The sequence below is a fragment of the Apteryx mantelli genome, chromosome 26, assembly GCF_036417845.1.
Source record: "Apteryx mantelli isolate bAptMan1 chromosome 26, bAptMan1.hap1, whole genome shotgun sequence".
In the NCBI taxonomy this organism is placed as follows: Eukaryota; Metazoa; Chordata; class Aves; order Apterygiformes; family Apterygidae; genus Apteryx; species Apteryx mantelli.
In genome coordinates, this window is record NC_090003.1 from 177,483 (window position 1) to 1,283,797 (window position 1,106,315).

At 50.0% G+C, this 1,106,315-nt stretch overlaps 23 protein-coding genes and 2 long non-coding RNA genes across 52 annotated transcripts; 14 read left to right on the forward strand and 11 right to left on the reverse strand.

Annotated features, from left to right (window-relative positions):
• Positions 1-659: 659 nt before the first annotated feature.
• Positions 660-4,902, forward strand: UTS2 (urotensin 2). The gene is made up of 4 exons (XM_013957447.2): positions 660-762; positions 3,061-3,171; positions 4,107-4,150; positions 4,786-4,902. The coding sequence occupies exons 1-4, from the start codon at positions 660-662 to the stop codon at positions 4,900-4,902; spliced, it is 375 nt and encodes a 124-aa protein (XP_013812901.2).
• Positions 4,903-10,407: 5,505 nt separating this feature from the next.
• PER3 (period circadian regulator 3) lies at positions 10,408-36,423 on the reverse strand. 9 transcript variants are annotated; one of them, XM_067311197.1, is made up of 22 exons: positions 36,380-36,423; positions 35,604-36,006; positions 34,190-34,344; positions 33,505-33,620; positions 32,440-32,641; positions 31,116-31,164; positions 29,194-29,336; positions 28,691-28,769; positions 27,843-27,949; positions 27,424-27,580; positions 25,741-25,846; positions 25,156-25,281; positions 24,268-24,394; positions 23,037-23,181; positions 21,650-21,774; positions 20,977-21,159; positions 20,132-20,383; positions 18,887-19,623; positions 17,584-17,761; positions 16,821-17,001; positions 15,636-15,786; positions 10,408-13,905 (listed from the first exon to the last, which is right to left on the reverse strand). In XM_067311197.1, the coding sequence occupies exons 2-22, from the start codon at positions 35,891-35,893 to the stop codon at positions 13,804-13,806; spliced, it is 3,711 nt and encodes a 1,236-aa protein (XP_067167298.1). In that variant the 5' UTR covers positions 35,894-36,006; positions 36,380-36,423; the 3' UTR covers positions 10,408-13,803. The 9 variants fall into 9 exon arrangements, 7 of the variants coding, with proteins under 7 accessions (XP_067167298.1, XP_067167300.1, XP_067167299.1 ...); XM_067311199.1 differs by lacking the exon at positions 36,380-36,423 and having other exon boundaries at positions 20,132-20,380; positions 35,604-36,291; XM_067311198.1 differs by lacking the exon at positions 36,380-36,423 and having other exon boundaries at positions 16,821-16,998; positions 35,604-36,291.
• Positions 36,424-37,046: 623 nt separating this feature from the next.
• On the reverse strand, positions 37,047-41,663 carry VAMP3 (vesicle associated membrane protein 3). The gene is made up of 5 exons (XM_067311132.1): positions 41,568-41,663; positions 40,065-40,146; positions 39,099-39,257; positions 38,333-38,384; positions 37,047-37,538 (listed from the first exon to the last, which is right to left on the reverse strand). Coding segments are annotated over exons 1-5 (315 nt in total). The 5' UTR covers positions 41,570-41,663; the 3' UTR covers positions 37,047-37,518.
• Positions 41,664-45,856: 4,193 nt separating this feature from the next.
• Positions 45,857-513,460, reverse strand: CAMTA1 (calmodulin binding transcription activator 1). The gene is made up of 24 exons (XM_067311008.1): positions 513,284-513,460; positions 497,888-498,006; positions 399,569-399,636; positions 346,541-346,676; positions 252,483-252,554; positions 127,891-128,044; positions 113,681-113,821; positions 109,484-111,339; positions 102,697-102,823; positions 101,570-101,704; positions 78,115-78,254; positions 77,672-77,868; positions 77,246-77,324; positions 76,083-76,398; positions 75,161-75,684; positions 72,994-73,181; positions 71,701-71,947; positions 71,136-71,207; positions 69,793-69,813; positions 66,705-66,898; positions 66,445-66,519; positions 61,374-61,404; positions 54,902-55,083; positions 45,857-49,327 (listed from the first exon to the last, which is right to left on the reverse strand). Exons 1-24 carry the CDS (start codon positions 513,306-513,308, stop codon positions 49,264-49,266), a joined length of 5,163 nt encoding a protein of 1,720 aa, XP_067167109.1. The 5' UTR covers positions 513,309-513,460; the 3' UTR covers positions 45,857-49,263.
• On the reverse strand, positions 482,140-486,731 carry LOC106496714 (uncharacterized). Of its 2 annotated transcripts, XR_001294669.2 has the most exons (4): positions 486,646-486,725; positions 485,217-485,287; positions 482,653-482,897; positions 482,140-482,293 (listed from the first exon to the last, which is right to left on the reverse strand). It is a non-coding gene; the product is annotated as an uncharacterized lncRNA (long non-coding RNA). The 2 variants fall into 2 exon arrangements; XR_010886384.1 differs by lacking the exon at positions 485,217-485,287 and having other exon boundaries at positions 486,646-486,731.
• A 21,751-nt stretch (positions 513,461-535,211) lies between the features above and the next one.
• On the forward strand, positions 535,212-563,069 carry DNAJC11 (DnaJ heat shock protein family (Hsp40) member C11). Of its 3 annotated transcripts, none has more exons than XM_067311237.1 (16): positions 535,212-535,299; positions 539,420-539,549; positions 540,219-540,292; positions 541,506-541,607; positions 551,805-551,933; positions 552,585-552,707; positions 553,504-553,577; positions 555,397-555,586; positions 555,978-556,063; positions 556,565-556,681; positions 557,667-557,822; positions 558,128-558,197; positions 559,257-559,314; positions 560,100-560,242; positions 560,674-560,803; positions 561,628-563,069. In XM_067311237.1, the coding sequence occupies exons 1-16, from the start codon at positions 535,228-535,230 to the stop codon at positions 561,651-561,653; spliced, it is 1,680 nt and encodes a 559-aa protein (XP_067167338.1). In that variant the 5' UTR covers positions 535,212-535,227; the 3' UTR covers positions 561,654-563,069. The 3 variants fall into 3 exon arrangements, with proteins under 3 accessions (XP_067167338.1, XP_067167340.1, XP_067167339.1); XM_067311238.1 differs by lacking the exon at positions 535,212-535,299 and adding an exon at positions 535,553-535,694; XM_067311239.1 differs by lacking the exons at positions 560,100-560,242; positions 561,628-563,069 and having other exon boundaries at positions 560,674-560,782.
• A 2,950-nt stretch (positions 563,070-566,019) lies between these two features.
• PHF13 (PHD finger protein 13) lies at positions 566,020-571,556 on the reverse strand. The gene is made up of 4 exons (XM_067311240.1): positions 571,465-571,556; positions 570,334-570,435; positions 569,084-569,636; positions 566,020-568,641 (listed from the first exon to the last, which is right to left on the reverse strand). Exons 1-4 carry the CDS (start codon positions 571,501-571,503, stop codon positions 568,415-568,417), a joined length of 921 nt encoding a protein of 306 aa, XP_067167341.1. The 5' UTR covers positions 571,504-571,556; the 3' UTR covers positions 566,020-568,414.
• Positions 571,557-573,360: 1,804 nt separating this feature from the next.
• On the forward strand, positions 573,361-583,757 carry KLHL21 (kelch like family member 21). The gene is made up of 5 exons (XM_013957443.2): positions 573,361-573,373; positions 573,546-574,576; positions 576,495-576,900; positions 580,064-580,136; positions 580,325-583,757. Exons 2-5 carry the CDS (start codon positions 573,553-573,555, stop codon positions 580,616-580,618), a joined length of 1,797 nt encoding a protein of 598 aa, XP_013812897.2. The 5' UTR covers positions 573,361-573,373; positions 573,546-573,552; the 3' UTR covers positions 580,619-583,757.
• A 516-nt stretch (positions 583,758-584,273) lies between these two features.
• Positions 584,274-592,281, reverse strand: ZBTB48 (zinc finger and BTB domain containing 48). The gene is made up of 10 exons (XM_067311269.1): positions 591,797-592,281; positions 591,384-591,658; positions 589,837-589,948; positions 588,925-589,017; positions 588,270-588,356; positions 587,630-587,784; positions 586,854-586,990; positions 586,210-586,374; positions 585,602-585,690; positions 584,274-585,007 (listed from the first exon to the last, which is right to left on the reverse strand). The coding sequence occupies exons 1-10, from the start codon at positions 592,274-592,276 to the stop codon at positions 584,711-584,713; spliced, it is 1,890 nt and encodes a 629-aa protein (XP_067167370.1). The 5' UTR covers positions 592,277-592,281; the 3' UTR covers positions 584,274-584,710.
• Positions 592,282-592,433: 152 nt separating this feature from the next.
• TAS1R1 (taste 1 receptor member 1) lies at positions 592,434-598,465 on the reverse strand. The gene is made up of 6 exons (XM_067311027.1): positions 598,247-598,465; positions 597,198-597,504; positions 595,959-596,732; positions 595,185-595,397; positions 594,614-594,734; positions 592,434-593,411 (listed from the first exon to the last, which is right to left on the reverse strand). Exons 1-6 carry the CDS (start codon positions 598,399-598,401, stop codon positions 592,480-592,482), a joined length of 2,502 nt encoding a protein of 833 aa, XP_067167128.1. The 5' UTR covers positions 598,402-598,465; the 3' UTR covers positions 592,434-592,479.
• Positions 593,384-595,178, forward strand: LOC136994239 (uncharacterized). Its single transcript, XR_010886399.1, has 2 exons — positions 593,384-593,468; positions 594,627-595,178. It is a non-coding gene; the product is annotated as an uncharacterized lncRNA (long non-coding RNA).
• A 78-nt stretch (positions 598,466-598,543) lies between the features above and the next one.
• NOL9 (nucleolar protein 9) lies at positions 598,544-605,766 on the forward strand. Of its 2 annotated transcripts, XM_067310998.1 has the most exons (12): positions 598,544-598,750; positions 598,836-599,061; positions 599,250-599,377; positions 599,556-599,694; positions 600,285-600,381; positions 601,123-601,220; positions 602,159-602,320; positions 602,505-602,793; positions 603,580-603,691; positions 604,005-604,182; positions 604,974-605,107; positions 605,431-605,766. In XM_067310998.1, the coding sequence occupies exons 1-12, from the start codon at positions 598,544-598,546 to the stop codon at positions 605,557-605,559; spliced, it is 1,899 nt and encodes a 632-aa protein (XP_067167099.1). In that variant the 3' UTR covers positions 605,560-605,766. The 2 variants fall into 2 exon arrangements, with proteins under 2 accessions (XP_067167099.1, XP_067167100.1); XM_067310999.1 differs by lacking the exon at positions 604,974-605,107 and having other exon boundaries at positions 605,431-605,519.
• A 2,165-nt stretch (positions 605,767-607,931) lies between these two features.
• PLEKHG5 (pleckstrin homology and RhoGEF domain containing G5) lies at positions 607,932-629,410 on the forward strand. 4 transcript variants are annotated; one of them, XM_067311047.1, is made up of 23 exons: positions 607,932-607,959; positions 608,612-608,705; positions 618,133-618,209; positions 622,500-622,632; positions 622,713-622,815; positions 622,928-622,988; positions 623,123-623,214; positions 623,327-623,463; positions 623,548-623,672; positions 624,862-625,050; positions 625,348-625,518; positions 625,608-625,703; positions 625,820-625,870; positions 625,989-626,138; positions 626,224-626,334; positions 626,410-626,559; positions 626,665-626,802; positions 626,882-627,001; positions 627,086-627,218; positions 627,317-627,432; positions 627,510-627,679; positions 627,767-628,576; positions 628,665-629,410. In XM_067311047.1, exons 2-23 carry the CDS (start codon positions 608,639-608,641, stop codon positions 628,672-628,674), a joined length of 3,210 nt encoding a protein of 1,069 aa, XP_067167148.1. In that variant the 5' UTR covers positions 607,932-607,959; positions 608,612-608,638; the 3' UTR covers positions 628,675-629,410. The 4 variants fall into 4 exon arrangements, with proteins under 4 accessions (XP_067167148.1, XP_067167147.1, XP_067167146.1 ...); XM_067311046.1 differs by lacking the exon at positions 607,932-607,959 and having other exon boundaries at positions 608,425-608,705; XM_067311045.1 differs by lacking the exons at positions 607,932-607,959; positions 608,612-608,705 and adding an exon at positions 615,754-615,886.
• A 1,623-nt stretch (positions 629,411-631,033) lies between these two features.
• On the forward strand, positions 631,034-633,374 carry TNFRSF25 (TNF receptor superfamily member 25; the record flags this gene model as incomplete). Its single annotated transcript, XM_067311271.1, has 7 exons — positions 631,034-631,562; positions 631,709-631,840; positions 631,919-632,071; positions 632,170-632,251; positions 632,352-632,407; positions 632,493-632,731; positions 632,819-633,374. Coding segments are annotated over 7 exons (1,629 nt in total), but the record flags the coding sequence as incomplete, so codon positions are not given.
• A 2,317-nt stretch (positions 633,375-635,691) lies between these two features.
• ESPN (espin) lies at positions 635,692-648,767 on the reverse strand. Its single transcript, XM_067311272.1, has 13 exons — positions 648,474-648,767; positions 645,169-645,362; positions 642,385-642,571; positions 642,115-642,297; positions 641,897-642,028; positions 641,589-641,808; positions 641,251-641,516; positions 639,757-639,918; positions 639,421-639,604; positions 638,961-638,987; positions 638,258-638,403; positions 637,650-637,925; positions 635,692-637,149 (listed from the first exon to the last, which is right to left on the reverse strand). Exons 1-13 carry the CDS (start codon positions 648,765-648,767, stop codon positions 635,692-635,694), a joined length of 3,729 nt encoding a protein of 1,242 aa, XP_067167373.1.
• Positions 648,768-651,073: 2,306 nt separating this feature from the next.
• On the forward strand, positions 651,074-652,028 carry LOC136994266 (transcription factor HES-2-like). The gene is made up of 4 exons (XM_067311273.1): positions 651,074-651,172; positions 651,264-651,359; positions 651,655-651,745; positions 651,823-652,028. Exons 1-4 carry the CDS (start codon positions 651,074-651,076, stop codon positions 652,026-652,028), a joined length of 492 nt encoding a protein of 163 aa, XP_067167374.1.
• A 4,260-nt stretch (positions 652,029-656,288) lies between these two features.
• Positions 656,289-687,217, forward strand: ACOT7 (acyl-CoA thioesterase 7). Of its 2 annotated transcripts, XM_067310832.1 has the most exons (10): positions 656,289-656,409; positions 658,340-658,457; positions 659,872-660,028; positions 666,852-666,943; positions 671,153-671,267; positions 672,675-672,689; positions 673,578-673,664; positions 681,026-681,142; positions 682,766-682,950; positions 687,097-687,217. In XM_067310832.1, the coding sequence occupies exons 1-10, from the start codon at positions 656,357-656,359 to the stop codon at positions 687,199-687,201; spliced, it is 1,044 nt and encodes a 347-aa protein (XP_067166933.1). In that variant the 5' UTR covers positions 656,289-656,356; the 3' UTR covers positions 687,202-687,217. The 2 variants fall into 2 exon arrangements, with proteins under 2 accessions (XP_067166933.1, XP_067166934.1); XM_067310833.1 differs by lacking the exon at positions 672,675-672,689.
• A 5,221-nt stretch (positions 687,218-692,438) lies between these two features.
• GPR153 (G protein-coupled receptor 153) lies at positions 692,439-695,415 on the forward strand. Its single transcript, XM_067310973.1, has 5 exons — positions 692,439-692,794; positions 692,871-693,300; positions 693,383-693,572; positions 693,674-693,858; positions 693,945-695,415. Exons 1-5 carry the CDS (start codon positions 692,439-692,441, stop codon positions 694,602-694,604), a joined length of 1,821 nt encoding a protein of 606 aa, XP_067167074.1. The 3' UTR covers positions 694,605-695,415.
• A 762-nt stretch (positions 695,416-696,177) lies between these two features.
• ICMT (isoprenylcysteine carboxyl methyltransferase) lies at positions 696,178-701,254 on the forward strand. Its single transcript, XM_067310873.1, has 5 exons — positions 696,178-696,399; positions 696,492-696,580; positions 697,073-697,242; positions 698,176-698,393; positions 699,357-701,254. The coding sequence occupies exons 1-5, from the start codon at positions 696,178-696,180 to the stop codon at positions 699,537-699,539; spliced, it is 882 nt and encodes a 293-aa protein (XP_067166974.1). The 3' UTR covers positions 699,540-701,254.
• Positions 701,255-702,832: 1,578 nt separating this feature from the next.
• Positions 702,833-710,527, reverse strand: RNF207 (ring finger protein 207). Of its 4 annotated transcripts, XM_067310869.1 has the most exons (18): positions 710,458-710,527; positions 709,930-710,120; positions 709,191-709,323; positions 708,972-709,081; positions 708,820-708,901; positions 708,665-708,740; positions 708,443-708,568; positions 708,001-708,047; positions 707,847-707,919; positions 707,700-707,768; positions 707,532-707,600; positions 707,160-707,281; positions 705,383-705,572; positions 705,080-705,265; positions 704,939-704,990; positions 704,700-704,817; positions 704,520-704,612; positions 702,833-704,432 (listed from the first exon to the last, which is right to left on the reverse strand). In XM_067310869.1, exons 2-18 carry the CDS (start codon positions 710,118-710,120, stop codon positions 704,205-704,207), a joined length of 1,965 nt encoding a protein of 654 aa, XP_067166970.1. In that variant the 5' UTR covers positions 710,458-710,527; the 3' UTR covers positions 702,833-704,204. The 4 variants fall into 4 exon arrangements, with proteins under 4 accessions (XP_067166970.1, XP_067166971.1, XP_067166973.1 ...); XM_067310870.1 differs by lacking the exon at positions 710,458-710,527 and having other exon boundaries at positions 708,001-708,041; positions 709,930-710,151; XM_067310872.1 differs by lacking the exon at positions 710,458-710,527 and having other exon boundaries at positions 708,001-708,041; positions 708,972-709,116; positions 709,930-710,151.
• Positions 710,528-711,507: 980 nt separating this feature from the next.
• Positions 711,508-716,883, forward strand: RPL22 (ribosomal protein L22). The gene is made up of 4 exons (XM_067311057.1): positions 711,508-711,598; positions 712,254-712,358; positions 713,850-713,974; positions 716,671-716,883. The coding sequence occupies exons 1-4, from the start codon at positions 711,539-711,541 to the stop codon at positions 716,813-716,815; spliced, it is 435 nt and encodes a 144-aa protein (XP_067167158.1). The 5' UTR covers positions 711,508-711,538; the 3' UTR covers positions 716,816-716,883.
• Positions 716,884-717,053: 170 nt separating this feature from the next.
• CHD5 (chromodomain helicase DNA binding protein 5) lies at positions 717,054-765,874 on the forward strand. 6 transcript variants are annotated; one of them, XM_067311154.1, is made up of 42 exons: positions 717,054-717,169; positions 720,300-720,430; positions 728,423-728,602; positions 730,101-730,219; positions 731,078-731,316; positions 732,417-732,541; positions 734,855-734,978; positions 737,158-737,324; positions 738,039-738,257; positions 739,139-739,345; positions 739,435-739,646; positions 741,987-742,118; positions 742,715-742,823; positions 743,428-743,619; positions 743,715-743,915; positions 744,503-744,640; positions 745,584-745,705; positions 746,314-746,487; positions 747,476-747,617; positions 748,069-748,200; positions 748,871-748,988; positions 749,979-750,103; positions 751,160-751,391; positions 751,482-751,607; positions 751,758-751,930; positions 753,139-753,313; positions 753,856-753,948; positions 754,577-754,665; positions 754,889-755,022; positions 755,656-755,800; positions 757,525-757,684; positions 757,847-757,926; positions 758,414-758,543; positions 759,235-759,324; positions 759,742-759,879; positions 760,245-760,353; positions 760,601-760,733; positions 761,309-761,504; positions 762,371-762,534; positions 762,946-763,060; positions 763,181-763,231; positions 765,557-765,640. In XM_067311154.1, the coding sequence occupies exons 1-41, from the start codon at positions 717,106-717,108 to the stop codon at positions 763,186-763,188; spliced, it is 5,862 nt and encodes a 1,953-aa protein (XP_067167255.1). In that variant the 5' UTR covers positions 717,054-717,105; the 3' UTR covers positions 763,189-763,231; positions 765,557-765,640. The 6 variants fall into 6 exon arrangements, with proteins under 6 accessions (XP_067167255.1, XP_067167251.1, XP_067167254.1 ...); XM_067311150.1 differs by lacking the exon at positions 763,181-763,231 and having other exon boundaries at positions 765,557-765,874; XM_067311153.1 differs by lacking the exon at positions 763,181-763,231 and having other exon boundaries at positions 753,856-753,942; positions 765,557-765,874.
• A 3,524-nt stretch (positions 765,875-769,398) lies between these two features.
• On the reverse strand, positions 769,399-807,897 carry KCNAB2 (potassium voltage-gated channel subfamily A regulatory beta subunit 2). The gene is made up of 16 exons (XM_067310974.1): positions 807,801-807,897; positions 807,253-807,486; positions 793,061-793,180; positions 780,293-780,336; positions 779,434-779,471; positions 778,572-778,651; positions 776,749-776,793; positions 776,407-776,451; positions 776,283-776,326; positions 776,034-776,120; positions 772,628-772,713; positions 772,395-772,515; positions 772,071-772,165; positions 771,862-771,982; positions 771,672-771,760; positions 769,399-771,513 (listed from the first exon to the last, which is right to left on the reverse strand). Exons 3-16 carry the CDS (start codon positions 793,135-793,137, stop codon positions 771,424-771,426), a joined length of 1,062 nt encoding a protein of 353 aa, XP_067167075.1. The 5' UTR covers positions 793,138-793,180; positions 807,253-807,486; positions 807,801-807,897; the 3' UTR covers positions 769,399-771,423.
• A 1,719-nt stretch (positions 807,898-809,616) lies between these two features.
• On the forward strand, positions 809,617-863,313 carry NPHP4 (nephrocystin 4). 4 transcript variants are annotated; one of them, XM_067310967.1, is made up of 30 exons: positions 809,617-809,678; positions 810,360-810,550; positions 811,243-811,395; positions 814,739-814,911; positions 815,229-815,293; positions 817,546-817,701; positions 823,542-823,678; positions 824,716-824,897; positions 825,201-825,327; positions 831,549-831,731; positions 832,665-832,794; positions 840,997-841,043; positions 842,447-842,560; positions 842,655-842,809; positions 842,993-843,184; positions 843,833-844,020; positions 845,602-845,762; positions 846,403-846,583; positions 851,050-851,178; positions 851,761-851,972; positions 852,076-852,302; positions 852,788-852,974; positions 854,422-854,511; positions 855,298-855,454; positions 855,895-855,980; positions 857,132-857,217; positions 857,788-857,959; positions 860,194-860,373; positions 861,983-862,126; positions 862,579-863,313. In XM_067310967.1, the coding sequence occupies exons 2-30, from the start codon at positions 810,380-810,382 to the stop codon at positions 862,717-862,719; spliced, it is 4,326 nt and encodes a 1,441-aa protein (XP_067167068.1). In that variant the 5' UTR covers positions 809,617-809,678; positions 810,360-810,379; the 3' UTR covers positions 862,720-863,313. The 4 variants fall into 4 exon arrangements, 3 of the variants coding, with proteins under 3 accessions (XP_067167068.1, XP_067167069.1, XP_067167070.1); XM_067310968.1 differs by having other exon boundaries at positions 854,425-854,511; XM_067310969.1 differs by lacking the exons at positions 861,983-862,126; positions 862,579-863,313 and adding an exon at positions 858,017-858,069 and having other exon boundaries at positions 857,788-857,923; positions 860,194-860,277.
• Positions 863,314-965,201: 101,888 nt separating this feature from the next.
• On the reverse strand, positions 965,202-1,009,237 carry AJAP1 (adherens junctions associated protein 1). Its single transcript, XM_067311116.1, has 6 exons — positions 1,008,914-1,009,237; positions 1,008,463-1,008,835; positions 980,189-980,276; positions 974,974-975,216; positions 972,855-972,986; positions 965,202-965,214 (listed from the first exon to the last, which is right to left on the reverse strand). The coding sequence occupies exons 1-5, from the start codon at positions 1,009,235-1,009,237 to the stop codon at positions 972,914-972,916; spliced, it is 1,101 nt and encodes a 366-aa protein (XP_067167217.1). The 3' UTR covers positions 965,202-965,214; positions 972,855-972,913.
• Between the last annotated feature and the right edge of the window lie 97,078 nt (positions 1,009,238-1,106,315).

Here is a 1,106,315-nt window from a genome sequence, read left to right on the forward strand (position 1 = left end):
AATTCTCTAGGGCAACATCGGAAGAGGCCTTCTCAAATAAATAGATGTAAAATGCTACAAGAAAAAACTACAAGAGCAAGGAGAAAAAAAAAAAAAAAAGTCCACTAACTTTTTCTTTGTTAATTAACTAGATGTTTTTAACTCCCCCCTCCTTTACTTCTTCTGGCACAAGTCAATAACACATCCATCCATCTCACAAAAGGAAAAAAAAAAAGTGCATTTCATATCAGATGCTTTGCGTCAAGCCTGCTAAGGCTCATAAATCAGCTGTCTTAGTGCCCTGGTCATTTCAACCAATGTCTGACCCTTTCATTAACTCATGATTTATAACTGAAAGTTACTTTTTTTATGCCAGATTTATAAACTTTACTGTGCTTGGTTTGATATAATATCCATTTTGTACACCAAGCAATAAGACAGTAAATTTATTGTCTATGAACTGTTACCTTGAAAAATTACATCAATGCAAAGTGGTTTCCATTTAGAATCAATGGGCAATAAATTCATTGCATTTTTTTTGAAAGGGGGGGAGAACATGATGATATTTATGAGGTCATGAGCGGCTATATAATGGGTGAAACTGGGAGCAGAGGCACCAGTCAGACAGGAGTTCCGAGTTACAGGGTTGACAAAGACGAAATACGTTCAACACAGCAAAGATGCATAAGCTGGTATTCTGCTGTCTCATTATCATCAGCTTCTCCTGTCCTCTCTTGTCTGTCCCCATCATCAATGCCAGTGAGATGTCTTATCAGCTCTCAGGTAAGTCTTTTCCTTTTAGTGGTCATAAAGCTTAGCAGGGAAAGGGGCAAGAAAGCCAGAGGAAAAGCAGATATTCTTTCAGAAGGCACTTCTATCTGTGTTGATCAGCTGTAGGAAAAGCATAATCTGTATGTCTTCAGAACATTGGCAGCACAAGTGATATTATTGGTGTGTGCTAGCATTATAAAACAGGGAGGTTGGGCACCCTAAATATTTCTTGCTGCTGCTTTCAGACCCAGGATACAAGGTATCTGAGCTTTCTAGCACTGAATGTGAGCTGGTATATGCAGCATCTGTCTTTTAGGCAGCATTAGAAGACACTAGGTAATTTAAAGAAAACTTGGCTGTATAGTCTTACCTCTTGCTAAACTTTAAAATGACCTATGTTTTGCTTAAGTTATCATTAAAAAGGGAGAAACCTACTACAAAGATTAATGCAGTCCTACTTGGAGAGATCAAGAACAGGCCAGTCTGCCTTATGCTGTAAAAATAGCTACGTATATAGAATGTTATTTGCTTGCACTAATGTAGATTCCATTCAGTTCAGCGAAAGAATAAATCTCTGCTTGAAAAAGCTGTCCTCAATGTTTGAAATCATACTGTAAGTCAAGACTGAAATGTCTCCATAAAAATGCACAGGAATCCAGAGGGCTGCTATCATCAGAACTGACATGAGATGGAATAGTTTTGTGAAGTGAGTTCTGAAAGAACAGGTGAATCAAAAACTAAGTTCTTTCACAAAGCTGAGGAAGAAAAAGGGGGTCAGATTACTTGCTTTGCTGGTGAAACAGCTGTTGCACAGGTTTACAGGTATCAGCAGTCCCTAGTTTGCTTCCCAAATCTTGGACTCACTAAGCCAGCATCTTCTCAAGCCTTCCATTGAGTAACATTTACTGGCAGCCATGACTCGGTATGGGTAACATCTATCACATATAGGGTGAACAAGCTGGCTCTAACCATTTATATATAGTGCATTTGTTTGAAGGCATCCATTAGAGTTATTAAATCTTCCTTGCTAATAAAAAGAGTCTCTAGGCTGAATAAAACAGAAGTAGGGCTCTTTAATACAGAGTTTTTTTTTTTTTTTTTTAATTTCAAAGCAAAGCTGCCTAATAACACTGCTCCATGTTAAAAAGAACATGAGGATAAAGATGTGAATTGTCTTTACATAGCACAGAAAAGTTACAATATTTCTTACCCAGAGACTTACACTGAGATTCCCATTATCATCTTCAACAGTCCTTTTGTACAGCTGACAAACTAACAACATTAACTGATGTCCAAGGTTTACAAATGTATTCATAGGAAGTTTCTGAAATGCTGTAGGATTATTTTTTAAGCAGTTTATTTTCTTGTGTAATTCCTATTGTGGAACTATACAGTCTAATCCACCTTCACAGGTAAGGGTGGCTAAAACTCTGTAGTATTATCTGAAAATGTAACCACAAATTATCTTCATCTACACAATCAGAGTTTGTTAATAGCTCCCTCTCACTGTCCGTTATTTTGAAAGTCTGCTATTTATTAGCAAAGATGTAATTTACTGCTCAGATTATAAAGACTTTAGTTAGCTCAAGTAGAACACCACTAAGGGCTCCTGTTGGCAACATGCCTTGAGAATATGGGCTGGTCACAGAATGATAGATTAAATTCTCTGCGCATATACAAATTAATTCCATCAGGTGACAGTAATCTGTTGTTTCAGAAAGAGTAATATTAACTGTACTGGTATATCGTTTGAATGAGAGAGATAATAAAGATGCACTGGGAAGCATAGCTGCCAAAAAATTATTTTAAGATTTCCTGCATTTATTTTTCCCCTCGTTTTATTGCATACTTGGAAAATAGAGCAGATTAATAAGCCTTGAACATGAAGCTTTGTCTTTATCCATAGAAAAGGTCCAGCATAGGAAGTACTTGATAAAGAAATGGGTTAAAAAAATAAAATAAAAAATCTAGGGTGCCTAGACCTGGTACCAAAAGCATTGTCTTGTGAGTTCCCCAAGCAATGAGAGGAGCTGCTCTTAGTCTAACAGATCTCTTAACAGAAAGATCTACCAGAGAAACAAGAATCTGGACAGACTAACATCAGGAAGGTATCTTTACTCAAAGCTTTGGAAGGAAAAAGTATCCCCCTTTACATTCATTAAGTAACGATGGGTGACTGGTGATTTCATGACAGTCTTCAGCATATGGGGCCAATGGGCCTGATCAGAAACCATTTGACACAGAACAAAACAGGGATCTAAAGCAAAAGGCTCTTACCATGCGCCTGTTTATATTGTCTTCCACTTGCAGCTGATGAAGATTCCAGACTGAATCTGGAGCGGTCGGGCAGCCTGGGAAGCACTTCCCTGCTTCAGTTCCTGCCAGGGCTCCTGGGCACACCAACTGGAGACAACAAAGCAGGTGAGGCTTTACCATAGCAACTTATGCAATGCATGCCCAGTATCCACAGCTGTTCTGCCCCAACTCCAGGATATTTACCAAAATACAGTATGTGCAGGAAACACACAGCTGTCATTTAGTTAACTAGAACCTTGGGGAAACCTGCTGAGCAGCCGTGTTCGCAGCTCCGTACCAGCTAGAAAAGTTTCCATATTAGTTTAGTAGAACCTCCACACTTGACAGTCAGATGTATTCAGCTTGGAGAGGTTTCATATCCCTGCACAAAAGCTCTTCAGCTTCAAATAGTACATCCTCCCTCTTGAAATATGAAGCACCTTGGAACAAAATCAAATGGTGCAACCAAAGTTGTCTACAACGGAACCTGTCTAAACAGTGATGCCTCAGGTTATGAAGGGGAGACAGACAAATCCTTAGAAACTCAACAGTAATGAAAGGGAAGCCGCAAGTCCTCATAGTGGGTGAGAGTCTGAATTGGCAGATCTTGTGAAGGAGTTTTACTGAACAAAGTATTGCTGTCAGGATGACTGTTCCTGCCTCTCCTTTAGACATGGAGGCCATCTGAGCGGGGCAAAGATTGACCTAGAAAGAGGTAGTAGGCAATACAAATATTGCATAACCTCTTAAAAAGCCACATTTCCACAGTAGTGGAAAGTGCAAAATCAACAGTCGTAAATGATTTTTGGGGTCACAGATGTAACAAAGGCCTGTTGAAGAAGACTCAGTACAGCTTGCATCCCCAGAGTCCCAGACCCAGCAGGAACAACGTGCCACAGCATGGACTGGCCACGTTGCAGCAAAAACACTTCATAGCTGGTCCTCTCAACATTCAAGGTCAAGCCTTCTACTGGGTTACAGTATTATAGCATGCATGAATGACTTGTGTAGGTTCACTATTTCTAAATGACAAAACCTTTCGTTATGTCTCCCTCTATCAGGTCTTAGCCCCAGCAGCTACAACCCAAGGGAAAATATCAAAGAGGTAAGTAAAAGACCAGCCATTGCTTAAATAAAAAATTAAGACCCAATATTTTAAAATACACGGAAGTGTTACCAAGACATCCTTTAAGATCCACAGACATCATAAACAGTGTAGATTAAAGTGTGCCACAGTGTTCTTGAAGTTAGAATCACTTAACAGTAAGGTAAGCAGGAAACCAGATCTAGAAAATTAGTAAGAACTATAAATTATATAATAAAAAACAAACAAACAAAAAAAACCTCCAGAGTATTTCATTCTAAAATCCCAAGGTTTTTTTTCCAGAAAACCTGCCTTCTAGATAAAGGTCAATTTCCAGCTTCAGCAGGCCAGGCCAGAACATCAAGAGCATCTGCTGCTCATCATTTTTCCCCACTACAACATGGGCTACACAGTATTATCAGATTTGTTATAAACCATTAGGTAAATGCAGACGCATCATTCATGTTTGCTTGTCTGCTAAATCAAATACAAAGGCAGAAGAGCTGGATTAGCTTTAGTGCATCATCTAGTCAGAGGCGTGCAATGGGCAGCCTCTCCTTCCCCAGTCAGCATATGGGCCCATGTGACCAGTCAGGGGCACTGAAGAGCATACATTCACCACCAACAATAACCTGTCTAATGTTGTTTGACTTCAGATTTTCTATGGAAGTCATCCTCGATTTGCTTTGCTGGGCCGCTTGTTGACCAAGGACAGGAAACAATATAAGAAACGTGGGAATCTTTCCGAGTGCTTCTGGAAATATTGCGTGTAACCAGAACAAACTCTTCCAGACTTTGGTTGCTTAATTTATACAGATGCCTGAAAACATGTATATAGATTTGCTTGATTTAAAATGAGAATGAAGGAACATGATGACAACTAACTTTACACTCCCTGCTATTTGGAAATTAATAAATTCTTGATGTTTTGCAAATATTCTGTGAGCAACGTGGTCTTTTCTTTGAGTTCAGCAGAATAGAAATAAAGTAATTGGACATAAAGATAAATACACGAATGGAGAGGACTCAGGCATGTGATGCCTCAACAAGCAGCCTCAGCTGCACCCAAGTCCAGAGGCAAGAGGACTTTCTTCTTTGCCTCCTGGTCATTTGATGTAAGTTGAGGTGCCAGGAAGGAAGGGCACTATCACACTCTCCGATGATGCTGAGCCAGTAAGAATGGCAGTTTAACAGTGCCTAGTCTCCTCTCCCATCCCCAAGGCACCATGAAAACAATAAGCGCGTCAGGATCAAGCATCTGCTCACACCACCCCTGGAGAGAGATAACTGTTTCTCTTGGTTTGCGTCATTCATAACGGAAGATTAACCAAGCATATTTCTTTGGGGCACTTTGATTAGACCCTGGCTGCCTAAAACAGCAGGATTACCTGTGCACAGCACAAGCTTTATGCATTGTATCTGATTATCATCAAGCAGAACATGGAAAGTACACATTATGGTTTCCAGTATCAGAGTTTTCAGTCCAGATTGTGGAGAGCCAACAGAGGCTTACCCAAATAAATAACTTACCCTCCCAAAAGCTTCACCTTCTTTAGCCTCACACTACAGCCATGTTCAAACATGCTGGGGAAGATCATAGACCATGCTACTATAGGAGGGACAGTGACACTAGTTCCTGCACCAGGGAAAATGAGTCTGCTCATTTTGCCAGGTGACACCTCTTCCTCTCAGATTACTCCTGTGTCTTCTCAACACAATGTACAATGAAAAAAGCAATTGCTTTCACTTCTGTTTGGTTTGTTTTGTGCCCTGTCCCAAACTATAATCATGGGCATTTGTATGCCCCTCCACCTTTTACAGTCCTTGTCTATTGGTTGCAGTGGTTCCACCTGTTCAAAGATTTTATTAAAATAAGCAAGATTTTTTCAGACCTGTAGACAATATCTTACTTAGGAGTCAGACAGCAAAGCTGGTTCTCCTGATGCTTTTTTCCTCCTCTTTGCTTCATACAACTAGAGTGGAGCTGATATGTTTCAATGGCAGTCTCTGAAGAGCTTCACATACAACTACAGAGGGATTGGGGAGCCTTGGGATTTGCTACACAGCATCAAGAAGAGGTATCTCATGGCTAATGATTTGGAGAAAGAGCTGTCTGTCTGATGACAATATATTTGAGCTTTAACTCTGAGAAACAAAGACACTTGGATGATGAGGGGGGGAGAATCAACGGGCCCATGCAGAGCTCTCTAAAACTTCCAGGAGTAGAGCTAAGAATTCCCAGCCACAGATATTTCTGAAAGTGCAACTCCTAGCATTTATTTTATTAGGGTGCAAACAACTGGAAATGTGAAACTTGACTGGCATGTGATCTTCTCTCAGGTAGTATAGAAGATGGTCTCTTACTGTGAGAGAGCTTAAAAGCTTTGGAGAGATTAGACAATCACAAATATAAAGAACCAAGAAAAATATCTGAGAGCAAAATGACAAGGCAGAGACAGAAACAGAAAATAGAGAGTGAAGAAACACTATGTAGCCTGAGTAAGCACAAATGCAAATAAAGTAAAGCTTAGACCAATAATAAAATTGAGTAAAAAAAAAAAAAATACAGCAAAAATTACTAAAGGAGATAAATGCATAAAAGCCGAGGACACAGGAAACAACCCAGAAAGACAGTAAATTGCTCCAATTTATCCATGGCGTTAAGAGAAAGCAATGTTTACAAGATGAGGGAATCAGGCTTATTTAAATTTGAAGAGGTGACAGGGTTGGGGGGCGGAGAGACATGGACACGTGACTTAACAGCAGCCTTCCAAAAACCAAGAGGAAGTTATCAAGAAAAGAGAGACAAGGCCCTTTACACAAGAGCACAGCAAAGAGGATAAGAAACATTGGTCATAAATTAAACACAGAAAGTTCCAACTTCATATAAAAGTTTTCCCTGCAAGGACACAAAGCATCAGAACAGGTTTCCCAGAGAGGCTGGGGAATCTCAGCTCTTGGAAGTTCTCAAGGCACAGCTGGATAAAGCCCTGTGCAATCTGATCTGAGGCCAGTGTTGACCACACTTTGAGTAAGGGCTGGACTAGAGACTTCCTGGGGTCTCTTCTGACCTGAATGATCCTAGGACTGTGTGACCAGCACTTGTGTAGCTGCACATACAGACATATGAAGGTGATACTTGGATGCAGATCACTGGTACTATTATGGCAAGCCAGTCCCTGCTTGAGCACTCAAGGGTGGTGAGATTTGACCTTCAACTCTGTACCTGAGCCACCACACAGCTTTTGCAATGTTAATGTATCTTAGTGTAAATGAGGAAGAAGAAAGAATCGCTCTTCAGAGCACTTGGGCCCAAGGAATTTCAAGGGCACCTGCAAAAGGGTTCTAGTCCAACTCCTTTGTATTCTTAAGTACTAGCACGCTTCACTCAAACCCAGCTATTTCCTGACAGTATCTGCAATGAATACAGTTAAAGATTCAGAAACTGTCTTTTGGGAATAGGAATCTGGATGACATGAACAAATAGTTTGAGCTGTAGAGCCCTTCCTTGTTCAATACATGCTTTGTGTAAGCCTCACACTACTCAAGGCTCACAGAAAGCTTGAATTAAAACTATATCTAACAGTGATACATATGCTACATTGATCTCAATAACATACATCATAAATCTTGACTGTGCTTCTTGAACAAAACCTACAGGCTCGATACAGCTTGTTTATTTCACATAGATTTGTAAGACAGATGAAACCAGCTGTAACAAAGAAAAATGTCCTTAAAAATGTGGAGCGGATGGATGCTCTGTGCAGTCATTTGAAACCTTCTGAACATTCATCCTCTACTTAAACAGTGCAGCAAGTCAGTGCCTGTCTAGAAATCATTCCTTTCCTGCCACCTTATCAGTCAAAAAAAAAAACACTGTGAAAAAAGACTCCAAACCTATCTAAATTAATAGCCATCTAAGAGTCATTCCATAATCAGGAAAGTGCAGAACTTATGAAGACTGGACAAATTGTTTTGACCCCACTTGGAAATCAGAGTGAGCAAGAATAAAGCAAAATAAATAAAACTGCAATGAATAATAATTGAAAACATTAGAAATAGTCAAAGATTCTTTATCTAAACAAGAGAATAAAGGAATGAAGAGAGATGTCAAGCGATGAGGATGCAGTCAAGAAAAGGTAATCGAGATATAAACCCACAAATTAAAGTTTCAGCTTTTAATACCTCAGAATACTTGCTAAGAGTTATTGCATCTCAAGACGTAAAACCTCAGACAACTTACTGTGTATGAGTTAGGCTACAGCACTGCAGGCAGGGGGGGAATGCAGGTAATTTTCATCTAGCAGAATTTATGTAGAGCCTGACACTTGCAGTCAGTCATTCACAGTCCTTGCCTCTGGTAGGAAAGAGTTCAGACTGGATCTTTGGACATGATAGGCAGTTCTCAAAGTGAAGACTGTGCTCACGACACTCTTGCACCCACAATTGCTTCCTTCCTGAAGGAAACACTCATGGCAGATGCCAGACAAAACTACCCCCAGGGCCCAAGAGTTGGGAGCCTGACCAGCCCTCCACAGAGAAGGGCAAACTCTGCTTTTCCCATCCTGCTATAACAGCTCATGCCAATTTTCACCTTTGAGGTATTTTCTCTCCTCCACAGGACAGAGATTAGAAGGCTGGAGCTGTCACAGAAGGGCAAAGAAAGATTCTAGCAAGAGGCCTGGAGGCCAGGCTGACCATCTTGCCAATGGGCAGGGCAGAGCTCTCAGGGCAGGCAGAAAGGTGGAACTACAGCAAGAGTCTTGTGTGTGCTGAGTCCGGCCTGTCTATACGGCTTGTGGCAGGAAGCTGGAGTTTCAAATGGGAGCCAGATACCTATTTGAGCTGCACTGGAATGACAATATATCCTCAGAGTTGATGCGTCTGTGCAGCAAAACTACTATAAAAAAGATGATGTGGTGCAATTCAAAATTTTGGGGAATTATTGTTTTTCAGACTGAGATAAGTTACAGGCCTAATGCTTACCTCTTGCCATCTGCCAAAGTGTTGAAGCATATCATTCAGCTCAGCTTTGACAGTTGCACAAAGGTGAAAGCTGCATGTTTTTAGCTGCAAGCAAGAACTTGGACGGACAGGAGAAAGGCTGTTATTGGCAAACAAGTAACATAGTTGGACTGACACTGTCCAGACCTTAGAGTAAAAAATGTAGTACCACCTTAACCTTTTCAATTTCACAGTCTATTCACTCCTCCTCAGAATTTTTGGACCAAAAATACCTAGTAAATTCGGCTTACATTTTTTAATATGTTTAGGGTGACCAAATGACCCTTTAAAAAAGGAATAAACCAGCAGCAAAAACATATTCAGCACTAACTTGATGTCTATTTTTCAAAGAACTGCATCAGTTACGTTGCCAGAAGCAGCTTCAGTTACATATTTAACTAAGATTGTTTCTTCCTCTTCTAGTTTTAATGAGATGCTACTTCTTTTGTCTTGTATCGTCTAGTCCTTACAGTGAATTCATCCTTCTCCTGCAGGCTTATTTGAGCACTGTGGACCACGCTTCTCTCTAAAGACCCTTAAAGTAAGAAAAGAACAGTAAATTGTTTCACTGCAATTAACTAAGAATACTGCTCTATGAGATATGCCTGTGAATTAAACCTGTGAATTGTTTCTCTGTACTTTCTCCAGGAACACAAACTTTAGCAGGGTAGAGCCAAGGCGCTCTCAGAGTGTTTAACTCTTTTCTAATACAATTAACAGATTGAAATTTTAAATTCTACATGCCAAATCCCAACAGTTTATGCATCCAATAATAACCCTTCATGTTCAACAAGTATATGCCCTTCTCTCCAGCATGCAATTAAAGGAAGGGAAATAGTATGTCCTGAAGTGAGTAAGGTACAGCCAGACAAACAACAGTATGAATGGCAACTATGTGACCATTTTCACTGCAGCCACTACCTCAACACCTGTGTACAACCAGAAGTTATAAGAGTATTTTGTTAAAAGTCTGTTTTCTAGAAATCACCAAATAACAAAAGTAAACACACGCTTCAAACAGTTCTTCACATAGTATTTTCTGGTTTTATTTATAAAAAAAACAGAGCCTCCTTTAAATTATACAGTTTTAAAACTGTAAATTCAACCACAGATGAACATTATTTCAACAAAATAGTTCTATCAACTGATGTAAGAAAAAAATCATTCAAATTGCAATTTAAAACTTAATTCAGCTGAGGAATAAGCTTAGCAACACATTTCTTATTCAGTGAATTTTTAAACCACATGCTGCATATATAAACTGGGGTCCCTCCTGTTCATAGCAATGCCATGAAAACACCCGCAAATCAACTCATTCTTTCTTAAACATAAACATACATTTATGAATACAACAAAAAAAAATTTGCCAGCCAAATCCACCAAGAATTTCCAAACTGCTGATACCCCCACAGGGGGTAGTAACTGCACCATTACAGTCCTTGTGTGTTTTCCCTTTGATCACTAGCAACATCACTAGTTTTAGAACATTAAAAAAGTGACTACTTAAGAAACTCTAAACCATTTACAACATTTTTATTATGGCAGGCAAAACAAAGCCCTATAAACTAAACCGAAGTGTGCAAACATGGCTGCAACATTTACTCTGTGTGTCCTTCAGATCAGAACCGGAACTCACATAAGACTACTCTGGCAAACTACGAAAACTAGAAAATTAATACAAGCTCAAGTAAAAATGATCAATTCCTGAAAACTATGGAAACAAAGTTTTTAACAAGTCCTTCCCAGAAGGCTTGATAAGGCATTTGATTGCAAGATAGCGCGGTTCCAGCAGGATAAGGAGTAGCTTGGGAAGCAGGTTTTTGTCCTAAATCTGGTTTTGCATTCAAGACTGTGTGCATTCTTGGGCATATATTTCAGTTTCATATTCACAGAGGGCATTGTTTCACCTCTTCATTCCTCTCATATTCCTCTCCAATACCATTTATTCTGTAACCTGCAGCTAGTGTAGCCCCAGGCAAGGAATCTTGCACCTAAGATTTAGCCAGGATCTTTGATTAAACTCCTAGAAGCATGAGTCTACATTATATGTAGTCACAGGGTATAATGCTCACAGCACTATAAACACTGTCTAGGCTTTCAGTTGCTGTATGATTATACTGAGCACAGATTCAGAGTAGTACATAGTACAGGAAGGGTTAGCATCCTCAAACAACTTATTAAATATGATTAAGTTTCTAGGTACATGTCAGAATCTTGAACATCTGTAGCAAAGACAGAACAGGTTACAGTGACTGAAGATCCCTGACTTCTACTCCTCATTTTGGTATGAATTGGGGGTATGCATCTGTGCAAGTCCATTGTGCATCTGTGTCTTTGTATACAACAGGGATAACAATTCTTACTCATCTTTCTGACATGTTTACAGGTCTATGAATGAAAAGTACTATTCGAGCATTAGGTATGTATCATTTCATACTAAGTCCTATTCTTCTATAAAATGGGTGACATGCATGCCTGCTAATCATAAGCCATCTCATTTTCTCCACCCTCAACAAACATACATTGGAAACAGCATACAGCAAGAGAGTTGATTATTTAAACCTTCCTTCTAGCTTATACTTCTAAACTATTTTGAGGAAGACAGCTATCCTTACTTGGAACATCCAAATTATTCTGTTTCACCAAGTCTCAAGATGCACTAAAGTCAGTCAGTCAGCACAGTCACTTTAATTTAAGTACAACTAATTACAATGGATTCAACTGCATCAGTTTGAGTTGGCAGGAAAGTTGATTAAGAAGTTTCTCAGTTAAGAAAAGAACATACAAATAAAGCATCTTATTAAATGTTTCAGAGCAAATCTTTTAAGTAGTGGGGTTATAAAGCAGCATTCCACATTTGGAAAGTGTTGAAAAATAACAGGAAAGGGAGTAAGATATTGACCAGATTTTCCTACTGGGGTAAATACACTGCTATATTTAACCACCTATCAAAGTCTTATTTTTAAAAAGTGTTTAAAATTCAAACACACAAATGTACTGAGAATATGTGGATCTCTGCTGATTTGCAACACTTCAGAAAAAAACAGGTTCAAGCTGAAGTAACTGAAAGCAAAATAAAGAAACGGAGCTTAAAGGCTCAAAGGAAGCAACCATACTGTAGAAATCAGAAGAACACTGCCTGAGTTTAGTCAGTCTTGGACACTTAAGTTCTGTAAAAATAACTTCCCTTGAAATCAAATTTAATATGAAGGGTTTTCACTGAATTGATTAAAAAAAGTAACAAAACCATTTTCCTTCAAGCATCTGCAGATCAACCACTATTCTTAACTTACTGCTCAGCTACTTGAAGCTTACTACTAAATGAAAGTGAAATAAACTTAAATATTAAGGAACACCTTCACATAGCAGAAAAAGAAGGGTTAAACAGAATAAAAAGGTGGATAATGCGTTACATTCTAAAACTGTTTGTTTGGAAGGCTAAGGTGATTAATACTACCAACAGGAAAATCTGCATTACTACATCCAGCTTTTGAAAAACAAAGTGGAGGCCAGACAAGATTTACCAGGTCTTAGTGAAGAGTGTCTTTTTTGAAGGGCACTTTGAAACATCAAGCAATAAGCTAGAAACCTTAACATGACATATTGAAAGAGAAAGTGACTACTGCTTTCTGAAGGAAAACAAAAAAACAAAAAAAAAAACATTTAATGCATAAACCTAGTTTTTCTCCATGGATTCAAACTGCTGGAGACTCCAGTATCGAGAAGAAAGAGGTTAAAACTTGTACAGGAAGCCAACAGTGGTAAGACACAGTAAATATGCAGTCTGATGTCAAAGTTTGTCTCCATTACACGTGACTTCTCAAGAAAGCAAAAGAAATCAAGTTCAATCTTTTTTTTGGCATCAATACAATGGAAACAAAATGGAGAAATTAAAATTTAAGCTCAAATGAATTTGCAAACCAGTTACCTCAATTTTTAAAACCTATCCTGAGAGGCTTAGCTTTAAAGGCAAAAGCTATGAAACAATTTGGTACTAATATACTTAACATGAAAACACAGGGAATACCTTTGCTTCTTCTAACTTCAGTGTTTTGTTTTGTTTTTTTTTGATGGACACAAGTTGAAAAAAGGCATTTTGATGCAGAATAACTTGGTCAATTTTCAGTTGCTCATAAACAAGCCTCCTGGATTTTAGAAGCAGCTACAAAGATTTTAGAGCCTCAGAGCATTTGGATCTTCAGCTTAGACCTTTGAATGTTGAAGAAATAAAGAGTATTATGTGGTATATGGATTCAATGCTACTAACACATCTACCTTACTGGAGCATAAACGTGCTCTGATCTGTTAGGGCTACATCAATGTAGGTTCTTAACAAGTGCATCTTCTCATACTCTTACCTGCCAAGTTAAAAAAAACAAAACCAAAACCCCACACCTTTGTATTTTTCTCATTACTGAGTGATCAAAAGTTACAAACACACCCCATTCTGTGTCAAGTTTGTGAGGTCAGGAAGGGAAACAGCCTCCCAGTCAGTGTCTCCAAAATCATGCTGAGGGTGGGGTGTAATGAAGAAAGACAGTTTCACACATGTGACTGCTCATGTTGGGAAAAGACATCTGGATAGATCCACTGCTTGTATGTAGCGAAGCCAGAGGAAAAGAGAGTGGAAATTATACCAAGCAGTTTTACTGACACAGGTGCTGATGTCTTCAACTTTGTAAGAGTGGAGGTGATTTTCCCTTGTCTTCCATATGGTCATCAGCCATTGCAGCTTCATGACTCACTTCCCTGATGTCACATGTAATACAGCCCTTTAAAAAGGAACAAGAACACAACCATTTAAATTCTCCTTTTATGAGTGTATTTCAGAGAGTCAAATCCTGGTAGTGTAATACATTCAGTCTCTTTAAATCTGTTACCAGTCGGCTGAAATCTCTTTAAGAGTAGAGATTCTGCAGACATCTTATTTTCAGAGGCAGGTACTTGCACCTCCAACTCAGCTTATCCCAGAAATGAATTCTTTGGTTAGTGGAACATGCTTAGCTTTGAGATGAAAAGGTACATGACTTTCTTTAACATGAAAGACTTATTTTTCAGCTTTACAAGCAAGCTGCTCTTTAAGTAATTTGTATTGCAATCTGAACAGCAACAATGCTGAACAACAAAACAACACTAAACACCTGAGTGTATTGACCGACTAGATTTTTCTTGTTCTTGGGCAATGGCATGATACAGAAAAATAGTTATTAAAACAAAAGTCCTGAATTTCTTTCTGCTGTCAGAAGCCTGGTTGTATTGCACATGACACATTAATGATTTCTAATTCTAAACAGCAGTCACCAAATGACAACCTATAATGGAAACATGGCCTAGTGTATTTATTATTATTCTGCAGAACATTACTTATGGGTCAAAAACAGTCTCTAGGCCCTTAGATGTCAAATATTTATATCTGTATACTCATTTTCATCTATCTTATGCAACACCTGCGATGCAAATATTACAACTCTTCTGAAAGACCAAGGGACACGATTTTTCTGAGTCAAACATGTGGCCCTAAGTACACTAGGACATGTAAGACTTTTAATCAACAAGATATTAGAAAAGCAAAAACTAGTTTTCTGGTCTTGTCGCAGTGCCAAGGACATAGATCTCTAACATCTTTCTACTGTAAGAATAAATATCACAGCTCAGAATGTCACATTTCAAAAATTTAACATGCAGAGCATGTCATGCTATAATAAACATTAGATTTTTCTGCTACATGACTAGATGAAAGCAGCCTACTCCTTTGTCTTGAAGTTTTCTGTACAATTCATCACTGGAGCACTAAGCCTTTGTGGGGCCAGTTCTACCTTACTCCTTTCTTCTCCATAGCACCTGGGATTATATGCGCTTTAAATTGATTAGGATGCTCAAAACATGAGATAAGCATCCTAAGTGTTTGTGAGACCAACACATACTAATATAAATCAGAAATATTTTAGCTGATTGCCCAAGAGTTACGCCTGATAAAACCAAAGATAATAATCAGGCATAAGACACCAAAATTGTTAAAGAAAGTATCCACCTAGTAAAAGTCAGCTATGTGTTTCTTAATTTGTGCCTGAACCTCCTCTGTGATTATGAGTATCTTTCAATGTACTGAACACACATGCTCTAATCTTCACTAACTTCCCACACTGTTGCCTGCTATTCAATCATCTCAGAAGTCACCTTTACAAAAAAAGAGCAAAAGACCTAACACCAACAGATAAAACACTGCTGTATATAGACTGTTAGGTGAGAGCTTGAAACTTTCCATTCATCCAACAGTGTGACTGAAGGAACTTTGCTGCAGGTGACTCCTTACAAATACAGTACAAATAGCTGTATTTTAGCATTCCTCATCTGGCCAGTATCCCCAAGCTCATTTCATTCTTACATTCACTTAAAAATAATCATCAGTGACCCCAGCACTGTAAAACTGCATTGGTTAGAAACAACACTGCCTCTAGCTAGCCAAGGCGTGAATAAGCTGATTCCTTTCATAACTCCTTACTTGGGTGTTGATTTGTTGTGGGACAGTCTGGGTCCGTATCCACGAGTGCACCTCTGCCAGCTCCTTCTTTTGCCCCTCAGTAAACCAAGGCTGCTGCTTTTGCATGACTATCAACTTCTCCAGGTCTTCCTTTAAAACTTCCTCTTTAATTCTGTAAGTAACAGACACCTGTGAATGCAGCTGTACTAAATGAAGCAAGGCATCAATGTAATCACATCAATGTAATCACATCAAGAGAGTCCCTTCACCTGTCTCTAAGGTTGGAGTCCAGACAGCATCAGCCATTAAAAAGCAGCTATGGTTTGTCATATCTTATTTACTTTGTAAGGCTTCTTTCAACACTGGTCTGACAACTGTAAATTAGAAACCGACCCTTATTTTTTCATGAATCTCATTAAAAAATCCTGTAGACAAGTGATGATCTTTGCAGCTGACTGAAATATTTATATATGACACTCCACTTTTTCCATCTTACCTGACATAAGCTATTGTATTTTATTCATGGGGGACTCAGGAAAAATTGATATTACTAAAAAAAATATATATATATAAAATTTTTCATATTGCACAAGATTGGGAGGGTTACTTTTCTGCCTTTTATTGTCTAGAATTTCTTGAGAGCTCCTTCTCTAAAAAAAAATAAAGGAGGACAGACAAAAGTGATTTTGCCATTACACAAACATCCTCCAATTAGTGTGACAGAAAAAATATAGCATTTATTATTTACTGCCAGAAAGCAACTTTACAACAGTTGCTACAGAATTCTTAATCCCAGTCATAAATTATGAACAGGCATCCTATTTCAAATCAAAAGGAAGTAGTAAGAAGTCTCGACAGTTTCTTTGCCTATGCTTAGGAATTTCAAATTAAATTATATATAAACTAATTGTACACATACTGCAAATAACATTAATTACCCTTTTATGCATTCAAAGTATAGGACAATAATCAATCCCCTTAACACTTCAGCAACAAGTTACATGTTAGCTTATTTTAACTGATGGGAAAAATGGGAAAAAACAGACAAAAGGAAATACCCAGAACTTAAAAATGCAGGAACAGTAGTTCAATACATCTGCTTACAGTTTTAATGGTATTTGCATTGTTTCCATGGTCTCATTTTTAATTCTACAATTCTGTGCACAACTCCAAGTTCCATGTTAGAAACTATTGATGTTTTCTAACCTGTTAGGCATTTGATATGTCATCAGAACCTGCTCAGGTGTGTGATCCATCATCACCCAGGCTGATTCATGTTTGGATTTATGAGATCTCCCTTTTTCTTCCGCTTCCTGATTTTTCTCCTCTTTGGAAGCTTCGGAAGAATCACTACTTGCAAAGTACTTGCTGCTTTTCCTGCTACCTGCTGGGAGTTACCATGAAAAATGAACTCAGATGCCTGAAAAATCCTAAAAGTCCAGCACAACTAGTAAATTCACCAATGTGTTCTTGTCAGCTAGTTCTATAATATGAACACAGGTAACTCAGAAATGATTGCTCTGGCAAGCAATTACAACTTACTGAAAATTCAAAGATTAAGTGCAACCTATGAAGTAACTCAAGATCTCCCAAGCCCTGTTTGCTCTTCTCCAAATTAATTGGTTCAACTTCTCTACTTCTGTTCCTGAAGGCCCTGCTCTAGGCAGATTTAACTTTACTCAAATAAGATGCAAGCCAGTATCTAATACAGATAAAGAAGTGTTAATGAGCAAAATGAAAAAGTGTGACTTACAGGTTAAAGGAATGGCTTCTTAAATACCTGTTTCTGAGTACAAGTCACTGAAGCATACTTGGCTTCAAACACTGAAAGTTCATGAAAAACAAAAGACTACAGATCCCTTTACTGGGATTTCCCATTCCTATCACAGTATCTCATTATTAATTACCAACAGGCTAACAAGCCAGCTAGCACCTAAGCAGCAAACATCCAAATCTCAAACTTCCCTACCTGTGCCACAATCAGAAGTCTCATTGGAACCAGAGCCTAAAGAACTAGATACAGCTGATCCACTGCCTGATGCTGCTGAACCAGTACCCGACTGGGAGTCTTCATGCAGTAAGAGGTCAGTGAATTCACTAGAAGGACAGAGGCTACCACTGTTACCACTAGCTTCTGGATCATTGTCCTGGAAACAGAATCAAAACAAAGACATCCACGGAAGTTACTCTTATGTTGAAAAAGGAAGTTAATGTGTTCAGTGGATTTGTCATATGGCAACTAAGTTTTCATATCAGTTCAACAGGTTTGGAATTTATAGCTCTGAAAACGAATGGCCATCTAGAACTCAGGATAACACTCTTCATTGGCGAAACCAACAAGCCTCTGGACTCTCTTTTACTGGTTTCTGCTGCAGATCTTCCCCATTGGTTTTCTTTCAAAATATTGGACTTTTGCATTAAGTCAAGATTTTCTGCTGACAAGAGAGCAAGAGTCAGTTCCCTTCATATTCTGTTAGATGGCATGAAGCAGCCACACACATCAAGCAATGGTGCACTACAGGGAAAATGAAATAATCTTCCCCTGATTCACCAGGTGAAGCCCACAGCTTCAGCAGCTATAGGTATACCACTCCCCCTCAGGACCCTACCCTGCAGTTTCAGCTGATCCAGCCTTTCCAGCCCAATCTGGGTTCAGGAGCCAACATTTTTTCCTTGCCTGCAGAGCTCAGATTCCTGCCTCTGAGTTTACCGCGGAAGTTGGAGAGGCCTTTTCTATGCCCATGTATGGAAACCGACCCACATGGATCCCTGTTCTTCGTTCATTAGCTGCATCCCTGGGAGACAGAGGGAGTAATTAGAAAAAAAAATCTTCCCTTTGTTTTGGTTCTCCACAGAGACTGTGGGACTGGGTGAAAAAGGACACGAATTGTGCAGCCCTAACCAAGTTCCACATGCAGAAAAGCCCACCCAAAATTCTTGCTGACAATTGAGAAAACTACTACCAAAATGCTGAGTGAAGGCAGCTCACAGCAGCCTAGACCAAAAGATCTCACATTTGTGGCATTATACTAGGTACCAACACTGTATTGTCACAAGTTCCCATGGGCTCAAATATAAACAGCTTTATCTCCTGTGCTATTTGTGCCCTGCAGTTTACAGAGCACAGCCACTGGTAAAAGAAGCTAGCAAACAAATAAAAAACTACAAAACCCTCTGGTGACCCTGAAACATAGATCATAGCACTGCTTTTGGCAACCAAACAGCATGGAAATCGGGGTTTCTTTTCTACGCTAAAAACCTATGTTACTTACACATTTTGCCTCCACATGTGCTTTAGCATCGGTTCTAATGGGAAGCTCCGTAGGTTTTGGCAGCTCTTCTTGAAGCAAATTCAGCTGAAGTGGGGAGCTGCTCTGTGAGCTACTAAGCAGTGGGGCCTGGTCACAGTGGCCCTCTTGCTGTTTTTCAGTGGACATGGCAGGAGAGGCTAGAAAGGGCTGATGCACAGAGTTCAGTGCTACTGGTGATGGAACAGAGGGAGGTGGAGCAGGAGGTAGTGTAGTGCATGGATATAAAGAGGAGGGATAAGCATATTGAGGGATAGGAAGAAAGCCAGACTGAGGCATCTGAGTATACATGGGGAAACTATGAAAAAATACAGCCATAAATGCACCTATGTTTGGGGCAGAAAATGCTGGGAATGACTGTGCTTCACAGCATAGTTGTGATGATGACATGGGCTCAGGTTTTAGTGAGTGAAGGGAAAGCTCCTCTCCTACAGAAAAGGCTGGAAAACTCGCTAGTGGATCAGAATAGACAGGAAATCCCATAGGAGGAAATGCATTTGTACTGGAGAGGCTCAGACAGGACACTTCTGAGGGAGAGAATGACTGTTTCTGAATTGTTCTCTTCTCACATGGAAGACTATTTCTATTTTGACTAGAAGAATGGCTATCTGAGGACTGTCTCTGAGGTTTCTGGCGCTTGAATTTTCCGTGTTTGCCTTTTTTACAGCTAGCTGGGCTCATCTGCTTTGGAGGGGACTCTCCTAAGGAGGAAGAAAAATTAGACACATTCACTGACATGACAGACCTGGGAAAAAAAAGAAAAAAAAAGAAAAAAAAAAGAGAGAAAAACATCCAGATAATTGAGAGAGTGTAGCTTATTCAGAGAGCTGACTTTCCTCTGGATAATTCTTTCATTCACCACAGTGATGTCTTTGCTGACATATCCACATTATTTTCCTTCATATAATCAATTTTCTTATTGATCATTTTAGCTTATCCTGATCAGATCTTTTACATTCCTTCAACCGGAGGCATTAAAACTACTTGGGACTTGCAGGATTTATTGCAATAATTAGGTGCTTTGTGACGAGTCTAGGATACCAACATCCAAGACGGAGCAGACCTTTCTGTGTGGGCAACACTGTTGTCAAGTCTTGGCAGTTCTAAGGAAGTATTCAGTCGGCAGCCATTGTAAGATACTCACTAAATCACACAAAGGAGAACTAGACTCCCGTGCTCAGCAATTTATTTCACAAAGCTGCTGCCTACCTTGACCACAGGAACGTCCATTGTTACTTCTGCTCCCCTGTTGGAGATAAGCCCTAAATGGAGAGAGCAAGATCTTCTGGCGGAACTTGTCAACGTAGTTCTGCTCCTCCTTCTGAGTGTGGGCTGACAATGTCTCTTTTGTTAGCCCAACTGGCTTTAATTCCTCGGGAACCGTAATGAGACTCTGAGCATTCACAGGAGGCAGCTCAATGTGTTCACTTCCAACAGTGGCATCCTCCATTGTAGTCACTTCTTTGAACAGGGAAAAAAAGAAATCATTCATGCTTTGCTCTGGCATTCTGGTGTCAGATGCCCCAACACAGAGGGTCACACAGAAAACAATCATATCTGAGCTATTGAGCAGAGAAGGCAACACCCTCTACACTCAAACATAGCTGTATTATCATCAACTGAGCAAATTACTTTGCATGGTCAGGGAAAATTCAAACGTAATTTAAAGTTATGGAAGCACTTCTTTCTTCACGCTTTCTTAGTCCAACAGCAGTTAGATAATCATGGTTTTATTCTTCTTTCTACATTAAAATGAAGTAACACTGGCCCATTAGGCATTTTTATTTTCCTCCTCAAGTGCCAAAAGCATAGTGTGTGTGGGGGGGGGAAATAGTGACCTCTGTTAAAATTAGGTTTTATAAAAACACTGTAAAAGTTTTCATCCCCAAGTTTTCTTCACAGTGCCCCTAGAAACAGTTTATACTTCAGAGTTTATATTCATGACAACATATCTGAAGCAGAGAAAGCCTTCACACTGCGTATTTCAGTCAGGAAACATCTTTAAATTTAAACATCAATGAGTCCAGTTAATGTTTCGCAAGTGTGAACAGTACCTGATTCAGGATGTGGAACATGCACTATAGTGCTGCTGTAACTGCACTGGCTGGTGATAGACACCACACTTGGAGCCTTGTTGGTCAGAGTCAGGTCCACCAGAGGAGCTCCCACCATGCCTGTGGCCGCCTGCTCTTTCAGAGTCTCTTCCAGGTCAGCAGATACTGGAGTCTGGGAACTAACTGATGAAATAACAGCAGTATCCACTGGTAAGTGGCAAAATTTCTACAAAAGCTTTCATTCAAAGCACTACAACTGCTTCTAATTCATCAAGTCTGACTGGTTCAGAAACAACCACTCCTATGCAGACTATTAAATATGAAAGTTTTGTATACAAATGAATAAAACTTCCATATGATGGTAATGTTAGCACACACTAAACATGGCACAAAACAAGTGAGCAACAGAAAGTACATTTAGCAACAACAAACAATAGTTCTTTTGATGCAAACCAAGTTCAAAGACTTGATTAATACTGGAGCTTATGTTTAATCATAAGACCTGGACAAGGGAAGTAGATAGCTCTTGTAATCAAAATGTTTGTGCTGCTAGTGTGACTCAGAGATTAAAAAACAGACAGAAAGCTTGGAACATATGACAGTGGCATATCAAAAAATAAATGTTGGGCTAACAAAATGTTTCCATTATGATTGTCAATATACTTCATCTTACCTTCCAGTGCCTTGACTTCATTCTGGCTTTGCTGGGCTTGCTTGTCATCCTCTGAAGATGACGATGATGTATTTGTAGATTTACATTTCCTTTTCAAGGCTGGAATACTGCAGCTCTCTAGATATCTGAAATATGAGCATACCACAAGAAGCTCTCCCTGCTGTGTGTTTTTTCAGTTTGGAGAGAAAAACATTAAAAAAAATCCAAAATGAAGATCCCGATGCTGTTAACTAGCATTTTAAATTCACTATAGAAGGTCTGGACACACAGTTGTCTTCCAAAGAGTATTTCAAATAAAACCCATCAATTACATTTTGAAAAAAGAGGCATGTATACAAGGTTAAAATATCAACATTTTATAAATTGTATCAACTTTCTGTCTTGTTCAGATGTTCTCAAAGCACATGTCAAGGAGACAAAGTATTATGCCCCTCATAATTCTCTTAAACTGCTAGTGTGTCAATGGTGAAGCTACCAGTAGACAAAAGTCAATAGTTACAAACAGCATCTTAGGCCCTAAATACTTCATTGCCACATAATTCAAGTTGATTCTGATTAAGTAACCAAGCTGGCGTGTAAAATATGGCTACTTACTGGACTTACCTTCAATGTTAAATAGTTTAAAATATTTTAAACCTTATTCCCTCAAACATACGATTGTTTGGAATAACCCCCTTCTTTGTACAGTTATTGATATAATTACATTTTCTGTTCAAAGGGTATACATACCTTAAACTCTACAGGAGAAATTTAACAGTAAAAATACTCTTTAGTTCTTCCAAAATATTAGGGCCACTGAAATGATGCTTGCCCAAGACCAAAATTAGAGCTTAGCTGTAGTCCCTTCCCACAAAAGGGAAGCACAAAATTTGGGAACCACATAACTTTATATGCTTCACTGCAGTGACCAAAAGCTTCTGTGCACCTAATAAGGCAAATGAAATTTCTGAATTTGGATTCTGCCTTCATTTTTTGACAATGATTTTTTCCTTTATACTTCTGAATATCCAATAATATGATGCATTTTATCTGAATGCAATAAATAAATAATTTCAGTCAAGCATTGTATCATCAAGGATGTTTCAATCAGTTAATACCTCAGTAGGTGGTAATTAAGTTTGCATATAGCCATATATAACACTTGATTGAAAAAATACAAAGCTAAAATTTTCATTACTGTAATAGTTTTTTTGGTCATATTCAGTTTTTTTGAGAAATGGTATAAGGATCCTATTAATATATTTTACAAAGGAAACATTCCAAACAAGCCCAAATTTACCTCACAGCTCAAAACCCAGCCAGTTTAGATGGATGCAAATTGCTTAGATAGCTACCTTCCCCTAATTAGTCTTAAATTTATCACTAAAATCACTTCATAGTTTACTACCTGATGATACTATCAACACAATTGATCTGCTGATACGATGGAACATGTGGAGTCTTCTTTGAGTCATCGTAAAATGCATTGCCTGGTTCTTCAGTGCTATCACTTCTCAATGCCTGGAGAAAACAGGAAGCAGTGTGCCTTTTCCCTAGAAAAGAGGAAAACCTCAAAGGTACCTCTCAAAGGTATCTAAGCACTACCTGGTGATACTTATACAGGGATATATGGCCTTTGACAACACAGCTCTCACTAGTAAGTTATTCTGCATTTTCATCCCAATTCATGCATTTGGGTGAAAAAAAAAAAAAAGTTAATTCTGAGTGGATGTTTAAGGTTATCTAGTGAACACAAAGAAAACATCATAGAAAAAAAATTGCACTTAAGACATTGACTGGAGCTGAATAAAACTAACAAGTAAAAAAGAGCTGGGAGACTGAGGCATCAAATCTTTCCTAATTAGATTTATAAATCAGTATTTCAAAGGCTGCCAATTTTAAACATAACTACAATTACTATTACTCTTATCTTGACTTACAAATTGCAGAATCCGACCTGTTATTTAACAGAAATTCACAGCTTCTTATAGCATAGATATTCCGGTCACAGTAGATTCAACCTTAGGCCTCAACATTCACAGCGCAGTCCTGTTATCACCAAAACCTGGAGTAAAGTCTAACTTTGGTAGAGAATATCAGAGTCCAAAATGTTTTAGTATAGATTCCTCTGATCTTTGGGGAAGCGTCCATTTTTCTCTGTATGTTTGTGATAGGCACTAACCGGAAATAATCTGCACTAGTGCAATATTAAGTGCACAATAACTAAATCACTACTTCAGTGGTAAGTGGAGCAGTGTTTTTCAACCTATGGGCCATGGGCTATTTCCAAGACCAATGTCCACAAAAGCAACTAAAGGAAGCTTCCACAGTAGACTTATATTCGCTACAGGTAGGTCTGCAATTTCGCTAGAAAATGTTAAAAAAAAAAAAAAAAAAAGGTTTATTGACTTAGAAAAAGGGACAGAATATGTTTCTCCATACCTAAGTGAACAGTTAAAAGTTATTGCATCTGCTGTATTCATTTGTCTTATTTATTATTTTTTAAATCTCTTCCCAGTTCTGAGCCATGGCTAAGAAATTGTCTGAAGCGCTTCAGTATAACAGCAGCTGGCTAAAGTCATGACTACAGATCTAGGGGAGTTCACGTTAACTTAAGGATCATCATTACGTTAACTTACCTCCTAGCATTTCTGAACTTGTAGCTTGTTCATTTCCATTCTGCAGCTTGCTCCTTGATGCAATATACAGCTGTTGTCCCAGACTCTTTATTCGGTTGACATCTGCACATACTTGTTGCAATGTCATCTTGAGATACATGAAAATGTGAAGTCAGAATAAAATGAATGAAAGGAGGCCCTAAGAGACCACTAAGGCTTGAGTTCGTGTATTCTCCAAATTGAAAGGGAGTAGTAGATTGGTAGCCTAAGCCTGGTATCTACTGGCATCTGTAACTTTAATGAATGCAATTATCATGATCAATTTAACTAAATTAACTACGCTAAAGCTCAAACAGCCTTAGCATTTGAATGTTTTTATACCAGTGCAAGCCTTGAGAGATGAAATAAGCTGATGACTTACCCAAGAGCCTCACAAGGAAATTGGGTAACTGCAATGCTTGCTTTAAGACAGGATTGTTTCCACTGTCTTCTATAGGATGCTACAATGCATCTCTAGTCTCCTTTTTAAACCAATAGGAAAAATCCCTATCAAACAGATACCTCAACCCCCCAAAATGCATCAAATGCTCTTTTTAGTTGCATGGTTCTTCCACTTTTTTCTCCAAGTCCAGTCACTCTTTGAGAAGGTTAATATTTGAGCAATTCTTCAATTTATTTTAGTGTACCACTGTAATAATTACTTCCTCATTTTAGTCAGGAAAATTACAAACACACACAGAAAAAAAAAACATAACTGCCCATTTTAAGCACATTTAGCTTGAAAACATAAGCTTATCTTCCTACTCAATAAAATTCATGATGAGTAATGTGTATGTACACGGTAAGAATTTTCATTTTTTAAACTGCATTTTTGCTACTATGCAGGCAATGCCACATTTATAGACTTACCGGTTCTTGTATCTCCTCTGCACAATTTCCATTGGAGTCACTTGAAGATGCTATGCTGATATAGTGTTCATAAGAGCCATTGCTACCAAGGCTTCCATAACCACTTGAAACATTGCTATGAACTGGCTGTAAGAGGGGGAAAAAAATAAAAATTCATCCTCTTAGAGACTACAAAGAAGGGAAACATGGTGACATATTTTGCAACACAGAGAACTTCAAGTAAATGAAGAAAATTTAGTGAGAAGTTGGTATTATTTTGGGCTCCACCACTTGCTTGGGAAGAGTTCTCTGCCACACTGAAAGCTGCTTTGGGATGCAGATTTATCTTTCAACATAAAGACTTGGAAAATATGTCAAAGTCATTCTTCTAATCAGGTGGGCTACCCAGATTCTTACTTTTAATCCTGGCACACAAGCCCATCTCCAATTCTAACTGAAGATAATTATCCTTCAATTCTCCAATATTTTTCCTTCAGACCTTTTACAAGAGATTTGCTAGCTAGTAGTTTGCTAACAAGCCTCAGTTTCCTTAGCGTCTCACTCAAAAGGCCAACCAGTGTTTGGAAATTCCTTCATCTTCTTTACCTGCAGGAGAAGCTTGTAAATTTGTCCTTGCAATTCTCTTATCTCTTTCTCAACACTGCTCATTTCTTTACTTCTTGCAGCAAAAACATCTTCGTTCAAAGGGCTTCTACAGAAAGTCAACAAGATTTCAGTACTAATTGTAATTTAATGAAGAAAAAGTAACTATAAACAGAGTTAGAACAGGTTTACAAAATAAGATCAGCTCTTCTGCTTTAACAAAATATCAACGTGTCTTAAAACAAAATGAATAAATTAGGAGGGCTATTAGCAAAAGTGATCCAGGCAGGGGAATACCACTAACTAGAAACAGAGTGACAATTGTAATCTTCAATATTTTTTTATTTTACAATCCCATTATACGTTTTCAAAGGTTTCCACCACCTCCAAAGCAATACGCAAAGGACTAGACAGGATGCACCATTTAGCATCCCTAATACAACAGTTTTGCATGTTGTCTTAGAGGAACAGACTGCAAACTGCGTACTCTCCCTAAACAGCGTCTTCTTTTGCCACTGTTGGAGACTAAATGACATGGATCATTTGCCTAACCTACTCAGACATTTCTTATGTCCCTAAGTTCACATCTAAGATCTGAGAAAATGTCATACGAAAGCGCATATATTTTTCTTCCTCTCTCTCTTCCCTTGTATTTATTGGACTTATGTTCCATTTATATTTTAAATATAAATACTTGAGTTCCCATTTCTTAATAATATAATGCTCTTTTGAAGACAAGGTCTTAAAAAAACAGCTACTGTACCTTCCTCTAAAGTAATCGGAATCAAGCTACAGCAAAGCAAATCATTTGCTCCGCAATTGTGTTCTCCACTGGGATTTGGTTCCCTGAATCAACACAGAGGGATGACATCCGTTCCACAAACAGCACTGTTAGGGTAGTGGGACTGTGATACAAGAGCAGTGCTTCATGTGAAGCCCCAGGATTCAGGGAAGCCAGTATACCAGCACAGTGGCATCAGTAAAGGTTGACAAGCATCTACCCCTCTGTCTCCTTCACTAGTAAGGCAAATTTACACCCCAGAAAATCTCGAATGAAAGATCATTTTGCCAAATTAAAATACATCCCAGAGGACATTTTCTGTAAGAGAAACCAGATAAGAGGGAGGTAGCAGGCAGCCATATTTCCAAATCTCTTGGGAACTGAAGGGAAACACCTGAAAAATGAAGACTAACTTGCACATCCAATACTAATTCCATTTTTTAAGAAGAGACTATACAGAATCTAAGTAGTTTCCAACTTAAAATGAATGTCCCAAAAGAAGACAAGCCAGAAGGCAACTTTGGCTGTGTGTCTGTAATGATTCTTTAATTCTACTTTTTGCATTCCTTTTCAGCTTTTACTTAGCTGGTCTAAGACCGATATTTTGGTTTAGACATGTCCATTGGCACAGTATTTGAACATTAACCATGTGTACAAACATATGCTTAAAGTAAAGGAAAAGAAAGTTGATTTTGACTTTTACTTGGGAGCGATTTAATCATTTTCATACTGAGTAAACCAAACTAGTGTTTTTCTGAAGGAATTGGCTGCAAGACAGATGCCAGACTGTTGTCCCAGACTGCACTAGCAAAATAATGGCTCTAGTTCAGTACTGAGACTATGTTTTGTTCTATAGAATATTCAGTGAAGAGCACCTAAACAGTTCAATTCTTCAACTGACTTACGTTCGGACTTTGTGTCGGCCAATGATGAACACTACTTTCCTGCTCCACGGATTCACAAAACTGGACCAGCTGGTATCCAGTATGACATAATCTCCATTTTGAGTACAAAATCTAATAGGTGAATGTTCAAAAGGGGGCTGGCCAGCAAACTTCAGGACTGAACAAAAAAACAAAAACAACAACAACAAAAAAACCCACAGAGACAAGGTTTAGTTTACATTATGACACAGCAGTGGAAGCACAAACACTAACGACTGGGGTTCTTTAAAACTCTGATTTAGAATTTGCTTTGATCTCAAACTCGTTGCTTTAGTTCATTTATTTTTGTCTAGGTGGCAGATCAGTCACATGGCAAGCAATATGATAATGGAAAAATGTTAAAAAACAGTAGAAGTTTGTGGTAAGTCATCTGTACTTACTTTTCTGATGAATAGCAATCATCAAAGGACGATCTTCTGGGTGCAGATACATCAGTATGGATGTTCCAATTAAATCTTGAGGTAAGTAACCCAACAGAGGCACTGCTCTGAAAACCAAATACATTATCGTTGATTACAATATAGTCTTGAATATCCTTAACCCTTTGCTTGGCAGTGAAGTCCACAGATATGATCTATGATGGCATAATCTAAGGCTACAGAACATTTTCTAACCCATTCGTCAGTGCAGTGTAAACATACAAATACCAATGATAACAAACACTTCTGAGCCTGGAGATAAAACAGATTTTTCATAGTCACAAGCAGTTTTGTGCTTACTGTGTATGAAAAAGAAGAACCAGGATCATGAAGAAAGAGGTCACAAGCAAAATGTCAGTAAGAAACCTGATGTGGTTGCTGCCAAGCGTGTTGAAAAAACACTACTGTGTTTTTTCAGGAGACAGCTTTAGTCTGGCCAAATTCATTTGATGTGGCTCAGTACTGCTCTATCTCTGCACTGTGATCCCCAGAGCTTTGTATGATGTTTCTTTCCACTATCCTGATTATCACAGGTCCCCATCACCTTGTATAATGGAAGCTGACTGTAGTTCAATTTAGTTTCACATTTTTTGCTAGCAAAGGAGATTATCTCCTTGGAACTCTAGATGTTTTTCAATGAGCAGACTAACACAAAGAATTACTGAAAATTAGTAACAAACAACTTTATTAAAGTAACTATTGCAAATTGCATAGTTCATCTGCTTTACTTGTGTCTCCAGCTGCATGACCAAAGAACTTTTTACTACCTCTCCACACATAGCTCACAGTACTTAAGACCCAAATCTCACCTGTCATCTATCTCAAGAAAAACACATCCTGGGGTGTGAGTGGTGGTGAAGATTCTTTTTTCCATAGGAATTCGAGGAGCTAGTCAAAAAAGATATAATTACTGAAACACAAAATATGCATTATTAAGACAAAAAAAAAAATCCAACTGTTACTTTTGCTCACGATACTCTATTATGGGCTCCTGAACTTTTGAATTATTCACTGCTTTCTGACTAGTAACACAAAGAAACATTACAAACTATTAGGCAATACAGATTTCTCCCACTTACCGCCCCCACCGCCTCCCCCAAAAAAACAAATTGTGGGAAGGGGTCAAATGTTTTGGGACCCAGGGAAGAAGGCACATATATACTATATATGCGTGTGTGCGCGCACACACACACACAAACTAGAACTTACATGCGTGAGACTACCCAAGCACAAATTCTCATCAGAGCAGCTAACTTTCATATACTGTGCATTTTCCTATTGGCTTGTTTATTATTGGACATTTCTGACTTGCCTTCATATCCAGAGTGAATTTTCTCAGCCAAAGCTAAACAGCAGGATTCTGCATCCATGTGGGCAGAAGTGCACACATGGACCAAGTACGGGGTGATTCGAAAGGGGTAACAACGCATTTCTTGCTCTTGATCTTTACCAGACCTGAGGAAAAGTAAAAAGGATTAATGCACCAGTGCCAAGACTCTGATGCTTTACACCAATGCTGAAAGCCCAGTGCAGAGAAGATATGCAAATTATGCAGAATGCACAGACCCAGATGATCAGAAAGAACCTCCTGAGGCCTTAAGTACAATCCCTTGCAATCGCAGGTCAACACACCACAATAGCCTGATCTCATCCCCCTTAAAACCAAGAAGGTGTTTTGCCTCCAATATTCCTATTGAAAGGCTGTTCTAGAGTGCCATTACTCCAGCAGTTAAAAAAACCTTCTAGTTCTCAGACCAAAGGTATTCATGAGAACAACTCATTTGATCTTGTGCTGTTCTTCAAGTTAAATAATTCTTTTTCTGTCTGCTGTTTACTCTGTACCATGTCTAGGCAAGAACTCTACGCCTCTCAGGTTTTGTTTCACTGACCTAAATAAGCACGACTTTTCTACCCTCAGTTCACAAATAATTGTCATTCTTTGATTGTCCAGTTCCCGTATGGGTTTGTCTTCCTAGAACATGGGTGAGCAGTAATGGCACACAGCATTCTAGATGAGATCTTAACCAGGGCTTTGTAATCACTGCATCAACGTTTCCCTGTTTCTACTACAAGTGCTTCTTCAGCTGGTATAGCTTAGGACTGCAGTATCTTAGTCAAATCTGACAAAGATTTGAGATAACTTTTCAGACATTATCACACTCAAGTTATTTTCCTATTCCACACTTAGTTTAGTAAAATGTTTCTAGAGAGAGGTTAGAGTCGTAACAACTACTTTTGACAGCTCCTCTCTTTGGGGAAAAATAAAACAAATGGAATTTTGACATACCAGAAAGAGGGTAAACCACACACACACACAAAAAAGTCTTAGGTATGTCCAGTGTGTGCTTGTGAAAAAATATTTTTATTCATGAAGCCCACATAATCAAAAGAATCTGTCAGATAAAGGAAGGAGAGATGTTGTATGAAAATCTGAAGAAATGGAAACTATTGCAGAATGTATATGTATCCTACAAACACAGCCCTCCCAGCTTAAAACACATAAATTTGTCCTGCTATATATTTATTCCAAATGCCTTCACACAATTCAAGAGACTGAAAGGTGATTTTAGAGCTCGGGTTTTTGAAACAAATGAATGCATCAATGATCTATTATAGATGGAGTATGTATTATATCTGCTCAGAAGCAAATAGTTCTTACTGGAATCAAGAGACCATCTCAATCTGGACCAGAAGTGCACTGGAGATTACAAGCCTATCTATTTATCTTTTCTTCTTTTAGCATTAAGATTAGCTAAGCACAAAGCAATACATGGCATCCATCTCATCATTAAGGTCTTGTATTGGGACTTAGGTGATTGAGTTTCTCTTACTACCTCTGTCACAAACTCCCGAGCAGGTTTAAGCAAAACACTCTTTGCCTCCATTCTCAAATTTTAAAAAGAGGCACAGTACTTTCTCACAAGATCATTCCTCTCCTGCTCAGTGGTACTGAAGGAAGCTGAGAGGTCCAAAAGAAACATGTATGAACAGTTTTCCTTCTGTTCCCAGGCAAGTTTAACCACCACCACTGGAAAGATGTGTGAACTGAATGCCCACTGTGAAAGGATAGGTTGTATGTTTTACTGGATGCCTATATTAAACACAGTAAGCCAATTTTGTAATGGAGTTTCACGAGCTCATATTGGTCAGTCATAACAATGCAACACTGTTTCTGCCCAATACCATTCCCTGTGCCCAGCCCTCAGGAACATAAGACTATAATAGTGTACTTGCCTGATCCTGCAGAAAAAGGATTTCACCTGGGCATATTCATACAGAGAAGCTAATAAGAAGAATATACATTGAAATTATCAGTTAATATCCTAAAAAAAAAAGGTCACACCTATCAGAAGTATTTTAAAAAGAAGAATTTTAAACTCGGCATTCTCCAGGCTTTCTGAGCAAGGCTGAAGTCTCACCACCTGGTCAATATTAGCTGTTGAACTAGCTGTTCAACAGTCTGCTCCCACTTCAAATATTTCTCTCTCTTCCCCAGCCCACTCGCTCTTGAAGAAATGGCTGACCTGGAACTAAATTCAGAGGAGACATATGATACTGAAAATGTCCAGTGCATCACCAGAGAACAGGAAAGGCTAAAATTCCTGGCTTTATGAGCCATGTACCAAAAACTATATACAGTCAAGAGTTGAGGGGAGAGAAAGTTCAGTAACAGTCCACAGCAAGAAGATAACAACAGCTCCACAGGGGTGTCACTGCTGTGCTGGGAAGGCATAGGACTGGCTTTCAAAGTTCTGGAACGCCCAGCACATTAGCGCCAGCAGCCCCTCATGTCCCGCATCATTCTGTAGCAACAAATTTTGACTTCCTAGCCCTGATGCTGTAACAGCACCACTGCTAGGTGGACAAAGGACATAGCTTTGGCGTGGCAGCTACACTTGGATTGCTCACAAGTAATATACGGCTCAAAAGCCACCATTTAGTCACATTCAACACAGTGACAGAATGGAATGATTTTTTTTTTTTTTTTTTTTACAGCTAGACATGAGAAGTCAATATCATTTCAATATTTTTACTGAAGGCTCATCTTTATATAGGCTAGCCTTTAAGCTCAATTTTCTGCTTCCTACTTGCTGCCTTCTGGCTCCTTGCTAAGTAAATAGCTGATGAGCTTAAAACTCATGTTCAATGAGCTATGTTCACAGAAAGCTGCAAATGGACCACAAATTATACAGTGCACCTAAGCAACTGTAAGAGCTAGATTAAACCATTTTAACCTGACAATTAGCTCCTTTGTTTCTTTACAAAAAAAAAACAAAAAAAAACAAAAAAAAAAAACTTACCCCCTAAGCAGCAGTATTTGGAAAGAGTAAGGTGAATTGTATAAAAATGAAGGATCTGTCTTTTTTTTTTTACCCCCAGTAACAGTTAAGCTGCTAGGGGACCCCAGACATAGCTACTCAAGTTTTCAACTAGAAAGGAACAAGTATGGCCTATGTACATTGCTAGCATAAGCATTTCAAACGAATGACCATTCTATCCTCATTCTGCAAAGACAGAAAGACACATAAAAGCAATTAAGATCATTGCCAAGTCCCACCTGTTTGACTTTCTATGTTCCAAAGCGGCAAGTGGGACTGATCAGTGTGTGTGTAGAACACACTAACATCCTGAGGGACAAGCAGCTCTACAAATCGGGAAGAAGCCAACAATTTTTTCTTACAGTTTAGAATGGATGCTGCCTGATCAGAAATATGCACTATTCGCCCAGAAAGCAAGGAAAACACAGCCACAAAGGTGTCCTGGAAAAAAGACATTGTTAAAGGCAATTCTCTCCCAAAACATAGTAGCAATATTGAAAAGATTAAAAAGAAAAAAGAAAAAAAGAAAAAAAGAAAAACACCCCCAAACAACAACAGAGGTTCAGAAATGTTCTTAAGTTAGTGTCCCATTAAAATTGTGTGAGAGCTATTACAATCTCCAGTGCCGCAGCATGGAGACTCATGACCTACAAATGCTACTAAGACCACGACATCAAAACTGAAGCAGATGCCAAAGATGCATGCCTTTTTTCAGAATGACTGGTTATAATTCCACAAGGATTTCTCCCCAATTTTCAGAAGGATTCACCAGTATTCACACACAAAAACATTCCAAGAACTTCTCAAATAGAAGCATTTGCAGTATTTCTGATTTGGTGTCTGACACTACTTAATCTCAGGAAACGCTCCTTCTTTCAAACAGAGCCAGAGAGCACGATACATACTGCAAATCAAGAAAAAAAAAATTAAAAAATCCAGGAGTGCAAATAGAAACTAAAGACAAGTCCCTCACATCTATGGATTTGAGCAGCTTTGAAAACACATTGCTAAGCCTGTCTCAGGAGATTACTATGCTGCAGAAGAACTCTAAGATTCTCAGAGAGCTAACTGTTGCTTCTGAGAAAAAAAGAAATATACTCATTCCTTCACTTACTCCTGTTGAGTATCCTGATCCAGCATGCATAAGCTATGGCATTGATCTACCTTTACTAATAGAAAGACCTGTTTGTCTAAAACTTAAAGGTTTTTTAAATTTTACAACACTCTATTTCCACAAAGAGATGTAAGGCGATTAAATACAGAGTGAAACAACAAGTAGTGAACTACTTGAGTGAATTTCTTACAGTGTTTTTTGGAGTGTGTTCAGATGCAACTGCCACCAGCTCATCTATGCTGTATGTGATCACATCCGTCTGAAACACTCTTCGGTCATTCGCAGCTTGGAAAAATTCACTGTTTGCTAATTGAAAAACAGAGAAAAGCAAAACAAACACAATAAAGTCAGTACAGAGACAATTTTGAAAGTAGTCCTTGCAGGTCTCATACTTTTGTCATCCTTTTGGTGAGGTCCAAGGTGAGATGGGGAAGGTCTGTGTAGTGAGAAAGAAAAAACAAATACTGATTATACCACTGGAGTGATCTACTTATGTTACAGGAAATGAGTAGTAGGAAGTGGAAAGGACAGAGTGTGATGACAAAAGAACAATTAAGCTACTTAGTTATCTGTATGGAAAACAGCAGCATAAGATACAGACTATCCAACAAGTTTTGAATCTGGGACAGGGAAGCATTTTTTTCAACATATACAGAAAGTTACTAGTAAGCACCTATTAGGAATTGGACTCTGAGGAAAAAAAAGAAAAAAAAAAAGGAAGCAGTAGCTAGGCATTTGAATAGAAAAGATAATGTGATGTTAAAAAACCCCACAATTTCAAAAAGTTTGTTTTAATGCTATTTGCTGCCAGACATGTCTATTCAAACCAAGCTGCTGTATAGTTTCTATACCTCCGGATTTTTTCCCTCACATACCTTGGACCTGTTGGACACACTGCAAGGCATAGTTGAGAGCACTGATAGTACTGGGCTTGCTGGAACTCCTTTTTTCTTCAGGCAAACACCTTTTCATTTCTTGGATCATCATCATCATCATATCTCTGTGTGACTGGCTCCAATTCAGCTGTCCTCTGGACAAAAACAAAGAGGTTAAACTTTATTGGGGACTCTTGGTATAGGAATTATTTTTCTGATGACTTATTAAAATTACTCACTAAACTACCACTTTATGGGCTTGGCCTCACAAAATCTCTGGAAGAGTCCTAATGCTTGCTCACTATATTTTGCTCACTATATTTTTTTCTTGTACCTTTCTCACTTCTCTTCTGTTTAATCTCTTTTCCTCTACCTTCTTCCTTTCCAACTCCAACAAGATATGAATGGCAAAGGCACATGATAACCAGTCTGCTTGCTAAGATGCCTTGAAATTTAAATCTAATAACATTGAACCTCTTGATCCCAGCTAATGAATGAATAGTGACTAAGATTCCAAGGTTCACTTCAGCAATACTAGCAACTAAAAATAAGCCACTACTTAATCCAGACCTTCTAAATCTCACTGGTATTAAAACCATGCACAGGTTCTGATTCTTTATGCATGTAAGTCTTTCTAGCCTTGAAGTCAGCATCTGATGATAAGCATTTCAAGGAAATGTGAAGTTCTCAAAATACACCTGATGCATAGATTTCATCCCTCCTGTGATTTAGGAGTCTTCATTATATTTGTAAGAGAGCCCTTTACCAACAGCTGCAATGCTATTAACAAGCAAAATTTCCCTCTCTTTATTTTTGCTTATCTCATTGGCTAAAACATAAGCAGTAAATATTCTCAAAATGCTGATCAATTCTAATCCTATAGAGTTATAGAATGAGATATGAACACAGTTACTTTAGCTTTTGTCCATTCGCCATTCTTTATTTAATATTATAATGTTATCATACAAGTCACTAAATAGGTTGAAGTACAATGTGCAAATTTTACATGTCAGTTCAACATCACACAAATGATTGCTTTTGAACTGCTTTATTTATTTATTTTAGAAGTGCTGCATGGAATTTTTGAACATTCTGGAAAAGTATTATTAAAGTTATTTCTGCTGTAATACTGTTAAATACAGTCTTTAGATTAAGTATATTTAGAAGCCACAAAAGGGTTGATGACGCATCTGGATCAGCCAATCTAAGAATTAGACAAACAGCTTATGAGGAATCCTGTAGCAGCAATCTAATCTACATCTGAGACCACTACAAATATTAGTTTGGGATTCAGGTAAGCTTCCTTGGTCTACTGAAAGAAGTGAGCCCTATGAAGAACTCTTTGGATGACAAGTACAGCAGGTCCCTGTGAAGCAACAGAGGACAGTCAGCTCTATATGCTGTTGAGAGTTACCTGTTAACTTTGCTTTGCCTCCTGAAACTTCCAGCTGAGCTGCCATTTGGCTCATGACTGCAGAGATCAGTTCCACTGGATTTTGGTCCGTTAAACTGTTTCCTACTGGAGTTTGTTCCCATACATGTATTGCAATACATCTTTGCATCTTCCTGATGTCCATCTTCCTGCTTCCCTAAATTAGCAGGGTTAAAGGCCTCCTTTTGATCATTTCCAGTGCCAGCAGTAGCAGTTGCTGACCAATTCACACTGTGTTCTGAGCTGCTGCCTTGAAGTTTGTTCAGGTTCATCTCTGGTCAGTAAAATTTGGCAATACAGAGACATTGAACACCACAGCCTGGCTCAGCAACAAGTTCAGACCCTTTTATTTTCCACACAGGAGGAGGAGGATCTTGTGAGTCTTCTACAGGAAAAACAAATACTCACCACTTCAAGAAAATACAGGTACATAACTGACAAGCAAACTCATCCTTCCCTGTTGAAAAGACCTTTTATTTCAGATTCTTCTAGATTTCTAGTTTTGCTTGCTTACTCTCTAATAACCTTTCCCCATCAATTTGCGGTAAGTCAACCCCTTTAACCCACTAAGAGCGTGCAGGAACAGACCTTCGTGAGAATTCAGCCAGGAGAAGCCCACGGGGACAGTCTGGGCAGCTCCCGTGGGGAAGGAAGGCCCACGCCCGGCGGACCGCGGCGGACCGCACCGGACGCCCCCCCACGCCGCCCTCCGGAGCCCGCGCCTCCCCCGCCGCGGCGGCCCCCGCCCCGGGCCCTACCTGCTCCGGCCGAGGCGGGTCGGGACGGGCAGCGGGCCCGCCGGACAGCGCCGGCGCCGGTCTCCGAGCGGACCGCCCGCAAGCCCCGCCGCTCCCCGGCCGCGACGAGGCGGAGCGCGGCCCCCGCCCCTCGCGCGCGGCCGCCCCGCGCCGCCGGTTACGTAAGGGCCGCCGCACGCGGCCGCCCCGCTCCCACACGCCGCGGCCGCGTGAGGCGCCCGCCCCGCCCAGAGACGAGGGAGGCGCACAGAGGGTCAGAGCCGCTTTATTGGAGGCGGCGGCGGCGCCGCCCCGCCCGTCACGCGCCGCCGCACGCGGCGCCCGCGCGCGCCCGGATCGCCGCCACGTGCGGGCGCGGCCACCTCCCCGCCCGCCACACCTGCAGCCACGGGGCCTCGCCCGGCCGAAAATAGGGACCCCGGCAAGTAGGAAAAAACAAGGGCTTTAAGCTGCCTTTTTCTCCGGTTAGATGAAAGGCACGGAGCAGCCCGACCCCGTGGAGAATGAAACCCTGTGCGGAGAGAACCTGGAGCTGTGACTGAGTCACCCTGGAGCCAGCTACGTGCCCCCCCCTCCCAGAGCATGCACACCAATAAGGTGTCTGTGCACATTCAGAAAGTAAGTGACAGGCATGAGTGCTTAGTTGGCCAACAGGTTCTTCCACAGCTAGAAATCACCACATTTAATTGAGGCAAGGCAGGGGGGAAGAGGCAGGCAAGCCAAAGGCACCCCCAGCAAGGCACAGATTTGATTCCTGCTCCCTCACAGTGTAGATGGAACAACCCCCCTCTCCGTCAAAATGGGACTGAGGGAGGGCAGATAGGTGAAGAAGATCAAGTATAAATCTGATACCACTCTAGGAAGTCTATAACTGATTATAGTGTTAAGTCTGGAAACTCTGGAACCAAATCCTCTTCATCAGCTCCATGCTCCAGTTTATCAAGGCACTGTGCAAGTTGTGGGCTGTGCTTGTTAGTATTTATATTAGGAGTGTCTTAAGGCAACCAGGTAAAGTTAACATTTCACTAATCAAAATAATTTTGCTTTAAACAGCAGTAGATGGGCTGAAAATACAGCAGGTTTGAAGTGGAGAGGCTGAAGACAGACATCTTCAGTTGATTTGAGTTTCTTCCTGTAACTCATGAAGATACATTCCAGACTACAAAAAAGAAAAAAGTTGGAAGAGGGACATGTCTCCTTCAGCCCTCCACCATAACAATCCTGTATTTTAAGAACTTAAGATACTAGAGACAGGTAGAGAGGGACTGAAGAGTTTCCCATGTTGTTTTTCCTACCTTTAGTTTTCTTTTGTTTGCATCAGTATTTCTCACCTAAGTTCACAACTGTTGCTAATTACTAGTGTTTGTTACTGTATTACAGCACCAACTTAAACTTCATTCTCCCAAGAAATATTTAAGGGCTACATTAGAAATCAAAACGAAGAGGGCAAGTTGTATGCTCCCTGGCTTGCTATTCCAACTCAACTTCCATACCATTTCACCCAACAGCAGTGCAGTCTCTACTTTTTGAAAAAAGCCTAGATACAGCAGTGCACTTGGACCTACCATGTTGAAGACTGATCTAAGCAAGATTAAGAAACTGAGACAATTGGAAATATAGTTCTCAGACACAGGAGGCATACGGTATTTATACTTCTGCAATATGCAGCTATAAGAAGTTGTTCATGGTTGGTAAGTCCTTGGGAATCTCAGTTTCACCTCTTTTCCAATCTATATTGCACAGGTGTTCAAGATTCAGCTATTAGAGCTCCCTCAGCAGTTTACCACTCACTGCAGTAAACTAAACAATAGTTTAAGCAGTCACTGCTATTTCAAGTTAATGTTATATGTACCTTCCATCTGAGTACCCTGGCTTTACTAAACTCTAACAGTCAGTTTATTAATCCCATCCACTGCAACTCTTACAAGAAATCCCCATTTCGGTGAAACTTACCAATTATGATGATGATGATAATGAGAACAACAGCTATCAATATTGCCCACATCTGTGAAAAAAGCCACAACACACTTACTACAAGACTATACAGCAGCATTAACAGACTTTTAGGTACTGAGGGAAGGGGGAGAAGCAGCCATTGCTAGGTACTCTTGCACTGTGTGCTAGAATAACATGGTAAGTACAACTTTTGCAGCAAACAATCTTGATTGAGCATTGCCACTCAGAAATGGTAGGCTGTGCACACTGGCAACCGAAGCAGACCAACAAGCTCTCTTCCATGATGCCTCTGTGCAGAGCCTGTCTAAGGTGACTATCGAACAGGAGTAAAAAGAAACCTATTAAACACCTTTTTTTACTCCTATCCTACCTCACATTTTCTACTTTGTGGCTCACCAAAGAAGGTTCCAACATTTGCCAGAAGCTGTAGAAGACCGAGTGAGCTCCTTCTGCTTTGTAATACTTCCATGCAGGTTAGCTCAACCTACATATTTCTGGTCTTTTCTCACCTGTTGCCCACTGCTTCAGATTACTGTAATGGTTCCCTTTGGCCATTTCTATCTTAGACAAGGTCTTGTGTTAAGCAGCAGAGCTGGTAATTCAGATTTTAGTCACTTCACATAAGCACTATAGTATATGTTGTAAAACTAAATGCTATAACTTAACATTGGCTGGAGTCACTTTTACTTCTGCCTTTTGAGATACTGCCTATAATACTGTTAATTGTGATACTGAATATTGTAAGTATTCAAGCCACGGTTACCTTACAGTTCTTCCACCAATACTTTCTTTTCAGCTTGGCTGCACTGGTCTCAAACTGGGAAGCTCCTGCTTGCAGTGCATCAGCACGGTCATCCAACTCTGACAGCTTCTGATCTCGTTCCAATACCTTGTCCACATTCACTCTCATGATGTCAACCACCTACATCAATTTAACACTTACAGTAAGTATATAAACTGTATCACTATTGGAGAGATTCCTTGCAGGTAACAGATCCTAATACATAATATTTTTAATGGTCTTCTCTAAGGAGTAGGAGCAATTGCCTTTTAGAAGATCCAATAATGAGCTTAAGTGAAAATGTGAAATTCACATACCACTGGAAGTTCCTAATACCTACTTTCAAGTGTCAGTATTGCAGACAAGTTCTCTAAGTTGTGCTGGTATTCCCTGAAACCTGGGAAATAATTTATGACCTACTTCAGAAGGAGTTGAGGCATTTTAACATGACTGACAAAATATTTTTGACATTCAACTCATTTTAAGTGCTATCATGTTCAAGCAGATAAAGCTGCTCTTAACCAGCAATGGCTTTTGGATTCCCCAGAAATTTGGGCATGTCTTATTTGGAGAAGATCAGCCTTTTTTGCCACTGAGGAGAAGAAAGTTTTTTTTCCTCTGTAAGAACCAAGAGTACTATTTTTAACTCGCACCCAATCCTCAAACACCGAGTTTGCAGCTAACCTTTGGACACTGGTAACTTCTTCCCACTCCAGCAGAACAGCAGAATGAAGTTTTTGCTCCCTGCCTCCCCCCCCCCATTTTTTTTTTTTTTAAAACCTTTCCAAGACTCAAAATGACACAAGTATAATAAAGAAAGCTGAATGATACTAGGCTTCCTTTTCATGTAACAGAACAATAACTGCTTGGCCAAAGCTTATCTATTTTGCTTGTCAGGTTTTCTGAAAGAGATGGAATTATTACACTGCTATCAGACTAGACCTTTACCTCATCTACTTGGTGTTGTGTTTGCTGAAGACGACGATTACTGCCAGCAGCAACATTTGAGCTTCCAGGGCCACTTGCTGACCTGCAGTAAGGAAACTTATCATTATTCTATATTATTTTATATACATATAAAGTTGATAAGCTTAAGCTTAGAAATTATCTGCCATTCCTGAAAACAGGGAGCTTGAATCCTTGGAAGAAGTATTGGGCAGTTTCTTTTCCCATGGGAGAAATGAGGTTTTAACAGCTGACCTTAGGTGTAAATCAAGCCATGCCCCAAACCTCTTGCCAATGAATTAATTGCTTGAAGTGCTAAAAGATAGCAGTAGCTGGCTAATAATGCAACTTGTAATAAGGCATATACCAGCTCCTAAAATGGCTCATAGAGCTCAAACATTGAAGAGCTTGGGTTCAGGGGTGTTTTTTCTTCAGCAAGAATGCAAATACTAAGCTTCAAGACTCACTAGCTTTCAAAAAAATTAGTTAGAATAACCATTAAGTTTCTGTATTTATGTGCTCTTTCATTAGTTATCTGTTTCTTTTGAAACAGTTGGCATGGAGCCAGAGAAAACACAATGAGAAAAAGCATTCAGTAATTTACTTCTGGTCAGCTTTTAATTCCTAAAGTCAGGCAGCTTAGTTCCTTTTACCAGCTGCAACATTTTGCATCTTTGTAACTGAACCAAGAGCCTCTCTATGCATTTCTCATGCCCTCTTCATTGCTTTAATGACTTTTTGTTGCCTTTCTCTAGGATTATCTGTACTCAATTTGCTCTTCTATATTTTCATCCATTCTGCCTCAGACACAGTGTACCCTGATATACAAAGAGATGAAGTTGAATTATTGGCTGTGTTTATACATTTAACTTAAATTTGCATTTAAAGGGAACAAATGTACACATGCACAAAGAGCAAACCAGGAAGTCCACAGTGACTGATATGAGCAGCACACACACATGACAATGTAACTGCTCCTGCATCTTGACATTTAGGTTGCCCATTTATACTCTTTCATTGCTAATCCGAGACTAGACAGTCTTGGAAATACACCTCTATCCTGAGAGCAGAGGCTTCAAACATAACAACAAAACGGGATTCAGCAAGAAGCTTTCTCTCAATTCGTTAGCTACCAGGGTAGTGCTTTAAAACAGACGCGCAGAATTGAGAGAAGCCCGTTTAGACTACCCCAAAGACACCAGGACGGGACAGCCCACCCCAAGCAGAAGCCGAACGCCCTAGCACCCGGGCAGGTGACGGCTCAGCCCGCTGCTCCCGGCCGCCGCGGCACCTCTCGCGGCTCGAAGCACAGCCGCCCCCACGAGCCCCCGGGGCTGCCCGCACCGCCCCCAGCCGCCGCGCCGCGCATCGGGCCCGCTCCGGCCGCCGCCCGCCTGGGCGCGGCCCTCCCAGCGCCGCTCCCCGCCCGCCCGCCCGCCGCGCCGGCTCTCCCGGCCCCGGGGCGCGGCGCGGCCCGCCCCGCCGCCCACCCCAGCCCGCACTCACATGCTGCCGTCGGGGTCGAGCTACTGCCCACCGAAAACGTCCGACCGAGCCCGGCAGGAAGTGCGCACAGTCTCGGCGGCGCTCGGGATGTGACGGGGCGGGGCGGGGCCGGGGCGGGCCTTGGACAGGCCACGCCCCCGACCAGGACGCGGGCGGCGAGCGGCGCCGCGGCCGTTGGGGATTTCGCGCCGCGGCCGTTGGGGGGCGCGCGCCGCGGCCGTTGGGGATTTCGCGCCGCGGCCGTTGGGGGGCGCGCGCCGCGGCCGTTGGGGATTTCGCGCCGCGGCCGTTGGGGGGAGCGCGCCGCGGCCGTTGGGGAGGTGGCCAGGGCGGAGCGGGAGCTCGGGAGCGGTCGTGGCGGCGCTCGCTGTTTTGTCAGCCGCCGCAGGGGTGTTCCCTCCCTCCCCCCCCCCCCCCAGCTGGTTCAGCCCTGCAGTGCCCGGGGGTGCCCGGGTCCAGTTGCATGATTGCAACGCCTGGCGGGATCGGCGATCTGTGGGGTGTGCTGGTGCCAGGCTGCGTGGCGCGCGGGCTTGGAGCAGGCGTTGACAGGGGCCTCAGCGTGGGCTGTGCCTGTGAAGTGGGTATGCCCGCCATACAGAGACCACAAGGACTTGTGCATGGGGGGGGGGGCGCTTGTGCAAAGCCCTCTGAACTGTTTAGCTGTGCTACCAGGGAGACCCAAATATGAGTGTCCCGTGTGTCCCCCCCCCTCCCCCCTCGTGGAGAACAGGCTGCAGTAATTGATAGGCTGCCCTCAGCAGGCATACCTAGCTTGCTGAGCAGTCTGCACATTGTCCCTTATACCAGCCTGTGTGTGACAGACAAATGCCTGTTGCAGGGAAAACCTGCACCCATTCTGTGGCAGGTGGGAACTGCCTAGCATTATAAGCACTGTGATGTTTGCTTCAGTGCGGTGCAAAAAAGGAAGAGGGAAAATAAGTGTGTGGGAGCCACCTTTGACAATAAAAGCTGCCTGGAAATGGCTGGACTCACAGTTCCTGGCTAGAGCTGGGATGTTTATCTTTTGCAGACAGTCCGCCACACTGTGATCATCAGTGCATCAGTGAAAGAGAGTGAGGTAATGAAGAGGACAGGCAGCAACTAGGTTAGGAACTGTGTGTGTGTGTGTGTGTGTGTGTGAGAGAGAGAGAGAGAGAGAGAGAGAGAGACTGCCTTTATATTTGATAGGGGAGAATATGCATGCATGTGTGCCTGCACATATATATATATATATATATATTTTTAAATACATTTATATATATATATATATCTGTGTGTGTGTATACACACACACAGAGGGCTTGGGCACTAATGCTTTATGTATCAGGCCGGATGTACATATGCTTTTGTCCAGGCTATACAACCTGTACTCAGCCAGCATCAGTGAACTGTGCTAGGTCCTTAGTTTTCCAGGTAGACGTTGTGTAATGCTTACTGCTACCGTGTAATAGACAAGGAGGCTCCAGAGAGGCTGTAATCCACAGCTGTTGCAGGGCCATGCTTGGTAGCGAGGTTTTTCCTGACTATTGGGGAGGGGCAAGGCACGTGCGGAAGTCCAGCTTGTCCAGGTACCAGGGTGTACTGAGGCAGGCAGTTTCTGGGCAGTTTTGCCTGGCATACGAGGGACACAGCCCTTTCCTCTGCACAGCTTCTATGCTTGTGTAATAGCAGGGACACACCTACACTGTTTGGTATATATTAAAGGGACATGTTACTGCTGTCATTATGGTATGCCTCCTCAAGTCTGTGTGAGCTTTTCTACAGCTGAAGTTACTTTGTTATCTGGATTTCAGCATACTGAAAGAAAAAAAGAGAAAAGTGTCTACTTTTTTTTTTTTTTTTTAAGGAGTCTCAGTTCCTTTGAGTGGTAAGTCTTCTCCATGTGCTTTCTGAAAATAGAGTAAACATTTCCCTGGTTTAATGGCAAGCTGGCTGTCAGCTGTATGCCTCTGCATGGTGATGCTTAAGCTACATCTACCATGCTAAATGTATCCATGACTTTAAGAGTGAATCACACTCCCAGGCAAGTAGTGCAGTGCGTATCCCTAGTTCTCAGGGGCAGGACCCTCTGAAGTGAATTGGTGCAATTATATCAGTTGCCTAACAAACACTTGGCCTGATTCTGCTGGGTCCCTGTGGTGATTTTAAGATATCCTTGTTCTTATATAGTGTGTGTATGGTGTAGCCTGCCAGTTATGATTTTTAATCATACCAAACTGAGTGCATGCCTTGCATGACCTAAGGGTAAGCAGAGGGTGCTCAAGAGCACAAGGCCTCCCAGTATAGTTTGCATGCTTGCACAGGGTACCAAGTCCAGGCTGGTCTTACCCTGTTGTCTACTGTGAATGGGTCCTGGAGTGAACTATGTCCAGAAGTACACCTGGGTTTATCTCTCAGAGAATTAGCTGGCTTATGGCGAAGGAGAACCCATGAATTAACAGGCATGCAAAATGGACACTCGGAACTCGAGAACAATTTGGGGAGTTAAATAACAATGTAGACTTATGCTTAAAGAGCAACATATTTAAGCTTGTTTCACTGTAAGCCAGAAAAAACTCTCTTAATTAAACCTAGTCTTCTGTTGCAGTCATGGGTATTGGAAGAACTTATGATAGTACTGACATAGTCTTTCACAAAAGAGATGATCAATTTATTAAAAGTATTTTTCCCTGGTAGGCTAACTTCATAGTCAGATACAATTACTTGCATTACTGAGGGTTGGTTCATGTAACTTATGTATCTGTTATTAATATTTCTGTTATTAAATGTGACCCTCTTAGGTCTGGACATCCGAAGGCCTCATGAATTTTAGTATGATTAGTCTCTATTCTGTGTGCAGCATAGGATTTTGGATTCTACCACCAGGCGTGCATGATTTCTCATGGAAAGCCCAGACATGAGCCCTGTTCTAGAGTGATTTTTTTTTTTTTTTAACTGAAGAGGTACTGAAAATAATTTGACCTCAGACAAGCTAGCAGTTTGTAGACGATTCCATATCTGCCAGATATGCACTATGAGCTATAGCTGCTTTGAGTTAGAAAACTTAGAATTGGGGCCGATTAAGAGTTGGTCAAATGTTTCTCAATACTTTCCTGTTCCTGCTACTACTTTTTTTTTTTCTTCATTTTTATTTCATTAAAAGATAACAAGCATGCAAAAAATTTTCTGGGTGTTGTAGAAAACTTGTTATACTACAAAAAGGTAAAATGACTGTTTTGCTCTCATCAGCATTTTGAGAGTATATACAGCAAATGGTGCTGCCCATACTGCAGATACAGGGATTAGCAAAGATGGAAATAAAATCATGCCTGTGTGCATAATCAAAACAATAATTCAACCAATTTGAGTTACTTTGCCAGTAATTATTGTTTTCTTTTTAAGCTAGTATTCTGTCACATGATTTCACAGAACATTTCAAGTATTAGAACTATTACAGTGTGTTATACTGCCTTGAAAATTAATTTCTGCCAAACAAGCCTGCTTCCAGTGAGCCGCAGCTAGGCAGAACTTGTCCTTGTATTTTTTTTTAAACACAATTGGCTTTTTAGTGTTTTTGTGTAGTTGTAGTCATCTTGGCAAAACTTGTAATCTGAAGCTTAGAGAGAATGGGTGCCCAATGTTTGGGATGTTGTCAGTTTTCCTTTCTGCTGTAAAAGTGAAGACAACACTCAAAAAGAAAAGTTTCTTCAAGGGGTGAGGACTGCAGGGGAAGAAACAGAAAACATGGCTGGTGTCTTCAATGTTTTGTCTGGCTGCTGCCAGCTTGGGCGGTGAGTCATGGGAGCCGCCTGCAGTGCCTGTGGCCCGAGCTGGCAGCGCAGAATGGTGTTATGGGGCTCCACGGCTGTGTCCTAACCTGGAAAAGGCCTGAGGAGGCAGTGCCACACAGGGGAGTTACTGAGCACCTTTGGGCAGCAGTGCCTTGAAGCAAAGACCTAGAAGAGTTCACTGCGTGAAAAATAGGAGAGTTCCTCCGCAATGTGCTGCTTTACACACCTGATGAAGGTTACATACGGGAATATAAGAAGCAAAAAAGGCTGCAGATTTGGGGACTGTGCTGTTCTGTGTAGCGAATCCCATTGCACTCTGGATGCTGCACACCCGGTAGAGGGTAGAGTTTGGACCATTCTGATTACAGCCAGCAAGACACTAGGTATTATTTACAAGCAGGTTGTGTAGTAAAAGAAACACTTTTTTCCTAAGGTTATTAATAGTGACTAAAGGAATATGTTGCTCTATTTAACTAGAATGGAAGAGAGAGTGTTTAAAAAAAGGCCCACACTTCGTATGGGGAAATTTTCTTTGTTTTTAATTTACAGCAGAAAGAATATAAAGCATTCAGAAAACATTTTCCATATTTTAAGGGCAATTCAAAACATTTGCATGGTTCCAGCAGCTGATTTCTTCAACAGATCCATTGATTCAGTGATGCTTTACATGCACGGTTACAAAAATAAAACTTACAAAAGAGAAGACATCTATACTAGTTTTACATGCAAGTCTTGGGGACCCCCCATTGGGCACCAACTACTGTGTGGAACTGCCATAAGCGTGCAACCAGAGAGGGGGTTCATGTTATATTCTGTATTTCTGTCACACAGTATTACTGCTGTTGAATGTGTTTCACAAAGGAGCAATTCCATTACCAGAAGACAGATCTGGCTCCTGGCACTCGGGAATGTGGATTTTCCCAGAAAGCTGCACTTACATATCTTCTGTGAAAATGAAAGTTCCACAATCAAGAAAAGGGTGAGCAGAATCACTTCACTTCAGTGGGAGTCTTTTTAACTCACCAGTGATGCACTGAAGGGTAATGACCCGACACAACAAAGCACTTAGAAGCTATACTTAACTTCAAGCATGCAAGTAGTTCTGTTGATCTTATGGAACTGCTTGCATGTTTAACAGTAAGTACATGCTTAAAATGTTTGGCTGAAGCAGGATCTAGATTAGTAGATACACCACCAGGCCCATGGATCTGGAAGAGTAATTGGAAATAGCTCTGTATATTACTGAATCATTTTGTATAAATATAGGGGGTTAAAATACTTCCACTGAGGTCATTACTCTTGCTAGGAAAAGATCAATTCTATATTGTCACATACTGGTTAATGGGAGCAACATTTCGATTTCAAAATGTCAAAGTTCTTCCAGTAGTAATACAGAGCATTCCAGTTCATTCCAAAGGAGATTCTTCTGCGGTTCCTGTTCCATTTTTGTGTGTGTGGAATATTTTATGTTTTAAGTCCCAATTCAATACAATAAATTGAGGCTATGAGGCTGCCCACAGCCACAATGTGAGAGCCAGGCCATTCTTTCTTCATTTTTCCTTTTTTTTTTTTTCCAATTTAGAATCAGATCATAAAGCAGCAGTTCACAAATGTACAAGAGAATTCTGATAATGAGCTATAGCACATCTACTGTAATTCAATGCTGGCAGTGAAAAGAAGTAATTAAAAACAGGTACAATTATAGAAAAGGCACCAAGAGCACTGACCCCAGTTTTTTTGCCACAATCTTTGTTTTTACTCCTCTTTTAAAGACACCAGTTTAAAAGCTTCTCACATGTGAATATTTTTAGGCTTCACAACAAGCCTTGCGTTTAAACATTGCAGTTGGTGGCCGGGATCAAGTAAGAACAACTATTCCAAAACTAACAATCTCAAATTTACACCAGTCCATTCAGAAATTTTAAACTGCCACTAGCAGCACAAACACACAGGAGCAGTTTCTGATCTCAGACACATATATGTAATCCACAGTAACAACATGGACTTCAGGAGTTACTTCCTTTACATTCCTGCATAATTAAGATCAGACCCTGGCTCCTATTGTCAACACTTCATGACAGTTTTAAATTATTATTTCAATTTTAAAAAATCTAATTTCTTTGGCTCCTCACTATGTGGAAATAGCAATATACCATGACACCCCTACAAGATCAGTTTGCATCTTTTTTAAGTTTTCCCTTTTTTTGTGCAATTTTTATTACATTTTCTGACTTCCAGCAGGAGATATGAAAATGTGAAACATATTTTCTACTTTCATACTATTTTTTTTAATTTTATATTCATTCTAAGTGTTCTTTATTGGAGTGAGTGTATGGTGTTAAGCTAGATACGGTTTTTGTACTCTTATGATTATCTGCTCTGCAAAAGTAACTTAATTTTCTTAAGCAATATTAGCATTCGCATTACTTGGCACCATTGGCAAAAAAAAAAAAAAGAAAAAAAAAAGAAAGGGGGGGGGGAGAAGGAAGGAATAAATAAAGGAAATTCAACCAAACCAAACTCCTGGTAGCCAAAATCAAATGTAAACATATCCTTTTTTTTTTTTTTTTTTTAAGTAATGTTGCTCTGCCTTTTTTTTTCCTAAGTCTAAATACAGTAGCTCTTTTTTTTGCCATTTAGTCATGCTTTAGCAAAAATGTTCTTCTAAAGAACATTTAAAATAAAGTTTCTTATAGTGAAATAAAGTTTTTGTTTCATTTTACAGACCATAGCCACTAATGCTTTGCTTTTTTTCATTTCTTTTTCTTGAGTTCATGCACATATCTCTTTGTTTTAATATATACAGTATGTACAAACAATACATCCACACTCTTCTCGTTCATTCAGACAAAACTATACAAATAATAATTTTATCTTGCCAAGTTATTGACCCTTTGTGAATAAAATATTTAGTAATTAATCAATATATTCCCTTTCAAATATTTTTTCTCATTTTCCATTTCTACCTTCTATATATACAGAAACTGCCCAGATTTTGATGAAATAGCCAAAATAAGAAATTTACTGGCCAGAATGCAGCACCACTCTGATCTTTAGGTGGTATAAAATGTCCAGGCAACATATGTATGCGACTCTACAAAAGGACAAGAGGTTTGACAGTCACTTAACATAAAAAGCTACATGTCTTACAAATTAAGAACTTAATTAAAATAATAGTACATGAAAGTAAGGCTAGAAAATAAAGTGCTGAGTATGAGAAAAAAAGTACATGACAATTGATTTGCAGGTTCTAGTAAAAATATCAAAAAGAAACTTTTTAAAACTTGCTTAAGCTGCTCTCTCCATTTCTCATGCATTACCCGTTTATCTCATACACCAACCCCTTCTGTAAATTCCCACGGGATGTATTAAAAACCTGCAGATTTAAAAAGTTGCATTAAGTGTGCTGTAGAGATTTAAATAAAACACGAAGGACAGAAGTGCGAAGGAAATGAGGATGCATGGACCCAATAAAGATGTACTGATCTAAGCCCCTCCACTGAGACTCCCAAAAGCTTCAGTTTCTTGGAGATGACTGACAGGTGCAGGAACAGCATTCTTGTGTTGCTTGTGCATTCCCACCTTCCCTTAACAATATTTTTGGTATAGTATTTGTACAGTTCCACATGTTGTTTAATACAGCCCTATATGAAAAGGATAATTAATCGCTTCTTCCTTCTTGGAGAATGAAGCAACTCACAATTTCTTCCTGGTGTCTTTTTTCCCCATGATCCAACAGAAGATTGAGTTCCAAGATGTCTTGCTGAACAAATTAAAAGTTGTCCATGAAAGTGCAAATGCAATGACCAAAACATTACTGTTAAAATCCTGCAGCTGATATTTCCAGAACTGCAGTGGGTATTTCTGTTGTTGTTGCATGTCTCTGCTAAAAACAGAAAATGAAAACAGTCTGAAAAGCAATGTCACATTGCTACGGGATGCTGCTGCGTATCTTCAAGTTCCTTGGCCTTTTTCAATTCTTTCACTCTGAAAAAACAAAGAGGAGCTATATAACACTTCTATTCCAAAAAGCTTTAAAGGGAGCAAAAATCAAAATGATTTCTCACTATAACCTCCAATGCAAAAGAAGCCAACTCCCAGAGAAATGACGAGAGGGCAATGTGTTCCTGACACCATAAACAGTTGGAAGCGCAAGGAGGGGACAGTAGAAATCTGAGACAGAACACAATTGGAAGGATACACTAATTTCCAGGCACTATTTTTTTCTGATTTTATTAATTTTTTATATATATAGAAAAAAAAATATATATGTATGCAAGTGTGTGTGTCGGTGTGTATATTTAACTACAGTTTGACTTCATTCTGGTATTAAATTGTCCTATTTAATCGCTTGGGATTTTTTGGATTGCTTTGCATTAACTGATTTTGCTGTTGCCTCCTACTCCAGCTGTTACGGCTAAGTGGCTTTTCAGTGTTAACCTATTTTCTCCACAGATCACTGAAACATGGAGAATTTTCTGTTGTGCCAAGCACTGTGGGGAAAATCAGTCATTCAAACTTGCAGGGAAAGCTTGATGTTTGTTGGTTGATACAGTATCTCATGTTAAGAGAGTGTTTACATGAAAGTAAAAGGTACTGGTATCAGTGTGAACAAGGAAGATAATTTACATCTTCATACTTGTTCCAGCTGTTAGCAGCTGTATTTTCTGGTATGTTGCTGGTAGTAGATATTTATTTTTTCATAGCCAGTGGTGGACACTGCTTGCCAAGTGAGATGGAGCTTCTATGTGGAAGAGTTATTCTCCCTAAATGTGGCATGATGCAAGACTAAAATGTGCATGATACACTACCTCCTCTAACACTTGTTAGCATAAGAAGTAAATCATCATTGAAAGGTGAAATACACTAATAAATAAAAAAAAAGAGAAGGAAATTATTTCAAATCCATCAAATAAAGTAGAATTTTCCATCAGTGCTGGAGCAGCAGCAATCCCCAGCTCCGGCTGACAAACTGGCTGCACATCTGTGAAGGCTCCCTACAAAGGAGCCAAAACAAATCTGTGGAGATTTCCCACACTGCCCCTAACCCCAAAGGTGGGTACCAAGCTGGAGGCTGGGCTTGGGCCACCTGGACTTTGCCTCCCCTTGCAGGGAGCTTTCTGTGGCACAATCCCTTCGCCTTTGCTGTGTCCTTCCTTGCAATTCCTGTTCGCCAAACAAAGCCCTAATGTCACAGGAGGGCACGACAGGGTTGTCTTAATGCTGAAATAGAGGTGCACTTGCTTGCTACTAAATGGGACTCCACAGAAAGTAAAATTTTGATTTTTTTTTTAATTATGATGCATGTAACTTATTTTTACCCTTTCACATATTTGTAGATACACTTCCATGCTGCTGAGAGCAAACAGCAAGTTAAACAGAGAAGGTAGGCATATTCCATAGGAATAAGCGTCAGGCTCACTTGTGTGAAAAAGCCACCTGCCTCCACATCTTTCCTCCATTATTGCGAGGGAAGGCCCACCCCAAAAGGAGTAAGATATGGCCTAAGTTAAGGTGATTTAGCAGAGCATGTACATGCCCAGCTGATCTAGCTGCAACTTGAAAGGACAAATGACAGAGGTACAGTACAAAGAATCGTGTCACAGCTGCAAATCTGTGTAACAGAATCCAACTAAAAAGGGAGTGAATGTAACGAAGCTAAAGTAAATATAATTTAGATACTAAAAGGTGCCAGGAGAGGTAAGCATCAGCAATACTATTTTGTAGCTTCTGTAAGTAGGCTTCCACTCATACATCATCTTTTGGCCCTTGCACTAAGTTGCCAACATACGGGTACGATGAAGGCTGTATAACTGACCTCTGCATGGGGCCCTATAAATACATTTCACTGGCTCACTTACTTTTTTCTGCATATAGTACTACACAGAATCACAGTCAAAAAAGGAGCTGGCTGCTTTAAACTCTTGTTTTAGCCTACTCAAAGGTAGCACTCGGGGCATGCTCTTAACTTATGAATCTGGGGGGGAACAGAAGTCAGTGAATGAATCACACTAACCAGTAAATGTAATGTCAGACCTTTGCTAATTATCTTGATTCTACTGAACTATTTGATAATAACATGTTTGGAAAGACAGAGGGCTTTGCTAGTCCAAATGCACGTCGTTTTTCAGCGCTTGAAGCCTTACATCCAAGGGGCTACGACACTCCTCTGAAATCCCAGAGTCGGTAGTGTCACTCTTTGCTCTGAGTCAGGCAGAGGGGGTGTCTCAACAAAGGTCCCCCAGACTCCAGGAACTGCTCTGATCCCCAGGCTGATGAGGGGGCAAGAAAGCACCACCATTTCTGAATTCCTACTTGGGTCGTGCTGTACAGAGCCTAAATTTCCTGTTACAGCTTTAGCTTCTGTGGTGAAATGCTAGCTCTACCCAAGTCAGTGCCTAGAAGAACCCTGCTGAAGTCGGGGGAGCCAGGGCTTCACCACCACACAGAAAGCAGCAACACTCTCTCACCCCCATCTGGTTATGACGTATTATTATGTTAACTGCTTGGTAAGTCTGCATCATCCTTTCGTTACAGAAAACAGATGAGGACTGGTACAGTGAACAGAAGATGCTTGCAAATGACAGACAAATTGACCTTCTAAATTATATTTAGTTTTCTTTCTTTTCTTGCAGCAGAAAAGCAGCCTCTCTCCTGAAGTTGTTACTAATATTTCTATTACAGCAGCACACAGGATCAGAAGTTGAGCCAAGATCATTGCTATGCCAGAAAAATGTGTGCTGGAAAAATGTCGAGACTAACTATACATATGTTAAAGATACCATCTTCTAATGTATGATTTCCAGTGCAACTTCCAAGTGTCTCCTGTTGCACTTCAATACTATAATGTAAAATTAACCTGGTGTTACAGATCTCTTACTGTGAACATGCACATTAGATAAGCTGGTGGCTCTTTCACTGAGACATGCTATGTCTTTGTTTAGCACTTCAACATGCAAAGTCTATACTAACAAAGCACTTTTGCTGGGAGAATGCAAGACATGCTTTGCTGCAAACTTCAATCTACAGCATGCAGTATCTGTACTGGTGCAGACCTAGTGAAACTGTTTAATTGGAACATACATGCCACTGGAAATTAATTCTACAGCACTCAACAGTTGCACTAGTACAGATCCTATTCACAAATATGCGATGCCTTCCTTGGTCAAATGTACTTTACATTGGTTTACAGATTTTCAGGTTTATAAAAAATTTGCGAGGGCAATGATGGCTATCACTTAAAAACATAAAGACATACCAGGACTGGACTGAATTTACCTAACATTAACGTTACAGGCTTTGAAATTTGTCATGGGTACATTAACGGAAGACACTGCTTAGTCTGTAACTGCTTGAAACAAACCATATATTCCACAGCATTTGTAACCAGCTTCAAGATGATGACCATCCAAAGTTATTGAGCTACCATATTTTTATTAGACTAACCTCTCTATTTAGTATACATAATCATGCATGTGACATTTCAAGTGGGAGTGCAGGTAGGTACTAGGAGTCATTTTCTTGTGCAATACACTGCAAAGCGGGTATGAAGACCTGCAGTCTGCTGCTTACAGCCCCTAATGCTCGCCCAGAAGAGTGAGGTCGGGGAAGGCCTGGCTGGCACCAAGAGGCTGGAAAAGGTCTGCCCCTCTCCTACCAGCAGGCCCAAGGCAGCTCTGCTTAATTGCGGGATCTGCAGCACAGCATAGCGAGAGCAGAATTGAAGTACCTCCAATACCAATAACTTAGCAAATTCATGGCCAGACTGACATTTGGGAAGCACTGAAGTATTTTAAAGGCCCTGCTTCTTCCCCAAAGCAGTGCTAAACATGAAGTGCCAGAACCAGTGTATTCATTAAGCTATACGCAAGACGAAGGCTATCCACTTAATTTTTCATTTAAAGTAACTGTGTTTTTAAACAACCCACTGAATTGCTTTACCAAGATAACCTAGCACTAATTGTTTTCAACTAATTAAATACTCATTGGATAGTCTGTGCTGTAGCCTTTCCTGTGTCTTAAAGAACACACAAGCTTTTAGTTCTCATTTAACACTTTTTTCTTTTTGAGGAAGTTTCTTACTCAGTGGCACTTTGATTTGATTTTGTAACAGCAATAGAAAGTGTCAGTATGAGTGTGGGGTAGGTTATCGCCTCTTTAGTAATGCTCAGTGTAATAACAAACCCCAAAACAAAACCAACTTTTCAAATGTAGTTAAACATGATTTGACCAGGGAAATTTTTTCACAAATTATGACCCTTGAAAATAGAAATTCACTGAGTAAGTGCTGCTAGCACAGCTTTGAAGTGAATAATATCACATTGCCTTCATGCTAGAAGACAATCTATTTGTTTCATATTTTTCCACTCTTAAATTCAGGCGAGAAAGAGGGCCGAAGTGTAGTGTTTGCAGTTACAAGCATTAATAATAACCTGCTCTAAGGAAAAGAACATGACTAAATTTTACAGAATTGTTCAGACTCTTGCACCAGAGAAGGATATTCTTAGTGACAATGTTTCAACTCCAGTTTGGCAGACTTACAGTAAGACTTTTTAAAAACAAAACAAACAAACAAACAACCTCCCCCCCCCCAACCCCAACAGAAAACAAGACGGCTGAGAGCATGTAATATCAGCAGGCCACATGCTGATGGATGGCAAGCAAACCTCCCCAGAGGTCTACAGGCATGGGTTTGGATCACTTCTGAAAGTGCCTCCCAGTTGCATAGGGGCTGGAGGCGATGACTGTTCAGGACAGGCACAGCTGTAAACTGGAGCACACCAGAATGGGTACTAGGCTCTGGCTGTTGCGAGACTGCAAACAAGGAGAAGTACCATCCTACTTCAGCAGCTACTGAAAACTTGCACAGAACTGGAAGGACAGTAAATTTCTTTCTGCAGCGATAAAGCCTCCAGCAAAACCCTCCACAAATATCGTTTCCTCTAGATGGTAAGCATCTCTAAGGTACAAGGTCATTTCCTCAGCAATGGCTGAAGAGCAGATGGACAGAATAAATATGTGTGACAGAGATGACCACTGCTAAGCTGTCCTACTCACTGCCGTGGTGCTGACTTACTAAAAGGGAGGAGATGATTATTTGGACCATGAGCTTCAAACCCTGACACTCAGGGTTTGTCCCTGGCTACGTCCCAGTTCCCAGACTGCCACAGCCAGACCAAGCTTCTGCCCTTTGAACTGTGTTACTTACTTGGACACCATTCAGGAAGTTGTATCATTGCGTGCTGAAGCAATGTAGAAAGCAGCAGCCCCAGAAGCGAGCAGCAGCTTCGTGGATTTTTTTGGTTTTTTTTTTCCTTCCTGAGTCCCATATGGGAGTGTATGAGCAAATGAATTAGGCCTACTTAGAAAAAGTTACAGCAAACAATGGCTTCATGGATAAAGCATAACACAAAGCTGCTTCAGAAAATTTACTACATAATGCCCAGCCAGGGAAACGTTTAATGAATCTGAGTGTTGTAGCAAATAAGTTCTGGCAATGCTGAAGATCAATATAAAGGACAGGGTGCACTGGGAGCCAGAGAAGGCTTTCTGGTGAGTTACCTGTTGCTCTGAGAGCTGAAATGGCTTGTGGGACATTTAAGAAAAGGGAGCTCTTGCCTTTTTCCAGATATCTCATTTGGGTTGCGAAACAAAAAAGACAGAAAGGCCCAATAAGAGTGACACCCCAGAGCATGCGGTCTGCAATTTAACACACACATTTGTGCTCCAAAAACATTCAGCCCCTGCAAGAGGTAAATGAAAAAAAGAAATTACTTAGAAACCTTTCGCTGCAGGCACAGTGATGCATATCCCAATATGACATTTTCTCACATTGTCCTGAACTTGAACAAACAGAGGACTTTTCAATCCCTTATAATTTTCCCCTTTTCTCAATCTTATTAAGAGGCATAAGAAACTGAGTGCTTAAAACGCAATGGCTGCTGCATAGCATATATTAAAAACAAACCAAGAACAGATGTCCTAGGTACATGGGGGCAGGAAATGGTTTATCGTTGAAATGCCAAGAGAGGGAAGGGTCCGCAGGGAGCAATAAAACATACCAAATGTTTTTTATTCAGGTATGAAATAAAGTTGTACTTACCAGAGGAACTGACTTCGGATGTTACATGCACACTCCCCAAACTGGAGAGCAGCATTTAATCAAACCATAAGAAATTGGGTAGGGGAAAGGGGGATCTATCTTTAAAAGAAAGCTGCCATAAATTATTATATTCTTTATTATTCATGATCACAGATAATTACAACTCCACCCATTCTGCTCCACAGAGGACAGAAGTTTCACTGTGGGCAGAAAGCGACTGGCTAATCTAATAGTTTGAAAAGACTTGCTCCTTGTGATTTGCCCCAGATCACCTGTCTGCCAAGAATACGGCAGAAAGGCTCACAGTTCAGGAAGCCATGTATTTCTGTTCATGTCCTACATTCAGACTCTGAACAAAGCTCTCCTCTGCGGGAGGTTATAGCAGATAGTTTAACCAATGAACAGGGAAACATTTCCACAGTAGGCACTGTGGTCAGCTGAAATACATCCACTGGAGCAGGTTTCCCTGAGATAAAAGTTATTACTTAAAGGCAATAACTTGATTTGTTTTTCCTAGAAAGTCTTCTAATTTCTGCTGCTGGAGGATGGGAAGTTTGGTCTCACTTAAGTCAGCCAATAACCCCCTCCTCCCCCCCTGCCCTTTTCTGATCCTGGTATAACATAACCCAAATAAATCCATAAAAAGTCATGAAATCTAATTTGAAAAGAGGTTTTAAACCTGAAACCTGGAAGCGAATACTCTAACCATTCATCCGCGGAGGCAGACTAAATAAGCGCAGTGTCAGTGTACAGAACACATGAATTTAGTATATATATGTTTGCATGCATTCTTTCAGCGTATATGGACATGTCAGCTTGTGCAGGTCAGAGGGCCCAGAAATATTTTTTTATATGTGCATGCACACAAACAGCGTATGCATACATGTTGCTGTAAGAACTCAAAGCAGCAAAGAATCATCTGCCATAATAGACAACTTTTGGCAAAACAGCAGCTGATACACTTCATGAGATTTCATTGCTTACTTTTTCCAGATGATCAGAGAAAGTACATTTAAGCCTAATAGAAAGATCATCTGAAAGTAAAGCCAAATGCTCTTTAGTATGGAAAACAGCACCTGTGCACCTAGGACAGTTTGTGACGATCAGTGCTAAGGTATCATAGCCCCCCTCCCATGCATATAACCTATTCCTCACTGTGGAACGGGGTTAATCTAGCATGATTGATACTGCTTTCCTGATTCATGCTTCTTCAGCTATCTGTATTAGAGACGAGTCCAAAAGCCTGTATCGCTGACCTGGTCCCACTGTAAGAACACACAGAATAACAAATCACTGCCTCAAAAATAAAATGGTGATGTACTGGAAAAGGGAGAACATTAGCAAGTATATCCTATTTGTACATATGCATACATGTCTGTAAATATATTCATCTGCAATGTATTCTTCTGGTGTTATTAAAGACCAGCTAAGTGCTCTTCCCATAAGCTCCTCACCTTGCCATTAGACATTGCAGTGAAGCCCACCAGATAGATCATGAGAAAATCGGAGACACTAGCACAGGAGATCATGGATTGCTCTGCACAGCATTTTAACTATAAAACAGAACTAGATTCCTGTATTTTCTTTGGAAAAGCTCTCAAAGCCAGGAACCATCACTGTACACAGTGGTAGTATAGCTAAAGACGGACCACTAAATTGTATACAGGTGGAGATTTTTGCTTATCTGCTATGTGCTATACGCACATTTTCACAGAATCTCAGAATGGCTGAGGTTGGAAGGGATCTGGAGATCGTCTCGTCCAACCCCCCTGCTCAAGCAGGGTCACCTAGAGCACATTGCCCAGGATTGTGTCCAGATGGCTTCTGAATATTTCCAAGGAAGGAGGCTCCACAGCCTCCCTGGGCAACCTGTTCCAGTGCTCAGTCACACTCTTGTTATTGACTAGAGGAAATTTCAATGCAGTCCATTTTTCTCAATATTTTCAGCTACTTTTACGGAAACTTCCAAGACCAGCTTTAACAGTTGCTCTGTTACTGTTTATGAAACTTGGGATAGCAGTGCAAACCTGCATTCAATTCAAATAATACACCACTGAAGTTCCTGGCTTCTTTTGGTTCATATCTGTCTCCTAGGAGCAGTAACTGACCAATTTCTCTACCCATGCCACACTACGTGCCATTCAAGGCAAAACCTGCAAATGCTACTAAACTTTCAGAATCTGTGACTCTGCTTTCAGGTAAGTTCTGGTATATTTCTACGTATACACAATCTTAAAACGCAACAATTGATTGTTCTCCAATACTGGTGACTGACCTCTCAGCTGCACCTAGAGCAGCATCGCCATGCAGTATCTACCGTGTGCGCCCTCGGGGGTGGCTTCACTCAAGTCCAGGGAGCTGTGGACTAGCTGTGGGCCTGGACTTTGCACTTGCTCCTTCAACACTGTCTGGGTGTTCAGTCTCCCTGCCAAACACTGGACGCAATACTGCAGCTGCACCTTAGTTTTTGTTCCTGTACGTGCGTACTAGTAAAGGAATGAAACTCATTGAGTGGTGCTGATGTGCAACTGCAGAATATTCATTACTGTGCAACAAACATTCATGGAACTAGCAAGCTTTCCAAACGCATGAGCTGAGGTTTCACATGTAGATTCCCCTTTACAGTCTCTTCTACTAGTGCACTGACCATGCAAGCCAGATCGGTTTTAGCATATCTTGAGACTCAGCATGAATCTATTCTCTTAGTAGGAATCCTAGTCTTGAATGGAAAGGCACTATAGCACAATTACTTTTCTCCTCTACGTCTGAGTCGTACATTCTACTTTCTTTTCAGTTTAGAATCCAACTAGCCCATTTTGGTATGCACATTTTAAGTTTAAATCTTCTTCCTATTTGCAGAACAAAAAAGTCTTAAAACATATTCCCTTCTGTCTGACAGTGAAAGGTTACACACAGCGCTGCTACTGGAGAGCACAGCACAGCTTTCAGCCTGTGCTATAGTTGGGACCTCTGAACGGACCTCAGCCACCGAGCAGGGGCATTTTGCCAGCAGCCTGGGCCTGCCCGTGTGGACGCCAGGGCAGAGATGCCCAAGTACTGGGTGCAGCATGCTAGGGAGCAGCAGGCAGCTGTGCAGGCATGTCTGCACACAGCAAGTCAGTCAGTTAAGCAGAAAATCTCTGGAGAGGAGGAAGACTGAGAAGAGCAGCACCAAAATGGCAAAAATAGAAGTAGTTGGAGGAGGGGATGTATTGTTAAGCGCACCAATGTCTAGCTGCAGACATGCACACCAGTTCCTCTCTTACAAAGTCTGGGGCTAGCTCCACAGCTAGCCACACAAAACCAGAAAGGATGGGGGAGAGCCCCACTTAGCTCCAGGTAGTGCTAGAAAACAGGTCCTGCCAGGAAGCTCCCTGCTGTAGAAACAGTCTCAGGCGGTGGAAGGAGAAAAAGATCCACTGTGTGTCTCCTCTTCTTCCCCAACTCCTATCTTGCATCAGTCTCTCCTAGTTAGTTCTGCTGCTTTTGAAAGGGATTCTCACCTTGACAGGGTTGCGGCATTTGGCTTCTGCTCAGGGAAGAGACAGAGTGGGGTGCATCCGCTGTTCTGGTTGGGATGGGCCCCATAGCTCAGCTTTCTCTATCCCCTGACCCAAAGTGCATGAGGTGATTGGAAGGCAGGCCCTTCGCTGTGCCTAGGGGCAAGGCCATTTGCACACCGCAGCATTCAAGGATCCCTGCCACAACAGGCATGTGTTGCATCATGGGGGGGGGGCTGAGGAGTTGCAGGCTCCAAGGAAAGGGGCAGCAGAAACCCAGCAGCTAGAAGGCTTACCTGGCACTCGCCTTACTCTGGCCCACCTCAGGGCAGGAGCCTCAGGGAAGGAGGGCAGGAGCCTCAGGGAAGGAGGGCAGGAGCCTCAGGGAAGGAGGGCAGGAGCCTCAGGGAAGGAGGGCAAGGAGCCTCAGGGAAGGAGGGCAGGACACTGCCTGCAAACTGGGAAAGGTGTTCTGCTGGGAATCCAGCAGATCCAGCCCCTGGGCATCTCTGCCCTGCAGCGTACTGCTTGACTGGCAGCAGTATAAAATGTCATCATTCATCTGTAGCATTCATTACTGCCCCACTGCACACGGTAACTGATCCTGAGATTAAAGATGGTTAACTTGTCTACTTTTGCAAGAAAAAAAATTAACATTTATGTCTTTACAATGGAGAAAGGTTGATTCATCTAATTAAAATGACATCTGTTTCTTTCCTTTAAGTTACTTATAGTGATTTGTATTTTTCAAAACCAAATTACAGTTTCCTCAAGAGGCTTTACAAACCAGACACCCAAGGGTAGACCAAAAATTACCAGCGCTAATTATATACAAAGCATCAGTAAATACAAATGACCTGGTCAGTCCAGTACTAAGAGAACACAGTTCTTGAATTAACCTGCATTAGTTGTAAAGCACATTATCATAAGTGCTATGAACTGGAGCTACGGATTTCCAGCTAGCAACTTCACCATGCTGGTGCCCCTGCAATTGAGAGGAATGTTTCTCTTCCCCTGTCTGGGCAAGATCCAAGAAAGTGAAGCACTGAAACAGTTAAGGCACATCTGGGCCTTTGTCCTCATTTAATCAAAATCTTATTTCAGTTGTCAAGAGTAAAGAACACAAATTGCTACTTGTACAAAAGTGAAGATATGCAACAAAAATGACACCACAAAAGTCACACTCTTGAAAGAAATGTTATTAGCTATTGCTTCATTAAGCTAAATAGTTAATCCAGTAATAAGGCCTCCAGGAGACTGAAGCCCAATTTATATTCTCACTCTCAAGTCAAAAATCAGATCTGCAATTGAAAGTTGGTAAAATTCCATGATCATCAATTCAGTTTTCCATTCTGAATGTTACATGGAAGCAGGAGTCCAAGTAATCCCTCCCTCTGCCTCCTGTTTCTCTTTGAAATAGTAGTAAAAAACAAACAAGTGATGTTTCTCCAACTTCAGCTTTTGCCAGAGAAAAACACCCTGTTGCCCTACAGCCTCCTAAAGACCAGGTGGTACTGAGCAGTCCCTGCTGACAGCTCTGGCACACGTGTCTGGAAAGCAAAAGCATTCCCTTCTCTTACAGGGACTGGGATCTGCCATGGGAACACTGTGATCTATTCTCACCCTTCTGTCAGGTAGCAAAACAGCGCACTAATGTGACATATCATGGAGCTGAGTGGACTTTTTTTAATCTGAGGAGACTCCCAACAGAAGCTCACTTAGCAGTTCTAGTAACTGCCAATTTACTGTACTGCAATTATAGTATCCTCACCTTCATTTCAGCATTTTTTCCCCTATCTTTCTGCTCTGTAGATCAAGATTAACAGCTGAGAGAAGGAGCTGGCAAAGAGCTAACCCTTGTAAGGTAACCAGACATGTAACTTACCAAAGACCAACTTCTAGGAGGTAAGAATTGGAGCTTAACCATCTCAGAGAGTAAAATGCAGTGGGAAAAGCTCTTCCGCGTCACTCTGGCTCAGGCAGAAACAAATACCCATCTAGTGCAAGCTGCATCTGTACAGTAGCTTCCTAAGATCTAACATGAATGCTGTCACATTCTTATTATAAAGGACATAATTACTCATTGAGCATGTGTCATTGCAGACCCATTCAAGTTCTGAAATCTACTAATAGCCATTTTGGATACTGTAGAACTGCCCATCGACACCACCTTCTAAGCATGCCCATGATGAATAAACAGGTCCTTTTTACATATTCATGCATTGGTAACATCTACTGTGGAGCTCTCTCCTGTTATAAAAGCAGCAGTGTTAGTCATTGCAGTAGGGTTAGTTTATACAAGATTCTGTTTCATATAATTAATGGAGGTGAAACTTACTGGCATATCTGGCTGCAGCCCCATGCAAGCAAGCAGAAAGCAAAAATATTTAAAATGGAAGAGAGAAACTGGCTAGCAGGCAGCTACACTCACCCTTTTGTACAGCCTATGGTCCACCAGAGGGCTTCAGACAGCAAAACAATACCAAAGAGCTATTAGCACACACATGGCAATAACGGTACCTTACCAATAGCTTCACTTCAGTGAGGAGGAGATAAATACTTGTGCTTGCCTGGAGAGAAAGACCCCTTCCCACCTCCTGCCTTTTGCACTCCTCTTTACCAGGAAAGCAGAGTCTTGTGTTTAGATATTTTAGGGCAGGAAATAAATAAGTAAAATAAACCCAATCCTGTCATCTCGGTGGTATTTCCAGCTGCATCCTGCCTTCCCTTGCAGTGACTGTTTTCTATCTCAGTCCAAACACTCCTCCATAAAAAAAAACCACTACAGATCATAATCACAGCCTAGCAATGGAGTAGATATCTCTCAGAACAGTAAAATTTTCATACGAATCAGAGAAAGAAGAGAAAACAGAACATTATCAGTGAAAGCTGACTGTATGGACCAGGTATGGATTCAGTTCAGCTAACCCGAACCCACTTCAGAGCTCTCATTTTTCCTTACAGCTCTAAATGAGTCCTATTTGGGAACCCCCAAGTAGGTGGAGTATTTTCAAAACCATTAAATATACAAACCCTTAATGCTGCCTCACACAGGAGAGTGTGCCAGAAGACAGGTCAACTCACAGCAGGTGTAATGGCAAGTATCAGGTTGGAAGTTAGTCAGTGCCAGCAGACAGGTCCAGGCAACAAACAGCTACTCAGGCACCGGTCTCCTGGGAGGCCAGGAATGCTGTTTCTCATTTTTTACAAACAATACTTTGTGATAAGTCATGTTGACACCATGTTATGGCTGATGCATGTTTTTCACCAGATTTTTGAGAATATGACAACAGATGGATAAATATATACTTTTTCAAGACCAAACGAAAACCATACATCTCTGACTGTAAGAATGACTGCTGCTGATGAATGACTACGCTTGTTGCCACGATGCCTGCTAACATTCAGCTATTAGAACTCCAGTACTTTTTCTTTCTCTAACTACGCTCAACCAAAACTTACATTCCTTTTCTGATTTTCAGCAATTTCTACACATCCATTACTAAGAGAACCTCAGCCTTGGAGCATTAACTGTTCCAAAGCATCTGAAATACTGTCTGATCAGGCAACAAAAGTAGGTTGATGAGATCAGAAAACTCAGACCAACAAGCCTAGGAACCCTGCCATGGAACCTCAAGCTGATACAAATCATGTTTGCTCTACTGAATATTTGTGCCAATAAACTAATGAACAAAATAGGACAAGAAAACCATTTAAGCTGTTCTGAATACTAACAGAAAGGGACTTTTCATAATTTGCTTACAACAGTCTTTGATTGACTTAAAATAGAAAAAAAGCAACCACCTGGTTGCCAGGAGAAAGCCTGAGTAATTCTTGATAAAGGCAACAGAGTAAGATCTTAGTAAGAATCATTTACTGGCCCAGCAACAACCTGGTTGTGGACAAAAACCAAGGTTAAACAGTTTCTTTTTCTTTTTCCTTTTTTTTTTTAAGGTTGAATTTCTGAAGTTTAAGAATTCACTGCCTTTCTGCTTAGCTCAACAGCCTTATGACAGAGCCTAACTGGCTTTTCCACCCCACTTTCCTATCAGCTTTCTGGTGTCTTCTGCAAGATCCTGTTTGTTTGATGTTCCTGCAGGTGCTCTCTTCTCTGTCATTCCTTCAGATTTTCCAAGAATATCAGTCATCTCTATCCCTTGTACTGACAACACACTGTGGTTTAACAAGTAGCTCCATAATGCCATTTTTATGCTATGGAACAATAAATAACATTAGTTATTAGTTGTTATGGTTTGTTCCTGGCTGCCAGGAGCCTGGATGACTGAAGTATTTCTTTATGGAGCCTGAGGCTTTAATTTCTTGTTTACAGCAGCAATGTGCTCACTTCAAGCATTTCACAGGGAGTCTCCGATGGGATTCCCACAAGCACTACCTCAGAAACAATGTATGTGGGGTGTTAGTCTAAGCACCCAGCCACTTCACCCTAAGTTGTACCCTGTGCAAGCATTACACAGGAGGCACAGTAGACTGAAGGTTTATAAAATAAGTGTTTAACTTATTTAACACAGTAAGTTATATTACTTCATCTCTAGAAATGTGTAAGCAAGAGATAACTGCAAGTATTAAGAAACAGAACAGACACGTTAATTAAGAAAGCGTGGAGAAGAGGGGGAAGGGAAGGAAGCAACTCCCACATCTTACCACATGGTACCTCAGTGTACACACACCATGAACAGGGCAGCTCAAAAAGGAGGTGTTCAGCAGGAGGTTTCAGAGTCTAGCTTGTGATGGAAAGAACGAGAATGCTCTGAGGCCAGGACATGACAGTCCTGGGGAAAGCGTGTGGCTCTCCCCCCTCAGCTCCCTCCAGCAGGGAGAGGAAGCAAATGGGTCAGCCTCAGAGTCAGCTGAGACACTGAAGCAGGTGAAGATCTGTTTCGGTAAGTAAATCTGTATCATTATTTCCAGTATTATGCTTTTCCTTTGCAGTTGTTTCCACAAGCAAAACATTTTAATCTATTTACTTTTAACATCCTGTGTAGTAATAAAGCTCTAGGAACCTGATAAGCATTCTTTGTGTATCATTCTTCAGCAAACACAAACAAGCATAGGGACCAGATTACGCTGTAGGGTACCTGAAGTTTGGAGCATCCACAGGTCAATGGGATACTCCTGTTGCATGATCCCAAGATCACTGACGCAGCCTAAAAGCAGAGGGTGTCCAGTGTTTTGGAAGCAGTCTTTCCTGACAAGTATTTGCTGAGCTTTTTTGACAAGGAGTATAGGGAAAGAGGCCTAAACTCGTCACTAATTTCTAAACGGTTCTGTAAATCTAGTAGGCTGGTAAATTTATGTCCTTTTCACACAGATTCTAAATGCTGTCTGTCATTTCTGGAAAGTTTTGCTTTTATTTTTAGCATTTGCCAATGCCAGAATGCTCCCAAGATAAAATTTGTCTCAATTATTAATATCAGTAATGTTAACACTGTACTAAACCTTTATAACTGCTTGGAGAAAGTACAGGAACATAAGCATGCGATCATTTTCTGTTCAGAAGGAAAAGCAGGGCGGTTCTGAAACACAGTCACATCTTCAGTGGAAACAGATTACTTCTTCCTTTGTCGCATCCCAACCAAGAACCATGGGCTAATTTCAAAATAACCATGATCTCTACCAAAGTGCCTATGGACACAGTCAGGACTGTTCTGTTGCAGAAACTCAAACAGTCTGCAGTTCAATGTAAAGCCAGGGAGAACCTACTCACAATAAATTCTACCTCCTTCTTGGATATTATTAGATAAGAAATCAAAACAAGACCTGCATCTTTCTCCCAGAGATGCATAGCAGCAGCGACCACTCTGCTGGAGAGAGTGTGGATCTAGATACAGGCAAAGGGAAGTGACTCTCTCGCAAACTTGACTGATGCGAATGAGTGGGTCTCACTCTAGAAAGGAAACGGGAGACGCTGAGAAAGAGGAAGCCAATGAGTGGAAGGCAAGAAAAACTGCTGGAATCATAGGCAATTTAGGCCCTGGAGAATCTAGGTTACTAGACAGGTGGAGACTTAACTGAGAGCGGTTTAAAGGTATGGTACATCCTGTACATTGTTGTAAAATCCAGTGATACAGCTAGTTATGGGAGACTCTCTGGGTGCACGTGTTTAAGTCAGCTGTAGGAGTCTCTGGCAGTTCAACTCCAGAACTCCCACAGATGGGAACAGGCATATGGCTTCACAAGGGACTGCCTGGACATCAAGCAGATCTCAGAGGACACAAAAGGCTGGAGTCTCCGCCTACTTCAAAGGGCAACCTGCCTTATGAACTATAACATGAACCTTTCAGGCCCTCCACCTGCCTTGCTGAGAGCAAGCCACCTGTGCTTCTTCATGAAATACTGTGGCTGTTTCAGGTGCATTTGGAATTGGTCTGGAAACCACAAAGCCCTCTTTTTTGTCCACATGTGCTACTTCCCACTCAACCTGCAGGTAAGAATTCCTTCCACAACCCGAGCTACACTAACTTCCTGCAAACTGCAGCTCTGAACTTCCACAAAAAGGACCGAGTCTATTTCTAAAACCAAGCTTATCACATGCCCCTCTGAGCTCAGTTTGTTCAAACATCGCTGGGATGTACTAGACATGCTTCAAAATGCATCAGGTCTGACCAGCTCCTGAGTGCTGTTGGTGAATGAAATGAATGTGTGGTGAGAATGGAGGGAGTGGAGTCAAAAACATCTGAACTAATTTTTGTCTATGAAACGTTTCAGTGTCTATGCAATGTTCCAGACTCTTTCATTAAAAAATCAAAAGAAATGACCTGCATATAGAAGAGTATTGATAGGGGAGTGCTAGCTGCCACACGTTGCCAGTGAGCACTTTAGCTAACACGCTCAACTTCCCACACTAGCAGGAGATGATTCATGTTCACGTCTGTGTCTGTATTCCCAGTTTACTGAGTTAAGTGTGGGGTAACTGACATTTGAGCTAACATATCTGCTGTTCTGCTGGCACATTCCACCCATCCAAATTAAAAAGAACCCATCTTTGATGAGACTCTACCAAATGATCCTGGTGACCAAAATAAAGCCATTTCCAGTGTACATCAGATGTTGTCATGTTTTGTGCTTTTACCATGTACCATGAATGCTCTGTGCAGTGTGCAGGTCTGTTCAGCAATTATGAACCGCAGCTATCATTCAGTGAGTTTTTTTTTCAGACTTCCTAAAACCCAACCTTAGAAGTCACATGTCTTGCTTTGCTCAAATTTGCTCAAAGTTTCCTTATTCTGTCTTTGCCTAGCACAACCCGGGCTGCTTTACTGTACCAGCAATGGAGCTGAACATCATAATTCTCTTTTAGCAACAGTCTTAAGAGATTTCCTTTTTGCCAGTGTCTCTTGGAAGCAGCTGAGCTTTGTTATTTGATTAAAAGATCTGTAGCAAGCTGATTTTATTGTCCTTTACATTGCACTTATTGCTAGGGCATTTGAATATCACTACACATGCTCTAAGGAAGGGCAGGTATCAAAAAAATGATGTAATACCTGTGGCGGCAGCGTCGTAAAAAACGCATAATCTTGCGAGCAGCTTGATCCTGCTTCTTGGTGAGCAGACTGCTTCTAAACACAAAGAAGGAAACATCAAGGCATAGGCAAGACTGGGTAGCAGAGTACTTAATGTCAGAATAAATACCTTATAAATTACTGTCCTTTTCTCACTGGCCTCATCTGTAAATTACAGCACAACCTTGACTAAACAACACTATATAAAGATCCCAGTAGGGTCTAACAACCCAACAGCTCACCTGAGTTTCTGTTGTACAATGGCGGCTGCTCGACGGTTTTGCCTCCTTTTCCCACATTCTTTGTAGCTGCGATAGTACTGCTGGATCAGCATTGCGGCTCGTCGGCTCTGCTGGAATTTTTTCTGCTCATAATAGCTTCGGAATTTGCTCTGGATAAGAATGGCAGCTTGTGTCATCTTTTTATAAAGTGCATACTACAAGAGAAACAAAGAAAAGCTAAGACATTCCAATAAAACAAACAAGAAGAAAGTTCCTGTGGTGAAAGACTCTAAAGCCACTAAGACATGATGAGAAGCCAATAAGCATCTACTCGCTGATTGGGAATTGACTGAGAAATGGGCTACAACAAACTGAAACAACTGTGAAATTAGGTGCAGAACCTAGTCTGCATCAGAAAAGCAAGTACTTGTCTTGCTGGCAATAGAATAGCTTGATGGGATTGGGTTTAATACCAAGCTGGCAGAGGCTGTGCAAGTACATGTTAATGCTGAACAGATCCAGCTGTACTATACTTATGGACAACCTTGGAATGACTGGAGTTGATCCTGAGTCATGGTTACATTGCTTCGTATTTGTGCTGAAGTGGGTCTGCATTAGACATAAACCAATTAACTCAGAGGAACTGTTTTTTCCCTTTGCATACAACAAAACTCATTAGAAGGTACAGAATACCATAAGATAAGATTCAACTCTACACAGCCATTGTTTGTCAAGAATCGTACCAACAAGAGCAAAATACGCCCAACTAAGTAACTATAAGAGGAAAGCAGCATGAATGACTATTCCAAAATACGAACAAATTAAATAAAAAATAAAGGAAAATACACCTTCTTATAATGTTTTCTTTAAAAAATAAAAAACTTTAGAAGATATTTTTAAAGAATCTGATTTGCTGTTCACATGTGTATTTCACTTTCCTATGGCAATTAACTGTGAACAGCCAGTTTAAACAGTTTCAGTCTCTTGTTTCTATGCCATAGCACAATGCTGCAACTTTTGATTGCTCATATACCCATTTAAATCCAAGCATTTCAAATGGAATGACATATTACTCCAACTTAAAGAAAATCAGTTAATTAAGCAAGTCTAATATTGAGCCTAAGTACGTGAAAGTGTGTTTTTAATGATTATCATAGACAAAACTAATCCTCACTAAAGTTCTGTAATAAGCATGTGTTGACTTGCAGATTTGTGTGAGCAGTTGCACACATCCAAAATCTTCTCCACCACTGGATTATTTCTAGCCCCATCACGCTGAAGAACAGGCACAAACTCTTTAGAAGAAAACCTTCTTTATTCTATGTCCTTTTCCTTTTAAAATACGCAAGTAGATGACTGTTTAACAGAAACCATATGCATTCATGCATATTTTTAAAAGTCATCTTTATTAAGACAAACAGAGATCTAGAATAATTTATGTAAGTTGCATTTGCACCTCTGAACTAACACTATGACAGAGGTTTTCAGTGTTTGCTGATCTTATTTTGGGAATTATAACACTTTAAAAACTTCAGTGTCTGTTGTTCCTGGACGTTTTACCAGCTATGACTTCCTGCTCATTTTATCAGAGGAGAGCTGAGACACAGAAATAGCAGCCACTGCCCTGTACAGGGCGCTGTCCTAAAATATCTTAATGGAGTGCTCCTGTCTATTGGAAAAAAAAACACCCAAAAACCCAGCACCCCAAACCAAGCAAAACCCCCTCCAATATCATCACAGACCACCATTTACCAAATTTCACTTTTTGGAATTGAAGCAGTCATTAGGTACAGTTGCATTTTGTCATTATTCATTTGCATTGGTTTTGTTTTGCTTCTTGCTTTTAAACATTTTTAAATAAATGGACCAGATTGTGATTGTAAATTAGCTTTTTAAATAAGCCCACTCGTAGGCTGGTCATGGTCTTCCTTCCAATTTTTAGCCCAGAGGGGACTTCTGTGGCTGAGTTACAAACCCCTGAACAGAAGGGTTTAAAGATGAAATAGTGATGTGAGCCATGGCTGTTCAAATCTACAGTCGTAAGCCTGTGCTGACCTCAGTAATACAGTAATATAATAGAGAAGTAAGGCATGTGAAAGAGAAAATTACAGTCTCTGCATACACTAGACCCCAGTATGTTTGCATTCAACTGTAAGATCCACTAGCTGATTAGCTATTCAGGTACTGAGTCCCTGGGCCATCCATAACTCCCCAAATTCCCTCTCCTCCTCTTCTTCCCTCCAGCTGGGAAGAGGATAAAGGGAAATATCACCTAACCTCCATGAAGAGGCGAGTCCCAGTTAGTATAGGGGCCCCAGGAAAGCTCAGTTCAGTTGCCCTGACAGAATAGTACTTTGACTGATACAAAACCACTGTGCATGAGGAAGCTATGGATGAAAAAATACCCCTGAGGACACGTTCTCTCCATAAGAGCATGCCTTGTGTCCTGGGTAGCTCTGAGAAAAGCTGAGCTGGTTCCAGGATCTGGTTAGAGCAAGACATTGCACAGCTAGTAAATCCATCTGTACAGGAGAAAGTTATTCATCATGGACCATTTAAGACTGGCATTAACTCCTGTGTCTCCAGTATGAGCAGCAACATACATGAGAGTGATCTTAGGAATTCTGAGCACAGATATTTTAAAGATGGACTTTCAAAATACTTTCACAGGCAGGCAGAATGGTAACAACAATGTTGTATGGGTGGGATAAGTGTTCCCTTATGCTCCCCAAATACTGAGGAAAAGGTCTTGCTGATTACAGAGGAAAGGCTAATAAGCAGCAACAAAGGAAAGTCCGTCCTCTGGAAACTGACTTCAGAACATTCCCCTCGCCTCAGCCCATCGCTGCTTAGGGGAGCATCTGTAGAAGCAGGAGTCTTTTTTTTCCTTTATTTTTTTTTTTAATGTTGATATGCTGTGGCACAACAGCCTCTGCCTATCTCCCAAAAGAGGTTTGGTTTGTCACAGTGCTTTAGCCACCACAGGCATTTACCAGTGGATACTATTAAAGCATTTCACTAAATGCCAGCTTCTCCTGGTTTATACTGAACGTGAAAGCTTGTGACCCAAGGGGAATGGTTTCCAAAACAGTGTTTGTATTTGTATTACCTTCAAGGCTATCCAAGTAAGCTTAGGGAGAAACAGAAAATACAAGGTTAATGTTAGTTCTGCAAATAAAGAATTGAAAAAAAAAATAAAAACCAAACCATCTTCTTTCAAAAAGAAGTGATTCCAGGATCCAAGACAGACTCTGTCAAGCAGTTTTTGAAAGGTATTAAGCTTCGCTATTACAGGAAGCATCACTTCAGAATGACAGCCATATGACAGTTTGAGGGTCAACTGCGATGCACTCAACTAACACTAGAAAGGCTTCCCAAACAAATGATTTTGAAAGTTTCAAAAGAGCACAAGAATCTTGTCTTTCATTTCAAGTACCATGCTTTGAGGCATCAGACAGCCTAAGTCTGACGGGGGACAGTGAAGAGAAGAAGGTGGGCTCTAGCCACCAAAAAAAAAGAAAAAAAGAAAAAAGAAAAAAGAAGAAAGAAGAAAAAAGAAGAAAGAAGAAAAAAGAAGAAAGAAGAAAAAAGAAGAAAGAAGAAAAAAGAAGAAAGAAGAAAAAAGAAGAAAGAAGAAAAAGAAAGAAGAAAGAAGAAAAAAGAAAGAAAAAAGAAAAAAAGAAAGAAAAAAGAAAAAAAGAAAGAAAAAAGAAAAAAAGAAAAAAAGAAAAAAGAAAGAAAAAAGAAAAAAAAGAAAAAAAAGAAAAAAGAAAAAAGAAAAAAGAAAAAAGAAAAAAGAAAAAAGAAAAAAGAAAAAAGAAAAAAGAAAAAAGAAAAAAGAAAAAAGAAAAAAGAAAGAAAAAAGAAGAAAAAATGAAAAAAGAAGAAAAAAGAAGAAAAAAGAAAAAAAAGAAAAAAAAAGAAAAAGTATCTTCTTTTTCTGGGGTTGAGAACTCAGCCTAAAATCACCTCTCCAAAATAGAGTTTGGAGAACAGTCTCAGTCCTGGAACAACTTGCATCAAGCTAAAACATTGGATTTTCTGTAGTTTAAAAGTTTGGTACGTGCAAAATAAAACAACCTATTTTTCATCTTCGCCCTTATCAAAGGCAAAACCAACTTCAATTTCACAATGAAATTTGGCAAGCAACTAGTCAGAAAACAGTCTCACTGGATTACAGCATGCGTATAGGCCAATATGAAACACAACAATTCCCTCTATCTCACAGTAAAAATGCAGGTATCATCACAAACAAAATCCTTTCAAGGAAGCACCCTCTGAAATTAGATTCAGGATACAAATTTTCTTCCCCTTTTATCTTTGTCTGAGGAGGGTATCTTACTGCTGCACGTTGAAAGGCACACAGAAACACAGTGGATAACTCCCATTACAGAGGGCTGTGTTCATGGCACTACTGCGTGTGTTTCCACAAAAGATTATTTCCTTATTTACCTGTTTGTATTTTCGGTAGCAACGCTGAATGACAGCAGCAGCCACCTCTTGCTGTTCCCGAAGAGGACGGCCCTGCGCAGAGAAGCAAGAAGCAGTAAATACTTAGACTACACCATCAAGACAGGAGAGATGATGAGAAGCCCCTCACAGCCACTTCGAGGGCTCCTACTTCTAAATCTCACCTACCAGGGTTCAGTGGCCCAATTCCGTTCTAGGCATTTACTAGAGAAGCCTCTACAGTCAATTCATGTAAGAGACAAACCCTCAAAATCGATCTTTACCAAGCAGGTGATCAACTAGAACCTCTGGAGTATACTTTTAGGATACACTTTGTGACTGTTGTGCTCTAGCACAGAAAGAATGCTATGGTATGGCTTGCTCTTTCTGGCATGGTGGTTGCTGAGTAAACATCAACAAGTTAATGCTAGAAGCATTGCAAAGGTTACGATAGAAACATATTTTTTGTCTTAGGGGTGGATATTACCTCTTACTTGCATTTTATTTCTTAACAAATTGTACTCTCTCCCACCGAAGGAGGAAGACGTAGGATGTTTCAGCCACTTACCTTGTATTTCCTGAACACTGTCTGGACGAGTTTGGCAGCTTCATAGAGTTCTCTCTGCTCGTGATCAGACAGAGTTAACTGTGCAAACTCATTCTCTACCTTCTCGCTGGTGGATGCACTCAGAAATTCAGACCAGTCTGCTGCCGAGGGAAGGCTGGGTTTCTCAAAAGCTATTTCACTGATTGGTGAGCCTGCAGGGCTCAAGCTGGTGTTTGAAGAAGGGGTCAGGGGTTCACTATACAGATTTCTGAAATACCAATCACAATAGGAATTACTGGGACACAAACCAGCAGGACTGGCATCACAAATAAGAACTACAACATTTCTGAGTTCAAGGGAGAGACTCATGCTCCCCCACACCTCTCCAACCAACATCCCTCATTGCCGAGCCCATTTGCACCACACTGCATACACTTGGCATTGGAAGAGAACTCAAACTCTGTGGCCTTAGGATTCTGTTTCACTTTCTGAGAAATGTTTCCTCTCTTATCCTCTGTAGCATTTGTGAAAAGGTTTTGGTGGGGAGATGATTGATAGCTGGAAATTCAGTGACAAGTTTAGACTGAATGCTGCACGTACACCTCAAGCTTATTTTCTTCTAACAACTATTCTGTCACTACAGAAGTTTGTCTGCTGTTCAGCATTCACATACAATGTGTGTTTATATCTCTTTCTACGAAAGAGATGGTTGTCCTTTTCTTCTGTGAAAACAACAAACATTTCTCCCAAGTTCAGATTTAGTGGGTCAGGAAAGTCAGCATTAATCTTTCAGTATTTTTCTAAATTTTCGACTGTGGTGCTACAGAATGGGTTTCCTCTATTTTTTACTTGATGAAAGAGAGACCTCTCAATTAAAATTCTCTCAACTTTTTTGCTTCTGTCAGTCACATTTTCACATCTTTCTCAACATGAAAACGTGGATGAAAATCACTGGGCAAGCTACATACTTTCAATTCCTTGCTTCAGACCTGTGGCCATTAACTAAATCAAGAGGTCTGTGAATTACACCTGCTGACTAGCCTGGGACTTCAGACACTCACAGAAACTGAAGGTTTAAGTAGCAGTGTTTAAACCTGCTCTCAGAGTGAAACTTTGTGTCCCTGCCTGCTTGTTCTCCCATAAACTTGCAGTTGTACTGGCAACTTTATGTTTGAGTGTGAGAGACTGGCTGTGTCTGGAGCAGCAGCACTGAGACCCACTGAGAAGTAGTATGTGCGGGCTAAAGAAGCAGCACATGCCGCCCAGCATTCACACCACCTGAAAACCCAGAGCCATTCCACAGCTCTTACTAACCTTATCTGTGCAGCACTTGGCAGATGATCGACATCAGCAAGGTAACTGGCCAGCCAGCTCATTGTGGTGCTCATGGCAGCACTGTCCGTTCTCTCCACCAGCAGTGACTCCATTGGCACAAAATTCTCCCGCTTGATCCTGTCAGGCGTAGCTTCAATAATGTGCTCTGCAAGTGTCATCATGTTGACCTGGAACAGAGAGCAAACGTTCACTGCCTGGTAACAGGAGCCTTATGCTGGCATGCTACAACCCATCTTTGCATCTCAGGAAGAGAAGAGAGCCTGCCCCTGTGTCCCCAAAACTTGCAGTAGCTGGAGTCTAGTCTTTCTCAGCGTTAGAGAAAAAATCATTAACCAAAGCTCATTTGCTTTTCTGTCTCTTCTGAAAAAGCACTGCAGGGTTTTGCATTTCCCAGACCTCTTTTTCATCACACGTATGAGGAGCCTAAAAGATCCAGTGGAGGGTATATGTCATGAACCTTTGCTGTATGCTGTTGACAACTGTCAATAGCTTGTTTCCAAATGAAAAGTGAATTTGCAGCTCTCTCCCAGGGGGAAGGACAGGAAACGTATCAGTGTCCAAGCTGAGTGACAGCTACAGGAATCTGACACAACACCTATAGACACTGGCAGGAGAAGACACCAAAGGCCACTTGCATTGTCAGGTAGTCAGTGTCCAGGGACAGACACACTGAAATCTTGGAGCCGTACTATATTTACTTTACTGTAGTGAACACGCTTTTATGACATGACTTTCAGATCTGAGTCACACACGTGGAACACAACAGGACAACAAATGCACATTAATGAGAATTTAAACCCTTGGGATCACAGCTTTATTAGGAATCCTTCTGAACCTTTCCCCCTGCCAAAGGATGCATAAGAGTTTGGAACACAGACAACAAAAAACAGTTCTTGTTTTGCAGAGATCTACTTCACCTATCACTATGCTAGAAATGCTACTATTCAGAAATGCCAAGGTAGGGCATGAGTTAGGATTTATTGTAGGCTGTGCTCCTGTTACTGTTTTTGCTCAGATGATCAAACACAATATCCTTCCCCCAGAGATTAGTTCTCACCTGTCTGCCCTGCTTCAGCTGTGTTTTTATTCCCTCTAGCCCATATCTGGTGGGATTTTTCCTTCTCAAAACCCACTGCCTCATTTCTCCCCTTTCTCCTCCACTCTTATCTCCTTGCCCTTTGAAGTTTCACAGTGCAGCAACTTCCCCAGCTGAGAAGAGTTACTTGCTATGAGAGCTGCTCACCAGCACCATGCTTCCTCCATGCCAGCTCTGTGCACAGGTGAAGCCTTTGACACTAATCTGCAGGTGAAACCAAACTGCAGCTCTTGGAGCCACAGTCAGATGCCTGAGCACACTCATTGCTCAGCTGGCATGATTCAGAGCAGCCATTTAGCCTGCAGATACAGCACTGCCTCCCTTGGTATCACCTCATCTTAGTACGGACTGCTCCCCTGTTCCCAAAGGACTACAGTGCCACCTCAGCCTCCTTTACTGATGTGGCCGGGGGGCCTACCTTCTTCTCCCTTGACCACATGCCACTTGCCCCCAACTGACATAGCACTCAGAACAGCAAGTGACAGAAAAGCATTCTGCTGAGAGCATGAGGCTGGCTTCACAGGCTGCACACAGTCTACATGTCTCCTGCTTGCTCAATGTGTGTGTTTTTTTTTTTTAATATAATCCATGCAGATGAACAAAACCCCATCAACGAAGCAAGAGGCAGGATCTTTTGAACTATCCACAGCGAGAGACCTGGAAACTCTGTTCTGAAACAGTCTACCAGCTCCTCTCATCTGCGAGATGTGGTATCTTATCACAGTTAACAGAACTCTTAGAGTCTGCAAAGTATTTTGTGCATTCTGTACACTGTCCAGATGTATGCTAGTGCATGACCCTAAATGCTGTTAGCCTTGCAGCTGGGTTGAAATGACACCCTTTGATAACGGGAGAAAGTATAAACCAACTGCAGTTACTGCCTCCTTTTGCAAAGCACTACTCAGTGGCCCTGTTGTGCCTTCACAGAGCTAAAAGACCTTCACAGAAGTTTCTCACAGTGGTGTTCCTTAGTGCAGCTACCACGTTCTCTGCGGTTAACAGGGAGAGATGTCTCAGGCCAGATGATCTTGCTGCTATGGTTATGTTTACCTGCAAGTCATCCATGTGGTGTAAGCAGTCCTCATCCCCTACATTGTCCCTATAGGACAATAGTTCTGCATCCACCATCTCCCTGTCAGTCATCATCAGCACATTCATCTGCTCTCGCTGGCATAGCCGATGAGCTACAGTGTCCTTCCCCAGTGCAGCCCCCTTCTGGGTCCCTGCCACCTGCACTGCAGACACACCAATATAAATGTCTTTTGGGTTCCATTTGATTCCTTCTTGGCTGCCAGCGCCCCGGTACCCAGTGACTTCTGGGATGTGCTGGGAGAGCTCCCGGCCATAGTCCCTTATCCCTTCGCTGGGGCTGATTGTCTCAGCGGTGGATTGCTTGGAGCTGGAGTTTTGCTTCCTGACACTTGGCTGTTCCAGGCTCAGGGCTGTGGAAAGCAGCTTCTCTTGCCGGGCTTGAAAATATTCAGGGCTCAGTTTATGCTTTTTGGGTGCTGGGTAATCTTTCTGAGTCTCGCTACTGTAGTAACTGGAAGGTTCAGATCTTGGTCGTCTCAGCTCTGGAAACAAACAGATCAATGGTCAAAATGAAACAGGTGACACATGATCACAATAGGAAGTACAATAGCTCCTGCTGCAGAGCTGCAGGTGGAAGTTCATGCCATGTTCTAAGGCATACAATGGTATGTGCAGAGGGAGTAACTGTCATCCAGGGAGGATACTACCCCAACCATTCTTAAGACACGTCTTTCTAAAAAGACATTCTCTCCTCTTCCCAATACTCATGCAAGTGCATGGAGCACATGACAGGGAGCCACAAAAAAAAAAAAAAAAAAAAAAAAAAAAAGCATGGACAGCTGGGTTACAGGGGGCATCTGCCACTCAGGTGAGCTCCTTGCTCCAGGTTTTTACACATCATGCATCAGCAAAGCAGCACTTACCCTCAGGATTGTTTTACCTGTGTTTGTACTGGAAATCACAGTGACTCCCTTCTGAGGCTCTTGGGAGACAATAAGCTCACTGTGCCACTGGGACACCCAGTTCTCTGTGTTGGAATCTGTGCTCGATGGGCACTGGATTCTGGGATTTTGCCCAAGCTGGGCTTGTTCATCTCGCTGTAGCTGCTCTAGGCACTCTGCCAACTTTACGTGGCCCCGAGACCGGGCAATAGCCAATGGCAGTCTCCCAAGGGAGTCAGGAATAGAGATGGCTCGGCGGTCCCACTTATACAGCACAATGGCTGCATCCATGTGGCCCAGGGCACATGCCCACATCTAAAAAAGACAGAGAAATGACCCATTGGAAGACCAGCCTTCTCATTCCTTTCTTGCTAATGCAGTGGAGTCTTGTCTTCAACTCACAGAAAAACTACTTTTCTAAGCAAAACAGGGAAAACCACAATGTGCTTGAACACCAGCAACCAGCTTTTAAAAGTGTCCCATCTATACACAGGGCCATAAGAGAGGATTAGAAGATGCTATTCTCTCCTTTGAGAGATGCCATCTGCCAAATGAAGACAATAATTTCTTATTTAGTAATAAATGGATGATTTTTCTAACTGTAGCATACACACTGGCATCACTGCAGAGACAAACAGCTTTATACACATGGGAATCCTGGAGATCAGAAATATGCAGACAGGACTAAAGGTAAGGAACAGTAAGCTCAAGATTCTGCTGTTGTAAATTGGGATTTACTCTGGTTCTGCCTACTTTGGCTTTTTGTTTAAATTCTCAGTGAATATGATTTCATGATTCTAATGATCAAGATACTGTGATGATTTTTTTTATAATCTCTACAGTCTATCAGTCAAGCAGGGCAACTTGAAAGAAAGCATGTAAGGACCTCTCCCCATCATGATAGTGGAGACTAGCGGATAAAACAAATCAAAATGCCCTGTCTGCTCCCTTTCCTCCAGTTACTCCACAACTAGGATTTTTGCATGGCCTCTCTCAGCAAAATGCTAGGAAGCAGATAGTGCCATGTCTGACCATTTACACAATAAGGAGACACAAGGAACATCTACTCTTTAGAGTAGAAAACACATCAGGGAAATAAAACACCATACCCCCAAGGAGGATCCTTCAGACTCTCTCAGAGGTTTCAGCCTCTGCTGCTTACCAGAGGAGTGCAGGAGAAATGATCCACATTCAAAGGGTCAACTTCCAGCTCCAGATCGATGCTGTCTGCATGTTTGGTGCTGCAGAGAGAAAAAACGATGCTCTGTAGACATGTTAGGAACTTTTCTTAGAGCTACTGCTTTAGTCCGTGCACACCACAAAGATGTTGCCACATATATGCCCATGACATATATTTACTGCAGCTGGTGCCTCCACCAGGGGCTTTAAAAGCATGAGAGATCCAGCAATTGGACTCTCTCTCTCTCAAGAGACAGGTCCTGCCAGAAAAGGGGACAGGAACAAGTTCTCGCACTGGGCACAAGATGCTGTTTGGAAGGGACAACCATAAGTCTGGAGCAAGCAGAGCTTATACATGCTTCTGCGATGTCTGTATCAAAACCCAAGAGTCCAAAGGGTTAGGTCTTACCGCCATTTGATGAGGGTCTGGATCAGTGTAGCATAGCCCTGTGCAGCAGCTAGGTGAAGCAGTGTCATTCCTCGGAAAGTCTTTGAATGGATCAAGTGTTTGGACTTTGCCCAGCAAGCACGACTCATCATCTTCTCGCAAACCACCACCACACGGCTCTCAAAGCAGCTGCCCAGTGTCCCAGTCCCAGAAACGCACTGCAACACCACACACATCAAAGTTCAACCACTGAGGGCAGCTGCAACCTGCCCTAAGCAGGTAACCATTCACTTTTACAAATACTGAGACAGCGGCAAATTGGAATGAAAGTGAATTGTTGTTAAAGACACCCACAAACTAGATGTGTTGTTTAAGAAAAACTATAAACCTTTCCAACCCCCCCAAACCCAAATTCTGGTAAGAAAGCATAATGCTGCTGTGACTGGACACAGCACGGTTCATACCTGCACCTGAGTTCCTCCGCTCCCGCTCCCATTGCCCCCGCCTCCTACTCCTTGTTTGTGCTGCTGGGATCCCGTCATTTCGGCCATTCTCCTCTCCATCTGCTCAAGTCGCTCCAATATTGACATCCTGAATTGGTTATCTGGGTTGAAGAAAGGCAGAATCAGGATATTTCCATGGAAAGCAAGCTCTGTTTTTGGCAGCCTACTGCAGGAAGCCACAAATGACAGTCCTGGAAATCATGCAAAAGATTTGCTCTACTTGGTAATGCATTGGAACAGACTTGCCCTGCAGCATCCTGACACTTTCAAAGTGCTGCTGCAGGAATTTGAAATCCTAGAAAATTTCTGTAAAGGAAAGAGAAGGAAAAATCAAAACCACAATCCCCCATGACAAATTCGACGAAGCTGGAGAGTTCTGAAAAACACAAATGAATTCTGGACATCCATCTCGGTGTCTGCAACCTACAGCAGCACACCCCCATTCACCAGGCAGAAGATGGATCCCTTCCACACCACTAAAGTGAAGGCTATCCTACTGCCTCTTCGCACTTCTTGCAAGTCAACTGCTCCTTTCAGACAGCTGGTGATCCAGCTACTACAACAGAACCATTGCGAGTGACAGATACAGAGGAGAGATTCCAATATGCTTCCTCCCCACCATTTTTTCCCTCCCCAATTCCTGTATTTCCCTGTCAGAAGACCCTTCTCCCCAGGTGACTGCCTTCTAGTGGTACTGCCCTCTCAAATCTAAGCTGTTAAAAGTCACAATTTCCTTTACATCTTCCTTTGTGATTCTAGCTGTATCTGCACAATAACAGATCGGGATAATGCAACTTCCTTGAAAATACAAGTGAAAGTAGGCCCTAAGCAAACATAACCATTCAGAAAGGGTTTCAGTAGGATCATATCTGTCAAAATACTCTAGATTTTAGAGTCAAGTATTACACAATTCCCCTACTTTTATAGAAGCCCTGAATTCAGCTTGTCTTGTCTCCTGAAACTGTGCAACAAAAGTACCTGGAGGAAAAAGACTGCTTTGCTTCCTTCTATGCTTGGAACAAGGAGCCTTTAAAGAGGTACTTGCTCCTTCCCAGACCTGACAGACTCTGTTTCTTGGAAAACAATTTCAGCCAAGTGCCTGAAACAGGACTGCCTGAAATCACAGAGTATGGGTACTGATAATTCAGTAACACCCCTCTGAAAAGTAGTACTATCAGTAAGCCCTCTAGTCTTTGCAAAAGTCAGAAGGCAACATTAGTTGTTTTCTTCTCCTTGCTCTGTAGCCTAGTGTTAAGAGCCTGAATTGTGGAGCAGAGATATTTAGACAGGCTAATAATAGGACACTGCTAAACCTGAGACTGTAGAGATAAACTTGGACAATCCTTTTGTTTGTAGGCCGAGACAATGCAGTTTGAGTGGCAGCAAACACAGAGGGCTCTTTTTGTCTTGTGACCCCCAAGGAGAAACTTCAGGTGGTTGATGTGAGGGCACCTGTGGGGTGGGAGGCCAGATGTCTGGAAGATCTTCCTGCATTAGCTACAGAGCCTAGGCCACACTCCACAGACATTACATAGCTCCATTACAACTGCAGGGATTAGAGATCATTTCTTCCTAACCCACAATAAATCATGCTACAGGATAATTTTTTGGATAGGGAGGATTCCATGAATCTTGCTATCATGCTAACAGTGAATACAATAAACTGCTGTGAAAAGACAACCCGCATCCTGGTTGGTTTCTTGTACCCATGGACATGATGTGACAGTGCAGAGCACCAGTTAACTCCAAAAACAAAGCCCACTGGCAGTAATAGGAATCTGTGCATGAAACTGAACTGATCAGGTTTTAAAAGAGAAAGTCTTCTCTGAGTAACCTGGTTCCATGTACAGTCCTTCCTGGGATGTTGCAGGAGTACTTGCTCCTCAACAAGTTTGTTGATTGCTTCCCGTAGTGCCATGGTGCAACTGCATAAAGCTGGAGTAAAACTAAACAAAGTCAACATTGAAGAACAGCTCTCACATGCTAGACCCACTGTGTTAGGTTCTCCTTGGACCAAACATCAGGCATCAACTATCTCACACTCACTCCACTGTTTCTGCAATGTACAATCACAGGAAGAATCATTTAAACATCATTTAAAATGCAGCAAAGCCTTTTTTTTACCTAGCCATTTGTCAGTGAGATGGCGGCTGTTTCACTTGCTGACCTTCCACTTGATAGACAAAGCATCCAACATACTACACCCAGGAAGTCACAACTTGCATTAGAGAATATTAGAGAGACAATCTCTTTGCATACGCAACCATATGCAGAGCATTGACAAGAGACAGCCCAGCTCCACTGGCTACACACATTCCCTGTCCCTCAAAAGCTGCCATGGTTTGACAGCGGGTACAGAGCTCAGACAGCTCCTTCCTGGCCAGCACAAGGGGGCTGCAATTCAATATCCCACCCCAGTTGCTCAGGACCTACGGGCTAAGGAGTGTGGCCGGCTACCCACCTCTAGCCTCATTTCAGAGATGAACTCACTACCGTCTTCTCTTGCCTAGTCCAAAACACTAATATTTATTACCAGTTCTTTATTAATAGTTCAGCTGTTCTGTTAATTGCAGAGCCTCTGGGAAAGCAACTGACAGTTACATGAGGAAATAGTCTGTCATAAAGCAGATGCAGTCTCAACGCCCTGTCTCTGAACTGTGGTCAGCACATAGCACCAAAAGAAGTTGCGTTTTCCCAGCCAGTCTTTGTTCTGGCAGTGCTGCAATGTGCTGCAGTGCAGTCCATGTCATTGCCTCCTCCTTCCCCATTACCATGCAGAGCACGTATGCTGCAGAGACTGACAGCGACCTGGCACCACTACGCCAACCCCTCTCACCACAAGCCTGTGTCAAACAGCCGCTACAACTCACCCATGGGGAGAAGCAGCCACGTTTGCTACAGAGGCTAATGGCATATCATTTTGCACATTTAATGCCACTCTGTCTAGCTGGATCGCCAGCACTTCATTTTGTTAGCAGCTAAGAGAAGGAACACACACCAGGTATCATATCTGAGTTTCCAGTCGCAACTTGAGGAAAGCAGCATCTTTTTAAAAATAAGAAATTTATGTCGAACTGTTACTACAGGGTAATAAGCCCCAGGCTTTTATAATGCTTCCTTACTGCAGGGACTTGTTCCACTTAGTTGTCCAAAGAGAATAATTATTCTGTACAGTCAGAAGCAGCAGGAGAAAATGATTCCAGTTAGGTACAGAACTACACTGTGAAGATTACTATTTTTTTTTCTTTTTTCTAACTGAAAGTGTTGTAGAACAGAAATGGAGGACCTCACGCTTGTGTCAGTTTTCCAGACTCTTCTTTAAGGATATAGCCTCTGTTGTCTTTAATGAGTGAAGTCCCCATCTTTCCTGAGGGAGCAGCTAAGAACACTGAGCACTTCCTGGATACTTTTCATCAGAGGATCAAAGGTGCTAAAGGGGAGGTCTGTCAGCATCACTATCCCCACGTGAGAACATGGAAACAAAGAAAGAGAAGATGGGAACTTTTCTTAGGAAACAGAAAACAACTTGAAACAGCATCCAGTCCTCCCAAGTATTCCTTTTCAGACACTTGGACAGTGCTCCTGAGAAGTATTTAGGACAGGACTACCAGCTTTCAGGCAATAGAAGGTATCTGTTTGATTTAACAGGTGTCTGAAGGACAGACACTAGAAATTCATTGCAGTCTTAAACCTGTACCCTTCAGCATCTCACAAAAACATTGGTGTTTTTTACAGGTGGTTGTAAACTGCTGCTCAGTCTACAGGCAGGTCAGAAATATGCTGGTAAAAAGGGAAGTGGAATTAAACATTCTGGAGCTCTAAATCTCCAGCATACAGTGAATAGAGCAAGGGAGCCTTTTCAGTGTCTAGTAGATATTAGAAAGCTCCAAGCAGCAAACACATTAAGTGGTGCAGTAACAGAGAAAGTATCTCTATGCTGCCATTTTTCCATGTGATTAAACTCACTATCTGAGCAGCTAGAACAAAGCCGCAACTGACAGAAATGGCAAAATTCTTCACATATAGTGTTTCTGTAATGAATTCCTTTGGCATCAAGTACACCAAAGTGTTTTCCTATGAAAACCCTAATTGCCAAAAAAGCATTGCCAGCAAAGCCCAAACGACAAAACAAGATGAAAATGAAGCGCAGTTTTTTTTTAAAAAAGTTTGAAGTTATACAATTTTCCTTGCAATAATGAAGGTATGTGCTATCAGGGTCATAGGGTTGAACATTGCAGGTATCACCCTGAGAAGTCCAAAACCACGTATCCCTTATTATCTTATATTTTGCTAGTCAAAGTCTTTCCTGTCTTGATCGCTTCAGGAGCTTGTGTAGAACCACCTACTTAGCAGGCAATGAAGTTACATGAACACAGTTTCCACATTCTTATCTTCTATAGTCAACAAAGGATCACATGACAAATATCTCACAGGGCACTGTAGACAGAGACTCAATAGCATACAAATCAAGTTGTCAAAAATCAGCTTTTCTTATGCCACATTATACAGGTAATCTAAACTGCTCATGCTTAGCACAAGGAGATTTCTTGCACTGGAAGCACCCTAACTCCTGAATGCAGCAAAGATGCATGTGGGTACAAGCGTATTCACATGTTTAGGGGTTTCCGTAAGGACTTTGCTTTTGCTAATCAAATTTCAGAATCTTTTGCAAGTCAAACCTGAGTTTTTCCGTTACCTATACATTTGAAGAGACGTTATAATACTCTTTAAGAAACAACAGTTGACACATTCTTTAAAGATGCTCTCTTACTATTGTTGACACTCCTCAAAAAAACCCCAATAAAACAATAAAAACAAGCAAACAAAATCCCAGGGTTCTCTCCATACCTTCTGTCAGTGACATCTGTGCCTTAACCAAGTTCTCTTTTGTCATGTACTCTCATCTGCTTCAACACTGTTCTTTAAAACCTAGGGCAGGACACAAAGTCCTGAAAATGTTTTGTCAATGTGGAATAATTTGGAATCTAAACTTCATAGGCTTTGTGGGCTTCCAAAACCATTCTTAAAGGCTGCCTCCACCAAAGACGGTGAGAACAATTACATTTCTGTATCTCTGAGATACCTCATAACTAACAGAAAACATTCTGGACCCTGTACCTTTTCTGGATACTATTATTTTTCAAATTTAACATAAAAATCATTCAAAATTATCTCTCAACGTTATTCCTTAACATTACAGAAAGAGGTGGTGGCTCTAGCCAGCAAGGGCCTATTCCACGGAGAAACTGAACTAAAGCAAACTAAGAGAAAGTCCGGTCTTAAAGTAGTTTTCCACAAGCAACTGCCTTGATCTGATGGAAACTTTGAAGCTTTTGAGATCAGGAGGAGCTACCCGAAGGAGCTCAACACATGCATCAACTCATGCATTTCACTCCTTTCCCCCGTGCATTCTGTGAAACTCTCTATAGCCCCAAAATGCAACTCTTGTATCATGTATTAACTTAGGGGATCTATTCCACCACCCGCAAAGCCATTTTTACTTCTGCTGTCTTTAGTGGGAATTCTAAGGCATTCAGCCATCACAAGGCTGAGCTTTTCATAGGGGAGTGACAAGCTAGTCCATGGATTCAAAAGCAAACTTAGGAAATGCAGAAAAACTCTTTGTGGTGATACTTCTTGGCAGGGTCCAGTTGTCCTAAGAAAAGGTTTTTTTCCAGGGCTGTGTCAGGGCTGGGCCATTCCACAGGGCAAAAAGCCAGAAGGGAACTTAACACTTTGAGCAGGGAGAGAATGGGAAGAGCTGCTTGACCAGATTTTGACCCGTACTAAGAAACTGATCTGAATCTAGAGAAATCAAATCTCTTTTTCATTTCCCTAAAATCTGAACCATCCTCTGAATCTAGAATGAGCTGCTTTGTAAGGTGTGTTAACAGGAAGCTTACTACCAATTACAGTTAGCACTGCAAGTTATGAATAAAATACTTCTGGAGATGCAAAACTACTCTGGTAGAAGTCTTTTAAGGATGAACGATTATTTACATCAGTTAGCATTTTACAAAGCTACGGAGTGTATACGTGCAACACTAACACCTAGTGAACCACGATAGAGATCTCTGTTAGTTTCTTTTGGCAGGACTGGTTTAAACTGTTTGACGGTGGCTTTTTAAGCCCAGATCACTTTACAGATTACTTTAAAGCAGACCTGTACAAACAACTCTACTAGCCAGCACAGGAGATATAGGGAATGGAAAATGGAATGAACAGAGGAATCAGAGGAGTGCTTCTTTTAAATTCAGTTTTACCCCCAGAGAAAGGTGTCATGGAATCACACCTCCACTTTTTCCTTTAGTGTCCTTCAATGATGCAAATCAAAAATTCCCCAGTAAAAACCTAAACAGATTTAATCTAAACTACATTTAATTTTGCTTGTGACTGTAAAAGCACTTTTACTGGGAAACTTACAGTGCCTGCTAAGAGCTTGTGACAACTCCTTGCTACAGTACGCAGCACTTCAAGACACTTCCTAATATTTTTTTCCCCCATGCACGTAGGTAACAGAGTTACTACAGGAAACATGCATGATTACATACTGGATGGGACTGCTGACAGACACACAAGTTCAGTTAAAACTGGATTTACAGAGAAGTACGTGAATGCGTCTTGTTTGCTTTTGTTACAAGAGGAGCTACTAGAACGAATAACGTCATGTTCTCCATTTATTGTCTCTGCCATTGAAGAAAGCCCCAATTTCAGAAAACGGTAAGAAAACCGATCACAGCTTCTGTTTATACAATAACAACTACACAACACTTTGCACAACTTAAGATGCAGGTAAAACTCTCCCTGAAGGGAACCTGGAAAACAAGAAACAATGGAAGATCTTAAGGGAATGAAATAATTTAACACCCAGAAAATATATGGGAAACTTTATGGCTCACTATCTGTTCCACAGCTCTCCTGAGAGCACACACAACCTGAAGATCACTGGTTACTGGTAACGAGGAATAGGTCACAGCAGCTTTCTTCAGGGACTTACAAATGCATGAACATGCCCCATTCACACTAAGATGTATTCCCCTCTCTTGAGGCGCACAGAGATCGCAGGCATGTTATCTCAAACTTCCTCTGCTTCCCAAAGACAAGAAGTGTTTTAAGGCACATTTGGGTTCCTGTCAGGCCAGGCTGTTTTCCCCCATCACAGTGATATTTTGGAGGCCACTGGGTCAGGTGGGCACATCTCGTTCAAAGCAAAGCTCTAAGACATATAGTGCACTGAGACCACACACACACGCGTGTGCACACACACGTGCACACACGCAAAATCAGTTCCCTACCACAGCATCTAATTCTAAAGGTCTGAGAATAGTTCCTGAAAAACAGACCCGGTGGTAGTTATCCACAGTGAGAAACATCACGTGAATGACCAATTCGGCATATGTCACACGTTACCTTCTGCAAACTCCGGCTGCCCCTGGGACCAGAGCCCTTACAAATGAGGACAGGGATTCTTGCAGGAGACAAACCAGAGCCTACATGCTCAGACAAGGAACTTTCAGAGCTTTAACGGTGTGTCTTCTAACAGTTCTTCACTGCACGAAAACTGGCTGAAAGGTACATGAGGATCCCACTGCTCTTCTGATCAGAGCCCATCTAGAAAGACCTACTCTGCAATGTAATCCTGGAGTACTTCAGAGCAATTTACAGGTTCCTAACACTATTAACTTATTTGCCTTCCTCAAGCAGAAAGTAATTACACAGGTACAAGGTGAAGTCTGAAGAATCAATTGAAAAACAGTAGCTTTCAATCTTTTTCTCACAGCACCCAAACAGCCATATAAGTAAGTTGTCTGCCCTAACTTTCCTGCAAAACTACCAAATGACACTCTACATTCAATGAGCATGTCTGGCTCAGTAATTTTTGGGAAATCTGGCAAAAGAAATGCATTTCATAATCAGAATTTCATCAGAAACATCTTGTCCAGCAGAATCCAGAACAGTCACATCAGCTCCGCTCAGCGGACTGGCAGAGACTGTGGCAGCAGCAGCTGCTGGCTGACCCTAGAACTCAAGTAATCTCAGCTTCCCCTTTCACTCTGCCATTCAGTCGCATGATGTTACCTGCAGGACACAAGACACTCAGATTTCAATTAGAATAAGGATAGAGTCACCACTCTAAATGGTATGGGGAAAACAAGCACCAAGTTTGGGGGAAATGCTCATGCTGCAGAACTCATTTACACCTAAAACATTTCACATACCACTTTTGATAGCTCACTTCTACACAGCCCTCCCTATCTTCTAAACACATGTTCCAAAGACACTGCATTATTTCACACATGGTGCTCTCTTTTCTGAGCTACAAGAGGTGGCAACAGCATTGTTCCTGTTCTGTGGGCACGAGCTCAAATCATCACCCTTCACTCACACACAGTGGTGCTCACTCTTGAGCAGTCCTATGTTCTGATGAAATGCAATAAAGTGACATGTTAGCAGAGACTGAGTAATGCAGCACGCTCAGCTCCTGTGCTTAAGTCTGCATGGCCCTGCGACCAGCAGTAACTCCAGTACTGGTGCTGTCATGTAAAACTTTTCTAGGATATACAGTTACCCCAGTCCTTAACAAAAGACAAAATCATCATCTAAGCCAGTACCACCTACTGCTCTTCAGAAGTCTGCACTTCAGTAACGGGCATCTAATATCTTCTACTTAAATCTTTCACATCGTCCAGGTGGGGTTGAGACAGTTCTACTGCTGCCAAAAGAACCAGGTACATTCAGGTAAGGCAATTTCACTTCCCAGTATTCTGGCCATTGCAGTGATACTTAATAGAAAGGCAGAAAAAGCAGTACTTCCGGGGGAGAAAAATACTACAAAATTTGAACCATGAGTTCTAGCGTGCAATTCTGACAGGTAAGCCTATAGCATTTGGACACGATAAACCAGGCACCAGGGCCAACTATCTCTAGCTACAGTTACTTCTAAACTTCCCAAGCTTCACTCTTGGAAAAAACAGTCCAGGAGGTGATCAAGGGAAATTCCTCAATAAGACTAACTAGGGAAAATATTGTCAACTGATCAAGAAGAAACTTTGTGATGGACAGGACTTCACAAGAATACATTTTTCTCTAAAACATTTCCACTGAGGTAGGCTTTTAAAACAAACAAAGAAACAAACAAACAAAACAAGAAGCCAGAATTACTAGCCAGATACACAACTGGTTGGAACCCAGAGGATCACTGAGTGGACACATGGGCCTTCCTGGTTTTTATTCATTGATACTTGTAAGCAAGTATGACATTAATAAATAGTGAAAATTTTCATCTTTTCCATCTCTTTCCTGCTCCTCCCTCCTCCTGCAATCTAACCCTCAAGAACCTTGTTGCCACTTTGCTGCAAGGTCCATCAATAACAAATGCTCTTCACTTTACCTCTTGGTTGCCGTTGAACAGCTTGCTTGGGAAAGTGTCAGCCCAACTTGCGAAGGAGGCCCACCACCTGCACAGCTACATCACCGAAATTAATGCTGACTGGTGGCTGAGCATTCACTGCTTGCTGTAAAAGACACAGGCTGCAGCAAACCCTGCTATTACCAGGTGACCTTGCCAGTGCTAGAGCACACTTGTCACAGAGCTACCAGGCTACCTGCAGGATGCACAATGTGGTACCTAAAACATCTATGATGGTGCAGATTTTGAGGTAAGAGAAATATCAACATAAAGTAGCAAGTAACAAGACCTCCTTTGCCTGACAGGAAAAGTTAAAGAAATTGTCATAAAGAGTTGCTTTTCTAATCAGTGTACACTGCTTTATTAGACACTTCTGTTCTCCTCTGAAATCTCTGTATTACATTTCCAGAAGAATCTCTGCTTTCTTTCTTTCTTTCTTCTGCCAAGATAGTTTCAACCAGTAAGAAACTTTGGCTGTACCACCCCTGACATGGCAGCACAGTCAGAACTATTACAGAGGAGATATTGCTTCACTGGGAGGAAAAATATTTAAAGCAATTCTTAGCAGTCAGTAGCGTCTATACCACTTGCATTCTCTTACACTCTAATCTGCAAGGCTGTTTTTCCACCACACTGTGCAAGCTAAACAACAGACAATATTTGAGCAGAAGGACTACCAACGAAGGTGGGTGATCTCTCCTGCATATTCCATTGGGGCAGTATCTGCCCAGGCTAGAATTATTTCTCCACAGTTGTCTACCACTCAATTGACAGTGTTTGGTTCTGTGACATCTGTATTTGCATATGTCCCCAAGTACCAAGTTTAAGTACTAAGGAGCTAAGAATCCACTCTGAGAGCAATCGCTGCCCCCCCAGCACGTGCAGTTTCTTTAATGGCAGTTTCTATATTACAACATTAATTGTATGAACATACACAGACCGAATCTAACAAGTGCAATAGCTGAGCGTGTCTAATATCATTCCACAGTGCAACTGCACTGTAAAAAAAATGCAGTGCAAAGACATTTTTCTGTTTTCCAGAGCACGTCAGACATACCATATTCTCTCATCCAATACAAGGTGTAAGTGAGGATGGAAGCAGTCTAGGACACTTCATGACTGTGAGTGCCAGTGCTCTGTTTCTATTTGACAAATAATCTGTCACTTGCTTATAAAGTCCTGCTCAGTCCTTCTATACAGTAAAAACCCTGAACACCTTCCATAACACAGTATCAATTTGATGTAGTTTAGTACTCATTTCTTAAGAGTTGTCATTGCAGAAACAAACATTTCTGAAAATAAACTTCTGTAGCAGTCTTGTCACATCTTACAAAAAGGTCTGTTAAACAGTAAGAGATTACAGACTATGGTCTCTAGCAGCAAATTAAAACACTTAAAATTTCTACTTAATATTTTAAGACATATGCACATCTCTGCTAGTGAGGTAGAACAGTTTCCAAGCATCTTGATTAGTGAGAAATGCCACAACTGCTGAGGCACAAAATGAGGAAAACACTGCATTTATACTCTGAGCCTAAGAGACAGCCGAAAAAGGCCTATGCTTTAACAGAAGAAATAAATACTACCAGGTATTGGCATGAATGATGAAATAATCAAGACTTGCATATATAAGCTTTATCATTCTTTTTAAGCAATATACAACCATTGCCACTGTTTGCACCTACCAGTGTAAGACTTCTTACCGGTAACATTTTTTCCTTACTTTTCCCAATGCTGTAGGACTTCACCTATTGATCCCATGTCACCTGGGGATTACCCTGTTCCACTCTCCCATTCTCCGCAGCCAATACTCTCCCTAAAGATGGTATTTTTCTCTCTCTCTCTTTTTTTTTTTTTTTTAGCTAGAGAAAGGGAGAAGGGGGTAAGATAGGATGAGTTTTTCCCCAAGTGGTAGTCTTTATACCAACAGTGATAATGCTCTGCTTTTTCTTCAGACTTCTCTTCCCTTGAGCTCAGGGACAGTGAGATTTTCACAGTGTCCAGGAACAGCTACTTCAGCAAACTGCAGAAGATTTTAGAGATGCCAGGTGAACCTGGGGTTTTAAAAGAAGGTCACAGTGCTAAAGATGTTACTGCCTGGGCTATTCAGTATTTTGTATAAAAATAGCTGGTTGTCTGGAGTCACCCTGCGCATCTCAGGTCAGAAATTTGCTGTGCTTTCCCATAAGTGCCCACACTACGAAAGATGTGGTTTTAGATACATGCAAAAAGCAAGTCTAGGGGGGCATGCTGCACTACTGCTCACCTGCACTGTGCTACCCACTGCTCATGGAGACTCCTCCAAGAGGAACACCCTAAAGGAGCTATAAGCAGCAAAAACACCTCATGAGACTCTATGCAGTATCTGTGCTATGGTACTGTAAATCCAGTAGAAGTTTTGACCTGAGTTTTCACTCACAAAAATTGCAAACTCAAGAAAAAATTTTCACCCATAAATCACCAGATTGAGGGACAAAATAATATAAAATGACATTCATTTGCTGTAAAATTAGATATATTGCAAGGTACAAAAAATATGAAATACTAGATTAGTCAGCAAAGGAGATTGAGCTCTCCTTCACCGGAAGTTGTCAAAAAGTCAGACACCAGTCAGGCATGGTCCATGTATATTTATACCATCTCTAGACTGGGAGTGGCCTACATGATCTCCTGAAGTCCCCTTTCTAGTCCTCCTCTTTTTGATGAAGTGCCCTGCAAAGGAAGTTTTGCAATAAACTAGCACAGAACTGGCATGTGTGCTTAAAGTATTCCTAAATTCCTCAGGAAAGGCTCAGGCTACTTACCTCATCATACACTGTACCAACTAAATTATGAACTAGAGGCATTGTTACAATACCGCCTTTTCTTCTGTGTGCATGCTGCTACAATAAAAGTGCCTTCAAAACACTCAGTCTGTATAATATCATCACTTTGGAAGGTTTGGGGACCAACAGGGGAGGGTAAGTAGATGGAAACATGACCAAGTCCCACAGCTGGGGGCACGGGGAAAGGAAGGGGGAGGAACAGCAGTCTTAGAAAGGTGCACATTCACATCCTAAGTACAGCAGAGTGAGGGACAACACAGAAGCAACTCAAGGATATACAGACTTAAACCCAAACAAGCATTGTATTATATATCATCCTACAGCACTTACTGGAAGGAGTACTTCATCATGTCTGCATATCTGCCTGCAAAGGGTGGAGGACCTGGACCCCTTTGTACCTCTGCTTGCCTCAAGGTAAATAAGCTGACAACATCCAGGATTAGAAGACTGACCCGAGAGCTTACAAAGGCATCAGTGGAGCTCCAGCCGGCATCCCGTACAGCTCCCTGCAGCATGGGCAGATACAGCAGGCTCGCCCAGAGATCTGGTTGTTGTCTTTTGCATTCTCATAGCCAGCTGGAGTTCCTCTGTCTTACTGCAGCACTGGCTGGAGTCTCAGCTGTGCCTTCTCCTGTATTTCTGTGATGGTACTATATAGACTAGTACTCAGTAGCATATTTCAAAAAAAACAAACCAAACCAACCAACCAACCAAACCAAACCAGTCCCGAAACCTAACAGAAGACGATGCTGAGACACGAAGCATGCCTGTTCAGCAGCCAGGAGCCAGGCGCTATACATAAACTGCCCACAAGCTGGAGTCAAAGGACAACATGCAGATGCATAGCAGCATTTACCTGGCCAGAATAATACCAGGGCACCAGCAAGAACAGACCAGCAGCTGACTCAGAGACAGCCAGGGAGCATGGTCCAGCACTTAGATGACTTTGAAGACGCTTAAATCGTTCTGTACAGATATAGGCCACACCTCTTCTGCCAAGGGTAAGTAGCTTCCACACCTCATCAAAACCAGGCTGAATACTGTCTCAGAGCTTCAGATGACTCATAACAACAGAACTGTGACTGTTTTTTGCCTTAACAGTAAATAATTTATTTGAAGTTGTAGGTGAGTCCACAAAATAAAACAAAATATATAATCAAAAAAAGAGCAGCGATAAAAAAAATTTGTTACAGAGCAGCCTTCTGGGGAAGGTGACCATATGAAGTGCTTAAAATCAGCAAAGTCAGAAGCAGGTTATTGGTCTGTTATGTATTAGCAGCATTCTCCATACTCTGTTCACAGTTTTTGGTAAATGTTCATAATTTCATACTGAAGCGTGTGAAGATGATTACTCTGGTACGTACTCTGAGTAGATCCCAAATGTCCACCACTATATCCAAATGCCCTCTCTCATAGTCCTGAAACGTCTTAGCAGAGAGCAAATAACCAAATGCTGGGACCACCATCCAAAGCTGACATTGCGCTGAGGTAACCAAGCGGTGTCACTTCGTCAGGCAGAAAGCGTCCGCAGCTCTGACGGTAAGTCCCAGATTTCAGCTCTCAGGAGCTTCGGTTCGAGCCGTCCAGAGTTACTTGAAGAGCAAGGCGGCTCCCTTCCCCGCGCAACTGCCACGGCGTTCAAGAGGGAAGGGGACGCGCTCAGCACTGGGCGCTACCAGGCTGTGACAGCGAACCCACAGGAGCCCCGCGCACGCCCCGCCGCTCAGCGCGCGGCTCCCGCGTCCCCGCGGGCGGCCCCCCGCGACGGCGGGGCTGGCGAGGGCGCGCCCAGCCGCCCGCCCTGCGCGGGCACAGCGGAGCCGGGAATACTTGCCCCATCCAACAGTCGCCGCTCCTCCGGCAGCGGCCGGCCGGCCCCGGCGCAGCACCGAGCCGCCGAGGAGGGGCCCGCGCCGCGGCTCCCGCACGGCGCTCGTACCGTCCCCTCAGCGCGCCGCTACGGCGCGGCGGCCCGCGGTCCCGGGCGGCCCGGTGCGGTCCCGGGCGCCCTCGCGGCCGGCTGCGGGTGGCGGCTGCGGCCGACGCCTTCCATTGTCCGGTGGGCGCGGCGCGGCCGACCGGGCCCTGCCCCCGCCCCGCTCCGCTCCGCTCCCCGGCGGCAGCCCGGGCCGCCCGCCTGCCGGGCCGCCCCCCCCGCCCGCGGCGCCACGTGAGCAGCGCGACCAGCCGCGAGCCCGGGCGGTGACATCACCGGCCCCCATTGGCGGCTGCCGCGGTGTTTACAGCCGGCGCGAGCCAATAGGCGGCACCGCCCTGCCTGCGGTGCGGGCCGCGCTCCCCATGGCAACGGCGCGCGCCCGCAGTGCAGCGCCGCAGCACCGCCCGGCGCGGCGGGAGCCGCGGGGCCCCGGGGGCGGGGCGGGGCCCCCCCCGGGCTGCCCCCTCCCCCCCCGGCGGGGCGGTGAGCAGCACAGCGCAGGGCGCGCAGCGGAACACGCAATTTCTCGCTTTGCAGCGCAGGGCTCCCGCGTTGCGCTGCCCCCCGCGGGGTCGCTCACGCATTTTAACAAGAGAGGCAGGCTTTCACGTGAACCTGGAGGAACCCTAATGAATACAAAGGCCCGAAGAGTGGGAAGCCCAGCTCCCCAGATAAAAGGCTCCAAAGCCTGTGTACACATGATCTGGCAAAATCTCACGTGCAGTAGAAAGAGTAATTGTGATTTTTAGGCTTTGTTGTGTTATGTTCTCCCTACAGCACAAGAAAGAACACCTGGAGAACAACAAGCCTCCTTGGAGCCCACACAAATGCATCTCTTTGGCCTCACTCTTGCCCCTTGCTCTTCCTTAGGTTTCAGGAGACCTCCTGCAGGGCATGTTATAGGATGTCAGCATCCTCAGATGTGCCATTTTCTGAACCGTAAAGCACTGTGAACAGATTGGGTGGTGCATAAATAAAAACACATCTTTTATCACAACCTAGAAAACTGGCCATCATTGCTCCTCTTTCTAGAGAAAAATGAGAGCCACCGTAGAAAGACTAGGCTGCTTTGCAAGATGGGCATTGTAGGAATGTAGCTGTACTGCTGTGCAGTGTGAAGGAACAAATCTCTTTTGTTCTCTCCACGGCTGTGTCATCCAGTCCCTCGGATGCTGCTTATGAAAAGGATGATTCATTGTGTGTCTGCAGGTCCCCCCAGAGCTCTAGTAGCAGAGAGATTTTTGTGCTTACGGAATTGTTACTACAATGCACCAAAGCAAGCAGAGGAGATCATTCAACTGAACCAAGCCTGTGACTAAAAAGGAGGTTGTTTCAGTCTCACAAGAAGCAGCAAGTTGTTTTGTCTTCAAATATGTAATAGGAATAGTTTTTTTGTTTTTTTTAAACTTAGAAACTTAGAACATTCCCTCCTGCTCCAAAGATCATACTGCAACTTTCCTGCAATTAAGTGGCCTTTGGCTTTTCCAAATTCATGGGCTTCCCACGCAAAAGGGATCCAGCCAGGATTTGAACTCTCATATCATCGAGACGAGACCTGTGCTACCCATTTTGCTGAGATCCCTGTGCACCCTCTATCTAGATCCAGTGTGGTACCCAGACTTTCAGTATGTCAGAACTTGCAGAATGGCTTTATTCCTAAATCTGCACTCTGGAATATGGCATTAAAATTAGAGGAGGTGATGAAGAAATGCTTCTCTTACCGCAACCTTAATGTTGCAGTCATGGGCCAAGATCCCGCTGCATTTGAGACTGAAAAAACAATCCAAAGGGTGTTAAGCCAGCTTCTGGAGTACAAAGGATGTAATATCCTTTGCTTCAGAGAAAGGTAACAAAATCTTGATAGAAATAGACAATTCTGAACTCTTCTTCATTCAGTTCCACATCCAATACCACTAACTGCCTATACTTCTATGCTAGGTGGTGATCTAAGATGCGGCTTATTAGCTTCTCTAGTGTTGTGACTTCTCCACGTCTTCTCCTCCGTCTGAAAAATACCAGTTTGTAAAAAAGTTTTTTCTAGAAAGCCTGTATTTGTTAGCACCAGCAGAGAATTTTCAGAATCCTTAGTATACACAGGGCCTCTGAACAAATTTGCAAGAGAAAATACCCGAACCACAAACTATTAAGCCCTCTGAAAAAAATCCTTCAGTGTCATGTTGTCTACATAAATCCTAGGATTTGCAACCTCTTCTCTAAATCCTAAAAGCAGAGATGATAGTAAGCATCTTTGCTTCTGAAGCTCACACCATGCTCAACTTCTTATCCTGCTTTTCTAGCCCTCTTTCCCTCTAGCACAGACTGTTTCCAATAGTTTTTTGAAGTAAGAATGAATTTACAGGTATTTATGAAAACACTTCTATAAATCTGTATTACAGAACATGCTGAAGTAAATGAGAATGATTCAGAAACAGGACATGAAAATACTTGTGTCACTTTCAAACAACCAAGTTCTAATATGCAATCCTGTTCATCTCTGTACACACACCTTAAACATAATTTTAATAATAGCTCTAATAAGGCAAATTTGCAGAGCTAGTAAAAGTTAGTATCTCCTCTACATAATTAAATTCCCACAAAAAATTCCAGAGAATGTCACATGCAGTATGTTACTTAATCCAAAAAAGAAACTGCAGACTCCTGCAAAGATTCATCTAAGCACTGAAGCATGTTTTAGTCATCAGTCTGAGACTAAACAGAGACTTTCCAGAGGAAATCTAATGTCTGACCATGAAGTCAGACTAGCTGAAAAGACAACATCCAGGTCACAAAATTAAATACTCCTTGCCTCAACTCAATCATAACATAGCCAAAATAGAAAAAAAAGATAGTTTGGAAAATGCAATCAAAGCAATAAAAGACAGGTTTCCTAAAATAACTGTAGTAGAACATTCCGTCCTTAATGATCATGCATAAAATGAGAAAACACAGATCTCAGCAGGAATATAAACAAAACAAAGCATCCATACTGACTATTGCATCTTCAGAGTAAAAGTAAAGAAAAGAGAAGAACAAATAGAAACATTTACAGTTTGCAGTGCACTTTCTGGTAAGGAACAAGATACTGATGCACTGTACCAACAACCCGCATACATCCCAGTGTGATGCACCACAGCTCCATAAGACAATAAAAAGTTCAGTCCTTTTCCTGAAGACGACCCAAGTACCTAATCTTTTATGGTAAAATCCAAAATGTTAAGTCAGATTTGCATCTACCCAGGTGAGGCGAGGAGGAACTGTTCCAGTCAGAAAGCAACTGCTCATTTCAGTGCTGGTTAGAGAGGCTGCAAGAGGTTTGTGTCATAAACCCAAAGCCTGCTGAGCAACAGATATCCAGAATCTGACTGGAGCATAAATGCAATTGTTTCAGAGCATGAACAATAAGCTGAGAAGACATGAATGTAATCCCAGGATTCTGAAACCAGATGCCTGAAGGAAGAGTAACTGTCACCAGCTGTGTAGAGCAGACTCCAGAGACACGTTTTTTTCCTCAGCACTTCATTTCATCTTGCTACTCTTTATGGACACTGGCTTTTTTCCACTGATGGTCTTTTATAGCTGTGAAACTAAATTACAATTGATGTAACTAAATAATAACTAATTGATGTAACTAAATACAATTGATGTATCCTAACTTGATCTCCCCTTGCCTAACCATTAAAAAAATACAAGATTCTTAAAAAAAACAACCAACCAACCAACACAGTGCCATGGCAACCTATGGCAGCATTTTAGAGCAATACTACAATGGAAAAGAAGAGCAATTCCTGCTCACAGTGCAGGACCACTGTGTCAGTACCCTTTAGCTTCAATACCAGTCTCACCCTTGTCCATCCTATTGACACCTAACACATCAGGCACATGATGCCTACCCATTATTTTAAAATCTTGTTTGGCCTCCCAGTGACAGCACTTACTCGTCTCCTGGCTTCTTGTCTGCAGATGTGTAAGTGTAAGGCAAAGGAGTACTCAAAAGGAGTACTCATACCGTTCTCTTTGGAATTTTTGATAATGCCCCAAAGCCAAGGAAACGTCATGTCCACATACACTGTTTGAAAGCAGCAAAGGCTTCAGTAGCAGGTAAACGCACATGCTTTCCCTTAGAAATCTGTATTAAAAAAGCCTTTCTAATTTGCTATTTATCTGTCACTAGAAGATCTGTCTTTCAGTTCAGAAGGGTTTTTGTTTTCTTTTTGTTGTTTTTCTTACTTAAGAGAACTTCTCTACAGACAATGAATGAATAGTGATGTCGAATGGCTACAGAATTAAGAGCTGACAGAGGCATTTGATAACTGTCAGTTTATCAGAGGAAAGGGAAGAGGCTGCCAAGTTATCAGAGGAAATCAGGATCACATGAAACTGCTTCATTTGTGAGAAGAAGAAAGGCTTCCTTTAAAAAGAAAGAGCACCAATATTCTAATCAACTGGAAAAGTAATAAAAGAACATCAGCAGCTGGTGCCCCCTGTCCCTTTATAAAAGCTAGAACTTATCTGTGGAGTAAAATAAGGAAAATTCAGAATTAAACAAGGGTGAATGTTTGGGAAAGGGTACACTGTCCTTTGTAGTGCAATATACACATCAAAAGAGGAAGAAGTCCTCTAGAGGACTGCCACCCAGCATACTGCCCCTTAAAACTCCTTCTCCGCACCTCCCTTCACTCAACTTGCTCAAGTCCTAGAAACAGGGGACAGGAAGGGATATGGTCACACAATACTTCCCTTTTAGACTCAGTCACTTGCAGTACAACTCCCTGATCCCCATGGACAATGCACTTGCTCTTTGTTGGAAAAGGTGGAATTTCATCCTCACGCCAAGCTTGCTAGTGATTGGAGCACCGATTACTCTAAAATGGGAAATTATTTGATGACATGTTTTTTTCTGGGAAAGACAATTCCCCTTTTTTCATTCAAAATGGCCTCCTATTCATGGTATCTTTCCCAGACTCCAAGCCCTACAATCACTGGTTAAGTACTCCCTGAATAGTCATAAGAATTACCCATAAGAATTTAAAAAAAACCCTTAACCCAAAAGTTGCTGTAAGTGTTTCTAAGAAACTTCATATTACTGCTGCTCTCTGCTAGTGCAGTAACCAGGAGGAAGTAGATCCCACTGAGATGCTGCACAGGCATGCGGAGGAATTTCAGGACATGGCTCTATGGCAGGAGGTGCAGCAATGTCCCTCAGTGAGCAGCATCTCTGCTCTGTGCCTGCACTAAGGCTGTTTGGCTTGCAAAATGTATGTGCTCAATTTTGCCTGCTGGTCGCTGTGGAACTCTGTTTTTGCCTGCTCAGTTTCAGATGCTTCTCTGCTAACCCCTCTTTGTTGAGCCTGGAAAATTCTACAAAGGCAGCGTTCCCACGTGTGTCTACCATCTTAGTGTGAACTGGGAGCAATCCATACCTGAAGGCAGCAATTTTCTGTACATTTATTAGCTTAATTTTCACCATATCCTTTCATGATCAAACTGCTACTGTCTGCCCTTTTACATCTGGAGCTGTGCTACAACCTGCATAACACGGATTAGTACTGCAAAGGCATATGATAACGACACAACTTATCACTGGACAGTGAATTCTCAAGAAGAGCTTGCAGAGGTTTACAGCCACTTTGCTCTGAGATAGGCATGGTCAGGCAGCTAAAGAATTGCCTCCTTAAGAAAAGCAACTGAGGCTAAAGGTTTTCAGACAACTGCAGAACTGAACAGAGAGGTAGATTTATTTTTGTCCTAAAGTAATTGAATATATACAGATCATATATCAAATGTCTTTGTCCTTATTTTAAAGAGTTTTGTTAAAGACAACCGCTCATGTAAACTTATGAAGGATGGAAATTTTTTATCCCTTTACTAAACCATCCTTGGGGTATTGTGGACTTCATTAACCCTGCCTCTCCCCCAGTGGTCATACTAGCTGGAATCATTAAATGTGTTTAACAGTGTAGTGCAAAGGAATTCAAAATGTTCATTTGAGTTAATTAAAAAGAACTTTAAAATTCTAGTCAATATTTTGGGACTATAAATTTTCCTTGCAATCTTTCCCTCAAGATTATGTAGCTGACAGTAGGGTAAGGATTTAATGCAGTGCAATTAAAGCAAGCAGAGAAGACCAAGGAATTTGTGTAGTTATCCTATTGATAAAATCAATTCACATTAGCTTATACCTTAGCTAACTAAGCTAATATTTGTTCTCTAAGAATGCACAGGGAGATGTTGCTGGTCCTTTAAATAAGAGGGTAATTTGCTGCCTTTGTAGCACTGTGCATCAAGGCAGAGGCCTATGGTTTGTATAATTATTCAGTCTTTTTCCCCTGAAGGGCTTCTGCATTGCAGCGGTCCTTTTACGTTTTTTTTTTTTCCCCTCCCTTCTCCTTCCTGTTAGCAATGTCCTAGTTTATTCGCTGCTGCAGTCCCCCTCCCTTCCACCATCACTACATCATAACAAGCTCTAATTGAGAGTTTGCCTCATAACCAGCAGCTTCCAGGCAAGCTACAGGACCACCAGAGACAGAAATTACAGCCCCCATGGCCACCTTCTGCAGTTCCTCCAAATTCACCAGCACTGAGAGAAGCGGCTAGCAAGGGTTTTAAACTGTGTCCTCTTTGCATGCCACAATGGAGAGATTGCTAACACCTGAATCTCCAACATATCAGTATCTGTTGCACTTCACGTGCAACATGCACTTTCAGGAGCAGGTGAAAAACAAATACAGCCTCTTCCAATACTCAGAAGTCAAGCAAACTCTAATTTTATGTTGAACATAAGATTTTGTGTAGTTCCTCTTTAAGAGTTCTTTCTAGGCCAAAATTCTATTTGTAAGTATATCTCTACAACCAAGTCATAAATTTCTTTTTACTCTTACAATAGCCATCCTGACTTCATTGAAATGTTCCTCTTGTATGTGGCATGGAAATCACAGCACCCTAAGGTTAGAAAGCAGAGAAACTGAAAGCACGTGCATTCTATGATACTACAGTGATAAGGGAGAGCCACGACAAGGATGCGTCAGGCTGCTGCTAATACTAATGGATATACTTCAACCGCTGAAGAGACAGGCACTGTGCCACTGAAATCATGTCTGGTGCTACTTTGAAGGAAATTTTATTTTCTGATTTTTCCCCCCAGTCATCTCCAACAATGTCAGCTCAAATTCTGCACCCATTCACACACTTCTCTCTCAGAATCCGGTTAGAAATGGCGCCTCCTGACCCAATCTTGGCATTCACATTTTCAGAAATGAACTATGTATGCTTTAATCACCAGTGTCAGGGTGCTCAGAGATTTGACCCATGTGACTAGTACCTAGGCTCACAGTTGCTAATGGTATGGAGAAAGCATCTGTGAATATTTTAGTGAAGAAAGCTTTTTCTGTCAGGGCTTCCCAGATAGAACAAGCGAGCCCACCAAAAACCTTGCAAACACTGCCTACACGGATTTTTAACTGGTCTGAATTAAGCTCAAAACTGTTCAATATTTCTCCAGTTAAAGTGAAACAGTTCTACGTATTTGTCATGTCCATCAAAGTACGTATTATAATAACACAGTAACATATGCTACTTCAAATCTTTGTAATGATAGCAATATTTTAAAGTTATTAGACTGATATCAAAAGTAATATCCATGGTAGACTTTCCAAAGCACGTGCTGTATAACCGTTACCACGTTTGCAAATGACAGACAAAATAGGCTGAGGTTAATTGACTGAAGAACGAAGTGAATCAGTATATTAGCTATTTCCCTCATCTTCAGTGTGGCCCTTTACAAACTACTACTGCCGTGATTTCTTTCATGCAATGCTGTGTAATGCTAATATCAGTCTCTTAGCTATGAGATCTCCGAAGACTAGGGATCTGACCTTACCATATCTGTTTCTTATATTTAGCAGAGAAAACAGACACTTAACAAATGGGTCATGAAGCAGGAGTGGTAGGACTTTGCTAAGACTGCACAAAACGCAGTGCCCCAGCAGTTGTCTCTCTAGTAAAGAAGGATGAACGTAATATCACTGGTCTTTTTCCAGCCTGTCATGGCTGTTAATACAAACCAGCTCTTTCCCAAGATCTCCTGGTTCTGAGCTGGAAGCTGCATCTCTCCAGCAATCACATTCAGGAAGAGAAATGAAATTGCTGACCAGTTTGTTAACACTGGCACCTTATCCAATCCTTACCCAGAGAGAAAACCAACAAAATTAATGCAGTCAGTGTACTACAGAAGTAACTGAGATCAGCCAGTGGATCTGTTGCTTCCTAGAGGCACTTACTGGCTTTTTGTTTCCTCCAAAAGCTTTTCTAAGCAGCCCTGGCAGTCATAGGTAATTCAAGTGGGGCAATTCAATTCCTATAGCCTGATGCTTCAGGCTCCTAAGTTCCCCCATTACCCTCTTCCCATTTTTCTCCTTTGTAAAATAAATTTGGGGGGCACAGGGTTACCAGATAAACCTGAACATAAGATTTGCATGCACAGAATTACTATATAAATCCAGACAAAGCCTGTGTTCCCATCTCTCAGTGCTGACAGATAACAGCAGTTCTGTTCTGATCAATCATGGATTCTTCTGCCAAATGCTAGGCTAAGAGCTAATATTTGAGTGTCCAGCTGATCCCTACAAGGCATGAGGGATACTGTCACAAGTCTTATGAGTCTAAAAAGGCAGACTGCAGCCGGTACGTGCCAGAGAATGCCTAGCTTGCCATAAGCACAGATTGCTCTGGCACTGAGATTCTCAGGTGCTTGAGAGAAGCTGTATCTACCCCTTTTGATAACTCCTACGTATTGAAGCAGAATGTAGACACCACAGCAGTGGCTGCCTGTAACGTCCCCTCCTTATTCTGTACACTGCCTTGCCATCTTCCCACTTTCTGCTTATTCAAATACACATTTTTCTAGATAAGCTCAAGGTCAGAGTTCTCAGGGAACACCACTGCAGGGCAGAAGCTCCTCTCCTGCTAGGGACTGGGTTGTCCCCATTTTGGGGAGACAGCAGCTTTCTATTCACATGAAGCAAACACCCCTGTGTCCCTCTGCCACGTTTTGTTCACACTAGGAAACTAATAAAACATTTCAGCAAGAGGCCTGATTAATGGAGCAATGAGCAACAGACCTTCCCCACAGCACAGACTCACCCCCTGCACACTTCCACCCATCCTGCACTCCCCAGGAGCAGTTTCATTCATTCACAGTCCCCCCCATTTGTTGAGCTTTATTAAAGAATACTGGGTGCTTCTTACCATCCAAGGACAGCCAGTCATGCTGGGAGGAAGGCAGGGTTGGCAGAGCTCTGGCTTTGTATTCAAACACCACAGAATTGGAGATGATCTGATTGTTGAAGGCAACTTGCAAAGTCACGAGCCCAGTGTCATGAGCTACAAGGAAAGAATACGCAGTGAGACAGAGACTTCCTTGCAGAAACGCAGTTAGGTATTATTCTACTGATCCCCCCAGGTGCAAAGAGGCAAGGCAAGAGCAGATGCAGTGAGAGTAGGTGATTGTCTAGTCACGATATTTTTGTGATTAGACAAACTGAAAATGCCAATCTGTATTTTAACATGATGGTTGTAAGTTTCTGAGTCAAGCCAACAGACTGTTTTGGCAGAATGCAGAATCACACGTGTTCTTAAAGATTAACCATCTTCACTGTGTTTTCAGCAGGAAGCTGGGGCCTAATGATAAAGTTAAGTTATTTTGCATAAACTTAAAGTCATATACTGGGTGCCAGTGCTACTGAAAACCTTGGCAGGGATCCTGGAGGCATTCTCATTGCGTGAGTGCCAAAGAGAAAGTGCAGAATATAGGCAAATTAAGAGGCAGCAAGGCAGTGAATGCATGTCTGAATATCAGTTAATATTTAATCTATTTCAAAATGAAAGCAATGCTAAGAGCTTCTAAATGATACTTGTGTGATCTGTTTTTATGTATCAAAAAGACTAAATTGCTGTTCACACATTACAGGGGTCAAAGAAAAGGGAAAAGTTCCTCAACGTTTGTACGCTACCTTGTACAATGGGCCCATGAGCTCAGTCAAGACATTTAGTGCTTTGATAAAAGACATTTAGCACTTTGATCTTCATATATGGTCTAGCTTCTCCTACCAGCTCTCGCTCAGCATCCTTTGGAAGTGAATGTGGGTCAACTAAATCCATTCGAACTAAAAGAGGTCTGCTTCCACAGCAGCAATGTAACTTAATTGAAAATGCAGCCAGAGGTGCATGGGTAGATTTCAGGTGAGACAAAGCAAGTGAAAGAAATGGCAACAATTCACCGCATGTTCCCCCACAAAAGACAGCTATATATGTGACACTATTAAGCTAAGGACTTGCTCTGATACCACCAGCTCTAGGAGAGAGGCATTCCTTACCTGGGCAGTAGCAGCGCAGCACCCCTGGCTGAATTAAAGATGCAGGCACTGAGATCTGATCAAACAGACAGCTGTAATTATTGCTGGCTTCCTGCCACGGACCTGTGATTAGGACTTTTACTCCTCCCTACAAGGAAAAGAGCAAAAAAACAGTGTTACAAAAGAAGCTATCCTCAGAGAGGACCATGCACTGAAATGGCATGAGTAGCAAACAGCATTATGAAGGTTAACAGAACTGCCATGCTAACACAGATCCCTGGCACCAGCCAACACTGATATCCCAGTTGTTGCAAAATTACAGTCCGAGTGTCTTGCCTAAACTGCTCTCTGTCCATATCACTCCATGCCACAGCCTGGCTTTCACAGGGAAGTGATTATATTGTCTGGGGTGCCTTTGGCCACCAAGTCTCACATTGTGTGAGAAAAAACACAGATAGTATTCCATACTTGAGCACCTTTATTTCTCTTGTCTCCTTCTACTCCCCACCTCCTGCCCATACATTCAAGTCCCACACTTTGCCAGCTCCTAGATCAGTGATGGAAATCTTTTCCATGTTGCATGCCAAACAGTCCTCGCACCTGGCAGCTCCTTTTAACTGCTGAATACTTATCCCCATCTCCTGCCCACACTCTCCTCAGTTTCCTCCAGCTCTTGTTGCCACCTGGGCAGTCTTCAGGCCTTGTCTGCTTGCCGCTGAAAAGTGCCACAGGTCAATCATGGCAAGAATTTTGCAAGTTTGCCGTCACTGCCCTGACTCTTATGATGTGGATGGAAGACTGTGTACAGGACATAAAAGGTGACATATCACCTCCAGAGGCACAATTCAAAGCAGAACAGGAGCTGGACTGTGAATCTGACAGAACATGACCAGGGAACATCTAAACTAGAAACAGCAATCGCGCACCTTCCACTTGACTGGGAACTGGGAACTTGTTTAAATACGGAGGCATGAAGACACAGGGGTGACCCAGGACAGGGCTATGCAAGAGCAGGGCAGCACTTGCAGAGTCCTTCAGCCATGACTTTAGCAACCTGGGCCTAGCCTGGCCCAGACCTTTCTCCTTCCTCTGCCAAGGATCTCAGCAGTGCTCTATCAGCCAACTGTGCTGCAAGAAGAGAAAAATCCAAGTGGAAGTCTTTACCATGTGCCTCTTCTGCCTCTCCTGCTGGTGCAAAAATGCACCAGCCCACATCCAGCACTTAGACCTGTAGAAGTAAGGCTGAGTTCATCCAGCTGGCTGGGAGCAGTGGCACCCTGTGGCCATCCAATGCACCACACAGGCGCTTACTGTAGCCAGCACTTGGGATGAGAGCAATCCTTCAGGGAGTTTCAGTGGAAGCCCTTCTCAAGTATCTGGGAGCAGGATGAGATTGTAAAGCTGTGACAGACAGAGATATGCCTGACTTTGGATAAATACCATTTTGCATCACTGGTAATATCATTGGCTATGATGTGCAAGGGTTAGTATCCAGCACAATCCAGTTCTCATCTGTAATGGTCACCTTTGCTACTGCTGCTAATGTATCACGTGTAATTCAGTGTAGAAAACCCAGTAAGGCACTCATTTAACAGTAATTCAAACAGTTAGAGTGGCGCTGTGTAGCTATGCTTGACAGCATGGTTCAGCATGAGTTTTACCCTTTGAATTTCCCAATTCAGAGGCCTAACCCAATACTAAAACTCTTTACAAGTAACCTTTGCTTTCTAAAAGAATCTGGTGTTTCAGCAAAAGCATCAACACTGCAATTCAAATAGCCTTCCCAGTCATAAAAGGCACATTAGAAAGAAAGCAACACAGGATTTCTGTAACTGAAAGCAGCTGAGCTTTCTATGAAGCCAGGAGAGGGGTGTTTTCCCTGCTGCACATCCAAGCTCCCAGGCTATCCTTTGCTGCCCAACACATGCAACCGCAATAGAGACCAGAACAGTATCTCCCTGTGGTGCCACGAGCAGGCCCAGCATTGCACTGCGCCTCAGGTGGGGTGTGGGACACTCCAGCCCCTTTAGCCCCATCAGTAAATCCATTACTGCAGAATAGATGCGAGATCTGTAAGCTCTCTCCCCTTTTGACATCTGGCCCCTGAGCAACAGCCCGTCCCAGCGCTACGCATTTTGACACAGATGGCAAATGTGAATCAATGCAGCTCCATCCTTCCCAGCCCCGGGGTCGAGTGAGCGGCGCGGCTAGTAGCAAGATCTGTCTCACACCACAGCAGCACCCAGAGGCTCCTTACGCCGGGGGGAGGAGACGGTGCCCTCCGCGAGCTCCCTCCGGCAGGCTGCCGAAGCGCAGGCGCCCTGCCCCGGCAGCGGGAACGGCTCCTTGCCGCTGCTGTGCTGCCCTCGGGCGGCGGCCGGCGGAAGAGCGCGGGCGGCAGCGCCCGCCCCGCTCCGGGGCCTCCGCTCCCGGGAAGCGCCGCCGGTGCGTTCCCGGAGCTGGGCGGCAGGCCCCGGCCATCGAGGGGAGAACGGGGCGATCTGGGGCAAGCCGGTGCACATGGGGGCAGCCTGGCCTTCTCCCGGCCTGCACCCAGCCAGCAGCACGCTCGGGAAGGCTTCTCGAGCAGCCAGAAGCGCCTGAGCGGAAGCTACCGACACCTGGGAGTTTGCTTAGTTACGACAGCCTGGTTTTATTCCAGTCATTATGGCTGACGAGCCTTCTCACAGCTGCGTGGTGATGGGCCCAGAAGGGACTACAAGTATCTGGTATTCCCCTGAGCTGCAGTATGTCACCTTGACGTAGCCAGGGCTCCGCTATGCGTGTCCCCCGAGGCCTTCCCTGTCCACACGTGCAGAGGAACGGGCCCTCTCAGTCTGCCTGAGGGAAGGGCTCTTTTAGCCAGGCTCTTCTCCCCACTCCTGTGAGCACCCAAGGTCACTCTGCCCTTGCTGACACTGTCACCTCATCTGTAACTGAGCTCACAAACACACTGTTTGAAGAAAACCAATGAGAAGACACTTTCACTTCAGGGCCTGAGCAAGAACCTGCCCTGATTCAGGGCCTTTCTTCTGGCTTGGGCGAGTTTAGCCCTTTCTGAAGCCCTTGGCCTTCGCTGACTGCGGAGCTCGGCAGTTCATCTGCCAGGCCCTGTAGCAGACCAGCTGCAAAGTCTGCACGTAGCTCTGTGGCTTTCCTGGGTCCCTGAGTGTTTGCTGGACATCAGGCCAAGCAAAGTGTAACCACACTGATTCCACCAAAGCCTTTGACAGAAATGCCAGCGAGGCACATAGGCATGGCTGGATGAACAGAATCTTTAACTCAGCCACACAGCTTAACTGACCTACTTACCTAACATGCATCTACTGTAGCTTATTCCCTTCTACTTAGAATCTCCGTTTTATCTGCCCTAGGCTAGCAAAATCTACAGAAAAATCTGGAAGTAAATTATGACAACAGAAAAAAAGCAAAGGAGAACGACAGCTTTTCTACATAAGCCTGTAGTAGTACTACTGATAAAAGTATTTGAGACCGACTTCTACAACATAATGACTCTCTTCCAGAGACATCAGTGGTTTTGGCTCAGGCCCTCAAGAAAAGGTGCTGATGAAAAAAGGGAACTTGCAAATAAAGTGGAAAAACAAGAGGGTCCCTCAAATCCCCAAGAATGACTTAGAAGCTCTGCCAGAACAAGAGAAGAGCTTTTGTTTGCACATACTTCTTCAGCATTAAGGCAAGAGTTATCAGAGGCTTACAGGATTCGTTTCACAGTGACTAATCTCACAGATGCTATTGAACAAGGACCCTGACAGCACAGCATTTTTTTTTCTGTTAAGTGTTTGGCTACTAGGAAATATAAAACCAATTCCTGTGGAAACTCAGTAGAGGTAACACGTGTTTGGAAAAATTTACTACCACCTTGTCAGATGCTTTGCTTGACAAGTCTTCCAGTTCCAGTCTACTTTTAAACAAGGCAAACACACCATGTACCAGAGATACACCTACCACTATGGGAGAACATTTACAAGCATATATTAAGTGAAAACTGTAACACAGAAGGAAGCAAAATTATCACAGTGACAAACCAAGCAGTGCTGGATTCCAAGAATCCTGTAGAGCTAAGGTAGAATTTGTTTTGGAGATGACAGTTCCTTTTTACGGCTTTTTCTGACCCTTTTATGAGTTCACAATATAAATTTGTCCATGGGTTGCTTATAGATAAAAAAAAGTGCAGGCTATGCAATATTTTTTTGATGTAACTGCAGCAATCAGGCAATTGTAATACTAGAAGGCAAAAATGTAAATAGTGCCAGACATGACAATATCAGAGTGCAATTTTGAGCAGTTCTCTACTAAAAAGACCAGTGCTCTGGGCTTACTGCAAGATGAGATACCTATGGCCCTGCTGAGAAATCCGTATAAATTATAAAACTCTGTCATTGCCAAGTAAACTTCCTGAAACCTCATGGCCCTTTCTGAGTGCCTTTCAAAACAGCAGCATCTGATACTTAACCCTGTGCTGGAGCTACTGTGCCAGAGAAACTGCACTGAGCAGTCTCAATTTTCAGTGAGTCTAGGACACAGAAATGCTGCACAAATGCAACACTGCAGCATTCAGGATTCTTTTCCAGTAGTTGCAAATGCAGGAAAAGAAGTATCATCATATCTCACTACTTCTATGTGGCAAATACTGTCTATCAATAAAGAAAATTAATAGTTGGGGTATTACTCTGAGGTGCTTGCAAATAAAAACCTGAAATTCCAGATATGAATCCATGCAAAGAGAAAGAAATCCTGGACCCATGCTGGTTTTGAAAGATGTCCTGGTGAGTCTATAGCCCTCATGGTCATATAAAACAGAAATAACCCAAGCTCTGCTAGCAGGAATTCAGCAATTCACTAGTGTGGTAATGGGATAATAAAAAAGGTTTCCATGGTAGCACAATAAAAGGAAAAAAAGTGCAACAGGAAGACTGCAGGGTTGCTGTGCGTTTTTCTTTGAGTTTTGGGGCCTTCTACATAAATAAAGAGAGTGTAACTGCCCAGAGAACAGCTCCCAGCAGAAGCACTGTCTGTAATCCAACATAGCCCCCCCCCCCCCAATATTGTGCTTCTTGCAAATGAAACCTAATTGGAAAAATAAAATAAAAATAAAAGACCAGTGACGACCTGTAGACTCGGAAGGCTACAGCATGAAGTACTGTGAGAAATATGCAGACAACTGCCACTTTAAGATGACATTCGTATTCTTTGTAGGCCTTTGTCTTTGGTAACATGCACTGACCCAGAAGACTACATATACCGGTAGTTGCCATACTATTCCAGATCAGGTCCTTTGTGGACAGATGAGTTTGAGCCACTATTATTTGTTGGCGATGACTTTCAGAAGGATTCACTTGCCAGCAGACCATTATTGTACTATTGTTCTGTATTAAATGGTCGATTAGAAAATACTGGTAGTGACCACCATCATTTTGACACTTCATTTCAGTTTTTAACATTATGCTCGAGAGAAGCAAAAGAATGGCATTCAGACATTTTCCACCAAAATCAAGAGAGAGTAAATTCCAGTAGGTGGTGAGTGGTAGGTGATCAGTGACCAACTAGTCTCTTAAACAGGGCTATGGATTTGGCAGCTGGCAGACTGAGGTGACGCCCCTGGGCATCTCCCATCCTAGAAAGTCCCAGATTGTCCTGCCAGCTGCTGACTGCACAAACTCTGGGTTATGCTGTAACAAGTGGCTGTATGTCCTCGGCTGCTCACTAAACCTGAGCCTGTACCAGTATCTTGCTAGCCAAGATGGATTGTCTGGAGGGAGAGCAACTAAATGGAGGGTGGGAACTCTTGGATGAGGCTTTTCATCAGTGTCTGCCAGTCATTCATGCAGGCTGGCAACCTCAGTTTCTTTCCATCTGCAGAGTGAACACCCATGTTTTCATACCAAGTCCCCTATTACAGAGCAGGTCAACTTTTAGAGCCACTGAAGGCTGAATACCAGCTCATCACCTGTTCCTGCAACATCATGGTCCTGGAGTTATCACAGGATCATTCAGCTGAAGGTTAAATAAACTAATCTCATCATTGCAGATTTCTGGTGTCTCACCTACTAACAAGTCCACATCCAGTGGTCTCAGACATATGCTTACAGGGTGCAGCACCGCAGGACTAGTGATCAGATAGCGCTAGCCAACTGGAACAGAGAGATCTGCTCCAGAGCAGTTATTATATACACCTTCATAAGGCAACGCATACAGCAATGCTCCAAGGCTGGACTTGGAAAATACAAAGGGCAATTTTGCTTGTCCAGAACAACCTGCCTGTTTATTACTGGTCCATTTCTAAACTGAAAATCTTTGATCTAGCATTCCTTGACATCAGAAAAGTCTGGGCTGCCAACATTTTTAATTCGTGGTGCATGCAACTGATTTTCAATAATCTATCGGAAAGAGGTAAATGCTGAGTTCATTAGGGCAATGCAGGTCAGGAATTCCTCTACTAAGAACATTAAAGCCAGATTTAAGGGTCATTTCCAGTTTACAAGCTCTATTGCTCTAAAGTGGTTGGGTAGCACCATGAAGCCATCACATGAGAAATGCTTTGCTTTTCAATGAAACAAAACATTTCCGTTCAGATGCTTCGTAAGTGAAGGAAGGGGTCCTGTCAGGGTAAGGAAGTGCTTAATAAAAAGTATACTCAGACATGCAAATGGCCTTCGATGCTCTTAGTTCTAAGAAAAATATTTAAAAGCCTTGTCAGAGCTGTAACAAAACAGTTCCTGGAACCCTTAATAACAAAGCAATGAAAGATAAAGTAGTAATTGTTAATGAGTAAAAGCCCTAAACTTACCTCAGGGTAAGACCACTCTGGTGAATAATCTGTCACCATGAATAAGCGCCCACTCTGCTGTAGCAACCCCAAGGTGCCTTGTGCTGCAGCTGCCGAGACTACCTCAGCCACATGCATGTATGCCATCGTGCTGGCTCCATTCTCTGTGCTGCTGAGTTGCATGTTGGCTTGCTGAGGACTGCAGCAAGGAATGCACATTTCAGCCTGGTTGTAGGTTGCTCTGTTACTGTCTTCAGGCTGAGATAGTCCGGCACTGTCACCTGACACCAGCTGGTGTCCATAGAGAGCATTACTCCCACCTTCTACAGATATGAAATCATTAATTAGATCAGAAAACTGGTTGCTGAAGGAGATATCAAAGTGGTCCAAGTTAAGCTCCATGTTGGAGGAGTTATTTAAGCTGGGATGGGCCACAGGATAGAGTCCTTGTACCATGTTTCCTTGAAGAATAGGGAGATTGTTCCCGTTCCTGATACCCCCATTTGCCTCAGGCTGCAAGTAGTGTTCTGTGCTGCAGGCTTGAAGATCCCCTGATTTAAGTAGATTTTCACTCCCTTCTGCCTGCTGGGAGGTCTCCATGGGAACTTCAGCTTCTGCAGTCATAGCCTGGAAGTTTGTTTGGAACTGCATGAGCTGGAGAGAAGAGGTGGACTCTATTCTGGTTTCCACTGTGCCATTGCAGTTGGAAGTGGTTTGGGACGAGGATTCTGTTTTGACACTGGGGATTCCTAATGTGTTCACAAATGAGCCATTTGTGTCATTCAAATTGTTGTGGGTGTTTTGCTCAAGGGGAAGAGGTTTGCTGGCATCCTGCAGAAAGAAGCTGGGGGAAGGGGTCTGATGAACATGAGGGCTCTGGACGGTCTGATTGAAACTGGAAGAATAGTCCTTGTTGGAGTCAATGGCACTGAAGTCCATCTGCTCCAAGGTGGTACTTGGGCTCAGACCTCCTCCAGATGGAAGCAAGCCTGAACCTGTAGTGAGGGTGAGAGAGTTAGACGCAGAAGTGGAGGAAAATGCTTCTTTGGACATCTGTTGTTCAAAAGATGTGTCCTCAGTTTTGATTTCTTTTGTGAGAGCTGTACTGAAATTGAAGCCACGTTCTGTTGTGGGTGACTGCCTTATATTGGTACTGATGCTGTCACCTTTCAGACCTCCTCCACCATAAGTCTGCCCTTGTTTGGGATTGTTAAGAAAACAGTCTGGGTCAAAATTCATGGTGGTTTCTGGAATTTTTCTATTTCCATCTAAAGTTGTGGAGAGCACAAGTTCCTCAGAGACAGTGCTAGGTAACATGGACAAGCTCTCTGAACTGCCTGTTGTTGGAAAAGCAAATTTGTGTCCGTCTGAACTCACAGCAAGTACCAGTCCTTGTGCAGCTGCATCGGAGGACAGAAGGTGTTGATTTGGGCCAGAGGTGGGTGACATGGTATACACAGCTTCACTGCTGACTTCTGACATAAATACCGTGGCACTTTGTGACAAGCTTCCCATAACTGAGGCTACAGCCATACTGGACACACCAGTGACTGCTGGGCTATCAGCCATATCCGGGTCACTATTTAATCCACTGCTGATGGACACAGGAGAATTCTGGGTTGTGTCAGGAACTTCCACCTGGTTGGTAGAAGAAACCTCAGTACTATTTTGATGGAGCAACACCGGTTTTGCCACTTTGCCATTCCTCTTCTCTCGGCTGGAGGCCTTGCCGTGACTGTGCTCATTCTTGCCTTCAGAGACATCGTTATTTTGTACCTCTGAATGAGCGCTGTACCCACCTGTCCTTGGTTCGACCTTTGGTGATATGATGCGATGTTTGGCACTGTTACACTTGTGATGCACGCTGCTTCCTGCCCCTGTTCCAGAAAACAAACAACATTTGTTATTCAGTAAATACAAAATTAAAACAATATTAGTTGTGAATCTTACGGCCATAGCAAAGGACAGCCATACTTATGTATGTGTGTGTGAGAGTGTGAGTGCATATATGAGAGAGCAAAAGAGCTTAAAAATAAGATTAATTTCTTGCCAGTGCCAGGTTTGCAACTCCCTTTCCATCTAATGCATAGATCCATTGTGTGCAGTGACAGTAACCTACAAATACTCCTGTGTACATGCACTCCTCTCACCTCACATAGCACCCACTTCCTCTTTCCTCCCTGCCCTGATCAAAGAAGGTGTAAGCAGAAGGAGGGGAGTCAGCATCTGTGTCCAGTTTCAGTCTTATTTAAATATGTGCTTGATCTCAGACAATGTCTGTAAAGCAAGGACTATTTCTGTCAGATGTGGCAGAGGATTTCTGCCTTGTAGGCCCTATTTCATTTGCATCACAGACAAGACCTCAACCTCCTGCAACACAGATACTGAATACTTCACATTGGCTGATGCCAGATGGCTTGGCAACTACTCATGTGGGTGGGATTCTGACTGGTAATCTAGAGGTGACAGATGTTGTATTGTGCTCCTGTCCCTGGCATCATCCTGTTCCTAGATTATTTCCCTTATTCTCTTGTCCTCATCATATCTCTTACAGCTGTCAATCAAATTATTAGATAAAAAGTACATTAGCCAGAATAAAGAACATTTTTCCTCCCATAAGGATGGGAACATGTTTCTCTTGTTCTAAGTTGTTCATATGTTGACAGATAAACATTTTATACTTTGAGAGGCTGCATGCAGAGAGAGCAAATGGTATCAGAGAGGCTGAAGAATCCTCAAGCAAAGGTCACCAGAAGGCAACTCTCCATAGAAGTTCAGCCAACTGGTGCCTTTACTTGCCTGACAGAAGATGAACATCACTAGAATTTCTGGGAGCTGGGAAATTAGGCAGGCTAAAGTAAATGATTCTGTCTGTGAAGGCATCTTAACCACCAATTCTGGTGCAGCAACTGCCTTTTTTAAAAGAACAGCCCATGAATTTTTGATGTTTCTTTCTCTAATTGATTCATTTTCCCCAGAATGAGGTAAGAACATTAGTTAGTGTCCTGTATAATGACTAATGGGGGAAAGAAACCTCCTCCTTATAGCTAATGGCTGTAATTATAAATGCCATCTTCTGGGTAACATAAAGTGTCTGTGTAGACACTGTAATTTGCTAAATCTTTTGTTCCTTGCCCTTGAAGGGAAGCTTCTCTATTATGTGCTGAAGATCTGAATCAGGTCACTTAAAGTAGTTTAGGACAGAGCTTTTGAGACTAAATGTGATATTAAATCTCTCTGTTCTCCTAGGCATGGAGTGAACAAGAGAGAGGCTTTCACACCGCAGTTTTTGTGTATAACTAAGAAATTGGGAATGTACGGGTCAATGTGCAAGCTGCTATAAAGCAAAGTGACACTGTTACTTTAAAAAGCGTGCAGTGGACTTAGCACAAGACAAAACATCAAAGGGAAGAATAAAAAAATTCATGTTCAGATCTGCAAGCCTGGATAAAGCGCTGACCCTTAAGGGTTGAATTTTAATCCAAACCCAGGTATTTCCAAGGTCATCATTCTTACTTAAATCTCAATTGTATAAGGCATCTGCCCAAAAAAGAAGGAAAAATAAACCCTGTGAAACACAGACAGCTTTTCTTTACAGATTTCTCTAAAATCTAATTAATGTACCATTTTACCTGACCAAAGTACCAGGAAGGGCTGGCTGTAATGCAGGTGAGTTGGAAGAGTGAGTCACTCATCTTACCGCTTATTTTAAAGTTCAGATAGGAAGGATGCTGATTTTTGCTGTTTCAGTCTCACTCAAAAAAACCCCATCTTCTTTAACAGGAAGAAAATTTCCTTCTGTATTTTTCTGATATCTAAACAAAACCTGTGATTGTCTTATCCCAGTGATACCTTGTAATTAACCACCTGAGCCTGTTTTCTCCAGTGGAAGTGGGCTGCAGGGCAAGGAGTTCAGAGGGTAAAGTTGGAAGAACTTTGAGCATGTAGAAGAGAACATGCGTTTCTGAGCAGGTGATGTAGAGAGGGCATGTATTAGAATTTGCAGGTTACAAAGTGTTTGCATTTTTTCCAGAAATTCCAGTTACATCTTTGTACATTTGAGACTTCTGTCTCCTCACCTGAATTCTGATACACAATTCATTGTGTCTCAACATTTCATGGTACAACACTTTTAGCACTTTAGTACTACAAACCCTACTCCAAGTCTGGATTAAGCTACAATCATTGTGTGCTCTCAGCCCAACTCCTACTACTCACCCAAGGTACCAGTGCAGAGACAGTTGTGTGTCCGAGGCTGTGGCTTGGTCTGGTGACTATCAAGGATCTGCTGCACGAGTTGTTCCACTGAGAACCCTGAACTGCTGTTTCCATTGCTGCATGTCCACTTAATGCCATGAACTGTGAAGAGAACAGTAAAAACTTCCCATTGGAAACTTCAAACACACTCCAGAAGCCATCCCAAAAGAACAGCAGAAACCCTCTGCTGCGTTTTCTCAGAACTGAAGGACAGCTATAAATAACAATGATTATTATTTTACTGTTCTCTACTTGCTGCTGTCCAAAAGGCAATGGGCCTCAAAATGCAATTCCTAGATTAGGTCTCCCAAGCAATCGGTGAGTTGCTGTTCCTGCCTTTCTGTAAACTGCCCAAGGCCATCTAGGAAACAAGTGGTTAAGTCAGAATAAAGCAATTATTTTTAATACTTTGCTATGTTTTATTACTATTCAATTTTCTAGTACCCCACAGTTGCTGGCCCAAGAGGAACCCCTCCTTCAATTTAATTAGCAATATGGAATGAAACGCCATGTGACTGTGAAGAGGGACTGACAACTACAAAAGATTTGGAGGAGATAGGTGTCTAATAAGGTCACTGAGACACAAATAATTCTCAATATCAACAATTATCAAGTGACATTGGCAGGTCTGAGGAGCTAAGGTTCATATTTCATCTAGCTGATTTGTTTATATTTACCTGTGAACCTTTTGTATTTGTAAATGGACACCCTTTCAGTAGAAATCAGTGAATGCATATAGAGAAAAAGATTTTAGTAGGGAATCTGTTGCTATTTCAGTTGCCTGTTAATGTTAGCCTGTGGCTCTCTAACTAAACTGTAAAATTTTAAGAACTGTCTGAATAGTACATGTGACTTTTATTAAAAACTAGAATGTAACAAAGCACTTGTGTTTCATTAAGTAACACAGCATATCCCAAGGAGCATTTTGGTATCTTTTTCTAACATGAAAACAGAATTAGTTGTATAATAAAATCAGAAGCCAAAAATATGCCAATATAATAGCAAGCATAAACCTTTTGCCAGGTCTTCCTTGTCAGATCCTGACTGGCAGCAGTGAAGACTGACTCAAATTTTAAGAGTCACTAACAAATACTGGGTTGAGCCCCCACCTACCGCCCAGGCTTAGGCAAGTTTTTAGTAATCTGGAAAAAAGGGCAGACGGGTGACATTAGAGAATGCATTGCAGACTGCAGGTCTCTTTTACTGGGGACTCCCTTGGCTTGCGAGATGTTTATTTAAATGTGAGTGGTACACTACACGCACATAAACTGGTTATTTGAATAAAGGCTCCATCTCAGAATTTTTTAGATGAAGAATTTCCCATAACAGTGATCTTCTCAACCTGACTCACAATGGAAATAACATTTATAAAATATTTTCTCCAGGATAACTGACTCAAAGCATCTTCTATCTCCTTTAGTTTCTCTCTAAGCAATTTATTTCTGTGTATTGTTTATCTATCCCTTGTGTGCACTAAAGCACACTTGCAGATTTTGGGAAGCGCTGGCTGCTGGCGATATCATTTCCAGGGTGTTCTCTTGGCTGGTGGTTCAGGCCTGAAGAGCTTGTTCTTTTCAATGTTTGTGACACTCTAGCAAAGCACACTCCTTGCACATTGTACTCTAAAATCCTTAACCCGGTATTACTGAGTTAAGGTTAAAAGTCCCCCCGACTTCAACTGTGTTGGATTAAGCCCTAAATATACAGATCCCCACATGCTGGATGTGAGGTCATGAAAGTGGCAGCAGCACACTGGGCTGATAATCACTGTATATTCAGAAGCATCTGCAAACTCTCAACGAACAAGCTGCAAACTGCTTCACGTAAGAATATTAGAAGAAAATGAGGGCATATTCATGATAGCTGTTGGCCATTGTCAAAGAGGCAAGTATCATAACAAGGTGTCACGAGCAGCTATTGTATGAAAGCCCTATTCTGGTCTTTGACACTTATTTAATACATCATAACCAGGCAGTGGAGGAGGTTTCCTGGTTCTAGTCTGCTAAGCAGTTTTCTCGCATGCCTCCCTTCACCCGTTGCTCCATTTCCTCATTACCCACTGATGTTACTTTGCTTGGGAGGGCAGCACCCTTGTCTAGTTTTATGCTCCAGAATTTTTTATTTCTATTTGCTGGGCTGAACAAGTCACAGAAATATTGTAAATAAGATTTGTAAGCATTTTCCCTCATACCACTATTTAATGTTTTGCATTTGGTTTAGTAATGAGTCCCTCTATGCTTATTTGACAACCACATTTATTGGTAATGTACCCCACAGATTTTGCTTTGTAGTATGTTCACAATTTTGAATTCCTTTTTAACACTCAATATCTATTATTAGGTATAAGTTTAAGTTTATACATGCTTCCTGCTTCAGTAACTCTACTCACATTCATAGTATTATTCTATGACATAATCCTGTCACATTTGATGTTATGCTCTAAAAGTAATGTTCAAATAACAGTCTTGCAAAAAGCAAAATGGAAATGAAATAAAATGCAGCAAAATGTTTGGAACTTTTCTGCTATGCTATAAAAAGTTACTGAGCTATAATTATTACTATGAAACTTTCCATTAAGTTATTTTTGGTAACTTCAGAAATGCTTTGCTGTAGAAGTGAGCTCTGAATTACTACTATGTATAGAAAGATTATTTTAGAGCAGTATGTCATAGTTTGTTCCCTACTGCTGCTAAATCCAGTGATGAGCAGAGTATTATAGGGGGCAAGTCTGATAGGTGAATCATGTCTCATGGTTTATGCATACATGTTGATTCTTCTTAAGCCTGAATCAAGCTGTGAGCTGGAAGGTAAGAAAGAACAGACAGCTTTATAGCTGGATACACACAGTACTCTCTGTATTATTTTCAGGTCCTTCCATTATAATGAACTCCCATCTTGGACCTATTGCAAGAAGTAGGTGGAAGCCAAAACTTTTGATTTTCCTGAACATATCTGTAGCATTCACAAATCAGGTCTCCAAACACTTGAGTTTTCTTGGGAACACCCTATCCTCTACTTCGGCTTTTTCATGGTCTTTATACTGTCACAGCCAGAAGCAACACCTGTCTTGGGAACACATTTCTTACTGATCTTGCTGACTGTATGTTCTAATCTTTGGCATTTCAAGGCATCAATGGAGTTTCAAGTCCACGAAGTCCATGAACAGGTGGCTCTGCTCAGGAAAGTTCCTCCTCTAACCTTGCTCTGGCTGATCAAAAAAGGTTCCAACTCCAGCTTCTGCCCATGTGGTGTGAGCTTTTTTTTAGAGCTTATGGTCCCTGTATATTGTGAAGGTTATAAAATAAAAAGTCAGTGAAGGGTGACAGATTGCAAAAAAAAAAAAAAAGAAAAAAAAAAAGAAAGAAGTCTGGATGCTTAATGCAAATTATCCACTCCAATGTGCAGATTTTCTCCCTCCCCCTTTTAAAGAAAAACTCCTGTGAGTTGGTGAGTTGTTAGTACTGAATACCAAATACTATCAAGATGGCTTTTAACATGTCACACATAGCTTCTTGACACATAATGAATCAGCAGGAAAGCAGATTTCTATCGGGTTATTTCATTATGAAAGGAAGGTTGATAAAAAGCACGTGCACACACACACACACTCCTCCCCTTTCTTAAAGGTTTGAAAGGTGAAACCACTGTAGAAGTGCATTTGATTAAACATAAAGTCATAAAGTAGAAACACAAAAGAAGGAAAAAAAGGTTGAAGGTTAGCAGACATTCTGGGAAGTATTTTTAGTTGCTGTTCAAATTCCTTGTATATTTCCTTATAATTTAAGTGAAAGTTGAGAACTGCTCCAACACTTCCCTTTCCAAGCAGTGCTACCACGAACAGGTCTAAAAGCTGCTGCCTTTCATTGGTGACATATCCCTTGCCACACAACCTCTGCACAGTGCAGGAAGAGCCTGCGGAAGTGATGCAGCTGAGCCGGGGAAAGTTACTGTCATTTTCCTGGGCATTTAAGGAAAAGAACTGAGGCTGAAAGAAGGTCTGTAACTCAGATTGCAAATGCTACTCCTAGCAGATATGCCTCCAACCCTTTTTTGTCAGAAAGGGGGCTCGCTCCTTTCTTCTCTTATGAAGAAAAGAGAATCAAAATGACCTTCCCGTATTGATCCATTGGCTCCCCATTCATTAGTACTGCCCGGACTTTCTTTGACCATCTTTAGCAAAGGAAGGAAAAATCATCTAGATTACTGGCAGGACGGAAACTTAGAAGCCAAAAGAAACTTAAGCACAGAAAAATGTGATTGTCTAGATTTATTCTAATACTCTGGCTATTTCTGCCTTCTTCTAAGGCTGGTGGAAGTGCCACCAATTACAATACTCAGTCCTCTAAAATTACCAGATCTACAACCCTTCAGTCTTCCAGATATCCTCCTCCTCCCCATCATCTCTAACCTACCTTACTGTCTCATCTTCACACTAGATGGAAAACCCACATATTTCTTCTCTTTGTCTCAATGGTTAAAAGCCTGACCATTTCCCTCTCTGCTGTTTCCTCCACCCTGAGCAACACGTGTCCCTAAAATACCTTCTCACATCTTAATCTGATCACTTCACCCTTTCTGAATGCTGTAGCGGTTCCTCTTTGCCACTTCATCAATTTCATACTTCCTGTTTCCACTCAAAAGCTCTTGCTCGTCTGTATCCCTTATACACCCATACAGGATACAGATATAATGAAGACATTCCTTGAACCAGTTTTCCCTCTACCTTACCTGCTGCTCCTTTGCCCCTTTTTGACAGGTATGGGCCTGCCTTCGATTTTGAACATCAGTGATGACATTTCCGGCATGAAACAGATAACCAAACACTGACAAAGGTGGAATATTTGGAATAATTGAGGTCAGATTTCTGTTTGCTTCTCCCTCATGACACATCTGGAATGGTCCACCCATTCCATGGGTCCACCCATGGTTAACCACCCATGTAAGGGTGGTGAACCCTTACCTAAGAGTCCTACCTGCAGCCACTCTTATCTGATATAGAATGTTTAAAAAAATCCTTCAACTGCTGATCTTAGGGTAAGTAGGAAAACTTTTTCCTGCCTCCCTGCTAATGAGAATGAAAGTCCATTTTGCTTCCAAGATCCCACTCCACAAATTGTTGACACTAGAAGGTTGTTTCCATGGAGACTGTCAATTGGAAATGGCAGCCTTGTCCTTTGAATTTTCACTGTGTTCTTGTTGACAGAAATAAAGGCCTTGCTCTGATTTCTCAGTTCAATGAGGAAATTTTCATTAGATTTATCCTTTCATATCCAGACACCACATACAATTCAATTTTCATTTTCCAACCTCCACTTTCATTATTTATTGATTATGAAGACTGAATTCTGATTCTGATTCCTGAATCTCATTGCTGGTAATACAGGCAAGGAAGACTCACCTTGCAAATTTGCCGTTTCTTAACGTTACTTATGGAATTTTAATGTCTTTGAAAGGACTTGTACAGTAGCTTCACTCTTAGTCAATCTTTAAAGAGAAGTCTTTCTTTCAAAATGAAACCCTTCCTTGAAAAATTGCTCAGATGTAATTGCAACTGGATACTTAACAGCAAGTAGGAACTAAATATAGTTAGATTATATTTAGAAAGGACCAGCAGAATGTTGCTTATATTCATGGAATATGAAACTCAAAGTGAGACTTTTGCAACTTTTATTTACAGCTAAAGCAATTTTTACGTATAACCACCTGAAGTTCAAGGCTGCTCACACATGAAAGAATAGTGCTGAAACTAACTCCCTTAGATTATTCTCATAGCAATCTACAAGTTACTCGTTTATAATAAAAAGCAGATCTCACTAAGAATTCTTGCCTCTGACAATGTTAATCAGGACAAAGTTGTTATCACTGGGCCATTCCCTTCTGTGATACTCAGAATTTCTTATCTGATTTGCTAAATGGCCCCGTTATTGAGTTCTGGAATTGTATGCAGCGTAATAAAAGTGTAAAGGTGCTTGGCTCTCATTGTATTTCAATTTAGCTAGTATCTAAAGCTCAATTGGCAGGGACAGAATGAATGCTCCTACACTTGTCACAGCTCACAAGAAATGAATACAGCTTTAACTACGCACACAGTATTTCACTGCCAGCCAAACTGTGTTTCTACTAACAGTGAGTTAACTTTTCTATCTGCTTCTCAGACATACAGTTCAAGGACATCTTTCAGAGAATGGCAGACTAGCATTTGGAAGGGTGATAAATGTGGTATTATAGTTCATTGGGGACCCAGATGAAAATGATTTGCTGTGGGGAAATTGAGTCAAGAGGATTTAGATACTTTGGCTTCTCATGAATTGTACCAGATGTTTTACTATGCACTTCTAAGAGATACAACAGGCTATAGAGCATCTGTATTTCAGACAGTTGTATGTCTCCCCATCTCTTTTCTAGGCTTCTGTTTAAAATACATTTTTCATGAAACTCTGTTCCCTACAGCAAAGCCCACTGCTCTGGGAAGTGCATGACCTGTCAGAAGCCCCAAGCTCCCACTGATATAATCCAACACAAAGCTGACTTGTTTCACTTCATGCCATTAGACTCACTGGAGCTAATGATGAATGCTACAGAAATACCAATGGCTTGCGCTGACAGCCCAGCTGCCTGCCACTGTTTCTGTGCAATCACTTCTTATAGTCACTGGATACTTACTATCCGTTCTCACTATCCTCTGCCCTAACTTCTGTCCAGCAGTCTCAAACAGCTCATCAAGCTACATTTTATGGTGTTTTCTATACTCATGGGCGCCATCATGCCCCAGTATTCACAGGTCATATTATGCATGATGGATCAGATCCGGCACTCTTAGTCCTGGAGAGAGCAAGGACTGCATCTCCCAGCCTTAGACCGAGACTGACAGCATCTGAGCTGACTGTGTAAGAAGCAAGAGAGCTGTTCCCAAGGCTGCAATAGCATGCATGGACTGTGACAGGTGCCACAACAGCAGAAAAAATGCTTAAATATTTTAAAAGTCTCCTTCTATGATAAAAAACAGTATCACAACATACCAGTGGAACCATTCAAGATCTGACCTCCATGGTTAATGCTCATTGTAGACAAGATTATGGTCTTACTCTCACTGGAGATGAAAGAGAAAACTTTGAAGGATGGCCCATCTTTCCACCTTACGAAGTGATCTCATCTTAGCTTCTGGATCATTTAGTTCTCATCCTTTCTGTTATTTTGCATCTACTCCAATCAGTTGGGAATAGGACCATGTTTCCCTCACCAGCATGAAGTCTCAGGGAAGTGACCCTGGTGGGCTGGCCACAAGAGCGTGGATGAGGACCATCCTTGCCTCCAGGCAAGACACAGCTGGCTAATACCCATTTCTAGCACCAGAAAAGTCATGTCAGCGGCAGAAAACTTTGTCACTGACCACCAGGTGGCACTAACTGATAAGAAAATGAAAATCTAACTTTGATGTGAAATGAGAGTCTTTGTTGGTTTTATTTCTTGATATTCTATAATCACCAAGATTATAGTCCAGATATAAAACCTCCAAACCCCTAATACTCTAATATTAGATATTTTGGTCTTTGTCCTGAATAATTAAGAGAGAAGAAGAAGAATACTTCTACCATGATTATATGCTGCTTATGGGCTGCAGTTTCTAGGAAGTCCCAGGGAGGAGGAGGGAACTACCTGAATTGCCAAATGAGATACATACGATAATGCTTTAATGAATTTTAATTTTGACACTTCTTTTAGCATAATTTTTAGTGGTTAATGCATATCTTTCTTAAAAGTTTTTTTAGCAAAATCTTGCTGGAGAATATTTGGGGGAAAAAATTTTTCATAAATATGGTGCACAGGAAAGTGCTGAGCTTCTAGATCTTCCACTGAGGATAGACAAGAGTGATACATTCATCAGGCCTGTCTGTATCTTGACACTACTCTCGATATATCTCCACAAATTTGTCATATGTATTGATGGGTGGTCAGAGCACAGCCATCATAATCAAGTGCACAATTTTTTTTAACATCTTGGGTGGAACTGCTGGGAAAAGAAAAGAATCACCTTAGTATATGCTTTAGTATTGAATCTGATAGGTATTTCAGCCAAATGTTAAGAAGAGAGACAAATACTGCAGAAGAACTGGAAATAAATGCTAGCATGCCTATGAATCCTCAGAAAGGCTCTATAATTACTGTATTTGGTTTAACATGCAACTTTGGTGGGGGGAACAGGAAATAATTTGATTTAGTTTTCCTTAAGGTAATATTTCATTACTGTACAAACTCAAGTTCGTACATCAGGATTATTTCACTGCAGTATCTCCAAATGGTTGTTGAAAGACTGCCCAAAGCGCCAGGTGAAAAGTCGCTGCTAATTTTCTTCTTTTGGCAGAGTGGAACTTTCTACAGTATGTAAAACTCATCTTTGATGGAAAGCACATTTCCCTAAGGAGCAGCCCATGTAGACATGGGAATAAGTTCCTCTGGGGAAATAAAGAACACCACAGATTTAATCAATTTTCACTCTCTATACAAGTTTCTTTTGTCTTGGCTTCAACAAACATGGAACTCAGCTTCAATAGACATGGCACTCACGTATCTGTACACAGCTCTTTTAATGTTTGTGTTTCCAAGGTAAAACACTCCAGTGCACACGTTTGCCCTGGCAAACCTGCAAAGACTATTTTTTTTGCAAAAGACTTGCTTACTGGCCCATTTCTTAGTCTCCTGATGCGGTACTGGCAACTCACTTGCTCCCAGTGCAGCAACACAGTTTTTTGCCAGCTCTTGGACCCCTGGTGACAATAGCAGCTATCAGCCTGCTGCCCAGCTGCATTTGGCTTTTGAGGCGGAGGAACAAAAAGGAAATCACAGGGCTGCTTAGAGACTGGGGTGTATTTGCCTCTCCCTGGCTGCAACCCTGTGCTATGGCCTCTACTCCCCCAAGGACATGAGTAAGAGGGAAAGGAATGGTGCACTTCTCTCATGTGACTGATGTTTAGAGCCATGTACTTGGAGCAATGAAAAGGCTGAGGTATGTCTTGGTGAGAAAATGAGAAATCAAGCAGGTGGCAGATATTGGCTATTAAGCTTACGTGAATGGAAGTTATTCAAAGGTAAGAGTAGTGGATATAAGAATCCATCTAGTATCTAGTATTGTATTCTGCTTTTTATTAAAATAGAGTCAATTATATTAACAAGTAAATATTATTCCAACAAAACTGGACATCTGCATTACTAAAACCCAAACTCTTTGAAAGAACCTAAGTTAATTCTTACGTTGAAGTCAGTTGAAACTATGCTGGCAACCTTCAGTTTGCATTGGGAGTCACTTCCTACCTCTGAGTTAGAGAATGTTAAAAATCATTCCATATAGCATTTTTGTAGAGTTATTCTTTTACGATTCAATACAAAAGCCTTAAAAACAATTACTAAAATTTAATATAAATTTAAGTCAAGATTTTAAAAAAAGAGTCAAGTCTTCAGACCATATTCATGCTGCCTACTGCTATTTAAAAATCATACTGGGCTACTAGTGTTTAATTCCCTCTCCAGTTGTGAGAACACAGTGATGCAGTTTCAGGTCACCTCCAAAAGCCTCAGATTGTTTCATTTACACATGTGGAACAGGGAGAATTGGTGCCTTCAGGGACAGGCAATTCAGGTGAAACAAGAATTTCTGATGCTCAACGGTCTTAAGTTTGACTGGTGCCATATGAAACCTTCAGATTCCCTAGCTGTGGCTGGGTGCAGGCAGCATGAGCAGGACCATTAAGTTTCCAGGCAGTAAAGGAATGAAAAAAAGCTTTCTTTCAGAAAGAAAGATAGTTCTAAATTATAGTGGACCTGAAACAAGTATTGCAACGTAACACCAGCTGTGAACTTGCAACTCACACTTGACCAGCTGAGAGATGAGAAAGCCAAAAGGGGATGATTTGGAGAAACCCTCAACATGAGCTGGCCCACACTTTGTGGATCACACCGAGTGTATATACAGAATTCTGCTGTGTTGGATTCTGCCACTGCATTTTGCTTTCACCACCAAATGCCTCTAAGGACATCAGTTCAGAGAAACCTCAAAGCAAGAATATAATGGCGCACGAGAGGGAAAAAAATTGAAGGCAATGTCAGGCTAGGGCCCATTCTCCATATCCAGCTTACTGAATAACTTACAGGTGTCTCTAACAAAGTTCTCCCAGGATTTTCATAAATTATCACTTTTGGTTTTGCACAAATGTCCTGAAAGGTTCCATTCATAAACACATAATGATTCAGATAACCGGTTAGGACACTGCTGTCAGTAAGATTATCACAGGTCTGTCATCAGCAACAGAATGCTTTTAGTGATGCTTTATAGCATGTTCCAGTCCTACCTGATGCATGGTTATAATTTTAAGACAAGGAACACCTGTCTCCTAATTCTGAAGGAGGGAGGAATCATCCTGCTGGAGGTGCCAAACAGCATATCCAGCCCTTCCAAACTTGTTTGCTTCAGTTTGCTTGCTAAGCAAGAAAATGAAAGAAACAACAAAAACCTTACACAGCTTCAAAGTTTAGAGGAATAAAACTAGATGAATCAAGATACGGAACAGGTAAAAAGGTGACTGTCTACAGATTATTCTCTCACTTCACCAATGACACTATGCACAACGTTTTGATTGTTATTGACAAATCTGCTTTAGGGTGGAGAAATTTGGAAACATCAGGAAATTGAACTATGAAGTCTTTGAAAGAATGTGATTAATGTGAAAATGTGATGAAACTAATGTGTTTGGCTCCAGAATTTCATGGCACACCCCATTTTGGAATCAAATCTGATGTCTTCTTGGCGAGCAGCGCTCCTCTGTGTTCCTTGAACATGGTTAGTTACGTCCTCTTTGTTTTCTAAGTCTGATCAGAATCTAAAGCTTTTATTTTAGCTACATTTCTAAGTATGTGTTTTCCACGATATGTATCCATAAACAGAGATGTGCACATGCATATATAGTCTGAATAATTGTGCAGAATTTCACTCTTCCCTCCTGAGATATAAAAGAGCCAAGTGTTATTAAATTTATGGGTAGTTTATTGTAGTTTTCACATAATTTTCTTGATGCACTGCAGATTTTTTAACAGGCTGCCACTTTCTCTCCTGTTTAATATTAAGGAACTTGTACAGTCTCAGCCATACCTTGAACATCTTAGATTTCTGTCTAATATAATTAGTCCCAGGATAATATGGTTCTTTTTTCTAGCAAACATGTCATTTTCTCCCTCTCCTCTACTTGGGGATCTCTCCTCCAACTTTGTTTGGAAAAGGAATACACGGGGGAGCAAAAAAAAAAGGGGGGGGGATGTTTTCTTAAATGATCATTGTGAATTAATACATAAAAATGGTATCAATCACCATGTTTCTGTCTCTTGGACAATTAAAGGGAAAGTAGAAACTGTACATTAGATGACTGACACAGCAGGGCTACTGACTTGGGAGAGTATCACTGGCTGTTGACTTCCCATGAGTCCTTTCCTTGCTACCTCTTCTTGTAGACAGTGCAGAGGTGCTGCAAAGCTCTGGCACAGATGTCCAGAGTCTGGCTGCTTCCCTCCCTGCAACAAGTAACAGCATGACCTGCAGAGTTCAGGATGCAACAAAGAAGTGGAGTACACTTAGAATTAATAATATTACAGTCACTGTGGGACTGATCATTCACTGACAGCTGAGATGCATCAGTGCAATGTGCTTCATGTTTATCATGCTTGTGACCCTCTAATTACTGAAAGCCTGGCATGATACCAGCATCCATCTGGGGGTTGGGGTGAGAGAGAAAGGCAGGCCTGGTATTTTTTGACTCAGATATTAGCACCTAGATTCAGTATTATGGCTGCTGAATTCATTTTCTCCTGCTTACAGATCTACATTATGCCTAATTTCTATCTTTGATTGCAAAAAGACGTTAATGTACATATTCGGACACATTCTTCTGGGGAGGATGTACAATTTAATCTTCTCAAGTGACAGCTGCTTAACACTGTGAGGAACCGGCTGGCATTTTGGGCAGTATCCCCACGTAGTCTAACAGAAAGTACTGGAGGACAAACATTTTGCCCTGAGACTCCTGCTGATCTCATCTCTTCATATCTGGCAATTTGTGGAATACCCATAATCGCAAAACCACATTAAATATCGTGATCTATGTTAGCATGGCAAGGTTAAGTTATTTATACAGGTGCGGAGTACTGCTGTTCTAACTGTATCTGTATCATATTCTTTTCCTTAGATCTCTGCAATGAAGAGGAAAGTCAGAGCTGGATGGATACTAAAACAGAACAACCAGAACTGATCCCTTCTATGCGAGCTGCTTGCGCAGAGTTCTGTGCTGACTTATAAGGGTTATCAGTGATGCAGAACAAGAGCGTAGGCTCCCTTGTTGGAATGGGACCTTTGTTGTTCTAAATCTGTGTAAGGAGCAGTGTAAGATCTTGGTGGGATAAGTAACTTCTAGGTGATGGGGATTGGCTCCAACAGATGTGAGGTAATGTTTGAGACAAGCTAAGTGTAGGAAAAAAACTGGTGTTTACAGTGGCAAGAATGTGTTGGCTGCCTGAAGCTACTTAAGATACTCCTGATTCATGTATTAAATGTCACTGCTGTACTAATAATATCTTTGCAAATTAAATGTTTTTATAACAGTATTAGAAAGGTTCTGAAGCCAAGGGGGAAAAAACCCTTCCTTTTTAAAAAAGTGTTGTTATTCAAAGGGCATCCTTCTTCATGCAGTACAGCAACCTTGCCAAACACAACAGTTTTAACTGTGACATTCGGCTGCAAATTTTTGCCATGTTCTATTTCAGAGAAAAGTAAACTTCTTTCCATAAATTCATCAAGATGAGCTTCCTGTAGGTACAGCAAGTCGTTCTCCACTCAGTTTTGCAGAATATAGCCCATCTAGTGCTAACTCCACTGTCCCATCATTAGATTCATCCAGTGAACCTACTAGTACACATAGAGAATAATATACTGACCAGTAGGCTTGCCTTCAAGGGCCTAGAGACTACGGTTCAACCTCAAACTTAATTGTTAGAGTTACAGTTTAGAAAAAAACCTCACTCTGAATCTACATTAAAAAGGCTAAAGCTCTCAACTTCAGGGAGTACTGGTTCTCAAAAAATTGTAAATTGTAAGATATGTTAAAAGCACATCAGGCTCTCCTTGATGGCTAGTACCTTTTAACTACTAATTTTACTACTACTAATTTTAGTAGAAAATATTCTACTTCAAAGTAGATGCAAAGAGGTCCACAGAGCTGCCTGTCTGCAGAGCGAACTTCCTAATGATTCTGCACACCTAAGCAGCCTTCTCTTTAGGCTGAAAAGTTGAGAACTTAAAAATGGGTAAATTGGTAAATGATACTCATCTGAAAACACATCATATCCATTGCTTTTTCAGCTAGGATGAGGAGATATACCTGAGTTCTAGAATTGGTTTTCAAGAACAAACTGGAATTTTAAACTAAACTGAACTGACCAATGGTGCTGGGCAACTGATTAAGAGATGAGCTTGTCACTTGAGTGACTGCACTAAAGTTGACAGAACTGCATCACCAAGGAATCTGACTCCACTATTTTGCTGTGCAGACAATGGACAGGACATAGATTTCTCTTACTTTCATAGAAATTTTGCCTAGACAGTTTGCACTTGAAAGAAGCTTCTCAGCATGGGCACCTTGCTGATTAAAAAAGATACTCAGTTCTACAGAGTCCTTCGGTAAACAGCAGCAATGCATTCTGATCTGACAATATTATAACATGAACATGGAGTAGCCTTTGGGGAAACCTACCTGCTAGCACTGTAAATGTTCTTAGTAAGTGAGTAGGTGCCTACAAACAGGGCTTGAAAATACAAGACAACAGGTACATTCCTAGCAGAAAGTGTGTAAAGGGTAACTTAACATGATCTTTTCTGGGACTGTCTGGGTAGTTCTCACACACTACATAAATGGGTTTTCAGTAAAAACCTGTAAGTGGAAAGAGCTGATGACTGATACACAGAAAGGACGTCTCCTAGATGTGTTGAGTATTGAGAAGAAAGAAAATGCATGCAGATGCAAATTGAGATTGAAGGTGACCAATGACTCATTTGGAGGGAAGGTCAGTGGCAGGGAGAGACACTGCACTCTAACTCCACAGAGAGCAAAAGAGCAAAAAAGCCTTCAGATACTCACACATCGGTTTGAGCTGTCCAATGAGTTCCTCTTTTGTCCATTTTGCCCATTCTTTCTTGTCAGTGTTTATTGAGCACAAGATAGGGCCGCATGGTTTTCCACAGTCCTCGATGGCAGGTACATTCAGGTAATGCACCAACACGATGTCTGGGTTCTACAAGAAGAACGGAGGACAAAAGTTAGGTAGTTGGACCTCTCCCCTGCCCAGTGCTGCCTGGATTTATCTTCCTTCTGTTGTTTTATAATTATTAAAATTATTAAAATTATGACAGGAAGAGTGATAATTAGATCCCATTACATTCCAGATTTCTCTGAGATCAGAGCTATTCTTTAAAAAAGGTGGAAAAGACAAGACAGGACAGAGTTTGAAAATAGCTTCCTCCTCCTTGAGTGCCTGTTGCTTGCAGTCTCACTGTTCTCTTTGCTTGCTCAGTGTGAATCATTTTCAACCCATACGACATCAATGTTTGCAAGACTCCTGAAACGCCAGTCACAACAAACACCAGATAATTTGCTCTGGCTTAAGGGATACGTGATCTGCTTGATCAAATGCTTTTATCAGTTCTGGTCCACATAAGACTATCTTGAACATACGGAAATGACTGAGAACATCAATAATAGTCACACACTCAGTACATTTGCAGAAAGAGAGAGGGAGGAGCCAAAGAAGCTAACAGTACTACAGGGTACACCCAAGCACAGGTTCTTTCCAGACAACCCTACAATTTCTTGTCTTTTGAAGATTTTGCCACTTTATGACAAAAACAGCAAGCTGCAGAAGCTTGGGATTGGAACAGTGTTGTTTGCAGAACCCGTGCAAAAAAATTTTGGAACAACTGCAAGGCACTTACTCCTGCAGGTTTGTTTAATGCTCCACTCTCTTTCCCAATGCACCTTCTTCTGAAGGGAGTTGAGAAAAATAAAAGAAATGCAAGTTTGCTTTGACGCACTGCAGTGCTGTCCCCCTGACACAGATGTTTCAAGTAGGAAGCTTAGTAGTATGTTACCACTGTGCAAGTAAATGAATCATCTTAACAACAGCAACAGAAAAAACTCAGCTAGTTTCCCAATAGCATGCCAGGGAGACTGTACAATAGATAATAACAAGATTGAGAACTTGATTTCTTTCCCTTAAGTCATTTACTCCTAAGTTCACAAACTGTAATGACTGCTTTGGAATTATTTATAAAAAATAAATAGGATAATGGTGTAATTAAAACTCTAATGTTTCATTAATGCTGTTAGAGCCCAGTTCTGAGTGGGAGATGGAACACAAGCCATCATTTGTTTGCAAAGTTGTGCTAATGGAAGTACTCTTACGAAGGCCACAGAGAACTAGAGCTACATATAGACACCTGTGCCAAGGAGATACTTGTCTAATGAAACCGCCTTGAAAACACCCTTAGCAGAAGGTAACTTCTGATGGGCAAGGCACAAAATTAAGGCCAGTTAAGCTGCCCTTTGCAGCTGCACCCAAAACTAGCCTGCAATAGGAGCCCACAGCATTCCTTCCCATGCCCACACAGGAGCAGGACAGTGCTCACCTTTGCTGACTGCAGGGGCGACAGCACAAGAGCTTGTGTGCGCAGCTGAACATTGGGGAGCATCCTGCACATCCCAGAGATGAGAAGGCAAATAGTCATGTCTCCTAGTTCCTTGAGAGCACCTTGGCCAGATGGTGCTGGCAGCTGAAAACCATCCCTTCATACGGTGCCAATGTAAAACCAGCATTAATAATAGAGCAACCCTACAAAGTATGCTCCCCCTCCATCTGTACGCTGGAACTCAGCAGCTTCAGGGATCAGAGGTTTCCCTCACTGTTTGGAGGAGAAGCTCTCATTAAAGTCAGGAAGAAATGGAGGCCAAGCAGAAACTTGCATTTTTTCCTCTATTAATGGAGATTTTAAGTGGCAGATTTTCAGTGAGGACTTTTTTGGATTACGGTATCAGATTTTTGAAGCCTATGCTACAGAAGAGTTGTATTGCTTAGGAAAGAGGCAAGGAAACCTAAGAGGGAATTGTTAACATTTTTTTTTCAGAGTAGTTTTGGAAGGTGCTAAAGCAAAGAAAATTCTAAGCTCTTTGTTACTCTACATCAATGCTGTTATGATGTATGCTTTTAATCATTGTGAATTAATATACAAAAATGATATCAAATGCCTCACCAATTGTAAGGTCTTGGTAGCATCTCTCGTTACATTTTACTTTCAGTCTTCCAGTTTCCAAGGAACCTGGGCCTATTTTACTCATTAAAGATAATGGAGGTTACAGCCAGGCAGGTGTGAATGTTGGGGTGTGTGTGCGTTGGTTTGTTTTGGCCTGATAGGGGTGGGAGGTCCAGCAGCACCTCTCTCTCTGGGTGTCTGGGGAATTAACCAGCCACCTGAGCCAGTTCCAAAATGAGCAGATGGAGCTGCTCAGAAATAGGCAAGTGATGAAGGGTAGTTTTAAAACATTACTCTCCTCATGTATAATTCAGAAAAGATTCTGATGATAAAAATGATTACCTATACATCCAAATAGTCCCCATCAGCTAATTTAACTTAATTAATGATTTAGATGATGAAGTAATAAAAACTAATATGCTTTGTGAGATTTCATGGAAAGGCACCTCTTACTCTCAACATAAGCTTTAAAGAAGAGAGCAAGGACATGGTACCACTGTCACTGGCAGGCACCATGGCAGTTGTTCTGCATGCGTCTTGCTTTATTTCAGATACTTGTGTCTGAATGTTTCACAGCCTGATAGTTCCTTCCTGACTGTCACCAGGCAAGTCCAGATGATTGGGTTTTCTGACTTCATTGCAGCTTAAGTAAGCAGACCTCAGGAGTGGGTTGGCACTGGAGTTTATATAGGTCATGTTAAAAGTACATAAATTAAATACAAAACCAATAGGTTTGTTCTGCAAGTCTGTATCTAAAAGTTGACCTCAGACTGGCAAGTCTTGGGAATGCCACTCTACCTAGTAAACTGTGTTTCATACAAATTAAGAACATGTATGTTTTGGAAAACTGAGACATAATTCAGCACAGAATCACTATTTCTTTATAGAGACCTATAGAACAAGACAGATGTGAAAGACTAAAAAATTTAAAATGTAAGAAATAATAACACATCAATATTATTTGATGCTATTTAAAACATTGTTTTGCCAGGAAAGAAAGTTATTTTATTCCTGCTTTTATCTGTGAAGTGCCCTAGACAGAAAACCTTGCATTCAGAGATTAGGTATGAAATGCATCCAGCACAACTACAGCCTCAGTAGTCTGTTTGGAACACTCAGTGCATTCTTGGATTATTGTTTTTTGCTTAACACGTTGCATGATATCTTATCTCCAACTCCATGTTTGTCTATGTACACAGAGAAACTGTAAATCAGAAACAGGAAATGCATCTTTTTATTACTCACAGTTTCATTTTGAATCAAGCTTCCCATTTGTCCCTATGCAACTGGCCCATGCTAGGTACACGTTATTATCCCAAATCTGCTGTAACATGAAATGATCATTCAAAAACCCTCAGGTATAATTAAATTATTTTCACACAACTTGAATTTCCTAGCAAAGGCAATTTGATTTTGACAGCAGTAAGAAATAACAGCTATGAATAGTTCAGATCATTTCTTCAAGGTCCCTTTAATCTTGTTCCTACCTGCACTGAATTTCACCTGGGTGACGCTGTCCATTTCCCTCTTGATCATTCTCTGCAGATGTTTCACTCTGTGCTTTTGTCTTTCTGTTACCTTCAAGTCTTCTACTCAAATACATTCCAAACAACCTTACAGGACAGATGGACAAGACGTTTCAAGATTCCTGAACTGCCTCACTGCAGAGAGAGCCTCTCTTCAATATTCTTAGAACTCAGACCACCAGTGCAATTCATAAAGCAAAAATGACTTCAAGACATGAAAGATCTGTACTAAATGTGAACCAGTGACAACCTCTGTAGCTGACTCCCTTGTGCTATGTTGTCTCAGATCAAGTTCAAGAACTGGCATGGGCATACACAGGTCTTTCAGAAGTGACGTACTTCATGTAATTGTTTTGATTTAGCTGGAATTTCATTCTGGATGAAAAACAGGCTCATTTGTTCTTGTTTCAACATTTCCTGAGTAGAAAATTTTAAATCCTGAAAATCTTTACAAAAACCCTCCTCTGTAGAGCTCTGCTCAAAAAGAACTTTGTAGCATTTATCATAGCTGTCCCTATTTTCTATACCTCTTTCTGTAAAGGGGTTTTAGTATGCAGTCAATCACAGCCTAACTCTGGCTCCACTGAGTCCAATGGCAAAACTCCCATTGATTTCAAAGGGAGCTGACTCAAGCAGTTGAGATGTTCCAACACCCATCACTCTCAGACACCAGCTGTATACTGACAGCGTATTTCCTGCCAGCTTATCAGCTGGTATATGATAGATCATGTTTGTAAGCAAATATATATATATATTTTTATGTATCTATTAGCACATCCGTTAATTCAAGAATCAGACACAAGTCATGCTGTTGGGAGAGGGTCATGTGTGATAAGGTTTTGCACAGCTTGCCAATGCTGCTTCTCTATAATGCTCACCTTCATTAAAGCAGCAAGTACCAGCAAAATCAGAAAGATCAAAAGATGAGAGGGGTCCAGCAGAGTGTACTGAAGCCCTGGGAGGGAGCCACATGAGCTACTGCCACAGCTATCAGAATTGCAGATTCACAGTTTATTGGAAAGCATGTGAAAGGCAAGCGTTCTCAGGGAACCTACAACAGTAGCTCCGGCAAGGCTGTCCTCAGAAAAATGGCACTCGTTTTTAGGCAGAAGGGCTTCTGAGGGAGCTCAGGAAATGCTATGATGATAAGACACATTCACCAGTATTTTGGGGATCTTTTCTAAATCTAGTAAGACAGTGTACATTCTGTTCTCTAGCCTCTGCCCCACTGAATGACAGCAGAGGAGGTTTATTTAGATGGGCACTAGTAACTGTTCCCTATAACCACTAAGTTCAAGCATATCAGACTATGAAGCTGTGCATAGCATTTTAATGAACTGCTGCACAATTGCCTGCTGATTTCAGGATTTACAGTTATTTTGAACACTTCAGAACTTCTGTCACAAATCACTAGATGGCAAGTTTACGCACTTTTCAGGGAAGTTTTATGAGTTTTCCTAGGCATTTGCTAGTTATTGAGATTTGTTCTGTCTGCTAAACATGAAGGTTACATCTGTGTCACTGATTCTCAGATGTATTGCTGTGGTGGTCATGTAACTAACCACACCAGCTAAGTGACAAATGACCTGAAATGTCTCTCTGGCTGGAGTATAAATGCAATAGATGGACATACATCCTATTGGGGGATCTTTTTTGGCTATGACACTAACTAAAAATGAATCATCATCTTGTACCTATGGACTTGGTTCTAGTCTTACTGGGTCTGGTTTTGCACAAATGTAATTCTGCTGTCTTCCCTGGTCAGCGTGAGATTAGATTATTCTCAGGGACTGCCCCACTCTGCTGTCATTCATATATCAAAAATCAAACTACAGCCTAGAAGCTCTCAATAGGCTACAGTGTAAAGAAGGGATGAGGCACTAGGGTGCTTGCCTAAGCATGGGTTTCCAAAAGTGTTGGTTGGGAAAGGCCTCTGCAGGTCTCCATTACAACCTCCCACTCAAAGCAGGACAATCACCAACACCAGATCTTGTCTCTCAGCTTTGCAAACAAGAGGTGCCACTCAGCCTCATGGTAAGTCACTGTGGAGCAACATCTTCCTAGAGCATCATTGCTTGCAGTCATTGTCCCACCAGGGTACAGTCATGGACCCTTCACTAAATACCGCTTCAGGGTGCTGGGAGCCACCCTCCTGAGCATGCCACTCCCCTGCAGCTCTGCCAGCAGCCCAGAGCCTTCTAACAACCCAAAACACTTCACAGGAACTGTTAGGTGGGGGCTTGAGAGCAGCCCATGGGTACGGAGCTAATGATGACTGTCACTAACTTACAGAGATTAAAAAACAAACCAAGCCAAACAAATAAGCTTACTGTCAACAAATTCACTCTTCAGAACTTCCTATAAACAGGATCATAAACAACCATCTCACCTTAACCATGCTACTCTTCTCAAATGTCTCCAAGAAGCAAGGACTCTATTGCAAACCTGGTAGCCGGAAGGGGGACTGAGAATGTATCTTCTGGAAAGAAATAGATAATGCCACTTTTTCCCTTCTGTTAAGTTTAGATTCTTGTCTCTTTTGAATCATTTGACTATCTCTAAGAAGTGAGAGGAAGACAGAAGCACCTAACTTCCAACACAGACCTCGCACCTCTTGTTTAAATGGCTTATTAAATTTTTATAGCCTGGAATACGGAAAACAATTTGTTCAAATTCTTCCTTGCCTAGGAGTATTTTCCAATGGAAAACACAGATGAGATCCTAGCAGAGCCATGGGACAACACCTCTGGGATAACTTGAACCAGCTTCACTGCGAACCTGTTTGTGAATGAAGACTGACTTGCCAGGGAAATGGCACACATCTGATGCTAGCAGAAAATGTTGGAGAATGTAATGGTCTTAGCACAATTTAATTCTTATAATTACAACAGATTTGGAATTTGAGAAAATAAAATTGCTGTGAACAAAAAGCATCAGAATCTGAGTGTTTCTACACGTTCAGATCTTAGTGGGGAGGGAAAAAGAGTCATGGGCCAAGACAGGTAACATGAGGCACCTCTGATCTACTTAACATTGAGAAACTTTGGCTGGAAAGAGAAGGCCTATATTTATTTTATGCCTAAGGCTAATTTACTCCCCTTCTAAAATGAACTCTGTTATGATTCTGGGGACAGTTCTTCCAATAAGTGCAGAGTTCTGCTTACATTCGAGCTGTCATATCCAACCAGAGATGTCACTGCAACTTGATTTCAAGAGTATCTTTGTGGCAGCCAGTCACAAATAGGAAACCCTTAGTGTGAGAGTGAAAAGGGACTAGAAGACCCATGCCTGCTTGGAATGACAAATGCACATGCAACATTGCCTCTTTCCATAATAACAGAATTTCTCTTGTGCCTGGGAGCTGGGACTACTTCACGCTATCATCAAACACTAAATGTCTAGTTTCAATCCTTTGCAGAGGTGAGTCTGTGAGATGGTTTTTCTTCAAGCCATCTCCCAGTGGAGTTCAGAATATTTAGCTAAGTAATAAGGGCTGTGAGGCCTGAGTCAGCCCCAAGCACATATGGCTTCCTGGAGGATGACTGACTTAAACAGGAGACTCCCTTGTCATGAATCTTCTACTTAATTGCAAGTTCAAATCCATCAGTTCTCAAACTTTCAGTGTCCAGCAACTATCTGTCAGAGGGGTATTTTGTGCTTAGTCATAGTTCCAAACCCCTTACTTCATCTCCATCAAGCCAGGCTTTATCTGCCCTGAGCATTACATTTTAACACGCTTAATAGCACAACCACATCTCCTTCAGCACTAAGGAATGGATCAAAAATCCAAATCATTACCAATATCAGTAGGTCAGTGGCAGAGCAACTAGGAGGCTGCTCAGCTGGTTTGCTTTAACTGAGTAATATGTGGGCCGTTCTTTGAAGACAAGAGAATCCAAGCCTCCTGCTCCTCCCAGATGGAAGAGCTGTTCCCTGATGGATTCACTAATTGCAAAGATTCACATAAACTGTTCTCTTTGCACAGCGATAATAACTCATAAGCGGGAAACATGCCAGGACAGACATTGGATATGCCATCTCAGAAATCCTTCCTCTAGGTTACAGGGAAATCCTATGCCATCAGCATTAATGCAGAAGGCTCTGGAAACATGCCCATTTCAGAGCAGTCAATAATTTCAATGCACAGAACCTCAGCAAAGCCAATTTGATTTCCAAATATTGGAGCCAAAGTTGCTGCCACCTGTCCCTGAATTGGGTAAGTCTGCTTGGCATGTTGAAACCTTAGGCACCCAGTCCCCCTTAGCAGATTCTCCTTAAGGTCTTGGAGGAATTCGTTCCAGTATTTCTGGTGTTGTAGGGTAAACAGAAGACAGCACAAGAAGTGGTTAAAAACATAAAAAACTGTTAGCTTTGATAAAGAAAAATGCAGCTGCAACATCTGCTTGACTCTTGTTTGCAGCTTCATCAGCACTAAGTGGTCAATAAATCAGACTGGCATGGCGTTACGCTTCTTCTATAGTTTAAGCATTAATCTAATTCCAGTTCTCATGAAAAATGAAGGAGAAAAACTATGTGATAGCAAGAATGTATACACTATCCAGAAAGTAATAATAGCATGTAATGGTGCTGCAGACCTCCCAGCATGATTGCTGGAGGAGAGATGCAGCCTCCCTTGCTACCCACTATGTGCTATTTAGGTTAACCAAGTAAACCAGCTGTTGTTTGTCCCACTAGCCCATCTCATGATTATATTTTTCCTTTTAGCACAAATGCAAAGCTGAAACAAACCAAGTTTCTCTAGCTCCCAAGTTCTCACAGATCAGGGTGGGCAGAAATGTAAAGAAAAGCATGTCCAGTCTGTAAAGGGCTGACTAATGCTAGGATGAAGAAATGACAGGTACCAACAGCACATCAGCCAGGCAGGGCCATGAAAGAAATCCTCCTCTCATTTCAACAACTGCCCTCTGCCTGCTTCTTACTATAAAAAGTCAGTCTGGAAGCCCCGGGCAAGGGGAAATCTCCCTTGTCAAGCAGAGAGGAATAACCACAAAAAACCTCTCCATTCCCTTTCCTTCCTACCCCCTCCCACCAGTCAAGCATGTTTTTGTTCTTTGTTTTTTTGTATGCTTTTTTTTAAAAGGGAAAATCAGAAGCAGTTTCTGGCCAGCCTTGGTGTGGCACTAGCTAGAATTTCATGCACTGCAAAGCTGCTCTTCAGTTCTCAGCAATGACAGTGAGCTCAAGGCTAAATCTCAACAGCAGCAGCTTCCAAATCACAGATGACCACAGCTGAAGATATTTTATTTGGAAAAATACCTCTGAGCTGGGGGAAAGTTTTGCATTTGTACTCCCTGCTAGAACAATGAGGGGAAATAAATCATCCTCAGGGACGATGAGCACCAGTGATTTTCATCCCAGCCACCCTGCAAAGAAATAACCCCCCAAATATAACCCTGGGCTCCAGAAGCAATAGCCATTAGCTCTGCTCCACTGTGCATCCAGTCATTCCAGCCTTTGCTAGATACTATTATTACTTCTTTTATGTCAAACTTGCAAAGTACTACACATTATTAAAAACATAGAAGGGGAAACCTGCCTGTTCCGGCCCTAATGGTCTATCTGCAAAGCAAAAGAAAAGGCAGGAAGAAGGAGCAGAAGAGCTTAGCTCTGTGCTGTGCAGACACAGAGGCTTCTGTCATCTTCCCCACCTGTCACTGCTTTGGCTTCGTTGCAGGATGGGGCAAGACGGGCTCACTTAGGAACACAAAGATTATAAATGAACTTGATTTGACCCAGGTTAAGGGAGATACTGAAGTCTGCTTTGCTGTCCAGGTTCAGCTATTAGCTTTGTTAATCACCAACAAAAACAGATTTATTAATGTCCTGGATATAGGAAATAGAGCACAACACAGCTGCTCTGTATGGAATAACACTAATAATCATCTTTCACTAAGGATCACTCAGACATCAAGGCTCCCAGACTGAACAACAAATACAAATAAAAAATATGGCAATATGTCCCATTTGTTCCAAGGTAAATGAAACGCTGAACCCTCCTCCACCCACCCACCACAACCCTCAAATCCCCAGCCTATACATCAGGGGAAGCTACTTCACACTGCACAATCTTTAGCTGATTGCTTTTCTCACGACATGCTTGTATTAATGAAATGCTGGTGTTCCCTTTTAGGCTAATGGTTTATTAGATAATAAAATAATCATTTAAAATAGAAATAAAACGAGGACAAACAACTCATGGCAGAAATTGTTACGTAATTGCCTGTGTTAAATGAATTCAAGAGTTTAAGTAGCATAACTTTCCATTCCTTTCACACCTGCTGAAATTATAAAAGGGGCTTTTCTGATGGCAATTCAGTCATGAGATTTAGTCTGTATTCCTCAAGCCATTCAAAATGGTGAAAACGCACCTCAATTTTCTGGCAACATAATTCACATTTATCACTGTGGGGGCTGGTTGGATTAATATCTTCTAGCTTTTGACCCAGAACAGCATAGTGCGAAAAGTTTCCACAGTTTTGAGAGACTGTTGTTACATGATGCTGAGCTGTTTGGAATGACTTTGCTTAGAAACCAAATGCTGTACCCATCTTCAAGTTTCAAATGGTTACATTAATCCCAGGGGCTTTCCTAAGCAATAAATGCTTTAAATTCTATCTGCCAATTTGAGGAGATTTCTCATGAGAAATCAGGCTGAGAGTTTAAATTTTAGCCTGTAAAGCTCTTTGAATTAACCTTACACCCTGTGCCTCCAGCTGCATTAAAGAGGTGGTGGAATTTATTTCCCTTCAAAAGCTTTTTCAGAAACACAGGCCATCTGGGGGTCAACCAGGGCACAAAGAGATATCAGAACATATACGATTTTAAACCTAGTTAAATCAGCAACCAGATAGTCACTGGTGTGTTTACTTTTCAGTAGTGATTTTAATGTTCACAACACAATTATTCCAAGAGACCTTTCGAATGCTAAGGGAAATGGTGGGAATGAAGAAACCTGAATGGCAGTAGGCCTAGGGGAAGCCAGACACCCTGCTAAAAGCCTTCTTTTTCTACGCATAGAAGCTACAGGTTCTCTTTGAGGAGGCAGTTATCCTATCGATTTCTAACATCACATTCTGGCTACACTGCAGTCACAGGATTCACACTATATAGGTAGCACAGCACCTCAGATCTTCAAAGGTCAGCTGGCCAAGAATTCCAAAACAGATATTTTTCTTCAGCCCCAGACCTTCTGAGGGTGTCTGTGTGTGTGTTAAAATCAACTAACTTTTGAGACAAGAAATTGGCACCAGGCTGATACAGCTCCACATACTGCAAACCAAGAAAATGATGAATTGCGAAGGCCTCAGAAAGCTTAAAACTGATTTTTACACTCATGTAATTATAAGAGTGAGATTTCCTGCAATTGTTTTAAAGGGAATCATGATTAAATAGGGCTGTATGTTTCATAATGTGCTCCCCAGTTCCTCTTTAATACCTTGGTATGGGAAGATAAAGTGTAATCACTAAAGTAATTGTACTAGTCTACATTTCATGTCTGGAAAGAATGACTAGGAGGTATAGAGCCATTGCAGGCTGAGGTCTGGATTAGACAATTCTGGTTTTTCCTTTTGCTAATGCCTTTTTTAACCCCTCTTTATCTTTCTTCTTCCTCTGGTTGCTCCTGGTGGTCCTTGAAACCTGTATGTTTCTTCCACTGACTAACTGTGCCTCTCCTATACCTGTTACACCAATGACACAGGCAAATTCCCATTGCTCTTAGGGAGCATTGCTCTCGACTCTCTAAACAGCAAGCCTGCAAAGAGCATCCTTGATTGAAATGCTGATTTGTCTTCAATGCATGGGCAGTGACATCCTGAACACAAACATCAGTCGAACCCTAGTCTCTAACACCTTGTCCTTGACAGCTGCAGAAGCACCTCCTGTGGTTAGAACTCCAGCAGTGCCTAATGGCAGAGGATCAGTTATGATAAGCTTAGGAGAAGGCAGTAAGGCAGAGGATAAAATCTTCTCATCTCCCTTAAAACTTTTGTATTTCTGGCCAGATACAAGAGACATTTATATGAGAAGAGCTTGCTCAGCCCAGCTCTACAGCAAGAAGCTGACCCAGGGCAATCACACTATGGAGAGACCTCTGCCAGTCACAGGCTGCAGGAGCTTTACGCTGACAGTGTCATTAGAAGACAGCATTTAAATAGTGTAAGCAGCAAAGTAGGAGAGTTGTAATATGGAACAAATACCAAATACTTACTAATACATCATCAGATGTGATACATTTGAAGGTATTGTATATACAAAAAGCTGCCTCTGAACACTCCTGGGGATCACATTTCTTTACTTAATATACACTTTGAAAAACAGAAAAAAGCAGCGCTGTAATTCCTGGCCTCCAAAGTTCCAAGAGGAAATTGATTTCTGAGTTGTTTATTATCTTTCACGGGAATGTCTCTTATGCTAGTAAAAAGTACAACAGAAGATGTTACCGCACAACTAAAGTCCAAAACAAAACAAAAAAAAAGCATTTCTGTTTCTCACACAGACGTTAGTTTGGAGAATGGAAATTTCTTATCATCTGTGTCACTGCTCCCAGTTGGAAGCTCTAACTTACACAGGCTGCTGACAGGGACAAGATAATTCTGCCATGAGCTGGGATTGCTTTTGTTCATCCAGCTGAGCTGGGCTGCTGACACAGAAGTCCTGTGTCTTGGCACCCGGGCAGAAGAGTAGCAGGGAACTCCTGAGTCCTGTTTATTGCTCTAACTTCCTACACAAAACAGTAAGAAAATTTCCTGTGAATCTGCACAAGGAACACAGTCTTTCAAGCATGACTGGAGTCTGCAAGAGAACTTTTCTGCTACATATCTCTCCAGGTTTGCTGCATCTCCATTATACTTCATCAGATAAGTAGGGAGAATGAGACTGAATCTACAAGTAGACATACAGATATAGGTGAAAAAAGAATGGTTTTGGGTTTAGCTTTCTAAAAGTAAGTTATGTAAATTCTGTAGGAATTCCTTACCAAAAATTCATACAGATATATGTTTTCAGCATAGACAGTATGGACTTTTGAAAGGAGGACAGAGAATGGCTGAGCATTTCAAGATTTGGCTGTTTAAGAACAAGGACACAAACATTTCTGCTTTTGGTATTCAAAAACCTTCTTGTAATTAATGGAATAAATCAGTATCAGTTTAAAATGCAAATCTTAACAAAATCTAAACCAACCAAAGGAGAATGGAGGAGATAACATAAATGTCCTTCAAAGAAAAATGGCTGCTCTTAAACTGATGTCCTGAGAATGGGTCTGATTTCACACTGGCATTTAGGAAAGGATTCTGTCTAACCTAATTTAATATCTTAAGAAACAGGGAAGTATGTTAATTATCTCATTTGCATAATAGGAAAAGAATCTGGTTCCATAGGAGGTAAACATAGAAAGCTACAAGTTCTCATGTAAATTACAATGCTCAACTTGAGCTGACAAGGAGGGAGGAAGTTTCCTTCCTCTTTGATGGCATTCCCTGATGTGCGGTCTTTTACTACAGTAATAAAAAGGCAGTAAATTAGGAAAGTGCTATAAAATACCAAAGAAACTGCTGGAATCAGTTATAAGGAACCCAACTTCCAGCAGAAGCATTTAAAGAGAGGGAGACCTAATCATTGTAATGCCACAGATGATCACAGGTGCCAAGACTGAGAGAAAGGCAAGGAAGCCGCACTGACACAAGGAGTAAAGACTGCTTCATACCAGTACACCCAGTAGAGAACACAAGAGCATTCATCTAGGAAGGGCCAGAGGAGACATGAGTCTTCTGCTTCTAAGGATTCAAGAAGTTCACAATACATGTTCAGCATGTTGAGTGCTGAACAACACACGCCTCTCTCTGCCATATCACGTACCACAACACCACTATTTGGCTCTAATACACCAAGGAGTTTGCAGAATGGGTTTTCCCGGAGAACAGGTCCGTATGGTGGCATATTTTCAATTTCAAAACAGAGAACAAGGCAGAGAAGCTGAAGTAGCGAAAGCTACTTACTCCTCTGACTCTTTCAAAGCCATCATTTTTACTACGTTTTCCACTCAAACCTTTCATCACAGTACCTCTGGACTTTTGAAAGACCATCTCCAGACTTCAATAGCCACTGAACAGTCAGTCTCATGAGGTGCCTGGGCAGGTGTTTTTTTTTTTTAATAACTTTTGGAAGAGTTAGTGTAACTATGCCATTCCTCATCTATAAAAATGTCACTACGATAAAAGCATGTAGAAAAAACTTACAGATAGCAGCTTGCCCTATTTCTGCTCACTTAGAGAAATTCTTTCCGACTACACAGCAGCTCATGAAAATCGCATAACAACTGCAATGGATCCATTTAACCCAGCTACCCTATCTGGTATTGATTACCTTTTAAAGCAGACAGATTTGCTATGGAAATCACTGAAGCATCTCTTCCTTCTTTCTGTGACTTGATCTCTCCAGTTGCCCAATGCTTAAATCCAGGTTTTACAGCTCACTCTGCACCAGCCTAGAGGTTCTTTAAACAATAATTCTGAGGGCATAGCAAAGGGTTACTTTGGATTTGAATTGCTATGAGGTACTCTTCCTGACAAATGAGGCTTATTATGGACATACAAATTTCTTGCTATACTGTAGATGAACTACTTCAACCCTCCACCTTTGAAGGCTGATACTTAAACAATGACTCTATATTTTCTTATATTAAACCGGCATATGGCAACCATTTTCAGAATAGTCTAATTTCTTCTGCATGTAAAATAGTGCAAAGGAGTGAGAGAAGTGGACATAATTATCTTATATTTTAAAATGTCCTACACTTGGATTGTGCTTTTTCTTTTCAGAAGGTCTCAAAAAAACTTGCTAACTGATAAACTGATAAATCGATTGCTTCACTTACTAGTAAAACACAGCTCCTTCTAGGATAAAACTAAGCAAATATTTAATAGCACACAAAGTATCAAGTGAGGAAACCCATGTCCACTAAAACTGCAAGAGAAATCAGAAAAGAAGAATGCACTAGGCTGACTAAACACTGACTTTAATGTCCTAACTATTTAAAAAAACTATGCAAAACTCTTAAAGACAGTAGTTCACATATTATACAAAAAGACCCCAAGCCCAAACCCAGGTACAGACTGTAGCCTGGGTTACTCCACCACAAATTGTCAGAAAGAAATGCAACTTCCAGCGAATCTCCAGTATCTCTTCCTCTAGTACTATTGCAATTCCTATGTCAAGATTTCCTAGCCAAATACTCAGTCAACTTGATCCTGCTTAGCTTTTGAGAACTAACAGAGATACAAGAACAGAGTCTGCTCCACATTTGCATAAATCATTTCAAAATGTGTTGTACTATCCATACAAATATTAACTCAGTCTTATCAAATTAGCATATACAAATGTAAATATCTAGGTATTGAATATGATGCAACAGTGCCAACTTTTTTTTAGGCTGTTATTCCGCAAAAGATTTACTACTGCATTCAGAATATTTTTTTCCGAATTACATGAAGAACAGGTAGGAGCCAGAGTTCCCTTAGCTGACATTTGTCAGGACTTTGTGTTATTTCCATCATTCGGAAGTACAGAATCTCCTCTCCCTCTTTTTTTTAATCGTGTTCTTTATACAGGAATTCTGTTTTTGCATTTCAAACAGGCTCAGACAGACAGAGCTAAACTCAAAACACTTCTATTGTCATCATCTTTTAGAAATGCCAGCATTATAAAGCATCTCCCAAGTGGCTTCTATCCTTTCCCAACTAACCCAAGACAGAGATGCAACAATAGCTGGACTGAAATAAGAAAAGCTTTTAATTTCAAAGCTCTGCTGACATTCACCAAGTGCTTTCAAAGTTTATATCAACAAAATATGCTGCTTCACATTGTTTTGAATGAAGATAGTGCAATTTTTTCTTCTCTCATATATTGGTGACTTAGTTTGTCTCAATACCCATGTTAACTTGTAAATATTAATATATTTCTATAAAATAAGAACAGTTCAATGTGTACCTGAAGATACTTTACCTTTTGTTTTTTTTAATTGGTATTGTTGTAGACAGACCAAGAAATAGGAAATGGACTCTTCCAAACACCAAAAGAGAAAACCTCAGGAGAATATACCTAGAGCTCACGATAAACTTTTCCTCCAGAGGCATACTGTTGCTCAGCCCTGTTCCTAAAGCCCTATCAAGCTCTAAGTTGTTTTTGTATGATCGCCCCTCAAAAACCATGTACAGTCCCAGCAGCAGGAGCATAAGAGAGTATAGGAGTGGAGGCAGGACTAAGGATTTGTTTAGGGGTGCGTATGCGTATGGGATTGAAGATAAGCAGCTCTCAGCACTTCACAGGGTGTCATGGATTCCCAGCCCCACACAATGTATAGTAACATCTTCAATCATACCTACCAGAAAAGGAGCCTTGTGCAACACCAGAAGTACCACAGCAGCTTCTGCAGTGTCTCTCAAGTGACTAAGCTTCACAGAGTAGCTTGCTCTTACAAGGTTCTGCAATTCCTTTCCACAGGTAACAGGCACTTGCACCAGGGAAGATATAACACTCTCTCTCTCTGTTCTGTTAGGTATGCCAAACACCTGATATAGCTATCTTGGGGCATGCTCCTCTGTCCAAATGGACTGAACACTTGCCTCCCAGCTTGGCATATGTGGTAGCTATTGGAATAACCTGTACTTCAGCCTTAGTAGCCCTGCCTGATGGGCTAGGAAGTTCTAGCTTGATCATCATGTTGAGCCTACCACCATGGAATATGAACAGTGGGCCAAAAGCTGGGAAACAAAATAGGGTCACTTAAAAATTTTCTGGTATTATATTACTATCTGCTACTTGTCTCTTGTTATTTCTGGCTGATGTCTGGATCAGATTAAAGACTTTTACGAGTCTTACCAGTATGTTCTCCCCCTCATAGTATGAGTCATTGCCCCTCCCTATATCAGGGTACAGTGCAAACCAGCTCTCATTGCTTCCCTTATTTCTCCCACAGGTACAGCATAGCAAGTGCAGAAACATGGGGTTCCAGGTGACTGAGGAGGATGCAAGTGTCACCTTGATGCCTGCCTGGAAGTACAGCAGATAAACGCTATTTAATGTTCCATGTACATTGCATGGTACATGGTAAACCAATGAGTCCTTTTTATTTTTATTCTTTGCTCTTGCTCTGAGGGCTTTGTCATTTATAGCTTCTTTAAATTTGTTACTCTTGATATCAGCGACTGGTAATACAATTTCCAGAGGAAAAACATCAGTAATGTTCCAAATGCTCTCATAATGTTGGCTTTGATAGTCTTGCAACATTTTTGTTCCTGTGGTATAACCCTTTTGACACTGCTATATAACATATAGGCTATTTATTGAAGGTTTTGCTGTGATAATATTTCTGGCCAAGAGTAACCCCCAGTGTCAGGGAAGCCAAAGTTCTCTTTCTGTGATACACTTTTTCCATTTTAGAGTCCAACTTTGACTTGGCACTGAAAGTTAGGGTTCATAAAGATGTGAGATTCCAAATTAAAGATGCATAGGAAGACAAGCAACATTTTTTCCAGATTAAGGCCATCACCAGAGGTTGATAAGGACAGGTATCCAGCGACATGCCAGACTGGAATGTGAAACACACAAGCTCTCTCTTTTCTGAGAGAGTAGGACTCCTAGATTCTTACTACAATTGATGGCTTAAACTTGTTAGGCACAATGCCCTAAAACTGGGAAACCGATACAGCACTTTAGACTGGTAAGATTGAATCCAAGACCAAAAAGTATCAGATTTGAATTTCTTTTGAATTGCAAGACAAAAATTATTAGACACTCTTCTTTCTTTCTTCTTTACAATCACTCTGAAGTCTTGAATTTGCCCAGACAGAGCAGATTAACAAACACAGATTAGCATCTAAGAACTCCTGCTGTAGGCTGTGTTAGACTGAATCTATCTCACAGGGCTTCCTGCATATATTTCTAGACTCCCAAGTGATTGCCTTGAAATCTTAAAAGGAAACGTGAACCCATCAATGCTTTCTGATGCTGCTCAGAGGGGTTTATCTGACCTGTTGTTGACAGCAGATTTAGCTCCTTATTAGACCTTTTCAAGGACTTTCTGAATTTTTTTTTAACAGTGTAGCTATTCAGTCTTTGGGGGCAGGTTTCTTTTAGGAAGATCTTCTGGTATCTTCTGACATTTAAATTTTGTTTCTCTGTTTCATGTAAGAGAGCAAACACAGAGAATGACACAAATGTAGCATCCTAGTCTATATGAATATATTGTAGAGCTCCCAACACAGACTTTCAGTTCCTCATCCCCAGAGAAAATGGTTCACTGAGAACCAGCCTTGCTGAGATAGAGAACCTTTCTCATCCTTACTGAAATACCCATGTTTTTTGCAATAGTCTCATTCTGATAACCACATTTTCTTACAAATGCCCTTAAACAAACCAACATCCTCTCTCTAACTGCATCATTCGCAAGGTTATTTGTTCAAGGAGTCATTTGTCAGTGCTTTTTGGTGGTGAACCAACCACTGAGAGGAGTCATTCCTCGGTGCCCAGGGAACATTTCAAGGACCTTCACACACAAATGCAGGTCTCTTTTTTCACTTTATATTTGCTATTATGCTTGTGTTCAGTAGTTTGTGACTGGCAGTGGAACTCCCTAAATTGCTATCTGTCAGAGAAGAGAGAACCTTTTGTATATCTATTACCCTCAGGTTTATTTTATTTATTTAACTTAACCCTTTCACATACTCAGTTATTTTTTAATAATGACCAATAGTTGTGATATCAGTGTCTCAGCAGTAGTCCCTCGGTATTATTAATGACAGGTTAAATTTGAGATATGAATGGTGAAAATAGTTGACAAATTTTACTTAAGTGATTTCAGCCAAATGGAGCCTTGTCTTGAAGGGTGAAGAATGAAATTAACATCCCCTGATTTGTATCCATTAATTAGCCATATAGAGAAGACAACTGAGGCTTTGGATGTTGTGCTCTTGCCAGGCAAAACTGCTATTTCAATTAGCTAAAAGCAAGGTGCCCTGACTCCAAAATCATCAAGAGAGCAACAGGGTTCCTGACTTTCTGCCAGCACTGGAAGCAACTGACCTTCTCTCCTTAGCAACACAGCAACAAAAAGGCCACAGCTGCTGGCAAATGGCAGTGAGAGTATTTGCATGTGTGTGACAGTCACCCTTATACCTTATCTCAGTCCCCCCCACTTCCTAGTCCTCTGCAATTCTTTCCTTGGGGAGAAATTTGTGTGCTCTGTAGGTTCTCCACCAGTTTATAGATTCAGCTATGTGCTACTGTGATTCATTTAAATAAATCTGATTCCCACATTTCCCTCGGAGTCTCTCTGCACAAACACGCATCCCTTTTACTTATCCCATGCTCACTAATACTGGATGACAGCTGTCCTTATGGGTGACCTACATTACGTCCAGACTGAGGAACACACACCAGCAGCAGTGAGCCCCAGCTCTGGTCCCCAAATTATTTTAAAGCACAGCAAAATCTGCTTTAGGCTTGTGTCCCCACATTCGCCCCAACATGAAATTGGGCCTAGCTAAGGTCATGTACCATGCCAAGAAGGCGAGAGAAGGGTGAAGTATTCCTTGTCCCACAGTTCAGAGAGACCTGTAATGATCATGTAATACTACAACTCTCAGCAGAAAGATTTGCAATAGGATTGACTGTGGGCCTGATCCATTTGCCAAGTCCATCAAAGGTGTGGAATAAGCCTTGCTGCCTGGAAGGGAGCACCAGGAAGCATATCCTACTGTGATTAAGAAGTTAGATTCAGGCTCCAAATGACACTAAATATAACTAAAGTTACTCTAAAAAGAAGGAAGATAATGAAATCAATCCCTTACACAATTTGTTCTAGATTCTCCTGTTCTGTTTCTGGGACACAAACATTACTCAAAATCAAGTTTATACATTACTAAGCTGTACCCTGCTGTTTGAACTGTACACTGGGGCTTCTCAATCTGAGGAGTCCCCTGATGTCCAGGGGAAACCTATGTGCAAAGCAGCTGAAGAAGTCACCAAAAAAATGGATACATTTAGCAATGGTTTGGGCTCTTTATTTTTCACAATGCAGGTGTTTGACTCCCACCGGTATCAGCAGGATGTTAGTATTCTGTGTGCACGCCCTGGCAGGAATGCTGCTATCAGTGAACAGCATCAGCAGTCAAATGCTCAACTCCTCAGGGACCTGTATGACTTGGGTCACAAGGAGGTTTTAAGAGATAAAAGAGGATAATGAAATCTGTCCCAACTGCATTCTCTTTCACTGGAAGAGCTAGAACTCTCCTGTAACACTAAGAACTGAGATGGTATGGCTTGAGGAGGGTTATCATTTTGGTGCTGTGTGGCAAAATAAAAGCATGTTCACAATACTGTTGACAGGACACCAGACTGACTGAGACAGCAGAATCCTCAGCACAGAATACAACTGGTACAGAAAATATAAATGGATAAATGTACCCTGAGGAATATTAACAAAGCTTTTCATAAAACTACAGTACCAGTATGCTTCTTTCAAGAAATGCCAAGACCTAAGGGCATCAGTTTATCACTTCTGGGGTGGACAAACAGCTCTAGTTAATGCCTACACAACTGTCGGAATCCAAAGGAGCAAGACACATTCCTTCCTGAGACCTTTTTGCCCACAGTCAGGCCTCTCTTTCCCAGGTGTACTGAGTAAAAGGGCTTTCATACACTGAGGGAGCAGAATGGTAAACTGGATAATGAGCCCTGTCCTGCCTCAAACTCCCAAGGTAGAACAAGCAACTCAGCTGCTATCTAGAGATATTATTATTATTATTTGCAATGAGCAGACAGAGCTTTATCACCTGGCTACGGCAAAATAAATTGCCCTTCAGCATAATATATCAGTCTCAAATCCACTGCATGTGAGCAGCCTGGTAATTTTCTAGCAGATGACAGAACACTGATAACCTCAAAAGCTGTGTTATTTAAACAGAACAAGGTGAGCTCTGTTTATCCCTTGGGCTCAGGTTGAACGGATGACAGATGTAGAAGCTACAACCAATTAGATTTTTAAGTAGTGAGAACAAATCTATCAGGTGAGAGTTTGGAGATGCAGCATGTCAGTGTTACCAACTTCCTTCCTGGCAAAGCCTGAGGATGTGAAGTGCCTCTGACTGTCTCAGAGAGTGGTGGGCAAGATGAGAATGTTAGAGTGTACTTGCCACATGAAAGCTGCTTTCTCTATTTTCTGTACTTGCACCTCTTTACTTCTGTGCATTTCTATAGCCATGTCTCACCTTGTCTCTTTAGAGATTTTCCTCTGGTCTTTTTATTTCACAGTATGCTCTACTAACAATAGTAAAGATTTGGCAGTGCCTTGTGGAGAATATCAGATTTAGATATAAATCTGTATGCGAGACTGTATTTTCTCTCCTTAGCAATGGGAACGTGTAGGTTTTAGTCAGAGCTCTCCATGACCTCATCGACCTACTTTTCAGCTTTCCCATGAAGATACACTGAGGTTCTGTGTTAGACACTGGCAGTCTTTAGTGTCTTAGCAGCCTTTATGAGCTCCCCAGCATTCAGGGTGCTTCCAGTACCATCCTTTAACAACTACGTTCTGCAAGTAGGGCTGACTTATTTTACACAGTGTTTCCCTTCCCAGGCACAGTCACTAAGAACAATATTCCTACATGGCAGACTATTTCTGCTCTTATAATCACCTCACCTGGGTCTGCTAGTGAATCCTTGTGATTCTAGCTCTGCTCTGTCCACTAGTGAGGAGCTGATGAGGACTGCAAGGCTGCAGTGCATCTCTGAAGGCTCTTCTTACAGAAGAACTGTACTATGGCTGAGCTTATAAACATGTTGGCATAAGACGCAGCAACCATGCCTGAAGCAATCAGGATCCTGTATGTAAGGGAAGGCAATGTCTGCCTTCATGTATTTTGGAACAACTTCTGTGGGTCTTTAGTGACTCTCTGCTCTAATGCCAGCTGTATGTTTTTTACACACTTAAGGAGGAACTTTTGCTATTCTGCCTTTTTGTATGGTTCCAGGTATCTCTCTGTGTGCATGCAGAATTAACACAATCTATTTGCTGTTAGATGCAAAAATTCTTTTTTTTGGGGGGGAAGTGTATTTATCAAAAGTGTCCAGCTGGAAGTATTTTATAAGTTCAGGGCTGCTGCCTATAGTATACACTCACACTAGAGTAAAGAAAAGAACACACAGTGCCAAAACCTTGTACACTTTACAAATATGAAGATGCAGAGAAACAGAACTTGCTAAACTTTAGTAGCAGATCAAGACTATTAAACGCTGCAAGTCATTTCATTTGACCCATCAGCAGCTGACCCAGCTACATACACTGGTATATTCTGAGACATCCCAAAAAAGAAACAGTAGTCAGAACGTCCAGTGCCAGACATAGGAACGATTAAAGTTTAACAAGAACACTTTTTAAGTTTGTGAACACTAGGGAAAGAGAGTACAGATCAAAGGGTTTTTTTCAGCTGAGGCATTGATGCATCTACAGTAGCATCTAAGAAATAGGTAACTCCAAGGAATAAACAGTTTTCGAGAGGACTCCTTGAAATCTCAGAAACATCAACACCCTTCAGTATCCTGTACCCTTCAGTAAGGAAAAAAAAAAAAAAGAAAAAAGAGGCCTTTCCTGTATAAAGATAGTATGCAAATTACTATTGACTTTAAATCACAGAATCACAGAATCGCTGAGGTTGGAAGGGACCTCTGGAGATCATCTAGTCCAACCCCCCTGCTCAAGCAGGGTCACCTAGAGCACATTGCACAGAATTGCATCCAGGCGCGTTTTGAATATCTCCAGAGAAGGAGACTCCACCACCTATCGGGGCAACCTGTTCCAGTGCTCTGTCACCCTCACAGTGAAAAAGTTTTTCCTCATGTTAAGATGGAAGTGTCTGTGTTTCAGTTTGTGCCCGTTGCCTCGCGTCCTGTCACTGGGCACCACTGAAAAGAGTCCGGTCCCATCCTCTCGACACCCTCCCTTCAGATACTTGTACATGTTGATAAGATCTCCTCTCAGCCTTCTCCAAGCTAAACAGGCCCAGCTCTCTCAGCCTTTCCTCATAAGAGAGATGCTCCAGTCCCCTAATCATCTTTGTGGCCCTTCGCTGGACTTGCTCCAGTAGTGCCACATCCCTCTTGTACTGGGGAGCCCAGAACTGGACGCAGTACTCCAGATGTGGCCTCACCAGGGATGAGTAGAGGGGGAGAATCACCTCCCTCGACCTGCTGGCAACACTCTTCCTGATACACCCCAGCATACCATTGGCCTTCTTGGCCACAAGGGCACATTGCTGCCTCATGCTTAACTTGGTGTCCACCAGCACTCCCAGGTCCTTCTCGGCAGAGCAGCTTTCCAGCAGGTCAACCCCCAACCTGTACTGGTGCATGGCGTTGTTCCTCCCCAGGTGCAGGACCCTGCACTTGCCTTTGTTGAACTTCATGAGGTTCCTCTCTGCCCACCTCTCCAGCCTGTCCAAGTCTCTTTGAATGGCAGCACAGCCCTCTGGCGTATCAGCCACTCCTCCCAGTTTTGTATCGTCAGCAAACTTGCTGAGGGTGCACTCTGTCCCTTCATCCAGGTCATTGATGAAGAAGTTGAACAAGACTGGACCCAGTACTGACCCCTGGGGGACACCGCTAGCTACAGGCCTCCAACTAGACTCTGTGCCACTGATCACAACTCTCTGAGCTCTGCCATTCAGCCAGTTCTCAGTCCACCTCACTGTCCACTCATCTAACCCACACTTCCTGAGCTTGTCTATGAGGATGCTATGGGAGACAGCGTCAAAAGCCTTGCTGAAGTCTAGGTAGACAACATCCACTGCTCTCCCCTCATCTACCCAGCCAGTCATTCCATCAGAGAAGGCTATCAGATTGGTTAGGCATGATTTCCCCTTGGTGAAGCCATGCTGACTACTCCTGATCACCTTCTTTTCCTCCACATGCGTGGAGATGGCTTCCAGGATGAGCTGCTCCATCACCTTTCCAGGGATGGAGGTGAGGCTGACTGGCCTGTAGTTCCCTGGGTCCTCCTTCTTGCCCTTTTTGAAGACTGGGGTGATATTGGCTTTCTTCCAGTCCTTGGGCACCTCTCCTGTTCTCCATGACCTTTCAAAGATGATGGAGAGTGGCTTAGCAATAATGTCCGCCAGCTCCCTCAGCACTCGTGGGTGCATCCCATCAGGGCCCATGGATTTGTGGGTGTCAAGTTTGCTTAAATGATCTCTAACCCACTCCTCCTCCACCAAGGGAAAGTCTTCCTTTCTCCAGACTTTCTCTCTTGCCTCCAGGATCTGGGGTTCCTGAGGGCTGGCCTGAGCAGTAAAGACTGAAGCAAAGAAGGCATTCAGTAACTCTGCCTTCTCTGTATCCTTCGTCACCAGGGCACCCACCCCATTCAGCAAAGGGCCCACATTTTCCCTAGTCTTCCTCTTGCTGCTGATGTATTTGAAGAAGCCCTTCTTGCTGTCCTTGACATCTCTAGCCAGATTTAATTCCAAACGGGCCTTAGCCTTCCTCGTCGCATCCCTGCATACTCTGACAACGTTCCTATACTCCTCCCAAGTGGCCTGTCCCCCTTTCCACTTTCTGTATACTTCCTTCTTCTGGTTGAGTTTTGCCAGGAGCTCCTTGCTCATCCATGCAGGTCTCCTGCCTCCTTTGCTTGACTTCCTACTCATAGGGGCAGGTCAATGAAGTCCCCTCAGTGCTTGTCTGCTAAGTTCCACCAACCACTTAAGCTCTCTGACCACAAATGGGCAACATGCCAGCAGCAACTGTTCAAGATAATCAAATGAAAGTGGATACAGCACGTTTCTGGCTATTTATCAACTATGTATATAGGTCACTTTTCATCATGCAATGCCTCAAGAAAAGATAAAAGTGAGAGAATTGATCTGAGCATCCACTGTTAAATGTGCCATACATTGCTACAGATAAGATTACTTTTGAGACAAATATTGATGATCTTACGCATCTACTCTCCTGGCTGTTACTGGACACTCATGGTAGAGGTATCTTTGTTTTTCTGTCTCCTGCTCCATTTCCCATTCTCTTTCACTGGGAAAAACTGTATTCTTGTTATGCCAGTGAAGCCCCATTGAACTCCAGTTTAAAGGTAAAAATATATCCCTATTGAAGTTGCATCAAAGGACAGAATACAGTATAAGGCTTTTAGCAAAGTTAGCTGCATAACATGATCTACCTTGAGCAAACACACAGTGCTATGCTTTACCGGAAAATGCTAATACATATGTTTAGCATTTGTACATATTCCACATAGGTTTTTGGCTGGATAACACTTTTGTCTCACCAGCAAAGATTGTCTCTTTGAGTCAGAGTTAAGCATCCTACCCAGATGTTTCCTATGTGTCACTAGATGCAAGTGTCTTTATGCACCCAGCCATGAATCATTACTTTCTAATACTGCCAGAATGGACAGTTAGTAATGACTCAGCATCAGTGTGAGTTGGGGTGACTATAATTGTGCCTCTTTACAAGCAACTCAAGATTTTCATCCTACAGTTGGAAGGGACACACAAGAGCTGTGGCTGGTTTGTTTAGCTCATCAGGAATAGAAATATCCTGCTATGGATACAAAGCACAAGAAACTGCAGAAACATCATCTAAAGCAGAAATTTTCAGGTCACTGATATTCCATGAATTATTGACTAGTGGTTCTTGGAAAAACACACATTTTAAATGGCAAATGCTCTGTGCAGAAGCAGCTACTTTCACCTCTACCCACTAGGATCATAACGCCAGCATAGTTAGCACTCATCATCCATTTGAAATAGTTGTAAATACTGGTAAAATAGTTGCAAATATGGGTAAAAACCCAGTATTGTCATTTTTCTGTCTCCACCATTCTTTCAAAGTGGTAAATGCAAAACAGAAGTAAAAGCAAAGGAGATTCTGTTGTTACATATGCAAAAGCAAACTATACTCCAACGTTATTCCTAAACTCTGGGACTGGGGAATAAACACTGCCCATCCCAGGGTTCCGGAATATGCTGTCATACAAAACAAGATGGAGGCTATGTCATCCTATTCCTTCTCCTGCTCTGCCAACTTAAAGGGCAAATATGTCACATGATACGTGCTCTCTTTCTGCCACATCAGGGAATATTAGAGAAGCCTGTAAAAGAATAGCTGACACAATGACACCACAAGCAGCAAAAACAACTTGGGTCTTTTGCTTTTGAATGTAGAGGTTCCCTGCAGAGTTTGTTTTTTCATCTCCGAATTAGGAAAACACTCTCTGAAGAACACTGTATCATACTGTTTAGGTACAGAATATTTGCTGATGAAAACCTATGCGCATCCAGAAGATATCTCCTATTATAAGTAGTTTGCATTTTGTTGTCTCCATATTTCATGATGTTCAAAATGACTTTTGACATTATGTGAGTAGCACTCCTAATTCATGAAGCATTTAAACTAGTTCAATATTATAAATCTGGAAAGCTTCAGTTCATATAAATCGTCACTCCTGAGTTACACAAACAACTTGGAAATGATCAGAACAGCTAAGCCTAAGAAAATTAAAGCGAGATTTCTCCAATTTCTGCCCTAAGCCAGTCTGCTCATGAGTAGGAAAATAAATGCAGGCTAAAGTCACTGTGTGCAATACCTGTGGAAATACATGGATGTGTGACTGTGGTGGATTTATACTGTAGTACATCCATTTGTTCGGCTCAAGGGGCTTCTGTCTAAAAAGTAGAGTCTTCAGGACATTCTTCTTCCTTACCATTCCATTTCAACATTTCCAGTCTTTTCTACTTTGGCCTAGTGCTAGACACAGGGGATACACTGAATGCTTGGGCCTTGACCTGCATCACTAGAAAAGTCCAAACTTTGGTAGACTTCAGACATGTAACCCCTCTCAGGACTGACAGTCCCTACATTCATACTAACAGCCCTATGGGCAAAACAAGTGTTAGAGGTCTCAGTTTATCTCTGAGTCAGATATTATCACAGTTCACACAAAAAGAACCAAAGTATATCCCTGTCATACAAAAAGCAGTAAGGTACCAACCACCAACCAGGGCTACAGGTTACAGGTAAAAAGTAAGTATATCAGTATTGTTTAGTGATATTTGGATGGCAGCAAAAGCAGACACTGGAATTTAAAGAAAGGTCTCAATAATATCACGAACTCCCCACTGACTTCATTGTGTCATCAAGTCATTCTTTTTTATACATATAGACACATGGAAAAAAAAAGAAATCTAAAAAACATTGTCGACTTGAATGATTTTCCAGGTTCTTGTCACTAAACAACCATCATCCTTCAGAGCATAAGAAAGGCAATAAAACCAATAGAACTAATAAAGGAAAACTGTGTGGAGCTTGACAGATCTGGCTGTCCCCGGCATGTGACAGCCTATTTTAGCAAGCAGGCAAATTGAAGCTGCAACAGACTTGTCCACAGGATAAGTGACCCTGACAAAACCAGCACCGACTCTTAATTTTTAACTCTGTTAAATTCTACTAACAAAAGGTCCATTTCAAAAGACCATTCAAAAGATTTCTCAGAATACATTTGCATCCAATATAACAACTGTTCAATAATTGCTGTTTAATTTTCCATCTCTGCTGAACATTAAAACATGGACCTGGTCTGTTTTTTAATAATGTTAGTTTTACACTGCTGCTAAAAGGGCACAGCAGCATAAATCCAGGTCATAGTGTTTTTAATGAGGAGTCGTGGGGACCTATTCACCTGGTCAGTCTCAACCCAGTAAGTTCCTAGATGATGCTATGTGGGGAGTTGCAGATACCTGGTTGATCACATGGGGTTGGGTCACATTTTTGCTACAGATGAAAAATCTGTCACCTTCCTAATATCATTTTGTCCATGTATGCAATTGCTATAGATATCCAAAAGAGTTTTATGTGTGCATAAATGAAAAATAAATCATTTCCATGATTGGATATGGGACCACTATGTAAGGCTGAAGATGATCCTTTCTTAAGATGTAGTTTACGCTATGAAACTGCCTGGAAACCTTTGCCTTATCACTAATACCATAATGGGGCCTCCATCCAGCCTTCAATAATGCCCAGGTAATTGTCAATGCTTTGCTGTACTGGATCACTCTCTGATGCCTCAATCTTCACATAGGTACTAGTGTCAACAAGCTTGATTTTGAAATTGCTGCCAAACAGAAAAGACTCTGCATTGAAGTCTGATCTTAATTTGTTGCTTCAGATAAATTTGATTCAATTTCATTATGAAAAGTGGAACTTTATTTTATTCCAAGCTAACAGTTCTCTTTTTAATAAATGGAAGGTGTAATTTTGCCTATTTGTGTTTGTTTCAGGATCTGCAGCAGTCTGACACATGCAGCCAGGAGATTCAGGAATACCAAAACTCTGCAGTCCGGTACTGATTAGAACCACCCTACATGGCTTTGTGATTTCCCAGACAATAGCATGCAAGTCACAAGATAATAATGGGCAGAAAACAAGCCCCAACCATACTACCAGGAGAGGTAAGTGCCAGCTAGATCAGCCAATTTTATAGAGCAAGGCTATCCATAGTATGGCACAGAGAATTGTTAGCTACAGGGGAAAACCTGAATTTTTATTTATAACTGAAATATTCAGGGAAAGACAAACCAAATGGCTTTTCAAAATAAATACAGTGTGGAAGGTATATGCTTTGAAGTTGCAGACATTGATTGGAAATGAAGCACTGTAATATTTCTAACGTGGAAGATCAGGCTCTCATATATCCTTTGCTGCTATTGGTAAGATTGCAAGTCTTCACAGCACAGTACGAGAAGGCTCTTCCCTGGCCCCCTTTTGCGTCACAAGTGCCTGCAAGAGGAAGCACGGAGTCCTGAGTCTATGCCTCAACCAGCAAAGGAAGGTCAAAAGAATTCTCCAAGATTTGCTTTTGAAACGGGAGCTGTTTGCCGATTCTGTGGTGTGGCAAGAGCTCTGTGTGGATACCTACAATGCAGTGAATTTCACTTTTTCTTATTTGTGCCATCTTACATAGTAGCAGTTTTATGTTTTGAACTTCCTGACTCAGGAACATACTTCCCCCCCTTTTATATTAACTTATCTTAACTTTTTTTTTCCCTCAGGAGTGTGAAGTAATAAAATTACTTAAGCTTTCATCTGAGAATCTGAGGGCATGCTATAGAGGTAGGTATTGTACATATTGGAAAAAAAAACAGCCTTATTGTACAGCTTGGAAAAAAACAGAAGAGGCATTACATTGGTGCAAGAACATGTTGGGAGTCAAGGGCAGTGAAAGTCAAAGTTTCAGTGAAACTGCTCTTATGTTTTCAGTGGCGGTGCTTGGCAAAGCAAATTAATCTGAGCCAAGATCTGTAATGACAAAGTTAGCCTGCTCCTAGCACCAAAGCTGGCTAATTTTCATGTAGCTTATATAATTCTATTCTGAAATCTGTGCAGTGTGGAAATCTTGATAGTATGTACAAATCACATACTATTTAAAATGGGGTTCAAGGGCCTGTCAGGCCCATTCACCCATCCCCATAGAAGGTGACAAACTGGGAAGAAAAAGGCCAAAAGAGCAAGACAGTACTTGACAGAGAACTACCTAATATTACCTGTCTGTGAGTCTGACTATGGCTCAGGCCAATCTGAGATTCTGAAGGAAAAAAAATCACTAAGATTTCTGTTAGTGTATTTCCATTTTGTTTCCTTCTGCTGGTTGATTATACTATAAGGGGTTGGGGTGAATTTTCATAAGTGTGCCTGTGAAGCTGAGGCTCATATGACCCTCACCTACCTGAGGGACCACCTGAATGTTGAAGATGAGCATGGTGATGAGTTCAAGGCTCTGGTAAGTCTGGAGGGTGCCTTGAGTGAGAGAACTGGTGTCCATCTCTCTCAACACGTTTCATTTACTTAGGTTCTCAAAAGCAGAGCGTTCATCTTGCGCAAAGTGCTAGCCCTATTGTAAACTAGTTGGCTGTTTATGAGTCCAACCTGATGACTACTCTCTTGTTATTTGCATTTCTTTAAACATTGAAAAACTGATTAGAAGTTTTAATTGTTTTCTGAAAGTTTGAATCCTTAAAGCTATGTGGCAATCCTACTCTAAAAGTTTCTCAATAAAAGCCTGTTACCAAATTCTAGACTTAATTTATCCAAGAACTTGTTAAAATTTCCTCTGTGCACTCACTGAATGAATGCGCTTTTGAAGTCATTTATTTACCAATAAATTACAATGTTCTGAAATCATTACCAACAAAGTAAATTGTTTTAATAGCTCTGAACTTTTTTATGACCCAGGAACTTTGTTTCTGTATAACTGCACTTCTAAAGCATTCATAAGGACAAATTAATTACCTCTAGAACTTGTCATCTTTAAAATGGTCCTTATTCTAAAAAGCTGCACAGTTGAAATGACTTGCCAAAGTAAAGGGCTACATAGCTCTCCAGGAGCTCAAGTTCCCTTTACTTAAATCTGGATACATGGATTCAAAAAGAACACAGACAAGTCCAAGTTGTTGAGGCCACAAGAAGTTCTACAAAGCCCCCCTGTTAGTCAGGCAGTGCTTGAACTCTCTTTCAGGATACAGTAGTTAATGCACATGCAGTCCTCTACACCTATCATTTTATTCCCTGAGCTACCAGTCAGGAGTGCTAAATAAGGTCCATCTAGGTAGACAGAAGGGTGAAACCCCAAATAGTCTCTATAAAATCCCACAGTTACAGCTGTGACAAAGACTGGAAGAACAAAGACTGGAAGAGCATTCAATCCAGTACTCCACAGCTGAGCACGTATGCAGGATAACTTGTGGCCTCAGTATGCACATTTGGAGATGAGAAATAGATCTTTGTTTGGTGATAAATACAGAAGAAGTGAGAGAAGATGATTCTAGGGAAGGATTTTTTGAGCGAATAACTATGATCAGTAAAAACAGAATAACTAGTTTTGGGGACATGGTGAAATTTCTGTGCCTGGTCTGCTTGGAAACCTGATGGCTGAAAGAAGAACTGGTGAACTGCAGCACGGAATAGGTTAAGTTTGAGAGGGCCCCCTCAAAAGAAAGTTCTATAGTGCTGTATCACTGCTGAAAATCAGTTGTGTCAGAAATGTCTTAACAAGAACACAAACTTCATCGTTTCCTTCCTTTATAAAGCATATCCTGTATCACTAGCAAACAGTGTTTAACCCTAGAAGAATGCTCATGATGTGAGAAAGCTTTTTTAACACTTCCCATTTTTAAACAGGACACTGTTTCACACACCGCAAATTTGTATTGAACATCATTTTCTCAAGGGGCCGCTTTTGTCCTAAACTGACAAGGTGTTTCAAGGACTAGCTGCTTGGTCACACGTTCCCCAAGTGCTGCGGAGCACACTAATTTATCAGACATAAGCTACAAAGCAGTGCTTTCTTGGACCTCTGCTTTTGAATCCTACTTCCTCTTCTTCACTTGGACAAAACCTGCTGTATTCTATCTCGGAGTTTCAAACTGAACTACCTGGAACTTTTGTATTCCACTTCAAGAGACAGAGATCTAAAATTTAAGTGCCTCTTGGCTAGGCACTCCATTGCTCTCTGTATTCTTTGGAGGTGTCTTTTAGAGGAAGAGCAATCCAAAGAGAATGGCTACTGATCCCCAATGAATAAATTACACTTCTGTGACTGTTCCACAATGCAGCCTTCTAAAGGTACACAGACTTCATGGCAAGGGATGCACCAAGACAGCAAGCAATAGACAAGTATTTTATATAAGATGAACAGCATTTCAGGACATGCCTATTCTTACTGTACCTATACATAAACAATATCCACAGGATTCTTATTTACTGTTGTTACGGGACCTCGGAAGATGAAGACTAGACAGATTTAAATAATTTCAAGATTTCATTTGATATAACCTCAGCCAAATATAAAGGTGCAGGGATCCCATCAGTAACATCTATACCTAGCTCAACTTTTTTTCTCTGAATAATGACAGCCTCTGCAAACAAGAGCAAAGAAACAATCTAAAACAAACACACTGCACTGCCATTTAGTTTAAACAGACTTTCTATTCAAATTGATGGGGGGGGATGTCAGAGGAAATACTCAGTTTATGAATACAGCATAAATGGCGTCTTTCAAAATAACAATTTTAGGCACAGATTAGTTCTCCATCCTCTTTGCTTCTTATAGGGCTAATCACCATCCTAAATCAGTGTTTCAGCTGAACTTGACATTGGAAATCACACATAATTATACTGATTAATTTTGCTGAAAACATACAGTGTTTTGCTATAGAAATGTAAACATAATAAGGTGAAAGGGTGATACAAATAGTAAAAACTGAATGCTGTTCAGAAGAAAACACTCAGGTGCTAAAGACATTTGAGTGACTGCATTTATTAAAAGGGCAATGATGATTCCCACATCTGCCTACTGATTTCTACTCCCCCCCCCCAAAAAAAAAAAAAAAAAAAAAGCAGAGGAAAAATGGTGGAAGTACGATTCAGGAGTACAGTTGCAACCTACTAAATGCATCAAATTATTTTATATACATATCAGAAGAAAATAAAGTGGGACATCACAAAAAGACTGCTTCAAACAGCAATACTGCAAACCATCTGCATATTGAAGTGTCTGATGTGGCCAGAGAAACAGGTAGATCAAATAAGGGAGTCTTGGCAGATGAAACTAAAGTTAGAGGCAATATTAAAAGAGAGGAAACTCCAGCAGGTTTCTTGGGAGTGAATTATTTAAAAGCTAGTAGAAGAAATGTAAAGGACAACAAAACACAAGGAGATTGCAAGAGAAAAAGCTAAAATTAGGAATTCCTCCCTTGTCATCCCTGTGTAACATCAACATTTCAGAACAAATTGCTGCAGCTCTAGAAACATGCTTGTCATCAGCACCTAGAGACATGATACTATTTCTGTGAGGGGAGAATGGTACCAGAATTTCAACAGCAAAGCCCTCTAATCTCACAAAAGAAACCAATATTAATACATAGCACTTAAAATAGAAAGAGATGTATTTCTTCTTTACTATCTCTTGCTGCACAACATTCTGAAAAGTCACTGAAAGAAAATTGCTTGGTTTTCAATTTCAAAGCTGCACTTAACCAAATACAACCAGATTTCAGATAAATGGGTAAGGGAAAGTATCAAATGATTTCTTTTTCCTGTAGCACCTAAAATTATAACAGTTATCCTTCTGGTCTCATGTTACCTAAAATCAACACTTATGGGGCTGACAAATTGCCATGAACATTTTTCCTGTATGTTGCCTTTTGGGGAGGTTTCTCAAATTCTTTGGATGGTTTTGCTTATCTACTAACAAGCACCAAAATAATCTACTGCAGAGTATCTGAATCCCACCAAGAAGTAACATGGATTTAACTGAATATAGCATTTTCCAGGGATGTTTCATTCTGGAAAACTCCTTCAGAAATTGGAACGTGATATGTCTTGCTCTCATGAAACAGTATTGCCTTTGTACAAAATAGCATTCAACTCTCAAAAGACCACACCAAGTTTCCCGTATACCAACTTTCTTTGGCTTACAAGCTTTTGGTAAAGAGGCGGCAGAGCAGAGGCTCCTGAGATAACTAGATTTCATGAAATTGGGCCTGCCCTGAGAAGCTTAGTGAATTGTCTATATACGGGGACACATTTCCAGAGTAACATTTGTGCAATACCTTACTTGAATAATTTTTATTTTAGTCTGGCCCACCCTACTGTCCTGAACACTGTCCCCATGGGCTGGTCTGAGTAAATCTTTTGAAAAATAATTTGCTTGTATTTTTTAAAATGTTATATGTGAATAATAAAATAACAACAAAAAGTGCCATGCATTTCTTTTTGCTGCCGAGTATTATGAATATTATAATTTGTTACATCAGTCTATCATTACATTTTTTAGAAATGAATTTTTTGATTCTTAACTGAGGGATTATGTGATGGGAGACAATTCTTTCATGTTGTCCACAATTTTGTATACATGTTTGAGATTCCCAGATACAAAGAAAGAATAGGAGAGGAGGAAAAGGGGAGAACCAAACATCATAACCAAATGATGATGGTTTACTGGAGTTTAAAATATTTTTCACTCTAGCAGCTGGATACAAAGCTAGAATCTGTCTGAATTTGTTCCCACCCTATCTGATGAACTCTTTTTAGGGAACGTACCTATTCTTCTTAGAGCTTCATGAAGTGGCACAAGGTGTAATCTATACAGCTAAGAGTTGTAATGCTGGAAATGCCCTTTACATTGACCCTTTCCTGGCCTGAGTGACTATAAGAAATGAAACAACCACAACCAGTGACTAGTGCAGCTACATGAGACGTTACCAGCTGCATGAAGAACAAAATATCTCATATTATTCCACTCCAAACAAGCATGTCTAGTAAGAGAGCCACAGAGAAGCCTACTCAAAGCACAAATTCCTAGAGCATTCTATGGTCATTAATCTCTGTAAAAACTCATTCACACACACAAGGCTGCATTGCATAAACCTGACCAGGAATCCCACTCCCTTCTTGCTCACAGGAGTCACTTGTACCCTGCAGTTTGACACAGCTTCCACAGTTTCCCCGCATCCACTTAGGTATCCTGCTTTGACTCATCCACTGCTCCCTCCTGCTCCAGTGTGTGGGCACAGCTGCCAGCTCCAGAGAAAGGCTGGGAGCTAACCAAAGTGCCTCAGAAAGTTTTTCAGTGCAACTCTGACTTAGCACATCAACACTATGCAGAAAACAGTTGCCATGAGAGTTGCCTCCACTGCTTGTTTGCAAGCAGACAAGAATTTAAAACGAGCCAAACTTCAGAGTTCAGAGTAACAGGTGCGTGTGTGTGTGTGTGTATGAGGGGACAGAGATCCCCAAAACCTCCTGTTGTCTGGCACCATTTCCATGCATTGTTGGACTAGCCCCCATCTGCACAGTGGCCAAAGCAGGCCAAAATCTGCCTCTGTCATTGACAACAGGAGAACTAGCACTAGAAGAACAGAAAAGGCCCCTGAAATTCAGGTGGAAGTACTGCTGTTAAAGAGTGGAGAAGACTGTCTGAGAGGCAAGCAGCTGAGCTCTCTATCTTCTTATTTTTAATTCTAATGAGAATACTTCTATTCTGCCACACACAAAAGGCATCCATCTCCACTGACTTCATACCTGTGTGACTGTTCTAACTTAGCCCAGGTTCGCTCTGGCTCACGTGAGAGAAGGATCAGGTCCCTCAGTCTTAGAATCCAAAGACAGTTTAACCAAATAGTTCCCACAGTTTACAAACAAATTCCATTTCCCACGGGCAGACACAGCATACGCCAGAGCAGGAAAGCAGAGTGAAAAGGAAGAGCCCACTGGCCAGAGTGCACTGAACTTCAGAAACATCAGAGAACACAAATATCAGCCACATGCAGTATGTAGGGTTTTGTTGTGTCCTAGCACAGTGTGTGAAGATAAATGGAAGAGAAAGGAGTGTGTTCACCTCCTCCATGTAAACATGTAACTACAGTTGAGTAAGTAACATTAAGTCTGACATGGAAAAGCTGGGAGGCATTACTCACCCTGATAAGTTTAATGTATAATTCAGAAACATATCATCAAAATGGAAAAAAGAACCTCTTAAATAACTCTGAAGGGTATTCAGCTCAGAAATCACACACAGTTAATGTTAAAGAAAAGCTGCTAGTCCAATAGCAGAAATTCACCCCACACTGAATAATTCGATTCAGATGCAACTCAGCACTGAAGCACTTTAGAAAGAACTCACTCATTTTCATAGGCCAGATTTAGGCCTTCCAGTGAGTATCATATTAAGTATTAGGTATTATCTTTCTGTGTGACAATCAAAAGGCCATCAGATATGAAAAGCCTTTATCCTCCCACTGCTAATTATATTAGGCAGCCTAAACCAGACAGTTTGAACCTGCACTCTGCACCCAAGAAATTGCAAATAATCCCAAATTATATTAAAAAACCCCTTGGTGGATGTGTCACCACCAAAAATTCCATGGAGTAAAACATCTCAGATGCTCACATAATTCAAAACATATGGTGCTACTATTTTGGATTAAAAGGAAAGGATATAAATTGCAGCTATCTTGCCATATTATTTTGAAAAAATTATTTTATTTATCTCAAGGGTAAATGTCAGCTCTGCCAAGACTTAGAGGATGTGCTGCCCTTTCTGGTTTGGAAGGAAGGTGCAGGACAGGAACACTCCATCTGCCTTTTTGCTTCTGTTTTGGAAGGATTGTATTTGGATGACTGTCAATCCAGCACCTGTTTAGGAGGAGAAGCATTAAAAAGGACATTTTTTTTGTTTACTGAACTTGCTGCAAGTGTCACCTACTGTCTACGTTTCAGAATTAACGACTTCTGATATTCCTCATGAAATCACCAGAGCTCCTATGAAAAACAGTTTGATGGTTACAGATGCTATGTTAACCTGATAAATTTGGAGAGAGTCTGGCTGAGAGAGGCCACCTCCAACCTACTATCTCCTAGCAGCAGAGCAAGCCAACACCACACAGAGATCAAGGAAGAAAAGGTACAGGGGAGACGTCAGTGTGGTTTGACCCTGTATAAGCTTGTAATGGTGCTTGTTCAAGCCTGTCACTGGTGTCAGTTCAGGATTAGTTAAGCATTTTATCGGAAGATTTCCAAACTAGCTGCTGAATCCTTAAAGCTGCCTTCTTGAATTAGATGTGCGTAGTTCACTGCAGCTCTAAGTTAGTGAACTCAGGTCTCCAGTAGACACCACGTCTGCTTAGAAAACATTACACCTAATTGGGTAGGACTGGTGGATGGCTGTGCTTCGGGAGTGCAGCATGGAGCCAGTATTTCAATGCAATCTACTTCTATCCCGTCAGGGCTGCTCCTCTGGACATGCACATTCAAGTCACGGCTGCAATAGGCATGTGAATCTTAAACTGCCCTGGGGATGACAGCAAACTAGAACCTGAGATGGAAAAGAAATTCATTCATGGAGCTGAAAAAGTACTGTGATATGGGAGGGAGGGAAGTCAAATAGGGAGACACTGACAAAACCCCCTGAGCAGACCTGAAGGTATGGCAAGTCTCTTATCACACCCTGAGGGGACAGTTTATACAGTTCACAGCAGAACTGTGGTGCTAACAGTTCTGGGCTACGCTGCTTGGATCTTTACCTCATTGACAGGGGTTTCCGTGTGACCTCAGGCAAGTCACTGTCTCTCTCTCTGCACCTCATTATCACTATTCAATACATGGAGGTAACAACTTCCCCCCATTTTCTCCCATATGGACTTTGTGAACTACATTGTCTATTAATCTCCAAGATTCCCACAAGGAAAAATGCAGAAAGGCCCTTCTAAGACTATTAAATCCATGCAACATTGTCAGCTTCTCTTTACACCTTTAACATATTTCTCCTGTTATATATTTGTTTGCTAATCTGCTTCATGAACTAACAGGCCATGAATGTACTCTGAATTTCATGTGAGAACCAGCTGGCTACACCCTTTCACTACTACAGAGCAAACAAAATCTGTCACTAGTTGAGACTTTGCACGACAATGCCATGAAGTCTGTGTTTTGTCAGAGTTAAATCACCAACACAGAGATCCACTGGAACTGTCAGACCTGACTTCATTTATCTCAGACTACTGCCCTTTCTCCAGCAGCAGCAAGTATCCTGGAGAAAGGGGCTATAAGTCCCCTAGCAGGCAAATGTGGATATTCTGCCTTCTCTGAAATCTCACCATAAACCCCATTAGTTATAGATTAATTTACAAATAGTAAAGTCCAAAGTTTTATATTTCTAGTAGTCTTCCTATCAAGATTACTTGATACTTCTCTGGCTACTCTCATCATCCATGGATATTTTCATTTCATTTTTAAATTTTCCACATTTAAGAATTCAATGACATCTCACAGCAGTCAGTTCTGCAGCACAGCATTTTCTTTTTTTTTTTTTTTAATCAGATTTGACTTTTGTTGTGATTTAATATAATTCATTGTCTCCCTATTTAGTATTGTTAGATAAAAAGGACAGCAGGGTCTTCTCTCAAATTTATGTACAATTCATTATCTTCTACAGTATTTGTATCACATCTTCTTTTCTCTTTTCTTAGCCAATTAACATTAATCTTTTCAATCTCTCTTTTTATAAGATCTTTCTAGGGCATGATCTCTGCTGCCATTCCTCAAATCCCCGTGCAATCCTTTTCGGAATGGGACTGTCCAGTATTACCCAGTATTTCAGACAAGGCTGCACCACTGATTTATGTAACAGTATTAGGATAGCTTTTGTTATATTCCTCTTTGCATTTTTTGCATTTTTGAAACTTTTTTTGCTTCTTGATCTCAATTGCGTATTAACAGAAACACTGACAAACCACAGTTGTTTAAAAGAAACAAGTACCTACAGTACTGAGGAACAGCTACTAATTTTCTCCACCTTTCACAGCTCACCTTTAAAAGTATACATTATAAAAGGTCTTGGTTCTCTCTCAACGCAACTCTAATCCATCCTTTTAGCACTGGGATTTGATTGGAGCCAGCACCTGAGAACTATATGCTTCAAGTGTACCCCTTGAAAGAGAAATTGCAGGTAGTGACATTTCCAGAAATAGTGTGAGAATTTGATTTGAATACTCTGAAATTTACTTAAGAGGGGGATCAGGACTTATATCATCTTTGGCACAATAAACGTCTTGAGAATGCTGAGAGGATATCCAGTATCCAAAACAGCCGCATGTTTCAACACTGATCTGATCAAAATAAACTGTTTCCTGTTCCAGTGATGTGACTCTCCTCATCTCAACAGAACTGAAAGTTCACCTGTTATTTAAGAAGGTGGAGATGCTTTTCAGTGCACATATACAGAGAATACATTATTACTGTAACCTCTCCATGAAGTGCTTTATCACACACACATTTTAAAGTTCTGATAACACTCAGACACAGATAAGGAACAGGAACTTGAGCCATAGTTTTATAACATTTTCTCAAATTCTAGCAGTTTATCTCCAGAAAATATCAATATGTCTTGCAAATCCCTAAACATTAGTAAAGCTGGTGAGATCAGCCTCCCTGACTTCAAACAGTACTGCAATAATTTACTCAGAATCATCAGCTCAAAAAGGGAACCCTTGTACCAAAACCAGTCTGCCTCTAACATTCCAAATATTAGGTACCTATATCTACAGTGAAAAACAGAATTTGTAGGGCTGATGTGTTAATTTTTACCTAAAACAATGACTGTCCATGTACCTTTCACACAACAACTTTCTACATGTGTGAGAATAGCAGATAATGCCCCCAGAGTTTCTATCCTTTCAGAGGTTACAGCACAAGAGAGAATGAAGGTGTGATGAGTGTTTTAAGCTGTTTTACAGGCAAGCTCCATGAAATGCCTAGTACAAAGATCTCAGCTGCTCCTTTAGGTAGTTTTTACAGTTCAGTTCTCATATATGTTGCAGGAACAAAAGTCCAGACAGATCATGCAATACATAAATGCAGGGCCTGGAACACAGAGAGATACTGAACACGGATAATTCTAAGTCCATTCATGTAAAGGATGCAGGACTGCCAGGAGGGTGAGACAGAGAGTAAGGAATGGACAGCAAATGACAGACAGAGATAACTGCACCGTACTGCCTTGTAATTCTTTATACTGCAGAGAGTGCTTGGGAACAAAACGGCCTGCAGCCACCCAACTACCCTGTGACTGAGCAGAACCGGAACATGATTGCTGAGGATGTGCATATAATCCCTAGCATATTACTAAAATCCATACTGCCTCTGAATATTGAATAACTAATCCTTGGGAGCTCTTAGTAGAGATTTAAAAGGAGCTATTTTACTTTGCATTGAGCTGGACCAGCAGTGCACATGCAGCCAGAGTGACCTGTGGCAGTATTTTTTTTCAACTTGCTGTACTACTATATATATATATTTTTTTTTTAAACAAGCCCAGACTGTGCCCATAGAATCCGACATAATCTGAGTTCGGAGATGCAATAAAAAACAGCACACCCTTTTCAGAGCTTGTAGACTAAAAATTTCATTAGAAAGAAATGCAGATTCCTAAATTATCAGCCCTACCGTGCCTATCACATTTGTCTACTGCGTAGATTCTCTTCGCCTGAAGGTGGTTTTAAAGTACGAGGACTCCTAGACTCCTTGAAAATTATAAGGACTTCTGCTTTGCACTGCTGAGAGGACAGCCTTATGTCTGGTCCTTAGAGCATGCTGAATTCAAACTTCTTCACAGCTAAAGTAGTCCACTGCCTTTGCTGTAAATGTTTCTGGTTATCTGGCTCAAAGGGGGAACAGAGCTTTTGTAGCAATGTCCAAGCAAAAGAATTTTTTTGGTACAGAAAACAACCTTCACTGAAGAATGTCCTCTGAAACATGTTGGCTCTGGCAAAAGAATAGGAGAATATCAATGCTAGTGCTACGTTTCTGCCCATTCTGACAATTGATAGTGAAGCTGGGGCCATAATGCTACATATGCTCACATGTTAATGAAGCAGCTTAGCATTTTTTGTCATAGTCAGATCTTGGCACGGCACACTATAAAAGAATTTCAGTATTACCACTGTGCTGATTTTAGCAGAGAAGGGAACTGGGGAGATGGGATTCCTGCAGATAAAAATAGAAAATTTAAAAGTGACAGCAAAGAGAAGGCTGCAGGAACATGGAGTCCTGTTTAGCAGCAACCAGTCAAGCAGCAAGAACCAGAAGAAAACAATCCATAAATAATATAGAGCAAATCTGCTCTGATCCACTAACCTATTTTAGGATAGGTTTACAGTGAAGAACAAAAAGAATTTAAGCTTCATTGTGGCGATTTAGAATGTGTCTATACAGTGTTAATGTATATGCTTTGCCCTAGCTTCTCAGTTGGAATTGAAACATAGATAACTGACTCCATGTTAAGGAAAAACAGCCTGTCTTTCTTTTCTTTCTGTTTTGGAGAAGGGAGTGAGTGCACTGCAACTTCCAGCTGTATATGTTGTATAGGGAGGCATGTGCTTCACTGCATGGCTCAGAGAAGTACCTCTTGGGCAGATGAGATCCTTGAAGCTGTGACTGAAGCACAGTGGGATTAGAGCATCTCCACCAGCGCTGAAACATCCTCATGGGAGAGGGAAGCAAACAGAAATATGTCACCATTTATCAGCTCATGAGAGCTGCCCTGGGATATGCAGCTCATGTAATACTCATGTACTAACAGGACATAACATCAAGCAGAATATGGGTTTCTAATCTCCATTATGGAATAACTGATGTTTCTTTATAGCTATCTGACAAGTAGAGAAAAAAGCACAAGCTCACATTTCCTGCAGGGTACAAGGCCATACTCGGGCATTGCTAAAGCCTTGTTTTCACTATTCAGAAACACCTTGGGATTGCCAGTTGAATGTGGGTGGGTACTCCTAAGACTGCAATATTTTTGGCAAAACATCATCTCATGACGACATGACTCTGTCAGCAAACAAAACAGCAAACAATAGCAGCCCTAATTTTACTTAAATAAGTTAGAGTAATAATCTCTTGTATGCTCAGACTGAACACCATGTAATGGTGTCCTATAACTCTTTGCAGGTGTTACTGGATGCTGCAGTCAAGGGATTTATGTTATGGGATCCCTTGGTCTCTCATACTACAATCTTCTGACCTCCCCCACCCTGAAACTTCCAAATGAAGTGCCAGACTGCATCTTGTCACTAGACAAAAAGTTCTTCAAAGAATACCAAACCTACTTTGCAGGAGATATATGCACTAGTCTCTCTCTAAATTTTCTGATGAACCAGAATAAAGGGGTGACTTAGCTCTTCTAGATTGTTATTATGTTCAAATACAGTTTTGACATTAACAGGGCAAGATACACAACCCTTCTCTGCCAGAGAAAATGCTGTCTTCCCTTGGCACGACACGGGAACCGAGGCAGACATTCATCTTCCTTACGGTCAGGGAGGCAGCCAGGATGACAGGAAAGAACAAGTCTTATTCCAGCATTTGAGTGTTGAACCATGTAGCCTCTCTAAAAGTCTCTGTTTACTCAGAGTTTTCCCTGTTACAAGAAATGCCAGCAGGTACCCCTAGTTCATCCATACTGCCAAGTACTATTGGCCCAGGGCCTTCTACTCTCTTTTCTTTCTCTCTTCTCCATCTTTTTTCTGTTCATCAGCAACATCTTCATTTTAAGCACATTCTGCATAGCCAGACTGAGCCTTAAATAACCTCACACTTCATAATTTCTTTTCTTTCAGTGGTTAACTGTCTTTGATATAAGCGGGCAGCCAGCTCTGCTCCATTTGAGGAGGGAAGCCATTTGCTGCTGTTTGCTAAAGTGCATTTTAATAATGCATCTTCTGTGAGGAATGGTCATTTGAAGTACAGCCTGTGAGCTGGAATGCACAGGTAGTCCAAAAGGAAATTTCAGAATGTGCAGCACTTACATGGATTTTAAAGACCACTAATATCTGTTAGTTTCCAGAAAATGCTTTGAAAATAATCAAAAACATGGTTTGGGTTTAATGAGCAAACATGCTTTCTGTTTGTTGACATGATGCAACTTTCAGACAACCAAATCAAGAGCCTCTTTTTCTGCTAATTTATTATGCCAAATTCCCCCAAGTTGATGTCCTTTCATAGCTTAATCCTCTTCATACTTCCTGGATATTTCCATTTCCTTTCGAATTGAAGGAGAGGTAACTTTCCAAGAGCAGAGCTACCTGAAAGGCATGGAAGAGCCTAACTTAGGCCTTGCTAACTGTAGGACTGCAGCTTGTGCAAGGAACCTTGCTCTCAGGAATGCAAAACAGGTTCCTTTTGCACCATCAGCTTGGGGAGTTACAAACAAATTCCTCCCCCCCAGCCTCACAGCACGGTCTCCAGGAGATTCAGGATCTATCTAGTGGCAATAAAATTGGCAATTTTAGATGCAGACTTAATCCCCAACCTCATGTACAAAGAACACAAATGCCCTGCATCCCTCCTTATACAGAACTTTTCTTCATTTTTCTCCCTCAATTCTTTCTCAAGGTCTCCTAGAGTGGTCTCTGGACCATAGTGTCTCACTATGAGAGGTGGGTGCAATATCACAGATGCAGAAAGATCAGAGTTTAACTATTAAGTTTCCAGAAACAAAAAAAGGTCTTTAAATTAGTTTGCCACAAATATTTTGGGAGCCAACATCTCTGAGTCCAGATACCAATTAAAAATACCTTTGTGCAATGAGATGACATTTGGAGCAGCCAAGAAGGAGCCTCCTTTTCCATTTCTATGAGAAGAGGATACTGCAGCTACCACTCACTGTGTGGTTTGCTTCAGTCCATCAAGCCAAATCTGCTTGTTCATAGATTTGCTGTTAACCTGTTTTCTGTTTGCTTACCGAAAACATCAACCAACAATAAAGGAAGTGGCCAGATTCTGAGGCAAAGAGATTATACCACAGGAAATAGCCAAGAGCATCGCCACAGGCTAACATATCACTGGGCTTAGACCATTTGGATGAGTAAAGGATGGCAGAGCGCAAAGCGAGGTTTACACAGAAGATGATGAAAGCTGGCCAAAAGTGCCATACCTGCCAGTCCTAGCAATAAAGTCAGTGAGTGGGCACATGGGCAGATGTGTGTGAGGGGAGGAGGTTTGTGGCTGCACAAACTCTACACAGGAAAGAAAAGAAACAGGTCCACTATGTGCTATGCATCTCATGTGAAACTATATGCTTTGGCAGCCCTCCCATGCCTGCCTACTTAGGGAAAGCTTTGACTAAAAATACTTGTTCTCCTGCCTTGGTCTGAAGAAGCAGAAGACCACTCTCATTTTCCTCTCTCAGAAAGTTGAAAGCTTATGTAAAGAAAAGTCTGTAAGATGCAGATCTCACAATGTGACAGGTCTCTTCAATGAGAGACCATTCTCCGTACTGGACTACATCAGTTTCAACCACAGCTACCACAGCTTGTTCTTGGAACAAGAATCTATTTCAAGATCCCTGAAACTCAGTATTGCTGACTTACAAATAATGCACTGCACTGCACATAAAAATTATGTACCACATCTCCCCAAAGGCACTAGTTCACATTGAAAACAATTTTGCTCTTAGGTATTTCTTTAGCTCAAGAGAATCTGAAAGTCTCATGCTGAAACCTTACTTATGTTCCATGTGGGAACATATCCAACCACGTAACAAAATATTCACTCATGTAACTAAGCATTATATTGTATTATTACATAATATATTTTAATGCTCAACACGAGGGAACAGATGATCTAATTTGTATGCATATGTTTCCATTTTCACATTCTTTTAACAAAGTTTAAATGGGCAATGCTGTCTGGATTAGAGCCTGCCTATGAGTGCTACTAAAGAGTTATTCTTGCAGTGGTACTGCATCTCAGCTCACCAGGGTTTAAACATTGATCCCCCACCTAGGGATGTTTGGTGGCTCCCATGCACAGTTCCAACTCTCAGATTGTAGCTCCTCCAACAAGCTGTGAGGTAACTGGGAGACTTAGCAAAAGCATTAAATAGTTCTTATGCAATGGACCATGCTTGCTGTCCCTGAAATCAATTCTTCTTCACAAGTCTAGGCTTAAGGGTGTCTGACAAGCACAGCGTTGGGAAGCAGTATCTTCCATCACCAAGGCTGTTGCTACCAACCTCTTATACAGTTTTGTAAAACTAAGACTTCTATGTTTTGCCTGCACGATTTGCAAATTTGTAAATTCATGTGGTTAGACAACTTGTGTAAAACATCACCAGAAAGCCTGCACAAAGTCTGGCACCTCTTGAACAGATTTCTGCCCTGCTTTAACACCCCTCTTCCTCTTCTCACCTGCTGTGTGCCAGTTCGGGATATGTCACTTCACTTTCTCACTTGTATTCGATATGCATTTTAAATTTCTGTTTATATTGCTGCTGAATTTGGCTTTGTGCTTGCAACTGTCTATGTGTCTCTAAATAACTAGTTGAAGTACAGTTATGAGTGGCATAAGTCACACACCTATAGATGGCATATAAAGTTCAAATGACATATTGGATCAGACCTATGAAACCAACAGCTAATAGCCCATCGAAGGGAGACTCCATGTTTTCTGCCTGAAACAGCCCATGGCTACACACAGCTAGCAAAGCATTACACTTCTGGATTTTTCTTCAAATTAAAAACAAAGCCATGTATGTTTCTTGGTAAGAAGTGTTAATTTCCAATCTGAGCATGTGGGAGTGTGTCCCTAGGGAATGGAGTAATGAAGCCTTGGTGCTAGTTGCAAAACAAATAGATAAATCAATGTTTCAATTTGCTCCCTGTGAGAGAATGGGCCACAGTTGCTTAGCAATTCAAAGAACAAAGAACAGGCTCCTTACAGCTAGAAATGCTACAAAAGTTGCTGGTGTTTTTCCCATTTTACAAAGAAAAAAAAAAACCCTTACCTTCTGGTGACAGCAACAACTCAAGGGTCAAAGGAAGATGTTATTTCCATGCTAAATCCCCTGAAATCCTTGAGTCGCATCATCAATTCACAGCTGAGCAAAGTGGCAAATACTGTCTGACAGCATTTTCAAAGACAATTTGCACAAGAACTAGATGTTGCAATTAAAGAAATGCCAAATTTCTGTGGCTTATAGAAAAAGTCTCTCATCTCAACTTCAGTATGGAGACTCTAATACCACACATGTCTAGAAGAAAGAGGATGTACTAGACAAGGGCAGGGCTCATAAAGGACTCACACAGCAGTCCTCTAAAATAGACAAATTCCAGCTCTTGGATGCTCTAAGTCCATTCAGGTGCAGAGCTGCCTGTAAAAGTGGGGGGCTGAAACTAGCTCTGTGACTCACTCTCAGACAAGAAGCTCTGCTGAAAGTGAGAAGCTGGTCTGGTGTTTTTGGCTTGGGAAGTGGTCAGTTCGGACAAGCTGAGGATGTCTGTATACTGAAGTCAGAAAAAAAGAGATCCTGGCCTGAGGTAATGACGTACTTCCCTGACTAACATAATATATTACATGTAATCCTTATGGTCCTTACTGCAGTGTCCTTTGCATGTGTTGCTACCTGCACCACACTAGGAAATGGAGCTTGCCTGCAACATACGGACTGAGCAAACCCCAAAATATACATGTAACCCAGGAAGAGGTCAGCTACATTGCAGTCAGGGCTAGCTATTCTTTGCCATCAAAAGCTGTATCTTTCCTTCCTTCTTGGGCTTGTTCTCTTTTTTTAGCTAACAGAAATGCAGTCTTGCTCTTATACCAGTCTTGTATTGAATTATTCCTCAGCCTGCACTTCAGGTTATTTACTGTGTTGTCTTTTATTGCCTGCAACACATAAAGCTTTGCTGGCGTACATAAGCCACAAGCCCCGTCTGATCTTGGTCCTGCCTGCTCAAGGGTCATATTATCCATGTCTACCACTAGCATGCAAGAAGCAGTTGGACTGCTACAGTATTATTTAAAGGCAGCTGTATCCTTTTCCCATCTGCCCTCTCCAAGCAGAAAACATCACAATGTTTCAACTTTTCTGGCTTAAGAGACTCTGTGGCAACTCCCAGAATTGGCTTGGTGGGCATGGACCAGCAGGAGTGAGCAACTACCTCTCCCAGAATAGCTCTGTTTGTTGGGAAATTGGTTGGGTACCTCCAATTCCATCTGCTCTAACCTGGCAGGTAGCAGCATGTGGCATTGCTAAGCCCACAGAGACCAGGCAGAACAGAGTAACTGGCAGGCTCCAGCCCAGCAATGTGGGAAGATCATGAGGAAAACCCAAATTTATACCATCAAAGCAGCCTGGAAGGTGGAAAAGACAGGCTTCTTCATTAGAGCATCTGCAAAACTTACTGCATAAATTCCCTCATTTTTGTCAGCTGGCACATTGTCAGGGTGGTCTGTGTGCAAAAGGCTATTCTCATCTTACCTGTAGGAGGCAACTATTATCATCAGCGCATTCCAGCAGCAGTAATTCTAGCCAGTGTTCTACTTAACTGTTTAGAGACTCAAATGGAAAGACTGTGTTAACTTCTTGAAAGTAAAGAGAAAAGAGAGACTGACATCCTTGTCTAGACATGCCCCAAGAGCTCCAGCAGGACAGAGAGAGTAGCTTGGCAGGAAGGTCTGGGGCCCAGAGCTTCCCTCCAGTCTCTGAGAGTCAGAAGCAACTTCAAGGAGCTCAGGGTCTGAAAGGAAAGTAAACAGCACTGCTGAATGGAGTGATTTTAATGTCTCTTGGTTTCTAAACTGTGTTCTCAAAGTTTCAACTTCTGGAGGTCTGGGATTACATGAAAACCTCAGTTCTCATTAATAACTAAACAAAATAAATACACATCCCTTCAGGTTGTAGAAGGCAAATAACAGGAGGATGCAAAAGTTTAAATTAAAAAAAAAAAAAGAACAAAAGCAAAGACTTAAAAACATATTTCAAAAAATAACAAATTTAGGTCATGCCTGAGTTGACCCCATTGCTATTGAGCACAGGGGATCATCAAGAGTATATGAGTGAGGTAACTTTTTGGGTCCAACAGCCTACATACAGTGAAGAGAGAGAAAGACCCTTTGGATACCATCCAAAGTACCTTTTAGCTTTGGATTTGCAAGCCCAAGATGTGTTTTCCCTCCAGGGAACAGTTCTGTTGGGCTGCCCCAGGAAAACACCACCACTTCATATCACTAACGGCGTGGCTCACAAACCTGAGGCACCTGTGTCGGTTCTCCAGTCACCCTGTTCCACCAGGCAAGATGAGGCCATCGCGTTGGGGAATGGTGAAAAGGTTCAGGTAGTGCAAACAGCAGTGCAAATCAAGAGCCCAGAAACACCGTACCTTCCGCAGGCATGCTGTCACCCAGTGGCCCCCTGAGCCTCTAAGGATCCCTGGCAAGATGTCAATCATCCGACTATTAGAGTGAGTACCCTTTACCCCACTGCTCCCCGTCCCAGTGCTATCCTCCTGCCCCATCCTCCTGCCCCCCCGCCACTGCCCAGCCCAAACTGCCCCAACTGCCCCTGTCCTCCTGCCTACCCTGCCACTGCCCCGCCACTGCCTCAACTGCCCTGTCCTCCTGCCTCTCCTGACACTACTCCAACTGACACTGCCCCGCCCCAGATGCCCCTGCTCCAACTGCCCCTGCCCCAGATGCCGCTGCTGCACCCCAGCTGCCACTGCCCTGCCCCAGATGCCCCTGCTCCAACTGCCCCTGCCCCAGATGCCGCTGCTGCACCCCAGCTGCCACTGCCCTGACTGACCCTGCCCTGCCCCAACTGCCACTGCCCTGACTGACCCTGCCCCGACTGACCCTGCCCCACCCCAACTGACCCTGCCCCGCCCCAACTGCCACTGCCCCAACCGACCCTGCCCCACCCCAACTGCCACTGCCCTGACTGACCCCGCCCCGCCCCAACTGCCACTGCCCCGACTGACCCCGCCCCAACCCAACTGCCACTGCCCCGACTGACCCTGCCCTGCCCCAACTGCCACTGCCCTGACTGACCCTGCCCTGCCCCAACTGCCCCTGCCCCGCCCCAACTGCCACTGCCCCGACTGACCCTGCCCTGCCCCAACTGCCACTGCCCCGCCCCAACTGCCACTGCCCCAACTGCCACTGCCCCGACTGACCCTGCCCCGCCCCAACTGCCACTGCCCCACCCCAACTGCCACTGCCCTGACTGACCCTGCCCCGCCCCAACTGCCACTGCCCCGCCCCAACTGCCACTGCCCTGACTGACCCTGCCCCGCCCCAACTGCCACTGCCCTGACTGACCCTGCCCCGCCTCAACTGCCACTGCCCTGACTGACCCTGCCCCGCCCCAACTGCCACTGCTCTGACTGACCTTGCCCCGCCCCAACTGCCACTGCCCCGACTGACCCTGCCCCGCCCCAACTGCCACTGCTCTGACTGACCCTGCCCTGCCCCAACTGCCACTGCCCCAACTGCCCCCACCCCAGTGGCTGCTGCCCTCCTGCCTCCAGTGCCCCTACCGCCGCCGGCCTGTGGCTGAGAGGGGCCTTGGTGTTGCTGGAGCGAAGACGGCGCCCGCTCAGCAGGCCTGCCTCGGCCTTCCCCGCTCGGTGCAGCTGGCGGGGCGCTTACGTAGCCAGAAACCAGAGCGCTCCAGCAACAAGGCCACTGTCCTTACGCAGACCTCCCAGAGGACGCTTCAAACAAAGGCCTCTAACTAGTGCCGTGTCGACAATAACCCAGAGCAGATGAATGAAAAGTCAAATAGATCATTTAAGTGCACAGTAAAGATAGCAAAGCTGCATGGGCCACCCCTGAGAAATCTTCTCCACATCAGACTGAGTTATGAGCACGGGAAAGACTTATGGGAAGCCTGTGTCTCCACGGTGGTACCTACACCTGCGGATACAGAGCTGCATTTGTTTGGAGCTCACCAGGCGCTGTTTGCAGGCACCAGTCACGTCTGCCAGAGCTAAGCTTTCAAACATACGTTTCTCCTGGTTCTCAAAGTTCGGCTAAGTTAAAGAAGGGTTTTTCCCTTCTTGCAGGGGCCCTCAGAACCACTGCAAGGGTATCCACAGCTCATCCTGAGAACTATCAAAACCAAAAGAGCTCAGTTTCATCCTAAAGCTGAATGTCCCTTCATTCAAAACAAAAAAGCTGAATTTTAGCTACACACTCCAGGGTGTTTCTGATTAGAGAAGCCTATGCTAAACACTTCTAAAAGCCCTTTAGCCCACAGGTAATTCCTTGCATAATATCCTTCTTGGTAAATTGGTTTTGGCGTGGTGAGGGGCTCAGTGCAGACTGACTCCACATATTTCGCTGCTAGGCCTACAACAAAGAAACGTTCCATTGTTTGAGAATACTGTAATCTCTCTCTCAATCAAACCTGAAATCACAAAACCCCATTCCCCCTTAATTCAGTTTAAACACTGAATGGTTCCCCAGGTAATTAATAATGTTTGCAAATGTGCCTCCTTTGAAGGAATATTATCATAGTTTAGGTGACAAGCTCAGAATCGTATTCCTCTTTATAATTCCTAACATCTACTCAGGCAGCATTAATTGGATTCAAAGCAATTGCACAGGAGTCATATTGGCCACTTTATATCAAATTTTAAAGAATTTTGTTTTCCATTGCTCTGAGTCACAGTCCTGTTGCCCAGCCTTTCTCTTCTCAGCTGCTCCGTGGAAACCTGAGTCCGCAGAAACACGAGTCCTGCTATTAAAGGCACCAGGGCAGTGCTTGCCACATCCAAGGGAAATCCTACGGACTTGGCTGCTGAAGAGAGTTTTGATTAATTTCCTGGGCCTTCCATCAGATCTATGTGCCAAATCCGGCACCAGATCTCTTCCTCTTTCCACTCATTGCCTGCCCATCAGGGCTGAAGTACTGAGGTTTAACTTGTGCCAGTTCTATGTTGAAAAACAAAATCAAAATCATCATTTTTTTCCTCTTTGAAATGGGTTCACATTTGCCAGCCTGAAAGGAACTGCGTTACTGAAATGCACAGAGCACAGCAATTTGCTAGGTCTTCGATTATCTGGACACCCCCCGCGCCCCCCCCCCCCCCCCACATACACATAAAGGAACAACTCTGCAGTCTTTAGGTAACATTTCCTTCTGCACAGGGGTAGGAGGGGGGAAGGAGCCCTGTATTATTCATTCCAACCTGGGAGGGAAAGGGTGCATAAGTGCTGGTTTTGTAGAAGTGAAGGAGTTAAATTTATCCTGACTGTAGATTGATACCTATAGTCTATTACATGAGGAAAAACTGCAGGACAGAGCCTTGCAATTTACAGAGATAAACAGGCAGCCTCTGTCCCTGTGCTGCACGCCTTGCGCCTGTCCTCGGAGTGCTACTACGATTTACGAGGTGCAGCACGGAAGAAAAGGATGTGTATCACTTCATGCTTGGGGACAAAGTGACCCACATTTGCGTGACCTCCCTCAGCCTGCAAAGCCACAAAGCATTTTTGGACATTCCAGGAACAGAGAAGAACAGACTTGGCACAGGAGGAAAACAATGTATGTCTGTTTCTATGTACTGCTGACCCATTTCTCAGTGCTCAGATGAGAAAGTTTCTCAGTTATCTTACCATTATACAGACATATGCATATAGCCAAGTGAACAAAAGGGCCTGATGGAAGCATGCCTGAGCAATGTCTGGAGCAGGGACTGCTCAGAAGTACGTAATGTTGGAAGAACACCAGTGTGATGTTCCATTCACTTATTTCAAAATCATGGAAAAAAATCAAATATACGATCCAATAACATTTGAGAATCCTGGCTTGTACCACGAACAGACAGCCAAGCCTTGTTTCATAAACTGTGTGACAGTATCTTTGGCTGATTGAACATGGTTTTCTCTGCAAAGAATAAGCTTTAACTTAAATTCCACTCTTTGTAAACAAAATGCACTCTTTTGTCCAGGTATATTTGCTCTTTTCTCATTAAAGACTATCAAACAAAAGATATTATTTTAACAGTAAATCTATCATGCAAGTGTCCATTTATTCACAGAGCTGTTAAGCAAGTAGTGTTGCCAGACCTGACAGAGCTACTTGAATCCTGTTTGCATTCCCGGAAAGGGCCACAAAAAGGCCCACCTAACATGGGACTTTCATATCTGGGATGGGGGTGAGAGGTGGAGAGGAAAGCGTGTGTTCCTTCAGACACCAAATAGCCAGGGCCACTCCCTGGGTCTTAGCCAGCAGGACTCCAGACTTAAGGTCAAGGAGTCAACATCCAGTTTGTGGTTTAAAGCGGGGCATGTCATCAAGAAGGGGTCTCTAAAGAGCAGAAAAATTGTTGAGGGGAAGACTGGTATTTGGGGGTGCCAGACTGCCACATATGCCACAGACTGACTGACTGGAGCAAAGCAGAGTAACTGCATGGGAGCCGGAAGGAGAGGGAGATGGTGTGCTTGCCAGGGAAAAGCCATGGACCTGTGCAAACTGACTGGGGACACAGAGTCTTGGAGGCTGTGGCAAATCCATTTGGTGCACTTCAAATTTAAGGGTTCCAAAATATTTGCAACTTTCAATATTTTTATGGGAACAGTTAACACTGACACTGTACATAAAATGCAGCAGGAGGAAAGAATCCTAACAAATTGGGAATCTTAATTCGAATGCATTGGTAAAAATGGAGAGGATGAAGGGAGAACATATTGAAATATCAGGAACTTTCCTTAAGATTATGCAACTACTTTTGCATGCCAACATAGTGAATGGATGCAGACTTTTTTGCCTCAGAGTCGCATTGTACAAACTAGTTATGTATTAGATTAAAATTTTTGCGCAGAAAGTTGGTGTTAAAGTTTAGAGATGGAAACGAATCCTTTCATACTGCTTTTTATTTTTGGGAAAATAGTGCATGTGTGTTTGTATGTAAAATGGGCAGAAAGGTAGGTACTTCTGGCATTACGTGTATCATGCTGCAAACTGCCCTTCGCCTCCCAGAGAGAGCCCTTCCTTTGCACGGAGCCAGGACGCGGACGCAGCTATTGCCACAGCAGCTGTCTGCATTGTCACAGCACAGGAGGATTTTTCACTGTCAGCTAGCAGACGATCTGATTCCTATGGATAAAACCCTCCCCTTTCTGCTCACGTCTCCTGCCATTAGCTAACAATGAAAGGGAACATGGCAGCAGCCAGAGTCTCTGAAATGTGACAGAAACCCAAGACCTCCCCAAGCAGAGCTGTGTCACCTCTGCAAGAGAAATCGGAGCATCCTGAGCCAAGAGCCAGGGAGGCGCGGAGCCATTTCGGGCTGCTCACTCGCGGGTGGGATGTCCCTCTCCGCTGCGCTGGGCTGCCCAGGGCGAACCACCACCTGCCTCAGTGTGCAGAACGTCCATTCCTGGCACCAGAGGGAGCTGTGCCCCCTGCTACAACGCTGGGAAGGTTACAACGCTGCCTTTTCATGGCAGGTTTTTCTTTCTAAAAACAAGGAAACCCTGGAAGAGTCTCTCTATTAAGAGAAAAAGAGCTAGAAAACTGCTAGCTCTCTGCTTCACAACTGCTGCAGAGATCACCTTGAATACAGAGTAGTTCTGCTCCCTCCTCCAAAGCGGTCTTTCCCCAGAACAGAAAAGTTTCTGCTTTGAAAAATCCAAAACAAACGAATGCCCTCCAACACACGTAGATAGAAAGCTTACTTTAAGTTGAGCTCATCCTTATGAAAAAAATGTGGGCATACTTAACAGTTTATGAGAATCTTCTACAGTTAACCCCTCCCCTTACACACACAAAATAAATTGTTAGATTATTATGTTGTAGGAAATCCTAAATGAGAACAACAGAGAACATAATATTTTCTAAATTTTTAGAGAAATTTTTACAAAACCCTGTTTAGGCACCATCATGTTATATTTGGTAGACTTAACATAGGTCATGACTGCTTGTATTTTTCTCTTTAGCTCTGCAGAAATGAAAGAGCTAAGGCCAGAAACAAAGATATAAGAAGGAGAAAACTTGAAAAATAATATGGTATTAAAACCAAGGAACTGTAAACCAATTTGCTTAGATTTTTACACCATACCTTTTATGAAGTACAAAAAGTTAAACCTAGCTCTGAGCCACACTGATGGCTTTCAAAACTGTAATACATTATCACTAATATCAGCACTCTGATTATCCTCAAGAATGTATAAATAATCCACATTTTTGCAGTGGTTTCCAGTGCAAATTGTGTGTCTGTTTCAGAGACGAGGGAACTGCAGAAGCTGCTCTGATAGAGTTAATGGGCTGCTCTGCCAGAGCCTATTTAAAATTCCAGGCAGTGCTAATTTAGTTTTAATGGGCACAAATTCAATTCCAATGGCTAAAGTATGCAAATAACAAATAAAAGGAAACCCCTGCTCCAGCAGCTGCTGGAGAGAAAATTAACGGCCCCCCGGCTCCCCACCTTGGCCTGAGTCACACACTCCCCACGTATAAGCTCCAGCAGAAGTTGACCTCGTGTCAGTCCAGACTGCTGGGAGAGATGGGACTCACCCACACATCACCAGCTGATATATTTATTTGCTGATGAATGCAGAAATGACACTAAAGGGCCCTCAATAATACCAAGCCTCATTAAATTTTAATCAGGGCAGTCTCACACTCACTCTTCAAATATCAAGTCTTTGTAAGTAAGAAGATCCTGCGGCAGATGGGTTTGAGAGTTTTTGGCAGGGTAGGGCAGGGCAAATGCGTTGGAAAGAACATCCCAAAAGCATGTTTTGTCTTCCTGACCAGTGGACTCAGAGGAGACTGGTTGTTACTGTGAGTTATGGGATTCATGTCACTCCAGTGCAGAGCACGGCTAGAAAACCAAGTGACACTTTCTTTCCCAGATTATTATAGGAAGAGCCAGGAAGAGCCATGGTCCGCAAAAACAAACTTATGAAGCCAACGGTATCAGGACAAGGAATGAAATCTGGCCTCCCATCCAGCAAAGGCAGAACTTGTCCCCAGTATCCACAGCATTTGAACATAGTGTGCAATTTCCCCCAGCACATCCAGCAGTTGAACCACTGACTTCTTTCGGGCAGGAGGCTGGTGTGTCCCAGGTCTGGCCTATCACCAGGGTAATTGGGATACTTCCTCCCCACTTGCAGCTTTGTTTGTTTTTCAGTCCTGTTGCTTATATGTGAAATCCATTACACTCCTCTTTCACCAAACCATTGCCTACTCTTCACTGTGAATCTTATGCAGGAGGCAAGTTTTCCCATGATGTCTTAGAGAAATATACTCAGAGCGGTTATGTGGAGTCATTAAAAACAAAAGCCTGTCTCTCTCTTTCCTGAATCTTTGGCTAAGGGTCTGTCTCTACACTGCAACTTTCTGAGGAGATAAGCCCCTCATCTTTGGGCTATTTGAGCATTGTGCATGTTTTCAGTGCTGAACTCGCAAAGCAGTAAGTCACAGTGCTATCATGGCTGGTACGGCTCCCACAGCTATGGCTAACATCTGTTGCTTTAGTGAGGAATCTACAGAAATGATTTTCTGTCTTGAGCAATACAATAACAGGCTTTTGTTGTAAGCTTGAATTCTGAACTACAAATATGACTGATGTTATTGATTCTCAAGAGCAGGTCACTTCCCTGCAGCCCAGGAAACAAAACTATTGGAAACACATTCCCAAGTGGAGGCATCGGCTTGGAAAGCTGCTCACAGATAAGTTGTAGCAGCATGCATACATTTGTGTGACCTTATCCTGAGGGTTGGAAACACAGGTGAGAGTACAGAGGCGGGCACAGTAGAAATCCCTTGCTTCTTGCTAAATATCTCATATTGGCACAATGAGGCAGATTCACCATTGCCAGGTCCATTCACAGACAATTTTCACAAGTTTCAAGCAAACCAGGAGGCGACATCAATAGCCAGCAGTTCGACTCATTTGCTGTGAGAATTTAAGAAAATAAATAAATAAGTAAGAGCTAGTGAACTAGCAGGGGAATAAACCAGAAAGATAAAAAAAAGAGGGGAATTGGGGAATAAACCAGAATGATAAAGAAACAACCACCAAACCCCAAGTCATTCTTCACCTGCAGAGTCTATATGCCAAAGCAAGTTACATAAGATGTCCAAGTAACATACTAGAGCAACCTGGGTATCTTCTTAGATGACAGCAGCTGACACACTGGAAGGAAGGCAACAGCATTTCTGGGAAGTGTAAGAAATGTAACAGAGGAATTACAGAGACTTGTCAGATGAGGAGAGGTAACATATCAGGGAAGACCTGGAAAAATGCCACATCACAGATACTCCACAACACAACACAGCAAAGCAATCTAGCTAACCTCTTAGAGGAACACTGACAATATGGCAGAAGTTCTGTCTGTAGCAAACAAAGGTTAAATTTCCCAAACTGAGATAGCTTTTCCACCCTGCTGCTACAGAAGCTGAAATCAAATTGAGTTATGCCTTCAAACTACACAGAAAAAGCGCTGAATTAAATAGCTTAGTAACTTATGTATTCAAACCAGGGCATAATACCATAAAATACGCTGAATAATAGTTGTCTAAAGTATATTTCTTTTAAAAAAAATGGCTAAAGCAGCAGAACCTAAGAATGCGAACACTGAGAAGTTACTTTCTTTGCAACTACGTGGAAGTTTGTAATGAAGACAAGAATGCAGGAATAAACAGGAGAGGAAGTAGATTGTAGGGGAAGCTTGTTATTATGTTTGCAATTGCACTGTTTGCTGAGTGCTCTTCAGTGCAACATGAATGCTAGAGTTTACCTGCCGCTTCACTGACTCACCACCACAAGACATTGTGTATTTATCATTTGCCCCTGCCGGTTGAACCCACAAGTGGAAAATACGCAGCTTTCAGAGTAGATGCAAAGTCAGGTACTGAGGCACTATGGGGTAGGGCTGGAGTGATGTACTCGCACCCTGAGTGCAGGCATGCAAAAACAGCGAATCCCTCTAAATTTGACTGAACTGCAGGAGATGTTTCCAGTCTTTCTCCTAAACATGTTATCTCTGCAGTCTGTTTCCTGATATCACAGTAGCTACAGGGTCACCAAAAGGAGAGCAGACATCAGTGTCTGGAATATAACTTAACTTTTATCCAGATAAACTGAGATTAATGATTTCAACCTTTATTTAGTAAGGACAGAACTGTAGTAATTTCCAGCTTCCCATCCTCTGCCTACAACTGACTGCTTAGTTCGCAGCCATTGCAGAAAATGGCTTTATGATTCTGCTGAGAGAGGAGAGACCATATCAGGAAAAGTCAGCTTTGTTGAGCGTCTGTGGACTCGTTCTGCTCCTTACCAGGCAGCATCACTCGCTACTAATCACTTGTAAAGTGTTGGGTCAGGTCGTTCCTTCTCTGAACTCATTTACTCCTTGACAAAGGCTCATTATGTCACCAAGCAGCTCCAGACAAACAGTGAGGGATGAAGGACTCCACAAGGACACTTTTGAGCGTGTTTATACCATGCTGCTGGGCTTGGGAAGGAGACTGCAGGATAAAGTGCCACAAAGAGGGAGGAATGCAAGGACCAGCGTACCATGACAAGAAGGGTGCCCTATAACTATAAAGGATGCATCCTTTACTCTTTTGTGTGGCACTGCAGTGAGAGCGGGATGCAAGGCCAAGAAGAAGGGTTAGGGCTGGTGATAGCAAAGCCCAGCTTCATCAGTACCAAAGGTCAGGAGAGGAGGCTGTTCAAAGTTTTCAGAATCTTTTTCAAAAGATTCTCTCTCTTCTTCCTCTACTTGGCAGGCACGTGTGCTCAACAATGAATGGTGGAAAGGCCAGCCCTACGCACTGGCAGTTATCTAAAGCTGAAAAGCTGCTAGGTTGTCAAAGCGGCTTCAGAAAGGGGTGGCCATAGAGTCTATCTACTTTGGCCAGAAGAAATGGGACAAGCATTCAAGAAAAGCACATTTCCCCAACAGCTGAACTCGTTTCCTCCCTGCACAACTGGAGGCAGGTAGCCAGGCAGGCTGTGCAGATGTGGCCACCAAGGTGTGGGGAGCAGTGAGGATCTCGGTAGGGGTGTCCCTCTCTTGCAGCAGTCACCCCATGGCTTTCATCATGGCCCTTCATCTTGTGGGGTTATATTGCCCTCATCTTTGTCCTCAGTTCCAGAAAGCCTTGCAGCAGCTCTGACAGTAAAGCACAGACAAGAGACAGTATTTCTGACCAGCGACAGCAGCACCTGCAGACATGCAGGGAGGGCAAACTGCCAAGCACAGCAGCTCCTCACACACCCTCTCACTCTGAAAATCTTTCTCACCTTGCCAACAAGCAAGGACTCATGGAAAGGTTTTTCCAGCAATTGCCTCATCAGACGTAAAAGGCATTAATATTGTTGTCTGCTCCCTGCAGGTGCCATGAGCCTTACACTGTCCGTATGCTGCATTACTCCCATCAGGGAAGCATTAGCATTCTTCCGCTGTTGCTTGCAGCCATTGTTACTTGTTTCAAAGGTTTTTTTTTTCCTTTCTTCTCTTCTTCTTCTATTTTTTTTTTTTAATCAAACTGACATGTGGTTTCTAGGAATCACTCAGATTTAGGATTGGAAGATGTATGCTTCCTGAAGGGCTGAAGCCAAAGGCCCACAGCCTGAGCAAACACCAGCATGTGTCACACGCCACATTCCTCGTGTTACAGAAATGTGCTTCCAGTCAACAGCACACGGCTCCTGTGGAACACAGCTTCAGTATCTCTGGGGAAAGCTGATCAAGCCAAGCTGTCAGCTGGGCACATACTTAACAGTCTTGTTCTTGGCAGTCCCAGGGGGTGACAAGGAGGGGGTTGGAAGAGAAATGACCCTGTTTAGCAAATCCCAATAACAATCCCTACATCAAACAACTCCATTCCTGTTAGGAACACTTGACCTCTACTTCTCCTATCTTATTCCCATATGCTGGATTTCATAATAGAGAGGGATCCTAATGGGGAGTCCTGGGGCTCAGGTTCCAGCACTGACCCAGTATCTGCACTTGAGCAGTCATCCAAGAGCTGGCTTCCTTCATCTCCATTTTATCCTTGGTCTCCATGTAGCCGACTCTATTGTCTGTTAGGACAAGTCTGCTTGGTAAAAAGTACATGCAGTAAACATCCTAGTTTTCTACCAATACCTGGGAAGCAAGGATGGTTTCAATCATACATATTCAGCTGAATATATGAGCATGGAGGCAGTGCTATGGAAAGCAACCCACTGTATTTGCATAAATACCTGGAAAAGGTCTGTTGTCAACACATAATTCTTTCTGTCCAATATTTCATTTCTTGTGGAGTGTGCAGACAGCTGCAGAGTGATTGATCCCCATATGGCTGGAAATGGGATTTGTTTGTTCTGGCAGCAGCAGCACGGCTGTGAGAACTGCCCCGCTGGCAGAGAAGCAGGAGTTTCTCCCATTCACTCCAGGCATGGCTTTGAGTACTTCCTTAACCTCTGCTACCATAGATATGACAGAGACACTCTTAGCACAGGATTCACGTACATTTACAATATCATGATGGAAAAGAAAATTTCAGTGAAATCTCTTAGGTGAAGTACAGGTAGCCTGAGACCACTTACTCAGGACCCAAGAATGGTTTGTGCCATTCTCCTTGACACTGATGGATTTCCCAGTGCAGGTGTTTCTCACACCTTAAAAAGTTAAATCTCAGCAATGCTAGGCATTACGCTCAGGTCTCCCCTCTGCCTTCTACAATCTCAGCAAAGTCCTCTAAGCACAGTCCAAATTTAAATTCTGAGACATTCTCTTTGCTGCTCCCCTTTAAGTAAATTCACGTTATAGACACTAAGTTTAAATTGTCCAAGAAGCAGTTACAACTGACCATGTTTAAATTACTTGAAAAGCATACAATGTACCACACCATCTCCAACCTTTCTTATCTTGCCAATGGAAAAAACAAAACCCAAACTGCTCTTGAAATATCTGTAAACACTATGTCCACAAACTAACTCTTCAGACTATGCAAACCATCACATAACCTTCCCCTTTATACTTCTGGTAAACTATGTAACTTGCATATAAGTCAACAGTCTGATCTCTAGTCCACAAGATAATTATGAGATGAATGCTGGAACTTTTAGTTCTTAGAAATTCATACGTGAACCTTACACACACTACGATGTATCATTTACCAAATCTTGGAAGGAATATGTTTTCTTTTATAACCAAAAATAACAATTGTAAGGTACAAAGAGCCTTAGATGTCAGGAAATTGAATCTTATTCAAATCCAACAAAGCTAATACAAACAGAAGAGGTGCACATTATCAGTGCAAAGCTGGGATGGAGAATGGACCAGATGATCCTGATCAATGGCCACACTTACTGTATTTGAAAAAAAGAGACTAGGTCTTCTCATACTTTTGGCTGTACGATATACTCCTAAGAGTTATGAAATTATCATAATCAGACTTTTCCAAAGACTGTAGCTTGAATGCTTTATATCAGTGATTTCAGTTTCAATCTGAATTCACAATATGATTTCTATTTATAGGCTCACATTCTATTTTTGAGAAAAAAGGGCATTTATTTCAAAAGTAGTATCTAGAGTGATGGAAGATCAAATTTCCAGAGGAATTAATCTCTAAAATACTGTATGCTGTTCATCTGAAATGTAATTTGACAATTAATTGCCTTCCAATGGTTGGTGGGAGATCTCTTCAAAAAGTCTTTTCAGATCAGGAGACAGCTATGGACTTTTTATTCCAGTACATCAAATTTCTAAAAGAATCAACTGCATTTGCAGATACAAATGGCAAGAAACGATACCTTGTGCACTCTCCCCTCAGTACCATGTGCTGAACCCAGCTCTGATTCCGCTGATAGACAGACTGTTCAGCTTTAGCAAGCACCTGCAGAGCTGTGCATGGCTGAGTGAAAGATACTGAAAGAGAGCATGAAGAAGACAGGAAGGCTAATGCTCAAAGCAAAGCCTGAGAAAGCAAAACCCAGGGAGAAAATAAAGGTCACAGATAACATATGAAGACAGAGCTGCGTGGCACACTATGGTTCTTCCTTGCCTCTGTGTGGAAGAAAGAGTATGTGTGTTTGGGAAAGATCCTGGGTCAAATGTGCAGCAGTCCACAAATAAGCACTTACACCAGCAAAATTCCAAGCTGCCTGTTAAAATGAGTCAGCTTAGCAACTGGAACATCTCCTGTTCTATTGGTCAAACATTTAGTCATCTCTATCAAATAAGGGAACATAATATAGCATTTCTCTCCTCCCTAAATCTTCTGAGCGAAGATACTTCTTCCTTCTTTGAAAATGCTGTTCTCTGGGTTTCAGGGTAGACATGACAAAGGTATTTCATACTAACTCCTCTAAGGTTAGTATTGGAAATTAAAACAGTATTGCAGGGCTCTGACTCTTTTCTGAAATAAAAAAAATTCCAACTAAATTAGGAATTGAGGACCCCAAAAGATTCTGCTCATTAGTGGGCCTTTTATCTTACAGGCTTTGGCTGCTAAAATTACTCTTTAAATATGACTCCTCTTTTTGTTGCCTTTCTTTGTGCAAGAGAACACTAATTTCATCATATGACAGTAAGTGGTCGATGCTGAATTGAACAGTCTGCATTAAAAGAGAAAAGAAAATATGTAGCTTTCTCAACAGGTATTTCATCTCCCAGGGAGATAGCTATTGAACTAGGTTAGATGTAAGCCTCAGAAGCTGCCAGTGTAAATAACAGCACAATCCCTTTTGCCTAGTGTAACTTATGCAGCTTCTCAGCAAGGATAGAGTTAACGCTGCATGTGCAAGTTTGTGAGAAACAAGTGTCCCTAAATGCATTTTAATGAGTTTCCTTAGAGGAAGGGAACAGCAGTCTAACATCAAGATGCAGTGAGGGCTGAACTCATCTTTGTGACTCAGTAGGGAGTTACTGCAATTCATTATTGCTCTTTGTCTTATGTCTCTTCTGAAGGAAAAACAAAACAAAACCCAGAACTCGAGAATGGAGGTGGGAATCCCGTAAAGACACACAAGTCTCCTTCTCCCACTTCTTTAAATTCCAGAACCAGCCTCTAGGCTGGCCTCCCTTGCCAGTTTACCTGCTTACCCCACTCCAAAGCAGTTAGGAAGAGAAAAAGAATCTAGAGATGTGGAAGTAACTGTTGCACTGGGACCTTCATTCATAACAGCGCCACACGAGCTGCAAAGCAATACATTTCTGATCAAAGGGAGAAGAGATTTTGAAAGTACCAGATAAGGAGCTGCTCATAAGCGGAAGGATGAGTGGCTGTTTCAAAATGAGAAGGGGATGGATCAGGCTAGAAATATATGTAGCAACTCAGGAAAACAGATGACAAATATGATTGCCATGATCTTTTTCTCTCATTTCACGTACTTCGTTGATTTAAAGGATTACATGCATGGGGACACAGGAAAATTAACCAAAAGTAAATCGAGGTGTAAATTCAAAGTAGATTAGACAAACCAGATTAAGCTTCTAGGTGGATCTTCTTGTTCAGGATAACGACTCTCCTCTTAATTTTGAAGTTACTTTAAGTAACACCTAATCAAACTCTGCTTACACCTTTCCATGTGGTGCAGCACTCTCCTGCTGACGCCCCACTTGGTGTGCCATACACCATGCAACAAAACAAGGTAGCTGCAGAGCAAGGCTCCAGCATTCTCTGAGATGATGCTGTCAGGAACAGCAGCCTGCATCTTTTGTGGTTAGAGACGTGAGTCTCTCAGTCTGTTAAGGATTTCTGCTGAAAGAGCAAAGAGGACAGAGGCCTGTGTCACCAGAATATTTTTTCTGGATGGACCAAGAATTTCAAGCATCAAGTTGATCCAGAATTTCCTTTATTCCTTGGAGTGTCAGACAGGAGTATCCACATGGCTGGAACTGACCTGTATGGAACAGTCAACTACCTTGAAAAGGCTGCAACAACGGATAGGAAAAGAAAAAAAAAAAAAAGACACAAAAAAAATGACACTGTACTTTCTCTGATGTATGGGAGGCAACCAAGACTGCAGACCCCACCTGCAGTTCAGGCAACACCTTTGTTAGCAAGTAACCAGGTTGAACTGGCTGAGAAAGTCAGTTAGTGAGGTAGTGCAACATCACTCAGACAACAAGGAATAAATAATAGAAAAACGATCTGTTACTAATTATATCCTGGTGTTCTCACCTTTTAAGTTTTTAAATCACAAGTGACATTTCCTAATCAATCCTATTCTTTTTTGGAGGGCTTAACATGAAATATTCAGTCTCCAAGACACCTGCATTTATTCTGATCAGTAATTTGATGAGAATCCATTAAAATATACTGGGGATTGCTTTAACCCCCTAAGGAGATAGTTCAGACCAAGGGCTTTTTCACAGTAGCGTTTCGGTGAAAATGTAAGTGGAAACTCATTTTAGAAGCATAGCTACTTGTAATTAGCAGGCCCCAAAATGCTAATACAGACAGTCCTTGTTTATTCAACACCTTATTATAAACTCTATATGGAGGTCCCAAAGGGAACAGGAAGCTTTTGCTTGCAGTCAGGCATACCGAAGACTTGTGGAGACCTTGACAGCTATGCGAGGGGTTCTTACACGTTCCAGAAACGGTCTGAAATCAATCAAAAAGCAGCGGGACCAACCAAAGCAAGCAACTCAGATCACGTGCCTAAGAAAAGGCTGCTAAGGAGCATACAGTGCAGCAGTATCATCTACAGCTCTCCAAAGGAACAGAATAGGTTAAGAAAAAACCCTCGCAAATCAGTTACAGAGCCGGCAAGCCAAAACATGCACATTCTTCAGCAATTTTCTTTTCCAGGGAGAGCCCCTGAAATTCTTCCTTTTGAGTAACACATAAAGTCTCAACCCCTGATAGTCAGTGTGCTTTGGAAAAAATCCTTTGTACACCTTTATTCTGTCACAGCTGGGATACAAACTGGCATCATGACTGCCCCTCATTACCGCCAGCAGTTCTGTTCAGCGGGCTGAACGTCTTTCTAACCAACGAATCCGGTCTCCAAGGTAAAAAATACAAAAGTTAGAACAACTTCTACTTCCAGGTTTCCTAAAGATTTCCTTAGTTCCTCCTGCAACTCTGACTTTCCCAGCTACATTCACCCAGTCAAAATGCTCCAAACCTTACACAGAAAGGCACTTAGCTCTGTATGTGGATGGAGGTTCCCATTATGGTTCTCCTGCTGCATTTCCATCACTTATCTTTTACCCTCAAATCACATGCCAGTAACCCACCTTGAATTTGCAGCAGACATTCTGTACTCAATTTTATCTGTGTTTTGCCCCTGAAATGTGAACAGAGGCAGAAGCCCAAACTCAGACTATTCCACTTTAGCATCTCCACATAAAACTGTTAGATCATAAGCATGATTAATCTCAAACTGTTACCACTACACTTCAGTTAAGCCAAACTAAAAGCAGATTTTCAGCATTGTTCTAGGGTGCATATTGGTACCAAGCTTTTAAGCCTACACTGAAATAGTGTTATAGGATATTTTTGAATGAAAACAGCAATTGCATCATCGAGGCATACTTATCAAATCTGTACCTACTTTTTTATTTTCACTATACACAATAGAGAAGGTGTTAAATGTATCGAAAAAATTCTAAAGTAAAGGGAATAATATTTGTGCTTTAGTGTAATCAATAATGTATTCTAATAACTCATAGTAAACTGGAAAATTTCTAAAAATTTCTATAAATTTCTATTTCATCAACAATCGATTGCAATTACTTTATTCTTCTAACATGTTTACAATTGCTGTCCTATTTTCACTTAAACCAATTTGCTTTATTGACCAAATCAGGTTTGGGGGCCATTATACCAATCCTTTTATAAATCCCAACTCAGAAAATTCCTGCCAAACATCAATAATTATGAAAAAGATGGCATTTTTCTTTTAAGGGGAACAGGCAGCTATTGCTAAAGGTCTTTTCAGGGAGATATAATCACATTTTAATCCCATGGTCAAAAATTATTTTTTTTAGGTCATTCTCAAGTAGCGTTCGGAGAATGAGCTTTCATAATGAATACAACAGAGAGCTTGTGCAAAGCAGTAGGCAGAGCAGCAAGTTCTTCCAACACATCAACAAGGCAAATGAAGAGATATAGAGAAAGGAAGAAGCATGGAAAATAGGAATATACAAGTTATGAATAAGTAAGCTAGGCTGACCAGTGTTGAGATGCTGAAAAATAATGGAAGGTCACATGCATTGCAGAATTTGCAGAATTTTAATATGCTTCTCTCTCACGTGCTTTGCACAGGGTCTGGAAATCTCATTCGCTCCATCAGGAATGAGAAAAACAGTCCATGCAAAAGCATCATCTGGCAGTTTCCAGTGTAAGTCATTTTCTGGAGACCGATGACCTTCTCTGCTTTTCTGTGGTGAAACAACTTTCTGTAACTAATCAACTAATTCATTAAACTTCTGAGAGGTAGGTCAAAGCCTCCCTAATTTAGTCAATTAATCAAGTTGCTATAGCTCCATTTGGTGTTTAGGCCTTGACAATAGTTTTTGTGACCTCTTTGACCACATAACTATCCCTCAGAAGCCTTTAACCCAATGCATTATTCATCAACAACTGGCCAGTTGGTTGCCACCTGCACAGAAGTAAGAACCAGCAATTAGATCTATGAATTCAAGTTGCTGCCAGTGAGAATTAAAACCAAGAAGCAGGAAAACTCCAGCTGCCACTTCTAGATTAAGGTGTTCAAAGTAATCTCAGAATCTCTTTTTCACTCATCCCCATGAAACAAAAGTCTAGCTCAGCACCACTTAACTTGTCTCCCCAGGTGACATTTCTATAGGTCATTCTGATAGCTCACTGGACTCTTATCTTCCATTTATATCTGTTGAGAGACCTTTCCGACTGTGCTGCAGAGTACTGGGAGAAGAGGAATTTTCCTATTAGAATAATGTAACTTGTGACTTTCAGTGAAGTTTGCGACTTCTTGTCAGATTACTTGGCTGATGAAAACGGAGAAGAATGAACCTGGCACTAGAGTTTCCCCACGCGGCCCCTAAGCCTGACATAAGGACTATTTTGATAGACTGTGCAGAGTAACAGGAAGAAAATCTGCACTGATGTAAAGTAAGATCAGCGAATAGCCAATCTAAAGGGAAGTACAGAAAAAAATTCCCTTCATGTGGAGATGCACACAAAGCCTCTCCCAGCTCACATGGAACTTGGCTGCTATATAGCCCTTGTGCTGGCCTTTCAGATGAAGAACGCCACCCTCCATGCACTAGACATGGTGGTGTAGAAAGATCCTGTTCAACTTGAGTAAAGTCAAAGCACAGGAAGCAACCTGGGAAGATAAGAAGGGACAGAGAGACATGAGCTATAACTCATTAAGCAAGGTCAGCTAGTTGAAGAGAACTGGGTAATCTCCCCCCGCTTCTAACTTTGGATGAAAAAGGAAAAAACAAAACAAAACAAAACCCTTCCTCTCTCTGTCACTAGTAGATGTTTTTGTCAACCATTTGAAATGGAAATTCTGACTCTTTATGATAGGCCTGAGAATGAGGCAGTTACGAGCAACTGGCAGCAATGCTCCTGAGGCTGCCAACAGGCCCTCAGAGATACAACTCCCTCAGGTTACCCAGAAAATTCCTGTTTTTCCAAAATGCACTGCTTCTAGCAGTGTAATTCCAGTGTAACTCAAGAACAATCAAAATGATCTGCAATACTGTGCAAGAAAAGAGTCAGTGAAAGGTGCTGCATTTGGGAACTCATTAATCCAACACCTTCCCTCCTCATCCTGTAACACTGCTGTCTTTCTGCAGTTAATGCACTTTCATGCAGCACATCCTGTAATTAGAAAGAGCACCATTGTGGCCCATCAAGGGATAGTATCTGGGATGTCATCTCTTCATTATACATGAATTCTGGTGCTGAAAGAAGATAGTTAAAAAGTCAAAGAATCAAAAAGTACATGTACAATTTTTTCCCTGACATTTTTAAGAGGGTGCCAATCTGCTTTAACAGGCATGGAGGTTGTTTCACCACACCAAGGTGAGGAATTCCTCTCCTTATTACTGGGCACTCAGGGACCCTGTCACTTTTAGCTGTAGGGCTCTTAAATAAAACGCTACCACCTCATCCTCATAAATTTATTAGACAGGACTCCACTGCAGGGCAGAGGGGAAACCTCCCCCCCCCCCCCCCCCCAAAATAGAGCAGTTCTGTCAAAGAGCAGTGGGAAAAAAAGCCTCCACCTCTACTCAAGATTTTTGGCAGGGGTAGGCAATGCCTTTGGAAAACGGAAAAATGATTCTACAGAGATGAATGTATTTTCTTTCTGTGTTTAAACCATGAAAAATTCTTTCTGCTGCTTCCTATGGTTAGAGTAAAACTGCTGTTTCCTTTCAAAAAGTGCACGGTTTGGGGGCATTTACTGAATAAAACCATCCAAATTAAAATCCCATTTCTTTACTGGGTTGGAGAATTTATCTATGCCTGGGACTAAAGTGTTTAAATTCATTTTAAGTGATAAGATTCATCAATGAAGTTAAGTTAAAAAAGACAAAAAGTGTTATCCACTATGCCTTGCCTTACTTCAACCCCTGGGAGGCTATTCCTACTTCTGGTGGAGCTAGTGACTCTAAAACCACCCAAGGGAATCAAGCATCATAAAGACAAACCTATGTTCAAAACATTAATAGTGTTTCATACAGATCAAGGTAGGTAATTTCTCTTGTCTGTCATCCTACTGCAGCTTCACTAAACAGTTGCATCCATCCAAGGGCTACTCCTCTCATAAAAAGATGCCTCGCTTTTCTCACTGCTCCCAAGGTGAATCTGGTCCTTAGACCTCTTCCTCTGTGACCAAGTCATTTAAGCTCAGCTCACGAGACTCTTCACATTTTCAGCAGCAGGTTAGGAAAATATTATCCAGTCCTTCATATAAAACAGAATTTTCCAGGACCCCCTGGTGTAACCACATGGGAGTGGAGCGTGAACTCCTGGAGGAGCCAGCCTCAGGGCCTGATTTTTGTATTAAAGTAGTGTAACAGCGTAACAATCCAGCAAAAGCCACATTCAAGAAAAGGTCTGAAACTAGACCTCCCTGCCACTTGTGTTTTGAATCTTGAATGTGTTCTGTGCCTTCTGTTACCATGAGCTTACGGAGACTAACAGACACCATGATCAGCTGAAGAGTGCAGAAACCAGGGAACTTGCTCTCCCTGCCAAGAGTCTTATACTGTCGTTTACTGTCCTGCGAAGCAAGTGCTATACAGCCCCAAATCAAACATTGTTTATGCTGAGGGATCATTTCTGATGCTCATGTACAGAGACAAATGACACCTTAAGGCACACAGAAGAAAAGAATCAAGCCACGGGATCCCTAACTCTCCTTGGTGCTCACCAAAAGCAAGTGGTGCAGCGTGAGTCAGCATCAACTCCAAAGTCAGCACCCTGAAGGTGCAGCACCTTCAGTAACCATTCCCGTATGATGCCCTGTGTGATGAGAAATGTGTCCTGAAAGCAAAGTAATGGGTTCACTGACCCTGACGCACTGTCCCTTTAATCCTATTTCACTGTACGAACCTTGGTGATGAATTGTCTGTAAGTTGCTTCTCATGTGTTATCATAACACCAGTAGTTGCTAAACAGTAGTGAAAGGTTATTTCAGAAGCAAGCAAAGATAATCATGGATTCATACCATTCTCATGATTCTTCCATCTTTTGAAAAATCAGCTGAGTTGCTGAAATGGTAATGCAGCACAAAGGGTCCAGTCCATACATCAAGTGGCCATGTAATATGCTTTCCTAGTGACATCTAATTCTTTCCTAGGTGCATAAAAAGAAACTGAATTCACAGCTCAATAAAGTTTAGAAAATAAATTAAAGAAATGAGTGAAGTACAGAAAAAAGAAAGAGGACACTGCAAGTGAAATGCCTCTGGCAGTTCTCTTGACACTAGAATTCCTTGCAGGGAACCGTAAGGCAGCTGCAAAACAAGCGTTCCTGATTCCAGGCCAGTATCAGCATCTCTCAGCAGTGCTGTGCAGGTCTGCTCCATTTGTACCTACTACAAGCCCTTGGTGCTGCAGTCAGCCTGCAAGAGTTGATGACATCTCAGACGTCAGGAAAGGATTGTTTCCCTGCTCTGCCCACTTATTTGCGAGCTGTGTCAGGGCCGTGTGCTTGCTTCTTTGCTGCTTTCTCTAGGCAGCTGTTTCACCTTTGCGCTAGGTAGAAAGGGAATAGGCTCAGGACAGAAAGGATAAACTTCTCTGCTACTCTGAGAAAAAGGAATATACTTTAGCAGAGTTTATCGATGCAAATAATGGCAACATCATCTGTACAAAATACAATCTATTTTTACTGGACTGTATCATCACAGAACTTTAGTTTTAGTCAGCACAGCCAAAAAGTTCATAGAGGGCAGAATGATTTTTCACCCTGGGATCTACCTTTTCCTTAGCCAGCTAGAATAAGATGTGATCGCTTACCCTGGAATCTTGCTTGTACTCTCAAGGAGAACAAACAAACTTATTCTGAAAGATGTTCAGGATAGTTTTATGGCCACTTGTTTTAGAAGATCTGCATAGTGCTGCAGTTGTCTCCAACCAGCGGTAATAAAATTTTATAGTACCCACCAGGCGCTCTCAGGCTCTCTACACTCTCCACGTATACACATCTATCAAATATGGTGCTGCTGTGCCTATGCCACCACAGAATCTAAGCCCCTAACTAGGTCTGGCTAATTTAGGGAAAGACCCTGTTCTTTTGCAGCTGGAGATCTGAGAGACTGGCAGATTAAGTAACTTGTTCAAAGTAGCATTACAAATCCATGCTAGGCTGAGAACTGTGACCTTATGCTGGAGCCCCTGCCCACACCGTTGATGTGTCAGTGCTTATGAATGAGTGCTGTGCTCTGCGTTGTGCAGTATGCTTGCAGATATAGCACGCATAAATATGCAGTCCTGAGAACCGAGCCAAGATCAGAAATGCCTGGAGAGAAAACAGGATCCTATTAGCTTGGGCTGAATACATTCTGCAATATCACAAACGCTCATTTTCAACGTGCAAATTGTTGTCTCTTACATCTAGCAGATGCAGTTTTGAAGCATATATAGCAGATTTGTCCTACCCTATAGCATGAAGCATTTGGTTTCTTTTCTGGATGAAACCCTGAGACTGGAAATGCCTTCCTTCAAGGTATAACAGGAGAGTAACCTTTTGCCTGCAGGTGATTATCCTGTCAGGAAAAGGAAAAGTTCAGTTCTTTGACAGGCTAAAGGTGCTTTTCACCAGATATTGCTGAAACCTTTCACTTGGCTTTTATTTTAATGCTGCATACTTTATCTATAATTCAGATATATAACTAAAGGCTTTTTAATTAAGTTTAATAGCACCAGTTGGAATCCACAGCCGAAAAAAGCAATCATATTCAGAAAAGACAGTATACAGTACAGCCCTATTCTTAAAGGTTTTCTGATTACCAATATTTACTAGAAAAAATAATTGAGGGAGTTGACGCATGGAGATGGAAGTGCAGATACAACCACATACTATCAATTGAGCATGATCTTTTTTTAATAGCTGCCAGTGAATCCCCAGCAATTAATTACTTATTGTGGTGCCCTAAGTTTTGTGCCTAGGCAAGTAATCTATAAACAGAGTATAAGCCACAGGATAATTAAGGGATGAAACAAGCATCAATCTTTTTGCACTGAAACCTGGCACCCTTCAGCGGGAACAGCCTGTGTCGAGTCAGCTTCATTAGGTATTGTCTAGAGCCTGGATCCTCATTTGTTTGCATCAATAATACATTCAAAGGATTTATCTAACTTGCAAATGTGAATTCATTTATTGGTCCCATAAGCAAGAAAGAACTGTGACCAGAGAAGTGTTTCATGTTACAGGTTGGATACTAAACTGGGACTACTTGCTGAAATTTGAACAATTACACTCCATCATAAATGTTTATATTAGTATAATTTTCTTGCACATGTTATAATAATGAATTTTAACAGAAGGTTCATCTGCTATTTTAAAGATACATATTCTGTATAGGAATAGAGCAAACACTCGTGTTAACAGATTTATTTCAACAGATAAGCCTAGGAACTAAAGAAGAATAAAGTTAAGTAAGAGAGCAAAATTTCCAGGGCTAGCAAACTGCCTGTATTGACCCTAGATTCCTGCTTATAGCACTGATTCTTTTCTCCAGGGCAAAGTTCAATTACAGTCACCTTCTTTTGCCTCTCCTTTTACACTGAAATATTCACCAGGAATATTTCTTGCCCCCCAAAATGATCCTCTCTGGGCAGAAGGAAACCATGTGGCACCCCAATCCGAGCAGCTGGGTGAAAAGCTACCATCCCAGCATTTAACCAGTCTCACTCAAGGATAAAACTGAGATAATTTGGTAATTTGCCTCTAAAACATTGTGTTAGAGGCAAAGAAGGCAACCAAATGTAAGATCTTGAAATTAATATTTCAAAGATAATGATACTTCTATTTATATAACAAAAGCTTATGATGCAACTAAAAAGTTGTGCATTTTGTGCGCTGGTTGTATGGTATGAGGTGATCTCCATTTTCACTGTTCTACCTGAAATTAGGCAACTATTAGAATACAGTAAAATTTAGACACACTGTGACTGAGATTTCAGTTCAGCTCTTGCCACCTTATTATATTTATTCCATCTAGATTTTTAAGTCTTTATGCAGCTTCTAATTTGCACTGCAGGGATCTCTCGAGGTAGCCAACAGCATGTTATGTGCTCTCTTCCAAACCAGGCCAGTTTCAACGCAAGTGCCATCCTGGAGCAACCCTAGTGAAGCGAGCTATCCGGCAGCTCACGAGCAGGGATAGTGGGTTGGGCAGAACCGGTAGAGCAGGGGAGCAACACACTCTTGTTTCTCCAGATTCTGAATTAAGGCTCATCCAAAAGTAGAGACAAGAATCACTTCAGGGCTAACAAGGAATCCTGCTGTCCTGAACTCCCCCTACCTAGAAGGAAAACCATAAAGGGGCCCAAATCATGCTAGAAGGTGAAGAAGAAGCAGCAATGAACTGTCATATCCAAAAAACATTTTTCCTTGTGTTTCTGATTGGTCAGGAATGTCCGAGTGCAATCATTTTAGGTAATTGTCTAAAAAAAATCCTTTGTTCTATATTTTAAAACATAATAAGCTTCTAGCGTCCTCCAGAATATTAAGGCAGCGAAAACTATAGATGCTTGCTAAAAACAAAGTTTCTATACTTCAGGGATGAATGTCCCATAGGCAAAAAATATATATTTTCTTTTTTAAATATTATAATGCTTATTACGGAACTTTATATTTTAAACTATTTTTAAAAATCTTACTGTCCCTGTCTCCTTGTTTTTTTTTAACTGAGGGATATTTTGCAAATGTTTCAACATAGCTTGTAGCACAGAAATAAGATCAGTATCTGAATGACAGATCTACTTGAAAAAAGGCCTGTTTTACTGTACTTTAGTTATACATAGTACTGAGGTCCAGCTTAATAACTGAAAGGTACGTGGAGATTCAGATTCTGCCATTAACTGGGCTTCTTCTAATAAAAGTTACCTAAAAAGAACCACAAACCTGTCTGAAATGGCCATCAGTTAAAGCAAAGGCAGTCAGTGATTGCCACAGCTGTCAGCAGCTCAGAGACCTTTGGAACCTTTTTTTATAGCAACGAGGCCTAAATTAAGATGGAGAGACAATAACTTGCCATAAAAACATGCTCCGAGGTCTCTGCCTGGGCAATCATGATATGCAGGAAAACTGAGGGACATTGTTCCCAGAAGGGTCAAAACCTTCTTGCTCCTAAAGGAAAAAAAAATAAAAGGAACTGGGGTGAGAATAAAATGGGATAAATCTGATAATTAATGCCTCATAGTCATGCTGTTCCCGGTGCCAGCAGAGCTTTCTTCAGTATCCTGCACGCAGTCTGCTTGGGGCGGGGGGGAATGTTCAGACAGTTCAGTTTTGTTGGATTGAAAATTAATGCTGCAAACTGGACAGTGCTCCAAACTGAAAACAGCAGCAGAGCCTACATTATTTGGATTTCATTCTGCTCATGTTTAGCAGAATTTTACTAGTATTCTCACGTAAAGGGAAGACTAATGGATTTATTCCTTGAGGCAATTAAAAAGTGATTTGTCACACGCCAAGATGTATGGCTTTGTATAGGCAGATATTACTCTGCTGTACCACTGACTGCGAGACAGAGAGGGAGAGAAGAGCCATCAAGAACCGACAGCAGGGTTCAGCCTGTTCTAAAACACCGGGAGTGGGTGCAGATTATAGCACTTGGCATCTCTACATCAACATCGCAAAGTTGCGATAGCAAGCTTTTCTGCTTCTAAACAGCAGTAAAGTTCCAAGCCTTTGAAAGCTGCCAACTTATATTCATACTAACGGCTTACTTTTCCAGGCAGCCATGCATTTCATAACTTTGAAACTAATTCTGAAATATTCAGAGCGCTCATGACCTGCTAATCTCCTAGGCTATGCTGACATAATGGCAAAGAGATGGGGTGCAAGTGTAAGAGAGGTACCAAGTATAAAAACGAAGTAATACAAACACATTGATAATGATCAGTGGGACCATACAGAACCAAGAGCACATGAAATATGCTATGAGCCAGGGTGATTAGGGAATAAAAAAAAAGAAAGAAAATACAATGTTCTAAAATTTTGAATCCTGATCATTTCTAAAGTTTAACTGTGGAACGGCAGGGCTCTCCAGCCTTGTCAAAAAGGAAGAAGTAGCGAAGGATGCCCTGCCTTTGCTTTCCGTATTCACAGCCAGGTCTAACATGAGCAGGCCTGGCACAGATAGAGTGAGACTGTATACTTCATCTCTTCAATGCCGCTAGTCTACTCAGCCATATCCTTGTCCGCACTACAATCATACCATTCCATAGTTCCTCTTTATATATGTTTCTAAGTCCTTCATTACCAAAAGCAGTAAAGGATGCCTTCTGCAACAAGGACAACAAAACTAAAGCAAGCCATCACTTAAATTCAAAGCTGCTTTGGACACAAGACAATCACAGAATTAAAAACCAAGCAGTGGCAGGAGCACTTCTTAACATCAAGCATTCTTAATTCATTGCTGATTCTTTCTAAAAAATTTTCAGCAAATATCTTCCTGGATAAAGCAGCATCTCATGACAAAGTGAAACTGGTAAGAGTAATAGCTGAAGCAGAAACAAAGCTGGCAGCAGCTGCGGGAAGGAACGGGGGTTTGCAGTGAAGAAGGCCCTGACTCTGCAGCCCCAAACCCAGCCCATATACAGCAGGTTGCATTACACAGGCTGAGTAACAACTCAGATGTCTGAGCTGAGCATAACAGCTCTCACATCTCCATGCTTTCACTCTGCCCCAATGCTTTTTGAGCTTGCACTGGTACTTCTGCCTGGTAGTGAGCAGGTGTTCCCATTGCACGGATTAAAAAAGGACCCTGGTTAATGCCAAGAGTAGCTCTCCCCTTCTCCCATTTCCAAATCCTTTGATTCCCCTCAAGGCTCCCAGTGCATCAAACGTTAAAAGACTAACGTTATTTTGAGCACACAACAACACTAAAGTTCAAGATATTTTGCAGATGGATTTTAAAATCTTTTAATCCATTGTGAAGCCAAAATCCTGCTGTAAACATTCTGCAGCATGCTCCAGTTAACTGCTCATGCAGATATTAAAAAAAAAAAAAAAAAAAAGCCTTTTCAGCTCACTCTTTTCAGGTGACCTTGCAGTCCCCCTACCTCATGTCTCAGGAACCTCAGGGGGACTGGCTAGGAATCAGATAAAAGGATTTCATTTATTTTCTTTGTCATTGTTTTATGAAGCTTTATTTTATTGACATCTCAACTTCAAAAGATTTTCAAATACAAAGGGAAGCAAGAGAGATCACTAGATATTCATAAGGACTTGCTGAAGGTGTCTTCTTTATTTCAATCAACTATTCCCATGAAGGAAATTCCTTCATATTGTGCGTATGCTAAGCTTTAACCTAAATACTCTACTGATGTCACCCATGGAAGTGCAGGCCACAGGTCTCTGTTCTTTAACTGAACTTCTTTGAATAAGGCCGTTTGCTATAAACACAGCTGATCCTGGAAAAGGGGTAGGAGGCAGCAGGGCGAGGGGCTCCCGACCCCCACGCTGAACGTTTCCAGCGGAAGCACAGGCTGCCGCAGGCCCAGCGGACACCTCTGGGCTCCGGGGCAGGTTCGGTGGACAAGGGCCCTGCGAGTGCTGCCAGCGGTGGCTTGCTGCAGCCTACCTGAGAGCGGCAGCCTACCACGGTGATGAGCGCTGGTGACACCCTTCCAGCTTGTCCGGATGGGAAGCAAGAAGCCGCGCCAGGCCTGTGGGTTTCCCTCCGTAGAGGGCACCAGGCTTCACTGCAGCCGATGGGAACTGAGGGGAGCACGGGAGCACCGCGAGGTCTCTCGGATCTGTACCTGCTGCAATGGACATCCAGTGCCAGGCTCCAGCAGTGGGGTGCGGCACTTAACAGGGTTTGCTGTTTGTTCTCATAGTTTTTCCGTGTCTAATTAATACTGCTTCTGAGTAGAATTGCAAACAAAGGAGCAGACGGGAGCCCCAGGACAGAAGATCTGGGGGAAAATACACATTTTAGAAAGCTCTGCTTAGAGCAATCCACTGTGCTTCCAGGGGCACCAGTTCCGACCAGAAAGAAGCAGAAACCACATATTATATTAATTTAAGATAAACACACATATTAATTACAAAACTCAAACCCACAACTTCTCTTTCAGCAGCAGTGGCTGTTCCCTATATTTCTTTAAACCCAACTGAAGAGCTCCAATCGAACCTTACGCTATCAGGAAAGCTATTTTGGCACAGAGCTAAACCCTTAACCTCATTTTCCTAACAGAATTCACAGCAAAATTTAATCAGATGACTTTGCAAGGCTGTATAGACAAGTAGGTGGGATATTATGGCCCCTTCTGTTGTACAGGATGTTCATGTGTCATACTTTCCTAAACAGATGTTTAATAACCTTTGTGCCATCATTATTTTGCTCTCCTAGTATGGATTTTGTCCCTTTGTATTAGTATTAGTTGAATGGCATTCCCTTAATATGTGTAAATATAGCAGTGCATCTAAATACTGTACTTCAGAAGAGAAAATGCCCCTTTTTAAAAGGGCATTAATGTGCAGAAAACACTAACCAAAACTGATACACAGTTAAATGCATTGGTTTGGTACTTGTTCATACCTAATTGGTATTTCCTCACTTATTAACTACTGTTAGAACATAATACAAATGATTGAAGCCTGAGGCATGAGAGAGCCCTTTCTGCAGCTCTCAGGCTATGGGAAGGGGATGCTTCACAAGGGACGATTCCCAGTAGGTCAGGTATGTTGTAAAATGGCCAGCCAGGTACCAGCGAAGGACTCTCCTTACGTTGCACTTGACCCTCAAGAGCTCGCTGTCACCAAGTGTCACACGTCACTGCCAAAATAGCATCAGGAGAGTGCTCAGATAATAGTTCATTTACAATTATAATTGTTCATGTCCGGGAGTAATCCAGCTTGAGCCCTTTACCATCTCAAATATTTAGTGAAATCCTGCCAGCTGCCTGCAGGGTAAAAAGTTAGGAGCCCTGGGAGAGCACAACAGATTTTCATTTCCTTCTAGTCCTGACAGCCTTTCATTTATAAACATTCTCCCAGTCCCACTTTTTCCCCTTTCTCCTGTCCTCCTCCTTGATGCACAAACAAAGTGCAGCCTGTGTTAGCACCTTGCTTCTCGCAAGGGCACAGCTGCCAGGCGGCACCGCGCACGCGGACAGGCTGGTGCCTGTGCGCCAGCCGGTGATGATCCCGTCTCTGGTGCCTGCGCTCCACACCTGGCACGTGACACCCAGAGCCTAAAACCATCAACAGAAGCTTCTGCTCTGGCAGCGTCATGCTGAAGAGTGGCTTCGTTTTGGCTGGGCTAGGGTTTTTGCTTTTGTTTTTTTGCTTTTTGAAGCGGCAGAGTGTCAGTATGTCCTGGCCTCTCTGCTTCCTCCAAGGTGAAACGCGAGGATTTCCAGCGCTGGCAGGCTCACCAGTATCTCTGGCTCAAAAACCCCAAGACGAGCACCCTTTATGTGCAATCCAAATAGTGTAGAAATGCAGACCTTTTCATCCAACGCAGTTTCCCTTCTTTCGCATAAGCCCTTCCTATCGATTAAGGCAGAAGCCTAAGGACCTTCAGATTCTAATGTCTAAAAACCCTGCAATTTTCAACCTTTAAAAAGTGAAAGGACTATGGCTGTATAAGTGCTAGCACTATTCCTCACAGAACCATACAAAATCTCAGCTTTCACAGGTTTGGACTACTATGGACTGTAAGTCATTTTCAGAGACACTGCTAGTTGCTGCTATCTTGCAAGCCTGTTCTGACCATTCTTTTTGATGTAAAAGCTTGCTTTTCACTTCAAACACATGTTGATAACTGTGCCCATCTTTAATAACCATGTTCAGATTAATTTCTGTGACCAATCTTCATCAATATTTATTACCCTGCAAAACTTCACAAATGGAATTGGTGATAAAACTTGCAGGTAATGATTTTATAATTTCTTTCAGATGGTTGATAAAATATTGAATACTGCTGGGCTCAGAACCAGTCTCGATGGGATGCTACTAGAAACACCATGACAAACTGATATATTTTCCATTAACAAGTAAGCGGTGAGATCCATCAGCTAGCCTGTTTTAATCTGCAGGGCACGCGCCAGTTTGATAATTCTTGTATGTGGTGTTAATATTTATGCCAGAGTGTGGTTAAAAGTCAAACGCCTATCCTTTCTCCCAAGTTAAAGCCAACAATAAGCACTACTCCATAAGCACAGTAGGAACGGCTGTCTCCATACTGTTATACGAACAAGGAATAAGGAGAGGATTCCTCATGAATGATCGAGCAGGACTTGCTACTCCACTGTAGAACAGACTATTCCTTTCCTCCTTGCAATAGCCTTTGATCTAGTTCAAGAGTTATCTTTTCCATCACCTACTCCCTCCCCTCTCATGTTCTCCTAGGCTAAAAAGCCCCAATATTCTCTCTCCCAGGCTCCACTTTTCTAGACCCTCATTGTTCCTGTTACTCTCCTCTGGCCTACTTCTGGTTATTCATATCTTTTTTGAGGTACAGCATGCAGCTCCAGGCATTTTTGTTCCAGAATACAATGGTGAGGAGAGCAGAGAGACTGTTTCTTCTGTAATCCAGATAACAGGCTACACAGTCTCATTCTTTCTTCCCTTACACAACCTTAAATATCAGCACAGAGAGGAGACTTTTAGAAGGGCACCCAAGGGAGCATATCTAATGCTGAATGAGCTTCTTCAGGGTGAGCGTGCCTGGCATTTCCAATCTTAGCCTTGCAGAAAGGATATCTGACACCTCTCTGCTCTTTAGAACCAATTAATGCTCTCATTTATACAAGATCTCTGGGTACATTACAGGAAATTATCAAGTTTGAACTTGTATGAAATTACACGATATTTTCTTGATAAATGATAGGACAGTCTATGAAAGCAGCAAAAGTTGTCCTTGAAGATAGTAACTCTTAAGAGATGCCATAGCAGGACATGGATATTCCTTGCCTTTGAATGCTAGCAATGATCACCAAGCCACAAGGGCCACTGAACGGGACTTGCAGCTCCTTCCGAATATCACTGTGCTCCTTAAAGCATGCTCTATACAGTACATGTATCGGAGTGGTGTGTAGGCTGTGAACATGCTTTTTTTTCTTCCTCTTCCTCTTCTAAGTACTGCAGCTGGACACAAGTAGAATACTGAAAAACGTATTTCCTCATGCCTCACTAAAATGACGTCTAGTATTTCTCCATTCTGCATCACAACTTGCAGTCCTCACAACACAACCAACTCTCTAGTATATAGGGGTGAAATTAAAAAATGATCATATTGGCTGCCTACACTTTCTCCATTTTCTATCTAATGCTACTCTAGTAGCCAACAGGAGGAAAAAGCTCTGCAGCTGATGAATGCAGACAGGCTGATATTAAGAACTGTAGAAGTTTTGTCAGCAAGAAACCATCAGGCTATCAATGCAATATTAAACAGAGAACACCTGGTGCTCTCAAGGGTTTTTATGAGAACACAGCCACGGCGAGGTAAATCCCCCCATCAATATCACACTGCCAAAGAGAAATATTCATCATTACTACTTCAAGACAGTAAGAGCAGGTACTGTTGAGAATACAGATCTTGTCAATCTTGTAAATTTGATATTAGTGCTAGACAGGCTGCTTGCCTCTTTTCTCATTTTCTCTGCTTATATAAGTTGCTTGCTTTACAATGGAATTATACATATTTTGTTTAAACATAATGCTAAGCTCTAAATTTTATGAGGCATCCTGAACTAAGGACAAATTGCTTGGGGAAAAGATGTGCAGGCTGGTAGTATCACTAGGAGGGGAACAGAGGCGTGCAAATGCAACTGTGATGCTCCCAGACCTGCTGCCTCCTCATCTGCTCATGCACAGAGTGAAGTCCTCCAGGAACGGAAATGCATCGCATGAGCCAGCTCAGGGGTGAAGGCAGGTTTGAAAGTCTGCACTGGGTATTCCCTGGGGGCTCTTCCTGGGGTCCAGAGAGAGCAGTTCCCAGCTCCAAGGCTTGAACCCTGACTAAGCCTCAGGCCCCGCTCACTACTGGGTGCAGGATCTGCAGGAGCACAGGGGGACACGCTCCCAGCCGGCTGGCCGGAGCAGGCAGCTCTGGCTAGCAAGGCAGAAATCCTCGTCTTTCTGGTTCTCCTCCCTGCACTTCCTTCCCCAGCTGAAACAGCTGTTCAGTTTGGCTGGTGGTGCAGAGCAAAATAAGCAGGTGCCAAACCCCGTACAAATCCAGAGGTTTTTGTATTCCCAGGCTACCTTGGAGCGAGCCCTCCACAGCCGGCACAGGCCGTGTCACGCAGCGCTGGGTTCAGGTTGGCAGCCGGCGCACATGAAGTAGTGCTGGCTTCTGTCACGCTCTGCAGCTGATAGACGCTGATCTTCCTTGAAGGCAGTGCTGATACAGAGGCCTGCTATGTTTTGCCCTTTGCTGTTACCTACACTTGATCAGGCCCCTCGCCTGCTCCCTGCACTCTGCTCACTTGCTGTAGTGTGTCCAACCTGAGCCAAAGCTCTTCTTGGCTTTTGCAACTGCCATTTCTCCTAGCTTTGCCCCTTCTCTTTGCCCTTCTTGCACAAAAATAAGTCTGGGAAGAAGTTTTTGGGGGCAACCCTTTCTCAACCATATACAAATGGCCTGTGGTGAGGTGACCTGTGTTTATGCTTTTCCATTATCAGGGAACAGACCAGGTAGCAGATTTGCTTTTTATGCAAAATAGCCTGCAGCTGCTAGTAGCAAGAAAAGTGGCAGAGCTCTGTGGACTGAAATCACTCATTTTTTACTTATGACCCACATGTTAGGTTCCTATAGACCTAAGATTCTGTTGTTTTTTCCACATAAATTTATATGCTAAAAGTATGAAATACGACAAATAAAACACCCTTCATTTACAGAATATTATAAGGTGAAAGCTCGAACGTAAACCAGCCTTAAAGTTTCCCACATGACTTTAGTTCCACCCTTTTGTACGCCTCTGCATTATTCGATCACATGCTTCTTTTCCTTTAGGATGCTTGCCCAACTCAGTTACCGGCATGAATGAAAAAGGATCATGAATCAAGACTGAGCAATTCATGAGAGAGCATCATTTCTCTTCTCTCCAGCGTCAGTTGCTGCAAAACTTGGAAGGTGTGAAGTGGGAGAAGGCAGGCAAATAAAATGAGAGAGAAGATGTTCTCACGTGTAAGGCAGCTGAATGATGTGGAGCTAGAGGACTGCTTTGTCTTTTTGCCTCTGTTTCTGTACATTTCTGGACAAATATATGAAACAAAAATTGCTGTAAGTAGTCCTGAAGTATGCTCTTATTGTCCATAATTTTCTGTGACCAGATCTGTGTAAATATAGAGCATTCACAAATGCAACAATACCTAACTGGACTTACACATCACTCATACTAAAAACATACTAAGTATTCCAAGAAATCAGATTATAGGTGTCTCTAAATAGAGATGCATAAAATGAATTTACTACATCTGACAATTACTACCTCATTTTCTGCTCTTCAGTGTCTGCCTTGCAAAACGGTAATATCTGTTATCTCAGACTGAAGACAGACAGGATATGTTAAGTATAACCTTGGGCCACATACTCAGTGATGAAAATGCATAATTACTTGATTAGGGCAATATCCTGTATATCAAACATAAGGTAGAAGTCCTTGGAAATACAATATGCAATTTTCTATTTAAAGCCTGTGTCATAATGTACCCAGGGAAAAATTATGTCTGCACAGGATCAAGATCACATTTTGCTAAGCACTTCACTGGCAGGTACATACTGTGTTTGTTTATAGGGGTACACTGCCCATCTTAACATTGTCTGCATACGAGTTGTATGCTCCTTGAAAGGAAAAAGGGGAAAAGCCTTTTCTAAAAGTAGGAGCCTCATCATGCAGAGTTCATAGGCAGAAAGTGGTCTGAACCCTCTGGTGGGCTTTTCAAGCAAGGGTCTTAGGGAAGCAGTTGTTGTTATTAATGATTAAAGCCAGAGGACTAAGAAACACTGAGCTTTGCTTGAGCACAGGTGGTGCCTTAGAAAGAAAAAATGCGTTTCTACTTTTTCTTTCTCACATATACTGATTCCTCTGAAAAGTCTTGTCTTCCTTACAAACAATTAGCATCAAAAGACTTCATTGACCATTGAGAAAATTCACAATATTTGCACACTCTCCTGCCTCTTCAGTCTGCTTCTAAACAGCTGGAACCTTGGCCCACACTGATGTTCAACTAACATCCCACTGACACCATCTCTAATTTCCCTATTTTTGTTCCCTTGTCTTCATTAATAGAGAGCCATTTGCAACCTGTCTGTTTTGTTTTGGGTTTTGGCTAGCAGTGCACAGACGTTGGCTTTTGCACCAGCCAAAATGCATTAGTTGCATTATGAAAGAGCTGGGACTATTTCCCTTCTCCATGATCTCTGTAAGAGGCACTAGGATATGCCCCAGGCTTTAGTCTTTTCTGGAAGATGCTGGGAAGCCCAGAATTGGACACAGTACACCAGATGTTGTCTCACCAGTCCTGAATAGAGGGGAGTAATCACCTCCCTCAAGCAAGGGAGAGAGGCAAGAGGCGTTTGTTTTCACCAGAAGCTATGTAGGCACTTGCTTTGAGTGTGATCTAAAGAAAGAGAGAAGTGTTCATCAGCAGAACTGAAAATAGCAATAGCCAGAAAAAGAGACTGTTCGTCAGATGGATCTGGTAAACCAGAATTACATTTCTCTGTAAGAAGACATTAATCCAAGTCAGAGAGATAACAGATTGCTATGTAATTGGGAAACAGGAGTGGGTCTATCTTTTACTCATTTCCACTTTACAGTCACATGCACTCTGCCACCAGTACCACTCAGTAAACACATGGAGCGCAGGAATGGTATGCACATGGCAATAGATGCCAAAGGGACTGGAAAGGGTGAAGATAGAGAAAGAACTACTTTTTATACTGCTCTGCCTTCTGCTTTCCAGTGAGATGATAAAGTGCTTATCCATCAAGGGACAGCTCAAGATGCTGTTGCAATAAAAAGATCATATGACTTTTCTTTTATTCTTGTTTACAGGAAATATGCCCCATGTAAAAGTGGAAAAAAATTGCCCCTAGCAGACCCCTCTTTGGACTCCCAGTCTGAGAGCCTCCACTGCACTGTCTTCTGCCTCATTTACAAACCTCCTTACAAACTTCTCAAGGCCTGCCACTGTTATTCCACACTTTTTACTTTTCTCTTCTGTAGCACAAGTTTAATTAGCATGTGACTTCAACCAATGGATTCCCCAGAGGGAAGGAGTCAATGCATGCACTCAGGGAATTTCTGATCTGGTTATCCAGGAAGGGAAGCAGCTGCTTAGATAATTTCTGACTACAGAAAAATTATTTCTCCTCTTCCACACAAGTTTATAATGAGAAAGCTACAATATCAAATTGTTAATGATTTCATAGGTACTAAATCAGTGCCACTAACTGAAATCTCATTCACATAATTTCTCTTTTAATAAAAGATCAGAGATGTTGCATGACATTCATATTACAACTTAAGAAATGTTTCGTAGTTTAGAATTCATGAATTTGGTTCATTTTTGTTGACACAAAGGTTTGAACTAATCTGCACAAATTTTCAATTGAACTTACTCACGGCAGCCAAAAACACTCACTGGATCAAAAATAGAATATGATCTGTTAACCTCTGCTGGGAAAGTCCAAAACAGTGTTACTGTTTAAAACAGGTGAAGCAAAAGCATTTTTCATGACTTCTTTAATCAACACCATTGGAAACAAAGTACCAGTATAGTTCAGAAAGCCTCAGGTTTGCATACAGTTTCTGTGAAGAACTATTCTGTTCCGTTCCTGTAAAGGCTGTTACTTAACAACGGCCCTGAATTAAGAGAGTCCGAGGCGCAGAGAGCTGTACTGCGCTCACACATACACAAATGGGGTACCTCTTGCAAAACCACAAACTGAACAACAAAAACACCACTAAAAGTTTGCATTAGGAGAACTTTTAGACTTCGGAAAAAGCCTCAGCATCCTTGACTTTGTTACCTCTTGCATACATTAGTGTGTATTACAGCGCTCAATCAGAAAGCAGGGTATCACATAATACATAACTGCGCAACACGCTCACGCGCAGCAGAGCTTGGGATTTGCTGAGCACTGATGGAGAAAAGTCCTGCTCTTATGTTTTGGTAGTCCAGTAGTTGCAAAGCTGGGATTTAGGGGATCTAGTATGTTCTTGGGCAAGCCTTTTGCTTCCTGCTGCTGTTTTAGGCTGATGAGAGCAGAGCACTTTTCCCACAGATCCACTAAGATGCCAGTGGTTCAAAAGGACGCAGCAAACCAGCCTTTCACTGCAGACAAGTTTCATGACTTCTGCACTGCAAGCCAAAGCCTGACACTGCTGCAGCCAGTAATGAAACTGCATTAACATCAAAGTGAGTAGGTTTTGGCACTGAGTGCAGGTCATGGCAAACAGTGTGTGCGGGGGGGATCAGCGCTCAGCAGTGCACTCCAGATTAGGGTACAAACTGTGCTAACAGCTATAGCTAACCAAGTTCTCAGTGCCCTGTGAATAACAGCACAGAGATGATCCACTAGGCTTTCAGCCACTGACATATGAACTTTCTAGTTAAATAATTTGTTTGGCTTGCCCTTAAATGCAACCGGAGAATCCCATTATTCCAGGTAAAATGAGTCTCCCTTTCCTACTTATATACTGAACTGATAAAGCTTAAAACCGTTTTGCTGAAAACCATAAACTCAGCTTCTCTTCCATTCAGCTTGTGCAAGCCTGAGGCAACACTGATAATATTATTAGTGAGGCCATTTGCATAGCAAGAACTTTTTCTTTTGATAAAAAGAAGCCTTTCTTGGTCTGCTTGTGGTGGAGAGAACTACAGCAGTTTCATCGCTATGCAAATTATCCAAACATCTGAAACACTGCACCATGGGAGTCTGCAAGATGTCTAGTGAATATATTAGCGAACCACCTACTCTGCACCACTGTTCTGTGCTCGCACAAAAAGCACTGAAAGACACCAAAGCTGTCTGCTCATAGTAAACTCCTTCAGGAAGGAAACACAGCATTTCAAGGATAAAAAGAACTTCTAATTTAGCATGTGAATGACAGGAGAGGTTTAGTCTCTGCGCCCCAAGCATAGCAGAAGTAGCAGGACACAGACTTCTGCAATCAGGTTTCATAGGCTAAAAGGACAGGTTCAAATAGTCTAAAAAACCCCCAAGAACTCTACATAATCTAAATTGTCGTCGGGCACACCATTTTTGAGTGAAGGAGGTGGTAACACTGAACAGCTCTCCTGCTCCTCGCTCCATCACCTTGAACGCCCTTTGCTGGAAGCGTGTTCCTGTGTGCACACGACCTGCTCCCTCTGCAGCGTGGGGCCTCCTGCACACCTCCTTTAATCTCATGCTGCCCCGTGATGCACAGCCCCTTACTTACAGAGGCATTTCCACTCTTCTTTGGCAGCAAGCAGGAGAATACATAGACCCTTAAAAAACTGTAAGCTCTTGGTGATCACAGGAAGGCCCCTTTACCAACAGGAAGGGAGAGGATTATTTTTAATGCTGTAAGGTTATCCAGAGAGGAGAGTCAAGCCTGGCTACATGGCATTCTCGATCACCTGCTGTGTAGTTTGCCAGATTTTCCAAAATCCATCATTTTGCTAATAAAATACAGAAAAATATCATTTTTTAGGTCAAGAACCCCATACTGCTGCTGGTATAAGGACATGGCTCAAGCCAAGTTGGCCCACTGGGGTCCCAAGGGGTCCCAATAGGTCAGTCTGACCCATTACCATTGCTTCTTATATGGGAGGTGAAAGATGAATCAGTGACAACCACCTCACAAGTCCATCCTTTAAGATCTGAGAGAACATTCAGAGAAACCTAAGACAAAAGGCTGTCGAAGGTATCTATCACTATGTCCTTCAGCAGCAACAGATTTAATATTCCAGAGATAACTACAGAGCTCAGCAGGATTGAACTGGGCAGAAATATCCCCATTTAAATCACGAGAAAAAACTTCAAGTCTGGGCCAGGAAACTGCATCTGTGCCATTCAGAAACATCAGCCATCAGTGCTGACGAAGTAACTCCAGGAGAAGAGGACGACGCATGTTTTGGCCCTGACTGCTATTTCTTGCAGGACAGATGTTATCAGTTTATGCAGCCCTATCTAGGAAATATTCTATTCTAGGTAGAATCAAAGGCATATCCACTAATTTGGTTTTAGATTCTATCACACTTCAAACTTTTCAGAAGCGTTCACTTGACTCATTTTGCTGAGCCTCTCTATAATAATCACATTTCCCTCCTGCTACTTTGATGATTAATGGCTGAATTTGATTGAAAACTTGGTGTTGTGCCCTGTTTCCCCCAACTTCCCTGTCAAGAAACCTTATTCTGCTATTTTGAGAGGAGACCTCACCTTGCTGCCCATGCCATTAATTGAATAACTATCAGTTCCAATTTATTCTACTTGGCTACAAATTAGATTTCAGCTGGCTATTATAAGGTACTGTTGAAACAGGGCCTGGAAAAGCTGTGTCCCTTGGCTGGTGCCGCTTGTCAACCTGCATCTGTTCTTGGTGTATTAAAAGACAACAAAGCCAGAAACCCGCCAGTCTCTTAATGAACAGAACCCGATACATTTGGCTTTGCTCTTTTCAAGTTTATTGTTGCTTTAATGAAGACAACTAGGCTTGGTATTTAGGAGGTTCAGCCTGTCTACTTGCATCCCACAACTCTCTAGTTAGAGCAGAGGTATAATAGGAAGTTAAAACCTGATCTCAGGAAATTGAGCAGTGTCAACACTCTCTTATAACAAAATGCCTTAAAAATCAACATTTGCAGAAATAGTTACTTGTTTGTAGTTATACAAAGTTTTTTTTTAATTCATTGAACTAAGTTTGTAAAGTCACTTTACTAACTTGTCCGGGTCAATTCCCACATGCCACACAGCTGGAAAACTGAGAACTTTTCATTATGTATTGGCAATTTCATAAACATAATACGTGGCACACATTTTACATCAACAGAAACATCCATGTAAGGAAATTCTTGTTGCCTGAGGAACTCTCATGTGAAGAGTTGGGTCCTTTAAGGTGCTCCCCAGAACCACCAGCCTTTAGCAGCAGAACTTGCCATGCTTGTGAAGAAAGCCACATGCTTAGAAAATCCTATATTTTATTTTTAGAGAGTTTATATTCTTAAATAGAAGCCTTCACCTATTTCTGCAGCAATTATTTGTCTGCTAAGGACATCTTCAAGAATGTTTCTTTGTCTAGCACCTATCCCTTCATCACTATATTTTTATTATAACAGTCACATGTAACTAGTTTATTGCCTCATTTTAAGATGCTTGGTGGAATGATTTGTCTGATAAGGTTTCCATGAGAGACAGTAAAGAAGATGCTTTGCAGAGTAAGAAGTGGAAATCATGTATGGGAGATGGAAGATTTCCTTGCCAGCAGTCCTTATTAATAGCAGCTCTTGGGGTCTAAACATTGTTCCAGACTCTGCACTGCTGCTAGGTTTGTAGTGATAGGAATACTTTCAACAATTCCTTTAAAAAAAAAATCACGCTGTACTTGGATATTATAATATAGCACTGTTCTGTATCAGAAGGTGGAACATTAAAAAAAATACATTTTTAACACTATGAGAGAGACAAAAAGCTTTCTGGCTTTTTAAGCCTAACAATACCCTTAGACATTTTTCATTCAGATTGTTGCTTTCCAACAACAGACATCTGTTCCTCTGGAGAGGAGAGGGAGACTCCGCTCAACAACATAGCAAGTAACTGGCGATCATTCATGGCAAAGAAACATAGATAGATGGCTACCTACTACTTATGGATGTACGTTACATAAGACTATGAAATAGTCCAAGTTTTGTCTGGGATATTTGGGCGATTCATTAACTCGCAAAAGCACTGGGAATTTGTATTAACAGTGGGAAATGCACATTGTTCTACACTTATCCAGAGCACAAAAGCAGTATTGTTACACAAAATGTGTTGCAAGCCAGGCACAGAGGGAGGAACAAGAAGAAAATACTCCTGCAGTAGGAAGACCTGGACTAATTATCTATTACAGGCCCTCTTGCACTGTCTTCTGAGATTGCTGGATGGACCAAAATCAGAAACGTGCCCTGGTTCCTGAGTTGGTATCTCCTATGTTTTTTCTGATGGGAAAAGGCAGAGGAAGAGAGAAAAAAATTGTAGAACCATCAGGATGTTGGCTTAAAAATGCCTCAGCACTGATCAGTGGCACCGTATAACATGGACAAATAAATTTAACAGAAATGCAGCATCTCAGGCTTATTTGTTTCTATGTTAGAGAATCCCAAATTCTTATTGATGTAAAAGCTGTAAATGCAAGGCCAAAGTATGTCCTTTGAGGAATGGATAAATTTACAAGGGAAAAGAAGCTGTGATACTCAGCACTGCATCCTTCATATAAATTAATCACAATACAGAATGTACAAGGCATGTTTCCCATCAAGGATTGAAAGAAGATGCAATTAGGGAAACCACTCTCAAGTGAAAGTCTCATCTCATCACAAGAGGCAGAATGTGTTTGTTTTAGAATACAGCATCTAGGGATAAGGTGCGTTGTAATAAAAAATATTTTTGCTTACTGTTTCCAGTAAACTTAATATACAATCCTCCCTTAAATGACCTAAAAAGTGATGATTGCTTGGATCACTCAAGGATATCACCAAAACCATTTCTATTCACTCCTTTCAAAATGAACCCAAATGAAATCCCAGCTCTTTCACTGTAAATTTTTTTCTTTGACAGTTTTCCATAGATCTATAACAAGGAGACAACTTTTCAGCTCAGTATCTGGCATGAGACCTAAGGTAGAGGGGTCTTTGAATCTCATCTGTAAGTATAGGTGGCAAGTCCAGGAAGCTGCCTAAGCTCCCCTACAAGTGAATTAAGGAATTGGTATTCATAGCAGCTTTGGAAAATGGTGGACATTTGCTGAAGGCTAAAGGATGCTGAGGGAGAGAAGGGGATGAAGAGAGTAATAGTGTTGCTTCCCTACATCATGAGATGGCTTCTGTCCATTGTCAAATACCTTGGTCCAAAGAGGAAAGGGTGATTAGTAAGCTTCAACTTTAAAACACTGAACTTCAACTAATAAAAGATTATTAGCTCAATGAGTCTAATTATCAGCTGCCACAATAAACATCTGCCTGTTCTTACAATCCTGAAAAACAGATCTGTATTCTCTTTGGTCCCTGAAGCCAACAGCAGGTCATGTTTGGTATGAATTTTTGTGGCAGCATTTAGCTTCCAAAAAGAGAAAGAGTAATGGATGCGGTATCATTCTACTTAAGAGCGAACGAACTCTGGCTGAGGTGACTGCAGGGTAAAGGTTTTCACCAAGCTGCAGCACTTCTCCTTTCTCCAGTGTTAAAAGACCCTGTTATCATAGGGGGAAGGTTAATTTGCTGTGTGTGCGTCTGAAGTCCAGCGGCACCTCTGTGCGCCGTCACTGTGAATTTGGCCTCCTGGCAATGCAGAGGCACAACCAGACAACTCTGTCTCCTCCTTGCTGTTTTGAATCCATGAGGTAGTGCAGTCTGGCTCACGTCCTCTCCCCAAACCCGCTGCAGGGTGACACTCTCCATTGATGTCCATGCTATCGAGCAGGGCAGAGTAACTCCATTCAGTGCTTTAACTCAAAACCTTCGGCTGGCAAGGACTCCTAAGAGCAGCCTTCCCAACCCAATAACAGGCATCTCCAGTGCAGAGTTCAAACTGGTGTTCTGTGATCATAGACTAATTTAATTCCTATTAGAGTATAAAAATTAATAACATTAAAATGTCATGATCATCCAACACTAATTATGCATCTAATGAATAATTAGCTGTGGACACATTTGACATTTTTGGTCATTAATTTGAGCAAGTGTTTTAAGCCTTGAACAAAACTCCTCTGTGACTGTGACTACGACCGCAATTTGGTGTTAAACAGCACAGACGTGCAAAATCAACACTCTCCGTAACGCCTGTCAGGAGAGCTGAACACATCAGATGGGGAGCACTGTCAGGTGGAAAACAACCAACTCGAGCTCATCTTCCTTGCAGACGCAGGGAGCCTTTTCCTGACTGCGAGGAGAAAAGCCTGGCAGCAGCAGTATGTTCCGCTGAATTCATTAGAGCGGCAGAAGTCCCGGAAACACGGTGACATGGCAGAAGCGACAGATAGCTTCCTCCTAAACTGCTCTGCTCATCCCCGTGCTGACTGTTTAACTTCAGCTGCTATAACAACATGAAACATCTCTGTATTACCTTCACAACTTGCTACGAATTTTGCTCTGCTCTCTTTCTGTCTTGGGCTATTATTTGAGGTGATCTGGAAACAATAAGCTTGTTTCCGGAGGCAGGTTATTCTCCATAGACAGAGCAAAATAAATCCTTTATTTTATTTCATTTCAGGAGGGTGAACTACTGCCATGCCTGTCTAAAGGCGCTCCTAAGCACGTGGCTGGGATGGCAAGGGGCAGGAAAGGCATGAAGACCCAGAAGAGGGCACACCTGTCTATATACGTATATATATAGCTGCTTTGCTCAGGGTTTTATTGCCCCTTGGCTCCTTCCCCTCCAACTCCAGCTCTAAGATTTTGTCTGTAAGATCTTTGGAATGAAGGAGAATAAGAAAGTAACAACCCTCTCCTAAATGATAGGGATGAACTCTGAAGCAATTCAATCCAAATGTTGCAACACACATCCAAAGTTAACGAACAAAAAATGTCTAATATTTATGATGAAGGGATATACAAAAAGGTCACAAAAGGCCAGAATTAGCACCAGATTGAGCACTAAAAGAAATAAGGACAGAAAGCAACAGATGTTTTTCTCCTAATTTACTCCATTAGGATCTTCTCCAGATAACATACAATGTTGCTTGCTAATGAAGCATTTCAATCTTCTTGCTGTATCGCTAGTAACTAAGCATCCCTAAGGTCAGAGATGCACGAGAATGCAGGAACAGAACAGCTCCTCCTGGGCAGACTTTGTCTAATTTTACAAGCTTTACTTTTTGTCAAAGAGAAAATAAAATCTGCTTCCAAATTTACAAACTATTCTGACAAAATTCAATTAACTCCTCTTGCTGAGTTGCCTTTCTTTAATAGCGATACTTTAAAGTCATTGTGAACTCCAGCTTTTGTAAACTTACCAAAAGCCAATCTTGATGTTATGAATCGCTACAAAGATGCTAGGTATATTTATTTTAGACTAGAGGAACAAGGCACAATACATACCTAAAATACTAAAATATTTTACCTCATTTATTGCCAGTCTTGGTATTTTATACTAAATTGAAAAGAGAGAGAAAAAAAAAAAAAGAAACTGCAAAGCTTATTTAAGAGTTGTGATCCAAATAACAAATCCCTAAATGCAGTCCAGAGTAGGTAATGGTATAGGAGCTTTTTGAAGACTTGTGCTATACAAAATGGGACATAGTTAATGTTTTACAAGCAAACGATATATTTTTGTCTTTTTTATATTCTAAAGGAAATCCCACTTTTGCAGCAATAACCTTCAAATATCTTCCCTGATTATTACCTCCTCTTTCTCCCAAATCTTTATATGGAACCTGCATAGGGGACAGTAGGTAGGTGAGAGGAAAGAAGAGTGTAACAGGTCACATCTCCTTGGAGTCAAAGTACAGCACTGGTATTTGTTTGGCTTGCACTGAAACTGAAGAAACCACATAGATTCAAGCTGCAAATAATTTCTTCTGTCTCATTACTATCTTTCCAGAAGCAAGTCAGCCTCTGTGTAAGTAACTTTCATAGCATAAATATCAGGTCTACAATCAGTCAAGTTACACAGCAGCCAACTTTTTTTTTTTTTTAATCAAGTCCCCAGAGCTCTGAGGCTTATGTCAAAAATAAAGGTCTGCAGGAGCTCGATGTGTACAAATATCAGATATTACAAATAAACTCTACTAGGGGCTTGGATTGTGTTATTTGTTGGAAAGTGTAACTCTTTTCAATGCAACCATCAGTGCCCATGCCAGTCTTGAGGCAAAAGAAATTGAATAATTTACATTTATACTATTATATGCACATACAGTATGTATCGGTATGAACATACTATAGACTTCCAAAAATCTAGCCCCCTTCCCAGTACAGTGATTAGCTCCGATAACGAGAGGTAGAGAAGGCATCATGTGCCAGCGCTGCGCAGCAGGACCAGCAGCGCTCGGCCTGCACCTCAGACATAAGGCTGCATCGCTGTTTTGGTTGTGTTGCATTGAAAGTGAAGGGATCCCTCTTGAACCACTACTAACGCCTTGGTCTTCTACCCTGCTCTTGCTTCCCAGATTTCTTCCTTCTACTGTGTATATGCATGACCAAATTTAAATTCCACCAAAAGACTCAAAAGGAGAGAGATCTAGGAAAAACGCGTCACAGCATAGTCAGCTGCAGCCTATGCTTCCATCCATCCGCAGAGAGTTCGTCGCACCGTTAGCTTTCACACTTGAGCTCCATCTGCCAGACCTCTCACACCTTCCACACTGCCTCTGTATCAGCTAGGGCAGCGGTTCCCAAACTAGGGCCTATACACAACTGGTTGCTCACAAGACGTAAATAATCTGTAGAACCAAATTAAGCAGTATAAACTACAAGTTTTTTGGTTCTCTGCAGCTACACTGGTCAGCCATGGGAATGCTTGAGATCTGCTAATGATCCATTGAGACAAAAATTTGGGAACCGCTGTTTTAGAGAGATTGTTTTCCAGCTGCTCTAGCCTGTGAAAAATGATCTGAGACCGAAATCTATGACAAGCAAAGGTGAAATGCTCCAGAGAGATGGTATCTCTTCAGACAGAAATCTTTCAAAAGTACAAGCCAAATAAGCACTATTAGAATCTGTTTACCCATGCAGACCTTCTCTTATAACGGCACAGTTTAAATAGATATACTTTCAAAGTAAAATATGTTCTTTCTTATTGCACTACCTCTATTATAATATTCTTGCAAAGAATTTCAAATTTCCCCATCATGGGAACAAGATCTATAACAGAAAGTCTTTATTAAAAAGAAATGTAAGACATGGCATTAATTAACGAGGCTGCACAGGTGTGTTCATGAAAGAATTCTGGCTCTGTTCATATTTATGCGAGTTAGATTAAGGGTTAGATTTAGTATAACAGTCCTATCACTATACAATAAGAAATTTACTGTCATTATGTATTATGCATGTAACAATGTTGTTACTTAGATTTGGATTCAGACTAGAAATACTGAGGAGCACCTGGGAAGAGAAGGTAGAAATTTTCTCCCTGCAGTAAGTCAGTATGAGTTTTAAAACGAAACCAATTTTTAATGTATTCCTGCCACTACAGCACCTAAAAAGAAATTTTAAAGAGTGCCTCTTACAAGACAGAATTCAGAGTGAAAATCAACGCAATCCAAAGTGCTAACGTTAGAACGCTTTAACATACAGAAACACACAAGTTTAAAGACAGACATATTTGACACTGAAAAAAGTTAAAACCCATATGAAAGGAAAGCTAATGAGAAGAACCAGCCCTTCTGCGGAGAGCTGTGCATTGCTGGGTTGCTTGGCTCTCCCTGGAAGGAGCCATCCTGCAAAGCAAACACCCTGAGCCTCCTGAAATCTCATGAAAGATGCATTTAGCTGGAGTCAGCCTAATGCCAGCCTGCAGATTGGATGTTTTTTCTTTTTTCACATTCAGATTGAATCCGCGTCCTTCATAATTTGACTGTGTGGCTATATGAAACTATTTCTGTGTCAATGAGAGTGTTTGAAGTATGTGTATAAAGTCATATTCACACTCTTGTGATGGTTGTACATAGCACTGGGACACAATTAGCCCCTTTTTGTTTACTTTTCACACAAATGCTTGCAGCACTGGGAAGATACTCTTAATTCATTTGAGCTAGCTCATTTGTTCAAATGCAGCAAATTATACTAGAGCAGGTGTGAGCATTATGCAAAGCTATTAAAAAGAGACTTGCTTCTATCTTAGACACACTTATAAACCTCAGAAAACCTACAGATTATATATATTCAAAGGTGCTTAAGCATGTAGCTTATATTGGGGGAATAACCTGTGTTTTGAAAATGTTTCTTTTGTTCTTTGTTTTTTGTTTTGTAGAGTGGAATATGTATGCACAATTGTTATCGCCTAAGTTAGCACTCTACAATAAGAAAGGCTCTTATGGTTAATACTACTACCAATGAACTATTTATTCTAAATTAACAAAAGCTATTAGCAGATCTGTCAGATTCTGCCCTTTAAAATGCTGTATCCTTTTCTTGTTACTCTAGTGCAAGAAAAACCTACTCTGATCCGATAAATTACAGCATGATAGGGTATTTGGAAGAGGTCCCTGTCTTCAGGTCATGAAAGCAGCCTTTTCTTAGGAGGAGTTCTTGTACGTCCAGGCACTTGGTTTTCAGGAGGGGAGCTGAAGGCCCTCTCTTCCCTTTTACGTGAGGGGGCATCCCTCGCTGGAGCACCTCCTCTTTCCCTGCCTGCAGTCAGAGGACCTCAGGCACCTTCCCACATCCACCACATGTAAATGTAAAATGTAAATTTATATCACATTTAATGCAATTATACAAACCTATACAAATAAATGCACGAACAAAGCATGCTTTGCTTTGTTTTCAGAAATTACATGCAAACGAATCCTCTACCTAGCTGAGATGCAGTTGTTACATTCTGATTTCCAGCATACAGTGAATTTTTATGGCTGAGCTATAAACCTGTGAAAAATGAGGTTTATAATAGAAACTCTGACACCATCTAAAATATAGCAGCAGTATTGGGTGCTGCTGTAATGTGTCCCTAATTTATAAACCGCTCAGGAATCCTGTTCCATTTTGAAACTTATGGACAGTAATCTAGAAAAAGGGTAAACCACAGGGAAAAATGGCCATGGTGTCCATGAGCTATAGTGTCTAGTCCATCTAACAATTCAAAAATCAAACAGGATGCCACAATATTTAGGCCATACGCTGAATCCTGGACTGTCACAAAATAAAAACATGGCATTTCATAATATGTGGGTATATTTCATAAAGCCATGTGCCATTTCCTGTACCTCTGGGCAGTATTTTTTGAGTGAAAATTTGATAGAAGTAAAGAAAAAAAGAATAGAGAAACGCAATCCAAAACCTCCAGTTTTGCTTGACATAATAAATGTTTTTGCAAGAGGGCTTCAATGTACTCCTGTTTAAATTGAAAAAAGTGGCTAAGAAAGCAGATTGTTTACTCACAGGAGACAAAAGTTTATCACTAAACATTAGGAAAAGGCTCTCAGTATTTTGAGCCTCCAGCTCTGTGTTAAAATGTATTGGAAAGACAATAATTCACAGAGGCAGTACTCTTGCTTCATTGCTCCGAATCTGTTTTTCTGCAGTATGCTAGACCAGAAGCTTGTTAGAAATCTTTATAGTGACCCTGAAATGCTAAACATAGATTTCAACCTCGGGATTTATGTTTAGCGAATCTTTTTACGCCTCTTTGGTCATTACTTCCCTGTGATGCCTTTCACTGTATTTTGTAAACACGTGCCCTTGCTCTCTGCTCTGCAGAACAGAAGAACAGCAAACAGGACATGAAAGTAGGCTTCCTCGCACCTCCATGTGAGTTGTTACTTTGCTGACTTTCACATCATGAACTCCCTTTGCTGAAAAGATGGTTCTAAACAAATGCTTCCACCTTTCCAAGATGCCCTCCTAGCACTGGGGAGAGGTTACCTAGTTATCTTAGAGCTGATGCTTTTGCTCAAAATTTAATTCCCAAGGGACTTGCATCCTGCCCCTTCCTTTCCTGCTTGAAGATGGGATTCTTGCTCTAAATGCAACAGTCACAATTTAATGAAGTGATGCTTGCTTACCGTTTCAGAAACAAAGGGAGCTTTTGGCACAGTGGTTAGAAATCAAGAACACGAGCAAGGATTTCAGTCATAGCTCTGTTTCTTGCTTCAAAGGCTGAAGAACATCCCTTCTCCCCTACACATCAGGGTTAACTCATTCCGAATATTGGGATTACATCACTTATTTGCACCGAACGTACGTTTCCAAAGAGCCTTGAGACCCTCAGCTAGAAAGGGCTATACCAGTTATCTTCAACAATACATAAAAGATATTTAAATAAGAACTATACATGCACAGACCCCCATGCATACAGACACATATCCCTTCTGCAAGCTACAGGGGCTTGAAAACTTCAGGTGTACCTGTCTGAACCTTTAATGGGAAGCTCTGTAGCCAGTAAAGAGAAGAACGAATGATGAATTAGATGTCTGTGCATCTGGTATGCCTCTATGCAAAGCAAAATTTTTGTGCTGGGGCCCAGAAGCCATTTTAGATGTGTTTTCAGTTAATAGCGTGCTTAAAAAAACTACGTATCGAGAAGCAGCTGCTTGTGCTGACCAGCTGCACATTGTCACCGCGCCTGCAGACAGGAGACCGTGGAGATGCCTCACCAGACAAGTCCCATTTGACTACGACCGGCAAAGAAGCGGCCGTGCAGTCCCCGGGCAGGACGCAGGGGCTGCGAGGTGCCTCTGGTGGGAACCAAACGAACAAGCAGGAGTTCGACTGAAGCCTGCCCACCTTACAGTAAGGCTTGGGAAGGAAGAACAGTGTCTACGGCTTTCGGCGGGGATCGCGTGGTGACAGGCTCCACCTTTGTATCAGCGGCCGGGTTATGAATCTTTGAACTCAGAGTTGCAACCTTTCCTCTGCTGGCAGCTGGAAAACTCATCTAGGTGACTGCTCAAAAGTAAACAGGTAGCTGGGGCAGACCAAAATAATAAATTTCACATAATTAAAAGGACTGTTTTAATCCTACTTTGATAAACTTTGGTGGTGACTTCTGCCAGCCTCTGTTCTATGCGTGGGACACCAGATGCTATGGTTGGCAAAACCCTGATTTTATCCACAGCAAGAAACAACATTTTAGGGGCTCACGGCTGTCAGCTTTAGACTGAAATTTTCATTGTGGCCTTCCCAGATCTCTATTCTATGTCCCCTACATGGTTTCCTTTGGCATGCTAGACATCAAAGGATAATAAATGAAAATTTATGATGCTTTCCTTTCTAAAGCTATTTCCCAAAAGACTTGATATAAATCTCATGCACCATATTCCTGTCAGCCACATCACTGCCCACCATCTCGGTAACATTTTACATACTACAGGCATAATCTGCCCTACTTAAGTGAGCCATAAGACCTTTAGTCTCTTTGTTAACAAAAAGCATTGATCTGCCTGGTGAAAAAACCAACAACAAAAGCCTTAAACATCACTCAATGCAGCTGCGCTTTCCCCTGAAAACTTCACAGACTGGCTGCACGTCGTGGCAGCTTTGTGACGCAGGGATCCAAGCAGAGAGAGGCTGATGGCTTAGCTCTTCATAAACTGTTAACAGGCTAACGAGGGCATCTGCAGAAGGAATAGGCACTAAAACTGAAGCTAGATACAAAATAAATATTCCAGAGTTGGATTTCTTAAAAAAGATTCTGCTGAGCTATAGTTCCACATCAAATTTTTATTGAATACATTTTCTACTGAGAATTTGTGCACTAAAACCAGTCAACATCAGATGAGAGGAGTATAAATTTCATGTACAGTTTTCACTGCAAATATCCTTCAAGAAAAAAAAGCAAAAGCACTTTTTAATCAAGCCCATTCCATACCTTCTCCTTCCTTTCTCCCACAACAGGCGTTGCAGACTGGAAATCTGAGCCTACGCAGCCCTGGTCCTGCACTACCACCAGCAGCACAAAGCCACCGAGAGACACCAAACGCAGTATGCAAAGGTCACAGCAAGGGGGGCACCTGCAAGTGATGCGAGATGCCAGCACTGTCTCAGTTAAATATTCGCTGTGGCTGGAGGTCTTTACCTGCCTTTAATTGTGAGAGAAGCTCAAATAATAAAGCTGGACTAAGTTTAGCCATGGCGCAATTATATCTTTGGAAATGGAATTAGGAGGCATCACCACCATTGCTGTATCTAAGCTCTTTCTCTATACAGCTCTTGCCCCATGGAGAAGAAAAAGAACCACAACGTCTGCAGGACGGAAGGCACCTTTCCTGTTTTAGCTTCTCTGCCTCTCCTAATCTGCCTTTTGACAAGCTGGTAATGTTTTTGCTGATGACTACATGCCTGCAGAAGCCATGACATTAATAACACACAGAGCTCTGGCACAGCCTCAGAATGCACCACAAGGCAACCCTGGCTTTTCAACAACCCACCTAGAACAACGGCAATTTTTACCTCAACTTAAAAAGAAAAAAAGGAGAAAGATTATTCTTTGCCATGCCTAAACATGGTGCTTAGGCCTACTTCATGCATAGCAAAGCTATGAAGAAGCCAACATTTTAAAGTAACTTTGATGGCTTCACTTGTTCTCAACTCATGAATATTAATTCATGTGATTTAAGCAAACCACTGTTAAAACCCAAACTTTATACTATTTGTCTCCCCAAAGTCAGAGCTGCCCCTCCAATTATTATGCAGGTAATATTAATTCCTGCTTTTGCAACGGGTTTCAGATTTGATTTCCTTTGACTCTACACAGCCAGAAAACAGGTTTCGTTCCCTGGAAGGATGATGTTTCACACTGTACAAACAGAAATACGTGGGTCACTTGAAGCTTGGAAAGACCCTGTGACCTTAAGTGATATTACATACAGAAAAGTGATTTTAGATATCTTCTCTTAGCGGCTTCCTAGTATCTAACAGTTGTAGCATTTTTCTTTCCACTTAAGACTACAAGGTGAACTCAAAAAACTTTCTCCTTTTCTCAAAGGTACCCAGATTTATCAGCATAACGTAAATATTGATTGGTTTTAAAATCGAGTATGTTTCAGAACTCAAATGGGTCTCAGCTGCAGTGCTGTCTTAAATGCTTATATGGCTACTCTTTCACAGGATATTTAGTTACCTGGGCTCCTGAGAAGAAAATTACACTGAAAAACAGGTCAATAAATGGCAGATAAGAGATGACATCCCATAATAGTTATAATTACCATTAATCAGAGTGCCTCACTGTACAGGAAGTAGGTTACAGTACACATTTACCATACTTTTCCATGAAAAGAGGGGCATTGCCCTATGATTTGTAGTTCATACTATGAAATGTATGGTTTCCTGAACTTGCACTGCTTTATTACAGCAAAGCCCAGTGCTGCTACATTACCTCCACAGAAACAATCCACATAAGTGACCTTGAGAGATGTTGCATTCATTTTTCTTCCTGCATATTTTTGTGATGGATTTAATGTTCAATAAAACTGAAAGAATAACAGCGTTTGAGACCCAAGCTATTTGTACAAGTGCCAAGTACAGCAGAAAGAGTTCAGGGCTGATTTCTGTACCTCGTTCAACCCATTCACATCAAAACTGATGTGGTGGCTCCATTCTCTTTCCTGTAAGCTGAGGAGGGGATTTATCTCCCACATGAATTCCTTTTCCTACAAGGGTTCATGTTATACACATAAGGCAAATTCCCAGCAGAACAGATACAGCTTTTTAGTTCGTCATTCTCAAGTTGTGGGCTTTATTTATTTATTTTTGAACACAAGCATGAGATGAGCAAAATTTGACTGATGTGTGTCAGAAAGGCAACAGTTCTCTAAAGTATTAAACGTCTGATGCAGATGCTATAAAGAGCCACACGGCAGCAAAGACCTCCCTACAGGAACATACAGGTTTAAGAACATGTTGACACATGACGGAGCTGCGCCTGATGAAGGTCCTTCTTGCAGTCTGAAAGCACTACAGACACTAATGTCATATCTTAAAAAGAGCACAGTCCCTCAGGAAGCCACAAATGTATGTGATAAAGACAGAAATAAACACATATGTCCTGTGTTCATAAATAACAACTGCAATGACTGAGCATACGATGTGGGGATGAGGGGCTGAGCACACGGCAGACCCCCACAGCAATTTGGGAAGGAGACTCCCACTGCCTCTTTGCTCTGTCCCAGCTCCATACGTGGACAAATAAAGCCACACAAGGACGGTAAGCCAGAGTGACAAGTGAGAAATAATCGCAAATATAAGGATGAGCTGAACAGCTCTGCTGCTACGTTAGGAACGTCGCTGCAAGATGGAAAGGTTCGCACTGGAAAGACGCTAGCACTTTGGGACTGCTGCTGTCCCGCGGAGGCTAGCAAGAGCGAAGGGGAAATGTCTCGAGAGTTACATTAGAGTTCCCTTTCTCCCTGTGAGGAGGCAGCCTCATTTACTCTGGGGTCTGGGGCATTTATGACAAGTGGCTTTTAAAGAGTTCCAGGAGCAAATACGAATTAGGAAGGCTGAAAACCCCAGCAGCCTGCCCTGTCCCTCATACAGCAGAACGCGACTGCAACGCTCTGCTGAGCTGTAAATGACAATTATCACAAATGACAAACAAAATGGCAGCAGAGAGAAGTGATGCCTTTGCCATCTTCCTAGCTGGGACAGTAACAGGAGCCTCTGCCGTTCACAGGGAAGAAGTTTGTCGGGTGGGAGAAACAATGATTTGATTTTTCACTTATCTACAGGCCTGTATCTCTCATGCCTCTGTAGCAGCCCAACAAATCTGCTGCTTTGAATCCAGTCTTTCGCCATATAATCTGACATGAGACGAGGTGCCTCAGAGCTTACTTTGCAGATAGCAGCAAATAATGCAATATTTTTTCATACGTCTTTTTTTCTTCACAGCTTTCATGTTTTCCTAGATGAGGCTTCAGCATTTACAAGCACGTCTCTGCTGTCTGACCTTTGTTGTAACGAAGGTTTTGATTAACCCTTTTGATCCCATACTGTTAAAATAAAGCTCTAGAATGTCCTTCTCCTGTCAAAGCAAGTGTTTCTGACCTATGAAAAATACAATCTCTTTAACCATAGGTAAATCAGGCAAAATGTAAAAGCCAGTGACTGAAATAATACACTTTTTTCCCCGAAGGGTCCCTGGTTTCTACAGTCTGCTGTTCCATGGCAAATACTGGCGGATCCTGAATTCTGCAACCCAAGAAATCTGATAGAGAAATCCGATGCAGTAAACAAGTCTCCTAAGGAGAAAAACCCAATTCATCTCCCATCTCCCATTATCACACTGATAAAACACAGTAGGTTAATTCTCGGGAAACTTCCTCCTACTATTACACACATGTATCCCTAACCACAAAAAGACAGCAAGACATTAAAGGAGTTACAAAGTCACTTTAAATCCTAGTCTCTCTTGCCAGGGAACAGCCTTAAGTATACCTAAATAACACCATCATATACTAATATTACTTCCTCATCAGCATGTGGCAGGAGGGGGATCCCTATTATCATAACAAGGGTCAATTTGCACCAAGAGAAGAACAAAACCAAAGTTTTGTGATACTTGCAGGTAAATACATAAAAGCAAAGCCTTCTTCCTGAGAACCTTCTGATATTTGAAGGCACAGCAGGATTCTGCCAGAATACTTAGTTTTGTCTTAATACAAAAAGCTCTGCTGAGGTGATCCCATTAAGTTTGCTACACTATTTCATACCAGAGCAAATAAACTAACCTAGAGGAAAATTTGCCTATCCAGTTGCTGGATTTCATATAGGAAATCAAGCGAGTAATCTTTTAAAATTATTGCTAGCCTCCTTGAAAGCTAAACGGATGAGTATCTCCATTATATTTGCTTAATAATTTTAAATACACATCCCCTTAACTAGCGTCTTGCCTTGGAGTGGTCTCATGCTATACATATAGCCAGTTTTAAAACCTCTGGCTTTTGAAGTACCTCTAGTTGATTACTTAGTCTTCCCACAGGATATTTTTAACTAATGAACAAAAAGAATGAGACATCCGAGGAATATCTTCAATAGTTGAAAATCAAACACACTACTGAAAATAATGAACAATTTTCTATGTCTAGTATGAACTGAAAGAGCATTATCTGAATTTTTAAGAAATACCCAAGCTGCACCAGAAAAACCTTTGGTTTTTATCTTGTATTCGGTACTCCTGACAACTGCTTATTAATAGCTGCCTACTGCATACACATTGCATTTGCACATATTCTGTAAGTAATCGTAAGTGCATGAGTACTATTTTTCCACAGAATATCACAATATCACAGAAAAAAAGCTTTTAAGTTAGCAACACAGGCATGTTTTGCATGGGCCATATTCTAGTCTTGGACAATTGTCCAATATTATTCAAATATCCCAAGTAATATGGATTTCATCATTCTCATATGACTACCCCAGACCTTGCATTATTTCACCGTCTATTCTAATTGAAATGTGTTTCATTGACTTTCACCCATTTTAGCCATACGCCACCCAACAGCATACGCCATCTTTAAATAATTCCTCCTCTGCCAAATATCTACAACTGATTGCCATATTCCTCTTAGCCACCATTTTTCTATATTAGATATTTTAGCTCTTTAAAATTGTCCTCTGAAATCAGTTGTTCACATCTGTCAAATGTGTTGCTGTTCTCTGAACAATCTCCTTAGCTTTTTGGTAATGGCCTCCCAGCGGGACAATAAAATAGTGCAAGTAGTGTTTTGCTATTACAAAGTCCAGGCTTATGCCAGTTCTCTGTGACATAATCCCTCTGACTGAAGTGGGCTAAATCGCATTTTGCTGCAACGTTCAGTGCACATACGTTTAACTTGTTTCTACCATCACTCCTAAGTCTTTTTACCGTTGCTTATTCTGAAAGTATTTCTATTCGTGAAGTATCTTCCTTAAAGTTACTTTTTCAGAGCTCTTTTCCAAATTTAATTTTCTGTGAATCAGTTTGGATTATTCCTCTTTACTTAGAAAGACTTTCAGAGCCTCACAAAGCAAGCATTCTCGGCCACTATTTGCATAGCACTTAGCACACTTGGTCCTGGTTCATGATTAGGGCTCTTAGGACTACAGAAAGCAAATAAATTCTGATAATAAAATGCTACTAACGTTTTAATTCTTCCCTATTTTAGTTCAATGTAGAAAATAAAATTTGGCCCGGCATATTTCCAAAATACTCTTTAAATTCACACCTTATCCCCCACTATTTCCTTTCCGCATATCACGACTTGGGCTGGATTCAGTTGCAACTGTTGGGTAACCACCAAAACCTGCAAGAGTCTCCTAAAGTTGATATGGGTTGTCTTCATGACAATCCATATCAAACAATTTACTAAAAACTGTAGTAGTTAGTACATGTGCACACGCGCACACACACACGGACTACCAGATCCTGAAATACCTTTCTGCCTAATTCTTGTTGATAAGCAATAGACAGACATTTCTAAAAGGTTTCCTTTGGGTCAGAGCTCTGTCTGGCAAAAACAAGCTCCTCTGAACAGCAGATCTCTTAAATTTAAAGACAGTTTCAGGTCATGCACATTGATTTTTTTTTTCTGAATTTCTTTCCCATTGACAATGCAATAACTATTATGTATTTACTTAGAAAACTACCCTGCTATAGGCTGAGCACAGTGTTTATTAACAGTCATCATTACAAATTAACTCGGTGCTGGTGATGCCAGTCCAATGATGGCAGCTAAGCATGTTTTTCCATTGCTCAAACAGTGCAGATTCTCCTGCACATCCTTAAGGATTGCAGAGAGACAATTCTTAAAAGCATATGTTATGCAGCTGTTAAGATGCTGAAGAGCTTAATGTTCTTTATAACATTTCTCTGAGAATGCCTGCTATTTTTCCAATGATGAGAAATAAGTTACTCTCCAGTTCACAGAGATAGGTCCTGAGGGTGAAAATTCCCGGGCTTTTTTCCAGGGTATGCTGTTTAGCCAGTTCTTGGCCTTGGGTATCATTTGACCTTCCTGCACCAAGTATTATGCAACTATAAGATAACCTCTGTAAAGGGAGAGGCACGCATGTTTGCAAAGCACTTTGCTCTTTCTTGATTGGAGAGTACAAGAGAAGGTCGAATGATTAACTATTATCAATGACAGTATCAGGAGTATTTGTCATTATAACCTCTTGTAAACCAAGCTCTAATTCTGGGTTAGAAGGAAATTTCCCAGGAAAACATCAGCTCAGAAGTGATGTTGTGGCAGGACTTCCTGCCTCTCTTCTGGAATTCGGTACACTTTACTACGGTCAGCCCTTCATAAGCTCCTGGATTTATCCAGCCTGGTATCTCCCAAGTGCCTTTTTTTTAGAGGAAAGCAGGTAAGTGTCTTCAGTCTCATTCGGAGTCCCATGGTTTGTTATTCACCAGTATTGCTATTCAGCCAGTACCACTATTCACCCAGGTGGGGACTCTAAAGCCCAGATGTATGGCTATCTAGCGAAATCTGAAATTTATTTTCAGCTGCCCTGTGACTGACGAGCTCTTAAGAGTTGTACATTTGCAGCTTCCCATTGAGGATGATGCTATCCTTTTTAATATTTAAAATTTATTTACCTAAAGACATGCACAAGAAGTTCAGAAATTAACATGTTTCGTGAGGCTACCTCAAGACAGCATGAGAAGAGCCTCAGCTCTTAAAATGATCACTGGCATCAGGAAGAAATTGCCCTGTTATATAGCATAGTTCAATGAAATAAATTATAGGGAGGACATACTGCAGTCTAAAGAATCCTATTCTAGATCACAGGCAGACGCAACATCACCTCGGATGTCCCTTCACCAGCTTTCTGTTAAATGCATTATTTTCCACTCACTTCAAGTTCAGAAATACCTTCAATCTTTCTCACAAATCTTTGCAGTATTTGGCAATAAAAGGAGGACAAAATGAAGACGCATTCAATCCAACAGACTTGTTTCGTGCTCACTGCATTATTGGAAAATCTAATTCCATGGGAGGAGGCTGTCCCATTTTACAGAGACTAAACTGATAAAAACCTCAACTTCCATTTTACTCTATCTGAATTGTGGTTTCTTTAGTGCTGATGTTTAATGACGCCAGCGTGAGCCAACAGACTATTATATGACATGCTTTTTGAAGCTGCATGAGGAGCAGATGCAGACTGGTTGATCTTTAACCAAAAAAAATACATGATAAGAAAAGTCTCACACTTTTTTCTTGACACAGAAAATTATGCCCTCAGGTCCCACGCCTGTTCAGGAGAGAAAGTCATTTAGGTCACTCTGTTCAGGCTTTTGCCCTTTCACTGTGACATTAGAGAAAACCATCAAATAACCTTACAGAGGACTAAACTGTAGTTTAGCACACAACAGCACTGGCATGAAGGTGATTGGAGTTTGATCTCTGCCTCAATTTGGTAGGTGTTATATTTAGACGCAAAGCAACACAGTGTCTGTTGTCTGAGATCAAATATCCAAATGATGCACATTCCCACTGGGATTTTTATATCATCCTGTAACTGTTGAAAGTCATATCATCAGAACTGCAGAGCGACGAAGCCAATAGATGATGATGTACTGCATACGCCACTCCCATGACTTCAGAGGTAGGCACATAATTTTATAGGATAGAATGTGACTACTGGGGCATTTTTAATAACCTTTACCAATTTTCACCAAGAGTAATGTAGCACATACGTTCATGCACATAAAGGCCACTTCCCATTCATTAGGCTGACATTAGAAATAAACAGGTACGAGTTCCTGTGATAACAAGGAAAGCAGTTCCTCCCCATTCAGTAAAAGCCCCTTTTTTATGCTTACATGGTGTACAGTATTTCAGTGCAAAAATACTGCCTGAGGAGTTCTAAATTATGGCTCTCATATTTGGCAAACGACTCTCAGGGCTTCTTGTGTGACTTTCATCCTCATGTCATCTTGTGTGACTATATATTTCAAGAAAAAAATATACTGTGTTAGAATGAGAGACTCAGCAACATCTGTTAGAAGTCATCTGCTACCCATACCAAAATATACTCCAGATTTCTAAACTGAAATTATAATTTCTTATAAAAACATCTTGCATCTAGTAAAGGAAAAAAATCTGTATTAGACCTTCTGCTTACCAATAAAGATGAACTAATCTCAGGAAAACAAACAAAAAGCAAGCTGGGATTGCACAGGCATATGATCATGATGGGGGAACAGAAATTTGGCAACAAATGTCTTTCAGTCCAAAGAAAAAAATATATATTACGACCTAATGGTTAGAAGCTGAAGTCGGGTTTTCACTAAAAATAAGTGCATTGTTCTGATACTGAGGCTAATTAGCCAGTGGAACAACTTTTCTAGGACAGTGATGTAGTCTTAATCACCAGCAATTAAATCAGCATATTTTTGAATTTGTCCTGAAAGGTAGACCCCCTGGGTTGGAATGAAGCGTTCCAGAGGAGAAAGGATTTCAATGCTCTCCGACACATACTCGAACCTCCATACAGCTCTGGATTCTTATTTGCACTGAAGGCAACTTATCACAGTTCTGCATGGGCAGAAGGCCTAACGGCAGACATACATTTGATGTAAGCTTAAATAAGAACTCGGCCCCAACACCAAAATCCCCTCTAGATCTCTGTGATTCAGGAAAATACTGGATTTACTCAATTACCTTTGTTCTTCTCACTCCCCATTTATCTGGAGCAAGACAAAGCACCTCCCCAAATGGAGGAAGGTTTAAAAGGAGAACAAAATGGGGCAAATGGGAAAAAATGCTTTGGCAAAGCAAAGTAATGAGGAATGAATATGACAGTCCAGAACCAAGATAAGGTCAAGAAAACAAAGAAGAGAAGCTTGAATCTGAGAAAACAGTAGCGTGGTAAAAATAAGTGATGGAATAACTTATCTGCTGTGATGCTAGTAAAAACTTCTCAGTGTAATCCCTTGAGAACAGGCAAAGAAAATTCTTCTTCCTACTATAAATAGCTCCTTGGCGAAGTGCTTCTGACAGCCCACTCATTTTTCCATTAATAATTACAAGATTTTCCCCCTTAATTTGGCAATGGTATGGCCTACTAACTTGGTTACTGTTTGCCACAATTTTAGTAGTAAATAGCCCAACGTCCTCATAACTCCACTGTTCTTTGAGGGGCAGATATGGGTATTTGCAACAGTTCTCAGCTCTCCTAGCATAAAATATTTTATGAGTTCGCAGGTATATAGGATTTGTGCTTGTACAGCGTCACCACTTGGCGCAACAAGAATAACAATGAGCAAACGGCACTAGAAACATATAAGTTTGAAGTCCCTGTACTGAATCACTACAGAATTTCCAACCTAATCCCAGATTATTTCTTTCCAGCAAGGGTGAAACTTATATTGACAGTCTAATACATTCATGGACACCTGCAGACCTAATAATTGACCAGGGAGTATGTGGATGAGATCAGCAAAATTGCTGTGTTCATACTCTAAGTCTAAATGTCCTCCACCAGCAAACAGCTTTGCTACTGCGAGGTGCATAATTTAATAAACCATTAACTCAAACCTGAGGTGAAGTAAATTCAGCTTATTATAAATTTCAAAATAGCATTAGAATTCAATTTAAGTGTCACCAAAAGCCTAATCCTCAGTATACAGAGAATAGTAATAAGTGTCTTGGAGTCTGTGGTTTGATTTAATTTCCAGCTGAGTTGTGCCATTATATGACTGTGATTCCTGCAGTGAGGATAACTCAGTGATAACATCACAGGTCCAAAAGCCAGAGCAGAATGTGAAAACATATATGGGCCCACTCTGTGAGATCCTACCTGGCAAACAGGTGGGCAGTACACTCATGCAAAAGCAACCTGGTTCCAACCTGCAGCATTTCTGGGCTTCTGGGTTCTGTGCTGTGGCATCACTAGGATATTAATATTCCCCAGCAACACCGCACCTCAGCAGAGTCCTCAGACACCTTTGAGCTAATCCTGCTTTCTGTTCTTTTCGTAGCCATTAGGGCAAAACACATTTTTGATAGTGCAGGTGCTCCTGGTAAAAGTTACCGGGAATAGATAGAGAAAAGCCTATTTGCATAGGACCAGGGTCACATCAGTGCTGTGCTGCCAGAATTATAAACAAAACGCTGCCTGGGAACACTGTAGGTTCAGGCATGTGCTGCTCTCCCTTGTTACATTAGCTGAGCCAATAGCACATGGCGGTATTACAGCAACTATAAAGTGACAGATATGCTGCTTTCAATCCCCCAAATCAGATGTAAAGTGCAAATGGTGCATCATTTCCACAAAGAGCCAAAAGCATAAAATCTGCTTTCCATTTTTGTAGGAGTCGGCCATGTTTTGGACTTTTTTATGTTGCCCCTATAATAACTCCTCTCAATTAGCAACCAATGCATGTCCCAAAGCAGTTTGGGAAATGCATCTCTTCTATAAATGACAACAGATTATTTAAGCAACAACTAAAGCTCTTTGACTGCTTTTTAGTTTGCTTGCATTAATGTCAGTCTTCTCATATATCTAGGGAATGAATCCTGGATTTTCTTTAAAATGGTGGAGAGTGATACAAAAATAGCAGACTACTCATCTAAAATAAAGTTATATGTTTGAAACAGTTGAAAATTGTTTTTTAATCACTGGTGTCTTTCTTCGAGAATATAATCTGCCTGCTATACATTTTGCTTTCCTATCCAATTTCTAAGAAAAATGCAGCAAAGGTATTAATAAATAATTTATAAAAACTTTACAAAAGATAAAGCACTCCTGCTAAAATGTTTCTAGCCTTCTAGAAACTGTTTCATTTGTAATCCTCTCTGTTTCCTCTTTGCTGGAACATCAGAAGAGGGTTATTGCTGCATTTCACTGCAGTCCCATTTTATTCATCTTGCGGGTGTCAAAATGCATCTTTGTTTTGAAGGTATCCAGACTTATAAAAGTGTATGGCCCAGTCTGAGTTGCAAGTTCAATTTTATCTACTACAGATTTTTGTCAGAAAAAACATTTCTCATGAAAGCAACATCCTGATTTCTTTTCATGGGCTGGAATGCTAAAATGGATGTAAAACAGACACACTGCTGGTGCTCCCAAAAAAGGGGACTCATAGATGCTGTTCCCTTAGCACTTTAAGGTTTTATCCTTCCTCTTATAACAAATGGGATGTGCTTTGAGTGAAGAAGACAGGATGATTTTGGAGCATGGTACACAGGACAGCATTGTTCTTATAAAGAGGAAGGAGATCGCCGGCAGGAACACAGCTTGTGACGAGCTTTGCCAGATGGAATTTAATTTTAGTGAAGGTGAAGACTCTATGAGAAGCTAACACTAGCAAACGAGCAAATCTTGAAAGAGGAAAGATAAAACAAAAATAGCCTTCGACTTGAACAGATAATATATACGCATTTATCTGTTCATACGTATAAAACAGAAGGTGATTTGAAAGGATGCAGCTACCCCGAGAGCAACCCTACACATTCATTAAAAAGTGCATCATTGTGTCAGAAGGGAGTTAAAGGGCTCTGGCTCTCTATCATTTCTGTACCATCCTTCATTGCTCACTTTTGTCCTGCTTATCCTGCGTGTGCGAAAAGGATAAAATGAGGAATGAGAAGACGAGAGGCAGACAGCCCACAGAGAATTGTTCGGGTGAGTCATCCCCAGGCGAGGCACCGTGGGCACTGACTGCAGCGTCGCGCCTCGGGCTGCAGGTCTGCCGCCCCGCGCAGCCGTCTCGGGAACGCCGGCAGGGCCCCTCGCCCTTCCCCGGTCCTTGCCCTGGGCTGCCCAGGCCAGCCATGCGCCCTCCTGAGCAGGTGCTCTGCCTCCCAGAAATGCAGGAAGACTGAATTTAGGCAAACCTGTTGGCCAGGATGGGCAGGCAGTACATCAGCTAGCTGTGAGACAGAAATAGCAATCACATTGCACAAATCACTAATATGAAATGTGAACTGCAAACATTTCCATCTTCAGTGAAAGCTGGTGAGATCCAGAACCAAAAAAGTCCAATAACACCTGTCAAGGTTAGTGCACTTCACAAAGACAGAAGAGCTGTCTCTCCACTCAGCTGCAAAATAAAGGAGACTGTTTCAAAGGCTGCGAGCAGGAGTGAGTGTCAGCGAGAACAAGAGCAGCTGTCGCAGCAAGTGACTTTCAATGCCCATCATGAGCGCTGGCAGCGACAGTGGGCCTCCTTCCCCCTTTCTTTCATGGCACAGACACGCCTCAGGGAGATGCAGAAGTGATCAGAAGGGAGGATGACAAATAGCAGACCTGCAGCAGCTGAATCCTCTCAAAGAGAAATGGGTTCCTTTTCATTTTTTGATGTTAATGACAACAGGAAAGAGGTGTTCCAGCCAGCGTATTGTGCAGGAGTCACGGCTTTCATTACCAGGGCTTTACAATCTAGGTTGCTCAATAAAAAGCAGCACCTTTGCGCTGCTCTGCGAGGAGTGAAAGATACGGCACCTCACTTAGGTTAGCTAGGCTAGGGCAACCAGCAACAACCGTTTACAGCCCCGAGAGCTAATAACTTGAGGCCAACGCTGGCGTCAATAACACAGAGGTGGGGAAAGAGAAACAGCTCTCCACTTGGGAAACAGGAGCTGGACTGTGGTTAACGATCCGGCACCTGAGAGGGGTCTGCAGGAAACCCTGCAGAAAAACCGAGTGCTGAGGAATGTTACACTACCATATCATTCACTATTCGCTGTTTAGCTTCTCTTATTTATTCCCTTATTATTATGTCCTTTCTTCCTCCAAGTTTGTTTGTTTAATTTCTTAGTCTTGGCATCATTTTTATTTTAGCAAAATGGAAGCATTTTAGCTTTCCTTCTCAACGTCCGTGATCCTGGAGCCCTCAGGTCCAGCCTTGGATTTTCATTCTTGGCAACCTCAGGACCAGAGCTCAGCACTCCAGTGCCTAAGGCATAGAAGCTGCAGCTGTACCAGCTCAGGGGACCTTCTGAACCGTCCGCAAGATCCGGGAGACTGAACACTGCAACAGATCCCCGTCAGGAACTTTCAAACCCCTCGACTTCATGCAAGAGCTCAGGTTGCAGATCTTTTCTGAGCTCTGTGTCACAGCAAAACTGAGAGGATAGCACTGATTGGAAGATAATGAGAAAGAAATGAACCATCTAACCCCATATACCCGTTTATAAAAGCTAATGTTTGCAAAATATCTGTGATAAAACCTCAAAGCAAGGAGCCATACCCATGCACCGATAAGGATGAAATAGAAAAATGATACAGATTGGGAAAATATCTCAATTTCTGATTTTCACTTCCTCTGTCCTGTAGTGCCTTATACTTGGGCTAATTTCACAGAGATGGTACACAGCAAAGTTGTTTTTTAAAGGCACCACAAAGCTGGTGCACAAAATGATTATCTTTGTTTTAACTACAGCGCAGGTATATTTGTTTTGATCAAAAAAAAAAAAAAGCTTCCTGGGGTAAACTTTTGTTTTGTTTAAAAAAAAAAAATCACTTCCTCCTCTGCTTTACAGATGATTACATTAAGAGCACAATGTCAAAAGAAGATTACACAAAGTGGAAAACTGCATAAAAGCCCTCAATCTAGAATGAAAATTACAGGGCTTTTAGTTTCTTTCTGCCTTTTCAAAGGTGTCAAATACAGGAGGAGAACAGCATTTGTTTGGTTTGACAAATTAAGATGGCAACCAAAGTGTCTTGTGTAGTCCCTTATACTCGAAGCAACTGTTTCGCAGAGCTGACAAAACACAGCATTGGAAGCATAAAGCAGTTTGCCTCGCAAAGGATTAACAGAATGACAAGTTCTGCATAGTAAAACTAATTAATAATTTTAATCTCTAAGGAACTACATCTCCTCTCCATTTCTCTTTTCCCTTTACTGTTGGGTTTAACGGCTGGGTTCTGTATATTACACTGGACATCTACAGATTTCAAGGAGTGGTCGGGGGGGGGAGGCTAATTTCACAGCTGGTCAAGAAAAAAAAAAAAAAGGAGAGAAGAAAACCCACAATGGTAGTTTTCTAATTCAGAACAATGAGATATGTAAAAAACAAAGGCAGTATTTCCTAAGCAAAAACATGAAAGCAAGGAAAGCACTATTGCATTGTAACAATTTACATTACAAACATAACAAAACATTTTGGCCTACTGACCAAAAGGATCTGTCCAAAACGTGAAAGCACAGCAGAGCACAACATGAACTGTTAGCAAGAAAGCTATATCTAATGCTATTTAAAATTAAATTTTTGGGCATTCATGCTGAATGGAACACTAGTTTCACGCAATTTACAGAATCCACAAAAAGGCTCCATCAAACATATTTAACTATTCATCCGACTCTGAAAGAGAGCTTCGTCCAGTATGATCCCGGCTGAGACTATGTCTTGTTGAGTTTGGCAAGTGGATACCAGGTTAACTTAACTAACAGTTTCTGTGTTCTAACCAAAATGAATAAAAAGGGTAAAAGTGTTTGGAGAGAGGCTCAGATGAAACCTCTCTTGAATGGCTTCTTTAAAATTTATTTTCAGGAGTGAGTATTTGTTAGAAACACATCAGAATAATTGCAAATAATGAAAACAAAGGAGGAAATATCTGTTAAAAAAAAGAGTTAGCAAAACCCTTGAAATTTTAATTGGGCTGAGCAATACTTTTTGCACAGCTCCACAGATTTCAGGAATCTTTCATATCTTTAATGATCCTTGAATAACACGATAGAAAGTCTGGAGGCATAGCTGTTACTGTGCTAGCAAGGAAACAGGAACATGGCAAGGAGTATTATATCTGTCAAAAACAGTGCATGAGAAGATGAAAGGAGCGTATGGTCTTTCAAAGAGATAATGTAAAAGGAATATTAAGGAATCTTGACAAAGGTGTCTATAACTTTTCCATTCACAGGATAATGCTTTTGTACATTGAAGTACCTTGAAGCACTGTGAAGCATAGCAAAGATGCAAGGGGACTGGGGACAGCTACTAGTGTTTCCTATTGACTTCTGGCCAAAGCGAATATTGACAGCACTTCTCCTGCTGTAGCTCAGAGTAACTCAATGCAACAGACAGTTCTGCCAGCCCAGCAGGACTGCACGCTCCTGACATACTTAGAACGTCTTCTCTAAAAGCATAGTTCCATGATCACGCCACTTGTACACTTTACACTAAAGATAGGAATTTAAGGTTATCAAAGCATGCCTACTTAAAAAGCCTGTTCTGTAAATATCCATCTGTCAGTGTGTAGATCATTATCTGGTCCTGCAGAATTAATTCTTTCCAAAGAGACTCTTATGCTAAAGAGGCAAGGATGGCGTGCTTGCCCCGGCAGGAAGAAAAGTCCTTTGGGGTAAATGAAGACCAAAGGGACAGCTGACACCTTGGTAGAACTGTGACTATTTGCAGAAAAGGCAGTAGAAAATTAGAGGAAGAACAAAGAGAAACAGGGTTTTAGAGAGGTCTTAAAATTTGGAGCCTGAAAGTACAAGAGAAGAACAAAGGTCGGGGCTTTAGGGAGAGTGGGGATCCTGAATGCTAGGGTCAGGTCAAGGCTAGTAGCACAGCTTATACGTCTTTGGAGACGTGAGCAGAAAAAAGACAGTCAGGAAGAGACTTGGAAGACTGGGGAGGAAAGTGAAGGAAGAGACTGTGCATGTGTCTTCCCAAGAGCGCCCAGATCTGTGTCTGAGAAAAATCATCAGGAATTCACCGGAGCTTTTTTACAACACAGCCATCACAAAAGCAGCAGCCAAAGCAGTCAGAAGTAGGCACTCTACGGAATATTCCACCAATCAGGAAACACATGAGCCTTTAGAAATTATAACAAACATTTTAAACATGAGCAAGGCAGGACTTTTTCCTCCTCCTTTCAGCGTTGCTTGTGACAGCATTTTAGGAAGCCAGGAATTTCTCTCATGGTCCGTCTAGCTGGGGTTCTGTCTGCAACTGGCTCTGGATTTTTCAGGGGAATGGACAGGAACCTGTCATGTGCAGTCATGTCATAACCTCCCTGTGAAGAACCCAGGGACACCTCATCTCCCAGACACAGCTGGGAGTCTCCAGACCAAAACTAGAGCTGTTAATCCTTTGATACCCACAAGCTCTGATTAGGCACTGGAATAAGTAACAGTTCACACTACCTCACATTTATATTTTCTTCTAGATTGTCTTAACGTTATGACAAGCACTGTATAACGGCAACTACAATGAGGCAAAGACAGTGCAAAAGTAAATGGCAATAAGGGCAATAGGTCTCAAAGTGCCTCAGGCAAAGGCAGTGAACTCCATCACTATCATCACTTCACTGATAGGGATCCTGAACCTCAGATTGTTCGGATAATTTGCCCAAGGTCACGCATGGTGCTACAAGAGCCAGACCTCCCCAGCCTCCGCTGTGTGCTCAGAATGCCAGACCACATTAACTCTGGTTAGATACTCGATGTCATCCTTTGTGATAATTCAATAAACACTTAATTTGATCATATAGGTTAAAACTCACACTTTGGGAAAATGTGCTAGCATAACGGCAACAGTTTATATCGCTACTAGAAAAAATGCAAAGGCTCATTATGCTGAGTTCCTAACTTATACCTCACTCCCCCAACAATACAGGACCTATCTAAAGTGCGCCCATACAGCGCACAATCTTTAATGCTTGATTGCCCAGTCACTTCTGTTTTACCCAAATGAAAAATAAAAACTAATATTGAGCAAAAGTCTCAGGAATTTTTATGAGATTGTAATACTTCCAATTTACGTTAAAAAACAAAAAACCCACCTTCAAGCTGCCTTTTGTTACTCAAGCCAGGAAAGTGGAAGCTGCTGCTTGTGCAGCATAGCAGAAGCTATGGGAAATTCTGGTCTGTCAGGACTCTATCACAAAGAAAAGGGAAGGTTTTCCTCTCGCTCAGGACATAATGGAAAATTTGAGGCAAGGATGATGGAAGGACCACCAAATTTCTGTGGGACAGCTGTGGACTTTACGTAAAAACATTTTAACTAATTTCAGGCCCTGATACTTTCTGCCCACAGCTTTCAGATGTGCAGCATTTTAGGAAAGGAGCACTCAACATCAAGCATCAATATAGGCATTAATAGTCATAAACAGCTGAATATTCAAGTGTATCGGAAGAAATAATCCAGCGAAAAATAGTTGAAAGAGAAAATATTGCAGTTGCTAAAATTTAGGTCTCTGACATTGAATCACTGCTTACAGATATTCTGCAAGGTACAGCTGGTGCATGCAGAACTGAACGAAGGACAATTAAATACCGCTAACAGATTATTACACAACTGCAGTCTCCCCTTCAGCGTCTCTCACTGGCTTCTGAGAGGACAGACTTCTTGCCGAGAACATCGCCACCAGCCTGACTGTCCACGTGCCCTGACATTTTCCTTCCATTTTCTACGCCACAGTAAAGCATCGGGGTGACTCTCTTGGCTGCTGCGAACACATTGCGAGTATGCAAGGAATAAAGGTGCAACACGGATTTTTTAGCTAGCACAGGACAGGATATCACATTTCAGCAGTTACCATGAAACTTATCTACAAGAGGACTCTCTCTGAGGGGCACTGGCCTCTCCTATTTCTCTCCGCCATCACAGAATTATCCTCTTCCAGTACTGGTACGTCTGACCCACCACAGTTGGGGCCAAATAGCAGTATACGAACTGCTGATATTTTCTAAGAGATGATGTGCCAGCCTGCGGGAGAAAGGGGAACCCCCTCTTGATTTCCTCCAGGCAGAGGCGCGGGGCTGCCTGGGGCCACGCAGCCCCTCTGCAGGGACGCAGGCCCCGTGCCCTGCCTGAGCTCCTGCCCGCTGCATGTCCGCCTGCCGCGAGCCACCGTGTCTGAGCCGCCTCGTCCCGACCCCAGCGGGGCTCCTCCTGCCGCCGGGCAGAACGGGGCAACTGCACCGGTGCAGCTCAAACTATTAGCACGCTCTTTTCTCTGACTTAGCTATGAAGACGTTTATATTTACAGATTTTTTTCATCACTTTAACTTATTCAGTGAGCAGTTAATGTGAACAGGTATCTGCCTTCATATTGCTTTCAGATGCTTGTTAATTTGTTTGATTGGCTGAGATGAATAAACACTAACAGAATGAATATCCCTTCATGTAAGTAATCCTGACACTTCCTATTTCTACAAGCATGCTTATCAAGAAAAGCTCACTGGTGAAAACCATATTGGCAAATGAGTAAGATAATAAATATTCTTTGGGCAAATGCAATGGCTTTATTTGAATATATGTTCATAATTCATTTTATTTTATTCCAATACTTTTTTTTTTTTTTTTTAAAGGCTGAACTGGAGGATTTCCTCTCATGTCAGCAGCACTTTAGTCTGTCAAGGACTCCTGACCTCTATTTGCTGTGACCATTGTCCTTATTAAGTTATTCCAGCAAGTGGAAAGGCATTTGGAAAAACAAACAAATAATAAAAGTCATGAAACCTGAGGTGTCTAAAATACACATTTTCTCTAGATTTAAGCAAGCAGTTACAGAAAAGATGGCAGTATGAAAAGTTCTTCCCCATGCTATAAAGAACAAATTTTAGTCACTCCCTGAATTCACTAAAAGTTTTTAGCCTGATCCTACAGCACAGTCTGCATGTGACTTAGGTATCTCTTAATTAAGAAAAAGGGAGACCGTTTTTAATATATTCCTTCCCACTTTTGCAGCATTTTAACACCATCACTGAAAAAGCTATCAGAATCTGCTAGAGACAGGATGGAAAATGATAACTCTCAGCCCTGCTCCTCGTCAAGACTGTCCAACAAATCCAGCCTCTTGCCTACATCCACAGGAGTGGAAAAGAGCAAAAGATGCATCAGTAGTAATGGATAAAGATGAAGGCTGCTTCCAATAACCTTTGCAAACAGCAGACAGCCCTAGGAGCCTGGCAGCTAGATTAATTTTGAATTCCTGGGGTGCCAGTTATCAATACACAGAAGGGAACTCTATATTTTGTTATTCAGCTGTGCCAATGTTTAAAAATTGACTATATCCGAGAAGCCACATTTTTGCTGCGTTAGTCATTACAAGTACAAACATTTTTTTTCCCCCGTTGACAGAAAATCTGGTGCCATTTTGGAAGTCTAAACACACACAGCAGTTGTCTTCTTACACAAACGTCCTACTGGCAAACAAGCCAACAAATTCAGTGATAGTGTCTAAGAGTTGAAGTCTTTCCAGCAGTCTGAGGACCTGCCATCATTCACACCTAAAAAGAAGATTTCAGCAGCGCTGTTTGTCATTTGACTAACTGCAAACAGCTAAGATACTGTTTCTTTTAGAATACTAACAGGTAATGCCAAAAAAATGATTCATTCTACTGTGATACTCGGCTTGGCACTACAGAGCATGCAAAACCACGAGGAGTCCTTCAAAAAAGGGAGCTGTGTCACACAGCATCAGCTCTGTCAGCCTCCTCAGCTAGGTTTCCTCTCGAAGGCTAAACTGGGGACAGGGTCCCCCTCTCAGTGGGACATGACAAACATCCCTAAAGCAATCTAGGCCGAAGTTGCATTTGTTTACGGTTCCTGAGGAATCTCAGCAAAGTACCAGCCTTTTCCAGAGTGCTGCTCTGCATCAGGAGCCGCGAAAAGAGCTGGACTCTAGGAATTGCAGGTTGCTAATGATAAAAGCGGGTTGCTCGTGGAGTTGTGCCTGGATCATGAGGCTACTAAGCCTCATGTACACAATACACAACTTTGGCAAAGTGCTTTTAGGCACTGCCTCACACAGAGTCAAAATAAGATTAAAAGGACAAGGTAATGCATGACTTCAGACTTCAAAGACAAAAGCTATTTCTTTTTAACACTCTGATTAATTTTCTTGGGAATGGAAATATGGAGGGCCAAATTAAATATTTGGAAACCAGAAGGCATTCCAAAGATGTGTATAGCTAATTAAAGATAGAGCAAATTACAGGTCCAGGAGGCTTTCCAGTAGTATCCTTTCAAGGTGCTACTGAAGATTCATCCATGGCAAATACTCCTTGAAGAGAGAATTAATGTAATCAGCCCTATCTTTTCATCTCTCTGTCGCTCAGACCATGGCTTTATTTTTCTACAAATCAGCAAACTGAAATAAAAGTATGAGAACACAATATGGAAAAGCACCACCACCACCTTTGTTGTTATTCATTCACTCAGCTCCAAGAAGTCAATGTGAGAGACCGTCAGTGCCCAGAGTGCGAAAGTCTCCTGCAGGGACACTACAATGCTTGTTCTACAATTACAAAAATCTTTTTTTTTTTTTTTTTTTTTTTTTAATATTAAAGGTGTTTTCTGTAAAGGCAGCATTTTAAAATCCATTATCAAGAAAGCTTAAAATGTCTGAAAAAAACATAAACCCTTCGGAATACAAAGGAGGAAACTTCAGCTGCTGTATCTTGTGCAGTCAACTTGCTATCGCAACCACACAGTGCCATTTTATAATCACAATGAATTTTTTCTTTTTTTTCCTGAAAACAAGGCTGGGGTAATATCTCTTTGGCAACAGCAAGCACTAAAAACATTTATTACCATGAATCTGCTGGCCAGAACCTTGAAGAAAATGCTTGGAAAGATGAAAGGATCTGGTCTGCTGTGAATGTTACTCAGCTGAACACCATTCATCTTTCAGTCAAGAGCAGGCTGTCACGCTGCCTTGCGAGCGCACACAAAAGCTGTTTCTCTAAATTAACATCCACTGCTAACTTCTGAAAGACCCAGCAGCATCAGCCTCACTCTGCTGCAGGCTAACGTCAGATTCCCTGCGAAAACCCAGGCAGAAGAGAGCTCAACCCTTCACTGAGGCGTTACTGCAATGAGAATGCTGTTCTCTAGTGAAAAAAAGTATTTGCTTAAAGTTCAAATTCATTAAAAATACATTTCAATAAGTTGGCAGGTCTAATAGGAGAGGAGGGCGTTCCAGGATTGTGTCCCGCAGGAGCACATATTGATGGATTAGGCTTATAGCATTGTTCACATGAATCTTTTATTATTATCTTTAATAATAAAGATACTTCATTATTTTTATTGTGCTCTGTTCTTTGAGCTTTCTACTGTACAATTAAGAAAGAAAGACACAGTGGCAAGTGGAAAAAGAAAGGAAAAATGTCTGCCTAAATAAGATAGGAAGTAAAAAGCATAAACATTGTTCCACATCCACACTTGGGCAGATTCACAAATACACCAGAAGCGCAGCAAATCCGTCCTCTTGGGCAGGACTGTCCCCTTGTGGGCTTTGGGTACTAATTCAGCATAAATGCCAACCACTGCTGCTGTCTCTAGTGAGAACGAAGCTCTTCGCAAGATCTACACCATTCTAGGCCTTGGGCACTTACCACCACAACTGAGGTGAGGCAAGTGCCTTCCAATCTATATTTAGTTATTTTTATTAATTATACATCTCAACAATTTACATTTTTCACAATGAAAATTTCTAGTCTTAGTTTTTGCCCAAGGGAGGAAAACTTCTTGCAGCAGAGTCTTAGAAAACCACACTTTGTCTCCTGATGGTCCAGTTAACTGTTTTTCATTTCTTATCTCTTTGACCAGCCTCTCAGGAGAAAGTACCTTGTGCCAAACAAACAACAATGTAAAGTTGCTTAAGTAAGAAATAGGATACTGCCATATAAATAACGACTATAGCATAATATAAACACACAAGATGATAAAGACTGATATTTCTGTGGCTTGTTTGATTCTTGTCCTTTATGCTGAAAATGCCAGTAAGAAAGGATTAAAAACAATCGCATGGGGATTTTTCATCAATATCTACCCTGACAATAGGATCTGGAGGAAGATCATCCAATAAAACATAGGCCACATCAAGGAATAATTAATTATATTTACTTCCTAGTGACCAGAGACTAACAGGCAATTAAGTTCCGTACTTCAGGAAAATACTATATGGCTAAAAAAGTGTGAAAATCAACATTTAAACTGTGTGAACTACAGATCCAAACATTTTGCTAGAGATTAATGTTAAACATTTCCCTGTCTATACCTATTTGGAAATGTGAGAGTCATTTATCAGGTGGTACTGAAATGGAAGACAGAGGGAAAGTAAGAAAAAAAGTCAAAACTTGGGGGCCTATGCAGTATTTTGGAGCCAGATGTGTAGTATGTGAAATGAATATGGAAGAAGAAAGGGTGGGAGACCTACGCATGTGTATCTTATAAGAGACAACGTTTCTCTGACCATGCACAATTCTTTTCAAGTACCTAGGTCCTTTGCAACAAAAAGGGAGATGAAAATGCTTTTTTATTGTACTGTATCAACAAGATTTTTGGTATACAAGTAGCTATGGCACTTGGGCTGCAGAGACTCCAGAAATCTCTTTGGCAAAAAAGCAAGGTTTTCCTTTTCTTTTTTTTTTTTTTTTTAATCTGTGGTGTTCCCACGTATTTATCACTCAGATTGAACGCAGCAGTGCCCTCCGCTGACAGCCAGAAATCCAGGCCAATAAATCATACTTCTTCCTCCCTCCTAGATTTACCAAATCCGTAGTACAAAAAACTACTTGGTCGTGCCAACCTCCTGAGCAGTAAGATGTAAATGTCAAAGGATAACTGGTCCAAAAACGTTTTCCTGGTAGCATTCGTTGCCACATGTGTGTGCCACCTAGCCACGCAGCTCCAGCAGAATTTACCCGCCTTTACCTGAATGGTTCCCAGTTTCCCTTGTCCCCAGTATAGTGAAAGAGGCTTTGGGAATCGAGTACTAGCCTCATAATGAGAGAATATTGTTTCTATTACAAGTTTTTCTCCACAAGACTGGCAAACAGATTGCTCCTGATGTCCTGTGCTGCTCTGCAACACAAACGCCTCTTTCAGCCAGTTCTGCCCTGGGGGCAGGAGGAGGAAGAGGCCTCAGTTTGCCAACGAGCAGACAGAAGTCATTTACAACGTGTAATATGAACACAGGTTATGTACCTGCAAAGAGCTTTTCATTCCTTTTTCTCCTGAGCAGGGACAGGAGAGGGTTCACTGGAGCCTGGGCTGCTTGCCGAGGGGAATTACGAACGACAGCAGCGCTCAGCCATGTGCAGCTCAAACTATCCAGACTCTGCCACAGGACCAAAAGGCTCCATAGCTGCACAAGCCCTTGCAAACGACGGCTTCTCAGGATGGGAACAAGGTCTGCACTCCTCCAGTGCTGACTAACAGCAGTACAAATTGATGGAAACATGACAGCTGTAGCAAACCTGGCACAAAATAGAGTCGTGACAGTTTCACAAAGCCCTGAGAGTGTGCGCCTGCATTTTTACTATTGAACTGAGGAATGCAGACTGCATATGCTGCCTGCTTTCTCGGCTTCTGACCCCTCGAGGAAATGAGGGCAACCTTAATGAACCTTATCAAGCCACAGCCTTTAGAGGACCTGTCTTCTGAGCACTGGGAGCCTGTAACACTTTGCACTGTTCAGCAGGAACAGAGGGCAGGCCTCTGTTTCAAATTGGTGTATTTTGTGCCATCCCAAAATATCAAAGAATTTGGGCTTCATTCTCCACAGGTAAAACTACCTCCAGGGAACTCAGCTTAGCTCTTTCTGCAAAATAGGTCGTAAGAAAAATCATAAAACACAAGCATTTCTAACCACCCATTCGGCAAGCACGCCGTTCTCATAAAGATGAGACCAACATCTCGCCTAACAACAGTCCAGAGCTAGAGCAAAACTTCACCTACCACTTCACCAACACTCTCTCTGGGAACCAAGGAAATGACATTTCATCCCAACATCACAGAGATTTACTGGGAGCACAAGAGCCCAGGCAGGGAGCAACGGTCACCGGTATGACTGACAGAACATAACAGCAAACCAACTCACATATCTGTTCCCTTTAGAAACCTAATTAGCATTGCAGTGGTTCACGAGGAGCTGACAAATAACATCATAAGCATATCCGCACAGCAGAGGAAACACAAGCGTAAACTTCACTACGTACCTACTGAGCACCTATCCTGACACCCCCAGGCATCGGAGGAGCCAAGACTGCTGCCACCTGGAACTGCCCTTTTCCCCACGGAGCTGGGAAATCCCTCTCAGGGTGTTTATCGCTTTGGATCTGCCTCTTCCCCTGCCACATTTAAACCTACACACGCACCTATCAGCCACCAACTCCTTACCCATGGTGCCAGTTTATTTCAAATATGAAGTTGACAAGATGCTAGTGAACCTTGTAATAAAATAAAGCATACTGAAATGGTCCCACTATCACCACCCAGCTTTACTCAAAACAGGTCCAAGCGCTTTTAAAGAGTAGGTGAAAAGAGACAGGAAGATATTGTTCTTTATTTTGAAAGGCAGTAATACTTATATTTATTCTCCATTTTCAACTGTGGAAGGAAGAATGTATTCTGTGAAAAACAATTTAATTCCTTGACTGAGAACAGCCTGCCAGTTATGTGAAGAGAAAAACTGCATGTTTATATGAACCATCATTTTTCCTTCCACTTGGAAAGGTGCTAATTGTCATTAGAAAAGGATGCCAGCATTTCTAATGCAGAAATCTAAAGTTAGCCAGCTAAAACAATTAAGTGCTTAACTGGCAGCCTGGATTTCAGAGGTGACAAGTGTCTGCCTTTCCCTTGATGCCAGGATAGAGCTTACTGGCACTTATTAGCTCTGCAAAACAGTCCCATTCACATTCTTATGTACATATTTAAACTCTTAACCCTTGAGCTTCAAATCTGAAAAAAATACACTTTATTTGTTAAAAATTTAAAAGAAGAATCAGGAATGCCACAGTCACATAAACTCCAAATGCACAAACTACCTCCCTGCCATTACTGTGAAACAGGTACACAAAGAGCCCAACTTATCAGAGTTTCTCGCGTGTCATACCAGCTCTATCTTCTAGTCTTATTTGCCCTAAATTCATCTTGGAGTTGAATAGAAATATTGTGTAGGCATTAGAAAAAGAGTCATTTGTTCTTGACTAACTTTTTTTTCCTCAGTTGCATAACCTTGAGCACATGATTGAAGGATGTCCATTTACGTCTGGAAGATGCTTTCATGAATCAGACTCATATTCCTCACACAGCAAAGGCACAATGTGTCCTTGTTTCTGAATAAAATTATGGTACACTCACCACAAGATGTCCTGCATCACATTTTATAAATAGGCTTATAAGAAATGTACTTTCAAGTTACTCCTCTCAATCCTAATCAATTATCAGAGAGAAGAAGATGGTCTAAAAGTCAACGCGCGAGCACGCGCACACACACACACACACACAGCATGAAAGAGCCAGAGCTCAGGTTGTTGTTAAGAAGTTCCTATGGTTCTGAAGCACAACTAACGGGATATAAGGTTGCCAGTGGTCACAACAGCAAAATCCAGCAATATTTCTAGACAGCACACACACGAAAAGAAGAAAAAAAAGAGAAATTTAAATTCTGTGATTAAGGAGGGCTGACCTATGCGAGAAGGACCTTCGGGGGGACCGCTACAGTCTGGCCAGCCAGCAACGGAGGAGGATCTCATGACTGCCTCTGGTAGGGGAGTACTCAGGCTATGTGGGCATCCCTCAGGACGGTGCATAAGTGGTCAGTATCTTGGGAAATTTCCTCACAGCAAGGTGTGCAAGGCTAGAAAATAGTCTCTCAAAGGAAAAGAAAGCTTTGCGGTTTGAAGGATTATAACCATCACAAGACAAACCTCTGAGGGGTAGCACGTTTGACAGGGACACTGCTGCAAGTGAGAGGGCTAACAGCGGTGAGTTGGTACATGCTACCACCTTCGAACACTAACCTTGATGCTGGGGTTACCTTACTTGTCTCCTGACCACCAGATGTGGTCCTCCACATTTTTCACTGGCTAGCAGTTCTCATACTCCCCATGTCACCCTTCTCCCCTAAATATCACAGACTAATTTTAGATTGGAGTTTTGCACTTTGATTTTGAGTCATCTCTTCTGCTTGGAATATAGGAGAGACTCAGCTATCTAGCCTGTGAATTGCTCAAAAACAAAGGTCTTTCTCAAGCTTTTCAGTTTATGTGAAACACTTAATGAGCAGGGCTACCCTTTAGCGACGCTGGAAAACTGCAGACACCTGAAATGACTGAAGCCTGGGTTCAGGGACTGCTGCAGAGCAGCAGCCGTTGCTTTTGGGAAGGACGTACAGCACCGCTGATGAGGCTGCACACTCCAGGAACTGGATGTATTGGAATATGTGCTGAGGAAAGCTAAAAACCTCTCAACCCACAAAATTATCTTTGCAATATTTGTACTTCCCAGAGCTCTGAGGGACTTTGGAGAGAGAATCTTTTCACCATCCCCCAGCCCAAAATCCTGTTCCTAAGTAGGAACTGCAAGACCAGAGAGGAACCAGTCGATCTGCTGTTCTACCCACCATCATCCTCTATGCCTTCACAGAGGACACCAGAGAAACGCTACCTAGGGAAGTGCACGGAGTGCTAGTTGTGCAGTGCTTGGAGATCAGAATGAATTTGGAGTTTCATTTGAATTCTCATGTCACATCATCCATCACAGGCACCAGCAGAGACAGCAGCTAAAAAATAAAACAAACAGCTGCCTGCTGCCCAAGCCAAACTGGACTCTAAGTTTAGAGATTTTTTCAGTTCAGTGCACTGAACTGTGAACTTTTAATGGCTTCTTTAGCTATACCTATAAGCAGCTCCTCACTCTTCTTAGTACCTGCAATATCTAGCCACATGTAGCCGCATGCACAGGTCAAGTACATCAGAGGGCTGTGTAGAAAATCTGCTGCTATTAGGAAAGGAGTTGAAGGCATGCAGATCTCAGCATAGCTGCACTGTCTTTTCAGTGACGCCACAATCCCGCAGGTCTCCTCTGTGGAGGCCCCCACACCACTACAGAGCAGGAGCCCGCGCACCTTGCCATCACCGAGTGAACCCTGTGTTCAGCAGCAGGGATAGAGTAGAAACTACCAGCTCCTAGTCTGAAATGGATGAAATACCACTCTGTCTGCAACTACAGAAAGTCTTCTTCCCTTTATTACCATGACATTCATATTTAAAGGATGCAAATAGAGCTCAGAGAGCTCATGTAAAAGTAGCAGAAGAAAATGATATTCTGCATACATTCCCTTTGCTTATGTCCACTGAGTGGACGCCATTCTCAATTATTTGTGGGGTATCCTTTTAAGCAGCACTAAGAGGAACAGCTTTTTTTTTTTCTTTTAATATGAAAGTGTGATTGTTAAACCAGGAGAAGAAATTTTCCATTTACTACTTGAAACAGAACCCATTTGTTTTCAGGACTGTGGGGCTTTAATTTTTAAAACAGTAATATTATTACAGTATTTGTCAAATACTTCTTCCTAACAAAAGAAAACAAAATGCTTGCATGTGCTTAGCATTTGTAAGTAACAATAACTTATCAATATAAATAGCTCAGCAAACCTATGTTTAGCATTCTTGGTTCAGCAAATATCCACCCCAGGCAAAATTCAGAAAATGGACCTGAGAACCTACCACCTACCACAGCCTATGGCCTAATATCAGGCCATAACCTAAACACTGCAGAACAAAGATGAAAATTCTGCCTGAAATTTCCAAGGGCTTTATTGTGCTCAAACTAGGAGAAGAAAAATCATTTAATAATTCAACAAAACTCCCTACCTAAACTCCTTACTGAAGGAAGGTAGTTCTGTTCTCCTTCTAGTGCAGTTTGCCACATATTTTGCATTAGAAAAATTTCAAACAGAAACATAGGCCTTCTTTCTCTCCCATGGCATCCAAGCTTATGTAGCAGCTGGCTTCCTAAGCTCCTTACTGTCTGTGAGTCCTTTCAAAATGGAAACAAACAAACTACAAACCTAAAAAACCTATCTCATTTAGCTATCTCTCTGTTTAGGGAACATTTAAGCTGGCATCCGCTTTATATTTGCTGGAAATTTACATAGAGAAAAACCAAACGTCTTTAAACAGAGACACATTATTTTAAGAAAATCCACGTCAGCCTCAGACAAAAAAGTCCCCCAAAACATCAAAAAAATGCCCACAGAATGGGGTAGCTGAACCACAGCTTCTACAATACCATTAAAATCTGCAGCCATACAAGTTCAATTAGAGTCATACCATGAGAAAGGAATTTAACATCACCTTACCTGAAGAAGCCAGTAGCACCTTCTGTGAAATGTGGGGATGATGGAGGAATGGACATAACAGCCATACAAACACTAAGGACAAAAAAAGAGAAAACAGATACAGAGTCAGTGAAGAAAAATGTTATCCAGATGATAATCAAGTTTAAGAGATGGCACTCATACTATGTCATATTTTAGGAGAATACTACTTAAACATCATTACGTGTTAAAGAATCAATAGACAGACTTTAAGCTCTGTTTTATATGACAAATATTTCTGCTGCAGAAGTCTAAGAGTATCCGAAGAGGAACATCCCTAACTCGGAAGGCCAGTTGTCCATAGCAGGCATTGTCTGCTGATTTTAAGAGATTTGACTCTCCTAGCTCAGGTCACTGCGCAAAACAAGACACCTTCAAAGGCCACTTTGATCTGCCAGTGTGTAACCCAGAGAAGTGGGTTACAGACCATTAGTGATCCACATACCACAGTTCAAAAGCCTCTGGGCAAAACTTGAAGGAACAAAAATTAAGACAATGCATAAAGTTTAGAACTCTTTGCAGTGAATCATGAAATTCACTTGCAGGGAACGAGGATTTCAGCAGTCCCAGACTGCTTACCACCAGTTACTTATACAGCCTTTTTGCCAGCTGGCAGGTTTGTCCTGCTTGCAGTTGGACAGCCCAGAGATGGCTGACAGAGGCTTCCTCGCGTGACCAAAGGTCCACAGTGCCATCACTGCACCCGACGTTCCTGTACGCACACTGCAGCAGGACGGTTGTGGAGCAATAAACAAAGCCCTCCATTACACAGTTTCCTTGCCTTCCCCTCCAGAGAAACCCCTCAGAGATGCACTTGCATTCCCAGGGGCATAATGGGAATCAAATTACTCGACTCCCTAAATCAGCATTGCAAACTGCAGCAACTGCCGTCAGAAACACTTAGTAGGCTACCTAGATCCTCTTAATAGCCACTTCTGTGATAAGGTACAGCACTTACCCAAAGCTGAGACTCACCTAGATAAGAACAGAACAAATAATGTCTCCCTGCATCGCTCTGAATCCAGATACAATAAAGAGGTGGGTTTGGTATGTGCGTTTCGATCTTTGTTCTAAGATTATTTCTTAAAAAACAACAAAAAAACCCCCAAACCCAAAACTCTTTTCCATGGTTCATCATCTGGTTATATAAATTGAAAAAATGCTGCCAGATATTATTTTATACAACAAAATGCCAAAACACCACTTTCTTTTTGATGAACTCTGATTAACTGAAATGAAAGGGAATCACCAAGGCTAAGGGATTCTTTCTGCAGGAAAATCAGATTTCCAGTAAGTTGAAACTTTTAAACATCGTTGTCAATTGGGAGCTAAGCCCAGCAGAAACCAAACAAACAAAACTGAAATTAATTTAAAAGATTGTGGTACAACCCCTGTCCACAAAACATATTTATTATTAAGAAAGCAATATTCTTTTCTGACTTCGTTGGCTTTTAATATAGCGCATCTGGGGGATGGGGACAGGTGTGCGTGTAATGATATATTCCCCTCTACTGAAAGCGATTAGTTTTCCTTAAATGTGAGACTGCAAAAACTGAGCAATCTGCTTGTAGCTTTCCTCAGATATTTCCCTTGAAAGATCATGGATCATACGTATTTTAGGCATACCAGTATTCCGCAATTACAGAAGGAAGAAACAAATAAATCCAACTACAGAGGATTTTTAAAGAGAATTTCCTTTCTGGCACATTTTACTCCAGCAAATGCATTGATTATAACATCTCTTAGCGTTAACACACTATTTGCTTGCTCAAAGCTCAACATGAATGCTTACTACGCAGTCCTCAGCTTCTTGGAAAAGCAAGTCGGTTTAACAGCGCGAAGGGGGAGGTGGCCGAGGCATGGTGGGCGCTGAGGCGTCACAGGTCCGGGATCCACCACAGCACCAGGGACGTGAGCGTGAACCGTCCCGCCAGCAGAGAGAGCAGCCGGGACCGGACGGCAGCCCGGCGCCGGGGCTGCAGCACCGATGCACAGGCCCAGGCGGAGCAGGGGCTGGGGCAGCTCCTGCCAGAGCCGCCAGCCGGCGATCACCAGCCTGGTGTGGGGCTCGAGGGCTGCCCCACGGCCTGGCGCGGGGGGGCTCGGGGGCTGCCCTGCAGCCTGGTGTGGGACCTGGCGCCGGGGGGCTCGGGGGCTGCCCCATGGCCTGGCACTAGGGGACTCGGGGGCTGCCCCACAGCCTGGCACGGGGCCTGGCGCTGGGGGGTTCGGGGGCTGCCCCATGGCCTGGTGTGGGGCCTGGTGCTGGGGGGCTCGGGGGCTGCCCCATGGCCTGGTGTGGGGCCTGGTGCTGGGGGGCTCGGGGGCTGCCCCATGGCCTGGTGCTGGGGGGGGGTTAGGGGATGCCCCGTGGCCTGGCGCAGGGCCTGGCGCCGGGGGGCTCGGGGGCTGCCCCACAGCCTGGCGCGGGGCTGGGCCCCACAGCGCGGTGGGGCTCAGGGTGCCTTGTACCTGTGTGCGGGCTCCGTGCTGGGCTGCAGGTGGCGCAGGCCATGCAGTGTGGCATGGTGCGGCGCGATGCGACGTGGCGCAGCGCCGCGTGGTGCAGTGCGGTGCCGTGTGGCCTGCCACAGGCGTGCGCTGCCGCCTCGCGGGTTCAGCCGAGGGCGGGCAAAGGCCATCGGTAGAGCCCGGCGCGTGCTTGCACACTGGAAAGCGGTGCCAAGGCCTCGCGGCCCGCGCGGGAGGCAAGTGCGGCAGCGCCCGCGCAGCGCAGAGGCAAAGCGCTTGCTGGCGACACGCACGGGGCCCCCGGCTCTCCACGACGCTGCCTTTACACGAGCCCACAGACGGTTTGGGGATTTTCCTCTGGCTTTTCGCCTAAAAAGCTCCATGCCGGTTTCACCCGTCTGCCCTAGGGCAGAGAGTGGGGGCCGCATCACCCCCCGAAGCACCGCGTCGCCTGTCCGGGCAGGCACAACAGCGCGTTCGGATGCGCAGAGACGCACGGAAGCGAGGAAATCTTACCTAGGATCCCTAAGGAAGGAGTGGGAAAAGTGCAGAACGGTTACATCATTAAAGAACTGATCTGGCAAACAATCCCAGTATTTGTTAGTTCCAAAACATTTTAAATAGCAAAACTATTAAAAACTGTTTGCGGTAAATATTTTAAACGTTCATTCTGTGTAAATATTAGCAGCCTGAATGCCATCAGCTGAAAGGCTCTGATAAAACAAATCTACCGGCTGAATGTGTGCCTTATGTCTGAAGTACTGAAATAAATATCAAAACTGAATAAATTATGAGTTTCTTCACAAGGTCCGTGTTTAATTCCTCTCTTTGTGGCCGTTCTAGCTACCTCTGCTGTAGACAGGAGATCTGGAAATAGCAGAAAATTTCACTGAGGGACCTCCATGCAGCAGAAAACGTCTCACCAGCTGCCTGAGGAGCTTCCGGGAACGAGACTTCCCTCCAACCCTCGCTTCAAGGTTTTCCATTCCGGAAAGCAGGACAACAGCACGGGGGCGAACGGGAACCCTGCTCAGAGAGGGCGCCGGGACAAAACCAGCCCCGCTCCGTTCGTCAAGGAGGGGCGGTTAAGGGGTATCCAGAGGGCTGCATGGTGACATTGGGTTAGCACGCTAGGGAGAAGAAGGAGGAAGAGCGAAGGATGATCGGTTGTTTGCTATTAAGAAAAAACACTCGTGGTTTATGTCCTTTCTCTTAATTTTTAAGCTTTGCTGCAGCTGCAAGACATGATGGCCCTAGTTCTGGTAAAATTTCAGCAAGACTTTAAATCATGTTAACTGGAACATAAGCAGATGGGATCATTGCTCAAATTGTCCTGAATACCTGTTTTTCCAGATATGGATGGCATGTCATAAATACTAATGTTAAGGTTAACGTGTGGAATCAAGGCTTTATTGGCACTTGTTTGGATGACCTGCATATTTTACTCAGTGCTCTGTCATGCCTGAGTAATGCCGGTTATCTTAGCCATATAGCAGCCAGCACCGCGACACAGGCTCTCTCTGTGCAATCTCTCCAACGCAGGAATTCTGGCCGTTTTATACAAATACAAATGGGTTAGTAAATCTTGATTTATAAACCTTCCGTCCTTTAAGGTGCTTTCACAAACTACAAAAATACTCTGCAAACAATAAGCTTGCCAGCCTCGTCATCATTAGCATGCCTCGTAACAGGATTAGTGTGCAGGGAAAGCCATCATTTCAGGTGTGTCATTAAAAACGCACGCTTATCAGTGAATACACTGAGAGGCTGGCTGCAGTGTCTCCTCTGCAAGATAATCACTCAAGGTCAGCTTGAATTAAAAAGGATTTAAGGACTTCTGGCTTCCATCACAGAGTTATTTTTAAAATACAAATGACAAAGATTAATAATGTTTTTAAATATGTCAAGGGTAAATTTCACACAAAAGGTGGGGGGGGAATAAAAAAACTGAAGAAAATACTCCTAAGAAAAGCTTAACATTTTAATCCCACCATTCAGCCTGAGAAAAAAGCAGACACTGTTTGTTCAGGATAATCTCTGACAGAGATTCTTGGCTGCACCGCAGCCTCGTGGTTTATTAAAAGGTCTTTAATGTACAGTTCTGCTGACTCAGAGCTGCTCTTCCCGTTTTGGAAAACAGCTTTTTAGGAGCAGCATCACCGAGTGCTGAAAGTTTCTCCGCAATGACTTGGAAAGCTTGTCTGCAACGATCCTCTAGAGAAGCCTTTGCTACGCCTAAGAACATATATAGCACCTTGTTCGATAGAAATCGATAGACCTCCATTTGCTTCACAACACTGATTGCTATGAGGTTGATCAAAACTTTGCTGTGATTAAAATAAAAAATATTTACACAACACTCTAATGCTGACATCCTCACAGCGTGTGCTGCATTTAGTAGATATGAAAACTGCTCTACATCTCCAAATCTGTCTGGTATATAACTCTAGATGCGTCAATAATGAATTGCATAAAGGCACCCCACCTCCATGATTTTTTCCAGCATTTCAGGAAAGCATTAAGAAAATCCTAATAGTTCATAGAATTTATAAAGCATCCAGAACACAAAAGTGATTTTTTTTTTTTTTTTAAACACACGTGGCATGACACATGGCATGGGATCTAATCTTGGATTATTGTTTTGGGTCTACATGTTCTAATTTAAGTAGGTAGAATGAAGCAGATCCATGTCAAACAACAGGGAACTCTTCTTCACTGACATTACATTTTAGTATTTGAGAATTAACAGAGCTGCAGAAAAAAATGCAGTGCAGCAGAAGAAAGATCTTGGTAAATACAGCTTCTGGAATAAAGACAACATGAGTGACAATGGCAATAACAACTAAAAGAATTTTTGGATAAAAAGGCATAAAAATTATGTTTAAGATATAAACAAAAAAATCTCAGAACTGTTAGATTCATTGTTTTGCAGGATTTCCAACATTAATAAATTAAGCACTACAGGATGAACTACAATTTGATAACACAGTACATTTGGATTTACAGAGTCAGCCATGCCATGAATTCAGTCCAGTGCAAGCTTGGAAAATAAACAGCAAAAGCTTTTTTACCTGGCCAGGCCTCTGTATGATCTATGGGTGCTTCGTGTGGGAATTTGCACCATTTCCCCAGAACTCTCCTGGCAGTGCTCCAGCTCTGCTGCTAAAATGGATCATTTTAAATACAGCACCTTGAGTCAGTGCTACCACACGACCTGCAAGGCTCAGGACAGCACACCTGGAGCTGCTCGCCTGCTTATCCTGTTAATTGTTAAAGGGGAGGCACAACTTGGAGAGAAAAACTCCCAGGCAGCTGCCAGGGCAAAGCCCTCCTCTCTCTTTACGGGATTTCCACGCATCCCTCTTACGATTTTTTACTGAGGAAAGCTGAAGGGACGAACAAACCACAAATCTCCAATATATATAGGGGCATGAATGTGTTATGTGGCATGAAAGGGCAAATAAAGTAACTAATTTATCTCCCTTTTGTAACATAAAGAATATATAGCGCCCATGGTATTTCTGAGCTACAACTGAGAAAAGCAAAATTATCAGGCTGTAAAATTTTAAAAGCTAGATTTTTGGATGTTTAGCACTCACGACTGAACCAGGTTTTAAAGAGAGTCAGGCCTGTCAGGTTCTGACTCCAAATGCCTGAGAAAACACGGCCAACGGCAGCTACAGCTGGCACAGGCTTGATGAAACGCTTGGCAAAGCTGGGCATGCACCCATCTCCCCTGGAGAGCTAAGCACACAGACCATGTGAAAACGCCAGTTTCACAGCTGACGAGGCTTAAACCCAACTCCTCCCTGCCCCCTCCCAAAACATCCTGCAGGTCACCGATGACATGACCCTGCCAAGGGCCACCTCAGGGGCTGCGATGGGCCCCGGAGAGGTTGGGAAAGAGGCGCTCCAAGGAGCAGCATCCAGCAAGTGCAGCGCAAGTAGTTACGTCAGATAACTGTCAATAAGCGTAGGAATACTTCCCTCTTCCTGCTCACATTTCTGATTTTGTGGCCTGCTAATGCTGTGCAATGGATTGTGGTGTGCACACAAAAACTAGAGATGCAGTCAAAGAACAACCAACAGGGCAGGAACAACCCATGTCTCAGGAAAAATCCAGCAAGTAGGGTAAGTTTTGCTGTTACAAATGAGATCCATCCCGGGCCAGGAGCAAAGGAGATGCGCATCCAGCACTCCTGTGCCCAAAAGAGAGGCTGATGCAGAAGTCAAAGGACCCCAAACTCAGAAAACACTAAAGCCAAAAATATCCCACTGATCTCAAGAGGGAAAAGCTCGTGTAGCACTCAGTGGGAGAGGTGGTCTTTTTTCCTTGCAAATGCAATGATCCATACGATGAGTGGAGGATGTACTTGCATCCCTCAGCTGCGACGGACACTACAGCCGCCCTGTGCATTTTCTGGATTCCTGGTGTGACTGATGGCTTCTGTGACTTCTGCATTTTTAACGGGGTTACGTAACTCTGGCACCACCGAGGTTCTCCGCGTTCACCGTGCAGCTCGTGCTTCTGGGCACGCTGCCGTGCAGGGAGGCCGCAGCGACTGCTGCAACGCTGCGGAGGTCGGCGGCGCCCCAGGAGCACGGGACCACTCCTCAGCGGCTCGCTAGCACTGCGCTTTGCGAGGAGGTAAATGATATTTGCAAAGCACGAGGCAATCCCTTCTTGGAGCCCGCTCTGGACGTGCTACCGACCGCAGCAAAAAACTGTGGGCAGTAAACATCATGATGCCATTGGTGAGTCTTACCTTACTCCCCTCATTTTCAAACCTGAGATTCACAGTTTCCCTGTTAACTTTTCAGAACGCAACTGCGATTTCTTGAGAGACTTGGCCTTTTATCTCCAGGTCTCTTATTTAAATCTAGCAGAGGACACACCACCTCAAAGCTATACTTATCTGAAGGGTGCTTTAGTGGCCTGCACCCACCAAACACAGACAGCAAACCTACATGGCAGGTTTGGCCCCTTTTCCTACATCTGAAAAACTGGCAGAGACTGACCCCCCTTCTGCCTCACACCAGGTCAAGGCCATTTGGTGGAGCTGCAAAACACCTGGTCGACGGAGAGCAAATCAGGCATACGAATGGCAGAGTCTTTTCCTCAGCCCTACAGTCTCCCTCCCTAAGTCATTCCAGCTCTTATCCATAAAACAACCCGTCTCTCCGGGAGAGGCGCGGGCTACCGGCCCGGTGCAGCCACACCTGGGCAAACGCAACCCTTCGGCCCCTCGCTAGCTGCTCTCAGGGATTTGACGCTTTTCCTCGCCAAACTCCTCGAATCTTCTCTTCCGAAAACCTGCCACTGTGCTTCTGACCGGAATGAGATCAGCTGTCTACACTTACCACCAACACTGTAATTAATTAATGCTGTGGCCTCCTGAGTTGCATCCCTTGCATCTCCTTAGGAGACAGGTAACCACGACGTACTCAACGCATTTAGTTAAAGAAGTCTTTAAAATGAATTCTTGCTTAAAACTGGCAAAAGGGGTTTCAGTAGCTGGATGCTTTATTTATTTATTTACTGGGGAGGTAAGAGATGCCGAAGCATGTGTCTGTGGCTACGTTAATGCTGGGCTGGGCTCCCAGCCAACGCATTAAGTGAAATCGAATTCCTGAAACCAGCTTTAATCAGCACATTTTTAAGGTTAGAATTACTCTCTCCTCTAGAAGGCTTGCCAAGGTTAATTCTGTCCTGAGCATGCAGAATTAATGGGCTGGACAGAGAGGTACATTTTTTTTTTCATGATATTCTTTCAAGTTTACAAAAATTTCTAGGAGAAAAGAAATAGCATTTCTGAACCATCTGAAGAGAAAAGCCACTTCAGCAGCTTATTGATTTCTGTTTTGAAAGCAGATACAGATATGAAAACGCAAGCTTTGTCACCGCCGGGACAAGGCTCCAGCGTGGGAGCAGGAATGATTTGCCTCCAAAGGGAAGTGCGGAGCGGCCCTGGTCTTTCCCATGGCGGGATTGCTCCGGTGCCGCGGGAAGGGGGAATGACGCCTACGGCGGCGGCAGCAGCACTGCGGCCACGGCTCCTGCCCGAGCACGCTGCCATCACCTTCCAGGCGGGAACGGGCTTTCCATCTTTGCGAGTTACATGAGCTTCAGAGGTTTAAATATCAACAATTTCATACACAGACAAATCATCCCCCCCTCCCCACGCCTCCAGCTGGCGAAAAAGCGAGTAAGAAGAAGGTCTCTGTCAAAGAGTACCATAAAGACGTTTCCCAAGAGGCAGCAGTCAGGTCAGAAGCCTACAGAGCAGGAAAGAAATGCAAAAGATGCAATTGGAATAAGCCACCGGATGTCTGCAAAGGTGAGCAGAGCGGCCTGCCTTTTTGGCCATTAGTTTAAGCACCTCAGGAAGACACCGGTGGTAACTTTTTTCCCCACAGAGAGATGCAAATGTCAGCACAAAGCGATCTTAGTAATCTTGCCCAGTTTGTATGAACCTAAAGAGGAAGCTTGAGCGTGCACAGGGTATAGACTTTGTCCTGAAATATCCCTTCAAGGATCCCTTCTTCCTCTCCTAAAGTAATCTGAAGAAGTGTCCGAGGGTTGTCTGGGGCCAGTGCCCACTGCCCAGGCGACCGCAGCCACGTCAAAACGCACTGAGCTGGCCAGCGCCTGCAGAGCAAAGCCACCGTCTCCACTGCGGCGCCCTGTGCACAACGAGGGGCAATTCCCACGGAATACGAAATCCACAAGTGCCTCTGGAAGCGCTCAGTTATAAGTGTCTTTTTTGCAGTCCCTGTGCTGCTCCCAAAGCCGGGCCCTGCCAGCTCCACTTCACCTCGTACCTTTTCAAAATCGACTGGTAATTAAAGAAAAGGGGGCCTTCTGCGGACAGGCAGAGACAGTCCTGCAATTGGAATTGCCCATCCTTCCATTTACATGCAGTTCACACCTCACATTATCAAACTGTTGAAAACGAGAGGAAAAAAAATCAAAGTATTAGCAGATTTTTTATCCTGAGCTCCTTAAAGCGATTGTGGCTTATTTAAAAATAATGCAATAATGCTGAGGTGTTCTTCCTTAACAAGAACACCTTGGGAATGAAAATGGAAAAGCAGGAGAATCAAAAATTCAAGCTAGGGTCAGAGAGGCTTTGAAATTCTTCTCCCCACTGAGATATGCTGGTGGATATTTAAAAAAATAAAAACCATCTAGATTTTGTTCAGATTTTCACACTGAATTCCCAATTCCCTTAATAAGAAGTTAAATCAATCTTTAGAGAACAAACCACGTAACACCTGTGGCTCTAAAATATTAAAATACACTTGAGTCATTTTTATGTTATAAGGCTCCAACTTCCAAATATCCCAGCGGCTTAAGTCATACAAACAACACGTCAAACATGTTCGGTACAGGTTTCCGGGGAAAAAAGTGGGTCCTCTGCCTCCTCGTTACGGCGCTGGGCACCGGAGATCTCCCCTGGCTCCCAACGCCTCTCTCTCCCTATGCTCAGCAGCCCGTTTCTCAGGTCCTCCCGGTTTCTTTCAGATAGGGGTGAAGAGACAGAGGAATTAACCCAACAGGGAAGGGGCACGCCTTCCCTACACCAGCACCCCAACAGTGCGGGATTTGCAATGACATCCCTAAGCAAATAGTCTTTTCAGATAAACACACTCACGGCAACAAAAAACACTCCAAATAACAGAAACTGACTACCAGATGAGTAAAAGCCACAGAAAAAGGTTAGAACAAAAAATCTACTTTGTGTGAAACCATCAAAATAGCAGACATGAAATTCCTTCGAAAGAGGCTCCTGAACCAAGCAAAGTAAAAGCTTGTAAACTCAAAGGCTGCCGTCCGCAGCCACCGTGAGCATGGTAGGAACTAGAAGTCCACATGAAAGCAGCCACCCTGGAGGAGACCCTCAATGCCACCAAGTGCTCCATCCCCTGACTGCGGCCAGCAGCTGGTGCTCAGGACGGAGGAGTCCCAGCGGGTCACTTTCCTTGGCCCACGGCAGAAAGTTAAAACTGCTGATAAGACTATAATGCAAATGGTTAACAAAGTAGGGACAGGGAGAGAGCAGGATAACAACTGTGTTAACGGCTTACGACACTGACAGCCTTGCTGGATAAAAAGCCACCGTGGCTGTTCTTAGGTCTTGTATTGTTAAGCAACATGTACTTAAGTCTAGCAATTAATCATACCTCCATTAAACCACTGAACTGCACTGCATCCTGTTCTGTAATTACACCTACATTTTCAGAGCTTCTCCACCTATTTTCGTCACGGTAGCAGTTGCTGCTGCTGGAAGCAATGTTATTCCATGGATCAAACCTTCCAGGAAAGCCAACTGGGGCTTTAACTTCATTCTTAATGATAAGATACAGGCCTCTTAAATTAACAACTGTATCTGCGCCCAATCAAGTTGTGCTCTTAACCTTGGCCTGCATGTTATCTGCTTGGCTACATTACGTGCCACCCCAGTAAAAGACAGAATGCAGTAATTTAAGCCCCATAATAACACGCAGGCTGCATATGGTACAAGTTTCTTAGATGTATAAAATGGGTAATAAATAGATTTTCTGTTGCCTGGGACTATTCTACTACTTTAAAATATGAGTGGTCAGACTTCGATATAGCACTAACCAGCACAACCGTAATACTGAACCTTACAGGCGTAATGTAAAGGTTGCATGGCTTGGAGCATTTGAGGATAACGCAATCCGCCCTGATTTTGTGAGGTGTGAAAGGACACCCCCAGTACTTTTTCTTTAGATGGGAACATGGAAAAGAAGCATGTAAGTTTTGATATTGGTATTTTCCTTTCAGTGCAATAACCTGTGCTTCAGAGACAGTAGTCAAAATGCAACAACAAAAGCAATTCTCCCATCTCTATCATAGATATTCCCATTATCTATTCATACAGATGCCACGTTTATTCTTTTCACTGACTTTTTCATATTTTACTATTTTAAAAAATAGTGTAATATGCTCTTATCTCAGCAGATGTACTATACAGTTTGCCTGAAAATGATTTATCTGGATTTCATATAAATCAGTATCAATATTCACAGAAGTTTGTTAGCTGTTTGTAGTAACCTATTTATTTTGTATGTAGGCGCAGCTTTCCATCTGCACCTGTAAATAGTACCCACAAAATGCTTTGCTACTTCTCTCTGAAAGGGCAGAGCATGGTTAGAAAAGCAGGGCAACTTAAAACCTTGAGTCTCTAGCATGAGCTGCCCATTTGCCACCAAATTAGTAAGCATCAGGGAAAACCCTCAAACTTTATATATGTCATCTCTCTTTCAAACAGATCTGAAATAAGTGCCCTCCGAGATCAGGTTATCTTGCAGCAGATGGTCTTTCCTTCAGGACACGGATGCTAAAACCACAGACACGTTCCAAATCCATTTAAACATCAGATTACGCTCGTTCCTGTCAGCCGAAGGAGCTGGGAGACAGCGGCAGTTCCAGCCTGCTCCATTAATCAAAATTCAGTGAGAAAAGCCAACGTGCTGCTATAAAATCCCCTGACTCGATGCCAACACCGTGCACAGGGAACCTAATGCCATCAATCTTACTTTTGCTCCCCCAACGCTAAGATGCAGCTGTGGAGGGGGCGAGCAGTGACGGGGGCTTGGCCAAACAAGCAAAGCTAGGAGAAGCGTTTTTTTTTTTTTTTTTTTTTTTTTTTGGACACCTCTCATAGGGCAAAAGGACACAACGTTGATGGGGAGACCACAGGAAACCAACCTAAACAGTCCTTTATACAGATCAGTCCCGGTTTAGCTTTTTTAAATACTGAGGTGTAACAGTGGCTGAACCTTACAGCACTGAGAAAGCATGCAGGAGGGAAGACAGACTACACTTGAAAGTTTTATTTTGATCTATAAAGGGAAAAAATGTCATAACATAGGGAAGCATCCAAAATTTCCTGCTATAATAGCTCCGCTACAGCAAATCTTCAACAAAAACACTGCTAAACATGTTTTCTCACTACGGATCTTAGTAAAACACAGACATTAGACAGGTTTAGATTTTTCCTTCATCATTTATACATAGGAGCTTTGATTCAGCAAAGCACAAGTGATGCGCTCAGGTCTCAGCACAGGAGTAACCTCCTACTCTGTCGGCAAGGTTCGTATTTTACTGATGTCAACAGAACTTAAGCAACAGCTGATAGTTTGCTGATTTGGACGGCCAGTCCTCATGTACTGAAAGCAGATCCCAGAAAGGACGTTAAAATTTCTACACACACAGCTGCAAGATCCGGGAGAACCTGGCCTTTAATTTTTAGGCTACAAATTGGCATGTAAAAACATAAAGCAATTTCTCTCTGAAAAACACAAAAGGCCTCAGAAGTAAAGTTAAAGGGGACAGTCTGAGAGAAGTATAACATTAGTCCAGTTCTGTGCTAGCTGCTTTGGGTTTATTGTTGAATCATTAGTTTATTGTGATTTTTACTTTTTCTCTTAATTCACCAAGGAAATACTCCCGTGCAGGATATTCCTCTCGTGGGAAACCCACAAAATTTACAGTGGCTTCTATGCAGAAGCCATTGCATTTATTGCAAATGGAAATAAAGGCAGAGACAGTGCAGGCATGCCGATATTTTGGGGTCCCAGCCTGCTGTGCCCAGTTTCGCAGGCAGCTCACAGAGCAGCTCTGCCTAGCATCAGGGCACAGGCCGGTGTTCAGGCACTCAGCCTGGTTCAAGGGTTGATAACATTTGCTTCATCTATCCTTCTGGTTCTTTTGCTGGCACAGTTCAAGCCCTCCAGATACCCTTGATGTCACCAGCAGTTTTACCCAGGTAATGATTTCTGGATTGAACCCATAGATCTTGTTTTATGGCTCATCAAAGGAGAGGTTACTGTATCCTCAAAATCTAGAGCTAAGCTTTGCCCGTTGCAAGACCTTGTCAGTACCGGTAGCTTTTGTTATCAAATATTTTTCTATTTACCTCAGGACTTGTTAGAAAGCAATTTTTGAAATGTTTAATATTTAATGAAATATTTAAATGTTTAATAGGTTGTTTTTCAAGCCTGTTTTCCCTCTGTAGAATTCTGAAATCAGTGCTGTTCACAGACTGCAGGTCTTAACTTTATTATTATAAATTATTGTTCTGATGACATTAGCTAATTGCAAATACGGGTACTGATTTTTGGTGCCTGAAATTCTAAAATTTAGCAAAAGTGTTCATTTTGAGACTGAAACAAGAAAGACTCAGCCATTCAAATGAGGCTGGTCCTGTGTTCTGCATCTCTCTGAATCATATAGTCTTTTCTGAATCCTACTTCAAAACCTCAAAATCCCGTTTTACTGTGCCTGCAATCCTGTGCCATATGGGTGATGCAAGTCCCTCTGTGGTCCCAATCTGATCTTCAGACCTCGCTTCACAACAGTCCCCGTGCACAGACTGCAGCTCTTCATCTTTGGGTCTCTCTTCCAGATCTCTGCAAACAGCTCCTTCCTTCAGCAAACTTTGCTTCATCTTCCTCACATGCAGAAAGGAGAGCAATCTCTAAAAGTGACATATGTTAGCATCTTCTCTTGATTTTTGCCTTTAGGTCTAGTCTTTAGACAGAGACTCTCTCTTTATGTATCACGTTGACACATGAAAAGAACGAGATACACTAAACGGCGTTACCTGTTTAAGACTTATCAGAAGGATAATGACACTTCCTCTTCTCACATGCATGTGGTTTTTTTCTTAGTCTGGGGAAAAAACTAGCTGTATCTATTTCTTGTTCCCAGCTTCTGCAATGTTCAAAGCACACGGCTCAGTTCCAGAAGCCTTCCCAGAGCGAGCATCAGGGGTACAATGTGCCGCACTCGTGCTCTTCTCTGTAAGCAAAGAGCACTTGGAGGAGAGTCTCTGAGATCCTCCATCCACTGAGACACACGAGACACAAGGAAAAGGAGCCTGAACTCCTGCCATTGCTGGCAACAGTCTCTGCGACCAGACTTTACACTTTTTAAATGCCTGTCTTACTGGAAAATGATTGTGCTTCCTGAAAGATAATTTCGCTCTTGCTGGGGCAATACGCCTACCAAACAGCCTCAAGAGCTTTTCCAGCTGCCAGATGAAGCCAATGTCCTCGCACAAGATGGATATTGCTAGTTTACTGTGTGAGCAAACCCAGTGGCTGCCTTGCAGTGGGTTACCATTTCCACATCTTACCCTTTGCGTGGTTCATCACATTAAATAATGGTTCCAGTATTTGTGAGGGTTGCCACATTGCAAGCTGTAAAATCACATCCAGATGTGCACATGAAATCTCCCTCTGCATCCTGTGCTTTGGGTGGAGGAAAAAAAAAGACAGTAACGAGTCTTCCAGTATGCCCCAGCCTCTCTTTTCTGTAGCTTTTCCTTATGCTGGCAGTGCCTGCATGATTTTAGTAAGAGCATTTACTGGTACTGTCCACTCCCGGCTGAATCCTCCTGCACTCACCCATTGATCTCTTACCTGCAGCTCAATAACAAAGTCCAAGGTCAAGCCTTTTGGAGCAGGTTGTTTACATTCAGTATAAGCTCCTGCCTTTCTCCCCCTGAGGCGGCCTCGATGTGGACCTTAGCTGCTGATCCATTCGCCATCACTGGCTCTCATTATATCAGCCAGAGAAAGGTTTTGATCCACAGAAGCAGAAAGCCCAACAAATACGTTTCTTCTTGTGCCGCCAGCAGAATGACAAGCAGCGAGGGGGCTCCTGACTTCTGCGCCGAAAGGCAGAAGTTGCTGCCTGCCAGGCAAAGGCGAGGACGAGCAACTAGCGTGGCAGTGGGACAGCACCGCGATGCCACGTCGGACCCAGTGGAGACGCTGGATCTGAAAGTGCAGCTCAAGGAAGGCTGCGGAGCTCCTCTAGGTATTTATCAGAGGAGGAGAGGTAACTCAAGGGCCAGCACAAAAGTGGATGAAGGCGAAGTACTGAAATGTGCATGGGCGAATACCAGCCCTGCCCGCAGGCAACGGCCCCTTCTGCCCTGTGCCACGCTGGCCAAGAGCTGGCCGGGTGAATGTAGAAGAGCGTGAACATGGCTATATATCACTAACACCTTTCCGTGACCGCCGGAAGCGTGTCAGCTCCCAACATTCAACCACAAACCCAAATGACGTGGTAGCATTCTAGACGTCAGCTACTGAACTCTTAATTTTTTTTATACTGGCATTTTGTTTAATAAGAGTGCTTTAAATATTTATGAACAAAAACGTAGGAGGCCAGTTCAACAAGAAACGATAGCTTTAATCTCAGCATGCTCCGCAGCATCCTGACTGCTTGCTCTGCACTCACTCTAGAAACAGCAGAAATGACTTGCAGAGTCACCTAATCCCCTAAAGATGAAACTCCAGCCCTGCAGCAGCTGATGGGAATTTTGCCATTCACTGCAACGTGGTCAGGGTTTCAGCATCATTCTTTACAAATTGCTTAAATGGCATCCTGGAGTAAGTCACAATATTAAAAGCACAAGGCTTTTTCCAGAAAGTGAATGTTCAACTTAACATTTCTACAAGTGCTTTTGAATTCAATAAAAATTTTCTTCTATTTGCAATGCTGTCAATTCCAAGATAATTCCATAGGAACTATCCATGTCAGCCTGCTACTTAATTGCTCAAATTCATATTAACTACACATTTGCAACGAGGTTATCCTCAAATTTTGAGTTAAACTAGCCCCCAAAAAATCTTTCATGAATTATATAGGAAACAAACTCCATAGCCTCGCCCTGCTGCAGAACCAGCACGGAACAGGAAGAATAGGTACGCAACCCTGCATACTCACGCACAGGAGCTGGCTCTTCATAAATGCGTATTTCTTTGTTAATATGGGGATACTTCAGTATCAGTCTAATTCTATCTTTAGGGAAGCTCTAACCCGAGGCTGCCTAGAGCTAAAGCCTTCCAGATGCAATAGTGCAATTTGCATTCAAACCAGCAGGTCTATCTGTCAAAATGTTTGCCTCCCCTATCTGCCAACTCATATTTATAATCCCGTTCAGATTAATGAATGACAGTAGTTCTCATCACAGGAAATTTGATTAATCAATTTAAGTACTTAATCGCCATGGCCTTGGTGAGAACCCTACAGAAGGGATCTTGCCTTGATGTGGACAAAGTTGAAGGAAGTAAAAGGAAAACGTTGCCACTTTCCCTCAGAAAGGATCCAGATGGAGAACATGCATGGGATTCTTGACAGGATTACAAGGTTTCCAGGAGATTAAAGTTTCCTTAGGGCTAATGGTCATGCTCAATTAGTCACAAAATGTCCTTTTCAAGCCACGTCATAATCTGACACAAAAGGCTGTACCATGGCCTGATTTCCCACTGCCCTCGTCGTTTGCAGAAGCAACGGGAAAAAGAGCCGACGTCCCAGCAATAAAACAGAGCTGCGCTTCAGAGCAACCCCCATCCCCGACCACAACCGACCCCGCACTCTGTCCAAGGCTTCTGCTTAAAAAATTAAGGAGAGATAAAAGACTTATAATCTTGAGGGGTCTGTTGCTGGTGCACAGATAAATAATTAAAAAAGAATAATCATTAAAAGATGCATCCACTCTGAACAGTGTAATTGAGTACTTTATACCTTGCATTCCTACACTGTTTTCCAACGCAAAACTGAACACAGGGGAAGTAGCCTGGAAACTGAGCATGCTTCTTGTCCAGGCCACGCTGTTATGACACTACGCACACGGGAGATGACACTTTGGCCCTGAGAACTCGCAGAGCGTTCCCTAGCACAAAATAGGAAACACATTTTTAAAAAGATGTTAAATATCAGAATACTGAAATACATACTCCATTATACAAGTAGCAAAACAAGTGGCAGACAAATGCAGCAGTAAAGGTGCACTGGGTACCTGCAGCCAGGTCCAAATTCCATCGGATTCGGTCCCGAACATACGAACTGTTATGCAATGAAGGTGCTTGAAAACCTGGTGTCTCCAGTTGGGCGCACAGTTATTTTTGGGCTGCCATTTATAAGAAGAAGAAAACACTCCATTTTGCTGTGTGTATGGGGGTGGGGAGCAGAGAGGTTCAAAAAGTATTTGAAAACTGTGTTTATAAAAACCTCAGATATAACAGCAGTGAGAATTAAAAATAAACTACTTGGAAAGTAACAATTCCATCTTCAGACCAAGGAGTGAATAACACACAGGAAAGAAATTACATCATCACAGCTAAATACCAGATTTCTGCCTTCCCCTCCCAAACAGAGCCTCACTGAAACACCCAACAGCAGAAATTCTGACTCGCCAAAGTGCGACAAAGCTGGAAACGACTGCAAGAGACGTTATATTGCAGTACAGGGCTTGGCAAGTGCCTTGAACAAGTACCACTTCTCCTACCCCGTGTCATGCAGAAGCCTACACAATCACACATGACGTTGCAACCAGTTACGTTCCCATGCTTTAGGCAGGTTCACATAAATTAAGAATAGAGTTGCACGTTCAAAGCATGTTCCTCTGTGGACCGAGTATCTTGATCTATATGTGCACAGAAAGGCTTTGCAGTCCGTAGGGAATAAGATAAATGGACCGAAAAAAACCCCTAGAAATGCTGTTCTGAATAAGGAGAAAAGCAAGGAGTGATCTTAAGACTGAAGGAAGCACAATATGGGTCCTCTTTGCAGTTTTGCCCATTTGTGACTTTGAATAATGAGGATGGGGCACAGCTTGCTGCTGTTTTCCTGTTTGTCACAAGGACTTAAAACTGACCAAATATTAATAAAACATCTACTGGTAAAGTCAGAAATAGCTTTAACCTTGTACCATTACAGGGAGATCATTAAATAACTAAGACGCATAAGCATATGTGTTGGCCTTGTGTTCCAGCAATTAGGAGTGCTAAACTTAGAAAGCAAGTCGTAACGAAATTAGTGAAGAGACTTCTAATAGGCAGCTTCCCCGGGCAGCTAGATACCAGCTCACTCCAGAGAGATTGCTGATAACCCACCACGCGTGGGTGATGTGAGTGGAAGCCCAAGACCCGCCTGCACAATGCCGGATGGTCTCAAAGGTAAAAAATTGGCTGCGCTCGCTTTCTGAAGTATCAGGCCCCTGTCTTCTGTATGCAGAGTATGGGCGTCCGTGCCTGTACATTTCCAGGAAAAACAGACAGTGAGGTGTATGACTTAGCCCTCCTGCTGAAGAGAATATTCGCCCCCCAAAAAATCAGTCTTGGTGGGGAGGTGGAGAGGTTGACATCCTGCAGCCTCCTGCAGAGGCTGCGTTTGCGCCTTTGCAGCATGGAGGAAATGGAAGGAGGCTCAGGCAGGACATAACCTCCGGGCAACTCCAAGACATATTCCCTGGGAAATCCTGGTAAAGACAGCAGTGCTCGGCAAGCTTGAGGTCTGTCACTTGTGAAAGTGGCAGCTAGGACTGTTTATGTTCTGCATGATGGTATAGATTACATTAGCAAGCAAGAAAAAGGATTTAATTTTGCATTTTTCTCCCCTAGGACACACTTGAGAAAAAGGCTATCATAATCTCCAGGGTTTATTTGGTGCACAAAAATTGTATAACAAAGGAAGTACCACAAGGTCTTCTCTTAACCTGCCTGCCGGCGTCTCTAGTGTATTTGCTCAGGCATTTTCTGCTGCAAAGATAATAAACAACACAATAAACAATTCTCCTCTGGCATGCTGGAAAGCTGAAGGGCCCTGGATAGAGATAACAAGGGATGCAGAGCTGTGCAGAAGACAGTGTATTTCAGTTACACTGACTGGATGTGGGAAATGAAGTCTCTGCTTTACAGCATCTCTGCAGGTAGTTGAAATCTGGGATGCAAGTCTGAACATTTCTTTATATTGTGTGTTAGTGTGCATTTCTGCTAAAAGAAAAAGCCAAAGGAAATAAACCTAAAAGCACTGTGCAATTTATGCGTGTGCACTGCCATGTGGAAATAGAGACAACATCTGGAAACCTATGCATCTCCTGGATGCACATCATGGATACTTTGAAAACTTAATTTCAATGGAATATCTATTAATTCAACTGACCTTGGTTATACAAACACAAAACTGCCCAAATGGCACAAGGATCTTCTACAGACTGAGCAGGACAAAGAGCTCCAAAACCTGCTCTGTGAGTGGGAGCACATGGCACATGACCAAGGTGTCTAGGGAGGAAAGGTGAGATATGCGGTGGCCACCTGGACACCACCTGCCACATCGCAAAGTCCTGGTGCTCATTTGTGATGCACACAGCAGAAGCAGCACCTACGAGCAGACGGGGAACCACAGTCAGCTGAAAAAGCAGACCTGGGAGATGCTTCAGACGATGGAGAAGAGCTAGGATGAATACAAATCGTTAATTTCCAAGTGGAGGATCTAGGAGAATGCACCCAAGGGAGAGAGGCCGTGCAGTGTAAACATAGCTTTGAAGCTATTCTTTTGCTTGTGAATGACATAACAAACCCAGGAAAGTCTATATAACATCAGAATGCCAATAATAATGTTATCATCTCTTGCATGACAGCTAAGGTTTACAGGGAAGAACCACTCTCAGCTGGCAGAGAAGATGTACCCGAGCTTTATGACAAAGAAGCAAGTGTTCTTCACAAACTGGCACTGGATATTAAGATAATAGGTGTCTTGCAAAAACATCAGCTTGTATTGCTTCCAAATGAGCAACAGCTGTCCCGCTGCCAAGTCTCATCATGTGGCCACTCACTGGAAATTAACATCAGACTTCTTCTAATCATGTTCTTCGGGAATCGAAGCCCAGCACTATTAAATCTTTGCATCAATGATCCGACGACAAATGGGGAATTGCTGCAAATAAAACTAACGAATGACAGAAAGAACGTGGAAGACCAGGCAGGGTGGTTATGTAGAGTTACTTGGATACTTCCGTAAGACGAACTCCCTTCAAACAAGATGTGCTTCTCTATAGCCAAATGCAAAGTACCATATCTACAAAATGGGGGAACATTTCTTGGAAAGTAATGAAGATTCTGAAAAGGATTACACAGTCACAGCTGGCAAACAGCTTCATGACCATGCAACACCAGGGTGAAGAGGGTCAATGTGGTTCTTGGATGTATACTCAAGGAGATGCTGAATGGATGAAGGAAATTGGAAACAAACAGATTTGGTGTCCGCAGTTTGAAAACAATGCTGAAAAGATGGAGATGGCATAAAGAACAAACTGGAAAAAAGGTATTGCAGTGTGAGAGTTGGAGCACAAGCTGTTTTGCTTATTAAAAAAGTAAGGCAAAATGTACGTGTTAACCAAATACCCCTACCAAACGTATTCATAGAGAGAAAAGCATTGGCTGTTCAGTGACTCTAGTCTAGTAGAGAAAGACAAATAAATGAATGTATAGAAAGCAACGTCAAACGAATAACTGAGACTAAATGCCAACTTGAAATGGTGAGGATTCCTTGCCAGTGGAACAAGTTCTCAGAGAAATGGTAGATCTTCATCTCCTGTTGTCTTCTGTTCCCACCTAGCTGCCTTTCTTGGAAGTGCATTAGACACAAGCTCACTGAGGTTTGGACACAGGTACCAAGTTAAGCTTGTATCCGTCCTTCAAAGGTTATTATAGGCTAAGGGAATATTCAAGACTGAGGAAGCCGGTAATTAGAGGGCGGTAAGAAAATTCACTGATGGCTCCAACTACACATGCAGCATGCTCCAAGTAATCTCTACACATCCAAGGACACAAGGTATTTGGATTCTTAGTTGGCAAGATTTTCAACATTTACCTTTACCATCTACCTAAGAAAAAGTGATTAGGAGACAGATGTCCCATTTGGACTTGTGCACTAACAGGGTGGCATAAGCTTTACAGATGGATGGCCTAACGATACCCTGTTAAATATGAAACAATTCGTGTTTGCAAGCCATCAGTAAGAACAGATCCTAAACTTAATCTGAAACTGAGATTCATATATTCTCAGGTAAGAGAAAAGCAGCCCAATGGTCCTGACATCAGTAAGGGGTTCATAAAAGGAAAAGTGACATGAAAGGCTTGTCTCCATGAGATAGTTTTTGAACTAAACACCCTCTTGGCAGTTATTCAAGAAGGATACATAAAACCTACAAGTTAGAGCTTTGCATCATAGACAAATTATCTGGCTCCCCACACATCGTATAGACTCCAATAGCTTGTGTAACTGCATGTTTTTTCAGGTATGAGGATTTCTTGACTGTCACCACAAGGTTAGAAGAATTGTGAGCTGGAAAATCACAGAGCATATTAAAGTCAGACTGAAATATGACCACAATACACAGAAATATTTTATATTTATTCTCTTTTAGAAACGTTATAAAGAGAATATAATGAGAATGTTGCAAACAAGTCAAGTGTTTTTTTCCTAATCTGGCAATAAAAATATGTCAAAGAAATGCCTAAAATCCTAATAGGAGAAAAAATAATGGGCTAGGCTGCAACAGGATTTAACTTGATTTTACTTGAAGGTTTTAATCATGTCTACTACAGCATAAATGGGAAATCAGATACAGACCTGTACTAACTATTAATGTCTATGTTGGTTGCCTCAGCTGTTAGAGAGGGCTGAGACTGAACAGATTTAGTGGAGGTTAATGAAGATAGGTAGAGGTCTAAATACATTTATATCTGAGGAAACAATGTACAAAAAAAAAGGATTATTTAGCTGAGCTTAGTGGAGACTTGACTGAGGTAGAGTATACACAATTATAACGAGTATTTAGAGAGCGATTAGTCATTCCATTTTAACATCTGCTGTAATAAAAGAACAAAGGATTTCTTGATTAAATTAATGACTGATAAATTTAGAATGAATAAAAAGGAAATACTCTTTCAGTGGGCAGTCAGGCTTTGGAAGTCAGTGCCATGGAAAACGGGGGAGTTGGATATTAGAGACAGATTTTAAAGGGCTGAATAATTTAATGACCCAGAGCATAGTAGAGTTATGATGAAAGCCTGGATAAGAATAGTCGACAGGGATGGAATCAATACTTTTGTCTGAGTTCAAACCCTTTCAAAACACATGGATTTTTATCCTGCCCTCCCATTCGGCTTCTCTCACGTGTCCTGCTCAACAGGAATGGTGAAAGAGAGCAATGGGGAGGCAAACCCAATGGGACAGAGTTGGGGAAGGTGAAAAACTAGCACCAGGTCTGTGGGAAAGAGCAAATAAACACACCTTATTTTACCATATAGCTTTCTTTTTAATGACACCCATTTTTCTATTGCTATCTTGTCCCATATTTTTTGCATACACACAACAGAAAAAAGCAGCACCTGCTAATGACCCTGGTGCAGGGCAGAGGGCACGGGATGTGACTGCATGAAGGACACAGGACCTCAGCTTGCAGGACTGAGTGCACCCACTGCCTTCAGATTCTGGTAAATAAAGGCAGATTTAACAAATGCAACTCATAATAAGTACATAAAACTCTAAAAGAACTTTTGGGAGATGTTAATTACACACACAGCTTTATCTTGGATTAATTTTGTGCTGGAATGGGCCAGAAGTCTTAGATGAAATCTTTTTTTGGCAGCATCTCCTGTGCAAAATTAGCCTTAGAGTTATCTGTAGACATACTGTATACTGTGCCTACAAATGACCAATTTAACTGAATTATAAGACACTTAATTTGTTGGTGCAGTTTTCTTCATACTTCTTCTTTACCTTTCAGATAAGCAGCCACTGAAGTCCAGGATTCAATAATCAATATGCAAAGTCTTCCCTGTGTGACCAGTTTCAGTTCTGTGCGAAGGTGGCAACATTCCCATCATAACATCAAAAGTATTTAGTGGAAAAACATGATACAGTTGTGGAAAGGCTATCTTTATTCCATCAAGGGAGTTTCAAAACTTCATATTTGCTTCCCCATCGCTGAAAATATTATTTATGCCAAGTCACCGAGGGTATTCAGCAGCTCTTGAATTCTGAAAATCGTTTCTAAGTGCACTCGCAACTTGGAAGGATCTGACCTTCAAACCTCCTTCCAATGAATCCCTTAATTAAAAAGCATTTATACAGCCTAAAACAAATTATTGTGTATGCCAATACTAAATCTTCCCATTGCAATTTAAAATCCTTAGACCTTCACTATCGCTCACAAGCAATGGCAGGAACTACAGTAACTAAGCATTTAAGAATGTCTTTCTGGACAAGCTGCTGTAGAAATACCAAGTTTATAGTGCTCGCAGTCAACTTATAAATATTTCATTCCTGTCTGAAAAATCCAAACAGCAAAGTATTAATTTCTTAAGATTAGTGTGCCTAAATTTACTAAAGTTCACAATGAGCAAACAGAGCTGAGTGTTTTTGACATTCAATAAGCAGCAAAAAGGTTGATGTTTTACTTATATTAATTTTTTATCAAAGACCAAAAAGCTCATTTTCATGACAGATAATAAATGTTAGAAGAGATCTGCTATTGCAAGACATACAGGACTGGTCTGTCCTGCTGTATGAGTACCAGCAGGATTTCAGGCCTTTCTCTTGTCTTCCTGAGATGACGTTATTGCTAAGGTTCTCTGTGTTATTGCTCCGGCTTTTGAAGAGTTGTTCAGGACAAATTAATACTTATAATGCTTAGACTGTTGAGTAAGGAAAATACAATTCTAAATACAACTCTAAACACAAAAGCAAGTATCTTACATATATCTCGAGACGGTATGAAAAATAACAGCAAAAATTGCAAGCTAAGAGCAAATTTTCTTCTCATTTGTAAAATAGGTTTGTTGGTTTTTTAATCACTAGCATTCAACGTGTAGATGTCTAGAAAGCATTTATCTGTATGTTGCCAACTAGATTTTTTTTTAAATTCTTTCAGGTGGACTCGGACTTCAACATATGGGATCTTGGACCTTAGACCTAGACGGTTCCTTTTCACCTGCCCTTTGGTGCAAGCTGGTGAAGCAACGGGCTGTTCAGCAGGAGGCAGAGAAGGAACGGCGCCTCAGAGCTGGGAACTGTGCCCGTTTTCCTCTGCACAGATGGTCCCTCTCCAGGGGCAGATTCCCGCCCCACGCTCCCCCACGGCACCTCGACGATACCCCCATGCGGGAATCCCCATCTTCCATTCTCACAGCTCTTGGTACGAAGCGACCCACCCTCGCAATGACAAGATACCCAATGTGCAAAAGCACATCGATTAAGCACATAATCTGAAACGTCCCCCATATACAAATGTGTGACATGAAGGGATTTAATTTTGCTTTAAATAACTTGTCACTAACATCCAATTATAGAACCTGTGGGCTCTGCTGATTAATTACGGATTAACTAAATGCAAGCCTTCACACAAATTAATTTTATAAACGCTCCTCATGCAGATACGATCTTATACATCCCTCTTCAACTGTTCATACTTTTTAACTACGAAGCAGAAAATGCTAACAAATAGCGAGCATCAATTGAATCAATAGGGTTATTTGGCAGATAATAGCATTGCAGTCAAAATGCCTCATACCTGCACTTTCCACATAAAACTGCAGGTAACGCAGACCTCCCTGTCTAGAGGGTCGTTGGTACAGCAAAGACCTGCCCCACGTGAGATGAAATGCCCCTGCCCAGTTCCCTGGGCCCCAAGCGCCTTCCGTGGATACACATCCGTTATTATACATGTGATTCAGGCGATCACAGAGGACTTGTGACTAATGAAAGTCAAGTAATGATTAGCTGGCAGTTTAAACAGTTTTGCTTCTAGAGCGTTTTCTGCATATTTTCTTAAGAAAAGCAAGACTGCTTGGCTGAGATATTTGATAAAACAGAATGCTGAATCATTTTTAGTAAACCGCCTCTCCTCACACAGGAGGAATCTTCTGCAGAATTTCCCCCATCAGATCCAATTAAAGCATTCAAGACATTACTTTTTAAGGTGACAGCAATTGGAAAAGCCTGTACAAATTTATAAAATAAATTCTGAAGCTTGTGCCATTAGGTCTGTTCTTTTCATTCCCCTGGGTTTCAGCGTTTTGCCCTGGCCATGTCAGATCACTATTTTCCTGAACCCTGCAGCCCAAACAAATTATTTTTTTTCAAAGCTCTCGAACGTGAGTACAAAGCATGGCTTCACTAACGTAAACAGAAAAGACAATTTTCATTCTAACTAGCAGCAAGACAGCTGTGCCAAACTGCTTCTCTGAGTCTCTCTCTCTTGCCTCTGGAGCTGGTGAGAAACAAAACTGTCTGGAGAACTGGGTTTCGCATTATTCCTGTTGTTTCCAGTTCCAACAGGACACGCGGTTCAGTTGCTGTAGGAGTTCCTGGAAGGTCCTCGCTTCCCCTCTGCTGTAAACGCTGCCTGTCCTGTACCAGGAGGCTCTCAGTGCCCAGCTCCACGGAGGTGAGGTGCACCACCTGCACGTGTGACCTGAGCGAGCCTGACACGTCACTTAAACACGGAATTATTTATCACTTCAGCACTTTTCTCAGGACTGAAATGCTCATGTCCCTTGAGAGCAGTCCTCTTACAAAACCACTGTCTGTGCAGAAAAACTTCAAGCTCTTCCTAGAATTTTCAGTAGCTAAATATAGCTTTAAAAACTCACCAATACTTCTACACGTAATTCGTATCATCCAGACTCCTAACAACGACCAACACATCAGAGAAAGATTCAGGATGGTATTTGCAAATTTAAGTATTGTTTCATTTCCATAAGGAAAAGCTTATCAGCATCCAGGACATAAGGCAAGAATATACATTCAAATACTTATTTACTGTCAAGACAAAATACTTCATTGAGACTGACCGTGTACCGAGTCTTAGTTAAGTTACAGTCCAAAATTGAAACACAGTATTTTCTCAGTCACTGAAACCAACTCACATTTGTTTAAGATTCAGGAAAAGGCAGAATAAGAAAATAAAGAAAATTCTGTGTTGCTAGCTTCCCCACACTGTATGTTAACACCACAAAAAGTGTCATTAAAAAATTAGTCTCATGAGTAGGCAGAAACCTGTTCCCTCAGCCTTCCAATTCATCATTTTTATCCAATATGTTGCCTGCAGGTTTACAAATCACAAGGAATTTACCAAGTGTGCTTTCATAAGTAAAAGTGGACAATAAATCATCATCATCCCAAAGCCACTCACGTAACACACAGTTCCACTTTCACGCCAAATTTCATTGTTGGTAATAAAAAAAAAAAAAAGAAAAGAAAAAAAGAATGAAAGAAATGAAACCTCAGAGGATTACCCAGAACTGCAGAAATGTTCCATGGGATATGCAGACTTCAGGCGCCCACGAAGGAACTCTGTGTCCGGCTCCCATGCGGGAGGAGAAGATGAAGCAGAGCAAAAAGAAATTTCCTCTTCCGCAATCACTCCCCGCCGACAAGTAAGGGATACCAAAAGCTTTTAAGTAACATCTGAATGGATAGAAATTGTCACTGTTTTTCCACTTCCACTCATGTGTTTTTATCACAATAACTTAGCTTAATGACCTCTTTACCAAGCAAAATAAAGCACAATTCTCACAGATTAGCTATTACAAGAAATAAGAGTTTGTTTTTCACTGCACCAGCACAGAGAGTGGCACGGCAAGGTGATGCTGGCCCCGTTCTCTACGTCTTTCAATATCACCTTGCCTTACTGCCTCTAAGCACTGAAACAGATGAAACAACGGTCCTCTTCACTAATGAGTATCGGTCTGCTCGGGGCAAAACGGCAAAGTCCCTGCAGACAGCTCGGCTTCTGGAGAACAGTCTCCCTGGGGAGAGGCACCAGCCATCGCGCCCGAAGGCCCCGCGTCGCTGTCCCTCCCGAACGCTCGCACCCCGACAGAAGGACCTAACGCTTCACAGGCAACCACCGACCTCCGCGTCGCACCTGCGAGTCCCGCCTGGGGCGACCCACGTCACCGTCTTCCCTGCAAGCAACGGACGGCTCCTTTTCCCGCGTCACGCCAGCCGACGTGCCGCACACCTGCGAACTCTGCCGTAAAGCACAGGAAGGATTTTCCCAAAGCACAGGGCGTGGAACGCGTGACCGGAGAGCCGTGTGGGACCAGAGCGTGGAACAACCTCCTTCGCCCCAGCTGAACCGGAGGCCGCGACACCTTCGGTGCTGTGGGCCCAGCAATACTCCATGCAGAGTCTATTTCAGAACATGCAAACAGCTCCTTAGTCCAAATATTGACACTTCCTTGTGCCTATATCTAGTGAACATGAATCCAAGCAGGACTCGAGGCTGCCAGAATCATAAAACACGAATCAATTCTATGACGAATTCTCTGAGGGCCAGAAGAAGTGCAGACAGCTTGTGGCATTAGCCATCTACTCCAGCCACGCACAAAGCAAACACGGCTATAATTTGATAGAGAACCATAGTGTTCTTTAAATCTTGAGTATAAGGATTTACCATGAACGTAAGCGTGCACAAAAAGGAGCTCTGAGCTGCAGAAGTAGTGGCTCTTTCTTAAATTTGGCCCAACTTTATGGCTCTTTCTTTATTCCATGCCAGAGGCATCCAGCTTTATTAGGCACTGACCATCTCAGTAGTCTTCAGAAACAACAACGCAACACTGAAGATGGATATAAACAGGCTTCATTTACTATTTCTTCTCTAATCCCACATTGAACCTGAGGGGGAAGAACATGACCCATACAGAGCCAAGACTGCATTTTGCTTCAAAGAGTTTTTGAAAAGAAACGTTTTTATTTCCATTAAGCGCAAAGGTCTGGAAGATACGGACATTCCCTTTGAAACCCCTGCCACTGCTGTGCAGTTGTTAGTGCACCTCTTCAAACTTTTGATAAATTCTCGTCTGAAACTGCAATTAGCACCTTTTGCAGGTCGCCCCACAAGATTAATTTTCTGAACATAGATTAATGAAAATGCATACTGAGTGTTTAGAAAATGTTTTCTCTATTAATCTCAATCAGGAGCAGATTACTGGTAGGGCGGCTAATGAAGACGTCGTATTACTAAGGTGAAAGCAGACTCAGAACCACACCGATGCTTTCCTAGGCTCCTTGAGAGGGCGGCTCTGATGGGGAAACTTTGGTCATGTCATTTATAAGGAAACATGAAACAATAGAGACAGAATCGATCCTTATGTAGTTGGAGGGCGACTCACAAATCTCTCATACTGCCTTTTCTCTGTATTGAGGAAAATGATTTAATATAGAACAAATCAGTAGCAAAACTCAATTTCCTTTTTATTTACACTGCACTCCTGGATCCATCTTTACCCAGCGTTAGTCTGTTTTAGGGCCTCTAAAATACAGCAACACTGGTTTTGAGCCCCTGGCTCATAACGGCATGCTCCACACCACGAAGGCTTGCAGACCTGCCCGAATTTCCTGCTCCATGAGTTACGCCACTCGGGGCTGGTACTAACGAACCAGCTGATGAATAAGAACGTCGCTGTTGTGTAAAGGCTGCTCTGCCCGACCGCCACCACCCGCTGGGCGCCCACTTCCAGGAGGAGAAGGCTCCATCCAGGAGGCACTTGGGGCTCTGTGGAGGAGCCGCAGCAGGACCTGAGCCAAGGGTGCAGCAGAGCGACCCGGCACTGCAAGGCTCCCTCCTGAGCGAGCACTGTACGGTGAGAAGCACGACTGCCCGTGAGACAGCTACGCTGCGTCTGAAGTTCACGCTGATATCCACGGATACGGTCGTTCCCGTGTCTCGAGTTCTGCGTCTGGGATCTCTTTTGGCCACGCTGCGTATTTAATGTTAATATAGAAGACATAATTCTCTAAAACATTCCTTTATTTGAAAGCAATCATTCCTTGAAAGCTCACCTCTTTGCTTCTTTAGGGTGGTGGGGTTTTTTTAATTGATTGTTTTTTGTTTGTTTTGAGAGCAAATCCCAAAGGCAAACTGATCAGGTCCTCAGTGGTTGCCTCAAAAGACCAAATGGGCCTTTTCTGGGCACTGATTCATATCTCCAGCGAGAGTGCCCACCCTTCAGGGCCCCCGGCGAAGAGAAGAGCTAAAAAACATGGCATACACAGCGCTTCTCAAAAAATGACTGATTTAGGGCTATCAGGTCAGATCTCCACCCCCGCAAGCGTGCTCATTGGCTCCTTAGAAGCAAAGGATGTGAAAGATCTGTTTTAACGAGGGATGCTCCCTTATTTTAGCGAACACAGCAAGACAGACTTCTTGGAAAATTCACTTTACAACCTGAATATATATGTGTGCATGCGCGTGCAAAAATCATTGTTCTCAATAAGCCAACCAACCAAATTTACTGAATTAAATATCGAAGTATTCCAGGCCACAGACTAAACTCCCTTCTGCACACAGAATATGGCAAACTAAGAAACGTCTCTTCATGGAACGTTTTGTTGCATTTCCAACGTTTTCGCACACTTTACGCAGAATCTGTGGTTCAGTGGCACTAAGGAGTGTGAAACCTTTGGGGCAGCCCTGTTTACGGCACCACGGTTCTGCCCATGGACGCAGCAGCACAGCACAAATCCAACACCTAACAGGGCATAAGCTCTCCAACAGCCTCAAACTAAAACATTTCCAAATTGTCAGTTCCCAAACAAATATCAACAGCAGACTTTATTTTACTTTTGTTTTAAAGATCACTCTTAGAAAGGATTCAGAGCTCCTTTTCTTGAAAACATTTTTTTGCAATGCTTCAAATTGCAGAGAGATGTTTAACAGCACTATATATTCTCTAACAACAGTGTCTTCTGGAGTTCAAGCAAATAACACGTTTTGTTTCCTCATTAGCTTTTTCTTCACAGTATTAAACTCTCTTCTAAATTAAAGCTTGTTTTGATATTTTGCCCTCATTTTTCCAGGCTCGCTGGTTGTAATGTTGCATTTTGGAACAGTCTAACTTAAATTCCAGTTTGGCTTTGTTTAAAAATAGCTAATATGTGTCCATTTACCTGTTCTGCCTAAAGGAAGGAAGTTCGCTCTTACCTGGCTCACTGCAAAATCAATCACAACGTGTACTTAATACTCTCCTCGAGGAAAGGAAAGGAAAGGATAGAAGTAGGATAAAAAGCTAAAACCACATCCTCCGTCTTTTGCGAGAAGCACAGCGCTGCGGAGCTGCTGCATCCTTCAAAGCTCCTTGTTCCTTCAGGCCCACGGGAAGCAGTTACGGAGAGACCGTGCTCGCTTCTCCCTCGTAACGGGCCCGTCCCTGCTCAGCCCCCCGGCACCCCGGCGGCCTCAGGCGACGCCAGCAGCTCGCCGTGGGTCACTGCGGCTCGTGCTGCTGCGACGTGACCGATGCGGGAGTGCGCCTGGCTGACCCGGCCGGGCAACCTGTCCACAGCCCTTTTCAAAGTACTCTACCCATACAAAGTTTCCAGTATTTCCAAATTCCCTTAAAATTATAATGAGGACCTATCCCATAGGAACAAGCCAATGATCGAGGCAGGCTAGTACTCCGTCACTAAGAGCAACCAAAATCACCGGTTCTGCAGGCAATGAGAGATGACCCTGACAGCGTACAAAGACAAGGACTGCACTGCTCACGCACCAGGACAACAGCTAGGGAAACATCAGTAAGGTTTGTCTTCAAACCTTCATTTAGTATATCCTCTCAGTAAAGTAGGCATTACCTTTTGTACCTTGTAATTAAGGATGCCACCTAATTATGACAGTATTTGTTTTCCAAAGTGCGAGCATCGTTGCTTTATCTCAAGGTTCACTTGCAAGCTCAAGTCTGGAATAAAGAGGTGTTGCTTTAAGGGCACCAAGGAGAAGGGAGGGTCTGACTTGTGCTGAGGCCGAGTCCGACTGCGATCGAATATCCCTGGGCATCCCCGCCGAGCACAGGGAGGCTGTTCCGAACCGCACCAGTCCCCGGCGCTCCTTCGGGCTTCATTTTCGGAAGTCTGCCAAAACACGAGCTGGAAGCGCAGTCACAGCGACAGCCCCTCCGCACACAGAACCTGCCGTCTGGGCCAAGGTCTCCCCCTCTTCTTGCTGGTGGAGATTATGTATTCTCTGGTCCTCGGGCGGGTAGGGAAGGTTAATTCAGGAACCTCGACAAAGTTTGTATTAAATAGATGTGCCGTGTTTTATTACTGTTACTGCTCACTTTTAGGCATTTTCAGCTATTTGACAAAATCATTAAAAGATAACAGAAGTGAGCAGACTACTAAGTCGGAGGAAGGGAGCCTTCTTGTCTAGCCACGTTGCAGCAGCGCAGGGGTTTTTTTTTGTTTTTTTTTGTTTTTTTTTGTTTTTTACAAACTCCAGATGCAATTTAAGTGCTGCTTTCCCCTGGCAGGATGCACGGCGTTGTCGGAGGGGCGATGGGGAGAAGCTAAAGAGGAGCCAGCGAAGCTGCAGCACGGGGAAAAGGCTGGCCCTCCAAGGGCACTTCCAGGCACGTCCGACTGCACATCGAGTGTGCAAGCGCTCGTGTTTGCGACCTCCGCTGTGCTGCGCTGCAGCTGTCGTGTTCAGCTTTGCCACTACGGACTACTTGTGCATTCCTGCTCCGGAGCTGCTGCTGAAAATCCAGACGCAGCCTGCTTTAGCGCCACTTGCAGAGCCCACGCAGCCCGCGCACTCCTCAGCATCTCGACGGACACTTCGCCCGGCCCCGTCTCCCTCGGCACTTGCAGCCTCAGACCAGCGCACTGAAACCAGAACTGCTAACTGGGCAGGAAGCCAGTAAGAACCACCTCGAGGCTGAAAAATGCGTCATACGCTGCTCACATTCGCATCTGCTAGCAAAAACAATCAGAAACTGCACTTTGAAAATTGCGTGCTTTTTATGATGCGATGCCTTTTCTGGAAAAAGATGTGCATTTTTAAGAGACAGTGTGAAGTCTGTCCTGTTTGTCCCTTCTCGTGCTGGCAAACACGACGCAGTTTAGAATCCCCAATATTTCCCGCAGGATGCACTTATGTCCTCAATGTGCTCTGCAGTCCAAGGCGACTATTACACCTGAGCCTTGCCCTGCACGGTGCCCGCAGCAGGTGACACCCTGTGATTCACACAGGGAAATAGCTGTTGTATTAAGGCGTTTCTCCCTGCACCTCCACAGCTGGCCGTCCCTCCTGGTTTATGCGACGCCTGCCCCACCAGGGCTGATGCACCTTTTGGAGCCCGGACCACCCCCCAGCGTTCACCCACTCCTCTCTGTTTTGCCTTTACAAACTCGCGATGATGACTGAGTCAGATATGCACAAAAAACAGGGATCACAAGATGATTAATTCACGATGGCAACTGCTAAGAAACCAAGTTATCTCGCTCACAGAAAGTAGGGAAGGTACAGTAAGTATAAAGTTTAATGCTACCCCATTTAATGATATTTTCACTTCAACTGAACTGTAAAATTAACTGAGAACTTATACTAAAAAAAGACTTTTATTTTATGCTGATCATTAACTAAGGAGGTTTCACACTTGAGATTTGTTATATTAAAGGGAACTGAAATTGCTTATATCAATTACCTTACTCTATGAGAACAGACTTCTCATAAAATATTGAAACTGTTTTGCAATTATGGAAAACCGGAGAATCACAGAGCCATTTGTGGGAAGGGATCTCCGGCCCGTGGCCGCTGCCCCTGCTATACTGCTTGCCAGCACCGAGAAGACCAACAGCAGAGGCGAGTAGACAAGGTTTGCTTGCTGCCTGCATGAATTAGCTTATACAAGACCACGACCAAATAGTGCTGCTTGATAACCAGGCCTAGGAGTTATAAAGAACCTAGTTTGCAGAATTAAGAATTGTAAGTAGCGTTTTAATGAGCCAAAGTGTTTTGAAAAGCTGCCGGCAGAAGCCCCGAGGCTGGGCAGGAGCAGTATTCCACCCGGTGATCCACAGCCTCCATCGTGCCCTGGCTACCGGACGCGCCAGCGCTGCAGGGAAAACGACCCCTGAGCCGGGCTGTCAGGACGACGGCTCGCGAAGCGCGAGCCGCATTTACAGCATGTGCTGATGTTAAAAAAAATCCACATCTGTATCTCATGCAGAACATGTTTGGCAAATAAACGCAGCTCTTCAAGTCAGCAGTTCCTCAAGACGTTGAGGCTCAGCCCTGCCTGTGCCTGGGATGCTGCAGATTTCAGGAACGAGCCTGGACCCGCTCTGACCCGTGCGGCAGGCACAGCCCGTGCTGGGACCAAGCCTAAATGCCTTCGCGTGGCACCAGTCTCAAAGTTGTGGCGCTAAGGAAAGAGAGCTAGACAAGAGCCCCATTAACAGTTATTAAATCAGTGCCGGGAACAATACAACGGATATGTCTATAAAAGTTATTATGTACATAATAAAACAGTAGATACTAATATATATCACATAAAACATTAAATTAATTCACACTACTTTAAAAAGAAATCTTGCAAGTGTTCCTTTAAATCTCCCCTGTCATTTTAATTGTTTCCCCCAAGGCCGGTCCTGCTCCGGCCGCTCCGTGCAGCCGCCCGACCACGAGGGCCTGGGGCCACGGAGAGGCTTCGCAGCCTCGTCCTCCAGCTCCGAGACCCCGGGTTTCTCCTCCCTGCGGTTATGGGACTGAGCGGACATCAACGACGTCCTGCAATTGGTAACATCAAGGAAATTTTTATTTATTTATTTTTTTAACCCACAAAACCCCTCCCGCCTTCCCCAAATGGCAGGCGAGCGGCAGGGCAGCCGCTGCGAGGGGCCGGCGGGACCGCGGGAGCCAGCCGGAGGACGAGGGTGGCAGCTGCTCGTGCTGCCAGCCGTCCTCCCCCCTGCGCAGCGCTCGCAAGGCGAAGACAAATCGCCCCGCGCAGCTCTGCCCTTAAGGTCAGCTGGTTTTGTAGCTGCAGGCACCTATTTCTGAGGCACCAGTCAAGGGTAAATCAGTGAAGCGAGCTACACCGATTCTTCATTAATTACGCTATTTGTTTAATGACAATAGCGGCTCCGAGGCAGCGGCGCGTCAGGCAGAGGTGGGGAAGCGTGTCTGCTCAATCCCTGGCTTAACCTTTCCTTGCTCTCGGCGACGGGTCCACACCGACCTTGCCTGCTGGCAGGCTGCGGGCAACGTTTTCCGCATGCCGGCTCCCAGGAAGCCCCGGGCGCTGGCAGGGACCTCGCGCGGCCCTGTCCTCGGCTGCGAGCACAGACTGCCCGCGGGACTCGCGCACACACTCACCAAAGCAGCTACGCTTTAGGAAGTCCCTTGCTTCTATTATTAAAATACGAAACTGAAAAGCAATGAGAACAGTCTTAATCCCACATTCCCACTTACATCGAGGGAAGGTTTCCACAGTGGAGTTCCTAAGGGAAGGGAGGACGGGCGCGTGCACGCACGGCAGACCTGCCTGTCTTGCACAAATCTGCATCCCCCAGAAGGGTTTACAAAACCAAAGGCTTCATTTAGAAAGAGAACTAATAAAAGGAGAAAGAAATTAAAGATCAATTACTATTTATTAAAGGATAGCGTACGTGCAGCAGGAGAGGGAGAAAGGCTTTCACCCGAGACCTGAGCAGCCAAAGAGCTGCCGATATTTCATCACGCCAAGGGAGCTGGGGATGTCAGCCACGCCGAGGGTCGGGAAATGCGGGGCGGCACCGGCGCAGGTAGCACTGCTGCTGGGAAGAACCTCCCGGCGTCCCAGCACGAGGCACCCCAAGAAGGGGCTGCAGCCAGCTGTTCTCCTCGAGACGGGCCAGGCGCGCGCCGTGCCGGGTCTGCGCCGGGGCGACGTCCCACCTCGGGGCCACCCGGTCACTCGCGCCCTCTGCACAGCCTTCTCCGTTAGCTCAATACCACAAGCATTAGAAATCTGTTTCCTGTGTTAATTCACATATTTCCACCGGTCAGATGACCCGGATGACCCTGTTTCTGGCTTGGTGCTTCTATGCATAAATCAGCATTCCTTAATGAGTCCTCGGGAACTCCATTAGACAGGCTCTGCTCCAAACCGCTCATGAATTAAAAGCGGAGATCGCTAGATGCAATAGGAACGTGCTATCTGCAGGTGACGGAGGAGGAGGAGGCCTCAGCCTCCGCTGAGATCTTCTCCAGGCTGTAGACACCCGCCAGCAGCTTCAGAACGGGGATCTCCGCGGATTCGGACCGAGCTCGGTTGGGGACCTTTGGCTGAAAGCAGCTCCCAGGAAAGCGTTCATCCACACATGGGTTGGTCTTAAGCAAAGAGGCTCGGCCTTGGACTGCGTGCTGCAGCGAGTAGCTGTTGCGAGCGCAGCCTCGGTCACTCCGTCGCATTTACACGTCACTGTCATTTGAAAATATTCCCTTTTTGCTCTCGTTCCCAGGGGGCTGAGTTAAAGCTGAAAAACATCTCCTTGCACTTTGCCCCTCTCCTCCATCACTGCGTGCAGGGCGGGAACGCTTTAATTAAATGATGCCTTTAAGCTTTGAACAATACTTGGGTCTTTTATGGTGCCCTGGCCTCAGGGTTAGTTTTATACGAACTTCCCTTCGCTGCCAGACCAGGCAGCCGCCTGCACTCTGCACATCATGTGCTCTGAAACTACTTTCTCTGGACCAAAGGCTTTATTTCTGCCATTTAAATCGGGTTCTAATGCTTAATGCAGACCAAGATGTGCTCAGCTACAGCCTGACAAAGTAAATATATCCACAAGGAAAGTCAGTCTGTGATGCCTTAATAACTTATAAACTACCAAGCTCACTAGAACCATCTTTAGAGTAATAAACATACTTGGTTAGTTGACAAAAAAGCAAAACTTTATGATTATTTCTGCTGAGCGCCCAACTTTTCCTTACAGTTTAGCTGTTTTTCTTAGCCTCTTGCATGCAAAGGGGGTTGATTTCACGAATTGTCCCCCAAGACGTCTGTCCCGCCTCACTTAACAGTCTTTGCTCGTGACAAAGAAACTCAAACACTCAAACTATCCCTGCAGAGGGGATACTCCAACAAGACAGTCGGAATAAATATCTTCAGACTGAAAGGTAAAAGCCTAGAGCAAAGAGCTGTGCAGAGTTATTTATTCAAAACATAGTGGCTGCTGTTGCCCAACTAAGATTAAAGACTCTATTAACAGCAATCAAACAAAAGGCAGGAGCCGCGGCACCAAGACACGGCGACGTGGCAGCAGGGGCCGTGGGACCCTGGTCCCAGCTCCAGCAGCGCACGCGCGCGCGCCCTGGCAGCCGCAGGCAGCCGACCCACCTGCGCAGCCAGCACTCGGGCCGGCAGCTAACGAAGAACAAAAAGCAGCCCCGTAGAAATCAAAGTGCTTCTGTAACTCTCTCGCGGTAGAGTCACTTGCACAGTTCTCTGTCTTCACACGTGCTCAATTAATTAGGGACCAGTCGTAATGCACTTTGCAAATGAAAATTCCATAAAAGCGTAATTATTAATTTTATTACTGCTCCTGGTAAGTGCATAAATCCAGTCTGGAATGTAAAGCTCTTGTCCTCAGGTAACTTAAAGACATGCAATAAATGGGGCAAGGACACACAGCATTTTTGAGGTATCCTGAGACTACCAGCACTTCCATATGCACGGGGGGGGTGCACGAACGGAGGCCTCATCGCCTGGCAGGTGAGAGGCCCCCACCAGTCTCTGAAACGTGCTCTAGCAATACCTTTCACCTACACGTTCCTCCAGGAGAAAGCTGCCAAATTTTGCACGTTCCTGTGGAGTCAGACAGTGCTGAACTTGTGCTGTTCAGCAACGCTTGGAGCCATGGTTTGGTTTTACCAGTGACCATGCTTAGTAACCTGCTCACAACTGCACAGGTATCTTCACAAAAATATGTTTTTTGTAGGCAGTATGTACATCTGTTCTGCTGCAATCACCCTCTTCACGTTATTTCTTCTCTTTTCCTATAGTTCTAGTATAAAAAGAGCCTGGTTTAGTTGCAGCAGAAGGTGCTGACTCTGCAAGATTGTTTTTGCTAGCTATGCAGCTATTATTCACCAGTTTATACAACTAAATACAATATTTATTTAAACAAAACCCCAAACCCAACTATTTGTATGGGATGAGCAAATAAAAGCACCCAGCCACACAGCCTCACAGTTCGTTCCTGCAAGCAGAATTGTTCCCCAAAATACATAGCTTCATAAAACTTCCCTGAAACGTAAGTCCTAAATTCAGAAGTCACCATCTCAAAGGTGTAAATGAAATGATTCATCAGGAAGATAACAGCCGTATGTGAAATGGAGTCACTGAGAGAAGAATAATGTAGACAAGTATTTATAAAGTACAGGACTAGCTGAATTTTTGGAGTCTTTCAAAAATTGATCATTCCATCCCATAAAGGTGTGGCTAACTCTTTCATCACTCTCATGATGAATCTGTCACTAAGCATAATTAACCAGCAAATAACATTTCAGCATGTCCTCAGACACCACAAAATCTAAATGTATTTTGGGAAAAAACCACCACCAACAACAAAGCCCCTTCCTGTCCAGAGCAGTCAATTTTGTAGCTTTTGCCAGCGTTACAAATTTCTTGACACGAACACCAAGTTTTACTTAAATCTGCCTAGTTCACCAAAAAGTATGCTTCCTCGGTTCCACCTTGACTTGCAGATAGTAACATGGGACATAAAAGCAAAAGGGTCTTCTGGGGCCATCCAGTCCACCCCTGCCGCGTGCAAGCACCTTGTGCCGCCTCATTATTTTATACAGCTCCACCCTAAAACCCCGTGTCGTTCGCACCTCTGCTTCCACCAGAAGGCTTGCACAAAGCCTCAGGGCTCCGATAAATAAAAGTTGTCCTCTCTCCTTCTATTCGCGCTGACTCGCTCCTGCACCAGCGCCGTCCTTCAGCTTGCACAGCCACGGTTTACGCCTTTGACATTTTTAGATGGAGCAACCATCTCACCTCTCACTCAGCCTTTGTTTTGCCAGATGAAACAAGCCAAACAAGCTTTTTATTTCCTCTTGTAAAACAACCCTCTGCCCTGCTCGGTCTGAGTAGCCCTTTCCTGGTTTGCTTTCTACTGATGTTTCCTGAACACTGCTGTCCTCAGTTGTATATAATATTGTAAATAACATAATATTACCTGTTCAGCAGCCCGCATAGCATCCTGTGGCTATTGATTATTCCTGCTTCGAAACACCCTAGGATTGCACGTGCCTTTTTCATACCAACAAATAATATTTACTTTTAAATCATTAAAAAGTCATTTTGTGTTAGAACTCTTGGAAAGGAGCCCTTTTTCTTGCTTGGTTAATAAAAAATGCCCTTTACTCTTTCCATTACCACAGTGCATTTAAGTTGTGAAATAAAACCAAGGACAGCTACTTACAAACCAGGATTGCACTGTTGCTATCAGAAAGTCAGTATACTAACAGCGCACGCGGTCCGAGGCCAGCCCCTTCCACACTCAGAAAAGCAGAGACCGGCGTAGGAAAGCTGTCCTACCGCTGTATGCTGCGCGTATGCTGCAAAACAGCGGTGCAAGTGCCCGTGAAAAGAAGGGGCAGAGTGGAAGGTTGTTTGTGTCCACCAAATAAAAACATTAGTTTTGAACTGCAAAGATATTCCAACGTATGAAGCATTGCTAGATACGTGTAATTTAATGGTATGGTTTTACGCAGCACGCAAGCAGAACATACATGGGGCAGAGGGAAATGAGAATCCATCTCAAAGAATAAAAATTATATAAAAGCTAATCTCGCCCTTTCTTATCATTATATCCCCAAACTCGCAAGCTATTTGTTGATTATCTTCCATTCACATACTGTGTCTTCTGCCTTAACTTTCTAATGAAATGTTTATCTCCAAGGAAATTCTGTAGAAAAGACTGAATTTGCATATAAATAATAGACATGTCAAAACATAAGATGCTAGGATTTGATATTCTTAGTAAGAGTGTTAGACATAATTTGTATTAATTTCCTTAAATTCCAGGGTAACTCCACAGAATTCAATCACTACCAGTGGCATTGTACAATTAATTACATTACCGTTATATTTACCGAAGTTATGACTGCTGATTAGGAATTGCCCTTTTCAGCTATGCATATTTTTGTGCAATCCATTTCATAATCTAAACACGGCTTCTTAATTCGGCACTTCACAGAGGGAAACAGGACCGCAGCAAGGCTTTTAGACAGGACAGAAGTCGAAAAATTAATAAAAGGGGAAATAGCATTTCCAGACGGTGAAGAGGGAAGCTTTCAAGGCAGGACCAGCAAACTCCCTGCGCTGCAGGTACACGGGAACAGGCAGCAGCGGGTGCCCAAGGTCCTGCCTCCGTCTCCCGGACGCGAGCACAAGGCACCGCACCTGCAGCCGGTGCCGCGCTCTACACGAAACAGCGTTAAACACTCGTACCAAAAAACCAAGAGCGCGCGCACGGTTATTTGCAGGTGACCAGAAATACCGCTCCCAGACACAGCGCTGCCAGAGCGGATACGCGCTACGGGGGTGTTTTTCCTGGCTCTGTGCGTTTAAGTGGCATCGGAGGAGAGCAGTCCCAGAGGAAAGCTCGTCTCTGCAGATAATGATCCACCACAAAGGATTTCAAATTGCAGTGGAAAGAATCCTGAATGTTAAAGGTGAACTCCAATTAAAGATCCATTGCACATTTTGCTCTAGACCATGATAAAGACTGATTTCCCTGCCAACAGCAGAGTCTCCTGTGAATTCCTTTTTGAAAACTGGCTATTTTTGAAAGCCAGCTTAGAAAACACATGTGCTCTAGGGCATAAAAAAGGCAACACTGTGTATAAAATGTAATACTGAAAGGCAGAGCTTAGTATATTGACATTATAAAAACTGGGTAGCAATGGGAAATAGTATTTTTACAAAGGTTGCAAACATGAATGCAAGACCTAAGGGCGCTTGTACAGGTGCTGCTAAATAACCCGGCGTCGTGTGTTGCCTCTTTTGCCGGTGAGCAGGGACAGGAGCGTCGGACGGGACGCTCTCCGGACCAGCCGGCCACGTCGCGGCGTTCAGCGGAGGAGAAACCCTCCCACCGTGCGAGGAGGCCTCCTCCGATACCCTCACGCAGCAAAGCCTCCCAAGACCCGGCTGCTGCACACCAGTGACAAGCGCCTAGACGCCGAGGAAGGTAAGACACGCACCATCCACGTTAAAACGTGGGATAACAGAAACTCATGTCCATATTTTAGAAATTATTTCAAGTAGTTGGGCAAACATCACCCAGATGGCAAGTTTGCTGCATCCTTGCTGGAAAACACCATGCAGCCAACAAACCCATATGGCCAGAGAAGGCATATAAAGATAACGATATGCCTGCACAGGCAAAATGGTAACGAATTAGGACCCAAGAAGATAATAATCTGCTACCTGCTACATTAAACCTGTTTACATAGTCAATGCTTATATTTATTTTAATATGTAATAATTCATAAATAAGGCGTAGGCAGAAAGAAATTGTAAATGAGAAGATGTTGGCAACAGGCCACCTGCGTAGGCTATTCTGCTCTCCCTACCCCAATATAGGCCACTTTTTCCTCTGGAAATGGTGTCTAACAGCTTTTAAATGTCCCTGAATGGGAAAGGGATGAGAAATGTAAGCAGACAGCTGATAAAGAAGATTCTGGAAAACCTCTCACTGCCTGTGAATTTATCTTCTTCAAGAAAGTCTACACAACTTCCTAGAAGATAATTACGCTCGCTTCCATGTACCTGGAGGCAGTAAAATAAATGTGAGAAAGGGTTATATCATTTGAGCCACCGACTACAATGAATCCCAAACACTGACGCGTTCAAAGCTATACATAACATGAACAAAGTAGTCAGCATCAGACAACATGGAGAAAAAAAAAAAGAGTAGTTAAAAATACCGAGAGTTAAAACACAGCGGGAGAGAGAAACTCCTTGTTCTCACCCCCCCTGCTCAAGCTGTGCAGCAAAGCAGGCGGCGCAGGTCTCTGCTGGGATGACAAACAGCAGAGCTGGTGTCGCAGGCGCGAGATACGGGGACACGGACCGGCCTCCATCGCGGTGCGCGGGAGGCGCGCGAGACGGACCCAGCGGAGGACGGCCGTCAGAGGGAGCGACGCGCGCCTGGGCACACGTGCAGGGCAGGCGTCTCCAGCACGAGGGAAAGAAACCCGCCAGCGGCTGACGGAGGCTGGCACCAGGGACCAGCGCGAAGCAGAAGCGAACTACTTAACGAGAACGAGATAGGCACCGTGCGTCAGACAAGCCACCAAAGAGCTGCCCGCAGAAGGTGCGCAGAGGCGAGAGCGAAGCACTTATAGGAGCAGAAAGGTGACTCTGCTGTGCAAGGTCAGGGGACGGGGCGCCACGGGCCGGAGAGCAACGGACCTTCCCTCTGCGAGCAGAGAAGGAAGGCGACGGCTCACGCAAGCGGCGCTGAAAAAATCTGCAAGAGGTAGATGTGGCCCGGGCACAAGGACACAGAGGCAAGCCCGAGTCACAACGGTATCACAGCACGGACCACAAGGGCAGGTGGGGTGAGCGCGGCGCCCGCCGCGTGCTGGGCAGGCGATGGAGAGGGGGAAGAGGGAGCCCTGTCTATCCAGGGCAGCTCGAGAGGAAAGCTTCTTAGCCTCGGGGAGGCGTCACAGGCACAGACCTCGGTTCAGCCAGGAGCAGACAGGGAGAAGAGGCAGGTAGGGGTGCAGCTGCTTTGTTCTGCAGAGGGAATGGCAAATTTTTATGTTAATATTTAAAAAGATGGAAGGGCTCTGCAGAAAAAGTCATCTTAGGAGCATTTACGTAACCCCCAAATTTTTAGAAGTTCTTTATCTGCTTTTAAAAGGTTGAGAAAACATAATTGCAACTGAGAAACACAGAGAATAAGAAAAAGCCAAGAAACCACGCATGTCCGGTAGAGGACGCTTTATGCAGCTGGGTTTTGCCACAGCAGCTCCTTGGATGGTCCGGCAAACTCTGGAGAAGCTCGGGAGCATGGCTCCTGAACTGAAGCTATCCCTAACCAAAACATACCTGTCCCCACTTCCAGGGGAAGCAGCAATGTGATCCGGACTGGCAGAGTGGCAAACAGCACGGTGTTTGTACCAGACCGTCACAGCACCGCCTACGTTGGCACCCGGGGTGGGAAGTCCCGCTGAAGGAGGATACCCAGCTTCCCTTCGTGATGGGGATGAGAAAAGCCCTGAGCTTTCAGGGCTGGAAAGCTATGTCAAAGAACGAGAGGCCCATTGCAGTGATGTCTGTAAATTGAATGAAAGCGGCATAAATAGATGCGCTATAGAAACGATAAATGCAAAAGCGTCAAGCAAAGGAATCCATCCTCTCCCACGACAGACTGTTTACAAAGAAACCCCAGTTGCAGCCTCCCATGTGATGAACTTTCCTCTCCAGCAAGGGGCTTGGATCAGTATCCGTAAAGAAAAAAATCTCTCTCTTCTTGTTTCTGCTTCCACCAGACAAATCCTGGCAGAAGCTGCACTATGCATCTAGGTGCAGGGAAAGAGTCCTGCAAGGCTTTTGGGTATCCTCTGCCAGCAATATCATTACTTCCAACATGTTTATAGCCTTTGCAGATGCAGAAAACCAGCTGACTACCTGCTGGGACATCCCGAGAGAAAACCAGTCAAGGAGGTCAGCAGGTACCACAGGATTTACGGGGACGGGCTCACGATCAGAGTGCCCAGATAGGAGCAACAGCCATGAAAACGCCTATGAACAATTTCAGACAAAGAGGAGAACCTATAATGAAGAGACAGAGGGTGGAAAATGCTGTTTAGCAGTTGGAAGTTGGTGTCTTTGATCATACAATGCCTCTCCTGGGCAGCCGACTAGCAGATAACCCGAGCGGCGAGCAGGGACCGCTGGCTCTTACCAACAAATAAAAACCGCTTCACGCTCAGGTGAGAGGACTCGCACCGAGCTGCTGCAGAAGCACCAGGGCTGCGTCGGCCACGCATGGCACTGAACGTCGGGCTCATCCGAACCGAGTCCGGACTGCGGGCCAAAGGAAGAGGGTCTTCCCCGTGGCCGTGACACTCCAGAGAAAACCCTCCCTGTCCGAAGTCACTGCAGCCTACCGCTAAGGTCATTCGCCACGTGAAGGCGGCAGCCAAAAGGAGTTTTGCGAGTCCCGCCTGCTGACTGCGCTCCGTATTTGGCACAACGCACCTTCGGTTCACCGCTTTGTGAACCTGAGGCTTTCAATCGTTTTGTGCTTATTCTGCATTTCACACCAATCGTTCTGAACTTTCGCACTGCCGTCAAACCCGTCTGTGCCCCGTTCTGCCATCCGCCACCGTCTTCTCCGCGGCCGCGTGCGAGCTCATTAATTTGAAAGCCGTTTCTGTTCGCCTCCAAGATGACACTGAACCGAAAAAGCTTTGGAGGGAGCTGACAACATGAATCTTTTATATTTGGATTAATCAATTAAAAGGCCATTACAACAGGAAATGTCAGGATGTTAGATGGCCAAACAAATCTGTATTTATGCCCTTCTGCCTGGAATTTCCCACTTCCTATTTACCATCACACTGAGTCATCCTTCATTTAATCTGCTCTCGAAAGCAAGGTGGAGCGCTTTGCAAAACACGCGGCGTTTTGGGAGAAGGGTACTTCTGCTGCCTCCCAGTCGTTCAGCGGACGTCGGGGGTCCTGGCCAGACGCGCAGTCACATCAAAAGCTACAATAACAGGCACAAGTTTTTAACCTACTTCACGCGGGCTTTTGAAGGTTGCACGTGTTGTTACCTCCTCTGTATATTGAATTATTGCAAAATCCCCCCTCTCCAGCTCAGAGAGCGCCTCAGCGCGAGGGTATAACAGCAGCAGTTTCCATAGCAACCGTGGCTATCTGAAGCAGGATTTCTTTTTCATCAGTTGAGATGGCTCAAGTATCCATTACACATTACTGTGCTGTATTGAATAACAAATACAAATGCTAACAAATCAATGAGATGCACAGAATTTTAAACCCTGCAAAAATGTTTTATTTCTCATGTATTCCCATGAGCCTGAGGCTCCCCGGCCAAGTTACAGCAAAGGGATTTACAAATTTGGCAAGAATCTAGGTGACAGATCCTCACGAAGTGCAAATTGCCACAGTTCCACCAAAGTCAGCAGAGATATGACAATTTACACCCACTTAGGTTCTGCCACTGGGTAATTAGTACATTGCAAATAACTAGAAACATATTCCCAAATAAGAACGCTCTTAAGCGAGCTTAAAGCAAGAATGTTTAAAGACTAAATTACATATTTTTCTAGGATTAAGCAATCTTGCAGGCTTCTCTCCTGGCTTTTTCTAAGATATAACTGGATGAAGCCAAAAATTTAATCTAGTTACTGGTCTTTTTCTTTTCCTAATGAAACCAGGACGAAACCATAATAGTGTTATCTTCCTTGGTGTACCTGATGTACCTCATTTGACTCATCTCCCACTATGTACAACCCAAATGCTCATTCACTGCTAATCTGTTTAACTCCCCCTGTGTCATCCAAGGCTCTAGCACTTCTGAACGCTGGCTCTAGCCATGCGGTCAGTCATGCCCTGTTTTCACCGCCTACTCAATTTTCCAGTCTTTTATCTCAGACATGCAGAGTTACCAATGCACCTCATTTTCATGTTGCATATTTGCAGGAATGTTAAGAGATTCTGCTATTTATAACATGATGGCTGTTTGCTTTTTATTAAATAACCAGAAACCCTAATTTTTGGCTGACATTAATTACTAACTACATTGAGTAACTATATTTAATATATAGTGTTATTTAATTAAAAATGAAATAAATACAGGGTTACATTTGCCCCTTATAACACGGGAAAGGTTACCAACTTTTAATTACATGTAATGTCTACATTCCGTATAGTTTCTGTTAATGAATATCCAAAAAGGTCAAGCAGAATGATCTTGTTGTTATAGCCTGGCTGGTCTGACAACAGTCCCAGACAAAGCAGTGGAAAAACTGATACAAGATTCAATTAATAAGGAATTAAAGGATGCAGACATAACTAATGCCTGCCCACCTGGTTTTGTGGGAAATGGGTCTTGTCAAGCAAACCTGATTTTATTCTTTGAGGAGATTCAAAGTCTGGTTGACAGAAGTAACTGATATTCGTAAAGCACTTAAATTTTTGTAAGGCATTTGACTCGGGTCCAAACAGCATTCCAACATTAAAAAATAGTGCTATACACTATCTGTAACACACACATTGAATGTATTAAAAGCTGGCTGACGGATCTCGGAAGTAGTGGTCACTAGGGAATAGCAGTTGCATAGTGAGTTTTAGAAAGGGGGCTGTACACGAAGGCTTCTGCGCGACCACTGGGCAGAGATGCCAGCAAATCTCCTCCTCTGCCCAAGTGGTACTGGCACACGCCTCCGTCGCAGTTTACCCTACCGCACTGTGGTTTGGAAGAGTTACAGGCTCATCCTCCTGTTCTCGGTCATGCAATACTGCGTTACGCGCACACTCGCACCTGCAAATACACAAGGGCACATACACGAGCCGTCTTTTCCGCGTGCACACTGCCGAACTACCCAGAATTAAAGCCTACGCTTTCTTTTAGGGCACGCACAGTGTCTGGTGTCTGGTTGTGCTCCTTCCCTGCCTCTGACGAACGGAGCCGTTCCTTCCCATTCACACCGTCAGAGGGAGAGTTCTTTATTAGCTAAGGAAACAGAGGGTGTCCAACAGCGAGGGGGGGAATAAATCATTGTTCTCAGCTAAATGGAGTAGTGCGGATCTGCTAAAAACGCTGCCTTTTATCAACAGTGCAAATAATGAAGATTCCATGCACTGAGGACAATCCAATGAGCCGCTGCACTATTGATGGGGTATTTGTACAACTCTGTGAGTTATGTTTTAAAAGCGAGCTCTATTAAAGACACAGCATCTTTGTTCAGAAGCTACGGATTAATACTGCTCCTCAGATAATTTATAAGTTTCCCCAGCAAGGCCTAAAAGGAAGCCAAGAAAAGAAGTTCTTCCTTGCATGCCCCTTTTCAGTCATCGCCGTATTTTTGCAGCGCAACGGTATCTCCTACTGCGCAAAGGCATTTAAACATTGCCGTGTGTGTGCATGTGTGTAAGGAGGATTATTACAGCATGCATGTAAATGAATCTCCACGGGAACATCTTTCTAATTTCATGTGTGGGCGACTATATGTCAGCATACACAGGACAGAGAAATTATCACACTAGATCCATCCCGTTCAGTCCAATCTCCTACTTCCAACAGTTGCCAGCACGAGGTGCACTGGAGAAAGGTGGAAGAAAGCAGGAGGTATCAAGAACCTCATGAAAGTCCTACCCCAAATCCTACACATCTACCCTATATTTACTCCACTAGCAGACAGAATGAGATCTACATGTACATGGTACACATGATTTATCTATACAATTATTACTTACATTTTAATAAATAATGTTGCAACTAATACGTCAAAGCATCTTCTCTCTAACATTGAGCTTTGCTGATGCCATTCATACTTCACTATTTACCATTTTCAGTTTGAAAGTCCTGGGACCACTGACTTTGCAACTTTGCTTATCCTTTCTCCAGGCAGGTCATCTGCATTTATTTCTGAGGAAAAAAAGCACCAAAGTGGCTGACAGCGACCGGACTTTGGGAATCAAGACATCATCCTGCTCCTGCCAGATGGACGGCTGCTTCCACCTGCAAGTGCCACCACTGCACCGGCCGACAGATCGGGCCTTCCCCGACACGAAGCACGAGTTGCTCCCTCCCATATTTCTCCTCCTCTCCTCTCTTGTCATCCATCCACCCATTACGATGATTTACACAGCAACAGACCCTCTTTGTGGTGATACGCAGATTCCATTAAAACCAGCGTGTGATTAGCTTCACAAATACGTTTGATCTGTTAAAACTCTCGCTTGAAAGGCAAGCCATTTTCAGATTTATATAGAAGAAAAAGGTTTTAATGCACTTAGCTCTTCTCTCCATCAAAATGTTACCACAGTTAAGGAAAAGCTTTTTAAAAAAATTTACTAGTCTGCATATATATGCAGTAAGTTTATTACAAAGAAGTGGTAGGAGCTTTAGTGCAGCCAAACAGAGAAATCCAGGTCATGCCACCTTCTCAGCGTGACAGTGACCGTAATCTGCAAAACCAGACAAGAAATTCCTCGCTGGTGCTACAAGGCCTGGTCAATCTCTCTTCCTACGGAACGCAGGATGGCTAGTCTAGCGGTCATTTCTCACCGCCACAACCACCCCGGAGCGGCGTCCCTGGGACACGAAGGGCGCATGCACGCACGTTTCGTCTTGCATCAGCGGCGTGCGTTGAATTTTTAACTTATTCAGACACTGGTACAGAAGCAGCAGACGCAGCAGAAGCTTTTCTGCCAAAGCGCATCCACTCACAGCTACGCAAACCACCTCCGAGGACGCAGAGGCCACAGGCTCGCGGGACGTCTGGGATCGCCAAATCCACTCTTTCCGTCCCCAATCACTACCATCGTCTGACGCCATTCAGGCACATTTGATTCCCATCGTCCCTTCAGTACCAGCTGCTCCACCTCTGACGTGGGGTTTGCAATATGGACAACATCGAGGATGCCCCGAACCCAACAGCAGCACCTGAACTGCTCAGCAGACTGACTTTGGCATACTTATGAATTAATTTTTTTTAATACCAAGTAACTGGGCAAATTCTTGACTCCCATGTTGCAAATAAAACTGCTGGATATCTCACCTGAGAACTGTGGGAAATCCATTCAAGCTGTTAGTTACATCACTACAAGGGAGACCAAAATCCATTTAAGCTTTTTTTGATGCGACATTACTAAAAAGCAACGCATTCAGTAACATCAGTAATAGGAAAGAACACCCGAACTGGTATCAGAGAAAGACTTACTGGCTTAGCCTCTGCAGTAGCTTGCAAAAAGCACATGAGAACATGTTTATTAAGGTATAAAGATGAAAGGACTATAAATCCATGCAAAAAAAGGCACAGTATCTTTCAAAAAGAAATATAATGAAAGATAAAATTACAAATGAAAACTAGATATCAACAGTGACAGTGCTTGCTTAGGCCAGAAGCAATAACCAGTGCTTCAAACTGTTGAAATATTTTGCTTTTCAGGTTTACATTTTTAACCAATGAAGAACAGAAGCTTCTCCTATTGAAGTTTGCAATATATATAAAAATATAGATTAGTAGACATTATTCCAATTATTATTATTTTTTAAATAAAAGAACAGGAATAATTTATATAACAAAAACTAAAGCAGCTCTAAGCCTTCACAACTTGGCAAAATGTTATTCTTTAATCCATGTTGGTCAATAATTATCTACAAAATAGAAGTTAAAAAGGCTTTTCCACTAAAGCATCTCTGCTAAAATCCTACCAGTTCTGTAATGGAGTCCTTTATATGCATGCTTTTTACATATATTTTAAAACCCTTAGGTTCAACTGTGCCTTATTACATTTTAAAGCCTCTGTATTGTAGCAGAAAAATGTTCTGCACTATAAAACAGAGCACAGTTGAGGTTTGATAGGTTTGCTTCTCTTTTCTACCCCACAAAACACTTTCTAAATGCTATTAAAATTTAGCATACACCATAATAACCAAGCTGCATTTTTTCCCACGTTTGAGTCAATTGACTTTCAAGTTTTATCTTGCCATATACTTTGAATCAAATAAAGTAGTTTCCAGAGTTTAAGAAAAGGACTGTAGAATATCTTGTTCTTAAGAGAAACGGTCCCATGAGCAAAAGCCTATTTATTCAATTAAAAGTGCCAGTGTCAACCAGGGACAAAGGGGGAAAGTCCTAAAATTTCCTGTCTACAGCTGTTTCCGTTTCCAGCTACAATTAGCTTAGAAAAACCCAGGAAAAAAACCCTAGACTTCTCCACTTTTCCCTAGCCTCAACTCAGGATTTCGGGCTACGGCGCTTCCCCGCTGCTCCCTGCCCGCTCCCACGGCGAGCGCCGGCTGGACAGCCGAGGGACGCTCCCTGCCCCGGCTCAGCCGGGGTCCACGCCATAAGCCCGGATCGGCGCCGGCAGGAGGAGAGCGGAGAATAAACACAACAAATCGAATCCAGTGGCGCTACAGTGTTGAGTTGGGTTTTGAACCTGTCTCACGCCAAGGGAGCTCACAGCCCGGCTCTTTCCCTTTTTACCTGGGGCTCTGCTCTTTACAGCAAATTGGACCTTTCGCTCCGAAAGAAGTAATTGCTCTCGGAGGAGAGGGGAGCCGGCCCTGCATGCTGATGCGGCGGCAATGTCACCTTGCGGGCAGGGAGGGCTCCGCGCCGGGCTTGGGCGCCGTCCAAGCGCCGGCTCCTCTCTCCTAATGGAGGTCACCTCTCCATAGGATTTGTTGACGATCTCCAAAATGACAAGGAAGAAAGCTCCTGTCAGCACTCCTTAAAGCAGAAAAAGACTGTGAAGGGAGGACAGAAATAGGGAAAAATGCAGACAAAGGTCACTTTTTACATAAATTGGAGGACTACTGATGTATAGCTGGGGCCAAAATTAACTTCTGGAAATACTGATCCTGACACGGATCAGTTTGCACAAAAACGTGGGACTCGCTTCCCCTGTGAGGGAAGGCAACTTGCCGACTAGGCTCAGAGATCCCCCCGGCTAACCTGGCTGGATATCACAGGCTAATTTCATCATTAAAAGTTGCATTTTGTGTACTGTCTCCAGTCAGCTTCAAGTACCTTTATTTTTAAATTAGTAAATGCCCCTGCTGCATTGCCTGAAGGGGAAATAATATTGCAATTATACTGTAGTTATGCAATATAAGGAGGATTCTTGAGAGAGTTTTTCTTTCCCACCGAACACTGCAAATGGCATTTCCATCAGATATGCCGGATCTGAATTTTTTGCTAGACTGCTTTTGTCACCACGGGGCCCAATCCTATGTGCAGTGCATCAGTGGCAGGTCTCCTTGCCGCCAGCACATCGAGTCATACCTGGGGGATCTGTGCACGATTAGAGCCATCTCTGCAGTGTCTCTAATGCTACAGATATAATTACGACAATCAGATTGTGCTAATGTGGAGGAAGGGGAACAATTTACAACTGAACTGTGGCCAAATCAAAATCAGCGACAAAGTTTTGAAATAGGACCCAGCAACCTGCTTAAGCAGAAAATTGTTTCATTTAAAGTTTAAGGTAAAACATAGAGAGTCATAATAATAAACCCGTTGCCTTCGAACTGAATCGGGATGCAGAGATTAAAATCAGAGAAATTTAAATTACTTCCAAGAGAGCACTGAGGAAGAAAAGGAAGACGAGAAAGACACCAACAGCATACAGCAAGCTTCGCTCCAGCCGGCCACTTGGGCGCCCAGCAAAGAGCGCGTCACGCAACATCCGGCTTTCCCTGGTGGGTCCCCTAAAAATAAAGAAACCCCTCATGATGAGAGATCCTGTAGGATCGTGTCTCAAAACGGCAGAGCTGCAAGACAACAGCAGTGGGAAAGACATTAGCTGGAAAAGCTAAGTACTGCCTTCGAGCAGCTTTCGAGAAAGCCTTATAATAATTAATTTTTCTTGATGAATTAGTTCTCTGAAGATCTTTCGTTACAAGCCAAGACCAAATACCTGGACAGAGCATTGTGCTTTCTAGACATGCAGAAGCTTCAAACCCTGAAGTTAGGAAGCTTCTTGAAAGGGTATTTTCCATCTCTCATCTTCCTTCCTCCGTCAGCAGTGAAATACACTGATAATGAACTAAATTTAGTGTGATTCAAACTCTCTAAACCTTTCAGTTAACACCTTAAAACACAATTTCTTCTCAGCTGGAAGATGGCAGTCACCACAGAGGTTTCCGGTGGGGTAATTTTAGCTTGAGAAAGACAATGCAAATGTAATAGCTTACTGCCCCTTTTGTCTAAAAAAAAGGGGTTCTGGACTCAATATGCTCCTGTGCTATAAATGCTATATTTTAGTGAAGAAAAAAAGATGTAGCTGGAATAGTCCACACAAATGAAAGCATCAAACATCAAGACAGACAACAAAATATTTTTGGAGATGGTAGAAAATTTACTGCAAGTAGAAACACAAAAAATTCTACCTCAACTGTGGAAGAATATCAAGGAAATCTTTATGGCAGTGCAATATATTAGATTTTTAAATCGCCCCCTGGCCAAGCGATGGAAGTCTCATCATTTGGAATGTTTTAGGTTGTGCACAACATCAGAAAATATACTGCAGGGCGTAATCCAACTCTGGCCCAAGAGACAGAATAAATCACTTAATAGATTTTTTCCCTGCATCTAGTTTCTATGATTCAAGATGCATGCAGATTCCAAAGAATTCAGAAAGGGAATTTTGTATACATCATATTTGACTATGATTTTCTTCAACTGATGGTACTACTGCTAAAGAAAAGAAAAAAAGAAAACAAACTTGAACCATATTGCCAAATGGGCCATTAAAAACCAAAAACCTGAGGGAATAAACTCGCGAGCTTTCAACAAGCACTTAGTTTGAACAGTTTGAAGAACTGGGGCATTTATCCTTCAATATATAATTTCCTCTCAAATTACGTGATGAGAGGTACATGGTGTTCACCCTGCAGTGCACCGGGGGTAGCCACACTCATCGCCTCTCATTTGCCTGTCAGTAGGTGACCTCTTAACACATCCTAAATCCATTTCTTGAGATGATATGAGCATGCCCTAACCTACAAAGCAAAGCCCTTCCCTGTGTTTTGCCTCCTTTCCTACTCTACCACTACCCAAAACATAGAGAAGGTGGAAAACACTGTAGCAGCGAGTTCACATCAGCTACAGGTTATAATCTCCTGTCGCAAGAAGGCTCTTAGACCTTCTCCCAACTCACAGGATCCATGGACCTTTTAAAGCAACTTTCCTCTGCTACACATATTTGGTCTGAGGAGCGTCATTTAAAGTCACTGAAAGTTCCAAAAACATCAATGATTTGGTTTCCCAAATATTTGTCTCCCATGAAAGGTGGGAACCTCTCAATTTTACAGGAGTGTTGATAAGTCAGACGAAGGCTATTAATAAGACTGAAAACTACAATATCCCCAAAGAGGGGGAAAGAAATCAACACTAGAAGTAAAGATCAAGTGAGGCTCCTGTGACAGATGGTGTTCTACAAAAGGTCAACCCACGGCTCATTCTGCTGTTCATTATTTATTAACCATCTTTCTGACATCGGCATTGCAGCCAGAGTCCAGCATTATGCAGATAATAAAATGCTATTTTATAGTTCAAGGTCTCCAGCAGGTGTAACCAAAAGTTTACCAATTAATTCCAACATGTTGCACAACACTGAGAATACACAAAAATAGCAAATGCATGGAAAAATTGCAAAATAAGCACAAAATAGAAGGGGGAAGTTCATAGCGCTCCCAGACCGAAAAGGCTCTCCCCAGCAACTCCGACACATGCTGACTTTCAAGGGTGCTTCTCCCTTGCCAAGCAGCTCCAGCTCGAGACCAGATAAGCTGCACATAGCAGATCTCAACTCATCTGTCTGTCCTCCAGCTTAGCAGTACTTTTTCACCACAATTTCCCATTTCACAGCCCAAACAAGGCAGCCAAAGTCATATCCGTTACAGTCTACTACTAGTTATAACAATTCATTGGTTATATCTGTCAAAGTCTAACAGGAATTTTTCTTTATTTAGCTTCATTATACTGAGGACATTTTCATAACAGAGACTGTATGGTTGTTTCCAAAGCACCAACGAGAAAAGCAGGGAGAGGGAGTCAGCAGACAGGAGCGTGACAAAGGAGGACAAGAAATTTTTCCTATTCGGTAATTGTCAAGGAGAGGTGTGGAATTGTTCTTGTAATGAAATAAATACACCAAAAGAGAATTTCATACTTGCCAGTGATAGTCCCATTAACAATAGCCTTGCTGCTCCCTGTCTAGGAACGTGGATTTATGCGGCACAGAAAATGACCCCATTACCCTCTGCAGTAAACTCACTTCCACAAAAATTCTCATGTCCCTGGCTCGCAATATGAAGATAAAACTGTATAAAGATGACAAGTGCCTGCCTCAAGTTTGATTAAACTGTCATTTGTCAACATATTTGCATCCCATACACCTATTCGCAGTCCTCTTCTACAGCCGCCCTGCCGGCTCCTTTATCGGGGAGATGAGTGGCCAAGGGGCATCCGTGACAGGTCAGGTTCAGCAATGTCTGCCGGACCAGCACGATGTGCTCAGCTCATGTCGCCCCAGCCCGCCGGGCTGGAACGGGTCCGGGAACCTTGCCTGGCTCCGAGGAGCTGCTGGCTCCAGGACAGCACCTGGAGGAGAGGACATCAACCTTGGGTGCCCTCACATCTGTGCCACCAAGAGGAAGAATACATCTTCAAACCTCAGGAGAAGATTTCTATGCCTTTTTTTTTTTTTTTTTTTTTTTTTTTTTTTTTAAAGCTAGCATGAAATAAAAGCAATGGGCTTATCTCCAAATGTTGAATTCAAATGTGGAAAGAGCGAACGAGAGACTCTTGGCACGTACCGGCAGTCCCAGACATTGCAGTGCAATGCACCGAACACCTCCCCGCTGAGCGAGGAGTGTTATGGGAGAGATTTTCACAGGCCCAGATGAGATGTAGGAAGCTAACAAGAAGCTGAAAAGCAGCTGGGAATCCAAATACCTGGAATGTCTCAAGATCTTACCAAGAATAAGAGTCAAACATATTCAGCATCTTTGCAAGGCATTAGGTACAAGTGTGCAACGCAGAAGTAGTACATTTTATTTTAGGTTTTGCCACTGTGCTAAGATTTGTTAGATCACCATAACGGTGCACAGCATTGTGACGCAAGCCCACGGAGTAAAATCTGCATCTGTTTGTTCATGTTCACATTTTCATTTTGTTTTGGGGTATTTCTTTGCATCCTTGTTTTACAAGAAATATGGGCACAGCAGATGTCAGTTTGTTACAGGTTAAAAACTGACAACACAGATGTGCTTTGCCTGTTTATACAAGGAACTCCACAAAGATCTTTTACTGGAGGAAACAAAGTTGGGTCTATTTTCCTAGCTTCAGGCGTGACTAGTCAGAAAGATGAGCTTAGACAGTATAAATGTTACCATTAAAGACTGTCAAACCAAAATAAAACTGTGAAGATACCTTCAACCAAATAAGAGACACTTCTGTTGCAGTTTGGAAGAATACATAATGCTTCATAAGTAACCCCACTATTACCTCTAAAGAATGACAGGCGTAAGCGTAATTATATAGAAAAAAAAAAAAGGCATAAAAGGTAGTCAGGCAGAGATAAGTTTATTACTAATTATGAGCAGCTTGACATGCCCCGACTCCTTGTAAAATAAACTAAGTCCATTTTTAATATCTGCTTGCATGCCTTCCAGATAACGGACAGCTTTACTTCAAGGTCGCATCCCATTCGCCAAGTCAAGAGTTTTAACTGCATGCAGGGAAACCAGCAAAGAGCTCCTGCTTGCTACAGAACCGAAAGGACCACGGAGAGTGTGATTACGTTCTCTTTTACATTTCTCACTTTAAAAAAAGATTAGCAGAAAGTAAAAATTAAAGTTCATTTTAGAGACAATCTACTGAATCTATATAGTCTCAAAAAGTTTAGGATGCCCCAAGTTCTTATTCGAGAACAATTACTTACACATGGAAATCAGTTAATCAATTATTATTCTTCATGCCACAAAGCAAAAAAATGCCATCCAGGTCAACCGGACCCCATAAAGAAGGAAGAAACGTTCATATGTAAATAATAAAACACACAGAGTAGCTCCCATTATCAAGTAAGCCAAAAAAAAAAAAAAAAAAAAAATCAGGTTTCCCCCTAAATAGTTACAGGGTAGGTGAAAACCTTCTGGAAGTGAAAGCTCTGAGCTGAAGAACAGCGCCTCTTCGGAGCAGGGCGCCGCTTGCCGATCCCGAAGACGGCGGCTCGGCTGAGCTCGCGGGCGCCGGCGCTGCCGGCCCGCTCCCTCGCCGTGCCCAGCTTCGGGGCCGCCCCGCGGAGGCTGCGCGGCCGCTTCCGCACCCGAGCGGTGGGAGAACGGCAACTCCTCCGTATTACGGGTATTGCCGAAGCTTTCCAAGTTCTCCTCAGCCTTCCTACGCGTGGGACAAGTCAGAGGATAACCGGAACCGCTTCCTCACCCGGCATTTCCAGAAGCGGCTCCATCGCCTGCGATTCGGCAGCTCGCAAAACCCATCGCTGATGAACGAGCGCGTTCAACGCACTAACCGCCCCCCGTCCCGTGCTGGTCCACGGCGCCCTGCGACAGGGCCGCTCGCTTCAGCGCAGACTTTTGTCTCAGATGCCCCGTCCTGACGCTTCCATGACGGTTTCAATTTTCTTCTCTTCGCTTTCCCGTTTCATAGCCAGGCCTATTCCCAGCCAGAGCGAATCGCTCCGTCCCTTGTGCAAAGCCTCCTTTCTCCCACGCGCTCCCGGCTTGCTTTGTCCCTTCGCCCAAGCCTTATGATTTGGCAGTAACAACACTGTGTTTACACTTGCCATAAAGGTCAAGCCAAAGTAATGCACGACTGTCGTATTTTAGCCCACAACGCTGGGGTTTATTCATGGCTCTACATGTGGAGGAAAAAAGCTCCAAAAAGCACTATGTCCTTTCTCTGCTTTCTTCTGAAGGTGCAGTGCTGAGCACAGACTATAGGACACACGGAGTCAAGATTCTACTGCCAGGACCTAGAACACTTCACAAATAAAAAACTTTACTTGCAAATTTAATCTGGAACTAAGTGGTTGCAAGATTAAGGGAAAAAAACATCATAATCTGTGAACACTTTACTCAGCTTCCAACAGCAACTTTAAAATGTTGTTTTAGCTTTTGTACTCTATGAGCTTTACAACCAAATAAAATACTGATGGTGCATCTCCACTAAAAACATGCTGTTAGTTTCTAGCACTGCCACCATGATACAAAACACACCTATAATAATTGTATTTGAAAACAATGATATTGAGGTAGAAGCAATGTATGTTTTCTAATCCAAGTATCGCCACAGAGTGGGATCCCTGTTTGGCCACCCAAGTTGGTGAATAGCAATGAAGAAAGACCACTAGACAAGAGACACAAAAACCTTTCGCATTCTCCACATATTTTCTAAACTACAGCAATTTTCAGCACTCTGAATTTATGTCTATAACAAGTTTAATCAACTTTAACGGATTCCTGAGAAAAAGCAAACAGTGGCAGGGGTTATTTTCTGGAATTTGTGTTCTCCCCTCACGAGTCGATTCGACAAGGGCGCGTGTTAGTCACAAGGCAGCTACGAGACACGAACACCACAGCGTTCGAGCACAGCAAAAGCCACCAGAAGACACCGTAAGAGGAGCAGAGAGCACGATGCCTTTGCACGTAAGGACGGTGGGAAAGCAAACACGCTCTTTCCAAAGCAACGGCAAAGGCCGGGTGCAACAGCAATTAGCAGCACAACAGCTCTGAAGCCAGTCAGCCAGACTGACGTCAAAGGCAAAGCTGCCGCGCCATCGCAGCGGCTACAACACAGGTTTTTTCAGGCTATTCTCCATCAGCCTCATTATCTGAAACAGAGCAAACAACTCGGATCCCACGTGGGAAGGGAACAACCCGCTGCGACGCCAGCTCCTGCCTGTGCTTCTCAGCAATCCCAGTCCCTCAGTTCTTCTGCAAACACCGTCACCGCCTTTCATATGCCCCTTGCAGGAATCTCTTGCCTCCCATCGTAATCCACAGCCGCTGCCAGAGCATCTCTAAACCCTTCCTTTAAGCCCATTTACAAGCGAAGCTCGAGCGTGGTAGCGGCTACGCAGGCAGCAGGTCCTGCCACCACTCCCGGCTGAGCGTGTCCAACCGCACAATCCCCGTTACAAACACGTGTCGTTCTTAGTGACGCCTGACCCCGTTTCCCCTCTGTTCAGCTGTCCGCTTCACCTACCTGCCTGGGAAGGTTTGTCTTTGAGTCCACACCCGCGTGTGAAGGCCTCCAGGGTAACTGAAGCCCCCTTAGATAGCTCAGAAGACAGCCCATGGCACCGTAACTACAATTATAATTCTCACAACCTATTGCCCGAGTAACAGCTATAGGTCATTCTACGTACTGGATGGCTTTGGAGTTTCGGTTTTGCTGACTATGAATGGAAATGGGTATAAACGAATGCAGAGCACCCCGGCGATGATGCTAAATGACGCTTCAGCTAATTATCACTATTCTGCGGTGCTATTAACATGCAAAGGCACAGAATTCTAATGACAAAGCCCAAACCAAAGCTAGGACTTGTTGTCTAAAACCACACGGTTATAAAACATCCCAACTAACACAGATCTACAGACAGACAACACGGTTCTGTTCTGGCAACATACAGTCCATTTCGCATGTGAACAACAATGCCGCTCTTACTGCTGCAGACTGAAATAACACTTTCTCCATTTAGCAAGGAATGGTCCGAGCCCAGGTTATATTTACAAAACGCCATCCACGGGAAAAGGAACCATCTTTACGGCACGTAATTCTCCTAATGAAACCGAGCCTTCGCCACAACATAAAACCCTGCGCAGCTTCAAGGCACCGAGCCTTGATATTTTATTTCACAACTGTGTACCCTCCACTTAACTCTGAAAAATATTACTTATAAAAGATGATTCCTAAAAGCAAAGTTTGGAATTTTATTATACCTTCGGGCTAGATTGGCCAATCTTTGAAGAAATAAGGTTGTACCCTTTTCACTTGATATCCACAGGACAATATTTTAGTGGCGAGCAAGGTCAGAAGGAAAAGATCCACAGGGCTTTGTCACATGCTTCATGCCTTAAGCAGCAAGGCCAATATCACCAGGCTCAACGGGCTGCCAGGATAAGCCTTAATAATGCAGTATGTTGGGATCTGACTGATTATCCCTCCTACGCTGGCAAAATCCCATTCAAAAGGCTGAGATGCACCTGGAGCACATGAAAAGCAGAGAGAAGTGCAGACAATAACACGTAACTCGTTTTCCACGGAAAAAAAGAAATCACAGACATTTTGGCCCACTTGGTTAGAAAAATCTGTTACTGTGCCAGTCCCCTGAGTGGAAAGACTAAGGCGGTCTCATCAAAATCAAATTTGCAAAACGATTTCAAAGGAATTCTCTTTACTCATCCAAACTGCAGACTGCAAGAGGGCTGCTGGGAAGAAGCACTGTAATAAACTCCATCCCCACCCGGGAATTATCCCAGCTGCAGCCGCTGCTGAGCTGTAACAGGACAGGGCGTCAAGGCTTGTTAGCGTCAGAACAGAGGCTTGCGATTTCTAACGATGCTCCGGCTTTCTTAAGGCAATGCAACCTCAGGTGAGCTCATGAGAATCTAGCAGGGCAAATCCTATTAACATTGATGCAAGTCTTAGACTAACCTCTTGCATCGGATACGTATCCTCGTTTTTTCATATCTACGTGCCCCGGAGAAAACACAGAATCCTCAATATATTTTTCAAGAGTCCAGTGCAGAAGAAGTTTGAATAGAAAACAGAAGTCCTAATGGTACACTAAGAAAACAACAATATGATAGAACTGCACATTATTTTTTTTACAGTTATTCTTAAAACAAAAAACAAAACAACCAACCTTGAACGAGCATTTTCAAACCACTTAACCTGTTTAGTCGGTACCACTGGCACAGCTTACAACATATGAGACAGCAGATTTTAGGGACAAAGCCAGGCTGATGAAAAGGGCGCAGCCTCGGAGCCGCACTGGGAAACCCCCTCATTCCAAAGGGCTGAACAGCAGAGACCTGTGTCCGGGACAGCAGCAGGATGCCCGAGACAACACGGGTTGAAAGACAAGCGCATCGTCAGAGCCCGCTTCTGAACTCAGCTGCAACAGGGCAAATTAGGGAGAGCTCTACCAAAATTTAAAGATTTAAAGCAGTGTAAGAAATGAGAATGGATCCCTGTGATGTCACGTTTGTTAGCAGTTGACATAAAAAGAGATTTCTAAACCTCAAAAATCAGACACCCTTTCCCATTTTATAGAGCTCTCAGTTTATAACAAGCATTTATATTATTATTACCGCATTTTAACTTCATTTTGCTGTATGAGCCACAACATTTGTCCCTTCCAGAGTCTTATTTACTCCACAGAGAGGGCAAAAAGCCCAGGCTGAGGCAGACGTGATTTAGCCTTCTGCAGATGAGGACTGGCCTGGACTCTGACCAAATGACTGCACGGCGGCTGTCTGAGCACCGCGCGCGCAGATGACGGTTACGAGGAGGAGAGCGATCGCACAGCCGTTTCGAGCACGTCCCTCGCTGTGCTGCTGCTGGCAAATGAGACTCGATGGGAACTCCTCGTCTGTGCTGGACCAGCTGGGCTTCCTCAGGCTCTGCTAGAGCATCTCCAAACTGGTGACCAACCCCTCAGCTCAAATCCAAATGCCTCCCCCCCCAGTGTACTAGCGTGAGCTGCCCTTCAATATTAATTGCCACTCTCCAGCTCCTTAGTGTCAGGCATTTCTGAATTTTGAAGGATCTGCAATGTTTTGGGTTCACTGTTTCTCTTTTTCTAGAGCACAAAGTGTTTTCCACATGCTTTTCATAGTTTTGGCCCTATGGGGGAGCATACCACATACTGCCCTATTCAAGGACCCTTCCATTTACTTCTGCTTGTTGGTAGACACACTTAAGGATTCCTCTGCAAAGGAACATACACCCGGATACATAGATTTTCTGATTATTTTGGGTCAGCTGTCAGCTTTACCTTTTAACTTTGATGCAGCTAACATCCGTCCTTGTGAACCTGGGAAGTAAAAGCGTGCTGTGAAAGGAGAACCTGACAGTATGGTGCATCTCCTCTTTCACACGAGGAAGACTGGAATAACTGCAATCCCAGAGCCGCATTAAGATTTTGTTGCTGTTATACATAGTCCCACGTTTTCCATGAAAGAAGCTACAAAAAATTTCAGAGATAGTAAGATGAGAGTGTCACACAGGCAAGGAAACAGTGCTGCCCTGCCAATCGTCTGTTCAGCCACCTGGGATCCAATTTATTCTTCGATATATTGAATACGTATTTGTATAATTTTCATTAAAATGGTTTACTGCGAATTTTGTTGCTTTCTCCTATCAAGGGCAACTCGGACGTAGCAGCCGCCAGCACGCTGCTCCGCAACCTCCGCCAATGCAGGTGATGCCGGACCGGCAGCATCCGCCACGTGGAAACCGGAATCACGTTGTTCCCTTTTTCTCCTGTACGGGGACCAGCTAGTCCCAGAGGGAAGAGTCTCTTCCGTGCTGGTTGCTGCCGGGTGTCCCATAAATGACTAGTGGAAAGAGCAAGAGAAAGGCAGCGCAGCGTGTGCCTTTCCTGGTGAATGCACACAGCTCCCCGCATCCCGCATGACCGCAGAAGCAGCGTACGACGGAGGTGTGTGGACACAGCAGGGTCCGTAGGTGATGATAAGCACTTAATTCTTCCAGCTGCTTCTCTGACACCAGTTTACTGCTTTGCATGTGGAACGTTTCCCTAAACCAACGAGCTACCGTTACTCGCGCTTTGCACATTTGGAGGCACCCGGGGAAAGATGCAGAAACATAAATTACTTTCATTCTGTCCCCCACCAGCTTAAAAGGAGATATAAATGCTCAGATGTATTAAGTAGGAGGCACAGGTAAACCCACTGGATTACTTTTGTTTTGGTCAACTAGTCATCTCAGATATAACAGGAAAACAAAACACTACCAAAATCATATGTAGTCAAAGCGTGGCTGCCTACAGCACTTTGGTTTTTGTTTTCTCTTGGAACAAGACAGGAAAGGAAATGTTGAATAAAGTCTTACATACTGCAAACAACAACTTGGGGGAACCACTTGCAACTCTTTCTAAAAGTGGTAAAATGACAAGTTTGACTAAACAAACTATGAGAAAGAACAGGGAGATTCCAGCAACAAAATTCGACACCATCTCTCACAATATTATTTACAAATATGGCATTTCCTCCTAATTGGAGGAATTTAAAAAAAAAAAAAAAAGGATATCACTTTCTAATACTTGCCTGTTTTTTTTTTTTTAATACTTGCCTGAAGGAATCTACATTCTTTTTTTCTGAGGGAAAAAAAAGGCAAAAATTTGTTCCTGGTGCCCTAATTTATGTTTCGTAGGTGTGAAGACCATAACTTGAGACACAGCGCATCAATACATATCAAAGACTGGCTTAAAAAAGGCACAATGTAATAAGCTGATATTTCACAGGATTGTAAGCTAAAAGCTGCCCTGACATTAGCTAGAAAAATAGCTGGAAAGCGCTGTATATTGAAAACTAACTTCTATTTTAACTATAATTTGACCCATCCTTTCTCTTTGTGCCGACAGGTGTCTGTTGCTTATAAATTATAGTCAGCAACAGACAACACCGATTCGCTCTCACAGAAACGGATGAGGGAACTTTGTTTACCAACGCTCACTTTCTCAAAGGAAAACAAGAACAGCAATTCAACATTCAACCCCAAAACTTCAGTTTCAGTGTTTTCAGCGCCTGATTAAGTAACACACGGCCCTGACTGGATGCTCCGTAGCCATCAACATTGCGCTTAGACCTCATCTACGGTCCTGCCAAATCAATGCCAAACTGTTTCAAGAGGGGGTTTTGCAGACCAAACTGTTTGTCCTGAGCGGACCTGCGCTAGCGTCAGCGAGCAGATCCATCAGCCTAAATTGCCTGCAGATTGCAAAACCAGAGCGTCCTCCTAAATCACGGCGTGCCACGTTCTCGTTAGAGAGGCGGCTTTCGCGGGCGCTCCAGATGCCAGGTGATAAGAGTTACCGATGCGTCGCTCTCGGAGCCGTTTGTTTTACGGCTTGGCAGGTCTGGCGTCGAGATTCAGCTGCGCTCCATTAGCATGGAGAATGACAGCCAGCAAAAAGGGTGCGTTACGGCACCAAACAGGCTCGGCCTTCTCTCCTCCTGCTGCCAGTTATAGGTCATTTTAAACAAACATCTGGCAAGTGTATTTTTAAATTGCCTCTGTAGCTTTAATTAGCTCTCCTCTGGGAATGCTGGGAGAGGGAAGAGAGACCTCCCTGGAGGGAAATCTGGTGGTTCGGTCTGCGCAACGCTGCCATAGCTGACTCGGCTGATATTATATTGCGCTCAACAGCGACACGCAGGATCTTCTGCGCACGGGAAAGTCAACATTAAGCCCAGGCAAGAACGAGCAGGTTCTTCCCGTTTATACCAGCAATATGGGAACATCGTACAGGCACTAACTACACAACTGGAACTGCTCCTTCTGCACATATCGGGCAGGACTGTCCCGCGGAAAGAGAAGAGTGACGCCAAACATCGCTCAGCCGGGACGCGCTTGCCTTCCCTGCCGGATTCTTTCACTCACGAACTGCATCACCCGCTATTATGAAGGCAAGCTGTTCTTCAGTCGAAACCCATCTTGAATAAGCAGTTTCAAAAGCTTACACGCTTTGATAAATTAGGCTTTTTTTTTTTTAAATGAACAAAGCTCAGGTTTCCCTTTCAGCATGTTTCAGGTATAGCTTTACTCTTCCTGCTCATTTTATTCCACACTGACTTTGCTGCAAATCTAATTTTACATAAAATTTCTTTCTGATAATGCATATCAGCAATCAAACGCAGAGAAGCCTTGGCTATTTCACAAGTTAAAAATTCTAAGGAATTTTCCCCTAAATACTTCTGTGCACCAATTACTTAGGAGAGAGAGTATTCTCTGCAAAGCTGCAGCCGGGCACTTGGCTTTTTCTCTTGCTAATAAATGTGAGCAGTAAAAACATGTTCTATTCTACAGCAGTGCGTATTAAAATGTAAACACGGCCAGGAGATTTTGAGTAGGCTACAAAAATGCTTTATTCAGTAGTCAGGGAGCAAAGCTGTCCGAGGCTCCCCACACCTCGCGCTGCGGGTAAATACGTCAGATCGCACGTTCCACCGGAGGTCAATACTGTAGTTATGCATTTATTAAAGTCACAGCTATGCGGAAGAGATCTGCCGGCGAGTGCTGTTCCCAGGACCCTGCACGTTCAGGTTCCCGAAGTGAGCAGTCCTCCCAAGTGCCGTAAGGATTTCAGAATACATACGTACGTACGTAAATTAATACATTAAAGGCTCGTGCTATCTGCAAGGGAAAAGACCAGCAAGGTGGGAGCGTTTGCTTAATACCCAATCAAACATATCAAACTAACTTGCGCTTCCAGTCCATTCAGAGGTTACAACCCTTGTGATTTTGTTTTAGTTTATTTTTTACTTCACGTTTTACTCCCACTGAATCAATACAATGCACATTGGCCTGATCTTAAGTTATGGATCTCCCCCGAAAGCGCAGATAGCCGCCGTGCGAAGTCACCAACAGTGCGCCGCTGTGCAGCCCTACTTAGCAATCGGCGAGATAATATCGTGGTATCAATCTGCAGCTAAATTACATGAAGAACAGTTACGGTGTTAAGCTCATAAATGTATCAAAAATCCCTGAATTTTTAAACGACAAAGCAATACAAGTGATAGATATAGGGGTAAACTCCATCGATCATCCATTTCTCCCTCATAGCGAGACGGGTGGGGTTACATTAAAAATAGACACTGCAAATAGACTGGTATTTATATGGAATATTCTGACAAATGCCATTTTCCATTAGTCAGAGAAACCCCACAGGACTTGTGCAAGTATTGTTTGCACCAATTTTTGTTTACTGACAAAATATAATGAAATCCATCCTCCTTGATGGTTTCCTGGTGGGAATTGCTCCTCTCCCTAAAGCCATCTGTAAAATATGTCGCCCCCCTCCCCGCCAGCTCCTGGGCAGAAAGCTCTTTTTCAGGCACCAGAACACGGACGGTGGAACATGCGATTTTTAAGATTTTTCTCTCTCATCAATTCTTCCGTATTATTCAAGATGATTTGATTACACTGGGCTTGATTCTCAACTAAACTAGTGGCAAAAAATGACAATAAACCCCCCGAAGGCAGCGCAGACCCGGCACGCAATAGGGCGCGTTACACGGAGCACATCCCAAGCCACCCGCACGGCCTCCCTCCCTCCTCTGCGCTCCGGCCGCGGCACGCCGAACCCCACGGATACGCGCGTCCAGCGGAACCCACCTCTCCAAAAGCGGAATGACAAAGCTTCGCCACCTACAGACCACCACGAACCCGGATCCAATAACCTGTTCTAAGGTTAATTATTGATGTTTCTGTTGTATCATTGTTTCTCCGGTCCAAAAGGTAGAATGGCTAAATGTTGGGTTGATTTTTGGTAGGAACAATGCCCATCCAGTGAGAAATTAATAAAATTGTATGTGCCACCATGAACAGGGTCTACGTCTAATGCAGCACAAACTACGAAGCAGCATCAGCGCTGCCGCAGAACTGCAAATCAGTAAATGTTCCTGAGTACCCAAAGAGCTTAAGGTTGTCACAAGTGCCACTCTTCACCTTTAAATAAAGGTTAAAACATTTTAGGAATCGCGCTTAAAAAATTTCAGCAGCAGGGGCTGAAGACAAGAGAAATTACTGATAGTTTGAAGAGTCTGATATTGAAAAAAAATACAAATATGTCTCATTCTTTCCCCTAACCGTACATGTCTTGGTCTTCATTAAAGAGCACAGCTAACTTGCATAACGAACGGGAAAACACGTTCACTTGCAAGTTTTTAACACCGGCCCCCAGAAGCGGGCTGGGGATCAAGGCCGTAGGTGAGGGCCGTCTCGGTGCTCGCGGCACTGGTCGCGTCCCAGCCGCGCGGCCGAGGCCTCTCCGGCTCTAGCAGACACCGTTTTAAGTGGACAAAAGAAAACGAGATGACATAAAAGACTGCTGCAACTTAATATTTTTCCTGTGGCCTTAGTAGCCTAACAACCAATTATCACAAATCAACATGATTAAATAATTGCTTTATATTTTTCTGCAGCTACCCACTTACCGAAGGTGCTATTAAGTACATCTTCATTCAGAATTCAAATCTGCAGTGCGAAAATGAGGCTGAAATCATCTGGAAAGCCAAGAACGAAATTCCAGAGCAAAAGACTGACCAAATCAAAGCGCTGACACCCCGCCAATGGTGCACACACAACATGCCCGCTCACATGCAGTATTTATAGGCCAAGCAAATCATTTCACCTGTTTACTAATCATTTGAACTGATACGTATCAGCAAGACAGCATAATTCACAGGCAAAGTCTGGATTCTACCAAAAAAGTAATAGGAATTCTGTTCTAAAGTTACAACAAAAATTAATTTCATATGCTCTGCAATGAACCTATCTGAAACACCAATACATTTCTGTGATTGAACAATTTATTATACATTTTTCAAACAAAAACAAAAATGTAAAAAAAAAGGAATTTGCTCAGGGTCACATTAAATACTTCACTGAGCACAACTTGAAGCACATTTGGCTATTGCAAGGGTCATTTGAAAACATTCTCACTTGCTTAAAGGGGAAATGAAAGAGTGTTTCTGTCCCCTCATACCATTAAAAAAAGAGTCCTGCATTGTACAGGGTTGGGACATGGAGGTATTCTCTTCCGAGTCTTCTATTCATTTACACTGTAGTTAGTAATACGAAATACTTAATATTCCTATTTATAAATTAAAGTTTGAGCCCTTTTCTACAAAGATAGAACATTGCTTCAAGTTCCTCTCATTTACTTGTACACAAATAAATTTAAAGGCAAAAAAAGTCAATGAAATTAGAGCTTAACGCAGTCTAAACATGATTGTCTCATGTGCTGGGATTTTACTGTCTGCAACTCCCCTCCTCACCAACATATTTCTGTAGGAAAGAAGAGAGTTTTTTCCCTTTTCCTTGATTCATTGCAGGGTCACTTGCAAAATCAGACGTACATCAACAAAGAAGCAATCCCACCCCAACACCACAATCTGGGATAAACACCGGTAAGTAGAAGAGGAAGTGAAGAGAGACATCAAAAAGCTCAACATCCTGTTATATCTGAATGCCTAATTTAAAATAAAACTCCCCTAACACAAACCTTTTACGTTCATCTCTCTTTCACCTCCCTTCTGCCTGGAATTCCTGTAATCTAAACACCTTATTCCTCAGATTCCACTAATTTTTGTTCTTCATCTTCACTGAAACCAGAACATGAAAAATAAAGAGTACGGAAATAACTCAAATATGAATTTAGAAATGGCTCCCTCTGAGACTGGTGAAGAGCAGGGATGCCTTAGTTCATTGCTCCTGCTCCAAGGAAACAATTCAAGAATAATTCAAGAAAAGGATATTAAAGGAGGAACGCGACCGAGCTGCAGCCCCACGTGGTTCCCGGGCAAGCTGTGTCCATCCCTCTCCTAAACCTTTCCACAAATTCAGACACCTGTAACTTCAAGACGTTTCCCAGAGTTTCCTGAGGAGAGCTTCACTCAGCTTTAAAAGCCGAGCTTCACCCTTTTCTGCCCATAGCATCCACTCTTTCTGTCATTTAACCAGATTCCCCAATTTGCTAACCTGCGAAGGGAAGCCGTAGAAAGGAAGCAAAGCCTGGTTACACTTGCCAGCTTGACCTGCGGGAAAACGTCTCAACTAAAGTTGCTGAAGTGACAGAAACACGTTGTTCCCCACTTAGCCTAATTGACAGACTGTAACTGTTGATTAATTGCGTAAGGAAGGAATAGGAAATCTACTCTGCAGTTTACTTTTATTTCCAAAATCCTTCAGCTCTGACCTTCAGACCCGTTCTGTGCTCTGCGATGCTGAAGGACTACGGTGGCTGCTGACACTTGGTTGGACTCACCATGATCACAGGAAAAGCAGAGGTGATCCTGAGGTAGAGCTAGGAGTTTATCTAAATACCTCCAAAATCAAGTGCTGAAATCCAGAGTTTCCAGAGCAGTCTATCACATCAAGACACCTCCAGTTCTGGTCCCTTCCAGACTCTTTGACTAGGAATTTGGGTACGTTTCTATGCATCCGAAGAAGTACCAGCTCACAGTGCTGGTTAACAAATCAGTGCTCTCCCCTGCAGAAAGTGGGGGAAAAGTGCTCCCTCCTCACTCGGCAGATTCTCAGGGAGGAAAAAACTCAAATCCAGAGCTGGAGCCAGTGCTGTTTACACATAATAAAAAATAAATTAAAAAAATAAAAAGAAGTCTGAAAGGATGAAGCACTTCAAGCCCTTGCTTGTTATTGTGAGCCTCTTGCTATAAAAGTAGGACTTTCATGAAGGTCTTAAATACTCCTTTTATGTGGTGAAGGACATTTATATCACTGGAAGCAAAATGTATTCTCAATGGCAGTGTAGTCCCTATCCAAAAACACACCATGCCCTACTTTTCATCAGCAGCATGGTTAATCATTTATACAGCCCTGCAAATGCACACAACGCTCTCTGAAGACAACGAAGGCACATGATGAAGGCCCAAAGATTGCGTGGTGCAGCACAGAGAAGGCAAACAAGGACAGAGGAGAAAAAGATACTGGATAAAATCTCGGAGAGATGGAGCTGGAAAGATTAAGGGGACAAACCTGTGTGGAGCGAAGGGAGCGACAGTACTAAGCAGGACAAAAATATAAGTGGGGCAAAACTCTATGGAACATTAAAGGTGAAGAAGGTGGTCTTGAAATAGATACAGAACAAAACAAGATGCCACTAATGGGATTCAAAAAATGTGATGGGATTGGCGTGGCGAGCAAGGACAGTTTTGAGCAGGCTTCAGTCAGCAGAGGGAAGCAGTTGAAAGGACAAGAAGGTTATCAGAGTGTATGAAAGCCTTTTAGCAATAATCATTGTAAGGAACAGGAAAATGTGAGTATTTTTCTAGAAAAGGTGATAAAAATGTTTTAAAACAATAAAAATGCTTTAAAACGAGTTGTGCAAGAGAGAAGTAAAGACTGGTGAGAATGTACTTTATGCCTCCTGCTTCTAGCACCAGTGAACGCTACACGACCAAACGCATTTGTCCTTAGAGCAGGGGCAGGTTGAGGGGTAACAGCTGCGGCAGTTGTTTTGCAAATCAACATTCAAAATAAACAATTCCTAACACTGAAAGAGAGCAGTCCCGGCATTTTGCATGCTGTTAGACTACCCCCTCTGCTCTAACGCCTACAAGAAATCTGCTAACAAATAGTGGCTCAGGGCTTGTGCTTTGCAGCTTTGCACATATCTGGAGCTTGCACTTCCCAACCCTTTGTATGGCCCTTGTCTTATATTACAATCTCCATAGGGAAGAGACAACATCCATGCAAGCATCTGTGCAGGGCCCGATGCTTATGTTCTACTAGATCATAAGCACTGAATAAAAGAAATAACGTGGTACAACAGAAACTATGAGAAATGATCCACCTGTTGTGGACTACTAGCAGAAACAGTTTGTAAACATGCATTAAAATGGAGGTTCTTGTTGCGCTTGACTCACTTGATTGGGTTTCGCGTTTCTTACCAAAGGGACTGAATAGGGCATGGCCTTGGCTCGTGCTCCTGACCAGTGCCGAAGTCCCAGACCTTCCAGCCTCAAATATCTGCTCCTGACAAAGACAATCTGTCAGCAGCCTTTTGACATTCAAATTTTCCCTCTTGCATTGTTCCAATTTCCAAGGCATCTGGGCATATTTGTACTGAACGAAAATTGCATCAAAGTACAGCATGTCAAGCGACTTCGGTCATGTGGGTTGGGGATTTACTCATCAGCGTGTCCGTTTTCCCTCCCGCCCGTCAGCGCTCCGAGATGAAGTGCCCCCTGCTCGAGCTTTCTCCAGCTCCCTCTTCTCCCCACGCAGAAAGAAGGAGCAGGTCACCTATCGCAAATGCCACTGTAGCACTGCCAGCACTGCAACCTAGTCATATATATTGACTTCCTGACCTTTTTGCCTCTTTTTATGCCCACTCGTTAGCTTGACTTTTAGTGGGCAGTTTCTTCAGCTCTGCTGATTTTGCTGAAATTGCATTCTACCCCACCTGGCCAATTTTCTATCATGATATTTTTTGAAGCCTGCTGTAATTAAGCTTTATCTGCTTGCTCTATAGCTCTGTATTCTTGCCAGCAGTTGTGCTACTTCTTCACACAGTTTAGACCGAGTTTAGCAAATCTTTCCCTGTTGGCATCTCTGCGCATCACGAATGGTTCTGTCTGCACAGCAATAGCAGCTAAGCAGCGCAGGATTCACCTTAGCTTTCAGTAGATAAAAGTTCTGAATCTAAAATAAAACCATTTCTGTTAACCTAAAATCAAACTTAAAAATAAGGACATAAGAAAGGAAACTGGCATTCTAAACAAGAACGCAACTTCTTACAAAACATTTTTCCATATATTTTAGGAGAGTCTACTTCATCAGTATTTAGCCCTTCACTGTCAAGCTGCAGTTGGGGTTTGGCACCTTTGTTAGCTTTCTGAAACAAACTTCAGAATGTAGAAATCTAAAAATAATATATTGCCATGTGAAAAAGCACATGACATTGTCTCCACAAGAAAAAGCGTTTTATTCCTAAAATTAATTTGTTTGAATTTCTAATAGTCATGCCTTCGCATACACACCTACACAGATACAACAGTCTGGTAAAACTAATAGATAAAAAGGAGCTATTTTGAAGCCAACAGGAGTTGACCTGTACCAGAAATATATAAGAGCACAACAGTCTTTCAAATCACATTTTTAAATTTCTCAAAAATGCGGAGAATGATAAATTAAGGATACGACTGATCTCCAGAACAACAGTGCCAGCAATGGTAGATAGGTAGCAGGACTCGAGCAACACGTGCAGAGGGCAGGGTAAAAAGCTCTAATAAAATCCTAGGATGCGTAAACTCAGAAACATCAAGTAGACGGAACTGGAAACGCTGGAGAGGGATTGCACAGGATTCACGAAAGTAAACGCAGTCTGTCAAACCTGCCGGGCGTTAGGAATTCAAGTTCAGTAAACCTACCTATCCAAGCGAAGAGCAAGAGAGGATAGGAAAGATGCAGCTATTTTGAAGAGTTAACTTCAGTCTCATTCGGTTTAGGCTCCAGCTACAACCAAAGCAGAAGCGCTCTTCCGTATACGATTCAGAGCACCTATAGCTGATGTCCTTCTCCATACTGCCCTGCAGAGCAGCCTGCTCCTTGCTCCTCTCTCCAAGAGGAGCTCAGGGGTATTAGGCTGCCTCAAGTACAGTGGGCCTCTGCGAGCAGCGTTTTGCTTCCCACGCGTATTCCCCTCATCTGGGAACGTAAGCACTTCCATATGGAAGAGATCCAGTGCAGAAGGCTCTTTAAACTACTGGAAAATAGATGACAAAATCCAGTGGCTGGAAGCCGTGCTTCCACGGATTCAGAGCAGCAATAAATTGAAGCATTTGAACAGTACAAGCAATTAACCACTTGAAACATCATTCCCAAGTACACGGCAGATTCTCTGTCATTTCCTAACTTCAAATCACGACCAACATCTTTTAAAAAGATAAAGGCTAGCTCAACAAGAAGCTACGGCCTTAATTCAGAAATCAGTAGGTGGAATTCTCTCATTCGTGTTACGCAAAAAAACAGTGCAGATGATCACAGCGGTTCTTCCTGCCCTTATAATCTATTTTTAATTAACGTACCCTTCTGGTTATAAGATATCAAGAAATATTACAGCTAACCATCTTTTCTTTGGGTTCTTCCTCTTGCTAAAATGGACTTTCAACAATCATTACACATTCTTCTTTGATTTGGATAATCTAACATGAGAATTATGAACTATCCCCAAACCACTTCAGATTTTGTTTGTTTAATGAAGAGTTAAGGAATTTCAAAGGTGTTTTTACAAGTCAAATATCAGTTGGTTGCATGCTGACAAGATTCTTTGATCTCTGAACAGTCCTCCAATGATAATCTCTAAGTTTTAATCCTTCTGGTATGGAAGGCAATCTACTTGATCTTATAGACATTTCTAAGCCTTCCCTCCTCCCCCAGTTTTCACACTAATACTTAAAATATTTACAAATATGACTGCTGTTGCCTTCAGCTTTCTATGTTAATTTCCATAGCAAAATAAAAGCTGCAATCACACCTTTGAAGCTATATCTAGCTGTGCCCACGGCACTAATCAATAGGTTGTCCAAAAAGACACGGTTTTCCTACGTTCTGACCCGACACGCACCTCCTCCTTTTCCCATCCCTGAGCTTCCACGTTTTTGCGGCATTCCTCCCCTAGGGCAGCTCCTCTCACACCAAACCAAAGTGAAAATATCTGTTATTAGTCCCAGCGTTTGCCTCCTGCCTGCTCTACCCTCACAGCGGGCTGGGCAGAGGAACAAACTTTGAGCCGGACCGAATGCATTTGCCCCATCAGCGCTAGAGTTTGCTTGTCAGGAGAAGGAAATCACCCTGTCTAGCTAAAAGCAAGCAGGATGATCAGATGAGCTCGATGCCTCTCTTCTGCTTAGGGCAACAGATTTAAAAACAAAAAAACAAAAAAACCAAGTCTACAGGGATCTGACATGATTTTCTTTTCAGCCTCTGGCCTCACTACAAGTATACAAGCTTCAGAGAACAGCTTCCTGGGAGGCAGACCCAGCTCCAGGTCTGCAGACACGACAGGACACGCCGAGGAGCCACCAGCCGACCTGAGCAGCCAGCACTAGGCTTTCTGCAGTCTCAGTTGTATAACCGGTTCCTTCAATACTCTATTGGTTTTTTCCCATAACACCGGTCACCATGCAGCTCTCACAGGTTGTACACAAGAAGAGATATTTTCATGGATAAAAGTCAACGAGTCAATCACATTTGGCAGGTAGCCTCCACTGTTCTGCTAGCGTAAGCGTATTCTACTCCCGATGAACCTTAATGTTTCCCCAGGATTGTTTTCTATCATAAAATGGAAGATTTAATCCACTTTGAAGGTCAATTCACACCAAAGGCTGTAATCAAAAACAGCATTCATAAAACTGACTGGAATTCATAATATTATATAACGGTTTCTCAGGACAATCACAGTAGTGACTATTGATAGCAGTTGTGAGAAGAAAGGAAAAATACTTAATATTAGTATAAAATGTTAGGCTACAATGTAGAGTTTCGGTTTGTTTTTATTAAAAGCCACAAACAATCCAGGAGGAGGAAGAAAGGATGCCAGGAAAACAAAAAGTATGTATACAGAATGATAAATCTGATCATATTTCATCTGATGAAAAGCTTAACACACAAACAGGCTACTACCAAAACCAAACAACTCCATTAGCAGTACATGATGAAGCATCTTCCAGGCCTCGGACACCTCCATACATCGCAAGAGTTTGTCAAAAGCATGGTTGCACAGAAGTTAGAGTGATATTTCCACTGCTCGTAGCATTGCAGAGCTAAAAGTACAAATGCTTCTACATCACTGTTTACACCTGAAAAATATTGCCACAAAGCAAACTGGCATACTTTGGAAGTTGCCAGTGCAGCCAGTTCACTTCAATGCACAGTTTATGGAAAAGTATAAAGTTCTAATCGCTTTCACCAACAGTCCACACTTCTAATAGAGGCATCTATTTTCATTTAGAACAACAATTAGTGAAAATCTATCTTTTTAAATAATCGCCCAGTACAAGTCTAAATGCACTATGTCTTAAAAAGAAAAAAAAAAAGACTAATTAAAACCTAGACTTCTCGCAATACCTCAGAGTCAGGCAATTATAAGGCACTTTTAATGAGTGATTTAGGTAATTAAAGAAGTCAAACACATAATATGCAAGGAGCACTATCAGTGAGTTACTGCTTTGTGGCTCCGTGCACTTTGGACTCCGATTCTGGCCCGTGCTCACCGTTATGCGAGCGCAACCTTCTGCTGGTATTTCTGTTTGGCTGGATAATGGCTAAAGAGGATTTTCTGCATAATCTTAGGCTGCGATTCACATTTAAGTGTGTTTAATACTGACTTATATAAAGCACATTGGGTAATTGCTGCTGGAATTCAGTGTGTGCTGTATCTCATCTAGGATATGCAATTTACTGGCTATATTCTAGTAAAAAACTTTATGGCTTTCTGTCATGATAAATAACAGTTTATAGCATAATGGAATTAATATTTACTTTGAGAGCTATGTAGACTATTCAAATAAAGTTGCTATATATAGAACCATTTCAACCACTGGTGGTTTTTTAAATGTTGTAAATTGACAAGAGGACTCGCATAAGTATTAAATTCCAATGCCCTCCAGTCAGTAATAAACTGTCAGATCTTGCGTTTGTAATCAAAACCTTTCCATATATTTTATGCAATTACTGTAGTTCAAAAAGCGTTAATTCAAAAGTGTGACAAATTAGATATTGAAAGGCCTCTGAATTTGGGAACTTCCCCACTGTGTGCACCCTATGGATGGGGACAGGGGAAGGATCGCGGCCTGGTGCGGCAATGCTTGGAGCAGGAACAGAAAGCTCAGCAGGCATTCTCAAGAGAGCATATTTAACACTCAAAAATGGACCATGTTTTTGTAATTGTAAATATAATTTTGATCACAGCTACAAGGAGAGATTAGAAAGGCTCTAAAGCCTAAACATACTGCGTAATTTGAAAATTTGGGGGATAAGAAACTGAATTTTTCTTAGCGGGATGTTTCTCGGAATTTTCAATATGCCACTGTCAATGCTCAAAACCTGCTTTTAGCCACCATGCATCTCATCACCAAACTTTTTCCTGAAAGCACTGTTTAACATGATTTTGCAGGCTTCTTACCAATGCTTACGAGCCACCACTAGGTCTGTGAGTGCCAATGTAGAAAACACTTTTATAGAACATATGACAACTGCTTTTCACAGATTAAGCTGCACAAAATTCTCTGTTATGATAGAAAGATAATGAAGCAATGAACCAAAAAACCATCATGACTAGTGCCCAAAATCTAAGTCATTTTCTGGGCTCCAGATGCATGTCCCCAAGGTCGCAGCATGCTGAGCTTGTCCGTCAGCGTCTCTGATTCACAAGAGTCAATGTACAAGCTGACCCGAATGCCCAAAGGAACAGGCTGGGTGTCAACAGCTAGATGTCAAAATCTTTGGCAGCATATTATAAAAGGATATTTGAATAAATAGTTAAAAGATGCATTGTTTTCCTAATCCACTTGCATTGTGCACTACACAGAAACTGCCTAACAGCAGCAAAGTGTTGCTCGGTATAGAGGGGAAGACAGTCAAAACTAATGGTCCTATTTCTTATCTCGAGCTGGGGGCAATACAGTCTTCCTAGGCCACAATCAATTTGGAGAAAGTTTTGTTGTTTGATATCACTCATTTGTTTTCTGAAGAAGTCTGCAACTGTTTGCCTTCAGAAAGCTATGTATAGCCTACCAAAAGCTGAACCAAGGGGAAGTGTTTTGGTTAAAAATCAAGTCAAATAAAGTGTTTGATAGTCTATCTAACAGGATGGGTATGAAAAACAGAGAGATGGTACAGGGGAGGCAGGAAAGGGGAGCATATTTTACCTTCCCAAGCCCAAAAGCACACTTCTGTTTGGCTGAAAGGGCCTTAAAATAAACTCTTCTGGTCACGAAGGGCAACTTATTACATATTGAATGGAAACCTGTCCACTACGATGGCAGTGAGCCTGACTGACAATAGGACAAGAAAGGGGCAAAGCTACTGCTTAGGTCATGCACATTAAAAAGTAAAGGCAGTAGGAATACTAGCTAGCACAGCAAAATTGCACGTTTGCATAAATAACTTTCAGTATTAAGCATAAAAAAAATCTTGGTTTTATTTTATTCAAAATTTGTTTATTGCAACAGGCATAAAACTGCAGTCAAAGTACAAACACACACCCACGCAGCATTACAGAATCTACTTTGGTCAGGCAGAAGACAATCCTCAAAGAGATATTTATCGTGCTCTAAAATATTGCGGTCCTTAGCAGCATGGGGCCTTTTCATGGAAAAATACAACCTGTTTGCTGCAATGAAGTGGCAAGAACAAGCTATAAGCCGACACGGGAAAGCTGTTCGGGAAGCACGGCCTCCGGGAGCAGAGCCCTCGGAGGCTGCAGCAGCCGCTGGCGAACGCCGGGGCAGCGGAGCCCAGGGCTCGTGGCACGGCCCTGCCAGCACCGACCGCCGGCTCCGGGGAGGCCCCATTTCCAGAGCTTCCTAAGGCACGTCGAGCCTATAAAAGCTCAGGGTTATTTTACCTTATTAGTACAGAACTCAAAGTATTAAGCAAGTCTACTTTTAAACTGCAGATCAACTTTTCTCCTGTTCTATTTTGTAAGATTTTTATGTTAGTAGCAGGTTTTCGGTATTTATTCTTGAAAAAGAATAATTTTAAATGCAGGATTCCAAGTTCAGGGTGCAAGCTAAGAGTGAAACACATGCCTTTTTCTTCTATATCAGGAAGGTGCCTGAGCGAGGAGAGTAAATCAGAGCAATTCAGCCGCTACGTAACGGTCCCGCGATCTCAAAGCATTCGCGGAGGAGATTGCAGACGCAGCCGGAGAAACGCCGGCACCCTGGCAAGCAGGCGGCAGACCGGGAACGTCCCGGCTCTGCTCGTCTCGGAGGGGTCTCGGCCTTCAGCGACGCCTCCACATTTGCTGTACCCTACTACGTCATCACACAAAACATACGCCTCTAAAACCGCAAATATAAAATAGCCACGATGAGAAGGGAAGGGAGAACGAAGCTGCACGGTGCTAAGGGGAAAGAGGGCACCGAGGAGAGATCCAGCCGCTGTGTCAGAGACACAGGACAGCTCCTGCAGATGGTCGGTCGAGGAAAGCAACGGCTCTTGCCAGAGGAACAGTTACGTGAACAGACAGATGGAGACTAGTGGCACAAGATCTGAAAGCAGTAGCATAGAATATACACACACACATATATATATAAATATAAAGAACCCAGGCTACCATTTGGAGACAGAATCCACCTCATCTTGTCCATTAGCAAGGTACAAGAATTGACTATACTTAATAAAAGGCCTTAATATACTTAATAAAAAATGGTGTGACCTTGGAATGGTCACACCGTTGCTGCCCAAGCCCACGGCACCAAGGACACGCTCCGTATTTCCCCTGTAACAGGGATATTACCCACAGAACAGTGCTGCTGGTCCTGAGCAACCACACGATGGCAGTAGAAATATGAAAACACCAAAATGAATGAATTACCATACAATTATAATGAAAAGATATTTTGCAAAGATGTGGCAATTGCTAAACGTAACCTAATGTCCATGACATTTTTAAGACAAGCAGGGAGTAAAAAAATAGCTTTTCCCGTTCAAATGCAATAGTTTAAACTTGCTATATTACCTTAATTGCTGATAGGGTCACTTGTATTTTCTTGTTGTAGGATTGATACAAATACAGTCCTCTTCCCCTACTTTATTTTTTAATTTGACTCTGCCCAGCACAGCACGATTCAAAGAGCAGCTTCGGTTTCAAACGGATCCCCTAACGTCTGGGGAAGTAACCTTTTCTCTGAGCTTTGGCCGAGAGCGCATCCTGCGAGGTGCCAAGTGTCTCCAGGCGAGTGCTGAACGCCTCGATTCGCACAGTTAATTTATTCCAAGAGTAGACTATTCAGTTTGTTAAATGGCTGTCTGTAGCACGTTTTCAAATTCAGCATATTCAGTGAATGTAAAACACCAGCGATCTTAGCCCTGTCGACTCCATCACATCACCAGCCATTATGTCGACTCTGTTAACATGGGCTAACATCTCATTAGTGCCTTTTTGTTTAAGCTGTCTTTTTTTTTTTTCCTCTTCTTTTTTAAACACTTTCACAACAAGGTTATTTTCCAAGAGCCTGTTGAAGCACTTTTTATTTTGCAAACAGTTGGCAACCAAAGTGAGACTATATATAAGAATCTGACAGAGCATCAAGCTGAATTGATAAGTATAACTCTTACCGTCTGCTCCTCTGACACAGCCTCGGAGAGCGATTAAAACATCCCTCCGAGTTCATGGAGCATTTCAATTTTCCAGACTTCATTCATGCAGCTTTGCTGTTACAAATAGGCATAATACGTGTTTCCCAAACGTGATGGGTACAATCCGGAACATAGGAAAAAGGTACCAGCATACACAAACAGCCAGAATTATAACTGTCAGCCTGCTCCCATTGTGCCCGATTTTAAAAACAGAAACAGCTTCATGCACAGCATCGAACGCAGCTGAGCAGATATCTTCCTTTGAAAGCACATGCTACAAAGTTTGCACAAAATCCTCACTCCAGGAAGTCGCAAGCGCGCGAGGTTTCCGGCAGGATGCCTCCAGTAGCTCTGCGCAGGCACTCTGAACGGAAGCGGGTTCAGGCTTTCTGGGAACAAGGCGCATCAGCAGATCCATCCGTTCAGGATACTATCTGTCCCTAGTGATGGCATTCCCATGCCACTAAAGCCTCATTCCTCTCTCTTATTTCCATTTCATTTTTGACAATATGGTACTAGTATGCATTTAACGCTTTATATTTCAAGAGAGTCGTACAAACACTGCCTAACTAATTCTTACCTCTTGCCTACAGAAAAGATCCATAAAGAATATCCTATGAAACAGTGGCCATTAAGAAGCATACATGCATGGATCAATCCCACACTGAAATCTTATTTTGAGGGCTTTTCTCCTTGCTTAAAAATTGGTTCAATAACTGACTGCATGAAGAAAGCTGTCTTTTGGCTAAGCCTAACTTTGCCCTTGCACTGTCAATAACTCAGCCAGATCCTGCGGAGACACAGAACCGGCTGTAGGCACTGGTGGTCAGGGGCTACACCCTTTAGCCTAGCTTTTTTCCTTTTTCCAGTGCCTACCTCTGGAATTCCGCACCAAAATACTGTAATTGTAGCCAATAAAAAGTAATTGCTACAAAAGACTCAAAAGATGGTGGTACTTTGGTCTCATTGCATGTAACAACAAGGTTGGTACAGCATGGGAACTTGATCTGTCACAAACAGTATCAAAAATCACACTAAACCATGTTCATAACTTCCCTTGTGCGGTAGACAACATTTAATTGCGTTGAACTACCTGGTTGTAATGAATCACAACTGTTACATCTGATAATATATTACTGGTTTAGTTGCTTTGGATCTTCATATATTATGCATTTTATATAAAAATATATTTTATATAGCATGCTATAGTTAAGTTACACATATTTTTGTTCTTCATATATTTCTCAAATTTGCAGTAACGTTAAATTTTTATACGTTTTATGTCCTTAGATCATTTTCTCAGGTATGGGGACAACAACAGAATTATTTAGGAAGTCCAGAGGCTTTAAGACTCATAACTCGGGTCTCAGTGCCTCTCCTCCCTGCGCACACTTGTGTCAATATCTGTCTTCCAAACAGGAACTCTAGAAACAAGGATGTTTAATGCATCTTTGAGGCATACAAAATTAGCAGCAATATAGCCAACAAGATTTGATTTACTTTCTAACACAACCCAAATAAACAAACATGCACATTAAAAACCAGAAGTGCAATAACAATGCCTAGAACCTCTTCATTTCCAAAGCAAGTTCTTATCTCAGTCGCAGCCAATAAAGCAATTACAAGACACACACCGCTTCATCACCCGGATCCTCTGTGCCATCGTATGGATTCCCACAGAAGAAAGTAAACCTCTTAATCTGGCAAAAGCTGCAACGATTTTATTTCAAAGCCAAAACAATCTGCTACGATTTTCTTAAGAGCTGAGAAGACCCTTTGGTCTTGGCAAGCACTGAAGGGAGCCCTCATTAAAGGAGCTTTTTGGGAGCTACTAGCAAAGAGCCCATAAATGGCATCGCATTTAAGGCACCCCGGATGCTGCGGGAACTAACCCCTTCCGACTCAGAATGAAAGTCGCCGCGTTTAACCAACATGATTCGATTGCAAAAGGACGAAGAAAGGATGACTCGGAAGGCTGGAGAAATGGACTGACAGAAATCTGAGCTCGACAGGGGAAAACGCCCAGTCCCGCGCCCGGGGAGGAACAGCCCCATGGAGCAGGACACGTGGGGGCCGACCAGCTGGAGAGACCCTGGGGGTCCCGATGGACAAGGTGACCACGAGCCGCGGCAAAGGAGGAGGACAGCCCCCGCGCTGCGCTCGGGGAGCGGTGCCAGCCGGTCGAGGGGCGATCCCGACCCTCTTCTCCGTGCCAGCGAGACACGGCTGGACTCCTCCTTACCCACGTGCGTGGATACCGCGTGGGACGGAGCGAGGCTTCAGTGGCTCCCAGTGAAAGCACAAGAGGCAATGGACACAAACTGAAAAATGGGAAGTTCCATTTAAACAAACAAAAAACCCCTCATGTTTGTTTTTAAAACAAACCAGAGGCCATGGGAACACTGGAACAGACTAACATGACTGGACACGGCCCTGAGCAGCCTGGTCTATCTGCCCCCGCTTGGAGAGGGGGCGGCTGGGCAAGATGATCTCCAGAGGTCCTTCCAAACTCAACCTCTCTGCACTTCTGTAATTCACATTACTGAAAGCAAAATGACAGAGAGAACAAGTTTTTCATAGCAAAAATCTGTCTCCTGCTGGTACCAGTAAGAAAAAAGTCTACCTGAAGAATCAAATCCATATTTATTCACACCTGTTAAAATTGAATGGAATAATAGATTTAGTCAATCAATTTAAATTGCTTGGTTTGGTACTAAAGGAATCCAGTTTCTATTGGAAACCAATCTGTAGATGCAAAAAAAGAAACAATTCTAAAAATACACAACTCCTCAAAGTTTAGACATATTTGAGATTGGTCTTTCTGTATGTGTGCATATAAAGATGTGTGTACATTAAAGATGGTCAAAAAGGTATCCAAAGTAATGCAGAATATTCTCTGACCCGCATAGTGTTTTTGTTTCATGTTTATTTTCTTTTGCTTTAAACTTTTCTCTTCTAAATTGCAAACCATCAGGATAAAGTTCAGACCAATAAACCTCTACCTTCATCTCAAGTCCTTGGCACATTTAACTGAGACCATGGATCCAGCAATCCAATCTCCATATATTTTATTCTCAAAATATTTCATTTCTGGCCACCAATCTTTAGATCTCCTATTGGATTTGGTTTTCATAAATGGATTTTTCACAGAGCAGGCAGAAAATATATTTAATTTTAAATTTCTTTAAACTGAAATAGTCAATATAAATGTCAATGTGTATTTGTGCTGTACATTCTTCCCAGGGACACAAACCTTGTGTTTCAGAAGGGCATGTGATGGCGCCTTTTAGCTCTTGTCTCATATTGGCATGCTTGTTCCCATATTTTATTTAATAAGATCACTAAATAGCAAGGAAAATTCTTTCATTTCCCAACTTGCTTATAATTTATAGCACTGATAATTAATGAATGCACTAAAAATTATTTCTTCCTCAAAAAGGATACATGGAAGAGTATTTCCATTACTTTAAAAGGGGGGGGGGCGAGAACAATGTTCTCCGTGCCAGGAAAGCCACCGCATCCCCACTAAAAGCGCTGATTCGTTGATTATGTGTTACTGCCCGTCATGGAGCGACCGCTGCCGGGGAAGCGGCGCTCCTGGATGCCTCCGCAGATGGGGCGTGCTGCATTAGTAAATGCGACTGGAATACGAGCAGCAGGTCAGCTTCACACACTCCTGCCGTCCCTTTCTCCCAAAGGGAATCCCATCAGAAATGGCCCTCAAGGCCTCCCCAGGACTTTTCACCTTCCAAAACACCAGTTTTCTTTTATAGTAAGAGGCAGAAGATGACTAAAGCTCTGGGAGATTCTCAGGCGCTCTGCAGGTGTGAAGTATTATTTCATAACATCAGAACAGGTACATACCAGTCGCCATCCAGAGGCTTGATCCAACAGCAAATGCATTACACATTTAAGGGAAGTGCGCAGGAGCCATTTCGGGTTGTTCAATTCTTTTGCTTTTTGTACCTACCGTGAATTTGAGTCAAAACTGCTTTCCCTACAACATACCAGTTAGCTTGTTCCTGTGAACAGCTCTGCATGGAGCAATTGTGTGTCCGCTACCTTAAATTGCAAGCTACTTAACTTAAATTTTCTGTTCTGTGGGTAACTTTGTTGACATGCACAGCTAGGAATTTCACAACATGAACATGCCAATTCACCAGAATCTGTCTGGGGCCACACACGCACCTACGCTTCATTTATTTTCTTTGTCCAGAAAAGTATGAGGGCTACCGCCGATTTGGAGTCAAACCAAGAGGAGGATGGAGAAAGTACAGCCGTGGGGTTGATGCCTGCATGGGACAGCCTGGTGGGACTCCCGTCTCTGACCAGGGCAGGATTTCAGCACTGCAACCACAGGGGACCTCCCCCCCCCCCAAAGAAGGACACTATTCCGACTTTAAGCAGCTCAGACCTCCCCATGTTCAGGATCTAAAAGCTGCAGGCGGCGATGCAGCGTGGCAAGTGGCTTTGGAGAAGGGCTTGGTCAGAGAAGCCATGCTAGATGCCTTCAACACCTCCCCCAGTGACGTGCAGCATCTACAGCAGCTGACACTGGTGTAAGCTCACTTTGACCTTCGCAAAGCAAGGAAAAAACAGCGCTGCATCGAAACACTGATAGGTCTGCTTGGTTTGGAAGTAATGATATCTCGCTCAACCGTTAGCATTTCAACTCAGGATACAGGAAAGCAGAGCTAAGGAAGGTCTCCGTAGCAGGAGGCTGAGATGCCTGCAATAGAAAAGTGTCACCATTCTAGCTATTTGTAGAATCACTTTTGCTATTTAAATCATCTGTGGCATAATAAATTCTCAAGTGTGGAGAAGCATAAAGGCTTAAAAACAGAAACAAACAATCCCTGATGTTTGTAGCCTCTGACAATATAATATACATATTTCTTCAGACTGAATCCAATGTATTCAGCAATCAGATTCCCAGTTCCTTCTCAACAGAGAAGCATGAAAACTCACATCACCAGTTTCTTCCTTTTTTCCCCACAGTATGTGGTGTAGTTGTAGTATCAATTACTCAAACAATTTCAATCTATCTAGACACTAATGTCATTAGTCCACAGAGATCCTTTTGGAATAATTTACATAGAAACTGCTTTTACATGCTAAATGAAAAATGTTCAGACTTTAGTGAATGGAATTTGAATTACAGTCCTACCACATGTGGCTCAGCTTTATTTGTGCTATTTATTAAACGGGAAAAAAAAGGTGATGCAGTCAATTACAAAGCAATTACCTGAGCAGTTATTGCAAACCTGTGCCATGCAACAGTTATCATGCCTTGCACTAAGGGGACAGTTGCCCTTGACTTATACAGGGCTTGCTTACGTGCCACCTGCCTGTCACCTAGGAAGGGGTCCCGACCCCACGCTACCCTCCGTCCAGGCCCTCAGTCTTTTCTTCCTTTCCACAAAACCGCTGCTGACGGGGACGAACATTGCCTGGGGACAAACCGACTCCTCTGGCTAAGTCACTCCCAGAAGCTGAGCAAAGTGAAAAGCTTCAGCAGGAGGAAAACCTCTAGATGCTTGATGACCATGATATTTTTTCCTACCATGATGCTTCATAGAGAAAATAAGACATTTAATAGACGAGAAAACAAGCTCAAACAGGAAATAGCTTACCAAGTTGCATTAAAACATAACACTTACAACCCCAAATTTAATACATGGTGGGATTTAAGCCCTTTCAGGACACCAATTGATTGTACTGTAGGTAGCGTGAAGCTAATCTCTGCATTCCCAAAATCGGTACACAACTCGAGAACCCTTCCCAGACATGCTTACACAGGCGCGTGGCAGAAGATGACACGTATAACTGGAGAAAGCAAGAAAGTGCCCCAGATAAACCAACTGCACTTCCTTGCCACTCCAAATTTGTTGTGGTTTTTGCAATCATTGGTCACAGAGTTGAAACATCCTGAAGACAAACAACTAACACCAAGTCCATGCACAACAGATCACTCTGATCTGGCCATGGCAAGGACATCACGTTTTTCCAGAAAAGGAAACATTACCCAATACTTCCTCACAGGTATTAGACCTTACAGGGCTTTTGCTCCACATCAAGCATATTTTTCTTGGAATTTTGCCTTCAAACAATTATTGGGAGGATGTCAAGTAACAGGATGAAATTAAGCAACAAATCAGGCTGAATAGCAGACAGGGCTTCCTGACAAAGAGATCTAGCAGACGGTGGAATTACTTCCTCAGAAGTGTGATAAGAATCCAGTCATTTAGGACAAACTAAACAAAGTATTAGCAGCATATCTTAGGGAATAATTATGTTAAATTAGTTCTGCAAGATGAAATAATCCGCGGGGTTTTTTTTCCATTTATCTCTTCTTCCACAATGCTCTGTAAAGTCCCCCTCTTCAAACCTCCTCCTGTCTAAAAATTGTTGAAGACCACCAAATTATATAACACTTAACCATTATTTCTAAGTCCTTCTGCTATTTTCACCAACCTTCAGTTACTCAACAAAATGATACATGAATTATAATTGGATGCAGCTGTTTGGCCACTTATTTCAGAAACTTTGCAAGTCATATAGTTGTTCTAAGAGCTTTTGCTATGCTTCTCTGAAGGATTTTGAGACGCCGTCTTCATTAATTTCCCACCCAGGGCAACATGGACTTGAACAGCAGTACCAAAACCAGGCTGACAAGGAGGAAACACGGCCTGCAGCACTCTTCAACTGGGGTAAAGGATCTTTGCTGAAACCTGAACGTTTCATTTATGTTGTTTTGCAAACGCGCACCAGCACTCCAGCAGCAGCTCCATGCATTTCCCAGCGCAGAGCTGTTTCGTACTCTGCCCGGAGCCGCCAGCGCTGGGACGGTGACTTGCAACAGCTTGAGGAGCTGCAAGAAGCCTCTGGCCTTGTGGACCTCAAGAACACGAGGCCGCAGCCATCTGGACGCGGTCGCTTCACTAGCCCCAACGCCTAATTAAAGCGAAGACAGATGAAATTGCCTCTGCTGTCTCAGGAACGTTTTCTCTACTTCTCTAACAAGAACAACTTTAGCCTCAAAGATATATCATAATATACTTTCTTTACCATTATAATTCATAATTAATCTCCTTAATCTACCACAAATAACACAAAATGTGTTTTTCTGGTAGCACTAACATGGTGACTTGAGTGGTTTAACCCCAGTGCAGAGACATTCAGTGATAAGTAAGAAAATAAACAGCTAGAGAAGACCTTTATCCCTTTGGGACATCTTAAAATCTACGTCAGAAGCCTATGTACTCAAAAGCATTTGTTAAATCACCGTAAGCTACAGAAAATATTTATGTCCATCAGCTAATATCCGACAGCTGATGTATCCTAAAGTGGTCTGAATCGCACGTGACAACACGAACCGTCTTAGCCTGCACACCTCAACCTCAGCCCCTGCTCAGCGGCAGCACGCCACGTTCGCACGCACGGAAAGGTTTAAACTTTCCTAACTCAGAGATACAAAAGCGCAGGTGGACTTGCATCAGACTTCACAGAGCCTGAAAAACCCCCAAACACCCGTGTTGTAGTAATGGAACAAATAAAGCGCACAAGGAAGATCTGCAGTGTTTTTCAGCACCAAGAAAATATGCCACGTGATTTTTCTGTGTTCAATAAAAAGATGAATAGGTAGTAAAATAAAACGTACCAAACATATTTATTAGCATCCATGAGCCAAATTTTGCTAAAGCCTTACAAACCAAGATAAATTGTATCATTTATGCAAATTAACTAAATCTGCTCCCCCCCCCCTTTAGAAATAACATTAAAGTACACTATTTATTTGGTGTGGTTTTGTCATTATACAAGTTTAAATTATTTTCCCAAACAGGTTCCAACTATCTTTTTAATCAATAGTCTAACTAAAAAACACCGAACACATGAGAAAAACGTTATTTTACTGGTTGCTGTTTCTGGAGGAAATTATTCCTTATTAACTTATATTCCTTTATAAATTAAAGGAATTAAGTCATTTAAGTTACCCCATAAATAGGAAATGTTTAAAAATCTTTAGTCTCCAAGATTTTTAGCATTTTGATGCTAATACATTTAAAATTTTTATGATAAAATCCTGAATGGAAGGGTTTTTTCATAGTCCTTTCCACACAGGCAACCAGCCTATGACTTGAAGTCAAAAGATGACTTGCTTTTTAATTCACTGCAATGAAAATTCTCATTTGCTAAGATATATGAAAAAGCCCACAAATTATTTTGTCACTGTATTCAAAATATACTAGGTGGTGACACCAGCAGTAATACGGCACAAGGTTTAATGTTACTGTAATGGCATTCAGAATGAAAGGATAGACAATTAAGCCAAATAAGCTAAATAAGTTTCTTGAAACAATCTGCCTTACAGGCACCCTTTAGTGCTTCAGCATTTGCAAACAGCAGTGAACCTACCACGTGATTTGTCTTTCACCGAAATTCAGCATATTCTTAAGCTAACCTCGCAGTTACAGAAGCTCTTGCTCCTAACTTTGCTTCGTAACATTTGCACGAAAAACTCAGTTGTTGCCCCAAAGCAAATTAAAAAAAAAAAGTTCAATCCATTTATTTAAAGAAGTTGTCTGATGGTAAAAAACAGACTAGCAAGGGCAAAGATTCCTCAGGCTGCTAAAGTCATACAAAACATCAACAGGTGGAAGGAATCAAACACAAGGGAAAATCCCCAGAATGCAGTTTACTCCATTTATTTCACCCTTTCTCCCCTAATCATATAAAAACAAAACAAAAAACGTTTTACATTCTGGTTTGTCCCCAACACAATGTGTGAACTAACTGAGTGTAAAAACTGTTGCTTTGCATTATATCAGTTAAAGTAAATTTAACAGTTGTTCTTCTACCCTGCAGCTTTCACTTCTCTTTTTGTTATAATTCAGTCCATTCACAATATGTCATTGAAAAGGCTATTTGCAAAAGGAAGTATAAAAAACAGATTCTTTATTTCTTTGTAAATTTATTTCCATTTCCTTCATTTCAAGGCTCCTTACATTTTCCAAGTGATTCCATCTGGAAACCTCCAAGTAACCTAATTTTATAGACTAAGTGACTATCCATAAATGAAGCAAACTTTAATCTGGTAGTCAATATTTAGTTATTCTAAACTGATATTGCCCGTTTGAGAGAGTAAAAAAATGCAGTGTAAAAGCTGTACTATATTGTCTAAAGGTTTAATAATTTTTCCATAAATATTAATGTTATAGCCTTGTCTATGGAGTTTATTCCATGACTTCCATTAAGAAATGGGATATGAATTCCCCAACAGCAGAGGATCCAACTCAAAGCCCTTACGCATATACTTCATTTAAGTGTGTGTAAAGACGTTTAAGAACGTAGTTACAGTCAGACTTGCAGCCAATTCCTATCAAATCAGCTGCACTCAAAGCACTTCAGCGTTTTAACGCAGCTGACTGCCTGTATGAGCAGCAAGTTTGGAGCATTTAAATTCAAGTGTTCCCCCAAATTCTCTACCAAACGTGCTTTTTCCTCTTCGGGGCTCTCCCCAGAGGCGCTTTACAAGGCTTAGGAACCACGACCGGTTCTACCCAAGACGGCAGCAATAAATCCTTTCAAGAGTCCCACTCAAAACCACAGATATATACAAGCAAATCGCCCGATCTCAGCGGAATCTGCAGCTCTGAAACACCCAGATATTACGGAAGTTTTCCTTGCTGAAAGTTATAAACTGTAAAGTAAGCTACAGCAATTAAGGGATTAGGCATGTTACGGGTTTGTTGAAGAATAAAAGCTCTTGCACACGTACGAGGAGTTGGGAAATTATGCCAAAACCCACCGCCATTTGCTGTGAATTTATGTTACTGCCCATGAACACATTGGGATCCCAACACAGACGAGGAATTATTGACAGGTATATTCTCTCCAGAGGGGATTCTCAGGAGACTCACTTCAGATTTAATGATAATCCATATTCTTCTTTAGAAACCAACGCCTTGATTTCCCCAGCCCTGCCACAGACACGGGGATCATTAAGATGCCGTAACAACCATGGGTTCTGCACGCCACGCACCGCCTAGACCATTCGGTGAAATGAATTCCAAATCGGTTCACGAGAAGTCAACATCTTCCACATTTCTGGAATAAATATTTGCCCCTTGCTTTCATTGTCAAGGTGGGTGTAAATTACAACAGCAGAGATGAAAGCACCAGAAACGCTAGTTTGTGGTGGGGGGTCCGAGAGGTGCCAGGGCCCTGCCTCGAGGGGGGCAGCTATTATCCATTAAACGGGCCAGGAGGGTGCACAGGGCAGCTCCCGACCCGCGGCTCCGCACGGAGGAGGGCTCGGTGCTCGGACTGCGCCGTCCCTCGTCCCTCCCGAGGGGAGGAGGTGTCGTCTTTGAGCTGGAGCCCTGGGGACCCCTTTGAGCCATGAACCACGACGCCAAGTTGGGAACTAGAAACACAGGACCCCAACCATAGCCGGTGCCTTCTGAAGCGTTACGTGGCCTGCCAGAGCCCCAAACTGCAGGTTCAAAAATGCACGAGGGAGACTCCATTTAAAATTCGTATGGTGGAAGATAAATAGTGAAAGGCATTTGAAAGAAAAAAACTTAACAGCAATAACAAAGAATAGATTTGTACAAAACCTGTCACTACTCCTAAGCAATTTTCCTCTTTTGATCTCAGGACTACGCTTGTTTGTGTTAATGTATGCACACGTGTAATTTTTTCAGAAAGTTTTTCACATTAAACTCTAATTTCTTCTCCAAAGCCATTCTGCAGCATTTTTCTGGAATGCATTAAGCAGCCTGATTGAACAACGTGAACCTAATTAGTTTGCAAACTACGCGGCTCACCTCTGAGGGTGAGCAAAGCCCATGTAAATTAAAGTGAATTGAATCAGACTGTCCTAGGAATAGTTTCCAAGATTAGGGCTGCTTGAGCGTGTGATCTCAGAAGTTGCTTTCACCCTCCAGTAATAACTTGCAAGTAAATTTCACTGACAATAGCAGGGAATCAGAAGATGTAAAAACATTTTGTAGTTTAATATTCCATGATGGGTTATTTTACATAATACAGAGAAGCCCATTTGGTCATTTACTAAAAGAAAAAGTCGTCTTGTTCTTAACATGTATTCCCAGCTCACAAACTGTAACAGTAAATTATGCCATTATCACCAAGGTTATGCAGCCTGGGTAATGTCTAGTGTAGGTACACTGCATATCGAGATCCAAATGCTAAAGAAGCCTTTTGTAAAGTTTTGACAGTGATGTTCCCAGGTTTATGTAGTAATTGAATAATCTAAAATTTCCATTCATGTCCTTGTGGACTAATCTGTAATAATGTTAAGGGACTGTTATGATAATAATTAAATACAAGTCCTGCATACAAAATTGATATTCTGCATTTCCCTTTCCACAAGGGAGTTTCTCTCTTAAGACTTAAATCAAGTTTTACTCTTTTTTTTTTTTTTAAAGGAATTCATAAAAATTACCATATTGTAATGCGGTAACATACATCTATATATGAGAGAAAAATGTGTCGAACACACGAGCTCTGATTTATTCAGCTTGTTCTCTGATTCACAGTGTCAGGCTGAACCACCACTGATGAGAAACCCTTGGTGACAAGTTGGGACCGCTGAAGGTGGTCCTCACTGCTCAGCTGACAGCGCTGCTCCCCCTTCCTATGCAAGCACAGAAACAAGCGGATTCACATTTACGAATGCTGTCACTAAAAACGTGGAATTTTTGTAGAGTTTCAGGTTCATACTAATAATTTGGTCAAATTACATCGACAGCAACTCTGCAGGCCACTGGCTTGCCTGAAATTCCAGCGAACCATTTCCTCTAGCTTCTGGGCAGGGATGGGGTTTGGGAAGAGCAGAGCATCTCCAAAGCAGGACGAAGAGCCACAGAGTCAGTGCCAGCCTTCCAAAAAACAAAGGTTCACTCAGTCAGAGGACAAGAGGAAAATTAAGGCCACAGTTATGACATAAAAGGGACGTTTTTGACTGCAGCGTGACTAAAGCTTACAGGAGAACATCTTCATGGGTCTCCGAGATTCTTCGCGATAAAGCATCTGCGGCAGGAAGTGGACTAACATAAATGGTTTTCTCTGAACAGAAACACATATTTGGTGCTGACAAACAGAACAGATGTTTTCAGAGACACTTGCACACGGGTCTTTGAAGGCGGGAAGCGGAGTAAATTGCACAGCAAGCTGAACCCCGGGAAACCTACTGGCACATCTGAGGGAGCCACTGCGAGTTTTAGGGCCGAAACAGTCGGACAGGAGGTCTCAGATACCAGGAGAGGATACTAGACCGAGCACATCCACTGAAGAATGAGCTCTAAATCCAGGCTCTGTGCAATACCTCATTCTGTCTTGATGCTGAACACAGCTGGGCCGGGGGGCTGGACTGAAACACAAACTCAGGTTGCATCCAGCAGAGGAAGCTTCACGAGGACGGAGGCACTAATATAATCTCTGTTCAGAGGACGATGAAGCATGAACCCATCTCCCACTAAGTCACAAGTGTCCGTGGGGCCAAAACCCACGTTCAGATGTTTCCACCCTTAACAGGATGGGCGCACCCTTGGAGAGCAGTATTGCACAGGGACAAAGTTACTCATTCCTTAAATGCTTTACTAAATTTCTGTTCCCTTATTCCTAAATCTTTTCATAACCATTAAGAGGCACTCTTCTCCCCTTCAAATATTTGGGCTTTAAGGACAAATATTTGTACTGCACATTTCAAGAACTTGTTGGGTTTGACAGAAAAGGTCATACTAGAGAGAGATTTCCAAGAGAAAGAAGTTTCCTAGTTGCTGAGAGGTCCCCTTCTGAAGTACTATAATAATATGACGTCGTTTTCATTTTAGCAGCAGTTTACTATGCATTCAGGTGTACGTGCCATTTATAGGCAACTGAAAAGATTCATGCACGAGGAAAGGCAAATACATTAAGTGAGCCAACCATCTGTAAATTCAGAGCAATGTCAGTCCTGAATTATGTTATAGCTATTTCCACACTCCTTACTATTATTCATTAGTTAAAAATTTTTAATTATGTGAATTGACTAGGAACATATCACCAGGGATTCCAACTAATGAGAATTTAAAGAAGGATCATGGACTTGAGATTTTGAACAGATCCCGTGAAGAATTTCACAAAGAGGAATATTAAGGGAAAGGCCAAATTAACTTCCTTCTTGTTTATCCAGTGTTTTCTAACAGGATTGTGCATCAGATAATCAAGAAAGTAATATCCAAAACTCTCATGAGCAGTGATGTTAACCAAGGCAATACTTTAAGGATTTCAGGCAGTTATCCTTTAACATCCACCTGCTTAATTAGTTTATCCCTTTTTCTAGATTTCCTAAATTTGCCATACCTGTATCGTCCATGCTCATCAAATCCTTCTGTGTTACTCAAACACCTAAAACCCTCAAATATCTGGTGTAAATTTGTTTCAAATTATATATATTTTTCCTACCCAAAACGTGGAAACATGCAGCAGCCATTAGGTTGATGATACTCAGGAAGTAATTAACTATAAAATATACTAATACAAATCCCTGTTCAGAATTGGTTGGTCAGTAGTTTCACTGGCCAACTTGTTTCTCCCTCTTGCCTTTTTATCGCCATTTTCAAAACTTCATTTGGATACTGTAAACGTTCTCGGCTGTTGTCTTTGTAAGTATTTTTCCATCGCTAGGACTATGATACCTACTTATCTTCTGGCTGCAAAAATAGCTGAAATGATCTGGCAGTGCCACAAGGCAGACAGTTATTTCATGCCCTGTTAAACCCTAATGTAGTTAACTACAGTATCATCCCAACTTTAAAAAGAGCTTTTTATTATTTTAAATCTGTTGCCTATGTGTCCAAGCAAAGAACATCACTTCCAGTGAGGACGGTATCGCAAACAAACTGAAACTCCCTCCTTGAAGTAACAGGGTGTGGGACGTACCAAACTAGTAATTAAGAAGGTGAAAAGTATTTAATTCTTCCCAGAGGTCAAGAAAACGAAGATGACCTTTTCCTGCACGGTTCAGGACTCAGGCTGGCAGTAGCTGTTCAGCGGCACGACTGCAGCCGAGCGCGGGAGGGGACGGCGGCAAGCGGCTGCAGGGCAGGTTAGCGCCGCTCCGAGAGCGGCACCAGATTCAGACCGGCACCAGCCGTCCTCACCTCCGTCCCACGAGCCGAGTACAAGCAAGCGACTAACACGACGACAGCAAATGGTGCCGTAGATCCCGACTTTAACGTGCTCAGTTTTCTCTGCCTGTAGAGAGCGGTAGATCAACCAAACCAGAAGAGAAGCAAAGAGAGGTCGAAATGCTCCAAGTACAAGAGAGATTTCTATGATAGATCCAACCTTTCCAGCCCCAAATCTATGCTGGAATTAAATTTCAAATCTTGACCTCAATCTCCTTTAGCTTTTTCCTGTCAGTGTCTTTTCTTCAGTCTTTCCATACATAAATCACTACTACTTGAAATGTCAGTTCCTTTGTATGCTGATACACTGAAGAATTAAATATTAGTTTCTTTTCAATACTTACACAGACTATCCTGATTGTGATACTCTCCCTAAAGCTACTTAATACCTGGATTTATGTAGAAATTGTTCAATATTTGTTACTTTCTAGAACATACACTTCAATAAAATAGAAATTATTTGGTTCAGTACAAGGCTACTTCAGTGAAAGGTGATAGACGGGGATATTTAAGAGGTCGAGCAGCCTAACAGCGCAGCACTCTGCCTCTGAGGAGTTCAGCAGAAAACATTTGCCTAACAATATGCACCTGCCATGTAGGCAATGGCCAGTCTTATAGATAAGTTTTGCGGCAGAGGTTTTGGTATTCTGCATTGTTAAAGTGCACAGCAGTTAATTAAATCACGCTGTGCAAACCCTAAACAAAAACAATACACAATTTCTATTATACTGACTTTTTTTTTGGCTTGTCATAATAAAACATTGTTATTGGATCTAAAAATTATAGAACAAAGTTATATCTCTCTGGTGTAATATAATGCAATCCATTTAATACTATTTTAAAACCAAAAACCTCATTAAAACAGACAGAATGTAAGAATGACAAATTACCTAAAAGAAAGCTTGAATATGAAATGTATTCCACAAACTCAAGTTGTTTTTACCTCCCCATTTGTTAACAGAGCAGCAGACGTCAAAAAAATAGTGCAAATCCTAAAGCCACTTTTGGGAGTGTACACTGCTAATCATCGAGACTCACGAAAGATTAATTCAGTGCGAAACAGCTGCAACGATGGGCCTACGGGGGTGACGTGGGAAAGCTGAGCTTAGCCCAAAGTTCAAAAAAAAAAGCGAATAAAACTTTCAGAGTGACATAAGTAGATGTGTGGGATAAACACAGAAGGCGAGGAGAGCTGTAAGATGATGTTTGCAGCAGAATAAATGGATATGAAATAGCTGTGCATAAACTCAGGCTGGAAATCAGAAAAAAACATTCAGAGTGAAAAGTTCTTCCTTATGAGACTACTGAGTATGAGATACTAGGCTGTTTTTAACCTGGAGACTAATAAACTGGTGAAAGGGTTGCATGTCCTAATGGCTGGCAATAGCAAGAGCCTAGACCTGATAATCCACAAGATCCCTTCTAATTCCACATTTTTCCATGACTTCTAGCATAATACAAAATAAGTGAAAGTGAAATAAGTGGAAGTAATTGCTCTAACAGGCCATATAGCTACACATTTGGAAGAAGCACATCATCTTGGGAAGGTGTTTGACTTTTCCAGGTGATTCTAGACTTCAGTGTGATTAAGGTCAATATTTGCGTATCCATCTGGAATTTAATGCAGGTACGGCTGAGCAATACAAGCAACACTTCTGTTGTCACGGTTGGTAGCAATGCAGGCAGAGCATTATCAGATATACCCAGAGATTAATGGGTTAAATTTTGCGTGGAATTAAACACTACCAATTATTCTGTGCTGTGCCTGCGTAACTGGGCACAGCTTCAGATCCCCAGTGATGCACACATTCTATTAACTGCAGAAATCAATAGCTTACACCAATATATACCCTTATGACTTCACTGTTCATTTGCTGAAATTAGAGTCTTTCTTGATGACATAGCTAAATGCTACAACTACACACTAACGCCCTTTTAGGATTTTTGGCCCAAAGTTGGGAATGAAATGCAAGAAATACAGTTCTTAAGAACTAAGCTAGGTAAAGCCTTTGTAGTTGAACTGCTGTTACCAGAAAATGTAATTCCCACTTAACAAAGTGAAAAGAAAAATTTTAATAAATGTACTTTCTACCCACACCTGTGCAGACCTTACAAGCATCAGTAATGGTCAGTGCGATCGAAGAGATTTTTTTCCTCACACAAAGTTTAACAAGGAGAAGTTGTGCCAAACAACCACATATTTTTGAACAGTCTTATTCTGAAAATAGTGTCAGGTGAAGTCAATCTCTGAATTTCTCCAAACTGCCAAGTAACATCAGTAGAGCAAGGGTCTGTATCAAAACACACTTTGAAATAGGGCCTAATCCTCGTCCAAATTCAACAGAAACTTTACTTCTGCATACTGTAAGACCAATACTTAACAAACATACATAAAATTATGGCAATTACTACCAGTAACTACCCAGCATTTTGTTAGGCTAAGTCATATACATACGACGCATTCTTGCTTACACATAAAAAAAAAGACAGAGGATACTTGCAAATGCCTAGCAACCCACCCTTGAGATGTTCGGTCGTCTTTGGGAAATACCTGTTGTAAAAAAACATGTATTCTACCAAAAGATACTTTTCAACACTTCAGTGTCTTCAACAATATAGTTGTGCAACTTCATGACAAGCAAAGAGCAGGAACACAATGAGAAGGTAAAGCTATATTCAAGTTTTGCCCAGATCTGTAATAAAGAACATGTGTATGCTTTTTTTTCTCTCTCTCTCGGAGGAAAAAAAAGCAGGAATTCAGCAAATAAGGATTATTCTGAAAGTACTGACAATTCCACAATCGGAGTGATTTGGGGGAGACATTGCCTTTCAGCCCACCCAGCATTCAGAAGTGGCCCCTTCGCTCTCCTACCTCCACTCCTTGGACTTTCAGTTTCATGTGATCCTCTCTGGTGGTTTTCCCATCTTTCCTTTTTTTCCAGCAATATCCATCTTTCCTGTATTTCACCTTCTTCCTATTGTACAGTATCATAGAACCATTCTGCGGTCTGAAAACAAGAAACAGTTTTGAATTACATAAAGAAAAAAAGCACTCTACAAGAATTACTGAAGCAAGGCACTGAAGACCAGTAAAAGTTTCTACAGAAAAGCAATACAACATATTTGGCATACTTTTTTTTTTTTTTTTTAAATCTTTCATTGCTGCTCACTGGATAAACTATATTTTACAGTCTACAAAAATTTACTTGTGAATTTTGTACCTAATGAATTAAATGTGTCAATGATAAGAAGGGGAAAGAAAAGGTCTTTATAGTAAAATAGCCAGTGTCTGAACATGATGTATTATGCTTGGACTGAGCTACACATGGAAGATCAGAAAGAAAGAAAGGCTTGGGAAAAACAAATGCTTATTATTGTATTAGAGACCATCTCTTCCTCTTTTTAACACATCAGTCAGGATTAGATAGCAACTATGTTTATTGCAGCACCAGAACAAGTAAGTTGGCTTAAAAGCACAATAAACAAAAACCAGAGAAAAAAAGCATTAGTTTGTACATTGGTTTCACTACTCAGATGAATGGTACAACACGGGATAACTTTCTCTTTTTTGATTATCACCTTGACTTCAAGACACTTGAAAACATTTTCCACTTAGGAACCACACTGGTGCTTTACAATATCAACGGAGAAGCACTGACATTTGTCCAAGGTAAAGACAGGAGTTAACATCTTTTTGGTGTACTAAGATATTTCACAGAAATGTTTTGCCATATGCTAAGCCAATACACAAAAGGGGCATTTCTGCTGTAATATTAAAAAAATATCACTAAAAAGACACCATGCATCACATGTAGACAGCAGTACTGTAGATGCTGCAGAAATTCAGTGGTACATTAGTCACAGCAATTTGGCTTTAGAGCACCAAGAACAAAGAAAAACAACAACATTAACAGTGGCAGCAATAAACAACTTTCACAGGAAAGCTTTGGCTGGAGACATTTGATAAAGTAAAACTCCTGAACTTGGATAAACAAATTAGCAGAAAGAAGCCTCTAAAAAGAGAGAGAGAGAGAGGAAAATCCCACAAACCACACACTTCACATCACTTTGTGAGCCTCAACTTTTTACACTTTATCAGCTGGTACCTGGATTTTCAGATGGAGCAAAGAGTCCTTCTGAATCGCCAAGCCCTGCTGCCGCTTTCGCTGCCAGCCGAGAGGTCCAGCCTAGCTCCCAGCCAAGACAAGTAAGCTCTTTAAATAAATAAGCCAAATTAAGTGGTTTGTGTTCATACAACATTAGTTTGTGGTTTCAATGCCACGCCAAAAGGTGTAAAAAAACAGTGCGTGGACCAGCTAGAAAAGCATCCTTTTCCCCCCCTCCCACATCAGCATTTGAAACGCTGCCCGTGCTGAAATGCCCAAGGGCAATCCCGCTGGAAGTGAGGGGTCTCCACTTCATTCTTCTCTCAACAAACTACCAACAAAATACTCCATTTTGAGACAGATGACTTCACCCAATGTTTATTACATACTAATGAGGCAGTAATACTGGAAATGCTGTTAATTATAGAGTAACTAACCCCAATGCTCTATTACGGGCATAAAGTTGCCCTTTTACTGAGGAAAATAGGCTACTGAGAGCTGTCTACCACTGTAGGCAGTGGAAATTACCTAGATCAACCAATATAATCACCCTTCTCTATCAAAACAAATACCATCAGCAATCTAGAAGCTGACACAAAACAATATACCTGTCCCTTTGTTTCTGTATTTAAGTATGCATTTTCACATGCATGTAAAAATGATGTCCTGTCTAGTTTACATGCAATGTTTTCCCCCAAGAATGCACTTGCGTATTACACTAAAGCATATCCACACCATAAATTTGATGAACATGAGCAGGAAACTGCACAAAATCTCTTTCAGTATGAAAACAAACTTTCTACTCCCAAATACTGGACAGAGTCATACAGTACTGAACACAGGGCTTCAGTAACACAAGAAATGTGACACAGCCTACATCCGTATTTCTTCAAGGCCCATCTGTTAGAAACAGATTTAGGTTATGTTTCAAACACGTGCTATGGCAATTATAACACCTAGACCAACACCTGCCTCGACTCTTACAGGAATCTTGCGAAAAATAGATAAAATACATAGAATGTGCTTATTTGTTTCTTTAGAATTGGGAGGAGAGAGAAGACATTTTTATTGAATATTTGCATTGTGAATACTGCCAAAAGGCTTCGCTGAAGGATGGCAAACCGCCTTCCCCAAAGCACGCTGCGTCTTACCAGCGCAACGAAATTGCAGCAAGTTTATAACGCGGTAGCGACGGGTGCTTCGTTTTCCCGCATCGTTAGCGGGGCGCCAGGGAACCATCCCGGAAGGTGCCTGGTCTCTCACTTGCATTATTGCCTCATGCTCTTAGCGAGGGCCCTTGGGCTCCAGGCAGTTGGGATCATCTTCCCAAACTGCAGGAAAGGCACAAAGGTAGGATGGGCTGCGACTAGAAATGGGATAATCGGGGGAAAACGGAAGTTTTTGTATCCAGACAGTTCTCACAATACAAGAACATATGAAGCAGTAAAAATCACCCCCAAACATCCAGTTCAATGAATAACCTCAGGGAAAAGTCCAGGAAACAGGAAAAACTTGCTCAAAAAAATGGAAAATGACTCGAGAGTCCAGACCTCCTGACTTTGGTGTATTTATAAGACTGAAGTGATCTTTGATCTTTGTGATTATTAGTGCATTTTTACCAAAATAGAAAAATTCAGCTTTTAACTGAATGAATGAAAATCGGCACTGTTCCCACAAGACACTCTCTCTTCCTCCTCCCACCAACTTCTGAGGAGACCAGAACCAAGGACCCGAGGTTGCTACTATTCTCTATTCCTATGCATCACACTGAAAATAAATATTTCGGTGTCAATGAAACCACAGCATTTAACAACATTGAGAATTAATTCCGTAAAAATCTTGTTTCGGTGTTTATTCTATGAAATTCTAGTCATTTCACGTGTCAGCTCAAACTCTCCTCAAAACAAAGATACCTGTTTATCATGGTCTCAAAAACATGCCCCGCGGCTTACAAGATACCTGCACTTTTAGGGTGAGTAATGAAAAAGGTGGTGGCGAGGCAGGACCTGGTTGTACAACCCCATTTGCTGTTTTGTTTCAGCACTCGTAGCCCAGGTATTTTCAGAAAACGTATGCTAGAATTACGAAGAGCCATGGGCTGGTCGTGGGGAAAACGCACATTCCCCCCGGGCTTTGCAGTTACCACGTTTCTTGGCTTACACCCGCCGCTATCGCCCTCAGCGCTCCGATTTCTCTTCCGAGGGGGTCGCTTGGACATGCTGGACTCACGACACGGCAAGTCGTTATTCTGTTAGTTTCATTCTAGCTGCCTCAGGAGGTGGCAAAGAAAACATGGATATCTGCGAACGCCGGGAAGCAAGCCCATGGGATGACCCGAGTACGCGTGGGAACAAGGCTCCTTTCCTGCCGCTCCGGGCCCAGCGGAGCGCGGGATCGTGCAGACCCAGCAGCTGGGCGACACGGACGCACCGCGATTTCGCAAAGCCAAAACGCACACGCTTCCTGCTGCCTTATTTCTAGGATAAAAAAGAACCCGGTAAGAGGTCACTGGAAAATACAGTCACGATTTGTACGAAATAAAACAAAATCTCCATCTCTGAAGCAGTTGCCGGTTTTGACAGCAGTATATCAAGTTAGTTTATAGTTTAGTGTTTGCAGAAAGCACCTGCTTTTTAGATATCTCCATAAAATGAGAAGCAGTTTCAGCCTGATGCACTTTCCCACTGTATTTCTCCGGCTGCAAGGAGAGGCTAGAGAGCGTGGATCTCCCACACTTCTCCAGCACCCAGACGCGGCAGATCGCGACCCGACAGAAGTCCTCAGACTGCGCAGCTGGCACCACCAAAATCCAGATCCCGCCCAGAGCTTCTGCGGCTGAACTCGCACCCAGACCTTACAGGAGGAGGGAAGAAGCTCTTGCACACCCGAGCACGAGTTATCCCGGGACCGTGGTTGCACCGACTGCTCGGCCATGCTCTAAGCAGCCTGCAGCTAACGCGGGCTCGTCCGCACGCTGGCAGTCCGAAAAGCGCTCGTTTCTCCTAGTATTAAATTCCACCTGGAACCGTAGCAATAATAAGTACTAGAACATTAACAGCAATTTGGTTTATTTGATTAGCTACTAGATTGAGCTACATAGCCCTCTTTTCATTAATGTAAGACTAAACTGAAAAATAATAAAATAGTATTTTAATATTATTGTACAACTGAAAGAAAACAAACCAGAATAACCTAAAACAACTGAGAAGTCTATTTCCACCTGGACATGCATTATCCTTCCAAAGACACCCAAAGAACTAAATGGAATAGAGTCTTATTAAATAAAAGAAATACACCTTCAGGTTACACAGTATTAAACAGAATTCATGATTATTCTGATAATTCTTCAATTTCTATATGTACAGGGAGACAGTTACAGTGCTATTTCTCTGCTGGCTACATGGATACTATATGCGACCTTCCCACTACCCAAAATCCACAGTGGTTGAAATGACTTATTAACAACCTATTGTTGTAATTTAATAGACAGTGATACAATTTAACTACTGAAGTCCTATAAAACGTAAGTATTTGTGTCATCTGATTACTCTGACACAGATTAAAGTACATTCTAAAAAACGGAAAACCACTTGTTCTAGCTATATAAAATACAAAATGTTTCTCAACATCCTCTCCAACACTTTTATATTATTTTCACTGCTGTCAAATATATCAATTAACAACTGACTTTCAGTGATTATTAAATACTATCTTTATTATGTTAGTGTATATTATTATCATTGCCTCATGCAACTCATGAAAAGAAAAGGCTGGAAAAGATTCCCACTGTGAGGAAAATATTAATGAGTCTACAAGACACAACAACTTACTTTCTCCATACTAGCGTTAAATACATTTGCCAGAAGCTAAGAGGATGAGCCTGGACAAAGCGGTTGCATCCCTCCAGGCAGGGAGGCGCAGGGAACAGAACGTGACATTACGCAAAGCTAAAAGCACGAGTTGCACAGACCGTCCCGGCAAATACCATAGCAGTTTTCAGGAGGAATTTGCTGGGAGGCAACTCAAGCTTTTCATCACATATATCAGAAACCCTGTGCCTGTGAAATGACAGTATACAGCAGCTCCTCACCTGTATGCCAATGGCAAGATTTTCTTAATAGTCTAATACAAGATAAAATAATTTGTCATTTTGCCACAAAGAGGCCTAAATATCCCAAAATAACAGCCCCATTGCTATTTAGCGGAGGCATGCAGGGTGCACCGGAGGGTCAGGTGGATGGTTTTGAAAGTTTTAATTACATACCGAACGCCGCGTTACCCTAAACACGGCTCGCACGCAGAGGATGAAGAACCAAGACGGGCGTCCTGCGGCCGAGCTGGGGAGCGCAGCGCAGCGGGCGCCGCTCTCGCGACTCGGCAGGCAGAGACACGCGCGTGGTCCTGCACTTCCCAAACCGCCCCGAGACCGCGGGGACCCCGGTCCCACCGCGTGGAGCTGGCGGGACGCCCTGCTCGCCTGGAGACCCAACAGAGCAGAGCTAGGAACGAAGCTGGAGCTGCAACTTTGAATTTCCTTCCTTTTATGAGTCTGTGGCATTTAAAAGCTGCCTGGTATCTATTTCGGTTTCTTGTCTGTGGCCTGGGGGAAGGAGGGAAAAGGACAGGAAGAATAATTACAGCGCAGGAGCCTTTTGTCTTCCGTCCTGACGACATGCGAGATGCCTCCCTCCTTCCTTCAGTTATTTACCATCACGGCTCTCAAATAAATTTACAATGCAGCAGAAGAGCTGGTTTTACCCAAATTCTGTTTCTGCTACAGCTCCGGGAAAGACGAGATTCCATTTTCAGATTTATTTTCAGAAAGAGCAGTCACCTAACGCCGTTGCTGGGTGTCGGGACCCGAGGGGGCTGACCGGGGCTCCTTGGGTCCCAGAACAACGCTGGGACCCCCGCGAAAGCTCCTCGCGAGGGGGGACCGGCCGGGGCACCTGGTGCCCCGGAGCTCATCCGAGCGGCCGCCGGGCGAGGCGGTAACGGGACACGTGTGACACGGAGCGGCGGCAGCCAGGGCACGATGCGCAGAAAGGCGATTGCTGTTTTGGCACAGGCAGGCCACGCGCCCAGCCCTCCCGCGCCCCACTTTGTACTGTAATGGCCATACTCCATGTGCACTTAGTGTAAACATCCTTCCTGTCTTCTCCCTAGGAAGGCAGCACTGACAATACTCTGCAATTTCATAACTCCCTCAATCCAAGAATCGCAGCTTCGCAAGCATTAATTGAGCGGCACAACACCACACCCAACTCTACCAATGGCGCCAACGAGCTGCGAGTTAGCCGTTCACGTTTACTTCTAGCTCCAAGACACAAAAAAAAGGGGGGGGGGAGGGGTTAAAAAAAAAAAAAACCTGCCTCTCCACTGGGCTCATAAATAAAAGTCCCTTTGGCCTAAATGACCAAGATGTTCCCCTAATCACATTACTGCAATATTAATGAGGCTGTTTAATGCAACTAGTTCCCTCTAAATTGTCACATTAAGATTTGGTAAATGTCAGACACATCATTTAATGGAAAACTATGTTTTACTGCCTGGGGAGCGCAGGTTGCGGGAAGAGTTGTAAATAGTGCAAAGCCACCACAACTTCTTCTGGGACAACAGAGCAAGAACAGCCAGAACTCTTCCTCTACATCTGTGCCTCCAAAATTCATTTTTTACTATTCCATCCTATAATTATTTAAATATCCTGCAAGACAGACATTTAAAACAGCTAACTTCTTTACAATAAAAATATAAAGTTAGGTTCGAAGCTTTTCACAGGGCACTGCCAAAGCCAACAGGCCTCAGAACCCCAGAGCTTTCCACCAACCCAGAAAACGCTTCTGAACAGCATCACACAGCGAGATGAACACTGTTCCAGTCAGCTTCGGGTCCCCAAAAGCGGGGTGAAAGCTAGTGAAATACTCTACAGGGTGATCTTTTCTGGCTTTGCCAGAAGACTTACTTCAATATTGTTGTAAACATGAGCAGTGGAGTTTGTTGGGTTTTTTATTCCTTCCTTTAGAAGGGTATCGCAGGTAGTAGAAAGAGTAAATCAGATACTTTAATACCATATGCATGTCTAAGCAGCGGCTGCCCCCACCACATATAGTACCAAGAAACAGCTCCTCCTACATCATGAGGATGCTTTTTCCTACAAAACTGTTTGCTTGAATTCCTCTAGATTTAAGTTGTCATGCAGTCAAGAGATAGCAAGAAAAGACTGTCCTCTGTTCTGAATCTATGTATGATAATAATGAGAAATTAACTTCCATTCTCCCAAAGGAAAAAACTACTGATGCACAAACCAACTGAAAACTGAAGCTAGAGTCTTTGAGGAAAGTCCTAAAAAAGAGAGATAGAGGTTTATAACAGAATCATCGTACCGAATCATTACCCTCATGGCCAAACGAACAAGGACAAACAGCAAAGAGGATGAACTCCTTGAACGTGCCTTCAGCCTGAGAAATGCAATTCCTCCTGCAGGCGTAAAACAAACTAGCAATAAGCACAAGCGAACTCTCGTCTGCGGAGATGTCCTGTTGGCCACCAAGGTCACACAAGAACATGCAGACTGCACCGTGTTTAGGTCTCATGGAGCGCAGCAGGAACAACCGATGACATCACGATCCACCACACTGACATCACTCACGCCTATACCCCATTTGATCCATGGGAGTGTCAGAACACAAGTCATTCATCCCACTTGTTTCTTCAATGTTTTTGTGTCAGTTCCCAAAACACACCCAAAGGCAGGAGTGCGGTCATTCTCAGTGTGGCACATGTCTGGAGATGTTCCCCAGATTTGTTGTGTGCTGGCCCTGTTTGGTCACCACGCACCTCGTGGTATGTCGTGCCATGGAATGACATTAATGTGTCAGGAGCCAGCACTATTATAACGCATCAAAATATATTTTGCTTTTTTACGTCCAAACTGTTGCAAAACATGCAAGTTTCCTTCTTTTGTTGTGAGTAGTTTCATATTGGTAGCAAGAAAATGAAATGCCGTCAGGATGATTATAATGAAGAAATCTATTTTAAAAAAATCCATAAAGCCCTTCCTTATCATAATCTACATCTTCATCGAGAAGTAGGAAAGCTTACAAAAAAAGGAAGCAGGTCTAAGTCCACGCATGCTTAGCGGGAGTGTCTCTGCTGACCACAACCTGCAACTCCACCATCAATTTACCTACTCGCATCCCCAAAAGGACACGGGCTTCCATGGCCCATATCCAGACGGTCACTCCCACATCTAGGAACTGAAGGCACAGGTGGTACTTAGAGTTGCACCTTCTTTTGCCTGTTATGCTTACATCTCGTTCAAACCTCTTGCTAAAACAGTTCAAATATGTTATCCTACTATTCACTTTCTACATCAGTGCAAACAAGCGTGTCAGTCTTGAAATTAATGATGCAAGCAGAAAAATAAATCAGCAAGAAACACAATTACATCCCAGCTCAACCACACCGGGTATATGCATTACTTCTCTTCATTTCCGAGTTTAAAACGTATTCGGCTGCTAAGGTAGCCTGTCCCTCCCCCAGACCCCAGTGGGAGCTCGCCATCAACACCAGCCGATGCCTTTGCAAACCCTTCCTCGCTCTCGGTGGAGAAAACTGCTGCAATTCAAGGTGGAAGGGGATGGCGGTTCAAGAAAGGATTAGTGTTGTAAGAAGTATCCTGTCAGACTGAAAGAAAATTAATGCCACAAAATATTCTCCTGAAGTTAATTAAACTAAAAAGAGAAGACTAAGAATAGTCCCAGGAAAATCAGGTACCTCTTCGAATGCACTGAGAAAAATAGTGTTCAACACAGCATGTTTTAAAATAACACAGGGATCTACGTAATAACACCCGAACACAGTGATGCAGTCCTATAATTCCCTCATCTGATACTCGGATAATGCTTTTAAGCAAATCGACTATTTAGTTTGTGTCACTGAACTGCTTCATTTAGCTGGAAATCACGTTTGGTCCGTTCCCAGCCATATCTGACAACACTGGAGTCTTCTGAAGCTCGTCTTGCAGCAAAGACCCATCACCCACGACACCCACTTCTGCTTCCCATTTCCTCAGCTAGAGGAGGAACAGTGTCAATCATTCATATAAGCCAGCCGCTCAACAGAAAACCAGCTACCTTCTGCACGGACACGAGACTCTGCTGTATTTGAAGCCAAACTCTTCCTTCTTCCCATCTCCCAGAAGAGATGCAAGAGCTACAAAGGCAGGGAAGGAAACCTGCACCAAAAGATGGCTGAATCTGTGAATGGAGAGAAGCGCCAGGAGCAAGTGCTCTCAGATGCCCTCCGTTCAAACGAAAGCCTTGTCATGTAGCGGTCCAGGGAAGACGCATTTTTATCTTTTAGAGCTCTGCTCCACCTGGGTGCTATCAAACGCTCCAGATGATGGATTTCCAGTAAACCGTCCATTAATTTCTTTTTCTGTACTGCGTGCGGCTTTTAAAGCCCTGGCATTGCAGCTCTTATTCGCAGGGCAAGGAGAGATGCACAGTGACTGTCGATTGTGATTGCTTCTGACTGACATCAAGATTTTAGAAATACTGCGTTTCTTGTTTCTAGGGGAAAAAAATTTGATGACAGAAGTTATTTCTCCCCTGAGAAATGCAGTTCTCTAAGTCTTCATTTACCTTGGTATTTTCCCCTCACTGTACAACGGCTTGTCAGAAGATTAAAGTCCAAATCAAAAACTGAAAGAGAAACCTCTAGCAGCAACAGATAAAGGTTTCTCAAAAGAGCATTTTAGAGCAAACCTTTAGTTGGCCAAGCTGATATCCAGCAACTCTGTCGTTTTAGGAGGCTGCAGAGATTAACTGGTCTACATTAAGTAAGAGGTCACCCAAAAGGGGATGCACAACCACAGTGCCTCTGTCAGAGGGCAACGCACCACTTCAGCGGTGGATCTGAAGGACATGGGTTTGGACCTTCCCCTGCCCCTCTAGTAGGGTTGCATCTGCCCCAAACACACCAGCTGCAGTGGGACACGTGCACGGCGCTGCACGCTCCTTCCCTGCTTTCCTCCTGCTGCGGAGGAAAGGTGCCGGCAGCTCCACGGTGGGGACGGCCACCGCGCTCGGCTCTCCCCTCCGAAGGGCACCACGACACCGGGCAGAGAGGAAGATCTCGCGCCTCCTCCCTCTCCTCTTGCGTTCCCTCCTCCTTGCTGGGCGATACGCTGACAAAGCACGTTTGTTAATTTTAACCCCCACAACAGGAGATGGGACTAACTGAAAAGAATCCCTTACTTCGATATGAACTATTCCTCCTTTTTCCTCTTGTAATTTTTTTAATGTTTAAAAAAGTCCAAGTATTTCTATAAAAGTTTTTTTTTTTTTAAGCTCCAAAAAATACAATAGATTCTGCTCGTTCAATTGTTTTACCTGAAATAAGCAAAAGCATCATGTGGTGACTCTTTTGGAACCTCAAAGAGACGTTCAAGCAATTCGACTGGCTTTGTATTCACTCATTGCCCTGGAAGCCACCGCTTCCAGTCGCAGCACAGCAAATCCGGGTGCCCCCAGATCCACCTCTCGGCATGGCGCCACCGGCGAGCCCACCCTGCCCACCGCTATCCACGCTACTCCCCTGCCGAGGGCTAATCTTCCTTGTCACGTCAAGGAACCTTGCACTCAACCAGCTCTGCGGAAGACAGCTTTTTAAAGGCATAGCTCTTTCATACGGACAAAAAATTTTAAAGTTATGTTTCCACAGACTAATGTTTTTAGGCTTCAGGGAACTTACCTATCAGTTGCATCACTGACAGATTACAGAAAGACATGATTTTTTTAATAAAACTTTTTCCTCCCAAAGAAGAGCTTGTCTTTTACCCTAAGGCAGCAACTCCTATTCACCTTGGAAGAAAAGCAATCCTAGTTTATGTTCAGCCTTTATCTGCACGACCACAAACAGAAGAAAAGCCTGTTACAGTAACTTCACACAGATGTTCAAATTTCACAGTTTCTCCTGAGGACCCAGTAATGTGTCATCCTGCACGGAAAGTCTGCTACACCAACCCCTGAAGACACTGCTGCCTGCACCTAAAGTTGAGGTTATTAGTGTGTCAACTGAAGGAAACCTAAATTACATCTGTTTGAACTTTACCTGATCCATTCAACTCTACATATATAAAATTAAAACTTTAGAAGATAGTCTTCTAATCCATATGGGAAGTGATAGAAATCACCCAAAAATGTAAATACACTTTTTTTTTTTTTAAGTGTTCAGCTTTAAATATAATTTGTATTTAAGATGAAAGTGAATTTATTTCATATCTGTAAAATTTAAGAAGTTAAAGTCTAAAATAACAGACTTAGCAATTTTATCCAGAGTTGCAGCTAATGCAGTGAATAATCCCATCAAGGGGACATTAATTGGAATCTAGATGCTCCTTTTCATAGCAGCAGTAGGCCATAACACTTAATCCTTACCTCCTCTTTCCAGCATGTAGCCTCACTGTTAATGAATAGCATTAGTTTTATTGATGAAGTATGAGAGTAATTACCTACTGCTCCAACAAAACATGACCGAACAAGCGCGTATCAGTACGAGGTTAGCTTTCGTACCATATCGCAGGACTGTGTGTGTGCTACCATATACAGCATTTTTTTCCAAGATTAGAATAAATTTTGAAAACTGAAATACAAGGTACAAAGCACTATAAAAGCGTTGGGCAGTTTGTGTGTGCTGGGACACCTATTAACAAACCACGCTCAGGGGTGCCAGGGCTATACATTGCTGAAACCTCAGCCTTCAGATACTTCTGTTTTTGCAGTACATCATTACAAGGATTAAATGCAAGTAACATCTTCTGCTTTACTGACTTATAAAGGAATAAAGTATGTCCTAACCAGTTGAACAGTTATGTCTCTGTGGCAGGCGTTTCCACCTGGGAACAACACTGATGGATCCTGCTTCTTTATGAAGGCCTGTTTCCATGAATGCTCTGGAAATGCCTCCACATCTTTGCTCTCTGTACTTGTTCTTGACATAACTAGTAGGAAAATAGGGAACGATAATAATAATAGGACTAATAACAGTAATAGAGCTAATGATAGGATTTGACTTTTCAAGTAAACATCTACTCTGTCGCTTATGCTTGACGGTGTCCTGTTTTGCTGCCAAGGACTGAATTCCACAAAAGATTCATACAGCATCTTTGTACATCATCATTATTCAGTCTGATTAATTCCACCCCTAGCAATTCTCTTATTATTAAAGCTGAAAAAAAAGAAAAGAGGCTAAACAGAGTTTTCCAATACTGACACTTCTCACGAGGATGCGTTACTTGTGACACAAGCGATGAGCATCTTCCTCTGCTCTCCCTACCGTAGATTCTGGAGGTCTCATCATTGCGCTCTCTCCATAGCGCCATCGGATGTCACCCTTATCTAACGTGACTTGTGCCTTAAGGCCCCGTACAAGGGGAACCAGCAGTCTTATGAAAGCATCCACAGCCAAATGCCAAATCACAGTACTTCCCCCCCCCGCCCCACATCTCCCCAGGAACTATTTCTATGTACCATTATGATTTTGAATGGCCCCAAATATTGGATAGTAAAAATTTACCAGAGGTTAGAAATAGAAAAGTCAGGCAGTTCCGCTGCAAAAACTTGTATTAGGAAAACCGCAAAATATTCTAGACCACTTTGTGACTTGTTCTTATGTCTCCATTTATCCAATACGCTTCTCAACCCAAATATCTGCATCTCAAGACCATAAATATATCTACAAAAAGAAAATAAACATCTACTGAAGAAGTGTTACATTACAGCAGTTGCAAGAATTTCTAGGGAGTCCGTAGGTTAAGTGTTATTTTAAATCATTTTGGTACACGAAGTAGTTTTACTTGTATAAATACATGCTATATTGATTTGGGAACACTGGTCTACGCTTTCCAAATTAGCTCTTCAGTAAGCAACCCCCTACAAAGCCCTTTATGTTGGTGAAGGACTTCCATTAGGTTCAAGCAGATTTTGGATCAGAGTCCAAACCATTGTTGGCTCCCAGTACAGACGTTGACTTCCCAGGTACATACGAACCCTATCGGACATCGCCTCGGGTGCAGTTCTAGAACATGTAAGTGATACAGTTGCATCAGTCCCCCCATGATTCTGTGATTTACCTCGAATATGATTCTCTAAACTTTTATTGTTGGGACAACGTAACAAGAAAGTTATTTGACAACAAACAAACAAAACCATCCACAGGCTAGAACTAAACTATCTTTACCTTTTTTTCTTACTCTCATCTAGCCCAAAAATAAAAAGACAAAGCCCCACTGAGATTCTAAAGCTGGAAATACACTTTCCAAGATCTGCTTATCGTAAAGCAGAGTTTTGAAACAAATTCAGTCAGCGGATGGCTTTTTATGATCTCTGACGTTCAAGAGACTTTAAACTTTTCTGAAATGTCACTTAAATATTTAAATGTCACTTGAAAATTTACCAATTAAATCACACCAGGTATTTTTCTGTCGAGAATGGAAAGGCAGTTATAACTATATACACTGTTTTTCTAATACAACAAAGATGACAAGCTCCTTTCCTTCTAGCAAAGTGATAGATCAGAACTTGGTTTTAGTACCTTGTCATTAGGCTCACTAAAGCCAGAACATACTTCTGGAAACTGCATTGTCCCAAAGCCACATATTTAGCTCAACCAACAGGCTAACAATAGTATTCTGAACATTTTCTTGTACTTAACATGATAACTGATATGCTGATAATTCTAAACTCTAGCAGATTTGGAAAAGAAATCAGAAATAATTTTTATGGACTTCTAAATATACCAAGCAACTGAAAGCTCTTCACAACAATTTAGGACCAAAGCTAGAATACTAAGATTGTCATCAAGTGGAATGCAAAGGAAATACTAAAAAGTCTTCCAGCAAATAATTTCTTGTTATAATGACATGCTATAGATCTAAATCACAGTACAAGGCATGAAAAAAAAAAGAATTATATCAACTCTGTTTATCTAAATATAGTTTTAAGAGAACTGGAACCTATCTCTATTGCTCAAGAACCTTCAGCGATTTCTTTTGCCTTCATTTCTTCCTATAGCACTGCTGTCGGATTTATTGAAAATTAGTTCTTACAACTCGTGAATGCTTTAAACTGTTTTCATATAAATCATCCTGGTATCTGTTAGTGTACTGAGGAGAGCCTTTGCCTGATCTGTATTTTCCAATATACCTACAGGGTTTCCAGAACTGCTTTGTGTTAACATCCGTTCTGAGTTATCGATTGCTCTCTCCATGGAGAGAAGTCATTACCCCAAGGACCTAGGGCTTCAATTAACTTTTAGAAACTTATTTTAAGACAACTTAGTTCTGTATACCTTATTTTCATTTCCTGAATCCAAAAAAACAAAAACAAAAAACCCCAAACCACCAATGCAACATCCACATCTACAAAACGGGTATCACAGCAGATATTTTTAAGTGCAAGGAGAATCTACTAACATCCCATACCACACGAAACAAAAGCATTTCTGTCCTTTGGGGAAAGATTTAAGATGGAATTTTTCTGACAGTTTGTACAACTCTTAGAGACAATATCTCAAGTTTCCCTTTCTCCAACATATCCTGGTAGTGAGGTATGTTAATTAAAAAGAAAATCCGGTACAAACTACGCTCTGCAACATAAATGCTCCCAGTACGGTTACCTTCATCTAGGGTTAGTCTTCGAGAGTAGACCAGGTAATAGTTACAAGAGTTTCTAAGACTGCTTAGAGAAAAATAAACAGGAAAAATGTCTCTTCAGAGATGAATTTGGTCCACAGTGCTCCAAAAATCTTCCTAGAAGGGGGGCCTCTGATCCAGGCCAATTCACTAGTCGGAGCGGAGCGTGGACGTCTTCCACGCAACGCCTTGCTGGCCTGAAGAGCCCGATTTCAACGAGAGCACCAGCAAAGCGCTCTGCATCTTTCACGGCTTTTAACCTACGAGAGGTAAATGAAATGCTGCAGGTGTCCTTCCCTGCTGGTTTCCCTTTCGGATTTCTTCTTGGTACAGAAAATCTTGGTGTTCTTTTAGAGAGAAATCCTCAAGTCATCACTATAAAACAGCAGGAAATAATACCGAGGACTCTAATAAACTAGTGTAGGAGTCAAAACCTAGGTGAAGCGAGGTAGCTTTCCAACACAGAATTGATATACGCATTGGGAAAGGTTGCTGTGTATTTATGGGGGTGGGAGGGGGACATAGTCTGGGGGAGAAAATGGAAGAAAAATCCTATTTAGTTAATTAACTTCCAGTTAAACTTCCCTACTCATTAAAACCATCAGCTCAAGGCTACCAAAATTTTCCATAGCTATGTCGAAGGGGGATCTCATTTTCTCAGAAATATTGTATTCCAGGTGGAGTTGCAAGGATGCTGTCAGTAGCTATTTCCTTAAATTCTACAATACATTCTTTTCTCTGCACAGAGGTTAGCAAAGCAAATCCACAGAAAAATTTCCATAGAAGTTAGGCTGTGGTTTTGGCCCAGAATACAGACTCTTCTCAAGGAAATATCGTGCTTAAAGGGCACCGGACACAAACATTGAAAATAGGGATAATTATTCAGCATGGAGCCTGGAACAGAATCAAGACTGTGTCTCATTGCAATGTCATACTCGGGGCTTGGTGGGTCCAGCTGCAGATTAGGAAAAGCTCTGAAGGGAGTGGGGAGAGAAGAGCTTTTTGTCACACTGAGAAAATGCCAAGAGAAAAGAAAAAGGCATCTAGTTTTCCCTTAGCTACTGGAGTGGAGCTTGGCTCATGACTTGAGACATTATAAAATCAGTAAATATTTGAAAATTGAAGAACAACTTGTTAATTATAAATTTTGAGAACCACTCCAAAATGAAATTACAGTTTGACAGTCAATGAACTTCCAACACTGCAGCCAACAAAACGGCTGGCAGGAAGGTGATTATAGACCTCAATTTCCTCCACGTATCTGGAGGACCTCAGATGTTCGGCTGCAACGAGATCGAACAGTGAAACACACGGGCTGGAGCACTGGACTCGCCATCGTCTGAAAGACAGGCGATGCTGCGGTGGCTTCCTAACCGCGCAGTCCCCAGAAGGAGGCTTCAGAAACGGGCATACGCCTGCAACCTGTTTTTAAATAGCTTGCACTATAATCTGCACACAGGAATCCAGTTGTTGCACCAGCTGCTCACTGGTAGCACACCAGAGTCTATCTGGTCTCCAAGACAGAAAGCAAGTGTGTCGTGGTCACCTCAGTTCTCATCTGGAGAACAGGCTACGAGGTCCAGAGGCCCCACGAGCTGCTCGATGACCCCGGAGTCACGAGCGAGCAGCGGTGCGGAGGCACCAAAGCAGCGAGAGCCCCAATCCCTCCTTCTGCGCCCTGCCGTAAAGCGGTTTCACTGCCTACAGCCACCTGCTTTACTGAAACTCTGCGCTTCATCTCAGTAAGCCGCGAGTCCGGTGAGGCCCCGTGACCGGCTCTGCAGCGCAGGAGGGTGCCTGAGGATTAATTCACACGGCAGATCTGCTCTGCCGTCTTGCACGTAACGATGCTACGCAGGATTATAGCGTGTCACACGAGAAACATCCTTCTCCCGCAGCCGCCCTTGTAACGCAAACCCTGCACACAGCCAGTCCCTGCGGGCGCTGCCGCCACGCTTGTTTAACAGACTCCCTCCGGTTCATCAGTGCCGATCCCACTGGGATATGAGTGGGCAACGGATCCTGCCAGTTCCCACGTCTGAGTCCTCGATACTTCAACTTGCGTTAGAAGAGAAAGGAGTGCAGCTCAGGGAGACGGGATCGAGCAGTCTGGACCGCGAGCAGCCGCCAGCCTGGAGGGCAGGACACCACCCGAGCATCGGATCGCTGCTGTCCATCCATCCATCCATCGCCTGGGGAGCAGGAACCCCATGGAGCCGCGCACGCCAGGGCCGACCAGCTGGAGGGATCCTGGGGGGCTTGCTGGCCAAGCTGACCAGGAGCCAGCAGTGTGCCCTCATGGCAAAGGAGGACAACTGAGTTCTCCACGATGCAGAGGTCGTCCTTGAAGAGCGGGACCGCGGCACGTGTGGCCTATCACTCCACATACAAACCTGCATACTGCAGACCTTCAGATACCCGCGTATTCAAAACACTTGCATTTTTCCCAGAGCCACCGCCATAAGTGCACATGCAAGTGTTACCACGGGCCAGGCCGTGCTCATCCCCTTTTCTGCCTGCCTCCAAAGTTCAACCACAGCTGGCGTCTCCCTCCCCCCACCAGCGCCTGCTTCCCCATGCAATGCTTGGAAAGCTGCAAGGAAGCAACGAGCTGAAGGAGGATGGAAGTGTTCATTCCAGTGAGCATTTCCCACTGAATTATTTCCACGCAGGGTGAGGACTAGCTACTACAGACGGGATGTGGATTTCAGGAAAACACATTTTAAGCATAGCCAAAGGATCCATTTGTTCTCTGTGTTTTTAAAGCCTTACAAACAGGCATATTCTCTACCAATTTCAGAGAAAATGCCAATCCCCCAGAATAAATCCAAAAAAGCAGTATGAACCCAGGGCACCAGAACGCTTAGTAATGAGCACTGAGCGACTGCACAAAGCCCAGGGACAAGCACCGCGCTCTGCATGCCAGGCACAAAGCAGCACGGCACAAGCAGCTGTCACAAAAGCAACCAACACGTTTGACCCGACTCTGTCTGGAAGAGGAGGAAATCGCCACTGAGGTGACATCTCCTCGGCTGGTGACAACGCGGCTCCTCTATCGCCAGGCTAGAAGCGTGGCGTGCACTTTCTGCACTACGGCTCAGTGTCTTAGACTCTTCCAGCCTGGTTCGACCGCGATCCCGTGAAATGACCTCTGGCTCTCTGCCTGTCCTGGAACCGAGTTTCTTTCCTGGTTTTGGGGGCACTGGGTTTTTTCCCCCCCTCTTTTGGCATGCTTGCAAGCGGCATGGAGGGAAGGAGAGGAGAAGGAAGCATCCCAGAGCCCTGGGGAATGCTCTTGCAGAGCAGGTTTACGTAGCAGCTAAGCTCCAGTCTGGGAGTGGTGTCAAAATGTAAATGCAGAAAGCCAAAAGACACAGTCCCCTGATTAGCAAAGCAAAACACTGCGGAAAATGTGCACAGCACCGAGGGAAGGGCTGTTGGAGACAATATGCTGCTCATCGACCACCACAGGCTCTTCTTCCACGCAGCCAAAAATATTTTATACAATACAGCAATGTAAAATAATGTTGATTTACTCATGAACTCATTTGATTGCTGATTAAAAGTAATTACATACACAAATCTGGATTAACCTGCAAACTGGAGGTGCCCAAATTGTCACACAGGTCAGGCTGAAGGGGTCAGCCGTTTTTAGTCCTTGGCCATGACCATCGGCTGTTGGCAGGGCCGAAGCTTGGGATCAAGTCCCTTGACCTTTATATGCAGTTGCGACTGGTTGCAGAAAGGTACGACAAGGCCAACCACCGCAGCGCAGTCACCCAGGAAGCCACCGGCCCTCCTGGACCACCAGGAGCTGTCACGGTCAAGTCTCTGCATGCGTTTGGGCCATAAGAAGCGAGAAGAGGGAGCTCGGTGGGAGCTCAGCTCTTCTCCTCTCCCCAGGGGCACAGGCCACAGCTGCATTTCCCGAGCAGTGCCGGAAACCTGCTTTAGGATCGGCGACGTCGATGGAGCACGAACGCAACCTTCAGCCCACGAGCAGCCCCGTTCAGCGGTCGCTTTGCGTGGGCTGCTGATCGCGTGCGTTATTGGAGGCACACGCTTAAACACCCTGCCCGATAGAGGAGCTCCTCACCACACCAGGTTTGAAGCCCCTCCTATCCTTCAGATTAACCTCAAGAAGATAATCTATTTATTTATATCAATTTAGTTCCATCAATTAATGATGACAAGGCAATTAACTAGAATGCCAGACAGTAAAAAAATAACCGCATAATGCCTTCTTTAGAGGAAATCTATTATGCAATCCCAATCGGTCCTCATTAACACAAAGTATTCCGGGAAAAGGTAGTAATCTAGTTATGGTCTGCAAAATATGCAGACCCATAAAGTAATTTTTCAGAATTAAGAGTAAAGTATTTTTAGTAAATAGAAGGGAAACATTTTTGTGTTTTTCTTCCAAACCTTTGCAGAATTAAAGAGCTACATAACATAACACACAGGTACCAAACTTAATGCAACCTTTGTAACATATGCAAGTTAGTCATTATAACTAAAACTAAGCACCAGTCAACTTCCAAAAAGGAAAACAAACAAACAAACAACCCCCCCCCACACACACACACACAAACACCCCCAAACTTACTCCCCCACTCTATTTGATTTCTGGATCAAGCAACGAGGAAGACAGTATCTATTCTCTCCACCCATCGCCCGAGTTTCGATTTTGGAGTCTAACACATGCACCAGACACGGGATCAGCACCTAAAACCATCCGGATATGTGCAGTGTGCACAGCATCTCTGACTTGTCCTCACGTATTTTAAATCTAAAATAGCCTTTTTTTCCTCCCTGTTCTCACACCAAGGAGTCACAGGGTAAAGCATCTGCTACCAACTGTACATCGCAACGTGACGTAAAGGTAAGCTCACAGTCAGGGTATTTATGTGCATTTGGTGTTATCCCAACATCGAGACATTCAGAACATCCACGGCACGAAGATACAGACACAAACACCAAGAAAAATGGATCTCAAATGTCTAAGTGCAGTGGTCAAAAACACCCTGAATAATTTTTGTGCTAGAATCTAGACAAACGTTTTCAAATATTCTGTTCCAGAATCACATTCCAATAATGGTTTAATATAAAACTTATTCTCTTCAACAGGTTTCCATTACATAGAAAATCTGAACACCACGATGACATTAGGTTGTTATGGGGGGGACCTGACCAACAGTCCAGACAAGATGCTCCTTTCCCTGGCTGCCTACTTGAAGAATTAAGCGCATGACTCCTCCACAGAAAAATTAGGATTACTTATTTGTTCCAACATTTAATTTCACGCACTCCAGAATTAATATATTAAGCATTCTAACGATACTAGTCTAGTTTTTAGATTTTATATATTAAAAATCTAATTACTACTACAGTTATGAAAAATGAGACAAGTTCACATGAATCCACAAAACCAGTTTCACATGGAAACACATGTTTTCAATTAAGTCCTTTACTCTTTCAAACTTACTAAAAACTAGGATGCCATAAAAAAAAAATCTGCATATATACAAAATAAACAGCCAAATACAAATGCAGTCAACCACTTATCCAAAATATGCCAAGCTATTAAGAATTCTTGACTTAAAATTCATAATAAAGCAGTTTAACCACTGTGTACGTGCCTCCCCCCACCCACCCTCCCAAATCCTACAGGTCTTTCCAGGAGGACCTTGTTTACAGTACAAAACCAATTCTTATTTTATTCAAATGCTCATCTTTTCCCAAACCTTCTCAGCTCATCCTATTTCTGAAATTAATTACATTATGGTATTTTTAGGTCAGATGAAGTTACACATTCTCAGATTAATTTAGTTTGAACTAACTCTTAATAATAGCAAATCCTTTTTCCATCATGTCCTAATTTGAGACTGTGTAAATTAGCATGAATCATTTTTAAACTTTGTGTCCCACCCACATAGTAAGCTGCACTAGCAATTTCAAAGCCTAGTACAATGCGTCAGACATCTAAGGGTAAATGTTTGCTGATTTTCCTTTAGTTAAACACCTACTGTTTTGCTTTTTCCTCTGTTATTTCCTCAGCTCATGGTGACACAACAGTCAGGTGATTACTGTTCTCTACACACCGGCACCAGAAATATTGCTATAAAAGATAAGGCAGGCTTTTTTTAAAAAAAAAAAAAAAAAAAAAAAAAAAAGGAACCAGATCAGTTTCTGCTCCCTTGCCAAAAGCAAAGATTCCCAAGTTTTGCCATTATTAGCCCTGCAGGCCCATGCACAGCGTGTCCCTGTCAAGCCTCCTTTTGTGTAACATGCCTTGGAGCCAGCATTACTGTTTGAGACCCCCCCAGTAACAACCATTTCTCTTTTTTTTTTTTGGGGGGGGGGGCATATGCCACTTTTAAAGAAGAGTCTTGTGTATGTTTATGTATGCGAGATTTATGGAAATAATTACCAAACTTAATTACAATTTAATTGTGGGTATTTACTTGGAGGAAAAACCTCTCATGAATTCCTCCTTACACTAAACTGATGCATTCCAGATTATTTCCATTTGAAAAAAAAACAACCTTGTTTGATGAGGGCTATTTGTCGCATTTGCAGCCGTGGCATTTTACTATTTTTCTAGCTTAATAACCAAGTCTACCAGTTACTTCCATAATTCTGCATAACCGTTCACCAGAAGAGAGATGCCCAAGGCTTTGCCGAAGCGCGCAGGAAGACACGGCACCAAGAGACGTTCAGAAGCGCCCTCGTGGTCGGCTACCTATCCGCCATGGTCTACGGGAAAGGAGGGCAAACTGCACTTAAGACACCAGGATGAAAGCGGATTACGTAAGGTTTTGCTAGAGGTTGACTCCTGCCAGCTGCAGGGAAGCAGCCAAAGCCGCGCTGGCTGCTGCGGGGAGCTTTTTTTTTTTTTTTTTTTGGCAATGCTGGCAATGAGTCTTGGGTCATCTGTCCAGCGCCTGCTCTTTGCCCCCGCGTGAAAGCTACTCTCAAGGAGTCTCCTTTCCTCCCCAGCCCAGACTCGAGGGCTGCAGCCTCCAAACCAACAGGCGGCTGGAGAAACGCACCAGCTCCTGTTATTCCCCTAAATGCTCTTGGCTTGCAGCGCTCAGAGGGGAATATGGGTTTACATGGATTTGTCATTTTTACAGAATTAAAAGGCAATCCAGATGTTTCAAGTTAGAAGAACCTCCATTTACAGCTTTTAATCAGCATTTGCTAAAACGCGAGCGTGGCAACGCTCCTCGACCCTGTTTCAATGGGTGCTTTGACAAGCTGAACGCTGGGTCAGGGCGCAGCCTCCAGCCGGGAAGCCGACCCGAGCGCCACCACGGCTCGCTCTACGAGCCTGCTCGGTTTCGTACCCGTAAACGGGCTGTAAAGGGCAGACGCACATTTTCTAACCTCGCAGCGAGCTGGGTCCGGCACAGCACAGCACAGCTCTGCGCGTGCCCCGGGCAGGGAATGCAACGCGACAAGCCTGCGCGGAAAGGGGCCACGTTTCCCTCCCTCCCGCCTCCCACCAGGGCTCTGTTATCTAACACTATCATTAAAACCTAACTGTATTTAAAATCTGATTTCTAATTTGTCATGCTGAGATAATAATTCTATTAATTATTTTAAATGAGTTAAGATGTATTTTTGCTAGTACTACAAAAGATTTTCACTTTCCTAAGCCATGGCCAAACACAATCAGTAGCAAGCAACTAAGATTAAATGTTAGCTTTCATATGAGCTATATAACCTGAAGAAAAAACACACTATTTTCTTGTTTCATCTTTGATATATGTTCACCTAAGTGATGTAAGAAATAAGAAATCTGAAATCATCCTCACTGAAAGTTGACATGCAGGGTGCAACTTGAGCAAAAAGCTGCTCAGGTTTTCCGTGGTCTGCTGGAGGAGAACAGCGCATGGGTGTTTTAGCGTACGCACACTGCGCCTTCACCAAGCGATACGATCCCTTTCTCGAGGGCATCCTCCAGCTCTGCGTAGGATGTACGCGCTCACATCAGACAGGATTTTGCAGAACAAGCTTTTCACCCCCTTAAAGATGCAAGCTGCTTCACATGTCTGAGTGCACCAAGTTCACCCAAGTCCTGTAAATGGGCAGAATACCAGCTAAAATAGGACGCTGAAAAAGCTCTTGACTGTGTGGATGGGACTATTAGCTCCGACGCTTTAGAGCAGTTTAGTTACAAACTACTCTTTAAGTAGTTTTGTTTTATGTAGATATTCGTTAGCCTTGACCTCATTTAATACCACCACCTACAAGTTCCTTTAAAAAGAGGTCTAAGATACATATGCTTAGCGTCCCCTTTTCTGCAGTCTTCCTTACATTTTCACTTACATTCTCAGTGTAGCCTTTTATAGCAAAAGGACTTGAGAACAGCCTTCACCTGGGAGCTCAGAGCCGGATTTCGGGATGCCTGCTGCAGCAGCGCCTTTTCCGCCCCTCGCTCGCCGGCAGCGAGGCGTCCGGGACTGGAGCCGCCTCCGTGCTTTTGCCATCGATTTCACACCGAGGTCCCAGAGGCTTTCCGCCTTCCTCCCCAAGTCAGAGCCCGACGACTGCGACCACGCGACCGAGGGCCGCTTTCTCATCCAGAACAGCTCTCCTGAGGCAGCACAAATGCTTTTTTGTGGAACAAATTCAATCACTGCCACTTGCCTACCGCCCAGTATGGAAAGCGCAACTCCGCTGCCCGACTGCAACAGTGACTGACGGGAGCAGGACAGTCAGACCCCAGAGCACGTTTGCGGGATTTTCCGGCGAACTCACCAGTCTGGTTTTTGACAGCGGAATACGAATGAGCCAAGTCAGCATCAGAAATGACAAAATGATCCATGGCGCTCTGCGGGCGGATAACCCTCCCGAGCCAAGACCTAACCGACGGCGCGGCACTCGGTCCTGCAGCACAGCCGACGCTGCTCCCGGCAGCGTGCCGGGAACATCCGACGCTCCCGCCGGCTCCGCGGGGAGGAACCCTGCCACGGCACGAGGTTAAGCCGCCGACTCCCCCAGACTCGCTCTTGTTCGTTTGGGGGTTTCCCCCCCATTAGTACTACACACAACTTTCAAATCAGCAATTTCCTTGAAATATAGCAGTTAAAAGTATATACATAACAGGGCTACTTTTGCCCCATAATTTTCTTCATAAATACCTTGGTTACCATGATGACTGATGCGTTAAGAAGTCACTGACAGGTAACTTTCCTTAGTTTGTATTTTTCCACTTTCCATACACCAAAGCTAAGAACGCACAGCTGCCGCCCCTTTCCTATCCAAGAGGACGCACAGACGGCTAAATTTAGCTACACATTTGCATGGAACGCAACAAGGGGACATAATTTATATTCTTAATTAAAAAAAGCCATCGTCATCACTTGGAGGGCCTAACCTATTTCTATGAAGTGCTGAAATTCTAAGCATTTTCAACCCCCATGAAATAACGGAATTTCTCCAGTAGTTTAGCTTCCCAGGGCTACAGCCGCGCTGGATACACAACCTGCGCAACTGGTAATTTGAGACCAACATGTCACAACGCCCATATACTGCAAATCACAAAATACACAATTATTTCAGATAAAAGCTTTCATTGATCTTTATCTTTTTCCTGCTTTTTTAAAACTTCAGTTTTAACAGGAGATTTTAATTCTAGCAGAACAACATTCACTGATCTAGTGAGTTTTGTTTGGTTTTTTTTTTTAAACAAATACTTCAGTATATTATAACTGCTTTTTAAAAAGTACTTTCACCCTCTAGTCCTTTTCCCACACTCAGCTGTTTCAGCTTCTGTATGAACATTAGTGTCGTTAACCGGTGCCACATCCCGTACACCTCCTTGCTGCTGCTCCTGACCTCTTGCTTCCAGGTGGTCCTCCCGCCTCTCCAGGATCTCCTGCCTTGTTATTTCCAGGCATTAAGATTCTGCTTTGCACATTTCATGTTGTAGCTCCGAAAAAAATAAATTAAAACAACCCAGCAGCATGGACTGCTAAAGTTAATTAGCCAGAACTTCTAATGAATTCAGACTACACAGCAGAGGTTTTTAGTGCCTTTATGTAAGCAGGGTAGCCTGCTCAGTTTCCAGAAGGGCAATTTCTACCTTAGAAAAGATGCAACTCTTCCAATTTTACCTTGCATTTCATGCCTGCACACAGGAACACAAACCATTTATTAAAGAGTTGACGATTGCTCCACAGGTCACACACACCGGCAAACGCTCCCAGCACTTTCTTGGAACAGCACACGAGCAGGATTCCCGACCAGCACTTGGGAAAAGGCAATTCTGCTGCGCGAACCTGCTTCGAGACCGCTACCGAGGGTGAAGGGGCCGCCGCGCCGGGGCTGCTTCCTGCGCCGGGGCTGCTTCCCGCGCCAGCCGACCTCCGCGCCGCCACGCAGCTATCCCGCGCTCCGCAGGCGAAACGCACCGCACAGACTCCCCTGCACACGCTCATGGATGGTCACTTCCTCAACCGGATATAAAAATACACACTCTTCCTGATCATACATTTTTTTCAGTCGTTTCTCCCCAAAAGATTTCCTTTCGTTTCTTCCTAATGCATTTTCTAAACGTTACCCACAATGGTGCCCGTGCACGGGTTAGTCTCACCAGCACTGGAGCAGGCAACAAGTGAAGCGGGAGGCTCCTTCACAAGAGTAAACCTCACGGGAGGGGAAAAAAGGGAAATTCAGAGTTCGTGAGTTATTGTCCACTATCCAGATAGCAAAAAGTATGCTGAAATATTTGTAATTTTTAATTGCACTTTGGGTTTTTTGGGGTGGTGGTTGTGGGTTACAACAGCTGACGGAAGGTCACGCTATTTAGAGTGTTTTTACTCACTTACATCGCAACTGAGCTTTCTAAATAGCAGGAAGTTTGCCTTTTGCATGAATATAAAACATTTCCATTAAGAGGTAAAATGTTTTTACATTCCAAATATAGAAGAGACTGAAAAGTTCAAGATATTCATTATGCATCTACAACAACAACCACAAATGGCAGTAGTCTGATAAACTATTGTGATTGAACATTTCCACGTTCATCCAAACATGCGTCAAGTGTATATGAAATGACCTTTGAGTTCACCCAATTTCTACTACCGATGCAATACGCAGATTTTACCAAAAGGATTTAAGCTCAGCCGCTTTTCAAAACAGCATAGCATCAAAAATTCATAATACAGAGCAACAAGAACCAGTTGATATCAAAATGTCAAAATCTGTTTTCCTGTTAAGCTTTGCCAAGAACATGTATGTAAACTTTGGAAAGAAGCTACTTTTTATAGCATAAAAATAATAAGTCAAAATACACGAAAGAAGTAAAACCAGAGTTAACCAAGAGGATTTACGGTAGGTCCTTGTGGAAAGCCGAGTGCTCGTACTGCTGGCTGAAAAAGCAGAGGCAGGGAAGGATCCCCCGCAAATTCAGGTCCTTTTTCCCCAGGTTCAGGTTTGCACCGGTGATGGACGGTGCCAGCAGCTGCCTCTGAAATGCTCCTGCCTACGCCAGGCAGGACCGGAAAACCCAGCGGAACCAAAGGCAGAGGCGAAGTAAGTCGTATACACAAAAAGCAAACCAGTTTGGGCTGCCTGAAGTCGGCACAGCCCCCAAAACTCCCTCGCCGAGGGGGCGGGGGCGCCGGCGACCCTTCGGCCGAGCAGGTCCTCCTCCGTCGCCCAAACGTCTTCGGGAAGCGGGGATGGCGCGTTCCCGCGGTCGGGACGCAAAGGCCACGTTGCTGCGGACCCGGACAAGACTCGCAGGACGCAACATGCGGCTACGCTGCGATGTGGCCTCAAACTGGACCCGAGACGCCTTCGAAACCGCGACGGCGTTCCGCACACAATCTCCGCAAGCCCGTACGTGGTCCTTGCTTATCCTGGGGTCAGAGCTAATTACCGGTTCCAATTTTCCCACTTCTGACAGAATCATAATGCTATTAAGATCTAATACATTTATTGCTACGATTCCCAGCCAGACAGTATTAAAACTGGTGAAAGTGACTTTGCAAATTACCAAACAGTCACCAAACCAATGAAGCAGGACTTTTAACGTGACGGAGAAATAATTCCTATGTTATAAGGTGGCAATCTACTGTATGAAGAGAGATTTGGTTAAGAGCAAAAATGATCTACAGCGTGGAAAATGTTAATCCACACAGAATGAGGCAGTGATGAAATAGGAAACAGATTTAACTCTGATGAAGTATGGCTTAGGAAAGAACTAACCTGATAGATAATAATAATAAAGTAATAATACTTTGTTCTTCATATTGCTACTTTCATTTGAGCAGGTGCAGAGACTGAATTGCTTCAAGTAAACTTTGTAATAGTTAGGAAAGTACCGAGATCAGTTCCTGCAACTTCAGATGAAGCAGTCGTCAAAAGCACGTAGTGCATCAGTAGCTCCTAACTGTAGGAAACGGTTAATAAAAATACAAAGCGGAAATCCAAGACATACCAAACATTTGCTTACTAGTGAGAGTGTCACAAGGCCATTCAGCAAAAACATGACAAGAAAGCTACACCAAAAGCAACAAAACCAGAAAAGCAGCAACAACCTAACACAGTAAAGCTCCCGCTGGCATTAAAAAGAGGAATGGTTGGTCCTTGGTCTTTTTCAGAGCGCTTCTCTGCGAAAAGCTTCTTGCAGTAGTCAAATATGAGGAATTAAGGGGAAAAAAACAACAACAAATCACAGCAGGGAAAGGGAACTGCTGAACCTGGAGTCCAGAGTCAATTCTGCACCCAGCTCAGCCAGTGCCAGAGTCCGACTACACCGCTCGCAGCGGAGCGGATCTTCACATCTGGCGTGTTTTTTGGGGGGAGGCACTTCTGGAGGAGGCTTCCTTGAATTGCAAGGTGATAAAGCCAGGCAAAGATCGCAATATGATTACTTTTAAGTTATGCAATACAGAATATGGCAATAATATGCATATTTGAAAATCGTTCTATTTGTGACAATTTTCCAGAATGTAAAATGGTTATTGGCGTAGTTGACTAGAGATAAGTCTCTGAACACTGGTAAACTTCCAGAGAAGTTGAGCCAGATCCTGTAAAGCTCTCAAAAGCAGAACCCTGGTATTTATCTGCCTTTGCATTACCTACCTGCTCCCTTCCTTCCTCCGCTTTCCTGCCCGAGGCAACTGTAATTACAGGCTGATCGTACTTGCACTAACCTTTAGAGGTTAGTAATCTTCAAAGGCTTAAAGTTATGAAATCTAATCCAATATTCGGGATATCTGTGGAGGTAGGTGGACAATATAAAGGAAGTCATATTAGATACAACGGTCCCTTCAGACCTGGAATCTGAGACACGACACCGCAGACCTCAGAACTGACTTTTTTTATTTCAAGAGGAAGGGAAACGATAGAGGCGACTTTAGGGAAGAGATGAACAAAGCAGCATTTAAAAAGTCTGGAGTAAAACCAGAGGAAGGAGAGGAAGCAGGGCAAGCAAGTGGAAGCGACTGCAAAATTCTCTGGATCTTTATTATCCTAATTGTTAAAGCAGAGCACATAACGAACCGCTGTTCACTGGTATTGTTATTAAAGACACAGTTTATCAGAAAATGTTTGCTGAACAATTTAGGCCCGATATCTTCAAGCGCAGGTCTGGATTACGAATGCTGCTTAGCAGAGAAACGCATCTCGCGCATCGCTGGCGGCTGCAGCCGCAGCCCAGTATTTGCCGTTCTTGTTTGCACGCGTGTCCCTTCCCGGGGACACCGGCAAGGTCAGGGCAATGAGAGGGAACGGTTGCAAAGCAGAAGAAATCAAAGCCACAGTAATGGAAAAGCCAGTTCATGGCGCTTAGCGCAGTCCAGCGCTGTGCTGCCGTACCGGCACCAAACGCCACGGCACAAAGACGGGCAGGCCACGCCGGGGAGCTCACGTGAAGCACGCAGTCAGAAAGAAGCTGTTCTCTCAAAAAACAAATCTTCCACCTCTCTTCTACAGGTGCACGTGCAATTTGATGACACTGTGCTAGAAGCTATTCTCAGGAGGGTTTCTGAAAGCAGTCCCTCAAATTCTTGCAATAACTGAATTTGGAACACTTAGGACGGCCACTTTTGTCTTGAACACAGTTCTTTTGTGTTATCAGAGAAAGAGTGGATTACGATGAAAAACAACCAACTCAAATCCCTGAGCAAAACCACCCGGGTGGCAGCTCTTGAAACAGCTGCAGAAGCAGCCCAAGCCACCCAACACAGCCTGACTCGTACTTCAGTCCTGTAATTCAGGGACAGGAATGCAATATGGAGCTTTTCTAAATCCACAGATGTCTGGATGGCCAATAATAAGCTGCACAGAGCCAAAACCAGCAATACTATTACCAGCCTAAAATGCAAAACATCAGAAGCGGCAACTCATTCTCCGTTATTCGGAAACTACCATGTATGCTTTGCATTTGTACGGCAAGGAGGTGAGCCTAGCCTGCAACTATGCTTTGAAGTGCCATCGTATTACAATTAAATATGCAAATAAAACAGAAAGTCAGCCAGATAAATCTTGCATGGAAAGCGAGCAACTCACTGGTTTAGCCAGTCACACAAATTCTCTCTTCTCCATGATGTTAACGTAGATGGTTTTAGGAATTTGTCTCTGAATATTATGAAGTAGAAATAGGGAGCAGGACAATAAAACTTGACTTGGCCACATTTCATCTTAGCTTTCGATGACTGGGACAATACATTATTCAGTGAACCAAATCCTCCCTTACGCACAGAGTATTTTCTTGGTAACTGGTCCAACAGTTTCAACATTTCTTAGCTGCTCGCAAATCCTGTTACACAGCAAAGATTTGTACCCTAGCTTTAATTTACTTACTGTAAATAAATCCAGCAACTTGGCCAGATCATTTCATGAGTCACCCAGTATACCAGAGGGCCCAGAAAATCGTAATCCTTATTCCAACAGCATGAGGTAAAGCCACGCGTTATAACCTGAGGTAAAGTACTGCTAATAACATCATACAATTTCAAAAGATCCCAATAAAATCTTTAAAACACATTCAGTGTCAATGTCACCTTGGAGTTTAAATCATGAAGAGCAATTAGTAACAGAACTATGTTATTTTATAAACTGAAAGCATTCAAAACATTATATACATCGAGTTTACGCGGTACATGCATCCAAGCTAACAGTGTGATAAAAGCCTCGCTCAAGTAGGACGCCAGGTTTCAGAGATGAAACTGGACCAGAAGAAAGCAGCATCAACCACACGCCTCATCCAGCAACGAAGTCGGTGCGTCATCTGAGCAAAGCCCGCAGCACCAAGCAGCCCCCCAGATCCTCCGCGGCCGATACCGTGCCCGAGGCATCTCGGCATCCCGGCAGAAAAAGCACCCCGAAACTCCCCGAAGTGGCACAGGGACGAGCAACACCAGTCTGATATCGCTCACCGCCTGCACACGGCAATTCCCATCCTTGTCCCAAGATTCATACAGCACTCGGGCACTGCCGCGCTTTGGGATACGGCCGCTGCCGCGGGAAAGGCCGGGGCTGCGTTTCTGGCAGCTCTCCAGGCTGACCCGCCTGCGTTGCACGACCCAAGGCCACCGCAGGAGCCCACGATGGAGGCCGACAGACAGCTAAATTAACGGCAGCTCGCTCTCTGCGCGGGATCTGCGAGCGAGACCCTACAACAACCACCACGGCTTTGTCACTCAACCTTTGATGAGCCTCACGTCCCGGTACCTTAGCAAAACCATCACGACCTTCCGCTCAGCAAGTTACGTAAATGCGTCCACGGAGCCAGTGACGAGGTTCGCCAGCTTACTGCCGGCATCCCGCACGGAAGGAATCATTTGAGAACTGCCCGAACAGTCCCTCTACGGCTCTGTGTTTTTCTCTACAAAGTACCTGGCCGATGCTGCAAAGAGAAGCGAGCGCAGCAGCTCGGCACCTGGTGCAATTCTGCAGTGAGCACCTTTAATAATTTCGTAACTGCTGGTTTAATGAAGTTGCTTTTACAACCTTCTGCTAAGTGGCAAGGACTCCAAAGGATAAAATATGGGCATGGTCTCAGCTCCTGCAGTGCAGGATGGTACCCAACGTGCTACTACTCCACATGCACAGTTACAGCGTGAAATTTGCGCTGCTCCAGCCCAGCAGAGGTGGAGGTTATATGACGGCGAGGCCTAACTCAATGGACAGCGTCCTCGTGGCCAGAGAATCAAGTCCCCCCACCTTGCCCAGGTATCAGACACTTGTAGCTGGAGCTTTGATGGTCCAGTGCTAACAACAGTAGTGCCATCACACCAGTTACTCCAAGGACACCAACTCCACAGGGCAGGAGGCACGTTACTGGCTGAAACCTGTGGGAAAGCAGCAGGTTTCCCCATTTTCCCTGTTCTGGGATAACTTTACTGTTCAGCAGTCAGCACTACCCTACTTTGAGTTGTCTACAACCTCCAGATCGACGGTGCTTCGACAGCACAGCAGACCCGTGCTGAGGCTGCTCCAAGGCTGCAGGAAGGGCTTTGAGATCCTGAACGGAGAGTTAGTCCTCCCTAGGCTCAACCGTTCCTCCTCGCTGTTGCAATTTGGATAAACAAATAATTGATTGAACCTAAAACCTGGATATTTGGCATCCTAAAAAAACTCCAAGAACTTGGTAACAAAAGCGGTTGGAGTCTTTCCTAATACCAAACTTGCTGAAAATGATACCTGCCCAGAAGTTTTGGTTTCAACAGATCATCATGAAAAAATTTTGCTAAATCCTCTCCCCCCCGGCCAGATTTCCCCAGAACCACCAACTGCCCTTCTGAGGATGCAAGCTCACCTGGTGCAAGGCCCAACCTAACCACAGGCTGCAGCCCCAGCCCCACGTGCCACCATCCAATGTTCATTCCTGCCACCCACCTTGCAAGTCTAGTGACTGCGCAGCCGCAGTGTGAGTCGGATCGGTTCAAACTCATGACAAATTATTAGTTTTCCAATTTGTCTTATTGCAACAATCATCTGGCACAAGAGAGGCAAGAGGAAAGTGAAGCCAAAAGGTTCCACTTTAGCCTTTACCATTGTGGTGAAGGAATAAGGTCATTTTTTTTCAAGCAATAGACCTCACGCAACATACATATCAGTGGCTTCCAGGGCACTGAATGCAAACAACTTTCTCCACACAGTCACAGAAAATAAAGCTTAGAAGTTAATGAACAAATACGGTATTTTTGAGCTCCCAGTTTTTGTTTAGTCTGCCACCATCAGCACAGCCCAGCCAGCATGCTAAAGCATTAGCATTCCCAAAGCCTGCCTCAGATGGCTTTGCAGAAGCAGGCAGATCATGATCCATCCTGCGTTTCAGCGACGAGGCGGGCTCTTAGCAAAGGCGGCTTTGGACAAGTTTCGTGCGCTTGCAGTGCCAGCTTCAGGGAGAATACTAATGACACCCCAGATAAGCAAATGAAATAGATACTCCTAGAGACTCAGCTGAAGGAAATTTTGTCTCTTAATTGAGAGAACCTTTATGCATTTCCTTATCACTTAACTTCCTTTATTTGTATCTGTATAAATCAACTCCTAATATCCCATTTGCTTACTGCAGAGCAAGAGGAAACGCAGGAACCTTTTAGCTAAAGAAAGCTAAGTAAAATACAAGGAACATGCCACAAATACAAAACAAAGTCAATTCATTCATTTGTTTCAGAGTGAGAGTGCTGCATAATTTGTCCTTTGAGTAGTTTATTTTAGCTAATTGCTTATCCAGCAAAAAGATCTCCACTGCATCACCCATTTGCTGCATAAGAGGCTCAGTTGATGAGAAACACATGGTCACCTTCCAGAGGGCATCCAAGTGATGGTATACGGACTGTACAGAACATCACTGATCCTCAAATCCATAAAAGGAGACAAAAGGGCAAGTAACTACTGCCCACATTTCCTAACACCAATTTCAACACCCTTCTCTTGCCTGTGGACATCACAACTGCAAACTGGCACTTTTTTTTTTTTTTTTAATTTTTAGTAGTGAAAAGTTGACTAAACATTGCTAACTTCAACTCTTTCACATTGTGCCATAGGTTAGAGGGTTCTGTCTCAACTTGCCATTTAAGAGAGTTACTATATTAAACACAAGAAGAAAAATGTCATAACCTTGGCATAATTGTGAGATGCAGCGCTGAATGCCACGTCCTGTGACGGGGCAAACTCATCACCAACACGAACATGGGCTGGAGCCCTGTTAGGCACCTGCTCCAGCTCCAGTTCTTGTCCATGCCTTTCCCATCCTTGCTAAATACTATCATTTTTAAATCTAAAACACTTCCTTGCTTTAAGTTCTTATTCTTCCTAAGTAAACACGCTAATGCACCTTTAAAGGGGCTGTCCTTACCATGGTTATAAGGACAGGAGAACAAGTGGCAGAACAGAATTTGCCATTTGTAGTTTTGAAATCTTCCCATGGGATCCAGGTTTAAAATGCTGCCCCTAAAAGCCAGACCACTTCACAGGTTTGAAGCAAATATTTTAAATTAAATGCAAGAGCAGAGAAGCCCCAAACTGAATTCTTTTCATGCCTCCACTCCTTAATAGCATCTGCTCTAGCCCATGGTCCGCACCTGCTCTTTCTCTCAGACAGAGCCTCCAGTGCTGCAACCTTGATCTCAGTAATTCCAGAAACCACTATTTATTGATGAGGCAATAGAGCCTTTTAGGATTTTTATATGCAACTCGATAAAGGTCACTAGAACAAAACTTTGCAGAAATCTCCCAAGCCTGATGCTAAGTGTCTCTGCCTAAGGAAGAAGGAAGCCTCTGCTGCTTACGGAGGCTGCAGACTTCTGGATCCCGGATTCCTGGGTTGTACTTGTGAGATACTGAACGTCACGAAGCGGTTAACACTAACCTGCCGAAATCCTCATGGGCAGCATGAGCATTGGCTCGCTATTTTCTCCAAGGAAATCCACAGCAGACAACACTTTCCCTACCAGGTTAAGCATCTCCATCAAGATGGAGGAAAAGGCTGCAAATAAGACTGCCATATGTACGCCTTTAATCCTACCTCTGCCCACCTCCACTGCTGTAATTCGAAGTGATGCATTAGCCTGTCACTTATATTTACAGTAGCACTTAAAACACGCAACAATTTCATTTGTAAATACAGTGTTCTTCTGTCACCCGTTTCACTCTCTCAGCTTCCCTACTGATATGAGATGAAGCACAGGCAAAAACAAATGGCTTAATACCGCATTTGTAAAGCCCTCAGATTTTAAGTGTTATTGCAAAAAGCTGAACAGAGCTGTCAGACCGCTACCAGTATTCCAGCCCGTGTAAAGATGGAACAGGTACAGATGTTACTAGTCTCATTAAAATTTTGTAAATTAAAGGGTGACAGGGAACAGCCTTATTTATCTTAATTTACTTAATCATTGACATTTATAAAAATAAATGCAGGAGCAATACTGTGGGCACAATTCATTCTCACTGGCAGCGGCAGGAGTCACGAGCTCGCTCCGATGAGATCCGGGGAGCGATGCTGCTGGAGAGGAGCTGGACGGTGCCCGGCCGGGGATGCCCCTGCCTGCACCACTTAACCTGCGCGCTGGCAGCACCGGGACACTCTGCTCCTCTCCTGCATCAGAACAGGCCTTCGAAAGCTCTCTGCTAAAACACTGTTTTATGGCACTTCAAATGAGAAAAGACGATTATTAACAACAACAGTCTTACTGTCACCCATATGAAACATTCGGTTAAGTTTTGTTTGTGGAAAATTGTTTTCTGAGGAAGCATTTTCCCTTCTGACATCTAAAAAAAATGACATCTTTCAGACAAAAGCAATAACACACTGAGACCGGCTACAAGTCCACAATTCCCACTTACTTCGACAGGTGAAAGTTCACGTTACCAAGCGTTATGCCGGCGTTACTGTTTTACAGTGCGTTCCTCTAAGGCGCACGCTGAGACCATCTCCCCAGGTGCTAAAGCCTGGAATACTACGACGGCAGTAGACCTCACGCCACAGGGGCCAAGGGGCTAAAGGGAAGACCAGATCCCAGCTCTGCTACACGGTGCAAACGCAAAGGCGGAGAAGCTCCAGTCACAAAAGTTATTGTTTCAATAGGCGAGACAAGAACATAAAACAAAACAAGAACTAACAGGTAAAGTAATTTACAGGTGATCCCCAACTATAAAAACAGGAATATTTTATCACATCTATATGCTACTCTTGAGACTAACTATTGCAATCACTATCCTAACTAACCTTCAAGAAATTTTCATTGTTTAATTGTTTTTAGAACATAGTCAAGCTGTCCAGCAACTTTACACTGCACATAGTATTATCGAATTAGACTGAAAAATAACATTCAAACAATACACACTGGCATATTTTGGCTCTACTCTGCTGAGAAAAGGCTTGACAGCTTTGACAGAGTCGATAGATTTTGCTATCCATTTTGTAAAAATGCCAAGCATCTGAGCAGCGAACAAACAAGAAACCCGAGGACCACAGCGCACTGGAGAAAACAAAAATTGTTGCTTATCAGGGAAGCAGGGTCATTTTTAAACAAAACTCCATTTCTCAGGGAAATTAAAGAGTTTTAAATGATGGGAGAACTAGCTTTGATTTCAAATTACAATACAACCAGAGCAGGAGAAGCACATAAGGCATCAGTCCTGACAGCTACAACGTGGGGAAGATCACTAGAAATCTCTTCAGCATCACTAGACACGAGCCAACTACTCAAAACTCTAACCAACAATCAGCGAAAAGGAAGGTCACAACACCATCAGAAATGCCAAGTCAGAAACAAAAGAAAAATGTATCATCCCTAGATTGATCCAATCTCTGACTAAAAAGAAAGAGGAAGAGAGGAATGACACCTGCTTTGAAACCTTTTGTATCACTCTGGTTTGCATGGGCCAATGATTTGGAAAATACCCCAGGAGAAACAACAATATTTCTGGCAGGAAAGCTTCAAGGCATCAAGTTCCACTGGGAGACTTGTGATAAGTTTTTACTGCTGATGTACTTCCTTTAAAGTCAACAGAAAAAACAATAATGCTATGGCTAAACATGAATTACGCAGCAAAACTTGGTGAATCATCATATGGAATGACCTGGGATGAGGCATGTTATATAATTTCACGAACACCACAGTTGATGACACCTGATTTTTAACAAATTTGCATTTTGTAGCTGGTCAGCATCCCTTAAAGCTCATCCCATTGCAAGAGCACAAACGCAGCTCTGTCCTGTGTGGCTTCTCCTGTTGAACACGAGGTCAAACCGAGACCTTTCATCAAGTTGGACACCGATTTCATTCCTCAGTCTGGCCACCCAGTTCCCTATAGACTATCTGAAAATAATTATTTGCAGTATCTCTATCCTGTATCAAATAGGATTACATTTGGTCAAAAAGTTTGACAGAGCAAACGTATAGAAACTTTATTTAAGCCTTGTTTCTTTACACTGAGGGTCTTCATTGATCCCTGACCCGGCACCTGACCTATGAGCAATTATTTGGTGGCATTGGTATGGAGCAAGGGACAAGGGAAAATCCCAAATTAACTTCCGACAGAAACAGGTTATTTGACACGCTGGATCTGTAAGCCCAAACGGACATCAGAAGTTCTGAGAGTGCTGAACAATCTCTTCTTAGGTCATGGTAGAGTCGGAAATCAAACTGCTAGTTTTTAATTAAATCGCAACCCTGCAATTCACAGTTGCCTCAACAGGAATCAAGACTTGTGTTTCCAAGAGCTAGTGACATTTGAACTTGTTGTCTGAAGGCTAATTAAAAACCTGCAAATATCACAGGCTACTTTAGAAGCTTGTTCCCCAAATCCTTCATGAATCCTGTCCCATCCTTACTTGCTCTGGAGAAATAGACTAAATAACCCCACTGGGAGACATGTGCATAAATCCCTGCTTGGTCTGAACCAGCTGCACTGCAATATTGCATCGGTGCTTAGGCAGCAAGCGTTCGTTGCCTTGAAAAGCAGAAGAATTGGTCAGTGTTTGAGAAATGCACATTGCAAAACGTACAAGGAAGTGCATCAGCGCCTCAGCAGACGACAAGATGCTTTAGAGGAAGGAGCATGAGGTTAACCTGTGCCGTGAGTCGAGGGGGCTGCCGAGGAAATTCATTTTGCACGGGGGCATCGCTGCAGGAAACGGCATCTTCTGACGTAGCAGCCTGCAGGTGCACGGGAACTGCTCTTCATAGGGGCTGCAGCACACTTCCGCTCAGGGCCACAAGTACCGAAATCCCACACGGGTTTGAGGTACACGTGCCTGTGCCCAAGCCCACGCAGGTCTAGGCGGAACACGCCCCCAAAGGATCCACGTCCAACGGGACCGTAGAGCAGCTCGTCAGTCTGTTCTTCTGATCCTTGCACCAAAGCAGCCCTCCTGCAAAGCGCTCCCAGGCTACGAACGTCGACGCGCGTAGGGCTTTGCAAGGTCAAACTCGCCATTAACATGGAAAATAATCGTAGCTAGGCAAGCTGCAGTCGTGAGCGGGAAATTAATGCTCACGCTTCCAGGCGCGTGCTGACGGCACGTAGCAGGATCAGCCACAGGAAACCCCGCGTTCCTGTGCAGCCCGCCAGCACCGAACCCACCTCCCGGCACTGCTCAGGGATCGCCCCAGCCAGCGGCTCCCGCACAGCGGCACCAGAGCCCTGCTGACGGCCGCTCTGCTCTGCTATTTCACAGGGCCCAGGACAAAAAACCTCAACTCTGAACCAGCTAAATAAAACGGGAGAGTATTTATCTTAATTAACAAATGTCTTTTCTGTAAACAATACCAAGAACTCACAGAAGAATTCTGTCATTTTACATTCTGTCAGTAAATTAAAGGAAATAAAAAGGCATGGTGAAAATTATCTGAGGATGTGAGATTTAAGGTACATTTTTTAATTAAAATAAAAAGACCAAAGCTGTGATGCAGCTTCATAAAGCAGATAATTTTACAGCTGGATGGTCTCCCTCTGATGTACTTGAAAACCATTTTTTAAGTGACATAAAGTTTAACATACCGATACATCTGCCTACCCACTAGATTCTACATGGAATTTAAAATTTAATGTTATTAAAAGTATTGTTACAGTGCACATAGCAAGAACGCTAACCAAGTGGAACTTTAAGAGAACCTTTGCCAGATTTTTGTAAATCAATGTTTCTCAGGACTGAACAAATCATCTCGAGGCCTGCGGCGATGCCGTCAGCCTTTATACTGACTGTTGACCACCAGCTGCTCCGTGAGCATGCCCGGTCATTTCTGCGGGGTTTTGTGCCACCAGACCCACCTCCGCGCCGCAGCGCTGTGCCGGAGCCGAGAGGCGGCACAGCGAACGCCAAGCGGTTGCTTGCGATACGCCTTGGAGCCCGTCCTAGCCAGGACGCGTTTCCACACCAAGCACACTGAAAAGCTGGACCACGAAGGCGGCATCGGGGCGTTAAAACAACATCGGCAGCCCAGAAAAGAGCATTGGCTGGCAGGGCGCGAGAGGGAGCGCAAGCAAACAAGCGTTTTATAAACAAAAAGCCCTAGCCGTAGCTGTTTTGAAGACCTCTGTCTTTTATGTATACCAAACAAAAATAAAACAAATGCAGCTGGTTGTGAAAATATCAAAACAGTTTTAGATCTTGAATTAAAATAATAATAATAATAATAACCCCCCCCCCCCCACACACACACACACACCAAATCCACAACAAAGTTTCCAACCCAACTGCAAGTTCCCAAGCAATGGTACGAGATGGCCACTTCTAAACAGCTCTGTCTACTATGCAGCTGTAAAATGAAAGCATTTTGACAGAAACTCCATGTGAGTCTAAAATACAGCCTACTAAGTATGAAAAACAAGATACCAGAGAAGTCATGAAACAACCCAAGACAGTTTCTGTAATGAGACTAACAAATTTTTCCCTTACACATGTTTTTAGTGACAACAACTGAGGCCACGCGGCAGTTTAGGGCTTTGGAGCAAAACCATGCATTTCTACAAGAACTAGACCCATTCAAATCGCAAAACAAAATACGGACTAACAGTCTCCGATTTAGCTCTGTCACAGCACAAACAACAATCCGAGGGGAGCGCTTCTCGGTTAAATCATTACGCCCGTGAATGTCAACATTAATTCCCTGGATAATGAAGCTGTCTTGGAGGTCAACGTCTGCTGCTCAGTGACGGCGGATCACCGGCAACGTCACCACATCTGGCTCCAACAGATCCAGGGTGATACTGAGACTATTTGGGCTTTAGGATGTGGTGGTTTGGTTTCTATGTAAACTTAGCTCTAGAGAACAAAACTGTTCATTGTAGGTGCTCAAGTTCACTCTCAGCTTCTCTACAGGAGTGAAAATATCAGTACTTCATTTGATTAGTTAGTCAAATTAAAAATATGAGAATGTTTTCTGTATTTACAGAATTTGTCAGTTCAAATGGGCTTAGGAAGAATTACCAAGAACACTCAGCCTATTCTGGACTTTATGAAAATACTCTGCTAATAAGCCTATACCAACCTCCTTGCAAATAAGCAAATTCAGGAAGAGCTGCGTTCTGTTATTACATAATACAAAGGAGCTTCCCCCAAGATTTTCCTCTGAATACAAGCATGAGGATGTGCTGATACTGGGATACCAATCGCATACACAAAACATTTAAAACCATTTGGAAACAATCTTATACGCAGTACTCAGTGGGTGAAGTACAGAAAAGCAGCAGCATAGGAAATGAAAGGATATGGCCCTAAATACCTGACAACGACATTATGAAAAAGACACTAATAATTAGTTTTATTACCATGTTGATACTGCAGAACCTCAGTAATGATGGCATGGCTTTGAAATTAATGACTTAAAAAAATTGGAGTGCAAATTATCGGGAAACCAGTCTGAATTAAAATCATCAGCCTCAAGAGAGTCTATAATAGATTGGAAAAAAGTAAACAAGGGACTAGGAAGACGAACCAGAGAAAGGCTCGAAAGTTTTGACTGCGAAACTGTTTTTAAACAAGTATACAGCAATGAAAAGTGCTGCCTGCCTGCGGCAGAGGTGGAGCACAGCTGGGGCTCCAGGCTCATCACTCATTGTCCTTTAGCTGCACAATTAAACCCTACGGTGCTGCTAACTTCACCCATTGTATTCGCAATTGTCTGGAACAAATAGACAGCTGGCGATTTGGAAACAACATATTTAGAATAAAGAATGTTGCCCGTGAACCTTAAAAGAAATCCACACGCAGAACAACGCGGTAGCGCCGCATCTCGGAGCGCAAGGCCAGCACGGGAAGTCGCTGGACGCCCCCCCGGCAGCTCCGGCACGGCTCGCCAGCCCCGAGGCACGAGCATCTCCTTACGGCATTTCCACAAGTCTCTCCGGAGTTCAGTACGTTACTGCCAGCGATCGCACGCGGCGATGGGAGCTCGGGGGAGGCAGGTCAGGCGCACGTCTACCCGGAGGCTGAGGACCTCGTAGCTGCTCTTCCTCTCCCAGCCAGCACCACCGCGATGAAGCTGTAACACTGCGGCTCAGCAGGAGCCCCCACCCCAAAAGCAGGGACATCCGCACCAGCTACTTGTTCACGACTAAGTCGTGTCCAGACAAACTAGGCAGGTTTGTCCTGGAACACGCATTTATCCCCTGTCTTAGAGACTTAGGGAGTGTCAGAGGAGTACATGGATTTGGACATCTAGGCACAAAGGAAAGAGGCTATTTGCTTTATGTAATACCATTATCGGTTAATTATTATATGTTGATACAACATCATAGGAACATCAGGCTATTACCACAGAGGGAAGGTAAGTCTCTCTGCTATGAAATTAGACAGACAGCAGCAGGAAAAAAAAAAAAAAATCACAGCAAACAAAAGAGAAAGGAGGGAAAATATTTTCTTTCCTTGCATGAAGCTGACTATCCAGTTGTTTTACTCTATTTTTCTACATATCCTGTACCATCCTTCTGCCATGCATGTTGATGATTAAATGCACACAGGGAAGCAGACTTTCCCCTGCAATTTTAGGGGTGGAAAGCTTGCAAAGTAGAGTTACTTCTGAGGTGCAATTCCTCCCTGAGCAGAGGGAGGGACCTTCCTTGGGGCTGCAGCAGGCAACAGCAGCTTTGCACAGCACAACTGGCCTCCTCACAATGGCTCCCCATGTTCCTTTCAAGCTCTCAAGGCTACGGGAACCCCTCTGCCAGGCAGAATGGATGAAAAAGCATGTCTGAACATGAGGCAAATTGCTAATTATTTGCAGACACTGTTATAGACCTTTGAACTATGTTAGTGGTTCTTTTCCTCAGAGCAGCACTTGACTTCTGAGCTGCAACAACGCTTTGGTAACGGGTTTGTAGGATTCCTACATTTCTGCAAGAAACAAAGGAAACCACAGAAAAAACATGCACAGAGTTTTCCTCTGTACAGGTGGATAGACAGAGGTAAGGAAGCCACCACTGAAATATGCAGTTCTTAAAATATTTATCTCCTCAGCAGGAGTAAAAGAAAACAGAACAGGACTTGCACCTGAGAAGTCCTGCAGAGATACCCAGGAGCAGTTAGGAATCCACAGCAAGAAAAAACAGATAAGGAGGCATCTTAATGAAACATCATTGGAAACAGAGCAATGGGTGATGGAGAGAACCAGACAGAAAATACGGGTTCACAACATGCTACTGCCACATGTCAAGAGCTCCCATCCTTCTCCACTTGAAAGCTCTTTGGAAATACTCTCCCTCCTTTCCCTTGCGCGGTTACAGAAGGGCAGAATTGGTCATGACCTCAGGACCTTTCCAGAGACTCCCAGACCTCGCTGAGGTCCATCTCCGACGTTGATCCTGAAGCCAGCCAGCAGCGAAGCACGCTCCAGAGGCAAATGTGCCGGCAGCAGCAGAACCCTGCTCCTTCCCCAAGCTACCTGCAGCAACCGAGCGTCGTCACGAGCCCCACAGCGAAGGGCAACCGCTGCTGCTGAGCATCCAGCGCCTTACGTACAGCAGTAAGGGACCCACACTGCAGTCTTTAAGGAGAAGTTCATAGATCTTGGCCTCATCGTGGATATTTTCCTGGCATTCTCTTTGGCTTCAACGAGGAGAACAGTAAATTCAAATACCTGGTGGGCAAAAGACTTCATGTTTCCCATCATATCTCAGGCACCAGCAGTGAAAAACACTCCACAATTATACCAGTTCAAATCAACCGTGAATATATGTTGTTCAAAAGGCTCGGGGTGGCGGTGGTGGGGTGTCAGAGCTTGAAATTAGTGCCTCACAACCAGAAATTCCTAGCTCAAGGGACAGAGCCCCTCTGGGAGGGGGGAAGAAAAAGACACACTTCTGTAAATATCAACCGACACCATAACCCCTTCGGAGAAATCAAAGGGTGTTATAACCATAGCAGCGTGCATACGAACAGCATCCGTATCTGAAAAACTGCAACTACTAGGTTAGCAAATTATTCTTCATTCCACACGAAGATAAAAGCCTGCTCATTACCTACAAACACTGTTATTCAGCATAAAAATCAGCCTCTGTAGTCAGCTCCTCATCTTCTGACAAACACGGTTTGTTATACAAATCAATTTGTATTCTTTAAAGCTGAATAGCAGATCCTCCATTATGCACAGATCCCTTCAATCAAGTTTTCTGACTGTTCTTCACATAAACAGTCACAGTGCTAAAAAAAATCTATTTCCAATTCAAAATTTTTAGCATGCTCTTACTGAAAGTGCAATTTAAATCAAGCTACATTTATCATAAATATTATACTTCTTGTAGCATCCCTGCCTGAAAACGACTATTCACATTTCTGACACAACGTATGCCTTTCTGGGACCTTGTGCATCCTGATCCCTCCCGACTAAACACAGGAGACTGAGGATAACAGAGATGCTTGGCTCCAGGCCAGCATTTAAATTTCAGTGCTAGATTTCCTGGAGGGGAAAAAAACTTTGTCAATAAGTAATCTGAGTAAATATTGTTTATTTTTAATCAGATGGTTCTTGCAGGCCATTAAGATGCAACAAGCAGTCTCAGATGCTCTTTCTGTATGTTGCCTTTGATTCTCAGAATATCTTGGTAAAATGAGAATATCATTAAAGGTTAATTATGAGCAACTTAAAGGTTACTTTTGCATATCTCACCTCCTGGACAAAAGATGCTTCCTCATTACCATACCAGAATATAAATTATGTCGTAAAGCATTTAAAATGCAACAAAGTTCTTGACTTTGTTACCGTTTAAAACAGTATGAACAAATACCGATTTTCTTGGTCCTCCTGCAGCCTTTACACATTACCCAGAAAAGGGCATCTCCAGAGTAGTCCCACAATGACGGTTAGAGCCTCCCTACTTCATGATACCCTCCAATGTGAAAGCACAAAATATGTAAAAACTATTAAGCAGTCTGGTTCCAGCCGTCAGGAGTCCCAAAACAAAACCTCTTCCGATGAGTTTTTCATCTTTTGTTCCCTTTAATGGGGACAGAAACAGCTACTATCTTATTCAGCTGAGAGGCCATTTAATTCCGACGGTACCTACCAAACAGGAGAACCCGCTCATCATACGCAGCCACCCCCAAAACCCTGAACAACCTCCTGCTCCCCATAATATTTGCTCTAGAAATCAGAGTCTGGTCAAATTCGAAGTGTCTGTTTTGTCCAAAAAGTAACACCCCGTATCTTCGCTGACCATATCTATCCACAGAAAAGGCTTACCAAGCCTCACCGAAGGCAGACAGTAGCTTGGTGAATAATTTATCGCTGTATTATCAGATCATTGCTTTTTCTGATGATTCCACGTTTTCTAGGGTTCTCCGTTTCCGGGAGGAGGGGCTGGACCGCAGGACTGTTTCTCCAGGTCCATGCGGAGAAGGGAAGCCGGGGCGCCCCGGCGCGGGCTGCCCAGGGGCTGGAGAGCCGCCTTGCGCAGAGACAGGCAGGACCGCGGGGCGGCTGCGGAGCGAGGGCCCGCGCACGCGGAGCCACCGGGCAGGGACGGGAACGGGGATCCGGCTCCGGACACAGCGGGGACACGGCCCTTACAGCTGCAACCGGGCAGATGTGGAGGTCAACTCACCTTGGACAACCATGAACAGTTGAACAAGCCTCCGTACCACGTACGAAGAGCGACCCGGAGGAGCACGGAAAACTCCTTTCTGCTTCACTCCAGGGAGGAACGAAACATCGGCATTTGCTCCAACTGGATCCTGTCATTAATGGATATGTAAACATTTTCCTTGCCTCTAAGTTTGTCCGTACGTCTTTAAGCGATGCAGCTCTCCTGAGCTACTAGTTAAATATTAAGAGAAACAGGCTCTAGTAGCGCAAGCTTTTACCTCCTGTCTAGCTGAATAATTCATGGGGAACATGTGAATGAAACGCTTGAAGAGATTGAACTGATCTGGGTCAGGCAACCTGATGGCTCCCAGCAATCCTGCTATTAGGTCACTTTAAAACAAAAGGGACAAGCTGTTAAAAGAATTAATTATTGGCTTCTCAACTCCCCTGGACCACGCTGGCTAAAAATCTATGCGAATCAATGCCCATTAAAACCATCTCAGTACAGTTTATCCTCTTCAGGAAAAAAAAAGAGTAGGAAATACTCAGAGCGTTAAGAAGAAAGGGTTAAGAGTCATGAAATCTTTAAAGTGTAAAAAGAGATGTGCCATATTTAGTGGGGATTATGTCAAGCAGCATCCCAAGCTAAAAAGATCTGACAGCACACACATTTCCTCTGATGGAAGGGAAAAAGTTACATCAGACCTCAGACATACAAACAGAATTTCCAGCAACACAAGCAGAAAACCCAAAATTTCAAGATCATACATGGGTAAGGTTGACAGCCCTAAAAACTTTAGAAAGGATAAAATGTATGAGAAAATAAGGCCCTTTAAAATCTGCCATAGATGTTAAGGCAAGGTCCAAAGAGTATTTTTGTTTGCAATAACCAGAACAGGAGGGCAACAGAACTTCTGGAACTGACCCCAAATTTGGAACAGTCTTTCCACGGCATCTCGCGCATGCGGGCTTTGCCTCGCTCTGCGGCCGGAGCCTCAGGAACCACAGCTCGTGTCTGCAGCACCAAAACGTCCCAGCAGCAGCAGGCTCTCACGGTTCCTGAAGCACAATGTTGCAGAAACCCAGCTCTGCACGAAAAAAAAAATGCCAGCATGGCACCTCTTCAGGCCTGCATCGCAACGAGAAAGGATCCCGAAAACTCCCTTCCGAGCACGGACCCGCTGCAGCGGGAACATCAAGTTTAAGGGTCAGGAGAGCCCAGGTTTCTTCAACAGCTCACTCAAGAGCTATCAAAAATATGTGCTAAATTCCAGCAAAGGCCACTGTCTGTTTTATTACCCAGTCCAGGTGCGTTGTCAACACTTGTGTCTGACCTACCAGCCAAGTAGGTTGAGTTTAAAAGGATAATTTCGTTACGTATCTCTATAACCCAAGAGCTCATGCCTCTCTTCAAACTGCTGCAGTTGCAAGCAGTGAAAGCGAACAAACTACTGTGTTAACACCCTGTTTGTTGGCACCTCCTCCTTCCCCCTTTTTTAAAGTTTTTATAATATACATTAAAAAAAAGCTATTTTTCCTTAAAAAAGAAAAATGCACAAAGCACATTGGAGAGCTGAGCTTACAAGATAATGACCTAACACAATAAATTAATTCTATAGCACAATTGTTTTCAATCTTCATTCAAAACCAACCTTAATCTCACTTTAATGACATAGGAAATGGAAATTTCCTTAATAAAATAAGTTATGAATATTTATTACCCTATTTTTTAAACCTGAAAATTGAACAATTTTACTATTAATTACTTAATACAAAATTAATACACTGCAAAATTCTAAGATACTTTTAGAACCCCTAGCATGATAAAAATGATAGTAGAGATATCATGTAATTATGCAACATTATATATAGATATATATACACTGTACCTGAGCAAACAAGAAATATTCTATCAATACATAAGGCTATGACAAAAAAACAACCAAACTTTCAACACAAGTATAGTCTGGGAGTGAGAACCATCAAGATGGTAAGCCACGTTTTCCAGCAAGTTGCCCAAGCTCCCCAAATTCCCGAGACCTTGAAAATCAGTTTTAAGTATGATTCAAACTAAAATAAAAAAGTTGCAGCTAAGGGAATTCCAAGAGCAAGTACGTTCTTTGGACTAGAACGAAGGATAAGGAACAAAAACAGACGTATAAAAAAAGGAATCTTAGAAAGCAAATGAGATGAGTCTAAACATTTCAAATTGACAAAAGCACATTTAAACTCTTAAATCTGCTCTCGTAACAGAGATCCCCAAAAGAAGGTGATGCTTCCGAAAGCCTTCGTTAAAACACATCTCTGGTTCAACCCCCGTTGCCTTGCGGCAGACGTGCAAGAGGAAGGGGGAGAAGCCGGTGCGGTTCCTGAAGCATCGGAGCAAGAGAACTAGCGCCGCCTCCGAACGCGGAGCGGGGCAGCGCCTTCCCCGGCAATTCTCCCGTTTTGAACAACTCAACTTCAGACACGTCCCCGTCTAATCCGAGAGCCTGGCGACTGCTTGCTTAGTAACTACAAAGTTCTTCCTCTTTACGTACCGGCGCGCAACAAACCTGAGCTTTGCTCTCAAAGGGGAACGTTTGCATTTCTTCTCACTTCCACATCCCTACAGGCAGTTTTGTCGAAACAGAGATTTTATTGCGTTATCCTGCCATGCTCCCTCTAAATCTCGTTGAGGACTGCTACCCTCCGCTTCAGCCTAGGTACAAGCATGTATTTAACATAACAAATTGAATTTCATAGCAAATGTGAAAACTCCAGGGGCAGCAAAAAAATCACTGACAAAACAGGGAAAAAGAAACAACGATTGTTTTGAGTGCATTTTCAGTCAGAAAGAGTGATTTCTAACCAGTCAAATGTAATCCACATCCTCCGTTTCAGTGACCAACACCAGCAGAAGCTGAGATGAGTCCATGCTGGAATAGTCCTTTCCAAGGCAATCCATCAGTGATGGGAGCTGGACTCTTTTTCTGCTTTTCACTACCTTGGAGTTTCATTAGGACCTGGGCTGGGTTTAGCATCCTTGCAGTCTCAGCTTTCCAGTAGCTTTGGGAATTATCATCCGCACAATTTCCCATAAAAATCAACAAATCCTCTCTCCTCTGACCCAGCACCACGTCCTTTTACTACCACTCCACGAATTTAATTCTGGGCCTTCCCTCCCGAAAGGAAGGTGCCAGGAGTGCTGATCTTGCTCGAATTCTACGAGAACTTTTTCCCCCTCCTTCAGCATTGAGATGTTTCCACCCCCTGAGTTTTCCCAAAAGCAAAGAGCCCAGCAGGAGGGCTGGAGCGCATCTTTACACCCACGCGTACCGACTGGCTCGCTTAACCCCGACGGGGTTGTCGGCGCCCCGTGTTTCCTGGCCCAGCTCGCGCCGGCCCTCGCAGCCGCCCGAGGTCCGTGTCAGGCACCGAGCACAGTCCTCGCCGGCAGCTCAACGCAGCAGGAGCGCTCGCGGGCAAGACGCACCCTACCGTCCCTAACCGCGCTTCGCGGCGGAGCCGGGCCCTTCTTCCCCCCTTACGAGCTGGGTCCTGACAACTTCGTGATTTATTAGGTCAGAATTCATCAATAGGAAACACCACACATCCCACTGCCCTTGTCTGTTAAGGGAAAAGCAAGGCTTGTTTTCCTTAAGCCAGGGAAATTAAAACGCTAAAAATAAACCAGTAGGTAGCAGAAGTAAAACTAAATTACCGCAAATAGATACTGACGGTGTATGTAAATTGCTATTGATTTGTATGAGTACACTGCAGCTGAACTTTTTTTTTTTTTTTAGTTCCAGGAATATTAATCACTGCCAAGTTTCACTGCCTAAAAACGGCATTTGGTTTCTTTCAGGGCTGAAAACCCACATTTGGGAATTTCCCCCGCCACCTCGCACGTTAGCGCTGAGGACAGCTCATCGCAGCGCCGGTTTCTTAGAGCATTTCCCAGGACACGTTCTGCGAGTAACAAAATGAAGTTTTGTATTTACTGCGCTGCTACGCGGAAGGCGGCGGGCGCTTTGCTCCCGCAGAGCGGCCGTGCCCGCGGCAGCCCTGCGGCTCAGGCTCACACCTTGCTTCCACGCGCAAACCCCGCTCAGGGATGCGGCTTCCCCTCGTTGCAAGATCCACACAGCCAATTCAAAGCCAAACCATATCTCAATCCACTAGGACTGCGGTAGTCTCGGTAAAATCCATCTCTTTGAAAATGTTCTGTTTTTCTAGCCTGCAGATGTTATTCTTCAAGATGTGAAGAAACTAAGTATTTACAGACTTGGGAAGAGATTCTTATTTGAGATAGATTATTTCTCCAAGAAGTCATGCATTCCTGAAAGCCTGATAAACATGCCTCAAAAATCATACCCGCCTGGGAAGACAAGATGGTTGATGGGTTGAATATCAGATTTCTGTATATTGCTCAGGGAAGAAAAGGAAAAGCCCTGTTTTCTTGCATGAAGCTTGCATCTCGCCAACAGTGAGCTCCGCCACTTTTGGGACTACCTGCTGAAGAAGCACATGCTGCCTGGGCCTCCCTTCGACCAAACACACTCTGCTCTGTGCTTACACAGCTCGCTTGGAAATGCCGCATCCTTCCATCCATCCCACTAGCTACAACAGCAGCTCAACGCCCCCTTCGTAAATACAGCCAACTCTGCATTTTGTAAAAGCAAAAAACGACGTTTGCCAGATTGTTTAAATGGGCCATGAAGCGAGTACGAAGCCTTGGCCACGAGGTCACACTCAGAACCGACAAGATGACCCGAGAGCTCGGCAGGCACCAGCTACGCAGAGCTGCATCCCGGCGCGTAGCAGCCGTCACCGCAGGGCGGCCAGGGAAAGGGTTATGCCTCAACAAGTCACTGTCTCAGTTTTCCCCAAATCCTTGCTTTTCCTGTATTTTAAAGCAGGCATTGTTCCTCCAGTCTCCACTACAGCCACGTTTCAGCAATATCTGCAGGATCCCACTAAACGACTGTTATAAATGCTGTATTTTTATTTTGCATCGCTGGACTTAAACTAAAAGGCCACCGTTACCTGCACACCTGCACCTGCCAAAACACCGCAGATTTGGTGGCAGCGGCCCAGGCAGCGCTGCGGAGGCGCTAACAGCGCGTGTTCGAGCGCACTGCTCATCACAGGAGCTGTCGGACCACGCCGAGGGATGCATTTCCGCTCCTGTTATCTGCTACAACACAGCAGATCTGGAAAGCGATCGTGCAATAGAAACGTGAATGCTACTGGCAGTTAATACACGCGTCTGCAAGCGGCTGCTTTCCAGGCCTTCCCGGGGAGCAGCTGCAACAGGAAGAGCCGGGATTTCCCAGCCGTGCTCAGCCCCGCGCAGCCTGGAGCACCGGCTGTACTCGGGGCTCGGCTCCCCCCAAGGGCAGCAGCGATTCGCAGCCGCGATCGCCCCGGCTGCACCGCCGTGCCGGGAGCTCACGCACGGCTTTCAACCCCGGCGCTATCCCGTGCTACAAGATGGGGTTTGAACCCAACTCACGTGCCGACCTTCTGGGAATCTGCTTCTTGGGGATTTAGATGCGATTCCTCTTTGTTTGTTGCTCTTATTGATTTTTGCTTTATAAAAGAGAGCAAGTAAGTAGTGCCATCACCCAAAAAGAGCGGTCAGCCTAACGCAGTGCAGGAAGAGGCAAATAACCCTGCAAACAGCTACAGGGAAGATTATATCCATCAACCGGGGGCAGCAACGTGACTTCATCCTCAATAATCAATAACCAAATGCCCGATCTTGCACAGAAATGGCGAGATCTGGTGCTCTGCAAGGCAAGTTTAAGCTCTTGTGTCTAAGGCTGAAACACCCAAATTTCACTCCCAACCAAAAAACTGACCTTGCAGCCTCTGCTCATTGCAGAGTTATTTTAGCTGTCTGTGCTTTACTCGTGAAACAGGTGAAAATGCATGGGATAATCACAAGCATATTTTTAAAATACTCTAAAAAAATGAAAGACTGAAACTGATAATTACAGAAGGTACTTAGAAACAAGCAAGTAAAGCATCTTTATACAGCAGAATGTTTCTGAACCCTCATCATCGCACTGACAACCAGAATACTGTGGGTTATCTGACAAATTAACAAGTCACTAAACACTGTTACAAGAAAACATCAAGGTCAGTGCATTGCAAAGTATACTTGTTAATTTATGTTGATAAGCTGTACAGTTTGAAAGATTTAGGTATAATAATATTCTGTAATATTATAGTGTTATTAGCATATTTTCAGTTAGAGTCATTCCACAAAAAGTTTCACAAAAAAAGCAATTTTAGGGACCTTTAAATGTTCTTATAGCTCCTTTGATGTCATTGCAATGGACATTGTAAGAGGATTCCTTTTCCATCTATGACCAAAACCATAACTGACTAGTACTGCGCTGTAAACAAACCTTATTATGAGAAAGACCAAGACATTTCGAGACTGCAGGCACATGGGTGTTACTTGAAACAAACTGTTCCATCTTTTGCCACCTTAGAGAGTAGGTTCAGTAATCTGAGGGGTTTTTTTTGTTTGTTTTCTTAAAAAACAAACTTAATACCCGGTAGGTCATATCACACTGAACCAGCTCAGTGACAGCTCCTTTGCATGAAGTCCTCAACTGGATTGCAATTAAATTATATCACCAATATTCAACATTCAAGGATCTTGCCCTGTAATATCCAAATTGCAGGAGAAGCAACCAAACATGAGATTGCAGTGTTCCATATTTACTAGGAATCCTTAGTGATATCAGGTTATACTCTTGAAAAGGAGTTTCAACCTATTTTTTTGGGGAGGGGGTTGTTGTTGTTGTTTATTTTTTATTTTTTCAGTGGCAAATATCCAACCAACATTTATATTCTTGTGCACAGAAATACGACTTGCCACACAGGCAACTTCCACCTCTTCTCCCCACTAACCCCGAACCGGGGCGCTCGCCTGCCCCACGATCCCTCTGCAGCCAGGCAGGAGCGAGGGGAGCATGGCGGGGCCTTCCCAAGCCTGCCGACAAACACCTCGTTTGTCCTGAAACGCCGTCCAACACTTCTTAGAGTTCCTTAATAAAATGATATATATAGTATGAACTGAGGAATCACTATTAAATGAATCGCTAAGTTGACTCTGTCAGTGGTCCAATTCATTTTTATTAATTTTCTAAAATGCAATTAGTAGCACCCACCGCAGCAAACAAAGAATGGGGAATTTTGCAGTTCAGTGCTGGATCGATGTTATTAATTCCTTAATACCATGAGCCCTAATTGTATGAACTCAGCATTTACTGCTCCAATTAATTTCAATATTAAAAAAAATATATCTATCAAAACTAACTCAGCTACTTAGGAAGGTCCTTGAACAGCCATCACAACTTTCCTTCTCCTGGGACATTATTTCTTTCAAGTGTAAACACACAGGAGGAGGGTATTGTAATATTAATAAAGAAAATTGTTATTTTCATGCATTGCCTTCAGCAAACCAAACTCGCTCTTAAAATCATAAACCACTACCGCAAACACATTTATAATCTGATATCTTTAATGATACCATGCATATCCCCTGACTATTTAATATACACGCTGACCACTTAATAGGCTTAGCTGGCAGAACTTCAGCAAGAAGATATTTTGCATTAATTCTGTAACTCAGATTACCAGGTCAGAAAAACAGCCTTTTCCAATATTATCATATTACCTGTTGTGCTGCAGCCGAGCAGTGGAGTGAAACAAAGCATTTACACACTCCAAAGGAAAAGAAAAAAAAGCGAGAACCCGTCATCAGGGGAAGAGATGCAGTCGAGGCCCTTTAACAACCATGGCAGCTTTGATACGTCTACCGGATCTTAAAGAACCGTGTGAGATAGCAACAGGGTCTCAAATTTCTTTTTTTCCAGACATTACAGACAACACAAGTAACGTTTTGAAAGAGGCCACAAAAGGTACAGAAGAGACTGGAAAAAATAACCTAAAACTAAACAGAAATTGTTTTGTCATGTTCCACGGAAAGCAGCCCTCCCCTGCTCTCCAGCTGCTCTTGCACTGCCCTCCTTCATCTCCGTCCGCTCTTCAGTTGTGAGCTATTAAACATTAATTTGTACTATTTGTTACGGTCAATAACAGCTCTTGTGTCTTGCTGTAATTTCTGCCCCTGCTAATTACAGAGAAATACGATGCCAAACCAAGCAACAAACTCCAGGACTCCTCATGCACCGAGTCTGCACTACGTGCAGGTGGATGCCGATGGGGACACGGGACAGGAAAACGCTCTCCGGCCTCGTTTTTATTCCTGCAGCAGCGAGTGACCTCCGTTTGCGAGCTAGGTGTGAAGCCCATCGCGCACCCCTGCTTTGGCACCCGCTCGGGTCTGCCAAGCTGAGCCCCCTTGACGCCCTCTGGGAAGCCTGCCAGCAGCCGGGACATGGGTTCGGAAAAAACCCACATTAGAAAACAAGAGTCGTTTTTTGCATCACTGACATGTACTGAAACTTCACGAGTCTTAACACAGTGGAAATGCCAGGAAAACATCTGCAGTCTAAACTTAATGTATCAGTTCCCACAGGGCTGGAGAAGTTAAACATTTATGGCAGTTAGAAGAATACATGACATTTACTGAATAATAAACTGCAGACATGTCTGTTAATTTGGCTTTTTGGGATCTCCTCGGCATGAGGCACTTAACCCCAACAAGAAAAACACCAACATGCAAACAGTCCCAGAGACTGCATTTTAAGCAGGCAAAGCACAAGGGAGGGTTGGGTGTGTGTGCGTGTGTGTTATTTATGTATTTAAAGTTCCTGGCTGTAGGGAGTATTGTCAAGATAAATAGCCTACAACCTCACTCAAAGTCTTTAAATCCATTCATCTGAAGGGATACAATTAAATGTTGAACAATCAGGTTAAAACTTTAGCCTGTCAAGATCGCAGCTGTTCTATTTTTAATCAATCTGATTTCATTCAATAAAATGCTCATTAAGTCAATTAATGAGACTTTGGTGTCACAAGCCATCAAGCATGACTTGAGTTTTCACTTCGTGGCCAATGAATTGATTAGCAAGTCAAGTAATCAGTGCAAATAAGTCAATGTACATTTTCACAGGCTGAATTATTAGCAATGTTACCTTGTTTTAGGGGAAGTTGTTAGCCATTCTTCATGCTTTTCAAATGTTATTAAATAAGCTGCAATTTCCTGAAAAAGAAAATGTAGAAAAAAGGCATTATTTTGCATGGCTGTTTTAGAAACTTGAAAATTTTAACAACAGAGAATTCTTCTAAATATCTTCACCGTAGAAAAAAGGAGCCACCATCCCCACCAAGTCTAATTTTAGGTCTGTCACTTAAATCTGTTTTTGAAGACTTGCCATACTATGACTTTGAAAGTTTTTCTGCTAAAACCAATTTATAATATGGACGATGTATTTCAGTCTCTGAACAGGGATCATGAAAAGCGGTTCCACAACATGCATGTTATCACAATTAAAAACACACAACTGCTTTCCCACTTTCATTCAGTCACACCACCCTATAACTGCAGAACCACACCCTTCTTTTGAGGCAAAAAATAGTTCATTTGGTCAATATACATATTTATGCCACCAAAACCTAGTTTATATTAACATTAATCAAAGATACAAGCAAAGAAATACATTAACATTTTCCAACACAGCAAATCGTTCGGTAGCGTCACCGACCGTGGAGCTCCGAGCGCTCGGCATCACGTCAGAGGGCTACGGGCAAGGCAGGAAAATGCGGACACTAGAAGCTAAATTAAATATTTATAAACAGAACATCACCACTGCGGATAGAATTACTGAATTATTAACCATTTCCCTAACAGGCCAGTGGGTGACATCAATGTAAGTCATGGCTGGTGCCTGCAGGCCTGATGCAGCCGATGCTTTCCGATCCCGGGAATTCGGCGGAGGCCGAGCTCAGCTGAGCCGGGCTGGCAGAGCCCTTCCCGGGCCGGGAACTGCTGCAGACCAACTGCCCCGGGCCCCCGCGGTGGGCCAGTCTGGTCCGGAAGGAGCCTGTCCGGGATGGTCCGCAGCGTCGCCTGCCTCCGGGGAGCGCGCGGCTCCGCCGGCCAACGGCCAGAGCTCCTTCCTCTGCTCCGCGGCACGCGGGAACCCGCGCGCTGCTGCGCGACGCCGGCGGGATCGGCCACGGCAAAGCAGCGCGAGCGCAGAGGCGCTTTATCTCCGCAGCATTTAATCGCCACGTTCTGGATTCAACTCTTAACCAGCCAAAAGAAAGTCTTTGTTTTAGCCTTTTGTTGTAAATTGTCTCCCTGGTTCTTGATAGCTAGGATGTGCTATGCGAGAGCCTGTTTAATCCAGCACCGGCTGCGACTTGGGTGCAACCTTCACACCAGGAAATCGCTCAGCTCAGGCCAGACTGCAGGAAAACTCAAACGGCTTTTCGAGGGAGACACTGCGAGTGCAGCTACTGGAGGACACCTTCTCCCACAGCAGCGAGTTCCCAGCACCCAGAGATGCCCCAAGACCCCAGGAGCCTGCAGCTGACACGGCCCTGCGCGCCCATCAGGACACGCTCAGATGTACGTAGTATTTTGGTCAATTGTTTTTATCCAAAAATTCAAGAGCAACCCCCGCTCGGGTCCAGATTCTTCTTCTGAGACACCTGGAATAGCAATAGCCGTAGAGAAAGGTCAGTGAAGCTGGCTTGAATGTCCAATTGCCTCAAATGAGGCTCAAAAAAAGAAGTTTAATCTCCAGAGTTTTTGTAATAGAAGTGTCTACAGGCTACGCAATCTAGAAGATAATGTACACACAAAAAAATGGGTCTTTTGACCATGAGACTTTTTTTTTTTTAAATGAGAATTCTATATAAGGGTTTTATCTGTATAGTACCAAAGCTAAAAAAATCCGCAACGCTCTCCAACCAGCTGGCCCAAGCATCTGCTAGAGCCACAAAATGCAATTATATTACTCCCAAACGAGACGTAAAAATATCTTGTTTCCAATACTCTTGGTTTTAAGACTCATACTTAATGTCCTCTGGGTATTTCGATGGTGCCAGATCTCTGTGCTCTGTACTTTATTAGAGTTGTGTGAATGTCATATTAATGACTGCGACCCAACATGTTTACGCTGCGCATAAGCTCTCCCAGAATCCACCGCACTCCTCACTCTACAAACAAGTCCTAGTCTGCATTTTTAAACAACTGCTGCTGCAGTCGATCGGAGCAGCACCGCTGTTACGTGAACGAGAAGAGCGGCTCTGAAAACACCTCTTAATTTCTGACTAATTGCCCTTTAAAGTTCACTGTCAAAACAACCCAAAGTAACGCGCCCCCCCCCCCCCCCCCGAGACGCTGGCTCCCGGCACAACACGACACTCGCCACGTCCTCAGAGCAGGCGCCAAGCGCTGCATTTTCGCAGGAGCCGTAAGCGGATCAAACGCGTGATATGGTGCGGCTCAGGTGGTCTAGCCCCAGAGGTTCGTTTGGCTCTAAAGACACAGCACATTGTTCCCTTGCAAGGGTCACCGATGCAAGGTTATCCCAAAACTTCCTCACACACTGGCTGCTAGCTGTAGCAAGTACTCATTGAGTTTATATATAAAAAAACCCAAAAAACAGAAAAACTGCAACTAGAATTCTTCAAAAAGAAAAATGAGAAATGAGATCAGGTTTGGTTTAACTTGTACAGTATTTGTATACTTGCACCGAATTGGCTGTGGAATTCAATTTTATGGTCAACCAAACCCACATTACGCCCTTGATGCACTACATGATTATGTCATCTCATATCTTAAAACATAGACAAGCTTTAAAGATATTGTGGAACTACCATCACTTGATGGTTAACAGAGCGATCTATATGTGTCTTCTAAACCAGAAGCCCCATAGAAGCTACTGGCAGATGGTCTGTATAAGCAGGCATTTAAAGAAACAAATCCCTTCAACACAGAGATGATCAAGCTGATTCACCCTCAAAATCCTGCAAAGATAGGCATGTTCAGTGGGTCTAAAATTAGCATACAATTTCACCCTACTCCTACTAAAAAAAAAAAAAAAAAAAAAAAAATATCAATGTGCCATAAAGAGAATAAGGCAATTTATACTTTTTTTGTTGTGAAAAATCTGTACACTGACTAAATAGACTTCCTTCCTGTTAGCACAGAAAAACACAAATATTTCAGTTTAATGAATTTAAGTCCTATCCAAAGACTTGCTTACTTTATTCTCTCCAGCTGGCCTACACATTGCATATAAGAAATCTTCATCCCCAAACTATAACTGAAGAAGAGAACTGCAGCAATGAAATGCTACTGTTTGAAGGCAGAATATTTGCTTTCCCTCTGCCGACCTGGACTTGCTCAGCAAATTTCAGCAGAGAAAAGAATAAGTAGATTTAAGATCATCATTATCATCCCACTCAGACAAACAGAAGCTGTGAAAGAAAGAAAAATGGTTGCAGAACAGTAACACGTATAGAAGATATACAAGCAGTTCACGCTCTTGATAAGTGTGTTTTCTTTTTTTTCTTCTCCAGGTAGCCAATAAATGCAGAAGAAAAGTACAGTCATACATTTCATGGAAAAGCACATCCTTAAAAGATACAAAGCGCTCTGGACTTGGTCACTGAGCTCCTGGAGATGAATACAACAAGCAGTATTAGGAGGCCGTTTCACTAAATGCATCTTCAAGAAAAAATTCTACCTAAGTACCTCGAAAACTATTTCTCACTGCAATTCGTTTGGTCTAACAGCAGTACAAATGGGAAATGCAAGTTGGCCCTACAGCAAGGGTTCTGGCTCACCCATACTGCAGAAAATGCAGCTGCTTCTTGCAGCTAGGAACTTGGGATGCAGTTTCCTAATAGACTAAAAGTCAACGCATTGGCAGTAAACATCTAAGAATCAATACTGCAGGCAGGCACGTCACGAGGCACCTGCTCAGACTTGCACACATACGTGTTGGAGTGTTGCTCATTCAAATGCTTCAGGATTTTCTACCCCCATGTGATAATATGAAAAAAAAAAAGCTCCAATCAGACTCAGAGTTAGATCTTTAGACAATTCAAACTACATAATTCAATTCTTCTAAGAGGATAAAAGAAGGATTCACATCAACTAGGATAGGAGTTCCCAGAGGCTTTCTGCTTAATGATATATTGCAGCCTGATTTCCCTCCTCCAGAGGAAATACCTTGGATAACAAGGAAAATCTAGCTCACAGCAGTGCTATAAATTAACACGTACGGTAAAAAGACAACACATTCTCCATGCTGCTGTCCGTGCCCTAAGTAGCCAGAATTACAAGGACTTGCGAAGGGGATAACAAAAATAGGATTTACATAAACAGCACAAAACAGTGCCGTGAGTATTTTGGGAGGGGACCCTGCTCCCGTGCCATTTATCACTGCGGCGGCCAGCTTACGGAGCGCCCCTCCACGAACACCCAAGGGAAAGGAAAGGACGCGCCTTCCTCTGGGAATTCTCCAGAAATAAAACCTCTGGTTTTAATCAAAACTATTAAAAAAAATCTATTGGTTTAGCATCTGTTTCCAATGAGTTTAACGTTTTGGAAATAGATTAATGGAACAAAACGACTTCTGTTAACAGTGAGGGTATTCGCTGTTCAGAAACGCGCGTCTCCAGGTCTAGGTCGCACACACGTGCCAGGTTCTCAAGCCTGGGCCCAGGGGAACTGCGTGACCAGGCACAGTCCGTTGCCATCTACAATCCCATAAACCGGCAGCCAGAAGACCCCGCTCTTCACCAAGCCACCGGAGCAGCCCCTCGCACCATCAACGGGAGGTCAGCGCGCGTGGTGGGGTCACGAGCCGCGTTGCTGGTGCTCGTTGCCCTCAGAACGGCATCTCGGCTCTCCGATACGGCTCATCTCTACAGCTGCAAAGGGCAGAGATACAGGATTTCCAGAATAAAAACACCTTGCTTCAGGAAAGCTTCCGCTACAGTGGCCGAAGGTTATTCTAGTCAAACAGCTCCACGTTACGTAGAGGAGAAACGAGCAGAAATTCATATTTACAGCTTGACATCTACGTGCCAACTTCTGTCACTGCATAAGCAACAAGAATCTGGGAAAGTAATTTCTTGTCTACCACCTCAAATCATAACAGAGCCGGAGGAAACAGATGATTCAGAGATGCTCAGCAATACTTGGACTAAGTGCGCACCGAAAAAGCAGCCAAACAAAAAGATTATCCTGACAAACCGCATTCCTGCGATCAGTGAAGCGTTCACAGAAAGCCACCGTGGTTGAGAGAGGAGGATATTTTCAGCATAATTTCTGGCAAACCTCAAGCAGAACTCCAATACACACACACAGTCTTTCACTTGCATCCACACCGTGTTTGATAGAGCACGGACATCTTTAAACACAAATACATTTAAAAGGCACGAAGCGAGCCCGGTCTGACCGACAGGCCACGCAGACCTTCACTGAAGCACCCTCCGAAAGGGGACAAGTGTCCAGCGACCACCCAGCTCTCCGTGAAGAAGGCTCCCGCCGTACCCCAGTCTTGCAGGGTGGCGCATCGGCCCGGGCGACGTTGCCCGCGTTGCACATGCTCCGCGCGCAGACGAGCCTGCGGCTCCCCTGCCGCGGAGGGAGGGGGAAGAGTAGATTTAAAAGAAACGACTGCCAGGTAAAAAGGAACTCATTCACGCATGACCTGAAGGAAGCAGCACAGCAGCACAAGCTGCCCGCAGAGAGACGCTGGAATCATTTGCTGGTGTTGAAGAGACTCCAAATAACCAACATCCAAAGGAGATCAGAGCGCCCCGGCAACAGAAGCCCTGAAAACACATTAAGGACACACAGAGCAGTCCTGCACTCCAGCAACTACGCCCCTCAGCTTCACAGCCCTCGAATCCAAAGAAATTAAGGACAGAAATTAGCAGTTTCAGAGTTAGCACACCCAAGATCCAAACCGACAAAAGCATTGATCAGAACCGCCTACCGCTCTGCAAGTGACAGTTCAGAGGCTCCTCAGTGGCCCTTAATGGAATCGCTCCATCTATAAAAGCAGTAATTCTAAAAGGAGATAAACGGACAAAAGGAGCATCAGATGATACCTCACACGTTAAAGGCTCTGCCTTCAAATCTCTGCTATACCAGCGGTGACGAAATGCATCAGCTAACCTATTCCTGCAGAAATACAGTAAACGATGGCGATTCAGCCTTTTGGAGAACTGCACATAGCCATGGCAAAACAGAGCAAGGTGTCACAGCAGGCTCCCATCCTGCAGCAGCAGCTGATGCAAACAGGAAACCTGGTAAAGCTCTCCACGGTTATGCACTGCGGCGCTGAGAAGTGCCAAAATTGTTCCTCGGTTTACCTTATGATGTTATCAGCTGTGTTTCACAATAGCGTTTTAACTGTCATGAACATCTGTGCCCCATCCAGCGCTTGGCAGGTTCTGTTCTTGCTATGCAGAAATAGTTTGTCCTAGTAGAAGTTTAGACATGACTAAAATCATAGGAGAATGGAAGTTACGCGCATTTAGCTACCGCTGTTCAGGGAGGAGGAGGAGGAGCTGCAGGCTGCCACGTGGCCTTGGCTTCCCCGGGACGTCGTGCAGAACGAAACGGCGCTCGCCAAGGTCCTGGCGTGGGCAGCAGCGCTGAGGTCTCCCATCACCCCGGAAGCCCCAACGCAACAGGTAATAGGAAGAAAAAGCACCTTCTACAGACACACTTCCCAGACCAGGCAAGACTAATACCAGGTTAACGAGGTTAACAGCCACTTCCGCAGGAGCCTCCGCGGACCCTTCCCAGGCGACATCCCGTCCCTGCTCTGTGCTCCCTCCTGCTCAGGCCCCACGTGTGCTCTTGCATGCTTGGCAGCTCTTCCTTCCCGAAAGAGGAAGAAACACCCCGAAGCGCGAGGACACTTGCACGAGCCTCCCAGAGCACAGGCGCAAGCAGCAGCTGCTCTAAAGGCAAAGCCAACAGAGGTGGCAGGAAACTGGCCAAAAAGAGATAACCATGGTAGCAGACACAGCTCAAAGGTTAGAAATAAATTCTCACCCATGCAACCAAGGAGCTCCTAAAAATGAAACCCAAGCCAAGTTAAGGGTTAGGCCAAGACGATAAAGTCAAAAAAAAGCTATTTTCCGGATATTTTGATGGGGTGGGGAAAGCACTACTTATAAGACACAAAATACAAGGGCCCAATTTTTCAGAAGTCTTAAACAGCCATAGACACAGCAGAAGCTGTAGCTGAGAGTGATCATCACTCTCAAAATTAGATGTCAAAGCATGTACTGAGAGGCCCTGACTTTGGAAACTTTGCTTCAAAACACTTTCATGTGACTTTACAAAAAACAAATTCCTACAGAATTTTTGCTATACATAGACTAGAAAAAGGTTTCAGAAAGGCCCAGAAGAAAGTGGTCAAACTAACACCGATGTTTTATCAGCAGCTTCCAAAAGACTTTTTTTTGAAAGAGTGTGACTGTGCTTAGCTTTGCAGCACAAGTAGGGCTATTAATGAAAATTCAGTATTCATCAGCTGTTCAATGCATGTATCCCTTTATGACACTAACACTTTTTTTGTTTTTTTTTTTTAAGAGAGGGAAGAAATAGATTTATCACTACAAGACACAGAAAGTCATTAAATAATTAAAACAACAAAACTATATGCACAATAAAAGCCCTATGATAAAAAACCTGCATTTTAATCTGTGTTAATTCCCCTAATGATTTACTCTATATGTCTTACAGGGTCAAGCCAATGTCTTCACAAAAAAATTCAATTAAGTCCCATTCATTGCTTCTTTCAAGCGAGCCCATTGTTTGCTTTGTCTCCTATCGGGCCATTTGTCAGTTGCTCCTTGCCCAAGATTACAAACAAAAGGCAGCATGTCGCCACCAAGGTCAGAAGAGAAAGATCCAAGCCTTCAGAATTCAACTCTGTCCTCATCTCTACTGTTTAATTATAAAGCAGGTGAAGGAAAAAAGGACAAAGTCTCCGTAAACGTTTAACTGTTCACTTTTTCCTTCTCCCCAGCTGTCCCTTCCTAAACCAGCTCCTCCATCTGGCAGAGCTGGCGAGTCCCTCAAAGACCCAACAAGTCACGACCCCCATGTTATGGTGGAAGCACACCATGTCCCTTTTTAAGCTCCTTGGGACACATACCAAATTCTTTTAAAAACCTTGCAGAAATGCTGCAAGGTGAGTTCAAGCTCTAAAGACAGCTACCGTCATTCTTCTATATGCCATAAGCTATTGGGAACTGCTGACAATTAAGAAATACTCATCAACTGCAGACCTTCCTTGGAAAAAATCTGTTAATGATGTAAGTCAGTACGAACAGCACTCTGTGGGCCTTAAACACAGCTGCGAGAAGGCCGCACAGAAGAGCAGCTTTATCTGCAAGGTGACAGCACAAGACCAAACAGGCTTTGCACTCACGAGACCCTTGCTTGACTGCCGGCTAGGAGGTCCTGTCTGGTCCTGGACGCTTTAACAGGGCAGCAATTATTGCTTTGGGAATTAAAATAACATCAGTAACTAAACTGTATGAACATGACAGATAGTGGACTGCTTATTTTTGGAGAAAAAGACACACAAATGATTTTAAATGGTTGATAAGTGCAGACTCATATTTTTCAGAATAGCAAGCAGTCTGTAATTACGTCTTAGAGCTTAGGAAATATCTTCCCTGCTTGCAAAAGGGAGGCATGTTTAGCAATCAGGAAAAACATCAGAAGATTGTCTTAGGGGTCCTCAATTCACGCCTGGTCAGCCATACAGACCGCCAGTGGAAGCTGAAGGGAACTGAAATCTATTTTATGCACGTTTTCATATTACAGCCACTTCTTCCACCCCAAACACCAAGAATTCCACACCAAAGGCAAACAAATTGTGATTTTAGGAAGGCCAGAGTCAGGGAGCCCAGAGCCAATTTGACAAACGCATTCAGGAACATGCTTAAATCCATCAAAGTCATTAAAGCAAGCCTAACCATGCAGCTAATTTCAACCACATACTTCAATCCCACTTAGTCAGCAAGACTTTGTGGTGAAGAAGAAAGTTTCCACAATCTGCATCTATCAATCACATTGCCTTCCTACAGCCCAAGACTATTCAGGATATTGTTTTGACACTGGTCTTCACCACCAAATCATAGAAGGCATCCTAAGCAAACTGGACTAAAAAGAGAGGGCACCACCCAGGCTGCAAGCATCATCAAAACCCTTGCCTGGGCTGCAACGTGCCAGGGCTTCTCCTGCGATCCTCCCTCCGTCAACTCTTCCATGCCACACGGACTTTCCTCCTTCTTGGTCTTTCCGAATTGACGAAGATAACCCGACCTCTTAACATTGTCCATGACCAAACGCACAGCTACGACCTTGCTCTTCAGCAGCCCAATGCTGATAGAAGTTTGCTAAATCTGCTCCATCTTTCCTACCCTCCTTCCCCAAATGTTTACAACTGTCTCCATAGGAAAGCACCAGCCTGAGCTGCCAGTAACTACTCTAACCTATTTTAACTAACCTTTTCTTTTGCCTTCAAGAGGAAAAGCTACTCCTAACTGAAGACTACCAAATAGATTCTTGCTTTACGAAAAACAACCACACACACACTTTTTTTGTGCCTACTAGAATAATAAAGGCCAGTGCTAAACTGAAACTCTGTATTTAAGGCTTCAAAGTTTCAATTGACTTTCTTCTTTACTAAACATGAAAAGAATTTTGATGATGGATATTACAGTGGGACCAAGAGAAACAGCTCAGTGTGAAAGCTAGGCACGCACTTAGCTGTAAACATTAATTTCATTGATATCTTACACCCCTGTTGGGTGCACGACACTTTTTAAAAAACCAACAGTCCTAAGATTTACTTTAACCGCATTGCTGAGAAAGGCTGAAATGTTGAAGTCTCCTGTCTCCATTGTGCAAGTCTAAATTTGTTTGCAGCTCTGCCTGCTAATTTCACAGGAAGGCTCAGAGTGTGGCTTGCTAACATTAAGTGACAGCTTGCAGGCCTGAGCCCTACATTCATAGTTTATATGATGTTGCTGAGGAAAAAAGGCTTAAGCTGATCAGCTAATGGAAGCATCCTATAAAGCAATTAGATAACTTAATGTTAAAATCATACAAGTTATGTTTTAGTCTAAATTTGGGCATCTAATGCACATAATTCAGTGGTTTAATTTATACTTTCTTGCTTAGGCTGAAAGCATTTCATATAAATGAACATTTATTTTTATTTTGCATTCCTACATTTGTTCAGATTATTAGTTTGAATAAATCAAAGAGCCATAAGCTATAAAGCAAAGTTAATACTATTAGCTGGAATACACTTGGTCTATAATGTCTCTAGAAGACTGACATCGAAGAATTTCCCATCACTCTTTCTCCAACTTCACCTCAATAGTCTCGTGTTGCAGTTAAAGTGGTGAGCCTAGTGGCAACCAAAAAACCCACGTAATTAACAGATCATATTATAATTTCAAGGTGCCATGCACGGGACCCAGACCAAAAGGCGGCAGTGGCAGAAGAACCACAACCGTATTTTCCAACTGTTGCTACGTGCCTGCAGCCTTGGCTGTTTAAATATTTTAAAATGACGAGTAACAATCCAGAGTTGCAGCAGACTGGAAGACCTGATCTAACCTTCTGTATTTCAGCACTGAGAAAATATGACGCACCTCCTGGAAGGAAGAGCTACAGTGCTGCAGTCTGGCAGCATCGGAAAAGGAGTCGCAGGGGACCGGATCTTTACAGTATATTTGATACCATGTGCTGCACCGGTGTTTGCTAGCAAAAGGGGTGATGAGAAATCTGAGGGTGCATTTAAAGCAATCCTTTAAAAAAGCCAAATCTTTATGCTTTGTACTAGATTTTGCACCTTCCCTTAGGACACACGGTTGCTAATAACACACAATGGAGAAAGCAGGAGCTCAGAGGCATCTTACAGGAACCAAAGACTGCCGAACAGAAACATCCTGAGGCTCTTCCAGGACTGTCAGACTTCCCAGGCCTCTCACCGTGATGGAAAGGGGGCAAACTCTGAAGCCGAGGGGCTGCTCTTCACCCTACACAACGTTGTCCCGATGATTTCTGGAGACGCAACGCGTGTTGGAAACTGGGTTGTTTGTTCTCAGAGGACAGGAGGCTCAATCCTATACCAAGGTCAGGCATCAGAGGAGTCTCCTTGATGTTCAGTGCCCCAGCACGCACGCAAGCTCCCGGAACATCCTGCCGTACCTGGTTTGTCCTGTACAAGGTCCCTGCACACAACATCATCTCTGCAGTCTTTTGTGTCACCAGAAAATGTAAATGCTTCGTGCAGCGATGAAAGCAAGAAACAAATTTTCCTGTCAAGTGAAGCTGTAATTTTGCAAACTAACTTGTTTCAAACCCCTCATCTTGCTCACTAAAAACATGCTGCTTTTTGTTCGCACCTGAAAACTGGTCACGAAACTAGTCCTTACAGTAGGATATGGAGTATGTGCCTCAAGTCTAGAAAACTCCTACGACTCATGTCACATAGTAGAGGCTGGACTGTGTTCCTGACCACGGGGTGGAGAAATTCCCTGCCACTCGTGCAAAGCGTGCACTGTGTGTCAGTACAGCAACTGCGATACTCTGCGAGGTTACAAAAGTTAAAGGGGGGGGGGGAACTCTTTAAACTACCCAAAATTTAGCTCTTTTACTCCTTAACTTCTTCAGGACTTGTCACTGCATCAAAGATGAGCGAATCTAGCTCCACACAGCCGTTCTGCCGGCATTTAGCCTCATGCAATTGCGCAACAAGAAATTAAGCACAGGCGCGTGTAGCCCTGCAGCACAGGGCACCATCCCACCCTCCAGGAGCCCCTCGCAGGAGGGGGACAAGAGCCGGACACCTGGCAAGCGGTCCGTGTCCTTAGAGCACCGTATCACAGCTAGGAGCCACAGCTGCTTCCAGCTGTCGCTGCCGCACCAGAGCCATGCCCTGGGGAGCTAGAGAGGCACAGTCGTCACAGCCAGCCCGGCTTCGATGCCACAGCCCACCCTCCGGGCAGGGGCAACCAGCAGGAGAGACCTCGAGACAGGCCTTGAGACCTTCCAGGCCAAGCACGGGCGCTTACAGCACGCTCCTTGCCATGTAAGCCGCCTCGAGCCAAGACGATCCCTTGCTTAGCTTAGCTAGTCTTATTGCACACAGTGACTTACGAAGCACGTACGTTAAATCTAATAGCTAAACCTAAGCCCTAGCAACTTCCCTAAAATTGGTATTCGCCTTTATGCATAGAAAGGAAATACGACGCGGGCGTTTAGCAGAGAAGGAAGTCGTGGCAGGGCTGCTGGGACCCCAGCGCACCACGTTTCCGAGGGCCCCGCTACTCCTTGACCGTTCAGGAAAGCTACGGACTTCATTCTGCTCCGAGCTGAAGGACTTGCACTGAAACAAAAACACCGTTCGAAAAAGCAAAGCTATAAAAGAAGCTCTGAAATTCGCTATGAATCTCCCTGTCGGGTAGAAGACAATCTCTAAATCTGAACGCGAGCCCGAAGGCGATGCAAGACAGCAGTACCCCACCGCTCTATGTGGGCATTCAGGTTGCAGCTACGATCAAGCCTCCTGCCGACGCGATTCGAGGGCGCGTCCCACCCCAAACCGAAGGTTATCAGTAAATAACGCTCCGGAGAGCCGCAGCGAAGGGTAGCACTGCTTCGATCTGCGCACAGCGCTTCCTGGACATCCAGAAGAACAGAAGTGCCACCTTGGGATCAAAGCTGCTGGTGCGGGGAACAAAACGCGCGTCCGAGCGTGTCACGGGAGCGCCCGGAGCAACGCTCTCCGGGGTAGACCGGTGCTCGCGTCAGCTCTGCTTTATGCACTAATAGAGACGCGCGCTCGAGCCTGCCGCCTTGGGAGACAGCAAGGCTGCACGTGCAGGAGCATCGCTCGGCGGAGCCAGCGGGCAGCGATCCTGCACGGCTCCGCTTCTGGCCAAATCGGAAATAAAGGGTCTAGGCATTTTCAGCACCAGCTGATTTTAATTGATGCAGTCCGCGAGTCCAGTCGCCATCACCCATAACCCTCAACGCCAGTGAAGTCAGTGCTGTGCCTAAGAGCAGTATCGGACACTACCAGGGAAGCGCAAAGGAATCCAAGAAAAAAAACATTTGAGAAAGGAAGACGGAAAAGGGAAAGGTGGGGAGAGAAATCACTTGGATATCGCCAGGGAAAACTGACACAGATCCAAGAGGATGATTCCCTAGCAGTTGTGGCAGTCAGGTTATGCCACCTATATTTGTCTCACAGAAATAAATCACTAGTTAGAGAAACCCTAACTTCAAGTACTACTTTATATGTTATATACAGATGCATGTTTAAGAGAAAGCAAGAGAGTTTGTATACGCCCTGGGATTTATACCACAGAACTAATAAAGGTTAAGATCTCTTAAGCAAACATACTATTCTCTCAGGGAATCTCCATATCCTTAATGCTATAAGACAAATTGCAGCACATAACTTTCTAACTGTCCTTCCACCTTGAAGTGAAGATACAAATTCATGTTGATTTTGTGTAGCATCCTCTAGGCTGAGATCACGGAGTTTTCACTTTCCCTGCAGTCCCCATTCTCAAAGCCATTAATATCCTGAATATTACAAGTACAAACTGATCCGAAAGCCACATACAGCAAGTTCTCACTACCTTGCTTGGCATCAAAGGAACAAGAAAAATGCAATACAGTTTCCTTTGTCCAGCTGTTTGGCCTAAAATGGCAATAAAGTTTAGAAAGGAGTGTCACTTGGTAGGCTGAAGAGAAGTTGGAAGCAAGAGAAAAGCAAGCAAAGCTTTTGATTAACCAGTAAAGAAATACAAGCCAAGTTGACATCTGTTTGACAAATATGTCATTCACTGTATTCTCACCGATACCTGCACATTTTACACCTCAGCTAAGATCTGACCTTTACTTACAGGTTTGTTTGGTTTTTTTTTTTTTTTTTTTTGGAGCCTGGAGAGAAGTATCTTTACTTCAGGAGCAACTCCTGATCTACAGGTACTCGAATGGAAGCAGGGGACTGGAAAATCCTCATGCTGTTAATATGATATAATGCGTTTATCAGTTTAACACACACTGATATGAAATACAGCTGTCCTTCAGGAAGACAAAGGACCAAAAGGTGGACAATTTCCAAACACGCTCTGTGCGGAGCAGGCATTGCACAGCAATGACGGGAGGAGCACGAACCGCTGAGATAACGGGAGCAGTAACGGGACCACTAGGGCAGGCTGAGGATACCAAGCAGCAGATGTGTCCAAAGCAACAGGAAAAGCTGAATCGTCATCTTGACGAAAGGCAGACTCATCGGGACACAGAACAAAAAAAGAAATGGCCTGTAGGATTGTGTTGATGCATAGGTCTAATGCATGTCCTGCCTCATCCTGAAAACACCAACAAGCTCAACCCTGGAGTAAGTCTTCCTCAGAAAAACCTAAACAAATAAACAACCCCCCCCCAAACCCAGCCAGCCCCTCAAAAAACCTAAAGCAAACATCCCCATATCGAATCTCTCCTTGTTCTAATGCCTGCTTCTACTGAGAGCATTTCTGTTAACAAAAGGAAAAAAACCTTTGTATTGTGTTAGAAAGACTAATATAAATCTCTAAGGATTTACCAACAGACCTGTGATTCTGGAAGTACTTTATGTCCCCCAGGGAAATTGGAAGTTGATTTCTGAACAATTTCAATTCAGCCAGCTTGTCCTGGGCAATAAAGAAGCCAACAGAGCTTTATCTGAGCCAAAGAAGTTTATGATCTGCTGAATGAAACATGAAACTGGGGTGTAACTCTCAGTAACCAGAGCCATCTGTTGGGTTTCTATTTAAGATTAGATTAGCAGAAATATGGCAGAGACCTTGGAAAGATCCGGCAGGTAACACTTACCAGCAAACCAAATCCGGATGTAGTGCTTTGTAGGGCTGAAGCGCTAATCTCGCCCTTCTGGCGCTCCTCCGGGATGCCCACCACCACGCCCCACCGAAATAGCCAGGGTAGACGACACTCACTACCTACACTGCTGCCAGTCCCGAGAAGGGTCACAAGTACAAGATACAGCCTGGGACGTCGTGTTCCCATGGGAGTCCGTCAAACCTACCTGTCTCAGACCCGTAACAATCTCCGAAATCTCAACGACGGCCCAGGGTGCCAGCAGAAAGGCGGCTGTTCCCCGTTACGTTAGGAAGATGGGGTAATTTCCACATTAAGTTCCTCAGCATGGACGCGCTGGCTCTTTCCAGGTGGGACACGAGCTCCGCTTCGCCAAGGTGGAGGCCAAAGGTGGCACGTCACCACCCCGGCCACCAGCCCCACTCAGAGAAACGGGCTGCGTCCTGCTCCTGGGAACGCAACCGCGGCCCCGAAGCACCCTTAGATAAAAGGGCAGCAAAATCTCAAGATCTCAGGCTTTTTTCCCCATTGACTCTCCCGGCTCTAATTTGGAGAATGCCGATTGCTGCTCTTGACTTCCGCATCCGTATCAAGGGACACAAGTAATTTCCACTCTAACTGCTCTCTTGCGACACCAAAAAGGAAAGGGCATTTTCATGTTACCTTTGCATTTGTGCTAAACCGCCTCCTATTGCAATTCACCGCAACCCAGCAAATCAAACCATGACACTCGGGCACATCACTTGCTCACTCTTAAATGAAGCAACTGTCACTAGAAATTGTATCATTCTCAACCAAAACAATATAATTCAAAGCACAGAGCAGCGCCTCAGATTACAAACACAATCAATGGAGTTTTCCTCTGATGCCTGCTCAGAACCGGAAAAGAATAGCAGTGGTTTACAAATAATCTGCGCTGTTTGCAAAGGTTAAGATCTGCAGCCTTCCCGACACGTGCCGAGGAGCCTGCGCTTGCACGCAGAGCACGAGGCGGTTTTCCTCTGAAGGTAACTTCTGACAAACAGCTGAAAACGGAGAGGAGGAAGGGAACATTAAAAAAGATGAATAAGAGAGAGACCTCGGCTGGCAGTAATAAAATTCCGAACCATGCATCAATGTTGACATCATTTCATAACTTGCAGAGAGCAGCTGCCAAATAATTATTCTTTTAGTTTTTTATTTTTATAAACAAACAGAGGAATGCAACAGCCCTGCTTTTGTGTCCTTCCCTTATATACTGCCAGCTAGATATTTGATTATAAAAGCCAGAATATCAGATATTTGCAGTGCCACCCAGTTTCATAGGAGCAATCACACTTACACAGGACTCCTTTTAATTGCCCTTAAAAACAAAGAACAGAAATGTGGTGGCAAATTGTTATTTCATTTGATTTCTGATGCAAAGTACCTGAAAGTCAGCTTTCAAATTACTAAATTGCCTTTTCCACTGTGACTGAATTAAAGACAAAAATAAATTAAAACTTCATTTAAAATGTATTTTTCTAATTGAGTAAGGGTACACCAACTAATGTTCTATCTAATTAGATGGCAGCTAGATTTTATTATCAATATCTGAAGCTAAGTCTAATTGAATCATTTGCAGTCACTGCTGCACCGAGACGCACTCCATTCCCCTCCACCGAGGGACCGCAGCGAGCGGGCTCCGTTTACGAGACCTCCGTTACTCGTCTTTATTCCCTGTGCGAAGGAGCTCGCGTTAGTCCCAGGTCCCGCAGTATCCTTGGGGAGGAAACAGCGGCGTTATGCAACGGAGTCGCTGCTTAATTCTGACTCACAAACATCATCTCCTAGGAGTTGATGCAACTTCCACCTCCTCAAAAATAACAGAGCTGTTGGGAAACGTTGATCAGCAACTACCAACAGATCTGGTGCTTGTTCTCATGCCCCGCGTCAAGGCGCAAGCAAACAGCGGATCTTTTGAATATTTGTTTTCTAGCAGGCAAAGACGCAAGCCACCAGTCACAAGGCAGCAGGACATCGCTTTTGGAGCCTGCCAGCTCCGTCACTGCTGCAGGTCCCCGCTAGTCACCTGTGTGCGAAAGGACTTCCCACCCCGTTCATTATTCCTGGAGCAATAAGCCAAACCCTGCTCTGAAAGGATCTTAAAGGAGATTTATTCTTCAGAAGCCATTTTAGAGCCTCTGCATAGGAGAAAGTGATAAATATTCTGGCTTTCCCGAGTCTCTGCTGCCACCACCAGCCCCAAGAGGCAGGAAAGCAGTGGAGGGGGAGAGAGAAAGCATAAGGAAAGAACAAGAGATTTGTCAGCAAAACGTGGTACCAACAAATACAACTCCGTGATGTTCACTAGGAGACAGTGCCAGAAGAGGACATCGGCTCTGCAGGAACAGCGGTGCGGTGGGGGAGCTCTCCATGATTAGCATGGTGCATGTTTTCCTGAAGCAAATGCACACTTATTTATAGGCCTGGAAATATCACCAAATAGCTTGAGCCGGACCAGTTGGTCTACCATCCTAATGGATTAAAGTATTTTCTGCTCAAAATGTTTTTACTGCTTTCCCCTCTTTTTCTAGAGAGGCATCAGATGACCTGCAGTCTGTTAACTGCTGCCAATTCATTCACTAAGCCTTGCCCATCAGAAAATATATTCCCAGCCATTGCAAAGTTTAAATCTTCCAAAAGAGGCATAATAGCAGCACTGGGACCACTAATTGGCACCATAGAAGAATAAAGCCATGTAGTGGAAAATGCATTTTGTTTGGGAGATGTATGTCTTATTTCTTCCAGTTATACAACACGACAAGTGGCTGGATTTCAAACAGTAGGATGTTTTCATTAATAACAATGTCTTACTAACCATCTGTTAAAGGTCCATACTATTAATTTAACAGAAAAAATTGAATAGATTACTCTTACAGTTTTCAATTAAAGTACATGATGTCTTCAAACTGTAACCTTAATTAGACATTATAAAGTGACATTTAGAAATTCTGAGCTCTGATTAGCTGATGAAGTCATCTGACTGTGAAGAAGTTCCACAATAATGTCATGGTATCAAGTACTCAATATGCAGCTGAAGTTACCACGCGTCAAGTTTTAGTGTTTGAGCAGCTTAATTTAACTCTTAAATGCACGTAGAAGTGAAGCAAACAAGAGCCTCAGCACAACAAAAACGCGGCTGCAAACACACCCGGGCATGCCGCCAGCAAGGGCCTGCGGAGGGAGACGGGCAACGCAAGCACGCTCGGAGCATCCTCCTGGGGCAACGCGCGAGAAGCAAGTCCTTTACTGCCCACCCAGCCAGCACCAAGCTTCTGAAATAAATCCCAATGGGCGGATCTGCAGGGACGCGCAGGCAGCCGCGTGGTACTCCTCATGGCTCCCTCCCTTCGCTCGGAAACGCTACGGGGAAGCGGCCAAACTGTCATATCCTCCACTATGGGGAGGACAGAAGTGCGCCTCTTCCAAATATATATGTATATACACTGACATTTTAGAGTTGTTAGTTTTATTTTGCGCAATCCAGTTTGGACAGTTTTCATAGATCTGGCTAAATCAGTTTCCAGCACAAGCAAGACTTCAGCCTTCTCTTCTAGACTTATAATTCAAATTTTAATTTGAGAAAATGCTGGAAATGTTCAGTGCCAAAACGAAATCACTGATACAGCTGTACAGATTTCTAGAGCTCTGCTCAGGGTTAAACCAAGCTGACAAGCATTTACTTTTAGGTCAGCATGACCAGAGCTCACTGAAGTGCTTTATTTCCAAGGGTAGACATGGAATGAAGTTACTGGATTAACATAAGAAATATTTCTCTCAAACATATGAAAAAGAAAGGAAAAAACAGACAAATAAGTGGTTGTTAAAAGGTACCAGTGTTAAGTGAGGTCTGCTTAGCAATTCTACCTGTCAGATGCATGCACAACAGTAAACTTATTATAAAGACCAACTATATATTTATGAACATAGTTCTGCACCAATACACTTAGCAACGGTTGTCCTGAATCACCTGCTTCACAAGTACAGTTAGTCACAAGCATTGCAAAAATCAGACCCTGAATCAGCAAATCCCTAATGGGATTAAGGTAGATTCTTTTGTCCTCAATTTAAGTCCTAAACTGAGGGATATTCAGTAAAACAGATTGATATGAAATAAGGCTGAATCTTTAGTTACCGGAAAATACCCACAGATCTTTACATGATCCTGTCATTATTATTACTCTTTAAATGATCTAGGCCTAAACCCTGTGATTTAAAGAAAAATGCAAATTCTCTGCTTGCTGTTATTATTGGCACTACTAATGAGACTTCCTTTGGGTAGCTTGGAACAGTGGCTAAACAACAATAGACTATTTCAAATATGCAATGGAAAAAAGGCAAATTCAATAAGAAATACGTATTTACAGTGCATTAATTACTGCATAATAGTTAGTAAAAAACATCAATTATTTCACACAATCCAAACTGGAACAATCGAGTGGTATGAAGATACTGAAGAGTCTCTCTGTGCTTTGGAGACCCAATAGGCAAACACTATAAAGAGGCTCCAGCCTGCTATCAACCGTTACAAAAACAAACAGAAGTATTTCATTTTCTACAACAGCCTGTCTGCAGCTCTCCTTCATCGATTCTGTCAAAAGCGAGATTCCTTCAGTGTTCCTTTTTTTCCAAGTGGAGCCAGATGCAAATATCGTGCTTGTGTCAACTTCGTTGAGGTACCTAGACACAGCTTAGGACACGAACAGCTCGTTTGAGGACATTTAACTATGTTCTTTACAACGCAGTTGTCGTAGTAAGTACTTTTACTAAGCAAACATGTCGAAGCACCGTGCAAAACCCTGGGCACATCCGGGCAAGCAGCTGCCCTCTGCTCTCCCGCCTTCTCCGAGCCCAGGATCCCCCTTCGCTATCACCCCGCATGGCCACGTGCTGCTGCCGTTCGCCCTAAAGAAGGAGGCCGGTTCCTCCGCCCGGTCTGCTTGTCCCGCAGTAAAACACAAGGAGCAATCTGGGGCACCTCGCCACGAAGGACCTCAGAGCAGCGGGAGTTTGTCTTCAGCGAGAAGACCCAGCTGTGCAGGTCTCGCACCTCTCCCGAGACCGTCTGCGGACACCTCGCCCGGAGACCCAGCGCGCGTCTCACCTTTGTAACACGTCTTTCTAGGCGAGACAAGACCGAGCGCCCTGCTGACTGCAAAATAAAAGGGCAGTCTTTACTTAAAGACTTAGCGAAAATAAAAGGCTCCTATGACTTTGCCCAGAATAAACATGAGACGATTTAATGGCAAGCTCAGGATCCGATTACCGAGTGTCTCATGGGAGACCAGCACATTAGTGAAACTTCCTTAATAATATCATTTACTTTAGCAAGTCCAGACTTTGACAGCAGGAAGCGGGTTTATCTCAGTCTGACAAGCCTCAGGAAGAGCCTGGAACCAAACCCGGCACGGGCATTTAGGTGTCGGGATGTCTTCTCCTGCCGAGTCCCTGACCTCCTCCTCAAAAGCAGCTCTGTAGCCTTCTGAAGCCACAGCAGGAAAACTCTCCCAGCTAATGCAGTTTTTAGTTTAAATCTCTAGCAGTACAGCCATTTCAAATGTTGGATCTTGATGTTCGGTGCCATGATAAACATCAAGAATTACAGTCAGGTTGTCACATGTAAGGGAGAAATTCAAAGGATCTTAGTATAAAACATATGAAACTAATGCTGTATTTAAAATTCAGCATCATTTTTTGTCCCTTCTCCTTCCCATCTCAAATTCTTTCCCAGCAGCTAAGGAAGCTGGGCTATGCTACTGGGCATCTTCCAGTCCGCACCTTGTATTTTTTTTTGGTGGTGGTGGTGGGGGTTCTTCTTCAATCACAGAAGCAAAATTGAGAATATTTAGTTCTTTTGGCTTTTTTTGTTTTTTTAATATAACAAAATTGATTCAAGTTGGAAGAGCAGTAACTAAAGTAATACTTCAGGCAGTATCTGTGTTACTAATTTAAATTTTTTCCTACTTTATTCAGGTTTAAGTACCATATTACCAGCAAATGCAAAGTTTAACTTTTTATTTTCTATCAAAAAACTATGTTGGAAGACTTCAAACTCACTTCATTTCCATTTCTTAAATGGAAAGCACGAGTTCACTGGGGGTGCGGAAGTGCTTAAAGCCAAGCCCATATCAACCAAACAATCCAATAGCAGATATTGGAGAAGATCTACAGAGAGGAAAACCTGCAAAGCTATTTACATTAACTTCTGCCAATATGAATGGGCACGTTCTTCTGTGAAAGGCAATTTCATAACTAGAATCAAGACTTTCGCACTCATAATGCTCAGGTTTGCTATAGACTTTTCATTAACAGCAAGAAACATATAAAAGCATTTGATCTCATGAAACAAAGACTTGTTCACAGGAAACTGATAGAGGCTTTTACATTTCCATATAAAATGTTTATTTGTATTTTCTGAAAAACCTCTACTAGTTCCGAATTCTACAATGGGACTCGGCTCTGTATCCCTTCAGCATGCAGAAGGTGCGTTGGAGCTTTTGGGTCAGATTCTTGCATATGTGGTGATACAAGGCTTTCTTAAACCTGCCAGAGTGACTTAAGGGTAGATGAGAATCCATTTACTCTGCAGTGGAGCACAGCAAGACACTGGTGGAATTCAAGCTGCGAGGATCGGGAGAACTGGTTTTACAAACATTTTGGGGAAGCTTTTTTTTTTTCCTCCTTCCTCTAATTATTGTTTTGCAACCTGCCACCAAAATGATTTGGCTGAGAAACTGCAGAGTTTCCCCTCTTTTCAAGCTTCAAAGAATAAAATACATATATGAAATGTGTAAGAATTAAAGACTTAATGACCTCTAAATTCCTGCTCCCACATTTGTTCTACCAACAGGTGAAAAAGGCCCTCTAGAGGACATGGAAATATATTCACCTGCCTTGAAGATGCATCTGTTCTTAAGCCACTTGCAGTGCTAACACAAGCAAGAGACTCCACATTAGGCAAATCAGGATACTGCGTGGTAGCTGTAATTACCCTTTAACCGCAAAATTCATAGTCTTAAATTGCTATTCAACACTACTGCGATATTTCAAACGCGAAGCTTGCAGAGGCCTGCATTTGGCTCCCGTGACCAAGAGCTTTCGCCCTCACTGGGAGGAAGGAGCCCATCCTTACAGGACGGCAAGGCAAGGAAGGCGCCGGGCAGTCACAGGAGTCTCCGGCAACTTCACGTGGCCAAGCTGGGGAAGGACCCGGGGCCGACGCGCGGACCCCGCTCCCCTCACCCCGCGGCCAGCGCCTGGCAGAGGAGATCCCCATCTAACGACGGAGCAAGCTCTGCCAGGCCACCACACGCTCAAAGATTTGAGATCAGAAACCAATTTCCCATCCCCTGTAGATTAAAAACACGATCACGTGCTCCTTGCTAACGAGCCTCTGCATGCTGCCCTCCAAAACCAAGGTGAAGGCAGTGGCCACTTCTGCTTTCAGTCCTGGGAGGCTGCTGACCCCGGGGCCGGGGATGAACATCACTACGTCCAGCCCAATTCATCCTTGTTCCCGTCGCTCGAGCAACAAACAGGCTTGTTCTTTGTAACGAGACACTATATGTTGAAATTTCAGATGAGCTGAAAATACCAATGCTTGCTCAATTTGCCTTTCTCTGTAAGGAGACAGCAGCAAACCTTTCCAAAGAATTGTACAAGGTTCATTAAAAGGAAAATGTCCATGGTAATTGTCCCTTTCTGCATATTCTTCACTCCAATATTCTCTAACATAATAATGTTCCACATTTCTGCAGAACTGTCTTTTCAGCATGTTTTTGCATTATGCCTAATTTTGTAAGAGTTTTTTAGTCCCACATAACGACACAGTTCAATGCAAAATCAGATATAAATCTAGCTTAAGAGACTCTCAACAGGAATTCATTTAAAACTGTAAATGTTAAAAGATTCTGTGTCTGATTTATGGGGTTTTCTTATTTCAAACAGGGAATTAAAATCCTTCTTAAAAGATGCATATTAAATCATGATAAAAACTATGTTAGAATGATGATGCTGGTCAGACTGAAAGCCACAAAGCAAGGAAATCCAGACAGAGGAGCAAATGATGTTTTGCTTTCTATGTTACATGTGGATAATGCAGACCTGTCCTGCAAAGGATTCAGGAGGCCTTTTTATACCTGGGCTTATATCCTAGTTAGCATAAAACAGTAACTTAGATGCCAGCACTTTTGTGCTTCATACATCCATCTCCCCCCCCCTCCAAGAGATGCACATACAAGAGGAGCTCTTCTCCTAAAGGCTTACATTGAAATCCAGGAGTTAGTTTACCTTAAATGATTATTTAGTGGTTTTATTTATCTTAAGTTCTTTACATGGAAGAGTTTTCCAACCTCTAAGGCAATATGTAAATATTATAGCACAAATGCCCCTAAATCATTGTGTAAACAACACTAAAAAGGAGACACCAATGCTACTCACAGAATCCTAATGTATTTTGAAGGATGCATTATCATCCATATAATAATTTTTGATGTTACATGTGAACAGATCCCATTGCACTGATAGTCTTGAGTGTCATAGTATCATCAGCAGCAGTACCTGAGCAAAATGAGACCTATGAAACTTTATGAAAAAAAGTGTTATAAATGAAGTCATGGAGTGCACCAATGTCATTCCCAAATATTTTCTGGAGTATTCAACATACCAAAAGAGTATGGGCCTATGAAAGGCAACCAGCTTTTGATTGCTCTTTGTAAAGGTGGGTCATCTCTGCATCAGCGGATGTGAATCTGTGGCAAGAGTCCATAGTTTTGTATTGCTTCATTTAGAACTAAAAAAATCTAAATGGAAGAAAGACCAATATCAAGTATAGGACAAAATAAGTAGAGGAGAAACTTGGGCAGAAAAGTGTGTCCAAACATTTTATATAAAATAATCACTCATTACTCACAGACCCATCTACTAGTAGAAACCAAAAACTTCTTGCACTGCAATGTTCATAGACAACAAAAGTTTTAGGAAGCGAGGGAAACAATTCCTCTGCATTTGACCAAAAATGACTATGCTATACCTACTTGTTAAAGCCTTTTCAGGACATCTTGATACACAGACCTAGAAATTCTCCAGCTAACTGCAACGATAAGGCTCTAAAGTTCTATTTTTAGGACCCAAATATCCTTCACAGATCTTCCTGAAGACAATGCAATGGAATTTAAGGTCTTATGCTGCCATTTTTCTTCATCGCACAGCTGTGTGAATAAAATCAAATATCAGCAGGTATTTGTTCTCTTTCCCAAACATCTATCCAATTAATCCAAATAAATCTCGAACAAAACCCAGTGTGTCAATGAGATAAGAGACCTTTTGAAATTGTTGGTATTTCTACCTAAAACATTATAAATGATCCTATTACAAAACTAATTAAGAAATAAGTCTTCTTTCTAGGAGACAGAACAAAGCAGCTACAGACCTGAGTACAGCCAAATTTGCAGAGGTCCCTCCACTCCTCACTGCAGGAAAGCTGAGCTCAACTGAACATAAAGGGCAGAGGTAGGGGACAACAGCCACCGAGTGGGATGCTGATGAAGAAAAAGCTATTTAGAGTGAATACAAAGAAGAAATTCCGCACGAATAACTGGATTGTGATAAAACAGATAATTTAACTGCCTAGTGATAAGATTTGCCCTTTATAGCTCAAAAAGCAAGAACGTGTTTACTTGGCAGCTGAACTACACCATGAATCCTCCCCTTGTGCCCTGCTTCATCCGTTACTCCGGAATGAAGACCATCCCAGGAAGAAATACATAATACAGAGCTTTCCATCCCAGTCATAATCCCTTCTGCTTTTGCTTTTAGGTCGATGTGCATTTAAGGAAGATGCAATGACAGCTTGTAATCAGTGGTAGACATCTATTGCTTATTTATATTGACAAGTCACACCGTTTTGCCATGAGACAAGGATTCACTCCCCCCCCCCCACGCTTTCCTGCTTTTCCCTTCCATCACCACAGTCCCATGCTACACAAGTGCATTTCTCTGAAGTCCTAGCAGACGAAAAATCATTAGATTTTGTCGCAGTTTTCGTTGTAGGACTAACAGGATCCCCAAAACCCAGCAGATATAAGTGTGGCTCAAGATAGGTTAGGAAAGTATACAGAAATAAAACTAAGGTATAGAGAAGAAATTAAATGGAAATGAAAATGTGAACTGGCAACTATTGATTTCCCAGTCACTGAAAAGCATAGCTAACATTCAGTTTGTCTTTTCTTTTTCTCTTTTAAAGACCCAATAGTCCGAGAATGTTGTTTTCAGGCTGCTGCATTGATTACAAATATTTAAATACCATACGTGCAGTAATATTGAGCTTCGAAGCAACATTTTAATGCTAACATTCACCATACTGTCAGGAATTCCAGAAGCTGCAATAACAGGGAGTTTGGTTTGCTTCTCCCTTTCCCCCTCCCACCAATTTGTTTTCAAGTTTGCTATTGATGAGAGGGGGGGAAAAGTCTGCGAATAAAATTCCGTGAAGCTCAGGCCCAGGCAAGTCATTTGACTGCTACTTTGCGATGGTCTCCAGCACCACACTACCTCAGCACCTACCACGTGACGAAGAGCAGGAGAAAAAACCTAACAAATCCTTTCTCAGGGGGTCCCTGTAATTTTAGCTTGCATTCTTCTCCATAGTAAAATGAGGCCAGTTTAGTCCTTTGATCCTTCTCACCGAGTCCCTCTCTTCAGCCGCCAGCTACTTCTGATGCTTTTTCAGTGCCCCTGCAGTACATGATGTTTTCCATTACTTGCATTTTGTCAGAGCTGGGGGAAGCGAAGGGTGCCCCCCGTCCAAGCTCCCACTTGTGCAAATCAAAGCTTCAGCACCAGCTAGCAGCCCCAGATCACCTCCCTGCCCATCTCTGCTTTTTGCACCATTAGGGCTGCTTTTCAAAGACCGCTTTCCATAGGTGCTTTGGAAGCTTCTCCGGCTATACGCTAGCTCCACCACTTTCACCAGAATCTCCTTTTGTTAATTGGTGCACGTGCTTTTTCATTCTCTATGACTCTTTGCATTTTCCTGCTTGAATTCTGGGTCACAGCTCCTCCTCCTTTAATATAAGCTCTGAATTTTATGAAAGCTTCATTTGATCTTAAAGTCCTCTCCCTAAGATCCTACAAAAAGAACATGGCATAAGGGCAATCTCTGCTGTACCCTGCTCAGCACATCCCCTCAATTCCTAGCGCCTGTCTTTGCATTTACAGTCTATTGTTGGTATAGATACATACACTGGTATTTTGTACTCAGAAGAGCAGCAGCGTATGGGGAAGCCTGCATTTCGTGTGTCTAGACCTGCAGAGCATGTGCATATACTTCTGAGCACCATTCGGTCTTCCTTCATATTCCTGGTAATCCAGTAAATAGTGTTATAAATCTAGATGTTAGGCTCTTTCCTCATTTTAAGTGTTCATGGCTCATTAAGTTCTTCCTCCTCCTTTTAACTGTAACTTACTTGAGGTTTAAAAAGAAAAAACTATGAAAAATGAATATTAGAATCTGGCTGCAATTTCCAATTCCTAGCTAGCACTGCTAGGTTGTGGTTTTCAAGTCCTGCATGTATATGCCAAATTTAATCTAGTAAATCAGTAGATTCTTAGCAGTAATGGGAACTACAGGTCAAGTTTCCAGAAACAGCTAACAAATGCTGATTAATGTACAGGATCAGTTCCTGTGCAACTCATTATGCACACAGCTGCAATGAAACTGTCCTCTCTTTACAGTTTCATGCAGGACATAAAAGTGAAAATATTTCCAGTCTACATAAGTAGCAGGCTATGAATATTAAAGCAAGCCTGTATTATTAATCCAGCGCCATTAGTCTTAGGTAGTCACAGTAGAACTGACCCCCTAGAAAGAACTGTTGTTGCCATCTATTTTTCATTCAAAATTACCCACACTGAAAACTCACCCACCAACTGTGAATTATTTGATATTTTAGAACAGAAAGTAAACACTATAAAAACCAGAGCAACATCAGGGAACTATAAATTCTTTGCAAGTTATTTTCAGTTCTGAGATTCTATTCATATTTCACTTATGAGAAAGCGTTTAAGTGGGGGGGAAAAAAAGGACAACCATTTGTGTAATAAAGGACATTTACAGTTCTGATAGTATCAGGGCAGCAAACCAATAGTCTGCCCAAGATTTCTTGCATTTCTCCTCAGAAAGAGTCAGCCTTGAAGTTGGCATAAAACACTAGGAACCGCTGCCTGAAGGCTGGGGTGTCGGGCAGCACTCGGGGAGGCCGACGCGCCTGGAGGCCAAGGGCGGCTGCGGGAACGGGCCCCCAGGCCAGGGCTCTCCGGGGCGCAGCCCCGAGCATCGAGCGCTCGGGCAGCCGCTGCTGGAGCCCGACAGCTCCGCAGGCTTCGGAGATCAAAGGCTGCAGCTCTTCTCCGGACACTGAGGCTGAGCTGGATCAAACACAAAGAAACCCTGTTTTTCGTTATTTTAGTTTCTTCCTGCCTGATCCCCTTTGCTGAGCGCAGGGAGCATCGCCCACTCGGAGCTCCCCTTGCAGCAGCTTTCGGGTCTCCCTCTGCCTCACACAACTCCTCCGTTCAACATTCGGAGAGTCCAGGGATTTCAGGACATCCCCTACACGCACAGGGGTAGCCATCAGCTTCTCCTTGACACCACTTGTTAGTTTAGCTCTCCAAGGTTAAAGCCAATTAGCCAGCAATCACGCTCCCCATCTCCAGGCGGGTTGATCCAGCTCCTACCTGTCCATCACCTTGGCATCCAGCCTGGAGTCCAACAAGGAGCACCTTTCTGCACAGTCTATCCAAGGTGGCTGCAGAAATAACGTGTCAGAGGGGGGACGAAAGTCTGCAGAAGTCCGGCCGTTTTGTCCTGCATTTTGTCTCGTTGTGCAATGCCAGGTCATCTCGTGACTTTAAGCAACAACCTGACAATCGCCGCAGGCTGTGCTGGAGTCTGCTCATGTTTTATTAAACAGAGGAAGAGGCTCACAGCACTAATATTTCCAAAGGTTAAGCATTACAGGCTGTTTCATGGTCCTTACATTAAGTGGTTGATTTCTGTTGTTTTTTAAAATAAACGGCAATCCGAACATCTGCCCCGGCAACATGAGCCAGGATGAGCACGCTAAGAGCCCGGGGGTCAGCACCCTTCGGGGACCAGGACGAGCTCCAGCTCCGCTGGGCTTCACCTCTACCAGGCAGATGCGACTGTCATATCCTCAGACACCATTCATCACCACCACTTCCCAGCCCATCCACACCAGTTCAGGACTGCATTCCTAGTTAGGAACCTTTCTGAGAGCACCGATTATCAGCACCTTGGCCCATACACCCAGCACAAAATACATTATTGGAGGTAGCAAAAATTATATTAGCACCATATGCACTTGTATGTATGCTTGTATTACACACTGATGCTCTCACTACCAAAATACATTAAAGCATAAATCCAGTTATAGAGCACTGGCTTTTGCTCAGACTGTTCATATAGCTGTCCTTAAAGTTCTTTCAGATGGCTGTTAGTTCATTGAATTTTAACCTTTAAGCTCTTGGTGTTTGAAAAAGCTTTGTAAAAGCGACTCTTAGGTCTAATTGGCTCCAATCTGAAGCCTCGATCCTGTAATGAATGACTCTAGAAATCAAACAATGCGTTTTCAACAAAAACAAAATTGCCTATTATAAAAGCAGAATGTTCTTTATGGTAATATTGACATTAGCATGCTGTCAAGGCAAGTCTACAGCAAAATGAAAACAACCCTCCCTCTTTTAAGGTACTTCCAAAACCAGCCACTGAAAGGGGACCCTGAATACTCATCCATGTCTACGCTTCATGCCCACATTAATGTGACAGCTTCGTAAGTTATTAATTATATTATCTATCCTGTTGGCTAACGGTACAACATAATCACTCCCGTTTTGCCAGACAGTGGAGGTGGTTCATGAAAGCTGGCCTTCTGCAATCATGATTCTGCTCTGCTCAGTAGAAAAGATTGTGACCATTGCTAGTGGCTCTAAAGCTCCCCCAGTCAGTACCTGATCTTTACACAGGTAACTAGAGTGCTGACAAAGAAACAACCTGGGGACCATCTCCCACAGCCTCTTGCGGCAATGACCAGCCAAAACATGTTTTTCTCTATCCTTAGGCATATAGCTTTCCCAAGAGTCAGAGTCTGGCATCGAGAAGATCAGTGTTTCCAGCTGGATGGAGATTTGTTGTCTAATTCCCTTTATAATTAGGCTTCAGACTACATCCTTTATTGCTTAACATTTACCAACAACCTGGAAAGGAAAGCGAGCAGCAAAAAGATAAAATTTGAATGTGGCAAAAGATATTTACGTGTCGGGATTAGACAGACTGGAGAAGCAGCTGAGAGACCTAAACAAGCTAGGTGAACAGTCAACATGATCAAAACAAAATGCATTGCTGAGAAATGCACAGTAATGTGCACTGGAAGAGAAACATGCATTATTCATGCAGCTTCCATGGTTCTGAGTTAACAGTATCACCTCCAGATGATCCAAGATCATCAGAGCATCAATGCATGCAGCACAATAGAGACCTCTGCTCAGCGTGCAGCTGTGCGAAAGTGTGAACAAAGTCAGGCTGCATAAATAGGATAAAGGAGTAGTAAGAGAAAAAGTCTTCAGATGAATCAATGGTGCTGCCTGATCTGGAAGACCACATGCAATACCAATCATCCTTTCAAAAAGGAAACTCAAAACAAAAAAGGCTAAAGAAGAGCAATCAACATGATCAAGGTCTGAAAAGCTCTCCTATAAAGACAGACTAACAGCTAGTAGCTTGTCCTTTTTATGAAGGATATGAAAAACAGGAGACTTGATAGTCTGACATAATGAATGGTCTAAGGAAGATGGCTTATGAACATTTCTTCTCCCTTGTTAAAAAAAAATTAAAGAAGGAAGACTTAAAACTGGGGCTTTTTTCCATGCAGCATAGAATTATTTAGTGGAATTTACTGGCACTGAAGCCAAGACTAAGATCTCTATTCTCTCTCAAGGACAGAGTGCCCATGTGTTGTGTTCAATGAATTAAGAGGCCATTTGTGGTTTTGGTCCATAACTGGGATCCAGTCACTGCAGGGGGAAAGGCTATAACAAACAGTGTTAGCACATTTATCTTCAGACAGGCTGAAGACAAGACCCTGGGAGTCAGGAGATTTGTCCCTCCAGCGGCACTCAAATTCCACGTGAGCAAAGTGGGACCTGCGAGCACTACAGCGAGTTCCAGGGCTGATGCTATGACTTTCAGAAGGTTAAATATATCCAGCTGTCAAGACAGACTACATTAGTCACTGGATAATTACTTTAAAGGCAGATTTTGTTTACTCCCTAGCACACTTAATTTCACTGTACAGTTTGCACAATGGTGGCCACTTCCAGAGAAGAAAAAGAATTTAATGAATTAAGTGCACTTAAGGAAAACTGAAAATCCCATATTAATTGGACATAATTGAGAATCCAACCCTGCCACTGTTTTGATTATGAACTGCAATTTATAGGTGCATATAAATTAGCAGCTCCCACCTCCTGAAGTGACCTGCTGAGAACAAATTGCTTGGTCACCTAATGCCTATTAACGTTCTCTTTATTTTTATGGGGGAAGTATCAAGGTTACCCTCTTATTTTCCTTTCCTGTGGTTTTTGCTGCCTTAATCGCCCCCAATTTACCTTGTAATCGTTCTAAGGAAATGCTAGCTCAGGGGTCCCTGCTCTCTAGGGCACAACATGCATGCTCAGCATCCATTAGCACAACTCAGTCATAAAGCTCAAGTCAACAAGAGAACAGACTTAAGTGTGCATTTAATACAGAACTACCTAGGTTTAGAAAGACTTTTTTTGCTAAAGTATCAAAGAGTGAGACAGTTGGAGACTCTAGTTTCTATTAATTGGTGAGTGAGGACACACAGGCTGAGTAGAGGACTTTATCACCATAAGTCATGTATCGGCACCTCTCAGCAAGCTCACAGGCCAGCAGACCATTTGGCATTTCACAGACTGTTGTTAGTGATAGTTCCTCCTGTGTTAGGTACGTCAGAGAGGGTAAAAGGGAAAGAAGATGAGAGCAGGTCCTGCGACGGTTAGTGTTACGGCCGATGGATATGTGAACAAAGGACACCAAGAAATCAACTCTAGCAACAAGCTGGATGGAGAATTACAGAATGACAGTAAGGCAAGAAAGCTTTGGTCCAAGTGTTTTGGGGGGTGTTTTTAAACATAGCTTCTGGCTTTTTTGTTCTATCATCTGTTCTCCAAAGAATAGCAGCCGTTATCCATCTGGTAGGGAACCAACACAGGGCAGTCACCCATCTTTTACGTGCAGAAGATGGGTACCTCCGGAGTCAGTGCACCAACACACCGGGAGTAACACAGCAGCACTGGAGATGCTGGGGTGGGGGGGCCTGGACCCCCACGCCCACTGCAAAAGGTGGCAGGCACATCCGGGACAAAACCTGCATTAAGGGAGCCTCCCAATCCCCTTTGGGTTTAGCATAAGGGCAGCTTCCACCAGTGCCAGGTTTGGGAACCAGCATCACCATTTTGTGCTTTGTCACTGAGGGAGCCCAAGGGCCACGGAGAGCAAGAGGAGTTCACGTTACTGCAGGGCACTGGGATTTCCACAGAGGAGAGCCTGTCTCCAAAATGTGCACAGACGAGTGAGTCACAACACACCCTCCGGCCTCCCAGGCTATTTATAATGTCACTGCACCAAAAACAAACTGTTATTTGCAGCTTGAACTGAAAGTGGTTCAGACAGTCCTGTGCAGGTTTCCATATCAACAGAGCAGAAGCAGGTAGTGGAAACTATTCATGACTCACTTGTTCTGTCATGATCTAATCAACTAAAATGCTCCTTTCTGAAGGAAATGACAGAAGAAAAAACAGAGAAAGGCATCTCTGACTACACCTATTTTTATGTCTGCTGAGTACCAGGAGAGGCTTTACCTCTGAACCTGTTTTGAGGGAGAAACATACTCTCAATTTCCTGATTCGAGAACCCCCAAACCCTCCTTTCAAAGATCTGCAACGGGGCTTGATTCTTAGGGAAGCCTTTTTATAAGGCTGACTTGGCAAAGATTTAACATAATCCAAAAAAAACCTGTGACCATGATTATTTTGAATACAGGAGTTCCCAAATCATTTTCACACACTGAAGCACCACGTTGCCAAGAGAAATCTCCAGCGCATAGAGATCTTTTAGCTTTTCATCAACATTTAAGCATCACTTGATTAAAAAAAGAAGAGAGACTGCTCATGTTTTATAGCACTGAGAGTTTCAGAAAGCAGGAAAGATAGCAGAAACCATGCTTGCCTTAATCAGTTCTAGCAAGGCTGGCGATTAGAGGGCCCCATCACTTGGCAGAGGGTTCCAGGTGCACTGCCTGCTCCGGGAAGCCACCTCCTTAATCTGCAGAGCTGATACAAGGAGGACACGAACCAATCTACATTCTTCCAGGGCAGTGATGTGGGGAGGTCTGACAGAAGACACACAGCTCACCATCAGCCCTCAGTCATTCCCAGGTACCATACTAGACTGCAATTGCATCGTTTGCCTCTACTTGCTAGGGAGCCAAATTAAGCAAGGCCTCACTTACCTAACCCAGCAACACAAACTCTTGAGGTACTGCAGGCCCTCAACAACTGGACCTTTGCTGCCAGACTGAAAACACATTGGATGCGTCTGCTCATGCCCTTGTCTTCAAATGGCAGCGTTCCCATTTGCAATCTGCTTGGTTGACATGATTAAGTCAAAAATATGGAGGAAAAAGTGCTATTTCCTCAGTTCCCACCCTGTAGATTAGCACAATGAGAAAGACTACAAAAGATGTGTCCTTTGCAGACATTCAAAAAATCACCTAAAAGACAGGCTATATTATAGAAATTGCTTAGCAACCCATGAAAACAATTCCAATGTCACCAGAAGTAGAAAAATGCCACGTAGACTATAGGGAAGTCAAATGCCTTGAGGCAACGCTGCAGTTGTGGAGGGAAGGTTTCTCTTCCTCATCCACTGCCTGCCAAGGAATGCTTCTCACGAAAGAAGAATTATTCTGCCAGAATCCAACAAACAGGCAAGACTTGTACAGAAAACAGCTGGTGAGTCAGCCGATACCTCTAAACGCAGGCTGGCAAGTAAGGTCCACCGGATGAGTGACACGGCCCCAAGCAGTCGATATGTAGCACTGAGGAACGATTGCATCCCTTGCCTGCAGGATCCTCCAAAATCCCCTTGGAGGATTCCCTCCCCCGGCTGTCCTTAGAGCACCTGCTTTCTCACGCACTGCATCCCGCCTGGCTTCAGCATTAAGGAGTCTGCGCCTCATCCATCCTTACCGCCTCCCACCAGTCTCTGCCACAACCAACGTAAACCAGGTGCCAACTGCTCCTTTTTTGGTCTCCACTCAAACTGACACGTTTGCATCTTTTTCAAGCAGACCTTGCTTCAAACATTAACTGGTGGTTATTTCCCACCAACACGATACGTCTTCAGCCACCCCGAGGCCAAAGCAGCAATGGGAAGAGCCAATTAAAGCAGCTTTTCCTGCAATGGTTACTGGCACTTGCAGCATCTCCCCAGAGACAACCTTATGACGCTGTGCAAAGGAGGAAATAAAAGCCAGATGCCTCAAGAGTCAAAGGGCAACTTGGTAAGTTCACAGGCTTTTTCACTGCCCCGATCCTGATTTGCAGTCGGCAGCTCAGCTTGGTCTGAGGCAGTTCAGAGTTCTGCTGTCGTGATGCTCGCAGCTCCCGACCGCACATCAGGAGAGAAGCTTCCTGGAGACAGGGCGTCTCTGCAGCAAGCTCGAGGAAAGCCCTAAGCGAGCAGCTTGGGGGGGCCCAGACGCTCCCCTCCACGCTTCCCAGCGAGATGCGCCGGAGGCAGTCGTGATTCCCTGCAAGAATTACCCACGGGTACTGCCAGGGGAAGCAGCCTGGCTGGGGCTGACAGCAGTGTCGTGGAAGCAGCCCACGCCCTGGCACTGGCACCCGTTTTCCTTGGTCCTTCTGCATAAGCAGGAAGGGGGGGAAAAAAAAGGGGAAAACCACCCCTATGTGCATATTAACTTTTGTATCTGGATAGCAATGATATTCCTGATGCTTTGGGATCTGAGAACTACAAAATATGATCACACTCCTGTTCAGTTTTCTTCCCTGCTGGGCTGAAGCTAGAGGTTTTCCAGACCAAATACAAAGCAAATTAGAACAGACACATACACAAACTCCTTCGCATTTGCCAAGGGGAAAAGAGTGCCAAATAAACTGGACTGACCCTTTAGGAGGATTTCACGTTGCATTTAACAGTAAGTGCAGTTAATCCTTCCAGGATGCCTGGAGCCCTGCCACGGTGTTACTCGCTGCACCCCAAGCGCCCTCCGGGAACACGCCCGGCCCTGCTCCGAATCCAGGCGAGGGGACACCTCGGTGGTGCCACGTCCATGGCGCCTCACTGGGAGAGCTCAGCTCCTAAAAATCCCTGCCTGGAAGGGTAAATCACTTCCTTTCTCATATTTTACATTTTATTACTGCTGTGAAAGGATGCCTCTTCTCTTCAGATTTACAGAGAGGAATTTCTATTTATTTCTCCCAGTTTTATTCTCCAACTCCAGAGTTACATTTTTTATGCTCTGCATTCCATCACTAATATATGCAAATTATGTTAAATATTTCATTCGTTAAAGAGCTCAGGTTATTACTGAATTGTACCTTAAGCTGTTCAGAAAGTTAATTCTTTTTGCACTTATTCAATAATGTGAAATAACCAACTTAAATGAATATTTTACAGTTTGTGCTAGACAGAACATTTATTAACAATTCTATCCCTTTTCAAGTTATTCTTTCAAGTGAGCTCCAACGTATTATGAAATTTAAATGATCAAGACTTCAAGTTTGGTATGATTCACTTCGAGCGTGGAAGGTCCCAACCACCTCGATTCCACTGAGGTGCAGCTATGCGTTTACCGCTTCACTACTGCTAGAGAGGGGCAAGGGCTTTCCACAGCACAGGGACCATCGCAGACTTGGAAGTCCGTGTTCCTCGTCTTCCCCAAGCTGCCGTCCCTCTCGCGTGTCTGGAAGCCCGTTTTCTGGGAGTCTTGGCATTGCGGCAGCGACATGCATCAGGAGCTTCTCTACGCTTTCTGGCGGATGAAAGCGGTGCCAGAAGACTTTCAGCGAAGAATAAGAGCTCTTTCCAGGCAAAAGAAATGGGATGCCAAAGACTGTCCAAGGCTACGCATCCTTCTACTGATTTGCAGCATGCAGCAGGAGCTCGGGGCCAATTTTAAAAAGAATTACTTGGCCATTTTTAAGCCAAAGGAGAGCAGAACCAGAGGAAAGATCTGAGAGCTTTTTTTGTATTCCTGTAACTTATAGATAGCTTTGCTGTTTAAAATGAAATTATTCCTGCAGTAGTCCATAACGTGCCACGAGGGAATTTAATAAGAGTAATCTGAAGTGACAGGGCTCTAATGTCTATGAATTGCCCCCTCCTGCGCATGCCATTATCATCCAGTATGTAAGCAAGACGTTCTTAAAAGAAGTGCAATTATAGGGGAGGCTCAAGTTATTTCCAGCACTAGCAAAAGATGACACGGCAGCGTCCTCACTCGTTACGACAAGGTCATTACTATTTCTGTTTAAGGGAGCATCTTCCGGCTAACACACGAGCAGCTGGGCAGCTCCCGCTCCTAAGGGTCACACGTGTAGATCATCACTGGGGGCATCTAGACAGGATAGAAGTTGCACTAGTTTATGTCAAAATGGAGACTACGCAGATACCCTGCGGCACGTCTCTCCCCGCTAGATTCCCCTTCAGCTGAGATTTGTCATAGTCTCCGCAGGAGGACACATCTCCCCTGTGCCCAGCAACACTAACCCAAGAGCTCCAAGAGGTCACTACTGAGGGAAAACCACCAAAACAAAGAGCCCCGCTTGGCTAGAATGGCCAACATTTGCCCCAAAGCACTGTACTTCATTAAGCATTAAAAAAACCTAGAGGTGCTAAGTATAAGTGGATAGAAATATCATACAAGCACACACAAATGTACATATGCACATGCAAATGTTTAATTCACAAAGATACAGACTTCCTTCCAGCTGGGACTGAAGTTAAGAGATTTCCAGAAGAGTCAGTTTTTAAAACACTTTTTCCTCTGAAACTTCCCTTGGAAGCTGTCAAAGCCCGTGATGAGAAGCGAAAGCCTGGCAGGGGACCTCTTACCAAGCTGCTCCGCAAACGTACGCATGGTCACTCAAGACAGTGGCATGTTCATAGTCTGTATTATTTTTCATTAGAACACAACAGATAGCTCAGAGGGAAAAACCATGATGTTTTAACCCATTTCTAACCACCGCGCAGCAGCTACACATGTACAAACTACCAAGCTTAAAGGTGTTATAGTCAGTTAAGAGCAATTCTCGCTTTGGTGACAGACTCTGCCTCTGCACAGGCCCCGGCCAGCGACCCCGGGAACGGCGGCTCCCTTCCCAGCACGGAGGCACCTACCAGACCGGGAGGTGACAGCCGCGCTTACGGGCAGCAGCAGGGCAGACGCCCGGTAACCACGAGCCCTCGTAAATCTTGTCTGGGAAAAGCCTTTCCATTTCCAATGGAAATATGCAAGACTGCCTCCGCGCTGTAAATCTTCCTTCTCGGCTCTAAGGAGATAAGTAGGACCTATTAACCTTCCATGTTATTCTCGGCTTCATTATTTGAGCTGACACGACAAGAGAGCGCGGTGACGGCTCTTTTTGGCAGAGTGCATGTAAATCGCTTTCTCAAAGGAAATTACTTCTCCAGGCTGAATGTTATTAATCTAAATTCTCCGTTAGTCAAATTGTTGCCCATAATAAATATGGAACAGGTTGTGATACTCATCTCCGAGGGCATTCCAGTCCTGCCGCGCGTTTCCTCCCTCATCCCTGCTCAAAACCGGCCTTTTGAGAAGGGCTGCTCCACGCAGATGGCCTCCGCGCAGGGCCGAGGACCCCTGCGTATTTGGGCAAGTCTGTCCATGCTGCCACGCAAACCCCCCGCTGCCTCCCAAAACCGGCGGTGCCGGAGGCTGCCTGGAGCTCCCGCATCACGAGACGCCTCCAGTACCGAAATCAGCCGCTTTCCTCCGACAGCGTGCATTGCTCCCGCCTGCGGCAGACCCCCACGTGGGTCAAATCGTGCAACAAGACAGATGGATTCACGCAGAACAGAAATCGGGCTCTTTTCCGAGCAGACACCCCAAAGAGCCCCCCGTGGGGGTACGAAAAGCAATACTTAATAACGTCATCTCCTGGAAGTACATTCCTGCTTGGAGAAATGAAAACGCACCATCTTCACATATGTTGGCAGGAACCCATCTGAGATACCCTTCATTAAGGGAAGTGTACTTTTATACTGATGGCATAGAGTGCTCCAGCAGCAGAATTGCCCTTTATAACATATTTTCCACTAAAACGCTGCTTTTATTCCTAAGTCATTATCAAAGTGCTGTAAAATCGGCACATACTCTACGGAGAGCAGCTGGTTCAGAGCGCAGGACTTTGACCCAAGGATAGCTGCACGGAGCAGCTCCGGCAAGGTTAAGTTGTTCCTCCCTTTACTGTAATAACGGCCTGAATTAGGCACATGAGCTCCGCGGACAGCAAGGAATGGACACAACGGCACCGTTTTGGGGGAGGGCGACGGCTTTTCCTTTTTATTAAGTTGCAGTGACCAGGTGCAGGGCCAGCGGCACTGCAAGGCTGAATACGCGGATGCGGGAAGCCCAGCCCCAAGGCAGGCCCAGCTCCTTACAAGCTGCAGGCATCGTTTGCAGGGGTTTCTGTACAGTTAAAGCAGCAAAACCTCAGATTTTTTTAGTGTTAATATTCTTTCCTATATATATATACACTGACATCCTTCCTGTGCAACTGCAAAGCCACTAAAGTTTAAGCAGTAAGGGATCAAAAACCATAAAGAATCTGAGCTTAGCCAAGGAGATACAGCTAGAAACCAGAAATTTCACATCTTAAAATCTTTAAGGAATTATAAATTAAAGGGAATTTTATTTGCACTATATTCCTTCCTTTTATTGAGAACCAGCTTATCACCAATAAAGTTTTTCACTAAAAATACTCACAAAACACCTGTTTTTTCCTCCCATAAAAATATACGCAATCCCTTCTGCTTAACTATAACCACGCTGCACGCAGGACATAAACGCGTCCCAGTGGCTACGAGCGCAGAGCCCCGGGGGCCGCGTCCAGCCCGAAACGAGTGCAGGGGTGCTCAGCCTGCCCCGAGCCGGTCTCTGCGCAGCTACGCGCCAGCGTGGCCAGGACCGCGCAGCCCTGCTGGCACCGCTCGCCCTAAACCGGCGCTCGCCTCAATCTGCTTTTTTCTCTCCTCGTAACGACGGTTCCATCACGTCTCGGTTCCTCATAGACAGGCTGCAAAGCGCTGCTGTTTCTTCTGGGTTTTTCCAGCGTAATTGCACAGACTTCAGAGCCTATTCTGGGAGCTGTAGTTTGTTAAATGAGTTTCCATCTGTGTCTCCAGCACCTAAGAACCATTGCTTTGCACAGTCCCCGCGTTTTTATCGTATACAAGTCAGATCGTTAAGTTGCGGCAGGCAGCACGGGAAGGACGATTTCGGTAGGAGCTGATTATGCACAACAAAACCGGGTTCTCCGCGAGGGGTTTTCAACACTTGGTGGTTTCGGCACACGCCGCGCTGGGAAGGGAAGGGCCGACGGCAGCCGCGAGTGAGTGTGTACACACGCTTTAATATTTATATACACACACACACACACCCCAACCCACGGCTTAAATACCCCCTGCCTCCCTTCTCCAAACGGAAGGGCCACGTCCTTAGGACACCAGCGAGCACGAAGATGACCGATGGCCATCGCACCTCCGGCAGCGGCACTGCCGGGTGCCAGACCCACCATCTGGGTGGTGCTTTCCCACAGGGCTGGGGATTTTCCTAGCTTCGCTGCTGAATCTCAAGGGTTTTTCAATATTTTAATATACCTCATAGAAATTCAGAGCACAAGAGTCCAAGAGGACACCTGCCCACATCCCTGAGCTCCTGCAAAGACGGTCAGGGCTTCCTTCGCCTTGTGAGATATTATTAAGGCTTTTTTTTTTTTTTTTAAACATCATGTATGAAGCGTGCAACTTCAGACAAAATCAAATTAAAAAAATAAATAAATCTTAAGTTGCCCTATGCAAGCCAGTGACTACGTTCAAACCCTGAAGTGCCTCGAAGGGAAAAGCCACTTCCCGATCCCGGAGGCATGTGGCTCCGAGCACCGACGCTGCAGCCGCAAGTCGCTCCGCGGGAAACAGCCGCGGCCTCTCCCAGGAAGCTCTTTCCCCCACCACTCTCGGTGCCCCGAGTGAAAGGGTATTTGCAGCAGAAAGAGTTAATCCTCCAGCAGCCATGGGTTAGGGGAGATTAAGCTTTGGCACATCCAGAGGTATGGAGTGCATTCAGAGCATTATAAATCCACTGGTACAGAAAGCCCTTTTCCTCATTTGTTAGTCAGCGAAGTGTGAAAATGTTAATGAAGGGAGCTATAATCTATGAGAATTTCACTATTAAAATTTAGTTCACGTCTGACGGCTTCTGCTTACGCGCAGCCCATTGTACATCAATCCTTCCACTGTGCTACTAATAATAGACCTAATTGCCTTACTCTGTCTAGCCACCTTCACCCTGGCAATGCTAAGATTTGCTGGAACTGTTATTGTAGAAATTATTTTCATTCTATTAACTTGAAGTTTTATTATATGTATTCCTAAAAGAAAATAAATGTAGAGAGATTTTAAGTGAATATCTACTCCCCTACACAAGTATTTTTAAAATATGATATAATGACAAAGAGCACTGAAGTAAGGTGATATAATGGCACCTTCTTTTATTGAAAAATCTAAAATAGGTTTACATTATAGCCTGCATAAAGCAATTTCCTTCCCCTCTACGATGGCATGTTGTTCAGCAACCAGCTAAACACGCATCCTTTTTCAGCTAATCTAAATTGTTTCAGGGGTAAAGAGCTGGCCAGATTAAAAAGCATTTGGTTTAAGTCTGTTTCAGACGCTACCTTATCTCTGAGAGGCTTCTCGAAACAATCTTTGCTCACATCCATTAATCAACATTTAACTTTCAGCAGACACTGATGGAAATTCTTCCATTAAAAGTTATGGCTAATTGAAATGCTTTGAAGTAAATATTAATTGAACTCTGTTCGCACACCTAATATTTCTTTTGACTCAAACAGGCTCCGGTTTTACATGGGATAATATCTGGGCTTCTGTAAACACCGACTCATGGGAAACGCATTCTTCCATGTTATTCAGCAACAGGAACTTTTACAGCCTTGCTGCATATCAGAGTGCTGACATCCTACCAAGGACAACGAGTGACTGATGAAGACCAATGTGCCATGGAAATAAAGCCCTACACGTCAACTCTCAAACTGGAACAAAGTGGTTTTCTTAAGACTTCAACTTCTCATGAAGATTTTAATGCCCTTTAATCCACCAAACACCCCAGAGCAATTAGTTACCTGAAAGTGGTTGGCATATTTATTAGATCTCATCATGGCAAAGTTGCCTTTTGCCAGGATGCGCGCATATCCACCTGCCTTCTTTGCTCCTTCTCACACAGAAATATGTTCCTAGGGATTCATTTTTAAATTAGAAGACAGATCAGCTCTGCTTTCACTGGGTTCCTTGAATGCTTTGCTGTATTACCGTAAGCAAAGGAAGAAAACAAGCATGGATGCACTGATGTATCTGCAATAAAACATCTCCCATGGCCTCAGGCTCCCCTGCCTAACTTCACATCGTGAAGAAAAACCACTCGCTCCAAGCCTCCGGTCTGACCATTTCAGTAGGAGCTCCCGAGCACTGTATGATGAGAAGTACCGAGTCGTCATTCGCCATTCGGTTGTGTGTGCTGTGCACACCGCTACCCTCCGATACGCCCCTCCTCTGCCTCCCTTGCCCTGCTTTCCCAAGGAGATGACTCCTGGCCTACTTGTGCGATCGCACAGGGGAGCGACTTCATACTCGGGACTAGCCTGTTGCTTCTCTCCAACCTCTTCTTCCTCCTCCCGCACCCTGGTTGAGACAGGCACAGAGCACTGCATGCAGTATTCAGGACAGGGGTGTACCAGGTATTTACAGAGGGGCCCAAAGCTGCTTCCCACTTTATTCTGTTCCCATTTACCCTTCTGACAGCTGCTGAGCACCGAGGGGATCTTTTTGGAGAGCTATCAGTGATGACTCCTAGTCTCTTCCCCATGTGATAGTAGTTAATTTACAGCCCTTCCCTGTGTATTTATCAGGGCTGTTTTGCCCTTGCGCATTACTTTGCATTTATTGATGCTAAATTTAATCTGCCATTTTGTAGCTTTATTCCAGCAGTTGCAAAGGGGTACCTTCAAACTCTCAACATCTGGCAAATGTTTAGCATCAGGGCATGCCAAACTGGGACAGATGCACGACTATTTATGCAAGATACCTGGCTGCCCACAGCTAACGGACTGGTCTGCCCTTATGGAAAGGGCCACAGGACGGCAAGTGCTCAGGGCTTGGGATAAGGATCAGAAATAGCCTTTTGGCAGCACTGAGTCATCTAGTGCTCCAACCAGACAAACGCCCAGCGCCACGGCCGGCGGAGGGTTTGGAGGCAGGAGTTTTGTACCAGGAACACTGTTCAACTGAAGGTGGAGCGGTGTCGCCCAGGTGCTCACAGGCCCCCCAGCCATGGGGCACCACAGGCTCCGCTGCTGCGGAAGCTCCTGTGACACGAGGATGGACAGGATGGGACGACGCAACATCCCTACGACGACCAACGCCGCTACCCTTGCTTACCCCAAGCCCTTCGGTGCCAGCTGCACAGTCGCTAGCAGCACTTCCCAGCTCAGCGCTCACCTGCGGATTCCCCAAAACGCCCCAGAGCTGCCCTGCAGCATTTCACCCCCCTCTCCTCTGCCCGTACTGCTTTGCATCATGCTTCTTCCAACAGACCGATAACTTCTGAGGTGCTGCTGCTAATAAATGCGCTATACTCGAGCCGTAAGTACCGGCGCACAACGAACACGCTGCGGAGCGGTGCCTGCTGCAGGGGAGAAGGCTTCCCAGCGCAATCTGCAGGCAAAGCAGAAATGTGTCATGGTAGTAAATGGGAGAGGAACAGCAGCAGCAATCTGTCAGCAGCAGCCCCAGACAGGAGATGTGCATCTCTTGGCATGGAAGCGAGGGAAGAAGGAACATACAATAAAATGAAGGCACGCTCTCAAAAAATTACTTCACTACCACAGCCGTGTGATTTTTAATTTTCCTCTAATTTCAGGACTGCAGCAGTGATATAAAAATTCCTATAAGTGTTTTAGGGAGATGGTAATGGTCCTATACTAAAATAATTCAACCAACACTATAATTTTAGTACCACTATCAAAATGAAATAATGGCTGTTTACTATGTTACACCTTTCAAATGACCTTCATTTGAATACAAATTGTGGCTTGAAATTCTAAAAGCTGCTCTATTTCAGGAGGCAGCAAATTGAGGATGTTTACCCAGGGTTTACTCTTCCAGTAGATTTCTCGATATAACGACGCAGACTAAACCCCCCCCCCCAAGCTGCTGGAGACTTGTTTAAAGAACCAGAGCAGATCCGAGCAGCAGCCCGAGCGCAGGGGCAGAAAGCTCCCAGGCTGCCGAGACGCCTGCTCAAGGTTAAAGCGCACGACTGGGGACAAAGTCCATTGCCACTCCAGGCAATCGGCCAGGAAATTGCACTGCTGCGAGCACAGCGACAACCCTTCGCTCCGCTCCGAACGTCTGCTGGACTCGCTGGCGAGCGTAACATAAATTAAGCTTTCTTTCCCCTTTTATCTGGAAACATTGTCATAAACAATAAGACTCATTCACCCGGCATCTCCCTGGCCCAGGATGATGGATGAGGATTATTTTGGTAATAATCAAGTGCCCAGCGTGACGCGGAGACGCAGACAGGCCCGACTTCGACCCGAGGCTGCGGAAGCAGAGGGAGCACCGCAGGAGACGGGCGGCACCTCGGCCGTCCCAGGACGCCGCAGCACCGCCAGGGAGAGCTGCCAAGAGGCGCAAGCCCAAAATCCCATCTGCGCGCGCACAGATCATCCAGGAGAGCACCCATGGCTCCGTGGGAGGCCTGCTCGCGTCCCTATATATGTATTTAAGGCTCAGCTCCATCTGTCCATCAGTGGCTCACATGCCTGTTTTGGGGGCTCTTCCCCGAACGCCTCTCCCATGCGGAGCCCTCCGATACGGCGTGTTGGAGCCTGCGGACCTGGCACTGCACGCCACACCACCGGCCCTGCCTCCCCATGAGATCCCGACCCCAGTTACATGGAGATCCTTCAGTTTTCCACACCTGACAAGAGGGGGCAAGGCACAGGAAGCTGATTGCAATGAATGCATGGACTCAGCACGGAGAGGCAGGAAGCAGCTCCCGGCTGGCCAGGAGCACACGTATTACACAGGAATTTGGGACAGCAGTCTCCGCGTTTCTAAATTTTGCCAGTATTCTGTCAAATACACACAGGAACAAGGATTACGGGATCATTTTAAACTGAACAAAACCTCAAGATCTGCGGCAGGGATGAGAACCACCCAGCAACGGTCAGGAAGGGAAGAGCTGGGTGGTTTATTCCAGCTGATGAGTCCATAATTCCAGACAAAAACAGCTGAAGGGAACTGGGCAGACCAAAGCGACAGAACCGTTCAACCCGCTGGGGATTTCTACGTACGATGGGGAGACTCGGCGCTGGCGGAGCAGAGATGCCAGCGCAGCATCGCCGGCCCCTGCTGCGGGCTGGAGCGTGCACGGGGCTGCCGTGCCCCAAGGGCGATGCCAGCGAAGTCCGGGGCGCTGCAGCACCAACGCAGCACCAATGCAGCCAGGGCGCTCGATCCGACGGGACTGCAGGTAAGGGCCAGGTTCCAAAGCAGGAAAACACGAAAGATATTTGCAAGAGACCAATACATAGCAAAACTGAACTGCCAAGAGCCCTCCCAGGTACCCCCAAGAGACCCGAAACGGGTCGCCGAGCAGACTGCTTTAAGTATAGCTGCAAACACACACTGGGATGTTTTTCCTCGTCTTTCATTTAGGCCAGACACAGGTGTGGTCTGCTCTCAGCCCTAAACTGAAAACCAGCAACACTGCAACCAAGTGAATTTCACCGTAAATAGGTAAATCTTTGCAAGATCTAAACAGGTGCAGATATATTTAGGCATAACCTAGGCACCTATTGCACACAGGCTAACAGCGTTCCCAGACATTGGTATTTCCTTCCCTTTCAGAGCTGAACCCGCGGGCAAGAGGAGGGTCCGACACCAGCAGGTTTCAGCAGAGGCTCCACTCCGGGTTTCATAGTTTCCCCGCAGAGCGCCCAGATCCAGCCACTGCTGGAGGCAGGAGACCGAACGAGCACGACCACCGCGCACTCATCGTGGGCAGCAATTTTAACACTCCCTCTCCACAAGAGCCCCCAATATTCACTTAACCTGGGGAACACCAGTCTGGGGTCAGCTACTTCTCTCTAATAATGAATTTTTGCCCATTCACCGGCATTCGTCAGGACAAGCTTTAAGACCATTCCAATTTTGTGCCAGGAATATTAAGAGATGACATTGCAAGTTATGGCCAATCAAAAAAACAGCACGCTCCACTGCAAAACCGCGTAGTTCAACGCTAGCTGCCAACATCTTGTTCTTGGCGTTTTGAAGATTATTTCCAAGTGAAAAGGTCTCCTACAAACTGAGGTTTCCCTTTAAAGCATCACAAGTTGCATTACCAGCTTCTCTCCCAAGGACGCACTTAAGCACAGCGCTATTGCTGCTACGATTCCTCAAAAGTTTTTCTACTATTCCATCTCCAATTAAAATTGCTACCAAGAGGCACAAGCTAGGATGGCGCACACTGTCCCTTCATTACCCAAGTCATAACTGGAATGCTACAAAGCAAATTCAACGCTCCACAAATAGGGAGTATCTGTAAACACTCCCACTCCAGGACACCTCCGTATAATTGCTCACAAAGAACGAGGAGGAGGAGGAAGGAAGCAGCCTGCATTTGTGCCCTTCCTTTTTAGGAGGCGCCTTTGCCAGTTCCATTCGTTACTTCCAGGTTCCCTCTCCTTTTACCCCGCGACGCTCCCCTGCACAAAGAGCCTACGGCAGCAGCAACCAACAACCATCCTGCTCAGGAGGAAGCTGAGGAGGCAGCACTCGCTCATGTCTGAGGGAAAATATTTACATTGGAATACAGAGAACGAGAAAAATCAAGTTTTTTTTTTTTAATTCTCTTCTTCATGTATAAAAGCTACTTTAAGAAAAATAACCCGTAAATTAAAGAGTCCGCACACCCTACCGGGGGCACCACGTCAGAGATCGGCTTCTCGGGCACCTGGGAAAGTAAATAACTCGGCATGAGCATCTGCTGCGGGTCGCAGTCCTGCGTTACGCATGGCGCCAGCCTGGTCGGGGGAAACGCACGGCACCGACCTCCACCACTATTCGCAGCAGCTTTGTGCCAAGCTTTGCAGTTTGTGCTATTTAGGTTAACGCATCAGGATTTCTGCATGTTTAGAACGTGACGCTTGTTATTGAGAGCAGAGCAACTTCTGCGTATATCCTGCGAATTAACGAGGCTTCTAGCAGCGATGCATTTTCAGTACAGAGAGGACACGTCTGCTCGCTGGGCGCTAACCTTGGGCAAGTTCAGTGACGGAGCTCCCAGCCCGCGGCAGGTCGTGCACAGGGCACACGGCCATCTCCCAGCGGGAAGCTCGGAGCCCCGGGCACGGAGGATCTCCCCCCGGGCAGGGCTGTCCCGCAGCCCCCAGCGCGGCCCCGCAGGTCCCCTCCTGCTCCTCCTTCTCCAGGCAGGGTTGCTCCAAGACAAAGCCTTAAACCCATCGCCCACGGAAAAACATTTTCTGCAAAAAGTGACTTCTAGTTTGCTTTCTGCACCACTGTGGCCTGTACTACCGTATCTGCCTTTTCTTCAGATCCCATCCTTCACCCTTATATATCCATTTTGGGGAAGACCTCTGCCAAGGCGAGATGCGCACGCCAACACAAAGCACCACTGATTGCTCTCTCCTGCCCTTCGCTCCTTCTTAAATACCAGTCTCGCCACACACGCTCGGAATAAGAGATGCCACAGCTTTGCTCCGAGACAGAAATTCATTGGACAATGATTTTTTTTATCTGTGACTGCAGTTAAAATGCTATTACTAATGAAATGGAGCCGTACAGGGCGGGATCCCCCTTCTGCTCTCACCCGAGCAAGATCTTCACCAGGAACGTCATCCAGAGGTTGCACTTGCGCCTGGCATGCAGGAGGAATACCTGCAAGAGGAGCTTCACTTGGGACACTTATTTGTGCCTCAGCCTAAAAGAGGAGGCAAGAGCAGAGCAGCTACACATTTGGGTAGGAGTCCTGCAGTAATGCAGTTCTCCTTCATGGTGACATTGCTGAGAAATAAATGCATTTTAAACAATAAGCGTTTTATAAAACATCTGAAAACAAGACAAATTAGTCATTAAAAATTAATTTTAGAAAATTACAGTCTTGTTAATAGACGCTGTTACAGCTTTACAAATTCCTTCAGAGGCAGGAGGAAGGAAGGGGATTTAAAACGCGTTTTATTGTATTTCATCAAAAATTGAAGAGAGGGATAAGTGTCTTTGTAAGCTTGTTTCTGCATTGCACAATTTCAGAATCCAAGCATATCCGCATTTACAATTCATACTTGCAGTGAAGAAAAACCGTTATATTTGGAGATTGTCACCTTGTTACAAGCTTCTCCCCGTCCCTCCATTTACTGTACTTTAGTACATTTTGACACATATCTGGAAGCCTTGGTCCTGATAACCCTTTCAATGTCCAGCATGCAGTAAATAGCACAAATTCTCATGTACAGTTTTTCTCCCATCGAGGTCTGCATTTCACCGAATCCAGGCCGCTAGGCGTTTCCTGGTGGCATCTGCATTTGCATCCCAGGGTGACCAGCAGCACCCCCAGCTCACAAGCTGGTGGGACAATTAAGAAGCGACAAAGTTTAAATCTTTACAAAGTAAGTCAAATGCGAGCAATCAACTTTGCTGTTAACCCTCCCCAAAAGTCTATTAGAAGTGCCCTGAAAGTTTTTTCTTTGAAATGCAGTTTTCAGTAGAAATTAAGCTAAATTAAACAGAGCATTACATTGCCGATGAAACTATTTCACATATGGGTCAGGGATTCTGAACGCCGGGAGAACAGGGCATCCCTGTCCTTGCAGCACCACGAGATCCAGTCACAATATGAAAATACATCATGCTTGAAGCCGACTCAAGTGAAACCACACTTCTACCATTAACGATAGCAGAGTCTCTTTATTCGGGAAGCCAAGACAGATTGCTCAGATGCATCATGCAGCCAACTAGAGGGACAACAGCAGCAGCAGCAGCTTTTTACACCGATCCCAGCAACACCACAATTACACCTGCCCGATTGCCAAATGACAGCATTTCACACCAAAATGTCACGAGCAAGCTCGGTATCAACTAGACCGTTTTCTCAAGAATAGCTTGTGTGCCAAGCACTTTTAGCACTAGGATACTCCCCCTGCCTTGTGCTTGCAGAAGAGCTTTTTTCCTTCCCTGAGGACCCTCTGCAATCAGAGGAGACAAAAAAGCTGTGGAACAATCAGCATGTTTACAGACCTTAAGATTTTCTTTATATACATCTCTATATATGCAAGAGTTTTTTCCTATATAAAGAATTCATCATCTTGACCTAATAGTTTTCCCCCAGTGAGGGGGTGGGGGGAAAATCCCACTACTCCAGCGCGGTGCCCTTTCGGGTTAGACGTTGCCGCAGACCGCGCCGGAAACGCCGCGAGCGGAACTGTCCCTCCCAGTGCTGCTCCCCACAGCCCCTGCCCTCCGGGGAACCCTGCGTTCACAAGTTTAAAATTCAAAACCGATGTTCCCATTAGTTTCCTCCACCTCCAGGAAGGTCGAGCTAGAGGACAAAGCGCAAAGCGCCTCCTGCGTGTTTCTAAACTACGTCCTTCCTCCACAGCTGTAAATGCCCACCACGGGGACAGGTGCCCAACGCGAGCTGCAAGCGACCACGGGCTGTTTCGGCAGCCAGTTCGGCTGGAGACTTCTGGAGAGTCAAGCCCAGCTGCAGAACCATCTGCGCCTGGTCTCAAACACCCGTTCCTCCCACGTGGTCTCAGGAGCGACCATTAGCAGGTTTCTGGACACCACACAGAAGACAAGTGGAATTCATCACTGCCTGCATGGACACCACCAGCACACAAAATGTGGGAAGTTAACCCAAACTTAATGGCACGGTGAAGCCGAGATGGCCCCCAGGTCCACACGAGCCCCCACGCGGCAAGCGCCGGCTCCGCCGTACGTCCGTGCAGGGAAAAGCAGCTTCTCAGGCCCAAGAGCCAGCCCAGCACCCCTCGCCTGCACGAGCCCAGGCGGAGAAGCTTGCAGTGGAGGAAGCGCCTAGAAAGGAGCAGAGGCACAGGGGGACCTGCCAGCTTCCAGGACACGCAAGGCCAGGAGAAAGAGCTCCAGTAAGGACCTGCCACCCCTTCAAATACTATATACGTGTTAATAAACAGCATAATAAAAGCAGTGAACGCTAATGCACAGGGTTCCCAAAGCCCATTTGAGAATAACCTTAAAGCAGCATCTCCATCCGCAGCCAATTTGGTTAGAATTAAAGTTAGACTTGCACAATCTGAGCTTAAAATACAGATGTTGCTTTATACATTCGTTAAAGAATTTAGCAACAGTGGCATAAAGAGCAACAAACGGCAACAGAGCAAGTTAACACAGCATTAGCCTTTACTGTCTCTGTTACACAAGAAGCTGCTATCATAAACCAAAAGACAGTAAATATTCAGAAAATACATGGGAAGCATCAGGGTGAATAACTGTCTCGTGGAACACACTGCTACAGGACAGCGCCGGAGCCAAGAGCTCGGATCCCAGAGGGACTTGTTATTCCAGGAGCGAGAACATTCACGTCAACTCGTTAGATCAGATTTCTTTCCTCTGCAAGGGATATATTCCCTCCTGCTGTAAAACGCCAGCTACCGCCATATCACACGGAGGCAGAAGCATCCCACATGGAAAGGTCACTCTGAACTTGTCCAGAGCCAGGTCTCTTCTAGTCTTCTCCAAGCTACATGGCATTAATCAAAACCAGAAAAAGACTGAGCTAGATAGACCCTGATGTGCTTCAGCAATTCTCCCCATACCCCCAAATTCCTAAAAGCTGCACTAAGATCTCACCATGGGGCTTCCTCACGGCCATGGGCACATCCACCCTGCTGCAGACACGTGCCACAGCCAGCTCCATCCCACAGCTTCTCTGTTCCTTCGCCCCATCTACTGACTCCAGATTTATTACCGCCTTCATGCGAGAAGTGCTCACCCAGTCCCCAATCTATAAATTGGGCTGCTCTTCTCCTTGCACACCCTCTGAAGCGTTAAGAGTTTACTCGGATCGATTTTATCAATCTCCTTGAAATGGTAAAAACATGCAGGAGGTCATCACAAGATCGTCTCCCCCCACCCCCAAGGGGAACGAGCCAACTCTCCCAGTCTCTCAGTCGCTTAAGTCCATGACACCACAGGTCATTCTAGTTATGCTGTGCTGCTGCTGTCAAAAGCAAACACAACCTTTCCCCTCCAAGGTTATTCTGTTTTTAAGAGGAAAGCGTGAACTGATCATTCTGCAGAGGCACCTGGGTGCATCCCAAAGGCTGGAAGAAGTCTCAGCCCCTCCTTGTAGACTGTTTGCATTTACTTCTGATCTGCAAACAAGCTTCTTGTACAAAGCTTTTCCTAAGCCAGGAGATCTGCTCATTAAATAACGCTGTGCTGCATCTGCCACAGGTCTCTCAGGCACTAATTTTGAGGCTGCACTATGCTGGATGAATTTGTATTTTAATTAACTGGAATGTAAAAGAACAACCGAAACCCTGCACTTGCCACAGCGCGCAGAGGAGAGGAGGGGACTGCTGGATTGCTCGCCAGCCTGCAAGCGACAGGCCCGTGGGCACGAGTGCAACGGTTTTCTCCAGCAAACAGAAAGCTGCTTGGGGAGGGAAGGAACAAGGTCTTGCCCAGCTGCCGAAGATATCTGTTCATTTGCTAACGCAGGGAATGCCACTTAGGGGATGGGAAGACAAATCTCCGCCCTGTGAATCGCTCCTGCCTGCCAGAGGAGGCCCATAAACCACCGCAGCTCTCGGAGGGCACCAGAGCTGCTGACAAGGGCACGGGGCGCCGAGTGCCCGAGGTGGCACCGGGCCGGGACACAGAGCCGGGCACACGACTCGCATCCGAAGAAACCGTATCTGGGTCACGAAGGGGTTTCTGTCACCTGCAAGAACAAGTTCTCCAAACCACAAGGGGTTTGATTATTTTGTTAGAGTGACCACAGGGAAGGCAACTCTGGGGACACATTACTGCACTCTCATTCTCTCCAGCACGCGGCCAAACCCGGCGTTAAGAAGTCCTCAGTATCCCTTTTCCACACCACATACAGCAGATACCATTTACACAATTTACCTAATTTCAGGCTATGTTGCCTTGACTGCACCAGGTGCCTTCCCCAAGGTGCTCCCATGTCCCGAGGGTGCCAGCCCTGGCACCGTGCCGGAGGATGCCCAACACACGGGAAGAGCTCAAGAAAAGCCCCTGGACACAGCCGTAATGTTTGTGTTTGTCTGAACCGTCACCCGTGAACTCACAGGAGCTAGCAGTTATCATCACCCTATCTCTAGGGGCATTTCAGTGTGAGCTAAAACATCCAAGTCTGAGTAATAAACACAAGTGATATTAAACACACAGCATGGCCTGAGAACATTTTTAATAGACCACGACGGCTTCACTGATCTCTCCATATGCACTGAAGCATGCGGGTGCCCTGTTTACGTGCTGCGTCTTCCAAAAACGCTAGGGAAGACAGGGTTTTGGCTGAGGCACAGCCCAACTCTTCCATCCCAGCGCTAACATTTGCGGAACAAGTTTTTCCTCCAAAGCTCCGTTCAGGTTTGGGGCCATCTGCAAAGGCAAACGGCGCTTACCAAGCAGAACGCCTGGCAAGCGGAGAACGGTTTCGTGTGTGCTAAACCACAATGAAATCAGGCACTTGTGCTTTTTCAAGCTGAGGTCACAGTGCAAGTTCTGCCCTCCGCAAGAAAACCCTGGCGGCGTTCAGGACTCCCAACTCGAGGAATATAAGCTATTCTGCAGGAGACACTGCCATGCCATGTCCAGATGGGAAAAAAGCACCAAACCCATTTGAGAGCTACTAATCTGGGACCAAAGCATGAGAAACTTCCATCTAGCCAACAATAAAAATGAACCTTATGTACAGCGTAAGGCAATACAGGTGCAAAGATCAAATGAACATGACTTTCTTCACCTCGCATTATAAAAAAAGCCCTAAAAAACAAGAATATTTTCAGACTACCCTAAAGAACTGCTGACATTATTTTTGAATTCTTGACAGCAAGGACTATGCCAAAATACTCAAGGTCAAGAGACCAGCATGGTTCTAGGCAATCTGTACCTCTTAAAACAGTGACAAATATGTTATTTAATTTTAATGAGCTTTTTTGCATCTCAAATCTAATTACAGCATTATCAAGTACTGCTCTGAACTGCAGGTGGCTTCTCATTACTTGTGGTAAGGCTGTCACAAGCATTTTTCTTGAATACTAAGAACTGCTTAATTTTACTACACATTAGAACTTCCAAACATGCATATCCTGCTCTCAGTTTTTAAGGGTTAATGCCATTGCAACATCACTTAATAAAGCAATACTTCTACACCCAGCCCCGCCATCTCCAAACTCTGAAGAAGCGACAATGTTAAAACAGCACATGCTTTGAAGACTTCCTAAAAGCCTCTGTTTTTAGCTTATTGCTCCGCTTTTAAAACGCGTTTCACTGCGGTTAATGGAGAGCAGTGCCATTAACGGCGGCAGTGGCACAGGACACCGTGCCGCAGGACGTCGCACCGCACACAGGAACTCCCAAGTTAGCGAGGGCCTGCGTGGCCGGAGGAACACGGGATGCTCCGAAGCCAGCGCCGAGCCTGGTTCCCGCTCCGCAGACCGCGGGGATGAGGCCTTGGCTTTCGGAGGCAGGGAGGACGGCGGGTGCCGCAGCACCGCTCGCTCATGCCGTTCTCCCTTCGCCAAGATTTGGGGGATCATCACCGAACAGAGGGGCCCCGCTCAGACTGGCGGTCGGTGGCTCCGAGGAACATGGGGATGATGCGCGCTTCCTCTCGGGAGCCGGCAGCAGGGCGAGCACCCCCGGATTCACAGCGCCCCTCGCTTCGAGGGCTGCCCGGGCCCCATTACTGGCCGAGCCGGGCAAACGAGGCCGGGGAAAGGCCGGCTACAGGGCTCGTCCTCAAAACATCTTCCAGAAACATCGCCCTGCTCTGAATGCAGAAGAATATCTTGCGAACGCAATGTGACATTTAGAAAAGCCCCACTGTCTTCCAGGTCAATTCCAATTCCTGATTTCAATCACTGAAGTTTTTTTGGCTTGTTTTATTAAGGCCATAGTATTTCAATATCAGAGTCCTTCAAAGTCAGAAGTGTTTTGGGGAGATCAAAAAGCTTCTATTTTCCTCTTAAGCTTTGTCAAAATGAGATTTTTCTGATGGGTTTCTGGCAGATTCTTCTGACCACCTCTACTCATTGTCTATTTTTCCTCCGTACGGCGCAAAAGCTGCTGGAATTAATGTTTAAAAGGTTTCTGTTTAGGTTATTATCAGGAAGCTGCCTAGAATTAAATGTTTTAGTTCTACTGGAAACCCGCTTTCTTTTTTCTAAGCTGTTTAGTGAACAAAGACTATGCGCAAATGATAACGAAGCCCTAACAACAACTTTACCTCCAGAAAGCCTGAAAAGATGGAAGAAAACACGTCTGAAGAACACTTCAAGCGCAGCCTTTACGGGCGCAGTCCCACACCTTACCCACACGCGCTGCCCGACGGGCAAGAAGCTCCCCAGCAGGATACACACATGCAACAGTTCGTTTCATGAAAGTTTAAAAACTACAGTCACCATCCTGTGAAATTAAAATTGGTCAGCCTAAAGCGATCCGTCTCTAGTTAAAAAATCAGCAAGCATTGCCATTGCTTCATCGTCTTCACCTTTCAGCTTCTAGGGATTAAGCCAGATCATCGCTCCTCCAGAGCCGCATCACCATTAAGTATCTGCTCCCCTTCCATCAATGGGGACTTCCCAATCGGATTCTGGCTCCCCCCAGAGATTACACCCAAGCGGGAAGGAGCCCCAATGCTCGTCACATGGATGCTTCGGCGCCGGCTGTCCCGCAACAAAAGGAAGGAAGTTAATGACCCAACGCCAAGCCCTTTGTTTTTGCAAGGGAACAAGTGGTTTACGACAAAGAACAAAGTTTCTTTTTTATGAGGCTGTTCTTGGTGCTCCTTCACCAAGCCCATTAAGTCTAGTTATCTCTTACACAGCACTGCCACACAGGTACCATTTCCACAGACAAGTTCATTTAAGAGAATTTATAGCCTAATTGTGCAGCTGTTGCTTTTGGAGTCAGTTCGAAGGGATTGTTACACAAGCACTGTCATAATTTAGTCATGTTTTCATCTCACAACTACACTGTAATTACTGCTGTTAACAGCATATAGTAAACAAAAAAGCAAATACGACACAGCCAAAGACTATGCTAACAAATAATGAATCAACCAATTGTCTAGAACAAGCGCATTTATCAGAAGTTGTGCATATAAACACAGCGAACTTCCAGCGGGCGTGAAGTCCCTGCCGGGAGCCCCGACTGCTAAGCACATTTGCTACCCAAGAGACCCGGCTTTGGGAAAGACGCATCCTTCCCAAAGGCTGGACACAGGCGGTTTGGAAGAGCGCTCACCCGCGCCCCCAGCCAGCAGGTAAAATACGGCAGCCTCGAGAACAGCCCTGGGAGAAAGGGCAGCCAAACGCGCTCTTTCCAAAGCTTCACAGCCCGGTCTCGGTCCTCCTGAGCAGGCACCTTTCGCAGCAATTTCTTATAGCTTTAGCTCGCAGGGCGCCTACTCCTTCTCCTAAGGACGCCTCTGGAACCGATGCCAGCGCTCCCCGTCTTCTCCCCGCTTCCTGAAGATCAGCACTCAGAGTGGAGCTCTCATTCCTAATAGTTTAATTACAGTTTTACCTAGGCTCTTCCTCTCCTTAAGCTAAATGCTGTCAGATCAGGGGAATATTTTCCTTCTCCTTTCTGTGGTTTCTAGCCAACTCACTCTCTAGGGGCAAAGCAAACGCGGCAGCTCCCCCCGCCACTCCAGTCCAGCAAGGCACATTTGCACCTTCAGGAAACCTGCTATCCCTCGCACGCTGTTTGCATTGCATTCGGGCAATGCTTCATACCCCCTTACAGAATTAAGGCCTTGCTGAGCCAGCACCCGTCCACCGCTCCCCACGCAGGGCATTTCCCGGGACGCATCTAAACACGCTCGCCAACGCCGAGCTCTGCACGCTAGTTAGAGCCCGATTGCAGAGGGTTAGAGGGGCAGGGACATCTCCAAGAAAATACCCTGCATCCTGCAAGACTGAGCGCTCAGGGCTCGCCTTGGAAAGCGGAGGTTAGAAGGAAAACGTTACAGGGATGCGCAAGGACCGAGGGTTTCTCACCGAGAGATCAGCTCCCTGGCCAAGCTTACCCTGTACAACTAGCAGGAACAAAACCACGGCAGCGGCAATGCCGCTTTTGCTGTGCTCTGCGGCAGCTGCTGCTGCGAGGAAGGATGAAAAGATTAAGGACAACGACCTCGGGGAAGACACTGTCCCCTGCACGACCTGTGCGCGAAGCTGCTTTGCCCTGTGGCGAGGAACCGCGCTGACGGGAGGACAGGGCTGTCTGCTGCTCTTTGCTCAGGAGCGAGCCGCCTTCGACGATTAGCCAGCGCGCGCCGGCAAAAGCCTAACCGCTCTTGAGGCTGCGACGCCTAATGAATCGAGATACCGCTTTGAGGCCGCAGTCGCAGAAAACCGGAGGGCCAGGAGGTAATCGATAAGCGCAGAACTGCTCTGTGGAAGCATAATAAAGACTGCACAGCTAGGAGGAACCAAGATGATGACACAGGAGACAAACTTAAAGTAGCTTAGGGTTGGATGCAGCTCCAAAACTTCAGGGGGAGGAGGGGGGCAGCCATGGGGGGCAGGAGAGAAAAACGGCTCTTCTGCTTCCACCGATCCATGGGTGGGCAGGTTTGGGGCCCCAGGAAGGCCAGCAGAAGTAAGCCCAAGCGCTGTCTCCGCACTGTACAATTCCTGCAGAACTCTCGCTGCTTGAGAGTATTTTCTCTGCATCGTATTTCTCCTCCCCACCATCCGGGAGGACCCGTAGCACTCGAGCAAAACAGCTCTAGATGGCACGTGCACACAGCATTACCCCTCCGCTGCTGCTGAGGGATGGTGAAAGCCTCAGCTGCTGGAGAAGACCTGTTCGACCCGCCTTCTCCTTCCCAAACCAAGCTTGGGATGCTGGGGCCGGCTGCCCTCAGGCTCATCACTTCCAGAGCGCTGGAAGCAAGGAGCAGGTCACAGGAAAACACACCAAGAAAAGCAGGCTGAGCTGTGACAGATGCTACAACCGTGTCACCAAGCCCACAGCATCGTGATCCTACCAGCTTCAGCCCTCTGAACAGCCTTGAGATACCAGCGCCATACACTTGCCTGCTTCTTACCCAATTCGCATTGCCATCAGTGTTAACCGCCTCTCCAGGCCGCCCGATATAAAAGCAAGGAAATTCACTTCTGAAAGCACATCTTGACATGATCACAAGTACGCCTTAAAACCTTCTCCTCCCCCTCCCAAAAGGGGGAATCCATCAAAACTGCATTTTACCAGGGCAGAATACAGTGCAAAGATAAACACCTCTGCCATTCTCCAGCTCGGACTACAGAAAGCCTTACATCTCGAGTCATTCCCGTTACTAAGCCAGCGGTAAAATTTTGCAAGCTTTGCTCCAATAGCAGCAAGCCTGTCCGTTTTCCATGGGAATCCTCTCAACGGCTCCCCTTCCAGATGGAAGTTAAAAATCACAGTAGTGTCTTGGGCACTGACTAAGAGTAACGTGACCATTTCCAGCAGCAGACCTGTGCTGTCCCCATGCCGTACTCGGACAAAGTACTGCTGGGCCTGGTACGTGCAGGCACAGTATAGAAGAAGGAAGCTACTTTCATTCAACAGGACAAGCCACACACACACGTACATCGATTACGACATTGTTCAGCATCTTAAGTTTGCCCATTGCATGGGCTTTTCACAACTCCCAAGCGCAAACGGCCACCCAGGCTCCAGGCCCACATTCCTGCTTATTGACTTCCAGTCTGCGATGCCCTCGTGGATAAAAAAAGGAATTTAATTTCCTTCGACAGTACCTTGACCTCTATCTGCCTATCTGTGTGCAGAAATTAATTTTGCTTTTTGATTACTGTTTTTACACATACTTGATTTTGTGCTGTGTCAGCTGCGCAGATGTTTCCGTAACAAGCGCACCGCTGCGTTAGTGGCTTGTCGTGCAACATGCCACTGCTAGTCGGGAGTTATTTACTGCGCACAGCACCACAAAGACCTCTTTTCTTACAGGGACAGAGCAAGAGAAAGCAGCGCGTCAGAGTGACCCAAATACGCATTTTCACAGATTTAACAGAAACAGCTTGTCGGCTTGGTCTCATCCACACTGCAGATTTTCATTTGCTTTGTACCTATTTTTCTTCCTCTGTACACGCAACAGCAGCGCATCAAGCGTGATCAGACACAGCTGCACCTGCTTCCAGGGAGAGGTCGCTCCAGCCCCTCGCAGGGCACCAGCGGCTGCGGTCACCACAGGGCCTTCACCACCATTTAAGAGAAGCCGTTTTCTAGTGCACATGAAACGGACTGAACAGGACAAGGTTTGCTCCCAAGTCACCTGCGCAACAGGTTTAATGCCAAAGCCACAAAGGGAGCACAATACTACAATGAAAGCAGCAGATTCCAGCTCACACATAGATTTAGCAGAGTTTAGTAACTTTGAGAAGAGTTAAGTTAAGCTAAATGCATCAGGTCACCCGAGAAACCCAGGGGCACCATAGCCTGCCTCGCTGCAGCCCAGGACTAGCGCATCTGTGGCTGCAAGGAGCTCCCAGGCGCTGCAGGAAAGAAGAATATCCCTTCCAGGCATGTAATCGTGAAGTACCAACATTTGGGTATATTAACCTAACAGTTGATGTCTGGAAACACTCATATCTGTAGAGAATAGCACCGCTGTAAAGAATGGTTACCATAAACAGCAAGCTAAAACAAGCAGAGCAGTGTTAATGCAGCACTGCTACTGCAACCGCTCAAATCATCTCTCTGGGCCCATGAGCAACCCACAGCCAGTGCGGAGTCACAAGGATATAAAATGGGAGAGAAGCAAGTCAGAGCAAAAACACTCCAATCTCCTTTACAATAAGCGCACACATTCCTATTAAAGCCTGGGCTTCTTAAAGGGTTACGCGTGAAGTGCTGCGGGTTACACACAGCAGCAGTGAATTATGCAGCGCCCCGCGTACATTATGCACTCCTACGTTCCCATCAATGAAGGACAACATTTCTACCTTGGCAATTTCCACAGACACGATACTTCTGTTATCTAGGAGTTACAGAGCACATTATTAATCCCTTTGCATTAGCACTCCCAACACCAGCAATAACAGCAATGAGCCTCCTGCAGGGAAGCGCGATGCCCTGCCACCGAGGAGCCAGAAAGGGGCACGCAGGCAGATCCTGCTAACTCATCCGCCCTCGGGGTGGCTTCCACCCAAAAGCACCCTGCTCCTCTCCATCAGCTCCCGCTGCAGCCAGCAGAGACCTACCTGCTCATGGGGAGCCCGCAGGGTCAGCACCACCTTGTGCATCAGGGGCCAGGCTGCCGCCCGCAGCATCCCCATTTAAGCACCGATTGAGAGCAGCTGGCACCAGTCAGCCCCTGCCAGGGGCTGCAGGAGCGGCCGGAGGACGAGCCAACGAGCAGCACCTGGGCTGCCTTCCCCGCCGGGCCGCCGAGCTAGAGACGTCCTACCCGGCCCCCGGGGAGGGGGAGAGGGGGTCAAGTGCCAGCCTGCGGCAAAAAGGCGCTTCTTCCCCCATCGGACCGAGGAGCAGCCTTGCAAAACGAAACGCGTTTGGCCTCTGCGGCGGCAAGCCGCAAACTCTGCGAGCTGCTGTGCGATGAACTCCTACCGGCAGACCTGCCCCCCAAAACTGTGCCCGCTCCCCAGGACCCGCACCGGAGCCTCCGGGCTGCCGGCAGGGCTGAGCTGCAGCTCCACAAACATTTTGCCCTTTCGCTTTTCCAACTCCAAATCCTCGTTTCCCGCTGTGCTGTCGCCCCTTCCTGCAGCAGCCACGTGCACCAGTGCGGGTGCCGGCGTGCATGCCGCAGGGACAGGAGTTCCTGGCCAACGCTGCTCTCGGGCACGGCATTTAAAACTTTTGCAACAGTATTTTCCTACTGCATTGAAGTCCCTGAATGGTAAAAGCCTTTAAAATAGTCAGATGGTTACACGGCTCACTGGTAACAGATGGAGAGCAGCATTAACTACCTCTCTCCACCTGACTGCCCACGGACATCCATGCATAATGCAGTGGGAACCCGCGGTAATACCTGGGCTGGCTACTGCTCCCGGTACAGGCAGCGATAGAGGCTGGGTGCAACGAAGTGAAATTGCAGGTGAAATGGGGATCCTGGCAGGGCCACATTCCTCCCTCTGCTGATTGGCACCCGCGGGAGGGCAGCGACCTTCCCGGCCGAGGGCAGCGCAATCCTAGTTCGTGCAACAGGACCCAACGCTCGAGCGATGGTATTTGCACAATTACATCTCGTGGATGCTTTGCCTTCCTGCCTCTCCTCCGAAAAGCCCCACGCACAAGCCTCTCCGACAGCAACGTCTGCCGGAGATGGGTGCTTCAGCCCCGGAGAGGGTCGGGGGCTCACTCGGCGGTTCAAAGACAGAGCATGGCAGGGAAGAGGGAGGAATCCAGGACAATTTCGGTGCGGTGCAGATGGCGTTATGCTCCCAGCCCTCGGGCGCCCGGGGAAATCCCACAGTCTGCAGTTTAAACCTTCCTATCAATGCAGATAATGCCAAACCTGAGATAAGAGCCGCCGGGGCCCTGCCAGCCTCCTGCTTCCCTCCCCAGCCCCGCTCGTCTCCCAAGCAGCAGCTTGATGTTCCCTGACAAGCAAAGTCAAACCACTTCTGTCATCCTTTCATGCAAACGCAATTGCTTTTTTATTCACAGACGAGCACAGTCACTTTATTTCCCTCCTTGCCGAGAGACTCCTGCGCTGTGCGGGGGACGGGGTCCTCGCGAGACGAGGACCCATCAGGAAATGGATAAAGGCAAACCGGCGTTCGAGGGCCTCGTACCTTAATATAGCAACGGGGTCGTAAATGTCAATTGTCTGCATCGCGCAGGGATCCTCATCTGAGGGGGATAAATTATTACCGCAAGCTTCCGTTATAAAGCGATAAATGTCACATCTATAAAAGCACATTCCTTGCTAAAACCAGCATTTTTCTAATGGGTCCTCCGTATTTCTGGAGACGAGAGTCGCTCGCGGGCAGCAGCTCACGAAAGCCAGCCGGGGTCTTGCGAGGGGAAGGTCCTCCGAGGGGCTCCGAACACCTCTGCTGAAGCGCAGCTAGGTTATATAGTACTGAAGTTAAGGCATTTTTAATTGCTTATGTTCGGCACTGCAGTATAAACGGAAGTTTCCTCCAGTCCTGTGGATTTCCCCCTGGAAAACTGCCTATCATCAGGGCTGTGATGTGAATGATCTGTTTAGCATATTTAAATTAATCATAAATTCTAAAGATAAAATGGGTAACTGGATTAGTCATAGCGGCCGGATTAGTCATAGCTCCCTCCGAAAGGCAGAAGTTTACACGTGAACCGTGTATCTCCGTTTGGCAGAAGGCCTCCTCTCCCGCTCTGTGAAAGACGTTTTGCCGCTGACTGCGTTATCGAAACAAAACTGCCCAGATAACCCAGCAAGGAAAAGCAGATAAACACGTATGTTATCAGAGGAACAACAGAAAGCACATAATGGATGTGTGTAGGGCCTCAGGAAGAGTTTTTTTCCCCCAGACCTTCCTGTATCCGGCCGGTGAACGTCTCTGCCACAGCAGGGTACAAACCGGCCGGCGGCAGGTCTGAGGGTGCATGCACGCACATGCACACGCATGCACGCACATGCACATGCATGCACGCACCTGCACATGCATGCACATGCACTTGCATTCACACCTGCACACAGCCTGGGCTCAGGCTGCCCCGTGCCACCGAGGCTGCCGAGCTCTTCATGGAGACCACGTCTGGCTGCAGGATGACAAACCTGGCCTTAGAAAAGCCCCGTCATAAATCAGTAAAACTCAGCAGCGTGGGGAGCACGCGCGGGCCTCGGGGGTGCAGGCGCGGGGCGGCGATCTGCCGCTGGAGCCGGAGGCAGGATCGCCACGGGGCAGCTCAAAGACTTTGCAGCTCCCTCCGCTGCCCCTGCCCAGGCAGCAGCTCGGATTGGCCCTGCAGCACCCGCTCCGCTTTCCGGCCGGCTTATGGAAAAAGCGCAGCGCCACGGATAACAGGGGCGAGCTGCGTCCCCGGCTGCCCCGCGAGCGCGTGGGAGGACGCGTGCGCGGCTCACGCTCCGCCTGCGGCCGGCATGGGACCAGCCTGAGGCTCCAGGCACAGAGCTCCATGCGATAATCCGGGAAAACACACGTGGTTGTTCCAGTTTGTTTCCCTGGAAAATGGCACACGTTCATCAGTAGCAACGAACTTCGAAGAACAGAAAAGTGTTGCATTTAGAGGGAGTTATAGACCGGAAGCAACAGCAGGGCAAAAATTGTGAGCTGGGGGGAAACACAGGAGGCTGCAAGGAGGCTGCCTTAATGCCGCCCTGCTTTTCACTAGGCACCAAACTTGTCGGCTTTCCCTGCTCGAGAGAAGGAAGGAGCCATCGGCCACCCCCAAACTGCCCTGGCCGGACCCCTAAGTTCATGGCACACGCATCTGCTGTAAAAGTTCCTTGTAGCTTCGGTGCGCGACGGCTAATCCATCGCTGTTCTACCTTCTTTGTAATATTAAAGAGAGATGTTTGATTGCCATTAGCACATACCCGACACAGGCCATATAATAACCGCAAAATATATTGCACATATAAAACATATTAAAGTTCCACAGCATGGTATGCAGTTTTGTATTAAAGCATAAAATGCTTAATAAAAATTAATGTGGGAGGAATGTGTAGCTATCTTCATTTGGAAATGAGACTTATTAACGCCCTCTGCTGTAGTTTCTCTGATGAGCTCGTAATGACGTGTTTCATCTTTTCTGACCTTGACACAAACTGTAATTCTGTTTGAGAAACGTTTCTCCTCTTTAACAACTGTAGCCAATTATTGCCACATGATTGTTTAATTATATTTGCCTGCACATCATAACTATTGCTGTTAATGTTACCCTGCCGCCACGCAGCGATGCTAAGATACAGGCGGGTATTTCCGGAGGCGGACGCAGCCGGGTATCGGTCTGCTGTCTCGGAGGAAGACCCTCGGAGACGCGGGACGGCGGCGCGGGAGGAGCTCGCCGAGAGCCGCCGCGGCCACGGACCTTCCACGACCTGCGAAACGCCGCGCGAATAACCTGCGCCTCTCGGCCGAGCGCGGCCCGCTCGCGCGGCAAAGCTGGGGCCGACCCGGCCGCGGCGCCGGAAGGGGGACGGGCACGAGGACCCCGATACTTATCGCTGAGCGAGCGGGGTCCTGACCGCAGCGGGACGTGGGCGAAGCCCCGCTCCGCAGGAGCCCCACGCGAGCGGAGCGGAGCGGAGCGGCACGGCAGGGACCCGCGGACGGCCGCCGCTCTGCGTCCCTGCAGCGGCAGGGAGGCGCAATGCGCTTTTGCTGCTCGCATCTGGGGGGTTTTAAGATGAACGCGTACGACTGGAATTAGATACTTCAGTAAAGGCTACTTCAGGGAAACTGCATTAAACGCCGTCCATTTTCAACAGTAACTTACTTTTAGTGTACACTGCATCACTTTAAACTATTGTAAAACACGCCAATCGACAGTGGGATTTATGGAGCTTTTGCGAGAATTGCCAAATTCGGGGATTATCGGATTCTGCAGAAGGCTATCCCCGGAAGCAGGAACGTTTGGAATCGGCACGACGTGAAAGCTTCCTTAGGGCTCTGCTTGCAAATATCCTGCTAGGAGCAGGGGCAAGAACCCCCTTTCGGAGGCTGATCCCAAGGGAAACACGGCGGCCTCAGACGGGCGCTTCCCTGCTCCGGGCAGCTCCACAACCACCTTCCCGAGCGCCTCTTGGAAGAGCAGGAACACGAGCGCTGGCCTGCCGCTCCTGGGATCGCAGCCCGAGCGGGACCGCCGAACCCGTCCGCGGCAGCCCGCGCCGCGCGCTCGCTCACAAGGAAGAAGTTATTTATCCGGGCTCAGAGAAGGCGCGTTTCCTTTACAAAGCGGGAAGTTGCTGTGAAGCCAAATGGATTAGGCAATTAACACAAGCGAATATAATACAAATCTGCATTTGCTCAGCTGCTTCTTAAAAGAGTTCACCGTTTTCTTTCTCCCACAAGTCAATTTACTCAGGGAGATCAGGCTCTTCTCCAGATAAGCACATTGACTTTAAAATAAAGTGTGTGCCAACAGCTGCAGCACTGAGACTGAAGCAGACAGAGATGTGGCACTGAATGATAATTAAATACATTTTCATCATCTGTCATTTTTTACTGCAGGTGCTGGTGTAATAAATCTAAGCTCGACTCTTTTGTCAGCTGGCAGTGAACACATTTTAACGTGAAATCTCAGGGGATGAATTAAGAGTCACTTGGCCTTGTAAGGGAGGGAGGATTTTACCTCTAACATGCCAAGCGGGTAACTTATACCTGATTGGTTTCATAATACTTTTATTATTTTGATGATACACGTCTGACGCGGTATTTCAATCCACTCCTACAGGCTAACTGGAATTCAAACACTTCCACTGTTGTTCTCAAACATGCCATGTTCTTCCTTAAACCCTTCCATAATTTTACAATCGTATTTTTGCCACCGCCTGCTTGTTTTCCTCCCATTTCGGCGCGCGTGCGAGCGAGCGAGCAAGCGCTCCCCTGTGCCGAGCCTCTCCGCAGCCGCCCCCCACGCCAGGAGCATCGCGCGGGGAAGAAACATCGCTCCAGGCGCGTGCTTTCCGTGCACTTAGCTTCGGTGACATTCTCAGGCTCGCAATTTTGGATCTGAGACGTTTTCTGATATTTTAAAGTTGACTACACCACAGTGTAAGATTAATGGACACGTATGCTAATTAAAAAGTGCAAACTTAAAAAATACTGAAGCAATGAATTTCTTGCTGTTTCACATGTTTCACTTCAAGAAAGTGTAAGGTTTCCTCAAGTCTATTTACTTGAGAACACTTCAAACGAAAGCTGAGGCAGCAGAGAGCAGAGCGGAGACAGAAATTTAAATTTCAAACAGAGGCCAGTGGCGATGGGAGCTGAGCAAACTCCTGTTTTGTACATGACATTTCAAAAGGGAGCACGTAAGAACGGAAGCAAAGCACATACAAATCTCAGCTTGTAAAAGGACAAAGTCAAACATTTTTGAACCCAAAAGCTCAAGACCAGCCTCAGTCGATGTTCTGACAGCGCTGGTTTTCCCTAACGAGGAGCGGTACCGCAAAAGGGACGGTGAAGCACCTCGCTGTGCTGCCGGCCGCCGAGGCTGCCGTCGCCCCGCAGCGGCCGACGCGGAGCATCCCGCATCCGCGCGCCGGGTGCCGTCAGTCGGACGGAGACGAGGAGGGCTGCCCTTCCCGGGGCCGCTGCTCCCGATCGCCGCAAAGAGCCGCTTCCGCGCGCCGGCTCCGGGAGCTGCTCTCCCGCCCGGATCCCGCAGTAATGCCGCTCCTCCGTATTCGTTAGCAGCAGCGTGCAGAAACCCCAGAGCTCCAGAGCGTCAACTGCTGTCAAAGCCTCTGCAGCCTTTTAAAGCTTTTTTTCCCCCCCTCAGGATCAAGAGTCCTCGAGGCTTTCAGGCTCGCGCTCCTGAATCACTCAGTCATCCAGGCTCCAGTGTCAGGCCGAGCGGGAAACCAAAGAAACCTCTCTCAAAAAATCACTCCGAGGCCAAACTCAAATCATCACCCTGCAAAACTGGAGATTTTCCCCAAGACTGAAAGCAATAGATGCAGAGAGTAAATGAAAGAGCAAAGCCAAGACCATACCAAAACCAGAAAATCTTGGAAACGATGGCACTGCCAGTTCTGAGCAAAGCTCAGATGAGCTGCAAAGCTAAATACCTGCCTTTTCCAAAAACGTAACAGTGGAGCTTGCAAGACTCCCTTCCCCAAAAAGTAAGTCTCAGGATCTTGCTGTAAAACCATGAATCACCATTTCCATGTTTATCTGCTCAGGTTTTCCTCAAAGACGCCCAGACCTTTTCTTTTTTGTAGCGTTTTGATTTCTTGCTGCAGACGCAGCCCGTACGCCGCGGGCAGAAGAGCGAGGAAGCTCCTCCGTGCCCGGCCCTTGCCCGGGCTGCGCTTCCCTCCGCGGCCAATGCCGCAGCCACCGCGAGCCGCTCCGGAGCGGGACGGCGACACCGCACCACGGAAAAGCTAACGGGGAAGCTGTTCTCCCCATCCATGGTCTCCTCCCGCCCTCTCCCTCTGCCTCGCTCCCAGAGCCCGAGGAACGGGAAGCTCCGGGCACACAGCTCGCTCGGCAGGACATCACCGGAGGGATGAGTCTCCCCCCCGCCAGGCAAATGCCGCTTTGCAGCCAGGCCGTTCTCAAGACCAAGCACCGCGTGGAAACCGAGGCGTGTGTCTGCAGCCGGGAGGCATTCGTCCTGCCGCAGCACGCTGCTCCGCTCCGGTGATTTCTCCTGTTGTGGCCAATGATTAACGATGCAAATTCAGTCGCTGCTGGTGACGGATGCCAGGCCAGTGAGCGGCAGGTTTGTGTGTTATTTCAAAACGCTGAAGTTTTACCGGCTTAAAGAACTGACGTGTTTTGTGCCTCAGCCAAGCAACATTAAAAATAAATAAAGAGTGTACTTCTGGAATAAACAAAACTGAGGGGTTCGGGGATTTTTCATTTGTTGGTCAATCACGGTAATTTATCCAGTAAGGGCACTAGCTGACACCCGTTTCATTTGGAAAAATTGCACAGCGCAGCGCCCGTCTCTGGAGCAATCGTGACTGGCTCCTTTAAAGACCTTTCCGGAAAACACGCTCCCCCAGCGGAGTGGACTTTAATTTTATTATGATTTTGGTCAAAGAACAAGAGAAAACAAAGCCAATGAAAAAAGGCAAACATGCAGAATTTGCAAATTAATTTAATCAGAATAACTACAACTCAGAAAATTAAACATTTAAGTTAATATGCCTGTAAATCAAACTTGTAAATCAAATGCATAGTGAATTAGCAGTTTTGTTTCCCTGAAGATATATGCAAATTGCTCATAATTCAGCTCATAAAAAATGGCAAATGGGGAAGTCTTACACTAACTCTTCTCCCTTCTTTGCTGCAATAAGCTCCCAGAATCTCCTTCTTTAATTTGATCATTTTTATTAGTGTTCTTTCTTGGTAAATATAAAAATTTCATCTGAAGGATACATGGGGATTTTTAAAAAGAGACAAAGATAAAACTGTGCTTTTATTTCCACTTATGAATTATGAGAATATAAATTAAGATCATCCTTGAAATTAATTTGATTAATTGATATTAATTTAGGGGAAAGGATACCCCCCCCCAAATCTATTAAGTATGTCCTAAAATTATCTCCAGACTTCAGCAAAAACCGGCTGGAGAGGACTGCAGTTGGGGCAAACCCGGCTGCTTACACGAACTGCTTAGTTACGAAGCAGAACGCGGCAGCGCGCAAACGCCCTGGTTTTGTACCAGCTTCCCACGCCGGACGCCCCGCGGCTGTTCCCGGCGCCGCCGCTCAGCCCCTTCCCCGGGGCCGCGTCCCGCCGGGGCGGACGAGGTGGCCGCAGCCCAGCGCCCCCCGTGCTCCCGGGGCTCCACCGCCTCCCTGCGCCGCCCGAGATGCCCAATGCAAAACTCGTTCTGAACTAGGCACGTGTGTGTGCGAAGCAACGCAACACCCCGAAGGATTTTACTCCGAGGGACGGAGTAACTTAATGCTCCGCATATTGACGTTGTTGACCTTGCTTCAAAATTTCCTGCCTGGGGGGAGAACACTGCAAATCCGACTCTTCCACGAAAGGGGAGAAACAAACCGAGGTGGAAGCTTCGTGCCTGAGCCACGCCGGCCTGAGCTCAGCGTCCCGTCTTCTCTCGTTTCAGTGATAAACGCCGTGTTAGACACGCAGCACATTAGGATGCAGAGAGCTTGCGGAGGCAGAAGTACAGTATGTCTTCATCGGAGCTAGCGGCAGGCTCATAAATTAAGATGAAATGCTGGTTGGACCTGAACAACCGAAAGTTTCAGCAGGATGGGAGCACGGGGCTCGCACCCGAGCCGCGGGAGCAGCCGCCCGGGCCCGGCTCCCGCGGGAGCCCAACACCGGATTGCGTCCCAGGGCGTTTGCAGCGGATGAGACGGATGCTGGAGCATCACGGCTGCGTTTGAGGAACTCGGACACCAGTAGATGAAAAGCATCTCGCCACTGCTGACGCTTCACCGCTCCGTGAGCGCAGGACGTCGGTCTTGGGAGGCCAAAGCAGGAGCTGAGCGAGACACCTGGCAGCGGAGCCACATAAAGCAACTTCTGGCAACGAGCTAGCTGCACGTCGGAGGCAGCCCTGCAGCCGCGGGGCTCCGGCAGCGCCCCCGGAGCAGCGGCCGCCCCGGGAGAACCGGAGGGAAACCGTGGCCAGGTGCCTGCCGCAGCCCCTGCCGGTTACGGCCCGGAGGAGCCAGCGCCGCCAGCCAGGCGACGGGCTGCAGGGCCTCCCGCGCGAAGCACCTCGTTCCCTTCTGACGCAGATTCACGCGCGCGGCACGCGGAGCCGCAAGCAACAGGAGGGGACGAGGACTGCAGCAGGAGACGAGCCTGCTGAAAATTAGGGAGGACCCAGCGGCGCACATGCCCACACGCACCTAACATCCAAAAACTAGTGACCGGACCCAAAACTTAGTCTAGACTGTCTGGGAATTAATTGCCTGTTTTAGCAGTCTCTAAGCATACTCCCTGTAGCGCCACTCCCATCTACCCTGCTCTTGTAGCGAAAAGCAGTATTAAACACATTTTACAGTCAAGGTTGTATCCGAGCGTGGCAGGTTTTGCCTCTCCCCCCCCCCCTTTTTTTTTTAACGCCTGTTTGCAACATCCTATTTTCTATCAACTGTGGAACGGACAAATGAAGCCTCTTGCGATAAATGCTAGAAAAGGTCAGAGACGCTGCTGCTCCCCGGGCTGGCGCGGCATTTCGATCAATAACGCAGGGGGGGCCTGGGAGATAATCCCTACTGCAAAGAATAACCATGCAACATTTAAAACCGCACCGCACTTGAAATAAGCTTCAGAAACACAACGTTTTGCCTATGAGACGACACAGACAGAGCGGATACCTCCCACAGGCCAGCGAATCAAAAGCAAACGCAAAAGACCTACTTCAGCACACTGCCAGTGCTGCTGCTTCTGCTTGTTTCTTCTGTTACGAACTTCTTTTTAAATTTAAGTTTGAGAAGTAATTAGAAGAGATGGAAGGCACCAACAGGGGACCAGTGAAGAGCAAGCAGGAGTCAGGTGCCTAATTAAAATGGAGATGACACCTTGAAAACCGACTTCAGAGTCAGTACGCCAGCGAAAAGCAGTCCCCAAACTGTGCTTGCTCTGCCATTCCCTGGGATCTGCACACTCCAGGACGAGGTGACACTTCTTTTATGAGACCATCAATCCCACAGATCTTCACCAAAAAACACAAAGTGTAAATTTTGGACTACTTTAACACAAGAGGACAAACACCAAGGTTACTTCTCAGCACATCAAATTTAATTCTCCGTAACGTTTCTGTTCAAAAGAGAGAGACGGAGAGAGCGTGCGCGCTGGTAGCAGTGAAGGGGCAAGACGAGACCTTGCTTTCACACCACCCTCCCGCTCCATGGCAGAGCAACACGTGGGCTCTCAGCCCCCACCTTCTCCGATGGTCTGCTACCAATATCACACCAGTAGCTATTTTCTCATGTTCCTCCCGCACTGTCCTGCAAGCCCTGACCCAGGAAAACCGTGAAACTTGGAAGGTCGCTGGTCCGTAACATGGTTCAGTTGGAAATGCTTCCAACTGGATGTTTATAGATAACAGATATGGCAGATTTAATGCATGAGTATTGGTGAAATCTGGGAATTGACTGCCCTTGCTGCTTGAAAATTTCTCCCAGCATTAGAATATCCACAGTGATCTCACCATTTAAAAAGCAGTGTTTCAAAGAACCCACAAAATCAATTACTGCCTCAGCTGAGGCTGCGTTTCCTGAGCATGAGCCGAGGTGGTCCACATTTCAACCCTTCCCACGTAGCAGACGGCTCCCTCTTCTTCTGTAAGCAAGCATTCAACCAGAGAAGTTAACACAAAGTTATAGCCACGGGAAGTCCACCTCCAGGCTGGCACCAGCGCAGACCTGCTCCATGCTGACTTGGATCCAGTTGGGGAATTCCCAGGCACCAGCTGCCGGTGCTAAAAAGCACACAGAAAAACCCGCACGTTGTCATGGGGGAACTCGTGGGAGAGAAGAAGGACAACGTGGCCAGAGACTGGGAAAGGTCTTCACCCTCCTGAAACGCTGGACGCAGGGTGGACCAAAAGCGTCTCCATGTGAGGTGACTAATGAAAATCACTTTGACTGAACTCAACGTTAAAAGAGTTTTGGGAAAGTAGGGGATTGCGGGGTTTGTTTGGTTTGGTTTGGGGGGGGGGGGGTTGCTTTTTTGTTTTTTTTCAAACCAGGGTTTAACTATTGCATTGCATCCATAACTGAAGTGCAACAAAGCTGAAAGTGAAACACTTTCTATACTGGTAAATAAACCAACTAAAATTATCCCATGCCCCGGATTCCAAACTTTTCCCTTTTCTCCGCCTGGCTCCTCCTTTCTTGCTGCCCTCTACAGCACCGTATTAACCGTAAGACACATTTCACTTTAAAGTGTCACTTTAAAGACTAGTGTTGCAAGACTAAAATGCAGGCGGCACAGGAGACGGAGGCAGACGTATTCACGCCACCTGCGCAGAAGGATCTTCCTCCCGGAACGGACGAGCAGCGAAAGCAAACACAGGCGGGACAGGAGTTGCTCCAAAATCCCGCCACCGCACAGCGACCGGCACACCAGCAGCGACAGCGCCGCGCTTTGATCCGATACCTTTGAATTCGATGGAAACCAACTGAGCAGTTCCAGCACTCACTGCTCAATCCTGGTGCTATTTTTAAGGAGCTTGAATGCTGGCAAATTAATATTGCACACGCAACCACTAATGAAAGCTTGCTGTGAAAAACGGCACAGAAAACGCCCGAGCGCGGCAGTCGCGGCGAGTGTCGGTGCCGCCGCGGACAGCACGCAGGTAAGGCCGCGATCGAGCCACGCCACCCCAGACCTGGCCTTACGGTGTTCCCTCCTACTCAGAGCCAAAACTCGGCTTAAAAATAGCTTTTCCTTGAAATGCAACTCTAACCCCAGTGAAATCCATTCAGCCATTCTACAGAAAAGAGCACCAAACGCAACAGCTGTCTTGCACTTTCTCCGCTCCCATAAATCAAAGTGCCATCCATCCCGTGACATGGGATCTTGGAAACAATCTTTCCAAAATAGTGCAAAATGACAATTCACTGATATACCAAAAATCACTCAGGGTGTTGCATGCTGCTGAAGAACTAACCAACACTGTATCGCTCCATCACAAACCTGCTATAACCAAGCAGATTTAACAAACAGGTTTTCATTCATTAAAGTCTCGGGACTACTGTTCAGGTTTGTGCATGTATCTGTCCTGGAGGGTTTTCCCACAGCCGTCCTATGGAACGGAGCAGGGAAAACGCCTACATCCATCGCACAGTGCTTAACTGGGACAAAGAAGATCTCATGTTCCCACAGGAGTTTCTTCTTTGAAGGCAATAATAATGGCAGCCATTTTTCTTGATTTTGAAAAATGAAACTTTTCTGGCATCTGTCACAATCAAAAGATAGAGAGAAATGCAGAGAGAAATCCCTTACTGTGTTCTTCTATTTTAAATAATCATCTTGTTTTACCTGCCTTCATCCAAATACATCAATTAAAAATGCATAACACTCTAATTTATATGACAAAGATTACTGGCAAGGTTATTACACTGCCTGCAGTAACTCCAGCCTAACCTCATTTTCTGTATCAGTGGGGTAGAACAAGTCTAAAATGGAACCATTTTATTTTGTTCTATGTGCTGCACCCTACAGCGACTCGTCATTTTATTTAAGGTCAAAAAAGGATTTCTGCCTGTTATGTTGGCAGTAATGAAAAACAGGGAAAAAATACATTTCCAAACTTTTCCTCCCACTTTCCCTTAACAACAAAACAAAAAGTTAACGAGGACAACAGAAGTATGAATATAGTAAGAGTTTGCACTAGAAATGAAATAACGCAGAGAAAAACTTCTGCGTTTTTTACATACTACATGTGTTTAGAGTCACTGTGAAAACACCATAATTTGACCCTGACGTAGCATCTAGTATACATGAAGCAGAAAAGCCTGTTTCCTAGGACAAGTGCAAAGGAGGGGTGACCACAAGCAGGTACCCGGGATGGTTCGAAGGGGACAGGAAAGCCCTGACGGCGGCTGCTGCACGGCGCCTTCGAGCAGCGGCCGCAGGAAGCGCGGCCGGCAGAGGAGCCGGGCTCGCCGCTCTCGCCCGGCGTCTCCAGCGCGTTCAGCACCGCTCTCCCCACCCCGGGCCGCTCTGCCCGGCTGCAGAGGGACCCGGAGACGGTTCTCCCGGCGCTCTCCTCCCAGGGATCACTCGCTGACCGTTCACACGCTGCACGGCCAACTCCCACTTTCCCAAACACGGCTTGCCTACGGGGATGACGCAGTATTTCCTGGAAACCTCTGCGGCGTTGGGTTCTGTTCAGCCAGCACAGAACAAAAACGCTGACTTACTACACAGAGTATGCACTAGAACAGAGATAATAAAACAAAAATCAAAGGACCTAGCTGCACTTTTGCACTTAATTTCAACAGAAGTTGTGTAGCTAATTCCTGTAATTGGCTTTGAAAATCTCACACGCAGTATAAAGGCAGGATGAGAAAATGGTAAAATTCTGAAGTCGGTCTTCAACAGAACACTGATAAAGAGGGATAAGCAACATTTAAACACATTTTACTGAAATTTTTCTTCTTTTTCTTTCATTGGTCCAGCCCAGCTGACACTGCAGAACTGTTCATTTGCCTGTCTCATCCCCACTGCCCACCTTTCTCTGCATTCTCGACAGGACGACCTTCCCCACCGGAGGAATAATTCACTTTCCCGGGCGTTCGAGAACGTATCGGTGACGAGCTGAGAACACTTCACGTACTGGTATCGATGTCACGGGAGAAGGTACAGAGCGGAGAGCAAGGAAGCCACTGACGGCTCGGCTGCGACCCTCCAGCTCTTGCCTCCGAGCTCACCTGCGCTCAGCGACTTCTCTGGCAACGAGCACCAGCCCTAACGTAAGCGCGCGTATGGAGCACCTCGGGGACTAGGACCCTCCAAAATCAGCTTATGCTGGTGACAGCACAGAGAACAAAGGACAATCAAAGCTACTGATGCAAAATCAGCCTCCAGATTTTTACTACGAAGCGTACGATAACTCAGCGTGCGATGACTGAAACTTGCCAGATGTACCGAGCTATTTATAACACGCAAGCACTTACATAATTACAGCTTGACAACTTACAATACAAGCCTGAATATTAGAGCACTGTGTTTATTCAGACAATCACCTACAGTAATGTAATATCTTTAAATGGTGGAAGTCTGGTAAATACACTGAACCAAGCACTACATTTACCAGTTAGGCATTAGCAAATTTAGATGTTGAGACTGGTCTGCATTGATACGAGCTTACATATTTACATACACATTGTATAATTAGACATGTTCCAATAGCTATGAGCTAACTCTGAAATTACGCATTATTATGGTATGAGATTCCCATTTAGAAGAAGAATCAGGATAGCTCAAATGTGGCCTAACTTCACACTGCCAGTTATACTCGTTTTCTCCTTAGTTTGAGCATTTGTAGGTACCACTTTGAATTCAGCTACCCTGAAAGGTGTGTGTCCCTCCTGGTAACACATTCTGATTCGAAATATGCTGTAAATTCTTCAAAGATTGCAGCTGTCTTCCAATACTTACCATGCTTTCAACCCGAAAAAAATCTTGATTTTTATTTGATCCAGATAATTTATATAAATGATAAATAGCAATTGTTCATTCATTCATCACCAAAATTGACACCAGCAACTGCTTTTGCTTCTGAGGTTTCTATCTATATTCATTAAGGTCTTCCCTCTTGATAAATTTTAAATTTAGCCCATTAATTTCTTAGTAGTGTTTATTTCCTGGAGAATTGCACTGTGTTAACATGCAATAGGCCAGATCCTTATGGTGGTGTATGTTAGCTCAGTTGTAAGAAGTTAATGGAGCTAGTTGAGTTCACACGTGTTTAAAGTCTGGGCCACTGTTTCTGAATTTTCACACGTAGCGATAAATTCTTCATTGCAACACTTACTAGCTCTTCACCACTTTAACGTGCGACACGGTTGAAAAGGCATCTCACGGGGCATTTCCCTCCAGCCCACTGCCTCCTCCCCGGAGCGGCAGGGAAGGCTGTTAGGAACCACGCTGTCCCCAGCAAGCAAGCAAGCAAGCAGCGACCTCCCACGCCGGCGGGCGTCCGACCGCGAGCCAGGCAGCCGCTGCGGCACAGCAAGAGGCGGCAAGCCGAAGGGCACCCGCCCTCTTACCTGGGTGACGCGAGGCCCGGAAAACCGGGATCCAGCTTCCCCAGGCTGCTGCTGTCGAACCACTTCACATTATTGGAAGCAGAATGTATGACGCGGACTTGTTTGTGCAAGAGAAGCAGTAAGGTCACAGTCATATATAGGTGAAGAGTCTCTTCAAAACTCTACATCCAGATACGTTTGCAAGCTCTAGGATTTCTCAGCCATCTGAGTCTGAGCAGCTGTTGCCCACCTAGGGGCTTTCAGACTTTCCCATGGGTAGGAAACACTTCAGGGACAGAAGACCATGGAGATATCAACCCAGTCTTCTCTGAGGGGCATCAGCAGCCATTGAAAATAGTTCCATTCAAGGATTCTCACAGTCAAAATGAGGAATGGCTTTGTCTTTTTTTTTTTTTTTAATATAAATATCCACAAGTCATAAAAAATAAACCAAGCTGCTAAACCGAAGGAGATTCCCATCTTGTTTAACTGGAATCAAATGCAATGCTACCCCGGCTTTTAGAGGGAAAGAGGCAGCAATACTAATTTTCAAATAAAAGCTGGTCTTTTTCAGACAAGTCAGCTGCTTCAAACCTCATTTAACAAAGCAGCAACAGTTATAACATTAGAAGATGTATATCTCTCTAAATGCACGCTTCCAGGAAGAGCTGTGATTAAACTTGTTGGCACCGATCAAAACACCAGAAAACCCTTTATTTACACAATGTTTAAAGCCCCTTTCCCAATTTCTCAGAGCCAGAAACCCCTTCCTGCTAATGGGGCAGGAGGGGAGTGATGAAGACATCGCACAAAGTACTTTCAACTCTTCCCAGACGCAACATGTCAAATAGAACCACGCTGCTGATAAAGATGAAATCTTTACATCTGCCTTTTGCCTGAGTGTCATAGGTGATCACTACATCCACTTCTCCACCAAAAAGATTCTCCAGTTGTTCAAACCAAATCTTATGCATTATAAGCAATAAGGCAGTCTGAAGCAATGATGTATAGTTTAAGAGTTTAATCCAAGAAATGTAGTATAATTGCAGAGTTTAATCCAAGAGACTGCAAACTAAGACTGCAGTAAAAATCCAAAATCGCAGATCCATGAAGCCACCTGAAGTAGAGAAATGATTTGGATGCAAAGGATTCAAATAATTGGGGGAAAAGCAACTCCTGATTTCTTCTTTTGTGTGGAGTAGAAAGACTGAAAGACTGCAAAGTATAAAGCAGTATATTCCTAAAAAAATCAGTAATTTATAAACCAACTCATGAGTTATAAAGTTTGTCATTTGTGCTATTTAACGCCAAGTTGCTCTTCGTGTCTCCAGCTAACTACAGAAGAACAAGTTCAGGCTGTTATGCGGCTCTGAAATTTTGCATAGATTTCCTTCCATTCAGCAGCTTTGGTCTCATCCACAAATCTTTGCACACTGGTGCTCAGAATGCACCGGCTCCAGCTCATCAAGCATTCAAACACTGTAACGAGCCCCCTGACACCCCGTGCCGCTCGCAACCTGGTTGACAATTTCACAGTGGGTAATGGGTAATGTTTGCAAAACACTGCGGATACAGACCATAAATAATACACTTATTTGTGTATGAATGGCACCTTCCAATCTGCGCGCTAGAGCTGCTATGAAGCCGACACCTTCAAAAAGGCGCACGCAGAGACCACACACCGGGGTGGCTTCAGAAGAACACTAGCATCAGCATTAACACGTGCCTTGCAAAGATTAACTCGCCTCCTACTACTTCTGCTGCGTTAGTTCCTGCCAGGAACTATTTCAATTCACTCTACGCAACCAACGAATCTTTTTCCTTTCTACAGACATCACCAGTGTCAACCCGCATCAATGCTGCACAGGAATTTTTCAGGGCCTAAATTCAGATTATCTGCTTTTCCAAATCTTTGCACTAATTATAGTTTTTGGTAGCTGAACACCTGACATTTCAAAATAAGACTCATTTTCCATCTGCCATCCTGGAAAGACAGAACTAGGGGGGTCTTTTTGTCTCTTCAAGCACAGTTCATTTATCTTCTTGCTTCTCCTAACTGAAAATCTAAATTTTATGTATTGTTTTGAAAGCAGTGATATGTGTGTTTATTCCGGGTTTCTTCAGAAGCAAGTTGCTGTAGGACAACAAGCCCTGGGAACATTCAGCGAAGCTCACGGGAAACCCGTCTTCCAAGCTGCAAAAATGCACGTGCAAACAACCGTGTTCAGGTTGAAATCGTTCAGAACTCTCTGGATTTAAACCCAAAGATGCAGGACTCCCCCAGCAGCTCTGCAATTCGCTCTTAGGGCTTGACATGCATATAACGAATGCGTGGCCAGCTAAGCAGCAGAGTAATCAAAAACATTTCTGAGTGTCCCATCAATCTTCTTATCCACAGGGTCTCCGGGGAAAACCGCTTCTAAAAGGAACAAACGTTTACGGGAGCCCGGGCACCCGCCGGAGCAGCCTGCCGCGAGAAGGGGAAGGCTGCGCTTCAGACAGCGTGCGCGCAGCTCTGCCGTGCCGAGGGGAGAGCTTCCGCCTTCGGCATCACCCAAGGCGCTGCAAGGGCAAGGCTGCGAAACGGGCGGCAGGACCCTTCTCCAGCACGAGCCCAGGCTGCTCCCGGTTTGCCTTTGACGTCCCAAGTTCTCCCTCCCCTCAGCGTACACACGTTTCAAAAGAAAGCTAAAAAATAAAAATCTTATTATCAAACAGTGTTGCACAAGCTTTGTCCTCTGTGGCCGTCTCACCTTGAGCTGCGATCTCGCATCAAGCTCCTACAAGCCAACCAAGATCAAGCTTATCAGCACTTGGATGAGACCCGGCCAGGAAGAGCCGAGTGCTGCCGGAACTGACGCGAGAGCAAGAAAGGTGGCGTTAATGCTATGAATTGAGCCTAAAATGCGAAACAAGCAAAAGCACCGAGTACATCGTGCCATGAAAATGCCAAGTTCACTGTTCAAAGCTTTCTCACCTGCTACCATGACACACAGAAAAAGTTCCCCTTTGCCACATTTTATAGAGCTACCCATACTTAGTCACTGCCTAAAATAATAGGCATTTTATGTATATAATTTCCAGCTAGAAAATATCCCTAGTTAAAACACACATATAAAAATGCTTAAAACAGCTTTCAGATGCCTGATATTTTGTTTAAAAAAAAAATTAAATTATTTATAAATGTTCCCAAGGATTAAATAAAGATTTGGATGCAACCAAGGCAAGTTAAACATTTATTTTCTATTAAAACATCTAAATGAGAAGATTAAAAACTGTTTTACATTCAACAGAAAGGCAAAGTCAAATCAGCACCATAGCAGCTTAACTAGTATTTAATGCCAAGGAGTTCTGATCTTGAGAGGTAATCGATTTAAGGAGGGAGGGATTTCTTTAAACTACTCAAAAAGGGAAAAATACACATAAATTTGAACAAATCTTTCAATTACAGTATCTCCCAAGAACTCCTTCCAAAGCCTTTTTGCTGCCAAGTCTAATAGGCTTTCCTTAGAAGACAGCTCCTGCCCCAGATTTCCTGGTAAAATATTTTCATTTAATGTTATTATTCTATTTAGCATGTTGCATGCTCAAGCTTTTTTGCTTATTTTTCATTTAAGATGGCAGGAGGAGTTTTTGTGTGCCAAGTAAAAGATCCTATAGAAGATGTAAAGCCTTATTGACTATGTTTAATGGCAATTATTTTAAGTAATACTGGTTAAAGGTCACAGGAGTGATACAACTGAGACAAGTTTGTCTGCAGAAGAATTGATGCTTATTTTCTAACGCCCAAATACGTAGTGCTTTGTAACCAAATACTGAAACTATAACTGGTTACTGCTGAGCCAAAATTCATCTGTGAAGCAAAAAGCCTCTACTGGTACAAAGACAAAATCCAGGTTTGTTTATCTGTAATAGCCTGTAGCCAATTTAACATGCATGAACATAAGAGAACTACTTGCTGCCATCGTCCATGCAAGGAGGCAAAGCTCCAACACCACTGCTGAGGACCATCCTTCACGGTACTTATTAGGCAAGTTTCGTGGTGAACTGTCCCACTGAAAGATTCAGATCATGCAATTTAAGATGACTGACAAAAAACCACTATAACAAAGCATCCTAGCTGCTGAATATCGTCTTTCATCCAAAAATTTGACATCTCAAAATCTTGTAAAGAAAAAGCATGTGTACTCATACTAACAAGGCCATTAGTGAATTCTCTCAGGGACTCGCACAGAATGCAGAAGGATTTCAGTTGCCAAGTTTAAGAGTGATGTATTCTTATTTAATGACTAGTAGATTAAAAAAAAAAAACTAGAATAGTAATGAAGCTCTATCAGTTTATCTCACTGCCATTAAAAGAAAGAACCAGAACACCCATCTTCCGTAAAACAAAATTAGTTTGAATCTTCCCATTTATTTTGTTTTCCCAAAGATAAGTCTATTTTAATTATAGTTCTCTGTTTACAATTTTTTTTTCAAATGTGAAAAGTATTAGAGGAAGCAAGGTGTGTGTGAGAGGAATGGAAGGGAAGGGTGACAAAGAACTGCCCGTAGATCCCCCTGGACCTCTACTTTGCCTTTTTTTAAAAAAAAAGATCACACTTAACGTCTGCAGCATTCCAGCAGAAGCACATGGGAAACACAAATTAACGGGCTCTGTGGAAGAAAAGTATTTTAGAACTAACATACTATACAAAAGGAATAAACTAGCTTATTTAAATCATTTTTAAGAAAATTTTTACAGCTAAGAACTAGAGTGCTTTCTCCATTACTTTTGACCAGTCTTTCTGCTGAGTCTAAATAGAAAGGTTAATTTCCAGAAGTATTTTAGGAAAGAAGTTAGAGGAATGGATGAATGGCTTTTACAGCTTATATGGATTAAATATTCTATAAACATATGGGAAAGCAGACGAGCAGATACAGGGCTTGTTGGTGCCAGACTATGAGACCTTCTGCCCACCAGCGGAACCCATCACGGGCGACGGCAGCGGTCGGTCCAAGGGGCAGGAGCGGTACCGGCCGCGGGACAGCTTGCCCATGCCGTTCCACTGGTCCTGAGCGGCCCCAGAACATCGGCGCTCTTGAGGTCTTCATTCAGACTCCCTGTGCCACCATGCAGGAACCAATCTACGTTCCCTGGTTCCGCGCAGCACCTACAAGAGTATTAACGATACTGTAAACAAGCACTAACGTTGAACTTCTCTCCGGATTGCTCCCCAGGGACAATTAATGCATTGTGCTTACTGGAACAATACAGCTTTTGCTTTCCTATAATCATCATTTCCTCAAAGACACGGATCTTCCCTGTAAAATCTTCCCATTAAATGCCTTTATAGCACCCTCCTGTGGGGATTCTGTGTCCATACATAGACTGGGGTAGCTGGAAACCAGGCAGGCACAGGCACGGGCACCGCTGCCACCTCGCCGGGCGGCGGAAGCTTCCTTCGCTCCCGTCTCGGAGCAGCGCTTGGGCCTCCTGCACCTCTCCGCAGCACGAACACCCGGGAGGTGCCGGCTACAGCTCGGCACGAAATGCGTCTCGGCCACGAAATAAGAATCCGAGCCACAGAAACTGCCCGGCTCGGCGGTTCCGCTGCTCGGTCAAAACACAGAGCGAAGGTCAGGGCTGCTCCTGGCTATTTTAAGGCTCTCAAGAAAGAGTCGGAAGAGATTTTATTCTTGAAACCATCCATATTTGGACTGATATCTATGTTTGTGTATAAAAGAATAGGTACTTAATTACAAAGCTAAGTAATCACAGTTAACTTAAAAGCCAAAACCCAATTTTACTGTAGTAACTGCTGACGTATAAAAACACCACTTTTACTTCTGTTTAACTGGGATTCATATTAACACATAGGATTTTGATGATAACATTAAAAAAATCTGTCCCGAAAAGTAAAGATATCTCCATTTAGCAATAAGAAGAGTTATTTTGGAATCCCTTGTTATCCTTTATTTTTGTTTTCATGACAATGTTTCTAACTTTTTATTTTAATTCAGATATTTGAAAACATTTTTATCATAAGCTACAGTGATTTTATGAAACACTTCCTCATTCCAGTGAAAAATGAGACTGTTCATTCCAATTTTTAAGAGCAGAAAGACTTTAGAGAGTTTATAATTATTATTAAATATTCAAGCTTTTTAAAATTTTTCTTAAGTTACTTACACTCTATTGTTTTACAGCATTACAAGAGGTATTAAAATACAGAAATCCAGTAGATACTGTGTGCTTTTCCACTTTCTTTAAGAATATTTTAAAATTAGAGTTGAGTAAATCTCAAACCTAAATTATTGATTATCCTTAGATTAGGCAATAGTTTATCTGTGCTTCAATATATAAGACTTCCAGAACGCCCACAAATCAGCGGATTCGTGCAATGAATAGTAAGAACACTTATATGGCATTATTCACTTTCAAAGCATTACACACTGAATTAGTTAATCTTAATAGATGATGCTTCTATAGGAATCAAGCATGTTGAGAGAAATTATTCTTCTTATTAACATAAGGGTTTGTTTTTTTTTAATTTTAAATCTAATTATTAATGTTGGCTGAAGTTAAGTACGGAGTCACACAGAGGAGAAAAACAGATTCCCTAGCAAAGAACTGTCTGATATTTAAGACACTTTAAAGCAAGGTAAGATAGTAAGGACCCTTACTTACTGTGGGAGAGATGATATTCCCTCATTTTCTTTTACCTTCATGTAACAAGGTAAATTCTTGTCTTTTCATAAACTTGCTACTTTGTAATAACTGTTTCCACTTATTTGGAATCACATACTGCTATCTGCCACTAAAGCACACACACATCTTTTGTCATGAAAAAAACAGATCGTTTATGAAATCAAGAGCAAAATTACAAAAATGCTCTTTGGAAAAAAGGGCTAAGGATTAACTGGAAGAAAGGGACCATAGTTTCACTAACCCTACCAGAAACAGCAATACCAATCAGTGCCAAGGAATCAGAGCAAGCAGACAGGTATTGTTACCCACAGTGTGAGAAAAAATTATTATTTTTTTTAAACATGCCATCATGTTCGATCAAGAGCTCAACTGGAAGACTTACTATTGCTAACATCATCTCCTCCAGCTTTCCTGGGTTTTTGCCTGAGGGGACTATAAAGCTGTACCTCCATCATCTTATCTCCCCCCGCAGCCAGTCCCTCACAATTAGCTATACCTTACTTCTGATCATGACAAAAAGGAGATAAGGGAGCAATGAAATAGTATTTGTGAATTGCTGAGAAGAGCTGTTTTGGAGGTAAATTTACCCCCGCACACTGGTGAAACGGTACTTACGCTAAAATTACCTCCTTGAGCTGAACGGCATGCTACAACTTGCCTGTTCGCTGTCATTTCAGATACTGTCAAAGGCTAAGCGGGAGCCTGCGAGGTGAGGGAGGGATCCAGAAGTTTTAACTTGTTTACACCACACCAGCCTACGGTGCTCCAGTGCGGAATATTACCTATGCAGCCTCCCAGGTACGCCAGGCCAAAACGTGACTCGAACTGCAGGAGCCGGGTAGACTGCGGGCAGGCAGCTGGCAGGCTGCATGAAAACATCGCCGCCGATACTTTAATTCCACTTTGCAATACACTTGCTGTCTTAGGCCCTTATACAAAGAATAAGTCTCCTTGATGCCACCGCAATGTATATGTAAATGCATTTAGCAAGAACTAAAGAAATGAGAGTATTTTGTGGATTTTTGTTTATCATTTAACACATTTTAAATCTAAAAGCCTTGGGGGGGAAAAAAAAAACACACTGTAAAGTCATCCATTTCCCTTAGTTATCTTCAAACAGAATATCCCGGTTAAGTGCATTAAGTATATTTTGCATTGTCAGCAATTGAGAAATATTCTGAGGATGCGATATACTCAAGACTGATTTCAACACACAGAATCAAGCAGAAATAAGTTGTCAGATATGAGGCTCTAGGTGTAGGGGTATGCGCATGTATGTTTACATGTACACGTGACAAGTAAAACTGAAGTGTGAAACTGCAATTAAAAATTGCCTTCCTTTTGCTGCAAAGCCTTTTCGTGTTATATGTCAGTGGACGAAACCTAAATCCTTCTCTTGAAGATTAAAATTTTACTACAATCACGAAACTTCGTGGTATTTTAGGGGTTTTAACCAATTTTCCATTTGTGCCATTCATATGCTTCCCACCAGAAAAATGCAATTAAGAAGGGGAGACTGAAGAAACTTGCCTGATTAGCATCTTTTCTTCAGAGAAACTTACTGCTCTTTTTTCACGTTAATCTAATCCCAAAAGAAACGCACCAAACAGAGCAGTGCCACAGCGGGACAGAAGGCAACGAATCCTCAGAAGCAAACACTGGCTCTTGTTCACAAACCTATTTTGGCAGAGGGAGCAGGCAGTCTCAGCGCAGGACAACCCCGCGTGAGCAGACGTGCTCTCCCGCACGGAGGAAGCCATCAGCAAGCAGCCAAAGCAAGCAGGCAGCGAGAGCTGCCTCACCGCTAGCCTGCCACCAAGTGCTGCGTGCGTGAAGACGTTACCGAGATCTGCGACAGCCGTTCCAGGATGAAGAAAGCTTGAAGTTGATGGAAAGTGGGCGCGTGGAGGTAAAAAGTCTGAAATTCCTTCAAGAGAACGCAGAAGCGCAGAACGCAACGGACATGGCAGGCAGAAAAGAGCATGCAGGAACTGCAGGAGGACACAAGAAACCGAGAACCCGTTTGCTGTTGCTACTGTGCCACAGGATTTGTGTTCGGGGGAAGGCTTGCATGGGGTAGGAGTCTCTCATCTTGAGCCGATGCAAGACATTACCCATTACTACTGCTGTCAGAAACGACAGCATCATCCATGGCAGTAGCAGCAATATTTCCTGGATGAGAATACTCCATGTTTACCTTAAAGAATATCAATTCCTCTTCCACTATTCAACTTTGCTTAGTAAAAACGTCCCCAACTACAAAGAATATATGTGCCCTAAATAAATGGACAAGAGAAAGGCAAATAAAATATTAGATAATCGACAACTTGCAAGGTTTACCTAACAGCGGCAGTCTTTCACAGGGAAAAGGAAGAGAGACCAACAGCTTTAAAGGCGCTTTTCTTTGCGTCAAGGTCGAAACTTCCAAAGGAATCGAGGCCGTAAGGTGGCGTAGAGATTGGCCCCGATCCAACTGGTATCCCCATCTGCTTTCTTCTACAGACCTCCAAGAGGAAAAGTGGATGCCAGGAGCATAAATCTGTGTTACCAAATTACACATGGAACCAACTCCTGAATTAGTAATTTCTTAGCATCTCATCAGCCTACTCTCCTGCTAATGAATGAAGATAAAGGAAGACAGGAAGTTAATGGATTGACTTGGGTGAAAAATAAGTAGCACTTCTCATTAGGAATTTACATGTGGGCACTGTAGCACCTTCCCCCTTCCAGGTCCCATTAAAAGGACAGAGAAATGCGAGTTGCAGTATTTGTTTCATGTCATCGCAACAGGAACATCGCCCAGACCCAGACTGGGTCCAAGTAATAATCACTGTAATTAGCACTTAATTTATATAATTACCAGTAGACCCCAAAACATTTTTTACAAAGGAGGTAATTACCCATATTTTACAGTTGAGGAAACAGATACAGTGCAGGTGAATGACTTAAAAGAAATCATCAGTAAGTCTGTAAGGGATGGCAATAATCTTTATTCCCAGCCAAGGCTCTCTCCCCAATAATCCATGCTGAATTCACTTCAGTCTTGTGGGAAGGAATCCAGAGAAAACAAAAACAAAATGGGATTTCCAATGTCTAGAAGAGCTGAAAACCAGATAAGCCAAACCTAAAGGAGAAATAAAAATACATTTTTATCACCGAACTTTTGCTCACATAAGGTCTGCAGCTAAGAGTGAAGCAAAAGACAGAGAACGCTACCTCTACCACACAAAGCAAGCAACATACTGGATTTTGATTGCAATAGCACCTCTATTTCTGTACACAGAATAGAAACAGAAGCACAAAATTAGGTCATGGAACAGTGCCCAATGGCATGGGCTTACCAACTCAGTCATCAAAGACCTTAACGCATTTTGAGAATTTAAAGATGAAAACAATAGTGGTAATTAAATTAGTAAAATACTTTCCAAAACAGTACATACACACAGGAGCGAGCAAGCAGGGTGAGAAACCTGGGGAATTTACCTCGGCCCTCAGACACTCGGCGGGACGCGGGACGCAGGCTGCCAGCGCACTGGTCCCCTCAGGGCATCCGGTCCAACAGTCCGGCGCGACGGCCTGCAAGGCCCGAGCACCTCAGGCTCCCACGTCACTTGGGACTTCCTTCCTCTCAAAGCCAACGCTCGCGCCGGCCTCTGAGAGCCACAGCATCCTCATCTAAGGGAGGCCATTCTGAAAGCACGGTATTAGGAGGAGAGAGCTCCCAACGCCTAAATTTAATGCGCAGAGAGAGATTCTGTAGATCTGGGTGCTGCTCAGATAGTTATTAAAAAAAAAAATCTGTTCTGCACACTTTTTTTTCATACTGCATGTTGGTATAAGGACTTTTATTACTAAATAGGAAAAAAGCAATGTTTGGTTGCGTTGACTGATACATCTGTTTTTCATAGTAGTCTAGATTGAAACAAGCAATTTGTCTGTTGCCTATGTATATTTTATTAAATGAACAGTACAAGTACATGATTGATACACAAGTATTTCTATTAGACTGAATAAACCAGATTAAGTTAGTTCTACCACAGCTGCATTACCTCAAATGCAAGACACATGCAAGGTTCTAAATCTAGTAAATGTGCAAAATATTTCATTTCGGCCATTAAGCCTATGTTAAAGTTAGCATATAAAAGCATTCAGCAGTAGAAGATATTGCATGAATTTCAAAATTAAGAGTTGTTTTAGAAGTGAGTAGATTTCACCAATATTCTAGTAATAATAACTGAAAGAAAAAAACAACACTGTAAACAGGAACAAATCTCTCAATAGAGAGATAAACAATTGATTAAAATCTACTATCACCACAGGAAACACCAGTGACTAGAGAAAAATAACACCTAGAAACATTCAAGTTATCGTTTCAGGTTTTATGGGACTGATGCATGTTAATCTGCACATACATTCCCCTCCTCCTCCTTTCCCCAGCAACACCACGTGTGGCAGATGTGCATTCCCAAATCCATTCTGATAAACTAACTTCGGATTTAACAGGACATTTACTTCCAGTTGTTCCTATTAACTTAGTCAAATACCCTAAGTTCAACTATTTAGAAATTTTTATGCATCTGGTAACCTGTCTCTTAGCATTTAAAAAAAAAAAAAAGCTCTGTAAAGGCTGAAGCCTACAAGATAATAATTACATTTTTCAGTAGAAGGGAATCTTCGAAAAAATGATCTTTGCCCACTTGTAACTTAATTTCAATGAACACTACCACCTTCTATTGAAGGATGATGACCTCTTCTTTCTCAAGTTTAATTGTTTATTCCATGAAACACTGTTTATGTTACCTTTCTAAGGGTTCTGCTCCCGCCTTCCTTCAACAACCCTAGCATTCTGGAATTGCATTCAATTTCTAAGGCAGCATAACACATTTCTAATACCAATTTGTGTGTATAAGGATTCGGATCAGAAGTTAGACAGAAAAAACAGCATGCATCATCCTATTGCACAAGAACTTTTTGCAAGATACACTCAACCGTATTTCCACAGCAAATAGAGCTTGTCTTATGAAAGGAAGTCAGGGTGGACGTGATAAAGCTAGATCCCGAAACAAGAAATCTGGCCATTTCCTTTCTAGCTACCTTTTAACTTTGTGTTTTTATATTACTGATACCAATTCTCAACATCAGATACTTCTTTCATTTTCATCATTTGTTCTTCTCACCATTCATTCTATTAGGAGACGATTTAAAGCCAATTCGCTAGACAGAGAAGAAAGATTCTTTTGGGTTACCAGATGCCTATAAAAAAGGTTTTAAAAAACTGCTTTCCTAGAAAGTCGAGGTATTCATGCCTAACTGCTGCTGATATAAAATATATGTTATGAGGAGAAGAGAAATAATCTTCAAGGGGTTTTCTTGGGCAAAATAAATTTTGTGCTCTTTGCCGTCCCCCAGTCCCCCTCCCCATCCCCCCTTAAAAACTGTGCTCTGAAAACCTGAAAAAGAAAATAACTCGAGGTGATTTTGGAGGATAATGCTTCTCAGGCTGACAGGCTGTGTTAAACTCAGAATAAAAGCCAAATCCCACCTATCCAAAAAATGCTGACTGCAGGAGTAGCAGCCTTGAACACCAGAACAGATGATTCTAGGCCTAAAAAAACCATTACCATTAAAATTCTGAACAGGAGGAGAAAACAAGAAAACATCCCTAACATTTCAAAGACTGATCTAGAGAACCCAAGTTTTATTTTCCGTTTCAGCTCTTAATCACTGGGTTAAAGAGAGAGAAGCACGAATATCTCAGTTGAGGAAATAACAGTTAGCAAAAGTTCCTGAATATTATTTTCAAGTTCTATATTTTTTGATAGATGACTGTGCAAACAAGATGAAGGACTAGTTTTGTATCAATTTAAAAACAATGATCTTACCATATAGATAAAAAGATTAGTCTTCTAAATATCATTTTCTCAAGCACAGACTGTGATCAAAAAGATGTTCCCCTTCTCTCACATCATAATTCATAACAGATTTCTAGTGATGACTGTGAAACTCTACTACTATTGACAGGTAAAACTAACTGGGTCTCAACTCACCCAGATCCTGCAGAGGATTCAGAAATAACACAATGCATTTCAGTCTCCGCTGTACTGGATCAGCGGTACTTCTGGGGAGAAGAAACAAGGACTAGACCTTCTCTTAATAAGCTGATTATTACGTGGACAGAAAGCAGAACTGTCGCATAAGAAGTGAACTTGATCCATTTTCACTTTAGACTTATGAAGCTGAAGTCATTATAGTGCTTCTCAGGCAACGATTTTTTACAGCCTCTATTTTTCTAGGAAAAGTATCAGCAGAAGACTTTTCAGATGTGCTTCAAAGCCCCCAAACCAGGAATGGGCATCGGCAGTGGTTGGGTGAAGTCGGAGGATCTAACTTGTAAATATTCAAACCTCCTATGAACAGCTCACTACAACGCTAGTTTTAATTTGTGGCTCTAATGAAAGATATAAACTTTTATAAGCATCAACAAGGCTCAGAGAAGACCTAAATTCATTTCAGTGCTCATTTAGCAGCTTCAGCTGTGTGCAATTAAAGCTTCAGCATTAAATGTTAGAGAATAAAATAATGAGACACTTAAAAAATAATCTGTGCTTCAGTGGGCCATGCTTGATAGAGATTTCATATGATCATTTACAAGATAAAAATAGAACCTGACCAAAAGCCATAGCTGGAATTCAGAGTTACTATAAGCCGTCTTTTATGCCAGCATCTTTTCAGTAGAAAAATGGAAAGAAACAGCTACTAAACTTTCGGGGTGTTACTATAATATGTACACATAATGCGCCTTCTTTAAGCATGTCCATGACTTATCTCACAGCACTGGCAGCTGTTCACAACCATCAGCTTAAAACTAACACATACTTTAATAAAAGATTGGTTTTTAGAATAATGAAAATCTCGGTTGAAGCCCAAGTTACATTTGTTTTCACATTAGCTTTTAAGCCAAATGGAAGTTATCTTCAGGACAAGAAATGAAATCTTAAAAACAGTAGAAGGGTTTTTTTGATTCATAAGAGGACATCTTAAATGATCCTATGACTATTTTTTGAGCTATCAAATTGTGATCAGGGCAGAAAGAAACAGTAAATGGCATATATATTTTACTGACCAAGAAAACTGTAGGAAAATGCAAATTAATACCAAAGACATACAGAAATATCAAAATAAGTTAAATCAAGTATTGAGAGAACATAGGTCAAAAAAGTTATGTACTATACAAGAAAAATACACACAGTTGAACTTAGAAAAGAAAAACCAATGAGAACTGTGTACTTTATTATTATTCTTTTACAACTGAAACAATTTCTATACAAAAAGAAGCCAACATTACATATCTTCAGAGAAAAGAGATATTTATATTTGGGGAGGTCAAAGAATGCTACAGCTAAAAACGATGAAATGTTACAGCTTGCACACCAAAATTAAAAATGAAATGAAATTAAAAAAAAATGAAATGATTACCAAGGTAATGCAGGTCAAGGGATCAAAGGTGAAGGGTCACACATTATTAAAAAGAAATCCAAAAGGACGTCTGCATCAAGATCTCTGCAAAACAAAGGAGCTACAGTAAGTAACACTGATACCTTTCATGGAATCAAATCAAAGTTCTTGAAAACAGACTATTCCCAATCTGAATACGGCAAAGCGCGAGATGCTTCAGACATCAGAACCTTCTGCAATCACAACTGTTCTTTGACTACGAAGATCTACTTTTATTTTTAGCGCTAATTTTTTAATTTCGCTCTACAACAGCTTATGCAAGTCTTTCCATTCCAGCATATCCTTGCAGCATTGGTTCCTCATCAGACAAAACAGGCTTTTAGAGCTCAGCATAACAAAGCAACTTTGGGAAGCCAACTCACGACGCCAGCGCTTGAGGTATGGCACGCAAAGAAAGCGGTATGATTATGCGACTGGTGAGTTACATTCATTACGGAAACTATTATTTAGGAACACGTAACTGTCAAATGGGCTTTGGTATAACTTCTATAACATCTGTTTTCATGATAAGGATTATATGCTCATTTTCAAGAGTTTGCTTTATGCATTGTTACTGTGGAAGTATTGTAATTATTGACACATATATACACTGAACTACTAACATCATAATGTATCAGTTTAACACTACAATAAAAGAGTAATTTAAATGTAGTTACTGAGACAAAGTCCTCTCCTGCTAGAATTTCAATTATACAGAAGCTTTATTAAAAAAAAAAAAGAAAAAGAAATCTTTGGTACCCCTTTTCAAGTAAGACACAGTCAATTATCCTACTGACTTTATGCAGAAATGGTATTATTTACATCAAAAAAATTTAAAAGCAAGACACCCACAAAAGGCATTATATTCATTTTTATTTCAGCATTCCTCCCCTGTCTCCCTCTTTCCCTGCCTACCAAGACACTAAATTTCAGAAATCTTTCATCTGGACCAAAATTGCTTTATGTCTGAAGCAAAGAAACCAGCAAAACCCACAAAATTTTGTCTTAATAAAGAAATCACTAATGATACAAAGTCTATATATTCAACGCTGAAGTGCAATGCAATGATTTAATCTGCCAGTGAATTTTTCCAGAAAAAAAAAAAAGTTCCACCTTTCTCCATCATTCCTGCTTTATATATATCTTAGTTAAAAATCAGCTGAAGAAAGATTAGTGAAGTTGGATATTTTAATAACCCATTCATCAGTAATATCTGGCAAACTCTCCTAAAAAAGTTACTGCCACTTGTTAGAGCTAAAACTAAATTCTTGCCATTGTTTCCAACATTTACCAGTTGGAACTCCTTATAGCCACGTTAACCCAATAACATCTTTTTTTCTCTCTCAATTAACATTCGATTTTACTCTTGCTACAGTGTAATTCTCAACTACTTGAGCATTAAAATAGACAATTGTCAGAGTATCTTATGATATGGAAAGAAAAGAGATCCTGTCAGCTTAGAGCAAGCAACGAATAACTAGACTTTAAAAGAACCTAATGCTCTGCCTTTTGCCTCACCTCTATCCCAACCCCAGATCATGGCTTGGTTGTTTTTTTTTTTTTTAAAAACAATAACAGATACAGTAGTACCTCAAAGACACATTTTGGGGGGAAAAAAAGAAAAAAAAAAAAGGTTTTTTTGCACAGGTGCTGCAATGAGCAAGAGAAGGCGGACTGGTTCCCAGAGCAGCCGCCGGCCCCGGCGCAGCCCGTGGGCACCCGGCGCCGTGCGGATCGCGCTCTCCCAGAGAGGCGCCGCTGCCTACGGCCTCCCAGGCTTCTCATCAGGAGAGAAGCAACCACCTAAGCAGCCTGAGCGTGACAAAGTTCAGCTCATTTCTGCAGAGGTGCTATTATTTTGAGAAAAACAGCGTGCACAGAATAACGTGACTAAACATATCCGGATACAGAACGTTTCCCAACAGTCCACAGGCAGATGCCAAATCAGAAGCAAAAATGCTGCTGCAGGTGACGAAACGTGAGGGGGGGGGATGCTGCTGAAAGCACAGCAAGCAGAAAGCACTAGATGTTTCTGTGAACAAAAGCCAGCTTTTTCTCTGTTACTTGATCCACCTGCTAAGGTTTGGTTGTTTCATCACAATTCAAACTACAGATTTTTAAGACGACTTCATTTTCGGGGAAGTGATTGAGAAACAAATCAACTTAGAAGCAATTTAATGACAAAGCTAAGATTTTCAATGACTCAGCAAATAATTAAATTCAGAAGGTATTAATGCTAATCTTGTTAATAACACCACCCCCTACATCAAAAATTCCCCAAAAGTTAAAGAAAAAAAAAATCCCACCTTTCAGGTGGTTTTGCACTGTTGGACAAAGTCTCCTAACCATTATAATTTCAGGTTTGGTTTACAATGACTCAAATTCAGATGTCTTACCTATTAATGCAAGTGGCATGTTCAAGAGCCTCCTTCCAAACTTTATCTATAAAGTTTGCATAAAGATGAATTTTAAATAATTCAAAGAACATTTTATCCACTGAATGGCAATAGACTTTGGTTTCCTAAAGTGATTTTGAAAACTGTACTAATATTTTTTTACTATAACTTGAAGAGTGCTACTCAGATAAAAGGTATAAAACATTTTCCTTGAAGTTTGTGTTGGATGAGGGTATATTTTTCCTTTTCTTTTCTCTCCTCCCCTTTTCACAGATACAATAGGAAACCCGCTAAAAAAGGGGTGCAGGGGAACCATTCAAGGGATGGAAAAATAAGAGTTTGATTTAAAAACGCATTTCACCAAAACATGTCGCAGCATCACTTTTGCACAACATAAAGCTTGTAGGTTTTTTAGATTAGTCATTTAACTGTCCACTACCTTGTTGATACTGGTAAATTAACAAGTGCTGTTTCAACTGCAAAACCTCCCTGAATGAAAACACGAGCTTCGCTGAAGCACTTCAAATACCTACTTTAACAGCAGCTAGACAGGCGATCCCAAGGCACAGGCTGCACTCGGAGCGTTAGCAGGGAGACGCTCTGAAGCTGCGCGAGGCAAAGTCAAAACCGGCGAACACAGAAAGCAGAACCACCACCGCACCCACGGCGTTTTGCTAGCTCAACTCGTTGCCTGCTGGCCAGCAAGGAGCAGCAAGGGCTCCTGTTTCTGTGATCCATGATCATGCCTGGTAACAAGTAGGTACAGGGGCTGTTTTCAAAGGAAAGAATTAAGACTTTTCTTTTTCTCCCTTAATGCAATAGCTCCCCCCGACTCTTCCTCCAGAGTGCACTTTTTTCTCCAATGTCCCAGTGATTTTCTTTTGAAGAAATTTGTGTTTTACCCTGAGTCCTTTTTCTCAAGTACCACCCTTGAACAAAATCTTCACTTTTATTTGTACTAATTTTTCCATCATCTCTTTTTTTCTTTCTTTCTTCTAAATCCCTTGATTTTTCTCTTCTAAATGAAATAGTCAATCTCGGAAGTACCAAACGCGAGACTGAAAAGACAGGATTTCAATCACTGACAAAATGTAATAGCCTCCGTTTCCATTCATTTGGCAAGTGAACCAATTCATTTGTGTTCATATATGCTAGTCCCCGGCAAAAGACATTTAAATTGACTTTGTAAATTGACTTTGTTGTAACATTTTCCTTGTAAAATGCAGTACAAAGTACAACTCGCATAACATACTACGGAATATTTTACTTAGTGCTGGGCAAGCCAGAATCTCAGATATGTGATGTAACAGTAATTATAGCTACAGGTTTTGCTCTTGCTCCTGTAGGTAAGCAGCTAAATGCTACTCGAATTCATGCACTCTGCTAATTCTCACATGTTAGAGGAACGGTTTACACACTAAGTAACTCAAAACACTCTCTGTTCCCCCTACCCTGGATTTTGTGGTCCCTACATTATTTCTAATGCTGCCTTCCTCAAAAGACCCTCCTCAGTACCAACTGGTTCTCCATAGCATGCTTTCTAATAAAAATAAAATAAAAAACCTGATAGCATGCACGGTATGCTAGCCATAGGATACCATATAGCTACCTCATGGAGATGCATACCATAAACAGAGATTTGGAGAAGTTTTATTACCCTCATATTAAAAGGTTTATATCTGGCCTCCCGATTTTTTTTTTTTGAAAGATGTTTTCATGTAAAGACATTATTGTCCCCTCCACTCTAACAGAGATTAATCTTAAGAGTTAAAATGGTTTTAGGCTCCTTTACCAACAAAAGAAACCCTTAAAAATAGTCTTAACAGAGAAGATCCCTTCTGCCTGGAAGCCAGCTTTCACTTTTTCCTCTGTTACAAAAAACCCTCAAGGACAAACCTGACCAGGTGACGCAGAAGAGGTCTTGGACTATCACTGGGCGCAGGCTGCAAGAGACTAAAGTCCAATTTTTAAAACCCAAACTGTCTATAAGCTGACTAAAATAATGTTAGGCAGAAGATAACGGCAAGATGACCAAACAGAAGATAAGTCTATATAGGGTAAGTCGTAAACAGTTTTTGAGAAGAAGCAGCCAGCAAACATGGTATTCTACCGGTGCTGACAGTCCTTCAGAGGACCGAGAGCCCTCAGACCTGCATCTAGAGGAACGCTAACAAGATTTCACCAGCAGCCGACACCACTCCACAAAGCAGCTAGCAAAGAGCCCGCAAAAGTTCCCAAACTAGAGGGTAACTCCTCATCATGCCTCTACCAGAAACACGCAGCAGAACACCAGTGACTTATTTTGATATCTTATTTGTTAGAAAGGAACACCTGAAAATTTCAAATACACACTATTAAGTTTCTAGAAATTCTCTAACTATTATTTCAACTCAAAGTTACCTCATTAAAAGATAAAGGCTAGCACAATGAATCATTAAAGGCCAAGCAAATCTATTACTTACAACTCTGCACATAAGGACTGTGATTGTAAACACAACTCAAATATTGCACCCCTATTTCATATAAGGGGGCTGAATGACACATCTTCAAAGGAATTTGTCTGGGCATTTGAAACAACAATGCGAAAGACAAAATGAATGGCCCAATATTGTGAAACTCTGCTTCTACAAATCATTTTAATTTTTACCCTTTAAACTCATTAAAATCAGCAAAATTATTCATCTGAGCGCCTCTTCAGCACTGGTCCTTAAATTTCTCCTTAACCCATTAGCAACTACAGTACAGAAAATGTCATACTTGGAACGGCTGGGATTCAAAGCCCAAATTTTCTTTTGATGCACAAAATAAATTTTAGTAAAACCATATTGTTGTATTTACAAAATGTTATGAAAAAAAAAAAAAAGAAAAAACAAGTATTTTCCATCTGAAATAGCCATTTAAAGTTTGCTGGGAGACTTCATTTTTTTACCCAAGAACTGTTCTCACCTGCTTTGTCAATTCATGTAACAAAACAGTAAATGCATTTCCTGAATAAATCTGCAAAAAGCTCTTCATTAGAAGAAATCTATGCAATTACATCCCTATATATAGTAGTAGGTGGGCATTCAAAGTGAGCAAGGCAATACTCAAACTGGATCAGTTTCATTTCAAACTTACTGCTAGACAGACAATATTTCAAAATTTGTAAAGTTTTCAGAGGTGTTTTGATACATTCCCCGTATCAAAAAAGGTCATTGACTTAAACACCATCAACATATGTTTTTAACTTTGTATATAATACTCCCAAACTACTATGAAAGAATATTTAATTATTGAAAAGAAAAATGCAAAAGAGTTAATTTAATCCACTCAGATTCACTCAGAATAGAAACGGGAGGGTGGTACATTATCCAGGGCAATACATTTTCATCTATTTGCCATGCTTTGCAGGACTCGCTTTGGTCCCAGGGCTCCAATACATTAAAAGCACACAATTGCAAGATCAGCCATTTTTGGAGACTTATCATTATACAATTACAACAATGGCCCTAACATTAACGAAAGGGAAGGAAAAAGAAAGTCAGATTTTCATAAAAGGGAGTTGAGGACTCTTTCTCCATCAGAGCACAAATAGCATACCAGGTATTGCTGCTTTTGTTTAAAATTGCCAAGAATGATAACCTTGCAATTTTGTTAAATCACTGGGCATGCTCAGATCATTTACTAATTATGTAAACATGACAGAGAAACAGCAAAAGCAAAGCCAGCAGCAGATTTTCTGCTTTGTACATTTCGCAAAGCACAGAATTTCATTATTGATTTGACAAAATAAACCCACAATGAAGTGCTTCTGTTCAACTGAAATTTCTCTTTCACTGATCTGCCTTAAAGCATAATCGCTCTTGAGGAAAAAGCCCCCCACATGCACTAGACCACATCAGTCAGGTATGCGAACAGTTTAGTCCAGACTCTGCTCTAACGCTTGTGTAAAACTATTTCCCTTGGAACTTGCTTTCAAAGCTTTCTTTTTTTTAAACAGTCTTTTTCTTACTTTTTTTGTTGGTCAAGGTGATGGACGTGCATTTGAAATTTGGTGAGAACTGGTAAATATTTAACTAACCAGTAACAAGCAAAGCCAGGCCATGCAAGGATGCAAACGAACACATGCATGTTCTTGGTTTTACCGATGCTCTGGCTGTTCCAGCACTCAGCAGATGCTGTGTCTTTAGCTTGCTACTTCCTTTCATTCACAAAAATCTTGAGTGACTTGTTTCAGCCACCAACACAAGACAAACACAAGGGCAGCCCTGCGGGTCGGACCTGCCGCCCGCCTAGGCCAGCACTCTGCGTCCGTCGGCGGCAGCAGGAGATGCTGCTTAGGAAGCGTGTGCAAGCCTCACCGCGACCTCCCCCCGGTATTCCTCCGGCATCCTCCGTCACCGGATTTGGGAAGCTAGAGGATGCACGCCTAGATACTACCTCTGCTACGTCTGATAGGGTTTTTGCATGCCTGAGCTAAGAGCTGAATGAAGTTTCTCAGCACCTGATACACTTCAAGTCTTGCACACATGCCTTTCACCCTGGAATAGCCTAAGAAACGAGGCCCAGCGCCAACGATCAAAGAGACAGCAGCCCATGAGCCAACCTTCTCCAAGGACACAGGCAGACAGCATCACGCCAGCCAGAGTTACCGTTAGCCAACACGACACTGAACTGATCTGCACTGCTCCGTCAGAGCTAAACGGTAATTTTTAATGACCGTTTCAATTTTTTGGCTTATGGAAACTCTTGAAGATACCTAAAACCTGTGATGACAAGCCAGACATGATTGCATTTCTTCACTATGCTGGAAGGAAAGAAAAATTGGACTATATGAGAGATTAACAGACTTTTCTTAAAAAATTATTTTCTCATTGGCTAAATATTCTCTATGGCTAAATTTAGTTTGCATTCTGAAAACGGGCACTAAGAGTTCAAGCAGGGTATCTTTTCCAGAGCTGTGAATTCTCCATCGCTAGGAAAGCAAGTAAACACAGCCGCGGGGGTACATTTAGCTACAAAGACAGCGTTAGCTATAAGCTTTACGAGAGACTGATGCTTCTTTGAGTAACAGCAGGTAAGCTCAGCTCCTGTCGGCTTATGAACCCTGCCGAGACAGGAAGATCTCGGCTCGCTGCGAGGTACAACTCCCCCGGGTACCGATGCTCCAGAGAACATCTTCCCAGGGCTGGGGCACTGGACTTCCACAGATTCGCTCATTAACAGTTTGAAATCAAAAGGTGAAATGGAAAGCAAGAAAATTCATAACAACAGCATTTGATAATATCACTATATTTTATACTCCACGACAACACAAGCAATAGGCAATTAGTCAAAATTAAATATTCCCATTGCCCTTGAGAGATCACACAGCTGATGTAGTTTAGACTGAAAACATTCTGACTTTTAAGTATTGGCAGCTCTACAACTGCAAAGGGGAACAGGCAGGGTGAGAGAGCAAAGCACAGGAAGAATTTAAAGAACAGTGCAATAGAAAATAATTGTTAACATTATCCAAATAGAAACTACAAAAAAAGCCACTTTATGGAAAGTCTTTGCTCTGTCAGCTCACTAAAACCAGAACCAAATTTCTATTACACAAATACTAAAAATGGTCCAAAACGACTGACAACAACAACAAACAAACAAGAGCAAGGAACTCCCTCACACAAACAGCTTTGCAGAATTTTCTGGCAATTAAATAGCTTGTCCTAACCTGAGAAATCTCATGAAAATCCCTCTTCTATCTTCCCCAAGAGCAAGATAAACAAACACACACAGATTCACAGGCATCTTAATAAAAAATGTAAAGCTACAATTAAATAGCTTGGCTAAATCTATGATTTTCTATCTCTGGTAAAAAAAATTAAATTACAAGGAACACTTCCTTCACTGCAAAATATAAACACCATAAACTTGATTTAAGAAGAGATGACATTTTGAAATGGAAATATATTTCCATCAAACATTTTAGTTAAAACTGCATAATCTGACGGAAAGTAAATATCTTAATAACATGTTCTGAGCATTTTTAAATGCTTCATTTCTCTTGCTGCTCATTGCATTATTTTACTAGGTGTAAAGTCAACTACAACCTATTCAGTTCTTAAAGGATATTGTTTCTCCATTCTAATTACCCAAACCTCAGCAACATATGACCATTATCCTCAATCTACAGGCAAAAGTGTTCAAAAAAAAGTTATTTGCCTCCGTTCCCATGGTGATGCACTGGTAAAGGAAAGACCCAACCCCAACTGCTCCTCGGCCTCCGTGTTAAATGGTAATACCTCGTCTGCAGGAATTATCAGCAGAGCCCTAGTCTACACGTTAGCATGTAACATGCGCCCTTTACACTGCCATACCAGCCTTTGCAATTTTCTAAACCCCAAATACAAATAAAAGCCACGTTTAAGTTTCCTTGAAATATTTCCAGACAAAAATAACAGAGAAAGCAATGCTGCGGAGTCTGCCTGATTAGTGCAGCTCGCGCTGGGTGACGAGGGCCCAGCTCCCGGTGCCTGGCCGCCGTGCGGCGCCTCGGCGGGTCTCGAGCCCCATCGCCCTGCGGAGCTTCGCGGCCCCCCGCGCGCTCAGGGCACGTCCGGCAGGGCTGCACGTCCGGCAGGGCTGCACGTCCGGCAGGGCTGCACGTCCGGCAGGGCTGCAGGAGCCTAACTCCCCGCGGACGCTGAGGCAGGGCGGCAACGTCACAGACGTTCAGGTCTCCAAGTTACTTGATGCATTTTATTTCTTTCGTACCTTTTAATAAACCTCACTATTAGTGAGACTGCTTGCAAGCACTACCCGTCACTTCGAAAGCAACGCCAAGTTTCTGGAAGCAGTGCTTTATAAAACGTGCTTTCCTTCCGGATTTTAAACCCGTGCCTTCAACAGCATGTTCAGAACACCTCTGGAATCAGATGAGAAAAATGTTCCCTTAGGGGCAATTCTGAAATGTAGTCCAGCATTATTCAATTATACCCTAGGAAAAAATTCAAGTCTTATAATAATGACTAGATTTACAAAACTTTCAGGTGTGTGTGGGGGGGGTGGTAAGCTAAGCTCTTTCCACCCCTGTAATTAATGTGAACTTTCCAAGACTTGATCGAGGCAAAAGCTTTGGCTTTTTTGCTCTGAGCCAATGAGGCCAAAAAAAACCCTCCAGCCCCCACAAAAGCTCTCCCTTTTAAATTATTTAATAAGGAAACTGCAACCAAAACACCGCATATGCAGACATAGATGACACCACTATTAGTCCAAGTACAGACTCAGCTCCTTGTCCCCACTGAATGGTAACCACAGTAACAGATTTTAGAGGTAAGAGATACAAATGAGAATGACAAACTTCACATTCAAAAACACAGAGGGTTTTGTGGGGGATTTTTTTTTTTTAAACTTACCAGATGATTATTTAAGATTATTAGCAAACCATCAATCTAGAATTGAGGTATTTGAGACAAACCCACAGAAAAAACGTGCTGAAAAGCAAGCACTATTAAAAAAATGTTAATTTTGCCCACTATCGGAAAAGGTGACACGCTTACTTTGGTAGTAAGACTACATTCCCAAACTTTTCTGCTAGCCTAAGACACCTTAAAAGCACCTATGCTTTCCAGTTTACATCATCATGCTTATTAGGTAATATTTTCAGTGATATGATTAGCTTTATTTGCCACATTCTGCACCTTGGAAGGCTACACACACACACTTGCTCCAAAAGAAAAGCTTACAACCTGTGTGTGTAAGCATATACACAAAGGTATAAACCTAGGACAACAGAAATACTAGGAAAAAAGGGACCAAAATCATCGAGCTGTTTCCAGTACTAAAAAAGGAGTATCATTCTCTCACAAACCTGTGTTCAGAGCTTTTTCTCAACTGTCTTCATCGAAACATCATCTTTTAGAGTCACTGGAATTGCTATTAGTCCATGCACTATTCTCATTAGAATAAATGCTGTCACAGAATAAAGTAAATTGCAACCTACATTTTTTAAACTTATATTTCAATTCAAGTGACCCAAGACAAAAACATCTACACAAAATAGCAAATGCCAGCAACTTCTCAAAAGACTCTATTCATTCTGTCATAAAATATTGTATGTTAAAAAAGATGCTTGAATTTAACTTTCAGACAAAAGAGGGGAAAAAAGAAGGGGGGAGGGGATGAAGTGCTCCAACTCTGACAAACATATACATGAACTGATACTCGATTCTGAGTTCAGGTAGCCACTTGCAATCATTAAAACTTGTAAGTACAGTTTTTGTTAAATTTTAAATACTTCTATTTCATTTCAATACAAACATAATGCTCAGGTTAACAGGAGATATGCAAACACATTCAAAATAACTGGATTCCTGTATAAAATGCCCAATGTGTTTTGTCTCCTGTCCTTAACAAAACTTCTCGAACAGGGACAAGGTAGTCAGTTCTCAAAACCCTATTCTCAAAACATGCCTTGCTTTCTGGTCTGGAAGACTATCTTTACACATTTGCAATAGTAAGATAACATTTTGTTTAACACGAGCAAAACATCTTTTATTAATTTCCAACAATTTTGAAACACATCAATAAGACGATACAAAATTGGAGTCTTTGAGATAAGCAATACACACCCAAGCAATGAACTTCTACCATATGATTACTCGACTTCCACATTTGTCTTTTTAAAACAAGCCCAGTTCAAAGCTTGTTTTCAACATTTTATACTATCTTATTATTTAAAGAACAGGTTTCAGAGCAAGTGAATTCATATTCTGTTATTTACATGGCATGCTCCCAAAGAAAAGAAATAATCCATAAGCACAAGAAAACTAGTATACTTAAGAATGAATAAAAGATTTAACTACCTCATTAGTGTTCCAGCGGTGCCTCTCTTTCGGTAGACTTGAACATTTTGGTAGACATTCAAGCAGCTTCTTCGGTAAAAAGATTTTTACATGACTGCCATTGCTGTTCCCATGATCATCTGGAAAGAAGAGAACACGTATGATGCATATATAATAGAAAAAGTGGTTTCTATTAGGGGACCCTATTTATACAAGACTTGGAAATTCACTCGTTCACTTGTCAAGAGCAGGTAACTGGTCACAGCAAGTAAAAACATGACTTCCTCTTGAAATTAAACCCTTAGTTCAGAAATAAAAAATACATATATATGTATATTGTACATAACAATGCCTATTTTAGCTTATTAGTTTCCTCAGTGAGGAATATTACAAGCAACAGTGACAAAGCATTATAGAAGTTGTGACCACATGGGGGTGGTCTTCCAGAAAAGGCGTAACTTAAGTTTGCACTAGACAGGATTTGCAGGTAAATAAGCACTGAACTCTAGTACCTGCTACAGTTTTGACAAGCTGCAGCAAAAATAAAACTCAAGGTCTTATTAGTTGCCTATGCAGCCATTTGCAACTCTGAAATGCACCATATATATACATATGATTAAAAACAGGTTACTTTTCTTTCCACGCCAGCTCAGAAAGTGCATATAGTTCCTCAAAATGGAAATGAGGTAGAGTGATAGAAATCCTCCTACCTCACTGTACCCAGATATCTCAAAAGCAGAAATACTGAAGAATAAAAATTATTCTTTTTTGTTGCTAAAAAGGTAGAAGGTGCATTGATTTCTCTTAAAGACAAAACAAAAAACCTGAAACTCCAGTGACAGCAGCCTGGCAGAGGTCACATAAGCATTAATATCATTTTGTTTTTCTGTGCATTCTGAACTGTGCATGTTTATAGACCAAATCAGTGCCCACAGAAAAGGGAGCAGATCAGCAGGATAAAGCCTTCACGCTGCAGAGTCTAGGCAATACTATGCAAAAGTTTTAGCGGGTCTCTAGCTCAAGCCTCCCACCCCTGCTTTCTTCCACTATTCTCACACTTCTGCAGCCCAGTATATCACGTATAGACTTTATTCACTTTCTTTATGTACCTTACAAAGTTAATTTCTAGCAATTTCACATCTGGAAATGCACAGAAAAAGTATATTACCTTTTTTCTTTTACATATCTGTACATTTTAGATCATAAAACAGATGCCAGCATCATGTTAGAACTCCTTTGTAATTATGGGTTATATAGAAATTTGCAATGACCCATATCAAACAAAAGGGGATCTGGGCTGCAATCATTTAAGAAAGCTGAATAAGAGTGCAAACTAGTACTAAACATCCCTAGTATTTTAAAAGCTTGATTATACTCTTGGATGTGTCAAGTTCAACAATATACACGCTTTTAAATCAACTACTCATGCAAGCACAGCAGATTAGTTTATAAGATAAGCAGTGATGTGTATGATAAACGTGAGCTGCTCTATAATTTATGGCGACTGCGTATTCAGCAAGTTATCGGGAAGTTTACTGTATGACTGCATTAGACTAAATCAACAGGGTTGCCAAAAAACAAGCAGGAAGGGTTTAGCAGCTCCAGACAAGCTGTTTCAGGGCTGCCAAGAGACAAAAGCCTAGCTGTCAAAGCCCGTCTCCTAGTTCCAGTCCAGGAACCACACGCTCGCCCAACTCGCCCCGCGCAAGGCCATCGCCGGACGCTGGTACGAAGCCCATCCTGTGGGGAATGAACAGCCGCTGGGCCACCGAGCGAGCGATGGGAATGACCACGGGAGCGCAGAAGTTAAGCCCGCTGTGACAACAGCGCTGCTTACAGAAGAATAAATGGTTCCTCCCTCCTTCTTCAAATCTTCAAGATTTTTTAAATTAAAGAATACAGGAACGTAGACAGCCTTCTTATGCTACTCAGCCAAAACATCATCAAAATTTATACACACTGATCTTCAGAGTAGCGGTGTGACATGGGCAAAACGGTCTCAACTTGGAAATTTTACTTAATCTATTGCCAATTAACAAACTCTTAATGATTTAGGTATTGAGGAAAAAACACACACACACCTTTTGCCCTCCTTCCTCAGGCTCAGTTTCAGTCAAACACCTCTCCTCCCCACCGCCTTGGAGTGGAGGCGCCACGTGCTCCTGACTGGCTGAAGTTTTGGGGCGCAATGGGTTATTTTCATCCATTTCAGAGGCAGCCGGGCCCAGCTGTGAGTGGCACAGGGCAGTCAATGGCCTCCTCCCATCCCGCAGGCCACCCCTGCAGCCCCCCACTACTGAAACCCTGCAACTCATGCCCAACACGCACAGAAGGGCTGATACCTCCTTTGGAGGAAGAATTGGAGCACAAGATTTAACCATAGTTTCATGCTTCTCCCATCGTAAACAAGCAGCTGCACAGTATCAATCTTTGTTAACTCATACAGAAATCAGGAAGAAGGTTCAATTGTTTTTATGCTATTCCAGTATTTCTAGTTTGACACTGAATATCTCAGAGTGCTTGGCAAAAGCAGGTTGCTCTGTATGGCTTTTACGGGGTGGGGGGAAGAGTCCAGAGTGCTCCATATATGTGACCATCATCTTCACTATTTCCCATTACCCGCTTTTTTAGCCCTTCGAAAGCTTCACAAATACGCACTTAATGACACAATATTATCTGTAAAAATGGAAATTCACATGGGGGTTAGGAATTAAGCTTTCCAGGGCCCCATCATGGTGACAATCACCTAGTAACTCATAGTCTGAGATAGGTCATCCAATTTAACTGGCATCTACTTAATGTTTGCTATGTTAATTTTATATTGTTTTCATTTCTCATTCAAAATATTGCATTGCAGTACATTCAATTCATTAAGAAGCAAAGTATTTTACATCAGACATTATTACTTTTATCAACCAAACTACATCCCAAGTTACATTTCATCAGCTTATTTTCCATAGGCACATTTTAATTGACATTAATTGTATTACTTTCCTTTACCTCCATATCAGTCAAGTCCTCTATCATTCATTCCACTATTTTGCAAGGCTGGCAGAACTATAATTATTCAGCTCATTTTATTAACTTTCTTTCACTGTCATCAATTATCAGTATTAATAATCCAGAAAGTGCCTAAGGACAGATCCGTTAAAAATGTTTTGGTACAAGTTATCAGAACCTGCTGACTTTAAACCTTCTAACTCATATTGTTAGTATCTTGAATCTTTGCATTACTATAGCAATGAAAGGAACTTCTCATTGTCCTGTAATGTGGCCACTATATGTGGCCTGCTCTCACAATAAAGCAAAAATATATGTTTAACGCTTTGCTTTTCTGCACTTAGTAATGACACTTCTTTGTTCCAAAAAATCCCCAACACAAAAAACAGTAATTGTCGCTTTCCTTGATCGCTCAGGCTTTTCATTAGAGAATCCTCTAGCTGTATAGCCAGAATGACGCACAATAACCATGTTACATTAAGCGAATGCTAAATTCGATGATCTCTAAAACAGATCTGACCTTTCAGAATGACAAAGTTGGCCAACTAGCTATGAAGATTAAACAAGAAAGCGTCTCTCTACATGACACATACACATTTGCTTTAAAACTTGCTTCTCCATCCAGTGTTGTAGAATCATTCACGAAAATCCTAACTCTGAAAATGGTTCTCCTATGCCCCTCTACCACACTTTATGACTTGGACTTTGAACGTAGAGATGCACCACTGTATGGTCCTACATGCTCAGACATACTTCTGACAAAAAGTAAGAGAATGTCATACACACATGCATACCTACTACCTATTCTATTTTCTTCTTTATTTTGTGTCAGGAACAACACTAATCCACTATTTCTGCCATGTCCGTATTTCACGGCGGAAGAAAACCTGTGTAGATTAACAGCCAAAGCTAGGCACAAAGATGAGGACTATCCTCCTAGCTGCAGCGCTGGTGTTCGTGGATGACCTTGGTCTCTCCTGGACTTCCATTCCCATGATTCAACTTCCTTCTTTGTAAAGTGGCATCAGTAGATCTCAAAGCATCGCGTAGGATCCGGCATCACTATATACAGACCGCTACCAAGAATCCAAAATCCTCCAACTGAAATACTGCTTTGCTACTCACGTTCCTCACAAATAATCTCAATCCTTTTAATTAATACATGTAAACCTTTAGGGAGATGGAGCACAAAAGAGTTGTTGTCTTTTAGTCTGGAACACAAATCTCATTTCTAGTCAACCTGATTCACCCACTCATCTACCACATAGTCTTCTGATAAAGTTAGAGAAATATGAATCAATACTATTCAGTATTCATGCCTGACACAGAGCACCAGTACATTCCAGAGGGAATATTTTACATTTATTTAGGACTAAATTTTCCTCTGTAGTTAAAAAAAAAAAAAGTTGCAATTTCACAATGCTTATTTGAGCTTATTGTGCAAATCCAGGCCAGATTTGTACCTGAACTTTTTTGCTGGTATTATTTTTGCTATGGGTGTGACTTATGACATTGTGATCTGCAAACCCTTCTAGTGTCAATAAAAAGTGCTTCTGCAAGCAAAGCTGCACTTACACAAGGAGGATTTGCCGGTAAAGCTGTATCGACAGGGTTTTTTTTTTTTAGTGTAAACCTGGCCACAGTTCAGAAAAGATTCCCAAGGCACGAACAGCCAATTTTGAAAACTATAATAAGGAAACTATATACTAAAATAAAGCAGCCTACAATGTATCTTGTTATGATTCGATATGAAAATATGAATATTTAAGTTCCATTAGCAATCTTCAGGAAATATTTATTAGTGAAACAAAAACTCACGTGAAATTAAGTCTAACTATTATAAAGTTCACAGAAAGTTCTGTATTAATTATACACTATAAACCCTTTGTAATTTTATGGGTTCGTTCATGCTCCTTGCACTTTATCCTCCCAAGGGATGCAACATGAGCCATAAAACTTTAAAGCACACAACAGCAAATCACAGAGAGTCTCCAATCCCACCCTCCCTCTCCAAACAACCTCCCCCCCCCTTTTTTTTTTACTGGTTCTTAAATTTTCTGTGATCCAGAAGGTGGACTTAGAACTCTAGACAATTTAACTACCACAGTTAATCAATATAATATGTAATTGGATAATAGAGAAATGGCTGAATGGGTGTTAATCAATTACTGATTTGCAGACAGTTCTATATTGTATATAGACATAAAGAATAAGCTTATAAAACCACAAACAGAAGTTTTATAAATCCATTACTATCAAGTAACATCTTAGGGTTGGCCATTTTCTGAGCTACCTCACAAAAGAGGTAAAAGGTGTTTAAACGTTACAAATAGGTGCTTACATATATAACGAATAGTTAAAATTATAATGTAATTATTAGCTACTTAAAATGGAATGGGAGGGCATCAAGATATTCAAAAACATCATTTAGCATACAGCTTCTTAATAAATAGAACCAAGTAAATACAGTTCATAAGTGGTACTTATACAAACACAGTAAATGCAAGCGGCTTGAAGTTATTCAGTCATTGATGCAATGAAGTATTGACTTAAGCGATACATCCTTCCTCTTCACAAAATAACAAAAGCATGCTTTATTTAAGAAAACTCAGTAGCGATAACATCAATACCCAAAGCAAAAGCATAAATCTCACCATCTTTTAGTTTTGCCTTTCTCTATTCTATTGGCATTCCTGAAACTCTTCCTCTCAGGGAACAAATTACAAGCAACTTCCGACTCTTCACTTTGAGAGATTTTATATAAGGAAATAGACAAAAAGTTAACATTCATATTTAGTTCAAAGGAAGTCAGTATCATATTTTTCATGTTCTTATTTCCCATGTATCCATCTGGTTCTGCTATGTCCTGGGAGACAGATACATAGACATAAAGTCCTATATTCTGTCTACATTTTCACTTGCAGATTTCTGAACACCAACAAAATCAATACATTCAATCTGGCAAAATTAAATGTGAAGAATTATCCCTTCATCCAAATATCCAAAACACTCTGGCATACTATTTCCAATAGCTAAACTTTGTTCCTAGTAGTTTGGATCAGTAAATAAATAGTGGTATAATCAAAATCAACAGCTTTTGGTCTGTTTTCCAGAAATATTTGGATGATTACATTTGTAAATCTCTCAGCAACAAAGATAGATTTCTAAATATCAATTAAGTATGACTAAGATAATATCTTTCTAAACCTGCAGATAACCAACTCCAGTTTTCCAACGCTGTGATAAAGCAAGGCTTCCCCGGGTTCCAGCATTTGGGTCAAAAGCTTGTCAAGCAAAGAAGCTCCTAACAGGCAGACGACTGTCATCATGCTGCCCCATGGCGAAGCAGAGGGGCACCAGAAAAGGAAGCCTGCAGACTGAGAGGGAACCACGAGGGGGAAAAAAACAATATTGGCAAAGGTAAAGAAATATGAAGGAGGAGCAAGAAGAGGAGAAGAGGACACACAAAACAGCACAATTGTAACCGCTCCGGGGGGGGGGGGGGGGGGGGGAGATGAGGAAAGTCAAAAAGAATCAGGAAGACTTAATACAAATAATAGTATCGAGGATGATTAATGAAATAATTTTTCTCTATTATGTTATTTAATCTAACCTAATTTCTTAAAATATTTTTGATGAATACTTTGCTACTATGACAAGCTCTACAGACCATTCTGAAACTGTAACAAAAATACAGCTAAAAGTCTGCTGCATATTATCTTCCAGGTTCTCTCCAGCAATAGTATCCTATTTGTAAGCTATTTATCCTTTCCACATAGCAGAAAGTTTCCTGACATTTTGTAACTGAATTAAATTTAAACAATACAGCTGTTACATATGTAAAACCACAAATGGTATGTTTTGGGGAATAAGTGATAGCACAATTCTAACTACAAGTTTTCTCCTTTCAGTAGCAATTGCCATGTACGAATGTGCCTTAGTCCTTCCACAGAACAGATATTAACCACTCAGCAACAGCACAACTTTCCCAGTAAAACAGGCATCATCCATGGGCTAAAAGAGACACACCTGCTTTGTTTTTTCTTCTATGGGAAACGATAAAAGAAAAGACTAGATAAATGTTGACAGAACGACTTCATGTGAAATAACTGGCAACAAGCTGCAGGACAAAGGGCAAAAGACTTCATTTATGGATTTTCACACATTAATAAGCAAACTGCCACCACAAAGTATTACTGGCAATTCTGAATGTTCAAACAAGTTAAAACTGTTGTCAAAATATTTATGTTAAGAGAAATCATCGTCCTGTTTATATTTCGCAAGACGTATGCTTTAGATTCTGCAAGATGTATACATGATGTTTAAAGACTTATCTTCCTTAGAAGAAAACCACTTTTTCCTCCTACAACAAACTCAAACTTATAAAAAAGATTTGAGTAATATCATCCACTATTGCCATTAGGTATGCATAAAAGGACAGTATCTGGAAAAACGTGTTGTAGCATGTGCTGTCAGCTTTAATTTCTCCCAAACAAGCTCATCTGCCATTTGAAAGAGCAAGTACTGTAAGTTATTTTCAAAATTTCAAGCAGGTCCCATATAGTTCCTCAGCAAAGGTTTTGGTTCTTTTTGCTAACATTTGACAGCTTGCAGTCTGAAATCTATGCTATTGGAGACTGCTACAAGTAAAATGGTATTATACTGCCACAGTAAAATTTTAGAGCACAGATCTGCCACAGACCAACAAACAACTGGATATTTCTTCTTAATGAAAACCTACTTACTGGTTGAGGTGGTCAGATTTACACAGTTAGCTATTCCTTTCTTGGAAATACCTTCTTAGAAATACTCGGCTTTATTATTGCACTTAGAAGTACAATCCTAAACCAGCAAAAATGGCTACCTCTATTTCACAGGTTCCTCTTTTGTTATCCTATTTTAGCAGGGTTTTTTTTAAGCATCCTGCTAAACATACAAGACAAGTGAGAATGTTTAGATATGGAAGATGCACAAATGTAACTTGGCTTCAAAAACAAACTTTAGGAGTACAGAAACTGTGTAGCTACTTCTGCATCACTGATTTTTTCCTGCAGATCATACATTTAAAATCCCAAAAGTATGCTCCCATATGAGTTCCACTTTGCCACTTTTAAAAGTGACATTAGGATGAGAAGGCCAAAGCTCACCGCAGCTAGCAATACATTTGCTTTAGAGGTGCCATCAATTCCTTCTTTCCCTCCTTAGTTTTCACTACAACTCATCAACTTGCAAGTGGGTTAATACTACCTCTTCCAACTCAACTTCACATCAACTTTGACCGAATAAAGGACAGCTAATCAAATGCTCTTCCAAAGTAACAACCCAAAAGGTACTGGTACTTTTTTGTTGCAACAAAAAGAACTAACAAAAGCAACCTACAACATTTGGGAATCAGGAGCACTGTAACCACTGCTTTTGTGCTGTTCAACCCCGACTTATCCTGTGCCCAATATACTACTGTCAAAGTTCAGAAGCACTGTGTACCCCTGGAAATTTCCACAATCTAGCTACTTTCTATTTTCTCCAAAAGCCCTAGAATGAACTGCAGGTAGAAAGTTCTTCTAAATATTGTCAAATAGTAAGATGATAGCTGGAAGAAGAAGAATGAAAAAAACAGATGAAAGGGGAGATTTATTAAAAAAAGATTAAGAGTTAAACACAATAGCTTACTTATTACAAATGCCTTAACAATGTAGTGATACTCGGGCGGTATTATTAATCAAACATTGCAAACATAGCAAAAATAAAACACATTAATTTATATTGTTTTCATTACTGCAAACCTTCTCAACACTACTATGAAAGAAATTTTCTAAGAGTCCCAAAATATCAACTAAACCTAGTGAAATTAATTCCTTTAATTGTAACAAAGTGTGGAGAGATGGTAAAGGAGCATGCAAAGTTGCAAAAGAGCTACCAGCTTCAATACCGTATCAGAACTGAGCTCTCCATTCCCAGTATTAAAGACGGTGCTGGCTCAGGCGGTGCCATACCTGCTCCTCAGCACACCCTGAGCTTCTTGGCAAGCGGCACCTTGAGCATCGCCTCGGGCACAGCACAGGTGCTGCGATCCCAAAACTGGAGCTGTCAGAGTACGCCAGCACCCAAAGGCATATTTGCCTTTTAAACCCCACTGGATTTAAAACTTAGGTTAAACACACTCCAGCGTTGAAGGGAATGAAGGAAGCTAGAGAAGAAAAAGATGAAAACAACACACAAAGCGAGGAAAAAAATAAAAAGAAGAATTCCCTAGGTAAGGAACGGGAAAACCAGGAAACACTGCAAATGCAAGAAGCTGCTGGAAGCACTGCATTTTAATTAACCAGGCACAGTACTCCACAACGCACTCTGCTAGCCTCATTTCACTCCGTGGAAAGTTTTTCTCCCTGTAGATATATTTGGTTTATTGAAGCAGAGACAGAGGGGACACTAAAAAAGGAAGGTCACATTTCAATACTCTTTCTGAAGACTGCCCGGACAGAGAATTAGGAGAGCTATTTCCCTTTCCTTCTTCATCTCTTCCTTCAAACTCATACCTTTTTTTTTTTTTTTAAATGCAGATCTTTAGAACATTACTTGTTGAAAAAAACCATCTAAAAATACATAAAGTAACATAAGTTTAGCATCTAGTTTTGAAAGAACAAATGCATTTTTATTTTATTTTAACCTTACTTGTACACAATCATTTTACCGTTTCCTGATGCAGGAAATGAATCCCGACTTACAACAACTGTAGGGGACCTTCATACAGTAGTAGCTTTAAAATAAAGAAATAAGCAAACCAAAAAAAAGTAGAACAAACATGTTTGGCAAGACCATTAAAAAACAAGAGAGATGTGGAATTAGATTTTAAAAAATCCGGAACTTCAAAAAAAAAAAAAAAGTCCCATGCCTTATTTCAGAAATCTTATGCATGGAACAGTTATACCTATAGTACAAAAATCACTCAACAAAAACTCGATCCTCAAGAACATAGGTAGTTCCTACTGTTTGGAAGAAGTGAAGTGAGTCCACTTTCTTCAACTGCGCAAACACACTGCTTACTGACGGCTGTGCGAGTTTAACAACTTCAGCAGAAGGCAGTTCACTTTCTACCTTTGACATCAGAAATTCTGGTAAAATTCCAAATGCTGATATTCAGCAAAAATTCTGAGGGAAACAGTACACTAAGCTGAGTGTCAAACTGCTTCTTCACAGTGACAGACAGATCTTGCCCAAAAAAAGAGCAGACCAGGGAATGAAGCAAAATCCTCTCAAAATCCACAATCCATCATACAGCAGGATAAGGTTTGTTTAGGTAACAGAATGTTATGTAACATTTCCACAGAAGGAAGTAAATATTTGCAGTTTAACACTGAAATCGAGAGTGTTTTGTTTTTAAAAGGTATGTTTCCAAAACAGTTTCTAAGCTTTTAATAATATTTGAAGTTAGAGCTTCCTCATTGATCAGTATCAACAGTGAAGCCATCAGTTGCCAAACTCCCTACCATTTCCCCCAACACCCTGAGGAAAAACCACAGGTTTGTGGAAGATGAGAACTTGCCCAGGCAAGCTATGATAAAGTGGCAGATACAGCCAGCTGCACAGCTAAACCCGGTGAAGTCTTGCATTCCACTCTACTAAAAAATAAATGAAAGCGTTATAACCAAAACATCTGTAGGAAGAGCGCATTTCTGTTAAGTTTACAACCCTCAGTTTAGTTCCTATCGTGGCCAGCAAGCATAGAAATAATTACCTGTGGTTGATCAAGACAATTATGATCAAGGCAACCAAATTTATTCTGTTTAGCACTTGGTGAGGTATTAATGAAGACCATTATTGGAAAGCTTAAAAGAAATCCAAACAAAAAAACCCAGCAACACACGCTTTCGTAACATGCTCAGAGTTATATATTGTCAGTCCATCTAAACACCAGGCTGCGTAATGCCACAGCCTGGTAGCCTACTGCTGTCACCCCGAGGTCCTTCCCGATCGGAGGAGAGAGGGCTCGAAGGCACGAACCCCGACCCGCCGGGCCGGCCTCTCCCCATCCTCGGCTCCCGACTCCAACCCCGAGGCCGGGCAGCGTGAACATCCACTGTGGTTCCAACATCTTCATCATCCTCAACAAAAAGTTAGTCAACACAGAAGTCTCAACTTAACTGATACTAATTTACAGTTAGTACCGATTTAATACAATTTAATTGATGAAACAGGGTTGCAGCCGATACTCTAAATACAAAAATGCAGAATTCTCTACAAAAGTTCCAATACCCCAAGAAACTGCTCCACAGTGCACCAATCAAAAAAATGTCAAATTGACAGAAAAAATCCATGCATCTCACATATCCCTGCCCAAATATTTACATCACTACTGACTCAATGTCTCAATACTTCTTTTTAATCTTGTAACGTACCTATTAGCTTGAATATTAAGTGTGTCAAAACTCAAGCGACCCTTTGACTGCTCTAAATGTTTCTGTAGAACATCTTTTGCTTTAGTTCTTCCAGATCACAATGTGGGAGTTGCTAGGAAAAATTCTACCTAATATGACTTTCCCATCCATTGACCTTGCCTGAATTAACGGACATTAAATTCAACAATCAGGTATATAACAGAACTCAGGGGGTACAACAAATAAAATTGCCAGCTCCTGAGCTGGCTGCACAACTTAACTACATGGGCACCATTCCGCTGCATCTTAAATCTATCAGTTTCAGACACCCATTCATTGGAAAAAAAACAGAAAAAGGGAAGATTCTCTACTGATAGGTTTTTTAGAAGTGGCTTCCCACGAAGTTTTCAGACCCATTACAACTGCCAAGCCGACACCTCCCAGGTTCAGCCCCCCGCGTACAGGTTCAGAGACACCAAACAGCCGCTACCCCAAGGGCGGGCGCAAGAGCTGCTCAGGCACCAAGCCCAGCGCTGCCCTGCCTAACGAGACCGGTAAAGAGGGAGCTCACCCACGCTTTCAGAGACACGGAAATCTCCCCGACAGTCAGCAGACAGGGAATCAGTCTCACCTCTGCATCCTACCTCGTGACAACACCTTTCTACTGCCAGCCAGGCACGAGGTGCTCTGGTGAAAGCCTGACAGGGAAACTCAAAGACAGGAAAGGTCTTCAGGGCTTTGTACTTTCCAGAGCTGTTCACAAGACAAATGTTTTCACTGCACCACTTCGGTGGTGGAGGAACGGATTTCTCCTCTAATAGAAGCAGCGTTTTTACATGCAACTCATCTGCTGTCATTTACGAACAAAAGTTTTAAATAGCAAAGCAAGGAACGTCAGGTGACTCGCATTCTTTCCCCAAGCATCAGTACTACTGTTGAAACGCTTGTGTTGGGTCATGCTTTAAAACTACTCCAATCTAAGTTTTTGTCAGGCAGAGTTTAAGTTTAAGGAATGAATGGCTTATACCTTGATTCCTTGAAAATATATTACAGAACTAGGTCAACCGGGGGAAAATACACTGTGAATTTACTATGAAAAGAGCACAGAACTGGTGATAAGCTGAATTACTGAAGACTTTTCCCTCCCACCTAAATGATACCGCCTGGGCTCTACACAGGTATAAATAACTGAATCAACTATTAATAGCTAGGTAAAATACTTATTTATAATGTCAGACTTTAGACACTCAAACATTGGACATAAAAGTCAATTCTTCCAAGAATCCTTACACATCACTACATTACAAGAGCAAATGCTGACCCATCTTCTCAAAAAAAAAACCTTTAGCAGCCCACAAAATATTAGTTATCCATATGAAACATGACAGAAGTTGCATTAAACAATGAACATAAAAACAAATTATCTTGAAAGCTAAAGAGTACTAATCTGCATGAATCTTTAAAGTCATAGCTTCAGTTGTGTAAGACCAACCTTAAAGCCTGTGCTTTATGTAGAAAAATGTCATTGTACAGTAGCACAAAAAGCCTGAAGAGAAAAACAAATCAGGGCGCACTTGGGTGACAATAGTTCTATCAGTGAATTGAAGAACTTGAAGCTTAGCAGTTTGAACTATAAAGTCAAAACATAATCTAATTCTCTTCTCATCTACACCAGTTTGACCCAGTTGGCATTTTACTACCTCAGTGGACTTAATCATTTACTTCAGCATAAACAAGAAAAGAATGAAGCCCAGTGTCTTCCAAACCACGGCAAAGACGGAACTCAGGAGCTTCAAAGAGATTAATAAAAGATGAAGCTGACAACATACTCGTACTCACCATTATTATTTAAAATTTATACTTTTGAAGAGCATTGAGATTTCAGCATGCTGGACAAGGTCCACCCAGAAAGTAAAACAAAGGCAGTCAGGACCACAAAGGATTTACGCCTGCTAAGTTTTAAGAAACATAGAAACATCCCCAAAATGCTTTAAGCAGAAAAACTCACAGGAAGAGGTGGAATAATGACCACTTTACCTTAAGAAGTAGTTTTCCAGGTAAAAAGTGCAAATGGGTTAAAAGGGAGAAAGTAGAGAGTATTTAGAGCTGTCTACATTCGCTATAATGAACATGGAAAAAATTTGTATTAGACATATTTTTGAAAAAATGATTTAAGGTAATACTAAAATTTGATCATAAATTTATGAGGTATAACTAAAGTTAGATAAATTTTAGTAATGCGATTCATTAGTGGCATGATATAAAGTATCTCTCTCTCTCTCTCCTCACACCTGTATAAAATGGAGGCCCTGACACAAGTAACCAATTTTATTCCACAACACAAAACCGTATCTGAAGGGCTCCCAGCACAATGAGCCCCAACTCACTCTCTTCCATCAGTCACTACCATGTTAAAATAATATCACTAACAGTATTCTTCTAGAGGCATTATTTTTTGCCATCCATGCGAGGCCAGTTGATACCTTCCACAACACAACAACAAATGGTTTTGGCAAGTAACTGTTAGGATTCAGAAACCATTGGGCATTTACAAACTATTGGTAAATATTTCTTACAGGACTTTTTTGGACAAATTTAGGTTAAAGGGAAAAAAAAAAAACACCCCAAGAAAATTGACTGCATAGATTTTGTTTACTATCTGTTCTCTTCCCTTTCTTATGTGAGAGGGTTTACGTTTTGGTACCTACCGTTACCATCAGAAATCCTACATGCAATCGTATGCGGTCTAAATCTTAACTTCGTAGTCGAATCTCCAGATTTTGGATGAACACGGGTGGAAAAACAACAAACTTCAGGACTCGGAACACAGACTCTGGCAAGCACACACGGCCGCACAGATTTTAGCGTTGTGAAAAGCACCACTTAGGGAAGAAGTAACTCGCCACCGAAAAGAGCAAGAAAAGTACGCTAAGCTGTAAAGGTCTCGGCCGGCAGGTATTTCGAGGACGTTACCAAGCGCCAACACCCCACCTTCCCCCGCGGGCGCGAGGCAGGGCAGCCGTGCCCGGGCTCCCGCGGACGGCGCGTCACCACCCCCTTGCGGAGGCCACGCACGCCCTCGCCGCGGAGCCCCGCGCTCCCCCCGCGCGACCGGCTTCCCCCGGCCGCGGCAGCCCCGCGCCGGGCGCCCCCCGGGGCCGCGCCGCGCCGCTCCGCGCAGCGCCGGGGCCGCCCGCCGCCGCCGGGGGTCGCCGCCGGGGGTCGCCGCCCGGCCCGGCCCGGCCCGGCCCGGCCCCGCCGCTCCAGAGCGCCGCGTGGCGGCCGCGGGGCCCCGGCGCGGGCGCAGGCCGGGCGCGCCGCCGGCGGCAGCGGGAGGCGCCTTCCCCGGGCCGGGCGCCGCCGCGGCCCGCCAGGCCCGACCGCGCGGCCCGGCGCGGAGCGGAGCGGAACGGAGCGGGCGGCGCCCCCGCTCGGCGCCCGGCGCGGGGAAGGCCCGGCGGCGGCGGCGCGGCTGAGGCCGGCGCAGCTCGTGACAGGCGCGCGGCCGCGGGGCACGTGCGCCGCCGCGGGGGGGGCGGGGGGGGAGGCGCTCGCACCGCGGCAGGCTCGGCTCAGCTCAGCTCGGCTCGGCTCGGCCCGGGGGCGGCGCGGCGCGGCGGGGGGCGCAGGCCCGGCGCGAGCGCGGCGGCGCGGGCAGGCGGCGGTGGGCCCGGCCCAGCGCGGCCCGGCGGCCGGACCCCGGGCCGCCTCCACCTCCGCGGCGGCGGCGGGCAGCGGGCACGTGCCGGCGGGCGGCGGGAGGCGTGCCGGCGGGCGGCGTGCCCGGCCGCGCCGGCCCGGGGCGCCGCGGGCCCGCGCCACGCGGCCTGCCCGCCGCACATGGCGCGCCCGCCGCCCCCCGGCGCGGCCCGGCCCCGCGGGGGCGCCCAACGCCGCCCAACTTCGCGCCGCGCCGCGCGGCCCGGCGCCACCGCCCCGGCGCGGGCCCGCGGGGCCGGGGCCGGGGCGGGGGGCGGCGGGCGGGCCCGGGCCCGGCGGCGCGGCGCGGCGTGGCGCGGACGCGGCCCGGCGGCGCGCTCACCTTCCGGCTTGTTTTCGGCAGCCATTTCCCCTCCGCGCGCCACATCCTCCTCCGCCTCCTCGCGACCGGGACCCAGGCGCGCGCCGCCTCCTCCCGCTGCCGCCGCCGCCGCCGCCGGGCCGGCCACACCGCGCGCACGGCGCACACCCCGCGCCGCCCATTGGGGGAGCCGCCGCACTGACACCCGCCCCAGCCAATCGCCGCCGCCGGGGGGCGGGCGGCGAGAGGGGATGGGCGCTACTGACAGCCCGCTTCGCCAATCGGCGCGCGGAGTCGCTTCACTGACGCGCGGCGCAGCCACTCAGCGGCCGCGCAGTGACGGCGAGGAGGGCGGGAGGCAGAGCCTTATTGACGGCCGCAGCAGCCCGTCAGGAAGCGGCTGCGCGCTACTGACGGCTGCCGGAGCCAACCGCGCCGGAGAGGAAACGGGACGTGCCGATTGACGCACGGCTGTGACGGCCCAGCCGGCCAACCAGGAGAGGCAGCCGGGAGAGCGACGGCGCGAGCAGCCAATGGGAAGGGAGCGCCGGGCGCCAGCCGGTGACAGGGCCCCACGCCCTGTCCATTGGCTGCGGCCGGCCGCGGCCGGTGCCCGCCCCTTCCTCACCCTGTAACCCTAAACAAAGGCGCCCATTGGCGCGGCGGGCGGCGCCGCCGCCAATCCGCGCGCCCGCCCCGCCCGCCGCCCGCCCCCGCCTCGGAGGGGCCCGGGGGCGGCCCGCGGCGGGCGTGGGGGCCGCCAGGACGCGCCCGGCCTCGGCGCCCCCCCGCACCCGCCCTGCCCTCTCCCCCCCCCCCCCACCTGCGCGGAAGCCGCGCAAAGCCCCGCCGCCGCCGCTTCCCGCGTCCGCAGAGCGGGTCCCGCCGCTGCCGCCCCCCGGGCCCGGGCGCGGGCCGCAGCCGGGGGCAGGCGCCGCCCCGCCTCGGCACCGCGAAACGGCCGCTTCAATGCTTGTTGTAAGAGCTCGGCAAGTAAACTGAATCTTGTAGCGTTACGCAGTCATTCTCCACACGGAAGTAAGAATTAAGTTATTCTTTTTCCATTAGTAAACTATAAAGCTATTTTAATTAATCCGTATAATCTAATGAGATCAATTCATATTTCACATTCAGCTCTTGCCCTTATGCAGCATTCTTAGTTTATGGTTTCCAATTACTCTAATCCAAAATGAGTAGGCTAGTGATCAATCTCTAATAAAAAAGTTTCACTATTCCCACAATTTCCACCCAGCATTTACTAGAGCACGTTAAAATATATCAAAACTGAAATGCTCAAAAAAGCTTTTAAGACTGAAAACAAACTTGTTACATCTTTTATTTCCTGAAAGCTGGATTCGAGTTAATATAGAAGAGAAAAAGTAGAACCAGTATTGTGTGCCCATCAGAAGACACAGCCACCTGAAATCATTAACCGATCTGTCATATTTACAGTTCCATCTCTTATAATCTCTAATTTGCTCTTTCAAATTCACAGATGGCCTAATGTATGTTTATTAATCAAAGAAGATTTTAAGATGCACCATATTTCAGTTAAAACTTAAAAGCTGAATTTTTTATGAATCAAGCAAATGTGCTACATGTTAATATATGCATCATCCTCTTGTTTGAGGGGAAAAAGGGTTGGGGGATTTTTAAGCCAAATGACAGTCTTAGATATCCCAAGACCTGCTTCCTCCTTTTAGACAATGAACATTATTACGGTGTTAAGAATGTCAGGAAGGTATTTGGGGCAAGAGACTTTTGTGAGCTTTGTCATACGTTGCACCATCACGGACACAGCAGTAAACATTATTGCTGGCTCTGCTTTTCTTGCAATTGTGCAGTTAACATGGGGATGAGAATAAGGTGCCCTAGCTGCAGGCTGCTGGGCAGATCTAGGGAATGTCTGCAGAGGCACAAGGCTGTGGCTATTAAAAAACAAACTGATTGTTTGGCTATGATTTTATGTGAGAAGTGCAAGGCCTACCTGGAAAAGCATCACAAAAGTAAAGGCTGGAAGTGCTGAACATGATACAAACAGGTCTGTAACATAAACTAGCACTCAGTGCTTCATGCCCGTGATCAAAAGCCCAGAAGCAGGGCAGCGCTATATTTTCTGTGACATGGAATGTATGCAGGAAACCGGGACACATGTCCCAAATTACATTTTTGCCATGGAGTTAACATGAGATGCACCTTAGAATGAAAAAGAAGGGACAGAAAGAAAAACTGAAGGAGAATGGGAGTTTAAAGGGAACACATGCCTCATGCACCTTATTCAGCTGTTTACGGACACAAGTCTCGGGGCTTTCCTAGGGCATAACACCAAAGGCTATGATGGCTACTTCATTGCTAGTCAGATTCTGAAGGGAAAAAGGGACGTGAAGGGAAAAATCATCAAAAGTGGTAAAATCATGAGCTCAGAAGTACCCAGCCTGCGTATACATTCCATAGATTCTGAATTTTTTACTCATGAAACTAAAGAAGCCTTCCCCAAGCATTGAGCATCTAGGGCTGCTGGGGTTATTTCTCCCATTTTTTCACAACACGGACTGTAATACTCGCAAGTTGTCCAGGGATTGGACCCCCTGCTCCATGACTATTCAGGCAAGCAAACGAGCGAGTTGCCACCAGATGAGCACATCACTGAGTCTGTGTCATCAGGTCTCAAATCCTATGGCTACTCGCAGTCTGCAGGAAAGTGTTGTTTAAAGGTTAAAAGTATCATTCTAAATGAAACAAAAAGAGAAAAGATCAGTTTTGAGGCACTGAGGGATCTTTAAATTATGACATAAATGCAGACAGCAACGATCCTAAAAAGATGGTGATAGAGCAGTGCTCTATCCCCAGGAACGAGAAGTAGGCAACCAAAAGCAGGCCCCTCCGGAAGACACAGAAGGCAATCTGTGACAAAAGGGTACACAGTCTACGTTTTTTTATTTTAAAGCCTCCCCCCCACAGCTTTTGATCATAGGCTGGAAGCACTCCTTTTCTGCTATTCAGGCAGGGTCTAGCAACTGTGGAAAAAGTTATTTTGTAGGAAGTCTTCAGAAAAGGTCTACTGCTTGCTTTCTGTTATGCCTGAGAATGTCACGTGGTGTTACAGCTGTTGGCAACCATTGCATCAGGAACTGCTCTGTAAATATCCTGTTATCAGATTTGTGAAGGATCTGCCTGCAAGTCTTAGTGATAACTGTTTATTTCCCTGTAATAAAGTAAACATGGTTGTGATCAATGATTTGATGAATTCTGCTTGTCAGAGCAATGAAACTGAGAAAGCTTCTACTAAGTACGTTTATCACAGGAATCTTAGCATTAGGTCCACTGGGTATTTAGCGCTGGCTATAAGTAAAGGCTCAGCATGTCCGAAACACACCCTGAGTGCCACCCACACTTTCTTCACAAACAGCAAGGCATAGGTAATAACCAGCTTGCAGACCCCTGCTGCCAGAGAGCTCATCAAACAAAAGCTGTCTTTGCTGTGCGTCAGCTTAATTTTTACATCCACACCATTCAGCAAAAGCTTATCTTGAAAGAACAGATCGCTGTGGAGGGTCCCAACAGTTTGATCCTCCCACTCTGGCCCGTCAGAGCCAAGCGTTGCCTAAATCCCGATTACCGACGCCATCCAGCGTGACTGCTTCCTGCTGCCCGGCTGTGTCTTTGTAGAACAGCCCTGTGGAGAGGCGCGTGGACAGCGTGCCACGGCTGCTTCTGAGAAACAGCTCAGGGAAGGCACGGTAGGAGTAGCAGTTGTTGCTTTGGCTTATCAGTCAGTCCCCCAGCGTAATGTCCAGCTGGCTGGAAACAGAGGCCAGCGGGTATTTCACGTGGCCCACAGCCTCGCCGGCACCAAGGCTGGACCATCAGCTTTTACAGTCTTGCAGCAAAGGTACAGCAGCGCGCTGTTCGGATCAACCTTGTAAGGTTGTCCCATTGTTCCTTTTGTATGGAAGGATCTCCATGGACCTGTGTCCAGTTTTCTGAAGATTGCTGCTGCCTCTGAGTACCCAAGAACAAAAATCACAGTTCAGCTGCCATTCCAAGCTCACTGCAAGCTAAGCCTCACTTTAAGAGCAAAGTGGTCAACAAATCAATGCTTAGTCTGCCTTCTTAGAATTGGATGTCAAGGCACTTTTGCTATGAAGAGTCTCTCAAGAAACAAAGTAAATTGTTCTGTCCTTTTAAAAATGGAAAGCGCCTTGGAAGAGTGATATATTATTTGCCTGGCTGAGTTTCTTCTTCATCTCTGTCAAAGCTTGAAAAGTACTGGCACTTCTGCCTTCTCAAGCAGAGCTCAGTGTAACTGGACCACATCTAATGCCAGCACAATGCAAATGAAGATTGAAACAGTTGTTTCCTTTGATGTGTGCGACTAAATGCTCAAAAGGGATATTTCCACTTAGATCCTCATGAGAATAAGACTTTTTTAAAAAGACCTGTTGGCTTTATGCTTTCACTAAGGACAGAAGCAATTTCTGAGCCAAGACGAAAGATGAGTATGGTGGGATGGGTCTCTTCTAAGACAGAAAAAAAGGAAAATTCCTTTTTCCTATTTTCAGTGACTGTTAATCTCATGAACCGTGAAAGGCACATTGATGAAGAGGCTCTAGATTGACAAACCCACTCCTAACAGTCATATAGCTAGTATAGTAGGTACTGTAAATACACACAAATATTAATGCAGCCACAGGACCAGCTAAGGTAATTGTTTCCTTCAGCTGTTCAAGATATCCTGGAAACTTCTGTAGTTATCAGGATGGCAAAGAGCTACCATTTTCTTGATAAATTCTAGGGAATTTATGTCTGTCCTTGGATATTCTTCTGAGGTGATCCTTACACTTCACAAAGACATGAGGTAGCCACACAGTTGTTATTCCTCACTATTTGCACTATGGCAATAAAGAATACTGGATTAAGATAGGTATCCTCTATAGTTAAGGCTGCAAGACAATTTCCTGACACAAAAATCAGATGTTTAGGTGATAACTTTATCTGAAGATTCGTAGGGCTATCCCACTTTGGACTCACCCCAGCTGCCAGACACTTTCTCACAAGATACAGCTGTGCTCCAGTATGTTTCATCAGGTATAACCATATAGCCCTGTAATACAGTATTGCCATTGCCAGTAACAGGCCATAAGCTTTGCACTGAGCTTGCAAGGCCTCCGTACCGAAGCTTGTCAGCTTGCTCTTTCTGAATTTTTCTTGACTGGCCTGCAGCTTTGATTTACTTGGTTTAGCTGTGACAGCAATTTCTCTAATTGACCAGGTGTATGGTTAGCTTGTTTTACTTTTGTTTATCTTTGCATGGTACAACCATACTTCCACATAAGACAGCAATAAGAAGCAGTCATCCTATGCAGAATGAGATATTACGGCTCAAAAATAATGATGTAGTACAGGGAAATTAAACTTTTTCTGTACAGAATCATTCTAACTATTATCTTCTTTCTTTTTCTGTAACAGTTAGATCTGGACTAATAATGATTAGATTCTTAAGATTTCAGTTGTACTAACAATAAAGTCTTGGCTTTATATACATATAAGATGTGCTTCCTTTTTGCCCATAAACCAGATTTTAAGTGTAAAAAAGGTTTTTAATTGGTTAAGTGCCATCAAACAGATCCATGCTCTGTTGCTTTTTCACATCTGATGAGCAAAACTAGAGGTAACATACTATCTAATTGGTGTGGCACTTTGGAAAGGCTACTCAAAAAGACATTTGTTGTGGTAGCACTGAGCAATGACTACTCTTGCTTTATCAGGGCAGTGATCTGTTTTCTGGGGATGAAAACTACTCATATGGCCCAGTTACACTTGGAGACCTGAGTAGGAGCACAAAGAGCAGTTTCAGCGTGTATTTATTTCTGGCAGGTCCCAGCATGTGATGCCAAGTAACTCTGTGTGCAGCACTGTACGGGTGCTGAAGCAGACAGAGTAGCAGGTGCCAGTGTCTGCCTCCCATGGAGAGTCCTGCCTTGCTATCTCTTCTTCAACAAGAATGGGCAACTGGATTAGTCAGAGGGCATAATCTGCAGTACCTTCAGCATGCTAATCCTATCCAGCTCTGTCTGTCTGCTCAGAACCAGCTTACCTTCTGCAGCATCCAGTTTCTTGCCCAAGGCTAGTGTTAAACTGGTATTTAAGAAGGAGTAGAGCTTCACTTGGATAATTCAGGCAAGACTGAGTAGTGAAAAGGGGACAAGAAAAATGGCAGAGCTAACACATCACCTTCTAGTTAGGAAGAACGCTTGTTTACTTGCTTAGATTCTCACTTTGCCACCAGATACAATAACGTCAGAGATCCATTCACATTCAGTTTTGCAGACCCCAGGGCTCGTGGTTGCAACCCAAGCTGGAACCCAAGACACTCCCAAGTATACAGAAAGCAACTGTTGTCAAGACTAGTCTTTCAGTTATTTTCAGGGAGACAAGCACAAACATTTATTTCAGCCATAGCCCTTGCTGCATTATTCACTTACATACTCTTGAGAGCAAATAACCATAAGGTACACCACATGGGGTTAGACCTTGAGATCACCCAGAAACATAATTAAATGCAAAATCAGCTACATGTGTGCACAAGAGTGTCCATCTCTTCCTTCTCTCTGAAGCTATAGTTCCATACATACCTCTATGGCTCATTAGAGTAATGAGGTCCATGTGGTCTGATTGACAAGGTTATTTAGGACACCAGCTGCCTTTTCTCAGCCTTTACAGTCTGGGGAAGGAAGAACTTCCACCTAACTGGTTCATAATAGCTCCACTACCAGAAATTCATGCAACATACCTTGGTTCTACAGTGGAATGCAACCTGCTCTATGAAGTATCTTTGGAAGCATTGTCTGGCTTTCTAGAGCCTTCCTGGTCTGTAAAAGCAATGTGGTTAAAAATAAATAAAGCCTTTTTAATGCGGTTCTTGAAGTAGTGCTGAACTTTGCTACATGTGGCTAATGAACTTATTCTCTTCCTCAGTATAAGCTTTTCAAGCAGGAAAAAACCTAATAAACTGAATCTTATATACCTGAAACTATATACAATTTTAACAGTAGTGTATAGGTTATTACAATGTGATCTACATAACAGTAAAAATGCAATCTGAACATGGATTTTTCCTTAAACATACCAGCAGTGTCTCAACTATTTCCATTTAATTCCTTTTGCAATAACATGATAAGAAGTTACCATCTGAATTTAAATACTTTTGGTATTCTTCAAGTTTCCCAGCTTCCCACTGTTTAAAAACCCTATGCCTAACAGTCATTAGACATTCAGGTACTATTTGCAAAAGACATTGTGCATGTATAGCACAGGAAAACCTGACTTGGTCTTACCTTTCTCTGGGCAGAAACATACAGTTACATCCAGCTGATAAGTCACAAGAAATCTGATGTGCCAGGAGTTTTTGCAGTCTGAACAATGAATAATTTTTAATAGTGTAATATACTGATAAAATCTGTTGCTGTAGTGATTTTTTTAGAGGGAGGCAAAGTATGGAAAAGCTCACTTAAACTCTTCTTTATTGTCATTCCATGAGAGATGTGGGGCTAACTTGGTTAATTGGGTTAATGAGATGATTTGACATGCTTAGTTATATGCAGAAGTAAAACTGTAAAGAGTATATTCAAATACCCTGTTATGGATATTCAGCAAATTATACATCCACAGTTGCTATGGCAAGCATAAAAAAGCAAAACAATTCAGACAGTTTTAATGGCTATAAAGACAATGTTGGAAACTCCATTTCTTTTGAACTGCTTGCACAAAGTTATTCTGTGATTTAGAACTACGGAATGCCAAATGTTCTTACAAAAATACCCTTAAAAGTGTGAATAGAGATGCTTTAAAAAAAAAAAACACACAATGATAGAAATGAAATGTTTTTGCCCTTTCTTCTCTCCACCTAGAGAATCAAGAACTGTTTTAGGGTGAAAATGAAGAAAAAAATAAACAGACTTAACCAAGTCAACATGTATGCATAAATCCATTGTTACTTAACAATATTTCACTGTACTTGTGAAGTATAATTGCCAGTTCTCAAATTCATCAAAAACAGGTAAATATCCCAAAACATGCATTTCTTCAGAAAGGTTATCCAGAGAAATATACTCTATTTAGAGCTCTGCCATCCAAATGACTTGCCTAAAATGATGTGTGGGAGTTGGAGAAGAATATAAATTACCAGGAACTAAAAATACTGGATTACCCTCATACTGGATGAAACTGTATACTACATTAGCAGAGGGACAAACTCAGCTATCTTCCATGTTTTGGGGTTTGGATACATTCTTCTACCCATTTCTTCTGCAATTCTTCATCCACTTATTTCCTTCAGAAGTACAAGCACTAGGTTCAATTAATCTCTAGTAAAACTTTGTTGGCCATAGGGAATTTGCACCACACTACAACAAACCTTTACTCCAGAGCCTAAAACATTATAAGGGACCCTGGAGGAAAGGTGTTTTCATTGTGCTAACCCTCACGATTTCTTTATAGGAATTTAAGCCAGTAGCCTCAAAACTAAACACTCTATTCACCAGTTTACTAAAAACAAGAGTACAAAAATTTGTTCCTCTACACTGGCACTGAGTCTGGAGGGGGAAAAGGGGGACCAAACTGGGGGGTTGCACATTTGGAGTCCCATTTATTCCAGTTCTGGTACAACTTCAAGCAGTTTTAGAACTGACTTAAATGGGTGCCAACTTGTAGCATTTTGCTGAGGCCAGAGATGCCAGCTGAGAAAGCCTGCAATGCCACAAACTGTGGCACACTGCCTCCGCCACACGCCAAGTTGTTTCCTCCTCTGCTGTCCGTAGCAGAGGGCTTTATTTCTCTGCTTGAATGGGACAAGTTCTGTCTTTACTTTTGTGTACCATACTTGTTCTAAGCACCCTGGTGGCACTGAGAAAATAATGATTATTTTGCTGTAATATACACCCATAAGCCAGTCAGAAGAGGAAAAACTGAAAAATGAGGTAAATTAAAGCTTCCAACTAAGGGGATTTATTAGTAAGTCACCAGAAAATTCAGATAATTTATTTTTGCAATTCTGCAGCAACTTTCTTCAGTTCTTCTGGATTAGCTATTAGAAATTATGTATCAAAAATTAAAGAAAATGTCTATTGACCATTATATCAAATTCTAATTTTAGCCAGAAAAAAAGAATAATTGGGCTGTGATTTATTTTGGTAGTCAGGCTCCATTAACAATTTCCACCCCCCATGTTTACATAATTCTGGCAAAATCAGGTAATATATACAGTGCTCATAAATGCTGGTTTAGATTTAATATAGACAATTTCCTACAGTATATTCAGAACATTCCTCCTTGCTTTCTTTTACATTAAGACAATCAAGTTATGTAGTTTAAAGAGGCAATACAATTGTCACCCATGGTGGCTTCAGTTATAATTTCAGCCTTCAATAGGGTACCCACCCCCCAAATTTTTTCTTCTGAAGTTGTCATCATCCTGTGACAAGCTGCACGGCCTGGCTGCTACTCTCTGGGAAAGTTTTTTCCCCACGCCCCAAACCCTCTCCCCTGCTAATATGTACAACTGCTTTTGTCACCTAAGAAGCGAGAAGAAAGCGTAAATTCTACAAACAAATTAGTAAAGCAAAGTTATCGTGTACAAGGCTGGTCCATAACTAGCTCTGACTGGGGCAGTGAATGAACAGCTCCTGGCTCAGCCAGAAAATGCTGCTAGACAAACATGGCTCACTGAATCCCAGCCCACAGCATGAACAGAAACCCATACGGTAACCAGTCTCACTAGAAGAAAAGGGCATTTTCCATAATTCTTTTTCTCTCAGCATGTACAAGATACTGTAATTTTTCAGGTTAGTTTGATATGAGATCTCTAGTGACAGTTAAAGCAAATATAGTAAGAACGTATGAGCAAACAAAGTGTTTAAGTCCAAGATCCCTAAAGGTATGGCCCTAAATTTCTGTTCCTACTTTTAAACAAATGTCTTTTCCAGGATACATAGCACTTCTGAAATTAGTCTGCTGTCTATATTAACCAAATAAATATGGATTTAGGAGCCAAACTTTAGTCACACAGGTATGAAAATGTCAGCCTAAGACATTGAAAACAGAAGAATGAGTAATGGAAGAAGAAAAAGAAAGAAAGAAAGACAGAGAACCAAAGGAGGCGAAAACTGACAAAGGCATAGAAAGAAAGGCAGTTAAAAGGTGTTCAAAGCCATGCAAATTCAAAGCCAAAGTCAAATTTAACCAAGTCATTCTGCTCCCAAGGAGCTTCTGATGACAGCACCACCCAATCTCTGCCCTTTGCACCAAAATCTGTCCTGGAGCTACCAAACCAAGTCTTAATCCATATATGCCTGTTATTTATTGTTTCTGTATATGTTACGTGGAAACATAATGAACAAAAAATAGCACACTCATGTTTTAAGTTAAAAAGCATTAATGTTGAAATCACCATCTCAAATCTTTAAAGGACTCAACCATGATTCTGTCAGGCTATAGATTCACAACAATAAGGAACTTCTCTGATTTTTTTCATCATTTATGAATAGATAAACCCAATGGAAGGCTACAAAAAAGCTACACTGTAATTCCAGTATCACAAACTAGAATCAAGACAGATTATGATTTGCTAATGGTGATACTATGGCAGTGCAGCTACTCAAATCTCTCTTGGATGCTTGTCCAGTACCTTATTACATAAAACCTTTCTTTGTCATTACAGATATGCAGTAGTTCCTATAAACCAAAATTATTTCTTTTATATTTTCTAATTAATTTTAGATATATAACAGAGTTTTCTTTCTAGATTTACCTCAATCTTGTCTTAATTATTAAAATAGTTCTCTCCCATATGACCCACAAGATTTGCACGGAATGAGAAATATATACAAATAGTATACTCAAAATACCTAGAAATAACAAGCCTTTATTTAGATGGTTTCATTTGTGATTTCTTGATTTTCCACCTAAACTTCTTCCCCAAGAAGGACTGGAACAGTAATACTTTTTTTCTAAAGTGGAGTAAATCAGTCCTAAACCCCTGGTAGCAGAGCTAAAATGAAGATACAATACAAGGAGTGAAGAATGCAGGAGAACCCTATTACTCATCAACAATAAAATTTGCTGCTGATCTTCAGTTGCTTAGACAGGCATGTTAATTATTTATGGAATAGTGTTAAACATGAAGTATTTTAGCCTGGGACAGCATGAAGGTAAAACCAAGAACATGAGCCTGTCAAAATCACAGAACTGTTTTGCAGTACTGTTTGTACTGTAGAACTGTTTCGCAGACAAGGACAGAATACCCCTACACAGATTACTTTTTATTGAACTATAAATTGAAAAAAAATCCTTATGGAGTGTCACTTTCAGTGTTAAGTGACACACTTTATCTTTTTTGACAGTGTCAGTCTATATTTAATGTTTATCTGTTAGGGAAACAACACACTATCTTCCAAATATGTAAGTTAGCATAACCTCGTTTGAACATTTACACAAAGTCCATGACCTTCTCTTTCTTCTTGCTTATGTCTATGAAGAGCCTGTCATGCACATTTTAAAATTTGCTCCAAACGACCAGAACTTTTCCATTCTCATGATGCTGAAAAGATGTCTCCATACAATACTGAGCAACGCCACAGCACCACCCAAGGATTAGTGACATATTACCAATTCACCTATAGTAACCACAATAGGCAGCTTAAAATAACTCCTACTGACTCAGAGTGGGAGAGGGACTCAGAATTAGCATGTGCTCCTAAAGAAATGAATTATGCATAAAATTAGTCCTTTTTAACTGGTAATGGAAGTATTAATATTAGAATCAGCTTTTATATTTGGAATGACATCTTTCAACTCCCATCTCTGATTAAACAGCAGAACCTGTGACCTAGTGTTGCACAATTTAAATTTTTATAACACCTCTTCCTGCTTAAAAAAAATGTAAGGAGCTTTACTACAACATTAAAAGTTAATCCTTCTGTAGAATCAATGATTGATCAAAATCAACTAAAAGTACAAAAAGTAAACAGGTCTTAGTCAGAGAAATCAGTATGAGATTAATGGAAATGGATGGTCAGCTGGATCAGGAGCCTAAAGGGCACATTTCAGAAATGGATCTGCAAGGTCTACATATGAATTTAAGCACTGATTAGGAGTATAATCAAAGGACCGCACTTACTTCTGGTACATTCAGCATTAAGCCCTTAAGGTGAAAATCTGGGGGGATGAAATTATGTCCTTAACCTCAAGCTTCCATCAAAAAATAAGTATGCTTTGCATGAATGACAGAAAGGCACAAATGCCAAAAATGGAATCGGCTCACTACAATGCTTGATGGCATGTTTCTACTTCTGGCACAATCATGCCAGCACAGATATTTCCAGTTACTCAGAATAACCACGAAGTTTCAGATATGGAATCAGAAAAAATTTAAAGGCTTGTTTTTAACTAGTTGTTTATCACTGTCTATAAAGCTCTTGGAAACTCAGAAATACAGTATTTCCTGCTTCATTTGCTCAGAGAACATTGCTTCCTTTCTTGCACTATTTAAGGCACAAAAAGCAAAAGGCTCTTCTTCCGAATGGCTTGCTTATGTATCATCATCACCAAGAGGCTCCTTCCCTAACCCCTCTCACACGTGGAATCCCACAGGGCTCAATTCTGCTCCCTTCCATATTTAAAATATATTTTATCTCATTAAGGGAGATGCTGAAACACTAAGATGTGTTTCATGCCAGCAATACACTAACACATGGTTTACATCTTTCTCACGTCATATCATTATTCAAGAAAAAAAAAAAAAAGCAGCAGGATGGGAAGTACCTGTTTCAAATTTAAGCTGGTCAGAGAGAAGTTAAAGTGATTAGAAAGGGGATTACTCTGAGCGCACTCCGCCCACAAAGGTATCTTCTACAAACAAGTAACTTGTGCTTCAGACCCAGTTTGAACGCTAATGTTTTCACACACCTAACTAGGGGGCAATGGTCAAAACTGCTCTTCCCCTCTGTAGGTAGCCTCTCCTCTGGTACACGAATTTTGCAGCAGTAAGCCACAGTGGGGCTCTCGATCTGCTGAAACCACTACATACACATGAGATTTGCCACTTTTAGAATACCGTGCAAGACACATCTGTTGGAGTAAGCCTGTTTCTCCAATGACAGTAACTACAAAACAGTACTATTGCTACATATCTCAGAAGAGAATAGTGAGAACTAGGGCATCTGTTTCCATACATGGAGAAGATTGTAACATGAGAAAATCAGATGCAGTCTGTTCCTGCTGGAAAGAAGTCACACCTGTGAAATTATATGTATAGTGGTAAAATAATAAGATGATGGGCTCACTGCAGATACAGAGACAGCCCTGAGCAGGCTGTGGGGCTTGCTTGCATAAGAATGAGACATTTAAGCAACAAAACCAAATGTTTTTAGTAGAATGCAGGGGTTATTTGGAAACAACCCATGCAAGCTGCACACAATGGAAGGCTTGGTGAAAAAGATTATTAAACCACTTCACCATCACAGACTTCAAGCTGTACCGGGAAAGATGTGTGCAACAGGGACATCTCCTTTGTGGTACATCTAGGAACAGCAGGTGGCCGCAACTTGCTCGGCGCTTGAATACTGTCACAGTCTTTTGGGCAACATAAGTACATAACAAGTACTGCACATCTCTTTCTTTTCAAGAAGGTGCATAATTTTATCCCGACACTTTTTCTTGGAGACATACAGATAACATATTTGACTTTTTACATGGTACAATCCCTAAAATGCATAAAAGAAAGATTACACTGCTGTAGAGACCAAAAAGAGTTTAATTAATCCCTAAGCGTTCACTTATTTGAGAAAATACAGCACACAAGAACCCTGTGCTTACTGAACTGGATTCTTAAAGCCATTATACCTCAACCAATGATTTTTTTTCTCTGAAAATTTTTATCCCCAGAGGCCATATAGGTATTTCCATTAAAAGTAAGTTCTATATGAGCAACAATGATTAAGAAATGTCGAAAACACTGTTCATCCTACACCAGGAATAACTGGTGCAACGGCATTTGAAGAAAAATGTCCCATTTCATCATTTAGATTTCTTAACATTTTCCTGCTTGTGCAGTGACTCTACAAAAGCCCATATCTACTAAATTATTAGAAATAAGTCATTGGCCACACAAATCCTGTAAAGCAAACAGTGCACAAGGGGTAGGTATCCACCATCTACTACAGGAAAAGCTGCATTGTCCATCTTTAAAAATACTTCAATTATTTTCTGCCAGTCAGTTGCTAGCTGTATTCTATAAGAAAAGTATATCTACTTAGGAAGAGTATGGTTGGAAGCAGACAAATTATGTGGCAGACATTAGTATATTCATGAGCATTTCCAAAGAATCAAAACTTTAAATTAGAATGTTCTCAGTGACAATACTGATATTTTATCTGCACAAAAGGTGCTTAAACGGTTCATAACAAGTTTGTCAAAAGCAGGTATCTGGAGACAAACCTCTAAAATTGCAGTGAAAGCTTATCAAAGGTTATCTGAGGGATTCATTTGTATTAGTGAAGAATATCTGTAATTTCTAAGGAAAAACAAACTTGGAGCCTTGCTTTCTAGTAACAACAACAGTAGTGATATTTACTGATACAGGATAAGGTCTTACTAAAATGCATTGATGTAGCCTTGAAATATTCTATGCCAAATCAAGTATTTCAAAGACAGAAGAATTCTGACTGTTTCTCATGTACCTTGGCAGCATCCTACTGCCTTGTACTTGGGATTGAGGATTAGATCTCAAGATATAATGTCTAAGAAATTGTCTGACAGATCACTTACAGAAGATGAGAGGAACCATACCAAGATTTAAGATCAAAGGATACAAATGAGTAATTCACATTCCTTTATTGCATGCTTGCAAGGCCTAGGCCAAGCATGAACATAACATTAGGCACTTGGTAAAGCTCCACCTGCATTTGAGCAGGAGAATTTGCATCAAGTGTTAAGGTGAGGCTACACAACCCCGAACTACCAGATGAAATTATCTGTTAGATAAGCATCTCCTTTACTAGTTTGAGAGCCTTGTCCACCAGGTCATGTCACCTGAATGACTAACAGCACACTAATGCCCACTGCTGTGCTCTCTCAACAACTCCAGGAAGGTAGCGTTAGCAGGACTCTGGGCAAAATAAAATACGTATTTCCCAATGCCCCTCTGCAATTGAAAACCTGAAGACTTACAAGACTGAGGAAAAAGATACAGGCTAGCCTACTAGGCAACTGTATCTTCAGGGTCATATAAAAATACCATGCACTGGGAAAAAGAAGAAACAGCGAGGAGCTGGCAACGTCAGTAGCACAACACAGCCAGAAGTGATTATGCTGATGCCAGATCTGGTCCTATCTGAGCTTTCCAGCCACTGCTGACTTGACAGCACATGTCCTGATGCCGGCGCTGGCAGAGGTGATGCTGAGCATGGCTAGTGGCTACTAGCCAACTTAAAGCAACAGCACCAAGCATCTTCCCTGAGCTAATGTTTAGTGGCAGGAATAGTAAATACCCTGTATATAATATTTATTGTCAAAATCGCAAAATACCGAAAAAACCTCCTCATTCTCCATTTTCCCCAACGCCTCAGACTGCTCTGATGCTGGACTAGTAGGATGCTGCAGTCAACAACTGAGCTGCACTGGCTGAGCTCCAGGGCCCAGAAGAGTGAACGGGAGGAAAAGGGAACAGCCAGAAGTCATGACTCTGGGGAACTGGCACCGTGGTAAAGACACAGCTCCTTGCCAACACTGACTGTATTCCAATTTTAGTAGACTTAACATTTTACAGATTAATGGTGAAGAATTTCAAAACTCACAGTTAGCATTAAGAGATTTACATTGGAGTTTATAAAAATAACCGAAAGATACACCAACAGCCTGAACATAGCTATATGCAGAAAAAGAATGCGCAAAAGCATCAGATCTCCCAAAATATGGACGGCCGACGATTTTCTAGTTCATATTAAGTATGGCTGAAATCTCAACTCTGGCATTATTAAATTAAAAGTTAGATCACCATATACTTTAACTAAATGATATCTTACGCAAGTTATAGCTATTTCAAAAAAAGCTATTTAATCAGTATTTCTTAAGATATTTATATTCTATTTCAAACATTGGGTACATTTGCCAAGTGAAATAGGACAAACTATACTTTTACATCACAAGAGTTGAAGCTGGTGTTGTTCTTCCCGTTACATCAGATGGCCTAAACATAATGAGGATTCCAGGGCATCCTGTATGGAGCAGCTCCTTCTCATGACAAAAACGAGAAAGTAATTTATTAAACACATGCAAAAATAATTCACAGAATTGAACCCAAATAATGTTCTCACTGACATAGTAGGGGAAGTCATTGACAACTTCTCAAAGAATTATTCTACTGGAGGTGAGTTGGAGACTCACCTCAGAGAGAGAAGAGATAGTGGGGAATACAAGTTGCCACCTTCCAGCCACCACCACAGCCTAAAATCCAAAGGGCTGTTAGTGGAAAACGATATCTGTAAGTCATTCCTAATGTTTATCGTTTTCAAAGTACATAAGGTTGGCTTTCTGGCAAGCTCCACAGCTTCCTTCAGATAAAAGCCATGCCCTAATGCAGAGCTCTGTCCCCATAGCAGGCTCTCGATGCACTTGGCTGAAATGATCCAAAGACACTACGCGCGCTGGATTAAGCTATACTACTGCAGTAAATGCACTTTAGTAAGAAACAAGCGGACTGACAGTCTCAGGTGCCAAAGGTCAACAGAAGGCCAACATCTCCCTTCACATATACCTGGTGTGAATATGGAATTATGGTTTTTTTCAGAAGATTTCCTAGCAATATGAAGCCTGAAGAAGCAATTTCTGACACTGTCAAAACTGCACTAGTGTCAATCAAGGAAGGGTGTGGTGTTAGGATGTTCAAAAGCTTTAATACCTCTCTGCACCATGCTCTAACAGAGCATATCTTCAATGGAAACAGCTTAAGCACAGAAAAATTACATTCAGCATTAACATCTAAACTACAGAAAATTCCTGCCTGATTTTTATTTTAATGAATTCCAGCAGAATAGATCTGTTATTTATATACCAATCATTCACACCTCATTCTGCTTCTTTTGCTGCCAACATCTTCTCCTTGCCACGAAAATGCCCTTCTGTCCCATACACTTGCTGCCAGGAAGAGCTGAGAGGCAGAGGGCAACAAGCAGATAATTACTATGCACCTGGAACATTTTCAAGAAGAATGTTTGCTTTTGACTTTTGGGGGATTAAAACCATTCTTCCACAAACAAGCATGAAAATATCCCAAGGAGAGCTACATTAGTAATGAAAATTTTCTTGCTTCTTGTCAGTTGCTTCAGCCACTTCTGCTGCCATTAGATGCATATTACGAAAGCCTTTCTACCGCATGGTTCTGTGCGGGTGTGATTAAATCTGCCTCATATTTCCCAAAGTCCCCAAGTAGACTATCATGCCTCAGTTATAAAGATAATTTCTCAGAACGAAAGCGCCAATAAGAAATTATTCCTTTGGGCATCTCAAAAATGTTAACATAAAATGCAGTAAAAAAAAAAAAAAAAAAAAGCATTGGAGTAGCAGAAAGTAATTTAGTCCTCACAGAGGCAACTTGTTTGCAATGCCCTTCTAGCATTTTAACATGTATCTGCTAAGGTTTAAGTCAGAAGATGGGACAGGAAAGCACTGCACTGAACTATCACCTCCGGAGAACGGCACAGGATGCGAGTGACATGGCTGAGTTTTATCTCTTATTTCTCTTTTTGCTCTCATCACAGAATATGGCAGTAGACAACCTAGTATGATTTTTAGACTAGATATTGTGTCAGCTGCAGATCAGGATGAGGTAGCTGCTGGACCTCTAAGCATGTGCATGAAAGGACATATGTAAAAGTACAAGTTTCACAGGGGTTTGTTGATACGGAATGATGCATTTTGGGGGAAGATCTAACCATAAAAAGAGTAGGTCAGAAGTGAGAGGTATCACTGGGACATCATGTGAAATCAAGAAGGAGGGAATTCAAGAAACTGAGTTGCAGTTTAAGGGATGTCATTTGCCACAGGAGGGAAGGTAACACATGAAGTCCTGCAGGCTCCAAAATGCACTCAATTAGCTGTTCCTTTTACCTTTTTGCTCTACCCAGCATTTCTTCAAGAGCACAGTCATCTCTGGCTTTGGCATCCTACTCGTCATCTATGAATTCATGTTGCCGTTTCCTCCCTGAAAGGAAAAAGTCCCATAATCAATCATTTGCTAAGCAGAGGAAAGGACAAATTTAACAGAATATTTTTGCCATCGTTTAAGCTTGAAAACCAGACAGTACTGCAAGTTGTGTTCTCTGCTACATTCACCTGAAATACTCTCCTCAGCCTGCTTGGACTCTGGAAACTTGCACAAAATTTACCTGTAAGCAGCTGAAAAGCTGCCAATATCCAAGACCTGCCTTTAAAGAAGGAGCAATCCAGGGCCATGACTCACCCCATGTAAAAATTTCCCAGCAACAAGACACTTGTGCCAAACAAATGTCTTTAACATTTTTAGAATGTTTTAAAATAAAATAATCTGTATGAGACAGAAGCAATACAACACTGAGAAAACACACTTAAGGTTAGGGAAGCCTCCATATCACATGAGCCAAATCAAAAATAAAACTAGAGTCAAATGTACAAAGCAGAGGGAAAAAAAATCAATTTTCTCAAAGAGATAACTCGAGGGGCTCCCATGGGGGTTCACAAATTCTGGAAGAGAAGAAAGATCATATTTTATGGGAAGAGATTCAATAACCATTCTTTTCACATAAAACTAGTGATGGAGGATTGTCACTACTCCATAGACACACAGTGCACATTTCAGGATAACAGTAACAGAAAATCAATAGCATCTTTCATATGTGAAAAGACATAATCTCTATGGACTCCTAATACTAACAAATGGGACCAAAACCAACCTTTACTAAAATTTAGCAGCCAGCATTAATCTGGCTGCTAAGATGGGGTAGTATGCTAGTCTAGATCTTTAGGTCCTTCCCCCCACCCCAAAAAAAAAACCCAAACAAACAAAAAAACCAACGCACTCTCAAAGCTTCACCCTTCATTAAAGCCAAAGAGCCCCTAGATAACACTATACTAAAAGTATAACCATGTTTAACCCTGGCACTGTTGCCTGAAAGCCCCATCCGCATACATTTCCTCTCTGGTTGATGGCTGCAATCATTAGGAGATAGGAGCTTTATCAGGTGGTAATTTGACAGTTTTGACAAGCTCAGCTGAATTTATGGCTTCTTCAAGTTTTTCTCTCCATTGATCTGAGATAGAACTAAAGTTAATATTACCAAAAACACTTTGCACAGGGCAATTTTCCAGTAACAACTGCACGATTCTAGTCACTAAGAAAATACGCTAAACAAGACCTGTTGGTAAGATCCCGATCACATTCACCTGCCGCCCTTACCAGACTAAGGCAAATGGTTCCTCACCCAGTCCATGAGCTTACATGAAAAAGTCACTAGATGGAAGGTAATAGTTGGTATCTCTGGCTCTAGAAGAGCAGAGATGATTCCATTCTAATGGAACATCTCTGCTCCTTGTAGAGCAGTCACTGGCATCCCAGAATGACACAAGCATGAACGTTTCCCTTAGCTTAAAAAAAAAAAAAACAAAACCATTTAGCCCCCAAATCAATTTTCCAGACAAGCACATATAAAATTAGCTACCCTCTTTTTCACCATGCAGAGGCATTGGTCATTGGCACCTAGGCTCTGAAACAAGGGAATTTCAGACACACCCTTTTGGCATTTCCACATAAACTAGGTAAATCCTTGTGAAGGACTTTCCTGAAAACGATTTCAAGCACTCCACTCTCCCCACTAGTTATGCAGAACATAAACACCTAACTATAGTTTATGAACTCTACACCTTAAGCTAGGTGCATATCTATAGTATCATCATGCCTAACTCCCTTTCTGGGTGTGGGCTCAATCTCTTTCGGACAGAGCGCATACTTTATGGGCACAGAAGAAACTATCTAGGATATTAAAGGGTAGAAGAAAGGCTACTCGCATCTTACAAAAGGAGCATGTTAGAGACTATGCCTCCTCCACAGGCATGAAACATGCCTGACAGAACAAGGACCTTCTAAACCTGGGATCTGCTTCCAAAGGTCCGTTTCACTTAGCACAAAGACTGTGTCCCAACTAGCACAGCAATGCTTTCTCGTCAGGAACCTGCAAAGTAGTGACGTGGGCAAGAGAAACACTGCACCCTTAACCGAGGCTTGGAAGGTCAGCCAAGCACAAACAAGCACTCTGTTTCAAAACTGCTTTTTGCTATAAATGTTATTTTTCTCTGTCATCATTTAGGATTTTAAAGAGCTTTCTCTACATACTTAGAAAGCACTTCAGTTCATATTTAGCTCACTAAAGTCAAAATTCTCTTTTCCTTCATTTTCCTGCCAAGATCCGACATCTGTGGACTGTTTTTCCCCAAGATTCCCCCGAATCATCTGTGATGCATACAAAACAATGGCCAGAACTGGCCACGAGCAGTTGTGTCTTTTACAAAACTATTAGAAGAATCTGGTATGGGAAGGATTCCCACTAACTTTGTCACTAACATCCCTAAGGACCACACAACTCCCAAACCACGTTAGAAAAAGAGCACAATTCTTACTATTATGGCAGCACCAAAATCCATGGGAAATAGCGTTGCCATGGCAATTTACTTTCTCAGAACTTGAGTCGTCTTTGCATTTTTGCACAGACCCAGCGACTCTCAAACCATGTGAGAAAAATGAGTCTAGCGGGTGGGTTCATTCAGGAAAAGCACACTGCCGGACGACTCCCCTGCAGAAGAACCCCTTCTTGCATGGTTTCGCAGAACACGTGCCTTTGCGGACCTCTTGCTCCGAGCACTGCACCTCATTCACTGTTAGCTCTGAGGCGCTTCTGTAACACAAGCAGAACTTCCTTGCTAATTACTTTTCGACCAGAAAACCTTATTTACTAACTCGACAAACCTTTCCGCTATTTTTAAACAAAGGTTAAGGGAAGACAGAATCCAAAACAAACTAGCCGAGCTCTGGAACAGAAAAACATGGTCTCAGCTTCACACGAGCCTGCCTCGGCACTAAGCTGTCTGTCAAGAGCTGCTTCCTCAAGGACAGAGATATTCTAAAGTCACTGCGGTATCGCCCACGGGAACGGGGACACCGAGCAGGCAGCAGGAACGGCCGCACCCCTCCCCGCCGGCCGCTCCGGCACGGCCGCGCCCGCCAGCACCGCCTCGGGCGGCCGCGGCGTTTCGCAGGGGCGCACGGCGGAGCGCCGAGCGGGAAGCGCCGCCACGAAGGGCGCGCGGGGCTCCCGCCGCCGGCCGCGCAGCGGCGGCAACAGCGCCGCGGGCCGCGAAACCGCCCGAAACCGTCCTCTTGCGGCGCCAGGCCGGAGGCCTCGGCGAGAGGCGCGCGCGGAGCCGTTGGCGCCCCCTGCCGCTGCTGCCGCTGCCGCCGCCGCGCACGGGGGAAGCCCCTGAGGCATCGGGGCCGCGGCACGGCCGACCCGGCTCCCCCGCACGCCCGGGGCCGGCTGCCGCCGCCGCGCCGCGCCGCCTCCCTTCCCCGCTGCCCCGGGCCGGGCTGGGCCGGGCCGGGCGGAGCGCAACACTCACCGCGGCACCGCCGCCCGCCTCTCCTCGCCTCACGGCTGCCCGGGCGGGGCTCGCGCTGGCCCCGCCCCGCCCCTCCAGCGGCACTGCGCATGCGCGGTTCCGCGCGCCGCCGGCGCACGCGCAGCTGCGGGGCGCGGCTCGCACCCCGCCGCGCCGCTGGGGGCGCTGCAGGAGCGGCGGCGCGGCGGGCGCCTCCCCGCGGCCCCTCTGCCCGCCGGCGGCGCGGGGCGGGGCGGGGCGGTGGCGCGGGGTGAGAGGTCGGGAAGATGGCGGCGGCCTTGGCGGAGGAGGCGCCGGACAACGAGGATTACTACTCGCTGCTCAACGTGCGGCGGGAGGTGAGGCCGCGGCGGCGGCGCGACCCCGGGCCCGCCGCGCCGGGGAGGGGAGGGGCGAGCGGGCGGGCTTCGCCTCAGCGGCCGGGCCCGGAGCCCCGGGGGCGCCGCGGCCCCTCGGCCTCTGCGAGGCCGCTGCGGGCGTTTGCCGCTCTGTGAAACCCCGCGTCCTCCCTTTGCCCGGGGGGGGGGGGAAGGCGGCAGCAGTTTTGCAGAAGGAGGTAATCTGCCCGCTCTGGCGCTGTTTCAGGGTTTTCCTTTTTAGCAGTTTGACGGGTGGGTGCTGCACGCAGTCAGCAGCTGAGTGTGGGGAGCCGTGCGCTGCCTGGCCTGTGCGGCGACAAGTGCAGCACGTATCTACAAGAAGTACTGGCCACCTTCCAAATACGTAAAGCGAGGTAAATCATGTCATACACGCACTGAGTGCGGTATGGAAAGTCTTTGGGAGATGGTAAAGAAGCAGCTGTGAGCATTTGTTGTGTGTGTCAGCCTTCACCGCGATGGCACAAAGCTTCTTGCGTTTTTGTGTGTATACCTGCTCTTTTACAGAGTTTAAGTAAACTGTTACAGGAGCTGTGCAGAAGCCTCTGGGCCCTGGCAGGCAAAGATGCTTGCGTGTTCCCTGCTCAGGTGTTACCAGCTTCAGGTGCAGTCAGAGCAGGAAAAGAGGTAGTTAAATGGACTAGGATTGTTTAGGGAGCAGTAAGGGCACGCAGACTGACCTGCAGCAATCCCAGAGACTTTGTAAACAGTGGAAGAAATGTGAATTACGTACAATCAAGAGAAGGATTTTACTGCATCCTTTCATGTTGCAAAAATACTGTGACAGATTTGAGAATTTGATTTTAGACTTACTATTTGTATATACAAAAGATATCTCTTTCTTGGCTTGTACCTGCATTCTTACTTAATCAGTGCTATACGGACCAAATGTTAATGGTAAAGCTACACTTCCCAAATGTTAATCAGGAACTCTTTGCTTTTCCAAAACACCTCCCTTATCAAAGAAAAAGAGAATCGATAGTCCTCAATCTTATTTTTAAATATAGGTCAGTATTCATTCATGCAGTTCATATTATAATTGTTTGGAAAAAATGCAGAGTGATTTTTTTCTTTAATAGTAATTAGGGAAATTGCTGAAGATCCAAACGTATATGCTGTGCTGTAGTTTGGCTCATCATATGCAGTAGCTATATGTATTAGCAGACTTCACTGTTTAAGGATGTCAGTCAAAAGGTTAACATTTGGGGTTGAAAAAAAGCTTTTATTGAGCTACTACTACTGCATGTGAGAAGAGTTCAAGACCTGGAAGCAATTTAGTCTGATAGCTTTGAACAAATTATCTTTGCAATTAATGTTGATGCTTGTGGTCATGGTGGCAGTCTTCTGTGTCTCATTTATGTAAGTCTTCTGCATTTCTGAAGGAAAAAATTTGGACTGTAACTCTGTATTCAGAGCTCTCTAATGCTGAGCAGCAGAGAACAAATGGTAAAAAGGACTGGGTTTTTTTCTCTTTGAAAAGTTTCTGAGTGACTCCAAAGCACACGTCAGTAGGTCATACTTTTAAATCACTTGGTGGTTTTTGAAATTCACACCCCAAATATCAGGATTGTGCAGATATAAAGGTTAAAAGAATGAGATGAGGAGCTTGCAAGTGCTCTGAGTCCTTGGGGAGGTTAACAATGAAGGCTTAATAGTTATCTTAGCTAGGCTTTCAGGTCTTCCCTCAACACCAGGAAATTCAGGTCTGGTGCAAGAGGGAACTGGAAACCAAGTTAAGTGGATATTTGAGGGAGTAATTCCAGCTGAGAGTGGTTGCTGTTTGTTTTTTTTATCTTATTAAATTACCCCTTGCTGATTAACTGAATACTGCTACTCCGTATAGCAGTGGTATACAGTAAACTGATACATCTGTGTGTTGAGCCAATTTAGTGTGATGTGCCAGCTAATCTTAAAATAATAAATAACCGCTGAACTTTACAGCCCTGATGGGGAGGCTGAACCTATTGAGCAGCAATTTTCTAATATATATATGTTTAATCTTCCATAGATTTCAATCTGGTAAAAATGTAGCGGCGTGACTGAGACATTAAATGAAGCTGTTCAAACCCTAAATAAGGGAGATGGTGCACCTTTTAATTTTGCCTAGAGTTTTAGTAATGAAAATGTAACTTACATATCATTATTACTGAGTTATACATATTTCTTTGCAATGTGAAATGATGTCAGTATTTCCATAGTGGTTTGTGAGAGGTTATCGCTCATGAAATATTGGATCAATGACTGAAGCTATTCGAGATGATGAAAGGCCCAGTCTAACATTTTATTGAACGTGCTATTTATGAAAAATGAGAGTACTTGTTTCTATTACTTAATCAATAGCACATTAAACCATTTATCATTAATATGATTAAAGAACATAATTTTAGGGCCGTGTATTCCCCTACCTTCTCAATCTAGTTTAAATTCAATGTCCGAAAAAGCACAGGATAGTAAAAAAGGAAAAAAAGCTGATCTGTAGCTACCTTTACTTTCTAGGGACCAGCAAGATTGGCAGGTCCCCTTTTGCTATATCATTTAGAAACATTAATATGAAACAGTAATAACGTGCAGAAAAATTGCTTACCTTAAGCTACCCTCAAAAATAAATGGGCTCCTATCTTATATACACAAATGAATGCATTTCTTCAGTTGAAAGTCCACACTGTCTTTATCACAAGTTGAAAAAAAGGCATTACCTTAAGAAATGAACTTTTATTGCCTTTGTTTCTGAGGGAAACTACTGTGAAAACTTCAGTCGTTGAAGATCATTAAAAGTAAATGGAATTTGTGATTTTAAAACTTTCATGCCCCTTTATCACTTGCTTATCTTGTATTTCTGTCCTTTATAATCCCTGGCTATAACAAAAGGGTAATCACAATTGCTTGAAGGAGGCCAGCAAGTACCTGTAATGTTGTTACGGTTATTTTACTGTGAATGTTTTCCTTGCGCCAGAAAAGTGGCAGCCTGCTCCCTGTTGTTCGATTGTAAGTGCCCCAGGAATTGATCACCACCGGTTTGTAACTGGCCTGCTTGTACCAGTCTGAAGTTGAGAGCTGTATGTGCTGGCTGTATCTTTCTGAGAAGTTCCAGTTGATTTAGCAGCTGCATTTCTAAATGCGTGTGAACCAGCCTTCAAGGAATAGACAGCTGCCGAAAAGTAAGGACTGTTGCGGGAAAGAGGCAATAAAGGGGGAGCTGCCCTGACTGTCTAGAGTCACAGAAATCATATTGCTCTGAGGTTGTCTCCAGGGAGGTGATAGAGGAAGGAGTGTTTTATTGCTCTATCGATTCTCAAAGAGGCATCCAAAATCGGTTTCCACCAAATGTCTTTGGAACGTGGCCACGTGCCATCTAAAATTCTGGAATGGTTGTAGTAAAGAACGTTTTTTGTCTTGATATATTTAGTGACATGTTGTTCTTCTGTTTATCCTGCTACTGCAGGTGACTATATTTGTGAGGGGAGGTGATGCGCTGTCCATTCCTATAGCACAATGGAGTGCTCTTGCCCTATAGGAATGGAAGTGCTGTAGAGCATAGCAGTAAAGGAATGAGTAGAAAATTGCAGTAGAAATTGAGTAGAAATTACCTTTACTGTTGTGGAAAGTCAGTGCTTTTTTGGTAGGTTTAATAATATTTGAGAAGTTTAGGATCAAAACAGGAGTAGAATTGATGTAAGTCTCTGGATTTAAGTGTTTTTTCATGGGGTGACTTTAGTTTTTCCTTGCTCTTTTGCATTGAATCGAGGAGATGCTAGTTGTCTAATAAAAATAATATATGAACAGAAATTCCATGTATTTTTTACTAAACTTGTTTTCATCTAGGTATAGATTGATGAGCTGTTGCTGTCATTTGTCATCCTATACATAGCAGGGAAAATATCGGTGTGCATAATTGAACATATTATTAGCATATGTAAAAAGTGTATTCTGCAACAAAACAGAAGTGCATTCTTCATTTCATCTCAGTAAAAGTGATGGAATTTAATAGTTGTTGGACTTCTGTTTTAGGGCTGATCTTGAGAATGGTCTTTTTTCAGTCAGCATTGATTGTGTTTTAATTCATTTTTGTTGCTTTTCACAGGCCTCTCAGGAAGAGCTGAAAGCTGCCTACCGCCGGCTGTGTATGCTGTACCATCCAGACAAGCACAGAGACCCAGAGCTCAAAACGCAAGCTGAGCGGCTGTTTAACCTTGTTCACCAAGCGTATGAAGGTCAGTGGAAGTCTTAAACTTGCCAAAACTGTTTTTATGGGTTTTCTGAGGACAGAGATGCTTCTTCACGTGCTTTAGAGAAGATGGTGTTTTTTGCTTGAGTTTTCAAAGTTCCATGGCTAGTTTGGGGGGAATCAGTGGAGAACAAGTAATCTGGGAGAGCAAATGGTTCTGCACCAAAATGGGGTTGGACAAGGTTGATGAGGGAGGTAGAAGACAGGGAGCAAAACGCTAAGGAGCTAGCTTTGAAAGCTAGTCAGAGGTAGACCTCATTCTTCCTTAGAAAGTTTTCAGGGACTGCTGTCATCAAATTGCTAATAATCCTGTTGATTGTTAGAGTGTTTGTGTCACCCTTCAGTCATAAAAGCAATTTAAAAAACCCTGCTGTATATTCAAATAGTCTGCATGTCTCTTTCACGTTCTTTTCATTTTTTGATTTTAAAGGTGTGGAAAAAATGAAATTTGTTGGATAGAAAAGTCCAGCTGTTCTATTAATATAGCATGTGAAAATTTTAAAGGAAATTAATCTAAAAATTGGATGAAATTATAGAGTGACATTTCATGTTTCCAGAATTTGTGCTTGAATTTCAAGTAACACTAGTGTGTTGGCATGAAATTTGAGAAGACCAAGAACTGAATGCTCTCGTCTCTTTTGATTTTAATTTGCAGTGCTTAGCGATCCACAGACCAGAGCCATCTATGACATATATGGGAGAAGAGGACTGGAAATGGAAGGTTGGGAGGTGAGAGAAATTTAGCACCTTATAGCCTGTGGAATTGATTAAATCCAGCTTTATCTGAAATTCTTGTTGTTGCATCAAACTGCAGTGACCCCTTGATGGTTAAAAAAAATGCCTGTTTAAAGGCATTCTTGGTTTTTGTTTTTTTTTTTTTTTTCTGTCTGTCTCTCTCTGTTGGAATACCATGATGGATATTTAAAGAATATATATTTTTTTTCCTTACCAAGAGAACAATAAATCTGACATTCAGAGTTCCCTAACAGGATATGACTGTGACAAGCAACATCTTTCTCAGACAAATGCATCATTACTGTCCATCCAGTCTTATGTCATCTGAAATTTTTTTTAGTATCAGCCAGCCTTTGAGTCTGACTTCCTTTTTCTTTTCTTTTCCTTTCCGTTCTTCTTTTTTTTGGGGGGGGGGAGGGAGTGGGGGGAACAGCTGTAAGGTGCTATGAAAGAGAACTTACCCATTCCTCCTTTCCTGGCTTTCCTACTGTGAAGTCTCCTGACTAGCCTCTGCCAGTCCTAGTTGATCATATTATGCTGCTTCCTGCAAAATCATATTTTATTGGGTCAGGTCGCTACCAAGATCAAGGTTGTTGTTAGTAGCAAGAAATACAGAGCAGCGGCAGCATGAAACAGGCATTTCTGACCTGGTGATTGCATACTTGATTTTATTTTGAAGAGCCAAATCCAATACCTTTTCCAAGCATAACTGTAGCCATACCTGTTTTAGATCCTTATTCACCGAGACGCACAAGTTAAACAGATGTGAATCAGGTTAGACCAGTGTAGCCTAAAATCACGAAGCTCACGCTTGCTCAGTTTACCTCATGCCAGGCCTTCAGTCATTTTCATATATCGTTTCTACACCTAGTTGATAAGTGAGTGGATAGCTATTGCTAATGGCTGCACTATAGTTCTTGTCCTTGTGATCTGAAAGCTGCTTGCCCTAGTGTTTTCAAGGGAGTGGAAAGAACAAGAACATTTCACTTCTCTCGGAGCATGCCTGCCCTTCAGTCTTGCCCAGGTGTTTGGTTCCAAACTCTGAGTACTGAAACACATGCCAAGAGGTGCTTGTGGCAGCAGCAGCAGCTGGGACAAGGTGTTAGAGCCTGCCAAGAGCATCAGTGACCCTTGGTTCCATCAGCAAGTAAATGCCCTGGACATCCTCTTTCTGGTAGTGTTTAGTTTTCCATTTATTTTTGAGTAGGTTGTGGAAAGGAAGAGAACTCCAGCTGAAATCAGAGAAGAATTTGAGCGTTTGCAGAGAGAGAGGGAAGAGAGAAGACTGCAGCAGCGAACTAATCCAAAGGTAAGCAGAGACTTCATCCCCATCTCAAAAGGGAATCATTAAAGTATTAGGAATATGAAAGGTGGTGTGATAAAGCTAAATGAGATACTATATTAAATAACACCTCAGGCATCCACTCTTGAATAAGAAATTTATGTAAAAAATATAGGGAAAAATAGCTAATTCTTTGAACAATACTCCTCTATAGAATATGCAGTTTCTTCTTTCTGTTGAAACATGTGGAAACAAAAAGACAGTTTTAAGCAACTTTAAAAAAAAAAAAATCCTAATGCTGAACCTTTTATGAATCCTTTCCAAATATTCCAAATAAAATAAGACTTCCTACAGGTTTTCCCTTCCGCACTGCAGTAGTGTCACAACAATGCAGACATAAATTCAAACACATCTTTGAAACCGACCAAAAAGACAAAGCAGCTACTGGACCAACTCGGTAGCAAGTCTTCTGGCTGGAGCACAGAGAGCAAAATCAACCTGAACAGGATTGGGATCTTGCCAGCTTCACAGTTAGTGGCAGTTTTAAGAAAGCTTTATAGGGCTCTTACGATGAGCATCATTACTGGGTGCCTCATTCTCATCTCTCTGTCTGAGCAGCAATAAACTGGCCCTAAATGACTCACCTCACAGCTGAATCTCAGCTGTTTAAAGATGATCAAGAATACAGTGGTGAGGAAGATGTTCTTCTAGTAGCATTGCCAGTGGGAAAGGTGGAAGTGATGATCGACCACTGCTTTCTCTTTCACCTGCTGTGACTGAACACTCCAATAGTTTAGAATGCTAATGGCTTTGCCAGGCTCTTGGCTTGATAAACACACTAGGCAAACCAAGGTTTTGTCAGGATCACCACCGAGTAAGGTTTGAAAGCTTCTTAAATCACAAAAATCATTTGCCATGCAGTGAATAACAGTATCCAAGAGTTGGATCTACAGTCCCCGATGCGTTTGCACTTTAGTCTACCTGAATACTGTCTAGGTTTAAGGGAGAGGGGGAGCTGCTTAAAATATCCAAAACCATTTTTTGCCATTTTTTTGAAATGTGTGCTGGAAATCGATTTCTTTTATGCAGTATAGAAACGGTTTGTGATGGGGAGCCATAATTTCTCTCTGTCCATACCAAAGTAACTGTGCAGATATTTGTTGCAGTTTATGTAGACAAAGAAATATTATCTGTCTTGAAAAAAATTCTGTAAGGAGAAAACAACTTTTGTTTTATTTATAAATGCTCTTGGTAGGAAACTGGGTATCCCCAGAGCTCTAACTGGAGGATTACAGTCAACACTGATTCTGCATTCTAAAACACTAAAGCACAGATGGCTTTAGTGTTTTGGTGGCTCTGAAACAGGAGGACTCCTGCGTCATTGTGTCCGCGCATGGACTTCTAAAATGTTACAACGTAATTTGGGTAGCACAAGAAACAAATTACCGGTTGATATAACTAATAATAATGTTGTTTCTGAAGGTTGCTGGTATTTACATGACCAGCAGTTTCAAATCATGATTTTTTTTCTAAGTGGACAGAAGTGTGGGAACAGTTATGTTTAAAACTGTATCAGAAAAATGTTGGTCTGAGAAGACTTGTGATGTTTAGAGATATTCACCTTGGCACAGACTTTGGATCTGTGCTGGTTTTAGTAAAGCATATTGACTAATATAGATCACCAACATGTTGTGTATAGTGCACGGATATTAAGGACTTGTTTGTACTGGAAGGTTAAATAAGCATAAGGTGATATGTAAATATCAAGCATTTGGACAGTCAGAGCTCACATTCACTGTTTCTGTACCAGACCAGGGTAGGGAGGGGGAGGGAAAAAAAAAAGGGGGGGAGCAAATAGAGCCTTTTCATAAAAGTTCGGGTTTTAGCTCTCTAAAAGCACCCCCTCAACCCCCCAAATTGTTTCATCAATTAAATGTTTAATAGCTGTCCTTTATTGTGTCATTAGATATGGGGCTAACACAGTCCTAGGTGTAATACATCAGCAAAGAGAACATTAGAAGGCTTGCAAGATCTGATAAAAAATGGCAAAAACAAAATGTCACATTTACAGGTCCCTTTAATGGAGGGGGAACAGTTCCAAGAAATAAGGTGAGGTCTGCATGACTGCCATTTTTGCTCCTGGGACACTTTTCCCTTTTTAATTCAACTTTTTATTGAGATAGTTCCTTGTTAATGTACTTTTTTTTTCTAATCCACAGAATAGAATTTTGTGAGAAGGGACTGGTTTTATATAATGTGTCAGTATATAATTTAGCTTTCCACTCACTGTACCAAAACCTGATGGTTTGGCCCAGTCATGTGCGTCTGGCCTGTTTCAAAGAAAAAGCATAGTAGAGGTAATTGTTGCATTTGCAGCTTTAGCAGTGTGTCAGAACGTTCACCCCTCCTCACCTCTCTGGCCGTAGCTCTCCTCCTGCTTTGCAGGACTGTGATAGTGAGCAGTCACATGCTGTTCTCTGAATGCTGAGATTTCTTACACTGTTGAATAACAGTTTGTGCTGTGCTCATCCCCATGGGACAAAAACAGTTTTACAATATATAATTTAACTTTTTATGGCCTTTTTTTTTTCATTTTAACTGTATTATTAATGGGAAAGTGAATTAAAATAATCACAAAAATAGTTTCTAACATACAGGAGCTTGCTAATTATATCCAGTCTGTGGAACACTATGTGTCTGTGACATTTATCCTCAAGCGTATGCTTTCCTTTCTCCGCATATCTTCTGAAGAAACCTTCTTGTTTATTGAATAAGTTTAGTTTCTGTGGGGGTTTTTCTTACCCAGACTCCAATGTTTGAATGGATACAGCCTACCCTTTCCCCCATTTTAACCAAAAATTTTAACTTCTGTTTTAAGTTAGTACTGGAGAAATGAAATCTAAGTCCAGGTAAAGTGAGTCCTTAACTTATCTGTGATACTTTTTTTTCCCCTCAACTCCTCTTGAAGCAGCCATGTCTTTGGGGACAGGTAGCTGTGTCAGATATGATTGTTACTTAGCAGCCACCTAAGGAAGGAAACCTGAGAAGTGGATTTGTGAAAGGCTTCAGAGGATTTTGCCATCCCTTGAGATTATTGCAGTCAAGATTATGGAGAAGAATAAGCTTTGACTAGGAGCTGAGGTAAAAATGGGTGCAGTAGGCAAACTGCATCAGACAGGAGGATTGTCAACCCATGACTTCAGAGTGATCCCATTTGCTCTTTTTAAACTGTCTTTTTGATCTGTTCACAGCATTATTCCAGGCAAAAAGGGATTTCTGGATGCCGTAAAACAGAGCAAGTTGAAATGTCTCTGCTGGAGATGAGGGTGATTTGGGGCAGATGGATCTTCTGGGAGAGGGGTGTAGGCATGGTTACCTCCACATAATGCTTCTCAGTGACTTTAGGAATTTGACATTTTATCTGGGTGCCTTGCTGTGTTTATAAGCAGTAAAAAGTGGAGCTGCATTGTAAGCCTCAGCCTCTGTGTCCCGTGATAAAATTAGCCATCTGGGTGTTTACAGCAATTGCTTATTGGCAGCCTATGGAAATGTCTCTCTAGGCAGTGTTCCTGTGGAATTAAGTAGCACAGCTGTGATCATTTCATACCAGAACACAAGTTACTTTAAAATTTCCAATGTTTTGTTAGCTCTATAAAATGGTTCCAGCAAAATAAAGTATTTCTAACCAGAAATGTTGAGCAATAACCAGATGTAGGCAATTTGGTAGGTTTCGAATTGAGTCTATTATTTGCTTTGAGAGCTTTGTTTTTGCTTTTAAAGATATGCAGAAGGGTTGGAAAGTTGATTCCTTGATTTGAGAAGACCTGCTTCCTGTTCGGAGAAATTAAATCCTGTTGTTTTTGTGCTGTGAAAGGTCAAGATTTAAGAAATATAGGTTCCTCAAGGCCTAACCTTGTGCAGCTTTCATGTCACCTTCCAGAAAGGAAATTGTAAGAAAAAGACAAGGAGGGAGTAGATTATTCTCAGGTACATCTCTTAATTCCCTTTTGAACTGGTGCTCCTGGCCTTTATTTCACCATTTTTCCAGAATCGAGACATTCTGAGAGACCTGTATTTTCCGTGGGTTACCTAGAATTGCCACAGAGCTTGGAAAGATCCCAGTTAGTTCAAACAGAACAAAAACCTGTGCTACCTTTTGTCCACTGTATGCTTCATTTGCTGCTCTGCAAGTATGCTTCTGGTAGATTCCTTTGTCTCCACAGGCAGGTTCATGAGGCCAGGTTACTTTCATTTTATTCTGCTTCTTTTGGGACTATATTTACTTCTCCCTTAATTCAAAAGCTGACAAATACTAGACAAAGCACCAGGTGGGTCAAACAGTTTTACGGCTAGATTATATGATAACATAATTCTAAATACATGCGTAAAATCTAGATTTATAACAGGAGAAATGTTATTAGACTACTGCCTGTCTATGAATTGCAGGGAGTTGAACATAGGCATTGTTGGTATCAATGTGGAGAAGATACTTATTTTTTTCCAGATCACCCTCATCTTGACAGATGCAGCAGAAAAGACTTGCTCCTCAGCAAGACTGTTCAGAGGAGCCATGTCTCTCTGCAGATTTATAATGTTCCTCCTTGATGTTTCTGTTGGCCATAACAGCACCATAACTGTTGGCATTACAGTGATCACGCTGCCCTGCCTAGAAGCTTGTCTGAAAGTCATGCCTCCACTGCAGCACTTTCTCCTTTAATGGGAAATTTCAGCCAGAAAGAATATTCAACAGGCCGGGTTACAGTATACAGCGTTGTAATACAGATGTTTCTGGAGTACACTTTGAATTTACATTTTGCCTGACTAGTACTTTAAGCAAATTGGTAAATTTTTTCTTCCCTTTTTTTTCTTAATTTACATTTTTGCCATGTTTAGATCCATCTGGAAAAGGATTGATTTATCCCATTGTCATACAGTCTGTTGATCAGAAGATGAATTAAAGGAAATTGTATCTTTAAATTTAACTATCAACTTCAAAAGGCTGCAGAACAGTTCTGGTCCAAGCCAGATCTTCCAATTTTTTTATTCCGGTTTAATGAATTGTACTGGTTCATTGTGGAACAGACTATTAAATGCAGGATTGTTTTCTGGTGTTTCGTTTTCTGTCTCTCAGGGCAGTTTTGGTTTGGCTCCTTGACCTTGTAACACAATATCTGACACCCGGATTACTACAGTTCTTCATGAGCTGTTTGATTGTTTCTTGATTTTCTTTTACAATCAGCTGTTGCACAGATTCTCTCTTGCTGCCTCTGTTTATAGAAGTGGCTATCTTCCCGATTTAGTAGGTGTGATTCCCGGGAACAGATTACATTTTACAGGAAAGCTTATACTAGAAATATTTGTTTAATCGTTTGGCACACTCCTTGTGAAATTATTTAATTAAAATGCCTTTTTTTAAAGGAAAATAACAATAATGGGATTTTACATTAGAATAAAGTTGAAAAATAGGCACATAAGCCTTGTATGAAAAAAGCAATTTCCTTCGCAATAATTAGCAATAGCAACAGATGTGTGAGATGTTCCTTGCAGATATTTTTGCAGAAATAAGTTATCCTGGGATGAGTTTTCTTTTTTTACATGCCTGCAGTACGGACAAACTTTTAACTTATTATCTCAATCTTTTTCTCTCTCTCTGAGTGCTCCTTGAAGTCTGAAATGCAGTAAACGTGAGCCATTCTAACATTTGTAGCAAGAGTGATTCATGGGTTTTCTGCCATCTGTCCTCTTGTCTCTACAAGTAATTTTAATTATTTATTTATTTTGAAGTGTTGTTGCCCAGATTTCTTCCCTGGCCACTAGGTAAACAGTTACTGCCCCGGGACTTTGTATATCTGGCAGTGCTTTGGCATGTATAATACCATCACCTGCAAGAGGGAGCGAGATTTTAGTCTGACTTGTTTGTTTTTAATGGGCTCCTCAAACATCCTCCTTGTGTTTTTTATTGTGGGGGTCATGTGTGTGAGGGACGTTTCTGTCATCAGCAGCTGGAGAGAGGACATACCTGCTTTCTGATCTGGAAGGCTGCTCACAGCCAGAAGCTGGTTTGCATGCTCTTCTTGGCTTGCACCTTAGAGTAAACAGCCCAACATCAACATCCAAATCCTACCCAGCTGACTCAGAAGATTGGAGTAATTTAGATTAAGTCTGCTGTTTCTGTTCTGCTGTATAAACTTGGAAATCAATATATTTAATTAGGCCCTTACCAAGAAGAAGAGGTGAAACCTCCGTCTGGTGTTGTGACTTCAAGAGTGTTTATCTATGCAGCACAGACTCTGCTCGCAAAAGAGGCAGACCTTGCCAAGTGGGACAGTTCTCTAGCTCTTCCGGGATTTCCACAACAGAGAGGGTTGAATGCAATTCTCCCACTCCTCTGAAGCTTTGCTGAAAGGAGAGCAGCAGGGAGCGCACACCTTTCCCCCAGCCCTGATGGAAAGGAGTCTGTGCCTGATCTCATGTCCTACTAAGTGTATCAGAAGTTGTGATTTTTGGATAGATGCTTTTTTGAATCCAAAGACTAACATCTTCTCTAACCTATAGTGAGTGGAGTGGTTCTTCCAGTAATCTGTTGTCTTCCATACTATACTGTTGCATTTTATGTAATAACATTTCTTGTCTGCAGTGGTAACTAGATCATCAATATATAGTACCAATAGCAGTCTGGTGTGTAAGGTTTCCATTAAGAATTAATTTTATTTTCTTGGTTGATTCTAAGGATTCTCTCTTACAGTTTTGGTAGATTAGAGTGCTTCAAGACACTGAGTACACCTGATTTTGTCCAGTGTTGCCAGGAAGAGGCAAGGAAAAGTATGAAGATTCCTCCTGTTCTATGATATATTTATAGCCATTTTCTTAAAGGTTCCATCTGACTTGAATCCTCAACTTGTGAGCAAGGAGGAGGTTAACAGGGAGAGCCAGGTGTTAGCCTCAGTATTCAGCATATCAGGCTTTAAATTTTAACATCTTTCCCAACTGGTAGGAGAGGAGACAGCTTTGTCAGAAAGGAAGATGTCAAATGGTTTGTTGCATGAATCAGTGGAAAGAGTCCAGATGACTTAAAAGAAAGAATTCCAGCAAAATAGCTGTTAGTAGAGACTGTTTTTTACTCACAGGATTGGTAAGTAAAGGTGTTTTTTAAGAAAAGAATTTCAGGTGATAGTTGTGATGGTTCTCTAGTGCTGTTTCCCAGCTTCCTGCCCTGCTGAGTTGGTGCACTTCGCAGCATGTTGCTGTGTGTGCAAAGCCAACTTCTGAAGAGAGCCTGTACAGTTTTTCCCTGCTGATCCTACCTTAGGGAGGGCTTTTTCTTTTCTGATAGTCTGAGCAGGTGGCTGATAGGGAGCTGCGAGCAGTAGCGGTCTCCTCTGCTATCCGGTGGCATAGGGGTGCTGTTGTTCTCTGGGAATATTTTTAACATTACCATCTGCTGCTTTTCCTGTGCTTGTACTTGAGCCAATTTCCTTGCCAGGACCTATAGGTTTCTGAGGGTGACTTCACCTGCTTGGCAGGAGGTAAAATGTCCTTGCAGAATCCACTCCTCAGTGAAAGGCAACTAAACAGAAGTTCTCCTGAGCAGTCGGGGAGAGACGGCAGAGGGAGGGGACTGAGAGGCTCCTTTCCTCCGAGTAGATCTTGCAGATTTTCATAAACAGATGCACGTGTTCTCATTTCAATTTCCCTGTTTTCATTGAGAGAAATATTTGTTTTAAAATTCATTGATGTGAAAAAAGAAATCATAAAATTTGAGTATGAAAGAAATTTTGAAAGAAATGAAATTTTAATAATGAATTTCTATGTTTATCCCACACTTTGAAAAGAATACCCTGTAATTAGCATTGCTGCTCTGGTACTGTGCTAGGTCTGCACGGTCAGGCTGTGGATCTTGAGCTGCGTTCAACTTGTGAGCATCTCAAGAGCATCCCCCAAGCTGAGGTTTTATCACATGGTCAGCAGTGGAGCTGTGCTGCCTGCAATGATCTCAACATCTAGCTGTGAAAGGAAGCGAGCCGGCAAGGACACTCGGGCTGCCCACCTGGAGCCTCCATGCAGCACCCGGTTCATCCTGCAGCAAAGCAATAGGTCTTCTGGGAGAGCCTTTGCTGTCTCCTTGCTGTGAAATACTCCCAGAGCTCCTTCTTTCCCCAACCTCCACACTATCGAAATGTGTATCTGGCAGTACGAATATACATATTACAGTAAAATGTTTTTCAGTTAAATTTTTTTTGGTAGTGCAAATTCTTGAGAAAGCTTTAGCGCTGCTTTTATTCCAACCTAAGTTGAAAATATTTTCTGTGTTTTTGCCATTCAAATCCAATGTGCTGATGACTTAATTTGATAACTTTTTGTTTAAAAAGCTTTTAACTCAGAATTTAAAGTTGCAAGTTAGCAAAGGTACTCTACTGAATGTAGCGCTCCAAGTGGAAAATCCTTCCATCCTACATCAATTATGAAAGATCTTGGGCTTCTTCCCTTCTTGAAATGAAGAGCATCAGAAAAAATGGAAATAATTCTCCGTTTTGTTAAAATAAATGCTTTCATGTATTCGGACATGTTTGATTGGTCACTCTGGAGTGCGCTTATTTGAATTTCATTGAGTGAAGTTGGCACTTTTGTTTCCCTTTGGTTATTCTACTCAGTTGTTTTCCAGAGGGTTGGAGTAGCAGCACAGTGCTGCACAGTTTCCAAGGCTGTTGGCAGTTTTGCCTGGCTTCACAGCTATTTTGGCTTTGTTTCAAGGAACAGCACAATGTATGAGAGGACTGAAAGTTTAGAAGTTGTAGCACTGGGAAAGCAGCTCCCTTGAAGGTGACTTTGCAGATCATTCCTGAAAAGTAAAGTCTTCCATGTAAGTGGCAGGAGCTCGTGGTTTGTATTGCCACAAACAGAAAGGTAAGCCTACTGATTTGAAGTTCAGCTGTCTTCCAAGAATAATTTTCAAACAATCAGGGTACAGTCCCTGTTGCAGAGTTCTCCTGGAAACAGTTAGACCTTTCTGTTTTAAAATATTTGTCCCATTTTAGCTGTGTAAGAAATTGGAAAACAAACGGTTTTAGGAAGAGGTGAGACATCTCCACAACAAATAAACAGTTGGAGCCAAAACAGACAGAAGCTTCAAAACAGACTGCAAGTCCTTTCAAACTCTGCAGTTCTTCCTCTAGTTGTGGTTTGGGTTTTTATTAAAATGCAGTGAACATGGAAAAATGCTCACTCAAATTGAAATAAGGATTTATTCCATATACACTTACACTGTCTGTGTGTGCTTTTTGTGCCTATCCAGCTACAGAGTTTTATTCATACAAATTGTCTTCCAGGGTTAATTCCGTGCTTGTGCCTGGAGGCTTTTTTATGGCAAGTGGTATATTTTACATGAGCTGGAATGCTGGTTAATAGAGCTGTAGGGAGATTCCAAAGTCTGTTGAAGCTCTATGACTCAGAGAAGAATCTAATCATGCCCTTTTCAAATAGACCCACTCTTGCAGTTAGTCTGAATGAACACAGCAGCATGTAGCCAGACTATTTAGCTCTGGCCTAGTTTTCTTCTAGGAATAAGCTTTAGGCATTATTTCTGTGGTTTGAGAAAGGAAATGTTTGCCACTTGGTAAAAGTCTATCTTTGTCAAGCTCTTCTTCTGATTTAGAAGATTTAAACCAGGGGGCAGACAAGGAATGTTGACTAATGAGGTCAATTGTAAGTGAATGATGCAGCTCAAAACTAAGTTGTTTCAGATGATTCCCAAGAAGAAGGTGTTTAGAGGCTATCTGGGCAAGCAACTTGGAGAATATTAATTTCTAAAATACATGGATTCATCTTTAAAATAGTGACGGAGTACAGTCAAATTTAGTTGCGGGGGAAGAAAAAACCTTGTGTATGAAAATGTTCTGCCTACTTCTGTTATGTTTAACAATAGAAAAATTATCTATTAGTATTACAAATGGCATACAGGTGAAAAACTAAATTTTTATCCAGTTTACTTTATGACTTGTATAGCTATTTTAGACTTTTGTAATCATTCAGTTTTATATGTGTCTTGAATGTGTAAGAAATGCAGTTCAGAGTGGAGGAAGGTAGCTGTAAAACAAGAAAAATGTTATGTTTTAAATTGCAATATATACATACGGATGCTTTAGCCATTTGGCCTACATGGACGTTTGGGTGCAATTGTTGGCTGTTTGTTAATGCCGGGGACTTGTTCCACTTGTTGCTTCTCAGGGAACAATTAGTGTTGGAATAGATGCCACTGACCTCTTTGATCGTTACGATGAAGAATATGAAGATGTGCCAGGGAGCAGCTTTCCCCAGATCGAAATAAACAAAATGCACATATCCCAGTCCATAGAGGTAAGGGGGCACGAGTGCTTCTGCCGCAGCGGAGCAGGGTCTGAGCTAGCGAGGCACTACGGTGCAAAGCGACCGGAAAGGAAGCGCTGCTTGGGGGGTCTCATCCTTCGTTATGGAAGGACACGAATACCAGCATGGGCAGGGAGGGGGTCAGTTCAGCAGGACTGCGTGTTGATGGTACAGCACGCATTTGTGAGAGCCCAAGCATGGCATTTAGGGACAGGTTTGTGTGCTACCGTGGTCCTGCCTTCCTGCAGCAAGGAGGCTAAGGGATGACTGAAGACAGATATCTGAGGTAAGGGTAAGGAAACGGAGGAGAAGGATATGGGTAAGGAAATAGGATATGGGCAAGGAAAAGGAGGGATTGCAGCTCAAGGTCAGGTGTCACAGATGATGTCTTGTACTGTAGGAATTGTCTCACTTTATGCTGTACTCTACCTTTGAGTACAGAACTTGGAGTAAGTGTGGCGATGTCTGGTTCAAACACCTGGGCTTACTGGATGACAAAGAGTCAACTGGAGAGTTACCTGCCTCCTCTATATGCCTACAGCTTCTGCAGTCATCTGCAGTATTGGTTATGTCTTTGCAGAATATGCATTAAATGTGTGAATCGGGATCAGATTAACTGGTAACAGTATGTTCATTTTCCAGGCACCACTGACTGCCACAGACACAGCAATACTGTCTGGTAACCTCTCCACCCAGAATGGGAATGGAGGTGGATCAATTAATTTTGCTCTTAGACGGGTGACATCTGCCAAGGGATGGGGAGAGGTAAGAGTACCAGCTGTTATTCATTTTTCTATTTTGGCTGCTTAAATTAGTTATCCAGTCTTAATTTTCTTTAGGGAACTTTAGCTTTGTTTCACCTTTTGGTGCTTCAGTTTCAGAAAAGGGGGATAGTGATACTGACCTGCTTTGTAAAATGACCTGCAAAAAGAGCTCTTGGAGATTTAGGTGACAGCATTATTTATATAGTGATACCTAAACAAACAAATTATATTAAATAATAGTACCAATTTACCCCCATTCTGTTTTCCTTTGAGGAAAAAGGAAAATCTGAACCTTGATTTTTCTTAATTTTTTCCACTTTCCATTTGGCCTTCCATTCTGGAATTTGAAAAATAAACCTTCTGAGGATCACTTGTGCTGACAGAAAATTGTTACACGTTGTCTCCTGGGCCTTTCTAATTTCACTGCCTGAAGCCTTGCAGGTGCCTCCCAGAGGCTGTGACCCTGCACCCTAGGACAGTCTGCCTTTGTTTCAGAATACAGCTTTGCTCATGAGTGAAGTTATAGGAAAAAATAGTTTGACTCCCAGGCAGATATGATCCAAGTAGCTAGAAAACCCCAGGCTACCACCTGGGACTGGCTTTGTTTTACTCATTAAGACCATACTCAGTGAGACATCTGCTCTTATTCTGAATGCAAAAGGGATTGATGAAATATGCGGTGAATATTATGCAGAAATGCGTAATTTATCTGTGTTGTAAACCATGCTTTTTAAGTACTTTGTCATCATTGTAAAAAAAGTTTTCTTCTAACTGTTTGGCATTTTGCATTTAAACAGATGGAGTTTGGAGCAGGAGACCTTCAGGGACCTCTCTTTGGTCTGAAGATATTCCGTAATCTTACACCAAGATGGTAAATATTATAAAAATGGTCTAATGGTTAATACTACATGCTAATGAACCAAACAGCTTGAACTCTCTTTCATGTTAATTCTGGAAATTCTTACGAAAAAACGTATTTCTTCTTTGGCCTTTACATAATGCTTCAGTTATCGTCAGAATGCTTATATTCTTCTTGCATGTGTATGTGGGCTCTGTTTTAATTGTACATGCTTCCAGACTGAGGAAGGTTTGTGTTCCCCATCCTTAGATTTGTATTTGATCTTGTCATGAAATCATGGTACAAGAGGCATGATCTCACAGTCAGATCCGTAGAAGTTTGTTCTGACCTTGCTGCAGTCAGCCTAAAAAGGATACGCGTTCACAGAATCGCAGAGGACTAACCATAGAGACTCTCTGCATTCAGATCTGTACCACGCTGTAGAATTGCTTACGTTGTTTGAGTTATCATGTCTCTAACATTTAGTTGAAAGATAAAATCTGCTTCATGATATGAAATCTGTATTTAGCACAGAGCCTTTGAGTCTTGCCTTTCAGATGTCAGGTTTTTATAATCTTTACAGACATTTTTTCATCTCTTGTGAAAATGTTATCATTTTCAGAGATTATTATTGTTCTGTTTTTCTGCTTTGGGGGAACTTTAGGGTTTCCTTTATGTGCAGCTTTGTTGGTGTAAAGTGCTACCTAGTGACCAGAAGACGGTATGTTTCTTACTTCTGAAAACAGGATACAAAAACAACTTCTGGGTGATCAACAGATCAGTAAGATCAGCCATTTCTCAAGCTAGTGTTGTAATGAAGCACTTTGAAGCAGAACTTTAAGACTGAACTGAGCTCCTTTTTGTTTCAGGAGAGAAACAGATATAAAGCAGGCGTGGGGTTTTTTTTGCAACATTCTTGCATCCTGTGTTAATAGTTCAGTCACCAGCAGTTTTCATGAGGTTGGACTTGGATGTGACATGCATTTTTACAATACAAACTGCTTTGTAAGTGCCAAAAAAATCAGAATGGTGCGAGTGGCCTTCTGCAAACTAACAACGAGGGGAAGCTCAGGAGATTGTGCTGTCAAAAGTTTTCTAATTTTGTGAAGCATGAGACTTAAAGCTCCCTGGAATTCTAGTCTCAGCATCTCTCGCTCTTCTGGGACTTGACTGTGCGAGAGGCAAGTTTTGGCAGCAAAAAGGAAGGTGATATGTCATAGTTTAGGGAAATAAAGCCAAATTTGCCCCTAGCGTGATGACAATTTACAAATGAATAGAAGTCTCAAATTGCAAAGTGGAGTACAAGGTAAGGACTGCGATTGCAGGTATATGTTAGAATATCATAGGTGCCCATGTAGACTCTCTTCTTCTTATATTTTCTAATTTAGCAAAAGTGCCATTCCTCATAGCTTATACTGTGGTCTTGTTCCCTGTTGAGCCCTTTAATGCTGCTTTTGGAGCTCATGCTTGAGAATTCTTAAATAGCAGGGGAAGGCCTTTCTAGCAGCCAAGCGTATCACCTGTACAGAAGACTAGGCCTTTATTTGCCTAGTGCAAGAAGGGCAAGGATTTGAAGGCAGCTTGCTATGCTGGCTGCAGTGTTACTGCGTAGACCAATGAACTGGGGCATGAGCCTGCTCTTCTGGGGGGGGGGTACTGTAGTCAGTACAGCCTAAATGAGTTTTGAGTTTCCCCTGTAACCCTCAAGCATCATACTCTGCAAGGTAATCTCTGCATATTCAGCAAATGCTTATTATTTCAGGCACACCAGGGCTCCTGGGCAAGAAATAATCTGAGGCTACCTGGGGAGCCTGTGTTTCACCACTGATAAGGCTTTCCTTATTTCTCCTAGTTTCATCACTACAAACTGTGCTCTGCAGTTTTCATCCCGTGGGATCCGTCCAGGCCTCACCACGGTTCTAGCCCGCAACCTTGATAAGAACACAATGGGCTACTTACAGTGGCGGTGGGGCATCCAGTCAGCCATGAACACTAGTATTGTTCGAGATACAAAAACCAGCCATTTCACAGTGGCGTTGCAGGTGAGAGCCTTGTTACTGTGTGCAGGGGACAGTAATACCACCTGGTGTGAGAGAAATATCTCAGCTTTTCCTTTCCAGCCATGTTTTGGCTTGAGGCTTAAGAGGATAAAGGAGCAGTTCATGCTGTCTCCATGAACATCTAACTTTGGTAACCAGCAGCATTCAACAGAGCACAACACTGTGTACCCAACTTTGTGACATCTAATGTGGAGCAGCTTAGATTAGGGGTAAGAAGCACAACACAGACTGCACGGATTGCAGGCTGTGACAAGTAAGTGACAGACGTTGCAATATATTCTGTGTCACTTAAAGGATAAGAAAGAAGACTTGGGGAAATGTTCAGCTGTGGCTGAGGACGGATTTTCATAAACTTGTGTCTTTTGCATTTCAGCTGGGAGTCCCCCATTCCTTCATGATGGTCAGTTACCAGCATAAGTTTCAGGATGAGGATCAAACACGAGTGAAAGGTTCTCTCAAGTAAGTCTGCAAGGGCATAATGACAGTGTTCATGCCTTGAAGAATATGCCATTTTCTGCTGTCAGAGGCCTGCTGGTTCTAGTCACGTGTTTCTGTGGTCTTTGGGAATCTGCTTTTCTTTAATTGTATCTGGTAAACAGCTGAAGTGAATGTCTTGGAGAATTAACTCTGTGTGTCCCTTCAGCTGAGCAGAACTGAGAATACCAATATGTTTGCTACCTCATATATCATCACGGATAACAAAGTAGTCTTTAGCAGTCTGTTTACTGCTCTACAAGCTGAAAAAGCTACTGTCTTGTAGTCTCCTTACTACTCTACCAGCTGAAAAGGCTATTGTTGTCTTGTGGATACACAGTGACTCTTCCAGTAGCCAACATCCACTGCACACAATGCATTTGTTACGTATTTTGTTTACAGCAGAATTACACTAAACGGGGTTGCAGTGAAGAGAAATTCAGGAGTCTTCCCCGGTCTTACTGGGTTTTGGTTCTGTCATTCTAGGGCAGGTTTCTTTGGGACCATAGTGGAGTATGGCGCGGAGAGGAAGATTTCCAGACACAGCATCCTAGGAGCCACCGTCAGCGTTGGTGTTCCCCAGGGAGTGTCTTTGAAAATCAAGTCAGTTCAAGATTGTAACTGTAGATTGCAGAGACTGACCATAACCTGCATTATTCTATTTCCAGTATTCAGGTGGTTCTGGTGGGAAAGTCCCAATCTTAGGGCAATACAGGTATATTGATTTATCACTATAAAAGGTTGCAGCTGCCCTCACCTCTTATACAAGTGGTGGCCATCTGAAGCAACATGTGCCTTCTGCTGGTGTTACTCTGAGCCTGAACACCTCTTTCAGCACCAGTATGTGAGTGCATCAAAATATTCTGAAAATACAGTTTAAAATAAGTTTTCAACATTATGGTAAGTGGATAGGAGGTTGCTGAAAATACATTTGGAAGTGTGTTTAATTGCATTCCATTTCTTATGACATTGTACGTGCATACACTGGAATTAGAGTAGATTATTACTGTTAACTAAAAAAATGTTTATGCTGTTAATATGATGCAGTTTTCACAAAGAGGTACAGAACTCCTAAGGGTTAAGATACTGTAGTGCATTTTTAAAGTTTTGCCAGCAGAGGGCATGCCAGGACCGTAGAAGCTAAAGTCAGGAAGACTAATGTTTTCTAAAATAAATGTTACTGTAAACATGAGACCAATATTAATGCACTTCCTCCTTGAAGGCACGTGCAGGGATTATGTACATAGACCTTCTCTGTAAGCAATTGCTTTTCTCTTGATGATGATGTTGATCCCCTTCCCTGGTGAAATTAATGACCAAATAAATTCTCCCAAGATTAATAAAAGACTTTAGAATAACCATATTCTATTGACAACAGATGTTGTGTCTTAAAAGCATGGTTCTGGATGGTGTCAGCAGTCTGCCTTACCATTGTCCTGTTTGGGTTTATCAATCTCTCACCTTTGTGAGCTCATTGTTCATCTCTCTCCTGGTCCAGCAGTTCTTATTGCTGCTGCTGAGTGTATTTAATGGAACACAGTAAGCTCTGTTTCCTCTGATCTATCACTCTGTTCTTTTTTTGTTCTAGGTTGAACAGGGCTAGCCAGACCTACTTCTTCCCCGTCCACCTAACAGATCAGCTGCTTCCCAGTGCTGTATTCTATGCCACCGTGGGACCCCTAGTTATCTACTTTGCCATGCACAGGCTAATCATCAAACCCTACCTCAGGGCACAAAAGGAGAGGTGAGTTAGTGAGGCCGTGTTTGAAATATGGAGCTGGGAAGTCCCACTCGAGTGCTTGTGGGAGTCAGGTGCCAAGGTTGGGATGTCCAGCTGAGGCACTGTGTTTTATTATGTTGTCAATACTACTGAGTTCTGGAAGCCTACAAAAAAGATCTTGAAAGATGGGAGGGAACCTTACAACCCAGCTCATTTGAGTGAGTTTGCATGTCAGCTGTATTTGGGGTGGGCAGATTGAGATGTGCCACTTTGTGGATGACTTCCATTTGCTGTGTAAACCTAACGTGATGTTGACTTCCTTATGCCAGAGAGCTGGAGAAGCAAAGGGAGAGTACTGCCAGTGACATCCTTCAGAAGAAGCAGGAAGCAGAAGCTGCAGTAAGTCTCCCACTGCTTCTTGACAGCTTTTTGATATTATCATTTTATTTTGACACTCTGTATATTTCTGTCCTGTGGATGTACCTGTGGAACACCTGCTGTCTGCAGTGAAAGATGGGTTTAGCCAGTTCCTGTGACTTTTCAAGTCATGTACCTTTTGTTGGAGGCAACCTTCTAGGGGTATGAGAGACTTCAGCCCTTCTGAATTTCTGCTCTCTCTGGGAGAAACCAGCCCCTCTCTCCTGGCTTTTTTTCCTATTTACCTACCTGCTTTGGCAGCTGCAGGAAGCTAGCAGGGCTCACCCAGCTCCTCTGGGGGATCTAGCAGCTTCCTTGCAGAAGAAGGGAACACTGGGTCCTGCACAGCTGTGCTCCGCATGGCTGTCCTGGGAACAGTGCAATGGGGGAGTGGTTTGGGGCACGGCAGAATGAATTTCAGGCTGGGCAGAGGAATGCGAGATGAGTTAATTTGAGTTCTGGGTGCTCTGGAGAAGCTGGAGGTTCTGCATTGCTGGGCAGCTGGCAGGAGCTGCTGTAGCAGAAGCCAGTATTGCCTCAGTAAACCTGAGAGCCTTAGGGACGCTAAGTTTGCCGGCAAGTGTCAGAGTGGGCTGGCAGAGTTTGGAATCTGTAAGTATGTATTCCCTATCGGTCTGGGAACTGCTAATTAGTCTCCCTTTTGGCCAAGTGTTCTGCCCTCGTTGGCCGAAACAGCAGAACTCAGGAGACTTTGCAAGTGACTTCCCTGTCTCCTTCCCTGCTTGGTAATCTGCTCCTGAGCAGGGTGAAGATGAGCCCTGCTCTTGTCCCTACTGCTCTGTGCTCTGACACTGCATACCTGTGCCATTTTCTGTGTTGTTTCCCCTGGTGGTTTGTTCTGACGTTCTATGTTCATTTTAGGTGGCTTTTGAGACAGGCTCTGGCCTGCAGATGTGTTCCCAAATCATTCTCTACTTTAAGCCTTATAGTTAAAGCAAGCAAATCTCATTCTGGGCTTGTCTATTTTGGACACAGTGTCTGTCACTGCTTAATTTTGCTCTGCCTCTTGTGTTGTGACAGGTCCGGTTAATGCAGGAGTCTGTCCGGAGGATAATTGAGGCAGAGGAAGCCAGAATGGGTAAAGATTGCACCATTTACTTGTTCTGTATGTTTGGGGAGAGGAAGGGGGCAATAGACGGGCTGGGTGGTTGAGGGGGAGAGATGCAAGGTGGAGGCTTTTCATTTCCACCTTTAATAAAGCATAATTGCTGTTGTGTGCATGGTGGGGAAGTTCCATTCCAATTCAGTTTCTGGAGTCTGAGCTTAGTTAGGGGTCCACTGAATATTATCTTGGGACATGCTGTGAGATGGATCAACAGGATGAATACATTAGTCTGGATTCATCTCTCTGTAAAAGACTTCTATGTATAAGGGTATGTAAAAAGTTATAGTCTGAAATTTAGGGTTCACTGATTGCTAGTCCACACAAGTTGTTCCTGGACTGTAATAGGAAATCTAAATTCTGGTAAGTTTGCTAGCAGTTTCCAAGAGAATGTTCCAAAGTGGACCGAGTGACCTCCGCTTGGACTGCCACATTTGTGTGGCATTTAGGTCATGTCATTCTGTGCTGGTGCTGAAGATTGCTAACAAACACTGAAGTGTAAATGTTCTTCTGTCTTGGAAAGCATGGGTCCAGAAAAGGGAGAAGGAGGTTCTCACATGCCTCAGTCCTTGTTTGATTTGGTGTCTGGAGAGATCACATGTCAGTGTAGAAACTTTCCCTTCTATTTTCCTTAGAATTATCATTGAAAGCAAAAGAAAATGCTGGGATGGGGATGGGGGTAGGCTGATCTGTTCATCAGTTTCTGCCGAGGTGTCGTTGGGAAGCCTTTTGTCACATTTGTGATTTCGTGTGAAATGCAGGTTTGATTGTAGTGAATGCCTGGTATGGGAAGTTTGTTAATGACAACAGTAGGAAGAATGAGAAGGTGAAAGTAATAGACGTGACCGTGCCCCTGCAGTGCTTGGTGAAGGACTCTAAACTCATCCTTACAGAGGCCTCCAAGGTATGTAGCTCTTATGCCAAAGCACAGACCCAAGGGCTTGAAGATGTGAATCAGAATCAGGGGATTTCTCCAGTGTGCTTAAAACTGGTGAATCTAGATCAATTTACAGAAGCCATTTCTGTACCAAGTGTTAGGAATCTCTAAGAACTTCTGTTCCTGTGGGCATTTCCAAAGAAACTCTCCCACTGTTCGTGGTGTGGACAGCGTGTGTTTTCTAGAGCTGTACACCAGGAACTTCTCTGCCCACTGATTCACTGTGTTCTGCATTTAGAACTTGCCACAGTGGGGATGATTCCTTAGTATCTCATCTCATTGGCAACAAAACTCTTTTTTTATGACACTTCATTCTGGCATTAATAAGTGCTTTTGGTCAGTTGAAGAGCTGTGAAAATCCGTTCCCTGATGCTCAGTCTGTCCTTCTCTGGTTAAAGGCTGGGCTGCCAGGTTTCTATGACCCCTGCGTGGGTGAGGAGAAGAATCTGAAAGTGCTTTATCAGTTTCGGGGAGTTCTGCACCAAGTGATGTCAGCCGACAATGAGGCCCTTAGGATACCAAAGCAATGTAAGTAGCAAGGACTACCCTCCTTCTTCCTCAAGGAGCTGGTAGAGGATTGCCTCGGCTCTGCATGGCCAGGCAGTGTGCCGGCTTCTGGTCCACGATCTGGTGCTGGTGATACTGTTGTGCTGCTGTCTGGGATATGTCAGCTGGAGGTTTTCTTGCAGGCACGCTGGCGTCATTTCCTCCCATCAGTGGGTGGTGGGGTGCATTGTGTTGTGCCTCCAAGAGTGCTTATAATGTGAACTGGTGTTACTGAAATGAATGGACCGTGATATGTCTCTAGAGTTTGACCATAAGAGCTCATCAGCACCACTGCAGCTGTTTATACCATGTAACCTTAGATATCCAACCTGAGCTAGAAGCAGAGGCTCCCCACAGCTGCTGGTGTCCTTACCGGGTGATCCACAGCGCTGGATTGCCCTTTGAGGGCTGAGCTGAATACATAAAGGCAATTTGGAGGGCTAAGCCAGATTTCCTCCTCATCCCAGTTTGTCCTTCTCCAAAACATTTTCCCTGCGAGACTCATTTTGCAAAACAGAGATGAGCTACTAGTGACAAGTTTCACTGGTACCACTGAAGGCATGGTGAGTTGGCTGAAGAGCACAAATCTCTATTAATTCTAGACCACCTCCCTGGCTGAATTTAAGGCACAGATCCAACTCGTGAAACTTTCATGTGTACATTGGGGGTTTGTATGAATCATGTTTAACTTACGGCTAGAGATGTTCCTGTCTGTCCCCTGATACAGTGGTAAGTTCACATTAAAGCTAGGATGCATCTCATCTAACAGAAGTGGCTCATATCCGTTTGCTGTTCTCATTCGACAGCTCACAGAATTGATGCAGATGGCTAATCTGATGAGAGTGTGCGTGTCTGTTACGGTACCTGGGTCAACAGAAACTGCAAAAACTTCCCCTGGATGCTACAAGTTTGAACAGAGACATTTTTATTTTTGCGATCCGTATAGAAGGTGGTGTCATACCAATTATGTTAGGAGACAACATGAGAACCTGCTTCTACAGGTGGCTCCAAGGCAATACTTCTCTGAATTGTGGCTCAGTAACCAATAAAGCAACGTGACTCTGAATGCGCAGTGCTTTCTGCTGAGGTTGTGCAAATGGGGTACTGAGCACCAGCCAAGTCTTTTCGGCTGCAATTTGGCCACAGCCCATTTCTGCAGTCTCACATATTTCTTCTTCCACTGAGCAGGAAAGAAGACTTGTTGCTCTCACTTCTCATACTTCCTGGGGTAGGTAACGTACCTTTTTGTACTCCTGAGGGGAAGGGAAGTTCTGTGGCCACCTCCAGAAAGTCCTCTGTGTAAATCCTTTCATTGGAAAGAGGACAGAGGTTGTTTTTCATCCCAAAAATGTACTTGTTACGGACAAGTACGTTTGGAATGAAGTTCTTTGATTTTTGTAATAACATGGACCTCTTCAGCATGAATCCATCCAGCTGCTAGTAACCCTCGTTTAAACACTGCTACTCCAGACAAGGACTCTGGATATAATAGTCTCACTAATTCAATTATTCTGCCAGCTAGAACCATGTACTACTTAGGTTTTCAAGAAAGTAGGAAAGTAAATTTGCCAGAAGGATAGTAATTCATTTCATCTGATTCTGGTGCTGCAATAATCTCTTCCTATCTAATTTATTGCTAGAAAAAAGAGGAATGTAGTTGATACAAGTAAACCAGACCAAAGGGAGGAGAGCTGCCAAATGGGGTAAAGAGCTGAAAACTTAAAATTCAGTTGCCTCTTCTAAAAAGCATCAGTTGTGACATAAATTCCCTGTATTAGTCTTGCGTGGAAGCCTTGCCAGTGATTTGCCAGGAAAGGGAGCACTCTCATTCTAGCAACGCAGCAAGTGGAAATGGCAGTCTTTTACTGTCTACATGAACAGCACCGAGGGATTTTATTTATATATATAAAAAGGGATAATCATAGCTGTTACTCAGTCACAGAGCTGCAGTTCAGCTCTTGGCAAGTCCTAAAACAGCCTTTAACACTTATATGCAAGAGACTTAGAAAAAAATACTGCATTATTGCTCTTGACAATTACTACAGTAAATCATTTCCCAACAAGCACCTGAGCCCCTTTTTCTGTGGTTCTCTTTATTCAAGTCATGGTCTTAATGCCCTATGGCAATTAATTGTAATAGAAAAATTAATTTCCAAAAGCAGACTTATTTCAGCCATTTTAAAACAGATGAACCCCCTCCCCCCTAAAGTCATACAATTAAGTGTTGTTCACTTGTTTTTATTTTAAAGGGGAAAAAAATCTTCAGTTGCAATGGGCTCCTGATGTAGGATTTTATTTCACTTGTCACCAGTGTTCTACTGATCAGAAATTAAATGTTAATTGTGCAATAAATTATCTTCAGCTGAAAATCAGGCCATGTTCCCTTTGCATCTTTAGGACAGTCTTGAAATTAAACTCTCTGCAAGGCTTGGTTTGCCAGTTTTACAAATGTAACTGCTCCCTCTTTCACAGCCTGCTGCTTTTCCTTTTCTGAGTGGTTCTAGCTATAGCTAGTTGAACTGGGCAGGATTCTCCACCAGAATTTTTGTTTTCCCACATCTTGTCACAGCCTGAGGCGTACAGTCAAGAGAGAGAGTCATTCTATGTTGACTAGGGCTTAACACTACTTCCAGTAGGAGTACTGAGAACTACAAGATTTGCATAAGCAAATGCTAAATAGTAGCAACACGTTTACTGCTAATTACAAAGAAAAATCTTAGAGTAGTCCTGTAGCCACCAGAGCAAATGACACTGAAGACTATTTTCATGAAAAGTTCGTACATTAAGGCAGTTCTCCTTGTTTCTGACAATTTCCTGAGATATAGTTCCTGTTGTCATGAAAATAATGTGTTTTCTTACATGTTGTCTACATTAAAATGTAGAGAATAGCAATATGATTCTAAAAAAATGCCTCAGTATTTCAAGATGTTTATGGTATTACTACACTTGAAAACTAACGCTTCTAAGAAGCAGGGTGCATCATTCCTACTCCAGTAGTTTACATGTGAAACAGGGCTGCATCTTTGGGTGCAAACTTTGGAATGCCATAGAAACCTGTGAGGTGAGACACCATCCTTCTCCCATTTAACCAGCAAAAGGTTAAAACACCTTAATGAGGATCCAGGAGCACTTGCTAGTCATCTTTTTTTTAGCAAGAGCCTTTAAATTAGAAATTTTTGAGCTGGAGAATACAGGTTTAAGATTTACTTTTTATAGTCTTCCCTCGTCTTTCTGTCCTTGCTCCCATCTCTGACAGCCTTTTGCTTCTGCTATCTCTGTATGGTTAAGCCAATGAAAGAATATAAGGTGTCAGAACTCAATCCAGGCGCTTGTTATACTGTGAAAACCTTACAAATCTCCCATGCAACTTAACCAATACATCTTATACCTGAAGGTAGTTCAGCAGCTGGTCCAAGGCTCGGATTCAAGCCGATGCTTTTCTCTTGATCACAGCTTTGTTCTCATCAAAGAAAACTGACTCAGTTCCAGCGCTCTTCCTTTTTACAGTGAAGGAACTGCTGCTAGCGCGGAGATGAAGTGATTCGCGTAAGGTAGTTAAATGCAATGAGATGTTCTAGTTCTCCCTGCCTTCCCTCTCTGTTTCTTCTTCTCCCAATGCTTCAGAATTATCTTTATATCTGATTGTAAAGTAATTCATGCAAGGGGCAGATGAACGTTAACTTTGTCCCTGAATCCTTTAAATTTCTGACTCTCTTTAAAGTGAAATCCCTCAAGATTAGTACTGAACCCAGTCCCTGGCTGAGCATCGTAAGTATATAACTTGTTTTTCCTGCAAGATCAACTCACCAAAGATTCAGACTCTTGCTCTTCCATTCCTCTGGAGTACCATGAGTGGTGCTTCACACACGAGGCTCCCGCAGCAGATTCCTCTCTGCATCAGTTAATGTACGAATTCCATTTTTGCTTCCCTGCAGTGTTTCTGATTGTCAGCTGTTGCTGAATTTTGTCCACATGGCGGAGTATGATGACCATCTTGTCTCCTCCATTAGAGCCTGTTCTCAGGTTGGTCTCTTCTGCTGAAGAGTTACTTCATCCGGCCTCCTCCTGTCTTATTCTGCCTGTGCAAAGTCTTAAAGAGACTAAGAATAGTCCAAACTCAAGGAACTCTGTTTACTTTCAACACTACCATTTCTGTTCTATGAGAAATTGCCATTTTAACAGGAACAAACTCCTTTGGGACTTTTGTCTATCAGTCTGTATTATATGGAGTTACAAATAGAATTAAAATAGAAGCTATAAGCAACCAGGGCTTAAGCTCTTAATAGTGCCATTTGAAAAGAGTCAAGTAATCCTTTAAAGGTTGCCAAGCTATTGAGAGAGGCTGCTGCTTTGCACTTAGCTGGCTGAGCAGCACTGCCTTGGGGGTTGACAGGTACAAGAGAGGAGCGGCAGGAAGGCAGAAGCATCACTTCAGCCGCTGGGGTCCTTGGTGTCACTGCTCTGCGTCACTTCCATGGGCAGTGCCACCCCGCAGCGGGGCTGCTGTGAGGAAGGGGGGGGAAGCGAGGGGGGGTCTCCCTTGGCGTAGCTTGCCAAGGGCTCGAGGGAGTTTGGTTTGGCTGAGTGGGCTCGTAGCTGCGGTGCAGATGCAGCACAGCCCAAGTTCTGCAGTGCCCGGCCTGCAGGACTGGCCCTGGCTGCAGCCGCGGCTCCTCTGCTCTCGGGGAGGCGGGACAGGCACGGGGTCACCCGTGCACCCAGCTTCTGCAAGCCAAGCCTGCCCCCAGGCTCTCTGCAAGGGAGCCCTGCCCAGACCGTGCACCGTGCGGGCGTCCTGACCCGAGCCCTCTGCCCGCAGCACTGGCACGGCCTCCACACCGTTCTGCTGGTGCCCATGGCGGAGCCCAGCGCTGCCTTCAGCCCCTCTCAGTTCCCGCGGTATCAGGAAATCGTCTGCTTTCCATCACTTCCGAGGCGAGCTGTGCTGCCCTGTGCTCATCCCTGCAGCCCCCGCACCGAGCAAGGGCCTCGCACCAATTTAGATTAGCAAGTGGGCAGGTGGGAATAACAGTTCCCTCTCAGTACATGTGAGAGGGATTTGTCTGCAGCATTTTTCCTGTCCTTGCTCACCTGTGTGTGTGGTTAGGGGAAGACTGTTTCTGGTCAGGTTTTGCCACCACCTGACACAACTGTTTTGCACACCAGTAAATCATAATAGCAGACTCCTGAGTCCAGAATAAAACAAAGTCATTTTTCATTTGTTTCACATTTAAGAAAAAAACATGATTCATTAAAACAGTTTTAATGAAAAAATAAAGTTCTGAATTAAACTATAATCATACATGGCTGAAAGTGATGAAATTAAAAGTATGGAGATGTTATTTTTTTTTTCTCTCTCTGCTGATATTGTAACGTGCTGGACTTGTCAGACACCAACTATTGGGATAAATCTGAAAAGGTAACAGAACAAGAGTCAGTCACATTAATTAGTACAAACCTCTGTGAAAAAGAGGCAGTTCACTTGGCAGTTTGTCTTTTCTCCCATAAAAGCTTCAGGAACACATTCCACCGTGGTCCAGTTGAATTGCAGACACGCTGTAAACAAAGATACCAATACTCAGAGCAGGTCCAACCCTCACATAGCTTGTGACCAGGATCTTCCAAAGCCTTTCTGTTTGCAGAGTGAAATGGCAGCATCGGAGAACTTTGGTTATTTTTCTGGCTGCAAAGAACAGTCAGGCAGCCTTATGGGGCAAATCTTTGGCAAACTCCTAGGTGGTTCCACTTAGCTTCTAGAAGGCAGCGTACCACAGTCATGGTCTTGTTTTACAGAAGCTGGAGAGCTGGTTTTCAGAACCAAGAGTCAGTTGTCACAGCTTGGTGGGATGGGATTTTTATAAAGGACCAAGTTTAAAGAAGAGTACGGTTGTGCAAGTCCATCATAGCGATCCAGGCTGACAGATCTTTTACATCCCAGCGTCCCACGCAGGAGAGCCCCAGGGCACTGCAGTGCTGTACCGTCTGCCTCGTGTTACATGTCTAAAGGGGAGTACCTGACTCTGTGTACTGGAAGGACCCTTGGTCATCACCAGGACGCACTTCCTGGTAAGTCAGTGTTCAGATAAGGCGATGGTCTGACGTGGTGCGTCTGCAGTAGTAACATGGACACACTCCTCCCAGTCCAGCTAGTCTTGCTCCCGCCGTAATACCAACCACTGACTTCCCCTCGCCTCGCGGTCTCGCAGGACAGAGCACGCATTGTTCATTCGGCATAACTTAACAGAGCTCTCTCAAAGACATAAATCTAATTTGTGCAATAAATACAATTTGCTCCGTTCGGTCATTGAGGAACAACATCTGCATCTCGGTGGCCTCACATACAAGCCTTGACTCCCTTTCATGTTTCTAAACAGATTTCCCCTGGGCTCACGCCCCAGGAAGGCCAGTCGGGGGACTGCAGCCTTGGCAGGTGCCTCTTTTCTTCTGTCCTCCCCAGACTGGATGGATCTTCATTGCACTTCACCTTGCTAGCTGCATAGCCCGCATTGCTTTTATCTGTATAATTTGCAACCAATAGGCTAAAGATTTTGGTTTTTTGATTACAAATCCAGTCTCGAAAACGAACGGCGACAGCAAAGGTAAACTCAGCTGTAGTACTCAGGTGGAGATGGTCCAACCCCAAACTAGACCCACTAGGTTCTCAGTTTACTACAGCCCCTTTTACAGTCCAAGTTTGAATTCTGGGCTGAGAAAGGGAAAGAGTCATTATCTCCTTAAAACAGCACCTCAGAGCTTACCGACGGGCTGGGAAACAGAGCAAATGGTACCCCCCATACACACTCACATTTGAGCCAATCATGCAAAACAAAGTCACAAAAATCACTGTAAGAAGAGACTTCCAGGAAGAATCCTGATGTCACTCATCCCTGGCGCTGCCTGTCCAGAAAGAGGACTGTTTTCTTCTTTTAAATGCACCAGTCCTTGGAGCAGGAGGAAGTCCCGTTTTCACTTGAACAATGCCAAATCACAGAACTCGGTGAAAGCAGCTCACCTACTGCCCAGACCCACTGAAGACGAGACAGATCCCACAAGAGGTCAGTAGGTATTCACACTCGCTCCTAGGGAGCCTTAGAGTATCTAAGATGGATATATATGGACAAATGGGCAGGTACAATATTACATTAAAATTAAAACACATGGCCATTTACTTCTGAGACTCTTCACACAGATTTCCCTCCTCCTCCCTCTTTGGAGGATGAGTTTCCTAGCACAGAGAAGGTTTGCAGTTTCTTTCCCGATGGGATGAGAAATAATACGTGGCAAAGGTATTATACATTCCCAAAACATCATCCAATTCATAGTTTTAACTGGACAAAACCCCACTGAACCCAGAGCGCTTAATCTGTCCTTGAGCTAATCAGTATCTAGCAGCAGTTTTGACCAATTGGCTTCTGCCAGCCCCGGCCATCAACAACTTTGTGATACCTTATCCCTGTTACCGCAGGCAGACCAGGCAGCCCTTTAGCCTGAGCAGCAGGAGCTCGGAGGAGCGCTCCCTGACCTCCCGGCTGGAGTCTGTGCTCCGCACGGCCAGCCCGCCCGAGCGGCACGCCGGCGCGGCCCTGCCCTCGGCTAGTCCAGAAAGCGCCGGCGCGAGCCCGTCCGGGAGCGGTTTGAACGGCGAATGTCAAACTTGGAGTCCCGACACTTCTGGCATATGTAGACCTCTGGGACGTTTGATTTGCGGATTTTAGCGCAGGAGAGGTGGATCCAGGTATGACACTCGTTACACTCAATCATTGGCCGCCCGGCGAAAGGTTTCATGCAGAAGCAAGTGACGAGGTCCCATGAATCGTCATCTGGAGAGAGAAACAGCAAGTTACACTTTTCCCTCCCAACCTCCTCCTCCTGCATTTCACCTGCACTGTGAATTATTTTCCTTTTGAGTTAAAGTAGCTACCTGGATTTCAAAGACAGGTACTTCACTGATTTTTCCAGGGCTTAACAGAGTCTCTGCCAGCTCTTGCTCTGGAAGAGAATCTCAGCAATGCAAAAGAGGCAATAATCCAGGGATCCTACCTCTATAAAATCACAACTTTTCAGTTGGCTTACTGCAAAAGCAGTCCTGCTGTTCCCCCTCCCCCCCGAAAACCCCACCCACTAATTAAATCTGCCCGGGCAGTGTACCTTTGCACTATCCTCATGCTACAGGTAACATACCAAAAGGATTAGTGACAGCACCGATCATTTCCATCTGGCTAATCATCTCACAAACTTTCTTTTGATGGCCAGGCCACCTACCTGAATCCACCATAATGTCCTCATCGTCACCGGTGCCATCCTCATCCCGAAACACAACCTGCTTCCCCTGCCGAATGACCGTTCTTTTACCCACGCTCTGTATCTCCACAGTCTGCTCGGCTGTCACAGCGGGGTAGGAGACGCTGGAAGGTGTGTCCGAGTCCCACACCGAGCAGTGTTCGGTGACAGACTGAGGATCGCCCTCGGACGAGGGACTCATCGGAGTCTCCACAAAAGAGTCCTCAGCCTCCAGCTCCAGCAGCTTCTCCTCATAGTCTTCCTCTGCAGATGCTTCTGTTTCCCTTCTCTTCAGCTTTTTCTTCTTCCTGATCTTATCAATTTGCTTTCGCTCTGGCAGGAAATTGCCAGGTTTTGCTCGCTGGAATAGGGAACCGTATGATTTTGTTCGCTTAAGCTGACTAAAGCTCTTTCTGTTCTTGGCTGGCAAGGAAACAGAAGAAGGGATGTCATTGAAGCGGGGATCCCAGCTATCGCTGTCAATTGTGCCTCCAGTGCTGTTGGGAGGGCTGGGGCTGTTCCTCAGGGGTGTCTCCTAGAAAACATTAAGAAACCGGACAAAAGCATTATTTTAGAGCCAACTTGCGTGAGATGCTACAGCACTTCCCTCCATAGTGCAACATTTAAATTTCACCATTTTGACCGGGGCACCATGTTGCACCATATATATTGCACGAGTTCAAGCTTCCATTCTCTTCCACGCGCTTTGCAACCTCAGCTACTGCAGAGAATTCCAACCAAGGAAAAAGCTGCCAGGGAACCTTTAGATGAGGAACCTGAGGTTTGTAGCTGTCTAGGTCTCAAAAACAGTAAGGAAGAGATCTGGGATACATACTTTAAAATGAAACATTTTTACACTGCATGAATAGTAGCCAACCAATTTCATGATTTTAAAGCTTCACGGCTGTCCCTTCTGTTCTAGCGATACGACGTACACTTACAATGTTCTTACTTTTAATTAGGAAAACATCACATTCCAGGAAACAGGCACTGTGTTTAAGCTCACAAAAAAACATGTCACCAAAACGCGACCAGAGTTGGACCGTTGCGTTTGGCACGCCCCAAAACAGGGTACGGTCAGTCTCGACCTACGATTTCTCCAGAGCACAGGGAGCGCGGCCCCCGGGCGGGCGGGCGGGCAGTGCATGCCGGCGGGTGTCCGACACACAGGGCTTTCCCGGAGACGACCCCAGGCCGCCGCCGCCGCGGCGGGGCGGGCGCTGCCCTCTTACCTCCTGCGGGTAGGGGATGTAGCCGGCGTAGGCCAGGACGAAGGTGCAGAACTTGTTGAAGTCCTCCACGGTGCGGTGCCGCTTGGAGGCGGGGGAGAAGTCCTGCCGGAGAAACGGAGGCGGTGAGCGGGCTGCGGGACCGGCCCCGCCGAGCCCCGGGAGGCGCCGAGCGCGGCCCGCCCCGCCGGGGCCGGGCCGGGGCGCCGAGCCAAGCCGAGCCGGGCCCGGCCCGGCCCCACCGGCTCAGGGCGCCGAGCGCCTCCCCCCCCGGTCCCGCCACCCCCCCCGGTCCCGGCGGCGCGGCCCCCCGGGGCTCGGCGGGGCACCGAGCGCCTCCCCCCCGCCCCCCACCCGGTCCCGGCGGCGCGGCCCCCCGGGGCTCGGCGGGGCCGGGCAGGGCGCCGAGCGCCTCCCCCCCGCCCCCCACCCGGTCCCGGCGGCGCGGTCCCCCGAGGCTCGGCGGGGCCCCGAGCGCCTCCCCCCCGCCCCCCCCGGTCCCGGCGCGGCCCCGGTCCCGGCAGCGCGGTACCCCGGGGCTCGGCGGGGCGCCGAGGGCCTCTCCCCCGCCCCGCCCCGGTCCCGGCTCGGCCCCGGCGGCGCGGCTCGGCGGGGCCGGGCAGGGCGCCGAGCGCCTCCCCCCCCGCCCCCCACCCGGTCCCGGCGGCGCGGTCCCCCGGGGCTCGGCGGGGCGCCGAGCGCCTCCCCCCCGCCACCCCCCCCCGGTCCCGGCGCGGCCCCGGCGGCGCGGCCCCCCGGGGCTCGGCGGGGCGCCGAGCGCCTCTCCGCCGCCCCCCCGGTCCCGGCGCGACCCCGGTCCCGGCGGCGCGGCTCGGCGGGGCCAGGCAGGGCGCCGAGCGCCTCCCCCCCCCCGCCCCCCCCGGTCCCGGCGCGGCCCCGGTCCCGGCGGCGCGGTCCCCCAAGGCTCGGCCGGGCCGGGCCGCTCCGGGCAGGGCGGGCCGCGCCGCCGCCGCCATTCCCGCACGGCGCCACCCCCCCCGCCCCCCGGCGCCCGGCCTGGGTGAGGCTCGCGCCCCGCCGGCACAAGATGGCCCCGGCCCCACAGAGGGCCGCGGCGGCGAGCGGGGCCCGGCGGCCGGGCGGCGGCGACGCCCCCTCGGGGCCCGGGCTCACCTCCGGGGCGAACGGGGAGGCGCAGGAGTCGGAGTCCATGTCCCCGCGGCGGCGAGGCGGGCCGGGCGCGCAGGCCGCGCCGGGGCAGCGGGAGGCGGAGACGGGGCGGCGGTGGCCGGGCAGCGCCGACGCCCGCGAACCGCTCGGTACCGGCGGGAGGCGGTGAAGGGGCGGCCGCCGGCGCGGGGGCTGCCGGGAGCCGTAGTCCGCCCGCGCGCCGGGGGCGGGGGGCGCGCGGGGGCTGTCGGGAGCCGTAGTCTAGCGCGCGGGGGCTGCCGGGAGCCGCGGCCGGGGCATGCGCAGTGGAGAGGCGCGCGAGGTCTGCCGGGAGGCGTAGTCCGGCGCGCGAGGGCCGCCGGGAGCCGCGGCAGGGGCATGCGCAGTGGAGAGAGGCGCGCGAGGTCTGCCGGGATGCGTAGTCCTACGCGCGGGGGCCGCCGGGAGCCTCGGCAGGGGCATGCGCAGTTGAGGGCGGCGCGCGAGGCCTGCCGGGAGGCGTAGTCCGGCGCGCGAGGGCCGCCGGGAGCCGCGGCGTAGGCATGCGCAGTGGGGATGTGACGCGCGACGTCTGCCGGGAGGCGTAGTCCGGCGCGCGAGGGCCACCGGGAGTCGTGTCGCGGGCATGCGCGGCAGGGCGGCGGCGCGCGAGGTCTGTCGGGAGCTGTAGTCCGGCGTGCAGGGGCCGCCGGGAGCCGCAGTCCGGGGCAGTACAGCGCCCAGCGCGGCTCGCGCGCCTCGAGGGCGGCACCGGCAGCGGCACCGGGGCGGCGGCTGAGGCGGTTCAGGCGGCGGCGGCGGCGGCGGCGGCGGCGGCGAGCGGTGAGTGCGGGCCGCTCCGGGCTCCGGGTGGGGACGGGCCTGGCCGGGCTCCACGCGGTCGCGGTCGCGGCCCGGGCCGCGGCGGCGCGGCCGGGCCCGGCGGGCAGCGGCCTCCTCCGGCGCCGCCGTTCGCCGCTCTTCGCGCGCCCTCGGAGCGCTCGCGGCGGCCGGGGGAAGCGCGGCCGGTGGCTGGGAGGCGCCTTCCCCCACGGCGGTTCGGCTCAGCCCGGAGCCGCGGGGCTCCCCGGCCCCTGGCGTCGCCCGCGCGGCCGGGCCGCGGCGGCTCTGCCCGCCTCGGCTCGGGAGTGCGGCACGGAGCGTGTCCCGGAGGGGGCCAGGGACGCGCTTCCCCCTCCCTGCGCCGCTGGCGCTGCTGCAGCCCAGCTCCGGTTCTTCAGTTTAATTTCTGCTCGGAGGAACCCTGTTCTCCGCACAGACACGCTCTGGTTAACGTTTTCTGGGTTATGTAGGACCTTTGTATCAGCAAGGGCTGATGATGCCAAGAGTTTAGTGAGAAAGGGTTTGTTTTGCTTTATTTATTTGACAGAAGATGATTATTCGACTGGAAGCGATCAGTAAGTGAAGTTTGTAGTAGCAGGGACACAGCTGAAATGCGACCAGGAGGCCTAGGCAGGAGACTAACAGTAACACTGGGCAAAAGCGCTGCCCGCCTCCGGATATAAATAGCTGGAGCCTCGTGTTTGATAACGCCTGTCACAGCAGCACACGGCCCTGACGCTCGAGACGGGGGCGAGGGCGTCTCCTTGAGCCACCCGCCGCAGCGAGGGTGTTGCCCTTGAGGAGCACGCTGTCGTCCTCATCCCGCAGCAGCGCAGTCCCCTCCGGTGGGGCACAGGCTCTGGTGGAGATGAGGTGCCTGCAGGCTTAGCTGGGAGGCTCGCGAAGCCAGCGACTTTATATATATGTAAGTGTCCAGAAGCTCAGTCCAGACCTTGGCAGGTTCTCTTAATCCCGGGAACCTTAGGCAGGGACTTGGCAAGGATATAAATAGGCGAAGTTCAGGGAACTCCTGGCAGTGGCGCATGTTACGTAGCAGAGCTTGCTGATCCTCTGCGAGAGAGGGGCGCAGGTGAGAGTGTTTACAGCCGTGCGGCTGGTGCCGTTGCTGGCCGGGGGACGTCCCTCCCCGCTGGCCCGTTCCTTCGGCTCCGGGCCGGGCTGCGAGCGCTGCCCCGCGGGGCCGGTGGGCCGTGCCGGGCGGCCTCCCCATGGTCTGACGGCAGTGCTTTCCCCTCCCGCAGGCACAGCATGGCGGCAAGCACGGGCGGCGCAGCAGCGGCGGCAGCGACGGGGGAGCCGGCGCACGCCGTGTCGCTGCTGCGGGGGCTGAGCGCGCTGCGGGCGGAGCGGAGCCTCCTGGACGTGACGGTGGTGGCGGGCGGGCGGGAGTTCGGGGCGCACCGTGCCGTCCTGGCCGCCGCCTCCGGCTACTTCCGCGCCATGTTTGGCGGGGCGCTGCGGGAGGCGCGGGCCGAGCGGGTGCGGCTGCACGGCGTGGAGCCCGAGTGCCTGGCGCGCCTCCTCGACTTCGCCTACACGGGCCGCGTCGGCGGGCTGGGCCCCGACATCGCCGAGCGCCTCCTGCGCGCCGCCGACCTCCTCCAGTTCCCCGCCGTCAAGGAGGCGTGCGGCGCCTGGCTGGCGCGCCAGCTGGAGCCCGCCAACGCGCTGGACATGCAGGACTTCGCCGAGGCCTTCGCCTGCCCGGCGCTGGCGGCCGCCGCGCACCGCTTCGTGCTGCGGCACGTGGGCGAGCTGGGCGCCCAGCTGGAGCGCCTCCCGCTCCCCCGCCTGCTCTCCTACCTGCGCGACGACGGGCTCTGCGTCCCCAAGGAGGAGGCCGCCTTCCAGCTGGCGCTGCGCTGGGTGCGCGCCGAGCCCGCCACCCGCGCCCCGCTGCTGCCCCAGCTCCTGGCCCACGTCCGCCTGCCCTTCGTGCGGCGCTTCTACCTGCTGGCCCATGTGGAGGGCGAGCCACTGGTGGCCCGCTGCCCGCCCTGCCTGCGCCTCCTCCGCGAGGCCCGCGACTTCCAGGCCGCCCGCCTCGACCGCCACGACCGCGGGCCCTGCGCCCGCATGCGGCCCCGGCCCTCCACCGGCCTCGCCGAGATCCTCGTCCTCGTGGGCGGCTGCGACCGCGACTGCGACGAGCTCGTCACCGTCGACTGCTACAACCCGCGCACCGGCCACTGGCGCTACCTGGCCGAGTTCCCCGAGCACCTGGGCGGGGGCTACAGCGTCGCCGCGCTGGGCAACGACATCTATGTGACTGGTAAGGAGCGCGGGGGCGAGCGGGCGGGTGGATGGGGGCCAGCCTACGAGCACCCCTGCTCCCGCGGCCGGCGGGGTGCTGCTGGCCGGGGACGGGCAGAGGGCGTCCCGCTGGCCGGGCAGTTCCCAGGGTATTGGCAAGCATCATCCCGGGGGCCTGCCGCAAAAGGCCCCCACCGCTCCCCGGCAGCGTCTGCCTCACGCGATGCTCTCGTCCTTCTGTCGGGTGCTTGTCTGCTCCGTTAGGCCAAAACCAGCAGAGCTCCTCGCCTGGCGGTGGAGTCTGGCCAGGGCAGAGCACGTGTGTGTGATCCCAAACAGCCTGCGTGTTTCTGTCACCACCCTTCTCCGGGGCTGCCGGTTCTGGGCCGCTGATGGATGTGCAAGTGGGAAGCTCAGGAAAAGGCAGCTGCGGCTTTGCGCATGCCTTGCTTCAGCAGTCAAAAGCATGAAGTGTTTTGAAAGCTTTATTTAGGGCGGCTTTTACCAAAACGTCAGTGCTGAGAGTGCCATCAAAAACACTTGGGTTCCAGTCATGAGACCTGGCTTTTCCCAGAGTGGCGCAGAGTCTGAGTTTCTGCTCAAGCACGGTAGAGTTGGGACGCAAAGAGGATTTAGCAGCTGATCTCAATCTGGGAGGTATTTCGTCATGACTAATACTACCGAGCATGCAGACAGAAGTCGCAGATCTTGCACTGGTGGAACTTTTTAGCTGCTTGCTCTGGACGATGGGAGTGACTTGCGGGTTTTGAATTTCTGGCTGTGAAGAAAGTGTTGAGAGGCCCATAAATCACGAGCCAGTGCTCGCGCTTGAGACGCAGGCGTGTCAGAAAGCCCCGGTGCTCAGACTTCAGTACGACCGAGTACACGAATCGTGGCATCTTCCCCCTTGTGTGTCCTGCCTTGTGCCAGTCCGCTCAGACTATAGTTACTCCTGTAAAGGTGACAGAGATGTGTAAATTTTGCTGTTGGGCTGCAGATAGGTATTTTCCTTGAACTGCATCCCTACAGTTAAAGTGGCCGTCTGGCGGCTGCCATAAAGGTGTGGAACAGAAACACCTGGGAAACCAGATGCTGCACAACTGGTTCCCATGCGCAGGTTATGCTGCCGGAGATTTGAGGTGCAGCTCAGATGCAGGTGAACAGAAGACTCTTCATTCTCTAGCTGTCAGCAGAAAACACGGCTCTGGTTTTAATGACAAGGTTGTAAAGATGACGTGCCGATGTGATTAGTTTGTATTAGCGCTCTTGCGTCCCACGGTAACCTTCAAGAGCAATCGCGGGCAGACCTGGAGCTGTGACACTGAGCTGCAGCGGCTGCCTTGTGCCAGGAACCCCCCGCTCTGCGGGGCTGTCGGCGGTGAAGATCTTCAGTTGTTCTGTCTAATGTCGGCGCCGCAGCTCAGGCAGCGCAGGCAGTTTAGGAGGTTTCTGTGCTGCTAACGGTAACTGCACCTTGGCAGCTAGTTTCCAGGGAATGTTAATCTCTACTATATCGCAGCAATTTTCGGGGAGTGACGGGGCAGGGACTGCAAAATGAGAAAGAAAAGGGTTATTTGGGGTGATGGAGTTGGTCAGACTTGGGATGCTTGCTTTGAATCATTGCTGGGTATAAGCTAGGAACCGCATGGGAGAAATCCTTTCTGATGTACTGGGAGGCTGAGAAAGGAATAGTAGGAAACGGCTGTTAAAATCCTCTCAGTGCAAACTACTGTGGTCCTCTAGTACCTGACTATTTTCATAAAATGCAGTTGTGGGAAGCAGGAAAATGTGTGTGGATATTACAAAGTTGTAGCTTGAAGATATAATAAGGAGCTCGGTCCTGAGTCAAGCGCTCTCCTCCATCGCCCCTTTCTACTTCCCAGGCAGGGAATGTTTTGCAGAAATTTACTCTTGAAATGTTGTGTCCTCTGCTGTAGGAGGATCGGATGGGTCGAGGCTGTATGACTGCGTTTGGAGATACAATTCCAGTGTGAACGAGTGGACAGAAGTGTCTCCAATGTTGAAAGCAAGAGAATACCACAGCTCCACAGTCCTGGATGGACTGCTGTACGTTATCGCCTCGGACAGCACGGAGCGCTACGACCACTCCGTGGACACCTGGGAGGCTCTGCAGCCCATGCTGTACCCCATGGACAACTGCTCCACCACCTCGTGCCGTGGCAAGCTGTTTGCTATAGGCTCGCTGGCTGGCAAGGAGTCCATGGTTATGCAGTGCTACGATCCCGACAGCGACCTCTGGTCCCTCGTGAACTGCGGTCACCTGCCTCCGTGGTCGTTCGCCCCGAAGACTGTGACCCTTAATGGGCTCATGTACTTTATAAGGTAAGTGGTGCAGGCGATCGCTCCCTTCCTGCAAACTGCGTTTTTTCCCCAGGAAGGTGTTGGGGTTTTGCAGACGGCCAAAGGAGAACGCTGTGTTGAGCAAGCAAGGCAGTGCTTCCTTTGCTGATCCAGTGAGCTCTGCAAACTGCCGCACTTCTTTCTTTTAGTTCTGTCCTAGCTAGACTTCAATGATTGCACTTGAAATGATGTAAAAATATCTGAATTTAAACCTACAGTTGGGAAATAGTCGGAGTTACAATCTGGTGCAAGTCAGCAGTTCTGCTTTGGAATAGACTTTTCAGTTTTGTTGGCTTCTATTTCAGTCCCTGTTGTTGCTATAAATAAGCAAGCAAGCTCTAGGAAAACGTTAAATTGTAGAGCATGAGAGTCCTCCGTGCGAGTGGAGATAAGAGGACTGGAGATGAAATGACTGGTCACTATTTTTAAGCACCTTTCCAAACCAGGACTTAATTACCCATATGGCTCAAATACTTAAGTTATCCACTTAATTAGAAGTAAGCGGAACAGTATGCTAGTGCTGAAGCGTTGGTGTGCTGACTTTGAGCAAACATAAGCTTCTGATAGACTCCAAACTTTTTTTTTTTAATCTCCTCTTGGGCAGCAAGTTCTAAGGCCTTTATTTGCTGCAGTGAGGTTTGTTCTCGCTCAGCCAAATGTCTTAGTTCCTGGCACTTGTTGGCAGATAGTAGTTTGAGTTGCTCAGTTTTCAGCAAATACTGGAAAGAGTGTTTTAGCTGTTTTGATCATAAGCCAGTTTTATTTGATTGATTTTTTTTTGTTTTTTTTTAATACTGGTAATTGAACCTTCAGGATTTGCAGGAATTAATAAGAAATTTGCCTGTGTCAGTTTTTTCTCCCCTCATTTCATACGCTGCAGGTGCACTGCTTCTCTGATGTCTGCAGTCATATAGAGCTGTAAGACCATTCTTGCAGGACGGAGGAATGGGTTATAAATGAAAGATGCAAACTCATCTTTTGTTTAGTTTAAAATAGTTTGTGCTAAAGCTTCTGACTTACAGTCCCCTCTTGTGGGCCTAGTTTTATAGCTATAAATAAGGCATTGCAGCAAGGCTTGGTTCTTCAGTTACTCCTTTATTAGAACTAACCTTGAGACGGGAAAGGATGTCCTGTCCTGACTGTCCACCGGTGCCTGGAACTGTGTGCTAAGATTTTTGCTCCTGGTTTCCCTTCCAGCCCATCTTTGTTTTCACTTTCATCCTTGCAAGTATTTGACTTGCCTGATGCTATTAGTTTCAGGAAGCTTTGTAAACAGCAGTAATTCTTCCCTGTGCAAATGGCTTGACGGCAGGGTTTTGCTTCCAAGTGGTGTATCCCAAAGTAAGTATCAGCTCCCCGTTTGGTGTGAGCAGTTCCAAGGGAAGGAAGGCTGGTTTCTGTGGCACCCTCAGGACTTGAAACACTTATTTACACGTGCCCACGTGAAAGATGTTTCAGTCAGATGAATATCTGTTGAATTACAGAAACGTATCGGATCTGAGTCACGTCACAAAAGTAACCCCAGCTAAAGAAACTGGTTTTAAAGCATTTATCCTATAGGGATATTTGTTCAGAATGCAATAAAAAGACCCACAGCCCACATATCTCAGCTCTGCTGTCGTCTTAGCAGATGGAGTTCTAGATGTAATGGTTTGCTAAACAGATACTGCTATTGTAGGTGAGAGTTTCTCATTTATTTTCACTTCCCCTCCCCTTTGTTCTGATTCATGTAAGTGATCTGTAGCGATATCTTGTCACCAGAACAATATAAGACAATGCATGAAATTATGATACAAAGACAAAAGATAACATTTGAATATGATTGTTTTTATGTTTTTCTCCTATAAATCATAAATCAGATCTTTCATAAAATGAACTTGCAGCCACAGACCAGCTGACTCAAGAAGAGGTGCCTATGTCTCCTGAAGTCAGTCCTGTTAACTAATCTGAAGAACTAGAGAAATTAAATTGAAATAATTTAATTTCAGAGGCTGAGTCCATTAAAATGAAAACTCAAATTGATCAGCAGTTGAAGGATAAAATAAAAGTTTCTACCTCTTCATAGTTTTTCAATCCATTTGTAACGTGACTGTCTTGGACTGACTTACAGTGCTCCTTTGGCTGCTCTGACCTTGTCCTTTCCACATTCTTGTGTCAGCAGCAGCACATTTCTGTGTCGCAAACATCCCTCACCTGTCGCTGTCGCGCTCCCGTCTTGCAAGTGGAACGGGTAAAAGAAGCCTTGTGGGATTACGCTGCTTCTGTGAGCTCTTCTGTTACAGTCCTCTGGCCCGTCTAAATTTGGCACTGGCTAAAAACCTGAAGCACTAGGGGAGCCCATTTGTTTTAGGTATCTAGAGGTTTAAGTCTCTCTAGAGTAGCACAGATTTTTCTTCCAGACTCTTAAGCGTTTGGTACCAAAGTCAAACTGGTCTATAAAATGCAGAAAGTGAGTCTGCGAATAACACATCTACCACAGGTGCACGTTTAGAAAAGACTAGGTTTGAAAAAGCACTCGGGGCTGCGCAGCGGCTTCCGGCGCAGCCGTGGCGTGTGCTGCGCGCTGGACTCCGAGTGCTGCTCGCGGTCCAGAGCGACTCACCTCGCCGCCTCGGGCTGGAGTGATCACCTCCTAGGGAGGCGGGAAGACGGTGTGATGCTGTAAGCTTGCTCTGTCTCCTTTCGTCTCGGCTGCCTCAGCTGACTAGGTAGCGTCTTAAAACTCAGCCCGCATCAGAAAGGATAAAAAGAGAATTGCTTTGACTGGGGAGAAGCGTTCAGCTCTTTGACGTGTACCACTACTAGCACTGAGAACTGGAGAGACTGCCTGTGTTTAATACGTGGTCCAGGCGTAATGTCTTTGCCAGACCTGTTTCACGTCTTTGCGGAGGTGAGGCGAGGAGGTCTAGTGGTTTTCCGGGGCTGAATGTTGGTGCTGGCATATAAGGAGCCAGTGCCGGAGGCTGGGGTCTGCACCAAGACCTGCGCCTCCATACAGGTGCCTTTTGCTCTTAGCATTTCTGCTCCCATCGTGCTGCGTAAATAGGCAGCATTTCAGGCCGTGCCTCAGACTGTTGGATCGGGGGCTTCACAAAGCAAGACGTTTCTAGAACGTAAAATGATCATCTTGCGTTATCTCCTGCAGAGATGACTCCGCTGAAGTGGATGTTTACAACCCAGTGAAGAACGAATGGGATAAAATCCCTGCCATGCTTCAGGTAGGATGCTTACCAACCGACTGGGTGCTTATCAGTGTTAAAAATTGGCTTAATTAACCTTTGGAAAACAGTGTTCTGTTTAGAACATGGAGTGTATCTAAACATGTCTTTATCCTAGGGAAGACATCTACCTCACTGGCAAAACCCTCCTTTGATAGTGATTGTATTTATTTATTTTTAAATTGTAGGTTCATGTTGGGGGGAGCGTGGCTGTACTCGGTGGGAAGCTCTACGTCTCTGGTGGCTACGATAACACGTTTGAACTTTCGGATGTACTGGAAGCTTATGACCCAGAAACGCGAACGTGGAGCATAGTGGGCCGACTTCCCGAGCCCACCTTCTGGCATGGCAGCGTCAGCATATTCCGACAGTTCATGCCGGAAACCACCCAGGAGGATGACAGCATCACGCTGGACAACACCATCAACTTGAGCAGGCAGCACCAGAACCTTCATAACCAGAACCTTAACGAGCTACGTTAACAGGGGTCCATGCTGTCTCTGGCTTGACGTGAGTTCGTTATACAGAACTAGTGTTGCTTTGAGAGGAGGCGGAGGTAAACTGGTGCTTGGAGACAAAAACATCTTGATCAGTGGAGAGGGAGTAAAAATTCTGAATGATTAAAATGCTCTTGTAGAAACGTAGTTGGCAGAAAGCGAGGGGCCTCTGGGTGCAGTGTTCCTCAGCCCTTTTCTGTGGAGGGAGCAGCTGCAGCGTGATTCACAGAGAAGATCTGAGAGGTGAACTCTGAAGAAAACAATCCTGCTAAACATCGCTGAAGAATCACTTGCAGCTACAGCTTTTGGTCAGACACTTTTCACTAGAAACTCCTTCACCCTGCAGCACTTCACATTTGCTGCCAAATTCCTTTCTTCATGGCTTCTTCCTATGGAGGAAAAAAAAAAAAAAAAGGAACAGAAGAAAACAGGCAGGACCAAAGCCCCAATGGCCTGAGCCTGCTGCGGCGGGAAGGGTTTGTCCGCTAGGACTAGTGCCTGCACCCACCGCTTTCTGCTCAGTGCTTCAGAGGAAGACAGGCCTCCTGTGCCCATTTTCCTCCGTGCGGTTTGAGGGGAAAACACCTCCCCGTGAGAAGATGAAGGTCTGTTGATGAGAGGTTAATACGAGAATATAGCCCTGCCTGTCACGTCACCGTAGTCTTTGGTTCCTGCTCATACTTTCAAAGCGAACATACGTGTGCTTTTCCTGCCGTATAGCCGGGATCTTACCGCGGCTAAGTTATGAACCTTCACACTTCCCATTGTCTGGCCTTGAATTCTTCAGGTATTTTAAGTTGCAGCATTTTAAGTTTTGTGGGTGTTTGTTGCCTTACTTTCTAGGAGAGCGACTTTTTTATTATTTAAGAAACACCTTCATTTATCTTTTGATCACATTGTCACAACTAGATTGTTTTCAGTTTTGATCACCCAAACTGCACTTTTCTTTAAGGGGGAGGGAGAAGGGGGAAAGCAAATAGCCCTCTTAGCCGGACTGCAGAGTGACTTCTGGGGGCTGGTAGCTTGTGCCAGGGTCCCGGAGCCTTTCTCCTCTCGCGGTTTTACAAAGCTTTTGTTTATATCAGGCTGCTCAGCTGCTGGACGAGCTTGGCTGAAAATTCCCTTGTGGCGTGTGCTTGTGACTGAGGCTATTTGCTGCTGATTCTTCTACATCGAGCTCTTGGCACATGCGTTGGGTTAGGCAGATAGGTCCTGTGTAGTCAGGGCATATTTTTCCTTCGTCGCTATTTTAAAGGAACTAGGTCAGAATTTTACTATTTTAGAAGCTACCTGGAAAGTGATAGGAAAGAAATACAGCACAGGTTCCTTAGGAAGCTCAGCACAGACTTGCAGGAAAAATGCTGGTGATGATTTAGACACCTTGATAAAAAGAATTGCTTTAGAGGGATTAGCTCACGTGAAGGAACCTACTGAACATCTGGAGAGTTCGCACGCTTGTCTTGTTCTTCAGTTTGCAGAAGCGCTTGGAATTTGAGCAGTTGGAAAATGCTACTGAGGTCATTTGGCTAAGGTGTAGGAGTTTACAAGAGTGTTAGCAGATTAAAAGATAATTATTTTAGGTTTTCCTTGGGGCTAGGGGTGCTGTGTAAGATTTGCTTTTATTCTTGCTCAAGTAACATAGTTAGCTTGAGTATTTCCTCTATTAATCTGGGGCAAGTGTGTTTCAGTTGAAGAGAAACTTCTTGCAGTTTACTTGCAGAATGTCTCTTGAACTAGAAAATGGTTAAAATTGCAGTAGGGCTCATATAAAAACTGGTATTACACTTTCAGAAAAAAATGGAAGATGTAATAATAGCTGAGATGGTAGCTGGTTTTGTGCTCTTTTTTTTTTTTTCCCCAGTAGAAGAAAATTATGGACTTAAACTTAATTCAGAGATGAGAAGCCCATATACCTGATGGCGTGCCCTCTAGCTTGCCACTGAACAGAGTACAGTCAGAACCTTATCTCCATAACAAGCAACATGTTCACAGCTTAAAAAAAACAAACAAACAGTTTTGCCTTGAATACTGTTTTATGCTAAGCTACTTAGCAGCGAAACTTGAGAAACTTGTGAAATTTGGGCTATTCTTAAAGTCTAAAACCTTGACAGTGCCTTGAAACTGTTACATGCTGGTAGACTTCAGCCTGCTAAGGACCCAAGAGGAGACGGGCGCAATACAGGTATCGCTCAATAGGCACAGCAGTCTCTAATTGCTGTTTCGGTTTCAAACTCTGTCGCGGAGGCGGAGAAGCGCTGTGCTGGCTGCCGGAGGAGCCTCCTCCCTGCGCGAGCCGGAGGGGCTGAGGGTCAGGGCTGGGACGCAGCAGCCAGGCAGCGCCCTCTTCGATGAGGGCACCAAGCAGGGCCCCGCGCGGGCGGGCAGCGTTGGCCGCTCGGGTGTTCGACCCGGCTGTAGCGGCTCCATCTCAGAGCGACGGGGCAGAAGGTCCCATCCCGCGGCTTCTCCCCGCTCCCTGACGGGGCGCAGCCCGGCAGGGGAGGGCAGCGGGCAGCCCTGGTGGGTCCAACAGCACCTCCCTGCGCGACCGGCTGCGCTCCACAGCGCTCACAGCACGGGGCTCCTCCGGGAACGCCACCGGTCGCAGGACAGCTCTTGCCCCACGACGAGCTGGTGCTGTTCCTTCGTTTCTGAGGTAATCGCCATGTCCCAGTCAACCTAAAATACGGAGCCAGTCTCTCCTCATGGAGCGTGGGCTTTGTCGTGCGCGGGGGAGAAACAGCGAGGTGCTGCTAAGCATAGTGACACTCAAGTGCTCAAGTCCGTTTAAGATACGGAGCTATGCTGCCTGTGTGTGTTGTACAGCTGAATTTGCATAGTAGACTAAAGTATTTATGCTGAACTATTAATAGTATGTATACTGCGTCTCATACTGTAGTGCTCACTGGTGGACTTGTCATCCTGAATTCCCTGAACCAGCTGAATAATTATGGATTTGTATTTATTTTTTGTAAATTCATTGTGTCCAAATCTTTAAGTACTGTTTAAATACCATCCTTTGAAGCAAAGGCATTTTACATTTACAGATAATGTATTTTTATTCTCATAGTTTGTTTTTAAATTTACTTGAAACAGTCAAGTTAAATAAAACACATTACGTAAATATTTTTAACTTTTCAGTGGAAAAATTATTGGGATAAGTTGCTACTGCTACGTTTCTCACTGTAGGCCTGAGGCACATTTAAACTGAAGAGCTGCCTTCTTGGTGAGTAGTGGAGGAAAACTGCAGAGGGCATGGATATAATTGGAATGAGTGTGTGTACCCAGTAATAGATGACATGATCTTTCCCTCCTGCGGGAATACTCAAGTTTTTCAATGCTTAAGAGTGACCCTGACTCATATTATTTCAGACAAATATTACTTACAAATATAAACCCCCACATCTTAAAAAGGACCTTAGAGAACCACCCGATTCCTTGAGAGAATGATAATGTGTTTTCTGTTAAATAGCGGCTAAATTACTTCAGCCATGAGAAAATATGGAACAGCAGCACACCTTTAATCTAGTAGAGAAATGGTAATAAGTAGCAAAAGCTTGCCAAAGTAGAAAGAAGGCACAAATTTAATTGAGGCAGTAAGCCTTTCAGCAAGCAATTAAGGAAGAGGGCAGAGTCGCACTGTCTTCTGGAAAGTATGCTTTAATCACAAGTTCCCAGACTCAAATTTAGAGCTAACTGAGCAAAGTAAGAACTAGCAATCTGAAAAAAATCAGAGGTAATCCATCCATCCCTTCTGGTCACAGATGACAGCTTACTTGAAAGCAATTCACAGTATTACATATATGGAGTCATCAAACACATCCAGTCTCATACAATGTACATACATTTAGCTTAAATCGTAATTCTTAGTAGCTTTGTAATTGTTTCTTCATTTGATACCTGATTATAACTTCATTAGAAACTTTCCCTGCAACCTGATCTTTGTACAGGAGGAGAGACAGTGGCTCGCTGCAACTCAAAGCTTCTGAGGGCCGAAAAGAACGAGCATAGCAGAGAGTCATTCCAGCCTAACGCTTTATTGTGTTTTGGTAGGAAGGATGTGTACAAAGAGTCACGTTATGTTTCACAGTCTTCAGGAATTGTTGTTGTTATTATAAGCGATTGTTCGATAACATCCGCTGTAGAGAAGTTCTCATTTGAACAGAGTCTCTGCACAGGGATCTCCTCGGCCAGGGAGCCGTGGGACAGGGACTCCACGATGACCTCGGCCGAGCCCACCTCCAGCTCCTGGGGCGGCTGCAGCGCCACCACCACGGCCTTCTCGTCCTCGATGATCAGGTTTCGCAGCTTCCGCTGCCGCGGATTGTAGTTCTCAACCCGGTCGTGAATCTCCATGTGGCGCCTCAAGTGAGCCTTTAAAAGGAAGAGCAATGACAGACTCCCGCTGGCCTAAAGCTCAGAGTTTTTTACTGAGGGGAAAAAGGAAGAGTTAGACGGCGATACTCGTGTGTAGGACTAGCAGAAGAGCAGGTGCCCCCGAGGAAGGCTCCCCGGAGCGACCTCTGACAAGAAGCTGGTAACTCACTTCCTTGGCTCAAAAGCAGGTATGTGGTGGTACAGCTGAGTGCAGTGAGAGGCAGAGCCAACGTGGCCCATGAAAAGAAGGTCCCCCAGGTTTAAGGCGCCTGATGGGGCACCTTGCCTTTCTAAAGGGGGAAGCAAGTGTCTCACGCGCACAAGGGAAAGGATGGCCTGCCCGCCTGAGCTGGGGTCTTGATTTAGCACTGCACCTTCCTACTCTTCGGGCACTGCCTGAAGCCCTGCGAGCACCTGCCTCCCCCTTACGTGGGCTATGCGTTTTCAGTCCCAAAGAAATATGCTGGTTTACGGAGCGGAATCTGCTTGCTTCAGCATCGCAGGTGAGCAACACTTCAGCTGTTTAACCGGTTACGCAATGCAGACATGCAGTGTATTGCTAATTCCGGAGGCATCTGTGAAAAGTCATACCTGTCGCGTAAACTTGTAGCCACATTCAGTGCATTCAAACTTCCTCACTCCCTTGTGTCTGCGAACGTGGACACGCAGCTGTTCAACAGCTGAGAAGAGAAGTTAGAAACTAGAAACCATTCAAGACAGCATTATCAACAGAGCACTGCAGCTAAACAGCTGTGGGCCCAAGCTATAATAAGCATTACTGGGGCAGGGATATATGCATAGTGCTGCTATTCCAAGGCACTGAAAAGGAGGTGTTTTTTTTTCCCCAGTTATGCTAAAGCCTGGAACTTATCCATTTTAAAAACTGTTCTGTCTTTCCTCACCACCTCACTACTCCCCTCTCAGAAGTGAGAATCTGGTCAGCTCTGTATCAGAAACAGACATAAGCACTGGTGGGAGAGATGTTCAAGAAGTCAGCTGAGACAGGGAAACAGTAGCTACGCTTCAGCTGTGCGTGAAAATGCTGCTTTCAGTGGATACGGACATTTGTCATACTGTGACAGAGGCAAACAATCCCCCCGGGAAGGCAACAGCACAGCGACCGCTAATGAGCAGAGAGCGGGCATCAGGGCTCCCTGTTCCTGCTCAGGACGCAGCAGCGTTGCTGCGCTGGCTGTTACCTTTGAATGTTTTCCCACAGATCTGGCAGAAGTGGGGCCTCCCTTCTTGATGTCTGCTCGCGATGTGCCTCAGGAGGGGCCCTTTCTCCGTGAACCTCTGGTCACAGAACTCGCAGCTGAAGGGGCGCTCCCCGGTGTGCGTCCGGTTGTGCTTGTCCAGGCTTGCTGCCGTGAACGGGGGGAGAGAGCGCGCGCGCTGTGGTCAGCTGTGCACTGAGTGCCCCTGCCCAGGTACGTACGATGCTGCAGTTAAGACTGCGCGTGCACGGTGCGGTCAGCCTGTCGCAGGCTAGCTGTAAATGTTACAAGCAGGAGCCTGCTGGTCTAAGCTAACCGTTATCGGGGAAAGGCATGAATTTCTTCCCTTTCTGTGCTACGCAGTAACAGAAAGAAAGGGAACGCTCTTTCTTGAGGAAATATTGCGTGCTTTGCTCCACAGGGGAGGCAGGTAAGGAAACTGTTTTTTCAGTACAGCCAATTTCTGAAGGTCCTGGCTACCAGTGGGGGAAGAGCGGCTCTGGCTATTCTGAGCATGGCGCTCTGCCTGCTCAGCACTACTGGCGCCGACAGGCCTCAAGGGGAGGCTGCCGTCGCGGGGTGGGACAGGGGCCGCAGTGACGCAGCTCTGCGTGCCCAGGGGATACCTTGCGTCCTGAAAGTCTTGCCGCAGAGGTGACACTGGAAAGGCTTCTCGCCGGTGTGCGTGCGCAGGTGCATGTTGAGGTTGGCTTTCTGGGTGAAGGCGTGATGGCAGAACTCGCAAACGTAGGGCCGCTCATTTCTGAGGACAGGGAGAACATGTCTGATTCCTCCTGGACAGTTCCCAGTCAAAGAACTGTTTTTCCTTTCATCTCTGCGCTTGTGAATTGCAGTCCCTAAAGTTAGCGGTTACCATCGTTCTAAAGTCCTTTCATTAAATCCTACTTCTAACCCCTCTCAAGCCAAAGTATTGGCCTGCAAATGCTATTCTGCAGCTGCAGGCTCCCCTAGGCTCAGAGCTGGAGCCTCCTGCCCCTTGGGTGTTCTGACCAGCCCAGGAAACAGAACACATGAGTATGGAGAGCAGCTGCTGACATACGCTCATGACTTCGAGAACATTAATAACCTAGCCAGGAAAGCGGCTCGCGAGCTTCTCGGTCATCGCCATCGTTATTAAGGTTACACGTTCAGATGAGGTGCAGAGAGTATGGACTTCCTTTGGAAGACAGAAAAGCAGAACTAAGTGTTGGCCCTTCACCATATTTCTGATAGGACTTTGGGCCTAACACTGCAAGAAAAGCTGGAGAGAGGCAAGAACCGCCTAATTCATCTTGCAGATGCTGCAGAAGGCTCCCTGCAACCCATCCAGCAGGGCCCTTTGGGGAAGGAAGTGCAGCCAAGAGTAAGGATGACATGTGGGATGGAACGGATTGCGTCATACCTGTGCTTAGCCTTGATGTGCATCTGCAAGCCGTTGCGACTTGAGGCTCTGTGCCCGCACTCTTCACAGACAAACAGCTTCTCTCCCCGGTGCTTGAACGCCTCATGCAGGCGCAGCTCTGTCCGAGACAGAAAGCACTTGGAGCAGGTCGAGCACTGCAAGGCCACAGGAGAGGTCGGGGTTAGGCCGCTCGCCTGGGCACGCTTCACCACGCGCACGAGAACAAAGCGTGGCTCGGGCCAGGCTGCCGGCAGAGCGCTCTGCTCCAGGCGAGGACGGCGGGCAGCGCCGCCACCCAGCGCAAAGCGCACCACGCAACAGGAATCTCAGTTTGTTCCTGCTCTTCTAGGGACATCCCCGCAGCTGACTGCTGCGGCACACCCAGCTCCGAGAGATGAGACAGCCTGACGAAAAGGAGCTGCTCCTCGGTATTTGGGTCCATTAGAAAAACAGGATGGCTGCTCCTTTACCCAAAAAACTCTTTCCAGTAGCTCTTCAGCACTCTGTGACTCCCTGCCCCACTTAACGGAGCCAGAAAGGACAGTGGCCACTGTTCCCTAGGCCAGACATCAGCACAAGGACAATTCTCTCAAAATACCAGCTCCGCTCACCCCGCTTTGCGCGAGCCAGCTCTCCTTACCGCGTGTGGTTTTGGTGCACCATGTAACTTTATCATATGACTCTGCAGGTCTTTCTTCTGCATGAACTGCTGCGCACAGGAGGAGCACTGAAATACATGAGAAAAGAGTCAGCTTCCAGCCACCCCCAGAACAGCAGTTTTGACACAATTAGAAGACCGATGGCAGGCTTGTGCCTCAGGCAGAGCGCGTTGTTCTGGTGCAGAACGCAAATCCCTGGTGAGGGCATGGGCGCCTGCAAAGCCGAGCCACAGGAAAAACCGCCAGGTCTTGGTGCATCCCTGGAACACGTTCTGGTTCATTCATGGAGGGAGCACCCCTTGGCAGGGAGCGCAGCGCTGCAGGAGACAACTGACGGGAGATAAGGGGAAGGAACTGCTGCGATTAGCTCAAGGATACAAGGTAAAGGCAGGCGTTACGAAGGAAAGAAGCCGTGCCCGCACGAAGCCGTGGGTTATGGCCCACAGAAGCACGGACGTGCTGTGCCAGCCGAGCCATCTTGAGTCAGCACCACAAGGCAAGGATGCGACCCCAGCACAGCACCCGCTGGGCAGCACCAGGCTCTCCCCGGAATAGAAAGGCATGTTTGCTCGGACACCCCCTCCTTCAGCGCCTAGCAGCTATTCATAGGGATGCTCAACGGCAGGCGGTGCTGACCTTATACGGCATTTCCCCCGTGTGCGACACCATGTGCAGCCGCAATTCCATTCGCCTCTTAAATACCTCTTGGCAGACAGAACACGTGAAAACCTGCAAGAAAGGGGAAGGCATCAGCTTCTGCAGAAGCAAGAAAATAAGGAAGTCGGGAGCTAGCCCAGCCATTTCCATCAGTGCTTGGCATTCAAGAGCACTGGAATTTGTTTAGAGTGTTTAACCAGTGGCTGCAGAAATCTGGATCTTTTACGATGCAGAGTATTCTCACATGCTCAAGAATCTCAGAACGGTGCAAATTGGACAGCAGCCCAGCACCAATGTGCCATGAGCAAAAGCCGCTGCTACGCTCATCCCGAGCGGACTGTCACCAGACTCCATGGGAATCCCACCTTCAATAGACGTGCTGTATGGTAGGGATAGGGTCTTTTTTTTGTTCAGTAGCCAGCAGTGATTGGGATTGCGGCTGGAAAGAGGCTCGACTTCACTTCCTGCAGAAAGGCAGGAACACACAAAGCGCCTGTCGCTTGTTTGTCAGCAACAGCCTTGGCCTGCTGTGAACAGCCGCCTTTTGCCAGAAGACTTGCGATCCACATGCTCCCTTCGTAACAGCACAAATTGGTGCAGGACAGGGGGTCGTATCTGTCCCCTGAACACAAAGAAACACACCATTTTCTGGGACAAACTCCTTAATTTTCACAACAGTGCATTTTTCAGCGTCTCACTGTATTTGGACACACTGCAGCGATCCCCAAAGCCGAGCCGCCCTAGACAGGCTGCTCCGACAGTGGTGGGTGAGCAGTGAGCGCAGCAGCCGGCACGGGCAGGGCGCCCGCCCGAGCTGCCCGCAGCGATGAACCGCACCTGCGCCCTCTCCTGCCCCCCGCTTTAGGCACTGGCTGCTGCTCCCCGAAGTACCTGCTCAGATCGGTTCATGCAATTTCTAGCTTCGTGTTCCAGCAGATTCTCTTTTCTAAAATAACATTTACCACATTTGGAACATTCAAATGGCTTTTCTCCAGTGTGTTTCCTGCAAGGAATACAAACAAAGAGCATCCATTACTGCCAGTCTAATAGCAGAGATCCACTTCCTAGGCCCGGGTTGAGAAGCTGCTCGCCTAAAAGGATCTCAAGTTACGCTCACGGGGCCTGTCGCATCACATCCTTCACGTGCATCCTTCAATGAGGAGACTGGCAGGAAACCCATTTCTTTCCAGTTAATCCCACATGCCCTGTGGCTTGAGCCTTCGCTAACTGCCTCTTACTAGGCTCCAGCCTATTTCGGTGTTTAAAGCAGCTGCTTGAGAAACACTGTTCATTTTGAAAAAGCTGCTTGGTTATGGGGAGAGGGAAGGACAATGAAGCTTTATGAACTCCCACAGAGTCAGTATTTGCACAGCCATTTCCAGGGGCTGGGAGGCATCTTCTGAAAGCCTCCTTTAATGCCAGCTGTGCTGATTCCACGGCATCTGAAAGCATCGGCACATCGAAGTGCTCTCAGACCGCTCTGGTCCACGTTCCCAGAGCGCAGCTGGGCTTGCGGTGCCCACTGCTCTCCACTAACATGCTGAATTGTGAAGCCTCAGACAACTGCAGTTGTGGTTTGCCCTTTACAGATAAATCTGGAGCTTGCGCCTTTCACTGCAAGCATGGACAACACCCATTCTGGTCTCAGTTATTAACACTGAAGCTCCACACAGCGCCCTGCTTGTTGCTCACACGGTTGTGGGCTTAATTCCCTCACTGCACGTGCTATCTGGAAAGCTAGGAAGTTCAGAGAGCTCGACGCGTGGCTCTTGCCCAAAGCCCCAAGAGCTGGCAGCTCCTCCACGCTTCAACGCCATCAGTCTGCAGCCACCGTGCCCCCAAAAGAGCCTCTAAGCACCCTCATCCAGCGCTTTCTGAGGGGTGCTGGCACTAAGGCCGGTCTCAAACCCAGGTGAGCAGAAGCCTGAGACGGTTTTCGCGGCTCTCGGATCCATTTTGGACACCTGTAAATCCCACCCAGGTCAAGGACTGGAGCGTTCATCCCCACAGCGGCAACCAAGTGTCTCAGCGGGTGCTGAGGAGCTGCACCTCAAAACCAGCGGGCGCAGGCTGGTTCAGGGGACCTCACCTTCAGCCCCAGCAGAAATCGAGGCTTTTAAATCAGCCGGCTGCAAAGAGGAACGTTTACCCAAACCACCCGCAAAAAAGCACACGGGAACTGGCAGACACGGTGCCCAGGAGCGCTGTGCTGAGCGTCTCACCCTGAACAGCTACGTCCAGGTCAGAGCCTCCCGCGGCAGGGGCTGCGAGGCAGAGCCCGCTCGCTTCCGGCTCCCGACTGCAAGCCCGAGCTCGGAAACGAGCCCAAGCTCGGTTACACAGCGTTACGGCTCGGCACGACACAGCCTCGAGGGAAGCTGATCGTGGCGCAAGTCCCTACGAACAAAAGGTACAGGAATAAAAATCAGAACGTTTACCTGTTGTGTACTTTTAGATAATATTTGCTGAGGAACGTTTTATGACATGTGGGGCATTCAACCGGCACAGCTGTACCTTTTCTGTTCCCCGGCGTCCCAGCCTCCGGCAGTTCCGGCTTCCCTGCCGTCTCAGAACTGCCGGGCTTTTTCCCCGAGTTTGGTTTCTTTTTGGTCCTCAGGGGCTTCTTCTCGGGAACGTAGTCGGCGTCGCTGTCCCCCTGCCCGGCGTCGCCTGCCGCCGCATCCGGGGGCGGGCGGGCGGCCTGCGCGGCCCCCTATGAGGGAACAGGCCGGCGTCACCGCACCTCCCCCGGGCCCGGGCCCGGGCCCCGGGGTGGCCGGCCCGCGCCCCCAGCCCCCTCCCGCGGCCCGCAGCCGCCGCCCCGCGCCGGGCCCGGCCCCCGCTCACGCACCGCCTGGCCGCCGCCGTCGCCGTCCCCGGGGGCGCCGGCGGGCTCCGGGGGCGCCGCGGCGGGGACGCCGTGGCGGGGGCGGCGGGGCCGGCGGGGGCCGCCCGCGGCGGCGGCGGCGGCGGCGGGGCGGAAGGCGCGGCAGAGCGCCACGGCGTCGGGCACGCCGAGCTGCTCGGCGGCGGCCAGCAAGCGGGTGCGGTTGTGCGCCGTGAGCGCCAGGCGGCCGGTGTAGAAGAAGTCGAGCAGCAGCTGGAAGGTGTCGGCCAGGCCCTCGGGCAGCGCCACGCGCCCGCCGCCGCCGCCGCGCGCGCGGAAGAAGCGCGAGCAGCTGGCCAGCACCGGCCAGTGGGCGCGGAACTCGCGCCCGCCCACGCCCAGCGTCGCGTCGCAGAACTGCCCCGCCGCGCGCTGCCGGTTCAGCTCCCGCAGCACGCGCACGCTGTGCTGCGCTGCCGCCGCCGCCGCCGCCGGGCCCGCCATGGCGCCGCCGCCGCTACCGGGCCCCGCGCCCTGCCGCCGCCGCCGCCGCCATCTTGCGGGCGCGCCGGATGTGACGCGACGCCACCGCGCCGCCGGGGGCGCGCCGGATGTGACGCAGAGCCAGCTCGCCGGATGTGACGTGGGGCCGGCTCGCCGGCGGTGATGGCGGCGGCCGGGGCGCCCCGGGCCCGGCGGCGGCGGCGTCAGGGCGGCGCTCGGCGGCGCGTGTAGCGCTGGATGGACATCTGGAAGTGCGCGGCCGTGTTGAGCTCGGGGCGGAAGAGGACGACGTAGGCCTTGGGCAGGAAGTAGCCGCCCAGGAGGGCGGCGAGGGCGCAGAGCATGTTGAGCGCGCCCGCGGCCACCAGCGGCCGGCCCGGGTGGGAGCCGTAGGCCGTGAGCACGCAGGCGGAGCAGGCGAAGTGCAGCAGCAGGCTGAGCGTGACGCACTTGGCCTCGTTGTAGTTCTCGGGCAGGTCCCTGCCCAGGTAGCTGACGGCGAAGCAGCAGGCACTGAGCAGCACGTTGTAGACGACCGTGGCGGTCGCGCTCTGCGAGCTGTCCTGCGAGCACTCCAGCACGACCTGCTCCGCGGACGCGCCGTAGTTCCTCCTGGGGACGGAGGGGCTGGCGCTCACCGCGAGCAGGCACAGCGCTGCCTGCACTGCCGTGCTGCCGCCGATGAACAGCGCGGGCCCCCTGTGCCGCGTCCAGGCCTCGTAGAGGGCAGGCCACTTCCTGTTCAGCTTGAAGATGCAGACGATCTGGAAGGAGCGCGTCGTGATACACGAGAGCAGAACGGTGAAGCTGATGGAGAACAGCGGCAGCCTCACCAGGCACGTGAGCCGGGTGGGCTCGCCGAAGTAGCAGAAGAGGCTGCTGCAGGCGCAGGCCAGAGCGCCCAGCATGACGAAGCACATCTTTCCGCCTGCTGACTTCACCACCGGGGTGGAGATGTTCAGCGCAAAGACAACGGCCAGCCCTGCCACGAGCAGCATGAGGAGGGCGATGGGAGTCAGCAGGGCCCAGGAGATGGGGTCGGCCCAGGACAGGAAATCAACAGTCCGGTTGAAGCAAGCTTCGCTCCTTGCTGGAGCCCACTCATCTCTCCCACAGGGCTGGCAGGCGTAGAGGTCTGCAGAGGACACGAGCCCAGGCAGGAGCTGAGGCGCCTCGTACGCCATGGACCCAGGTAAGAGATCTGCTGCCTGGAGCGCCACCCCTCCCACCGCCCGTGGGCTCCAGCTAGGACTGCCTGCTCCTCAGGCCCTGCTCCTTCGGCTTGGGCACCTCCAAGCCTTCGGTGGTGGTGGGGCTCCTTTTCCAAAACACAGTCCGCTGCTTGGGGTGAAAGGCAGCAAACCCAGGAGTTAAGGTGCGCAGCTCTGCATGCCCATAGCAGCGCTGTGGCAGGCTGTGGAAGGGGACTGAAGGGGGGAGCTCTGGCTGGGGCCGGAGCTTTGGGGCTTACAGCTGAACGGGCCGAGGTCCAGGCCAGGAGGGGAAGTTGCCTCCAGCAGTAGCCAGAGGCCTGCAAAGACTGGCAAGTGTCTGCAGCAGCTCTGCTTCTGTAGGCTGTGATATGGCTATGGGAAAAGTAACACCGACCAGGCGTGTTCGGAGACCGCCTGCGGAAGTTCCCTGTGCCTGCTGTTACCCAAAGCTGGCCGTTTTGTCCTCGCTCAGTGGAAGGGCAGACTGAGGCAGCCACGTGGCAAGGGGCACCTGCTGGCAATAGGTTTAGAGCTGTGGCTAGGGTGCCTGAGACGAGACAATCTTGCTGCCAGTCCCAGGCACGGCACATTTCCATATGCCCCAAGGACTCGGGAACTGCTAGCGACCACACGATGCGGAAGGACTCGTTGCCATCGGGGGGACAAAGGCAGCATGGGGCTGAATTTCCCTTCCAGGGGATGTGGTGCAGGAAGCAGCTGTCAGGGCAGATCCTGGCCCCAGGAGAAAGCAGCAGAGCACACCAGGAAGGGGGCTCTGCGGGCACCGCCTCGGCTGGTCATTTGACTGTGGAACCATCTATTAGCAGCTTCACCCAGCCGAGCGCCGGGCCCAGGCTGTGGTCAGGCACAGGGGGTGGTTTTTGCATACCCACAAGCATTTAAATGGAGAAGTCAGACTGACCTGCATTTAGGTGAACTCAAATATATTTACTCATCATAGCGAGGAAAAGGCAATGAGAGGGGAGGAGACAGCTGCTGCGGCTGGGTGCAGGGCAGAGGGTAAGACAGAAGCAGGGAGCAGACAGAACAGGGAGGAAAGGTGCAGGCAGGGGAGCGGAGCAGCAAGGAAAGGGGTGGGGGAAGCCGTTCAGGATTTACTGACCCGTTCTGTTCAGGAAGGTTCCTGCCGGACAGGCCACGCAGCTGAAGCAGCACCTGTGGCGGCCGTGCTGCAGCCTCTTCTCGCCTGCCTGACAGGCCTGGGAGCACACGGAGACGGGAGCCTGTTGGGAGCACAGCAACGATGAGGCGCGCAGAGGCCGAGCCTCTGCGGCGGCGCAAACAGGGTGGGCGGTAGGACGGGTGAAGCTGAGCGCGAGGCCTAGCCCTGGCAGCGTTTGGGAAGCTTGCTGCCCTCAATTTCAGGATAGACCCTGGGCAGTGGCTGAGAGCCTTCTCCTTTTTTTCCCCCAGAGGTGCTGGTGGGAAAATGAGATTGTTTAAAAGTAAAGATAAAAGCAGGACTTGGGAGCCTTTTAGGCTCATGTACCCTGCTTATATTTTGGATTTTGGTGAAAGTTGCCAGTGGTGGGAACATGGAGATTCTCCCACCCCCACACTGCTGCTTTCTGCCCTCAGATTTGTCCTGTTGTGGGAAAGCACCAAAGAACTCATGTGGGAATGCAGCTGGCTTTACCATGAGCAATAAATGTGATTTGGATGCAGAACAGTACCTGGTTATCTTTTGTGTGCCATAGGATTTTGTCCTGGTCAATACTCAGCCTGTCAGGGTTTACACTGAAAGATCCAACTACATCAGAAGACCAGCCTGGGCCTCTCCAATTCCACATAATGATGTCGTAGCCTTTAAGAATGTCCCCGTTGGCATCAAAAGAGATCTGGTTCTCGTGCAGGCTGAAGTTTACCTGCCTGATTTTTTCTAGGAGCTGCAAAACAAAGGAGTAAGAGAAAAGCCCTTCATGATGACAAGACTCCCACTGAGAGCCTTGTCTCAGGTGGGAGAGGTGCTAGGGGTCCCCTTTTCTGCTGATGTCTCCTCTCAAATTCCTCATCAGCTAGCGTATGCCCAGCTGCAGAAAATCTCTTCCAGGTTTCTGCAAGGGGCTAGTGGTAGAGGAATGGAAGTGACCCAGAATGCAGGCCTGGATCCCTCCAGGCTGCTTGGACTGTGATGGGCAGCTGAAACCCACAAGGCAGCTGCTGCGCAGACAGAGACTCACACAGTTGGAGACATCAGTTAAGGGGAAGCCCTTGAGAGAAGGCCTGCACTGATCCGCATGGCCAGAGGCTGAGACTTATAACCTGGAGCAGTGTGGAGGACTCAGTTTTGAACGCTGTAATAGTGCCCTAGCTGCCAAAACAGCCTTTCTTCTGCTTGGAAATGATTCTCTGAGGGGGATTGAAAACTCCTGCACACGAGGGGTACCACTTTGTGGGGAAAATCCATACCATAAAAGGAAGAAGGTTTTTCCTTGTGTTGCTCTTACCTGCCAGGGATAGACTCTGTCTTTGCTGCATGCTCCTGAGGCACAGCCCAGCAGGTTGTGGAGACCATGGGCTACAGCGTACACAGCTGTGTACACGCTGTAGGAGGCTTTAGTGTCATACTCATCAGGGGCAGTGGTGAGCAAGCGGCATCCTGTACAGCCCTGGGTGCAGTTCAGCTGGGTGCTCTCTCTGCTGCTCCCACCATTTCCCCCGCCTGCCCCTGTGCTGCTGGCACTTTCCTCTGCGCTTTTCCAAGGTTCAGAATGTTTCAGTATCATGGACTCAGTCTGCTTGATCGACATCCCAATCACAGAGCCGATATTCTGGATGCCAGGCACGTGCCAGACTGTTTGGGCTAAAGACCAATCTTCAGTGCCCACCCACACCATGCCCGTGATATTCTCCTGGACCACCACTTCAAAGAAAGGGCGGGCAATTTGTTTGCTGGAGAAGACAATGGTGACATTGACCCTGATATCCATGAGGATTCTGACCATGTGGTGGAGCTCCGGGCTGCTGGCATCCTTGTTGGAGGGGATGATGCCTCGGTAGGCGATGCAGATGTCGTGCGCGCTCAGCAGCTCGTGGAGGGCCTCTAATCCACTCCTGCCATAGGTGTTGTCACTGCCCAGCAGAGCAACCCAAGTCCACCTGAACCTTTGCAGCAGCAGTACAATCGCCTTCACCTGCTGCCTATCGCTGGGAATAGTGCGCAAGAACGAGGGGTACAACCGCTTCAGGCTCAGTGTTTCCACGGAGGCTTCATAACTAATCTGCAAAGGGAGTCGGGAGAAGGGAGTTACCCAGCCTGAGCAGTGACAACCGAGGCGGGCGCTGGTGCTATGCAACGGTGCCCAAGGAGGAAATGGCACGAGTAGGTCTCTTGACGAGAATTAGAGCTGGGGAGGTGGCAGACTCGAAGGCAATTGCTCCTTTGTGAGCTGCTGCAAGAGAGATCTTTGAAGGACAGCCAGCTAGGCATGATTCCTGCCTGTCAGCTAAAAGCTTGGGATGAGATCCTAGGCAATGCTGCCAGACCAAAGCTGGTGCCAGGTACTACAGAGGAGCAGGGGCCCAGAGGCTGCGTTTCCAGCCAACAGTTTGGATCCTTCATCTGCCTGCTCCTCAACTCCAAGCCCCCTCTCCTCTCAAACGATTAGTCCTCAAGAGCTCTTTTTTTTTGCCATAGACACCCCTTTGCAACACGCTCGTTCCTGCCGCGGGGGAGCAGAGCTTACCTCTGGTATAAGGAAGACACTCAGGATAGCTGCTGTGGTGAGGGCCAGTTTAGTGCTGTCGGGCCCAATGACAGCCACAGCCCTGGACTCGTAGTGCCGGAAGGTACGGAGCATCTCAATGCTGTGCTGCCCTTTCTGGGCAAGGACACGCAGTGTTGCGTGTATGTTGGCAGACTCCGAACACGTGTCATAAATGTCGTAGCCCAAGGTGACGTTGGGGAGGAGGGTGCTGGAGTTGTTTATCTCCTCCACAGTGAACCTCATGGTCTGGACCAGGTGGTAGCCGTGGCTCCGGAAGGCACTAGCGCTGCACAAACACACATGCGTTGCCAGGGGTAAACTGAAAGACGTGCAGGGGCTTTGCAAGGTCTTGGAAATGCCTGCTGGAGCAGTGCTGATGGATTCCCCCAGGCCCGGAATCAGGGAGCAAACGGACACACTACGTATTTCAAGCCAATTGCTCCACTTTGCTTTGCTGTGCCTTACTCTGCCCACCTGTGCAGGGGCTTAAAGTGCTCAGAAGGGAGAACTGGGGAACATGATTGCGTGGTATAAAGCGACATGCCATTACTACTGCAGCTATACAACACCGCTCTCCTATTCAGTTAAAACTCCTGGTCACTCTCGTTCCCCTGCCCTCTCCCAGGGTGACGCCAGCTTTTCCCCCCTCCGCCCACCCAGCCCGCGGGGCTTCGAGGGCAAAGAAACCGGCTGCCCCTCAGTGGCTGGGAGCCCCCGGGGCAGAGGCGGGAGCCGTGGTGGTGCGGGGCTGCGCTGCAGAGGGGACCCGCGCTCGCACGGGGATCCTGCCGCAGCCCAGGGGTCTGCCGCGGCCCCAGGGACCCTGCCACGGCCCCAGGGGGTCCTGTCAGGGCCCCATGGACCCCGTCACAGCCCCTGTCATGACCCCGGGGACCCTCTCATGGCCTCGGGGGCTCCTGTCACGGCCCCATCGCGGCCCCGGGGTCGCTGTCACAGCCCTGTCACGGCCCTGGGGACCCTGTCACGGCGCCAGGGACCCTGTCACGGCCCCGTCACGGCGCACTCACTCGTCGCAGGCGTCCACCTGCGGGCGGGCGGCGGCCCGCGGCGGCAGGCTGTGGATCTGGAAGAGCCCGGCGATAGTGTAGTCGCCGTCCCTGGCGAAGGCGGCGGCGCGGGCGCAGAGGCAGAAGCAGAGGCAGAGCACAGCGGGCGGCGGCATGGCGGCGGCGCGGCGGGGCGGGGGCGCCGGCGGCGCCTCTTAGCGGCCGCCATTTGCATGGGGCGGGGCGGGGCCGCGGCGCTCTCGCGAGAGGCGGTGGAGGAGGAGGGCGAGGAGGAGGAGGAGGGGGGCTGAGGCGGCCATGCCCGCGCGGCGCGGCCCGCCGGCCCGCCGCCCGCGCCGGCCCCCCCCGCGCCCCGCCGCGGCCCGCGGGGGGCGGGCGGAGGCCGCCTGGCGCGAGTTCGCCGCCTCTTTCGTCCGCGCCGGCATGGTGCCGCCGGCCGAGGCGGGCCTCACGGCGGTGGAGGCGGCCGAAGGCGCCGCCGTGCTGCTCCTGGCGCCGCAGCAGGTAGGCACCGCCGGGCCGCGGGCACCGCCGCCGCCTCCTCTTCCTCCTCCTCCTCCTCCTCCTCCTCACGGCTGTCTCCTCGCAGGCGCTGACGTTCACCGGGAAATGCCGCCTCACCTGCCTCTACGGCGCCGTGCGCGTCCTGGGCTTCGCCATCGCCTCGCACCAGCCGGGCCAGCAGCTCTTCTCGCCGCCCACCCACTGCGCCCTCGCCCTGGAGGCGCTGCCCGCCGAGGCCCAGCCCGTCGCCGACCTCCGCCAGCTCCGCGCCGCCGCCCGCGCCGCCATGCGGGCGCACCGCGTCCGCCGCCGTGAGTGGGCACCGCGGCTGGGGGTGGGAGGGCTGCAAACTCCCGCGGGGCGCGGCGGCCATTTGGGGTGCGGCCGCCATTTGGCGCGCGCGGCGCGGCGGCCATTTGGGGTGCGGCCGCCATTTGGCGTGTGGCGCGGCGCGGCCGCCAAATGGCGCGCGGTGAAGGCGGCGTTTTTCGCCTTGCAGAGGCGCGGCTGAAGGTGATGGCGCGGTTCTCGCCGCAGTGCGCCGTGGTGCTGCTGGAGCACCTGGACACGCCGGTGACCCGGTTCCTGCTGAGCCACCCGCCGCTCTCCCGCCTCTTCGAGCCCCAGGTGAGCCGCGGCGTCACGCCGCCTGCCCCGACCCGGGCTCCGCCTCGTCGCTCCGGGTCCGTCCCCAAAATCAGCGTCCCGCAGAGTCAAAAAATGCGCGGGAGTCCCATCAACACCTAGCACCCACCCTTGTGTGACCTTACACACGCCGCTTAAGCGTTTCTCCACCGATTCCTAGAAAAAGGAAGAGCCGAACTTTGCGCCCGAAGACGCGGTTCTGGCGTCCGTTGGCATTGTCAAGTGTAGCCCTGAACGAGGCCTGCTGGTGTCGGAGAGCATGTTCTCGGCCCTGGAGGAGCTGGTCCAAGCGTGTTGTGGTGAGCGCTGTTTGCTGGTGCAATTGGCTGTTTGGGTTGTGTTAGTAGTCTAGAGAAAGGCTCCTCATGAATTGTAATTAGGGAGACAGGCCCCTTGTGGAAAGGCTTGTTTGGGGGTCGTGCTCTTCTCTAAATAGTGCGAGTCTTGGAGCTCTTTCATCATCTTGAGTGGTTTGTGCCTCTGCTGCTAGAGAGGTAGTTCACTGGTGTGGGGCACTTTCCGATTTGACATCAGAATTCTCGTTTTGCTCTTGTTTGTGGTGGGTAGAAAAAAATGCCCCCTCGTCTATCCAGCAACATATAAAATGTCGTGAGCAATTAGAACTCATAAATTTGGATTTTTGTGCTAGAGCTGGCTTTTTCTTTTAGGAGCCTTTTTTATTTTTGGTGGTACACTTTGACACCCTTTTCTCTTTGAAGGATTTTTTCTTTTCTTTTTTATTAGAATGCTCACATCCCAAGTAGAACACTTAGTGGGTTTTTTTTCTGTTCTTTTTTCATTTTCTGTTTCTGTCTCAAATACATGTAAGCAGGGGACATCAAAGTAACTTATGGTACTGGTCCGTTTCAGAGTATGTTTGTCTTTCCAGCGGAAGATGAAGGTGTCCCTGTGATTATGGTGTGTGGTCCGAAAAGCGTTGGGAAGTCAACATTTAACAGATACCTAATTAACCTGTTACTGAATCAGTGAGTCTTTTCACTTTCTCTAGTTTTAAGTACTGCATGTGATTTAGGGTAAGGAAAAAAGAAAAACCTGACTGCCAGGATTCTCAAAGTTACCTTTGGAAGTTGAATATTTAAAAATAAATAAATAAAATAAAATTAGGAATTCCTGCTTCAGGTTTCTTCCAGAAAAGCTAGCTACTTAAATATTTCTATTGAACTGCTACTAATTTGATGTCTTGGAGTACATGAACTACTTGGACATCAAGTAGTTAGGGTTCAGTAAGGAATGGGGAGTCATACCATTTAAAAAATGTATACAGAAAGTTGTTACAACTTGTTAGGGTCTTTCAAGTTTCCTGCACAACAAGATGTGGAAACTTGTTCTCTTAATCATTACTTGCCTAAAATAAAGCTTTTATAAATCTCTCATAGTCGGTCTTGAAGTGTCCTGTTAGCATGGGATAGGTGGTGTGCCGCTTAGTACTGCCTCTGGTTATCATTCTAGCCTCTCTTCTCACGGATGGAATAGTACGGAGCTGTTTTAATAGCATAAGCATATAGCATGTGATCTGAAATGTGGTGTAGATGAGTCCTGTGAATTCTTCACTTGCCTGATCATACTATTTGTTCAAGTGGTAGTTTGTATTTTGAGAATTTAATTTTGATGACCTTGAACAAAATTAGATTGTGCTTCTGATACTTTGCAAGTTGTGCCCTTTTTCTTTTTAGTAGGAACTAATACATTGGCTTCTTTTATTGCAGCCTTCCCTCTGTTGAGTATCTGGAATGTGATATAGGTCAAACCGAATTTACACCGCCTGGGTGTGTGTCTTTAACTAACGTAACAGAGCCATTTCTTGGTACGTATTTTGCTGTTTTCTGCTATTGCTGAAAACTGGTTTCATTCTCAGAAGGTGCTTTCTGAGCAGAATCTGTACTTTGGGAGAACTTGCCACGTCTGTCACAGGCACATAAAAAGAATAAAAGAAAAGCTGTAAAAGTTTCCTTGCTAGGGGCCTCTAAGCTTTCTGTGAAAGTCTTGTTAAGTAACGTGCAGTTATTCTCCTGGGTTGTTTCTTTTCGTTTTAGAGAGAGGAGAAAATACTTGTTTAGGAGCAGGTTGTGGCAGGCAAAAGCAGATTGCCAGCTTTCAGATTTGTAGGGTCTCTTTGGGAAAATGTTTCTCTTTCTTTATTATCTGTAGAAGCAGGTCTAATACAAGATAAAAGTAGCTTGAGAAATATGAAGCAGATTTGTATAAGTTGGGGCCTGTTGTTCTGAGCACAAGAAAACTATAACCAGAGAAACTGCTAGTATTTTTGGTCTTGCAGATCACCAGTGGTTTTGGGTGCTTTTCTAAAAAGGATAGCACCAGACTGGTTTACTTCCTGGATAGTCTGTCACAGCGAGTAGAAGTTAATGTTTTCAGAACTAAATTCGATCTTGTGCAATGTATCACTCATTGTAGTTCAGGATGTTTCTTCTTTATGTGCTTCTGCTAGTCCTAGTCCTCTACGCTCTGTACTAGAAGATAGTTCCTGAGTTTTAAAAACTCACAAACGTGAAAACAGATTTTTTCTTTTCTTTTTTTAAAAACAAACTGGCACAGAGTTGTGCAAGAGAGACAAAAAGCTTCTTCACAGGTGCTGACTGCAGAAGAATGACTCTTAGCATATTACAAACAAACAAAAGAAACCCTTGAGTTTATTTCAGAAGAGATTGCATGTACATGCTGTAGGGATGGGAGTTTCGCTTTGAATTACTGAAACTACCAAAGGTTTGCTGTTCACTTTTTCAGGTCCGCCATTCACTCATCAGCGAATGCCACGTAAGATGGTGTTTTATGGACAGTCCAGTTGTGAGCAGGACTCTGAAAGATACGTTGATGTAGTGAAGTACGTGTTTAACTCCTACAAGAAGGAAGTGCCTTTAGTTATCAACACCATGGGCTGGGTGAAAGGTAAACAGCATAAACCTCTTAAAAGATGATGCAGAATGACTGCTGTGATCTGTACCACCACACTTTCTAGGTCTGGAACTAGAAAATACAGCTTACTCCACGTGAGCCGATATTACTGTTCTGTAATCGGTGTTAGGGCTTGTTTACACAGTAGCAGCAATCATGTTCCCTTTGCTTCCTAAAGGTGATGGGTTGCTGCTTCTGACCGATATCATTCGGCTGCTGTCACCCAGTCACGTTGTTCAGATGGATGTGTATGACTGGAAAGCTATGGCTCCGCTGACCCCAGAGCATGTTCATCTTGCTCCTGGCCTGTATACTAAAGGCAAACAGCAACCCAAATGCAAGCAGATGGATGCAAGCGGAGCGGAGGACTGGAAGCCCCCTGAAGGGGAGAAAGACGCGTCGGCTCCCGAATATAAATTGCTGTATGTTCATCCAGAATTCCCTCGAGCGGGAGTTGCAGGTGAAGCGTAAGTAGAAAGTTAGTGCTATGTGGTGGATAATGAGCTTAATAAAAACATTCTTAGTCCTGACAGTAAATGCATAATAGAGAGCTTTCTCTTTGCTTTGGCCTTCAGGGCCCTATTACATCATTCAGAGTTGATTAGTTTATTTAGTGTCTTGTGTTAGGGTGGGGAGGAACAATAAACAACTCCTCGAAAACAAACAAAACGAAAAAAACAAGCAAAAACCCCAAACAAACAAGCCTGTTTCTAGTGTCTGCTGTCAGTTACTTAAGTCTACCCTGGGCTTGGCTTCCGCTTGCAGTCGCTGAATGTTAATGCCTTTTTTTTTTCTCCCTCTCTCTCTCTCATTCCCTCTCTCACTAATAAGTTCCTTACCCATTTCTTGCAGACCTAGATGGTGATTGCTATCTCTTAGTTTCTTTCATACTTCAAGTCAGTCTGTGTTGTTTATATCTCTGAAGTGCATATTTTTCTGGACCTTGAATCTTTCTTGCCTATTTTAAGTATTATGCTCTGTCTTGCAGCTGACTAATTGAAAGATGCGTCAGCATCATGGTCGGAGAAGGGAGGCAATATCTAATAAGAGACTTTTTTTTAACTACTTTGTTTATTAATGCCTTTTTGAAACTGAAATAATACCCTAAGCCCTGTGTTCCTTTAGAGTTAATAAGAGCATAGTTCTAAGTTTTCTTCAGTGTGGGAAGATTTAAAAATTAAACTGGTATGAAATAGCGGCTGATATTGTTGTATACATTGCCTTTTCTTGATTTCTTGTGATTATTTTTCCAGCCGGGTACACAGCAGTGTCTTACGTGACATGGCAATACTGGGTTACCTTGGTCAGCTGCAACCCCCAGACATAGGATCGGTACTTCCGCTACATAGTCTTGTGCCGTATCAGGTAAATTGAGGTTTTTGAAAGACTTGGGACTGTTGCAGGGAGGCTGGCTTTTAGTAATTTAGAGTTCTGCTTGTACTGCAAATGTTTTGTGGAACTATAGGGGGAAAACACCTCTGTAAACTAAAAGGAAAAAGAAAAAAGGAAAAAAACCCTTCAGTGCATTTAAGAGATTTTTGCTGAGGTGTCAATGTGGCATAGTGTCTTTCTACCCATGTGGGTTGGGAGCTCTCAGGTTTTGTGTGCTTAGCATTGTCTCTGAAAAACCGAACTAAATTGATGTTGAGCTAATGGTATGCAGGTTTTTTTCCCTTAGGTACCTTTTAATGCTGTTGCACTCAGGGTTATTCACACTGATGTTGCTCCTACCAACATCATGTATGCCGTGAATGCCAGCTGGGTCGGGCTCTGCAGGATACCTGACGAAGTCAGGTCCCAAACTGATGGACCAGTCTTGTTGACACAGACACCGGTCTGCGATTGCCTTGGCTTTGGTGAGTGACTCCTAGAAACATTCCCACGTGTCATATTCTGACAGGTATATTGCAGAATGACAGAATTACCGATTGTCTCTTTCAAAGGCAACTGAAAAAGTAGGATTAGGTAAAAGAATAAGTGTACACTGCTTCAAAAATGTATTATCTTCCATTATAATCTGTGCTTGGAGTCCTTTGTTTTCCACTAACGTGTGGTAACAGCTATGGGGAATGTCACTGAGCAGTGGTTTTTTTGTAGCTTGTTTTCTCACTTGCTCTTTGGTAACTTGACAGATTACTCACTTTTTGGAGTTATGTTTTCAAAAATAGGTTCTGAATGATTCACGTGAAAATCCTTCAGTTGCCAGAGAGACTTAAATTCTTATTTCACATGCAGAGAAAAACAATTTCCTTTCTCTGAACAGAGCTGGAACAATAGCGTTTGTGGCCTCAAACTTGCAAAGGGATCTCTGAGTACTAATCTCAGTTTTCTTTGCAGAAGACTGGATTTAATATTACAGTCCTGATTTTATGAGCTCAGTATTGAGCTCCTTGAAGCTTCTGTAGGAGCATGTAGCTATAAACAGGGATTTATAGCAATTTGAGAAACTAGCTGTTTTTAATCTATGCTGAAGTGCTGGAACATCAGGATATGGAAATGCAGGTTTTTCTCAAGAAAGATGTTTGGAGAATCCCGTTCTTAGTTCTGGAAGAACCATCTATTCAAAGAGCTTCCACTGTGTGCAGCAGCTGTACAAGTCTGAAGTAATTCAGAGGATTTAAGACTGAACTTTGCATATATTTTCAAGGAATTGTCCGAGGGGTTGAGATGGAGAAGAAGCTTTATCATATTCTGACACCAGTACCTCCTGAGAACCTAAGACTGGTGAACTGTCTGCTGCTTGGAAATATCGCTGTTCCAAATTGTATTCTTGTGAGCCAGGTAAGAGCTGCATAGGAAGTAGGTGGAAGCTGTTTGAGGTTAGCCTGGCTGTATATAAATAGGCTTGTGTGTGTTCGGAGGCTTCTGGGCATTAACAGGTGGTTATCCTACTAGGAATTGTCCTTAATGCATAAAAATAACTGAGGGGATATTGTTTTCAGTTTCAGGGATATCAGTTTTCAGCTATCAGTGGGGGTTGTTCAGTGACACCTTAACTGCTTTTCACCTGCAGACTTTTTCAGTCTGTTTAGAGGAAAGAGAGAATGTGTTCTAGCTGAAGACTTAATTTCCTGAATTTGTTTCTCTGTTCGTGTTTTTTCCAGCAAGGATTTGAGGGAGAGATACCTTATGTCACATCGGAATATAATTACAGCATCTTGGGATCTGGGAAGCTGAAAAAGAAGAAGCATTTCAAGAGAAGGGAGTACACGTTCCCGTGTGATTTCACTTAAAGACTTTGAGAGCTTGAATTACAGCATTTGTTTTATGGAGTCTTGCGAGAGCTAGGTATATTCACAGAAGCCCCAGATACTGTGGAGCTCTGCGTGACCCTGAACAAGTGTCCAGTGTGGATATTACAACATGTCCATTTTTATTGTTGTTCTTTTATATTTGCAATATGTATTTTGGTGTTTTGTAATAAATATCTATTAAAAATATTGGTTTGGTATGAATTTTTTTTTCTAAGCCTATACTGACTGAGGCATTGCTAATGGAACTTGGGAATAGTTACTGAAAGCTCCTTCTTTCTTAAAGAGCAAGTTAGTAGTGTGAAGTGATTCCTTCTCCTGTTTAAATTTTAGCCTTTAGTTCACTCTATATTCAGAAAACTATCCAGTGTGCTGTGTGTGTGTGAGAGAGAAACCAAATCTCTCTGTTACTCATGATTTTTGGTCAGAAATTGCACAGATCATTCTTTCCCTGAATCTATAACTAACTTGCATCTTTCTTTGAGAATTTCACTGTGGGTTTTTCTGTTTGCTTAATTTTATATAACTATTTTAGAAAATCCTTTTTCTGGTAACTGAATGTGGCCACTGGAGGGAGTCAGCCACTCACCAGAAGTTCTCTCCTGAATTGTTACAGCTAAACTCGGCACCCGTTAAACTGGGCCACAGAGGCTGTTGTGATGGTGCAGTAGAAAATGCCGATGTTGGCAGAAATGACCGATGAAGTGCGTCTGCGTTTGCCCAGCGCTCAGACGGCGGCCTGGGCTGCTCTAACCTGGCCTACGTGGCCAGTGCGGAAGTGGGGCACAGCTGGCAGCAGGCAGCAGCAGAATCCTTCTACGTGATGCCTTGAGAAAATGGCTCTTAACATAGTGGTTGAAACCAGAGGTTGTGCTCCAATTCTAACTTGTACCCAGATGTTGAAATGAAGAGGTGTGTGTGTCTCTGGGAACCCCTCAAAGGGGAGGCCTGCCACCTCACGCGGCACTCAAGCTATTGTTTTTTTGGGTTTTCTTTCTTTTTTTTTTTTTCCCTATGCTTCTGCCTTGTTCTAGCTCTATGTACCCTATTTTTATTGTTTAAACTCAAATGTGCTTAGAATAAATTTGGAAAGAGCTTTTGCTTTGGCTCTAGCTTGAATATGCCATCCAACTATTTTTAAATAGATTGTGGTACTGCTAGAGGCTAAATATTTATCAAGGGGGGAAGAACTGTTACCCACATACCACTCAGAGCAACAGTGTGGTCTCATGTGATTCTCTTATCTGGTGTGTGCTGGATTGTCACAGAGTAGAGAGGAAGGTACTGAGGTTTGGTGTTTTAAAAAAAAAAAAAAAAAAAAAAAAAAACACGTTTGTAGTTCTTGGTTGGGGCAATGACTCGTTCCTGAGTGAAGATCAGCTTGGGGGAGTCGTGGAGAGCTGAGTAAGCTGCTTGGCCAAGCTGAGAAGCTATTTGGCAAATATTTGGGAATCTGGAGAAATGCCTCTGGATGGGTAACTTTGGGCAGTCGGGCTTTTGATGTATCCTTTACTGTAAAAAGTAACCTCAGTTTTATCTGCAGTTTCTGGAATTGTAATTAATGTAGAGCGGCTCTGTCTGTGTCCCAAGGTACAGATTTTTTTAAGTGATGTCGTCAGCTCGGCGCAGCTCGGTGGGGTGTGCCGTCGCCTCGTGGCGCGGGAGCACCTGCGCCCCGGCGGGCAGGCTGGGACGGGACAGCGCGGGCTCCGAGGTGGCTGCCGCGCGTAGACTTCCCGGGCCGGCAGGGCAGGGCGTCTTTTCCCAGCTCCTCGGTTAGTGCTCTGGGAGGCCGGAGGCAGTGGATCCTGCAACCCCGCTGCAACTTAAGTTGCCTTTTCCAAATAGTTTGTTCGTAAACTTCTTGACTACGTTCAGGTTTTCTTCTGTGTGAGAAGGAAGAATGCCGTATTCTGCTAAATATCAGGTTCTTAGGCTGGCTACCAAAGTGGATGTGAGTAATCTATAAAAAATGAGGGAATGCTTTTATCTGCTTTATTAGGAGATTTCCTAATGCTTTAGAAATGTGTACCTGTAAATGAACAAATTAAACAAATAGACTGACTTTATTGGAGAAAAAAAAGAAAAGCTCTGTGCAGTACTGCTGCCTTTTAAAGAGTTAAAGCTTTAACTTAATCCAGTCTTAATTCTCCCCATATGGCTAGGTCTGGCAGCACAGGAAAGGCTTGGCTGACAATCTAGCCCGAACAGTGGCTAAAATAAATATGGGGGCCATCTGTGCAGCAAGGGAAAAAATCACATACAGAGCACGGGGCCTCCTCAGACAGCCCTCGCCGAGTTAAATGTATATTCGAGACCCGCTAGCAAAACAAGGGCAGGGGGGAAGCAGGGAGCAGGAAGAAAACCGTTCAGTTGTGAAAGGTGAGCCGGCTCTGTGAAATGTCAGAGCCGAAGGAGCCTCCTCTCCGGGCGAACAGGAGCGGGTTCAGCGCCTGTTGCTGCGGTAACTTGCCCCGCTGCTGGTGGTGCTCATTCGCCCGTGGCTTGAGTTTTCCTGAGGATTTGAGAGTGCTTCAGTGGACGGGGAAACTCTGCCTGCGAGGAAGGGGTGTGCGTGTGCGTCCGGAAAGTTGCGCTGCAAAACTCGCAGTTCTCCTACCTGGCAAGCGGCAGGAGCCGGCGGGGCGGAGGCTGGCGGCGGTTGGGTTACAGCGTCTGCGGGAGGGAGGCAGGGCAGGAGGGAGGGATGTCCTAGCTGGCGGAGGAGGGAGACCTGGGAAGGCGGATGAAATGTGTGGCTCCTCCGAGAAGCCAGCCCTAAAACACCGCACCGGGGCGGGGGGGAGCCGGGCGGAAGAAGCAAGCCGGAGGCGGCCGAACGTGCCGCTTCTCGAGTCACGGCACAGTAGCTCGAGAAGAGCCCCGTTGAGCCTGACCCGGAGGAGAGAGCAGCGGCACTGAGCTCCTCCTGCCAGGAGCAGAGCCCCGCGCGGCTTCCTGGGCGTCTGAGCTGCTTGAGGGGCTGTTGGGCGCAGCACCGCTCCCGCCTTGACTCTGCTCTCTTGACCCCCAGGGACTGCGGAACCGGCGGCCCAGGACCATGAACTCTGTGCTGACCAAGTGCGGGTCCCCCCCGCGGAGCTGGCTCAATCTGCGCCTGGGGATGAGTGAGTAAACTCTGCTCTGCCCACACCTCGGTGTTTCGTGCACAATCTGTCGGAGCGAGCCGGAGACGGGCGTTGCCGTTCTGCGTAATACTATTTTCCAAACGGTAACTAATCAACGGATGGTTCTGCTTTCTAACAGCTAATGAGTCTGCTGGTGCCCCACATGCCTTGTGCCCTAAGCTACTCCCATTAATCAGCAATAATAACTTAATGGTATAGAAGCTGAGAACGCTGCAGAACTGCGGAGGACAGTTCAGGGGAATTAGCAGCGATCCGTTAATGAGAGGAGGGCTGGCTTGTCCATAGGGGCATCTTCCAGTGGGAGGGAAGGAACCGAGGAGTGACACTTGGCTGATTTCATGCCTTGTCCGGGGTGAGAACAAGGTTTTCGGTAATTGCTGGTGCTTCGAGGCAGATGCTGCTGCTTCAAAGAGTGGAAATCCTGGTGTCCTGGCAGGAGAGCTGGTTCCCTGCTTTCATGGCAGAAGGACTTCTTGTAAGGATTTGCTTACAGGGGAAAAGAAGGAATTGAGTGGCTGGGAGCTTCAGGAATTTAACACTGTGAAATGTTGTTGCCATAGCGTTTAGGTGCCTTTTGAACTAGCTGAATGAAGTCATCCTTCATTCCAGGACGGCATGTGTGCAGGGTAAGCCAGGCTTCGTGCTGCCCACGGCTGGCTGAAAAGGGCACCCTCGGGGAGATGCTGCGAGCGGGCAGTCGCTGGCATTGCCCGTTGCTGGAGCACCTCTTCTTCTGCGGAGGGGTGGCTTTCGCTCATGCCCTGCAGGGAGGGGGGACGCGAAATGCCTTTTCGGCCTCAGTCCCAGCGCTGCGTTCTGGAAATGATCCCGTTGGCAGCGGAGCAGGCTGCTAGCGGCGAGCTTGTCTGGTCTGCATCGACGCAGCCCGCCGGGGTTGCTTCGCAGCCCGGTCTGTGTATAAGCTTGGGAGAAAAGTAGAGGCTATTGGACTTCCTAATATGCAAAGCTGTGTGTTCGGGTGACTTGCACGCAACTGCTGTGTAAAAATAGCGCTGCTCCGCAGGCCTGGGCAACGCGTGCGTGCCCCGAGGGCGTGCTGGTGGGCTGGGAGCTGCCAGCTCTGCCGCATGGCGACGTCCGCCCTCGGGAATGGTGCCGGAGCAGCGCTGCGGAGCGGCCCGGCCCGGCCCGGCCGAGCTCCCGTGGCGGCTCCTCTGTGTCCGGCCGGCCCCGGATGCAGCGGGACACGGGTGCCCATACGGCGCACCGCGGCACTAGGACGCTGTAAACCCAGGACGCAGCAGGGAGCTTTTGCAGGCTGCCCTGATCCACGCCCGCGGGAAAGCCTCGGCGTGACGGTGGCTCCGAACATCAAACGCGCTCAGAACAGGAAGGTCCCCGAGTCGAAGTGCGGGGAGGAGCAGGGCAGCGTGTGGCCTGGTAACCGCCGTGGCCGCGGCTGAGCTGTGTGGCCTGTGAAGAAGATAATGATGCTCTTTTAGGATTTCTCGTCTTGTTTCGAGTACTGTCTCCTGGCTTTTTGTGCTTGTTTCGTTGATGGTAAACGCTTCAGACCGTAGTCATGAATATTGCCATTATTTGCATCTACCCACAGGTTTCAGCGTCTCCTTCAGTCTCTCTCTAACATGGGAGTAGGCAGCGTTTCCCACAAAAGCAGTGACTTTGCATGTAGCTTCTGGACAATCTTAAAATATATTCTTTTTTGGGGTGTTACCGCAGATAGCACGTGAACACAGAATTTCCTTCCATCTCAGCCTGTTGGATGCTACTGAAGCCTCCTGATTTTTAGCATTGCAACAGACAGCACAGTTGAATTCTTAATTAGTTAAAATTTAAAGGTGGAAAAAAACCGAAAGAATAAAAAAAAAAGGGGGGGGGAAGTCTAGTGTAAAAGATCTGGCAGGTCATCTCATCTGCTCTCCTTTCTCCATGGCATAATCTCAGGTGGGTTTTCTGCTCTGTTTTAAATTGAATGATAAAGGATCCAACACTTCTGCGCATGGACTGCTCTGAAATGTAATGGAACACACTATTAGGAAATTTTTACGATACTCTGACGTGGAGTTTTCCATTGCTTATACTCTTTCTTTTCTCCTAGCAATATCTTCTTGGATATGTTCTAAATAATTTTCTTTCCTTGGTGTTTGTGCTCTCAACAGTCTGGTCCTCTGTACTGTGCTCTCTTTGTATAGGTTGGCTAAAGGGTATGTAATTCTCCACATTGCTCCTCCTTACTTTTTAGCCAACGAACGTGGAAATAGAAATGCGGAGACACGCTACACCCATATTCATGGCATCCGAAGCTAGGAAACCTGAAGCCATTCTGGATTTCATCTGAAAAACACAATGGTTTTTAATACCCATCTTCTAAAACACGCTGACGCAACAGTATGAATACTACAGAATTACTCATTTTCCCCACCGGACGTTGTGGTCCCATGTAAATTTGCACACAAACAAGTGAATGAGCAGCGCGCAGCCCCGCTGCTGAGCTGACGTGTGGCCAGATGCAGCCTCCTGCTGGCGATACCATTTCGTGGCCGACTGGGAGGCTGCCGAGGCTGGTGATCTCTGCGTATATTCCAGCGCACTACGTAAACTCGAGCGCTTTCATCTCCAAAGTCTTTGCTTACCTCTGCACTTCTTCTTATCTGAATAAATTTCCTTCTCGATGTCTCTGTGCTCATCCAAGCGCATATGGTAAATGTACTCTTGACAAAGACTGCTGTGATCGTGTGCAGGCCCTCGTCCCCCGGCCCACCTTCCTCTTCCTCGCCGTGCGACGGCGGCGCAGGCAGGGCTAGGAGAGGATGGAGTCGCTCCATGAGTTTTACATTTTCTCTTTTCCCCCCATCGTGAAAGCCTTAATTGGTGTTTCAAGAATGACTCTGCGTGAATCAGGTGTTTTTTGATTCAGAAGCGTTGCAATCAGTAAGAAATTGATTATTTGGCACTTAAAATATCAGTGGTGTACTAAAGTAAGCAGTATGTGCTTTTTACGTGTTTTAGCATCTATTAACTTTTGATGGCAAGCAGGAATGATTCTTCAGTTCTGGCTGCCTTTTCTGGCACAAAGTACCTGGAAACAACAAAACTATTCTGAGCATGCGTTGCTTTTAAAAGAAAATGGTCTCGATGATGAATTTCGGGACTGGAGTTGTCTTAGCCTGGCTGAGCTTTTTTGTGCATTTTTTTCCAGTTTTAGGGAGAGTTTTATGCGATGCAGGAATCCAGCTGCCTTGCACGTCTTCATTTTAGTTAGAGAGGAAAAAGGTGAAACCTGTTTCTCTTAGTTTATTCGTGTGTGTCTGTCTCAATATTAGCACTGGCTACAAACAGCCAGCAATGCTAATGCTGGGAGAAAAATTTGCCAGGGAGGAAACAGCAGTGTTTGAACTTGTTCCTGGAGACCTGTGGGTAGAATCATTTCCATGTTTACTAAGCGTTGCTGTAGGGATTCGGTTTGGTTGTAGCTTGTGTCGGTGTTTCGCTTTTTCCTCCTCAAACGCTAGCAAGGCTAAGACCCTACGGGCCTCTCCCAGGCAGCGCCCGGGGCTGGGCACTGCGGTTTCGGCTGGGTCTCGGGGCGCGGGTTGCTCTGGAGCTTCGGTTTTGATTCAGGAGATCCCTTGTGAGGGACAGGAGGTGTTTCTTGGGGTGCGCTACGTGTTTTCGCCTCTCCGTTTCCCTCCGCAGTCTTCGGACGGCTCTTTCAGCCTTCCTTGTGAGTCGGGATGCTGAATTTCCGTGCTGCGGTAGCCTGGGTGGAAGGGGTGGGAAGCTGCTCCCTCTGGATGCCTGCACGAGCGGGACTTGGCAGGTCGCACACAAAGCGCGCAGTCAGACGTGTGGCTCCAGAGCTCAGGTCCGGGTCCACATGAAGTGTTGGTGCTTTGCTTCCCGCGGGCTCGTTCGTTCCGGGAACAGATCGCCGACCCCGGGCGCTCGGTCGCGGAAGGGGCTCTAGGTGTGTGTCCTGTCGAGTCAAACTCTTCCCCGCCGGAGCGCTGCTCGCGTTCTGCGTGCAGCCGCCCTCTCCCGGCGTCCGGGCTGCCCGGCGGATGGGGCTGGCACCGCGTTTGCCTGCTCCCCTGCAGCGCTCCCAGTGCGCTCCCGAAGCTTTTCCATCTCGGAAGTGCCCTTGGCCCTCTCGTTCCTCCTGCAGCCGGCAGAGCTCTGGGGGCCATTTGCGCTCTTTGGTTTCCAGAGCTACTGACTGCTCTGCAGCCTGGGAAAGGAGACCGAGAGGGATTTTTTCCCCCAATTTACTGTAACGTGCTGCGGTCTGCTACTTGGCCGCGTTTGGCACGTTCGTTTACCGCGCCTCTTGGCCACCTCCGAAGCGTGAAGGTGTGCAGCGGTCGGGGGGCTTCCCGGGCTCGGCGGAGCGGCGCCTGGCCAGCGCGGAGGCGTCCTGCTGCCCCCGCTGCTCCCCATCGGCCCCCGGAGCGGTGCGCGGGCAGCGGGGCTCGAGCCGAAAGCCGGCTCGTCGTCGCGGCGGGGCCGTGCCGGCCGGGCTGTCGCCTCCCCGCCGCTTCCGCAGAGCTGCGGCTTGCGGCCGTCAGAACAGAGCGATCCCCTGCTGCTGCCCTCGCCTCTCCTGGATGCCCCAGTGCCGTTCGGCTGCTGCCACCCCGCGAGCGCCATTTTCCGTAGGGCTCTGCACGGCTGAATTTGTGCCCCAGAGCCCCCAGCGAAGAGCTGACTGTGGCTGAAAGAACCAAGAGAGGATTTAAAAGCAAAACAAAACTTTTATAATCTGCATAGATGGCTTTAACTGAGCGGGATTTGGATCTCCTCAGTGGCTGAGTCAGTATATGGAAAATGTGGTTTGATGCAGACAAACCTGCAGTAAGACGTCTGGGGCGATAAACCAGCAGCAAAGCGCGCTTTCAACTGGAACGGTTTCGCAGCACGGCTGCTGCGGAGCGGGGCGCGGAGACGGCTGCAGGAAACCCTCCGCAGCAGCCGGTCGGCGGAGCTGCGGGGAGAAGGGGCCGGGTGGCGCGGGGCGGGGGCGGGGGTTGCAGGGGGGAGGAAGATGCGCGGAAGGAGGGGACGGGCAAGGCTCGCGGGCTGCCGAAGGCGCCGCAGCGCTCCCGGCTTCCCCGGCGCCCGGGGAGCGCCGTGGGGAGGATCCCGGCCTGCTGTCAGCTGGGCCGGTCCCATCCCAGTGGCTCTGCTGCTCCTCCCGCACCCGCTCCGAGCCGTGCAGCGGGGCTGCAGCACAGCTGGGAGTGTTTCTCTCCTCCCTGCGTCCGCGAGTCGCCTTCTCGCGGGCCGTTTGCGTCCCTTCGCCGGGGATGGAGAAACGTAGGGCGCCCAGGAGGAGTTAAGGATGGGGGGAAATCAAAGCAGACGGAGCTGATTAGCTGCAGAGACCCAATTGCATCCGCGCTGATCCCGGCGTGGCGCGTCCTCCGTCTTTGCCGTTCCTGGCCTCAGGTTTGCCGGTGCTCGGCCCTCCCGGGGTCCTGGCTGCACGCTCCTGTGCGGTGGCACGTGGGACCTCGGGGATGGTTGCACCAGTTCTGCACAGGCTGGGAGCGCGCAGGGCCCCTGCGGCTGCTCCAGCTCCTCCGGGAGTGTCCCCTGTGCATCACCACCACCATGCCATGGGAAGGGCTGCCGGCAGCGGCGCTGGGGCAGGCTGCACCCGGGAGCCCTCGCGGTGTGTGCGGGGAGGGCGCATCCCTTCGAGCAGGACCGCGACGGTGCGCGAGGGCTTGGAGAAACGCTTTCGTCCTGCTGCCGCCGCCGCATCGCTCAGTCCCAGGGGCTTTTCTGCACGGCCTCGTGTTCGGCTGGTTTGGGACGTGCCCTCGCAGGGCTGGCTGGCGGGATCAGCGAGCGGAGAGGCGCGGAGCGCCGCAGGCGTCCCCGATCCGCCGCTCCCCGGTGTCGCTGGGCCGACGCCGTGGCGAAGAGCGATTCCTGTTGCGCGGCCACTTTCCAAGGCGGGCAGGACCCTTGCAGGAAGGTGCAATCTGCAAATACAATCCTGCACTGCTCTTGCAGGCCTTAAACCCTCCTCGACGCTTTCCTGTTTGCTCAGATTTAGGGAGAAATATTCCACTGAGCGAGCCAGGGAAAGCTGGAGCAAAGTCTTGCCGCAATCTTAAAGCAGGAATCGCAACCAGGTGTCTGGGTTCAGGGTGGAAAGCTGGAGAAGGAGCAGCGCCGGCGGGCTGGTTCCTCTGCTCTCAGGTTTTGCCAGCTGCTCCAGTTCGCAGGTCCCCGTCCCCCGCCATCGCCGCCTCCCGGCGTGGAGCCGCGTGTCCTGGAGGAGCTTCCAGCATGCCTTTTCCTGCGGGAACTCAAATGCAAACGCTTTCGTTGCAAAGCTGCCTTGCAGCTGAACGCGTCCCGTGTCCGGGACTGGGGGCGCTCGTGCCGGGTGCCGCCTCGCCGCGGCCGGGGAGAGGCGGTTGCTGCTGCTCGGGGAGGGCGGCGGGGGCCAGGGGAGCCGGCGGTGGGCCGGGCCGATTTCGGGAAGCGGCTTGGTGCGCTGTGCGGCGGAGCCCCCGCGTGGTGCCGGGGCGGGTGCCGGAGCCCCCGCGCCGCCTCCTCGCGCCGAGGCGCGGCCGAGGGCTCCGGGCGGCGCATTCCTGCCTCGGAAAACCCACCGTGGCAGCAGAACTGCCGAACAGCCCCGCTCTTCATGGGGATTATTTTAATCACAAACATGTCTTGTCTCCTCAGCTGAATTTCTTTCATAGACGGCGGAAAGTGAAATTCGTGCAATGTCTGTGGGAGGCTGAAGAAAGGGCCTTTGTGCGCCCCGCGCGGGGCGTTGGGCGGCCTCCAGCAGCGCCCTCCGCCGCCCGCGGCTCCCGGCTCGCGTGATCAATGCTCCGCTTGTCCCCGGGCCTGGCCCGCTCTTAAGGCGGGAGCCGGGCCTCCTCCCGCCGCGCGCGGGTGCCGCTGCCGCGGGAGCCGGCGGAGGGCTCGGCTCCGCGGGCCGGCCGCGCCAGCCCTCTCCGGCGGCCCCGGCAGTGACGGCGGCGGCAGGGGCCCGCGCGGCGCCCCGGCGCGCGGCCGCAGCATGTTTCTGTACTGGAGGAAGCGGGGCGCCTACGAGCTGGAGACTTTACCCGCCGCCCTGACGGAGCTGGAGTACGGAGCGGTGGAGCGTTTCTCCTGGAGCTCCACCTTGGACATCATCGAGGATCTCGGTGGTAGGTCGGAGCTGTGGCACGTGGCAGGTCGCTGGCGGCTGCGAGCGATTGCTGTCTGCCGGCGCTCAACGCGCCGCAACGAAGCTTTTCCAGCCCTTGCAAAGGGGCTGAGAGGGTGGCGTGCCGGGGACATGCTCCAGCCCAGGGACAGCGGGGGAAGCCCTCGGCTCCGGCTGGGAGCTGGTGAGCTCGGTTCGCTCCCGGACAGGCAGCAGTCTCCCAGCCGATGACGGGACTGCCTTAATGTCCTTAATGCCCGTACGGGAGAGCCGGGTGCAATGATGCAGCTGGCAGCAGTGCTCTGGGCGGTGGCGGCAGCCGGCCAGCCAGGGAGAGGCGCTGGGGAGGACACGATCCCTCCCCTGCTCCCGGGAAGCGGCCCTGGGTCGGCCCGCTGCCCCCTGCACCCGTGGATCAGCTCCGATGCAAGGCACCGGAGCTCCTAGTGTGTACGTGGGCTTCGGGTGCCGCGTTCGGGACAAGCGGGGGCTCCCGGCGTCCCGCCGCCCCACCGGGCTGCGCCGCTCTGCGCTCTCCGCTGCAGCCGCGGCTGCACAGCGGGGTAACTGTGTTCGAGTTTTTGGTGAGCTTGAAAAACTTTCCTCTCGCTCATGCGAAAGAATTTCTTATTTGTTTCCGTTATTATTCATAACAGGTCAAGTGCAATGATGGTTGCGGCAGGGCGGCCAATGGCGCGGCCGTTACCAGGCCGGCGGCGCCGCGGGCGGCCGGGGACAGAGGCTCATTGTGCGCGCGGGAGCGCGGGCCGGCGCGTGGGCAGCGCTGCGGCACGGCACGCTCGTCCCTCCCGCGTGGAGTCGGGAGCCGGCTCCGCTCGCACGCGGCAGCGCTGCCGGGAGGGTCCTGCACCACGCAGGGATGCTGGATCCCGTTCCCGTGGCGGGAGGATGGTGCACGGCCTCAGCACGACGTGCACCTGGGCAGCACTGCCAGGAGGGTCCTGCACCATGCAGGGATGCTGGATCTGCTGGATCCCGCTCCCGTGGCAGGAGGACGGTGCACGGCCTCAGCACGACATGCACCTGGGCAGCACTGCCAGGAGGGTCCTGCACCATGCAGGGATGCTGGATCCGCTGGATCCCGCTCCCGTGGCAGGAGGACGGTGCACGGCCTCGGCATGGCGTGCGCCGGGGGCAGCCTGGCCTCTTCTGCCTGCTCGCCAGCCCTGGCCCCCGACCCGGGGACCGCTGGCCCCGGCTGCTCAGGGTGCCATTCCCTGGCTGCTCCGCAGCTCCCGTGCCGATTCCCGGCCTGGCAAGCGCGTTTCCGTGCCCGGCTGCCGGTGGCAGCACGTCCTGTCTGGGCCGGGCGGGAGGAGGCTACGCGGCGCTGGCAGGGCTCGCCGGCCCCATGTCTCCCCGTCGGTGCTGGGAGAGCCCGGCCCGCGGGGACCCCTCCGGGCAGGAGCCTGCCGCCCTGCCGATGCTTTGGCAGCGAGGAGCGGAGGGGACGCTTCCTCTCCGGGCCTGGGGCACCTTCTCCGGGGCTCGTCTGTAAATACGGACCCGTTTCCCAGCTGTGCGGCCAGGCCGGGGGCGAAGGACCCATGGGATCGCGGTCCGAGCGCGGGAGCGCCGGCCGCTGGCTCCGCTCGTGGAAACCGCGGTCTCATGTTTCCCTGGCTCAGCCCGGCTGCCGGCGGCCTTGATTCCTCCTCGCTCCTCCCCCGTGGCCCGGGAGGGCAAAAAGGCGGTTTTTCCGCAGACTAAATCTGACCCTGGCCTTGGCTGCGGGCCCGTTCCCACCGCGGGCAGCGCCGAGGCTGCTTGCGCTGGCGCAAGGGGAGCGGGAGCCCCCGGAGAGGCCGCGGCGCTCCCAGGGCTGGGGCGCTCCGGGGACGCCGGCGCCGCGGGCTCTCGCTGCGAGCGGGGATCGGCCGCGCTGCATCGCCTGCGCCCGTCCGGGCTCCGGACCCGCGGCCTCCTGCCGGAGGGACGAGCCGGCGCCACGCCGGCCCGCCGGCGCTGGGGGCCCCTTTGGGTACCCTCGGCCACCACAAGTCTGTTATTTTTAAACTATTAAACATGGCGCGTAACAAAAGCCTCCAAAATAGGATTTGTGCTGAAGGCCGATTTAACTGTTAAAGCTTAAAGCGGCTTGTCGGCCGGTCCGGGGCTGCCGGCCGCGCTCCCTGCTGCGGGGCCGCGGCTCTGCCGTCCGGGGCAGCCTCCGGCTCCGGGTGCGAGCCGGCGCTGACGGCGGCTCCCGTCTCCCTCTCCCCGCAGACGAGCGGCTGCCGGCGGAGGAGAAGGGCCTGCGCTGCCAGAACCCCGACTGCCCCGACAGCCGGAGGGCCGTGAAGGTAGGTGCCCGGTCGGTGCCGCGCTCCCGGCCGGAGGCACAGCAAGCGGTCCGCCTTGCAGCCGCTGCCCGGAGCAGCTCTGGTGCTGGGCCCGGTCGCTCTCCGCGCTTCGGTTTTGCTTTCGCGGCGCCCAGTCTGTGACGCTCGCTGCAGCCCGGGGCAACGCGGCGCGGGCCGCTCCGTGCACCCGTCCTGCTTTCCCTCTCCCCTCCACGAAGCAGGGCGAAGGGAGGCTCTTGTCCTCTCGCTCCAGCTCTCCGACGCCTCCGGCTGCCAGTAAAACCGGCCCGCAGAGCTGCCTGGCCGGCGGCCAGGGGCCGGCGTGCCGCCAGCGCTGCACGTTGGTCGTTCGGGAGGAGCCGCAACGCCAGCTGCGCTGCTGGGAAACCGCAGCTGCTCTTTGCGTCGCTTATCCTGCACGAGCGGGTTTTCCAGAGGGCAGAGCCACCTGGCCACCGAGGCTCCCTCCGCGTGATGGGGCCGGCTCGCCGGGCCCGCGGCTCGGCCTTGCGCGTGGCTGCGGCGCAGCGTGCTGCCGCGCTGCTCCCCGGGTGGGCGGCAGGGACGGCGGCTGCCTCCTCGGCTGTGGAAATCGGCAGCGGCTCCGCGTGCTCGCCCGCCTCCGCAGCGCCGCGGGAAGCGCCCCAGCCGGCCGGCCGCGGCAGAGGAGCTGGGGCGCCGGGACAGCCCCGGGGCAGGCAGGGTTCGCCCACAGCTGGCTGCTCCGGCTCCCCTGCGGAGCCGCAGGCGGACAGGGACAGGGAGCTGCCGCTCCATGCCAGCACGCACGGAAACCCCCTCGGTCCGCACGGCTTGGTGTCCGCAGGCTCGTGCACAGGCTGGGGCTCAGCTGCGTGGCCGCAGCTCCCCGTTTTCCCTAATCTGCTGTAATTCAGACCAATCCAACGGAGCCCGTCCGTCCTGCTGGGCGCGGGCAGAGAGCCAGCGTGCAGGTTGGCGCAGGCAGCGGCGGAAGCGCCCCGGGAGAAGGTGCCTCCTTGCCGGCGCCGAGCGTGCCAGCCGCCGCAGCGTGGTCTGGGGCACCTGAGCCGTCCCGCACGTGGCCGCTCCGCAGGGTCGGCGTGCTCGGTGCGGGGTGCCCCGTGCGCTCGGCGCGGGCGGCGGGGTGGCAGCGTGCAGCCCTTGCAGGCTGCATTTGCCACGTCAGGCCCCAAGTTTGCTGCGCCGGCGCTGCCGTGGGTTTGGCCAAGCTGCGCTGGGCGCGACCCGTGTGCCGGGGCCTTCGGTGAAGCCAGGGAACAAAACCGCCGGGTTCGCGGTAGGCTGCAAGGCGCCTTGAGCGTTAGGCGGTGCCCTGCGAGTGGAAGCACCTCTCTAATCCCGTTGGTGGCTAATGCGAAGCCTGAGTGGATTTAGGGTCCCTTATCTCTGGCTGCTCGACCTGCCGGCCTGACGCAGCACCGGCTCCGGGGCCGTTTTCCGCACGCCCCGCACCGGCTCTGCCGGCCGCCGCAGCCTCGGCGCGCTCTCGGCGCACCGCCTGCCCGCCCGCCTCCCGGCGAGTCCGCCAGGCTCCGGCGGGAGCCCTGGGAAGCCTCCGCCGCCCGGGGAGGCTGCTGGGGTGCAGCTCCGGCGGAGCGGCTCGCAGCTCCGGCGCCCCGGCTGCCTCCCGCGCGGCGGGGGGGCGCCTGCCCCCGGCTGGGAGGTCGCCGCGGGAAATTCCTCCGGCAACAAGGGGGATGGTTGTTTAGTCTTGGAAGCTTGGCAGCACCGCCGGGAGCTTTTATTCTGTGCAGGCGAGTGGAGCTGCTCTGTTTATTGAAATTAGGCGCTGGCTTTCGAGAGCATCAAGAAGGAAGCAGCAGAGCGGTGACCTTCCGAGGCGGCCGCTCCAGCTGGAGGCTTCAGAGGGATTTGCTCACCGGCGGGACGACGGGGAGCCGGGTGGCCGCTCCTGCTCCACCGGCCCCGCGCTTCCCCGGCCGGCGGCACCGCTCCACACCGGGGTGTTTGCTTGCTGGCAGCAGCAGCGTTATCCCAGGCACTGCGGGGTTTGCCCGATTTGCTCTGTTTCCGTGTGACTTGGTGACTCACCGGCCCTGGCGCGGGCAGGAGAATAGCCCTGCAGCTGCTGAGCGCCGGCGCCACGGTCGCTCGCTCCAGCATGAAGCGGGACGCGGCTCGTGGTCTCGCGTCCTGGCTGAGGGTGGACCGGCCGCCGCTTGCTCGGCCCTCGCGCTCGCTCGGCTGCACCTGCCCGTTAGCAGCGTCCTGACCCGGCGCCGCGGGAACAAGCGCTGTTTTGCCGGTGCCGCGGAGCGCAGAGGGCAGGTTTCCAGGCCGCGCTCGCCGCGGAGATGTGTCACGGCCAGTGTTTGCACTGGTGGAGCGGAAGTGTAAACACGCTGGGAGCGCACACACGTGGCACTAGGCGCCGGCCGCGGGGGCCCGCGCGGCCCGAGCAGATCTCCGCGGCGCGGGGCAGCGCGGCGGGCGGCACCTCTCCCGCGACCCGCCGCCGGTGACGCCCGGGAGGTAGCGCGGGGCCGGGGAGGCTGCCCGGGGGGCTGCGCCGCGGGAGCTTGCCCCTCTCGGGGCGCCCGGCGGGCGGTTTCGCCCCGGCACGGGAGCTGCGGGGCGCTGGCGTCGCAGGGGAGGTCGCGGCTGAGCAGCGTGGCTCCCTGCAGAGCGCGGGTGCTCGCTGCGCGCGGTGCCGGGCGGGACGCGGGGCTCCGTGCGTCGGCGCCTGCCGCTTCCCCACGCTGCTCTCGGGCTCGGCGGCTGCTTCACGATGCGCAAACGCACAGGCAGGCCGGCGGCTTTCTCCGTCCTCGCGCAGGGCCGTGAGCCGAGCCGGCGGCCCGGTTCGGCGGGGCTGCCGGGTGCCTGCTGCGGGGAGCGTGCCCGAGCAAACGAGGAGCAGATCTGGGGTGAATTTCCGCCTTACTCACTTCCAGCCCCCGGGCGCCCCACCTGCTGAGTCAGAGCGGAGGCGCCTCCGGCTGCTCCGGCAGGGATGAGTCAGGGGCCCCGTGCCGCGGGGACGGGGCTGCCGCATTCCCGGTGCTGGGCAAGCACGCTTCGTTCCCCAGGGAGGTGGGCTGGGCTCGGCTGGGCTGGGCTTGGCTGGGCTCGGCTGGGCTGGGAGGCGCCAGGGGCCCCAGCCGCAGCGCCGGCTCGCAGGAGGCGGTTTGTCCCTCCTGTGCCTGAGGCTGCGGGCGCTGCGTTAGCCTCCGCGACGGCTGCGAGCTGCGGGCGCGCAGCTCAGTGCTGCGGACGCTGCGCCCCGTCCCTGCTGCGCCCGCACTGGCGCTGGCTGGGGCGCCGCCGCCTCCTGCTCCGTGCAGCCCTGAGCTCGTGGCTGGTGGTGGCTCTGCCCGGGGTGAGCCGTGTGCGGCGACACCGTCCCTCGCGCGTCCCTGCTCTGCATCCTGGTGTCGTGGCCCTAGGGCCAGCCGGGAACGGGTGCCTGCTGCATCCGTCCGTCGCCTGAGCTTGGCGGCCGGCGGCGCCGCAGCAAATCCCCCGCAGCTCTGCCTGCGGCCCCTGAGCTGCACGGCACGCGGTGGCTGGGCGAGCCCCGTCGTTGCAGCCGGGGCTGGAGGGGCGCGGAGCCGCGCTGGCCCCGGCGGCCCGGCAGGAAGGCAGGCAGGAAGGCAGGGAGCCTGGAGGCACGCGCTCTTCCTCCTGGTGCGGCACGGCGCAGTGCGGGGCCGGCCCGTGCCTGCCCGGGGATGGCTGCGGGGGCCGATCTGGGGACCCCTTGCTGCTGGGCACACACTGCATGTGCCAGAGCGGGGAAGCGCTGCCGCTACCTCTCCGCCGGCATGCGGGTGCCCTGGCACGATGGCAGTGGCAGCACCGTGCATGGCAGCGGCAGCAGCTCCGTGCCCACGGCACAGCTGGAGCGCGGGAGCCGGGAGCACCCATGTCCCGGGAGCGGGGCCGTGCCCGCAGGGGTCGCGGGCCGCGCTCCACGTCCGGGGCCTGGCCAGGTTTAAAAATAAACGCCTGTGAATGCCGGGCCGCAGCCACGGCCGCGGCCGGGCGCACAATGGGAGGAAGCGGGCCGCTCGCGAGCATTGTTCGGCCGCAGACGCTCGCTTCCTCCGCTGTGCCGTGGGGGCCGCGCTCTCGCGGGGGCTCCGCGGCGCGCCGCAGCCTCCCGCCGCCGGCCTCGAAGCCGCGGCCCCGGGCTCCCGGCTGCCGGCGCGCTGCGCGCCCTTGGCGGCACGGACGGGGCAGCGGGGCTGCCGGCGCGCTCCGAGCGCCGCCCGTCCCGGTGCCGGCGCCGGTGCCGGCGGGGGCTGCAGCGCGCGTGTCCCCCAGGTATGCCACCACGCCGAGTGCCAGCAGCTGAACCGCGGCAGCCCGCTGAGCCTGTGCGAGGCCTGCGACGGCCGCTTCCACGGCGCCATGCACTTCGACGGGCACGTCCGCTTCGACCTGCCCCCCCCGCAAGGTGAGCGCGGCCGGGCTGCCGGGGTGCCCGCCGGGCACGCCGCGAGCGCCCGCGCCACCCGGCCCCGCTCCCCTTCGCAGGCTCCGTCCTGGCCCGCAACGTGTCCACCCGCTCCTGCCCGCCGCGCACCAGCCCGGCCTCCGACCCGGACGAGGACGACGACGCGCTCGCCGACGGCAAAGGGTGAGTGCGGGCCAGCGGCTCACCCTGCGCGGCCGCCCCGGCTCCACTCCGCTCGGCTCCGCTCGGCCGGGAGCGGGCGCGCGGGGTGACCAGCACCTGCTCCTGCCCGCAGGGACAAGAGGAGCTCGGCGCTGAAGCTGCCCAAGAAGAAGGCTCGCCGGAGGCACACGGACGTAAGATGCCGGCTCCTCTCCCTATCAACCCCCGGTCCATGGCGGCGGGGCCGGAGCCGTGCCCAGCGCCCAGAGCCATGCCGCAGCCTCTTCCCAAAGCCTCGGGCTCCGAGCTGGCACCTCTCTTCCCGCAGGACCCCAGCAAGGAGTGCTTCACCCTGAAGTTTGACCTGGACATCGACATCGAGACGGAGATCGTGCCGGCCATGAAGAAGAAATCCCTGGGGTGAGTCCACCCGCGCGTCCATCGGTCGGTCGGTCAGACGGCCGCGGGGCTGCCGGAGCACGGCCGGCTGCGGGGCTGCGGGAGGCTCCACGCGGGGCTCGTGCCTCCGCAGGGAGGTGCTGCTGCCGGTGTTCGAGAGGAAGGCCCTCGAGCAGAGCGAGGTGGACATCTACCTGGACCAGTCCAACACGCCGCTCTCGCTGCACTTCGAGGCGTACCGCTTCGGGGGACACTACCTGCGAGTGAAAGGTGCGGGGCGCGCGCGGCGCGGTGCCCGGCCGCCGCAGGGCTGCCGACGCCGCCGGCGCTGACCCCGCTTTGCTCCCGCCGCAGCCAAGCCCGGCGGCGAGCTCAAGGCGGACCCGGCAGCGAAGGACTCCCGGTCGGCCAGCCTGCCCATCCTGCGCACCCCGGGCACCGCCGCCACGCTGGAGCGCCGCGAGGCCGCCGACGTCCTGGTGAGCGGCTGCGGCGGGCGGGCAGGGCTGGGGTCCGCGCCGGCCGCTGCGGCGGGGTCTGCTGCCGCGTCTCCCTGCGCGGAGACCCGGATGCCGTTCCCGACGGAGCGGCGCCGCCTGCACGCTGCAGCTGCCGTGCGTGCCATCCCAGGCCTGCCCCGCGCACCCTGGCCCCAGATAAGCCGCGGGATGGGCTGCGTGCCGCTCCCCGCCGAGCAGACCGGCACGCCACCGGCCCTCGCACGCAGATCGGCACTGCGGTGCCCAGCTGGGAAGGGCGGCCGGGCACTGGGCTCCCGGGGACGTGGCAGCAGGGTGCGTGCTGGGGCCCGGCAGAGCGGGGCAGGGTCCCTCACCCGCTCCCGGCGAAGGGCTGCACGTGCCGGATGCTGCTCTGCCGCCAGCAAGCGGCTGGTGCCAGCCCTCGCTCCGCTCTCCGGCTGCGGGGCCGTGTCCGCGACGGCCCCCCGCGCGGCCCGTGCCGCCTTCGCCAGGACCGGTGTCCTGGCCGGGGCAGCGGGGCCGTCCCGGTGCTGCCGGTGCCCGCCTGGCCGGGATCCAGCTCCTGCCGGGCTGCAGCGGCCGGGGGGCTTTGATCTTGGCCAGCGGATTGCCGGGATCTGTTTAGCTTATCTGGCGAGGAGGGAAATTGGGCTTTCTGCGCTGGCCCCACCTCCTTTTGTTCGGAGGAGCCGGCCAGAGCCTGCCCGGCCCCGGCGGTTCAAGTTCGGAGCGCGCCGCGGCGGCCGGCGCCCCGCGGGGATGCGCTGCCCCGCGCGGTGGGTGCAGCCGCGCTCCCGCAGCCCCGCTCCCCGCGCATGAGCCCGGCCGCGGCGGCGCCCGGCTGGGGGGCGCGGGGCACCCGGGATGCAGGTACGCAGGTCAGCGGGGCTGCGGCGCGCGCCGGGGGAGCGTGCTGCCGGCTGCCCCGCGAGCGTGCCGCCGCCGCCCCGGTGCGGGCAGGGCCGCGGCCGGTGCACGGGTGCCCCGCGCGCCCCGGCCGGCCCCGCGTCCGTGCTCGCGCCGTCCGCAGCCGCGGGCGAGCAGGAAGGGCAGGAAGCGCGTGCGTGCGCGCGCGCTCAGGCCGCGGCAGGGCCCAGCAGCCGCGCTATTGTCTCGCCCGCGGCCGCCGCCGTCGGGGCCGGCCGGGCTCCGGCTGCCGCAGTGCCCCCTGCGCTCTCTCCGGCAGGCTCCGGGCCGGCGCCGCAAGAACATGACGGAGTTCCTGGGCGACGCCAGCATCCCCGAGCCCCTGCCGCACGGCAGCAGCTCCCTGCCCAGCGGCGGCAGCGGTGGCGGCGACACCTGGAAGAACCGGGCGGCCAGTCGCTTCAGCGGCTTCTTCGGCTCCAGCATTGGCACCGGGCCCTTTGGGCGGGTAGGTGCACGCGGGGTGTGCGCGCGCGGGCCCGCTGCCGCCGGAGCGATGCTGCGGTCCCTCCGGGCCGGGACAGCGTAACGAGCTGCCCGCCTGGTGCCGGGACTCTGCTCCCCCGGGGTGCGTGGTGCCAGCGTCTGGCCCGGCCCACGCACCTGGTGCCTGCTCTGGCCGCGCTCCCCCGTAACCCCAGCCCTGGGAAAAGGGCTGCCGGCTCCGCGGCCGGGCGAGGAGGGCCGCGGGGCAGCGGCAGGCGCCGCGCCGTGCCCTCGGCCAGCCGTCCCGCTCGCCCTGCAGGAGGGGGACAGGATGGAGCAGCTGGAGAGCAAGCTGCACACCTACAGCAGCTTCGGGCTGCCCAAGCTGCCGCAGCAGCTCCGCTTCGACCAGGACTCCTGGGAGGAGGAGGGGGATGACGCCAACCTGGCGCTGGAGGACAGCTGGCAGGACATCATCGAGGGCGCGGAGGTGAGGCGCCCTGCGGCTTGCGGTGCCGGCTGCGGCGGCGGTCTCCTCCGGAGCCGGCGCGGCGCTAAGCCTCTGCGCGGCGTCGGCAGGCCCTGACGCGGCGGCAGTGCCACCAGCAGGAGGCCATCTGGGAGCTGCTGCACACCGAGGCCACCTACATCCGCAAGCTCAAAGTGATCACGGATGTGAGTGCCGGCTGCCGGGCTCTGCCGCTGGTGGCAGCGCCAGGCTGCGGCGCAGCCTGGAGCGGCGCCGCGGGAGCCTGGTGCTGCCCGCAACGCGCTCCGCTCTCCCCCTGCAGCTCTTCCTCTGCTGCCTGCTGAACCTGCAGGAGTCGGGGCTGCTGTGCGAGGTGAGCGTCCCCGCGGCACCCCCGTCCCCTCGCGTCCCGCGTGCCGGCGGTCTCGGCGTGCCGCGCTCCGCGGCGCTGCTGCCCGCGGCAGCTCCCGGCCTCGTCCCGCGCCCCGCAGGTGGACGCCGCGCGCCTCTTCGGCAACATCGGGGAGATCATCCAGCTGCACCGCGGGCTGTGGAGCAGCGTCATGGTGCCGGTGCTGGAGAAGGCCCGCCGGACCAAGGCGCCGCTGGACCCCGTCGACTTCCTGAAGGGCTTCCGCATGGTGAGCACGGGTCCCGGCGCGCCGGCGGGGCTGGACGGGCCGCGGCGTGCCGTCCCGGCGCTGACGTCCCGGCGCCGCCTTGCAGTTCGGCTCACTCTTCAAGCCCTACGTCCAGTACTGCATGGAGGAGGAGGGCTGCATGGAGTACATGCGCGCGCTGCTGCGCGACAGCGACCTCTTCCGCGTCTACGTGACGGTAAGGGCGCGGGCACGGGCGCGGGGCCGGGAGCGGGCACCACGCTGTGCCGGGCGCTAACGCCGCCGCGCGCAGTGGGCCGAGAAGCACAAGCAGTGCAGCCGCCTGAAGCTCAGCGACATGCTGGTGAAGCCGCACCAGCGCCTCACCAAGTACCCGCTGCTGCTCAAGTCCGTGCTGAAGAAGACGGACGACGCGCGGAGCCGGGAGGCCATCATCGCCATGGTGAGTGCACGGGGCACGGGGCGCGGGCCGGACCCCCACGGCCGGGCTCCCAGACCCCCGGGACCAGGCCCCCAGCACCCTCACACCCGGCCTCCCCCGCTGCAGATCGGCTCCGTGGAGCAGTTCATCAACCACGTCAACTCCCGCATGCGGCAGCGGCAGGAGCGGCAGCGCCTGGCCGCCATCCTCAGCCGCATCGACTCCTACGAGGTGGTGGAGAGCAGCACGGATGAGGTGGACAAGGTAGGCAGGGCGGCGGAGCGGCTGCGCTGTGCCGTGCCGTGCCGTGCCGCACCGCGCCAACGCCGGCCCCTCTCCGCAGCTCCTGAAGGAGTTCCTGCGCCTGGACCTGACGGCCCCCATCCCCGGCACCTCCCCGGACGACACGCGGCAGCTCCTGCTTGAGGGCAGCCTCAGGATGAGGGAGGGGAAGGACAGCAAGGTGAGCAGCGCCGCGCCGCGGCACGGCACGGCACGGGGCGCCCCGCGGCTCCCGCCCGCGCCCACCGCCTGCCTCTCGCCCCAGATGGATGTCTACTGCTTCCTCTTCACCGACCTCTTCCTCATCACCAAGCCCGTCAAGAGGGCTGAGCGCACCAAGGTCATCCGGCAGCCCTTGCTGGTGGACAAGATCGTGTGCCGGGAGCTCAGGGACCCGGGTGAGCCGCGCCGCTTTGGCGGGCGCGGGCCGGGGGTCGCTCCGAGCCCGGGGCCGGCTCCGCTCGCGCCGCCCCGCTCACGGCTCCTCTGCCCGCAGGCTCCTTCCTGCTCATCTACGTGAACGAGTTCCGGAGCGCCGTGGCCGCCTACACCTTCCAGGCCAGCGGGCAGTCGCTGTGCCGCGGCTGGGTGGAGGCGCTGCACAACGCGCAGGTGAGGGCCGGCGCGGGGCGCTGGGTGCCGGGCGCTGGGCACCGGCCCCGCGGCCCCTGACGCGTCTCCGCTCCCAGAACCTGCTGCAGCGGCTGCGGCTGCAGGAGCAGCAGCGCAGCCAGCGCCGGCGCCTGCAGGAGGAGGAGGAGGAAGAGGAGGAGGAGGAGGAGGAGGAGAGCGGCACCTCGGCGGCGAGCTCCCCCACCGTGCTCCGCAAGAGCACCACCAGCCTGGACTCGCAGCGGAGGTGCGGAGCGGGGCAGGAGGGCCGTGCGCGCCGGGGGGGGGGGGGGGGGTCGGCACCACTGCCGTCCTCACGTCCGCGCGCTCGCAGCCCCTCGGACGGCTCCACGGAGACCATCGCGGTGGTGGTGGTGGACGCCAGCGACGAGCTCTCCTCGCCGGACACGGAGGTGGGGCCGTTCAGCTCGCAGTCGGACGCGACCTCCCTGAGCACCACGGCCTCGTGCAGCACCCCCACGGCGGAGCTGCCGGAGGGCGGCGGGGAGCCGGCGGCTGCGCCACCCCTGCCCGGCGCCCGCGGGCTGGCCCCGGAGCCCGGCGGCTGCCGCTCGGCCTCCCTCGACAGCGCCTACGGCACGCTGTCGCCCGGCTCGCTGCAGGAGGGCGAGCGGGCGGCCCCGGCCCCGCGGCCCCCCTCGCCCCGGCTGCGCCGCCGCGCGCCCGTGCAGCGCCTGCCCGGCGGCGCCCGGGTGCCCAAGTCCCGCTCGGAGGCCAGCCTGCTGCCGCTGCTCGCCGGCTGCCCCGCCGCCCCGCCGCCCGCGCTGAGCCACAGCCGCAGCCTGGGCGACCTCTGCGCCGAGCCCCCAGCGCCGCCGGCGGCTGCCCCGGCCCCGCGCCGCCTCTGCAGGACTAGTGGGGACCCCCCCGGCGCCGGCCGGCCCCCGGCCCCCGGCGCCTGCAGCAGCAGCGGCGGCTCCAGCTCCGAGCTCTCGGAGCCCGACGAGCCGGGCTCGGCCCGCGCTGCGCGCAGCCCCGGCACCGCTGCGCCCGGCCGCGCCACGCCGCCCGCCGCCCGCCGCACCCTCTCGGACCCCCAGTCGGCCCAGCACCGCAAGCTGACCCTGGCCCAGCTCTACCGGATCCGGACCACGCTGCTGCTCAACTCCACGCTGACCGCCTCGTAAGCGCCCGCCGTGCCGCGCCGTGCCGTGCCGCCGCCGCCGCCGTGGAGGGGCCCTGCGGCTGAGCGCCTCTGCCTCTGCCTGCAGGGAGGTGTGACGGTGCCGGGGGGCGTGGAGACGGAGAAGCCTTGCACCGCTCCGGGGAGCTCCTCCTGCTTGTGCCTGCAGCCGGCACCGGGCCGAGCGAGGAGCGCGCGTGCCGGGACGTCTCGGAGGCGCGACAGCGAGCCGGCGGAGACACGGCCCCGCTTCCTCCCGGGGCAGGATGCAGATGCTGGGGCAGCGCCGTGCCCGTGCCTCTCCCGGCCCGGCGGGGAGGCAGCCGGCCGCGCGTGCCGGGGCTGCTCCGGTTCGAGAGGAAGGGAACAAAACGTTGGCGGCGGGTGAAGAGGGCCGAGACGCAGAACGGACGCGGTGCCGGCGGGCAGCCAAGCGTGCCGGCAGCGGCGGCGGGGAGGCGGGCTGGCGGCAGGAGGGGATGGTGCCGGGGTGCAGGGAGCCGTGGGTGGTGCGGGGCTGGTGGCGAGGGACGTGGCGAGCACTGGGGCAGGCGGCCTCTGGCACACGGGCCTGCCCGAGCCGGGGGAGCAGCCTGCGGCGCCCGGCCCGGCCCTCGGCCAAGCGCCGTATTTATTAAGCTTCGATTTGTGCAGCACTGCGGGGTCAGGGAAGCGGCAGCTGCTGCATGCGGCACGGCCCGGGTGGGCGCACGGGGACCGGCCACAGGTGTTGTGCCACGACAATAACGTCCGCGCTGTGCCGGGCCGGTGCCTGCGGCCGCCCGGCCCTGCTGCGTAACGGGCCGAGCATTAAACCTAGCCGAGTGCACGCTCGCCGGTGTCGGCTCTCCTTCCGCCACAGCGCTGCCGGCCCAGGACGGGGTCCCGGGGGGCGGCCGGCGCGAGGGAGGCGGCCGGGGGCACCGCGTCCCTGCCGCGCGCTGCCGCCGTCGCCGTCATGTGGTTTCGCACCCCTGGAGCGACTTCCAAAAAAAGCATTTCCTCCTGCCGCGGTCGGGTGTAAAAGCCTCGGCGGGGCGGGCTGGCGCTCATTCGCCACGCGTTGCGCGGCAGCGGCGGCGGCGGCGGCGGCGGGGCGATGGATTGGCGGGGCGCTGTGCCCGGGCGCTGAGCGCGGGGAGCCGCGGCTCGGCCGTGCCGCGCGGCTCCACCGGCCCCCCGGCATGCCCCAGCCGCGCCGGGCGCAAGGATGAAGCACGGGGTCTCCGGGGCAGCTTGGGTGAGTGCGGCGCCGACGGGGTCCGGGCACCGCCGCGGCCTCCCACGGGCGGGCAGCCAGCGCTGCAGGGGGGCTCGGGGCAGGTGAGCGCCGTGGGGCCTGCGCGTGCCGAAACCGCTCAGACGCCCCCGGCGGGGCCCGTGCCTGGCATCCAGAGCCCTCCTCGCCCGGAGCCGGGCACGGCACGGCCAAGGTGCCGCGGGCACGGCACAGCCGTGGGGACCGCGGGAACGGCTGTAGGGACCGTGGGAATGGCTGTAGGGACCGTGGGAACGGCTGTAGGGACCGCGGGAACGGCCACAGGGACCACGGGAACGGCCCAGGGATCGCAGCAGGCTGCGCCGAGGGGCAGGGCCCGGCGCGGCTGGGTGCCGCTCGCCCCGAGCGCGGCGGCACTCGTGCTGCGCGGCGCAGGAAGCGCCGGCTCGCGCCGTTAGGTGACCCGCAGCGGGGACGGCGCCCGCGGCTCCGGGGTCCCTGCCGCGGCCCGGGAAGGGCGGCCGCGCTCGGCACCGGCTCGGCCGCGCCATGGGAAGGTGGCGCCGCGCCGCGCCGCTGACTCAGACGTGCCGCTGGCTGCGGCCTCGTCACGGCACGGCTGCCCCGGCCCCGGCCCCGGCCCCGCCGCGGCGCTATGCAAATGGGGGGCCCCTGCGCCGTTTCCAGCTCGGCTGCGGCAGGTCGCGTAGAAAATGATTCAGGCCCTTTAATCGCGGCGATCGCGGCTGGGAAATCCGCCCCCCGGCGTGCCGTGTGCCCTGGCTGCCCGCCCGCCCGCTCTGCCCCCGCGCGGGGCGCCCCGTCCCCTCGCCCCGTGTCCCGTCCCGTGTCCCGCCCCGTCCCGCGCCACGCGGAGCCCCGCGGCAGCGCAGCCGCCCCGGCGCGGGGCAGGCGGGGGGGCGGCTGACCTAGTTTGGGACGCACGTACGAAGCGCGATACCATCGGAGGGGAGCGCGAGCCGGGCACGGTTTCCTCTAAGGGAGGAAACCGCCTCAGCTGCGACCGCGCGCAGAGATAAACCGGGGAAAGCCAGCGCCGGCGCCGTTAACCCTTCTGTGCCCGGCCGGGTGCCGCCTGCGCCCCGCTCGGGGCTGCCCGGGACCCCGGCCTGGCGGGGCGTTCCCCGGCGCCCGGCACGGCGCCCCGGCTGCCGCCGGCTCCCTGCCCCACCGCCCCCCTCCTCTTCCTCCCTCCCGGGCGGGGGTCGGGGCCCCGCGGCAGCGCCGGCTCCCAGGGCGGCGGCGAGCGCGGGCTGCTTACAGGAACCGCGGCGGCTGCTCCTGCCCCGGCTGCGGGCTCCCGCGCTCCGGGGGCGGCCGGTGCCCCCGCGCAGCCTTTCCCCGCAGCGCCCGCCCGCCACCAGGAAGCCGCTTACTCAGGTACCGCGGGAAGCGCGGCGCCGGGGCTGCCGCGGGGCATTCCCGGCAGCCACGGGCACGCGAGCCGGGCCTGGGCACCGGGCGAGGACGATGCACGCTTGCTGCGGCTCTGCCGGCTCGCCGGGGCCAGCGGCTGCCTGCAGCCCGCTCTCTCTGCCCAGGTGCTGCTGGCGGCACTGTGGCTGGCGGCGAGCGGCGAGCGGTCCTGGGCCCTCCAGGACGGCACTGTGCCGGGGCGGCCGCGGGGCCCGGCGTCGCCATCGCCGCAGCCCCCTCGCCCGGGACGGCGCGCCGCGAGAGCCTCCTGCCCCGCCGGCATGCGCTGGAGCGAGGCGGGTCGCCGCTGCTGCGCCGAGTGCCCTGCAGGTGAGAGCCGTGCACGGCGCTGTGCTGCGTGGTGCGTCACCCGTCCCAGCCGTGCCGCGCCGCACCACGGGGCCGCTGCTGGCGGCAAAGCGTGCCGCGCCGTGGCCCCCGGCCGTGCTGCCGTCACCACCCCCGTGTTTGCACAGGGACCTTCCTGCGCTCGCCCTGCATGAGCCACAGCAACGACAGCGTCTGCGAGCCCTGTCCCGCCGGCACCTTCCACTCCCAGCCCAACACCGCCCCGGAGTGCCAGGCCTGCTACGAGTGCGACCACCAAGGTGAGCCGTGCCGCGCTGCGCCGCGCCACACTGTGCCATGCCACCCCGTGGCCCCTGCTCACCGCCCGCCTCTGGCAGCTTTCCAGAGCGTGCTGAGGAACTGCTCGGCCACCAGCAACGTCGTCTGCAGCTGCGAGCCTGGCCGCTTCCGCCACTGCATCGACGAGCGCTGCAGCGAGTTCACCTGCCACGAGTGCCGGCCCTGCACCGGGAGGCTCATCCAGCGCCCGTGTGAGTGCCGCCGCGCCGTGCTGTGCCGTGCTGCACCGTGCTGTGCCATGCCGCGCCGTGCTGTGCCCTGCAGCACCCTGACCCCTGCCCTCCCGCAGGCTCGGCGACGCAGGACACGCAGTGTGGGAGCTGCAAGCCGGACTTCTACGCCGAGGGCGGCGAGTGCTGGCCATGCCACCTGTGAGCAGCTTGGGGGCCGTTCCCGGGGCGCGCGCCGGGGGGGGCTCGCGGGGCCGGCGCCGCGGCGCAGGGCCCTGCTCACGCTCACCTCTCCCTGCAGGCGCCCGGTGGAGAAGTGTGGCGAGGAGTGCAAGCGGGCGTGCAAGGACCGGCAAGGTGCGCGGGGCGCGAGCCGAGGCGGGCGCGCGGCGGCGGCGGCGGCGTTCCCGGCCCCCTGGGACGCTCGGCTCCTCTCTTGCAGGCTTGGGGCTGGAGTACCTGCTGCTGGGGCTCGCCGGGCCCCTCTTCCTGGGCGCCCTCGCCATCTACCACAAGCGGCAGCGGCTGCGGCTGCGGCAGGACGCCTCGGCCCCTGGCCCGCTCCCCGGCCCCGCACCCGGCCCCGCACCCGGTGACGCCGTGGGGGGCTGCTGCGGCGGGCACAGCTCGCTGCCGGCACCGGCTCCCGCCCCTGCGGGTGAGGCTGCACCGTGGAGCCAGGTGAGCACCCGCGGGGCCAGGGGGACGCAGGGGCTGTGGCGGAGCCGGCCCGGCCCGCGCTGGACCTGGCCGCGCTCCCCCCACCAGGTGCCCCCTGCCGCCGCCGCCCGGAGCCACCCCGAGTCGCAGGCCTTGCTGCGCTGCTGCCCGCTGGACCGCGACGCCCACGCGGCCCCCTGCCAGCCCTCCGCGCCCCCGGCGCCCGCCGGCATCCCCAGCCCCGGCTCGCCGCCGCACGGCCCCGCCGCGGGGCCCCCGCTGCAGGGCAGCCGGCTCTACGCCGTCATCGACGCCGTGCCCCTGCGGCGCTGGAAGGAGTTCGTGCGGGTGCTGGGGCTGCCCGACACCGAGATCGAGGTGGTGGAGGTGGAGTTCACCCACGTCCGTGACCAGCAGTACGAGATGCTGAAGCGCTGGTGCCAGCAGACCAGCGCCTCGCTCGACCCCGTCTTCGCCGCCCTCAAGCGCATGGAGCTGGCGGGCTGCGCCGAGGCGCTGCGGCTGCGCCTGCAGGACTGCCCCTGAGCCGTGCCGCGAGCCGTGCTGCATGCCGTGCTGCATGCCACGCTGCATGCCACATGCCGCGCTGCATGCCACGTGCCGGGCTGCATGCCGTGCCGTGCTGCGTGCCGTGCCGTGCTGCGTGCCGTGCCGGGCTGCATGCCGGGCTGCAGGACGCGGCATCACCGGCCGCCCCAGGCTCCTGCCGGGCTGTGCACGTCCCGGCGGCGCTGGCCACGGGGCTGCTGGTCCCGGAGCAGTGCAGCCCCGTGGGGAGCCGGCGGCGGCGGCGCACTGCCCGGCGCTGCGGGGCGCCCTACCCCTAAGTATAGTTACTTATGCCGTGTAGACATGTTATGTCAGTTATCCGCCCGCGGGCTCGGCCGGCGGCAGCGGGACGGAGCTCTCCTGCCGGCGGGCGCTGGCCCGCAGCCCCCCTATTTATGTCCTCCCCCTGCCTGCGGCGCACTGGCCAGGCCCCACGGCGCCGAGCCCGCGCCGAACCCATGGGATAGTTCTCGAGGCCGCCCGGGGCGCGCGGGGCCGGCCCCCACGGAAATAAAGCGGCCTCTTCTCCACCTGCCGGCGCCTGGCCCTTCTTCCCGGGGCTGCCGCCGGCCCCGCGCACAGCGCGGGCTGTGGGCGGATGGTGCTGGGGCACCGCGGGCATCGGGGACACCGCGGGCGCTGGGGATGCTGCACGTGTCGCGGGCGCTGGGGACGCTGCAGGTGCTGGCGACACCACGGGGCAGCCCGGAGGAAGGTGCAGGGCGCTGCTGGAGGGGTTCACTGTTTTATTCGCTGAAAATGCAGGCGCTCTAGGGCAGACGCAAGCCGAAAGTCTCCCTCTAGTGGCTCCGGGAACGGGACGGGACGCGGCGGAGGCGAGCGAGCCGGGCCGTGCGTGCGCGGCGCCAGCGGTGTGCACGGGACTGGCAGCGTGCACGGGACGGGCGGCGTGCACGGGGGCTGGTGGCGTGCACGGGGCCGTTGGCGTGCCCAGGGCTGGCGACGTGCGCGGTGCCGGCGCGGCGTGCGCGCACGGCCTCGGGGCGAGGGGGCAGCGGCAGGCGGCGGCGGCGGGAGGGGAGCTACGGGCGCGCGGCGCCGGCGGGCGCTCCTCGGGGCGGCTACGCGGGGGCGCCGGGGGCCGGGGCGCCGTTCACCGCGGGAGGAGGCTGCGCGGGTCGGCCCCCGCGGCACGGAGCGGCATGGCGCGGTGCAGCACGGCGCGGCGTCCGCCGGCGGCGCGGGGGCTGCGCTTGGCGGGCCGGAGCGCGGCGCGACTAGTGCTTCGCTATGTCCCCTTTCTTCAGGATGATCTGCCGCTGCCACGGCGCCAGCTTGGTCTCATCGTACCCAAGAGTCCTTAGCTTCTCCGACTGCTCCTTCTCCTTCTCCTCCTCCTCGCGCCGCAGCTTCTCCTGCTCTTTCCTGCTCGGCAACGGAAGGGACAGGGTGACGCCGGCTCCCGGCGCCGGGCCAGCAGCGCCGCGGCTGCCCGCCTGCCCGCCTGCCGCAGGGAAGGGGACGAGCGGCACTCACCGTTTCTGCTCCCTGCGAAAGCAAGTGGAGAGAGGCTGTTAGCACGGGGCGGCACGGCGCAGCACGGCACGGCACGGCACGGCACGGCATGGCACGGCATGGCAGCAGCGCCTCCCCGCCGGCCCCACTCACCTCTCCTCCTCCAGCTTCTTGCGCAGGATGTCCCTCCTCCAGGCCGGCATGCTGGCCAGGCGCGCTTCCTCCTCCTGCTCCTGCAAGGGACAGCGGCGTTACCGCCGCGCCGCGCGACACGAGCTGGGCCGGCCTCAGCCGCCCACCGGCCAGGCGGGAGCGGGACGCCGGGGCTGGCGCCACGGTGGGCTGCAGCTCCCGGCTGGGAGCGGGGGGAGCCGTGCCGCGGCCCCGTGTGCCGGCAGCATTGCCGGGCTCTGCGGATGCGCCGGCCGCACGTGCTGTGACTCCGTTCCCGCAGAGCGCGGCACCGGCACGGCGCTGAGCCCAGGCGGCTTGCGGGGCATCACCCTGCAGCATCCCCGCGGTGCTGCCGGCGCAGGGCACGGGCACGCGGCCCCCGCGCGCGCCAAGGACTGCCGGAGCGCGGGGCCATCGCAGCACACACAGGTTTATTGCAGTCGGGGCTGGCGCGGGCGCACACCGCCCCGGGCACCGCGCACGCCACGCCAACGGGACGCTGCAGCCGCGCACGCACACGCACGCGCACGCGCACACAGCACGCGGCAACTCGGCGCGCGGCCCCCGGCGGGACGCCCTGTCTCGCCCCATGCGCCGCCGCCACCGCCGCCACTGCTATGTCCACGGCCACCGCCGCTGCCACTGCCATGGCCGCCACCACGGCCACCGCCACCGCCACGTCCACGTGCACCGCCTGGGCCGCCGCCGCTAGCACGGCCACCGCCAGCACGGGGCCGCCGCCGCCCCGCCGGCCGCGGCACTCAGGCGTCGCCCATCTCGGCCTCCCTCTCCTTCCAGAAGGAGAAGCTGCGGTCGATGTAGCGGCAGATGTCCTCGTCGCTGAGGTCGCCCAGCTCGGCGCCGGGCCGCGCCGCCTCCGGGCCGCCCAGGGCAGTGGCGGCGGCGGTGGGGGGCTCGGGCCGCGGGGCGGCCGCGCCGGGGGCCGGGGGGCTCGCCGGGGCCGGGGGGCTCGCCGGGGCCGCGCCATCCCCGAAGAAGTCGCGCGCCAGGTCGTCGAAGCCGTCGCGCCAGCCGCGGCGGCCGGCCTCCACGCGCTCCAGGGCGGCGCGGTGGAAGCGGCGGATGCGCTCCCAGGGGTGCCGGCCCAGGCGCTCGAACATCTCGTAGCAGAGCAGGTGCCGGAAGCGCCGCTCCTCCCGGCTCAGGTTCATCTCCAGCAGCTGGAAGTAGCCCAGCATGAAGAGCTCCAGCGAGAGGCTGTCGTAGGGCAGCGGGCGGCCGCCCGCGTGCGGCAGGAAGTGCTGCGGCCAGTAGAGCAGGTCGGCGCGGCCGAGGCGGCGCAGCTGCCGCCCGGGCACCCGGCTGCCCAGGCTGCGCCAGCGGGCCAGCAGCCGCCCCACCGCCTGCCGCTGCTGCAGCAGGCGCCGCAGCCGGCGGTCCGGAGGCCGGGCCGCCTCCGCCAGCGTCCAGTGCCGCCAGTGCTCCAGGAAGAGGGTGACGGTGCGCTCCTTGCGCGCGGCGGCGCAGTCCTGCAGGCAGCTGAGCTCCGTCTGCACCGGGCGGCTGCGTGTGGGCTGTCCCGGCCCCGCGGCCCCCGCGGCCCCCGCCTCGCCGGCACGGGGCGGCTCGCCGTACTCCTCCTCCAGGACGGGCGCGCGGGCACAGGCGTCGGGCGGCGCGCCCGGGCGCGGCGGCCGCTTCCGCTTGCAGACGCGGGCGCCGGGCGCCGTGGCCCCCGCCGGCGCCTCGTAGCTCGCCTTGAGGCTCTTCACCGAGACGCCGCACTGCAGGATCTCCCGCCGGGCGTCGTGGCGGGCACCGGCGGCGGCACCCCCCGGGGCGGCAGGTCCCTCCGGCGCGGCGGTGGCGGCAGCAGCGGCAGCGGCGGCGGCGGCGGCAGGGCCCTCCTTGCCCCCCAGCGTGGCCAGCAGCACGGCCATGCTCTTCAGCAGCGCGGAGATCTTGCTGCACCAGGCGGGCAGGTCGTCGGCGCGGCCCTGCATGCGCTTGGGGTTGAGGCTGAAGCGCTCCTGGGCCAGCGCGGCGGAGAGCGGCAGGAGCTGCTGCAGCTCCTCCTCCAGCTGCTCCAGCTCCGGCTCCACCGTCTGCACCTTGTGCATCACCTGCAGGTTTTCGATTTGCCTCTCAATGCGGAGAATGTCCTCCTCCGTCATGAGCTGCCCAAAGGGTCCCAGCAAGCCCCTGTGGGCAGGGGAGTAGCGCCAGCACACGGCGGGCGAGACGCTCCCGGGCTCCAGCTAGGGCGGGAAAAAGGGCAAAACAGCTCCTGAGGACGCGGCCGGGGCCCCGCGCGCGTGCAAGCCCTCACGTGCGCCGTGCGGCGGCGGCGGCGGTGGCGGCGGCGGCGGCAGCAGCGGCGGCAGCGGCGGTGGCGGCTCCGTGCACGCGTTACACCCCTGGCCGAGCATGCAAGACGCTTCCCTGCGGCGGTGCCGCGGGGCCGGGTGGGCGCCGCGCTGGCTGGGCACCACGGCAAACGCGCGCGGCATGGCATGGCACGCAGCAGCTGCGGCACGCAGCGCGGGGACGAGGTGCGCGAGGGCGCCTGGGCAGGCAGCACGGCCGGGGCAGACCCGTGCTGGGGCCGTCCCCACCGCGCCGGCACCGGAGGCGAGGCGGTGCCGTGTCCGCCGAGATCCTGCTGCTGGGGCGGCGCCGGCGGCGCTCCTCGGCCGTGCCCGTGCCGCGCGCACCGCACACAGCACCCCGGGCTGCCGCCGCCCGGCCCCCTCCCTACCTTGCGCCGCTGCTCCTCTTCCTCCTGCATCTTCAGCTGCAGCTTGCGCACCATCACCTGCCGCTTCCACTCGGGGATGGGCCGGCCCTGCTCGTCGTGGCTCGGCACCAGGGCCTCCGCGTCCGGCGGCCCCCCGGCCCCCGCCGCTGGCACCGGCGAGCTCCCGTTCACCACGGGCTCCGGCAAGCCGCCCGCCCGCGGCGCCGCCACAGCCTCGGGGGTGGCTGGCGGGGTCGGCGTCCTCGCTGGCGATGGGGACGATGCCGGCGACTCGGCCTGCGGAGGGAGGCGGCGTTGGTGCCGTGCCGGCGGCTGCCACCACTCTGTGCTGCCTTGTGCATGCCCCTGGCACGGCATGGTGCAGCACAGCACAGTGCAGCACGGCATGGTGCAGCACGGCACTGCATGGTGCAGCATGGCATGGTGCAGCATGGCACAGCCCGCAGCGGGTTGTCCCCAGCAGCCCCAGCCCCCCGTGCCGGCAGGGCTCGCGGCGTAGAGCGCAGCACCCTGCTCTCCCGCGCCGCTCGGGGTGACACTGCGCCAGGCACCGTGGCTCGTCGTCACCCAGCTCCCGCGGCCCCGCGCCGGCCCCCGCTGTCACCTACGTTGGCCCCTGCCTGGCCGCTGCCGGAGAAGATGGTGGTGAAGCCTTTGCTCTGCGGCGTCGGCTTGAGGCTCTTCCCAGCCTTGATCTCGGCCAGCAGCTCCGAGTTGTCGCCGGTGGGGGACATCATGTTGAACGACTTGGTACCTGGCGGAGGGAGCCGGGGCAGTCAGGGTGCCGGCAGCCGGCGGCCGCCCGTCCCCAGCCTCGCCGCAGTGCCCGTGCGCCGTGCTGTGCCGCGCCATGCCGTGCCGTGCCGCGCACCCACCGTCCGTGCCGGCCATGCACGGGTCCCTAGCGGCCCATGGCACCTCCCGGCCGGCGGCACCGCTCGCCCCGGCCGGCTGCACCACACCGCACCGCGCCGGGGCACAAAAGCCTGCTGGTGTCAACGCCCCGGCGGGGAGGAGGCAACGGCGTTAAGCGGCGGCCGAGAGCCGCCGTCCCCGGGACCCGGCGCTAATAAAGCCGGCGCTGGGCGGCTGCCAGCCCGCCGGTGGTGACCAGCGGCGGGGGGAGCCGGCGGCGCTCACGTGGGCAGTAAAGCCGGCCGGATGAGCCCGAACAAAGGCTCTCTGTGCGCGGCCGCGGCTGCCCTCGCCGGCGGCTCGGCGTGGGGCAGTGTGGGGCTGGGGCCAGGGCCGGGGTCAGGGCCGGGCTGCTCCCCGCCGCGGGCGCTCGCCCTGTCCGGCCACGGTACTTACTCTTCATCTGCCTCAAAGCTTTTCCTTCTAGAGGGAGAAGCAGAGGCGCAGCGCGGCAAGCGGAGGAAGGATTTGGCCAGCACAAGACAAGAGAGGAGAGAAGCAGCCAGCAGTGAGAGCAAGTGGGGGCGGCCGGCACGGCGGCCCCCGCGCAGAGACCGAGGGAGAGAAGGACAGAGAGGGCCGTGAGGAGCCGAAAAACAGACAGAAAGACCTGGCACGAAGGCGGCTGGAGCCGGCGCGGCTGCCCCATGCACATTGCCCTGTGCACACTGCCCTGTGCATGCTGCCCCATGCACGCTGCACCGTGTGCGTGCTGCCCTGTGCATGCTGCTCTGTGCGTGCTGCCCCGTGCACGCTGCTCTGTGCATGCTTGCAGGCAACGCTTGGCACTGGGGCAGCTGCGGTGCCGTGGGACAACCGAGCGCGGCGCAGCTCTCCCCAGGACGCCGGGACTTACTTCCCGTGGAGGAGGAGGAGCGGCGGGGGCCGGCGGAGGCCTCGGCCAGCGGGGGCAGCGGTGGGGGCGGCGGGCAGGCGGCGGCAGGGAGCGGCGGTGGTGGCGGTGGCAGCGGCAGCTCCACGCCGGGCTTGCTCTCCGCCAGGCTGCCGTTGTGCATGGTGTCCGCGGGGAGGAGCGGCGCCTGCAAGAGAGCAGGGGCCAGGGTAGCCGGCGGGGGCCAAGGCAGCACCGCGCACCGCGCCGCGAGCTGGCGGGCGCCGGGAAGGGGCACAGCCAGGCCGGGAGCTGGCGCACGTGCCGCGGCGCTGGGGCTCGGCGGCGCCCGGCGCTCACCTCCTCGCTGTGTGCCATCCCGCGGGGCCCGGGCAGCTCGGCGGCGCCGTGCCCCAGGTGCTTGTAGTAGTCGCCGGTGCTCGGCTGCTTGCCGAAGGTCCTCGGCTTCCTGGTGGAGTCGGCCCGGCGCAGGCCCTCGGGGCTGCTCTCGCGCGACGCCGGCTGCGGCGGGGAGCCGGATCAGCGGTGCCCGCGCCGCCTGGCCCCCTCACCCCGCGCCCCCGGGAAGCGCGTCGGAAGGGGATGCCGAACGCCGGCCCGCGGATTAGCCGGGAGCTTATCCGCATGGGGCCGGGCTGCGGCACAAACCCCGCCGTAAAGGTGGCTATTGATGCAGTGAGCGCGCGGCAGCGCGGCCTCGGCTCACCCCGCGCATACCGCGGGGGCTTTGGGCCGCGCGGGCGCAGCGCCGGGCACGGCGCGGTGCGGCGGGGGCCGCTGCCGGCTCGGGGGCCCGCGTGGGGCTCTGCTGTTTGCATTTCCCCGAGCTGCCTGCCTCGCCCGTGGATTTGCATGACAGCCCCAGCTAAGTCAACACGGCCCGGCGCGGCCCTTCCTGCTCCGGCCGCCGCGCCAAGCCGGCGCCCCGCTCCGGCTCGGCTGGCCGGCAGCCCCCGGCGCGGCACGGTGCCAGGAGCGGTGCCCCATGCACGGCCCCGTGCAGCCCCCCAGCCCAGCCCCATGCAACGGGGTGCCGGGCCAGGCCGGCAGCGAGAGCGCGGCACGGCCACGGCGGGCACGGCCACCGCGGGCAGGACCACGGCGGCGGCGGTGGCGCGCACAAGCCCCCAGGCCAGGCTGCCCCGGCAAGGGAACGGCTGCTGGCTGTGCCCAGGCCCCGGTGCGGGATGCTGTTCCCGCCGCGGGCTCCGGTGCGGAGCCGGCCCCAGCGCCCCGGCGGTATCCCGCAGCCGGGCGGGGGCACCGGGCCCCCGCGGCCCCGCGCGGCCCCGGTGGGCGGCAGGACCCCTCTTACCTGCGCGGCGCCCGGCTGAGCCCTCTCCGCTGCTGGCGGCGGTGGCGGCGCCACCCGACACCCGCGGCGCAGGGCGACACCGGAGCCGGGCGCTCGGGTTACAGCCGCCGCCCCGCTCACCTGGCCCCGCTCCGGCGCCCGCCCAGCGCCCGCCTGGCACGCGGCACGGTGCCGCCCCGCCGTGCCCGCCGCGGTGGGGGTGCACAGGGCCGCGGGGAGCCGGTCCCGGCACCGGGCGCCGTGCACGCAGGGAAGCGCCCCGCCGGCACCGCCAGCCCCCATCCCCATCCCATGCTCACCCTGCCCTGGCGCCGCACCAGCCGGGCTGGCACGCGCTGGCTTCGCGGGCACATGGCTGAGGCCGGGCACCGACACGCGCTGCCATCGGCAGTTCATGTCTCCCGCGGTGGATGGGACGGGATGCATGGGATGGGATGGGATGGGAAGGGACGGGACGGGGCGGCACGTCCCGGTGCAGGGCCCGCGGCTGCCATGCCGGGTGCACCGCGGGGACCCACCTCCCGGTGCAGCGCCTGGCTCTGCACGTGCCGCAGGTTGTTCTTGGTGCGCACGTAGATGTCGGCGGTGTGCAGGGCGGGCGGCGCAGGCGCGGGGTAGCCGGGCGGTGACGGCGGCCGGGCACCCGGTGGCGGCGGCGGCGGGGGGAAGCCGGGGGGCGGCGGGGGGCCCTCGGTGGCAGGCCCCCGGGCGCCCCGCGGCCGCGGCTCGGGGTCCAGCATGTCCATGTAGGCCTGCATGTCGGTGAGCGCCGCCGCGGGGACGCCTGCGGGGGCAGCGGGTGAGCGGGGCTCGCCGCGTGCCCCCGGCCCCGCGGCCCCGGCGCGGCCGCACTCACGGGCTGCGGCGGCCGCGGGCTGGCCGCCCCGCTTCTCGCCGGTGCTGGACTGGCTGGAGCGGCAGGAGTCGTAGTTGGAGAGGGTGCTGGCGGGGGAGCCGACCTCGAAGCGCGCCTGCGGCGCCGACGCCGTGGTGTTGGGCGACGACATGCCCGAGTCGGGCTGCCGGCACTCCCCGTCGGCGGAGGGGTCCCGCGACAGCACGCGGTGCTCCACGCTCTGCCGGCACAGCGGCGCGGCCGGCTCAGCCCAGGGCGTGGGGCACCGCGCGGCCCCCCGGCCCCGCGCCGCCCCGGCGCCCCCCTACCATGTTCTCCACGGTGCGCAGGTACTCGGCGCAGTGGCCATGGCCGTTGTAGTCGGCGAGGTCGGCCGCCGTGTAGCCGTCCTGGTCGCGCACGCTGAGGTCGGCGCCGTTGACCACCAGGATCTGGCAGCACTGGGGGGAGGCGGGCGCGTGGCAGGGGCTGGGGCGCCGGCGAGCCGTGTGCCCGCCGCCCCCCGCCACCCCGCGCCGGCACCCACCTCCAGCTCGCCGTTCTCGGCGGCGTCGTGCAGCGGCGTGCCCCCCCAGGCGTCGGCGCTGATCTCGCCCCCGTGCAGCAGCAGCCAGCTCAGCACCTTGGCGTGGCCGCGGCTGGCGGCGAAGTGCATGGCCGTGGCGCCGTCGGCGTCCCGCTCCGCGAGGCTCACCGTGGTGAAGCTCATCTGGCGGCGGTGGCGGCGGCTGAGCGCGGCGCCGCCGTGGCCCCCAACGCCCGCCCGCCATCCCGCCCGCCCGCCCGCCGCGCTCACCAGCCAAACGATGACGGTGTTGTGGCCCATCTGGGCGGCGGCGTGCAGGGGCGTCATGCCGTCGTTGGCGCGCACGTGGGGGTCGGCGCCGCAGTCCTGCACCAGGTACTGGATGATCTCCAGGTGGCCCTCCTGGCAGGCGAGGTACAGAGGGGTGGCACCGGTCTTGGTCTGCGCGCTGAGCGTGCTGCAAGGGGAGCGCGGCAGCGGTCACCCGCCGCGCCCGGGCGCAGCGCGGGGATGCACGGGTGCAGGGGACACAGGGACACGGGGACGCACGGGCACGGGGAGCAGCCCCGCCGCCAGGCGTTGCAGGCCGTGACCCTGCACCCCGGCTCTCCGCTAGCTCCCCTCGCAGGTGCTGCAGCTCCCGCGGGAGGTCATTAAGGCAGTAAGCGTGCTTAAGCTAATCCCATTCCTTCGGCTGTTTTTGGACACTGCAATTTAGCAGTATTTTTAAATAAGCGGCTTAGGCACCCAATAACCATGGGGCTGCTGCAGGAGGCTGCGCCGCAGAGCTGCCTGGGGGCAGCCGGGCCCACACGACGGCACTGGGTGACAGCAGCCACGGCCGCGCCGGCTCCGCTGGCATGCGGCAGCCCCTGGCCCAGCGAGCAGGGAGCAGAGAGCCCTCGGGCCCACGGCCGAGCGCTGCAGCAAGCGCCGCCCTGCCCACGTCCCCGCGTCCCTGCATCCCCACGTCCCCGCATCCCCGCGTCCCCACGTCCCCGCAGCCAGCGGCTGGTGGCCTACCCCAGCCGCGCAGGGAGCTGGTTTATTAAGCACTCCATAAAAACCTGTTGAATATTTAAAAAAGGAAGAGCAATAAATACTCCGCTCTGTTATCGCAAAGATCGCGGGTCCTTAATAATTGATCCTTGTAACCGTGAGAAGGGCCGCGGCCAGCACTGCGCGGCCACGCGGCGTCCCTGGGCCTGGCGCTGCTCCCGCAGCTCTCCTCCCTCCCGTCCCATCCCATCCCACCCCATCCCACCCCATCGGCAAGGCGGCTCCGTGCCGGGCCCGCACGGCCACCGAGCCGCCACGGCGCTGGCCTCTTCCCCCGCCTGCGTCCCGACTGCAGGGGCCGGCGCCGGCGGGGCAGCCGGCACACCGCGGTAAGGGGCAGGTTGGCAGTGCCGAAGAGCCGCTTTCCGAGCAGTCTGGAAGGGGCTAATCCGCACCAGCGACTGCCGTCTGGGGCCGGGCTGCGAGCGCCGGGGCTTTGCCAGGCGCCGCGACCCCAGGCCTGGCCGTCCGCCCCGGCACCGGCCGCCGGGGAGCGGCACGCGCTGCCCGCGGGACGCTGCGCCGGCGACGCTCCCCGCAGCGGCGGCCCCGGCCGCCCGCGCAGCTGCAAGCGGCCGCATCCCGCGGCACCCGGCATTGAATTTCACAGCTGTAACGGAGCCTGCCGCGAGCCGCAGGGCCTGGGAGCGGGGCGGGCGCGCGCGGTAAATAATTCAGGGCTTTCTTCGCTCGGGAAGGCAGGTGATCACAGCGAAAGTAACCCCAGCAGGAGCATGAAATTCAATGTAGAAGCGCTGCCGCCCAGCGCGTTTAACGCAGGCCTGCGCGTACGGGGTCCCGGTGCCGCGGGGCTGGGGGACCCGCGTGCCCCCCCGGCCTGGGGCGGACAGGGTTAATGCGGGGCTTGGGCGCACCTGGGGAGGGGATAAATGCCGGGGGCGGGTGCTGGGGCTGGGAGGCTGCCGGTGGTGAGTAAGCTGGGGTGGGGGCGGCTGGGCTGCACCTGCAAGCGCCTGGCTGGGAACGGGCTGCCGGGAAGGTGCTTTGCGTGTTGCTGCCGGCGAAGCTGCCGGTGTTCAGGGCTGCCCCGTGCGTGTGGCAGAGCCCCGGCCGGGAGCCCGCCGTGGTGGCAGCGCACTCCTGGCTGCGAGGAAGAGGAGGCTGCTGGCCGGGTCGGGGAGGCCAGTGCCGGAGAGCGTCCCTGCCACCCGCCCCCTCACCCCGTGGCGCTCCCGGAGCAGCATGGCACGGTGCGGCCGGCAGGCTGATCCCCATGGCCGGGCCGCGGTTATTTATAGCAGCAGCCTCTGCCCACCGTGGGAAAGCAGATTAGAGCCCGCGTAATCGCACGGCCCGGCTCGGGGCGAGGGTGCCCTGCTTCCTCGCGCCGTGTCCCCCAGGGCCCAGCGAGCCGGCAGCGTCACGGTTGCCCGGCAGGAGCCCTGAACCCCCACGGGCTCCCGGGCACGGGGCGGGCGAAGCAGCCTGCGGGAAGGCTGCCCGGTGCCCCGAGCCTCCATGCCGGGGAGCGGCCGTGGTGCCCACAGCCCGCGCTGCTGCAGCAACAGGAAGGTCATTTCCCTGCCGCGCGCGGCGGCCTGATCCATTTACATAACGCCGGGGCGGACAAAGGCGGCTGTGTTATCACCCCCTGCCAAAAGCGCCGGGAACAAATCCCGCTCAGCGCCGCGCGGGGCCGGCAGCAATATTTCTGCCAGCGCTCGCAGCTCTCCTCCTCGCCCTTTCTCTCCGGGCCATAAAGAACGGGCAGCTGACTGCCCGGGCGATAACGCTGCCGCGGTGCCCCGGGAGCTGGCGCGGAGCGAGGCCGCGGCCCTGCAGCGGGCACACGTGCACCTCGCGGGCAGCCGCCCCGGCGCCGTGCCCCTGGCCGTGGGGGACCAGCAGCCCCAGGCTGGCAGCGGGACCCCGCTCCTCCGCGCCAGCGCAAGCCCATCCGCGACGGCCTCTCCTCCTGGGCTGCAGCCCGGCCGGCAGGACCCGCGTGGCCCCCCCGAAGCGGAGGGCTGTTACCTTGGGCAGTGTCCTAAGAGAAGTTGCAAGGAAGGGAAATCTCCTTTGGCTGCAGCGTAGTGGACAGGCAGCGCTCCCGTGTCCGTGGCTGCCGTGGGGTCGCTGCCTCCGAAGCGGAGGAGCCAGTCAATCACTTCGTGGTGCCCGAAACGGGCTGCGAGGTGTAGGATAGTGGCACCGGAGTTGTCTGTGTCCTGCGGAGGAAGGCAGAGGCTGTCAGCAGCCCGGCACCCGCGGCATGGGCTGCGGAGAGCCGCAGCGAGCACGGCCGCTCTGCAGGGCCCTGAGAGCGGAGCTGCCTCCTGCCAGCGAGCGACGGAGAAGCCCCGGGACCACCGGCATCATGGGCCTGGAGCCGGGTCTGCCCCGGGCAGGGGAGGGATGTGCTGGCGGGGCAGAGAGGGGCCGTCGGCGCAGTGCAGACCCCGGAGGCGTCGCGTGGGAGACGGTGAGGGCGAGGGCAGGGAATGGGCAGGAGAGGCGGCCGGGGCGGCAGGCGTGCCGGCTGTGCCGAGGGGCGTCGGGCTCTGGGGTGATGAGCTGTGCGCTGGTGACGGCTCCCAGCCCGGGCTAAGGAGCTTGGGTCTCCGCGGGCGGTTCCTGCCTCTCCCGTGGGAGCCTTGCTGCGGTTCCCGGGGCCGGCAGGTGCACAGCGTGGCGTAGCACCGCAGTGCCGACCGCAGGGCCCCGGGAGGGCGCCTGGCCGGCGTCCCGCTGCCAGCCCTGCACAATGCGCCCTTGTTCGCCTGGGGCACGGGGCAGCCCGGCCCGCCGGGCGCTCGCTGCTGGAGCCGGCCCCGCGGAGGGTCCCCGGGCCAGCAGCGTTGCAGCCTCCGCCGGGTTGCTCTGCAGTGCCCAGGGTGCAGATCAGGGCTGGCCCAAGGCCAGGATGGTGCCTAACTCTGCTGAACTTGTCCTTCCTGCTTAATCATCTCTCCCCCCCACGGCCTCCTCCCCCCCGTCACATGCTGTTAGCTCTCGACTGCACTGGGCAAGCTGCTTATCTGCCCAGGGCTTGCAGTGCTTGTATAACCCCGGAGCGGGCTGCTGCAAGAGGCCAGGCAGCACTCGGGGTGGCCGCTGCGGCTTGTGGGTGCCCTGCTCGCGTGTCAATGCTCTCCTCGGGGCTCAGCCACGTCCGGGCTGCTCGTGCACCCATCGCTCACCCTCGGCTGCGGGGCCGACCGGCGCTCGCCTCGGCACGCACGCCCCAGAGACACCGAGCCCTGCAGCCGACAGCAGCTCCCTGCAGCTGCAGCTTGTGTGCGCCAGGGCCAGATCTGCTGTCCCAGCTGCGGCTGGCTGCCCCGAGGACAGCCGGGGTTGTGTGCTGAGAGCTTCTGCCCGTAAGCAGGATCAGGGCCAACGACAAGGCAGGTCTGGCCCCAGCGCTGCTCGCTGCCAGCACTCTCCTCCGGAGCCCCTTGCGAGCAGGCAGCTCTCCCTGCCCTGGTTTGCGGGCAGCCGGAAGAGTGCGATGTTGGGAGGGCTGGTGCAGAGCAAGGCAGGGCAGGGCGCCGTGGCATAGCCTTTGCTGTGGCCCTGGGTGGCAGCTCAGAGGATGGTCAGTGTGTGACCTCCCCTTGGTGTATCTGTGGCCAAATGCATTTCATGTGAGACCTGTGCAAACCTGAGGCCTGGGCAGAAAGAAACCATCACCCTTGGCCAGACTCTGTCCCTGGAGCACCTCATCCATGGTGCACACTCTGCTTTTGGGGCCCTGCTCCACCCTCTGCCTCACACTGTGCACTCCGGCACATGCCTTAATCGCCTGCTCGGGGGAGATGGAAGGAAGCGCGGGTGTTTCGGGGACCTTCACTGCCGCTTTGCAGTCAGCTCAGATTTCTGTCTAGCCTGGGAGCAGAGGTCAAGAAGCAGGAGGGACCTGCTCCACCTTGGCCAAGCAGGTACTGTCCAGCCTGGTGTCTCTGGGATGTGCGGGGACCCTTCCCAGGCTTTCTGGGACCCACTCGATCACCAGTGCTGCTTGGGGAAGAGGCAGCCAGGCTGGTTAGCAGTGCTGCCCAGCGGAGGGGAGCTGGAGAGGGTTTCGTGGGGGCATGGCTGGCACGCTGGGCTGGCTGTGCCGTCTCTCTGGATGAACTCGTGAGGAAAGTGCGGTGGCGTGGGTGTGCTCCCTGGGGCACTGGAAAATGTCTGTGCACTCAGAGCTCTGCGGCCGACTTCTGCAGCACAGCAGAAAACAGAGCTGCACTGAGGCATGACGGGCGCAGGAAGGCTTGGGTCTCGGTGCCTGGGGAAAGTCTCCTGCCCTGGGCCTTGAACCGCTCCTGTGCGAGCAGGGTGCTGGCGCCTGGGGCTTGCAGCTGCCTATCCAGGCTGCGAGGGGATGCCAGCTGGACCATGCTCCGCCTGGGGGGAAAGTCTCAGCCCCTTGGAGGGAGCAATGCGCCAGCAAAGCAGGTTGGGGAGCTCCCTGCCAGCCGGCTGTGGGATGTGCTGCTTCCCGGGGTCCAACTCCCCTTCCCGTGGGAGGCTGGGGTGCAGCGGGGCTCTGTGCCACCCCGGTGGGGAGCTGGTGGGGGAGAGCCCCCCCCCGACGGGGTTGTGATCCAGGCTCCGTGCTGCCCTGGTGGGGAGCTGGCTGGGAAGAGCCCCCCCCTCCCCCCCCCCAGCCCGGAGCTGCGATCCAGGCTCCATGCTGCCTTGGTGGGGAGCTGGCAGGGGAGAGCCCCCCTGCCGGGGCTGCAAGCTGGGCTCCGTGCCGCCCCGTGGGGAGCCGCTGGGGGAGAGGGGGGGTCCCCCCCCGGGGCTGTGATCCAAGCTCCATGCTGCCCCGTGGGGAGCTGGCAGGGGACAGGGGGCTCCGTGCCACCCCCGGGGGGGAGGCGGCGGGGGAGAGGGGGCTCCGTGCTGCCCCCCGGGGGGAGGGGAGCTGGCGGGGGACAGGGGGCTCCGTGCCACCCCCGGGGGGGGAGGTGGCGAGGGAGAAGAGGCTCCGTGCCGCCCCCGTGGGGAGCTGGCGGTGGAGAGGAGGCTCCGTGCCGCCCCCGTGGGGAGCTGACGAGGGAGAGGGGGCTCTGTGCTGCCCCCGGGGGGGGGGGGGGAGCTGGCGGTGGAGAGGGGGCTCCATGCCGCCCCCGAGGGGGAGCTGGCGAGGGACAGGGGGCTCCGTGCTGCCCCCGGGGGGGGGAAGCTGGCGGTGGAGAAGAGGCTCCGTGCCGCCCCGTGGGGAGCTGGCGAGCAGAAGCCCCCCGGGGCAGGGGAAGAGCCGCCCCCGGAGGGCGCAGCGCCCGTGGCCGCGGGTCCCGCCTCGCCCCCCGCGCCCCCGGCCCCGGTCGCACCTGCACGCCGCAGCCCCCCTGCGTGAGCAGCCACTGGAGACAGGCGAGGTTGCCGGTGGCGGCGGCGTCGTGGGCCGGCGTGGCCCCGTTGCGCGCCCGCGCGTCCCCGCGGAGCGCCGCCTCGGCGGCCAGGTAGCGGAGGCAGGCGAGGCGGCCGGCGCGGGCGGCGTGGTGCGCGGGCGAGGCGCCGAGCGCGTCCCGCAGCCCCGGCCGCAGCAGCCCCGCCGCCCGCAGCGCCCGCAGCGCCTCCACGTCGCCCTGCCGCGCCGCCAGCAGCGCCCGCTCCAGCGCCATCGCGGCCCGGCCCGGCCCGGCCCCGGCCCCGGCCCCGGCCCCGGCCCGCAGCGGCAGCGGCAGCGGCCGCGCCGGGCCGCCCGGCCGCCGCTTGGCACTGCGCGGCGCTCCCGGGGCGCGGCGGCTCCTCCTCCCCGGGGCCGGGCCGCGGCGGGGCGGGCGGGAGCCCCGCGCCCGGGGCCGCCCGCGGGGCCGCAGCGCCACCTAGCCCGGCGCGGCCCGGCCCGGCCCGGGGGCGGCGGGCCCGGCCCGGGGGCGGCGGGGGAGCGGGAAGCCGGGCCGGGCCCCCGGCGATGGGCGCGGGGGCTTCAAAGCAGAGGCCCCCGAAGGGCTGTGCCGGGCCCCGGTTTACAGCTTCCTTTTCCCCCGTGGCGCGGCACTTCCCCGGGGCCACCAGCAGAGCGAGTCTGCAAAGTTTTCCCAAGTTTTGCTAGCTCTGTTTCCGAAGAAGGGCTGCCGAACAGCGCCGCTTTCCCCGGCTGGGGCTGGCTGCAGAAGCAGCCACCGCTGCGCCAGCACGCGGCATGTGTCCCCTGTGTCTCGTAGCCTCCAGGGGGGGTGAAAGCCCACCCAGGCTGGCAGGGGGCAGGGATGGATGAGGCAGGGCCCAGGGAGGGATCTAGTATAGTGACAGAGAGGTAAGGTAAAAGTCCCTGAGAGAGATACAACAGGTGGTCAGAAACACCTAACCGGTAGCGTTAATGAGCAGTCCTCTCTGAGGAGAGTCGCTGAGCTCTGAGTTGTGTCCTGGGTTTGTCCTGTAGGCTGTGACTGCTCCTGAAACCCGGAGGTGACAGCAGAGGCTGGCTTGGGGCAGAGCATGAAGGTCTCGGCTGTGTCTGTGCCGGACAAGCTCACAAGGTGGGTCTGCGCAAAAAGCTTTGTCTGCAGGGAGCAGCCGGGGGGAGGAGGTGTCCCGGCACCCTGGGCCTGGTGGCCTCACTGCAGCCTGCACGGCCCCTCAGTCCTGCAAGCTGGTGTGGCGTGGGCAGCTGTACCTCCCTCCACACACCCTGCACCGGCAGGCCCCCTCCTCGCTGTAGGCAGCCCAGCTGAGCTGCAGGGCCAGGGCTCCAGAGAGGGGGCTCAGCTAACCTGTGCCCCAAGAGCGGGGCCTGTGAGCGCTGCTTCCACACACCGGGGGAGCTGCTCCCACTGCCCACCCTGCCCTCGGCCATCCCACGGACCTCAGGAGCCAGGAGGTGAGGGCCCCCAGACCACTTCTCTGCTCTCAGTGCACCACGTGTAGTTTGCATGCTGTGGGCATGCTCCAGGGTGCTGCAGGGCAGAGCCGGGCAAGACTGGTGCCTGCGGAGGCCTCTGCAGCCTGAGGCGGCCCTAGCAGGCTGTAGGAAAGGCTCCCTCCTTCCAGTGGGAATGAGCGGTCCCATGCAGAAATGCCATGGGAATGCACTGGTGCATCAGGGCCTGGAGTCTGCCTGTCCTGGGCAGTGTTTGCAGGGGAATTGCAGAACCGCTGCTGGAAGTGGCTCAGCTGAGCAGAGCAGGAGAGGGCACAGCTGGCACAAAAGGCAGCGCGTACAGCGGGAGCAGGCCGAGGGCCTGACCCCCCTGCCCTGGCAGCCGTCTGGGCTCCTGTCCTGAGCGAGCACCGGCCTGGGAGCGCTGGGGTGGGCGCAAGGGCTGCTGCCCGGGGAGAACTCACCCGGGCGGATCCCCCGCACCCGGGGCGGCCGCGGCCCCCGGGGCGGCGTCTCCAGCACCGCGGACAGCGCCGCGGCGGCGGGTTCAGCACCGCGGACAGCGGCGGCCGGGGCGGGCCCGGCCCGACTGCGCGCCCGGCCCCCGCCCGCCTCCCGGCCCGGCTCCCCTCCGCTCCTGCCTCCCTCCGCTCCTGCCTCCTGCCCTGCCTCCTGCCCTGCCTCCCTGCCCTGCCTCCCGGTCCTGCTTCCCTCCGGTCCCGGACCTCCCCGTCCTTCCCTGCCTCCCTGCCCTGCCTCCCGGTCCTGCTTCCCTCCGGTCCTGGACCTCCCTGTCCTTCCCTGCCTCCCTGCCCTGCCTCCCGGTCCTGCTTCCCTCCGGTCCCGGACCTCCCTGTCCTTCCCTGCCTCCCTGCCCTGCCTCCCGGTCCTGCTTCCCTCCGGTCCCGGACCTCCCCGTCCTGCCCTGCCCTGCCTCCCTCCGGTCCCGTCCCTGCCTCCCTGTGCTGCCCTGCCCCGCCGTCCCTGCCTCCCTGCCCCGCCGTCCCTGCCCCGCCGGCACGGGGCCCGGAGGCGGGGCGGCCCGGCGGCCCATAAAGGCGGCGGCGGCGGCGGCGGCGGCGGTCCCGGAGCGTCGGAGCAGCCATGTCCCCGCCGGGCGCCGCGCCGCCGCCCCCGCGGCCCCCGCGGCCCCCGCGGCCCCCGCGCGCCCCGCCGCGCCGCCCCGCCGCCGAGCTGCGCAAGGTGAGCACCGGGCCGGGCCGTGCCGAGCCGTGCCGTGCCGTGCCGTGCCGGGCCGTGCCGCCGCACGCCCTCACCCCCCTTCTCCCCGCAGACCCTCAAGCCGCTCATGGAGAAGCGCCGCCGCGCCCGCATCAACGAGAGCCTCAACCAGCTCAAGACACTCATCCTGCCGCTCATCGGCAAGGACGTGAGTGCCCCGGCCCCGGCCCCGGCCCCGGCCGTGCCCTCGCCGTCCCTGCCCGCCGGCCCCGGCCCCGGCCCGCACCGCGTTCCTGTCTGCCCGGCCCGGCCCTCCCTGCCCGCACCGCGCTCCTCCTGCCCCGTCCCTCCCTGCCCGCCCGTCCCGTCCCGTCCTCCCCCGTCCGACCCCGGCTCCCCGCTCCCTGCCCACGGGGCCCCGCCGCGGCCCCGCCGTGCCCGGAGCTGCCGGCCCGCTCCGTCGCCACGTGTCGCCGCCGCCGCTGACCCGCCGTGCCCCGCAGAGCTCCCGCTACTCCAAGCTGGAGAAGGCGGACATCCTGGAGATGACCGTGCAGTTCCTGAAGGAGGTGCCGGCCGCCCCCGCTGCCCCAGGTGAGCCCCGCCGCCCCCAGCCCCGGGCCCGGCCCCCGGCCCGGCCCCGGCCCCCGCTGACGGCCCTCTCTCCGCAGAGCCCTCCGAGAGCTTCCGCGCCGGGTACCGCGCCTGCCTGGCCCGCCTGGGCGCCCTGCTGGCTCCCGGGCCGCCGCCCGCTGCTGCCCGCCGCCTCCCGGAGCTGCTGCCGCCGCCGCCGCCGCCCGCCCGCCCCAAGGCCCCGCCGCCACCGCCCACCGCCCCGTGCCGCGCCGCGCCGGCCCCGCTCTGGCGGCCCTGGTAGCCCCTGTACATACCCTGTACATAGCCCTATTTATTTGTACAGAGCCCCGCCGCCAGCCCCACTGCCAGCGCCCCCGTTTCGGTAGCCGGAGACAGCCCTGCTGCCATTTTGTACAAATAAACCTTTGGCTGAAGGTGCGGTGTGGTGTCTGGGGGTGCGCCGACGGGAGCGCGGCTGGGTGACAGGGGTGCAACTAGGCACTGCAGCCCCGGGAAGCCCTGGCCGCCTGACGCGGCGCTGCCGGGGAGTGGGGCTCCTGCTCTGCTCATGCAGGCAGGCGGCCGTGGCCACCACTGACGGGGCAGGCCAGCCGTTCCCAGCATTGCCCTAAAGGCTGGGTCCGGTCTGCTGGTCCCAGGCCTCCTGCCTCCCCACGGCTTCACTGCCAGCTTTGCACAGTCTGGGAAATGCGGCATAATGTTGCCAGCTGCAGTGCTAGGACAGGGATTTCCCCATGCCAAGGTATGGGCTGCCTCCTTCCTGCCTGCAGCCAGGCCTGAGCACGCTGGCACTGTGTCCTGCCTGGGTCTCTCCTGAAAGTGGTGAAACGCTGGCAGCCTCTTGGCCACCTGCATCAGGCTCGGACTTGGCAGTTGATGTGGTCCAGCCTCAGCCCGGCCTCCCGCTAATTACCCAGACATGCTGCAGCACAGGCGCCTTGATGCAACGGCCTGGCAGCGCTCACACCGCTCCCGACGTCAGGTCTGGTCTTGCCCTGGCCTTGCATGCTGGTGAGCTGCAGTCGCCCGTGGGGCTGGAGCCCGGCTCCTGCCGGTCCCGGCTGCAGGGGGCTGCCCTGCCCCGGGGTGCGGCACTGCCAGCTCCGCTCGCTCCTCTCCCCTTGCCCCTCAGGTAGCTTTCCCGAACAGCGGTGTGTGGCGTGGAGGCCTCCTCGTGCCACACAGGGGGTCCCCGGCTGCAGGAGTGGGTCAGGCTGGGGCCCAGGTGTGCTGCCTCCTGGTGAAACAGGAGGCTGCCGTTCCCCCGTGGGTGCTCCGCAGGGCCGGCCGTGCCCAGCCCCTCTCCTGCAACTGCTCTGGGGAGGGTGCAGGACGGGGGTGAGTACAAGCACTGGCAGTCACCTCCCTCACATGCTCAACCCCCGCATGTCCCTCCTTGCATGGGTGCTCCCTGCCCCAGGAGGCAGAGCCCTGCAGAGGCATGAGGGCAGCTCAGCACCCATGAGCTGGATTGCAGCACCAGGGACATCCCCTTACCCCTAGCACCAGCATGCAAACCTCTGCAGAGACCTAGCAGGAGAATCCTTATATCGGCACTAACCAGTGTTAATTACTGGTTGCTCCAGCCCACCACTTCCTCCTGCTCCTCAAACCCTGGATGTCTCGCAGAGCTCTTTCTCAACCTGAGACGACCAGGAGGAAAGGGAAGGAGGGAGATGGGAAGGCTCCCTGCAGCCACTGATCGCCAAGCTTGGCGCATGCCTGTTCGGGCAGGGTGCTGGCCTGGAGGCTGGGGGGCCGCCACGCGCCGTCCTGCTGCTGAGAGCCTCAGCGGTGCTGCAGCACGGCAGGGCTGGGTGCACGGAGGCGGCCCCGGTGCCTGGCGCTGTCCTGACGGGGAGCCGAGCTGAGGCAGGTGGAGGGGCCCGGCCTGGGCTGCCGCGTGCTGCAGCATCTCCCGGGGGAGGAGAACAGACCCCCCATGCCGGGGCCTGCCGGTCCCAGGTGCTGCGAAGGCAGCGGCCTCTCTGGGGCACCCCAGCAGCCACGTGGTGTCTCCACACAGGGCCCGGGTCGCCCACCTGTGCCAAGGTAGAGGTGTTCCCAAGTGAAACTGCGGCAGCTGGGCTGTGTGCCTGCGCCTGCAGGCCTGGCAGGCGGTCACGGCCAGCTCCTGGGGACAAGCGGCTCGTCCCCAGGCAGCCCTAGCCATGGCTGGCCCAGCCTGGCTGCGCTGGAGCCTCTCCAGCTCTGCAGCGCCCGCAGCCGGGGCCGCCCTCCTGCCTCGCAGGAGCGAGCACCCTGCACGGGGCAGCTGCCGCGGCGTCCTCCCCAGCCCCGGCTGCTGGCCCAGCCCGGTCGCCGCAGACCTCAGGCAGAGAGCACGGAGCTGCGCGCCCCGGGGCGCCTGGGCAGCGCCTGCCGCACAGTGCCGCCGCCTGCGCAGGGCTGCCGGGCCGGGAAGCTGCCCGGGCACGTTGCGCAGAGCGCGGCTCAGCCACCCACGGGGGCTCCCAGTGAGTAAGCAGTTTCGCTCAGCGTTTCCAGGGTCCCAGGCACAGCCTCCGGCTGCCGGAGGCTGGTAACGCAGCACGGCGCCAGCGTGGGAAAGCAGCGCGGCAGCTCGCCCTGGCTGCGCGCACGTGTCTGGCATGGGTGCGCCGGGCTCGGCGCAGCGGGCGCTCAGGCAGAGCCGGCGCCGCCACGGGGCCCGTGGGGTGCTGTGGGGCCCCTTGAGCCCTAGGGAGCCCCCACGCGGGTGCCGGCGGCTCCTCGGCTGCTCTCCGGGCCCGGGGGGCACCGCAGCTCCCCACTTTTTCCTCCCCTCCCCAGCTCCGGGCCCCAACAGTGACGGGGCCAGGACGGCCTCGCTGGTCCAGCCCTCAGCTGGCAAAGGAACCAGAGGAACTGGGGACAAACCCTGGCTTGGGAGTTGTCTGGCCCCGGGTGGGGAGGACCGGGGGATTTGGGTGCAGCTCCGAGGAGCATGTGAAGCGGCAGGGTCTGCCGGAGAGCAGCTCCACTTCGCCTGCGCAGGGCGAGAGCCTTTCTCAAGCGATGGCCCGGAGCGCAGGAGGGACGTCTCCGGGAAAAGTGCTGGAGTTCAAAGGAGCAACTCGGAGGATGCCCCGGAAATCTCTTGCCAGGAAAATTCCATAATGGGCGTCACTCGGCTGCGATCTGGTCGTGGGAGGGGGAGGGAGATGTGGGCATGACCCCTCGGTCTGGGAGCGTCTTCCTGAGCCTGCGGGTGGAGCGGGGAGCAGTTTCGGTCTGGTGTGTCTTTTGCAATCCAGGCCTGCATTTAAAATTCAATGCAAACAGCTCCAGCAATTGAGCTGCCTGCAGCAGCACGGAGTCAGGGCACAAAGCACAAGTCGGCTGCCCTGCAGCGCCGCGGAAGGGTATAATTAGAGCTCAGCGCTGCTCTTCTAATGTAAGGCGAGACGTGGGAAAATGCAAATCAGCCTTGCATTTTGTTTCCTTTTAGCAATGGCTTCCGGGTGCGAACTCTCACGGCCGGGAAAATGCTTGACCTTCAGAGTCGCGGGGACGGTGTCGCTGGGCGTCACCAGCACTGCACAGCCCCGCTCCAGCCCGTGTCCAGGGCTAGGCGAGAGGGGGCCATGGGGGCTCCCGGGGGGCTCCTGGCACCGCTGTGCCTGGGCCCTTGGTGAAACAAATCTCTCTGAGATGCACTTTGCAAGGGGGGGGTGGCCCTTGAAGCGCTCGCCGCACTGGCTGGGACTGTGCGAGTGGGTGCGTGTGTGTGTGCACGTGCATTTCCAAGGATCATCTGCTGGTATCTGAGGAAGTGTAATGAGACTGGTAATTACTTAAAAAAACACAGCATGGGGCCACTCGCTGTGCTGCAGAAGGGAAACCTGTGGGCAGAGCGAGCCGGCAAGCCCAGGCAGAGCCGGGAGCCGCGTGCTGCTGGCCCGTAGCTGCAGGCATGGCGGCAGTGACACGAGCGGCCCCGGCCGGCGGAGCTGGTGCGACGGGCGAAGCTGGTGTGGCTCCGCAGCGGCTCGAGGGAGGCTGAGCACGGTGGCCGGCGCGGCAGGTCACGGGGTTGGCTGCGAGCGGTGGCGGGGACGCCGGGCTCGGTGGGTGCCCCGGCCAGCCGCTCTGCAAGCAGCTGCAGCTTCCGCGTGCCCGGTGGCTTTGCCCTGAGGCGACGCCAAGCTGTGCTCGCCCGGGTCGGGCACCACCCCGCTGGCGCGCTGCCCACATGCCGGCCCGCGTCCCGCTGCGTGGCACGGAGACGCCCGCTCTCCCCGACAGCCCCTTCGCCCCGCCGCGCTGCAGCCCCAGCGGGGAGCAGAGACGGCTGTGGGGCTCCTGCAGGAGCCCGTAGCCCGCGGGGGCCCCGCCGGGCCGGGCCGGGCCGGGCCGGGCCGGGCCGGGCGGGCAGCAGCACCAACCGCCGCCCCGCGCAGCGCCGAGCGCGCCGGGCCCTGCAGCGCCGAGCACGGGCGCGGCGCCCCCCGCGGCGCACTGCGGCGCCCCCGCGCGGCGCCCGGCGGCGCAGCAGCGCCCCCGCCCCGCGGCACTGCGCATGCGCGGCGGAGCCGAGCCGGGGAGCCGAGCCGGGCCGCGCCGAGCCGAACCGAGCCGGGCCGAACCGAGCCGAGCCGAGCCGCCATGTCGGAGCGGGGCGCCGCGGGCCCGGGCCCCGCCGCCATCCAGGTGTCCAGGTAACGGCGCCGCGCCGCGCTGAGTCACGTCACGTCGCGTCACGGCGCCGGTGCTGCCCGGGGCGGCGGCCGGGCCGCGAGCCGCCGCCAGCCGTTACCGGGCCGGGCCGGGCGCGGCGGGGCCCCCGCGCGGCTCCCCGCGGCCGCGGCGCCTCCTCCTCCTCCTCCTCCTCCTCCTCCTCCTCGCTGCGGCCCGGAGGCGGCGGGCGGCGCTCGGGGGAGCCGTCCGGCAGCGGGGCCGCCCCTGCCGCGGGCATCCCGCGTCCCGCATCCCGCATCCCATATCCCATCCGCATCCAGCATCCCGCGTCCCACCCGCATCCGCGTCCCGCGACGGCGCTCGCCCACAGCCCGTTTCCGTGGCGACCGGCTGAGGCGAGCGGTGAGGCGAGCGGCGCTTCCCGTCGTGGCCACGCAGGAAGCGCCGGTCCTGCCGCCACGTGCGTCCGGCGTGACGCGGTGCCACCGAGCTGAGCGGCCGCGCCAACCGGGGCGGCATGGCCCGGCAGCTCGTCCGGTAGGTGCCCGCGGAGCGCGGCCGTGCCGGGGCGGCATGGCCCGGCAGCTCGTCCGGTAGGTGCCCGCGGAGCGCGGCCGTGCCGGGGCGGCATGGCCCGGCAGCTCGTCCGGTAGGTGCCCGCGGAGCGTGGCTGTGCCGGGGCGGCATGGCCCGGCAGCTCGTCCGGTAGGTGCCCGCGGAGCATGGCCGGGGTCCAGCGTCTCCCTGCCGTGCTTCCTGCCCCCTCTGTGCCGGAGCTCCGGAGGTCGGAAGCGGCACGGCGGATGCGACCTCTCGCACGTCTTGGCGCAGCTCGCGCCGGGCTGACTTTGTCGTAGAACAGCCGTCGCGGCTGGGGGCTTCGGCGCCGGTGGCCGCAGGCATCCAGTGGCTTCCCAAACCTGCCGCTGGCTTGGCCCGGAGGGACAGAAGCTAGTTTAGGAAAAGCAGCCAGTCTGCATGCAGCATTTAAAAAAGGGAAAGGGAAAGGAAAGGGCTGGTGCGGTGGCTGGCGCTCTGCTTCCTCTGATAACAGTGCCCGCGCGGGAGGAGGCCTCTGGAGCGCTGCTGTGCCGCGGTGCGGGCGCGCTCTCCGGGCAGCGCGCTCCGTGTGCGGCGGGGGGACCGGTGCCTGGGAGCTCTCTGCCGGGGGAGAGCTGGCGGAAGCCGCGCCAGCTCGTGGCGCAGCTCTGCCGGGCGCCGCGCTTGGCCGGGTGCCTGCACCGCGCGTTGCCTTGGCCGAAGGCAGCAGAGCCCTCGCTCCCCCGGGACGCGGTGCTGCAGGCACGCCTCCGCGTGCCGGGCGATGCTCCTGCTCCCGACTTGGCTTCCAGATTTGGTAACCACCATTTTCTGCAAGGAAGGGAGGAAGGAAGAGTTATTCCGTGTTTTCTCCCTGAACCCTAAGTTCAGCGTGGTGAGGAGGAGGGTGGCGATGAAGCGCTGGAAAGCACAGCAGTCTGGAAATCCCCTGCTGCGGCGGCGCGGGGGAGTGGGGATTTTCGGCTGTGCCTTGGCGCTCGCCTGTTTCCTTTGCTGGAGGGCACCCCCGAATCTGGTGGCAGACCAACCCCGTCACCAGCGTGTGTCAGCAAGTGACTAACTGTAAATTCACGACCGTGAGATGCGTCGTGCCCAGGAGACGCGAATTCTCAGTTTTTGGTAGGTGGCTGCGCTGCCCGTGCTTGCACCAGTAAAGTACCTGTGCTGGGGAAAGAGAAACTGAAATTACTAGCTGGGCACATTAAATAATTTCCTGCTAAGCTGAGAATGGCCTTTCTCGTTTCTTCTGGCACCAGCTGACCTTGGTTCCCTGCTGGGCTTGTTCGCTGGAGGGGCGCTGGGGTGGGAGGCTCAACCCGCCTGTCGCGGTGCTGGGCGCGGTGAGGGAAGGGCGAGCCGGCCGGCTGAGCCCCTGTGTCTTTCCCGCAGGATTATGCGCCCGGATGATGCGAACATCGCGGGGAACGTCCACGGGGGCACCGTGCTGAAGATGATCGAGGAGGCTGGAGCCATCATCAGCACTCGGCACTGCAATTCCCAGGCAGGGGTGAGTGTGCAGGAGCAAAAGCAGCAGAGTCTGTCTGTGTCCCGTGGGGTTTCGCCTGCAAACTAATTACTGCAGCGAGAAGCCGACTGCCAGGTGGAGAGACTCCGTGGGGCTTTGCTCGGCTGCCTTTATTCCTAGCCGGAAGGTCTGCTGTGCACACCGGAGACTGCTGCAGCTCCCGCGTGGCTCTCCTAGGGGAGCACCTCTGTAGCCTGGCAAAAGGCAGAGCAGCCCGGGTGTCTCTCCTGCGCCTGCCTTCCCCTGCCGCCTCCGGCGGGACGACAGTGCGCCGAGCGCTGCGTTGCATCGCACTTAGCCTTCCTCCCGAGGGATCTCGTAGTATCCTTAATGACTTCAGAAGGTAAACTGCTTAGTTTTCAGAGATCTTTATAGTAATTAATCTTTACCAGGAGTACAAACCACTGATGTGATGCCGCTGCTGGAGCTTCCCCCCACCACTGCTAGACTAGGTAGCATCCCCCTGAACTCTGCCTTTATTTTTGGCTGAGCTGTAAATGTTTCCACAGTGTTCAGGAGTACCTGAAATGTTACTGCCTCTCTGATGGGACTCAAGTCCTGCTCATCCAGATTGTTTTGTTACGTTTGATCCCTGTTTAATAGGGAAGACACAGCCCACTGCTCAACAACAAGTTTTGAGGCAATCATTTGGACATGGTTTTTGCAAGGCCACTAATGCAACTGCTCAAACCAGGCGCTGGTTTCAGTCAGTGCAGGGATTTCTCTACACACTAATCTAATGACCAACATCAGGATAACTTCTTTAAGCTATATGAGAATTGACTTTCTCTTACTATAGGAGTGAGAACTTATTTTCAGCTGCAGTGCTTTGGTTATCCCTGGCTAGTGGCTCAGCCTCGCTTCTTTGACTGACTGTAATAAAACCTGTGTTTTGTGCACAGGATAATTCATCACAGCTTTGGAAACTGGGTTCTTATCTAATAAACAAGCTCCTTGTTTATTCAAGGGGGGAGTCGGTAGGGCCCCCTGAGGAAGGATCCGCGGCAGAGCTGTGGCCGGGGAGCGAAGGGGCAGCTGGCCAGTGTTGTCTCTGCCCAGGGCCCCCCAGTGGGTTTCCTTCGGTTCGTGGCGCTGACAAACGCTGCTGTATGAAGTCTCCACTCCATGCTCCCTCTTCGCTTTGGTTGTGACGTAGCGGAATCGTTAACGTTTTCTAGCAAGGCAGCGCTCAGCTTGGCACGCATCTAGCCCTGGCCAGACCTCCTGACCCTGCTGGTTTTCCTTTGGGGCCTGGGAAGCCTCGGGGGCCTGCTGGCCTGCGCTCCAGGCAGAGGGTGACGGTTCTGCAAGGCGCAGAGTCCATTCGGGGCTTAGCCAGGGCGGTGGGAGCCTTGCTTGCAGCGGGTGTTAACCTTGGCTCTTCTGCGATTTTTAGGAGCCCTGCGTGGCCGCCCTGGCTCGGGTGGAGCGTACAGACTTCCTCTCTCCCATGTGCATTGGCGAGGTGGCTAACGTCAGTGCAGAGATCACCTACACCTCCAAGCACTCTGTGGAAGTCCAAGTCAACGTGCTGTCTGAAAACATTTTAACGGGTAGGTACCTCCGGGCAGTGCTTCGTTCTGCTTGCTCTGTTCTACTGGAGGTCAAAACCTCCACGCGTGCTGTGAAGGCCCGAGTCAGTGGGCTGCCTAAGTCCCAGGTAGGTAACTCTGGGTCATCCTGTGTTCGGCTTGCCCTGCGTTCCCTCGGGGAATGAAGGTTGTCCTCAAAACTGAGCAGCTTTCGCAGGCTGTGCGTAGAGTTTGCCGGGTAGGAACCGAGGAGTCTCCTCTCCAGCTTCTGGGGCAGGGCAGCTGGGGATACCTGAGCAATCCCCAGGGAAAGCAGATAAAAGACACAGGTTTGTGTCCCAGCTAAACGCTGCGCGGCCGCAGCGGGGCTGCTCTCTGCTCTGGCAGGGTCCCGAGCACAGTCCCACCCGCCTGCCCCAGCTCCCTAGCAGTATAGCGATGCCTTGACCCCCTCTCTAGGGAGCGGTACCCCGCTCTTCTATGGGGTTCGGGCTCAGGTACTGAATAGTCTTGGGACTCTGGAGGGAGGGAGCCCTGATAATGTGGGGACTTGTAGGTTAGGGCCTGGCAAGGGGAGGATTTGGGCTCCGGGAAGTTGAATCTCTCCGACAGACCCTTCCGACACGGGTTAGGCAACGGCTTGCTTGGCCTCGTGTACGTGCCTGCCACTGCCAAAGAGAAATTCCCTCTCCTTGGGCAGAGGCCTTCTGATCTGGTCCGAGGCTGCAGAGCCGTCGAGCAGGGCTCGTGTGCTGGGCCAGCGTCTCGGGCGGCGAGGAAAGGACTGATTATCGCTTTGTTCGCAGTCCTGATCGGGGACACTGCCGGAACAGGGCGACAGCGAGTCCTGTGAATCCCCTGCGATCTCTGCGTGCCTGGAGGGTTGCTGGGAAGTTTGCGGGACTTACCAAAGTGTCTCCATGGTATTTCCCTTTCAAAGAGATTTCTCTCAATCTGTTTCTGTTCTGCGGCTCTCAAGGAACTTGTCTGTGCTCCGTTGTTCTTTCCGCCGCGCTTGGCACTTGCACAGCTGTCTGTGCTTCTCCCTGTACAGTGTATTAACCGTTTTTCTTTGGATGTGGAGTAGAGCTATTTGCATGGGTGTCTCCTAAATTCTCCTTTCCCTGTGCTGCCCAGCTCTCTTTCACTTGCTCTGCCTTTTACAAGATGATCTGCAAGCGGGTGTGGAAGTGAGTGAGGGGGGCTCTCGGCGGGGGCCGGGGAGCAGCGCCTCGTTCCCGCTGGGCCACGCGCCTGAGCGGGTGGAGTGGCCCCAGCAGGACGAGCCGTGCCTGCCTGGCATGCCGCAGCCAGGACCTGCCGCCTGGCCCTCGCCTCCGGCAGAACCTCTGCCCTTGCTAACGGCGCTGTGTTTGGCGTCAGCAAAAAAAGGTGCTTTGGCCAAACGCTTTTTTTTTATTATCAGAAGTTAATAGAGAGGAGCCCGTGCCAGAGTGAAGCCTAGGTTGTAGTGTGAAGGGGGTCAGTGAGAAAAGCTTTTATCCACACGCAGCTTTTATCTCTGGCTTGCAGCTTTCTGGGAAAAGGTCCAACACATCTTCAGTGGTGCAGAGGAGCTCGAAGCTAGCGTGACGCAGCGTGTGGCAGTGTCGTCTTCTCCGTGTCGCTCCAAGCGACCCCGGTAGCTCGACTGCCGGAGAGGCTGGTGCAGCCTGGGGGACCGGCGCAGCAGCTGCACGGAAAGGAGCCTGCGGGAGAGGGAGGCGGTTTCCCAGGAAACGCGGAGACCTTGGGCTTCGGCAGGGCAGGGAGCACAAGCGGAGAGCGCGCCGGGCGGAGGGAAGGCGCGGGTTGAGGCTGTCGCCCCATAAACGCGCCCGCGGTGCGCGTTGCCCCCGGAGGGCTCCGGCGGCGGGGGCAGCTCTCGGGGGTCTCTGCAACGTGAGGCTGCTTCCCAGCATTGGCCGGAGCAGGTCGAGAAGGGAGAGAGGTCTGGTCTGGTAAGGCAGCTCTCCTGCGGTGGCCACGCCTGTGTTTTGGGTCCAAGCTGTAGGAAATGGCTGTTCCTTGTGCTGCCTTTGTTAAAGTGCAAGTCGCAAACTGCCCTGTCAGGGGAGCGGGGAGCAGCGGCTCCGTTTTGTCCCAAGGCCGTGTTTCGTTCTTCTCGTTGCCTGCCCTCTCGCAGGGCGGTGAGAAGGGTGTCTCTTGCTGTGCCACACTGCTCCTGGTTCCGGTGGGCTCAAGCGCTCTTGTGCTGCTGAGATCCTCCTTGTACGGTGCCGGGGGTCACGCAGCAGGTGGGAGGCCAGCGCTGGGGATGGACGTCGCTCGGTTCCTCTCGGCTACTGAAAGGAGCTCTTGTCGCGGTTTCTTCAGTGCAGGAAAGGGGCTGTAAGAGAGCTTCAGTGACGCTGTGTCACACAGCCGTCTGTCCCTCCCGGAAGAAACAGCCACAGGATGTGGTGTACTCTTGCTAATCAGCTCTGCCTGATCAAAATGCTGTTGCATGTTGGCATCGGATGCAGTCGTTACTTAGTCTTGCAATACGATAGCGACTGGTGGCAGGAAGGGAGAGCAAAGCTTGCAGTCTGCTTCTTGGCAGTGAGGTGTATGTGAGCAGCCTCCCCTGGTCTGTCCTTCTTCGCCTTGCCCTGGACGGGCCCTGCTGGCCGTGGTGGGCTGCGACTCTTGCGCTGCGTGCTGCTCTTCTCGGAGAGCCGCTACTCTGACACTAGAGGGCTGTGTTTGCCTGTGAACCTGCAGCTATCATCTGTTTGCTAGAATTCTCGCAAGACTGTTCTGATCCATTTTTCAGGCATTTCTGCAAATCTTCTGCTCTCGTATCAGAATCTAGTCAGGAGAATATCTGTAGCTTCGTGAGATCAACCTTTGGCTCTGGTTTGATCTGAATACTCCCTTCCAAGGCGGTAAGGTAACTCTGGTAACCCAATTTCATCTTCCCACAGGGCGACTGCATGCAGTCGTGATGGCTGTTTTAGCGTGCACAAGGTTTTGGGGGGGTCTTCTTTTGGTTAAAGCATTTTTGTGCTGAGACAGTCAAGTACTGTTTGGTGCAGCCCTGACTTTTTCTAGGACTTGCTCTTTTTCTTCAAGGAGGGGCTCATGGAATTGACTCCTGTGTTGTTGTTTTTTAATGGGGGGCCAATGCCAGTTCAAATCCTCTTCTCTGCGATGTTCCACTTTCTGCTAGGAGGTCCCGTGGGTCTCTTGCTGATATAAATGTGCCCACCTGGGCTCCAGAGTCAGTTGTGCAGTACCGGTCAGTGGTGAAAATATTTCCTTAGCCCTCAAAGCATCTGAAGAAATGAGTGCAATAAGCAAAGAGCTCGTGTTGATAACCTTTGTCCTTCCTGTTTTGTCACTTGTAATATCAGACAGGGAGCAGATGAGAAATCTTGTCTTTGTGTTCACTGCGGATGAAGCCCCACAGCCGGAGCTCTGGGTACCCGGCACAGGCAGCGGCGTCTCGCCCTCCCCGAGGAGGTTTGGGGGGGAGAGGCTTAGCCTGACGGCTCTCCCGCCGAGCAGTATGGTTTCTCGATACACAACTCCTTGCTTGCAGGCGGCTGGTTCCTGATACAAACTGAGCTTCCCGGACGGCTTTGCGAGAAAGACCTGTCTGCAGGGCACGGTGCTGCCTGTCTCTGTGTAATACTGCCCTGTGCTTTGCGTACGTGTTTGAGGCATCAGTGGCCTTCGCTCCGACTTTCTGGACGCTTCGTATTGGTTTCTTCCAGGCAGTCAGGAGATTCGGTTTGAAGAAACATCTTCTCTTTCTCCTCTTCTGCCTGCGGTGGCAGGCAAGACCTTCTGTCATGGAAAAATCATTACGTAACACGGCAGATGTGCCGAGTTGTCCTTCTAGCTTGTTGAAGAATCGCAACTTTTTGCAAGAAGTTTTCCTCTCTGTTGACATCACCTGACAGTCTCAGGTATAAAAGAGATGACAAAAACTTCCAGTGTCGCCCAGGGAAATGAGGTCTATTTAGCCTTAGCTGTTCCTAACAAATGCATAGATTAGATCTGACATAGGCTCTTTCTCTTGAAATCCAAGCAAGAAATGGAGGAACCAAAAACAGCACCCAGAAATTGTCAAATCGCATCTACTTCTAAGTGCAAGCTTCCTCTCTTTCCTCTTTGCAGTGAGCTGTTTGAATTATCGGTTCAAGCTGCATTTGCAGAGGCCGTGTGGGGCTGGCGCAGGAGGGCCCTGCGCGTCCCGGTCTCCGGAGGCGGCGCGGTGAGGCCGGGCCGGGTGCGGGAGCCAGGGAGGCTGATCCGGGAGACGTTGCCAGCCGGCACGTTTCGTTAGCGCCAAGCTCTTGTGCAGCGTGCAAACCCGAGTCCTGCCGGTTATAAGGACCTGGAGGAAGTAATGTCTTGTTTTCCCCTTGGCCTCGTAACCCATGGGTTTTGTTTGCTTGGCTTTCCTGCAGTGCCGCCCATCCCAGCGGCTTGTTAACACCCAGTTTACGGCCTCGCGGCTGACGGCTTCTGGATTCCTTAGGCAGGCGGCGCCTGTCTGGGGCAAGGCCGGTCGGAGCGGCGGCTCTAGCAAGCGTGTGGCCCGCTGCGCTCTCCGGAGAGGAGCAGACCGCTTCGGCCCGCCGCTCCGTTGCTCCAGGCTAGCCCGTCCCTCCACCCGGCAGCAGGCTCCGAGCAGCCGGGATGCGTCGCCCACCCGCGGCACCGGCATTTCGCACGGGTTTCTTTGCAAAGAAAACCCCTCGTGGATGGAGCCTACCTCCGTGGTTCTCCCGTCTCGGCTCATCCAAGCCATCAGCCAGTAAATGTCACGCAGTGCGACAGCACCTCCTCCGCTGCCCCCCGACCTGCAGCGCTGACAACGCACTTGTCAAATATAAATGCAGCCACCCAAACTAACGTGCTGGCTGTGCAAGTGAGAACGCTCATTTGACTAATACTAACTGTCAAAATATTAAACGTGCTTGGAAGTGATTGAGGGAGAGGTAGCGCTGGAAAAGAGAAGCGTAGCTCCGAGACTCAAAGTAGGCTCCTTGGGAATTACAGTTCTATTGATAATTTTTATTAAAGAATGTAAAAATCTGCAATTAACTTGTTCCGCATAGTTTAGCGCGCATTGCTCACTTAGGCCTGAAAAGGTCCTTTCATACGGTTGCTGCGGTAACTAGCTTTGCTTGTCAGGATGGTTTTAGTGGGTGTGACAGCAAGTCTGATTCCCGGAGCAGGTTGTCAGATCCGCTCGGATTCAAAGCGCGGCAGAAACGCAGCTGCCGCCTGCTTGCGCTGCCGAGGGAGCAGAGTGCCGCAGCCCATCCGAGCCGCGCGCCGTGGCTCCCGTCAGCCGGGCGGAGGAGCCGCGGCGCCGTCGTGGCGTCGGCACGGCCGGAGGCGGCTCCGGAGCCCTTCCCCGGAGGCTGCCCGAGTTTGCGTCGCGAGCCGTAAAGACCAGGCTTTCGGAAACGGCGCGGGAGAAACCTGCGGCGGCGAGAGCGGCGGGGCGCAGGTGCTGGGAAGGGCTCGGCTGGGGGCACGCGGAGCAGCCGGTCTCGGCCCTGGCCCGTGACGGTGGCGTGCGGATGACCTGCTCTCTCTGGTCTCGCGTCCCACGGCCTCTGTCTCGGGACAGCTTGTGTGCGGCCCTGGCCCGCGCGTGGCGTCTCCGAGACGAGCGGTGATTCCATTTGTGAACTACTCGGATGTCAAACATCCTAGCAGAAGGATGTCTGTGCTTTCTCGCTTGGTAGGTTTCCTCGAGGTGGCCTCTTGAATTTTAAACGTCAGATGTTATCTAGCACTGGAATCGAGTGACTTCAGTGTCGTTCCCATGAGGAGAAGTGCAAGGACTGTCCGTGGTTTGTTTTTGACCTATTCCTAGATCTCTCTGAGAAGGTAATCTTGTACCTGTGTTCGCAGGAGGCACCTAAATGTACAAACGGCAACTCTGGTTCAGCTGCGAGAGCTTGGAAATGGTCAGAGCAAACAGCGGTGCGTGAGCCCCTCCAGCCCCCCTCTATATCACAGTCTTCTTTGCCATCAAGGGGTGCGAACGGTGCCTGCTCGGAGCTGCCCGCGCCCTCCAGCACGTGACTCGTGAGCTCACTGCCGCTGTTCGTGCTGACCGCTCGGTCTCGTCTGGCTCCCGCTGGACGCTGTCACGTTTAAGCCTGTCTTTAAAGGGTTGTCTCACCTGGCTGCACAAAACACCCACCGGCGCAGCAGCCGCACAGGGTCTGCGGCACTTGCGCAACCTTCCTTGTGTGCGCACATGCCTGAAACACACGTGCTCGCACGCAGGCAAAGCGCAGGGCCACAAGAGTGGAGCGTTTCTGAAGCAGGGTAGCGTCCTGTCCACCCCTCGCCTGGTGCCCGCGTTTCCGGCAGCCCGGTGTTTCCAGCAGCCCAGCGACCTCCTGATGCAGCAGCGGTGCTCCGGGAATGGGAGATACGTGCGCCGTAGCGTTGCCAGCAAGCGCGTTATCCTGAGCGTGCTCCCTGTGACGCGTGGGTATCTGGGGCACTTGCCGTGACAGATATTTCAAGCTTGCAAACTACGCGAAAAGGCGAATTGCTCCTCGGTGTAGCTCTGCTTGCCCTGGGCCTGTCCCCTGGCCTCGGGAGAGACCAGCCTGTTTCCTCAGACTGCGATTTGCCGAGGATCCTGTAGAAGGAGGTGGACGAGTCGTGAAACTGTGCAGGAAACACCCGATAGCCGGGTTGGGGGCTGTGCTGGGGCAGTCGCCTGGGCTGCTGGCTGCCCTCCGCTCTCGGGCCCCGGCGGCGCTGGGGCGAGCGGGCTGCTGCCGCGGGCTTCTCCGCTCGGGCGGCACATCCTTAGCACGGGCGGTGCCGGTTTTACTCGCCGCTTGCTCTCTTTCAGGGGCTAAGAAGGTGACGAACAAAGCAACCCTGTGGTACGTGCCCCTGTCTCTGAAGAACGTGAACAAAGTTGTGGAAGTTCCTCCTATTCAGGTGAGACTGCGTGTCGGTCGTCTCCCACCTTGCAGAGCTTCGGGGCAGAGCCTGGGGGGAGCCCACCTTGCCGCGGCAGGCTGCAGTGGCGGCAGGACGGCGGTCGGAGACCTGGTTTCGCGGCAAAGAGAGGAGGCCGCTCGTCGTGCCTGCGGGCTCTCGGTTGCAGCAGCAATATTTGCAGAGACGTCTGAAGCTGCGTTGCAAACCTGGAGCTTGGCAGCTAGATGCATGGGTGAGTCTCAGCTATGGAGGTGCTTCAGTGCTCGTGGGCTTGCGTTAAGCCCCGATTAAAACAGCTCTGTTTAAAGAGCAACAGATGACCAGGAGAAGCAATCTCTGCTTTTCGTACAGCTGATGAACAGAAGTAGGAGAGAGGGCTCTGTTTTTCATTGTGATAATTCTTCGAGGGGGGAAAACAATGTAAAAACAAACGGGATCCAGCATGCATTCTCTGAGCAGACTCCTCCAGAGGAGGAAAGCTTGCTTTGACCCCACTGCCAGCGGTTACCTGAAGCAAGGTCAGTCTGCAGCTCAGAGTGCAGGAAACCTCTGCCAAACTGGCATTTGTTCCCGCAGCTGCTGCTTTACCATGTGCCTTGGCACTGCCGGAGGGAGTGCGCACGTGTGTGAAGAGATTGGTCTTCTGGCTTCAAAAACGAGCAGATTCTTAACTGCATGACTAAGCTGTCAGGTCTGAAATACATGGCTGCTGTGGACCGGAGGTTCTCGCGAAGCCTCCGCAGGCCGTCAGCCCCGTCGAGCCAAGCGCTGGCCAGTGCGCGCGGTGCCCTGACTCGGGATCGGGCTGCTGCCGGGGTGCTGTGTCTGGCCCTGGCGAGGAGCGGCTGTGCGGTCCGCGGTCTGCGGACCCGGTTATTGCCCCTCCCAGACCTCAGTCCGCTGGAAAACTATCTACAAATCAGTTGGGCTCGAAGACCCTGTACAATAAGCGGCTTCCCTTTAGACAGGAGGAAACCTTTCTTCTTGTCGTCTGGGTCAAGACCGCTGCTTTTCCTCCCCTGCTGGTCATGCCTGCCTTTAAAGCTGTCTGGCTTCGCTTTCACGTGCTCTCGGCAGCAGTGGGCTCCTTGAGGCAGCAGCGAAGAGTTCCTGAACGCCAGCAAAACGTGCTCACCAGCTCTTCGGAGACTGGGTGGCCACAACTGCCGCAGCTCGCATCGTGTCGGGTCCGCGCCCCACGCCAAGGGAGAGCGTGGCTCGCCCTGCAGCCGGAGCGCTCTTCTGCCTGCCCCAGCTTCGTCGTCTTGCCTTCGCATCAGAAGCAAATTTCTGCTGCTAACACGTTCCCTCATTGAGAGCTTCAGAAACTTCTGTTCTTTACTCATAGCTGTTGCTTGTTTGATATTTTAGGAAACACCTGTCATTTTTCACTAGGTCTGCTTTTCCAGGAAATCTTGAATCCTTGGGACTTGCTGCTCTCCGGACTTCTGGGGAAGGGGTAGTCCTGTCTCGTGCGTGTCACGCACTGCCGTCACAGCAATATGCTAGTGGAAAAGGCTTCATCTGCCAGGATTTGTATTCATTTTAACTGGAGCAAATGGAAAAAATCCATTGGAGCAAGGAGCTTTGATCCCAGGCTTTTTCTTGCCAAGCTGCATTTCTCACACCTGATAAATCTCTTCCTTTCTGCCTAAAATCAGAACAAGTTCACTTGCTGTTTTTTCCGCTGAAGTTCTTGGGGCTAAAGCATCACTTCTCCACTCATCTTCTGCTTAACCTTTCTGGAAGGTCTTAAGTAACACTTCCATGATCTCTCTGCAGTTTGTCAAACTCAGTTTAGAGATCTTTAAAATGACTGATCTTGGCTTATTTTCCTGGAAACTGTACTTTTATGTGAGCTGTTAGGTGAGCCAAAGAAAATCTGACAAGTTACCCTACTCTGGCTGGAGCTGGATGTTTTGTCATGACGCGGTCACCTTCAACTGGAAAGTTGGTAAGATTCCAAACAAAATTTGCAACCCAGTTTTGAGCAAGAGGTGAGCACATCATGTAGACGACGAGTAAGGACTAGCTATTAGAACAGAACATGCAGTCTTAATTTGGTTTTCTACACACATGCCGCTAGCCTTGAGGAGCTGGCAGATGTCTTACTTTTTAATTGAGTTAATATCTTGTGCTCAAGCCTCTAGTAGCAGCCAGAGAGATGTCTGGTGTAGACCTAACCAAGGGATAGTCTGCCAGCAAAATGTCAGCTGGAGCATTAGGTTACTTCTCATGTGTGTCCCTCGAGCACGAAGGAATGTGCTCAATGAATTAAAATGGCACAAGACGAGCTGTCTACCTAGACCTTCCCCTCCCTTGCTGAGAGGTCGCTTACCTTAGTTGTACCCTTTTCCTGATGACATTTTGCTCAGTTTCTAGCCGTTTGCAAGGAATAAAAGCACTTAACGGTGTAGAGGACTTTGTCCGAAGAAGTGGTTGTTTCTGAGAGCCATATGGAAAGGTTGGCAGGAGGGTAGACTCCAGCCAGGTGTGCAGTACCAAAGCGGCTCCGGAGAGGGGCCTCGTGCCCTTTGGGAGCGGGAGCGCGGCTCCTGGCTCCATCGTTGGGCCGGGACCTCTGCTCTGGTGACGCAGTGCTTGCGCACCAGGTCTTTGAGGCAGCGGTGGTGCAGGCTGAGGGCAGAAGAGACCCTGGGCTTCTGATCGCGATGGGGAGGGAGACCAGGGCTCCCCGCAGCCCCCTCGTTCTTCTGGGCATGGTCCTCAAAGGCTGCTCTCCTCCGGTGAGGAGAGACGTGCAGGCGTATCGGTGCGTTGCCAGCACTCAGCGAAGCGGTCGCTCCGCGGAGGGGCCCACGAAAGCAGCTGCCAGCGTTGTGCCGGCGTCGCCGTCCTGAAGCAAAGGAGATGCCTGTTCCTAATCCGAACCTAGGAGAGAAGCCTTGTCACCTGGAGACGCTTGCTCAAGCGAACTCTCGGTCCCGGCGGAGCGGCTCTCTCTTCTCTTTCAAATCAGCAACCAGCAGCACCTCCAGGCATCTCGGTGCAGCAGGTACTTTCAGCACTTCGGGGGGCTTTGTCCTGCACAGTATTTCTTCAGTAGCCTAAAGGTAAAGATTCCTCCTGTCTCCTAAAACGGACAGTACCACGTATCTGTCTAACTCGGTGCTTCTGGCACAAGGTGGCCGGGAGTGACCGTATAAGAATCCTATGGTTTTTCCCTGAGGAAAGTGAGTGTTCATCATGTTGGCAAGCGGAGATCAGGATCCCTGGCAGGGAGCACACGAAATGAGACCTTCGGCCTGACGGATGGTGGCATCGGGAAGCCGACCTGCGGGGAAGGAGCAGCGTGGGAAGCAGTGGCACCGGGTGGAAGCCGTGCCCCGCGCCGGCAGTGTCCCAGAGCATCTCTTTGGCATAAAGCTTTGGAGCATTAGCCAGCAAACGGCGGCTGAAGTTGCAGCTCGGGGACCTCCCCCCTCTATTGTAGAGGGCCTGGAGGGATTAATTTGGAGTGGGAACAATTTATTTAGATGTCGCTTTTCACTTTCCTTGCCCTCTGGCTGCACGTCCTTTGCTTCGTCTTCATACCGCGAGCTTTTCAGGACAGGGATTGCTAAACATCATCTTGTACACACTTGAGCTTTGGAAGTTAGCCTTCGGAGAGGCACAGGCACTGCCTGTTTACTTGGCGTCTCTTCTGGGCAGTGCCGTTGGATGTTGTTCCCAGTACTTTTTAGCCGTTTCTCCTGTGTTTAAATGCTGGCAGTGACTGTACTTGGCAGGTCCATGATAAGGCCGTATTCTCTTTGGACTTTGGTACGAAATCGTGACAACAGCGGGAGGTTGTCCATGTCACCTGGGTGAGTGGGAGCGCTTCCGGGCAGCCGGGCTCATCTCGCCACTCGGGACTGCTCGCGCGCCTCTGGGAGCGTTTCAGGGAGCTCGTTGGGACGCGTGCCAGCGGAGAGTGGTGCCGGTCAGTGCCTGATCCCCTGCCCCGCCGCCGCTGATTTGGTGCCAGGTGTCCCGAGACCACTGCTGATGGCAGCGCTCGGTTTTCCGCAGTACCGCAAGGTATCCTTGGATACTGCGCGAGAGGAACGAGGGCCGGCCCAGGTCTTCTGGCAGGGTAGCCCCCGGCGAGCACCCATCCTCTGCCTCTCCGCCTTTCCGCTTGCGCACAGCTCGCCTCTTGGCAGGGTGCGCAGGGAGAACGAGCCGTGTTTTCTCTCCTTTCAGTACGCACGAAAAGAGCAGGAAGACGAAGGAAGGAAACGTTACGAAGAGCAAAAGCTGGATCGCCTGGAAACTAAACAGAGAAATGGGGATGTGATCTTCCCTGTGATCAACCCAGGTAATGCATTCAGCACGAGCAGTGTATGTCCTAAAGAAACGTCCCTGTGGTATGGGGCAGCTGGGAGGAAGCGGGAGGGCTTTTGGGAAGTGGTCAGAGGATCACGGCAGGGAGCTGAGTCACTTCTCTGAGTTGGTGCCTTCCCTCCTCGCTCCTGGTGAAGTCTCCATTCTCCTGGGAGATCTGTCCGGGCTAAAGGAAGCTCCTCTGGAAGCTCTTGCGGCCGTGATGGCCAAGAATGACGCTTTCTTCAGGCTTCTCCCTTCAGGATCAACATCACCAACTTACTCCAGGTTACCTCTGGGCGAGCAGTGACTCCAGGCTCCCAGATCTGAATGATCAAGGGAGACAGAGGGAGGATTTTTTGCACAAAACTAGATCAGCTGCAGCTGGTCTTCTGGAGTTTGCTTTCACAAAACCAGTCCTTCTCTCCTGGTTGCTTGTTTTTGGAGAGCGATGGGATTTCAGATCAGCAGCTCGGAGCACGGACGGGCTGCGCTGCTGCGCGCTGGTATTTATAGACCTCGTGTGGCAGAGCATGTGCAGTCCAAGAGCGTGCATCTGTGCGTTCAAGGAGACAACTCGGGCTTTTTTCAAGTGCCTGTAGCTAAGAGTTCGTGCTCAGAAATGATGTGTCGGGATTTGCAATATAATTTTGGAGATGTAGTGAGGTATGTGAGCAAAGACGCCGTTCTTGGAGCGAGAGTCAGAGGAGGTGACCTGCAGACTATTTTTATCATTCTGAATGGAGATGCTTTCTCCGGAGCTTGTTAATTTTAACTACCTTTAAAATGTGAGAACGGTACACGGATCCGGGCTTTTTGTGCAGCAGTTGCCTAGCAACAAATCGCAAGGGGTGAACGAGTTCCTCGCTCTTGTTCGGAGACGGCTTGGCAGGTTGCTTTTTTCCGAAACACGGTTCCTCTTGCCGCTTCGCGTGTCTTTGCCAAGGTGAGGTGAGATGGCTCGCGGGGTTCTGAGCGGTGGTAACAAGTTGTGTTCCGCAATCCGGAAAACGTAAGCTTTTAGTAAGCGAATGTGGTTTCGCAGCTGTCTGCACGTGCAGCCCCTCCCTGGAAACAATTTTTTAACAAGAAATTCGTCAGCCGGTGTTTGAACTGGGGGGTGAGCTGTCGGGTGAGGAGGCGTTCGTCCACTGCTGTGCAGCGATCGTGGTTTGAAGCTGCTCCGCTTCCCAGGGATCGCGGAAGTCTTGCTTGCACGCCTCGAACTTCCGCGCCGTTAGCGCCCGCCAGGCCAGTCCGCGAGCCCGTTAAAGTGCAAAAGGGACCTGGCCGTACGTGGACGTAGCTGCAGTTTGCGTGGGGATGGAAGTGGGTCGCCTCTGCGGTAATAAATAACGAAAGTTGCTCAAATACCTCTCTTCTTTGCTCTCCCTGCTCGCAGATAGACAGACTAAAGGTAAGGCTGCGGACGCTGCGCTTCGCGGGTGCCGTGTCGCGTGTGTGCGTGTGCCTGCGAGGGCACGGCGGAGGCGCCTCCGTGCTCCGCGCTGCTCTTGCTCCCGTTGCCTTTCGCGGAGAGGTTCGAATAGCAACCAGCTGGGTACGCGCTTTCGTTTTTCCTGTAGTAAGTGCCTCAACTGGTGCTTTATCTCTCGTTAAACAAAAGATTCAAAGGCCGGGAATGGGCCTCGGAGACCGTTTTTTTCCTCTGCTGGCAATCTGAGGGCACAATTTATGTCACTTAGATTTAGCGGCACTTGCATGTCGGATGACGCCAGTACGTGCCATTACTTGGGGATGTGGGAATAGAGATGTCAGTAAAGCTGACCCGAAAGCACGGTCCTTTTGATACATTGTTAAATGGCAGACAGGTAAATAAGCCAGATTTAGGAAAATCTAGCCTACAGTGCTTCAGTTTAGCATGCAACTGATAGCCTGAGAAAGAAAACCATCAAACTACAAATTCCATTCAGTTATTTTCAGTTTGTTTTGAGGCTTCTGTTAACTTTATTAAAAAACAAAAACAAAAAAAAAACCAAGCTGAATTTGAATAAAGTTGGTAGGTTAATATTAGAGAGACTTGGCAGTCCATCATGTATTAAACAGCCTTTTCTTTCAGGACTCTTCAGGACCGATTTCAATTGTTTGATTAAACTGGTGTGAAAGTGTTTCAGTTTTGAATGACATAACACAACATTTTCATCCCTCGAGGTGAGCCAGGCGGTCGTCCTCGGGCTCCCGACGGCGTTCTTGCAAGACATCAGGTTGCAGTCGGGCAAGATCGTGCTCTGCCTCCTGCTGCAAGGTTTGACGTCTCTGCTTTTTGTCTGTTTGTTTTAAACAGAGCCGCATACTGTGGGCTACAGCCAGTCTAGCCTGATTCACTTGGTGGGACCATCGGACTGCACCTTGCTTGGGTTTGTACATGGCGGTGAGTAAAACCAGACTTCACAGTTGTGTTCGTTAAACGTGACTGAGCCCCCCACCGTGTACTTGCAAGGGTGAGTCTGCGAGAGCAGCCGTGGCTGTGCCCCGATACAGGTACGATGCGGGGTAGGGCTTTAAGGCACCGAAATGGGGAGGATGAGGATGAAGTGGAGGCTGGTGAAGGTCACACGCAGGACGGAAGCACCTCCTCGGTCAAAGGACCGCACACTAGTTGACTTGGGACAGTAAGGTGTCACCGGTGCGGGGAGCTGGACCAAGGCTCCCCAGGGAGAAGGTTCAGACTCGTGCAGTCTTCTCGCTTCTGAGGAGCAGCTGATCTGAGGCAGGCAAACACGCTTGCCAGGCTAGGGTAATTAAGGCGTTTTGCCATGTCATTAGCATTTGTTTCCTAGTGGGATCAGAAAGGAAGCAGCAGCAGTCCTGGAATATTCTCTGCTTTATTCTTTTTGACTCGCTGGTGAGAAAACGGGCAGCAAAACACTTAAATAGTGACGCTCCGGTTGTGAGCTTGCTGCAGTAACTTCCCCGGTTTCTCTCGTTTGTGGGCTGAGAGCCTGTGGCTTGGGCTGATGTGCTGCTCCGAGTGCCGCTGGCTCGGAGGTCTCTGAGATCTCGGGTGAAAAATGGGCGGTTCGGTTCTGTGTGGCTGCGCCGTGGAGCTGCTGGGAGCTGCCAGCCTGCTGCCCAGCTGCTGGAGCAGCTGAGCCTGGCTCTTCTCAGCACCCGTAGGAACGTTTTCTGCGCAAGCAAGAAACAATTCACTCTGTTTACACAGTTCAGACCTTCTGCCCAGAACGAATATGCTCTAAATGTTTTATGGCCCAATTTGAAGAACAGCAGTGTATCAGATCAGATTATCCGAAGCGTAAGCTCTGCAGCAGAAGGACGATCTTTTTCATTACTGAACTGTGCATGGGGAATTCTAATGGAGCGGTTTCTCCGCGGGGAAGCTGGAATATGGGAAATTTGCTGTCTTTTGTGGGCCGCAGGAGCTGTTGGGCCTCTCTTGGTCTGAGGTGGCAGCGGTGGAGCCGTTGGGTCGGCCAGGCAGGCGGGCGGCTTTGCGGGCGCAGAACCCGCTCGCTCGGGCACAGCCTGAACGGGCGGGCAGCGGAGAGCGCGGTGGTCGCGGTGTTTGAAAGGCGCTAGTATGGGGCTGGTTCTCTCATGTATCGGTGTTTTCTCCGTGGCGCTTCGCTGGATGGATCATTACATCCAAGGGTCCGTGAACTCAAATTCTGCCTCCAAAAGTGTTTAGATTCCTTTCTATTTGCTATAAAATTCAACAGTGCCTCAGTTCAGACAAAAGCTTAATCGTGACACGTGCACACTTCCCAGCTGGTATCTGGAGCTCATGTTTAGCAACAGAATTATAATGCACCATTTACTTCAATTCTGGTGTTTTGTGCATACAATTCATGAGCACTTCCTAATGACACTGTGCATAGTAATCTGCTAGCAGAGAATAAGGAACAAGCTCCTGGGAGTGTTGAAAATGGGTAAATTGGGTAACAGGCTGAAGATAATTGAGTAGTGCAATTTTCTCATTTACCTACAAAGGAGTGTCTGCGTGTATCCGAAACAAAATGAATCAGGCTCTCAACAGAGCAGTGATGGATTACCATACTTGAAAAAGCATTTTATATCCATGCTCCTCTTTTAGTATGTCTTCAAGGAATCGATACAGTACTGTAACTTGTAGTAGGCACCGTTACATACACAGGACTGTTACCTGCCTTTCCCAAAGCATCACATTAGGCAGCTCGTGTGTGCCGGCAGCTGCCTCCACCCCGCTCTGGCCTCAGGCTCAGGGTCTGATGATCTCAGCACCAGGGGCCCAACTGAAGCGTTCCTTTTCGTTAAAAAATAAAAATAAAAAAAGAGAGAGGGGGGGAAAAAAAAAGGGAAAAAAAAGAGAGGAAAAAAAAGAAAAGTCTTCATATTGGCTGCAGCAGGTCATTGCATGCTGTGCTGGCTTTTGGCTGCGCAAGTCTTTCCAAACGGAGAACTTTGGCCGCTTGTCTCCAGCAGAAGCGCCGCGGTCCCGTCCCGTCCTGCCAGGGCTGCGGATGCGACGGGCCAGTGTTGCGCACAGTGACCACTGCCGAGCTCCCGTGCGCGGCGGCAGCCCGTGGTGCAGCCAGACCTCCGCGCCCGGCGGACGTGAAGAGCCGGTGCATCGCTTCGTCTCTCCAGGTAGAAGAGGATTTGATAAACTGACAGGGAAACAAATTAGAGCTGCCTTTCCGTTTGCGGCTCAGGAGAATACCCTTAAGTACTGATCATGTTAGAGAAAATCAAATCTGGCTCTGCGCTGGATTTACATAAGAGAAAATACATCACGATTCGGAAGAATTGGAAAAGAAAGCAGTGTTCCTACTCTTGAGCTTGCAGATTCGAGTCCAACCTGCTGATAAGCGAAACAAACTTTATGGCACCGATTTCTTCAGTGTCTACATGTAATCATACCCAATTCATCAGTCCCCTGAGAAAACGAAGAATGAGCAATCAGGCTGGAAGTACGGTTTGGGCGTAAATAACTGCTCCGTGCGAGATGACGCTGCTTGATGGAGCATTGTGCGAAGCGCAGCCTGGCTCCTAGCTGGGGGGAAGAGAGCCGCTCGGTTTTTAGCACCTGCTGTTTCAAAAGATAGCCCAGGCCCACGGATCCAGTTTTATTTCCCCCTTCTAAAGAAGAATATGGCTGAGATATCACCAGAAATCAAGGTATAATTAGCAGCTGTGAGGACTAATTAGCATAAAGCAACAGATGCTGTAAGAAAAGCAGCACTGCACTTATGTTCTATTTAAAACCCAGTGTCAGTCACAGGATCCTGGAAAATTCCCACCAAAGCTGTGGAACACTGTGAAAACACAGTATTTGTGCTGCCTTGTTTAAATCCATGCAGGACTGTTATCTGTACCTAAGAGTGTTTGCTTAAAAGCATTTTAAAATGTTGCTCATTCATTTCATTTCTGCTTTTGGCTTTTTTTCAAGTGTCTTAAGCTGCTGATCTGTTTACTAAGATACGTCTGAAACTGGACAGAGAGCGGTAAAGAGGTTTGTTTTTTTTTTTTTCTTTTTTAAACACACTTTTCTTGAGATACGGATACTTCCCATGTGAACTCTGCCTTTCATTGGCAGACTTTGCGCAGTGAGGCTGGAACCGAATACGGCCTTTCCGCACAGGCTTCCCCCTGGATGTGCCGGGTCAGGCTCGTCGAGGACCCCCGGCTTTGCCCACGTCGGGCACAGGCTGCGGGCACCGCCGTGCACCTCGGCCGCCCTCTCCTCCAGGCGCCTCCTGCTCAGCAGGAGCCTCGCAGGCTCTCAGAGCTTCTCAGATTACTTTTTATTATTGATTTATTTGAGCTTTCCTGATGGAAATGCAGAAATGAACTGGAACAGAAGAGTCCGAGTTACTGTTTGTGTCGCAGGCGTCATCTGACCGCAGCGTGAAGTCAGCGCTGTATGGAGATGGTTTTCCACTCACCGCCAAAAGCAGTGGGATTCTTTCCGCCGATGCCTATGGTCGTCTTTGAAACGTTGCAAGCGATGGGGCACGTCGACTGAAGTCACCCGAGGCGTAAGCTAGCCGGGCGGGTTGCCTGCGAGCTCGCCGGCTCGGGAGGAACGGAGCCAGTGGGAGCCCGCTGGGTCTTCGGCAGCGCGACCCGTCCGCGCCGCGCCATGCTGCCTGGCCGCGGAGCGCGGCCTCGGTCCCCGTACGGTGAGGGACGCCCTCGGAGAAGGCCTTCTCCTCGCAGCCGCCCCCGGAGGCGTTTGCACCGGCCGAGGCCTCGTGGCTCACGGCTCGCGGGCAGGGACGCGCTGTGCGAAGGCTGCTCCGTGCAGGAGCCGGGCCCTTGGGCCCCTCCGACCCGCGTTCCTTGTGCGGGTGGCGACGGCTTTTCTCGTGCCTCCCCGTCCTCCCCGGAGCCAGCACGCCCGTCCCCGCTTTCTGTTGTTAATGCGGTTTTTGGCACTTTTCGCAAAAAAAAGTGAGAACCTGATCACAGAGCGTGCTGCCGCTTTAGGAGGAAAACAAAAAGCGCAGAATATACTAACTCGCAACGGTGGCGGTCTGGTTCCGGAGGCGGGAAGGGAGAGGCAGAAGCCGAGGCCAGCGGCCGCGCGGCAGCAGAAGCGGCGGCGCAGCCAGGGCTGAGCCCGGGAGGACCCGCGGGCTGCTGCAGCGCCGATCCCGGGATCCCGGGGGCTCCCGGCGCTTCGCTGACCCCCAGCCTCGGCTCCGGGAGCAGACTGCAAACGAGTCTGTTCCAGGCAGAGCCAGGGCTGGCGGAGCAGCGGGAGGACCTGGACGAGCTGGGACGGCGCTCGCGTTCCCACTGGTTCCCTAATCGGAGAGGCAAATGTGTCTCCGCCAGCAGGCGATCCGGCACCATTGCGGTGTTCATCAAATGCACGGTTGCCACAGCAACTCCTCATTATCGGGCAGTGCTTTTGCCATCGCGGACCATCAAAGTAAACAGTCCGGAGAGGAGGGAGCTTCTGGGAGCAAACGCGTCAGGGTACGAATAAAAGCATCCCGGTCGCGCAGGCACGGCCGGCTCAGGGCTCCCCGGAGCCCGGCGCATCCTGAAGCGGCGAGACCAGCGGCGCCCGAGGCCGCTCCGGGTGCTGAACGCTCCTGCTGGTAGGGAAACACGCCCTGGCCGTGCACTGTAGGCCGTGGGAAAGATTGGTTTTAAAGGATCTATTTTTGACGACATTTTCAAGGCTAGTCAACATGCTGTCACTGCTTTCGAGATCCACGGACAGTTAAATATTACATTCAGAAATATCTGTGGCACCAGATGTTTCGTCTCACGCTTGAAGTCAAACGGGGCTTTTTCCGTGTTTAAAGAAAAACCCCCAAAACTGACGTACTCAAACGGTAAATCCTACAATTTTGTTGTCATCTTTTAAGTTGCAAATCTCGGACTATAAATACCAAATGTAAAATTACTGTAATTTGCTGGGGCCGTTTCCTCTCGGTCGGCAGCATCCGCTGTAGGCCGAGCAGGCGGAGAGGGACGAGCGCTGGCGGCGCGACCCTGGGAAGCGGCGTGCTTGCGAGGGGCGGGGGCGACGGCGGCTCCCGGTTCGGAGCCGGGCGGGCGGCTGCTGCCAGGCTGGCCGTGGGGACGCGCGGCGCTGCGGCCGGGCGCGCGCCCTCGCCGTGGGCGGAACGCGGCTCGCGAGGCAGACGCCCAGGCAGGGGGCGCGGGGAGAAACAGGGACTCAGGTTTTCGGAGGACGGATGTTGCTTTCCGCTTGCGCCCCTTAGGCAACCCGGTATTTTCTGCTGTAGGTATTACCCAGCCGCGGGATAACACTAGGTTTCCCGAATGGAAAGGAGTGGGGACCCGAACGGGATCTCCAGCTTTTGGACGTACCTGGGAGGAATTAATGTGCAAGTGCTTAGTGGTCGGATGTCTGGGCGTCTCTCACCCGTGATGAGAAAGGGAAGCGGAGGCACCGCGAGCATCTTGATACGCCGTGAATGTTAAGCTTTGCTTCTCGTGTCCGGCGTCGACAGCCCAGCGAAGGGGACGTTTCGTGCTGGGGTTTCCCCGGAGCAGCGCAGCCGGGCTCCGTTCCCACGGGCCTGCTGGCAGCGTGGGAAGCTTTACGGGTCCGGGATCGGGAAAGCAAAAGGCAGCAGGTGCGTGGCTGGTGCTTGCCCCGTGCACGGCTGGTGGGAAGTCGCTGCTGCGGTGACCGAGCACGCCGTTCGTCTAGCCAGCACCCGGCTTTTTAAAGCAGTGAAGGCAGCCGGGAAGGTTGCTGCTGGCTTCGTGCGTGCCGGCACCGCGGGGATGTTTTTAGCAGCGGTTGGATGCTCTGCCCGCGGAGGCTTGCGGCACGTGCTGCTGCAGGCCGCGCTGGGCGCGTCTCTGGGGAATTAAGTGAGGTATTTAATAAACTCTCAGGCTCTTTCCCAGTACCACGACTGAGTCTTCGGGCCGCTTCTAACATGGCCTGTGTTACGTGGGAATAAGTAACTTCAGCTTTAGCATATCATAGCTTTTGAGTGCTTAACTTGTGTCACTTGGTTTCTGTTTAAAAATGACAGTCTGTCTCCTTGCCTGGTTTTTTCAGGCTGCATTTTTTTTAACTTGTGACCTTGAAGAGGGGTCTCTCTAATATGTTTTCACATGTAGGTGGATGGCTGTATTCCCACAAAGCGGCCAATGCCGGACCGAGGGCCTCTGCGAATGACGGGAATGTGCTGCTGCACGCTGCCCGTGTCAGTGGCTCGAAAGCTCTCGCTTGTCTGGTCCCCCCCGTGCGCGCTTTATCTTGGTAAAGCAGGTGTAAACCCTGCCACCTTCAGTGCGCTGGGGTCTGCCTCGCTCCGGGAGGGTTTAACACCTCTGCACGTTCACAGCGGGAAGAAGAGTAGCTTCCGGCTAGTACGGCTTAGGGAAAATAGCATCGCTCACGTTGGCTTGATGAGGCTGCTTCTGGCGTCGCAAAACTACAGCGTGCGTTGAATGTGTTGCCACTTTGGGATGTGCCTGCACCTGCTGGCTGGGCTCTCCTCGTCTTCCAAGAGGAGGAGAAAGCGGAGGCCACGTTTGTGCTCGTTAGTCCTGTAGCCATTCCACCTCTCGGCAAGAAGCAGCGTGTAAAACCAACAGTGAAAGACCTTGAAACTTCAGGTTATTTATATATACACCCTAAAGGCCTTAGCAAGAGTCTTCTCCAGCAGTACATGAAACTGCACATTTTTTAAATCTCTGGCACGCGATTGGAAACGCAGCATTTATGGCCTTCTAGTTTTCATTGTGCGCCTACACAGCTAATACACCTGCCTGTACCAATGCCAGCGGTCGCGAATGAAAGGTTAGGGGTTTGGATTAGTACCCGAGGTACCTAACGCGGGGCTGGTGGGACGCTGCCCTGCGCGGAGGGGCAGCGGGGCTCCCGCGCAGCGGCTGCCCGGCTCTTCGCTGACGTTTGCGGGTTCCTGAGCGATTTGCGGGTTCCCTGGGTTGCTGGTGCAGCAGCTTTCCGATGAAGTGCGGCGATGATCGTAGGCACGCTCTCAAAACAAGCCCGTGCTTGGTCTCCTCAGAGGTAGGAGCGCGCGAGTTCGGTCGGGGAAACACTCTCTGCCAGCCGGATGCGCCTGGAGCCTGGTGGGTGTTTTCCAGGGGGCGGCGGGGAGGAGTCCGCTGCTCCCCCGGGTCCGGGCCGGTTCCTGGCCGCTCCGGCCGGGCTGCGGCAGGGCAGGGGCGCCGCGTGCAGCGGGACCTCCTCTCCCTCGCTCCGCGCTCGAGCTCGGTGCCGCCGCTGCCGCCGCCGCAGCTCTCCTCTGTGTCTTCCCCTTGCAGGCGTCACCATGAAGCTCATGGACGAGGTCGCGGGGATCGTCGCTGCCCGCCACTGCAAGACCAACATCGTCACAGCCTCCGTGGACGCCATCAACTTCCACGAGAAGATCAAAAAAGGTGAGGGGTCGCTCCCGGGCCTCGAGGGGAAACAGCCCCGGACACGCTTGGGGCTTTCGCGCTTCTTCGCTCGGTGCCGCGTTTCTGCTCCCTTGGATCAGCAGTCAGGCGCTCTCCCTGCGGGACCCGAGAGGCAGAGAAATTTCACCCGGATTAGGCTCTTGTGCCGTGCTGAGAAGTTCATAAACACGGCCTCGCAGACCTGGCTTTTAATAAAACTCAGAATAAGTGGAGTTCCTCGCCCGGAAGGATGGTTCTGGCTTGGGGAGGGCTCCAGACGTGGGAGGAAGGACGGCTGCAGATGCAGGCAGCTTTGCTGCTGCAGGACCACGGTGTTGTTTGTGCCTCCCGTTATCACACAGAAACAGTGCGTGGGGGCAGGTGACCGCAGATGTTCTACCTGCTTAGAAAATGAAATGTTGCTAGCTCTGGGTATTGAATTAATTCATGGCTCCCTAAGTTCAGTATTTCTTGTGCATGAGGAGAGTTGATAAGGAAGCCTCTTCTTTCATCCACGTTAAAATAGCACCTCGTGCTTCTGGGAAATCCCGCAGTGGAAGTGGTGCCTGTTATTGCCATAAATAATGAAGCCGTTTGCTTGTTCTGAGTTCAAGGTGTTCAGAGAATTGCAGCGCTAGCGCGCTCCAGCCCTCCGAGGTGCGGCTCCAAGAGCGCGGCGGTGTCAGCAGCAAGTCTGCCGCGCAGCCCGCTTGGCGAGTGGCGAGGCCGTGCCTTTGCAGCCAGGAAGGCTGCTGCAGCGGCCCTGGGTCTTCCTGCGGGGCATCGTTTCACAGCGCGCACCGCGTGAGCAGTAGGCTGCCCTGGTACTCGTTCTGGTCACACGAAATTGCGTGTGCTGCGAGCTTGACGCTTCTGCGCAGCACAGCGTCCTCCGAGGGCTCTAGCTGAAATTAATTTGAAGTCTTGCAAAAGCTGCTGCTCGTGTGACGCGTTTGCAGGAGAGTTATTGTTATAGAGGGTGACGTTTGCTCCATTGAGCAATTACAGCGTGTGAGTACCGGACAAAGCCCGCTTCCTTGGACGTAATGAAACGAGACCGTCCGACTGCTGCGTTCGAGGCTTGGTGCCTGGGCCGTTTCAGGAGGGGGAGTCAGCCTGACCCGAGAGTCCCCCTCCTGCGAGCGCAGCAGAGCAGCGCTCCTAAAGTGCTGTCATAATAACTCGATAGTGTGTGAGGTCTTGATACGACATGCATTGTGCTGGAAAACGGTCCAGGAGGAAAATGACTCCTACTAGTTTTTTATAACGAGCGCAGAACTTCGGGCTGGCTCGCAGTTATTCGTGGACGTGCTGGGTAGAGACTGGCATTTGCCTGCTTGGGAAGCTGCATCAGTTGAGTCCTTCTGCTGGGTTTTGCCATTGCAATGTGCAGAAATAAATCTCAACACCCCCCCCAAAAGAGGAAAAAATAACGCCTACGTAAGCAAGAAACACGGTAAGGTTTGTTGCACCCTATTTGTTAGCGAGTGTAGCTGTGGTTTCCTCCTAAACGGCTGATGTGATCTGTGGGCCCTTTGGCCAGGGAATGTGTTTGTGTTCCGTATAACGGATGGCTGCTGGTGCCTGCTGCTGCTGATTACCCGACCCGTCTGTGTTTTGCAGGTAGTGTTATTACTATTTCTGGACGCATGACCTTCACAAGCAATAAATCCATGGAAATCGAGGTCTTTGTGGATGCCGATCCTTTTGTGGATGAGCCGCAAGAAAGATACCGTGCTGTCAGTGCTTTCTTTACTTACGTGTCCCTGAGCAAGGAGGGGAGACCTCTGCCAGTCCCACAGCTGCTGGTAAGAGCTCTCCCTGTCGGGGCTCCCGTCCGCGCTGCGCCCCGTCCCGTCCCGTCCCGTCCCATCCCGTCCCGCGGGGTGCTGGCGGCACGCGGGGAGCCGCTGGCTCTCGTGCTCCCGCCGGCTGAGCTCCTCCGCGCTTTGCTACGCGGTGACGTCCGGCAGGGCGTCCCGGGCCGGGGCGCGATCCCGCCGCGCTCCTGCGGCCTCGCAGCGCCCGGGTCCTGCAGCGGCGCCGCCAACGGGCACGTTGCTGCCGGCCCCCGTCCCGCTCGGAGCGGAGCTGCGGCTCTGCCCGCCGCCGGGCCCCGAGCCCACGTGCGGCCTCCCGGGAGCGCGCGGGCCCCGGAGCAGCTCGGGACCTTCGGCTCTCCCGGCACCCCGCGCGGCTTCGCTGTCGGAAGGCGCCCGCGAGCTCAGCGCACGGGCCCGGACGGGCGCGTCCTTCGGGAGCCCGGCGAGGAAGGGCAGCTCTCCGCCGTGCCCGCCGCGAGGGGAGGCCGTGGGGGCGCAAGAGCCGCCGTCTGGGCCAGTCCCCCCTTTGCAGCAGCGGCTTATTGCGGCCGCTTGAAGGCGAGCGTGCGAGCGGAGGATTTCGGTGCCTGCCCGCGTCTTCCCTCGCGGTCCCGGCTCCCCATCCGTCCCCTCCGCACCGTTGCCCCCAGTCCCTCTGTGCCCCGCGCAGCAGCAGCCGCGCTCGTCGGCTCGGCTCTCGCTCCCGGCGCGGGAGCCGGGTGAGCCGGTCCCATCCCCGCTGCCGCGGCTCGCGCTCCTGCCGCCCTCTCCGTGTCGCCTGGCCGTGGCCGGCGGCTTTGAAACTCGCCCTCGGGTGCAGTGTTTTGTGGCGCGGGAGCCGCCGGGCTGCGGCGCCTTGCGGGTGCTGGCGCGGCTCTGCCGGTGCCTGCGTGGCCCTGGGGGAAAGGCGGCTCTTCGCTGCCGGTCCCCACGAGCGATGCCGGCAGGAGGGCTCCGCTAAGCGCTCAGTGCGCCTGCAGCCCACTGCTGCCTAAGCTGCACCTGAATAGACACTTTATTTTCATCTTTAAACCCAAACGTCCTGTTCTTTGCTGCAAGAATGGGAGGTTTCAAGCTTCTTGTTTCTTGTTTGTTAAATACTGAATATTTTACATACTTGGGCTTTTTATGCGATGCCCTTGGGGCTCTGTTGTCCAAGAAAACCACTTCCTTTGAATTATTCAGCGGAAAAATCTGAGCATAAACAAGCATTTCCAAAGCAGGCTTTTTTTTTTTTTTTTTTTTTTTTGATCTGCTCTGGTTGACAACTGCCAACGTGAAGATTGTTTTTCTTTTCCACAATTTTGCGAGTCCGTTCTGCAGGCCTCGTGGAGGCCCCTTCTCTCCTGCGTTGGGAAGGCCTGCCTGGGGATTTGCTTAGGGCAGGACCGGAGGGCCGCGCGCGGCTCCCAGCGCGCCCCTTCCCAGGCGCCGCCGCGTTCCTGCTTCAGCCCTCCGGCCTATTTTTAGCTCTCCCGATCCCGGCAGTTCTCTGCTGACATAAAACGCAGCACCGCTGACTTAGAGTTGTTTCTTGATTAATGTTTTATACCACGTAGATCTCCTCCTGTACCGCGCTCTTTAGCATTTCAAAGTGCTTTGTTGGCTAATTTATAAATTAGCTATCGAAATAGCATTTATGTATTTCACAGACTAGAGTTTTTCACTTAAATTCCCTGTAACAGGAGATGCGTTTGCCCCTCGTGCACGTCTTCGACGCACTGCTCGGAAGGAACTTTGCGTCCTAACGGCTGTTGCCCTTTGGTGCTTTCCGGGAGAGGCCGAAGGCGGACGCGTCGGAGGGCCGGAGCTCGCGTTCCCACGGATCCTGGCCCTTCCGAGCGGTCGCCCCGGGCTGCAGGAGCCAGGCGTCCGGCTGCACGCCCCTCGCTGCCGGCCCTCGGCAGGGGCGATGCTGCCGAACCGGCTCGCGGAGGGGTTGACTGCCTGCGCGCGGCCGGGAGGGAACGTCCCACCCGCAGTGGGCGGCTGCGAGGTCGGGTCGAGCTGTCGTGCGCGATTTCAGCCTTCGCGTGGAGCATGGGGTCTCCGTGAGGGTCTTCGGCCGCTCAAAAGCAGGTTGGAGAGAAGCATCCAGCCCGGTGCACAGCCTGGGATCTCATCTGGTTCCCTTCTGGGGATCTGCATCCCGCTGCTCCCATCAAACCTGTGCAGTGTCTGGCTGAAGTCTTCAGCTGAGATTGAACTTGAGATCTTTTTTTAAATTGCTGAATAATTTAAGGAATGCAAACGTCGCTGGAACGAAATGTGCTCCTTATTATTAATTTGTTCCTTTGAATATCTCCGCGGAACTCAGCGGAGCCGCGATGCGACAGGGCTCTGGCATCCTGCTGCTGCTTCCCCGTCCGACCCCGGCGCTGGGTCCGTGCCCGTGGCCCGGTCCGAGCCGTGGCTGGGATGTCCGCACGCGCGTTGCGCCACAGCTGCTTGCTCACGTTTGACGCGTTTCGAAAGCGATGCGCTTTCGAGCAGTAGGTGGGCTTCCCGACCCTGCCAAGCTCGCCTTTTCTCTTGAAACGCGTTATTACGAGGGCCTGTGTTTCGGGAGCGTGTGTTTCTTTCCGGCTGCTCGCATGGGTGTGTCGTTTCCATACAGAGCTGCTGATGAGGCAGAGGAGTTCTCGTCACACCGCATCGGAGCGCCGTTATTTTAGGAAACGGCTTCCCGGGCACATTTGCCTCTTCCTCCGAAAGTGAGCGGTTTCATCGCAGCTTCAGCGGAGCAGTGGCGAGGCGATGGGCGATGGCCCCGGCGTGTCCGTGTTCTCTGCGGCTGCTGTGGGATGAGGCTGTTCCCGCGGGAGCGCTGCCACCGTCCCTCTTGCAGGGCTCGGTGGGAGCGGATGCGCCGGCGGCGCCGTACAGGCTCCCGGCACCGCGCCAGCGCCTCCCTGCTCCGAGCTGTGCTGGGGCGGCGCGTTTCGGGAGGGATTGTCCGGAGCGCCTCCCCGTGCCGGGGCGCTCCAGGAGCCCTGGCTGCTCCCGGGACCTGCGCTCTGCCGTGGGCGCAGCCGGCTGGGGGCCGCCATCCGAGCCGGTAGCTGGCCGCCCCCGGGCGCCGTCTCCCAGCGGAGCAGCATCCGCGCGAGCCAGCCGGCGCGTGGGCGGCGGGAGGCCGCGGCGACGCTTCCTCGCCGCGAGACGGCGGCTCCCGGGCGCCGGATGAGCCAAGCTGGCAGCGCTGGCCGCGTCGCCCGTGCGAGCAGACGGTCCAGACGGGCGCCGCGGCCGCCTGCTCGTGCAGACGCGCGTACGTCTTCCTGCCGGCAGGAAGATTAATTATTAATCCGTGTTGCCCCCACGAGCGCGAGGTGATGCATCTTTAACGAGCTCTGCAGGGGCTGCGCCACGGGCGGCGCCGGTGCCGCTGGCTCGGCCGCGCGGGAGCTGCCTGCGTGCCGGTGCCGGCAGCCGCGCGGCCGGGAGGTGTCGGGCCGCCCAGCGCCGGGCAGGGAGGTGCCGCAGGGGCTCCTCGCGGGGACGTCCAGTCAAAAAGCCGGGCTGGTCACCGCCGGCGGTAGCTTCCTAGCCCGGAAGCGTGCGGGAGCGGAGGGTGCGTCGGTGCGTAATCTCCAGCTGATGGAGACCCAGCGTCTGTCGAGCTCCAGAGAGCTCCGGTCCGCTTCCCGCTGGGAAAGGCCACCTGCAGCCAAGCGTTCTGCGGAGCGGATAGAAAACGAGGCAAAATCGTGCACGGAGAGTAACAAACGCGGTGATTTGCAAAACGAATGGCCGTGATGATGTTACCCCATCGGGGCCTCGGCAGCGCGCGCTGGGCTAAGAAGCTGGGAAGTGCCGGAAGCGCCCGGGAAATGGATTTCCCCGCCTGGGCAGCCCGTTCAGCCAGCGCTTCTTAGGCGGTGCGTGAAGACGCGAATAAGAGCACCGCCCGTACCGCTGCGGAGGAGCCCCGCGCCGCGCCGCGCCGCGCCGCTGAGCGCGCGGGCGCCTTCCCGGCCCCTCGGGGCTGCGCGGCGCCGAGCCGGAGCGGCGCTCGCCCCTCTGGGCGGGGGGGGGCTGGCGGGAAACGCCGGCTGCGCTAGGAATTTGCCCGTCCCCATCGCAGCTGATGTAGCGCTCACGGCTTTCGTTTCTTTTCGTTGACACCAGACGGAAACCGAGGAGGAGAAGAGGCGCTTCGAGGAGGGGAAGGGCAGATACCTTCAAACAAAAGCCAAGCGGCAGGCGCAGATGCAGCGGGCCGCCCAGCAGTGACCTCCCGGCCCGGCCCGAGCCGCTCGCGGCGCCGCTGCGCGGGGCGCGTTGCTGCAGGTGTTCGCCTGGCCAGACTTCCGAATCCCCATCGGTGTTGTGCGGGGCGCGCGCGGGGCCCTGCCGGAGCTGCGGAAGCACGCTTTGAAATGAAGCTCGCGTTTCGGGCGCGAGCGGATGCGCAGAGCGGCCCGCGGCCGTCGGTAACCGGCGGCGTGAACGGTCCCCGCTGCCCGTAGCTGCCGAGCTGGGCGCCGCAGCGCCAGCGCAGCCGGCTTTTGAGCTCTGTCATTGCTGTTCAGTTTATCACATACGTAAGTCTAATGTCCTAGCTGAAGCGCTGCAGAAAGCCTGTAGGTGCTGCCTAGCGCTTCAGAAGTATTCGCGTGTTATTTGTCTTTCAAACCTCTGGCCCTGTTTTTACGGTTTAATTCAAACGTACAGCTCTGGTCTGCATCGCCCTGGTGCAGAAAGCAGATGGCAGCACGGGGGATGCACAAGGCCTCGAGTCTCTGTAATGCTGTGTTAAACTTACAGTATGTCCTAAAAATGTACACCAAAGCTTATTTATGATACTCTGGAGTATAAACGCAACTGAGTATTGTATTGAATGTCTCAGACCATTCCATTTAAATCTCTATATAGTATCTCTGTGCACATCCAAGTTATTTAAGGAATACTGTGACATAAATAAAGTCTGTCAGTCTTGGACTGAAATAAATCGGGTGTCACTTCTTTTCTTAAGTAGCAGCGTGTCTGGCATGCAAGCTCGCTGCAGGAGGGCTCCTTGAGCCCCTTCCCCCGAGCCGCGCTCCTGGGCAGAGGCGCGAGCGGGCTGGCGCCCAGCTCTTCCGCAGGGCGGAGCGGTCCGTGCAGCCGGACGCGCAGCGGTGCGGCCGCAGTCCTGCGGGCGGGACGAGCCTGTGAGGGGAGCGATGCAGGGCGGCCGGGCGCGTGCCTCGGTAAAGCAAGCGGCAGCGTAATTTATAGTGCGGCAGGGAAGCGCTGAGCTGCTGCCGCGCGGCAGGGAAGCGCCAGGGAGCCCGAGGCAGAGGCAGTAAATTCCAGCCCCCGCCAACGCCGCCGCCTCTCTCGAGGGCCTGTGGCTTCGCTCCGACAGTCCCCTGTTCCTTATTGCCGGGGGTTGGATCTGCCGGCAGTCTTCCCTGGATGGCATCTGCGACGGCCGGGGCAGCCCGCCGCGCGGGCAGGGAAGGAGCCCCTCTCCTCCGAGCCGCCGGGGGTGGAGGGAGGTCGCTCCTCAACTCCCGTGCGCCAGAGCTGCTGCTGCTGCTCCGTCCCTCTGGGCACTGTCCTGCGTCTACTGGTGGCCCTTGAGCCTCGTTTAAATGCGGGTGGAGGGTCTTTTTCCGGTCTTAATCCCTGAGCGTTTTAACTGCCCCGATGGGAATCGGCTCGACTTGTTTTCCGCGAGGAGCTTTGGCAGCTCCCTAGCTTTTTGTGGATACATGATCCCTGCGAACTCAGGTGGGCTGCCCATGCTCCCGCGAACGGCAGAGCGACGGGTGCCCCCCTTTGCTCTTCGCTGGGGCCGGGAAGGGGCCGAAGCGATGGGACGACGTCAGGCCACCGGGTGGGCTAAGGCCAGGCTGGAGCGCAGGAAGCTCCAGACACCCCTCCGGGACAAACACAGTGAATAGCGATCTTCTGTTAAGCCAGGGCTTATCCATGAGCTTCTGATTGGGCAGGTCTATCCTGCAGAGCTGAGCCCCGCTGCAAGCAATCGCTCGTCACCTTTAGACAAGGATTAGGGAGATGATAGCCGAGCTCCGGCAGGGCCTCGGGGAGGCGAGCGCTTCGCCCTGGCAGCAGAACAACCTCCCCTAACTGGGCTGACGGGAGGTGCTCCGCCACCGCCACCGCCACGCCGCGTCCTGGAGCCAGCAGGCCTCCGGCGCGCTCCGGCGGCTGCAGGCGCGGGTCCGGGAGCGCCCGGGGTTGCCTTGGTGGCATTTCGGGCTTTGAGGCATGCTGCTGTGGGAACCTGGAAAGCGCTTTTTTGAAACCCGTGAATGCCTTGCAGTTGTTCACGGATTGGAGACACCATGAGATGCTGGCAAGGGAAATATTTGCTACATCATATGTAGAGTCAGGCAGGTGGATAGGTTTTATTTCTGCGGGGATGTGCTAGGCTCGCATCTCCTCTGGTACTTTCAGCCTCGTGTGTTTGCTCGCTCGGGAGATGTGGCTGTCACCATGGTGTCTGGGCACCTTCCCAGAGCCTGTGGGCAAATCTAGATGGTTGAGGCGTGAGGAGCTGTTTTCTTTGTTTTTCTTGCTCTGAAGGGGGTAAAACTTCCTCCAGAGCCTTCCGCGGCAGCAGACCTGCCTTGCGGGTTCGTTCGTGGAGGGCAGAGCCCTGCGCAGGATGTTCCCAGCAGCCCGGGCAGGTTTCTGTCCTGCGCTGGGTGTTGGTGCTCAGGCTGCTGGGCCAGGTGGAGCCGTTTCAGCTGAGCAGATGCCTGCATTGGCCGGGAGGAAACTCCCCTGGGGTCGCTGCCTGGACAGCAGGGGCTTGGAGCTGCACCGGTGGCTTCACATCTCTGTGCTTTTCCAGGCAAAGACATTTTAACAGATTCTGAGTCATCCTCACGGAAAGGATATTCAGATCCCCCCTCTGGAAAACTTTTTCTTAAGCAAAACACCCCTTGGTCCTGCCCGCCATGGAAAACACGTCGAGGAGCAGCCGGTTTGGGTAGTGGCATTGGCCACCGGGTCGCCCGGAGCCGCGGGCCCGCTGCGCAGGGAGCTGCTGAACGGGATGGGGCAGAACTGCTCAGCAAACCGCCAGCTCGGCCGAGCAGCTCCAGCTGCACGGACACCAGGCGCCCCGGCCGGAGCGAGCCAGGCCCCAGGGCCCCTCCGGGACCGGCAGCCATGGAGGCTCCCAGGCCCGGCTGCCGACAGCCTTAGCCACTAAGCCGCCACGTCTCACTAATGCCTGCTCCGTGTAAACGACACGCCGCTTCCCTAAACCACCAAGCAGCAGGCGGCTTAAGCTCAGGAGCATCCCGGTAACCAGGCTGGGAAGGCTGAGCGTGCTCCGAAGCGGGAAGGAGGCAGCGGGAACGACGCTGCCAGCAGGAGAGGAGAGGGAGCCGCAGGGAGCCGCTGACTGCCGGGGAGGGGAGAAGGCGATAAATTAAATCCTGGGCAGGAACCGGGGCCGGTGCCGGCTCGCTGCCCGGCCCGAGCTGGCCCCGTCCCCCCGGGCGTCCCGCAGAGCCGGTGCCCGGCCGGTGCCCGGGGGCCACCCGGTGCCGAGGGGGCCGCGGAGCCCCGCGGAGGGGGCCGGGACGCCCCTTCCCCTCCCCGGCGGGGGCAAAGCCGCGGCGCCGGGAGCAGCCCCGAGGCGGCTGCGGGTCCCGCCGGGGGGATGCGCGGGGCCGCGGCGGGGCGGACCGCACCGCGGGCGGAGCCGGGCCGTGCCGACCCGGGCCGTACCGTGCCGAACCGGGCTGCAGCGGGCCGGGCGCGGCGGGCGGCGCCGCAAGCATGCGCTGTGCCGCCCCCGCCCGGCGCGGCCCCGGCAGGGCGCACGGCGCGGCGCGGCTCGGAGCCCCGCAGCGGGGCAGGGCCCCGCCGGCACCGCGCTCCGCTCCGCACCGCTCCGCACCGCTGCGCTCCGCTCCGCTCCTCCGGGCGGCGGCGGCGGCGGCGGCGGCAGGTAGGGCCGGGCCGGGGCTCCGCGCCCCCTTAGCGGCCGGGCGGCACCTGCCACCGGCGGCCCCGGAGCCCGGACCTCGGCCGGGAGGGGGGCGCGGGGCCGCGACCGGGCAGCGGGGCCGGGGGTGCCGGGGGTACCGGGGGTGCCGGGGAGCCGCCCCCGCGGCGCAGGGGGGAGCCCGGGCAAAGGGTCCCGCGGCGGCGGGGGGCAGCGCGGCGCGGGGCGAGCGGCGTCCGCCCGGGGCCGGCGAGCTGCGACCGGGGCGAGCAACGGGGCGAGTCCCGCGGAGCCGCCGCGGAGCCGCCGCGGAGCCCGGAGCCGCCGCCGCCGCCGCTGCCGGGCAGGGGCTGCCGGCGCCGCCGCTCGCCCCGCCCGGTGCTCGGCGCTGCGGGCGGGAGGAGGCGTCCCGGGACGGCGGCCCCGGCCCGGCCGTGGCGCGGAGCGGGGCGCCGCCGCGGTCCCCGGGACAGGGACGGCGGCCGGGCGTCCTGCTACGGCACCTGGCGGGTCAGCACCGGTCCTGCCTGGCACCGGAGCAGCCGAACCTGAGCGCTGCCGCCGGCCCGGGACAGGCAGCGCCCGCTCGGCCCGGGGGCTGCAGCCGGGTGGGCCACGGCCACACTCGGGGCATGCAGTTTCGTGCCCTGGTCCAGCTGCTGGCCACCCGCTCCCACGGGGCTGTGAGCCGGGCTGCCTTCCCTCCCCGCTCGCGTGCCAGAGCCGGGAGACCAGCTCCTGTTGGTGGGCAGCATGTGCCGGGTGCAGGACGCGGCGTGCGTGAGCCCTGGCCTCCTCCAGCAAGGGGCCCGGCGAGAGCGCGGCCGGCCGACCGACCGACAGCCCTTCCTTCTGCCTTCTCCTGCCTGCTCTGCCTCTCGCCTGCGTGATGCCCCCGGGGGAAGCCAAGCCGTGCGAGCGGCGCCTGGAGCCGGCAGCGATCCGGCCTCTCCGCCGTGCCGTGCCAGCCCCGCTCCTGCTCTGGTGCTGGGCAGCAGGGAGCTTCCCGGGGGTGTTTGCCATTTCTGCGGCGCGGGGGCCGGGGTTCTCCCCTTACAGCACAGCCGGCTCCGTCGCTTCTTTTTCCAGCGTTATTTTCTTTTTTAAGAAAGAAAATCCATGCCTTTTAGCAGGAAGCCCGGAATAGCTGCGGGAGCCGGCGAGCCGCGCGCCTGGCCCGGGGGTGGGCAGCCCGGCCTTCCCGTGGCCGTGCCACGCTGGGAAAACCGGGGCCGGGGCGGCGCGGCGGTGCACGGCACAGCACGGCACGGCATGGCACGGCGCAGCCTTCCCGGGGAGTCTAATTATAGCAGCTCAGCGCCGGGCTGCCGAGCCTCTCCGCTCCCGCTAACGCAGCTGCTCCGGCGCGGCAGCAGGCGCAGTGGGAGCTCGGCTTGACTCGGCTCGGCGCGACGCCGCGGCGGCGGCGGCTGACGGCCCTCTGCTCACTTGCAGGTGCCGGCGCCGCGCGGGAGCGCCCGGCCGCCGCGAGCCCCCGATGGCCCCCGGCGCGGTGTAGGATGCGGCGGGCCGGCGCGCGCCGCGGGCCGCCGCCATGAGCGACGGGCAGCGGCTGCCGGGCAACGCGGCGGCCTGGCTGGCGTGCGCCGGCGTCGCGCTGCTCGCCAACGCCTGGGGCATCCTCAGCGTCAGCGCCAAGCAGAAGAAGTGGAAGCCGCTGGAGTTCCTGCTGTGCGCCCTGGCGGGGACGCACATCCTCAACATCGCCGTGCCCATCACCATGTACTCGGTGGTGCAGCTGCGGCGCCGGCACTCCGGCTACGAGTGGAACGAGGGGCTCTGCAAGGTCTTCGTCTCCACCTTCTACACCCTCACCCTCGTCACCTGCTTCTCCGTCACCTCCCTCTCCTACCACCGCATGTGGATGGTGCGCTGGCCCGTCAACTACAGGTGCGGGGCAGCGGCGGGGGGGAACGGCCGCCCGCCGGCCCTGGCGCTGCCCGGCACGCTCTCCCTCTGCCGCCAGGCTCAGCAACACCCGGAAGCAGGCCGTCCACACGGTGATGGGGATCTGGATGGTCTCCTTCATCCTCTCCACGCTCCCGGCGGTGGGGTGGCACGACACCGCCGAGCGCTTCTACGCCCGCGACTGCCGCTTCATCGTGACGGAGATCGGCCTGGGCTTCGGCGTCTGCTTCCTGCTCCTCGTCGGCGGCAGCGTGGCCACGGGCGCCGTCTGCACCGCCATCGCCCTCTTCCAGACCGTCTCCGGCCGGCTGCGCCCCGGCGCCGACAGGAACCGCTTCCATGTGCCTGCCATCGTGGTGGAGGACGCGCAGGGCAAGCGGCGCTCCTCCATCGACGGCTCCGAGCCCGTCAAGACCTCCCTGCAGATCACCTACCTCATCACGGCCATCGTGCTCCTCTACGACGTCCTCATGGGCTTCCCCGTGCTGGTGAGCGCGGCGCGGCGCGGTGCCGCGGGGCGGGCGGCTCGGCACGGCGCAGTGCCGCGCGTGACGCCCATCGCCGCCGCAGGTGGTGAGCTTCGCCAGCCTCCGCTCGGACGCCTCCTACGACTGGATGGTGCTGTGCGTCATCTGGTGCTCGCTGGTGCAGTCCCTGCTGCTGCCGCTCTTCCTCTGGGCCTGCGACCGCTACCGCGCCGACCTGCGCGCCGTCTGGGAGAAGTGCCGAGCCCTGCTGTCCGACGGCGACGGGGATGAAGGTGGGGCGCGCCGTGCCGTGCTGTGCTGCACCGCGGCGCCGGGCTCGAGGCCGCCGGGGCGAGCGCGCGGCCCCCGGTGACGGCGGCCCCCGGCCCCGCAGAGAGCAGCCTGGACGGGGCCGTCCCCGGCGAGCCGGCGTTCGACCGCCCCTACGAGTGCGGCTGCGCCGCGGAGGCGCTGCCGCTGGAGCACGTGGCCGCGCACGAGCTCTCGGCGCTGGAGCGGGGCCTGCCGCCGGCGTGCGCGCCCAAGCCGGAGCCGGAGGACAGGATGCAGTACCTGCAGGTGAGGGGCCGCCGCGGTGCCGCACTGCCGCCGCCGCCGTGCTGTGCCGCGGGCGCTGACGTGCTGCGGGCGCTGCCCTCCCGCAGGTGCCCCCGCCGCGGCGCTACTCGCACGACGAGACCGACATCTGGACCAGCGGCCAGATCGCAGCCTACCTGCAGCGCTGGGCGCCGGGGGACGAGGCGGCGGGGCTGGCGCGCCTCCTGGCCCCGCGGCGCGACCGCCGCCGCTGCGGCCTGCTCCCCGGCCCCGACGAGCGCCTCTCGTACCGCCGGCGCCGGCGCTCCGCCGAGAGCCTGGCCTGCCTGCGGCAGCTCTCCGGCGAGGACCTGCGGCGGGACGATGTGCGGCGCTGGAGCCGGGAGGCGGCTGGCAGCCCGGGGCGCGTGGCCTCGGCGGCCCCACTCCTCCCCGCGGCCGCGCGGCGCCACGCCGCCCCGCTCGCCGCCTTCCCGCTCGCCGCCTTCGAGCGGGAGCCACGGGGGCTGCGGCCGCCGGCGGTGCCGGGCCCTGCGGGCGCCCTGGCCGTCCCGGGGCCGCGGCTGGCCCCTGAGGACCCCGCGCGCCTCTTCGCCCCGGGGCCGGGCGAGCGCCCCGCCAGCGCGACCACCGAGCCCTGGGTGCCGCGGCCGGGCCTCGGCGAGGGCGGCGGCGGCCGGGGCAGCACCAGCAGCTTCCTCAGCTCCCCGTCGGCCTCCTCCGGCTACATGACATTTCTCTCAGACTCCATCGGCTCGGCCTCCTAGGCCCGGCCCGGGCCTCTCCGTGGCGCGGGCTGCCCCGGGCGCAGCGCCTGCCGCTGGGCAAAGCACCAAAGAAATCCCCCGCCGCGCTCGGAGCGGCCCGGGCAGCCGCTCGGCCGTGAGCGCAACGCACCGCGGGCCGACGCTCACCGGACACCGTGTCCTCCCTCCCCGGGAGCCAGGAATCTCTCCCGGTTTTCCCGAGGCGCGGGGGGTGCGTGGAGCCGTGCCCAGCCCGGGCTGGGGGGCGCGGGGTGGTTGCAGTGTGGCGCCGGAGGGAAGGGAGGCGCCGGTGTCGACCGGCAGCAGGTAAGGAAAGGGTCTGGCCGCGCCGCTGTGGCGTCCCGGTGGCGCTCGCCGCGGCAGAGCCACCGGGCCAGGCAGCGGCCGCAGCTTCGGCGCGTGGAAGTAATTCAGTTTTTAACTCTTGTCGCAGCCGGGTGAATCCGAGCAGGGGGCGACGCCACTGCCCTGAACCGTCCCCACGGGCGGAGCAGGGTGCTGGGCCACGCGGGAGAGGGGCTCGGGGTGCCGCGGCTCTCCGGAGGCCTGGCCGCGAGCCGTCCCTCGGTGGGCAGCCGGTCGGCACGCGGGGCGCCCGCGCGGCAGGGGAGGGCCGCGGCGATCTGCGCCTTCCGTGCTGCGCCGTGCCGCGCGCGACCGCTCTGCTCTCTGTTGGTGAACTGTGAATTAAACTTTGTACCCTCCCGTCTGCCGCGGTGAACGAACGGCGCCCGCGGGCTGCAGCGTGCGGCACGGCCAGGCCGGGCGGCACCCCCGCCCCGGGGTTTGCGGGGTCGCCTCAGCCCCTCTCTCTCTCTCTCCCGCCCGGCCTGGGCGAGCACGGGGCAGCAGCGCCGGGCCGGTGTCCGAACCCGCCGCTCAGCAGCACGGGAGCGGGGAAGCACCGTGGCACCGCGCTGCCCGCCCCGGCCGCGGCCGTGCAGGCGCGACGCTGCCTTCGCCCCCGCGCGGCGGCCTGGCCCGACCGGGCGGTGTCGGCGCCGCTGGCCGCGGGGGTCGCGCAGGAGCAGGCCCCGGGGGGGGGGGGGGCTGCCCGGTAACGTGGGATTCGGGAACCGCCGCAGCTCGCAGGCCGGGGAACAACGACCGGCGCCGCGGTGACCGCTGCGTCCCGCCCCCGCGGGGCTCCGTCCCGTCCCGTCCCGCCCCGGCGGCCGCCTCCGGGGGGCGCTGGGCCCTCGCGGCACCGCCCGCGCCGGCGGCGGGGCTCTCGCGAGAGTGGCGGCGGCGCCAGCGACGGCAGGGCTGAGCTCTCGCGAGAGCGGCGGGGCGGTGGGGATGAGCTCTCGCGAGAGCGGCGGGGCGGTGGGGATGAGCTCTCGCGAGAGCAGCGGGGCGGTGGGGGTGAGCTCTCGCGAGAGCGGCGGGGCGGGGCGGAGGAGCCCGCGCGAGAGCGGCGGAGCGGGGCGGCGGAGCTCTCGCGAGAGCGGCCGTGCGGCGCGAGGGAACTCTCGCGAGAGCGGCGGGACGGGACGGGGAGCTCTCGCGAGAGCGGCGCGCGCGCCGTTGCCCGGGCGACGGCGGGCGGGGCGGGCCGGGGCGGGCCGCCACGATGGCGGCGGCGGCGGCGCGGCGGTGGCGGCTGGGCCGCGAGGCCCGCGCCAGCCTGGCCGCCTTCCTGCTGGGCGCCTCGGTGGCGGCGCTGCCGGTGCTGCTGGCGGCGCCGCCCGCGCTGCTGGCGGCTCCGGGGCTGCGCGGCCGCCTGGCGCTCGCCCTGCACGTGGCGGCCGTGAACGCGGCGCTGCTGCTGCTCTACCGGCCGCCGCTCTACAAGGTAGGGGCGGCGGCGGCGGCGGCGGGGGGGGCGGCGGTGGCGGGCGGGCGGCGGCCCGGGCAGCCCGCTCCCTCCGTGCCCTGTGCTTGCAGATCGCCATCCGGGCCTGCTTCCTGGGCTTCGCCTTCGGCTGCGGGCTGCTGCTCAGCGCCGGCCGCTCCGCCTGGCGGCACTTCGGCTGGTGAGGGGCGGCGGGCGGGGCGGGGCGGGGGGGTCCGCTCCTGTCCGGGGGGCAGCCCGGGGGGGGCGGGGTCCTGTCCGGTCCGGGGGGCAGCCCGGGGGGGGTGGGTCCGGCCCTGTCCATGGGGCAGCCCGCGGGGGGGGGCGGGGTCCTGTTCTCTCCATGGGGCAGCCCGGGAAGGGAGCCCAGTCCAGTCCATGGGGCAGCCCGGGGGGTGGGGGGGTCCGGTCCGGGGGGAGGGGGGAGCCCGGCCCCAGGAGCAGCCCAGGGTAGGAGGGAGCTTGGCCTCGGGAGAGGGGCGGAGGGCCGGTCCCGTGGGCAGCTCGGGATGGGGGGGGTCCAGTCATGTCGGTGGGGAAGCCTGGCCTCGGGGGGAGGGGGGTCCCGAGGGGGGGGATCCCTGGTCTCGAGGACGGGGGGGGACCCCAGGGCCGGGGCAGGGGGAAGCCCATCCCCGGGGGGTGCCGACGCGGCCCGCCCTGCCCGCCGCAGGTACATGTGCTCCCTGTCCCTCTTCCACTACTCCGAGTACCTGGTGACGGCCATCAACAACCCGCGCAGCCTCTCGCTGGACTCCTTCCTGCTCAACCACAGCTTCGAGTACAACCTGGCCGCCCTCTCCTCCTGGGTGGAGTTCACCCTGGAGAAGTTCGTCTGCCCCGGTCAGTGGCCCTTCCCGCCTCCTCCTGGTCTTGCCGGCACAAGCTCTTAGAGCAGCAGCCCTGGGCGATGGTGTAGCTGCGAGCGGCCCGGGTGCTAGCGAGCGGTGGGCGAAGCGCGCTGGTTGCCCATGCTGGGCCGAGCGGGCCGGGCCGGGCGGTCTGGGGGAGGAGGGGCCGGCGCTGCCCGTTAACCTTCCTGCGCTCAAAGCTGTATGTTTTTATGCACCCCACACTAGCGTCAGCCTCGCCCCAGCTTGCCAGTGAGTCCTTGCTGTTTAGCACGCGTTGAGGTCTGTTGAGGCTCTCAGCCGTGTTTGTGGTACAAATAATGATGCTTAAATCACGTTAGGATTTTTTTCCTTTGCCTTGAAATTAATAAGTAAAAGCTATTGCAATTCTCCAAATTTGTTTTCTGGGAGGGAAGACTTTCTCGTTCCCCATCACAGTATCAAGGGCTGTTTTAGCTAACTGGAAATTCAGCTTGTAGTTTTCTGTGCGAGGGCTGAGCACGCTAGCTTTACTTTTTCAAGCAATGTAAAACTGAGGTCTGCCCGGCACTTGGCTTCCTCTAGAGCAATTCAGCAGGGAGACTTAAAGACGCTGCTGCTCATTCGGCTTAGATGCTGAAGAATAAGTGGTAGATGACGCTTTTTCGTTGCGGGACAATAACGCGTTGAACACACACCCTGCTTTATATGCTGCCTCGTTTTAAGATGACAAGGAAACCCCCGCCCCCCCGAGACCCTTGTGCTGGCCGGGCTAGTACCCGATAGCTGTCGGGTCCTGCCCCGGACAGCCCGTCAGTTTAGGCTAAAGAGTGCGGACGGCCCATGCTTGCCCTACCCCGAACGCCTAACCTTAAGCTTCCTTTTTACCTGCAATGCAAGAGTAATCTGTTAAAACCTGTTGTGACCGGTACTTATTCACTTGCAGAAATGAAGCAGATCACCTGGCTCAGTACTGTAGGGTTATTGATGGTGATCTTTGGGGATTGTCTGAGGAAAGCTGCCATGCTCACAGCTGGCTCCAACTTCAACCATATTGTTCAGAATGAGAAATCGGATACTCATACTTTGGTGACAAGTGGGGTGTATGGGTGGTTCCGGCACCCGTCTTACGTGGGATGGTTTTACTGGAGTATTGGAACACAGGTATTGTATACAACACGCTTAGATATTTTCATCTTATAATCTAGTTATTTCTTTGTGCTGCCCCAACCTGTATGTGATGTAAACCGCAAATTGTCAACTGCAGGGATCCCTGCTCTGGATTTTGACACATTCTGTCTTCCACCAGCACACTTGTAGCTGGGAGTCATGAAACTGCTGGCCTCTGACCTCCACCATGTATGATTTTTCGGAAGACCTTATCACCCTAATTTTCTGTAGGACATAAGCAGAGGCAATGGAGCCTGGGTTTGAGCTGGAACGCTTTCAGAGGTTCAAGGTGTGATCTGCTGCTAGCCATGGGACCTTAAAGCTTCCAGGGCGTGTCCAGAGTTCCCTTTCGTCTTTACTGCCAAAATGTCTTCCAGTAAGCGATCGGACTCGACCTTATCCTTATCAGATATCAGTATTGTGCAGGACTGGCAAACACCTCTAACTTTAAGAGTGCATAAGACCCTGGACAGATAACCACAGGGTCAACTTGAAGCCAACTACGGTAAAGTTGTAACTCTGTGTGCGCTGCCTTAGTTATGCTGTTCTGGTGGTCGAGGGGGTGTTGGCCTTTGGTTTTGTTTGTTTGTTTTTTTCCTTTTCTTTTCGAGAGGTGCCATAAATACTGCATGCAAAGCAGCCCAGCTGCATAAAGATGTCAGCCCTGACGTGTCCTCTGTAGAACCAGTCCGCTCTTTGTAGTTGGGGTGACCAGGGTAGATATGTGCTTGCAAACTGCTTTCTTCATAAGTACTAATTTCATGATAGAATGAAATTCTGCCAAAGGTGTTGGGACTTTTTGTTTTCTTGGAGAGTTCTTAGACTTTCTGGCAATTTATTTTTAACAGTTAATGAAAATTCATTTGCGTATTGGGGGCGGAGGGAAGCACCACTTTCCCGGGGAGACTGGGATTTTGCAGGCCCAATTAGAGTGTAACTGCTTCTGTCTTTTTACAGGTTTTACTCTGCAACCCCATCTGTGTGGTTGGCTACACGTTAGCATCCTGGCGCTTCTTCAGAGAGCGAATAGAGGAGGAGGAGATCACGCTCATTCACTTTTTCGGAGAAGAGTATCTGGAGTACAAAAAGAAGGTGCCATCGGGTCTCCCTTTTATTAGAGGAGTTAAAGTGGAACTGTAACACACGCACAGCTAGACTGAGCAAACATCTGCCTCCAAGCACCGTAGGGCGAGGAACTATGCATAGCACTGGCTCTGATAGCAGCCTGTTTATATTTCCTGGCCATCCACTAGAAGCTCATTAAGGGCTAAAGAGCTGGACGGCCTTCTGGGTAACTAGAAGATCAGCAGCTTGTTCATCCTTCTTGAGTACTTCGTATGCACATTCAGGGATCTTCTGGATCATTTAGCCTATAGCGATCCTCAAAAGAAACGAGTCACTCTGCCTACAACAACTGAATTGTACTGAAACTTGTTTTGACTGATTCTTTTGGAGAATGAGCTTTGCACTTCTACCGTTGCACTGGAAAGGTGCTAGCTGGAAGATTTTCTATGGCATAACTTAATTTTAAAGCTTTTTGAGTGCGCAAGCTAGACAGCACAGCTTTAATCTCTTTAGATCTGATTCTGCAAGCCCTAGTCTGACGCCACTGAACTCAGTGGAGTAGCTTTGTGCTTGGACAGCTTGCGGGAGCAGGCCTTTATCTTTGTCTCTTCAAATGCATGGGTCTACATATCGTTTTGGATCTATGCTTGCCAGAAAGCTGGCAACGCGGCACAAATCGATTTCCCCCAGTCGCTGTGTTAATAGGGAGCCTCTTCAATACTCGCGATGCTTCTGAATTGCAAGCATCTCTATTAAACACAGCAAAAGCGTAAGCGAAGTCTTGTTTTCCTCAGTTGGTGTTGTGAACTCAAGAGTGAGTTTCAGCTGCCCATCCCCCAAGTCTGCTCGCCGAGTCTGTTCTGTCGGTACGGACAGTTCCTATCGGCCTTGCTTCCAAATCACGCTGCTTCCTATCCCGTCGGGTGTCTTTACTAGTCAAGTCTCTGTCTTGCAGAGATCCCAAGATTTTTGGTTTGGCTTTCGTTTTCCAAATCTTGGAAAGTCAGGAACAGAACTGTAGCTGTCAAGCTTGCAAAGAGCTTTTAGCACTTAAGATCCTTGCCTAGTTTTGGATTAAACCTGGGATTGTTCATGTGACTAGGACATGCTGCTAGGGAAGTTCTCTAAAGAAGAAAAGTTGGGCCTGCTAACTCTATTTTAAATGTTACCATTTTGGAAATGGTTCTTATTGAGGTTTGTGGTATGACTTCTTCTGTTATTATATACCAAAGAGGTTCACTGTTTTCTTGGGTTTTACATACTTCCGTTCCAGCAAGGAAGAATTTAGCTGCTTGTCAGTACGCGCTTTGGGCTTGCAGTATTCCTTAATGACGGTACTGTAATGCAGCTCAGGAATGAGGATACTGATGGAAATTGTGTTTTGTTTTTTGTTTTTTGTTTTTTTTTTAAGAAAAAAGGAAAGAAAAAATCGCCAACTTCTGTCTGGTTGTTATTGGAGATATCTTGAGGTGGTAACAGCATCGAGATTAGGATTCTTAATTTTATAATTCCCAGTGGGTTTTCAGTACACTTCAGTATTAAATTGAAGTATGACCCAGACTTTCAATAACCTGTGGAACTGCATAGCCAGAGAAATAGGGGCAAATTCTTAATTCTCTACTTGCTTAACCTATGTGAAATCCTTTCTTCTCCAGGTTATGCTTGTATTACAGAGTACTTTCTGCGTTGAATATCAGCTTACAACATTCACTGATAACTTTGTCTTCTACTGAATATGTTTTTAGCTTGGAAGAAAAGAATATGAAAATATAACAACCGGATAGCGTTGATTTCTCTGCGTAGTTTTTTGTAAGCTCGCGTTCAGACTTTTCTTTGCAATAGAGGTGCCTCCGATATACTTCTCCAAGGAAACTGCAATTTTCGCTCTTATAGCCAACATACCTCAGACGTCTCGGACAAGTTAGTTTTTAACTCAGTTAAAAATATTTTTTGTACGTCTTAAAATGTATCTCCTGTGAACTTGCATAAATGTACTTTGAAACAAAAACGACTATCACTTGGATTTGACCTAAGTTAACAACAGAAAATATTTTTTAGTCTCAAATTGTTCTTTGTAGTAAACTGAAGTGTGGCACAAGCTGCACCATTTGTCTCCCCAGTAGTGGCAAATGTATTAGGGAGTTAGTTCGCTACACTGAGAAGCTAGTTTTGTCCTGTCGTTTCAGTGAGCCACCACGTGTAAATCCAAATGTATGAGTGTTTGATTGCAACCAGAACTGCTGATGCTACATTAGCCTTATTTCAAAGGCTTTGAGCTAACATCACGTTTCCCATGGTGCTCTGGAGACGTCTCATCAGGAAGACTGGTGTCCGCTCCCCGCGGGCGGTTAGCACGCGTGCCCCTCGCAGACGGCTGCCGGAAGGAAGCCGGCGAGGGTCGCGGAGGGCCGAAGGGCCGGCTCCTGCAGCGGGGCCTCCGCCTCGGTCCCCTCCGGCCTTCGCTGCGTTCTGGCCGTAAGGCAGGCGGCGCCGCCGTGTAAAGCAGGGTGACTGGACTCTGAACTCTAACTCCTGTTAGATGTTCAGCACTTACCTACTTAAATCTTTACTTAGTTTGAAAGAGTATTTAAGAAACTGTTTACTTCTGCCGTGGTTTGATGCTCAGTTGTACAGGTCGAAGATCCTGTAACTTGTGCTTTGGAAGATGCATCATGTCACATGCTTAGGAGAGCTGTCTGCACAGAGATATTTTGACTGTCGTGAATATTTTTTAGGTAACGATTGCTGCTTCTAAAGCACAAAGTTGAATGCTGGTGGTTCTCTTTTGGCTTTCAACAGATAGTCAGTGTCAGCATTGAGGTGGGATGCTCCCAGTGATGCCGGGGAGGGCTTTCAGGCTGCATCGTGCCTACCAAACCTCAGGTCCTGTGGAATACGTCTGCTAGTCGGCAGGGTGTGTGCTGTCCTGGTGGGAACGCCCTCTCAGAGGTGTGCTTTCGTTTTTCCTCTTTTCCGCGAAGCAAAACGTGGCTCGCCGTGTCGACGAGAAGAGCCGTAGCTGAAGCACGCCGGGCAGAGGAGCAGCGCTTGCAGAAAGCACAGCTCTGCTCCGACGTGCTGGCAGCGCCCCGAAGCGGCTCTTTGCGTTAACGCTAACTCTTACCCAGGCTGGAGCTTGCACGGCAGTAGGGTTTGTCCAAGGCAAGATGTGTTGAAACAAAAAAATTGGAAAAACGTCCTCATCTATAGCAAAAGCTTCAAGGCTCACTCGGTGCTTTTTGAACCATTGCCCTGAATGAGGCTGGCTAGCAGTTATGTTCCACAAACAGTCTCTTTTATTTTATTTTTTTGAGAGCCCTGTGACTTGAGTATCTGGAACCTTAGGAGAAAGGAGCTCACCAGACGAGGAAGGTGTCTGAATTTTTAATGAAAATCTAAGTCAGCTAGTCAAAATAGACAGTACACGTCTGTGCTGCAGCAGTTCATAATTTTTTAAATAGCATAAATATTAAAAGGAATAGAGAACCTCTTTCTGTTACTGCACTCAAGTTTTTGATTCTGCTCCCTGTTAGCAATTCAGAAGACGCTCTGCAGCCCTGAGGTGAAGTCCTGGCTTTAGCACACGCACGATTCCCCTTGCCCCGTGTTTGCGCTCTTAATGTGTTTTTTAAGAGCAGCTGGGACGCCCAGAACTGACAGGCCTATTTTCTCTCGTCCTGAGTTGCAGAACAAGGAGAGGGACTCAGTCGGGCCATTTTATCTCGATGTTAACACACGAGACGGGTATTAAGTAAATTATTTTTTCAGAGAAAGTAATTCCTGAGCCGGGGTTTTGGTACCTGTTGCACTTCAGAACATTCGCTGTATTCTGATTCTCTGGTTTTTATCTTTGCTCATGGCGCAAAATGAGAGTTCTTAGACAATCGGGGTATAGCTTTTATTTGCAAATGAGTAACTGCCACCTGCTGCACTACCATACTGTTGCGAGCAGCTTCTAATCTAGCCCTTTCTCACCTGGTAAATCGGCTTCAGATTTGCAATCTGATAGGGAAGTCACCGCTTGCTTTTAGAGCAAGCGCTCGGGCATCCCTGTTGGAGCGGCAGGCCGTTAGCTCAACATCTGGGATAGGAAATTTGGGGTTGAAAAAGGTGAATGTTTTCCTACAATGACTCCGCATCTGTTTGGAGTCGGGTGTGAGAACAGCGTGCTCGAGACCAAGTACGTATTAGTACTTCTTTTTACATGAAGAAATACTTAATATGTCTAAGCTTTTCTTTTGCAGATGTTGAGCATACTTTTCATTTCTTAAATAAAAGTATCCTTGATCAAAATAATGTGCATTCACGTGCTGATTGTCGAGCGTCCGGTTTCTCAGCTACCCTCCCCTGGGCCGCCCGGCGGGGCTCCTGCGTGCGCACGCTTGTCGCCCGTCGCCCCCAGATCCCCGGCTTGCGGCAGCTCTGTCTGCCCGGGTCTGGTGCTGAGCAGCGAGAAGCGGCGCCGTTTTTCACGCTGCAGCGTACGACCGATTTACTTAACGTTCTCCTGCGTTCAGCAAGAAAACAGCATTCTGGTAACGCTTACGCGGGTGGCAAAGGCCACGTCTGAACTCGACGCGCAAGCGCGAGCCTGGAACTCTAGACTACTTTGTCAAAAACTGAATCTTAAAAATTGTGCTTCTTTCCATGCCAGCGAGTGGATCTCTTGCAAACAACCTGGACATTACCCTACGTGTGCTTGAGAAGCTCCTCATTAAATCCGCTTTAATTAGCTAACGTTTACCTATAATGAACACAAAGCAATGGGACTCTCTCGGCATTTGGCTTTTTTAAGTTGCAAACTCTTTCCGGGCGGCGCTGTCCGTTCCGCTTTTCTGCTTGCTTCTGTAATAGTCCTTGCTTTTCGGGAGCGGGTCCTCGGCGGTGGTGGTGCCGGGTGGCCGGTTGTCCCCTTTGCTCTCCAGAACCTTCTCGCTGCTCTCCTCGTTGCCGCCTGCCGCGTCGCTCCTAGAGGGAGCGGAAAAGGGCTGGAAGCGGGCGGCGGAGCGAGGGCTCGCCGGCGGCTGGGCACGGGGCCGCCCACGCGTCGCCTACCTGCGCGCCGCTTCTCCGGGCGCTGCGCCCTCGCCGTCCGTCCGGAGCAGCGTCTCGGCCCGCTCGTCCCTGGGCTCCCGGCACTCCTGCAGCCTGCGGCGAGACGGTGCGCGAGCGAGCGGCGGCGGCGGCGCTGCCCCGGGGCTCGCGGCGCCCGCGGCGAAGCGCCCGCCGCCTTACCTGGGCTCCAGGCGCTCCTTCACCTTGGCGATGGAGCGGACGTAGGGGGCGATCTGCCTGGTGATGGTGGTCAGGTAGCTGTTCTCCTGCCTCAGCTGCAGCAGGTCGTGGAGCTGGGCTGGGAGGAGAGCGCGGTGCCGCGAGCCGCCCGGCCGGGGTGCTGCCGCCCGCCTTCCCGGCGGCCCCGAAGTGTGCCGCGGGGCTGCGGAGCGCCGCCGGACCCCCCGCACCGCTGGTACCTTCGTAGATCTCCTGCTCGTTCGCCACCCGCTGGTATGTCTCCTCCCAAATCTGCAACGAGACGGGGGCCCGGGCGGCACGTTGCGGCGAGTGCCCAGTGCTGGCGGTGAGCCGAGGCGCGGGGCTCGGCAGTGCTGTACCTCCTCGAAGACGCTGCGCATCATCTCCACGGAGGAGTAGTGGGCGGCGATCTGCACGTCCATCTGCAGCGACTTCTGCAGGATCTCGCTCATGATCTCCGTCTTGATGAGCGAGTGGTGCTTGGTGAGGTCGCGGTGCAGCTCCTGCACCTGGTCCTTCAGGCTCTGGATCTCCGCCTGCAGCGTCTGCGCGGCACGGGGCAGCGCGAGTCCGCCGGGCGCCCGCGGAGCGTGGTGCCTGCGCGCCGAGCGTGCCGAGGGAGGCTGGCGGGGGCCCGGCGGCACAGCGCGGCGCGGCCTTACCCGGTAGGTGTTCTCGTAGTTGCGGCAGTGCTGGGCGAAGGGCGAGTCGCCGCCCTCGGCCAGCAGCACCTTGGTGCTGATGTAGCGATGCATGGAGGGCTTGCGCACCACGGAGCTGCTGGCCATGCCGTCGCCGGCGGGAAGGCGGCCGGGCACCAGGAGCGTCTTGGAGCAGGGGCTGCCGGAGATCCTGCAGCGGAGCAAGGGCCAGCGCCGGTGACGCCGGCACGGGAGCAGGCGGCGCCCGGTGCACGTGCTGCCCGGCCGCTGGCGCCACGCTGCCTTGCCCTGTGCGTCCTCGTCCTCCTGCCCCCTCGTCCCCCGCAGCACCGGGGGCCGGGAGCACCACGGGCATCCCAGGACCGCGGCGCCCCGTCCCCGGGCTGCAGCCGAGGAAGATGCCGAGAGCCCCGCTCCCTTCCCTCGCTCGGCGACCCGGCTCGGGAGGAAGCACCTCGCGCCACCCTGCAAAGCAGCTCGCGGTGCCCCACGGCAGGACCCACCGCGCTCCGTGCAGCGGCTGTGCCGGGGGCTCCCGGGGCTGGAGCCTGGCTCCCTCCGGCCGCCCCGGCGCGGGGAGGGCAGCGGAGGCTCCGCGGCAGCCGCCGCCTGCGGGCGCCCCGAGCGGGTCCCCGCCGCGCTCGCCCCCGCGCCGCCAGCCCGGCCGCGACCCTACCGTGCGGCGCCCCGGCGGCCTCCCCGCGCCGGCCCGGCACGGCCACGGCGCCGGCACGGCCCCGCCGCTTGTCCCCTCTGCATGGCGGAGCCGGCGGCGCCTGGCGGGCCGCGCCGCTCTGACATCAACGGGCCTAAATATATCCCGGGCGAGGGAACGCGGCCGGGGCAGTTCTCTGAAATTCTGATAAAAATAGTGAGGGGCGGCGGGCGGCGGTGGGGCCGGCACGCAGGTGAGCGGCACCTCGGCCCCGGTGCTGGTGCCGGTGCCAGCAGGATGGGAGCGGGAGCGGGGGCAGGGGCAGGAGCAGGGGCAGAGCCCCGCGGCGGGTCGGTGCCGGTGCCGGTGCCGGGGGTGCCGCTCGCCCCAGCACCCCGCCGCCCGCCCGCCCGCCCGCAGCGCCCCGCGTGCCGTCCCGCTTCCCAGAACTGTCACTTGAAGCCCCGGTGCCTGTTGTTAATCAGCACAGCTGTGCTCAGCGCTGTCCCCGGGCCACCTCCAAGGTGACAGGCTCAAGGGCAGCGCCGGGGGCAGGTCTGGCACGGCGGGGTGCGCAGCCGGGGGGGGGGCAGCACGCGTTGCAGGGGGCATTGCAGGGGGCACAGCGAGCTGCAGGGCAGGGTGCAAGGCGGGCTGCACAACGGCAGGGTGCACGGCGGGGTGCGTGGTGGGGTGCGCAGCAGGGCACACGATGGGATGCATGACAGGACGCGCAGCAGGGTGCAAGGTGGGGTGCAAGGTGGGGTGCACAGCGGGGTGCACAGCAGGGCACACGATGGGATGCATGATAGGATGCGCAGCAGGATGCACAGCAGGGTGCAAGGTGGGCTGCACAGCGGGGTGCATGTAGCCCTTGCTGCAGCTGAGCCCATGCTGGGGTGGCAGTGGGGTCTGAGCCATGGGGGGGGCTGGCACCGCCGGCCTCAGGTCCCCATGCGCCTCCACGGGCCGCTCCGATGGCCTGTGGCTGCCGGGGCAGTGTTGGTGCCGGTGCCAGTGCCGAGCGGGGCCAGACGCTCTGCCCCGGCCGTGCCCCCCGGCTGCGCGTGCTGCCGCACTGGGGGCTGCAGCCCGGCCTGCCCCGGCCCCCGGGCGCCTCACATGTTTGCGGCGGCGATACCGGGCCCGATGGCCCCGGCGCTGCCCACCACGGAGCGGCGAGGCGTCAGCGTCAGCAGCGGCTCCAGGCAGCGGGCGAACTCGGCCCGGTACTCGGTGCTGATCTGCGGGCGAGAGGGAGGCGAGCGGCGCGGGGGCTCGGGCGCCCGGCCGGACACCACCGCCCGCTGCAGCCACTGCCTGGCAGCGCCGTGGGGAAGGGCTGCCTGCGCCGTGCCGTGCTGCGCTGCACCGTGCCGTGCCGCACCGTGCCGTGCTGCACCGCGCCACACTGCACCATGCTGCACTGCACTGTGCTGCACCGTGCCATGCTGCACTGCGCCACGCTGTGCCCGGGCGCCGGGCGGGCTCTACCTTGCTGGTCTGCGCGGGCCGCAGGCGATGGGGCAGCTTGACGATCTTCTGCAGCCTCTCCATGAGTTGCTGCAAGGGAGCGGCGGGTTGGCGGCGCGGGGCCGCGGCGGGGCTCCCCGGCATGGCACGGCGCGGCGCGGGGACCCGGCGCCCTCCCGCCCCACTCACGTAGCCCAGGTCCAGGAACTCGGCTTTGTTGGCGGAGCTCAGGAAGGCCGAGCAGGTGACCAGGTGGACCTGCACCGGGGCGGCCGCGTCACGCTGGCGCGGGTGCCCTGGCACTGTGGGGCCCTGCGCTGCCAAGCCCTGCCCTACCTGCAGCGTGGGCAGCAGCGCGGCGAGGTGGGCGAGCTGCTCCCGGAACGCCTTCTCCTTCTCCTCGTGCTGGCTGCGGGCACGGCGGGGCGGCACGGCCGTCGGCGGGGTCCAGCGCCCGCCCCACCGTGCCCGCCCGCGCCCGGCCCCTCACCTCCGCACCGCCTTCAGCAGCGTCTGCCTCCTCTCGGCCAGCTTCTCCTGCCGGCGGCAGAGCCGGTGGTGCCGGCGGCCTGGGTCCGTGGTGTGCCATGCACCCAGGCCAGCCCATGTGCCCTTGCCATGCCGTGCACCCCAGCTGTGCCGTGCACCTAATTTGTGCCGTGTGCCCTGGCCATGCTGTGCACCCAGGCCGTGCCGTGCACCCCAGCTGTGCCGTGCACCTAGGTTGTGCCGTGCATCCTGGCCGTGCCGTGCACCCTGGCCGTGCCATGCACCCTGGTCATGCCATGCACCCCGGCTGTGCCGTGCATCCCAGCTGTGCCGTGCACCCTGGCCGTTCTGTGCACCCTGTTCATGCCATGCACCCTGGCCGGGCTGTGCACCCTGGCTGTGCTGTGCACCCCAGCCGTGCCGTGCACCCGGCGCCGCCACACCTGCATGCTGCTGAAGAGGGAGCTGATGGCCGTCTCCTCCTCGCTGGCGCTGTTGCGCACCTCCTCGACCATGGCCTTGAGCAGGACGATGGCCTCGCGCGTGGCCGTCTGCAGCTCCTTGACGGCCTGGGCAGGGCAGGCGGGCGGCTGCACGGCGCGGCGGCGGCGGCACCCCGCTGCCTGGCGGCTCTGCAGCGCCCCGGCACCCGCCGCCCCGCGTACCATGACGGCCTGGTCGAGCTTCTCGCAGCCCTGCATGTACGCCGTCTCGATGTCGATGCAGTGCGCGCGGCTCTCCCTGCGGGGCGGGAGGCGTGAGCGCGGCGCGGGCGTGGGCACGGCGCGGGGCCGGCACGGCGGGGCGCGTGGCCACCCACCCCTGCATGTCGCGGAAGCAGTTGATGCAGAGCATGGACTTCTTCTCGGTGGAGAACATGATGTAGGGCTCCTCGTGGAGCGCTGCAAGGGAGGCGCCGGGTCAGGCGGCCCCGGCACAGTGCCGGTGCCGCCCCGGGCCGCCGCCACTCACGGCACTTCTTGTGGATGTCCTTGGTGCGCTTGGCCAGGGCGACGATGTCGTGGCGGGCGAACATCCTGGCGCGGTGGGTCTCCTCGCGGCACGGGGCGCACAGCGGCTGGCTGCACGTGTTGCAGAAGTACATGGCGTCCAGCTCCTGGGCGGGCAGAGCGCGGTGTCGCGGCGGCTCTCGGGCGCCCTGTGCCCCCGCCACCGCCGCCCCGCGCTCACCGCCTTGGCGCAGCGCAGGTCGCAGTTGGCGCACTGCGCCTCCTCCTCGCCCTCGGCCGAGCCGTCCACCAGGAACTGCAGGAGCCGGTCCACGGGGGGCAGCCCACTGCCGCCCTTCACCACCGACGGGTGCCTGCGGGGCCGGCGTCAGCCCGTGGGGTGCCCCGTGTGGCTGGCGGCTCCGTGCCCCCCCCCCGTCCATCCCGGGGGTGTCTGGCCGCGGGAGGCGCCGCAGGGCCCAGCCACCCTGGCAACCTCCAAACAGCGCCCGGAATAGCACAAACAGCATGCCGAGGGGCCGGCCGGCGCCGCGGGGCCCTGCCACGCACGTGTGCACATGTCTGCACATGCACGCGCACATGCACATGTTCACATGTTTGCACCGGCACACACATGCACGAACACATGCCCATGCATGCACACGTGTTCACATGTTTGCACTGGCACACACACATGCATTCACACATGCACGTGTGTTTGCACCTGCATGCACACACATACATGCATGCATGCACACGTGTTCAGACATTTGCACCCGCAGGCACACACATGCATGCACGTTTGCACCCGCACGCACACACACATGCACCCGCGTGCACACGTTGGCACCCGCACGCGCGCCCGGCGGCGGCTCCGGCACCTCGAGGCAGGGCAGGAGGTGCCACAGCAGCGCACAGGGCCGCGCTCAGCGGAGCGGCTCCCCGCGGCCCGTCGCTTGGGGGGCGCGGGGGGGCCTTACCCGCAGAGGGGGCAGGCGAGGCGGCCGTCGGCGGCGCGGCCGCGCAGGCAGCCGGCGCAGAAGTTGTGGTAGCAGTCGAGCAGGCAGGGCTGCTGGTAGGGCTCGCGGCACAGCAGGCACACGAGCGGGTGGCAGCTCGCCGCCTCCAGCGCCGCGCAGCTCCCCAGCGGCGCGAAGATCCCGCCGGCCATCTGCGGGCACAGAGCCGGGCGGGCGGCGGCGGCGCCCCACGGCAGCGGTGCCCCACGGCGGCGGCGCCCCACGGCCGCCCAGCGCCGCCCGAGCCGCTATTTTTAGGGTAGGAGCCGCGTGGCCTCGGGACGGGGCCCCCCCGGGATGGAGCAGCCCCGGGACGGGGCAGCCCCTGCAATGGGCCCCCCCGGGATGGAGCAGCCCCGGGACGGAGCAGCCCCTGCAATGGGCCCCCCCCCCCCCCCCTCGGGACGGCCCCCCCCCCCCCCCCGGGACGGGGCCCCCCCAGCCGCAGCGCCCTGCGCCCCGGGGAGCGCGGCCGGGCCGAGGCTTTACCTGTCCGGGGGCTGCGGCGCCGCGTCCCCACCGCGCCGGGCCGGGGCAGGAACCGGGGCCAGGGCCGGGCCCGGGGGCGGCCGCGCCGCTGGAATGAGAGCGATGGGGCGGCGCGACGTCCGCGGCCCAAAAATAGCCCCGCGCTCGCCGGCTGCTGCTGAGCCCCGGCCGGGGGGGGGGGGAGACGGAGACGGAGCCGGAGCCGGCGGCGCCCGGGCGGGGCAGTGACACACCCCGGGGGCACGTGCGTGCGCCCCCACCGCCCCCCGCAGACCCCCCGGCCCGGACGCCCTCGGATCCCCCCCGGCCCGGACCCCCCCCCCCCCGCGGCCCCCCCATTCCAGACCCCCCGATCCCCCTCCCCAGACTCCCCCCATCCCAGACCCCCCCATCCCGAATCCCCCCCCGGATCCTCCCCCCCGGATCCCCCATCCCAGACCCGCCCCCCACCCCAGACCCCCCCCCCCCATCCCGGACCCTCCCATCCCGGATCCCCCCGATCCCCCTCCCCAGACCCCCCCCCCATCCCGGATCGCCCCCGGACCTCCCCATCCCGGATCCCCCCGATCCCCCTCCCCAGACCCCCCCCCCCCATCCCGGATCGCCCCCGGACCTCCCCATCCCGGATCCCCCCGATCCCCCTCCCCAGACCCCCCCCCATCCCGGATCCCCCCCCGGACTTCCCCCGCCCCCCCCCGCAGACCCCCTCCCGCACCCAGAGCGGCCCCGCCGGCCCCGCCCACATCCCCGCCCCCGCCCCGCCCACAGCCTCGGCCCCCTCCCACAGCCCCGCCCATTCCCCGCCCACAGCCCCGGCCCCGCCCCCGCGGTGGCCCCCCTCCCGCGCGTGCGCCGCGCAGCCAGGCAGCACCATTCGATCTCGGGGAAGGCAGAGGCGTGCGTGGGCGGGGCCGGCAGACACGAGCCCGCCGGAGCCCATCGATGCTCGCGGCGGTCAGCGGGGCCCCCTGCGCGCGGCGCGCGCCAGCAGGCGGCATGCGCGCGCGGCTGGGGGCGGCGTGGGCGCAGGCGGCGCGGCCGGCGGCGCATGCGCTGTGGCCGCCCGGGGGCCTCTCGGCGCATGCGCGCGGCGCGGCGCTCCCTTTTCGCCCCTCTCGTTGGAGCCGCCATGGCGCCCGTGGTGAGTGTCCGCCGGCGGCGGGCGGCCCGCCGGGCCCCCGCGCCGCCCCCGGGCCCCCGCCGCCCCCCGGCCCGCCCCGGGGCCTCGGCCGCCGCCCCTGCCGGGCCCGGGCTCGAGCCGAGCACCTCCCGGGCGGGACCGGGCCGGGCCCTGCCCTCTCCCCCCGCCGCCTCCCCGGGGCCGGGACCTGCCCTCTCCCCTCGGCCCCCTCCCCCGGGCACCTGCCCTCTCCCCTCGGCCCCCTCCCCCGGGCACCTGCCCTCTTCCTCTTCCCGTCTCCCCTGGGCCCCTGCCCTCTCCCCCTTCCCTCTCCCCTCGGCCTCCTCCCCTGGGCACCTTCCCTCTCCCCCTTCTCCTCTCCCCTCGGCCCCCTCCCCTGGGCACCTTCCCTCTCCCCCTTCTCCTCTCCCCTCGGCCCCCTCCCCTGGGCACCTTCCCTCTCCCCCTTCCCCTCGGCCCCCTCCCCTGGGCACCTTCCCTCTCCCCCTTCCCCTCTCCCCTCGGCCTCCTCCCCTGGGCACCTTCCCTCTGCCCTCTTCACTCTCTCTCCTGGGCCCAGGCCCTTCCCTCTCCCCCCTGCTCCCTCCCCTGAGCTGCTGCTGCTCCTGGCTGCCAGAGCCCGCTCCTCATGGCTCTCTCTTTCCCTGCGCCGCAGAAGAAACCCACGGCGAAAGGCGGCAAAAAAAAGAAGCAGGTGCTGAAGTTCACCCTGGACTGCACCCACCCTGTGGAGGATGGCATCATGGACGCTGCCAACTTCGTGAGTGCCGGGGCCACGGCCACGCCGCCAGCGGATGCTGCCCCGGGGCCTCCCCGCTGCCCTGCCGCCCTTCGGGGCTCTTCCGGAGCGGGGGCCTGGGAGGGCTGCTGCCGTCCGCTCCCGAAGGCCTGCTGGGAAGCACGGCCCCAGCGGCTCCTGCCGCAGCTCCTGGTTTTCCAACCGCTCTCGCTGTTTCCCCCCCTTGCTGGAGTGGGCTGTGCGGTGTAGAGCAAATCCCGGGGAATGTCCGCACTGCTGGGAAGTGCTTTTAAAGGAAACAGAGTCCGTGCTGTGCTGGAGGCTGGGGGGCTGCTCGTGACAGGCTGGCAACCTAAACGCGCACTGAGATTCCCTTGTTGTTTATACCTCTTCAAAACTTTAACTCTTTTGGGGGTAACAGGGTCTCTCTTGTACCTTAAAAACTATTCAGTTAAAAAGGCTAAATTAACATCAGTAGCTTGAACTAAACTTTGCTATATGAGCCTAAATCTGCAGAACTCTGATTTTGTTGCTTTTCAAGGCTCCTAGCAGGCTGAAAATAGTGCCTGTATGTTCTTTGTCATGATCAAAAACAACAAAAAGGGCTACGCTTTTACTGCAGCCCTCGACTCAAGGTTACAAGAACTTACCTACACATACGTGTTTAGGGGGAGGAGGGGAGCAGGAAATGAGATGGACCCTCTGGTTAGAAAGTGTCACTGTGTCTGCTCTAAGCTTTATTCCTTTGCCTAAAAGGAAAACATGTCCTTGGACTGAAAGACTTAAATTGACAAGCAGAAATGTCGCTTCAAAAGTAAACCTGCGTCTTATTCTGCGTGTGCATTCTTCTTAAGAGACAGCTGTTCAAGTAGTGTTCATATCTAATTGCAACATCTAAATAGGCTGCTTAGCAAACAGCATAAAGTTATGTAAATAGGAGGATTATTATTTTGTAAACAATTTACAGTTAGTTTGTGTATTTTCTTTACCTGTTGAACAATGTCTATTATTTATAACTTGGAAGATTTAGATTTCTTTTAAGCTTTAAGAAACAGCATGTGAGGACAGCATTAAGTTCCAGAATTCTTTCTGGGGGATATCTCGTGAAGCTGTGTTCGCATACAAGGAGTATAGGTTTGAAACAAAGGGTTCTGGGCAACATTCTCTGAGAGTCATAAAACAGCTTGTATTTCTACTGTCATCTCAAAAAGCAGGAAATATTAGTGAAATAGGAAAACAATTTAATTCTTTCACAGTTGGGAAGGTCACTTATGTGCAGGTCTGAATGGGCCAGTCTGAGCCAGCAGGATTAGTCATGCAACGTATTTGTAGGTCAAAACCTACCTACCTGCAAGGAAAAGGCTTTTCTCTGCTTTTTGTCGACGTGTGACCACTTTGTCTCTTTCCTGGTTCTAACCAAAAGTCAAAGTGCTCGGGGCAAACAAGCCGTAAACCCCCTTGGTGCTTGGGAGCTGGCAACCCTGACTAACCGGTCGCGCTCTTCTCTTGCAGGAGCAGTTCCTGCAGGAAAGAATCAAGGTTAACGGCAAAGCTGGTAACTTGGGTGGGGGTGTGGTGACCATTGAGAGGAGCAAGAGCAAGATCACTGTTACTTCAGAGGTTCCTTTTTCAAAGAGGTAAGGACGTGGGGCAGCCGCCGGCGGTTCGGACGGGACGGGCTGGCAGCGCAGCCTTTCTCTGGGGTGCTGCTGCGGTGCTCCGCTAGCAGCGGAGTGAATCACCGTCACGTGGCACGTTCCACTGTGGGTGTGAAGCCGCAGGCAGCCGCTCACGATGTTGCCGCTCGTAGCAGTAGTCGCTGCTGACATCAGGTAGCCCCGTTCTTGCGGTCCCAGCGAGGGATCTGTGGCGTTAAATCGGTGCCCTTGAGTCAGGCTTGAGGCTGGCTGGCAGGAGGGTGTTGTGAAAGGTGCACTGGGATGTCTGCTGTTTGTCCGGTCTCTTCTTTGGATCCTGAAGACTTCTGGTCCTCTGTTTGTGATAGCAGGTGAAGCTAGCTACGTGAGTGCCCCCCCACCCGCTCTTTTGATGATGTGTGTTGCTAGAAGGTAGTTCATTTTCTCAAGTTGTGGTGCTTGGTAGGAATAAGCTTCTAAAATAGCATCTTTTAACACTAGTTCCCAGGGCCACAAGGCAGGAAGCTCTTCTGTAAAATCCTAATGCGTGAGGAAACACTAGAACTAGTGAAAAGATGTCTTGGCACATAAGTTGTACCATGTCCTGCTGCCTTGGAACTACACTGCTTGTGAAATAGGGAGCAGTGGCACTTTGTTTCTAAATGATCTTTAAGAAAGAGGCATGGTTGAAAATCTGTCTTGGAAGGCGAGCTGAGGTGAAAAGCAGCGGAGGATCTACAACTTCCGCAAGGATGCCAAATGTGGAATTTAGAGATTGATTAAACAGCCAAACTCTTCCACTGCTATAGCGTTACCTTCATCCTGCTGGACTTCTGCCATTTGCCCAGTTCTTACGATTGCCTAATAGTTCTGCCCTTTATTTTGCTTTGATGAATTCAATTTTATGCTGTAGATCACTTTCCTGTAAAATATTTTACATCTCCAAATCTAAATCACAGCTAACTCTCCTGGAGAATAAATGCAGGATTTTTGTCATCAAATCAAACATATTTTTAGTTTCGATTTATGTGTATTAAGTGAGGCTAAGGGTGGGGTTTACAGTGATTTCTTTGATCAGTATTATAAATAGAAAAGGTCTGTTGGGCACTTTTACGTAAATCATGCTGCAAAGCCACATCATGTTTTTATTTAAAAAAAAAAAAGTCTGGATCTAATTTGCAATATATTTCCATTAAAAATCATGCAGAAAAAGCAGCCTGACCATTCTGGCATTCGGTAGTTATCCTGTTTAACCTCGTCTGCTGGATGGATGCAGTGGCTTGACTGTGTTCACACCGTTATCCTCCCCTGCGGCTGCTTGGCACTCTTCTTAGATGTGGACCTCTTCTGTTCCAGCTCATATCAGAGGATAAATGTCTCGGGGTTTTTGAGGAATTAAGAGATGTACATCTGCTGGCTTTTTAATGAGCTGATGTTTTTCTTCGGCTTTTGTTGTTGCCAGGACTTATGTACCTGCTAGTAGTTCAGTCTGCACCGGCCAACTTTAGGTCTGAGTCATAATCAAATCAGGACCAATTTGTGCTGGGAATCGGTTGCTAATATTGGGCCTACTAAAGTAGGGAAAGCTAAGCGTGTTCTGAATGTTCCTGCCTTCCCAGTCAGGTGTCTGTAATCTTTCCAAAAAGAAAGGTTAGGCTAAGAGAACTTTGAATACTTGGGAAAAGTGAATGATACCAAAACCTAAATGTTTCGGCAAAATATTCAACAGAATTTGGTGCAACTTCTGTGAGTGAGCAATTTGAGCAGTCTCAAATTATCCCCCCGCCTCAGTCCTGGAATTGCAAACTATGAAAGTGTGTAACTTGCCATCTTACACAGATTGCATAAAGGTATTGATATACGTGTTCTCCAGATGACTTTTGACAGTGGAGACTGCAAGTGTGGAGGCTGGAGATGTAAAATGATGGAAAGTGAAAACAGCACATGTTGGCGCCAGCTTGGTTTGTCTGCTGCTTGCTGGCCCGCAGCCTCCAATGGCCCCGCTTGGGAAGCGTAAGCGCTTTGGCCCGAGCAGTTTTCTCCGCATCAGCGCGGGATCTGGCATGTTCCGCAGAAAGCGCGCAAGGAGGTGAAAGACAGGCGGCCGCTGGCCAGGCGGCGTTAGCGCCGTGTTGAACCGCGGCTTGCTTGGTGCTCTGGAGGCGCAGTTGGCGCCTCGCTCTGCTTGCGGAGTAGCAGCTGTGGCCTCGGAGGGCGCAGAGGGAAGGCGGCTCCTGAGCCTTGGGTCGCGGGGGGGTTGTGGTACCTGCGGCAGGGGGGAACGCGCGGCTGGCAGCGTTGTTCCTGAGCACCACTGTCTCCTGGCCTTGGCTTAGGCTGCTCGTGGATGCGTCGTTCCGCTGTTCCGAGGAGGTTTTGCTTGTTGAGCCCTGGGGAGTTTAGCCTGCGGTGTCCGATGTTGGGAGCCGTTCTCGGCGCGTGTGGGCTTGGGCTCGTTTGCCCTTGCCGTGCGAGCGGGCGCGCGGGCTAAAGAGGAGCGTCTTGAGGAAAGGCTTGTTGAGCGCTCTGAGATGAAAATGCCCAGGCGCTTCGAAGCCGCGCGCTCGCTTTTCGCGCCGGAGAAGGCGGCACACTCTGGGCGCGGGACAGCGGGCAGCGCGGGATGGTGCGGGATGGGCACGGCGGGCAGCGCAGGACGGGACGGCGGGTGGCTCAGGCCCTGTCTCCTCCCGCAGGTACCTCAAGTACCTCACCAAGAAGTACCTGAAGAAGAACAACCTGCGCGACTGGCTGCGCGTGGTGGCCAACAGCAAGGAGAGCTACGAGCTGCGGTACTTCCAGATCAACCAGGACGAGGAGGAGGAGGAGGAGGAGGACTAGGCGCGCGCCGCCCTGGAAATATTTTGTACATTGCGTTTCCTTGAATAAAACGTGGGGAAAAATTGTTACCGGGCCGTGTCTGCCGCCCCTCGCCGTCGCCGCGGTAACGGCCGCGCGCGCGCTGCGCGACACCGCGCGACACCGCGCCGCGCCGCGCCGCACGGCCGCGCGCGACACCGGGGCGGGCGCGCGCGCGCGGGGGCGGGGCGGGCGCCATCTTGGTGCCGAGCGGCCGCGCCCGCCGCTGCCGCAGCCCGGCGGGCCCGGGCCGGCGCTCCCCGCCGCCCGGCATGCGGGGGCCGGCGGCCGGCGACGAGCTCCCGGGCGACCTGGACAACGAGGAGGACGTCTCGGGTACGGCGGCGGGCGCGGGGGGCGGCGGCGGCGGCGGCCGGGCCTGGGGCGGGCCCGCTCCCCCCCTTCCCCACCCCCCCCCCGGGCTGTCGCCCCCCGCGCTGTGGGGCCGCTCCCCGGGAAAGAAGGGGCGGTTCGGTATTTACCGGAAAAGCCCTAAAATCCGGTGCCGTGGGGGGGGGGGGAGGCGCCGCGGAGCCCCCCGGGGCTCGGGGTCGCCCGGGCGAGCGGCGGCGGCGGCTGCGGTGGCAGGAGCCGTGGCGCTTCACCGCCCTGGAGGCGGCGCGGCCCTTCCTCTGCGGGCGGCCCCGCGGCCCCGGGGGTGCAGGCGGACGCCTCCCCTCGGCGTCGGAGAGGGTTCCCCCTCCTTCCCTCCCTCCGTCTCCCCCTTCCTTCCTCCTTTCCCTTCCCTCCGTCCCCCCCTTCCTCCTTTCCCTTCCCTCTGTCCCCCCCTTCCTCCCTTCCTTCCCTCCCTTCCCTTCCCTCCCTCCGTCCCCCCTTCCTCCCTTCTCTCCCTCCATCCCCCCTTCCTCCCTTCCCTCCATTTCCCCCTTCCCTCCATCCCCCCTTCCTTCCCTCGCAGAAGTGGCTCGGAGAGGGGCTAAGGCCTTGGCTTCTCACCCTGGACGCTTGGGGGCCACAGTCTGGCTGCGGAGGGGTGGGAGCGTGTTGGGGGCCGCAGTCCGGCTGCGGAGGGGTGGCAGCGTGTTGGGGGCCGCAGTCTGGCTGCGGAGGGGTGGCAGCGTGGCGGTGCTGCGTGCTGGCGGGCGATGGGAGCACGGGCGGCTTCTCTCGGTCTGAGCAACGCAGTTGCGCCCAGCTGTTTTGTGTTACGGAAAGCAGCGCGCTTGTAACTCGCCCCTAAAATCCACTGCGCTTGCTGCCTCTCTCCCCAATTTTTCACTCCAGTTGCCAATAGATTCTATGTGTAGAGCGTTAACCATCAGCAAATGAACCATGGTAATTGCTCTTCAGGCAGAGGTGCTTAATATTTTGCAAAGTGACATATTTTTGCCACGGGTTCCCAAACGCACTTTCCGTGGATGTCATTATTTTATTTTTTAGGTTAAGGGAAATAAAGCAAACCCAAAGGGAAATACAAAGTCTCCACTGCAGGGAGCTTTCTCCTTCTCGGCTCCACTTGGTTCCTGTCGGACTCTATTTTAGTTGTGCCTAATTAGTGCATTTTCAGTACCTTTGACTTGTTGCTGTGCTTGCGTTGCTGTTCCTTGAAGAAGAGGCCTCCAGCAAGGGGGTGTTTTAGTGAGAGGAGCAGGTAGGAGCGCTTGAACTCGCTTGAGCAGTTTCCTTTGGCTTTGACAAGTTTTCTCAATAGCCAAAGGCAGAGGTGGGGTGCTTGCGTACTCTGTCTCTGAACTGCCACTGCATCCTTCCTCGTGGGGTTTAAGGCCTTCCCTGTTCCCCCAAAAGACGATTTTCCTTGTCTTCCTGAGGACAGCTGCGGGTGAAACGCAGCTTTTCAAAGATCCTTCTGCACGTGACCGATGCGCTGAGAACTCTGTTCCGCTGCTGCTTGGAGGAGATGAGCCCAGTCCCATCAGAGGAGGTGGAGGCGTGCTCCCCACGCTGCGTGGCTCCCTCGGGCCCTAGTACGCTCCACTGAGAAGGAGCTAAGGTGCTTGTCTTGGCAGCGCCTAAACTGCTGCCATTTGAGGCTGAAAAAGAAATCTGTCTGGTCTTATGAGGTTGGACTGTTATTACCATATAAGTTTAGAAATTCAGAAAGTAAATGAAGGAATCAAATACTGAACTAGATTTTAAGGAAATGCAGCGATTTGACAAAATGCCAGGACTCATTAGTAATAGTGTTGCTTTTGGGGAGATAATGATGACAGGAAAATAAAAGTGCGCTGCAGGGAGTGGCAGAGAGAGGAGGCGCAGGGCCGGGTCCCTGAGCTAGCTGCGCTCTGCGGCACGCGGCCAGGTTGCCTGCAGCCCAGCAGCGGGAGCCGCCGGCGAATGCGTGTGGCCCCGAGCGCGGAGCCACGGCAGACCTCCAGTGAGCCGCAGCGTCGCCCCTTCTTCCGTGCGAGGCTTCGTCTTTGCACGTGGCGTGTGGGGGGAGGAGGTCACCGGGGGAGAGGCTGCCTACCTCTCCTTCTCATTTGCCTTTAATTGAATCAATTTTAACGGGCTCTATTTGGAAATCTAAAAGGTAAAAGATAAAAAGCCTAATGCTTCCTAATTACCTAGTGACCAAAATCAATAATAGCAGGCAGCACATTAGGGCGTCCTGATGCTCCTGTCTCAGCAGAGAGCAGCTCCCCCAGCTCACATGCGTGGGATCGTGGCTTCAAAGCAGGCCAGACCGCGAGGGTTGCTGTGGCCTGTCGCTGGGGAGAAGGACAGACTGCCTTCTGCTCCGGGCCGCAGAGCCGGACCCTGCTCTCTCGCTGTAGTGACGGGTTTTGGTGCCCAAGCTCCCGCCCCCGCGTTGTTCCTCTAACACGACATTTCACTGCGAAGAAGGGGACTGCCCAGGTCCCGTTGCTCCTTCTGAATTCAGACAGCTGTGTGTACTGCTGCCATTCCTTTGGTCTGCCTGCTGTAGGAAATCATAGTCTAAGGCCTCCAGATGCCTCCTTTCTTTCCAAACGGGCCAAAGAAAGGAGTCATTGGACAAGTTTGTGTCTCCTCCCCTGGAAGACCCCGCTGCTGTCCACACCTCTGAAAGCAGCTTTCTGCAGCCCTCTTGAAGGTTTGTGCTCCTTCCCCAGGAAGGTCTCTGCAGCCATCAGCAGAGTACCGCAGACGTCGTGCGTGCCCAAGCATGGCAAGCTGCTTGCTCTGGCAAAATGCTGTTTGCCATAAACCACTGGTACTAGTTCATGCAAAAATGGGAGGGAGAAGCTGGAAGTGAGAAGTACAAATGCAAACGTTCACGGGCAGTAGTCTGTCAAGGCTTTTCTTGAGGTGGTGGTAGGGAATTAGATGCTGGCTTGCTGGGTGCACAGTGCTAGGTTGTCTGGGGGAGGCTGTGTTAACGCTTGCGTGTGCAGCTATGTGTCTCGTGGCTGCTCAGGTATGTTCCTCTGAGGCGGTAAACGTGAATGCTGTGTCCTGCATGCATGTGAAATCCTTCCAAGTAAGTTGTCCCTTTTGTCCTCAGAAGAAGATGATGGGGTCCTGGAAGGACTGGATGAGTTTTACCCAGAAGAACAAGTTGCCGTGCAGAAAAAAAAGAAATCCAAGAAGCTGAAAGACAGTAAGGCTGCCAAAATCAAGAGGAGGAAGAAAGAGGTAATGCCGCATGCTCTAAAATGAGGCTGAGGGGTTCCTGTTAGGCTTGGCAGAGAGGCAGACTCCTCGGGAGAGCGATAGTAGCTGCTTGCAAGCATCGCTCAGAGGTCTGTGGCTGAAAAAGGCTGGGCATTTAAAGGATGCGACAGCTGGATGCGAGAGCCGTCGCCTCATGGTAGGTGGTTCTCTGGATGGCTGGGTACTCTGCCGACCCTGGCAGAAGGTTGAGAGCCAGGGCTTGAGCAGCTCTTACACAGCTCTGACGCTCTGCTGTCGTGGTTGTCGCTTCTGTGCTTTGCTTTCCTCGCAGTAAATTCAGGATAGTGCTCCCTGCCCGCTGGGAGAGTCAGTGAAAGCCAGTAGGCTCACGCGTGGAGAGGAAAGGGTCTGTAACGTAAATCTGAGGATGTTAATGCCCTGTTGCAACCAGGAGCTCTCAGACACGAGCTACGCAGCCAGTCTGACGAGAAAGATATTGTGGTCTCTGACCTTGGAACATCACTGTTGGAAACTGGCTGTTGGGTGTGGATCGAGACACTTTAACTTATATGGGAAGAGTTGAAAACTCTCTTATTTTCTCTTTGTCTCCCTGGGATCTTCTCACATGATATGGGGAAACTGAGAGGGTGGGTCCTTTCCTAAGGATGCTTTTCACTTGATCCTACCTGGGTGGCTTAGGATTTTAATTCTTGAGATGTAGCATCCACAATTTCTTGTATGCTCTCTGCTCTTTACTTCATATAACTGTTACAGCAGAAGGATCCTAATTTAGCTTTCCATTTTTGTTTTTGAAATGGTGGAGACTTTTAATTTGTCAAACGTGTTGTCCAAAGAAAGAAACAAATGGTGTGGAAATTTCCACTGTACAAGAAATCAAACTGGAGCTTAGCCTTCGTTCCACTTAGCCTTAAGATGAACCCATCTTTCTAGCCAGCTTGGTCAAGGGTGAGGAAGGTCACCCTGGAATTGGGTACGGTAAAGGTTTGTTCACTCCAGGAAATATGTCTTATTAGTAATTTCTAGGTGTTAGATGGGGAAGAAATGGCAGTTGTTATTTTCTGAAGTGATGCAGCTGCAAGTGATGCTCCTCTGGGGTGGTGGGGGAGGTGGGAGGAAGCAGGCATGCCCCTCCAGGATGCCTCCAGGGTTGCTGGCTGTGGGCAGTGCCTTTGATAAGGCACGTGGGGAAGCACGTGGCGTGCTAGGAGGGAGATTGCTCCAGGAACATCTCCTGCAGCATGCTTTGTGTGTCAGGAGCAGGAGACCGTGCACGTTTGTGCTTTTCAGAGAGGCTCCTGGGCTCAGGCTCCTCTTGAAGGGTCTGCTTTGAAACGGTTGCAGAGCTGGTTGCTGATGTGGACAAAGTGCTGGTGCAATTCTCAGTCCATTAGGTCGTTGGGGGTCCTCAGGGTGCGTTTCAGGAGGGTAGCAGACAGTTACTCCTCTTCCTCAATGACCATTTGCAGGACAGTTATGTTTCAGTGCTTCTCCTGGATGTTTGTACCCCTCAGTGCTGTGCCAGGAATACTGACTCTGCCACCAAGTGGGACATTGATATGACAGTGACATAATGAAAGACAAGGAGAGGACCTCTGTGTTCTAAGCCTTCCTCTTTCTAGTTGCCGGCATTCTGAGAATCTGTTCTTTCTAGTATGTCTCCTTTAATGCTCGAAATGCGTGTGATAAGTATTACTGAAAGTCCTTAATCTTGTGAGGGCTGTGTGAATAATCTTGCTCTCCCTGCTCTAAATTCCTTATCCCACCCTTTACACATTGGATGTTCAGCTGGCAGTTAGACCTTGTAAACAGAGTGAATTGTGAGCATGAGGAAGATCTCTCCTGCGTCTTCAGTGAGACGATTTGAAAGAGGCAGAACCAGTAGGAGATGTGCAGGCAGCTCTTTTGCTTTGTTTGCAAAATAGGCTTTTGTGTTGATCAACTTGGGACTTGTAGTATCCCACCTGCTCCCCTCAGGTAGTGATAATGCCCTCTTCTCCCTACCAGCCAAGCGCTCGGGCTCTTGTTCAGTCTATCGTGCATCTGTCGTTGTATGGGATGGTAACATCCTTACCTGCTTGTGAAAGGCCTCCTGCCAGGGCTGCACGCGCTGCAATGCAGCACCTCCATTACAGTTGTCTCTGGTGCTAGACAGTAAACCTTCCTGGCACGCGCTGTACCGATATGTCATCTGCGGCTCACGTCTCTCAGCAGAAATATAAACCAACACGTTGGAAGTGTGACCAGTGCAAGGGTTGAAGGTTTCTCTGGAGATAACTGCTAGCTTCACTTGTCCAGGGCAGTTTATAAGCAAGAGAGAGAGTAGAGACTTTTTGGGGTTTTGCACGTGGAAGGACTTTGGGCTTCTTTAGGAATGCAAAGACAAGGCGCCATGTCACTGAGTCCCGTATCACCTGGATGATCCCTTTGCCTTCACCTGTTTTTCACCCCAGGGCTCTCCTGCACGTCCCCGCTGGGTGGATGGGTGGCTGTCCTGCCCTAGGCACGGCTGCCTCTCTGTCCCCTGCTGCTGCTGCGTGCAGGGCTGATTGGGCCCCTCTGTAGGGGTACAGGGCACCTTTGCTTTGCCTCTGCCTGGCTAAGGGATGTGGCGCTGGTTTGTGCCAGCCGGGCTCATCCACGTAGGGCTGCCGGGCTTGCAGACCCGCTGCGGCCGTGCTCTGGGGGTGCCAGCGGGTATCGGCCGCCCATGGGGCAGGGGAGGATCTGGAGGTCGCTGCACCAGCGGGGACTCCCTCGCAGGCAGGAGCAGGCAACCTGAGGTGGTTCAGGTGCCCTTCCTGGCTGTCAGTATGAGATCTTGGAGGAGGGCGATGAGGAAAAAGAAGGAGCAAATGAGCACAGCTCCAAAGCATCCAGGGCAAGAAGAGCTTGGCTTGGTTCGGCTTTGCTTTAGTTTCGGCTGAGGCTACGCCTTGGAGAGCAGGATGCTCTGCACTGAAATACGCCCGGGCTGGGCGTCGGGGGCCTAGGCGTGCTCTGAGTTTCTAGCAGCTCTCTCGAGAGGCCCCTGGGTGTGAGTGGAGGTGCAGGCGCTGTCGGCTGGTGCTGCCCAGCCTTGCAGGGGAGCGCCTGTGCTGCGAGGGAAGAGCGCTCGCCTCCTGGGCAGGCAGGATGCGGAAGGGAGCCCGGCTGGGGGCAGAGGAAGGCACAGCTCTGACTGCAACCCTTTTGTACCGCGGGTGGGTTTTGCATGGTGGTTTGTTTTTGAGCTCTGAAAAGCACCAAAATAATTGCTCTCCCTAGTTTAGTGGCTAAGGTAACCACAGATCCAGCTGCCGATATTTAAAGCACCAGCTGTTAGCCTGCCGACAGTAAGAGACTTCCTTTTGCATTTCAGTGTTTCCCATTTGCCTGCACTGATGGCTTGATTTTTTCTTTTCTTTTTCCTTGTTTGCTGCTCCCTTCCTGATCTGTGCAGTGCTATTATTTTTTCCACATCAGGCGTAGGCTGGCTGGAGACTCTCCCAATACCCTGTGAAGATCTGATTCATGATAGTACTGCCTGCTCAATACCCTGACTTGGAAAATTTCTCACAGGCTTTACATGTTTATAGTTTCCTGTTTTATTAATGAAAGTAGCGATTGCTGCGGTGCAGCTTGGTGCCATGGAGAAGCACTGGTGTACATGTGGAACGGGCTCTAGCTATTGTATAAGAGACAGGAGGCTCAGATGGAGCCAAACATCTTAAATCAAGGGACCTTAATTCTTCTAGGAGTGAGAACTGTGCCATCAGAGCTACTTAAATGAGTGATGTGCAGGCACCAGAGAACGTAGGTCACGGCAGCATATCCCAAGAACTTCCACTCTTTGTCTGCCTATTATTTTTTATCTTTTCGTCTTTTTAATAATTAATGTTTTTCCTTACACTTGTCAGATTTCTTTCACTAAATTAAGTAAGATCTGGCAAACAAACTGCCAGCTATTGCATTGTATTACTACTTTTGCTACAAATGAGATCACTAATAAATTATACGCTAGATGAGGCAGTGTTAGGAATCCTAGCTGCTTGGGGGTTTCTAATGTGGGATCTGTTCCAGAATTCAGTCCTGCACCTGCTCTTGAAGGGGAAAAACCTCAGCTCTGGTAGAGCTGTGCTGATTCTGCTTAGACTTGCGTGGGTGCATGTGTTTGTCCTCCCATGCCTGGCAGTAGGATTGGGCCTTCTTGAGAATGTGCTCAGAGTCCGTTTTCTGGTTAGAAAGCTTAAACGGGTGATGCACGTGTTTTGTGACGGGGACATCCAAGGACAGACACAGCCGTGGTCCCACAGCAGGGCCGTGCTGCCCACGTTGTGCCACGGAGGCATGTTCGTCTTGGTCTCCTGTCCTTGGGAAATGGGACGTGGTCCTGAAGACAGGAGCCGACATCTTGCGGTGTGCGTGCAGAGAGCCTGGTACGGCCGCGGGCTGCTCGGCTGCTGCCGGCCTTGCAGAGCTTGCTTCCCCTGGATGGTCAAAGCATGCCTGCGCAGTGTCTGTTTTGGTCCAAATACGCGGCTGTTAAGGAAGGGTGAAACACTCAAGTTCCTCAAACCCTTTCCCTTCCCTTTCCCCCAGTAAATTTGTGGTTGGAGATATGTATAAAATATACTCATCCAGCACAACTAGAAGCATCCCCACCCCTTTCATTGGCAAACATGGGATAAATGATGCTCTTCTCTTCTGGTCATCCACTACCGTTCCCTGTGGGATCCGTAAAAACAGATTGTCTAGACAAGGTAGAACATTAAAATGCTTTTTTCTACTGATAGAAGCATAATGAGCTCTTTATTTAAAGAAAGCTGATTCAGTCCTACACTTTATTGTCTGCCAGTCTTTGAGTAGAAGTCGCAGCCCAGAAGCAGCTTTTTTTTCTTTCCTCATGGTCATGGTAATGTTTTTCTCTTTCTGCAGATCACACAAAGCTGTCTCGGGTCGTCTGACTCCCTGTGCATTTTCCAATGGGGGAATTGTTTTTTCATATGCTGCTTTTCTGTGGGGGGAAAAATGAAATAAAAACCTATGGTATTTTCACCTCTGATAATTTTCTGTTAATGCTACCCTGCCTGAGACTAAGGGAGCGACACATGCAGCTTGTGCAGTGTCTGACTACTTGATTATTGGGGGTGGGGAGAAAATAATTCGATGAGCATCAATGGGGTTTTTTTTGTTTTTTTTTTAATTAATGACTTTTGTGGGCAGTGTTAATGAAACTGGGTTCTGCCTGTGTTGGAGACTGATAGGCCTTTTGTCTAAGCCAGTGGAAAGTTAGTGCTGTAGCTGTCAGTAGGCACTGAGCTGGGTTTCTAGCCAGCACGCGGGCTGCCTTTTGGGATGAGGAGAGAGCAGTTAGGGAGGGGATCCTTGAACTGGGCTTTGTTCTCCTAAGCTCCTTCTCAGAGTTCTGTAGAGTAAATGGACTTCACCCTTTTTAAAAGAAGGGGGTATTGGGAATTAACTGTGAGTCTGTGACGTACTGCCAGTGCCTAGAATCATGGCTTCTGCACGCTGAAATCCGTGTTTTTGTCATTAGAGCACTGTAGCAGGAGTGCTGCCACATTGTGGTTTTATGGGAATTTGTTTGCATCAGCTGCATTGTAACTCAACCACGCGTTTGTGGCAGTGCTCACTGAAGCTCTGGTGCTAGAACTGATACCGCAAATTTACATACAATAGCCAGCCTGCAGTTTGAACCTGAGCATATGTAGATGAAGGTCCTTGTCAGACGAGGAGGCAGAGAGAGAGGGGAAATTTCAACCTGTACTGCAGTAGTTACCATGGTAACCAATTATTCAGTGCTAAATTATAACTGTTTATAACACTGGTGAAAGGCTCAATTTTTTCTGAAGCAAGAAGGACCAGAAATCAGTAATGGCTGCTGAACAAAAATGCTCCTCTGTAGTAAGAGCAGTTGATTTTGTGTATTAAAATAAATTAAAGTTCATGTGGCTGTGATGCTAGACGAGTTGGGAGTTCCCCAGTGTGGAGAAAGAGATGGAGATGACTTGGCAGGTAAAGGGTGCAGCAGGCTGGCTGTCACGGGTAGGGTTGTTCTTTCGAGCAGCACGGCTAGAAGATTAAAGTCAAGTGGCCTCGTGCGGAGCAGATTCCCGGGGACGCGGCTGCCGTTAAAAGCAGCGGGGCCGCTTCGCTGCTCAGGGCCGTGCGCGACCCCGGCAGGCGGCTGCCGCGGGCGCCTCGGGGGCGCCGGGCGCCGGGCGGGCGGGCGCTGGCCGCGGTGCTGACCCGGCGCCGGGCGGGCGGGCGCTGGCCGCGGTGCTGACCCGGGCGCTGGCCGCGGTGCTGGCGGGGCGCGCCGCTCTCCGGGGCGCTGGCCGCGGTGCTGACCGGGCGCCCCGAGCCGCACCCCCTGCCTCCTTCACGGCCTCTCTCGGGACCCGAGTGCTCACCCAGCAGGCGGCGGTTTCAGCAGGGCGGTAGCGTGTTTGCTGTCAGAGTGTGCAGCAGGTTACAGTCTCTCTTCTGGAAATGAACCTAAACTCTGCCCTGCCAGTCTCTACTCTTGCTCTGCTGTGCTTGGTATAGCTATCTGAGTTGGGGCCTTTCTGACTGTGGAGAAGCAGACCGCATCTGTCAGCCGTCCAGCAGGGCCCTGGCCTTTCTGAAGGGGCTGGCTTAGCTTGCTGCAGAAGATGCAGCTTGTCTGGAGGGAGCTGTGTGTGACCAAGAGCCACATGAGAGGTTTTATGTGTCTGCCTGCTGGTGAAAGTGAGGGGCTGTGAGAATTAGGAATTTGAGGAAACTTGACTGATTCACTTTGGAACCTTATTCTGCTCTCATGCCCCTTTCAAGACTCTGTGCAACCACTAGGACTAGGATTATTTTGTTTATGTGACAGCTGAATTCTTCCTGTAGTCGCACGGTTCTTCTACAGCATGTAGTGCCCAGCGGACAGAAAAATGAAACAGCAGCCAAGCAATACTCTAGCACAGTATCTTGTCTGGTAAGCTGAAAGAGATGCATATGACTAAAGATATCTTCTTTTCCTTTCCCTTGTTTTTTTTATCTGTTCACGCTACATATAGGAACACTCCTTTATTCGTGTAAAGCCATAAGCAAACCCACGACAGAACATCATGAGTTACTATGTGTTATGCCAATCTGAAATGTTGCCTACCTGAAAATTTAGGATCTTTTAGCAGAGCAATTAGCTGCTTCTCAGAGGAGCTGCTGTTTTGTTTACTGTACAACTGTTTTTAATATATACATTCACTTACTGCTCTTGGCTTGCTGTCTCTTGCTTTTCTGTTTTACGCCACCACTTATCAGAATGGTGTGTGAATGCTATGGTTTTGTAGCATCTGGGCACCTTTAAAGAAGCATGTTGCAATATGGAGGCAGAATAAGCATCCATTTGCATGACTGTGACAAAATATGGCTTCTCTTGTCCCCCTCGATGCACATGCGGTAGCGCAAGTCATGAGGCAAAAGCATAAAGAGTCGATTACATATATCTTGGTTTAGAAGAGCTTTTCTGAAATGTAATTTCGTCTGTATTGCATTACCTTCTCCTGTTTCTTTTTTTTTCTTTTTTTTTCTTTTTTTTTTTTCCTTCTGGTGATTCTCTGGGGCCTAGAGTACCTTGCATGATCAGATGTGTTTGTAGTGCTCCTGGAATGGAGAGAGGAAATGTCTCCCTGTAGAAAAGAATGTCTCCATTTTATAGGTGGGGACTTGAGGCACAAGGCCGAACAGGGATCGCAGAACTTCTCTGAAGCAACAGTTCCAGTTAAAACAAAGATTTCTTTTTGTGGGTCTTCCATGGTCAGTTGCTTCTCAGTGCTTCCAAATCTGCTTTTTTATGGTATTTTCCTCCTATTACCCAGAATGGAACAGCAGGGATTTTCTAGAGGGAGTGGTTGGATTTGGCTGGTGACAGCAGTTTGGTTCCTGCTGTCTGAGAAGGTTTGTTTGAGGGGAGCTGAGGAAGGGCAGATCTTGCTTTTTCTCCATCATCACTTTCTGTTTTAGGGGAGCAATGATGAGATATCAGACAATGAAGAGGAGATAGAGGAGAAGTCGGAGAGTGAAGGAAGTGACTATTCCCCCAACAAAAAGAAGAAAAAAAAACTGAAAGAAAAGAAAGAGAAAAAGCCAAAACGGAAAAAGAAGGATGAAGAGGAGGATGATAATGAGGATGGAGGTTTAAAGGTACCAAAGATTCGTCTACCCAGAGCTAGTGCTAGAGAGTGGGAATCTCAGAGTATGGCTAGATCCCTGCCAATGCGTGAGTTACACATTCAGTGAGTCACCGCATGAGAGCCGAGTTGTGTTTTCTGGCCATTCACGGTTGCACTTATGAATAAATTGCATTTGTTTAAACCATGGCGGTGTGAGCAAAGCGCTAACCAGTGGGCTCACCAATTTAGCTACTTGCCGATGCGCACTCACAAGTCCTAACTCTACCTTTTCTTGTGATTTAAGCCGCTGTGTTTTACGTTACGTGTGCGTGGGCTGAGATCCCGGGCAGTGGATGATCTGACAAACAGTAACTTCCTAAACTGAGGCAACTTGATTGCTTGGATTGTTTGCACGCATCTTTTGAATAACAGAGATTCATTGTATCTGTTCTCTAAACATGAGAACAGATAGTGGCAGATCAGTTCCATGCAGCTTGTTGTCAGAAAAGGTGGACTGGGGGCTTCCTGAGAAGCTTTTCCTGGGTTTGATGGGGAAGAGATTGATGTAAACTCTCAGCCATGTTTGCATTCTGGGATTTGATCTCTCAAGATGTGGAGCATTCTTGCTTCCATTGCTCCAAGAGCTGCATGGTGAACTCAGCACGCTCCTGCACTAGTTCCAATGTGGCTGGGATGGAAGTAAAAATTGTGTTTGGAGGATTTTGAGATTTCAGAATATAAACTAATTTACAGTTAGAGTAAAAAGTAGAAAAAAAAGAAATATACAATGTTATCAAAACTTGCAGAAAATGAAAGATCAAGATGTGCACACAAAAAAATCAAAAGGGAAAGTTTTAATATTCTGGAATTTCCCCTTTCACACGGCTTTTTTCGGTACAAAATGCAGAGGTTTGAAACTTCCCTGGCCTGCTTCATTCTGGTCAAGTTGCCTGATTTTCTATCATTGCTGGTCTCAGGAGATGTTTGATATACAGTTGCCAGTAATGCTATTGACAGTAATGGTTTAATATTTAATTTATTTTATTTAAAGCAAACAGAAAAGCAGCCGTAATAGCACTGATGTCATGGTGGGTTTTATTTTTTAAACAGTGGTATGTCTGTAATTCCAGCAGCAACCTAGCCTGGGAAGGCCTCTCATAAGGGGGTCGCAAGCACAGGCTTGCCTTTTTACTGGCTAATCAAGTGCTGTATTTCCCTATTATTTATTTTATGTGCAGACAGAAATCATGCTTCTTGGAGATGGGAAACTCGCCAGGGCTTTGCACTGTATTGCATGGTTAGGGAAGCATTTGGAAGGTGCCACATTCACTTGCTTCTTGGTAGTATGTGAAGCATTAGTTTGCTCAGCACTTGTGCGTGCTCTGTCTTTGAAACTGCAGAAACAAATCCCATGTGTTGCTGCTTAGGGAGAGCGTTTGGTACAGAGTATACAACGGATGGAGCCTCGCACTGCTCGTTTGGAGAGCCTCAGTCATTTACATTAATAATGCCTCTTTGTGAATCTGTAGGAGCCCAAGAGCTCAGCCCAGCTGATGGAAGAATGGGGCCTGGATGATGTAGATTACATTTTCTCAGAAGAAGACTATCATACTCTGACTAATTACAAGGCTTTCAGTCAGTTTCTCAGGTAGGAAACTGAGGTCTGGCTGCGGACCTGCGTGGTGTTGAGATTTGGTCGTTGCTCAGTCAAGGTGCTAAAGCTGTAAAGGAAACTCCGCTGCTCCCCAGAAAGCGTGTGCTGTGGCAATGTCAGCTGGGGATCCGGTGTGAGGAGCTGCCCTCAGATCCAGCAGTCTGTCGTGCAGGGAATTCTGCTCGCAAGGGCAATTTCCTCCCCCAAAGGTGCCTTTTGGCCCTGGGGTGGGTGCAAGCAGCCGTGGCATGATTCCTGGGCACTTCCGCACCGGAGATATGAGATAGTGACCTACCTGTGTTGCTGCTGTGGTAGTGATAACTGCCTCTAGCTCTGATGAACTTTCTGTAGTACTCTATAGCTGATACTCTAATGCATCGTGAGTTCCTTGCTGCTTCACCCTATGTGACTAGAAACAGTACTCAGGACCTCGTTTTATTTGTAGTATTGACTAGAAAACAGCAGAAATGTTTCTCTTTCCTCTCCCCCAAATCCTATTTTTGTGTGCATTTATTTGAAAAATTTCTTTGAAAGAAATGAGTAATGATAGCAATTTTTTTGTTTGTACTGTGAGCCATTCAAAACCCAACAGGTACTTCAGGGGAAACACAGTCTCTTAGAAGGTTTAAGTGTTTCTCCTTATGTACTTTTTTTTCAAAGAAAGTTCTGTTTTCTGCTGATTTTTCAGTGCAGCTGGTACCAGTGGTCTGCACCAACCTGCTGCTAAGAGGCACTGATCACTGATTCGTTTTATGAGCTGCAATACCTTTCTGCAGCACAGGGTGAGCAGGAGCAGGCACGCGGCAAAGACTTTCTGTTAACTCCCTGTTTTCCCTCTCCCTTACCCTTCAGGCCTCTAATAGCCAAGAAGAATCCCAAGATCCCTATGTCCAAGATGATGACTGTGCTTGGTGCCAAATGGCGAGAGTTCAGTGCCAACAACCCGTTCAAGGGCAGCTCGGCAGCGGCGGCAGCGGCGGCGGTTGCTGCAGCTGTGGAGACTGTCGCTATTGCGCCCCCGCTCGCTGCCAGCCCTCCGCAGTCTGCCTTGCCCACTGTCATCAGGAAAGCTAAGACCAAGGAGGGCAAAGGTAGGTGCAAAGCGACGGCGGGCTGAGCAGGGAGGCCGCGCTCGCCTGCGATATCCTCTCCATCTGCCAGGCCCTGCTGGGCGTGCAAAGCTGGACACGTCTTCTGGCTAGCAAAGATGGCAAAGCGTCTCCAGGCCGGAGACATGGTTCAGTAAATTGGGCTAGCGAGGCCAGGGCTGAGGGGCCCTGGCAAGGCAGCTGTGCTCTGCCCAGACGAATATGCACCATTTGGCAGTGCAGCCTGGCGGTTCTTCTCTGAGATGGCAAGGAGTTCGTTGGCTGAAAAACACTCACAGTAAGGCTGCAGTTCTTTTTCAGAAAGGGCTCGGTTTCCTAGTAGTTGGGTGCAAGGTGATTGTCTTCAAAGAAATGAGGATTTGCAAGAAATGAGATAAACTTATAAATCTGCAGTGGCTCCTATGGCAGTAGTCTTATTTGTATTGAAATGAGTCTCTTACTATAAATGTTTTCTTGTTTCTAACAGCAGATTCTTGAAGTTTTCCCCCTGTTTAGAAGGGGCTGTGTGAATCACTGTAGAAGCTGGCCAGCAGTGGGAAAGGGAGGGATCTCCCTTTGTTTGCACTGTGTTTCTTCTCGGGAAGGTTTCTGTTCCAATTATGCAGCCATCAATTCCCGGTGCCTCAAGAGGTTTTGAGCAAGCAGCTCAGAGCTGGCAGTTAACCAAGAGTGCAGCTTGCAGCAGCCTTCCCACTTTGTCGGCTTAGTGCGGCATTCCTGCCTTTCCTTGGCTGTCCCTGGGAGGAGAGAGCTGTCTTCTCTCCCCTTTGCAGACCCCTGAGAGGCTAATTCTGCGGTATTCGCAGCCCTGCGGGCTGAGAGCTGCAGTCCCTCTCCTGGGCAGCTGCATTCCTCCCAAGACAAGCCGCCCCCCCCCCAGATTCTGGGTTCTTTTCAAGCACTGGCTCTGGGCTTGCAGCACTGGCCTTTTGCCCCAAGGGACGTGCTCTGTGGCCAGTGCTGGCCACCTCCCTGCTCTGTGGGGTCCCACAGCTTTCTCACCCTTCTTGCAAACTCCGCCGTTGGGGTGCGGGGTGATTCTGAGGACAGCCGAGTACCAGAGACATCTTCTGTTTCTTCAGGTCCAGGTGTGCGGAAGAAAATCAAGGGCTCCAAAGACGGGAAGAAAAAGGGAAAGGGGAAAAAGATGGCAGGCTTGAAGTTCCGGTTTGGAGGAATCCCCAACAAGAGGAAAAAGAGCTCTTCTGTAAGTGTGCACCGCCTCTTTCTGCACAGGGCTTTGGGATTGAGGGTGTGTGGCGGGAAAATGGCCAGACAAGCCCTCTTCCCCTAGACGGCTCCCTCATACAGGCAAATGCATGTTTCTCCTGCCGGACTGACTGTGCCTGCCAGCTCGTTTATTCCTCTTGCGGTGACGTTCACCTGCTAGAGAGAATGAGTATCACAGATCTCTGCACTGCCTGTGTCCTCCAGCCTTGGTGGCGCATCTTTCCCTCATTGGCCCTCTGCGTGGTGGGGCATCTCATCCAAGGGAGGTGACAGGTTGCTTTTGGCTGAGGAATTGCTGTGGTCACCCTGGAGGAAGGCTGCTGTAAGGAAACCTTGTAGGCTTGTTCCTGCTGCTCTGTGAGACGCCAGTCTCTGTTCAGCACGTTTGTTCCATCCCTTTGATAGAGAATTGTGTCCAAGCTCACAGTTCTAAAGATGCCCTGTCTGGGCATGTTTTCTACTAAAATCGTATAATCACTTTTACTTTCAGTGATGAGTTCAGTAATGCCATCGTTTCAGATTTCATTTGCAAAAGAATTCTTTAGGGTTTGCACTCCAGCTGAACTGTGCGTCAAAGAGAATTATCAAATGTTTTAATTACATTGCCATAGCTTGCCTACTAGCATCTGTTGTTCTGCCGCATAATCCTGGGATACCAGACCATCCAGGTAAGTGCATGGCAAAGGAGCTCTACTGCAATTTGCATGCTGTGCGTTTGTCAGCACGTGAATATCAGATATATGCAGAGCATTTTAAAGAAGAGTAGATCTTGTAAATAACTATTCAGTAGGGATGGAATTCCTGTAGGCCTTGATAATATTGATCAAAATCCCATTAATTCAGTGCTATTGGAGTTCACTAACTCTCTGGATCTATTTCACTAACATAACCTGTTTGTAAATTATTTTGTGCATCAGAGGTTGAGGTGAAAAGAGTGATTTGAGGCAGTCATTCACTGCTGCGTTTTTCAATCACACATCACAGAAAATTCATCATATGTCTCTAGATGGACTCTAGATTTGTGCATTTGCATTTCCGAGAGTTGTTAAGAGCTTGGACTTGCTCCTGCAGTTGGATTGCTAAGCACACAATTAATAAGTGCGTAAATCAGGGATTTGTATGCTTAAGTCTCGCCTCCAGAATGAGAAATCAGACATATTATTATGTTTTGATACCACAGAATACTTGACCTGTTTAACTCTTTCATGTTATAAAGAAGATGAAGCAGTAACGCCTACATGCACAGACAGACAGACTAACGCAGACTGAAACGAGTGTCTCAGGAGAAAGAGCAAAGTTCTGCCAAGCAGCAGAGGAGGGAGACCCTCACTGCATGAGAGTGGCATAAGGCAGTTGTCCCTGCGTGTGTGTCTGTCTTGGGTATCTGTGCACGCACATCGGTACCCAAAATGGCATCAGTGCAGTGGGAGGCTCTTCTGGGAATGGTAGAGGGGCCTGGAGCGCTGAGCCCCGAGCTTGCTCTGGTTCCTTGGGCATTGTGTGACAGAGCGTTTCAGACATATAACCCACCCGAACTGTGCTGCAGGATTGCAGCAGCTGTAGCTGTGCTGGAGGGGAAATAGCAAAATGAACTGGAGTGCTGTGTTCAGCCTCTTGCCTGCCCCTGTCACTGTGCAGCACGGAAGCAGTGGCCCGATCTCGAGGGCAGGTCCCCAGGAGCCGAGGCGCCACGCAGCGCCGGTGCGGGTAGTGTGGTGTCGTGCAGCTGGCTGATGCCTTGTGCTTCGAGAGAGGCTGAGCCTTTCCAGAAGTGCCCGGCCAGCTGTGCGATACGATATCTGGGTGCTAGCAGGGATGACAGACTGCAGGGAAACCCAGAGCCCACCTCTCGTCAGATAAGCAGAGCGGAGACTTGACACACTGATTCACACGTTTTAAGTGTGCTCTGAGATTTGCTCAGTGATCTGGGCTAGCTGTCTCTGTGCTGTGCTGAGCAATGCAAAATAATTGTCTTCAGGTTTTAGTTCTAGTCCAGACCTGTGCTGATTGATTGCGTGGCAGGGACATCGATCTGATACAGAAGATTTACCTGCTTCCTAATGCTTCATGACATACTCTGATGACCCCAGTCTTTCGGTGCCAGTGGTGTGATAGCGCTGCCAGCATCCTCGATGCACCAGCTAATCAATTCATGTGGAAACCATACAGTGTTTCTCTCGAGCGTGCCCTGAGGAGCTCAGCCCCTGGTTGGTGATCCCACGTGGTTTTCTGCAGGTCGTTGGTGCTTCGCTCGCTTAGACTGTGTGTGGTTTGATTTTCCCCTCTGCAGAGTGAAGAGGAAGAACGGGAAGAGTCCGACTTTGACAGTGCCAGCATCAACAGCTCCTCAGTGCGCTCCGAATGCTCGGCGGGCCTGGGGAAGAGAGGAAAGAGGAGGAGAAAGAAAAAGAGGAGTAGGCCATCCCTTTATACTCTGTTCCTGTTCTGTTTGGATTTCCCTCTCCAGATGCGCGCTTTCGTGGTCTTTGCAGTTCCAAGCAGTGCCTGACACTGACTCGGTGGGAGAAGATGTGCTTGTGCTTGTCTGTGTGTGCGGGATGAGAGGTGCTTCCTTGGTGTCCAAACTCTGCTGCTGGTGGGGTCGCGCCTGGAAGGAGGCAGCAAGCAGATCCCGTCGTTGGGCACTGGCTCCCCTCCACAGCGCTGGGGGTGCTGGTGAAGGAGGAGCCTGGCATCAGGGCCTTTCCGTCAATCCACAGTCGTCCTTCCCTCCAGCCTTCTCTCCAGCTATCAGCCACCATCCTTCGCCTCCCCTTGAAGCTGGTCTGTGTCTTGACTTTGCGTTGCTTCAGGAGAGAGATTGCTGCAGAGACCTGCCTTGGTGCAGTGCCACAGCACAGAAAACCAGCCTTTCCCATCTTGGCGTGTGTTCGCAGCCTGAGGCCCTCGGCCGCCCTAGGAATCTGCGTGCGCCTTGGGCACCAGCTCAAATCCCAGGCTGCTGTGGGCAGCTGGTACCCTGCCCAGGGGCTGCATGTGTGTTGCCACCAGAATTTGTCCTGTGGCAGCAAAGTTCCAGAATTTACAAGTCTTTCAAGGGAAATGATTTTCACAGGAACAGCCCGTGAAGAAACATAGGTTTTGGCAAGATCCTAGTGGGGTAGGTCAGGGTGTGAGCGAGAAAATGTAAGAAAGTGGACTTTTTTTTGTCTGTGTGAGATGTGCGGTGAGGCACTGGGCAGGCAGAAGATCCGTGATAATGGCATAGGAAGAGGAAGGCATGTGAACAGCAGTGAAAAGCATCTGGCAAGGTCTTCGGGTGGCTGTGTGGCAGCATTTGTGTGCACTTTCCCTCATTTCTTCACTTGTGGAGGGCTTTGCAGTTGATTTTGTTTAACGGCACTTCTTTCTCTTTGTTGCTGTTGAGAGAAGTCCCTTTGCGCTGAGCTGCCCCGGACTCTGCTCTTCTTCCGTTCACCAGTGGAGACTGCCAGGGCCCGCTGTGAGGCTGCCCGGCTTTCCACCCTGGGCCGTGGATGGGTGCAGCAGCTTGGCTGCCTGTTCCCTCGGCAGGCCCGCTGCTCCGGGGCAGGCCTGGCCTCGTGCTGCTCTCTGCTGCGCTCTCTCCCGCCTGCGCTGCTGCAGGACAGTTGCTTGCCTTTCTAGCTTATGTCCTTGTTCGGCACAAGATGCTTAAGATTCAGGAATGCTCTTTTTCATGTTGCCTTTACTGACAGGTTTTTGCTTCTGAGAAATCGAAGGGCAGCTTCTGGGCTTGGGAACAGTTAGGATGTGGAATGGGACCCTCTGCCCTGCAGTGCATGAGGCTCGTATTCTTAGGTCAGTGGGAACCAAGCGCGCGAGGCAGGGCTGGCTGTCAGGCTTGGCACCTTGTGTGCAAAGGGCGTCGCTTTGCCTTCTGGCTTGTTAGCGTACAACAGCAGTGCACAGCGGCTCTAACTGGTCCGGGGACCTTGTGCTGGATCTCGACAGCCCCTGCACCAGGGATGCTGCAGACTGGACAGGTCAGGCTGTCCTCCTGTGGGAGGACAGGTGGACTGCTCTCCACTGCCTGGGCTGGAGGAGCGGAAGCTCAGAGGTTTGTCCAGGGAGTTTCCGGCAGAGTTGGGAACTGAGAAGAGCCTTACCCACACTTCCGAGGTGTCCTTCCCTTCCGTCTTTCCTTCTGCCCTGAGTTGAGTGAGCTCCTGCCTCTGCGCCTAGTGAGCACCCAGGAAGACCAGAGTAGTCCCAGGAGGAAGAGTCCTTCTCAGCTGTGTTATTGTTGCATGGTACGTTTGCAGTTGATGGCGCTGGTATCTGTGGAGGTTTCTCTGACTGGCCTCCCTTGCAACCTCTCCAGGTTCTGGCATTCTCCATTGAGAGCCTGAAGGAACCAAAGGATGATACAGTGTGGAAAGAGAAAGAGAGACAGAGGTGAGATGATGCTGTGTGCAAAGAACCGTGATGCTGAGGGACAGAGAGGTAGGGGGACGTAACAAGCGGGGACCGAGATGAAATGTTTTCCTCATTTCCGTAGCTATAACGTAGAGGAGCAATTGTCCCATTCCCTCCCGGGAGAGCAGGCAGCTCTGCTGTCCCGCTGACTGTTTGTGTGTCCCTTGCTTCTAGTCGAAGAAGGGGACGGCTATGAGACGGACCACCAGGACTACTGCGAGGTGTGCCAGCAGGGAGGGGAGATCATCCTGTGCGACACCTGTCCTCGCGCCTACCACCTTGTCTGCCTGGACCCCGAGCTGGAGAAGGCCCCCGAGGGCAAGTGGAGCTGCCCACACTGTGTGAGTGCTTGGGGTGCCCGGCAGGGTTTTGCTGCTGTGGTGGCGGGGGAGCAGCAGTGAAATGTCTGGGTTGACATCAAGAGGCTGCTCAGAGCTGTGACTTGGCTCTTAAACTCGTTCAGAGGCACACGTCATCATCTTCCCTTTGCTTCTGTAGCCGTGGCTTCCTGCAAAGCAACAGCTTGCGCAGAGTGGGCTACACATGGACGCTGCAGGGCTCCAGGCCTCGTGGGACGGGGAGCTGTTCATGCTGCCAGTAGCCTTCCTTGGGACTTTCCTTCAGAACCTGGGGCTCCGCGGTTTCCTCTCTCCCACTTGTGTCGTGCAGAATTGTCCTTTCTTTGCAACCAGATCACAGCACTGCAACAAGAGCTGTGTTCGTTGATGTTGCCTTGTGATCACCACCTGAGACCATGTGTCAGGCCACACCGTGGTGAATTAGATGGGTAGAGAAAGGTATTTGTGAGATTTGTTGCTTACAGAGCCTTAGACTCATTGAAGTACTTGCCTGCCTGGATGGGGTCTGGACCCCAGGCAGAACTGGAGCGTTCTCTGAGTGCCGGCACTAGTGGGGCCCTAGCAGAGCGGGCTCAGGCTGTGACACCCGGAGCACGGCTCCCTGGGGGGGGAGCCCCTGTATGCGGCTGGTGCTCCTTGGGTGCAGGCAGGCTGTTGACATGAACCCTCAGCATTGTGCTGGATGGGCTTCCCCAGGAGAAGGAGGGGATCCAGTGGGAGCCGAAGGAGGAGGAGGATGAGGAAGAGGAAGGTGCTGAAGAGGAGGAAGATGACCACATGGAATTCTGCCGTGTCTGTAAGGATGGAGGGGAGCTGCTGTGCTGCGACACGTGCCCGTCCTCCTACCACCTGCACTGCCTGAACCCACCGCTGCCAGAAATACCAAACGGTGAATGGCTCTGCCCGCGCTGTACAGTGAGTGTTACCAGCATTCGTCACCCTGTCCCTGCTCCCGCCCCCACCCGGCTCAGGAGTGAGGCTTAGCCAGTCCCAGGGTCTCCCAGGTGCTGCAGCAGCTGGGCTCTGCAGGCCTTGGCCCCTGCTCTTCGCACTCTTCTGCCACTGATGTCCCTGCTGCCCTTGCCCCTGCTGCTGGCTGGGTGTCCTCTGCCCTCTGCTGCAAACATCCCCTCCCTGGAAGGGCATCACTGCCCGTGCTGCCCATCTGAGGGCCCTGCCTACCTCTGGACAGCTCTGCTGCCTGCACCGTCTGCCTCATGCAGATTACTGGCGATTTCCCTGCTGGTTTTTAGATTGGATGTCAAGTCCCATTTGATGCATGTCCTGTGCAGAGGGACTTTCCACCTGAGGCAGGCTTGCTGCAGAGGTAGGCATGATTTGTGGGGCCTTGAACTGCATTGGGGAATTAAATGTGGGAATAATGAAACATTTATTATGTCGCAGTCTGCCCTGGTGGCAAGGCCTGTCCCCACTGGGGATGCAGCAATGTCACGGGCATCCTTCTCAGGCCCTCTTGCACCAGCCAGCACTCACCCCACGCGCTTCTTCCTGCCCTCGCCACCTTGTTTCTGCCTGCCTTGTTAGAAGTAGTGAATCACCCCCACAGGCTATCTGCCACGCCAGGCCTGGGCCCCGTGTCCTGCCCGCTCGGTGTTCCAGGCATTGAGGTGGCAGAACCTGACGACCCTGAGGGCGTTTGGCGTTTTGCTGGGCGGCACATCAGTGGGACGCTATGGGGCTCTGTGGCTGGAGGGAGGGAGGAGGGGAGGGGGTGCGAAGCTGACAGGGCTCGTGTTAAGCTCTGTGCCCTTGCGTATTTACCTTTTTATCCGCAGTGCCCTCCCCTAAAGGGCAAAGTCCAACGCATCCTGCACTGGACCTGGAAAGAGCCGCCTGCCCCGCTCCCGTCGGTGCTGCCCCTGCCGGACGCCGAGCTGGCTGTCCCGCCACCCAAGGCGCTGGAGGGGATCCCGGAGCGCGAGTTTTTTGTCAAGTGGGCAGGGCTCTCCTACTGGCACTGCTCCTGGGTCAAGGAGCTGCAGGTAAGCGTGGCGGCTGCCCGTGTTGCACCCTGCGCCAAGGCCCCTTGCGCAGCGACCCTAGGGGTGACCGTGGCTCTGTCCTCCTGCAGCTGGAGCTCTACCACACTGTGATGTACCGCAACTACCAAAGGAAGAATGACATGGATGAGCCGCCGGCCTTCGACTACGGCTCTGGGGATGAGGACAGCCAGAGGGAGAAGCGGAAGAACAAAGATCCGCAGTACGCCAAGATGGAGGAGCGGTTCTACCGCTATGGCATCAAGCCCGAGTGGATGATGATCCACCGCATCCTGAACCACAGGTGAGAGGAGCTGCGTGCAGCTGGACGCGTGAGTGGGCTGCAGGAACGGTGCTTGCCGGGGTGCCTAAACCCCTGGTGGTGTTGGCGCTGAGAGATGTCATTCAAATCCAGGGAAAGAAAGGGCAAGGATGAAACCTGCCATGCTCCCCTGGCCCTGTGCAAGTTTTGCAAATGAAGCTCTGAGCAGCGGGTCTGTCCTCTGTGCTGTTTTTCCGTTCTTGCACAGCTTTTACACTGATGGTTTTAGGTGTCTGTCCCAAGACAGTGCCCTGGGTCCCCTGGGGAGCATCCTGAGATGCCAGCCTGTTCGTGTGAGATAGGAGCCTGGCTGAGTTCTCACCCCCCCGGGGCTGGAAAGCTAACGTCATCCTCCTCCTGCAGCATTGGCTTCTCGGTCTTTTAGAATTGCGGGGGGCTGTTTTTGTTTTCTTTTTTTAACTGCTGGCTTGTTTCAAAGCTGCTATCACCTTGGATGCCTGCTCCCAAGGTGAAACCAAGGCCAGAAGTGAATTGATGCATTATTTTTATTTCTGTTACATTGCACATTAAAAATAGAGATAGTAAATTTTTCCAAAAGGTGGATGCGTAGAGTTGTTAAACTCTTTCCAGATGCATTATGTGGCTCCCTGATACAGTCTAATATTTCCATAAATTTCTGCTGTGACCTGATGATCAGTCTTTCTTTCATCGATTGCATCCTGCAGCTGCTATTACTCACCTAAACTACTCTCAGACACCAGTCCATTTCTGTATATGCCATTTATTCCTCTCGGAAACCGTGCATCCCACCTTCACTCAAATGAGAGGGATCAGCAGGAATTTGAGTATTACGTGTACCCAGGAGGTGGGTAGCGCTCACTTAATTCCCCCTAGTACTCATAAGAACTGTGCCCAAAGAGAAGAATTTGAACAAGTGCCTTTTTCAGTTATGAAGCCTTGACATGCACATTTTTTTTCTGTGAAAGAAACATCCTGCGTATGAACTCTGCTGTGTGTATATTTTTTTACACCCAGCAGCTACAGACACCTTTTTTGTTCAATTTCTACACCTCAAGTGGCAACAGTGCTTGAAGGGTGATTGACAAAAACCAAAGTTGTCTGGCTAATTTCCGTGCCAGCTTTACACTGTCTGCTAATAAGGTAAGATTTTGTTCCCCATATGTAAATAATCAGGCTCTAGTGTGTTTATTCATTTTTCAGTGTAACCAAAACTTCAAAGAGCAATAAATGCTGCAGGAGAAACAGAGCTCTGGTATTCATCTAGTTCCATAAAACAGGAACACAAGGTTATTCAGTGAAATGGAAGAGCAGCCTTTAAAGCTTAATCCGTGGAAATACTTTCACATGCAGTAAACAACGATAGTTCCCAATGCCAATATGGGATTAATAAAATATGTGGTGTGTGTATATATATATATATATATATATATATATAAACACACATATATAAAAACATATATATATATATATATAAAAAATATAAAGTATAAAATAGAGAGCAAAGTACAGGTATAAACACTAGTTCTTCAGGACAGGGACTGTTTTCTCATCCAGGGAGATAGGAAAGACTTCCCAGAGAATTGCTGTTCTCCAGGTGTTTGTGCAGTGTTCTCTGAAGCTTTGAGCGTCCTCCCGGCCTGGCTGTTTGACTGCAGTGGTCCCTGGCCTGGCTCTAGTTCATGGATGAAGCGTGTTGCTTGCCATCCTGTCTGATAGCTGTCCTTTGAATTTAAAAGCATTTAACTGATTCTGCTCTTTTCTCCCATTCTTTCTTGATGTTGTTCTAGCTCTGCTTGGATGTCATTATATGTAGGTAAAAGCAGAGGAGGAAGTGTCCAATTTCATGGAGTGAGTTATGGTTAGCTGTTTACCTGGCTGGGATCAGATCTATGGCTGAGGAAGCCACCATGCCCTCACAGAGGGATGCTCCTGGATTTTGACATGCTGCCTCCACCCCATTGTTGGCAGCAGTCAGTATTTATATGTTGAACATTTATATGTGAACATAGCTAGCCAAGCATGAGAGAAAGATGTGTCATACATGTCCCTGGGGCTTGTTTTTCTGCAGGCTCACATGTGAATCTCCTGTTTTTTTGAGACGGCAGGTGGAGCATTAGCATTTCAGGTTCTGTTGTGTGTAGGATTCTTCATCTCGAGGGATTTTCATTAGCGTCTTGCAAGCTTTGAAGGCTTGGGCTCACTTTAGAGCGAGAGGAAGCTGTGTCGCCAGGAGACGGTCCCCTTGTGAAGCAGTTTGCCAGTATGGTGAAACACTGGCTCAGACTGTATTTATTGCATTTTCTCCTTTCACTGATGTGCTTTGTGTGTTGTGCGTTCTAGCTTTGATAAAAAGGGAGACATTCATTATCTGATCAAGTGGAAAGACCTGCCCTATGACCAGTGCACCTGGGAGATCGACGACATAGACATCCCGTACTACGAAAACCTCAAACAGCTCTACTGGAATCACAGGTATGAGCCGGCTGGGCGGCAGGATTGCGGTGGGTGTGTGCTGCAGCCCGGGAGAGCCACGCCGAGCTGTAGCGGCCTGTTCAGCCTTTCTAAACAACCTGCGATTTCTAGGTGCCCCCATTTCTGAGTGCACTGGAGTCACTTACAGGGGCCTCTTTTCAGAGGCCGTTGCTGAGCACTTTCTGCCAATCAGGCCTTGGTAAGGTCTCTCGTGAAATACCCCACCATCTCAAGGCTGCTTAGGAGTCCTGTCCACCTGTTGCTTGCCAGCCTGTGCCTCCCTTCCCCTACGTTTGTACTGTTAGCAATATGCACCGTTTCACTGCACTTCAGGGAGGTTCCGTGTTGCTGGGGTCTGTCTGTTTTAGGGGAAAAACACAATATTCTGAGGAAGTTGTTATCGTTTATTTGGGATGATGTTGCATTGACTGTTGGAAGGGGATCACTAATACCCCATGAGTCCCAGTGGTAACTGGGCCAGAAAAGCTCCTAAGGGGAAAAAGGTGATGGATTTTGACAGGCATTTCTGACCTTGGCTGGGAGACTGGGAGAGGCATGTCTGTCTGCCTTTTCCTGATCTGCACCCACTATTCCAGGGAGCTGATGCTGGGGGAAGACACGCGCCCTCCAAAGAAGCTGAACAAGAAAGGGAAAAAGCTGAAAGAGGAGAAGCTAGAAAAGCCCCCAGAAACTCCTATTGTTGATGTAAGTGGGAATGGCAGGCGCAGCACAACAGAGTGTGAGCCCGGAGAAAGGGAGGTCTGTCTGGGCCCTCCATCCTGGTCCATTTGTCTCCCCAGCTCCTTCAGAGAGACTGCCTGTTTCATTCAGAACTCTGGAGTGGTTCCCTTCTGTGCACAGGCAGGGGATAACGCAGTCTGTATTACGGAGCCATTCTCTAAGTCCAAGAGGAGGGTTCTGAAGGAGCATGTCTGGGGTCTCTCTTTCCCAGACGTGCATGTCTTGCATGCAAATGGAGAGTTGGACTTGTGCAGTGAGGGGCCTGGGCAGCCCCTTCCAGGTTTTCTCAGTGTGGGAAAAGAAGAGGAGGAGGCTGCAAGGCAACTCTCTTGTCTTCACAGCTGGTCAAGGGTTGATGCTGCCCCTTCGCGGGTACTTTGGTGGCACGCAGCAAAGCACTGAGTGCGGGGCCCAGCAGCCTGCGTGCTGAAGATAAGGGCTGTGGTGTGGACTGTGTTTGCATCTCTTTTGGGACTGTTCTGTGTCAGAGATCTAAAGAGGGATGTGCTTGGCTCAAAGGAGGGGGAGTTGGTTCTCACTGCTTTGCATCATGTGTCTTTTTCTTCAGCCTACGGTTAAGTTTGACAAGCAGCCGTGGTACATTGATGCCACAGGAGGCACTCTCCATCCTTACCAGCTAGAAGGGCTAAACTGGCTGAGATTTTCCTGGGCCCAAGGGACTGACACCATCCTGGCCGATGAGATGGGGCTAGGGAAGACCGTGCAGACTATTGTGTTCTTGTATTCCCTGTACAAGGAGGTGAGCGTCCAGCACTCCCCGAGATGGCTGCGAGCTGCTCAGCCTTCCGGGACAGGGCTAACAGCAACTTGCTTGGACTTTGTCTTCCTGAGCAGGGCCACTCGAAAGGGCCGTATCTGGTCAGCGCCCCTCTCTCCACCATCATCAACTGGGAGCGTGAGTTTGAGATGTGGGCACCTGACTTCTACGTTGTGACCTACACGGGGGACAAAGAAAGCCGGTCAGTCATCAGGGAAAACGAGTTCTCTTTTGAAGACAATGCCATCCGGAGTGGAAAGAAGGTCTTCCGGATGAAGGTATGAGCTCAGTCTGTACCATACCCAGCTGGTTTTAACAGTAAACAAGAAGGGGAGGAAACTGCTAGAAGGGGTGACCTGGCTAGCCCAGGGCTCAGAAGAGCAGAGAGGAAGGGAGAAGGCAGTATGGGTGGAAGGAAGATGTTTGCACTTTGTTGCAATCTCAAACTGATGCAACTCCCCAAAATCCATCAAAGCAATTCAGGATTTATACTGGTGGGCTTGGAGCAGAATTTGACCCAGAGAGAGAGGTTTGCTGGGTTCCTAATCGGCTGTTTTCTAAAGAGAGAAGCTGACACTGTTTATAAGTGGAGGAGATTTATGATGAGCTTAAAAGATTTTTTGCCTGATCCTTTTCTGTTTATGTAGTCCTTACTTCATTTAAATGTTCAGAAGGATACAGATATTCCGCAGGCACGATTTGTTTCTAGACCCTGCTTGCTGGCATTGTGCAGTACAGTGCAAGCAGCCCCCCCGTTTTTCTCCCCATGTTGGAATAGGTGTCACCTACAGCAGCACCAAAGGTGGGGGCTGTCCCGCTGCATGCCCTCCCTTATCCTGCGTTTTCTCTTCCTCTGTTTGTCTAGAAGGAAGCCCAGATCAAGTTCCATGTCCTGCTCACGTCCTACGAGCTGATCACTATTGATCAGGCGGTGCTGGGCTCAATAGAGTGGGCCTGTCTGGTGGTGGATGAAGCACACAGGCTGAAGAACAACCAGTCCAAAGTAGGTAGCAGACGTTTGTGAGCCCTTCCTCCAGCACACTAGCGCAGCTGCTACCACAAACACAGCCAATCTGTTGTTCCATTCCTTTCTCTCTGGGAATCAGAAGACATCCTCCCCTTGCACAGGCTCTGCTTGGCACCCTTGTTGCAGCAGGATTGTTGCCTTTTACATCGTCTGGCATAAAAATCTTTCAGTTGGGAAGGAGGTGGCAGCCTGGCTAGTCATACAGGCAGCAGGCTAAACCTCTGCTTGCTCCCCTGCAGCAGGGCGGGTTCAGGAAACAAGGAGAAAAGTGTCTGATCTAGTCAGGAGTTCCATATGTCTTACGTCTTGCTCCAGCTCTGCGTGGAAAAGATGCAAGACTGGTTGTTTTAAAAGAAGGGGAGAACCCATCGCTGACTTTTAAGTAGAATGCATAGTGGAGCTTTGCATTTTGCTTTTTCTCAACAAAAAATCAACTTGCTTTTCCAGAACTGGTGCATAATCACAATAAAAGATAATAGATCCCAGAGTAGTTCTGGTGTTAGGCTATTCCTGGCGGATATGCTCCCTCTGGTTTCTTCAGTGGTTGCTGCTGGGTAACTGAGAAGTCCTTTGATGGGCTCTCATGAAAATGAATCACTCCCTCTCCTCCTTCTTCCTCTTACCTGAGGCCAGGTGTACTCTTGGGTGCTGTCAGTGTGGAGACACTCTGAGACCTTCACATGGCCCCTAGTGCAGAAAGGGCCAGGTGATTAGAGCCAAGGACATTCAGGATTGCAGCCAGCGCTTGATGGGGATGGCTGAGATTGGGACATGCAAGCTGTGGTCTGGCCCTGCGTGCCCAGTGGGGAGGAGAGATCACTGCTGTGTCTCTGTGCTTGAAGTCTGCAGCACCAAGAGTTCCCAGATGACCAGTTAGTTCCCCTGAGCTCTTTTCATCTAACTTGATTTCTTTTCCAAGTTCTTTAGAGTATTAAATAGCTACAAAATCGATTACAAGCTGCTGCTCACCGGGACTCCACTCCAGAACAACTTGGAAGAGCTCTTCCACCTGCTCAATTTCCTGACTCCGGAGAGGTTTAAGTAAGTTGCACCAGTTCTCTCCTTGAAAAGGGAGAGCAGCAAGGACATGCTGTCTTTTTGGCCAGCAGAGCTGCTAAGTAGAGATTTTCCAGTTCAGCAGGGCTCCATCTGTTTGGTAATGCCTGGATCCAGTTATTGCTGTGCAAATGTCACTAATCTGCACTGGCAGGTAGATGGCAGAGCACATAGTCCCAATGGTTTGCCATAACAGCTACATGGGCATTTTATGTAAATCCGAATTTTATTCACATGGAATACTTCTTTTGGGGCCCTGTGAGTGGATATTGCCTTACAATTAGTCAGTCAGTGGATTTGTGAGTGAGGGACTGAAATCTACCTTGCTCTTTCCCTCTGTCTTAGGGAACAGTGATACTTTGGGGAGCTTGTTCGGATTTCATGTTAGTACATTTAGTGTGAATGCTCCCTTAGCAATCAGTACAGCTCCTCAGTCTGGCTTTTGCTCACTCAGCTATGGGCATGGGAGTTTTATCTCATTGTATGCCATAAGAGCTCTTTTCTTGAGTTCAAGTCATAAAAAACCCCAAACGTCTTTACTCCTGCATGTCCCATTATCACTCAGCACTGTGTGGTTCTGGCTGCTTTCACAGTAACCTGGAGGGATTCCTGGAGGAGTTTGCAGACATCTCCAAGGAGGACCAGATCAAAAAGCTCCATGATCTGCTGGGTCCTCACATGCTGCGGCGGCTCAAGGCGGATGTGTTCAAGAACATGCCAGCCAAGACTGAACTGATCGTGAGAGTGGAGCTTAGCCAGATGCAGAAGTGAGTAATTACGTCGCAGCAGGCTGTGACTGGCTCCCCTGAGAGCACAGAGGCACGGCGTGGCTGGCTTCCTTCACGTTACTTCATCTGTCTGTGGTGCAGTGAGGCATCAGTGGGGTTTGATGGGCCAGAGAAATCCCTCTGTTCTTGGATCTGCCATGGAAAGAGCTGAAGTGTTTTATGTGTTAGCAGGGAGTCCGCCCTAGTGCATTCAGCCGTGTTAAATTGGGCTCCACGCAGCCCTGGTTGCTCAGCAGGAAGCATTTGATGCACGGCAGCCTGGCTGCATGGCCCTCACCAGTTCTGGGGCACAGAGAAGATATTGAGGCCAAACCGCCTCCTGCTTCTCGTGATCTTGGCAGTGCTAAAACAGCATTGTTTATGCTGCAGGCTGCAGCTCTGCCCTGGTGGAAAGCGCCCGTTTTGTACCCAGCGATTCAGAGTGCGTGCTGGTGGCAGGGGGAGCGAGATGCGTGTTTTGGCACCTGGGCACCAGCCTGTGCCGTGAGCTCCTCTGGTGTCAGTCTGGAGCATCGCCACTGAGGCCAGAGGCCCTACCCTGGCTCGCAGCTGTGTGGTGCTGCTGCCGCAAGGGATGCTTGCTCAGGCGCATTTGTTGTGGGCTGGCTCTTCCAGCTTCACCGGCATGTTCCTCGGAGATTGGGGGACTTGCAGGGAAAGGCACACTGCTTCTGCCTGGTGCCGTAGTGCGAGACTCCACTCACATCCAGCAGCAGGAGCATTCCTGACTGCTGTACCCCCAGAGTTCATCCCGCTTACGGAGCTGTGTTATCCACAGAGCACCTGAACAAAACCTGTCCCCCAGCTGAAGATGCTGAAGCATCACTTTTCAAAAAGTGCCCATACCAAATTTCCCTTTTGAAGCATCACTGAGACTAGTGAAATTTAATTCAGTGCCATCCTATTTATGCTGGTCCCATAACTGGCCATATTAACAATATTGTCTATTCCATCCCCGTTCATGCAGGAAGTACTACAAATTTATACTGACAAGGAATTTTGAAGCCTTGAATTCAAAAGGTGGTGGGAACCAGGTCTCGTTGCTCAACATCATGATGGATCTGAAGAAATGTTGTAATCATCCATACCTCTTTCCTGTGGCGGCTGTGGTAAGTGAACTTCATTTGCACTTTGGAGACGTTTCTCAGAATGTGTGTGTACAGCCATCAGTGGGAATTGTTTCCATCATCTCCCTTTGGTACAGGTATGTTTTTGGCATGAGTAGTTTGATGGGGCTATTTTGTCTTGGAAACGCATGTGAATTTCTCCATGAAATTAATGTTTTTTTTCCTCTGAGAGACTTGCACAGTCCAGGGCTAGTGTGTTCCCGAATTTGCAGTCTGTTACTGTAGACCATAGGAAACCGCCCATTCTCTGGCACAGTTTTCCTTATGGCCTCTTCCCACAATAGAGTCCCTTGTTCAGAAGAATTTCTTAGGGACAAAATCCTGCTTCATTCAGTTGATGGATTGAATTGATATTTAATTCAGAGGGTGTGGGACTGTTCCTGGTAACTCTGGCAGCGAGGAATATCTCCACTAACTAAGAATGGCTTCACAGGAGGCACCGGTTCTGCCCAATGGATCCTATGATGGGAATTCTTTGGTTAAATCTTCTGGAAAGTTGATGCTGCTCCAAAAGATGCTGAAGAAGTTACGGGATGGGGGCCACAGGGTTCTGATCTTCTCCCAGGTGAGTAAAGGGGAAGTGCTAATGAAGAGCCCGAATAAATTGTTAAAGGACATTTTTGCTCTAAATGAGAATTTTGTATTAGGTACAGATAGAGACGGGTAGAAGAGCTGGTGACAGCTTATATAACAGATAGTGCAGCAGACTTGGCCATCATGATGGATGGACTCCTTTCCAGCTCTCTCCTGAGAGAGTTCCTTTAATGTTTAAAACTTCTTTTTATCTATCGATAAAAAGGAGATAATAGTAGCAGTGTTCCACTTCAGTGAGGCTGTTCAGCTATAATTCCCTTGTGTTTGCAATGCAGCCTCAGAGCTGCCTCTAGATGTCCTGTAAGCGGTGGTCTCGGGGCAGCTTCTGGTCTGCAGTACTGCTGCCGTTTGCCTGCAGCAGACTCCGGCCCCGCGTTGTGCCTCTGGGCTGTGAGCGCGGGCGCAGCCTGGGGCCCGGGCAGTGCCGGTGCGCAGCTCTGCGTTCCCCAGAGGACGTGGTGAGAGGTGGGGAGCCGAGGTCTGTCTGCTGCTTGTGTGCTGGGAAGAGCGTTTCCCTCGGAGCGGCATCTCCGAGTCCCCGGGCAGCCGTGCTTGGAGAGGGGTCTCCCCACAGACGGCTCCTCGGTGCTGCTCCCGTGTGGGCTGGGCAGAGCTGCTCACACCAGGATTGCCTTGCGCAGATGACAAAGATGTTGGACCTGTTGGAGGATTTCCTGGAGTACGAAGGCTACAAGTATGAGCGGATAGACGGGGGCATCACTGGAGGCCTGCGCCAGGAAGCCATAGACAGGTTTAATGGTACTCGTTTTTCTCCCCCCTTGACGAGCGTGCGCGTGGGCGCGGGCAGAGTGTGCTGTGCGGCCCCAGGACCCGGTGCGAGCGCGTGGGAGGAGGAGAAGCGGGGAGGCTCCTGCACTGTCCTTTGCCGCGGTGCCACTGACTGTGTGAAGCGCGGGGTCTCTGGCTGCCTGGGGAGCGCTGCCTCGAGAGCGGGCCGGTCGGGCGGCCCATCCTGCCTTTACCCCTACTAACAGGGCTGAGCCCGGGTTTCCCCGGTGAGGAAGCGATGCCCAGTGCAGCCGTGGCGGCAGGAACAAGCCTATGAATCCAGCTAATTTCTCACCCCTCTTCCCTTGTGAATGCAGCCAGCCTGCGTTGTTCTCTCCAGAGCTGCTGTCGCTCACTGATGCAGCTGTGGGAGACCGAGGGAAGTGTTTTTACAGTACCTCTCTTGGTCGCTGCCAAGGGAAAACACTCAAAAGACTTTCCAGGATGGGCTTAAATCTCTTCTGTGCAGCGAGGTGAATTTGCAACACGCAGCCAGCTGCTGCATGAGGCCATTTGTGTCCAAAGAATCCCACACTCGCTCGCAGAGTAGGCAGTCGGGGGCGAGGGCTGCATGCTGTTAAGCAGCTTTTTTTAAACCAAAGTTTCTGAGCATAGCACTGAGTTGTTTTTACCATGTGATTAAGCCTTTTCAGTTGTGTCACACAATAAATTTCCAGTGGGTTAAAGACAGGCTGCTTAGTCTGAAAGACTCATGCATTTCCTTCAAAGGTCTCAATAGACTGCAGAGTTTCCCCTTCAGGTCTGGAGTTGTATTTTCTCCAGGAACTGATTTCCAGGGAATGATGTACTTCTTGCTCCTTGCCTTCCCTGCCACTTGCTTTCTTGTTTAGACTGATGGTTCCCACAGTTTTATAACTAAAGCACAATGCTGCACATCTCCTAGTAAGCCAAGCTCCTTTCTGTCTCACCTTTTGCTGCCTGTGGGTTTGTCTTTCTCAGCTCCTGGTGCTCAGCAGTTCTGCTTTCTCCTCTCTACCCGCGCTGGTGGTCTGGGCATAAACCTTGCTACGGCCGACACAGTCATTATTTATGATTCTGACTGGAATCCCCACAATGACATCCAGGTTTATTACTTTTTCTTTTCCTTCCAGTATAGTAAGTACCGTTCTGGCTGGGCCCTGTGTTTGCACGTCCTATATACTAGCTTGATCCCCAATGTAGATCGAAATCAATTTTTTTCTCTCGGGTTGCTGACATTTTCTGCAATATTTACAGGGCATGATTCTGTTTAGGATCTCTCTTCCTGGGTCCTCTGGCCTTGCTCTGTCCTGTCTGTGGTGCAGGAGGGGTCTGGCATGTGAACACTGGCTTTCTTCCATGGGATTTTCACCTCTTCCTGCTGCTTGTTCATAACCAGGTGTCCCCTCCTCTTTTGGAGAACTTCCATTTATGCTTCCAAAAGCCCATGGTGGATCCCTAGCTAATGGTGACCATCAATGGGAAATAGCAGCTGGAGTGGGTGAGCATCGAATGCCCCTAAAAATAATGGAAAAGTGAAAAGAAATACCCCTCTGTCCCCTGCTTCCTTGCCGAGAGAAGGGAATAACCAGGAAAAGGTTCTCCCTCCGAAGTTTCATACACTGTTATAATCCATTTCTGCCAGCACTTCTTTTTCCTGAGGCCGAGGCAGGGGGATATGCTGGTGCAGGACGGTGAAGGAGAAGTTAGGGCCTGGTGAATCTGCAGCCAGAGAGTTCCTGGGAGGAACCTGTCCATGCTGCCTGCCTTCAGACACTTCAGAGAGAGGCCTGAATTGGGAAGCTGGCTTGCCTGTAGTCAATAGAGAGGGAAGGAGAACTCCTTCAGAGCATCTCAGGTTGGCTCTGAGGAGCCTCTCTCGCTCCGTTGCCTGCGGCAGCCTGAATGTTGAATTCAGCCTTGCCCGTGGTGGTGCCTCCGTGCTGCCCGTGCAGCCTGCAGGGGACAGAAACCCGGCCTGCTCAGATGGCGCTGTGCTCGGCAGCGAGGGGAGCGGTTCCCAGCCTCGCGCCGAGCGCTTGGCATCGGTGCCCTTGCTTATGGGAGAGAGGGGCTCCTTCCGGCTTGCTGAAAACCGGAGCGAGGCAGACTGCAGACAAGCCTCTGGCGGCTGCTCTACCGGCACCGTTCTCTGCCCGCAGGCGTTCAGCAGAGCTCACCGCATTGGGCAGAACAAGAAGGTGATGATTTACCGCTTCGTGACACGAGCCTCTGTTGAAGAGCGCATCACTCAGGTGGCCAAAAGGAAGATGATGCTCACCCACTTGGTGGTCCGTCCAGGGCTTGGCTCAAAGTCGGGCTCCATGACCAAGCAAGAGCTGGATGACATCCTCAAATTTGGGACAGAAGAGCTTTTTAAGGATGATGTGGAAGGTGAGGTCAGGAAGGGGCTGGGGATGCTCTGAGCAAGACAACTCCCTCTCTGAGCTGCGAGGGCTCCTTCTCATGTTCTTCCACTTTCAGGCATGATGTCTCAGGGCCAGCGGATTGGCATGCCGGATGCGGTCACCCCTTTCTCTGACACACTGTCAACCAAAGGCGGTGCAGTGACTCCTGGCATGAAAAAAAAGCACGGTGGCACCCCACCAGGTTTGTAACCCCAGTTGTTGGAGCAACTTTCCCCCCTCCCTGGCCCTGCATCCACCCTGATCTCACCTGGCTCTGGGAGTGGGCTGTTGTGGCTCCTGCTCTCCACAGCGTGGTGATTTGCTTTTCCATTTCCCTGACTTTGCCCTCCAGGTGACAATAAGGATGTGGATGACAGCAGTGTGATTCACTATGATGATGCTGCCATCTCTAAGCTTCTGGACCGGAACCAGGATGCGACTGATGACACAGAACTGCAGAACATGAACGAGTATCTGAGCTCCTTTAAAGTGGCCCAGTATGTTGTGAGAGAAGAGGATGGTGTGGTAATGTGACTAGTATCATGTCTTCTAATTGCATCTCTTTGTATGTCCCTCTGTTTGCGTTTCTTCCTCCTTGCTTCTCGTTTTTGCAAGTGTTTCTGTGCAAGGCAGGACTCCTCCCTGCTCTGTGTCGATGGTAGCAGCGACAGTGCAACCGGCAGGATTGCGTTAGATTGTTCAAGACCCAGGGAACCCAGGGCTGATGGGGACTGGCTGTAGGCAGCGGAAGCAAAGTTGTCTTAGTCCTGTGCGATCAGCAGTGCAAGCTATGCTCTGTACGTGTTGACACAGGACCTCGTCAAATCAGACCTCTGCCTGGTGCCTGTGGGGAAAGGCTCATTGCCAGGCAAGGCAGTTTGTCCAAATTCAGGTTTGCCTCACAGCCATCCTCAAAGCATCAGCTTTGGGTATGAGAGAGCTGAGTACAGTTCTGCCCTGTAACAGACTCTCAGTGGGGCTCTGGTTTCCCTGGGCCTCCGTTGCCCTCAGAAAGAGGAGGAAACCAGAGTGGGCTGTTGTGAGGATGGATACACTAAGGATTTCCAGATGCTGATGGGCTAGGTTTTATGGGAACCTGAGGAAGTGTGAGACATCCGCTTTGATAGGTACTGTGTGGATTTGGGTCTCTTCCTTGCGACGTCTCTCTTCTAGTTATTCCCACAGCTGCAGGATGCGATATTGCCACCAGCATGAAGTCCTTCTGTCCTTCTGAGGGCAGTTCCCCCTGGAGTCTAGGAACGGGCATGGTGCTTCTTATGTACTGTATCGCTGTAGCTTATTTTTCCAGTAGCTAACTGACTTATTTCCTTCATCTGTCTCTCAAGCTGATAGTAGGCTGCTATTCTGGGAAATGTCTGCAGATCTGTAAGCTTTTTCCCTAGATGTGAGCATAGGCACTCCAGGGCAGGATGGATGGCAGTGGTGTTGGAGCTATTTCTGGGTACAGATGTCTGGCTGGGAGGTTGCACTGAGGTCAGTACATTTGGGCAAAAACCCGGGGGCTGAATCTTAAGTGTGTATGTACAAGGAGTGTGGGACGAAGGCAGCAAACTGCTGGCGGTCGAAGCATGTCCCAAGATCTTGTTTGCCAGCAAGTGACTCGGTGCCCTGCCTCCCTCTTTCCCTGGAGTGCAGTGGAAGGACAGGCAGCAGGGTGATGTGGGGAGGTCTGTGGCTGCCTGATCTCAAGTCTCTTGTCTTTTGCCTTGCAGGAGGAGGTGGAACGTGAGATCATCAAGCAGGAGGAGAATGTAGACCCTGACTACTGGGAGAAGCTGCTACGGCACCACTATGAGCAGCAGCAGGAAGATCTGGCCAGGAACTTAGGGAAAGGGAAGAGAATTCGCAAGCAGGTCAATTACAACGATGCCTCACAAGAGGACCAAGGTACGGTTTCTGCCGCTCCGCTCCAGAATGAGGGGCTCGCAGCTGGGCAGCAGTCCCTGCACGTTTGCTTGTCAAAAAAAGCAGGCACAAACAGGGACCGTGCTGAATATAATGGCTGTAATGTGGTCTGTTTGATGTTTCTCTCCAGGGTTTGGTAGACTGCATGGACCTGATCTGTATTCCCCAGATGCCTGAATTTTCCAGGATAGAAAATTTTCAAAGTTTTTGTTTTGGTTTCTTTTGTTTTTTGGTCAGTAAAGTCTATTTTTGCAGGAAATAGCATTGGTTTAGGAAAAATATTTAAAAGGGATTTTTTTTTCCTGTATAGGAGAATGCTTGTTTTGGAACACTTCAGAATGTGATTTCCTGGTTGTTGTTTCCTCCTCTCTTGCTGCCTTGCCCTCGGTGCCAGTAGCACTGCGTGACCTGCGTGTTTGCCCCAGGCGCAGCCTCTTGTCTGTCCTGCATGTCCCTCTTGGGCACCGGTGCAGATTCCTGCTGCCCTGGCACTGTCTTAACCTCACCTCCCTCGCTCTCTGCAGAGTGGCAGGATGAGCTCTCTGACAACCAGTCCGAGTACTCCATTGGCTCTGAGGATGAGGATGAAGACTTTGAAGAAAGACCAGAAGGTCAGAGTGAGTTAATGCATTTAATACTCTCCAGTATTTCCCTCTGTAGGACCCCCTCCCCTTCCTCCGCAGTGGCAGCCTGTGGTTTCAGGTGGCTGGCACTCAAAGGCAGCAGAAACACCTGGGTTGGAGGGACTGGCTTGCTTCTGGGCTTCCATTCTCAGGGGAGGCATTCGCGTTTGCTCAGTCAGGTGAGGAGTCTCCCAGGCAGGGAGAACGACGTGCTGTTTTGTTCCACTGGCCATTGCAGGACCTTGGTCTGCTTCTTGTGGTAGAAGGGTCAGGGTGTAACAGGCATGGTATCCCCTTGCCTGGTAAGCATGGAAGAGTGCCCCTGGTTTGGGAAGGCCAGCGTGATGGGTGAAAAGGACCTTGCACCCCTAGACTGTGCTCATAGCAGTTGCTTGTTGGTCTGTGTCCCATCGGGAGGGAGCGCAAGAAGCTTCGTTCCACTCTGTGATGTGAAGCACAGGAGACAAAGCAGTGGTGGCAGTGCCTTCTCCTGCAGGGTATCGCAGGAGGGGCAGCAGAGGACCAGGGGATTCTGCAGCACCTGTGGAGGGGCACAGAACCATCAGCATTAGCGCTTTGGGCATCCTTGGGCCCCTTCACCACTTAGGTTGCTTGACTCTAGGTGGCAGAAGACAATCACGGAGACAGCTGAAGAGTGACCGAGACAAGCCTCTCCCTCCTTTGCTGGCAAGAGTCGGGGGGAATATTGAGGTGAGTGGTGGTTGTTAGATCGGGGCACCGCCAGCGGCAGCCAGAGCACGTCCAGCGGAGTTGTGCCAGGACTGCCTTGGGCTCATGGGCTGGGCTCGTTTGTGCCCGGTCACCGGCCCTTTAGGCCTGGTTCAGCGCACCCGTAACAGCTGTGAGGCTCTGAGATGCCGCATGTTTTCTGAGGCCGCGTTGTGATCGTGGCAACGCCCTCTGCTCCCTGCAGGTTCTTGGGTTCAACGCCCGTCAGCGCAAGGCTTTCCTGAATGCTATCATGCGCTGGGGCATGCCCCCCCAGGATGCGTTCAATTCTCACTGGCTGGTCCGGGATCTGCGAGGGAAGAGTGAGAAAGAGTTCAGGTATGAGGATCTCGGGCAGGCACAGTCAAGTCTGTCCTAGGCTCCGTTTGACAGCTGTGACCACTTACACACTCAGGACAAACTCTGATCACCCTGCTGCTTTGTTTTCACATAAGTTTTGCCATGTCACTATCTCCTTGGTTGTGTTCCACAGGGGAAGGGAGAAGCAGGAGGCCTCAGACCAAGGCCAAGGCTGTGGCTTTGACACAGCCAGGTAGGCAGCAGTAACCCAGCCCAAATGCCTGCACAACCCCCACCATGGGTTCTTTTTGCAGGGGCTTCACCTGTTTCATTTGAATGGTTTTTCTATGTGCTAAAGTCCGTTGTTAGGACTGCGATCTCTTGAGGATAGGCTCTATCTTATTGTGTGTGTGCAGAGCTTAGCACAACATGGTCTTCCTTGCTGCTGTTATACAACTGATGTTTGTCATTTATACCACCAGCAAGGCGTTGGACCAATAGTATGAAAATGAATAGAAAGGGAGCAGAGCATATGGTTTGCTGTAGGCGGCTTCTTCTGTCCTGTGAATGGTGATAAGACTCTGCCCTTGCACACTGGTGAGAGCAGGCAATATGGGTGCTTTGCTCACCAGCGAGTCCATGGATGCTACGCCAAGCTCTTTCCTTCTGCAGGGCCTACGTCTCTCTGTTCATGAGACACTTGTGTGAACCTGGAGCAGATGGTGCTGAAACCTTTGCAGATGGTGTTCCCCGGGAAGGGTTGTCACGCCAGCACGTGCTGACTAGGATAGGAGTTATGTCACTAGTAAGGAAGAAGGTGGGTGAGTAAAATTTTAAATGTGCCATTTCAGGTATGTTCTGGACACTCATGAGTGTCATTAACTGCTCAATGCCTCCTTGCCAGGGATCCCTTTACTGAATCTTCAAGACTCAGCGTACATTCATTTTTGTCATAAACATATATGTGATAATAATGCAAATTGCCTTTCGAATCTTGCCACTTCTTTACTGGGAGGTGCATAGGATGAGCAGATGTTTAATAGTCTGAATGGCAAAAAAGAGAAGTGCCTTTGGAGGCATGTTCAGCCCCACAGAGCTGTGAGTCTCAGAATCAGTGTCAAATGTCCCTGACAGGGTGGATGTGGTGATCCTGCTGCTTAGTGAATCTGCTTTTAAAGCAGTCTGAAGAGGCAGGAGCTGCAGAACTGGACTAGAAATGTCAGGAAAAGAGACTCTTCAAGGATTTAATTTGCGCTGGACTGAGTGGGACCTCCACAGACCTGCATGTGGTATTTTAGTGATTTAGATCAGTTGGAGGTAGAAGTGCACACTTGGTGAAAAATCATGAAAAAAGTCATGTGCTTTGAACTTGCAAAAATTCTTAGATTTATAGTTTTTTTTCATTTCAGATGGGACTATTATGGTCACCTACTCAGACCTCCTGTACCGTACAGGCCAGAGACTTTCACTTGCCAAGTCTTGCATTGTGCCCAGCATCTTGTCGTTGAACCAGAGCATGTCTTTTAGAGAGACATCCGGTCTTGATTGGGACTGAATTCAGCTAGTAAATCGTGTGGCTAATCCAAGGCATGTGCTGAGCCCCACTGACGCCAGCAGTTAGTCAGGTGTATGAAACGAGATGCCTACTTAAGGATCTTGCTGAATTGGGCTTTCACAGATTGCAAGTGATGGAGTACTTGCCAAATCCACTGTCAAGATTCTTTTTTCGTCAGTATTGGGTCCCCCACATCATAGTATGTGTACTAATGAGTAAGACACTATGGCTTATCCTAGGAAGACCTTCAGGTGATAGTGGAGTTGATCCTGGTGTGAAAAAGTGGAAATGTTGAAGGTGACAGTGCTTGGTTTATGCTGTGTCTTGAGCAATGACTATTGCTCTACTGTGAAGGAAGAGGGAAATTGCAGCCTAGGGAATGGGACAGGCAGGAAAGAACATGTCCTGTGGAAAAGGAAGAGAGCAGAAAGGCCACATTGTTGGGGTCTCAGCAGAGTGTAAGCTAGGAGCTTTCATATGGAGGCATGAAGCACTTGGGGGCCAGGGCTGTAAACTAATTGCATGAGCACTCCCGACAGTCGGTTACAGTTCACCTGCATGTGTGCAGAGGCTTTGTGTAAGCACTGGCATGGTCGTTCGCATGCTGTCATTCTGTCACATCCTGGCCACAGAGCCACATACACAGTCTAACTCGGTATTTCTTCCTTGTGTCTGCAAAGTAAACACAGGAGTAGCAGGCCTGCTGGAGCATGGGGAACTTCCTAATAAACCTCAAGTCTGCTGTCCTTGGCAAAGAGAGACTGACTTGTAGTGTCCTTTGGCTGGCGAGCTTAGCACCCAGGAGTCTGCAGAGCAGATGTAGACAGTCCACACTAGCGTGGACACTGCTGACTGCTGCTCAGGAAAATGTGCCGCCACAGGGTGGCAGGCACAGAAAAGCCCAGAGAGAGCGGACTGTCTTTGCTGTTACCTTACTGTACTGTCATCTGCCCTGCATTTGACTTGTCAATGTGCATCTGCCCCAGGTCCAGGAGTTTGAGCACGTCAATGGGAAGTACAGCACCCCAGATCTGATTCTTGAAGGCTCAGAGAGCAAGAAGTCCAGTGAGATTGTTTCTTCAGACCCTAACACGCCTGTCCCAGCCAGCCCAGCGCATATGCACACGGGGCCCATTGCTCTCTCAGGTAAATGTGCCAGGTGATTGTGGCTTTGGTCTTGGCTTATTAAGGAAAGGGAGGTGGGCCAAGGCCTCAAAAGATTTTGCAGGTATCTGCCTATGCCTGGCTCTGTGCAGGTGGCGCTCTGGGGTACCTGCTTATAGCTTCCTTACTTTGCTGTTGTTACAGATAAAATAGAAACACAACTGGGCTTCCAGGAGGAAAAGGATCAAGTAGAGCAGAAGTCCAAGAAGGTGTCTGACAGCCAGGTAGGGTGGCTTGTTTCAGCATCTCCTCTGGGAGGCCTTCTCGTGGTTTGCCTAGACACTCGGCGTGCTCACTGAGAAAGGGACAGAGCAGGGCGAAGTGCCGCCTGTGCTCCCTCCTTTCCTGGGCTCCAGCCTGTCCCCTTAAAGACATTTCACAGTGTCACTGCTCAGGGAGCTGTGCAGCAGCTGAGATCTGCAAAATGAGGCCAGCAGCAGCAGTCCGTGTGAACATCCCAGCCCTGTGCTCCCATGAGTTGCTGCAGTCTTTATCACAGGGGCTAACTAGACTGCACCCCCCCCCACATGCAAAATATTGTGGAAGTACTGTGGTGAGAAGTTTGGTCGTGAACCTAAGCCTGCACCACTGACCAGCAGCTTCCGCAGAAATGCGGAAAGGGTTTCTTGGGAAACACTGCAGCATTTCTTGGGAAACAAACCAGATCCCATTGAGTGCTGGACTAATCTAGTGTGGTCACTGCAAATTAAGGTGCCTGCAAGTGCTGAGAAGGTGGAAAGAGAAGAACATCAAGAAAGCTCTGAAAACAAAGAGAAAGTGACAGAAGAGAAACAAGAAGAGAGTGGACAGGCCGAGCCTTCTCCAGAGCCTCTGGTGAAAGGTGAGTCTGTGTGGCTCATGTGAATGTGACCCCCAAGTGCAGGCTCCGCTGTGAGCAGCTGTTGGGACTTCCGTGAGGGCTGTGATACATTGATTTGTACTGCAGAAATTCTGCAGCTAGAATTGTGCAGACATCAGAGCACGTACCATAACAGTCTCAGATACACTAGCACTCTTGATGAGCAGACTTTCCTGCTGGTGGGAAGTTCTGGCACTTGGATATTGTTTTGATCTTTCTTTTCTCTGAATTGCAACGGAAAACCTAAATGTCAAAATGTCCTGTAGAAATAAATTTCTGAAAAAGCCCTTGACTTGGACTTTCAGATTGATAATGTTTTGTCATTATCTAAACAGCATACTTTATATCCATGCTATAATATTGAAGTATTATTTTCGTATAACATGCAAATCAAAACAAAGTAAATTATGGGAAATGCTCATTTCGTGGGACATTTTCTGTTGATAGTGGTATGTTCCTCGAAATAAGGAACAGGGAAAAACTAAATATTTTTTCTTGATAAAATGCAAAGGAGTATTCTGTCCGAAGTTTTTGAAACAGCTTGAATGTCCATACTATATAATCACCTCAGACTAAAAGAGGAGGAGGAGGTCAATCCAGACATACAAGGTGTTATTCTCTGAACAGCATTTTGCCTGTTAAGCTTTTCTCATAGTCCTGCTCTATTCTGCAGATGAGGCAATTCAAGAAAAAGAGAAGCCTTTGGAAAAGTCAGAGTTGAACAGCAGTGCAGGTAAAGGGGAGGACAAAGAAGTCAAACCAGGTAAGGTGCAAGCAGACCTGCTCAGAGAAGGGGTGTGAAGTGCTCTGACGGGCACTGGGCTCTAAAGGCAGGCCGCTGTGTGGCTGGGGAGGAGAGGGAGTGTGTGCCTGCAGGGCTGTGGTGAGGACAACTGTCAGCACTTGTAGCACTTAACGCTTGCATAACGGTGATGCTTAGAGGCCCCGAGCAGGAAAAAGAACCCCGTTGTAGTGGGCACTGCCCGTACTAGTGATGAAAACAATAGGATCTGCGGGCAGGGGCAGATGGTCGGCTCCTGGTGAGTGGGCTGGTGGCTTTTTGGACGATGACTGTAGCAGGGGAGTTCCTCCTGCAGTTAATAGGGCAATGGTGACACCATTCAGTCTTTTTTGGCAAAGTAGGATTAGACAGGCATAATTTCTTGTGTTTGCCAAGCAGAGGATGCCAAGGTGGAAGAGAAGGAGCAAAATGAGACTCAACAAAATGGTGAAAAAGAGGAAGAAGAGGAAGGAAAGAAGGATGAGAGAAATGCAAACTTCAGATTCATGTTCAACATTGCTGATGGTGGCTTTACAGGTAACAGGAAGAGACAAGGCTTTGGTTACTCCTGCAGAGCTTATGCACGAAAGCTCAGAACCTTTGCAAGAATCTGTACAATCGTTTAAAGAGGTTACAAACCTGATAGTGCTTTAGCGTGATCCCTTTACAGCTTCACAGCCAAATGTCTCCTTTTTTGCTCTGTGCCAATGGCTGCCTGGGAAATCTCGTGGCTAATCCTGCCTGATGTGCTCATAGTGTTACCAAAAGGCCGTAATAAAGAGAATGCCTGCTTCTTAATGCTACATTGGTGTTAAGGAGTTTTTCCTCCCGATTTCGGTGACAATATGATGTCCCCAACAGCTCTGCTGCCTGACCAGGCTGTCTCTGTTCTGCTTCTACAGAGTTGCACACGCTGTGGCAGAATGAGGAAAGAGCTGCCATCTCCTCTGGCAAGATCTATGATATCTGGCACCGGAGACACGACTACTGGCTGCTGGCAGGAATTGTCACGTATCCTTTAAATTTGTGGGAGATTCCCTCCAAGCATCAGGTTGGGGGGAGGCTGCGTGGTGAGGGAGGCCTCCACAGAGCAGTGGGAAAGCCGTGAGACTGTGCTGCAAGGCAGGAGCGTAGCAGCGGGTGCGATGGTCGGGTGATGGTGCTGTAGCAGGAAAGGGGGCTTGGAGATGCCATATCACTGAAGGGTGACAGAAATGCTGTTAGCTGGTCAGTTCTTCCCTTAACTCCCTGCACCCAGTCACGGCTATGCCCGCTGGCAGGACATCCAGAACGACCCGCGCTATGTCATTCTGAATGAACCGTTCAAGTCGGAGATACACAAGGGGAACTACCTCGAGATGAAGAACAAGTTCCTTGCCCGGCGGTTCAAGGTGAGTTGCAGGTCCAGGACTGGTGAGTCTGTAGCAGTGGTGGAGACTAAAGCAGTGCCCCGAGGTGACGATAGAGTCCACTGTCTGATACAAGAGGAGGAAGCAACTGTATAGTTTTCATGGTAACTGGAGGAGAGCAGGCTCCCACGCCTGTTCCCATAGCACTAGGCACTTGGCCTTCCCTGAGGAGCACAGCTGGAGAAGGGGAAGAGCTCACAGGCTCTGCAGCGTGGTGCGCAGGGCCAGGCTGGTCATCAGGGCTTACTGGAGTAGGTAGCTCTGGGCTTGTGTCTAGGAGTGGACTAGACTGAATGCTGTTCCCCCTCCTGACACTTGCAGAGCGTGGAAGTGCTGCCAAAATGACCTGCTGCAGCCTTGCAGGTGGGGAATGCTCAGCATCGGAATGGACCTGCACTTGGGATGAGAAAATACTCTGCTCCCCAGGAGCTCTTGAGGGTCAGGCAGGTGGGGAGGATGGCAGGCCAAAGGTTCTGCTGGTGTGAACAGGGCCTTCAGAGCAGTACTGGTTTTCACTGGTGCAGGGTCTTGAGTCCTTTTTCTCCTGTACCTCTCAGTTGCTGGAGCAGGCCCTGGTGATAGAGGAGCAGCTGCGAAGGGCTGCCTACCTCAACATGACTCAAGACCCCAATCACCCGGCCATGGCATTGAACGCCCGTCTGGCTGAAGTGGAGTGCCTTGCCGAGAGCCACCAGCATCTCTCCAAAGAATCCCTTGCTGGGAACAAGCCTGCGAATGCCGTCCTGCACAAAGGTGTGTCCTGCAGGAGGGTCTGCTGCAAAGCTCTTACCAGAAAGCCACAGAAGGTCTGAGCTTTTTGAGGGGATATAAGATGAGCATAAAGAGACCTATTTAGTGTCATTTCATTCATTTGGCTTATATCCTAGAATACATTTTACTGGGGAGATTGTGGTATGTTATAAGGTGCCACAGTAGGGAGGAAACCGCTTTATCGTTCCCTTCTCCCGCTGAGCTCCCTGACAAATGCACCCACAAAAGACAAAATGGCACAACCTGATGGCTGGGACTGAAGCCCGGAGTTAATGGCACTGCACGGCTCCAGGCCAGCCTCAGAGTGTGTTTCGGGCCAGCGAGCAACAGGAACGTGCGGGTGGAACTGCTCTAAAATAAGAAAACGTTTCAGTGACTCTCCTTTTGGCCCAAGGCGTGAGTTACGCAGGCGCTGGTGCCTGTGGGCAGAGGCACGGCTTGCCGGGGCTGTGCGGGTGGGCTCGGGAGGATGCCCTGCCTGCGCAGGGGTGGCTCCTAGGGAGCCTGGGAGGAAGGCAGCACCGGAGATGTGATGAGGAGGGGGCTGGTGAGGTACAGCCCCTGCGGGAACCCATCCTTCGGCAGGCCGGTGCCCGCTGGTGGAGTCGCGTCTGTGCTGGCAGCAGCTCCCAGCCTGGCCGCCCCGGGGCCGCCGGCTCTGCAGCTCTCCGCAAACGCAGCTCCTGGCTGCTGGAGCGTTCTGCTGCCCGCTCGCCGAGAGCCGCGTCCTCCCCGGGGCTGGGAGGCCGCGGGTGCTTCCACCTCTGGGCGCGCTCAGCTCGCTCCTGCCACGGGCGCTTTCTGTCCCGCCTGCCCGTGGGCTCAGCGCCGCTCGGTGCGTGTTGCAGTGCTGAACCAGCTGGAGGAGCTGCTGAGCGACATGAAGGCCGACGTGACGCGCCTGCCGTCCATGCTCTCCAGGATACCGCCCGTGGCCGCCCGGCTGCAGATGTCCGAGCGGAGCATTCTCAGCCGCCTCACCACCCGGGGCGGCGACCCCGCCGTCCAGCAGGTGAGAGGGGCCGAAGCGCCGCGGCCCGCGCGGCACACGCCGCTGGCGGCGGCTTAGACGTTGCGCGGGTGGTGGCTGGCTCTGGTAGCGGAGCCCGTCCGCGGGGAGCCTCTTGCAGGGGTCTTGCAGTGGGACAGCAGGCGATGGTGCTGGGGAGGAATGGGCGAGAGGTGCAGATGCTGGCCTTTGCCAGCCCTGCCTTGTGCGCGTGTTGTCCCAAATTCTGCTGCTGCTCCTCCTCACACCCTTTGAGCGCATCCAGTCCTGTGGCCAGCAAACAGATCCGATGGGAATTTGGCCTGGTGAAGGAGAGGGGAGGAGGCAGGAAGCTTGGGGTTTGGCCAGCATGCCGGCAGAATTGGGCTGCCATCTGCACTCCAGGACAGCAGCTTTTCTCTCTCATTTCTTCAGGGCTCCTTTGGTTCCTCCCAGATCTACAACAACAACTTTGGGCCAAATTTCCGAGGTCCTGGACCAGGTGGGATTGTCAACTACAGTCAGATGCCTCTGGGACCGTATGTGACCGGTAGGTTGAGATTTCTAGCAGATACTCTCTGGCAGAGAAATTCAAGTGGCAAATTTCAGTGGGCCACGAGCAAAGCCAAAGGACAATGGGCAAGCAAGATGTTTTCTCTCTTATCAATAGATATTTAGCCGTTTCCAAGATTTTCTTCTGCAGTTCTCATTTCCACCTGAGGTAAGGCTACGCTTATTACTCTCTGCTAAACATTGCATCGTTTCATTTGTCAGGGGACTTGTAGCAACGTGATTACAGTTCAGCCAAGTGACAAGGTGGAATGAATAAATACATTCAAAATGTACGGTGTCATTTTTTTGTTGCCTCCTTGAATGGTGGTGGTAGTTTGCTGCATCTCAAGGACCGTAAAATGGCCCTCCCAGCCACACATCTGCAGCAGCACGTTTGAAGCGTTGTGCCGTGTCAGCCAGGCGTGAGGCAGGCAGCTCCTGGGGGATATTCTCCGTTTTGGCCCTTTGTGGGGTCCTGGCCGGTTGTCCCACAGCATTGTGCAGCGGTGTCAGCGCCCTTGTGCCGGGGTTTCAGAGGAGTTCTTGGGTTTCACAGCGCAAGAGCAGGGCAGCCTTGCCACGTGCATCATGTGCAAGGTAAATGCGGAGCGTCTCGGAGCCCCGTGGGCAAGGCAGGAGGCATCTTGGTACGCCCATCTTTAACAGTCTAATATTAAATTCCACAAAACTTCCCTAGAAGCAAGATAAAAGGTGCTGGCAGAGGCTGGATGGGCAGGGATGTCGTCGCCAGGTGTCGTTTTGGTGGAGTTACTTGCCTCATACCCACCCGTCTGGGGGTTTTTGTTTTCTGTAACGTCCCGTCCTTCGCATGTGGGTTGTTCTATTAATGTGCATGACGTTAAGCGCAGTTAGCAGTTAGCTCCCAAGTGTGCCAGATTCATTTGTGGTTTTTGTTTTTGCAGTTTTCATATCTTGTTTTCTATGTCTAGAATAATTTCCATGCCACATCCTCTAAGTAAGCCTCTGATTCTTCCCTGAGGAAAGGGAGTGCCAGGACTGGTGTGTCATATTGCTTTGAAAACATGCTTGTGTGGAAATATTTGATATCTGCCTCTGTGTAATTTGTTCTGGATCATCCTTATCAATTTCTGGGGGAAAAAAAGCGACAGAGTTCACGCCAAGCCTAGTCTGTGCTCAGACTTGGGGAGGTCAGTCACTTCTCGGCTGCCCTCGCCTGCATTTCCAGGGCTTGAATGGAGCACGTATGCTTGATTTAACTTCTAAATGCAAACAGCGTGTTACGGAGAGAAGGCCCAGCCAACGTTTTCTTCTTCTCCTCCTATTTGTTCCTTGCTTTAGCTTCTTGCGCATTCAGGAATACACTAGTCACTAATGAACTTCCTCCCTTGCGCTTTGGCAGTGCTCCTGGAAGACACCTTAGATCCCGTCCTCAGCACGCTCGGCTCTTTGCACGTGGCACCCTGCACCTTGCGCTGGTGCTGCCTGAGACGGGCCTCTGTTCTGGCCCAGTGTGACCATTTATATTCTTAATTAGCCAGGATATGGAAGAGGCTCTTAAGGACCAGGCAGATTTACGGCTGGGAACTGGTGCTGTCCTGTTAAGTAGCTGTGGGAACCTGCAGGTCGTAGCTGTGGATGACTCCCCGTTTTTTAAGTGTCCATCGGACACAATTGTCTTGCTCAAGAAGCAACCACAGCAGTTACGGAGAGCTCAGGAGCGAGCAGAGGAGGGAAGAGGATCTCGTTTCTCCTCGTCTTCCTCTAGCCTTCGGCTGCCTGCCCCTGCTGGGCGAGGCGCGGGGCCGGCCGGAGCCAGATGGGCAGCGCGGGAGTTGCGACGCCCTCCGATCTCTAGAGCAGCCGCCCGGCTCCTCCTGGCCCTCGGGCTCTCTGAAGCTGTGCTGCCGCTTCGGAAGCCTGTAGCAGTCCGAGGAGCAACGCCAGAGCCCCGGGCGCCCTTCAGAGAGGAGCGGGGCTCTCGTTTCCCTGGACACGGCCCGCCTTTTGTGCGGCTGTTCCACGGCCTGTCCCGCCAGTCTGTCCCAGCCCTGCCCGCCGTCCAGCCGGCGCGGACGGCCTTGTTTCTCCGGCTGCCCCTTGCCCTCCGTGGGGCCCCGTTCCCATCTGCAGCGGTTCAGCCCCCGGTGCTGCCGAGGCCAGGAAAGCCGTAGCCCCAGTCAGCTGGGCTTCTCCGGGCGTTCCTAGCCACGAGCTGGAGAAGCCGCGGGCCAGAAGCGCCTGCCTGCGTAGAGGAGGTGCTGATGGTGCCGGGGAGGGGAGGCACCTGCCTGCAGACTGCAGGAGTCGTGCGCGCGTAGTCCTCGGTCGGGGGGAGCGAGGGAATGGCCTCTTTGCTTTTAGGAGCGTTGACTTTAGGTTGGTCGCCTGACCCGGCTTTCTGTGCCCCACTGAGGTCAGTGCTTTCGCCTCGTACTTTGCTTCACGGCAGCAAATGAGGCAGGGAGGGGACTGGAGCCTGCTTGACTGCAGCACTTCGTTTCTGTCCTTCCAGCAAGCTCCAGCGGGCCTCGCTCCAGCCACCCGGATCAGAAAGCAGCAGAGTCGCTGAAAGACGGCGCCGCCGTGGAACGGCAGGGGAAGCACGGCGACGTTATCTGCATCGAAGACTAGCTCCCGCTGCTGCCGTGCCGGCGCTCCCGGGCCGTCCTGCTCGTGTTTAAAGTGTGCTTCAAACGAAACGACCCCTAACCATGGCAAGAACTTCTTTGAAGGGGATTTCATTTCCTTGTACATTTTTTGCACTTTCTTATTGAAGACTTGAAGAGTTTGTCTGGAAAATGTGGGATGAATTAAGGAGGGATATAGAGTATCAGTATTTATGTCTGTTTTTATTGACACGTGTCAGATTTAAAGGGAGACCTGTTGGAAGCTCCGTTTCTAGTCCAGTTGCTCACAGGTGACCGTTAGGAGCCAAGCTTAATTCTGTTCTGTGTAAGTTCTCTTTTTACGTCCATTTTGTGTTTGAGCGAATGCATGCACGCTGTGGGCCCCGCTGGCAGCGCGTGGCTGCCCCGTGTCCCCCGTGGGCGCAGAGAGGCGGTCGCTGCGCTGCCAGCCCTCCCTGTGCGGGGGCTGCACGTCATCGCGTCCCCCTGCCCCAGGGCTGAGCAGCTCACGAGGAGCTGGTGGGCAGGCGAGCGGTGGGTTCAAGCCGTGTTTGCCCTGCACGTCCTGGCCTTGGCTCGGCTTTGCCTTGCTGTGGGGGTCTGCGGACGCGCACGGCTCTGGCAGAGCAAGGGCAGCAGCTCTTCTGAGCCGGCTCTTGCCGGGGGCTTTCACAGCGATGCCTGCCGCAGTGCGGTCTCATTTGCCGCTCTGGTCTCTGGCTGAACGCCCACCCGGAGAGCTGCTAAGCCCCAGCTTTGCCCTGGATTTCCCTGCTGCTTCCAGCCTGCCCTCCGCATGCTCCGGCGCCGGGAGCCCTGCGTGGGGAGCGCCTGCGCGATGCCCTGGGCGCGCGGCACCGGCTGGGCACCCTGGCCTCTCCGAGACCCCTCGGTGCTGGAAGGGGAGCGGAGGGGCACGGCCGGGCGACAGCTCCAGCACCCTGGCTGGGGCTCAGCAGTCAGGCAGGGGCTCCTGGGGCATGTTTCAGGTGCCTGTGAGAGGGATAAGACACAGGAGGAAAGGGGAAAGCTAGAGCGAGGAGGGGGGATAACGGAGAAGCCCCTGCAACCTCTGCCAAGGGCTGTGCCGGTTGTGGCAGCGTGCTAGGCGCTGCAGCGCTTCCCAGCCATGTTTTGCCTTGTGGTGCTGGCGTGGGGATGTGTCCAGCCTACCCTGCCCAGACAGCGGCTGGGCTGGCTTTGCCTGAGGTGCCTGCGGCTTCGGTTTTCCTGCCTCCCTGTGGGGAGGAGGGTGCGAGCGTTGGGATAGCACAGGAAATAAGAGCAGTTTGATGCGAGTTGTACGGCCGTGTGCTCGGTGCTGGTACTTTATAGTTTCTGGGAAAGAGGCGCAGTTTATCTTCTACATGGAGAACTGACGCTTCTCCAAAAGCCCAAGTCCCGGCAATGTTTGTGGTCTCGTTGTTTGTCCCTCTCGCGCCAGTGCTGGGGGAAAAGCTGGTGGGTGGCGAGGTGAGCTGGAGCAGCAGGGTCACGCCTGGAGCATCGTCACATCTTTACCCGGATGTGGGCACAGTCCCAGCCCCGTAAGGACGAGCTGGTCTGCGCCGCAGCAAGGCGCAGAGGCCAGGGACCAGCTCCTCCCGGGACCGTCCCTTCCACGCCATGGGCCACCACCAAGCAGTGGCTGCCCGAGCCACCGCTGAACGCTAGAGCCCCTCACGGTTCCAGACCTGTGCGCATCCGTCCCTTTCCGCTAGCGAAATGCCTCGTCGCTGCAGCACCCTTTTGCAGGCTGGCTTTCCAAATCGTTTATTTGTCTTGTATCCTGATCTGAACCGTGTAAGGGGGCCAGAGCCCCCAGGTCACTAGCGGTAAGGTGGAGCCGAGGGGCCTGCCAAGGTCTTTCCGTGGGCTGCAGGCATTTGGCATTGGCTGAGCACGCTGGCCAGGCAGCGGCCTCCTCGGGCCCGGGAAGGCCGGGACCCCCGAGGGTTTGCGGGGCTGGAGCTGGAGCTCTGGCGAGCTGGCGCTGCTGAGTGCTAGGAGAGCGCTGGCAGGCTCGCTGCCTGCAGGGCCCCCCCCCACACTCCCTCCCCAGCAGCGGGATTTCCTCCAGCAGGTTGCACCGTTTCCGGTGGGGCGACGGCAGGTTGTGGCTGACGCCTCCTGTCCCTCTGCCCTCAAGCGCCAATCTTTTGCCCTCAGCTCTTCTGTGATCTCTGCTGGTCCCTGTGTCATTGAAAACGTACGAAATGAAGCTTCCCGGTTGCCGGCCTGAAGGTTTCGGGTGCTGCAGTCCGGGCCCCTAAGCGCGGCAGGCTGTGCCGGGCTCCGGTTAGGCCAGAGGCACCGGGGCTCTGCTCCGCTCTCTTCGCGACCAGCTGGGCTTTCCTCCGCGGAAACAAGCGTGCCAAACTGCCCAGAAAGGTTTTAAAGCTTGGGTGGGAGATGGATGAGGACAGGAGACGCTCTGGGGCCAGAGTGGGGGGAACAGAAGTGACTTTGCCTTTGTGCCGCCGAGGTTATTTTGTGATACTGCACCGTGATGACCTTTTGTAGGAAGGTTTATGGCACCTGTAACCAACACAATCACATTTACTTTGTACTCTGTGTGTTTTGGTTTATGTTTTCTGTGTTTTAATAAATCCTTTAAAAAGGATCCAACAAAAGTGCTGTTATGTTTCTTGCGACTGCAACGCTATCTTTGCCAGAGAGGAATGTGGAAGGCAAGGGAAGGACTTCATCCCTCCCTCCCTCCCTCCCCTTTACGTTTGGGAGAAGCTTTCCAAGTTATCCTACAGCTTTTTTTCAAAGACCTCCCCGAAGACCTCCTTGCCGTGGTGACTGCTGGGGGGCCAAGTCCTGTGACCATCATTTACTCAGCATTCCTGCTGCGTTTCCTTTGCTCTCGTTCAGCATCTTTGGCTCCTCTTTTTTTCAGTGTCTGAGGGTGCAGTTATGCTTTATTCATTTTCAGCTTGCTGTGCCGGTAGTGAGCTATACCACACAGGGGCTCACACCAAGCAAGATATTATCTGAAGTCTTGCACCATGCTGCAAGTCCTGATACAAAACAGGCCAGAGAGGCTGAACTGCGAGCTAAGCCAGCTCGCCTTCATTTGGCATGCTAAAAGATGCCAGTCCTGGCCATTTCCAGAGCAAAAAGCAAGGAAACCACTAAGCCACCCTTCTATTCCTTCTGACTTGTCTCAGTCTAGATTTAAACACTCTGACAACTATTTTGTCCCCATTTTCATAAAATAAAGGGATAGTGCAAACTGTCCCCTGCTAGCCAAGGCCAAGGCCGAGGGATAGCTTCATGTCACGCAAGGGGGCTTGGCGTGGCGGCCACCAGCCCTCGGGAACAACCCTACGAAGAGCCGGGCACGAGGGGGTGGACGGGCTGCTGCTCGGCTCGTGGCGCTGCTCGGCGGCAGGGCAGGCACCTGCTGCGGTACCGCGGGCAGAGCCGGTGCCTGGCTGCCCTGGGCGCCCCCCCCACCCGCGCGGCGGGGAGCCGGGCCGCAAGCAGCCGGGCCCTTTGGCTTGCTCGGTCTGCTGGCCAAGGAAGAGGCTGCAGGACGCCGCAGTTTTCCTGCTCTAACTGTGCACCAAAAAAAAAAAATAAAATAAAATAAAAAAAAAAAGTCCCGCGTTTCACCTGCTTACACAAGGCCCCCCCCCCCCCCCCCCCCAGCCATGCTGTACGCTAACACAGGAAAACGGTGCCCTGCCAGGAAAAAATAATGTCCCAACACAGTTGCTTTTATCACTGTTTGTTTATTAGTATTAATCTGCCTTTTTAATGGAAGATTCATACTAGATATGGTTCTGTTAACCTTAAGCACTGGAATAATTCTGCACCCTGGATCACATGGTAGACTACAGAGAAGAGATGTTTTGCTGCTCCTAGGGGGTACTTGCGTTTCGTCTAGGATGCAGAGGTTACGAGAAGACGCTAACGTACCGTAATAACCATACATGTATTTATTTTTTGTGCATAATGGAACATAAATCCCTGCGGCGGTTACCTCTCAGACCCCAGGCCACACAGTAGTTGTCTGATGTGCAGATGCACCGAAGAGCTCGCGCTGGTGCTGCCGCTGCTGCAATGCCGCCCTCTCCGCGGCGCAGCGCGGCACTTCAACAGTGCAAGCAGCACGCCGGGCGTCGGGACGGAGGTACATCAGCAAGCCACGCGTGTTGCTCGGCCAGCAGCACGCCGGGCTGAGCCAGCGGCACAGAAGGGTGTAACAGTGAGGCTAATTCCTGCAGCGTTCACCTTCTTTTTGGGACAGATGCAGTCTTGAACAGAAACGGGGCACCTAACTGTTAGCAACGCCCTTGCCCTGTGCTGGGACGGCGCAGCGCCAGCTCTGCTCCCTGGGCTGCTTCCCCTGTGGTCATCGGCAGCAGCCAACATGCCCGGGGCGCTGGGAACAGGAGCAAGTTCTGCAAGATACCAAAATCTCTTCTGTTTGCAAAGGCAGATGTTCCCACAGGGCACCCTGGAGCCGATCAGGCCCGTGCGCAGCATTTACAAACGCAGCAGCACCGGCCCAGAGGCTGGTGGCATCAGTGCCCAAGCCTTCACCCAGCTGCTAGTGGGCTTAACTGCTCATTACCGTCATTGACCGTGTGCAGCTGGTACCTAAGCGCCAAGACTCTCCTCCGAACACAGGTTAAAGCGCATTCCCCCTGCCCCGCTTCCTCGCCGCAGCGACTGGCCGGGCCCCGCCAGGGCTTGCTCACGGCACCTCCCGCAGCCCGGGGGCTCAGGAAACGAAGCAGCTAATGATAAAGCCCAACATCTCGTGGACCCAGGTTATGGAAAAGATCTTTTTGTGTCTTACAGCAACCAATCGATTCACAGTTTATAATTAGAACCTAAAATTAATGTATTAGAAAGTAACGAATCCTGCAAGATCTCTGCGTTAAAGCACCACGTTTCTCTAGGGCTCTGTGCTCTGGCGGCGTCCTGTGCCCTGTCCCCAACACGGCTCGTGGCCAGGTGGCACGTGGGCTGCCCGGGATGTGGGGCTGAGGGGTCCCGAGGGGCCCGGACCGTGGCTGACTGCCCGGGAGGACAAGAGCGTCGCAAAGGAAACCGCGTCCTGATGCAGCGCGCGCCACGGCAGCGCTGGGGTCTCAGGAGGTGCAGAACAAGGGGCCGTGAACGCCTACAGCTTTCAGTGGCTTGGCTGATTTGCTCTGAGTGCATCCCAAAATAAAAATCTTCTCATCCAGCCCTCTAAACAAGGAAACGACAGAACAGCAGCAGCTGGGCAATGCATGCAATAGTCCGAAACAGCTGTTTCTAACATGCCTAGCTGGTTCTCACAGGCAGCGTCCTCCAAGCTCGCGTTAGCCCGCTCACCGGAAAGCTGGCCTTTTTAACCGCGACTATCAGCCTTCCAGTTAAATGCGTTACATGCCAGAGCTGAATATTCAAGCAAACTGTACATGAGCCTGAATTAATGGAAAACAGTGATGTCCTGTGTGTGAAAAAAGGTAGTTTCTTCTCTTAAAAAGGAAGCTCAGAGGCTAAACAGCTAGGGTGAAATTGCTTTTGCGCTCTTCCCAACCAGTGACTTTTCTTGCATTCAAAAAAAATGTTACATAATAAGCATATGTTGTCTTGCAGCAACATTTTAAACAATTTCTCTATAACATCTTGACATGTTGTGTTCTTGATGCAAACCACACTCTCCACTTTGCTTCGACAAAGCTTAAGCAAGCGAACAGGAGACTAGGACTTGACAGTGAGTCCGGGCGGACGGTATACACGATTAGGATCTGTAGTCCTTCTTGCTGTATGGTTTATTGCCCAAGATACTATCGATTTCATGGATAATGGAAGATGACAGCTTTGGAAGAACCTGTATGCAACCAAAGAAACATGATTAAGATTTCTAAGAGTTAAGATAACGCTACTCTTTTCTGTAGGTGCGTGCGCGTACCCCCGGAGCACCCACGAGCCCCTCATCCAGCGAAGGGAGCCCGCGGGGTTTGCCGCAGGACGGCGTGTGGCACCGACCTGTATTGCTCCGATATTCTCCATGAGCTGATCCGCGTTGGAGGCGCCGAGCAGCACGGAGCTGACGCCTTCGTTCCTCAGGCACCAGGCTGGGGCGGCAGAAAGGGAGGGCGAGCTGAGCGCCGGCTCGGCCCCGGCCCCCCCCACGCGCCCCGGCTGCAGCGTGCCACCCCCTCCGCGGCCACCTTACCGATGGCGAGCTGGGGCAAGGTGCAGCCCAGGCGCTCCGCGATGGCTTGCAGCTCCTTCAGCTTCGCCTGCTGCCGCCGGCCCTCCTCGCTCAGGATCTTGTCCTTCAGCCACTGGTAGCCCTGCGCGGAGGGGCCGAGGGAGAGGCGCTCAGCGGGGCACGGCCGCCCGGCGCGGGGCCCCGCACGGCTCCGCGTCCCGCGCCCTCACCTTCAGCGAGGCTCTGGAGTACGGCGGGATGCCGCCGTCGTACTTCCCCGAGACGATGCCGCAGGCCAGCGGGGACCAGGTCATGGCGCCGACGCCTGGAAGAGAGGGCGCAGGCGGAGGTGGCGCCGCTGCCGGGCGGGCGGGCGGACGCGCGGGGCACGGCTTCACCACAGCAGCGTTTGCACGCTCGGGGCCGGCGGCGAGGTCGGGCCGATAAAAGGGCAAGCCGCCACCGGGGCAGGGTTTTGCGGGACAACCCGGGGGGGGGGGGGCGACGCAGGGCCGCGCTGGCCCCGGGGACACCACGCGCCCTGCCGCCGGTACCTATCTTGTGGAAGAGCTCAGGCAGCTGCACCTCCACCTTCTCGCGCTGGAACATGTGGTACTCGGCCTGCTCGCAGATGGGCGGGATGAGGTTGAACTGCCGCGCCACCGAGTACGCCTCCTGCAAGGCCGGGGAGAGCCGGTCGGTGCCCGCCGCCCCGCGCCGCCTCCCCTCGGCCCCCAAAACAACCAAACGCGCGCGACGGCCGCCCGCCCGGCGCCCGCGGCCCTACCATGATCTCCATGGAGCTCCAGCGCGACGTGCCCCAGTACATGGCCATCCCCTGGTTGATGACGTGGGTCATGGCTCGCACCGTCTCTGCGGGGGCAAGGCAGAGCCGCGGCAGCCGTCAGCGCGGGGCGCTGGCGCCCGGCCGCCGACGGGCACCATGCCGAAAGGAAAGGGAGCGCTACGGCACAGACATCTTGCAAGCAGTGTACTTCCAAACACCAAACTTGGAGGCAGGAGTTTGACAAGGAAGTTAAAACAAAATGCGACGAAAAACAACCCCCCCCCCCCCACCCCGAGAGGCTGCACTTGAAATATTGCTTGTCCCAACTCATCGCTTTTCCCAATCTCTTAAAAAAGACCCAAACGAAGCCACGCGCGAGGCGGATGAGGAAGCTGACGTGTTTCTGTGCGATCGTGCTGCAATGAGGAGGCAGCGCGACAAGGAGGATGCCATTTACGGGTCTGCCGGCGTGGGACTTGCTCAGGCAGGCGCTTCTGGCGAGGGCGCGGGGCCGGCAGTGGTGCGGGCTCCGCGGGCCGCGGGAGCCGGAGAGGCGCCGCTGGGGCTGGCTGGGCGCCCGACCCCTCCCTTGGAGGCGTGAAATCCGCCCCCGGCTTCTCCTAAAATGCCCGAGCCCGGCCTTTAAAGCGAGCTGCAGTCGAACTGTGCCTTAAGGACATCCAAGAGGAACATTTTTCTAAGCTCCTGCGTGGAGTAAATGCTGTCAGAATCCATTAAACCAGCGCGGCGCCACGGTCCATACGCGTAACGAGCATCGCGCCGGGGTGCCTCTCGTGAGAGCGCGGGCAGGGGCTGCGGGCAGGGGCCGCGGGGCCGTCTGTGCACCACACTGCCCCACAGTGCCCCGTGCCTGGGCTGGAGCCGGCGCGGGCGCAGGCGGAGCGCCGGCAGTACAGTGCTTGCAAGGCTGCTGGATTGATTGACCGACTGCAAACGGTGCGCTAGAAACGCAAGCTGGCAGACGAGTGTTTCTAAAAACAGTCTCGCAACACCTGGCTGGAAACACGCTCCTGCTCTAGCAGCTCTACCTGCTGCCACCGCGCCGCAGTGCACCTGGGCATAGCAACATGTCTGTATAGAAACATATATTCACATAAACATATATTAATACAAAAATACACACCTATATAAATATATACAACTGTATGCCGCTCTGCCTCTTGCCTGCGTCAGGGCGGAGGCAGCTGCTGCCGCGCTGCCGGGCACAAGGCTCGCGACAGGCTGGAGAAGAGGTGCGAGGCGGCGGGGGCAGTTTCGGGCAGTGGGCTGGAGCTGGCCAGGCGCCCGCCCGCCCGCCGGCACGGCCTGCAGCGGAGGGAACGGCTCACCCAAGCGCACGTCTCCCTGCTGCGGCTCCCGGCACGTCCGCAGCGCCAGCTTTGCTGAGCTTGGCAGCTAAAACGGTGCCAGGGAGCCCAGGCCCCGCAGAAGGCACGGCCGGCCCGATTCCTATGAAACCCTAGGCTGGCTCTGTCGGCCTAATTTTTAGAAACACTGTTGGGAATTTCTGCTCGGGACCTTCAGCCGAACCCGGATCATGCAGGCTGAGCTTCAAGCCGTACACACACACGTCATGCCGCAGGAAGGAAGCAAAAAGGAAGCCTCACACGAGCTGTAACGCGGCCATCGCATGCACCGATGGGCTGGCTGCTTAGCCAGGCGCTGCATTTGCGGCAACCAAAGATTTCTGTCAATCAGAGGAAATTTTGGCAGGTCTGTCATAGCTCTTGTACAAGACTCGGGAGAGAGTCAAGGCACGCGGAGAAAGTCCGGTCCATCGTGTGCAGGGAAAGCAACGGCTGCTGGAGGTGGGCAAAACCCATCATTACCCGAGATTTTGCCCAGCTCTAGCACATACTCATCGAGAAAAAGCACCCAACACACTTCAGGGCAAGAGCAGGCTGCGCTGCGAGGGGCGAGGAAATCAGGCGGCCGGGCTTCAGAGTTAGCGGGATGATAATTTAGGAAGCCGACTTGCTTTAAAGGCAGAGCGCTTGCACTGCAAGTCCCGCATCCGGAAGCCAGCGGACTTCAGGCCTCCTGGACGACAAACACTGAAGTGTGCACCTCCTGCCCTTCTGATCCGTTCCCCCCGTCTCCGACCTGGCCTCCTCCCACGCCGCAAGCACGTTAAGAACAGGCGCCGGTCGCCCCGCAGCCCTCCGCCGCAGCGAGACTCCAGCGCGGGGCTGCAGCCCCGGCGTCCCCTGCCACAGCGCGGCGCCTCTGCAAACGGCAACGCATGCACAGGACAAGGGAAAGGAACCAAAGAGTGAAATGAGGTGGCTCAGGAAAGAGAGGGAACTAACAGCTATTCGCTTGCTGCCTTTTACTTGCAAGATGTTCTCAAAGGGCAGGGGGTATATAGTTTTTTTGCTCTTGTTGTTTTCCTTTGCGCATTTTATGGAGAAGTTTGTTCAGGGGAAGGAATCAAATGTAAAGAAAAGTACAGCTTCTGTCCCATAAAATGCTGCTCGGACACAGGGTCAATACTGAGACTGCGGGTACGATGTACCTTCTATGATGAATGTTCTTGACTTGGAAGAACTAAATGGGTCCCCTGGTGATAAAAGAAAGATTTAAAGAGACCAGAGTTTACAGCTGCTGGCATAGTACAATGAACGGCATGACAAAGGGTGCGGGGCTGGAGAGAGGGAGGAAACCAGGTTCAAGCACCACTAAAACAGCCTCTTTCTTTCTGGAGCACGACCTAAGGCAGCTCCTGGCACTGGACAAGAGAGGAGGGTGTTTTGCAACAGATTTAATTTGGTGCACATGCTGCACGTATTAAGAGGGGGAACGATTTGTACTAAATAATGGAAAACACACTTCGAATAAAAACCTGCCACAAAAAACATGATTGAAAGCCACAAATGACAATGAAATCCAATACATACAGTACAGTACAATAAAATGGGCCGTGGAATAAAATAAAACCGAGACTACTACGAATTTAATGAATAGGGAATTAACTCTCCCTGCTCAGAATGAGTGAATTGCAACCTCTTCATAATCCACAAAAAGAGCTGGATATGAGGTAAGAAAAGTTAGATGGGCTCTGGCATGCGCCTGGGTAAGAGCCGCGGCCGGCAGGCAGCCAGGACAGGCGACGGCAGCAGGACATGGCCAGAAGCGGTTCCTGCGGCTGCTTAGGAAGGAGAACGACCGCAGGGACCTCGTCTGGCCAGTCCTGCGACCGCCCGCTGCCGGGGATGGAAAAGGTCTCTTTGGAAAAGCAAAGAAGTCTTTTCCAATCATCGGCACCGCGGGGCCGGACGGGCTCCTGCCTACGGGACACGTATCCTGCACACGTATCCTGGATGGCCGGACCGTGCTGCGGCCTTGCCCCCGCGCGGCGAGCCCCGCGGAGCGCGGCAGCACCTACCCTCCATGGGCGTGTTGGGGTCCGGCCTGTTGGCGAACACCACGTCCACGTACTCCAGCTGCAGCCGCTCCAGCGAAGCCTTCAGGCCTAGGGCGAAGGGGAAGCGACAGAGGCGGTGACGCGCGCCGGCCGGCTGCCCGCGCCAGCCCGCCACGCGCGGGGGGCAGCAGACCTGGGCCACGGCCTCGGGCAGCGCGTGACGCTGCGGCGCGTCCGGGAGCCACGGCGGTGGGCAGCGCTGCCCCGTACCTTCGATGATGTGCTTTCTCGACAGGCCTCGCTCCGTCTCTGCCCTGAAAGACCAAGAGAGGCAGGGTTAGAAGAGCACACGTGCGGCCGGGCTGCGGCGAGGTGGGGGAGAGGCCGTACGTACTTTCCTCCCCAGAAGATTTTGGTGGTTATGACCAGGCTGGATCGTCTGCAAAGAGCAAGCGAGAGGCACCGTCAATGCCAGCCCACGCCGCGCACCCACCGCCCGTGGCTCCCTGGCATACGGCCCTGCCGCGGTGCCGGCCCCGGGAGGCGACCCGGAGGCTGTGGGTGCCCAGGAGGCTTCCTGCCCTGCGGGGAGCCGAGGGCTCGGCCGGCTGCTTTTGCTTTTCCACCTCCCTTTCACTTCCCTTCCCAAAGCCCAAATGCAGCTGTTTTACCCCAGAAAGCTGCTGCATAAAACGAAGCAACATGAAACACTCATCCTAGGGAGAGCGATAGTTACCTCCATCCTTTCTTCTTAATAATATTTCCTAGCACAACCTCAGCCCTGTAAGGAAAGGAAGATGCAAACCATGAGTTCCCTAGGCTGGCACAGAAATTAGGTCAGAAACACTTCAGTAATGAAAACGACTGCGCGTGGAGCTGGCAGCAGTGGTGGGGGCAAGGCTGAGGGTCCCTGGCGCGCGCCGAGGCGGGACAGTGTGCGCCGCTGAGCTTCCGCCGTTCTCCTGCTCCACCCTCGCTCTCCCTGCTCTGTCGTCGATTAGCAATAGGACACTGCAACGGGGTGAGATCCCCCCCGTCCCCGACCTTTCTTCCGGGGATTTTAGCGGAAGAGGCCAGAGACAGATGCTCTCGCCTTCTGCTGCCGCATGCCGACTGCTCCGGGGTGAGGGACCTGGCCGCGCTGGGCAGCCTGGAGAGTGGTGGCGGGCGTAGAGGGATCTCACCTCACGGGGAAGGATGTAAAGGAATGCAGCGTTTTAACAAATGTGAAACGACTTCCAAAAATGAGTGCAGAGAAGTGGAATGATTTAATTATTTCCACTCTCCAAACTTTTACACCAACCTCCATGACAATAGCTTTCCTCTCTTAAATAATGAAGAGCAGGAACTCATGGCAAAGACAGTAAGTCCATGCTTATTACTGCTCTCCAGGGGGAAACAAGCTTGCCTGCACGTTTAAGGAAAACATCTACCCTTTCAAGACTCTCTTTCAAATATTTAGAAACTAAAGCGTCTGTGAGTGCATTTGTACAGAGGAGCTTTAAACACTGCTCAAACAACGCGGTGAACGAGCATGGCCACCCAGGTCAAGTGTGTTTGAATGGCCTTATCTGGAAAACCTCAAACAGAAGCAAAGCAGGTGTGCCGGGAGAACTGGACCAGGGCTTCAAAGGAGTTTGCATACACAGCCACGCCACAAACAGTCCCGATGGGGTCGGTTCGAAGGTACTGGGCATGCTACGAGTTCCTCCATGACCTGCTGGGCTGCAGACCCTCTGCGAGCAAACGCTCTCGGCCGGATTCTTCTCGCAGACGTTTTACAGCTACCCCAGACCATTTCTGCTGGTCTGGGAGGCTTCCAACAGTACTAATCCAAAGCAAATTGATTGTGAACAGTTACTACTCTGTGCAGGGGCTGGGATGAATAATTTTCAAGGGCTCTGTAAATTCAAACATGTTTGCCTAAAACATTCACTGGGTAATGAACAAATTCATAAAAACTGACGCCTGCTTGGGGGCAATTTGCCGACCCAAGAGACCAAGTTAGTTGAATATATTGTTCTCTCAGCCCAGTTTTCTTGGTATTGCAGCAGTGGATTTGGGAAGGAAAAATGAGGTTTTGCTATTATGTCGATAACCATGCTAATGCTTTTAAAGCTAAATATATCTCAGCCGGCAGCTGCAGGGGGAGAGAGGATGCTTCAGCACTCTTCAGCCTAAACCGCAGGTTAGCATTTCCGCGCGCTCCTGGGAGCTCTGCGAGCGCCACACGGCTCCGGAGACCACGTGGTACCACCCCAGCCGGTCCCCGAGTGGCTGCCTGCCGCCCCGGGAAGCGCTGCTGCCCTTCAGCGTGGCCGCAGTGCCCCGAGGGCCCTGCCTGCGCTTGGCTCGCCGCGGCCAGCCCCGCGCCCCGCTCTGCCCGGCCAGGACACGGCTCGCGCTGGCTCCCCTCGCCCTGGACAAAACATGGGATGGGACCCTCGGTCAGGAATGGGGGAAAGCCCCATGAGGAAGACTCGTCCCAGGCTTGGACAGCTTGCTCCCATTCACCAGAAACGCGGTCCTTGCCCTGGTACCAAAGCGGAAGGTACTTACTTGCCAGCAGCATAGACTTCTGCCGTATCGAAGAGATTAATGCCGTTGTCATACGCTAAGGTCATCAGCTGCTCCGCCATCTGCAAAGAGAAAGCCGTGATGTTGGTAGAGAAGGGGACGTGTAAGGGAGAGCAGGAGCAGCAGCCCGCACACGCGAGCGCCAGAGCCGCGGTGCCGCTCGCTCCACGGGCGGCCTGCAACCCGCCGCGCGCCGTCCACGGAGCTGCACCAAAGACTGTGCGGCTTGATTTTAGAGCTTCATTTTGAAAGCCCCGAACTGCCACACAAGCAGCCTCGGCCCCCGATCAGTTATGTGCTCAGCTCTAGAAAGCCAGGCTTGGAAACGCTAGCCTCCGCGCCCAGGCGCCGGGCACGCTGGCATACAGTACGGTGCAACTTTTGGTGGCACATGGAAGACAGCAGCTTGGAAGGAGAAAATCCCAAACTCACACGGCAACGTGATTGTTTCTCCCCCTCCTCCTGCTTTCGCAGTCCCAGGCTCAGAAAATTGATTTATACAGGACTAATTTGGCCTCAAGCTGACATTTGATAGCTCAGGAGAAACCCGGTGTCAGGTGTCTTGCTGAACAACCGACTATGCCGAAAGGCGCAGGAGGGGTCCTGAAGTGCTGTGCTAATCAGAATTACAGATGGAGAGCAAACCTGGAGCCTGCTAATAAGGGCGGGTGAGACCTTGCACGTCTTCTGCTCCACCGAAAATGGATTCAGGCAAAACCCGGACAGCGCACTGGAGACGCAGGCTCTCAAACAGGTGTGTGACGGACCGAGCCGGGCCATTTTCCCTCCCACTCTCTGGGAACAGAAGTGCGGAGTAACACGATGGGACGGGAGCAATCCTTACCTCGTCTGTGATCTGCCCTCCGAAAGTCACCCATGTCCCTGTGAAGGAGAAAAGGTGCACAGAGCTGGACAACGGCGGCACGGGACACCGGCACCGAGCTCTGCCACGGCAGGGCGCCCGCGGCAGGCCAGGCCCAGCAGCCCGCCGGGGCCAGCGGGACCCGCTCCCTGTGCCGGCCCCGGCACGGCCCCGGCATGCGGCAGCCACGGTTCTGCATACAGCGCGCGGGAAAGCACCTCCGCCAAATGCTCCTAATTTCAGCTTCTACAGTGTCGAGCAGCAGGGGGAAAAGAGAAAATAATTTGACAACTTCTGGGCCATTGCTCAAAATTGTCACCAGCCCAGAAGAAAACTCTTTTTATCTTTTGCAGAATGATTGATAACGCTTCAGTCAGAGGAACAGATTGTCACCAGCGACAGCTTCATAATTGCAAATCCATTTTTTTAAGTGGCTCACAATGGATGAAAGCCTATCTAGTCATTTAATCCCGCACAGCGCAAGTTCCTGGATAGATTTTCCCGTCAGTGGCCAGGCCAGGCTTTGAGGGCGCTACCCACACCGCGGTCCTGAGCAGACACGAGTATTTAGGACGAGGCAGCAATTTTTGCTTTGAGTTAGTTGCTGGGAGCAGGGAGCTGCCAGGCGGGAAGCCGAGGCAGGCTTTCTCGCGCCCGCAGGACGAGCAAGCTCTGCCCGCGCCGAGCTCGTCCTCGCCCTCGCCCGCCGCCTCTCCCTCCCACCAGAGCCGCTGCGTCTCCTCCGACAGCAGGAGCCGGGGCAGCAGGCACCTCTCAGCCGCCGGGGGAAGCTGCTGGACGGAGCAGGTGCTGAAGGGCCCCGGAGGATCCGGTCACTTACCCAGGCCAAGGCAGGACACTCGCAGCCCGGATTTCCCAAGGTTCCTGCAAGACACAAACCCGTCTGAAGAGCAGCCCGGAGCGCTGGCGGCAGCGTTTCCGTGTCAGCATGCACGCGAGCACGCGGGCAGGCCCCCGGGACAGGGCTGCCGCCGGCCCCCGGCCCCGTGGCTCCCACCGCAGGGCCAGCGCGGGGCGAGGGCACGTGCGGACGCCGCTCGCATTTCCGCGCGGCCTCCGCGCCAGGCAGCTAACCGGAGCGAAAGGCAGAGCAAGAACGAGCCCCCAACCCGGGAAGGCAAGAAATGAACACGCCCGAGGGCTGCGGTAAGGACAGCGAGAGGCAAACACGGCACAAACCCACGAGTAATCTGGATTTAGGGACTGGAGCAGAAGCGACCGTATGAAATGAGAACCAAGAAGGTTCACGTTATGTCTCTGAACCCCCAATTGTGGCTAAAAATTAAGGCATTTATTTTAAAATAGGAAAGGAAGAGTGAAGACAGGAGAAGCAGCTGAGCACAACTGAGGCCACCAAGTCTGAACGCTGCTGCTCCTTAGGGCGCAGGTTACTGCTGGCTACACGCAGAACACCGATAAATAAGCAAAAACGGACTGAACGCACAATAGCGTATTTGCAGAGTAAACACGAAAGGGGGATGATCAGTCCCTTAACAGGGTTTTCGCACGTGGGTGCGTCTAACCTGAGGGTGCAGGCGCAGGCACGGCCGGGCACGGGGCGACCGGGGGGAGGAGGTGCCAGGCGCGCGAGGCCGCGGGCTGCCGCGGGGCCCCACGCTCGCCTGCACGGGAATTTAATGTGGCAGCAGCCAGCGCCCTCATTAAATCTGCTTTCCGTGGTCAGGTCAGGAGCAGCCCGCTGCTGGGCTCGTCTCCGGCAGCACACTTCCACCGGCGGTGCTGGCGTTAACGCCACGCGCCGGCGGGAGGAGGGCGGCCCACGGCGCTCGGTGCAGCCCCGGACATTTCCCCGCTGCCGACCCTGGCGGCTCGGACGCCCTTCGGCCCCGGCCAAGGCCAGGAGCCGGCAACGTGCGCCTGGCAGCGCAGCAACGGGGGCGGCTCATGCATGGAGCGAGCTGTGCCCGTTCTCAGCGCAGCTCGGCTCCAGAGCAGGGTAGGGTGTGAGCAGCACGGGGCCGCCCGCTCCCAGCCCGGCGCGGACATCGCGGAGCTGGCTGGCACAAGAGCCTCGTGCTCTGTGTCGGGCTCGGACACAGGCCAGGGGCCGTGCACAGCCCTCTCCAGGTGCTGCTGCTGGTGCACTTGCATCGTCGAGAGCTCCAAAGCAGGGAAGTCCCTGGAGAGCGGAGCAGTGGGCCAAGAAAAATGAGAAATAATTAAAATCAAGCTGGCGCAAAGAACTAGAGAATATTCTTTTGGGAACGGCTCCAGCCTGGCAGACGTCCTTTCCGCCTTTGCCACGATGATTGATAGCAAGTTTTAAAAACCACAAAGGTTCGAACAACCAGCATGAAAATAAATAAAGTGTAGGTGAGCTGCTGCCGCCCGCCCGCCTGCCCGCACACGCGGCTCGGCGGAGCGCGGTGTCGCATAGCAACTGGAAGGCATCCGCGCTGGCGGCCTCCGCGCGGGGCTCCTCGCCCTGCTGCGCCCACGGCGGCCGCCCCGCGCCCGTGCGCCGCCTGCTCCCAGCGCTCCGGGAGGCCGCCGGCCATGCCGTGCCGTGCCACGCCGCGCCGGGTTGGGGCGCTGCGAGCCCTCGCTGCCGGCCCCGGGACCCGCGCGCCCCGAAACCCTCCGTGCCCCGCCGCGGGACGGGGCGAATCCGAGCCCCATGGGGCTCCAGGAAGAAGAGGCCGAGTTATTAACTCGGAGGAGAAGAGTGGGGGAGAGCTGGTCTCGTTCCAGCAATCTGCCTGCCTGACACATTTTGCATCGCGATGCTGTTTACATCTCGGCTGAAGTGGGAACAGGCAGCGGCTATTAGCTGTGGCGCGGCACACGCGCTGATCTATTTGGGGAAAAGCCCTCCGTCCCCCGCCTTGGCACCGCTCTGCCGCGATGCCAGGGGAGCGGGCGCGTTAACCCCAGCCGCGCTGCGCGCACGCCGCGCTGCCTTTTCGAGGCACAGGGCAGAGGTGGGAACCGAGCAGCGGCTTGCGCTTACCGCACACGGACCAGGGCCGCGCGCAGCCCGGGAGCGCGGCGAAAGCACCGATGCCCTTCCAGGGCGTAAACGACGGCGCGCTGCACGCCTGCCCCGGGGCCACAGCCTGCCCGCTCCCAGCGGGCGAGCCAGGCGACAGGGGTTTTACTAAATCCTAACCAAATGTCAGGTCACGTTTCTTCTCGCGTTCCGCTGGTTTTATGTTAAGCTGGATGGAAACAAGAACGCTACTTGAAACTGCACTGAAAGGAGGAAAAGAGCAACCCGGACGCATGCAGCGGAGCAGAAGGGTGCACACGGAGCACGGATCCGCACTTGCAGTGCCGAGAAACCCGCACACCGGGAAGCCGGTGGGAAGCGGGGAGAGCGCCACGCACGTCCCCCCCCACCGTACCCATTACAGCGAGGAATGCAAAATGCATCCAAGTAAAAAGTAAATCTCCGAGCCAAGAGCACGTTCCTCTCCTACCTATATTTCATCCCCGGCTGCTTCACGCTGGATTCGCTGGACGACGGGGCATTTTGCACCGAGAGCTGCCCCAGGCTCCGGGCGACCATGGCCACAGCGCGAAATTTGCTGCGCGTGCCGAGGCTGGGACTGCTGGCATTTTGTCTGTTCAGGCGGTCCTCGGCGCTCCGGCTCTTTATGCTGTGCTCGGAGCACACAAAAGAAACCTGCATGGTGCTCGCGCGGCACTCGGGCTGCGGAGCTGCCCTCCCTCTTTAGCACTCAGCCGTGCTCTACTTCGCAGCCCGGTGCCGCTTCTCCCTGGAAGCGTCGCAAAATGTCAAAGGTGAAAAATCACTGGGAGTGTTTTCCCCCAGGAAACTCGAAGATTTCAAAGCAAAAGCGAAGAAATGAGCAGGAGATGCTGCTCTTCTGGTTTCAGCCTTCTCTTCGGATGCGCAAGGCGGCACCGGCAGCCGCCTGTCCGACCGAGGGTTAAAACGCAAACTTCAGTTTATTTACTTCCCGGCTGGAATTTGCATGCCGTCCTCTGCTTCCTTTCCCCCATCCTCGCCGGCGCAGCCTGACTGGTCTCTGCAGCAGCTCCGCAAACTTTCGCAGATGCTATTGGAGGAATTTTGCCGCCCCTGAGCCCAAGGAAACAATTTGCTGGACCGCGTTTCTGCTTAAGCGGCAGGTTCCCCCCTGCGGCGGCGCTGCCCTCCGCAGCCTCGCGTCGCCCGCACTAGCCGCGCCGTGGGGGTCCCGGCGCCGCGGGCGAGCGGCTGTGCCGCCGAGCCCCCATCGCCGCCGCCGCGGGCCGGCCCCCGCGCTCCCCCTTCCCTCTCTCCTCCTCGCTCCTTCCACTTGCGCGGCTGAAGATACGGCGAGGAATAATGACAACAGCCTAAATTTAGCCTGCAGCCGCTCTGAAGCAGGGACCTCCTCCCCGAATGCCTGTAAAGCTTCGCTTAACCAACGCGGCTGCTGCGGCGCTGGAAGACGGCGACCCAGCTTATATCAGCCTCACGCCATCAATATTTGATGAGTATCGGGACGCAAACCCAGTGTCACGCCACGAGGAGAAGCAGCAACACGAGCACTTCCCGCGGGAGGGGAGGGCTCCGCGCTGGGAGTCCTCGCAGCTCCCCTCGCTTCCACCGCAAGCGCCTCTCTGTGCGCGGCCGCTGGCAAATCCCCCAGATTATCTGACCTGTCTTTCCAAATCCGCCCTCCGACGAGAGGTGCTGCCAGCGGCACGACGGCACGGCCCGGGGACGCGTGCGCAGCGCTCCCCTTGCAGCCTGGGGCAAGGGCCTCTCTGCTCTTTAAACCAAACCGGGTGGCACCGCTTTGTGACGTGACTCGAGCGAGGCTTCCCTCAAACTTCTCCAAACAAGAGCTAAACTGATTAAGGAGAAGCCAAATGCCAATTTCTCCTGTTTAAAAAATGGCGCAAACTCATTTTTCTAATTGCCTATTTTGTGATTTGAGGCATAAAACATGAGCGCTTGGTTACACGCTCTGAAGATTTTCCAAGCGCCTGTTCTGCCCCCCAGCCGGGCGTTTCTGCCGGAGCAGCTGCCCGTCCTCGCTGCCGCCCTTGCAAGGAGCACGCGTGCAGTGCTGCCTTGCAGCAGGGAAAGCAGCTCCAGCAGTCAGGAAATAGGTGCTTGATTGACCCCACGGAGAAGGAAATACCAGAGCAGCGTCAGGCTGCGTTGCCTGTGTAACGGCACACGTTGACTTCCAAAGCAGCGTTGCAAAAGAAAAATTAGTTGGTGCTGTGGGGGGGATGCATGGGGGAAATGACATAAATTCAGTCGCAGATGAAATGAAAAAACTTGTAATCTACCCATGTTCCCTCCTGCCCCAAAGCTCCTTAGTGCCTGCGGCGGGGCTCGGTAATCCCGCTCGGCTCCCGCGGCCCCGACTGCAGGCTGCGGCTCTTCCGTAAGCGCGTCGCCCATCCCTGAAGGCGGCAGGGAGACCTGGCCGCCTGCCGCGGCCAAACAGGGCCCCGTGCTTGGAAAGGGCACGCTTGCTCCCGGACGAGGTATTCCCGTTTGGTTCCTCCTCTCCCTCCCTTCCTGCAGCCCATCCACCCATCCCTGGCGGCTCCCTTCGGCAGCTCCCTTCGGGGAGCCCACGACAGGGGGAGCCCCCAGGGCACCCGAGGGGGGAAATCGGCTCGGGCGTCTTTGCAGCCCCCATCCCCCAGGCACCCGCATTCGTTCGGCGAGCCGGAAACATCCCCTGCCCCAGGCAGGCGCCGGCAGCGAGCACTAATCTGCCCGCGACCTTTCCGTGTTTGCAGAGAAAGGCAGGGAAAACATCCCTGATCCCAGATTAAAGTTCCTTGCAGAAGGTTTCGGCCGAAGCCCCCGAGCAAAAGAAAAGCCACAATTTTACAGCAATAGGCCCAGCAGTCCAAACCCTTTTCGGGACCACAGCACGGCGAGCCCGTAGCGGCACAGCGTGAGGGAAGGGCCCGCCGCCGCCTCCCCGGGCTCAGCGGGGTCACTCTGCAGGCAGCCGCCCGCCTGGCTGCTCTGCTCAGCTTCACGAACGACTTATTGCCATCGCGTTGCATTTTGCACACTGCAACACCCTAACAGAGAAAAAACAAGCCACGTTCTGCCCTTTCCGTCAGCCCGCCATCGCCGGGCGCGCAGGCCGACGCGGAGAACGCTGCGGCTGTGACGCAGGTCGGAGCAAGCCGCCGCCGCCGCCCCAGTGCCGAATTTGCCGAGCCCCCCCAGCCTCAGCTCACCCAAGGAGACCCCTTGCCCTGCGGGGGCTTCGCGCCGGCCGAGCCGCGCGCGACGCGGGGGGGTTTCACAGCGTCGAGCCCCCGGTGCCACCCTCCCCGCGCGAACGGGGCGGCTCGGGGAGGAGGGCTGCGCCTCTGCGCACCGTCGGCGCCAACCCGCGAGCGCTCGCGGCTGCGGCGCGCGGGAGGGCAGCTCGCGGGGCCTCTGCCCTCTGCACCCCGCAGCGCCGGTCGCTGCCGCGCTGAATATTTTATCGAAGGAGTATCTTTGAGAGTGCACGCAAAGGCCTCGCCCCATGAATAAATAACTGCCACGGGAATATCAAATGGGCTGTTGTGACTGTGTAAATGTTACCTCCGTTTATTTTTAGGGAAGAAAACACACAGAGCCCGACCTGCTGCGAGGGCGATCGAGGAAAGCCAGGAAGCAGGCAGAGCCCTGCGGCGGGGCGCACGGGGGCAGAGCCGTGCAGCGGGGCGCACGCAGCAGGGCGCGCAGCGGCAGAGCCCCGCGGCGGGGCGCCCGTGGCGAGGTGCACGCGGGCAGAGCCCCGCGGCGGGGTGCAAACGCCGGCGCCTCGCGGCGGGGTCCCCACGGCGCAGCCCTGCGGCCGCGCCGCCCCAGCAGCGCCCTGCCCCGGGGCTCGCAAGCCAAGGCTGCTCCCACCGTCGCCCACTCTGACAAAGAGGGAGTAATTAAAAGAACAAAAGTTAGCTGAAATATTTATGTGCCTCTCACTACACCATGTTCTGGACCAACATGCAAAATTAATGGAGCGCCAGCTGGCTTCATGCTTGGAGACGGTTTTCCGGCTCAACATGATATTTCCCAGCTTTCTTTCCCTCCCATGTGTTGGCGTTTATTCTTCCAGCCAACTGCAAAGCAGGGAAGGACACGGAGCTTTCACCGCACACGGCAAAATGCCCCAGCCAGCTCTTTTAAAACCAGGCCCCTGGGGGCGAAGCCAAGAGGAGGCTGAAAGCTGAGCTGAGCGAGGCGCCGGAGCAGGGCGGCCACGGCGCGGGAGAGGCGGGCAGCCCTGCGCCAGGCCCAGCCTGCACGGCGGCGGCGGCCAAGCCCGAAACGGTCCCGGTTTAACGCCGTAGCGAAGCTGCCGGGGTGGGCGGGCGCGAGGCACCGACACGAGCCAGCCTGGAGGATGCACCGTCAGCATATCCGTCCCGCAGCAGGGATCTCCGCTTCTCCTTACGCCTCTGAAAGCGAGCCTTGCCCAGCCTCCCAGGGCGGAACATCGCAGATGGCCAAGCGCACCTGGCGCTCCAGGAACACGCACAAAAACCATTACAAAGCCGTTCAGACCAGGCCTGAGGAAGTGCAATATTTACCCCGCATATTCTGCGTACAAAAAACTATTCAATAGCTGATTGCTCTGCCAGTAACTTCCCTGGTCGCTAGATGGATAAAGTATTTTTGTAGCTGTTTTAACTATTTTATAATCAAAAAATGTAAGAGTATATTACACTTGCAAACTTCCTAATAATAAGTAAAAAAAAAAAAACAGCTTAAAGAATTTAATCAACAAAAGTGATATAAACGTGTTGATTTATTCTAGCCACTTATGCATGCACAAGTGAGAAAATATTCTCCTGTCAATGGCCTGGAAAAGATTTTATTGCAATCAAGAAGAAAAAAATACTCCTGGACACTCGAGCTGTGCAGCACCAGCGAGTCATTTGCAAAAGGGAGAGCTAAACGCAGAGGCAGCGGAGGCTGAAGCATCCCTCCGATGCCCCCTCGCCGTCTGCTTTGCGGGACTCTGATGGCAGCAGTGTTAGTTCATGCTGACCCCAACCTGTCACGGGAAAACAGTGCTGCCGCCCCCCCGTCTGCCCTTTCTCCAGCTTAGGGATGAACAGCTGATGGTCCCCGGCACCCCAGGAGCCCGGAGATGCTCCTGCACGAGGGGACGGCGGCACGTCAGCGCTGCCGAAACACGGGTGCTCTAGGGACTTTCGTGCTTTCGCGCCTTGCTCGCTGCGTCAGACGTCACGGGCAGGGCGCGTCCGGTTTCGTGCCGACTCCGGCACCGGCTTTCCGATGCCCCCAACCTGCGAGGTGCCCGAGCCGCCGCTCTGCGGTCTCTTACCTATACTTCATGCCCGTCAGGCGGGCCGTGCAGTCGTCCAGCGACAGCCCGTGCGCTCGCAGGAACTCCTCCATGGTCTTGGCCTGCGCCGCCAGGCGCATGTCGCGCAGCCGCCGCAGCTCCACGGCGTCGGCGTGGCGGGCCTGCTGCGGCCCCCAGTCCGCGTGGTGCCGGCTCGCCACGCTGCGCAGGCTCTCGCTGTACGTCATGGACAGCATCCTGCTGCCCGAGCGCGGCACCTGGGGCGGCCGCACGGCACACGCTCAGGGCGCTGGCGCCGGCCCGGCACCCCCGGGAGCTGCAGCGCGCACCCGCGGCACCGCCCCGACGCCCTGCAGAGCGCGCACCCGCTCAGCGGCCCGAGGACACCACCCCGGCACGCGCGAGCACCGACCGGCGGGGCTGCTGCACGGAAGCTGCGGGAGCAAAGCACCCCGAAGGTAAACGGCAACGCAGCGGGCTGCAGCGGAACGAAAGCAGTCACAGAGAAGCCAAAGAGCAAAAGGAACCGAGCGCGAAAGGCAGCAGCAGGGAACGGGGGAGCCGCTGCCAGCACTGAAGCTTGGCTTTACGGGACAGACAGCTGGACTATGGGAGGCAGCGGCGCAAGGCCGGCACGCTCCAACGCTCCGGCTCCTCGGAGGCTCTCAGCACCCTGCCCCGGAGTCGCCACAAGGCTCCCGTCTGCCTGCCCGGGAGGAGAGGGTCTCCTGATGCCGCAGGCACGGAGCTCGCCCGAGCAGGCCAGCTCGGCCTGCACCACGCGGCTGTGCCCAGCTGCGCCCAGGCCGCTCCAGGCTCCTCTGAGTGGCACCTCTCGTCCACGAGGCCCGGCTGCCTCCTGGCTCGCACGGAGCTGGCTGCCATCGTTTGCACTGCCTTAACGAGTCCATAGCAAAGGGCACACGGGTGCCCCGCTGGGAACCGGCTGGCTCCGAGCGAGCAGCTGCAGGCAGGAGCCCTGCTTGGCCAAACTCCGCGGGGCCGCGCGCCCGGTAGGCGGCACGGCTCAGCGGGGAGACCTTCGCCCCAGGGTGCCAGCAGCACCCGCCGGTGAGCGCCGCGGAGAGCACGGGGCTCGTGGGCTGCCCGCATGGTCTCCGGCCACGCCCCGGGGAAGGCCGGCGTTCGCGCAGCGGGCTGCTGCAATCCGAGCAGCGAGCCAACCCTCGCCGCAGCAGCGCGTGGCACCGAACCACGGCGTCGGCTTGCCAGGCGGCGCGGGCGGCCGAAAATAGCCTGCTGCAGAGGGAGCTGCCGGGAACGGCTGGAGATGGGCTGCAGCCCGGGCCGCGCTTCCGCGGGCGCTGGGCGGCTGCATGGAGGGCGTTAGCTTTCCTCTGCCGCTCCGAAACATCGCGTTCAGTGCCTGCGAGGGAGAGGGGAGCTAGGCCCAAAACACGGGCTGTGCCCCGGCAGCTCCGGCATCGGTGGCCCCTCGGCTTTGGGGAAGCGCCTGCTCCGCCTCGGGGACGCCTTGGGGATGCCGGCCCCCGTGCCGAGGGCCTCGGGGCGCTGCACAGGGCTGCGGCAGGGCTGCGCCCTTGCTGCCGTCCCCAGCATCTCCGACCCCACTGCAAAGCACCGCTGCCGCTCGGGCTTTCAGGTTTGGGGGCTTCTGTCCCCTACGAAACACATAAGCAGCAGAAGCTCAATCTTTATGGTAGTTTGACTGAAAAGCAAAGTGCGCTTTTCCATCAAAATGTGACCTCAAAAAAAAAGAAGGAAGAAGAAAAATCAATAGACATTAAGTTACAAGAAATTACTGAAAACCCCCAGGGAATTCTTGCAATAAACAATGTTTTTGGAAATCTACAACTCTGCGCAGCTCTGGAAAATCGGAGACTAAGGCGCGCTGCTGCGCGTTCACCTTACAGCTTGCTCTCCCTGCGGTTAAGTGAAGTGCTGGAAGCGAAGCGAGGGGTTTCAGCCGACAGACTCCCAGGAGCCGGGCGCTGAGGGACCGCGCACCCCTTTCTGCCGCCTCTTCGGGAGTTTCAGCTAAGCAACACGAACAGCGAGCGGAGAGCGCATACAGCCACCAGGTTCATCCACAGGCAATTTATTAGCAAAACCTTTATCGTAACTGAGGAATGAAAAGCAGGATCTCAGCTCGGGATCTGAAGAAGCTGCCGAAGCCTAAATAATAGCATGCCAAGGCAGGAGCTGCTGCTTCCGAAAGGAGGACCGCGCACCCGAGACGATTCCTCAAGGAACACGCAGAGCAGAAGCCTCTCAACGCTCACGCATCCCGCCGCCAAACTACTCTATTTTCTAGGTCACAGGAGACAACTGAGCACCCAAACCCCAAAAACACACAACGCACTTCAAAGGTATAACAAGTGGGAGATGCTTTGGCTTGTAGCCTGTTTGGAAATGCAGTTCTCCAACCTGAGCAAACTAGCAGCTGCTGCCTATCGATCGAATTACAACCTTTTGATTTTCTAGAAGGCAAACAGAGAACTTGTTCTCAGTCAGCACTTTACATTTCACAGCCTATCTTCCTTAAAAAAAAGAGAGAGAGAGACACGCACACAAACCAGTCATGCAAATACTGAGTTAACTTGAGCAGTAAATCTTTCCAGCTACCCACCTGCCAACAAGAACTGCTGTAAAGTTAATCTGAAAAGAGGAAAGAGGTCCTAGCGCTGCTTCTTTACTACCCGCTGAAAGTCCACACGCAGACAAACCTTGGCCTGACCCAGAGCAGCTGTGATAACTCCGGCTCCAGAATCGAACCCGTTTCTCATTTACCTCCAGACGGAGAAGAGACACTCAAGAGCTCCTTCCTTCCGCCCGTGGAACAGGCGCCGCACTTAAAGCAAACACCAGCCTCTACAGATGATTTCCTAAATCATTTCCCACCTGCAGCAAGCTCAGCTGCACGCAGCGCACAACACCAGAAGGCTTCGGCAACCTACTCCTACAGGCTCAGCAATGGCACAAACTCACCCGGGTTCTTGGAATCCTGCTCATTAAAAAGAAAAGTTCCAGGTTAGAGTTTCCTCAGACAGCTATTAGAGGCAGCACAGCTGGCGTTTTTTCATTAGGGGAGTGTCGATGCTTAGCATCCAAAGCAATTGGTGAATATGACAAGTCCCTCCAGAGTTGAGTTTTTTAGCAGCACTCCATTAGTTCTATTAGGGTATTTTCTTCCTAGCAAACAGAAGCTAAATTATTCATAACATCTTCTCTAAAAGCCTGTGGATGTGCAGCCACTTTACAAACACTGGCATCATTTCCTTCTTCTAAAGCTGATCAAGGTCGGCTGCTGTAGCCAGGCACATTTCGACAACAGGTTCCCCTTTACCGAGACGGGTTGTTACAAGGAGACACGGGGCGACGAGGCCAAAATCCTCCTGGGAGCAGAGCTGTTCCCCTCCGGCAGGACGGAGCCGGGACGTGTGCCCCGGCCCTCGGCTGCCGGCTTCAGAACCGGGCTCAGGAGGAGTATCAGTAACGCAAACGCTTCTGACCCAAACTCTTCCCTAAGCGAGGCTTGAAAACAGATGCTCCTCCATCCGTGCAAGCACTGAAATGCTTCCCAGCACTCCGGTCATGTGCATTCAGAGGGAAAAGTGCCTTTTCCATTTTAGACAGTAAGAGGATGGAGAAAAATGTGGCGTCTTATACACAAGCTAATGAGGTCTCCCTTAATGGAAGGGCCAGAGGAGCAGGGGCTGGACGGGTTCCTAGAGCAGCTCTGGGGAAACCTAATAGCTCCGGCCCTGCAGACGCAGAGGCGCGCAGCTGAGGCGCAGCACTTCCACCCGCAGCTCTGTCAGGGGCGAGAAGCGAGCCAAGCCCAGACTGACCCGGGGCTCCGGCCTGGGTTCTGGGCACGTCCGTACGCCGTACCTACGCAGCTAGGAAGGCAAGGACATACCACCTGGCCCAGACCTTTGCTTTTCTCGCTGGTGTCCAGGCTGGCAGCCACCAGTGCCCCAGCGCAAGGAACAGGCCTATGCAGCGCGTGACACGGCTTCCCAGACCCCTGGCTGCAGTGAGGATTGCCACCTATCCCATTAAGTGTGGGGTTTCCCATTTGGTACGGTCAACCCATGAACCGATAAAAAGCGTGCAGGATACGGCTTTTCTCCTATTCTCATAGCAGACCACGACCCTCCTGGAAGCTTCTCCCCGGCGCTTGGGAAGAGAGCTACAGCCTGTGCAGGTCACGGAGCAGGCGCGGGAGGAGCAGGGCTGAGCGCGTCACGCTGCAGAGACCCCTGCCCTGCGCGCGCTCTGCACGGTGGCACCCCGGCCGCGGTCAGGGCTCCCTAAGGCTTCTGGCCGCAGGATTGCAAAGGTGCAGGCGTTGATGCACGCTTGCAAGTCCCAGCATGCGTATGCTTTAGACTAGGGGCACCCACAAGAAGAATGTAAATTATGGCTCAGCTAACGCACAGAGGCGCGGACTAACATCCAGATTGATTCAGAGAGCCGCGCGCAAATGTGAAAGCGAGACAGCACCGGACGAACAGACGATGTGGGCAGAACGGCAGCACACACCTCTCGGTGGTCCCCGTGCCCTCGGCAGCGCTGGCCACGCCGCCTGGCCCGCAGGCAGTGCACAGGCTGGGCTCCGGGCACGGGCTTCCCGCGCTTTGGCCGCTGCTGCTTCGCGGGGGCATTTTTAACGAGAAAGAAAGGACTCGGTTACCTGTAGAATTGGAGCTGTCGCTTGGGGCTCCCATACCTAGCGCTTCCGACAGCAAAGAGGAGAAAGAAGAAACATGCCACAAAGCACATTAACAACCGTGAAGTGCCAGCTGGGGCCGAGCCGCAGAGCCGGGCTGCAGTGCCGGGCCCTGCCAGGCCGCGGCCGGCTCGGTGTCTTGTGGCGCGGCAGCAGGCTCTGCGAAAGCGGGCCGACAGCACCACCGGCTGGGAGAAGGCATCACCAGCACGGAGCCCTGCCGCCGCTCGCTCGCTCGGCGATGGCTGGCAGCGCAGCAGAGCATGCCCGAAGGCGCAGTGAGGAAGAGCACTCCTAGTCCTGCCGGGCAGCAGATTAATTGGAGAGAAATCAGCTCTTAGAATAGCGGGCACCAACGCCCAAGGGTGGCTTAAAAACATTTTTGCTACCAGGTGTTTTCACAAGGGTTGAAATGGTTTTTCATTAAGTACATTCAAAAATCACCGTGGCAATTTTACGATATTGCAGTGCTCCACAGGGGCCGCAGTCCCCAGTTTGCAACTTGTACTCCAAAGCTCCTAAAGAGGCGTCCCGTAAGAAAGAGCCCGTGCGGAGCGCTGGGGACGGGGCGCCGCGGCCAGCCGCCTACCTGTAAATCATCCCTGGCGAGCCCGTCTGCCTCAGCGAGAGTCTAGCGGGGGAGTCAGTGGTCGATTCCGGATACATGGAGCCAGCCTCAGTTTTCAAGATCAGTTTTCTATCTTACTCTCTGAAAAAGAGGAAGAAAAGCTGAATCATAGTAAGGTTTTTGGAGCGTGTGAATGACGGTGCTTCCTGTGCAATGCCTCGCACGCCGGATAGGCCTGCCGTGCTCGCCGCAGCCGGCACGTCACGGCCGCCCGGCCCCGCGCGCCGAGCGGCTCCCGCACAGGGGGGCCCCTCAGCCGCCCCTCGGTCCCCCGCCTGGGGCCTGGGCAAAAGCTCTTACAGCACACCAGGAAACCGCGAAGAAACGTGGTGCCTGAAAAATTAAGCGCTTTGCTGATGGCAAAGCAGCACCGACAATAAAGGAGCCCCAGGAGAGGGGCTCTGCGCTGCAGGCTTCATCCCCAGAGAGAGCACCTGCAGCCTGCACGCGGCGGCACGCGGCACAGACGGGAGTGCAGGGCTGGTGCGGGGAAGACCCGGACGGAGCCGGCAGGGCTCGTTTGGGCAGGTTACTGCCCCACCGCCCGCAGCCCGCGTGTTAGATACAAGGAGGGAAATCGTTACTGGCGATCGCTTCATTTCCGGGAAAGACGCTTCATGTGTGAGGCTCTTGCCACGTCCTGGTTTAACTGGGAGTAAGTTTTAAGCCAGTTTATAAACCCTCGCTCGGATGTCAGGCTGCAGGCGGGGGCAGCAGCGGCCCCGGTGGGGGCGAGGGCCGCGCCGGGCGGCCGGCGCCTGGCACCGCGCGGGGAGCCGCAGCGGGGAGCCCGCTGCCAGCCCGCTGCAGAGCTCTGCGGACCGCGGGGCGAACCGGGTTGCGCCACAGGCAGGGACGGGCTCTGCCCTGAAACCAGGAACAGGGGGAAAAGAGAAGCTGCCGTGCCGGGGCGGCGGCAAAGGAGGTGCTGCGCGAGCTGGGCGCCGCTGCCTGCCCGGGACGCCGCCTCCGGTGGGACCTTGCAGCTTCTCCCAGCATCGCAGACAGCTCTGCTGTTCATAAAACCATTAAAACCCGGTAGTTTTGGTTTAAATGGCCTTTCTTCAGGCCCAGGACAAGGAAGGTTTGTGCTGCAGGCGGCGGGCTGCCCTGCTCCCGGCCGGGCACTGGGATGCGCCCCGGCTCCTTCGGCGGCCGGCTCGGCGCGCTGCAGGCGCGTGCCCGGCGGCGGCGGTGGCGGCAGCGCGCAGCCCGGCCGGCTGCCGAGCAGGCGCCGGCGGCTCTGCAGCCCACGCCGCCCAATCGCAGCCGCGGCGGCCGGCCCTGCGGAGCCCCGCGGAGCCCCGTGGGACGTGCTGCAGCCCTGCCCCAGCCTGCCCGCGGCCGGGGCAGGAACCGCAAGGAGGGCTGTTTCCCTGCAAACTTTGTGCGTTCGGGCAGAGCTGTAATGCAGAACAACCGCGCTGCCGGTATGCACACACCGCCGCCCGCCTTTTAAACACGCAGATGCCCTGACTTTCCATTTCGGAGCTGAGAGAGGCTCGGCTCCACCCTCCCCTCCCGCAGCGACCTGCTGGCACCGGGCCGCTCCACCGAGCCGCTGAGCCTCCGTGCAGACGTGACTCGAAGGCCTACGCCGTCGCACCGCTGCAAGGGCGGGAGCCGCGTGGGTTGCCGAGACCCCCCCCGCGGCAGGACACAGGTTCAGCCCGGGCCTCGGGGCTGGGCACGGGAGAACAGCTGCGCTCCTGCAGGACGCCCTGTGCCAGCCCACCACGGAACAGCTGGAAGCAGTTCCATGAAGCTGCAGCGAGCTGCAGAGAACATCCGAGGACAAGGCACTGCGAGACCCACCGGCTCGCCAAGCTTCAGCTGGGGCACGGTGTTATTTCAGTCCCTGCACCGGCAGAGAGGGGGGAGAGGGCAGCGCATGGGAGATTTGTAACTAATGCATAGGCCAGGACCGGTTCCTCTTACATGTTCTGGATGTTCTGCGTGTAATAAGCTCTCTTGCCTTTAATTTCCAGTATTATTTCCTTCATCTGTTACTTTTCTGCTTGGTGTGCCAGAGGAAGAAAGCACTGAGAGCTGATAAATCTTCACTCGGAGAGATTTAGCAGGGAAGGTCTAACTGAAGTCTCCAGCTGCCAGCCAGCCACACAGCAATAGAGCGAAAACACCAGCAAAACAACCAGCTCTGCAGTCATTTAAAAATCTCCAAGGCAAACAGCCCTAAAATGCAGAAAAGGAAGCAGCAGCTCGGTGAAACGTTTCTTTCGTTTGCCATGCTGCAACCCGAGACCAGGAAACGCACCATCGCGACGCTTCCCCAGCCGCCCACAGCCCGGCAGCGTTGCAGGGCCGCGGCGCCGCTCCGGCGAAACGCCGCCGAGGCCGCTGGCTTGGCAGTGCCGGGGTGGGAACGGGCAGCAGAGGAGCAACCCGGCTTCGCCTGTCAGCAGAGCCGCGGCAGCCCGCGGAGCCAACGCGCGCCCTCCCCGCGGCTTACGCCCGGTGCTCTGCACCAAGGCACCCCATGCTCCCGGCCCCGCTCCCCCTGCGCGGTGCGTTTGCCCCGCAGTCTGCCCGGCGCCGTTACGGCAGCCTCGGGGTCATCGCGGCAAAGGACGCGGAGGCAGAGCTACTGCACCAGCTCCCGCAGGCCAGCGCGCAGGAACAGAGGTGGTTTTCCCCGTGGAGGGCTCTCCTGAGCCCTGCCCAGGGCTCAACCCGCACACCCCGCAACACCAGGCCTAAAGCAAAGCCGGGCTCACCTGCGCTCCAAAGGCGACCCACAGCACCTGCCTATTTTATGGGAAAAGGTGCTTGCAGCACCTCCCGTTCTGGCTAGGGAGACGACAGGGCCACGGCTTGTTTGGCAACTGGTGGCACCACGCAGTTGGGTGCTCGAGGCAGCTGTGGGCAGAGCCGGCAGTGCTGCGGCTCCGTGCAGGCGCCAGGTCTCCTCTCCCGCAGCACCCGGGAGCGGGCCTGCTTTCCGGAGCCGTGAATTAAGAGGATTCTCCTGCATATGCATTTTTTGCGAACAGAAATCTTTTTCCATGCTCCTGGCTAAGCACACCCAGCAACCGTATCTGGATTGCCACCAGCCGGATTTCGTTGCTCGAGCGCAGAGCGCCTCCGTACTGCAGCTTGGGCATGCTGGCAAGTGGGGCGCAGCGAGCCAGCCACCCGCACGGCGCAGAGCCGGAGCTGAGCTCGGAGGCACGTGAATTCACACGTGTGCGTGAGCTCAGCCCCGCCAGCGGGGACACGCGGAGGCTTCGCATGGTGCCGAAGCGCCGGCAGGGTGGCGAGGAGCGGCGCGCGCCCCAGCCGGCGTGCTGCGTGTCAGCGGCTGCTTGACGGCACGGCTCAGCTCCGGGAGGAGGGCTCAGGGCACCGCGCTGGGGAAGGCTGTTGCATACATCGGAAAGAAAGCGACTGTCACCCTGAAAATCAGCTTCAGGGAAAACGTAAATCTTAATGCCAGTGCAAAACCGGCATGTTACAGCCTCTTAAACACGCTCACGATTGAAACAAGAGCGGGTGAAACCGCGCACGGAATTAATCCTGAGTATATGGACAAAGCCTTCTCATCCCGTGACTTCTCCTGCAGACTACGTGTCCCTGCAAGCACCCCGTAATCCTGGAAACAAGAAAATCCCATTTGCCTCAGCACCCAGAGCTTGCCCACCTCTGGCCATGCTGCGCTGCGTTTCGGCCCTGTGCCCCGCGCAAGCCTCCACGGCCGACGCCAGTGACGGGAGAGGAGAGGGCAGGGCTGGGCCGGCGCAGAGGCCGCTGCGGCTGCCCCGACCGCCCGCTCCCACGGCCGCGGCTCCAGCGCTAACGTGGGGCCCCGCGCTGCAACGCGCAGCACAGGATTCTGTTTGCGCATCCGGCTCCGCTACCTGCGCCAGGCAATTGCCTGCGTCGATACTTCCCCGACGATTAAATTAACCAAACTGGAGCATTGCAGAGCTTGAGACGCTTCACACGGAGCCGTATTCCCTGGCGAACGCTAAGAAAAGAGCAGTATGCTAATTGCACACGCGAAGCAGTGATAGCGTACAAACAAAAGACCTGACAGCAAGGAAAGCGATAGAGTAATAAATACTCCAGGAAACCCCATAGTTTCACCTCAAAAGGCAGCTGATGGCCCGCTCCAGCTGCGGTGGTGCAGCGGGTCAGACTTCTGCAACCGCCAGCACCAGCCAGGCTCGGCAGAGCGACCGATCTGGCCCTGGCTGGGGAGGCGAAGGGCACGGCAAGGCGCCAAGGCCCAGGCGTCACCCGCGGGGCTCCGCGGCTGCCCCGTGCGGCTGGCCAGCGCGCCGCACAACCCGGGCCTCGGGGCGACGCCACGCACCGGGATCCTGGGAGCGCCAGCTCTGAGCGGCCACGGCAGAGCTGCACGGAGCCGGCGCGGCTCGGTGAGCACCTCCCCGGGCGCGGATCTCGCCGCAGCGGCCCGGCTGCGGCTGCCACCTCCGCCTCGGAGCCAGCCCGCGCTCCTGCAGGGCGCAGCACAGCCTCCGCAGAGGCCGGCGCACAGCGCTCGCTAATCTGGGTCAGCGCGTGACATTAGTGCTTACGGACGGGGGCGGATCTGGCGGAGGCTTAGAGGGCTGAACGGCGAAACTCGACGTTCGGCGGAGCATTAGCCTCGCCGAAGGACGTGGAGCCGCAGAAGTGCCGCACGGAGCCCGCCCCGGGGCCGCTCGGGCGCCAGAGGGCTCCAGGAGCTGGGTCGCAGCGCACGTGCCGCACGGGAAGGAAGCCGGAGAAGCTGCTGCACTTCCCAGGGAGCAGCCAGCAGGTTTCCTATGCGCAAGCCCGAAGCTTGCAATGAACCACCCGCGATTCACAGCCAGGCCAGGAAGCATCTGCGGTAGAGGTCTCCTCCTGAAGGATCCATCTGTCCTTTGCCAAAGGGACCTTCTGGAGCGGCCGCCTAATAGACCCCTACCCCAGAAGGAGAGCAGCGAGCCATGCACTTGGAGGGAGGCGCAAGGAAGACCCACGTGTGCTCACGGCCTCCGGCCTCACCCTGCGCTTCTGCGCTCCTGCGTTCAGGGGAGCCAGACAGCCACCGCCGGCTCCAAAGACAACACTCACCGGGGGGCGAGCTTGAGCAAAGGGCAGAGCGGCCGGTCCAGGGAGCCTCCACGGCGGCGCTGTACGATGCTGCGGCCGCGCGGCCACGTGCCTCCGTACCGGCAGCGCCCAGGCCCTTCTCGTCGCACTGAGCCCGCGCATCAGCGTGGGCAGCGAGGGAGGGCCGAGCCTCCACGCGGGGCGGCGCGCACGCGGCTCCATGGGCCAGGGCCGCGGGGCAGCGCGATCCCGACCACCTCACGCTGCGCAGAGGGCGCCTGGCCCAGCTCACAGGCCAGTGAGTCCCTTCCGAGGTGACGTTGACAGGCTGCAGCCACCCAGGGGAGCGGGCGTCAGGGAGAAGCAAGGTTTGTGCAGATGGGCAGCCCCAGCGGAGACGCGCGGGCACGGAGAGCGGCCTGCCGAGAGGGCCCCGGACACGGGCACCTGCCCAGGAGGGTCCTGCTGCCCCGGCTGGCACGGCTGCCCCTCTCCGAGCAGGGACACAGACACCGCCTGGAGCGGCGGAAGGCCTGAGCTCTCCCTGCAGCTGGGGGCCCCGGCAAAGCGCTGCCCACAAGCCCGGTGCCAGGCCCCGGGGCAGACAGGGCAGGGGACGAGCGCCCGGAGCAGCTCCTGCATCCCCCCGCCGGCCTCGCCGGGGCTGCAGATGGGCTCTCCTGCTCCCAGAGGCTCCGGCAGGCATTTTCAAGGCTCTGCTGGTGACCTGCGGCCGCTCCGAGCCCGCGGGTGCGACACACTCCGCTCTGCATTGCAGAGGGGCGCTCCGGGTCCTCCGGACTGAACCTCTCCCGAAGGCAGCGTCGGGAACGACGCGCGCCGGCAGAGTCCCGCCGACGCAGGGAGCCGGCGGGGCACAGCGGGGAAGGGCTGGCGCGGGCTCGCCCCGCTCCTCGCACCCTCTCCCTAACCACCCGCTGCACGCCACCGCCGCGGACGGGGTGCAGCGCCCGGGGCTGACACCGACGGCCCCGAGGCACCGGCAGCCACACGCGCCCCGGGACAACCCGGCTTGTGGGGCCGGCCCGCCACCCTGCCGCGGCAGAAAGCGCCGGCCAAGAGCCGGCACAGCGAAGGACGCTGGGAAGAGCCAGTGGCCCCTCTGCCCACGCGAGGCAGCAGCCCCGCTATTGCCATTTTCTGCTGGGTTTGATAAATAGCCTCCTCGGTGATGTCCCAGCCCAAACATGCCATGAAGAGGGTGACTTGGTGACAATTACTGATCTGCTAATGCTTCTCTAGACAGCCTCCGCGCTGCCGCATCCTCACACGCTGCCCGTTCCCAGCGCCCGGCCGGCCCCGCGCTCTCCTCGGCCGCCCGCGCCGCCGCTGCCGTGCTCCCGGTGCCTGGCCGCGCGGCAGGAGCGCGGAGCCGCAGAGCGGGGCACCTGCCTGCCTCCCTCCTCTGCGTGCCTGCGGGTCCCTGCTGCAGACCGGCGCAGCCTCCTGCCGGCGTTAACCTCGCAGGCTGCAGCTGCATCAGGCACCAGAGTCCACGAGCGACCGGAGAAAGGAGGATATTTATAAGTCATTCATTAAAACAACCGCTGCGTCCCCCCCCCCGCACTCGCATTAGGGGCTTGCTGCAACACGTGAGGCGGCTCGTTATTTACTGTGCCGCTGCAGCAACGGCAGGCTTCCTCGCTCAGCTCCGGGAAGCGATGACAAATCCTAAAGTCATATGTGACAAATGAGACAGAGGATTTTTTGGCATTCACGTATGCGAGCACAAAGGTAACACTGTCCATTCTGTGACCAAGCCCACCAAACTCCTCGACGCGCAGCACTGGAAATGCACGTTTCTTTTAAGAGAGAAGAAAACAACATCCCCCAGCCAGGCGCCCTGCTGCACTGCATCTGCTCGAGAGGCTCGGACGAGACGACTCAGTGCTACTGCACACGAGCCCTTGAGACCTCGCAACGGGAAGGACCCCTCAAAGCAACGCACCTACCTCACTCGTATGGTCTGAAGGCACACAAATCCAACCCCAACTCTGAAAGTTTTTCTCCCAGTAATGAAGACGTGGAGTTAGGAGAGAGAGAAAAAAAAAAAAAAGGAAGAAGAAGAAGAAAAAAAAGCATCAACTGAAGGCAGAAAACAAACTGGCAGAGATGGAGGCTCTACAGATTTTGGAAGACAGTGTAAAGTGCTGGTCCAGAGCAACCGTGAGCAATCAAGAAAGCTGGAGGCAGATACAGCCGATATTATAATTTTTTACCCCATTCCCTTTCATTCCCTGCAAAAATATTCAGCTGTGAGCCGGCGTCAGGCCAGACGGGAATTCAGCGAGCGCGCAGGGGCGGGAGGGAAGCAGAGCCCTTTGCCATGACTGCAGCAAAGCCGCCTGCTGCCGCGCTCGGCTCCTGACTCGGCAAGTTTGCTGAGCCGGGGCCGCGCAGGGACCTGCGCGCCGGCTGCGCCGCAGCCCTGGCGCCGCACGGGGCTGCTTCCCTCGCCCGCGCCGCACCGCGCCACGCCGTGCCGCGCCGGCAGCACGCCGCCTCCTTAACCGTGTGCGCGCCGGAGCCCGGCGCCGGGCGCGCTCCCTGCGGGCTCCGGCCTCCCGGCGCGACACGCGTGTGCGCGGCAGCACCCGCCTGCCAGCGCCCGGCCGCGCACGGCGGCAGCAGCCAGAGGCTGAGCCGAGGGCTCTGCGGACCGGCGCGCTACAGAACCGTGGTGGAGCGAGGGCAGCAGGGGTTTCCATCTTTAAATCCTACTGCGTCCCTTTTATTATTAAGGGAAAAAAACCCAAGGTACCAAGCGCAGAGCGAAGAGGGCTGCGCAGAACCGCAGGGTGACGCTCGCCCTCCGCGCAGCAGGGAGGCGGAGGGGACGATCGCAGCGGTCCCCCCCGGCGCCAGGATCTGTGAACATCCAAGAATAATACCAAAGCGCCTGAAGCAGTTCTGCATGGGCCAGCGAGCAAAACCTGCCCTGCACGGGAGACTGCTGGCTGGTTCTGATCTTAGCTATCGCTCGAGAGATTAAAGCAACAGCCACAAAAATAAACTCTGAAAACCCCTGAAACAGAAGCTGCAGCTCGCAGTGAAGAGCGGAGCAAGAGCAGGCTCGCACTGGCACCAGACCGGAGCACCCAGCTGGGGGACGGCGAGGACAACGCCAGCCTCAGCTCGGGGCCTGGGGCTCCCGGCCCTGCCGGGTGCTCGGCGTTGCACCGCTGCACCTCACAGCCACGTTTCGGGCATCCCCGCAGCACTGAGGTGCTCGGCTGCCTTTAAACAGCCCATTTCACAGGCCGTGCGTGCCCGGGCCGGCACCACTCCCTGGGCTCCCCTCGGCCGCTAGCCCGCACGGCTCGCTAGCCCGGCCACCCCGTACCAGGGCTCACCTCCGACTGGCGTCCCAGCAAAACAAGCCCCGAGGGAGAGGACAGGCCCGGCCAGGGCAGCAGCGCTGCTCCCTTCCCTGCTCCGCGCGGGCTTGAGCGGCATGTGGGATTTCCGCTCCTCCGGCCCCGGCACGCCAACCTGCACTCGCCGCCTCCGCTTCCCCGCAGTGAAACGCTTGCACCACATTTCCTACGAGAGAGCCCGGCTCGCTTGGCGTCGGGTATTAAACTTGGGGACGGGAGTCACTTCTTTGGTCAAGGCCATCAAATGGGACAGCAGTTGCTCTTTCTTTGCACTAATAAGTAATTTCTGTTGTTCTCTTTCCTGCGTGAGTACTGAGGGCTCCTTGGGCGTGTTTCTCTTCCGAAGACATTTAAAACCGATCTGGCTGGCAGCGACTGCTACCTTCGAATTGGCTTTTGCCTTCTTGCCATCTTGGAGCGCTCCTCCCTCAAGCATGTGGCTTGGAAAAGAACGGAAAGACATCCGGATAATTAAAGCGCGCTTGTCCTCAGACACACAGTTACATTATATTACTGTAATAGCGGAGTGATAATAAAACTGATACTGCTGGAAGCTTGATTCAACATCAGAACCAGAGGCCAAGTGAACAGAAAGGGTCAGAATTTCAGAAGCACATAACTCTTGCAGCAGGCTTTTTTTTTTTTTTTTAGAAGGAAAACTCAGCACTTCTCCGAATCCATCAGGGGACTGAATAAACGTGTAAGGCCATGCAGTATTAAGCGGATGCCACGAGCGCCCGAGCGGTGACGGGGCGCGGCGCAGGCGGCTTTCAGGAGGTGCGAGCACGCACTGGGTGACACACTGGTGCAGCGATACCTCCGGACTCGGGGGGAAGCTTGGCTCCCTCCTCTCGGCAGCTCGGGTTCACTGTGCTTTGCCCCGTCCCTCCGTCGCACATCCGCTGCGTCCCTGCAGGCTCAGTGTCCCAAACTGCGCTGGGGGGGACACCAAATCTGACGCCTGGCCAGGCAACGTCAGGTGCAAAGGGCTGCAGCTGCTTTTCACAAAGCGGAGCAGGGACTGCAGGCAGGACACCTGGGCGAATCCTGTGCCAAGGATCCCACAAAGACCCGTCTCTGTACGGGAGACAAGGACAGAAGCTGCTGCACTTCTGAACCTCACGTACCACATGTTTATCTCCTCTGACGTAGCACAGCTTGCTATTTCCAAAGTGTATGTTAATTTAGGATTGCATTTCAGAAAATCAGGGAAAGACATTTGCTTATAGGATTCCTAAAATAGTCAGAAATTTAGCTTGCATGAGAATTTTGTTCTGGCTTTAATTGCATTTGCCTGATTAAAGAGTCTGTTTTCATGTACCAGAAGAGGATGGTACTTGAACAGCTGGTGCCCTTTCACTGGCTGGGGACAACGAATACAGTGCCCCACTTTGAAATCTTTTAGGACAAGCGAAGACCCACTTGTAAATACGCGTAGGGGTATTTCCAGGAGATTGGCCTCTTTTCTGCAGAAAGAGTTTGCAAGTGTGTTTTGGTATCTTCTGAGCTGCCTGCAGGTGCAAGCCTGGACAGCTGTGCCAGTGCCCACGAGGGCTCGAAGGAGGCGAGCGGGTGCAGCGCCTACGCCCAGCCGGGCCGCACCGCGCCGCCGGCACGCGCTCCAGCACCGCGCGACGTGCCGCGGCGCCGGCACAGCCTGCACCGCGCCACGGAGCCAAAACCCGACCGCAGCGCCGTGCTGCTCGTCCCTGGGTGCGAACAGCCACCTGCAATCGCAGGCGCTATTAGCCCGAAAAAACTTACAGAGAAGTGCGAACATTTCTAAATCGGTGCTGGAGGCAACCTCGGGACTACAGTGAGTAATGCTGCTCGCAGCAAGGGTTCGTCTCAGGCTTATGCTCTGCATCTTTATGCAGGATCGGCAAGCTTTGCCCCTCGCTTACAGGCTGCTTGCTGAATATTCAGCTACAGGGACGCTGGCGCAGATGGAACGGGAAACACAGGCAGAGCCTGTCACAGCCCACGGCAGATCCTCAGCTACCAGCCGATTTGTACATGTTGCGAAAACGTGTGGTTTTTGTCCTCTCTCCCTCCGTTACTTTCCCTCTGGTTTCTCCTCGCAGTCAATGGAGGGATGATGTCTCTAGGTGTCTCAGATCCCTACCTAACTCCATTTATCATTTTGCAACTCTCAGTTTCCTGTTTCATGCATCTAAACCTCAAGACTTTTAAAACTGCACATTCACCATTTGTTAAAAATCACTCGAAGGGCGAAAACCCCCCCAAAAACCCAGATATCAAGATTTAACAAAGGTGCTGAGTGTTGCAAACTCTCCCTCACCGAAGCAGCAAATATTTTCGATAGCAGAGAGCACACAACATGCGAGGAAGGAAAAAAGAAAACAAAAAAACCCATTTAAGAAGTGTTTTGCTAGCACCAGCACTGCAGCTTTGTTTCTCCAGCAAACTTTCAAAACCAGCAGGCTAAGCTATTGCGCTTGGTTCATTCTGCTGTTGCTTTGCCACGTGTCCTACCCACAGGCCTGTGCACGGAGAGCTTGCAGATGACAGCAGGGCTGCCAAGTGCCCGGGCCTTGAGCACACCATCGGCGGCCGGCCCAGCTCTACCTCCTTGAAAACATGGGTTTAAAACTCTGCCTGGGCCATGCGTGAATCAGACGGTGCTTGACGTGGTTGCAGAAATAGAGACAAGGTCCTTTCCTCCTTTTCCTCGTTCCTGGTTGAGGCTTGAGGCCCTCGGCCAGGAGCCGGGAGCGGGACAGGCTGCGTGGTGAGCGACCAGTGCTCCGCCGCCCTCCGCTCCCCTCTCTGTCGGAGACTCTCCCTCGCCTCCTGCGCCGAGTCCTGCGCAGCATTCCCCTGCCCTGCACGCCGTGCCCAGCGTATCACGCCCCTCTTAGCGGCTTCTCTCTCTCCTTAAAAGTAATGAATAAGTAAACACAGCAAACTCTGGTGCATCTTCCATTAGTGGCTGCGAGCAGAGGCATCTCTTGTTAACCAGCAGCAGAGTTATTGCTTGCCAGGAAGTTAAAACCTCTCTGGATGAAAGTCGCGGTGCGAACTGCTGACATCCATCTTCATCCAAGGCCCATGACGGAGCCGCCGATGCCCTTGTTCCTGGGCACAAGCACGTCCACCCTCCTCCTTCGCAATGGCAGGCGAAGCCAAGAGGCGAAGCCCTGGCGGTGGGGCCAGCAGAAGTGCTTCCTTCGGTACCGTGTCCAGCCAGGCCCTGCAGAAACGTGTGGGCTTTACTCTCCCAGGGCCCGTGTCCCTCCTTCCCCGGGGATGGGACCTCCCTCGGTCTAGCGAGACTCGAGCGCTTCTGTATTCAGGCGCCGGCCACCGGCAGCCCGGACAGCATCCTTCAAGACACCTCCTCCCTCCGCACCCAGCGCAAGTTGACAGTGTTTATCAACAGAAGTGAAAATTCAGAAAACGAAAACTGCTTCCCCCTCCTGGTCACGCAGAGGCGTCGTGATGAGCGAAGCTAAGCAAGGACAGGGAAGCACTGGCGCCGGGGCACCCGCCGTCTTACAGGGGTGACCCACAGCGCAGGACTGCTGTTACAGCAACGTTTCCAAGAGGAGCTGACAATTTTAGGAGCCTGGTCTGACACACTGTCACACACAAAGTTTGAGGCAACCTGGTCTCAAGTTTGAGAGGGGCTCAAATGAGAAAACATCCGCAACTTTAGGGAACGTCTAAAAGAAAACCGAAAGGGGAACGCTCTTAGCAGTTTGATTTTACAAAAACCAGACAATTCTTTACAGCCTTTGAAAAAGGGTTACTCCTTTCAACTCAATATACATGCAGTCTCCTTCATTTAATGAAACCACTGTCTTCTATAAAAAAACACTTGCAAGGATTTTTCTCTCTTATTTGCACCAAGAAACTCGCTGTTTAAAAATAAATGACATAAAGAACAATAAAACAAGGCAGTTATGCCATAAAGCGTAAGTGAATCATGAAACACATGTGACAGGCTCTCGTACTTCCATTTAATTTGAATTCTCCGTTCAATGGCTAAATTGATCTGCTCTGATTTACAGGAACACGGAAGGAAAGGACGACGAGATCAGACTGAAGGAGCACTTTGGAGGAGGACATGGCCAGGAGGAGCTAATGGCTGTTCTGCAGCAATACTGCATTTAAACGGAATCCTCACCTCCAGCAGTTCGAGGGAAAAGTCACTGAAGTACAAGAAGAAAGTTACTTGCATCTGAAAGTTTCTAATTCCTATTGCTACAACCAACACCTGTAATTACAGAACAGGCACCTATAATTATAAAACACAGGAAATGTTTGAGAAAACTATTTTTATTTCTCTCCCTTCGGTTTGTTTGCTCTGCACATTTCACAGCACTTTGTCTTATCTCAGTTTCAGTGTCTTCCTCTCCCCTAATACAGTATCAAAGATTGACAGAAATGGGAAGAAGCATCTGAGCGTACAGGGGAACGAGCCAGGCACGCACAGAAAACAGAGCTCCGCAAAAACTCCTATTCTTGCTATTTACTTTTTAAAAAAGAAACGACAGCTGTGAAATGATACAAAACGTGCAATATGTCCAACAAACTTAAACAGAAGTTGCTCCTTTCTTCTAGAATTGCATCCTGCTGTTAAAAGCCTTTTGGAGAAGTGCAGAGCGCGACTCGGGGGACCTGAGCAGTCGCTGCACCTCTGCTGCCTTTCTGCAGGCTGTTACCCCCCCAAAGTGAGCAGATTTCAACCCAATCATACCTTTCCAATGCTCTTTGCTCACTTTTCACATGTACATGAATTTTAGGACCAGAAAATGCAATGTTTCTCCATTTCCTAGAGTACTGGCAACTGCAGCATCAGTCAACAGCTGTTCTGGGATCACCTACCTACATCTTTAGCCAAATTTACAGTGAAAAGACAGACCGTATGATCTGTCAAAAGAACTTTTGAAGCTGAGCTTCAGCAAAGCCCTCAGGAGCAGCTGGAACCATGTCGTACTTCTCAAGAACTGAACCCAAACTGCTGCTTGGGTTGGGGAGCCGAAGCGGGTTCTTGCAAAGCCTCGCTACCATCACACACCATCGCATGCCTGATGCGTGGAGACATGCTGTGCCGGCTGACTGTACGTACGTCAGCAACCGTCATCAAATACCAGCAATAGCACGAGGAGCGAAAGGTAACACGTAAGTGCCGTGGCCTGCCTCCTCGCACCGGCGGGCTCCTGAGCACCGCGCAGCCCGCGCCACGCGCCTCGGGGAGAGCAGCGCTGAGGCTCTCGCCGCACCCCGTGCTCCCGGCACCCAGCCCAGCGCCTTCCGCCCTTCCTCCGATTTGCTCGCCCAGCAGCCTCACAGCCGCGTGCCCGCTGAGCCGCAGGGCGCCAAGAGGCCCTGCCTCACGCCTCGCCGTCCTCAGGGATGCCAGTACGGGGCAAGAAGGACAACTGCATTTGCAAATCTAAACTGTGCGTGCACGGACCTTGGTTAACCCGCTCTGCATTGTCCCTGCCTTAGTAGTACAAGGATGTCAAGAGATCCCGCCTGTGGAACAGGCAGGGTCTGTGCCTGCTCGTGCCCTCGTGCGGTGCCACGGCCTGGGAAGGAGCGACCTCCTTCCCGGGAAGCACGCCTCTCCTGGCGGCCTGGCACACTCTCGCTCGCAGAGAAACGGGCAGCAAATGCACCTTCCGCGTTTAAGCGGGAATTTTTTCCAATACGGACGGGACTCACCCTGCAGAGCATCAGCGAAGCTCGGCGTGTGCGGGCGGCGCTGGCGCGGCGCAGCAAGGGCATCGCCTGCGCCGAAGGCTGCCGGCTCCGGGCAGGTCGCTGTCTGCGGGCAGGCCGCCGAGGCGCGGCTGGCTCTGCGAGGACCCTCCGCTCGCCGCGGCTCCTCACGCGCGGGCCGGCTTCAGCACGACGCTGGCAAAGCGGCGCCTCGGGGCAGCGGGAGGCCAGAGCAGCCTGCGCAGGAACAGAAAGAAGGGTGAGACCGTCAAACGCGAGGAATTACCTTAACCCCGGGCGCTAAGGACACCCGCAGCAGCGGCCCGGCCGTTCCCCGGGCGAGGGCCTCGGTCCCACGGCACCGCTCCCGCTCCCGCTCCTGCTCCCGCTCCGCCGTCGCGGACGCCGCGGTCGCTCCGTGCCGAGGGCGGCGGAGGCTCAGGAAACGCGCAGGGCCCCGCGCGGCCTCGCCCTCAGCCCTAACCACACTCAAAGCGCGCAGCCCCGCGCCGAGGGCCCCACACGGCCCGGCCCGGCCCGGCCCACCTTACCGTTAGCTCTGCCCGCACCGAGGGCCGGTGCCGCCCGGTGCCGCCCGGTGCTGCCCGGCCCGGCTCGACGCTGCCCGCGCCCCTGAGAGGGCTACGCGCTCCTGAGAGGACGCCGCGCCACGCCGCGCCGCGCCACGCCCCTCGCCGCCCATTGGCTCCGCTGCCTGCCACTCCGGCCGCCTGCAAACCGCGGGCGCCCCGGGCGGCGCCCATTGGCTGCCGGCGGCCCGCGCCCGCCCCGCCCCGCAGCTATAAGAGGCCCCTCAGCGGCCGTGGCCCCCGGCCCCTCCCCGCTGCCCCCCGGTCCGGTCCCGGTCCCGCCGCCGCCCCCCCGGTCCCGCCGCCGCCGCCCGGCCCCGCGTCCCCCCGCAGCGCCCGGCTGCTGCCCCGCCGGCCGGGCCCCCGCAGCCGCGCCGCCGCTGTGTGGGGCTTGGCCTCCCCTCCCCTCCCGTCTTCTCCCCTCCCCTCGCCTAGCCGCGGCCCGGGCTCTCTCCCTGCCCCCCCGCCCGCCCGCTCGCTCACCGGGCCGGTGCCGCAGGGCCGAGCCGAGCCGGCGACGCGCCTCCCCCGCGGCGGCGGCGGCTCCCATCGCCCTAGTAACCCGATGCCGAGCGCGGGCCCGACCACGCGGCGCGGGGGGAGGGGGGGGCCGCCGGCGGTGCCGGCCCGGAGCCTCCCGGGCCCCGCGGAGCCCCCGCGCCGGACCGGGCCGCGCCGGCAGCGCCCGCGCCGGGGCCCCAGCCGGGGCCGCCGCCGCCGGGGCCGGGCGAAGCGGGCGACCGCGGCGCCTCCCCCCGCGCCGGGGCCTCCCCCCGCGCCGGCGCCGCCTTGGTCGGGCCCGGGAAGATGGCGGCGGCGGGAGCCCGGGAGCGGTGAGCGCGGCGGGGGGCGGCGGGGCGGCGCGGGGCTCCGGTCCGGTCGGGTCGGTCGGGTCGGGTCGGCGGCTCCAGCGACACCCGGCCCGCGGCCACCCGCGCTGCCGCTGTCTGTGTTTGGTCTGTAATTGCATTTGTGTGTGTGTGTGTATAAGTATATATATACGTGTATACACATATATGTGTGTATAAGTATATATACGTGTATACATATATATATATAAAGTGTGTCTGTATGAGTATATATACGTGTATGCACACATATATAAAATGTGTGTGTACATATGTGTATATATACGTGTATATGCGTGTGTACAGCGGTGCTTTCCAAGCCGTGTGCGCTGCTGCGACGCTCCGGTGCCGGCCCCAACCTGCGCGTGTGCAGCACGGTGCCTATAGGTGTACACCTATACGCCCGTCCGTACGTCCTGTCGCTATAGGCATGCGAGGACGTGCTGCACCCGCGGGTTTGCGCCGCCTCGGGGCAGGCAGGAGGGGACCCGCGGCCCCCGGCGCCTTGCCCAGGTGTTGGGGTTTGGTGCCGTCGCGGGCGGCAGCGCTGGTGCCGTAGATCGCCCCAAGTTGGTGGGTCTTGTATGTTAACAAGCGACGTTCGTTAAAGGTGCGAGCCGGGCCCTCGCAGGGCACTGAACGCGCGTCCTGGCCGCTCTGCGGCGGTCGGAGCGGTAACCACAACAGCCCGACGTGCACGGGTCTGAGCAGGACGCGCGGCTGGCTGCTTCCTTGGCTCCTCTCCGGGCGCGTGCCTGCCGGGCTTCAATCCCTCACCCTCTTGTTATTGAGTGCAGTTATAGCAGGCAACTCCCTGCTGGACATTGCTGCTTTTATGCATGTTTAGTCTTGCTCTTATGTTGTGGTTTTTCTCGTGTTGGGGTAGATGCTCTAGAAATACTCTCTGTCCTTCTTTCTAGATGTTCGGGGCTTAGACTCGAGTGCAGACAGCGCAGAAAACCGGAGAGGAGAGTTTCACCGAACCTGTTAGGTATAGCCCATTCAGCTCTTCAAAGTCGTCTGCTTTGCTCAAATTCTTGTGCTGACCAAAACCAGCCTGTGCCTCGCGCACAAGCTGTGGAAGGAGGAGAGGGCGATGTGGGGCCGCAGGTTTGGCGCTCGGGGGCTCCGAACCCCTCCTGCCCGCAAGCTTCCTGATGCTGCCGAGGTGCCGGGCAAAGCGTGAGCGGGAAACAAACTTCCACTGGGATCTCCAGTAACAGGAGATGCTGCCATCCAGCAGCGCGACAGAGTATCGCAGCTTCATGCAGCACTGGGAAGACTCGCTCGGTCCTCCCTTAGCTAACGGTCGTCTTCGGGACCCTTTGCACCCGCGTTTCTAGTACTGCTGCAGAGGTCTCTTATCTGGCTGCTGGCGTTGCCCTTTTTGCTCTACTTCTCAGCACCTCCAGCATTTGTGCGTTTATTGTCGAAAATGCACTTCATCCTTGTTGTGCAAATTTGGAAGCTAGCGGAGCCTGCTGTCGCAGCAGGAGACCTGGGAAGGGAGGTCTTACTCTCTCCGTAAATCCTTTGGATCCTGGACACTGGGTCCCCAAGACCGTGATGGTTTTCGTGACCTGTACGCTGCTCTTAGCAATTTCTCCTTGTGCCGGTTTTAATACACTGTGTTTTGAGCATGCATTTCCCTAAAACAGGCTTTATTTTCCAGATGAACGTTCTCTGTAGCAGATGCCTAGAAGAGGAGGCGACCTTCTAAACAGCAAGATGAGTGAATGGGAAAGGATTTTTATGCAAAATCTCACTGTTCCTCCACACTCCCAGCGGAGACGAAATATCCCGCAGGAGTCAACCACTTTTCAGTGTGTCCTGAAGTATATCGAAGGGGCTTTCATTAAACAGGTAAAGGAGTGTTCTGTCTCTGGGCTTTGCAAACAGTCGTGCCTATTTACTGACTTAAAAAACAACAAAAAAAACCCCATTCTCCCCTCCTACAAGCCTCTACAGAAAAGTACCAACCTATTTCAAAATTCTCTTGCATTCTGATTAGAAAAACAGGACACTGCTACAGCTGCTGAGTATCGTTTGCTGTATTTTCAGACCAGAGCTCAGAAAAGTTGAGACATTTGAAACGAGATTAACTTGTTTTGGAGGAACTAACTGTAGCTCTCCCCATACTATTAATGGTATCTAAATCCCTTATGTTTTTGCCTGAAAATTTGAGTTAGTTTTATGTGTTAATTTTTAACTTGGATAGGCATTTCTAATTAAAATCTCTAGGCATTAAAAAATATTTTACCACTTTATTATTTATTTAAAGTCGAGTTTCCAGCTTCTGCTTTGCTGCTTTAATCTCTGGTTTTAAAAGATACTCCATTTGCCTTCAGAACAGCAGTTTCTGCATGCAAGCAGGATGAAGGCAATTCATGGAGTAAGGTATACTTGGCCACGTTTATGCTTCTTGAGCATCAATTAAAAACATAATTTATTTGTTATTTTATAATGAAGTATTTTGTCTGCACTTTTGGGGTAATTTAGATAACATGTTTCTGAGACAGATTCAAAGCTTATGCATCTATTTTTTTGCATTCCAGAGAGTGACAGAAGGCTGCTCCGACGTTGAATACCAGCTCCGCCTGTCCCTTTTCGACGTCACGTATCGCCACTTCTTTGGGAAAACATGGAAGAGCAGTAGGAGGCCTCTCCACTCTGTCCCGCGACAGCCCACCAGAGTTGTTTTCAATGAGGTATGATACGGGGGTGATAACAGGGAAGTATTTTTAGATGGAACGGTATTGCAGCGTTTTAGCTCCAAGGTAAGCTGAGGACGATTCCCAGCAAACCCAGAGCGCCTTCTGCAGTTGTTCACAGCAGAGCCTGCGTGGTTTAAGTGCTGGAGAGTGGTTTAACCTCACTAGTTTTTCTTCATATTGAAGAGGAGCAGGAGAGCACCTAAAACCTGTTAGGTCATCTGAGCTTTGAAGGGGGGGAATGAGCAAACGAACAAACAAAAAACTGAAAACCCCCCCCAGCAACCTTGAAGGAGGGGGCAGTAACAGAGAGGTGAGAATAGCAGCTACTGAAACTGGGCCAGCTGGAGCTACAGGAACAAGCTGTCTGTAAGCTGAGTCTGTACACAGCTTTCTGGCTTGCCAGAAGCGAAGATGTCCTTTTCATTCTGCTGCTGAGATCCCATCCAGTGTGCCGAGCTGGTGCTGGAATGGGGTCGTGGACAAGCCACACTAGTTTCCGGAGCTGCCGTGCCTCCCGTGGGTGCTTCTGAGCAGATTTCGTCACTGAAGGAAGTTGCTGTTTGCAGAGATTGGCAACATCTTCATTTTGAGGCAAGAATTTTTCCTGTTAAGTCTCCCAGTAGTTAATGCAAGATGGATGGGGAGTGGACAAAGGAGATTCTAGCAGTGTATGAGCCATCAAGATTTTTAATACTTTAAAGGAAAAGACATTTTTCCTTGAGTTTACATAGGAGCCAGTCATCTTTGATGGTTTCATTCCTAATGAAACTGAAATCGCATGTGGCTGTTTGCTTCTCGGAGAACTCTGGGTGCCTGCTTCCTGCCTGCGCATCCAAATGCTTTAGACAGGAGCACTTTAAAACATCAAATCCTAAGTGTTTGCAGGATCTGGTCCTCTGTCTGTCTTCTGCCATGTCTGTTTTCCCTCTTGAAGCTTTTCTGTGGCAGTTCGTTTTATCACCGCTCCTCTCCTGCATATGTTCCAGGAAAGAAGAACAACAAACCTTTTCTACTTCTGATGCTTCATAATCTCTTGACTGTGGTTTATCTCAGATCTTGTACGTTAAGATGGTTTCTGATCTTGCATGTCTGATTTATTTTTAAGGGGAGAATTCAGGTCTTCTGTTAATTCCAAGTTTGGGTAGTGGGGTAGTTAGCAGCTGGCTATTTTGCTGTGTGTCGCTTGTTGTGTTCCAGAGCTGACAGCAGAGTGCAGTGTTTCTTCAGGAATGGGAAGAGAATTAACAGTAGCCCCCAAGCAGAGCAGTTTTCTCTCATTACCTTGGTATTAAATTTACACAAAACCGTGTTTTTATCCATCATGAATATCAGCAAAAGAGAATGGCACCTTCTCCCTCCCACTGCTGTGAGATGAAAAATTGCAAAATTCACTGGGGCTGATTAACAGCACAGCTGGCAGAGATCCTTTTGCTCTGTTCTGAGCAATGGCTAGTTTTGTGCAGTTAGCCAAGAGGGAGACTGCAGATCCCTGCAGTTTGGACATTGATTGCAGCTGAGATTTTATCTCTTTGTTCAGGACTTTTTCTAATTATAGTTTTTATTTCCATTTTGACTACTGCATTGTGCCAAGGATGAAGTTCAGCATGCATTATAGGTGTGCTCCTTGGATTTATTTAGATCAGTAACAGTATCAGAGGTGCTTTATTCGCATGTGCATTTCTCCCCTGTTTTAATCATCAGTCAACCTGTGCTTTTTGAAGAGAGATGGGGAAGAACTATGTCACAGCATGTTGCAAAGAAAGAAACATGCCACTGTCTGACATATGCCAGATTCTGCGTGCGCCTGCTTTCCTGAACGCCAGCCCTATAAAATAAGTGATATCTGCAAACTTCAGGTGTTTGGTTTGCAGTTGGGAACAGTTAGCAGGAGCTTTCATTATGGACCATCTGGATGTTACAGGACTGGATTTCACAGCGTTTCAGAACTGACTGAATTGCACTGCGTGTCCTCCATAGCCGGCCGTACAGCCCTCCCCTGAAGGCGCTGTTCTTTGCTCAGAAGTAGCTGCTGGCTCCTGGAGAGCAGCTTCACAGGATTTAGGAGCGTGTGAGGGGAGAATTAAATCCTCTGTCTCCACATGCTGAATTTTGAGCTTTTGGCTGCAGGAACTAAATGGCTCTCAGGTGTCGTTTCGACTGCCCTGCCCTCTCAGCAGTCTGGCCAAAGAAACAAGTCATAACGTGGCTCTGCAGGAAGAATGTGGGCAAGGGAGGTCAGTCCACGCAAGTGTGGCAAACGCAAGGTGACCTCTATTGGGAAGATTCATATTGCATTATTACAGAGTTTAGAGGAGAGGAACGTGCTATTAAAACTGTTATTAGCATTTAAGAAGACAACAGTAAACTTAGTTTAACAATGGGTCCGCTTTAATGGCTTTCTGGTTCTTTGCAAGCCAAAGCATCTGTCTGTCTCAGGCCAGCTGCTTGTCAGCAGCTAGCGGTCATTATTTCAATATTTTGCAATAAAAGATAATAGAATAATGATTTATTTCTCTGGGATGATGTGTTAATGTCTCTCTCAGTTATCCCTTCCTGACAGTCTGTGATTACAGTAAATATTTTCTCTGGGACACTGTGATAATGACTTTTTAATAGAAAGATTAACCTGGCTTTAAATCCTGTCCCTGGGAGATGACCTGTGTTCTGTCCCCCCCCCAGCTCTGTACCACTTTGATCTCTCTTTCTCACAGCACGGATGAAAGTTGTACCAGACCTGAGGGTTTCTAGCTCGTTTTGCTTTTCCAGTGTAGGGCTCACAATGAAATTGGAGGTCAGATGAGCATTTAAATCCTGCTTTTAAGGAGTTGGCAGCCTGAGAGTTACTAATCCACATTGCCTTGGAAAACGGGCATTTTCTTGTTTTCCAAGAAAAATGCTTTTCCTCAGAGTCATAAATAAAGAAACGCAGAGCAAAAAATGCTGTAGCACTGACTGTACCGACCTGCCAACATGCCAAGGAGCAGAGATGGCCCCTTTACTACCCAAAAAGTTTTAGGAGGAGCCCTTGAAGGGGGTGGGCAGAAAAGGAAGTGATGGAGACTGTAAATAGGGCAACTTTTGGGGAATACTCTCCGAGGCTCCAGAGAATCATTCCGTGGCTACCAGCCTCCCTTTCAGCTTGACATTTCCGAGCAGTAGGCTCAGCACACCTGCTGGAGGTCACCTGCTCTGAGCTGCTACTCCAAGTTTTGTGGCTGTTCTTTTTGCGGTAGGATTGCTGGCTACATGTAACATGAATTTATCTGCTGATAGCTGTTCCAGTCAGGTCTGAAATCTGAAATATCCTTTCTCCCTTCTTCCCTCATCTCTCAACTAGACCATTTACTTCCACACCTCGTTAAACCACCCCAGCATCACTGCTGTTGTGGAAGTTGTGGCAATAGCCAAGAAACAAGATGGGATCTCTCAGGATCTGTCGTGTGGGTTTGGAATCATTCATCTGTTCAACAGCAAGTCAGAGCCGACAAATCTGGCTACCAAGGACAGAGGGTAGGTACCTTCTGCACGGGGGAAGTGGAGCTCACTAGCGTTTTGGTGAATGCCCTAAAGTGGTACAGCAACATACACAATTACTCCTGGGGGGATGGAAAAGGTGGTCCTGCGACTGCAAAAAACAAGCCTAGGATTTAGAAGATTGGAATTCTTCACTATTGGAAAAGCAGTAATGGGGTTGTCCCCTAATAGAGAATTCATGATAACAAAGTAGGGATAGGTTTCTTCATTAATGAATAGAGGCATTGCAGAAAATGTGCTTTAGCATGAATTTACCGAGTATTTCATATTTGGCTTGTGCTCTTTGGTTTTAGACTCAAGCTGTACCATGGGACACCCCGTGCATTACTGCATCCGCTTTTCCAGGATCCTGTGGAAAGTAAGCAGCAACGAGATATTACATGTCACTCCCTTCTTTGCAGTCTTTACTATCCAAATATGTATTGTGTTTATTTGGTAGATGTGTTCCCCCAATATTAGCATACAAAGCTTCTGGCAGCTTCTGGCTGCATGTGCGTGGATGCAGATCAGCCAGGCAGGATTGAAACTACCAGGCAGGGGAGAGGAAAGAGGTTCTTCTGTGGATCCTGGCAAGACAAGCTGACACCGTGGCCCAAAACAAATGGGATTCAGTTATTTATTTATACGTATTGATCAGACATGGCTCACAAAGCAAGGACTGCACATCATAAAAGATGAAATACAAGAGGACGTTGCCTTGCAGAGTGTGTAACTGAGACCTTTGTCCTTCTGAACGTTGTTGGTACTTGCCGGTTTGCTCCCTGCTCTCCCCAAGGCTGAAGCTAGCCGAACAGCTGTGTCGGGCCAGCGTGCGGGGCTGGAGAGGTGACCTCATCTGACCCAGGGAAGAAGGAAAGAGAAAATTCACTTTGCTTTTTACCGGTCACAAAAGTGCTGGTGCTGGGTTAAGAAAAAGGTGGGAAAGCCCAGCAGGGGCTGCAGGCAGTCAGGATCCCAGCAGCCTTGAATCGAACCAGCTTGACCTGACCCACCAGGGTCTGTGCCCTTGTAATGCTAAGCAGACACGTGCCGCCTTGTTTCAAGCACTGGCGTTGCCTGGTGGGTTTCAGTACCAAGGCAGAAATGGTGAGAATGTGAGTCTAAATAATGGTTTATTTGTATATATGGTTATAATTTTGTCTTGTTTTGAGAAGCGATATCCCCTTTGCACTGTGAAAGAAAAAAATTTTGCACAGTTCTGGCACGTTTCAAGGGAAGTGGAGGTAGAATTAGAAATGCTCTTATAAGCAACGTAGTGGAAATAAAATGTAAGAGTGATAGGGTTCTGTTCCAAAGAGATTGTTGGATTTGGAAGCTGATAGCTGCTTTGTTCCAGGTGGGGCTCTTCATAGAAAGTCACCTTGTGAAAGATACCCATTTTTGTCTATTGAAACAGAAGTCTCCTAGCACTAGAAACAAGCACATATTCTATAGCTAAGACTGAGAATGCACTGACAAGTGATAGGAATAAGCTTTCTGATTGCCCAGTGATGATGGGCAGTAAAGATGTTTGAAAAATACTGAACATTATGTCCATCTGCGGCAGCCCATTAGAAAGCTTTCTGCTGTCTATACAGTGCTTTTTATTCGGAGAAGGCAGCTCGGATCTGTTGCTATTTGAGAGGCATAATCGGTATCTGAGTAGTATTCCTTCCCAAGCGCTCAGGATGCCGGCATAGTCACTGGAAATAGTGAGTGTATCTTGTAGCCAGAAAGAGTCACCCTGTTTTTCCATCCGATGTGAAAACAGTCATAACTTCTTAATTCCATGAATGGCAAATGCTTCTTAGCAGCTTGAAAGTGGAAACGTAGCTTGAGACTTTTGAAAGCGCTTGGGACATGTTGTGCATCGATGCACAGAATAGAGATTTCTTCATTCTGGTGCTGAAAGGGAATTTAAACTTCCACAGCAACTCCAGAACCAGTTGCTTATGATCGGAGGATGAGCTGTGCTGCATCTGTCATTTCAGTTTTCCCTATCTCATGATTTTGCTACTTTGAAGAAGTAAAATGGGCATAGAGAATTTACCATTTTTGGTTAAAAGCAAGTGTCCCGCATAGCCGACCTGAGGCTACCTGCACTCAATTAAGCTTTTGCTTCCCTCTGTGTATGAAGGACAGAAATACCAAAGTGCATCTTCACTGGTTCTGTAAAAGCCTTATTTTGTCCTGAGAAGGGCTCTGTTACTTTTCTTTGGAAGATCTGCTAATATGAGAACAAGAAAAACTGCAAGATAAAGGAGCAGCAAGAACTATTTTATTGAAAAAGGGGTTGGATTTTTCTAGGTTATTGCAGCTTTGTGTGAATCTAGGCACTTCTGCTTTGCTTACTTCTCTGTTTGCTCAGCTTGGCATTCGTCGTGGTTATCCTGAAGCAGCAGAATGTGAAGATCTGTGGAGCCAGAATTCCCATAAAGCTGAGCATGAAAAAGGGCTCTTTATTCGGGGGTTCAGGAATGCGTTATTGTTAGCTGGAAAAAAACTAACTTTTCAAATTCAGATTTTGCTTTGCTCCTAAAATGTTCATTTATTGATAATTTCTCTGACAACAGTGCTTTAAGACTGTCTCCCCATGGTTTTAATCATTTCATAATGTTTTCTCTTATTTAGAGAATAAGTACATGACAGTGATGGAGAACAGTCACCTGCAGTACACCTTAAGGCCCCACCTGCCCCTGGAGACAATATTTCACCTCTTTCCTGAAAACCTTCTGATGTCGGGGCTGCAGAAAATTCCTGGCTTGCTGCCTGCGCGCGGAGACACAAGTAAGGGCTCCTTCTTTTTGCTTCTGCCTGCGTCAGTCAAATCGCGGCATGAGCAACGCTGTTTGAGACTGCTCTCGTGCTGCTGCTGAGGGCACCGGGCGCCTGGTGGAGGGTGTGGGCAGGACAGGCAGGGCCCAGCAGGCAGTGGCGTCTGTTTTCTGTGCGCACCGACGGATGCTCGGCAGTGCCTCTGGGCTGCGTGGGCAAGCAAAGAACGGCGAGGTGTCCTCTCCCTCCAGCGTGGTTACCTGGAAAGGGAAGCTCCCTCCGTGTAGCTCCGTGGGGCTTGAGGTCTGTGTACAGACATCTGGGGAGAAAACTGCTTTCTGGATCTGTCCTTTGAGGTGGCAGTTGTCTCTTAAATGTCTGTGCTTCTGTGGTCAGGCTAGCGATCCTTCTGTGAACACCTCTAATGCATCTACAAAGCTGGGCATAACCGTGGTGGCCTGACCTCCCAGGCCAGACAGCCGGGTTCTTGCTTCCCGCTGTCATTTGTATGTCACCCTCGTCTAGGTGCAAGGAGCGTTAATTCTGTTTTTATTGTGCTAGCAAAATGTACTGACAAACAGAGCAATCAGTCCGTCACATCTCACTGCTGCAGTGTCATAAATAGAGAAACTGCAATAATATCTCATACGCAGTTGATTGCCATTGGAACTTCTCGGCCAGATTTTATGAACCAGTGGGTACTTGAGTCACTGGTGCCTATTTAAGAAAGGCAGCTTCTGTGCTGGTCTTAATGGGCCAGCTTTTGTTATTTTCTATGGGTTATATGGAGAAATCATAGGTGGAAAAAAGTGAAAAAAGAAAGGTTTACAGTGTACTTGGCTTCTGATTTCTTTGTGATTTCAAAATGTCTAGTGTTCAGCACTTGAGCTTAAAGCAGTATCTTTATTGCCTTGACGGCTCTTCACTGCTGTGTTACGCAAGTGCTGTGGGAAGAGGCAGCCCAGTCCAAGCGCGCTGCCTCCTGGCAGCTGTCCTCCGAGATGCCCGCGGTGTTTATACGTGCAGAAAAAGGCAGGAGGGTAGCTGTTTACCGTAGGGTGCTTAGCTGAAGGTTTCCTCGGAAGTAACGAGGAGCAAGAGGCTGCCGAGACGAGGAGTAACCAGAGTCTCTGCAGCAGCCAGCACACGACGGGGACTTTGTGCACCGAGATCGGAGTGTCCACACCTCGGACTGTACGCAGGGAGCACCCACTGCCGCTTTGGAAGCGGCCTTCCCTCAGCGTGCGTGGAAATGGCACGGAAAGGGGTACAACTGACGGTTCTGGCAGTTCTCTGGATGGAGATGGAGAAAAAAATGAGGAGTCAGGTGAAATTTCAGAGTGTCTATCCTGCAACCTGAGAGGCCAGAACTCGGATATCCGGGTGGGTTGGCCGTGTAGACGATACCACAGTACAGTTCGTTTCAGCTTAATGCAGCAGTGCAGAGGCTCAAAGAAGCGTGAACGTGTTTACTGGAGCAGGCTGCTCGGGAGCAGAAAGGAGGCCGTCGGGATCCTGAATATAAAGCAGTCCCAGATGCAGCTCCCAAGTAACTGCTTCTGCCATGTGCCAGGACATCAGGTGCCGCTCCCGGGAACGCGTCTCCTGGCAGCATCTGCTGCCTCCGCAAGGAGAACGGAAACAGGGGGGCATGCTGGAGAAAAGGCCTGTGCCCTGGGCTGGCCTCGTCCCTGCTGAATACGCTCTGCCGTCACGGGCATTACCCAAGAGGGAAGTTTAGCACAAGTCTTGTCAGATGAATCCGCTGAGCACAGGGTGAGATGTGCAGCCGCGGAAGCGATGAGCGTCCGTACAGGAGACGGCGCGCTGAGCGAGGCCGTACCCTTCGTGCGGGATCGGCAGGCGCTTGACAAAAGTCATTGACGGAGACTTGCAGCTCCTCTGTGAGCAGGCAAGTCTGTCCTTGTTCTCAGCCGGGTGAACCGAGGCGGGTGACAGGTAAGCTGATGGCCCGAGGGACTCGTGCGCAGATGCAGAGCTAGGCCAGGCCCAGCTAGGCCCTTCGCACCGCTCAGCGCTCTGCTCGGGCCCTGGCACCCCCTCACCCGTGCATCGAATCAAAATGATCAGCTGTGGCCTCTCCTAGGCGCCCTCCAGGAAGGGCCTTTCTCAAAGGGTGCTTGCCGCTGTGAGAGGCAGCATTTGGCGTTATAAAGCCTAACGGTGACACAAGCAAGCGACAGTAAAGAGGACTGCAGGAGTAAACGAAGAATTTGCTTTTAACTGCTGCATGCAAGGAAAACAAACATATGGAGCGTTTTATCCAGAAAGCAGAGTAATGCAGAGCTCAAACTGCTGCAGAGATTACGGGATTGGAGAAAGTAGGGCAGGAGGAGACCTTGAGAGAACTCGCGGTCTGAGCTCGCATCGAGGCAGGAGCAGCTGCACCTGTCTGTCCCACATACAGATTTGCTAATTTGTTCTTAATGCCTAGGTCTCTTCCCCCCCTCTTCTCCTTCCTGCACCAGCAATCCGTTTCAGCGCCTGAATATATCTATTCTAAAGGTTTTCTCAATATCCACTGTGAGCTTCCCATGCTAAAGATTACAACGTTTTGGTTCGTGTCTGGAGGGCAAAAGGAATGACGTGGTCTGGTGAAAAGGCGAGGAATCGGGGACTGGCAAGCGTGGCCAGGCAGCCTTTTGCTCTTCCTACCGTGGTCTGTTCCCTAAAGCGTTAAACTCCAGAAGGTTCTGAATAATCTCAGTCACTGGATAATTAAACCAACAGAGCTCTATAGAGCCTTGCAGCAGGGACTATGCAATTCATAAATATTTACAACAACAGTAAAATATGTAGCCTGAAACCATCTATGCTTTAATAGAGCCCCCACTGTGAAACTCTGAAGGGAATGAATTGTTCAAGGGAGAAAACTCCCCGCCTGGTGTGGCGGCATAAAGCCCATTCTGACCTCCCCAAAACTCACGCGCGTTAATCTGGGCTAATCTGAAACCCCGGGGGACTGTGTCGCTAACGGGCAAAATGACGTCAAAGGGGGAAGATGACCTTGCTGCTTTGAAATGCTTTTTAATAAGTTCCCAGGCAGCATGCTGAGCTCTTCTTTTGCAGAGAAGCCTGGCTGGCAGGGCCCAGAGGAGGAGGATGGGGGTAGGACATGCTCCAAACCTGGGACTCTGAGACGGTTCCTCCAAATGTCTGACTCGTCCGGGTTGTGAAGTGCTAGCAGTCCTGGTTCCTCGCTGGAATTGCCTACTTAGGGACTCAGTAGTCTCCATCACTGGCGCCTGTCAGCCTGGAGGTCTCTTCAAGGAAGCGCTTTAACACTTTAATGAGATGAGGATCTTTAGTCTGTGTTACGGTGGAAGTCAAACTGCATGTCCTGCTGGTCTGTTCTGACTTTAAAAATTCATTTCCATGTCAGAAATTACTATTCTTGGGGTGTTAGAAACATTCTCCTGAGTTCTGGCATTAAGTATTGAGCTAATTCCCTCTGCTTTTTACTTGGAAAGGAGTATCATGGACTTCTCTGGAATTTTCCTTTCATAGAGATGTAGTCATAGCATTTTGCATCTATTCCTTAAAAATGTCAAAATGGTTTCATTCTGTTCTCTTTTCTGTTAATTGCTTTACTGCCTGGAAACTGCTGTGGATAAATAATGGTTCCTTTAATTACAGTCATTCAGTTGAGTCTTAGGAGAAGCCTTTACAACTTGTTTAAAATTGTCCTCGTTCATGATGGTGTTCTGGATAGCTGGAGATCGGGTGAGTCCGGAGGGATGAGATTCTGACACAGATCTGAAAATTCAGAGAATAAAAAGACAGTATCAATTCTTCAGTTGAATTATTCTTCAGCTTGCTGCTTAGAAAACCCTACCGACGACCACTTCTTGGTTTGCATCGATTGATGTTGGAAGCATTAATGTTGCAGCGAGGTCTCCACAGCAGTCGAGTCCCCAGCGCTGCTGAGACCACCGCCTGAAAGCATCCCAGTGAAACGGCTGCAGCGTGGCGTGGCTGGAGGAACAGCAGCGTCCTCTGAGCCCTTGGCCGTAGGCAGAGAGCTGGCGACAGTCTGAAAATCTAGGAGCAGAACCACTTGTGACACAGGCCTCTAAAGTGTTTTCGTAACCGTTTTGCCAGCTTTTGGAGCCTTTGCCCTTACTAGCAGGTAGGAGTTAGGTTTCCCTGCATCCTTGGTAAACATCTCCGTGTGTGTGTGTATCACGTTCCTCCAGCAGCACAGAGCTCTAGTCCCATCTTGTGGCTGATGAGAGAAGTATTATTTTGGCATTAAAATCGCACAAAGCCATGGATGTTGGTTTCCTGGCTTTTACTTTTGCATCACTGGCCAGATGACTGTATTAATTCTATTAATTTTCTTGCCAAAAACCATCTCTTGAGCATCAGCTTCAGCAGGAGAGAGAGGCCACGTGGAGCTGCGTGTGCTCCCCAGAATCACGGGTAATCGCTGGCTGCCGTGTGTTCCTCAGCCTCCGGCATGGCAGGGAAGCAGGAGGTGGTCTGCAGGCACGCGGGTGCTGGAGAGGCTGGGTGAACTGGAATGCTTAGCTGGGAGACCTGGGGAAGGTGAGACTGCGTGTAAGAGTAACAGGATGGTGGCTGTGGCATCCCGCCTGCCCAGCCGCAGAGCTGCTCATCATCGCTCTTCCAGTTAGTGACTTTACATTCAATTTGCTGCAAAAAGCCTAAAGTTTCTAACTACTACTTTTAGTGAAAAAATTTTTTAATTTTTTGTTTTGAAGGAAAAATTTGTTAGCAGAAGTTAGCAGACTCCTTTGCTTCTGCTTTTCCCTCCCTTAAGCAAAAGAACCAAGCAATAAAGAGCAGTAATATGCTGGATATAAAGGAACAGGATGCTTGAAATTAGTTTACAAGGGGTAGTTTAGGCAAAATGTACCCTGTAATTTGATAGACTGAAGCATAAGATAACAGAGGATGTGGAACGTGTAAAGTGTGTTTGATTTCTAAAATTGCATTAAGGCAGACTCCGGCTTTGCTAGCCCTGATTTGTTAGGAGCGCCTCCGTTCCTCGGGGCCCAGAGATCCCTTCTCTAACCCGTGGACTCGGCCTGTTTAATCCCGCTCTCGGGAGCGCCTGGCCTCTGGCCCTTTCGTACGCCGGAGGCTTGTTGGGGCCCGCTGGTCCGGGCGCCTCGCGGGAGGAAGCCCGAGGGGCCGCGCTGCCGCCTCGCGCCCTGCGGCAGAGGCGTCTTGAGCCCGGCGCTGGGCGCTCGCAGGCACCGGGCAGGGCTTCGCCCTCGCGGCTCCTTTGCTTTGCGGCTCTGGGCCGAAGGAAAACAAGCCGGCTCTGGTTCAGAATCACCGTGAAATTCAGAGCGCTTGTCGTGGCCTGATCTGATGGGAATTGCTTGGTCGTTTTACTACGGCAAGGGTTGCCCGAGTCCGCGCGCCCCCGCAGCGCTGCCCTGCAGTGCTTGTTGAGCTGTCAGGCTTGAGGAGACAGGGAGGCTTGATGGCTATCGTATTTTATTAGGCTCAGGATGGTAAATTTAATAGCAGGAGAGGGGAGAACACGCTACACTTGCTGGAGAGGAGTATAGGTAGCGTCAGGAAACTTAGCTGAAACGGTAACAGATGCTACTCTGTATAACGCGCTCTTATCAGACAGTCGAATGGCGGAATTTATTATTAGCAGCATTTAGAAGGAGAACATGAACTGCCCTGAGATGTTCCTTTTTTGAGCTGGGTTGGGGAAGGACGAGGGCTCTGCGCCCGCGTTGCCTCCTGGCTGCTGCCTCCCTGCGCGGCTGCGGGACCCGGGATGGGGAGGCGAGGGACCCCCTCCCGGACCGCGGTGTGACGGGTGGCTGGCCGCCTTGTCTTTGCAGGTGATTGCTTCCTGAAACCGCGGCTCATGAAACCAGTCACGTGCTATCTGGATAAACTCTCCATCCATCTGTACCCTTCTCTGGAGAAATTTGAGGAAGAACTGCTGGATCTACTAAACGATGATCGTTTGCTTAAGGTAATGCCAATAGAATTACAACAGGAGAAGGTGTGATAAATAAGCAATAATGTCAGTGCTTTGTTTTTAGGTGGAGTGGAAACATTTAGATAAATTCCGTTAGTGTATTTGTTTTGCTTAGAGCATCCTGTTTTTGCTAGGAAAGTCTTTTTCTTGCTTTACTTAAAATTCCTGTGTACTAATCCAAAAGAAATCTAAGCAGGTTTTGTTTTGAATAGGCAAACCCTAATAAGTAGACTTTCGGTCAGCTCTGTATTGAAGAGTGGAAAGATGAGATTTAATGTTTGTTCTACTAAGTCTCTTTAAGAGTCGTACCATTTAGTGAGCAACAGAGACCTCAAGCAAAGTCCTTGTTTATTTGTCAGATTTGCACTGAATCTGCTGTTAAGATGAAACACTTTAATATCCAGCAATCACTCTGGGGCAGGTTCCATTTTTATTAGTTTATGACTGATTGCCTAAATTTTCCTTTTCACGAGCCCCTGGGCGCGCTCCGGTGGCTCAGGAAGAGGCCCTGGCAGGGAGCCGAGCCGCGCGAACGCGTGCCGGGGTTGCAGGGTGCCCCCCGCCCCGTCACGGGCCCTTCCCGCTCTGCCGGCTCGGCTTTGCAGGGCGCCGAGCGCACCCCCGTCTGCCCTGCGCACGTGCCGGCAGTCCCGGTCAGGGTCAGACCCAGGGCATCGCTTTTCCGCAGACTTTTTCATTCGTGCACGCAAGACCTCTCTTCCAAGGAGATGGCTGAGCCCTGGCCGGTGCGGGGGCTGCGCGGGTGGGAGCCGAGGCCCGCGGCTGTTCTGCGGGAGCGGGAGGGAGGGAGGGAGGGATGATGGGGCGATGCCTCTGCAGAGGGGCTGATCCAGCCGTGCCAGCTGAACGGCATCTGCAGCGTTAGTGCGTTTTCTGCCTTGGCAGAAGATTCCTCCTTCCCTCCTCGGCCCCGGGAAACCTGCCCTCCAGCCTGCTGCTGCGCGTCTCCCAGACGTGCGTTGCTCTTCCAGGCTGTAATTTATCCTTTCTGGAAAACTTGTGTCCCCCAGGCTAACTCCACGCCGGACGGCAACACGGTCGCCGTTCAGGAGCGACGGCTGCGCGTTGGCGTCCACAACGGCCTGTGCTTTGTGCAGGCGCCGCAGGTGGCTGTGCTGGTGCCGGAGGTGGAGGTGGTTCGGGGGCGCTCGGCGAGCTTCCTCGGGAAGCAGGGCTCCGGCTCCAGAGCAAGGTAAAGAGCAAGAACCCGTAGCTGCTGCTGCGGGGCTGTCGCCCTTGCCCGGGGCCCCAGTTTTTCCTCTCACGCCTGGCAGGCTCCTGCCTGCAGGGCCAGAGCTGCAGACCCTGCCTCTCCCCTCTCCGCTTCTGGCATTTTTTGTCAGACTGAAGCTTGGGTGCCTCCCTGTGCTGTCTGTCAGCCTGTTTTCTGGTGCTTTGCTCAGTGCCTCGCACAGCAGAGAGTCAACCGCGCATCCCAAATAAATACTTTTGGCAATTGCTTTTTAATCCTCCCTTTTGTCATGCTCCAACACAGCAGAGCAGGTCAAGCTCTGGTTCTGAGGAGTCGCATTCATTTGACTGAAATGGTTCGTCACCCGGCGTTTGCAGTCTTCTTCCAGCTTGAGTATGTCTTCTGTGCGCCGGGGGGAGCCAACGGGAAGGTAGGGATGAACTGCACACTTACAAATAATTTTTATCTTTCGTCTAGAAGCGTAGAAAAGCCTTAGAAACCGGTAAAGGCTTTGCTGACAATCCTTAACTAGTCACACGTCCCTGAGGGACTGCGGTAACTGCTTCCCAGCTGCTCTGGTTACTCAGTGACATTTCTAGAGTTTCTCTGATCAATTATTAAAGCTTATAAATCTGCACCTGATGGACCAGAGTCCTTTTGAGTAACTAGATATTCTGCCCAGATTTCTCCATCCTGTATTATCAAGACAATAGACAAATGGCACCTTCCGAGCTATTCTTGTCCGCTGTATAATTAGCGCAGGCATTGAAGACGCGTGTTATCCATTCAATAGCTCCTTCCTCAAAGGTTAAGGTCTTGAGTCCTGCGAGGAAAAATGGAGTAGTTTCTTGCTAGTGCGTGGCTTTCTGATTCCTGAAACGCTGAATTGTGCTGCATGTGGTCTAGCTGGACAATAATTCTAGGTCCTTCAACCTGCTAAACTAGTATTCTATGCCTAGGTGGGAGAAAAATGGGAGAGAGAGGTACTGCCCTTGCAATTCAAAATTCGAGGTTACATTTATTGTAATGAAGCCGTTTTTTCTCAGAACTCCATCTTATTTATTTATTTATTCTCCTCCTCCTCCTGTTAGCATCGGGACAGTCTGAAATGAAGCTAAGAAACAATTTTGTGAAAAATTTCTTAAGTGAAAGGGACTTGGAAAAGATAGGGAATTTGTTGACTGCCTCACCTTTTGGTAAAGTGAAAATGTGATTCAGATAACAGTATACATTCTGCAATGTCTATAGTAAAGAGGATGGTTTTAACATTTAAAAAGAGCAACCTTTTTTAAATGTGCTGAACAATGGTAACTTAAATTGAGAGAGGGGTTCCCCCCCCCCCCCAAAAAAAGCATGTTAGAAAATTTTGCTGGCTTTAGCAGTGATAGTTGGGTTATTTTTCAATGTTTCCAACTCCTACCATGATGATCTTATGTCTTATAATTCAGGAAGCAAATACACCATTTTCCACAGAAATGGTTGATAATGTAGGAGAAAAAGATGTTGTACCCTTCAGACTCAAACTCAAGTGACCTCAAAAATCACAGAGCCAAAGCTCAAAACATTTGTTATTTCTTAAGATATCTCTGGGATATCTGTTGTGTAGTTGCAGGCTTTACTGCAGTTTCTGCAGGGTTTCAGTATTTTGTACCTTTTCCTGGCTTATTTTAACACATCACTGCCTTTTAATTATTTCTGAAAAATGAAGTGTTTTTCATTTGCCAGAGCAATCACAAGATCTTAGTGCTTGATAAATTTCTTCTTTGCTTCCCATTGTTTTTTCCCCACAATCCGTCTTTGTTGTGGCCGTGCTCTGCTCCCTCATTAAGTGCACTAGTGGAAAAAAGTTGTTGGTTTCTTAAAAATTACTATTGACTAGCCTCTGAGATTTGCGACTTGCCAGGTGGGGAACATAAAGCAGAAGAGAAAGCGCACTGAGTAGAGGAATCCTCCCAACAACAGATTTATTAATCTTGGTAAAAACTACTAAAAGTGTGAGTGCTTATTAGGCACTACTCTGCTTTTATGAATACGATTACTGTATGCATCCCTGGTCTCGTAAATTGGAATTGCGACCGCCTTTGGCTCATTGGTATCTTAGTGTCTTCGATCAGGAGCCCAGCTCGGCCCGCTTGTATTGAAGCTCTGCTGATGGACTGATGGATCGTCGATTCAGCGCCTCCTTGTCCCTGCTTAGGCAGTGATTCCTTCTGGCATTTAAATCCCGCTGCCAATGCCGTCCGCTGCATTCGCTAGCTGATGTCCTAGAAGACAGCCCACTCCTCCATTCCTCTCTCCATCGCCTTTACCAGCCCTGGGTTTCACCCAAGGGTGGCTTCCCGCTTTACCTGGGGAACACCTGGGGCAAATCCCAGTGGCAACTGGACTGTGCCCTGGGAGCTGAGGGCAGGATGTCATCCCCCTTCCCGCCGGGAAAGGGCTGTAGATGTTTGCCAGTGTTCGGTTTTGCGCTTGCCCCGAAGCTGGTGTCAGCAGTCCTCTGCCCCGGCGTGCTCCTGCGGGACGTGGGGCTGCTCGATCCGTAACGGGTGACGGTCAGGGCAATTGCCTCGGCGGCCGTCACATCTCACTAGGCTTCACCATTGCAGAGGGATGTCAGGAAAGGTGCGACAGTCGCACAAAGAGCCGCGTGAAAGCGGGCCGTGCTGGTAATCGTTCAGGCTCTGCTTTCTGGGAGGACCGGGGAGCAATCTGCTGCCTTGCCCGCTGGCGTGCGTGCTGCCCGCGTCCTCTGCTCGGGAGGTAAAACGCGTCAAGCATAGAGTCTCCGGGAGGATTACAGATAATCCTGCTTCCCCGCGGGGAAGGAGGGAGGGAACGAGGAAATCGTTAGTGTTGAAATCGTTGGAATCTCATCAGGCTCTCTTACAAGTGGGTTTCTTTCTATTAGTTTTAACTACTGCTGGAGATTCTGACTGCCATCAAATTTAAATATTCGCTTCTGCCTTTGAACATTGTAAAACTTAAAGGCAGGAGGGAAAATTGCACTTTCCTGCACAGTATCTTCTCGGATCAAACAATAGCTGCCTTTGTTGCTCGTGTGCAGTACCCGAGAACTGTTCCACTCTGTAGGACAAAAGGCGAATATCTCCTATCAGCGTGTCACAGCGCTTTCAACAGCACCATGTGCAATATGTCACAAATGGGCTTATTAAATCATTTTAATTACATGTTGTTAAATTTTTTCTGCTGTGTATATGTACATGGAGAAATTTAGCCTGCAGCAGTCCTGGAGTGTTCTGGCAAACTGATTTGGAGAATTCCAGCTTTTTTAATTTAAAAAAGGCTCTTTAGAACGTAGCACAAAAATAAGCTTTATGCCGGAAAAAAATTAACCCCTCACGTTCTTTTCTGGAATGCTGATGTTTTTCTGAGCGTTTAAATGTGACTTTTTCCAGCCCTTAAAATCATGAGAAATCTCTGTATCGATTGTGCATGCAAAGACCACGTTTGCTAACGTAGATTTACCGATCGTTTGCATGTATTCGGTTATGTCGTTCCATTTTTTGGAGGTTAAAACGACCCTTAAGAAATGATTCCAAACGGTAGCATGTGCAGCGCATGTCGGCGCGGTGCTGCCCGAGAGCAGCCGGAGCCTCGCTCGGGGCGCACGGATCCGTGCGGTAGCGGCCGCGCCGGGGCGCACGGATCCGTGCGGTAGCGGCCGCGCCGCGCCGCACGGCTTCGCCCCCGCGTGTCTCGCTTCGCCGAGGCGCAAACAGGGTGAAGATGATCTAATTCCGGGAGGTACGAAGTTTAGACGCGCGGCTGTTGTCAGCGGAGCGGCAGGCAGCAGGGAAGTGCTATTCCCTTCCCTAGCAACAGCCGCCGGCTCGGGGCTCTTCTAGCGCCGCGCCGGCTCCTCGCCCGAGCCGTCGTCTCTGGAGATCCCTCGCTATTCCTGCCGTTAGTCTCTGCGCCGACGGAGTGCCCGAGTCGATAGCAATTGATTCGTTATGAGTCCCTAATTGTCCCGCTAAGGTGGCTGCGAGAGGGTCATTGATAATGCAGTAAATGTCCTCTCTCATTAGAGCTGTCCAAAGCAAAACTGCGCGAAAATATGGATATTTATAAAAGTGGTACATGCATGCCACGCCAAAGGGATTTGTATTGATTGGGAGAGGAAAATCTGAGAAGAACTGTGCCGTTGGAAATTAGATATTGGATTCAACTCATTTAAACAGCTAAAACCGAAGGACCTACAGAGGTTTGGGTCTCAGAGTGCATATATATTTTTAACTGTGCTAACAAACTCGGTTTTATTTTCAACTCAAGTTGAGTTCCGAGGTTTAATTAAGAGCAAAGAAAAACAAAATCCCCTTAGAGCGCACAGTGCTGGCGGAAGGGACCGGCCGGGAAGCCCTGCAAGGGGAAGCAGTCGGTTAACGGCAGCCCTGGCGCACGCAGGCGACGCTGCCTCCGTCCCCTGCGCCGCGCGTTTCGGCCGTGCCGGGTGCCGGGGGCAGCGGTGGCCCGAGCGGCCCGCTGCCTGCGCAGCCCGCGGTGCCTCGGGACGTCCTGGCGACCCCCCGGCACGCGGGACCGCTCGTCCCGGGCGGAGGGCCGGCACCGCCTGACGTCCGGCTGTGCCACGGGCCGGTGGAGCCCCGCGGCGGCCGGGTGAACCCGATTACCCTCCGCACCGCTTTCCGCAGAGCGGTTAATCCCAAAGCTGATTGCCAAGCTGTTCGTGGTAGTCTCCGTGCTGTAATTAGCGCTCAGCAGGGAGCCGTAAGAATGATTTCAAACACTGGTAGAGACCTGTATGTTTTTATACATGTTCTTCCATAACCTTCGATTTTAAGGGGAGGCTGTTAAAGTGATTGGGTAAGTGGAACCCTTTAGCCTCTTTTTAGAATACATTTCCCATCTTCGAGGAGTAGATGGTCTAAAATATATCACTTAATGCAGCTATTTGAGTGAGAGAGTTACGGTTCTTTAATGAGCTCTCTGTCCTTATTGCAGAGACCTAATCAACTTCTATACGTAGGAAGAATTCTCATCTCATGGAACATTGTCCCAGTTATTACGGCAGTGGTGATAATAAATTCCTAGTAAAATCTGCTAGCACTTGCATTATACACTCTCGCTTATACTGCTTGGCTGAAAATGCTTGCTTGGAGCCAGATATTGGCCAAAAAAAGACTAATTGCAGAAAAGGAGAGGTGGGGTAGTCTTTATTTATCTCAGCCTATGTATGTTAAAAAATACGAGGGATAAAAAACCCTATTTTTGAAAAGCATTGTATTGCATTTTGTTGATCCAGAATATAGAACTATAGTCCCTTGCATAATTTTGTAAAGGAATGAGGTAAAATTATCTCAGAAGGTGATTGTCTAATACATTGCAACTGTAGAATGCAGAAAAGGGAACAACTTCGTGACGTGTTAGTTAAACTGGATACGTACAAGAAAAAATAAAAAGTACTCAAGTGGGAAGACTGATAAAATGATTACAGTGAGAAAGTAGGGTTCATATCTATGCAGCTGTAGCCGTGATTTCTTGTTTAGCCGCGAACAGATAAAATCATCTAGAAAGTCATGTTTCTGTCTGCATCGTCAATGGCAAAGAGTGGAGGGGAGACGAGCGTTGTAAGCGTGAGAAAGGCAGCCCAGTATTCTCTAACGGAGAGGCATAAATGATCCCAAATGCTCTACACGGGCTCAGCGCTGTCCCTGTCCATCAGGAAAGTATTGCTGGTGTGTCTTTGCACCTGAAAAGTCAGTGATTTGAAGAGAATGTTGTGCTCTGACAAAAATGGGTCTGGAAAGACAAATAATGTGCTTGAAAGTGGTACATCTCAAAAATGTGCTGCAAGCAGAGATAAGTGATTTCTATAATACTGGAGTCAAGGGTGGAAAATGTATAGCTGAAGATAAGAACCCTAGTTTATTTGATGGCATTCGTTCTTCTATATTATAGTAACACAGGAGCACTGTCGTGTGCCAACCTTCATCGTGTCCCAGATGTTCGGAGTTGCTCAGCGGGAATAAAAAACCCTTCTTTACTGTTAGTATGTTGACTGTTTTCTCACCTCGGAGAATGTAACTTTGCCTTCCCCATCCCTTCCCACCCTTGAGCCCAAAGCAGAACCAGCCCGGAGGCCGGTCTCTTTAGGCATGCACGCAGGACTTGCAGATGTACATGGGCAGCTTCTCCAGCCTGATCTCTGAGCGTATGAAACTGAACGTACAGAGGCCACGCATGTGCGGTTTTGGCGGTGACGGGTGAAACGGTAAATGGCATTTCTGGTATGGGCTATGCAGGGCTGAAGATGCGCTGTCCCTCTGAGGCCACATTTTGTGACCTGCTCTAGGGTTTTCTCCTGTTGCAGCACAGGGCAGTCTGTATGGATAACTGCAGAAACGTGCAAACAGTGAAATCCTGCTAGTCCTCTTCTAGGATAGAGAGAAGCACTTTAGCAAAATTGTGTGTCACGCTTCCTAAAGGCAGAGAGAATCTACCATAAATTCTGAATGCTACAAAACTTTATTGCTCACTGGACAGAAAACGGCTGATGGTTTAACCTATTTTATTTTGTCACCTCTGTGATGTGACGGGGGTATGCCTCCTGTGCTAACGCGTGGATTCCTGACGCTCCTCGCGCTCACTCTTTTTCCGTTTCCCTAGGCCTTGTCCGCCACGTCTCTGAGTAAGGCAGCCTACATGCACTCGGTGCGGTGGGCCGCGTGGAACCCCTTCCTGGGCTCTGGCTCCTCGGAGGTGGCTGTGCCCCTGCGCGGAGGCGCTCGGCACAATCCCAGCCAAGTCTTGGTGTACAAGACCCCGCCAAACAGCGTGAGCTCTGAAGAGGTAAGGGACACTTTGGTGAATTCTTCTGCATTGCAGACACATTTGAATGTCCAGTTGGCTTTCAGGACAGGCCCAGCATGGGGCCTTTCCATTTAAAAAGCTCCTTAAAAGAATCTCAAGTGCCCAGGTAACAGGGAGGCTCTTAGCAAATCTGTGAGTGAATAGAGAGTCATGAGAAAAGAGCAAGGATAACAACCCTCCAGCCCCCTGCTAATATACACGTGTGCTGTACATAGCGCACTTACATTACCAGCTGCTGTTTTGCTTTAATTATGGTGAATATGCAGACTGTCGTATAGTTGGTGAACATATTATTTATTGTGGTACTTCTTGGAGGCCATCATTACTTGAGCTATTTTATCCTAAGCGATGTACGTACAAATAAAAGGTTGAGGACCTTGCTCCAAAGTGTTTATCAGTAAAAAGAAGTTATTGCTGGGGAAGGATGTTGCAAAAGAGTGTCTCAGAGTTGTTTCCAGAATTCCATAACGAGGCTAATCTGCACTGATTACTCTCTGCCACAGACACAAAGCTGAATAGCTACATAACTTGCTCTATTGTAGACTGGGTTGTTCACATTCACGTGTGTTGCTTGCCTAAAAGGCAGAGCACTTGAGTCTACTCTCTAGCTTAATTTTAAGTAGCTAGTGAATATGTGTGCGTGTTCTTAACTCAGCAAAATTTTATGCCTGAGGTAGGCTGTAGAAAGAGTTTGCAAGTGTGTTTGTTTCTGCAAGTGGACAGATTTTTGGTGATGTTATTAAAATGTAAATCCCTGCCAGCTCTGCCTCCACATGCCTGGAAGGACACTTCTTGCACCATAGTTTTTCTGACTGCAGGGTGAGAGAATCGGTTCTCTTTTCAGAGATATGAAAGAGTATGTACATAGCGCACTTTCTTTTAAAAGCATTTCATTTCACTTCAAAATTTCAGGTGAGGCAATTTGAATCTGGTACTGTCCAATTCCACTTTTCCGCTGATTCAGAAGAACATCTTGTAACTTCTACAGATACCTTAAGTAAAGACAGAGAAGATTCAGAGAAGCCTCCTACACCATCTCTGAGTGAGTGTTTTCCATATTTGTGACATTTAAAGCATAGAGTTTAGCATCAGTATCTGATCAGAAGCAAAAACAGTACTTCAGATGAAGTTTGGTGAACTAGTTTGTGAGTTATAGTGAATCAAGCTTACATCAGTTTGAATTCAACTCTCATTTTTACTTTCAATTTGCAAAATGCAACTGTGATATTAGAACTCAGCCATGTGCAAAAATCACAGTAATTTCCAGGATGTCATCAACCATTCGTATTCCAGGTCACTGTAATGGTGTTTAGGGGCTTCCGTGTTGAACTGCTGAAAACTCCTGGAACAGCCTTACAGCTGCACAGAAACCTATTGCTCCCTGCTGCTAGCATTACTTGTCTTTTTAAACTCTTAGTCCTTCCAGATGGTTGAGGATGGAAGAGTTGTCAATTATAGGCTGAATAATAAATAATCTTATTTAGCTGCAGTTTATAGAACGTGACAGCAACACGTATTTAATCAGCATGTACCTCTAACGCAAGTGATTCTGTTCCAGGGTCTAGCTGAGAAAAAACCGGGCCTGCATATGTGTATGTGCACATATGAATATATATAGCACAAGAATACCAGATGGTAGGATTTTCAGCACTGATCTGTTATGTGTATTGAGGACAGAAGTAAAATTTCCATCGACTTTGACTTGGGAATGGAGTTAAATCAATGCCCAGTGCTCTTGAAAATCCTCTCCGGTTCCTATTCCTTTGTTTCTGTCTGCTCTCTTCGTTCATGATCGGCAGGAAACAAACTCATAGATCTTGATTTTTATCTGAACTTTCCACCCCAGAATGCGAGACTGGGATCAAAATAAGAGAAAACAAATTTGCTTATCTATATGGCTTGGAATAATTTGATTGTTTCACCATGGGTTCTGCAGTGAAGAATGTTCCTCTTTTGTTGAAAGTCACTCTGCTCTGTTGTTTCTAATCTTTTTCAATCTATCTATGGATGTGCAAACCAGATTGCTCTCAACTTAACTGCCTGTTTAAACATCAATATGTGAGTTTATTACCTTATTAATGTGGTGTTGTTACTGAAGTCTCTAGGACCGTTTGCACTGGAGGGGCTGCCAGAGAAGTCATCTGTTAGTAAATGTTTTGCAGTACAGACAAGTGCTAGTTTTAACCACTGGATTGCCGGTCGGGCAGCCAGTTTTTGTCAAATGACTGCGTTCTGTGCTGGCTTTCAAGTAACGGCGAGCTGCTCAACAGAGACGGAGGCCTGCGTTGTCAGTAGCGGGCAGCTCGTTGCGTGCGAGGAGGGCGCCGTGCCGGCTTTCTGTAGCTCATGATTAAGCCTAGAGCATGTCTTTCCGCAGCTGGGCAGGCAGGAGCGGAGAGCCGGGAGAGGGAGCTTGCTTCCCTGGTGCTCGGGGAGCTCGGTGCGGCAGCCCCGGCCCGTGGCAGCGCGCCGGCTCCGGGGCTGCGGGGGCCTTCCCAGGCGGGACGGGCGCGAGCGAGGGTGCACAGCCTGTACCTGCGAGCGCCGGGCCATCCTGGCCTGCCCCGAAGCTGGGGTCAGTCTCGTTCAGGAGCATCTCGGGGTCGTCTGCAGCATCTCTGGCCTCGCTTGTAGCTCTGCAGACTTGGGCGTTCCTGTGCGTCTCGCTGTCGCCGCTCTCGCACCCTTTACAACGTGGGAGCTTTGGCTCCCCTACAAAGTGGAACCTGAAGTGTAGCAAGTATCACGAAACAACATGATCTAGGAAATTATCTGCTTTATAGCTTGCCATTTATAATGTTACTTTACTACTTGACTGCCAAAATCCTTTGAATTAGGTCTTAGTTTCTCCCATTTCCTCTACAGCTTCGTTCCCGCTCTTGTGCGCGTTCCCATGCAAGTCTCAGTGAGAGCCTTTAAATGCGTAACAGCGTTTAAGTGATGACTGAGCCTTTTCTCTGTGAATATTTTACGAACTCATATGGCTCTTCTGGTAAGCCTGATGATACTGTAGCTGTCAGCTTAAGTGAAGCACTTCGGCTTACGGGTCCGAGTGACGCCTGGCGCTTTGGAGCTGCGCCCTGCCGCGGAGATGCCGTGTCGCTCCACGAGATGGCAGTGGCACTGCGGCTTTGCTGGGGAAGCCGCTGACCCACTTCGCCTGCAGAGCCTCCTGCCTCTGTGGGCTTGGGCTGCTTGGTTTAACAGGCTTTAAAGCAGAAATCTTAAAAGGTCAATTGGAGTGATTTAACAGTTTGGAGTTTGGGGAAATATATTGGGTTAGGCTCTCCTTGATGTGATTGCGAGGCTGTTAGGTTCCTGATGTTGCTTGAAAGATCTTTTACAAATGCAATTCTGCCAGTATCAGTCAATACCGTTCAGTGAACTACGATGTGGTAAAAAGAAGTAAGTGTATCTTAGCATGTACTGTACTCCAAAGCCACGCGGGGGGACCAAGGGAACTGTGCTAGCATGCAAAGTAACATCGTGCTCCAGTTCTGCGGAGGAACTTGCTGGAACCGATAGTCTGGACTAGCTAATTACCACCAAAATAGCACTGTGCGTAGCCAAGCGAGGAGCCGGGACGTGTGCTGTGAAGCCTCGGAGCTGGTCCCTGCGCCGGTGCCCGCGGGCGGCGCGGAAGTGCCGAGCTGACCTCGCGTGCGGAGAGAGCCCTCGCAGGCGCTGCTGCCTGGCTGGGGCCGCCCTACGTGACGCTTAGTTTTTCCGTCGGAAAAGTGAGCTACAGCCAGACTAGGTAATGTTGTATTGCAACAGACCCTGCAGTCATGGAGTTAAGGCCTTGCGGGGTCAAGTGTTATTCCTTGCCCCCAGAGAACTTGTGTTCCAGGGAAATAATTCTAATGTGACAGCGAGTAGAGTTTGTGGGGAGAGCTGCTGTCTGTTGTTAAACAAGCCGATACACCTGGAGAGGCGAGGCAAGCCCTCCTTCCAGTCCGGGAGCAGGTATGCAGGTAAAACTCGGAAGCACGTTGCGTCCTGGCCTTACAGCCGGAGCCGGAGAGGCATCTCGCGTGCGGCAGGCGCAGGCCGGCCTCCCGTGAGCGCCGGGCTGTAAAGCTTGCAAAGCTGCATCCGGAAGATGGGGAGGTATTTGTGAACTTGCATCTTCATCTTCCGGATGCGGCTTTGCATTTGTGATGCTGCTGCCTTGAAGAGGCGTCGTGAATAGCTACGAGCCTCAGACGAATACCCGGGAGGGTTGTCCGCATGCTCGCAGGCTCTTGCCTTACCGCCGAACTCCTTGTTTACTGACATTAAACGTGTCGTTTGAGGTGAGAGTGCCTCTGTACCGAACTTCTGCGCTCCAGGCGGCGTCACAAGACTCGCCAGCCTCTCTGCTCCCTCTGCCTCCGGCGTGCTTGTGGCCGACTGGTCCGTTTAAGGAGTCTCTTCCCTTTGCCCTTTAATTTGCTGAGCACCTATTTTTAATGCTTTGCTTGCTCCGTTTGACCAAGTACGTGCGCTCGTGGCCGGTGGCGAAGCTGATCTTGTGCTGCCCCGCGTCGCGCAGCCCAGGAGCGCCGTCCACCCCTTGGAGCGTGATCCTCGGGATTTCGCGGGGGGCTGCGCCAGCCTGAGCCTCGGCGGCCTCCGGGGCGCCTCCGGGTTGGCACCGAGGCGGCCGGCGCGCTGCCCCGCTCTCGTTTCCCTGCTCCTTCCGCGTCTTTGCCGCCCGAAACAGCCGCCCGATTTCTCTGCCTGTTCTGCAGCAGGTTGCCAAGCAACAGCCTCGTCGCGGTGGTCCTCCCGCGACACCGCTTCCCGGGGTAGCAAATTCCTCCGCGCGGGTCTGCAGCCGGCCAGCAGCAAAACGCTCCCGCGCGCCGCATCCGTCCGCGGGAGCCCTCGGCTTCCCCCGGGGGCACCGGGCAGCTCCGGCCCCTTCGGCAGCGAATCTCCAGCGAAAGGGGGAGGCCGGAGTTGTGCTGGGCACAAGTGCGAGTCGTGGACCGTGAACTGGGGGGTCCCGGGCGGTGAGAAGCCCGGCGCCCGCCCTTGCCCGGCGATGCAGGTGCCCGCACGGGCGGGCAAGAAGTGGAGGAGTCTGTCTGCGTTTTTGATTAACTTCTTCTGCCGTGGTTCCTCTGCCAAAAGCAAATGGCTTCAGAGGTTGGTTATGTGATCAAGCCACAGAAATGTTGAATGAAAAATCCTAACAATTTTTTGACAGCTGCATTTGGCGAGCAGAAGCTGCCTGTGGAGTAATAGGATGTCAGGAAAAATTAATCTCTGGACAGGCCTGGAAATTTGCTGCAGTTGGCAACCTAATTCTTCTTTTGTCTCAGCCGCTTTAGGGAGGCTTTCTAGAATGAAGTTAGCTTTTAGGATCGCTGGGAAGACAGTCGTTTACTCTAGCCTCTTCCTGCTGCATTATATATGACAGACAGCTGGAAAGTCTCTCATGTAGTGTAATATGGTAATCTCTTCTGAACGTGTGCTTCCTGAAGAGCCACTAAAGCCTCCTGGAGAACTTTGATAAACAGTCTATTGAGAAACAGTTCTGCTTATAGCCTCGATTTTTCAGACTTCTGGTGTTATAACGAGGTGTGTTTGCCTGGAAACAGTTCAGCGCCTTAGCAGTTTGGCTGTTTTGCCTTGATTTTGTACCCTCCAGAAAGTATCCCCTTTTTGGGGATGCTACAGGCCTCTTCAGACGCCAGCTGCGGCGCCACAATATTGGCCTATCTAGGGAAAATGAGCTCCAGCAGAGAAAGAGTTTTCATGCAGCTCGCTTGCCAACGGAAAGACGACAGGCAAGCAAAATCTAGATTGTACGTGTGCTGAATCGCCTCAGGCGAAAGTCAGAGATTTCTGAGGCATCACTAGGTTTTAAAATTCTTCACCTCGGATGAAGATACGTACGGCGCTGTGCAACTGTTCTAAAGGACAGGCAGCTCCCCCGCCATGCCGTGAAGACACTCCAGTTGAGCAGGTAGGGTTCCCTTCTCTCAGCTTGTTGGTCAGACTGTTTTGAGCTGTGGTTATTTTTGATGTCCATGAGGCAATTTAGGAAATGACCTCTGTGGAGCTCTTCTGGCAGCTAAGTCACCTCGGTGGCTACCTGGGAGTGAGGTACCTGGGCTGGAGGGGTGGCAGTGGTTGCCTTCCTTTCCCAACAGGAGCATCGCTCTTGTGACCCCATCAGAGAGGTGGGACTGAGCTTCTCAGCTCTTTTCCTGCCCTTCGTGCCCTCTCGCTTCAGCTTTTGAGTCGTTTCAGAGCCTGGAGTTGGGCTGGCTGGCGATCACAGAGCCCAGCATCACCGCTCGTGCCTCCAGCAGCGATGTGTGGCCGCCCACGGTGGCTCTGGCAGAACAAGCGCCGTTGCCCTTCTTCCTCCTGAGGAGGAGAAGAGGCAGCATGAGGTGAGGACCTGGTTACCTGACCTCCCTCCCAGGTAGACAGTTTTCTTCGCAGAGCCCTTCAGAGTCCTCTGCTCTTTTTCGTAAGCGAGCCCCAGAGCGCGTTCCGTTGCCTGTTCGCAGGCGGCTGGCAGCGCGTGCGGTGATGGGGACGAGCGGCGGCAGCCCCCATGGCTGTTTTTCTGCTGCAGGCATAGCAGTCTCGCATCCAACAGCAGAGCCAGCGGCGGAAAGCGGGCTGTTGTGCAGGGAGGAGCGAGCAGGTCCCGGCGCCTTTCCGTTCGCGTCTCCCAGGCGCTAGCGGAGCTCTGTGCCGCTTGCGAGCAGAGCCTACCCATCAGCTCCCATCACGCCAGCTGCAGCCCACAGGGAAGCTGAAGCTCCTGGCTGAGCTTTTTACTCCATTTTTTTTCTTCTTTTTAATAACAACGGCTCTGAGAGTGGCAGTTCCCTACTATGTAGGCTTTGCTGGAAGATAATTGGCAGAGACGTTTTTAAGGTGCCTTTCTTCCCTTCGGCTTGAAAGGCCCAGCCCTTACTGGCACTGACCTTTCCAGGTGAGGTCCCACCAGCTGCGACTTAGAACAGAGCGGGGCTGTGATAACGTGCTGCGTGAAGGACTACCTAGACCTTCAAGCCCTTCATCCTGAAGTGCGCAGGGAGATCGTCCCTGCTGTTGAGGCCACCTTACTTTCTCCTGTTTAATGCACAGGAGAGGCTTTCTTTTGAAATGCCTAGTACGTCATGGGAGAGACTATGGCTGCTGCTATTTCGATCCCGTTCACCAATGGGGACGTGATCGGTTAATTCTGTTCTCCTGGGCAGCTTGGGGATTAATTCTCTAACGGGTCTGTTTAGGTGTCTCATGGCTCCAGAGCTGACTTGTTCACTGCGATCAGAGCTAATGCTTGTTTTACCTATTTAGAAAGTTCACAGCAATTATAAGTTCACAGCTGTACTTAACACAATCCGTTAGGTTAGATCCATGTTAATGATGGCCGCTGATGTGGCATGACAGTGCAGCTCGCTTCCTTCTAGCAGCTTTTGGAAGAGCAGTGAGCAGATACTGCACAGCTGCCTTGCAGTGCTCGATCTACAGTAATGTTCCAGAAATGGAGTGAGGTGAGCAGCTCCAAAAGAGGCCATGTGCAAAAGGCAATTTTGCACCCCAAGCTGCTGAAAAGAGCATTTTTTTCACTCTTTTAGAGCTTCATTGGAAAACTTATCACCATCTGGTCCTTCTGGCCAAGGAAGGCTGAGTATATCTTCTGTTGATTTGATTACTAGTTGTGCTGCAAACCGGTATTTTATGCCTTACAATGAAACCATCCTATGATGGTGCCCAAATAACAGTGCTTGCTGTATACATTCCTGCTGTTGTTGCATCCTTGTGTCTTGTGCATTTCAGAAAATAGCAGGCATTAGGGAAAGGCTCATGAGCTGAGAGTACCAGCATCTGTAGATTATACACACTCCAGATATTCTGGGCAGCAGCAGTCTGAATTCTGAAATGTGACTGGAATCTCACTTTCTCCACAAACAAGAAAACTATGAACTAACTTGAGTTTTTGTCTCTTACTTCCGCTGAGGATACAGTTAAGTCTGCTTGACACTTTGTCCGCTGTTTTGTGCTCCTGCATGTTTTAGCACCATTTTCAGTAGAGCCTGAAATTTGCTGTAAGTGATATTGTTCCCTGGGTGCATGCAGACCCAACTACCGTGTGACAGCACAGGTGCTTTTCTCTTGAGATTTATAGGGCAGTTCGACAGACAAAGATCTTGGATTGCTTCAGATCAGTACAATTCCACAATGATGGCTGAATGATTGGGTGCTTTATCAGAACATTTGAAGGTGACAAGACTTTAGAAATTGTTGAGGTGCTATGCTAATATTTCTTTTGTTTTATTTTGAGCTATATCTGCCTTTACTATGCCTGTGAAATACCTTAGGGTAGCACGTCTACAGCAATGCGTGTAGCTTCATTCTACGCTGCTCTGAATCAGTGGTCTAACACATCATCTGGGAACCCTTTGGTAGCTCTGCTGTGCTGACAGCTCCTGGGCTCTGTGTGTTTCTGTGCATGGTCATTTTAACAATGGCCAAAGTCATTCTAATGGAAAGAAAACAGTATTTTAGACAGAAGGGAAGCAGGGCAATCTCCTTTGGAGAATGTTCAGAACAAAATAGCTGAAATACATGTGGCAGTGAAAGCAAAATAAAGTCTTAACGTTGCCAGAAAACATCTGTGTTCCTAGTCTATTCTAAAGGATTTGCTGCTTAGTGCAACAGCAAGTTCGTCTTGTGCCAGTGAACAAGCAGACCGGCCAAATATAAACACAATAAGCTCATACAGTTTCAGGGTATGAATGTATGAACGGATGAAAGTAGTGACAAGAAATAATGGAAGAGCCATGAAAACTTTAAATATCCTAAAACTTTCATGTCTCATTAAGCAATCCACTTAGCCAGTACTAGGTGGCTTTCAGGGAAGCTGCAGCCCTGTCTAGAGATGGGGGAACTGTGTTTTACAACAGGAAAACGCTAACTGGCAGATTTAGCCTAATTCCTGGCAAAATAACCGATGGATCTGGAGAAGTGCTACATTCCTGCCCCTCCCGGGTAATGAGCTTATTGGAAAAATAAGGCAGACAAGTGGCTGAGAAACAGTAGGCCACCTCATTGAACAGGTTCAACCCTCTGAAAAATAAACCAATGGGTAACAGAATTTGTATCACATTAGATCCTGATCCAAAGCAAAGCTGCCACCGGCTTTAGCGCAGGCAGCCTGTGGCGCTTGATGTATCCGAATGCAGGCGTCTGCAGCATCGCTAGAATGTGTCTTTCCTGCCTCCCCCAGGTTCAGCGTCTTCGCCTCGGATGATGGTCTCCAGCCAGGGACCGGGGGTAAGTGCTGGCCGTGCCGACTGCTCGGGGCTGCCCCGGCTGTAGCTGGCCGTGTGAACTACCTGCGTTCCCCTATGTTCCACCCAAGGAAAAGAAATACCTACTCCTGACTTTATTTCCATATTTACAGACATTTTAAAGTGTTTAGTTGTTAAAATCTATAGCAGAAAATGAAGTTTGGAGGTAGGAGTGTAGGAGGTTAGAAGCCCGTTTTCCACAGCAGCATAACTCAGGCCTAAGTGGTGAACGACAGCGCTTGGATCTGTTGGGGAGAGGCAGGAAGCAAAGACGTGGAGGAGGTATTGCGGTCAAAACGCTGGTGGGGACAAGGAGCGGAGAAGCGGAGCGCTGAGAGCGTGGCTCCTCCAGGCCGACGCATGTAAACCACCTGCGCACAGAACACCCTAGCAGATGAATCTGTAGTGGCGGAAGTATCTGCTTCTGCCACTCGTTTTTCTCAGATGTTGTATTCATGTTATAATTTATTACCGATAATGCTAATAAAGATAGCTGTCTTGGTAAGTCTGCTTTGGGGAGATTTTCTTCCCATAAAAGCCCTGCCAGTGTGAAGAAAGTGCCTAAGTCCTGCCCGGGGTGTGCATTGTGCACATGGGAAAGCTGCTGAACGGCTTGGACACAGTTAGCAGGCAGTGACACTTCCTTGGAAATAGCTATGTTCACATAATGCCAGCCAGTTGCTGAGAGCTTTTTCAATAGCCTGTTGGCTGTCAGTTTTCAAGGCTACTGTGGCCAAATAACACTAAACATACTGCTAAAATCCACATCCTCAGAGGAAGCAAAACAAATTCTGCATATACTTTGCTGGACAAAAATCTCTGAGCTACTTTCATGCTCCAAATTTACTATTTTTAAAGGCAGTTCTGGCTTTTGAACCAGATTTTCTAGCTACTGTTGTCCCATGGTAAATGCTGACTATGATGCATGACTTCTCGATGGAGAGCTGTCAAGGTTTAAGAAGAGCTGTGACTACTGAAATATCTTCTCTTTGTTGTTTTATCTTGGTGCAGGGATCAATGCTCACAAACATTTTCGATGAAATGAAATGCTTCAGAGGACTGTATTAAGCTGTTTGATTTTTCTGCCACATTTTCTTATTCCTCCCTTTGCAAAATGAAGTGCAGCACGGTAGCTAAAGTAAGAAACAGAGGTGTGAACCCACAAGCAACCAAGCTGTGCTGCTTCTCTGAGGAGCAGAGATGTTGCTGAGCCAAATTTAAGAGCAAACAACATCTGAACGGCATGGACTGCTTTAGAAACGAGAAGTTTCTGGTCCTCCTAATCCCTGGAGATTTCCTGTAGCGCAGATTGCCTCGTGGTACTTCCTCCTCCTCGCGAGCTCGATTGCGGAGCAGATGTGCTCACGCTAGCCTTGCTCCTTGCAGCTGTCCCTGTCGCAGCTGTCGGCCCCCGCGCAGCGTCGAGGCGAGCCCGCTCTGCGGCGGAGCGCCAGCCCCCCGCGTCCCGCGCCCCGCAGGACGCCGCCGAGCGGGCGCACGGTGAGTGCGGGGTGGGGGTGAGCCCGGGCCTCGTGGCCCCGTTTCCCCAGGAGCACGAGCCCCCCGGGAGCTGGGTGCTCTCCTTTCTCGGCAGGAGCTGCCGCGCGGCAGCGGCACGGGTGGAATAACTCACCTGGAAGCCGACCTGAGCCACGGCGCCGCGGGCCCGGACGCCGGCGACCAGCTGCGGGAGCTGCCCTTCACGCCCGTGCAGGCGCCCATCGCTGCCGTGGGGGTGCCGGCAGGCAGGTGAGGCTCCCCGGCGGGGTTCGGCACCGGCGGTGAGGGGCATTGCCTGCCAGGGCAATGCGCTTGCCCGTCGCCTTAGCGCTCTTGTGCTCACCAACCCCGTCGCTGAGCGTGTTGGGGTGCCAAAGAAGGGCCCGGGTTTGTGAGACTGTTGCCAAAAACTCAGAACAATTTCTCTGTCAGTTCTAGCGCTGTACACACTCGTGCCTCCCTAGCTCGCTTGCACGCCTCTGGCTTTCCAGAAATCCTGGACTGTAACGAGGAGCCAGTGGAAATCATGGACCCCGCAGAGCCTGTGCATTTCAGTCCCCAGCTGGAAGAAGCTGATGTTCTGCAAAGCAATGAAATAATCCTGCAGTTCCTTGCTTTTAGTAGGTAAGATCCCAAATCTTCATGACTCATTCTTCAGGTGAATTTGAGGTGCCGTTGGGTAACAATCCTTTTCCAAAACTACCTACAAGCCTGCTTTCTTGTTTGATTCGGATATATCCGTGTAAACGTGCTGCTGCTTTTAATGTCTGTGGTGGAAACAAAGTCCCGAAGAGTTTTCTGCAGTGGCAATATCTTTCTTTCGAGGCACTCTTAAAATGTATTCCAATTTTTTTATTTACAATAGCCAAAATGTGATGCAAAAACTAGTTAAGGTGGGATTTTTTTTTTGTAACTACGCCCTAAGTTCAGAAACTTAATGGGAAGACTTTCCTCCGAGGGTGGTTTTATCCTGATGATGCATTGGTCACAGTTTTTTCCATAGATGGCGTGTGCTGTGTGAAGGTAAAATGTTATTTTCACTTGGCTCTTTCATCACAGCATACGGTAGAAGACAGCTGGAGTTATGAAGCTTTTGGAAAGCAAAGGCAAACCATATGCCCTCTGTCTTCAAAGAAATCTAAATACTTTTGATATTACTGATCTTCTCTTGTTTTTCTGCTTCTCAGTAGATGACAAACACAAAACAAGTTTAGGATCAGGAGGAAGTACTGTATTATGAGTTAGCCCAAAAGCATTCTTTTTTTGGTCAAGGGTTCCGCAGAATGGTTTAGAAGTAACGTGGCCGAAGACGGTGTTCTTCACCTTCCAGTTCTATCGTTTTCCACCGGTCACCACGCCGCGGCTGCAGCTGGTCGACATGGGCAAGGAGAAGGCAGCCCGGTCAGCTGTGTCTCCGCGCGTCCTTGTCCAGATCAACAAAGACGGAACCGTCAGCAGCGGTAAGCTCTGGGCCTGACGCTTCTTAGCGTCCTCACGTGGGACGTCCTCTTCAGAAGCCCTGGAGGTTCTAGCAGTTGCTTGAAAACAGGGCATGGTGCCGGAGCAGAACAGGATCTAATAGAAGGGACGTGACAGAATGAATAGTGTGAAGATTGCTTTAGCTAGGTGGAAGGGAATTAAAAGGCAGCATATTTAGAGCGGGCACGGGGTAGCATGTCTTTTCCTGCAGTGCATAACTTGCCCGTTGAGCAGAATGCTGTAGGAACCATTTTTGAAACACTCGCTTGGCAGGGTTCAAAACTGAGCTAGGTGTATACAGAAAGCATTATGCTTTACCATCACTTATTAACTGCACTTTATTAACTGCATATACAGAAAACCATTATGCCTTGGGAAGTGTTCGGTTTTATCAGGGGTATAAGACATCACATCTTAAGGCAGAACCACCTACCTGCAGTGGGGGAGAGTCATTCAGTCAGGTAATTCTGCATTTGCTTGTCATATTGCCTCTCTTGTTCCTTCCTCTGAAATATCTATTGCTGACAACTGAAGGAGACGCACCTGCTTCAAAGGCCTGCAACCTAGATTTATTTATAAAGCACAGAATTCTCACTGTTCACTAGGCCTTGCCCCAGGGCTTACAAGCACATTAATACTGAAATTTTATTGCTGTTTTGAGTCTTTCATGCAGTTCATCAGTAAACTTGGCTTTTTTTGTTGTTTTGTTTGTGTGCGCTGTGTTATTATGTTACTGTACGAGGAAAACCCACCTGGGAAGTTGAAACGACGAAGTATTTCAAGTGCTTTTTTTTGGTCAATCAGATTTAGGCTTGTCTCCAGGTCAAGGGAATGGACTGGTATCTGTTCTAATAGCAGGCTTCCATTAGTTTATGTGGCATATAATTAAAAATGTTCAAAATGTCAAACCATAAAGTAAAACATCAATAAGTATTGGTGTCATGATTCAGACATCTAGACTGCTGACTCCAGTTGTAGCTGAGTGTATTTAAGACATGCAACACATTAAAGCAAACTGCCTAGAGTAATCTAATCTGATTCTCCTAGCAATATGCTGTTTTTTTTCTTTCTGTCTTATTAAATTCTTGTCCCAAGAGCACAAAGCCAATATACCATCTCTTGCAGAGCATTTTTAGTTGATAACGTTCCTTCTCCATGTGGAATTATTACTGGAAATTGAAGAGGAAGGTCCATACAAACTGAGTGTTTCTATGCGTAGATGTCACTCTCTGCTTGAACCTGTAAGTTACTAATTGACCGACAGGTTCATTAGATTGAACTGGCACCTGCGCAGAATAAGAAGGGTCCCTGTGCTGAGAACGGGGCACTGTGCGTCTGTGTGTCCCAGAGATGCCGATTTAGCTTAGGCGGCTCGATGCCTCTGAGGCTTGGTTCTCAGCCGTGCAGTGGGGTTACAGGTTCTTCCATAATTCCCACAGCCTTGTGAGAATGAATTTATAATCAGGCAGGATTTGCTGGTGCAGAAAAGTATCCCGGATCAGGTGGATACAGCCATGTGTTAGTGCCTAGTAATTTTCATTACTGCATTCCTTTTCCTGTAGGATCTCCAGGATTGCAGCTGAAATACATGGTGGACCCTGCTTTCCTGAAGCCTGGAGAACAGCGCTGGTTTCGAAGTTACCTGGCTGACCATAGCCTTCAGATTGACATCTGGGATGGAGACTCTTTGCTTCTTGTTGGGTCGGCTGCAGTTAAATTGAAGGTATCAAGCCTTTCTCCTAAAGCCTTAATAACTGCTAATGATGAAAAAGAATCCCTACTTCATGTGCAAGAATTTTAAGGAAGAGTCTGGGCTTTTTGTTTTGTCTTATGTTGCATCGTTGTTATATTACCCTTGAGTCTTTAATAATCAAGGTTTAATCAGCCATTCTCTTGTTTAACTGAGACTGATGTCAGTCTGACAAGCCTGTAATCACAGGATTTGTCATCTTATCCTTGAAAGCGATGCCAAAACATTAACTTTCTTCCGGTTCTCTGGAACTTTCACGGTATTCTAAGGCTTATTATATTAAAAACAAACAAACAAAAAAACCATAGAGCTAAGAAATCCAGAAACATCTTTATCCAGTTCTTTTAACCTCTCAGATCTTAGTTATCTGGAGTGGTGATTTAAAAAAATGCCTAGTTATTATCCTCTTGGGTAACAGTTGCAATGAAACCGTTTCATCAACAGCAGCCTATGACGGAAATGCACATGCTGTTTTTGTAAATGGTAATGGATCTTTTTAGTAAAGCTTCCAGCAGATCACGTGAAGCGTAGCAATGCTCTGTCCCGAGAGTGGCTTGCTCTAGCCGGAAGCCTCAAAGACTCCCGCTGCACTGCTCTTTGCCTTGCTCCACAGCACCTGCTCCGCCAGGGTCGGACAGCCGTCAGGAGCCACCACGAGCTGGAGGTTGCGGCGACTGAGTACGAGCAGGACGTGGCAGTGGTGGGTGGGGACGTTCTCAGACACGGCGCGGTGCGGCCTGTGGGTGTCTACGTTGTCGTGAAGGGCCGACTTCACCTCTGCCTGGCCAACGTTGGTAAGAGCTTCGGGCGTTCTGCCCAAATCGCCGAGTTCCCCACCAGAGAGGGCGGAGGTTTCTGCGCCTTCTCCAGCCACGTCCGTTGTGGGCTGTACTCTGCTGGCCACCGCCAACTCCTGCACTTCTGGCTGTGGCCCAGTTGATGGGCTCCCTATGGGCCAGCGTTGCTCCCTGGGTGTTGCATCCGGAGGGATGCAGCGGAGAGGCTGGTATCCAGCAGCAGCATGCATCGCAGCACGGACCCTTTCCGATTGCGCCCAGCTTTGGTGCAAAGGCGGGGCTGTCCATTACCGTCACTGTGTGTCTGGAGCCGATTCGAGCGAAGGTTAGTAGCACCTGCTGTGCCAAACATCTCTGAAAAGATCAGATGTTAAGACTCGTATTCTGATAGTCTAAATTCCATTTAAGTCTCTGTGTCTGGAGTTTATCGCTGACAGGCTCTGGGCAGCTTCCCACTCGCTGGCGTACTCAGGCCCTCCAATCCACTCATCTGAGCATCTCTTTGACTGTGCTGATTAGGCACAAATACTTGGCTGGAATTTATGCCCTCGGTATGGCCTTATTGTATTTTATTTAGTCCATCAGTCAGTAGCAGAGCCGAATTAGAAGCAACCCCAGTGGCCTTCTCTGCTCTCTCGTGATGCATGATTATCGGGGATGCTGCTACAGACGGTGTTCTGTGCGCTGACAAACGGCCTCCTGAAAGCCCAGCTCCAGGCCTGCGCCACGAGGAACGTTGCCAGAGCGTTTCAGGGCTGAGGTCAGCTCTCCATGGGGTTGCGAACTGCCCCCGACCCCAAGCGCTGAGAAACTCGGCCGAGGTGCAGCCCTCAGCAGCGCGATGCAGCGGGCTCTTGGCTAGCTCAGAATCTCACTTCCAGGCTCCTTACTGTTTTGGGTCACGCCGTATTTCCTTGCTCTTCCCTTTTCATAGCTTACATACTATTTGCTGGCAGCACAAAAAGAAAATCCATCTAACTTTTGGGTCGCTTCTGTGAGCGCATCTGTGCCTTCTGTTAAATGCTCAGTTTATAGCTTCCTAGAGCAGCTGCGCCAAAGCAGAGGGTCCAGAAATCATTTTGCTCTAGGGCAAAATGAGTTTTTTGGTCGTCTGTCTTGGGCAGAGTGTTTTAAGGGGGCCAGAAGATTATATGGGATCAGGGCAGCATCAGGGTATAAGTTCTACAGGTAAAATGCCAGAATGAAAGCTGCTGTTATCCTTTGATATTTGCAAAATGATTTTATTCTGGAAAAATAAAAGCGTATCTAAGATAACGTAGGAAGGGTTTATTTGCTGCAGATTTTGCCCTGGGACTGGGGAAGGCAAATGCTTTGTGGGCCTTGAGCAAGAGCTCTGACTCCAGCTCCTCAGAGGATTTTCAGGTGCTTGAGAAATGAGCACAGCTGTAAATCCCAGGCCTGGCGTGATCCTGCTCTGCTTCGGCTCAGGATGCCATTAGGCTGCAGAAAGAGGTAGACATGTACAGCTCATTAATTCTCTTTCCAGTCGTTTCTGCCTGCTTGTTTACAAATGTCCAATGTAAGGCAGCTTTGAGACGGACAATATGGAAACAGTGACACTCAATTAGGTGCTAGTAAATAGCAAGGAGACACGGGAGAAACAGGCAGCATGCAGAAAGCTGTACCTGTAAGAAAACCAAGCTTGTAAGAACATTATTCTTCCTAGGATGTACTGGGTACTTCTTTATGTTTAATTCACTGACCTATAAATGTGCAGTGACTCCAGGTTTTAAAATCTTATCTTCAGAAGAAAGATTAGCTCCATTATAAGATATCTTAAACTGTCATTTTCATATTTTGCCTGCAAAAGTATGATAAGCTCCTGGCAAGGAGAGTCTGAGATTCATAACCCAGTGAGAGGTTTATCTGAAACCCAGCAAAAAAGAGAGAAGGAAAAAACAGCATACCAGGGCAACAGCTGCCCTTCGATTTTTCTGCCTCTGTGTGTGGTTTTTTGTTTTCCTCTTTTAATTACAAAGTAATGTTAGTAAGTTTTTTTTTAAAAGGTTTCTTTATGAAACTCGGTTTAAGGCATTAAGCACCAGAGCCCTTTTTTGTACATGTCATGGTGTTTATTGGGCTGCTCAGAAAAACAGAAATTGGACTAAAGAAAAAAATTTCTCATTCAAGACTTCGTGCAGGTGCGGTGCCTGTTTGTGGTCTTGCAATGAACGTGTGCAAAGTGGAGCCGTCGTTCTGAAACCTCTGGCTGTTGCAGAGAGGGAATGCGGCGTCATTTCGGGTGGGGCTCAGAGTCCTGTCGCCTAGGTCCGCACCGTGCTTTCTTGTGACTTAAAATGCTTTGCTTTTCCTCTTTGCTGGGTGGAAGGCTTAAAGAGAGAAAGATGGCGCTAGAAGGGAAACGGCAGTGATTAAGCACAGGCTGAACTCCCGAGTTCTACAGCTTTAAGTGGTCTTGCCCGTTACAGAAATTAATATTTACCATTGGAATTGCACATCTTTAAGCTGACTATATGCCTCAAAACTGCAGTGAAAAAGGTGAAGCTTTTAAAGCTCATAGAGGCTGATTTTTCATTCATGGAAAAGCAGCAGAGATGATTAGAGTTAGAGCTAAATGGTATCTTTTAGAGCAGGAACACTTTTCCTGATTTTTGGAGGCGCAGAAAATGACCAGTGAGGCTCTCAAATACCAAAGTTCAGGACTTCAGAGCTGGCGTCTGCAGAGCAGCCGCTCTCCCTGGGGAGGAACTGCAGCGCAGGGCTCTGCGTTTGCCGTGCTTTACCTGAAGGACAGAGCGTAGATTTATAGGTTAGGTAAATACACAGACAGCTTTATAGCCTCATCCCACGCAGCTAAGAATAACCTTTATGTGCGTGTAAATCACGGCGGGAGAAGGGAGACAAGACAATAGACAGGTCAGCGTTAGGGCTAGTTTTGTTCAGTTTTTGAAGGCGTGAGAGAAATAATGTTAAAACAACTCACTTTCCCAGTGGCAGAACATGTGTCCCCAGGAAGTAATTGTGCATCTTACTGGCCACCTACTGTAGATTCAGACACTCGGGAGCTTTTATTGACACTTCAGAAAACTCGCATGAAAAGCAGAATTTCTTCCAAAGATCAGTGGTAAATTACGTACGATGTCCACATCACTTTTTAGTAGGAAGCTGTCCTGTCTCTTACAGAAAAGTTGTATAAAATCTAATAGCAGTGGGATCCTAGAGAAACACCATAAAGCGTATAGAGTGTAATAAGCCGTGGGATATCTGCTGCTGCTTATTTCTGAATTGTCTGTAAAGATCTATAGTGGGGATATCATTTGCTAGTAGACTTTATAACAAAGTGAAAAAAAATACATAGAAAAGTTATCTTCTAGTACATCCTAATAGATGAGTCCACCCTGGATATTTTCCCTTTCTTTCTATGTTGGCTTCAGCTCGTGTCTACTTTCTGTAGGAATCGTGATGGATACGGAGATGGTCAGGAAAACACGGGATGTCCCCGATGCAGTCCCTGTGAAGGAAGAACCATTTTCAGGCCTACCCAGTCAGTCTGTGTGTTGGTTCTGGTCTTCGATAGCAATGCCTGCCTGCTCAGCTACAGTCCATTTCCATAAGCTGCTGACATACGGTCCAAATTGAAATGGCTTAGTTGCTGGATTAGAAGCAGGAGGAAAGAGTCAGTCGAAGTCTGAATTTAATTTCATTTTTCGGCAAAGCTTTTAAACTTTGAAAAATTTTGCAAAGTTCCTGTGAGGCCAGCACTGAATGGAAACAGTGCATCTGCCAATTCTTTTAGGATTGTTTTTAATTTGATTTAAAGCAGCAAGGCGTATATGTGTGGAATTGCATCTGTGGATGCACGGTGCCTCTGCTCCTTAAATCTTTGCTCACTACAATGGCAAGCGAAGGAAGGTTTTTGCACTATCTGTAGCAAGGATCTCTGAACGCTCCTGTCTGCCAGCAATCAAAGCAACTTGCGTGCAAAAAAGCCTAAAGATATCTTTGATTTATTTTGCTGAAGGGTGGTGAGTTTAGAAAGATGTTTTCTGGCTTTTTATGAAGATTTTTTCAGTTTGCTGCATGACGTTTTATGGGAGTATTCAAGGCTGAGAGAGAGAGATCCCAGCTGGAGCAAGGCTGGTGCGGGAAGGTGCTGAAGGGAACCAGATGGAGGAACTGTCCTGCATCCAGTTTTCCTGCACGCAGTGTGGCCAGGCTAAAATCCCGAGGCGATCTTCCAGTCCGCTCGCAGCCCTGGCGGGAGCGGGACTGAGGAGACGCCAGGCAGGTTGGGAGCCCTTGAGCGCGCAGAGACCCCGCTGCCGTGCAGGGCCCGCGGTCCGCGCCCGGGCGCCTCGGAAGCGCGAGGCCTGGGGAGATGCCCCGTTTGGGCCCGAACTGGGCCCCGTTTGAGCAGCAGAGTGTCCTCTCTGTGCAGGATGGGGCCGGGCGCTTACCCCTCGATCTCTGCTCTGTGGCAGGCCACCCGTGCGAGGAGAGGCTGCCGAAGCGGAGAGCCTTGCCCCCGTCCCGCTCCCGCGTCGTGCCGTCGCAGGACAGCGCCAGCGGCTTTCCGGGCGGCAGCTTGTTCTCCTCGGGCGCGGAAGCGGGTAAGTGCTGCCGGTCCGCGACTGAGCTCAGCCCCTTGCTCGTCCCTCCTGGCCGCTGCTAAGGGTGGCAGGGCGACGGTGGAGCCCAGGCCCAAGCGCAGGGTGCTTCACGCTCTGTCCCCCGCGGCGGCCTCAGTCCGGCATTTCTGTTGCCGTGAAATGGCCCGTGTTACTGCAGCCCTGGTGTCTTGTTCCCGCTGTGTTCCGGGCTCTCCAGCCGTGAGCTGGCAGCCCCGTTACGCTCCCGCCGCTGCAGACGCTCAGAAACTGGTGTTTGCTGGGTCAGTGCTTACATATGCACCAGCCTCGTCTCCTACGGAACTCCCTTGCTTTCCGTTGTCCGTGTCTAATGTAGCAGAAGGCTACGTTAGACCGTACAGGTTTTCCTGTACGATCGTGTTGCATGTCCCGGGCAGCAACGGCCTCCCTTCCCGTGCGGCGCTCTCCCTGCGGAGACCCCGGCATCCTCGGCCCGGGTGCATCCGCGGGCGCTGCCGGAGGCGCCCGAGGGCGAGCGAGCGGCCGAGCCTCGCAGGGCTGGGTCTCCCCCGGGTTTAACGCCCGCCTCTGCCCCTCGCACAGGCAGGGCCGCGGCGCGGGCCCAGCGGCTGGCCGACGTGGACGGCGAGCTGGCGGCCCTGCTGTGCAGCCGCCTGCGGGAGGCGAGCGCGGCCTCCCAGCCCGGCCCCTGCGAGGCCGCGGCCGTCCGCCGGCGCAAGGTGGAGCGCATGGCGCGCGTGCGGCAGCGGGAAGCCCAGGAGGAGGACGGCGGCGGGAGGAAGCTGCACGTCGTGGTGAGGACAGCGGCGGCGGGCGCACGCGGAGGGGCTGCTCTGCCGGCAGGCGCCGGGGGCACGGCAGAAGCGACCGCGCTCACGGCCCCTGCCTCCCTCGCAGGGCTGCCGCGAGCAGCGCCTCCAGCACTCCCGGGACCTGCAGATCATCGACGCCTACCGGGAGCGCATCAAAGCCGAGAGCATCTCCAACATGCTCCGCCAGGCCATCACCACGACCCACACCGTGTACGCCGTGCTGGGCACGGCCGAGTTCTTCGAGTTTGCGCTGAAAAACCCCTACAACGTGCAGCACACGGTGACGATTGAGATCGACCACCCGGAGCTCAGGTAGTGGCCAGCGGCTCCGTCCCCCCATGAGTGTCCGTGGTCTCTGTGCTGTGTGGGGAGGCTCAGGAGATAGGTATCCCAATAGGGAGACAGCAGGTCTGTCTGAACTTTGAGGCTGACTTGAAATGGGGGCATCCATAGGTACATCTGGGCTCTGTACTGGGAGAACCCACTCTGTGCTCCCTGTTTTCTTCCCATCAGCCCTGCCCCAGCCCAAAGGGATGGGGCAATACGATCTACAAGCTGAAAAGACCAGGTAGAGCAGCCTCGCGATGAGGTAGCCGTCTCTGCCTGCCTCGGGGAGAGCTCGGGGAGCAAGCTGGGAGTCCTTCCCCACTGGCAGGAAGGCGCGTGCCTTTTATCCCTTCCTTGCTTTAACGCCAGAGCGCCTTCCGGCCACGCTTGGGGGGCGAGGTAGAGGAGGTGAGGGCTGACATCGGCCCCCAAGCAGTCCTCTCCTTGCAGTAACTCTGTCACTCCTCCAGCGTTATTTTAGACACGAGGGAATGGAGGCACTTCAAAGAGCTGACCAAGACCGTTACTCCAGTAGAAGAGGATATGTTCCATCTTCACGATGACCTTAGACCTCAGGTCTATCTACGTCCCAAGGAGACTGTTCACATCCCCTTTAAATACCAGACCTTCTCGGTGGACCCCACAGTCATGATGCAGGTATGCTTAAAACCTCTGCACTGCTCAGGTGCTGTTGCATAGTACCAATAACAGGAAGAAGGAAGAGTCTCCTGCTGCCTTTCTGCAGATCTAAACATGATGCTAGCTGTATACACTTCTCTGCCTGTTTTAAACCCAATTTTATGCTATGTCTAGTAGGAAGTAGGTGGTACATTTTGGCTTCACATACAGTGCCTTTTACATTGTTTCCTATACTTTTCCTCTGCTTCTGGCAGCTGATATTACACTCCAGAAATTTAACAGGAATGTGATTTTGTTTAGGAGGGAGTGATGTAAGACAGGTTATTACCAGATCTTCACATTAAAAAACATTCAGATTTGTCTTTGGCAGAGTATGGTCCCTGTGATGTTTGCTCTTCTGGTGGCATTTAGAACCAGAAGACTTAAAACACTGCACAGAAATCAGAAAAAAAGAAAGAAAAGTTGCATCCATTCCTGTTTTTCCAAATTGCTTTGTCTGTCTGCAGTGGCTGCAGAAGAGCAAAACTCCTGCCTGCTGAGGTCATCTGGGGAAATTTGATTTGCTTCTTGCCCTGATAAAAACAATAACCAAAGAAAACTCTTGAATGGTGAGGACAGAATGCCAGCACCTAAGGAAGTTTCTCCTCTGTCTTTTAATTGGTCTTGTATTTCCCAGTGCTGTGCAAAGATGTTTGGCAACCTTTCTTTTAACTGTTGATAGAGTGAGTCTGACCCTTAGTCCACACTTCAGGAATTAAATTTTGTCCACGTGATGGCCTCTGCTCCCCTTTCTACCTCCATAGCAAAGAGCAGACGGGGAGTGAAGCCATGTGGCTGCAAGCTGGTAGCTCTGGAAGTGCTAGGGCTGGGAGCAATGGGCCAACGTTGCCCTTGAGTAGCGCTCGTTGAACTCCAGCATGTGAATCTTTGCTCTCTTTGCCGACGCTAAGAAGTCCTCTCCCTGTCACCTGGTGCCACTGCATGATGTTCACGAATGCAACTCGGATTTTAGCAGAGCTATCAGTGGTGAGAAAACACGAAGAATCAGAAAAACAACAGCTCTCCCTTCCTCAAAAGCCCGGAGGGGAGTCCAGTGAAGGGGAGTAGATTCGCTATCCCAGGAGTTTTAATACTGAGTCCTGAATCCTAGGCGCACAAAGCGGTGTGGAACTGGCCAGTCTGTGCTTCGCAGGACTGGATCCTACCTTCGTACCTGGGTGGTGGAGCTGCCCCTGCCAGCGGGGAGTGTCCCTCCCGGGGGGAATGCTTATCCATATGGAAAGGCTATAACCAAGGGAAAGAGAGCTTGAATGCCCCAGAGGAGAATTGTACCCATAATCGTTTCCTTCTGCTTTGTTTTCTTACGTATCGTAGGCTTGTCCTGAGTGATAGAATTTCCAAAGAAAATATTGACTACATATAGTAGTGCTTCCTCCTGAGACAAACTGCTTTCGTGTGTGTCTAGCAGGGGCCTGCGGGGCTGAGTGTTGGTGAAGACGGTGCCGCCTCCTCCTCCCCGTGGAAATCTGGTGCCACCCTGACAAAGCACATCAAGGTAAGTAAGCTGGGAAAAATGCCGCTTGAGTAGGCTGAAGCGGACTGGAAAGTTTAGAGACTTTCAACTCAGTTCAGTGGGGCACAGACTAAACCTACGCTTACTTGAGTTTTTTTAAATGCCCCCTTACAGAAGCGGGTTTATGATGAGAAACTAGGTATCTGAATTTTCTGCCATGTCTGTGTGTTGGGAGTCAGGAGCACTGTTTCCTCCTGTGTGCTGTCATCCAAAGCTGCAGAAATCAACCTGCAGGGTGGTGTATAGGTAACAAGATCTTCGATATTTCCCTAAAGAGCAAGCACAGTTGGGGTCCAAATATCTGCATGTAGAAAATGAATACAAAAGAGCAAGAGGCTCAACATCAACCAATAAAGCCACAGCAAATGTAGCAAGAAAAGTGCCGTGTTTACAAAGCATTGGATATTTGTATTTACATTCTCATCCTCTGCCTGCTTTGCTTAAATGCTTTCTGTTCCTCTGTCAGTTACTCTTTCAAAACTGTTGCTCTCAACCTATGTGATTTCATTTCCCAATAATTCCTTTGGCACATTTAAATTACAGCCATCATGCATTTATGATCATGAAACTCTCTTAACAGCATCTTAGAAGCTGTGCTATTCATAGCAGTTTCTGCCAACAGATTGGGACCTGGCTCCCGTCCTCACTGCTTGTCTCGGGGAATGGTAGGGCTGCTGTCCCTTGGCTGTGCAATACGATGTTGTGCTATTTGAGTTATTTCTTGTCTGTCTCTGAGCTTTTTCCTTTTCCCTTTGATGTGCTGGACAGGTCTCTTTCCAAGTGAGTGGCGGGAAGCCCATTGCAATTCTCCAGGTGAAGGTGGAAACTCAGCCCCACGTGGTGGACCAGACCTTCCGATTCTACCACCCAGAGCTGACCTTTCTGAAGAAGGCCATACGACTGCCCCCGTGGCACACTCTTCCGGGTAACTGTCTTCATTTCACCAAGGACCAGACCGAAAATACTGCATGGGACTGTGGGGTTTGGGGTCGTCTTTTACATGATAATAGAATAAACCTAATTAATAAACTTCCACCATTCATGCAGCTAATTTCAACACCAGTAGGCCTTCCCAAAGGTGCAGGTGGCATCTCGAAGAGCAAATTTGCGCCATCAAACTGTCTCTGCTTCCTTGTGTCTTCATGACCTGACCATCTATCATGTGACCTCCTTCTGGGTCCTCACATCGGGATTTATTATCTTATTGTTGAACTGGTGCCACCAGATAGTTGAGCCTAGCATAGGGGATTCTGGTTCATGGCTGGTTCTCCATGGCAGTGTGGTGATGTAGAGTAGTAAAAATAGAAAATAGTAGCAATAAACAGAGAAGATGCTAATGTTTTCTCATGTATTTCTCCTTCCTAGGTGCACCGGCAGGGATGCCAGGTGGGGAACCCGAGATGTATGTTCGCTGCAGTGACCCTAACGTCATTTGCGAAACCAAACATATGGTACCAGTCACAAAAGTCAAACTGATGTCTGAGTGTATCCTGCTGCTATGGTTTGTTTTAGTCAGCACAGAAATGCCTCCCATCAATGGTAGCATCTAGATTTATCAGTCTATAGTGATGAAATCCTGGCTTTTATTGAACTGAAATTGGCCTTTTTTTCCCAATTAAAATGAGCTGCATTGTTTTTGCAGTGGAAGCTTAAAGTTGCACCTTATCACATCATGCAGCAGCCTGTACTAGTTTGTTCTTTTGAGGAAATACGAAATGGTTCAAAATGCTGGTAAAAAGAAGCCTTTTATCAAGGTGCTACAAATATATTTTTCTGTCTAATTGAGAGTGTCTACAGCAGTTGGGAGGGAGTGAAATAGAATAATAATGTGTCCTCTGTAAATGAACAGTAAAGTTGCTGTCCAAAGCTAGGCCATTTTTTCTCTGCGTGATGCTACCAAGGTGAGAAAGGACATATCATAGCGGGAGAGCATAAGATATATGTGTGTATATGCGTGCTTTACCTTCTGATTGCCTCCTGATATTTCCCTGTAGCGCAAATATTTCAAGATCTGTTCTGGCCTGTTTCTCTCCTGGCTTGATGCAAAAGCACACTGAAAATTAGTACTGGTCTTTTTATTTACCTGGTTACTCTTTTGACCAAACCTGGAAAGTTCATGACTTAAGTCACTTTGTACTTCTTCCCAAGTGCAGCTTTTGTTTTGTAATTGCTAGCTAAGATTTAAGCTTCCTGGGCTTTTTTTTCAGCTGGTTGAGATTGAAATGAAAAATAAATTTGTGTATATAAATGTGGATGGTAATGAAGGGAACTTGCTAATTGGCATTGCAGAAATGCGTTAGTATGATAATTGGATTATGGCTTGTTAGAAAACTTGGGGAAATTTTGCCAAAATTTAATTACAGATGCAGACCTGGAATGTGATAGTCATTTGTATCCTCTTCTGTAATTAAAAATACTGGAAGAGTTCGTTCAAGCTGTATAATAACTTAATAAAATAGTTTAACTGGATCCTGAAGGCTGCTGCTTTCGTAAGTGGGATTTTGTTGTTGTTGTTTTAATGGGAAAGAAACCCTGGAGTCCTCATTAGCTGGTTTGATCTCTAGGTTAACTATTCTAATGATGCTCTGATTTCTGTACTCAGGGTCCTGGGGAACCACAGGACGTGTTCTTAAAAGTAGCTGGAGGACCAAGCCCGCAGATCAAGAAATTCTTTGTTGCTATTTATACGTAAGTAGGAGAATCCAGAAAGTAAAAAAGAAACAATTACCCAGAGAGCGTGACGGAGCAGAAAGGAGCATTCATGTGGAAGGTTTTGCTCACTGTTTTCCATACCTGACATATTTCTCTGACAAGCAGAAACCTGGACAGAAGGCTTCCTGAATTGCCTTGACATATCTGTTTGCAAGATCGGGCTTGGTATGGAAGAGTTGAAAAAAGCCTTAGATTTTTTCTTTTTCTCTAAATAAACTGCCTCCTGTGGCAAGCCCGTTTCCAGTATGCAAGCTAACTCATTAAAAGCCAGCTGGGTTATCCCTACGTCAGATGACAGCGTTAGGTTAGCTTTAGAAATTGGTTAGACTGAAACAAGATCTTTTACCCCGAGTTCAGCCTTCTGCTCCGGGCAGCCAAAGCTTGTATCCAAGCAAAGCGCTTTTATCTGTGGCGGTGTAGTTCTTGTGAAGGTGTGTTTAGCGCAGAAGCCTAAGTCCCTGTTTTGTGTTTCACTGACTCATTTTGAAAGCATCTTGCCAATGTCTCCTCTAAAAGCCATGATACGCATCTTTTTCGTTGCTCCAGGGATGCCTGGCTTGCTGCTCCCATCCAGATCTGGCAATTTTACCTTCACTCCCTGCAGCGTGTGGATGTTAGCTGCGTGACGGGGCAGCTGACCCGCCTCTCCTTGGTGCTCAGGGGCACCCAAGCGATCCGGAAGGTGAAGGCATATACCTCGCATCCCCACGAGCTGAAGGTAACCTCAGCCACTAAGCGGAGCCTATTTTCTTCTAATGCAGCTTTCCTTCCTCAGAACAAAGAGGAGCTTTTTGGTTGGAGGAATCTATGCATCAGGGTGAGCTAAAGGTTTGTGAAATCCTTCACAAATATAATTAGTAGCAGACTTTTGCTGACAATCCTAGTGGAAATAACCCCTCCGCAATGAAACATATCCCATTTGGAATTATGAACAATTTACTGCCATAAAGTGTTTGTGATAATTATCTTTTGATTAAAGCCGTCGTGTAGAATCATTGGTACAAAACCCCAGAGGGCAAATTATCTGCATTGAGACTATCTGAAGACTAATAATTTCTTTAGGATTCATTTAGTCATAAATGTAAATGCGAAGGCACGAAAACTCCATCGCTGTCCCATAAACAAAAGAAAAAGCCATATTGCCTAACTCTTTCCTCCTGAAAACTGAACAAGGAGATGAATCCCATAGAGCTGAGAAGGAGTTTATTTACCACAAGCGTTTGCTTTCTTTTCACTTAAAGGAATGATTCAACAGCTTGCTGTTAAGGAGGGGCGCAGTACTGCCAACAGGCAGGTATCGCGAAAGTGAGTTTTCAGGCTGCCTTTTGGCCCGCTGCTCTAGAGCTGCCTGCCTTTAGACCGACTTCTCTTGTTCTTGGGTGCTCTGAAGTGTCACCGCAAAATAGCATTCCTTTGACTCCATTTCTTCAGCTGTTCAGCCTCAGATGCTTGCAGCCTGGTTTCTGTACCTCTCGGCTCCTGCACAAGAGCCGAGGGGATGCGGAGCGCTTGCTAGGACCGAATCCAGCCCTGTGACGCTCAGGCTGGCCAACAAACCACGGAGGCCAACAGGGCTGAGGAGCCCTTTGGAAGAAACACGGGCCGTGCTGTCACAAGCAGAGCTGAGCGAAGGGAGGTTTCCTTGTGATGAATTGCATGGTCTTGGGTAGAGGCCTCTCGCCAAGCTGTGCAGCCTGCACAGGGCTCTGCCCTCAGGAAAGGGCTGGCAGCCTCCCGATTTTGGAGTGTGGATTCTGGGCTGAGATGAGGAAGCTCTGCTTGCTGGCAGCCGAGGAAAGCATCAGACCTGCCAGACAAGGCTCTGGTGCCTCTCTCGGGAGATTAAACCCTGCTCCTTGCTTGCCTTGCCATGCTGCATGGGTCTTTTATCTGGTTTAGAATCTGTTAGTAAGCTAAAGAGAGTCAGTTATTTTAATATTTCAAAGTCTTTTTACCGGCTCAAGTCGGAAGCTCCAGCAACACACATAACCTGTCTCTCCTTTGAGAGAGCCAGGCATGTTCTGCTGATGGATATTGTATTGCAGAGGAGTTTTTAAGCATCTGTAGGATTTTTACAAAGGCTGGTTTAAAAAAACCCACAAGAATACCCCAGTCACCCTTGGTAGGCTTTCACATGTGTACTTTCCTTCACTTTGAGTGAAGGAAACATCAGTAACGGCACAGTATATAACATCAAAAGAAAACAGGCTCAGGGACTCTCTATGCTCTATATTACATCTAACATATCACGTATGGCACTCTGATAGTAATACTTTTTGATCCTACAGCGAGCATTCAAAAGCAAGTAACAAGGGTTAACATTCCAAGTACAGAAAAATGGTCTAGCTGTTGCTAAATACACCTTTAGCATTCATTTGACTAAGCAAAGTTCAAATTAGAATTGGCACAGAGCTTCTTACATAAAGTTAGTCCCAGTTTATTAATGTAGGTGGTATTAAATATTTGTGTCATAGGTGCACATTTTCTAAGTTTAATCAGTGTCTAATTTATATTCCAACTTGATGTTGTGAAGGTGCAATAGACTTGCTCCCAGCTGTTGCTTGCCAAGGAACACCAGGTTGGTTTTTCTAGGGCGTTCCTAAGATGATCTGCATAAAAGTTTGTCTTCCTTTACTCTCCCACCATTTCTCAGGCAGTGGTTTCCCAAAGGTGGTGGGGATAGCTTTGAACGAAGCATCTCTGATACCATCTTTTCTTTGTCTAGACCATCCTCTTGTTTTCTTTTTTCTTTTTGTGGTTGTGATGCAGAACGTTTTGAACAGGCCTGTATCACACAGTGTGGCCGTCAGGGCTATGTTGTCAACACGATATTGCTTGAGGTTCTAATGTAACTTTTTGATCGTTTTTTGTTGTGAGTGACAGACAGACATACGTTGCCAGACGTTTGGCCTCTGCAGGTTGCTGCGATTCCATGGCATTTGTTTTCTGCAGGTGGATCCAGACGGTGTGTTTGTTCTCCCTCCAAATGGAGTACAGGACCTGTACGTTGGTGTGAGGCCTCAGAAAGCTGGCAGCAGATTTATCTACCTCAATCTGGTGGATGTGGAATACCACCAGCTGGTGTCCTCCTGGCTGGTCTGTGCGTCTTGCAGGCAGCCTCTGCTTTCTAAGGTACATTAGCTCTTACAGTGGGAAAATGCGATGGCTCGGGGCCCAGCTGGACTGGAAGCCTCAGTCCTGCCAGTAACCTGGAGCTGTCTGCCACTTGTAACTTTATTTACCTCTGTCTGGCTGGCACTTGCCACCCTGGCATCCGCTTTCCTCTTTCTCCCACTTGCGTGAGGAAGAGCACGTGCTGGGTGCTCTGCAGTTGGGAAGCATTTTTGACTTGTTACTGTCCTCCGGATGAGTGTTTGGTCACTTTGCAGACATTTCCATTATTCGCAACTGTCATGGTCAGGGATCGTGAAACCAATTTCTAAGAATTACTGTCAGATTAGAGATTAACTGTCCTCTCTGCGTTAATCTCCTAAAGCGCTATTACAGAGAGGAGCTCCAGAGCAATTGTCTTTACCTGCTGTGAATTTTGAACTTTGTGTTGCTGACCCTGGACAGCTGTTTTAGAAACACGGACCTTTGGTAAAACCAAAGGAAGCACTGCGATGAGGGTGGTTTTCTCTTTCTGCATGAATTCTACCCATTCTTCCTTTTACTATTTCTATCTCCCAATGTCAGGAAGGCACTGGAGCACACATTTAGCCCTCCAGTGTTTGAGTAATCTCGCTGAAGACCATAATGAAATGCCTTTCAGACTGTTTTGAAGGTAATTCCATGCTGAGGCATGTCAACTCTGAAGTATACCCAGTTGTGAAATTAAAGTTACAGCATGCTGATTTCTATTAGCACTGTGCTGGCTTAGGATTTTGCTCAAAGATAGAAAATTAGATTGCTCAGTTAATGTGTTCATTTAAAAAATGTTTTTCTGAAACACTCAATATTGGGGGAAGTTAAGTTCAGCATTTAAACTGATGCTACACTGCTCCTGATAAGTACCAGTCAATCTCCCAGGGGTGTGTTGTGTTATCTAAATTAGCACCATGGCTGTCCCCATGGAAATAATTTCATTAGTTGGAGAATTAGTTGGCCAGTCCCAGCTGCTCCCCTCGCCCTTTGTCATTCGGGCTCATAATTACTTCTGTGAACATGGAGGTGCAAACTGCAACTTGAGGGAGATGCTTTCCCTCCGAGGTTGCTTATTTTTACCCAATGGTAGAAGTAGCAAAGTGAAATATAGAGAAGGTGAGAGGAAGAGAGGAGAGGATAAGGCAACGTGCCCTCCCAAATGCCCCTATGCAGGGCGGCTCCCCGTGTCAGCAGCCTGGGCTGGATGAGAACACTACCCTGCAGCTGGGAGCTGATCCAAGTCGGGGTTGATACCCGAGGAGGTGCACGATGCGCTGGCTGAGGTCCCTGCGGATCTGTTTGTGTAAGGCTCGGCAGCCCCAGCTCCATCCTTAAATCCATAAGCAAACCTGCTGGGCTTGAGCAGCGCCGGCAACTGTCCTGGTCAATTCGTAACTCCTTGCAAGGGCACTGCAAAGCAGGCCAGGATCTCTGTGACTCGGTACTACTTTGTTTCGTGTCTGAGAATAAAAATTAATAGACAAGGGGATTCTCCTTATTTAGTTCCACGTGAGAGCCCACTTGTGTTTTCCTCCGCCCACAGTTTGTGCTGCTCTGGTAACGATGACCCTGCAACTTCTTGTGTTTAACCACACAGGCTTTCGAGATAACGCTCCCCGCAGGAGGAGGGAAAGGCTCCAACAAACGGATCACCTACACCAACCCGTATCCCTCCCGGAGGCTCTACTTCCTACACACCAACCGGCCTGACCTGCTGCAGTTCAAGGAGGATTCCTTTGAGGTACCCGGCCACACTGTGCTGCTGGTCAGGGACCCTGCTGCCCTGGCTTCCTAAAACGCCCGCGAGCTGCAGGCCTTCATCTGCGCTTGATGGCGCGATACTGCCAGAGCGAGGTGGCTCTCGGTGCAGGCAAGGCCACGTTTTGCTCGGAGGCTAGCGGTACACATTAATAAAGGAGGCAGAGAAATGCATTCTGTGGGAGCGAGCGCCCATTGCACGCAGCGGGAAAGCTTTTGGCCCCTTTAGAGAGAGGGTTTGCTCCGTGTGAACCCAGAGGCAGGCGGCTTGGCTGCACGGCCCCGGGTGACCGCACGCGCAGCAGGGCGGTGGGCTGGTCAGGCAGACTTCCCCAGCAGCCCTTTGCGTGCGTGCATTTGTGAGAGTCGCGTTGTCCTGGAAAGGACAGACGGTGAGGAGTCCGTACTCATCTCTTCTTCTGTCTGTTCTTGCAGATTGGTGGTGGAGAAGTGTACACCATTGGCTTGCGGTTTGCCCCGAGCCACAACACAGGTGAAGAGGAGATTTTGATTCATATCAATGATCGTGAAGACAAGAATGAAGAAACCTTCTGTGTGAAGGTTATCTACCAGTGAATCCCAGGCCAGGTGCCTGCTTCAGCAAAATGGCAAGTTGCTCCAGCATCTATCACAGCTTTCCTCTGACGGTGCTACCTCCTGAGAGACAGCCTGATTTCTGCAGATGCCTATACATCTCTCCCATCTATGCACTTGTTGTTTCTGAATCCTCCTTGACCCCGTTGTTTGCAAGCAGAGCATCTGCTGAGCACCTTTGAGCCCAGCCCTGCACAGTCAAAGGACGAGCTCTCTTGTTACTCCTCTGGCTGATCGCGCGAGGTCTTATTATCTTCCTGAAATCCTTGCACGTTGCCATGAACTCCACCGACGTACCACGGTTCTGTCTCTCTTCCTTCTACTCAAAATGGGAAGTATACCTGTATTTGTTACAGTGTGTCACAACCCCAGAAGAATGTCTATTTTTGTTATGTATTACTATGTTTTGCTGTGCTTGAATCTTTTTTAATTTAAAGATTTGGGAAATCTGAGTCCACAGGATATTTTTAAAAGGTATTTCATTTTCTACATTGAATTTTGTACAAAAAGAAGCAGTTTTCTAGACACTTTAATACTTTTTACTCATTCTAGGTCAATTAAAATTGTTGCACAGAATTGACAGAGTATTGTGGCATTTTCTGCTCCTGGAAGTCCAAACGCTTACGAGTCTGTGTGTGACTGCTGATGTGGGTGTTGAGCTGCCTCTGCCGTCAGTAACGCGTGCCGTCGGACCTCTTGCGGCTCGGAAGCACTCGGTGGCTCCTGGGCACTCGTCCCGAGCGCAGTTAACCTTAGACCAAAGTGACAGCGGGAGCCCTGGGGAAGGCGTAATGCGAGCGCCCCGGGGCCGGGCATGTGCGTACCCGCGTGGCACAGCGCCGCGCTCGGGAGCGGGAGCGTTTCCTGTGCCCTCGCTGCTCCGGCCTCCGCCGTCCGGCCGAGCCCTGGCAGCTGTAATGGCGCGCAGAGCGAGGCCCTCGGTCTCTGCAGTGAGAGCAGGTTCCCACCGCCGTCTCCCTTTGAAGCGATTTTCAGTGTCCGGAGTAGCGGGGCCTCAGCTGTGCTGCAGATGGTGGAGTGGCAGGAGCCAGACCTGCGAGATGAACCTTCTTGCCGCAGCCCGTAATCACCGCGCTGCCAAGGTGGGTCTCCATAGCAAACGGCAACGTGCTGTGGCGGTGCCGAAGCTGGCTTCAAAGCAAATCGCTCAGGCAGTGATTGAAGCTGGCCATGGCAGTGCAGAGCACTGTGGTGGCTAATTTGCCCTGCTGAGAAGTCTTTCAGACCTGAACGGTTTCTGCACAGCTGCTTCATTTTAATTATTTGGAGAGCAGCAGGTGTCCATGTCAGGTAACGACTCCCATGCCTGCGTAATGCTTCTGTGTTTTGTTCCTAACTGTACGGCCTTCAAAGCAATGCTTATGGGTATTGTAACGGCTCATTCTGTTCAAATTCAGGTGTTATCACCATTTTAAGAAAGATGTTGGTGAGCTGGAAAATGCAGCAATGTGACGGAAATGCTGCGAGAGCTGCAGCCGGTGCCTGGGATGAGCGGCGCGGCTGCGGGAGGGCGGTGCAGACCTCGGCACAGCGTACGCGGGCTCTGCTGCGAAGGCAGAAAGCACCGGCTTTAACTTAGCGCAGAAAAGCATGACAAGAATGTGCACGCCGCGGAGGAAGGTGAGTGCAAGCAAACTACAAATGCAGTAAGAATTTTTTTTTTTCCATTTTAATTTGGGTGATTTTTGCTCCAGAAACGGTGGAGGCTTTGCCTTTTCTGGATGACCTGGACTTCTGACTGAGCAATCTCGTGGGGAACTTCTTTTAGCCAAGGCCTGGCAGTGCTGCCATCAAAGAGCAGCTGTTGCCCCAGATGGAGGCCCTGAAATATGGGAAGCCTGATGAGAAGACACATATCTGCACAGTCAAGTTCTTAACCTGTTTTTTGCATCTTCAACCACGCTTATATAAGAAACTCTAGAAGCTGTGGCTAGACCTGTCTAGGACCGTTGTTAGAAGCTGCACAGGTACCATAATTCAGTCTCAGGTTGTTTGGGAAAGTTAATTGGGGACGAATGTCTCCTGATTGCCGGGAGACGCTGCAGCAGTGCTCGGAGCTGGCCGCGGCCGTGCTGGGTGTTTTGGGGCAGCCTGCTGGGAGCAGAAGGGCTGAGTTATCTCCGCGGTTTCCCGCTCATTCGGCAGTGCCCTGGCGAAGGCACTCCTGGCAAACTCCCTTTTAGAGCAAAGGCAACGGTTACCACTGCCCCTCCGGGGGTGGCAGGTATTGTGAATTCACCAGGTGGGTCAGTGTTTGATTGCAAGTTCAATACACCATCTCCCACTGATGCAAAAATTTGTAAGAGAAACCCAGCCTGCAGGCAAATGCTGAAAGTGCAGCGCATCTGCACACACAAGGGGAGCGGATGTGTGCAGAGCCGGGTGCAGAGTTCACTTTCAACACTGATATTTTGAACTCTTCTCAGCTGTATTTCAAGTAATGGAGATGATTAATGACTTAAACTGGCAAAAATATTGGCAGTGTTTACAGAAATGTATTTGCATTTTTAAGTCAGCTTTCGCTGTGGATTGCGATCTCTGCTGGGCAAGTGGAATTCAGGGGCAGCCTTGCTTCCAGGAGATTTTCCTGGTTCCCTGGAAACTTTTCCGTGCTGCAGGGTCTCAAGAGCTAAGAGCCTTCCCCCCCTCCCCTTCTTTGCTTCTGTTTTGGCACAGCATAAAAGGAGACTTGAATTGCTCTAGCTTGAGGCTAATTCTCCACAATAATAATTTGCATCTCTATTATACCATCCACCTGAGGAGCTGCGAAGATGCAGCCCAGTGTTTCGCCCTGGATTGCAAAGGAGCGTTGTTTTCTCGCAGTGTTTCTGGGAACTTCCCTCTCCCCTTTCCCAGCTCCCCAGCACTGCAAGCGCTCTGGGGCTGCGAGCTGCCCAAAGGCAGCCCGGGGAGGAAGGACAAAAAGCGTTGGAAAGAGCAGCGTTTGGGGCACGTACAGTGAATTCATGCCCCGAAGGGGGCAAAAGCCCCCAAGCGAAATACGTGTGTGGTCCGAAGCTTCGGCCCTGCCGAGGCTCAGCCGTGGGATGCCGCCACGGTGTCCTGGGCAGGACCAGGGGAAGGTGCAGGCGCTTCTCCTCGCTGCGTCCTCGAGGGCTTCCCCGCTTTCCTTCGCCCGCTGGTGTTCGGGCTGCTTGGCTTTTTACCGCAGCATTTGTAGCCGGGATCTCCAGTGAAGAGGAGGCATTTGCCATTTGCGTGGAGAGGTCGGGAAATAAATTTCAAATGCCCGTCACCCTGTCCGTGTTGGCTCGTGGCGGGCGCCTGCGTGCAGTCCCAGCACAAGCGCTGTGTCCCCGGGATGGCGGCTGGTCCGGCGGCGTGCCGGGAGGCGCAGCCGGTACCGATCCCCGCGCGCAGGAGAGGCGGCCGGGCGGGCGCTGAGCCGTGCGAGCCCGGCCCTTCCCTTTGCAGCTGGCTGCCACCGCAGGAGCATCTTGCGTCATACTGAGATGGATGAGTCTGGATGAATCCCGGTAATTACCGGAGAGTAATGTGCACACTGACACATCTGGGACTGAGGAATTATGGTCCTGTCCCAATATGTTTTAATCTTGTTTGTTAGATAATAAAATACTCCCACCATTCTTTACTAGTTTATACTACATTTATTTCTGTTAACTCGTGGTCATTAGTACCCAAAAACCATCAAGCACTACCTAATTTTCTGATCGCTCCATTTTCACTAATGGATTAGAAGGAAATAGCTGAAACGCATCCTGCTGATTGCGAGGCTGGCAGGATTTTAATTTATCGTCCCGTTTTTACAGCACTGACTCGCATTTGGCCTTGACATATAACTGTTGGAAATCCTCAGCAAGTTTTACTGAGGAGAAGATTCATTAGATGCACTGGGTGAAAGCAAAAGAGCAGGAGAGAAAAAAGGAGCGTAACTAAGGCAAAGATGGAAAGATTTTCTGCAGGAAAGGACAGGGACTCTGGGCTTCTGCCCTCACTCTCCTGCCTTCAACAGCTCGCACCAGCTCCTTACGCTGAAGTCCGTGGCGATGCCTCCGACGCGTTGTTCATTCAGCGTGTAAAACACTCCAGTCGCCCTCTGGAGAGTCTCTGCGTGGAGCATCCGCCACGCAAGATCCCAAAGCGCTCCGAAATGCTGATGCTGTATCTGGCTCAGCAGGTGAAAGGTGCAATACGGGGTGCTGCAGCTGTGGGCCCGGCAGGGCTGTCGTTCCTATGAAATCCGAGGCGCAAGTTCATGGGAGATGATTCATTGACTTCTAGTTTTAGGCGGTTGATGATTTATAGCAAAGGATCAATGATCTATTTTGTGCTTTGTTTCCTGGCGGTTATTTTGGAGTTTTTAGTGTCTGGAACACCTGCACAAGCTGTAAATTTAGGATAAGCATGTGCTTGCTTAATAGGTAGGCTTATGTTACTGCGTCGGTCTGCTTTTGAGTAGTTTGCCTGTTGCGTTTCTACCAACTGTTCATGAGTGGCCACTGATAAATCTCTGCTGCTTCTCTCTTGTGCCTGAGCTTATAGGGAAACGGCGAGCAGAACCAGCCGCATCTGTTCCCCCCACCTGCGCTTCGGCCGGCCCCGGGAAGCGGCCGCGGGGCGGCAGAGCCTCTCCGGGCAGGCGCCGCAGCAGCGCGTGCCGCTGGCATGGAGCCCCGGGCGCTCGCCTCTCCGAACACGCTGCGCCCAGCTCGCCTTCCCCGCGGAGCGCCCAGCGGCGCCCGTCGCAGGTGAGCACCGGCACCAGCCCCGAGCCCCTGCGCCACCGGCCCGGGGCTCTCGTCCCGAACGGCTGCGGGGAGCGACGGCCGCCCTCCTTGCCCCAGCAGCCCTCTGCCCGGGAGCGCCCCTCCTCGCGCGCGCCCAGGCGGCGGATCCCCGCGCCTTTTCCTTTGCCCGGCCGCTGCCGCTCGGAGGCAGCAGGCACCAGCCCCTGCAAAGAGCCGAAAGCCTGCCGCTGTCCTGGGAAGATTTATGTCCAAGCCAAAGCCATGTCGCTGCTCTTTATGGCATATTAGACTGATGAATTAGTAGTCCCAATTAAGTCCTCTGCTGAGTTACTCTGCCTCCCTTGGACTGATTGAAAATGACAGCTAATATTTTTTAAATTATTATACTGTCTAAGGCCCCTAAGTTAAGTTATTAAAGTAGATTAGCTGAATGATTTTCATTACTTTTCCATATAATAATATTTCTTAAGGATTATGAATGAGTTGGTGCTTTCTACTCGGCCACCACGGACCAGGAATCTCCATAGGTGCGCGAAGGACCACGCGTTTGTAGCATAAGTACATTATTTGCCAGCAGGAAAATGAGCGCTAATGTAGGGATTTGAGTTAAACTGGCAGCTCAGCGGTCACATTGTGGTTAAGTGCCATCGGGAGCTGTAATTTGCAGGTACAGTCGAGATCCCCAGCACCCGGCGGTTAGCAGCGTGCTGTGCGTGAGCGGAGGAAAGGCCCCGACAGCGTTGGCCCCTGCCTTGCCGTCTTTGCACCAACAGAAAGACCACGAGTCATAGCTGATGCCTGTGCTGAAAACTGCAGTGAAATTTCCTCTTAAGATGACTCTGCTTCCCTGCAGTAACACTGAAGTTTGTCGTCTCTCTAGCTCTATTTGCCTGGGCCAGAACATCAGCTTAGTAGCAGGCCAGCTGAGAGCCCTCGAATTTTTCTCACTTTTCTTTCCAGCCCAGTTCCAAGGCGTCTCACAAAACCTGGAGGTTTTCCTCTTTGCTCGCATTTCCACTGAAGGAATGACGGTGGAAAGCAGGCTGCCTTGTCCAGCTGAGGATGCCGAGAGTTGCATTTGCTATGGAATGCAACGTACAATAGACCTTTGTAGGTCTGCTGATGCCCATTTGTTTGTTTTCACTGCGTTAGCTGTAATTAAACAATTTGCTTCGTTTGAGCCTAGACAAAACGTGCAGTTCCGCTGGGGCTGTGTTCGAAAGCCCCGTTTGCCGGCAGTGAAGAGGAGCCACGGCAAGGGGCCGGCTGCCCCGGAGGGACGGGACAGGACAGGACTTTCGGCTCAGCGTGCGCGACTTGCGGAGCGGCAATGCGAGCGCCTGAGTTAGAGGCGAAGCAAAGAGCAGCCCGCTGGGCAGCGTGCAAGCGCGGGGGCAGCGCTGCCGCTGCCTTCTCGACGGCGTCTGTCGATAGCCTCTCCTACGCCGCATTCGCCACCGGAGCCCCAGACAGCAGCGTTAGCCGGAGGGCACAAACCCCAGGTTATCAGGTAATTTTCAAAGAAACTTTTCTTTGGGCTCTAGAAATATTTAGAGTCTTAGCCCTTGAAAATATTTCAAGTACTGAGATTCTGGCAATTCCAGGCGGGAGGATGGATGAGCAGTGTCTGCTAAGGGCTTCTATGTTCTTTGGGGTAATGGCTTGGAGGAGCAATTGTATTTCTTATTTTGTTCACACTTGTTAATGAAGTTGTCCCTGTTAATGACAATAAACTCATATCACTGTGCACTTAACATGCAACTTATTATTCCCTTTCCATTTCATTCATGTCAGGAAGAAAATTGGATTCCAGTAATGATATAATTAATTCACCCTAAAATTGCAGCTTGCATCTCATCACTGAAACATGCAGGAAGAAACAATTTGGAAATACTTTCCAGAGTTTTAATAATTGTAATGACCACTCTGCCCTCATCAGAGCATGCAAAGATGCTTCTAGGGGACTGAGCCTCGGTTCCTTCGCCTCTGAGAAGCTCTGCCCAGGCCGGGCTTCTTCGGGCAAGGGAGTATCTTAACCCTCCCTCTCACCTTTGCAGGCTCCCACTGGCCTGCTGGTGTAACGCCGGCCTCCTGCATGAGCGTTTGAGACACCGCAGCACCTATTAAATTAATCGAGGAGTCCGCCTGGTTCTCTCGTACAATGCTCCTGGCAGAGATAAGCGGAACAAGAAGGAAACCGTTCAAGTCTTGAGGAGCACGGAGAGCATTAGGAAACAGGCTGATTAAAAGGAGCGGAGCAACCGGGGCCGCTTCTCTGCGGTGTCCCATCGCGTACGGGCAGGCTGCCGAAGTCGAAGTTCCCGCACGGTCGCGCTGCTGTTTCTTAGCTGAGCTCAGCCACGCGCCAGAAGGTCCCCGTGGCGCTTGCGTCGTGCCGCCGTCCGGGTCGCGGCTTTTGCAGGGAAGGGGCGCTGCCCGCGCGCGGGTGCACGGGAACGTGTCGCGCAGGGCACGGCAGGCGATGGGCTGCTGCATCCAAGCGCTAATGGGCTGAAAGCTTTTGAGCCCTCTCCCCATCGCGTGCGAGGAACACGTGCTCAGGCAAGCCGCTGCCTTTCCCTGCTGCTATTTCGGTGCTTCGTCGCAGCCCCTCCTCTTCGAGCCTCGTAGCCCTGACATTTCTTGAGGAATGTAAATTGAACACTGCGGAGCGCCTCTTTAATTGAGCTAATTTTATAGGGGTCAGACTGAGGGTGCCAAATTGACTAGAGGTGAAAGAATAAACTCTGTGAACGTCTGCCAGGTGCTCAATCCTTCCTTTGAAGGTTTTCCTCTCTCATTTTGCTTCTGCCGTCTTATGTGCTTGCCTCTCTACGCCTTTGTGCTCTGGCTGGGTTTTAGAAGTTGCTCCAAAGTATCTAGCACTGGACTGGAAGCAAGACGCTGAAAAAAACTTTTTTAGATAAAATGGTTTGGAATAAACCTGGGCTGCTTTAACATGCATGGGAAGACCTGTGGATTTGGGCAGCAGAAACTGAGGCTAAAATTTCAGTTTCAGGGCAGCAGAATGTGACTTTGCTTTGAAATAGTCGTTGAACTGACTCCCTGTGAAATATAATGTTTATCGACCTTTTGCGTTTCGCCCTTTAGGATAAAGTGGTTCCTGTCATGATGCAAATCAGTGATTTGTAATGCGCTGCGTCGCCTTTGGAGAACACAGCCTAGGGGGTAACAATGCAGTGCTAGGGAAACGCGCCGTTGTTAGAGGAACAGGATCCGGAGGAAACTGTGTCGTTTGAATGATCATTTCGAAGGAGAAACAACCGAGGCTCTTCTCGATATTTAGCGTTGCTGCATATTAAGCCTATTAAACGCTTGTTGGCTCCTTGATGGACCCATGTTCATCATTCCCTCTGCAGCAATCTGTCACTAATTGGAAGACTTATCTCCGCCCTGCAAAGAAGAGCCGGAAAACCCGGCCCAGCTTCCCCCGCGTGCGCCGGGATGTGCACGGCTCCGTCCTGCCAGCCGGCCCCGCGTGGGGAACAGCCGCTTGGCCGGCAGCTCCCGCCTCGGACACTGCGAGTACGGCAGCCGTGCCGACCTGGACCTCTGCTACTGCACTGGCAAAATGGGAACGGGAACCGCAGCGGCTTGTCCCTTTCAAACAGCGTTTCCACGGAATGGGAAGCGGCGCTATTGCGGAATTCCTGTTTTGCTGGCTCCTGCAGCGCTCCCAGCCGCAGCCCTGGCTCTCCTCGTGGGGCCCCGCGTTGCGCGTCGTTCTCTTCCGGCTCTTTTTCCACCCGGTTTATGGGGTTCGGTCGGTGACCTTTTGCAAACCAGCAATGGCATTCCCAGGAAAACGAAAGGCGTTGCATTAAGCAGGCAGCGGTTGCAGCTGAGCAGAAAAGAAAGGCAGGACAGAACAACCCCGTCGTATCCTGGCGCTCGGTGTTAGAGGCGGCCTCTCTTTTAGGGACCGCTCCTGTCCAGCGTGGACCCTGGTAGCTGCGTTTCCGGCAGATTTCCAGCTTTGCTGGCAAAGGTTTGCTGCGGTTTCCAAGGCATGCCGGTTCTGAGATGGTGCGTGAGCAACCTCCCATTTTAACTAACTAACTCACTCAGACTTTTCATGACAAATACTTCAGGCGCGATAAGGTTCAGTTAATCACTTACACCTGCTTCATATTTCTGCCTAAGTCTGTGTTTCTTGAGTCTCCTGGGGACTAGAGAAAAGGACGTGACGCAGGGTGGAGGCATCTGCAGAGCAGCCGGACAAGCGGCCGCGTAAAGGGGCCGGTCCTGCCGGCAGTCCCGTTCCCTTGCCCTTTCCGAGCTGGAGAGGCTTTGGTATGGAAAACTCCAAGTTCATTTGCGTATCGAGACAGGACTTAGCTGAACGGTGCTGCTGAATCATTTGAACTTTACTTGTCATTTAGAGCAAATAACCTTTCAGGAACCGTGTTTGGAACCCAAAAACTCTGGGCCTGGGGAGCCAGCGCTGATCCGCGAGCAAACAGCGAGCGCAGCTCCCCATCGCCGCCACCGCCTGCAGCGCAGCCCCGAGCCCGGCCGCGCTGGGACGTGCTCGCTCCCGCGCTCGGCACTGCCCCTGCTGCGCTGCATTGCCCGCGGGCAGGCGATGGACGGGGGGTTTCAGCTGGGGGTTTCTCCGCCTGAAACCTCCCCCCGCTTCTGTCACCCACACGACGTGAAGGATAAAAATGCTCGGTTGGGAGCAGCGCTTAGGTGACCTACAGCCACATCACTCGTGGGGCTGCTGGAGACGTGCAGCGACGGCGTAACCTTGAAGCGTTTGGCTCGAGTGCGGCAGAGGAGCCTCCCTCGCCGCTTCCTCCCGAGCGCGGACGTGCAGCCCGTGCTTAATCTGACGTCGTGTTAATGCGCCCTGTGCACGGTCCTCCCGCCGCAGCTTCGGAAGCCGCTTACCGGAGCAGGAAACGCGGTGCGATCTCTGGCCGCGAAGGAACGCAGAAGCAGGGCGTGCAGCGCGCGTCCGAGCGGCTTGCAGCCGCGAGCCCCTTCTCGGGGGATACGTGGCTCTCGGCGTGGGTCGTTCCTCGCCCGCGGGGCGGCAGAGCGGCCGCTGGGCACCCGGCGCAGCTTTGGCACCAGCGCTGGGCCACCCTGCACACCTTGAAGCCTTCCGGCTACCCTGCTAATTAGCTTCCAGAAGCTCCCAGGTAATTAAGCACAGCGCTTCCAAAAGACGTGTAATTGCTGGAGAAGCTTTGCCCTCCAGCTGCAACGGTTTGGGTCCCCGGAGGCTGACGCGGTTTGAACACCTGCCGCCGAGCCGCAGCGGCGCTTTCGCCGGGGCGAGGAGGAGCGACGGGGCTCTCCCGGGACCCGCCAGCCCGGAGCGGCCGCCGGCCCGCGCTCCGGGAGCCGCAGCTGAGTCGCGCCACGTGCTGGGAGCGAGCGGGAGCTCCTGCGCGCTCCCTCCGCTTCCGTCCCGTGCGTGAACTCCCTTGGTGCTGAGCTCTGTATTGCTCCGAGTTGTGAGAAAGATCCTTTGGCGATGGAGCCACTAACCCTCTCTAATCCCTCTTCCGCATCCCCCCTCTGCTCTCCGCTGCCTGTTCACGCTGCAGACTCTGAAAGGCCTTCAAATGCTCTCTGTGCTGTGCAATGAGGAAAAAAGATGTATTTTTACATTTAGAATAGCCAAAGGTCGACACTGTCAGCGCTAAAAAAGCGCCATGCATGTGCCATTGAAAACCCTAGCAGAAACCTTCTCTTAGGAGGCAGCTTGGCCCCCCCCCCGGACGCTGGGATGGTGCTCGGCTAGCTCAAACTCCTCCAAATGTGTTGTTATTTCTCCTGTCAGGAGGATGAAATTGAGCCTGCTCGAGAAACCCTAATTAAACAAAAGATCACCATAATATTTGCTGGGAGCGTGCCAGGACGCCAGCAAGACGTTGCTGAGGAGCCGCATTAGTTAAATGAATCTTTAGACGCTGTGCCAACCTGCGAGATGATAGACTTGTTTGAAAATGGCATTGCAACGTTAAGCAAACGTTTCCCGGGCTGCTAATGAGGTTTTGTACCGCAGACTGACAGCGAGGCGAGGGGGCCAGGCGTCCCCGGCAGGACGTGCAGGGACGGGGACGGGGGGTCGCTAAACAGCCCCGCGAGGGCCCCGGGCTTCGGCGGCCGGGGCAGCCCAGCGAAGCCTCCTCTGCGCGCGCCGGCCAGCCCAGCCGCTGCTTTTAATAATCCAGAAACGTGCTGTTCCTGAAAGGAAACTGTCCCTTAAATTAACTCCCGCAGTCAGCGACGGGAATGAAGGGCATGGCACGTTCCTCTAATGGGCGTCCCGTCCCGTCCCGTCCGTCTGCCGTGATTTAGCCGTGCTGCCGCGTGCAGATCGCTTTGGGGAAGGCGAGAGGCAGAGGAGCAGTCCCGCTCTCGTCCGAGCACGTACGTTTCTCTTTATAGGTTGCGACTAGATTGTGGTTTGGAGAAGCAGAAATCGCATTTGCCCCTCCAGCTGCTATCGAAGCCAATTAGCTTCTCCAGTCGCTGATCAGCGGCTGCAGTGCTGGTGCTCAGCACAGCCGCGCCGGTCCGGGCAGAGCCTCGCTGTGCCCTCTGCCCCCGGCACCGCTCGCGTCTGCCCCAAAACCGCCTGCAGGCGGCACCCGCTCTGCGCGGCGCTGCGGGACGGGCCCTGCGCAGCCAGGGCAGCGCGGCGGCGGTGGGACGTGTCCGGGGCCTCGCGGGCACGGAGGCCTCGCTGAACCCCCTTCCCACGCAAGGAGGCAAAAAAAAGCGATGGTAAAAATGTTGTTCTGGCATTTTCAGAGGGGCGTTTTTGGTTTTCAAGTCTGAAATGAGTTGTTATTTTGAAATGTATTATTCATTTTCTTTAAAAGGTCAAAAATCTAAATGAAATGCTTTAATTCACCTGAGATGAATTTACTTGTTTTGTCTTTGGCAGATGCACAAGAAATCGGTCCCCAGCTCCACGTCTTCATCTCAGACGGGAAGCACTCGGGGAGCCTGAGATGTCCGTGTCCCGAGGCGCGGGGCAGTCCACTTCCAGGGCTCAGCTGGCCTCGGATTCGGCTGCCTCTTCCCTCTCCGAAAGCCTCGGCCGGGCTCCGTGTTCTCACCGAGCAGCCTCAATCAATTCGCAGAGCAATTAATATAAAAAGGTATTTTCAATGCATCTGAACCATAAACCAAGGTGCAGCAGATGTTGTCTCCTCGGGGCTCTTCTGCGAGCGCAGCGATGCGCCGCGGTCGCTGGGAGCGGCGCCGGCTGCGCACGTGCCACGGCCGTGCTCCGGCATGCCGATCCGGAGGCGGCACCTGGGCTTGCTGCGGCTGGGAAGGGTTCGGCACCGCAGGGCACCATTCCCACCGCTCTCAGCGCTGCCCTGCACCCGCGGATGCGCGTGGTGCCAAACATATATATATATATGTGTGTGTGTGCATTATGTGCGGTTGCAGTGACTTTTTTTCCTGAGCCAGCTTTAATTAGGTTGCATAAAGCATCTCCAGCTGCGGGTTCTGGTTCAGTAATTGCTAATCTTTCAGGTTCAAAGAAGCCTGCACCTCCTCTCTTAGTGATTTAGCAGTAATTTTGCACAAGGGAGCTAAATGCCCTCCGGCTTTGCAGCCTTTGCTGCCAGCGCTGCGAGGGCGTCGTTGGCACGAGGCGCAAAGCCGCTTTTCCGTCGATCCTGTTGCGGGGGTCCCCTAGGGCCCATGGAGCAGAGACGCGCTGGGACGGAGCCCCCGCTTTCGGCGAGAGCGCTGGGATGAACCGCAGCCCGACCCCGTCCCCCCGTTCGGACCGAGGCACGGCAGCTTCCGACCGCAGCCCGTCCCCGGGACGAGGTTTTGGCCCTTCCCGCCCGGATGGCAGGGGAGACCTAAAAACGCCCCAAAGAAAGAGGAGAAAAGGCCGGGAAGCCTCCGGTCGCGGTCACGAGAGATTATCTTGGCGCCAGCCGGGGCGCTGCTGGCCTTCCCTCCTCCCGCGGGCTCCCGCGCGGCACCCGGGCGGCTCCCGGCCAGAGGGGCTGAGGAGCCCCCGCGGGGTCCCGTTTGGCAGGATCTGAAATACGTCGTCCCTTATTGGAGCTACCGTTTCCGCAAAGCTGTAGGAGTTTGCTCCAGGAGCCGCTGAGCTTCCTGGCGGAGAAGCGGTTGCTGGTGGTAATTGGATATCGGCTTTCAGACGAGCGGCTGGTTCCCGAAGCGGCGGCCCGCCGCAGCCTGCGCCCCGTGTTATCGGCAGGGTGAATTCGGGTGGCCGCGGAGGGAGCGGGCGGACGGACGGACGGACGGACGGGGAATGCCACTGGGGGGGGGACCCGGCTCCTTCCCCTTGCACCGAGCACCGCCGTCGTCTCCAAAGGCAAAGAGGGGTTGTTGATCTGGGGACGATTGGCGGGGACGCCAAGGAGGGGCGAGCGCCGGCGGGGGACACCGTCCCGGCACCGCCGCGGTGCTGTGGCTGCTTTTGGCAGCAGAAAATGCATCTGTGTGCTCGGTGTTTCTATTATAAACGTGCCGTGAGAGTCAAGAAGCTGAATTAAAAGCAGAAAGGCTGCTGTCGAAGAGCGGGAGCGTTGCCGGGAGGGGAGTGGGAAGGAGAGACGAGATTCCCCCTCTCCCCCCCCCCCCCCCGCCCCCGCACCAGCATCCTGGAGCTTCCCCAAACTTCCTGTTTGTTTTTTTTTTCCCCAGCTTTTCCCAGCTCCTTGGGGAGTGTCTGCCCTGTGCCCGGAGCTCAGCACCGGCCATGCCCCAGCACCGCGCTGCCCCGGTCCCGGGCTGGCACCCAACGCCTTCCGTGGGGCCCTGGCTCAGCTCTCATAAGGCTTTTTTTTTTTTTTTAATTGTTTTTTTTTTTCCTTTAAAAAGGCTTTATTGATAAGAATCCTCGCACTGAACTACAGCATCGTTAATTTTTCTATCTGAAAAGGAAAAAAGCTGATTGTGACAGGACGTGAACTTGCAGTCCCTGAGGCCGCCGGCACCCGAGCCCGCTTGATCTATGGCGACTTAAGCGAGAGGCTGTGATTCATGGGGCTCTCGCTCCAGCGGGAATGAGCTAAAGGAATATTTATTAGGCCAATTACGGCTCTCTCTCTCTTGTCCTCTGGAAGTTCATGCCCTATACTCTCCTAAAAAAAGGGAGGTGTGAAATATTCTTCTGCAGAGAAAAAGCCCTTTTTGGTTATTAACATTTAACTCCAGTATGGCAAAGCAGTCCCCGCATTTGAATTCGGACAGTTTATTCCCCGTTTCTCCCACACATCTTCCTGAAAGCATACCACTGACCTGCTAAAAACCTGATTTAATGGTTGCAAAACCTGCAGATAAAACTACTCTTAATGGCTTGCTTTAAGATCAAGGCTGTCAACTATCGGGCTCCAAACCCTTTGCACAACAAGCGCGACTCTATTAAGTGCACTCAATCACAGCCCGGCTGCGGCTCTATAAATGAAACCGCGGCGCTGGGAAAGGCGGTTTGTGAGCGACCGCGGGCGGAAGGCGGCGGAGCTGGAAGGGCTCGGCTCTGCCCGCTGCTGCGCTCCGGGATGGCCGGGCGTTTGCAAGCCACGTCCTCGCGCCCCGCTCGGCTCCTGCTCGGAGCGGGCTGATGGGCACCACCAGCTTAACCGCTGGGACAGGATATCGTAGCGGTGGCGTTTTCAGGGGCGGCACATGGGCGCACGAGGACAGCGAGGAGCCCTTGCTAGCCCGGGAACAGGTCGGGAGGCCACAAATAAATAGGCGTCAAAAAGCGCCCTGGTAAATCTAGGTTATTTCCCTGCAGAGAGAGTCTCTCGTCCTGGATTTAAAGCCAAGCAGAGCTTCACAGTGTAAAACGCTCAGAGTATTTTCCGGGCCTTTGAGAGCGCTTGGCAGGCAGGGGATTACGGGCCCGTGGCCTTTGCAGGGAGGGCAGGTTCGCACGCGAGCAGCTCGGCAGACCCGGCTTCTCCTCGGGCGCCCGCCCTGCCCGGCGGGTTGGGGCGGCCGGGAAGGAGCCCGGCGGGTTTGGGCGGCCGGGGGAGCTCCGCAGGCGTCGGTGACCGCGGGGGGCAGCGGTGTCGCGGCGCTGCCGGCCGTGACGTGGTTGCAATCACGTCCGCCGGTGCCAGGCATCCTGCACCTCTTGCCTGCCGAGCGCCAATCCGCTCCGCACGTACGTCGCAAAATGGGTATCGGAAAGCACGTTCCTAATTATGTTTAGAGAGCATTTGATAAGGCTGGGTGAAAGACAACAAGCAAAGCATTAACGATCATTTATCACCTTTGGAAAGTGATTAATCTTAATTTAGCTGCACTAATCACAAATCTGGGAGGTTTCCAACGCCGATTTCAGGGAGCTCGGAGCGATGCTGCCGGGAAGCTGCCGCGGGTTCGCTGCTGGCATCGAGGCCATGCGCGTTTCGCCCTGGGAGCTGCAGCGCGGCCCCGAGCGGTGCCGCGGCCCCGTCGCCCGCCCCGGCCCGGCTCGGCGGTCCCGTCGCCTGGCAGCGGGATCCCGCAGAGCTTTGCGGAGCGGCGGCCCCTGGGGAATCCCAGGAACATGAGGGGCTGCTGCCGCCCCCCCAGCAGGGCCGCTCCTCCTGCGCCCGTCGATCCTTCCCCCTTGCAGGGCAGCGCGGCTGGGCAGGGATGAGGGAGCGCTGGCGGAGCGGCCCCGTCCCTCGAACGGCCCCGCGGGCGCCGCCGCCTCCGGGGCTCCGGCTTCTCCCCCCGGCGCCTCTGAGAGACCCCCGGCCCCGTGGCACCGTGCCAGGCGGCTCCCAAAACCACCTGGATTAGTGTCACGCTGGAAAATGTCAGCTCTGTTTGTTTGTTCACCGGCCTGAAGCGTTGAACGCCACTTGCTGCACGTTCAACAGCAAAAAAAAAGGAAGAAAGAACGAAGGAAATAATATAAATAAAAGCCCCCCAGCCCGTCTGCTTGCAGGCTGCCGAGAAGCAGCTGCGGTGGCAATCAGGATATTTCTTGCCATGTTAAATGAGGGAAAACTGGCAACCTGCAGAAGGTCAAAGCAGCACTAAAACTATATGAACGTACATATGTATTTTTGGGTCCTTCACTTGATGATTATTCAACACGCGTGCTGCTGCTTAGGAAGGCTGAGGCTGAGCACAGGTAACCTTGAAGAGCGGCAGAAGCGTTTAATAAGGTTGCAGGCGGCCTTAAGGGCCCCTCGCCGGGGGGGGGCTCGGCCTGTCGGTGCCCTACGGGGAACCAGCCGGGGGGGTTCGTGCTGGGAGCCGGGCGGGTGGGTGCCGGAGGGCGACCGCCACCATGGCAGAGCATCGCTGCATCCCTGCATCCCCACAGCAGAGCATCGCTGTGTCCCTGCATCCCCGCGACAGAGCATCGCTGCATCCCTGCGTCCCCGTGGCAGAGCATCGCTGCATTGCTGCATCCCCACGGCAGAGCATCGCTGTGTCCCTGCATCCCCACGGCAGAGCATCGCTGCATCCCTGCATCCCCGCGGCAGAACATCCCCGCGGCACGCCGCCCGCCTCGCCAGGCGCTCTCCATGCAGTTCCTGGCTCTGTGAGTGCACGTCCCCGGGGATGGGATCTCCCGCCCTGATGCATGGCGCTCCGTCCCCTCCTGCTCCCGGCAGCCAGCTCCCGCGGGAATGCCTCGGCGGCCGCGCACCCCAGCAACCTGCTGCCGCTGAGCCTCAACCTGCCGCTCAGCCGCTGCTAAATTCGTTGCTTTCCAGCGAGTAATTGATGCATCGCCCTTAATCCTGTCCAAATCCCGTTCTCCATTGTTGTTTCCCTGCTGAGGCAGGCCGAGGCGCGGGCTGTGGATCCGCCTGGGCAGGGAAGACAGCGTTGAAGCTGCTACCTGTTGGTGCCTTCGGCAGCGCGGCTCTCCAGCCGGATCACGTACACCCTTTCCTGCAACACGCCCGCGTCGGAGTCACATCCCTGTTATTTCTGCTAGCTGCTTGCTCACGCTGCCTTCGTTACGGCAGCAGGCAGCTCGCTGTCCGGGGTCGTGGAAGCGCAGAAGCTAATTAAGCCGACGTCCTACAGAGCAAACGAAACCCTAAAGCGGGGGACGCCCTCCGTCCGTCCGGGCTTCGGCTGGGGTGTCCCGGCCTCTCCGCCCCCTCGTTCCGCCTGCTCTGGGGACGGGGACGGAGGGTAGAGCAGCGGGAGCCGCTGAGCCCGGCCTCCCGCGCACACGGGATTCCCGCGGGTGTCCGTCCGTCCATCTGCCTGTCCAGCCGTCCATCCATCCGCACCGCGCCGCTCCGTGCCGTGCTGCACCGTGCTCCCTCCCCGGCTCCATCAATCAGCTGCGAAGGTTTCCCATAAATTAGCAGGCCCAGATGTTTCCCGCTGTATGTTGCAAATGTTAATTATCTCCTAATTAGTTATTAGCAGAGGCCGGGCTGGCACGGGGCGGCGGTGAAACGGCGCCAAGCGCGTTGGCGCGCGGAGGGCTGGGTGGGAGCCCTGGCGCCCGGGCGGCTGCCGCGGTTCCCTGCGCCTCCCGCTGCTTCCGGCGCGCCGGCATCACGGCATCGCCGTGCCAGGCCGGGAACGCAGACAGGATGCGGCTGCTCCCGCGCTACCGCCGCCGCCCCGCTGGTTGGAGGCTCGGCCAGAGGAATAGGTGCCGGAAAGCCAGGGGACACTCGGGCCCACGTGTCCTTTGGCAGGAATTCCCGCGCGATGGAGTGCGGCATCTCCTCCGCCAGGAGCAGAGCCCAGCGCTCCGGCCCCTCTGCGTCCCCCAGGACTAACTCCGACCAGCTGCAAAGGCCCGCGGCGCCGGGCGCATGGAGCAGGCGCGCCTCGGCTCGCGCCGCACGGAGCCTTTTCTGCTGGTTTCCTTGGGCATGTCACAAACAACCATTTCCCGTGAAATATCGGTCTCCTTCCTTACCAAAAGGCTGTTTTATTCCAATTGAAAGAGCAGAATGATGCAATCCATTACGCCGCTGCTCTGCAAGCGTCGGTAGCACGGCTCCCGTGGGCTCCTATTTCTCCTGGAGACTGATAACTCGGGGGCTTCAGTCTTTTGTAGCGTCCTTAATCTTCTCAAGTGCCGCATAATTTAGACAAAAAGAGGTTTTGCAAATTTCTGCCCTTTTCAGATATTGTCAAGTCCTGGCTTCCCTGGAGCCTGGAGGGGTTTTGCCGCTGCGAGACGGATGTGCTCCCAGCCGAGCTCACGGCACGCCTGCCCCAGGACTTGGTCCCGGAGATGCTGTCCTTCGCGAGGGCTTCTCCGGGCCCTTCCCGGCTCCACCGGAGCCGCTCCTGGTGCCTGCAACAGGCGGAAGTGGTAGGAACACCGGCGGGAACGCAGCCACCAAACCCTCCTGCCAGCTGGCTGAGCCCAGCATGGGGCCGCGTCTGCCGCTGCGTTTCCCATGGCCTTCGCGCTTTGCTTTCCCACGGCGCCTGCGGAAAAGCTGGGAAGTCCCCAAGGCACCGTTCCCGGTCGAGCGCTGCTTCCCTTCCCCCCTTTCCCCGGGACAGTGGCGGTCCCGGGGAGCACACGGCGCCGGCAGGTCAGGAGAACATGCAAGGTCTGATCGCGCCTAAGCGCTGCAGTGATTGCGCGATTGCTGCCCCGCCGGCGCTGACCTAATTTACCCCAGGCCAGGATGCAAAGAAGGTGCTTTTCTCCCGTGCTTAAAACGGAAACTGGGAGAGCGATTTCCTCCCCTTCCCGGCAAGCGATTCGCATCCGCCCACTTAGCCCTATAGAAACAAACAAACCAGCCTCAAAGCGCCGGCAAAGGCGAGGAAATGGAGGCTCTGGGAGAGGCGTTGGGAGAGCGAATCGGGGCAGGGGCTGCTATCGCGGGGCCGTTAATTTGGGTGCAGCATTGCGCAGACGGCAGCAGAGGAGCCGAGCTGCCACGAAACCCCATTCGAAGCTCCCGGAGCGTTCGGCATACTAAGGAAAAAGGCGCCGCTGGCGGTTAATGGAATATTTGTTAAAAATGCTCCTCTTTGGCGATGTGCAGGATTTAACCCCCGCCTTGCCCTCTTGGCCGGTCCTCCCTGCGGAGGATTTGCGCCCGGGCCGGGACGTGGGCAGGACCCGCAGGCAGCCCCGGAGCAGCCCGGCGCCTGCAAAACGAGCCCGTGCTGCCGCTTGCCCCTGCCGCGATGGTGACCCCGGCACGCGCCCGGCTCGCGGCCACCGAGAGGCTGCCCGGCAGCGCGGCGGGGACGGCGGCTGCAGAACCAGCGCCACGCAGCCAGAAAGCGGCCAGCTCTTTTAATTTGCTTTTCTTGCTGTTCCACTGCATTCCCAAGAGCGACATTGGAAAGGCTTAAATTGTGGAAATGGCTTGTTTGGTCCCTAAATTGAAGCCATCTGTGATGCGGCACAGCTTCTTCTGTGCAGTCTATTCCCAGGCCATCAGTCGCGCCAGCTCCCTTCCCGCGGCAGCGGCTCTTCTCGCCCCTCCGGCCTCTTGCCGGTGTTGGATGGCGCCAGGCCGGCGCTTCAGCGAGCCGCACGCGCCAGCGGATCAGCCAAGTCTTGCCCCAGCGGCTAAAACCATCTGGTTTTGCTGAAATGATGCAGATATAAAGAAGTTTGTGGCAATGTTGACCTCCTTCATCACCAGGCAGCGTGGACGTCACGCTTCACGCCACTCTTCCAGCCCTTTGCACGTACCTCCCGCAGCAACGTGCCATAGAAAAACCCGAAGCAGAGGAATCTTCTGGGAAAACTTTAACATCGATACTAATCAGGGAGCAATTTAGTGTTTATGAAGCAACTAATGAATTTTGCAGCCAACGGTTAGCGGAGGCAATCTGAACGTGTCTCCCTGAGGCGCAGGGCAGCGATTCGTGGGTGGACAGGACGGGACGGGTTGTGGTCACCTCCTCCAAGGCTGCGCAGCCCCGGGGCCTCGGCCTCCCAGCTCTGGGAATTCTCCTCCACCAGGCGGCATCTTTGCAGATCGCTTTGCTGCTCCTACGGACAAGCTGCTTCTCCCTTTCATGGGCTCGCAGAAAGGGAACTTGCATACTAGCTGTTGGCCACCCCGGCAGGTCATCACTGGAAAAGCGTTACTGGAGGTATCATTGAAGAAGATCCTCCAGCTGTTGGTCACCCCCGCAGGTCATCATTGGAAAAGCGTTACTGGAGGTATCATTGAAGAAGATCCTCCAGCTGTTGGCCACCCCAGCAGGTCATCATTGGAAAAGCGTTATTGGTGGCATCATTAAAGCTCCTACACGCATGGAAGAGGACCCAGCGCAGCGAAGGCTGGCCCGGGCAGGGAAGGTGCAGCTTTGCTGGTGCTCCGGTGCTGGGGCCCTGGGTTGCAGCGGCGCCCGCGTGCACGGCCGGTGCAGAGAGGCCCAGCGCATCTCGGTGCACTGCTTTGCGCTGCCCCACCAAGGCCGCTACCCTCCCCATGGTCTGAGCAGAGGGAGCAAGAGGAAATGGAGGCATTGCTGTCTGTGAACGCAGCTCCCTGAAAAAAGTTGGAAACGCTCGGAAGCGCAGGCTGCCCCGTTACCATAGCAACAGAGGGATGTATCCAAAAGGACAAACTTTCCAGCACTCCCACAGATTAGGTAGGATCTTGTTTTTCTAACTCAATTATATATTATTATATCTTATTTTCATGGGTATAATTCCTATTTTAATAGATTTCAGAACTTCTTAGAAGCGTTTTACAGCTCTATTTTTGGCTCTCTCTTGTGCAAACAAAAAGCTAATGAAAGCCAAAAAAAAGAAAGAGCAGAGCGGGTTGGAAGGCAAACGCCAGCGCAGCTTCGATCCCTCTGGATGAGGTGCTCGGTGCAGCGGTCTAGAAGCATCGCGTTTGCATATTCATGTCCCCTAATTTGCTCTTTGGGGGCTGAAATATAACAACGGATGAGCAAAACCTTCCCGCGTGCGCTGAGGAAGCCCTGGTTGCGTAACAGGTACGTTAAGGAAGAGCCATCGGGCCTGGGCGACTGCTGCTCCGGAGGAGAGGGCTGCCGGCAGGGCAGGCGGGATGCAGCGGGATGCAGCGGGATGCAACGGGATGCAGCGGGATGCAGCGGCAGCTGCTCAGGCGGGCGCCACCCCGTTGCTGCTGTGACCACGTGGTGGGAACTCATTCGGAAAAGTAAAAATCAACACCTCTTCCTCGCAAATCAGCGGCTGGGCCGGCTGAGCTGGTACCGTTGGCTCTCGTCCTTCCTTGCCTTGATTTCCAGTCCCAGGAACCACAGCATCCTTCATGGCCTCTGCTATGGAACGCGCTCACGGAGGCGCCTGTGCAGCACCCACATCTTCCCCGGGAACATCCCTGGCTGCCCCCGCAGGAATGTCCCCGGCTGCAGCCACCCTCCGGGGTGAAGCGAAAGCTCCCGCATTTCCAGGGCGCTTTTGCAGGAACGCCGCAGTGGTGCCGGCTGCTCGGTAGCCGCTGCTCTCAGCCGCCTCCTGTGAACGTTCCCGACACGAGCGCCTCCGTACGGAAAGCTGCTGCCATTTCTCATTCCCGCTAAACCTTGGCCAGCTCCGAAACAGGGGGCGACTCTGCAGCCTCCGGGGCTTTGCCACCAGCCAGTTTATCGTTACTAATTTCTTGGGAAATTATGGTAACAACAGCAATCACAAGAAGCTCGTTTGGCTTTAACGCGTGTCTATAATGCGCCATTCCGTAGGAATTCCACGTGGGCCCAGGGGCAGTGAGCAGGGCGCTGCCATCCGAGCCGCCGTGGGTTGGGGCCAAGCGCCGCCCGGTCGTCACAGCGCGTCCCGTCCTCGCAGCGCGTCGCGCAGGCGCCTCCGCGAGCGGCGCGGGCGCTTCGGCAGCGCGGCGTTCCCACGCGGCCGCGGCGGCCGGGCGCGGGACCGGCGCGGGGGGCGCCCGGCTCTGCAATCCTCATTTCATGCTCTGCAAGCAGGCGCCGCATTTCAATTGCAAATATTAGTTATGCTGCCAGACTTCAAGGGTGAACGTGGCTTACCGATCCCAGCACGACTTGCGTTAAAATGCCGAACAGGGCTTCAAGCAGACAAGTTGCGTTTTATTAAAAAAAGACGGCGATAGTGTATGTGTTAATGCAATTGCTCCAGATATTGATTATTTCTCTCTTTGAGCAGTTTAGCAGGGAAACAATTTTAACTCCTTAATAGACAGAGACTGGGGAGCTGTCGTCGCACTTGGCCCAGCCTTCCAGAGACGCTTCCAGCTCGGCCGGCCGCTGCACGCGGGGTGACGGAACGCGCGAGGACCATGCGGCTCCGGGGGCCGTGCCGTGCCATGCCGTGCTGTGGGCGCCGGCGCCGGCTGCACCCCGCAGAGCCGACCGCCTTCCCGCTGCGCCGGCAACGCTGCTTCCCAGCGGTGCCGATTACACTGTAATTGCAAAGTGATTTATTGGTGCGTGTGTTAATCAATGTTATCGCTACCCTCTAATTGCCGTCCCAGGGATGGGTTTTCCGTGGGAATCCTGCTGCCTCTGGTTGCACAAAATTCCTGCTTAAAGAAGCAGGGCAGCAGGTTCTTTTCCGCCTGCGGAGGAGCTCCGTGCAGAAGAACGTGTCGGGGCCGGTTCACGGTGAGTCACGAGCCGCTCTCCGGCTAGGACCGGCACGTCCGCGCTGGGCTCGCCGGGCCAAATCCGGCGCGTGCCTGCGCCTCGCCGAGCGGGAGCGCCGCTCTTGTCAAGAAACGCAGAATTTCTTTGCGCTCTTCTCCTTCAGCTAATACATTTTAAATAAATTGTATGATTAAAAAATGTTGAAAGTTTAATCGGCTCCCCTATTGTGCTAAAGTTCAAAAGGAGCATTTATCAGTCTCAAGTTTAGCCTGCAATTTGTGCGCGCAGCTGAAAGCTTTTTAATTCACTCAACAGGAAACAATGAGCTCCGTTGATTAAATTTGAGCTGGTAATTTATTCACCAATGTCGGCATTTCAAACAGGTTTAAAAGTTTGCGACTGCGGGGCTGGGGAAGCGGGAGCCGCGGTTCGGGGGAGCGGGGCCGACGGGGTGCCGTGCGCGAGCGCGCCGTGCCGCGGTCGATGGGCGGAGGCGAGGGCGGCACGGTGCGGTGCCGACGGCTCGCCCGTCCCCGCACAAAACGTGCGGCTGCGTCAGCTGGGCCCGAGAAATTTCTGCAGCTTTCGCAATAAAGTTTTACAATGTATTTCTGAGTTATTCACCCGCAGCTCCGCTCTTAAAATTCCTTTATCCGTCATTAACAATGCGCTCAGGTTGGCCAAACGCATTACCTTTATACGCCCCAAAAAATCCCTCTTTCACCTGCACATTCGTTTTTATTGTCCAATAAAGAAAAGGTCAAAGCCGATATAATGAGGCTCCCAGGGCTGCTGTATAAGAGCACGGTTTCGCCACCAATAATCGGGGCGTTGGCACCACGAACACTGAACGAGTTTTCTTATCGCCGTACGGCAGCTGCGCGTTACGCTGTTTTTGAGTGAAGGTATCCGAGGCTGGTGTTAGGCAGCACAGTGCTGCCGGCAGCCGCAGCGGGACCGCGACGGCCGGCGCCGCTTTCCTCCCGCGCTGCGTCCCGGTGGCGCCTCTCGGCCAGGCGTCGGCGCAGCTCGACGGGCAGCAGCCCTTCCCCTTCCCCTTCCCCTTCCCCTTCCCCTTCCCCTTCCCCTTCCCCTACGCCGCACACGACGAGGGAATTGGGACTTTGCAACGGGGGTCGGAGTCGCTTTCTGATACATAAAGCATAAATACAGCAAAAGCGAACAAATGAGCCATAACTCTCTGTAATGGAAAACCCTGCCTTCCTTCTTTGCATGGTACACGGGAAAAATAGCCCCACTATTTTCCCTCATTAATTCTGTATTGGCCCGAACCGTGGGGCTGCTGGTTTCCAAAGTGCTTTTGCAAAATAATGAGGCTGTTTATTAGCAGCAACGAGGCTGCCGAGGAGCAAGAGCCGCGCGGGTCTCTGTAGCGCCTCTCCGCTAAGGCGCTGCTGCCGCCCGGCCCCGCGTGCTCCGGCGGGCTGTGCCAGGCTGCCGCTCCGGGCACGGGTGCCCCAGAACGGTCCGTGTCCCGTTAGGAAACACAGAAACCCCTGGAAGCGCAGCCCGCTTCTACGCTCCGGGCAACAGGGCGACGCCGCCTGTTAGGGCGCCGCGGCTGCAGGGCTGCGAGGAAACCGCGGAGGGGACGGCCGCCTCTTGGCGCTTTTGCTCCGGCTGCTGCGTACGCGGAGGAAAAATCGTGCCGCGACCCTGGCTCGCAAACAGCAGAACCGAGCACGGGAAGGGCCCGAGCGTTATAGCTAACGCTGCGCAATTGCAGCGCGACTGCAAAAAGTAATTGCTGCGGTGACGACTCGTCTTGGAGGGAGGCGCCTTGGGGCACCTCCGTGCGGCAGCCGGTACCGGCCGCGGAGCCGCTTCCGGCGGTCCGGGACGAACGGCGACGGGTGCGACGGCGGGGGAGCGAGGACGGAGCCGGGACTGCGCCGCGGCTTCCCGGAGGGCAGCGGCACGCGAGGTAACGGCGGAGCAGGACTCGGCAATCGTGAATATGCATGAGGCGGAGATTACTCAGCGCTCCCATAAAACAAACTGATGTTTAACACTAATTTATGGATATCCCGAATTATCTAACACAAATGTAAATAGGCTATAAAAAGAGATATCAAGAAGAGGCACCTACAGTTGAGCCCATCCCCTTTGCAGAGAAGCAGGAGGAAAAAAACACGAAAAAGGAGCCCGACGATTTATGCATCCGAGCGTCCCATTCTGTCCCCAGGAACACGAATACCACTAACCGCCGGCTGTCCTTGAGAACTGCTTGCAATGCCATCTTTTTAATGAAAATTAAGTGCTTTGGTTGTGCTGAATGGAAGCTGTGCGGACATGTTTAATTGCAGCGCCGGGAGACGGCAACCTCGCTCGGAGGAAGCAAGTCCCGGGAGGATTCGGCGCGGACTCTTCAAAAACAGCAGACACCATTAGCTTCCAGGCACTAAAAATACTTTTTCTCGCATCTGTGTAAACCGTTCCATTTCCTCTTCATTTTGTCTAATTTTCTTTGTCTTCAGTTTTAAGTGATTTGATGCCTTCTAATTATGGGCCCATCTGTCTGCTCCGGCGGGGCCCCGGCTGACCGCGCGGCAGCGGGCGAGGAGGAGCGCGGGGCGGCCGGAGCCGTGCGTTCCCACCGTGGCCGCCTCCGAAGGCGCCGGGCCCTGTCGGCACGGAGCCCCTTGCGGCCGCTGCTTCCCGCGGCTGATGCTCCTCGCCGGGCGCTGGGCTCCACTTGGCCTCTACTTGGAGCCTTCGCTTAGCGAAGCCCGTGCGAATGCCACGTCTCGCCGCCGCGTATTGCGCCTCTGATATTGCACTGATCTTCGTTCCAATCTCTGCGGAAATCCGCCCTCGCGTTCGGGCTCAAAGCGAATCTTTGCCGTTTCCTATTTACTGATCCTCAGTTTCCCTCCGTGACCTTTGCTTTAAAACGTTGCAGCACGAATAACGCACGTCTGCGGCTGCGCTCTTGTGCTTATTCCCCAAAGCTGTGGCTCGCCGCGCACGACAGTGCCCGAAGAGGTGATTCCCTCTTTCCTGGTAATTGCAATCTTGGAAGCAGCTTGTCCAAGTGCTCACAGCCTCATCTCTCCCTGCAGAGCATCTTTGCCTCCCTGCTCGGCTCGCTCCTGTCCTGGCGGCATGGGACGCCCCAGGCCCAGGGCAGGGTGGGCGGAGGAAGAGTGCGCCCTCGTCATCCTCCCCGCCAGGAGCGGCCGCCGCGGCCCCACGTGGGCGACCTAAATAGGACACCAAGAAGCACGTGCAGCCCCCCCAAACCCACCTTTTCTTGGGGGAGTCTCCACTAAGTTCAGATCAGCTCTTACTGATTGCAGGTGCAGCAACGGGCAGCACGCCTGTGCCACGGGGGGACGGGAGAGGAGCCCAGCGGAGGAGATCCTGGTGGGACAACGCAGCCCGGGACCGGCTCCGACGAGGAGCCGCTCGGGGATCCTGCGCGATGGGGCGCCCCGGCACCCGGCTCGGCTCTCCTGCCGGCCACGCGGCCGCCGATGGGCTCCGACCTTTTGCAGCCGGTTCGGAGGAAACGCTGGTGATTAATTTAAGCTGAAGGTTAAGAGCCAACATAAGCTAGAAAGTCAATGACTAATCTATTAAGCTCCCCAGTAACTTAATTTACATGTTTTTAATGATTACTTCCTACCTGGGCACTCTGAAAACTAATTGGACTTGAATCGTTAAGTGCATTCAGAGGTGGACTCAAATTAATAAGCACCACTCAAGCCTGCTTTTAGCTGCGCAAGAAAATCAAGGCTGGGTCTCGGGCTGCCAGCGCCTCATTGCCATGCGAACGCCGCGGCCTCCTCTCCCTCCCAGCGCTGCCTGCTCTCTAATAGCACGGATGCATTAGCCTTGGGAGCCGGGCTGTGCCCTGCCCGCTGCCATTTAGGAATTAAAATCCCAATTAAGGCCTTGATGCACTTCTGGAAAATTGAGCTTTTTTGTACAAAAAAAAAAAAAAAAGAAAAGAAACGAAAGCCGTTCAAGACTTCAAATGACAGACCACGCTGCTGGTTCGGAGGAAAAGGCGCCGTTGCGGCAGCGCCGAGGCCATTCCCTGCTCGTGCCCGCCAGAGCCGGAGCTTCCCGCGCCGCACGGAAGGGCCTCCGAGGGCGGCCGAAACCCGCGCGGGGCAGCGGCCGAGGCGCCTGCCGCTGGCGCACGCCCGGCAGAGCTCTCGCTTCGAGGAGAGAAGGATCTGGCGATCAAGGGGGAAGCGTGGCGGGAATGAGAAGCGCCTACTTACCAGACAACGTGAAGGCCCTTTTAGCGTAATTTAGTGGCAAAAGGCAAAATGAGATTTAGAGACGCGATGCCGGCTCGCCACTTAAGGAGAGGATGAACGCTCATATTGGATCAATCCACGTACGGATTGGAAAAACTCAGCGTGGTGTTTACCCCTCTGAAAAGCGTGGCGTCTCCGCTGGAGCCGTGCGGGATGGAGCGCGGCAGAGCGGTGCCCACCGCGGTCCCGCGCTCCGCAGCGGCGCCTCCAACCCGTCCGCAAAGCGAGCAGCTCGCGGTCGACGGGCTTCGCAAGGTCACCGCAAAGGAACTGCGGATTTCACAGCTTGCCATCAATTAACAGCCGAGCAGAGGGAAGGCAGCGGTTATATTGGGGAAGATGTTTCCCCCTAAAGAACAGTTCTTTTAATGAGGCTCATAATAATGCTCATTAATTTGTGTATGTCTGAATTTTCAGGTTCGGAAATGAGAAGCAAAATAGCTGTGCATTGCGGTTGACTCATATAAACAATTGCTTCCCTGCTCCGTCGGAGCCTCTGGTGGGTCATTGCAAATTTAGTTCGCTGATAAAAAAGTTTCCAGGAATAAATCCAAAGCCCCGGGAGAAAGCAAGGGCAGCGCAGGAAGCGCGGGGCGGCCGGCGCCTCGTCCTCCTGCGCGCTGACCCGGCCGCGTCGCGCGAGTGCCGCACCGGCGGCTCCCGGCTCTGCTCCAACACAAACGGAGGAAAAGCCAAACTCCCTCTCGGCCCTGGGGGACGGAGCATTTTAGCGCCGTTTGTTCCGTTAGCTTGCAGCGCGGGAGCTGCGCGGGTGCTGCCTGCTTGCCCCCCTCGGCGGAGAGCCAGCGCGCCGAGCACCCGCTTCCCCGGCCCCGCTAGCGCCTTCGCTGCGGACGGCTCCATCCGCGGAGACCGTCTCCGCCTCCGTGGTCCGGGGCCGTGACGGTCCTCCGGCCGCCCGCGTCCTTCGCCGCGCTCCGTTCGCAGCCCGCTCACTCGAAACACCGAGGAGCAAGAACCGCACGTCCCCGCGGGGGCGGCCGGCTGGCCGACGGGGGGGGAATGAAATCAAGGGCAACAACAGCAAATTCTCTTATTTAAAAATATACTTCAGATTTGTTACCTACGCAGAATTTCCTGCAGAATTGCACAAACGCAAAACCCGAGTTTTAAACTAACATTCCCAAGTATTTGGGCTCCTCGCAGACTGCACGGCCCGGAGCTGACATCCAAAACATCCCCTCGGAGCCGAGTGCTGGAAGGTGAGAGGAGCAAAATAGAGCTTTGAATATTTGTTGCTATTCTTACAACAGCCTAACACCAGTAGAGCTGATAACGGAAGAGTTCGCAGACACGAGGGGCTGATGCGACCGATAAAACCAGATTAGCGCTTTTGGGTACAAAAGCGTGTCTGCTTTAAACACAGCCGTTGAGCGGATCGCCGTAGAGGAGCTCACGCTCGCTAAAGCGCGGCGGTCGCTCCCCGCGCCCCGGGTCCGGCAGTGCGCTCGGACGCCACGCTCCGCTCGACGCCTTCCCCACCGAGCTGGGCAGGGAACCTCCTGCTGCCGAAGGAAGCGCCTCGCCGCCGAGCCCGGCTTGCGAAGGAAACATCGGTCCTTGTGCACGCGCGAAATACCGCAGAAGGCTCTTTTCCGAAGATGTGCAATCAACCCTTCATAAAACGCAGCAAATCTGGTTCCTGCAAGCAGTCCTTCCCGTCGGCCGGCGCTTGCGGCACGAGGCGCCCAGAGGTCCGAGCTGGGGCCGGCAGCCGGGGCGGCTCGGCAGGAGCCCAGCGACCACCGGAGAAGCCCTGCCTGCAACGGCGCGTGCGCCCCGCGGCCAGCGCTGCCGGGCCGGGCCTGTCGGAAAACAAATCTCAGTTTTTCCCCAGCTGCTTTGATTTTTCTTTCTCAGCGGAGCTTCTTTTTGTCCGAACATTGCTGCCGGAGGACGAGACTGGACACTTTAATCAATTTAAGAGTCCTTTGGACTTCATCCTACGGCGCTTTGCATAGATTGGATATGGCTTTAGCCTGGCTGGCGGACCGAGGCGGGCTCGGTTTGACGTATCGATCTCGCCGCGCTCCTGCGAGAGCTAAGGAAGGCGCCTCCGGGGCGGCGGGATGCTCCCTGCGCTTCCCGGGACGCTCCCTGCGCTTCCCGGGACGCCAGCGCGGGGCAGCGCCTCTCCCGCCTGCCGTGGGGGCGATGGCAGCGCCGGGTCCGTCCGCGGGAAAGCGCAGCCTGGCAGCGGTGCCAAGCCCGGGCGGCCCCGGCAGCGTGGCGGGGCTGCCCCCCGCCGGGGATCCCGGCCGGCAGCGCTCGCCGGAGGCAGCTTTTGGCACGGGAACCGCAGAGAAGACTGACAGCGTGCCAACGTGCCTGTAATAGGAGCTTTGGACCTCAAAAAAGAAACAGCAATCAGCCGCCCCAAAAATGGGACAAGGGCTGGAGAGAGGGCGAGCAAAAATCAATAAATGGCAGAAATACAGTAGCTAAAATCTGCGAGGTGAAGCTGTGCAATGAGTTAAGAGTCCAAAGGAATACGGAATATGTCCGAAGGGACAAGGAAGGGCTTTAGGAGCCCGGCAGCGAGAGGAGGACCCCGGGAGCCACGAGCCAGGGACTCAGCGGGGCTTTAGGGCAGCTTTTGGCGCTGATTCCCGTGATATCCGCCGGCAAACGGAGCCGTCCTGGAGGGAGGGGGCGCAGAAGGGGACGGGGCTGGGGAAGCCCTGCAGCAGGGCGCCCACGCTGCCTGCGGGCACCTCTCTCCGGCACCGGCCGGCCCATCCGGATCCCGAGTCGGCCCGGGGCGGAGGAGCCTTCCCGAGCCCCTGCCGTGCCCGGAGCGGCGGCGCGGATCCGCGTTGAGCTCGCTGCAGCTGGAGCCGCTGCGGTTCGCTGCGATCGTCTCCCCGGCCGCCGGAGAGAAGCGCGTTCCTCCTGCCTTCGCCACGCTTCCCCGCGGCACGCCGACCGCCGTGGCGGGGCCTCGGCAGGGCCCGGGTGTCAAGACGTTGCAATAATAAGCCTTTTTTTGAAGTGATATATAGCGTTTTTCATTATCTGCAGTTGGGAACACACCCAGCATCAGATATTTAAGCCTATGTAATTGAATTATTTAGGGGCTGACACGGCATGATGAAATAGGCTTTCTTCCTATTTTTAGGTTTCCATCTACGGAGCTGGAAATTACAGCCATTAAAATGTTCTATTAGTAATGATATATAAAGGGGAAAAAACTGATCAGACTTTTCTAGTGCACATAGAGCATTATGATATCATTAATTTTAATGATAGAGCCCAAAATTACAAAGCTATTACAATCACGCTTGAAGTCTCTGAAGAAAGAGAAGCTTTCTAAATTATTGCTAATGAGCAAAAAAATATTTTAATCATATCTAACAGGCCTTAAAATGACACCTAGTGTGGCCACGAGCTAGGGATTGCTCCGGCCCCGCGAGTCCCCGCTGCGGACAAGCGAGCGCTCTCCCCGCCGGCAGCGGCAGCCGGCTCCGCAGCTCCCCTCCGCTTTCGTCGAGGCTCGGTGCTGGGAGCAGCCAGGCCCTCGCGGCTCCCTGCGGTGTGCGAGGACGCGCCGCCGCGGGGACCAGGCACACGGGGCGCAGGCGCTCACCCCACGCCCGCTCCCGCCGGCCCCCTTCCAAGGGTTAAAAGCCGCTTCCAAAACCCACCGGCTGCTCAGCAAAAAGTATAATTACCAAGCCCGTACGCTCCAAGGGAACAGCAATTAACGTCGCTGGGAGGACGGGAGATTTTATCTTGGCTTTCTTTTAAAAAATAAATGACTGAGGAACAAAGTGCTTCGCCACGGCAGATAGGGAAAAGCGGCAGCTTGAAAAGAAATCTCCGAGACCGGCGGCTGCTGCGGCTGCTTTCTGTGATCCTCGCCCTACCTGCCGCTGCCGTGGCTCCGCAGCTCCGGCTGCCGTGGGAAGGGCGCCGGCCGGCAGGGACCGGAGGCACCGGCGAGGAGCGGGAGGCGGCGTCCTGCCTGCGGGCTGCATCGCCTGCCGCTGCGGCTCCGGCTGCTCCTAGAGCGCAACACCGACAGCAAACGCTTCTGTTTGTATTAGCGTGTGCGACGTGAAAACGAGTTTCCAGATGCCTGATATCCGAGATGTGGCAACAAACGGGTCAAAAACCTTTCAAATTCGTTAGGCAGTTTCCTCAAAACATCCGCTTCATTAAGCGCTGTGGAAACGTCCAACAAGGGGACGCGGAGCAGAGGACCCCGGAGATCGGCTGCGCGCACAGCGCTGAGAAACGGCTTCTCTGCGGGTATTCCGGAGCCGGCGAGGAGAAAAACTCCATCTCACGCCTGAATGAATTGAGAGTTTAGCGCAAAAACTCAGGAACGGCCTCGCACAGAATAAAACGTCACTTCCGCTGTCTTTTCCGATGGCGCTGTGACCTTCGGGAGAGGCGTTGCGGCCCCGGCACTCAGCCGGCTCCCGCCGGGACGACGGCGAGGAGAAGCCTGCGGCAGGAGCCGGTGGTCCCAGCCTGCGGCTGCTCCGGGGCCCCGCGCGGCGCTGAGCAAAGCGCCCAGATGGCAGGCGACCCATCGCGCCGCCCGCGCAACGGGCTCTTCTCCAAACGGAGCCTCGCTGCTTGGACGGAAAAGCACTTCAGCGCTCTGGGAAGCGGGACGGTCCCCGATGCCGAATTCCCGAGGGCTCGTTTGCAGCTCGCGAGAAAGCCCAGCTCATCCGAGCCGCGGCAGCGCCGCGTGGCACCAGGCCAGCAAGCACTTGGCGCCCGCAGAGCTTCAGGCACGTCCGCGCTCCCGGGAAAGCGGGGGCAGCGCTCGCGCCCTAACAGCTAAGCAGCTGCTTAAGCCCGTTTTTAAATGAATTTACTTTTCTACCACAACTGGCAGCAGCTCCGTTCCCAGACTTATTCTTGCGCGGAGGCCCCGGGAGCTTGCCCAGGAGCAGGCACCCCGCTCCGTGCCGGGAATGGGCCGCCGCGCCCTGGTTCCCCATGTGCCCACCCGACTTTTCTATGGAGTTTCCTGACAGCAAATATCTTTTGCAATCGTTTCGGGCTGCATCTCCACGACGGGAGCTCGCTCGCTCCTCCGGCGCCCCGAGAGCCGGCCGAGCGGTGATTAAGGGGCCGGGTGGCCGGAACGTCTGCACGAAGCCACCGCGTGGCTCCAGCTGCTCCCGCCCGCCCGGCTCCGCTGGGGGGGCGACGGACGCACGAGCGCTCGGAGCGGCAGCGGATGCTGCAGCAAGGGGAACCGAGCAGCGCGGTTAATCCAGGGAGACCTGGGCACCAGAGCCTTTCCTGCGCCTGCGTTTTTTGATGGAGCCAGGCCAGCCTTTGCCCTGCAGCGCTTCCACCCCGGGAAGGAGCCGGGCTCCCGCGGGGCTGGAGCGGTGGTGCTGCCGTCGGTGGCTGCTGGGGCAGATATCGAGCTCCGTAGGTTTCCCTGAGCGGAGCCGGGATCCACCTCGCCCGAGCGAAAGCAGCACCGAAGCCTGCAGAAGGCGGCCGTCACCGTCCGGGGGGCCGGAGGGTCCCGCTGCGCTTCCCGGCCGGGGGACCCGGGGCCGCGCGGAGCAAAGCCGGAGCGTCCGCGGGAGCCCACAGCACCCCAGGCAAGGGCTCCTCTGAACTGCTCAGCAAACGGACCGAGTTTTACAGCGTCAGGTCTGACTCGGGAAAGGAGGCAGGTCACTGCGGATCCAAAGTCTGGTTTCACAGGCTGCAGCAGGCTCTTCACGCCGGCTTTGAGCCCACCGGGAACAAGGCAGCCAGAGGCAGACGCGCGAGCCCACCCTCCGGTCCGCAGTCGTCGGCTCTGCGTGTAGGGAGCCAGCTGACTCCCTAAGATCCATAAATTCGGGCTGAGCTTCCCCACATCTATTATTCCTTTGATCAGATTTATGTAGCAATTCCAGGACTAGGTGAATAATGAAAATGACTCATGAATATTTCATTCTTATAAATCACATAATTCATATCTATTCACAAATATTTGCTTTGCTTTATAAACTGGATGAATAATTTAGGGAAATCTGCAGCAAATATTTTAAAGAGAAGATGAAATTCGTTGACTACATTAATCAACAAATATTATTCAACCGATATGGGTTCAGCTTGCTCACAGACAAACGCTGTTTGTGCAGGGACCCAGAGGAGCCGGTGGCATTTCCGTGCTGCCGCATGGAGCAGGAAGCGGCTTTTGCTGGCGACAGAGTTCTCCCCAATCCCGTCTCTGTGCAAAACTCGGAGTGATTAGAGAAGCAAGGGCTTGCGACGAGGGGAGCCTAGCGAGGTGCCAAGCGCTCCTCCTGGCCAGAGGCGAAGGAGCGAGCGAAGCGCCGCTTCCCAAGCGCCGCCGCTTCCCAAGCGCCGCCGGCTCCGGCCGCTCCAAGCGAAGGCGACGCTGCGCCCGGCAGACCGGGTCCCTGGCACAGGCTCGGCGAACTCCCGGCGCGGGCTGCAACAGCAGCGCTGCTCGTTTCCGGCTGTGAATTCGCGGCTCCGGTTGGGACCGGGGACCGCGGGAGCCCTGCCGAGCTGGGGCTCTCCCAAGGAGCGCAGGCGGCGAACGGCCTTGACGCCAAGAGGGGAGCAGCAGCGGCCGCGCGGAGCGTCCCCCGTCATCGCACAAAGTCGCAGCAAGGTGACGGGAGACGGCGGAGACGCCTCTGCCTGCGGAGGCGCCTGCGCCCGGGCAGCGACGCTCCGTCTCCGGAAGCGCACAGCAGGCACGAAGGTACCAGTGACCGGAATATGAAAGAGGAACAGGCGTCTCGCCCCGGCTCCCGCGGTTTGCTGAAGGGAGCACAACTCCCCCCCACACCCCCCGGCACCAGAGCAGCCCCAGCAGCTCGGCGCCTGCAAAGCCGGCAGCGGCCGAGCCGAGCGGCCCTGGCGGCCCCTTCCCGCCATCCCACCCGCTGCTCCGAGGGAAGCCGCGTGCGCCCGGCTCCTTCCCAGAGGACGAGCTCGGGGGGCAAGGCAAGGACCCCGGCCGCCTGCCGCTGCCGCTCCCTGCCGGGCACGTGCCCGCGGGCGAAGGGGCTTCCGCGGCCAGGAACGAAGGCAGCCAGCAGCCCCGCTTAGCATTCCTGCCGCTTCCCGCGCGGCTCTCGCGCTACCCGGCTCTAACATTTGTAGGCCTATTAAGAGGGAAATACAATTTCATAGTCCCAGATAAGAGATTAGGCGCATCGATTTCTCCCTGCAAAAGGACAGGGAGAGAAACAGCTTCCAAATTAGGATGCAGAAGGTCTCCGTTCTCCTTGGTTATTGAGCTGCAGGGGCTGCCACCAACTCTCCCATTCCTATTTTTAGGAAGGGAGCAAGAAGTTCACAGCCAAAACCACCTGGGATTGCCTATGGGCAAGGGGAGAGGCTCCTCGCTCCAGAGACTGTTTCAGGGCCTTTTTTAGCGGCAAGCGCACACAAAAAGAGTGTTTGCTTCCAGCTGCACCAACGAGAAAGCCCGAACCGAGCGTTGTGGAGAGATTTAAAGGAAAGGCCTGATGGAAGTCTTACTGAGCCCGAGTCCTGATGGCGCTTCTGTGCTTAGGAATAGCTGGAGACCTCAGCTTTCCTGCAAATTAGGACAGGAGTTAACAGCTCAGAAGTCGTCACGCACTGAATTTCCATAGCCATATATTAAAATAGCCTATTTTAAATAGGTGAAAAAAGCAAACTCTCGCAAGTTTTGAGCGCGCTCGTGCGGCCGGTTTGGCTGTTTGCTAAGTGCAAGCTCGCTGCCTGTGAAAAAGCCTCCCGTTTAGAAAAGCGCACTGCTTTACGATCACATTTTTAAGGTGGAAATTTAAGCAGGCCTGTTCGGATTGACCCCTTTCTGCTTTTCCCACACGCCGGCTCCTCAAGGGAGGCCTCGCTGCCCCGCTCTGGTGCCCGCGAACCGCTAGGGACCCGGCCGCGAAGCTGCTTCCTCCGTCCCCTGCACGCGGCTGCTATCCGCTCGCGCCGCTCCGTGACTCCCCGCTCGGGATCGGGGCCTCGCCGAGCGCCCGGCCGGGACCCGGCAGGGATGCGGCACTTGCTGCCTGCCCTCCGCTGCCCCACGCTGCCACATCTCGCGCCTCCGGTGGCAGCTGCTTTGACAAACCTGTCATTCAATCTCACGGGGCAGCACCGCTTTTAGGGCAAGACACCAATTACGGGAGCTTTCCAGCAGGCAGAGCGCTGCCGAGGGGCTGCGCACCGGCGGGAGTGTTGCTATACGCATGACACATCGCGTTAGGTTTTACGAGAGAGGCTGTCAAAATATTTAGAGCCAGAGTTAAGCTGAAACCACTGAATCCCTGGATGGGAGGAAGCTGCACGAGGCGCTCGGAAAGGCACGCGCGGGTGCAAAGCGCCGTGGCCGCCTGCGCTCGAGCCCCCCGTTCCTGCGGCCCGCTATCGCCCCAGTGGCATCCCTTGCCGAACCGCTGGTTCCTGCAAAGCGGATGAGAGAGGCCGGAAAACACCAGGCTTTTCCCCGTTCCGGCCTGGGACAGCCTGTCCTCCTGGCTGGTTTGCCGAGTGCTGCCGCGGCGGCTCGCGGGCGAGCGGCACGAGCGCCGCTTTTGAGCGTGGGGCATCGCAGCCGCGCTGGGGGCGGCCGCCCGGGCACCGTGCCGAGCCGCGCAGCTCCCCGTTCCCAGCGCACCGGCCTCACGTGCATCCCGATTCCCGGCCAGCCAGGCAAAGCGGAGTTACGCATCCGTGCAAATTTAGAGACAGCCGAGAAATAAAAGAGAAACAACAAAGCGGACCAGAAAACAGCCCTCAAACTCGCTTAGCGCAGACGTGACGAGAGGCTCCCGCAGTGATTTCTCAAGCCCCGTCAAAAACAAGCGCTTTGGAAAGCAAATAAACTATCCAAAGCTGGAAAAACACCCCGAGCGGCTCGCGCTGACTCCAGGCACTGAGCCAAAGCAGTGCCGAGCGGTGCCTGTGGCAGGGGCTCCCGCCGGAGGGACGGGCGCCGCGCTGCAGGAGGCCGGCTCCCATTGGGCGCACCGGGGTCCCCGGCGTTAGCGCCACTCGGACAAGGTCGGCTTCGCCCCAGCTCGGGGCAGGACTGCCGGGAGCCGCAGCCCTTCGCCTCGACGCGAGCCCAGCCCGGCGCCCAAATCCCGCCGGAGAGCGGCCCCCGGCCCTGCCCGGGCTCTGTGCACCGCGGGAGCCCTGGTGCACCCGGCTCGTGGCCCGGCGCTGCCAGCCGCATGCCGCCGCACCGTCGCCGCAGCCGGTTTCTTTGCCCAGCCCTCGGCAGCCGCGGGGAGCCGGTGCTGGAAGCCCGCGAAGCCTGAACCCCGCGGGAGCGCCGCCAGGCTCCGCGGCGGAGGAGGTTCGGGTGCCGGTGCAGCAGGTACGCCCCGGCCCGACTCCCTCGGGACGGAGTAGCCCGAAATCGAAGGAAAAGACGGGAAGCAGCAAAGGGAGATGGAGGCAGAAAGGAGTGCGAGAGGGAGAGCGAACAGACGCACGCGGGGCAGAGAAGCTGCAGAAACCCAGTGCAAACACGATCAGTCGCCAGGCGGGGAGCGCGCGAGGCTAACCGAGCGCGGAAGAGGAATTACCCCTGACAGCCCCCAACCATCACCTTGCGGCGCAATATTTCCTGCGCAGGCACTGCTCGTACACAGGCTTTTCCCCCTCCTTTGAAAACCGTTTTCCCTGTTCTCCCGCTGCCAGGGCCGACGCCGGCACTGCTGCGAGGACGGTCTGCCGCCCCTGCCCGGGCGCTGCAGCCCGCGCTGCTGCCACCCCTCGCGCGCCGTCCCCCTGCCCTTCCAGAAGTCACAGCTGGTACATAGCAAAAAATAAAAGCTTTTCTTCCAGGTTGCTGAACCAGCTGCAGCAAGAGCTGCGTGTTCAGCCCGCACGGCCCGCTCCGCGCCAACACGGGGGGACGTGCTGCGCGGCGGCAGCGCTAGGGCTGCGCGAGGCACGAGGGGCCGCTGGGGAATGCAAAGCAAAACCCATTAAACGAGGCACAAAACAGCAACCAATTTTCTCAGCGCCGCTAACAGATTTTAAACGGGATCCTGGAGGAGCACCAGGAACACGGGAACTTGGGTTTTGCCGGCCCACCCCGAACCCAGCGGAAGGGGATCGGGGCACCGGCCGCTGAACCCGGCGCCTTGCGGAGCTCTCCTTTACCGGCGCTGCAGCGTGCCGCTTCCTAATTACCCGCTGCGTTCTGGGTAATTTTTGCTTTTCATCTCAGATGGGAAAACAGCACGGACGGGCTAATTAATTGCTTTTTAACCCCAGCTGTATCAGCAGAAGCAGACGCTCTGCTGTGGCGCCCCTTCCCTCCGGGCCGCTCACCACAAAGTGGTTCTTGGAGGCGGACGTGGGGACAGCCTCGTGGGCAAACTTGCAGGAGATTTCCATGAAACCAGTGGAAAACACGGGAAGGAAGAATACAGAGCCACGCGGGGCCTTGCACCGTGCCCCGAGAGAGAAGAGCACCGAAACGACGCGGGCAGGGCTCTGCTCGGCCTTTCCTCACTCCCTGTGTCCGTCACAGCCGGTTGCCTGCAGCCTCGGGCTCAGCCTGGCATCCGTCCGTCTGGACGCAGTGTCTGTCTGTCCGTCCTGATGTGGTGTCCGGCGCCGGGGCCGCAGCGTCCCGCTGCACAGTCAGCCTCTTCGTCTGCTCCTGGAAATCTTGCTGCCGCCTCCTCCGCTACGGAAACTTTCGGTGAGGTTTCCGCACCCATCTCACCCCGTTGCTTCGCTGCACCGCAGCCCCGTTCCCGCCGCCTCTCCGGGTGAGAGGGCGCCGACGGAGGGGTCTCAGGTGAAAAAGGGCAGAGCAGAAACCCAGGCTGTGCAGGCAGGCGGCTGGCGTGTCGAAAGGGAAATGATTTATTCCGTTGTTTTTTATGAATCATTCAGATTTTCATCAACTTAAAAAGCAAACATGCAAACGTCAACATTAGGCTTTTTAAATGGGAATATATTGACGCAAAAACAAATATATATTTAATTTCCTTTGCTTTAATTTGTATTGAGGCACGCTAATTAGAAGGGTGCAGAGCGGGGATGCTTCGCTGTGTTTACCGAAGGAGCAGCAGCGAGACATGCCGGGACTGGAGATGAGGGTGCGGAGGGGGGTGTCCGGCGCGGGGGCCGCCGGGGCCGGGGGGTGCGGGAGCTGCACCCCGACGCAGGGCTCGCGGAGCGCCTTGAAGCCGCCCGACGCTTTCTCCATGGCAACTGGGAGCGGTGCAAATCCCGCAAGCCGCTGCCGGAGGCGGCGGCAGGCAGCGGGAAGCGTCCTCGTCGGCGATGCCCGCCCAGCGCCCCACGCTCAGCGCTTACGGGACGCGGTCGCCTGCGCTTCCCGGGGACCTGGCCTTGCCCTGCCCCTCGCTCCTCCGCTTTAGTTTTCTTCTATTAACACCCACCCGCACATATACATATACACATACGAATAAACCCAAGGGCACGAGCAAGCAGGGGAGGGGAAGGCAGCCCATCACCCCCGCGCCTGAGCTCCGGGCAGCTCGACGCACAGACGGGCCCGTCGCTCTCCTTCCCCTCGTCCCCCAAACACCGCGTCCTCCCAGGGAAGGGTTATCCAAAACACTGCGGTTAATCCTCTATTCTATTTTATTTTAACCTGACCTGCCCCCGAAGCGCCGGGGAGCCAGTCCCCCCGAAGCCTGCCACGTCTGAGCCGTCATTAATCGCCGTAACTCTGGTTTAATCTCTCCAAGCATGTTCTGCTCCCTACCAGCACCCTGGTGCCAGCGTCTGCTGATAAACCCCGCGCCGGGGCCGCGGCTGCGCCTCCTCGTCACGCAGCCTTCCCCAGCAGAAGCGTTCAGACAATAACGGGCTCTATCTGCCGCGGTCGCTTTTGTTTTAGACGAGCACAGTCTAACGTGTAACACGTTTAGAGATTACCGAAGGGCTTGCGTTTATGACAGGTTTTCTTGCTGAAGCCTTTTTGTTTCTAATAATCCCTGCGAGGCATTAAACGTCTCTATTTGGGTTCCTAACCTAAACAAAAAGCAAGGAAACAATATTCCTTTTCCTTGCGCAAACTTTAGGGGAAGCTCTGAAAGCTCTGCAGGAAACAGGTCTGGCTTAGAAAAGGAGGCTGGCGTCGCTTCCCGGGGGCCAGGAGGGGCTCGCCGGCTTGCTCGCAGCGACTGAGGTCGGCACGCTGACGCCGTTGCCTCTGCGAAGCAGCCTGGGGACAAAGAGAAGGTTTTGCGAACCCTCCCGTTATACCGGGCTCCCCACGGTCAAAGCGCCCCAGCAGGAACCGCAGGGGACGTAGCGAGAAGTCAGCCTGGTCCCCAGCCCGGACACGCTGCTCCTGCTCCGACCCGCGAGCTGCTCTGCAGACCGGCTCCCGGGCAGCAAGGCTTCCCCCATCCGGGGAACGAGCTCAGTACGGTCTCAGCTTGGAGGCCAAACCCACAATTAGTAGCACCTTGGGCAATAAGGCCCCGAGTGGTTTCCCCTGAGGTTTCAGCACTTTGATTAAGGCACCGGCCCAGGTGGGCCTGGGACGCCCAGCCCTGCTCGGCTTTGCACGCGGTTGCGGGGAGCGACATGCTTTCCAATGCGGGGGAGCTCTGCTTCGGCGAAGGGCTGCGTGCACGGCCGCGGCCACCCCGTCGCGGCCACCACTGGAGCCGGAGGGCGCGGGACCGGCGGGAGCCGAGGCGCCTGCCCGGCGCTCTGAGCCCGGGCGCCGGGTCCTGGCGGGTCCCTGGGGTTCCATCGCTCTCCTCCTCCAGTGGGCAGAAGTCACTTGATGCACATCCTGCCTTGCCCACGCTGATAAATTGGCAATAAAGATGCACAGAGAACTCGAGTCGGATCAATTTATTTCAGTATTTTTGACACAGTTGCTGTGGAAGCTGAGAGCCAGAGAACCAACAAAGCAATTTCCCGCTGAGAGAAGTGGCAAGACGGTGGGCATAAATTACGCTTAAATGCCACATAGATAATGAGGCTGCATCTCCGAAGATTTATCTTTCCTTTTCTTTCATTGAACACACTTGGAAATAGCAATCTGATGTGGGAGCTCTCGTGGCACAACCTTTTCGATATGAAAAACAGGGGGGTGAAATTTATTGGCGATACCAGCTGCATCCCGAGGACTCTCTATCCGCGGCGCCCCCTCGTCAGGCTTTCGGCTTCGTCCGCAGCGGCTCTGCCGAGAGGGAGGCAGGGAAGCCAGGCGCGCTTTCTTGCCCGTTGTCCTCACTCCCAGGTTTCCTTAGGAAAGCACGGGAAGGAGGAGACGTTCCCACCTCCTGCCTGCTGCAATTGCTCCCTGCCCGTGATGCCAAGTGTTTAAGTGCCCAGCTGGGAGCAGCCAGACCGCATCCTCCCCGAGAGGGTTGTCAGTGCCCGGCTGCAGACGGACAGGCTGCAGGACTAGACCTTAGGAGAGGTTTTTGCTCTCCTGATCTCGCTGCGATGGTGGTGGGTTATTCTGGGATGCATTCTGATGCCATATTCCCTGAATAACCCGGCTTGCAGATGCAGAGCTCCTATGTCTAGCTGGAGACTCATTCCCACATCTCCACAACATCGAGGTCAAAGCACCAGGCTAATGGCTATAAATCAGCATATTAATATTCACCATTTTGGAACTATTTGGATATTCCATTCCCAGCGAAGAACAGTATTAATTTCGGTTCTTGTAAGAGACATCCGAGACAGTTCCCATTATTACCAGGGAGAGGAGGCAGAGCTGGAATTAGCTGTCTGCTGAGAGACCAGAACCAACATTTACAAAAGGAAAAATATACCTGGCGTGCCGGCTCGCTCAGGATGCGTTTCTAGCTCGAGTTCGTGACTCCTACTTATTTCCCTGCACTCAGGCTTCCTCTCAGAGCTCGTCCTGAGCAGCAGCTTTGCAAATGCAGCAGGCGGGGGCGTCCCCTCAGTTCGTTAAGGGCATGTGCACGCGCTCTGCACATCCATTCCCGGGGGACCGCGCTTGCTAATGGTTCAGATCAGCGTCGCTTTAGTGACTTCAGCGAAGCGATGACTAATTGCATCTCCCGGGATCTCCGCAGCTCCCTGTCCCTAGCACCTGATTGCAAATAACTCATTAGTTCCCTGTCAAAAGCACATGGGCGTCACCCCGACCAGGGCTGGCGAGGAGGGAGAAGCAGGTTTTCCCAGCCGGCTCCGCTCTGCCGGCCTGGATGAGCGTGGACAGAGCAGCAGGAAGAGGAATCGGCCTGGACGATAACATATATGAACATATAGGAACGCTGCAACACGTATAACCGTGCCGACATCCTAGCAGGTGCAGGGTTTTATCCACATCATTAAAGCTGACAAAGCCACGGCTACGGGTAACTCCGACACGACAGCGACCCCTGATAAATGCTCTTCTTACCTCAAATGAGCTACCCCAAACTGCACGTCCATATATTATTTTATGTAAGCTACTAGCACAAAAGTCACCTTCCAAAACTATTTATTCCACCAGCTGTTTATTTATAGTGCTCTGTACCTGTTCTGATACCTCGGTATGGATTTACTGAGCTTTCCGAGCCGTACGTCCTTATCTGCTTGGGAACGTATAGATACAGGTGCGCGTGCTGCCAGCTCTGATAGTCTCAGCTATACCTCACCCTTTGGTGCGATAGGTCTTTCCGGGGAAAATGTGCAAACAAACTGTGTTTCGGGGCAGCTGGATATTGGCAGGCAATCTCGGTGCCGCCGCCGGAGCCCTCTGCGGGAGGGCGTCCCGAGGGGCACCCGCCTCCGCCGCCCGGCGCGGGGACATGGGTGCGGGGTGTCCGCTGCTGCCGCCTCCCCGCATCTCAAGGTCGCGCACCAGCTCCTTTTGGGCACTTCACACAATTTATGTGCGGGAGGAAATTAAAAGAAGTCTCCGAGCAGGGACGCCAGTAACGAGGCAAGATTGGCTGCTGTAACGAGCTTTTCCAAAAATAACTTTCCTCTGCCAGAGCCACTCTATTTTTAGAGCTACAAAGCAGCCCAGTGACAAGTGGAAGGGTCAAAGCTTACCTTTACCCTTTTAAAATTTATTCGCCCTTGTAAAAAATCAGGGGTTTTCAGCTAGCTAGCGGAAGAAGAGCAAGAGCTCTGTGTCGTTCAGAGCAACGACATGAAACAGCACCTGTGAACAAAGCCGGCGAGACCCGGCGGTCGGCAGTCGGCAAAGCGCATAGCGTCAGCCCGCTCGCCCGGTGCGTCTCCCGCGGTGCCCAGCGGCTCGCGCTGCCCGGCCGGACCCGCGCGCCCGGAAAACGCTGCTTCCCCGCGCCGGCGCCGCCGGGCTCCCGCCGTCCCAGCTGCGTGAGCGAGCTGCTGCGCCCCGTGGCTGAGCTCCTGCTGAGGCGCCCGCTAAATAAATAACCTATAGGCGTCAGCTCCAGTCTGTTTTGGTCAGTTGTAACCTAAAGGCGTTTAGATGGCAGCTTTGCTCTCATCGGCCTCTCCCTGGGGGCTGCCCACTGCCCGCCCGCCCGCCTGCCGTTACGGCTCGGCACCGCGGCTCCAGCTCCGGCAGGACTCGGGCTCCCGCAGCCCTCCTGCGCCGCGGGGTGCCGGCAGCACCACGCACCAGGAGCAAATCGGGATTTCAAGCAGGGGGGCTGCGCTAGCCTCTGCCTGTGGGCATTGAATTGCCCCGAAACCTCCCTTTGGGATGCGTTTGGCACGCACACGCGGGGTCCATGCTGCCAGGCGGGGTTGGGAGGCGCTGGGGCCCGCGCCTCAATAAAACCCCCCCTCTTTATCCTGAGCAGCCACACGCATCTTTGCAAACGATCCCTAACTTCAGCCCTCGCAGCGAGATCGCCAGGTGGGGAAAGGGCTGTTCTGCGACCTTAGTGCAGGAAACGCACGTGCTGAGGCAAAGAACATCCCTCCTGGATGCGGGAATCCCTCTCCGCTGCCGCAGCACAACAGGGCAGGTTAATGGAATTATCCCAGGCCCGAAAGCTGTTCGGGGCGATGCTTCAGGCACGAACACAGCGCCGGACCGAGCCAGAGGCGCAGAACCGCGGCACCCGCGCCGGCGGTGAACCGAGCGGTGGCGGGTAACGCTGCTGCTGCAGCGGTGCGAGCGCCGGCAATAACCCCCCGCACCCGCGTGTTAAAATAGGCAGGTTTACGGTGGCAGTTCTTCTCTTAACGTTCTTGCTTTACACAGTTTCCAGAATGAATAATTCCATAAAACTCCTGATTAAGTATTTAAATACATGACTGGGCTTTTTTTCCTTTCTGAAACGTCATTAAAACTGTTGAAGTCAGAGGGGACGATGGAAACGCTGAAAGCTCGGCCCGCGTGAGCCGGGCGGGCAGCCACTTTGCTGCTGGGCGCTCCTGACCTCCTCCTAGGATGAAATTTAATAACAAAATGTTCTTCCTGCCGCTTCTTTGCTCTGCGGCCGGGGAAGCTGGAGCACCCGCAAACCTCCCGGACACGGTCGGGTGCAGGGCACGAGCGGCAGCAGGACCCAGCTCGCCGTCCTGCCGGAGTGACAGCGGCGCGCCGGACCCTGCAAACGCCGCCTGCAGCAGATCTTCCTCCTTAACACGCAGCCGCCGCAGTCGCTCTGCTCATCACGGTTGTGCTGACAACAATCAATAAAACAGCGATAACGCATTTTACTGACTCGCGTGGAATCCTGTTTCCCTAGTAATGATCAGTGAGACAGCGGAAACCTTGCCGATCTGTTCCCATTTATGCTAATGGCATTTACGTGTCTCTAATAATGCCCCTAATAATTTTTCCATTGCTCACATTACAGCACGACAGCTTTCCTGTTTGCTGAAATAAAAGCACAGTCCCTGCAGACTTGTACTAACAAGATCTTGTGTCTCTTTCTTCAGGAAGATGCAATTAGCTCACGGGGGAAAATGCTGCAGCCAAACTGTTCTGAAATCTGGAAACAGATTATATTAAAGTTAAGTTATCTAGATGACATTTAATTTTAAAATAGCCTCTTGTTTGAAGGTAAAACAAAATTATATTGCTGAGTGAGGGAATAGTCCCTTGCAAGAGAAGCAGTCCTGCTAGCTGGTGCCTGGTGCTGGTGTCCGTGCAGCGAAACACCGGGACCACGAATCCGGAGCAAGCAGAGACGGTTGCTGCAGCCAAGGCAGGGCAGCAGGAGAGGAGCCCAGAAACACCCTCTCTGCTGGACCCCTGCTCCCTTGGCAGCGCTCGGGACACATTTCACGCTACATTTAGTCACGGACGAACCTCAGCTGCCAGTTCTGATGTGGAGACGTCAGCGGTGCCAGCTGGGCAGAGGAAGGCTCCCCTGAAGGGGTCCCGCAGGCATGCCCAAAGCAGGGCTCCTGGGGCAGCAGCGTCCGAAAAGGTGAAGCACATGGAGGAGAAAGAACGGGAAAGGGGTGACTTGTTCTTGGTTGCAAGAAAGAGGACTCAAAAGCAGAGCGAGGACACGGTTTGCTGACACCGAACCCCTGGAAGAGCCTTCCTCTAGCTGGGTGTTGCAGCAGGCTCCAGTGCAAGTCCCGAAGCTGCTGCTCTTCCTGCTTCCGACGTGCCACCAGCTGGCACCGAGCTGCTGTGCTGCAGGCGCTCTTCTAGCTCTGCTGAAGCTGTAATTATTTTCCTTTCTTCTCTCTTCTGCCTTGCTGTTGCTATCACAGTCACTCCCTGTTATCTCTCGCTTTGTGAAATATCCCTTCCTTTGGCTTCCAGCATCACGTCTGGACTTCAGGATTTTGCACCGCAGGGAAGAGCAAGGGCTGTTTGCCCTGGAAGAAAGGAGAGAGTGACACCAAGAGCAATCGGGAACGCTCTGCTTGCTAATGGGATCATTCACAGCTTTGCCCTCTGTTATCAAAAACATTTCCTTTCCAGCTGAGTTTAATTTCAAAAGCAACGGTTACCCCACCAGTCTCCTTGCTCCCCCGTTGCCGAAGCAGCTCCTCGGCTGATGGACGTTGTTGGTGGTGCTCTGCTGCAAGGACGGGGGCTCAGCCTGGGGTATGCATGTTTCTGCTCCATACGGGAGCTGCAAACCTCCAGCGGTGCCGACTGGTTCACCTAGCGTAGCCGCTCACCGGTGGGGATCTACTTGCCCTCGTTTCTGGCTGTGAGTGTTTATTAGTCTTTTACTATTGTTACCAGTAATGAAAAAGTCTTCCACGAAGCCCAAGGAAAACTGCTTGCTGGGATTTCATCAGCCACAAATTCCTGAGCACGGTGCAACGACTTGTAGGTGCGTGCCAGAGTTCTAGCGCGTGTTGTAATGGCGTAAAAATACTTCTGAAAGTGGTGCTATGACAAATATTGAATGAAATTTTATCATTACTGCCATTGAGAAGATGATTGCGCAGTGCTTAAAGCACCAGAGGACCTGACCTCGCCGAGACCTCTGAGAAGTAGCAAAACAAAGAAGTTAAATACTAATAGGTCTATTAGTGCTTGAGATGTTTGGGAATTTCAATGAAGTTGAAAAATATTCATTGTGTCACAGGGACTCCTGCCCCAACCATGAAGAAAGCGTTAGCAGGGTCCTCGGCAGCCACAGTGGGACCGAGCCCGAGTTCCGACCCGTGGAAATCCGGGGCTCATGCCCGGCGGAGGTCGGGGCGCTCGTGGCACCACCGGGGCAACGGCACCAGCCATGGAAAGCTGCAGAAAGAACATGCGTTTTGGACAAATGTAAATCGTTTGCTTGCATTAGAAAATCAAATTATTTCCATTTATACATGTTTAATGAGCATTTCAAAAGCGTATGATGCAGTTAATGCTTCTGGGCTGCAAGGAGACATTCTGAGAATGAAATGAAGGGCTCCACTGCGCCTGTGACTCTTGGCCGTGCGGCCGATGCTGCCGCGTTCCCCTGCAAGCTCTTGGTCGGCACCGCCGCCTTGCAGGGCTCCCACGTCGGGGGTCCGCTTTCAGCGAAACGCGAGCTCCTGCAACGCAGCCTCCTCTGCCCACGTCCCGCGGAGCCACAGCAGCCCGCAGCAACGAACGCACGCACCGGCCCGCGTTTCCGCACCAAAAATCCACTCCCTAACAAGCTGTTAAATAATTAATGAGCTCATATATAATTGCTTCTGTGTACATAATCTTGCATTTTCAGAACACCGTCATCAATTTTCAGTTAGTTCCACTTGAAGTAGCGAGGACGAATGCTTTCGTTTGCGCAGATGAATATTTATGAAGTGCTGCCGCTGTCTGGGGCGAGGGCAGCGTGGGTTTCCTCGGCTTCTGCACGTTCTCGAGGCGGCTGGGGCGGGGGGGGCGCGTTGCAAGCAGCCGGACTTCAGAAGAGCTTCGTCGGGTGGATGCTGCCGATCCCCGAGGAGCTGCCCGGGTGCTTTCCTCCGTCGCGACTTGCGGACGAGCGTCCTTGAAGCGACGTAACTCGACGCTGCAAGAGCGTGGTGCCAAGGAAACCCACGCTGAAAACCGCTCTTCTGATCTCAAAACGCTCGTGCCTCTTCCCTTCGTTTGACACCATGGCTCTGCAGCGCGCCCATCGCAGCCCCCGCACCCCAAAAAGTCTTGCAGCCTCCTTGTCTTTCTGCGGAAACCAAACATTTGGATTCTGCTGTTGACTGCTGATTTTCAGCAGAAGTGGAGAGTGTTCTGAATGAATAATAAATGCTTTTTAAGGCAGATGGTGTCTCCTTATCCAATGCACAAGGTAGGGTAGAAACAAACATGTTTGCTTTTGCTCCATCTATGTACACAATAACAGTAGCTGCAGTTTTTACTGAAAACGATTGCTGCGCGCGTTCTCACAGGCCCTAATTAGTCCAACGTTTAAGCATATGCTTAAACGCATCGCTGCTGGGTAAAGCACTTAAGCGCGTCTTCAACGGGGGCTCGGCAAGGCTGGCAGCGGCCGGCCGGACCGGGGCAGCGGCCTTCGAAACTCGCTCTGTTGTCTCCAAAGCTGACGTTTGTGCACCTTGAGGACGCAGGGGCTGAGCTATTTTTATCCCAGACGTGACCGACCGGCGCGTGGTCACGACAAGTCGAAGGCGTCGAATGCGTTACGGCTTCTCGCGGGGCCGGCTCTGACGAGGCGGCTGCTGCAGGGAGCCGGGCAGCGGCAGGCCGAGGACGGGGCGCGGGGGCGTCCGGCCATGCCGAGCTGCCGCCGGCCGCGAGCGCGTCTCCGCACCGATCCCGCCCGCCCACCGCGGACTAGCGAAGACGAGAGGCAGAGCCGATCCCGTTGGAAAGACGCCGCGCTGGGGAGCAGCCGCGGGGAACGCCAGCTCCCGCCGTGTTCCGGCTCTGTGACATGGATCGCAGCACAGCGAATGCGCCCGACCTCCCCGTCCTCCCCCTTTCCCTGTGCGCCCACCAAGCGCAACAGTCCTCGAGGCTTTAAAAAGAAACGCGTTACTCAGTAGCCCGTAATCAAGGTTTTGCTATTCCGGGAGATTTTTTCTTTTCTCCTCTTTTTTCCCTTTGTATTGACAATAACATTAGCTCAGCAAGACCATAATTAAGATAATTAAATGAGCAATTTACTTATTAACAGATTGCAACCTTTTCAACACGATTTACTGCTTTCGCCCCCCTTTGACTCGGAGCTCCTTGTGCAGGGGAAGGAAGGAAGGAAGGACGGACGGAAGGAAGGAAGGACAGACGAAAGGAAGGAAGGACGGACGGATGCGTGCGAGACCTGTGCGAGCAGGACGACCCGGCTGGCGCACGCTCCCCGTCTGGCAGGACCGGACGGCTTTGGGGCAGCCGCAGCTCTCTCCCAGGCACGAAAACCCCATCCGACTCAAGCGAGTCGCAGCGACGCAGAAAGGAGGCTTCTTCAAGGCGGGGGCAGAGTCTCGTTGTTCTGTGCTGTTATTCCCGGCGGGATAGCAGCGGCCAGGCGCCGGGAGCGGCACCGACTCCCTCGACGTCAACAGTGACCAACAGGAACCCCCAGGCAGGAAAAGCAGGTCCCGCTCTGCAAACGTCTGTCCTCCCCACGGCCACGACGGATACGAGGAAACGGGCAAAGCGCGCTGCCTCCGTTTCGGTTTTGCTCTTTGCTTTTGTTCTGTCCTGTCTTGGTGCTCGGAGCCTGCGAGGCCCCGGAGGAAGGATGGTGTTTCCCGCGCCGGGGCTGCCGCCGCCGTGCGCTTCACCGGCGGCCTGTGAGCGCCGCTGCCTTCGGAGCATCGAGAAGGGACTAACGCCTCCTCGCTCTTCCAGCTCTTTCCCCTAGGGAGAAACTGGAAGAGAAACTGCAGCCCCAAATACCGTATCCCTGGCCACTCTCAAGGACGCTCATACAAAGTGAGGCCGTAAAAGCCAAGGATTGATCTACGAAGGCAGTAAGTTGAGGACGCAGCCACGGCACTGCAGTAAAGGACCTGAGACGAGCGGTGCTGCTAAGCGGCCCTCGAAGAGCTGAGGCCGGGCAGGAGACGGGGCCGCCGCGGGGCTCGGGGGCTGCCGCGGGGCTCAGCCGTGCCGCAGAGCCTCGTGCCGCGCCACCCGCCAGACTGCTGCTCATGCGCCGGCGACCCAGCTCTAGTCTCTACAATAAATTCAGTGTACAAAACAGTTTAAATGAAAAAAATCACATCGGCAAAGCGCATTTGTACAGTTGAATTATTCTGAAAATTTCTGAGCATCCACACTAATTGCAGCAGGTTTGAATTACGGAATTAGAAGCAACAAGTTGATTTTGATCCTTCAGGCTAAAAAGTTACAATTAGTGCATGCGGCATAAAACTAGCTTTTAATTAAATAAGCCCTGGAACGGGGGAGTGTTAGGAAGCCCTCCTTCGCTTCCCTAACGCGGCTCATGCCAGAGGCCTCCAGCCGGGGACGCTCTGATTCCCAAGCGCTTCAAGCAGTGAGCGGAATTGTAAAAGAGGAAAGGAAAAGCCGCCAGGTCTGCACAGCTGCAGGAAGCCCGTGGCGAGCGGCTGAACTTCGTAACGGAGCGAACGAAAGAGCTATCGCAACCAAACGAACCGGAGAGGCCGACGGGCTCTCCGCGGGGGACCCGGGAGCTGCCGCGCTTGGGGTGATGCCGGTGGCCGTCCTCACGTGCGGCCCCGCTGCGCCATGCCATGCCACACCGCGCGGGGGCACGACAGCGGCGGGGGGACGGCGTACCGCGCGTGACTGTGGCTGCCTCCCGGCACAGGGGTTTCCACCGGGAACATATGCCGGGAGCAGCCTCTTTGCAGGGCCAGCCCTGGGCTATCACTTCCACTTGCAAATGCTACAGAATAGCCCAGCGATGTATCACACTACCTGTTGCCTGCATAATCCGAGCCCAAGCTTATTCACGAAAAACATATGCTGCAGCAGCGCGCATGGAAATGCCATCGCTCACAGTTGTCTTTTTCTTCGCACTTGGAAAAGGCTGTAGGAAAGGACGACATATGGCACTTCAGTTTGCAACAGTTCGCTCGGCTCCGAGAGGGCCGGGCACGACGACGGAAGCGCGCCGGGGCCGGGGGGCCGGTGCCTGGCTTCCCGTGCCGCGGGCCGGGGCGGCTGCGGTGCCCCCGCAGCACAGTGCCCCCGCGGCACGGCGCCGCCTCCCTGAAACGCTGCCGTGGCCAGGGGAGCGCTGGGGCCGGCGAGAAAGCAATCCGGTTAGCGAGTTCCTCGTCGTGAGCACCAAGCTGAGCCGCCAGTCCTTGAAAGAGGGAATTAAAGCCCCTTCTCGTAATTCTCCCATTTTATTGCCCTCGCGTGCAGGTGGAGGCCTGGCAGGTGCTTCAATTACTTTGATGGTTTCCACTTCATCTCCGTTTCCCTGAGGTGCGGCAGGCTCTGAGCAAACAGAGCCGCGGGACAGCGAACCCATGGGAGAACCGGGGCTGGGCGCTGTCTCCGCTGGGGCTGGCGGAGCAGTTTGTCCCTTATGTGTCGGACTGGCACATGCCGCTCCTTCCCGAGAGGAGCGTGAATGAGCCTGCGGAGGACAGCACGCTCCATGCATGCTGCCTCCATGCACGCTGCCTCCGTGCATGCTGCACCTCCGTGCACACTGCATCCCTCCACGCACACTGCCTCCGTGCTCTGCACACGTTGCCTCCATGCACACTGCCTCCCTCCGTGCACGCTGCTCTGCGCACGCTGCCTCCGTGCATGCTGCTCCGTGCGCGCCGCTCTGCCTTGTCCTTACATACACCTCCTGCAGCCACGAAGGCAAATGCTACATTTCCCCACAATTTCCCAAAGTTCTGCAAATGCCATTACTGTAATAGTCTATAAATATCGCTGTTCTCCGAGCAGCTTTCTCAGCAGCCCTCCCCACCCGCTCAAAAGCCCACTCCTCTCTCTAGATAGCGCCCAGGATCCATCCAACTCACTGTTTCCTTTTCGGGAGCGACAAACGGCACGAACAAACCCTGCGGTAGCACGACGGCCCCAGCACGGCGTCCCCGGCGCAGCACCGGGCGGGCAGGAGAGCCGCCTGGCTACAGGGCGCGTGAAGTGCCGCGGCTCCCGGGACAAGTCCGCCGGGCGAAAGCCCTCCGGAGGCGATAACCGCCCCGATCACCACTGCTTCTGCGGGAGGGCAGCAGCGCCCGCGCCTGGCGGGGCAGATGCAAAGCCCAGCGTGCAGAAAGCGGGTGGAGGCAGCAGAGGTTGTCTGGATTACGATCCTGGGGAAGAAAAACGTCACACTGACCCGTTTCCATGTCTCCGTCCCCTTCGGCAGAGAGGAGCAATCACTGCTGAGGATCTTCGCAAAAATTAGTTTCTGCGAGATCTGAGGAATCTTTATGCTCCTGCGCTGAGCCCCGGGAGCACGCCTATAAATCCCGTTAGTCGCACTCGCTGCATTACATCGGACCTTGCACTTATGCTTTTATTAACAAGACTGTTTACTGTATAAGCAGCTTTACGTAACTGTGAATCACGCGTGATTTGTGCGACTGCACAGAAAACGAGCTGCCAGCCACCGGTGCTCTCTGCGCTCACGTCAACCTCCAGCTCCCAGCCTGTGCTTAGAAAACCAATACAAATCTTGCTATGATAATTAAATATTGGACTCTAATCCACTTTGGTGGTTCTGCTGGTACGGGAGGTTTAAGAGTCTCCGATATTCCAGGTTACTGTGCGGGCTGATATCGGTGCTGATGCTAGCAGAGATGAAACGAGCTCCTGGAAGCCGCTTGTGTCCGGCGTCGCTCCCCTCGAGCCGCGGCTGGGGCCGGCGGGGAGACGCTCGTGCTCCCCGGGCGCGCGGCCGCTTGGCGCTGCTCGCCGTCGGGCACAGCGGAGCCGCTGTGCCGCCACGTTTGCACTCGTTTGTTTTACCTCTCAGTCTCTATGGAATTAATTTATAGCCTTATTACTACGCCACCGCCCAGCATAACTCATCTTGTCAGCAGGCCTGTCGCACCGAACGGCGCTGCTCGGACCGCGAGGAAGAGGAGCCGGGAGAGCCGCTGTGGCCGGCGGTGCCGCAGCAGGGAGCACCGGCTCGGGGCTGGCAATGCCCCGCGGCGAGCGGCTCCCCACCGTCCCCGGCTCCGCGCCGTCGCCGCTCCGCGCAACTCCCGGCTCCCCGCCGTCGCTGCTCACCAGGCTCCGGTGCAGCAGTCGGCCCCTTTCAGCTCCGTCCCTCCAACGCCGCCCGCGCAGGGCACTCGTTTGCTGTTGCTCTTCTCTTGCTTATATCGACTCAAAAAGCTGCATAATCGGAGCAGCTCGCTCGCTGTAACAGAGCAGTGGGCAATTTTTGCACTAAAATTACACTTGGGAGTTGGAAATAAATATAGCCCGTTTCCTATGAGGCTCAAATTCGGTAGATATAATGGGCAGAAAATTAGAACCGCTGCCTCCCTAGGTTTTTGGATAACTCGATACTTGTCTTAATTCTTCCTGGATGCAGGCATTAATTATTTTGCCTTTGTGACAAACAAATGCGCCTTAATTTTCCCTGTCCCTTCCTTGTTTTCTGTACACCAGCTGCCTAGTGGCCAAGGAGCAGCGTTTCAAATGATTCACCTTGTGAAATGCATTTCCCAAGTTTCATTAACAGGGACAACCGTTACTGTAAATAATAATTAAAGCACTACTGCAGCTAAGGAGCCAGACACATCAAGGATTAACTGCTTGTAAACTTCAAGCAACAGGGACAATTTATTCACACTGGATCCCAAAGTTTCGTGTTGGTTTTTGACAGCACAGCACAGCACAAGCTTATCAATGGCTCGGTGTAGGATTGACACTTGTTGGATAAATATCCTGGAGATACTCCAAGCTATGTATTTTTCATGAGTTCATTACGCTATCAGAGACTGCATCCTTTAAGAGGATCGGATGCATCTAGCGCAAAAACAATTTCTGTAATAGGCAATTTGCTTGAAAAGCGACTTGTGAGGCATCTCAGCCGCTGCTGCCGGTGAGGAGGAGAAGCCGGCGAGCGGACGGCGCCTGCGAGCAGGGGACGCCGGGAAACGCCGCGCACGCGCTGCCCCGCCGCAAGCCGAGGACGCTCCGAGGGGACGCTGCCCGGAGCCCGGCCAGTGTGCCGCTCCACGGCCCGGGCCACGGGCACCCGCCCCACTCCGCTCCGCCGGGGCCAAGGCCAAGAGCAACGCCGGGATCCTCGGAAATATTTCATGCAGCTAGTTATTATTGTGCTGGGTTTAGGCCACAGATTTAGATATTGATTGAATCGGAGCCTCCGAGCAGAGTGCTAATTAGTATGTGCAACAAAAAGCCAGCTTTTAATTAAATACAGCTTAGCAAGAGGGAGCTGCTAAAGAAAAGTCTCCTTGACTTTTGGGACGGGGGAGCCCCCGCGCCTCCAGCACTGCCGTCCCCGGGGGCCGGCGGTGGCTCTCGCGCCGCCCCTCGGTCGCGCCCGGCCGATCCACCCACGTCGCTCACGCTGCAGCTGAAAGAGCGCCCGACGCTGTCCCCTGCCCCGTGCAGGACACTAATCCTGCTGGGGGCAAAGCTGCCGCCACCGCCGTCCCCCGGGGCACACGCGTGCCGCCCCGCCGAAACCTCGGCTGCCGGTGCCCCTGCCGAGGCCGCTGCCGCTCGCCATCGCCCAGGACCAAACAAGCAGGAAAGAGAGGAGAATAATATTAATATTAGAAAGGCATTTATACTTTTAATCAAGCTTGGGGAGGGGAAGACAGCTTAACATGGCACTTTACACAGCTGATAAAATGTTTGACATTTACTGCTGTCTGTAATGAATCTTGTCTCAATTTTCTCTTTTAAAATGCCACTCCAGATACTCTATCTGTAGTGTTTAAAAAGCACTTGTCCTACAAAGCGTTATGACAACGAAAAATATTAAACGGTAGCTGCACCGAACCGCACGGTTTTGTGGAATACAAATTGTGGCTCCCGCAGCACGGCGGGGCCGGCGGCGCTGCGCAGCAGCTTGTTTCCGTGCCCGCTTCCCACGCTCCGCTCGAGGCCTTCTCCTGAGGTTCTCCTGCCAGCTCCCTCCTGCCCGCCTGTCCCCGGACCCCTGGAGATGCCCACGCACTGCTTGCTCTTCAGCCAAATACTCCTCCTTTTCTGAAGTCTTGGGATAGTTTCCCACTTACGGTTACCCAAGATATCGAAAGGAGATGCCAGGCCCTGAAAACCACTCGTTTTCATTTGCTGTGACCTTCCTCCTCCTCCTCCTCCTCGCGTGCTCTGATCAGTAATGAAATGAGGGAGCTCAGCACTGGCACTGAAGCAGCATCAGCCTCCAAACGGAGCCCTCTTCCGAGCCGAGCGGCGAGCGCTCGTCCTCCCCCGAACTGCGGCTCTGGCTCTTTGGCAGCCGCGGCTCCAGATGTTGACGTTCAGTTTTCAAGAGCTATTTTTTTCATGGTGAAACATCCACTTTCTTTTTCATTAATTTTAGGCTTTAGAAACGAAAACAGCAATATTAAAGGAATTGACTCATCCAGCAGCTACAGACTCTTTGTAACAGGTCCCTCGAACGGCTCGTCAGAAGCTGCCAGCGCTGCGCAGGGTTAGGAGCTAAGCGGCACCGCACCAGTGCCATGACCAGCCTTCGGGGCTGGTCGCGGAGCCCCTCGCCCGGCGGAAAGGCAAAGGCCTCCGCGGCCGCGGTGGGCAGGAGCCGGCTGGAGGCTCCCTGGGGCCTGAGCTGGGGCGATGGCCTCCTCGCTCCGACCCCGGCGCTCGCCTCCCCATGGGTTCCCGGGGCAGCGCCCGGAGAGTGCGGCAGCCAGGGAGAGGCGGGCACAGCATGGGCATGGCATGGGCATGGCATGGGCACGGCACACCCAGCCCTCGCCGCCAGCCGGCGCCTAGCGCGGTAACCTTGACCGCCCAGCTCCGGCGGCGCACGCTCTCGAGCCCGACAGCAGCTACTTTGTGTTTTATCAGTAAATGGCAGTTGCCTTGTGTAAATACAGCTTACGCTCCGCGGCTACTAGATTGCAGTTTATCTAAGGAGTGTTTATGCTCCTCTTCTGGAAGGACACTGCAGAGAGAACCAGCAGCAGCAAACGCAGGGGCCGCCTCTTCGGGGCGCGCGGCTCTGCACGTGCTGCTCCCCGTACGGCTGCTCTCACGTCCCTCCTTCCTTCTTTTCAGGGGGAAGAAATAAATTATTCTTGGAAAGTTAGTGCTCGTCTCAGGAGCCTGGTATAGAAAATTAGGTTTTAATAGCTTTGAAATTGAGGTTCTTTGGGTCAATAGGACAAGATTGTCCCCGTAAAATGACAGATCTATAAAGGGAAGAAAGTAAATATTTTGTTACTCATCGGAGAGGCACAGTGCAAAGACAGCAAGCAGTGACTTAAAATACCTCTGCGATCTTCGGGCTACTTTAACGTTTAGTCATGAGCTCCCTTTTCTTCTCTTGCTCTTATACACTAGCTTTGGGAACGGACGGCTTAGCTGTCCAGCCTCAGATGTGCTCGGATTTCCTCAAGTTACTGCTGGAGCGTGAAAGCTGCTCCTGAAATCAAACCGCTTGAGCCCTGCAGAGCATTTGGCATCTGCCGCCCTCCGCTGCGTAGTGCCGTGCATTGGCTAATCCGCTACCGCCGCCGTCCGATGGCCGGCAGCAGCCCGCGCCCCCGGGGGGGATGCAGGGGAGGGAGCGGTGCGGGCGCCTGCCGGGCGCGGGGCGGCAGGGATCCGCATGTCCGCCCAGCCTCCGTGGCCTGCGGAGGACACAGCGAGGAGGAGCCGCGCGGCCCCGGCGGTGAGACACTAGCGGACCCAGGCTGCCTCGACCGCTTGAAGACAGCGAGCTGGAGCAAAAAGAGAAGCTGCTAATTCGGCTGGAAGCGAGACTGCTGTGGCTCAAGCAGGACAGCAAACTGCAGGAGAACTGTAGCCACCGCGTGCTGGAATTATTTATTTGACTCGTTATTAGCCGGGAAGGATGGATTATAATTATTCCTAATCTCATATGCAGAGATCATTACCGTCCCTAACAGGGCTGGACAGGGAGTCCTTGAGATCCTGCGAGTTACTTTAAATATTCATAGGACTGAGAGGCTCTGGGGGGGTGGCGCGGTGGCGGGGGGACCGGTGACCCTCGCCTGCCACCAGCAGCATGGCAGGACGGGCTGCAGAGCCGCGAGCCCGAGCCAGCGCGACGCCTCAGCAAAGCCCCTCTTCCAGGGTCCCTGTTCAGAGCTTTCGCGGGACCAGCCGAGGAAGAGGCCCGGCTCAGACGGGAGCTGGGGGCCTGCAAGGAGCCTCCCCCGTTGCGTTAGCAGCAGCAGAAACCAGCTCACCATCACCTGAGCCACACGTTGCTTTTTCCTCTTAGAGCCCTTCCACCTGGCACAGAAAGTGAAGCGATAAGAACGCTTCTGAGATTTTTAGTATTGTTAAAAGGCTTAAAAACACAGTGTTGGTGCAAAAACGTACCCCTAAAACTGAGGCAGCTCCCTGTACACTGGGTAACCAGTAATTGAGAAAATATCCCAACACCTGGCACGAGACTTGAAGCAGCAGCGGAGGGGCAGCGCTGGCATCGGTGGGCGCACAGGCTTCAGATTCACTTTGGGAGCAGGGCTCTCGCACCCCGGCCCAGCTCCTGGCACCTCCTCGGGGACAGAGGAGCTGGGGCGGGGAAGGGCCTGGACGCAGCATTGGCAAGAGTACGTCTCACCTGACCGTAGCAGAGACATGCAAAGGATCCCAGTGAGGGACCCCTGATTTATGCGCTGAATTACACCTCCCGCGCACGTTTCCCTAATATATGGAAATGTCACATTGCTTTAACTGTTGCGCCAAACTTCTGTCCTCCAATCAATGTCTAATTTCCTTCCAAGGATAAAGCCGTACGTTATTTTTGGCCGACCAATTCGACTCGGGGCACTCTAATTTTCCCCCGAGCCCTGGAGGACGAACGCTTCGCTGCGGCTGCCTCAGAGCAGGCACGTTTCTACTGCCTGGCACGCTCCGTGCCAAATATATTAAATCTATTAGCTTGGGCCCTTGCCGGGTCTCAGGAGAGCTCTCAGAGCCGCACACGTGCCTCGAGGCTGCTCTCCCAGCTCCTTCCTGGCGGGGGGCAGCTCTTGGAAACCGCCCTCCCCGGGGCCGGGCCGGGCTGGAGGCGGCCAGCGCTTGCAGGCAGCTCGCGCTTGTGCCCAGCTGCGGGACGCCCTGAGCTGCACCACGGCAGCGAGACGCGCGTGAGCCTTGCACGCAGCGCTCACCCGTCCCGGGGCAGCGGGGACCTCGGTGCCACGTCTGCACTGAACGGGATGGGAAAGCAATGCTCTCCCGGGACAACGCAGCCCTGTGCGTCACGAGCAAGCAGAAAGGGAAAGCGGGGGCACTCGTCCAGATGACACGGCCAAATGCCCTGGCGGCTTAGTAATACTCATATTTGTGACAGTCCAGATGCCTAAACCCTGCTTGGATATTTTTTCAGGCCAAACCCTTCATAAGGAGGCTCTCCCGGGGCGAGCCGGAGGACGAGCTACATGGCGAGGCAGTGAGCCGGACGTCTGGAGACCACTCTGCTTTAGAAACGCCTTGCCTGGCGCCACGGAGCTGGAGCGGAGCCGCTCCACTGATCGCCTTCCTGCGGCGCTGCCCATCCACCGTGCCATGCTGGCCTGGAGTCCCTCTGAGCTGGCAGCTCCAGGGCCATCACCCAGCGCCACGCAGCCGCCCGCTCGCTAACCCGCGCCGCTTCCGAGCCGGGGGTGGCTCCCAGGCTCCTTCGCATCCACGTGGGGCCTGCGACATCGGGATGCTTTGCACAAAATGGGCTGCGAGCGAACACCCGGAGCGGGAGCCACCACGGGGGCGGCAAAGGTGGGAAAACTGCCCTTTGCTGCAGGGGAGCAAATCGAGGAGAGCCCTTTGCAAGCAGGCGGCACGCTCCGGGGGCCCCCCGGGACTCCACAAGCATCACCACGAATAACAGTTTATCTGCCAAGCTTCATTCAAAATGAAGCCTCAGACACAGCCGAAAATTATGGGGACGCTGTGAGAATGGCTTTATAAACTATTGCTTTTTCTCTGTGAGCGGAGGCAAAGCTCAGGCCAGGCAGAAGCCAACAGAGGCTCTAAACGTAATAAATAAGTCAGAGGAGCTGATAAAAATAAAGGATGAAATATAATTCAGCCATTCAGTGACAGATCCCATCTTTGCTTTGATATAGGCTCTGTTGAAACTGTCATTGCTCCAGGAAATTAAAGGATGAGCCCATTAGTAAGGATATTTAAAGATGTTCATATTAAGATTATGACTTCCCAGACTGCCTGTACAGGGAACATGCTCGAGTCAAAAATCACTTCTTGCAGCCCCTTCTAGCCCCGCTGCGAGCCCCGAGATGGGCTGGGGCAGCGGCGCTGGGGAGCCGGCGGCACGAGCACCGGGCAAGCGGGCCCAGGCGTCCGGGCCGCCTTGGCAGCGGAGCCGGCTCCGCGGGAGCCGGGAGCGCCGTGGGGACACAGTGCCCGTGGGGGCCTGCCGGGAGCGGTGCTTTCGGGGAGAGCCGTGCCCTTGCCGTCCCCGCCACGCGGACCCCGGGCGCCGAACTCGGGCGTCCAGGCAAGCGGCCGGCGCTTCGCGCGGGGAGGCAGCTCGGCCCCCTGCCCGGGACACGGCCGGAGCACGAGGAGCTGCCGCGGGGAGCCGGGGCCCTGTGACAGGGACAGACGCGAGCACGGGGCGTCCTACCGTCGTGGGCTGGAGCCGGTCGTGGTGCCGGTCACCCCGGCAGGGTGCGCGGGAAGCCTCCAGCCCTTCCGTCGCTGCCCACCTCCACGAAACGGCCCCCCCCGGGGCCGGGGGAAAGCCGGGCTTTTCCGTTGCCATGGCAATGGGAGGAATTGGCCTGAACCTGAAACACGTGTGCCGTGGGGGCAAACGCTACCGGTATCCTCGGGGGGGCTTAACCGCTGCCAGATGCGGTCCCGAGCTCCTTACTGCCCCGGCTGGGAGCGGCGGGGGTCCCCTGGGCCGCCTGGCCTGGCTGCTCCGCGAGCACCCGCCGAGACCCCGCTCGTCCGCGGCGGGAGCCAGCACCGCGGCCGGCAGCAACGGGGCGCAACGGCAGCAACGGGACACAGCTGGCAACAACGTAACCCGCTGCTGCAACAATGTAACGCTGCGTGCAACAACGTAGCAAGGGAACCCAACAAAAGCAACGAACAGAGCTACAAAGTAACACGCAGAGATGAACGGGAAAGACAGACGCGGCTAAAAAAGAGATCACGGGGGGGGGGGGTGTGTGCGCGTGTGTGTCTGCAGCCGGGTGGGGGCTGGTGCACGGGTGGGTGTGCGCATACGTGCGTGTGAAGGGCAAGGGGGGCTGGGAACACGATGGGGAAAAAGGTTAAGATTTCTGGTCCTGGCATCTCGAAAAACTGATGGATAATTGTAATTAGCTCTCAGAATTTTTAATTATAGAAGGGGTATAAATAATCACAAAGCGCAGCTCGGCTAACGAGCGTCCTTGTGCTGCGAAGCGCAGGGGTGCGTTTGTTGGGGAGGCTTTGCAGGCTGCCGTTAATGAGGTGTCTCGCAGCCAGCAGGGTTTCGGCAGGAGGAGAAACACGGATGCACCGAAACGAGGCTCGTCGCGAGAGCGATCCAGCAGCAATTGCGGGGTAGCGGGAGCTCTGCGACGAGTGGGCGGAGGCGAACGGCAGGCGAGGGGCCAGCCCGCGCTCCGGGCACTTCGCCACGTACGCAGCGCGGCGGGGAGCGGCGGTGCGGGGCCCCACGAAGCACCAGGGCGCCCACCCCGCTCCCCCGGGGCCGCGCGCAGGCACAGTGCGAGAAAACCCAGCAAAATGAGCGGCTGGAGGCTGCCGGCAGAGCCATTCCCCTGCTCCTGCCTCTTCCCAGGCAGCCGAGCAATCCCGCGTCCCGGCTGTCTCCCGGCAGCAATACGCAGGCTTCTCCGCGTCTTGCATGTGACACTGTGACCGCAGTCTCTGGAAGCAGCACAAGCAGCCTGGCCCAGGCAGCGCAACCCAGGGAAAGCAAACAGCAGCCGAGGCACCAGCACGTAGCCGGTGCTTATTTAAACATCACGCAAGCGAAACCGCCCAGCAGCCGCGCGGGTGCCGTTGGCTGCGGAGGCTCCGTTAGCAGTCAGGTTAAATAGGGGACTGGTTTCAAAGCGGCCGAGGGGCTGGCAGGCAGGGAGGGAGGGGGGGGCCGCGGCGGGGCCCGAGGGAGAAGCAGGGCTGCTGCCCGCTTGTTTGCCAGCGGGACGCCCGGCCTCACACCGGGGCGGGCGGCGGGAGCCGGCGGCTCGGCTTGGCTCGGCACAGGAGCACGGCGCGACGGCGGCTGCCCCCCGCGTCACCGACCAGTCTGCAGGGTGACACGACCCCCCAGGCTGCGCCGAACAGCCCCTGCCTCTTTGCCGTTACCAGCAGAACACATTAAAAGTTACTAAATTAGGAAACCCAAAGATGCAGGCGTGTAAATCCTGGGAGAAAACGTTGCTGGGGCCGATGAGCCATTCCCATTCGGCAAATACAGAGCAGCTGATTTTTATCAACTCTTCTGCCGGTGATGTTCACATCTACTAAAGCTATTACATTAATGCTCAGAAATGATCACACCCACCACAAAGCTTGTTATGCTCCATAAAAATTTAGTGGAAAATGAAATGTGCTGTTGTGCGTAAATTGATATTGTTATTCTCCTTCGGCAAACTAGGAAATATATTGTTTTCATAATAAAAAGCATAATGGCAAGACCCTGGTAGGGAACGGGGAAGGAAAGCAGGGAAGGAAAGGGCCAGGCAACAGTGGCGCAGCGGCTGCGTCCCGTTGCAGCCCGGCTGGAGCCGCTGCCGATCCCCCCCGTCACCCGGCTGCCCTGGACGGGGCCCCAGGGGATGCCGAAGCGGCCGCGCTCCCCTCGGCCGCCGGCAGGGAGCTGGGGCCTCTTGCCGCCCCGACGCAGCTCCGATGGGCCCCGGCCGGCTTGCCCCTCGCCTCCGCGTTCAGCTGCCACTGCGGCGGGTGCTTTCAAAGCAAACTCTGCGTGTGTGAGCATGAAAATCCTGAGCACATTGCTCTTCCCCTCCGCGCTGTCACGTTGCTGTCGCTGTTATGAATTGCTCGGCGAAGGCGCAGTATAAACACAACTCGCCGTCATTTATTTTAGGCAGGAGGGAAACAAGCCCAAGTCTCAGGCTTCACATCTAGGCGAAGAGAAGCAGAAGCAGAGTAAAAACCCATCGGCTTTAAGGGAATGAGGGACGAGCGGTTCGCTGGTCTCCTCGGAGCTCAGGCGGGATCACAGGGATTTTGCACAGCAGCAACTCGCAGCAAATCGTCACTGCAGAGGTCCCAGCGCACGGGCGGGAGCGCAAGGCCATCGGCTCCCATGTGGGGGGTCCCGGACGGATGCGGTGCCTCTGCGGGGCCGAGGACGGGCCCGGCCTGCTCCAGGAGCGGCAGGCGGCTCACAGAGCAGCCAGCCCCGGGAGGACGATGGCACAGGAAGGCTGCTCCGGAGCAGCGGGGCTTCGTGGAAGTGCCCGCAGAGCCGGCTTCTCACGCCCCCGCTCGCTGATACCCCATCGCAGAGGAGGCAACCGAGCCGTCCTGGGCTCCGTAGCTGCTCTCCGCAGCCCCCAGGACGGGTCTCGTTTCCCGATGTCGCTCTTCAGCGCCAGCAAGCCGTGTCGAAGGCTGCGCCTGCCTGGCCGACGAGGAGGATCGAGGGCCTCGGTGTCAGCTGGTGCGGAGGGAAGAGGCTGCCGCTCCGCCTCCGGCTCGGGCACCTCGCTGCTCAGGCTGCCGCCTCGCTAGCTTCAGCAAAGCAACCGGTAAGCCCAAAAGAAGAACGCAGGAGCGCGGAAGTGAAGCTGCCCGTAGGAGACGGGAGTAACAATGTTAAGCTTAAGTTAAAAAAAAAATCAAAACTTTGGGTTTGGCAAAATGACGCGACCCCTGCAGCTGCCTCCAGCAGAGCCTGGAGAAGATCCGCAGCCGGGTGACAAGAGGGAGCGAACCGGAGTCACCTTTGGCGCTCGCGGGGGCGGCCGGCAGGGCGGCCTGCAAACCGCTGCGGCAGGGCCGGGGAGCCCCAGAGCGCGCGCGGGACCCCGTCCTTCCCCTTCCGCACCTCGGACAACACGTGCGTCTACCGAGACGGGGAGCAGCACCGAGGAACACGTTGCCTGCCTCGTTTAAAATCCTTTAAGCATGCCAAAACGTTTGCACGTATTACTGTAGCCTGTTGGAGAGCGTTCCCAGGGCTTCTGGAGCCCACTGAACTTAAATGCTTCCAAACGGCTTTTTTGCAGGAGCCCATCTATAAAACAGATACGTTTGGCTGGCGTTCGCATTGTTATGGTTATGACTGAGTATTCCTTAGAACAAAAACGAGGACGAGAAGAAAGGGTCTTCTTGCCTATGCAAATACCGCATGCATCCAGATTCAAAGAGAATTATAGCAAATAGAATCTGCCGCATTAGAGATAAAAATGGTAATGAGTTTTAATAGTTCACTTTGATTTCCTCCATTGAAATCAACTCCGGGAGGCTGCTATTGTACAGGGAGATGCTAGATCCCTAGTCACACAGCAGGCAGCTGCAGTTTCCCGGGGAAGGGAGGGAAGGGGAATGCCGTCTCACCGCTATCGCAGCCGAGAGGCAGCGAGACAGCGATGAGGACGGAGTGCTGATAGCCGCAGCCATCACAGCAACCACGCAATTAGACCTGCTATTGATTGGGAATATGCTTCTAATCAATAATCTGGGCAAAACTGAGAGCTGGATTGATGTTACGTGCAAACAAAGTATCTATAAAATTGTCATTTAAGTGCTCAGGGTGGGTGAGCTCATTTTCCGCTGATTAGCTGGACAGAGGTGCAATTGGCTGCTGCTCTTTGCGTTGGCCAGAGTAAAGCACCATCTGAAGATGTATTATTTCATTTGCTAAGAGCAGGAATTGGAGCCAGATACGTACGCTTACACAGCGCTCCAGCTCTGCCGCTGCTCCGTTCATCAAGGTCCGCAGCCAAGCGGATGACGCCCGTGCGCACACACCGCACATGCTCGGCGTGAAGCAGAGACCCGGATTTGCAACCACCTTCTGCTCCCCCGAAGGGCCGCAGCAGCGCTGCCTTTCCCGCAGCTAACGGAGAAGCTAGCGGTCGCGCTCCAGACCCCTGCGATCAGCCGCTGCCCTAGGGAAGCCCCGAGGGAACGAATCCCTCCGCACAGCGACAGAGGCGCCTCTCTACCGGCGCTTCCCAGCGGCTGGCTACTCGCCCAGGAGGCACCGAGGCTCCTCGCGCCCCCCAGCAGTGCCCCGGGCATCCCCCGAGCAGCTCCCGCTGCCCCAACGCGCTGGCGGGAGCGGAGCTGGGCTCGGCATCACCTTGACCAGCGGCCAACCACGCCGCGGAGGCGGCACGCGGCTCAAGCAGTGGGAGGAGGCCTCCAAACCGCAGCCTCTGCTCTGGGTTCAAGGGCAGCGCGTGAGCAGCCGAGGGAGAGGGGAGCCTTCCGGGCCGATCGGCGAGCGCCTCGTCGAGACGTCTAGGATCGGATCTGGAAGTGTTTCGGTGACGCAGGGAATGATTCAGAGAGTCAGCCGGGTTACCCAGCCCTTGCCGGGGCTGGGATTGAAGTGCTGGTGGCTGCACTCCATCTGGGAAGAGTGGAGCAGTCGGACCAGGAGCATAAACCATCATCTTTACAGCCCGGAGCTTCCCCTGCCAGTGGCAAGGCCAAGAGCCACGTTCTTCATCCGCAGGCAGGCGCGCGCGGGCTCACGGGCGCTGCTAGGCTCCCGCACGCGGCGGGACCCTCGCTTTCGACCCCGTTGAGCTGCAGCCTTGCCAGCGAGGCCCTTCCCTCGCCCCTCTCCGCAGCAAGGGCTCGCGTGCTGCCCGGCCAGCGCCGCCGCGGCCGCAGCTCGCCCTGGGGACCCCCAGGCCCCTGCAGCGGGGCCGCCGGCTTCCTCGCCGCGCTGCGCGGGGAAGGGGCCCTCGCCGCCCTGCCCGGCCAGCGGCTGCCCGGGGACAAGGCGTCCTCCCCGGGGGCGCGCGGTACCAACGCGCAGGCAAATTAGCCAGAAATAGAAAGTGCAACATATGGGTCTGCAGATAATGTTTCGTTATAAATCACCATGTTCTCCCGGGAGATACGCCTCTTCCCTCGCACCAAAGACTTTGTGTTTCTCCTCCTGAGCAGACTGGGGGTTTTTCTTTTCCTTTTTCTTTCGGTAATGGTTTCTGACAACGATGGGACTCGGCTGTTGGTTTTCTGGGTGGGGAAGCTGGGACACGAAACTCGCTTCCAGCAGTGACTCCTCCGGGAGCCAGCGCTGTCTCGTCAGGAGCAGCGGCGCAGCCGGCACCGCTCTGCTGCCGGGGGTCCGAGCAGGCCCGCGAGGGAGCTGCTGCCACCGCTGCAGCGGGGACGGTGCCGCCGCGGCCCCCACCAGCGGGATGGGGACAGGGCCAGGGCCGCTCCGAGGGGCTCGCGCCGCCCGCCGCCCTGCCCGGGGACACGCGGCTTCTCCGCGCTGAGAACGGACGTTCTGGTCGCTGTGCTCTGTTATTGATCCGCAGCTTCGTGCCCAGACTGGCGTGAAACGAGCTGGGGGTGGCGGCGGCCCGTGGGCAGGTCGCGGCTTGCTCCGAAAGGCCCCACGCGCCCTTCTGGGCTGCAGAACCACATGGAGCCTCCATCGCGACCCGGATCCCCCAGGAAACAAACATTTGGGGAAACTGAGCGCAGATGTAAACTGAGCCCATTAACAAAAGTTACAATGTAGCCAGTAGTTTCCTACTGCTAATATTTACGTTTCCGCATAAACGAAATGGAAACCTTTTGAGCTGCTCCAGATGAGCTCGCTGTAGACGGAGGAATCCACCTGCCTTCGCCAGGAAAAGCCTTGGCACCGGCGCCCTGCAGCTGATCGGCCCCAGCATGGCACCGAGCGACTCCCGATTCTGCCAGAGCCGCAGCTGGCGCCTCGCTCCCTCGGCAGTAGCCCCGGCGCGGGGGCCAACGCGGCTGCTGCGGCAGGAGCCTGCGCAGGGCTCGCCGCCACGCTCCCGCCGGGACGCCGCAGGCATCGCTGGGCCGTTTGAAGGCCCCTTGCACGCAGGCAGCATTTCAGCCGAGCGGGGAAAAAGGCAAAATCCATCAGCTACAAGTATTCGTGATGAATTATTCATCCCATCCTAGGCAACATTACCATTCAGAGCGCTGGCTTAATATTAAACAAACACTACAGATGCGGCAGGAATTAGAATCCCGGGAGCTCTGCCTCCGGTGCCCAAAGCATGGCAGGGTGGCCGTGGCACTAATGAAGTGCTCCCAGTGTAAATATCGCATACATCCAGGAGAGAAGTGTGTGTACATATTGCACGCCTAAGCAAAGCAAATATATTATGCCATTTCTTCAGGCCTTTCATTTCACATGTCATTTTTTCTATATAAGTATAGGTTTACATGAGAGGTAATTATCATCTTTTCAAAGCTCTTAGTTCAGACTAAAATGAGATGGAGTATTATATTTGTAATATAATCGTAAATAGAATGGGCCGTAATAACCCCCAATTAGCACATTAAAGTATATCGAAGATTTGTTTTATCATGCTGCTGTAAACAAAAACTCCGGTAACACCTTACGCTGATGAGACAGCACCAGTTGTCTGCCTTTAAGAGCAAGGACGATCCAATTTCCAAGCTCAGCCACTTTTCCAGAATCGCGTTTGCACCAAGCAGTCGTCAGAGGTGCCGTGTTCCGCCTGCTGAGCACAAGCGATATTCCCTGAACCTGCCTCCCACAGCCACGGGGCACCGGAGCAAACCGCCAGGGCAGGGCTCAGGGCCCGGAGCCGCCGTGCGCCGCTCCCGGGCGGAAGCGCTTTCCCAGGGAAGCGGCGGCCGGACCCGGCCGGAGCGGAGGGGCCCGGTGCTTCCGCGCACCACGGCTGCAGCCCCCGGGAGACGCATTTCCAGGTGATCTTGTCAGATGTCATTAGACCCGCTGCATTTGCATAGCCTGAATGTTAAACCGCCGAAAGAACTCAAACACCAATTAGAGCCACGGAGTTTTTTCCCCTAATTAATCAGTCATAAAAGCACAGCTCCAGGTGTTTTTCCCTGACTAAACATCAGCAGAAGTCGACCGTTATTAATCTTGATGACCCAAGTGTCATCAGCATATGCAGATTTTGCAAGGTGAGAGAGGCAGGGAACGGCTCAAGCCTGCCGTGATGCGCTCGCTAGGACCGCTCCTAGCTACCCGGAGTCGGCTCGGGATGACACGGGCGCGGAAATAGCATCTACAGCAAACAGGAGCCAGCAACAGCCTTTATCTCCTTGTCATCAACCTAAAATTATACTGAAATTTTCCATTAGCTTGTCCTGTTCTCTCTCGCTTTTTTTTTTTCTTTTTCTATTCTAGCCTGCAGGACTGGCCAAGACGACAGCAAACTCCTTTCTTAAGAGAACACACCTCTACCAAGAGGCAAGTCGTAGCAGGTTTTCCAAAAATCCCGTTTTGGGGTGCTAATCCATGCGACTACCTAGCTAAGGCCCTGCTCGCTCAGGTGCACAACGTACCTTGCAGTCCCTACAGTCTATGCTACAGTCTAACGGTACAGCCGCACACGCGGGACCGGCTACGACAGGGACTTGAGCACTGCAGCCTGGGGCTGACGGCCCATACGAGCCCGTTTTGAGGTACGCCAGCCGCTCCCGCGATGTAACAACGCCTTGCAGAAAACCAGTGGCGAAAAAGGGAATTTCTTCTCAAAAAGCCGCGAGGAAGGGCTGGGTGCAGCGGGAACGGCCCTGCCCCGGAGTGGGCAAACGCCCTTAGGAGAACGGAGCCAGGCAGCGGTCGGCGGCAGGAAGCGCCGCGCGCGGGCGAGGACTCGCTGCAGGCAAAACGCCCTGCAAATGAAGCGTGCGCGCCGCAGGCGGCTCGGCTGCATTGGTATTAATACAGACTGTACAAGACCTGAGGCAGCCGGGAGGATTCGTGCCCAGCTGCTTTTCCCCTTCCCCGGAGCCGAGCGATTTGCACGAGCGGCTTTGCCGCTGCTTTGCTCCGGCCGCCGGGGCTCGGTGCAGGACGGCGGGTGCGAGCGCCCTGCGGGGCCAGGAACAACACGCGCAACCCCTGGCCCGGTGCTGCAAAGCACCCGCCATCCCCTCGGCGTTACCTTTGCACCCACCGTCCTGCAGGCGATGACTGGGGGGGGGGGGGGTTAAACCCCAAAGCACCCTCCTCGGGGGGCAGCGCAGACCCCCTTCAAGCCAACGGGAGAGAGCGGCAGAGCACTGAAAGAGCTAAAGAAGAAAAAACCTGTCCCTTGACTTGAAAGGTAGCATTTCAGACACGCAGATTTCTAATACGCTTTAGAAACTCGCTAATAAAAATACTGTTAAATATTAATTATACTGCTATTTATAAATGTATACATAATTAAGAGAAATAATTTACGTAGCAAGGATTGGTGAAGAACTTTTTCTAAATATTTGAATAATGAGACATAATTATGTTTTGATGTGAAAATGTCAGAAACGTACTGAAGTGTTTTTACATTATTTAAATGAGGGGAACTTGATGGGAAAGACCAGCTCCAGGCAACAGGCCGGTTCACACGATCCTACTTGACTTTTAGAGTTTTTGTGCACTCTGCTGCCTTAATACAGTCAACACCGTATACAGCGATAGCTGTTGATACAACAAGTTATGTTTTTGTAATTATTTTGGACCAAAAACATCATTATAACCCTGCTCAAGACCTGTCGAGTTTAACGAGCTTGGAACTTCCCTCGGCGCCTGTTTGCTTTCCGAGCTGCTCGGGGCAGGAGCAGCCTGTGGGCGCCCTGCCGAGGCCGCTGCTCCCGGCGAGCAAAAAATAAAAAAATAAAAACAGAGGGATTGAGCCCAAAACGCTGCGCGATTCGCTCCCCCGGGACCGGGCCAGCGCCTCGTCCGCCGGCGAGCACGAGCGCAGCAACCCCGCTCCCCCAGCCGGCAGCACGGGACCCCTCCGTTACCTGCGTGATGTTTCTGGAAAACCAGCGGTTAAAAGACGGAGCAGAGGCAGGTCTGTGTTTATCGTAAATCAAGTTTATGGGAGCTTTTGCCTTTGCTTTAATTACCGCTGCCAGGGCAGAGCCGGGGGAGCAGCTCCCGGTGCTTGGAGGTCACCGGGAGAGGCGGCAGCCAGCGCAACCCCGTGGGAGCACGCAAAAAGGCAATTTCCTGCTCCACATCTGCGTGGGATTTCACTGCCGCGAAGCCGGAGGGTGGCAAAGGGGATGCAGCACCGCCGCCCGGGGCCGTCTGCCCCTGTCCGCCCCATCCTTAGCGGGAGGAATACGGGAGAGGAAGGGAAGGATTTTATTCCATCCCCGGGTCCCCCGCGCCCATTTAGCAGCCGAGCGAGATCCCCTGCGCTGGTGTCCCCCCCCCCCCCCGGCATTCGGGGTGTCCCCCGTGCGCCCCAGCCCCGGGCGGGAGGCAGCAGGCAGCTGCCCTGCACACCCATTAACCCCTTAACCACGCCGTGCGAGCAGAGCCGCCACCTTTCACACGGGTTTCGCAGGGTTTCGCGCTGAAAGCGATGGGGATCTCACATCTTTCTTTCCAGAAAAACACAGGACGTGCTCTTGCACTTCATTTAAAAAGCCTCCCTGCCTTAAATGCGAGCCTTGCTCGCAGTGAACAATGAATTGCAAATGAGCTTTATTTCCAAACGGCCCTTTATACCCAGCTTTGTCCTGAAAAGGTCCTTGTTGGGCGCCTTGTTTGCCGTTTAGGGATGAATGCGGCCATTTAGCGATTGCCGCGCTGGAGGGCAAGTGCACCGGCCTGGCGCTCAGCACGGCTCCTCCCGGGTCCCGGCCCCTGCACGCAGGCGGGAGAGCGCCAAGCAGCCCGGCGCTGAGCTGGCGCCGATTTCAGTAAAAATACTGTGATTTTGTGGCAGGGAACAGCATCCGTGGAAAGCAGCTCCAGCTGGAGCCTGTGGCATTTACCCTGAGATTAACAGAAACGATGTCTGCTGCCCCAAAAGACCTTTTTCTGAGGAATAGGTCGCGCGCCCCTTCGCCCCAGCAGGAATGGGACGCGCAGGCCGGTGGGGCACCCGTTCCCCGAACTGCCGGCCAAGCTGCTGCCAGCGCGTCCCGCGGTGCCAGGGCCTCCGGCACCATCCCGCGCCGCGGGGCAGCAAGGGGGCCGAGACCAGCTATGCCGCCGGCCCGCTGCAGCTGCCGGACACACCGGGCTCCTCCAGCCGTTACCGCCCAAGGGGCTGCGCGGGAGCAAGCACCACTCCAAGCATTACACGCACTTTAAACTATTAATGGTTTCTACGTACGACTTGAAAAGAAAGAAAAGCATTGAAATGCAAAGATGTGTCATTTAAGTGGAATAGCCATTTCGCTTTCAATTAGGAGTTAACTCGAATGCTCACAGCTGGCTATCAGTCAGCAGGAAATAATCTGCAAAAGCAGCTAATAAAACAGATCCTTCTCCACAAGTTCTGTTTGCTGCGCAGCTAACGCGGAAGAGCTCCGCACGCCCCACCGGCCGCGGGTCCCTTCCGCACGGAGGCTGGCGCGGCGCGAGGTGAGGCGGAAACCGCTCCTCAAACGCTGCCTCTGCGCGGCACATGGCTGCGGAAGACCATCAGCTGCGACCGCAGCGTTTAGAGGGAAGGTCAGCCAAGCACCTGATTTGGATGCGCTGCCAAAACGGGTCCGGTCACACGCAAAAGCTCGTCCCGTCTTGGCACGCGGCCCGAAGGGGAGAAAGCCCGCAGGCATTCAGAGCCGACGGCGGTGCCGACACTGCGAGGACGGACGGGTTGCAAAAGGCCCCGACAGTGGGAGGCGCAGAAAATATCACCGCAGCAAAGCGTCGGGGCTCCTGAGCTCTAATTGCCCTGATTTACTGCCCTGCCAGGCCCACAGCTGCGGGCGAGAGGGGGAGACGGGGCTGATTAACGAAATCCTCCCGGTCCCGCTTCCGCACACAGCGGCTCAGAGCGCCGCGGGGCCCCGGGCTGTGCTGCCAGGGCGCTTTCATCCCCCGCACAACCGTGTTCACCAACCTGAGCAACAAAAGCGTCGCAGAGACGCTCTCATTTTCCCATCTGCTTCCTTTTTTAATGAGTCCTTCCAGCTCCGCGGCCAGGAAAGCCTCCCGCTCATCCAGTGCACATCCCTGCCCTCTCCCAGCAGCCACTAGAACAAGCACTCGGGGTAATTCCGGGATTATAATACCGTTTGGGGTAATTTTTATTTTATTTTATTTATTTTAAAGACCATGAAGTTATGCCTTATCCGTTCCAAACGGAAACAGGCACAGACAGGAATGGGACCGCACTACGGATATGCTTACACCGTACGTTGTTACGGACACGTCTCCCTTCTGGCACCTTTCACACCGGGATTCACCCGGCAGTGACGAGGGCCCAGGGCAGCGAAGGCAGACTCCTCCACTGCGAGCTCGCCGCGAAGCCCACGGCCGAGGAAGGCGCCGTGTGCCGGCGGGCGCCCGTGCCGGGCACCGCTCCGAGCGCCGGGCTTGCGCAGGACCCGCGCAGTGGCAGCATGGCAGAGCAAGGCACAACTCAGCCGCGCGTGCAGACGACCCGCTGCAAAGCCGTAAGCGTCGCCGTAACGCAGCCTTCCTGCCGACCTCGGCGAGCGGCTGGGCCCGCTGAACCACCAGGCACTGTGAAAAATGAAACTTTCCGGAACTTAATATCGAAGAGAGCTTTTCAGCTTGGCTTGCTGCTTCGTTTCCTGGATTGCCTGCTTTTTTAATGCCTAACATGACTGATTATGTATAAAACCTAATGTTTCAGAGGGCTTCTAACTTTCCGGAAGATTCATGGCACAGTTTCTCCACGTTTTATGACATGGGAAGTACATTTAATTTATCGTACTGCTAGTGAAACGCAGCATCTTGAAGCCAATTCCCTAAAACAGCTCTTCTGTCCTGAGGCACTTACTAAGCATTATATATTACTGTATAAAAGGAAAAAAAATGACCTCAAAACTTGGACATCTGCCTCGGTGGGTTCTCCCGCGTTCTCGAGCGGTCGCAGGCGCAGACCTCGCCGACGGGGGCGGCAGCGAGGCGAGCGCAGCCCTGCAGCTCCGCATCCCTCCGCCAGGCCCGGCGACGGCACGAGCTCCCGCGGGCAGCGGCCGCCGCTCAGCCCGGGCCCTCCCAGCCCTCCCCAAACGCCACCAGCCATCAAAAAGGTGCAATGGAGCGGCAGTCGGCAGTTGTGCTCGAGATTTATATGAAACAGTTAAAGCAAAACAGATCAGAACAGCCTTTATTCCGCAGCTGTTTCCCCAAAGCAACACGCTAGCCCTAAGGTAAAAATCAATGTTCAAAGCCGGCACCAATTTCCAGAAAGATAAATGCTGCTTAACGCTTTGGAGATGATCGCTCAGGCAGCCGCGTCTCCCAATTACCGCCCGCGCGCTAACGAAGAAACCCCGACCGGGGCACGGCGTGGGGAGCACGGCCGCGGAAAGAGCCAGAGCGGGCGCCCGTAAGGACCCCAACGCCAAAACGGTTCCCGGGGGCAGCTTTGAGAGGGTGCTGCCACCTCGCAATGACGCCAACGCTTCGGACGGGTGGAATCAAGCTCTCGTCCTCACGTTCCTTCCACGTCGGCTCCAGGCCCTTCCCTTTGGGCTTGGCCATGCCCCGTGTTTCACGGCCTGTGCCGGTGCTGGCAAATTTGGCACACCCAAAGTCAAAAAAAGACAGGATGCTGTTTTTTAACTTTAAAAAAAGATTCCTTTTGAAAACAGAGGAAGACTACTTCAAACAAAAGGTGATCTAAAGATCTTAAAGCTCAAAACGGAGCCAGAGTGCTTTGCTCCGTCCCAGTTAGGTGATTCACAAACATGCTGCATTTCAGGCTATTCAGAAACACATGTAACATCTGATTCGGCACCAAAGAGCCACAAAAACCCTTTTCCTCCCCTTTGCTAAGCGAAGGCCTTCCCGCGCCGGCAGAGCCGCTGGCCCCTCGCCGAGGCGGGTGCAGCGGCAGAGCCCGCAAGAGCCTCGCTGGCCAGAGCCGCTTCTCACCCTGGCGTCAGGCCGCCGGGCCGTAACGGGACATCGCCGTTCGGAGCGAAGGCGGCAGCAAGCCGAGGGTGGGAGGCGGATCTGCGCCCACCAGAACGAGCTCCCCGGCACCGCGGCGCTAACAACTTCTCTATCGCCGGTTAGACAGACAGCGCGCGAGCAATCAGAGCCGGCAAATTCCCCCCAGAACATCTTCCACTAACTTTCTGTATAACAAAAACACAATTTAGCTTTGAATGCATCTTTGAAACTGTGAACATAGATACGGGATGCCGTAATTAAAGCCGCCTTTTATTATCTGCGCTCTGCCTGCTGCGGAGGCGAGATGCACGGTTGGGATCCCCGTATCAGCTCGGCCCCAGGGCAGCAGCACGCTGCGCTCTTCAGGGTGCTCCTGCGCGATTCGGGGTAAAGAGCCAGATAAGACGCATCCAAACACGGGTTCTCCTTAGTCTGTAGCGGTTTAATTACTTGCTGCCTGGATGTCTATTCAGACAGACAAGGGGCACGGATTCTTTCTTCTGATTTCCTAGCAAATGCTAAAAGCCTGTCTCATTTCTTATTTTCAGATATTTCCCTGATTACAGCAGCAAAAAATACCAGGGAAAAGAATGAAGTGAAATACGTGAGCAATTATTATTTCCCAGCAAATTTATTGCAAACCTTTTTTCAAGCCCGATGGAAAAACATTCCTCCTCGTTGCTGGGTAGAAAGGGCAGAGCGAGTCGCTGCTCCTCCGAAGCACCCGGCCGCGGGGGCTCCCTGGGGAGCCCGGTGGGTCGCCTGCCTCCCAGGGCCCCACACCGGCCCCTCGCCCACCTCCCGGGGTCCCACACCGGCCCCAGGCTTTGCAGAGCGCCTTTCCCATCGGCGCCCAGGAGGCCGTGGAGGCGGCGTTTTCCCCCGCAAAGACTTTCTCACTGCAACGAATTCACAGCTGATCAAAGACGAGCTAATAAGCAGCTCTCCTCTCAGCCCGCAACCCCCCTGCCTAGTCAGCTAACCACTTTCTGAGCTAAAAGGAGGTTTTTTTCCTTCTTGATAGATCCCAAGCAGGGTAATTGTATTTGCTGTGATAAAAAGTTAGGAGTAAATTGCATAAAATTAATATCGATTCGAATTAAGCCATTTATGTCCTTTCTCTTTTCGGCTCCACAAATACAATTATTGCTTCAGCTATTATATACCAAATAAAATTACAAGTTTAAACTGCAGCCTGTTTTCTGTCTTCTGGGTTTCCCTCCTCCTCTCGCTCCCTCTTGCTCCGCGGGGAGGCAGAGCACCCGCGGCGGCAGAGGCCCTTCGAGCCGAGCGCGAGCTGCCGCGCTTGGGCTCTCCGAGCGCGGCTCCTCCGAGGCTCGAACGCCCGGGGGTGCCCAGCACCTCGCCCGGAGAGCAGGGCTGCTGCCGGCCTGCGGTACGCGCAGCACAGCGTGTGCAGCTGCGGCCTCGGCCTCGTCCGCGGGGATGCAGCTCCGATCAGGGCAACGCGGCAAGGAAGCGCCAGCGAGCCCGAGCTCCGCTCCCTGGAGTTCAAAGCTGGGTCTCTTCTGCTTTTCTTTTTACTGCCTTCTCATGGTGATAATTGGAAAGGAAAGAAGGAGCTATAAATACTCCTGGAAATTAAAAGGTGCATGTACAGCCTTGGCAGAGGCAGTGCGTATCCTAAGGGTCCCGGTTTCTCCCCCCTCCGCCTACTCCCAAGTGCTGACTTTGACAAACACTTTCCTCGTCTCCTTTGGGAGTAGAGTCAAAACAAGATTTGACAGCCCAGGAAACATGCAGTTCCTATGGAGCGCTGCTTGCTCGCACCAGGATGAAGATGACAGGCTTCTGGGGAAGCGGGAACAGCAGGCTGGAAGCTCCTGGGCTCCCGCTGCCCCCAGCGGTGCCTGGGACGGAGCCTGCCGCGGCGCAGGGTGGGGATCGCTGCGGCAAGGAGCGAGACCCGAGTGCTCCTGAACTGCGCAAGCGGAGCCCAAAGCACTGTCGGCTCGCGGGACGGGGCCAGCCCGGCTCCCTCGCCCACCTTACGCCTCACCATCTAGGACCAATCCTGCGCTGGTCCGTGCTCCTTGCACCAGGACCGGCTCAAAGGAGCAACTTCAAAACCCTTCGCCAGGGCCAGGGAGCCGCAGCAAGCGGCGAGGGGCATCACCGACCGAAAGCGGAGCTTGCCGGGATGCTGACCAAAGCAGAAAGCAAGCAAGGTTTTGTCTGGATGGGGAACGACTTTTCCCCCGAGCCTGGGCTCGTTCCAACCCGAGTCCCTAGCCGCGAGGCAGTCTGCCAGGCACGGAGGCCCAGGCCCAGGCTTGGATTCAGAAGTTCACTGAACTGGAGAGATTTCAAATAAAACATTTCTAGCTCAATGAACCAGTATTTTTTCGCAAACCAATTTCCAATCAGCTCTAACAGGGAGCAGGTTTATTCCTGTAAACTTCTGCAGCAGGGAGGCAGGATAAAGGTGTTGAAACCCCGCTCACGGGACAGCTTTTGGTCCGAGGCGCTGGGCAACTCAAAGCAGTTATTTCAGGAGAGTAACTCGGATCAAGACCCGGCCCTCTGACTTCAGCTGCTTCACCACTCGTCGCCTTTTCCCGGTCCTTCGGGCACCGACAGCGGGCCACGAGATCCCACAGCGCGCCTGGCCAGCCCCGGGCAGGGTTGTCCGGGCGGAGGAGTTCCTTAAGCTTTGCCCAAAACCTGCGTTTGATCCGACTCTGCCGCAAAGGCAAAGCGCCTCGGGGTGGGTGAAAGGACGAGGGGCACGTGCTCATGCGGGTTAGAGCTGCGCAGGGGGGACGGCAAACGGGGAAAACTCCACCAGAAGAAGGACTAAGGGTGTCCCCAGCCTGATCCTGAAAGAGCTGGGTGTGCGGAAGCTGCTCCCAAGGACAGGAGGGCGCAGAGCGGCCTGGGCAGGACCGAGCGGAAGAGGAAGGGAGCTTCGGCATGAGGTTATGCATTCAGCCCAGCTCTGAATTGTGCTCCAGGAGCGCTTTAAAGTGCTGCTCCACGGAGAAAGCTCATAAAACAACATGCTCCATATTTATTATCTCTTCATGATTTTAAGTGAAGTCTTCCCATTTTGCAAGTTAAAAAAAAAGGAAAAGAAATGTTGCCATTAGCTCTGCCAGCAGAACGCACACGGGACCCGCGAGCCAGGCTGATGCTTTCGGCTTCGTTCAGCTGCGTGGGCGATGCAGAGACCGCAGCCCCGACTCTGCCCTCGCCAGCGCGTGCGTGGTCGCCTTCGGCCGCCTCGTTGCCTTCCCCGCGTGCCCCGCGCTGCTGCCGCCCCGTCCGCGCTGGGCACGTCTCCGCATTGCATCCCGAGGAGCGGCCAAGGCCGCCGCCAGCGCTCGACCCTCCGGCCCCGGCGAGGCCGAGCCTGCGCTCCCGGCACCACATGCGCTCGCCGTCCAGCTAGCAGCGGAGCGGTGGCGAGGCTCCTGCCGCCGCGCGGGCAGAGCTTCCTCGGGGCACGGCCTCGGCGAGCGCAGAGCCGTTCTCCCAGCCTCCCGCCGGGAGCAGCGAGGCAGCAGCCGGCATCCTCGCCGGGAGCGTTTCAGAGGCTTCGCTGGGCAGAGACCCTCAGGCTAACTCCCCCTTTCTCCATTTCAGGCTATTGCGAGCAGTTACGCGCGTCTGCCTCGTCCCGGTTGCTTTTAGCCATTCTTTAGCTCAGCTGCTTCCAGACTATTCTCCGATGCCTTGTTCTCCTGAAAAGCGAACACGAATTACTGCCAGCTCCGATTAGCGTCTTCTTACACATGGTGAGCAGAAATGTTAAAGGCAAGGAAGGAATCAGGGTCTCCAAGTCTTTGTATTTGTTTAACAGTAATTGTATCTACTTAAGCTGGCTATTGTGTTATTGCTGAATTTGTGAGAGTGCTTGGCAATTAGGTCGTCTTTGCCTCCTCTTCGGCAGGAGCCGTGTTTCAGAGCAGCCATTAGCAAAGCCTACTCGAATCGGGGACCAGAAAGAAAAACTGCAGAGCAGCAAGGCCATAAAAGAAAACTAAAATTTACACATGAATCAGGCAAGAAATAGTAGCCACCAAGATCGAGCCAATGGTAAAAGCGTGGTATTTTGGCAGAACTTAACACTGTGGAGGAAGGGAGTCGGATAGAGACCAAACCTTGCATTGCCAGGAATGCTGAGAAAGGCCATAAAATTGGAAACCAAATAACAAAAACCAACCTACAGTAATGACGTGGCCCCAGAAACACCCTAATGGTCAATAAATTGTGAGAACAGGAGCCCTTTGGTTCATTTAATGCAAATGTAATAACTCAGAAGTGTGTTGCCGGAGTTATTTAAGGAAGCTAGGAAGCCCTGTGCTCATTTCTTTGCTAGCACAAATAAACCCATCAGACCCAGCTGGATGGGGAAAACAATTTCTTGAGGGCATTTATAGATTTCATCAATTGTGCATTTGATTTCTTGGCTTGCTAGTTAATTAGCACACACAATATTACTTTGAAATGGCATTAGGCTTCAAAGGAGGCCAACAGAAGCCAGAAACAAGCACAGGTTAATGCAGATGCCTTTTGCATAGTTATTTTTGCTTGCCTCCCTGGTCTGCCTCCGGCGCCTACCAAGCGATACCGCGAGTGAGCAGAAGGAAGGAGCAAGGTTTGGAGCAGCCAGGGCCCCCTGGCCCCCCCAAGGCCGCAGCTGCCGGGCCGGACACCGCAGCATCTCACCGGACACTGCCGGCAGCGGGCGCTCGGCACGTCCGACCTGCACCCGCCACGCAGGGACGCGCTTGGTGGCCTTCCCAGGTGTGTTTCATTGACCACATAGACGCTGCTCTAATCTCTCTGGAAATGCACATTAAAGGAATTTTAAAACCTGGATTATCTCCTTAAGCAGTCCTTAATGGTTCCTCTCCAGCTGTTACAATGTTTATGTAAATATTGTAAGTAAATATTCAAGGCTCCATTAAAAAGAAGTTTACTGAGTTCTCCCTAAGAGATTGAACATCTCCATAAATCCTGCTGCACAGATTACCTCACCCAATAAATAACTCTTGCCTCCGCGTTCACTTCCAATTCAGAGGTTCGCGTGGTTAAAACCTCTACGATATTGCAAGTCAAACACTGCAGGCAACCTGATGAATGATGCAGCTGCCTGAAGGAGACCTACGCTGCTTCTATCTCTTCACTTTTCAATCATAATTTAGGAATAATGACTAGGTGGGCAAAGAAAGTTGGAAGATGTAAGAAAATGTGATAGAACTCCATACAAATTAATATTCCAGGCTAGGAATAAGACGCATATGCAAGATCTCTATTAGCTCTTTTGTTACGAAGCTGGCAAAGCATGAAAATGGTATTTTCTAAAAAGGACTTGTTCCGGCCCCTGCAGCGCAGCAAGCAGCTCCCGGTGGTGACGGGGGGCTTCGCCGGTGCCCCACACTGCAGGAAGAAGGCTCGCCGAGGCTCCGCTGCCCTGGTCATCGCCCGCTGCACCAGGGAGCTCCCTCGTGCAGACTGAATAATTTAACTCACTGCGGGGGCAACAGATGGATGCTGAAGTATTGCCCGGGCTCAGAAACTTCACCGCACCGTCCTTATCCCACGGTACCACTGCCTTCAACCTTGCGTTATCAAAGACCGTTGGCAATCAGTTCTGGTTATTAGAGCTGATCTCCTGAGGCTCCCAGGCGTCCGTACGGTCTCCAAGTCCTCGCTGCAGCCCGCTGCTGGCCCTCTCGGAAGTCCTGGCTCCTCTCCCCCAGCCCCTGCAAGGGCAGGGCAGGAGCCGCACGCGCCGTCCCGCCGCGCTCCCACCGCGCTGCACGCGGGTTAAACGCCGCCTCCTCTTCGCTGCTCCCGAGGAGGGATGTGAAAGGGCGCGAGCAGCACATTAGGTTCCCAACGCTTTGGCAACGCGCGTTATTACGTCCAAAAGTAAGGCCTGCTGCTCAGGCCATCGACTGGTCTCAAATGGTTAAAGGCTCTGTCGGACCTCTGCTCGATCGTGTTTTAACTTGCAATTCAGGGTTAAAGACAACCTGCCCCCTCTGCTAAGCAGCCCGGCCAACAGCAGCGCAGAGCTGCCAAGCGAATCCCGGTTTTCCCTGCACGGAGAGGGCCGGGGAAGGGCAAGGGGCTGCCGCCTGTGGTGGGGCTGCTGCCAGCCGCACGCACGCAGGCAGCAGCATCGCCGTCGCGGCAGGGCGAGAGCGGCCCCAGCAGCCCGCAGCGGCCACGGGCCCCCTCGGAGCAGGAGCCTTTCCCGAGACCTCGGCAAGCCCCGGCTTCGTCACATAAGGCTTTCAAACGCAAGCAGTAAAATGCATTTAGCAGCAAACCTGGATGATGAGACCGGTGAAATATGCTCAGGCTTTTTAGACTGAATTACGAGCCTATCCGCAGAAATTGCAGCTTTTCCAGTAACCCCTTGAAAGGGCATTATAATAATCTGAGCAAGAAGCAGCACAAGCCTGATGAGCGCCTCTGAATCGGGAGGTGCCTCTCGCCGCCCCCCGAGGTGCGACCCTGCCGGTGCCGGCAGCGGGGCTTCCCGTGGCCTCGCGCTCCGGACCAGCCCGGACACAGCCGCCCTTCCCGCCCCTCGCGCCCGGGAGGAGGCTCAGCCAGCAAGAGGCTTCGCGTTGAACACTGACAGCCAAGCACAGCAGCAGAATCCTAGGAGGATTTAATGGAAAACAGATGGTTTTCCTAAACTAATGAAGTACTTGAGCTCTAGGGCAGCAACTGCTAATGGTGCTCTATCCCAACAGAGGGTCAAAAAAATCTCTTTAATAGCAATTTTAAATATAGATTTGAACATCCTTCCCATAAATCGTGAAGTCAGACGAGGACTGCGTGTAATAATTCTCAAACAGCAAATAAATCCGGCTTCAAATACTGCGAGGAACACGCTTCTGTTTGCACAGCTGGCAGCTTCCAAGGAGACACGAGCCCTCTGCACAAGCACCCAGCCGTTTTGGGCCTTCGCCTGCGGCAACGGCTTCTGCAGATTGCCTGCACGGAGCTAAACGCCACGCAGGGCTCTGAAAACACGAATCCTTAAAACTGTGTGGCCGAGAGTTTGTACAGAAAGTGGTTTCATCCGCTCGGGGAAGCGGCACCTCCCTGGGGAAGGTGACCAAGAGCAACTAAAAACCGCAGCCAGGTTCTCCGCGTGGCTGCGAGGAAGCGCAGGAGCAAACAGCGCCAACAAATATTTACCAGCCAAGCACAAACACACAGATTTGAGGAAAGGCATCAGGCTGTGGGACTTCTGTAACCAAAAGCGGCCAAAATCGGGGGCTGCTCTTGTTTGCTGCTTCGCTGCCAGCACAAACACGCAGCACCTGCTGCACTAACGCGCATTATGCCGCCGTCCCTACGCACTGAGCCTTGTGCACAGGAAAAGGTGCCGGCATCCGTCGCTTCATTCCCTTTGCACAGTCCTGAAACTCCCGTCTCAGACGCTGCCGCAAGCTAGAGCAGCGCTGAGCTATTATTCCCAGCGTAAACAATAGCCTACGCTCTTCCGGAGACGGTATTTTAACGGATCCCTCCTCGAACGCCTCCCCCCCGGCGGCCCCAAGCGCTGCAGACGGAGGCAGGAGCCAGGCAGCATCACGGCCCCACCGCTGCCGCCCGCGCAGAGCAGCGCAGCCCTTCCAGGGCCCAGTCCCACCACGATGCTCCTCTCGGCAAGCGCGGGAGCAAGCGCCGGTGGCTCTTCTACTACACTAATAATTCATGTGAGCAATTCATCTCTGATAATGTCAGCACAAGTATTAATATCCTCCCCGGACCACTGATCTATCAGGCTGCAATAGAACTGACGCCAGGGAGCTTGGAAAAACCCTCGCTGACGACAACGGCGTCAGCGCTCCAGGGTCTGCGCCCAGGAGCCTGGTGACCAGACCCCAGGCTGCCCCGTCCTGGCCTCGGCTCCCGCCCGCCCAGGCAGCCCAGGTGTCCGAACCCCCCCCCCCCGAGTCCAGGCAGATCCCGTCCTGCTGTTGGCGCAGTCTGTTCAACAGGCAGCCGGAAGCGCTTTAGTTTTCCAGAACAAATGCGCAGATAGACCATCGTCATCCCGAATGTCCTGCTCTTTTCAGCGATTTTTAAACTTTTTATCCATCTGTAAAATTTCTAATTAACTGAGGTAACTAACCAACGTTGCACGAATTCAAACCGAGAATATTACAGTCAAATACATAATTAAAACTCTGCTGCGTTGCTTTCTTCCACCCGTTACATAAGTCCCTGCACATAATGCAGATTTCATAACCAGAAACTAGATTTCTGCGCTCGGCGCCCCAAGCAGGAGGCGGCAGCGGCACTGGCGCTCCGCAGCCCAACCGCTGCTGGCTGGCGAGGGGCGCGCGGGGGACGGGGGGACACGGGGCACCGCTGCCACCCCCCATGCCGTTGTCCTTCGCGGAGACTCCAGCACCGCAGCACAGCCTCCGCCGAGAGTTGGCGCCGCCGCGGCGCCCTAAGCGGTAACAGCCAGCGGGGAAGGGCAGGCTGCCGCCGGGAACGCGGGGTCGGCCGGCAGGGAGCTGCGCGGGTTAAGCGCTCTCCTCCTCAAAATTAACCCCGGAAACGTTCCCCACAGGGTAAGCGGCTAACAGCTGCTGGAGACGGATGGGCTGGAAAGCGGCAGCCGCTCGGATGGGAGAAGCCGCGGCTCCCGGGCTCCCGTTTCCAGGTCTGCCAAGAAGCGAATGCGAACTTGCTAAGTTTGCGTTCCGCCCACCGCCAGTAAACTTCTGCAGAGCTTCAGATGGTGTCAGAAAACATGATATTCCTCCTAATGACTCACTTTCCTCCACATACCATCAAAAACATCAAATGGGTCTCATAGCAACTGCCAAATTAGCACATCTTCCCAAACCAGACTTAGCATTGTGAGATGAAAGTCCAAACGCTCCCACCCACTTTCACATTCAGCGTGAAAGGCAACTCCAGAGGCTCCAAGCCCTGGAGAAGTACAAGGTAGGCTCTTCATTAAACAGCTTCGCTCTCGGCTTCCCCGACGTTAGCAAAGAAGAACCAGAAAGGAAAGCGTGTACTTACTTTAACGCAGCTGCAAGCCTCAGGTCTCCTGCAATAGCTGCTCCAGAGGGTCCGTGCAGAGGGAGAGAGCTGCCACCAGGCTCCCAGGAGCTGCAAGCAAAGCGCCTCTGACCTCCGACCTGCGCCTTAAATAACCTCTTCTCCAGCCCAATTAACGGGCACCTGGGAGAGCCGGCTGTCCCGGCCCGCAGCTGCCGGAGCTCCCCAGCCCCGGCGGCCCCAGCCTACCTGTTGCAAAGTAGGGACAGAAGGAAAGATCCCCCAGTTCAGAAAAGACAGAAAGCGCCTTATGAAATACATGTGCATTAAAACAGAGATCATCAAATGGTTCTCGCTCAGTGCTTTCTGCAACGGGCCACCTGTGTCTCCACAGGCCTGGCACAAAACGAGATGAACTTGCTCAGGTGGAAGACGTAGCCCAGCTGCTGGCACCGAGGCCGGTGCAAAGGGGCTGCCTCCATCGGGAGGGCTTGGAGGGAAGGTGCCGGGCGGAGAAGGCAGGATCTCCTGCAACAGGAGGAAAACCATCCTTTTCCCCCGTTGTTGCTAGTCCTTAGCCCCTGTGAATGAGCATTTGGATTTCAGCTTTGACTGAGACAAGTCCAGCTGTAATTATGTTTGGTTGCTAAAGCAGCGCAGTTTTCTTTGCAGGGATTTCTTGCTTCATAAAACAAACAGTGTTTCCGGGCCTAGCAGCCGTGCAGAAGCCCTTCCTGCTACCGAGCATGGCTGATGTGCTCTCGGCCTGGCCCCGGGGCTATTTGCACGTGGCCGGTTCCTCCGTTTTCTGTGTGCGTTATCCCCAGTTTTGGCTTTGCCTATGCATTGTGTTCACGGCTTGCTACCTGTGGCCTGCACGGACCGGGGAAAGGGTCCGCGGGGGGGTGTATGTTAACGTCCCCGCTCCACGCGTGAGCTCGCGTTTTGGACGCCGCTGCAAAGCCCCCGCGCGGTGCCGCAGCCGGAGCTGCCCTGCGTGGGCGCCGAGCCCGCCGCCGTCCGTCTTGCCTGCCCGGCTCGCGGGCGCTGCCGCCCCTCTGCCTGCCGCCGCGGGGGAGCTCGCCGGGAGCCCGCGCGCAGACGGCTCGCGCGGGAGCGCTTTACGGCGCTTCACAACAAGTTATTTGAGTGTGCTTTAAAGCCTAGTGCTATTATGCCATTATCTGTGCCTAATTTCCCGTTCCATCCCCTAACATTTCAATTTCCCCCTTCACTGATCTCTTGCTTTAATAGCGCTTGCAGACTCGGCGCGAGCTGCGCAGAAGTACCCATTCGGTGCCGCTTCTGCGGGGCCCCGCTGACGCCTCCCGCCTTCTCCTTCCGCCTCCCGGGCTTTTCTCGTGTTTTCTCTCCGTCGGTGCAGCTTCTCTCCATCCTCTGCTCGCGGGGGAACTGGGGGCCGGCCCTGCCGCTGCGCAGGATGCTGCGCTGCCCGTCCAGCCTCGCCTCCCGCTTCGCTTCTTCGCGGGGAAGCCGCGGCTGGACTCTGTGAACGAACCTTGCGGATCTTGCGAACCTTTTTCTTTGGATACCTCAAACCCAGCTCAAGTTTTCAATCCACTTTTCTGGTCATTAAAGAGCAAAGCAGCAGATCCCCAATGTTTTACATTAGCAATCCAGATGGGAAAAGCACGGTTCAATCCAACCCTTTCCTTTCTCCTGTGCCTTTTTCCTAACAGTTTCTCCCGAGCCTAAGGCAAACCCAACTGCGGCCAAAGTCCACACGTGACTGGAGTCCTGTGCTTGGACAGAAAACTGTTCAAAACCAGTCCAGGGGGTGAAAAAATATTGTCAGATGGGCTCCAGCAAGTGGTGCATCTTCCTGGCCTTTTGTGCTGCCGCTTTGTTTTCTCATTAAATGCACTGAAAACTTCTGGTTCGCTGCCATCGGCAAGTCCGTGCTGGCTGCTTTCTTCCCAGGGTCCACAGAGAAAGGATGTTCTGGGCTCTGCTGTTTGCCACTCAGCACGGCCTCAAGTGTCCCCAGGCTTTAATCTCCATCAGCGTGATGTCTCGCCGGGACGTGAGCTGCTCCAAAGGGCTCTCGCACGGCTCTCCGGCTTTTACTGCTGCAACAGCCTCTGAACGCGCCTCGCTGCTTCCAGCACGAACCAAGGAGCAGGGCAGAACCCGCATCCCAGGCAAAGGCAGCGTGCGGAACGGAGAGCCGCCAGGCTTCCCCAGACACGGAGCAGGGCAGAACCCGCATCCGGGCAAAGGCGGCGTGCGGAACGGAGAGCCGCCAGGCTTCCCCAGACACGGAGCAGGGCAGAACCTGCATCCGGGCAAAGGCGGCGTGCGGAACGGAGAGCTGCCAGGCTTCCCCAGACACGGAGCAGGGCAGAACCCGCATCCCGGGCAAAGGCGGCGTGCGGAACGGAGAGCTGCCAGGCTTCCCGCAGACAGGGCTGGTAACTCTTCCAGAGCTCTCTGGGGGGGGACGAAGAGCTCCGCAAGGGCCTCAGGACGTGACCTTCCGGGACCCTTTGGCACCTCTTCCCCACCCGGCGGATTCGCACCCGAGGCAGGCACCTTGCCTCGGGGAATTGCCCTCCCTGCAAGAAGAGGCGGCCTCGAGTTTGGGAATCAGTCCATCGTATGAAGCCAGGCAGCACAAAACCTACCCGGCCTGAGGGTCAGCGCTTCGCTTGCATTTGAAGTATCAGCTCTGGCTGTCTCCTGCTTTTCGGGCCCCCGCTTCACCTGGCCTGGACCGGAGCCGGTGTCCGTGCACGCGCGAGGCCGGGAGCCTGCTGCTGCCCCGTGACACGCGACCCGGCCACGGGGAATCCTGTCTCTCCACCCTCCGTCCACGAGGGCCGGTTTGGAGAAACGGGTCCTTTTGGTGCACAGAACCGCGATGGGGCTCGCTGTCGCCTGCGTTTCCGTAGGAGCACAGGGCGGCCGAGTCGCGGTTTGCCGCGGCTTCCGGCATCCGCTCAGCCCCGGAGCCGGAGCCGGGGCCTTTCGCAGCTTGGGGGAGGACGGCAACTCTCCGAGAAGTGCCCTCGGCAATGCGGCCTGAGCAGGAGCGCTCTGCAGAACGTGCTCCGAGAGAGCCGGGAGACGGCGCACAAATGGCTGCGCGCGCCGTCGGCGGAAGGACCCGCGCCGCGTGGTGCTGGCGCCTGGCAGTCGTATCGGGGCTCACTCAGTCCGAGACAGGCAAGTCCGAGGAAATCGAACGGTGTTTCATCAGTGTCACCTACCTCGAGTCGGATTTCCTTCCTGCCTTCCAAAACCCTGAGATAAGAGCGCAAAAATAACAGACGAAAGCGTTAACAGGCTGGACGTGTTTGGGGATTGCAGAACGCTTCCCGCTTGGATTGCGCGCTGGCTTGACTGAAGCAAACTAGCACATGCCCGGGCTTTTTTTTGTTGTTTTTTATCAGGGACTGTGATCATGCCTAATTGCTTCAATGTACAGGTTTATGGCCTGTTACATGAATATTGCTCTTCTCATGGCTTCACAAAACCGTTTTATAAATGGAGCTGGCTGCAATCCCCTGGTACGCTGCGAGCTGTTGGTGCGGATGGCAGCACGCAGTCTGAGGCAAGAGAAGGGGGAATACAAATGAGAAATAGATAGGGAAAAAACAAATGTCAAGCTGTGCTTTTTATAGACGGAGGGCAAAGTGCCGGCTAGCCTTTTAAACTCTGTGAAGTGGAGAAAGATCTGCTGGTAATTGAAAACATGCAACCCAGGGGAAGAAGAGGACGAGCTCCTTCATCACCAGCCTGTTACAACACCTGGCTGCTGCCTCCTCCGCGAGAGGCCGTGCCGGGCGTCCCCGCGTCCGAACCGAGCATCCTTCGGAGCACCGCGGAGGCACGTGCCGGGTCGGGCTCGGCTCTCGCTCGTGCCGTCGTTGCACACGTTGTTGCGAGTTGCTGAAACCGCGTCGGGGTTTGAGGGAAGAGACTCGGAGAAAAGCACTGAGCTTCCACGGAGTGGAGCTCACTTTCCGTGCAAAGATGAGAACGGAGTCCGGCCTCCTGGTAGTGTCACGAGCAGAGCGGTTCTCTGGGTTAATAAAACCCAGAAATGTTCAGTGGCAACCGGAGCCTGGATGAGCAATGTTTCACCATGACGTTTTTCCGGGAACCAAAGCCCAAGGCCCTACCCGGGCTCTGCCTGTCAGTGCCTCCCACTGGCAGCAGGATGCGCCGCTCTGCAGCCGCTGAGAGCCGGTGGTGCATTCCTAGGCGCTCCCGCTATCAAAGGACAGCGCGAATACCAGGCAAAGAAACCAGCCGTCCTCTGGTTTAAACTGACGGAAATCAATCGTTGCAGGGGGAGAGAGTGCTCGGGCACGTCCAAGCCCTTGACAGGTCAATAAATACGGCACCCGACAGCGCGCGGCTCAGCCGCCGAGGGGCCAGCGCGTCCTGGGCCTCGGCCCCGGGCTCCCTGGGGATCCCGCGCTGACGTCGCGACCCGTCGCATCAGTCGCATTCAGTCGCTGCCTCCCATCCGTCTCCTCACCGCTGCCTTTGGGCCGGGGAGACCTGCGAAGGCGTTTTCCACCTTCCCTCCCCGAAGGAGCGGGACAGGAAGGGATGGGGACGCGGGGGACGGCTCCGCTCCTCGCCCGCAGCTCCCCGCGCCGCGCGGAGCCACGGCCGGCGCCCCGGGACCCCGCAAGCCCCACGGCTTGTTCACACCGCAAAATCTGCATGAGCGAACTAATAACAACCCCAAAGCAGCTCGGGCCCCGCTTCGGCTTGACAAGGAGCTAAGATAAATGTGAGCTCGGCGTCTGCACTCTTCAGTTAATATTATGCTTGGAGTAGGAAGAGAGCTACAGAACAGAGAGGATTTCGTCCCGGTAAGTTTATTAAAAATATATAGACATGTCACTCCGGCAGAACGCGGAGCAGGTCAGAGAGTCTCCGAGATCAGATCGCATCAGTGTCAATAACAGCCAGATTAGCTCTAACGGCAGCCTGGCACGTGCAATGCTGCTGCTCCCAGCCGCGCGCCCTTCCCGAGCCCGGCGCCAAGAGCCGCCGTCGGACGAGGGGCCCCGTGCTCGCAGAGGAGACGCGGCCCACGCGAGGGCCCCGCCTCGCCCTCCGCCTCCCGCATGGACACGCTGTGGGGAAAATACTCTGAAATCCGGCAATTGCTGCTGTTGCGCGGGAGCCCTCGCAGCCTGCCAGCCTACGGAAGCGCAGCGGGACCCGGCCGCGGCACGAGCACCGCGCCGGCTCTCGCTCGCCTTCTGCAGGTGTCCAGAGCCGCAGCAGGGTCGGCGGCGGTGCTCGCCGTGCTGGCAGCCTCTTGCTCACGCGTTTAGCCTCGCAGCACGGTGCCGTGACGCGTTTGGACTGCGAGGGAGGAGGAGGAGGAGGAGGAGGAGGAGGAGGAGGAGGAGGAGGAGGAGGAAGCCTGGTTTGCACCGCGTGCTGCACGCGCCCAGGGGCCACGCTGCCAGCCGGGGCAGGCCGTGCGCCCTCGCCTCTCCGCACCAGTGCTCTCCACGGCCCACCGCGGGAAGGACGGGCTGGGGCAGACAAGCCCCGGCGGGCTGATCCTGCACAAAGCCGTCAAGGACCGCGCCGGCAGCAGATGCCGTTCTGTACAGTTTTCCTCAGCTGTTGCATCCTCAGAGTTCCTTCCCTGAAACGCGTTTCTGCCGCGAGTCAGCTCTCTGCCGAGAGACTTTGCTGCTCGAAACTGCTTATTACCACAAATTGCCTTCCAGTGCTGAAACACTCTCGACTCTCATTACCTACCGGGTGTGCATGTTTCCAAATGCTAAGCCACACCTAGAGAAGCAGGAGCCCTGCCGCCTCGGCAAAACCTGCAGGAGCCGTTTTGTCCTCCTCCGATGCGGAAATTGGTGGGAATTTATCTGGGAGAAACACCCCGCGCTTGCCGAGACTGGCACAACCGCTCCGTGTTCCATTAACTCCCGTGGAGGGCGGCCAAACGAGGCCAGCCGAGCATCCGTCCTTCAGGCCCCATAAGCGTAAAGTCAATTTTCAGAGTGCAGGCAAGGGAGGCAGCGCACAAACCGCAGTGCCATTAGCAGAGAAACGGGAATTGCACATGCAGGTCCCTCTCCGGCGCTCGGATGTTTATGCCAGTCAGTGGTGCGAAGCCTGGCAGAGTCCGAGTGCCCCGTTTCCCTCGCATGCGGGGTTATGCCGGGCCCAGGATTCCTGGACGCGCTCAGCAATCCTGTACGAGGCGGGTGGGAAGCCCTTCCCGTCCTAAAGCAGACCTCCGAGCAGGAGGCTCGACGCGAGGCTTGACCTGGTGGTGTGGTTCAGCCACTGAACCAAGACAGATGATAAGAAGCATCAGTTTTGCTTAGACCTAAACTGAATTTTTCAGTGAATCACATAATTTCAGTTTGAATAAAACATTTTATTCCACCCAAAGTAAATTGTTCATACGGATTTGGACAATTTTAACAGCAAAGACCTGATTCACTCAGGGGCTTGGTGCCCGTCAAAGAACAGGAAAGACAGGAAAGACTTATCTCCTGGTGGCAGGAGTGAGCTACGCGCCAAACTCGTTCCCTAACTGCTGTGCAGCAGCTCGTGGCCTCCCGTACTCAGGGACAACCCGGTCGGCGCCTCGGGGCAACGCTAACCTGCCTCCTGCCCAGGGCCGCAGGAGCGACGCGGTTGCTGGATCGCTGCAGCTTGTGTCCCTCCGTTGGGAGTCCTCGAACCTGCAAGGTCAGGGAGCAAACGAAAGCACGGACACCCTCTGTCGCAGCGAGCTCGGCGTAGCCCGAGGGGCTGGGCGGCAGAGCTACCGCCGGGGCCGGCGCGCCGCGGCTCGCGGCAGGGACAGCGGGGCGATGCGGGGCAGCGGCGGCCCGAGCCGGGCGGCCTCCACACCTGCCGGCGTCGTGTCCGCGACTGCACGACGGGCGGCGCCGCGAAAGGCTGGGAAACCGGGAGATCCTGTCTGTGAGGCCCATCGCCCTGGATGAGGTACTTCAACTTTTAATAAGAAACAGCACCCAGTACAGCACATTTCCAGCATTTATTGAACTGAAGTGCCTTCTACTGATGCAGGACTGAGCCCTGAAGCCTGTCCTGGATGATTTAGGAATGATCCATCTGGAAAATGATGCAGACAATTTGTTACATCCAGCCAGAGAGCCATAGAAACCACAATAACAAGCTGAAATGATTTCAGCACCACTAAATCACCCAGCCCCAGCCAATCCTCCGCAGAGACGCCGCTGAGCACACGGAGGAAAAGACCAGCCAGGTGGGTGCACTGCCGTCTCGCGCCGTTTCGTCTCCTGCAGCTGATGCTTCTTCTTACAGCTCGGCCCGCAATAAAGAGGTTCTGCAAGACTCTCAGCTTTCGTTTGAACCCCAAATGAACGCATCTTTGCTCCTTGGACTTGAGAAGAAACTGGGAAGCACAGCGCGCTGGCCCGGCGACGACCTAGAAACCAGCAGAGCCCAAACTGACTCAGACGCTGGCGTAACCGAACCGTCTCCTGGCCGTGGCCACCCTGCGGTCTCGGGTTCGCCGAGCAGGACTGCTGAGCCCTGAACTCGTACAGCACCGGGGGCCGCTGGCTCCAGCGCTGCGGAGCGGGGAAGCGCCGCGGGCACCCGGCCTGGGCCAGCCCCGTGGGGCTGTCGGCTGCAGCAGCCCGGCTCCTGGGCACGTCTCGCCGGACAGGAGAGGGGGCCAGCGCGACTGCGAGGCGACCCCCTTTCACCGGCGCGCCTTGGCTCGCCTGTTCGCTTCCTCCTTACGCACGTTCCTCCTGTGTTTCGCTTTGATTCACAAATGCTGCGTCTTCCCCGTTTGCTCGGAAGAAAATGCAAGCAGATCAAAGAAGATTCTCTGCTGAGCGTCCTTTCTAAGGACGGCATTGTTGCACGTCGATGGTTACTACCTAGCCCTGGATAAATCAGGGATTCGCTTTTCAAAATAGCATGTTGATTGATGCTTAAAATATCTCCAGTAATTACTTTGCCCCGGTATAATTATAATAATTAAACTTGGATACTGCTTAGTCCTACTTTTTAACAGAACTGTGCTGCGACAGCGGTGCGTTTGTGTTTTGTTTTCAGTCCCCTTTTCAAGCTCATCGCGCTGCTGGGCTGCGATAGCCCCGGAGCCGTAGGCGGGGGCAGTCGTGCCCGGCGCTCGGCCCAGCCGGGCCCTGGGCCCCGCGGGCGCGCTCCCCGCCAGCCCGCCGGCCCCGTTCCCCCCGCGCGACGGCGGGAGGCGGCTCCGAGCGCTGCGCCGCTGCTCGCGCGGCGCCTTGCGAGCCCTCGGCTGGGAGGTGCAGCTGCAGGAAGGCGCCACGTGGCGCAGCCGCTGCGGTCGCTGGATGCGCGGCAGGAGCTGCCAGCTCAGCACTACGGGCAGAGACGTTTGCTGCTCGCAGCCGAGTCCCAGCCAGGGCGGCCGGGCCAGGAATAAATGTCACAACGGACTATCCCTGCCGACAGCGAGAGGCGGTCCGTCTGCACCGGAGCCCAGCGATGCATTAAGCGCTTGCTTTGCCTGGCAGTGTTCACGGGCTGCGCCGCGAGCGCCGAGCCGTGGGGAGCCACGCCGGGAAAGGGCGACGAGGGACGGCTCACGCTTGCGGGCGCAGAAACCCTGACGGTCACCCTGCGGCCGACCTGGGCCGGCAGCGAGACGCAATCCTGCCCGTTTCTGCTGCGTTTCCCCCCCCGCTCCCTTTCGCCTCCTCCCTCCCGATTCTCCCGGCGAACAGCAAGGCGCTGACGGGTGGCGGAGAAGATGCTCCCAGCCGTGCCGCCCCCGCAGGCAGCCAGCCCACCCCAGGGGCGGCACAACCCGCCGAGCGGCGAGGCTGAGCGCGGGGCCCGGGTGCTCGGCGCTGCAGGGAAAGAGGGGCCGGCTGGCTCCGGTGGGGCGGGCCGGGCCGGGCCGGGCCGCGCGGGGGTAATTCAGCTTCCCCGGGGGGAACAGGCACCGTGCGGCTTCTCCATCCGTCCCTGCGAGGGGGAAGGTGCGCGTGGGGGCACGTGGGCCTGGCCCCGCTTTTGCCCTCGGGGCACCTTGGCTCAGCCTGCCGAGCTGGCTAGGAGCTCCGAGAGCGAGCGTCCTCCGCAGGCCCCAGGCGCCAAGCACAGAAGTCACCCGAACAGCAAAACGGTGACACGCCTGCTGCCTTCTCCCGCAGCGGTATCGATTGCCAAACCCATTAAAGGTCGCAATCTGTGCGAATGAACCACGTAACCACGAGGGAGCGTGCGGCACAGCCCTGCTCGAGCCACTGAGCCCTCCTCGGACGGGGCCAGGGCCGAGCTCCTGCACCGCAGAACTCAGCGCAATATTTTCCATCTGCTCTTACAGCAATGACACTTGCAACAATTCAGGCCGTAAGTACTTTTCCGGTTGTGATAAATAGCAAGGAATGGAACGAGATCCCAGCACCATATTTCACTCTCTGAAATCCCGCTTGTATCCGGGACGGAGCGGAGCTCTGATATATATTCTGTTAGCTTGTACACATTGTCATGCAGATTTAAGCTGGCAATTTGGCCTTAAAATGAGGAGTATCGCCCCGTGGTCCTCCCTATTTTCCTACGTACTTTCCAGCAGCAGCGAGCTTTGGGGGAGGAATTTGGATAGACGGGTATGAGCAGCACCTCTGGTCCTCACTTCCACACGTCATTAGATACCTCGTTTGACATGGAGAGATATAAAGGTTCATACCACCCCAGAAAGGATTTCGCTACAGCCTGGAAGTGAACCCAGAAGTCAGCTGTGCCGAGCTGTCTCTTGTCTTCTCAGTTTATCCCTTCTTCACAACCTTTCTAAATATTTCCTAGACACCTTTCAGGCTGTGATAAAAACCCAAAGGTGCAGCTTTGCAGGGAACAGCGCTTCAGGGGCGAGGAGACTCTTAAAGGAGCTCTCTGCTTCTTCGTGCGGGTAGAAAGTCTCTCCTCTCCGCGGCTGGTAATTGGGAGCGTTTGCTCGAAGCGGTTGTTGTGACGGCCGGAGATGCCCCTTCTCTGCCTGGACCGAGCAATGCAATCGAGCGTCTCGTCAAGGGCAGAACGAACACTTTGGGGGCTCTCCAGAAGCCGGGGGTGGTGACATAGGTGCATCTGCTCAGAGAAGGGCCTTCTGAGGACAGCTGGGACCAGGTTTGCCGTCGGTACCAATCGCCCTAGCTCGGGACGTCGGCAGAGCTAACTAACGCGCTCTAAACGAGGCCGCGCTCTACCGAAACGCTTGCTGGGCCTGGCAAGGACGGCCAGAGGGGCTGGCGGGGCGCAGCGGCTCTGCTCGCGCATCGGGAAGGGCCGCTGCCGGGCTGCGCTCGCGCTCGCGCCGCGGAGCTGCGCTACGCCGGGTCGTCCGCCCCCGGCCGGCTCTGCACCGTTACCGAGGCAGGAATGCAGCCTCGTTAACAGGAGCGGAGCTTCCAGATCACAGCGTGCCACGCTGGCGCCGGCACGGCCTCCCTGCTGCAGCCACGGGCTGCCGGAGAGCCGCGATTAGGGGAAGAGCGTCTCCCCACCGCTTCCACGCTGCTAAACCCTGCTGCTGCCCAGCTGCAGCATTTATCACGGAGCGCCACGGTGGGCAGACTTAGAGATCTCAGCACAGCAGGCAAGTGGGTCACTTCTCTGAGAAAGGACCTCGGAGCCGGAAAAACCCCAGCTGGAAGGAGTCAGTGGGACTGCAGCGCTAAGTCCTCGCCTGCTTCTCTGCCGTTGGCCAGCGCTAGCCCAGCTCTCCTGGCAGAGAAGCGGGCAGGAGCTTTCAAGGCTGCTTATTTGCTGCTCTGCCACAGGCAGTGGTGCGGAGAAGGCAGAAATGAAGCAAGGAAAGGTCGGGGGAGACACGGATGCAAAGCCAATAAGCAATGAAGGGGCCGTTTGCAGATTGCTTCTGGGGGGAATTCTCTCCGCAAACTTTGCAAAGCGAATACAAAAATAACCAGCAGAAATATTTACCTGAGTAGTTCCCCAGGCCAGTTCCCATCACACTCCTCGGATGCGGATGCTTGGTGGCAAGCTCCCGAGGAGGACAGGCATCTTCACTGGGCAGAACATGGCAACGCATGGAAGAAGATGAACACTGAGGATGATTTCTAACAGGGACGCAGTGGTGGAGTCCAAAATTTGGTGTGGTTTGCCCCAGTTTTCCATGCAAACAGTCCTCAGTACATCTGTGAGAGGATGATTTTCCCTCCTGAGTGTGTGATCTCTGCATGAGCGCTTGTTTTCTATTCAGTTTAGTGGAGTAGACCTAGACGAGGTCCTTGCTAACCTACCCGCTGTGTCTTTGTTGAGTCCTGCTCTTTAATGCTCTTGAGCATATTCTTAAATCTCTTTGATTTCATAACTGCAGTTTCTGAGGTAGGTGCTTTTCCATTTGCACCGTGCATTTGCCTCGGTGGGAGAGAACGGCAGAACTGCAGGATTTTTGATATTCCGGCTTCTGGAGGCTGCAATACTTCACTCTGGGGAAGTTCACACCAGTACAGTGGATTTGCCCTTTCTCTGGAGGAAAAGCTTTGCTCCCACGAGTAGCAATGGAACCCAAAACCCTGGAAGCCCTAGAAGCTCTTCCGGTAAAACCCTGCCAAGTTTAGTTTGGGATAGGATTCTCAGAAAACGACCTGCAGTGGTGTCTCTGCAGAACAGTAAAAGCAGCCTCACGTGTCCAGAAAGATCCACAGTGCAGTAGGAGCTTACCTGACTCCCTGCGGAGCCGTTTTCCAGGACAGCGAAACCCAGCGCACGTGTCAGGAAATACATTGCCTTCAGGCCCGCTCCGACTCCTGCCTTGGCTCCCTGCCCGGTGAGCCCTGCGGGAAGGCTCTGCCCCGGCAAACAGCGCCGGCTCTGCGCAGCTCACGTTCGGCTCCACGGGCGTCCGCGCGCCCGCCAGCTCTGAGCCTGAACAAAGCCGCCTTCTTCCCCTTCTCGCTCCGAGCGCGCTTTGCCTTGCGTCGCGCCCACGCTGCCCTCGGCGTCTCGGGACCGGGGAAGCAGTCAGGAGGACGCAGAACGGCTGTCCCGACCGCGCCGGCTGCCGGGCGGGCTCGGCAGAGCGCCCTCCCCGTGCGGCGCCGGGGCCCGCGACGGGCAGCGTCCCGCGGGCGCCGCGGATCCGCAGGCGCGCGGCACCGAGGAGCGGGCTGCCGCGCGCGGGGCCACCGCCCGGCTCGTGCCGGCTGCTCGGCCGAGTGCACCTGCAAAGCGGTCGGCTTAGCCTGACGCGGAGGCCTGAACGGCGCAAGTGGAAACCACTATCCTCCATTTCAACCTGAATCTCCATACAATAAATATCATTTTAATATGCATCTGCTCACAGTATAAATCTATTTTTATGTAAAACATGTAACTAGGTTAAGCAATTCTATAATGTCTGTTTATCTTCCTGCATAGCTGTTTATTTAAAACATCATTAGAGATGTTTAATTAACTCAGTAACTGTCCTATTAAATCTAAATGGCTTCCCTCTTTGGAGTGCTTTAACCCTTCCCCAAAATGGCTCTGTAGACCTCCGGTGTCCGATGGGTTTCACGGCTCCTTCCTGGCAGCAGCCTCTTTGCGGGACCGGCACGTCCTCCCCTGGAAGCCTGCAAGGGCACCCCGCTTCGCCCTGCGCGCCCCGAGCCCGCCGCGGCGGGAGGCTGAACCCGGCGGTGCGCCTGAACCCGGCGGTACACCCGAACCCAGCGGTACACCCGAACCCGGCAGTACACCCGAACCCAGCGGTACACCCGAACCCAGCGGTACACCCGAAACCAGCGGTACACCCGTGGGCGAAGTCGGGCTCCGCCAAGCTCTGCTCTGTCTCGTAACTCTCCCTTGAGAGCCGAACTGCCGGCGCCTCCCCGCAGGGGCCCGACCACCTCCTCACTGCCGCTGCCAAGCCACCGCGACGCTCTTCCTCTGAAGCTCAAGCCTGACAGTAAACGAGTTTGCTTTAACTGTGCCCAGGCTTTTTCATTGGCTTTTTTTTTTAATCCAGTGAAATGACAGAAATGGTCACATTGTCCCTGCACGTTACGGTTGCCGATGAGCCTCGTCCATCAAGCTGTCTGCGGGCATCGCGCCGTCTGGGACTGCCGAGACTCCCTTCTCCAGCTTGAAAGAAGGGTTATTCCTCGGGCGTTCGTCTGCAGAGTGCACAGTGCGGAGAGAATGGAAAATCTTCCAGGAAACCGAAAGAGCCCATGTGTGCGGCATCACGTAGACCACAGGAATTGAGCAGGAACAGAGAGGAAGCGCGCACAGGAGGGTGGGCACGAACTGGGGCATTTGCGAGACACAGCAAGTGCCTGAAGTGGATGCGGCAACTCGTCCTGCAGCTCTGGAAGGAGAAGGCAGCCGGAGCTCGGCCTGGCCCAGCCCGCGCCACGGCACTGCGGAGGGCACAGCGAGCCGGGAGCACGCGGTGGCTCGCGGGCTTAGGCCTTTTACGCCTCGCAGGCGGAAATGCGAGCCTGCGGCTGCACATGCGGAGCTGAGCCTGGGCTTCCCGGGGCTTGCGCCGGCGTGCTCGGAGCCAGGGTGCAGCTCCGGTTCTCGGCTCCTCTGGTTCCTGCTCCGGCAGTACTCACCTTGAGGCCACGAAGCAGGGCAGAACCCGGCCTCCGAGGCTCCTCCTTGGCCCGTCTCCTTCCTCCAGAGGGGTTTGCTCCCCCCAGAGCAGGACGACTCCTCTCCTCCCACGGGTGCTGGCCGTGGGGGAGCACAGCTCACCGCTGCTGCAGGCTGCCTGGCGCAGCTGGCGCGGCCGAGGGCAGCGAGCGCGGGCGGCCGGGCGCTGCCGCGGGCGGGCAGAGCCACGGTGCAGGAGCACAACCACATGCAAAGCACAACCGCACGCCCATGTGCAGAGCACAACCACAGGCAAAACACAACCACAACCACATGCAAAGCACAACCGCGCGCTCGCGTGCAGAGCACAACCACATGCAAAGCACAACCACACGTGGAGCACAACCGCGCGCCCATGTGCGGAGCAGAACCACGTGCCTGCCGTCCCTTCCGGAGGCGCCGCGCACGTAGGAACCTCCAGTCAAAACTCCCTTTTGTTGTTCTCATATTGTTTTTAATAGCAACATCAGAGTACTAAATATACACAGGGAAATCGGTATAGGGTCGCATTTACAGTGCTTTCCAAATACACAGCTTTAAAGTACAGAGACAAATTAAAAAACACTCTGGAGTAAAATAGTTCACCTGCATGGAATCACAGCCAGTTGACTCCCTCAGAAACCTATCATCATTTGTAATTAGTATGATACCGTGGTAGGCTTACAAAAGGAAAGTACAATGCCAAAATGATACAGTTATTCAGATCCGTTAAAGACTCCTCTATTTGGCTGTCTGCTCGCTGCGTGTGTGTACATGTAAGCAGCACGTGCGTGTGGCTGTGCGCGGAAGTACAGATACGTATGTACATACCGACACACACAGGTATGCACACACGAACACACACACGCCCGTGCGGCGTTACAGAGCTTCCCCAGGAAAATAAAGGAGTGCTCAGCGATGTAAAACTGGTTACAAAGTAAAAGCTGTCTTATGTTAGAAAATGCTTTTTGGCAAAATAAAAATAAATTGTAAACTTCACTGTACATGTCCTATCAAACAAAAAAATAAACCCCTCAGAACCTAAAATAGAAGAATCTGGGTCAGAAATCTGTGCCCTTAGTGTACAGTTTGTGCAACATACACTTGTCTCAAAGTAAATATTATCTCCACTCAAGACACTATTAAAAATGTACCTACAAATGCCGCGAGTAATTGTTAAAAATGAGTGACCAGCATTAGAGGAGATCTGGAGACCAGCCTGGACCCGTGGGCCTCTGAAATGGGGAGGGATTGCTTGCTGGTTTTGAAAATCACTGACAGATTTGATACTTGGCTGAATGAAAATTCCAACCACGTTCATCCAGAAATGGGTGGGCTGAATTAGTATATACGTATTTTTATTCTATTTTTGTTTTTTTACAAAATATATAATATGTGTAGAATATCTACTATTTAACTACCATTTTAGCTGAATTACCTTCTTTCCTAACAAGCTGCCAATGGAGAAGAGGTAACCTGAAATCTATCTTTACAACACTCTTTCCATCCTTAGGCCCATTTTTGTTGTTGTTATTCCAAACTTCTGACTACACCGAACCCATGCTGGAGTTTCCAGCCGCCTGCAGGAGCGCTTCTTCCGAAGAGCTCTGCAGTGACACACACGATAGATTGCCCATTTCTCTAGCTGGGAAGACGGAACGAAGGTAAAGTTAGATTCTGAGATATGGGCAGCTACCCGGGTATTTGTAAAAATCCTGGATTCTTCTCCAGCTTTCTTGCTTGCTGCAACCTCTGCCTGTTTGACGGGAGGAAGCAAATGCGCACTCGCCCTTCCGCAAATCTTGCCGCCTGCCTAGGGACGCTCCCGGCACACCCTGCCTTCGGGGTATTTCTGGTTTGCAAAAATTACAGGATTAAACTACGGGATCCCGCTGATGCGCCCGGCGGAAGCAGAGCTTGACCAAATTCCGCGACACCGTCGCCTGGACCAGGAGCCCAAAAGCCACTTTGTCCGGCACGGAAAAGGGGCTGGCAGCGGAGCTTGCCTCGGGCACGCCACGCGAGGCAGCGCAGCTTCGGGCCCGCTCCGCAGGGGTCACGCCGGCTCCGCGGCCGGCACGAGCCCGCAGGTCCCGCAGGCCTCCCGCAGCGCTCGCTGAGGAGGAGTCCTCCAAAGCGCCGGGGAGGCTGTGCCAGGCCGTGCTGTGCCGTGCCGTGCTGTGCCGCGCCGCCGGCTCGGGGAGGGCGAGGCTGGTCCCGCGCCCCCTCGGAGCCGCCGGCGGAGCGGCTCGGCTCGGCTCGGCTCAGCGCTCCGGCCTTCGCCCGGCTCCCGCGCCGCTTCCTAGCCACCAGGGCTAGTTCCCGAACCGTCCGCTTCGACAAGACATAGAGCCCCAGGCAACCCCGACGCCAGGGCGCCCGGGCGGGACTTCGCAGCCGTCAGTGGCCGCGGCAGGTTCCTCAGCAACTGCGGAGCAACTGGGAGAGCTCCAAAACGAGCTGAACGGAAATGGGAAGAAGTTAGCTGAAATTTGCTGGCAAACAGCCATCACAACTTTCTTTTCCAGCTGCCAGACCCAGAATGAATCAAAATGGAGCGGAAAAAGCCTCTGTTCTTTAAGGACGTGCCTTACTGGGAAATGTAATTTTGAAAGCCTGCCGCTCGCTGCCCCGTCTGTGCCGTGCCCCTGCCCGAGCACCGCGGCCGCCGAGCCCGCCCGGCACGCCGCGCGGAGCCCGGGCCCCAGCGCTCCGCTCCCGGCAGGCCCGCCGCACGCCATCTCACAACGGCAGATCCCAGCTTTTGCACCCAAAACCCCACACGGGAGCCCGACAGCGCCGCGCGGCACGCCGCTGCCGCTGCCACTGCCGCGGGGTCAGCCCAACTGCCCGAGGGCGCTCCAGCCTTTAGATTAGATACGGTTGCTTACTACGTACTCATCTATTCCCCCAAATATATAACCCTAAATCCACCGCAGGCCTTGGCAGCCACGCACGGCCCCTCTGGCCAGATCAGGCGTATTTGCAAGAGAACGGCTCAGGTTGCACTGCTCGTGAACAACTGTACTACAAATCCTGCTGTCCAGAACAGTGCTGTACTTTAAGGTAGTTTTTCCTGCTACCTGCGGAACGCTGTTTGGCTGGAAAGTAAGTTCTGCTTCTGACTGATGATAGAGCAATCCTTTCTCAAGGCTAAATTCTCCAAACGTGTGCAAGGCTTTTCTGTCCCGGCTCACAAACCAGACCCCACTGCTCAAGCACGCAGTTGCGGTGAGTTCAGAGGAACTCGTGACATGAGTGTTTGCGCAGGCTCCCTGCCCTGCTACCGCCGACGCAGCCTGGGGCTGGCTCGCGCCAACGGCACTGGCCCGACTGCTGCCAGCACGGGGCGAAGCTTCTGCCCCCTGCGCGGCCGAGCACAGAGGAGCCCGTTGACAGCGATAACCTGTCGCTGCTACGCCCGAAAGACCCTCGAGGCCGGACGATGTGGCAGCAACGCGGCAAACCGAAACAGGAGACTGTGTCTGCAAATTCATGGCTGCTTGTTTTTCCCCCAGTGTAACAGATCTGTTCAATAGATCTATTCCACTAAAATATGACTCTGTATTTTCGGATTTTTGGCTTTCATCAATAGCGGGGAATGAAGTAAACACAGTTCATTTTTATTTACCAGAAAAAACATTGGGACGCTGGAATCCTGCCTTGTAAATCTCTGTATCTGGAGCTCTGGTTCGTTCTTTTTCTTTCCTTCCCTACTGGCAGTTGTTCCTTTTATCAGTGTGCTTGGCATGCATAGGGATGCGAGGATTTCTCTGATAAAGTGCAAGTGCTGTTGGTCCTTATAAATAAGGGAAGATTGTGCATGTACTTTTGTTTTCTGGTTCACCACTGGCCAGTCGCTCAGTGCCCAGAATGTGTCCTTTTGCAGATTAGGTGGAAAGCTCATATAATTCCTGCCATCTGAGATCTGCTCGAGTCATCTGAGGTCAAAGTTATTCGATTCCCTCCCTCTCTCTCTCTCAAGCGCGCACGCGCACACACACACACACACACACTTCTCCCTTCTGCCCAGCTTCCCCCGGGGAGTTTCCTAGCTGGATGATGAATTCACGGCACGGGGCCTCTCTTGTTCACCTTCGCTCCCCCACGCGTCTGTACCATGCTGTATCTCGGTCTGAACAATCCAGTTCAGGCATCAGGTTCCACGAATGCAAAAATACATAACAATGCTTCAAACATTCGGGAAGGAGGGAGTTGAGATATATTTTATGATGTTAAATTGCTATCAAGATTACACTGGAATACCCACAAGAACTACTCAGTGCAGCCAGCAGATACAAATAAATAGAAAGATCAGTGGGAAAAGCACAACACACACAATTCCACAACTGGGAGTGGATTGATGCAAGAGATGTGAAACAAAGAAGGAAAATTCAGCTACTATGGGAGCAAATATCAGTAATTGCATGGGCTGCACCATTTACACTGGTAAGATACAAAAGCCCCAATATACTGAATCGACAGATTGCACTGAAGTAGTCACTCAGAAATCACATTACTCGTGCAAGTTTTGGTTCAACTGCTTGCTTAAACACAGGGTTGCTTTTCCGGCGCTTCACTAGAAGTGCTCGGCGCCTCGAGACGAACTTTGCGCAGCACTCGGTGCACGGGATGCATAGAAGGGGAAGGGGCGCGCGCTGGCGGTGACACCCCGCGCGGTGAGGAACGAGGAACCGGGGCCGTGACGCACGCGTAAAGGTGTCGGGAGCCGATTCCTCTCACTTCAGCCTTCTCTAGCCCTGCTTATCTTTGCTGACTGCAGTGGGGTTACTCAGGTTTCCACCAGAGGAAGCGAGGGTGGAATCAGTACTATCACGTCTAAATTATAATAATAATGCTGATTAGCAGAATTAATCAGTAATCAAAACAAGGTGATGCATTACGCTTTGAACGGAGTGTTTCCGAAGCGCTCTGCTGCAGTGCAAAGCTGCTCCGCTGAGCACGTGAGACGTCCGCGGCGGCCCGGGGCCCCCGAGCAGCGCAGCGCAGCGCAGCGCAGCGCGGCGAGGTCCTGGCCGGGAGGCAGGCTCGGGCGCCGGGCGGCCGGCGCAGCCGCCCCCGGCACGCGCAGGGCTCTGCTCCGCTCCGCTCGCCCTGCCGCCGAGAGCGGCGTGCCGAACGGGCCGGGGCGCCGGACAGAAGGAACGCACATCGCTCCCTGAGGGAGGACCCCGCTGAAGGAGTCTGCTCCTCCAGGGCGAGGTCTTCCCTCGCACGGAGCCAGGTGAGGCAGCTCACCTAAATCCTCGAAAGAGCTGGAAATTCGGCCTAAGCAGCAGACAGGCCCCTGCCCAAGGTTGACGCTCATTCCTTACAAGTTTGCTCTTGGGACATACTAAAGAGCGGATCTCCGCTTTGCCGCGGCGGAAGCCTAACAAGACCCAGCCCTGTCAAATAAAATCAGCTGCGAAAGCCAGCCCTGGGGAGAGCATCTCTGTCACCACGCTGCCCAACTTAGAGCTCCTGAAAACCTGCAGAAGGTTACGGGTTTTGCCACAGAACAAAAACCGGCTACATCTAATAGAAACATACTCCTGGTTTCCGGCTGATCTTGCACCGCGCAGTTGTAAGAGGTCAGAAGGAGAGTGCTTTGAAGGCCAGCAGAGAGAGAAACCGTGCCCGTGCTTGTGCAGAAAGGACTCAAAATGTTATTCAAAGTTCATCAAAGTCAGGGAGAATACTGCCAATGCCTTCAAAGATGTTTGGTTCAAATCCATAGGTAATAATCAGGTCTAGCAAGGAAGATTTCTTCTGAGGACATCTTCCAAAAATCAGGTTCCGTCAGAAAAGGACAGGAAATAATACAGAAACAAGTGATTGTATAATATCAGAAGTTTCTACTTTTTTTTTTTAATTGCACGTTCAATCGGATAAAGAAATGGAGCTGAACAATTAGTGGATTAGTAGAAATGCGTATTTGAGTAACTTTAACAAAATATTAATATTTATGAAGGGCAGTTTACAAACACAACTTGAGGACTTTGGTCTGAATTCTCCTGTCATTTCCACTCAAGGAACTTTGAAGCAAAGTAACCGAAAAACTTTTCATTATTTGACACTACGTCATTTTGTGACGCTACGTCATATAAACCAAGCAGTCTAGATGCTTCAATTAAAAAAAAAATGAAGCTGTGAAATTATAGTTATCGTACAGTTATATTATCACTGTCGAGTGGGGAAGGTACCCTTCTTTAGGTACGAGGTGACTTTTGACAGAAGAAAAATCCCTGAAATCTTTCTGCCAACTTGTGTCTTGGCACGATCTGCTTGGGGGAAACCAGGCGGGGAGCGGGACGTGTTTGAGACAGCAGAGGCAAACTGTGGCTGGACACCGGGTTACTAGAGCAGCAGCCTACACGTGAACCAGCCAAAGCACACTTCCCCCGCAAAACGTCGGGGTTCGACTTTCTCCTTGTGGAAACCTCGGCCGCAGCCCGGAAACCTTCACTTTTGCCCACTGCACAAAACGTACGAGTCCTTTTTCAAGGCTCTTGAATGGTCCCAGTCACTGTGGGCAGCGAGCAGCGCTTCTTCTGGCCACTGAAGAGCCTAGCTAAGACCAGGAGGGCAAACCCAGCGGCTCCGAGGCAGCGCTGGCCTTGGGGCCGCCCCGCAGGGACCCGGTTAGTGCTCTGTTTCCAGCAGGAGGGGGGAGAAGTTTTTATAGCATATTCACACGCTAACATTTGGAATTCTTTTTCCAAGAAAAGACCCACATCCAACTCCTGAAATGTGTCTCTGAGGAAAGTCTGTGCCAATAGAAGCCCCTCTCTGAAAGCACGCACAAAACAAACAGGGAAGGTCAAGGTGTCGTTCTTTAAAACTGGCACGGACAGGTTCGGATGCCCTTATTTCACTCGTTCAAGCAGTCCTGCAGCTCTCTGGTGAGCAAGCCAACGTTTGCCCTCCATCATCCACACGCTGGCCTGCGCGATACAGCGTGGTGTACCAAAGCATCGGCTAGCAACTTCCCTCTGCCAGGTAAGACTGAGGTTAGGGAAACGCACCAGCGTCAAACCGTGGCAAGTTCTGCACAAAGCGAGTAACGCTTAAAACCGGTCCCTGGCCAGCCCTAGGTATGACACAGAAATACGAGGAGGACCAGCGCTCTCTAAAACACAGCGAAGAAACAGGTTTTCAGGATTCCTTTCTATCTACCGAGGCAATGCAGCGGTCTAAAAAAGGCTCAAAAACCTTGTCGCCAACTTCACCTCCGCCCCTGCCAGCCTCTACCTGGCCGCGGGTGACAGGGACACTCGGCATGGGCCTCGGGCGCACCCAGCTCCGCGCCAACCCCGCCGGGAGGGACGCGGGCTGTGGACGACCGTGTCCTCCTGCCGACTGCACAACGTAACAGCGCGTGGATCGCCTTGGTGCATTTACGGTTGCGGTTCCTGGTGGTGGGAAGGGAGGACCCTATTTGTTGTACTTCTGGGAACAAAACTGCGTAAGAAACCTGTCGGTCGCCTTCCCAAAGACCCAGGTCCGTGTGGAGCAGGAGTGACTCCACCCAGCCGGGACATTTGGGAAATGTGATTTGAAAAGGCCATCCCAACACGGACTGCCACGGCAGTTCCCAGCTCCCAGGGCAGCGCTCCCAGACGTGAGCGGCAGGACAGGACCTGAGAGCACCCGAATGGCCGAGCTCACGGGCTCTTCTTCCCGTTTTTCTCGTCTGGGGGTTATATTTGGCTATTTTTCTGATTTCTGTATATTAGGAATGCACTTTGTGAATTTGGCCCAGATGCATCTTTTTAGCTATGTTCCAAATACGTTTCCACTCTGCTTTTATTTCAGACCAGCCTTCGAAACTATTAACCATCCTCTCGGAGCCGGAAGGACCACAGGACACCCTAAGTAAGCGACTGCCGCACTGCTGCTTTCCGTCGGAGAGACTCGCTTCCGGCTCTTGCCAGCAGCCTGCCGAAGAGGAGCCGGAGCGAGCGCTGTCCCTCACCACGCGCTCAGAGCCAGCCCAGGGAGTCCTCCACTGCTCAGTGACTAAGGTCCAGTAATGTATCCACTAGTGGAAATGTATCCCCCCCCCCCAATATATATATATATAATGTATACATACATATATATGTTTATACATACACACACACACATATATATGTATATATGTCTATCTATATATACACATATAGGTTTGAAAGGCAAGCTGCCAAAGTAGAAAACATCAGTTTATCTAGTTCATATTATGCATGTTAAAGAAATTAGATTTTTAGCCCATGACATTTTCTTTAAAAATGAGTATTTAAGATCTTCAAAAATTGCTACAGTACAAAAAGTGTTTGTGTGTGTATATATATTTTCTCTTTCTCTATAATATGTATGTATATTGACCAGAATTAATGACTCTATCAGAAGAGATGCCACCCCACCCCTGTTTTCTATAACATTTCTATGTGTTATTGACTTAGCTTCAGCTTCTTGCGAAGTCTTTTGCATCAGTACATGGCACATAACGGTATTATTGGCACAGGTTCAGATTCATAGTCCATATCCCGAGCTCCAGACGTTCAGTCTTTTTTCCTTTTTTTCTTCTCAGTTTCCTCCTTCTTCATAGGATTCGTTGCTTGCACATTTTTTTCTCTTCTCCAAAAATGCGCTCTTTGAAAAATGCAGTTACCTATAGGCGTGTTCATTTTTATAAAAATATATTTGGCCCATAGAATGCTGCTCTTTGAGTCTCCTACTGGTAGACAGAAATGGTAGGTATAGGTAACCCATTATTATTTTTTTTACAGGTTCACCAATGGAATCCTGTTAAGGATGAAAAGAAAAACACAGATTAAATCATAACAGGGAAATTTATCAGGACCCGCATCGGTTCTTTCAAGTCGCAGGCATGCACACGTTCACAAACAGCCGGCTGCGCTCGCGCCCCTGCCTTTAGACCCCGGCTACGAACGAGGGGCCCTCTCGAGAAAGCGGAGGCGTCCGTCTTCCTCCAAAGCCATCGCGCGACACAACCTAGGTGAGCAAATGGCAACGGCACCGGGCAGGCGCCCCGGCGGGAAGGGCTCATGGAGGAAGCGCCGTGCTGGCGAGGGCCGCAGTGGCCGGCGCGAAGCCAAGGGCCGCCTGCAGCAGCAGCAGCGGGGCTGAGCTCTAGGCGCTGAGCGCTAGGCTTCCCGGGACGCTCGGCGGAGCCCCCCGCCCCGGAGCCGCGGGAGCCCACGGAGGGGGCCGCAGCCCCGCGAGGCGGAGGCGGAGGGGGGCCGGGGCAGGCACTGCCGGCGCGGGGGACGCCCGCTCGCCCGCCACGTCCCGCCCTGCCCTCACCTCCTCGCCCGGCCCCGCACTGCTCCGAAGAGCTGCGGACGCCCCGGGGCCTGACGCCCGCCTTTCGGGGTGCCGTTTTCTAGAAGCGCGTTGGCACAGAGGATGCTTTTGGTGAACAGTGGGAACGACTAAGAGGCTTAGGTGTGCCTTATTGCACGCTTTTATCTTCTCAGCACGCTTTTCAAAGCATAATTTATTTCTGATCATCCTTGAATTCTGGAGTTTTTCATACTTGGGCTAAGAGCAGCGAGGGCTCTGGCAGATGAGAAGACGATGATGAATACTAACGAGATTTTCTAAAGTTAAATGCCCTGAAGAAATCAATGGACAATTGGTTAAGCATCAAAACCAGAGATCCTATTGAAGTTCTTCTTAAGCTGTCTATCTGTCGTCTCCTGAAAGATCTCTCCCTGCGTAATCTTTAAGCCTTCATGCAAAGACAATTACGCCCCATTACGGGTGCATTGCCACACGCTTCACGGGCCTGGGATTCTGCGTCCATCAACGCAGGCCGCGTTACGGCCAAGCGTGCTTACGAGAGCTCTGCACGTACGGGCTTTACACGCAGTGCCGTGACGCAGGAAGCACTGCACACGAGCGTGCTCGTGACACACGCGCCTGCCTCTGCGCGTGCTTGCGGACACGCACGTGCGTGCTGTTTGCACGTATGCCTGCGTGCAGGCATGCAGCGGTGCACGCATGGAGGGGCGCATCAGTGAGACTGTGCAGCACTTGAAGCCAATTGCTTCAAGCATGCATTAATCTAGGTTTAAGAAGACAAGAACACACATTAACTAAATGCTACACTGCTAGTAAAATGTATTTATGAAGGACTAAAGGCCACAAAAGAGAGAAAAATCTCCCGCAGTTATTAAGCCTTAATTAATTAAATCTTTAGAGCTAATTGATACTTCTCTAAGGGACAACAAGCACGGCGCTGTTCAGCAAGGCCGTCCCTGCAGAGACCTCCGACTGAAGCGAACGGACGGAGAGGAACGAGCCCTCGAGCCCCTGCCTTCGTCGCTTGGCGTGGCACGGGGAGGGCTGGGCTGAGCTGGGCTGGGCTGGGCTGAGCTCGGGGGCTGCTGGGGCACGGGGAGGGCTGGGCTGAGCTGAGCTGGGCTGGGCTGAGCTCGGGGGCTGCTGGGCCTGGCCGGGCCGGAGCGCAGCCCCGGGACAGGCCCTCCCTCCAGGTCTCACGCCACCAGCACGTCCGCCTGGGGACCGCCGGCGCGAATGGGACCCGCGTAATCCGCTCCTTTTGAGAGCGCAGCCTACATCTTAAAAAAAAATCATATAACTTTCCTTTTTCCACCAGATTTTCAGTAGTTTCTAAAACAAGAGGCACAGATGATCAAGCATCATGTAGTCCTGAGGCGGAACCCCAAGTCACACTGTGACCCTAGTGGTTATTATCACTTAGAAACGCAAACTACTTTATGTTTGAGGTTTGTGGCTTCAAAGTATTTTTAAGCAAGGTACCTAATATATACTGTATCTCCCATGTAAACACCAAAATCTTAATTAGCTCGACAGATTTTATAGAAGGCTTCATCTCATGTGCCGGGGCTGTTTGGAGTGCTGCTCTTCTCATCAGACAAGCCTGGATTTCTTGTGATGACTCATTATCCGTTAATGTTAATACAAAACATTTGCTGTTGTTAGGCAGAATGAGGACAGCAGCTGCCTGCCATCTTCAAAGCGGAGAATTACCGCACAATACTGTAAATTCTAAGTGCCTCGTGCAGAAGCTAGGGTCAGATCAGTGTTATCATACCAGCAACATTCTAAAATCTCAAGCCGCCACTTCTCTAGAAATGGTGCTGAACATTTACATAGTTCTGGATGGATACTATTTATTTAGGACGTAAAATTTATATTGTGTTACAAATAGCCTCTTTCTGCAAAGCAGGTCAGCACTTGATTCACCTTACAGGGTTTTTTTGTTTTTGTTTTTTTTAAGTCAAAGAGGGTGAGAGACCAGGATTAAGGACAAGAATAATGTGAAATACTAAACTTCGGTTCAGAAAGCCCCAAAGCCACTAAGAAATTTAAGCAAAGCAGCCAAGGTGGCTTTGGTTCCAGGTGCAGGCCATATAAGACCTCTGCGCTTTCCCAAGTTCACGGCTCGGAGTGGGCTCTCAGAAACCCTCCCAACAGTGTCACGCCTCCCGGGTGCTCAAGCCTGGCCTAAAGGGCAGAGCGTAGCTGAACTGAGCGAAGTCCTCATTAAAGTCTACCTTTTTTTCTCCTTTTGGTTTGCAAAACCTTTATCAATAGACTGCAGTTATTACAAGTTGTCCTGACTTGCAATCGACTAGCGGCTGTATGAACAGACTTCAGCATCTAGGTTGTCCACAGAGGTGTCTGCTCCTACCTCGGCTTTAGCACCGCATCTCATCTGTCATCTGCTGCGATTAGGGCACGGATACTTTGGCTTCTTAAAATCTCGATGGGCAAAATTTTTAAGTTAGTTGCCTGGCACAAGTGCTTTACTTTGGTGTTTTACTGCTCACCTAAGATGTGGCTTTGGGTCACATTATCGCTGCTAGATTTGTACACCAGGCTGCTGAGAATGGGCGAAATCTCTATTTTAAGTGCAAAAGCAGCTGGTGTGCTGCCTTCCGCCTAGGTGTGACATTCATCTCTGAGATCACTCCAAAGGGGTTTGAACACATGCAAATGAAGCCTGCTGCAAAATGCCAGCAGATGTTCACCACAAGCGACACTCACCTCTCTTCGGAGGGCTGCGGACCACTCAGACGTCACGTCAGCCCTTAAAGAGATGATGTTGGCATGGGGCAAATCTGACCCAAGGAAATACCTTCAACATCTGTTTGCAATGTAACTAGATGCGTTTCAGCAGGTTTCCTTACAAAACCTCAGGGCTGCCTGCAGCTCTTTAAGCAGGAGATTACTGCACCGTGCCATGCTTTACATCCGCTCTGGGCAACAGCTCAGGTCAGCTCAACCTGGCGATGCTACCAGCGTCTTAAAATATCTAAGTGCCATTTAGGCAGCACAGCGTTTAGCATCCGCGTCATTCTGAACAAGCACTGCTGTACTGTAATATGTAAAGTTTATGTTAAACTCAAAGTAGCCTCCTGGCGCTCATCTATTCAAAATTTCTGCGTTCTCTTTCTGACCCTGTCACCTCTGTCCCTGGCCAAATAATCCGTCTTGTGCCTCAGGCTCTGAATCCTCAACTCCGGTAGTACTAATTTGCTTATTAGAAAGCTAAGGGCTGTGAAGTGCCATCAATTAATACCAGTAAAGTGCTCTGAGCCTTTCCAAGGAAGGATATTGCCGGTGCTCAGACCGACCCGAGCTCTAGCTCTTTCCGTGAGCGACCATGAGCCCGCAGAGGGGGCGAAGCTTCCCAGGCACGGCTCGGCACGGGGCGCGCAGCCTCCACGCGTGCTGCGCTGCGGCAGCGCCCTCCGAGCGGCGCGGCCCCTCGACTGCCGCCGTACGGCCCCGGCCGCCTCCCAGACTCCAGCGCTCGCTGCAAGCAGAGAGCTGCGACGGACCCCTCTAGGGAGGGAGCTTTGCTCTCGCTACCAAATCTTTCCACCTCTGCTGAGATACATCTGGTTAAGACCAACTCTGTCACCTTCAGGCGAGTTTGCTGCTACGATAAAAAACAGCCAGCAAGATATTCACACCTCCAGAAGAGAGATCCAGACTGAAGCGGTTGAGAACTTCTAAATGTCTTTTCTGCCACCCTCTGTTCTAGAAATCAGCGCTGGAAAACCATCCTCAGCCTCACTGCTCTCACCGTACGTGGAAGCGTCTGTCCAGTGACAATACCAGCCAGACAGAATGACGGGCAACAAGTCACACATTGCATCACACCAGTACAACCAACCAAGCCAGCTGCTCTCAGATTTCACCTTACGCTGCAACACCTGAACCTTGATATATTTTTTGGTCTGTGAAATGTCCCAATACCGCAAAAACGTATCCATGCAAAAAACTGTTTGCATGGAGCTGTGAAACAATTTGAATGAAGTCCTTCTGAACCCAGGCTTTTGGAAAGCTAGCGGGAACGGGGTCAGTTGTCCCAGGCTCTGGTGCACATCCTGGACTGCAGGAATATCTGCATAACGCGGTTTTGCAAGTCTCATTCAGAAAACTTACGTGCCATCTTTCTGGTAGTCTCTCACTCTAGTAAAAAAAAGCCTGTGCAGAAGGGGTGGACAAACACGCATGAAAAATAGTAGGATGGGAAAAAATATTAAGCAGTTTCTTTTAGAGCTTTTAAGGGATTTGCACTGATGCCACTTTGGGCTGAAAGCAATTTCTGTTACCCGTGCCACGCTGACGTTCTCTGCACTGTTCCCTACATGCTGTCAGAATCTGTGGCCATCCCCTGGTTTTTGCAATGATGTAGCACGTATGTTATATACGTGTATTCCAAAAACACCCTGGTGCAAATACACATGCGCATGTGTGGACCCACGTGCACATGCAGAGAAGGCCTGTGGAGTTCTCTTATTTTATTAATATTAATGAAACCAGCCATCGGCTTCCAGAACTTTATAAACAGTGGAAACACTATGACCGAGTTAATGCTCCAGGTACAATTTTCATAGATTTTTTTTTCCAGAGCATGTCAACACACATTTTTGGATTCCATGAACACAGGGCAATGTGAATTTCAAGGATTTAATAAAGCATAATGGACCTGCTTTTGACTATTAAAAAGCTCCACTGAAATGAACAGGGACTCGGTCTCCAGCACAGAATTTTGCAGGACCTCAGAAAGGACCAGTGGAAAGTCCCCCGGCTTCCCGCAGCGGGCAGTATCTCGAGGCATTTCTGCTCTTTCACGTCTACTTCAGACACGAGAACTGCTGACAAATTTACATTATGGGTTTTTTTGTTTGTTCTAAGCCAAGGCACAGACACTGCAAACTGCAGAGCTTATGGTGTAAAAGTTACAGCACGACTGCTGTTTGCTCCCTGAAGTCGGTGCCCGGGTGTGCTGCTGGGGGCAAACCTGCTCCGAAGACGTCTCCAGTCCCTTCTGCAGCCGATCCTTACTTGTTCGTTAGCCCGAGCTCTGTGGCCAACCAGCTCAGCACTTCGTCTTTGCCACGAATAGTGGCCACAGCAACGAAGCCAGAGAAATAGTGGGAGACCATTAACAGACGGGGAGTTAGAGCCTTGTTTTTTAATGGCAAAAAACCTCTTTTTGACTTTGTCACAGCAGGTGCCCACCCAAAATGCAAAACAAACAAAAAAACCCTCGGTTTATAATAAACTGACATGGCACATAAATTTTTAAAGGTCAGAATGGGAGGCCCTGCTCGAATCTCCTCGGTTTGCGGGGATTATGAGGAGGGCTGAAGAGGAATGGAGTTGGCTTGTAGCTCTTTAGCCCCCCAAGCCTGGGATTACAGGGGAAGCGCCGTCAGGAATTCAAGCTCGCACCAGCACGACGACTGGTCACCTAAGTCCTCTCCCCACAGCTCCACAAATATCCTGCAGCCCAAGGCGCCCTGAGCAGCGATATCCGCCCGGGAGGGACCGGGGCACGCCGCTTCGTCCGCCAGATTACTCGGCGGGGACTCACAGCCGGACAATTCGACTTGCGTCCTCCTCCTCACCGAGGTCTTCCCTGTCACCTGGGGCAGTAACCTCAGCGCCTGCAACCTCATCCCTCGTCCCTTCCACCGCCGAGGCGCGGGCCAAGCCACGGCATCGGAGCCGCAGAGCTTATGGAATCTGAAGTACACGCCGACGTTCTGCAAACACCACGGAAAAGCCCCGTGCTCATCTCACTCTGATTGGTACAGAGATTTTTCCAAAACAAAAGCAAAACTCCTCCAGCCGGAAAAGGTTCTGGCTTGCCCCACGCACGGTGAAAGACCAAAGCGGTGTCATTTCCAGTTTTAGCGACTGCGCTAATGATACCACCACGGATAAAGACACCAGTGAAAAGACTGATAAAAAACTTGCTTTCTGGCATATTCGACCTAATTCAGTGCTCACAGACAGGGGCACATCTCACCTGGCCTGCCCAGACACAACCAAACCACAGCACAGCAGAGACCATTAGCTTTTTATTCCCTTTCCAGTCTAATCTAATTATGTTTCTGTATGCAATAGCTGAGCATAATGTTAAACAGGCGATTCTGAGTAAGCTGCAGTTCGGGAAGGCTGGAAATTTCATTTACCCTGCATATATGATTCATTACAGCAGGGACTTGGGACAGACCAATTAATTTACCTGAGCACATGGCTCAAACTGGCATTGCTGCCCCACAGTAAAATGCCACAGAGTTTATCCTAACTGCTTTTTCTGCCATCGCTATCTGCAATGCCACCTTCCAAAGACAGACACGGAGGAGAAAATGGCTCAAACTAACTGAAAAAACCAACAAATATCCCCAAACAACAGAACAGAACAAAAAGCTTGCTGGAACTGTTCTTGTACTAGTTGTGAACCCAGACTACTATGGACCGCATACGTGAGAGCCGCTACGGTTTCCTGCAGGGAAGAGAAGGGGCACGGGAGGAGCAGGAGGACTGCTGGCACCAGCGCCGTGGAAGCGTGAAAATGCCGATTACTGCAAAACCCAGCAGATGAGCTTTAGGGTATCGATGAAGAATGCACACAGGATGCATGATCCCTGCAACGAGGCAGACTGTCCATCATGCAATGGGAGGTTAATGACAAATTTTATAGCCTTGAAATTATTGTCATTTGTTGAAAGCAAAAGAGGTTTAGAGGTGGGCTGGAACAAAAAAACTAGATGCATTAATTCCAGAAGTTCAAGCTTGACCATCTGAAGCCCAAGGGCTCAAGGGATCCATCACTCCCTGACGTCCACATCCATCTAAGTTTCTGACTTTCAGTTCAGGCCCATCTCTAATTCACCTTCACGGAGAAGTCATTTTTGCACCCAATCTCCCCTTTACGGTGGAAGACAGTTACCGGCGGCTGGATGAGGCATCTTGGTCAGGTTAAACGCCTTGAAAAAAGAATCACTTCAGTGGTTAGCATCACACAGGCAACACAGTGATGAGAAAGGCCTCGCTGCGCACAAAGCTGTTCATAGTTAGGAAACGGTGGGGTAATTGGATAAAAAGCTCTTAAGAGTGGTACGTACCAGGAAATAGCCACATGGCGTCTGCCCTGCCCCCAGGAAGTAAAACAGACTTCGGCCAGTCAGCAGGAGATTTCAAACCATTTCTCAGACACAAAGGCCACAGGAATAAGATGCCGATCAGAAGAAGAGGGTCTGCAGCGAGCAGAAAAATGGGCTTGCACGTGCCGGTACGTAACACACAACAAGCAAGCCCAGTCAGGCCTGCTGCAAAAATTAGCTTTTTTAGTGGAAAAAAAAAAAATCTCTAAAATAATGCTTTGAATGGGCTTATTGGCCTTGCAAGCTACAGTTGTACAAAACAGAGAAAGACGAAAAAGACCAACTATAATATCCTATGTTTTCACCCCGGCAAACAAAGTAACTTTTAACAAAACCAATCAGTCTGGGTATATTTGACGCAACCCATATCTTTATAGGCCTTTCACTTAAAAATGTATCTTTGGTTTCTCTCTCCTTTTCCTCCTCAACACTCTCCTGTTCGCCAGCCGCAGAACACGAGCATGGCCCCGTGCTGCCGTGGCGCAGGGAAACGGGTCATGCAGACGTCTACAGCGCAGAGGGGCCAGCTGGCCCACCGGGGAGGGCGTCTGCACCACCGGCTCTGCAAACGCGCTGCAGGGCGACTTCTCCAGCTGCATCGGGCTTCGTGGGAATGCATAGCGGCCAATAATCTCCCAAAAAGCATTACCTTAAGACAAAAAAGCAATGAACCCTTTCCAACCAATGCTCCTAGGCCAGCAACCAGCATCTCCAGCAGTGCAAGCAGGAGACGTTGACGGTGTTCAGCACAGCGCAGAGACAGGGCAGGAAAATGAAGCAACCTCTCCCCTTTTGGGTCCCTGCATTGGTTGGCTGGGGTTCACGTCAAAATTAACACACACACACACACATTCAATGAAATGGTTTGAAAATCCTTGCCAATTCTCTGCCTTCCAAAACCTGAGGAAACCCCAGAATATGCAAACTAGCACAATTTCACGCACAAAGAGAAGAAGATAGTTAAAAAAGACATTTATTAAGTTGTTGACTTTCAGGCTTCTGTCCTTCATGCAGCTAGGTAGCAACCGTGGGTAACAAGAGAGTCACAGTCCAACCAGGCTGTATACTGGAAGAAGCAGTTGCTGTTTTTCTCCCTCAGACAGTCCTGGTTTTTGTGGATTTAACAGCAAACACACATTTACTGTGTGGAGCAATACCGGTAAATCTCTGCACCAATCATTAGTGGAAACCCTCCTCCTAAAGCAGAGGCAACCCCAAGCCCCCGCAGCGAACCGCTGGCCCCGGCAGCGGGGTCCCAGCCGAACGCTGGCGTTCCCGCGCTCGCTCTGGGGAGAGGTCACTTACCAAGTCCTCCCGTCCGTCTCATTTTCCTTACAGACGAGAGACACACAGCAACAGCTCACATTTTTTATACCACACTGTCAATTCCTATTATGCCCCCTTGTTACTGTATCATTATTTCATGCCACACAAATGGTTCGTTAGGTTTATGCAGCCTACTCCTTCATTAATCACGTCCCTCATTCACAACGGAGCAGCTCTTTAGGTGCTACTTGGAAGACAGAATAGGAATTCTGGAAGATGGATTTGAGGTGAATTTACTTGCTGGAGGTGGAAGCAGGGAACTGAAAAATGTGCAGTGCTAACCACTCTCAGGGCTCGATGAGATGTGCTCAAGGTAAGCCAGCTGACGTTGCAAGGACAGGAGCTGCTTAAGCTGCCGAGCGAGAGGCAACAGCAGGACGGGCCGCGGGTCGCAAAGGCAAAGGCTAATCGTTTGTCCTCGTCTGGAGGACAAGGGGTTCAACAGGAAAATCCACAGATCAGCACAAAGCAAACCAAATTACGAGCTGGCCAGCGTGTTCAAGTGACCAGCTGGTTTTCAGAAGGTAGCTGGACGCCACGGCTTGAAAAGCCAGAGGAAGCCAATTCAGCCCAGTGCTTCGCTGCCGGACTTTCTTTGGATATCTATTATGAATCGGGATTTCCCCCGAAGGAAGAGGGGGGCAACGAATCTAGGGACCCAGAGAACATAATAAGACGCCACTTGTTAACCCACCTAAGAGCGAATGCTCTAACTAGAAAGATGCACGGAAAACGCGATGGATGCCCTTCTTACCTGTTTCCATTGAAAGTTGTTTTATAATCTCCAGGTGAGCGCAGTGCCTCCTCCGTGTACACAGGCACCGGTGTCCTGACACACTCATGGGAGCACTGCAGCGTTTCGTTATAGGCTGTGAATATGTCCAGGTTACTGGGCACACGGGCAGGAGTGAAGTCTGTCAGATTTTGGCAACTCTCTTCCTGCTGATTGATTTTGCGTTGGTGGCTGTTACGCCTTGTGTTCCCACTTTGCACACAGCTGAGACATTAAAGGAAAGAAAAAGAAACACAACACAAAATGCATCTCTGACACTTGAGAGAGGAACTTGCATTATCGGCCATTAATTATACATCATTCAATATTAGATTATAAGTCAGTCACTTTGGAAAGATCAGCCACAATCAAGCAGTCATTTCTCTTTGTTTATTTTTCTTAATGATCAAATTTAAGTTTTAAATATAAGCTTTTTACTACCAGAAGAATTACTTAGCAAGTCATACGTTTATATCTGCAGGAAATGAAAGCTTTCTTTAATGAAAAAATGAGGATGAGAACAATGAAGTTAAACCCTTTCTATTTGGGAGGCATCAAAAAGGTTTTAAATTATTGGGATAAGTAACTTTAGAAATTTGTCTGACACTACAGATACACTCTCTATTTAGCACAGAGAAAGATTTGTGGATTCATAGGAAAAAGCAGTTGCATAAGTGAGGTTTTGAAAAAAGACGGCAGGAGCCCCCAGGCGACTGCAACACGAGCTGGGCTGCCTGGCCACAGCTGCGGGGCACGCAGGAGCGTCAGGCCCCCACTTCACCTCCGGAAAACAGCCAGGGGCTGTCAGTCCTCAGGCAGCTAAATCCAGGCCCTTGGCTCAAGCAGCGGCCAGGAGCAAAAGCTTCAGGCAAAAGTGCACGAAACGGGTCAAGCACAAGGGCGTCCCTCCCCGAGCAGCCTTTGCCAGCGTCCAGCCTTCGGATGGGAACACTACGGGAAGTTTGGGGCCCACTAGAAACAATCTCTGTCATGTTAAGTTCCTTAATTCCCAGAGGATACAACAGCTGGGGAGAGGCAGGAACATTCCTTCTCTTCCATCTTTTGACCTGCTCCAATTGCGCTGGAAAGATGAAGAATCGCAATCCGTTTGGGAATGAAAGCCTGGTAGCGCAGAAGCCCTGCTTAGAGGGTCCTGCGCTAACTCTGAAGGTTCAATAAGACCTCAGGGTCACAGAAGATTTATATTTTGGTAGGGTTACCGCTGTTCTGGTTTATAAAACAAGGAAAACACCAGCTGGGAAGAACGATGCGGAAAGCGTCACTCGATGCCGCGTTTCCCTGCAGCCGCCCGCTCCAAGCTGCCACCTAAGCTACGGGCTATCGTCCTCCTGGTGGCGGGTGACCGAATCTCGGGCGGGCTCGTGGCTGGCTCCTTTCGTGCCTCTAAACAAGCCACCGGCTGGGAGCAGGGTGCTCGCCGCCGAAAGGACAGCTCGCAAAGACTGCTCAGCACCCGCTTCAGCGGCACCTGAGATCCCGGAATCATTCAGCCCTGCCGTAAACCAGGCTGCTTCTATTTAGGTGCATTAATTAAAGGTGTATTTAATTAAAATCCCACTTTTTATCAGATAGGACCGCAAAAGGGGTTATCATAATATTTAAGTGGAATTTTGGAAGATGGCAAATCTGAGGGCCAAGGGCAGGCGGGAGATTTTGAAGCTCCCACCCCATAACCCCGTGAAGGGACATCAGCAGGAGCCTCCCCGGCAGGGAACAGCGTTCCCCACCACCGGCTGCAACACCCCATTCGCTGCCAGCAACGAGATGCAGTTTAATTTGCACTGACTGATCCAACCTAAAGAGACAGCTACTGAAATAATAATCAGTTCCCAAATTGCAGATGTGCAGAAAGAATAACAATCACATTTGCACTGCATACAGCCATCACTCATCCATCCTCCCCAGGGCGGCAAGGCATTACGCAAGTTATGGAGGGAGAGGCTGCGTCCCATTCGGAGCCAAAGACGAAGCGCGGGATCCGGGCCACCCTCGCAGCCAGCCGCCGGGTTGCCTCGTGGCTCTCCTCGCGCCGGCCCCGCGCCGCGCTGGCCCCCGCACCGCCCCGCTCCTCACCTGCGGAGGGGCCGTCGCGCGTGAGGAAAGCGGGCCCGGCGCGGAAATCCCGGAGCCGAGCACATCCATCGCAGCGCTGCTTTGCTGTTCGTGACACGTCTGATTGCCGACCGAGATTGCCTGCGTGTATTCTGCAGCGAGGTCGCAATTTCTCTGATTGTAAACAATTTCTGCTCTACACACTACGCTGGTCACAGGTTTTTTGTTTGGGTTTTTTCTCATTTTTGGCTTCAGTATTAGGTTACTTGAGCTGTTCTGCTATGCTGTGGTTGGCCAGATAAATGATAGGAACTGTTTCTGGCCTCTGTTAAGAGGGAAAAAAAGCCTACAGACGTGTTTTATGAAATGTTTTTGGTGCTCTTTCACTGAAATACTGCTGTGCTCAGGGAAGCTTAGTAAAGCAAATCCAGTCCAAAACAGAGGAAAACATGAAATTTTTCACAGCTTTCTCTTCTCAGTCCCAGCTTTGTTAGGAACATTGGAAATTCTCCTGACTTCTGCTTGCTCCACAGTTAAAAGAACGAGCCGACCGTAATCAGCACTTCTCATTCAAGGCCGCTCTCAGGAACGACCTCCCGCGCAGCTCGCAAGCCGCTTTCTAACGCTGGTGTCGCAGAACCACGAGCACAGAGCTGTCTTGAAGCAAAGTGACACGAGTATGTCAGCTAATACCCCAAATTCAAAAAAAGTCCCCAGGACTGTTTAGCAGCATTCGACGCCGCCCCTTTTAGCTGTGCGTAACTGGAGCGGCTAGCAGACAGGAACAGCGATTAAGCTGCTCACTCTCGTGCCACCTTTAACTTAAACGGGACCATCTCACAGGGGAGAGGGAATTTAATGAAGACCCAACCCGAGCCCTACACAGGGCTGCTGCCGAGTTCGACCCCAGCAGCGCTATCTGACGTTAAAAGCTTTCCCTCCCTGTACCAGCCCTCCGGGAAGGCTACGACGCTGCCGGAGCAGCCGGGCTGCCGGGCAGGCGGACGCGAGGCCTGGCCTAAGGCGAAGGCGGCTCGGAAGGAGCGCTGCGTCCCGAGCGATGGCAGCGGTTAGGGGCCAGGCGCAAACCCCCTGCGACGGATCAGACGGACTCCGGATGAGGCCCTGCGGGTCGGCAATAACGTGCCACAGCATAACCCGTCCTGGCGACACTGTCAGCCCGACGGGTGACCGGGATTTTACTGCTCCGTTCTTCGCCTCCGGCGTCGTGGAGCTGGTTTATCGCTAGCTGGGCCCGGGCCCGGCGGGATTACTCGGATGGCTGCAGGCGGGCGCTCCTCCGCCCGCCGGGCTTGGCTCAAAGCCTGACCGCCCCACGCGCTGCGCTGCTGCCTCCAGCTCGCCCGTTGCGGCCTCCGTGCCTCGGCACGGCCCTCGTCCTAGCAAAGCGGACGCGTGGCCAGCCTCGAGCGTGGCTTCAGTGGATGTTAACCACGTGGTCGAACACTTTGCTGAACAGAAGTGGAACTACACATGCTTCGTGTTCGGCCTGTACAGGCTTCCAGAGAGCGGACACTCGATGTTTTCAGAAAACGGTCCTTCTGAGACGGTGCAGCTTTGGCACCTCGGTATGGTGGGGCTCAAAGTCTTCAACGACCACAGGAAACCCATGCTAATGTCTTCGGAAAACGCATTCCCCTGGTCCCGACAGGAACAGGCCCTTGGGATTGCTAGCTGCCCAGGCGCTATGCCTGTGGAAAACCAGGACTGACCATACCCACTTGCAGTGTCTTGTTAAAAAACCTGCACTGATGAAGATTCCTGTATAACCCTGCAGACGGGTTTTCGTCTTCATTCTGGCCCGTGAGCAGCTTCTTAACCACCTGTATTTCTAATTTTCTTCTGGACTTTGGAACTGATTTCAGGCAGCACCTGCAGAGAGCACTGGGCTCATGTGGGCCAAGGACAGTAGAAGACAGCTAGGCTTGGAGGCTCTCGGAGAGCAGCGCTGGGGGGGGAAAACTGCAGGTACGCAAGAGGCCAAGCACTGGGCTGGGGAGCCGGGCCGTGCTGCAGCCCCTCCGATCATCCCAGAGGTGCAATGGTATTCCTGCAGCCCGCAACGCCGACCCCAAAGTAGGCCAGTTTCTCTGGGAAAATAGGTAAAGTCACAAGTGCCTGAAGCAGAAAACTAACCTATTTTACCATACGCACAGCCGATGTTAGAGAATAAATGAGAGCAAATGAAGCAAGGGGAACGCATGAGCGCTCCAGGGGACAGGGCACACTTACAACCGGCTGCAACCAAGGGGCTCAGAAGATGCACTTCAATCTCTGGAGCTGGAGGAAAGGTCAGAAAATGTAATTATTACATGCTGAGCCAGATCTGTGTCTTAAGGAACAGCTTGGGTCCAGACAGCCACTCAGAGCCCAGGCAACAAGGCAGAGGAAAAGTCGTTTAGCTCAGGGCAGGTCTCAGCACCCGGGCAGGGAAACCCGCTGCAGCAGAACACATTATTTTGACCTCACCAGGTGACGTCACTGCGGAGACGTTGGACTAGATCAACGAGGAAGCGGAAATATGCGTCGGCCCCTAACGTGAATCTCGGCTACTCGCTCTTGACAACGCGCTGAAACCCAGAGCTCAGGCTTTTAAGAGGTGGGGCAACTGTTCAGCATTCGTTCGAGACGTTTCGGGTGGGTGCGAGTGCACCGACTAGCTAGCAACGGTCGGGAAGCCCTCGCTGCCTCCCGTGGGCCAGCAGCCGCTGCCGTGGGCACCCGCACGGGCACGGCTGCTCTCGGGCCCTGGGGGCGGCAGCCACCGCCCTGGAGCTACGCGTGACGGTGTCCGGTAGGGTGCCCAGTCTGGAATCGGAAACCACGAGAAGAGGGAGCAGAGGTTTCCTGGGCACGGTGAACAGCGAGTCTTTGCAGCGGCTGGGGACTCGGGCTCTTGCGCCTCCTTTGGAAGCCTCAGCACAAAAAGCACGTTTTCTTCTGAAACGCCCTTCACGACTCATCTCAGCTGATGCTACAGGCTTGAACTTGCAGGGCTGCAAAGGCACCACTTTCTGTATCCTCCCCGTTTCCCAGCCTAGCCCCTCGCACGCACTCCAGCATCACCACCACTCAGGCCAAACAGATCAACAGTGGACCTTACCAATTTTTTAAGACAAGAGTTGTTATCAGAGCAGCTATGACCATGATGAGGGACACTGTAATAGTGATTATCTGATGAACTGCCAGACCTGTGAAGAAAAAAATCAAAGAGAGAGTGGAGATAGGAAACAAAGGGGATCCAGGATAACACTGAGCAAAAACCCAAACGGCAAATTGAAACGCTTGGTACAACTTCAAGGTTTTGGCGAAGTCGGGAATTACCACCCTAGGAAGCAGACGCACAGCGGCAGCGAGGACGCAGAGCACGCGACGAGCAGGACTGCCTTCCCCGGCACAAGGCAGCGGCGCAAGCCCTGCGGAGCGGCTCAGCCCACGGCAAGGCTGGACCCGCGCAGGCCGCGGCGCCGAGGCACGCGGAGAGGGGCTTCCCGTCGCAGCTTCGCTGCCCTCCTTGCTAGGAAGGTCCTGGCAGGCTCCCGGACACTGCTGCTCTCCGGCCCATCCCAAATGACCTTTGGGGCTGAGGGACAGAGCCTACGCGACCCTTCATACACCCGCTCACGGGCACCAGGCTCCCGCGTGCTCAGTTCCTCGCTGCTCTCACCGCCGTCCCGTCACTGCTCGCAGGGAGCCATCACCCTCAGGCGGGCCCGGGAAAGAGCTCTCCGGTGGCTATTCCCGCGGCACAAACCTTCCCACGGACCCCGGGCGAGCGGCGGCGCCGGCTGCCCCCAAAACCAGGCTCGCTCACCCTCCCGGCCCACGTCACGGGCGCTGGGTAAGCAGCCGGCAGCAAGGAGCAACTTAATTTTCTCTCTTGCATTATATAAAGTAATCTTTAAACCCGGCTTCTCATTTTCTACCCTCTCAAGTATGCTCCTTGTCAGCCTGCATCAAGCACGAAGAACGGAAGAAACGTAAAGACGTATACCCTCTGGGGTGGAAAAGGAAACTCGGGCACAGCTTTGTGGTGGGTGCAGGATTAACCAGACATAATAATTACAGTACTAATGCTGTTCACTTAGAAGGTCGGATGGGCTCATTTTCTCCTAATTCACCTTACACAGGGTATAATTTTGGCTCGTGTATCACTCCTAATGAGCAGTTTGAAAACAAAAGCATCTCAATGTACAGTATGTTTGTGATTTTTGTGCCGCTTTACAGTTGCAATTTTGTAATGAAATGATTTTCCTGGCTGCAGCCCAAGGATGTGCTATTTTTCACAAACAGATGTTAGAGCTCCTGATGGATGATATTTTTAATAAATAAATAAATGTTAGTATGACAGGAAAACAAGCAGTTATATATACGTGTCTGCGCATGCATGTGGAATCTATACGTAACGTTCCTAGTCTGCGTGGGTGTGTGTGGCACAGAAATCGCTTCTTCCGAGGCAAGAAAGCAAAGACTCACAGCCGGGGCCCCCCAGGTAAATACTGGTTCTGCGCTAGCGCCGGGGCAATTGCTCAGCTGGTGCAGCAGCCACAGCCGCGCTGCAGCCGGCAGGGTGCTCCGAGGAGACGCCTTCGGCACATCCTTGCTCCGACACGCAGACTTCAGAATTAGGCTGTGGAAGAGGTGGGCAGGAGGCGACTAGCTGCTGGCCCAGCCGCTTGTCGCCATGGAGCAGCCGCTTCGGAGCGGGCTCACCGCTGCCGTTTGCAGAGCGGGTGGCTGTGCCACGTCTCCTCCGCAACAAAACTGGCCGCGCTCCAGAAGCGGCTCCTCTTCGGCAGCACACAAAATTACTCTGGAAGAAAAATGACGGAAACAACATTCCAGAGCGGCAGCTGCCGGAGCCGGGCGAGGAGACGAGCTCGCGCCGCCCCACGGGGCCGCGTCTCCCGGCGGGCGCGGGACCGGGGAGCCCTGCGTGGCGTTGCTACCCGCGGCAGCCCCGGGCTGGCTCGGCGCCCCGCGGCCCCCGGCCACAGCGCAGCTCTGAGCCCGCGGGCGCTGCGGCCGCCCAGACGGCGCTCCTGCCGCGGACCTGCTTCTCATTCCGTCTTTCTCGGTAGCCGCCCTGTAACTTCGCAAAGAGCATCTTCATGCTCCTACGTGAATCATGCCCCGGACTCTCCTGTGCTCCCGAATAACAGATTACAGATCAAACAGCTGCCTTCGACGGCGTCGTCCTCCCCTGCTCTCTTCGCAGCCCACCCACTCGTACCAAGTACTCCGTTCTCGTTAGAAACCCGGGCGACACGCGGCGTACAGCACGCCCGGTTCACAGCCCGAGCGTTACGCTGGACACCAAGGCTAGATAACACATACCCGAGGCGTTTTGAACCGCAGCTTGTGTTTGCTGCTCCATCTTCCCTCAAAGGACGAAAGTCCCGGCTCCCTCGAAATCTGCTACCTTGTCTTCCCCTTGTTTACCCGCGTGTCCCAGGGGTTGGTTTCCACTCGCTCAGCCTACAAGCCCGTGCACATGCCTGCACCGCAGATGCTCCCTGAGAAGTCTCCCAACGGCACCAAGAAAATTCATCAATGGGGAAAAGCTGCTGGAGTTTAGCTCAACTCCCAGGGCAAAGCTGCCACCTCTCCGTGGTGTGCAAGCGCTTGAAGCCTCCCTCACCCACGCGCTTTCAAAGAACTGCTAATGCAGTTGGAAATGCTACGGAAAAGGTTTCTGACCTGAGGAAGAGTGGGAGAGAGAAGCCGTACAACTGCCAAGACGTAGCAGCGCCTGCGAGCTGCTCTCTGCTGCAACGTGCCTTCGCTCCCGAGGCGAGAGCGGGCGCCGTCTCGGCACGAGAGGCGGCAGGGCAGGGGACCGGGGCGCGCTGCCGCCCCGCGCTCTCCTTCGCCCGCTGCCACCTCTGCTCGCAGCGCGTGGCTCTCCCGGGCAGGTCAGCGGCATTTGCTCCGAGGTGTACGGCTCGCGTTTCAACGGCCCCTCTGACAGGGAGCTCAACTGCTCACCGCTTTACTCGGAACTGTTAAAGATGGCTGGCATAAATTAGCATTACTCCACGTTAATGAAGCGACGTCAGTTTACATTAGCTGAGGCTCTGTCCGCAGACACACACGTTATGCCTCACTCAGCTGAGCACCATCGCTATTAAATCCTGCTCCTTGCCGATGCTACCCGAGCCGCACGTACCGCCGGCCCCAACCCCTGCACGCGGCAGCCTGAGGAAGCAGGTGGGATCATCGCTCAACGCTGCGGAGAGCCAGCAGAGCATCGAAGCTGAGCGGAGCGCAGAAACAATGCCAGTGAGAAGTGACATCTTTTTAGGAAGCGATGCAGACTTTTCTGCCAGGATGCATTCCCAGCATAAATCAAGCGCTCCAAGATGCGAGTCTTGACAGTTTAATATAATAAAACGAAGGTCACCTTCAACTGGTCTGATTCACCAGCACACTCACTGCCAAGCGCCTGGGTAATGACGGCTTGCAGCGAAATCTCTGCTCCCCAGCCCCCTCGAAGGTGGCTTGCGAGCTGTGTCAGAAGTGCAGTCAAAAGCCACCGGGAGCAGCCGGCTACAGAAAACACCCTCCTAGAGCGTACATTGGGAAGGAAGCCACTCGGAAGCAATCGGTTAGAAAGAGAGGGGAGGAATCGCTGGGCAACTGGAAAATTCTCGCTGATGACGGAAAGAAAGCACTTTCCTTCCTTCCCTCCTCTTGGCGCGATTCACACCCAGATCCATGCACTGAAAGCAACACAATCAGGCTGTGAGGGTTTTTAAGGGAGAACCTGAACCTCACTCTTAAAGCTGGTTTTCTGGGCAAAACGGCCTTCTTGCTTCCCATCTTTTCTCCTTCCAAACTCCTGCTGCACTGCTTGGACTTTGAATCTGGGGAGAAATAGAGCCTCTGAAGGGCTGCTGAAATCAAGTTTCTATTCACAAGTTACATGAACCAAGAGGAGAACCAGCTTGCTCAGGCCACAGCTTTCCAGGACCCCTGCTCTCAGCCAGCATCACCCACGATGTGGACGCCGAGCCCATCCCAATTCCCCAACCACTGACCTTTTTACTCCAAAAATTAATGAAGTATTTCAGGCAAAATGGAAAATTCCTCTGAACGTTGTTTACAAGCAGGGCCTTTCTTGATAGGAGAATTATCAGCTGCTGCGGTCCACAACAGAACTGGTTGCTGGGTCCAGGCTCTCGCTATTATTTCCTTTCCACCCTACCACTAAGACGTGATAAAGCAGTCTGGCCCCGAGAGGTGGCCTCCACCCCAGAGGTTGTGCGAGCAACCCTCCTCTGCCTTCCTGCTTGCCCCAGCTGCCGAAGGAAAGGAGCAGAGCAGGAAGCACCTCAGCTTTAAATAAGGATCTCATGAGTTGTGGTTGACTATCAGGTGGCTTTAATTGATGCACTTAAAGCCATCTTCTCCCTCATCATTCACCACATGTGCTCTAGAGCTACCAGAGAAAGGGGGGGGGGGGGTCCGGCTGGGGGAGAGCCGACACCCACCTCGCAAGGGCTGTACCTAACCCTGGGAAGAGGAAGGAGAATCTCTGGTCCCTGGGAGCAGCTCAGTAAGGTGACCGACCCTCACTGAACGCTGGAGCCAGGAGGAGGCTGCCTCTTCCCCACCGCAGCACCGCTGGACGCCCCTGCCCTTCGCCTGATGCTGACCGATGTTCTCGGTTGGAAAGCAACCAGGGATGCTTGCTCGCTGGCTGGAGTTTAACATGCCAGGGACACGCCGGTCGAGGCAGCGCTGCTTCGAGAGCCTGTCAGGCGCTTACGGAGGGCATTATTATTCCAACATATTCAGCGGTTCTTTGTGCTCCTCTGTGATTGCACATTGTGTCTCCTTGTGATGGAGAACCAGGTTATCATGCATATAATGAAAAATTATACAGGGGAAAACGGCCAGGGACAGATGGATCAGCAAGTCATAAATCAATCGATAGGCTTTTTTCCCCCTTGATGGTTATATTGTTGCAGTTGGTAATAAGATCAGTTTTGCAGACTGGTGTAACTTGATAATTCCTACACCTCAAGCCGTTGTTGTTGCTGTTGTCTCATTATGCGCAATATAACGTAGCAGCGTGAGGGACAGAAATGCCCTCGCACTCCGAACTCGCAGCGTACGTTGGTCGCTGAGCGGGAAAGAGGGTTTCCTTCAGGCGGCAAGCGACTCCCCCCCGGGGGCCGCCCTGGACTTCGGCGCTGGGGAAGCCCAGCCTCGCCACCGAACCAGGCCTGCGCTCGGGGCCTGGCGTCACCGCTCCTCAGCCCCGCACCGCCGCGAGCAGCCCTGGTGCCGGCGGCGCCCTCGCCGCGCGCAGCCGCCGGCCTCTCTCGCAGGCCGCTCGCAGAGAAGCGCGCGGGCAGCACGGCCTCCCCTACGCCCGCCCCGCGGCCCGGCCGAACCGCCGCCTCCAGCCCGGCGAGCGGGGAAGGCGCGGTGCTTCTCCCCAGCAGTAGTTCACCAAAACGCGTGGAGATGAAGAATGTTGAAAAAACCCGTACACTTTGGGTTTTTTCCTCTTTTCCCTCCCGTTGTGAAACGCGCGCTTCCTCCCCAGGGACCCAACAGATGGCTGTTCGCCAGTCTGCCAGCCACAGCTTCATGGCAAAGGAGGAACGCAGAGAGATGAGTCAGGGTTATTTTTCTCCCTCAACTCAAGCACCTATTTTGCAAATGACCCATTTCCTTCATTTACTCCCAATTACGTTTGAATTGGTTCAAACAAACTGTGACAAGGTTCCTCTGGAGAACACTTGGCAATAACAGCTGCCAAAACAAAGGAGAGGGTCATGGGAAGCAAAATATAATGCGCTCATGATTTGCACCAGATGAACGCAGGCGGTGGCAGACTGTTATGGTACAAGTAGCACCTCTGCATTACTACCAGCTGTAGACGGATGACTTCAGGCTCCCCGATGCAGCCGCGCAGCTTGGAAAGGCGAGATTTGCCACTAGCTTTCGTTCAGCAGCAAGGTTTCTGCGTTGTGCCACGTTTCGTTCGGTGGCTCGTGGCTAGTGAATATGTCAGATCGTCAGGCCAGATTTGCTCAGAAAGTCAGAGCGGGGAAGGAGCGTGAGAAATGTGCTGGAGAATCTCACCTGCGCCCACCCACCGCCGCCCAAGCTGGGAGGCCACGGGGCTGACAGCGCCGCGGCCCCGCTCCACCGGGCTTCCGTGCCCGAGGCAGCGGGGCCTTCGGGAGAACCCTTACGGAGCAGGGAGCGTTTGGCGAAACTGCTGTGCTGTTTCGAAAGAGGAAGAAAATCCCCAAAGCCAACTAGCAATGTGCTCCCGGTGGAGGGTCTGCGGGGACTCCTGGGAGGCTTCCAGGGGAAAGGTACATGCCCAGGCACCACGCGTGCTGGTAACAGACGCTTTACTGAAAAGCAGAGGCAGGAAAGGACGCCTGCACCCACAAAAGCAGCACGGCACCGTTCGCTGGCTCTACAGCCAGGCAGCAGCACGGAGAGCCCCAGCAGCAAGCAGCAAGAACGGCAGAGACGACGCTCCGGCAGCGTGCCGGGAGGCGCGCTCAGCCGCAGGGAGCTGGTCCTCCGCGCTGCCGGCAGCCGCGGGTCAGCCGTCCCGCATCTCGCCCAGGCCACAGGCGACCTGTGCGTCAAGGGGGATGGGAAGACAGAATCCAAAACGTCAGCAGGATCTTTTGGAGATCTCAAGGCTGCCATGGGAACAACCACGAGAACGATCTGAAATGGGTTTGCACTTGACTTGCGTCAGTCTTGGCTAGATTTTGTGTCCTGAAAGATGAAAATACAGCGTGCCCTTCACAGCAGCAGTTCGCGGTTATGCAGGTTCGGGGGGAACTTTGAATTAAAAGCCAACATCTGCCGAAGTTTTGCTCGTGGCAGGCAGGATCTCTTGGGAAGCCATGCAGCCAAGTACTGCGCAGACTGTCAGAGTCATTGTTACCAGTAATTAGAGAGATTATCCACTTCATAAGAGAAACTTGTGAGCCAGAGCTGAATTGTTTGCCTGTTTATTGCTCCGTCTCTGACTTTCGTTTCCCCAGGGAACTGAGAGAGAAAATGCGACAGAGCCTTCCATCTCCTGCCTCTCCTTCCAGTGGGACAAAGGCGCTCCAGAACCCCGCACGGAGCGAACGGCCCGGAGCGGGGCACCGCTGGCTACGGCCGCCGCTTCCTCTCCGCTGGCCATCTTGTAACCCGGAGGTGCCGCTCTCCGCAGACAGCGGAGCGAAGCGGGTAACCCGGCGGGGCACAGGGCAACCACGGCCGGGCCGCAGCTTTCCGAGTCGCTCACCAGGGAGGCTCCCACCGCCCAGGAGGCTGAAGGAGCCAGAGGAACCTCTCTGGCATTTTTGCTTACTCTTGACAAATAACTGCCAGGTGGGAAGAGCTCTTCTGCGGCACCAAGCTGAAGGCAAAGCACGGAGAAAGACTTAACTCCGCACGGACGGGCCCGGGCAGGTGGGAGGGGGCCACCCACAGTTTGGTTCCCCAGAGTGAGATGGCAACGGGAGGCATGTCACGACGGATTTGAGCACCAAAGTGACCGCTGGCGGCTCCTCCTCCTGCGCCAAACAGGCTCACCCGCTTCGCGGAGCTCTCCTGCTCGCGCCGAGCTGCCACATGCGTGCCAAGGTCAGGAGCAACGCAAACGCTAGCAGCAGTAAGGCACAACCAGCCTGACCGCCTTGCTCGCAAAAACCAGCTTGGACCAGCTCCCAGTGGGACACTGCCGAAAACGACAAAAAGAAAGAATCTAAAAATAAAATAAAAACAGCCCAGTGCTGGATTCCTTTGAAAACAGGAGCAGCCTCAGAAATGAGCCCTCCTGTAAAGATAGGAGCTAAGAACGAGGCGGTAGGAACACGGGAGAACCTAGTGATGCAATTAAACCTTGCACTTGCATAATCGGAAAAACGCAGGAAGAACAGACTGTGGGTAGCAGAGTACTACGAAGGATGGCAGATCTGAACAGGACGCATGGATTTTAAGAACGGCTGAATAATTTTAGACTCCATCACATACGCAAGTTGCCATATGCACTAGCAGAGAAGAAAGTTCCTTGCATCACACATTTAATTCCGCACCCGAGTCTAGGAGGATTCAAGGGAACTTGAACTGTTTTCCCCAGCAGCAGCGTTTAGCACAGCAGTGCTAGAAACAGGGTGAGGGACCTGGAGGGTAATTAAGATGATTTCTCAGGAAGTCCTAAGGCAGCACCACACGTAGGCAGCAGCGCTGCCCCTATAAAAGCCTTCGGGAGGTCGAGGCCAGGCCTCCCCTCGCTCTCCCCAGCGATGCGACTGACCAGCGCCTTACAGCAAGGCTGCCTGCACCAGCCCCGTAACCCTGAGACCTTCAGGTTCACTAGTTTTTCCCAAACGTCACAAACTGGATCCTCTCATCTGCTGCCTCCTCCCCGAGCTGTTTGCTCCCTGCCTCCCTCCGCAGCCACGCCAGGCCTGTAGGCGAGGGACAGGGACTGAGCGCACCAGAGCCGGGCAGGCGCCGGCTCATCAACACCTGACTGATCAGAGCCACACGCCAGCAAGAGAAACGCACCTCAGACTACAGGAACCTGCTCCTCTGGAAGGAGGGATGAGACTAATCTGGAGGCAGGTGTCTCTCCTCTTACTTAGCACATGTATCGCATCTTTTCCTCTAGGCCTTCCAAGCCATCTGCATAACCACACAATGCAAAACCAAACAAAAGCACACGGTTCGCAAGATTGGGGCTGACAGATGGGACGTTCCTGGAATATCCCATAAGGGACGATATTTGGGGAATGAGGTGAGACGAAAGAGAGAGAAGGCTACGAAGAGCAAAGTGCGATTTTAAACACAGCTATAGGAACCCAATCCACGTGGAGGAAAGGGATCTGCAAGAAGAAACCAGTCGCTCACAAAGCAAGACCACCCCTCTCCCTTTAGCGGGGGAAGGCTTCCGACGCTTGCGGCGCCGAGGCTGCAGCTCCCTAAAAACCCGACCTCCTGCCCAGCCAGGAGGAAATGAACCGAGGGCGGCATTACCGGGGCTCTTTCTCGTTCGCCTGGGGTCGGCCACCCGCCCGCGGCCCGGCTGACCCGAAGCCAGGGCAGAGCCCGGCCAGAGCGTCGTCTCTGCCCAGGGCGCCGCCGGAGAGCAGCGGGGCGCCCGACTGCCTGCCTGCTTCTAATCCTCTCGGAAGTAATGATAATGCAGCATCTTTCCATGTGTCAGTTTAGATTTGCACAGCAAGAAGCCATAAGCTGCCTTACTCTCCCCTTCCTTTGGTTTGTCTTCTGAAGGAATATTATCTTGATTTCTTTAAACAGGCGCCCTCATTTACTTATTCCTTCAGCAAAATCTGTCAGCTTGAATCTCTGTGGGCGAAGCCCCAGCAGCAGAGTTGGAAATGGCAAGATATTACTCCGTATGTCACCCTTCAGCCAGCTGTGCACTAAAACCAATCCATCAGCACGCGCTGCTGCACACGCAGCTCACGTAGCTGCAGCAAGGTGCTTCATACGGCATTACAGCTTCACTGTGCTGCGCGGTTCTGTGCTGCCTTCGAGCACCAAGAGCCGCCCTGTGTCCTGACCGATACTGCTCCGCACGGGGCTCCCCGGGCGTCAGGAGAGCTTCCCGCAGTGCTGGGCATGGCCCCTGCGGACCAGGGCCAGGCGGGTGCCGCACGAGCTGCCCCAGTGCGGCTCTGCAGGGCCCCGCGCGCCCAGCACAGCGCAGCGCAGCCTGCCCGACGGAGACGCCGCCGTGTCCCCAGCAAAGAGCTCTTCCTCCTTGGCGGTGAGTATTCACCCAACCTGTCTCAATATAAAGTCCATTTGCACGTGGAAGCGTAGAGACTTTCTCTGTGTCATAACAAACATCCCCCCATTTTCTAGGACTTTTTTCCTATTACTTCCTCCTTTGCCAGAAAGGGGAATGTACTGTTTACCCAGTGCCGGATGCTCCTTCGCGGAGCTTTCCTGCCAACCGAGGTAGCTCAGCAAAGAAATCCAAACTGCAACGCACTTGCTAAGAGTAGTCTTCTGTGACGGAGGATGGATATCACGATGGGACTGGAGGCCTGCGATTCCTGCAGGGCTTTCACCACCAGCTCCCCGGGCAGCAGCGAGACCACTGCCATGTTTAATGAATACGCTTAGGATCACCTTAGACCAACATGCAAACGGCACCGAGAGGAACTTTGTTTGCATTAGTAATTGGAAGCGTGCAGATGGCAAACTTGGAGAAGAAAAAGCCTCGTGTCTCCTTTCCAGACGATTTGTTGCCAGGCTTGGAGAGTACGCGTCCGTACCGTTCAGACGCACCGCATTCAAGTCTCTGCTCAGGCGCTTGAGTTCCCTTCCCTCTTATACATGTCTTGCATTGGGAAGAAAATCAGAGCAGCATCACTTTCACGTCTCCTGCGGGAACCGTACAAAGAAATGACAACTCCCACTGAGGAGACACGGGGAGAGGTAATAAACAGTTTTCCTTTCTGTGTTTTTGTCTCTGCACATAGAGGAAAACCACAAAACGTTCTCCGAGCATGCAAAGTGTGAGAGCGGGGTAGGCTGCTGTTTCGGGGGAGACACCGAGGTACGAATGGTCCTAGAATAATTGATTTTGGTAAATTAATCCTTCTCTGTACACTGCCAGGAGGCATCTAAGCCATTGTTCACCTTAACTTTTTTTCAACTCTGTTTCAAACAATCCTGGAGGCGCTCGACACTCAAATTTTTCCCCTTATCGAAGTGTAAACTTTTCAGCACATTCCCAGAAGAACTGACGATCGCAGGGTCCTAGCATGTGCTGGGACAGCGGGAAACGTGCCGTGCGTACTTGTCAGCGAGAGGCTACCTACACAGGGGCTTGTTCGCGGAGCCTTGCGCAAGGACTCGCTGCTTCGCCACCGCGGGGCCGGGCTGCCAACGCGAGGCTTGGGCTGAAGCCGTCGGGCTCCCAGTTCAGGCCACCCAGAATCTCTTCTTGTAAATAAGATGACTGGTAACTTTTAAAATCACAAAGCTCTGAATGCACCTAGTTAACTTTTTTAACACCACAGAACCAGGTGATCATTTAATTACACGTTAATTACCAGGGAACAAACAAGGTCCAATAATTGCATCGGATGAACCGTATTATCAGTGGGTAAATACAGAGCTGTTTCTCTGTACGACACCACTGCTCGGGTGTCGCAGCAGACAGCTGTAGCTGTGCAAAGTGTAAATACCACATAATGGCAGGGGGACGGCAAACATTTTACTGTTACAAGGTATTTACTAGTAAATTTGAGGCAGTGACCATTTAACTTAGAGGTAATTACAGGACAAGTACTTAATGAAGTTCGAAGTGTGTCCAAACCCTGAACTTCTCCTAATATAGCAGAATTTAATGTATCAGATGCCAGGAGAAAAAGCAAGATGCTCTTTGAACCTTTGGAAATACCGAAATGCTACTGCCTTTTTTCCACGCTTGCATCGTGCTACTGGATATTGCTGTCAGCTGGGACTTCTCATCTGCAAAGCACCAAGGAGGCACTTCTAGATCCTGAGCCTGCAAGAGGAAATCAGCTACTTGGGTTGCAGGCCTGTGTTCGAAAGACGTGGCCCTGTACCTCCTGCCGCAGCTCCGCTAGCGGATACTGCCGGCAAACGCGCCAGGTCAGCCAGCCTTTCCTTCGGCACTGCCGCGTCACGCAGCTTGCCCGCATTCAGCGTCACAGCTGCACCTACCGGCTGCCCTGACTATAACTACGGGCTACTCGGATGAAGTTCTGGCACCTAAGATACTCTGATTCCTAGGAGGAATTTTCATTGTATGTTCCTCGTGTTGGAGAACAAGGCATACAGGCTCGCAGAAATCCAGCTTTAGCACCTACACGTACAGAAGCTGCCAGACATGTCTGTTCAGATGTACGGACAGCACACCCACGCCAAACTGTAAAATCCAATTCCAAGCTCCCAAAATCATGGGAAAAAAATCCAATTTTCTCAAAGCAAACAAATACTAGGATTTTTTTTCTTATGTAATTGTAGAGACCATATATTTGCTATCAAGATGAAAGTGCTGAATTTTGGCCTTTTTGTCCATCCTCTGAATCAGCTCCTGGACAGCTCCTCAGGAATAGAATTAATTCCGTAAGAAAATCCATTAGAGACTAATGTCTTGCCATTGCAGAAGTGTGCAATGGCAGGGAACAGGAGATATAAGCTCTTTATTAAAAACAAAGAGAACCTCTATCCCCCAAGGCCTTTATTTCAACAGCGCTGGTTATGAAGACCGTATTTTTCATTTTCCCAATCAAAACAGCTATGAGCTGCGACTCTTTGAAGACCCTTGTCAAGGCCTCCAAGCTGCATAAAATTAGAAAAAAAGAAAGAAAAAAGGCTTCATTTTATTTTGCAGAGTAGAATCTTGAGTTCGTGTTAATGGTAGAAAAGCAACAGATGCTCTGCCTACCTGCGCCATCTCGGCACCGCAGCACCCTCCCGCACACGCGCTGCAGTGATGGCCTCCCGGAGCGCGCTGCACCTCCACTGACTCTTTTTTTTACCTCTCGGCCTCAGAACTACCCCGCAGGCAATTTCGGTCTAGACAGGCAAAGAGGTGGATTTCCCACCTGATGCACGGCAGCGCCCCGGCACGTCACGGGGAGGGGCGGTCCGGCCCCGCAGGCACTGCCGGAAGCCGCGCTGGCACTCCCGCCTGGCCCGCTGGCCCCCGGGGCTGCACCCCGGCACCCTGCCCTCCTCCCGGCACCCTGCCCTCCTCCCGGCACGCGCAAACTGCCTCCTCAACCGCTTCCCACATGCTCCCTCCGCCCTGCTGTGCACAGGGCGCATCAGCTCCCTCCTTATTCCCAGCCCTTGCTGTCTCCTGCTGGAATTCACGGGAGCCCCTGCCAGCTTGCCCACGGCTGCCCGTCCAAGGCTCCCCCACCATGTCGCCAAACGCACACCCCTTCTCCGAGGACGCAGCCCCACGCCGTTGACGCACGTCCCTCTGCTTCCAGCCACGGCCCCCGCAGCCGCCCGGCCCGGCGCACGGATTTGCAGCAATACCGAACAAGCGCTGCTTACGGCGAGCCACTGGAGCGGACGTCTCTAGAGCTCTCCTCCTAATAGGCCACGTGAAGTGGATTATGCCATCAAACCAGAACCGCATGCTTTTCGCTGAAGCAGGAGGCCAATTACTTTCAAGTCAGTTTTAACAGGACTGCCAGGGTTTCTTCTCGATGGACCGGCAGAGAGGTGGCTGATCCTCCTTGGCTCTCGCACAGGAGAAGCACCTGCGTCGCTCACCCCGCGCATCCAACTCATTCAGCTTCTCAGGAAAAAGGAGTTTGTTTCAATTTGTTGCAATTATTTCAGACATGCTTCTCTGCTGCTGCAGTAGCTAAGGATGCTAAAACCTACAGCTGGGGAGCGCTCTACCCTGAACGGACACACGCTCTCCCCCGCGGAGCGCAGGAGGGGCGCAGACCCTAGCCGACAGCCGCACCATCACAGCGCGGCCCGGGGGAGCGGCAGCCTCCCGCTCCGCTTCGGCAGGACGCCTGCGCAAAGCCCGCGCGCAGCGGCTGGCAGGGGCCGCCGGACGGGACGCCGCTCCGACCCCCGGGCACCCGCTCTGGCAACCCAGAGGTCAGGTTCGTCTCTTCTGTGACCCTGACGTGCGAGAGAGACTTCCAGGCCTCCTGCTGCAAGACAAACGGATCCGTCCCCTGGGCAAGGCGCAGCTGCGAGGGTGACTCGGTCCGAGTTCGCAGGCATGGACGCAGACAGGAGCTTTCCGTGCAAGACCTCTCTTTAAAAGAAAAAGGCAGCTCCCCGAGGAAGCCGTCTTGCTTTCCGCACTGGAGGAAGGGAAGGACTTTTCCAACCTAAAAACATCCTAGGAGACGCTCCAAGGGAGTGGAACTGATACTGCAGGGAGACCCTCTGGAGCGAGCGCTTTGCTCCTTGTTCTCAGCAGCAAGGAATCCAGGTGCACACACGAATCGCGAGGGGTGAGCCAGAGAAATAAGGACTTGATTGCAGCACGGAATTATACATGCAAGGTCAGGCCCTAACATCTCTCTCTCTAATCAATCAAAGCATCATTTCTGGTCAGGGAAAGATTATTTGAAATATGCTAGCAGTAATAAGTGTTAAAAAGAAACTGGCTCTTGAGAGCAGCAGAAAAACTTATAAAGGCAGCAAAAATGGAAATGCAAACGGAATCGCTGCCTGTGGGAATTGTTCCTGGCCAAAATAACCTTCTGGGTAATTTCCACAGCGAGTTACCACGAAAGCCTCAAAACCTACATGGAATCCGAAAAGCTCCTGCTTTTGCCACGGCCTCTGTTCTGCCCAGCATTCGTCTCCGCACAGAAAGCGGCACATCAGGCAGCTGGTCATGCTGCATTTTCGAGCCTGACAGGCTGCCCAGTACCTGATACTCAAATAACTATGCGAGCAAAGGCTTTCTCTCTGTGGGCTTAGTAACTATTGATGGCATCTGACCTGCCCAGGTCCTTCCCTAAGTCTTAACAGACCACATACAGCCAAAGAACTGAACCTGCAGCCAAGCAAGCCCAGAAATAGGACTGCGAGGAAAACTCCAGTTATGACAATTTATGTCACATCTCTGGTGAAAGGAAATGCACAATGCGAGACGGCAGACAACCCGAGAAGAGCCATTTAATTTCAGTTAATAGCACATGTGAGTCATGTATCTGGTCGCCTTTCTGCTCTGGATACCACTGCTTAGCTATGTTTGGCCGTGGTGCAGGAAGGTGCCGCCGGAGGAGGAGGAATTTGCAGCTCTTCCTCACGAGAGGCTCGCTCTCCGCTACTCACAGAAGTGGGATCTTCTTGCACAGACTCCACAGCGTCCCAGGCAGGGAGCGGGGCTGAGAAGGACCCTCGGAGCTCATCTAGTCTGTCTTTCTGCATCAAGGCTGCACACCATCCCTATTGCAATCCTGACAGGAGTTTACTTAATCTGTTCTTACAAATCCTCCGCTGACGGAGATCCCTCGGTCTCCCTAGGCAATGGGCCGGGGCGCTTAGTTGTCCTTATTGCTACAGAGATTTCTCCTAATGTCGAATTTAAGTCGCCTTTCTTCGCTCTAAGCCCATTATGATTGCTGACCCTTCTTCCCCACAGACCTCTCCCTAGCTTAAGCAAACCCTTTCTCAGAGCGCCAAATGTTTGGAAACTCTGAATTACAGTTACCTCCACCAGGGATGTGTGTTAGCTGCAGTCAATAGATACAGGGGCTCTGCAAACATTTCTGCACCAGCCTCTTTATACAAGAAACGGAGATCCAGGCAAAGCTCTGTCAGTGTGTTTCTGTCTCTATTTCTCCCCATTCTCTCTCTTTCTAATGCTCACCCCAAGCACTACTTAGGAAGCGGTCAAAGCATCTAAGCACCTAATGCGTTCACAACACCCCCCCAGCACCTGCCTTCCCCTTTGACCCGTGGATATCTGCTGTGCCTCTCTCGCTCTGATCAGAGACATCTCTGCTACCTACAACACCAGCGTCCTTGCTCCCTTGGTGAGTCCTTCCTCCGAGTCTCTCAGGTTCTGCGAGCGCCAACATTACCACCTGATTCCTTATCCCGCTTTTAGGAAAACTTTACTACTTCAAAATCCAGCCCTTGTGACCATCATGGAGACTTTGGAGAAAACCGGCTTTATCTGAGAAGCATGACAGCTTCTTTCATGATCTACTAGAAACTGCAACATAACAAGGCTTCCCACTCAAGGATGTACCAGCTACTCTGAGTTTATCGCAGTTGGGCTGTTTGCTTGACACGTCTCACTTCAATGATATAAATGGTACAGCTATAGCATTAATTTTCTCAGGAATCTTGTTTCTGATCCTTAAAAGCCTCATCTAATATATAAAACTGCTTTAGGACAGATGAATTCTATCAAGAGTGCTTCATGACCATTCTGTAGCAATCATAGCCACAAATGGCCTTTTCCCTTGGCGGACCAGAAGATTTTGCTGTAATTCTACCCATCTCTTGGTACTGTTAAGTAGTTGCTAAGAAAAATAATTCCCCAAAATTCAAGAGGGTTAGACACAGAGGAAGAGACACAGCAGGAGTTTTCTTGGTGTATGTCGTAGCCACCACAACGCAAGACGACACCTGGTGCTGTGGCACCCACCCGCCCTGCTCGCCGCCCAAGCGTGTGCGTCCAGCACGTTTGCACGAGATGAGCACAAGCATGTTCATTCGCCTTAGCGCTGGCAGTGCCGAATGCCGCTTCTTCAGGCTTCGTGCACGGCCTCTTGCTTACAGATAATTGCTTGAAGGGAAGCCAAGCCCGAGGCAGATAGAGCCAAAACCGAGAGTCTGTTCACGTTATTGCTAGCACACCTGATTTTAAGCGAAAACGGTATCTCGGACTGTAATAAAAACCAACGCTCTTCTCCCCGCATGCAAGAGCAGGAAGGCAGCCACCCCGGAGGGCAGGGCAGCGCCGCTGTGATCCAGCCCGGACGCCGCAGAGCGGTTTCCCAGGCAAACGCAACGGCGGCGTACAGTCAGGTCGGCAGAAGGAGGGTAACCAGGCGTGCACTGCTTCCGCAGGAGCGGTGACGGACAGCAAAGCAAAAGCAAGTTCACCCAGGCCGTCTGACCACGTTCACTGGAAAATTTTCTTGGGTCCGCAAGAAATGTAACCAGAAAGCAAACTCCTGCTAGCCCGGGAGTTGCCCACACCGGGGCACGCAACCGCTCCCATTACAACAGCTCCCTGGCTGCTAACCCAGAGCCAACCGTGCCGCTTCTCCCGCGCACGGCGCCTTTGCTCGGGCCGAGCGGGAGCCGAAAAGGTCGTTCGAGAAGGCCAGCGCAGGCCTGCCCGCACCGCACGGCGCGTCTCGCTGCTCTGCAGGGCGGCTGGCTGGCTGCGCCCAGCGCTGGCTCAAGGGACGTTCTGGATCCCACGGACAGCCAAGATGCAAAAACCCAGATGGTTTTACTAGTCTTACTAGTAAATCACAGTCTCTAAATTCTTACCTTGACTACACAAACTGCATTTCTGCCCGAAGAAAACAAAGGTAAATCAGTCATCCCATGGGGAAAACTAAGCAAAGGCGAAGTCCCTTATTTTTCTAGCTGTTAAATCACTGAGATCAGCTCTATAACCCCGCCTGGCGAGCGCTAATAAGCCCGAGGTTAAAATGCAGCTCTGCCAGCAATGGAGGCAAGCCCCCGACGCATGTGGGCAGCCTAATCAGGTTTGCGAAGGATGTGGGCGGCATATAGCTTAACTCAACGAGGAGAGAGCATTCTGCAAAGCAGCCAAGGTTCCTGGAAGCCTCCTGGGATTTGGGATTGGAACGATGAAAGGAGAAGAGTAGCCTGCTGCTGCTTAGAAGTATTCTTGCCAAGAAAGAAGATCCTAAAGGCTTATGCTGAAGATGCTGGGACTCATCTTCTCAGGTGCTATAGCAAGTATTACCAAGCAATAAATGTTTCTGAGAACAGAGCAAGAGTTTCTTGCTCATTTAGACACACGTGGGTGAAAGCACACACGCACACATGACATCTGCTAATCTTGTGGGGGAAAAAAAATCCCTTCTCCCTTGCCAGAAAAAAATGCAGTTTACAGAGGCACTCGCTTCTTGCTTCAGATATCACCCGTATCTTTCCAACTCCTTCACCCTTAAGGAAAACCACATTATTACACAGGTGATGTATGGCCTTTAAAGAATCTTTTAGAAGTCTTCCGGGGAAAAAAGCGAACCTTTTTTCCGTGCCTCGCCACCCTCCTTTTCACGGTGTTGTGTCGCAGGCCCTCCAGCCGCCTTGCTGCGATAATTCAGGGGCGCGCGGTGCCCAGCCTGGCAGAAACACGTGCAGAGAGATCGGGCAGGTCATCCCGACAGCCTGCCTCGGATCTGCGGAGCCATAAACCACCGCTCATTTACCGAGGGCTAAGCAGGGAACAAGGCAGCAGCTCTCACGCGGCTGGGACCTTGACCCCTGTAAATACTGCCAGGAGGGGATTTGTTTTACTGTGCTACAAAGCGGTGGCAACCAAAGGAATAATTATTTCTCTTGCTTTCTGTGCGCGTGCCTTGGGGTTGGGACGATAGCCTGCCAGCAGCCTGGCTGGCTCTCCCGCAGCAGACCCACAGGAGGTAAGCGTATGCGGTACCTCAGCCGACGTGCAGAAAAACCGCGAGGATTAACCGGTAGCATCCCCCTCTGCCCAGTCGCGCGCACACACTCTTTGCACGCACGTCTGCTTCCAAGCGTGCGGCTCGCAGCAGACGCTTGGTGAGGCCCGCAGCGCTCCTACACGCGGCACGCCATCCTGTGTCCCTAGCCACGGGATTAAAGAAGAGAAATAAAACAAGTGGAGTCTCCACTCCAGGCATCAACAGCAACTTCCAGCCGGGAGACTGTCCACGGACAGGTACTCCTTCTCCCCATCCTCAGCTGCAAAACCCAGGAAAGAGAACCGACACTTGTTAGCCGAGTCAAAGGTGGTGGCTGCGGAGGGGGAGAGGAAGCAGCCCAGGCTGCAGCTCCGAGCTGTGGTTCGGGGAGCCTAGACCAAAACCTCAGCCAAACACTCGGCACCAGAGCAGAAATGCCTAAACAAACCTTCTCCGTACTTCTGAAAATGGGATGACTGACAAATTAAGACTAAACACAGCCTCATTTCTAGTGAGCTTGAGCATGGAAGAAGCTATTTTAGGTTTTGAAGAGAGACTTCAATCAAAAGCTGTATAATCTTGCAGAATCAATAGACTTCCCACCGAGGACTTGCAACAGAAGCAAAGAAAAGAAAAAACCATCCGCTGGACTTTGAGCTCTCGACAGACAGCTCAGGTGAAGAGCACGGCCACGGCCCGAGCCTTTCAGCCAACCTCAGGGGCCGCAAAGTCGCGTGAAGAGGACGCCGGCGAGGCAGTGCTGAGGAGCGGGAATGGCTCCTCGGGTGCCGAGGGGGGGATGGCCTTGGGCGCTCAAGGGAAGCCCCCAGAAGGGAGCCAGGGGCCCTGCCTGAGCAGGGAGCTTGGACTAGATGATCTTTAAAGGCCCCTTCCAACCTCAGCCGTGCTGCGATCCCGAGAGTGCCCTGGGCTCAGCCACAGGAAGGGCCCAGGTGTGTAAGCCGGGGCTAGTCGGTCCCGCCGTCTGAGCTGCGATTGCAGCCGTTCCTCTTACTCCCACTCGCTGGAAGCCGACTCGTCCGCCAGGGAGCTGCACTCCCCGCAACCACGGCCTGCTCCCCGAACTCCGGCCTTACGCTCGGGGGCGTCTGCTCTCCCCTCCTCTCAGGCCAGGACCCACCTGCCTTCGCCATTCCTCCTCCTGCCGGCTGCCGAGCTCTTCTGCAAATAGGGCCCCAGCGAGTTTGCTCCTCCGGCCCCACCTGCTCCACCGCGACGCGGCAGCAACCACAGGGACCATGGCATTGCCCGGGGTGGGACGAGAGCCGCGCTCCCCCCAGGCTGCCGCCCTGCACTTGCAGCCTGCGCACTGCCCCAGACCGGGCAAGCTGAGCCCTTCTCTCCCGCCTCCGTGCCTCTTCTGACAGCCATGATTCCCGTTAGACGATTCCCAGCAAGGCTCTCCCACCTGCGGGAGGCTTCAGAGTGTGGGAAGACAGGCAGATTTACCCACCAGCCCAGGACGGATCCTTTTGTTACATCCGCCCTTCTTGAGAGCACCCTACCCCTTCCCCACGGGAAAGCAAATTCGGGAGGGAGGGAGGGAGCCAGCTCCTCCCGCAGTTCAGCTCAGCGGGTCACGGCAGAAAATTCACGCCGCTCTGCAGCTCTCTCCCAAGGCCTGTCAGTCTGTGCCTGCTCACCTATATTAACTAAAGACAAATAAGCAAAGAGAACAGCTAAAGCGCACGCTATAGAGGAACGGAGCGGGGATCCAGCCAGCCTGCGCACGCCCGCGTTGTCCCCTCGCTCCCCATCACCCCGAAGGCACGCGGTATTTACTCGCGCAAAGCCCGGCAGAAGCATCCTGCCATTATTCAACACAACCCTGTGAAAGGATTTAGGAATGACAACTCACCACCAAGGAGATGAAGCTCAAACTGATTAATAATCAATCACTCCAGACTGCCACGGGCTTGTCTTCTGAAGGCTGGTGAGATGTGGATTTCGCAAGAGACTCCCCAGAAGGCTTGTCCGAAGGGGCTGGCTGGCACGCACGGCACGAGCCCGGCCGCCGGCGCGCTGCCTCGGACCTCCGCACATCCCGGGGCTGCTGACCCGCTCCGGTGTGGGCGCAGAATGCCCCGGGTCCCCGGGGGCTGGCTCCGAACCAGCGCCGAGAGAATCAGCGGAGCTGACGCACCTTTGCGAGGCATAAATCAGAGCACAATTCAGAGCGTGCAGCTGAGGAGAGAGCGCCGAGGGAGCGCGCCCTGCGGGGAGCGTGCAGCCGAGACGAGCGTGCTACGTCTCCCCGGACGTGCAGCTGCGGCTCTCTCACCCCTCGCAAAGCAACGCATTTTGCTCTGCCTTTCTAGCCGGGAAGCTGCCACCCGGGGCGGGGGTGTCCCGCGACGGCCGCCACGGACTGGGGAAGGTCGAGGACACGGCACGCTCGCTATCACGATGACCTGCAGATGTTCACTTCGGTAATGCCTTCCAGCCCCGTGTTCTCCTCTCCTGCTTCCGCAGGCCAGAGTCCGCAACGGATCCTGGTGTCTCAGCAAAGTGGATCAAAGAGGCAGTCCTATTCCAACCGCCCGGGGGTTTTTTTTAACCACATTTTATCTTTAATTAATTCCTTTGAAGCCTTCTGCATATGCTATCTCGTTGTGCATCCAGCGCCCCCTCTCCCTCACCCTGTTTTGGAAGATAGGGTCACTTCCCAGCAGGGAAGCAGAATGTCTCTTCATTATTACTTATTCATTTCGCATTCTTAGCGAACGGAGCGAAGGGAAAGGGGGCGGGCTGGGGCGGGCAAAGAACTGAATTCTGGTTCACAGCCCTGGAGACCGAAGCCTTCGCTGCCTCCAAGAGCACGCGGCAGCACACGCGCCCACGCACCGGCGGCTCCGTCCCCCAGAAATGCCTCCTGGGCCACCTACCGGGCGCCGCTGGGCGGCCGGAGCGGAAGGCGCCGGCGGCGTCCTTGCACCCAGCCGATCCTTCACCTCTTTTCCAAGCCAACGGACAGAGGTGCCAATTAGCACCGACACTGCTCGTTTATGAGCACCTTACCCGTGTATTCAGAACCGCAGTAAGACGCCAATTCATCGCATACCAGCCATTAAATAACCATTAAGAGCAGCAGACGGCACATAAAGTCTTCTGCCTTATAAAGCACTTAAAGGTTTAATTAGAGATGGCTTTATTCTAGCGATACTGCAAGGAAAGCTTCAGACAACTCAGCGAGCACAACTCATGCCTAAACTTCGACAGCCTCTGATTCATCGTGCTTTTCTCCTCTTGCCTATCCAGTAGTAAAGAGGCTGCTCGGCTTCTGCAGAAGACACCAGCCTTCGCAGATAGCATCCCTTCTGCCGCGCCGATAAAAGCCCCGTCAGAACCTTCATCTCCTGCAGCACTAAGGAATTTTAATTATTTCTCTATTTACGGGCTCCATCGTCAAACGATTCTGACAGCCCCCAAAAAGGGAGCACATTTTTGAAAAGCGTAAGCATAAACTATGCCTGGGTGAACATATTGAGTCCCCAGCTGACTGCTATCAGCACGCTTGCCAGGCACCGAGCAGACATAGGTGGCACAGGGAGAAACATACCTGGGTTTTAGTTAACCCGCTACAAAAAACGATACAAAAATCCCTACACGACTAAACCAACCATAACCAAAACTGCACTCGTTATTCATTTATTTATTTTTTCCAGACGTTAAAAATATTCACTTTTCTACCTTTTCTCCTACCTATAAGCAGAACGTTTTATATTCCACAAGATTTTTTAAGCCTGTTTTTGTTCCTGGTGAGTCACAGATAAATCGTTTTTGTCTTTTTCCCCCTCTATTCTTCAGCAAGAAGGAGTGGGGGTGAGAAAAAGACTTAACTGAGTAAGATTGTTTGAATTCGTTCTTCTAAATAAAAGCTGTTGACTGCATGCCACTTTATAGCCGCTCTGTCTGTACACAGGCAAACTGGAGCGCGAGCCCCCAGGTTCCCCAGGGGACGTTTGCGGCCCCGAGCGGAGAAGAGGTCCCGGCGCGCCGGCGCTGGCAGCCGAGCTGCCGCGAGGGGCTGCCGCCCGGCGAGGCGGCCGCCGGGAGCGGGCTCGGGCTGCAGGGCCCGGGCCGAGGGCGGCCGCCCCGCCAGCCGGCCCCGGCTTCGCCCAGGCTCTCCTCCCCCCGCGGGAGCATTAAGGCCCCTTCTGTCCGCTCGCACGCACGCACGCAGAAGGAAAGGCGGCGGACAAGGGCACGGCCATGCTCGTGCACGCGATGGTTTCTACTGGCGTTTGAAAGCGTTTCTAGAGAGAATTAATATTCCACTTTCAGTCGTTTTGTTGACTCACATCTCCATATACAGCATTCATCCCACACTAAACCCTGCAAAGTGGAAGTCAAAAGCTTTTGTCTCCTAAATCTGTAACAAAACCCATGTAGGTGTGCGCCATCGTACAGGAGAGAGAAAGAGAGGGAAAGAGACACTTTTGTCAGCACCAGGGCATCTGATGTGCTGAATCCATAGAGAACCGTGTGGGACAGGGATGAGGCGGCACCTCAAGCCCAGCCGAGCGCGATGCTCTCCTGCTAGCAGGAGCCTCTCCCACGGTCCCCCCGTCCTCAGAGCTGCTCCGTCTCCAGCACTGAAAACAAGGGAAACCTTTACCTTTTGGGGTTGTTGGAACAGCCTTTAAAAGCAACATCTCCCTCTACTTACACTGTGATACAGAAACCAGCAGGTAAGAGGATTGTAGGACAACGATTCCTAATGTTCACTGAGCCAAATAAAAAGTACAAACAAGTTACCCAACCTTAATTTGTAGCCATATGTTTCTCCAAGCAGAGAACAAACGCTTCCAGCAGCTAAACCTTACGTAACGGAGAGGAACAGGACTTGAAAAATGCCTGGGCTTACAGATGCATACCACTAACAAAAACCACGATACCACAGGGCGTAAAGACACAGTCGGCTGCTTCCTTGCCACAATCAAGGGCTGATGGAGACCCTGCTGCTGCCGTAATGTTTGTTCTGATTTCATGCAGCTCCCTCGTGTAATTCCTTGCATCAGTGACACCTCATAAGCAGAGAGGGAAGCAGCGGGATCTGGGGCAGGAGCCATTACTCTGCTGACCGCTGCCCTCTAGGCACTAGCGACGATACAGAGAGGCTTTCAATGGAAGACAAAACGCTGCTTTTGCCTAGGATCGCTTCCCAGCCCAGCTCACGGGCCGCAGTCCTTCACTGGGAAGGGCTGTATCCGTATCGGCATCCGCAAGGCTCCAGTTTCTGCTGGACGGCGTCTCCCCCCGCCCCGCGGAGCTCCGGCCTCGCGGCTCCCCAGCCCGAAGTACGGCCCGCGCTGGGAACCGTCCTTTGGGGCACGGCGCAGGAGGCCACGCAGCTTGGTCGGCTAGAGAAAGTTCACTTCCTTGTTGGGATTTAGCCTAGAGTGAGTAAGAGCTGCGCGGAAAGCTTCCAGAAAAGGTCCTGGAGGCAGCCAGTGTGCTTAATACGGATAACGGGAACAAAAGCAAATGTGGCGCTCAGGCACTTTTCAATTTAGGGTGGATAGGCTGAGATCAAAAAGGTCCTTTAGCCAGAAAAGGAGTTTATTGTATTCGCTATGCAGTAAAAAGAGGTTAATTAGCAAAAACTCTGATTCTGAAAGAGTCCCTAATGAGAGTTAAGAGCTAAAAGATTAAAGTCCGTTGGAGAGTTTTCAACTCCCAAACGCCTCTGAAACACTGTCTACGTCTAAGGCTAGAGGGGACCGCGAGGAGGGCTGGACGCAAGCACCAGGTACGGGAAGAAGCCGGCTGAGGACTCGTTTCTGGCGGCAGGCCACAGCAGAGACCCGACCTGCGAAGATCACGGGAAGTCCTGCAACTCCCCTGCCGCCTGCTGAGCCCCGGGGAAAGCGCAGCTCCCAGGGCGGCTGCCAGGACCACAGCTCAGCCCCGGCAAGCCGCAGCGGAGATTTATACCCTCTGCAGGAGGCTCAGGCAAGGCACCTTCCCATTCATTTGCCACACGCAACTCCAGTTAGAGTAAGGTGCAGGTTTCACAGCTGAGGGAAGTGGTTAGGGAGCTGCGGGTTTTAGGTATCTGCAAATGCTGATATTCCAGCAAGACCTTGGCTCGTGGTATCTATCAGCAAGGGAAGGCAGCTAAAGGACATTAAAGCTGTCACGCTGATAGGGACGGAGCAGCCTAGGAAGCGTTCTTGGAAGTGCACCAGTGAAATCCAAAACAAACAAAGATTGCAAAGCACTGTGCCATCAGGAGCTGTATTTCCTCATCCTTGACTTCAAGCCGAACTAGAGCGCCAGCTCTGAGAAGCTACGCAGAGCAACGGCTTGCTCTTAGCAGAACACGTCTGGGCTTATCTTCTCCTGTGCAATATATGGCGCTGCCTCACAGCACAAGAATTTAAGATGCACTATACAAAACTGTGGCGCTGTTGAAACCACAGGCCTGCACTTCCAGCATCAAAATCTGGAGCCCGGCATGAGGTATCAGAAAGGTTGGAGAATCCATCCTTTGAAAATTAGATTCCTTTATGAGCACCCAAAATGAAAGTAGTGTGAAATCTGAAAAGTAGCATGCTGGGGTTTTACATACTTCGGATGATATGGCTCCAAGTCACATCTGAAAAATCAGGGTCCCTGTAGCTGAAAAATGTTTGAGACAGAAAAATTCATTTGATACCAGAAAAACACACTACATCCCATTTTCAAAGTCTCAACCGAAACAAAGGGCAATTGTGTTTCTGAAGCATGGGAAGCCAGTCATCTTTGTTTGGCTGCATTCCTTAGTTTGAACACATGCTGTCAGGAGAACTATCGAACTATAACAAGGAATACTTATTCTTTGAGTGATCAAGCCATAAGGTCTTGGCAAGTGCTTAAAATGGTGCTTTCTCAAATGATCTCATGGCAGAAAATAACTGCATTTACAAGGCAAGCATTTGCACTTCTGTAATGATTTTTGTTGTTGCTGTTCACTGATCATTATTATACCTACTTACAGTGTATCAGCATGTAAAATAAAGTACTTTCGTCAGCTTTACAGACCGAGCTATTGCCCAACCAGAAACAGATGCCAGAATCGCCTTCATTGCTGTCCAGAAGGGAGCAACGCTTCTGAGATTGATCACTGGAGACCACTAGTATCACAAAAAGACCAAAGAGAGAAACGGTGAACAAGCAAGCAGCCTCCCCGTACTGGTAAGATTGGTCTCTTGGGAGATACATGAATACGGCTTTAGCAAGTGACTATCTGATAGCTCCAGGACAGATGCACGGCAGTGTCACCTTCACCGTGACTTCAGCCTGACAGGCATCAATACCACGTCGCTCGTACTCACCGACAGCATCGGCGACCAGTTCTAGTTGCTGACGAACCCCAGGCAAAACAGCAATTAAAGCGTCCAAGAACCGTTAGCTATGCAGCCCAAGGCCTGGAGGAGAGCGCCGGAGCCCAGGGTGGGCTCCCGACCTCGGCGCTCTGTCTAAACAGGGAGTCGAATCTCCGCGCAGGCCCCTGCTCCCGGCCCCCGACGCAGCGGCAGGCGCGTTTGCAGAGGCGGAGCGCCCGCGTCCTCGGCCTGTCCCCGGGGGGGCCCGCTGTGCTTCGCACGCTCCCGGCTCTCCGCGCCCGGCGATCCACCCCGAGATCCGGGCGCGGTGACGCTGTCCGCGCTCGCGGCGACAAGCGGCACTTTGCCCGGTGCAAGCGGTGGGGAAGGCTCCCCCACGCTTCCGATGCGCTTCCCGTGCGGAAAGGCACACGCCACCGGCGTGCGTGTCGCTAGTGAGAACGGCATGGGACGTCGCCCTCTGCTCTAAGACATCGGCCAAGAGAGGTCTGGGGAAACAAGGCTTAACATCTCATCATACGTTTTACTCGGCAAACAATTTACGCTGGTAATTGTTATTGATAGTCTGTCTCTAATTTAGCCAGCTGATTCTAACATGCAAAAAGATGTGGAGGTTGGGAGCTTTTTCACTGCTATAAATAACTTCTTTATGTTAGGAACAACATTATGGTGGGTTTTTTTCTTTTTCCCGGGCAGGGTATGCTAGATAAATTAATTGGGATTAAGATTAGATAATAACATTTTTTTGTTTTACTAGAAAATCACTGTGCGCATTGACTAAAAGCAGTCAATGCACAGTGAATAAATTCTGTAAACTACAATAATAGTATCCCACAGTTTAATACTGGTGATAACAAATATAATTTGAAATAAATGGGAACCTGCTTTCTCATCCATGTCCACACAGCAAATAGTGCTGGTGGAACATATCACAGTAACAGAGTGCTGCACTAAATTTGATTATGGAAGATGGTTTGTGGATGTATACTGATAATAGGAAAAACACAGTAAGCTGCTAGAAAACGTCTCTGATAAAAATGATGAACCAGAGCTTCCATTTGTTTCCGAAGCGCTCTTGTTTAAAATCACGTATTTATCTCAGTATTCAGCAACATTTTCCAGTGAAAGTTCATGCTGCAACAAACCCCTCCATTCCAGGACCACCGTCAGTCCCTGGTATTTATTCATACTACAGTATTGCCATAAGCCTCTGCCACGCACCCGGACTCTACCGTACTCTCTACTGCTTGGTTGCAGGCCAGAGGCGCTCGCAGCCCCGTTTGGAAGGGACGCGGCTTCGTGCTTGCTGCCGGCCCCTCCGCCAGCTTCCGCAGCGGCAGCCAGTCTGCGGGGCCAGACGGGTGACGGTCCCCTTCTGTCTCATAGGCTGCGCACGCACTGCCAGGAGCTCAGCACAGCTGAGATCCCAAGCTAACGTATGCCCTGCAGCAGCAGCACGAACGGGCTCCTCCGGTGAGGCGTTTCTAGCTCCCGGGCACGGCAAAGGCTCTTTGAGAGCGCTCGCCTCGGCGTCCTAGTCGTGCTGGGTAAATTATTCATATTGAACAATCTGATGACAGAATATCCCACCGCTTCGCTAACAAACTATTCACTTAAAAAAAATTCACAGCGCCATTGCCAATAGTCAGAATAATTTTGGAAATAATTCAAACAGGAGCTGCAGAGCACAGCTACAATGCCAGATTATTTATCGCCTTGTGTGTCTGACCGCTGCGGTCCAGCGATATCATCTGCAAGCCCCCCCAGCTCTCCGAGCGACTGGTGCCGCGCCGGCTCTGAATGCCCACGCACGCACAGAGCAGGGCACCGGCGCACGCTCCTCGTTGAAAGCCTCCTTGAAAACAAACGTTCGCTCACATGAATGAACACGGGAAGTCATTAACAGACCTGAACTGATGCAACAAACCTTTCGCGAATGTTTCTGTAGTACCTCCACAACGCGCTTCCTGCGCGACCTCTGTGAGCAAGAAACACTGCTGCAGGGCAGAGGGAAACGCTAGGACCAACGCCAGCGGCCCATGGAGACGCCTACTGCGGCGAAGCGCCTCGCTCGGGTAAGGAAGAACGGGACAGACTGACTGTCGTGAGCTGGCCGTTCCTGGAGTCGGGGGGCCGGTGTTTATATACCTCTATGTCTTTGCAGATGGACCTGCAACAACGCGCCTCAAATATCCTCATTACTACACTCCCAAGCAGCGAGTTTTTATGTTGTGTAAGAACTGTATCTGCAAGACAGACTGCGAAACTACCGAGTACTTTAATATGTACATGATTAGTGACATGATGCAGAGAAACTAGAATGGGTGAACGGCGAGATGTTTAGTTCGATAAACATCCCCAGCGTCTAGAGAGGCGTTCATCCCAGCCACGTGGGCACAACCAGGATTCACGTCTCGCTCAGAGTCTCCGCAGAGACTTCCCGCGCTTCCTGATCAGGTCAGAAACACCTCAAAACACTCCCGCGTATGGAAATAAAATACAGTTGCATACAGTTTTTCTTCAATTCGAGGGAAAGGCAGGTAAGATTTCTTTTTAGCCATAGCCATTCAACAGCCCCAGCAGACGACTGCTTTTACATCAGCTCTCAGCTCCCCCGAATACCAGGGCATGAGACAGGCGGCTGTGAAAAGCCAACCACGTGACACCCGGGGACTGCGCAGCCCTGACGGCCTCCCCTCCCTCCCGCGGCAGGGGGCCGGCCACGCGCCCCCCTCGCGGCATCGCCGCCGAGGACAGCCGGGACGCACCGAGCTGCCGGGAGCTCGGCACGGCGGCCCCCGGCCCGCAGGCACCGACGCCCCGGAGGCGCCACCCTCACCCCGCGGCACGCGCCAGCGGCACGGACGGACGGACAATACCTGACGTGTCTCCCAGTATCCTGGGCGGGCGGGCTTCCTTGCCGTTGCCGCTGTGGCCGGCGTAGGGCTCGGTCGTGCTCCCGCGGCCGGGGTTGCTCCCGTGCGCGTCCCCCGCTGGCACCGGGGTCGGCCCCTTGGGCGGCGCGGTGGTGGAAGGGGCGGTCGTGGTGGTCGTGGCCGCCGTGGTCGCTCTGGTTTGCCAGGCGGAGGTGGTGGTGGCGGAGCCGAAGGGCCCGGGGAGCGTGCTGGTTTCCACGGAGTCCTCCTCGCCCGTGGGGCCCCACACGATGACTTCGGGCACGGCGGTGGCCCTGCTGTCTCTCTGGCGGAAGGCGCTGCCCCGCAGGTGCCTCTTGGCCCTCGCCGCGCGAGGCTGCCGGCGCCCGCTCCCGCGGCTCCCTGCCGCCAGGGGAAGGGCGGCTGTCGCGCCGGCGGGCTGCTCGGCCTGCGCGCTCCTGGCGGGCGAGCCCCAGGGCTGCTCCGCGGCTCGGGGCGGCCGGTGCGAACGGTACCTCTGCGCTTGCCCGTGAGGCCGGTCGGGATGAGCAGAGACATAGGTCCAAGAGGGGCCGGGGATCCGCAGCTCCTGTCCGTTTTTAAAACTCCACAAAGGACTACGGGACAACCTGTGCCGGGGCGATGGACCTTGCAAGAGCCTAAACCCGTGGCTTCCAGCTACAGATTCACAGGTGGTGAAATCCATGGCTAGTTGAAACATGGCTATTAATATCCAAGCATGGCTTCCTACCGGGCAACCTGACCTGCGGACAGACATCAAACTGTATTAGAAAAACAAAAAGGAAGCAATTTGCGTAACAGACTGGCATCTATCAGCACGACACATCTGATTTACCCAAGCTGAGAAGAAAAAGCTACTAGCCAGATCAGATGAAACACAGGGAAACATCGCAGCAGCTTTAGAGGGATACACCATCATCTTTCTTGGGCACTTAAACCAACATTTTCCATTTTCAGAACTGACATCACAGGATGTGCCTCAGGTTGCCATCTTCCCCCCCCCTTATCACCTCCTTCCCTCTCTTCCCACCACAAAAATGCTAATAATAATAACAGGGCACCTCACATCAATAACCAGCTCTGAAATTGCGACAGTTATTTTTAAGTCGATACACGACAAGGTGCAGATTTTCATGCTTTGAATGAACTGAGGACGGATTCTATTACGAAATACCCTTAGGAATATGGCCAGAGCCTGCGTATGCCCAAACTCAGCAGTTCTAGGCGAGTTATCCAGTAACGAGGCTGCACAACCACCCCGAAGCCACCAGCAGCAAGGCTCTGCTCAGAGGGGTCTGTACAGCTCCTGCGGGTATCCAGGAGCCCTGAGCCTGCTGTCTGATAACGCCGGACGTGTCCTGTATTCCTTCCAAAGCAAGGATGCTAACAGCTAAATTAAATGCCAAGGCTACAAATATGAAAAGCAGCCACGGATGGATGTCCTTCCATCTCTCCTATGAAGACCATGTAGGCGAGCTGACCTGATGGGTCTTTCCATCTCTCATTTCAGGGATGGAGCGATCCTGAAGAGCACGCCCATGTTTCCTTTCCATGCTGTGCATCTGCCACGCTGTAAAACATCTTACGAAACGAAAGAAACCGAAGCAGGTCAGGAGAGGAGATGCACTGCAGCCTGCGGATCACACAGAACAAGTCAACCAGCCTGGCACGAGCAGAGCCCCGCACAGGGCTCGCACCCATCGGGCCGGGCGCTGGAACGCAGCTCGAGCGGCTCCGGAGGCTGCCGCTCCTTACGCAGGCCCACGGAAGGCAGCCGTACTCGTCAGTCAACGAGTCAGCGCCTAAGAGTACATGTACTCTTGCTTTTGCATGTGTAACCCACTTATTAATCAGGTCGTCTATGATTCAGAGGGAGCATCTATTCCCAGAGTGCATGCACAGGGCTGAACTGCAGAGCTAAGCAAAGCAACACCCTCTCCAAAATCACATCATTAAGTAACAGTTCGCATTCCTGCAGTGTGCGGATTTGCGTTGCACTGCGCGTTGCTTGTTTTTTAAAGAAGGCTGTAACATAGCAAGGAATAAAGTGCAGTACATTTTAACTGCTCTTTAGCGGCTAAACTGAATAGTTGGAAATTACTCTGAACTGCCAGCAGCTTAACTATTTAAAGTTTTGCTTTGATTTAAAAAGCTGCCATTACTTCATGTCAAATCACTCTTTTCTCCTCAGTTATATTTTCTTTTGCAAAGTTCTGCTCTAACTCTTACCCTTCCCCAAAATTTGCCTTCACACGAAGTACAGTTTTTCATGATACAAAGATGTCTGAAACACAAATCTTCTTTTGTTTCTTTGTTCAGCAACAATCATCGGCCAAATCCCGAAAATCTTTACTCCATTTTATTCAGCATTTACACACGAGCAACTTTTGTTGAACTCAGCAGGAGTTAATGAGAGCTTTAGATGCCTAAACAGGCTAATCCTCCTCAGCACTGTACCTTGTAAAGACGCTGGTAGCACTGCGGAATGTGCCTTTGCTTGACAGAGGAATTTGTACACTCACTCTGCGCATGAGGCAGGTGACGCTAAAGAAGCTGCCCTGGATACTCTCAGATACAGTCTTTTCTAGGTTCAAAGAACCCTTTTTTTCTAATCTGATATTTTTTCAAAGCATAATGACATTTATTTTGGGGAGCAATACGGAGGTGCAGGGAAAGAGTGCAGAAGGCGAAAGGGAAGAGGCAGAAACAGCTATCACAACCCAAACCAGTTCGGGCTGAGGGATGAAGAACTTCAAGGCATTACAAAAATCCAAAGTACGTTGCGAGGAAGCCGCCCGGGCCGCGGTGGAGCGGGAGCGCGGCAGAGCCGCGGTGCTGCGCGCCTCGGGGCGCCGGGCTCTGCGGGGCGCCGCTTTGGCGCCTGCCACCTCCCAGGCGTCGGGGCGCGCGCAGCCCAGCAGCTGCCCAGCGGAGGGGCCCACGAGGTCGGCGCGGCCCCTCGAGGACGCCAGCCCGGGTCAGATACAAGGGGCGTTAGAGCTGGCGCGAGCCGCCCGCCTTGCCCGCAGACCAGCTAAGGGCAGCAAGCGATGGGGGGGCGATGGGAGCAGGACTCCCCGCTCCGTCCCTACCCTGGCCCCGGCACCCAGGAGGACCCGAAGCGGACACGAAGCTCGCGGTCCCTAAGGGGAGCCAGTCTCCCCACCACCCGGCGCCACTCCCCGCGGAGCAGCCACATCCCTCCGTCTCACACAGCGTATCCCTGGCACTTCACGGCAAACTCCCTGGGCTTCCCTGGTTTCTGTCCTGGTAGCACAATTCCCAGGGCACTGCAGGCCTGAAGAGTCACGTCTGCTCTCCTCCTTGCCCCAGGTTTCTAACGGAACGCTTGCGCTCCGGAGTCATCTATGCAGTGTGGTCCGCTGCCGGATTCTGGAAACCTGGACACGCTATATGACCTGCTACGTGAGAGCAATTGTATTTCAGCATAAAGAACATTCCCCATATGCTGCGCATCGGCAGCTCAGTAGGTAAAACCCCGTCTCTACCGGTAAGAAGTCAGGAGTTCAGGTTTCCAATGAGAACATTGAACACAGATTCACCTTAATAATATTCATAGCCCTGCTGTCACTCTAACAGCATGTCAGACCCAATTTCAGTCTTTGCCTAACTCCTTAATATGATTTGAAATTTCTCCTTGCAAGAAAGGAGAGATGCCAGGCACCTCCCCAGCAGTACATTCATTTTAGGTAATATGTTCTCGTAACACACATGCATGCACACATGCGCACACAAAAACGTATTCACTGCTTGTTCGGCTCTCCACAAGAAAACAGTGCAAATGATGCACTTTTATTAATAGCCTCTGAATGAGGAGAAGGAAAATGAAACCAGCCCAAACTTGGTTGGAGCTAAGCTAAAGCCCAGCTGTAGTGTTTAATCTGCTGAAAGACAAAACCCAGCCCTCCAAACTTGGGATTCATAGCTCACAGCCGAACCAAATTTCTCCCCTCTTCCTATTTCCTTCTGCTTACTCAAGACATTTTCAAGTTGAAACAGCAGAGCCAGAGGCGCAGCGCAGAGTCACCACGGCTCTCCAGACTTCACGGAGATCGTACGCATTTTCTCCGGTGGCCTGGCCTGACATCACCTATCGCTCCACTGCAGTAGCAGGGAGACATGCAGCAAACCGCCATATGCGGGCGCCAGGCTCCGCATCATCCACGCGCGCCTTGCGTACAACCCCGCGGCCATGCCGGGAACCACGGGCCCGAGCAGGGCCAGCGGCGCTGGGGCGAGGCGCAGAGGCGGCCCTGCCACCGGCGGTGCCCGCGCACGGGCTGGCGCAGGAGCCCGGCTGCGAGTGTGGGGCCGTGCCGGGGCAGCCCTCCGCGGGGTCCCCAGAGGCCACCGCCTGTTTGGAGGCTGCCGAGCAGAAGAGAGGAGTGCAGAGGAGAGCAGCACGCGCAGCGTGCGCAGCCTTGGTCCCTTGCATCACTCCACTGGCTCAATGCGGCCTCCAAGTTTAAGGTTTTGGGGCAGGGACGCTGCACGCAGGAGGAGTAGCTGTCACTTCTACAGGGCAACAAGAAGCAGTCGCAGTAATAGGCAGCTGGCCAGCACCTGATCCTGCCCTAAAGATCCTGTGGGTGATGTTCCCACGTGCTGTGGTCCCTTTGTGCGGTACTGGGTGAGGACCTGCGCCCGGCGAGCGTCCTCCCAGCCACCCAGCTGGCTGGCATGTCCCCAGGAGGCAGCTCTCGGAAGGGGAGCTTCAGGTCCAGTTACCTCACAGGAGAGAAGGAGGAATTCATGTGACATGCAATCTTTTGAGGGCTTTGCAACAACAGATAAGAGAAAGTGTCCTTCAGAATAAATAGCAATGTGTAGGAGTTGCCGTTGTCTAGGCAACACACTGCCGATCTGTTCAGACCTACCAGTGGGGATGCTGCAGCCTCAAAGGAAAAGCTGTGGCAGGTGCTGCAAGGGAACAAGACCGGCTCCTTCTGTTTGCCATGCTTCTTGGGGCTCTGCCAGGAGGAATACCCTTTTTCCCTCAACCTTGGTGCTCGACTGACTGGGAGGCTGGGACACGTTTCATCCTCGTGGTGCTTGCACATCCATAAATTAGGACCCACCTGTCTTAGGTTTCTGCAAAAAAACTGGTGGAAAGAGAAAAGCAGTCCCAGAGGAGAGCTCAAGTACCAGGGCAGGACGCATCTGCCCCAGAGGTTGCCACCACGCTGCGTTCACTGCAGACGGACAACGGGGGCGTCCAAGCAACCCGAGTCTGCCCACAAAACCCCAAGACTGCCAGGTCTGCGGCTCAAAGAAAGTCTCCATGCCTCTACTTCCCCACACAGAAAACAGAAATAAAAATATTTGCTTACATCTCTGGAGACATGAGCATAAAATCACTGATGTTCACAAGCTGCTTTGAGGTCCTCGCTATTTATGCGGCTCTTCAGAGACTTGGGACTCTTAGGACATGCATGATCATCTTTGGTTATACATCAAATGCTGCTTTCCCTTCTTCAATTGCACAATCTTACCAGTTGGAAAGCAGAGGCAAGAATATTAACTGTTCTCAGTATGTGGAATAATTTCTTGTCAAACACACTAAAATGAGGATTTTTATGCAGCTGAAAGATGGATAAATAAGTTGGCAGCGCATACAGTACCCTGTTGTCCTGATTCTGGAGACACAGCTCAAGCGCTGGCCCGCGTGACAAGGTCAGCTGAGGAGAGCAAAGCTGCGCGAAGGCACCGGGCCCGCGGCGCGAGCGGAGAAGGTGGGCCAGGGCGGGAGGCACGTCGGCAGGGCTCCGACCGGCACGGCCCTGCTTCCGCACGGGCGGGAGGGGAATGGGCCGGCTGACTTTCCGTTCAGACACGCGGTGCCACGGTGCGGCTGCGTGGGCAAGAGCCGGCCAGGAACAGAAAGCCCTATTCGTAGCTGGCGCTTACGTTAGCCTTGCAGCTGGCTGCGTTCTCTAGAAATCAGGATTTTTATCATTCACCTCTCCTTCCTGCCGACTTTTCTTCTGTTGCAAAGAAAGTGGGGGAAAGTATGGACAATTTTTGCATTACTTGTTTCCCTGCCTGGAGGTTCAAGAGAAATGTTGTCCCAAAATATTTCTCAAACTCAAGCAAAAGTTGAACAGAAATTCAGAGTTTCGATGAAGAGAAAAACAGCAGAGACACCCGGAAAAAAAATTTCCTTCTTTGCCTTTGTTCAAAATCCTTTGTTCTCATGATCCATAAATCCACTCCCCTAGCTTAACGGATGGTAAGAAGGCCTTATTTTCACGCAGTAAGAGAAACTCCTACAAATATTTACATCAGCTTAACTATAAGTACAAGAGCAGTTGACTGATTTCAGTGAAAATACTCAGATAATTATAGTGATTGTGTGCACAGGGCCTGCAGGGACCTTTAAACACTCACGGGCCAAAGCACCAATAAGGCAGCACCTGGAAAAGTTTTATTCCAAGAAAGAGGCACATCAGGCCGCCTGCAGCAGACTCCATAAGGACCTTATTTATTTCCATACATCTTTCTCAAAAAAGGGAGAAAGGAAAAAAAAAGAGGTTTTCCTGTACTTTATAATTAGTGGTGAAATTATAGTATGGTAGTACGTCAGAGGCACAACTTCTAGGGCTAAACACTTGGATAATTATATGCCTGTTATGTAGATTTTAATTAGGTTTCTTTTTAACTTGACAGTACAGGAGAAGGTGGATTGCCAGTGGGAGGAAGAGAGCGAAGGACTGCGAGTGACTGCAGGCACGCAGATGGCGGCGAGAAGGCGGGTTCACGTGGCGCGAGGGGAGCCGAGAGCTCCGCCACGGCGCCGAGGGAGGCTGCTGGGGCGGCGAGGGGAGGAGCGGGCCCGAGGAACGGGGCTTTCCGACCCCGTCGTCCGCAGCACGGGGGCGGCGCGGGGAGGCGGCACGAGCTCCTCGTTGCTCTGCTGCTCCTGTCGCTGCTGACGCGGCGCCGGGGCACGTGGAGCAGAAGCGGCATTTGCAGAGCCCGGCGAGCCCCGCGGGGCCCGCACCCCGGCCACCCGCGCCGCGCCGGACAGCTGACGGCACCGAGGAGCCTCCCTGCGAAACGCGGCAGGTAGCGGCGCTGCTGGCGGCCAGGCTCCGGCCGAGGATGACGCAGCCTCTCAAGCTCTTCCTCCTCTCTTTACGACGTCACCAGCCTCTTTAAAACCGTGTTCACAGCTGAGCATCACATTCAGCAAACTGATTATAAAGAAGCATTTATAGCTGAACGACACACGTACTGCGGGGCAGATGCCTGGCCACGGCCCTTTTACCGAGGGTGGACGGCCGCCGAGCCCGAGGGAGCGCCCGCAGGCCCGGCCGGGGGGACGGCCCTGGGAGCCAGCTTCTCGCAGGGCGGCTGTCTGGGCAAGGCTCTTCCTTTTCAGCACGCAAGTGCCACGGCAACAAGGCTGCCTCGCTCTGCCGGCCTGAGCCGCGGCCAGGCAGGGCGCACGGCCCCGCAGAGCCGCTCCACCCTCCTCCGTCACCGTCCCAGCCCTTCCCAGGAGGGCCTGGCGCCAAGGGACCGGAGGTGACAGCAGGCAGGGGCCCGCGGCAGCACAACGCAGGAGCGGGGCCGGGGCTCCCTCCCGCCCCGGCACCTCTGCCTCGCTTGAAGGTCGACAGCGCCGGGTTTGTCGCACTCTCCTTTACCTGTCCCCTAACATCGGGGAAGGAGACTCTTTCCTCGCTTGCTCTCCGATCGCTTCAGACACGCAGTTGGCAGCCGTGCCAGCGAGACTCTGCCTGCAGCGCGCTAGGTCAGCCTCACCCGGGAGGGGGGCACGCAGGCACGGGGCCTTTGAGCGAGCTCCGACTCCCCCCAGGTATCCCGCTGCGGTCCCGGTCCCCCTTCCCAGCCACCTCCAGGCTCCTCGCCGGCGGGGAAGCTAAGCTGCCCTTTGCTACCGTTTGCCCGACGTGTCCCAGGACCATCTCTGGCAGCCAACAGATGCAAGGGGCGATGCAGCTCAGAGCCCTCCGCGTTGCAGGCCTAGCAAGGCCACTCGGCGGTGCCCTCCTGCTGAGGGCGCAGACGGGAGGGCGCGCGGACTGAAGCGTGGTGGACAGCTGCCGAGCCCTGACCGCTGCTCCTCGCCTTCCCGACCACGCAGCACAAACGCTAGAGCGGGACGGAGCACGGCAGCACACCCGCTGGCCCCCTCCACTGCCCGGGCCGGGCTCCCAGGCTGCGCCCGCCCCTGCGAGCCGCCAGCGCAGCTCTGCTCCCCGGGCTCAGGGGCGCAGGGTGCCTGGGGAAGCATCTGCCACAGCCAGGCAGAAGGTGAGACGGTATCAGAGAAGGCAGTAAGGAGCAAAGGAGAAGCGAGGAGCTCGCTGCCCAGGCGAGCCTGCGGGCATCACGTGGACTTGGAGCAGCAGCTCTTTTTGGAGCATGCTGCATGCACGAGCACCTCGAGAAGCGTGCCGGAGAGCAGAGCACGTACTCTTCCTCTCCAGGCCAGCCATGGGGAGAGCAGTACCAGCCCCAGCACTGCCCCGAACATTAGGAGGCAGAGCTTCTCTGGGCAGGTGGCATTTGTAGGGAGAAGGCTACACGGGGCCTACAAGCTTCTCAAGTTACACTCTGCATCCCGAGAGCATACAGCTGCTCAGCCACTGTGCAAAATCGCAGAGGAAGCCGTGCCTCTCCCACCCTCGCACGCTCTCGCTCAGCTCCAGCACAGGCTACCCAAGTCTCCCTGTAACGGTTCCCTGGCAACCGGCAACACTTTAACATCAGCCTATGCGCAGCTGGCGGGTGACGGCAAGACCTCTTGCTTTGCTGACAGCCCAGAACACATTGCTCTCCAGACCAAGTTTAATGGGACCATTAGCCAGAGTTTAATTTCCCGGCAGAAATAAAAATACATAAATATTTAGTCATTTGGTTTTCTTCCCTTTTCCCCTTCTCTTTCAGGGAGGGGCAATTCAGACATCAGCAACGAATATTTGCTTGTGAGATTAAATCCCTTTGTCAGAAGCAAGGAAGAGCAAGGGGGAGAAATCGGCGTATTTTACATTTTGAAGCTAACGCTCACGAAGGCCCTCGCTAATGAACGGCTACAGCTGATGCCGGCAGGCTGCCTAAGGCTCTCGCTGCAAATGCCAGAGCGGGCAGGGAGCACTCGGATCGCGGATCTCACTGCTCGGCACGCAAGCACTTCTGCGGCCGCACGTTTTATCCGTGCTTGGGCGAAACAGCCAGCCCTGCCCCGGCGCAGCGCCCAGGGGCATCTGCCCAGGCCGTACGCCAGGAGCGGGGCCTCGGGCCCAGCAAAGCCAGGCAGCTCCTCACGCATCTCAAGGGCCTTCCAGAGCTGCAGCAGACGCATCCAAACGCTACCTATGAAGCCTGAGCATGTTTTTTAGGCACGCGCTAGGAAGAGGAGCTGCAAGCACCCCTGTGCTCCCAGGAGGGGCTGCGCGCGCTCGGCCTCCAGGAGCAACGGAGACTTAAGGAAGGTGCTGGAGATGCCACTGGATCACCTTGGCTCTGGTTAGGAGGTGAGCGTTTGCAGTTCTGCTTCGCTCCCGCAAGCTCCTTGCTCCCAGCCGCTCGCCTGTGCCTGGGGAGAGTTTACTCCTTCCCAGATGGCTCTCCCTGTCCAGCCTAGCAGCAAAGCCTAAATCCTGTGTTTGTGAAGTCTTTTTTTGTCCTTACTTCAACTCCTACCACTTTGCTGAGATGAGATGAGCTAAGCAGAGGGAGCCTCTGTTTTAGAGGTGACTGCGTTACCGACGCAGAACATGTTGAAAGCGTTCCTGATAGACCAAGCACCTGCCTTGCTGCCTTAAATGATACATTTGAAAGTTTTCCCCAGTATGAAAATCCCTTTTAAATCCTTTCAAACACAGCAATTTCCTTTGAAGAGGAGGAAAGTTGGCACTTAAGAAACAGATTAACTTCAAGGAGGCACGAGGCTCTGAGCTTACTATGTTCTTTGCTTATCTTGAGAAGTCTGTTGATGTGCTTTCACGTCTGGGGTTCGAATCTGGCCTGTCGGCAATGAAGCCAAACTCAGAAATTTGGAGGAGTTTAACTAACTTACTTCGCCTGCCTCAGCTGCGCGCTCCCGCCAGCAAGGCGCCGTTGCAGGGTGCCGATCCTTGCAGGGCAGCGATCCCCACCGTCTCCGCCACCCGAGCGCCCACGGTGGCCGTGCCGCGGCAGCACCCGGCTGCCCACCCGTCGGGGAGGGGCAGGAAGGGGGCTCGGAGCCCAACGCCCGCCCAAGTCCTCGCCTAACGCGGGGCACGCATTGCAAAACCTGTCTCTGCCACGTTACCGAGTGGGGGGGAAGGAGAACACACTGGAGAGTGCTTAAGAAACCCCGATCAAGCCCAGTTTGCAGCCCAGTTTCCAAGCTTTAAGAGCTTTAGGTGCCCTGGATCAGCAGCTGACCAGTTAATACCACTTCAGAAGGAAGCAGTCACCGCAAGGGCCCATCATCACACCCTCCCCGGCCCTCGGCAAGGAAGGTCTCCGTCCTCCAAGGGGTCGTTTCACTTAGATTTCTGCGTCTCAGAGCCATTTCATCACCCCCAGCGGGATCAGAAATGCCGGGCTCCCTGTCCTGGCTCATCCATTCGTTCCTCATGAGCTTTCAGCTTCTTCCCCGCCAGTACGATAGGGGCCCTAATGAATCCATTCCTGCAGGTGATGCCGAGAAGCTTAATGTGCACCCAGAAGTCCCTGGACATTTTGAAAATTAAGCATGTGCAAATGAAATGTTTTGTTAATTAGTATTCTAGGATTATGTTATAACCTATAATTTAAGATTACACTGTTGTCTCAGTTCTAGGATATTATCATCACTGTTCTAAGGTCTTACCTCAAACATGTAAAATCCTGGACTACCAAAACTAGTCCCAAGCGTCTCTCCAACCATTTGAGAGAACCTGACACCAAACACGCTGCACATTGCCATTTTAGAAGTCAGTGTTTTCCCAGGGACTGCCAGTCTGCAATCACGGTTCTTGCAGTACTTCTGAAACCTGAACCATACGCACGGTCCATACAGGAGCTAAGCATTATTTGTATCAATTACACGATGCTTCCAAGCCAATAACAAACATTAAGGGGTCAGTTTATCTTTGTTTTTTAAGTGATGGAGTTGTATGCAACAGTAAGATAGTACCTAACAGGATCATGGAAATATTTGACAGAAATATGTATTGAAAACCAAAACATGAAAAATGAGAGCAGCCAGGACAAACGGAATGAAACAGCCTTATGTTGCATGTTATTTTACACTTCTGCTACCCCAAGGGTAGGCACAGTGCTGGCCTAGGCTGCTGCAGGAGGACCAGGTCCAACTTCTGGCCCAGCTGTACAACATCTGCTGGCCTCGAGCAAGCCTCCTCCCTGGGCCTGTCTCTGCCCCAGAACACCACTTCCAAAGCAGCTCTCACCACCCTGGGCGCCTCAGCCTTCGTGGCACGAGCAACAGCAGACGGAGCCACGCGGGGCCGAGCGCCAGCCAGACACCTCTCAGGCCCCGACGGGGCCAAGGCACCTGGGCTCACGGCTCCGATGCCTCCTCAGTCCTCAGCCTCACACTGAGCCGTTTTTCATGCCTGCTCTTTGTGCTCTGCAGCTCAGACACAGGAGGTCAGAACCATTTGAGGTAGCCATGACTGGGCAAGAAATAGATCCTTTCAGAAAAGCTGTTATTTTGGTAAAACGCCTGTTTTTTAATTCACTCAGTGCCACATTCTGAAGCCTGTGAAATCCAGCTCTGCTTTGGGAAGCTGACATTGTTTTGGAAACTATCCACTTGTGTTTAACTCGGTGCAATGCCAACCCCTGCACGCAGAAAGGGAAGGGAGCCGTCAGCGAGCATCACAGGCTCTCGCCAGGGAGCTGAGGCAGGTTGGGGACGGGCACGGAGGGCCTGCAAAGGTCCAGCCTTGCCAGCAAGTGATCAAGCGCAAGCTGCTTCACTAAGACGTCGGTCAATAATTCGTTCCAGGAAGCCACCAAGCTCCTCAGAAGGCCCAAGGCGGCTGGCGGCACCGAAGGCAGCCCACGGCAGCGAGCAGCACGGTGGCTGCCCGTGCGCAGGACACCGCTGCGGCTCGACATGGGCACCCTGCCTGCAACGGCAACGAGCCACCAAGCTGGTACCACAGAACGGCTTTGCTCCCGGTGCCCCATCTTCATGCCCGCGGGCGGGCACGCAGGCTTAACCTCCCCCTCTTCCGCACACCAGGGTTTATCTTCCCTTGCTGTATAGGGATGGGTTAACGAGCAATAAGATGGGAGAAGGAAAGGAAGAGTCCTCCTACAAAAAAAGTGCCCTACCACACAAAACAAAAAACCTCAGGGAAAGAATTATACTCAGAACAGGAGAAAAAAATCCCAAGCTCAAATCCAACACGGCTGATGAACAAGAGGAGCTACATGGACAGGAAGGGAAGACAGGTCACTGTTCGCAGCCGAAACGTTTCAGGATCTAAGTCACCTTGCACTTTCTTTTCAGGCACTGTCTGACATTTATGGACCCAGAGAAAGGGCACAACAAATAGCAGGAATGCAAACATCTCTGCAGGCTTCTGTTAATCGAGTGATCAGCAGCAGCAGGCTCTGCCCAGTGGGCCAGAGGGAGACGCCTCAGTCCGAGAGGCTCAGGGAATCACGGCCACCTTCACAACGGGCTTCGGGCTCCTCAGGGTCCCCCAGAGCTACGTATCCCACGGACACGAAACGGGTTAATCCAGCAGCTGCAGAACTAAGCTACTTGCTGTATATCCACACGTCTGGAAATCCCTGAATTTGATAATTTCTCAGAGCAATTAGCTAGGATCATGGCCACAGAGCGGTTTAGATAAATTGCAAAATACAAATTGTCAGCAGCTTGCAAGCCATTTGCAAATAACCCGTTTCACTGAAGCCTCAAAAGACTCACTCGAGTGTGAATCTATAGGGCAACGGCACAGAGGTGCTTATTTGCATCCTTTTCACAAGATACTTGTTTTCTATCCAAAAATGGCCCCTTTCTCCCATGAGTGGGGAGACACTTCACAGGCAGCACGAAATGCAGAATAGGCCGATTTTTAAGGCAGAATTATACAAATGGAACCATTCTTCCATTTCATGACTGCGTTAGGTAATATATTGGTATTGCACAGAGAATCAAAGTTATGCCCTTGTTTTGATGATTTATGAACTCTAAGCATTTCATATTGCCAAATACCAAGTAAAACAGAGATAAAAATATTCCCGCAAATGCCAAGAGTACAACCAGTAGCTGTGACAAGAGCTATGAAGTGACATTAGCTTGTGTTTCAAGCAAAGCGTGGCTTCCTCAAGGAAGCCTGCTCTAACAAGGCAAAAAACATGCAGTACGCTCTGGGAAAAGCATCTTTGCCAATCCAGTTTTATGCCCTATGAAGAAGTTCAGAGAACGACACATTATGAGAATATTTGCAAGAATTCACTAGCATACTACAAAGAAAAAACTGCCATATCCTGGAAGGTGACTTTCTCACCAGAGCAAAAGGAAGAGAGGGGAAAGTCTTAACGGCAGCAGATTATTTGGCCTGTAATTGTGCGCCCTCTCCTAGGTGGGGACTGCAGACACCCATGTCTGCCGCAGCACTTCTCATTTCCAGCCCCGTTTTTGCGCATATGTCATGATCCCTGCAGCAAAGTGACCGTTCTTCATGGCGAAACTAGGAGACATTGCCACGGAAATAGAGCATTGCCATTTTATTCTAGGGTTGAACGGAATCCTCAGATGGGCTGGAAGATCACACCAACTGATGACAAAACAGATGTGATAATTTACATCATGGGATAACGAAGCTCAGTAACAGGCTAGATCTCATGGACCCGTCTTCCCCGAGGCAACACGGGCGGGCTGGCGCCCTTGGCCGCAGCAGCCAGTGCGGGGAAGGGACGCCAGGGGAGCTCTGCCTCCTCGGGCAGCTCCTGGAGAGCCGCGCAGGCTTGCTCCCCGCTAAGGCAGGAGCACGGCCGTGCGATGGGCACTTCTGCAAGCTACTGGGCTGGGAAGTGCAAAGGAAATGCTCTCAGCTTCTGTGGCGTGAGGCTCTGCTAACGTGGACTGCCTGCGCTGATCTACACCCGAGGCGGCACCCGCCCTCCGCTACGGATGCGGCTGGCAGCACCGAAGGGGGACGAGCTGGAGGAGAACAGGGACTCTCAAACGTAGGAGCGCGAACGAGGCCCCCGCGGATGGTAAGCGGCAGTTCAGGCTTCCCTGGGAAGTCTCTGCACATTCACGAGTCCCACTCTGAGGCAACAGTTTTACCATTTCCACTCTCCTACGTGATGTTTTGCGCCACGAGACGTCACTCTAAGCCCAGACCTAACAGGCTTGGCAGAACAGGGAACTTGCAATTCACTATTCACTGCAGTGTCTGATGATAATTATAAATTTGAGAAAGTATGGCCACAAAGATCTTTATAGCTGGGACCGGGAATTAAGGCACAAAAGTTGATAGACAGTAGCACCTAGGTAAATTAAATGTGCCACATCACTACCTATTTATATTACAGAACTGAGCTTTAGGATTACCTACTAATAAAAATATTTAAAACCATTCTAGAGTTGCTTCATTCCCCCCTTTCTCCCCACAAGTAATTAAAATGACAACATTTCCCGAGATGGAAGGGATGGGATTTATTATGGAAGAAAATTAGTGGAGGGTGAAATAGCTGAATTCTCAATACTACGTTTTTGAAGCCAGAAGGACAGTGTCCATTTCCATTATAATGGATGTAGAAGCAAGTTGCCCTCTGCTTGGGAGTAGTCACGGAGGTAAGATACCAGGTGCTCTGATGAAGAGAACTAGTAAAAATAAAAGACTGGATTATTCCATCCCTAGTAGCTCCAGGGTAATTCATATCGATAAAACTGCCTCATTTTTGAGAGCGAGGAGTCAGAAGCACTCGGACTACTATTGTGCAAGAACGGACTACACAAAAAGCTAAATAGCCAATAACGCAAGCGTAGCAGAGACAGGTTGAGGCCCAGGAGAACCTCCTAACCCCACAACAGACAGCCCAATGTCTTGTTGTTCTGGGGAGCCAAAACAGTCTCACAGATCACCATTTTGCATCCAAAACGATGCAAACCCCCACTCAACCATAAGCCAGCCTGCCCCTCCAAGCGTGGCTTGGAATTAACCTCCCCGAGAGAAAAACCTCCTGGGAGCCTGGGGCTCTGCAGGGCTTGAACATGAACTGCAGCATTTTGACTGTCTCCCACCCAGAACGAAAGGGATGAGCTCAAAGAGCACCCTTGCTACCTGCTCCCCTTGTGCCATCACAGCAGATAAACCACAGCTTGTGCCGAGCTCCCCACTCCTGAAATGCATTTGCAGGATCAGGATATTCCCTGAAGAGAAAATTGGCTTCCAGGTGCCCTCTCTGTTCAAAATCAAGTCTCCCTCATAACACATAATTGTTACAATTTCACACTAGTAAGTCCTTTAGGCTCTGTATTTTCTGAGCAGAGCATATTACATACTCAATTGCTACTGAATGTCGATACGTTTAGGTGCCTGACTCCCTGGACTCCTTTGAAAATCTCAGCCTATGAAGCGACATATATTCCCTCTGTTTCCCTTATTTTATGCTGTTCCAAACATCCTGAGGAGCAGCACAGAGGAAAGGGTAGGCTGGAAGGTGAACAGCAGCAGAGAGGAGCGATTCATATACAGGATATTTCTGCAACTGTCTTGAGCTCACCCAGCTGCAAATAAATAATTTTAACATTTGAATAGCAGTGAGTGTGGAAGGCATAATTAATACCCAGTGGTATCTCCAATATGCTGATACTGTACACACAGACCCTGCCAAGACTGTCAGAGACTAGATCTGGCTCAGCAGTGCTACGGCCCCCTTCTGTTCACACATTTGGGTCCCGTCCTTCCAGCAGCAGAGAAAGGTCAAACCAAAGCCCAAGCCCACAGCTGTCCAGCTCCATCCTGTCCCCTAATCTTCAGGGGCCCTCCCTCCTCCCTGAGCAGGCAGGGACCCAAGCGTGCCCCTACCAGTGCGCGGGACCTCAAGCCAGGTGCGCCAAGCTGAGCTTTTCCCTGCCATGACCCTCTTTCCGCTCTGTCGCCCAGGCAGCAAGTTGGAAGCAACTTTAGACAGACACCAGCCTTCACCCACCAGCAGCAGCTCTCACTGGGGATGGAGACTGGCCCCCACCCAGCCCTTGGGGTGGATCTTCGCTGGGACGTACAAATACTATCACAGGCCCAACCAGTGCCATTCACCAGAAACGTTGCCTTGCTGGTCCCCAAGGCCTAACCCAGCACCTGAGGGTCGGACCCTGAACCGCATCAGCACTTTCCACCTCATTAGTGTAAGCAGCTTTTTTTTCCCCATGCTGCCCTACAAAATAGCACTAAAGAGAACAGTCTAAGCAGGCACGAAATATTCCGTGTTGGAAATGCAAGTTTACTTCACAGGAGCCACATGCTTAGTATGCATTTAAACATTTCAAAACTGGAAATGAGCTGGAAATCCAGATTTAAAGTTTGTCTCACAGCATTGACAGAGACCAGCAGGACTAAGGGGCACTCAACGCTAGCAGGCTACTTATGTACGTACCAACCTGCAGATCAGTTTGAGCGCCTAACTTCAGGCATTCAGTTTGAACGTTTCAGGCCCAGCCTCATTAAGAGGCCCATGATCTTTTCCTCCTGTGGCACACTGTCGCGCTTGCGGCCGTTGGGCTTTTGCACTAACGGACAGCTGCTTGTCGTCATGTTACGGGGTGTTTTATGACCTGTGGCACACAGGAGGAGAGAAGCAGACAGCCTTGGAGACCTTCAGCGCTCAATGGCCCTGCCCGATTGCCTCGGAGAGGACTGGTCTGGACAGCTCCCACCAGGCCGGTCCTCTCGGCTGGCACACACCCCTTCCCAGGGGGAATCACTGCGCACAGGCACGCTGGGGGCGAAGCTCTTCCGCAGCTCACTCCGAAGCCTCACTGCGCGATGAGCAACATATAATGATGGTCCCCTGTCACCCGGCTCCCAAATGCTCACTGACAGGCACGGAAGTGAGTGGGAAAATTGGCACAGGTGAGTCATGTAACAGGGATCCACTGGCTGCACATAATAAGGTAATGAATGTCATTTAAGATTTCCAGCATACTTTGATTTGCTCTAATATGAAGACAACTTTTGTTATATACTGTTTTCCCTGGTCTCACGGGATTATTTCAGATATGATTTGAAAAGTGTCAGGGTGGGAGGTGGAGAACCCCAGGAATTCAACATGTACATTCAGACAGAAAAAATGGTTTCAGCAAGCTCTTCTGTATAAAACCCGAGTGTAGTTATTCACCTTCTGCTATTCTGAAGAGGGTCTGGCCTGTCATTAGGAAAAACCCAATATACTGTCTAGATCCCCCATGCAAATTCCCTGGGTTACAGTTCTACCTTTCAGACATCGTAAGGCAATGAGTGTTTGGAAAACCTTGAACTCCCAGCACTGAGCCTCCCCTTCCGTGGAGGGCTTTGCTTTGTGAAAGGGGCAGAGGAAAGCAATTAAGCTGGCTACCAGCCAGGTCAGAAAAGCTGCACCAAGGAGAAGCAATAGGAGGTTCGTGTTTCTTCTTGGAAAACGGAGAAAGGAAGACAGGCTTCTGCAGGAATCCTTGCTCAAATCCCAAACAAGGAGACAGCTCAGACCCAGAGATCTCATATCAAGATATAGCTAACAAATTCACTACCATGTCTTTGGGAACTGAAATCTGCCTCCACAACTGGACCCAGAGCGCTATCCCAGCATGGGCTTACGCTGCCTTACACATGGGCTCTTACATCAGTGAGCATCTAGAGCCAAGCCACACATGCTTAAGGTCAGGAAAACTGGAGCACAGAGGAAAGCTGCACAGAGCTTCTCCATGTTCTCGTGTCAGTTTGTATGCCAGCATAAAGTCAGCAGATGGTTCAGGTGCTGGGGAAAGTCCAGGCCGATAGATAAAGCGTGGAGAAAAATCTCTCACTGCTATCGACCCTTTGGTGAATGTATAGCTAAAAGGGAACCACTTGGCACAAGTAACACCCCGAATTTGTAGCCAGAGTCCCCAGATTCGGACCATCCACGGAGCAAGCGAGCATTTCAGCTGAGAGCTCTGGCCCCCGCGGTCCAGCGCCAGGCCCTTCCATGCAGGGCACCCTAAGCAGTCCTGCTGTGCCCCCGAGTACCCCTTCTCCGCCAGGCAAAAGCCGTTTAAAGAAATCACTGACAGCTCTTCTCTTCTGACGCTGCTTTCTGTCACAGTCCGCAACAATTTTGTGCGCTGTCAGCGGCTCTGAAACGCAGCCTACCAAAGGGGTTTACCAAACACTGCATGTATTTAGTGTGGAAGGGCTGGACAGTAGGGCATTTCATCAAACTGTCTGAAATAACACTCGCTGTTTGTCCCGTCTAGATAAAGGGGTTTTGTGCGAGCTGGCTTTTAAAATAAAACCTGCACCTGTCTCTGATTTATTTAACTCTTCTCTCAGAATTTTGTACCAGCACTGGGTATCGGGCAGAAGCAAGAGATGCAATTCAAACACAACTTGCCGGGAAGTTTGTCTTCGCAGCATTTCCAAATCAACCCACAACCTTTTAGAAGTGCCATAATCTCGAGCTCCACTTGTCATGTTATTAAATAAAAATAAACCCTATGGAATTAGCTTTTTTCTTCCCCCTCTCTCCCCTTTTCTCTGTTTTCTGTCTCCTGAAACCTCTGCATGCATTTGTATGCATAAGACCTGCCCTGGTAGAAACAGGAGTATGTGCAGTAACAGCAGTTACTGCTCCCTTACGGGGAGCCATTACGCAGGCTCTACAGGCCATCGATAAAGATGTAGAACTGGAAGAGACCTGTCAAGTCTGCATCATAAAACCCTTTTAGATTCGTTACTCACTAACACGTAATTGAAACATCCCCAGACATGCAGTACAGAGAAACGTCCTTACACGAATCATCTCAGGGAGGAACCTAGGCTGCATTCAGCTCTGTGGCTCCGAACAGACTTTCCCAGGTAACGCACACCCGGGAAGCCCAGCACACATGGAGAAGCTTTCCTGACCCCCAGGAATTAGGACACCCCCAGTTTTGGGAAACAGTGCTCTCAAAGAGCACACACAAGCCTGAGGACCTGCTGACCCTGGGGAATATGAGGGGCTCGCCAGCACGCGGCAGCCTTGAGGTTTCAGACATCATCCAGAGACATGCCCTGGAATTACAGGTCAGCATGGGTCGGTTTTTCACTCTGTACACGATCTTTAACAGCATCGGCAGCCTCCGGATTGACTTCTCAGTTCCGTATCAGCCACTGGACAGGACCGCAGGCCTGCCCCAGCAGCCTGGCCCATGCAACTCTGACCTGTCCTGGAAAGGCAGCCCTTGAGAGAAGGGCAGCTCATTTCCATGGCCCAGCTAACTCATCTGGGTCCTCTATAGCTGACAATTCCTTCGACTGTTTAGTCTCTCCTGGTTTTGGATGCCAAAAATTGCACCTCTTCCCCACCCAGAATTTGCCTAGCTTTCCGGTCATCACACAAATTTTCCTTTACCTACTAAATCAGTAACAACCGCCTTGCATGCGGGCAGCAGGGCGTATCCACCCTTCCTGGCTCCACTCGCCATCTCGGCATGCCTCTCAGTCACTTGAACGGGACAATTCCGTAACATACGAGACTTTAGGGCTGGAGATGCTGGACTATTTGAACTGTGCTCAGTAATCCCAGCTGCTCTCTCCAGGGATGGTGCATTGCCACTGTCTGTCCCCACAGGTGTCTTTTGTATTTCAGCTGGGCAGAGAAATTGCCCTTGCCCAACGCTGGAGCCCAGACCGGGCCCCTCCAGTGAGGGCCGCACTGCCTTTTTCCCCAGCCATAACCAGGGAGGGGAGAACACCTCCCCTCTACTAAATATATTAAAAAAGTGGTGTTGCTAAAAGGAAGGGATTGCGACATATGTAGGAAACCAATAAACCCTGGACCTTAGAGATTATCTCTAACGCTGTGAGGAATAAATAAGGACAGAACAGTTTAGCTCTAGGCCCAATTTGGCCTTGAACAAACTGTTCCACCTCTGCCTCCTTTATAGAGGTTATGGTGAAATCTAGTGGCTGTGCTTTGATTCAACCAGAAGGCAAGGACTCGACGGCCCTGCTCCCCATACTTCTCCAGCCAGCCTGCCGCCCAGCCCTGCGTGCCGATTTTGTCCCTCTCCCACTCCGTTTTGCCTCACTAGCTCTGTACCCCTGCTCATCACTACTCCTTTCCCTGCTGCTTCTGTCGAGCACCTCCAAAGCAAGTCCCACGATCACTCAAACTTCCTGCACTTTCTCCCATTTCAGCTCTGCCAGTCACTACTGAATTTCGCTGTTCTTCCCCTTCCTGCAGCCCACACTCCCAGTCTGTAAGCTTTTCGGGATGGGGCCTTACCTCGGCATCCGCTTTGTTCGGCGGCAGCACCAAGAACAAGGAAGAGCACGGCCCAAGCCGCAGGGTGGCTTGGAGGGGGCAGGAGAAAAGAACATCTCTCTCATATACGCGCTTTCATTTTCCTTTCATTGAGTAATCAAATACTCATTTTTTCATCCTGAAGTTGAAAGGTAAAGTTGCCAGGTTTAGTTTATTGGCATTCTTGACGCAGAGGCTGACAGATGCGGGCTCATTGAGGAATATGTGTTTCCTTTGTAGCCACAAATGAAAAATGAGTTTTTCCTGACAGGTTTCTCTGCTTTGCTCATGAATTCTTTTTCCACATGTTTATCCCCTGTATAATCAATTTGCGAACAAACCAGATTTTCTGCAGAATGATCAAGGCTTTTTTATCTGACAAAATAAATCAACGTGTAAAAGCCAGATATAAATCCAGAGACTTATTGAAAAGGCAAGTGTTTGGAGTTTTCTCGCAATAAGCAAAAGGACTAGTGAAGGGAGACCTTTCCAAGTTGAACGGGCAAAACGTGAGTATGTGCTTTGGGGAATAATCCTACATGGGTCCCTAGAGTTGGAATAAGTGCATTAAAAGGGACTTTTTCTCTAAAACCCCTATCCATAAAGTCATAGTCACTATCTCTTAAAATAACTTTCTCAAACTACCACTTAGTCTTAAAGGGAACCCATGTAAAGCATGACTATAATAAGACTACTGCTTATAATACCTTTTAATGTCAAAGTATTTTACATCGCATCAACCAACTAATCCTTTCAAACCCTATGCACCCCAAGTGATACAGATGGGTAGGTCCTGTTGGGAAGCTGAAGGCCTTTCCACAGCCCACAGGAATCTGTGGCAAAGCCAGCAGGAAACGCTCCGGGACTTAGGTAGACTTCAGGCCTTCTGAAAACAGACCTCGGTGTATTAATTAGAAGAGAAGCTATTTTTAATACCTGGGAGAAGGCTAGCATGAAAATGCTGAAAAAACTGCTTTGCTCTTAAATAAACTGAGTGCTTATCTTATTTTCTAAATTAATGTGCTCAAGTGTGTCATTACAATGTACATAGAAAACACTTTGATCTAAAAAATAAGATAAGTTAGCTCAGTATGTATTAAGTAGCAGCTTAATAAGTTTTATAATAAAATAATTAAAATAGGCTTATATTGTTGTAACACAGTATGACTTCACAGGGAATGACGTACCAGAATTTAGTTCTACTCAGAATCCTAGAATAATGGAAAATAAGATCCATGTGAAAAATATCTAGACAAAAAATGTTTAATACAATTTTTAATGAAGATCTCTCCAAAAAATTGGATTTTCACAGCAATGAAGATAAGCATCGACTCCATTTGAGAATAGCTTTTGAAATGTCACAACCTCCTACTCAATGGAAATGCCTGCATTCAGTAGCTCACATCTGGGTTTGTCATCTTCCCGTAGGGAAGACTGAACTAGAACAATTCGCATGGCAAAAGTGAGACAAACACCCAAGTCACTTGCTGGACCAAGGCCTAAATCACATTCTCACAATAACCACACATGATTGTGCATTCTCCTGTGAAACAGTCCTGTAACAACCAAATTTGATTCTCGATTCACATGGGAGCAACTAAGAACCAAATGCAGCCTTCCTATTGTGAAGTCCCCGGTCTCTTTGCAAGCCTACGGATGCACAGTATCACAAAATCTGACCAGTCGTACAAGGAAATGAACAAAGGGAGAGTGTAAAGAATTTCAAACGATCCAATAACCATTAAAGAAATAGAGAAGATGAGAGAAATAAAACCACTAGAAGTAGACAGATAAACAGATAGCTTTTACGGAGCAAGAAATAGAATAAAAAAGCAAAGTAATCTTTGAAAGTATAAAGCATCAAAATGAAATCCTGGAGAAAGCAAAAGCATGAGATCTGATGTGAAAGAGGGAAACACTACACAGTGGTCAGGGCTGCAAGCTTCACAGCAAGCATTCGCCCTTTTGGTGGCGGCTTCCTCACTGTCGCTCGCTCCTGGCAGCGAGGACCTGCTCGCGGCCGACAGGCCAGGGAGGACACGGCTCCACAGAGCCTCTGCTGCTTCTCTGCTCAGGCAGCAACAGCCGAGGAGAAACTGAGAAAGTTGGCCTTGCTGCTCTTAAAGAAAACCCAGCTCAAAAAGCTCAAGCTCATCCAAAAAGTGGCACCAGGTAATCTAGTGAGTTGTGAAAACATGCAGCAGCAAGAAGGAAGCTGGATGAAATTGTTACTGCATCCTAGCTCACGGCAGCCATCGCTAGACGGGCTGCTGTTCCCGAGTAAGCCATGGCATACCTCCGCTGAATCCCTGAAACGGTCAGATCCAAAAGGAATTGCCACGAGGAGCAGGGGCATTGCTGTCAAATACTCACTTGAGAGGATATAAATGCCTGGGCTCTAAGACATCTGGGGGTGGCTCTCCTGTTACCTAAGCCAATACACCCTCACTGAATTGCTTAGTCGCATGGGAATTAAAACATCCCACAGAAGAGAATCAATCTCTGACTTTGCCTATAGAAGCTCAAGAGTCTCCATCATACAGGAAAGCAGATGGAAAACTACACAAGTGCAACCAATTCATAGATTCAAACACCACAGGTACTGCTACAGTATAAGCTAAAAGCCCCCCCTCACAAATGAGGGCCTTATGCTGGACACTGTAGAAACATAATAAAGAGGTGTTCTCTTCATACCGTGTTCAAATTCAGCGGAAGAATTTGGTTTAGTTCATTTTGGGTGGCATACAAGTCAGCAGGCACGCAAAAGGTACACAGCAACTCCCCTGGACTGCCTGCCACTATAAATCTGCGTAGGCAGCCAAACTGTCAACGCCAAGCCCGCGGGAAGCGCCGAGCTCGCCCTGCTGCGGCACGGGGATCCTCGGCTGTCCTCGCGCTCCTCCGGAGCCCAAATCACCTGTAGGAGCGCTGCCTTGCTCAGAAACTGCGCTGAAGGCTGCTGGAGCTGGTGGCTTCTGCTCCAGGAGAAGCTTCATGACCTGGTATATGGTACACTTAACAGAAAAAAAAGAAAGCATGCCAAAGAGATGGAGAAAGCAAAGCTAAAATAGAAAGCAAAGAGACCAAGAATGAAACCCAGGGCAAAGCTCTGATCCTTTCACACAGAGTTTTAGAACCCCTTTTAGCACTGAGCCATTTCTTTTTCTGTGGAGGAGAAATTCTCTCTGCCACTGCCACCTCATCACACATACAGAAGATCATAGTTGCATCTTGGCAGCAAGCAGACTTTTCAACTAAGGCAATAACTGCTACAGGAACAGCAGGAGTGAAATCCTGCTGGATAAAGGTGAATATGAGTCACCAGAGGCATTCATTTTTAGAGAGAGCCTAGAAAACATTGTGATGTTTGTGGGCACACACCCTCTGGAGTCTAATTGCTAGTGAGTCAGATATCACTGTGCTTTGCATCTTATTAAAAAAATCCCCTTTGCAAAAAAGATTAAACTTTTCAAAGCATTACCTGCAAAGGAGACAGAGGTTTCAGCCTGGCAGAATGCTGATGACAAGGAGACCTTTCTCATCCCTCACTGCTTTTTTGTAAGCCACCGCAATTTCTTCCATCTCCTGCATTATCTCCTGTTTCCACAAGCATCCTCCAGGCTGGGGCCCTGAAACAGGCTCCTGCAGGGACAGGCTGGCTTGCAGCCCCTCGTCTCGCCTCAGTGCTTCGGGCTCCTCTGCACCACACTCCCCCCTCGCCACGGGGGACACCTCTCCTGCACACACTGGACCTCCCGAAACACTTCTGGCATCAGGGAGACTTTCCTGCCCGCACGAGCGCGGCACTCGGAGCAAGAGCTGCACAGTCAGGCCCGGGTGGCTGCAAGTGCAGGACGAACACAGCTCCGCCTGCACAAGTCCTCCCCAAAGCGCGTGCCCAGGACCAGCCTGGTGCCCCGGCTTCACTCCAGTAACGCCTACTGGCACAAGAGGAAAGTAAAGCTCCTCGGCCGGGCCACACAACAGCCTTCAGTACGGATTGAAAGAAAGCTCTTCAAATATTCTCCCTACATAGACACTCCTGGTTTGGCTAAATGCAGTAGGAGTTTTAAGAGACAAAGTGTCCCTCAAGTCTCAGTTTACCCTATTTGGGCAGAAGATACAAGGTCCAGTAAACTCCATATTCAATGGAAATGGGCATTCAGACGTTCTCACAGGAGCAGAAGAGACTCATGGGAAAAGAACTTCTCTTTGCAAAGGAGATAACAGGTCCCTCATCCCTCAGCATTAATGCTCAGAGGAACGACCTGGGCTAACAGTTATTCATACCCCAAAAAAGGAAGGTTTAATCAGAAATATGCAGCATAACAGCCTGAGTGGGGATGCCAGCATCATGCCTATATGCTAGCAGATTTGCATCGCACAGAGCTTTGGACCTTTCAAGTGCAAGGAAGGACAAAAGGGAATCATATGGAATTATATCCCTTTCTGTTCAAAGCCTGCAAAGAATGTCCTCAAGGAATTATCCATAACGTTTCTGTTCTCATCCATCAAAATTATCAAAATTAGTTTTGCCAGAGAATGTGTCACTTTGACAGGAACCCAGGGTACATTTTGAGTATTTCACTTCGGAGGACTCTAAGGGAGTAGAGAGCCTCTTACAAAGCCAAGAAACAATGAGATGAATAATTCATCTCCACTCTTTCAGGTGAAAACTTAGAAAAGCCTATGAAAGGCAACTATTGTAGAAATTGAGATTATTCTTTTTGGAAGCTCTTCTTAAAAAGAATGCATGTCAACATCTGGAATCGTAACTTGTTTAATACAAAGCCACTATGGACTTAGCTGTAGTTCACGAGAAACAGACCTCTTCTGCAGTTTTCTTGAATTCCGAAGGGGAAGAGGCAGAGCCCGATTACGTTTGAGAGGCAGGAGAGGGAAATCCAGCCACGTGGTGTTTGCTTCCCAGGCATTAATCACTGACGTTTCATTGAGTACTTAAGTGGATGTTCTAATCCATGTCAATTAATTAACACTTCATTACTTAAGTCTTGCAGAAGGAAGCAAATAGATGATATCATACCCATCCCAAAGCAAGGCTTGTGTCATGCAAGGGGACAACAGCAATTAGAGAAACATGACCTGAGAGCAAGCAACACACCACACGCATTCGGCTGTAGGGATGGCTCCACTGGCCAGAAGTCCAAAAGTGGGAAAATTTGGGTTCATTTCCAAACTTTCCACCTACTTCTTTAATCAAAATAATACGCATTTAAATGATAAATTACATTAGCATTATTTGCTCTAGGGTTAGCCATAAACATCGTCTTCTGAACAATGACCCCGCCAGCGCTCTCACACTGAGCTACAGTAGTTTTATGTACAGCTACTAAGCTAGGATTATGCTATTCACATTGCCCGTTTATAGAGCTATAAACCACTGCTTGAGAGTTTACCATAGAGGTATTCTCCTTAACATCCAGTGATGCTGTAGAAATGGATGTATAGCTAAAGTGCCTTACAGACGGGAATGACTGAGAGATTGTAGCTAAATTCTATTAAACTGTTTGTGTACAATAAATGCAGCCACTTTCAAGAATTTTTATGCTCTGGAACATGTCCTTGCCCACACTTTCACCTTCACCCTGTGACACGTAACCGCGCAAGCATATGTTATGTTCCCTTATTTTTCTCACATTAGGGCACATGCATTCTGAGAAGCTCCTATATTTCGTCTCAGAGGTCCACGCCTGCATCTTGCTCACAAACTATATTTCTTTTGCAAGAATCATTGTTAAACCCTGAAAATATAAGTGGTTCTTGAAGCAGCTTTTACTCAGCCTTAATTTTGAAAAATAAACTTGGAAACTAGTAGGATTTGCAATGCTCCCACCCCCAGACAGACAGAAAGGAACACTCTTAGTGCTACTGTCTACAATAACAAAATTTTGTCCCGTGGACAGCTTAAGATGGAGCTAACAGTAAAATCACAGCAACGAGACTCTGCTTTTACTTACTGCAAGCCATTTTCTTCATTAGAAAATGGAGAACTGTTTTCATTACACTCAAGCAAGGCTTCCAGGGAGACAAAATGCTAAGGACTGATGTTTATTCCCTTAAGCACCATGCAGAAATTGGCAACTTGGATCCTGTTGGAGCGAGCCCTGTGCGTATAAGCATTGGCAGCATTACTCATCACAATGTATGAGGTACCAGCACTTATTATCGGGAAGAATACAATGCAACTGCGGATGCTGTAACACTTCCATAAAATTAGAGCTTGTGAAAAAACCTTCAGAGCAAATTTGAACAAAAAAGATCACATGTTAATGACTTCATATGTATTTCCTCCCTATAAATTATTTAGAAGTCAATGAGACATTTCTCAGATTAGAGTTGAAAATGAGCATTTCCATGAAGGGCGAGACATGCTTTATACTAATTTTGTGCTAGCTAGCAAAGGCAGATGGAGCAGGAGCTGCATTCCTTGGGGATTAGCAGAGGCATGGGGAAGCCTTTGACAAACTTCAGCATGGCATTGGCCAACAGGTGATAGGACATAGAGAAAAAGCACTCAGCCCAGGAGTAAAGGCCTCAGGTTTGATTTGCTGCTCTGCCAGCAACACCCAGCAAGACTTCGGGCAAGCTGCTCTCCGGTGCCTCGGTCTCCTGCCTCCACAGCACGAGGGGCTCCCTGTCCTGTGAGCTGGCCCTCTTTCCTCTAAGTGTCTCCTGCGCCCAGAGCATCCCCTATTGACACAATTGTGCATCCACCCCTAGTGAAGCCAGATTTCTCTTGCTTTTTATTACTGCTCCTTGACACCAGAAATACTGAATCATTCAGCACTGATGAGAGGAAGCGCTGAAGAAGTGCCAGCTCTTCCTGTGCTTGGGACTGTCACTGGAAGTCTCCATCTTACCCTCCATTTTTACGATATTCCACCCCAACAAGATACATTTTCCCAGGCCCTGCAGCTCCTCGCAGCTCATCTTGGAAACAGAAGACAAGACAGGGCTGAAGGTCTCCTACAGCTGTTGCTCATTTGGGATTTACTGGCCAATCCCAAGAGAGCAATAACAGTCCTTTCCTGGGATCTGGATCTTGGACCTGCAACATGGACAGCTGGAGAACACAGAGGGCAAGGTAAGAACTGTCAGGGCAGGATACAGCTGATTGCTGTGGGGTCAAAACTAAGACCTCATGACAAAATATAGACAATTCAAATTTCTGGAGTGGATCAGGCCTCCAGATTATCTAATCATATACCAGGAGTCAGTATCAGGTGTTTCTGAGGAAGGCACAAGACATGTCTCAGTACAATCTCACCCTTTCATGACACTTCTGTCCTTGTGCTCAAAATGTAGCCTGCTCTTTGCCTGAAGCATGAGCTCATACAAGCTGTGCAAAAAGCACTGGAAAGAAAGAGCTATATCAGAAATGCCCAGGTCCCTCCTTTGGTCCCTTCAGTCAGTCCCCCAGTCCTTGATAGGCGATCACAGGAAAGGAGATAAAATCCTCCGTCTCCTCACTGTAACGAGCTGGGAGGAAGTTCGGTCTTGTTTCAAGGAAGCTCTGAGCCAGGTACCGACTATGCAGACTGAGCACATTCTAGGCAGATGTGCAACACTTATTACTCCCTTATTTTTTCATCCCATTTGATACCCCAGTGTAGTAACTGAGGTCTGTATTTCTTTTTCTATTGATTACTGTTGACCAGAGTCCACGCTGATGAGTCCTTCCAGTGCTGACGACCTCCAGAAGAGAAACATCACAAACAGGCTCTCCCTTCAAAGGGCACAAAGCATCTTGGATGCAACTGTTGAGCTGCTTTCCTGGCATGCTCTCACACGCGCCTGCGCAACTGCGGCGAAGGCGGCCGTCACAGGCGACAGCAGCCTCAGCATCACTGCTCATGACACTGCTTCACTGAGCGAGCTTCATCAGACAGGATTTGCACCCTGGAACTCCCACATACCTCAGAAGAACGGTAATGCCGCGGGATCATCACTGAATTGCGACAGGCTTGCCTGAACCCAGCTTGCCAAGAGCCTTTCATATAGAGGTATCCAAGTAATTTGCTGATAAAATACTTCTCTAAAGTGTGGGCCACATTGCAGGAAGAAATCATCCCATTATTTTCCAATTAATGCTCCAGTGCTTATCTGTCTTAGAACTTCCACCTATTAATAGATCTCCATGGAAAGGCATTCCGATGCAATGCTAAAAGGCAGGTTTTAATACAGTTTTTACTTGCCGAGTTGCTAAGGCCAGAGAAAGAAATTGATAAAACCAGAAAGCAGAAGCAATTCAGTGCCAGACAAAGCCTCATTTCATGAGGAATCCTCATAAAACCAAATCAGTGTTGAAGGATAAAGGTAGGTAAACCTCCCACAGTTAAGTTCAGGCCACAGAGATTCAGTTTAAATCTCTCAGCAGTTCTGATTTAATCAATGTATCTCAAAGTGAAATTAAATGAAGTACATCTCCATCATAGGAAATTATGTAAGCTATCCAACTCTGCCATATAGGTCCCAGTAAGAGGAGCCATAGGAAATATTCATATCGACTCTAATTTCATTTTTAAAGGGGCAGTTCAGGTCCAGAGTTTTATATTATTCCAGTAAAACAACAACAAAAAAATCATTCGATCAAAAACGTGTACTCAGCGCAGAGAGCCAAGCTCCAGCTTTGGGAACTAGGGGAAACCAATAACGACTGCTTGCTTTCCCTCTGGGCTTGGCTGAAGAGTTTCTTCCATGTGGCAGCTTCTAGTTCAGGAAAGGAGAGGGGAGGAAAAAAAAATCTTAAACTCGAAAACATTGATTAGGCTGGGTTCTGCCACCGGTCATACATGGCAACTCCATTTTCACAGCTGATCCTGCTGAAGATGCTTTGCTTTAAGAAATTATCCAGATAGAAGATGTCCTCTCAAACCCAAACTGGACTTGACTTATTGTAACCCATTTCCTCATCACCGATACTTAATGAGAATAATGTATACTGCTATACTGTGCAGAGAAGCTTTAGGACTGGAGCCACAGCTTCTGTTCTTCCAGCTCAGCATACCGATTCCCTTAATTTTTCCTCCCAGTCACTTTCCTATTAGCTATATTTAAAGACTTAAGCATGCATACATTTTAATAATGAATCTCAGACCTGTCTGAAGCCATATAGATTATTCACACCCTATAGAGCTGTTCTGTAAAGCTCTTCCCATTGCTCACTGCTGCGCTATATACATGCGTGTGCGCATGCATCTGCATGTATGTACAGCGCCGGGTAACAGTGAGACCTCCTGGACCAGACTTTGACAAGAAAAGGGAAGGGTTATCAGGCCGCTTTGAGAGCTAGTCTCCACCTCAGTCTAGTTTCAGTTTACATGTTATGCTTTGAAGAAAACTTAGCAAATTCATATTTTAAGCAGATGACTGTTATATAAGGCAAACTGAAGCTGCAGTATCCAAATGCCGTAAGCAGATGGGCAGCCAGTTCACACATCCTATGTATCCATATGACAAATGAAGGTACAATTGTTAATGACGTGGATGAGCTATGGTGCTCGCTTCCAAAAGATTGCTTGGGAAACCTAGGAACAGTAGATTACTGCATAAGCAAGAGTTTGCCTTGCAAGGAGCTCAATAAGGGGCAGCAGCAGCATTCTTGGAGAGTAGCCAAGCATATCCAGCGCAGGCAGAAGGGCCGCTCTTTGATGGGAGCACCGGGGGGAGAGAAATGCAAGCGGGAGACAAGAGAAATGTGAGGCGGCCCCTCCGCAGAGATCCCAAGGGACAATCTCTACGACTCACTCTTGGCCCACACAACAAGCCCTCCGAACATACACGGCTCCAAAGCATCTCAGGATGAGCTGGCTGCTCAGCAACTGCGTCAGCTCCCCATCCATCACTTTACTGAATGCACACAACAAAGGCAATACGGTGATGATTCCAACATTATTACAATAATTATTCATACTATAGGGAAGAGGGCTGCTATATATCAGCACATCTCCCTTTTTCTCATCTGTGAAATTGCTGCCAGTTAGAAGGTATGAGCTGCTGCATAAAAGCACAGTTTATTTAAGCATTATTGTGGCTGTTAAGTATCATAGTCAGTGACACTAGATGAATTTCTGGGGCAATCAATTCACCCAGGAACAGCTAACTCAGCCCCTGCGTGGATATTGTATGAGTAAAAACTCCTCAGTGGAAGCCATTAACTCCCACTGTTTAGTGTTCTCATTACTGTGGAGAACGCAAGGTTTGCATCTTTGAGGACTGGCTGAATCCACATTTGACAGCATGAACTTGATGAGTGAAATTCACGTAAAATGTTTGCTTTGGCAGTAACTATAGTGCCCATAAAGTTTTCTCAAAGCAAATATGCAGGAATGTATGCTTTTAATGAGTTGTTTTATGCAATCAGGAAGAAACTGCAAACAGTATTTTTATTCATGCTGCAAATCACTTCTGAGCTAAATGCTGTAAAAATCACGGCATATTGTTTAAAATATTAAATTTGTAGCTATGGAAGGAAAGTTGTCAGCCACAGCTAAAAAAAGATGGCACAGTATAGAAAACTGTCATTCTATTATATGCACGCATGCATGCGCTTACATAGACATATCTACACACAGCTACGTTTGTGCTTATTTAGGGAATAACAGAGTAGCCACCATTCTGCGATGCTTATAGCACCACAAGTACCAGAACTTTGGTTTACAAAACTCATACCCATTAACACCACACTTGTTTGGGCAAAGGGGATCTGGAGTATTATTGGAAACCTGCAAGGGCTTTAAGGGGTAGAGTTACAAAGGCTTTAAGGGGTAGAGTTACAAAAACAGCTTGTTTCCTTGCAGCTTGCAAGTAGAACCTCTGGGAGCAGAGAGTTCCCACTTCTAAAAGCAAAGAAAGAATAATTTTGCGCGATATGGATTTGAAGACCTCAGCGAAGGTCTTACTCTCCGCAGCTTAAGAGCAAGGCTTGTCTGTAAGGTCTGAAACTGCTACTGCCCCGGGGCAAAAGGAAGCTGACTCTAAAGAAGCAATAAGGTATCATCTCCCTAAGCAACCCAGCAACTCAAGGAAGAGAATAGTCGGGATGAAATGGGCACTGCAAAGGTCTCCTGCTTTTCCTGGAGCTATTTTTCTAGCAGTCTTCAAGAAAATGAGGGGAAGTGACATGGGAAATGTCAGAAAAAGCCAGAAGCAGTTAGAGGTAGAGAAAAGCAAGAGCAGCAGACAAGGTTAGCAGTAGTTATCTCTTCTTAAAACATAAAATAGAGACTGAAAGCTGATGAGGTGGTACAGAGAACAGATTGGTGATTAGGATTCCAGAATACACAGTAAAGAAATTCATAAGGCGATTTGAAGAGAGAAGTGATCGGAAGGCTTCTATTTTCATTGCTACACTCTTTACAGAAATAAAAAAAAGCAGAGAGCTTCTTCTAAGATTATCGTCTTCTGCTAGTTCCAGCCTGAGAAAACAGCCCTCCAGCTTCACTGGTCTTTTCATCTTCCATGAAATCCAAACTGGGCTGTATCCCAAAATGTATTTCTGATGCTTTACCTAGCAGTAATTCTTAAGGTCACTGTATCACTGCAGACGCACTGAAGACTCCATCCTTCTGACCGCGCAACACAGCCGTGATGAACTGACATTTTTGGTGGCAGTGTGAAGACGCTCACTTGCCTGGATTGTTAGAATAAATTGGCAGGGAGAAAGACCAAAGGGAAGGGGACAGGGCCAAAGCTGCGTGATAGATTCGCTTGCCACACGCTTCTTGTGTGCTGCACGGGTATCGCTCCTCACAAGGAATGCCTGCATGCGATTATCTTGATAAACCAGATACAAAGTGGAACGCAATGGCAAATAAACACAAATGCAAAAGCAAAACCCAGGGGCCTCCCCCAGTTCTACCGCATAGGCAAAATCTCAGTTAAAGTAAAGTTTCACCTTTTAGGACTTGATCCAAAGCTCAAGAAAAGTGAAAAACCTCCAGTGACTTCAACAGGCTCCAGGTAAGTCCTTTCCGCATCACCCATGCCCTAACTGCAGCTCCCTCAGCATTCGGGGCACTCTGCCTGGTTCCTTTGCCTCCCCACCGAAAGAAGCAGCCATATTCTGATGAGACGATATCCAACGATCAGAGCAGAGCAAACAAGGGGTGGAAAAGCCTGACCGGCTCCCCTAGTTGCTGCGCTGGGTAGGACTGATGGCTGTGCTCTTATCCATCCACTCACTCCAATAGCCGCGCAGACCTCTCCAGCCTGCTCCCAGGAGAAAAAACGCACGGCCCGTTCTCAGCATCCCTTTCACCAGTGACTGCCGGGAGCTCGCAGAACAGAGGGCTGCGAGCTGCAAGAGCAGGGCAGCCCGTCTCAGGACGTGCCTCTGCGGCGAGACCCTCGGCACACCAGGAAAGCAAAGCTAAACACACAAGCTGCTCTTGCGCTCAGCAGTCACAGGGCAGGTCTGTGTCAGGCTGCACGAGCTTGCCAGTCTGACCCATGCCACATAACTGTTCAAAAGACGACTTTATATTGAAGGGTCGGGGAGAGAGGAACTTCATGTCAATCACACAGCAGTAGAGTTTTCCTTATGATCTCACTTAATACATTGTCACTTCAAATTTATTCTACTGAAACACAATCAAAATAAACAAAAACAGATATTCCTGCAGCTTTAAGGATACACACACAAAGAATGAATAGGATCTTCGTAACTAGTGTTCTCTAACCACAGTACCACAAAAATAACAAGATTTCAGCTCAGATGACTTCACAGCAGTAATAAAAGTGTTACATAACACTTCGCTTCTGTCTCCTTTTCTTCGCAATTCTCGATTAATCTACAAAACACATCCATCTGTCTGTCTGGATATGTACTGTACATACCCTAGGTGCCTAGATTTCCTCTCTGGGCCCCTTCCCCCCCCCCCAAACCACACCTGCCACCGTGACAAGGGAGAATCGCAAAGCCCCACTGCCCTGGGAGCATTCTGCAGAAGTACACAGAAAACAGGCAAAAACCAAAAACCAAATTATACATCTCCTTTGGTCGGGTGGCCAACCAAGGGCTCGGAGAGATGGAAGGGGCATTTCCATTTCACCTGGAAGAAAGGCTAACCGGCGTCTCTCCGAGCACTTATTGGGAAGTAGGCGAGCAGTATTGATTTACGCTCAATGCAATGCCCAGCTTAAACAAGTTCGTTATTCAACTCTGTGAGCCCGGCGGCCGCCGCCGCGCCCTCCCCTAGGGCACGGCGGCGAGGCAGGACCCTCCGCGGGCGCGGCGGGGAGCTCGGCGCCGGGCGGGCGACGCGCGGCCGCCTCCGCGGCGCCCCGCGGAGCAGCCGCCCGGCGCTGCCCGCAGCGGCCGAGTGCAGCCCAGCGGGCAGAGGCGAGAAGCGCAGCCGGGCGCCGCTCTGCGCGGCGCGGTGCCCCCGCAGCGGGGCTGCCGCGCCGGCCCCGCGGCGAGCTGCGCAGGGGCGCGGGCGCTGCCGCCCGCCGAGCGCAGGGCAGGGCAGGGCAGCGCGGCCGCCAGCGCCGCAGCCCGGTCCGCGGGGCCGCTCCGCTCCGCCGCGGTGCGGTGCGGAGCGGAGCGGAGCCGGGCGGGCAGCCCGAAGGTGACCGGAGCCGGCGGCCCCTACCTGCTTCCCAGGAGCCGTTTTATCCACATGGTCACGTCTCCGTCCCGTCCCGTGCCGGCGCGGGGGTCACCGCCGCAGCTCTCCGGCCATGCGCGCCGCCCCGCGCCCGCGGCAGCGCTCAGCGGCGGGGCAGGCGGCGGCCGGCGGCGCCCAGCGGCGCGGGCATGCCCGGGGGCCGCGGAGCCGCCGCGCCCGCGCAGCGCAGCGCAGGGCGGCCGGCGGAGGCGGAGTCCGGCGGCGGCGGCGGCGGGTGGGCTCGGCTCCCCGGGCGCCGCGGCGCGCTCAGCGCTGGCGGGGCAGCGGCGCGCCCGCGGAAGCCGCGCGCCCCATGTGCGGCGGGAGGGCGCTGCGTGCGCTGGCAGGCGCGGCTCGGCGCGCCCGCGTGTGCGCGCCCCCGCGGGGGCGGGGGTGCCGGCGGGGAAGGTGCGAGGGGAGGAGGCGGGGGCGGAGCGCGGCCCCCCTGCTCCGCTCCGTTCCGCTCCGCTCGCCGCGGCCGCCGAGCCCCCCGCCCGGGGACGCGGCCGCGCCGCGCCCGCCCCCGGCCCCGCTCCGCCGCCTGCCTGCGGTGCGAAGCAGCGAGTCACCCCGGGGCGCTGCGCGGGGCCCCGCACGGGACGGCCGCCCCCGGCCCCCCCCCCCCCGCCGCGCACGGGGGGTCCTCGGAAGAGAGGCCCCATCCGGCGCGGCCCCTCCAGCCTCAGGAGGCTGCGTCTGCCAAGCGGCTGCCCCTTGTCCGTACATCTGAGGAGCCGAAATACTCTCCCCCCAAAGCCTTGTGACCCCCACGCGATTTACCGCCTCGAGGGGGGAGGCGAGCTGCGCGCTGTGCCCGGCTCGCAGGCATTTCCCCCATTCGGAAGACACACGGAATTACACAGGCTTTGAGCAGGTCGGCAATTTGGGTCAATTCCCAGGACTAAGGTGCTACTGTCTTGATTTTTCTTCCCTTAAGGAAGCGGTGCCTCTGGTACAAAATACGCCGGTGTTGAAGGGAATTTCCTAAAGAGCAACGGGAGCGGTACGCGTTTCTAACCTACGCTTTGAAAGTAAAGAGCAGGATGCGCGGGCAGCGTGCCGCGGAGGCGCAGAGGACCACCCTGAGCGCCTCTGTCATCCCAGTCCCTCCGTCCGCACATGCTCGTGCCGGCGGAGGGGCAGCGGCTGCAGAGCGCCTCGCAGTTTCCCCCTGCCCCGAGATACAAGCTCCAGCCGAGGATGTAGGTTACAGTTTGCACCACCAGCCGGCAATGCAAGCAGGCGCAGGCTGCCCAGGAAAGCGTTTGCAGCTAACATCCCGATTTTGACAAAAGATATTTAACTCCTAATTCCATATATCTATTTCGCAGTAAAAGTATCTGGTTGGAAGACCAGTACTGTCATTTACTGGTGAATGGGTCTCTCAAATAGCTTTGTTCTTCTGAGATTCCCGAAGTGGAGGGATTTACAGCAGCAGCCAAATCTCCTTCAGATGGAAGTTTGTATTTGTGCACTTCTTTGTGCTTATTATGCACAATCAGGACTTTGGGCTGAGCCCTTATGAGAGCAAACCTTCCATACTCCAGTGCTGCAAAAGGCATTTGAACAACCAGAACTCACTTTGCACAAAACAATTGCACCAGAGAACAAAACCTAAGGAGAAAATGAATGCATCTCTCTCCACTAAGCCGCTGCATTTCTTTTCTGCCTTCATATCAACTTATTCGAGAAACATAAATAGCTTTCTTTAAGCAAGGCAAGACAGATTAAAGGCTAGTTTTGTCCTTACAATGCATTACAAGTCCCTGCTTGTTACGTGTGCTACTGTTGGATTAGCTCCAGCTCCCCTGAAAGTCCTCTAATTCAGCATCTAAACACCCACACTATTCCTTGGGTTGGATACATAGTCAGAGGGCATCTATTTTTGGGAAGGATGAAATCTTGGGACCCGGCCTGACACAGCTGGGAGTCTGGCTGCTGGAGAGACAGACCTCTCCATCCAAACCTAAGGGAACCCAGGTCTATGCAAGTATCCTGCATCATGGCTACACTGACTTTGTTATTATTTAAGTACGTTTGTGACAGGTTAGGGCAGCTTGTACACAGTTATCATGAAGCTGCAGATGAAAGAGACTTGCAGGCCAGACAGAGCCCTGTCCCCTGACACTGCAGTCAGCCACGGTCAGAGGAAGCAGCACCATCACCTCTTCTCCCCACGAGGGGGTAAATCCAGGCAGGAGCACGGCTCCCTCTGTTCCCAGCACGCATCTCTGCTCCGGCCAGAAAGAGGCAGCCATGGGACACAGGAGCAGTCGTTACACACAAACCCATGAGTTTATACACCAGTAAGCGCAACACTCCCCGTCCACACGGCTTTAGCAAAGGCAGGTATTTGTCTGGACACCTCTCCTTGGACAGAGAAACCCCGGCTGCACCGCAACCCCAGGGGCTTCACCGGCCAGCACCGCTGTGGCGAGGCAGCCTCGACTCAGGGAGTTGTGCTCAGTTTAACTTACTGCCAATGAGCAAGCTGTTAATTACCGAGGCAGGCGTGAGGAAGCAAAAGCACCTGTGCAAGCGAGCAGACGCCTCCCCCCCCACACACACCCGGATCGGCTTCAGCCCCCGCCCCCCGCCATTTGCCCCGTCACACTCACTCGCTGCGGCGGCTCCTCTCCCGCTGCCCCGGCGCGGCGGCCGCGGCCCCACGGGGCCCCCTCACACCCCAACACCCACGCGGCTTCTCCTCGCGCGGCTCCCGCCCTTTTTTAAACTCGCCGGGCAACATCAGCATCTCTGATTGGCTGCAGTTAGGGCGCGTGGCCGAGACGTAGGCTCCTCTGATTGGTTTCAGCTTCCGGCACGTGGCAGCGCCGTGAGCTCCTCTGATTGGCTGCAGCCCGGGCGCGCGGCGGGCGCCGTGAGCTCCTCTGATTGGTCGCCGTTTGGACGCGTTGCAGGACCGGCCGGAGCCGGCTGCGGGCGGCGGCTCGTGGCCTCGCAGGGCTCGGGCGCGGCGAGCGCGGCGGTTTGTGGTGCTGCTCGGCGCCTAAAACTGCGCGGACAGCGCTGAAAGCAGCGCTGAAAGCAGCGAATAACGGCAGAAGGCCGTTAGGGAGGAGACGGGGGGAGGGCGCCGTTTCCAGTGTCATAAAAGGCTCTGGAGCCGGGCTGTGGAGCCTCGGGGGAAAAACAGTCGAGGGTTTTGACAGTGAGAGAGCAAGTGTGCGCACAGAGCTTCTCCGCACGGGAAATTATTTGGGCTCAGCGCTCGTCGGAGGTACATCGCATGTGAACCTCCCAGGGAGAGAGCTCCTCTGCCAGCGCTTGGCTGTCGGTGCCACGCTCCCGGTTTTTTCCAAAGAGCCGCTAGCTGCCTGCCGCTGGGCCGGGCGACACGTGAGACGCGTTCAGCTCTGTGCCTTCTTAAAATAACGAGCACAAAATTTTTAGTGTGGTTTTAAAAGGCGGATTGATGCCAATTGACAATCTTGGCCCTATTTGTGTCTGGCTCATTTATTCAGCAATACTGCTGGGGTTGCCTAGCACTGAATGGAGTCATGAGCTAAAGAGAGACTGCGTGAGGGAGCAGCCTACTTTGGTAGCAGGAAGTGTGAATTATCCCACAATTTAAGTAGGAGGGAAGGAAGTCATTAGTGAATTCATTTGTGTAACTTGTTCCTCAGAGTCATCTCACCAACAAAGTAAAGTTCCTAATGGCTGGTGCAAAGCTATAAACATTGACTATAATTGACTAGCTGCCGCAGTGCACATTACAGATGTTGAGGCAGACCCATATTCCGAAAGAAAAGAGGGGTTTTCCATGCAATATGAAGCGTGCTTCCCGGATTTCTTGTAGTTGCACCTGGGTTATTGCCCACCCCTTGTAGCCTCCTTCTTAATAGGAGTGGGCACCCCAAAGATCCTGTGAACAGTCATTGGTAAAAGTTGCTAATCTTGTTGTCAAGGAAAAATCTGTTAATTTGCCTGTGAGTGGAAAGAAAGATACGGTCCAGGCTGAAGCTGCTAAAGAGGAGAGCAGTGTCCTGAATGCAGCAGTGATGCTCTTGACCAAGCTCTCTGGCTCTGTGTCTGTGTATTCTGCTATGGCCAGCAAGAATGAGCTCAGATAAATCATCTTTCTTTCTCTAATCTGCTTCCGATTTTGGGTGTCTCAGCCTGCTCTCTGGGCTAGAGAAGTCCGGACTCTGAAGTAGGACCTCGAAGACAGGGGCTCATATCTGAGCAGTTTGGTTGCCTTCGGGACAGATACCAAGAATCCCCAGTTAGACCCCCGATTCGTGTTCAGCCACTTTTTGTTCTGATGGAGTCTGGTAGCCAGCTAGACGTCAGCTTTTGTCGGGGTTCATCGCAGGCTTGGCAAGCTCCCACCCTCTCCGCTAGGAGGTTGTGCTGGCGCCCCTCTTAGAGTCCTGGCAGGCTGCGCTGGGGCCAGAGACCCCGATGCACGAGCTGGGCTCAAAGGCAAACTCTGAAGAAATAGCACCCGGGAGACTGGAAAGCGTGCTTTTAATAGCTCTAGAAATAACCCAGCTCTGGTAACTCCGAGAAATTCTTTCCGAAACTCTGAAACGAGAACGGTTTGAAGCTAAGCACAAGTCCCAGGGCTCTAGGTATAAGATATGTAGTAAGGGCAATATCAGAGAGAGCTTTGATTTCACTGAGCAACTTGCTCTTCCTACTGACCACACTGCAAGTAAATCTTGCAGTGCGGCTCCTGATTTAAAACTACTGCAAATATTTCCTATCCCAGTGCTTGGCAGAGCTTGAAAGAGTGGGCCACGGGGTTTGTGATTTTCCTTTGCAGCTTTTTCCATCTTTTTCAAGTGTGTCTGCAGCAGGTTCCTTCCTAGCACTCTTACTCAGACGAGATTAAGATTGTTTTTACCCCGATGGTGGCACACAGGATACATAGCTGCATCCCTACGGCTCCTTGTATATAGAAGTTACCTTGAGAGCTGAGATACAAAGCTAAGGCAGTTGTATTTTTACTGTCGATACCAATGTATTCATGATAGCATGTGTTCCTTGGCTGCCAAACTTTTCAGACTCTCCATTGCTGCGAAGTAGTATGTAGAATAAATTATAACACTTAGTTACATAAATGGTATGTCCTTCTTAAACCCTACAAGCATCTTTAGCAAGGCTGTTAGAGATTGCTTTTGCCTTGGCTATATTTGTCTCATAAATCTCGGCGATGTTGACAATTGGGCACAGTTTAATTCTGCAAATCTGAGAAATGATCAGGCCAATTTAGTTCACATTTAAACCATTTGTGTGCACATGCTGGAAAGCCTTTTTTCTTCCTTGCTGCTTGCCTAGGGCCCTTATTATCTGCTGGTGCTATTTATCAATGCACAGCAGGTAGATTACAGTAAGGTCTCATTCGTAAAGTGATACAAAATAATCATTCCTGTTCTTCATCTGCTCAAGAAGAAAAGTGAGCCTGACTTTCATGCATGTCAGTATTCCTGAGCTGCAGTATTTATATATTACTGCAGGATAAGGGATTTAACTCGATAAGCTTTTCGCATAAATGACAATAGTTTTATAAAATGAGGCGAATGTAAATTAACATTTCCATTCAGCTCCATCATTTCAAAACTCCAACCACTACATGTGAATGAAGCTGAGGGAGCCCCATTCCCTGGTAGCAGCACTAATTATCCCTTTCTGCAGATCTGAGCGTATAATGAAGTCCCAGACCATTTTCCGGTCTCGGTCTCAGCCTCAGATCAATGCTCCGAGCCCCGGTGCAGTCAGCCCCTCTCATCACGCTGCACTGTGGCAGCATCGTGGACTGCAAGAACGAGCCCCAGATGCCAAGGTGATAAGTGCTGTACAAGCGCATTTCATTCAGCCCAGGAATTGAGCGCTGTTTTATGTATCAGACTGAGCGTCTGAGCACGAACAGCGGGCTCTGCTCGTAGCGCTGGTACTTGGGAAGCAGTGCGCTGAGCTGGGACAGAGGGAGCTACGTTCCCGGGACTTGAGAACATTCAACAAAGCTCTTGAGAACATCCAACAAAGCTCTTGAGAACATCTAACAAAGCTCTTGGGAACATCTAACAAAGCTCTCTCCGGTGCAGAAAGCAGTGGGAGGCACTCGCTCCTGAGCAGATAACTTCCACCCTTGTTCCCGAGGAACATGAAAAGAATGAGCAGTCTTTAGCGGGCCATGCCCTTGAAAAAACACTCTTCCTCCTTCACACAAACACAGCAGCTCCTCGTCCCCTCTTCTCAGTCCAGATCTGTGTGCGTGTTTAGCAGAAGGAATGAACAGATCTATTATGCCATTTAATTGACACAAATGCATATATTTGTGCCGTGTGTTACGGTCTGTAGGATGCTGCTGGTTCGGAGCAGTAACTGAAGCTGAGTAGGATGCTTCTTCCACTGGCTCATAATTTAACACTTGGTGAAGCGTTTTGGACTGTCTGCTTGCCTGAAAAGCACTACAGAGAATGTACAGGCAGACTTCTTTTGTCACTGAAGTTAGCAGGGGAGAAGAACCGTGCAGACCTGGGAGCTGGAGAGGAGAGGAGCAGATCGCGCAGACTGATGGATGCTAGACTGCGAACATCAGCCGGTGGGCAGCAGAGCTGGGCTGCCTTTTTGCCACATGCCTCCACTGCGGAAAACTCCAGGAAATCCTGGTAAAGATGGAGCTGAAGCTCCAGAGCTGCTTTTCCGCTCTTCCCACCCTCAGAGGTGGCCTTGCCCCACATTCGGAGCGCCAAGCAGGGAGCACAAGCCTAGCGAGACTCCAGGAGAGGAGGGGACCCCGCTTCCCTCAGCAGCTGGGCACCATCGTCCGTGGGCAATGCCGGCGCTCAAAGGCGTCGCTGCTGACACTTCTCATAACAGGAGCGACCTATTTATAACCCACCCGATTCTTCTGTTTTCCTCAGCACAAAGCGTGCATTAATCACATGAGAAGGGATTTAATCTTGGGCTCCGGGAAATAACGGGCTACGGCGAGCACGGATATCGAAGCCCTGGGGTCTGCCTGCCTCCGCCCGCCGCCCTCGGGAGCCGGGCCGCTGCGCCCGCCGTAGCCGCTCCCTTGGCGCCCCGGAGCAGCCCGCAGCGGCACCCGGGGCTGCTCGCCGGCGCTTTGCCCCTCTCTCTCCTCCGTGCGCAGGGGGCCCTACGCGCTTAACGTTCCCACCTGCGCCACCCGGGCCTGCCCCCGTAGCTGAACCGAGGGCGCCGAGGGAAATCCGCCTTTCCGAGCCTTGACCCTTTGAAGCGCAAACCGTAAACTGGAGGAAAGGGAATGATTTAACTCGCTGCCGTTCCTTCAGCACAGCGAATGTGTTTTTGTTTGGCTTTCTCCTTCCCCGGGGACTGAGTTTAATATTACCTTCCCATTAATTTATATGAGGACATTTCCAAATAGTAAACTTCCAATAAATTAGTAATGCTGATCTATAAAAGGGAAAAAATGGTATGTTGCAAGTTTATAGCCCTGTGGAAAAGACATTAAGCAGAGGCCTCCTTGGCACAGAGAGCTCTGGGGAAAGCTAGAGAGAGATTGAAATCCCAGGCTAGAAGACCGTGCCGAGGTGGCTGTTTCCTTCCCCTCGTCTATCCCAGTTAAACGAGTCCTGTGGTGCGATGTCACCACCTGCTCGGTAACTGCTTTTCTCATCTACAGGATATTATTATTAAGTTCACCAGGCCAAGTGTTACGCCGGCGCAAATAAAAGTTATATCATCTGCAGGGAACTGGGCTCGCCTGCTGGCTCCAAGGGCATTCCGCATCCTTTCGCTCCCCCGGGATGAAAAACGATGCGAGAAGGTTTGTCCCATCAGAGGATCAGGCTTGCGCTGCTGTCGTGTGGCTCCCTCGCCGTGAAGGTCCGCCGCAGGAGCAGACCCTGGGGCAGAGGCACCCGGAGGGGCCCCGCGCGGCAGCCGCCCGCCTGCCCGGCCCCCGCGGCGGGCGCTGGGTGGGCAGCACGGCCGCGGAGCAGGCGTCCGCCTCGGCAGCGCGCGGCCGCGGGGATGGCGCTCCCGGAAGCCACGCTGGCCCGCGCGCGTTTTTCGCTGCAGCCCGCGTCCCCTGCCCTTGAGGACGGGCTGGAAAGCTCAGCTTTCGCTAGGGCTCGGCAAAGAAAGGCTGCCGGCGTGAGCACGGCGGGCTTGGGGCAACGTGCCCTTACTGCTTCCAGTTTGGGCTGGTTTGGGTTCGGAGGGGCAGATCTCACACGGATGCCATTTATAGCCGTCTGGACACTTCACTGAGGAAATGCGAGGGCTCTGGATTCGTTTTCCTAAATTAAATAAGCACATAAACCCTGTCGCTCCTTTTATGCCCTGTTACCAAGGTGGTTGCATGAATGGATTTTATGTACACGTATAAGCTTTCCCTGTAATATCCACTCTAAATATATGTAGAGTTGATTTGTAATTCTCCTGAAGAAAAATGAAATGAAAGAAATAGAATTTGACATGTGAAAAGTGATTCTTCCCTGCTGTTCTCCATCACACCACAGCACTGGTATGCTTGGTGCAGCTGTTCCCAGCCATGAATTCTGTTTTTCACCAGTAATAGATTCAGCAAATCAGGAATGAGAATTTCACTCCTCGGCACAGGGCTTCATACCTTCTTTTTTCTCTGTGCTTGACATGTGGTACAGGATCTCTTCGTTACTTGACATCACATTACGGAGAGCTTTGCACTCTGTAGTTCATTGAGAGACTTCTTCCAGAAAAACCAGCAGCTTGATAAGGGGAAGGCATTGAAGCAAACTGCTTGTGAAATCTGTAATTTACATGTCGAGGGAAAGCCTCAGAGTGGGTCTAGCTGTCCAGCTGAGCATCCTTCTAACCAGCAGCGAGACACAATTTCCCGTGACTGCTACAACCTAAGCAAAGCTATAAGTCGTATTTCATCTTTTCTGCGTCTGCAGTTTTGTATCTTTTGGTCTTTATTAAAAAGCAGAAGGCAAATTTGCAAGCTTCAAACCCACGCCGTCGTGGGTGGAGGCCAGCTGAGCAGCTGTGTCAGGCAAGAGCGAGGCTTTGCAGAGCGCGTCGCAGCAGGCTGAGCTGCTCGGGAACGCGTTTCCCTCCCCAGCCGACTTAGCCGTCGCCTCCTGTGTGCAGCGGCCTCGGCCTGTCTGCACGTCGCGCCACGTGGCAGAAACAGCTCGCAGCCGTCGGCAAGCTCCTCCAGGGCTCCGTACCCTCTAGAAACCTCTGGTGCTTTCCCAGCCCAGTTTCTGGAGCAAAGAGCTTTGACAAAAACGCCGCTGTTGCACAGACAACAGACCCGGCTGCGTGTTCAGCCGCGGCACCGCCGCGCACCGAGCCGGCAGTGCCTCTCGCGCCGGCCGGGAGCAGCGCGAGGAATCGCCGCTTCCCGCTCTCCGCCGGCGGGCTGGTGCCTCCCCTTGCTCCCCGCGGAGCCCGCGGTCAGACCGCCAGGGCTGCGGAGCCGCCGGATCACCGGGGCTCATCCAGCTCACTGCGCCGGGGGAAGAGGCCAAGCAGGAGCGAGTCGGGCCTCTGGACATCTGCCGCTGCACGAGCTGTGGGGCTGGTGCCGCTCGGGCGCGCGGCTGGACAGCACGCGGTGTGGCTCAGCCACACTCCTGTACGCCCTCCGATCCGCGCTGGGAACTGAAGCAGAAGCTAGTCTGAAGGCGTAAGCCGAACACAGATGTTAGCCAGCCTGGGGGGAAGCGGAAGGAAACTTTTGTCTCTGCTGTCCCTTACTGTACAGAGAGGAAAAGAAAGAAACATTTTCCCCTCTTCCCCTCCCAGAAAACCCCCTCTCTGTCAGAGCCAGGCAGGGAGAAGCGCGGATTTCCAACAACCAAACAAAAGACAATGAAAAATGAATGAAAAGAAAATACAACCTAGAAAGTACAAACAAACTATCTGGAGCAAATAGGTTATTAGAAGATGCTAACAAATTTGCTCCAGGGACCTGCAGAAAAAAATCAGGTACCATACAGCAATCCTCTCCCTTATTTATAGGATAACTATGATGATTTATTAGCTGGGTTCAGAAATATATTTATGGTTTGGAAGCCTCCAGCCGTATTTCAAGTAATTCACCTCCTTGCACAACTTCCTGTTGCTGTCATCATAGCTCCGCTTTTTGTTTTCCTTGAAACCTGCTTGCACAACAATTTATGGCTTTGTTTGTTTGAAAAGCAGGTGTCCTGCTCCAGGGAGCAGAAGCAAAGCAAGTGCTCAAGGGTAAAACCCTCGTCGCCGAGCGGTGAGGGCACCAGGCAGAAGCCGGCCCCGTCTAGCGCTCTCCGCTGCCCCTTCTTCTGGTGGGAACTCGTCTGCGCTGGAGGTGGTCTCCAGCCAGGACTGAGCCGAGCCTTGTGATCCCGGCTTCTCCCATTTTCCTTTGGCTTTGCAAACAAGGCCGAGCGTCTTAGCGGCGCAGAAAACCTGACAGCCTTGCTCGCAGCCGCCGTTATCTGCGTGCGAAGCATGCACCTCCTGCAGGCAGCATCCGCCGAATGCTGTTAGCCCAAAAGCGGTGACGGCTTTGAAGTTCTGAGACCGAAGACCAGCCAAACAGCAGAAGATACCGGGAAAGCCTGGGCTCTTTTTGAGCCTGCCAACACGAAGCCCGTCAGCTAGGCTGAGTGTCCCACGTACTTCGGGGCGCTTTAGGGAAACGCTGAGCCCCAGAAGACGGTCAGCCGCGGGGCGACGGGCCGAGCGGCGAGGGGCAGCTCGCTGCTGCGGCCCTCGCTCTGCAGGGCCCACGTGGGCGCTGAGACGGCGCCCGGCGCTTGCTCCGGGGCCTGGCCCAAGGCCGCAGCGACAAGTGCAAGACAGGCAGAGGGAGGAGGGTTCCTTAAAAGTCCTCCTGGCTCCAGAGCATTCAGCAGGGCCCTTGCCATTGCCACCCCGTGGTGCCGAAGCAGCGCCTGTCGGGGTGGGCTGGTCCTGCAAATCAAGCGTCCCCTGCGAATGGTCCTAGACCGCATCCATCAGTCCCAGCGCGCCGCGCTGCCACCGCGCTGCGTGCCGCCGCCGTCCTTCAGCGAAGGGCACAGCCATCACTCTCTCATCAGACACCGCTGGCCGGCTGCTCTATTTCGAGAGCAGCAATACATCAGGCCGAGCGTCATGTTAGTAATATGTATTACCTGTTAAACGGCCTGGCCCCGCGGGAGACACCCATTCCCTTCTCCCTGGCGCCCAGGCACACGCGCGCGCAGGTTGGGGGCACAGGCGGCGATGGGACAACCAGCATATGATCCTGCCGCCTGCGGCTTCCTCGGGCAGGTCGCCGCAGAGCCTCGAGCGCCGGCTCGCTGTCTCCGGCGCCGGGATGCAGGCGCTTCTGGGAGGAGGCGGCGCTGCGGTTTGTGCAGAATAGGGGCTGCCTCACCCGGAATTCCTACGCGGCTAGGTACGATGGGTCCTCGACCGCGCCGGGAGCAGCCTCATCCGGCTCCAATGTGGGTGGCGGTAACTTAGCAGCCGTCCTGGGGGCGAGTCCGCCAGACACACAGCGCTCCCGCCTCGCAGCAGCTTTGGAGAGCCGCAGTAAATCACCGACCTCTCCGGTCCGACCTCCAGCTGCGGGCGCACGAGGGCCCTCCGTCACCTTCCGGAGGAGCCCAGCCTCCTGGCGCCGCTGCGCCTTGTTCGGAGGAGAGAGGCGCCCGGCGCGGGGAGCCCCGGTCTCCCGCAGGCGCCCCCAGGCTCTGCCCTGGGAGCAGCGTCGCGGGTGAGGAGCGTCCCAGGCTCCGCATGCAAAGCGGCAGGGCAGGATAACGTGTCTGCGTGTAGCAGGCGGAGCAGGGGAGGGGGAACATCGAGGCTTTTGCTCTGCTTCCCCTCGGTGCTTGGTAGTAGAATTACTTCTTATAGGTCAGCAGACCTCTACCCCCCCAACCCAAAACACCCTTGAGGTAGGGGGAAAAATCTTCTTCTTCTCATATTAACCGTTTAATATTTCTTGGTCCCTTCTGCATTTTGTGCTGGTTTTGTGATATGTAGCTCTGTTTCCAGCACAGAGAGGAAGTAAATGCTCTCAGAATAACTTCGAACTTAGCACATTTGGAGAAACATGTAAATATTTGGTGTCTGCCCTAACCAAAACGCTAAATATTTTCTGCCGCACCTGGTTTTATTTTCCAAGCAAACCTACCCCAAAGAAAAGCAACGAACGGAGGCAAAGCCCTGCAGCAGAGCAGGGAGCGGGAGCAGGGAAGGGAGCATGCCGGAGGAAGGCTCCCCACGCTGCGCTGCTCCGAACGGAGGCAAGGCCCTGCGGCAGAGCAGGGAGCGGGAGCAGGGAGGGGAGCGTGCCGGAGGAAGGCTCCCCACGCCGCGCTGCTCCGAACGGAGGCAAGGCCCTGCGGCAGAGCAGGGAGCGGGAGCAGGGAAGGGAGCGTGCCGGAGGAAGGCTCCCCACGCCGCGCTGCTCCGAACGGAGGCAAGGCCCTGCGGCAGAGCAGGGAGCGGGAGCAGGGAAGGGAGCGTGCCGGAGGAAGGGTCCCCACGCCACGCTGCTCCGAACGGAGGCAAGGCCCTGCGGCAGAGCAGGGAGCGGGAGCAGGGAAGGGAGTGTGCCGGAGGAAGGCTCCCGCGTGCTGCCTCGCCGCCGGGGCTGGCGCACGGGCGCCGGAGCAGCGCCGGTTCGGGGCTTCCGCACGCTGCCCCGCGGCAGGACGGGGCCGTCGCTCTGCGAGAGAGGCAGTGAAAGCGCGCGTTCGGGGCGGAAAAAGAGGAGCGGAAGGAAGGAATCTTTACGCGGGGAAGAGGAGGCTGCTGTCGCTCTTGGGGGCTTGCGTTTAAAGTGAGAACAAAAGTAGCTTATGGAAAGCAAAAATTCAAAGCAAGGCCTCTAGAACGCAATCGCTGGACTAAGGTGTATTAACAGACGCGCTCGTCTCCACCGCGACACCCTGCCGCATCGCAGAGCGAGGCTGCGCACAGACCGGGTCGAGCCCGTGACACGCCGGCCACCGAGCCGGGGAAGGGCCGCCGGGAAGCCTGCCGGTAGCCAGCGCTCTGCGTGTGCTGCCTCCGCTGCCCGTCGCTGTTACTTCCCGCTGGAGCTGGACGGGTTTGTTGAGGCACTTCTCCACTCTCCCCCTGACTTTTTTTCCCCCTGCACTAAAAGTAACCCATTATTTCCAGTGTGTTTCATGCCGCACTCATTCATCCTCCCAGTACCAATGGGACTGGCATGCTGGAGACTGCGGGATCGCTTGAATATCGAGGAAAAAAAAGATCTTAAAGTTTTGAGGTCCTTAAGAGTGAAAGAAGTTTGGTGCAGCGGGAGATAGGAGCTGCTGCAGGTGGGGTCCTGCTGCAAGCAAATTAGTTCTCGTCAGCTCCTGTTTGCCAGCCTGTGTGGTCTGAAGATGGCTTATTGCTCAAATATCCCCTCCTGCTGTCCGGCTTCTCCATGCCTGGGGTTTTTTCTGTTAAGGTTCTGTCTTAAGCCACCTAGGAGGCCTTAATTCCTGCTTTTAAAGGGGCTCCGCGCGGAGCCGTAAGGAAATCGCCTGCGGGGAAGTGACCCGGGAGGGCAAATCCCACGGCCTTCCCCGGACTCTTCTGCAGCGTTCCCCTAGGTCCAGAGATGCAACTCAGAGAAGGTGTGTTTGGGCAAAAAGGAAATTAGCCTGTTATTGTTAATTGGCCGATAAACACTGTTCCTGCTCTTCCTAGTCCTAATGCAGAAAACTGCTGCAGAGAGCTTTTGCTTTGTTAAAGTACCTTATATTTCACATGCCTAAGACCAAACTCAAAGCCTGGCACTAACAGGATTAATGACCAGAGAACAGAAACATCTCCATTACATTTTGGGAATTAGATATATTTGGGAAGAGCCAGGATATAATTTGGTTCATTTGTTAAAGTAAAAAATATATATAAGAAAAAAATGTCTCAAGCAAGCTCATTCTAAGGGCCTACAGAAGACAAACAAGAAGGATGGCCCTGTTCTCAAGATGTTATTTGTTTTCATTAAGTGGCTGAAAGAGACCTAATGGAAAAAGAGAGCTCGATCATCCAGTAACCTTGTTTATTCTTGAAAAGTCAGGAGCTTTCAAACAGAAATCAGCAAACCAGCTCAATTAAAAATAAAAGCCAACCTAAAGCTTAAGCTTTCAATTCCCTTTAGCTTCTCTTCTGCATTCAAGAGTCTCCACACTTCTGGGTTCCACCCAAAATCCGCAGAAAACGTGTCGACGATATATAGGAAATGCCTTCAAAAGCCGCTTCTGGACTCTCGGCATCAGGTTCACCAAACCTGGATGTTTCTTAAAGTGTTCTGCACAGCTGAACGTGAGCAATCGTAGCTCGCTCCTTAAAAGGCAGGAAACTGAGAAATTCCTCCTTGTTCTAACTTACTTAATTTTCTGTGCATTGTTTCGTGTTGGGCCCCAAGGCACTAGAATTGAAGGGGTTTGCGCCCTAATATACTTGGGAAATTTATGACTTGTAGCCTCATGTTCTCCTGGCATCTTTCCTCGCATCCATCTTTCTGTTTTGCCCAGAAGCAGAAACCTCACCAATCTCTTCCCCGAGCTAAATGTCTTTTTCCAACACTAATCCACCTAGAAATTTTTGCTGCATAATAACCTGTCCTACGGACATTAGCAAAAGAAGTTATTGAACTCTCCTGCTCCTGTGGATGTTGCCCAGAGGTCTCAGCCTCCCTCTAGTTAATTCTTCCAGACTGTTTATGATAAGGCATTAACCTTCCACCCAGCCCATTCCCGTGATGAAGGCATCCCCAAAAGCGCGGAGGCTTCAGGTCTGCGCCAGCAGTTAGAAGAACCTGCCCTCATTTCCAGTCTGGCTTCTCTTCTTGCTCGGTCAGTTTTGCTAAAGCTTGCCAGCTCTTCTCCCAAATCTTCTTGGCAACAGAGTCATCTGGGCCGATTTAATAACCTTCAGACAGAGGTTAAACGCTGCCCGACCCTTTTGCCTCCTAATTAGAAGTTCTCTTCCATAATACTCGACAAGGTCGCTTCTCCTCTCCCCACATCTAATTATTACCCTGGGCTTCGTACGTTCCTTGGCTAGTCCAGCCTGTGCATCCTGCCTTGCCTTGCCACAGCTCCTCCTCGCTACCGTCCTCCCTACGTGCAGGAGATGTGCGTGGCCGAAGCACCGTTGGAGCCACCCGAGATGCCCAAGGCCGGGGGCTGCAGGCAGGAACGCCGCCGAGGCAGGGAGCGGGGGAAGCCTCGGCAGCGCCGCTGCCGCTTGGGTCGGCCCTCTTCTCGGGCGCCCTGCGGCGCCGCGTTCGTGTCGATCCTTCTCCCTGCTCGCAGAGATATTTGCTAAGCACGGAAGCCAGCTCTGGTGTCTCCCGGAGGGGCTGAAGGCGAGCCGGCGCTTCCAAGCATTCATAAAAGCTGCCGGAGCGCTCCGAAACACTGCGCTTTCATAAGAGGACACTTCTTCCCGTGTTGCTTCCTCCGGTGACAAGCGCCCGCCAGCTGTATCTTTATTAGACAGCGTGTTGTCGAAACCCCTCCGACGTAAGCCTGTCTGCGGAGGAAGATCTCGGCGGCGGAGGAGGACCGTGCTTTCGGGACGGACTGGCGTGGCGCGGGGCACGCGGAGGCCCGGCACAGCCAAATTTCGGCGCCCGTCAGCTGGCCGGTGCCCCGGGCAGGGAAAGCGCCTGAGGACCCCGCCGGGGAAGAGCAGCACCGAGAAACGGGCTCGCTGCGTTCGCCTGCGCCAGCAGCTCCAGCGCGCGGTTGCACGCGCCTGGTGGGGACGGGGGACGGGTCTGAACAAGTGGGTCCGGCAGCGGTGCGGGAGCTCGGAGGGATTTCGCAGAAGTCTGCTGCAAACTCAGGCCGGAGCGTGCACGCTCAGAGACGCAGGAGTCCGGCTGCGATCGCCTGCGAGCGCCGTTCTGCGTCGCTGAGGCCGTCCTGCGAAGCTTCGCGGCTCCAGAGACGCGTCACGTTTAGCGGCGCGCACGATTTTCACCGCTCGCGGCATGGCTAGCAGCTGTGCTCGAGAACGAGGCGTGCTTTCGGGGCATAAATTCACGCGGTTTTTATTGAACTATGGATTTGGACTTGCCGCTGCGAGTCGCCGTTACCTCTGGCCCAAAGGTCTGGTGGAAATCCAGCCTGAACCGAAAACGCATCTGCCAAGTAGGCTGCGGGTCTGACTCTGATCTGCGTTTAGCACTGTTAAGGTACGGCTAACACCGGGGAAACGCAGCCTGTAACCCGCTGACATTTTGTTCTGCAGAAAAGGGAAACCCGAAACGCCTGCGCTGCGGGAGGCGATGGTCAGTCCCCGGGGATCTGCGGCTGGCAGGGAGGCAGAGCAGGAAAGCCGGGGAGGGCGCCCGGCCCCGGCCCGGAGCTGCCGGCGGGGTCGCGAGCCGGGATGCAGCTCGGCCGTTGGATGCGCTCCTCGGCCCCGCGTTTGGCTTCAGCCCGCGCAGCCAGGGACCTGCTGGGCCCCCTTTGCCGCCGTCTCGAGGGCAGCGCGGTCCTGTGGGGTGCTGGTCCCGCGGCCGCGCAGCCTGCAGACGTCGGGACGCTGCCGGCTGCCGGAGCGGGGTCCTCTGCCGCGCGGGGCCCTCGGCGGGAACGGGCGCCCGTCCTTTCCCGCAGCGATTCAGGGCTGAGTCACGGCAGAGATCAAAGCCGCCTCGGCTTCTCCTTTGCCATCTAGTCCCTCTGATGCCTGATATTTTTTGATAAGCTCCTTGTTTTCCCGGCATATAGAACAAAACTATTTTTCTTGCACTGAGCAGACAAGATGTTGAAATGCTTTTTTCTGTGATAACTGAAAGCGGAAGAAATTCCGCCCGTGATTCTTGTCAAGTCAAGGGAACCCTTTGTGGTTCAGCGAATAATTTCATACCCGACGTTAATTTAAAAGCAAACAAACAGAGCTGAACGCATCTGATAGGAGAGCTATTTCCAGCCCGCTGCGGGTTTTGTCGCGCTGCCGCGGGAAGCGCCGGCGCCGCGGGGGCCGGGATCGGGCGGCCCCGGCCGCGGGCTCCTCGCAGGCCTCGGTGTCGCCCGCCGCGGCGAGGGGCGTCGCAGGGGCCGCGGCCGCAGCTGGCATCGCCCGCTGCCGTCTCCGTCCGGCGGGGCTGCGGAGAGCGGTGCAAACTGGAAGCAGAGAGGACGAGGCTGCCGGGTGTCTTGGGGATTCCCGGCGGGAAGGTTTTGAGGGAGAGCGAGGCGCCCCCCGGATGAGCTTTACTGCAGAATTTCAAAGTCCTTTGGCCTTCCCGGCTTTGCCTGCCGGGGCCGGGCACCTCGCGTGCTGCGGGCTCCAGTGCCAGCCCCGAGCCTGCCGTTCCCGGCGTCAGCGGTGCGAGCAGGCGCCTGACCCATTTGCAGCGCCCTGAGGCTGTTACGGACTGCTTTGGTCCCCAAAAAGAGAGTTCACCAGCTCTCGCCCTAAAAAGCGCTACTTCAGGCTCTAGGAGCAAAGCGAGTTTGCCCAAAGCCGGCAGCCTGCCCGGTCCTGCAGGCGGCAGCAGCGGGAAGCACCGAGCCGAGCTTCGGGCGAGCGCGTTGCTCTGCCGTAGCACGCCGCTGACGAGCCGCAGCGGGTCTTTGGGCAATTAGCAGCGTCCAGCCCCTGGGTGCGGCCGGGCACGACGGGCCGGGCGAGCGCGGGGCCTCCCAGGGCGCGTGTGTGCCGGCAGCTCCCGCTCCAGAGGGCAGCTCCCGGCGCCGCCAAGCCGCCTGTGCTCCGCGGAGGCCTCCCTGCCTGCAGCTCCGGGCGCTGGGGCTGCTTCCCGGGGTCCGTCCCGGCGTTCGCCCTGTCGCTCGCCCCTTGACGCCTCGAGCGTCCGCGTTCGCCAGGGCCGGGTGAAACGCCGGGCAGGCAGCCCGCGCGTCCGGGCCCCGCGCTGGCAGCGGCCTCCCGCCGGGAAGGCAAGTCCTCCCCCCGGCAGGTTTCAGCTCCGGCAGCTCTCCCCAGTGCATTAGCATTTCTGCATGCACAACTGGAAATAGTCTCATTTTCCGATACAGCTAAAACATAACTATGCAAATGGAGAGGTAAAAATTCCTCTCGAGAAGCAGGAGCTGCAAAACATTAACACTGTTCCACCTGAAAGGAGCAAGAATAAATCAGAAAAGGGCAAAGTGCAAGAAAAGGATGAATAGTAATAAAAGCGATGTTTAAATGTGCCACAGAGAAGTAATTACTTTTCCCTTCATAGCTTCCCTTTCATGAGCTATTCTTGGGAATTTGTGGAATGAGATTAGAACAAGGAATTTGTTTGGAGCGTAAACTAGATCCGGGGTGCAGTTGCCCTTGGTTTGTATCCGTATAGCTCGGCTCCTCGGCAAACGCGAGCCATTAACCTCGCCGGCACGTCCGTGCGAGGAGCAGGCGGGCGGCCGCGGGGAGCCTGCTGGAGAGCCGAGGCGGCGGCGGCCCGCTCGCTCCGCGGCGCCCGGCCCGGCCCGGCCCGGCCCTTCCCACCGGCTCGGCGGCCGGAGGGGCCGGAGGGGCGTCCGCGCCCAGCCCGGGTCCGGCGCCTCCCTCGTCCCGCCGACGAGCCGCCCGCGGGGGCTCCGCTGGCCCGGGCGAAAGCTGCGGGCGCCGAGCACGCCGGGGCGACGCGCCGCCTGCCCGGGCATCCTGGTGAGCACCTGAAATCCCGAACGCCTCTCGCGTCCGACTCCGGGGCGGGAAGTAACGCCTTCCGGTGCGGGACAAACTGCTCGGCTTGTTGCACAGGAGACTGAGAGGTGGCTTCGCCATCTGCCTGCGGAAGGGAGAGGAGCCGGCGGCGCCGCGGAGCTCCTCAGTCGAGCAGAGAAGGGTATTGGAGCATCCACGCCGGGTCCAGACAAATTCAGGTTAGAGCCGGGTGCTGCCAGCGAACCGGCGGCGAGGGCGAACAAGCACCACGCAAGGGAGAGAGCGGAGGCAAGCGAGTTCCTAAATTGCTGATGAATCCAGCTTATCTCACTTGCAAAAATATTTTTCACTCCGAGATGCAACAGAGCTTCAGTAAATGACAGGGAAACGAAACCGTAAAGTTCTTTGCATGGTAGTTAACCACTGCACCCCGAGGACGCTCGCTTCCGAATGCAAGCAGAGATATACAGTGTTTCCGGGCAGGACCGACACTGCAGGCTGCTCTGCCATCAAAAGCCGCCGCTTGCTGGCAAGCTAAATAAGCGTTACCTTTTTAGGTACACAAAATCAATGCTGTCCTATATTCAAAACCCTTTAAACGCAAGCGAGGTAATTTGTCTTCTTCCATGGCAGCTGTGAGTTGAAAGGAGCCTGGACAGATTAAATAATCTAGTAACAGCAATTTGAGGACATTTTCATTACATTAATGATTTTTCTGCACCTAGTAGAACGAGGCAGCCGAGGGGCTCGGCTTGGCTTGACTCCGCAAGTTGCATCGCCGTCCTGTAGAGCAGCAGTTTTCGATGAACGCCGCAGCCAGCTTGAAGCAATTGGTTAAGTGGCATCCTTGATCCGGGGACGCGTGCCATCCCGGGAGGCACAGCTTGGAGCGCTTCCCCGCCCGCCCGGCTGGCACGGAGCGCGCTGCGGTTTAAGTCTGCAGTTCGGCCCCTGGGGACTGTTCAGCTCTTTTGCCAAGGAGGCAATTTAAGGAGAACTGTTTGGAACTGCGCTTTTTGTTTCACTTTTAATAAAGAAGGAAAGAGACTTGGAGCTCTATGAATCTATTGTAACGCTTCAGTGCGAAGATGCAGCGCGGTATTTTTAGAGCGTTTCTGTAGGAAGGTCTGTGAGCGCGCGGGTGCGGGATTACGCCCCCGACCCGCCCTGCTCTGCTCCGGGTTACAAAGCGGACGCCCATGCTGCAAGCACGGGGGAAAGGGGGCAGAGGAGCTGAAAGTCTGTGCGTTCCTCAGGAACGAAAAGTGGATTTTGAGATAATATAAGAGCACCGTTTGACGGATTTGAATCCGTTTCGTAAGCACTTTCCGGGTATGTTTTAAGGGTGTTGGTTTGCACGCTTGCAAAAAGCAAATTCCAAGCTTGCAGGCTCGCGTCCTTGGTGCTCGCAAATGCTGCATTGTGCGACCAGCGGTAAAATACACAACTCGTGCCGGTAGAAAGCTGCCACCGAGCAGCAGCAAGAGCAGCGGCGCGTGGCTGCTCCGAACCAACGCCCCGTCCCAAATCCGTCCCCCCCCCCGTGGCAGTCTCGCTAGTGCTGGCTTGGGGTGCTGAGCGGGTGTTTACGTCGCTGACCCCGGCGGCACTGGCGCACGGCGACGGGGGGACTGGACACCAACCACAGAACAAATTGAAAGAAATTCAGAAATAATCGTGGTTCCCTTCGAGGACGTCTCCGGCTTTTCACAGACAGTTTGTAAAGAGGGAGAGAAGCAGCGTGCACCGACGGCTTCCCCGCCGAGCTCCGCCGGCGCGAGGCAGGCGGCCGGGGGACGTGGCCCGGCGGCGCCGCAGCCCCGGGCATCCCTGCCCTCCGCCGCCGGCGCCGGCGCAGGCCTCGGCGCGCGGCTCCTCCCTGAGCTTTCTGTCTCGGCGCCTTGCCGGGAGGGACAGGACACGGCGAGGAGGGGAGCTGCACGTGACCTCGCTTACCCGAGCATAACGGGGCCCAGGGCACCCCCAAGGCAGGGGTGATACCGGTAGCTATTCGGCTTTCTCAGCGCTACAGGTAGCCGCTTATTTCCGTTAAAAGCAGGCAGCTGGATGCGGGTCGGGTCCTGGCGGGCGCCGCAGCCCGCGCTCTGCCGATGGCAGCCCGTATCATCGCGGGCACGGTCGCTGCGACAGGACAGCGCGAGGACGCCGCTCGGGTCATCGCATCCTCTCCGTCCGTCTTTGCGGCTGTTTCCTTGCAGCACCCTTCCACGCTCACAAAACAAAACCGGAGCGGGCGTATTCCCTGGAGAATCCGTCGCTTCCCGTGCTTCGGCCGCCCAGCGCGTTCCTGCGGGAGCTGCGAGCGAGCGAGCGAGCGAGGCAGCCGCCCCGGAGCAGAGCGGCGCCGCACCGCTGCCACCGCGTCGGACCGCGGAGGCCGCCCTCGAGGTCTGTCGCCTGCCGCCTCCCGGGCGCCCGCTCGGCTCAGCGCGCTGCAGGGTCGCCTGCCGCCTGCCGCGGCGCAGCTCGGCGAAGCGGCGGGTCGCAGCCCGCGTGTGCCCGCCGCGCTGCGAGCGTGCAGCTGGGCGCAGGCAGCGCGGCAGCCCCCGGCCCGCGAGCCGCTGCGGCAGCGCGAGCGTCGGCACGTCTCCGATATTGCTTTCCGCCCGCAGAATGTAATTGCTTCTGCAGAACAAATTAAGCGTCGCAAGGAAACGACTATAAAAAGAGACTTTGTTCCCCCACCGACAAATCACAAAATCTCTCAGACCTTCCGTGTCTTACAACGAGACCAACGTCCAGCTGGGCGCGGATGGCTTCTCCGGCATTGCGCAGCCGCGGTGCCGGGGGCGGGAGGCAGCCGTGGCCTCCGGAGAGCCGCTCCGGCCGGCTCGCCGTGCCCCCCCCGAGCCAACGCGCCTTCGGTAACGCGGCAGGTCCTGCTTTGGATCGCCAGCGTTTGCTGAGCTGCGGCCAGCAGGAGTTTTTGGATGGAACCGTTCAATAAACTTGACCCAAATTCCCAAACGCTTTCTGCCTTCCCGGAATTCTCGTCTTTTGCTGGATTTCCTGTTCATTGGCTGTCCTTGGCTTAGCTTTATTTCGGCTATTGGGAAGCTCTATAAGGGGCTGGCAAACATTTTGCATTGGCTTTACATCCAGCGCTAAGGCTCTCAGACCCGGAAGGGAAGGGAACGTTGTTTTTAGGGAAGGCACATGCGTCTGCAATGCAGCAGTGAAAGCAGCTTCAGCAGAAGGGGCAAAACCCCCGCGCTGTCGAGGCCAGCGGGCGCCTGGCGGTGCCCTGAGCAAGCCGGACCGAGCCCGGGGCCCGGGACGGAGCCTCCTCCCCAGCCGGGCGCGAAGCAGACCGAGGCCCTCGCTGCCTTCACCCGCACGTCGCTGCCTGCGCAGAGCGTCCCAGGCCCGTGCAGACCTGCTCCGCACCCTTCCCCGGAGCGGCGCGGAGCGGAGCGGAGCGAGTTACCCCCTCCCGTTATCAGGGAGCGAGAGGGCAGGGCTGCTGGCACCGCTGCCCTCCCGCTCGCAGAAACCGCGAACACTTCTGCGTCCCCCGGGGCCCCGGGAAGGCAAAGCCCGATGGTTGGGGAACGAGGTCGCTGCCCACGGCCGAGATTTATCTCGCCTCCTTTCCCTCCCCGGTGCGCGAGTTCCCGCCCGGGGCGTCCGCGCGTTGTTTCCAGGCTGCGCTTCACTTCTCGCTTTGCCGCGCGTGCCGCGCTGCCGGACGAAGCCTTCGCTAACGCCTCGGCCCGCCGCCTCGCCGCCCCGGCGAGAGGAGCTTTGCTCGCGCTGGGGGGTCCCGAAAGGAAGGACGCGGAGCCCAGACGCTGCCGAGCATTCGCTCCGGCAGTGCATTGCCCGTTCGCCATCCCCCCGGATGCTAAGGAGGCATCTGTCCACTTAAAACAGGATTACTTCTGGGTGGCAAACCACCGAGTTAATTTGGCTCTAATCCCTTTAAACGGCACCGATTACGTGAGCGCTAACGACTCTTCCGGAGGTCTCCAGCAGCCTGCAGCCGGCGGGGGCAGCGGGAGCTCTGCGGACACGGAGCCCTTCCTGCTGCAGAGCCGCCCGCAGCCGTGCGGGACGGGCGCCGGGACCGCGGGGCGGCTCTGCAGTGCGAGCAGCCTCCTCCTCCTCCTCCTCCTCCTCCTCCTCCTCCTCCTCGTGCAGGGACCGCGCGCCTGCCCCGGCCCGGCCCAGCCTCCGGCTCCCTCCAGGCTCCCGCAAGTCCCGTGTTTCCCGGTTCCTAGCGAAAGAACGCCAGAATGAACAGGTTTAATCACACCATGCCCGCTTCCAATTGCTAATAATATCATCATTGCGATATTAAGGCAGTTAATTCTTTTCCTCAATTTATTTGCTTTTGTTGTTGTTCTCCCATGCTGTAATTCTCAATTTAATTAGTTCCAGCGTTTCTGAGGGCAGCAGGTCGTGGTTTCTCTTCGCAGCTAATACTCCTCCTAACTGTTTACCCTTCCTTCGGCACTATCTCATCAGCCTTGCGGGCCCTCGTCCCCACAACATCTCCCAAATTAATCCCCTCCCTCTTCGGACCGCGTTCCTAACGCCTTCCCCCTTTCGGCTTCCCAGAGTGGCCTGACCTGGCGCGTGTCTGCGCCGGACCGCTGCCGCCGTCGGCCCCGAAGCCGCCCCGCGCTGCTCCGCTCCCGGCCCCGCGGCCGTTCCTGGGAGCCGCCGGCGTCTCCGCTGGCCGGGGCTCTGCTCGCCGCCGCTCCGGCTCTCGGAGCCGGCTGCTCCTCCAGCTCCGCGCGCGGCCCCGTTAATCAGGCGCCTAATGAGCTCGTGTTCACAGATGAGGTGCTTCTGGCTGCAGAGGCGAATCGCAGATTTCATCTTCCATTGACTGTTTCATCCTGCTCGGATGATTTGTACCGGGAAGCGGTGCTGAATTTTCAGCTTAAATCACGCTCGGAGAGTGGGTTTGGCGCCAGCAGCTGCTTTTCCGGTTTTAATGATTCCGGGGAGTCGAGGCTGTTTCCCCGTGTTGCCGCTTCGGCGTCCGGCGTCACCGCGTCCCGTTGGCCGCCCGCCCTCGCCGGGGGGACGTCGCTCAGCGGCAGGGACGGCCTGGCTTTTTCGGAGCAGCCAGGGTGGTTTGGCTAAATAGCTTGCGAGGAATCCCTGAGCGAACGGAACGAGTCCCCGGAGCCCCTCAGTCCTTCAAAAATGGTAATTTTGAGGCCATCCCAAGCATGCAAACTGCCCGGGGCGGGGAGGCAAATATACGTACGTGCAGCGTATGGGGAAGGACGTGGGGAACACAAAGTGGCCGTGCAGCCGGACGAACGCTTCGGCCAAATCTCCCTTTCTCGTTTCTTCCTCTGAGGATTTTCTGTCTTCCGAGGACTCCTGCGAGAAGTGCCCGGCCTGCTCCCGGTCTGCTCCCGGTGCCTGCGCCCTCCTCCGCGCCGTGCTGGAGCTGGGCATCGCCCCTCCGGACACGGCCCGCTCCGAATGCCTGGGCCACGTTCCCTTTCCCGGGAACTCGGAATCGCCAGAGGAAAAGATGCCCGAAGAGCTCGGGGGCAGAGACGCGGCACGGTTCCCGCGAGCCGGACGCACCTCGGAGGCGACCGCGGGGACGGCGGCCGCGGGGCCCCGCCAGCGCCGAGGTGCTTCTCCAGCCCTTATTGACTTTGGCTTCCCCAAGCAATTTGCTTTATTAGCTGAAGAGTCTCTGCAGAAGACTTTCTGTACCGAATCTAGATAAATTATTCAAGCTGTAAATTCTTTCCACTCCAGCAGGGCTACAGCGCGGTGCTCAAGAGGAAAGAGTAGTAGGGAGAAGTTTCGGGACAAGGTCACTCTGCGCAGCCCGCCTGGATGGCGGCGATAGGTTTGCTAATAAATGACCCTACGGCTACGAACCAGCGTAAAACAGAAGCAATTAATAAGAAGCAGGTTTTCAGCAAAGTGCCAGGATTAGCAGGGAATAGGAGGAGCGAGTCATAGCAGACTCTGGCCTTAATTATTTATGAAAGCAAATTGCAGCGGAGGAAAGGAGAGCGCAGGGCTCGGCTGCGGCGGGACCGGGCAGCGCCCGCGCCGGGACCGTGGTTTCTCGCCCCGCGGGAACGCACGGGAAGCGCGGGAAGCGTCCCGAGGCCCCGGCGCCCCGCGCCGCCCGGAGCCGCGGCCATGATCCCCGGCTCCTTGCCTCCGGAACCGGGGCAGCTTGCGGGGGAACTGATGCGACAGGCACTGGTGTCAGCAGCTCCGGCGCTGCCTCTCCCCTCCCGGACCTGCTATTTATATCGTGTTTGTTTTGCAAAGCAGGCTTTCCGCGCTCGGCAGGGGCTGCGAGCTCCAAGGCCAAAGCCAGCCGAAGAGCTGCGGAGCGAGAGATAATTCTGCCCTTGAGGGTACTGCTGGCCCGGGCGGTCAAAGAATTCAAGCGCGTTTAGAGCAAGCAAAGGGAAACGGTTGCCTTAAACGGCCGCTGAAGCAGGCGGAGGCCCCGGCAGAGCGGCTGCCTGCGGCCCCGCTCCGCTGGCAGGAGCGCGATTACGGGGCTAAGCGCTACGATCCCGAAAACGCCGGGCTGCGGTCTTTCTCAAAGCCCGCTCTGCAGACCAGGAGGCTGGTGGACGTTTTCAGCAGGACAAAACAGTGACTCAAAGCCTGACCTGGGCTTTAAGACTCGACGGATGCAACAGGACAACGCTTTTTAATGCGGGAAGGACAAATCAGGGGAACGCTGAGACCGGGCCCAAGCTCGTGCTTTCCAAACCGTGCTGGTCTGGACCCGGCAGGTCCTCATCCGTGGTGGGTCCTCATCCATGGAGGGCCCTCATCCCCAGCAGGTCCTCATCCCGGTGGGTCCTTGTCCCAGCGGGTCCTCATCCATGGTGGGTCCTCATCCCCAGCGGGTCCCTGTCCCAGCAGATCCTTGTCCCAGTGGGTCCTCATCCATGGTGGGTCCTCATCCCCGCTGAATCCTCATCACCGGTGGGTCCCTGTCCCAGCAGATCCTTGTCCCAGCAGGTCCTCATCCATGGTAGGTCCTCGTCCCCGGCGGGTCCCTGTCCCAGCAGGTCCTTGTCCCATCGGGTCCTCATCCATGGTGGGTCCTCGCGTTAGGGTCCTTCCTCGTTAAACCATTTCACTAAGAGCAAATAGGAGCCATTTGACCTACAGCTGCTGCTCACTCCGCTGCCTTTGCAGGGGACAGAGTAGCTGCTGCCAGCGGGCTTTATCCAGACTCTCGACGGGGGGAGGTGAGCTCCTGGGCAGATGTGGCCTGCGCACAAAGGATTATCTTAGTTTAAGACTATCTGCAGTTTAATCCCTAACCGCAGAGAGCAAAGGTACGAAACTCGGCTGTGGCGGTGATGTGCACGACCTTGCAAACGCCCGGGGCTGCTAATTCCAGCCGGGGCCGGGGCTGCTGAGCCCGTCTCCGCACGCCGAGGCTGCCTGCCCGGCTTCGCCCAGCGCAGGCGCTAGCGGCCGCTTGGAGGGCACGTTTGCGAGCGGGGCTGCTCGGGGGACCGCTGGCCCGCCTGGGCGCCGCAGCGCCGGCAGCAGCAGCCCGGTGTTAGCGGAGCAGCCCGGCGTTAGCGGGAGCAGCCCGGCGTTAGCGGAGCAGCCCGGCGTTAGCGGAGCAGCAGCGGCAGGGCGCTGCGTCCCCGCGCCGGCCCGGCCCCTCTCCCGCCTCGCGGAGCCCCTCGCGGGGGCAGCACGCTTCCAAAGCTTCGGCATTTTGAAGAACAAAGCGTCACCCCGCGATCTGCCCGAGCCTTTTCACGCTGCTGTTGTTTATTGATGGATTGCTACAGTGCCACCTGCAAGGAGAACACGGTTTTCAAGAGAGGAGGAAAAAAAACCTGCCTGGTGGAAACTGGAACAGAGCAAATGCTCGGCAAAAAACCCGGCGGGCTTCTTGGTGGAGAGGTGGGGAAAAGGCACAAAACCGAGCTGGGGGCCGGTAAAACCGCTGCCATCCGGCGGAGCCCGGGGCGGAGGCCTGGGCGGTGGTGGGAGCGCCCCGGCGGAGCGTGTCGGAGGGCCGTGGGAGCCCGGCGGCAACCTGCTCCGAGCGCCGCCGAAGCCTTTTCCCGCAAAGCGGCGCGGGGGAAGCGCTGGGCTCTCGGTCCCGCGCGGCGCCCGAGCCGAGCCGAGCCGAGGCGACGAGGCGCGTGGCTCCGAGAGCGGCCGTGCGAGGAGCGGCGGCTCCTTCGTCGTGACGCTCCGTCTCCATTACTGCTCCCGAACTCCCAGGTGCGGCCGCTTATCAGCACGTCTCTAAGCGCTCGGTGAAGGAGGTCGCTGCCATCGTCCCCCTTCCGCGGACGCGGACGCTGAAGTCAGCCGGAATCGCCGGTGCTCAGCCTCAGACGAGGCTCTGAACAGCGGCGGCCGCGGGGAGGCGGATGCAGCGGCCGGCACTGGCTTCCCGGGGCGAGGGGGAGCTGGCAGGGGGCAGCGCCGGCTTCGGGAGCTGCTCGGCAGCCCGCAGCTCCTCGGTTAGCAAAGACGACCGCGCTTGGCTGGCGCGGCACGGCGCGGCGCGGCGCGGCGCGGCGCGGCGCGGCGGCCCCGGGCGGTTAGCTGAACGGGAAGCGCGGCCGCGTGAGGTCAGTAGGCTCCAGAGTGTCGCCGCCTCGTGCCGCGCTGTGGCGTGTCCTGCCGGGGCGGGTGCCGAGGGCCCGGCCGCCCCGACCTGCTCCCGGCGTTCCGCGGCCCGCGCGGCCGCTCCGCATCGGCGCTGGCTCTTTGCACGCCCGCCGCAGCGCCGCGTGTCGCGCCAGCGCGAGCCGAGCGCCTCCGAAGCGGCCGGATAGTGGGCAATTACTGCTCTTAAACAGGCGAGGCTTTCGCCGGGCGAACGGGCCGCGTCTTAAATCACCCGGAAAGTCTCTAATGTGCTGCTATTAATACCTGCTTCCTGGCACATTCCTGATTATTGTGTTCCCTTCGGATCACTGCCCCGCTCCACCTGCCGGAGCCCAGGCACCCGGGAGGGAGCCGGAGGCGTGGGGGGGCCGCGAGGGCCAGGGCCGCACTTGGCGCGTGTCCCCCCACTGCCGGGGATGGGGATGGGGATGGGGACAGGGCTGGGGATGGGGATGGGGATGGGGATGGGGATGGGGATGGGGCCAGGGAAGCGGACGGGGCCAGGGATGGGGACGGGGATGGGGACGACTCCAGAGCCCCCGCCGCGTCTCCCTGGCCCCTTCGCCGGCTGCACCCGGCGGCTGCGCTCTGCTTTTCCAGCTCGCGCTGTGGGATGAGCGGCTGCCTTTGCTACGGGCTCGGCTTCCGGAGAAAAAGGAGCTTCCCGGGGGTTTGTCCCGGTTCTCGGCCGCAGGCGAAGGCCAGGAAGGGTGCCGGGGGCTCGGCTGCGAACGCCGCCCGTCCTCCCTCCCGGACCGTCGCGCTCTCGAGGGAATGGGAATGCGCACGGCCCGGCTCGGCGCAGTTTTTGTGACACGTCCTGCCGTGCCTCTTCCCCGCGTTCCCCGTTAACGGAGCCGGTGCTGCCGCGGAGGAGCCGAGCGGCTCGTTTCCATAACAACTCCTCTTCCCTGCCCGCGCCGTGCCGCGCCGTGCCGGTGGCGCTCGGAGCCGCGCAGCCTCCCGCTTCCGTCGTGCCGGCTCGCGCGCCGGCCGCCGCTGCCTCCTGGTCGGCCGCGAGCGCGCGGGTCCCGGGGCAGACGGAAAGCGCCCGTGCGGGAGATCGACGTACGGTTAAAATGGATTCCTTAAATGGACTCGTAAAAGCCCTGGGTGCCGGAAGCACTTTGTTCTTCCAGCTTTTCCTTTGTAACATCGATCCGCGCGTTTCCTTTCAGCGGGGGCTTTCAACGACTCCGCTCTTGGCCGCCGGAGCCGGTGCGCTCCGCCGGAGCCCCCCGCCCCCTCCCGAAGCCCTCCCGGGCCGGCGCGGCGCCCGCGCGGAGGCGGCGCTGGGCTGAGGGCGACGGGGGGGCGGCTGCCGCCTCCTCTCCGCCGCCCCCTCCGTAAATGTCAGGCTTCGGGGGAGCAGAGCCAAGAAAAGTTCAAAGTCATAATATCGGAAATCTGCTCCTCTTTCCCTGTTGACATTTTATTGTGATATGAAATAGCAGGGGATAAAAGCTCTAATGGGGATATTTGGTTCCTCCTCGCAGAGCGCGCTTTCGGCGCTGCCTGCTTATGACTCACATTCGTTACCCTCCATGCAAATCCCGGCGCGTGCGTGCGTGCGTGCGTGCGCGCCGGCGGCCGGGCCGGAGCGGGATGCGCCGCCGGGCAGAGCGTTCCCGAAGCCCCCGGCCCCGGGGGGCTGCAGCCCCCGGTGCAGCACTGCCGCCGCCGCTGCCACCGCACGCGCCAGCGCCTTCCGCGCGTGCCGCCTCGCTTGCGCTGCTCCGTCGGCCGCCAGCCCCGGCGGGACGGCGGATAAGCAGCAGCAAGCAACCGGGCTGCAAAATACAACCTCAACAATATTTAGCGCCTGTTAACGTGGATGGAGTTTTGTTGATTTGTGTGGGGAAAAGAGTTGCTTAAAAGCAATAACAAGCTTGCGTTTCGCCTTGGATGCGGTGCTGATGAGAAGCCGTTACCGCTCCCACCCAAGAGCCCTCTGAACTCGGCCCGCGCCGCAGAGAGGCGTCGGAGGCTGGTTTAATTAAATTTCCATGTCTAATTTTCCATTTCCACCTCTGCCGTGTTTTTCCCCTGGCGAGGGCCGCCAGGCAGGCGGAGGGCGGCCGGCGGCGGCGGCAGCGGGGCCGGGGCGGCACCGCCGGGACCGCGGCCGAGAGGCAGGAGAGGCGGCCGCCCGCCGGCTCCGGCGGCCTGGGCCGCAGCCAGCTTGCACGCTGCACTTAATTTAGAGCAATAACATTCAGATTATGAATTGTCGGCCGTAACTGTAAATTATACATTTTGGAAATGAATATTCAGGTCCCGGTGCGAGGCGGCAGCTGCAGCAGGGAGCCTCCGCGGTGCAGGAGAGCGATGCAGGAGCGCGGGAGAGCGATGCAGGAGCACGATGCAGGAGCGCAGGGCTGCTGCCAGCGCTGCAGATCCCCCTTCGGAGAGCAGAGCCGGCGCGTGCTCGGCGCTCCCCCCGCAAGTGCGGCGGCAGCGCGGCGGGTGGTGTCTGACACCCAGCAAACGCCGCCTGCACCCTGCTCCTGCAGCCCCGCCGGGGCCGTGCGAACGTGCGGCGCCGCAGCTGCCGTAACGCAGCGATCTCCCGGACATCACGCCTGCTTAAGGGGCAGATGAACCTGTTCCTGCTGGTTGCCCTGGGCGGATGCCCCACGCTCTGCGCCTTCGGGTTTCCTCGAGCGAAACCACCGGCGCTGCCCGACTTCGTGAGCGCCGGGCGCTGAGTTCGGAGGGGGGTTTCCGCCAGCCGCTTTTCCTCGCAGAGGTCCCAGAGGGACCCGTCTTGGGGAAAAACTCAGCGCGGAAAGCACACGAATCACTGCTCCTTCTAACAGTCTTTTTCCGTGTCCAATTTGTGTTTACAAGGAAAAACTATATTGCTGATTAGCAGAAAACACATATGCTCTTTTCTGAAATTAGGCTCTCTCCTTGCAGCCTGGGCTGTTGCTCCATCTGGCATTTAAGTGACAGGAAAGGCAGGGTGAAGCGAGAGTCTCCTGCTTCAAAGCCTGATGTTACTGAGGAATTCATCAAAGTGTCAAGGCTCCCGAAACCGTGCGTTGCCACTTGGCTATTCCCTTGCCACTCGCTGCACAATAATGCCTGTTCCGAGCTGCATAGGAGGTGTTTCAATTATTTTTTAATTTTCAATGTATTAATAAAACTCTGACACTAAGGGGAAAAAAAAATGGTGCAAAATACTTCCTGAACCCCCTGCTCTATTAAAACGCTTTCCTGCTATGAATACGTAATATCTCCTGTAGCAACTGATAAGTTGGCGTGCATTGGGAAAAAACACATTTACATGCAAATACGGTTTCAGCCCTGTGCCTAGATAGATGGATAGATAGATAGATAGATGTCCTCTTTCTCTCTTTCCTTCTTTCTCTTTCTTTCCTTCTTTCTTTCTTTCAGCCACTGGTTCATTCTGCCGTTATCGGCAGGGAAGGTTATGCAGGAACGTGCTGCCAGGCCTCGCTGGTGTAGGATGCGTTTAAGCGCTGCGGTTTGCTCCCCGTTACGCGTCTGCCTCCCTCTTTCCGTGCTCTGCTCCGTGCCCTGTTCCGTGCCCCGCAAACCGCCGGAGAGCCCCCGCTCCCGGTTTCCCCGTGGGCATCTCCCAAGCCGAGGGACGCACCATCCCATCCCAGGGAATGCAGCTCCGGGCGTTTCGCAGCATGGCCGGGCAGCGAGACGCCGGCGCCTGCCTCCTCTCCCTGCCCGCTCCCGCCGCGAGTCCGGGGGAGCAGACGTCGCCTCCTGCCCCGGGAACCGGAACGGCTGCGGAAACGCTTATCCCGCACAAAACCCTTTTGTTCTTAGCTACGCTTTTCCACTTAAAAGTGAAGAATTCCCCGCAGATCCCTCAGTAATGAATTCCCAAGCAAGTTTCTCTCCAGCTCGTTTGAACAATGCTCATCCGAGGAGGTGGAAAATTACTGGAAACCAGAATAGTAAGTATCGAAAAAAGTCCTGAACGCAACCTTTCTGGCACTTTTAGCCATGCCGGGCGAGGCTCATTGCATGTGCAAATCCTGCCTCGCGCTCGCCGTGCCGCTCACCCGTGGCTCCGACTGCTCCGGCACGAGGCCACTGCCGCATGGGAACACGGGCCGCAGCCCCGCTCTGGCTCCGCCGCCCGGGGTGGCTGCCTCGGGCGCGTCTGCGGCCGGGCGCAACGTGCTGAGATCCTGGTCCGATTTGCAGCTTCGTGCCCGTGTTTTTAGCATTAGCTGGAAAACCGGGCCACACACGAAGCGGAAACCTGAGCAGCAGCAGCAGCAGCAGCAGCAGCAGCAGCAGCAGCGCAGCGCTTCAGCAGCTCGCTCTTCTCCCTTCGGTGTCAGTCGAACCGGAGCGTCCTTTTCTGTACAGTGCTTCTTTCCGTCGGCGGTGTAGCTAAGGTGCAAAGCGCTCAGCTGACCAACCGAGACCTAACGAAGCGGGTGCTCTCCCGCGAGCAACGAGTGAAGGGCGGCGACTCCCGCATCTCGGACTGCGCTGGCCGCCGGATCCGTACCGGGCACGTCTCGAAGCCTCAGTTTCGACCAGAGCACGCATCAGCGCTTTATAAAAACGCTCTATTTATTGGAATAAGCTTCGGGAAAAAGGGACACGAAGCAGTCACGTGCCAGGCCCTGAGCTGGCCCCGCCGGCACCCACGCTCAGAACCCTCCCCGCTTCGGCGCTCTCAGGCTGGGAAGGGCAGAGGGACGGGCACGACCCTTTTCCGGGAAGGCCGTTGAAGAACCCGAGCCAGGGGCTGCCGCCGCGGCGGCGCGGGGCTTCGCCTGCTGCTCCGTGCGCGTGCGCGCTCGCTCGCCGACGGCTTGGCTTGCAATGCGCCCAGCGCCTGCTCGCAAACGGCACGAGGAGCCGGAGCACGGCGGCGGCAGCAGCTGGCCTGCGTCAGCCCCTCGTTGCTGCGCCCATAAAACCTGCTGCTCCCGCACCAGCTGTGTTTGCTGCAAAGCACTGGTGCAGCTTGAGGAGGAGGAGGAGGAAGAGGAAGAAGAAGGCGGCAGCAGCAGCAGCACAGCATCGTTGCACACCTGCATCTCCCAGGCCGGCTGGACGCGGAGGTGAGCGACGCAACCTCCTCCCGAGCGGCTGCGGGGCGGGAGGCTGGTTTAGTCGAACCTGTTTGGAGAGGAGATAAAGAAATGTCGATGTGTTTCATGTGATTTTGGCTTTGCGCTGGCTAGTTCAGAAGTTAACCGCACTCTCAAGCCGCTGTCTTGCCGCGTTCCTTGCTGTTGTCTGCTCCGATGTTGCTATTTATCGTAATATTCACCCAAAATGTGTTTTCACTGGAAACCTCCAGCTTTTTCGCACAGATATAACCCTTGGGTTGATTCAAGCAGTATAGTGCAGTGAATCCTCAGGGAAGGTTTATGACTGAAAGCGGAGCGTGTCGTGCAGGTGTTTGTGCCCTGAGAACGCAGCCTTTCCCTTCCCCTTCCCCTTCGTCCCGGAGCCGCTGCGATAATGCAGGCAAAAACTTGCTCAGAAGGGGAAAAACGGAGTAAAACTCTGCTAACAGGCAGCGGCTGCATCCGAGGGTTGGGCGGCTCCCCTGCCCGGCCAGCGGCTCCTCTGCCCCGGCACCACGTGCCGGGGACGCTGGCGGTGCGTCTCCGAGCAGCGGCTTCCGGAGGGACGAAGTCCGCTCTGGCTGTCATCCTCGGCGCCGGCGCGCTGAGCTGATCCGATTACGGCGAAGGCGAAGGCTGTTAACAAGCGGCCGCGTTGCTGTTGTAGATCTGTGGCAATGCAATTAGGCACGCGCTGCGCGACCTGCACAGATTAGCCGAAGGAGGATGCCGGGGTCCGACAGCCGTTCGGACCGCGGCGCTCCGGGAGGGAAACGCGCTCGCTTTCCTTAGCTGGGCCACCCCGTGCGGATGGGGAACGAAGCCGCTCCGGACACTCGTCCCTGCCGGCGCGGCCGGCTCCTCGGGCTGCCGGGCAAACCGACCGCTCGCTCGTGTTGCGTTTTGTACAGCGCTTTTGCTTCCTAATTGGATACAGTTTCCCACAAGAAGATAAAATATTTAAAAACAAGTATATGAAAGGGAAAGTCAGCCCTTATTAAAAGGACTTTGTCGTTTTGAGCTGATGCCTTCAGGTGCTCTTTTGTACTTCATCCTTATAGATATAAAATTATCATCTGAAGGAAGACTGTTAATAAAACTGACGCTTCCCCATCAGTCAACTTAATTCACAATATGACACTTCCCAAATCCAATTACGGCTGTCTGATGACTGGCAGTCAGCGTGACGCTATTGTTTGCGTGGAAAAGCGGATGCAGAAGCGGGATGCAGGGTGTTCGTTACGCCCGAGGCCGTTCCCGTTGGGGCGAACACGGAGCCGCGGCCGGCGGTGCGGGAGGCCACCACGGAGCCGTGCCGGACGTGGTTCCCGCGGGCGGGCGGAACCTGCGGAGCGGCAGTGCCGAAGGGCTGCGAGCAGCGGCCGTGTCGGCGCGGGACGGGGTTTGCGCCCGCAGGGGCCGAGGAGCGAGCGCTCCGTTCGCGCCGTGCGCACTGTCGTGCCGCGGGAGCGCGTTAGCACGGTCACCGCGAGCTGGGGTAGCTCCGTCCTCAGCGTGCAGCCTGCCCAAGCTGCTGCTTTTCCTTCCCCCCTTTAGCTAGGGGGGGACGGCTGCTAGTGGCAGGATGCAGCCGTCAGCAGCCGTCGCGTCCCTGCCGTGCTCCCGCTCCGCTGGCGCCAACGAGGCCGGAGCACGAGCGGTCCCAGCCCGCCTGCGACAACGCGCAGAGCCGGGCGGACGCGTCCCGCGGCGCTGACTCGTCGTGTTGCAGGACTTGTCGTTCCTTGCGCCTCCCTGGGGACACTGAGGCAAGCGAATCCCGTCAGGAGGAAGACGTGTTTGGATGGAGCCGGGAGGAGGGAGCAGCGCGGCGGCTGCTGCCGAAGCCGCGGCCGTGACGCCTCCGCTTGGCTTCGTCCCGCTGCGTTGCTGCCTCTCCTGGGTTTTCCTCCTTCCTGGGGCCCTTCCCGCGGCCCCCATTCCGGCTCCGAAGGGGCGGGAGAGCGATGGCAGCCCCGGAGGTGGCCCTGCGTCGCTCGAGGCAGCACCGGGGTCTCCGCCGAGCCCGGGCGCCGGCTGCGTGCGGCACCGCAGGCCCTCGGGGCGCTCCTGCACCGTTTCGCTGTTCCCCTTGACCGGGGTTGTCGGTCTAGGGACACAAACCTCTCGCGATCACCGCGAGGAGCAGCGCTGCGGTGCGTCGCCGCTCTCCGCTGATGCACCCTGCGTGTCGGTCCCCGTTTTGTCGCCTCTCGCTGGCTGCGGGGCGTTGAACGGGAACGAGGCGCATCCGTCCTGCGCGCGGGAAACCTGCCGCGATAACCGCGACTAGCTGGGGCCCGCCGGGAAGGCGGCGAGGGAGCGGAGTCCTGCTGGAAAGAAGTAATTCCTGAAAAAGAGAAAGGGGGGGAAGCTCTCTGAGACGGAGGCGGAGGGCAGGGAGCGAAGCCCCATCGCGGGGGTCACGGCGCTAACGAAACACGAGGCCGCAGCGTAACGCAGCCTTTCCGCCCCGTTTGGCAGGATACCCGACTAAGCAGCACGAACGCTTGCTCCGGCCGTAAGTTGCTGCTTTCTGTAGCAACCCAAAGGGCTCCGTCAGCCCCGGGGTCTCGTCTCTAAACGGCGTCGCTTTGATTCAGCCTTATCCCTTCTCTGCCCCGGCCTACGGCATTCCTCCTTTTCCTTGGAACTGACGCTCCTGAGGAATTAACACACATTTCTTATGGTTCTTGCATCTTCTTGGTGCGTGGCCAAACCACGTCTTTTTGGTTAACTCACCTGTCTGCATAAAGCTGTTCGTGTAGCCGCTTAAATGCACTTTCTTCTCTTCCCCTCTTCACCGAATCCTCTCCAATTTCCAGCCCTTTTATAAATAAAAAGGGAGCAAACCTCTAACGGAGCTTCCCATGCTTGGAGATGCTGTGGCGGCCTGAATGCAGCGGCTGAAGGGAGCCTGGCTGAGCCGGGCCTTTCCCCGGAGGCAGCGCTGGCCCGAGCGCGGCTCCGCGGCGCCGTGGGAAAGTCGCGCCGGCCGTTCCCGCGCAGCCGCCGTGCTCGCGGGGGACGCGACGTGATGCAGCGCGATGCAGCGCGACGCTCAGCCGCCCTTGGGGACCCCGCTGCGCTCGTCCCTCCCGGGGGCGGCAAAGCGGCGCACGACGCGCTCGCTGCCGGATCGGCTGGTATCCTGCAGCCGCTCTAGGAACGGAGCGTGATCGAGCATTATCCTGAAAAATTATATTTCGCTCATTTTGAGCTGTCTATAAGCTTTCCATTACCGATGTCCCCCAAACCATTTCTCTTCAATTTCCATTTTAAACCTCCTGATTATAATGGGGCTTAGAAGCAGCTCTCAATTTAATCTGAGGAACCCTGGCTCACCAGAAAACAATTACTCAGCCTCATGAAAGTAACCTTATTTTTAGCAGCATTTCTGCCTAACATTTAAAGCTGAGCTGAGTATGGTTTCAATCCAGCCCAGCCTGTTAAAGTGGGCAAAGAAATAGCTTGCGTGTCCCCGCGAAGCTGAGGCGTTCCCGAAGCGGCCGTTTGTCGAGCAAAGCTGCAGGACTCGTCTGAACGAGGATCTCCTCCCCTGCGACCGGCGGCTCCAGCGGCCGCCTCCTCTCCGGGCAGCGGCTGCGGTGCAGAGGGGGCTTCGAGGCCAGTGTTTGCCCTTCTCCATGGGCAATGGTGAACCGGGGCGGCAGCCGGCCTTGCCACGCTGCCCTTGCTCCGCCGCCGAGGTCTGCTCGGCGGAGCGCGGCTTTGAGCCGCCTCCCGACGCGAGGCCGGAGGTGGCACCGAGCAGAGCCCAGCCCCGCGCACAGCTATTGCACTAGTGCAAAACGAAGCAAGGAAAAAAAAAAAAACCCTAAAAATGATGTGTGGTAACGCATCTGTGCCTGAGCAGCCCGGACAGGAGCTGCAGGTGCCGAATGCGCCCGGGCTGCACGGCGGGGAGGTCGCTGCTGCTCCCGCTCAGGCTCGCAGGGTGCCCAGCCCTGGCCGTGCCCCGCCGGCCGCGCCGCATGGTTAAATCCCGCTGCAGACAGCGCATCCGCCGGCGCGGTGCGGGGATCCCGGCCGGGAGCCGAGGCGCCGGCCAGCGTTGCTCCCACGCTGCGTTTTCTGCTCCCCCGACGGGCGAAGGCGGGGCGCGTGCTGCGGGCGGCCTCGCACGCCTGGCTTCATCGCTGCCAAAGCCACAATAGTCCGTTCATGCTAATTGCAGGCTTTGCGGCAGCCTTGTCTTGCGAGGCTGGGTTTTTCCTGGTCACGATAGGTGCTGCTTAAGCCCTCGAGAGAAGGGCGCTTGGCAGATGTCTTGGGAAATGGTAGGTTAAGGGAGCCCGAGAGCGCCGGCAAAATGAGCCGTCATTTACGCTCGGAGGAACCAATTTACATGCTTAATCCTACTTAAAGCAAATGTCCCAGCGCATCCGAGCTGCCGCTCAGGTCTCCTCCTCTCTGCCGTGCCCTGGAGAGCAAAGGGCCGGGACAAGGGCCGGAGCAGGCTCCTCCGGAGGTGCTCGCTGGGCTGCTGGCAGCGCCGTGCGCAGGAGCTGGGCGCCGGCGAGCTGAGCCGGCAGCTTCGGCGCCTCCAGGCTGGTGATGCACGCAGCCGTTGGCAATGCTGCGCACGAGCTAGGCTTGCTCGGAGTGTTGTCCGCGCCGAGTGCTCGGGCAGGGATTAAACCGCTGGGCGTGAAACACCGAGCACGCAGACGCGCCGACTTGTTCCTGCAAGGAGTTTGGGTGCACGGGCGCCGCGGTGCGGCTCGGAGCCGCCGGGCAGGCCGGGGCCGACCCTCGCTGGGCACCAGCGCCTGCGAAAGCCATGGTGCTGCGGCTCTCCGCTGCTTGGATTTCACGTGCAGCCCTGGGCGACGGACAGACAGGCACCCGCACGGCGGAAGGCAGCGACTTCCTTGCTTTCCGGCGCTCTCAGGGCTTATTGGTCGAATAACTCCAATTCTTCATTGCAATTCTCCAAGTCCTGCATGGACCCGAAGGCGTGCAAGTGCCTCGGATGAGCAAAGGCACATAAATTACCTCGGCGAGAATAAGCCAAATGTGAATAATGTTTGTGGCTCATTAAGGCAGTGATGCCGCGTGCATTGAAATGCAGTGAGAATCTGGAAGGGGAAGAGCTGCTCACGTCATTCCTCTTTAACCTGCAAAATGTTAAAGTAAAATACTGGAAGACTTTGCCAAGTGATGGCCTAAAGGATATGCACACTGGCACATGCCGTGTGTTCCTTGCTCGTGAAGAAGTCGCAGCTGAAGGACAAATCCGTGGAATTAGGCAGTGGTCTCGGGCCCTGACACAGTCCGGGAAATGCGGAATCCCCCCAAACCCACCCCGTAACTGCTGCACCTTCCTGGGCGCTTCAGAGCGTTGGAAACGTTAAAGCCGAAAGCTGCCGCCAGAAGGGAGCGCGACCCGTCGGCGCTAGGGCTGGGGCGACGGTCGCCTCGAGCTGCTCTCGGTTTTGGGGCCGTTTCCGTGTTCGTGGGGATGCCGAGGGCTCCCCGGTTTCGGGGCCTCGTCTCCCCGCTGTTGTACCGGGGCAGCAGTCGCCCGCGGCGTGAGCAGCTGCTGGTCCAGCCGGGGACCTGAAAACTGCGGTGGTTGGGCCAAAGGCACGATGGGGCATCGCAGGCAGCGAGTGCTCGGAGGCGACCGTCGCGGGGAGCGTTTCCCAAAGCTGCCAGGGCCGAAACTCTTCCTGCAGGGAACAAATCCGTGAAACCCCGAGCTGGCGGCGGGGCTGCTCGCGGACAGCGGAAGCAGCCGAGCGCGACAACCAGGCCGCGCGCCGCAAACGCGGCAGCCCCGCGGTGACGCCAAGCCTGGCGCAAGCTGCGGCGACTCCGTGCACGGCCGGGAGCTGGGAACGTGCCGGGGCCGCGTCCCCCGGCGGAGGCTCCGGCTGCCGCGCGGCTCGGCATAACTTCCCGCAGCTGCGTCGGGAGCCCTGCGCGCTCGGGGTATAAATAACATCAGCCATCTTTCAGGTGCTTCTTGAAAAATGTCTTATTATTAGCATGGCAGTTGAGGGAATATCCTGATTAAATCAAAAAGGCACCATAAATTGCAGAAGCCAGAGCTTTCTGGGATGAAAAGAAGCAATTTTGTACCCCATCAGCAGAATGTAAATGAACGAGCTGAATGAATTAGCGCATGATAAACTTCTAAGAGGCTAAGTGACAATTTAAAACAGTAGTAAGAGCTGGGGCATGATTTAAGGCTTTTAAAATAGCGTGGCTCTAAATGCAGGGTGATCCATAGATGTCCGGTGCCGCGCCGTCCCTCCCGGCGCCCAGGCACGGACGCGCCTCCGCAGCCTTCTGCCGCGGCTCCCGCGCGTGATCCTCGCGTGCGGCATTCCTCCGTCGGCCGACAGCGCCCGGTAAAATCGGCGACACCGATGCTCCTGCCCCTACGGAACGGAGGAACCAAATCACGGATGAAACGTGCTGCTGCCCCGCTTCCCTCTCCCCTGCGGGGCGTTGGGTGCCGGTGAAGCCCGGAGAGCGGAGGCGGCCGCGGCTCGTCGGCCCCCTGCTCGTGCGGGAGAAGCCTGGGCTCGCGTCCTTGCTTCGAGACCCTTCTTGAGAAGCGCGTGGCAAAACGCAGGAGGAAGGGCAACCTCATAACCTGGGCTCGCTCCGCTCGGCAGACGAACCGTCCCCTTCTTGCAGACGGGAAACGCTTTTTTCCACAAACGGCCTGAGGCTCTGCAAATTTGATTAAAGAGGGAACAAGCGCTGGTGGACCAGCTCTGCTCGGGAGAACGGCCCTCATGCCGGAGCGGCGTGCCGGGCGGGAGGAGCAGCGTGCTGGGCGGCCGGAGCATTGGGGAGCAGCCGAGGGCGTGGGAGCCCCAGCACGATGCCGTGCAGCCCTGGCCGCTTGCCGCCCCCGGCACGTGCAATGAGCCCGCGAGCCCGTTGGATGGGCAGCAGCTCCAGCGCCGGGACGTTCACGCAACGCGGAAACGAGCTCTGCGTTCAGCTGCGATCCGCCAAGTCTCTCCTGCTCGTCTCCAGGGGAGGAGGAGGAAGAGGAGGAAGAGCAAAAGCGTGCCCAGAAACACAGCGTTCCCCCAGTGCCTGTGCGGCTGGCAGCCGCTAAGCGCCCATGAATAAATATTTTATGTGCTTTAATTTTCTCATCTGAGCCTGGTGTTCTGAGCCTTTCCTAGCTTTATTTTGCCACTTCATAAATGTTAAAAATGTTTATCCTCTTATTCTTTCCAGCAAACGTAGGACTCGGCTCCCCTTGCGCTTGCCTTCATCTCTATTAGCGCAGCGAAACAGCGCGTCACCTGCGGCTCTGCCGCCGGTAATTCCTCCTTTCTATTTTTTCCCCTTCCTTCCTTCCTTGTCACCTGAGCGCCGCGCTCGGCATTAGTGGGGAAGCGGGATGCGCGGGGTCTGCCCGGCCCCATCCGCTCACCGACCTGCCGCCTGTCGGGATGCAGCGTGGCTTTTTGTTTTCCCGTGCGCTCGTCTCATCTCCCTCTTCGTTACCATCCCCTTCCCCGCGCCGGGGCAGCGCGGCGCTGGCAGCCCCGTCCCCTCCGCAGGGCCGTCTGCCTCCTCTGCCTCTGCTCCCCTCGGAAAGCCCCGCTCCCGGGGAACTCCCGCCGCCGTTTTCCTCGGCGGCGGCACCCGAGGAGCTGCTGGGCGAGGGCCGGTCGGAGGCACCGCGATGCCCGCGCCGTGTTTCGGCCGCCTTGGGGGTGCCGCGGGGCTGTCCCGTGGGAAGCGCCTCTCCGACGGCCCGGATGGGCGCCGCAAGGCTGCGACCTGCAAAGCCTCCGCCGGCGCCCGCCGCTCGGCCGAGGAAGGGACCTTCATCATCTTCATCGCTACCCGGGGGCTCAGTCCAGCGGGAAGGCTTCAGGGTGAGTTTAGGTGAGCAGGAACGTCTCCCGAAACACGTAACTGCCAGGAATCTGGGGAATCGGCAGTATCTGCTGCGTGCTGCAGCTCCGGCGTTGAATTATTCTTTCCTGGTGATTTGCTAAATTTATTCCTCCGTGATTTCTAACAAAATGCGAAGCTCATCATCGCCCGGTGGGTTATTTCCCTTTGTCTGCTTTGGAAGTGATTTTAGAAAACCTCAGATACTCTTAATTACCTTTAATTTTCCAGGCTCCTTTCCTCAACCCGTGATTGCTGCGCAGCTGAAACGCTTCTGTTGTCTTCGCTCCCTCCTTCTGGGCTGAGAAGCTCTAATTTCTGTCAAGGCAGCTGCTGCTTCTGGAGAGTTTGCGACTGCCGTCTTGGTTTTCGGACTCGCCCTTTCTTTGCCTGTCGCAAGCGCGCGCGCGAGCAGCACGGGTGAAGCCGGAGCGGAGGTGGGACCCGGCGGGGCCGCGCCGCAGGCAGGTCCCGGGCGCGCGGAGCTGTTCCGGATTCCCAGCGCTGCTCCCGCCCGCGCCGATCTGCTGCCGCCGTTGTCCTCCTTCGACCGCTTCTGTGCAGAGTGATGGACCAAGTGCGATTAGTACTGAAAACGCGCGGGGCGGCAGCGCGGAGCGAGGGGACGGCGCGTGCGTTGGTCCCCGCGGCGGTGCCGGCCCCGGCGCTCCAGCCTCCCCGCCGTCTAGTCTCGCGGATAATCTCTGTTGGATAAACGAAAGACAAACTATCGTCTGCATAGACAAACATATTTTCCCTAAATATTTTAGGACCATTAACCTCTCCCGGCGCTCTTTGTCATCTCCCAGGTAATTGAAGCGGCTCTGCCTAAGCAGAATTTTCCTCAAATCCGTTATTTACTTACAGCAGAAGGGTCTGGCTTGCGGCTTGTTTATGATGCAGCTGCCGCTACCAGCAGCTTCCTCAATCTTGTTTATTCTTCAATAGATAAAAGCTGGCTGATTGGAGATAAAGTTCTTGATTCTTCCAAAGTGGCGGATTGATCTTGTTGGCCACACTTTGAAATTTGTATGCAATACTTGCATTAGCCCGGCGCTCTCCTCCTGTCGCCGTTCCGCGCGGAAGGTGCACTGCGGCGGTCTGGATAAATTGGTAAAACGAGCTGCTGGAGACGGGTGGAACGCGCTCTGCAATCCCCCCCCCCCCCCCGAATGAGCAGCTCCCCGGGAAAACACGCGAGCGCCAACGCAAGGCGGCGACCGCAGAGCCTCGGCCTGGCGGAGAGACTGTGTCTCCGACGCCCGGAGCCGTGCGGGAAGCGGGCCGTGATCCAATTCCCTGAAATCTGGCACTTGACTCCTTGTGGGGCGGGAGGAAGCGGGGGGGAGGCGAACTGGTGGTTTCCCGAGTGCAGCTCCCCAGGGGATGCTGCGGTGTCCCACGGGGACGACCTGGGTTTTCACCTTCCGCACGGAGGGCGGCACGTGGACGGTGCGGAGGCCCCGGTGGGGAGCTCGACCGCTCGGGACTCGCCCGAATCCTGCGCTGGTGCAAAAGCGCCCAGGCTCGGCGTGGAGAGGAGACGCTGGAGGGTCCCGCCGCCGCCGCCGCCTCCGGCCCCGTTTGAGCGGGGTCCTCGGGCGATCCTTGCAGCCCTCCCAGCAGCCCGCCTCGCAAAACCCTCCCGCTCGGCACCTCGCCGCTCTTGGGCACCTTCCTGTGATGCATCTCCCGCTTTGCGAGAAGCTCTAATTCCCTCTGCGTTAGTCGCTGCGCAAGCGAGAGATTAAGTGATCTTGGCCGGGCTGCGCGGGGCCCTAGCGCCCGTCTGCGCCGAGGCGACCAAACAGCCTCGATGCTGTTTTCGCTTCCACTTCTTAAACGACCCGGTGTCTTTGCTTCCTTGGCTGCTGCTTCACGCGGCAGAGATGTTCCCTGAGCTGCTTAAACTGGAGCCTTGTTATGCCGCTTCCGAAGAGCGCGCTACGGATTTAAAGCCCCGACGCGTAGCTTGTAGCAGAAAGGTCGCGTTATTCCCTCCAGCGCGTCGCCGCCTGCGCGAGGCGATAGAGGCTTTGCTCCGCTTTTTGCAACCCGTCGGCCGGGCGAGAGCGGCTGCCGGCAGCGCTGCGTGCCCCGGCCGTGCCGCGGGGGCTGCCGGGAGGGGACGGAGCAGCAGGATTTCTGGGTAGATCCGAGTGCGGAGAGCTGAGCTTTGCGGGCCGGCGCAAGCGGCGGGAGGGCAAACCCCATCGCCGGTGTGCAGGCGGTGCCCGGCACCCGCCGCGGCTCGGGGCCCCCGGCCGCCGTCGGCGAAGGCTGCGAACGGGACCCGAGAAACGCGGACGGTTCCCGTCCCCGCGGCTGCCGCTCCTCGGCGCCCTTCAAGACCGGCTGCGCGCTTCCTCCGCCGTCGCCGGCTCTCCCGGGCGCTCGCTAAGCGCCGACTTAACCCCGCGGCGCTTCCAGTAAATTGTCCCTCCTGCGACTTTTCCGCCAATAAAAGTGATTTGTAATTAGCTCAAAGGCAGGTTTATCTCCTCTTTGCACCGAGTGTTTTTTGCATGGGACTTCTGAAATAAATATTGGAGAAAATAACCAGCAGCTGATATAAGGGAGTCACCCGCTATATATTTTACCTCTGCTGCTGCTGCAGGAGGAAGGTTTGAAATACGTTTACAGCGGCGCTTAGCACCGTCCCTCGGAGCGGCTCCCTCGGCAAACGGAGCCGCTCCCCGGCGAGGCTGAACCTCGGCTCCGGCTGCAGCGAGCCGGCCCTGCCGCGGAGGCTCCCGCCGCGCGGAGCCGGGCTCGGACCGATGCCGCCGGGAGCAGCGGATGCGCCCGGGCACCGTGGGGCGGCCGGCGTCTCCCCCGGGCTGTGACGGCCCCGAGCCGGAGCCTCCGGCCGCGCCACGGCGGAGAGCGCGGCGAGGGGAAGCAGCGCCTCTGCGCCACGGCACGGCGCCGGCAGAACGCGGCCGGGTCCTGCGGCTCGGAGAGCGAAGGGGTTACAGCAGCCTGAAAGGATTATGGTTATTATTATTCGGAAATATTAGGACAATAAAGACTAAGCTCTGGCTCTATTTATAGAAATTCTAGGGAAATCTCTCTCGAGCCATAAACCCACTTAATTGCGAATCTGCACAGATGTTTCCTTTGAATTTGAAAAGTGATTAATAAATAAATTAGAGTAATGCTTGTTTTGGCTGAAATATAATAATAAATAACGGTTGTAGTGCTTAGTTACCAAAACACCCTCGGCGCTGCATGACAAACCGGCTGTGAGCTAAGCGCCGGGCTGCAAGGCGCCAGCGAGGGAAGCGGGGCTGGAGGCAGGCTGGAGGCAGGGGCGGCAGCGGGGCGACGTGTCGGCGCTGGTGCACGGCGCTGGTGCATCACGGCGTCCCCGTCCCGCTGCTGCTCGCGCTGCCGGCAACCCCGCGGTGCTCGCGGCGGAGCTGCAGTTGGCTTTTTTAATTCATGCATAATTCAGAGTATGTGTATAAACCCAGGGTAAACACAGGCACGACTCTCGTATTGACTTTTCCTCGACCCAGTTACTGCGCGAACGTGCCCGGGACTTCGGCAGCCGCGGGAAGGCGAGGGGAGACCTCCCGAAACCGGAGGGCCGTCGGCGCGCGGATGGCCTCCGCGGCGGGCGCCGGCTCGGCGCCTTCCCGGGCCCGAGGGGCCGTCGCCGGTGCGAGGGAACCGCCCAGCCCTGGGGCTCCCGCTGGAACCGGGGCTTTTGTTTTAATTTACACCGCGATGAAGCTCGGAACGGCACTGCACCATAAACACAAACAGTGCAATCTTATAAAATTTTCATCTTTATCTATTTTGGGGAGAAATAGCCCTGCCTGCCTAATTGAAGCATCTGTCATTGTGACGTTAAATAGTGCATCCATGGCTCTTTTATTGTATTTCCTCGCGTTTCTCATACACTGCTGGAGTGGAATAACACCCTTGGCAGGGAGATAAAGGGAGAAAATAGGTATTTCATAACGAGCAGAGCTGGGAACCGCGCCTCCCCCCTTCCCGGGGCAGCGAGACGGCTTTTCCCGAAGGGGCTGCGGACCTGCAGGCTGCCGGCACCCTCCCCGGCTCCGCAGGGATGCTGCTGCCGCCCGGCCCGGCCCGCGGCGGGGTCCTGTCCTGAGCAGCAGCTCCGCCAGGTCGCCTTTCCCCGGGGTTTCTTCATCGCCGCCGCCACCGCGGAGCTCGGCGGCCCCGCTCGGGGCGTCGCTCCCGGCTCCGGCGGCGTCGGCCGCGATGAGCCCGTGGAGACGGGCAACGCAAACGGCGTTTAGGGAAGCGAGCGAAGAGCTATTGCTTGGAGGAGAAGCATAAGACACCTAATTGAGATTTCACTGAAACCCACTGGAAATAATTAAAATTGACTTTTAATACTTTACAAACTAATTAAGAGTACTGGACTGGATAACTACATTGAAGTAGAAGTGGCATTTAATTGGAATAAACGGGATCATAATTGGAAATAAGCATAGCACAGCACAATAAACAAGATGGTTGGAAGGGCTGCAGGCAGCGATCCCCGGTGCCGGCGGGCGGCTCGGCTCCTGCGGGCATGGGAAGGCCGGTTCCCGCGCTCCGCCTCGTCCCTGGTGCCGGCAGGCGGCTTGGCTCCCATGGGCACGGGGTGTCCCATTCCCGCGCTCCGCCTCGTCCCTGGTGCCGGCAGGCGGCTCGGCTCCCATGGGCACGGGGTGTCCCATTCCCGCGCTCCGCCTCGTCCCTGGTGCCGGCAGGCGGCTCGGCTCCCATGGGCACGGGGTGTCCCATTCCCGCGCTCCGCCTCGTCCCTGGTGCCGGCAGGCGGCTCGGCTCCCATGGGCACGGGGTGTCCCATTCCCGCGCTCCGCCTCGTCCCTGGTGCCGGCAGGCGGCTCGGCTCCCATGGGCACGGGGTGTCCCATTCCCGCGCTCCGCCTCGTCCCTGGTGCCGGCAGGCGGCTCGGCTCCCATGGGCACGGGGTGTCCCATTCCCGCGCTCCGCCTCGTCCCTGGTGCCGGCAGGCGGCTCGGCTCCCATGGGCACGGGGTGTCCCATTCCCGCGCTCCGCCTCGTCCCTGGTGCCGGCAGGCGGCTCGGCTCCCATGGGCGCGGGGTGTCCCATTCCCGCGCTCCGCCTCGTCCCTGGCGTCAGCGGGCGGCTCGGCTCCCATGGGCACGGGGTGTCCCATTCCCGTGCTCCGCCTCGTCCCCGGCGGGCGGCTCGGCTCCCACGGGCGCGGGGTGTCCCATTCCCGCGCTCCGCCTCATCCCCGGCGCCGGCGGGCGGCTCAGCTCCCATGGGCGCGGGGTGTCCCATTCCCGTGCTCCGCCTTGTCCCCGGCGCCGGCGGGCGGCTCGGCTCCCACGGGCGCGGGGTGTCCCATTCCCGTGCTCCGCCTCGTCCCCGGCGCCGGCGGGCGGCTCAGCTCCCATGGGCGCGGGGTGTCCCATTCCCGTGCTCCGCCTCGTCCCTGGCGCCGGCGGGCGGCTCGGCTCCCACAGGCGCGGGGTGTCCCATTCCCGTGCTCCGCCTCGTCCCCGGCGTTGGCGGGCGGCTCAGCTCCCATGGGCGCGGGGCGTCCCATTCCCGTGCTCCGCCTCGTCCCCGGCGCCGGCGGGCGGCTCGGCTCCCACGGGCGCGGGGTGTCCCATTCCCACGCTCCGCCTCGTCCCCGGCGGGTGGCTCGGCTCCCACGGGCACCTTCGCAGCGCTTGCGTCCCGCCGGCGCGGCGGCTCCTGCCGGGGCTCGGGCTCTGCGCCCGCGGTCTGTTATATCCCTCCCTCTCTCCGACTGAAAATAATTTTATGGTTAACTACGGACCATCTGTTATCCTCTACTTTTCTAGCGGAGCCCGTGTTCTCTGTGGTCTATTAATATTTATTTAGCCTCTTTAAAACATAATCACGTTACAGGAGGCTTGCGACGCATCTGGGGAGGTTTCGGCTGCCCGTTCGGCCGGTGCCGGCAGCATCGGCGGCTCCGACGGGGCGTCCCAGGGCTGCTCACGCTCGGTCGGCAGCCGGCAGGCGCACGGAGCCGCGGAAGCACGGAGCACGAGCGCCGCGCGGCCACTGCCCCACGGCAGCAGCGACGGGACGAGGCGCCCGAGCCAGGCGAGCGGCCCTGGGCGTCCCAGTTTCCCCAGCGCCCCCGTCCCTGCAACGCGTCGGCTGGTCGCTCTGGCCGAAGCCTTCGTCGAGGGGTCGTTTGGAGCCTCCGCTCCTCCTGCCGGGCGGCGGCGGGACGCGCCGGCCGAGCGCGCGGCGGGAGGTGCCGCAGCCCGGTGCCGCCGCCGCGTCGTGCTCCCTCCCCGAACCCCCCCCCCGCACAAATAACCGATATCGCGGCCTTTCCCGCAGAAGCCGAGGTGGCCGCTCCGCGGTCTCCACGCTTCCCCCTCCGTTTAGATTGATTAATTGACCTTTAAAAATGTACCGGGAAAATAAATGACCTAATAAAATGAATTATCCTCTTGCACCGAGCGCTCGAAACGCGCGGTAACGTGGGAGGAGGCTGCTGAAACGGCGCGAGCGCCGCAGGAAGGACAAACGCGAGGAGCGAGGAGCCCCGACGGGCGGCTTTCCGTGGCAGCGGGGGCCGGGATCGTGCTGGTGGCCCCCGGCGAGGCGCAGCCCTGCCGGCGGGTGGGCGCGTTGCCCCCCGTCGCCGCCGCTGCCCCCCACGGCCGAGCGCGAGCTGGAGGCTTCCGGGCGGCTGCAATCGCTGCCGCTGCTGCTTTCTCGCGTTTTGCGAGAGTTTGGTCAATTAGAGGCGGCAGAAGGGACCTCGCTCTGCTGCGATCGTCCCCTCGGGGCTGCGGCGATGCTGCGCCTCCTTTCCGGCATCCCTAGGGCCCTCGTCCGCCCGAATGGAAAGCGTCCCTTAATTTCCACGAGCTGCTCGGGCAGGCTGGTGGCGCGCAGCGCTTGCGGCACGTCGTCCCCCGGCCGCGAGCCCGGTGCCAGGGGACGTTGTTACCCGGGTGGCAAATAGAGGCGCGAGCGTCCGCGCCGGATTTACGGCCGGCAATAAGCAGGGCTTTATCAGCATCCTGCCGGCAAATTGTTTTTATTGGCGGCCTCTCGCTGTCTCGAGCCGCGGCCGTGAGAAAGCAATTGCAGGAGGTTGCAGCTGTGTGACCCGCTGCCAGGCCGGGCGATGCCGGAGGTGAAGGCACGGCCCCCGCGGCGCCGGCTCCCCCCGCGGACGGAGCCTCCGGCTGCATCGCCGCCCGCTCGCTGACGGATGCGTGCGGATTTCCGTGTTTGTCGGGCCGCCGTCGGAAACGCCGCAGGAGGCAGCGGTGCCGAAGCGCTCGCTGCTGACACCGGGCGGAGCGCTGGCTTTCGGGGCGGTGACGCGGGCGCCGAGCGCGCCGGCTGGCCTTGCGGCACGAGCAGGGCGCTCTCCTCCGCTATTCCCTCCGTAATTCTGCCTGAGGAACGCCACGGGAAGCTTGCGCTCGCTAGTCAAACCCCGGCTCGTCCGCGCGTCTCCTTGCTCTGCCGGCACAAAGCCCCGCCGCCTCTGTGGGCGCTTTAAGGAACTGGGTCTCGCTCAGAGTCTCGTTTCCGCCTTAAAACCTGCCCTGGCCGGAGCCGCTGCAGATACAGACGTTCCCAGCAAAATCGATATATCCCGGTCGAAGCCTTTTTTAATGGCATCGTTAGCGTTCGCGACCATGGCGTCATCCCAGGCGCCGCACGGCGGCTCGGGGCTGCGGTGCAGCGCGGCCGGCACGAGCGCGAGCGCGGTTTGGTGTCGCTCCCGTCTCGCCGGGGCCCCGGGCTCGCGGCCACGCGCCCGGTTTCGCCGGCGGGCGACGGCTCCGGGCCTGGAACAGGGCTGGGGATGAGCGCGGCGAGCTCTTCCCTCCGGAGACGCCGCTGCCGAGCGCGGCGGCCTCAGCTGCCCCATCATAGTGACAGCGAGATTAGCTAGAGGTGAAGAGAATATTAAAACTTTAATAAAGCCGTCAAGACCGCCGCCACCTCTGGGCTCTGATCCCTCCCGTGCGCCACTCTTGATTAGAATTTCCATTTTTATAAAAAACGCCGGCTCTGCGGGGGCCTGGGAGCAAAATCGCAGGCTCCTGCGGGGCAGTAGGTGACCCGGGTGCAAGGAGCAGGGCTGTGAGTCTGCCCGGTGCTCCGGAGGGGTTCCCGAGCCGCCCGCTGCTCCCGGAGGGGTTCCCGAGCCGCCCGCTGCTCCCGGAGGGGCTCCCGAGCCCCCCAGCACTACGGAGGGGTTCCCGAGTCGCCCAGCACCCCAGATGGGTTCTTGAGCCATCCAGCACTCCTGGAGGGATTCCTGAGCTGCCTGGTGCTCTCAAAGGGGTTCCCAAGCCCCCCAGCACTCCGGAGCGTTTCCCAAGCCGTCCAGCGCTCCCAGAGGGGTTCCCGAGCTGCCCGCTGCTCCCGGAGGGGCTCCCGAGCCCCCCGGCACTACGGAGGGGTTCCCGAGTCGCCCAGCACCCCAGATGGGTTCCCGAGCCATCCAGCACTCCCGGAGGGATTCCTGAGCTGCCCGGTGCTCCCAGAGGGGTTCCCGAGCCGCCCAGCACCCCGGAGGGGTTCCCGAGCCCGCGGCACCCAGCTGCCCTAACCGCTGCCCGCAGGCGATGGGGCCGCTCCGGGGCCCAATGTCACCGTCCCCGCCGTGTGTCCCCCGCGACTCCGTACGGAAACGTGCTTTGAAACAGCAGCTTAACGAGCTGCCTAGCAATACCGAGAGGAAGAGCGTTGCTGCCGGGATCAAGAAACCGTTAAGGCAGCTTTAAACATTCCGCTATTTTACCGGCTCCTAAGCGGGCAGATTTCCCACGGAATTCCTCGGCGTGCTTGCTCCGAACTTGGAGCATGCCGCTGCGGGGACGCTAACTCGCTGCCGAGAGCAGAGGGCCGCGCCGCGCCGCGGGCCTCCGTCGGCCTCGGCCGAGCGCCGTGGGACCCCGCTCGCCGGCTGCGCGGCCGCGGGAGCCCGGGAAGCGGCGGCTGCACCAGCCGGGAGAGAGGCTACGGGTTTTCTTGTTACTAGCTTTAACCATCTCCTGGTATCTCGGCGCACGTGCAGCATCCAGACGACGATAGCTGTTCTTCCCCCGCACCCTCCGCAGTCCCTGTAGGAAACGCTTATTTATCGCGGGAAGCGACCAAAGCGCAAACAGGCTTTGCCAGTCCCGAATTCCAGGTCCGCGGCCGATCCTCAGCACGCAGCGAAGCCGTCGTAGTAGGAACAAATGAGTTTTCTGTAGCTGACTGACTAACGCTTAAGTCATGCGCACGGTGACAAATTCCAGCCATAAATGCAGCGTGAGTCCTCGCGGTAGGATACGGATGCGAAACGCCGGTTTATCGCGCTGGGAACGGCATTTGCATGCACGTTTCCCTGTTCCCTTGGCGCTCCGCAATCGGCCAGAGTACCAATGCAGGTCTGAACGCGGCCCCGGCGCTGGGAGGCGGTCGGTGCCTCCAGCCGGCGGAAGGGGGCTTTCCCGGCTTCGGAGGGCTTTGGGAAGCGGAGAGGAGTGGCGGCGGCCGGCCGGGGGGCTCCGGGGCGCTGGACCCGAACTCCCGGCAGCGGCAGCGTGCCGCCTGCCGAGAGCAGCGCCAGGGCCGGAAATCACCCCGGAGCTCCTGCTTTTCCCCCTTTTCTAGCGAAGCGGGAATTTATGCCCCCAGGCTGCGAGTTACTGCGCAAACGGAGCCGCCCGTCATTTTGGGCCACGTTTCACGTGCTCCGTGCCGGGAGGAAGGCAGCCGGCTCCGGCGTCGCCGTGACCTCCTCGCTGCCGGGGCTTCGCCTCCGCCCCGGGATGCATCCCGGTCCCTCCGCGGCGGTGGCACCGGCACGAAGCTTCGCCCCATCCGCGGAGCGGCGGCACTTTGCCGTGCGGCAGGACCGGCCTTCCCCGGCGCCGCAGCTCCCCGGAACGTGCGGTTCAACCGCGGCCCGGACCCGCGGCACAGAAGGAGCCTGCTCCCGACGGCGCCGTTTGCAAGCAGGAAGGGAAACGAATGTTTTCCTATAAAGGAGTTTACGCCGGGTATAAATTTGAATGGCAGAAGCTTAATATATTGTAGGCAGAAGCTGCTCCATCATTCCGGGGCTATTAAAATTTTTAATCAAAGATTTTTGCTATTAAGCTGCCCGGGGTTGGCAGAAGTTTGTTGTTATTATAGGTTAAAATCCACCGCGGTCCAAACAGATAGGAAATTAATTTCCGACGCCAAAGGAGCCGCGGGGCCGGTGCCGGGGGAGCGTCGTGGCGGGCGCCCGAACGCCGGCCCTGCGGGCGCCCTCCTGCCCGGCGGGGCCGCGCGCGTGGCGCTCGCTCCGGCGCGGAGCCCGGCCGGTCGATCGGTGCCGCCCAGGGGCCGCGCGGTGCCCGGCCGCCCGCCGGCCTCGGCGGCAGCGGAGACGACGGAGGCGCCTCTCGGGGCCGGGGGGATGGTCTCCCTCCTGAGTAACTGCACCCGCGCTTTTAATTTAGGCGCCACAACGGCCGTAAAGCCTGCAAAGCAGTTCTTCATCTCAGTAATTCATCTCCCCAACTTTTACTGTGATTGATCAAAGATATTAAATTTAATAAGAGGATTTATCAAGGTTATAAGATAGCGAAATGAAAAGGAGCCTGACTTTGCCACGCAGCCGGGGGCGGCTGGGGCTCCGCGTGCCGCCTTCATCGGCCCTGTCCCCCCGCTGCTTTTAAAACCCTCCCAGGAGGGAAAAACACGTCAGAACAGCTCGGTCGGCTTCGAGACGCGACGCGGCGGAGAGCGCGCGTGCCGCAGCGGCGGGCGATGTGCAATGCGCGGCGCGGGGGCCGCGGCGGCTCCGGCGCGCGGCGGGCAGCACTGGGGCAGAGCGAGCGCCGCCGCCGCCACCGCGTCCCCCGGGAAGCTCCGCGTCCCCGCTGCAGCCGGGAATCAGGCTGCCCGTGAAAACCCCGACCTGCGTCTTACGCCTCTCGTTAGCGTTTCATTTTCTCCCGGAGCGTCAGGACAAGCTGCGCTCATGCGGGAGCCGGACTCTCCATCACGAATTTGCTCAGACAGGTCAAGTGGAAACCGATGCGCTCAAGCGGCAGCTGTGCAAAACCGCCCGTTATCTGTAAATTAAGGGCTGTCAGGAGCAGATAAGGGCAGAGCGTCGGTGGACACCAGTGCCGCGCGGTGCCCCCCCCCGCCATGGCCCGGGAACGCGGCGGCGGCGGCGGCTGGGGGAACCGCTCGTTTTGAGGACTTGAGCACATTTCGCTAATCAGAAGTACAAAGAAAAAACAATTCCAACAGCAGCTCCGTCCCCTGACTGCCGAGTTTGCCCTTGGATGCGGAGCACAAATTGCCGGTTATTGTTCCGATGCTCTTCCCTGAAGGTCTGCCCAGTAATTAAATGCGCCAGCTTCCTAAAGGCGGTTTTAATTTGCGGCGTCCGGAAGCGCGCTGCCCGCGGCGCCCTGCCCGCTCCGGCCCCGCTGCCCCAGGAGCCCTGCAACCCGAGGGCGCCGGGGCCTCGTCCGCGCGCCGACGCCGGGCTCGGCGGCAGGCGACACCACGCGCGATGCAAACACCTGCCGTGCGCGACGGGGCGGCGTCTGCCGCTGCCGCTCTGGGCAGCGAGCGCGGGACCGGCCGGGCCGCGTCCCTTCCCGGGCGCCGGGAAGCTCCGCGGGCAGCGGGCTCGCGCTCCGCTTGCAGGCAGGCGCCCAAAGCACAAGCAGAACTCGCCCCGCGGAGCCGGGAACGCAGACGCCGCGAGCACGAGCCTGAACGGCGCAGAGGACAGCCCCATAAATCTCCCGACTCGGAGCTTAAAATCTGATCAGGGATATTAAAAGAAAGTAGATTTGAAAGATATGCAGAGTCCAATGTTATTTAAAGCCTCATAAGTCAGCAATAACGCTTTAAAACCCGTCCTAAATCTCGCCCGGAGCTGGGCACGCCGGCTCGGCGCGGGGAGCGCCGGGATGGCGTTGGCGCGGCGCAAGCGTGCACGGCGTGAGCGTGCATAGCACGAGTTTGCACGGCGCGAGCGCGTCCGGCGCGGACCTGCGCGGCTGAGTAGCCACGGCGGCATCGCGGAGGCCGAAGGGCCGCGGGGCTGCCGCGCGCTCGTGACTCCCGTAACGGCTGCTGCCGAGCACGCGGGGACGCGGAAGGGCGGCAGCCTGCAGGAGGGAGCCCGGCGCCCCCGGATCCGGGGGAAAGCGCGGCTAACGGGCAGCGCGGTCCCTTCCGCGTTTGCACGCTAAGTGACGCGGCGCCCGGCCCCGCCGCTGCCACCGCCGCCTCCATCTGCGCGGCGCCGCTCCGAGCCCGACTGCCCTTCTGTCGGGGACTGAATGAGACGTTTCGCTGTGCCGACAGCTGCGGTTTTCATCATCTGTTTGTGTTTGTTTGCCTTGGAGGGAATCTGCGTAATTTGAAGAGAAAATCAGATTCCGGAGCTGGGACAGAGGATTTGGGAGGGCGGGCGACGCCACGTGCCTTATCCATGGTGCCCTGCTGCCGCTGCTGCGGTGCCCCAGCACCGAGATGCCCCAGCACCACGATGCCCCAATGCCGAGCTGCTCCCGGCGGCGATGCCCCGGTGCCCAGCTTCTCCTGGCAGCGATGCCCCGGTGCCGAGCTGCCCCAGCACCAAGATGCCCCGGTGCCAAGCTGCTCCGACACTGCCCGCAGCTCAGGGAAGAAACTAACAGCTGAGGCCGGGGACGTAGGGAACGTAGCGCTCTGCGCCTCTTCCTTTTGGAGCCGGCTGATCCATAAGGAAGGCTGAAGCTTTCATTTGTTTTTGCCTCTGACAGGCACCAAACGGGGGGGAAATTAAATTTTAAGCTGAAGCTGTGAAGAAAATAATGGAATTGCCTGAGGTGGGATAGAATCAAGAGAAATAGCGGTGCGCCAAGTGGGAACGAACGTCTCCGGGAGCAGGCTGAGCCCGTGGGTGCCGCGCCGGCAGCTCGCTGCGGAGGGCCGCCGAGCCGAGGCGAGCCGAGCCGAGGCGAGCCGAGCCGAGCCGAGCCGAGGCGAGCCGGCGGCGCACGCGGTCCTGGGAGAGCCCGTCAAGGAAGGGGCACGGTGGGCGCCAGCCGCGGCCCCCGCGCCGGGCTGGGCACCGGGCTGGGCAGCCCTGCGCGGAAGAGGCCGAGCCGCGGTGCAACGGCGGGGACCTGTTCGTATTCGGGCATCCAGCACACAGATTATCGCTTCATACGCCTGGTTTCTTAAAGTCACCGGTGCCGATTTTAGGGGGGATTCTAGCGACGTCATTGCATTACATGCAAACGGCCTGGGGCAGGGGGCTGTGGGAGTTAATGCCGCCCTCGGAAGCGCCGCGGCGGGCGGGGGGGGGGGGACACGCACTAACAGCCCCCTTTCGCCGCGCTGCGCAGACGGCACGTTCGCTCGCGGCGGGGCGTTAACGGCTCGGTGCAGCAATGGTCTGAGAGCTGGCAAGGGGCAGATAACGGCGTGGGGAAAACGTCCGTTTACTGGCAGGTTCCTTCACTGCTTGGCTGTCTGCAGAGCCGAGCCCTGGCGTGCCGAGCAGAGCCGAGCCCTGGCGTGCCGAGCAGAGCCGCTCGGGGGGGACGGGATGGGGATGGGATGGGGGTGGGCAGCCTGGGCGCCGCGAGATTTCTGTGCCGCCGCCAGTGTTCGCTCGGCATCAGGCCTCAGCAGCTGGGAGCCGTAAGCAAACGTCGGCGAACGATGCTTCCTCGCTCTCGTCGGCTTTTCCTGCCGCTGTCTTCCGCAGAGCCCGCCCGTCGGCGCGCATCCGTCGGCCCGGGAGCCCCAGGGGGCCGGAGGCGGCGGGCGCCCCGCGGGAGCGTCGCAGCCGCCCGGGGCTCTGTTTTGTGCAAACAAGCCGAGGGCTGGGAGATATCGCTGGAAGGCGGAAGCGGTTAGTCATATGGCACTTGTGATAATTGCTCTGCTTGGAAGCTCATGCACCGATAATTATTACTCTCCTAATTTCCTTATTCACTATTGTGATAGGTAGATTCATCTCTCTCTCATCCAAAACTCTTATTAACACGCTCCGGAATGAAATTATTCCCCGTCCTACAACTGAAACAAGCTGCGCGCAGGTTGGAGCACAAGATCATAACGCTGTAATTACCTCTCTGCTGCTCTTATCTTTTGCTCTTGCGACGGTAACAAGAGCGGCGGCAGCGGCGGCACGTGGGGCGCGGCGCCGCTTTGCGAGGAGCCGCCGAAAAGGCAAAGGTGCGCGGGGACCGGCGGCCCCAGCCCGGCTCGGCGCGCGGGAACCAAGGCCGACGGCCCCGGCCCCATCCCCATTCCCATCCCCGTCCCTGTCCCCGCCAGCAGCGGCCGCGACGGGTGACCAGCGGCTGACTCGAGGGTAACAACGGGCGCGCGATCGGCGGCGCAGTGAAACAGCCGCTCGTTTCCCGCTCCCGATCGCGCCCCCTCGGCAGCTCAGCCGCCGGCTGCGGCGGGGCCTCGGCAGCGGCACCAGCAGCCCCGCGGCGGGAGGGCGCTGGCGTTTCACCCGCGCGCCGCGATGAACAGCTTAGCCGGGCTCCGTCGGAGCCCCGAGCGGCACGGTAAACGTTCCAGGAGAACAGGCTCGCGCATTCCGGTGTTGATGCCTCCCTGGCAGGCCGAGCCAGGCGGGGCTTGCCACGCTGCTTGTTCACATAGAATATCACAGTCTCGCTTTTATTTGCGTTTCCGTAGCGTTGCGAGGGTGGTCGGAGCGCGTGAGCCCGGCAGCTCTCTTCTAAGCCGCTTACGTCCGAGCGGGTTTGCCGCTGCCCGAGTTCCCCTTCCAAAAACCGCAGCTCCCGTAAGCTGACTTGCATGTCAAGGGTGCGAGCGCAGGAGGAAGGTAATGAGCCTCCGGGGTGGGACCGAAGCAACGAAGCCGTTTGAGGGGCACGTCTTACCTCACCGAGAAGGGAAGAAATCCCTAAAGAATAAAGAAATAAAGAAATCCCCCTGCTGCGGGGGCGGGGGCGGGAGGGGAGCGCGTGCTGCCCCGGAGCGCAGCGCTGCCGAAAGCTGCCCCTGCGGAACCGGGTCCCGGTCCCCGTCGGAGCAGTGGCGGCGCGTGAACGTCCCTCGCCCGGGCGGCTGCGTGCCCCCGGGGACGGAGGAGCGGGGCGCGCGCTCCTCGGCATCGCCTCCGGAGAGCGGGGACAGGCATCGGCGGGGCCGCGCCGCGCCGGTCCGAGCCCAGGTGCCGGCTTCCCGCGGGCTCGCGCCGCTTCCCGGCACGCGCAGCAGCGCCGGGCAGCAGGGCGGCAGCTCGAAGCCAGGCGTTTTGCACGTCGTTCTCCTGTGCGCGCTGCCTTCCGCTGGCGTAGCCGCCCTTCGGCTTTTTGGTGCTCTCGGTGCGTCCTGAGGCTCTCGAGCTCGGTGCTGTGCAGCCCCAAGTCTCGGCGACGGAGAGCAGGGAATGCTCTCCTGCCGGGCTGCCTCCTCTTCCGCTCTGCTCTGCTCCGAGACAGGACAAGGACGGGATTTTCCAGGCAGCTGTGCCAGTCCAACCTCATTCCATCATTTTAAACATTGCTTTTTCCCTCTGCTTTTCTTCTGTCCCTGCGAGCTCCACCCGCGCCCGATGACCCCGGGCACGTTGCCGGCCAGCCGGGGCCGCGGGAACGGCCGCGTGGCCGGCGGCTCTCCCGGCGTTCCCGAGGAGCTCGCACTTCCTGCTGCCTGCACTGGCTCTCCGGGGAAGAGCGGCTGAAAGCATCACAGATGAGCTCAGTGGGAGAGTTTCCAGCAAAAAGCAGTGCTACTTGTTTGAGAAAATGAATTGAATTTATTTGACAAATACTTGCAGATTTAAGGAGCAAGTACATATATAACTGGAAGAATTACTTGAAAACAAAGCCTGCTGTGGCTGCTGTCACTTGTTCTGCTCCTCGTCCGTATTTTTTCGCTTGAAACTGATGGGAGATGGACTGGAGAGAGGGAAAGAGGAGTTCGTGTCACCCCCGAGCAGGCTCAGCCTACCCTGGTTTATTCTGAGTATCTCGACAGGCCTTCGCTGTCTGGCTGTGCTGCTGTCTGGCAAATTTAGCACATAGCCAGTGGGTTGCTTTAATAGGACTGCTGTGATTTCAGGCGAGCTATAAATTTGTGTTCCCCTGTAATTGCAGCAGCACACCTCAGCGCTGTTACTGTAGCAGAGAAAACAGTTCTCCCCAGTCCGCTGGGGATCTGGCAGAGATGCAGGCACAAACAGGATAATGAACGTTATTAACTTGCATGTTTCACAGGCTGAGCTTAAATATTTAAAGAGCAGCATTCCTATAGCAGAGAGGGGCTTAAAATGATCTTACATCTAAGGAATAGTCTCCTCTCTGCACATAGGGATTTGCATGGGCAACTTTAGCATTAATGGGATTTATAAGTTTGGAACATATCCTAATGCACCGCATCCTTGGTGTCTTTTGTCTAGGTAAAATGAGTCCGAATTTTTCATCTTAATTGCAGACTCATCATCTGGAATAGACGTTCTTGTACTGAAAACCATCTGCTTTTAGACCTGTTCCGCAGGGTATATAATGACAAAGGCTCGTCCCTGCTCTCTGCTGTTTGCAGCATCTGCGGAGAGCGCAGCTGCGTCCCGGCAGCGGTTTGCATCTCGGTAATCCCTCCAGCCCGAAAAGCTCGAAGTGCTACGCAGATTCCCCCGTGCGGCAGGCAGGCTCAGGCAGCGCCTGCTGCGAGGCAGCATTGCAATTCCCCGTTTACCCGGGAGCGGTGCCCGGAGGAGTCGGCGGGTGGGCGAGCGGTGCCGCCAGGCGAGCGGCGGGCTCGGGGATGGGGACGGGGACGGGGACGGGGACGGGACGCGCGGTGCCCGAGGCAGAGCGGCGCTCCGAGACCGCCGTGCCCTCGCCTGCGCCACCGGCGCCCGGCAAAGGGGCTGCGGGAGCGGCGAGCCCGGCGGCTCCCGTTCGCGGCGCAGCCTGCCGCCGGCCAGCAGGCTCTGGGCAGTTCTTTTTACCCCTTGGGACTTGGCTTCCCGCTCCGTAAAGTTAAGTTCCTGGCTTGGGCTATCCTATTCCGTTATCCTGGAAATTGGGAGTGCTCTTTAAGGTACCGTAGCGGAATAAAATTATCTCCAGTCCCCCAGGGACTTTGGCAAAGATGCTGGCACAAAAATAGTTTGTAATGAGCTTTAAGACATATTAATGAAGAGAAGTATAATCATTATGACCGAGTTCAATTACAGCCCCCGGATTACAAATATTCTCCTGCAATCCCTCAAGAAAGAAATGCATCCTGTCTCCGCAGTTAAACAAAATGCACATCAAGGGGAGGGAAGAGGATTAAACCACACGGGGAAAAATGCTTTGACCTGACCATGGTCTCATCCGCTCGACCAACTCTCAGTGCTTTGAAGAGCAGCTTTCCTGCCCAGCACAGCGGAATGGCTTAAAATATTCTGCAGGAAACTCGAGGCTGGCTTCCTTCCAAAGTCCTGGGCATCTTTAATGCAGCAGTTGCCATGTTAGTGGAATCTAATAAACTCCTTCCTGAAATATTTATGGAAGTGCGCACCTGTACCTTTTTATGTTTCCCAAGGAGGCAACCTCGGCAGGTCCTGAGGGGCTTTTCCTTCCCTGCTTACTAACCACAGGGACAAAATTAAGGGATTCACACGTGTCGTGCGAAGGAGCAAGGCCAAAAGCTCCAAGCAAACAGGACCGGGCAGCCGCAGCTGCAGAGCTTTGCCCCAAGCCAAGTGCTGGGGAAGCTGCGTGTGGAGCCCAGGGAGCTCGAGCCGGACCACGCGGTGGAGACGCCGGACGGCAGGGAAAACAGGGCCGCCCTGGAGACGAGCGAGCGCCAGGGGCCGGAGAGCTGCTGGCGGGCCGCTCGGGCAGAGCTGCCGCGCCGCGGGAAGGGCGTCAGCCGGAGCTCGCTGCGGGCTGGGCAGCGGCAACGAGGGGCGTCTCGCGTCTGCGGCTCCGGGGGGAAAGCCGTTACGGCGAGGATTGCCCTCAGAGGGCTGCTGCACGGCGAAAGCCCGTGCCTGGCTGGCTTGGACACCGGCAGAGACGAGCGGTGTCCAGCGGCGCGTCCGTGAGCTTGCACTCACCCCTCCTGGCAAGCAGCTGTGGTTCCCTACCACTCTTCGGAGCACTCCGGGACGCTCCCAATTGGCCAGAACAGGGATCTGAATGTAGCTCGACCATTTGCCACTTTTAACCTTAAAATCCATCCCGACAAACCTCACTGCCGTCAAAACGTGCTGAGTTAAGCAGAAGAGCAGAAGTCCTTGGTCACGTTGCGACTATCTTTCTGCAAGGCATAAAGAAGCAGTGACAGCCTTGGCAAATGTATGAAAACACATGGAAACCTGTAATTGTAATGTACGGGTAAGTTATGAGCTGCCTTTTTGAGCACTGCACAGTACCTAACCATTTCTTTTCCTGTTAGGCAGGATGACAAAATCACAGCCACAAGTAGCATCTCCTTATACATCGCTATTGTCTGTAGAGCGAACGTTATTTTGGCTGCCTACGCTATTCACTGGGACGTGAAAAAGCTAATGCTTGTTTAAATTCCCTCAGAACCCACCAATATCTGAATACATTTCTTGTGCAGCCTGGATCACTGCTAAATCTCCCACCTAACCCAGTTTACACTCTGTTTCAACGCTCTCCTTTGATCGCGGCGGCTGTAGGAAACTTGTTCACGCTGCGTAGCCCTACTTCTTTGTTCCCATAAGTACGCTACCCGTGGGGGAACTTTTGTCCAAACAGTCTCTGACTCCCCGAAGAGAGCGAGCTGCAGGCTTCGCTTGCTAATTGAAGTGACAACAAGGAATACGCAGCCTTATTCTCCTATTCATTGGCGGCTTTCTATTCACGTATCCTCATATCAAACCAAAATGTAAAAATAACAGCCGCTCTATGCCAGCCACCGATTCGGGCTACTCGAAGGACACCTGAAGAACTGGTATTTTTAGTTGAAAAGGATAACCAGCAAGGGCTGGCCGAGAAGAATTGGCGAGGAAGGCCCAGGACATAAGGTAAGAAAACACTGCAGCGCACAGACTTTGACCAGACTCCGCGTGCCAGCGGAGCGAGGGCGCAGATCCCTGGAACTGCGATGCCCACCACCGAGCCTGCCGCGTCTCGGCCGCCCGAAGCTGCAGAGAGGCAGGAGGCGACCTCAGCGGCAGGGCGTTACGGGACCGGAGCCGCTCGTGGAGAAAGCGCTTCCCAAGAGCCGATATGCAGGCGCTCCACCAGCGATCCCTTGCTGGAGGTGATGGAGGCATCCTGGCATGCAGAAAATACACAGACAGACGATAATGAAGATCTGGCTTCATTACTGAAGCCTTGCAGGACTGATAACTGAATTGCTCCTCTTGCGCTGATGTTGCCAGCTGGAAGGAGCGCGTAAATGCGCTGCACTCCAGGACACTAGAGCAGTTGTCTTAGCATGAATCTTTCCAGTGGTACAATATTGCTTGCTGTTGCATGAACAGAACATGTCTCCTCTGATTAGTTTTCCCTGATCTTTTGAGATAGATGCTGTCTGAGGATCCCACTGGTGGAAGATCTTCTCTGAGGTACCGATGCGGCTTTTTACATGAAACTCCTGCATCAGTAGCGAAGGAAAACAAAACCCTCTCACTGCTTTTTAGATGAAGCATGCTGCTTTTCTGGAAAGAGTCTGTGGGATTTGACAAACTGACCCCAGCGGCCCAGTCCCACGCTGCTTCTCCAGAACATTTCATCTCTAATTATCCTTTTTTAATCTGTGGGGGTATTGAACTGTAATAATATTTCTATAGTGGCTGAAACTCCCACTCCTGTAAGACGCCAGAGAAAAAGATGCCTCTCGGCAGATGCTGATAGGTTGGGGGTTTTCGTGTGTTTTTCTTCCTTCGCCCCATGCCAAGGTGCTGCCTGGCTCAGCTGCCTGCTGCATCGCAGCCCGGTGAGCACCGTGGGGACGGCACCCCTACTCTGGCTGACTCTGTCCTTGGAGATGCGATTCATCTACCTAGCAACTGGCAGTTCTTAAGAGCCAAAAATTAAATTCTTGAGGTTTTCTAAACTTTATCTATTGAATTATCACAAGATAAATGACAGAAAGCCATCAACAATTAATTCAGTGACAGGGAGAGTGCTACTGCGTAGCAACCGCTTCGGAGGCAAATAGAAATATCTATAGACTGAGGACTGCAAAATTTGCACTGAGCTCTGACACAAGATGTGCTGTTGACTCACAGAGCAACGCTTCAGGCTGGGCCTTCCGCAGCCCCTTGGGCTGCAGCTCCATCCAAAGGGAAGCTGCATTTGAATCTGGGTTCGAAGGGATGCGCCAGCGCGTTAAAATCAGACGGGCATTTTTAAGACTTTGTAAAATCGGAATTTAAAGCACCCTGGCAATCTTCTATTTGCAGCCCCTGTTTCGGTTTCCTTGCGTGCAGCTCACTGACAGCCCGCGCAGCCGGAGCTGGGACTCGTTCGGGTGGGAGCACAAAGGGTTTGTTACTACCCGCAGGCAGAAGCAGCAAGAAGGTAATTCATTTCTGTGCCCAAAGCAATCTCCACAGGAGGGTTTGGAGCTGGGTTTTCAACCGTCTCCCTTTGGAGACCAGCAAGCAGGCTTTAAAGAATCCCTTCTGTTTTTAGCAGCAATGCAATATTGGTGGAAATTGAAGAAACTTCACTATCAAATGTTTATCCTATTACACTGGCTTAAGTAATTCAAGCTGCCAAAATCAACACAGTGTTTTTATTTTTAATGAGCCTCTGTAAAACAGCTTCTTCTCTCATTGCCAGGTGTGTATGCGGAAGAGTTACGTTTACACCCAACATTTTTAATCTCCGCATGGAAACAACGCTAAATAGCGTGGCGCACGGGTCAGAATGCGCCCTGCCGCTGGCAGGGACCTGGCCGCAGGTGAGCGCGCCTGAGGCTTGCTAGCGCGCGGGGCGGAGGGAGAGGCGCTCTCGCGGCTTCCTCCCCTTCGCCGCCGGGAACGCCGCCGGGAACGCCGCGGGAGCGCTGCCCAGAGCTTCCCGGGCACCCGAGCAGGCCCCCCGCCGGTCGGGCACCGCGTGCAGCCTGCCGCGAGGCGCTCGAAGGCCCGTGAGACGCGTGCGCTGCGGACGGCGTCGGGCCGGGGCGGGAGAGCAGCGCGCGGGCACGCGCCGGGGGACCACGGGGAGGACGCAACCGCTGCGGCCCCCGGCGCTCCCCAACGCAGAACGACGCCGAGCCGCGCAGTGCCGGAGGGGAGCTCCCTTCGCGGCCCCCATCTCCGCGCTGGGCCCGCTCGTCCGAGGGCGGCGGAGAGGGAAACGGCAAGAGGAGCGAGGGCAAGTCACTCGTGGGGGGATGCAGTCGCGCAGACCCGCCGGCTTTGCCGCCCCTCCGAGCGCCGCCTCCTCCGCGCCTTCGGTCCCCGCGCTGCCTTGGCGCCAGCTCCAGCCTGGCGCTGCAGAGCTTAGGGACGGAAAGCTGCTTTTCCTGCTCCTCTCCGTCTCCGTGCACTTACTTAATTTCCTGTCTAATACTGACCCCCAGTGTCTGGGAGCCGGGAGGTCTCAGCAGCCCCGCAGACGGGTCCCAGAGCGGGCAGCCAGGCTGCAGCGCGGCAGCCCCGGGACAGGCCAGGGCCCGGCTCCGGCCGGCACACGCCGCACGAGCGGAGGCTGCAGCGCCGCTTCCCGCTCCCGGCGACGGCGACCGAGCTCTGCGCTGGGTGAGGAGCCGCTACGCGGGCTGCTCGGCGCCTCTCTGTAACCCCGGGCAGGCCGCTTCCCCTTCCCGCGCCCCCGCTGCCCTTCTGTGAACAGGGGAGATAGCAGTAATTCCCCCAAAAGGGCAAGTCGCCGACGGAGAAGCGCTCAGCCCCTTGGGAGACGGTCGCTCCCTGGCATAAATAGTCCAGGGTTAGACACTTGGACACTTGCTCTTTCCCCCTTGGAGCTAACTGTGAGAAATCTGCCCCAAATCTGCATCGTAGCATTTATCTCTGCACCCACGTAGACCAATGCTCTGCCCAGCTTTGGCTCTAGGAAAAGTTAAATGGGGAACAAAACCAAAGCAACTTTTCAGATGTAATTAAACCATAATCCTTGCAACAAAATGTTCTGTAAAAGAAAAATGTGGTGGAAAGAGACTGTTCGCTTACATAACTGTAGTTAAAGCAACTATTAAGTGAAGGCAGAAGAAAGCTCTGTAAGCTGCTGTTCTGCTTTTTGGTGGCAACACCTAGTTGTCATAGTCCGTGTAATCAAACTGGTTCCTGGAGCAACGGTAATGATTTGGCTCAGTGGGATGTTTTGTGCAGGGAGAGATTTACTTATGTTTCACGGAATGCTTTAAAAATCAGCCCTGCTCAAAGCAGTTAAAGCCTTTGGAAGGGTATGAAACCTTGGGCAAATCAGCTGCCCTGAATTCACTGGGTAGCATTTGTAGAGCGCTTTGGAAAGGATTATGGCTATGTAAATGCTAGAGATTGCCATTAAAAACCCGTTATTTTGTGTCAATAGTGCAGAGGATCTCGTTGCAGCAACCTGTTCCCAGGCAGGAGCCGGTCCTCCGGCTGTATCCGTCCCAGGGAGGTCAGCGAGAGCAGCGCTTCGGTCGGACGCGTATTCTGACCATCCCACTTGAGACCGAGTCTCTGTTGTGCAGGCGTTCCTTAACGTTTTGCATTAAGGTAATGGATTTCATAATTTTTCTCTTTGCTCTCTTTCTTACCAAGCCTAGGCACTCCATTCAGTTGTATTAATTTCTTCAGGTACCTGCATCCCACGTTTGCTCCTTGATAAGACATTAGAAAGAAATCCAAATTAAGACACTCAGGTTTTTTTTGTGTGGCAGTCTTAAAATTTCCTTACATATCATAAATTCCCTGTCACTTCTGTGTCAGGACTCTCTGGTTTCTGATGCGAATAATGCAACTCTGCCTCAGATGCGAGTGGGGCAGATATTCAAGACTATTTTTTAAGCCAGCGATGGCTGATGTCAGAGGTGCGTTTGGGCTGCAGACCCCTCGGCACGTTTCAGTTCTAGCCGAGATAGCAGCTCATCGGAAATTCTGCTGGGAGACTGCCTGGAGGAACGAAACCCCAAATTTGTGGCTCAGCATTCACCGTCCTTAGCCGAGTTGGCATGACAACACCAGTGCGGTGTGACTGGCTAGAACCGCAGCTAAAAGGCTGTCTTCTGAAGCTGAGCTAACGTCTAGCTCATACTGCGGGAGCCAAGGAGGCGCAGAAAGCGGCAGGTGGAAGGGACGCCGCACCGCGGTCTAGACAGGGAGCCAGGCCCTTGATGCTGCTTATTACACCAGATCTTCTTTCTGCTCTCGCCCCAGGTGCATTAATGAAAAAGAATTTGCCTTAACTAAAAATAACTTTGCAACGCATGAAAGACCTTTCGCTGCTCCTGCTGGATTATTGTTTAGTTTGACAGATCACTCATTCAGCAGTTAACAGCCGTTATGTTTACAGGCAACATTATTTTTTTTTGGCTGCTGTCTCTAACACGTCACTAATGTTTAGCCAGATGAACTCAGAGGATTATAACAG

Excerpts from the sequence above, each read along its gene's own strand:
- CHD5 (XM_067311150.1), top strand. The coding sequence starts at position 717,106 with ATGCGGGGGCCGGCGGCCGGCGACGAGCTCCCGGGCGACCTGGACAAC. Across the intron at positions 754,666-754,888 it reads GAGTCGGGGGGAATATTGAG|GTTCTTGGGTTCAACGCCCG; the intron begins GTGAGTGGTGGT and ends TGCTCCCTGCAG. Across the intron at positions 757,685-757,846 it reads GGGGCCCATTGCTCTCTCAG|ATAAAATAGAAACACAACTG; the intron begins GTAAATGTGCCA and ends CTGTTGTTACAG.
- ACOT7 (XM_067310832.1), top strand. The coding sequence starts at position 656,357 with ATGTCGGAGCGGGGCGCCGCGGGCCCGGGCCCCGCCGCCATCCAGGTG. Across the intron at positions 656,410-658,339 it reads GCCGCCATCCAGGTGTCCAG|GATTATGCGCCCGGATGATG; the intron begins GTAACGGCGCCG and ends TCTTTCCCGCAG. Across the intron at positions 658,458-659,871 it reads ACTGCAATTCCCAGGCAGGG|GAGCCCTGCGTGGCCGCCCT; the intron begins GTGAGTGTGCAG and ends TGCGATTTTTAG.
- VAMP3 (XM_067311132.1), bottom strand. Across the intron at positions 38,385-39,098 it reads ATTGGTGGAAGAACTGTAAG|ATGTGGGCAATATTGATAGC; the intron begins GTAACCGTGGCT and ends CTTTTTTCACAG. Across the intron at positions 37,539-38,332 it reads TATCATCATCATCATAATTG|TCTGGAATGTATCTTCATGA; the intron begins GTAAGTTTCACC and ends TCTTTTTTGTAG.
- NOL9 (XM_067310998.1), top strand. The coding sequence starts at position 598,544 with ATGCCCGCGCGGCGCGGCCCGCCGGCCCGCCGCCCGCGCCGGCCCCCC. Across the intron at positions 600,382-601,122 it reads ATTAACCTGTTACTGAATCA|CCTTCCCTCTGTTGAGTATC; the intron begins GTGAGTCTTTTC and ends CTTTTATTGCAG. Across the intron at positions 603,692-604,004 it reads ATAGTCTTGTGCCGTATCAG|GTACCTTTTAATGCTGTTGC; the intron begins GTAAATTGAGGT and ends TTTTTCCCTTAG.
- RNF207 (XM_067310869.1), bottom strand. The coding sequence starts at position 710,120 with ATGGCCGGCGGGATCTTCGCGCCGCTGGGGAGCTGCGCGGCGCTGGAG. Across the intron at positions 709,324-709,929 it reads CTCGCCTGCCCCCTCTGCGG|GCACCCGTCGGTGGTGAAGG; the intron begins GTAAGGCCCCCC and ends CCGGCCCCGCAG. Across the intron at positions 704,433-704,519 it reads CCCGGAGAAGCGGCGCGCAG|GAGCGACGCGGCAGGCGGCA; the intron begins GTAGGCGACGCG and ends CGCTCCCTCTAG.
- ZBTB48 (XM_067311269.1), bottom strand. The coding sequence starts at position 592,276 with ATGGCGGGCCCGGCGGCGGCGGCGGCGGCAGCGCAGCACAGCGTGCGC. Across the intron at positions 586,375-586,853 it reads CAAGACTTTCAGGACGCAAG|CAAGCCTGGACAAGCACAAC; the intron begins GTATCCCCTGGG and ends CGTTCACGGCAG. Across the intron at positions 585,691-586,209 it reads CTGTGGGAAAACATTCAAAG|CTGTTGAACAGCTGCGTGTC; the intron begins GTAACAGCCAGC and ends TTCTCTTCTCAG.
- TAS1R1 (XM_067311027.1), bottom strand. The coding sequence starts at position 598,401 with ATGCCGCCGCCCGCTGTGCTCTGCCTCTGCTTCTGCCTCTGCGCCCGC. Across the intron at positions 597,505-598,246 it reads CAGGTGGACGCCTGCGACGA|CGCTAGTGCCTTCCGGAGCC; the intron begins GTGAGTGCGCCG and ends GTGTTTGTGCAG. Across the intron at positions 595,398-595,958 it reads ACAGAGTCTATCCCTGGCAG|CTCCTAGAAAAAATCAGGCA; the intron begins GTAAGAGCAACA and ends TTTGTTTTGCAG.
- PHF13 (XM_067311240.1), bottom strand. The coding sequence starts at position 571,503 with ATGGACTCCGACTCCTGCGCCTCCCCGTTCGCCCCGGAG. Across the intron at positions 570,436-571,464 it reads CCTCCCCGTTCGCCCCGGAG|GACTTCTCCCCCGCCTCCAA; the intron begins GTGAGCCCGGGC and ends TTTCTCCGGCAG. Across the intron at positions 569,637-570,333 it reads ACATCCCCTACCCGCAGGAG|GAGACACCCCTGAGGAACAG; the intron begins GTAAGAGGGCAG and ends AATGTTTTCTAG.
- RPL22 (XM_067311057.1), top strand. The coding sequence starts at position 711,539 with ATGCGCGCGGCGCGGCGCTCCCTTTTCGCCCCTCTCGTTGGAGCCGCC. Across the intron at positions 711,599-712,253 it reads GAGCCGCCATGGCGCCCGTG|AAGAAACCCACGGCGAAAGG; the intron begins GTGAGTGTCCGC and ends CCTGCGCCGCAG. Across the intron at positions 713,975-716,670 it reads GAGGTTCCTTTTTCAAAGAG|GTACCTCAAGTACCTCACCA; the intron begins GTAAGGACGTGG and ends CTCCTCCCGCAG.
- KLHL21 (XM_013957443.2), top strand. The coding sequence starts at position 573,553 with ATGGCGGCAAGCACGGGCGGCGCAGCAGCGGCGGCAGCGACGGGGGAG. Across the intron at positions 576,901-580,063 it reads GGGCTCATGTACTTTATAAG|AGATGACTCCGCTGAAGTGG; the intron begins GTAAGTGGTGCA and ends TATCTCCTGCAG. Across the intron at positions 580,137-580,324 it reads AAATCCCTGCCATGCTTCAG|GTTCATGTTGGGGGGAGCGT; the intron begins GTAGGATGCTTA and ends TTTAAATTGTAG.
- DNAJC11 (XM_067311237.1), top strand. The coding sequence starts at position 535,228 with ATGGCGGCGGCCTTGGCGGAGGAGGCGCCGGACAACGAGGATTACTAC. Across the intron at positions 558,198-559,256 it reads AGCAGGAAGCAGAAGCTGCA|GTCCGGTTAATGCAGGAGTC; the intron begins GTAAGTCTCCCA and ends GTGTTGTGACAG. Across the intron at positions 560,804-561,627 it reads CCTTAGGATACCAAAGCAAT|CTCACAGAATTGATGCAGAT; the intron begins GTAAGTAGCAAG and ends CTCATTCGACAG.
- PER3 (XM_067311197.1), bottom strand. The coding sequence starts at position 35,893 with ATGAACCTGAACAAACTTCAAGGCAGCAGCTCAGAACACAGTGTGAAT. Across the intron at positions 24,395-25,155 it reads CAGAGGAGATACAAGAACCG|ATGACATTGCAACAAGTATG; the intron begins GTAAGTCTATAA and ends ATGTATCTCAAG. Across the intron at positions 15,787-16,820 it reads ACATATCAAATGCCTAACAG|AATTAAAGAGGAAGTTTTAA; the intron begins GTTAGAAAACAT and ends TGTTACTTACAG.
- LOC136994266 (XM_067311273.1), top strand. The coding sequence starts at position 651,074 with ATGTCCCCGCCGGGCGCCGCGCCGCCGCCCCCGCGGCCCCCGCGGCCC. Across the intron at positions 651,173-651,263 it reads CCGCCGCCGAGCTGCGCAAG|ACCCTCAAGCCGCTCATGGA; the intron begins GTGAGCACCGGG and ends TTCTCCCCGCAG. Across the intron at positions 651,360-651,654 it reads TGCCGCTCATCGGCAAGGAC|AGCTCCCGCTACTCCAAGCT; the intron begins GTGAGTGCCCCG and ends CGTGCCCCGCAG.
- CAMTA1 (XM_067311008.1), bottom strand. The coding sequence starts at position 513,308 with ATGGCTGCCGAAAACAAGCCGGAAG. Across the intron at positions 128,045-252,482 it reads GGTGCTACTGGCTTCTTCAG|AACCCAGACATCGTGTTGGT; the intron begins GTAAGGTGATGT and ends TTCTTCTTGTAG. Across the intron at positions 111,340-113,680 it reads TCTCTGCACTGGTACCTTGG|GGGCAGGAAGCAGCGTGCAT; the intron begins GTGAGTAGTAGG and ends TTTCTGGAACAG.
- KCNAB2 (XM_067310974.1), bottom strand. The coding sequence starts at position 793,137 with ATGTATCCGGAATCGACCACTGACTCCCCCGCTAGACTCTCGCTGAGG. Across the intron at positions 776,121-776,282 it reads GAGAAAGCACATCATCGAAG|GCCTGAAGGCTTCGCTGGAG; the intron begins GTACGGGGCAGC and ends CCTTCGCCCTAG. Across the intron at positions 772,166-772,394 it reads TGAGCTCTTCCACAAGATAG|GCGTCGGCGCCATGACCTGG; the intron begins GTACCGGCGGCA and ends CCTCTCTTCCAG.
- GPR153 (XM_067310973.1), top strand. The coding sequence starts at position 692,439 with ATGAGCGACGGGCAGCGGCTGCCGGGCAACGCGGCGGCCTGGCTGGCG. Across the intron at positions 693,301-693,382 it reads TCATGGGCTTCCCCGTGCTG|GTGGTGAGCTTCGCCAGCCT; the intron begins GTGAGCGCGGCG and ends TCGCCGCCGCAG. Across the intron at positions 693,573-693,673 it reads CGACGGCGACGGGGATGAAG|AGAGCAGCCTGGACGGGGCC; the intron begins GTGGGGCGCGCC and ends CCGGCCCCGCAG.
- AJAP1 (XM_067311116.1), bottom strand. The coding sequence starts at position 1,009,237 with ATGTCTGTCCGCAGGTCAGGTTGCCCGGTAGGAAGCCATGCTTGGATA. Across the intron at positions 980,277-1,008,462 it reads GATACTGGGAGACACGTCAG|GTCTGGCAGTTCATCAGATA; the intron begins GTATTGTCCGTC and ends TTTTCTTCACAG. Across the intron at positions 972,987-974,973 it reads ACAACTTTCAATGGAAACAG|ACCCTCTTCTTCTGATCGGC; the intron begins GTAAGAAGGGCA and ends TGCTCGCTGCAG.
- ICMT (XM_067310873.1), top strand. The coding sequence starts at position 696,178 with ATGGCGGCGGCGGCGGCGCGGCGGTGGCGGCTGGGCCGCGAGGCCCGC. Across the intron at positions 696,581-697,072 it reads GCCTGGCGGCACTTCGGCTG|GTACATGTGCTCCCTGTCCC; the intron begins GTGAGGGGCGGC and ends TGCCCGCCGCAG. Across the intron at positions 697,243-698,175 it reads GGAGAAGTTCGTCTGCCCCG|AAATGAAGCAGATCACCTGG; the intron begins GTCAGTGGCCCT and ends ATTCACTTGCAG.
- UTS2 (XM_013957447.2), top strand. The coding sequence starts at position 660 with ATGCATAAGCTGGTATTCTGCTGTCTCATTATCATCAGCTTCTCCTGT. Across the intron at positions 763-3,060 it reads GATGTCTTATCAGCTCTCAG|CTGATGAAGATTCCAGACTG; the intron begins GTAAGTCTTTTC and ends TTCCACTTGCAG. Across the intron at positions 3,172-4,106 it reads AACTGGAGACAACAAAGCAG|GTCTTAGCCCCAGCAGCTAC; the intron begins GTGAGGCTTTAC and ends TCCCTCTATCAG.
- PLEKHG5 (XM_067311045.1), top strand. The coding sequence starts at position 615,754 with ATGTTTCTGTACTGGAGGAAGCGGGGCGCCTACGAGCTGGAGACTTTA. Across the intron at positions 623,673-624,861 it reads GCGAGGCCGCCGACGTCCTG|GCTCCGGGCCGGCGCCGCAA; the intron begins GTGAGCGGCTGC and ends TCTCTCCGGCAG. Across the intron at positions 627,433-627,509 it reads AGGCGCTGCACAACGCGCAG|AACCTGCTGCAGCGGCTGCG; the intron begins GTGAGGGCCGGC and ends CTCCGCTCCCAG.
- NPHP4 (XM_067310967.1), top strand. The coding sequence starts at position 810,380 with ATGCCTAGAAGAGGAGGCGACCTTCTAAACAGCAAGATGAGTGAATGG. Across the intron at positions 845,763-846,402 it reads CGGCTGCAGTTAAATTGAAG|CACCTGCTCCGCCAGGGTCG; the intron begins GTATCAAGCCTT and ends CTTGCTCCACAG. Across the intron at positions 855,455-855,894 it reads CCCGTGGCACACTCTTCCGG|GTGCACCGGCAGGGATGCCA; the intron begins GTAACTGTCTTC and ends TCTCCTTCCTAG.
- ESPN (XM_067311272.1), bottom strand. The coding sequence starts at position 648,767 with ATGGCGCTGGAGCGGGCGCTGCTGGCGGCGCGGCAGGGCGACGTGGAG. Across the intron at positions 642,298-642,384 it reads ACACCGTCATCGTTTGGCTG|ATGAGCTTCACCACGGTGAG; the intron begins GTGAGCGCGGCG and ends CACCGCCGCCAG. Across the intron at positions 637,150-637,649 it reads AAGAGGAGCAGCGGCGCAAG|CTGGAGCCCGGGAGCGTCTC; the intron begins GTAGGGAGGGGG and ends TTCCCGCCCTAG.